A 1,110,487-nucleotide genomic window follows, 5' to 3' on the forward strand; every position below is an offset into this window, starting at 1 on the left:
CCCTCCAATGAAGAATTGAGAAGTATTAATTTCTGTAAGAAGACGATTCAATCTAAGGAAAAATAGTTTTTTAGCACCAATTGGGGCATATATGGATCCGAGACAAATGAAAGAGTTTCCAATTTTCAACTTAACAAAAACATATCGACCCTCTGGATCAGACCATGTCTTTGAAATCGTGAAGGGAAGGGACTTCCGGATAAGGATGGCTACACCACATTTACGAACAGGGTTAGGGTTGGTGGGATCAGGCTTAGAGACACTACTATGAATAACCTTTCCAACCCAGTCTCTACTGAGTTTATTGGATTCAATATCATCCAAATGCGTTTCCTGCAGTAAAGCAATGTCCACATGTTTAGAATGTAAATATGAGAGAACTTTCTTTCCTTTAATATAGTGGGTGAGACCATGAACATTCCAGGAAACTACAGATAAAGGATGAGCGGAAGACATGATAGAAGAATTCAAGAATAAAATAGAGAAGAGAGGAAGAAAGAGCACAAGAAAAAATGGAGAAAAGGGTGTTACGCTGGGTAGAAAAAAGGACAAAGTGTGTAAAAGTCTAAGAAACTGATAGAAGAAAAAAGAAAAATGGGGAGGAAAAAGAAAGAATAAAAGGTTGCGAGAAATTTAGAAAAGCAAACTTTTTAGAAAAGCAAAGTAAATATTCTGTGTAGAAAAAGTAAAAATAAAAATAAAAGAGACAAATAGAATAGGGGAGATAGAAAAACTGGAGAGGAAATAAAGTAAAGGGGTAGATAAGGAACCGAGACTGTTAACCGCGGGCCTGGGCGCACTAGGGCAGCGCCGTGGGATAGGACCCCATTTGGAGAGAGAAAAATACGGATCAAATAACTGAAGGATAACGTGGAATATATGAGAAATATCAAAATGTAAAGAAAGTAAAACAACATTATCAGACCCACATTGAACTTTAACATATAACAGTATAATATAAATCCGTGTAATAGAAATATTCAAAACTTCAATATGACACAACTGATGATAAAAGAATAAGAAAATTGCGCAAGAAGGAAAGGCAAAAGTTATTGGAAAGGAAGGAAGCAATAAGACATAATAGAGAAAATACGAAAACAAAAGGTAGGGAGGCAGAAAAGACAAAATACAAGAAAAGAGAACAGATTGCAGAGTGGAATATATAAAGCAAGAGGAGAGAGAGAGAATTAAAGGGGAAGGAAAACATATAGAAGGAGACCTTGGAACATAGAGATAAAGGAGACAGCAAAGCTTACCTTGAAACAGATAAAGCAATTAAATAGCAACACTAATTATAACTCTTGAATAACTAAGAATAAGAGATATACATTGCAAAAGTAAATAATATGAAGATCCCTAAAAGGAGGGGAGCAACAATGAGGAAAAAGATATGGAAGATGGTAAGTACAGTAACCTGAACATGGAATAAGCAGTACAATAGTAGAGAGATATGCGCTTCAAAAACAGAAAACAATGCTTACGCGAAATTACACAATAGTATGAGAACAAATTCTGCAATATGAAATAGAAAGCAAAGGTAACTACATTATATAATACAACAAAGCATCAAGATGAATAAGTAAACAGTACGGATTGTATCAGTCAGCATCTACAGTGCTAGTTAAAAGGTACATCAAGAAATCACAGAAGTATACAGGTGAACAAGAAAAGAGTATTCAGTCAGCATCTGAGGGCTTTTTAAGAGGAGATCTAGATTTGTCCCTGTGCGGGGCATTAGTAAGCGTGGAAATGGAGTGCAGAGCAGGAACCCTATCATCTTGAGAACGAGTCAGACGATTGAAATCCCTACCACGTTGCCTAGTTTCACTAAAGGTGGTTGTGGGTGGCATTGGTAGATTTGGAGATGGAGAGGTAGACGGTTGAGGCTGATCACAATGAGGAGATTGAGTGTCCATGTCGTTGAGTTTGATGTCATCCAAAAATTGTTGCAGAAGTGCAGGACCGTAGAATTCCTTGGATTCTCCATTCCTGGTAATACGAAAACGTGCAGGTTCAAACAGTCCATATTTGATGTCCAGTTGACGCAATTGCGGCCGCATGGAGAGAAATGCCTTCCGCCGTTCGTTGGTCTCTTTCGAAAAGTCTGCAGCTACATGAATAGTATGTCCTTGAAAAAGAAAGGAGCCTCGTGAGCGGGCCACAGACAAAATTTGTCGGGCTTGTTCATGTCGAAGAAAACAAGCAATAATTGGTCTTGGCCGCGCAGAGGCATCTGTACGTGGAGGACCAAGTCTGTGAGCACGTTGTATCTCAAGAGGAGGAGCAAAGGAGATACCAGTCAGAATTGGAAGATTGTCGCAAAGAAATAATTTCATGTCTTGTTTTTCCATTTTTTCTGGAAATCCAAAAAAACGGACATTGTCTCTACGGCTGCGATCTTCCAAGTCAATGAGTTTGCTATGCAGGAAAAGAAGGTCTTGATCTGAACTATGAACTGAATCCAGTCGGCTCTCCATATCCAATATTTTAGAATCAAGATTGTCAATCCTTGTATGAAAAGTGGTGAGATCTGCTCTAATTGATTTAGTTTCTGCAGCCAGGGATGTGATGGTGACATCCAACCCCTCCAACCGGCGATTGACCCCAGAAAGCTCCTGCAAAATTCGTTGCATAGTCTCGGATAAGGTCTTATCACTTTGAGGTGACAAAGCTTGGGACAGAGGTGGTGATGAAGACAAGGTACCTTTCGCTGGCAAATTAGGAGATTGCTTTACCACTTCAGTAAAAAGTGGTTGTTTAGGTGGTCTACTACCAGTTCTGTTATTAGACATTGTGACACAGGATTGCACAGGTGCTCTACAAAAGCGGATTGATGGAATATTTCGATATGAAGCAATGGTGAAAACAATGTCGCATTAGCAAGTTTCAGGTTAAGAATAGCACAACATATGAAATAAATAAATGTCTTATATAACCTTGCAATTTGACAAAATGAAAAAGCACTTTACTGCTATCGCAGGGATAAGTGACCTAGTCACAGAAACAGTCTCAATACAGTAATAGAGAGAGTTGCGCGCCAAAAGAACACCATCACATCATGACAAAAGGAACAGCAAACTGTAAATTAAGACAAGAAGCAGCGTGGTAGTGTCAAAATAAGGAGAGCTGCAAAGTTCCAGTGTGCACATGAAAAACGGTGTTATAATACCAGAAGAGAATGCATGAAAAGCATGGAGACATAAAGAAGCTGAGGTAGTGCGCTTTTAGAGATGAGGAGGCATCACATGGAATCAATAAAGAGATCAAGCATATTCCATATAGTATCATGTAATAAAACAGCAGAATAAAATCAATTATGGTGAAAGAAGTGCATATGTAAATAGTACAGGAGATACTGGTCCTGAAGAGAATATAAACACACTTCCAAAACGAGTTGTGCTGCGTAGACACAGTGAGGAGACAGTCTGAGGTATCATATTCGAGGGAGAAATAATGTATGTGATAACATTGCCCCTCCTGCTCAAAACATCAGGCAAGGCAAATATAATTATGGTAGCAAGGCACAGTTCGAAGAAACAAGGAGCAGAAACAAAGAACGTGAGGCTCCTGTGGAAAGACCTTCATGCGTCATAAAGGTAGTTAATGTCACTCTATCATTAATTCTTGAAAAAAAGAGTCTGCCAATATCAGTGAAAAGAAAGCCTCTCTCTATGTAACAGGAGGAGGCGCTGTCAGCCGATAATGCGCGCAGTGTTAAAGAAAGCGCGGCCTCTTTGTGTGAGGAGGCGCGGCCTACGGTGTTGAGAGGCGCGGCCCTGGTTTAGTGAAAGGGGCGGCCTTGCGCTGTGAGGAGGCGCGGCTACGTCGACACGCAAGCTCCGAGGAGCGGAGCAGGCTGAGGCGGTCAGCTCACCGTCATGCCGGAAACCAGGGTACACTGTCACTTTTTGCAGAGAAAAAATTACCGGAGCAGACTACATGGGCTCCGGTGTCGGCGGAACACGAAAGGAGGATCCGGCTGCACCAGGTATGTGAGGAAAACCCGTCAGGGGTCCGTCCCACAGCAGAGCTCGACCTTCAGGCGGCCATCTTCCTGCGTGGCCAGACCACACCCCGACCATGTAATTTCAATGGAAATTAGAGTAAAGGTGGAAATTGCCTTAGCACCAAAGGGGTTTTTATCAATAACTGTGTATAAAAACCCCTTGAATTTGGGGGCGAGCCAGAGCCTTTGAGAAGACTTTTCTATTTTTTTAGAGATGCTGCATGTTTCTTTTATGATGTTGCTGCCAATTAGGACTTGTAACATTTTCTGACAATTGCGTACAATGTATAACTCTGAATCTTAGAGCCTTCATGGCATTACTACTGCAACACTTATTTTTTTAATTTTGTACCAAACCCCTTTACATTTCCATTGATTTAGAACTTTGTTATTGATTGGGCTCATTCAATTCAATAATTTTACTGAGCTGTATTTGGATTGATTCTGATGTTTTGGGAGATGCCTAAACGCAGGGAAACATTTCCTCTTTAAACTGAGGTTTAACAGTATCTCTGATTCAATAACTCATGGGAGATCTGAGTAGGGTACATTTAAGGGTGTCTTTAATTTGGAATACAGTGGTTTGCTCCCACATATCTTGGTAGCAGAGTATGGTTGTATGTTTACTACAGGACTCCCCAGCAGATTCCTCTTCTGCCAAGTCTATTCAGATAGTACAATTTAGTAGACTTTAGAGTGTAACTTTAACATTAGAAAGCTGAATTTCTTGAGACAGAGTATGAATGACAGAAAGCCTTTACCTTGACCCACACATGTTTGAGGTGTTGAACAAATGGAATTGAAGGTCACAGAAGAGGAGAGAAAGAAAATGACAAAGCAAATGAAAGGCTTAATTACAAATGAGATCAACAGGAAAACTTCTGGTGTGAGATATAATGGAAGAAGTGAGAGTTTTCCCTGCAATAGTCAAAGAAGTAGATGACAAAAAGAAACCTAATGAGAGCAAAACAAAGTCAAGATTTGGGTAATTTTCCGAATGACCTTTTAAATTCCAGACCTCCTCCTTATACTATTGGATAAAGGGACAGGGAATGGGTCGTGGTCCTATTGAAGTACCAGAAATGGGTGCAGCAAGGGGCAGTATGAGTATTCAGATACAGGTACCAGCCACATCTGTGGTTGTGGGTATAATAACAATTGTTCCACATAAGACTGTAATGACAGCATTACCCAACTCTGGCAGAGACACCCCAGTTGTTTCTAAATTTCAAATTGACACACCTGTTAATATAGCTGTGGGAGATGGGTGTGCTAAAGAAACAGTTCTTAATGCTGGACTGCTAAAGATTGAATTTGGAGAGGTTTTTTGAGGGATAATTGATTTAAACAGATTAATGGCATACAATATTGTTGAAATGAGGTATTTGAACAAAGAAGGCGCCAGATGTGCAAACAAAGCACACGATAAATTCAAAGAATTGGCTGATAAATGTGAGGTTTCGATCAGCAAAATGAAAAATGTGAGAAGGAATTACAAAATGGTTTTGACTCATGATGAAGTGAAGGAATTGGGTTTAATGGTTTAAGAGCTTGAATGAAAATGTATTTGAGCAAACAAGAGAACTGAATAATTTGAAAAAATACAAAGAAATGTGAAGAGAGGGGCAGCTAGTAAAAGAAAGCTACAGAGGCAAGAATGAATGTGAAGGGGCCTCTCAGTGATTCAGAAGCAGCTACAATTTTTGAGTTTTCATTGAGAGCAGTACATGGAGGGAATTTAGTCCATGTGCCTTGGACAAGGCATGATATTTATGCCTTAACCACAAACTTCCCAAAATTGAGAAAAGGACCTGAAAAATGATACATGGAGGTTTAAAGGTTGACTATGATTTTGTAAATACTGCACACTAACTTGAATTAATTGTCTTAAATTGTGGTTCCTAGTGATTTATGCCCTAAATGTAAAGTTGTTTTTGCTTGGCCAACTGAAGAACCAGATAGGGTTGCACCTGATATTTTTCCTTCTGATGAGGGAGCTAATAAGTATAGATGCATGATTGATTATTTAAAAAAGAAGGTGCCTGAAAAGGATATTATTTGGGCAAAGATTGTGTGAACTTCACAAGAGCCTAAAGAGCCAGTGTATGTGCATTATGAGAGGCTTATGCAGATTTTAAGAAGCACAGTGGAGTTGAAGATCCCACGAAAGATGGTGTCAGGGGTTTTATCTCTACTAATGTTATGAGTTTGCATCTGAAACTTAGTAATCACATAGAGCATATGCTCTAGCTGTCATGGTTCTGGAAGCGTATAGAGCAAATTTTGAAGCTTGTCAAATACAGTAGTGATTGGTTTGACACAACATAAAAGAAAATTATAGAGCAGCTGATGGTTGCCAAGACAAAGCAATTTGAGAGGAGTGCCCGGAATCAGTTGATGGTTTCTGATTTGGTTTATGTGTAAACTGGAAATTATGTTAGCCCTTGCAACTCTCTGTTGATGAGGATGAAGAACCGAGTGGTAAGTGAACCCTAGTGGTAAGTGGAGAATAATGCAGGATTTAAGAAAAACAAACAAAATTGTCATCCCATGTTGTCCAGTGGTACCAACACGAGCAGTAATCCTGCTCCAAATTCCATCAGATGCAGGATGAAATACAGTCACTGACTTATGCCAAGTGTTGTTCTCTATTCCTCTTCACAAATATAGTCAATTCCTTTTTGCGTTTCAATTTCAATATAAGGTTCTCGTCTGGTGTAGAATCCCACAAGGGTATACTCAAAGTCCTTTAGTTTCTACTTAAATCCTAAAGAAAGATCTGGAAATGTTGGGATTGCCTTGTAATTAAGTCTTGTTGCAATATATTGATCACTTACTAGTTACATCCAAAACAAAAGAAGACTGTACACTTGACACAGTTACTAGTTGCTTTGCTGAATTATTTAGCTTGTTGTGGTCATACAGTTTCCCCAACAAAGATGCAGTATTGTAAAAAGTTAGTAATTTATCTTGGTCATCACACTGAAAAAAAGAGCAAGGAAAGTCTAAAAAGATAACGTTTCTGCAATTCTGAAAATGAATCCTCCTATCACTCAGAGGGAGGTAAGGATGCTCCTGGGAATTGTTGCCTACTGTTGTCAATGAATTCCAAACGTTTCCTTGATTGGCAACTGTCGTTGGTGCGAACGCTGATATCGGGGAGGCCGATAACATACAGGTGTGGGCGGGCGTCGGAGCTGCGGTGCAGGCATGCCCTTCATGAGGAGTGCCCTCGGCCTCAGTACAGGTTGTGTCGTAACTGGTGGCGGCGCTGAAGGTGTCTCTGTTGTTTTTCTTGGGTCGCAGCACCAACCACATGATTCCAAGGACCCAGAAACTAGAATGGGCACCCTTTGGCAATCAGGAGTCCAGCAGAGGAGACCAGGTGCTGGTTAGCAAGTTGCTAGTGAAGTCTTTGTGTCCCTGAGACTTCACAACAGGAGGCAAGCTCTACTTCAAGCCCTTGGAGAATCTTCTTAACCAGGACACCACAGCAAGGCAAAGTCCTGTCCTTTCCACTGTCCACAGACAGAAGCAGCAACTGCAGGGCAAGTCGGCAAAGCAACATACAGCAAAGGGGTAGTACTCCTCCTGATAGATCCCCAGCTCTTCTTCTGGGCAATGTCCTCTTAGTCCAGAGGTAATCTAAAGTTCTGGGTTTTAAGGTCTACTACATATACCACATTTTCTCTTTGTAGTCTTTGTTTCCAGAGTCTCTGAGCTCAGTGAAAAAATGAGTTCTCTCCTCCCTGGTCCAGCTTCACTACAGGGGTTCGAGACAGCATTGTGTAGAGCAGACACATCCTATTCAGTTGCCAGTGAAAAATCCTCCCACCACTCTAAATGCAGAAAGGTCTATTCAGCCTGGCTGAGTCACCCAGGAAAGGCAGGACACACCTCAATCCACCTTGTAACTGTTGAGAGTGAATGCACAACCCTGGCTCCGGTCATTCCAGAACCAGACGGTGAATACACAGGTAGAGGTATAAAGGATGGTTAAACAAGAAAATGGCCACTTTTTAAAGTGGCATTTTCAAACACACAATTTAATGACCACCTATACTAAAAGGTGTGTTATTAAATCCAGAGTTCAGAGAGCCTAAACTCCAAATCTCTAGCTTTTCCCAATTGAAGGTTACACTTGCAAAATGTTACAAAGCAGCTCCAACGATAGCCTATGAGAGAGCTAGTCTTTGCAATAGTGAAAAACGAAATGCATACGAAATGCACAGTATTTCACTATCAGGACATGTAAAACACACCAGTACATGTCCTACCTCTAACATACACTGCCCATGGAGGTAGCTTGGGCCTACCTTAGGGGTGACTAACATGTAGTAAAAGGGAAGGGTTAGGCCAGACAAGTGGGTGCACTTGCCAGGTCGTCATGTCCGATGAAAACTGTGCGTGCAGACACTGCAGTGGCAAGTCTGAGATCCATTTGAAAGGATACTGGTATGGGTGGAACAATCTGTGTTGCACGCCCACTAGTAGCATTTGAGTTACAGACCAAGGGCACAAAAAGTGCACTTTGCTATGAATTTACCAGTAAATCAAATATGCCAGTCATGGATAACCAATCATAATTACAATTTACACAGGGAGCAATTGCACTTTGACACTGATCAGCAGTGTCAAAGTGTCCAAAGCATCTAAGCCAGCAAAAACGAAATCCAGCACACAGTCAAAAATACAGGAGATAAAGGCAAACATTCATGTAAAACCAAGCCAAGGATGTCAAGTCTAACAGTGTCCATATGTTTCAAATGATGATGGCAATCCAGCAGTCAAAGGAGATTGCTGTAGTCAATTGTCCTGCCCATAAGGCTGGAAGAGATATGGTCACTCTTGGAAATAATTATGCTGATCAAGTGACCAGATATTGTGCAATTGAGAACTAATCAGATGATCGGATCAAGAATAAATTCTATGAAAATTACAGAAAACATAAATTGTTTCTTATTGAGTTCAATTCAAGCATTTCAAAGTGTGTTGCGAGACCTTCAGGAGGAAGCTACAGAAGATGAGAAACAGAAATCTAAAAAATCAGCTTACAAGAAAAATCAACTGGATTTTTATGTGTTGGAAAGTGGATTTTTAGTGGTGACAGATATACACTTACCACTGGCAATAATACCACTAACACAATATAGGGCTCATAATAGGTCTTAGAAACGTATTCCCATGTCAACCCTTGGTAGCTTGGCTGAGAGCAGGCAGGCTTAACTTCAAAGGCAGGTATGTAAAGCATTTTAAAACATCAATTCAGTAAATAATTAAAACACACACACAAAAAAAATCCAACACCAATTTATAAAAATAGGACATCTTTGTATCTTTAAAATTACACCAAAACAAAAATAATCCACTCTAGGGAGCCAGAGGAATGAATTTTTAAAGATTAAACACGTTTTAGTGCTTAGAAACCAATAGTGCCACTTTTGGGGGTCCACAGTGTCCAAAACACATTCCAAGGGTCTGGAATCTCAAGATGGTCTTTCAAAGGTTGGGACCACTATTCCCACAATGCACCTGGACAACACCCTCAAAGGTCCACTGGATACACTCCAGGCAGGGGACTCTTGGTGGAGTTGATGCAGGTGATCTCTGTTAACCTGTAGCTTGGAATTAGCTCACTCTTTATTCCTCTTGAAAAAATGTACATACAAAGGGCTGTAGTTTCAGATAATGCAGCAGACGCAGTCTGTCAGAATGCAGGGCCTGATGGTGCAAATCAAGTTTCCAGCTTGACTCCCCCTCTTTATTGCTCTTGAAGCAAGGTACATCCGAAGTGCTGTAGTTCCAGATAATGCAACCGGCACATCTTCAGAGTGGAAGGCCTGGTTGGTGTAAACCAAACTTCCAGCATGGAGCCTGCTTCGTTCTTAAGTTTCAAGCAGGAGACCTGAGAGACACTGCCACTCTCAGATACTAAGGATCCCATCTTTATTCCTCTTGAAGCAATGTACATCCAAAGTTCTGTCGTTCCAGATAATGCAGTCGGCACATCTTCAGAGTGAGGGCCTGGTTGGTGCAAACCAAACTTCCAGCATGGAACCTTCTTCTTTCTTATGTTTCAAGCAGCAGATCTGAGAGGCAGTGCCCCTCTCAGATACTTATTCCGTGTTCTCTGGGGTCAAGCAGGAGGGCACTCCTGTTCAATGAGGTGCAGGGCAACACCTCAGAGCATGACCACTTCCTCCAAAGTGTGGTACAATAGTTTCCCAGAAAGCACTATTTCTCCAAAATTCAAAAAAAGCTGTCGGAGCCCTCCTGCACGATGGTTCCTTTCCATACTGTCCCTCCCCCTTACATCTGCACATTCCTTTCTTAAACCTGCCATCTGGCTGGGTTCAAATAGTAGGGTTGTAAATGAAACTGGTCTCTCTTGCCTGTCTCCTCCTTCTATTGAGTAATATTATTTACAACCCCTCCCTCTGCTCTGGCATTCCTTTGTAGCAGAACCCTGCCCACCCAGAATGGCTCTCTAACACGCAAGGGCTACTAACCTCACCTCATCAAGGCAGCCTGGCTAATCCACTTGACTCTGACCAATCAGGTCTGATTCTTGGAAGGCTCAATTTTCGGTTACAGACTAGAAAGTCTTATAACGTTGTCTGTACATTTTCGGATAAATTTAGCAATATCATATTGTTGCATTTACAGTACCATTCTAGGCAGTCCTTGAATAATATATATTGTGTGACCTCCTGAATGTTAGTTATTATTTAATACCTTCTTGCCTTGTTAACCTATGTGGCTGGGGATTTGCAATGAGAAAAATGACTTAGACAATTTTTCCAACACCAGGGCTTATAAAACATCTTTTATAAGGACCCTGCCCATATCTACAGCACCCCACGCCACTAGGGTACCTAGGGGAGACTTTAGGGGTTCTGAATATGTCAGAATATTGCAGATCCTCACCCCACAGTGCTCCTAGCACAAAGGTCAATTTTGGGCAGCACCCCATGCGATTTGGATAAGGGAGGACCCGCTCATTAGGGGCTTGAATTGGTCGCCTGATTGATCCGATAGGATTCCCCTTTCCACCGACAACATTCTTTTGTACCTGGCCAGACCTTTTTTCTCACTGCGGCGTGTCCTCTATATCTTCGCTTTATTTCAAAAATATTCCGGGTACACTATTAACTGGGACAAGTCTGTGGTGTATGTGTTGAGTGGAGCTCCTCCGGTTTTACCGATGGGTTGTGAGGCCCACATAGTGACTGACAGCTTTCAATATTTAGGAATCTACGTTACGCCAGATTCCTCTGTCTTTTATGAACACAACTTATTGCCCCCCTTGCTTCGTCTCAAAGCAGATATCCTTCACTGGAAAACATTACCCCTTACATTGTTGGGTAGAGCGGCCCTTTACAAGATGATGGCCCTCCCACGTTTGTGTACGCCTTATAGAATGCGCCATACTCAGTTCCTCTGCGGTATTTCCAGTTAATTGACTCCGAAGTTAGGGCATTACTCTGGGATCGGGGTGCCCCCCGTTTCGCTCGTACTAAATTGACAAAGAGCTGGTACGATGGTGGTATCGCCCTGCCTGACATAAGGTCTTATTACTGGGCCTATTACTGGGCCTCACAACTAGTTGTTTTAAATCTATGGGTTCATCGTCCTATATTGGACCCCTTATATTGGACCCTGCTTATAGAATGGACTGGCATAATATGCTACCTGGCTCCTATCTTAGAGCACTTTATGGGGGTACACGCTACATGCCCAGGTTCACTCCCACGTCATCTACTGTGGACATATGGCTTAAAACAACGCAGGCTTTGGGGTGGAGAAATAAAATAACACAAGCTACCCCCCCCTGCTGGAATCTAGCCACTTGGGTATGCTCTCCCAGCAGCCGGGATTCGATGGATGGGATTTGATAGGTATTTCTACAGTCAGGAATATGTGGGCGAGGGGTAGAGTGATTCCTTTTGTTGATCTACAGAGGGACTATCAACTGCACGATAGAGAAACTTTCTGTTATCTGCAGGCTAGAAATTCATTGTATCTAGCCATTACTAAGAACTCGGAGGTACCTGTTTCCTCGCCTCAGGAGGATAGATTATTGGTTGATTATCTCCCGGAGAAAACTATCTCTTTGAATTACTGGAAAATCCTCCATCATACTCCAGACGACCAGGATAAACTGCGGGCTAAGTGGGCTGACGATGTTGGAGATCTAAATGATGATGATTGGAGAGAGGCGCAATGGATGTATGACGTTTCAACGCATGCTTTTACCACGCATGCCTTTACAACGCAGGTATTACAATGCAAGTTGTTACAACGACATGCATTGGGGGGCGCTGGATAGTGGAATAGTTTCATTTTCTATTCCAACTCCAGTCCCCGTGGATAGTAGGGAAGGTGTTGGATAGAAAATTAAACTATTCCCTATCCAACAGCGCCCTCCAGCGAAAGTCGTTGTAACGACTTTCGTTGTAATTCCTGCATTGTAATGGTAGTGCGTGATAAAAGTTTCGTTGTAAATTATGTTCCCCGGCGCAATCATCCCCTCGCGAGGTAGCGATCTGATCACGATTCAGACTCATACAAATTAAATTGCTGCATCAGACGTATTACACCAGCTCTGTATTGGTCAAGATGGGTGTGCTAGGTCCCCCTGCTTGCCCACGTGGTTGTGGCCTAGATGGTACTTATATACACCGCTGGTGGTACTGCCCTGTCCTACAAGAGTATTGGGGAAAAGTTATTGCTTGTATGACTCGCGTTTGTAATTCCAAAATAGACGACTCCTCCCAGAAGTGTCTCCTTAATATTTGGGACGTCACAGATTTGTCACATACCGAGATGTGGGTTACACTGGGATGTATGGTGGCGAAGGGTAACATTGCTAGAACGTGGAGGGGTGGAGTTCAACTGTGTTATAAGGCTTGGGAGTCAGACATAGATTCGTGCATGCAGGCTGAGAGGGTGGTTTATGAAAGCAGGGGGTGCCCACAAAAATGGTACAAAATATAGGGTCCATGGACCGAAAGCAGAGGTCTGTTGTACACCCCTGCTGTCCCCCCGTGGTAGCCGATGAAGATATTTAATTGCTTTGAATATGGAACGATAATGTATGTTTTTTATAATGTGTCCCAACACCTAAATGTACATATTTGCCATGTCTTGAGCTTTTTGTATTGCGAGATCATTGTACTGTACTGTCTTGATTTGGTTTGTATGGTTTTATGTTTTATCTTTGAATACAAAGATCTTTTACAAAAAAAAATTGGGAAGCACTTTACTACAATGTGGGAAGTGAAATATGCAAGTTCACTAAACCCAATGCATATAAACACATTTTATAACTACCTGACCACCCACCCATGGGACGCCTATGGGAGACCCTGAGGGTACCTAATATGCCAAAACATTGCAGTTTATTAATTTTCAAGTGCCTCAAACAGCAAAGTTGAGTTTGGGCACAATTTGCATTTTAAAAGCAGTCCTGCAACACAAGGCTGCTTTTAAACTGCCCTTAGGCTTCAGCAGTACACTGCAAGTGCAGAAAGGGCTGCTGGTCTCTAAACTGGCATACTATATTATATACTAGGGACTTAAAGGTAGTTTCAATCCCTCTACCCTATTATGTACTAGGGCCGTATGGGGGGGGGTCATGCCAATCCTAAGGGTACCCTAACCCATAGTGTACCCTTGTGTAAGTGGGTGTTTTTACTGTATTCTACGTGTGTCTTCAGCATAGCACTGGCCTTGTGCCTGGTTAGGCAGAGCCCAGGATCAGTCAGTCAGTTACCACCAGTATCAGTCAGCAAAAACGTTGGGGGTGCCCAGGGCACAGAATGACTTTGCAACAGTATGTTACCTCTGAACAAAAATATGTACTAACCGAGGCAATGTTCTAGCTCATGCACAATATTTCCTTGGGCAGTCACATTGCGGGAGGGACTTAATGGCTGGAACTTTTAGGAATTATTGGGAAAACGTAAATTTTAGAAATGTTGCTGAGAGCTTATATGTGTGCTTTTGGTCTGTCAGAGAAATAATCAGGGAAAGAAAACCACAACAATCAGGAATCATATTAACGAACCTGAGGGCCCATGTACAAGACTCCCAGCAGATTTTGTGGCACTGTCAAGTGTGCAATGGTTTCAAATACATTCTTGTAACTGTCTACTTATCCAACCCAGAGATCAGACAGCCTTACTGTTGCCAAACTTTTGTTAAGCAAACTGATACCACGATTCGTATTACCAATTTTTATTGAGATAGATCATATCTCCCAATTAAAAAATTAGATTTTGCAATTGATTTGTACTGCTCTCCAGATTGATAAGAGGTTCCATTATAGTTATTGTCCTTAATCTTCTGGAGTGGTTGTGATGATTAAAAGGACCCTCAAGAATAAACAGACCAACGTCTCTTCTTCTACTGGTCTGAAGTAGTCAGATCCCCTTTCTCGTGTTGATGAGCATTAGAAACACTCCTGATACAAAAACAGTTTTTTCACCCCATGAAGTGGTCATGGGCACAGCCATGAGATTGGTGTATACTTCTTTCGCTGCACTTGTTCCAATTGCTGATGACATTGTACTAGATTACTGCAAAGGTCTGGCTGATATGGCAAAATTAGTTTCTCACTGGGGGAACTTGGCAACGGAAGAAACAAAAGAAATACAGGGCCTCAATCTGGGCCCTGGTGATTGGATAGTTGTTAGAAGGCATGTGAGGAAAAACTGTATTCAAGTGAGCTGGGATGGACCATATCAAGTGATCCTTAGAGCAAGCACTGCTGTAAAGTGTGCCAGAATCCCACAGTGGAAGCACACAGCTCACACGAAAAGGGTGAAGCCAGTGAATGAAGAAGTGGTAAAAACAACCACTGCATCACAGAGTTAAGCTCAAGTTCACAGCGTGGTTACGGGGGGGGTGATAATTTTGAAAATTGTGGAACTGTTGAAGACAATGAAGTAATAGAAGTCCAGATAGTTGAAAGCGAACGTTCTGGTGAAGATCCAGCCTGATACTTCTACTAGTAGTGTTGTCTAGATTCAAGGTGAGGATCAGAGGGAAGAGTTCTTACAATGTCAAAGTCAAAGGCCTAAGCCGCAGCAACAAGAGTTAGTCTCTGATCCAAACAATGAAAGGGTTCAGTTCATGATTTGAGTGACAGACACTCTCTGAGGGAGAAAGCTGTTTTTAGTCAATCTTGCAGTTGGAACTGATGAGAATTCAAGTCCATCAGTGAGTGGAGAAGAATTAACAGTGGTTAAAGGTACAAAAAATAGCTAAATAAGACAGGTCACTGAAAAGAACATGCAAAGGAAAGCACTATAAACAAGAAAGATTACAGCTAATCAATGAAGACTCTGATGTAACTGAATTAGATTCAGAAAATAGTGAAAGCTAGTCACCAGTTGCTAAAAGACCATCGTGAAAGAGAACCTAAAATAGAAAATATGCACCACCTGAATGGGTATATCTAGCAACAGTGTCTGAGGAAGAAGAAGAGTCAGAGCCAGAGATTTACCGTCCAATAAAGTATTTCAATACACTTTTGGAAGTGAATAAGAAGAAGAGGAAGAAGCACCTTGAAAAGTTGAAAGACTGTTAAAGATAGAGCTAAAAGTGAGATACACAGCAAGTTATAAAAGAAGAAAATAAAAATATTTTAAGAGCAAGAACTGAGAAGACCCTTTGGAAAAGAAATAGATTTTGATCATTGTTTTCAAAGAAACAAGACATTTTTTGATAACTTTGATTTTTGGAGTTTCGGGATAACTTTGATTCTTAGAAATAGTGCATAGATTACAATAGATGTTGTAAATGTATTAGTTCAATTGTCTTATTAATGACAATAATAGCTTTAGTTGGCCTATTATTGTGCCTACTCTCTCCAGTAGGATATGTCACCACAAGAGCTGAATTAACTACAGTACATAATGGAATGAAACATATCACACTGACACATAGAGAAAGTTTGGTTAGTGGAATTCAAGATAATATTTATGCTAAAATGTTGAGATAGTATGTGCACCTTGCTTCCCTCTTCTGCAGAAGGAACTACCTATATGCAACTTCCTTTCATGCACTGTTTTTATTAGTATATTTAACCAAAATGAATTTTCATCTCCTTAGTTATCAGATTTCAAAGTCTTGCTGGCAAATCTATCTATCACAGAATGTGAAGAAATTAATAAGGAACAAGCTAATCATTTCAAAACAATTGCACAAATTGAGTATGTAATTAAAGCTAATATTCAGAAGTATGTGTGTGCATTGAATAGGAGCATGAATATAATAAAGAATACAATGAGAAGAGAGTAAACATTTAGACTGTAAGTTCTGCATTACAGGATGAGAATGGAATATGAGAGAAAGGGAGAGATCCGTGGGATGTTCATGGAACCTTTAAAAAGGAGAAGGTTGAATATGTGGGAGAAAGGGAGTGTGAAAGAAGTTACATTATACATGGTGATTTTCTGATTGAAGAGACGATTTTGAGAGGAATCTATTATGTGTGTGGTAAGATTTCTTACCATACGTAGTTGGGTTGGATCATGTTATCTTGCTTTGGTGTTTCCTAGATTCTATTATTTTAGTGGAGTGGATGAAGCAGTTGGTTTGAAGAAAGTGAAACATGGATTTGGACAGGTAGTATTAGCTATATATCTCTAATGAACTTCAAGCTTTAGAAGAGCATGGCGTATGGGAGAATTCAGGCTCCTGTGTTAGTGAGATGGGGAAGTGTTTTAGCAAGGTTGGTGAATTCATTGATAATTTTGGTGGAAGAACTTAGTGTTTAAACCTAACTCTTGTAATAATTGCAATGATTTGTGCAATTGTCCTGTTTCTTTTGATAACATGTTATGTGTATCTGTTTAAAAATTGTGGGTGCGAGGTTAATGATAAATCATTAAAAAGGAAATGGGAGGAAGGATTTGTGATGGAAAATATCAAATATCGTGTCTACAATCAGCTAAAGATGATTGAAAGTCCCAGAAAGAAGCAGAAAGTTAGGCAAAATATGTTGCAGTTTTGATAAACAAATCTTTATTCGTTGTTTTGGTGATTATAAAATAATCATATGGGGGAGATTTGTCGAAGTATTAGGTTTATATTTTGTGCATAATTAACAATGTGCAATATGCATTTACACATGATTTCACATATACAGACTTACTTAATATGATTGCTTTTGAAACAAGTTTTTTCTATGTGTAGAAGTGTATTTGTTTATATGCTTTAGTTGGGCCACATTTCTGTGAAAAACGCCATCTTGAACAAGATGGACATCATCTACGTCATTCACTCATGCTTTTCCCTCCCCGTGCACATCCTCTCCGCACAGGCTCTACAGCACAAAGTCAAGCCGAAGTCTTAATAGTTTATTTTTATTGTTGTTATTACTCTGCTCACTATGAACCTTCCACAGTTCAAATGTAAAACTGAAACATGTAACTACATCTTACATTCTTTGATGGATCTATCTATTTGAAGAAAGTGTTATTGTCAATGTTTCATGTCTATTCGAACATCTCTGGATGACATTAGCATGAAGAGTGCTGAAAACTTTTTCAAGAAAATAGGAACGTGTTTAGGTGTTGCGGTAATTCTTTGCTCACACCACGGTGAATCTGCAAAATTGCTGATTAAATATGCAAGAGCGTTTTATAAAAAGTACTTGATTTTAGGGGTGAGCCAGATACTTTGGGCAGGCTTTCCTTTTCTACTAGGGATGCTGCCCGTTTCTTTTCTGATTCTGCTGTCCATTGGGACTTAAAGAAATTTCTTATATTTGTGTACTCTGTATAGCTCCGAAACTGAGAGCCTTTGTGGCATTAACTCTGTAACACTTCTTTTTAAATTTTGCAAGAAAAACCTTTTAATTTGTCATTGATGTAGAACTCAGTTATTGATTTGGCTCATTCAATTCAATCATTTTAATGAGCTGTATTTTGATCGATTTTGATGTTTTGGGATGTACCTTGACACAGGGACCCACTGCCTGTTTAAATTGAGGTTCAACATCATCTCTGATCGAGTAAACTATGAGAGAGCTAAGGTAGATTTTGTGGTGTCTTCAGTTTGGGGTACAATGTTTTGCACCCTAAGTCCACATTTTTTTTTTACCCTTCTTTTCAGCGACTGTGAAACTTTATGTGTGCTTCAATATATAAGAATATATGAGACCTAGACTGCTTCTTTCTGCCTTTCTTCAGCTTCACTGTTGTTAAATTCTGTTAGGAAACCTTTTCTCCCCATTATCTCATCTACTTTAGCTAGATTGGTGAGAATGATAATGGCTGAGGTAGGAATAGATACTTCCATTTTTATGGTGCATTCCTCTAGTGGTACTATAGCACCTTAAGCTTTGATGTGGAGAAGTATGGCTCAATGGTTAGAGTGGCAGACTCTGATGCAGAGGTCTGGCCCGGGACCAGGGTTCAATTCCCACCTCGGTGGGTCTTGGGCTCAATTTCCTCGGACCTGATAATTCTTGACTCGGTGCCTATTCCAATCATGGATCCCACTCTGCAACTCTGGGCAATAGCTTGCTTAATCTCCACAACGACCCCAACAGTGCTGGGATGCCTGGCTTCACCTTGGGGGTGCCCAGGAGTGTCCATCACCACCCCCCTTTTCCAAAATCGGTTTTATCCACACTATGTGTGGGAGGATATGCTCAGACGTGAGTCCCTTGCTCATTGCACCATCAGGATTCAAGCAAGCCGGGCCGAAGAAGGCTGTGATGCCAGAAACCGGTCCCCGGAAGCTTGTTTCCTTCCCAGTATAAGAATTGGCTTGGTAGTTTGGTTTGCCCTGTTCCCGTCATGCACTGGGACAGGAACAGACTAATTTGCATAAAGCCAGGTTCTGAGCTGGGGTGGTGCATTGAGCTAAAAAAAGCGTGATGGATTAAAACCATGATCTCTTGACTTGGGAAGAGTATTCTGCATCATTCAGAAACTCTGTCCATCACCACCCCCCTTTTCCAAAATCGATTTTATCCACACTATGTGTGGGAGGGTATGCTCAGATGTGAGTCCCTTGCTCATTGCACCATCAGGATTCAAGCAAGCCGGGCCGAAGAAGGCTGTGATGCCAGAAACCGGTCCCCGGAAGCTTGTTTCCTTCCCAGTATAAGAATTGGCTTGGTAGTTTGGTTTGCCCTGTTCCCATCATGCACTGGGACAGGAACAGACTAATTTGCATAAAGCCAGGTTCTGAGCTGGGGTGGTGCATTGAGCTAAAAAACGGTGATGGATTAAAACCATGATCTCTTGACTTGGGAAGAGTATTCTGCATCATTCAGAAACTCTGTCCATCACCACCCCCCTTTTCCAAAATCGGTTTTATCCACACTATGTGTGGGAGGGTATGCTCAGACGTGAGTCCCTTGCTCATTGCACCATCAGGATTCAAGCAAGCCGGGCCGAAGAAGGCTGTGATGCCAGAAACCGGTCCCCGGAAGCTTGTTTCCTTCCCAGTATAAGAATTGGCTTGGTAGTTTGGTTTGCCCTGTTCCCATCATGCACTGGGACAGGAACAGACTAATTTGCATAAAGCCAGGTTCTGAGCTGGGATGGTGCATTGAGCTAAAAAACGGTGATGGATTAAAACCATGATCTCTTGACTTGGGAAGAGTATTCTGCATCATTCAGAAACTCTGTCCATCACCACCCCCCTTTTCCAAAAAAGAAGTTACATTATACATGGTGATTTTCTGATTGAAGAGACAATTTTGAGAGGAATCTATTATGTGTGTGGTAAGATTGCTTAATCTCCACAACGACCCCAACAGTGCTGGGATGCCTGGCTTCACCTTGGGGGTGCCCAGGAGTGGACATTTCACAGGGAAAAGCCAGGAAGGGTTCCACAGCGGTATGCGTTACAGCACCAGAACACCCATGGGTATTAGTGCGCTTTACAAGTACAAATTACATTTACATTTACATGCCCTCTAGACGCCTGGAATACATCATGAAAATGCCAGACTGGTATCAGGAATTAACTTTTAAAACATTTTATTTTAGGCCTATTGCTCATTTATCCCGCTGTAGAGTGAAAAAACTTTTAGACATGTAACAATCAAGTCACTGGTCTTGTAATAGAATCTAAAATCTCCACCTCTAATGTGACAGGAAGTTTAGATTCTATTAAAATACGATGGTAATGATTACCCCTCCCCACCCTTCCGTTGACATTTTATCTTTCCTTCAGTTCAATAAGTCGATGTTGGAAATTTCTTGGAAAATGCTAAGATTCTGCTCCTGGATACAATTTTTTCCTGGACTCACAGGAACCTCATGAGAAATGTTGTGGATCATTTGCTTTATTCATTCATTAGGGACTGCCAGATATTGTAATATATAGTGCCAGTCAAAGAGGAGGAAGTGCTTTCAAAGTTATTCATAATGAGGACTGTGAGGTCTTCTGCAAAGTAGTATGCTGACAAGGGCAGGGAACCTTTTGTGCTTTCCAAGCCTCTACATTTTTTTCTCCTAATGTTTATGTTACTGTATTCTTAACTGTGTTGCTAGAGATTTAAATTAAAGCAGGTTTGTCATAATCGGCCTAAGCATCTCAAATAGAATCCAAACCTCCTGTCATAATATTGAGGGACATTTTACACCCTTAGCACAAATTAATGGACTGCACCTTGAAAATTAGGTCAGTTGGATGTGAATGCCCCTTGAAAATCAGGACAGTTAGTTTCCCTGCTATCAACACACCATGCATTGACAATGTCACAAAAAATGATTAGAGGCAAACATAGAGAAAGCATTAGATGTTTTTTCCACTGCATTCGATGATGCAGTTTGAGGCAATTTATGGGCCAAATGGGATACTACCCCTTGCTAAATGCCGTAATACATTTGTACTCAGGCACTTGGGTTAAAAACTTAAGGGTACAACAAAATGGACCACGTCTGAGAAAATATTCACCAACAAAGGATTAAAGCAAGGTTGCATCCTAGCCCCTCCCCTCTTTCATGTATACGCAGCAGATATGAAGCAAACAATTGATGAGGCATGAGCCTTTCCTCTCATATAGGCCGGAGTTCAAATTCAAGCTCTACAGTATGCAGATGATACTCTTATATTTGTTCATATGGCCATTGGGTTGCAGAGATCTTTGGGTGACCTAGCTCATAGCTGAGATAGGAACAGAATACAAATCAACATAGCCAAAACGAAGATAATAATATCTGGCCGCAAATTAAATAAAAGTGCTCCTGACATTTGAAAAATAAGTGTGTGGCGAGAGTACCAACATATAAATGCCTAGGAGTGTGGATCGACAAAAGAGGTAGATTACACAGGTAAATGAAAAGTCTTAAAATATTTTGCCCAAGCCTTACACTTTGCATTTCAAAGATTACAAAGAGCATGAAAGGCCCAGATACCTAAGCCCTGTTAAGGTAAGTGAAAGCAAACTAATGCCAGGTTTGGCATTTGGGACGATTGGATTTAGAAACAAACTTAATATGTGGCTGAATCAAGCTCAGTGTATCTGTTATAGTCACCTCTTTTCCCTCCCTGACTGCACAGCTCCATAATCTCACAAATCAATAACTAAGTCTAAAACTGAATGCAGATTTGTATTGCGCTGTGCAAAATTAAAGACGGCTGACCCAGGCTTATTCAAGAATTTTTTTATGGTTGGCAATAATGAAGGAGACATCTCCATGAAAAAACTATTTTGATATTATTGCGTTGTAAAATTTGCAAGTAAATGAAACATGGGGTGTAAACTTCCTCATAACCAACTAGCACATGGAATTGTGAAAGCAAGCAAAATATAGCAAATTGTCGGCATATTTGTATTTGTAAATATAAAATAGCGGCAATTAAGGGACTGAATCAAATAACAATCTAGCACAAGTTGAGATCATCCCCTATCCATGAAAAGGACTTCACTGTAAACTGACGAAGTTAAGGGTCAGGGTGCAGCCTGTAAGGATGAACAGGCATAGGTCTGTCCTGTACTCGGAATAAGGACAAAAAGCACTGGGAATTGAACAAATTCCCCATTGCAAACTGCTCATCAGCCTGGATTTGATGCTGCAAGGCGTGACCCAAGGCTGGGCTCATGTGATGGAGCAGGAGGCTGGCGATCGGTCTGTCTCAAAAAAAAAAAAAAGAAAACACGACACACAGGAGCAGGGCCGAGCATAGAGCGCGTGCGGCCGGGCTCTGGAGAGCGTCACTCGCAGCCTGCGCTCCTCTGGGGAGGACATATCTGCTGCTGTGCGGATCGGGTGCTTCTAGCGCTTCCTGGCGGGATACTTGGGGGACACAGCGAGCGTCGCGGGACAGGTCACTCTCCATCTGCCCTGCATCACCTGAGCGTCCCACTGCCCGGCGGACCGCCACTGCGCACTTGTCTCACTCCGCATCCGCACCGGACCGGACACCGCAGCATGGGGGCCGGGAGCTCGGCGGCGCAGACCGCGGGCGCCGGAGAGGAGGGCTCGGAGGCGGCCGCCACCGCCGGGGCTGAGGTGGCGGACCCCGGAACCCCGCCGGAACTGCTGGTGCTGCTGGAAGACGAGGACCACGGAGCCGGTGACACCAAGGTAAACTAGCCCTGGCCCGCGAGCCCCCTGCAGGCGGTGCTTTATTTGTGGGCAACTTGAGGGAGTGCAGGTGCATTGGGGCCCGGCCGGGTGCGGTATACCGCGGGCTGCATCACGCCCCCTCCCTGGGGAAACTTTCCACAAAGCGCGGTGCGCCCGCCCGGGCGGGGCTGAGGCGCGGCCGGGGAGGATGCTGCGGAGGGAGGGGGCGGCGGCAGGGGCCGCTCGTGCCGCAGTACTTCCCGGGACTCTGTCAGCCCGTCCTTGGCTGCGCCCCGCGCGCCGCCCGGGGACGAGCACGACCTTGCCGCATCAGACGTTTGAAGCTGAGGAGGGCTGGTGCACACGCCCGTGCGGGCCGAGGGGCGTGCGGGACCGCTGGGGGTCTGCAGATAAGCCCGGACCGTCCTTGCCGCATGCTGGCCTCCCGCAGCAGGTGCACGTGTGGAGGCCACGCCTCGGCCCTGCAGCGGTGCTGGCCCTGCCCTTGCATTAGTCAATGCTATTGTTAACTACAGGCCCTGGCGGTTTACTGCGAAGGTACCTCCCGTATCAACACAGCTCAGCCCTTCCATACATAGACATACATAATACATTGGAGATAAAAATAAAAAAAATATATGGAGAATGTGTTCCCCGAACCCCTGACTTTATTGAAGCAGAGGCCGTTTCAGGCGATAGCCAAAATTAAGTCACATTACTCATCAGCCCTCCTTATGTAGGGGGTTTTAGGTTCTGCCCTTTTCACTACTTGTGTTACATACTTTACCTCACGTTAAATATGCCTCACACCCACATTTAATTAATTGGCAAATGTCGTCATACGTATGCAGAAGCAAAAAGTAGGTTCAAAAATATATTTTGGGGCGGGGAACGTGAGACTTTCATAAAAGGCATTCATGTAATGCTGATATCAGATCGGGCCAGGGTCCGTTGAACTTTACTGTATATGTAGTACTTCATACCTGCCCATGAGGGCGAAGGAACATTTACCCATTCCGACCCTATGCCTGGGTGGTGAATTTAGAGAGTAGGTTCTCCTTTCATCTGAGCACGAGCCCCTCACCCTTCAGAAATGTGTCTGATGCTGAAGGAAGAAAACCCCTCTCCTATTAACCATGACGCTGAGGGCTAGGGGCAGACTTTTTTCAGACCTATACTTGGTTGAACCCCACCTCTCCAGTTCGGCAGATCATACCTGACAACCTATTTACTCTGGGGTTAGTTAGACGTTTAGGAAAGGGATCCTGTTAAGGTGAATGAACATATTTTTGAGGGTGAAATAGGTGTGAAAAGCGAATGACCCCATTACAGTTTATTGAGACGTTTGTTAAGCAGGTCACTAGAAGTAAAAAGTGAGGTGATGCATAACAAAGGCGAATGAGTTAATAAGTATGTCTGAGCATGTGGGGGAGTAAAGATTAATTGCACCTCAATGTTCTAAGACACTGGTTGAAGGGAAGAGGCAGTCCATCTATTCCTTCAGGTATTACGCCCTAGGGGAAAGGGAGGCCACTTTCATTCTTTCAGACTCGCTAGAACTCTCTCAGACCCTTGTCTGAGTTAGCTCTTGAGTGTGATATATATTGACAGCTATGGCAGAAGTGGCTGAACGGGACATGGAAAACTACAGTAGAGGACAGCTGTTAGACAGTGGTTTATTAGTTGAGGTGGATTGTTGTCCATTAAAGTCACTATCCTGTAAGGACTGGTTAAAGGTTTCAGTAATTTAAACCTAAGCTCAACAGTTTGTAGCTATGGTATAGAACAGACATGCGTAACTCAACGAAAATGTGTAAAGCATTTAGGAGTACTAAAACTGTTAAACATTTGAAAACACAACACAATGACAATCCCACTTTATAAAAATAGTTACATTCAATTACCAAAATGCCACCAACATGACAAAAACCCAATAAGAGGAACCAGAGATAGGAATTGTGAAAGATTTAACAGAAATAGCACCAACAAGTGTAAAGCACCAATAGCAGTAAATAGTAGTGTTAGATCGTTACTGAGGCGTGATATGAGGCCGACCTCGATGGAGGTGGGTTGGCTAAACCAAGTAGATTGGTCCAAAGATATAGTATTATAACTTTGATGTCTACTCTAATTTTGTACATATGACAGGTAGATTTTCAATTTTCAGATCCTGGTATTATTGCCTTGAGTATTACAGTTTAGGAATTATCACCTACAACAGTGCCTGGGTGCTTTGGCTGGTCTCTTGCAGCTGAGTTTGCTATCTTAGCACATCAACCGACTTGCAGTGGTCCTCGTGGGGAGGGTCTGAATATGTAAAATTCCTTTTACAATCTGATTCCCCGCATGGGAGAGTGGTTGGTTTGGGGGAATCACTTGTGCTGTGCTCACTTGCCTATATGTGACACCCCCAGTCAGCAAGGCTTTAGGAATTGCCAAGCACACCTCTTATCATCTCTTCAACAATTTGGATTTCATTTAGAAAGAAACCGTAAAATATAACGTTTGGGAGCTAAAAGTATATAGTCTCAAAATTGCAGGCGTTGGCGCCCACAACTTTTTGTAACAGACAAATTGAGCTTTTTTGATGTGACATTGTGAAGCACCTTTGGCACAATATGCATTTCAGTCTGCCCTGTTCCCTAGGGATGGTCAGGTGGCAGATCAGGGTTTATGAGTTGGTCTTAGTTTAAAAACTAAAAAGAGTAGCAAGGGAGACATGCCAACTAGCCAAGATGTGCGGTGAATGATTCTGCACTGAAGCGCTAGTTCATTTTTACATTTGGAATGTAGTACATTATATAAAACTACCAGAGGGTCAAATTAGTATTCTTAGGTGACAAATGTAGTTTGAAAGAAACATAGAGCAACCACATGGTTCTGTACCATCTACACAGCAATTCCAAATCCAGGTGTGCAACCAATAAACAAGTTCTTAGCATAGGATGGGCACCTCTCAAGATTATTTGAAGCATTTTAGGATTGGCTTTTGTGTTCCCCTGAAATGTACTGGAAGTTTTTTTTCTAGGGATGTTTTCAACAATATTTAGGAATTTGTATCCAAACTTGGGACTAATCCTTTTTTAAGCTACAGTTTTAAGCTATAGTAATTTGGTCATATTTTGAAGTGTTGAGGATGATTGCTCAAGTTGTGAGTCATAAGGAGCAAAGTAATCATGCTAACACGAAGAATCTGAGTAATGTAGTCACATGTTCTAGTGACTGAACAGTACCAGCCTGTTCACAGTACCTCAGCACACAGACTGGAATCAAACTCAGTCCCTTAAAAAGGGGGGGGGGGAGTGGCTGAGCGAAAAACACCAGTAAAACATTTGTAGGCTTTGGTATGGTTATTCTGTTCAGCTGTCCTCTTATACCGTACTGTATTATACAAGTGTACGAGACACACATTCTCAAGTGTACAAGATAAATTCTGTAGGAGAGGACAGGATAACCTGGAGACATCGGTACTGACCCTATAGAACAAAACCTACATTGCTGCTGGTTGGTTAAGGGCAATAATCTGCTGGCCCTTATACATGTTTATATGATTTGTTTTACTAAGAAAAGAAAACACACATTTGTATCGCAAGTAAAACCCCATAGGAGGAATTCCCTCAATACAATTTGCCTGCTATAATCCATGCAATTTCCCTCCTCTGATTTACTGTTACTGGCAATTTTGGAGTAGTGAAACAGGGATTATACAGTGCATGCAGAAATTGGATTTAGTGTGCTGATTCCTGCATTTCTTGTCTATTATTCCACCCAGAAACTTTATCTGCGTACAGAAGGTAAAATCTCCGGTTGAAATTCCTCTCACTCGCGGTGTTCTCTTCTTAACACATAATTTTAATGGGTAGTCTAACTCCCGTAACTACTTGCATCGGAATTAAGGGCCCGCTGAATATCATATCAACAATATCGATGGGACAGAAGATCGAGGCCAGAGTACTGTAAATAAAATATGTACAGTTAAGTCTAGATTTTCTATACGTAACTTCAGGTATATGTACCTATGCTGTACATGTATCTTCAAGGTACGTAGCTGTGGAGTTAGGAATAGTAAATCAATACTTCCCTATATGCACTCACCTTTCAATATTTTGTCCCTCGATATTCTGTCCTCGATATTAGTATGCCACAATATTGTTGGTGTTGATATTTAGTAGTACAGTCAAATTAATTGCATATTCATAATAAAGGCCATTTACCTACTTTGCAGCCAAGCGGAAGGCATCAGTTTCACGCACCAGCCAAGCAGCGCATCAGTCTCCCAGCCTCCCGAGCCCACCTCTCGCCGGTGGGTACTGGTAGAGGCACCATCTTGTAGGATTGAGGCGAGGATACCGGCAGCAAGACTCCAAGGCGGTAAGGGGCGCGAGGGACCAGCGGGGCTGCGAGCGTGCGGGGACTTCATTTCCCAGAAGTCCCTGCAAGACCAAGGAAGAGCTTCCGGTCCGCTCTCCCTGCTGGCCCGCCCCCCGCCCATCTAAGCCAGCTAAAAGCGTCCCTCTCCCTCCACCTCGTGGGACATTTACCTACTTTGCAGCCAAGCGGAAGGCATCAGTTTCACGCACCAGCCAAGCAGCGCATCAGTCTCCCAGCCTCCCGAGCCCACCTCTCGCCGGTGGGTACTGGTAGAGGCACCATCTTGTAGGATTGAGGCGAGGATACCGGCAGCAAGACTCCAAGGCGGTAAGGGGCGCGAGGGACCAGCGGGGCTGCGAGCGTGCGGGGACTTCATTTCCCAGAAGTCCCTGCAAGACCAAGGAAGAGCTTCCGGTCCGCTCTCCCTGCTGGCCCGCCCCCCGCCCATCTAAGCCAGCTAAAAGCGTCCCTCTCCCTCCACCTCGTGGGACATTTACCTACTTTGCAGCCAAGCGGAAGGCATCAGTTTCACGCACCAGCCAAGCAGCGCATCAGTCTCCCAGCCTCCCGAGCCCACCTCTCGCCGGTGGGTACTGGTAGAGGCACCATCTTGTAGGATTGAGGCGAGGATACCGGCAGCAAGACTCCAAGGCGGTAAGGGGCGCGAGGGACCAGCGGGGCTGCGAGCGTGCGGGGACTTCATTTCCCAGAAGTCCCTGCAAGACCAAGGAAGAGCTTCCGGTCCGCTCTCCCTGCTGGCCCGCCCCCCGCCCTTTGCACCTCCTACAAAACAACACTTCCCTCCCGCAGCGCGGGACGCAGCTCGGGCGAAGACAGGGCAAAGACAGGGCCGTTTGAGGCCGTTCGAGGACGGCAGAGGACGGCCCAGGCCCTGTCACCCTGCACCCCACGACAACCCCCCTGGGCCCCTTTGAATTATTTAACGCACATTATTGGGGATCAGGATGCGTCCCAAAACAAGAAGCGCGTCCAAGAAAGCAACACTGGTGACGCAAGTGACCGGCCCTATAGACCTGTTTATATCCAGGGTAAATGACACCATTGACAAAAGCATCATCTTACTGGAGAAAAGAGTCTCTTTAGACCTCATACAGGCAAAACGATCTTCGCTCGGCTCAATTGCTACCGCAAATTCTCCTGTCCATCAGGGGGCAAATAATAATAATTGCTCCTTACCTCTGCCATTAACCATCGTTCCTATGGTGACTGTTCCAAACTCAGTAGACTTATCCGTAACCCAATCGGACTCCGATCAATCATATGTTGATCTCGACGCAACTCCTGATCTAGAAGCTTGCCAATCACCGGATGAGAAATTAGTTCAAAGTCCCATTTGTAATTCTTTACCACCTGAGCCAGAAACGCATGCAGAACCAACAAAAACAAAGGAAATCATCACTACTTTCACAAAGGAAATGCCAATCATCAAGGGAAAATCAAAAATAAAGAACCATAATTTGATCACACCTACCCCAAGTCCCTCGGCAGGTATACCCTGTTGGGTGGAAAACATGGTTATGGATCTAAAATCTGACCTTGAAGCCAAAATTACAGCACAGATCAAACCACTCATATCAAAGCTGGACAGACTTACGTCATTAATTAACACTAAATGCAGTTGTAAATTAAGTAGGAATGGTCCTGCCCCAACACAGGGAGCTAAGGAAACTCCTCAAAAATCACCCAGCACTAAACAAATAACAGGTAAAACAGTCAATCCTAATATTTCACAAATTAAAAAAGCGGCAGAAACACTTCCTTTAGCAAAAAAAGGGAGCAACTTGGAAGTCTCCCAAAACACTCCGGAGGTGGTAGCTCTTCCTTCTGCCACACAAACAGGTTTAGTAGGTCATTCAAAAACAAATAATAGACAAACAAAAGGGAATCTCACTATCCCACCAGAGACCCCCTCTCAGGAAAAACCATCAGATCTGAAGACAAAGCAACCGCGGCCCAAAATAATTAACTTACCCCCGGAAGCCTCTCCCCTCGTGGTGGTGCTAACAGCGGTGCCCCCACTGAAGGAGGGTACGAGAGAAACTTTTGCAGAGTTGAGGAACAAATGTGCCCAATGGCTCCAACTCCACAGACCATTACCCGCACATATTAGGGGTGACATCTTCTCTGTACGTAGAGGAGACTGGGTTGGTAGAACCCCGAAGGCAATAGCGGGGGACGTCATCAGTATCAAATTCAGGGAGATTGGGGCGTCAAATTATATCTGTAATTCGCCCAACAGAGGTCCTGCCACAAAAATAAATCCCCTCCCCTTGTCTTACTTTTTATCCTCACCTTCAAGGCAGAATTTTCCCTTTTATGCATATCCATCAAACCCCGGCCCTGCCAATCCCCCCGAAAATAACATATATCATCCCCAACACTACTTAGATAGGCCTAATTTCCCACAAAACTTACAACATTCAGTTTTACAGTGGCAACCATCGGCCTTATTTTCCCAATTCGCACACCATGCAACCCAACACCCCATCAACCTACCACAATATCCACATCACACCACCCAACAAGGGTGGCAACCTCACCAACCTCAGCAACCAATGCATTTTAGTACCCATCCTTGGCAACAGCCGCGGCAAGGAAGGCTTCCCCCATTCAACCCACTAGGCCCAAATCATCATGGCAGAAATAGGGACGAATGGAGTGGCCAGGACCACCGGATAAAGTGCAACGATTCCACACGTTGGGATAGCTGGAATGGCCCCCAATTAGTAAACAGATACAGCCCCCTGGAATGTGTTGATTGACTACCACAGTCACAACCTCAGGAAGACTCCCAACCTCAAATAGAAAGCCCGTCAGTCTCCCCAGACTCAGAGACCCTACCAGCTCCCGAGATCCGAAATGAATTAAAAAGTACAAAAAGTTCAAGGGATAGCGTAATAATCCTGAGCTTGATCTCGTGGAACATTGCGGGATTAAAGACAAAAATAGAGGATGGGTCAATCCTGCACCACACGCTTAATCACCAAGTACTATGCTTACAGGAGACATGGTCCCTACAAGAATACCACCTGCAAGGATTTAAAACGTACTCGTCCCTTGCGCAGTCGGGACATACAGGTAGACCAAAGGGAGGTCTCTGTATTTTTATAGCCAACACTATCCAAAACGTTAAAATAAAGGTCATCGAATTGGCACAAAATTTGCAGATCCTTGGTCTTTACTTCCAGAAAAGAGAGTCGATGATCATTATCAATTTTTACAACAATCTGGATGAATTGGACTTCGAGAAAGTCTTGGCCCACCTTCACGAGAAATTAATTAATTTAAGAATGAAACAAGGAGAAGGAGGCCCGGTAAACATATTATGGGCAGGCGATTTCAACCTACATGCCTGTACCAAACCAAAAAGAAAATGTCCCGGCATGGTGACGGAAGAAGGCCTCTTACTTACTCACTTTTCCCACAATAAAATGGGAAGGCAAATGAATGATCTCCTATCCGATCTGGATCTCCAGATAGCAAACACCTCGGACTATGGGGAAAACTCACTTGCACCCACCTATATTGGAAGAGGCTACCAAACTACGGTAGACTTTATAATTATATCAGCATCCTTACAACTAAGAGTAAAGAACTTTGAAGTAATACCAAATTCCCAAAGCGACCACGCAATTCTAACTCTGGAAGTCTCATTAATTCACCAGAAATGTTCATCAGAAATAATAGCTAACGCACTGACTCAGGAAGATATTAACATGGATAAAGTAAATGGGTACTCTATAAAATGGGAGAGGACAAATCCAGAGGAACTTACTAAAGAGCTAATAAGATTAGTCCATCCCCAAATTGAAATTTGTTTGGATACAGCCACCAATGATACGGATCTTTTAACCAACTTCGCCCAAATCATGGGAAAAATTAAGGTGCTACTAACAAGAAAACAAAAACCTAGCTCATCCAAGCCTAATGGCTGGTTCAATCAAGAGTGCACCAAGGCTCATACAAATCTAAAGCTAGCCCTAAATAAAAAAGAAAGGGATCCCAGAACAATAGCCACTCTTAGAAGTGAATATCTAAAAATAAGAAAAAGGAGGAAAGAGGAACTGAAGCGAGAGCTGTGGAATGAACTTCACACCAGTGCCCAGGAAAAAAACTCTAAAGCTTTCTGGAAAATTATAAGAACTCCTTTTTTGGCAGACGACATATGCCCAAAAATCGAAGCTGCCATAGACGCTGTAACTTGGGTGTCACATTTCACCAGCATCTTCCGAAAACCAACCCACGATCAAGACCTGGAAGAAGAGGAAAAAATACTCTCACCATACCCAATAGATATAAGCTTTGATATTCCCGAAATTCTCGTGGCACTGAACTCCACCAAAAAAGGGAAAGCTCCAGGGCCGGACGGTGTCCCGGCAGATCTTTTCAAACATCAAACAGATCTCTGGGCACCAATTTTAACAAGAGTCTGTACCGCTACAGCAAAAATAGGAATCTTGGAGTCTTGGACTAGGTCCATTATGGTGCCGATTTTTAAAAAAGGCAATCGCATGGACCCCGCCTGCTATCGCCCAATCTCCTTGTTGGACTCATTGGGAAAAATAGCAGGAAGAGTGATTTTAGAAAGACTTCAGGACTGGGCAGAAGAAAGAGGTATCTTATCCGACCTTCAATTCGGATTTAGAAAAGGATTAGGTACCGTGGAACAAGCTCTAAATTTATCATTAATTTTTGGAAAATATGTGCATGCAAAGAAAGCAAAACTTTATATGACCTACGTAGATTTGTCGGCGGCGTTCGACTGCGTCGCCCATACAAAATTGTGGTCCCTCCTGGCACAGGTGGGGGTTGATCCCCCACTCCTGAATTTTCTAAGGGAACTCTATTCCAATCCATCTGCAAGAGTTCGTTATGGAATAAAGGGAGAACTGACGGAGTCCTTCGCAGTAGAGCGCGGGGTCAGACAAGGTTGTGTCCTGGCACCCTTCCTTTTCTCCCTCTATACCAACAACTTGGAGGTTGAGCTACTAAAGGGTGCCCGTGATCTCCCCTTGGCAAAACATCGCCCGATCCCCGCCCTGCTGTATGCGGATGACGCCGTCCTTCTTGCACAAACTCCCCGTGAACTCCAAAGGTCCCTTAATAGCTATTCCCAGTTTATGAGAACTCTTGACCTCCACATAAATGTGAAAAAAACTTTTGTAATGAATGCTGGGGTTGGGAAAAAACAGCAAAACTCTATTTACCTTGATAGTCAAAAAATTGACTCAACCAAAGAATACTCTTATCTGGGGGTCATGATAGACAATAAACTCTCCTGGAAACCAGCAATAGAAGCCAGAAGCCATTGCTTTAAAAGAGCACTAGCCGCTTTGGTATCGTTCTCTCAAAAATTAGGAAAACGTCCACCTAGAGAACTGATAACTATATATAAAGCCAAATGCCAATCCACAGCTTTATATGGAGCAGGTTTATGGGGACACATGGACGTCACCTCTCTGCAAACTGCAGAAAACAAATTCTTCAGATTTATCCTATCTGCCCCCAAAACTTCCTCCACTTACGCCTGCCACTTGGAACTAGGGGCACCATATATTGAAGACCTTGCCAAGTTACAACCAATTTTACTTTGGCGACGTATCTGGACATCGGATAAAAATGCCCTCACAAAAATGATAGTGGCGGACGCAATGTCCCTGGATTATGTTTTGAGAATTAAATGGCTGGCCTACATTCGGACCTTTCTTCGAGATCTTGGAATGGAAAAATATTATTTTAATCCCGAAAAAATTGGAGAACTCGCAAAGGAGAATTTAAAACAGCGAGCGTTGGACCATTTGATCAAACTAAGACTTCAGGTTCAGGCTGGGAAACAGTCGGCGCAACACGCCATGTTGGTTCAATCTACTCTTTCAATGCAGCCCTATTTAAATCTTGACATTGGTACCTTTGAACGATTCCTCCTGATAAGATTCAGACTGAACTTATTTCACAAACTGGTGGTTTTCCCAACACCAAACGTGTGGGACCCAAATTCACCTCCATGCCCATGTGATGGGATATCAGGTCAATCCACGCTTCATACAGTTCTGTTCTGTAAATTTTATCAGGAACACCGCAAACTCTGGCTACTGACCCTCTTAAAATCGTGGGGTCTCAGACAATGCAGAGTGGCCATGTTGAGCCTGCAGCTTTTGGATACCGAAGCCACATGTTACCATGTCCTTAATTTCTTGAAATGTATATACAGACATAGGAAAAACCTTTAAGAAAATATATTTGTACTGTATATACTAATGAAATTCCTTTCTGCAATCATTTTAAGTAACTGATAACTAGATCTCTTTGAAGATTTTTTAAATTGTATTGCTTTTATGGATTGTAATAATCCGAATAAAGTTTATTATTATTATTAATAAAGGCCATATTTTGTTAACCTGTTTTGCAATATGCAAAGACAATTTTAAACAATTTATAATCGAGTCAGCATTTTATAAATAGTTTTTATATTTTACTAGAACACTTCAACATTTTAGAGCTGCTGTTAAGGTCTTACTCCTCCCAATAGTTCAACCTACTAAATTTGTTCTGAAAGTTCATCACATAGTGATTTTTGTTTTGATGCAACAGTGATAGAACTACAGTATGTTTCACACTGATGTGCATTGGTGAGTTTTATGTCGAGGCAAAAGAAAAATCGTCACATTTTAAAAGTGGTAAAAAAGTGAGACACGCCCCACTTACAAAGTAACAACATTTTGCTTTTATGTGGTTTAACTATTTCTTTAGCACTGACATTCCTCAATGGCATGTGCTTTGTGCCTTAAGCCTTGTTCAGCCTCCTTACTCTCTGTGGACTGTATTTCCGCTTTTGATGTTTGTGAAGTGCTCTGTTCCCATCTGGCTGGGGTGCACTTGGAAACATAAATAAGTAACCAAAACACGTGTCACGAGGAAAGAAAGGGATGTGCACTCTTGGAAGATGTTGCAAAACAAATGACTTCCAGGAACTGTTAACCCAATTAGGGGAACTCACCTGTGTTGAGGAGAATTGGGTCACCTAAAACTGCTGAAAGGGAAACCACATTCCTAAATACCTACTACCTTCACCGCACATTCCTGGAGAAAGCTAACAGTGCTGTAGACATAGAGTACTGACAGGATGCTGCTAGGAGAAGTTCAATCTTCTGGAGCCCTTAGCATGCTGCAGAAATACAGCTGACGTAGGCTCACACTTATGGGATTATGCTTTCCTAAGAGGTGAGTGCTGAAGGAAGCTCACATCACAGGTGTCCTTAGAGTATTAGAGTATGTAAAGATTAGTGCTCCAACTCCTGGGGTGTTAAAGTATCAAAGGAGTACTGTTAAATAAAGCCCACACTGCTGCTACCCCATACGACACTGCTGGAGAAAGCTCACCCTGCTATGGTCCTGTGTTACTGACTTGTTAGTACTGAAGAAAGCCCACACTCCTGAGGCCCAGTGTTACTGATGGGAAGCTGCTGGAGGAAGCGCACTCTCGTGTGCTCCTGTAGTAGTGAGAGCTACTGCTGGAGGAAGCTCACGTCTAGGGTCCAGCATTTCTAATAGGAGACTGCTGGACAAAATTCAAACTGCAGGGGTTGTATGGTGTGGATGGGACACTGCAGGAGTCCATGAGGTGTAAATGGGATACTTGTGAGAACTGACAGCGTACTGCTTATACAGTCTCTCATTGCTGGGCCCTGGAATATTTACATCAAGAATACAGCACTGCTGATCATTCCACAGAATACTGCAGGGGGAAGCTCACACTGTGTTCTCCAATCCCCATCGTGTTATATTCAGCTAGTAGCTCACGAGTGACCCTCGTTTGTAAGGTCTCACACTGATTATTATCTATTTGATTACAACTCTGACTCTTTACCTAAGTACTCTATATTCAACCCATACACCCCCTTTTCCTCGGGTCCACAACTAGTAGAGGGCCGACATGCAAGCTTCGTACTTGGGAAGGGCAGAGTCCAGTGACAGAGCTGAACCAGTGGTCTGATGTCAAAAGAAGCACATTTAAAGCAGGGAGCGCTTGCTATACCTGGACTTCTGTATGGACAGCATCCCCCTCTCACGAGTGTAGGTGCTGTAACATGCCCTTCTTCTCACGACAGCCCCTATGCTTTTTAGAGGTTAGAATTTGATACAATTTCGACTTACCAAGGGGTTGGAGTATTTAGAAATGTATATGTTCTGTAAAAGAAGAAAAAAACCACTTGTGCCTTTTGGTGATATTCAATGAAGTGACAAACTATAGCTGCGTTCCCATTAATTAATCAAAGAACTCTGGTAATTTTCTGTCTGATTGTTTTAGGGCATGATTCTAGTAAACCTCTGATTTTGCCACCTTTGTGCAAATCTGTACACAGAAGTTGGAAGTGATGGTTGGGATACCTTGTAGTCTGTGTGCACCCACACGTTTACGTGATTAAGGGTATTTATTCACCAACAACTCCCAATCTCTGCACACACTTGAAAAGGTTGGACATGTAATACTGCTCATGAGGACAGAAGTAGAAATTTTCCGGGATAGGGATAAATGTAAAGCAGATTTTCATATAAATAAATACACACGTGTAGATTTGTTCTTGCAAAAATAGAATTCGAAACGTTTTCTAGGAGGACGGTTTACATGCCTCCTGAAAACTATTGTGAATTGCTGAAAGTCGAAATTGTGCACCAGAGCGACCGCATATACCTACAGGTGTACCTTTGCGACATTTTTTAATAATTAGGCCCCTAATTTATTTTTATTGTAGTCTATAATGTAATTCTTCATTATAATTGTTTTTAACATATTTGCATGTGTGCAGCCTTGTTTTACTGAAGGATACCTGTAAGAAATGGTATTTAAATTGCACAATAAATTAGTAAAATATTTTTTCAAGTTGTCTTATTTGTGTACATTTAATTTGAAAGCAAACAATCGCTAATCTTGCTTACATGTTGATGCATGTAATCAGGGAGCATTTTGTGAGCATTATAAATAGCCTTATTCGGTTGAAAATTGCAAACAACTTTACTTGTTTTTATACTGGTTCCAGTGTCAGTAATGCTCGCAGTATTTCCTATGAGCACTCCTCCTAATAGTAATGACTTTGTTCTAATGAGCCATAAATACACGTGGGTACAAACACTGTCTTACAGGCAGGCAATCTCCTTCCACAGACCCAGCCAGTGGTACTGCAAATGACAATTAAGGAGTTGTGTTGCATGGGGGCGAGCCTACTTCTCCAGTAGTGAAAATGAACATTCAAACTTGTTACCTTTGACCCCAATTCCACGTCCATGGCTCGTGTCAACCATTGTAGTGACATTACAGCTTCCTGACACAGCTGAAATACACTCTAGATGCAAAAAATGCCACGAGTTGTGTACGGTACATCTTTTTTCGACCTAGCATTGTTATGATGTCAGCATTATCCGCTCGTCAGCATATGGCATGAATCTTGGCATGAAAGGGCTTGACCCTCCTGGCAGTTACTATTGGATTGAAATGTTCTTCTGTATTGCCTGAAATGTGTTGCCTGTAACGCTCCTTTATGCAGTCTGACATGAAGTTGCGCAATGCAACGGCCAAATCTGGCAGCTAAGAGTGAGATTGCAGCAGGCAATCATGACACAGCAAAACGTCCCAGTGAAATGCATTAGGGATTACTCTTAAATATTTGCTTGCTTAAGCACATTGTTGGCCACCTCAGAATTTTTTTTTAAACATCATCTTCTTCCTAGATGAATATTTGTCAATTTCTTGTGGAGCTATGGCTGTTGGTGGTAGTGGAATCATGATTGGGTTGTGCTTTGATGAAGAGGGAGGGCCTTTGGAAACTGCGATGTTCAGAACATTAAGCAAAATAAACAAAATCAATTCTTGCATGTTTCATAGCAGGCTTTTTTTTTCAGGTGCTCTGTGGTGTATACATAGTTTGGCACATCTCATTGATTGCCAAGATTGGACTTAACTTGTTACATTGCATGTTTTTTGGGATATAACGCATTTTTCAAGTTTAGTGTTTGGGCATTTAGAACGTTTTCTGCCAGTGGTTTTCAAAGGCAAGCATTTTGAAGGCATTGGTCGTGCAGCCTTCTACCTTCCTCTGTGTTTCCTATCCCTAGCGGCATACTTGATTTGTTGTGGGATTTAACACAGACGCAGATGGGGAGAGGGCAGCAGGTCGGTGTTTTAATTTTCTACTTACTTATTGTATTGGGTAAACTCTATTTTTGTTGCTGTGGCTATTATCAGACAGTGGTGCTAAAGAGGAATGGATTTTGCGATGTATAAAATGGGTTGTAATGACACACGTTGTAGTGTGTGCATTGTAAACGATGTTTCCCTCCTAATGTCTTTTGGATTGACTGAACCATATCATGCTTAACTCTGTTCAAAACAAATAAAATATGTTTTGGTGCAACGTAGTTGGTATTTAAGACTCTAGCTTGATTGCAAGAGACCCATTAAATTGTGATCCTTACACCACTGCCTGTTTGCGCAAGGATCGCAGTTGTCAGTGATCCTTTATTTATCGAAGTCGGTAGCTAACAGGTGCTATAATTATCGCATCAGGCAAGAGACACTCGTGAACAGGCTTCTAGTGGTGTTAACTTCCATCCTCTTAAGTGAGTCCCTGCTCGTTTATCCAGACCTTTCTTCCAATCTGCTATATTTTGGCCTTGTTTTTCTTTTTTCTCTCCTCCTTCTCCCACTCTTGCTTTGATTTCTACAGGGTCATATAGCCCCAGACTAGACTCAAAATATATAATTACTTGTCACAAATATATTGTTTGCCTCTTAGTAGAGATTTTCGGAGCTGGGGTTTTCACTATTGAATTAGCCCTTTTTTTTAACTCACTGACATTTTCTATTTAGATCCATTCACTACGGTTATGGTCCCTTTTATTATTTACGTTAGTAGTCACAGGCATTTATGCAGCCAGTTCTGACGCCGAAGTTGCACTCTGTAGGCAAAAATGCATCTGGAAAGGTCAACGCAATTCATTTCTTGAACTGCGCAGTAGCCCTGGGATAGGCCTGACAAATGTATGTGAAGTCAGTTTTAATTAGAACGTAAGCACTGGGCCCCATCTCTCTCCCCAATGCATGCGGCTTCTATCCCAGCAGATTATGCAGTCGTTTGATGGGTTTAGGTGCTTTAGACTGCACGGGGGGGGGCAGAGATGTGAATAATCCTCACCACTCCAGGAGAGTGACGCATGCAGGGCGTTGCTGCGGGCCCAACAAGCCTCGTATTTCATTATAAAAGACGATTACTTCACGTTCTTCTCTCACAGAGTAAAGATTTCTCCTCTCAATGAGGAAAAATACATGGCCCGACACAGTGAGCCGGTGCTAATAGGCTTTATTTCTTCATTTATACGAATATGCTATTAATGACCTGATTGCAAATATCCTGAAACCCCGAGTGGCAATTGCACACATGATAAATACCGATGCCTTTGGGCTTGAGATTTAACATATGTGCAGTTACCAGACCATTCAGACTTTTCCTGCTCAGAATGAAGCACAAATTGGACTAGTATACCGGATATACCCACATTTTGCCTCTTTTTGAAAAATGTTTCCCCTTCACATTGCGCTATTTTCCCCTGATGCAACACAAGAGGGAACGTTTATCATATACGCTCTGTTTTACTGCAGAGCTCGCCATGTGAATTTGAGCCCAAAGTGGATTTTGTTCTCAAATCAGATTTTGTGACCTAATTATAATGAATGTACGTATCTCTGCAGTTTTACTGCTAAATTCCTAAATGTGTCCAAGGCAAGTAAACATTTACTCATCAAGGATAAAAAGCAGTCGTATATGAAGAAACACATACTTCCTTTTTAATGAGATACATAGGATTATTGTAAACACAAAAATAATGTAATTATAAAAGTAAAGACCGTTAGGCCCTTTTTGCAAATGGCCTCCAATCCAGCGTGGCAACTGCGCACTCAATAATTTCCGATATTCTCTGGTTTTAACTTGGCACAAATGCACTTACTACTCCATTCACACATTTGTTGTGCAAAAAGAGGAATAACATGCCCAGACTTGAAAAACATTTAGCTTCTTTTTTAATGGTTTTTTCCCCACTCACATTGCGCCAGGATTTCCCTGATGGAATATGAGAGAAGCACGTCAGTTATGCTCTATATTACTGTATTACTCTCCATCCGAATTTGAGCGTAAACTGGATTTTGTTCCCAACTTCTTATTTGCGGCCCAGTTATAACAAGTGCATATGAATCTGCTTTCCTACCGTGCATTTAAGTGAGTCCCAGGCACATAATTTTTATTCATCGAGGATAAACCTTAAAAAAGTCGTATTTGAAGAAATACATGCTACACATTTGATAAAATCCACTTGATTATTGACCACGCATAATCTAATCATATCACTTTCAAAATAAGCTCACTACAAGTAAAAACAAGCATTTACAATGCAACGGTTTCGCCTTTGCAAAAGTTAAAGCTATTGGCATTGTAAATGACAACATTTTATTTATGTGTTGGTTTTGAAAACAGATAAATAAATGGCATTGTTATTTACAATGGCTTGGCTTAATCTCTCGCAAATGCCACCCACACACCCACAGAGAGCCCCTCCACACAGAGCCCCACCTAAACACACACACAGAGGCTCCCCACACACACCCACACAGAGCCTCCCACACATACCCACACAGAGCCCCCCCCCACACACCTACACAGAGCCCCCCCCCACACACCCACACAGAGCCCCCCCACACACCCACACAGAGCCCCCACACACCCACACAGAGCCCCCACACACACTGCGAGCCCCGCCTCACCCACCCACACAGAGCCCTGCAGCGCTGCGCAGCCTTTCGGCGAACACCAGGGCTGTAAAGGTGTGTGAAATCTTCAATGCAGAGAGAATAGGGTTCATTGAATAGCCGCCAGCTCTGAGGGGCAGCGTCACGCAAAGAGCGCTGCCGGCGGTATTTAAACTTCTCAGCGGTACTGATAGGTCTGTGAGTAGTATTTAAGTGGCAGTAAAAGGATTCATGCCAACTGTTTGATATAAATTACAATTGTTGTAACGTGATCATCACCAAAAATTAGTCCAAACACTGAAAAATAGCCGTGATTGGGTACCCCATGTAAATCAAAGTCCGAAACGACCAAGGTCATCAAAAATTCATGAAAACAAGAAGCTAGTAGTAACGTGGGGCAAACTACCAAATATGGCTAGTATTCGACCAAAGGTGTTAAAGAAGAAGCAAGCCAAAAACAACTCACCGTACTAAAGAAGTACATTTGAAATTGTCAGGAGGGTGCTTATCATTAACACGAGGAACAGTGGTATAAATCAGCGATAGAATAATAGTTAGTGGGATTCATGTAACCACCGCAGCACAGCGCATTGATAGATATAGGTGAGGCGTGCGTGTACCTACTTTGCTTACTGAACTTTTCATGCTGGTATCCCTCTCAAAAAACTTAAAATAACAAAAAAGAGAGTATGCATTACACTGTACATATAAAAAAAATGTAAGTACACTTGGATGCGAACAATATTTCCCCATTGATAGCGGGCGGGATAATTATTTGTTCCAGTTTATAAGATAACTTAAAAAGTAGAGCACCAAAAATAAACGAGTAAAAAGACCGATCTGTAAAGAACTGAACTTGAGCAGTCTACTATTGACATGCAGGGATGCTGAAGATTGCACTAAACGTGCTTTGGGGTTTTATGCACGCTCTAAAAAGTACAGAAATAGCACTAGTGGCCGGAGCCGTAAATATAGTTCTGCCCGGGCCGCAGCCGTTCTACTGTCCAAGAATACCACGAAACCTACCTTCAAATGATTCCCTTCTGGGTGTGAAATGTGCTGCAGGTTGGAACGAACGCTGCCCGACACCTTACACAAGAAGTAAAAAAAGTATTCTTTACCCGGCAAAGCAAAAAAATGCAGTCCCTATAAATAACGCTGGCTTGATGCCAGCTCACAGCCACTATATAACTCAAAAGGACGTACACTCACTATGAATGTGTAAATATTTAAAACATATTCCACCAAGTATTGATCTGCCAGAGAAGGAAGTCATTTGCAAGTTGGAGCCACCAATTCAGGCAAAGTGTATATCCGACAAATAATTCGTTTTCTTTCCCAAAACCGCCGTGGCATGGTTTCCCCCTCTCGGTCTGAAAGATGTTTGCAACTTCTCTTCAGAATTTAAAAGGATGCGAAGAGCCCTTCCCGTACTGAATATTAAACGTTAACCAGTTTCATAAAAAACACCTTTCTTTTGGTACAGGTTCAGTAAACTTACCTGGGAAGAGGCGGGCGGAAAGGCAGTCTTTCTGTCGGGAAAGAGATGCGGTATCTTATTAACGGTTAAACAAAATTTGAAATGGAAAGCAATGAGGAACACAATTAATGAAATATATAGAGAGAATAATCAGCGCAATGTCCTAAAGTTCAGTATAACCATGACCAGCTGTCAGCGAGTAGGGCACGCGTCAGAGAGGCCAGGGGTCTGAAGCGTGGCTGCCGGTGCACCTGTACCCTCGATCCCTAGCACACTGTGAGCCCGAAGGCCCAGGAAAAGTGCGCAGCCCTGACCCCGGCCAGGCAGGCAAGGCTTCCCAGGGAGAGGCTACTGGGATATACGAGTGGTAGCTTCAGGAGCGAGTCCCACTGCAGGGGCTGCTGCAGTGGCGTAACGAAACTTGAGGGGGCCCCCCTGCAAAGCACATAGAGGCCCCCCCCCCCCCCCCCCCCCCGGCGGTGCGGCCCACCATGTACCACTTTGCCCTACCACCCAGAAATCTAGCATATTTTGATTTGAAACCTCCAACATTTAAATGAAATGGCTCTATATTGTCTTTCTGTAAGTTCTATAAGTTCTAGTGTATTTAACAGTACTAAGCATTTCAGGGAGGGCAGGGCACTCAATCTCTTTCTACATAGCCCATTTGAGACAGAAACGCCTGTTCCAAGTATACTGGAATACAGAAACGTCAAATCCGCCATTTGTCATCAATAACATTATGGGCGTGCACCACCTACTGCCATTTCTTAATGCGGATTAAGGGCATCTGCAAGCGTAACAGTGGGAGCATTACTACATGAAATGTGTAACAGAGCCTAGCATGAGCCAAACCCTTTTTACACCATTTTTGCTGCATGTATTAAAGGGAATTGGGCTAGCAGGCTTTCTTTTAAACTCAGCCTTAACCAAATAGCATACGGTTTGCATCATGTCAGAATAAGATCACATAAGGGGCATGATGTGGGCTACTGCAACCCCTACAGTGCAAGAGGTCACCATTTTTCAAGGGCCCTCTTTGAGCTCCAAGTCTTTGTACGTTTGTGAGGCAATCAGAATTAGTGAATTTATGGGAATACACATCAAATGTCCCATCATCTTCAATTACACTACTAAAGCAAATTGTTTTTGGACTCTGATGCTTACCTAATAAGAGAAAATGCATGTTGCTATGTTTTATTCATGACATACTGAGGAAAATTATCTCTGCTTCATTTATTATTGTATAAGCAGCGAACATAGACCGCAAATCCATTTGCTCCTTATTTGCTCTGATGCAAAACTATTATGGTTATATGGCATGCACCAAAATCTGTTTGTTCCATTTATTACACAATCATCACATTGGTGCAGTGTAGGCTGATAGTGATTGCCCCAGTGCAAACTTTACATATTATAAACCCAAAAAGACAAAACAGGTGTCAAACTGCATACAGCTAAACCTGTGTGGGGCAATTTTGCTTTAACAATTGCACTGACCAATAAAAAAATAATTGCATAGACCGACCCTGCAACAGTTGGTCGCGCAAAATTGCTTTGTGACACTCCAGTCTTGGGCTCTTCCTTAATGTGCAAGAAATCCCAATATTAGCCACAGTGCCAGACACAAGTGACAAGAAAGTATGATGTCACAATTTTTCCAGGTAGGTGGGCTTTAGGGGGATTGGCACTGACTACATTTCCAGTATAATACTTTACGCAAAGTTATGCTACATGTGGGCTTCACACGACTCACTTTATTTTATATACAACTCTCATACTTGTCCCTTTACACAATAAGAGATATGTGGATTGCTAGAATTAATATCAGCTATGTATCCGCCTTTACAAATGGTTACCAAGCAAATGCAATCAGTCTTTACCCTGTCCTAAAATGGTTCAAACTGTTACGGCATGTCTCTGAACGGGAACACAAACCTTAGGAATTAAACTGCACTTCATTGATTACATCAAAAAGGCTAAAACCAACCTTGGTTGCTTTATTGCCATTAAGAGGGATATGGCCTTGCAGCTGCACTGATTTGTTCTTAATGGAGAAGGAGGAAGGCTGATTTGCAAACGATTAGATTGACACCATAAGCAAAATACAATGGACCGGAATGCGGCCTAGAATAATTATCTCTGACCAACTTTAATTCATTGGATTACTCACTTTTTTTCTTAGCTGGATTCTCGAAGTGTGATAGGTATGGATGGGTGTGGTGCATCGGCCAGCTAAGCCACACGACTAAAGCTGCACCTAACTGATGAAGCCTAGAAAAGTAGATACTAATTTGGGCTTGCTTTTACTCCGGTTGAGAACGTAGCCTGGCAGTTTAGGATGGACTGATGCTGTTGGAGCAATACCAAGGAATATTTGCATAAATTGTGCCCCTGTCTGGAATAGCACTGTGAGTAAAAACAAATGTGGGACTGGAATGCATCATAGAGTAATTCTCAGTAGCTGGAATTACTTGAAGAATTAAACTAATGCAGGACTGCCTAGTCTGTCGCAAACTCGCAAAGAGTTGTTACCATTCAATCGGGAGAGTCAAATTCAACACCTGTGACAGTTACAGAATACACAAAGTTCACAGCCTCTTCAATTAAACCTGAGATGAGTGGAGACGGACAGCGTAAGTACTAAGAGGCAATGAAGATACACACCCGTTGCAAAGGAGACAGCATAATAACACCGTCCCCTTACAGCATACATGCAAACCTTACCCTCCCAATTTGGGAGACTATCGATTTCAAGGCTAGTTCCAACCTACCGATTCCTTCCTATATGCAAAAACTTGAATCCTCAGAGGGCTTCAGTCGACATTTCGACAACAGGGATTGCTTTTGTACAACCTGGTGTGGAGAACGCACTCACATGACCTGAGAGGGCTGGGGGCCTGCTGGGCCTGGCGTTCGAAGGCAAGCTGAAGCGGATGGGCAGAAGGCAGGCAGGGCAGCTGAGGGGGAGGGGGGCAGCGCAGCTGGGGGGGGGGGGGCAGCGGAAGCCTCAAGGCTAGCCAGGTAGGCAATTTAAATGATTGCAATTTGCAAATAAAGGCCCCGCTGGTGATGAGTCCTGACCTGAGCCTGGCTTTGTCTTCTCTGCTGCACGCCCCTGTCGATGCCACACCTTACCGTAACCAATAATGCGCTTATTTTGTGTGGCAATATGAGCTCATTGCGCAATGCGCATGTGTTGTCCCTCCCCCCCCCCCCACAAATGTAATGAGGGCATTGGTCACCAGCCAGCCCCCCTGCCCAGTGCCCCTGCGGCGCACATACGCGTCCCGGAAGGCCGGGGCGGAAAGGAAAGTGAAAGTCAGGAGCAGGACTCGGAGTGAGGAGTAAACAACCCTGTCCCGCCGCCATTGATCCACCCACCATTAAGACTACTACTAGTAGTAGTCACTGTCAGTCACACACACCGTGTCACCCGGCCAGGGCCCGCCTATCCATTTGTATCAATTTCAGGGGCCCCGGCCGGGACCCCGCACGCACCATTCCTCACAGGCTCTACTCACTTCAAGAGGCTGAGGCAGAGAGCCCCTGGCTCAGCCTCAACTGCGCTGTCAGCCTCATCACGGGCGGCGGGCCCCGGCCGGGGCCCCATACCATTCCTGCAATCCTGCTGCAGTGTGCAGTCGTCTCACTCACGGGTCCCGGGCCCGGCCGGGGCCCCGCACCATTTCTGAGGTTGCAGTGCTCAAGTAAGTCAGAGGCAGAGAGCCGCTCAGTCTCAGCCGCTGCCAGCCCCACGGCGGGCCCCGGCCGGGGCCCCGCACCATTCCTGCACAATGCTGCAGCTGCTGCCACTGCCAGCCTGCACCATTCTTGCGTGCTGCCAGCCTCACTCACGGGCCCCCGCACCATTCCTGCAGTGCTGCTAGCCTCACTCACGGGCCCCGGCCGGGGCCCCGCACCATTCGTGCAGTGCTGTGCTGCCAGCCTCTCTCACACGGGCCCCAGCCGGGGCCCCGCACCATTCCTCAGTGCGCAGCTCAAGAAGTCAGTAGTCCCGCTCAGCCTCAGCCGCTGCCAGTCTAAGGGGCCCGGCCGGGGCCCGCTGCCCGCACCATTCCTGCTGCAGTGCCAGCCCCCCCCCCCCATTTCAGTCAGGCAGGCTCAAGTCAGAGCAGCAGTGTCAGAGCCTCTCAGCCGCCCTCAGCGGCAGCCGCTGCCAGCCTCACGGGCCCCGGCCGGGACCCCGCACCATTCCTGCTGCCACTGCCAGTCTCACGGGGCCCCGGCCGGGACCGTCCATAATTTTTAAATCAATCATGATTGAGGGGCCCCCTGGAGCGCGAGGCCCCCCCGCAACGCGGGGGTTGCGGGGGCTTGTGTTACGCCCCTGGACTGCTGGTTGGGTGCGGAGAAGGTGAGACGGGGACGCCGGAGGCAGCAGACTAGCATCGGTCGCATTGGAGGGGGCTCTCTCGCCAAGCAATCTCAAGAAAGAAACATTAGCCATGAAGACTTGCGCATTCACAAGCCTCATAAAACGTGCCTGTTCGGATTGGCTGAAAGCCTGCAGTCTATTGGTTGCTGCTAAAAATGTAAAACGCGCGAGAAGCTTCACAAACACACCCATAAAAGTCAGGTCTCTGATGTGCGGTTTCGGTTTGTATTTCCTGACGTGTACCCTTGACTGTATCATTCGTTGTCGGCCTCAGAAGAGGTGAAATAGCTTTAAGCTTTAGCCTTGCGTTAGTGTGTATTTTTGCTGGGACGTGGTGAGACTAAGGCAGACAATTCAATAGGAAATGAAACAAGTCAGGTCCCGGGCCGCGCTGTGATTGGCTGACGTCACGGGGGTGTCCCGGCCGGCAGCCAATCACAGCGCGGCCCTGGAATGACGTCACGGGGGTGTCCCGGGCCGGCAGCCAATCGCAGCGCGGCCCGGGACAAAGGGGCGGGGCTTAAAAAAAGCACCAGAAACGCCCCCGAATCGCGTTTTCGAGAGAAAACGCGATTGACAGCCTCTGCCTCCCAATGGCTAGCCTCCATTTATGGAGCTAGCCAATTGGAAACAGAGGCTGTCCTAACCTCACTATTAGAAACAACAGATTTCGATCTGGGAGTGGCTTCGCCCCTCGCCAGGTTACGAAACCTAAAAAACACACGTCAGTGACAGTTGCAGTAGTCTGCATTTCCAAGCATCAGCTCTAAAAACAACCAGCATGCAGAAAACATTTCATTTACAACATTTTTGTATTGGTTGAGTATGCATGGTTTCATCTGCAAAAGTTGTATTTTTTTGTTTAACAAACTGAAAGTATGGCTTTTCTATATTGGCATCTTCTCTAATGTTTAGCACACAACATGTAAATAGGATTAACACAAGCATTAATTAGGTGATTTATGGCTTTTCCCCATGTTAGTAGCATAGATGGGAGGAGGGCAACTATTCATGCACATGGATTTTTAGGTGTGGCTTGATTGTCCATTGATAAGAAATACCTATGAGCATTGCTAATGCCAGTTGGGTTTTGCCTACAAGCATCTTTAGCTGTTTGCAAATCTCGTTTTCTGATCAAACAAACGGTAAGAAAAAATAAATGCATACATATATACACATACATACAAAGGCTTTCACTCGGCCCTCTTCACTGTTGGTCTGTTCAAATGTCGTTCATGAGTTGTTTCCATTTACCACAGCCTACTGCAGAAACAAGGGGTCAACTGACATCTGTCATTGGGTCTCTTGCTTTGTAAGTGATAGCATTTACCATAATCTTGTGTACTTCTTTTAGGTGGGTGTGCGCATATCAGTGCCAGGCGGTATATCTCTTGTCTGCAGGTCCATTCCTTTATTTTTTGAATGTTTTTGCACTTTTTTGCAATAAAAATAAATATACATTTTTCAGTGGGAGCTATAAGAGTGGACTGCATGGCGTATAAATCATGAAGGCAATATTTTTTCAGTAAATCGGGTCATTGATTTGCGTTAATCGATGCCACTGAAAATAAAACAAAAAGGAGAGACAGGGCATATTGTCAATGGGCTGGGGCTCCCTAAATTCCCACATTTTTCAGAAAGCTCCAGAAGCAGATTTATTTTGTTTGGGGGGGGGGAGCCTCTTTAAAAAATTGCAGGACAGGAGACTTAAGTCCCCAAGTCCTGTAATGACTGCCAGCAATTGTTTTCTTCATGAGCAACATAGCCCAAGGAGAAAAAAGAAGCCTCTATTTCTTTATTTTATTTTTATTGTTAACAACACACTGTCACAGACTTGAAATGATCCAAGCCAGATAGTGTGAAGATGAATAACACATTACATTCAGTACTGTATTCTCATATGCAAATTCTACAGCGAACATTGAAATATTAGGGTGTTGACACTTCAAGGTGCGGCTGCGCCGGCAGAGTTGGCGGTTCACAGACGTTGCCTCTATAGTCATTCCATTTCCCCATATCTAAAACCACTTCTAAGGGCAGCCTCGTGATACATACATTGTTTTTTCTCAATGCATGCACCAATCCATGTCGACCTCTCATTCTCTAAGTTTCGGGGTTGCGAGTACCCCCCATTTTCTTGCTACATTCCTCTTGGCGACCATCAATCCCAGAGTCACCCAGGTTTTTTCTTTGCTACCCAAGTCCGTTGGCTCCCATATACTTAGGAGACAGCGTTTGGCCTCCATGGTGACTGTCTGACCCATGACTTCCCCCATACATGTGTGAACCTCTCTCCAATATCCAGCTATATGTGGGCATTCCCATAGTATGTGGAAAACTGTGCCTTCCTGGCCACAGTACCGTCTGCAACTCGCGTCAGGGCCGCATCCCATCCTGACTAGTGTAGGCCCAGTACCAATAATTCTGTGTAGTATTTTCAGTTGTACCAACTTCAACTTAGAGGATATTGCCCCCTTCCTTGGGGACGCCAGCACCTCCATCCAATCGTCCTCATCGAGCTCCTGTAGGTCCCTTTCCCACTTAGCCCAAAGCTGCAGAAGGGGATCAGGGGAGTGATTTATCAATTTCAGGTATGTCAGGGAAATTGCCTTCTTGGGCATGTATCCATTCAAAAGTCGATCCTCGAAAGGAGAGGGTTTGGCAGGGGCCTCCCCTCTTGGGATGACTGCCTGTAGGGCGTGTCGTATCTGGAGATATCTGAATCTTTCCGATTCTGCAAGTTCATATTTTTGCTGGAGGGCAGTGAAGGGTAGAACGTCCCCCTTTTTCCAAAGGTCGGCCACCCGCGAGATCCCTAAAAAATTCCCATCTATCAAACTCCTTAGTCTACCAAAGATCGCCTAATTGTTCTGAGTCCCACAGTGAGGTGCTTCGGGTTATTGTCTTTGCCCATCCCATATTTTTATGGACCAAGTGCCGCACCTGTACTGAGTGTTTTGTGGGGCCCGTCAGAGGGAATGGCGTGGATTTTGAGTATAGCACTCATGTGTAATTACCTCCTGGGAGGAGCCACCTATCCATGGCACATCCCGGATCAGTCAGGGGCCGGTATATACACTGGTTGATGGCCGCTAGTTGCGCCGCCCAATAGTATTTCCTAATGTTTGGTAAACCTATTTCTCCATCATACCACCCTCTTACCAATTTCGAGAGGGCGATACGTGGCAGGCCAGTTCCCCAGAGCAGCTTTCGCTGTGCACTCTCCACTCGTCTAAAATATGTTGCAGGGACTAGGGCAGGTGAGTTCTGTAAGACATATAAAAAACGGGGTAGGGACATCATCTTGAACAATGCGGCTCTCCCCAAGAGTGACAATGGGAGAGCCTGCCAGTGTTCCACGTCACACTCCAGTCGCCGCAGTGGTGGCAAAAGGTTAGTTTCATAAAATATTTTGGATCATTAGTAATGAAAATTCACAAGTATTAGAACTCTTCAGTTACTATCTTAAGTTGATATTTGTTGGCAGAACTGGCGGGTTACCCTGAAGCTAAAAAATAAGCGATTTTGTCCAGTTGTCCTAAACCTAGAGTTGGAGCCCAAAAGTTAGTAAAAATGTTCAGAACTCTACACAAGGATCTATGTGGGGAGGCCAGATAGAGCAAAATATTGTCCGCGTAGAGTGAGATGCGGTCTTCCCATCCTTCGGCCCAACGCAGCCCTCTTATTACAGGGTCTCCACGGATCCAACAGACCAAAGGCGACCGGAATGAGCGCAAACAGCAATGGGGACAGTGGGCACCCTTGCTGCGTCACCCTGAGGAGATGGAATATGGCTGATTTTTTATTGTTGAGTTATGCGTGCCCCAGCTCAGGGAACGTCCCCTTGGCACTAACAATGTCCCTAAGCGGGGTTATCCATTGAAATAAGAGTTTTGACTCCAATGTTGTCATTAGAATTTACATATTTATATTTGTTCATATAAACACTGGTATGCATGTTGCTCAAGCAGAGTTTTACTTCACACCCAACATGTTATACATCCATCCAATGCATTTCGGGTAGTGATACCCTTCATTAGGGAACATGTATCTGTGGATAAATAAGTGTGTTTGAATGCACGAGGAGACATTATAAGGTGCTAGTATCTGAAACCTATAGAATTGTGAATTAAATAAGCAGTAAAACGTTGTGTCCTACTACGTGCTGGCCGTTGGAAATGTGCACTTGATTACGTGAACTAACTGAGTAAGTGTTAAACGAAACGTGAGAACTGTGCGCTTGTACATAATTAAGTGAACCAACTGAGTAGGTGTTCGACCGAACTATCAGCTTACTGTGAATAAATGCCGAATTCAGATAAAAGTGCCCGTAAATTTCCAGGAGACCTCATCTGTAGCAGTACATGAGGAGTAAATGGCATGCGTTTGTGATCAATAAAGTTATCAAAGTGACCGGGAAAACGACCGGTGCGTTATCGTTAGATACGGTGTCTCTCGAACAATTTAGAGATGTAAAGTGAATCTGGGATCGGTTACTTACTGGGTTTTCCTTTGTTGGGTGTGTTCCGATGACCATAGTTCAGAGCACGTGTGTTTGTGCATCTTGCGAATTATGGAAGTTAATGAGAAGTGATGTGCGTGATAAACATAGACAGGGGACTGTAATGGAAGCTTCACGGTCGCCATTTTGGAGTGGTTAAAGTGTAAAACTATGTTAATGTAGGAACGATATTGCTTGTGAAAACCCCCCATAAAATTATAAACTGCCCTTGTCAGGAGTAAAATAAGGATTGCTGAAGAAAACCTGTGTATAAACCTAAATTAAAATGGTGTGGCAGCGCAGAGGTGTAGATGAGTAAGTGTACATCATCATATTGAGCCTATGTGGTACAAACATTAATATGCTAATTCAACATAAATATAATAATACAATAATGGTAATGAAAGAGGGAGATCTGCCAGAGACTTGGGCCAATGAACTCTAGCAATAAGTTACAGATAGCAGCTATACTCCATTCTATCGTTCATCCCAAAAGGTTTCATGGTTTCCAGTCTGTTGATCCAATAGTTCTCTCTTTGTAGAAGATACTTATTGTTATCTCTTCCTTCTGTGTTTGTGATGATTTCCAAAACGGTAAATTCGAGTTGGCTGATGTTATGCTTTTTTTCAGCAAAGTGACTCGCGATTGGATTTCAAATTTTTGTTGTGGATGTTTGATTTATGTTCGATTCTTGTTTTTATCTCTCGATACGTTTTACCAACATATCCTTGGCCGCACGGGAATTAAAGTAGGTAAACTACATTCATGGTATCGCGTGTGACGGTCACTCTGAGTTTGATGGTATTTCCTTTCTGTGGATGCGTTATTTGGTGTCCTTTAATGACGTTATTGCAGTTGCTGCAATTGTAACACGGTACCGTTCCTTTATGAGTTGTTTCCATTTCTTTGGACGGGTGCTTCAATATTTCACCCAGGTTGTTATCTCTCCGGTAAGCAAAGATGGGTTCATCTTTGAAAATGTTGTTGAATTCATGTTCCTGGGATAGTATAGACCAATGTCGTTTGATGATGTTACGATATGCCCTGCTCTTGGTGCAATATTTTGAGACTACTACAGTCCTGGTGTTCTCTGTACTGGGGGTTTTGGACAATAGTTCCTTTCTTGTTTTTTGGGCTATCCTCTTTCCATTAATCTTTGTTTAATGTCATTTATTCTTGCGGTGGCTGTTTGAGGTTGTGACACTATTCTTTTCACTCTAAGCATTTGTGAATATGGAAGATGTTCTTTGAGGCTGTCCTGATGAAAACTTTGATAATGTAAAATGTTGTTGCGATCTGTGGATTTACGATATAAATCGGTGATGAATCCTGTTGTGATTCTTGTGATCTCTTCATCGATAAAAGTTATTCTTTGGTCTTGAATTTCTGATGTAAATTGCATTCTGTCATCCACGTCATTTAGGTTCATGAGTGCCTCTGTCAGTAGTGTTTTGGGTCCGCTCCATAATAAGAATATATCATCTATGTATCTGAGGATGAGTTTAGCATGTGTTTGCCATGGTTGTTTTGTGAGTATGTGCTCTTCTTCATATCTTTCCATGAACAAGTTGGCATACGCGGACGCAGCCGAATTGCCCATGGAAGTGCCTGACTGTTGAAGGAAGTATTGGTCCTTCCACTTGAAATAGCTTTGGAATAGAGTAAAGTATAATAATTCCATCAAAAAGATCTTCATGTCTGTGTCCAGATCGGTATGTAGCAGAGCGTGCTCAACTGATTCAATGCTCAGTTGATGTGGTATTGAGATGCACAGGGCTCCAACTTCCATGGTACAAAGTAGGACTGGTTCATCTTGTGTCAGTTCAACAGCTTGCAATTTGTTGAAGAAATCTGTTGTATCTTTCACATAGGTTTTCATTTTAATCACACAAGGTTGCAGGTATTTATCTAGAAATTGTCCGATGGGTTGGTGTATGCGCCCCTTCGTAGATACAATTGGACGAAAAGGTGGATTTCGTATGTCTTTGTGTATTTTGGGGACCATGTAAATGGTCGGACTTCTTGGGTGTGCTAGTGCCAGAAACTTTTTTGTTCTATCATTAATGGTGCCTTTCTCATATGCACTGTTGAAGAGGTTTGTGAAAGATTCAGTGGGATTAGATTCCAGTTGCATGTAGAGTGTTTGATCCGACACATATTTTTCTACTTCTTGATCGTAGTGTGTGGAATTAAGGATCACGATGGCCCCTCCTTTATCCGCCTTTTGGCATACAATCCTGGGATTGTTGGTGATTCTCTTTAGTATTCCCAATTCTTTTTGTGTGAGGTTGTTTTTTCGGGTGTTTTTTGTAAAGTTCAGTTTGGATAAATCTGTTTTGACAAGGATTTCGAATATGTCAAGAATCTTGTGACTAGTGGGAGGCATGAATGTGCTTCGGGGTGTGAGACCTCGCAGTTGGTCTTCATTGGAAGTTCTTTGATCTGGTAACACATTCTCCCAAAAATGTCTAAGTCGCCATTTTCTCATTTGAACAGGCTTACTTCGAGCTCTAGTTTTGTGGTTCGTGTGGTAGGTATAAAGGACATGCCTTTCTGTAATATGTTCATTTCAATTTGCTGCATGGGTTCTTCCGAGATGTTGATAACCAAGTTGTTGTGGTTCAGTTCTTCTTCGCCTTGTCTTTCTTTCCTCTTGCTGTGGTGCTCCTGGTGTTCAAAGTTTCTTTTTCTTTGGCCCCTCCGGGGTCTTTTTTTTCCGGTGGGCCAACTTCTAAAAAAGGCTCTACCGGGGTCCGTGGCTGTCTAGTGGTGTATACCTGTCCGGAAGTGTGTTGCTGTTCAGTTGCTGTGGTGGGTTGTTTTTGGGGTCTTGACTTGTTGAAAGCTTCCCTTGGTCTATTTGATGTATCACTGCCTGAAGATGATGTGTCTGTCTGTTGTGTCTCAGTCCTGTTTTGTCGGCGGCGTGCGTACACCTCGGCCCAGGTGTACACCTCCCCGAGTTTGTAGTCCACCGTATCTCGGCATAATTTCCGAATTTTCCTTTCATTCACTTCTTGTGAGTGTTTGGTAAGTTGTAGATTAATGTCTTCTAGAACTTTAGATCAGTCCTCTGTGAACATTGAGTTGGTGAGTTCTTTTGTGACTGAGAAAATCTCTTTGGATAATTCCTCAAGGATATTAGATAGCTCCTCTATTATTAATAGGATTAAGTCAAGTGAACATTTGTTGAGGATTGCGTACCATCTTTCTTTGAATTTTTGGGCATTCTTGCACAGTGATGGTTTAAGTGCGATTGCCAAACCCCTCGGTATGCGTTGCACGCGATGATATTTAATTAAGGTACTTGCGTGTAGTCTCTGGTTGATCTCTCATTTGGATAAGTACAATAGTTGTCTTCTGTTCTGTTCTTTATTGCTGTGAGATGTGGATTCTGTGGTGCCCTCGTGTATCAGAGCATATATACGTGAGGCTTCTTCATTGGAAAAAGCGAAGGTATCTGCCCTTTGATCCGTGAGACTTGTGATTTCGTCATAAGACATGATTAATGGTTGGCGTGCTGCGTATACTGGTTGGATTGTGAACTAGATCAATGTTATTGTGTACGCGCACAGCCTATGTTGTACACTGGTTTTCTCTCAATTGCGTGTGCTCACAGGGTATGTACTCCGAGTACACTTCACAATAATGAGGTATGCGTGCCCCTGCTCGGGGAACGTCCCCTTGGCACTAACAATGTCCCTATGCAGGGTTAATCAGGTTCAATATCTGTGGATAAATAAGTGTGTTTGAATGCATTCAAATACACTTATTTACCCACAGATACATGTTCCCTGATGAAGGGTATTACTACCCGAAATGCATTGGATGGATGTATAATATGTTGGGTGTGAAGTAAAACTCTGTTTGAGCAACATGCATACCAGTGTTTATATGAACAAATAAAAAGAAGTTCTAAATTCTAACGACAACATTGGAGTCAAAGCTCTTATTGAAACCCTTAGGGACATTGTTAGTGCCAAGGGGACGTTCCCCGAGCTGGGGCACGCATAACTCATTATTGTGAAGTGTACATACCCTGTGAGCACACACACTTGAGAGAAAACCAGTGTACAACATAGGCTGTGTGCGTACACAATAACATTGTTTTTTTATTTTTGACCACCATTTGTGCTAGTGGGTCAGAGTATAAAAGTCGGACCCAACCTATAAATTTAGAGCCAAAGCATAACTTCTCCAGAACAGCAAAAAGATATGGCCACTCAATTGTGTCAAACGCCATGGTGGCGTCCAGCGACACCACAGCTGCGTCCTCTATGATGGTAGCTGTCCTCCCCAAAACTCTGTGCAACTTTCCTAAGTTCAGGGATGTGTTCCACGATGGCATAACTCCCGATTGGTCTGGGTGGACCAGCTCAGGAAGGACACGAATCAAACGGGTGGCTAGTATTTTTGCCAGTATTTTAGCCTCTGCATTCAGCAGCGATATGGGTCGGTATGACGTACAACTGTCTCTCGGTTTCCCCTCCTTCAGTATCACCCCCAGAGTAGCAAGTCTTTGGTCCAGTGGAAGGAGTCCCTCATCAAGACTCCCCATAAACATTGCCTTTAGCTAAGGAGCCACCTTATCAGGTCCTAGTTTTTAAAGTTCTATGGTGAGGCCATTTGGGCCCATCGCTTTTCCGGTCTGGAGAGAGCAAATGGCCTGTGCTATTTTGTCCGATGCGAGGTCTCCCTCCAACGCCTGCCTCTCCTCTTCCTCTAATACAGGCAGACAAATTTCGTCCAACAGCTCTTTAGTTTCCGTCTCTAGCCTGTCGGCCCTATATGTATAGACCTGGGTATAATATCTACCAAACTCTTCTGCAATATCTTGCGGGTCAGTGAGGTTTAGTCCGGTTTCTGTCCTCAGCTCCGTTACCAGTTGGCTCACTGCCTCCCTCCTATCTAACCATGCCAACACCCTCCATATATCCACCAGACCCATACACTCTAGGAAATGTGGGAGGCGCAGACATGAAGGAGGTATAGCCCTATGGGGGGTGATGAACTAATGTCCACGAAACAACGGAGTTGAAGTTACCTCCTATAATTAGACGCCCCCCGGGCAACTAAAGCAGCACCTTTCCCAGGTCTCTGAATGTAATTTCCTGTAATCCCAGCGGCAAGTACAGTGATAGTAGTGTCAACGCTTCCCTTTCCCACCGGCCAGACACTGCTGCGTATCTCCCTAAATTGTCGGTGTACACTTGGTCTATCGTCATCGGCAATGTGCGTTTTTTCAGTATACCTACACCCCAGGGGCCTGTTGTGAATCCTGAGTGCACTACCAATTGATATCCCCATCTAGCTAGGGCTTTACACATGTTCCCTATGAGGTGTGTTTCTTGGAGCAATGCCACCTCCGAGGCATGCCATTTAAGAAATTGCAAAAGAATCCCTCTTTTAAGCTTATCCCATAATCCATTTACATTCCAGGATAATAGTTTGATTCGTATCTCACTTGCAGCTTCCATGTCCCAGGGTAATGTCTGCTACTGAGGGAGTACCCAGTCACCTCTCGGGAATACCCACCATCCCCCTAGCGAACCGCATGGGGTCCGCCACGTACTCAACACCATAGTTGTGATCGATGTTGTTCCTATGCTTAGATTCACTGTATGTAATTCTGTGACAAACAAACACTAATGCTATAGGATCAAAATCTTAAACACCCCCCACCCCGTTGACCTTCCTGCTCCACTGCACTCTGGGCTCAAAACTGCCCATAACCCCAATAGAGCCGAGTGCCTGTCGCCCTAACCAAGAAGTTTTAACTGGTAATTGGAGGGGGGGAAGAGGCTACAGACTCCCGCCCATCGGACCCCCTCTATTTTTTTTTTAATTGGGTTTGAGAGACTCATGTGAGAGTCTCTTGAATCCAACATCCAGATATACAATTCTTATTTGAGCTTAATATCTCACAAACTACTTAAAAGATGTGCACCAAATCACAATCAGCACACTTTCTGGATCAAGAACTAGCTTACTGCCTTATTTGGTGTAATTCCGTTCAGAAGTATTTGTGGCAGCGCTCTTTAATAAAGTCTATGGAAAATGCATGGGGATTTTGTTATGGCACCCCCTCTTTTCTCGGCCCCCACTTGACTGATCACCCCAAAACTTTACATGCAAAAACTAGACAGAAAGTAGCACTTTCATGAAAAATTTTGGGAAGATTTGTCGACTGGCGCCAAAATGGTTAGCAAAACAATTTTTTTTATGGAAATACTGACCTAAATATAATTACCCAGTGGCGACTGCCACTGGGTGAGATATATATATTTTCACTGGAAAAAACAAAGAACGTTGTAGTTAGGTGTGATAAAAAGATCTCTTTGTTTAAAAAAAAAACTCTTAGAAAGTCACTGAACAAACCAAAGATTAAAGTAACGTCATAGTTAAGTGAATTTGTCAGCGTCAGTGACAACATTAAGGTTTTGAACTTAAAAAAACACAAATTCACCTGTTATAGTTAACTCAGTTAACTATAACTTGCGCCCCTGCCATGCTTATGACTTCATGTATGACATTTCTCAAGACATGTTCTATGACATCACTGATGACATCTCAAATGACATAATTGATGACATCACTCGTGATATCATCCAATGAGTGTGCTAGTTTGTTTTACAGTTTACATAGTAGCAGGTAAGTACCATATTACTTGTCTACATAATTGTGTACAGAATGGGTCCAGCTAATTGGTGTAAGTGTTTACAGAACACATCTGCTCCTAATGCACCACAGGTGTGTAGATGTATTGAACACGTTATCAATTTCTGTATTCAAGAGTAACTCTATGCAGGTGACAGTTGACTTGTGTTCATTATGTCTCACACAAGATTTTTACTTCTGGGGAAAATGTTTTCGACAGGAGTAAGATTCTACAAAGTAGATACTAACTTTTGTAAGTAGCCTTGAGTTATTAGACAGAATTTTGTCAGCATGACAATTTTTATATAACTTAGAATACTGTGTGCACTAGCTACTAATCTATGTATGCAAGCTTGCTTTGGTTTAGAAGATGGTCTATGTGGAAAGTTTTCACCACTGTATGAAGGGTGCAGTTTGATCTTTAGCACCTTCAGATCTTTGTTCTTTTTAGGAAATAGTGACTTTTTTGACAACTGTTGCGTAGAATGTACACTGTTCTTAGTAGATTCTTTTTAATACTCTGTGGTGTGTTTCTCATAAGAGTTTTACTGTTTACAAACAGTGCACTAAGAATTAACTGTTTCCATAGAGTAAAATCGGTTTACAGTACGCAGTTCTCTACTGATATCAACTTCATTTCGTAATGTAGGTTTGGTGTGTGTCAGCGGTTTGATACAGGTAAAAGCTATCCATGGTAGGGCATTCGTTTTGGAATTGGCATTCACTATTTTGGCTTTATCTGAACAGTTGTATACAGATTGCACACCAGCTAGTTAAAGTGAACTATGCAATTTGTAATGCCATAGTAATTCATACAACAAGATGCGGATAAACAAAGCTTGTATGATGTCATCAGTGATGTCATTAATAATGTCATTTGAGATGTCATCAGTGATGCCATAAATGATGTCATAGACTATGTCATGAGTGATGTTATATGTGAGGTCATAAGCAGTGCATGGCGGGGGCCCAAGCTATAGTTAGCTCTGCTAACTATAACTGGTGAAATTCAGTTTTTCTTTTAGTTCAAAATGTTAATGTAGCCAACTATAACATTAGATTAACCTTTGTTTTTTTCAGTGAATTTCTATTTTTTCTCAATGTTCATTAATTAGTGTACGCAATATGGTGTGGGGAGGGACTGGCCTCTCCTTTCAAACCCTTCTCTCAGATGATGGGTGTGCTTAAGAGGGTTTGTGGATGGACTAGCTGCAGTGAAGTTCCAGCTTGAAGCATTGACTACGGCTTTCACTGCAGGCCCCAGCTCGCCGTCGCTGTGCATCAGAAGAATCACTGCAGAGTGAGTCCCGAGCACTGTGTCACTGACATGTAGCACATCTGGATTTTCAACGCATCATTCCTCGACACTGACTCTTCATTGACACTGCGCTGCAGTAGGAAACAGAGGCAGCGTGTCTGGAAACCGACGCATCATCTCCGTTGCCAGTAGGGAACCGATGCATTACCCCCCTGCCAGTAAGGAACCAACGCATTACTGACGCCTCACCTCCCCTGCGCCTTGCACCGTCTTAGATTTTTGACGCATCTAAGTTACTTTGGGCCATATGTATCAAGCCAAATTGACTTAGCAAACTCCGAAATTCGCAGAATGTCGGCGTTTGCGAATGCAATTTGGACTAATGGTATGCATCAAGGAAATCTGCTTTAAAAATAAGGAATCGCAAAATTTGCGATTCCTTATCTTGCGATTGCATTTAAGGAATCGCAAATTTTGCGATTCCTTAAATACAGTGTAAGAAGCCAAAAAAAATTAGCAAATTGGCCTTAAGGAATCGCAAATTACCACCAACTTATAGTTGGTGGTAAGTTGCGAATTCCTTTCAAAATGCATATTTTTTCATTTTTCAAAGTGCCATGTGACGCACATACATGCCCTTAGGGCATGTATGTGTGCCACATTTGCACCCATGCAGATTTCAGGGGTGCAACAGGGTGTCCTTTGGACACCCCTGCACCCTTGAAAATATTCTCAATTTGCGATTAGCAAATTGCGAATCGCAAATTTCCCCTTCATTCCTATGGGCCTTCTGGCCCATAGAAATGAATGGGAAATTATTCCTTAATTGCGATTAGCAATTTGCTAATCGCAATTAAGGAATTTTAAGGAATCGCTAAAAAGAAGCGAATTTCTACATACATACCATTTTGCGATTTCTAAATAGCGATTCCTTAAAAATCGCTATTTAGAAATCGCAAAACGGAATGTTGATACATATGGCCCTTTGTGCTAAAACAAGCTCATCCATTGATTTCAATGGCAAAAACTTGCTTAATCTTTTAAAAGTGACATTTTGACTTGCATATGTTATATTTTTTACGTTTTGATCATGTTTTATTTAGATGAATATTGGCTATATCTCTAAACCGGTGCAGACTCCGTTTGTAGTGTTTTCACTGCTACTCTGTGGGTACAAATACTTTACATATTGCCTCTGAGATAAGCCCGTGTGCTCATGCCAAGTTACCAAAGTGGTGAGTAGGGGTTATTTTAGCCGTGCGACTCTCTTACCTTGAATAGAGTGAGGGTCCCTACTTAGACAGAGTTCAAACCACTGCCACTAGAGACCGCATTCCTAACACTTGAAATGTGTGGTAGAGGCATCTGCATGGTAAAGACTGTTTGTAAAAGGCATGCGTGTTAAAGGAAGGCATTGTATGCATGATAAAGGTCTCTCTACATGGTAAAGGCATGCATTGTATTTACATACATCCCACAGGGCAGAGTGTTGTGTCACAATGAGGTGAGGCTGAGTGGGAATAATTCCAAGTGAATGAGAGTACCTTCGTTATGCACAATATTTATTCAGAGGTATTCAACTGATGCTGTCCAAATGACTGCATTGAGAATATCCAAAAGTGACAGGAAAGCACAAATCGAATTATTTTTTCTTGCAGAATGGTGAAAACATACCCAATATGGTTTTCTAAAAAAATTAAAAACAGTTCTAATAATGTTCTCAAAAGAAAACACCAAAACCTGAGAAATTACGAATCATTGCATTTGAGATTTCAATCCTAAACTACAACTCTTACGGATTCCTCATAAAATACAGCCCATCAATATCCTGGTTTCTGTATTTTGCTACAGAAGTGATATTATGACAATATAAGGCCATAGAAACAGAGCCTTATCACGTGTATGGCGGCACCGCGCTGTCCGCTGGAGGACCGCCCAAGGTGCGGTGCGCCCGCTCGATGGATTACTAGTGTAATCCTGGGTGGGCAGTGCCGGTGTGGTCTGACTCATAGGAGAGCCTAACATCCAGACCACCGCTGTTAGGACACGGACTGCATGTTCCTGCACAGTCACTGTGCAGGAACTGGGGGTGCAATACAATATGTGCCCCCCGGCATGCATCTACAGGCCCAGGAGCGACAGGCCTATAAGAGGCCTCTTAGTTAGCTCTTTGCCACTCTTTTCATGGTGGGCTCACCGGCAGTGGAAAGCCAACTCAGAATATGCTCGGTGGTGCCGCAGCTGCACCACCAGCATATTGTGGCTCCTGACTGCTGCGTGACTGCCTCGGGATCATAGGTCCCTGGCGGTCGCAGCGGTTCAACTAAATCCCTTTCAATACCGCAGGCCCCCTGTGTGACGGTGGTTGGTCTGCCACGGCGAGTAAGGCGGTCCTATGGACTGTCGTACTCATAATAAGCCCCATAGTGTATAGACGACATCATACAAAATACCAACATAGCTTATTTTCTAGGTATTCTGCATAAAAGGAGATTGACTACCTAATTCTCTTTTGAATAGAAGTGTCCCTGTCCAAAGTTTTCGTGTTACACCACAGCGTTTTATTTTGATAGTGCTTTGAATAGGATATGCACACCAGAAGTGAGTACGTTGACTGGAATCTTCAGTGTGTCTCACCTGGACTCCAACTGCCCTACAAACTGAAAGCTGAAAACCTTTCCTCGCGGTATACCATATATAGTTGAAAGTGCCTATTGTTCATGTCAAACAATAATCCTAAAGCAAGTGTTGGAAACATTAAATTGAATAGAATAAAACAGTTAATTTGTATTTGCGGATTGGAGTTCGAGTCCACCTTTAAACATTTTTACTTTAAGCCAGTGGGGTAAGTAGTTTCGCTTGTGGAGAGCGAGCTTTGAACTAGCCTAATCTTCACCTACAGTCACAATATAGCATATACAATTTCGTAGCTAACACGAAGGGAAGATTTAATTCTATTAAGGACCTCAAGTGGCCCATCAATGAGCCAGAATACTTGCAACTACTTCACTCTGTCCTATTGCTTAATACCCTACACAGACCGACAGAAGTTAAACTTCAAGTGGTAAACTTGACGTATCCAGTACCTGAGCCCATGTTGTATTTAGAACTTTGATCTTAGGATCGTCAAAGTTAATTGAAAATTATCATTACAGATTATGGGCCTTAACAGGCCAGTCTTATCTTTGCTTACGTACAAACAATCTCATTGGTTAGGTACACCTCGAGCCGCAAAAGACATGAAACAGACTAGAAGGATGTTTCATTAATAAGGTCAGTAACTGGACACTAGCAATATGAGGTGGAATTTCGGACTGACCGATGTGAATATTGTTAAAGTTAAGAATCACACTTCTATTGAAGGACCTACAAGAAATTCCGAATGCACCATAACTCTGTGATGTGCTGATACTTATGTTGGCGAGTAGTCACAAGTTCTGAATGAGGATAGAGAGGGCTTGCTGACTGGAATTCTACATATGCCAAGAAAAATGGTAAGAGTCTAAACGAGATGTGTCAAAGTTCAGTAAAACATTCATTTATTGAGATACTGAGCATGGGTTTGATATCTCAGTTACTTTTTTTAACAACAAGGGACCCCAATTAGTCTGCTCGGGACCTCCCACAATGCCCCTGTGAGGTACACAAGCCTGTGCCCAACACTTGCGGGGTAAGTACAGGTGAGGAAGTGGTAGAGAAAGTTTAAAGGCAAAACAACGTTTTTCTGCTTACACATTCATTGCACAGAAAATATCAAGTTGCACCATTACATTAATTTCACAATCAAATATGTTTGTATAAGGGGCATTGTGGAAGGTATTCATGTTATATGTTGGATACTTGTTTATTGAGTAAACTTGAGTGACCTCTGTCCGGCTGGACATGTCACTCTAAAATATAGATTGGATTCTCGTCTATATTTATTGTTACTGCATTTTATCCTTGCATGGGACCACTGTTGTTTTACAAAATTGTTCCCCGAGGTCCCGAGCAGACTAATTGGGGTCCCTTGTTGTTAAAAAAAGTAATTGTGCGCAATCAATAGATTGCAAGGGCTTTGACCTCCTTCCCACTTCTCCTAAGTGGTCACTAGCTTCTCTACCTGTGCACAAGCGGTTTTCACCACTCCCCTTCTGACTGTGATGTCTGACACAGCCCCCCTATATTCAGTCGAATATATTAACACTATCTGTGCAGGTCCTTCCTTATTCTCTGATCAAGACGAAACTAATGTTACAAGTAGTACTAATCTCTCTGATGAGCTTGAGAAACAAAAGAAAAAATATGTGAGACTTGAGTTGATGACCTTAATGCTTACCCAATACCTCAAATCCAACACGATTCCCCTTGGCCTCCAGGTTAGAAACATTCCAGGAGTCTTTACGGACAATCCAAAATATATATCAGGCTTTAGTGGCATAGGTACCACGTGTTCCAGGCACTGGCTAGTGCTAGGGATAGAAATTGCAGGAGAGGAACTCAAAAAACTTGAAGGTACTATCCAAGATCTAGAGAAGCAAATAGTTGATGACAAGACTATCACTGATGTAAAAGCCTTGTTAGAGAAAATTGGTAAAACAGTCTCTGAATTTCATCGCATTGAGCAAACTAAAAAATCTAATAAGGTTAAAAAAGACATCAAGCTCTTTACTTTGGAGCGTGCTTACCCATACTTAAACAAAGACTTCTATACAAATCGCAGCTTTCAGCAGTATCAGCAAACCCCTAGACCCTGGGGACGGTTTAACAAAAGGAATACTGTGGTGGGGTTCACCGACTCTTCAGCAGATTCATCCGATAGCTCGGATCCTGGTGAGGGGGGCAGTGGACATCGACCTAATCAGATTCCTTTTTTATCCAGGGGCAATCCAGAAACCCCAAAAAGAGGCAGGGTGAAGCAACAGAAACGATGGCAAAATCCTCCGGGGGAACGCCAGACCAGGCAGAAGTTTTATCAGTGGTAACAAATTCTGCTAATCTGGATGTTATCCCTATCTTCAATATCTCTAACCATGTCTTGTCATCCCAGGAATTGTCCATCCTCAGCAAAGGGTTGTCTTTTGTTCCGACCACCTACCCGAATTTTCTAAACCTACAATCAGAACTACTTACCTTCTTTAGGAAATTGAGGCTACGCTCATATTTTGAGCTTAACCCGATGGAGTCCAAGAGTGTCACGACTCCTTTTCGCCCTCCATCTACCTTCTCTCCTACATCCAGCATGATCCCTAAAGAGATCATAACTTTTGAAAAAGTAATTCTGACGGAAGTCTCCAATATAGAGAAATCCCATCTCTTTATACCCTATAACATCTCGTTGGAAGAGAAGTTGGCAATCAATTCTCTTAAGAACAATACCAACCTGATTATTAAGTCTGCTGATAAGGGAGGGGGGATAGTGCTTCAGGACCTTGAAAACTACAAGAATGAGCTTTTACGCCAGGTATCCAATACCGACCACTACTGTCGATTACCCTGTAATCCCACTAAGGATATTCAGAAACTCATTAAAACCATTACTATGGAAGGGCTTGAAACTGGTATCTTAAGCAAGCATGAATTTAATTTCCTGAACACTGCCACCCCGAGAACTCCTGTTCTTTATACATTGCCGAAAATCCATAAAAGGTTGGACAATCCCCCGGGCCGCCCAATACTGTCTGGGTGTGGGTCAGTCTTGGAACCGTTGGGCCATTATGTTAATTTCTTTTTGAAGGACTTTGTGCCAACAACTGCGTGTTATATTAGGGATAGCATGCACATGATTAATTTGGTTGAGAACCTTTCTTTTGACCCTGAACATGAGACTCTATGTACATTAGACGTAGAGTCTCTATATACTAATATCCCTCAGAGAGACTCATTGCTTGTAATGGAAAGCATACTGAACACAAGGACTCGTCCCCACAGGGTACCTACCCTATTCATAATACAACTATTGGAGGTCTGTTTTACACAGAATTTTTTCCTCTATGACACTGATTTCTACCAGCAGGTACGTGGTTGTTCCATGGGCGCCATTTTTGCTCCTACCCTGGCAATTTTATATATGGACTGGTTGGAAACACATACTATACTGTCGGACAGTAATCCATTTCACCAGGGTATACACGTCTGGAAACGCTACATAGATGACATTTTTTAATTTGGGATGGCGCTGTTGAAGATTTACCAGGCCTAACACACTGGCTTAGTAATAACTGCAATGGCCTTACCTTTACATTATCTCACCACAAAGAAAGCATACCCTTTCTAGACCTTACTATTCAGCATCATGAGGGCCTCCTATATACATCCCTATTTCGCAAATCTACTGAGAGGAATACCCTCCTTAGTTATAACAGCTGTCATCCGAGAGCACTTAGGGATAGTCTACCTTATTCACAATTCCTGAGGCTGAGAAGGAATTGTTTTAAGAAAGAGGACTATTTTACTGAGGCGGCTACACTATCTGAGAAACTCAGGTTTAGAGGCTACCCCAAGCGTCTAATAAAACACGCTATGAAAAGAGCTTGGTACTGTCCTCGCGAGGTTCTTTTGGAGCCTAGACAAAGTGAGAGTCAGAATAAAGTAGTGTGTGTGACCACATTTTCTTCCATATCCAATAGGGTAAAACAATGCATAAGAAAAAACTGGCACATTGTGAATTCAGGCTCTCTAAACTGGGACACCCCACTCTTTGCTTTCAAGAAAAGTAAAAATCTTAAAGATCAATTGGTGAGGGCAGCGTTACCACCTTCAATTGGTAGGAGTGTTACCCTACATGATCATTGGTCACTACCACCCGTTTTGGGCCATTTTAAATGTGGCTCCTGTGTGGTTTGTGACCTGACAATTGAGAGTAAAGAATTTGTGTATAAAAATGTGAAAAATGAACTGCGTACTCTGACGAACTGTAATAGCTCTAATCTCATTTATGCTATTCTGTGTCCATGCAACCTAATATATGTGGGCCAAACAAAACAAAAGATTAAACAACGGATATCCCAGCATCGGAGCCGCATTAGGTGCAAAACTGCAAATGCACCCCTGGTTGAACATTTTGAAAGCAGTGGGCACACTGAAAATGAAATTCGCTGGATGGTCATCACACAAATCCGGATACCACCAAGAGGGGGCGACCTATCACGCCTGCTGAACAGAGAAGAATTAAAATGGATATTGAAGACAGACAGCCTGAATTCGGGCTTGAATCTTCAAGAGGAATGGACTGCGCTAATTTAGACTGATCAGACTCATGACTCCTTTTCGAAACTTTGGAATTAGTACTGTACAACTTATTGTTCCAGAAATGTTGCCAGCAAAATATGGTTTTTGAAATGTCACTGTGCATGGTTATCACCTCACCTAAGATGGTTCTCGCAATTGACACCCCTTGTTTATTTCTATGACCATTCCCTCACGAGCACTGGGCAATCACGTTACACCCGCCCTTTCTTTTACTTCCTGGATTGAGCACAACAGCACGCCAGGGAATACCCCCATGAACGCCGATTCAGGTAAGCTTCATAGTCTGGCACTGCCCCTTACTTTGTTAGACAGTGCGAGGGTCGGATTCTAATATGCTTCCTGACTCCTACAGGCTTACCCTGGCGTCGTCCGGTTGCGACTGAGTAACGCGGACCCTGGCAGCCTTTTACTCGGTAAGACTCGCTTTTAGCTTTAGCTTCCTCTTCACTTTATTAGACCCTCAACCGGCTTATGGGAGCCTGACCTCTAACATGTAGTAATTTTTTGGATTATAGAGGCTGGCAGTACCGGACCACACTGAGCATCGACTCGCATGGGTCCAAGTTTGTACTTCCTCGGTAAGCACGCGCTCCTAGTCATTCCGTCCCCTCACTGCTCTATATAGACACTGCAGCCCCCTAGCACCGTGCTCACTCTGCTCAAACATGCCTGTTCACTACGTATTGCATGGAATATTCGCGCTGAAACTCGCCGGTTCACGTCGTACTGCGAGATGGAATAAGATCTTCATTTTCATAGCCAACACCGGTCTATTCACCTGTAGAAGATAGCGCAATAATTTCACTGTGCATGGAAGGAGTATGTTTTTACACCTTTCACTGAGAGTCACTTCATGAAATTTTAAATGTTACTTGTCCTGGTTTTTAAATGTCATTTTTCTTACTCTTTCCCTATTTTTCTTTAGGCAATTTGAGGTTTAGTGCTATAAGGCAAATAATTTGTTTTTGTCCTGATGATGGTTCCAATTATCCTCTAGGGGAACCGAAACGCCGTCGACTTGCTCATGCACCATATACAAACATATTTGATTGTGAAATTAATGTAATGGTGCAACTTGATATTTTCTGTGCAATGAATGTGTAAGCAGAAAAACGTTGTTTTGCCTTTAAACTTTCTCTACCACTTCCTCACCTGTACTTACCCCGCAAGTGTTGGGCACAGGCTTGTGTACCTCACAGGGGCATTGTGGAAGGTATTCATGTTATATGTTGGATACTTGTTTATTGAGTAAACTTGAGTGACCTCTGTCCGGCTGGACATGTCACTCTAAAATATAGATTGGATTCTCGTCTATATTTATTGTTACTGCATGATATCTCAGTGGCTCCTGCACTCTGTTGGTTGGTTCCTATTTAAATAAGGGCTCAAACAAGGAGTTGCATCAGCTTCAGTAAAGAATCATCATATACTGAAGGCTGAACAGAGGACCATTGTATCTCTCTTGCTGGTTGCACTGAGCAACTGACCACTGGGCAATATGCAAAGTCTATATTTACATGGGCAGTCTGATTCTTGAGCCTGTCATTTGGGAGACCAACCTGGTTGTTGATTGATCAGCATACTGAAAATTGGGACAGCGGTACTAGTGCTACTACTTAACTAAAAATAGAATCCTCTTCCGGTGGGTCCCACCTATCTCACGAAAGCACTGTGCTGCTAAGCACACATTGTGACCAACATCCATATAGCTCATCTGACTCACAATGGTCTGCTGTTGTCCTATCCATTAACAGAGTCCATTGGTGAATCATTGCTATTTGTGTTGTCCTTGCCCACAGGGTTAGAAATTGGATCAAACTGCTTTTTGGAATTAGCGCTGCTGTCCAACCACCCAGGGTATCTTCTATCTATTGTGTTGTCATGTGTAGCCTTAGGCCAGGTCAAAAAAGTATCTATAAGCCTTCCAAAGGCATCTTACCCCATCAGGTTGTTCCCTTTTGCGTTTGGATATTGCATTGATGGAACACAAGCCCTCTGGCCTTCAGGGTTCATAGTTCTCTTTGGGAAACCTGTGTCCTCCCTGAAAGGGAGTGGTTCAAGTTGATTAACAGCTAGAATATAGCAGTGTCCTCCCAAAGGGTTACAGAGCACTTGTTACTGGTTTTTACTGAGGCACCCACCACCTGAACTATGGTCCCATTTCAGTGAATAAATTCCTCTTCAAATCCTCTGCTTGAATATTTAATGCAAACAAATAAGAGCCGAGCATGACCCTAAGGTATTTAAACTCATACCTGCGTTTTATTTTTGTTACTGCCAAGATGACCAAGCGAAGTGCAGTGTAGCTCCACCTGTAGTATTAATCCCATTCTACCCGGGGCTAAGCAAATCCACTGCTGGAGGAGGAGCTAGACCTGGGACACTGTGCCCATAAAAGATAGAGCGTAACCGCACCGGGCTCTTCCCGCTGAGCGCATGTTAGTACAGACCCAACATAGTGAGATGTGCAGCTCTAGGCCAGAGTATCCAGTGGGAGAAGCAATCTACTTTTCTCTGCATCCTCTGGCCCACGCGCCCGCTCTTAGATTGTGGTTGTATTGTAGCAGAGCTAGAAGGAGACTAAGCTGATGATGCAACCACTGTTAACGCTCACTGCAGGGTTAAGAGATGGTTATTACACCACCCTTGCGGTGTGCCGCACTAAAACACGGGGCAAATAACAACAAAGCCCATACAATAACAATAATGACAATAGTACTCAAAGAAAAGTATAGAGAAAAACCAGGAGGAGGAAGGACTGTTGACAGACTGTTTAATACATGGTGGTTGGACTGTGATAGGCTATGGAAAGACTACCTTTTTCGCTTTGAATCATGGGAGTTGTAATGTTAAGGTTCAATCAATAGGAGGAGGAGGAGCCATCTCCCATTCTGGCTGCTCTGGGCTGATGCTCCATGGCCAACCCTCTATCCAGCCTCCAAATCGGCGTTTTCACCGCATTGGCAACCTTCCTGTACCAGTTTCCACAACCGGAACTTAGACGGAGCTCGCGGAGACTATTTTCACCCTTCCCTGATCGGCCTCAGCTGAAATATCTACTGTGACGTCCCTCCCTCTGAATAATCTAAAATGGTGCCCGGGGAGTTGCAAATAAGCACCTGGGGATGAATGAAGCGCACCGTAATGCCATCGACCCCCGCTCCAACCAGCAATCTACCCCTCCACCCCTCACCTCAAAGTGCCACTTTTGACCCATCTCGCGTACCAGCTCTGCTAACATGGCACGGTCACTGCTATAGTGGGAGGGGTACTCTAGCACGACCGGCAGTGTCCTACGAGATACACAGCGGACGCTCTCTTGAGAGGGTGAGTGGGTGAATGAAATAAAAAGCCATATACAATCCCAATGTAGGTTTTGAGAACCTGATGGTGTCTAATTTTACCCTCAATAAAACTCAGCAACTACTTTCTAACTGGATCCTTTGGAGCCTGACCATAAAATGGCACCCAACAAGGTATTTCCGCCCGTGAGGGACAATGTCCCATTAGACAATGGGGGTCCCGATGCTCTACTAGGATAATTGAGATAGCTGAGTAAACTAACCAAAGACCCAGAGACAATCCCAGCTACAGAATCATGGAAATCAACTGACCCGACTTGCATGGCTACAAGATGGCAGCCAATTTACACACCCTTTCCTATGCTGCCACCCTTGCCATCTCCACTCGCCTGTCTCTGAACTCATCCTGATCTTCACTCTTATCCGGCGGAGTCCAACCGCATGACCGATTCCCAGTGGAGCTGTTCCGCCAGCTATAGGGGAGACTGGCTCTGGCACACCGCTATGGCCGTTACATACCCAGACGGACTTCGGACATATGTCTCGTCTTCTCCGCTGCTGTCTCCTTCATGTTGACTCCCTGCTCTCCCTTGCCTTTTTAGATCCTGTTTTTGTGTTCGCTAATAACTCCTGTTTTGAATATGTAATCATTCTGTAATTAATTGTGAATATTTTTGTAACTTGTCACACGCTGTTCCTTATGTAAAACGCTCTGATACCTCCGGGTCTAGCCAGCGCTATATAAAACTCAATTCATTAATTAAATAAATAACTCAATCAGGGATTTGTAAAGCACACTACTCACCCGTGGGGGTCTCAAGGCGCTGGGGGGAGGGGGGAATTGACATTGATATTCTGCTGTTGGAGAATAAAGTGAAATTGAGAGGTTTAGTCCCTGCCTCTGGTCCTGACTTAGAATTTTAGCAATGCTGCACATAAGCCATATGGCTGAAATATTTGCAATACAAAAGGGGGTGGTACTGATGGACGAAGCATCTGAACCAATCAAACATCAACACCCAGTCAACAGATTTGGGTTTAATCCATCACCGTTCTTTAGCCCACTCTGCCACCCCTGTTCAGACATGGCCATATGCAAATCAGTCTGACCCTGTGCCTCATGGGAACAGTCCAGCCCAGACTGCCAAGCCATGCCTTCCCTGGACTGGAAACAAGCTTCCTAGGACCGGTTTCTGGCATTACAGCCGTCTTCAGCCAGGCTTGCTTGAATCCAGTAGCAAAGTGAGCAAGGGACTCATGTCTGAGCATACCCTGCCAACTTATGGCGAACAAAGTGGTACAAAAGGGGGTTGTGATGGACGGAGCATCTGAACCAATCAAACACTCACACCCAGTCAACAGATCTGGGTTTAATCCATCACCGTTCTTTAGCCCACTCTGCCACCCCAGTTCAGACATGGCCATATGCAAATCAGTCTGACCCTGTGCCTCATGGGAACAGTCCAGCCGAACTGCCAAGCCATGCCTTCCCTGGACCGGAAACAAGCTTCCTAGGACCGTTTTCTGGCATTACAGCCATCTTCAGCCAGGCTTGCTTGAATCCAGTGGCAAAGTGAGCAAGGGACTCACGTCTGGGCATACCCTGCCAACTTATGGCGAACAAAGCGGTACAAAAGGGGGTGGTGATGGACGGAGCATCTGAACCAATCAAACACTCACACCCAGTCAACAGATCTGGGTTTAATCCATCACCGTTCTTTAGCCCACTCTGCCACCCCAGTTCAGACATGGCCATATGCAAATCAGTCTGACCCTGTGCCTCATGGGAACAGTCCAGCCCAAACTGCCAAGCCATGCCTTCCCTGGACTGGAAACAAGCTTCCTAGGACCGGTTTCTGGCATTACAGCCGTCTTCAGCCAGGCTTGCTTGAATCCAGTGGCAAAGTAAGCAAGGGACTCACATCTGAGCATACCCTGCCAACTTATGGCGAACAAAGCGGTACAATAGGGGGTGGTGATGGACGGAGCATTTGAACCAATCAAACACTCACACCCAGTCAACAGATCTGGGTTTAATCCATCACCATTCTTTAGCCCACTCTGCCACCCCAGTTCAGACATGGCCATATGCAAATCAGTCTGACCTTGTGCCTCATGGGAACAGTCCAGCCCAAACTGCCAAGCCATGCCTTCCCTGGACCAGAAACAAGCTCCCTAGGACCAGTTTCTGGCATTACAGCCGTCTTCAGCCAGGCTTGCTTGAATCCAGTGGCAAAGTGAGCAAGGGACTATTTGTCATTCCACTAACTTGCCATGGCTTGAAAGTCATGTATTATTCTGGCCAAGTACCTGGCCATGTGGCAGTACATGATAAGTTCTTAAGTGCTTAGACAACAGAATGCAAGTGTGAAATTGAAATGTTTTATTGTAGCTAAATAAACTGCTTGTACTTTGACAAATGAGGAACTGCCAAAGAGTTTTAAGGAGGTTCCTGTCAATGACTTAATACTGTTATTATGGTAAAACGCATTACGAATGATATAGCAGCCAGGAAAGTGGTTTAGAAACAACGTGAGAGATAATGTTATTGATCTAATCTTAGAAGAAAACACAAACTGAATTATCCGTTGTCGATTAAGCAATGTGTGTGCTTTATTCCTTATAACTAAGCATAATTTTGCTTATTTTTTAATTTGATTTCGGAAGAAAATGTAAAGGTCTGAATCGACCTCGCCAAATTTTAAAGCTCTTTAACCCCTTCCCTACGTTCTCTTTTGGATAGTAACACAGACAGAATAATTGACGGCAGGGTCTCTTTTGTGATGTTATTTAGTTCTTCTCTTTTTGTGAGTTTTGGGATTTTTATGACGGGAGTCAGAGAAGGCTCACTCACTTGTCTCTCCTTCTTTGGTTTTGTTTTATATTTTAAAGCTACCTCATAAGTCTACTAGGCCACCTAATGGAATGAGGGCATAACACCGATCTACGACAACTAGGACGATTTTGTTTTTCCTGCAATGTCACTGATGTTAAATAGAGTAAACAATCACAGACTGGATGCTAAGTGTTGCACAGAATTCCATGGCGGTGTTTCCTTTCTAGGATTCCAGTTCTGTCGGTCTGGTTATGGTGCATCAAAACCCCTAGCAGCAATTTACACTGTGTGTGCGCAGTGACATGATCCATTTGATTTCTCTTACTAAGCTAGAGTATTTTGTATGTAGTTCCCGATGAGTTGGTTTATATTTCCACAAGAAGCTTAGTCTACTCACCACAGGGGTGTCCAATACAGATACGCACTGAAGGCTTCAAATACTTGGGATTTTTTTATCTCTGGATCCTTCACTTTGTTATACCCAGAACCATCTCCCCCCTTAGTTAGGCTGTGAAAAGACATAAGCAACTGGAAGTCGCTTCCCCTTTCCCTATTGGGAAAGGCGGCCCTTTTTAAGATGATGTCCATACCCCGGTTTTTATATGTCCTACAGAATTCCTTTGACCCGGTCCTGTCGTTCTATTCCAGGGAGGTGGAGGGCCCCCAGTGAGATTTTATGGGATGGAAAGCCGTGTATCGCTCTCAGCAAGCTCTTCCTGAGTTGGTACGATAGGGGCATCAGCCTCCCCGACATTAAAAAGTACTATTGGGCGGCTCACCTGGCCTCCATCAACCATGGCATCTACTCCCTCCTTGGGGACCCAGGCTACAGCATAGACAGGTGGCTCCTCTCCGGCGGGAACTACAATAGAGCCCTTTACTCGAAGCCACGACGCTCAACACTCACGGGCTCCACCAAACACTTGGTTCATGTCTGGCACACTGCCTCCAAAGGCCTGGGTTGGGAGCGCAGACTGACACTCGCAACACCGTTATGGGACTTGGAACAGCTGGGTATCTTGTGGAAATGCCTGGGGTTTGACAAATGGGACCTCATAGGGCTCTCGCGTATAGGTGATCTGTGGGGCAAGTCGGACATCAAACCATTCACCACACTGCAACAGCAATTTGAGTTGGCCGACTCTGAACTTTTCCGTTGCATGCAGGTTAGGCACGCCCTGCGCATACATTTGCAGCGTGGTACCACCCCTCCCGAATCCTCCCCGATGGAAGATAGAGCACTCAACGGCCACATCCCTGATCGAGCTATTTCATTAATATATAAAAAGCATATAAATAACATGCCGGACCATCTTCAAACACTTCGAGAGAAATGATCCAAAGATGGAATCGAGATGGATGATGAGGAATGGCAGGAGGCCATATCCTCACCCAGAATCGTGGCGATACCTGCTCGCCTCCGACTAGTCTAACTTAAAATCTTCCACAGGGTTTATGTGACAGGCCCCAGTTGGTACGGATGGGGAGATTGGACGGGGGTGACTGCAGATGGGGATGTGGCATGGTGGGCACCTTTATGCACATAATTTGGGAATGCGGGCTTATTCAACCTTATTGGCGCAATATACACAACATCATCAATGCAGTCTTGTCCACACGTCTCCACTTAGAAGTTCGCTGATGCTTATTAAATATCTGGGAGCCGACAGATCTCAACGACTACACAACACAATGGGTCACTTTGGGGCTGATGCTTGCTAAGAGAAATATTGCCCACAGTAGGGAGCCCTACTCCCTCCTACAGTGGGATACTGGGAGAAAGATTTGGACGGGTCAATGTTTCGAGAAAAAACAGTATATGTGGCCCGGGGTTGCCCTAAGAAGTGGGCTCGCATATGGGGCTTGTGGAATTCCTATCGGGGTGATGTATGTCAACTGCCCCTCGCCCTTGGTAACAAAGACCCCCCCCCCCCAACCCTAGACTTTCCAAGCAATATTCTGTAATGTTGATTTTGCCTATTGTTCCCATGATGCCTGGTTTATTTCTTCCTCTGTAATGTGATTGCTCTGCTGATGCCTTTTAATAAAAAAAATAAAAAAAAAAAAGAAGCTTAGTCTATACAGGTTTGAAAGTGATTACTGGCTGTGTATATTATTATTATATATGTAGGGCTACAGTTTCACTTGCTACTCATCTGCACCTACCTGCTTTAACACTCATTGGTTGGAGCCAAATGATCACTTAAATGTGCACAGTTATAGTTAGCAGTACCTGCACCCATCTTCTTTGTGCGCCTGTTGGGCAGCTTGTTGCTCTCTCAGACCGAGCACCTCTTGCTGTAAGTGTTCCATCTCCTCATCTCGGCTAGTCTCATGCTCCTCAAGAGTGGACACCCTGTCGCCCACCCCTGCGAGATCGCGTTTGACCTCCTTGAGGTCTTGGCCTAATTCTCTCCTCACTGCTTGGATGTCTTCCCGTAGAAACGCAAAGAGGACTTCCATAAAGTATCTTGTTAGTGGGGCTTCCTCCTCTCCCCTTCAGGCACTATGGTTGGCTATGGCTGCTGCGCATTCTCTTCAGCCGGGGCACCAGCTGACCGCATGAACATTTCCTTGAGCGAACACTCCTTTTTCTCTCTGGCTGATACCATGGTGTTTCTCAGCTATGGGCGTTGCTTATAGCCCCCACTGCCTGCCCTCTCAGTGCAGGGGCCTCAGGATCCAGTGCTGTGTGTCATGTGCCCTCCGCAGTCCAGAGGAGTGTCACTTTTCCCCGCAAAGCAGTGTAGCTCCCGTGTCTAGGCCTGTCAATCTCACCGGCATGGCACCACTTTAATTGTCCCCCTCTCCAGGGCCGGGAAATGCAGTATATGTTCTAAGTGGCTGCAGTCAGACGTAGGAGCAGGACAGTGCATCCTACCAATCCGCCTTCTTGCCCACGCCCCACTACCCCTTTCGATTAGCTGAAAATAGTCCAACCTGGAGTAACCATTTTTGACATTCGAATAAAGGATCAAATACTAATTAACTTGGTTATCATACCTCCAACTGTCGGTTTAGGCCAGATTGTGAGATCCTTGATCTAAAGAAGATGAGGATTTATGTTGTTACAATCGTATTTGGACTAGACCAGGGACAAACGAGGTTAAAAACATAAATACGCTACCTCATCTTGCCAAGCATATAATTATGAAATGGAATATGTAAGGCGAAGTTTGGGCATGCTGTACATTATGGAAAGCCTTGCCTTGATGTTGAGAACGATGTGAAATGATGAATTGAGTTGTACCTCGTGGGATGTATGGCTTACAGTGAGCGTTCCGAACACATTTGATGAAGTGTATTCAACCTGGACGTACCCAATGTGCAGAATCTGATTCTCATCAGATCCCCCTGGGATTGGTCAGTGTACTGGGACTGCATGTGGTGGAGGAACTGAGATAAGATTTGGTTAGGAACAGTAATGAGTTAGTTACTGTAGTAGAGTGTGGAAGTGATATCACATGACAGTGATGGTGGTAGTTCACGGAGAGGGACAGCCAACTTTTAAGAAGTGAGACATAAAAATGACTGTATGTCATTTTGAAGGTGGAGGAGTGGCTGAATCGGAAACTGGACACAAGGGAGTGTTCTCCCATTGAATACCGTTGAGGCAAGGGAACTAGCAGCAGCCACAGGCATTAGGACATGGAGCTAGACATGAGTCATGGGTTTTCCCCCTGTAGTGTGCTGCTAGACAGGAGAGAATCAGAGAGGGAGGATCACGGCACAACGACACAATCAGCACCAGAACTACCACATTGAACAAAATGTTGGTCTTGGGGTGCTGAATGTACTTGGATTGTGGAGATGCCTGTACATTATAGAAAACGAGCTTTGATTGAATCTCATGGCCCCTGCTCATTTTTTTTTTACTGCACTGATATAGCTCATGGCTACCCATAAGCATCCCAGTGCTGGTGGTGCGGCATGAGGGTAAAAGAGATCTGTTCTGGGCGAGCCTGATCTTTAAGAGTTTTTGGAAAAGGAAGTTCCATTTTAGCAGATCTCAAGGAAAGCCGAAAGCTATTCCAGAATTTAGCAGCGTTGTAGGCAAAAGAGTGCCCTCCGGATTTTGCCAATCCGACCCTAGGAACTATGGCTAGATGGGCCATGGTAGAACGCAGAGTTTTCCCGGGAAGGTAGGGTGATACTAAAGAATGGGAGATCATAGGCCCTTTGTCAAGGAGGGCCCTGTGGACGAGTCAGAGTGATTTAAACGTAATCTTCTCAGCCACTGGAAGCCAAAGAATGGATTTAAGAGTTTATCGAGTGGATTGGTGTCTAGGTAGGTTGCACAGAGTCTGGACGGCACAGTTCTGTATCACTTGCAGTGTTCTTTGTCCTTTGGGGCACCCAAGTAAAGTGAGTTGCCATAGTCCAGGCGAGGAAGAATGATAGCCTGGACCATTAGCCGCTTCGTGATGGGGGAAGAAGAGGGAGAATTTTTCGAAGCACCCTTAGTAGGCCAAAACAAATGGCTTTACTGCTTGGGTGTTTAAATTCAAGGATTTGTACTGCTACATACCTAGATTTTTTATTACCGTTTTTGGGTTAGGAGGGGGCCAAGACTACTTGGCCAGTTTAGATTACATGAGGGAGGTCAGGGTATTACCGAACATCATGATCTTGTTTTTTCCTCTGTTTAATCTGAGGCAGGAGCTGGTCATCCAGCCTGATACTTTCTCTAGGCAGGAGCCTCTGCTGAAAAAAAGGGAGTTCTGGCTTTGAGTGAGAGAGAAGACCAATTGGGTATCGTCTGTGTATGTTAATATCGATATCCCAAAAAGAACAATCTCTGTAAGTGGCCTCATATAAACATTAAATAGGGTAGAGCTCAAAGACAAGCCCTGTGGTACTTCGTATTCTTAGTGGAATGTATTGGATCTTCAGCCTCCGTCAAAAACCTGGAAAGACCTGTTTTCCAGGAAGTACTTCAGCCAGAAAAGAGCTACTCCTGAGATGCCAGCATTCTGCAGTCTTTCAGCAAGGATTTTGTGTTTCACCATATCGAATGCTGAACTAAGATCTAGGAGGATTATGGCTGCTAAGCCTCCTTGATCTAGCAGTGTTTTTGCCTCTTCTACCACTGCCAGAAGAGCGGTCTCTGTGTCATGGTAAGTCCGAAGTCCGGTCTATGTGGGGGTGCAAAATATCGTGGGTTTCAATAAATTTGTAGCGCATAAGATTACATTTTGTTCTTAGCATTTTACGTATCCCATGAAACAGGGAAATTATTCGATATTTACCAAAGTCAAGGGGGTCCAGAGGAAGTTTTTTAACAGTGTTTTGACCATGGCATGTTTCCATGCAACCAGAACTATTCCCACAGCCAAGGATAGATTAGCCATTTCTAACAAGGTGGGGCATATCTGATCGCCAATTTGGCTAAGATCTGTGGGGGAGCTGGATCTTTGGGGACCCGGATCTTTGGGGGACCCAGATCTTAAATGGCTCAATATATCTGTGTGACTATTTTCATAGGGGGAAACACACTGAACATGCGCTGGTTTATGCCCAGCTTGGCGTCCTTATGACATTTCTTGATTCTGTGGATGATTAAAAATTCTTTTATAATTTGTGGATTTTATTCTAAAAAAATCTTGCGAGGTCATTTCACTGAGACAGGGAGGGTTCAGGGGAGGGACCAGTAGAGAAGGGTTCTGATAGTGTTTTGATTATGCAAAACATGTTGCGGGAGGAGTTTTTGCACAGTTGATTTTTCCTCGAAGTATGAGACTTGAGCTTTTTTTATTTCAGCATGGTAGACTCCCATGGTTACTCATGGTTTTGTTTGCTTACCCCCACCATAGTCTCTTCTGCAGACCCTTTCTGCTTTTTTATAATCTTGTTTGAGTTTCCGGAGGTTGGGGGTATATCAGGGTGTAGATTTATCTTTCGCTCTTCTGGTATAGGTTTTTTTGTGGATTAACTTGGTCAAGAGTGGAAGTAATCCACTGTGAGATTATGTTGTTTGCTACAATAGGAGCTAGGCCTTAAGTAGGTCTTGATTCATTGAGAGTGTGTTTCCAAGCTTCACTAGGCAGTTGTGGACCATGGACTTCCTTTCCAGGTAGATGGTTTGCAATTTGAGAATGGATAAGGTGTTTCAATGGTTAAGGGAATCATAAAGTAGTTTGACCAGATTAAGGATAGAGGGTCCTGGGCCTTTAAACAATTATAATCAGAAAAACAGTCCTGTAAATGTCCATTCTCGTGTGTGGGACCAGAAACTATTTTAGAAAATTGTATGATCAGAAGATTCTTTGAGATCAGTATCGTGAATACCAGCCGGTTCCTCCAGGTGGAGGTTAAAATCTCCCATGGGGGGAAGTTTGCTGTACTGCTAGTCAGGTTTGCGGTCTTTTCGGGGAGGTAATGGAGATACTAACTACTAGGGCCTATACAACGAAACTCGTGAAAAATTAATTGTGGGGGAAAGTGATGTAGCAAACAGCAGGCTTTTGCAATCTGGAATTTCGACTGGTTTGAGATGCAGCCTTCTGCTCCACTATAACAATTACAGCACCACATCTGCCTGATTGCTTCGTTTGTTTAATTTTGTAAAAACACAAGATCCCCACTCCTCTTTCTGACATCACGTTGGCCATTATATCTTTAAAAAGCTATTACTAGTTTGCCACACAGTCAAATAGCACTTCATCCCAAAGAGCAAAAGGTACATCTAAAAATATGGCATTTTCGGTGTTTATGAAATCAAAGTGTTTGTTTACATGCCATGATTTATTAAAATGAAGAATAGTCCTAACTCCCAAGCGTATGATTTATTAATTTCAGGAACTAATACAAATGCACTTATAAAGTGTAGCCGACATTGATCAAACAAGAATTGCTGGACATGGCCCAAGTGTACACAAATAATATATGTGTAGCACTTTCTCTGAAAGGAAAGAGAGCCAATGCAAAGGGAAATGGAAGCCTCAACATCTATCGTCCTTGCTATAGTGGACTTTCCATGCATTGCATTAGAGCAAGTGCTGCTGATCGATTCTAAGCCAGCAACCCTAAGTGTACATTTGTACCGGAAAATGATGTATTACCTGTGAAACTGAATGGGGTTGTGTTTGTAATGGAAACAGTCCTTAAAAGTGGCAAATGATGCAAATTAAAAACATGTTGTAGCCAAGTATTACTTTTGTACCTTTCAGTTCACTCTATTCTCCTTCCTTGTCGTGCTTTTCTCTCGAAGTTTGTTTTAGTACCTTTATCACTCCAGTTTGGTCCTCAGATTTGTTTCATGGTGATCCTTGCCTCGGCGTTAGGTCTATCATAGGCCGGCCCTCAGGACTTCTTCCACCTTAGGCAAACTGACATTTCATGTTGTCCTCGTTCGACCTGCCCTCTTGCTACATCACCGGTGTCATTGTAGGTGGTGATAGAGAGATTGTGCAGAAAATTATATTTTTCCACCCTAGCCTTTTAGTCATCCCGATTCCTTTCACATGTTAGATTTGCTTCCTTATGTCTGAATACCGCTGGCATCCACAGGGAAGGGACAACAAAGAGACCAAATAGGCAGATCGTATGACCAATGTTAAGGAAGTGCATGTTTGCTTTCTGCCCCTTAGGGGGAGAGGTTTTTTTTCATATCTGTTTTTTTAGTGATTGGCTAGCTGGAGGTTCAAACATGCACCCATATTTGTTGTGACTTGAAGGTGAGAATGGGGTTGCTAGATTCTCTGTGTATTCCACAGCTCTTTTGTAATTTGGGTAGTTGAGAGACGGCAAAAATACATGACAACTTCCCTTGTATTTCCTTGTAGGAGCTTGAGCAAGCAATGTGTATTCTGGGGCGGTTCACTCAGCTTCTTGACCTAGCCCAAGGCAGTCCAAAATCTCTCACCAGCAAATACACCATCACTCCACCCACTAATATTTGAATATTTAAATATGTGTATGGTCACTTGTAGCTGTGGGTTTGAAGAGCAGTCTGGCTGGGTGCTTTTGCGGATGGCCCCAGCCTGCTCTGTTGACCGTGGCCCCCTGCACTGTACTGGGTGGGCCTCGCCATGACTTAGAGTGACTAAGTTTGGGTTAGTGACCTGCAGTGGGGCTTGGTTGTCATGTGGTACTCCCAGCTCAGTGGCATAACACAAAGTGATGGCCTCCCCTGCAGAATATAATCAGGGCCCCCTGACTGTACCATATCTCACAGATATTCATTGGACTGAAACTGAGTGGTGGCCCCCTGAAGGGTTGGGGAACCCCTTGCGCCGCAGGGTCCTGCGTTACGCCCCTATTTCAGCCTGAGGGAAGACGTCAGGATACTTGGATAGTCTAATTAGTTTTGTTGTTCTCTGGCAATAGATGTCGTCTGTGTAGACTTTTGTTTCTTATAAAGAAACGTTTTCGTCGGTATGTGTAACATGATTTTTGCTTGTAAGAGAAAGTAAGTAGGTCCAGACCTAAATATATTTGACCTTTTTTGTAGTTTTTATGAAACGTTCAATCATTTTTTTTTACTTATTGCTGTGTACAGTTTCACAGTCAACTGTACACCATGCGGAAGTTAATGTATCTTCCACGAAAAGTGGACAGACAGTGGTTTTGGTTATTTGAGGCACCGAAATAAATGAGCCTGCTCAGAAATGTGCCTTGCGTTTTGTTTACCTCTTGTGGGTAGTGGTTGTTATGTCGGCGTAGTTTACTCTTGTGGCAAGAGCAAAATGCAGGAATGCCTTTCAAATGAAAATTGCATGTTCTCTAAAGGATATGTTCTGCTTCCTGTGATTCTGGCCAGAACCACACAAGCTATTTTACGCTCCCCCACATCGCCCCCCAGGATCTCGCACACTTGCATTTCTGTGAAGCTAATGGAGACATTGATCACATTTTCAGTCTTTTTCCAGGGTCTGCCATGAACAGCCCATGCATTGTAATCGCATGTCAATCCCAAGGCGGGTCGGGGAGAGGTTAAGGGTGCATTTTAGGGGTGAAACCGAGAAATGTCAGATAGTGGAAAGCTATTTGTTATATGACGATTGTGTAATCATAGGGGAGGAAGTGGAGCAAATTAGCTTATTTCCCTTGTGGTGATGGTGCTATGTTTAAAAATGACGGGATATTTAGTGGCAACCTGTATTTATTTTCATCCTCCAATCACAAAACTCTAAGCTCTTAGTGTGCCGTTTTTGCTCAGAGGGAATGCAGAAAGAGAAGTGGGCAAAAATCAAGTTCTTATAGAAGGAGTTGGAGATAAAAATGCTTATTTAGTTCTATTGTGGTTTATAGCTCCAGCGTGCACTGAGACACGGTCAAAAACAATAGTAATATTGAGAGACCATTAATGGCCCAATCTGCCTCAAGATTAGGGGTGTTGGCAGTCCATTGGATAAGAGTTTGCAGAGTACTCCACTGCAGTGCGCAGTTTGCAAGGATTCGTAGAAAGTGAGGGCAGACACAGACCACAAAATGTTTCTTGTGTTAACATAATTATTATTTCGGTCTTTCCTTTTCCCAATGTGTAGGTAGATACTCCATCTCTTAGTGGACTGCAAATAGCTTCTTTTAGTAGTGAATTGAAAACTTTGCATGACTCGTTCAACGCATGCATGACAATGCATAAGGCCCCTTCGTCTCTTTCCATGGCAAAAGTACACAACGTGACCAGTTCTCCTTTTTTTGTGTGAAGATTAAGGTGGGTTGGGGTGTGCCTAGTTTCACGCGGAGTGATTCAGTACTATGGGTGTATTCTGGGGAGTGAAGTATGTCCCCCGTCATGGCAACTCATAGAGGATGCAGCATCTCGATACATAACAAGACCCTTCCTATGTTTACTCTCCTGTTGAGTCTCGAGCAGACACTGTATATCCTGAGTCGTACTCCTCTTCCTCTCCAGTTCTAATGACCCACTACTGCCCATTGTAGATTTGTGAGAACTGTGTGTAGGGACGCACAGCAAGTAGAAGCACAAAAGGACAAGTTATTTGTAGTAATGGACAACACCCCACCGCATTAAGATGTAATTGGTCTTTATTCGCCAGCACCATACACAACGTGACCCTGCCTTTTCCAGCGACGGAGTACCTGAAACTGGCAGAACCTCACGCGAAAGAAAGGGAACTGTAGTGATGGCAAAATTCTACTATTTGATCATAAATACGGTGCACAAGCAACCATTATCCAGTATTAGGGGTGTCTTTCATAGATTCACATGCCTGAATCATTCCCCGTCGTCGAGACGGGAGCCTCCGGTATATAGAAAAGTAATGTCCTATAGACATACATAAAGAAAAATAGGCCTAAGGGCCTCACCTTAGTAGCCTATCCTTGTCCTTATGCAAAAAGGACCAAACTCTTAGAGCCAGCCAATCAGCTATCACCTCCCTCTAGAACCTTCCCTGCAGGAGCCTCAGTCTCTCAGATTTTCTACCGCACGTTGTGCTAAGGGAGTCTCCTCTGAGCTCTGCTCAGATTCTGTGTTTTTTTTTTTCACTTCATTAAATGACTTTGTTGTCAAGGATTCTTTTCTACTATGGATTATCTTCAAATACATTCTCTAAAGAACGTCTGGTAAGGAGAAGAAAAGATTTTTTAAGAGCCTGTGCAACTTGTTTCTAGAGGTTGCTCTGCTTTGATCCTCACACGGACCGCATTTACTTTCTATACCACAGGCCAAAGACTGCAAGGTATGTCTCACTTTCTCAAGTAAGTTTTTGAGAAGTCGTGAAGGGCGATTTTTAATATGGTGTCAAACACTAAGACCAGAAAGGAGGTTTTTCATTTTCTCCAGTGTCCGTGATGAGGCGTTATCCTCAACGTCTAGGAGACCTCAGAAGAGAATCTCCTCAGACTCATTCCTCAGGGGAAAATCCTGAGAAGGCCCTCAAAAAGATCACCCATGGGTCTTCTGGGCGCAGTTCTTAAAAATCTCCTCACTCTGTGGTAAAGGAGAGTACAGGACTTGCTTTTGGGAGAAAAATCATGTAAAAAAGACGACTTCTGAGCCGTCAAAATCACCTCCTCTGGTCATAAGACCCTTCAGGAAGGCGTCTTCTATACCTCCTGAGGTAAAGACTAAGAAGCCAACATCGTCAACAGGATCGTCGACGAAAAAATCATCATCATTACCTATTACAGCCTCTTCGTCTACGATGGCCTCGTCTACGATGGCCTCGTCTACGATGGCCTCGTCTACGATGGCTCGTCTACGGCGGCTCGTCTACGACGGCTCGTCTACGATGGCTCGTCTACGAGGGCTCGTCGACGATGGCTCGTCGACGATGGCTCGTCGACGACGGCCTCATCTACGACGGCCTCATCTATGATGGACTCTTCTACGCCTCATCTACGATGGCCTCGTCTACGATGGCCTCGTCTACGATAGCTCATCTACAATGGCTCATCTACAATGTCTCGTCTACGATGGCCCGTCGACGATGGCTCGTCGACGATGGCTTGTCTACGGCGGCTCGTCGACGATGGCTCGTCTACGAGGCTCATCTACAATGGCTCATCTATGACGGCCTGTTTACGGCGTCGGCGATGACCTCGTCTACGATGGCCTCGTCTATGATGGCCTCATCTACGATGGCTTGTCTATGATGGCCTCATCTACGATGGCTTGTCTATGATGGCCTCATCTACGATGGCTTGTCTATGATGGCCTCATCTACGATGGCTTGTCTACGATGGCTCGTCGACGACTGCGTCGTCGACGACTGCCTCGTCTATGACTGCTCGTCTACGACGGCCTGTCTATGGCGTCGACGATGGCCTCGTCTGACGCTCGTCTACGACGGCCTATCTATGGCTACGATGGCCTCGTCTACGATGGCCTCATCTACGACTGCTCGTCTTCGATGGCTCATCTACGACGGCATCGTCATCGACGGCCTTGTCTATGACTGCTCGTCTACGACGGCCTGTCTACGGTGTCGACGATGGCCTAGTCTACCATGGCCTCGTCTACCATGGCCTCGTCTACCATGGCCTCGTCTACCATGGCCTCGTCTACCATGGCCTCGTCTACCATGGCCTCTTCTACGATGGCCTCGTCTACGATGGCCTCGTCTACGATGGCCTCATCTACGATGGCCTCATCTACGATGGCCTCATCTACGATTGCTCCTCTGCGATGGCTCGTCGTCGACGGCCTCGTCTACAACGGATCGTCTATGGCATCGCCTACGGCGGCCTCGTCTATGACTGCTCGTCTACGACGGCATAGTCTATGACGCCGATCTCGTCGACGGACTCGTCGACGAGGGAAATTCTGACAATTCTGGAATCTTATAATGTGGTAGAGAGGGCTGCTCAACCTTTTAAGATCTCAATGGTCTCTCAAGAACAGGTCTGCTTCTTGTATGACTTCACAGAACCTCTCAAGAAGGCAGTAAGGTCAATACCGATTATCGATTGCTTATAGTCAGAGGGGTAAGGGTCATGCAGAACCCCTCCTCTGTATCACCAGTGATCCCTCAGTTGGATAAGAAGTATAGGGCGCCAGATACAGCGCCGGCGTGTTTAACAGGACATACTAAGCCGGACTCCATGTTGACACAGGCGGCCCAGAAGACCTCCAGGAATCCTTCGGCCCCTCTGTCGCTTCCTCCTGATAAGGAGGTAAGAAGGGTGGACAACATTGGGAACAGGTTTTCCTCAATATCGGCAATGACGGTAAAGGCCGCGAACGCCCTAGCACTCTTGGGACGTTATCATAAGCAATTGTGGGCACACATAGCCCCATAGCTGTCGGAATTGCCAGGTTCATCCACTGAGGTAGTAAAGAGGATTCTGCTAGATGGTGAAGCATCGGCGTCAGAAACTATAGACTGCGCGATGGATATCGCTATGATAGGGTTCTGCCAGTTGGCTGGAGCAGCAGTCTTGCGGCTCCAAGGAAGGCTAAAGGCAACCTCTTTCCGTCCTGAGGTGCAAACACAGATTTTGGACATGCCATATGTTAACCAGTTACTATTTGGAACAAAACATTGACGAAGCTGACCCTGCAAGAGCTTTGGGCACTCTTCAGTATAAGGATCAGTCCTTTAGTAGAATAGAGGAAGAGGACAGTCTTCCTACAGAGGAAATTATTAATACAAGTCTTCCTGCCGTTCGGGCCAGAGTAGACCGCAATACCAACGGCGCCAACAACAGCAAAACAAGCAATCCTCTTTTGGGAGGTCGTCCTTTCAAGGTAAAGGACAGCGGACATAACAAAAATCTACGGCTGCTTCTATGAGAAATCTCGATTATGCTGCAGACAGGAGCAATAGAGAGAGTACCTCCATCTCAGAAGGGAAAAGGGTTTTATTCCTGCCTCTTTTGATCCAGAAAAAAGACAAGAAGTGGAAACCAATCTTGGACCTTAGGGCCCTCAACAAATTCCTAAGAAGCAGTTGTTTCGCTTGGTAAAGATCCAGGAGGTCTTGCGACTACTGTAACAGCAGGATTTTAGGGCGTCCCTGGACATACAGGACACTTACTTCCATTTCCCAATTCACAGGAATCACAAAAAGGTACTTGCGATTTGCAGTAGCGGGCAGACACTTGCAGTTTCGCGTTCTGCCCTTCGGGCTCAAGTCTGCACCGCGCATATTCACGAAATGTCGTACCCCGGTGGCGGCATATCTCAGACAGTGCCCTCACCAAGCCTTTCCGTATCTGAATGACTGGCAGGTCAGGGCTCCATCCTTAGAAGACACGTCCAGGCCTTCCAACGCCTGTTTAAAGCTTTTCGATTGCTTGGGTCTCACCCTCAATCAGGAAAAATCGGTCCTACAACCTTCTCAGTGCATCAGTTTCCTAGGTGCAACCCTGGACACACGGTCAGCAAACGCTTTCCCATCCAGAGAGAGGATGAGCAAGCCCCTTGCACTAGCTGCTATAGTAGCCACGAAGAAAGTCTTGACAGTCCGTCTCTTCAAATCCCTCCTGGGGATGATGTCAGCGTGTATCCTCCTGATTCCTCACTGTCGACTACGAATGAGGAATCTACAGGAGGTGCTCTCGAAGCGGTGGGTCCAATACACAGGGTCATTCGACGACCACATAAAAGTGAATCCTCAAATGGTCGGAGACCTGCAATGGTGGATGTAATCTCAAAACCTGTCTCAAGGCTTGTCATTCCTGCTTCCGGCTGCTCCTCATGTTGTCACAACAGGCGCCTCCTTGGAAGGCTGGGGAGTTTTTCTGCAAGAGCAACAGATAAGCGGGTAGTGGTCTCCTATGGAGAAGAAAATACATGTCAATCTGCTTGAACTGCGGGCGGTCTTCCTGGCCCTTCAAGCTTTCCTGCCAAGAATAAAACATTCCCTGGTGCTCATCCGGCCAGACAACACCACGACTAAGCACTACCTCAACAAAGAGGGAGAGACACGCTCTCTGACACACTCTCGCGAGTTGCAAAAAATAATCTGGAATTGGCTCACACTCCACAATATAACCCTAAGAGCGGAATATGTCCCAGGCATGGACAATGTGCTCACCGACGTGTTGAGCAGGCAGAAAACATCGTCACACGAGTTCGAATTAGATCAACAAATTATCGACCAGATCTTCTCCAGATGGGGCACGCCGCAAATCGATCTCTTTTTGACGACAATGAACGCCAAATGTCCACACTTCGCAAGTTGGCATCCCCAGTCAGGGTCTCTAGGGAATGCATCTTCCATCGCATGGCGCAACGTCGTTGCGTACGCCTTTCCCCCATTCCCCATGCTTTCCAGAGTCCTCAGCAAAATTTAGGTGGAGCCTTGTACTCTAATTTTAATAGCCCCAACTTGGCCGAGGCGGCATTGGTTCACGGAGCTCCACCGTCTATCCCTGGAGCCGCCGGTCCACCTGCGGCAGTATCTATCTCTGCTTACAATGAACAACAATAAAGTGCACCATCCGGATCTGAAGTCTCTCAGGTTCGTCGCCTGGCTCCTGAGTTCAGAGAGTTCCACAATCTGAATATTCCACAAGACTGCAGACATTCTTGCCAGAGCAAGGGCGGATAGCACGACCAAGACGTATTCCCTGAAATGGAAGCGCTTTTGTGTTTGGTGTGCAGATCACGGAATTCGGCCTTTCTCCACATCACCGGAGCAAATATTAACTTATCTATTACATCTGGCACAGTCGGGCCTAGCCCACTCATCCATTAAAGTACACTTAGCAGCAATATCTCGTTATAAAGAACTTCAACGAGTCCATCGCTCTGGTCAAGCGGGTTGATTAAGCAATTTCTAAAACGATTATACAGATCTTTCCCGCCAGTAAGGATGTTGCCACCTACCTGGCATCTCCATGTGGTTCTTAACCAGCTCATTAAACATCCGTTCAAACCAGTACACTGAGCTGACCTAAAGTATGCCTCGTGGAAATCAGCACTCCTCCTGACGCTCACATCTGCAAGGGGGATCAGTGAGCTACAGGTGTTTTCAATCCAGCATCTTTTTCTACTATTTAATAACGACAGAGTAATCCTGAGAACCAATCCTAGCTTTATCTCAAAAGTCCCGTCGGACTTCCACCTTAATGAACCGGTGGCTCTACGTTCCTTCTTTGCAAACCCTACCACTGCAGCAGAAAGAACATTACACTCCTTAGACCTCAAAAGGTGTATAAAGTTTTACTTGGACAAGACGAAAGGCTTCAGGAAGTCTTCACAACTTTTTGTGGCCTACAGTAGACCAAGGCTTGGTCTCCCTCTAACAAAACAGAGTATATCTAGGTGGATCTCTTCAGCGATAGCATTCTGCCATGACAAGGCCGGCCGGTGAATGCCACGGTTCATGCACATTCCACAAGAGCAATGTCCACATCAGCAGCGCTGTTCGCTGGAGTGCCGATTCTGGACATATGCAGAGCAGCGACGTGGAAGTCACCGCATACGTTCGCCAGGCACTACTGCCTGGATGTTGAGCTTCTGCAGGACGCAGCAGTGGGTCAGGCAGTGCTTCGACATCTATTCCAGTGAGGTGAGCCTTCCTACATCCCGCCATCCTGGTATGCACATCTCTTCTATTTGGTTATGTTGATGTATCCTAATGCTTACAGTCGCATGATACTAAGTGTGTTATATCACTGATTATATGGCATCATTGCTTCGAAGATGTGCATAGTGTATTGCTAACTACTCTGATTCAGGCATGTGAATCTATGAAAGACACCCCTAATACTGGATAAGAAATGCGTTACTTACCTGTAACAGCAGTTATCCAGTATTGGTGTCTTTCATAGATTCACATGCAACCCTCCCGCCTCCCCTGGAAGGTCTCACTTTCTCTCTACCTGCATTACGCCTACCTAGCTTGGTGCGTACGAAAATCTGAGAGACTGAGGCTCCTGCAGGGAAGGTTCTAGAGGGAGGTGATAGCTGATTGGCTGGCTCTAAGAGTTTGGTCCTTTTTGCATAAGGACAAGGATAGGCTACTAAGGTGAGGCCCTTAGGCCTATTTTTCTTTATGTATGTCTATAGGACATTACTTTTCTATATACCGGAGGCTCCCGTCTCGACGACGGGGAATGATTCAGGCATGTGAATCTATGAAAGACACCAATACTGGATAACTGCTGTTACAGGTAAGTAACGCATTTCTTACTACATTCTCCCAATACCTCAGAGCAGCCCAAAGGTTCTTTTGGTACACAGGTAAAAGTACAGACATCTTAAGGTCTGACCCTCAAAGACCACTCTCCTTTTGCTGACTCATGCGTTGATGAGTCCAGCAGGGCTGTAGTACCTGTGTCTAGCCCCACTTCACCAAATGATAAGTACTCAACCCCACCATCTCGTTCATTCCACTACGTCTGCCTTGCTTTTGGGTGTTCTCTCCCTTGCCCCCACCATGCCTTAGGAAACCAGTTCTCCAGTAGCTTTTTATTACCTGTCATCTGTCTCCACTGAACTCGATAGCAACAATGCTGGCTGTCCTCCTTTCTAACAAAGTTGCCTCCATCATTTGAATCTTGTGCATGTATTGCATTAGGCTGGTGCCCCGTGGCCATTGCAGAGCTTTATTAAGTAATTAAGCAGACAAAAGCCTGGAATCCTTAGCATCTTGTGTGGGTTGGGAATAGCCAAAACCTTTTAGTTTTACTAAAATTACATGTATAATATACGTATAAGGGTTTTCAGCTGTTCATCCTCTTCCATCGATCTCTTACTGTCATTCACATTGGTCTTTCACCCAGTGAGGCATACAGCATGGGACAGTGGGTCTGCCCACTTCACTTACTGGCTGGCTTCACTGTGACTGATAACATTCTGATTTTTCTCAATGAGCATTTCCATAAATAAAGTAATTGCCTTCATAACCAGGGACTAGTATGGCAGTGTGTACTTTTTGAGACCAAAAACTTTTTTTGCTGAACGTGTTTTCTAGTTTATCCTTCCTGTACACTGCTTCACTGTACACGTATTCTGTGCTTTGATTATCATTGTGTCATTGTACCTGATATCTTTACAGGACCCCTAAGTTGCCTAGGTATTGCTATTTTGATAAATATAGGTAGAAAACATCCTGAGATCTCAATAGCAGTTTTTATGCAAATGTGAGTTCAACAAATTCGAATCACTATATGAGGAGCACTGCTGCCGATGTTGTTTCTTATCAAGGATACTGGTCGCTTTACATGTTACCGTTACTGTGGGGTGTTTGGACGAATTTGTTGAACTTACATTTGCATAAAACTAAACTGCTATTGAGATCTCAGGATATTTTCTACCTATACCGTTTAGGACATCCCTTGTTCGAATATGCGGGCAGACTTTGCCTTTACTTAAACGTATGAGCCCTGATAAAGTTCCATCTGTGGAACGAAACGCGCTGGCTGATGTCCAATTCTTATTTTCTACGACAATAAAGATACTTTCTGGATACATTTGGAGTAAATTGACTTTATTTTGGTGCACCTTCCTTTCTGTATACAGATTTGGAGTTTTGTTAAACTGCCAAAAATAAAATGTTTTTACCTGTCACACATGCTCCAACCTCCCCCTCCAAGAAATCAAAGGTTAACACTGTCTTAATTCTTGGAGGGGGAGATTAGAGCATGTGACAGGCCCCAACATTTTATTTTTGGCAGTTTTACATAGCGTAAACTAAAACAAAGTTTGGAACTCTTTTTTTGTTTGGACTGTTATTAAACTGTCCAAAAATGTAATGATGAATGTTAGTCATACATGCCAATAGACCCGATTCAGGGAGATTGCCTAATCTCATACTTTGCCTGCTCTGAAATGTTGGCATGTTTGGGAACCCTTTGTCCAAGTCTGTGCCTCAGGTTAATTTTAGGAATAATTACTAAATTGCTTGGCGTGCCTTTGCCAACTGAGTTGGTTGTTTTAGAAACCGAATATAGCAAAACCGCAGTATTCAAACGTGTAAGTGACGCAGCATGCATTATTCATTTATTCGTAGAGGATGAGAGAATCATAAAATGTACATTTCTCTTTCGTGGCTCAGATTATATATACTGTTGTTTTTCAATAAATGTCAAGTAAAAACAGGACTACCCAAAAGTTAAAAGCAACCTGGGTGGGGCATAAAGTAAAGCAATAGTGCTTCATCTAAAGTGAAAACAATTTTAAAAAGTCGTCCATGTTGGAAAAAGTTCTGTATATTAACGCAGGCCAGTCAGAAATATGTTAAAGAAAATAATACAAGTGCAACAAAAGTATGAAAAATATTGAAGATCTGTGGGAGGTGCAGTGCTCAGTGCATAAAAAGAACAGGAAACGGTGGTGCAGAAAACTTTTTGACGAGTTAATTGATGCCCAGTAAAAGTTACAAGTGGCAATGATATATTTGCAGGGCACAAGTCCTAAAAAAAGAAGTGGGGGGACGCTGTCACCGGAAGTGACGTCACGACAGGAAGTGACATCACGAAAGGTGGCTTGCACCATCGGGCTCATTGCCTCCCCTCGCTCACCCATTAGATGCGATTGCATCTGAGAAGTCAGCGCATGAGCAGCGTGCTGTGAGCTCCGATCTCGTCCCAGAGAGGGACGCTATATAAAAACGCATAAAATAAAGAAAGAAAAAGAGTGAAGTCCAGCTGTTTGGCAGGGGGGACGGCGTCCACCCAGTAAAATAAGTGGGGGGACGCCTTCCACCCGCGTGGTACCCCGACTCGAGACGTGTATATTTGGGCACAGGACCTAATGAGATTTAGATAGCTAATAGCATGTTGTTGTCGCTTTTACCCAATGGAGCCAATCTGCTTGGCATCATCACATCTGGATAAGTATAAAACACATCTGAAGGTGCTATCTATGAAAAGAGAAGGCAATATAAATCACTATGCATATAGGGTAAAAGTGTCTCCCAAGTAATAGATTTAAAATAGAGAGCTTACTTAAACAAGCATTTGCAATGCAATAGGTCTCGCATTAACGAGAGTTTAAGCTATTGGCAATGCAATAGCTTAAACACGCAAATGCAAGACCTATTGCATTGCAAATATTTTTTTTTTTACTAGCGCCCATCCAGCACTTTCACATTCATGAAGGCCGCGGCCCTTTCTTTAGACAAGCTGCTTTTAAAGAAAGGGGCGTGTCCGGCATTAAAGTGAGAATGCGGCATGGAGAAAAAAAAAGCATCTGTTTGTCAAGTTGACAAACAGATGTTTTTTTGGGGTAAAAGCACCCATGCCACGCTTTCACTTTAATGTCGGCCGTGTACCTTTCTTTAGATGCTGTTTGTGTAAAGAAAAGGGCGCAGCCTCTATAAATGTGAAAGTGCCGCATCGGCGCTAGTAAACAAAATAAATTAATAAGCGCAGCAGCTAAATTCGGACTGCGCTACTAATATAAATAAATAAAAAAGCGTGGCCGCTATAGTTAAAGCAGACTGCCATTAGTAAAAATTTAAATAAAAGCGGGCGACCTGCTGCGAGGTTGTGGGTGGAATAGGGGAAGAGCATTAAATAAAATAGTGCTCACGACTTATAAAGCAGACCATGTAACAACACCAGTAAAAGGTCCAATCGTAATGGGAGGTAACAAATAAAGACAAGGAGGGACTAACAAACCTAGTAACCACTAGGAAGGCAGCATTTATGAAGGACAATGACACAAGCCAAATAAAAATATGGGTGGAGAGTGGGCGGGGCTTCAAAGCCATACTCCACTACTGCATGTCTCAAAGCAGCGCTTGTGCTACCCAGTCTCGACCTAGAAAAGCTCAGAATAGTGTGGTCCATACACGATCTCCCTAAAAATAGGATTAATTACAAAGCAAAAATGAAAAAAATGGCATTCTACCAGGAAAATCATGAAGCATCAAGGGTGATAAGATGTGAACAACATTGTGCCATGATTGGAGCATGGAGTCTCCAATTGAAAATAGCGGTGGAGACTATAATGTAGCAGTTATGTGAGAAGTTCAGTATTTCTTGTACAGAAGACATAGATAATAATTATTTTTTCAACTTCGTATTTAGAGCAATGTGTGGAGCTGGCAAGAAGAAGCCTTAATTAACAGTAGGCTTGGTTAGTTGGGCTAGTAACATGGCAGTGACTGTCACTGCTTCCCGATTAGCAGATGCGCTGTTGCTCTCACACAATTAACATAAAGAGGGGTTAATTAGTGGGAAAGGGAGAATGCAGGGCTCAAATATTCAGTCAAAAGCATTGCTGAAACATATGCAAAACTAGGCTTCCTCCAGTTTATATGTTTATTATAAAAGGTCGAATTAATCATTATAGAAAGTAAAAGGTTAAAATCACAATCAAATTCAGTAATGAATGCAATAATTCAATGTGCATTTAAGAAATTAAATAACCACAGCATATTAGAAAATATTCAAATTAATACTAAAAAGCCCAACACAGAATCTAGCTGTCTAATAAACAAAAAAAAATATGTAACTCCTTCCCAAGTAGTACATCTTTATACTGTTTCACACAAAGACGACACAGAATTTCATGGCATGTTAAGCCAGCACTAAAATGCTGCTTTCGCCTCAAACCAATACGGCTGCTAATTTCCAAACCACCAACTAGAAAAACATTTTAATTGGACCTTAACACAAGAAATGCAACTTAATACAGTAGACTGTTCCGCACTAAGAATACAGAAACGGAGGTTTAGCTCATGACCTTGTATGTTGCAAAAGCAGATACCCTTCAGCCTTCGTCACGTGCAGACCATAGCTGGACCCGAATTTCAATGATTTTCTAAAAAAACCTCATGAATACAAATGCTTGTGCACAACATGTAAACATGTACTTTCGAAATTTGGCCGAGTGTTGCCTGGTTATGCCAACTAGGCCAAACCTATGTTAAACATTATTTTTCTAATGCAATTTAATATCACACACTTGCACTAGGCAGTGTTCATGGCTGCTGTAAGCCTTGCGATGTCTGCCACACCAATCTGCAAACAATTGAATGGTGCCCCATCACTATTGCGCAGTATAAGGTTTACAAAATAAATGCCTTCTATATTAATCTAAGTGTGCCCAAAACATTGACGAAAGACTCAATCAGGAATTAGAAGAAAGACTATATGGATGTGTAAACAACTGAGAGGCTTAAAGATTCCCCCTGTGGAGAAAAAAACGAAACTTAGCAAGGAAGTGACTTCTGGAATTAACCAGTCATTTCACATGTCAGATATGTTTCCGGATTGCTTATGTCTGGCTTAATTTTCATTTAATTTTTACATACATATGTGTCTTCTTACGTTATGGATACCACATCTGTTATACATATTACTGATGCTTCTCTATGTAAAAGTGGTGTCTAAATTCAGATTTTGTTTTTTTATGAATATATTGTTACAGATATCAAACAAGATTACTGTTTAAGTTGAGAATTGATATTTCAAGTCTAGTCATCCACTATGTAGTTCTTCATGTTCTACTGTAACTGACTGTTTACTCCCAGAATTGATGTCCGTGTAAGTGTCATTTTTGCTCTTTTGTGCAATGTCTGAGAGGTTAACTGTCTGTTTAATTATTATATGTTAGCCATTAATGGGCGAGGTTTGTGACTGTACATGAGGTTTGGCTTTTCTTGCTGCATGGTGGATATGGCACATTTTATGCTAAAGTCCAACCCTTGTCATGTTGTGCCGTTCAGAGAGGCATGAGTCTGGGTCAAAGACTCAATAGAAGTGAATACACAAGTCCTATTGTGATCTAGGACTAACATTTTTATGTGGTAGATTGATAGAATGCAAAATGGTAAGATGTTGCTTTTTTATACAGATATTTCTAATAAACGTGTTTTCCCTGAACTGTCTTGGAATTGCGTTGAATTATGGGCAATATCCCCATTGTGAGAGGGTGACAAGTCCTAGTTTCCTGAAATCACAATCTTATTGGGGTTTAGGAAATCTATTGCTTTTCGAAAGTTTCAGAAGATCTGTCTGACACTGTAATCAAGTGAGATCATCTATTCAGTGATTCATTTTACACAAGGTGTCTTCGCAGATCTTTGGTATTGAAGAGGAATTCTACACTTACCTAATATCTAGTAATCTTGAGGAAACCAACAAAGGTATATATAAAAGAAAGGTTATCTTCCCATGCGTATGGTAGAATTTGTTTAAAAGTTCCAGATTTTGTCTGTGGAAAAAAACCCTTTCTTTTTGGCATGGGCCTTGGTTATCGCGGTTTGGCACTTCCAGTAGGAAAGCTAGACCTTCTCCATGTTTGGTGGTGACCAACCATGCATGGAATTGCTCCATAACTCCAGGAGTAGTACTCTGAGGTAAATCAGCAGATCATGCCATTCTTTTACAACCAAAGAGGTAATGAAACGTGTTATTCCCGAGATCAATGTTCTCTTTTTTAGGATTAGTGCTGGGATGCCTCATCACTGGGTAGCTATGAGCTTTGCAAATTGGTTAATATGACATACAAATATGATTTCAGCAGCACCCCTTAAATATCTCGATACCTCTCCACATAGAAAAGAAATGATAACATGAAGCCCTGAGATTTCTCACAGATACGGGTTTTTCTACAAGTGCATTTATCAGCCATCAGTACTGTCTTTCTTATTGACCCTTGTATAACCTTAACCTGATATGCCAAAGTAGGCCACCTCTCCTTCTAGCCTAGAAATCCTGTAATATTTTTTACATCTCGCAAGTGGAATACAAGTCATATAGATGGGACTTCTCCAGTCTTTACTGTGAAAAGCATTTCAGATATATCTATATATATATATTTTATTTGGAATTATTCTTGGTGTCTTTTTTTAACACTTGTGTGAGCCCAAATGAACCTTAACAATTTGCATAGTTAAATGTTAGATTTGTATTTGTCAACGAGACAACAAAGGGTACATTCTTCTCCATAAGTATCTCTACGGCTTTCACTACCCTAGTATAATAAAACGTCCCACACTATGTTGCTGTGAGATGTGTGGATTACCTTTCCACCCTCAGACAACAGGCATTCTCCTTTAATATACCTGAAGCCATATTCCTTTTAGAGTTGGTACTTAGGTTACTCCACTTATGTTTAATTAGTATTAAGCACAAGTGCCCAGTTCTAAGGCGGATCTTAAGTAATGTGCTTGCTGAATGCCTGGAGGCTAGCTTAGCCTGCACTGTAACAACCTTCCCATTACTTGGTGGTAAATTAATCAACAAACTGGAAATGCAATGCAACCAGATATAGGAATAAAGATAGGTTACTTATAACAGTAGCATAAGTATTTTTTTTTCCTTTCACTGGCTTCAGATGCTTACATTTTTGGCAGCCAGCCTTGATTGTTTATACTACTACCCCAACACATTACGAAGAGTGTCACGACTTCCTGTGACCACGTGATAAACCGAATGGTTTCTTTAAAACTCACTTTGTACTACTTTGCCAGTATTATTGTTTTCTGGCTCTAATGACTCACTCCTCTAAGAATTTCACCCACTTTGGCAGCTTAAGTGTAAGTCCTTAGATTTCACCCTTTACACTGACCATTAAAACACAGGTGCCCACAGCCCACTGGATAAAAGGTATATTGTTCTGTTTTAATCCCTGTAAAGTTAAATAAAGTCAATACTGATCGTTCAAATAATAAAACATCTTAATTTGTGTATCTAGTAAAAAATAAAATCTTTTCGGGAGTGGTAATTACATTTTACTCTCAACTTCCAAAAGTAATGAGTAAATTACTGCTTTAAAACCTTACCTGGTGCCCACAAACCCGAAAACACACATTTTACCACTCCTTTGCCTACAAAAGACTAAATACCTAATCCTCCCTGAAGACGTGAGAGGTATGGTTCAGGCACTGATGCTGTGTCACTATAATGGTGGATGTGGAAGTGTCGGTCTGCCTTAAACCTTAATTTCCCCGTGGCAGATTATTTCTTTTCCCTACTCGCCTTGTCCTTTGGTGGAGAAATCCAACAATCATACCCCTGCCTCATTTCTCTTTACAAGGCCTGGGTGGAGTTCATGGAGTTCTGCTACGTGGAATTCGACAAAGTGACCAAAAAACTCTGCACCCTACGCGAAGTTCAGCAAGCGGCAAAGTATGTTAGATCCTGCCTCTCGCACTGATTTTTAGTGCCGGGTGTTTTGTCTCATGCTAGAAAATCAGCGTGAACGGCATCATGCATAGCACAAGAGGGTGCTGCTTCAGCTTCCTCAACGCCAACAGAAGTTTTCTCAGTGCGAGTGGTAGCGGCCATCTGCGACTATCCACGCTGATAAATCTCGCCAGGAGGTAGTATGGTGTATGATTTTCCTTGCACGCGCTCGCCAATTTAACACTGGCGAACAAGGAAAAAACTCCGCTCTACTGAGTTTTTTGGAACTTCACGCACTATGCAGAGCGCGGAGTGGGAAAAACTCAGCGGGTGGAGCGGAATTTCATGCCCCGGCCTACTCTTTACAACTTTGTCACTCTCAGTGTCTCTTGCATCAACTTCAATGCACTCCTACCATTGTGACAATCTCTGGAGGCTGTCACATTACAAATAGTAGATTTCTACTTTTGCTGGGTAGTCCCCTGGCTGAGAGAACCAAAACAGTCCACAAAGTCTTGCCCCGCTTCTCTCAGTATTTGAACACAGTTGTAGAAGAAACTTGGCTTGCATTTTGACAAGGTGCATCTCCATCTTTCCTATGCATAACTCCTTGCTGTCAGAGTACTTACTGTTTTTAGTTACATGGTTTTTGTCAGCCACATGTATGGTGCTTTGCTGCCCATGTCACTATATGAATAACTATTTAAAACAGCCATTCCAGTATATGGAAAAATGCCATCAAGCCAGCAATTCATTTTACCTGACATTTGTAAAGTGTGCTACTGCTACTTCTGTGGTCTCAAAAAGCTCTTTCCTTGTTTGATATATCTGAGACTGAAGCCTACGTATTTTGTCTGAATGATTCCAGACTTGAGCCCGTCTGAACTATCTGAATGATTGTGGTACACATGCCACATGCCTGCATGAATGGTTGGAAGAGTGTGTTGCTGAAGAGTTGTGATGCTGTGTTTATCAGAAGAAGTATGGATGGGTGCTATGCTTAGGCGAGCGTTTGTCCGGAGAAGATCGGGCCTGAAATGCATTCTGAGGGACTTTGCACACTATTCAGGTGTGTCCCTCGGAGAATGCTTAGTCATTTATTCTACCATAGGTAACATTTACTGGGTAGGGTTCGGCTAGTTAGTGCTTCCAGAGCTTGTAACTAGTCCTGTGGGGATTAGTGAACAGTTTTCTAGAAGATTGTCACATTTGTTTGTCTCCTGGATTAGAAATACATTTGTTGGGTGTAGATGCCACCTGAGGTGTAATTCATTTTTATCAGGATTAGAAATCTGTAGATAGTGAGACTCGTATAGCTCTGTGAGCGATAATGAAGTCACAAGTGACTAAATTTAGTCTAGATTATTAATTAGGTTGTTGCCATGGGCCAACAGGATGACTGAATTATGTGCAGCAGCCAGAGGCAGCCAAGGCTCGGTGTCACAAGTTGTTGGTTGCTTCCAAGGATGCGTACTGGGGGCCTTGATCTGTCATGAGCAACTGGTAGAAAGCAAACGGGCGGTGTTAGGTTCATCTAAATATCATGATGCTTGACGGTAGCCAGCCCAATAGTTTGGATTATCTATGTGTTCACAAAGTCTAGGTGAGGAAGCAGCCTAATGCCTGAATGTTTAAAGATGTTTGTGTCTTTCAGTGATGTGAACAAGGTATCTGTATAGTAGAGGATGGTAGAGGTTCCTCAGTTTCATAATTGACTATAATGGTTATTGAAGATTCCTGTAGCTGGGTTTTTTGTCCATTATGATCTGTGCATCCTCTACTGAGGCGAGGAAGTGTATCCGGTTGATAAAATGAAGGTAATCTGAAAATCCAGTTTGTTTCAGTTGGATGATAGTGAGAATGCTTGTAATCAAGGTTCACAGACCATAGTTTAGCAGTGGTATGAGTTGGAGATCTTTCCTGGAGACAGTATACACTGATAGTATCCATGGAAGATGGTTACCGCATAGCCATGTAGTCAGACAGATATACCTTGTGTGATTCTTTTGTGTGGAAACTCTCTGTAAAAAGAACCATTTAATGTTGAACAATAGAGCATTTCCTCTTAAGTTTGAATATTAGATGCTAGGTAATAAACTATGATATTACAAAAATACATTGTTTATTTGCAAAATAATGTGAAGTAAATTTCTTTTGGTAATTGCTTGCTTTATTATCAGTCCATGTGCCTAGTTTCCCTGGGGATATTGAAAGGTACCTTTTAATTAAACTACACATGGATTCTAGCTCATAATTTTGAGGGGCTGGCTATCATTAAGTTTTAGACCTTGTTGGCTCTTTTTGGAGAAGGTTCAACGAGGAGATCAGTAAGTGGACGTAATGGTGAGCTTGATCACCAGAGTTTTTAGGTTAACACTAGAAGGTTTTTCTATGGGGACAGTAGTAGCATCAGGTAACTAAAACTTCCATAGACTACACTGTGAACCTGCATTGTACAGAGACAGCCGCAGACAGAAAGTTTGTACTAACTTTAAATGTTATATTAGTGGGTACTTGTAAAATGCATTCATGCCCAAGCTTTCTGGCTATATTTGAACAAAAGCGTGTTATGGAAAAAGATAATTAGGGACTATTAATTTGAAAGCCAGGTTTTCAACTGCTTTATAAAGATGGCAAGAATAAGGTTGCGCACAAAGATATGGAGAAGGGTATTCTGAAGTTTGGTAGTCGCAACAGAAAAGGCTTGGTCTCTGCAACAAACTTTGGTGGAATATAGAGCACTGATTTGAAAATCTTAAAAAGTGAATCTGGCTGTTCTAACTACATTAAGCTGCCAAGACTGGTGGAGAAGAGGACTAAATCAGTTTATGAAATACAGTTAGAGATTTAAACTGGATATTTTAACTAATTCGTAGCCAATGCACTAACCCCCAGATTCATCAAAGTCCCGTTTTGCAAGACCTTAATAGCGATTTTTAAGGAATCGCTATTAAAGACTCGCAAAACGGGATGCATGTAGAAATCTCAATATTATTTGCGATTTCTACTGCTTCCTTATTTGCGATTCGGTAGTTGCTAATCGCAAATAAGGAATGGCTTTCCCATTCATTCCTACGGGCCTAAAGGCCCATAGGAATGAATGGGGAGTCATTCCTTATTTGCGATTAGCAATTACCGAATCGCACATAAGGATGCGATTTCAAGGGTGCCAGGGTGTCCAAAGGACACCCTGTAGCACCCCTGAAATGGTAAGGTACACTGCTGTTGCGCACACACATGTCCAAAGGACATGTGTGTGTGTAACATACAACTTAGAAAAATGCACTGAAGTGCATTTTTCTAAGTTTTCGCTATTTACCACGTAGTTAGACTTCGCGGTAAATAGCGGCCCCAGATTGCGAATTCGCAATTTAAAAATGGTTCATGAATTGCATTTAAGGAATCTCAAATTGAGATTCCTTAAATGCAATTACTCGCAATTTAGCGATTTCTAAAATTGTGACTTTTGCATTTGGGATGATGAATCCAAATGCAAAAATAGCGCTCGCAAAGGGCCAGATTCTCAGAATCTGGCCCTTTGCGAGCCGATTTCGGCTTGATGAATCTGGCTGTAAGTGAGATATGCTCCAACTTTTTGGAACCTATTATCACCTTGGCAGCAGTGTGAAACAGGTGAAGGTGGTTAAGACCGCTCTCAAATCTCTCACATGAACACTGCTACTATAGTCAATCCTGGACTGAATGAAGGCGTGAACTCCTTGAACATGGTACTGAGAGTCAAGAAAGGGTAGGATGTGTCGCAGGATTTTCAGATGGTGAAAAGGGCCTGCTTACTGATACAGCTTGTTGTTTTAGAGTAAGCTTTTTAACCAAGATGATACTAAGGCTTTGCACTGTTTTGGTAGCACAAGGAAAGGAGTCCATTGATAGAGGCCATTGATGGCCTTTCAGAAAGAAGTAGCCGCCAAGAGAACGTAAGTCTTTGATGGGTTCATCTTATAAATATTTGTGGACATCCACCAGCGGACAGCTGTCAGGCAGGATGTAAGGTGTGTTTAGGTAAGAGCAGATTGAGGAGAGTTATGCTGAGTCAGGCTAATTTTTTCACTGAATGGAGTGGAGCAGATGAAAGAGAGATTGCATGTGGTTTTTGAAGAGTAATGGTGATAGTATAGCTCCTTGGCAGACATCCCATGTCCACTCATGTGGGTATGTCGAAAATTGTGATTTGTTAAAAAAGAAAGGCTGTTGGTGATGCAGAAAAGAGCAATTTTGACGGCAAATCTTGAAAGCTGTCTCATGTGAAATAGTACATCTATCTTCGTGCCTTTTTAGGCCATTTGGGGGCACCTAATTTTTTTTCCAAGTTCTCATGAAACATTTCTTCTCGGCTGTGGTATTTATTTAAAAAAATAGCTCTGCATTAAAGTATATAATGTTGATGAAAAGCTTCTGATGAAACACATTTGTCTTCCTGCGAATGTGGAGTTTCTTCCTTTTAAAGTCAAGGCGTTTGCAGGCTTAGCGGGGCAAGGATTGTTATTTGTGAACGCTTTGTCCTACCTTCTGCATTAGTGCATGCCTCTGGGAATTCGCAGTGAAAGATGAAGTTTGGGTGACTCCCACAGACCGAGACTGCCAAGTCGCCTGGTGGAAATACTCCACAATTAAGGAATGTGTGTTCTTCCTTGAGAAGTATATCATTACCCTTGATTTGCCCTGACCTACTTCTGCCAGTTGAACTGTAAAGCAGCAGCAGTTCCCATTATTCCTAGCTTCAGCTGTAGGGAAACGGCCGCTACTATTTTGTCTGTTAAGAAAGGACAGTGGAGGCTTGTTTGGTAATAACTGAGGCTCATTAAAAAAACAGGCGTGAAGTGACCATCGCAAATTCGAATCACAGCAATAACTGAATATCATTTATCTTTTGTTTTCTGTAGCGGGAACCCCGCCCAACCGGGTTTCAGAGCAGTGTACCAAGTTTTGAAGCAACAAGCGCAGAACCAGCAGATGGTGATCCAGTTGCAGTACGTTATTTATTTTGTGCTATATATAACACCTTTTATGAGTTTGTGGGGAATAACATGCAGATTTTGGTGTTGAACGCATCAAAAACTGCATAGTGCGGTAAATACTGTACAATTTCCCTAGTTAAATTTAGGCAGGTTTGACATGCCAAAATGTTATGAAGGTTGAGTTATTTACCACATCTGATGATTATCGGAGGCGGTAAATAAAACAGGAGGTGGTAAATAAAACAAAACTCGTAATTCCGACCCGTGTGTAGACAGGAGTTTAAGCACAGGTTGGATTTAACTGACCCACTCGCTTAACCCAATGCCTGCTTATGACGGAACCACGCCGTCATGAGCCACAGGCGGCGTGTGCTCATGACGGCGTGGTTCCGTCATGCTGCGGCTGCTCCGCCCACGCTGCAATAATTCCCCGCCTGTGTGGGCGAATTAATGAGTGGTCGGGCCGTGACGGAACCACGCCGTCATGAGCACACGCCGCCCGTGGCTCATGACGGGGAGTGGTTCTGTCACAAGCGCCTAAGCGCCGCACCTGACCCCACCGCGCCGTGGCGAAATTCGCGGCACGGCGAAAGGGTTAAAGTCTGTTCATTGTTTACGAAGGACAGAGCAATGATGTCTTAAGATGAGTAGAAAGGATTTTAGATTCCCAGACAGTGGTTGCAAACATTACTATGAGAAGCATTGAGTAGAACAGTCTCAGAGTGCTGTAACTGAGCGTTCTGTAGTAGGGGATCTCTGTGTATAGTCATAATCTAGTGAATAGTCACGCCCATGTGTGTGGACCCCGGAGCAATCAAAAATAATCACTTAAATTGTCCTCATTGCAGTCCTGCATAGACACTTAAGAGAAAATTAAAGACAATAATGCAGCCTATATCGTAAGGCTACACTGTCCAGTACTTCAACTAGAAATGCAAAGGATATTCCACCAACATCACATTAAACACAGTCTGTTAAGTTTCACCGATGGAGACACTTCCCCTTCACAAAATCCTTGGAATGATAGAGAGGAAGGGATGGACAGACAAGCCCCCATAGGCTGCCATTATGTGTCTGGAAAAGGGATACCGTGCCTTTAAGGAACTCTCCAGAGACCCTCGGTATCCCATGATGCACAGCAAACTCCTTTTACTTTCAGTTCTTTTTGAAGGTGTATAAAGAAAGGCCTCTAGCATACATTACAGTACCATTTTCTCCACCAGGGAGGAGGGAGGGCGCTTATGACTATAACAGCGATACCCCTACTACAGAACTGGAGTTACAGGTAAGAAACTACTCCTTTTGCAGTATAACAGGAGTGAAGTGAACAATCCAATCCAGAAAGATGTTGACTAGACATAACTAAGTGCACACGGGAGGTGAACATGATGTGTCCTGGATGGGAAGAAGATGGGTAAAGATAAGTAATATAGGTATGTCATGGTGCCAAACATTATCACAAAACAGGGTCTACAAGTGAGACGTGATTAGCAGAATCAAGTTACCAGAGGATACTGCAGACAGTAAAAAGAAAGGATATTATGGAGTTACACAAAGATGTTTCTCTGTGGTTGTATATCATAATATTGTAAGGAAAAATATTGTCTGACAGAAATATTGTGTTCTAAACGTCATTGGTTGTAGTTATTCTACTACTAACTTCAATAGCAATTTTTATGTAAACAGGTTTTAGGACACAATATTTCTTAATTTTCTGAACATAGTTTGGTTTCAATATTCTACTACCATCCTTTTAATAATGCATGTGTTAGAAGGTAATAAAGGGCAGATAATGAATGGGTATTCTCGATGTGTTCTTCAGGAGTGTTTCAGACAATTGAAGTATTGTCCAAGAAAGACCTCTACCAGGTGCACGTCTTCTTGAAATATGGGATGTAGTCCCAGTTTTTGGGTTTCGCCTGCCGAAGGCTGCGCTCTGCGCAGCTTTTCAGCGCAGGTGAAATCCTATGTCGACAATAAGGAGTTCTGGAACGTCCCCCGGCTCTCATTGGCTAGCTCCATAAATGGAGGCTAGCCATTGAGTGCCGGATCTGTCCGTCAAGGCCGGACCAGATTCGGGGGCGTTCCTGAGATTTTTTCCCTGGGCGGAGCTACGTTTTTTCCTGTTCCCTCCCCTTTCACTGAAAGTGAATTCAGATGCGCTGTCCATTCCCGCCCCCTCCGTGTGCCTTTCCGCCCCCCCCCCTCGCTGTCCTGTGCACGTTTCCCGCCGTCCGTGTCCTCTCCCGCCCCCTCCCGCCGTCCGTGTCCTCTCCCGCCCCCTCCCGCCGTCCGTGTCCTCTCCCGCCCCCTCCCGCCGTCCGTGTCCTCTCCCGCCCCCTCCCGCCGTCCGTGTCCTCTCCCGCCCCCTCCCGCCGTCCGTGTCCTCTCCCGCCCCCTCCCGCCGTCCGTGTCCTCTCCCGCCCCCTCCCCTTCTCAATTCAAAGTTAAGGCGCGGCTGATTTTTTTCGGGTTTGCCCATGATCCCTAGTCACGTCTAGATTTGGAGCACAGCACAGCCAGGGACATGCATTAGAGCGCGGCACGCCCCAGTCCCTCAGGGTCGCACTCCTAGATAGTGTTAGAGTGAATCAGGGCTAATCAAGGTTCTTGGGTCTGGCAATGTACTTTATGTTCATGAGCTTTGGGGATGAACATCTCACCGTCGTAGCGCCCCCTGGTCATAACCTGATGTGCTCACCAGCCCTCAGTCGCACGTAGTCACTGCGGCCTCAAAAAGCACAACTCGCCACAGCACCGGAGCCCCACCAATGGTCACGTAGGGCGATGTGCTCCTAGATTATGTCCCGCAGAGAGGCCCAAGCTACAGCTGTATCTGGCTGTTCTCACTCTGCATGCAGACGCAGCGCAGGCCGGCCTCGTACCCCAAACTCCTCCAGGGCGCTCGGTTGCAGCGTAGTCAGCAGTATATGGGGCACCATGCAGCTCACCCTTGTTGGTGCCTCCAGCCTCAGAGCTCGGAAGTCGTCGACAGTGCCGCGGGATACGCAGCCGCGACCTACAGCTCGTCCGTGTCCTCTCCCGCCCCCTCCCGCCCCCTCCCGCCGTCCGTGTCCTCTCGGTAAAGTTGGAGACGAGGTCATGTGTCACGACTAAGCAAGGGTTGCCTGAGGCCGCTGATCAGGTAAGCAGCATTTTTTAATATTTATCCCGTTCCCGACCCCCCCCTCCCACTCTTCGTGTGCCCGTTCCCGCCCCTGCCCCCCCCCCTCCCGCTCTCCATGTGTTCGTTCCCTGGGATTTGAAGTTTCGATGTTTCCATTACACATTAAGGCCTTAGATGCTCCATTATGGTATGTAAGGCAGGGCTGGCCGGAAATGCTGCATAAGACCTATGTGACTGAGGCGATTTGTTATCAGCCGTGGGCGTTAACTAAACAAACGTCTGCATTCTGGTAGATGTAGTTCAGGTTCAAGCCAGCCAATTGAACAATCACTGCATGAACAAGGAAGAAAGCAAAGGGCACGGAGTCACCTGGTCACCTATGAAAGCTTCACACGGGGCAAGGGCAGCGATGTTTGTAGTCACCCCATCACAAGGATGAAACGCTGCACATGCCCCACCCAGAGTGAATCAGTGACAAAACTACTGCAAGTTTTAGGATTAGTAAGCATTTAAAATATGAGACTCGTAGCACTATGCAGCCATCAGTATAGCCTGGCTGCGCTATCTGCCTTGTGCCAGGCTAGGCTGACATATAACCCGGGGTCTCCAAGGACACCATGTTAATGTCCTTGCTTTGCTAGAAGTACCTAATGCACTCTAAGGGATGTACTCGTGGGTCTTTACAGATGAAGCAATTGAATGAACACACTAACCACTTTGTAAAATGAAATCTCAAGCCTGTCACCTGGTGTCTGAAATGACATCCAGTTGTCTGTTATATTACCTTTTTTTTAGTTCTACTGCGCACCAATCGATAAAACCTGAGTGACTAGAGTGCACCTTTTACCAACCTCTTCGTAGGAAACTGATTCCCTCCACCTCACCACAACCTCCTAGTATCACACAGTAACAAGCATTTACAATGCAACGGTTTCGCCTTTGGAAATGTTAAAGCTATTTGCAATGTAAATGACAATGCCATTTATTTATCTGCTTTCAAAACCAACACATAAATACAAATGTTGTTATTTACAATGCCAATAGCTCAAACTTTTCCAAAGGCGAAACCGTTGCATTGTAAATGCTTGTTTTTTAATGGAATTGCGTATCTCCAGACATTGATCACTTTTGAGAAAGATATATGGGAGTGTTGTAGTGTTAGCAATACTGAGACCGGTAGTTCTCATAGTGCATCAAGCGTCAATGGGTAGCAATAGTAGGAAAACAAGAGCAGATGTTATATGTTCACTTTTTATGTATTGGTCAGCACTTTTACAGCAACCTGTAGGGCAGTTTATAGGGGGTTAGTCAGGAGTGTCAAGCCATAATCAATGTGTATGAATACCATATCCTCTGATGCTACTTTTAGGTCTTGTGTAAAAAATATATGCTTTAAGTCTTGTGCTTCTGGAGTTGAAATCTTGCTGCTTTCGCTATGGCTTGAATATGTAATTTAAGTTAAAGATTTTCATTCAAAAAGGATTGCCTGAATTTGGTAGTGTTGACAAGTTTCGATGTAATCCCAGCATTTTAAAGGTTCTGATCCACGTGACTCTTGTTACAGTTGACGTTTGGTGAGAGTAACAGAAATTCAGTATTTAAGGTATTTAAGTTTTAGGTATTTCTTCTGCTCCATCCATTTGTGTATGGCTTGTAGTTCTGGTCTAATGGTAGAGATAGATTTAAGAGAGTCCAATTCAAGGTAAATTTAAGTGTCAATGGTGCACTGGTAAAAACTACACTAAGATCTTTCAGATGGTCTCCAAGTAATTCAATTTGAAGATTGAAATGAATTGCCACTGAAATGCCCCTCGGATATACCTCATGACATAGGACTAGTAAGGCTATGATAATTAAAGTCGGACAACAGGACATTATTAGAAAATTAGGGAAATGAATAGCATCCACTATCTAGTTATTGTTGTAGGCCAGCGCTTTGGTTGATGGAGTTTCCAATGGTTATATATGCAGGTACTGGTTTAATGCCTTTGGTATGTGTGCTCCAGAAATGCAGCTTTTCATTGTTTCCATGGTTTAGTTTCCTTGTTCTGGTTAAATACTGCTGTTGTGCTTGAGCTGATACAAATGTATTCAATGGGGTAATATGAATATGTTATAAATATGAACCTCCCATTCGATTAAGATTATTTGATTAGAGTTCACCTACCTCGCTGTTGTACACTGTTTGCTGGGAGGTTAATAAAATAAGGTTTGTTTGTCATTATCATAACTTATTCAGCAACTTAAAACTATCAATCAAATCACAATAGTAATATTTATGTTCTAGTTAAAAATAGCCACAAAACAATCCATGAAATGCCTTAACTCGTGTCCAGTTATACATACAGTTAATTGTTTTCTCCTTTAATATTAAAAGTGGAGTGACCAGACGACTCCATTTCACCGGTAAGCCACTTTGCTGAAACATATCATTGTTATTAGGTGTGTTGTTCCAAATGGGCTTAATTACAATGACCCAATATTCTAACTCCCAGAATACAATGACATACTAAATAAAAACCCAAAACTATAGAAGCTGTGTCCCGATGACATGGAGTCATCTGGTCACCCTAATTAAAAAACAGACCATGTAGTAAAATTACAGTTTACTTCCAATAAGGTTTGCTCACATTACCTTTTGTTGGTTCGTAAATATGAAATGTTTAACATGAGTTTTACATTTTTGATTCTGAACACTGTATTTTTCATCTTTTAAAAAGACTTGAAATAATGTGCAGTGGTGGGCTTCATAGCTCCTCCTCCCACACAGCCAAAATTATTTACAGAATGTGTCAGAAATGGAGCCACGGCTCTGCTAACTGTATACACTGCAAAGACTTTCTAGGGAATGCGCACTCAGGGTGATTAATAAACATAGCGCTTCATCTACTCTGCTTCTGGCATGGGCCGGCTAGCCCATTTGCATACAAAATCACAGAAGGCTGTGGCCCACTGTAGTAGACTGATAAATAGTATTGCCCTTTTTAAAAACCTCAAACTACAAGAGTTTTGTGAAGCATATGAATGCAAGAGGTGAAAGGGCGTAAATACAGGAGGTAAATGGCGTGCAATTTCGAGTAGAGCAGGATCATGAGTAGGAACATATATATTGTTATCAACAGAATAGCTGTCTCCATAAAGAGTTGGTGAGATCATAAGATATTGAGAAATGTTATTTGTATAAAGCATTTGTATAATTGGTATGGCACAATAGCACTTTGGAGCCATTTTGCTGTTCAAGGATTCTCATTGACTGTAGTATAAATGGCAATTGTTTGGTCTTGTTCAACAATGATCAATATAAGATAGTGACTAGCTGGAGTCGAACTGACTAATCTATTGTTTATTGATAGGTTAAATTGGACAGTGGGCGCCTGGATACGGTTCAAAATCTGTCCAGTGCCATAAACACGAGCAAATATACCTGTGCTGAAGGATGTTCCCGTATGTTTCTTTAGTTCTTCTGGGGTGCATAGTTTTCAGTTGAGGGCGTAGGGTTCTGTTGAGAGGAGGCATCGTTAACTGATCATATGGCTTTGATGCAATGTTGTACGCACAAGGAGTGTTTATTATGTAAGTTAACTTGTGGGTGGTTTAATGCGTAGGTTCGTTTTAGAATATCGACTTGCTACATTTAGCTAACTGTATGGCGTTGGTACATGGGTGTGTATCTAATGTGTTGTATCTTAATATGGATTTCTTGTTGAAGTGGTCCAACCTGGTCAACGGTATGTCTTTTGTTCCATGTTGTGCATGATGGTTCCACCTGGTGTTTCTACTGTGCAATTTTGGAGTAGGTCGACTTATGAGTAAATCATTCCAGGGCTAAATAAGGTACAGTTTAGTGCTGTTGAGAGTTTAGAAATAGCTGGTTTGTTGTAATTTCAGAACCATGTTAAGTGCATAGAATACACAGAGTCTAATGGAGTTTGTTTGGAAATTGTGTGCAATTACATAGTTTTGAGTGTTGATTGAGCTTTGATATAGCCATCTACGGAACATTTCTGTATGTATTAGATGCATGTGAGATTACTTCTCCAATATGGTCTTCTGAAAACTAGGGAACTCCATAGGAAAACTCAACCAGAAGCTATAAACAGTGAAAGTATTACACGCTTTACATGCGTAGGAACATGAACGGGCCTAGTTATTTAACAAAGACAAAACAGTAATTTTTTAGGATGGGCTAGCACCAGCACCTTGACATGAGGAAAAGGCAGATAAGATAATTCTCTGGCTTTATCTTTCCTTGGTATTCACAGACTTAGCCCACTCTCATCCTGAAGTGAGCCGCTATGTTTTGTTTGAGCAATACAGACCTGGACTGCAACGGAGCAGGTGTTGGGCCTGGTGCCATCCCCTCTCCCTAGTGGAGGGTGGGGAATGCACAGTTGGGATACCTCGAAGAGTTGGGGTATTAGAGATATCCTTATATGATAAATAGGCCTAAGGTCTCATAAAGTCCACACTAGGTACCAAGTGCACCGTCCTGCTAGCAAAACATGTCAACCTTCTTTATTCATATACCTGAGTAGTCTGACCTATATTGCCCTGTACTACTTTCTCCCGTCTGTCTGCGAACGTAAGGCCCTTACAGGCTACACGAGGGCACCCATTGCCTCAGCCTCTGCTATGCTGTTCTAAACCCAGTCATCCACATTCTTTTTGCAGACCCCATTGTTTAAGTCTATAGCACTTGTTACACTGTTTCCCCTATAACTCCAGCCCCCCAACCCGTCCAACTGAGCAGCACAACTTTGGTGCAAGGCAGGCAACCAGGGCAATACAACCTGCATAATCCGCTGTCAAGCACATGACACCTGTGCATGGAAAACCCTGTGCATTAACCAGTCCCAGGGATCAAAAATAGCAGTAATGGCCATGACTTCGGATCACTGAAAGAATATCGACTACCACAATATCGAGTACCCAAAATATCGAGGTGAAAATATCTACTACAAAAATATCGAGTTTGTATGTACAAACAGGTAAGTACAAAAATATCGACTACAAAATATCGTTTACAAAAATATCGTTGTAAAAAATATCGACTTTACTAAAAACAATGTTTAATTACATTAATATAAAAAATTAATTACTAAAATATAATTAACAATACTTAAAATAACTTTTAATAATTAAATATTTAATGAAAGTAAAAAAAAAAATATATTTTTAATCATATTTCTTAAAACATATATATATAGTAACAACATTTAATTAAATAATAGGCAATATTGTATATGTACCCCAAAAACCCAAAACTGACCCTGAACCCTATAAATACCCCTTTACCCAAAAACTAAAAACTGACCCTGAACCCTAAAAATAACCCTTTACCCAAAAACTGAAAACTGACCCTGAACCCTAAAAATACCCCTTTACCCAAAAACTGAAAACTGACCCTGAACCCTAAAAATACCCCTTGACCCAAAAACTGAAAACTGACCCTGAACCCTAAAAATACCCCTTTACCCAAAAACTGAAAACTGACCCTGAACCCTAAAAATACCCCTTTACCCAAAAACTGAAAACTGACCCTGAACCCTAAAAATACCCCTTTACCCAAAAACTGAAAACTGACCCTGAACCCTAAAAATACCCCTTTACCCAAAAACTGAAAACTGACCCTGAACCCTAAAAATACCCCTTTACCCAAAAACTAAAAACTGACCCTGAACCCTAAAAATACCCCTTTACCCAAAAACTGAAAACTGACCCTGAACCCTAAAAATACCCCTTTACCCAAAAACTGACCCTGAACCCTAAAAATACCCCTTTACCCAAAAACTGAAAACTGACCCTGAACCCTAAAAATACCCCTTTACCCAAAAACTAAAAACTGACCCTGAACCCTAAAAATACCCCTTTCATTTAACATAATTAGCAATTAATCAATTAAATAAAATTAATTACCAATTACATTTTAATTAATTAACAAACATTTTTAATTAACAATTAATTAAATATTACTACCAATTATTAAATTAACATATTTAATTAATTATAATTAAATTACTTCCCACCCTATTCCCCTATAAACCCACAACCCGCTAGAGAAAATACATTATTTTAATTGACATAATTAGCAATTAATCAATTAAATAAAATTAATTACCAATTAAATTTTAAATAATTAACATATATTATTTAATTACCAATTAATTAATTATTACTACCAATTAATAAATTTACATATTTAATTAATTATAATTAAATTACTTCCCACCCTATTCCCCTATAAACCCACAACCCGCTAGAGAAAATAAATTATTTTAATTGACATAATTAGCAATTAATCAATTAAATAAAATTAATTACCAATTAAATTTTAAATAATTAACATATATTATTTAATTACCAATTAATTAATTATTACTACCAATTAATAAATTTACATATTTAATTAATTATAATTAAATTACTTCCCACCCTATTCCCCTATAAACCCACAACCCGCTAGAGAAAATAAATTATTTTAATTGACATAATTAGCACTTAATCAATTAAATAAAATTAATTACCAATTAAATTTTAAATAATTAACATATATTATTTAATTACCAATTAATTAATTATTACTACCAATTAATAAATTTACATATTTAATTAATTATAATTAAATTACTTCCCACCCTATTCCCCTATAAACCCACAACCCGCTACAGAATTAAATTACACAATAATTAAAAAAATAATTAATTAAAAAAAATAATAAAATAAATTGACACTTTTCACACATATTATAACATAAACACACTATAAATAATTAAATATTATTTAAAAAACTATATTTTTTACTATCTAGATTATATACTTGGATATTTTCACTGTCTATATTATTTACAGTCGATATTACTTCACTTACCTTAAAAACGATATTTTGGCTGTCGATATTCTGTCTAGTCGATATTTTCTCCAAACGATATTTAAAACTCGATATTCTGTCCAGACGATATTTTGGAGTCGATATTATGTCTGTGCACCCATGACTTCCTGTACTGTGTTGCTTCGCATGTCAACCCCCTTCATTCACCACCCTAAGCCCCCATCTGCCAGGATCTAGGGCAAACCACACTCAATGCTAGCAGGAAAAGGCCCCGGCAACTCGCTCAAGAATTCAAATCACCCTGCATCCTCAGCACACCCTCTTCCCCAGGCCTACACCACGCACTAGAGAAATCATGGTCAGAACTTGACTGATCCAGAAGAAGCACCAGTCACTCGCCCACTCCAAGGTCATCACTTCAGAAACGACAGCAGGAGCTGAACCCTGAAACCTGTAGTCCTGGTCCACTTTTCTGAGCTGTCTTTAATAGGTTTTACTAGCTTAGCTACCAAAACCAAAGATAACTCGTGGAAGATGTTTATTCTTCAAACACTGTTATCTGATAGAGACTTCTAGCTGCAATTTTCCTTACCTTAGAATATTTCCCAGGCGTCATACTGGATCTGGAAATTTTCGAACAGTACCCTTGCGCGCTAGTAGGTGGCATAATTCGGGTTGGCGTCAGCGTTGTTCACAATGAAAGTGACGTGGCAGTGCCTATATAAGAGCTGGCCTCAGTTCTTTTCTTTCCGCGCCAGTTAGAGGTGATCCATGAAGAGCTAACCCTAAGTTTGTTTTTTCTTGACTTTTTGGTGTCATTTCTTTCCTGGTTTGACAAAGATGTCCTCTAAGACACCTACGATTTTCAAGCCATATCGTGTCTTTCACCGACAGATGTCTGTGACAGACCCATACTCGGTCTGTCTGTGGAACTTGAAGAGGGGCCACGACTCTTAAGAATTGCGAGGACTGCTGCATTGTGCACCCAAAAGGCACTGAGGGAGTGTTTCCTCAATCTCCTCGCCACCTGATGTCGGATGTCTCAGCGAAGTTCAAGACCCCAGTTGCGCAGAATGTCCCTGCACCGCTCGCGGTTCTCCCGAAGGTCATTGTGTTGATCAATGTCGTTGGGTTAGTCCCGCTTCAAGAAGAAATCCAAGAAGTCTTTGGCTTCTTCGCGCCCATCCAAATCCTCAGACAAGGCACGGGAGCTTCAGCACTCCAGGCCTCGTTCCTCAGCGGAGACTGCCAGGGTCCGCTCCGTGCCTCCCTGACTTTCCTTGAGCCGGAGAAAGCCCTATCCAATTGACAGAGTTCTGTGAGACTATGCACCTTCTATTTGGGCAGTTTGACCCCTGTGAACTGCCTTCAACCCCATGGGGTTGGGCCCTAGTTGTTTGGTTTGCCTTCAGCCTTAGTCAGACCCCTTAGATCTGGTGCTGAATTCAGAGCGATGCCACCAATGAGACCACAAACTTTCTCGGCACCTGCTCCAGTACTGTCACTCCCGCCGCTGCCGACATCCCGCGGTGGCACCGTCCCCATCGTTATTCCCAACTCTGACGCAGAGACGGAAAGGTGTCAACTTTATGCTGGCACCGACCGGGACCATACCCTCCGAGTTGGAGCTAGTGCCTTTTTCTTACAACAGGCCTGGAAACAGAGGCGAATGGGATGACAGAGGACACAGAGGTTAACTGGCGGATGCCCATGGGTTAGTTAGACTCCCCACTGGACATAGGCTTGGTCTCTGTCCCTACTATGGCTACAGAGTAAGGTGGCTCATTTTTTATTGGTGGTGCGAAGGGCCGCTAAGGTCTTGGACCTTCAGTTACCCTCAGTGGCAGTCAATACAGTAGGAGTTATATTATATGCACACCTGACTCCACAAATCAATATAACATAATTTAACTCACTCTCATACGCTCCCTTGCATCTGAGCCGTTCTGGACGCATTGCAGTTTTGGGCCTATTTCCAGAACAGCGAGTCCATGAGATTCAGGCTATGATACGAATGTTTCGGCCTCTCTCATGGATATAGGTGAGACTGACTGAGTCTTTCGGGCCTTATGGCTTCCTGCATCTTGCTAGTTACACATGCCCGTTGGCATATTAGGGTCACCCCAGTGGGACCTGAAGGTGCAGTTGGCACAGTATCAGGGAAATCTTTCGGACATGGTCCAGAGGACTATGATCTCTGGTGGAGTTCCAGCTCCACATCAACTTGTTGGAGTGCCAACCGATTAAATTGTCATTGAAGGCTTTTCTTCCGTTGAACAGGGGAAGTCTGGTACAGGTGATCTGCGGCTAGACAACGTCTCTACCAGATACATCGTTACCGAAGGTAAGTAACTCGTACTTCATGGACAACACCACTGCCATGTGCTACTGCAACAAGCTTCCTATTTGGAACAGTCCAGCCCGAACTGCCAAGCCATGCCTTCCCTGGACCGTAAACAAGCTTCCTTTGCATATGGCCATGTCTGAACTGGGGTGGCAGAGTGGGCTAAAGAACGGTGATGGATTAAACCCAGATCTGTTGACTGGGTGTGAGTGTTTGATTGGTTCAGATGCTCTGTCCATCACCACCCCCTTTTGTACCACTATGTTCGCCAAAAGTTGGCAGGGTATGCTCAGACGTGAGTCCCTTGCTCACTTTGCCACTGGATTCAAGCAAGCCTGGCTGAAGACGGCTGTAATGCGAGAAACCGGTCCTAGGAAGATTGTTTCCGGTCCAGGAAGGCATGGCTTGGCAGTTCGGGCTGGACTGTTCCCATGAGGCACAGGGTCAGACTGATTTGCATATGGCCATGTCTGAACTGGGGTGGCAGTGTGGGCTAAAGAACGGTGTATGAATCCCGCGCCATACTCTTCAGATAGGGCTTCTAGAAATCCACAACCAATTGGCTTGTGTCCTTGATTCATGGTTTGCTTCAAAGAGGGGTTCCACAATCTATAGTTGCTTTTGTGCTCCAGTGTTGTTCTTCGTTGTAGAGCACGTCCCGCTCCAGATTTTGTTACAGACTGCATTGAGTGCCTGTTTCTTGCAAAATGAGAGACATTTTTTATTGGTGGTGCAGTTGGTGCAGTCTACAATCCTTTCACGATTGGATTACGCAAGCTCTCTGTTTCTGGGAGCCAACCAGACGGAGAAGGTTCGTTTACAACGTGTCCAGAACGCAGCAGCACGTGCCTTGACTGGACTTCCCCGGTTCAAATCAGTGACTAACACGCTCTCAAAGCTACACTGGCTTCCTATGGATAAGAGAATCCATTTCAAGACTTTATGTCTTGCTTTTAAAATTCTGAAAATGGATTCACCTCCCATGCGTTGCCCCTTGATGACGATGTACTCCCCCCGTAGAGCTCTTAGATCTGTGGGACAGTGCCTGGCCGTGATTCCTCAAGTAAAATTAGCCCGGATGGGAGGGCGTTCCTTCCGCTATCTGGCTGCAAAACTCTGGAACGTCTTACCACTGCAGATCCGGGGTTTAAATGACCTCCTGGCTTTTAGAAAGGCTATCAAGACTCACCTTTTTTGTCAGTAGCTGGTTATGTTATGTTCTTTTTTCATCGGCTGCGCATGCCCCCTCTCCTCTGATTAAGCGCCGGGACGCCCCTTGGCTGGGGCAGCCGCGCGCTATATAAGAAAAAAAATAAATAATAATAATAATTTGCTTGCTTGTTAGAACAATATAACCCTTTATTCCTAACAAATAGAGTCCACTGTAATATGGCTGTACAGCGACCAAATGGGCGAAATGAATTATACCTAGGTGCTATGCAAAAGAACATTGTTTAGTTCGTTTAGAATTTGAGTTGTATTTTTCAGCTAATAGTTGGGGATGATAAAAGTCGATCTCAGTTGATATGTTCCTGGTGTAGTTTTCGTATTCATTTGAAGCTTCTTTTACTGTCTTGTGTCGTTTGTTGTTTTCTGTTCCGTTGAAAACGCATACATCAAAAAGTAGGGGATTTCTGGTAAAAACTGCAAACACCATGAACAGTAACAATATATTTCTAATTTTGACGGAAAATTCTAACCACATGCAAAGGATTTTTTAGCAAAAAAAACACAATTTTAACAGATGAGAGTGAGAATGACCAAGGGGAAGTAGTTTCGCACACACATACAACTTTATTCCCAACAGATGATAGTAAATCTGACTTCTAGTGAATATGAGTGAAAACTAATTGGTAAATTATTTCATAAGCACCAGGGGGACGAGCTTTCAGAAACAGAGGGCAGCAACTTTTTACATAAGCCCTGGTAGACCATTTGATGATACGATTTGGAAGGTTCTGGCCAGATGTAAACATTTTGATACTACAAATCCTCAGTGCCTCACAACAAGGGCATAGGTGCACTTAAAGTGATGTTACGGTAGGATTGTGCCTTAGCTTTTCTGTGAACCCAAGTGCCAAAAGCGGTGATGAAAAAGAGGTAAATGCCCTTAACACCCTCTGACGAAAAAAATAGGTTTAAGAGTTACTTTTATTTACATTAACTTCATCAATATCACACTCAATCCTAGGTTCCTTCTTTATCAGAAGTTGTCAGTTGTCTGTGGTTCGTCACTATGAACAGATAAATAGTACCACCGATCTGCATTAAAATTAGGCATATGTAAAATGCATCTTTTGTCGTATTATTCCTAATCTAGTTCATTGTCCTTGGAGAGAAAATATAATGTATCCACGCTGATTCCTTTAATGCAGTTATTGACCGTGAGGCGTTTGGAGGACATTACATAGAGAGTGGGACCGAAGCCAGAGGGCTTGGTCATATTTTCAGATAAAAACTTTAACACACTTTGCCACGCATCAGACAGACACAACTAGCCACACTTCCAAGAAGCTATAATGACGCCATCAATCTTAATGTTATTCTTAAAAGGTTCTCTGAAATAGCAGTTTTTGATGCAGCTCATAGCTCAATTTTCGAAATTTCTTCCGTACCATGTCCAATGCTGTTTTCCTTAACTTTCTTTTTAAATTGAATTTGTACTCACACATTCAGTCAGCATCTCAATTTCTTATTTTTATTCTTCATCTTTCGTGTGTTGTCTTGTTTTCATTCTTTCTCTCAATTAGTCCCCAGGTGCTGGAATGCATTTTCTTCTTCAGCCAGGTCTACCTGTACTCAAAATTGTGTCTTCACTACATTAAAGGAGGATCTCCTAGTTTTCTCCTTTCACGGATTTAACATGCATCTTGATGGAATTCATGTTTCTAATATTGTACTGATTATGTAACTATTGGACTGCTTATTGGCAAGAACGCCAGTTGTGACTTCAAAGATGAATACATGAGGAGTCATTACATTGTTGTTAATTCTTACTCTTTATAAAGCAATTACATTTAATTAAAATTACATTAATATTAAATACACAGTTTTAAATGTGTTTACAATTATATAATTTAATTTTTGTTTAAACCTTTCTGATCCCTAAAAGCCCTGTACTACCGCTATTCACTATCCACCCCTAATATCCCCTTCCCATCCCTAAACTGCCCATCCTGAATCCTACAAATTCTTCACTACCCATATACACAACCCATTTTTTAACTCTAAAAACCATTGCTACACCTATGTGCCACCCATTCATTAACCCTATAAACCCTATACATTCACTACCCATCTGTGTACCATAAACACTGTGTACACTACCCATTCATGAAACCGAAATACCCTATACTCTACCCATCGATGAACCATAAAAACCTCTTAATACCCCTATACACAAACTAATTCCTGAACCCTAAAACCCTTGCGTCCCCTATACATCACCCCTTCTCTGAACTGTAAGAACACATTACCACCCCTAAATCAACTATAACAAATTGTGATCTTATACCCATATATTAATTTATATTTTTGAAATTATCGCTCATTAGTTTACATTACATTAATAAAAATTAAGTTATGTTTAATTATTACTTTAAAGTAATTTAGCATTTGATCTGGATAGAGCGGAATATGCCGCTCTCTGATTGCGACACTCCTATTATGTAGGGGAGATAAATGTGGGCGACTACTGCCAAATAGACTTTGGGAGAACCAGCAACAGCAGAGTATCCACATGATTATGGACTTAAAGGGAGAACCGGTGACGGACGACACATTGATAGCTAAGACGTTCATAGACTTTTATGAGCGGCTCTATTCGAGACAAATGCTAGACGACGTACAAACACCTGGATTGACCACAGACCAAGCAGCGATCTTGGAGGAGGAGATTCGAATTGAAGAAGTGATTTCGGCCATATCCCGGTTGAAGCTGGCCAAATGACTGGCTCCGATTGCTTTACAGCCACTTTTTATAAAGCCTTTTGCCAAGAAATTGCTCCCATGTTGACCAGGCTTTTTAATTCCTTTGCAACTCCAGGCACTATTCCGGCCACCATGCTAGAGGCCGTAATAACAGTCCTTCCCAAACCAGGGAAAGATAAAACCCACTGCAGTGCCTATCGGCCCATCTAATTTCTTAATATAGACCTAAAACTATGCACAGGCATATTGGCGCAGAGACTGGGTCAATACATGCCAGCTCTGATCGACCCGACCAGGTGGGTTTTATCCCCCAGACAGACAGTGACCACACCAGAAGGGTCTTACAAATAGTGGATAAGTCCTCCAGATTCCCAAGCAGCTACATGATGATGGCAATAGACGGTGAAAAGGCGTTCAATAGGGTACACTGGCCCTATCTGGAACAAGTTTTGTTTCATTTTGGTCTTGGGGAACCATTTTGCACCCAGGTTTTAAATTGCTATCGCTTTCCCACTGCCATTGTGAGAGTCAACGGCCATTGATCGACTCCACTCCTGATAGCCCATGGCACACAGCAGGGGTGTCCTTTGTCACCTGTGCTATTTGCATTATACATAGAGCCGCTGGCTCACAGAGTGAGGAAGCACCCACAGATATTGGGAGTCCCATTTGGGGGGGACAACCACATTATAAGCCTCTACGCAGATGACGTTTTAGTGACCCTCAATGAATCTGACACATCACTGGGGGCATTACTACAGGAATTTGATGATTTTGGCAGGACTTCTGGGTTCAAAGTAAACATGGAGAAATCTGTAGCCCTTAACATCCTTCTCCCCCTCAAATAATAGAACGGGTTTATGGAAAAAAATAAATTTCCATGGTCTCAAGACACAATTTCCTATCTGGGAATTCAAATAGCCACCTCAATAATATTACTTATAATTAAATATTTTTTGTTTTTACTTTAATTCCATTAATTTAATTTACTTGTACAATTTTGAGTGACAAACTTTATGAAAATTTAGTCTGCTGCGAAGAAAAGGCCTGAGATGTAAAATATGGAAACTCCTGAACAGAAAGGCTCCCTATGCAGTGACCATGCTGTACTGACTCACAGTGCTACCCCCACAGTGTAACGGTAGAATACCCTATGGAGGTTATACTAAAGTTCAATAAAATCACATTAAAAGGGCATTTACGATGCAGTTGGTTTAGCAACTTCCAACTTTGTGCCAGCAAACGTATGCATAAGAATACCTTGCATGGATATTGTTTGTAAAGGAGACCTACTTAGAAAAGAAGGTAAGATCTGGAGGCATTTTGCTCCACCTGTGACTCTACCCACCCTCTCCCTGTTACAATTGTCAATTGCAGATTGATGCCTGACTTCCCAGCTCCCAGCCTTGTAATTACTGTTTTGTCATAGATCTGTCTTGCTTGCCACACTGCCCTGCACAGCCCTACTCAGCCAGGGACACAGAGGACCCCAGAAACGTCTTTTTAAAAAATATATCTTTTTTTATTTGGTTTTTCCCAACAATTAACCACTCCCCCAACTCCACCCCCCAGATCAGACAGGCGAAAATACATTACATACTTGTATACCCTCATAATATCCTCATTTCATAATTTCATAAACAATTTACATTTTACATTTACAAAAAAAAATAGACAAAAAGAAAATGCCATACTGTGAAATATTTTTCATCATAAATCACTAGGTATTCCTTTGGGATTGACACCAATCAGTTAGAGGAGACCAGATTCTCAGCTCCCTTTTACGCCTTTTCCTACCTTTTCTTTTGTAGCAGCTTCCAAATGAAAGATTGCTAGTAGCCTAGCTAGCCACTGATGGAAGGATGGTGCAATAGGATCCAGCCAAGCCGAGGTTATGCAAATTCTTAACACTGCCATAGCAGTAAAAATGAGTTCATTCCCAAATCTGGGAGTGCTTGGATCTGAGGCTCCTAATAGGTTAACTTCGTTAGACAAAGTTATATCTCTTTTTAAAACGGCGGACAGGAATTCCTCAATGTCGCGTTTTAAAAAAGTTAATCCATCACAGGTAGAGAAGATATGTACAAAATCGGCATTGAATAATTTACATCTAGGGCAGCATGTCCCCTTGCCACTCCCCCATTTGGCAATTTTATCTGGAGTGTAGTATAGGAAAAAACATGTTTTATAGAACTGTGCTTGGAGTTTTGTGGACATAAGAATTGTTTGAGACATTGAGTGGGCATTGTTAAATTCATCCAAAGGTATTTATCCCCTGCTTTTTCTGCACTGTTTTCTCCAGATCATCCGGAAACATCATATTTACAAGGGAATATATTCCCCACAATGGTGCTTTTTTTATGTGAATTAATGTTTCCACTAGGGCTATTTTTTAGACCGGAGCCCCTCCCTCCACCCTTCGTGACAGAAAGTCTTGGATTTGGAGATATTTAAAAAAGTCCCGCCTGTCCACCTGGAAGTTTTTTCTTAGTTCTTCGAAGGATTGAATCCCTACGGGGGAAAAGAGGCACCCTATATGGGTTATTTCTGCCGCGTCCCATTTATTCATGCAGTTATCTCTAAAAATCTCCGGCAGATCAGGGCCATCCCTTAGGGGGTATAGAATGATATTCGCCCTATACCCAGCATTCTTCTCACAGCTTTCCATGCCTTCAACCCACTAATCAATTTTTTATACTTCACTTTTTTATGGTAGCTGTCGTGCTAATGTCGCCAGAAATATCCAGTGCTTTTACTTCCCAAAATTAGCTGAAAGATGGATGGCGAACCGCCCCCGGGTATCATGTCAACCCTAGTGTTCTGTAATAGTTCCCGACTATAAAGCAACACAGAAGCCCAATCATATGCTTTTAGATTTGGGAGAGCTAGACCTCCTCTTTCCTTTGGAAGGGTCAGAAATGTGTAAGCACTCCCAGGTTGCGCATATGCCCAGATGAAACTGGAAAAGGTATGTTCCATAGATTTAAAGCAGTGATCTGAGAATTCTAAGCATATGGCTGTAAATAAAAAAAAGAATTTTGGGGAAAAAGACCATTTTCCAGGCGTTAGCCCTACCAATTAAGGAAAGATGTAGATTATCTAAACGGCGGAGATCCTTCTGCATTGAGTCCAACATTGGCTTCACATTTAGTTCTACCATATTCTCAAGTATAGATGTAATGCAGATACCCAAGTATGTAGCCTTATCTACCACTCGAGGATCACACATCTCACTTTTCTTGTTCAGCACAACCTTTGTTTTCCCCTGGTTGTTCCAAATGTATTAGCCTCACTAGTAATAACAGACATAGCTATATTAGGGTCAGCTGTCACGATCGCTATGTCGTCTGCGTAAGCCAAGGTCTTGGTTGGATATTCCTGTGACAAAATCGGTTCTATTTCAATGATCCCTTTCAGTCTACAAATAAAAAGATCAATATATATATATATCGCAAAAAGTAGGGGGGAGCAAGGGCACCCCTGCCGGGTTCCTCGAGATCTGATCAGCTCTTTAGTAAGGCTACCATTTACCATTACCATGGCCCTGGGGTTAACATATAGTTTTTGTACTGCCTGGATAAACCTCTACACAATCTATATTATCACGTCTTGTGGTAAGTGTTGCAGTAGTGCACATCATAGGTCCTGATGAAAGCCCGGAGGGGCTGAAACATGTCGACCAACCTATATCTTTGATGAATAGTAATATTTTTTACATACTATATTCACTCTGCTTTTAAGTATGCCGTCTTGATGGTCGCATCTATTAAAAATTTTCTCTAGACATCAAAACAGGCATTTTTATATCACCACTAACTTTGTTTATACTCTGTACACTTTTTGAGCACTGCAACTCACCCTTTCAGGCTTTAAATACTCATCTTCTGGTTGATGGTCTTCTTCTTATGATCCGACTCTAGCAGTCCTCAATGAATGCACTGAGGAGGTGTCTAGCGGATATCATCTTTCTCCACAAAACCCAGATGATGAAGTTCCGCCAACTGGTGGGCTGATGGGTTTCTTTCTTCTGTTTAGATCACCCATTTCTCTCTCCTATGACACCGATAACCATTTGGTATCTTTGAGTTCGTATACCATAAATAGGTACCGACTATAGCATAATTTCATAAGACCCTTGGTATCTTTCGTGTGTTTCTATACTGTTGAGTTGGGGGACAATATACAAGAAGGTCTATAAACATTAAAAACTCCCCTGGGACCCTTCTTTCTACATTTAGGTTTCTGTTGCCTCATACCAATAGCCAACTGATGGCCAACTTGCTCATTAACCTCCTACACCATCTCTTTATGAGCTGCGGCTTTTTTTATGGCTTTGGCAGTAAAGATATCAGTGATTGCGGCTCTTGCGATTGCCACTAGGCTCTGCATTCTATTAATTTCTTCTAACCCTTGATTCCCATAGGTTGCCCTTATCAGCCCTTCTTCGGCCAAACAAAGATTTCCTGCAGCTCCCTCATGGACTCTCTAGCAATTTTATTAGCCTTTAATGAATATTGCATCGTTTCCCCTCGAATCCCTGCATTTAGGGCGTCCCACATATTTTCAATTGAGACACTCCCGATATAATCCTTTAAAAAATTAGGGATCCACTCTCTCATGTGTGTGCAATAGTTGTCAACAAGAGCAGCAATTTCTCAAATGTCCACGATCTAGGTGTTATGCTTCCCGGTGCTATTAGCGTACAAATTAAGGGGTTATGGTCTGAAAGAATTCTAGGCAGCTTCTTGATTTGAGACTTACATTTAAGTGAGTTAGACATCAGAAAGTAATCTATTCTTACATGTGTATGATGTGGGTTAGAAAACAAAGTGTAGCCGGAGTCATTAGAATTTGAAATTTGCCATCCATCTATAAGCCCATGTGTGTAACACGTGTTTTATCGCCTTAAATACTTTAGGTTTCCGGCCATTGTACCGCTAGTCATCCTTAATAGACCAGTTGCTGGGGAGATTGATATTAAAGTCCCCGCAAATCAGTAAGGGTAGAGGCCAATGCGTAAGTACGTTAGAGATATCGTTAAATACTGACGGGTCATCGACGTTGCTCCCATATACAGCAAAAATCATTATCTTTTGCCCCTGTCCATCTTGACACTCTGTAACTGCCCAGCGGCCAAATTTATCAGCTTTACAGCGGCTAAAAGTGTATCCTGAGCCACTGGCTAATATAGCAACCCCCCCCGTACCCGAGCCCCTTGTGATGTTGCACAAACCAATTTGAATGCCAGTGTTTTTAAAAGGTGTGTTTGTGAACCCTCTATATGGGTTTCCTGTAAGCAGACAACATTAGCGCCTATGGTTTGTAGTCCTATCGCAACATTTTGCCTCTATCTAACATCGTTTAAGCCACAAATATTTAAGAATAGCACCCTTAGCACCCCCATCCCATTGTCTCAGATCTCCCGAATGTTTGCTCTGGCTTTTGCATTGTCCCTTTGCCACCCCATAACCTGATATTTTCAGCCTACCAGTTTACACTACTCAGGTTACTCTTACTTTTACTTGCAATAACACCCTGTCTGACCTTCCACGCTTCCCACCCTACCCGCCCTCTCCCACCCCCCACCACTATTGGAGGTTACCTGGCCAGCACCGGGCCAGGGGTGAGACATCCGTCATGCAAGACCGCTGAGACTCCCCCACTATGTAGTGAATTTCTTGAAAAACGACAAAACCCCAATACAGGGCCTAGTGTCCTGATATTAAGCAATAACAAGTAGTCCACCTTATGACCTCGCACTTAAACTATGGCCACTAGTTCCAACATCCCAAACCCACATCAAGCACCAGTATGTAGAGCCAGGATGTCTCTATAGCCAGATTAATATATGTTACTTATGTCCCGACATTTCATCAAGATTCTTTTTGGCTTGTACTTCGGAAATAAAGCTACTAGTAGTCCCTTGATGAACGATTTTTAGTCTGGCAGGGTTTTGAAGATACACTGTTGCCCCGAGCGTCTGGAAGGGGTCAAAGAGCTGTCTCAATCTCCACCTGCGCTCAACCGTAGCGTGTACAAAATCAGGCCCGGTAAAAAATGTTATTCCATCAAACGACTGCTTGCTTGTGGGTCTAGCGAGATCATATAGAGCTTGCCGGAGCAGAAAATTTCTAAAAAACAAAAGCATAGCTCGAGGATGTTGTTGAGCTGCTGAGTTGCGCTTCCCAGGAGTCAAAGGAAACCTGTGAGCTCCTTGAATTTCCTTGTCCCAATCCCATGATTGTAATTCGGGGAACGAGCCCCTAAGGAGCGTGACCATGAACCTCCTGGGATCATCCTTCTCAATACCTTCTGGAATCCCTAGGAAGCGGAGGTTGTTATGTCTCTGGCGGTTTTCCTGTTCCTCCAGCTTCCACATAAAATCCTTAATCGCCCCCTCATGCTCATCAGATTTAGTTTGAAGTGAGGTAACATCCTTCTCTAGTTGTTCCGTTCTTCCTTCCACTGATGCCATTCAAGCTTCAATTTCGGCACACGTTTTTCCCACTTTCCTGACTGCTCCTTGCAGTTTCTTAGCTGCTAGGCGGGATCGGTGACTATCAGCTTTAGCTTCAGCCTGAAAGCTTTTGATAGACTGCAAAATGTCTGTTAAAACAGGTTCACCCCTTTGAGCACCTAGTGACCCCCTTCAAGCCGCGCCAGTGTCAATGATTGTTTGATTGCCCCCTGAGGCACCCGTGGTGTTAGAACAGATCGTGAGCGATGTATCATTGTAATCCCATTTCAGCTCATGGGTATCCTCCTTATCAGATAGCTCATATTTCTTCTTATGGCAGTCTCTGCTTTTCTTTTTTTGTACTTTTTTAGAGAGATGTTTATGTTTCTGTAGGTCGGAATTAGAGCTACTATACCACTTCCCTTCCTCCTCTCCACTTGACAAAGAAATGCTGCCATCTGATATCGCAGATTCGTCTGTAAGAGAGTAGAATTGGTCCTGATTGTCGGGCGTTCTCTGCTTGTAATCTTGCTGTGTGCTACAAATGGCCTGTGGTGATAGTGCAGCCTTTGAACAATCCACCTCTAAAACATTAGGCCTATCCTTTGGGCAGCGCTGTTGTTGCTGTTGCTGTTGTCGATGCTGCGGATGTATATCATGACAACGCGGGCTTTACCCCGCGCTGCCATTACGACGCATCCATTACAACGCAAGTTGTTACAACAGCTTGCGCTGTAGGCGCTGGATTGTGGAATAGTTTAATTTTATATTCCAACTCCAGCCCACGTAACAGTAGGGAAGGTGTTGGAATAGAAAATAAAACTATTCCTTTACCAAGAGCGCCCTCCAGCGCAAGTCGTTGTAACGACTTGCATTGTGATGGCAGCGTCGTAATGGCAGCGCGGTGTAAAGCCCGCGTTGTCATGGCTGTCTCCCGATGCGGCCCAAGGGAGTGCTTTCTAACTGAGCAGAAGGTACCGAACCAGCTTTTTTTAAATCCTGAGTAGCGGGGAAAGGTGAATCTAGAAACAGTAGAGCGCTAGATACAGCCGATGCGGAGTGACTTAGTACTTCTCCTTCCTTCTGTACAGGCACATTTGTTTCACCAGAGGACCCAGTTGCCAGCATGGAAGCGACTCCCTCCCCATTCACAGAACTCACGGCACCAAAGCTACTGGTAATTAATGGCTGGCAACAGTCTTTGTTTAGGCGAGCAGGGGTTTTCTTTATAATGGCAATGTTTGCTGCATCATTCTCCCCGGGGCTCTTGTCAGCACATTCCTTTTTTTCTGCCTTTCATTCCCAGGGTTTCTTGTTTCTTCTGTCGTGAGGCTGCCAGGATTGCGCTGCCCTGCGCGGAAGTTGTGGCATTTTTGCCTTTCACTATGCGACCCCCCTTGCTGGCCTTCCTTACTTGTCTCTTCTGGCTGTTGAAGTGGGGCTGTGCAGCGAAGGCACCGGCTCTTGAGGAAACTCCTTGGTGGCCACAGCGCGGCTGTACCGATTGAGAGTTTCTCCTCTGGGAAGTGTAGTGCTGTCAAGTGGGGAAGGGAACGCCTGCGCCACAGAGTGGGGCCTAATCTCCACACTGTGAAGGATTCCACACAGACACTGGCTGCCAGCTACTGGCCGAAGACCATGAGCGGTCTCGCGCCCATTTATTTATACCCGTCCGGCGAGCCCGCCGTCAGGGTGTATGAATGCGTGCATGTGTGGACGGGCTGGGTGGCTCCGTCAGTACATCCCTCCAAACTCATAGATCTTTAGTCCATCTCAAAGGGGTGTTTGTCCAGGACCCAATGTCCAGGCGAAGTCTTTCAGTCGTTGGCTGGGAGTTGGATTGGGCCGGAGGTTGTACCTCTGATTCCGCTGGATCTCAGTGCCTCCTCCCTCTCCAGCACACTCCTCCGAACTCCCAGCTGCACCTGTTGTACCTTCGCTGCTCACGGCCGTCTCCAATCCCGATCTCGCTGGAGGGGTGTCCTCCCTTGCTTGGCTTGGTAGTGTCTCGCTAGGGGTCTGATCTTCTATCTCGTAATCAACGTCCGCAGACACGGGCCTATCCGTTTCTGGACTCCTTGTAACACGCCTAAACCAAGATACGTTCCGTGTCACAGCTCTATTCCCTCTGGTTGCAGATACCGTGGTGCCTTGTACGTTTACGACTTCCCATACCTCGGGTTCATATGCTGTGAGATATTTCCAGTTGCGGTATCGATTCTTCAAAATCACCTTGTCACCGACTACCAGGGACCTGGGTCTCGCCCTTCTTGACCAGCTTGCTCTTTCATTTGTCCGTTGCCTTCTTAGCTGAGTAGCATTTTTGTCCATTGTTGGCGGATGCCAGGAGGGACCCGTCGGCACACTGTCTCTTGGAACCTTTTTAAACAGTGCGTGCGCTGGTGCACATTTGGTGGTGCAATGGGGCGTTTGACGGTACCCACTTAGAAACTGCGACAAACACATCTCTGCTAATTCTCCTCTCTCAACCCCGATCTGAAGGGCCTTGTTTAGCGTGTGCATAAACCTCTCGACCTCGCCATTTGCCTGAGGCCATTGCGGCGTGATTCTCCTGTGACGGATGCCCCGTGCTGACAGATACGTCTGGAACTCCTTCCCTTGAAAAGGTGGGCCGTTGTCTGACCTTATTTCAGTAGGCAGGCCCATCATGGCAAATGTTCGGTATAGCACTGCATTGACATGGACAAACGCAGTAGATGGCACTACTTCGACCACGGGGAAACGTGAGTGCGAGTCTATTATCACCACAGTGTGTCTCCCGTCCGGGAAGGTTCCAAGATCAATGCTTAGCTTTGTCCATGGTTCTGTGCATGGCTCCTCTGTGATGACCGGGTGTGGGGCACGGTCTCGACCTGTGATGTTGCATGAGTGGCAGTTACGCACCTCTTCTTCAACTGCCGCGTCCATTCCGGGGAACCACACCTTGCTGCGCAGCCGCGCTTTTGTCTTCGACACCCCCTGGTGGCCCTGATGCGCGAGCCGCACCACTTCTTTTCGCAGGCTTGTGGGAATCACAATGGCGGTGCCACGCAGGACTATTCCGTGGGGCCCTTTGCTAAGTTCGCTCTGAGCCTGCCAGATCTGTTGACGAAAAGCCTTTTCTGCAGCCGTGAGGGCGCTTGCTCCATCCAGGAAGTGCTTCCAGCTGCGATCTGCCAATGTTGCCTTGGCTCGGCGGAGGCATTCATCCTCCTCAGTAGCTTTTCCTATATCTTCAAGCGTGAGAGCCTCTGGGCAAGCATCCTGCGTCAGCATTTTCACGAAGGCTTCCACCTCTTCTGTGTCCTCGTGATCCGTCACGGGGGACGTGACCTTTGGGTGCCGAGACAGAAAGTCAGCGGGGTTGTCTGCTCCTGGCCGGAAGATGACTTCAAAGCGATACGTTTGCAATTGGACGGCCCACCGTTCTATCCTCGGGGGGGCGAGCCTGTTTGTTCCCGCAAATAGAGGCACTAATGGCTTGTGGTCCGTGACGACCTTGAACTCGTGGCCATACAGGTACAAGTGGTAATGGTGGCAGGCCCATTTAATCGCCAAAGCTTCACGCTCAAACTGTGCGTAGCGCATCTCGGTCACCGTGAGGGCACGACTGGCATAGGCTGTGGGAACCCATACGTGGGCCTCTGTCTCTTGCATGAGCACTGCGCCGAGTCCGACCGGACTCGCATCCACTACCACTTCTGTGCGGCGATGTGGGCGAAAGTAGGCCATGACTTTATCATCAATCAGAGCATCCTTGATTGCTGAGAACGCACCGTCCTCTTTTGCTGACCATATCCAAGGTTGTCCAGTTTTGGTTAGAGCGCGCAAAGGTTCAGCGAGGGAGGCCAGGTTGGGGATAAAACGACCGCAATGCGTCGCCATCCCCGGGAAACTTCTGACTTCTGTGCCGACGTGGGCCGAGGCGCCGATCGAATGGCCTCTGCTTTCTTCGGGTCGACGCGCAGTCCATCTCGAGAAAACACATATCCAAAAAAATCCACCGACTCCTGGTAAAAGGAGCATTTTGCTCGGTGCAGGGTAAGGCCGTGGTCCGCTAGGCGCTGGAGGGTGGCCCTAAGGTGCGCATGGTGTTCCTCAAGTGTGTTAGAAAAGACGAGGATATCATCGCTTAAGTTGATGACGCCGGCAAGCCCAGAAAGAGTTTCTTTGATTGCGTTCTGGAATACTGCAGCAGCCGAGGAGACACCAAACCTCAGCCGTTTGTAACGCCGTAGGCCGACATGCGTTGAGAAGGTTGTTATATTGCGGCTGTCTGGGTGAAGTTCCAGTTGGTGATACCCCGCATTGAGGTCCAACTTGGAGAACCACCGGGCCCCGTTTAAGTCCGCAACGATATCGTCCATCGTGGGGGTGAGATGTCTCTCTCTTGACAGCTTTGTTTGGGAGGCGCATGTCCACACATAAACGAATGGCACCGGGCTGTTTTGGCTTTGGGGCGACCACGAAGGGTGACACCCAGGGTGTCGGGCCAGAGACTTTCTCGATGACGCCGAGTTCCTCAAGTTTCCGTAGTTCCTCTTCCACCTGCGGCCGCAGGTGAAACGGTACTCTTCTGTGCCTCAGCGCCGTCGGTCGTACTGTCCGGTCAATGTGCAATTTGAACAACTTGCCCTTGAGTCGACCCAGACCCTGAAAAAGGGTGGGAAAATCCTTAAGCATCATGTCGGCGTGTAGCTCGTGCACCTGGTTAGCGAAGAACACCAGCTGAAGGTCTTCGGCTGTGTGGCAGCTGAGCAGTGTGCCACGTTTTCCACCGGTGACGTGGAACTTGGTCTTCACTTCATGCCCGTTGCTGGGCACCACTACATCAATTACACCTCTAAGGGGTAGTGGTTCGTCACTGTCGTAGGTGTAGATTTTTGCGTTAGACGGAGAGAGAGTCGGGCGAGGGGTGAGACGGTCATATTGGATGCTGTCCATAACATTCACTGATGCCCCAGTATCTATCAGAGCATGTACCAGGGATCCTGCGATCCGCACATCGCACATCGGTGGCGGCCGTCTTCAGGCACCATCCCTGCTGACAAAGGATACAAAGTACACCTCATCATCTTCATCATCAAGGCAGAACGCCGCGTGGGAAGGGTCGCTGCAAGGACCGGGGTCTTCAAACGTCAACTGATGCACCACTCGTGTAGGGCCTCTTACGCCTGCGTTGGACGCCCGACGATTGTGGCCACTCCGGCACACCTTCGCAAAATGGTTCTGTTTTCCGCAGTTGGAACACGTCTTGCCCTTCGCGTAGCATCTCCCACTGGCAGGATGGTCCATTCCGCAGTTCCCACAGGATGACTGAGGGCTCACCCTCGCAGGCCCTCTCACCGATTGCTGTCGCCGGTGAATTACGTCGAGGTGTTCCTCCTTGATGGTTAGTGTGCGATTTGTGGGTCCCGATCGGTGGAGCGCCGCTTCCATCTCATCAGCATGGGCATTGGATAATTTGTGCGACCGGGCCAGCACAAGGATCTCATCGAGCGTGATGCGTGGTTGTCTCAGGATTAGGCGCCGAAGCTGGACCGACCTGCACCCTTGTATAAGTTGAGCCCTAAGCTCCGCCCTCTGGTCCGGTAATTCACAAGCTGTCGCAAGCTTGCGGAGGCGTGCATAGTAGGTGTCAATTGACTCAGTTTCACCTTGGCGCGCTTGGCGTAGTTTAAACCATTCATAGTCTGGGTTGACACGTGGGTCAAAGTAGCGATATAGAGCAGCGACTGCCGATGTGTAATCGTTAGCTTCACCCCTGTCAGGTAGGGTCTCAAACAGCTCATACAGCTCATCACCTCCGTAGCACATTAGCAAGGATCGCTTTACTCTTCCGTCAGTTTCTCTTACGCCGACAAAGTAGTGATCCAGGCGACCAATCCACAACCGCCATCGAGCTGCCACAGTCGAGGGATTGGAAAGTTCGCTGAAAGGCGGCAGAGGAGCGGCCACACCATGCCCAAGATGCGTCGGTGGGTTATGCGCTGGTGGGGTAGCTGCGGCGGTCCCTTGTGCGCCAACACCAACTGGCAGTACTGCAGCATTCTGGGGTGCAGCGATTTGTGGGGCCTGAGTGGCGGGGCCCGCGGTGCTGTCTGCGGCGGCGGCTTGACTCATTGCCCCAGGCTTGTGTGCGACTGTAGGCCAACTAACTGTGCCACTCATGACGATTCACCTCCTACTAGTGCTAGATGACTTGACTGGTGTCCTTGGAGTAAGATCCAACGTTGCGCGGTGTCAGTTAACAGGGGCTGGCAGGCTGCGCAATGAGGCTGGTGCGTGATGAGCCAAACGACGGGCTGGGTTTCCTTGGCCACGTGGAGTGCCTTAATCTTTCTACGCTGACAGGCTGCGCAGGGAGGCTGGTGTGTGAGGATCCAAAAGATAGGCAGGGTTTCCTTTTTCACATGAAGTGCTTATTTATTATTATTTTTTTTTTTTATATATGTGCCACCTGTTTCTTCCCCTCCTGAGGTGTTGTGATGATGTGCCACCAAATGCGAGGTTTGTGGGGGGGGGGGGCGTCACGGCAGGAAATGGGACGCGTGTCCTTCACGTTGCAGGGTAATTTCCTCCTTGTCTCTCTTGAAAGCTCAGGACGGCCGTGCGCTGTTGCTTTACAGGGCAGCTGGCTTTGATCTGATGGCTCACCTTAGCGCCACGCCGGGCGTGAGGACAGTGCGCAGCGGCAGGTCCGCGCCGGGCCGTGGGTTCAACGGCCGGTCAGCTGGTCTGTTTGACAGGCACTTTGAAACTTGTGCCGCGATCGCCTCAGGCTCGAACGCCGAGGCGTGAGCTTCACAAGGGCTTGACCTTTGACTGCGGGCGATCGCGGTGACGAGGCGTGCGAAATCCCGCCCTCTGTCGCCAAATGTAGTGCTGTCAAGTGGGGAAGGGAACGCCTACACCACAGAGTGGGGCCTAATCTCCACACTGTGAAGGATTCCACACAGACACTGACTGCCAGCTACGGGCAGAAGACCACGAGCGGTCTCGCGCCCATTTATTTATACCCGTCCGGCGAGCCCGCCGTCAGGGTGTATGAATGCGTGCCTGCGTATGTACGTGTGTGCATGCGTGCATGTGTGGACGGGCCGGGTGGCAGCGTGCCCCAGCACTTCGCCGTGTTCCTTCGGTTTCGCCGATCTGTCAATGGCTCACGCAGGCTGGATTGAATCCGGGAGGTCAGAGCCCGGCAGACGTCCTCGAGACAGAGAGAGTGCGTGCAGTCGAACCACAACAGACAGTGAGGGAGAAGGAAAAACGCTTTTCCTGCTGCATTCCTTGTTCGGGTTACAGTTCTGAAGTTTTTGATGAAGCTTCGTTTTTGTCGGTTTGTCAAAAAGTGTTCTTTCAGCTTTCTTGTTTAGATTACTGGGGGATGCTCAACGGAGCATCACAGCAGTGATGTTAGCCGGATGCCATCTTGCCTCCCCGACGATCAGCCTCCGGACCCCAGAAAGGTCTTAATGGAATAGCTTCTTTACACTAAGTGGCTTAGTTTTAGACAGCTATAAGGGCTATAAACCCAAGTGTTCCTCTTCCTCTAAAACCGACATTTATTGTCTTACATTGTATTGACTGGTTTACCTGCAGAACCTGAGTTAATTTATATATTTTTTTTAACTTTATTTATAAAGTTTTAACACCAAAACTGAGAGGTCATACACAATATCCATTGACTTATTTCCATTGTATATATTTGAGTCCTGAACACATTGCACAGTTAGATATACTTTACACTTTACTGACACAGCAGTAAAAACTAACACTGGGCGCAGATAGGGTGTTCCCAGCACTAATGCTTACATGCTGCTGGTTCAATCAGACTCACCATCCTGCTCACTGCCAGTCCCCGTTGGATGCAACAAGTCCCTGCATAGCTCTCTCCATAGCGCAATATCCTCCTCTAGCTTGTCATCCTTACGGCAGGCTTTCATATGAAATTCTTCTGCCAGGGACCACTCACCCACATCTCTCATCCAAGTCTCAAACAATGGAGCCCGCTCACCCATCCAGTGAATGGCCACCTTCCGTTTAGCCTACACCAACGCTAGAAGTAGTAACTTATTAGCCATTTTCCTTTTTTTGCGCTGCGGTACCAGCCACAGGAGGCACTGTTCAGGCGTAGCCTCAACGGAGATACCCACTCGCCCATGAAGCCCTGTCACCACAGCAAGCCAATACTGATGAACGTCTGGGGATTTCCACGCCAGATGCATGAACCCTGAGTGGCCTTTGTGACATCTAGGGCACTCATGTGACTGGGTGGGATCTATACGGTGGAGCCTCCCCGGGGTCATATACCCCCGCTGTAAAAAATTATAGTGCAGTAGCTTCAATCGGGCATTGCAAGACACTTTACGCGTCGGCGTACATACCCTCACCCAGTCCTTCTCTGGCAACGGTACTTGCAGATCCTCATTCCAAGCATCCCATGCCCTACGGGCCAGAGACCCTTAATCCATCCTCATGGCCTTATACAACAAGGACACTAGTCTACGCCCGCCGCCACACGTTAGCAATATGTCTAGGGTCTCAGCGGTCCGGGTAGGTGGGCCACGCAACCTTGGTCAGTTCCATTAGGCCTGTGTATTGAAGATATTGCCCCTGACCCAAGTCAAACCATTCGCATGCCTGCTCAAAGGTAAGGAAGGAGTTATTCACATATAAATCCACCATCACCGTGCAGCTACCCTCTCTCCAAGCCTGGAAGGACATGTTCTCCATTATCTTCCTCACCAGAGCTAACTGCCAAATGGGCAACTCCGGATGAAAAGGAGCCCGCCCCAACACTCTCCGCACAGCTTTATGCCACAGGAAGGCCGTTTGCCTAAGCACATGTGGTAGTTCCACACTCACCCCAGCACCCTCCATCAAAATCGCAGGGAGATCCCCTGGTTGCACTCGGCCATTGAACCTGAGTTAAATTCACATTGGTTACTCTTTGTGCTTGAGTGAATATTTCAATGTTTTTTTCTAATCACTTCATACTAATACTGCAAAAAGAGGTTGCTAGTCTATTTGCAAATTAAGAAATGTGTCCCAAAATGTATCTGTGTAACCCATAAAGAGAGTCTTTAGTCTCTGACATGTACACAGTCCTTGTTTTTCCTCTACAAGCTTGGTGTGCTGTTTCTTGAAAGGATTACTGCATTGTTCTGGAACGAAAGCCAAGGTGTCTTATTCTGCTGATGTTTCCAGCAGGTACTTAGAAGATCACAGCAGAGGTCCCATATTAATCAAGCCAGGTCTACTTATCAGCTACTTTAGAATCTAATGCAAGGACATATTGATTTTTCATGATGGTCTGTTTCTAGACCTGCAATTGAAAAAGTGATTTCAGCACTTTCTTCCCAAAGTAAACTGCACAGTCTCCATTAAATAGTCTAGTCTTGTAACGTCTTTATGAAACCTTCATTAGAGTGTCCATTAACTCTGTCTTGCAAAGTGAAACAGTCTGTTCTCACCACTCCTATTCCCTGTGTGCAAGCAACATTTTCCAGACTTGTCTGTGTTGAGAAATAAATGATAATTCAACTCGACAATTTACTCCATGAACTGGTGCATGCACATGCTCATCACCTGTGTCTTCCAAGTAGCATTAAAATACGATTATAAGACACCGTGTTTCTCATTAACTTAGCTGAAAGGGGTCCTATTTCATGGAGCACAGTGGGTTGGCTTGGTGAGAGCATGGGCTGTATCGATTTCAATTCTAGCTGGCTATGATCTGCTCAGTAGGGTCCATTATATAGTATGAACAGATTGATTTAGGAGCTTTCACAGTTGGTATTTGGGATGAGTGTCAAGGGATCTGTGACTTTCCAAATATTCCCTTCTACTGACTTTATAAAGTATGGGAACCGAATTGCACTATTACTACAGAGCCCTTGCGTGCCAAGCACCATGTGGTTGCCCTCTCGTGACCTATAGTAGCCTATTTTTGAGAACTTGCAGGATGAGGACTCACCATGAAAGTCAGTGATGCGTTGTTCCTCTGACTTGCTACATGATCATATCGTTTCTCTAGCCTTGCAGGCCCTCAAGATTAATTCAACTGAGAAAGTTGAGGGTGTCATTGCACTCTGCAGTAATCCCGCCCAATTCTGCAGCCTTAAGAAGGCACATTTAGGATTATTTTGAATATAGCAACGTTTGAAATACAAAGAATATATGTGATTCAGAACTCTGAAGGTTCTTAAAGCAGTCCTTCATTAGTGACCAGATCTGAGACAAGTATATACTTCTACATGCAGGAGCCTTTTATTAACATTCCTTCCTCAAGTGCTCTTGGAAATCGTAGATGACGTCCACTTTTGGACAGACGCAATATGTGTGTAAATTGACCCTACTAATAAAACATACATTCTTATTTCCAACTCCACTATCAATAATCTAAAAAATTCTAAAAATTGTAGACTAATACAAACAATTGCAATTATGAAATGTATACTTGTCAGTTCCAGGGTAAGCCAACAAAAGGTTGCCAAACAGTTCATAAGACTGGAGCAATCCTACCTCGTTGAGCGCCCTTCCATGTTCCAACTTTAAGGACTTGTTGAATTCCTAGGACAGGCACCAGTTCACTGTGAATATACTCCAGTCGTGTAGTTTTTTAAAATCTGTACTGGGCATTAAACCTAGCATTCCACCCAAGAGCACTGGGTTATAATGAAAATCTCATGTTTAAGACTAAACGATATTAGAATCTTGAGTAAAGATTTACCCATTTCCAGTTCACTTAGACAATTTTGCTGCTGGTTATCCAATCCCTGTCCATTTATAGCCAAGTCAAAACTCCTGAGAGTGAAGTGGCAGACCAATATAATTTGCCATACATCAGCTGACCTCATGAGTGGTACCTTTCGGAATCTGTTTTGGCTTCTGAGAGGAGTGAGGCATTCTGGCCAAATCAAACCCAAAGAATGATGGGGAAAGGTAAGACTTGTGATGATTACCTTTTAAACAGGCCTGGCCAGACCTATCACGATATACAAAGACAATTGTAGAGAGACATCCTGTGCCATTTCCTTGCTTGATTTACATTTCTGCTTTGTGTTGTGGCTGACAAGGGGTGTCTGTCTGCAGGTTCACACATGAAATAGTGCAAATATTGTTTTCTTCTTACTCTGATGCAAAACTGCCAGTGTGTATAGTTGGTTGCGTGTCTTGGCACTCCAAAGAAAACCTTTTGTGTCCATTTATAAGAGAAAGCTCACCACTGATCAAGCATAGGTCTTATCTTGGTCCTACCTCTTGACCTCATAGTGGATTCTGATCTAGTATGGGAGCTATTGCAGTGTCCTCCAAAGGGGGCTTCGGGCACTCCTTCATGAGGTCACCCTCCTGAGATACAAGTTGGGGGTGGTGGATGAGCCATTTTAATCAGGATGTGATGGTCGTTTTGGTTCAGCAGATGGGCAGTGAAGTGTCGCCACTTTAGGCTTACTCTTAAACATCTCCAGGGCCTTTTCTGCAAAATGGCCAAACAACTTAAACAGAGATAGGACTACCCCCCCATTACTTAAGTTGAGAAAGAGACAAGAGACTACAAACCAAAGCATCTCTGCTGGTGAGAATAGAAACAGACAGAGGACCACACAACAGAGAAGATTGGGACAGGGAAAGAGGTATAGGACTACTCCCTGGATTGGAGCTTCATGGCGGCCATCTTGGATAGGGCAAAGTTTTTCATGCACCTATATATATGGTTATATATACACCAAAACTAGTAATCTAAATAACCATAGAAGCAAATTAGCGCTAAGACTCCTGTCTCCAGGCCACCATCCTACTACAAGATTGACACAACTACAGATGTTTCTAATAGCGCCAGGGACACCATTGCCACTAGTCTCTCCTGCCACACCACCTGTGACTCGCAATACCACCATTTTGGTGCCTCGCACACCGGAAGGCTTAGTAAGGTTTTACTTGTTTCCTTCCTCTGCCAGTATATTTAACTGAGGTACGCCTTACCATAAATATCAGGGCCATGTTTTCAGTGCTGCATTCTGGGGTCTCACCTCAGGGGAGAGGTGGAGGAGCCAGGATCCAACTTGGATGCTCAGAACGGACTTGCTTTTTGAATGACTCGAAGCAGATCCATGGGAACTTTTACCGACCTACCTACCCCCTACCCCTCCCCGCTCTACTCCTCTCCACTTTCCTGCTACTGACCCCTGCCCTCACCTGTCCTGGTCCTTAGTCCCCACCCTGTTTATCTGTGAATTTTCCCTCGTCATTTGAGGTCTAGCTATTTTGTCTGATGCCCGATGGAGCTACCTGGTTTAGCTATAGGGGAGACAGGTCGGGGAGTCCCTCCTTGGACGTCACCTACCCAGTCGGTATTTAGCCAGACTTCCTTTCATCTCTCCTGCCGTCTCTTCCCACATCCACCCTCTATTTATTTCTCCCCTTCTCTCCTCTCTCAATGTATTGAGACTGAACTATTTTTTGTTATGCCCGATGGAGCTACCTGGTTTAGCTATAGGGGAGATGGGCCGTGGACTCCCTCCTTGGTCGTCACCTACCCAGTCGGCCTTTAGACAGACTTAATTTCGTCTCTCCTTTGTGTCTCTTCCCCTATCCTCCCTCGCTCACCTTTCCTGCCTCCTCCCCTCTACGCTCCATTTATTTTGCCCTCCATGTTTTTCCCATTGAGACCTAGCTATTTGACCAATGCCGGTGGAGCTACATGATAGCTATAGAGGAGATGGGTTTTGGGGCTTCCCTCTCGACCGTCACCTACCTAGCCGACCTTGTGCAGACTTTCCCTTGTCTTTCTGCCGTATCTCCCTCCTACCCCTTTACCCTTACCCCCTTCCCCTCTACACTTCAATTATCTTGTCTTCTATGCTCTTGTAACTGTTTGTCTAGCAAAGGATGTAAATTGGAACTGATGTCATCTTGTAATTTTGTTGAACCTTATGTAAAGCGCTCTGATACCTCCGGGTCTAGCCAGCGCTATATGAAACTCTTAAAAATAAAAATAAAAAATAAAATAAAAAAGATAAGTGGCTGCCTGCAATGTGTAACTACTGTAGAGTCGAAACATGTAGAAAGCTCAGCCTCATACTGTCTTCCCCCAGTCATTAAGATAAGATAACATTTGTTGAAGGCTGATAAGTATAGTAGTTGTTGAGGATGGGGAAGTCCTTCCAAACTTCACTTTTTACATCAAAGAGTAGCTCCTTGTTGGCATTTCCACTTTAGATTCAGCATCACATTTTAATGGAAGTATATTGGTCCCTTTTCCGATGGCTAAACAGGAATTGAACATTCATAGGTATAGTATCTGCAACCTTGATCTAAGATCTCGGGCACTTGGCTAATGTGACTGAGCTTCTCTTTAAATTCTTCTGTAAATAGAAATTATTTTAGGTAACTTGTGGAAGACAAATAGTTGGGTGCTGGGGAATGTCTGTTTTCTCGATTTGCCAGTTACTGTGATATGTGGCCTCCCGATCTCAGTCCTGCTTTTGTGGCATACTTGAAGACTGTTGTGAATGAGTGCAGTTTTTAGAGGAATAGTAGAATCTGATATCTAGGTGGACAGCGGTATACAGGCATTCCTAATGCTAATGATTGCTTCTACAGGTGAAAGTAATTCAGATGGAGGGTTTAGTGGCCTAATACAGGGTTTCTTGGTTGCATTCATTTGAAACCCATTGAAGGGAGCCAGAAGGCTGACACGGGGTCTCCGAGATGAGTGCGCTTAGCAGGTAGTCCTGCTGATGAGTTAGATAAGCTTTAGTCTGTGAGCGAGTTCTTTGGCAGAATTACAGAGAGCAATTTACGGTAGTCTAGCAGAAAATATGTTTGTATTGAAAAGGGAAGAAGCGAAGGGCCATTGAGAGCTCAAAATGGCGATAGCACATTAATACACTGCAGATTTGTTTCAAGAAAGGTATGGTAGTGCCAAACAGGACTTACATTGAACTAAGATCTCATAGAGAGATTGGTGAAGCCAAAGAAAATTGAAAGCTTGGGGCCCTCCTGATAAAAGACTCTGAGGATCAGGCAGCGGCCCTTGAAGTAGATACGTTATATAACCCTGTAGTGCACCCGACACCAAATTGCAGAACTAATCATCAATGCCCAATTGTTCCAAAGGAAAAAAGGTAGATTCTTTTCATATTTTTATGAACAAAGAGCAGGGTGCAGTGGTTGTATGAATTTGGGTATTGAAAAAAAAGGCCTTGGTCAAACCAAAGTCCACAAATTTGTGCCGCCGCTCAAAGATGGCACTCAAAGAGGGATGTCACAGGGCCTCATACTAAACTGACTAGTTGTCACTAAAGATCAGATTTTCAGTTTTGTTTCTGTTGAGCTTCAGAAAGGTGGCCACCATCCAGCCTTGCCCAACCATCAGACAGTCCTTGAGGGTTAGAGAGTCATTCTTCTGAAAGATCTGTGCGTCATCCACTGTGTGGCATATATATATGACAATATATATATGGATTCCGGGTTGGTGGTAGCAGCCCGGCGCCATTGGTTGAGAGACTGCATAACGGCAGACCTGACTACAATCGCTCTTATTTTAAATTGTATTAATTTTGGGCCATATTGTGTTTTTAACTGTTACATTGTCACTCTGTGCAAAGCGGTGATTATAACTGCCAATTGCACGCGCAAGTGCTTTTAAACTTGTAGGTGTGCAGGGCGGCTGATTAATAGCGCCACTCGCACTCTCACCTGAATTGCGGCCCCTCTGCCTCGTTCCATCGCGGCTTCTGCCGATTGTGTGGAGGGCGGCTCACTTACCGCGGCTCCTAGTGCCGGTCCGGTGGTGGGAACGGGCGCCATATTGGGAGGAGTCCGAGAGCGCAGGGACCTGTGGCAGCGGTCCAGTCGCTCGAGGCTCCCTCCCATAAAACGATTGGGAGTCTCTCTTCACTCGTGGATTCCGGGTTGGTGGTAGCAGCCCGGCGCCATTGGTTGAGAGACTGCATAACGGCAGACCTGACTACAATCGCTCTTATTTTAAATTGTATTAATTTTGGGCCATATTGTGTTTTTAACTGTTACATTGTCACTCTGTGCAAAGCGGTGATTATAACTGCCAATTGCACGCGCGAGTGCTTTTAAACTTGTAGGTGTGCAGGGCGGCTGATTAATAGCGCCACTCGCACTCTCACCTGAATTGCGGCCCCTCTGCCTCGTTCCATCGCGGCTTCTGCCGATTGTGTGGAGGGCGGCTCACTTACCGCGGCTCCTAGTGCCGGTCCGGTGGTGGGAACGGGCGCCATATTGGGAGGAGTCCGAGAGCGCAGGGACCTGTGGCAGCGGTCCAGTCGCTCGAGGCTCCCTCACATAAAACGTAATGTGCTGGAGGGAGCGCAGCGGACGAGCGCAGCGGGCGCGACGGAGGCGCGCCGGAGTCGCGCTAGAGTCAAGCTCGTCTGCGCTCGTCCGCGAGCGTCCGGGGCTAGGGGCTAAGGACCTTGTTGGACCTATAGTGTATACATCCGCTGACCTGCTAGCGTTGCGACCCTCTATTACCACATGCCCCCCCGTACCCCTTAACACGGTGAAACGGACATTCCGCTTAGGCATTACTAATCCTATTAATATTGCTATGGACCCTGGCTCTAATTATGCGGTGCTGGAAAGTACGGATGGTGCTATTTGCAATTTTAAATGTGTTTATTTAAACACTCGCTCTATGCCCAAACATCAGATGGACATTTTCTTGCTGCTATCTGATCTTAAACCGGACTTACTTTTGTTGACCGAGACATGGCTCACACCGGATTCTTTACCGAACATCTTGGCTGCCTTGCCTGCTGAGTATTACATTATGTCTGTGTCACGACTGGCAGGTAAAATTGGGGGCGGGGTAGCCATTATTTCTAACAAGAAACATCAACTTAGACAACTCTCCTCCTTGGACTTACCTAATGTGGAGAATATTGTTGCCAAACTGGATTCTGTTAATGGGACACTTGTGGTGGTTTTGTTATACCGCCCGCCCCAAAATATGGCTATGTTTCCTGCTATTTTTGCTGAGCAACTGGCCATGCTGACCACTAATAATTCTAAATTACTCTTGATCGGGGATTTTAATCTCTGGTTTGATAACATACTATTAGACCCCCTAGCAGCTGAAATGAAGGTTCTTTTGAGTGATCTGAATTTAATACAACATATAGACACTCAAACTCATCAAAAGGGCCATAGTCTCGATCAAATTTGGTCATTGAACCTACCTATTGATTTTATTGATATTAAACCATGTAGCTGGTCTGATCATTTTATTATCAGTTTCTCTTTTTGTGTTGTGAAAGCCCCCCAATTTAAACTGAAGGCTACCAGTCTGATTCGGAAATGGTCCTCTCTGGACATTTCAACTTTTTAAAATTTGTTAAAGTCTACCTTGCCAGAACAGAGCTTGGATGTGGAGACTACTGATTGTAGGCTTCAAGAATGGCTTAATTCGGCCATCAATGCCTGTGTCCCTCTCACTCGCTTCGATAACTCACGCGGTGCGGGTGCACATAGGTGGTACACACCGGAGTTGAGGAAATTAAAACTTGAAGTGAGGCAATATGAGAGGACATGGCGTATCAATTACTGCCCTCATGCAAGGATTGCATATTGTTTAATTCGTAAAGCCTACCAAAAAACACTGCACACTCACAAAACTGATTATTTCTCTTCTAAAATACTTAATGCGACTAACAAGTCGAAAGAAATTTTCAGGATTGTGACTGAGTTGTGCAATGATGAAAGAACTTCTCCCCCAGTTGTCCCTTCACAATCCCTATGTAATTCTTTGAATGACTATTTTCATGATAAGATAGCATTGATTAAGGATACTCTATCTAGGCTTCCAGTTTGCATGCCGATAGATGATACCTTTTTTAACCCCCTTACTTTGCACTCTTTTCCTTTAATCACTGACCAAATCCTCCCAGATTTGCTTACTAGAGTTAAGTCCGGGTCTCCTCAGGATGTTTGTCCTCCTCAAATAATGAGGGAGATTGGTCGGGCAATTCCCAATAGCCTACTTCCTTTGCTCAATAATTCCCTGATGTCAGGGACTGTTCCGGTTAGTTTTAAACAGGCCTTGCTGATCCCTCTAAAAAAGAAACCCGGCATTGACTCTTCCGACCTCTCAAATTACAGACCAATATCGTTACTGCCTTACCTATCTAAAATATTGGAGGCCCATGTGACCAACTGTCTGTCAGGTTTTGTGGAAGCCTCTGGTTATCTACAATCTAACCAGGCAGGCTTCCGGCCAGGTTATTCCACTGAGGCAGTGATATTGGCCGTTCAGAACACCTTGAGGTCCAATGCTGACGGGGACCTGCACCAGGCCTTGGTGTTATTAGATCTGTCCGCCGCGTTCGACACGGTTGACTATACCATCTTGGTCAACCGTGTCGAACAGGCCGGACTTCGAGATTCGGCTCTGGCTTGGATCAGGTCCTTTATCTCAGAACGCACCCAGTCGGTTCGTCTGGGTTCTTTTACAGCCCCTAAAAATATCTCTTTCTGTGGGGTTCCCCAAGGATCTTCCTTGTCCCCTTTATTATTTAATTTGTATATGCGGCCTCTTTTGTTCTCCCTACAACAGTTTAATGTTGATGTGTACAACTATGCAGATGACCTGCAGTTGGTTTTTGTCCTAAACGCAGACAACGCGGCTGAGGATTTTCGAGCAACCATGTCCTTTATTCAAAGGTGGATGTCGCTAAATCACCTTAAGCTAAATCCGGGAAAAACTGAGCTCATTCTACCTGGGAAGAGTGAGATCAGTTGGAACCCTTGTTTTTGGCCATCGGACATGGGCTCGCCTCCTAAAAAATCCCGTACAACTAAAAGCTTGGGAGTGACTCTCAGTGAGGATCTTTCCTTGGAAAGTCAAATTGGAACAGTGGTTTCCACGGGATTTTTCCAACTGAGGAAGATCAAGAAAATAGCACATCTCCTCACAGGTTTGGCCTTAATTCAAACAGTCAGTGCTCTTGTCCTCTCTCACATCGATTTTTCAAATGGCCTCTATTTGGGGGCTCCAATCGGCCAGTTGAAAAGATTGCAATATCTGCAAAATCAAGCAGCGAGACTTATTTGCAAAGTCCCGAAGTGGGAATCGATTAGACATGGACTGGAGACCTTGCACTGGCTGCCTGTGGAGCAGAGAGCAATGTTCAAGGTGGGCTGTATTGTGTTTAAGGCTTTGGAGGGCAAGGGCCCTATCTTTCTTAGACAATTGCTGCGTAGATACCAACCTCTCCGCAGCTTGAGATCTGCCCAGTATGATCTACTTGAGGTTCCTCGTTTTAAAAGGAAACGTCAGGGAGGTAGCAGCTTCCAATTTTTAGCTGCCTCATTGTGGAACTCTCTCCCCCTGACTTTGCGACACAGCAGGGACCTCCTCACCTTTAGGAAGACATTCAAAACATTTCTTTTTTCTCAGGTTTATTGTGAGCAGTGATTTGTGTCTTTTATGTATTGTTATGTTTGATTCTCTCCAGCGCCAAGAAGCCTTCGGGCGTATGTGCGCTTAACAAATAAAAAATAACATAACATAACATATGTGGAAGCCAAAGCTCCTAATCAGCCCTCCCACAGGCTGAACATAGAAGTTCAAACGTTTAAGGGAGAGTGAAAAACACTGTGGAACTGCCATTGTGTAGAGCAGAACAGTCGCAGAGAGACAGTTTTTTACAGAAGTCAAGTACGTGTCCTGTGTCAAAGGAGGGATTTTGGTGGTCAAAATCTGGGTCTGAAGGCTGTGCTGAGAGTGTAAGAAAGCTGGTTGAAGCATATATTAAGGAATAAAGATTGCTATTTACTGAAGCCTAGAGGTGATAGGACTGTTCCCGACTGCTCCCATGTTCTTGCGCTGCCTCCCTATTCAGGTTGTGATACAAATAGGTTTTGTTTTCTCCATTTAGATCTTCAGACCAAGTGCTAGATTTTGGGGTAGTATATATTGGCACTTCTTGAAATCGGAAGAGATTTTGAAATATTCTGGGTTAAAGTTGCAAAAACGTTACATCCAGCATCCACAGTTGTAGAAAACATATTTATTAATAAAAGAAAAACATATAAAGGTATCTTCTTCTCTTATCTTCTGTACATTGTGGTGGAGTTGTAGGTTTTGCTTGAAGGCTTCCTTACATAAATTAGCAATTTCCACAGGTACCAAAGTTTTGTATTTGAATGTTTAAAATTGTAGGTTGTGTTGACATCTGTTCTGTCTTTACAAGCTGTTGTCAGTGTGTCTATAGTGTGCTGTGCTTTGTCACTAGCAAGTCCACATCTCTACTGAAGGAACCTTCTCTTGCATTGGCTAATGGAGCACTAGATGCTTGCTATTCATTTATTGTCACAGACACAAAGTTGTGAAGCACTCTGACCTTGATCAGCAGCCATTATCTGTACGACTTTGTCTGGCCAAGCCTCTCAAAGCCCTCTGGAGATATGCTGCCGTACGTGTCCTTCCTCCAAAGAGTAATCACTCTTCCTGGGTTTTTGTTGTAGCATCTGCTGCATCACATTACCCATTACGTTTAGGATTTGATAATGTTGTACCTGCAGTGCTGGTGAATGACTGTTCTTTCGGCACGTTAACATATATTTAACAACTTAGTATCTATTGAGCTAATATATTAATTTGTCCCACCTTCTGTAGTGGCTGTTAAGGACATACTAAGCTACCCTAAACCCTGTTGCAGGACAAATGTGGATCTGGTTGTAAACCTGTGTTGTACCTGGCCCTTTTTGCAGGGTTGTCCCCAAACTTTTTGCCTTCCTTCGCCTATTTTTCTGACTTTCTTTTTGCTGGGTTTGGGATTCTGGGCACTTTACCACTGCTAACCAGTGCTACAGTGCATATGCTCTGTACTCTGAACACAGTAACATTTGGTTTCTCCATGATTGCTATATTTGATTTACAAATAAGTCTCTAGTACAGTGCACTGCATGTGCCCAGGGCTTGTAAATCAAATGCTACCACTTTGCCTGCAGCACTGATTGTGCCCTCCACATGTGTAGCTCTTTAAACCTGTCTCAGGCATGCAACTACAGAGCCTGTGTGTGCAGTTTTAAACTGCCATTTCGACCTGGCAAGTTCACCTACATACCAGGCACAAACCTTCCATTTTATTACAAGTGAGGCACTTCTAAGGTAGGCGCTAGGTAGTGCCATGGGCAGTGTGCAATGTATTTAGAAGTTACGGACATCTGTTTTTACATTTTACATGTCCTGGTAGTAAAAAACTGCTAATTCTTTTTCACTACAGCAAGGTCTATTCGTCCAATAGGTTAGCATTGAAGCTGCCTTGCAACACCTTACTCGTGTAACTTCCAATTGGAAGCTGAAAGAAAATTGGACTTTGGTGTCTCTGGACTCACAATTTAAAAATACATAATTTAGTGAAGTTGGTTTTCAAGTTGCAGGTCTGAAAATGCTACTTTTAGAAAGTTGGCATTTTCTTACTTTAACCATTCTGTGAAGCCTGGCCCTAGAATTCACATCTGGGTTGGATAACAGCTGGGCTTTGTAAATTCACTATAGACAGTTGCACACAAAGGGAGCTGAGGTGTGCCCTGCATATCCTGATGGTCCATCACCTGGCTGATGGGTCTTCCTGAGCTAGAGTGGTGGGAGGAGTTGACGCTTGCACCTGAATAGGGCTGTGTCTGTCTTATACGAAGAGCTGGATACGCGCCTGTAGTGTGTCTGTAGCCAGGACCAGGAAGGGCAGGGTCTTGTGCACTACAAATACCTTTATTTATAGTCTCTCTACTTCAAAGGCAAAAATGGGTATAAGCACTGGACCTCTGACACCATATACTCCGAACACGTCGGGACTCAGGACATTCTGCCAGGACGAAGAGCTGTTGTGCTGCCAGGAGTATCTGCCACTTTGATGCTTGTTTTCTGTTTTGGTCTGCTGCCAGCTGCTTCTTGCTTGAGAATGAGAGCACTGGACTTTACTCTCTGCAGCCTGCTGAAGTCTCAGGGACATTAACCCGTTCCGTGCTCCCTGGTGCTGCGAACGACCGTTGGCAGTTGCAGCCTCGCCCACCCTTTAGAACGCCCGCACCACAACAGAATTGCCACCGCGGTTAAGGCGTTAAAGACTTCACCTGCATCTTGCTACCAGCACCTGGGCTCCTCTGCTCTAGGTCCTGTCCTGCCAAGTGGTGCCAAAACCAATCCTGGGCCCTTGGAGGTGAATTTGGTGCTACAACCAAGAAATTGACTCACACGCGTCAGTTGGGAACCGGCGCATCCCTGTGAAACCGATGCATCACCGCTGCTTGCACTGAAGCTGTGGACACCGCTCGCCAAGTGCGAGACACAGTGTCCTCGACTTTCAACGCAGCCCCGACTTTGCCGCAGCGCCTCCGAAGAACCGCTACTGCTGAGTCTTGAGCGCCGCTTCACCAAAGTCTGTGACCCAGCGCTCCGACTCCGACAACCCTGCCCTGCATGGCTTTGGACAGACTCCTCTTCAGCCCAGCAGTTCAACTTCGATGCTGTGAAATCGATGCACATCACTCTTGACGTAGACGCATCTTCAACACTGCTTCATCTTCAGAAGCCGAGGCCTTGCACCAGCAACTGATGCATCACCTTCTCTGTGCAATGCATTGTCTGAAGCGGCATACATGACGCCTCATCTCACGCATTCAAGGTAATGTGAGGGGGTCTACGTGATTCCTGTATCTGATTTGCGATTTCCATAGCGGTCGGACTGAACTTTTGGATTTGTCCCGTCAAGCTCGACCAGATAGCCCCAGTTAGAACTTTAGACTTCTAAGCACTGCATTTTGATTTAATGTTTTAAAATAAATATCTTTACTTGTGTATGTTGTAATTTTGTCGTTTTGGTCTTGTTTTACTAGATACGTTGTGGCTATTTGTCTTAACTAGTGCGGAGCACTTCTGTGGTGTGTTTGCTGTGTTACTGGTGAGCACAGGTGAACTTTTATTGTGTACTACTCTTACCCTGACTAGAGTGTGGGTCCCTAACCGGACAGAGTGCATACCACTGCTAACTAACCCCATTTCTAATGATCTGTCATTCTCACAATGTAACCTTTAGTTGGACTTGACAAAAATCCATACCTTCCAGTTCCCTTACTGGTACATATTGTAATACTACCAGAGATCGGATTTGGGGTAAGGTATGAGAGAAAACTATGGTCTAGTCAAGGCCCAAACATTGTTTAATTTATATGTCACACCTCTGGCAAGACTAGTTAAAGACCACGGTCTCATGCTGGTGTCGTATACAGACGACACCCAGTTAGTGGTTCAGTTACGCAAAGTGTGGACATTACAGCTGTCAGGTTCCGTAATTGTCTAAATGCAGTGATGTCATGAATGAACTCAAACTTTTTAAAGCTCAACACTGAAAAGACTGAGGTCATTGAATTTGGTCAGAAGCCCTCTGTATGGAGCCAAATATGGTGGCCTCCTAAGGCCGGGAATTGTCCTGTCCCCGTGACCAAGGTTAGGAACCTTTGGATTTATGTTTGACAGTGATCTAAAACTCACCAAACAAATGAATCAAGTATCTTCTGCTTGCTTTTTCACGCTGAAAGTTCTGCGCAAGATTCTGCCATTTACCCCACTTACCCTTAGGAAAACGGTAGTTGGAGCCCTGGTTCTCTCCAGAGTCGATTACTTCAACACCTTATACCTGGGAGCAGATAAAGGTGAGATCACCAAACTTCATTGCATAATGCGGCTGCTCGTGTACTACTTGATCTCCCCAAACATCACCCCACGTCTGCCAGCATCAAACAGCTTCATTGGCTTCCGGTGCGGCAGAGAGTGGATTTTAAGGCCCTCTGTCTTATACACAAGACTCTGTGTGGAGGAGGAGCTGCGGATATTCAGCATCTATTCCCCAGTATTCCCCACAACGCTGCCTGAGGTCAGCCAACACAGACTGATCCTGGTCCCTATGATAAAAAGAGCCAGATAGGGAGGAAAACGGTTCTCGTACCAAGCTGCTAAACTGTGGAACTCCCTCCCCACTCTGATCAGATTACAATTGAACAGAGCTCTTTTTAGAAAACAGATAACGACGTGGCTCTTTCCCTAGCTCTAGAATGATTAGCGTAGGCTTCGGTATCCACTTACCTCAGTGCCAAGACGCCTCGGCAATAGTGCGCTTTAATAAGATCTCAGTCAGTCACTCAAGCTGTACTGGTAGCATTTGAATGGGATGCTTTTCACAGCAATCACTCTTGGTTCTTAATGCTGTCGCACACCACACTAGTCTCCTTAGATAAAACCCAAATAATGTGGTATCAGTTACATAAAGTAATGCAACGTCTTATTGGTTCCTGGGTAACACAATATTCAGACGAACATAAGGAAGACCAGGAAACATTACAGTGCCTGCAGGAAACCAGTGGAGTTCAAACAGATATCTGTAAGGAAAGAGCACAGAGAGAGGCAGTTAGGAAGAAGCTTATCTCCAAATAGCTAGATGAGAATTAACCTGGAAACCTAACTAATATCGGGAGACACCGAGAGGGAGAACAGAATCAGAAAATCAATGCAGCCTTTCAAATTCCTGCCAGGCATGCAATTGCAGGTGAGTTTCCTATATATGCTATGGCTGTCTAAAGTGCTTTAAAGTCCTGCTCACAACCTGGATAATTTAGTGTTCAGTTAGTGCTATCCTCTATGGCATGTCTCTTGATATTTGCCATCTTCCATTTCTCCATGGTCATCCAAGCCTGAGCTATTCTTCTGTTATGAAGACAGGTTTCCAGGGAAACAACCCCTTTATGTGGGGATGTACTGAGTCCTATTACTCACTAAATATGTGTCAATTAGACATGTTAAGTTTCATATATTAGCCATTCAGCAGTACTGTGAAATGGTTAAATCACCATAATTGGTGTTCAATTTAAAAATGAAAATGTACTGAATTTTTTCACTTGTGCAATAAATAGACCTTACTAGTGTTTCAATTTATTCTCACAGCAGGATCGGTCTGTCAAGTTCCTGAAAAGTTGTTCCTTTCTGTGAATAGTCAAATTCCTAGTTAGGACTTGAGGAGATGCTGTACGTTCTCAAAACTTACACCATTTTTGTGTCCCGACCATGATGTTGAGTTCCAAATATATTTCTATTAGATCCAACTACAAACCGAGGAAAAGTGGTCTTAAATGGCTTAATATTGCCTCAAATTGATGCAGAGCAAAATGGATGGTATATTGCTTTAGTTTAAATGGATGGTATATTGCTTTAGTTTGTACATTTCCCATATTCGAGGTCCTGCTTCTTGGAAGTGGTGGATCTGGTCTTGCAAGGCTTTTCTCCATGGGACTGTCGTCCATTCATTAAGCTGCAACCCGCTACCTCGGACTAACCGTTGAATATGATCTGTCCTTTGTGACGCAAGTCAATACTGCTACTAATTCTGCTTTTTGACAATTGAGACTCTTTTGGTACATGGCCAATTACTGCAAGAGAATCCATGATGGAGTTCGTTTTGAAACATTAAATGATATTCAGGTTGTCTAACGGTAGACTGCATCATCTTGGGAGAAGACAAATCTTATCTCTCAGGCTTTGAAACTTTTCACTGGCTGCCAGCAGTGTCCTGATTTCAAGGTCATGTGCCAGGCCAACGAAGCTTTGCCCCCTTCATGTGCCCAATATTGTACTAGATTGATGTTTAACTCCTTGGCCGTGGCACAAATCCTGCCGCGACGCAATCGGCGGAAGTGCCGCTTCGGCGCTCGTGACGGAACCACGCCGTCATGAGCCACAGGCGGCGTGTGCTCATGACGGTGTGGTTCCGTCACGTCCCGCCCACTCACTAATTCGCCCGCACAGGCGGGGAATTAATGCCGCGTGGGCGGAGCGGCAGCCGCACGACGGAACCACGCCGTCATGAGCACACGCCGCCCGTGGCTCATGACGGCGTGGTTCCGTCATAGGCAGGCAAGGGGTTAAATAGAGATATTTTGGTCTTTGTGCTTTCTTCTTAACAATATGACACCCCTGATGAAAAATATCTTTGTAACTTGAAGGAATATTTGTTGGAAGCTGCTGATGGAGTCTAGAAATATTGCATTACAGTTATTTGTAAATTAAATGGTTTATGAACCGAGGTTTGGAATCTTTCATACTGCTTTAGCATATTTGTTGGTGGAACGAAATTTGTGACCTGTTTGATAACATTGAGTCGCGTTTTGATGGAAGCCTAACCAGTTTAGTGTCTATTCCTTCTGGAAACACAAACATGTTGGCACAGGTTGTAGGGCAAAAATATGCTGTGGCAACCAGACTAACACCCCATCCCCTGTTCTAAGATTACTTTCTTTTGAAAACAAAAAAACAGAAGGAGGAGCCTCATTCTGAAGACTGTAGTGATTAGCATGATTGTGATATGGGTGAGGCAGAGTGGGCAGGAGTTAGTGGAGTGAGGCCGGAGCGGCACCGAATGGCGACTATTTTCAGAATCTTCATGGCGCGGTGCGAGCGGTTGTATTAGGTTGGATTGAAAATACGTTCATGTATCCATCTGCATAAACACAGCACTCACTTTTAAAGAGGGGTCTTGAAATTGAGAAGTGTGTTGTGCGTATATCTTTCGCCCACCCCCTCCAGGAACAGAACATTTTATCCAGCAGGTGTGTTCAGTTAATTTCACGTTTCTTGGACTGCTTCTAGTCCTTGCTCGGTATGCTACAGTGGATGCAGATGAAGCTGAAAAACAGAGAACTCCGTCACAAGTCCTAGTTCTGGCACCGTGCAGCAAACTAAAGGCTGTAAAGTACAGCAATAAAATTCTTCGCCTGCTGTGTTGGATTTACAAGGCTTTAGTAGAGTTTGAGTGGTAATTTGTGGCTTTCAAACAAAATAGGACACCTGAATTAAATTAGTTGTTGAAAACATGGCTTTCGTTTTATTCACATTTAGTTTCTGCCAGCATTACACCATTTAAGAAGCAGTGTCAAAGACAATCGGTATGACTTGGTGGCTAGAGTGAAATAAATGTGAGAATGAAGTCATATGTATATTTTTCTAGTATTATGTACGGGAAGAAGCATACTTGTTGAAATATACGTTCTGGAACTCTGCTGGATATTGTGTATTGTATTGTATTGTCATTGCATTTATATAGCGCTTACTACCACTGACGAGGCATCAAAGCGCTTTTTGCGAGTAGCACGCTACTCTGGAACCCTGGTGTGACTGTGATGAATGGAATGCCTGCATTAAATAAAATTGAATAGACTCACCCCCAAAATACCTCAGCAACCCAGGGAGTAATAAATTAGCCGACGCAGCAAACGCATTGGCAGGAAAATACCACAAAGAATTGAATTGGTAGCATTCCTCATCCCAAATGCGTGCGCTTCCCTGTGTTACACAAGCGATCAATGAACACAACACCACCAATCCAGTGTGGCACTTAGGATGTCCTCACATTGGCAGGAATACCAACATGCCTGAAATCAAAATTGATCACAGAGAAAATCTCTTTCTGTGCAGCTACTCCTCGCAGTTAGCAGTGGCTTCTTATACCAGAGAAGTAGCAGTGGCTGGATCACCCACATGTGGCATTGGTATGCCTTACGCCACATACACACCAATCCTTATTGTAAATCCAAAGAAGTGTTACCAAGGTGGGCTGTAACAACACCTCCACTCACTGAAATCTCCTGTAGTGAACGCTGTATCTGACTGATATGCTAAGATGTAATTACAGCTTTCTATGCATAATGAAGACATCAAACTTGGCATAACCACACCGCTCATGTGTGGTACATGTGAATTCTCTTCACTGAGTTAGACCATAACTCATATCTTGATCAGCCACAGTTCCCTTGCGCAGTGGATACATCCGTACAGCAGACTCAAAGGGAAGTGGTAGGGTGAAAGTCAGTACACATACCCTAACATACAGACCATGCCTGTGGTCAAGTCCATGGAGTAAGATCAGGCAGGACACAAGTTGGGGCCGTCCGATGACAGGACACTGGTGGGGCTGGCTTGCCTTTTACTCCATTCTGCTACATGTATTTTCCTTTCATTTTTATTTGTAGTTGCGCCGGTTACAATGGTTTCTTTGTAGTCTCTGGGTTTCTGTTCAATCCATATAAACGCTTGGGTCCAGGTCCGCTCGTCGCCAAAAAGATGTTGTACTTTGTATAGGAAGACACTGGTAGCCAGGTTGTAAGTTCTTAAAGTCTTCTTTATTAATCCATGTCAAGTGGTATCAAACAAGGATCAGCCATGTAACAGCTCTTAACCCAGCTCCCATATCTCCTATGCCAGCCCCACCAGGAGCAGCCTACCTAGCTGCTCAGCCCATCTCCAACTGTCACCACTCATCCACACAGGCACCCAGGCATTCCATTTATCACAGGCACACCAACATTCCGTCACCATCTCTCACTCTGGCTGAGCAGCTAGGAGGACCTAGGCTGATTCACATATACATGTAAACCTTAGGGTATAACAGATTAGTGTTGAATTAGTAGATTGAAATGAAAGTAATTTGAGTGGTGGATATGTTAGTCAATTATTTGGATTCAGAAGGATAGCAGAGGGATAGAACAGGGAAAAAGGGTTGCATTTTTATAGTGTGTGTGCGCTGTAAAAGATTAGTAATGTTTTTTTTCTCTAAATTTGAAAGGATTTTCGTATGGAAGGGCTTGAAATTCAGGAGTGGGTGGGGTGGATGCTCCAGATAACCTCCAATAACTGAAGTCCTCTATCATTGAATGCAAAGATGTGTTTGCATATATAACATGGTTAAGCCATCTTACTGAATGTTTTCCCGTGCTTTCAGAACTCATATTTCACAAGAAAGCGGTCTAACTATGAATTATTTTTTGTAATTCATAGTGTTGAATTTATTTGCAGGATATTTAGCTTCTCGAAACAAATAGAAAAGTTAAATGCCGCATTTTGTCTTTCTTTGAGTGCTGGTAAAAAAAACAAAAAAAACACAATGACGGTGTGGCTCTTGCAACATCATTCAGCACACCTGACAAACTCACCCTTGCAGGCACATCCTTGATACAAGCATCATTCATTTAAATCCTCCCCAGCAAGTGAAAATACAAATTGTAAATACAAATTCCCTTCAGCAGAAAGTTACACGTTTACGCATTACACTATATTTTCTTTCTTCATGTGTCATGTTGAACATACTCTGTAGAGTCAATGAACTACAAAAAAAGCACATTTTAAAATGTATGTTTTTACATTGTACTTTGCATTTATAACAGTACTCGGTGCATAAAACATGTTTTGAATATTAGCAGATTAGTCTCAAGAGAAACCAAAAACAAACATTTCTCAAAACATTGAGACACATATCAGCAATCTTACCCAAACAATGAATTTTAAATTGCTGAGGTTCAAGTGCTAACATTTTTCTAAAGAGTACTAAAATCAATTATTAATCATGTAAGATAAAGAATACAAAACGAGTAGCATGTGTAATATGGCCACATTTTGTCGTCTTGTCATTCAAGTGACTTTTATAAACTACTCAGCCTTCGGACTTATGGTTTGACAAAGTCACCAGAACCCTGTGGTGGCAAAGTTAAAAAGCTAGTTATGTTTGAGGCTCAAACACGCAAAACCACAAAAATTCTCCAGTTATGTTTAAAAACACACACAGCACATGGCAAGTCATAGACAGAATGTGCTTCTTACAAGCCAATTTCCCTGATTAACACAGAGGTTAAACTTCTGGCCTAGGTGGTGATGAATATACTGATCAAAGAGATAAGACCCAAAATTCAGTGGGATCAAAACGGCTTCATGCCGGGCAGGGAGACTAAGCATTGCATCCAACGGGTGCAAGTAGCTTTGGCCCATATGCAGGAAGTTCAGTACCCAACTGCAGTGTTTTTGGTAGACATCCAGAAGGCATTTGACTCAGTTGATTGGCCCTTCCTCAAGAGATATTGGAGAATTAATTTTAACCCACTCTATAGAGCGTATGTGAAACTACTCTATACAGCAACGTAGGCATGGGTGTAAATTGATGGGGTGATGTCAGAAACATTTACCTTACAGCCGGGCACCACACAAGGATGTCCTCTCCCCTTCTATTTTCCTTAGTCATGGTGCCCCTAGCTAAGTGGATGAGGCGGGATGCACAAATGTGGGACCTTGCATGACTGGGTGGTGATGAGGACTGAATCTCATTGCACGCAGATGATGTCCTGCTGTATGGATAGAGGCCTGGACTATCCCTTATCTAATGGAAAGGCTTAGTGTAAATGGCGAGGCTTCTATCCTTAAAGTCAACTAGGAACACTGCACACTAATCCAGCTAAGGGGTGAAGTGGGGAGGGAGGTAAGATACTTCAAGTTCAGAGGGCCGCATCAACATCTCTGGGAGCCCACCGGTTTGCTGGGACCTTAAACTAGCCCTGTTGACACAAATAATCAAACTACACATGAAGGCTTGGAGCAAACTTCCCTTGTCCGTAATGGGGAGGACAGGGCCTTATACAAAATGAGAGTTTTACCTCAACTATTATTCGTCCTCAGAATTATCCCTATGTACACATTGGAGATCTGTTGTCTCAGATATATGGAAGGAAATCATCCTTGGCAATGCCCAAATCGCCAGGATACCAGTGGGGTTTTGAAGCATAGCCCTAAAAATGATGGGTTGGCAGAAGAAAATAACTAAAGAAACCCCCCTGTGGCAAGGGGTGTGGTTATTGGAAGTCAACAGATTGTCAGGATTCCTGATCTCTGATATCATAGGAATCTCTAGAGTGGGTGATATTTGAGAAAGCAGCCACATTAAAACATTTGGACAATTGGTGGAAGAATTTGAACTGCACAAGTCACAATTCTTTAGATACCTACAAATCAGGTGCGCACTAGAGGGGTAAAAAATAAAATTCCTGTCTGTCTCAGAGTTTAACTCACTAGAATCTAAACTAATTTTTGAAAATGTGGAAGAGAAGAGCATTTCCAAATAGTGCAGAGCCCAAGTGGTGAATACGCCAGAATCCCTGAAGGGATTGAAAGCGAAATGCAAGCACGACCTAGGCCTTTTGGAGGACGAGGAGTGTACGGATGCCAAAATGGCAGCTAGGCAAATGGTGATATCGGCCCAAACACGTCTCATCCAATTCAAGTATTTTCACAGAATACACCTTTGTAAGGTTACACAAAATGGCATTCCGTCCTGAACTGGCTTGGGTGTAGAGTAGAGGGAGGGCACTTTTTCCTTGCAATGTGGGAGTGCCCAATCATTCAGCTATACGGGTCCAAAATATTGGAGCCAATGATAAGCATACCCCTGATGACAGGCCCCTAAAGTTCCACTCCTAGGAATAATGTTAGAATGCAACGGAGGTTGGGGGTGAGAAATATAGTGCTCTTCGGTATGATGGTGGCTAACAGGGATACTTTTTACCACTGGAGATGTTATGTTATGTTATGTTAATTGTACCTATAAAGCGCACTGTTACCCGGGGTGGCCCCATCTGCGGAGGAATGGCTTACAGGTATGGACATTTTTGCTGTGGTGGAGGAGACAACAATTTAGGGCGGGAGTGCCCACGAAAACATGCAAAGATATGGATGATGTGATGGAAACACTTTAATTAAGTATGGCCTCAAGAATGAGTGTATGGTCAAGACTGAGGAGATCTAGTGTAATCAAGAATTGTAATAATCACGCAGGTACTGAAATTGAGCTATGCTGTTTTTTTTATGTTTGTAAAAAAAACAGTGGCACAAAGAAGTGCAAAGATATGGATACAATAAGGTATTATCACCCAAATCGATACATAAAACCAAAATGGGGGGTGTATCTATGTGTCTAGGTATAATATCATTTATAAATACACTCACATTCTCTGAAAACACACAGTTAAAAATTGAGTTATGGTTCAAACGCCATGGCTAACATATTTAAATGGTTTGGGGTGTTTGAGCCAAAACCATACATCAATTTAAACTGCATTTGTTTTCACTGAACATCATACTTTTTTATGATGTACCTAATTTCCAACCCTCACTTCTCACAGCCTGTGCCCAACCTGCCGCAGGTGGACAGCCACCAACCATCATGGCCTTTGGCTGTGCACAACAGAGGTTGGGCATGCGGCTGGAGCCAACTTGCTGTAAACCCCCACTTCGCTTAGCTTTTGGCTATGCACAGTTGGGGTTGGTTGAAGGGTCTGCCATTGTGCCTTGTGCAGGCTGCGCAAAGCAGTTTTTTCCCCCCAATTCTTTTGTTGTTCTTTTTTTTTTAATTGGAAAATTATTTACCCGTATTTAAAAAAAAATTTAAACTTTTTGTGTGAAAAATTTCAATTTGAATAAAAATCGCAATTTTCTGCACAAAGTGGTATTTTTTTACTGTTCACGAATTTTATTTCTGTGGATCAAATAATACAGCAATTTTCAAGAAGGCAGAAAAATAATAAATGCCCTTAAATAACCACTCACACTTGAGAAGAAAATCAAATTTGATTGAGAGGATTTCTGATTTTCTGGATCATGAGGTACAACAGCAGAGATACACAAAACAATTAACCCTTTCAAGCCCACAAAGCAACTTTTGAAAGGCTTATGTCTCAAAAACTACTGAACGGATTTATACTAAGCTAGACGTAGACCGGCGCTAGACATGGGCAGCATGATCCTCTGCCCAGGGCGCTGTGATGTTATCATCAACATTTGGCTCCATGCACCCCTCTTGTGGGCCTATGGCAGAGTTTGCAGGTTTGTTTGCAAATGTGGCTCCTGTGCCCTGTCTTGCACAAATGCTCTGTGGGTGCCCATTAGTTCACAGTTCAATTCTGTGTCTGTTTAAGCCCTCTCCTAGGACAAGCAATATGCGCTCTTTCAGCCATTTATGAGCTGCTACAAAAATGCTTGACGGTGATGGAAGGGAAGGAGCACATGATGAGGTATTCACAAACTAGAGCAGGACCACCTTCAGATAATGAAATGCAAACAACCCTGAATATGTTAACGAACACAATGCATGATACCTGTCCTAGGAGCATGTCTTTGGTGTTAATGAATTTCTTGTATTAAACTTGTGTGTGAGTGCTGACTAAGTCAGATTAGTGGAAAAAAGCACAAGGACAGTATTATTTGCCCAAAATCAAACAGTTAAATTAGTACGCCTAAAACTGCAGCACACTGCTACTTGCTGCAGAGGCTATACATTTACCACAATATTGCATTTACTTGAACATATCTTGTGACGTGCCACTTCTTCCCTACCACAGGAAATATGCAGTCAATTTTATTTAACCAGTAACTTTTACATTGAAGTAAAATAGTCAAAATCTTCCCAAAAAGGCAGCTTAGTAATTCTTCATAAAAGCGATTGCCCAGGAGCACTCAATTTTGCCACATTGGAGGCTGGGTATGAAAACCATGTCTCTTTGTTCCACATTTCCAACTAGTCCACTATACCACATTTAGGATGACATCAGTAATTGAGTCCGAGCAGGAGAGAAAAAAACACAGAAGGAGGAAGATGGAAAAATAATGACAAGAAAGCAGTGATGATAGAATATGAACAAGTAAAATAAGGGAGAGGGGGCTCCACTGAGCCTCTCAGTGCTCGATCATAGCTAAAAGGCCAAGCGAAGGGCACTCTCCTCCTGTGGGCATTGAGCTCTCTAAGGCCAGGTCAGTGGGACCCCCTCCCATGTGCCTCGCAGCACTACACCATGGTTGTGAGGCCCAGAATATGGAACGACCCTCCTCGGGCCTTGCAACATTAGACAAAGGCTGGAGCCACAGGGGAGTAGGGCCACACAATTCTAGACCCTTGATGTGAAGCTAGTGCAAAGCCCCTCGCCTTCACTGTGCCTCGCTCTGGATGGTGGCGTTGTGGGCCAGGGGAGGCCCCCCCTTTCCCTAGGCTTGTAGCCATTGCTGCGAGGTCCAGGGAAGTGGGCTCCTCCAACCTGGGCTTTCCTTCGCGGACCAGTAGAGGGTGGCCTTTTCCTGTGCCTAATTGATATTGCCCAACAGCTCTGAACCATAGCTATGTGGATGTCTGCATGTCAGGCGTATAGCCTTAAGTGGAGAATCAGGTGCAGTGGCACTGGGCCCCCGGGTATTAGGTGCCCAAAGTTCCCAAATTATGGCTGCATTTTACTGTGCAGCCAATAGACGAGGGTGTGGGTATGCTTCTAATTTACACTATTGATACACCACTGACTTCCTTCCTCGGGGTTTCTCTACCATGGTCCTCCTCTGCGAGCCTTAAAGGAGGGGCCCCATTCCCTAGGCCTCGCAGTACAAAACCATGGCTGCGAGGCCAGGGGATGAGCCACGTCTCAGGAGTGTAACTATTAATATGGCAGCAGGTGAAGTGGCACTGGAGACCCAGGGTGTTAGGTGCCCTGTGTACCCTAATAATGGATGCATTTCATGTCTAGCTGTGAACGGGGCAGTGAGAGTGATCCATTTAGTGTTAAGGGCCCAGTTTACCGTAATAATTGTTGTATTTTATGTATAGTCAGTGGATCGGGCAGAGAGAGTGATCCATATACCTTGCTTGCACCAGGACCCATGTGACTTGCTGTGCAACTGGCCTAACTCTCCTGGAATCCGCAGCCATGACCCAGTGCTGCAAGGCCAGGAGACCCCCTCTTTCCCTGGAGCTCCATCTATGGTGCAACGTGCAATGCCCAGCAAAGTCAGGTAGCAGGATGTAGGATTATCCCTCATCTTGGGTGTTTGTACTGCATTCTACATTGAGCTCCTACAGGACTCCAAATATCAAACGTGTTCTGCTCATCAAGGGATTGATGCAAGCAACCAGGATAATCAAAAGGGGTGAAAAACAAACCGGCCGTCTGGGAAGCCTGGAGCTGCCCAGCCCTGTGGCATGTCCCAACATTTACTCTTGAGAGCAACCACTGTGCAGAGGTTAAGATGACAACCTTATCCACATGTGGCTTTGTTCTCCTCCGAAAGGAACAGTCCAGCCATGTCATTCTCAACCGAATCACAAGCAACCCCAGACTGGCCTCAGCATATTTCGGTCCCCCCAGTGGGGTGCAGATTGCCTCCTCTGGCCCAGTGAGCTGAGCCAAAACCTGGGCATCCCCCTTGCACTTAGGCAGATTCACTGATAAGAAGAAAAAGTTGAGTGGTGGAATACTTGAATTCATTTCAGCCCCTGGTAATTATTGTAGTATGCATTCTAGGCTATTCCTGTGCCTATTTTACTACAGACGAGAACCATGTCAGCCTTGGTTCTTTCATAGAAAAGATAGTAAAATACCAGCTTTGGTATATTTATACAAGTTTTCTTCTGGTTTAGACATGTAAATATTGGCAATGCTGGTAAAATACTAGACAGGTGGCAACTCTAGAAGCCTGGCCTCTCTACCCAGGCCTTGCAGCCATAGTCCAGCCCTGTGGGGCCATAGGAAATAGACCAGTTAGTGAGCCAGACTTGCAGCATAATTTAATTGCACTGGACGTGTGCTTTCCATGTGCTCAGTGAAACTGGGAAAAATCCTCAAAAATCAAGTGAAAGGCACTATGCCTCAAAAATGTTAATTGAGTCTGCATCCTGCTGATCTACAAAAGAAATGCATTCTGGCACCATCTAAGTGTATACTAATGATTATCATTGGTAGAAGTCTAAGTGTCGTAACCATGGCTCAGGGCACATGCTGCTAAACTCTTTTAGTCTACATCTAATTGTATTATGGTGGTTTCTAATATTTTACGGTGACTTGAGTGATGCATACTATAGAAAGCAAGCTATTTTAAGCTTTTTTCTTTGCATTCATATCTTTCTTTGTAAAATCCTTTGTGCGACACATCTTATCTTGCACTGAGTAGCTGAGAAGCCATGTTGAAATTTTAATCCACAATGGCTCCTCTAAAGGGCATCATACATACTGCAGAACACCTCATTAGAGCGTATAGAAATATGACTGCATCATCCCACTCTGATAGAAGTTTACAGGTCACCTTGTCAGCCCACACCACTTTAGCAACTAGCTATATAATCTACAAAGCGATTATAGCAGTTTACAAACCAGTTACTTTTCCTATCACTCGTTGACTTTTTGCTTATCATTGACCCTATAGAGCACTCCATTGCATTTTGGTTAGGTTTGCACTGTAAATACAACATACATAAAATAGCATCCCTGCCTATTTGAATGCCAATCTCATCATCTCTAATGGCTCTACAAACACCCAGAGCAAGAACACCATCAGCCTGAAGATGAAGAGGTGTAATAAAGAAAACAACAAAGTAAAATGCCTTCTTCATCTGTGCAACTAGAATCTGGAACCATATCTCCATAGCCACCCAGAGAGCCCCAACCCAGTTTTAATTTAGGAAACACCTGAGCGCAACTCCTTAAAGAACTTTACATCATGGTGCATAGTCCACAAATCAATATCCGCTCATATTACTCATTCAGTGTGTGTTTGGCATTGACCCTGCGCAGCTCTCCCCTGCCTTTTGGCTGGGCTTTTGCTCTGTAAGCATCACATACATGCAAACATATATACCTATATCTTAATCCACTAATCTGGAAATAATTTCTTAATATTTGAATGAAGATCTAAATTGTGCGGAGACTGAGGCCAAACTATTCAGCCCATTGTGACTAATATAATGTATTTCCACTTAATAGAACTGTAAAGTATATCAAATTATTGTATTAAGGTTACTATTGATGTTTTTATTGTTTTACTGAAACTCGCACCAGGAAACATCCTTCTTGCAAAGTGCTTTAACAGTGCCAGAGAACTGATAGTCATTTGATGGCACTTCTTGTGATGTCATTTCTTGCAACATCACATTGAGGGGGGCGGGGTCGCATATTGCCATCCTGCCCTGGGCCCAAAACTCCTAGAACCTTCCTTGATGTTTCCTGATTAAAGTTCAACTTTCATGCTAAATTTGGCGTACATGCTATCAGTCAGTGTTGCTGTATGCACGAGCAATATTTCCCATGGGAGCTAAAATGGAGCCTTCCCATTCCCGCCCTTCCGTTGAACTTTTTCCCCTGTGGGGATACCTCACCATAATTGGCTCCTACTCCTTAGTTGACTATTGTTCCAAGTGATTGACAACATTGGTGCAGATCCATGTATGGGTCAGAAGTTAAATATGTTTGAGGTTTATATAGTGTAGGGTATATAGAATCCCTTTATGTTTATTGCCAAAAGCCTAATCCTGTCCAGCTCAGAACTGTTCACTTTTTACTCAGCAAAGCAGGTATGGTACAGGCTTTGGGAAGGGAATGTACAACATAGCTCACACCTACCTGTGGAAAGTAAGTAGTCTAGTTTCTCATAGGGCTTAATACTGGTAGACTAGATCACTTCTAAGAACGTTCAGTACAAGACAGGAGAATTAAGACACCTTTTTTCCTGCTTAGTCAACCGGATCTGAATCAGCCCCCCTCCCCCTGTGAGGGGCTCTGTCCCATCCATTTCTGAACACCCTGTTAGTTTACGTTCCCATCTGCTCAACACCTGTCTCGTGGGCTATTTATCTTAAGTGACTATAAGGTGGCATTACAAATTCAACAAAACACTAAATAAATTACAGAAGATATTCTGAAGAACTGACATATGATTGAAATGAGGCCCTGCAGCCAAGTTTCTTCCCTCCAAGTCCAGCTCCTCCTTCATCCACTCTTTGTGTTTTCCACCTCTTGCAGACAGCAAGTAATGTGCTCAGGTCTACCCAATGGTTGAAAAACACTCTTTCCTTCCATTCTGATCCACTATGCTCCAAGGTGTGCCTAGGAGTGTCTGCCTCTTCCCATTCTCTAGCTGTCCATGGTCTTCTCACATTACTCTCCCTTTTCCCTCTGTGATACATTCGTCCTCCTTGCAGGACTCCCTTGTGCAGTTATACCTCCACATTTCCTGCTTGATTGGTCTCAGCTTTACTACAGCTTTCCCAGGGCCTTTTGTGGCATGGGCAGTGCAAAGAAACTCCCAACAAGCTGTGTTAGACAGTACACTGCATGAACATCCAGCACAGGCACGCCATATAGGCAACTATCACACTACTCACAGCAGCCCACTTCTCTAATCACATGCCATATACACAACTTCCAACATTACGCTTAATACATTACATTACACACAAATCCAGCAAAGCAAATATTTGCAATATATTTGTTTAACACTTTCTAACAGTACTAAGCACCATGACAGGTCATGCATTATTATCAGGGTACTGATGAAACACAATCCCGCTCTGTGTGCGCCACCTAAAGCCCAGAATCACTCTGGCAGATTGAGTTCTGACAAATATCATATAGCAGAGCACATTAAGACAGCATTACTAACAGACTTCCAACACAACCTAAAGGTGCCATTAATTGGTTACTACTAGCACTGAAAAACATGTGCTACTACAAGTTGCCACAAACACACACTGCAAAATGCGAAACACAGAGACACAAACCCTCCAGTGTTGGTCAATGGCCATGCCTCCCATCTTTTAAGGCGTTTAGGTATCGCCCATTGGTCTCACCCATCAACAATGAAAACTCTTCGCCCACAACTCATTGAAGTGGACACATCCATCCCATATCGGAGCATTCATATTCTCGCCGCTGATAGCACATCTTCACAGGTCAATGAGACTGTTCAGCGATGTAGCCCCTCCGAATTATTTGGAAAATCATCCCAGACTAAAGAAAACTTTTTTATACCAATTTAATGGCAGAGTATGCGCTATAGAAATGCCTGTAATATACCATATTGTTGTTGGAGATTAAGGGACATATATGGTGTTTAGGATTCTGTGCCTATTACCAATGATGTGGTCTTTTTGAGCCAGAAGAGATAGAAAGGAAAAACCACCCATTGTCCTCGTGCTACGTTTGGCTTTACTGCAACATTTACGACCGTTTTGTAAACTGAAGCCCAGACAGTGTTATTTTTCCAAGCTTTATGAAACTTTAAAAAAGGATTCCTTGCCTTTTCTGTAAGGGAAGCTTCTGCAAAAAATTTAGTTTAGAAGCCAGTCATTTTTTTGTTTACTAAGAGGCAATACACGTGGGTGGGCTGAAGTTAATTTGTTTAGCTTCCAATTTCAGTGTTATGGCAAGTAATAACAAAAAATGAAAAAAGTGTCCACTATTATGTACAGCAAAAAAGAAACATTCCACGTGTTCTTCTACGTACAAACACCATGTACCATTTCTGCGGCCCTCTGTCACTCAGGAATCCAGGCTTAAACCGAAAAGGCGGGGTCTAGTATTTCACTGAAGCGCCTGTAAGGGTCCCAAGACCAGATCCCAAGTAAAAATTTCAGGAAAATGTCATAATAGTCGTAAAAAATGCAGAGTGGCTTTATGCTGGGGTTTCTCTAGTAATGGTGTCTGTGGGCCTTGAAGTTTTTATGTTGTCCAAGTACATGTTCCCCATTGCAAGGTAGTAGACCAATGCAAAAGTATGTTGATTGTCTGTATATACACTACAATAAGAGATGAGTTATAAAGAAAATACTTTGTTGGCTGAACACTATTGCGACCGAGGGAAGGGGGCAGATAGTAATAGAAGTTATACAATTGTTTATTTATGCATATAGTGTTTGTGTAATAATTATTCAATGTTATTAATGGGTCGCTGTCGCATCATGTACACTGGATTTTGGAATGCTAGAGTTACTCAATAAGGCCCCGTGAGTTATTCAGTGAAATAAGGAGCGCAGGATGAGATAGGAGAGCTCATCATACAACTGTCATACTTAACACATCCGATAATATGGTAGAAGCTCCAAGATGATGAGTTAACAAAAATTATCCTACTTCCTGTCCTTGTGAATGCATTGACTTTAAAGCTGTTTCATGGTGGAGTAGTTCCACTGGTGTCCCGAGTTCACCTGAGTACATTTATTTCATGGACTAGCACAATGTTCCAAAATGTTTCACAGTTTAAGTTTCTCCTTTTAGTTAGGGCCAATCTTTACAATTGGTAGTGGCAAAGCTGGCACCCCAGATATTCTCTGAGATTTCTCTGGTGAAGTAGTGTGGCTCACTGGTTAGAGGCGGCAGACCCGAGAGCAGAGGACGGCCTGGGACCAGGGTTCGATTCCCGGCGCGGCAGGTTTCTGGACCAGGGTCAGCGGACTCGATAATTCTCTCGCCTCGGTGCCCACTCTGATCAGCGATCACACTCGGCAACTCTGGGCATTAGCTTGCCTCATCTTCACTAACGGCCCCACCAGACCGCCGGGGATGCCTGGTCTCACCCTGGAGATACCCATTAAGGGACCATCTCTCAGGGAAGCCAGGAAGGGTTTCGGTCGAAGCGCCTTGGGACCCTACGGGTAAGTAGTGCGCTATATAAATGCCTATACATTTACATTTACATTTTCCAGTTAGTTCCTATGACCTGCCAATCTGTAGATAACATAGAGCTGGCAAATTTGCAGGAACCAACTGCTTTTGGGATTGGGTGGAATGTTTATCAGATTGATCAAAGTAATTAAATTGTGATACCAAATATTGCCTGATCTGTTTTCCAAATTCCTCATTGCCCTCGATGTTTTGAGAAGTAGGAATTTGAAAGAGCAATCTTTAGGTCACCACATTCTGTATTGCAGAACCATATTGTATTGAACTGTGCCAGTGCATCTTTTGGCCATCATCTGCATATATAACACAAAAGACACACAATTCAGATAAACCATCAATGTCAATGTTGTAAACATAGTTCAATTCGCATATACTGATACCTACCAATTTGATGTGAATTATAAACTTATAGTTGTAAATATGGTAGAGTCAGTTTTTTTCCTCCCTGGAATTCGAGATGGCCTCCAACTATTCTTAGTCTAATACCAATATATTTCTATAACCAGAGGAGCTCCCGCCAATAGGAAATGTTGTTGAAGGAAGGGAAATAAAGGAAGTAGGAGCTTGAAAGGACAACCTTTAGGTCACCACATTCTGTGTTGAAGAACCAGATTGTATTTCAGGGTTCCTTGCCAGTGCACCTTTTGGTCATCATTTGCACATATAACGCAAAGGACACGATGCAGATAAATCGCCAATGTCAAGAACATGTGAAGTGCATTTAGAAGGGGTTGCTCAGCCCCTATTCTTTTCAACCTCAGAAGAATTTTTCTGCTGCACCTTCTTAAGAAGGCAAATCTTAAAATATATGGGATTGTTTTTTCACCATTTATGCCGATGGCTTTGACCTCCAGGGCAGAATCTCAATAACATGGTCATCTTTTATTCAGATATGACAAACACTAAAGTGAATTTGTTACCAGTTGTATTCTACTAGCCATTTGTTCACAGTTGTCTCCATTCGGACATCACTGTATCTTGCATTTAAATGTCACGTCCCAGCCAAAGTAACAATTGAACTGAAAAGGTTGGATTGTATTGTAGCATTTATATAAAGCTTCCTATATGTGACCTGGTTGCAGAGTAGTCCGATTTTCATCTGGAACCTGTTGTCCTTTTTTGGAGTTCAAAAAGGGTGTCCGTTTTATATTGCCATACATAGCAAGGGTTGAGTGAAGTGTGAGTTTTGCTCTAAACATGTCTCTAAATATGGTGCCGCAGTGTCACTGCACTGAGCCTTAAGTTATTACAGAGAATTGTGAAATTTTATCGATTTACACCTATTAATTACTTTTTCATTTATTGTTAATTATAACCTTGTAGTTGTAAGTGTGGGTAGAGCCAGGTGTTTGTCATCTCCGGAATTCTAGATGGTTGCAAATTATTCTTAGACTAATATCAAGTTTGTCTATAACCTAAGTAGTTCCTTCCAATATGAAATTTATTGAAGGAAGAGACACGAAGGAGTGATACCAGCCTGGAACTAAGAGCTTTGAACTGATGATAGGTAACTGAGTTTTTGTTTGAGGATGCGTAATCCTCAGCTTGGAATGACTTGATGATCTGTGCACATTGCTTAGGAGGTGATGTGTTTAGCCACTGGCAGCTAGTTTTAGAGACTGAAGTGCAGGAGAAATGCGCTACTTGACGTTAAGGAATAGAAGTAGTCAGTGATTAATTTGTAAGATAATGAGCTCCGGTGGGCAAAAGCGCTTCTCAGAAGCGAGGCCAGCGCTAATAAATGTCAGTGCGCCGAGTATTGAGCTGCTAGTGCTGAATCCACCTCAGGGCTCTTAAATCACAATCAGACACACTCTGCCCCTTTATCACCTCCTGCAGTTTCCTGCTTTCTACTTTTACCATCTGTCTCGTTCTCCTTCTTCTTGTTTCTGTGTTTCCCCTCTCTTGCTCTTGGGCATTGTCCAATGTGGGAAAATAAGTGCCCAAGAAACGAATGCTGGTGGGCCCGATGGCTCAAATTAAGTACTGGAAGTAGACTTGCAACTGCTTTCAGAGTTCTCTGTACCTTTCTTTTCACTTTGTGGGATCCTTATATATATATATATATATATATATATATATATATAACACACTCTCACATAACATAGGCTTGGTCTAGTTGAGAGACTACTAGGCTGATTGAGGCTTATACTTTTTGCTGGAATCATAGGTAAAGCACGATTCAACATAAGCATCACTTCACACAAGATGCTGTCTTTTTTACTTGATTCGCGACGTGATTTATCAGGGAGATGGCCGTATCCATGACTATCTATGTTCCTTACTTCAGGGTAGTTAGTGGACCAAGCTCTTTTCATTATTTGGGGAACACGTGGTAGATGTCTGTTTACCGTAGACTAGTATCTCAGTTTTTGAGGTGTTGAGTTTGAAGAAGTTTATTTACATCCAGTGGTCTACAACTAGGAGGCATTGGCTCATGGAACAGGAATCTAACCCATATGTCCTTCTTTTAATATAATTTATGCGTCATCCTTAGTTATAAATTACCTTTAAACTCAACTGCTATAGTTGTAGCAGTTGATTTTAAAGGTGATCAGCTATAGAAGTGGTTTGAGGTTAAATAGGAAGGTGGGCATCAGTAAGTCTTCCGTGTTCAAGGGAAAAAGAACACAGTAAAAAAGAGCAATGAGAGACTTGTTCGCTAGGAAGGAATCATTCTGGTGAGGTCGGTGCCTTTAAACCTTATCAATTCAGGAGCAGAGTAGGATGATAGCTCATCAGAAAGGGGCTGAAAGATCCAATAACAGGGTGCGTTCCCCCGTTAAAGTCATCTGTAGGCTTGATATCATACAATGTTGCAGTTAGATTAGATTCCCTGCTCCTACCTGATGGAATACTGTTGAGATCAGTGTTTCCCCAACTTTGGGACGCGTCCTACCAGCCAGCATGCAGGCCTCATACCTCAGAAGAGGACTCCCTTATTCAGAGCAAATAACGCAGAAGACATCATGGTGGAAATTCATTGGTGGTTACAACACAAAAAGGTCTGGAATGGCAAGGCGATTTTCGGGTCAACCATGGATTCTGTATTTATTTTGTCACATTTGCCATACTTCAAAGACAGAGGTGCAATGTCAGGCTATGTCATCTTATAAATTGCGGCTTCTGTTATTAAACTGCAGATTGGTGTTTACAAACTCCTCTCACTTTGCAGTCAGAGAAAGAAAACTAAAGTGAATTATTTGACAATCTTGATGGGGTACAGGCAGTGTGAAAGGAAAGTCTGTGTAGTGTCATTTTGTGTGACACACAACAAAATGTAAACACCTATAAATCAACCTTACACATTCAGCAGTTTAGGAAAACAAAAATTTAGTATATTTTATTGTAATTCTGAATTGCTATGGAAACAAAGATTTTAATCGGACAAAAGCAAATCAAGACACTGCTTGGTGGCGCATCAATGATAACTATTTTCTTGAACAAACTCGATTTTCACACTCATTTGTGTGCAGTATAGTTTTATCAGTAAAGTTATGTCTGCAAATGTAGTGACTATTTCAATGGAAAATGTGCTATCTGCAAATGACAGTGCACCACCACAGGGTGCTTTAGTTATATGTTCATTAAAGCTATGTAGGTAACAGAAGTTTGTTTTTAGAAATATTAGTCTGTGGTTCTAAGAAGTTTGGGAAGCACCGGTTTATATGTCAAAGAGGACCTTTGGAGATCTATCAATAGTTAGATGTAACTATTGATGTAATCAATTTTGAGTTCTTCTGGCAAGAGGTTGTATTCCAGCAAGTGGATGGATTACGGCTTCTGCTAGGACGCTAGCTGAGCTGTTCACGAGGATATTCTTGAATATGTAGAATGGATAATGGCTCGCTGGTGATACCTGTGCGCAACAGCCTTTCGTGTGTTAGGAATTATTCCTGATCCAGTGCATGCTTGTACAAATACCTGCAAGTGATTATTTTCCCCTTATATCTCCTGGGCTGCACAATGTATCACCCGGCTGCAAAACGCTCTTAGGATGCAGGTAGCACCATGGTTTAACCCAGAACATAAAGTGATGTGTTATCATACATGCCAACATTTTGAAACATGAAAGAGGAAGATATTGAAACATAATCGGGGAATTTATTGACACCAAGGCCTTTCATTGAAAAAGAGAGAGAATTCTAGGCAGGAAACAGCAAAACAAGCATTTACAATGCAATGGTCTCGGCATTATGAAAGGTAGAGCTATTGGCATTGCTCATGACATTTTTTTTCATTTTTTTTTTAAACATAAATAAATGGTATTGTCATTTACAATGGCAATAGGTGAGCATTAGAGAGTTCTAGAGAGTATTCGCGGACACAGAGCCGCGCACACAGACAGAGAGCCACTCACACACACACACACACAGAGCCACTCACACACACACACACACAGAGCCACTCACACACAGAGCCACTCACACACAGAGCCACTCACACACAGAGCCACTCACACACAGAGCCACTCACACACAGAGCCACTCACACACGGAGCCACTCACACACAGAGCCACTCACACACACACAGAGCCACTCACACACACACAGAGCCACTCACACACACACAGAGCCACTCACACACACACACACAGAGCCACTCACACACACACACAGAGCCACTCACACACACAGAGCCACTCACACACACACACACACACACAGAGCCACTCACACACACAGACAGAGCCACTCACACACACAGACAGAGCCACTCACACACACAGACAGAGCCACTCACAGTGCTGCTCACTTTTCAGCAATATCGTCCAACATACCCTGCCTTTACCTATCATTTGTATCACAGGAATGCTCACAACAATTTACAACTCCTCTCAATTTTCAAAAAGGTACAGCTTTCTACTTTTGAATAAAAGGTCTGTGGCAAAGAAAGCGCCCACCCTGAATCAGAATGACGACTCCCTTTGATGCATCACAGCAAAACCAGTCCTGTCCTTTTCTGAGAATCACAGGCATATCACACTCCTTGGCATTACCACCCTCTGCAGAATCAAGGAAAAAGCTTGTAGCAGCACATTTTTAAGTGAAACAATAAGGGAACCCTGGGCTCTCTAGAGAAGGCATGTTTGGCGTCTCTGACTCTTAGGTGCCAATTGTATGGGGGAACTACTGATTGTGTCCGAGAAAAGGCCTGGTGATCAGATATGGTGGACTACCAAATGAGAGAAAAGTAGAGCATCAACACACTCATTTGAAGGTCTAATGTTGGACTGAGATGACGATCCCACCAGCAAATGTTGTGTTATCTATTTTTCCTATGGGAGATCTTGCTGTTTTCTTATGTTATCTCTGAAACCAATAAAATATGTTAAAAAAATGAATGAACTGATATACACAACTTGCATGAATGATCCCAACCAGTGAGGCTTTACGATGTCCCATTAGTACTCTGTAATTGAGATTTCAATTTATGAAGCAGTTTTCCAGCTGTACATATTGCTATACATACATATGGTCAATCAATTTAGTTATATCATCTCTATTCCGAAGGCAACATACACACATGGGAAAAAAGCATGGGCACCTGGCTCAGGGGGGGCTGGAACCCTGCAGCGAGGGGCTGGCAGGCTTTAGGACAAGGCGAGTGCCGCGGACCAGCCTAGGGGACTGAGATCCTGGGACCGAGGACCGAGGACTCACTGGCGCTCCCTGCAGCGGCCGGCACTTGTAGGGGGAGGGACGAGCAGCTGGGAGCGGGGTGGGGTCACCGGGCGGCGATAGCAGGGGCGGAAAAGAACAGACAACAGCAGAGGGCAAGGCTGCCCTTAACTACAAAGTACTACTAAGCAGGCTAAATAAAGTGAAAAACGGGCACAGACTACTACAAAACAGAAAACTACAAAAATACTACTAAAAACAGGCTATATATGGTGAAAGCGGGCACAGAATAAGGGTTATAGAGCACAATCTACCAGACACAGTGCGGCAGTATGAGGAGACCAGCGGGCTCAGGAAGGGCTCGAACCCTGCAGCGAGGGGCTGGCAGGCTTCAGGACGAGGCGAGTACTGCGGGTTAAGTGGGTTAAGTATAAAGAGGTCAACCCACCAGCACACAGCTACAAAAGGAGAACAGGTGACTGTGTTTTTGACCAGATGGAATCAAATTCAGTGGCATTCACTGCTGGTATAAACGTGATCCTGGGTAGCATGCGTGGGCAGACAATGTAATAATATTGCCATTAAAAATGTATGCATCCTCATTCAATTACAACTCAAAGTTAATAGTACCCCTCTCAATGGTACATATTCTGACCTCGGAAGAAAGAAAAGATTAAATTGGCACTTCACTGCGGTTGACGTTTATTTCACGAGGTTATCTTAGATGCTTGAAAAAGCATGGAAAGCTTGTAGATTCACATCTTTAAAAGCCAGATTTACTGACAATGTGGCAGAATATGAGAATCCTTTTACAAGGCTGACAAGGAGACACGGACAGCGGGGGCGGGAAAGGAGACACTGACAGCGGGGGGGAGCGGGAAAGGAGACACTGACGGGGGGGGAGCGGGAAAGGAGACACGGACAGCGGGGGGGGGGGGTGGCCGGAAAGGAGACACGGACAACGGGGGGGGGGGCGGGAAAGGAGACACGGACAGCGGGGGGGGCCGGAAAGGAGACACGGACAACGGGGGGGGGGCGGGAAACGAGACACGGACAGCGGGGGGGGGTGGCCGGAAAGGAGACACGGACAACGGGGGGGGGTGGGAAAGGAGACACGGCTAGCGGCACACACACATCATACATAAAGAGGGATGCCACAAGCCCGTGATCAGAGACAGATGAGGCGCGCCTCGGCCATGAAGGTTGCAGTCTAAGGCTCGTTTTCTTTCCTCTACCATGCGCTCATATTAAAAGCGTGCATCTTTAGAGCACGCTACTTACCCGCTAGCACCCACGTGGTGCCTACTTTACTTCACCTCAGCTGTGCGCCCATCCTGGCTGCAAAGAAAGGCCCCTCAGCAAAACGCCCGGGTTGCAATCTCGGCTCAGCAGCGGGCCGTCGCCGCGGTGACGTGGGCAGCTTGAGTCGCGGGAGGAGGGCCGGAACAAACACGGACAGCGGGAGGGGGGCAGGAAAAAGACACGGCGGGGAAGAATACAACGGCCGACCTAATCAGCGGGAGGAGGGCGGAAACAGAGACGGACAGCGGGAGGGGGGGCGGGAAAAAGACAGCGGGAAACGAGGACAGCAGCCTACCTCATCTTAAGGAGACTTAAAATGGCGGCCACAAGCTTTTGAAATTTTTCGGAATTGGGGGCGTGGTTTTGCTGTGCTGAGTGACGGACGACGTCACTGTCTAAAGAACAGCAAAACTTACGCCCCCAAATCCGAAAAGGACGGGGCTACATCGGAGTGACGGATCTCTCCTCCAATGGCTGGCCTCCGTTTAGGAAGCCAGCCAATGAAGGAGAGACAGGGCAGGGAGGCGGGACCTTCTGCGCTACTAAGAGTCATTAAATCTCCGGCCTAAGACTGCGCAAGCGCAGCCTTTTAGGCCTTCGACCTAAAGAAAGCACTTTCCTGTCTGAATCGAGTCTTTTAGCATGAATGTGTTACTTACGTAAGGGCTTGCAAAATGCAAGAAAGGGCAAACCAATGAAAACTTAGTCTCCGAAAAAGCTTGTTTTACCAGCACAGTGTAGCTGATCTTTAGTGAGCGTTCTTAGAAATAGTGAAATAAATACCTTTATTGTTATTGGATTCTGGGCAACAATGGGCTTGATTTTTTACTCTCCACATCACATTGTTTTAAAAAAAAAAAGATAATTGGAACGTTAGGGAAGATAGCAAATGGTTTTGAAAAGTGCGGTTGTAAGTCCAAATTTTTGACATACTTTTAAAATCGTTTGCCTTTATGTGGGCACAAAAGTTGATTGCATATATAGTTTGATAGGAGTCCAAGTGGACAGTCTGTAGTTTGGCAAATGAAGCATTTGTAACCAGAAGTTGGCTCATGCTCTGCTGTAGTGTGGGGTGTTTATACAGTATATCCATGCCGACAGCTCTGTCACCCCATGCGCAATTTGTTTTTGGAAAGATTTGTCCTGCTTCTTGTGCATGACAGATTCATTACACATGGCTTTTTGTCAGCCTTGAAAGATGCAGCAGGTCTGTTTCCCAACTTTGTATAGATGCTTGGCTGTGACCGCTAAGCCTTTTTAACGCGTTATTTGATTTGGTTAACTGACAGTCAAGCCTAGGAGGCTTTGTGAGTTAAATCTGCGGGTGGTAGCAGTGCGCCCATAGTGTTCTTTGCTGGAGACCAAGAGGGCTTGGCTCCTGTCCTGACAGCCTTTTCCCTTCAGTTTCAAACTCTGTCCCGTTAGAGAATTCTCTCTCATCGTGAAATTCTCTAGGAGGACAGGAGGCAAGGATTATGCATTCTTTCTTCACTTTATATTCATATAGCTGTCAAACACCACTTCATTTCCCAACAACCACTGGGAAAATGTGTTTTATGAAATAACCAATCAGAGCCCAAGGAGCTGCATGAAAATCCATATCCCAAGCCCTTGTCCATCTTTCTTTGCTGATCTCGATTAAGATAAGTGAACCTACCCTTCGGGGACTGTCTTTTCGCTATTTTAAAGTATTGTTGTTTCATGCATTGTAAATATTGTTGCCTGCTGTGTAGAGTGTGACTCGCGTCTCCTTTTTCTATTCCGCTTCAGGTTTTTTTTCCTCTTCTAGGCACCTAAGGCTGCTGGGCGGTGCAGTCTGCCAACCACCCGAAGGACATATTGAGCTCCTTCACTCGGATCAGTGAGATCGACCATGGTTGCAGAGAAGCAGAGGTATTGATCATGCTGTTCAAATCAGCATGGTGCAGGGATCAGTGCAGGTTACGGTACTTCATGTGCCCCAGTGATGGTTTGGCACTTCTGTTACAGCACGCTCGGTTAGACACTGGTCTATGTAACTTAGTAATTTCTGTGTTTTTAGCATGCACCTTGATGAATCGGAAAGAGCACAGTATTGGTCTCCTCTGTTCTCCACTTAGGGACAAAGCGCAGGCTCGGCCTCAGTTGTGCAGGGCTGTACATATTTGTAACAGCACAGAGGCATCAAGGCTTAGTGCCCCACTGGTTTACTTCTAGCACCTACGAAAAACAAAGGGGCCATGCAGAGACACACTGTCTTAAAGGATATCTAAGGAGGGTGAATAATCTGCTGCAGACTTTTGGCTTCATTATCCACGCAGAGAAATCAATTCCCATTCCGGTTCAGCACATTGTGTTCCTAGTCGTCAGCATTGATGCCATTCAAGGAATTTTATGGCTTCTGAAAGAGAAGATAAAGAAGATGAAGTGGGAGCTAAGGCAAACCCTCATGAAGGTGACTGTCTTGCTTTGACAAATTGCCCGAGTCGTAGGTCATCGGGTGTCATCCATACAGGTAATCTTCCCAGGTCCTCTACTCTATTATGCCTTGCAACACATGAAGGCCTCATACCTCAGTAGAGGACTCCCTTATTCAGGACAAGAAACACAGAAGCCAGGGAGGAAATTTATCAGTGGCTACCACACAAGGAGGTCTGGAATGGCAAGGCTGATTATAGAGTTGGATGCCAGTAAGTCTGGCTGGGGAACCAGATGTGTGGATTTGACCATCATAGGAAGATGGTCAGAAGGCTGTCACTTCACATCAACTGTTTTGAGCTCTTAGCGGGATCCTGCGAGAGAAGTGATGGATGAAAGGTCAGGTGAAATGGTGGTTGTGGATTGAAACTGGACAACATCTTGATTGCATTTACATCAACTACAACTCGAGGGAACCTTGTCAAAGACGTCATGCAGTTTTGCATGGAAAACAAGGTAGATGTCAGAATTCCTCCCAGGTCATCAAAATCTGTCAGTGGATTTGCTAGCAAGACGCATCCAGGACTCCAGTGCCTGGAAGCGTCACCCGGTGGTGTTAAGAGCTGTCATGTTGAGATGGAATCCTTACAGGACAGACCTCTTTGTGACTCAGATAGATCATCAGCTATTGCACTACTTCAGTTAGAGGCCAGACCCAGAGGCGGTGGCGACGGTGGCGACGGTTGCCTTTCTCCAGTCCTGTAGTACAAGAAAGGGTGGTCCAATACACAATTATTTAAGGAACAAAAACGGTTTCACATAATATGCATAAGGAAAATCATACACAAATTGTTGAGAGATGTTATTTAATCACATCCTCATTTCAGCAAAAACATGAGAAACAAACTTACATAAAAAAAGGAACCGCAAGTTTCCTCTTGAAAGGCCGGTTAAGGGGACAACCAACACTGTCCGGGGGTCGAAACGTCGACTTTTTCATCCATACCAGCCCACCAACAACAAATGATCGCTACTGTGTTTTTATGTATGGGCTCGGCTAATAACTGTTTAAAATTTGCTATGTGGCAGAATAAGATGCCTTTTGGACGCAAACTGTCAAATGTGTGACTGCACTTTCCTTCAGAATTGCCTACACCACTTTATCCTTCACAGGACCACTTACCCTTCCCACCAATTCCCTTCCCTCTTCTGGGCATGTTACTAATGTGATACTTTAAGTATCGTTTCTCATGTTTTTGCTGAAATGAGGATGTGTTTAAATAACATCTCTCAACAATTTTGTGTATGATTTTCCTTATGCATATTATGTGAAACCGTTTGTGTTCCTTAAATAATTGTGTATTGGGACCACCCTTTATTGTACTATTGAAATACCCAGGTCCCAGTGCCTTTGGGTCTACCCTTTGTGTAACAAACTTTCTCCTGGTCAGAGGAGAATAACTATGCTTTCCGTCTGTACTTGATGATCACGAGGGTGGTTGCGCAGGTCAGGAGTTAACAGGTCAACCTGGTCTTAGTCACGCTGCTTTGGCGGTCTCAAGTATGGTTTCCAGTTCTGTGGGAACTTTCTAGAAATTTTCGGATACATCTCCTCCTCCGTCAGAACATCCTCACAGATCCTCATGAAGCTTGTCATCTCCTGGTGATAAAGTGGATCCTTCATCTGATAGCTTGGAAGATTTTAGGGGCTTCATGCACGAGGTTTTTCGAGACCCGCTGAAGGGCTCATCAGGAAAGCCTGAGTGGACACTACAGTTACGAAATATCGGTCAGTCGGGGGAAGATGGTCACATTGGTTTCTGGCATAAAACCGGGATCTTGTGGAGTCTGAGGTTGTGCATGTCTTAAATTTCCTATCCACCAGGTTGTCTGCTATTTCAGCTGGGAATATCCCAGTGAATGGGGTTGCTATGGCGGAGCTCTCTTTGGTGTGTAGGCTGCTTAAGGGGATCAGGATGACCATTCCTCCAGAACCCAAATATTCTGGCATGCGAGATGTGAATTTAATCCTGAATCTGTTCTTGTCCTGGCAATAGGATGAGTTTCTTCTGGAAAGGAATATAATAGGCACGTTGGGTGTATTTCTTTTCTTGTGTCCTGTAAGAGGGCTCTGATGTCAGGGCTCTAGAGCTGGTAGGATGAATGTTTACCCCCGCATGAAGTCATGTTCAAAATGTCAAAGCACACCATATGGAATACAAAGGTGGTTTCTTATCCGAAGTTTATGAGTGCTTACAAGTTATTTGTGGTTTGTTGCATTGAGGCTTAAGAGGCCATGATGGCTGAGTTCAGATCTCTTGATTTATCACAGCTACTGATTACTATCAAGAAGCCAAACATGGCGGTTACATCTCCGACCATTGCAAGATGGGCGAGATGCGTCAAGCAAAAGGCAGGTATTTTGTCTTCCTATTCAACCTTCAAATATTTTTACTTCGAACCACAGAAAATTATAGCTTTGCTCGCTGGTTATGGACAAGCTTTATATGAGCATAATCCTCGCCTATGGACCTAAAGTAGAATATCAAATTTCCTAGCTAGCATGAAGGAAAATTTCCAGCTCTGGTATGGACACGGAGGCGAGGATTGTCCATAACTCCCTTCCCCGGCATCTAAATGGAGATTCATATATCCTTTGAGAACCCAACCCATGAAAACATAAGGAGTAAGTATGTTCTTAGGCATGTTTATTTAAGGCTATGTATACTAAGTGGGAGTTGCAATTCGTATTGCAGTGGAATAGTTTAGTGCAAAGTACCAGAACTTGCCAACTGCTGTATTTTAGCAGGTTCAGAAGAGAAACAGGAGTGAATATGGTTGGACAGGCGGCGGCTGAGTTCTCAGGAAGAAAGTGGGAGAAGAGATATGGCCTTGCACGCAGCTTGATGGGCTGTGATTGGTTAATTTTTACTACTGTTATTTCCCACTGTTGTTGAGAAATGTAATGTGTGTGCGGCTGCAATTTGAAATTAAAGTGAAGAAAGAACTCGTAATCCTCGCATCTGTGTGCTTAATAGTATTGAAAACTTTCCTTCACACTAGCGATTGAATAATATATTTTCTATGTGACAGAATGCTCGACTGTGACAGCCTATGCTGTCTGAAAAGAGCGCCCTGTCATACTATAGAGTTATAGCTTTCGACCAGGGGCTATACCTGTCATTAAAGTCCATCTCCCCAAGTTATAGAGCGGAGCTGCAGGCTAGGGCCTATAACTGGGTAGAGGACTTTAATGATTAGTGTAGACTGATGCATAAAGGCTATAATGCTACTGGACACAAAAAAGTAATGGTTGGTTTGCTTGTATTTTAACCCATCGTTTTTCATCCACAGCGACACTCTAGCCTGAAACTTGCTTGATGGAAAGTAATTTAGACCCTGCTCCCGAGGAGAACGGTCCATCCTTAACTGCCAGACGAAGTCCTCTCCAGAAGGGAACACAAGCAACCTCGACCGGTTTTGCTTTGTTAGGCATTTTAGTGAGAAATAGTTCGAAACATGTGGCACAGCATGCAAGGAATCCACGTCTCAGGGCATTCGATTTAACGCACAAATGGTGAAATACATAAGGCAGGGCTTTGTCTAGTGTGACACATTAGGTGAAAAATAATGGGTTGTAATGCTACCCACAGCGATTGCCAGTGGTTTTTGCAAGCATTCCCCCAATCACCTTTTGTGTGTTTGATATGTCAGACAATAGAAACCTCTTCCTTTCCTCTTTCTCAGCATGTCCGCTTAAATATTCCTTGTGTGATAATGTCGCACTTCTACCTCGTGAAGGGAAATGATGGTTGGTGCCCACCGAAGGGTTTCACGTGTAATATTGAAGGAGCACTTCAGATGGTGCTGTCACTGGAATAATATTTTGGTTGCCATACAAATAATAGCAGCCTAATATGTCATTAAGTGGTAACAATTTACGGAGTCAGCCCAGTAAACCTAATAACCAGGGTAGCTATATTAGACCAAAATAGTTTAAATGAATTAAATGAAGGTTGATGTTTCAGCCTAGCTGTGAAATTGACCAGGGCCATCATCAGGACAAACGTGTTGCAGAAAATACAATGATAAACAAATTATATGTAATCAATGACACCTATAGAGAAGGGTAACAACACCCTTCAAAGTAACTGCCCTGATATTGAAGGAACAGATTATATGTCCGGAAAAACCGGCACAGGCCAAGTATTAGGAGAGCTGTAAATCAGAAGGCACTCATCTGAATGCCTGTGAATGCGTGCAGCCAAGATGATCACAGGGGCCACAAGGCGGCAAGGTGTAGGCGCACATCCCAAATACCTTAGGAATTATTAAAATCACATGGAATGCAAATAAGTAGCTGTGCACCACAGATCAAAGTGGTGCACAGCTTCTTGTTTCTGGGCCATTAATTCGTTTATTACAACTTCCACAAGGTTTCACCTTACCCGTTAGTGTGTTAATGTTTTTTCGCCACTATATTGCATACTGCTTGAGGCAGTTGATTCCCGCCGTTTGATTTTAATAATTCCTAAGGTATTTGGGACCTTCCTTAACCCAAGAGTTCCTGCATGGCACATTTGTCTTCTCTTACTGGTGATATCCATTGTAATGTATGTAGAGGGATTAGTTTGATGAATATTAGGTGCGCCACGTTAACTGTGCTGCCATATGATGCCCTACATTGTAAATTGGTCTTTTTGTTTTTAGACTCAAGTCTTTTTGGACTGTTACTGTTGGAACGTGGTGACTAGGTCAGTATAGAACCAGGGTGTTAGCCTGTCTAGTCTTTGATGAGCTTGAAAAAAGAGTCCGGGCATATGTGTTGCACTGAGCTCTCAATACTAATGCATTTTTATTATCTGCACAAAATATTGCATTGATTACAACAGTCAACAAAAAAGGAAATGCTTTGCCTTCTCTGGCTCTGACGCAGCATTGAAGTATTTATATGGACTGTCAACACTCATTAACCTGTGGCTCGAACAACCCTGTAAACGTTGAACCCAGGCAAGGATGCAGCTACCATCTGCAGAGCAGACTCATCCAAACGCTGCATCATCCTAATAGGAAACCTTTTACTGGAAGTGCTGTCTCCGCTGATAAGCTATACCGTGGCCTGCCAGGAAAAAATAGGCCCTTACTCTCTGTGACATCGGTGAGGCTGTACTCTTCACAGTCCAAGCTAGCAAGCTCTTGTGTGCACATAGCAGCACAGTTGAAGGATGAGTGTTGGAAGTTCCAATTTGCTTCTGAGCCAAGTAATTGCAAATAAAGATTTCCGTATTACGAAATGATTGTACTTGACCATTTTTTTCAGTTCCTAGCAGTGTAGCTCTGGGAAAAACAATCTGTACAGCCGAAATGCCAAAAACTGGGACTTCTAGTGCATCCTTCTCCCCCCAGTCCGAATACTTAGGTGGTCTATTGCCCTTTGCTCACAATCCTCAACACTTTATTAGCATATTCATGCCATAAAAATATTAAATCAATGGTAAAATTTCCAATTATGTAAGAGACATCAAATGGAACACGTTAAAATCAGTCCCGATTGAGTTGGGCTATAGTTGATTGATAGCCATAGTAGGGGATCCCAATGGCATTCTTATAGCAATGTAATGCTCCCATACTATAACTAGACACAGGCTTGTAAATACTTGGAAGATCTGATATGGCGCAAAGTGCTAGTGCTTCTGTGCAAGATGTATTTGAGAATTGTTTGAACAGTGAGGTGAGCCACTAAGTGCGTAGGTGCTTGGTTTTGGTGCAAAATAGTATAAAGTGCATTATGGACTGTCCCATCATGCTACTTTATGTAAACGGTAGAGTAATAGTGTGGATTCCTATTTATCCTAGGTTGTAAATGAGTCCGCTGCCCTTTCAGTTAGGTTCGTGTTATAAAACAATACTTTACCTAAAAGTAAACCGATCAGTAAATAATCTTTTGTCTGCCCTTAGTTTTATTTTAGAAAATTCAGACATTTTGGTTTGTTGATGATCCTAGCTGTGGTGAACCCGGTGTTATGTCACCGTAGTTTTTTACTGACATATAATACATGTTCAAATATAAGAAATAATAACATTTATCGAGCAATGATTGTTCTACTCAAGAAAATCTGTATATGGAGGGTCTGGTAAGAACTCCCAACAGAACCCCGCTTGCCATGTGCCTTTTTTGGATACTGGTCGTGGTTCTTCTTTGCTGACAGACTAACCAAGCAGTAAAAACTCCCAGCTTAAGGTTTCCTTTGTGGAATTTTTGGATGGCAGTTCAAAGCCAACATCTAGATCTTTGTTCTGGTCTACAGCATGAACACCGGGTAAAGCATGCAATCTGATCCAACCGTATAGATCCCGAAAGCAGATTGATTTGAGGACCCATCCTTCACCGAAAGAGCCAGGAATAGACTTTGTGGAGATTTTTTTTTTTATCCTGTTCTGGCTAGGTAGTTAATTTTGGGAGCCTTTTTGAGACCATATTCTGTATTTGTGGCACCTGGTGCTGTGTATGCAGACTTGTAGAAAAAGCCAAACCCAGTTTACCTACAGGGTTCTTCAATGTTTCTTCCTCCATGCTATAATTCGTAATTGTATGACTTCCCTCTTTTCTGCCGTTCAGGCATAAAAGTTTTTTTCTCTCACATGCAAACAATCACACCTTCTTTTGCACTTTGAATTGTATCTCCCACTTCATGGATTGTCGTGATGGAGCTTTGGTCCTTATAGGTAGCCGAATCTAGTGCAATGCAGTAAAAACTGAAGGCATGTGTTAATCCATCAGCTTTATTCAAAACGTATTTGAGAACTGCGCAACACTTCATAAATGGCTTGTTGGGTTGGACTCCATGATGTCCCGAGCTCCCCCGGTATTCAGCTCTATTAAAAACTGTGTTTGATAGTTTTGTCTTTTATTTACATCATTGCAATGCCATTTATCTAGAGATGTCTGCAATTCAAATTGGTCAAATTCAGTTGGCCCAAAATGCTAACGGTGGTCTGGTTGACTGACTGAAGAAACACGGATCTTGTTTCATGGGCCTGGAAGACCCTTAACTGGCTTCCATTGAAAATATTGGTACAGCTTAAAATAGCAAGTCCCACCATAAAAGGCTACCACCAGCAGGAACTTTGTGCATGTAACAAAGGAAACTGAAAAATGGATGCCACAAAGAGCCTTGAGTTCGCAAGCTCAGTCATTGCTGGCAATCATTTCGTTTATGCACATAGGAGTGAAACCATTACTTTTGGGCCTGCAGCCCTGGTCTGAAGCTCATTGTCACTTTGCATCAGACAATGCCACTCGGTAACCATGTTATATAAAGACGGCCTCTAAAGTAAGCCCATGTAAGACCCAGACTAATGAACAGAGCATACAGATGAATATATTAGCCTAATGATTGTGAAGTTTAATTTAACACAGATTTTTTTGTCTACATTATATCTGCATTGAATTATTAGAGTTGTTTTAGGTTGGAATACACGTGAGAGCTGACTAGCCAAGTGGGCTGTAATAAAGTTACCGCTCAATAAACATTTTAAGAGTTACCACAACGAGTCAGGTTCATTTCGATGCATTATTCCTGATGTTGCCAAAACCGATGCTTTCAAACTACTGCATTGAGAGCCTGCAGTATTAATGAAGGGAAATGGAGAAAAGGAGTTCAGGGCGGGGTGGATGCTCTTTTATTACCCCCCCCACTCTTTCTCGTATTAATATTTGATTATCCAAGAGCACTCTTTATGGCGTTCCTCCCTAAATCTATATATGTTGTCCACTTCATTACTCTTTTGTGACTTTGCCACGGTCATTAATGGTTCTTATCCAGATCTGTGTTCCCTGACCACCTCATCCATGTTTTGCTTCCTGACACTGTTCCCTCACCTGCCCTCTTCCTGCCCTATTATCTTCTCTGATATGGCTTCCCCAGCTCTTGTACTCTGGTAGATTAGTGGAGGTGGAGAGAGCCCGCACCTTTAATGGCAGATTTCTACTGTCTAGCTGCCTCTTTACACTGTACAAGTTCTGGCGTTCTTCCTTGGTGCTCTCTGACGGTGTAAGAGCTGTGCAGAAGGTATTGTTTCGTAACACTGGAGACTGGGCAGTGTACACTTCCAATAAGTCAGTCGTAGTTTTGCAATACTAGAGACTGGATTGTATACACTCCCAAGTAGCCTTTCGGGTTCTGCTTAGGCTAACTACCTCTGGAACCCCCAGAACGTAACTTGTTTCTACTTGAAGCCAAGTTCGGATGTTTTGTACCCCATATAATACATTTTAATTTGATACCTTACCAACTTTCCCCACAATTTATTACACTGTACATTTCTTCTCCGTTCTCAGTACAATGGGCATCAGTTGGGGTGTTATGAACCAAAGCAAGAAGTAACTTTCTTTTTTTTTCTCAGTGGACACCCTATTTTTTGTCTGAAAGTGAAGTGGATATTAACTTTAGTCCTTGCTTGTTGTTCGACTGTCTGATCGATTATTTTAGCTAACTGTGCAGTTTATACTCGAGATTAAGCTACACACATTTTTCACGGAAGATGCTCAACTCCATCTCTGAATAATTCATTTTGCCAGTCATATCCATGGCTTATTAGCTCTCTTGAATGAAGAAATGTTGTTTGACTCCGTTTTCCTTCTGTCTAACTTTGACACCTTCCATCACTTTTGAAGCTTAGCAGACTTACATGTTTGCAGAGTGTTGGATATAGCCCCCACGTCTAGTCACTAAGCCAGCTACTTCTTCTTTCAAATGTTAACCACTTAAAACAACCACTGGCAAGGCAAATAGTTCTGGTGTTGGCTGCCAAACTTTTGGCTTTGTCAGTGCTTCTTTTGTTTTGTCATGGGTTTTGCAGTTTTAAAGGAACTGCTTAGTGTGTGGATTTGCTTCTTTTGAATGGGCAGAAACCTGTCACTCACAGTGAAGATAGGAAGCAACATATGAATGACACAATACCAGGCCAGTAGATGAGGAAGGCCTACCAGACAAGACAGCCCATATAAGCAAGTATATTAAACATATAATTTTAGTAAAATAAAATCAAGATGTTTTGACTAACGTCAGACTAAAAACACCACACATGAAACTGAAGAAGTGTTTTTGCGGTGGCACGAAATGCTCCTCTTTTACTTCTCAGATAGGTATTTATTCGCTACACACGTATAGTCTCTGTGGCTGTTTTTGTTAAGCTGCGTTTTCCAAGTGGAATCATTTTCAGCTGGGTTGAGAATTTTAGCAGGAAAATATTTATGAACAATACACTTTATTTGAACTGGATTCTGAACTTAGGGACAGCTAATGAAAATGTTGTCCAAGTATGTGAAATTGAGCACAATTCCTGAGGCAGCTTTAGGAAATAGTTATAGGTTCTGGTGATTTCATTGCGTAGAATGTGGACAGCTAACAGCAGTCCACATACAGACACTAGCTTTGGAAAGTGAGACCTTTTGGGCCTGACGTGACAGCACAACTGTCACTTTTCATTGTGTGATCAGCAGAAAATGCTTTCAGAGGTACTACAGAGTGTCTAGTTTAGGCTCTGCCCACATGTTGGTTCCCACGAGTTGGTCAGCAATTGTGTGCTTCCACTGGAAAAAAGTGCTTGTATTGTACCTTTTGCCTGGTCTGAAAGTTTATGTTCAGTAAATCAGGACTGCACTGGTTATGGTGGCAAGCCAATGATTAAGACTATAGACCTGAATTGTTAATTACTAAAAGTTCTGTTAAAGACAATAGCCCTTGTATATTTCTTGTGAATATCTTAGGTTTATATGTAAGTCAATAGGCATTTAAGGGTAGAATGTTAAAAAGCCAATAAAGTGATATTTTGTTACTTGGAAGCTCACAGATTACCAGAGAAGGCAAGGGGTTTGGTGTTGGATACACACTTTTACAGATTGTGGGGAAAGAAGATTATCATAAATTTTATAATTTTATGCATCATTGTTGCCAGATTATGTGGTATGGTTCCTTATGTGTCATGCCTGTGCTCATTATGGTGTCCTGCCAGTGGTGAAGGCTATAGGCCAGCAACCACAGCACCGAGACTGCCCTCATCGCCGCCACCGATGACATCAGGACCCTGCTGGACAACGGTGAGACCGCAACCATCATCCTGCTGGACCTCTCCGCCGCCTTCGACGCGGTCTGCCACCGCACTCTACGAGCACTCCTCCACAACGCAGGGATCCGAGACAAGGCCCTGGAATTGACCACCTCCTTCCTCTCTGGCAGAACCCAGAGCGTCCGCCTCCCCCGTTCCGATCCGAAGCCTCCGAGATCATCTGCTGCGTACCCCAGGGATCATCCCTCAGCTCGACACTGTTTAACATCTACATGGCCCCACTCGCACGCATCGCCCGACAGCACGACCTCAACCAAATCTCCTATGCCGACGACACTCAACTGATCCTATCCCGCACCAAGGACACCCTCACCGCCAAATCCAACCTCCACGAAGGAATGAAGGCCGTCGTCGATTGGATGAAGAGCAGCCGACTAAAGCTGAACATGGACAGGACGGAGGTCCTCATCCTCGGCTCCAACTCTTCAGCCTGGGACGACTCCTGGTGGCCTATGACTCTGGGGGCAGCTCCGACACCCACCGACCACGCATGCAACCTGGGGGTCATCCTCGACTCAACGCTCTCCATGGCCAAGCAAGTCAACGCAGTCTCCTCCTCCTGCTTCAACACGCTCCGCAAGATCTACAGGTGGATCCCGACAGATACAAGAAGAACAGTAACCCAGGACCTCGTCAGTAGCAGACTCGACTATCCCCTTCGACGCTCATGACGAGCTGGGCTCGTCATGAGGTAGCCTCCTCGCACGCTCATGACGAGCCCAGCTCGTCATGTAAAGTGCGATATGAAAAATCCCAGCGTACGGGCGGAAATCATGCCGCACGCATGCGGCTATGGAAACGCCCTCTACGTGGGAGCCCCGGCCAAGCTCATCAAACAACTGCAACGCATTCAAAATGCCTCGACACGCCTTATGCTCGACGTTACCACGCCACAGCCACATCACTCCCCACCTGAGAAACCTGCACTGGCTCCCCGTCAACAAGAGAATCTCCTTTAAACTCCTCATCCACGCACACAAGGCACTTCAAAAGACCGGCCCAGCCTACCTCAACAGACGGCTCTTCTTCTACGTCCCCAACCGTCAGCTCCGCTTCGCCGACCTCTCCCTCGCCACCGTCCCCCGCATCCGAAGATCCACCGCAGGCGGCAGATCCTTCTCCCACCTCGCGGCCAAGACCTGGAACACCCTTCCACTCAGCCTACGACAGACCCAAGACCTGCTGACCTTCAGGAGGCTACTCAAGACCTGGCTGTTTGACCAGTAGCGGCACTCCCCCCTTTTTTCTTCCTTTTTTTTCCCCCAGCGCCTTGAGACCGTCGCGGGTAAGTAGTGCGCTCTACAAATTCCGTGATTGATTGATTGATATTAGTTAATCGTGAATATTTCTGGCATATTCCATTGCTCTGATTCAATTTTAACGAAATGTTATGAAAAAAGTCAGTAGTCCTAGTTTATGTGTTGTGAAAATCATGTGTTAAAGGCAAAAGTCTTTTACGGGTGGATACATTGTTACATTGAATCTCACAAGGTAAACACGTTGATGTTTATTACCCCCTTTGACAAATTCTAGAAGTAGCAAATTGTAATTGTAATTTTTTTAGAACCCTTTTGCTGCCCTGACAGACTTGGGGGCTGATTTCGAGTTTGGTGGACGAGTACTCTGTTGCAAATGTAACTGGTATATCATCCGCCTTACTACTAATGTTATATTCTAATGTACTTGTAATAAGATGGATGGGGTATCAGTCAAGTTTGTGACGGAGTACCTGTCCGTCAAACTCTAAATCAGTTCTTAGTTATCTACCTAACTCTTGTAATGAAAAAAATCAATGCTTACATACATTTGTATAAATATATATACATCCATAAAAGCGCGTTGAGTCAGCCTCTTCTGTAATTGCTCTGTTTGATTGTCATTTACATTACAAGAGCCAAGACCTTTTTTGCCCTGTATATATAAGTATTTGTTCTGACCATGTACACATCCAGTTGAAAATGAGTGTGCTTCAGAGCCAAGGCTGGTTAACCAGTCCTTTAGATTTCTATCTTCTCATTTCATGCATACTTTTCATACTTTTTCCTCCTTTTATTTTCATTTCTTTAGAGCATACCAGAAATTGCTAACCGGCAGTTTTCGTGACACTCATTTCCCTGAATTGTGGCCCTGTACAGCCACCTTCTATAAACCAGGCGACCATAGTGGTATTGTCCATACTGAATTATTGTTTTACCATTATAAGATGGCCAACGCTTTGGTTCCAAATGTGGCGACCATGCTTGACCTTTAAAACAATGATACACTAGGTACAATATTATTGCAAGACTCCCAACCGCTGCTGTGTTAAAAAAATGTATTGCAATCATATGCTTAATATTGTTAGGCAGCAGCATATTTTCTTTTTTCTGATTTTATTCTGTAAGTCATCTTGCCTATGTTATTGAGTTTGTGTTTTTTATTATGGTTGTGTAAGTGATTGAATGCAAGAATGAGATGACTAACTGGGTGGATGAGTAAATGCATGAGTTTAAGGACGAGTGACAAAGTGCATGTGTAATGACTTATTGAATAATTAAACCCATCAGTGATTAAAGAGGCACTTTTCTTTATAAGTCAGACTTGCTCAATTTGCTGATGCTTTCTTTCTTAGGGAAGCAGAGACCCTGTGTTTCATTTTGCAGAGCCACAGTACTCAGATGTGTAGCAAGCATCTCTCTCTTAGCTCTAAATTCTTGACTAGTTCTTGGTTTCCAAAACAGTTGAAAGGTCCTTTAATTTTCACCGCCAATCACAATTAGGTGACCTTCTGTCTGAGGAGCCTTTAATATAGGCTAAACGTAAGGTTGGACAGGTTTCCAACATCACTCAGGCTCTGATATTCTTGAGTCTTCAGTCTATTGGAGGCACTGCTGCTATTTTATCAACAACACCATGTCTTCTTTTCTGGAAATGCAGTAATGTTCAAGCATTACACCCTTAAGAATTTCAACCCAAGCAGAGGGTTTTAAAAGTGGATCCAATGACTTTGATTTGCATGGACTTATTCGGCTTATCATTTATTTATGTTTAGTTTTTCTTAAGTACTATATACTACTTTCCAGCAATTATGGGGATCGCAACTTTGAATGTAGGTGGAAATTATTTTTGATTGGGAAAATGGCTTCTGCTTTGTTGGCAGTGGTAGCTAGCGATCTCGTCTGGACAAGAGACTATAGAGCTCATTAACAGCCTAGGAAACCTATTACGTAAATACTCCATTTTAAACCAAAATATGTTTGCTGCTCAAGTAGACAACATGGTTTAACAATTCAGTCTTCTACAGCTACTAGTTGGTGTTGTTATGCTATGGGATGCAGACTTCCACCATGAATCTTTGGTTATGCATGAATTATTTTATATGAGGGACTGGGTAATGCATATTTGAGAACTGGAATTGGGAAAAGGGACGAGGAGATTGAGCTCCAATTATATCCCTGTAATCTACATCGTTATATTTCCAATGTTTCTCCCAGGAGTCCTTCTGCTATTCCCACCCTCCTGAGGTTTGTTCAATGGGCAGCCCTTAGCCCAGGTTCTGTCTGGTTAAATTTGCATTTGACCCTCTTAAGCATTACCTAGGGGAGTAATGTTCAATTGAAACAGTTTGAGGCAAAAAAAAAGTGTCTGGTTAGTGGGGTAAATGAAACCTTGATGACAAGTAAGGATGAGGAGGGATATGAGTAAAGTGTATGCCGTAGTTCCCGTGCGGCATGAAATAAGTTAACTGAACAGTAAGAAAATTAAAGGAAAGGATGAGAGACAAGATGTCCTTTGAAGTTGATAAGCACTTTCCTGTTGCTAAGTATTGTTCGAGCATGGGACCTTAATAAATATTTGGTTTACGATTCAGTATTTGTGTCTCAGCATACCTGGAAATAAAGTCCCTGTTCTCACTGGGCCCTAAGGCTACGGATCTTTGCCATAGGTAAAGAATTAATCAGAAGCTGCAAATCAACATTCAAATGACATATTATAGTTAAATATCAATTATTGGAAGTCAATGATGAGATTTTGGTACAGTGTAAAGGATTTTATTAAAATCTTTAGTAAGTATTTCTTTATTCGGCATCAAAATGTATTTTCAATATGATAGAGAACATATAACATAAAGCGCGTTCCATATAAGTAGAGTCCCTATTCTAAATATTAAGACGAGAGAAGTATCTTGAACCCATAGAGTTTGAAATAGAGATGTAAAAGTATAACGTTTTAAGCAATTCAATTAGTACTTCTCATGAAGAGAAGTTCAGAAATTCAGTGGAGCATCAGAGTATTTATAGCATAGATTCGGGCAAGGGAAAAAAAGTCAGCTCAGAGCACAGGGCTTCAGAGTGCATAGAGTCTGAAAAGCTCTCCCGAATGTGGAGATTGGGAAATCTGTTTCTGCAAAGAAGCTCTCGCTCTAATCTAGGAACACGCTTTAATATAACATTTTGATATCTAAAACTAATACAATTGTTGCAATAATCCAGCTTCTTCATCCGATGGAAATGCGATGACATTATGGGAACAGACATCTTCCACCAAGCACGCTGTCTTGAAACATGTAATATTACTAACAACATTGTACAAGTTGTGATTTGGTTTCACTCACCTGTCTTCTAAAATACAAAACAGTTCACGGTTTGGTCTGTCATTCCACAAATGAAATCATCTCTTTTTCACATATTCTACCTTACAAATCTTATTCATGAAGAAACATATAAATAAGATTTAAGTACATTGCTATTGTATTTTATGTGTAATGTTTCTATTGGAAGGTCGAAACCGATTTTTTCTATTAGATTATGTCGCTTCAACACATTTTATCATCGAACTCTTCACTTATTCACATTGCGCATATTAGCTTACTGACGTCCGATTGAGGTCCAGTTATTTTCGTTTTACTCTTCCCAATTTCCTTGTTCCTCTAGTAATCTCTGCTTTTTACCATCTTCTACTTGGATATTTTAACATCTGGGCGGGCTCTCTCGACTGCCCAGACACTGGTTGTATCATTGACTCCTCTGTATACCTTGGTCTAATACAGTTAGTTTTCGGAGCCCAAGTACTCCGCTGGACATAACATTGACATTATATTTTCTACTCTGCTTAAAGTCAGGTGTGCCAAACTCTTTCACTGATTTGGGTAGATCATTTGGTGCTTCCTTTTAATGTTTCACGGTGCTTAGAAGGAACTTGTTCTCGGAGAGCTCAGCCAGGTAAGTATGCCTGTGCAAGGCGAAGCCCTGGCTTAGACTGCTTATTATCTGGTAGACTTAGCTCAAGCTGTGTACCTACTTCCTTTTCATCTTTTTGTTAGGTCTGACGGGGACCTCAGAGCTCGTCTGTGAGCCCCAGCCTTTTAAAAAATATTCATGTAGTCCCACTGGCTCGTCAGATTTGATCGTATTGCCTGACTTTGAGGATATATGCTGAGCACACTCAGATTATGGATTGACTAGATGGTACTTCTGATAAGGCAGAGATGACATTTTAAATGTCTTTAAGTTGTAGGAGTGATACAACTGAGCACTGCAAGAATGAAGTGTTAGTTGTTGGCTGTGATTCATCTTTATTGTCCATAGGTTTGTGGCCACAATAATCTTGTGGCCCCCTCCATTACCAGTACCGTATTTTCAGAATCTGGGCTTCATGATGGGTCAGGCTTTGTTGCCATCTCTTGAGCTTTATAACGTTACATCACTCTACTTTAACAATGCTGTATAAGAGCTCCCCGTTCTTTCAACTTTCATTTTGGAATGCAGTTGTTCAGCTTTTAATTCCCTCCTGCATCTAGTATGTTAACTCACTGTGTCTTGGTGGCCCATGATATTTGCTTGCCAGTTTGCAGATGGTCCAAAGTTCTGCAGCACATCATCCTTTGGCTTCATCAAAGCACTCCTATGACCTCTTATTTTGATCACCTCTTGCTCCTGATGGCAAAGAGTTATTTTTTTTAAGGAATTGACCCATTAATCTTCACTCTAAATGTCATCTTTATTATCCATTTAGATCCCTGCTGTTGCTTTCTGTTCATTTTCCAGTGATCCTCTGTTTGCAAAGCCATAGGTGGGGTCCAATCCTTTTCATATATTGTTACGAAATATTGGAACCTCTCAACACTTGGCTTAACTGTTATGAGACAGTCATTTAATTCTCCAAAAATCCTTGAAGATCTGGCTTTCTTGCATCTACGGTTAGGCTCCTGTTTCTATATGTTAGTGCAAGGACACACTTTGGGCAATTACTTGCTCTATATCTTTCCAGACAATCAGTAATAAGAACCCTTATAGTCTGAGGTTCTCCACATGTGACCTAAGAGCAGGAGAACTCTTTAAATGAGCTTCAGGAGGTAAATCCACTGACCTCTCGAGGCACAAGGTGGATGAATTAAAAAGTGTAAATATTTTGACATTTGTATTTATGTTTATCTTTAGTTTCTAAGAGGTTTATTTGCAACATCTTTTTTTGCCAGTAAGCTGCTTTCTGATGTGTGGTAAGAGTTTCTGAAATCATGTTCATGCACTTACTGTTAGATTTTAGCTATTAGCTCTTTTGAGAATATTGAAAGGTTTGGCTTCAGCCTTAAGTATTAAAGTAATGATAAATATTCAATATTCATGACATTCTGTACGCAGAGAGCATTTCCAATAAGAGACATGGCGCCATCAGCATTACACCATTGTTTTATTTCTCGGTGGGCAGGAGGCAGCACTTGCGTTTATCATGTTGATAGCATAATGATCAATAACCGAATGGGAGTAATATGGTAATAAGTCTCAGCATGTTTAAACTTTTCATTTGTCAGATAAAGGCTGGTTGATCATACATTTTAGTTCAGTCAAACAAGTCTCCCTTAGAATACTTAGACAAAACTCTTTAAGATAGAGTGATCAGCCTTACCAGTGATCCTTGGATACATCTATGGTTATTAGTTGTTAGGAGAATGGGTGGGTTCTCAATGGTTCAAGATGAACACAGACAAAACTGAGCTTTTGATCTCCAGGTGAGATCGCAGTCTGTGGCACTCTGTTCTGTGGCCATTTGACTTCGCTCCGTGTCCCTAATCCGCAGGCTCATTAAAAAATCCAGCACTCAGAGACAGATTGCTCTTGTTTCGTCTCTCTGCACAGCTTCAATACACCCTGTGCATTTCTTTTTGTCTGAAGAGGAGCGACATACTATTGTTATAGTACTTACCATCTCGCGACTTGATTGTTGCAACAGCATTTACTTGGGTATTAACGCTTTGTTAATCTGTTAATCCAGACTATTCGAAATCAGGCTGTTTCTTTGGCAGTGGCAGCTCCCTGTCTCAGCTTCACCACCCCATGTTGGAATTATGACCCTGGCTGCCTATAATGGCTTGCATAATCATGAATATTTTGAGCATTGTTAACCTTTCCATTTATGGAAAAAAATCCTAGTTTTATCTCCAGCCTCCTAAGCAGATAGTGTCTAAAGAAATCCATTCGCTCTGCGAACCATATGCTTCTACAGATTTTCAGAGCTTGTGTCCGAGGTCGGGCCTTCTCTGTTATAGAGCACTACTCTGGAATGCTTCACCTCTGCTCCTTATAACTGCTTCTTCCTTATAGCAGTTCTGACATATGCTGAAGTCATTGCTGTTTCCTCATCAGAAAACCACTGGAAGACAGAGCGCTTTAGCGGACCCTTTTAACATAACCTAAAGAACTTGTACTTGGAATCTTGCATGTATGGAAGAATTTGTTCACGGTTTTGTAAGCCAACTTTTCATTTAGTTGGGGGCCGATTACAAGACTTTACTACCGGATTCTAAGTTCACCAGTTGCATTCTTGCATATGGTGTCTCCCCCACATAAAATTCCAGCTCCTGCTAAAAGCAGATAGAACTTTTGTGTGGAAAACATACTCTGAATCAGGACTACACATCTTGTAAAAGGTCTAGTAATTCTGTGCCTAGCTTGTTATTTCCCATTCTGTGCTCAAAAAGTTGTAATTGCATGGTACAGGGATGGAATTGCCAACTGCAATTAGTGATTCTGGTCTATACTTCTTACTGCAGATTCCTCACCTTAAAATACTCCCCAAGTGGCACAATGGATCTGGAAAACCCAAACACCAAAGTCATGTGTTAAGCGCGCCCTCATGCACCAGAAGGTGATCCCTGATAGAGAGGCCAAACGTTATGTTGCTGAACACAAGAAGTTGCAACCTTTGCATAGGTCCTGCTCGTGCTCCAAGGCGTGGGTGTGGACTTTTTCCCGGTCCAAGGCCGTTCTCTCGACTGCTCAAGTCCTCCATTAAGTCAAAGTTCAAGCCAAGCATAAGAAAGCAAAGTGGGACTTGAGCCCGATCCTGCCATTCTGACTCAAAAGAGAAGTGGACTAGAATTGCAGCTACCTTTAGCTGAGACCATAACAAATGTTTTGCTGGATATTTTTCAGCTTGGGCCGACAACATCTGAGCCCTTGCTTCCTTTTAATGAAGCCTTGTTCTTGTCCACCTGTGTATAGGCAGCTGCACAGATGTTGCAGGCTGGAAACGGGTGACAGTCAGGTTGAAATCTGGCTCACCACAGTCGAGGACCGCTTCTGGACAATGGAGAACAGCTTCTCAGTGGTGGGGTTCGCAATCAACAAGGAAAAGTCCCATTTGACTCCTTTGCAGAGGCTTCCATTCCTAGGAGAAATCCTTAACTTAGTGGAGATCAGGGTTGTCCTGCCGAAATGAGACCAGAACGTTAGGGATATGATACTGATATTTCAAGCTCGGTCCTGGATCACTGTGAGATCATCCCTGAGGCTTCTTGACCTCTTAGGCACCTGCATTCTCCTGGTCAGCTGTGTCAGGTAGCACAAGCATTCTAGGCAATGGAATCTGAAGTTCCAGTTGTCACAGCATCAAGGCAGTGTGACTGATGACGTCCATATCTCGTAGGAAACAACTAGTGATTTGCAGTGGTGGCTGCTTAAACACAATTGGTCCAGCTTCATGTCTTCTCCGTTCTCCACTCAGTGCTAAATGTGGTAACGGAAGCATACCTGCTTGGCTGGGAACGTCATCTAGGGGAGGTCGGGATTTGGAGACCCTGGTCTTTTGCAGAGGGCTGGCTCTACGTCAGTCTGCTGGAGTTGTGAGCCATTTGTTTGGCTCTGAAAGCCTTCCTGCGTTGTGTCAAGGGGAGGCTGGTGCAGCTTTTCATGGACAATACCATTGCCATTGTGTACTGTAAAAAGAAGAGCAGAGTGGTGCTCTAGGTGTTCTGTCTGGGGGCTCTGCGTCTCTGGCGATGATTAGAGTACCAAGGATTTTTTCCCAATTGCAAATTACCTAGCTGAGTCATGAAAATCCAGAGTGGACAAACTGAGTAGGCGGTGTCTGGCAGATCACGAATGCCATTTATATCCTGACGAGGTACAGGGCAGCTTCCAACAGTGGGGAGAACCCTGGACAAATCTTTTTGGCACCATCAAGAATGTGCAGTATTCAACAATTTGCTTGTTGGTGTTTCCACAAGAGCATTCGTTAGGAGATGCATTCGGCTAGAATGGAACATGGGACTCTGGTGTCCGTTCTTGCTCTCACCATGAGTTCTGAAAGAGATCAGGAACCACTGCTCTCAAGCCATCCAAGTTGCTCCAGATTAGGCCAGGATAATGTGGTACTTAGACCTCTGTCCTCCTATCAGGCTGCCACTTTGCAAGGACTTCTTGCCTCAGCAACATGGCAAGGTACGTCTCCCGAACCTGCGCAGTGTACACATATATGTGTGGAGATTGAGCAGCGACAAATCCATTAATGGCATGCACAGGGACAAATGTATGGCCTGGTGTGGCTTTTGCAAGCAATGCTGTCAGATGTCCTTTTGTTTGTTTTTTCTTTGGCCTAGCAAGACCGTGCAGTGGGCACCCGTTTAACGTTATTTGTTGCCCTTTTCAGTCTCTTTGTGCTTGATAGACCACCCGTCCTTTTTAAAAACCCTGTTGTGAGATTTATTACAAATTTGACACAGATATTTCCTCCCAAATTATCTGTAATGCCACAATGGAACCTGAACTTGGGCTTGCCGTTTCTCATATGTACATCCTTTGAGCCGTGCATTGCTGCTTACTGTGTCTCCTGACCTTAAAGGCCAACTGACTCGTGATCATGTCAGCTTGTAGGGAGGGTGAACTTTAGGCGCTTTCAGTGCAATTTGGTGCTGAGGACATATGCGGCATTCTTACCAAAAGTCATGACTCCCTTCCATATTGCGCAATCCATAACTCTAGCAGCGTTCTTAGTTCCCCCTCACCCCTCAAATGAGGAAGAGAGGCAACATCTGAAGGACTCTACGAGGACATTAAGCTTTTACATTAATCGTAACAAGGACCATTGAGTGGTTGATATGCTTTTATCGTGGTTCTGTGAATCAAAGAAAGGGATTGTGGTGCAGAAGAGGACCATGTCAAGGTTGACAGCCTGCTCAATTAAGGTCTGCTGTGCACTGGCCAAGAAGTAGTCCTCTGAAGTTTTGAGAGCCAATTCCACCAGGTCTAAGGCTGTTATCGATGTGTTGGCCTGTCTTTAACCTCTGCCAGGCTGCGATATAGGTGTCAGTGTATATATTCATAAAGCATCACTGCTTTGATAGCCAGGTCCAGTGGGAAGGCCATTTCGCCCACTCGGCCCTGCAAGACTTTTTGGTCTGAGTCCACTCCACGCACCCTCCTCCTGGTGAAATGCTGCTTTGGTATCTATTCTAAGTGATGAATGTGTGGTCAGAAGAATCCATCAGAGAACTAGTTACTTACCTCTGTAGCGCTCTCTATGGCTGATACTCTGTCTCACATCTAAAAGGTCCAAAGTTAGTATTCAGCACACTTTTACCAACAATTGATCATGCTCCCCATATGAGGGGGCTGAACGGAAAAATGCAAGAAACTGACATCAGGGCAAAGGGGTGGCACTTATATGTGGTCCTACTTTGTCACTTCTGGGGTAGTGTGGAGTCAACGTGGAGCCACACAACGCCCCTCTGGCTGCAGTGGGAACAGTTTCCAGATCCAGTCTGGCCCCTGGGAGTATTCTAAAGAGAGAAATCTGCAGTTAGAGTAACCACTAGAAGCAGCGTTACTGAAGGTAAGTAGCTTCTTTTTATGGCCGCTGTAATTTCAGAATTGCTGTATCCTGCTTATTGTAATTTAGCATTAGTGATAAATTAATTTGTATGGTTACACTTTATAATAAGGCACCTGTAATATATCTTGCCATCTGACATTCCTATTCTTCATAATAGAAAGGAATCAATGCCTCTTTGAGGATTGGGATCTGCTAAATGAAACAAGGTGTGTTATTGGTGACAAATGCCTCTGTATCGTTGACAAATACCTCTTTGCCTTGACACCAATGGGATCCCTGAGAAGGGTTGGCAATTCCCTTTGGGCAGACAGTGATGATATGCCTTCCTATCAATTAGCGAGTGCACTTTAGAGCTTTAGTTTTTCAGTGTCCCTATTTTGTCACCAATAGCGTATATCCTTACTTCAAGAAAGCACGTCTCCTGCACTCATTTCCAATAAGAGGCTGCACCCAAAGCTTCCTGCAGTGTAGTTTTGCTTTTTAAATGCTTAAGTATGCTTATCTCACTGCATAATGTGGTGTTTCGACATTCCTACCACCTCTGCTCATTATCTGCATCGCAGACCTGATCCTTTTTGCATGTAACCATTTGGGGGTGGACCAATCTAGCTCAGGGGGAGTTGTGGGCCTTGTGAGCAGTTGGTTACCAACGCCCTATTACTGTGTAAATCTAATTAACCCCAATACAGTGTGTGTAGTACTCTCGCGGCGGTTGAGCAGGAAGGAGCAGTTGAGAGATCACGGTGAAAGTATCTGGATGGTTAAATTGGGTGCGGTTGAGCATAGCTCCATAGAACGGGGATTTACGGCAGTGTGAAGCCATTTGCTACATTTTGTGTTTTCAGAGACTCGCATATGCCAAGGATTTATACAAAGATTGGCCTCTGATGAAGGGACTGGCTAGTCCCGAAATGCATTGGGCTCCTTCGCAAACAAGCGGTTGAAATTTCTGAAGATTTGACTATTGTAAACAATAGAATGTTTTGATGGAATATTTAATGAAATTGTAAAAATATTTTGTTTTTTGAATAATCTTTTGATTTAATTATGTACATTTTTGCATTACTTCATATGAAGTACATTGACAACCAATTTTAAGTTAATAAAAAAAAGTGGATTTCAAACAAGGAAGGTGTCCTTCAGTGAATTGTGCGCAGCGCGCCCGGGTACATGTACTCGACTTAACTAACTGGATTCTTACACATGAATTCTGGGAAGGTGATGGACCTGTATTTATTAAGCTTGTGTTTTTCTTCTTTCCTAATGCATGCAATTCTTTACGATTTGCAGGGACTGAGCTATCTTTACTGAATGGGTTCAGTGGCAACGGGGCCGAGAGGATTAAAGGGCCCACTGAACATCAGTTGTGACTATCTTATGCCACTAAACTATAAGGGTATATTTATTGCTTGGTTTAAGGCCCATGAAACCCTTGTAGACCACTATGAACTGAGTAAAATGAAGATGTAGGAACCACTGTTTAGGTCGATTCAAACAAGAACAAAATATCAGCAAATTAATCTTTGCAACCCTTATGCAGAGAAGAACTATTACTTCAGCCTGGCGTGTATGTTTGCACGAGGTTAAATTGATCTGCATTTGGCACGTTTCTGTTTATAAGGCAATGCTGAATCTGGGACAAGTTTTATGACCTTCTTCATTAGTTCTTTTCAGCTTGAAGCATCCTTGCCCCTTCAGCTTATGACTTTAGTTTTCACGGCCTGGTGTTTGAAAGATTTTAGCTAAGCATTCTGCTCTTGTGCTGCTTCGAGAGCTCTGAATCTGGCTTTAATATTTCTGATTACCAGGGTCATCTCCAGGAATAAGAGGGTGCAGATTGCGTCAAACGGTCATTAGACAACATCTGGTTTTGGTTTTTTATCTTCTCTGGAGGTTATGGGTGAGTAATAGCTGAAAAATACATTAGGCGTTCACACAGCTGGTCACTTGCCACTGGCATTCTGACATGGGGCTGGTATTTTTTTTCCCATTAACATGGAAAATGATGTACAATAAGTGAGGCTATTTCTTGGCTGTGATTTTGTTTAACTCCTGCACTTATTATTTGACTTACTATCGTCGGATGCGATCTTGTATTGTTCTAGAACAGCGGTTCTTAACGTGTGGTCCTGGGACCACTGGGAGTCGACAACGCCTACACAGAGGGTCCTGCGACTGCTTAAAAAATTAAATATTAGCACATTAATAAAGTACGTATAAATAAAGAAGCAAAATGTAAAACTGAGATTTTTAAAACTTACTGTAAACGTTAGGAATTTGAAATTGGAGGCTAAAAATTAAGTTAGTATCCTCTGCATGGTTCATGGGAGCAGTGCATGTGCATCAAACAGAATATTATATGGGCGAAACGTGGCTTTAATTGAATTTTAAAAGTTACAACCTTGGGTGGATTGTAAACCTGTGCATTATGCAGGAGGTTCTGGACCGACAAACTCAGAATACCTTGTGATGTTTCCTTATCTCCTGACTATATGCCTTGGCCTTCTATCACCTCCTTTCTCTTCTCCCCACAAGATGTAAATAGTTAGGTGGGAGGCGCTCTCATTAACAGCTTCACACTTCCACAGCTGTAATTGAATACTGCAAAGGACAGAAGTTCTTAATCTATTTATTTATATATTTATTTGTGAGTTTTATATAGCACTGGCTAGACCCGAGGGCATCCGAGCGCTTTACAAGACATAGCCTTGATATAAGGTTTCAACATAGTATAACCGGAACAAATAAAAACAAAACAACATAGTATATGAATCCCAATGAGAAACAGATCATCCAAAATTGTCCATTAGAGATTAGTGATAGATTAGATGCTAAATTGGGTCATTCAACCGTATTGAATTATCCTGTTGGTGTAGTAGGCTCAGGGTGATGGTTTGAAGTATTTGTTCAGTAGTAGCGTTTTGAGATTCCGTTTAAAGCGAGTATAAGAAGGGTTGCACCTTCTGACACATGTGAAACCTACTCTGTCAAATTTATGTTCATCAGCTGTGCTGATTTAAAGCACACTGCTGTAAATGTTCACACCACGGTATGAATGAACCATTATGTAGGTTGAATGCTATACAAAACAACAAGTGAAAAAAACAAAAGACCTGTATCTTTTTTGCTTTTTCATTTTAAGTAGTGTCTTGCTCAATTCGATCCAGGAACCATCTGCTATTCGTTCCCCTATGAGTGAAGGGATTATCCTCTGCAGGCTGCATTATTGGCGCCATTATTTCTTGGTTAAGGGAAGTCCAATTTATGACAGTGCTTTTATCTTCTTGAATTGATGGCTCAGATCTGGGCATAGCCCTCGATTCCTTTATTGAGGAACATCTATTTTGCGCATCTTCTTTTACCTAATCATATTAAAAGTTTCAGCATTGTGCTTCCTTCTTTGGATTCACTATCCGTTCCACGTGTGTGAAGTCTGTGTGCTGCTGTATCCCCTCAGGTCTCCCTAAACTTCGTGGATTTGCCATGACTCAGAGTAAAAGCTTCATAAGAAGCTTAAGGTAAGCTCCATCAGCTTTAGAAAGGAGGCCCTAGACTCGTCCTTGTGGATCTCAAAATATGTTCTTTTCTCTCGAGCCAGATTTCAGTTTATTCAAACGAATCTGCGATGCTGTCTTTTAACTTATTAAATTTGTGACTGGTTTCCACCTCCATTTCTCTGCATTTATAAATAGGGTAATTTTAGATGAAACAACTATAAATTACTTGCTGTGTGGAAGTTTTGATGCTATGGTTTCATTTGAGGACAGCAAAAAGTGATACCCTACATACTCGACTTAATTACTCGGGCCACCTCCCAGGCCAATTATTTTTTTTGCCCACCATGCTAACTCGGACAGAAACCAGACAGGTGTGGTAGTTCAGGCTGGACTGTCCTCTTGGATCAGGACTAAAGGTAATATGCATATGTCTGGGCCCTGTCTGTGGTGGCATGGTAGGGCAACCAGCAATGAGCAGTATTGTGGACCAGAATAATTACCAGTAGCTGAGACTAACCTAAGAAATCCACTCATCCCTTTTTTGTTTTCCTGAGTGTGACGCCCTATGGGGGCTGAGTATGCCCAGATATGGGCTCCATGCTCACTGTGAAATAGGACTCAAGAGGCATCCTACTGATGAGGCTCAAATAGGCGGAAATCTGTCCGAGGTACATCATACTGCTTGCTGGGGATCAGATAACTGGTTTTAATGGCTTACGAAACATTTGAGTAAAGCCTAGTTTGTATCATGATAACTTTTGTGAATTTTCCAAAGTCTCCCTATAACTCTAACCAACATATAGTCAAGAAACTAAGTTATGCTGAAATCAAGAAAATAAATTCATAAGTAATTTGTTTGTTTTGAAGAAATCAATCTAAGTGTCTTCCCATCCTGATGATTTGACATTAAAATTAATCTCTGGACATTTTCCATCAAGCATAGCAAAACCTTATTTATTTTGCTTACCACAACAACTATAAATAATTTTGCATTTGCAAACAGTAGCAGGCTACTTCAAGGGTTCTTGTGATAAACGAGTGTGGCTGTCATTTGGCCTATGTGGGTACGGTATTGATATCTTGTGTGAAGACCTAGGCTGTGATATTATTGTGTTTGTCGCCAGCCAAGGCCCGTGTAGGGCGTGCCACCGGGCGGTGACGTAGAGTGGTGGAGGGGCAGGGTGGGGGGTTGTAATATGCGGGAAACAGACGATTTCAGGTAAGTATAGAAAAAAAAGCCAAACGCGATGCAGCTCGTGCAACAAAATTTGTTTTATTTCTTTTTTCATTACTTACCTGAAATCGTCCATTTCCCGCATTTTACACCCCCCCACCCTGCCTCTCCCCCGCCCCACGTCACCGCCCGGTGGCAAGCCCTAGACGGGCCGTGGCTGTTTGTCGCTACATACATATTTAAAGTGGAACTGCTAAGTAGGCATAAGGAATCTGGTACAGGTGGATATCTTGCGTGGGTGTTGATGTGGAGCGAAAGGTAGTGACTATTGTACAGGAATTAAAGAAAGTGTGAGTTTTGAGGTATTTTTCCACATTACAGTAATTTTAGGTGGGCATTTAATGCAAGTTGTAGTCTTTCCACAATCTGGGTGCTTGGAGCATAATAAACCAGTATCCCTGGCCAGAATATTGGGGAAATGTGGCTCAGTTTAGCAACATGAAGGCAGTTTTTTAGAACTTTGTTAATGAAAGGTGATTATCAAAGATGGCATCAGTTCCAGACATATGTATTTCTGCTTTGCAGTATTTAGGTCTTGCCTGGGGCAGCGCACATTCACTGTCTCTTTGAGATCTATTGTATCTTAAACAAACCTTAAAAGGGTTTAGAGACCACCCATTACTTACCATTGTTTGGCGTCTTTATCACTCTCACTTTTTTTTGTCTTCATTGGTCAGTGGGAGCTAGGCAGATTTCCTTTTACTGGCCGGTGGCAGGCCACTGTTTGGTTTCATTGTTTTGGTTTTGATTGGACACACACACACTCTACTCTGCACCACTCTATTCCATTCTACTCCCCTCTACTCTACTCCACAACATTCCACTCTATAACACTTCATGTTATTTTACTCGACTCTGCGCCACAGTACTATATAACACTCTACTCTGCTCTATAACACTCCACGATATTCTATTCCTCTCTACGCCACTCTACTCCCCTCTACAATGCTCTACTCTATGCCACTATACTCCACTCTACATCACTCTATGCCACTCCACCCTAAGACCCTCCACTCTAAGAAACTTTCCTCCTCTCTATGCCACAACACTTTAATCACCTCACCACCACTCTATGACACTCCACTCTGACACTATTCCACTCAACTCTATAACACTACTCCTCTTGATGACACTCTACGTCCCTCTGATGTACGCTATTCTGCTTTATACCACTCCACTGTACACCATTCCATGACCCTCCACTCTACGCCACTCCGCACCACTCTGTGACACTCCACTCTAAGACATTATACTTTGCGACACCCACTACACAACACTCTGACACTCCACTTCACTTAACTCTATGACACTCCACTCCAGTCTGGGCCACTCCATGCTACTACACTCTACAACACCCTACAACACTCTACCCCACTTCACGACACTCTACTCCCACTGCGCTCTACAACCCTCTATACCCCTCCACTGTATGCCACTATACTCCACTCTACGCCACTCCACTTTGATACTCTACTCCATTCTCCTCCCCTCTTTGACACTCAACTCTATGGCACTATACTTCTCCAGTATTAGGGGTGTCTTTCATAGATTCACATGCCTGAATCATTCCCCGTCGTCGGAGTAGGAGTCCCACGGTATATAAAAAAGCAGTAATATGCCATTTGTACATAGCAAATAACAGTTATAATAAACCAGGAAGTAAAGTAGCCTCAGCTACCAAGGAAAAAACTTCCACATTAGTGACCATCCAAGTCATTATGTTAGACCAAACTGCAGCCAATCAGGCCACAGCTCCCACCAAGGTATTCTCCCCAGAGCCCCAGTCTGTCAGATTTTTTACCGCACGTCGTGTGATAGGGAGTCTCTCTGAGCTCTGCTCAGTTTATTTCTCTACTCTTGAAAGTTCTCACTTTCAAACATGTCTACTTCTAAGTCTCTTTTCAGGGCCTGTGAATCTTGCGGCAAGGCAAGACTGTTCAAGGAGGACCCGCATACTCTATGCATATACTGCTTGTATCCTGATCATCAGGCTAAGGAGTGCAAGATTTGTCGCACTTTTCCTACAAAAACCCTCAGGGACAGAGAGGGTCGCCTGCTCCTGTGGATACAGCGGAATAAGGATAAGGATTTGCCACTTTCTGAGGTAGGAAGTTTGGCCTCTGTGTCTTCTATGGGTTCTAGAAAAAGAATGGCTGAGGGTAAGGTGACTACCCCTAAGGCAAAGGTGGCGAAGCAGACCCAGCTCACTCTTGACGCTGATCAGCCTTCTACCTCAAAAATGAAGAAATCCTCTGAAAAATCTGTGAGGCCACCAGTATCTAAAAAGACTGTGTCTTTATTGTCACCTCAGAGGCCAGTTACCAAGGCGGCAACTTCTCTGCCGGTTTCCTGTCAGACAGCCACTCCAGTGACTTCTACCATGACTTTTTCCTCACCAAAAACCTCTTTGGTGATGTCCTCGGCGTCTTCTCCAACTTTTGTTCATGTCCAGATTCGTCCCATCTCGTCGACGAAGAAGGTCTCACCAACCGTCGACGAGCCACCGTCGACGAAGCATTCATCAGCGTCGACAAAAACCTTGCCGTCGACGACAGCTTTACCGTCGACGAAGAAGACCTTGCCGTCGTCAACGTCACCGTCGACGAAGCAGCCGTCGACCATCCCATCGTCGACGAGGAAGGCCCCGTCGACCATCCAGACGTCGACGAAGAAGACCCCGTCGACGACCCCTTCGACGAAGATCCCGTCGACGACCCCGTCGACGAAGAAAATAGTTCCGTCGACGATGTCGTCGACGACGAAACACGTCTCGTCGACGAAGTCTCAACAACCACAGTTGTCGACGGAGCGATCAACGACGGCGACTGCATCGCTCACAACAAAATCTAAGCCACAAGATTTCCCAGTGGCACAAGAGAATCCAATGACACCAAAGCTGTCATCTTGCACGGATATCCAAGTCTGGTCAGCAAAAAGCAACGTGATATCGCTGCCATCTCCAGCCACCACTGCGGCACTACTACAAAAGCGCCCATCCCAGTCTGCATGTATGTCGCCATTAACAATGCCAGACAGGCTCTTGGATTCTGAGGAAGAAAACTCTGGTGATGAATTATTTCAAGCAGCCAAGAGTCCATCTGTCTTGCTTATACTAGTCAAGGATCAGGAAGAAGAGGAGCAAGTGACACAACCGCCCAGGTTGGATACTACACCAACACCAGGGACGCAAATGCCTATGGAACTTTTCAGAAATTTAATGTCCATGTTGGACGATTACTATCGCCGTTTTCCACCCTCAGAGTCTGGCGAATCACAAATCTCTTCCCCACAGCCCAGAGTGACCCCGAATTCAATGCCTACTATACCGGAAGAAACGGGGCATAACCTATCCATACCGGTGCCCTATAACCAAGCGGAGGTTGAGATTACTGAGGAAGAGGCTCAGGAAGAAGGTGAATTAGATGAATCGAATTCGTCGGAGTATGAAGATTATCAGGCTGACTCACCTTCTCCAGATGAACAACCAAAGGCTGAATCACCACCGGTGGATATTGCGAATTTCCATAGGATTATGGACAATGCAACCAAGAGATTTCTCATTACCATGGAGACTAAACAGGACGAATGTTTCCTGTACGACTTTAAGAATTTGTCTCAGAGACAAAGTTGGTCTATTCCTATTATAGACTTTATTTGGAAAGAAGGTATAAAAATCATGGCCACACCAAATTCTTTACCTGCAGTTTTACCTCGAGTGGATAAAAAGTACAGAGCACCAGCTTCTTCACCCGCTTGCCTGATTGGCCAGGCCAAGACGGAGTCAGTCATTGCGCAGGCAGCTCAAAAGAGAGCAAAGAACCCGTCGTCTCAAATCTCCACACCAACGGACAAAGACGGGAGACGACTCGATACCATTGGAAAAAAGGTATCAACGATTGCAGCGACCACAGTGAGGGTTGCTAATTCTATGGCAATTCTTGGCAGGTATGATAGGCAAATGTGGTCTGACATATCGCCTTACATTAAGAAACTGCCTGAACCGGACCGGTCTGAGGCTATTAAAATTCTGCAAGAAGGAGAGTGTGCTTCGTCGGAGATCATTGATGCTGCAGTGGATGTAGCAGCTACAGGATTCAGACAGTTGTCAGGAGCCGCTGTCCTTCGAAGAGAGGGATGGCTGAAATCTACATCCTTTAGGCAGGAGGTACAAGCCAAGGTGTTAAACATGGCTTATGATGGCGAGTACCTATTCGGCTCGCATGTGGATGAGGCTTTACAGGCTATCAAAAAAGATACCGAAACTGCACGATCTTTGGGTACTCTGCAGTATCGCAAATCTTCCTTTCGTGGCGCTAGAGCAAGAGGAAGCTTCTCAAATAGAGGAGAATATTACCAACAGCGTTCCTATACAAACACCCAAAACACCCAGAGGTACCAGCCATATAAACAACAACCTTATGGCCAAAGAAGAAATACTTATTCACAGCCCCGAGGGAAATCCACTTATCGGGGTAGAGACAACACCAACAAAAAGTGAGATTCACTTCCTGCCGCCATTGTGTCCCAGCCAAAAACGAATTGGAGGAAGAATATCCCTACATTGCTCAAAATGGTCAAAGATTACTACAGACAAATGGGTGCTGGATGTGGTGTCCAAGGGCCACATATTAGAATTTGTAAAGACCCCTCCAAATTCACCACCAAAAGGGCCGCCCCCAGCACATCTCAAGGAGCTATTAATCCAAATCAATACAATGATTCGGAAGGGGGCAATCGAGAGAGTACCTCAACACCTCTCGTTTTTTCTTGATACGCAAAAAATCAGGGGAATGGCGCCCAATCCTCGATTTGCGTGCCCTCAACAAATACATCAAAAAATTAACGTTCAGAATGTTAACTCTCCAAGAGATCCTCCAGTTTTTGGCAGAAGGGGACCACTTGGCAACACTCGACCTTCAGGATGCCTACTTCCACGTACCTATTTTCCCCAGACACAGGAAGTTCCTAAGGTTCAGAGTGGCTGGCAGGGATTTCCAATTCAAGGTGCTTCCTTTTGGACTACGTTCAGCCCCGAGGGTATTCACAAAAATGTTGGCGCCTGTAGCGGCCCACTTACGATTGCAGGGTATTCAGATATACCCATATCTGGACGATTGCCTTATCAAGGCCAATTCCTACGACACAACAAGCGAACATGTCCAGAAATGCCTTTGCCTGCTTCAAAGCCTGGGTTTTTCAGTCAACTTCGAGAAATCAGATCTGATACCGTCACAAAGGAAATCTTTTCTAGGAGCAACGCTGGATTCCAAGCTCGCTCAGGTCTTCATTTCAAGCGAAAGACAGGAGAAGATCCGAACAATGGCAACTACGCTCCTCAGAAAAGAGTGCGTTTCTGTTCGGAAATTCAAATCTTTCCTAGGGATGATCTCATCATGCATCCTTCTCACTCCAAACTGTCGTCTGAAGATGAGACCCTTACAAGAGGAACTCAGTCGCCAATGGGTGCAGGTATCAGGGTCCTTCGAGGATATCATCACCTTAACACCTCGAATGAAGAATACAATCCTATGGTGGAGTCAGACACACCACCTGCAAGTGGGTTGTGCTTTCCTCGCAGAAGTCCCCAGATTCATAGTGACCACAGATGCCTCGCTAGAAGGTTGGGGCGCTCACCTTCAAGGGATGACGATCAGTGGCAAATGGGACAGTCAACAAAAGAAATGGCACATCAATCTGTTGGAATTAAGGGCCATTTTCCTCGCCTTAAAATCCTTTCAGGCACTTCTACAAGGCTCGACAGTGTTAATTCGAACAGACAACACAACGAGCATGCATTACCTGAACAAGCAGGGGGGCACAAGATCAGCCCGATTGTCCCAACAGGCTCAAGAGATCTGGAATTGGGCTCTGGCTCACGACATCAACTTGTCAGCGGTGCATGTTCCAGGAGTAGCCAATGTGCTGGCAGATTCACTGAGCAGATCCAAGAACAGCACTCACGAATGGGAACTGCATCAGCCAGTGCTGGATCGGATCTTCCAGAGATGGGGTCTCCCCGATCTGGATCTTTTCGCGACATATCAGAACAAGAAATGTACTCACTTTGCGAGCTGGATTCCCCACAGAGAATCTTGCGGGGATGCTCTGTCAATGAATTGGGAACGGATCTTTGCCTACGCCTTCCCGCCAATTCCGTTAATTCCCAAAGTCATCAAGAAAATGAGGAGACAACCATGTCGAATAATTCTAATTGCTCCACGGTGGCCACGTCAGTATTGGTTCACACAGCTTCTTCTTCTGTCAGAGCGCGAACCAGTCCAACTGCCTCAAATTCCGAATCTTCTGACAATTCAAGAAGGCAGGGTGTATCATCCGGACCCTCAATCTCTGAAATTATCGGCTTGGCTCCTCAACACCATGAGTTTGCACACTTGAACATTCCACATGACTGTCAAGAAGTCCTAGCCAATGCTAGAGCGCCTTCAACGAACAAAACTTACAAACTCAAGTGGAAGCGTTTTTGCGTTTGGTGCCAAACTATGAATTTACATCCCATGAATGCGGAACCGGAAAAGATCTTACCTTTCTTTTTGCAGTTGGCTAAATCAGGTTTGGCGCACTCAACACTTAAAGTGTTTTTAGCGGCTATCTCACGATACCGTCAGGATGGTACGAATTCTCTATACTCCTCAAGAATAATCCAGCAATTCTTTAAAGGTTTATTTCGTATGTTTCCACCAATACGTCGACCACCTCCATCCTGGCATTTGAATATAGTACTGGCTCAGCTTATGCGCCATCCCTTTGAGCCAATCCATAAAGTTGATCTCAAGTTCATCACTTGGAAGGTTGCATTACTGCTGGCGTTAACATCAGCCAGAAGGGTGAGTGACATGCAAGCGTTTACGTCTAAGCCACCATTCTTGCAATTCACGAATGACTCTGTAATTCTACGCACCAACCCGAAGTACATGCCCAAGGTGCCATCGGATTGTCATTTAAATGAGCCAGTGATACTTAAGACATTCTTTCCCAATCCGCAGTCACCAGCGGAGCGAACTTTACACACATTAGACATTAAGAGATGCCTTAAGTTTTATCTTTCAAGAACAGCTGCCATCAGAAAGACGGATCAGCTATTTGTAGCGCATGGCAGACCAAGACAAGGCTGTGCAGTGACAAAACAGACTATCGCCAGGTGGGTCTCATCCACGATAGGGCTCTGCCATCAACAAGCAGGTAAACCCTTACAGACCTTACCTAGAGCGCATTCTACGAGAGCAGTCTCCTCTTCAACTGCTTTGTTTGCTGGTGTGCCTCTCCTGCACATTTGCAGAGCTGCAACATGGTCCAGCAGACACACATTCACGAGGCATTACTGTCTGGATTCTTCAAGTGCTACAGATGCCTCGGTGGGGAGAGCAGTCCTGCGTAATCTTTTTCAATAAGGTGAGCCTCTGATGTTCTCTCCCTCCTCCTTTTGCTCTTTTGACGCTTTCATATGTTATTGCATTGCTTTATTTTCATGCATGAAAACTGTTCCTTTGGCGTCTAAGAGCGACATATTGTATTACTGCTAACTACTCGGATTCAGGCATGTGAATCTATGAAAGACACCCCTAATACTGGAGAAGAACAATAGTTACTTACCTGTAATCTGTGGTTCTCCAGTATTGGTATCTTTCATAGATTCACATGCACCCACCCACCTCCCCTCAGAGTCTCACCCAGACTGTTAAGATTTATATATATAGATATACTCTGGTACACTCCAGTGCTACAAAAATCTGACAGACTGGGGCTCTGGGGACAATACCTTGGTGGGAGCTGTGGCCTGATTGGCTGCAGTTTGGTCTAACATAATGACTTGGATGGTCACTAATGTGGAAGTTTTTTCCTTGGTAGCTGAGGCTACTTTACATCCTGGTTTATTATAACTGTTATTTGCTATTTACAAATGGCATATTACTGCTTTTTTTATATACCGTGGGACTCCTACTCCGACGACGGGGAATGATTCAGGCATGTGAATCTATGAAAGACACCAATACTGGAGAACCACAGATTACAGGTAAGTAACTATTGTTCTTCCCTCCACTCCATGCCACTACATTCTGCGCCACTCTATACCACTCCATTCTACACCACTCCTCTCTATGTCACGCCTCTCTACCCCACTCTCTCTACAACATTCTGTTCCACTCTATGCCAATCCAATCTATGCGACTCAACTCTATGCCACTCCATTCTGTTCCACTCCAATCTATTCCAGTCTGTGTCACTCCACACCATTCTACTTCACTCCACTCCACGCCACTCTATGGCACCCTACTCCACTCTATGCCACTCCACTCTACAACATTCTGTTCTACTGTATGCCACTCCAATCCATGCCACTCCACTGTTTGCCACTCCATTCTGTTCCACTCCACTCGATTCCAGTCTGTTACTCCACGCCATTCTACTTCACTCTATGCCACTCCACTCTATAACAATCTACTCCTCTCTGCGCCAATCCTCTCTACGCCTCTCCAATCTACGACACTTTACTCCACTTTATGCCACTCCACGGCATGACACACGCACTATTCCATTCTACGGCACTCCACTTTAGAGCACTCTGCGCCCCTCTGCGCCCCTCCACTCTGCGCCACTCCACTCTACGCCACTCCACTCTACACCACTCCTCCACATGCCTCTCCTCTCTATGCCACTCCTCTCTATTCCCCTCCATGCTACTCCACTGTACCCCACTCCGCTCTATGGCAAACCAGTACTCCACGCCACTCTACTCTACGGCACTCTACTCCCCTCTACGCCACGCCACAACACTCTGTCCACTCTATGCCACTCCAATCTGTGTCACTCCATTCTATTCCACTCAAATATATTCCACTGTGTGTCACTCACGCCATTCTACTCCACTGTACGTCACTCCACTCTATAACATTGTACTCTTCTCTGCGCCTTTCCTCTCTACGCCGCTCCAACCTACGAGACTTTACTTTATGCCACTCTCCGACATGACACACTAATCCACTCTACGCCACACCACATTAGGGCACTCTACTCTACTACGCTCTATGCCACTCTACTTTATGCCACTCTACTCTATGCCACTCTACTCCATGCCACTCTACTCTACTGTACACCAGTCTACATCACTCTACTCTACCCCACGCTACTCTACTCTATACCACTCCTCTCTACACCACTCCACGCCACTCTATTCCACTCGCCTCTACGCCACACTGCTGCACTCGATACTACTCCAGTCTATGCTACTCCATAACATACCACAATACTCTACTCTTCTCCACTCCACTCTACGGTGCTCTACGCCACTCCACTCTAAGGTACTCCAATCTATGCCACGCCACGCTGCTACTGCACTCTCATACTCCACTTTACGACTCTTCTCTCCACTCTACAACACTGTGCTCCACTCTATGACACTCAATTCTACAACATTCCACTCTGCTCTGTCACTCCAAACCACCCCACGCTACTGTTCTCTATACACTAACTTTTAGCCATACTGAACATGAGCCACGCTGGTGCACATACAACCTGGCTAAAAAGCATTCGCAAAGCCAATAGCTATTGAATAGGCGAGACCCAATGGCTTTGCCAGTGCTTGTTAATGGAGTGTGGTTGATTTTGCTTTTGATGTGATTAATAGCAAAGGATGGCATTGTTACATAATGAAATCTTTCTGATCGCTCATATCCAGTCACTCTAGCAGCCCTTTATCAAGGATCTACCTTTAACATATAGCAATACATTAAACGTGCCATTGTAAAACAAACCAAGCCCGCTGTTGGGGATACCCCATTGTAAGCTTGATTTCAGTACCAAGTAAAATATGAGAACAATACAAAGATAAATAATATGTGGTCAGTGGGAAAACAGGCATTGGCACAGGCAAAAAGGCTGGGTTTAATTTCACAACATATGCAAAGACAGCCATGCACAAATTATGTTTTAATGCAATAGCCTTCTAAACCCGAACTTCTTGGCTTTACCAGGGCTTGTTGGTAGTGACAGTGGTGCTGTTAATGGTAGTTGTGATGGCGCGGTATGATATTAGTAGTGGTAGCGTGGTGTTTTGTGGTGGGGCTTATTGTTATGCTCCTAAAAGCTCTCAAAAGTCCTAATATTATGAGCAACACAACGATAAACCTTAGACCACTTTCCTGCAGTGCACTGCTGATGACTTCACACATGGTGTTGTGACAAAATATATACATTTTAGTTGATTAACTGTGAATTAAGCTGATGTTTTTCTCTGAGGGGTTCGGAGTGACATCAAATAGACAAGGGGAGCAAAGCTAGAGTTGGCCATGACATCACTCAGAACCCTGAGGTGATGTCTGTGTTACTCCACACATAATTCATATTTGTACCCATCTATACTTTTATGTTGTATATAGCACCCAAAATCATCTGCCCTTGTTCCAGCATATACACCAGGGCAGAGTAGTAATGGGGAGCCATATGGAACATGTAAAAAAAAAGAAGGTATAAACAAAAGTGAGGCCTCTTGGCACTCACCCCACCACTCTCGAAATATACTCAATCCCAATGTATTCTAATGGCCTCCTGACCCCTACCACATTCTGGAAAAAAATACTCTCCCTGCCTATCTCCAAATATAAAAACACTGACCTCCTGCCACCCATCCATACCACTCTGCATATACCCACCCCCTCGTCAAAATTGTACCCAAAAATATTCTTATCCTTCTGTCACTCACCCTCACAACACTCCCAAAACCCTCCACACCAAAACTGGAAAAATAACCTGGCCTTTGGGAACCCACCCCCACCACCCTTTTCCTCAATACCACCCCTTCCCCGCCCAAAACCATGCTCCCCGCTGTCACACAGAGAGTGGAGAGCCAGCACCGTTCTGATAGCGACTCTGTGGAAGTCGCTTGTCAGCACAGCCTAATTTCCCCTATCAGTGCGGGAAGGCCCACTCTGATAGGTGAGAATTCTGTTGAGGCAGACACAGCGCTGCAAAGCCGTGGAGAAGGTAGGTGACTATGCCAACTGTCATTGCGTCTCTGCGTTCAGGTCTCTGGAGATTTGGGTGAGGTGGAAGAACAAAGGGGTAGAAACATCACAACCAGTACTAAACCGCTTTGTTTAAACTCTGTTGTGACATCACTACATTGAATAGCTGGATTCTGATCGTTCATGCTAAAGGCTACCAATGGAAGTCCTATACAGCAATACTAGTGATAAATGTCTAGTTATATGCAGATCTAAAAAAATATACAAGTCTGAATAATCTTCTGCTGTTTAAAGCACTGCCCATATACCATGCATTCAGGCTAGTAAGTCAGGGTCAATTTGTCCATCTCCTCAGTGATGATTAAGTCCAATTTTGTTTCATTTCCTTCAAATTAGATTAACAGTCTGAATGCCAGTGTGTGCGCTAAGTTTGGGTAACCAGAACAGGAAATACTTCAAATTATATTATGGCCACCATGAGTCAAAACAATAATGCATTTAAGAGAAAAGATCAAATGGAGATTGATGTACAGGATTACAGACGGAGCCCTAATAGGCCATGCTGCAGTCAGCTTTAGCTGTCTGAGTGTTCAAGTTTCCAATTCTTGAAAAGCATGCATGTAAGAAGTAGTACAGAAACAGTTGGCATTGGTTCAGTGCACTTCAGCCACTGGCTTTCACAGGTTAATCGTGGTTTGCCATTGTTTGAATAAGGTGCCCATCAAGGCCATGGAATGTTGAGCATGGTTACTTTGCTCCATTTGTTTTCCCATTTCTGATAGTGCTCAGGCAGTCCTTCTGCTATATGATGTGTAGCTTGGTATTCAGAATCTGCACACATTCTGTGATGTATTTCCTTAACTGACTTAATGACATTTTAATTTCTGGTTAATGGCTTTTTATTTATGTGGCATGTTTGTTTTGGTAAGGCTATACTGTCTTCGTGTGCACATCTTTTTTTACCCTGCTGTCTTGATAACATGTTGCTGGAGTTACAGCCTTCTCTGTTAACAAAGTAAAGACGTGAACACAAAGATCTTCCCTGCATCTAAGGCATGTGGCCCCTTCATCATGAGGACCTCGGCATGCAACTGCATCTTGGTGATGGTGAACGGATTCACTGGTTGTGGGATCCAACGTGGACCGCTTCGTTTATTGTATCGCAGCTCTCTTGTGCGACGCGCCGACTGCATCCTTTATTGCATGTGGTGTCCGATTCACAGGTTACGACCCTCGGAGGTGGGTGGGCATAACCGTAGAAGTGCTTAATTCTATCTACCTCGTCTGGTATTGCTGAACTTTCGCCTGTGTGTGTGACCGGAATGGTCTGGTGTGACCCTTATCAACACACACCGGAATTTTCTGTAAAGATGGTTTGGGTGCGACTCTGATTGACGTATACCTGACAGAGTGCCTCCTTCTTCCGAGAGCCTCCCCTCCTCCATTCTCTATTCATCGATTGTGTTCCCTTTTTGGCCCCCAGAGCAACGGAGCAACTGCCCTCTCCACACCTTGCCCCCAACGACATTGTGTTGCCAGTTAGTATGTCCCAGCTCTGGCTTGGATAGTGAGAGTGACTGACTGAGTTGAAGGAACACTTCCAAGAGCGATCGGATGCGGATCAAGAGACTACTTGACCTCACTGTGCTTCGTAGAACTGGGCTGGTGCCAGAAGGCCCTTGTGAAACCATTTTGAGTGACCGACAATTGCCCTCTTACCACTTCTCTGCAAACCTATGGGTGACCTTCCTGAGTGGCTGACAAGACCCCATTTGACAAATGCCTCCTAATTAGTACTGCTACCTACCCCCCACCTGCTTCCCTAGGACCCTGACTAAGTGTAGCTTCAGCTGCGTGCGGCTTAGTATCTGGGGGAGGGCTGTTTATCTTCCATCTGTGGAAGTAGGACAGTCATGTGAGCTGAAGGATGGAGGGAGGCTTGGGCCACGGGGTCTGCAGTGTGCTATCAGTTCACCTGCTGGGTATCAGTTGCACCGCATCACAGTGCTGAGTGCGTATGTGTGCGAGTGCGTTCCGTACGGACCTGCCTGATACCCGTTGCTCCGCATATCAGTGCAAAGTGAGTGTGTGTTTGTGGGAATGAAAGTCTGTGGACCACCTGTGATTCACGACACTGGCCGGCTGTGTTGTCTTACACGTTGATTTCTTGCCAGAAGAACACTACGGTTGACCTTAGTTTTACCTGCCCTGCCTTAGCCTGCTGTGCGTCTAAAAAGTATTAAGTATTCCTTGCATGTACATATTTCTGATATCATTGTGACCCGGTGTGCACGGATGTATGACGGTACCACGCGTACTTTTACAACGCGTACCGTTACAACGCTACTTTTACCACGCAAGTCGTTACCACGACTTGCGTGGAGGGGCGCTGGATAGTAAATTTTTTAATTTACTATTCCAACTCCAGTCCCCGTGGACTCTAGGGAAGGAGTTGGATAGTAAATTAAACAATTTACTATCCTGGAGCGCCCCCCAGCGCAAGTCGTGGTAACGACTTGCGCGGTAAAAGTAGCGTGGTAACGGTACCGCGTTGTAAAAAATGCGTGGTAACCGTTGTATACCGGTGTGCACCCTATTAGAATGTGGCATTGAATTATAAGAATTGCTGGGGGCCTGGGGTTGACAAGGTGTTGCGTCGCATAAGGGTGCTGGGGTAGAGGGGAGGGTTAGAATAGGATCTTTCTCAATTGTGCATATTATTGATGTAATTTCAACACAGTTGGGCCTAGTACTGCTAGTAATATTTCCAAGTGTTGTTTATGCTCTGAAATACATGATATTCATGTTGTGCTGAATATTGTGTGTTGAATACAAACATTATTTACATACATCACGTGTGAAGTCTCTTGTGACATTCAGTGTATTTATTATGAGTGAATGCTCGACACCCAACTGATCCTCTCCCTCACCAGAGACCCCACCACCGCCAGAACGAGCCTGCACGAAGGGATGAAAAGCGTCGCCGAATGGATGAAGAACAGCCGCCTGAAACTGAACTCAGACAAGACGGAAGTCCTCATCCTGGGACCATCGCCCTCCGCCTGCGACGACTCCTGGTGGCCCCCCGCCCTGGGCACCGCTCCCAAGCCAACCGACCACGCACACAACCTGGGCTTCATCCTGGACTCTTCCCTCTCGATGACCAGACAAGTCAACGCCGTCTCCTCATCGTGCTTCAACACCCTGCGTATGCTCCGGAAGATCTTCCGATGGATCCCAACCGGAACCAGGAAGACGGTCACCCAGGCCCTCGTCACCAGCCGACTGGACTACGGGAACACCCTCTACGCGGGAACCACAGCCAAACTACAGAAAAGACTCCAGCGCATACAGAACGCCTCCGCCCGACTCATCCTGGACATCCCCCGACGCAGCCACATCTCCGGCCACCTGAGGGACCTGCACTGGCTCCCCATCAGCAAAAGGATCACGTTCAGGCTCCTTACCCACGCACACAAATCTCTCCACGACCTGGGCCCCAAGTACCTCAACAACCGCCTGACCTTCTACACGCCCACCCGTCAGCTACGTTCTACAAGCCTCGCCCTCGCCGCCGTTCCACGCATCCGAAGAGCCACCGCCGGAGGAAGATCCTTCTCCTACCTGGCAGCAAAGACATGGAACTCCCTCCCCATCCACCTCCGGCTGACACAGGACCATCTCGCCTTCAGGAAACAACTCAAGACCTGGCTGTTCGAGCAGTAGCGGACCCCTCCCCTAAGCGCCTTGAGACCCTTCCGGGTGAGTAGCGCGCTATACAAATGGTATGATTGATTGATTGATTGATTGACTGTGCCAGTGCTTTACACATTGCCTCTGTGATGCCCCTAACTGCTCAGTGCCAAGCTACTCAAGGGTGAGCGCAGGTTATACAGTGCGTGTAATCACCCGTCCCTGATGGGAGTGACAGGCTCTGTCTGGCTAGTGTATCTTCTAAGCCAACCAGAAAGTGCCAGTTCCAACACCATCTATTGTCAATATTGTATTTTTTCAGTATCAACTGATGATGGCGGTTTTAAGAAAGCAGCAGCAGTATATCCTTCGGTGCCTACCACACTGGTCTCTCTACCGCTTCTTGGTGGGCTTGCTCATGCAATCCATCTCTAGAGCCTTGTGACATGCTTTCTTCAGGGTCAACCTTGGCAGTTGGAGTAGCTTTGGCCTCACCCTTGCTCTCCATTGTAGCTCTATATTTTGAAGGAGATCTGTGGAGTTGTTCTGAGCCCACACTCTGCATTTTTTGGTGGTGGGCTGGTTCGTTTATGGACAGCTCCACATTCATAACACTGGCCTGCTCTCTGGGGCTACTCCATAGCAGGCGGTGGTCTGATGACTTTCTTTATTTGTTTCGATAAATTCACAAGTCTTACTGTATTCAACTGATTTGATGAGCAGATAATGTTATGATATTCAATTGGCTTTGTGCTTAAATGTCTCTTCATAACCCGGTTGATATCTCCTTCATAGTACATCAGATTACAATTTAACTTGCATTGGATTATCACAATACGCTGTAATCAAGACCCGATTGCATCTGCCTTTAGCATTATCACTCCCTATGACATACAGAATTACTTGCTAAGAGCATACAACCTCTGTTTGCTGTCTTTTCATTCGATTCTCAGCCACCGATGTGTAGATTTTTTTTTTTCATAACCAATTTTATTATGAGTTCAAGCAAAGCTCAACACAGCCCTCCACAGTCAGGAGGAGACTGTCAACGACAGATAGAAAGAGACACATCATTAGTACAGCATCGAACCCAGCGTTATATAGTGAATGACAGCGAACTACCCCACCCACCCAACCCCAAAAACACCAACCAGCCCCGCCCGCAGCTACCCACCCCTTATCCCACCCTAACCCAGAGCACGTGATCACAGTCCAGCAACATGATATAACCTACAAAGGTGGAGCCGGCCAGCAGCCTAGAGTGCGGGATCCACATCCAGCTGTAATGCATCATCAATGTCCACGGGGGGGTCAAGGAGCAGGCCCCGGTATTCCGCCCACCGTTTCCAGATTTTGTAGTGTTTGCGGGGACATCCCCGGGCTTCAAAAACAGGCTGCTCTAGTCCCATGAGGAAGTCCAGGCCCGCCCTCCAAGCCCCGATTGGGGGGGCGCGCTCGCTCTTCCAGGCCTGTGCCAGGTCTCTCTTCGCCACCACCAGCCCCAGCAACAGCAAATGGCGTTTGTAAATATTGCCCCCAACGTTCTCCAGAACATGAAGAAGGCCCAGCCTGGGGGTACGGGGCAGGTCCCAACCCAACACCTCTGACAGGCAGTCCCAAACCCCAGCCCAGAATCGAGTCAGTCTCTCACAGGACCATACCGTATGAAACAGGGTGCCCTCTTCAGAACCACACCTCAGGCATTCCGGAGTCGCAACAAGGCCCGCCCGCCATAGGTGGTGTCTAGTATAATAAGCCCGGTGGAGGTATTTGAACTGGATGAAGCGAAGGCGGATGGCTATAGCAGCACCACGGGGAGATTCCAAGGCCTCACGCCAGTCGTCATCATCCAATGGACCAACATCACCCTCCCAAGAGGCTCTCAGCGCCGCGAGTGAAGGGGAACAGTGGGTGACCAGAGAGCGATATATCTGCGAGACCTTCTTGTCAACAAGGTCTCCCATAAACAGCTTAGCCTCGATAGGACTAAAATCAGGGAGCTGTTCCAGGCCCACCAGGCTAGGAGTAAGAGCGTGGCGAAATTGAAGGTAGCGGAAAAACTGGGTCTTGGGCATGCTAAATTCGGAGCTAAGATCCCGAAAGGACTTTAGAGTAGTACCCGAGAGGACATGACCTAGGGACGAGATCCCAATTGCATCCCAGCCGTCAAATCCGGACAGAGACGCCAGTGCCGGTAACAGGCCATTGCGCCACAACGGGGTTTCAGCTGTAAGCCGACCCCACCAACCCACCCGGTGCAGGGCCCGCCGCCAGACAGCGAAGACCACTTGGGTGACTTGCGGAAGCAGTCGCCTTCGCCGAGCCGAGTACAGCAGGGTGTGAAGGGAGGCGCCACCCATCAGTGAGTGCTCAAGGGCATAAGCCGGATCACTACGGTCCCCATACCACCACTCGTTAAGCACAAGGAGATGGGAGGCCTGATAGTAAGACAACATATCCGCGGCCGCCAAACCGCCGCAGTAGGTAGGAAGGAAGCATGTGCGCAGCGCTACCCTGGCGGCACCGCCAGCCCACAGAAACCGGCCCAGCACAGAATTAACAGTACGGAACCACTGCGGATCAACCTGGAAGGGATGGTTCTGCAGTTGATATAATAGACGGGGCAAAGCCACCATCTTGAAGATGGCCGACCGGCCGTAGATATTAAGAGGCATGCGCGTCCATGTCTTGACGTCCAGTTGGACCCGATCCCATACCGGCAGGATGTTCCGGTCCCATGCCACTGCAGGCGAGGCAGAGAGGAAGACACCCAGGTACTTCACACCCTCCACAGCCATCTGAAGGGATGCAGCCCAAGGGCAGGCCACTGCGGCACCCCCCAGCACCCACATGGTCGATTTGCGCGGGTTAAGGAAGAGCCCCGATGCCCGACCAAACTCCTGCATCAATTCCAGGACACGAGGACCCGTACGCTGCGATGTGTAGATTTTTGATGGTGCTTCTTTGTTCGCATAAGCTTTACACAGGCTGGTGTTGCACTGATGCTCCACAGGTACCAGCGTCGATTCTGCACTTCAACTGCAGCACATGTGGCACACACAAGCAGTTTGCTGGACCACAGCAAACCCTCTGGGAAAGCGCTGTCAGGCTACGGGTTACCTAGCCCCTACTTGTCGCCAGTTATAATGTTCTACCCAGCCCAGGTATTCGTCAATGACTTAGCCAAACACGGAGAGTAGTTATAAACGTCTTTATTCTTCAGCGTGTAAGCAAGAACTCCATGTTCTAAACCTGCATTCACTTCAATACCCTCCAAGGCTTATGTTGCAGGTCTACGGAGACTATCAGGAACCAAAAGAGTTCCGTCATTCTTTACTTACATGACACTACTACATAGATTTTGAAAAATGGCCCGGCAAGAGGAATTTTCAAAGCCATTGCGAGTGTTAAGTGGAGGAATTTAGAACTGAACTATGGTGACAACTGGGGAAATGAGGATTTAAAAGCTAGTTCTCTTACAAGTGATCTTTGTCCTAACTCAAGTCTTGTGAATCAGCTCCCAAGAAAACAAACTTTCTTTCAGCAAAATTGAGTTGAACATCATTATTTTGTAAAATTGTTGATGTGCAGTAAATTGGGCTCGCATACTGTAACATTGCACATTTCCCACGCTTGTTACAGGGAAGTGCTTGCCAAGAGGGAAGTAAATTGAATAAAAAATGAGTGCCGACCTCAAAGCCTGTATGGAAAGAAGATTGTAGCCTTCCTCCAAATAGCTTATTTTGTATTAATCCTCTATTGCAGTCGGGCACTGAGCGTGTATGATATCACAACATACAGTGGAGAGAGGGTCAAAGGGATATGCAGATTAAAGACCCTTGCCTGGTTCGAATCCCCAGCTACACTATATGGTCAACAACAAAGAACACAGGGGGTCTAAGTGCCAGTAAATCTGGCTAGGCTATCCTAAAAGACTCTAAAGTCAAATAAAGAGGTGCCCAAGTCACCACAGCCTAGCCTAGAATCGGAAACTACTTTCAATATGGAGATCCATCAAACACTCAACAAACTCAAAATGAATACAGAAGTGGTGATCAAAATCCATACCATCAAATAGTGGATTATCATCAAAAAGACTTAGTGATCAGTCATAACATCTGGCTATCCACGTGTGAATAGGCTAGTCCCTTGATCATCGAGACTGATAGCCACACAATTGTTTGGTAGTATTGGATCAAGTCCATGAACATCTATGGACCGCCTGATGATAGCTAATATATGATGGTTATAACGATTGTGAAAATACTAGTGCAACATAAATTAAAGTGGTGAGTTAAAAAAGGATGATGTGTCCTCAATCAAACTTTATTCTGTAGCAGGGCACATCTCCTAGTTAAAATCCAGAACAGTGCAAAAAGACAGTATTAGCAAATATCTGTCAGAAAAAGGGCCAACATGTTTCTGCCTAATGGACAATCAACCCCTGGGCTTTCATCAGGGCCTCTGCTCTCAAAATGTTGCAACTGCTATCAAAATAATGTGACCAAATAAAAATCACAAACAGTAACAAAACAAGTGAAAAGGTTGGAAACGATACAACCTGTACCAACCGTGATACACAGTTCCTCCGTGTCAATAGAAATTCATAAATCTATGAAAACAATACAATCATTGTAGTTAATATACTATACCTGTGTTCACTAATTCCCAAACAGAAATGTTCCCAAATACAAATTGTTAGATACTTCACTCAATATTGCTCACCCGAAATGACAGGGGAAAGGACCTCACCTCACCTGGACCGTGCTCAGGTCTACGAGGCCCCGCTCTATGGTTTGGAGAAATGCAAACAGAAAGAAGAGACATCATACGGCTACTATATCGGTAGTCCCTAATGTCAACAATTCCCCTCTGTTAAATATGTCATCCTCCTCCATTTATAAATACTGTCACAGAAAACACCCCCCTGGTCTTAAAGTATCCCTCTGGGCATGTTTACTTGAGTATAATATCAAGTCATATCAAATCATTGAAAAACCATTAAAAAAATATAGGCAGATAAGCAGATCCATCTCTGAGTTACCTGGGAAAGGCAAATAGATGACCATGGCTAGTAAACTAATAGATGAGGTCATCATTTGCAGGCAAAATGAGACAAGTTAGAATGTGTGTTTTTTAATATATATATATTGTTTTATGGTTTTTCAATGATTTGATATTATACTCAAGTAAACATGCCCAGAGGGATACTTTGAGACCAGGGGAGTGTTTTCTGTGACAGTATTTATAAATGGAGGAGGATGACATATTTAACAGAGGGGAATTGTTGACACTAGGGACTACCGATATAGTAACCGTATGATGTCTCTTCTTTCTGTTTGCATTTCTCCAAACCATAGAGCTGGGCCTCGTAGACCTGAGCACGGTCCAGGTGAGGTGAGGTCCTTTCCCCTGTCATTTCGGGTGAGCAATATTGAGTGAAGTATCTAACAATTTGTATTTGGGAACATTTCTGTTTGGGAATTAGTGAACACAGGTATAGTATATTAACTACAATGATTGTATTGTTTTAATAGATTTATGAATTTCTATTGACACGGAGGAACTGTGTATCACGGTTGGTACAGGTTGTATCGTATCTAACCTTTTCACTTGTTTTGTTACTGTTTGTGATTTTTATTTGGTCACATTATTTAGATAGCAGTTGCAACATTTTGAGAGCAGAGGCCCTGATGAAAGCCCAGGGATTGATTGTCCATTAGGCAGAAACGTGTTGGCCCTTTTTCTGACAGATATTTGCTAATACTGTCTTTTTGCACTGTTCTGGTTTTTAACTAGGAGATGTGCCCTGCTACAGAATAAAGTTTGATTGAGGACACATCATCCTATTTTAACTCACCACTTTAATTTATGTTGCACTAGTATTTTCACAATCGTTATAACCATCATATATTAGCTATCATCAGGCGGTCCATAGATGTTCATGGACTTGATCCAATACTACCAAACAATTGTGTGGCTATCAGTCTCGATGATCAAGGGACTAGCCTATTCACAAGGTGGATAGCCAGATGATATGACTGATCATTAAGTCTTTTTGATGGTAATCCACTATTTGATGGTATCGATTTTGATCACCACTTCTGTATTCATTTTGAGTTTGTTGTGTGTTTGATGTATCTCCAAATTAAACGTTTCCGATTCTAGGCTAGTCTGTGGTGACTTGGGCACCTCTTTATTTGACTTTAGAGTCTTTTAGGATAGCCTAGCTAGATTTACTGGCACTTAGACCCCCTGTGTTCTTTGTTGTTGACCACTGAGCGTGTATGCTCAAGGTTGCTTGTGCATGCGATATTCAGAAGCACATTGATCTATGCACAGACAAGACAGTCCTATGCAAATCTTCCCAGTAGAATTAGATGGACATCTAGATTAATGTTTTGGTTCTTCATTTATCTAGAAGTGTATTATCAAATGTTTAATCCAAATGTTAGATATTTTTGAAGGATTAACATTAATGTAAAAAATGTTGTCAGTTTGTCTGTACATTTTTAATAACCCTTCTAGCGAGACTATACACTGGGAATAAGATGTTGGTATGCACCAATAACTGCTTTACATAGAAAGGCTCAGCATTCAGGCGTTTCTGCAAAATAAATGTTTTAAATCAAGGAGTAAGTCAGGCAGCACTACATAATTAATAAAGGTTTGCTGCTGCTGTTTGTCTGTCCTGCTTCCAAACCGTAAGTTGATAATAAAAACCTGTTAATCATCCTTTAATGCAAAATTGTTTGATACAATTGGCTGCGTCAACCGGCCAGGGGTTCAGTTAGTTATGTAGAGAAATGTTGATTTTGTTCTAAATTATACAGCAGACCTAATTTCACACGCGACCAGTGTTTATTTTGTGGACCATTGCCGCTACGAAGTATGCATGTACTTACTGGAAAATGCAATTGCAATTAAGCCTTCTTGTACTGGTATTTCACAAGATATGTTGCCATTTTACATTTGGTGCATCCGCAATGACATGCGTTATTTCATTAGCTTGTTCCATAGTTACATTCCATGTTCCCATCTTGTATAAATATGGCTCATGTGTGCCAGTGGCGTTTAAGTAGGTACATTTTTACCACCTTAGAATAGAATAATGTATATAAAATGAATAACCTGTGTATACAGGCGTTTACATCACACAGGCAGCCGCATTCATTAGCATTTTCAAGAACAAATAACTGTCCAAAATATGATGTTGTTCAAGTGTTGCCAGTTGGCATTTAACCTAAACTTCTTGTGGAAGTGAAAACCCATAGACATATTCGGTTTAGTTTCTCAGTTTTTCACTAGGTTAAACTTTCGTTAACGAGTACACTCAAGAAACCATGTTTTGTTTCACTTAAGTCGCATATTTATATAGCATTAATATTAAAATATTATTTGTTGTCAAGTAAAAGATGATAAAACAAAAGCAAAAGTGATGGATAACCGTATATAAAATTAGATATGTGACAAATAAAATAAGTGATTTAATTATAATAAGTTTATATAATTATCACAGTTACTACACCCCTAAAACCTTGCATAAAATATAAAAAGTTAGAAAACCTTTTATAAATTCTGAACAGTATACTTTTCATCAGACAATAATCAAGGTTTTTTAAGTGATAAAAGTTTTTAGGTTTGGAAATTAAGTTAGGAGTGGTTGGCAAACTTCTGAATTCCTTCCATATTGATCTCCAAGAGCCTATCCCAACATAACATTTTTAGACACTTAAAGTCGAGATTGGCTATCAACAAGACATACTGTTGTATTGACGCACCAATAACTAATACATCGTAGCGAAAAAGTATATAGCGTTAAAATGCCAATCCTAACTATTTAGAAGTTCTTTAAGTTTGAGCACAGTTTTCCAAAAATGTTCTGCATTTCTAAATTTCTTACATATATAATCAGAAAATATTTTCACAATAATGATAGCGAAAGCTGCTTCCCTCTTATACTCTTTGGACATTGGGCGCCGCTAAAGAAACGGAATTAAAATTGTCGGGGACACTGTGTCTAGAATTGGCAGAAACATGCACAGATTAAGGGGGCCTAGTAATCCTTCTCTACTCTCAAATTCTATTTTTTATTTTTAGAAACGTAATTTTGTCCCATAGAAGTCATTTTGAGATCTGCTGGTGCTATACTAGTGCAATCACTCTTGCCTCTTACTGTGAACCCTGCTTTATAGGATGCTCTGCCATATGCCGGCAAGGTGATGCATTTTCTTTGTGAAATCAGATATTAAAAGCTGATGTTTGAGGAAATGTATTTTAATATTTTTTTTTTTGCTGTTCAACTGTATTTTAATGGCTGTATACAGAAGGTCTCAAGAGCAATTTTCCCTGGCAACCTCCTGCAGAGGATCGCTCATGCCGTGTCTCTGGAGCATGTGCTGTCTATTTGTGGCTTCATAATCACATAATTACATTGTGTCTGGCGCCTTGGAGCAAGCAAGCTTGTTTGTCTTTCCAAGGGTTTACACTAGATTGTGTTTTCATGAACTTCATGCCCAAGTGACTGTGTGATTAGTGCGCATTACATACATATGTGTTTCACCGTTTGTGTACTATGTTGACATAAGTGACTTTGTTTCTGTATTGCAGTTTTAATTCATATTTTCGTTGGCACAGTCATTTTTCTTGAAGGACTCACGGTGCAATTCACAGAAAATGACCCTTACAAATGGGCGACCATATTTCTTTTGGTTGCAAGTCCCAATTTACAATTGAGACTGTCAGTCAGGGCTCGGGGTTTGGAGGGGGTAGGCCTTCAGTTTAGGTGCTGTGCTCCCAGTTTTAAGGCGTCCCTTCATTATTAATAAAAGAAGGGGGACACGCCTCTGGCTTTCTTATGTGTTTGCTCCCCTGAGGCATGTGAGCTCTGCTATGGAAGCCGATGATGTCCGCAAACTCCCACCCTTGCTCAGCCACTTAAAACTACGACAGTCATTGCTGTGCAACCACCTGTCACCCATGGGAGCTGATTGATATTTATTTATTTATTTATTTTATTTATTTATGCATTTTTATATAGCGCGGACTTTACCCGAAGGCGTCAGAGCGCTTCACATTAGGAACAGAAATGAAACATAATGAGAAACATTACAAAAGAACAGATTGCAAAAACATACGTTACTTACATAAGGTAATAGTGACAATTGTGAGCAAACAAAATACATGAGGTAGTAAAAACTGTGAGCAACCAAAAATACATGAGGTAGTAAAGGTAATAGTGACAATCGTGAGCAAACAAAGTACTTGAGTGAAGATTGTGAGCAACCAAAATACATGAGGTAGTAAAGGTAATAGTGACAATCGTGAGCAACCAAAATACATGAGGTAGTCAAAAGTGCATAAGAGGAAATGAAAGTGACAAGTGTGCAGTTATAAGAGAAAACAGAGTATAATTAGAGGTATAGTCCTGCAATAGGTGCTAGACACTCAGGCTCAGGAACAAGCGTTACGTGGGCAAGGTGGCACTTGTGCAAGTATCAAAGGTAAAGACATGTGAGAGGTAGCAGCCGTGTGTTGCAAGGGCAGAGTGGTGTGTGCATGTTACAAAAGGGCACCGAACACCAGTACATGGAAAATACTGCAAAAAGGCAGACCCTCCAATCACAGGCATACACTGGGAAGGCACTTCCATGGTCATGGAAAGTAGAAATTATCAGTAGTGGGAAGTCTTCCTCACAAATAGCAAGAGGACGTGAGTTACTTTTGGAGGTGTCTCTGGAAGAGGAGAACTTTGAGGTCCCTTTTGAAGGCCTGGGAGGAAGCGGTGGTCCGGAGCTGAGGTGGAAAGGAGTTCCAGATTCTCACTGCGTTGCCTGAAAAGGATTGGGCCATTGTTCTTTCCTTCTTGAAAGTGGGAGGTTCAAGCAGTAGATTCTCCGCATTGCGTGAACGTCTAGAGCCACCAGAGAGTTTCAGTTTATTCGCCAGGTAGCTGGGAGATGAGGAGTGCAAGGCTTTGTGGGTAATGCAGGCAGTCTTGTAGATAGCTCTAGCCTCGAAGGGAAGCCCGCGGAGGGTGGATAACATCGGCGTGATGTGATCGCTTCTTTTGGCCCCATAAATGAAACGAGCTGCTGAATGGAAGACAGACTTAAGTGGGGACAGGTGAGATTTGGGGAGGCCAGTAAGTAGAGAATTGCAGTAGTCTAGTCTAGAGAGGACCAGCGATTGCACCAGGGTTATAAGGTCCTGCTCCGGGAAGAAGCGACGGATTCCCCAAAGAAGGCGCAGTTGGTAGCGAGCAGATTTTGCAATAGAATTGATGTGGGGAGTTAGATTGAGTTTTTTGTCTAGAATGACACCAAGGGATTGTGCACTGTCAACAATGATGGGTTTATTGTTTAGTAGATTCATCTGATCCATCCATGATTGAACCGGGGGAGGAGAGAGTGAGGAGGAGAAGAGGAGGAATTCAGTTTTGGAGGGATTCAGAATCAATTGATGAGTTGACATCCAGTTTTGAATGGAGTCAAGAGTAGATGTTAGGATGGAGAGATCATGAGTGGAGGCAACCTTGAGGTAGAGTTGAGTGTCGTCTGCATAGAGATGATAGTGAATCCCAGATTTGCTTAGGAGGTTTCCCAGTGGTTCTAAGTAGAGATTGAACAATGTTGGTGCTAGTATTGAGCCTTGGGGAACACCTTGACCCACCGCCACAGGAGAAGAGAGACTGTTCGCTATTTTGATCATTTGAGATCTGTCAGAGAGGAAGGATGCAAACCACTTAAGCACAGTGCCCTCCATGCCCATTCTCTGTTGAAGAATATTGAGGAGGGTGTTGTGATTAACAGTGTCGAAGGCTGCGGAAAGGTCAAGGAGAATTAGCAGACAGGACCCCCCTGAGTCGAGTATCCTCAGCGCATCATCAACCACTTGCAGCAGGGCTGTTTCAGTGCTGCAGTTTTGGATGAAGCCGGACTGACAATTGTCAAGAAGATCATTGTCCTTGATATGACAAGAGAGTTGTTTTGCTACACATCTTTCTGTGATCTTCGCAAGAAAGGGAAGGTTAGTGATGGGGCGGAAGTTGTTGAGGTCATTCGCATCAGCAGTGGGCTTTTTAAGCAGAGGGGTGACCTGCCCAGTTTTGAAGGAGACAGGAAGGGAGCCTTGCCAGAGGGAGAGGTTGATCAGGGTAGTCCAATAGGAAAGGGAATGGGTATAGAAGTCCAAGGCAATGGCACTGGGGATAGGGTCAAGAGAATGGTTGGAGGGCTTTGTTTCCCGTATGCACTTGAGAAGGGCATCTTCAGATATGGGGTCAAAGCTCTGCCAGATGGCTAAGGATTTGCGCTCCTCTGGAGGTGTAGGATGAGCAACCTGATCCACAAGTGCTTTCACTTTTCCATCGAAGAAAACAGCGAAATCCGCTGCTCTCTTTGAAGAATCCTCCACCTTGGAGGTTGGGGGAGAGCAGCTCGGAGTCTTGATGAGATCGAATAGTTTTTTGGGTCTATTTTTGGCGGAGTCAAGGAGGGTTTTGAAGTGCGTCGCTTTCTCAAGGAAGATGTGTTTGTGGTACTTGCATCTTGCTGTGCGAAGCAAGGCTAAATTGTCATTGGAGGGCAATTGTCTCCATTGCTTCTCCAGGAATCTTAGCTGCTTCCTTTCATCATAAAGGGATTTGTTGAACCAAGGTGCTGAGGGAGTGGGCCTTATCCTTTTGCTTTTGAGTGGAGCGACGTTATTAATTTCAGCTGCAAGAACTGTGAGGCATTGGGAGGTGAGATCGTCAACAGCTATGTTCGGGTCTAGTCTTGGAAGGGATAGCAAGGCTGATTCAGAGAGGGGACCGATATCAATGTTTTTGGCATCACGGAACCAGGAGATGGCCCTCTTGGGTTGGCCAAGAGTTATAGAGTGTGAAAGTTGAAGGGAGAATGGGATGAGGTGGTGGTCAGACCAGTCTACATGAATTGGGGTATTAGTAGAAAGCATGCCTGCTTTAGAAATAACAAGGTCCAGGATTGCGCCTTTGGAGTGGGTTGACTCGGTGCATGGTTGGATAAGATCATTTGCAGAGAGGAAGGTGGCCAGTGAGTTCGCAGAGGAGTCATGCGGTGCGCCCCAGTGGAGATTGAAGTCACCCACGTTGGTCTGATTGTCACTTTGAGAGTATTGTCGCTGATGAAGTCTTTGAGATCTTCTATAAATGAAGAGCCACTACGAGGCGGGTGGTAAATGATATGGAATCTGAGCGGTGAACGGTGTTGCAATTGAAGTTCAAGAGAAAGGCATTCAAAGGTGTGGGGGGAGCTGATAGGAGACGCCTTAAGTTGGAGGGCGTTTCTGAAGATGACTGCAACACCTCCCCCCGTGTTTTCAGTTCTGTCATTCCTAAATATGGAGTAACCTGTGGGTAATAGGAGATCAAAAATAGCGTGAGAGGTATCTTTGAACCAGGTCTCTGTCAGGAAGAGCATGTCAAGATTGTGAAGGGTGATGGTGTCGGAGATTTCAAGTTTGTGTTTTACTGCAGATCTGCAGTTGTGAAGCATACAGCGCAGCTCTGTCAAGACTGTTTTGGTGACGGGGGCACTTGGGCTCTGAAGAGTGATCGGGATATTGTACATTTGCGGGGGTGCTCGGGAGGGTTTAGGTGTACGCTTTGTTCTGACAGAGGTGATGGTCGGAATAGTGTAGACAGTGGGGTTGCTAGGGTATGCCTGTTGAAGAAGGGTGGCGTTCAAGGGCTTGTGCGAGTTAACGATGTTTGCAGACGAAAGGTTGAGCTTGGCTGTGTTGGGGTGAGGGGGCGAGGTGCAACTCCGGGGAAGTTGGGAGGGAGTAGAGGTGCATGGAGGGGTGGAGATCTTGGAGCATAGAAGTGAAATGGCAACTGTAAGCTGGGAGATGGAGGTGATCAGGGAGCCTAGCGTATTTTCCAGTGAGAAAGAGGTAGAACATGGAAGGTTGGGTGGCTCGATTGAAATAAGGGGGGGTGGAATTGGTGGTGGAAGGCAGGGAGAGGTGGGGGGACAGGAGGTGAGTCGGGGGCGGGGTTCACAGGTGAGGAAAGGTGGAGGTTGGGAGCGGAAGTAAGTGAATTGGGTGTTAAGGGAGAGTTGTCCTTGTTGGTGTTGCATGAGGGGGAGGAATTAAGGACAGGCTGGAAAGGTTATATCCCTAACTTAGTGGGAGAGAAGAAATTCAGTACTACATTGCTTATGCATTGTGTGACGGGGGAATATTAAGTCTGCAATGAAAGCTTGGGACATTTCTAGCCCCTGTCTGGAAGGCACCTTCCCATACGGCAGCCCTGTGCTTGTTCAAGACCGGGGAGAGATTTCCTTGAGAACCTGGGTTGTGCTTAGATCAGTGTCTGGCATGCCCCCAACTCTAGATGCTATGCCTTGGATGCATGAAAAATTGGAGCATACTCAAAATTGACTTTTTTTGCTGGTTAGGATTGGGGAAAATCTCTTTGCATGTCAGGATCGTAGCTTCAGTGATGCAGAGTTTGAATTGTGCTCGTTTGTGAATGGGGAGCCAGTGGAGCTGCTCCTTCAGTTGTGGTGTGGTTTAATTTGAGTGCGGCATGGGAGCTTGCAAGTGATTCTGCCCGCTGAGTTCTGAATGGTCTGCAGCCTTCTGGTGAGTTTTTTGTTGATCCCAGCAAAGGAGTTGTTTCCGTAGCCCAGCTGGCTTGTGACCAGGGCAAACGTAATGGTTTCCTTCAGTTGTGGTGTGGTGTGATTTGAGTGCGGCATGGGAGGTTGCAAGTGATTCTGCCCGCTGAGTTCTGAATGGTCTGCAGCCTTCTGGTGAGTTTTTTGTTGTGCCCGGCATAGGGGGTGTTTCCGTAGCCCAGCTTGCTTGTGACCAGGGCAAGGGTAATGGTTTTCTGGGTGCTGATTGGGAGCCATTTGAAAATCTTCCTCATCATCTTCAGGGTACGGAAGCATGAAGCGGTGACTGCATTGACTTGGGCGGTCATTTCGAGTTTGATGTTTTTGATGTTCTTGACGTGAGGGTGGGTGTTGGTCTTAGCTCTGTTGGCCACCAGGTGGAGTCCCACAGAAAAGTGCTGTTCTCAAAGATCACGGTTTTGGTCTTGTCGGTGTTCAGCTTTAGACAGTTGGTCTACATACAGTGGGCAATTTCAGTCATGCAGACATTGAAGTTGATCTGGGTACTGGGTGCCTTTAATCTCATATGTATGTGTATTTTAGACATTTATCTTGTGCTCCATTCTGCATAAAGGATGCTTTGCATGGAATCCAGGATTTGTTTTATAAGGAAACTACAGGTGTAGCATTTGTTCATACATATTGACCAATTAGCTAAAATGTGAAAATGTGCTATATTCCCTCTATCTTGGCATCATGAATAACATGCATTACGATTCACTAACTACGTTGTTGTTAAAAATATTTCCTTTGAGGGTGGGTCTTAGTAGGATTCAGATTTGAAAACTATTAGTGGCACTCAGTTTTTGCTGGAGATTCGTTAACTCACTGATCTACATCTGCAAAGTGTTGATGATCGGAGCTCACACAATAGAATTACAGCACTGAGTGAAATTCAGTAGCTCAAACCAGCAAACTTTAGACTAACATGTCAGTTCATGCTTCATAGACTTGACTGAGAACCAAATGGAAAGGTCTCAATATTCACAGGAAACTGTACACCTGAAAAACCAAAATTCACCTTTTTGTAAGGGATTCTTCGTCATTTCTCTGGTACATTTAATGCATCTTCGTTTAACTTTATGTAGTATTCCAGTTTCCTACTAGTTTAGAATTCTTTTACTGGCTTGAAGCAATAGCCACACACCTGCGGACTGGTTCAATTGTGCTGAAGAATATTCTGGATTGATGATACGAGAAGATTAAAACATTTTGTTTTTGATGGTGGTAGGTAACTCGAACTAGCTAAGGGGAGCTGGGTTTCTTGAATATGAAATAACTTAGTCTTCGTTTTTTTGAGTTAAACAAAGACCTGGTTAACACAATCTTTTACACTAGACTATTGCACCCAATATGACACATAGTTTGTATGTATCTATCATGGTTACAATAAGCAACCTGTTCATCAGAGTATATGATCGGAGTAGCATCAAGGGGTTGTAGGACACCAGGTGGTACATTGGTTGAATTATCCCATGATTGGAACTGGACTCATCGTCCCATTGTACAAGGGTGAACGTATATGCTAGAGTTTGGAAACCACGCAGTTATGCCACACTTTGACAGGGAAAGTAAGCAAACGCAAGGAAGGAAATACAACCTAGAAGTGAGTCAAGAAACCATGGACAAGGTTATGCAGGTTAGCAAAATCGTATTTGAAATGGAGTCGACAAAAATGTTTGCAAGCAATGCACACGTCGATCCCGATGCCAGCATATTGGAACTCGTTATTGTGAACAAGGAGGTTCCTATAAGGACAAATACCAGCGACACAAATTCAGACATGAGGAGAAATGCACGAGAAGTGTGTTTTGCAAAGTGTATGCCACAGATAATAAAATCTATATAACCTGACTTTACAGCAGCCAGATCTCAAATTCCCCGAAAATAAGCAAAACAAAAACAACCACATAATAGCACAGGCAGCGCACACAGGTGGTATAAGGGGGCAGCCAAAAGTGACACAGTTGGTTCAGTTTTACATTAGATGCTCATAAAATATAGCAAGCTAACCCCAAGCAAAATTCCAACCAGCAGCAAAGTGTTTAACCGTCGACCCGTTTTTTTGCCACTTGGAGGTTACAACACAGTGCATCACAACATTTTGGCAGACTGCCTCCATGCACCTGCAGTAACTATGGCTGCGGCATTGAACAAATGGCTTGGTGTGTGCTTGCAGGTGTTAGAATACCAGAAACTCGCGCTGGTCCAGGCAATGCATTTAGACAGCCATAGAAACAAACACACAAGCTACATGCTGATTCAAGGTCTCATAGCGAGGACGGGCTCACAACTCCTTAGCATGGACCCATAACTGTTCAAGAAGTGATTGACAGCTGCAAGGATTGTGCCACATGCTAAATTGCAGGACTTAATACCAGAGACCAACCACATCACCCTACACAGCGAGTCACACAGTAATTGTAGTTCTTGTAACTGAAAGGTGACATGAGTTTCATTGATTTCAACTTTTTTGTAATAGCTACATTTACACAGTTCTCCGGTTGTGTTCTATATCGGTTCGAATACAGCTTATTGCAACCTTTGCAACTCTTGATGCAAAACGTGAATAGGCGTGACTCCTGGCCACAAATATTTCCTCAAAGTTTTCTTGTGAGAACATCTATTTTCTATTCAGAAAAACATTGATGGGAAGTGCAGACACACCCATACATCAAGCCTGTTCAATTGCTTAGATTTTGGCTCCCCAAAAATAGACTGTTTTGTTTCCTTGCGTGAGTTGTGATTCACCCTGGGGTGCAAGGGTGTGTTTCGGTCGTTGGTCGGGCCCTGTATAAATGGTTGGGACCGAGCATGACGAAAAGAAACCCTGGCACGAGCCTCCCTGTTTGCAAGTGAAATGGAAGGTTCTGTGATGCGTATTCCACAAGTTTGCCCGAACACACCAATGTCTCTCTAGTGATATTTTGTGCCCGTGTCGATGGTCAGCTCACTCACATAACACAATTAATCTGCCCTCCCTTGGAATAGTGTGGTGTCTGTGTGACATTTAGCAAGGACATGCTCCATGGCTTCCTCCACGTGTGTCGTAAACCTGTCAAATAATCTGTCTTCCTTCAGAATCTGGCAGCTGCGTGTGATGTGCTGCTACCATGGCGGTGTGTGCGACCAGTCGAGCTGCAGGAGGCAGGAGCGTGTGTTGTTTGCTTTGCACGGGTGATAGCCAGTCATACATTCTACTTAATAATAGCCTCAGAATTAATGATATCGGTTATTTTGAGTTTACCAATGTCTTGCAGTGTTTGGACAGCACTGCCACAAGGCTTGGTCAAGCCAATAGGTACCAAAGGCGAGGCCTGTTGGGTTTTCGATACTTGTTCTCTGAGTGAGCACATTTTCTGGACTTAGTTTAGGAATCCTTATTGTTGCTTTTCTTACTGTATGGTTCATGCAACTCTTTGCAATCTGCTTTTTTGGGGTGTATACAGTCTCCAAGTTCTGCGTCACATCACGTAGATTTGACCCGTTTTAAAAATCAGTACAAACTTATTGCCACTATTTTTTCATTATTACTTAGTGCTAGGAATTTTTGAATGAAAGAAAAATGTAAGCCCCATAAGCCCCAGGGGAAAAATCCAGAAAAGAGTTTGGGTAACAATTGGAAAAAATATGTGAAAAAACTATTTCTTAGAAATCATTTACGTGTGTGATCAAGCAAAATACGTTTGTGCGTGAAAGAAACTGATGGTCCAAACGGATTTTGCCATACATTTGCTGCCTACATAAGAAATGGATCAAAAACCTTTCACCTTTCTATCAAACGTGGGATGAATGGGTTTGCTCCATTTCATATATAAACAACCAAAATAGAGTACAATTACTGTTGGCCACCTTTTGCAGCACAGTTTCAGGTAGGACTCGTGTTTCGCATGGGGCAAAAATGTTGCAAAATGCACTTGTTTTATGTGTTTTCACCGGTGAAAAATATTAAGTATTTTTGCCACCTGCGCTGGACTGCAGGCCTGGAATAGCAGTTTTGAGGCATTGTCTGGGTTCCTTGGTATATATTTTCACATTTACTTTAGGAAACTTGTAAAAATATATATAGATGAAAACCAAAGACTCTTTAAACCGTAAACCTTTTATTGGGCTATTTGGATCTTTGCGGTTTCTAGCTTTCAGGCCTCCATACTTGCTACCCTGAGACACGGGCCTCCAAGTGTTCCTAAAAGTAAGCACCTGAAGACCTTCAGTGTAAAAGATTGCTATTTTGCGTTTTACGTAAAATGATGTTAGTTACATATTTCATGTCATAAAGTATTCTCCCTATTTAAAAAAAAAACACTATTTCTACGGAATTGAAATGTGTGAAATGTCGCATCTGTGCTGTGAGGTTTTCCTTAGTGTGCTCTTAAGAGTCCACAGTCTCGGTAGAATGCGTAAGGGGCCCTGCAAATAACAGCTGTGAAGGACGGGGAGACATCTGCTGTTTAAACAACTGTGTTTGGGTGACCGAACACACTGTTATTCTAGCCTAGAAAGGAGGCCTCGTGTTACACCTAACTGTGAACTCTCCTCCCTGCCCTCTTCCTCTCGCTTACTCCAGCCCCGAGGAGAGTTGTAAAGGAGGGAAAGCTTCAAACCAAGACCCCCTTGCCGGACCTCCGGATAGCACGCTTTTAAATGTATTCATCTGAATGGTTTGTGGCTGAGGACACTTCGAAACACGAGCTGCTTTGTTCTTTTTGACAGCCTCTGAAATGTTCTATTTAAGAACGACTTCAGATACATGTCCCTTGTTTACAAGCACGTGCCAGGATTTAAAATAGTGTCTGAAATGGAATGCACCCGCTGCCTAGAAGTTGATTCCTTGGATAGAGCGCTTTTTTGGTGCTGTAAAATACAGGCGAGTCTTGCCCCTAGTATTTTCACAGAAGACATCCCATGCCGCTTTTGTAAAAAACAAAAAAAAACACCTTCGTGTTAGCATTATAGTTTATTCTTTGTATTTTGAATAAAATGTGCTCCAAACGCATTCATTCGCCCCGAAGAACTGTCTGCCATTTAAATGTATTAACTCATTCATACACATGCACTAATCACAGGAATTTAAATGTAATAAATAACACCTGATTTGTTTCGAAATCTATAGCTGGTTTTGTTGTAGAGTCTTTGATGCAAGAATGTTCAAGCAGGGTATTTTGTAAAATCTGGACTTTTCCATTCCAGTTTTTGCCAAAAGAACACTTTTCCGTTGCTCCAGATAATTTGAAGTTGATAACTTAACAATGCACTTTAAATACTCCTCCTTTGGACATGCATCGTTGTTGTTTCCTACTTACATTAGAAAACACCTCTCAAGCTTTATGGGAACGGATAAAATATTTTCCTTGTAGATTTTTCTGTTTTGTCAGCTCTGCTAGTTTCAGTAATGCAGTAACTATATACTGGCATATACAATCTCAAAAGGGAAATGCAATAAAGTTCAAGGTGTTTTTCTTGGGAGTTGCTTCGAGTACGTTTTTGAATGCAAATATGTTTGCCCAAATCTTTATATGCTTAGATAAAATTGAATATTTGTTGTACTGTAACCTTGTTAAGTTACTTGTTTTTTATGTAGCACACACCTGCTAATTGTTTGGCCCCTTAGCGGTCTTGTGAGCAGAAACATATATATTCACCATCCCTTGGGGTTGTTGGTTGACAGACCCTGGTCAGTATGGTGAGTGTTGTGTTGAGTTTCAGTATTTCCTACCGAAAGTGTTATGAAGCTAAGTGGGCCTTGTGGCCGGCTCACCAACCTGAGTGGTTATGAGGTGTTGCTGGGCTGTCGCTGCAGATATCACAGTAAGGGTACAGGTTTTCTGACCCTTAGCCAAACCCATGCCCTCTGTTGTGTCTCAAGTCTTGTCAAACCTTATCCTGAACAAATTTCTTCCTGTAGTTTGTGTGGCGCATGGGGAATGTGTGTCCAATTTCCAGGTTGACTTGCCTTTTACAGCCTATAGATGAGAAATACTCTTTATTCATCATCTTATATTCATCTTCTGTTTTCTGATAAGTAGGAAAGATTAACTATCTGAAAAATTGGGAATTCCCAAATAGGTGCCGTTCTGGGCAGTTAAGTTTGTTTTTAGTATATTTGCATACATAAGCCCCTTTCAAAATATTGTCAGAAAAAATGGAGACAAGTATGTCTTAACATTCGGTGTACTAACATTGCTCTTGATTAAAATTGTAATTCACAGGTGCATTTAGATGAATTAAATGGACTGTGAAGGCCCATACTTTAGAAAGGGCTGGTGATGAGATCTCTCTTGTTTATTAACCTCCTATTGGCTCCCTACCCTCCTCACGCCTAGAGTTATTCTTTCCTTGTTAGTCCTTACCCCATTATGCCTCGAAATCAGAAATATGCTAGGAGAGTGTCTTTTAATCCTTCACTTTCTTGCGCTCTCTTACCTCAGCAGATTCCAGCTGCAAATTAGCGCACTTTTTTGAGTATCCATTAGAGCGCTTGGTGTCCTCATGGCAGCTCTCTATCCAAGGTTCTTTTGTTAGGAAACGCAGCCACTTACGTCAACCTCTGATGAAGCTGCACCTCAGATACCTCGATGCACTAAAAGTTTGGACTGTCAACTTCCAAAGAGTGACATGAACATGCAAGTATTGACCCAAACCAGGCCAAAGATCTTCCTAAAATTGAGATTCACTTTGTTTGGTGCCAACTGGCTTCATGACTGTATCCCTACTCCAGCTAGACATGGGCTTGTGTCTGACTATTGATCCAAGGGCGTAACCTTTCTCCCAGGCAATCTACGAGGAGGTGAAAGATATGCCTATCTCTGATGAAGGTCTGCTGGCAACTCTGCCAAGCTCCAAAAATGATGGAGCTCACTTGCTCTATATACCCCCTCCATTCTGTACCTTGGAGTTGAACCCTTATTCTTCGCAGCAGAACTATGCTTCTTTAAGTTTCAGAAATGGACCTATGCTCAACTTGTCACAGTTCACTAATTACTTGCTTCCTTGCCTGTTGGTCAAGAACCTTAGACCTTTTCTCAAAGTGGAATACTTGATGCCCATAATAAAAATTACAAAAAATCAATTGGGGAAATGCAGAGGAGATGATAGAATCACCCTCCTGAGCTAGACTTGTAAACAATGGGATTCTATCAATGTGAGTGGTGGCTAATTTTATGTGATTTTGTATAATTGTCTAAACTCGTGAATACACTGTAATGTGAAAATTAGGCCTCTCTGCGGGTGGCAGAATGAGGGCACTGTGTGTTTTTAAAATACCCCTCACACTCTATGAATCCCATAGTGTCATTCTCCCATCATTGGGGTCTTCCCGTCCCTCTACGGGGCGGGGCGTGCTTCGACCTACGAGTGACGCGGGAGCACTTATATTATTTTGACAATAGGCTATGTGATGTGATGATGATAGTGATATGTGTTAGGGAGTGTAGGGACCTATTTGCGTGAATGATAGTGTAAAAAGGGTTAAAAATTCCCTGGCTAGTCGAAAAAATTAACTTTAATGGTTTCGCAAGCTGGGAACATTAAAAGGGGGTTAGTAAGTAGAATTACAAGTGTGGTCTACTTTGTCGACATGACATGTTTCATAGGCAGACCCCTCCTGCCTACTCATCAGGACCTCTGTTGATCCCTACAAAAATACTCAATTCTAAACTAAATGTTAAATGCCTATGGTCCTAAAACTTAACAGCAAAAATCGGCTGCTAGGTTTAGCCTCGGGGCGTGAGTTGGCCCTTAATGAGGCATTATCATGAAAAGTGACCTAGTATGGTCTCTGTGGAAAGAAAAAAGACAAAAAGGGTACATGGTTGTAGAAATTCAATATGTAAAGCACAATTCATACATGGCTCATTTTTGCGTGAGTCACAATGTGGCTTAGTATCTCAAAGTATTCTCAACATTAATTATGTATATGACCCGATGAACTACCATTCGCCATCGTGGCCAAAGGGTGTGAACCCTTGGAAACTTCAACGCAGAGCGCCATATACACTTCAAACACATCCACACAATCCAAAACGACCCATCTGGTTGTGTTTTTTAAAAAAAAAAACAAGCAAGGGTGTGGGCTTCCTTGCAGTTCCAGGACAAGTGTCTAGTTTAAGAAGAAACGTCTCACTAGCGGCGTGACATCAAAAAATCCACTCATCATACGATAAATGGGTCATTATCACACATGCCGGTTGATATATTATTCGTGAATAAAACGGCAGATGATGGCTTAATGCCTCCCAGACATCAACCTATCAAGGCCCCAAAAATGCGTCATAGTCAAACATGCTGGTTGGAATAATGATCGTGAAAAAAAGCGACAGCAAATGATGGCAAATGCCTCCAAATGTGCAAACATGCTACAATTGATACATACATTTGAAGCGTGGTGATAGGGCCTCATGAGCCTGCGTCTTAGGGTGATTAGTTGACTGGTTACTATGGAGGAAAGTTTAAACATAGTCTTTCACGCTGTTTGATGGCGGCAGAATCTCACTGTCAGAGACACACCCCTCCGCTATCACAAGACCAAGTTTTTAAAGACCCATGGTCAGGGTCTCACTTACGTGACCGCATGCCTAATCTGGCTTTATTCCATACCCTTCAGCAGCTCCTCATCACATCACATTGTCAAAAAAATATAAGTGCTCCCGCATCACTCGTAGGTCGAAGCACGCCCCGCCCCGTAGAGGCATGGGAAGACCCCAATGATGGGAGAATGACACTATGGGATTCATAGTGTGTGAAGGGTATTTTAAAAACACACAGTGCCCTCATTCTGCCACCCGCAGAGAGGCCTAATTTTCACATTACAGCATAATAAAAATTAACCTTGCCTTATCTCTAATGTTGAGCTTAACTTGGCCTCCTTTCTTCTGAGGTCGGGTAGAAATGCTAAGAGGAGCATAGAATGTGGCTGGAAGCCATGCCAGGACCGCCTTCTAGATATGCTAGACCAGGCAGGCAATCTCATTTTAAATGTTCTTGAAGTCCCTTTTCTAAGGGGCTCGACACAGAGACCATTCAGTTTCTTGGGTGATGCTCATGCCACCATTATGGCCAGCCAATACTGTGACTTCTACTCAACTGAATTAAACTGACCTGCGCGCAAAGAATTAAACTTAGTGCGGGAAAGAGAAACTAATCACAGATTTAATCTCTTTTATTTCAAGGATTTTTGAAAGGATAGGTTGGTTATAATTTTACCATGAACTTGTACAAATACTACACAATACAGAGGACAATATTCATAAAAATGACATTTTGCTTAAAACAAACAATGAAACCACAACAATTAATGAAAATGCAATCTTTCACACGAAGTTGATCAACATATTCATACATAACTCACTCTCTCATACACCTCATACATTCCAGACTCACTATATAAATGAAATGTCATAAACAGATTATAGGAAAAATACAAACAATGGGGCAACACCATAGAAACTAGCTTTTTGCAACTGTTAATCAGTTTCTTTTTGCAAAAATAACACAACAAATAATTTGTTCTTATGGTGCGGTAGAATGGTCTACGCGTTTCGAACCCTTAACTATTGGGTGGGGTTCTCATCAGGACCTCAGAACTTGCACGAGAGCTCCATATGCACCAACCGGACGATGACCAGAAGGTGGACGGGGGTAATATGGCCGGGTGTTTTTTGTAAAGTTTTGATCGCCTGCTTCCTTCGAGGGGGACCCTTGTCTCACGTTCCCGGGTTTGAAGCTTTAGTATGCAGCGCCGGCCATCTCTGTATTGTCCACGGGACACAGAGACGGTGTCCCGTGGACAATACAGAGATGGCCGGCGCTGCATACTAAAGCTTCAAACCCGGGATTCATTTCCCACCCGAGGAACGTGAGACAAGGGTCCCCCTCGAAGGAAGCAGGCGATCAAAACTTTACAAAAAACACCCGGCCATATTACCCCCGTCCACCTTCTGGTCATCGTCCGGTTGGTGCATATGGAGCTCTCGTGCAAGTTCTGAGGTCCTGATGAGAACCCCACCTAATAGTTAAGGGTTCGAAACGCGTAGACCATTCTACCGCACCATAAGAACAAATTATTTGTTGTGTTATTTTTGCAAAAAGAAACTGATTAACAGTTGCAAAAAGCTAGTTTCTATGGTGTTGCCCCATTGTTTGTATTTTTCCTATAATCTGTTTATGACATTTCATTTATATAGTGAGTCTGGAATGTATGAGGTGTATGAGAGAGTGAGTTATGTATGAATATGTTGATCAACTTAGTGTGAAAGATTGCATTTTCATTAATTGTTGTGGTTTCATTGTTTGTTTTAAGCAAAATGTCATTTTTATGAATATTGTCCTCTGTATTGTGTAGTATTTGTACAAGTTCATGGTAAAATTATAACCAACCTATCCTTTCAAAAATCCTCGAAATAAAAGAGATTAAATCTGTGATTAGTTTCTCTTTCCCGCACTAAGTTTAATTCTTTGCGCGCAGGTCAGTTTAATTCAGTTGAGTAGAAGTCACAGTATTGGCTTTCCAGTTGTCTAGTTATTTGCATGAGGCTTGGCCTTACTGTGGGAAGCCCACACCCAGTGTTGTTTTCTCACCATTATGGCCAAGCATCACCAATCCATCTTAATGCACATAGACAGCAAAAATGCTGATATGACGCCTTCAACTCAGCTTGCTTCTTCTGTGGGCTTTCTTTTTTGGGACCGGTTCCTCAATGAGATCAATAAATATTGTGCCCCTTCATCCTCCTCGGTGATACTCAATCATACATGCACTGATCCCTCTGTAACAGATATGTTTATGGTTTGAGCTCCAAAAAGCCAGGGGGCTTCTCCAGCAGTAGAAACGTATCCAAGTGTGGCCACACCTTCAGATGTGGCGTTGGACGTAAGACAAACCCCCAATCAGTGCAGAGAATCTTAACAGAAATGGTACCACGAGTAGTGGTAGAGGTAGAGATGCAATCCTCCTGCTTCTTCCAGAGAACTTTGAGGTTGGGCCCATGCCTAGCACATACCTTCAGCTGAAAGTGGGCACTCTGCCAGTTCAAATAACCTTCGGCACCTAAAGAAGGAACGTTTGCCAAATGTTAGCCCTAAAGCTAATTTTTCTTTGCGGTCTACCCAAGTTACCAAAACAATATTTGCAGGCTGGAAGATCTCTCAATTTTAGTCAGGGTTTCAACTATTTGGATTTGATCCGGCTGGGTTATAAATACTTGGGGGATCAACGTTTGGGTCAGAATAACATCAAAACTTGGAATAGAAAGTCACTTCAATTCCTGTTCTGATGTGATTTTGAAACTGGATACAATCAGACTGGACTGGGGTGCTAATTTACAAACTTCATCAATAATGATCCACCTGAGGGATCTGCCCTTCACATAAACTGCTTGGAGCAGCTAGCCAAGACATTCGTTATGAAGAGCGGAGTGAGGAACTACCTCACTTGCACCATCCTGCTTCGGATGGACAACAGTTCAGCAGTTTGCTACACCAACAAGCTGAGAGAGTTGGTTCAAAGAGCCTTGGCTAGAGATTCAAGGTTCTTTGATCGGATATATCTTATGAGATACCAGACTATCCAAGCTGAATTCCTCTCAAACCCCTCCAACTTCATCGGTGACTGGCAATTTGTAGTATAACTAGTTACTGGATCCCCTAAGGCTTAAAGCCCTGGGCCCACTACAAGTGGAAATCTTTGCCTCCAGCTTCAACTGTCGTCTTTACTGATTAGGAGCTGGCTTCCAGACCCGAAAGCCGGTGCAACCAGTGCCTTTCTCAAATATTGGAACCTGTTTTGAGCCGATGCCTTTCCCTATTTGTCCATGATTCCTCCGGTGATGTACAAACAATGGTCCATGATTGCCGTTGTCTTACCCGCCTTGTCATAGTAACCATGTATAGGATAAGGTGGGGCCTAGGAGGAAGTCACCCAAGGGCTTTGGGAGGCAGTGGATTAAAAGAGCTATATATTCTCGAATGCATTTTACAGTAGAATATTTTAAACATTCTGTTCTTGCTACAACGTTGAGGTTGTTTGGTCTGAGTTTAAGATCCTTGAATTTCTTTCTTTGTTGCCATTTTTTACACTTATTTAAAGAGCAAGCTTGATCAAATGTACAAACCATAAGAAATTGACTCTCTGTTGCTGAGTGATAACAGTATGCTTTTATATAGGAATCGTTTCCTGAGATTTGGGGTTGTGTAGGACTGTAAATAACGTGTGTTTGTGCTAAACTAACACGTATATGACTAGAACTCTACATTGCAGGACGAACACTGATCCAGTTTGATACTTTATTCTTTTTACTGTTAAAAGGGGGGTTTGAGCTCAAAGAAAGCACCTGGAAGCCAGGAGTTGCATGGTTGTTGCTTATTTTTCTGTAGTGTCTGGGTACATGATCCCCCATCCTGTCATAATTCTGTCTGCTTTTTGCTTGTTCTGGAAACATGCTGACTTTCAGTACCTCTGGTCATATTCGCCTGGTGTTCTGAATTTTCCACCTTTCCTCCATTTTCACATATATTTCCATGTCTGAGTCATGGATGCTCTCCCACAATCCTTTAAATGCCTTCGATAGTTGCAGTCTGTCACCTTAAAAAGAGGTTTAAGAGATGGGGGCTGCACTTATATGTCTGGTTTCCGTATCCCTTGTCGCAGTTGTTGATACTGGACTTTCTCTTGCATGAATCCCAAAGTGTGTTTTATTGGCTCAAAATAATTTTCTGGAGCCACATTTGAACATGTTGTCAATTGTTCTACAGTGTCTCTCATGAGGAAAGTGGCCATTCCGCTCTGTGAAGGCGTGATGAAAATAAGGCGAGTTTTTTTCACTGCCATATTGTCAAAGTGCCTAATGAGTTATTGTAAATTGACTATAATACTTATTGCAACCTGTGTCGCCTTGACAGTCTGAGTATGACACGTCTCCCTACTTTTTACAGAGCGGCCCTTGAGGGCCCAGTGTTGCACAAATTCTTTTTGTGTCCATTTCCAAAAGTTGTGAATTTAAGGCACCTTGATATATAATCTTGTCTGAGAAGTCCAGTGTCTCTCTGCACTTTGGCGCCTTCACCAGTCTCTCTGCTAATGTATCGGATCCAGCCAGTAAAATATAGCAGGTGCTATTGATAGGCATTAAACACCGTTTGGCCTATTCTCTTGAGGAGGGCCTAGAAGGCTCATATTTGCTGCGGTCCCACAGTCATCTTGGGATCTGTCAGCTTATCTGACTACGAGATATACTTTATGCCATTTCTCCATGTTTCCCCGTATCTGATAGAGTGCGTCACCAACATTTATTTATTTATTTATTTGAAAAGTTTTATATAGCGCTGGCTAGACCCGGAGGTATCAGAGCGCTTTACATGAGGAAGAACATTGTTTCAGAACATAGTTACACAGTTACATCAGTTGCAGGAGCATATTTACATGAGTTGCCCTTGTGGGATGTCTTTGTCTCCATCGGAACCAGATTCCGAGATGAAGATCGGATCCTGTTCTTCGGCTCCTATGGCTTGCATTGCAACTATTGCCACTTTGAGCAGTGATGTTGGACCCCTTTGGTTTGCACTTTATTCCTTAGGCTTGAATGGCCCAATTCACAGAAAACGCTACAAACGCTGTCCCTGAATATCAATGGGCAGAAACTTGCATTTCTCAACATTACCTTCTAAGCCACGACCTTTTCATATTGCCTGATCTCCATGAGCAAAACCCAGGGTCAACATCAGAGGGTACATCATCAGGACCATCACGTCATCTGCGCAGCTGGAAAGTTTGCAAGTCTGTGCTCTGCATTTGTAAACGGTCTACCTTTTATACCTGCTGATGTACCTACTGCAAAGAATTCACGTATCCGCACGAACAGTAAAGGCAATAACGGGCAACCCTTTTGTACATTTATTATATAGTAAGTAGACTGAAAGCCGCAGTATGTTGAGGCTAAAACAGACTGCATACATAAGTACATTAAAAGGTAGTAATTTCTTCTCATTAAACCTCTGCAGTGAGCACTTACCCACTGATACCCTCAAACATTGATAGTACTTCTGCTTGACATTCCTGTGAACAAAAATCTAACTTTCTTGTGCAAGTTTTGACAACTGTGAAGATACTGAGAATCGAAAAGATTTCTCTGGCGCCATTTACGAAGGAAGCAAATACTATTTTTTTTTACAAGTGAATGAAGTTTAAAACAAAAAACATCCTCAGCCATTTTTAAGGAAATGGCAAGGAAACCATAGAAAACCACAAAAGCTGGATGCCATTATAACTGTATCCTGTGCGAAAGAAAATAACACACCATGTGCCCGAGTTCTATGTCATGCATGATAGAACAGCTGAAAATTGAATACTCACATATGTGGACGCCAGAAAAATACAGTACTTCGCTGCGGCGGAAGAAGAACAAGGGTTTGATAGATGTGCTGATTTATTGATTTTGTAAGTGTACATTTTGCCAGTGTTGGACTATGGCACTCCAACATTAATTTTTTATCGATTGTGAAATACCACAGGCATACTATTATTTGGAAAGATTGCTTTAATATGATCGATCATAACTCGCACATTGTCATAAGCTGGCCCTCAACTTCTTACAGAAGCAAAGGTTCATTTAACTACCCCACCACTCTGTACCATCTCCTTCCCAAAACCAAACATACCATCTTGATAGACTGCGAAAGGAATTCCATGTTGGCATTGCATTTGCCTTTAGATAGAGTACTGCTGCTATTAGTGTGGCCTACTAGCACAGTTGCCTTCTCCCGTATGAGACGCCGCATGCCTGCTAGGTTGATACGATGGAGTAGTAGTGTATGCTGGTATGATAATTATATGGAGAGATGGATGAGACCTTTGCTGGCCAGAGAAGAGCTACAGGCGAGACCTCACCACTCCAAATTCCTCTAAATGTTATAAAGACCTATTTTGCCTCAAGGGCTTCCAGATGCACTTCTGTCATAGTTTGCTTTTTGCTAAATGCAGATTATTTGCTAATCCTGTCTCATTATCCATAAAATATTTCTTTCCTCTCTCTGTCGCATGCATACAATCCCTTTTTTCCAGGCCATATGTGTACTTGCTACTAGTCAATTTGTCACCCAGAACATTTTAAGGAAAATTAATTATCTAAAAAAAGCCGAAACAACCAGTCCTAAAATAATTAAACATCCCATTTAACAATAAACTATGCAGTGTGTCTGACAAAAGTATTTAGTAGACATTTACTTTTTTCTAACGCTATCCAGTCGTTCCCTCCAGAACTCTCCTGCCCATTTCTGATGAATACTTCTGGCAGGTTTCTCTCCTTGTGAATAACGCCAGGTGCCAGACTGGATGCTGATACTTTTTCCCAAGCAATACACCTCGATTGTTGTTGGGTGGCACCTTGCACCTGGAACGCAATGACAATCGGACATTTAAGGTGCTAACTGGCACAATGGCTAAATTTCTTGTTTTTCTGTGGCTTATATATGTGAATCCTGAGCTTCTCTCTGTGCATCAGTGTTTGACGTCGATTAGATCCTAAGTTTTCAGGGTTTAAATACTGTTACAGATGTTGTACGAAGATGCTTTTATCAGACCTGCACAACATCTTTAGTGGTGTCTATGATCCATCCATAACCCCTCTGTCTGCACCTTTTGTTCTTTGATGCAACTGAAAGCCATCGGAGAGCAGGGGCCAAGTTATTTTTGTCGAAGGCTCGAAGGGACATGCCAAAGGTATCCTCCTTCCATTTGGTAAACCTTCTGATAGGGATCAATCTTCTGTTCTCCCACAAAAAACACCTTAGGAAGGCAAAGTCCTCTTCTTTTGAGGAAGCATCTCGCTCCTGGGACTGTTTGGAGACTCCATGCCATTCCCAACACTAGTCTCTTCCTTTTCATTAGAACTAATTCTGACTTTAAAAAAAAGAGGAAACTGGAGTCTCCTCCTCCATTGACGATCACCAGTCGAGGACTTCCGGCAGGCCATGCTAAACTTATTCAGCACAGCCCATTACCCTCTTGCCCACTCCGCAAGAGTGGGCCCGCTCCAGCAGGTTTGGCAATTCTGGTGGATCTGACGCTGCCTTATTCACAATTTTAACAGGTTTCTAGGAAGCCAATGCCTACCGAGGTGCAAACTCTTGTGTGCTCTGCTTTACCTATGATGCTATCACTGGCATTACCCTAGGAGTCAGTTTCAGTGCCAGCTCCATCTTCGAGGTTAGCTGACAGTATCTGAGTAGCAAGGTCTGAGCTTATTTTGATGATGAACGTCTGGCAGAGTACCTTCCAGTGATTCTCCCAGCTGGATGCATTTTTTAGATCAGAGTCAAATGCTTTTGCCATGCCTGATAGAGACTATGGCTGCACTGAGGATGAGGACTCAGAGTCTGACTGCCACCTCCCCTTCTCCCTGGACTTACAGAATCTAATTGGCTCATTCCAACTTCAGAAGGTGAATACATCTCCAGAAGGTGACATCCTTTACCCTTCTAGAGGAAACTTTTTTATTTACATCAGCAATTCGAAAAGCAGCTGAGACAGTGGAACTAACCTTGCCTATCATGGAGGCAAAACTATATTTTTAACAAAAATCTTGCAAATCTCCTCTACAGTCGCAGAACTTCTGCTGCTGTTTAACTAGGCTCTCTTGGAGACCGTGTTCGCTGCTTAGGAGACACCATTCTTTAGCTTGGCAGTCTGTTGGCAAATTGCAAGATGACACATACCCGTGTCTTCTGACCCAAAGTTTCTGAATTCACATTCTTCTCTGGGGCGTCTAGGAGTCTAACACCTTTTCTACAAAACTGAGCCCCATCTTTTATTCTATAACACATGCAGAAGTGCCCAAGGGGCTGGACTCTATTGGCCAAAAGGTTTGTGCATCTGGCAGCCTACCTCTTCTCACTACGAATACCACTTTCCTTATTGGCCCTTTTCAGTCCTGTCAATACTGATCTTGGTGCTTCCAAACAAATCCTAAAGCGTGGTTTGGATTCTGCAGACACAGTGGCTCTATCCATGGTCATGGCTGTCACCCTTCGCATTCCACTGGCTTTTCAGGAGATGTCCAAGTTACATTCATGGACTTACTCTTTGATGGAGTGGGGCTGGTCGGAAAGAAGGGCGATTCCTCACTTGAGCACTTCAAAAGGGGAGTAATCTGCTGAAAGAAATATCTGTCAGAAAGTTACTTACCTTCCACGAAGATATGCTATCCACCAGAAATATTGCTACCAAAGTTAAGCCACATTTAGGTCTTGAACTAAGGACCTAGTGGACCTAGTGGAGAAGTGTGGCTCACTGGTTAGAGGAGGCAGACCTGGAAGCAGAGGTCAGCCTGGGACCGGGGTTCAATTCCCGGCTCGGCGGGGTCTTGAGTCCTAAAATGTCCATGGACTCAACAATTCTCGCTCCGGTGCCTACTCGATTCACGGGTTCACACTCTGCGACTCTGGGCATTAGCTTGCTTAATCTCCACAACGGCCCCTCGCGGCGGGATGCCTGGCTTTCACCTTGTGGATACCCTGCCGGGGTTATCTCACAGGGGAATACCAGGACGGGTTCCCTAAGCAAGCGCTTAGAAACCGCTCGGTGATTTGCGCTATATAAATTCCTTTACATTTACATTTACCTAATTACAAGTGGCTTGTTAAATTCAGATGCCTGCACAAACAAATGTTTACATAGGAATTGCAATTAGAAAGTGTGATGTTTATCACACCCTGTTATTGTCTGGTGCAATAAAGTTCACACCTTTTAAGGTAACAGACGGAAAAGGCCCATTATTTACAAGGGTTTACAGATTTTGGTGCAGTAAACACCAAAATCCGCATATAATTCCCTCAAATGTCACATCAGATAAATTCCAAACACATCGGAGTCTGATTTTATTGAATGTGATAATTTCGCATTCAGCAAGGGCCTCTTGTAATCAGGTCTTAAGGTTCGTATCTCCCAAACAATTTGCAGTTTTGACTCTTGATGGCTCTTTTGCAATCTGGTGAGTGCATAACTCTGACCGCATCTTCCCTGCATCTCCATCTCACTGTAATCCGTGTATTCAAATAATACAAAAACATACCCACTATTCACGTGTCTAAATCTGAAGATGACACAGAGCTCAGTCAGTATCAGAAATGCACCTGCTGTTCGAGCCAACCCATTTTTTAAAAAAAAACAGATTTTATTGGGGTTCACATATGAAGAGCATACATCCTTTTCAAATTATCATTGAATACCAGCTGAGCTCACTATGTCGTAAGTGTCAATTCAGATATACCAGAATATTGTTTCACCCTTCAGCTAGTCAGTTGCATTCTCTGTAATCCAAGCGTGTATTGTCCAACCGGATCAGTAACAGGAGCCATAACGTCACTCCTCAGGACAACCGCTGTGCAGAACTCGAACTTGGTGAGCATAAGCCTCTTCCCCTTCAATAAGTCAGGTACCTGAACATCCAACTCACCAACCCTCCCCCTCCCCCCAGACATACTCAGACACAACCCCCTCTCTACCCTCCCCTCCTGCCCTCCCCCCTCCCCTCAGACATGCCGCTTCTCCAGTACAATGTGTGCTGCTCACGGGGTGATCTAACCAGTCCCATCGAGCTCTGTGTCAGTGGCCTAATCAACGCCCGGTAGAATACACACGATCGGGGGGCCTCATTGCCCATCTACCTGGTCACCCGACTGCCCTCACCCTGGTTCCGGCATAATCGAAATGGTGGATAAGATCGGGGGATCCGTCCTCGTCATCAGTTGGGTCTTTAAGTAGTTTTGTCGGTGCTACCCAGGACCTGGCTGTGTCTCTCAGCTTGTCATTGTCAGTTCTCCGAGCTAGTTGGAGTTGAAGCGTCCCCTAGCAGTCTGCCCACTTAAGGAACTCTCTGAGCCAGCGCCCCGCGTTAGGGCCTGTGGCCGCTTTCCAGTGGTTGGTGATTTCACGCTTGGCCAGAACCAGCCCCAGATCCAAAAACCTGCTGGTGGTTTTGTTGCGGGTAGTGTGGGGGAACCAGTGCAACAGACACACAGCCGGGGTACCTTGCAGGTGCCTCTCTGTTACCTCAGTCAATTTGGTCAGTACCCCTCCCCAGTAATCCCGAAGTATGGGGCAATCCCAGAGCATGTGCATATACCCTGCATCCTCCAGTCTGCATCTTGGACAGGCGGCGTGGGAGTCGAAGAACTCATTAAGTTTAGAAGGAGTGAGGTACGCCCGGTGGAACACATAAAAGTGGATGAGTTGGAATCTGGCGTTTCAGGAGCATTTCCACGCTCTTTCCATCAACATTTCCCAGGGCTTAGGCTCGATGGGAATTCCCAGGTCTATCTCCGATTTGGCGCGTAGCCTCTCGAGTGGAGCTCTCAGGCCCTGCGTCAATCTGCGGTAGAGGCACGTGACCGCCTTAATCCTTCCCGCAGAGGTGACCGTGTATTGGCAAGGAAGGAAAATCTGCGGTTCTTCCAGTCCTCCCTTCCAGTGTTTGCACACCGCAGCAGTCAAGGCCGCTTGAAGGAGGAAGTCCTGCGCCGGCATTGCATGTCTGTCCACCAGTTCTTGGAACGGCAGGAGTGCGCCATCCTCATACAGGTCCCCAAAGGTGGAGACTCTGAACTCTTCCCACTCTTGTAGCCGCTGCCAATTCCCTCCATGGGGGAGTTCCATGCAGAGCCATATCGGGATCTCAGGCGAGTATGCCAAGCCACCTTTCTGGCGACGGAGGGCCCTATTCCAGCATGGCCTCAGGACCCAGAGATCCCTGGGGACCTCTCCAATCCGCATCGGGAGGCTCAGAAGGATCCTTGCCAGCTGGTGCATCTCTGCATCCCAGTCTCTCTGAGCTATGTCCAGGCCTAATCTCCCCGCTAATCGTTGGGTAAACCATTGGAACTAGGCCGCATGGTAGTAGGCCTCAAAATCAGGCGCTGCAAGACCTCCCCTCCCGTCTTGGGCACATCAAGGTCGGTAGGGCCACTCTGCGCCTCCCCGAACCCCATAAGAAGCCCGAGATCATGGAGTTGAGCTGGGCGAAGTATCTCCCCGGTATCCAGAGAGGCAGTGTCCCAAAGTAGTAGAGCAACCGGGGAAGGGTGATCATTTTCAAGAGTGCCACTCGCCCCGTGACCGATAGGGGAAGCCACCCCCAGAATTCCAGGTTATTCTTGGTGTTTCGTAGGGCTCGGCCTATGTTACCTTCAAATAACTCGGCTACACCATGATAAATCTGCACCCCCAAGTACGGTAAGCAGCTACGTTCCCATCGCACGTCTAGTCCCTCAGGGGGAGCACCCCCATCACCTTGCATTGGGAATAGGCAGATCTTGGCCCAGTTAACCCTGAGTCCCGCTACCTCCCCTAGTCGCTCCAGTAATTCCCGAGCCCCACGGAGTGCAGCAGTGTTATCAGCAAGGAACATCAAATCAGTGTCCCCCTGGCGTATGCTGAGTACGTGGTATTATAGACCTGCCCTTTCCAGCGGCGGTGAAGTGCCTTACCCTCTGTCTCCGTCAAGTGTGTTTCCTGGAGTAGGGCAATCTGCACTCCCCTCCGTACTAAATAAGCATGTATTTTGTGTCGTCTGCACATGGTATGCATCCCCCGGACATTCCAGGTCATGATTTTAAGGCCTATGGAGGTATCCATGGAACTGGCGTGTGTGGGCATGTGCTACACCCTCTCCTAGCGGCATGTCTGATCCCCCCTCTTCCCCCAACACTGAAACTGCCCCCAACTCCCACTCCCCAGGACAGGTATACACAAGCAGGTTCCCATCCAAACCAAATAGTTCAAAAGCATAACCGCAACTAGGGGGAAACTCTCAGCTCGCGCTCGATGCCCCTAGAGCCCCCCTCCCGGCCACCCCCCTCCCTGGAAAGAAACCTGTACCGCCAGTGAAGGCCCTGGCATACTCGGGATCATCGTCAGTCTCGTTGCCCCAGCTCCAAGCGCCCTCCAAGAATAGGCAGTGCGGCAGGTCCTGCATCATGTAGTTCCCTTGTCTTCTGTAGGTCCATCATCCGAACATTCCATCTGCCGTCTGCGGTGTGACACTCGGGAGTTCCAGATCAGAGAGGCCCCGAGAGCTGCCAGAGTCCGTTCTCCCCGCCCCACTCTTCGTTGCCTCAGTGATGAAGCTGGACGGGCTAGTCGCTCCAAGACTGATGGCCGCCACAGCCCGGATTGCTTTGTCACGTTCCTGTCTCTGTGTCGTCGAGGAAGCGGGGCTCCCCCTTGGTGAGGCAGGTTCTTGACGCTCTCGGGATGAGGCTGACCGCGAGGAACCCCCTGTCGCACCTCCTCGTCTCTCCAACCAGTCCCATGCTGTCTGCGGAGTAAGGAAAAAGTGGGTCCTTTCGTCTGCAGTCACCCGCAGGCGTGCCGGTAAGAGCATGGCGTATGGGATACTGAGCTGTCGCAGTCTCTTCTTGACGGCCAGGAAAGAGGACCGCTGCCTTTGCACTTCTCTGGTGTAGTCCGGGAATATCATCACTCGGCTATTTCCTATTTGCAGGTTCTGGTGCTCTCGGGCCCTTTGCAGAATAAAGTCCCGGTCGCGATAGTGCAGTAATCGCGCCACCATCGGCCGAGGGGGAGCGCCAGGCTTGGGTGGACGCGCAGGAACCCTGTGGGCTCGCTCCAGAGCATAGAATGGGGAAAGGCCCTCTGGAGCTACCTCTGTCCTCCGCCAGTTCTCCAGAACTTGGACCGCATCTGGGCCCTCCTCGCGTTCCGGCATGCCCACTATGCGAAGATTATTGCGCCGGGAGCGGCCTTCACTGTCCTCCGATCGTACCTCCAGGGCCTTGACTCTGTGCGTCACTTCGTTCAAGGAGCGTCGTAGGGCAGCCACCTCATCCGGGATAGGTTTCATGCTGATCTCCTGCGTCGCAACTCTCTCCTTGAGCTTCTTGTGGTCGTCCTTCAGTAGCGTGAGGTCTGTTCCGATGCCGTCCATTCTTTTCTCCAGTGCTTCCCTCGACGCCATGATGGCCTGCATTATTTCGCCCAGGGTTGGGTCTCCAGGCGGATCCAGGTTGCGCCTCCGCACACCGCCATCGTCGTCCTCCGTGCCGTGACCCGGGTCCTCCAGGCGCAGCACCTCAAAGCCCTTTTTTGTTCTGGATACGCAGCCCATCTTTGTGGGGAAAGGTGTTCAACAGCAGCAGCTCCGGGGAGAAGCCTCGTCCGCGCCCCTCAACTGTAGGGCACCGCCACCTAGCAGGCTCGGATATCTCCTAGAGTCCGTATATGGTCTGCGTTGCGCCGATGCTCCCACCTGTAGTCCCTCTGAGTGTCAAGCTGTCAGATCCGTAGTAGGTAATGCCGAGGAGGTGTCACCTTTTAGCCGTCCGATCACTCATCCCCTTGCCCACAGCTGCCTCTTGTTCACCATCAGTGGCGGGCCCCTGGGGTCTCCACAGGGGGCCAGTGCTCCCCCTGGGGCAAAAAAGGGGCTTGGTGTCCCAGGCGTGCAGCCAAGTGAGTCGTCACTGGTCCTTGACGTGAACCTCTGCAGCTAAAGACCCAGAGCACCGTCCAGGAGAGCTCTCGTTCAGAGCCGGTGTAGGCCTCAGACCAGCAGGTGTCGCGTGGAGCCGACCGCCAGGTGCACCGTGCGTCCCAGGTCTCCCACAGCTTGTCAGGCCACTCCGCCGCCCGCCTCTAATCTTCTGGGGTCCAGGGCGATGCAGGGGCTCCGCCGCTCTTAGTGGGGATCACATAGTCCCTGCAGTTGGAAAGTTTGCGCTAAATTTCAAAGGGCGCCTGTCCTGTCCCGGGCGCCGCCATTTTAGGGTCAGGCAGCTGGGGGAAAATTGACGCTGCGGGACGGCCTCCGCCCGCCAGCATGCAGTGCCTCCTCATCGGGAGCTGAAGCAGCAGGCTATCGTCCGGTCGCAACGGTAGGAGTCCAGCCTCCCCTGTGCAGCCACCAGCCTCTCTGGGTCCTCTCAGTGCCTGACACCAGTCTCGCCGGTCACGGGCGCCATCTTGTCGCCTGCAGGCGCCAAGGGCAGGGACAGATGCACAAACTCCGTTTTCCGGGCTCTCACGCCTCCGCAGCTCCAGGGAGTAGCTCTCGGAGGGGGCACCGAGCTTTCATGTGCCGGTTATGGCGCCAGGTTCCAGGATTACTGATCAGGATTGATGTATATGGAGGGCAGCCGCGGAGGAGCTCCGGAGCTCGCCTCTGTCTACATCAGCGCCGAAGCCACGCCCCCTGTTCGAGCCAACCCATGTAACCTCTTCCACCTGAACAAGACAGAGCAGCGCTTTCATCCTGGGTATGTATTATTTGCACGATTATTTCCTGCATTGCAAAACAAATGGCCAGAGTTATTTTAGGACTTTTTGACAACCCTATCTGACTAACCTTTATCTGACTAACCTTTATCCAGTCACATCTCTGCCTCGTTGTCTACAATAACATTTACCATCTTGTTTGCCAAACTACAGCCCTATGAGACCGTGGCACTATCTCCTTACCAACTGATAGGCCTCAAGAAAAGCAGTGCTGAAAACCAGCTTTAGTTTACCCTTCTGGTTATTCCTCTACACCGAGAAACCTTTCATTGTCTTTAAACCACAAGTGTCCCAAATAGCTTAATGAGACAAGAACATATTGCGTCATGATGAAGACTTCTTTGACCCTTGTACTCAACATTTTTCCCTCTTCACAGCTGTCATTCTATTGAATTTATCATCGTTTTTAGCCATTTTTCTGTCTTGGCTGGTCGACCACTTGCCCCATTTCTTGACCCATTTCTGAGTGTGAATGGCGTGATCTCTGTGACTGTCACAACTTTACCAGTAGTTAATATTGGTGATGATCTTAATAAATATTGTTTCACATATAAACTCGTTGAAGAAAGATGTGCAGACAACACACTGAATACAGTACGCTGGACTTCAGGAGTGAATGGCTGTGAAGAAAAGTATAGTTTGGTATAAACAACAAAACGAAAGAGGCACCTGGGACTTCAGTGGTGACTGGTTGTGAGGGAAAGTGTCGTTTGGAAAGTATTTTGCACAGCTTTAGAGGGGGTTTGAACACTGGCCCTGGATGCTCCTGGTTCTCAAATATCTTGGACAAAGAAGGTCCAAGTAGATAGCTCTTTGGTTATGTGTATTTGTAAATCTCACTATCGCCTGAGAAGGTATTCTGCTGCTGAACAGGGTTATGGGCCTAGCCCTGCCTATGGTAGATTGGCTAGTTGAGCAGGCGCTGATGTGGAGTGGGAGGGCATTCCATACTTTAGGAGTGATGTAAGAAAAAAACTGTTGTCCTGATCTGGTTCTGTGCATATGTGGGATGTGTGCGGGTAGCAGTCCTGCGGAGCAGCAGTGTTTGGGTGGTTGATGGAAGGAGATGCAAATGTTTAGGTAGGTGGGTACTGACCTGTGTAGTGCCTTGAATGTGTGTGTGAGGAGTTTTAATTGAGCATGTTTGTGTATCAAATATCTGTGTAGTTGCCTGAGGTGTGGGGTGATGGGATTTTGTGCGGACAATTGAAGCTGTCAATGGCTGCCGAGTTCTGGATGGTTTGTAGTCTTCTAGTGAGTTGTTTGGTGTTACTGGCTTACAGAGTGTATCCATAGTCCAATTTGCTGTTGACCAGGGTGCGAATGCGAGTTTTTCTAGAGTTGCTTGGGAGCTATAGAAGATCTTCCTCAGTATCTTCAGGGTGTGGATGTAGAATGCATTAAAAGTGTTGACTTGTGTGGTCATGATCAGTTTGCGGTCGATGATTACTTTGAGGTTCTTGACGTGGGTTCTGATGTGGGTTTGGGTCTGACTTCAGCCGGCCACCAGTTGGCTTCCCATGGTGCGGTGTTGTTGCAGAAGATCACTACTTCTGTATTGTTGGTGTTGAGAGAGTTGGCTTTCATCCAGTTAGAGACTTCGATAATCCAAGTGGTGAACTTGTTTTTTGTGCTGGGGGACTTGTTCAAGAAGAAGAGTATGAGTTGCATGACGTCGATGTAGGAGAGGATGACGATGTGTGTGTGAATGCCGTTGACCAGAGGGTTCATGTGTGGGGCTGACTGATGAACTTTGAGGCACTCTGCAGATGAGTTTTCGAGGAGTAAGTTGCCATGCTTACAGCTTGCATTCTATCTGTTAAGAAGGAGGAGATCCAGAGAGATCCTAGGATGCCAGTCTTATGCAGGAGACTGATGAGGATGGGATGTGAAACCATGTGAAATGCTACAGAGAGGTCCAGGAGAATAAGGGCTTCTGTGTCTCCTTGGTCAAGAATCTTGCAGATGTTGTTTGTGGTGACAACAAGTGCTGTTTCTGTACTGTGGTTGGGCCTGAATGCATACTGCGCTCCGTTGAGAAGTGGTGGTAACTGAGGTGGGCGGTGAGGCATGATTAGACTTTTGCTGGGTATGGTAGGGGGAGATGGATCTGTAGTTGAAAAGAGTGGCTGAGACAGTGGATGGTTTCTTGAGTAGGGGCATAATGGTTGCATGGTTCTGGGTGTTCTGGAATGTGGCTGAGTCAATAGAGGCATTGTATTGTGGGTGGGTGTTAGTGCTTTGGTGATCTGTATGATTCTTCTGGTGAAGGCGTGGTGGGGGCAAGGGTCTGATGTAAACCTTGAGTAGATGGTCTTCAGGGTAGCAGTGATTTTGACAGCTATGAAGGCAGCCCTCAAGTTGATGGTTTGTTCATTGGCCCTGATGGGCAGCTGAGTTGCATCTGCGATGGAGTCCAGGTGAGGGTCGAAGTTGCTGTTTATGGAGGTGATTTCGTTACAGAAGAATTCTGACAGCTTGCTGCAAAGGTCTTGAGAGTGGGTGATGTTGCAGAAGGCATGTGAAATCTTTGATATTGGCAAAGATTTCCTTGCTGCCGTTAGTGCTGGCATTGATGCGATCTCTGAGAGTTGCGACCTTGGTGTCTCATATCTTCTGGTAGTAGCGTCTTATAGCTGATTTGAAGCTGCCTTTATCTGCGGTGCCTTGACTTGTTATCCTTTTGTGCTCCAGTCCCTTGCAGTGGTGTTTCATCAGGCTGCGTCTGTCTGTGTAGCAACTAGCCTGCAGCAGGTGGTTACGAGTGGAGGTAGGTCTGTGATGGTGCTGGATGGAAATGCTGAAACTGATGAGGGTGTGGATGTTCGAGATCATAGTGCTGGCTTTATAGACTGTGATGTTGCTTATTAAGTAAAGTAAAGTCCACATTTGTAAAGCGCACAATCACCCGTAAGGGTCTCTAGGCGCTGGGGTTATTGAGGAGAAAACTGGGCCCAATAGGTTCTGGTGGTGTGGGTGAGTTTGGTAATGTGCTCAGTGAGGCCAAGGTTTCTGAGATTTTCTAGAATTGACGTAGAGTTTGGGTTGAGGAGAATAAAGGTGCTGGTGTTGATAATGAGGGCTAAGACGATGTCCTGAATATCGCTTGAGAAATTGGTGCCGGGTCCTGGGGTCTTTAAATCTGATGGCAGCTCCACCTCCGAGCTTGTGCTGATGGTCTTCCTCGTGATCTTCTAGTCGGTTGGGGGGGGGGGGGTTGGGGGCTGTAGTGATGTCCAGTGCCAAGGTTGGGTTATCTAAGTTTCCATGAGAAAGAGCAGGTCTGGGGCGTCGTTGTGTAGAAGGTCTCAAATCTCCAAGGCATGTTAGGTGAGTGAGCAGGTGTTGAGGAACATGCATGTAAGTGTGGTGTGCTGTTTGGTCTGTGTGATCATGAGCATGTGGCTGATTTGTGTGAGCGTGTAGGGTTCTGTTGGTACGGGAGTTGTGGGTGTGGGAGAGTACATGACAACTTGCAGGAGGCGCATGTGAATGTTCCTTCTGTGTTTAGTGGTGCGGTGCACACAGCAAGGCAGCGATGGGCAGGGGAAGAACCAGGGTTCCTGGTGCTTGGCACACACAGGTTTGCCTTTGGAACATCTGTACTTCTACCCCGTTAAATAGGAAGCCAGTGGTGTCATTTTCTGTGCAGGTCGGCAATGGGAAATGTCCTCTTGCTTGGTGTCTTCTTTTAAAGATTGTTTTGGCGGAAGACCAGTGATGTCACTTCATGTGCAGATATATGGATGATGGAAAATCCAGTGCTGTCACTTTTTATGCTGATGGGCAACCTTTCAGGGTTGGTTTAGGAAGTAGAGCTTTGCATCAGTCTGGGTCTGCTGTTGCATGGTAAATACACATAATTGGAAGGAGATCAAAGTGTTCATTGATCTCCAATTTGATCATGAATGTACAACAAATGAAATCATCTTAATGCGAGTGGAGGCAATTTGTATTCTCTTCCCAAACATGAGTACTGGATTTGTAGTCATTCCAATCAAATTTCCATGTCATTTGTTGACCACATCTGCACCATGCAACTACTACTGGGTATTTGTAATATTACAGGAAGCAGATTTGTTGTTGGTTATTGTGAGTTATTTTCAAGCTACATTTTTATCGAAAGAAGAATCAATAGCACAAAAACTTTAGCTATCATCTCAAGGTCAGCTTACCCAGTGATGTTTAAAAAATGCATAATTTAATTTACAGCATAATTTACTTTAGTTCTATTTAGCCCTTCTTACCTTTCGCAATTTGAGTTGTCTGTGCGGCATTAGACGTAATGCACTATGCTGATTTGAATTTGTGTGCATGCTAGGTTACCACCATTATAGGGGACCTCCCCTGCGTTCAGTGACATCTTTCTGCACATAGTTATTAGGTTGAAGCGAGGTTGTGGCAGGTGTTGCACTGGCTTTGATCCAAACCCTAACTCAAGTTCTGGGGCACCAAACAGTTTCCTAGTATTTGTCCTTTGCCACTGCTTTGCAAGGTAGGTATGGTTAAATTGCTCATGGGGTGCAAAGTATTCCTCGTTGGATTATGACGTTCCCCAGATTTGCGTGGTTGTGCAGTCAAGAAGGTGAAAAAGCATAAGAACGCGCACCGGCGTAGCGTGGGTTGCCCAGGGCAAGGCAAGTATCCTTCCACTTTTCTTTTAAAAATGTTGCACCCCTGCTAAAGTTTTGCGCACTTAAAAATGACCCTAAGATTTTGCACCTGGGGCAACTGCCACTGCCCCCCCCCACACACTATGTAATAACACTTGATAAACAGCATTTCCAGTCAGATCTACACCTTTAAAGCAATATTGGTCTTTATTTATCACAAAGCAAAGAGGATCAGTGAAAAAGAAGGATAAAATGACTAGGTTCAACCATCTTATGGGGTTAAAATATCACCCTGATTAGTATGATCACAGTTAAACCGTAAGGAACAGCATTTCAGGTAAGCATGGCAGCCTGTGAGGTAAAAGGATGTAAGTTCTCGAATATCTTCAGAATACTTTTGGCCTTAGTCCTCTCATTAGTGTCTTTGTTTACAATCCTCAGTCAGTGGAACACAGTTCCAAGATAGAATGTTGCAGATGTAATGTGTGGTGTTACCTTTCGCACCTATTCTTGGTACAAGGAGAGTAATGCGGTGGGTCAGATGCTCGCTGACCAGTGGCGTAACGAAATTTGAGAGGACCCCCCTGCAAGGTGCATGGAGAGGCCCACACTCCTGATTTTCAGTACAAAAGGGGGTGGTGATGGACAGAGCATCCGAATCAATCAAACACTCACACCCAGTCAAAAGATCTGGATTTAATCCATCACCGTTCTTTAGCCCACTCTGCCACCCCAGTTCAGACATGGCTATATGCAAATCAGTCTGACCCTGTGCCTCATGGGAACAGTCCAGCCCGAACTGCCAAGCAGTACAAAAGGGGGTGGTGATGGACGGAGCATCCGAATCAATCAAACACTCACACCCAGTCAAAAGATCTGGGTTTAATCCATCACCGTTCTTTAGCCCACTCTGCCACCCCAGTTCAGACATGGCTATATGCAAATCAGTCTGACCCTGTGCCTCATGGGAACAGTCCAGCCCGAACTGCCAAGCCATGTCTTCCCTGGACCGGAAACAAGCTTCCGAGGACTGGTTTCTGGCATTCCAGCCGTCTTCAGCCAGGCTTGCTTGAATCCAGTGGCAAAGTGAGCAAGGGACTCACGTCTGAGCATACCCTGCCACACTTATGGCGGCCAAAAGCGGTACAAAAGGGGGTGGTGATGGACGGAGCATCCGAATCAATCAAACACTCACACCCAGTCAAAAGATCTGGGTTTAATCCATCACCGTTCTTTAGCCCAATCTGCCACCCCAGTTCAGACATGGCTATATGCAAATCAGTCTGACCCTGTGCCTCATGGGAACTGTCCAGCCCGAACTGCCAAGCCATGTCTTCCCTGGACTGGAAACAAGCTTCCGAGGACCGGTTTCTGGCATTCCAGCCGTCTTCAGCCCGGCTTGCTTGAATCCAGTGGCAAAGTGAGCAAGGGACTCACGTCTGAGCATACCCTGCCACACTATCGTCCATCATCCCCTTTTGTATCGCTTTGTTCGCCCTAAGTGTGGCAGGCTATGCTCAGACGTGAGTCCCTTGCTCACTTCGCCACTGGATTCAAGATAGCCTGGATGATGAGGATTATGAATCCGAAACCCGTCCCAGGATGCTTGATTCCGGTCCATGGAAGACATGGCTTGGCAGTTCGGGCTGGATTGTTCCCATGAGGCACAGGGTCAGACTGATTTGCATATGTCCATGTCTGAAATGGGGTGGCTGAGTGGGCTAAAGAATGGTGATGGATTAAACCCAGATCAGATGACTGGAGGTGAGTGTTTGATTTGCTCAAACGCTCCGTCCATCATCCCCTTTTGTATCGCCCACTCCTAATTTTAGCAGGAGCTCTCGGTCGAAAATACTGTGCTGAGGGGGCAGCTCGGCCCTCCCCATCACTGCGGGGGCTGTGGGTGCCTGTGTTACGCCCCTGTCGCCGACTGAAAAGCTGGCACAAAAGACAGCACAAAAAGGTTTTTGACACGTATAAGCTGCCTCTCAAAAGTGAAGTTGTATCCCTGCCCTCATAAAAAAATATGCTTTTAGGATGTCAAACAAAAACACATATGCAAAGTGTAGGGATGCACACCCTTTCCTTTAACCTCAGTTTTTATATTCACCATTTTTATCTTTCCTTAGTTCATTTGCGTGCAGGATTGGTTATAGGCATGCCCCACTGCCAAAAGTCAAGAATTCATTTTGAAATGGGACGACATAGCCCCGAAGCCAGTCGCACAGCATCATGCCGCTTCTTTGCGTGCATGTTTTTTTCTAACCTTTATCCATTCTTTTTAGTATTCCACTTTTAACTATACTTTTTCTTCAATAATCCATAATGTGTTTAATCCACAATCCACCAAGCTGTATGTTGCCAATTTTCAGTTTTCTGATATTCAAACTGTGCCAATCCAGGCCTCTTCGAAAGAATACGAATAGTGCAAAAAGTCTGTCACAAGCCATTTATTTTCAGTAAAACCCAATGCATTTCGGGCCACTCCGTGCCCTTCTTCGGGGGTCACTACAATCAATAACAACATGATTACAATTAATTATTGGCACTTCTCATCACAAATACATATATATATATTTTACAAAATGATCATATTTGGATTGCATTACATCAGAAACATTTCCTCATGGTACTTCATTACACACAGTCACCCTGTGTACCTCCTTCATATTCCGCCAGTCTCTTCTACTCCAAATGTTAACCCACGTACACCCACAAATTCATCTCAACAATCCCCTGGTCTGAATAGTCACGTTGTTTGTCCCTCCCTTCACCGTACCCATACTCGAACCCTTAATACTCTGTGCACTCTCCCCTTCATCAGAGCAAGTTCATTTTTTACTAAAACTAAAAGTTCGTGTCAAGTTGCCGTTGTCTCGCTTTAAATTCAAGATGGAGATCGGACAAATGAGACGATGAGGGGAGGCTTTTAACATGAGCAAGCCAGGTACGCAGATTAACATAAGGACTCGATTGCCTTTAGAATGACAAATGCGGGAGTGTTGGGATGAGATCTTGAATTTAAAGCGAGACAACGGCAACTTCACACGAACGGGCGGAATATGAAGGAGGTACACAGAGGGTGACTGGGTGTAATGAAGTACCATGAGGAAATGTTTCTGATGTAATGCAATGCAAATATGATCATGTAAAATATATATATGTATTTGTGATGAGAAGTGCCAATAATTAATTGTAATCATGTTGTTATTGATTGTAGTGACCCCCGAAGAAGGGCACGGAGTGGCCCGAAATGCATTGGGTTTTACTGAAAATAAATGGCTTGTGACAGACTTTTTGCACTATTCGTATTCTTTCGAAGAGGCCTGGATTGGCACAGTTTGAATATCAGAAAACTGAAAATTGGCAACATACAGCTTGGTGGATTGTGGATTAAACCAATTATGGATTATTGAAGAAAAAGTATAGTTAAAAGTGGAATACTAAAAAGAATGGATAAAGGTTAGAAAAAAACATGCACGCAAAGAAGCGGCATGATGCTGTGCGACTGGCTTCGGGGCTATGTAGTCCCATTTCAAAACAAAAGAACATGTAATAGATTCCAATTTCAAATAGACAATGTTGACTATGAGTTTAGAAATGAATAAGCACTTGGTGTAGGGCCCATGGGAGTTATCAAAGCTTAGATCCACATGTTAGTTAAATGGCTCAACTTCCAGTTCCTTGTAGTTACTCAGAAGCTCACTCTCTTTAGGTGTCCTTACAGAGGGCTCCCTTTGCCTTTTTGAGCAGGGTTGTTGTTCTCCTTGTTAGGCAGTTAAACTTTTCTTCCAAGTAAGGTGGCTTCAGTGTTTTAGGTTTCTGCCAGCCTGGAAGATGAATGGAATGGGTTGAGGGGGATGTACATCACTGTTGGATGGTCCCGCACTGAGTGGCAGAAATAGCAGAGGCCAAAGTGAATAGAAGGAACCAGCTGGGGAGTGCCCACTGTTAAGAACTCTAGGAGGAGGTATGGGCCAATAAAAAAATGTTCCTTTCAGAAGTCAGACTCCCACCAGTTTTGGGCAGGATACATTTTTCTAGAATGTTTACAAAGGAGGGAAGGGGACAGGCAACATGGCTGTTTATTCTAGTAAATACAAGAGTGGCTTCCCAATGTAGACTTCCTTGTTTCAGTCAACTCCCACCTCAATACTCAGGAACAGGTCAATGATGCCTCAAACACTCAGATACAGTGAGCAGGGTGGTCAGCTCCCTCCACTTACATCGGGAATTAAATCTGCCCAATTGGTTATTCTGGTTTAGGCTAGTTTTTTTCATTCTGGCAGTACGTTTACCAACCTAAAATCGCCCATCGTTCTAGCTGAAATCTCCATAACTGTTGAATCCTGATGTCCAAGTGAAACAAATCCACAAGACACACCACAATTCAAGGCATTGCTTTTCTTAATTTGTTCCTTGGAGTTGCATCTGGTACCTGGTGCCCTTTCTCCTCCAACCCCCCCTGCCCCCAGGAAGCTAAGAACCACCTGGAGCCATCTTCCTTCTCCGCTGAAAGCAGCAAAATTATTTTTTCAAAAAACATCTCACTGATTTTGTATTAAGTGACCTCGCTGTTTATTCGGGCATAACAAGTATTCCTCAACAATTTGTATCCCCGATGTCATAGTTGATCTACCAACTACAAAAAACTGCAAACTTTCTTGTGACTTGTATGATATTTTCTGTGCTTTGAGTTAGTTTAACCTTGTCCAGCTGTTTAGAAGGCGATGCAGGAGCTCCTGTATTTATTATGCACTTTCCTCGGCTCACTAAAATGTTCACCTTTCTGGAAAAATATATATTTAAATACTCCCACCTGCAGTGGGGACTCCAGAGTCATTGTTAAAAATGGAGCAAAATACCTAGGGCCCATTCACAAGCTTCATTTTGTAGTGCATAAAGTAGTAGTAGTACGGTAGTACTACTCATGTACTAAAAAATCCTACTTACAAACCTACGTGCCAAGACCTCCGCGTCTCCTAACTTTTCTACGTTGAGGTTTCTGCCAATGTGGCAGTGATCTCTGCACTCGTAAGAATTGATTCAGGTGTAATTATGGGGGGGACAATGGGAAGTGGCTAGAAAATGGGGAATACTTCTAACTAGTAGGGATTTACGGAAGAGTAAAAACAGGTTTAGTGTTGGGTAATGAGGGTAAAGGGGGGTTATGCTAAAAATAAACACCCATCTGCAAAAAAGTAAGACCTTTGCTATCCACAAACTATATTACTAAAATTATTACAACCCAGAAGGTGACAAAACTGAATGAAATATTATCAGGCCTCGAAAATTCATTAAAATGTTGCTAGACATGCAGGTCTAGGTACTAACATAATCTAAACAACCTAATTATAATGCTCTTGACCCATAAACTGGTTTCAAATTATGTGATCCTGGGCAAATATTTTCATTCACTGAGTAGCCATTTTCTTCTTTATCACATATAAGACCACCTTCAAATACACGAGTTTAGCATGTCTGCTATACAAAGAACACTTTTGCTTAGTTTAATAGACTAAACTTTAGCTCTATATATAATACAAATCTAGCCACATATAGGATGCACATGACTGCTGACTTGCCTCCTAGTTCATTAACCGCATTGACATCAGGGTGAGGGCAGGAACGTATCTCATATCATGTTTGAAAACTATCAATTTTAATAAATACATACCTGAAGCATGAAGTGGTAACACACTTATTTGCAATCAGAAGATTTTCCATTATAATAGCCACATTTACCATGTGACGTGGTATTACTGATAAAACTTTATAGTGTATAATGTTTGATAATCGAGTTTCTGCACATATTTGTCATTTGCCCATCACCAAGTAAAGGGTTCTGATTTGTTTTACTCCTATTTAAGTCGTTTGCATCACACTTCTGAATTACAAACAAAATCTTTCATAATTCCTGATATTTTTTGTAACACTTATACTATTAATTTACAAGTTGTTTAAATGTTGTGTGTTAGAACTAAATATCTGACATCTTACAGCCTTTTGTTTCACAGTGACTGTGAGACAACTCACTTGACAAACACCTGTAACTGTTTTCCAGGATAAGAGAAGAAACAATTAGTAAAAAGACAAACTGACGTTTGACCTCTGTCCTTGAACAGACAGCAAATGTGTCAAGATAAAAACAAGATTTAAAGGCATCTTTATTGCTCATTTACATCTGTTCCTTCCAGTTTAAGCTCACTTGCCAGAACAGAGGAGTGGTGCTAAAAATAGCTGGACCTGATCAAATCTGACTTGCCCAAACTGGAGTGGGCCAGTAGATTTTTCAGGCCGAATAATCCTGCCTAGCCTTGGAATAAGCCCACTTACTGGTATTGGAACAAATTCTAATAAAATTAATGGGGTCAAAGACTAGATATAACAGCTCAGAAAAAAATGGCAATAAATACATTTAAGTATTTAGACTTTGAAATTATATAATTGTTAAAAAGTTTGACCAATTCAAAATGAAATATTTTATAATTTTAAAAATCAATAATGTTGGGAAATTAGATTAAACTTCTAAATTTTTAATAAAACTATAACATTTTAAATTACTACAAAAACAACTTTTTATTGCATTTAATAAATATTAAGCGGGTTTTAAACTGCTAGTAAGGGTGGGTTTATATTTTTGATAAAAACTATTTATGAATTAGATTAATATTTTAATTAATAAGTAATTTGATTAGTATGTGTACTGTAACATTTTATTTATTGGTTCTAGGTTTAAATTTTACATTAATTTGCATTTGTATTTTACATTAATATATATTTATATTCTTAAAGAATTAACGCCTTGGTGCGGGCGTTCTAAAGGGTGGGCGGGGCTGCGTCGGCCGTTGGTCGTGTGCCGCACTGGAGAGGGAGTGCTCGCGACGGCAGCAGGGAAAGGGTTAATAAATGAATTATTTTCCACATACTTTACCTCCTTTGTGGTTGAAATTTCTGTCTAGGTGTGAAATGTCTCTAGAAGTAATTTATTAGTTGTAAATCCTGTCGTAGATGTCTCCACTTCTCTGATTTTCGGGGGTGGAGGAAAATGTAAATCTGCACTTGATTACAACTCTGCTCTCGAAATGGTGAATAGCAAAAAAGTGTTGACATATACCTAGGTACAGGAGAAGACTTATGCATGAGTAACTCTACATGTGTTTACCTTCACCTTTGTGAATATGGCCCGGAAACACCTTTCTGTTTGAAATAGTAAAATAGGCTTGACTTGACTAGCTAGTCCTTGAGATTTATGCATAAAAGTATAAATGGTTGTTGCAATCTACAATATGAAACTTTCTGTTCTTTGTGGTCAAGATAAAGCTTAAGAATAGGATTTGAATATGGAGAGCAAAGAGGAAAGGAGTATACAAGGTGTTGGAGATGACAATTCATTAGTTGGCACATTCCAAACAGAGGCGCCCCAGGGGTAGAATAATCACTTAATCTGTGGCTGGCTCCTATCAGCATACACTGAGGGAAGAACCTATGTTTCAAAGTGCTTATGTAATACAGGCATGCATGGTGTAAGAAGTCTTCACAGGCTGGACGTAAAAACTGGGTAAAGTGCTTCCTTCCAAAGTGGGTTTCAATTTACGAGGAGCCGGGAGCCGTGCGCTGAAGGCTTATCGTAGTATTTATTTATTTATGCGTTTTTATATTGCGCAAACTTTACTCGAAGGTGTCAGAGCGCTTTACAATGGGACCAGTTACATTACATAAGAACAGTAGCTGGAAGGGTGCTCGAAAGTAACAACTGGAAAGGTGGGTGCATGCTCGGTGGATTGAGTACCAGTGGCAGAGTTCTGTGTGTAGTCTGTGCTATCTAAACGCGCGCAGGGTCGGATTGGGATCACAATTTGCCCCGGGCACTGACGAAAAAAGTGGCCCAGATACGCGGGGCGTGGCTCACATTCGCGCGGCATGGCCCACATTCGTGGGGCATGACTCACATTCGTGGGGCGTGCGGCCCACATTCGCAGGGCGTGGCCCACATTTGCGGGCGTGCCCTTTCATGAAATACACAAGGAATGTAAATGGGAGGATATTGTTCTTGGGAAGGACACAGGGCCAATGTGACAATGACCTACAAGCTGGGCAATTGAAAAACAGCGAGGCCCCTTTCGATTACAAAATGATTCCCCAGCCCTCCAGTGCAGGAGCACCTGAAAATAAAAAGGCCCCGTTCTCCTAAAAAATGATTCCCCAGCTCTCCAGGGCAGGAGCACATGAAAACAGCGAGGCCCATTTCTCTTAAAAAATGATTCTCCAACCCTTCAGCGCAGGAGCACCTGAAAAACAGCGAGGCCCCAGCTATTTGTAAATTACTCAACCCTCCCTTGCCCTTCACTGCCTCAGGGCAATGGCCTGGCAGGAGAGGGGAGAAAGCAAAAAACACAGCTGCTGGGCCATCCATGGGAGTGGGGTGTAGGCTAAGGGGAAGATGGTGCCAGTTCCCAACATTACTTGGCCCCTACAGCCAGACCCATCCTTCCTCGCCCACTATGCCCTGAACGAGCAGGGCTGTGGGCGAGGTGTTAATGGAAACACTGTTGCAGGGCTGCTTGGGCCCCAGGGGGGCCGAGGTGAAAATGGCTCAATGGCCTGAGCAACACCTGGCCCCCTGGGAGGCCGATTCTGGCACAGAATCGCCCCTCCCCAGCCCACCATCAGCGTGATTGCTTGGCTGGGCAGGGGGTGAAGTAGAGGCCACAGCAGATCATCGCTGAAGGGCCACACAGCATGGCTGCTTTCCTCTCCCTGTCAGTGCTCTCTGTGGACTGGGAAAGGGGGGAAAACGGCCCACAGAGGGCACGGAGACACCTGCCCTTCGGTCAATGCCCAAGTGCCCGCATTACCAATCCATCCCTGCGTTCACGGTGATCATTTAGCTTTTAATTGTTCCGCAGAAACTGACTAGTTTTTCACTAACATTCTCTTTTAGGTCTCCGCCTAGCGAAGGCTGCGCTTTCGCAGTCTCGCTGGGGAGATCTTATATTTTACAGAGTGGGGCTTGAACCTGCCCCTCTTCTCCTTTGGCTGGCTTCCTAAACGGAGGCCGCCATTGGAGGAGAGGGGCGTCACTCCGTTTAAGCCGGGATTCGGGCGTGTGTTTTTTACTTTCTTTCTCTTTTCTTTCTCTCCTCTTCCCATTGGCTGGAATTTTAACTTCCAGCCAATGGGAAGAGGAGAGAAAGAAAAACACGCCCCCAAATCCCAAAATGACGCTGCGTTTCTCCGAGGCATTTCTGCTTTGCCTCGGAGAAATGTGATGGTGTTTCCATGTCGTGGGAGCGGGTGAGTGATCGGAGGACGGGGCCTGTTCTGTCGCTAGAACATCAGTTCTGCCGCTACACATGGAGTCGAGTCGGTTAACAGCCACAGAGAACATAAAATGGAAGTATATCGAAGTAGAGCACTTTGCTCTTTTTCTTATGCGACGCAACAAATTACTTAAAACATATATTAATGTCAGATGCCTAGTAGTTACCAACAGAGGCTAGAAAACTATTCTAATGTGAACTTGGCCATTTCCTAACCTGAATTTGTTGTAAACGTGCAGACCCACTGAAGCGTGACGCTGCCTCCATTCCATCTTAAGTACGCAATTCCAAAATGGCCGCGCATGGCAAAAGGGAAAGCTGGACGGCTTAAGAGGAAACGAGGGACAAGAAACGTAAGGCACAACTAATATAAAACCTGGAAAATAGACGTTTTTTAGGGATTTATATAATAACATAACAATATAATTGACAAAATCAACACCTCGTTTTATGACAAACCTCCCAGTAATGTTGCGTTTTATTGTAAATATTTACATTTCCTTTATTGTGGCAACTGTTCATATTTTATTACGGCGTCGGTCTTCTTTAGTTATTTAGAAGCCAAACCTTCAAGGATTCGGCCTTCGGTTCTGATAGGCTGACAACGATATTGAGCCTTTAATGTCGATTGGAGTACGCACTTCGTGCATGCGCAGTGTGTTTTCAGTGCAGAGCTGCTCTGCTTCAGCGTTGAATAATCAGCTTGTGGGGGTGGATGGTAGATGCCGCAGCGTAAGGGTAGAAGACAGCAATGCGAATGTTGAAAACGCATTTTATTCTGTTTTCTTTACATATTCCAGTACTTTTTTTGTTTCACCACCCATTTATAGAGCGGACAATATGAAAAAAATCCGACAACAAACCATGCGGAAAACCACTATGCATTTACCAGAAAGGTTCCCGTAAGGAAAACGCTAATGAAATTTCATTTTTCCAATACTTTTTGGGCTTGCAGGCTTTTTACAGTAATGTGTAAACTAACGCTGATCATTCGCTTACAATTTTAAAAAGTTCTGGATAGCGGTGGAAGAAGTGCATTAAAAACAGAATGGAAAGAAACTATGGTAGTTCTTGCAATGGGGCGGATGTCGAAGGCGTGGCTAACAACTAAATATGTAAAAATGTTTGGTCTCTCATCTTCAGGTAACTACATATAATTGCAGAGGCGAGACCATTGCATTGTAAATGCTTGTTTAGTCTGTGGCTTCAACCTGCTACCTTTTTGCTGGAGAGGCATATATTTGAATTTTGACACCTTTCAATGGTAGGAAATTGGTTCAGCCAGAGGCAGTGGGGTTGTGTCGGGCTGTGTCTTTGGTTAAAAACAGCAAAAACGTTAAACAGCGAAAACGTTATTGGCTTTTTTTAAGTGCAGGTCAAGCCACCCTTGGGGGCTGGCATTGTCACGCGGCTCCAGTGGATGAAACCCTCTCACTTTTTAGGTTTCGCCTGGAGTCTGCTGCGCAGCAGCGTTCGCGCAGGCAAAATCTTATGTTACAACAGTATGTGGCTTTGTCCCGCCTCTCTCTTCCATTGGCTAGCTCCATAAATGGAGACTAGCCATTGGAAGAGAGATCTGTCCGTCATTGCCGGAGCAGATTCGTGGGCGTTCCGGCGATTTTTACTCATCCCGCCCCCTTGTGATCGTCATTGCGGCGGTGGGCGTTTTTTTTTTTTTTTTCCCGTGATGTTTTGGCCATTTTGGACGTGTGTTTTGCAGGGGTGGGTTGCGCGATTTCAGTCCTCTCCTTATCAGGTAAGCAGCATTTTGTTTATTTACGTCTTTGCGTGTCTCGTTGCCGTCGTCCTCTGTTCCCGGATTACCCGCCTCCTGTCGATTGCTCCCAGTGCCATCCAGCCACATTGCCCAATGCCCACCTGTCCAGTATCATCGCTTGTTTAATGTTCCTTTGGGTAATGTCCGCGCTATATAAAAAGCCCTAAATAAAAATAAATAAATACTGCTGTGCTGGTCCTTTCGGATCTCCGACCCTGCTGCCCCTCCCCTAGTACTTGCGGAAGTCGTTCCTGTCCGTTGCAAAGCCATAAGCTGTCTTTGAGCTGGAGGGGCGCAGTGTGCTCTGGGCCAGTGGTTTTGTGTTACCTGTTTTCGTTACTTTTGGTATATATGTGTGTGTGTTTGGTGCGTGTGTTTAGTTTGTATTTGGTGTTTTGCCATACGTGTCTTGTATGCTAAACTGCATTGGTGCGCCTTTGAAAGTTTGTGCTTGCTGCTGTCCTGCCCCCCCTGTTCGTGCTTGCTGTCCTGCCTTCCCCCGCCCCCCTCCCGCTGTCCGTGTCTCTGATCCCACCCCCCTCCATTGCTTTTTTTTAAAAAATTTTATTTTGCAGTATATCAGAGGAAACAAGAGGGGTAGGGAAACAGTAAGAGGGGAATCAGGAAGAAAGAGAGAAAGACAGGCGACATACCGCCACAAAACCCACACAGGGGGAGCAAAAATAGGGAGGGAATCATTCGAAGAAGAAGGGCATCAAAGCTCCAAAGTCCACAAGAAGCTGGCAATAGTCCAACAAAGCAACGGGGAAGAGTCCACTCAGGTCAGTTCCTAGCCCAGGATAGCCATCGCAACAGTGAACCCGCAGACAGGAAGAACAGCCCAAACTCCTTCCAAGGCCCAGTAGCCCTCCCCAGTCAGAGCCAGTCGCAACTAAAGAAGAAACTCAAGACAATGTCCCCAACAATCCCCCCACCCTCGTCCCTCCCCAACATCACCCTCCCCCCAGTGGCAGCGACCAGCAAGCACCCACCGCAATACAGATATTCTTGCAATCAAATTTGGAAGAGATGAAGGGACCGCAGCGTTGAAGGACACACAGCCGAAGGCAGGCCTCGGGACAGAAATCGCACAAGCGGGCCCCAGTTGTACACAAAGTTCTTAAAATTCCCCAGAAAGATGTCAGAGAGGCGTTCCATGCTCAACAGACGCCACAATCGGGCATGCCACAAGGAAATAGCGGGGGCATTTGGGAACTTCCACGCAGCTGCTAGAGTCATCTTAGCCGCACCCAGACACAACCACATAACACGCTTATCCGCCCTAGTCTGGTGTTCGAGCAGTGGGTCCCTAAGCCCCAGTAAGACAAAAGCCATGGAGTCCGGGATCGGATAACCCAAAATGTCTTTTATGTGGGATAGGATCTCAGCCCAGAATGGCTTGATGGTGGGACACTCCCACCATATATGGCTAAAGTCTCCCAACATCCCACAGCCCCGCCAACACCTATCTGAAGCAGTGGGAAATATGCGATGCAATTTAGAGGGATAAAGGTACCAGTCAAAGATGAGTTTCATATGTGCCTCTCTAAGGTCAGTAGAGTGATTGTGCGCCGTCACGTCCCTCCATAAGCCCTGCCACTCACTAGCAGAAATGTCCCTCCCCAATGTAAATTCCCAATGGTCTTGATATCTCGGCCGTGGTGTCACGGCAGAGTCCAGCAACAATTTGTACAGGAAAGAAATCGTTCCCCTCATGGTGGAGGTACGAAGAAGGAAGGACTCAAATTTCGACAAGGGTCTGGTAGCAGCGTCCACTACAGCAGGCGACGTCGCCCAATGCAGGAGCTGGAGATGTCTGAAGCGTTCCGTTGGAAGTACGCCATAGTCCCGCATACAGTTGTGGAAAGTGAGGGGCTCGACGCCATGGAACAAGTGGGTGAGGGCTCTACAGCCACCCTCCCTCCAAGCTTCAAAGGGACCGTCCGTCAGAGCCGGGGGAAAGGCCGGGTTGAAATGAATCGGGGTGAATGGGGACGGAAATGTGGTCCAACGGTCGTCGCCGCTCACCGTGTCCCAGACCTTCAACACTGTGCTCGTGGGAGTGCTAATGTAAGCATTTTTGGGCCGGTCTGCTTTAGGCTTCCAGGCCAGATCCCAGATGGAGCGGCCCACAACGCTCCGATCCATGTGGAGCCAATGCTTTTCCGACAGCTGTTGGGACCACTCCACGATGATCCTCAGTTGAGCGGCCTTGTAGTACAAATGCACGTCCGGAAAGCCAACCCCCCCTCCAAGCGTGGGCGCCGCAGGACCGAAAATGGAAGCCGTGCTCAACCACCCTGCCAGACATATCTCAGCATCACGGTCTTCAATCGACGGAAGTAGTCTAGCCCTATCGGAATAGGCAAAGCCTGAAACAAGTACAACAATTTGGGAAGGAGCACCATTTTAAGGGCGTGTATCCTACCCAGCCATGAGATAAATTTAGGCTTCCAACGGTCCAGCTCAGTCTGAACGGAAGACAACATCGGCGGGAAGTTAGCGTGGAACAGGGCATTCACGGTGGAAGTCAGACGTACGCCCAGGTAGAGCAAGGACTCCGTCGCCCAAGCGAGTGGAGTAAGCAGCCGGGTCCGTTGCACCTCCCCCGCCGACAAGGTCAGATTTAGGATGTAGGATTTATCGAAATTAACCTTGAAGCCCGCCACTTCCTCGTAGGCAGAGAGTACCGAGTGGACATGCGGTAGTGACAGCTCTGGGTCCCTGATGGACAACAGGACGTCGTCAGCAAAGAGCGAGATCTTATGCTGCTCGCCTGTAAAGGGAAGTCCTAGAATCCTCTCGTCCTCCCGCACCGCCAATGCTAACGGCTCTATACTAAGGGCAAAAAGTAGGGGCGAGAGGGGACATCCCTGGCGCGTCCCCCGAGAATGGCGAAAACTCGCGGACCTGTGGCCGTTGACCAACACACGAGAGGTAGGGCCACTGTAGTTGGCCTCAATCATCTTTATGAAAAGGGGGGAGAACCCGAAGGCCACTAGCGTCTGATGCAAAAACCCCCAGTCGACGCGGTCGAAGGCCTTCTCCGCGTCGAGCCCCACTAGCACCGCGGGTATGCGAAATCGTTCCGCCTTTTCTATGAGATGTACGACGCGGCGCAGGTTATCATGAGTCTGCCTGCCCTTAATAAACCCAGATTGATCAGGATGGATGAGGGCAGGCATCAGATCCTGCAGTCTACCCGCCAGAATAGAGGAGTACAGCTTGGCGTCCAAATTGAGAAGCGCTATCGGGCGGTAAGATGCACAAAAAGTAGGGTCCTTCCCCGGCTTGGGGATAATAGTGATCAATGCTTCGGCCATAGAGTCCGCGGTCCTACCATCAACCGCCATTGCGTTGAAGAGGGAGACTAAGTAGTCGCAAACTTCAGAGGCGAACGTTTTGTAAAAGAGGGCCGTGTAGCCGTCAGGCCCTGGGGCCTTGTGCATCTTCAGGCTTTTAATGGCATCTAAGACCTCCTCCCGGGTGATGGGGGAGGACAGGAAGTCATTCCATTCTTTAGAGACTTTCGGTAGAGACAGACCCACCAGAAAGTCGGATTGTGCTCCCGGATCAAGAGCGTCACTCGAGTAGAGCGCTGCATAGAAGCGTTCGAATATGGTTGCCTTGTCCGCATCTCTATGCTGTACAAAGCCCGCCTGGTCGCGAATTCCCCCTATATAATCTTTCTCGCGTTTGTCCCAGAGTTGCCGGGCAAGATGGCGCCCGATCTTGTTGCCCTGGGAGTAGGAGGTGCGCCTAAGTCGCAGAAGAGTAAACTCCGCCCTGTTATTATAATGGGCCCTCAGTTTCCCTCGCACCGCCGTCAGGGGGCGCAGAGTTACCCTGGAGGGGTTCTCCTTGTGGGCCTGTTCCAAAGAGGCCAGTTCCGATTCAAGAGCTTCCCTCTCCCTGCGCCTCAGCTTGTTCAGATTCGCGTTGAGGGCGAGGCACGTGCCCCTTAAAGAGGCCTTGCACACGTCCCATGTGGTATACACCGATGTGTCCGCAGGGGGATTGAGGAGAAAAAATTCACCAATAGCCTTGCGTAAGACCTTACAGGACCCCTCATCGCGCACCAGAGCTGCCGGGAAGTACCACTTACGCCAACCATCCCCCCCGGGGGCCCAATGTAGACCCAGGACCACGAGACTATGGTCGATAGCGAGAGTGGAAAGATAGTAGCCAACTGTATGTCCCCCCGAAGAGCCTGACTAATCAAGATATAGTCAATGCGGGAGTATGACTGATGCACGTTGGAAAAAAAGGTGTAATCCCTGGTCTGAGCATGGATAAAGCGCCAACTGTCGATCATTCCCATATCACCTAACTGCCGTGTAGTTTCGTCTGAGAAGACGCCAGTGTCTGCCCTGCGGGCCCCAGAACTATCTAAACTCCTGTCCCATACCATATTGAAATCACCCAGTAAGAGTAAGTGACCCTCCACAAAATCCCCCATCTTGTTCAGCAGACCCTGCAGAAAGCCATTCTGTCCCGCATTAGGGGCGTACAATACAGCAAAAGTACACAGGCGGCCATGCAACAATCCCTTCACCAGCAGCCATCGGCCCTCCTTATCCACACTCACTCCCTTGGGCTGAAAATGCAGAGAAGCCCGGAAGAGCAGGGCCACCCCTCTATGCTTCGAGGTCGCAGATGCCCTGTAGATAAGAGGGAACTGCCTATGACGAAGCCTCAACTCATCCCTCCTAGCTAGATGGGTTTCCTGGAGGGCCACCACATCCAAGTGGTGATCCACCACGTACTTCCAGAGTTTCTGCCGCTTCTGCGGGGAGTTAAGGCCCTTCACATTCCAAGTTCCTACGCTGATAGGCATAAGGGACAAAAAAGACTCCACGCCATGCACACCCCTAAACAGCCACGGTGCCCGCACCGGTCCTGCACACGCACCTGAGCCCACTCCCCAGGAAGAGAGGCAGACACAAGGACTCGAGGGAAGGGTCCCACATGAAATACAGGAGGGAATATCAACAAAGGCACCTTCAGCACACAATCATTACACACTGTCGCCGCCACCACCCCCCCGACCCCCATCCCCAACCCCAACCGCCCTGCCATGACATCCACAGTTAGAGCGCTAACAAACCCACCTCCCACCCCCCCCAGAACAAAGAACAACAAAGTGCAACTCAAGGCACTGAACCTGAACCTCGCGGTCTTCAGTTCCAGCAGGTCAAGGTTCGGAAGTCCCCTACCGGACTGGAATTGGGGCAGGGGTGTCAACTCGGTGACCCCCAGGTCCAAGGTCCGGGGTGTCTTCTCCAAAAGTACCATTATACCCCGGGGACCTCAGGCCAAGAGCCCCTCCGACGCCATGCCATGATGTCGGGGTCATGCTGCTCCAGAGCTCGCCTGGGAATCCGTCACTGTGGCGGAGGCCACCGACGCCACAGCAGCCCCTCTTTCCTGCTCTCTAGTCGCTGGGTCCGGTCGTTGCCGCTCTGGGGACGGGCCCACCCTGTGCCAGGAAGAAGAGCGACGCCTCCTTCGGAACGGTGAGCTGCGAGCCTCCCGAGACGGTTCCTCCTCCTCGATGCCCAGGAGACCCTTCGCCACCCGCAGGGAATTAATCTGCCTCAGCCTGTTCTCCCACCGAAAGATAATCCGGAAAGGATGACCCCAGGAGTAGGACACCCCGCGCTCCCGGAGGAAGGCGGTCACAGGCCGGAAGTCCCTTCGTTTCTGTAAGGTAGTCGCTGCCAGGTCCTGGTAAAGCTGGGGGCGATGGCCCCTAAATTGCAATGAGGTGATAGTCCTAGCTTTCCTCAGAATCCGTTCCTTGACCTGAAAGTCGTGCACACAGACGAGGATATCTGGCGGCGGGCCCCCTCCCCTTCTAGGCAGCCCCACTCTATGCACTCTGTCCATCTGGATGTCCCGCAGCTCTTCATCCTCTAAGATCTGAAGAAACAAGGCCTGGACGTATCCACGCAGGTCCCCCGATTCACCATCCCACGGTACCGCCTTGATGCGAATGTTATTTCTCCTGGAGCGGTTCTCCAAGTCTTCTGCGTGGGTTTGCAAATCCAGATTCTGCTCCGTGAGCCGTATGACGTCCTGCTGGAGCTGGTGCACATCATTTGCCATGTTAAGGTCATGGTCCTCCAGCGTCCCCACCCTTTCGCCAATCCCATCTACGTCCCTCCTCACCTCCCGGAGGTCTGATGCCAACTGTGTTCTTAGTTCGGAGATGTCCTCTTTAATAGTCGCGAAAAGCTCTTTCATGAACGCTTTAGTCGCTGGTGCCTCATCATCTGAGTGTCTGGAGGACCCGCTGGCGCCAGGCGACGCTGGTTGCTGCGATGACTTGGAGGTCCCCTCCTTCACCGTCTTCCCCACCCTGCGCTGCGAATTGGACATGGCCGCGAATTGCCGCCGCACTCCCACCTCCAGGCCCCAAGTAGTTGCAGCCGGGAGGACGAGGCTCAGGACAGTGACCTCCGGGGTCGGGACACTCCGTTAGCAGTGCTGCGTCACTCCCCCAAGAGCGCCCGCTGATCCGCCAGTGCCGCGGGCACCGGGAGTTCCCTCCAATTCAGGTAGCAGGCAACAGTCGGCAAGAACCTCACCCCGATGCTGGCGTCCGGCACAGAGCCCTCGGGACCCCTTCGTTTGCGCCCTCGCTGAAATCCAGGCCTAGGGACCCTCAGGACCAGCCCTCCAAAGGTCGCTATGCAGGGCCCTTCCGTAAGAGAGTCCCGTGTGCCTTCGCACGAGGAGACCGCCCCTCGGGCGGCCGAGTACCTTGGCACCCCACAATCCGGTCTCCGTGCTCTTCAGTGGCGGCCCCCCTGCTAATACTGGGCCAGAGAGGTACTACCACGGATCAACTAAGCAGCCAGGTGACGGTGCGAGGAGGCCGCCAAGAAAGTGTAGCGCCGAGCGCCCTCCAGGGACTCTCCAAAATGGCGCCGCCGGCTTGCCCTCCGAGTCCGCTTATCCCAGGCAGCAAAGCGTCCCGGTCGCTGGGACCATGCAATGTGCCCCCTCGATCGAGCAGCAACTGTCATAGGCAGCCTACCCTGGTCGTAGACTGCAAGGAGGCCGAGAGAGCTCCCCCGGTGTCACCAGCTAAGCCTCCGCCCATCCAGTCCAGGGCGCCTCTCCTGAGCTCCCCCCGGGCCAGGCCTTCCGTTGCAGCGGCACACCTCACGCCCTCCTCCAGCTCCGCTCACCCCTCCGTTGCTCCGGCTCACCTCCGACGCGTCCCGGTGGTGGGTCAGCCAATCGCGCGTCCAGCCGGGCTATCTCCGCCGGCACTCGGCCAGCCAGGCCACGGGCTCTCACTGTCGGCGTCGCCGTGTCCTCTCACCACACCGCACCGAGGTCAGCGTCTCTGCGGGAATGGTGCGCCCCGCTACAGTCAGGTCCCAGCCGGGATCAGCAGCACTGATCGGGTCCACAAAGGCCAGGCTCCGTTGAGGCCGAGGTCGGACCTCCCAGCACTCGAGGCCGCTGCTTCACAGGCCGCAGCCCGGATCCGCGCTACAAGGCGCCGCAGGCTCCAAATCGCCCCTCTGGCGGCACCGGAGCACTCCGCCAGCCTTCACATCCAGCTAGTGCCGAGCAGCACGCCAGGGACCCCGCTATTCGAAGCAATTTCGGTGCGGCGTCGGAGAGGCTCAGAGATGCGTCCTACTCCGACGCCATCTTGGCCACGCCCCCCCTCCATTGCTTTTTAAATGTTCTTTTGGGTAATGTCCGCGCTATATAAAAATGCCCTAAATAAGAATAAATAAATACTGCTGTGCTGGTCCTCTCGGATCTCCGACCCTGCTGCCCCTCCCCTAGTACCTGCGGAAGTCGTTCCTGTCCGTTGCAAAGCCATAAGCTGTCTTTGAGCTGGAGGGGCGCAGTGTGCTCTGGGCCAGTGGTTTTGTGTTACCTCTTTTCGTTACTTTTGGTAGATATGTGTGTGTGTGTTTGGTGCGTGTGTTTAGTTTGTATTTGGTGTTTTGCCATACGTGTCTTGTATGCTAGACTGCATTGGTGCGCCTTTGAAAGTTTGTGCTTGCTGCTGTCCTGCCCCCCCCCCCCCTGTTCGTGCTTGCTGTCCTGCCTTCCCCCGCCCCCCCCCTCCCGCTGCCCGTGTCTCCGATCCCACCCCCCCCTCCATTGCTTTTTTAACGTTCCTTTGGGTAATGTCCGTGCTATATAAAAATGCCCTAAATAAAAATAAATAAATACTGCTGTGCTGGTTCTTTCGGATCGCCGACCCTGCTGCCCCTCCCCTAGTACCTGCGGAAGTCGTTCCTGTCCGTTGCAAAGCCATAAGCTGTCTTTGAGCTGGAGGGGCGCAGTGTGCTCTGGGCCAGTGGTTTTGTGTTACCTGTTTTCGTTACTTTTGGTAGATATGTGTGTGTGTTTGGTGCGTGTGTTTAGTTTGTATTTGGTGTTTTGCAGGGCTTTAAGTGGGATGAAAAAACTGGAGGGGTCTCTCAAAGGGGCGTGGCCAGTGTAATTAGGGGCGTGGCTTTAAACACTTATGCAAAATATCTGTGTTTAGCATAGTGTGCCGCCCGACTTGTATTTTGCTGTTTCTGTCATTGCATCCAGATATGTGATACAACAAGTAACATCATACTTACAAGTAAGTACTATTGGCTTTGTCAATGGTTATTAGTTGCATAAGATAAATAAGCTGCAACTATGGCTTGTTACATATAATATTGAAAAAGCTTGCAGTTAAAGCCCTGGTGATCCTACCACAATGTTGCTGCTCTTGCGTTACAGAAAGAGAAGGGAAATCCATAAAGAAAATGACTCTTTAAATGATTTCCCTTCCCCACAGCGCTCACCTGGCATGACGTCATGCCGTAACTTCTCCGCTAGTGAGAAGTGAAGGCAGCGCACATCCATGTGCTTGCTGTCTCTAAACGGGTCTCTATCGGGCTGTTTTGCGCACTGGCACTTTGTTCCAGACTACAGTGACAGCAGACTGCTGGAAAAAAACAGACCATCTGTGCCAGGGCTCAAAACAGAGCCCGATAGAGACCCGTTTCGAGGCCCCCATAAAAAAACTGCCGGTGCTCAGACCCCTGGAGACCCGGCCCACTTAAAGCCCTGGTGTTTTGCCATACGTGTCTTGTATGCTAAACTGCATAGCTGCGCCTTTGAAAGTTTGTGCTTGCTGCTGTCCTGCCCCCCCCGTTCGTGCTTGCTGTCCTGCCTTCCCCCGCCCCCCCTCCCGCTGTCCGTGTCTCCGATCCCACCCCCCCTCCATTGCTTTTTTAATGTTCCTTTGGGTAATGTCCGCGCTATATAAAAATGCCCTAAATAAAAATAAATAAATACTGCTGTGCTGGTCCTTTCGGATCTCCGACCCTGCTGCCCCTCCCCTAGTACCTGCGGAAGTCGTTCCTGTCCGTTGCAAAGCCATAAGCTGTCTTTGAGCTGGAGGGGCGCAGTGTGCTCTGGGCCAGTGGTTTTGTGTTACCTGTTTTCGTTACTTTTGGTAGATATGTTGTGTGTTTGGTGCGTGTGTTTAGTTTGTATTTGGTGTTTTGCCATACGTGTCTTGTATGCTAAACTGCATTGGTGCGCCTTTGAAAGTTTATAATTGTGTTCAATGTATGTTTGGGTATGTGCACATGTCGTTTAGATATGTACATGTCTCTGTGACATAAGAGTGTTCCGTGTGTGTCGAATGTATGCATTATGTATGAGTGATTGGTTGTGCTTCTATCGCTGTGATTTGTGTAACATATGTTTGTAAGTTTTTGTTTGTGTTTTGTGGTTGTGTGCCTACCCCGAATGCACAGGAGTTTGTATTGTTATAGCCGTGCATGGTTTGATTGCTGTATGTGTGTGCTTCGGTGAAGTATTCCTGTAATTGTGTTTTGGGCTCACACGTCCTTTTGAGTGTGTGTACTTTGAGTGTGCGTGTTGGGTGTTCATGCTGGTGTTGTGCTGTTTGAGCGCCTTGCTTCTGTGGCCCTGTTTGTGTGTGCGTGTGTGTGTATGTGGCAGGGAAAGTGACGCGGGAGCAGGGATGAGGTGTGCCTCGGCCCAGGGGCAGCAGAGCTGGCCTTGTTTCTGGTCCTGCAGTCCCCTCGACACGAGCCCAGAGCTGACATTACCGCAGGCATTATCTGTGTAATTGGGTTTGCTCGGTCCATCTCAATGGGTTTAAGGAAACGCGATAACAAGGACACAATGGATTGCTTATGGAGTGGACCTGGGAACCTTAAGATTAGGGACAGGGGTAATAGGCATCACGATTTGATTTCATTCCCCTGCAGGCAATGACACTTTGGGAGCTCGGGGTTGACTCCCATGTGGTAATTTGCTTCACACCTCTTATTTTCGCAAGGGAAACAGACCCTACAGCTCACACACAAGATTTGGTTTAGTTTATGTTTGCTTCAGTGAGTATGTTAATGGGAGGTCGAATATGCCAGACCACCTAGCTAGAGTGGTGTACGCATTATTAACACATTCAAACTCTAATACACTTGTGCATTCTTCCACAAATGCGCACAGACACACACTTACACGAGTGCACATGCACGAACACACACGTACATTTTGGTTTATGATTGCATAGATGAGCAGGAGAATGAGTTGCTGACATTTGTTGCATATTGACACCAGCCCTTCAAGGCCTTTTGCACACTATCTCTCTCTTTCACACACTTACCCTCACACTTGCACGCACCACTTTCAACACATTGCCATAGATACAAACATATGCATTCTGACATTCACTTGCTGTCACTCACACATGCAGTAAGCATTGTTTCTGGTCCATGATTGCCTCAGAGGGCATGATGAAAAAATCCTTGCAGACCAACAAACTAGAGTGGCACATACATTTTCATGCCTTGTGGATCCATGCATATGCACACTCACTCACATGCGCACATTCATACACACTCGTGAACGTTCATTCACACAATGATCATTTACACACACCCGTGCACATGTGCATACTCACGTGCACACGCGCACACACACCTACAAACACACACACCATCACTCAGGGAGCTCCTAATTGAATGTGAGCATTGCATGTCAGCAATACACACGTGCGCACACACACACACACTTACAAAACACACACCATCACTCAGGGAGCTCCTAATTGTCAGCAAGCTCTTTAATGACTGCAACTTAAGGCAGGGTTTTTGATCCTTTGATAAGAAGGTTAGTTATTATTAATCATTTTTACTTTTTGCGAGAGATTAAGCTATTGGCATTGTAAATGGCAATGCCATTTATTTATCTGTTTTCAAAACCAACACATAAATAAAAAAGTTGTCATTTACAATGCCAATAGCTCTAACTTTTACAAAGGCGAAACCGTTGCCTTGTAAATGCTTGTTAAGTGTGGTCTCTGCTTATGACATCACAGCTGTCAGATGACCCCGTGTCACGAGCGCCCTAGGGCATGTCCTGGCTTTTCAAACAGCGCCACTTTGGATTCTGGGGCTTGTGCTCACTGCCCCCATTACAGGTGTGATTTTACAAGACAAAGCATGCGAGTGCCGTAGATTAAAAAAATACATGCACAGTGAGAAGGTGGATCTCAAGATATGTGGCCAGCTGACGTCGTTGATGTTTAGTCTTTTAATAGTGTGTGTTATTATCACGCACTGCTGGTAAGTGGTGTGGCTCCCACAGACCCCCGGAGCTCGAGGGAGGATCCCACCAGCGCGTTTCCTGCCAGAGGCTGCGGCCTGCATGGGAAGCAGGGGACAATGGGAATGGGGGAGCTTATTTCCAGTGAAATCAGTTGTTCAGACAGCTGGAGCTGGTTATTTGAGGAGTTTAATTCGGAGCCGGCTGACAAGAGTGAGTCGAAGGGCCTCGAAGGCGACAGAAGTAGCTGGCGCGCGCTGGGGTCCGCCGCCAGGAATGCCTGGTATGGGCCGGGGTCTGCTGGCAGGAATGCGGGGAATGATCGCATCTCGCGCAGGCTGCAGATGGGAATGATTTCACCCGCATGCTAGGTGCCTGAAATATGTACAGGCGCAAGGCCTGCAGCCCCGCACCACTGGCTCTCGAGGGCCCGGTATGTCGGAGCGGGGAACTACTGCACTAGTAGACTTCCCCGCCCCCGGGAGGGGAGGACAAAAACAGATACCTACTACTTCATAAACTCCAGAGAGGAAAACATTCCTCGCCGTGGCCTGCGTGAGGAATTCGCTCATTTAAAGCAGCTTGTGGTCATCATCCACATCTCCAGTTTTATGAGCAGAACTCCATGCTCTCACTGTACAATATCATTAAATTCAGTGAGCGAAATCCAAACATAACAATGGATTTACATGGATGCAAACGCACCAGTTGTAAAAGTGCCTTCGGTGCTTTCTGGGTGTAATATGTGAATATTTAATTTGTCTCACACACACCTTGTTCACCTGTGTAACTTCTGTCAAAGTCTTTTTTTTTGCAGAGTTTTATATAGCGCTAACATGACCCGAATCGGGTATCAGAGCGCTTTACATAGCACCAGTTACGTTACATGAGGACACACATTAATTTTTGTTAGGCACAGGGAGATCAAGGGGGATATGTAGGTAATTTCCATTTTGCGATTCCTAAATACCGATTTTTAAGGAATCGCTATTTGAGAATAGCAAAATGGAATGTAGGTAAAAATGCGCAATTTTTTTGCTTTTGCGAATCTTTAACATTCCTTATTTGCGATTAGCAAATTGCGAATCGCAATTAAGGAATGAGTGTCCCATTCATTCCTATGTGCCAAAAGGCCCATAGGAATGAATGGTGATACATTCTCAAATTGCGATTTTCTGTGTGAAAATCGCAATTTGAGAATCGCAATTCCAAGGGTGCCAGGGTGTCCAAAGGACACCTGTTGCACCCCTGGAATGTGCCTGTAAGTACATGTGGCGCACGTCTGTAAGTACGTCTGTGCGCCACATGGCACTTTGAATTAAAAAAAAATGCATTTTTGAAGGAAATCGCAAAATACCATCTACTTGAAGTAGGTGATATTTTGCGATTCCTTATGCAAAAATCGCAATTTTTAAAGCACCCCTACATAGCATTTAAGGTATCGCAAAATTGCGATTCCTTAAATGCTATAAGCAGGGGGCGTGGCCAAGATGGCGGAGTGAACGGACGTGTTCCTCCTGAGCTCCCGCGTCCGCCTAGGCCCCGAGCCTTGAATTTACGCCTTTCTCCCCCCTAATCGGCCCGGAGGTCCGGGTGCGATCAGGAGAGCGTCGGAGCGCAGCTGAGTGGTGCTCCGGTTCCTTCACCGTTCGCGGAGTCGAGTGCGGTGAACCCGACTGCTGGTACCCCGAGCAGCGGCGGCGGAGCGGCCCCGACTGGAAGCCCGGCTGTCGGTGACGCAGACCCTGGGGGCTGCGGAGGGAGACCTGCTGCGACGGAATCGCCCGCAGGGATACCGAAGGTGCCGGTGGCCCAGGACCGAGGTGAGCTGAGCGGTCCGTGGACGGGGCGGCAGGCTCCGGTACGCCCCCAGGGCTAATCGAGACCGCGGCTGCGGCCGGGCTGGGAGAAGACGCAGGCCGGGACCGCTGGTGAGGCTGCACAGGTGCAACAGCGGGCACTGGCGGATGCTCAGGAGGGGCGCGGAGGAACTTTGGCGACCCGCTGGCGCAGTGTGCACGGACTTCATGGTCGCTGACCGGTTCCCCGGTAGTGAGGAGGGCTCGGTCCCGGGCCGGGAACTACGCGAGGCCGCGGCTGCGGCCTAGCAGGGGACACTCGACGGCGGAGGGCGCCAGTGAGGCGGCGCCAGCGGAGTAGCGGGTCCTGTCGGGCTGGTCACCAGCGATCGGCGGCCTGCCCCGAGAACTGCAGTGGTCCTGGTCGGGGGTAACAAGGCCGGATTGTGGTGGAGCCGGGCCCCAGGCGTTAGTTCCCCCCGCGATCAGGCAGAAGCGCCCCGGGGTGACGAGGAGAGTACAGAGCGACCAGGGGCATTGCGGATAGACCGCAAGAAGAGCCAGAGCTTGCGGAGCACGACACCGGCATGGAGCTGGCCCCGCTGCGACACTGGGCCTAAGGACCAAGCCAGACCAGGGGCGCTGCCCAGGAGAGCGGTGCGGGGCTGGGAAAGGCCCCTCTCGAGTGCTCGGCTGCCGGGAGCGGAGGATCCTCGGCGCCCTGCGGACCACGCCTGGGGGCCGGAGTGGTGCAGGTTGGAGCATCGGCGTCGGGCTGCCTGGAGCCAGGCCCTGGACAGAACTTTCCCCTCTCCCCACAAACTCAGCGGAAGAGGTGAGGTGTGGGCTGGGTGAGTGCATGGGGTAGCGGAACCCCCAGAGGAGTTACAGACTGCCATAAGTGGAGCGCAAAGTTGGCGATATATCGCACCAGGGTGGCCGGGGGTACACGACAGCACCTGATACCCGGTGCACAACTGGGAAGAAGGAGTGACCTGGGGACGGCAACTGGGTGGCACCGGGCTCCCACTGAGTGGACGACTGCCGGGGGCCCGACCTTGAGTCGAGGAAGCCATCAGGGACAGGCCTACGTAGCGGAAGCTCTCGAGGGCTCACGCCAGGGATTAGAGCTTGGTCGGGGGACGGATTGACCGGGACCTGCCATAGTTTGCTCAAGAGCTGCGGAGCAGAGAGGAAGATGGCTGGGCAGAAGGGCGGCAAAGGCAGCAACCGCACGCTCACAGAAATGCTCAATAAACCACCAAGCAAAGGAGACAAGACCTCGACGCAGTCGGGAGGCGCATGCGGATCTCAAGGGGGGAGCAGCGGAGAACCCCCGGTCACCAGATCTTTTTTAGAATCCCTCTTCGGGACACTGAGAGACGACTTTCAGGAGTTGAAAAAGGAAGTGGCAGGTGAAGTAAGAGAATTGCGCAGAGAGGTGGATGGACTCGGGGAGAGGGTGGAGGCGGTTGAGAGCTCAACGCAAAGACAGGACGAGGAGATTACGCACTTGCAGCAGGAGGTACTCCGCCTCAGGGACCAACACATAGACCTTCAACTGCATAATGAGGATCTGGAAAACAGATCAAGACGGAACAACATTAGAGTCCGGGGAGTGCCGTCCACAGAAGAGACCTCCGGCATAGTGGCCTATTTGCAGGACCTGTTCCGCACTGTCCTTGGCGAACCTGCGGATTTCCCCGTCAAGATAGATAGAGCTCACAGAGTAGGTCCGCAACGGCGCGCAACTGGGCCGCCGCCAGATGTCTTGGCTTTCCTTCCTGACTTCCCGCTGAAGGAGCGGATTATGTACGAAGCAAGGAAGAAACAGACGATAGCATTTAGGGGTCATCAAGTAGCGCTGTATCAAGACCTCGCTGCGACCACGCTCCAGAAGCGCAGGGCATTCAAGATTGCAACGGACTTCATGAGGCAGAACGACACGCCCTACCCCTGGGGGCACCCTTTTCGCCTCATATTCCGGTGGAATGAAGAGTCGCACCAGCTGCGATCTCTTCAAGATGTCTGCGAGGTACTAGGGATCACCGCAGAGGCAGAGGCATCGTCCACGCCACGGAGGAGGAGGAATTCTACTGATGGAGGCTGGCGGAGAGTCTCGAGACACAGGACACAGAGAGCCTCACAGAGACCGGCTTCGCCCACAATCAGATCTGGGATGGCGGACGCAATTCGAACAGCAGCCGAGTCCTCGGTGGTTGAGGAAGAAGTGGCGCTTACCGCATAACATGTCTCCGGGGGGAGATTGACATTGCATTACTGACGGAGCTGGCTTTGGGGGGGGGGGGGTGGGCGCGGGAAGGCGAGGGAGGGGTGCTGGTGGCAAGTCGCCCACGAAGGTAATTCACCACGGACTTGTCCGAGAGGGGCAGGCCTGGGACTAATTGGACTACAGACGGTTGGTAAGGATGGGTTGGAGGGTTCATGTTGGGGTTACGGGGGAGGGACTGCGGGGATCGGGGAGTTGGGGTTCGGGGGCCTTGGGATCCGGGAGGGGGGAGTTCGGGGAAGCTCTGTCCGGTGTTGCTGTTATGTTCGCTCGGCTTAGCCAGACCTCACGGGCCGATCCGAGGGCAGGATTGGCACTTGCTGCTTTTGCTTGTCAGGTGCTGGAAGGTTGCATTAATCTGGTATGGCAGGATTGAAAGTAGTGACTTTGAATGTGAAAGGGCTAAACAATCCCACGAAACGTAGGGCGGTTCTCTCCTTGTTAGAGGCCTCACAGGCAGACATTTGTCTGCTGCAAGAAACGCACTTGCTGGTTGGTGACTGTCACAGGTTACGGTCCCGTTCCTTCCCCACACAGTTCTTTTCCTCCAACACCACTAAAACGGCAGGAGTAGCTATATTGGTCTCTAATTCCTTTAGGGGTGAGGTGCTACACAAATTAGCTGAGCAAAAGGGGAGACTGCTGGCGTACAGATTTAAGTTGGGGCCTTTGCAATTCACGGTGGGGTCGGTTTACTGCCCGAATGAGCGTCAGGAACATTTCCTCCACACTACACTGATGGATGTCACAGCATCTCCCGACAGGCATCTCATTCTGGGGGGGGACCTGAACCTGGTGTTTGATTCCTCACTAGATAGATCAGCGCAGCGCTTCCCACAGACCGGGGAATTGTCGTCCACTATGAAAACACATTTAGCTGACCTCGATATGCACGATCTTTGGAGAGGATTTCACCCCACAGATAGGGATTATTCTTATTTCTCGCACGCGCACAAAACATATGCACGGCTGGATTATCTGCTGGTCTCTGGCCCGGTTCGTGACATGGCCACTGCCTCTGAGGTAGGGGTCATCTCCCTATCAGATCACGCACCGGTCTCGGGGACCTTCCTGCCCCCGTCGACCCCGGTTCAGCGCGAAGTCTGGCGTCTGCGAGACACCCTTCTACACAAAAAAGTAGTGGTGCAGCGTATCACTGAGGCAGTGACTGACTTTCAACTGCGTAACTCTAACCCCGACACCACATTGGCGACTCAATGGGGAGCGCTTAAGGCGGTTCTACGGGGAGAATTTATATCAATATCGGCAGCCGAAAATAAGGAGAGGAAAGTTAAACGGGAGGAACTCACGCACAAGGTCAGGGAATTAGAGCAGGTGCATCGACGAACGGGGGCTCCTAGAATTTGGAAGCAACTAAAGGCGGCGAGGAAACTCCTGTCGTCTCTGGACCTAGACAGAGCTGAATATGCGGCTCTTCGTCTGAAGCACGCATATTACACGGGAGGGGATCGCTGTGGCAGGTTATTGGCAGCTAAGCTCCGAATCGCACACCAATGCCGTCGAGTCAAAGAACTTGCGGTGCCAGGTGAGCGCACAGTCACAGAAGACGTCGAAATAGCTGAAGCTTTTCGACAGTTCTACTCTGAGCTCTATGCGGAGGACGGCGCGACCACTGGGGACCCTGATGACTATCTGGACTCAGTGACTCTCCCGTCCCTAGCTCCAATACAGACTGACTACCTAGACCGAGAGATTAGGATAGAAGAGGTTATTACGGCGATCGCTAGGCTGAAACTCGGGAAGGCTCCGGGACCAGATGGATACACCACCCTCTTCTATAGGACATTTTGCACTACCTTGGCTCCAATATTGACCAAGCTGTTTAACTCTTTCGACTGCCCCGGTGCTATCCCACAGGATCTTCTGCATGCCACGGTATCAGTTATACCAAAACCAGGGAAGGACAGAGCTCAGTGTGGCTCGTATAGGCCGATTTCCCTCCTAAACGTTGACCTTAAAATCTACACGGGGATCCTGGCTGCGAGGCTGGCACAGTATCTCCCTGGGCTGATTGAACCGGACCAGTCCGGCTTTGTACCCGGCAGGCAAACGGTGGATAATACCAAGCGTTTGGTGCACGTACTGGAGAAAGCTTCGCGGATCCCTGGAGAAAGGATGCTCCTCTCGGTCGACGCCGAGAAAGCGTTTGACCGGGTGCACTGGCCGTATCTTGAGCGGGTGATGGCTCGAATGGGCATAGGGGAGAAATTTAGGTGCATGGTCTTTAATTGTTATAAGCTCCCGTCGGCGACGGTGCGTGTCAATGGCTGTGGATCGAAACGCTTTTATATTGAGCGCGGCACGAGGCAGGGATGCCCGCTATCTCCTCTACTCTTCGCTCTCTATATGGAGCCCTTTGCCCAGAGAGTGAGACAAAATCCTGATGCTACGGGAGTGCGAATGGGGGGCTATACCCACACGATTAGCTTATATGCAGACGATGTCATTTTTGCACTAGAGGATCCGCAGAGGGCTTTACCCGCGTGTATGGGAGAGCTCGGGGCTTTCGCGAGGACGGCCGGGTTTAAGATGAATCTGGGAAAATCCACGGCGTTAGATATCTCCCTGACACCTGGGACGAGACGAGATTTGCAGGGGCGTTACCCACTAAGATGGTCACGGGAACACGTGCCTTATTTAGGTATCCTGCTGGCTCCCACATTGTCAGCGATGGTGGCGGTTAATTACGAGGTGTTAGGCAAGAAGGTGAAGGAGGAACTGGGGAGGTGGAATAAGGGGACGATATCGTGGCTAGGCAGGATAGCGGCGCTGAAGATGACAGTGCTACCACAGATCCTATATCTCTTCCGGGCACTTCCGCTGCAGCCCCCTAAAGGCTGGATACGGATGATGCAGACTGCTCTATCCCACTTCGTTTGGCAAGGCCGTAAACCCCGAATGAAGAGAGCATTGACGACTCTAGCACCGGAAGCGGGTGGATTGGGAGTCCCTGACCTTCACAAATACTTCCAGGCGTCACAGTTGAGGTACTTGGTGGAATGGAGCAGATGGGAGTCGGATAAGCACTGGCTCTTCCAGGATCAGGCAGTGGCGGGCCGGCCATTGCAGGAAATACCATTCCTGCGCAGACAACACAGGCCCCCAAATCTCTACGCCTCCTATGTTACTAGGGTGCCGCTGAGGGTGTGGGATGCCACTAGTGAACTATTCGAGCTTACCTCGTTCCCTTCTCCGTTCACTCCTATTGTGAACAATCCAGACTTCACGCCAGGGACGGAACCGGGTGCCTTTGCGCACTGGCGTGAGAAAGGCTGCAGAGCGCTTTTTCATGTGTACGGGAGGGAGGGGATCCTCCCCTTTGAGGACCTTAAAGAGAGTTACCAGCTGGCCGAGGCGGATAGGATGCGATATTGGCAAGTCAGACACTGGGCACTACAACCGCAGGTGCGGGACGCGGCGGACAGGGACTTGTTCCCTTACGAGCGATGGATGGCGACGCGTACATCGGATGCAAAACTCATATCGGATCTGTATACAATGCTACAGCCTCCACCCACACACATATATAATCCTGGTAGGGAGAGATGGAACAGGGAATTGGGGAGAACGCTCAGCCACAAGGAATGGGACCAAATCTCATACCGAGCGCGACATTCTGCATATCATGTGGGGCTCACAGAAACCTTCACCAAGGTGTCAACGTACTGGTATCGCACTCCCGAACGCTTGCACGAAATGAACAGGCTCATAGACACTACATGTTGGCGCGCTTGTGGGCACACTGGGACGCTGACGCATATCTTATGGGACTGCCCACTGATACAGGACTACTGGAAGGAGGTGATCGATGAAATTGATAAATGTTTTGGGATAGAGTTACCTCGTTTCCCGGCCTATACTCTACTGGGCCTGCCTAATGCCTTAATGTTCCCATTGAAATCTCGGAGGGGGAGACACATAGCCATTGCTTTGGGCTCAGCTGTGCAGAACATTCTAATACACTGGCGCACTTCCACTGTTCCCTCGATCACAGGTTGGCTGCACAGGCTGTGGCACGTACTGGGCATGGAGAAAATTTCGCTTACACTGGCTGGGGAGGTCGACCAATTCACTGAGTTGTGGCAACCATTCCATACTTTACTAGCTACTGAATTCAGGGAGCTTACGTGCCCTAGATACCTGAGACTCCTTAGGCTTACACCACCGATCACTTGAACGGCCAGTAGGGAGTGAGAGGGCCGGGTACGCACGTTGGGTAAATAACAGGAGGGGCTTGTGAGTTTCTGAGATCTTCTTTGCAGAACACCGGACGGGGAGTTGGGGGTGGGGGAAGGGGTGGGCATGAGGGACTGTTGGGGTAGTTTGTTATACTAAATGTGAGGTACAGAGGGATTGTTATTTGCTTTCTGGTCGACACTCGAATGCAATGCCCGAGGACGCCACCCATGGCGGCTCTTGCCTAGCAAGGACTGTAGAACTCTGCTGGTGGCGGGGAGCTCTGGAGAAAGCATCAATTTTTCACGCTAGGAACTGTCTATTATCGCCTGATTTTCTTTTTCTTGTTTTACATTGCTGTACCACTGTACTTCCTTAATAAAATACTTAAACCTAAATGCTATAAGCAAAATAAGGAATCGCAATTTTTGCGATTCCTTATTTTGCTAAGTGGCACCTACATATCAAAACGCCGTTCGCAATTCGCAAACGCCGAAATTCGTCGCATTTCGGCGTTTGCGAATCGCAAAGGGCTACCTACATATGCCCCCAAGTGATTTTCCCAGAATCACAGGATGTTTAGCGTCATTACTGAGACTGAACCCGGGGGCATATTATCAAGACAGGATATAAAATTATCGCCGCTTTATCAGCAGAAAACTGCTGATAAAGCGGCGATAATGGGCTTGATAATATGCTCTACGGAATTCCAATCGAAGCCCATGTTAGATGTCTTCACATCGAACATGGGCTTCGATTGGAATCCGATAAAGCGGCGATAATTTTTTCCCCTGTCTTGATAATATGCCCCCCAGTTCCTCCAGGTCCGAGGTCGAGCGCCCTAGCCGTATATTCGCTATCTTAAACGTTCTTGGTGACGTCTGCGTGCATAGATAGCCCGAGTGTTTGTTCATACTGGAGTGGTGTGGCTCACTGGTTAGAGGCGGCAGACCCGGAAGCAGAGAACGGCCCGGGACCAGGGTTCAATTCCCGACGCGGCAGGGTCGTGGACCAGGGTCAGCGGACTCGATAATTCTCGCCTCGGTGCCTATTCTAACCAGGGATCACACTCGGCAACTCTGGGCATTAGCTTGCCTCATCTCTACAACGGCCCCCCACTTTCGCCGGGGATGCCTGGTTTCACCTTGGAGATACCCAGTAGGGACCATCTCACAGGGATAGCCAGGACGGGTTCCCCAGCGGTCTACAGCGCCACGACGCCTCAGGGCAGCAGTGCGCTTTACAAGACACTTACATTTACATTTACATACTATAGGTAGACATGGTGATTGAATATGTCGTGTAACCTGATTGATTTTTTTTCGTTTTCCAAGTTTATACTACAAAGCAAAAGAAAAGATTTAGGAGACCAGGACATATTTGACAAGACCTACGTTTTAGTAGGGGAATTTCTGATGCTACTTCCAGCAGGGTGTAATGAATATATAGGAAACAAAGAGCTCTTCTCCCAGACCACCCTTCTTCAGACTCATGAGACACCCAAATGCTAGTGCGCCTTTTTGTTGCAGGTTAACAAAACGATCACTGGCAAAGCTAATATGTTTAAGTTTGTGCGAAGGTTGTGTTTTTTTATTGCAAGCAGATGCAACAAAAATGAAAAATGACCTGCTGCTGCCTAAATGTGGTGGCCATGTACATGCAATAACGATTTTAAATTGAAAAGAAAAACAAACCATCAATATAGATTGAATAAAAAGTATCAGTGCTTTAACACACAGGTGCAGATATACATAGAACAGATATAGAAACCCTTTTTAGGTTTGGCCTGCAACACTGCATGCACTCTTGCTTGCAAGGAGTATAGTTCACAATAAAGATTCTTGGCAAATGGTAGGGAGGGAACTAAGGCAGTGACAAACATCAAGAGGCGGCGAAACAGCAGTTTGAAAGGGAAGAAGTACTCCATTTTAACTCTGTGCCAACAATGCCTTAAGTAAGTGGCAAGGATGGTGTGATGTCAACTGTTCCAAAATCTAGAGAGGGGTTATGGAGGATGAGACGTGAGTTGGTGGTGGACACAGATCCTTGCGCGATCGCCATCTCGGTTTAGCAGAATTGGCCAAAAACAGATTGAAGTTGATTTGGCATGATGATAGACAATTATTGAGTTGGATGAGCATTATTCGCCCAAGTGTTTTTTAGAAGAATGAGCGTTGAGATAATGTCAAGTAGCTATTTGGATATGATGCGCATCTGCGACTGTTTTCTACACTGTACTTTGGTTGGATGTCTTTCATTTATTGGAGCATTAAAGGAAGCTGGCAGACAAAACCAGACCACACGTTATCTTCTGGTGAGGAAATAAACACACATCTCCCCGGTTTTAAAATCTCTAAACTGGCTACCCTACGAAGCTAGAATTCAACTGAAGATTGCCTGCCTAATGCACAAAGCCCTACACTTACTTCAAAACCCCCATCTACCATGCACAAAACTAGAACTATCAGGAGGGGGTAGACTGTCAAGGAGTGCTAATTCCCTCCTCTTGAAACCACAGATCTTCCACAAAAAGAGAACATGCCAACAAGCCTTCTCTGGCTCTGCTCCAAAAATTTGGAACTCTCTTCCATCTCTTCCAAGGCTGCTTTCAAATTGGAAGCAAAAAGATTCCTCATGAAAAAGTTCTTACCTTAACATGAGGGGCAATTGTTAGCTCTAAGCGCATCGGACATACTATAATATCGGTTATTATTCCTGTATATGATTATTATTTTTGTTTTGGTTATTATTCCTGTACATGATTATTGTATTTACTCCCCTTATGTCACTATGCTCCATCATCTAACCAATTCCTCGTTCACTCAGGTTTATAAATGATCTGTTATGTTTGCACTATTTGATTATTTGATTCAATGCCTATTAGAATCCCCATGTTTTTTTTTTTTTAACATATTTTTATTGCAGCGAAGTCATAGAAAAAAAGGCTCAAAGCATACCGACATCAACACTGTAGATATGCAATCAGTAAGAGTATGCAATTCCAACAGCACTACACAGCCATGTATGGCCCACATCCCGGAGGCTGGGCGGCGTAGGATCAGGGCATATTTCTAAAAGGAGAAGTTTGCATTTGTGCTCCAAAAATATGAAACCCATCAGTGCCTTCGCCATTTTTTAACCATTTCACATTCTTATATTACAAAACAGTGTAACAACAACTAAACACCCCTCGAATGGCATCGCTAGTACTGATCCAATAGAGTAGGACATTTGCGTGAGGGCCAGCTAAGGTCCGGTCAATTTAAGGCGGTATAGACCTATGGGAGTCACACCAATAGACATACATACATATTAAGGGATCTTAGCGTGGCAACGGGGGACACCTACACTGTCTCATGGTCCTCCCCTCCAGCACCCTCTCCTCCACAGTCAGACTCCGAGGCATCATAGAAGAGAGGAGATAGGGCAGCCCTGTTGGGTGCCTCTCCCGAGCGACCACTCTGCCGAGCGGGCTGCTCCCAGTCATATAGCCAGGTTCTGAGCTGGGATGGGGCAGTGAGATAAATAACGGTGATGGATCAAGCCCTGATCTTTGGACTGGGTAAGAGTGGTCTGCTTAATTCAGACACTCTGTTCATCACCACCCCCTTTTCTGTATCGATTTTGGCCACTATAGGTGTGGCAGGGTATACTCAGACATGAGTCCCTTTCTCACTGCTCCATCAGGATTCAAGCAAGCCGGGCCGAAGAGGCTGAAATGCCAGAAACCGGTCCCCGGTAGCTTGTCTCCTTTCTGGTGAAGAATTGGCTTGGTAGTTTGGTCTGCCCTGTTCCCATGATGCACTGGGCCAGGGACAGACTAATTTGCATATAGCCAGGTTCTGAGCTGGGATGGGGCAGTGAGATAAATAACGGTGATGGATCAAGCCCTGATCTTTGGACTGGGTAAGAGTGGTCTGCTTAATTCAGACACTCTGTTCATCACCACCCCCTTTTCTGTATCGATTTTGGCCACTATAGGTGTGGCAGGGTATACTCAGACATGAGTCCCTTTCTCACTGCTCCATCAGGATTCAAGCAAGCCGGGCCGAAGAGGCTGAAATGCCAGAAACCGGTCCCCGGTAGCTTGTCTCCTTTCTGGTGAAGAATTGGCTTGGTAGTTTGGTCTGCCCTGTTCCCATGATGCACTGGGCCAGGGACAGACTAATTTGCATATAGCCAGGTTCTGAGCTGGGATGGGGCAGTGAGATAAATAACGGTGATGGATCAAGCCCTGATCTTTGGACTGGGTAAGAGTGGTCTGCTTAATTCAGACACTCTGTTCATCACCACCCCCTTTTCTGTATCGATTTTGGCCACTATAGGTGTGGCAGGGTATACTCAGACATGAGTCCCTTTCTCACTGCTCCATCAGGATTCAAGCAAGCCGGGCCGAAGAGGCTGAAATGCCAGAAACCGGTCCCCGGTAGCTTGTCTCCTTTCTGGTGAAGAATTGGCTTGGTAGTTTGGTCTGCCCTGTTCCCATGATGCACTGGGCCAGGGACAGACTAATTTGCATATAGCCAGGTTCTGAGCTGGGATGGGGCAGTGAGATAAATAACGGTGATGGATCAAGCCCTGATCTTTGGACTGGGTAAGAGTGGTCTGCTTAATTCAGACACTCTGTTCATCACCACCCCCTTTTCTGTATCGATTTTGGCCACTATAGGTGTGGCAGGGTATACTCAGACATGAGTCCCTTTCTCACTGCTCCATCAGGATTCAAGCAAGCCGGGCCGAAGAGGCTGAAATGCCAGAAACCGGTCCCCGGTAGCTTGTCTCCTTTCTGGTGAAGAATTGGCTTGGTAGTTTGGTCTGCCCTGTTCCCATGATGCACTGGGCCAGGGACAGACTAATTTGCATATAGCCAGGTTCTGAGCTGGGATGGGGCAGTGAGATAAATAACGGTGATGGATCAAGCCCTGATCTTTGGACTGGGTAAGAGTGGTCTGCTTAATTCAGACACTCTGTTCATCACCACCCCCTTTTCTGTATCGATTTTGGCCACTATAGGTGTGGCAGGGTATACTCAGACATGAGTCCCTTTCTCACTGCTCCATCAGGATTCAAGCAAGCCGGGCCGAAGAGGCTGAAATGCCAGAAACCGGTCCCCGGTAGCTTGTCTCCTTTCTGGTGAAGAATTGGCTTGGTAGTTTGGTCTGCCCTGTTCCCATGATGCACTGGGCCAGGGACAGACTAATTTGCATATAGCCAGGTTCTGAGCTGGGATGGGGCAGTGAGATAAATAACGGTGATGGATCAAGCCCTGATCTTTGGACTGGGTAAGAGTGGTCTGCTTAATTCAGACACTCTGTTCATCACCACCCCCTTTTCTGTATCGATTTTGGCCACTATAGGTGTGGCAGGGTATACTCAGACATGAGTCCCTTTCTCACTGCTCCATCAGGATTCAAGCAAGCCGGGCCGAAGAGGCTGAAATGCCAGAAACCGGTCCCCGGTAGCTTGTCTCCTTTCTGGTGAAGAATTGGCTTGGTAGTTTGGTCTGCCCTGTTCCCATGATGCACTGGGCCAGGGACAGACTAATTTGCATATAGCCAGGTTCTGAGCTGGGATGGGGCAGTGAGATAAATAACGGTGATGGATCAAGCCCTGATCTTTGGACTGGGTAAGAGTGGTCTGCTTAATTCAGACACTCTGTTCATCACCACCCCCTTTTCTGTATCGATTTTGGCCACTATAGGTGTGGCAGGGTATACTCAGACATGAGTCCCTTTCTCACTGCTCCATCAGGATTCAAGCAAGCCGGGCCGAAGAGGCTGAAATGCCAGAAACCGGTCCCCGGTAGCTTGTCTCCTTTCTGGTGAAGAATTGGCTTGGTAGTTTGGTCTGCCCTGTTCCCATGATGCACTGGGCCAGGGACAGACTAATTTGCATATAGCCAGGTTCTGAGCTGGGATGGGGCAGTGAGATAAATAACGGTGATGGATCAAGCCCTGATCTTTGGACTGGGTAAGAGTGGTCTGCTTAATTCAGACACTCTGTTCATCACCACCCCCTTTTCTGTATCGATTTTGGCCACTATAGGTGTGGCAGGGTATACTCAGACATGAGTCCCTTTCTCACTGCTCCATCAGGATTCAAGCAAGCCGGGCCGAAGAGGCTGAAATGCCAGAAACCGGTCCCCGGTAGCTTGTCTCCTTTCTGGTGAAGAATTGGCTTGGTAGTTTGGTCTGCCCTGTTCCCATGATGCACTGGGCCAGGGACAGACTAATTTGCATATAGCCAGGTTCTGAGCTGGGATGGGGCAGTGAGATAAATAACGGTGATGGATCAAGCCCTGATCTTTGGACTGGGTAAGAGTGGTCTGCTTAATTCAGACACTCTGTTCATCACCACCCCCTTTTCTGTATCGATTTTGGCCACTATAGGTGTGGCAGGGTATACTCAGACATGAGTCCCTTTCTCACTGCTCCATCAGGATTCAAGCAAGCCGGGCCGAAGAGGCTGAAATGCCAGAAACCGGTCCCCGGTAGCTTGTCTCCTTTCTGGTGAAGAATTGGCTTGGTAGTTTGGTCTGCCCTGTTCCCATGATGCACTGGGCCAGGGACAGACTAATTTGCATATAGCCAGGTTCTGAGCTGGGATGGGGCAGTGAGATAAATAACGGTGATGGATCAAGCCCTGATCTTTGGACTGGGTAAGAGTGGTCTGCTTAATTCAGACACTCTGTTCATCACCACCCCCTTTTCTGTATCGATTTTGGCCACTATAGGTGTGGCAGGGTATACTCAGACATGAGTCCCTTTCTCACTGCTCCATCAGGATTCAAGCAAGCCGGGCCGAAGAGGCTGAAATGCCAGAAACCGGTCCCCGGTAGCTTGTCTCCTTTCTGGTGAAGAATTGGCTTGGTAGTTTGGTCTGCCCTGTTCCCATGATGCACTGGGCCAGGGACAGACTAATTTGCATATAGCCAGGTTCTGAGCTGGGATGGGGCAGTGAGATAAATAACGGTGATGGATCAAGCCCTGATCTTTGGACTGGGTAAGAGTGGTCTGCTTAATTCAGACACTCTGTTCATCACCACCCCCTTTTCTGTATCGATTTTGGCCACTATAGGTGTGGCAGGGTATACTCAGACATGAGTCCCTTTCTCACTGCTCCATCAGGATTCAAGCAAGCCGGGCCGAAGAGGCTGAAATGCCAGAAACCGGTCCCCGGTAGCTTGTCTCCTTTCTGGTGAAGAATTGGCTTGGTAGTTTGGTCTGCCCTGTTCCCATGATGCACTGGGCCAGGGACAGACTAATTTGCATATAGCCAGGTTCTGAGCTGGGATGGGGCAGTGAGATAAATAACGGTGATGGATCAAGCCCTGATCTTTGGACTGGGTAAGAGTGGTCTGCTTAATTCAGACACTCTGTTCATCACCACCCCCTTTTCTGTATCGATTTTGGCCACTATAGGTGTGGCAGGGTATACTCAGACATGAGTCCCTTTCTCACTGCTCCATCAGGATTCAAGCAAGCCGGGCCGAAGAGGCTGAAATGCCAGAAACCGGTCCCCGGTAGCTTGTCTCCTTTCTGGTGAAGAATTGGCTTGGTAGTTTGGTCTGCCCTGTTCCCATGATGCACTGGGCCAGGGACAGACTAATTTGCATATAGCCAGGTTCTGAGCTGGGATGGGGCAGTGAGATAAATAACGGTGATGGATCAAGCCCTGATCTTTGGACTGGGTAAGAGTGGTCTGCTTAATTCAGACACTCTGTTCATCACCACCCCCTTTTCTGTATCGATTTTGGCCACTATAGGTGTGGCAGGGTATACTCAGACATGAGTCCCTTTCTCACTGCTCCATCAGGATTCAAGCAAGCCGGGCCGAAGAGGCTGAAATGCCAGAAACCGGTCCCCGGTAGCTTGTCTCCTTTCTGGTGAAGAATTGGCTTGGTAGTTTGGTCTGCCCTGTTCCCATGATGCACTGGGCCAGGGACAGACTAATTTGCATATAGCCAGGTTCTGAGCTGGGATGGGGCAGTGAGATAAATAACGGTGATGGATCAAGCCCTGATCTTTGGACTGGGTAAGAGTGGTCTGCTTAATTCAGACACTCTGTTCATCACCACCCCCTTTTCTGTATCGATTTTGGCCACTATAGGTGTGGCAGGGTATACTCAGACATGAGTCCCTTTCTCACTGCTCCATCAGGATTCAAGCAAGCCGGGCCGAAGAGGCTGAAATGCCAGAAACCGGTCCCCGGTAGCTTGTCTCCTTTCTGGTGAAGAATTGGCTTGGTAGTTTGGTCTGCCCTGTTCCCATGATGCACTGGGCCAGGGACAGACTAATTTGCATATAGCCAGGTTCTGAGCTGGGATGGGGCAGTGAGATAAATAACGGTGATGGATCAAGCCCTGATCTTTGGACTGGGTAAGAGTGGTCTGCTTAATTCAGACACTCTGTTCATCACCACCCCCTTTTCTGTACCCAGTCATACCCTGGCTCGGGGCGCTTTGTAGAGCGCTCGGATCCAGTCACGGAATCGAGGTCCGAACCCCATTTTCTGGAGCACCTGCATCAGGTATTCCCAGTGCACCGTATCAAAGGCCTTAGCCAAATCAATCGAGACCAACACGTGAGGACCCTCCCGTCCCTGCACCTCGTGCAGTATATGATTGAGGCGACGCGAATTCATCGCCGTGTTACGACCCGGGATAAATCCACACTGGTCAGGGTGGACTAGACGGGTCATGAGTGGGGCAAGGCGCGTGGCCAATAATTTGGTAAGGATTTTCGCATCCGTATTTAGCAGCGTGATAGGACGATATGCCGCGGGATCAGTGTTGTCCCCGCCAGGCTTCAGAATCATGCACACCTCTCCTTGATTCATGGTAGGCGGAAGGGTACCAGCGTGCAGAGCCTCATTGTAGACCTGCAAAAGGAGGGGGGCCAGGACATTCCCGAGGGAGTGATAGAACTCAGCCGGATACCCATCACCCCCAGGGGTTTTAGAGCTGGGGAGAGCAGCTATCGCTGCAGTAATCTCACCCAGTGTCAGATTCGTGTCAAGCTCCTTCACCGCAGCCTCCGGTAGTGTCTGGAGTTGGAGGCCCTCAAGATACGATCGACTGATATCCTCCGAGATCAATGGGTCAGCCTCATAGACAGTCTGCAAACGGTCACGAAGAACCTCAAGAACATCAGTCTCAGAGTGGACCATAATGCCAGCGGAGTTCCGTAGGGCTACTATCCTTTCAGGTGCGAACTCTCGCCGCAGTATCCAGGCCAATAAACGGCCGGACTTATCCCCCTCGCGATGGAGACGTTGCCTGTACTGGCCCAGCGTGAATTTGTCAAGGCGTGTAAGTATGTCATGGATCAACACCAAGGCCTCCCTCTCCGTCTGATAATCCAGTTCTACCGGATCAGCACGAGACTGGGCTCGTTGAAGCGCCAGCTCTGCATCTTGTGATTCAGACAACAATTGTTTCCGGACCCCATAGGAAAGGCCCATACATGCGCCGCGCACCACCGCCTTTAATGCCTCCCACTTGGTGGAGTAGGGTAGGTCATCGCCCCCCCAGTTGAGGTCCAAATAGCCCGACAGTGACTCCGCTACGTGTTCCCTAGCCACTGGATCCTGTAGCAAGTCAACAGGCGACCTCCACGTTCGCGGGCGCGCGGCACGATCAGGCCACTGCGCCACACACGTCACTGGGGCGTGATCCGACAGGTATCGAGCCTGATGAGTAACCGACAAGGTAAGGGAGGTGGTGAGGTTAGCCGCAAGTACGCGGTCTAGTCTACTATGCGTACCGTGTGTCGGAGTGTAGCACGTATAGATCTTCTGGGTGGGGTGGCAAGTACGCCACACGTCACGCGCCCCAAGGTTGTGCATCACTTCCCGCAGACACGGTGTCATACGGGGCTTAGTGCCCGCTCTGGGTGGTTGACGGTCCAGCTCATGGTCCAGTATGCAATTGAAATCCCCAAACCAGAGGAGGGGCGCATCCAAGCTCGGAGCCAAAAGATCCTGGATCTGAGAGAAGAAGGCCGGGTCATCAGTGTTCGGGGCATACGTGTTAAGGAGCAGGAATTCCCTGTCGTCTAACCTAAGCCTCGCTAATAAATACCTGCCTTCCACATCCGCGTCGATATATTGTACAGCACAGGGAATCCCCGGGGCCACCCAAATGAGGACCCCCCTAGCGTATGTAGAGAAGGAGGAATGAAAAATCTGGCCTCTCCATTTCCTAGACAAACGCTGTGCGCCATCATCATCCAGATGGATCTCCTGCAAGCAGGCAACCGAGACCCCATGACGCTTAAGGAAGGTGAGGACTCTGTGTCTTTTGGTGCAGGTGCCCAGGCCACGCACATTCCATGTTAAAAACTTGAAACCCATGGCCTATGAGTACGCCCAACCGGGCCATAGCGTAGGTGCAACGTGAACCGGGTCCCCCCGGCCCCCACTGCATGTAAATCTGGAGGTGCAGCCCAGAAATTGAGCTCCCCACAATTCTGAATCAATGTGTACATGATGCCAATGAGACTTCCGTCTCGAACCCCACCCCACCCCCCAACATCCCCACAACACAAAACTTTTGCAAAATCCCCTCTCCCACCCCCACCCACGAGCAATAGGATAGCAACACAGAAAAACGCCACCCCGCCCTTCCCCCGCCAGTGCCAGGACATGCACAGCCACCCCATACAGCCCAGTCAACCCACACTCACACACCCCAAGTCAATCCCACCCACCCTCCCTCCCAGCTCCCCAAAAGACCCAACAAACCCAAGAAAAAAGACCCGGGCATGTCTCCTCAAGTCTGCCAGCAATGTGGGCATGACAACACTCAGAACCATGGTCGGTCCCCCACACCCCTCCCCCACTCCCCAGAACACCAGGACGCCAGTCCTACAGCATAGACCATCATCCAGGAAAGCCCCAGCAACAAGGATGGGGTGCGGTAACCCAGCACCACGTTAGCAGATGGTCGCCCAATCAGAGGACATCCGTACAGATAGGTACTTTGAGGGCAAAGCAAAGGAACAGGATGAACAAGAACAAAGTAAAGGGAAAAAGTTATTCCAACCTCGGTTCAGTTAGGGCCGTCTCCGGGACCACCGGAGCCTCAGAGTCCGTTCCCAAGGACGTCTCTTGCAAGGTGTCTGGTACCAAAACATCACCAGGAGCAGGGGCCTCGGGGGACCCCGAACCCGCTCTCATCAGCGAGGATTCCAGATGAATAGCTCCATCCGCCCCCACCGTGGGACGAGACTCAGGAGAACCCCGGGACCTAGATCGGCGTCCTCTCCTACCACGACGTCTCCTCTGCGGTCTGGTCCCCCAAGTCTCACGCGGTCCACCTCGTTCACCCGGGGGCAAATCATCTCCTCTGATCTCGAGCCATTCCCACACCTCCGCCGGCGTCTCAAAGAAGTGCGCGCGGCCTTGGGACAGTACTTTAAGTTTGGCAGGATATAAAAGCATATATTGACGCTGCATTGCACGTAGCTTTTGTTTAACCCCCAAGTAGGATTTTCTCTGTTCCTGTACTTGTTGAGTATAGTCAGGATAGATTGACACTCGACTGTTCTCGATCATGAGGGACTCCGATTCCTTTGCAGCTTTAAGGATGCAATCACGGTCTTTGTAATTGAGGATATTCGCGATGAGGGCTCTAGAAGCCTCACCTGGTCTTGGAGGGGGCACGAGTGCCCTATGAGCTCGCTCCACTATGAAGACGCTGGACAATCCAGTCGGACACAGATATGCACGGATCCAAGTTTCCAGGAAGCGTTCAGGGTTCCCCGCCTCCAGTCGCTCCGGAACCCCCAGGACCCTGATGTTACTCCGACGTGCCCTCCCTTCCGCGTCCTCGGCACGTCGTTCCAATGCGCGGGTAGTAGAGGTAAGTTGGGCAAGCGATTTCTGTAGAGATGCAACCTCTCCCTGCAACTGAGTGATGTTGCCCTCTGCATCCGACACCTTATCTGCCAATTTGCGGAGGTCTGTCCGCAGCAGGTTGACATCTATAGAGACGTCTCTATCTGGCGCTCCAGGGCAGAGTGGGATCCCTGAATGGCTTTAAGGATTTCAGCTCTGGATGGCTCTGCAGCCCCCTCCCGCTATCCTCAGCCCATGTCTGGCGTGTGATCCTCTGCGGCGGGAGTCGGGAGTAGTATATTGTACCATTGTGTTCGTCTGGGAGGCCTTCGAGGAACGGCTTGAGCGGGCCGCCATCCCGACTATTGCAGCGCCAAAACGGCGCGTCCCAAGGCGGCTACCCTTGGCCCCAGTGGCCCGGGAGGAACCCCTCAACCAGGTCTGGGACAAGTGCTATAGAAGGCACAATATCACAGCAGGGCACAGAAGCAACGCGGTACAAGTAGCTCCCAAGAGAGATCAGGTGTTCCAGCAAGCAGGGCAGGATGAAGACAACGCGGTCGCGCCTCCTCACAACACCGGTAGTACAGTGGAGGCCAGGGTCCAGCACCACCTCGAGGGAGCAAGGATCCGGACAGGCGGCAATGCGGTCACAGTCACTCCCTCGCTGCACGATTACCCCCACCTCCAGCCAGCAGCCAGGAGTCAGCAAGCCTCAGAAATCACTCCCCCCCACGAAGGGGTCCACAGTCGCAGGCCAGGCCGAGGGAAAGTCGCACCCCGCCACACTTCTCCACAGCCTCACCTAGGCGCAGTCAAAAGGGCGGTCGAGTGGGGGAGGGGGCGAAGGACCACCGCAGTCGCAGGATCGCCAGTCCCCGTGCCCCCCCCAAAGGCAGTGTGGCGAATGAAGCTGGAAGCGAAACACAGTTCGTAGATCAGGGGGGGGCGAGGGAAGCAGGCGCGCAGTTCTGCGGGACGCCGTAGAAGGATCAGGCCAGGTCGGGCACCCGGTCAGTCGGGACCCCGACTCCAACTGCGATCACCGATAAGGGTCAGGGCATTAGTACTCACGCCCTCCGCCGCAGAGTGCAGGCCCTCCGGCGACGATCCGGGCAATCTCCGGCTGCAGCAGCGTCGGGGGCGGAGCTCCGCCTCGGGAGCGCGGCCAAAATGGACGGCACCTCCACGTCGTCTCCACTACCACCTCCGGTCACCGAGGTGCGAAGCCGCCACCTCCCGCTTCTGTAGTCCGCCTCCGGGGGTCTCGGATAAGACTCCAGGGTCCGGCAGGGGGCAGGCCAACCCGACAGTGTCAGGCGGATCGCCCGCAGTCCGGCGTCGCCGTACAGGCCCAGTCCGCAGCATTGCGTGATGCAACGCGCCGGTGCCACCCCCGGCAGAGTCTTTGCCTTCGTCCACGAAGGATTCCGGGACCGCGTCTCCGGGTCAATGGCCTCAGTCGGGTCAGGGCGGGTTCCGACACAGTTCACATGTAGCGTGACAGCCCGGGCAGGAGTTTGTCACAGGATTTCACCGGTCTTCGGGACGGAGCTGGTGGAGCTCACGTCCTGTCGGCCATGCTGCTTGGCCACGCTCCCAGATTCCCCATGTTAGACTCATCTTTTGATTTGTTACCTTCCTTTCCCTCAAATTGTAAAGCGCTCTGATATCATTCGGGATCAAGTTCGCGCTATATAAAACTTTATAAATAAAGTACTTGGAGCTTGCCCATTGCTTACCATTGGTTGGCTTCATTGTAACTCTTTTTTGCCGCTTCCTAATTGGCCAGGGCATGCTGGCCATCACTTCCTTTTATTTGTGTGAAGTATGGACCAAACACAGATTGATTCATCTCAATTAATGTCCGTTCGCTGTTCGCGCTGTGATTCAGGTACTCTTTCTTTCACTGCTGCATTTTTTATATAGATTTTAAAAATATTTGTTAATTATTTATCACTGTACACTTATGCATTTCAGGACACTTCTCCTATTCCAGTTCTCAAGTTGCTTTCTCCATGCTTTTTGTTTTCAGTTTTGGACATTGTTTATATACACCTGCAATTACTTTTTTCGTGGTTAGATAAAGCCATTATAATGTGTAAATGGCACCCTAACAATACAACACCTTCATGATGCTTACTGACACATGCTTATTTTCGTTGCCTTTCAGCTGTTCTTTCCTTTTATGCCTCATATCTTTCTGTTGATTTTAAGTTTGGCTCCTTCTTTAAGTTACTTACTCCCACAACTGTATTTACTCCAAGCCACTCCACTCTACGCTAAGGTACTCTTTGCCACTCCAATTTACTCTGCCCCACTCTAAGCCACTTCACTCTATGCATCTCCACTTCAGGCTGTGCCACTCCACTCTATGCTGCTGTACTCTACGCAATTCCACTCCACACTTCTTCACTCTGCACCATTCTACTCAACACCACTCCACTCCATGCCACTCTGTCACTTTACTCTAAACCACTCTATGCCACTCTACTCTATGCTAGTCTACGCCACTCCGCATAATTACATTCCGCTCAACGCCACTCTTTGCCACTCTATGCTGCTCTTCTCTTCTATGTGCCACCCCAGTCCGTGTCACTTCACGCCTCTCCACTCTACGTCATTCCATTCTACACCACTTCACACTATTGCAGTTCATACTCCACTTTACACTATTTCATTCTACGCCACTCTGTTCCACTCTATGCCACTCAATGCCCCTTTACTCTATCCCACTCAACTCTAAGCCACTTCACTGTACTTTACACCACTTCAATCTACGCCACTCCAGATAATGCCATTCAACGGCACTCCACACCACTTTATTCCACAAAATACCACTCTGCTCCACTGTACTCTATGCAACTCCACTCTACTCTATTCTTCTCTATGCCACTCCACACTCATCACCTTTATGCTACTTCTCCGTAAGCCACTCTACTTTATGCCATTCCATACCATTCTACACTACTGCAAGCCACTCTACTGTACTCTACTCCACACAATGTCACTCTACTCTAAGCAACTCCACTCCACACAATGTCATTCTACTGTACTCTGCACCCCTCATTCCCAAAAATGCCACTATACTCCATAGTACTCTACTGCACTCTATTCTATGCCGCTCTACTCTACGCCACTCCATTCCACTCTCCTCTATGCTACTGTACTCTGTCAGGTCAAACTCCACTATACTACTTCTCCCTACGCTACTCTGCTCTATGCCACTCCATGCAGTTCGACGCTACTGCACTCCACACCACTGTTCACCACTTCACAGCACTGTATACTACTCTACGCCACCCTTTCTGCGCCACTCCCCACCACTCCACCCGATGCCACTTCACTTCACTCTACACCACTTCACTATGCCACTCCACTGCATTTCTCGCCACTGCACTCTACGCCTCCACACTTAATGCTACTGCACTATTCGCCTCTCCACTTAATGCTCCGTCACTCTATGCCACACTACTCTGCTACTGCACTCTATGCCATACCACTATATGCCACTCTACTCCACTGCATGCCACTTCACTCCATGCCATTCTATTCTATGCTACTCCCTCTAGGCCTCTCCACTCTATGCCATTCTACTCCATTGTTCTCTACGCCAGTCTCCGGACGTCACTTTACTCTATGCCATTAACTTAAGCAATACTGAACAGCAGCCACGCTGCTGTACAACATGGCTAAAAGACATTGGCAAAGTCAATAGCTCTCGCATTGGCAAGACCTATTGGCTTTACCAATGGTTGTCAGTTTATAGGCATATTAGAGAAAAATATTCACAAACAGAAGGGTACTATTGGATGTGAATAACTGTACCAGGACGACCTAGATTACGCAGTTGAGGATGACTGATAAAAATATTAAAATATAACACAAAGTTGGGTGGAAAGCATTTATAAAGCAAAGTATAGAGCCACCATCCCTGTGTGCATGTCTTTTTAGGTGAGCGTGCACGTGTTATTAGGAAAATGCTGTCACCCACAGTGGAAGAGTGTATCTCAAGTTGTCAGACTCTTTTCCCCCTGCTGTTTTCTGGTTGGTGGAAACAAAATGTGAAATATAGTTGCACAGACCAGTGGATTAAGATGGCTGACTCAGTGCCCCTCTATGTATGTACATATGCATGTATTTTTTATTTAATTATTTTGTTGACATGAGTCTGGTCAGAACCAGATAGCATTTACATGCACACTCCTGCCTCAGTTCCTCAATCACATACGGTTCTTGGGAAAGAAAGAAATGTGTTTATGAATCTCTATAACTAGCCATTATGCAAAGCATCCCGAGGGATTTTCTGCTGATGCCCTCTGAGCCTGTAAATTTACATTTTAAGTTGTGTATGTGTTGAAAAGTGGTTGACCTTAGGGGGGCTCTGAATCCTCTAGATCATCTGGTATATTGTGGTTGAACTCGTTGGGAGTGTGAGCAAATTGGCCTGATTGCATATTCTTAACCCCTGCAAAATGGATCTGAATAAGGCCACTTAGCATTGATGCCAAGGGTTTAACAGTATGCTGCTTGAGGCAGTGATGCTCAGAGCGGGGTGAAGGGAAAACACTGGTGTCATCAACTGGCCTACATAGTGGGACACCTCTACAAGGTGTAGAGAGTTCGGGAATTGGGGACCTTGCTGAGGCGCTTTATGCTTGGAGACGACACCACAGAGGTGTAAAACAAAGAAACACTAACATGTAATCAGTAGCTTTTGCCATTGAAGACTGTTAAGCTCCAGCACTTGGTGGGTACTGTTTCAATCTAGAGCATTGTGTGAAGAATCCAGTCACAGCTGATTTCCTTCTAAAAGTGTCAGACAAATAGCATAGGGCTTTGTAATTCACATTTGTACACCTATTTGAAATTAATATTTATTCTTGAATAATAAATACAGTTATGTGCATGACCATATTTATGTAGAGGGCTCTAAATGTTAATGTATATATATTTTTTTTACATTTCCACCAGTATTCATTGTTATTTTTTCCTCATATATTTTGTTTGTCTATAGATATTCTGGCTTTTGTGAGAAAATAATGCTGCAAAGAGTATGTTCTTATATTTATTTATTGGCTAAATATACATTTATACCATCAAAATCCATCAGGTATTTGAGTAAAAGTAACCATATATGATATATAAGTGCATCCATGTGAAACATCAGCATTGTAGTACACACACTTGCTCATTTGCAGGTGTTTATGCTTCATTATAAAATCTTCTCCCTTTTTAGGTAAGCCTGGTTTGCTAAGGGCATCTTGGGGACACACAGGAAGCTTCCCTTGCAATGCATTCAACCTATTGCTTACAATTTGCTTTGTAATTAACAAAAAAGTGCTTCATTTGTGAGCTCCCAATTGTGATGTATTTTGAAATACTTGCGCAGTTCATTTAAATGTTAAATGCTACAAGAAAAAACATTTCCTACCCCCAGTATCCAGCAGGATTGTCATGCAAGTCCTCTCACTTTGAAGTCAGAGAGAATAAAAAAGTAAACACCAAGCTCGCTCAGAAGACAGAGCCTGACACTTGACCACTGTCTTTGAATGCACAGCAAATGTGACAAGATAAGAACAAGATTTACAGGCCTGTTTACTGAAAGGAGCACTTTTGGGAGAATACAAGGGGAGTTGCTGTGAAAAGGCTTTACTCCCTGAGAGGGACAAACTCCCCATGGACAGCCTAAAACAAATCAAGCCAGCAAATAGAAAGCTAGAAAATCGGAAGTCTGAAGTGTATTAGAAACAAATACTTTAATAAGATCAAAATAAATCAATACAGTAGGTGATGCCATTTCTACAGATTATCAATAATTAGATTTTTTAGACCGCTTCTTGTCACCCATGAGGGTATCCAGGCTCTGGCAGGGTCCAGTTGATTTGCTGAATAGCCAGGTCTTCATGTATTCATTCATTATTTTAATTTCACCAGACTATTGTTTTCCAAAAATGTCATACGCATACAAACTTCAAGGGGCTTTAGGTTTGCAGGCTTTATCCACTGGTCTTTTTATCTGTCATACACGCTTTGATTTCGCCCAGCACAGAATACAGCATGGGGCAGTGGGTTAGCCCAATCTATCTATTGCTCCTTTTACTTTGAGTGACTGCATAAAGTTTGTGCACATTGTTGGGATGGCAATTTTTGCAAGAGTATTTGAGCATCAGGACTGACTTAGGCAACTCACCTGAGCATTAGAAGCAAATTGAAAAGCCACCCCTTGCCGCAGTCAGATGGCCACATTCTCAAATGGGAAGCTCAATACCGTAGGTCTGAATTGGCTATGGTGACAAGCCAATGATAAAGCCTATGTGCCTAATTGCTTCATTGAGAGATGTTATTTTAGATTCTATAAGTCTAGTCTATTATGCAAAGGTAAAGGCTATAAACCTGATTTATGTATCATGAAACAAATGTTAAGGCCAATAGACTCTTAAGAGTAGATTGTTAATATACTTTGTTTATTTATTTATTTATTTATATCATTTGTAAAGCACCTGAATCACCCCGTATCGGGTATCTCAGCGCTATGGACATATATGGGTATGGGGTGCAGAATTAAAAGAGCAGAGTTTTAAGTTTTTTCCTAAAGCCTAGATAGTTAGTGGTAAGGCGGATATCCTAGGGGCAGTTGATTGCATAGTCTGGGGGCCAGGTAGGAAAACGATTTTCCTCCCAGTCCGGCTTGCTTGATATGGGGTATGACAAAAAGGCCTTTCTTTGCCTTCAGAACGAAGAGAGCTTGACGGTGTGTATTTAACTAGTTTGTCAGCCAGATTGGCAGGCCCCATCTGGTTTAGGCCTTTGAACACGATGCAGCAAATTTTAAAATGAATTCTTTTGCAATGGGTAACCAGTGAAGTTTGTGTAGTTGGGGCAGTGATGGGGCACGATAAGGTGCACTGGTTACCAAACGAGCAGCTGTGTTCTGCACCACCTGAAGACTCTGCAAGGCAGATTCCTTAGCAGAGATCAGCAAAGCATTGCTGAAGTCCAAACGGCTAAGTACTAGGGCATGGATCAGTGTGTTACGTGTTGATGCAGGAAGGAAATGGAAAACCTTCCGGAGCAAGCTATTTTAGTTACTGCTATATGTTCATCCAGATTTAAGTCATTATCTATTAGTACCTCTAGATTTTTAACTACTGACTTGGGAGATGGGGCTGGGCCTAATTCTTTTGACCACCTGCTAGGGGACCAGCTGGTGACAGCCTCCTTGAAAAGCATTTTTTCTGTCTTCCCTGCGTTCAACTGCAAGCAATTACTGGTCATCCAAGATGTTATAACTTTCATACCTTTCACGAACATGTTTTGGATATTGGGAGTATCTTTTGTAAGAAAGAAGGAGTTGAGTGTTGTCCGCGTAGGACAGTTGGAAGATTCAATAAAGGCAGAAAGATGAGTGTTAATGTGCTTTTCCAGCAACTTACTAAACAGGGGAAGCAGTGAAATGGGGCGTTAGTTAGTTAAAGCTTGTAAACATATTTTGTTGCTTGAAATACAACAGATTACCTTTTCAGGGAAGGATTTTTGTGTTGATTACATCACATGACAAATCCCAGGGGTGTAAGATTTTCACTGTAATATGTATCACACACACACACACACACACACACACATATGTACGTACATATACATACATTTGCTACATATACATGCACACACACATATGTATGTATATATATATATATATATATATATATATATATACACACACACACACACACACACACACACCCACACACACACATATACATACATAGAAGGGATTTGGGTTAGGCCTCTTCTACCATTATTCTGTGTGGGTGTCATTTACACTTTATTTCTTTCCATTACAGAATACAGCATGTGCCAATGGGTCATCCCACTTTCCCTGTGAGTGACAGCATTTGTCTAATCATGTGTGCAGCTGCCAAAAAATGAGCGTGCTTCAGTGCCAGGGCTGCTGGGTCCCATTACTCCTTTTAGAGGTCCTCTTTTATTTCTTTTCTTTTCTTCCCTTCCATTTTATGTTAATTTCTTAAGAATACTACAGCAGTGTGTCACATCCTACGCGGTCACTGCCTCCAAACCAGGCAACCATCATGGGACGGGATTGGCCATAAAGTATCATTGTTCAACCACTCTGATACGGCCAACAGGTTGGTTCTAAGCGTGGCAACCATGCTCGAAACTTAATACACTAACACACTGTGTATATCATTGCAAGATGGTCGTCCACTGATGTGTTTGATGTTATTTCAAGCATTCCTGAGGCAGTAGAATCTTTTCTTTTTGATCCCTTTTATTTTATATTGGGTTTGTTGTTGAATTTGTGTGGATTTTATTGAGGGAAACAGGAGAGATTGAAAAGCAAGACCTGGATGGAGGAAAGGAGGGAACAAGGCAGAGGTAATGAGAAATACAGGAAATATATGCTTTGGGAATTACAGTGACGGGAGATTAGCGGTCCCCTGTTGCCAACAAACAGCAGTTAGACATACCATAAAAGATGTGTTATTTTGCCGCTTGGTATTATTTTTCTACAGCGTTGTTAGGCAGTGCCTTTTAAACTAGTTAGCTCATGTGAGTTCAGAAGTCTGAAACCTTTGTGAAAAAACAATCACATCCTATGGAAATCTAACAAGATCTTTATTTCCCAAGAAGTCTGAAACCTTTTACCATGTTCGAACACCATCTGTCAAATACAATAATTAAATGAGGTGGAACAGTGTGAAAAACATTTTAATAATGTAGGCAATCATTGTTATTTTTCAAATACATAAACTTCACTTTTACTTGTAAGTTTAGGATCTACCCTTTTATACAGTTTACAGTAGTTTGCCAGCTTGTAAAAGTTTTGTTACATTTAAATGTGGCTGTTTTTTGGTCTAGTTTGCTGAGCCTGGCCTGCATTGATTGAAACGCCCTCGGCGTGCCCTGAAATTGATGGCAGCTGGCATTAGCTGGTCCCTGCACTGTAACCATATCCGTGTCACAGGATTAATAATAGTGAAATAGTCATTATCTCCCAAGGCCTGCATAACCTTCTGCCTTGTGCTTTGTGGATATTATTTCACAGCATCTGTGCATTAGAACTCTGCAGACTGAAAGGCAGCCACAGCACAACAATCTGGCAGATTGAACCTAATGTGTGACTTGGTGATTTAGCGTTAGAATCCATCTCAGATGTGCGGATGCCCCCTGGCACAATGGAAAATTTAGAAACTATGAAATTACACTTAGTTTACTGTGCTTTTGGGATTAGTATGTAGACGAGGAGAGTAATAAACGGATTTAGCTGAGCTAGGCACCTTTTCCTACTGTCTGCACCCTATAATGTTATGGCCTCTCTTTTATTTATTTTTGTCAATTTGTTGAGTTCTGAATGCTCCGATGAATTTCTTTCTGAGCAACGTGCTTTGCTTTGACCGAGGTCCCAACTGTGAATGGATCAGTGTACAACAATAACACACCGAAGCAGAGCTATGTTTTATAAACAATACGTTATGGTGTCATATTTCCCATATACAGTGGGTCTTGTAAAGCCTATCACACAAAGCAGAGGATGGAGGATACTGCTTTGAGCTTGAAGTTGGTAAAATTCTTGAACTGAATATTATTGCAGATTTCCCTAGTTTTTCAGCCTAATCTAAATGCCTGTAGGATGTCGAGGGTCTCACATTTTGATACCAGAGAGCACTGTGTGCCCACTTCGTGGTCTCACTTTTAGATGATGTCGCAATGGGATCTGGATTGTTTGCTGTCTAGATTTCATTGGATGAACTGTGTATCCAAGTAAAACTCACTGAGGAGAGAGCAAAACACTTTTTGAAATGGGAGGCTCTGAACTTGAAAGAAGATTGAATTGTAAAGAATAAAGGAAGAAACACACACACCACCATTGTATGCAGGTCATGTGTGGATTTGTGATTATGCAGTCATTACCTCCAAGGTTTGCACTAGAACTGTGTGTTTCCTATTATTCTGCAGTGGAGAATTTAAGTTAGACAATGAACTGGGAAATAATGAAACTAGCTGTTGAGTTATGTAGACCGGTCATTGAGTAAGCCTGCTCTATTGACGTTTAACCCAGAATTACATCTTTAGATGAACTGCTTCAAAAAATGAGAAAATAGAGATAATAGTAAATTCCAATCCTCTGGCATGAGGGTAAATGAGAAAGATTCATATTCCTTATAACCCTTTTAGGCTCATATGATTTAATTTAATTTGGGAAGACTTAATAAGAAGTCAAATGTAAGTTAATATCCATACGTAGGCCATATACTCACTTTACTTTCTAGGCTTGATTCTGTAAGGAACACTCAAGAGGTAAAGTTTACTCTTTTTTTGTGTTTATATAATAGGATGCAACTGACTTTGCGTAAAAAAAAAAAAAAAATGTGATAAAATGAAAAAAAAAAAAATTTATATATATACAAAGAATAAAAATAAATTACACATAGACAAGGGTCAGATGTAGCACCGAGTAAATGGGAAAAATTATTTATTTTTCAGACACTGATGGTGTTTCAAGGGTGTAGAGCTCCTTAAGGCGTGATTACGCCAGGTATAAGGGGAGGGTTCCTCGGGGGGAGGGTCAGGGGGGGGTCAGGGGAGAGGGGAAAAAATCATATAAAAATGTCCTCATATGCCATAAATTGCTATTTTGCAACACAGAGCTTAAACAGAAATTTCTATTAGCTGCAGGTCTGGTCATAGTCTCTGATGATTCCTAATACAGTCTCCAACAATAAGTTCCTTTCCTGGAATTTGAATGGTATAAGAAGTTTGAGGAAACAACAAAGAATATGTGAGTTTCTAAAAAATACCGAGGCGTATATATACCTTTTGCAAGAAACTCATCTTGAGGCGGAGATTTGTGCTCAAATATTTGGAAAACTTAGTTGGGTACAGGAAGTTCTCTGCTCTAAACAGAGGGGTTCTACTAGAGGAGTAGCTTTAGTTGTGCGTGCGAACAGGGGGATTAAGGTTCAGAACTGGGAAACCGATCGATCGGGTCGATGGCTGGTGGCAGTCCTCTCTATCGGAAGTTTTACTTTTCAGTGTGCTGTGTACTATGGTCCAAATGAGGACAGCCCAGATTATCTTCAGAAGTTAGAGGAACATATTATTCTACATTCAGCTCCAGTCATCTTAGGAGGGGACTTTAATCTTCTATTAGACACACAGCTGGACCGTACTTCAAACGCTAAATATAATCCCCCAAATAAATCCCTCCTAGCTCTTAAAAATATCATGAAAGATTTCTCGTTAATTGATGTATGGAGAGTAAAACATGGCAACCTCAGAGAGTACTCCTTCTACAGTAAGAAGTATAAACAGTACTCCAGAATAGATTTCTTTCTCCTAGATCGTGTTTTTGTGCCTGACATTACTTCAGTCTCACACATTCCCACAGGATTGTCCGATCACTTTGCTGTGGAGTTAAATATCAACTTCAAGCTTAGCTCCTCGGAGTTCAGGTGGACTCTGGATAGAACTATTCTTCTCGATGACGAGATTAAAACCAAAATCAGAGCTAGTCTTTTAGAATTTATTTCAGTTAACGTTGGGACTGCCTCAGAGCAAATAGTCTGGGACACTTTGAAATCCTATCTTAGGGGTATCCTTGGTTCACATATGGCATTAAAAAGAAAACTGGAGAAAATAGAGAATACTAAGGTCCTCGACTTAATCAAAAAGAAGGAATTACAGTTGCAGTTAGCCGTCTTGGAAGAAAGAGACAGGATTCCCATACTTGAAAAAGAGCTGTTACAGCTACAGATAGATTTTAAGGCTAGAGCTGATAAGGTAAACAAAGATAAGTGGGAAGTTAGCAAGCTTCACAATTTTGAATATGGAGAAAAGTGTGGCTCACTCCTGGCCTGGAAGGCGAGGACCGAGAGAAGTAGGAATAACATAAGCTTGCTTATTCAGAAAGACTCTGGGATGCTCCTAACAAAGGATGTAGAAATCAGGATAGAGGCAAGAAGATTCATGGAGGAGCTCTACCACGAAGAAAATAACTGTGGACTAGAGGAGCTTGAAAAGTGGTGGGATCAGAGAGAGCTACCCCAGCTGAGTGAAAGTGACATAGCTTTCCTAGGTACAGGGATTACTGAAGGAGAAATACGGGCCCAGATAAAAAAGATGTTTAGGAATAAGGCCTCTGGTCCGGATGGTCTGCCATCCGAGGTGTATAAAGATAATGTGGAGGAAGTCTTAACACCCCTACTAACTCTGTTTAATAAAATCTTCCTGCAGGGAGATCAAGCACCACCATCCTGGTCTGAGGCTACGATTACCTTGATAGTGAAACCTAACAAAGATCCCAAAAAAATAGAATCGTACAGGCCAATTTCCTTGCTTAACTGTGACCAGAAAATATATTCCGGAATACTCGCATCTAGGTTGGCAAAAATAATTAAATCTATTATCAATTCGGATCAGAGGGGGTTCATACCTGGCCGTCAACTTAATGAACTCACGTTCCAAGTTCTAGGAGCAATAGATATAGCAACAGACAGGGGGCTGCCACTTGCTATCGTTGCGATCGATGCAGCAAAAGCCTTCGATCAGGTGAACTGGTCATTTTTGTGGAAAACCATGGCGAAGTTTGGGTTCCCGAATGTATTTATCGAGGGCATTATAACATTATATAGGAATCCCCGGGCCAAAATCTTGGTCAACGGTTGCCTTACAGACTGGTTTAACATCTCAAGAGGAACAAGACAGGGTTGTCCCCTGTCTCCCCTCCTTTTTGATATATATATTGAGCCCTTTGTGTGTTCCTTAAGATCAGATCCAGTAATTCTACCTTTTAAAATAGGGGATTTGACGCTTAAGACAGCACTATATGCTGACGATCTCCTCCTATATACGTCCAATCCGGTTGAGGCTATCCCTAGGCTGTTTGAGTTAGCGGAGGATTTTGGCGCTGTGTCTGGATATAAAATAAATAAAGATAAAACAGACATTATGAGCTGGAACAATACAGTACAGATACCTGAAGCTAAACAAAAAATCAGGTACCTAGGAATTTATGTTACCCATAATTTGGATAATGTCACGAAAGTAAGTTGGGAGACTGTAGTAAAGGAAGTGAGGAAACTATTGACCAGATGGAATACCTTGCCGCTTAATATCTATGGTAGAGTCAATCTGGTCAAAATGATCATCTTGCCGAAAATCACCTTCCTATTTAATTCCATCCCCCTCAATTTCAAAAAAACAGATATTGCTAATCTCCAAGGAAGAATTGGTTCCTTCATCTGGGCAACTAAATCTCCAAGGATCGCCTGGAGGAAATTGAGAAGAGGGTTGAAGTTGGGTGGGCTGGCTCTTCCTGATTTGCTTCTTTATTGTTATGCTTTTCAGTTTAAGAACTTCAGACTTTTAGCAAATAAACTTGATTCTTCATCTCAGGGTAAACTCTTTCAGGCTATGCTTTCTGATCTCCCACACGCCCTAGACTCTTTTCTTTACAAATTCGGGGATCACAAGTTTTTTAAAAAGGTTCGACTGAAGCTCCTAAAAACTGCACTCAACAACTGGCAAACATTACGTCGAATGTTTAATATACCTTATTACCATTCCCTAGCCCCAATCTGGGACTCCCCAGGCACACCAGAATGCCTTTTGGACCGATTAGCGCTACCTTTGAAGGCGGCAGGTATCACAAACTGGGGGGACCTGTGTATCAATTCGGCTTTATTAAGTTGGGAATCCCTCTCGAACCTAACGGAGGGTACTATTACTAGGTTCAAATTTTATCAATTGTCCTCGTGGTGGGCGAGGCAGTGTTGGGCCTATAATAAGGAAATACTCTCATTGGAATTAATTAATAGGGACAGGGGATGGAAAGGTGAGGTTGCGCATTGGTATAATAAATTTGTGGGGGTTAAAGAAAATCTAGAATCTGAAATTGTTAAGCTATGGAATGACCTTTTAGACCCTGATGCTGGGGAGGTCCTGAAGGTCTGGATAGATTCTTTTACACTCTCCCAAAAAATTATAAAACCTTCCAATCTTAGAAGAAACCACCTATTCACATTGCATAGGGTCTATTGGACTCCAGCAAAACTAGCTAAGCTGTCTGCAGAAGTATATTTTTGCCCAAGATGTAAGTTTCCAGCGGCGGATGATAGACATATGTTTTTCGATTGTCCGTCTATCAAGGGTTATTGGAGTGAGGTGTGTGAATTCATAGAAGAAGTGGTATCATCCCCAATTGTTCCCAGCCCCAGATTGATTGTGTTTGGTCTCCCTAATGATTATAATACTCGAAATTGTGTGTCGCAGTTTATTTTTTATGTTATCGTTATTGCCAGGAGAGTAATCTGTAGGGAGTGGAAGTCTATTAACCCTCCCAGATTCGTAGACTGCCTTAGAAACATCATGGCGGTCAGTCGTTTAGATATGTTGTGTGGTGGAGAAAGCGCCAATGAGATCTGGTGTGCTCTGAATGCATGGACTGAACGATAACATCCAATGAGTCCAATGATTATGCCAGAGGTTAGTGGTCCTATTCTCCCAAAGTGGCAAGCTACATCGTGAATGGGAGTTGGCTTAGGAAACAACCTACCTCTTGGTGACCTCCATCGGCTATCCATAGACCCCAGGGCCGGAACAGTTGGTTTATGCCTGTGGCCAGGAGAGCGCCTACCTAGAGTTGACATTATCTGGTGGCATGTATGAGGACAAAAAAAAAAAAAAAAAAGAATTACATCTTTGAATTCTCAAATAGTTGGTTCCATGTCACCCCACCACTCTGTTTGTCCACAGTTATGATACACACTTCACTACTTCAGATAGATAGCCAGGGAGGTGGGTTTCAATAGTTTAATAGACAGCATGTACACTAGTGTGTGGCTTCATGGCACTAAAGTGAAAGTACGGGTAAACTGATCATAGATGAAGAGATAAACAGTGTGTTCTAGGGTGAAACTTGTTTTAAAGAGTTCCTGAAAGAGATGATTGGGTGTGGTTCTGATGCTCAGAGGGAGATGACTCCCCAAATGGCATTATCATGTATACTGACTTTGTCGCCCACCCTTTTCTTCTTGTATTTGTGCCTGCAGAGTAAACCCACCACATTAAGTAGAGTCCGAGTGGTTTCATAATGATTGAATCTAGGATACTAAGGAGGTGATAGACAGGGTGCTTAGTTCCTTGAAAACTAGATGAAGAAATACAGGGAACCATGAAGACCTGGAGGCACTTTTTTTATGGCATTTCAAGCACGAGACTGATAACTGGCTTTTGTAGCCTTTGAATTCGGTGGATACTATATTGATGAATGCCCTGGTAGGTGTTGTTTGTGTAAATTGTATTTTGCATCCAGTCGGCCAATATAGCTTGAACTTTGCTTAGAAAGCAGGAATGTAGAAAATTGTACCTCACTTGGCAGAGGAAGAAGCCAATTTTGCGTTCCAGAGCCACCTGGGGACCTATCGAGATTCATATACCCATCAGCTCAATTCTTGCTTAGTAACCTCGTAGTGATGCGGACTAAACTGCAATAGACTAGTAGTCACCTGCAGATGCTAATTTTCAGGTTACTGTGAGCCATCCATTGGTAAATTGCAGGCACAGTTAAATATTTGGCCATAAGTGTGAAAGTGATTTATTTAAGCTCGGGCTCTATTTGTGTGTAATTGGCCTAGCTGAAATAATGAATAAGCTTTTCTTAAGAAGCAGCAGATTTTTATAAAAGTTTAAAAGTGGGTGCTTGATTGAGACTGCCTCCATATAGAAAGGAGAGTAACAAGGGCATTTTACAGAGTTCCTGCTGCCTGTTACTCATGAAGGATTCTACTTCGTGCAAAGCAAGGTGTTGAAATCTGACCTCCTTCAGCCTGGTAGTAATAGTACTTGTATTTGTTAACATTTTTAATGTGCAGCAAATGTCAGCAGTCCTGCTTCTAGGCGCAGCACATAGATTTGACAGAGAAATCAGTTTCTTATGGTAGCAAGTTGAGCATTAACAATAGTAAACAGTACAAGTATCACTGTATCAAACTGATTAAAGGAGAACATGGAGACAATAGCTGATGACGTTGTATGCTGTAAACAAGTCCCAGGATAAACCCCACATTGGCAGCACACAAGGAGTTGGCCAAAATTATAAATCATTTCTTTTCAGGGATGCATTGAAACCCTTGCATAACTACAGCAGCAAAGGCAAGCATCCTTGGGTGTGTACAGGTAGAGTGTGCTTATTTTCTGTATTGACCACATATGGGTGGTATACATTGGCATTGCATTTGGGGGTATGTATGTATCTATACAGTTTTTCTATAGTGCATGCCTAGCCTAAATGCAGCTGAGCGCTACTCAGGTTCAAAGATGAGCATAAAGTCGACGAGTGATAGGAGAAATAGCTGGGTTGTGGATTTATTCTACATTGTGATATATTGTTCTTTAAAGAGATGCACCTTGAACTTCTTAAATTAGAGCAGCACTCGGGTGGTCCTGATAGAAACAGGAATGTTTTTCTGAATCCTGGGTGCAGAGATGGAAAAGGCCAGTTGTCTTGTTTTTTTCTATTCCATTTTACACTACTTGCTCTGCAGCCTGATGTTGTCCTGGGTGCCAGCATGCAGAGAACTGCCGGAGATCTTGAAGATAAGCGGGGGTTCTGGTCGTGATAGCTTTATAAATGAAGTCTAGTATGGTGTTTAGTAGCAGCTGTAATTCAGGATCTTTGTGGATGAAATCATCGGCTATGTGAAGAAAACAGTTGCGTTGTTTATTCGTAAACCACGCATAATTTTATTACGTCGACATCATCACCAAGGGATTGTACCCTCCGGCGTGCACGGTAGGGACGTTGTTTACGGATAAACAACACAACTGTTTTCTTCATGAGTTACGCCTCCAGATCAGAGGGAGCTACCCACCTGCACCCTACTCAAGTATGAACCAGCTCAACTGAACATAACTGAGTAACTTTCAGAGTGCCACAAAACACTTTCATTTTTTGTATAATCGGCTATGTAACACAGTGTTTTAGAACATAAATGTATTGGACACCTTTGCCAAAAAAAGTAAAAAGCAACATATATTGTTAGGTTGACCACCTCATTCCACCTCACTTTACTTCTCCCTGAGCCATACCCTCTTCAACATCTACATGGCCCTTCTGCAGCCATCGTCAGAAGCCACAGACTCAACGTTGTCTCCTACGCCGACAACACCCAGCTGATTCTCTCCCTCACAGATGGACCCACAGCTGCCAAGAGCAACTTCCACAACGGAATGAAGGGCAGCTGCCTCAAGCTTAATTCAGTCAAGGCCGAAGTCCTCATCTTGGACTCCACCCCTCTGCTTGTGACGACTCCTGGTGGCCTTTAAATGGAAAATGTGACTGTGATTATTTAAAATGAAATCAAGACTGCTAGCTACTCTCAAGGTGTCTGTGAGCTACTGGTGGCTCGCGGTTGACTGATTAGAGACATCTGGGTCAGACAAATTGTAAGCCTTCTCCCATCACCTTTTGTGCATTTGACTTAATGCCCTATGTGGCCAAGGGTATGCCTGTACGTGGGTCCCTTGCTCACTGTGCCACTGGAACCATTCTAAACCCAGCTGAAGAGGCCCAATAAGGCCCAAACTGGTCTTGGCTTGTTTGTGTTCCTGTTCGGAGAGGACCTGGATATGGAGTTTTAGCTGGACTGCTCCTATTGGAGTTGGACAGAGGCTGATTTGCATACAGCTGAATTCATTCTGAGGTGGCATGGTGGGCAAAAGAGCAATGGGTTGGGATGTCATGCTGAGTAATTGCCGGTGTTTAAACAAATTGCAAGCATTCCTCCCATCAGGACGCCCCTTTGCTGGGGCAGCTGTGCGCTCAAAAATACATTTAACATAACATAACATAACATATTTTGTATGCATTTGTGACCCCCATGTGATTGTCGGCAAATATAAGAATGGTGGTCTGAAAAGAAGAGCAGACCACCATCCTGGTGTTTGCATTCCCAAATGGACAATTTTTTTTATAAAACAGCTTGTGTTCCATAAAGGATCCAGTGTTTTTTTTAAGGGTTTTCTTGTTGGAGATCATCGGTGGGAGAAGACAGAGGTGCTATGAACCACTGCCTATACCCCCGTCAGCCAAGGTTGTCAGCACAAAGGGGAAGATGTGCCAAGAAGGATACATTCTTGCTTGCAAATCAGTCACAACTTATTTTGAGATGTCATAATTGATTAATGGTTTGCCATTACAATTCCATTTGCAAATTACTGACACATACTATTGCGACTCGCAGTGAGGTGTGGTGGCCCCTTTCATGTCCCTTCCCGAATGTGATTTGGAGTGGATTGCAAAATTGGTTTAGTACATATAAAATGCCCTTTCCTGGTCACAGGCACTGTGATTTGATGAATCACAGCTTTTGCAACTGCAAAAGAGCTCTATACATTTTGCCAAACATAACTTCTTATTAAAGTGTTGGTACTGTTGCAGCTAACAGCCTCTGTCACAGTAAAGACAGCCATGCTTTAGTTGTGGATTACTGGGTTTTGCATGGAACCATCATTTGAACACAAGTGAGAAACTAGAATTGTATACGGAAATGATGTCACTTATGTGCCACAACACCTTGGAGCTTTCCAGTATTACAACATCACAATGTGATACTGTGTATGCAGCGGACAAAGGGGAGTGCGGAATAGAAATTACTCCGGACCAGACCATTTGAAATAAAAAAAATTGGTGTCACAGCGTTGTACTGCATATTACGAGATTTAATGGTCAACTTCTGCGAAGAAGTGAACAGGAGGGTGCACTTTACAGAGCAAGCTCCCCTTAACTGATAAGTTTTTCATGATGCACTTGTTAACCACAATATACTGGATTATGTATATACGTTTCATTGACGTTTCTGATAGAGACTTCTAGCTGCAAATTTCTCACCTTTTGAATTATCCCCAGGCATCAACTGGATCGGGAAACGTTTCCATAGTTTGTCCTGGCGCCAAAAGATGGAGCCTTGCGGCTCCGCACTGACGCTGTTTCACTCTGGAAGTGACGTGTGGGACCTTTATATGTGCGCTCCAGCACTCTGACACCAGTTACTTTCTAACTGTGTCTCTAGATGTAGACCCAGAGTTTCTCTCACCTCTGTAAAAAGCATTTTTCTGGTTGTAAACGTTTGACTCCAGAAAAATGCTTTTTCAAATGTACAAAATGTAAAACGCGATTCAGTACCAAATTGCAAATGCAAAAATCGCATTATGCATTTGTAGTTCGGTATTTGGAAAGATCGTGTTTAGGGTGGCCCTTCCAACTACCAAATCGGAATGTTACGTATTACTATTTTGCAACCGAATTCCAGTTGCAAAACAGTAATACTTTACCACCAGATTAAAACTGGTGGTAGCCTATTCGCAAATGATAAGGGTTCCCTAAGGGACCCCTCCCCCTTTGAGAATGTAAATAATATTTTTTAGGAGCAGGCAGTGGTCCCACAGACCACTGTCTACTCTAAAACAATTATCCCAGACATGGTGGTTGGTTGACCTCAGCAGCCCACCACCCCTCAGATGGCTGTGCTTCCTAATGGGTCACAAACTGCGACCTAGCTCATTAATATTCATGAGGTAGGTTGATTTGCGACCCACAAGGATTCCCTAAATGAAACTCAATGAGTTTCACATATTAGGAATACTGATTTTGTAACTGCAATTAGGAAATCTATATTCCAAATGGTTGTATATCTCATTCTTATTGATTTAGTCTTGGCTACACGGATGATGCTTTTTGTTGAGGCTGTGGAGGCCACAGCAAGAAGTAAGAGGTTCAGGGTGTATATTTTCTATGTGGGGCACCCTCCTCTTTTAGGGGCACATTAGAATTGCGGTTAATCCGCATCCTCCGGACCGGCGGTAGCCACCGCCGGCCCGGAGGATGCGGATTAACTGCTGCGGACTGAAAAAAGACCCCCCGCCAGATTAGGATGGCTGGGGGATCTTTTTTCCGTCCGCCGTTTTCCGCCGCGGAAGCCTTCCGTCCGCGACGGAAAAGCACTAACATGGCTGGCGGTGTCTATCAGACACCGCCAGCCATATTAGGATGTCAGCTGTGCTATGCCTTTACACGGCGGCATTTCCGCCGTGCAAAGGCATACGGACTTTTCTTTGGGGGCCCGTTGCGGGTCCCCAGGGGTCAAGGGAGGGTGGGGGGTGCACATGGGGGGTACCTATGGTACCCCCCTGCCTTTGCGTGCACGAAGCGGCAGGCACCACGCGGTGCCTGCAGCTTCGTGCACGTAAAGGAAAACATGTTTTTTTAACATTGCGGCGTGTGCTGCTTCAAGCAATGTTAAAAATGCAGGATGTGACCGCCAGGGTGGTGGTCACATCCTAATTAGCACGAAGGGACCGCCGCTGCCCCTGCGGACGGTCCCTCCTCCTCTGGGGTGACGGACGGACGAAGGTCCGTCCGCCATCCTAATGAGCCCCTAGGTTTGGTAAGCAGGTTGTAATGAAGACGATAGCTGGTTCACCTGAATTTTATTTTAGAAGGTCAATAACCTGGGAGGAAATGTTTTTTTAAAGCTGCCTGAAAAGCGCTTAGCATTATTCCTGAAGTGTGACTTTAAAAACTGAGTTTGTTATAAGGAATTATGAAATTATCTATGAATGATCTGTCATCGATACGGATTGGTGATAAAAGTTGAAGAAGTAGGTAAGCAAAAGTGGCTTTTGAAGTGGAACATAAAAGACAGAGATGTTGTGGGTGACACAAGCTACAGAATTGTGAAACTATTTGGCTGTCCATTCAGGAGTTGGTCTCTCCTCAACATGATTTGGTCTGCTGTGAAAGTCCACACATCCAGAAATAGTGAGAAGGATATGTGGGAGGCATAATATCATAGAGATATGTGATGCAAAAGGTGGAAAATGTGTGTTTGGTCCATTGCATATGTATCAGTGATTGTGGGTGTGCAGCAGGCGAGCAAAAGTTGATCTATGTATGATGGTGCTATACTCACATTTAGTAGCAGATCCATTGATGTAAACTTTATGTATTTATCATCTGTGACAGTTATGTAAGACAGGCTATTGCCTCAACTCGGCATATGCAGTCTATTTTCAGACATCATCAGATTGAATAAAAAAAAGGGACATTGAGAGGGCCGGAGTGGACATCAAGGATAGTGTTGGGTAGTGCAAGAGGGAATAGGGAGGTGAATCACATTTTAGGAGTATGAAATATAGAAGCATTTGTTAAGCTGGAATCAAGAAAAAGCTTAGCTGCAGAGTGGCTGTATTAAACCATTTGTTGTTGAGGTGTTTACAGCTCCTGCTTGAAGAGGGCTGTGCTTGATGGTGTATGGTAAGAAAAGGGATGGAGAGGCCTGGAGTTAAAGGTCAGGTTTTGCAGGAACATGAATGATAAATAATTCAAGGGCACCAATTGCTATATGTATGGTTTATAGGCAATCAAACGTAACCTGTTGTGTCTTACCAGACGTAGCCGTATTGTCTTTAATGTGTTACTTTATTAACTTCTTAGTTGCAGGATGGTACATATATACAACTGTCAATAAGTCTGGTTATCCTTATACTCCAGCCTCTTCAGCTCATAAACTAGCCCCACCAGGAGAAGCCTGTCTGCTGCTCAGCCCATCTGCAACTGTCACCACTCATCCACTCAGGCTCCCAAGCATTCCATGCATCACAGTCACGCCACCATTCCAATACCAACTCTCACTCTGGCTGAGCAGCAGGGAGACAGCTAGGCTGGGAAACAAATACTGATACAATCAGGATATAACATAACCATAGTTAGAAGGTATTGCAAGGCATAAAGAGGGGATCCCTTATCTCAGAGAGGAGCATAAACAAGTAGACATATCATCAAATTTTCTGAGGGAATAAGTGGGGAGGATGAACGGTGCTGCAGTGTGTTTGGGTATGTTACTTATAATTTTGTTAAGTCATTGGTATTCTTCTCTGTTGCAGATATTTCTCATCCATAGAACATTCTATTGTCATAGAAGCTTGTCTACCTAATAGCATTTAACTGTTACCACTGTTGCTCATTCAGAAAGTTCAGAAGTGTTTCCAGTTGTCTACTTGTTTAATAAAGTATTCTTGTCGCAGTTTTCCGTTCTACAGTCTACTTGTGTACATAAGGCTTCCCTGCATCAACAGTTCAAAGATAATCAAAACAAAAATTTAAACTGCAAGACAACAGTAGTCTGCATGCCCACACCACTATTTCAGTGGCTTAGGTCCTTGCAGCACGTGGTTACAGAGGCAGGACCAATCTAAACCAGAACTGGAAATATAAATATGGACATGTGAACTGATTGAAGACGATTTACAGCTCAATATAGTCTTGTTGTGTTGACGAGTAACAACTTGGGAGCATTCAGAATTTACGGTATTTTTCCCTCCCCCTGCTCTCAGTCAGAAGCCCCTCTATGACAGTGACAGAAGCGGCTAGAGGCTTCAGTTGCACATGGTTTTCATTCTGTTCTTTTCTCAGTTCCATTGCTCACTTTGGAGTACCTTCCACTGCGTTCAAGTCTTTTGCCACCTATAACATTCTCCATTCGGGCGATCCCTTTTTCCATCTCACAGAAGACAAGAACCTCACAGCCATAATGTACTGCGAAGGGAGCTCCAGAGACTACCCAGGGCCGCTCAGCGAGTTAAAATGGGGATTGGTAGATTGAGAGCCATTCACTGATGCCAGGTAGCCTATTTGACAAAGTGTATAAACTATTTAGCTGCAGGTCGATGTGCATAGGGTTGTGACTGTATAATATAGAGAATTATAAATGGGTAATAGTGAATTATGGGGATATTTTTTACAGAGGGATTCTCGGTGACATCAAGTAGACAGCGAAGCTCGAGTTGTCTATAAGGTCACTCAGAACCCAGAGGTGAAAAACATTCCCGTAATTCACTTTTCACCCATCTGTAATTTAATTTTATGTATGGCCCCAAAACAATCTTCCCCTGCTTTCAACTGCTAGGCTTAATGGGGGAGCCATACATAACACAGTCTAACCTCACTGCCCCAAATTAAGAAGAAAACCTTACCTGCAATCCCTAACCAACCCTGACCACGTTCCCTGCCTTCCTTTCCTTTTACATCTCTGCTTTCTGCTTTTATTCAAAGCAGACAGGCAGAGCTGCGCTGACAGGCTCTCAGAGAGCCGGTTAACCTGGATTGGAATTCCTTTATATTACAACAGTGGGTAACCAGTTTTGTTATCAACTTTAGCTATGTCATAGCAGAGAGTTATGACATTTAGAAACTGAAATAAACACAGAGGCTCTCTATGAGAGCTAAACATAACAGTAATATGAATCAATACAAACTTTCACAGTTTTTTGCATAGCCGAAATTAAAAGTGTATGTGTTCACGTGTGTTTGTGTGCGTGTGTGTGTGTTTTTTTAAGTAAACGGTATTTTTCTATGTAGTGTGCATTGGAAATATAAGGAGATGCGTTAAACAGTGTCCTGAAAGACAAAAGCCAAGCGAAAATGTGGTTCATTTGTGGATATTTTTGGTGCGTGTGCATGCAACTGTGTCTTACAGTCAGTGAGTCTTGGAACATAGCTTGCGTTGGTGCAGTTTTGTGATTTTATTTAACAGCCAGAGCTGTGAGGTTGTAGGGAATTACCTCGTGCAGGATTTGAAGCTCGCAGAGGATTTCAAGCTGTCTTTTTAGGTTGTAAGACCCTCTATCCAGGGATTAGTTTAAGATTCTTAAAAGCCAGTGACCAGCCTCTACAATAGGCCTCTAAGTAAATTAATTAAAACCATACCCGTCACAATGGCACTGCAAATAACCCTCAGAGACCGTTACTTGGAGCAGGCAAGGTTCATTTCCCTTTAGTATGTATGTGAATTGAAGGCAAACAAAAGATTATAAAAAGGTACACAGGTGCATATTAATTCATTGATTTGGTCTGCAATTCTCTTGCAAGTACGTGCTTTAGTCAGGAAGAGGATTTTTGCTGTTGTGCATCCTTTTTTATTTTTTAATCGAGTAGTAGAACTGAACGGGACCACTGAGCACATCTAGTCAGTTGATTTCTCCACTGGATCCAACACTTGGTCACTCTTGACTCCAGTTACACCCTAGCCAAACTGATGGAGCTCATTCCACCTGCTATACTCACACCACGAAAATGTTTCCCAAGTTTTAGCTAGTGATAATTGGGTAAACCACTGGGTCCATGGGTTGAGTTCATCCATGTAGTAATTTCCCAATTTGGGCACAAACTCTTGTTTGCTCCAGCAGCAGGACTATCGCCATTTTCAGAACAAGGCCAAAAATGTACTGTACATTGTGAAATATAATTTCTTTGCTAGCCACACCCACATATTGTACATATTTATATATTCAACACATAATATTGGAGTGCCCTACATTCTGATCAGGGTCGTCTGCTGTGAGACTTTGTCATCCCCATCAAACACAAAAAAGCAGCTTCCAAGAGAATCCACACCAGTTTTTGTTGCTCTATAATATTTCAACGGTGGGGATGTCACCAATGAATGGAAAGGTAAAAGTTGCAAACTAGATCATGTAATAATGCTTACATTTGCAATTTGTATCTTAAAATATATATATATATATATATATATTATATTTTTTTTTTAGGTTTGTGGTTTGCATGTTCTCATTTTATGCCAGCCCGTGGATGAAAACATTGAGGAAAATTGTGAATTTTGAGCTGCATTGGGAGTGATCATTTATTATACCTCATTAGTCATTAATAGTTAATGAGTGCATATTCAAAATAACTGAGCAAACAAAATCAAAATACATGCTAAATATATAAACACATGTATTTTTTTGCTCTGTTATATACCATGTCAGATGCATCCATGTAGTAGCAGCACAAGTTGTTAAAAGATGACTTACTCGGAAACTGGATCGTTGTGTTTGCGGTTTGTAGGCTCAGGAGGTGGATGGAGATGGTAATAGTGTGATCTATATTGATATGGTCGATGGGAGAATATACCCATATATACCAAATGGTGTTTCAGTCAGACTCTATGATCCCACTCCTTCCATTTAATTTATTTCACTCTATCATGATTATTCCTATAAATAACATGAACTGTATTTTTAGTTTAGTCCTGTATATCAAAGTAAGTTAGTGGTGTATAAATGTGTTCTTTATTTGATCCGTTTTGTGGAATGTTCTCATCAATATTTGCCATGTAGTTCATGAGTTCATGGAACCCAGTTGCCTTAGAACACAGGGGCAGATTAACAAGCCCCTTATGACACTTTTACGCCGCTGTTGCGTCACTTTTGTGACGCAGCGGCGGCGTAAACCATGCGCCACGTTGCGCCTTATTTACAACGGGTAGATGCGTCATGTTGTAAAGCTCTGCGCCACATAAAACCTGCGTCAGGTTGCATGTGGGCTTTCCGGAGCAGGGTGGGCGTTCCGGCGCCTGAACGCCACGTAAAAGTGACGCAGTGAAATCTACAAGATTTCACTGAGTGACTTTTACGGCCATGTTGCGTCAAAACCCTGCGCCTGCTTGAAGCAGGCGTAAGGCTTGATGCACAATGTTGGACAGAGGCAGGGTTGGATCAGTGCTGGAATTGCGCTCCAGCACTGCGCCAACCTTACGCCGGCAGATGCGACACGCATCTGTTTATCCTTGCGCCATGGTAAATGCTGCGCATCTGTGGTGGGGCAAGGGTAAACTTGCGTGACGCAGCTTTCCTGGCGCATCCCTGCCGATTTGCAGGGATGCACCAACGTAAGTCTGCCCACCAGTGTTTAAGACATCGTTTGTGCAAAGTGACTGAATAACATCTTATATGTGACCATTTCTAGAGGGCTATTGTCACCTTCGCTTAGAATTTCGAGAGGGTTCTAGGCCCAGGAATCCCCTGCACAAGTGCTTCCACTGGCAAGAATCCATTGCTGCCACAGATATCATTTAATGCGGACAGAAGGCCGACACGCTCCTGCAGTCAAAGGGATTTCAGCAGTTCCATGCCGTCCTCTTGCTTTGTTGGACCCTTGTAAGCAAACCTATTTAAAGGTATTTTCCTCAGATTCTTAAGTGCAAGTCACTGGAGTTCAGATATAGGCCATGACAGTCTCATTCAAAACACGCAGCACACCTTCGTCCCTGGGAAGGTGAAACTGGTGGACAAGTTTGCTCATAGGTGCCACCCACACTAAGCTGTGGTGGAGAGGACCATTAGCTGATGGGAGCAAAATACCTACACCTGATATAGCTGCCTGCGGACTTCTGGTTGTGATAATAAGGGAAAACATTTTTCTGCAAACTACCATCCATCTACTGAAAACACACAATGCAGCTGTGTCAGGAGGCACAGCTGTTATGTGGTGGACATACATACTGCCAGTGAATTCCCCAGCATTGCTCCAAGAATGGTGGGAGACTTTCTAGGTCAGAAATACTTCAGGCTTGAAGGGTGGAAAAATAAGAAGGAACCCCATGATGTTAAAGACTAAGGGGCAGATGTATCAAGTATTTTTGCGTTTGCAAACGGGCAGATTCGCAGAAAATTGCTTTTCGATGCAGAAAACCACATTTTGCGATTCGGTAACCTGTTACCAAATTGTAAAATTGGTTTGCGATTCGGTATTAGGAAGGGGCGAGTTTAGGGCATCCCTTCCTAATACTGAATTGCGTCGGTATGTATGAATGTTTTGTGACCGCAATTGCAGTCGCAAAACATTCACATTTTACCACCTACTTCAAGTAGGTGGTAATTTATACGCAAATGGCAAGGGGTCCCCAAGGGTCCCCCTCCCCTTTGTGAATGTTTGTAAAACCATTTTTAAGAGCTCTTAAAAAAAGAAAAGTTTAAATTTTTCATTTTGTAAAGCATCTTGTTTTGCCTTTAAGGCCAAACGGGCTGCTTTACAAAAAAAAGATTGCTTTATTGAAAAGCAATCACGGACATGGTGTCCTGCTGATCTCAGCAGGCCACCATCCCCGTGATTTTTGCGATTCCTAGGTGGTCGTATTCATGAGGTAGGTTATTTGCGACCCACTAGGAATTGCAAATGGTGTAGTATACACCTTCATACATTGCATTTTGCAGTTCCCTAATTGCGAATTCTTGTGATTCGCAATTAGGGAATCGCAAAATGCTAGCTACATACATTTTGCCCTAAGCCTGGAAGTGTTTCCTCAGAGTCGAGATCAGAGTCTGCCACAATCCTCTAATATTACACTTTCATTTAGTGCCCATTAGCCCATGTGCTGCAGAAGAAACTCTGCGAAGGATCAGCCAAGAGAAGCACGCCGCCCACATTGGGAAGAGTTCAGAATTCAAGTAGAAGGACCAGAGCATGAAACCGCGGTCAGAATTCTCTGATATGGTAGAGGAGTCAAATTCTAAACGATAATTGTGACAAAACAGAGTATGTGCAACGGGTGGAATTCATAGAACCCTCTAATCGTAGAAAGCAGTCAGAGTTTGGTGAAAAGCCATAAATTATTAGAGCCAGCAGGAGTTTAAATATTATGGGCATTAGACATATAAATTGGAATTGGTGGTCTTTTTTACCACCACATTCTGTGAGTTTATGACTTTTCTATTTTTTTTTAATTCTGTCTGTTTGAGTTTCAATCGGAAACATCACACCAATCATACATTCTGACTTGTATACTGTGTAATGCTGGACACATTTGTCCTTCCTGTCAGAGAATATGCGAAGACCAATCTGCTTATCTAGTTAAAAAAAAAAATATATATATATATATTGTTGTACAGGGATAAACACTATAATTCGAAACTGAATAGCATTACTTCAGTAGGTGGTGAACAATGTGTTATGCATGACTAAGAAGTATCTGTATATCATTGTCGAGCATCCAAATACCATTTTCTATTTTAGTTAGACAACTAATGTTTCCTCTAGATAATCCACCCTAACCCCCGCCTCCCCTGCCCTCCCTACCATCTTGCAACCTTTCTGTCCTATATCGTACCTTGCCCACCCATGTAACGGTACCTAACATGAAATTCCGACCAAATAAGTGAGTCTGCTTTAGCCACCTAGAAACCAATATCTCCCGTTATGTAGTTATCCGTTTTTCTCATTTCATTCGTAGTTCAAAAGATTTTTTCAGTTGTTGCATACCTGCATCAGGGGTGGCTCGAGGAAGTATGGTGTTGTCTTTGGTAGTCCCTTTAAATTCCTCCATAAGCATGTGCCATTCCTGTGCGATCAAATACTTCCTCAACCCAGCTCGTTCCTCCCTATGAAGCAGAGTGCTTTCAGAGAGAACCCAGGTGAGCAAGACATGACCCAGGAAGTGATAATTGGGGAAGCAGAACTCTTCCAGTGGAGTCGGATATTGCGTTTTGCTAAAAGCAGGACCAGGTCTATGAATTTAGTAGCGGGTCTTTCAAGTTTGGGGCGAGCGAATAAACTGAACACCACTGCCTTGGGGCAATCCGTCAGCGTTTGTCCCTTGTTGATCGCCAGTATGTTGAGTAGGAATGAGGGGAAAGGTAGGCCTAGAGCACATGAAGGAGGTCCGCATTTAGAAGTGAACAGCAGGGGCAGGTAACCGCGGCTCCTCGAAATATTTTATTAATCTGAGCTGGTGTGTGATAGTCTGATTCATATTAAACTGGATATATTTAAAGCGAGTTCCAGGAGGCACTTTGTGAGGATACTCTAATACTTTAGCCAAGTCGAGGTAATGGGGTGGCTTAGCTGGGCCTGTCTCGCACACGGCCTTAAGAGAAGTCCTGGTCCATCCTCTCCTGTTGGAGGAAAGCCCGATGGAACCTTGTACAGTGTCTGGCATACTGCGTGCGAGGGCCGTGCCAAATGATGAGTGTGGTAGAGGATGTTGAGAGATTACCTAATATGTTCATAGGTAAGGAATTGGACTGGGGAAGGTTGTAATCTGTCAATAGTGTTTGAAAGTCTAGCCGGTTATTCATTTACTTATTTGCAGATTTTTATATAGTGCGTACTTTACCCAGTGGTGTCAGAGCGCTTTACAGTAGAGCCTAGTGAATTACATAAGGAACAAGAGTGACATGATAGTATGTAACACTACTAATATGGACAACAGTAACTCGTGGTGAGAGTTACAGATTATAGGTTACAAATTCACTGAAGGTTGTATATCAAGAAAAGGTTGAGCGATTAGGGTTACACAAATATATAATACATATTTACCAAATTGAGACAGAGGTTCATAATAGCTCTCGTGAGTATCATGAACAAAAAGGGACAGGACCTGGGATGATGGGGCATATGCCTGGAGGGGAGCTAGGGGAGAAGAGTTATTGATCAAAGTGTCTTTGGAAGAGAAGAGTTTTAAGATCGATTTTGAAAATCCAGAAAGAGGTGGTGGTGCGAAGGTTTGGAGGTAGCCAGTTCCAAATTCTAGTTGCATTACCTGAGAAGGATTGAGCCATAAGTCTTTCCCTTTTGAAAGTTGTCCAATAAGGAGAGCACCAAAAGATTATCATTGAACCAAATTGAACAGTTTGCTCTCGGGAAATAGATCACCAACTGCAAGTTGCCCTGCAACCGTCAATAATCGTAGCTGTGCAGGTCGAAGCTGTTCCGTGTTAGTGGGGAATAGCAGGGGCCTGCCTTATCTAATTAAATAGCTCAAGCTCTCTTCTCTTTTCTTAGCCTCTCGGCTATTAGCTTACCTCTTGTATCTCGTTAACGAAAGTTCAGACAGCATCAAATCCTTCAAGGTGTCACAGACAGGCTGTGACCCATATCTAAAGTGTGTTTTGAAACTGAAGGTGTATAAATTGTCCGTTTTAAATGTCAGTTCAATTTTTGAAGATTAGGAAACTTCTTAATAAACAGTGTTCATTTATGGTGGCGGCATCGGTCAAATTAAGCTTGTCATTCATAAAAAGAGCTGTATTTTCTATAAAACTTACCATTGTATTGTATTCATGTTTTTATGCTTGAAACACCGACTGGAACCTTACACTCACTGTCTAATTCCCAGGTAGCTGAAAGTAGACTCAGATCTAATAAAATTGCTGAAAACATCGCCTTAAATCTTATACAAACATGTTAAAGCACCAAAATCTAGTTGAAGCCTGCCCTCTCCAATCTCATCTTTTCGTTCCTGTAACACAGCTTTTGGATCATTTATTGATTTTTTTAATGAGCTTTATTTATTCATTTTGAATAAAACTCAATACAGGTGTGCACTCTAAGGTTTTCATACAGTACAGGCAGATAGTAATATACAATAAGTACAATAACGACCTTGGACCGTTCAGACCCATCTCAGGTGAGTCCCTCCCGCTCTTACCAACCATCTAATCCTCCTCCCCATCAAGACTCGTACAAGCACTCCCCTCCGGTGTAGTAATTTGTGGGTGGATCATTTATTGTTCGATTTCCTTTTATGAAATGAACGTGGAGCAATCTGATCCACTCTCATATCCAAGGGAAGTGTAAAATCCCCTGCAATATGGAAAATATCTACCACAGCTAACTATAAGTTTGTTGTAAGCGACCCACCAAAATAATATATCCTCCATCAGTTTTTTGTACAATATTATGATCACCGTTTTCATTGAAGTAAAATAAGGGCAGTGCACTTATTTTTTAATTTTGTTTCACGTGCTCCCTTGGTAGTTTTCTTGGAAGAATGACGTAGTAAAGTAGTAGAAAAGGTCTGCCACTGTTCTAACCTCATCCGGTCCAGATGTTTCAGTGCTGGAGGTCTTCGAGAGAAGAAAAAAGCATTGTAACATAAGTGTCATTGGACATTGTGAAGCACTGTGGGGGATAATACTGGTAGACTGTTTGTCCCTGATTTCATCCTAACAAAGTTGACCAGTATTGTGGTTGAGCGACTGTGCCTAGAACTGATTCACACTATGTATCCTCCTGTCCAAGACATTAAAACTGCTCCCCTGGAGGTAGGGTGGACAGGGGAGACATTTATTTTGGCTTTGATATTGTGATTTACCTTAAATCCGTACTGGGTTTATCAGAAAGGTAGGTCATAACTAAATTTTCTCTTTTTTATACACACATTTGCAGTTCAACATTGCAATACTGGACCCCATCTCTTTAACCCTGATGACTTTGTCAGCTCCTCTTTGGGCAGAAAGAAGAGACAATGGTACATGTTTTGACTGCCTGTAAATTCAATCTGTTCAGTCAGCGAGGATTTCCAGTACCTCAAAAGTCCCATACCATTTAGAGGTGCAGGGTTTGAAACCTGAGACTCCGGATAAAGGTTTATAAGCAAGGTATCCTTGAGGCCAAGACCGTGTTTTACTCCAATAGGATACTGTCAGCGGAGTCACAGGCCAAAGAAATCTTCGCTACGGTACACGAGCTTGCCTCATCTAGCAGAGTCATTGCCTCGATCCCCCCCTCCCAACCGCTCTGCGACTCGCTCAACGATTTTTTCGTCAATAAAGTCGCAAAGATTAAGGTTAATATCCCCCCTCCATCCCCCACATTCATCAACCCCTCCCCACCAGCTGTCACTTCCAAACTCACATCTATTCCCCTCCTGACTAAAGTCACGCTCCCTCCTCTGCTTCAAAAGGTGAAGTCAGGTTCCCCCCTGGACTTTGCCCCTGCTTACATCTTGAGAGAAATCTTCCTAACCTGTCCAACTCCACCCCTCACACTCCTGAATGATTCACTCAGTAACGGAGTGGTTCCTGCTGCCCACAAATTCGCGGCTATCATCCCTATCTTAAAAAAGGCTGGCGCCGACCCCTCATCCCCTTCCAACTACCGTCCCATTTCCCTTCTGCCTTACTTGGGCAAGGTCTTGGAAACCCATGTAACCAGCACCCTGAGCACCTATGTGGAAACCAATCACTGCCTCTCCTCTCGGCAGGCGGGCTTCCGCCCCCTCCATTCAACGGAGAAGGTGGTCATCTCAGTGATGGACAGCTTACGCGAGGGCATTGACACCAATCTTCCGCAGGCCCTCATTCTTTTAGATCTGTCCGCCGCCTTTGACACGGTGGATCATTCCATTCTCCTTACCCGTGTCAGGGCGGCAGGCATAGAGGGCCTAGCCCTCGCTTGGCTCGAATCCTTCCTGAGTGACAGGGCTCAGGCGGTCCACCTAGCTGGTTTCAGGGCTGCTCCCCGTAAGGTTGCTTGCGGGGTCCCCCAAGGCTCCTCACTTTCCCCTCTTTTGTTTAATTTGTACATCTACCCCCTCATTTTTATGTTACAGCAGCTCGAGGTCACGGTGTTTAATTACGCCGATGACCTCCAGCTAATTTTTAACCTTTCTCATTCCCCTTCATCTTCCCAGAATGTCCAATCTGTCATGTTGTTCATCCAAGATTGGATGAACTGCAACCACCTCAAACTCAATCCGGACAAGACGGAGCTCGTCTTGACAGGAGGTGGTTGCAGTCCCTGGTCCCCCTCTCATTGGCCGTCTTCACTTGGTGTTCCCCCGCTTCCTGTTCCTAAGGTCAAAACCCTTGGTATCTTCCTTAACTCTTCACTTTCTGTTCACTCACAGGTTAACTCAGTTGTCTCCTCCTGTTTTTTTTCCCTCAGAACCATTAGGAAGATCTCTCGTTTTTTTTCCCTACCTGCCCTAAAGATTATTGTGATGGCTATGGTGCTTTCGCGCCTCGATTATGGTAACATCATCTATAACGGCGCTCCGGCCTACGCCATCCACCGGTTGCAGCTAGTGCAGAACCAGGCTGCCCGCCTGATTCATGGCCTGCCCAAATATCATTGTGCCACCCCTTTACTGCAGGCACTGCACTGGCTGCCGGTGAAAGAGCGAGCCCTATTCAAGCTTGGTTGCCTCACCTTTCAGGCTAAAATGGGCACTGCCCCGGAGTTCATTTGCTCCGTTGTTAAGCCTTACACACCGAGCAGAGAGCTTCGTTCCACCCACCTGGCACTCCTCACCACTCACCGGTTTAGAAAGAAAGAGGCGGGTGGAACCAAATTTGCAGTCCTCGCCCCCGTGTTTTGGAACTCCCTCCCTGTGGAACTTCGCATGACTCCCTCCTATGCCGAGTTCCGCAAAGGTCTTAAAACCCTGCTTTTCTCCCGAGCCCACTCTGTCTAAAACTCCCTCCGCTCCTGCTGCCCCCTCGCAATCTAAAAGCGCCAAGAAACCGCGTGGTAAATGTGCGCTATATAAATGTTTTTAAATTCAAAATTCAAATCCCACTCTGCCAGCAGGACAGGCCCAGATGGAGGCACAGAATTGCCAGCTATCCTCTTTATTATTTCTTGCAAGTTATTAGCTTATTAAACTGAAGAATGAAAGAAAGAAAACCAGTTGATCTTACTGCCTGAAACTCCCATAAATGTTCTGGTTAACCATCAACCACATGTCCTGGAATTTACCACTAAAAATGTAGCATACAGAGATTTTCTTTTCTATGATAGCTTTTCTAGGTGGCATTTATTTCTTCTTAGAAACTCCTGGCTATCATCCTACTGGGCCATGGTAAAGGCACTCTGTAAACGCTCTTAAGCTGGATAAACACTTTCATCTGCAGCTAAAGTCATCTTTCCAATGTTGCATCGTAAACAGACGCATCTTCCAAGAAATGGTTGTTTTTCATGCTACAGTGTAACCGAGCCCTCAATTGCATAGACTTTTGAGTGAAGAGACCCTGAGCTGAGAGAGTAGTGCCGATAGCGACATGGTAATGGCTGTCACTTTCTGGCTTCGGGTGGGCAGGTAGTGATGAAATGTTTATGGCAGAGCCTGAAAGTGGATGGGAGCAAGGCCATATATGGAAAAGGCAGCTTCGAGAGGCTAGGGACTTATAAGACTAATGTTGATGTCTCTCGATCTCTTCGTTCATGAGTGCCCATGCAGCCGGCCCACTTCCGTATCTTTTTGCCTGTTCAATGAAGACCCCCCCTCTCCAATTCTTCAATACCAACTCTCTGAGATATTTTTACCAGGTTTGGGTGGCTCAACCATACTTGTATCCTTTTTGTGTTTTTGTGTTACTGTTTGGTAAATGGTCCTACAGATGATACGCCAATGGTGGCTGACAGTGTGCTGTAATGTAAAACAATCTTTTGTTATTCAAAGATAAATCAGGGCGTTAGTCTAAACAGAACATACACCAAAGTGTCTTTAGACATCAGAAGAGAAAGAATATTCTTATAAAAAGCACACGGGAAAACCTAGCAGTTTGAAAAATATATCTTCATTTATATATTTTGTTTGCAAATGAAAAAACACATGTATAAAAACATTCAGCACAGAATCAAATAAAGAAGCAAAATCAAATTGACCTAACAATATTTGATGTTACATCTATTCCTAATAGTTAATAAGCAACAGATCTCTTAACGAGAATACGTATTGTTCTAGAGTGTAAATTTTATTACAAATAGAAGCTGAGGTTGACATTTCGGTCTGTTCGGCTGTAGTCCATCAGACCATCTTCAGCACAAACACAATTATGGCTGAGCAGAGAAAACTCTTGTTTGTTGGCGACAAAGAGGCCTAATACCATCAATTGGAATAAAGGTTACTCTTGCGGATGAAGCACTGTCCAATAGGGAAATTAGTTTCCTATGTTCGCTTCTTAAGCCAGGGTCTATAAACATACCGATGGGTGGCTGTACAATAAATAGGTTATTTATGTCTCTGTCCTTAATTAACAGGCAGCGTTACCGCGTAGGTCAGTACACCAAGACTAACGCCCTGATTTATCTTTGAATAACGAAAGATTGTTTTGAACAAAATCCCTTTGAAGGCTCCACTCACTACTTTTATCATTGCCCAAGCCTCCAAGGGTGTATTGGGTTTTCCTAACTATTGATTGTAATGTAAAACACGCAGAAATGTGATGGGAGGAATGCTTGCAATTTGTCCAATATCTAATACTCACTTGTTGGGCCTAAACTATACAGGAGGATGACATGATGGAGACTCTATTTTATGTCTAATTGCCCTGAAACCTGCAGGCCCTAGCTACAAACCACCCACTGGACTTCTTACCCCTAAATGTAGATCTTTGGTGCAGGTTAAAATTAGGTATGGGGTAGGGCAGTAGAGGTTGCAACAACATTTGAGGCCAGAGCAATAGCAATACTCATCATCCTATCACAAGAACATGCAGTTAGCAATGTCTGAAGCAGGTGCCTAACTTTTCTTTCTGCCATCTTTTTACACATACTGATATAAATATATTACATTCTAAATCTGAATGTGTGATTAAATGTATACTTGTAACTTAATCTGAAGTATACTGTTTATGTTCAAAATATCATTAGAAAAGTGACCTCTCTTCTTATGTGAAGTAATTTAATGCTTCATATAATTTTTTGCGGAATAACATGTACACATTATTGGGTTTTCTAATAAACTGTGACCAAGCATGACATTGATGAGATAGGCCGAAAGGTTGAACGTGACCATGACACCTCCGGGTTCATTGCAAATGGAGTCATGGTTGCCTCCACTGCAGGGTGTGGTAGTTCCTGAAACATGTTCAGTGGCCTCATGTCATAGCCACTGGAGCAGTGTTTTCACATCCTTTTGGTGAACAGAATCCAAACTTGTTCTCTTGTAGGGGTAATGCGAGCAATTAGTAAAATGCAATTTACATTGTGACATGACTGGTGGCTGTTGTTTGCTGCAAATGTCCTTATGCTTACACCCTTGCAACATATTCATGCATCAGAGGCCCAGTAATATTGTTTGGGGTCAAGGACAACAGGCTTTCCTGTTTATTTGGTCCCTGGGACAAGTAGGTCCAACCCTGTGCAGCTCAAACTCTTTGGCTGCCAGTTTATAGTAAACACAAGGAGATGATGGACGGAGCTCTGAAACTTCTCAGACACTCACCCCCACTCACAGATCTGGGTTGAATCCATCATCGTTCTTTAGCTCAATTCGCCACCTCAGTTCAGACACAGCTTTATGCAAATCAGTCTTGACCCTGTGCCTCATGAAACAGTCCAGCCCAAACTGCCAGTTTATAGCACCATATTATGGATCAGTGAAGAGCATTGCCCGCAGTTCGAACTTGTATTTATGGTTCATTTACACAAAGCCTTTATTATTAAGGTGAGCATGCAAAGGAAATGTTGTAAGCTCTGACTGCGTTACTGACAGTGGTTCCAGTAAAAAATGTGTTCATTTGTTTGCAAAGTTTAACAATATGAAACACTGTGTAATGCTTCCAGAATGCTCTGTGATTAGGTAGAGATATGTGCAGAAGATTGTAAGCAAGATTTATGATACTTTGCTTTCAAAATAAAATGTTCACAAAAAATGCAACTATAAAAATACACGTTTCGCTAAACCACAGTGGTATTTTAGGTACCATTTCTTTGAAGCATTATTTAGTATAATGTGTTGACGCATGATAGAATTTCACAAAAATATTCATAGTGGAAAATCAGTGTAACCAATTTCAACAAGCTTATGGGGAAACATGAAAGTAAACAAGCATTAGCAAAGCCAATCGTTCTAACATTAGTGGTCAGCCTTTTGGTTTTGTCAATGCGTGTCTTGTTTTGACATGTTTGTTGTAAAACCTTTTGTTGTGGGAGCTGCCGGGCCCTCACTTTTCTAATTAACATTGGCAAAATGCACACATAATTTTTGGTCTCAAAAAGCTCACATTGCCACAGGAGTCACTGGCACCAACAAAACTGCTTTGTGTGCTGATATGCCTCTTGCGAAAGAGCAGAATTCTGTCACTCACAGTGGATCAGCCTATAGATCGAGAGGGACTGAACTGCAATAAAAACAAATGGTCTTTGTAGGGGCCCAGTTCTTAAATAAAGTCACAAAATTGCACCCATGGTATATATCCTTGCATTAGTGCAGATTTACGGCTTTCATAATTTCACAAGAATTTGCAGAAGTAGGCCAAGAAATCGTACTCCTAGAAAATATTTGTAAACTGCATTTTAGCATGTGCAAATATACATGTGTAGATTGAGTATTTATTTATAAGTTCACTTTCAAGGCAGCCACTTTTCCCCCAACCATGGAAGAAGTTTTAATTCTACCATTATCAGGAGTAAATTTCCCACCTTTCTCAGTATAGGAAAAGATTAAGGAAGAGCCGGTGAAAATCCCTAAAACATACAGTTAGTAGGTTTGCCAGACTCAAAAGGGGAGCATTCCAACCCAGGAGCTACTGTTTAGTGCTACCTCCAGCTCCAGTATGTCGATCTGTGGAAAGGTGGCAAAATAAGGGACTAGCTAGTTTTTAAATCCTACTAGAGTTTAAGAACTGGCATAATCAGAGAGGCTATTATCAGAGCTCTTATCTAATGAGATTGCTGCCATAATTAGTCGCTGCACGCACTACGTGGCACCAAAGTAACATGTTCTTTTTACTGGACAAGTAGATTTATGAAGCAACCGCTTCCATGGACAAGTAGATACCACTGAATGCATTTCAAAACATACATATGACAGAACGTGGGGTCCTTCAAAAGATTTTTTTTTTAATGGACAAAGTTAGGCATATTTATAAATTTTATAACAGGTTTACTGGTGTAAAGTGAGTAGGTTTTACAAACCGTTGTAAAACAGCTTTTGGTCAACTACTTAATTGCATATATTTCATTAATCTGAAAAACAGGTACGTTAATGTGTTCACATTTTATTGTACGTTTTGGTGATAGAAGCAGATGACTTCGTAGTATAGAGTTTTCATTTTAGGTGGAGAGAATTCCAAGTGAAACTCCTTTCGAATGGATAATCATTTTTTGTTTCTGGTTCAGCTGATATACTATTTGTATAATCTGATGCTCAAAAGGCTTTTCCAGAGTACAAATATTTAGGCTGCAAATATATTTAGCTGCAAGTGTGTGCGTTAGTGGTGTGTTTGCCTTTGAACACTCCTCACCTCATCTCTTTTACTCTGTGCCTTCCTCACGTCTGAAATATGGTGCGCTCAACTGATGAGCTCCAGTGATAGGGCAATATGTGGCAGGAGTGGATCTTACTTAGTCTATTCCAGGTAGACTTAGATGGCGTTCTACAAGTCCAAAAGCTTTACCACTTGACATAGAATGGTAGTGTCTCGTGATTTTCTGGCTCAGCATACATGATGTTTTACTAGTCTGTTGCTAAGACGCTGTACCAGAACAGACACCTAAGAGGGAAGAATATTGTTAATAGTGGGTTGGTATGATTTATTTCTTGTGCCCTTCACCTAAAGTCAGTACTACTACGAGTTATCAATTTTTGTTGTTTCTTATAATTTTGTGGTCGCTTCATGCTTCCTAGCAGTTTGGTTGTTATGCTTTTATTTCATATTATCTGTGCCTAGAAATAGAGATTCTCAGTCTGATTTCTCTCCTAATAATTAATGAAAACTGTTCCTATCTAACATGTAGAAAAGTTTCACTTCTATTAAGGACACGGAGGCAAGTATTATGCTTAACTTCCTTCACGTTCTTTATTATAGCAGCCATTTCATCATTAATTCATCATTTTCAACAGTAAAAGCGAAAAACTACCAGTCCAATGAACGTCTGGGAATAGTTTAACAATAACAGTCCAATTACAAAACACATTTGTTCCATCAATATCCAATCAGGCTTGTTCTTGTCTGTGTTATACCCTTCTCCATGTTATGACCTCCTCTTTTGTTGCGCGAGTCAAGAGCCACAGCTTTTTTCTCACGGGCCCTGGACTCGGATTACGCTGGTTTAGAGCTTGCTCACCACCAAATTAGCCATATCCAGCACTGGCTTAAAGTAGAACCTGTTAAAGGTAGAATCTAAGGACCAATCCGCCGCATTCATGATGTCCTCCAAGAACGCTCTGAGCGTAATAGCCTTAGAAGCCATGGCGCCTCTAGCCGAGTGGGCTCCAAACGCCGCTATGTCAGTACCAGCTGCCTTCATCACCCAACGAAGCCATCAGGCAATGGCGGGGGAGGACACTGCCTTATGCGGTTTCCGCAATGTAATAAGAATTTGTGTCTGTCCGGGAGGTCAGAACTCCTCCGACATTTCCTCTTATGCTTTGAGCATTGTACAATGTATAACTTCGGAGAATCATGATGAAAAGATGGATATGAAATAGTCCTGTTGTTGGGCTTTGTCCGTCTACCAATGGTAAATAACACCCCTGATGGGGAAATAATTCTCCCTGTTACGCCCAGGGCCTTAATATCAGAAACCCACCTGCAGGATACCAGGCATAATAGCATTGCCACTTTCACTAAAAACTCCTTACGGAATAAGAACCAATTCAGTTACCTAGTCAGGGACAGATTGAGCACTTGGTTGACGTCCCAGAGCACCGAATAGCACGGTGCCAGAGGAAGAGACCATGAAATCCAGTTGATCCAGACTGAGAAGATGAGGAAACAGGGGAGTTGGATTGGAGAATCCCAGGAAAGTTCTAGAAGAATTGGAATCCATACTTGAGACCTCCACGTCAGCATGATTATCACCACGTCCGCTTGCTGTCTCAGGATCTGAGCCGCAGCCCGAGTGATCATTGTGAATGGGGGAAACACATAAACCTGTTCTGAGCCACAATCCTACATGAAGAGATCCGTCACCACCACTTGCGGATCCGGCCTCCAACTGAAGAATCTGGGAAGCTGGTGATCCAGCCGAGAGGCCACCTTATTCGCCTGGCCTGGAAGGTACTCAGCTGTCACCGAGACCTGGTGTTCGAGGCAGTACTGCCAAAAGATGGTTGCCATGTCGGAGAGGACCTTGGAACGCATGCCTCCCAGATGATTGATGCATCGGACTGCCGAGACATTGTCCATCATGAGAAGAATGCAGGACTGAATTCTGTCCTTTGTCCAATAGGGGACTGCGAATGAGCCGGCCAGGAGTTCCAGGCAATTGATATGCAAGGCGTGCTCCTGAGGGAGCCAAGAACCTCTGGTCTAAAACTCACTACATTGTGGGCCAAAACCTAACCTGATGGCGTCGGTTTCTATAACGAGATCCGGGACTTACCCAAAAATTGTTCTCCCATTCCATGCTTCCATGTGAAAGAGCAACCAGGAGATTTCCTCCTTTGTTTCTTCCATAAGGGATATCATCTGGGAATGTGGGAGCCCCTTGCACAAATGGGAGGCTTTATGGTACTGAAAGGCCCGGTAGTGTAGAGAACCCGAGAAGATGGCTTGGATGGAGGATGAAAGGAGCCCCACAAGGCGGGTGATCTGTCACAATGAAGTAGGAGGCTTCACCAGTGTTCTCCTCAGCTTGTGTCTGATTTTCATGATTTTCTGGGACGGAAGGCTCAGCCAGGATGTGGTAGAGTCGCTCACAAACCCCAAAGAAGGCCGCCTTCAGGGAAGAAACCAGGAGGGACTTCGTCTCGTTGACCACGAACCCCAAACTTTCCAGAAGGTCTATTGCAGTCTGCAACTGGAGCGACAGCTGGCGGGGGCACTGGCCCATGATGAGCATGTCGTCCAGGTATATGAGGCACATCCCCTGCGTTCGAAGGTGCTCCATCACCCGTTTGAAAACCTTGGTAAAGAAACAAGGGGCGGAGGAGAGCCCAAATGGAAGACTGGAAATCTCAAACACCTGCTGGCGCCAATTGCTCTGGAGGAATGTCCGGTGAGGAAGGAAAATTGTAAGGGACAGATAGGTGTCCTTGAGATCCAAACAGACCATCCAGTCAGCCAGCCACAGCACATCGCACAGGAGGTAGATGCCCTCCATTTTGAAATGGCGGCAACCAGCAATTCATTGAACTCTCCTAGGTTGATCACAGGGCAACGGCCCCCATAGGTTTTGGTCTACTAGATAAAGGTTGCTTCCAAACCCATGGGGGTGGATGATCGTTGGCTGATTAGCGTTTTTTCTGAGAAAGATTGATCCTCCTCATCTATAAGCCACTTAATGGACGATTGAGCTTTGTCCAAAGAAGTGAAGGTATTTACAAATGTCCCCATCCATTTAAATAAAGGGCTTCCCAAAAAGCCTCTCCTGGCTCTGAGATGGCATGGTCCCCAAGCTTTGTACCCACCTTGATCAACAGGGACAGTGCACAGTTGCCGTTATCTAGGAAGATAATCGCCCTCTGCACCCATCCCTAAAGCACTTCAGGGGAGATCAGGGCACTCATAGACATGGCATCCTCCACCATGTTGATGATTATAGTTAGCAGGCCAATTATGTCCAAGAGCTTGTCCTGGCAAGCTCTTCAGGACCGGTCTATGCCCTTCTTGGGATCTTTAATCTATTTGGCCAGGAATGTGGCCATCCCAGGGTCTATGTTCAGTGTCAGGGCGACCTTGCCATCCAGAGCCGGGTATGCCCCCCCCCCCCCATCAGCATTGTGCCTACTTTTCCAGTGGTTTGTGGTGCGGTTTGCCACATAGTGTTCCACTTTGTCACCGAGGACCCACTCTATTGAGCGGGGGTGAAGAATGTCATCAGAATCCAACATGTTGGACCCAGCCGCCGTAGCGGGATTTTCCTTGGGGTGGATGCCACGGTCTGGAGGACCCAACGCCCTGCAGGTCTAGTAACTTGAAAATCTACTCGACCTAACTGTAATGTAATTGACCCGTGAACTGGTCTCAACGCAATTGTCACGCAGTTCACTTTACAAAATCTTCTAACTTCAGTCACAGAAAGAAAAGTACATGTAGGAAGGCAAACTGACTTTTTACCTCTGTCTCTGAAAGCAGAGCAAATGTGACAAGATAACAAGAATTAAAGGCAGCTTCATTGCTCGTTCACTTTGTGAGCAAGCAGAACACCTGTTATCAGCTCACCAGAAAGGGCGTTTAGGCCCTAAACATAGCCTGTCCTGATTAAATCTGGCTTGCCATAGCTAGTCAATGAGCGGATTTTTTTAGCCCTTGGTTATCCCTAGGTCAGCGCCAGTAATGCTACACGTCCCTTGTTAGGGGAAATGAGGCCAGTCAGAGGGCTGCAATTGAAGGACTGGGGAGCCAGTCAAGAGTTTGTTGTGGGCAGAGCCCACAGTTTCAGGTTCAAGCTCGGGAAGACTTACCCCCAGTGCCTAGAAATCAGTGGGGTATATGAACCTGGGAGCGTGTTCCCTTTAGGAGGCCCATGTGGCCAAACGAGTTAAAACAGACCCGAGAGGGTTTTGGCTGACACACAATACCGACCCTGTTAAGGGTGTAGGTTATATTTCTTTCCTGCTCCGACTGAGGAGAAATTGGCAGGATTCGCACGTCGGGAGCAGTGTCGCTGAGGGTGCCACCTAGCGGGCGGAGGACTGCACTGCGACACGCAGCTGCACCGGGATAGGGGCTGCGGAAGAGCACAAGAATGCGTTCCCGCAGCTATAACTACACACGTACTGCACTTTCCTGTAAGCAGCCTTCAAACACACTTTTAGCGTGTGAAATCGCCAAACATCTCTCACTACCATAAAGAAGGCATGCGGAACCTGACTTATCTGTGGCTGCGAGTAGTGAAGAATGAAGAGTTCACAACATGGAGAAGGGACTATAATCGACCTGGACAAGCCTGAATGGATATTGATGGAACTAAAGTATTTTGTGATTGGATTGTTATTTAAAACTACTTGCCAAGCCTTAAAGTCCCTCTTTATTACACGTATGTCACACCTAAGATAGGCCCTAAGTGACCCTAAGGGCAGGGTGCTGTGTAACTAAAAGGCAGGACATGTACTTTTAAGTTTTACATGCCTTGGCAGTGAAAAACAGCTATATTTGTTTTCCACTACTGTGAGGCCTACTTCTTCCATAGGCTAGCATTTGGGATTCCTTAAAACACCTGTTAGGCTGTATTTCCTGATTGGAAAGGAGTAGCTACTTTATGTTAAATATCTTTGGAATAGTGCTGATAAATCCTCTTTAATGGTAAAGCTGGATTTATCATTACCATTTTAGAAATGACACTTATAGAAAGTGGAAAGGTCTTTTCTCTTACTGCTGTGCGTGCCTTCCTGCCTGTCTCCAGTACGTGCTGAACTGGGTGACAGCTACACATTGTACTAGACAGCCATAACACAGGAAGGGATGGGTGTGATAGGAGATTTGTCTGCATTCATCTGCATACTGATAGCCTTCCTGGGCAGGAAGGGGGAGAGGTGGCAAATATGAATAGGATGTGTCCTGCCCTCACACAAAGGATTGATTTACCCACTACTGATAGTCTGAAGCCAGGGCTGGGTTGAAAGGGATCCTTGCACACTTCAGAGAACTCTTTTTGCCCCCTACATAAAAGGCACTTTTGAGTATAAGTACCGGGCTCTGACTCAAATTAGTACTCTACTGAACCTGGGAAGAACTCTGCTGGAGTAAAGACTGCTGTGCTGAGGAACTGCTTCTCTGCTTTGCTGAGCTGCCCTGCTGCCTGCTGATCTCTTCCCAGTTGAGGACAAGAACTAGACCCATCTCACTTGAACCTAGAGTTACATAAAGTGCTTGTTGGCTTGTATCCTGTTCCACTAATATCTCCGGGACACAAAAGACTTCTTGCAACTCTCCTGGTGCTTCTGGACTCCTTATCAAAATGAGGGAGAGGGAGGCTACTGCTAGGTTCTGCCTCCTGAACTGTAAAGTGTAACACTTGAATCCAAAATGGTGGACCGTGTGAACCTAGCCAAGGAAAGGATTAATCAGGACAGCCCAAATTTAGGGCGTATCGTCTTGGAAAAGAAAATTATTTTCTTTTCTTGAGTCCCCTCACTCTGCCAGCTGTGAGTTCTACCCTTGCCTGAGGTGCCCCTCCAATCCTGGGCCTCAGAAGTGGATTTTGCACAACGATGTAGCAGAGATTTTGAGCCAAGCGGCACTGACGCATTGCCCTTTGACGCCAAAGCAGCGGCTGCCCGATGACAGCGTTTCCAACTCCGACACAGCTCGATGAGGACAGTGATCCTACTACCACAGCTGCTCGATGATGACAGCGTTGCTCAACATCGACACAGCACCTGCATCAAAAATGGCTCAACACCAAAGCTTCTATCGACCGGGCGGATCGGCGCCGATGCTCGCCGCCATCCAAGGATTGACGATGACGCTGCACCTCCTTGACTGCTCGCCTCAAGTCTTCGAGGTCGACAAAAAAGCTCCATCCAAGGTGCTTTGTTAGCGGTACCTGTCTGGGTCCTGCAGCTGGCCTGCTATCAATCGCAGTCGGCCTGCACATTGGAATTGTACTGGTCTTTTGAGATCTCAAGTAACATTTTGAATGCTAGTTAATTCTAAGGACTGTTTTCACATTTAATCTTTACAAATTCACATCTCAACTTCTACTTATTGGATTTTTGTCGTTTTGGTCTTGTTTCAGATACATATTCTCTATTTTTCTAAACCTGTGTGGAGTGTGTTTGTGATGTTTTCATTAACGTACTGTATTTTAAGTGCTACACAAATCCTCTACCTCTTAATTTAAGCCTGACTGCTCTATGCCAAGCTACCAGAGAGTGAGCACAGATTAATATAGAGAGTGGTGTGTAAGTGACTTAACCTGACTAGAGTGGTGGTCCTTGCTTGGACAGGGGGCAAACCTCTGTTAACTTGAGACCCAATGTTTAACAGCTGGTGAGAAGAGGGGCGCTTGCTGGGCTTATAACAGGAAAACATGCACAAGACCACCTGGGAATTATAAATTCAAGCACATTTGCTCCTTCTGTGGCATGCCAGCGCATCCTGAGTTAAAATGTTTCAAGAAAGGGAAAGAGAAGGGCCAACAGAAACAGTTATGCACTGTAATGTTTTCCTGAAGGCTCACTCACCAGTTAACATTCAGGCTTTAATCCCTTGGCCTAACTGTCAAGTTAACTTGAAAATGGTGCAAACATTATGGGATGGCTTCACTCGTGGTTTAAGGATCCCAGCTGGCAGCTGGGGGGGGGGGGGGCGAGGTGGTGGCGGCAGCAGTACCTTTTTGTAAGATTCAGCAGTCCATATGTACTAATAGGGCGGGTGCTCCCCTTTGGGGGTGGTGGCCAAAAAAGAACCCAGCCAGTTCTGCCTAATTCATAACCTATCAGCCCCAAGGGGAAGCTCACTAAATGACACCACTGACCTGATGCTATGCTCTATAAAGTATGTTCCTTTGACCAAATCATTGTTGGCCTATGTGGACATTGAACCAGCTTTTCGTTTGCTGACAGTTCACCCCGATGATTTCCATTTTTTGGGGTTTCAATTTGAAGGTGCCTTCTACTTTGACAGGTGTATGCCTATGGGGTGCTCTGAATCATGCGCGTACTTCAAGACGTTCAGCTCTTTTGTCAAGTGAGTTTTAAGAGAGTGACTTTGCACCAAGTGAGATTTGCATTACATAGATGATTTCCTCTTCATTGGGCCTACGGGTTCTTCATATTATGCTGATGTTTTGAAGAGTTTTGTTGACCTTCTGGGGCAGTTTGGGGTTCCTCTAACCCAAGACTCGCGGTCGATCCATGTGGGATTACTTTCTTGGTCATTGAGTAAGATACTATGTGCAGGCATCCTGAGGATAAAGTGGCCCCGCTTAGGAGGTCCCTGAGGGAGTCCCTGGCCGCCAGGAAAGTGGCATTCCATCAGTTGCAAATATAGGTTGGTGAGCTGAACTTTGCCCTCTGCATTATACCTTTCGGACGGCAGTTTTCCAGGTCTGTTGCCCAGGCCAAGGCTGGCCTTAAGCAAGGACTGTCTCAAGAGGTCAGACAGGACTTGAGAATTTGGGTTTCCTCCCTTCAGCGTTTTAATGGGACTGTGTCATGGGTACCCCCGCCGGCGCCGCAGACTAGCCCTGAATTGGGTCTTTTTACAGATGCAGCCGGGAGCATAGGTTTCGGCGCAATAATTGGTAGCTACTGTTACACACAGCAATGGCCGGCTGAGTGGCGCAGGCGGGCTTAGTGGCGCAGGCGGACTTAGTGAGATATGTATCTTTCTTGGAGTTATTCCCAATAGTTGCCCTGATGATCTGGCTCACACGACTTATGATGGAAGCTATAAATCAACAGTAAGTGAGCTGCAGTATGGTTCTAAGATTACTCAAGGAGCTAATCTTGTTGGGCCTGTTAAATTTGTGTTGCGTTTAAGGTTAAGCATGTCCCGGGCTACTCAATAATGCTACTGATGCTTTGTCTCAATTAAACTTGCAGGATTTCAGACATTCCGAGCCGGGCGGAGGCAGCAGCGCACCCTACACCGTTCTTGGCCCATCTCTGGCAGCTTGGTGTGCCATCCTGACAAATCTTGTGGCAGTCAGTGTAACACCTAAGACGAGGAGAGCCTATGGGGTGGCATTCTGGTGATATCTGCTTTCCACGTCACTTAAGATATTCACGTTCCTACGGAACCTGCTGCTGTCTTTTCTGCCATAGATTCTCATAGAATCTTATATAACTTGTTTCACTATTTCTTGTTTGTCTACATTTGCAGAGAGGAAGGCGCGTTAAGCATAGTATTTTTTTGTATGTGTTTATTTTTGTAATTATCTTGTGTTGCCTTAACACCGCTTCGGAGCGCGCCTTTCTTTGAATAAAAAAATTGGGTGAGAAAACTTAAATGTGTCTGGAATGCCTTTACGTCTGTTTGTTAAATTACATTTAAAGCCGACATGGCATAGATACTGATATCAACTGTTATGCAGTACTACTGCTGACAGTAGAGCCGAGCCGCAGGGGGGCTCATCCCCTCCCAGAAGACCCTAAGGGTGTGCATGAGAGGGGGAGGGCTCTTTTGTTAACTCCCCATCGGTTTCAGTCCGTTTGGAGGCTGAGTGGTGCCAGCCTGCTGTGAGTGCGGGAAATGGCACACATCAGAAATCAATTAACTGAATTAGCACCGACAACACAATCCACATCTGGGGTAAATGTGCGTCTGAGCTCTTGAGACCGGAGTGGATTAACCTGGGCGACACCTGATGGCAGTCTGCCACCTTAGAAAGTGTCACGTGTTGTGCAAAGGGCCGTGGGGAAAGTTGACGGTTAAAGGAATACTCACAAAGTGACGAGCTACGTAGTTTTATGAGACTCCCTTGCGCAGACTGTCACGAAAAGGTTGAACTAAGTCAGGTCCGTTTTGTTTTCCTTTGCCTTCTAGTTAGTACTACTTTCCCACCGTATGTAGGTAACGATACAAGAATGCAAATAAATATACAGGTTCGGTTGAGATAGTGACTTAAAAGTAATAGCGGCGGAAGGTACTGTTATGTATGTGCGACCTTGAGAACATGGTGCAGATACTAGGTACCTGGTTACAAGAACACAGAAAACGGTGTGCGTTCTGACACGCTGCCCCTCGCCCCACCTACCCTTCACTCTTGTCCTGATAGAGTTAGGAGAATGGGGTTTGTGGTTATTCTGTTGACAGTGTGCTTAGAATGACTTAGAGGGGCAGGGGGCAGCCTGCCTTCACAGACCTCTCCTGTCCAAGGTCCATGCGGGACTCTCGCATGGGTCTGGAGAACTTGAGAGCTCTGCCTTCAGCGCCAGCCCAGTGGAATGGACGGTGCCACTTAGTCCTGGCTTGCAAAATCTCTCTTTATCTCGCTCCCTCAGGCTCACTCCTCTTTCTCTCCTTGTTTGCCCTACTCTGTCCTTATTAGTGTCTGCCTAGTTCATCCAGTTGAAGTATTCCTTTGAATTCTGGTACTTGTAGTCTCACATTTAGAATGGAAACAAATAACTACTGAATAACAATGATAGCATTAGATAAGGAGCGTCGTCGAGCATGTGGCAAATTAGAGCTTTACTACTCCAGTGGGTGTTGCCTATGTAGGACATCAGCATAGAAATAAACATGCCTATCGTGAAAGCTTCGCGGATGCATTTATAGCAAATTTGAGCAATGTTAGAGAATGTGGCAAATTAACCAAAATTCTAGCTCCTGCTCCTTACACCATGTTAGCCTATTATGCCTAAAAATGCTACCCTTGGGGCTAAATTCCCCAGTGTGGATGGCTTAATAGCCTTAAAAATAATATTGTTTGCTCCTAATTTTTCAACCCAACATGCATGGTGCACCATGAAACAAACAAGTAGTTTTCAGCCCGGTTGAATTCTGAGCAGTGATAGAGACTTACTGTGCTCACAGATGTACCCTTTTGCCATTACATTTGCCCTCAACCTCTGCTCACGCTCACAAATTGCCCAGCCCACTTAATCCCAAATAGCATCAATGTTTTTTGTACACAGTTTACCCTCCCCAACACCTGCTTCCTTCCACTCTTGCCCTAGTGGCTTCACCTCCAAATACATTTTAATCCTAATTAACATAATTTGACCCAGAGTTCATCTCCCTGTACCATAGTCCTCTTCTCTGCCATATTTGGGGGGGTTCAAGATTAGTTTAGGCCTCAGTATTAATCTCCACTGAGCTAAATGCCCATTTACAGTTGCATAAGTCAACATGTTTTCTTGATAATGCTGATATATGTTAATATTTCGGACCTGAGCTTTGAGTGGAACTCTTGAGTCCTAGTTTTAAGAAGTCAGCCTTGAGTGTGTGCCATAGTAAAGTATTTCGGGTTTAGTGCGTACAGATAACACGCAAAAATTCACAATTACGAAGGCTGTATTGAATTTAATTCAGGGGCTAAGTGGAAAATCTGTGGAACTTGATAGGGGAGGTCCAGTGGGTGCGTCTTTTAAGACTTCAATACGACTATTATTTTAACCCGAAAATGCTTGAAATTATGAATTCTAGCCCTGTATGTATATCCTCGTTTTTTTTCATTTCAGTGTGTTGTTTGATAACTAATGCTATTTTACTTCTTACTATTTTGTGTGATTTTAATCTTTTGTGTTTAGCCAAAAGCTTTTGTTGAAAGCTAATAAAGCCCAAATTTCTCATATATCTGATAAAGTAATATTTTGGAGCATGATTTGTTAATGGAAAAATTGGTCATCTTTTAAAGGAGAAGGCTTTTAGAATACAATATGGTAATGGATTTAGCTTTGCCAGATAACAACCATTATGCACTACCCGCTCTGCCAGTCAGCATGGTGGAAGTGTTTTGTAAAAGCTCGTTCTATTCACAAGGGCTCATTTTAATTCCTTCACCCAGTGTTTTGATGCAGCCTCTGAGCTGCAATGAGCACCTTACAATCAACTAAGACAAAATAGCATAGGGTGTCACCATGACACCCCTTTTAACAGTCCTAAGGCCAGCTTTTTGAAGGGACAACCCAATCTCTGTCAGCTCTGCAGAAAGGATATCCTAGTGGCCTCATGTAACTAAGGCACTGCTTTCCCATCTTGCCACTTCATTAATGAATGGACCAAGGCCCAGATTTGCACCAGAGTGCATCTTCGTTCATGGGCATCAGATGCAGACCATGGGGTGTTCAAACCCTTAAAAAAAGTTCTCTTTTGTATTTCTAAAACATGCTAACTAAAAGAAGTGGCACACACAAGTACACAAGAGCAAGCACTATATATGATTGAAGCCACAGCAACCACAGCCTTTTTTGAAAGGGATAAAGAACCTCTAGGGAGTGGGGAACAGGTCAGCTGGCTGATGTGTCTGTGTTCCTGGGACTTTCTTCTCCCCTCCAAACAGAATGTGATAATGTGCGCAAACTCTAGGGTGGCACACACTTAACGCATCTACAAGGCTTTTTATGCAGATAGACATGTGTTAATAACCTGCATGATGTGCATGTGCTTAAATATGACCCCTAATTTGCTTAGGACCACTCCGCTGCAATTACCGACCCATATCGGCGGACATTTGTTAGATCCTGTTCTGACGAATCTTGCTACCTACATTCGTGTGCTTCAGCCTAGGCCTATGGCCTGGACTGACCATCATTTGATCGAAGCTCATGTCACCATCCCTACTCCTTCCCATAGTAACAATACTCCGGGTCTTTTAAACGCCCTTGGAGAAAACTCAATCTTGAACACTTCCATCAGCTGCTGATGGAACATCATCCTCAACCTCCCTCTGAGGTCTCTCTTGGTTACGATAACTTCTGTGAGTGGCTCAATCACTCCCTAGATGTGTTAATACCAGCTAGGTGGAGCAAGACTAGATCGAGCCCCTCCAGCCCATGGTACGATGAATCTCTTAGACTGCTCAAGTCTACCTGTAAAAAAGCTGAACGCGCATGGCGCAAAACTTATGACGTGGACCTCAAGTCGGCCTATAGGGCCTGTACTAGAGTGTACCACCGGGCCATCTGTTCCGCTAGGGCGGCCTTCTACTCTCGGAAGATAAAAAACAGCTCGAACCCCACAAAAGTTATCTTTAGGGTCTGTAAGGACCTTACAAGTAAACAAAATCAATCTACCACTCTGGCAGCCTCCCTAGAGCATTGTGAGGACTTGGCGTCATTTTTTATTGAAAAAGTCGAGGCCATTTATAGGTCATTCTCCCAGCTTGCCATCGAGGAGAATAACATCGTACCTAGGGCCTCTATACCACTGCTGACTATTCCCAGTCCTACTCTAGAGGAGTTTAAAACCTTGACAACGAAGGTTAAATCCGGTTCACCTGATGACCCCATGAGACCCATCCAGTTCCAGGAACTTGCTGAGTGCTGCTTTCCGGTCATGCACAGTCTTATTGAGCTGTCCTTTAACACCGGCTGTGTGCCTAGTGCTTGGAAGCAGGCTACCATCATTCCCATCCTTAAAAAAACGGCTCTTGATCCCACTAAATCGGAACATTACCGGCCTATTTCCCTGCTTCCTTGGCTAGCGAAATTAGCAGAATCTCATGCCAATCGCATCCTGTCACTTCATCTGCAGGAAGCGAAGGTACTGGATAACTCGCAGAATGGGTTTCGTGCGGGTCATAGTACCGAAACGGCTCTTCTAGCGGTGGTGGAAAACATCAGGAAAATGTTGGACCAAGGTCAAACGGCGGCACTGATCCTTTTGGATCTCACCTTTGACACGGTGTCCCATCAGATCCTCCTACACCGCCTTGAGGAGGCCGGTGTTGGAGAGAGAGCGCTCGAGTGGTTTCGATCTTTCCTCACTGATCGAACTTTTAAAGTGTCCACTCCCCCTTTTGTTTCTGCTCCCCGCCCGATCTCGCAGGGTGTCCCGCAGGGATCGGCCCTAAGCCCTACCTTATTTAATTTATATGTTCAACCGTTGGCAGAGGTTGCCCATAGCTTTGGTCTCTCCATGGTGTCATACGCCGATGACACGCAGCTGGCGGGGGCACTTAATGGGGAGTCCAACATGGATGCTGCCACTTTTCAGTCCGCGTTAAAAGCTGTGGCGGGCTGGATGGCGAATAATCGCCTCCAACTGAATGCCTCAAAAACCGAGGTTATTATTTTTGGTAGGGAGAGCGAGCTCTGGGGCGATCAGTGGTGGCCATCTGAACTGGGCCCTGTTCCCACTCCAGTGGCTGAAGTCAGGAACCTTGGGGTGTGGTTGGATGATAAACTTTCATTCACCACCCACACTAAACGGGTTGCCGGTACTTGTTTCGGCGCCCTGCGGTGTCTGCGACCCATTTTTAAGTTTTTCGATGCTGACACGAGACAGATTATTGTCCAGGCTACGGTCCTGGCTAGACTTGATTACGCCAGCTCCCTGTTCCTGGGCGCTAATCAAGCAGAATTAGTTCGCCTGCAGCGGGTGCAAAACGCGGCCGCCAGGATGTTGGTTGGACTTCCAAAGTTTGTTTCGGTACGCCGTACTATCCAAGATCTTCACTGGTTGCCCATCGGGCAAAGAATTAAATTTAAAACTCTCTGTATAACTTTTAAAATCTTGAAACTAGCTTCTCCCCCTATTCTTTCACAAACAATTTGTCACTATGTGCCTTCCAGAGCCCTTCGATCTTCAGGGACAAACCTTGCTGTAGTGCCACGTTTCAAAAAAGCTAGGATAGGCGGACGTTCTTTCTCTGTGATGGCGGCAGCTCTTTGGAACTCCCTGCCTGCCCCTCTTCGTTCCATCCCTGATCTGCTTCCCTTCAGAAAGGCCTTGAAGACCTTCTTATTTTCCACTGTTTAGTCCTTTGTTCTGGTTTCATTAATTTTCGTGTTGTGTTTTTTACCATCTCCTAAGCGCCGGGACGCCTCTTGGCTGCGGCATCTGTGCGCTTTATAAAATAACATAACATAACATAACGCTGCGCAAAAAGGGGACACCTTCCCATTGTAAATGTGCTAACTTTGTGTCCATGCAATGCATGCACACTGAAGGTGATGCACAAACAGCTGTGGCATTCCCTATGATTGTAATACATAATTTTCGAGGGGACACAAAATCAGGCTCCTCTGATCAAATTTGTCAATACTGCCCCATACAAGTAATTGAGCTCGGGTGCCCTAGTCCATGTGATTGAAGGGAAAGACCACCATGAAATACCTGTTGAATGGAAGAAACACATTAGAATATTGGTGTTCCAGTGATAGTTTGTCACTCTGTGGGAATGCACTACTGCAGGTTAGTAGCATGGATATGTGTACAGGACATGCATTGGGTCCTAGCTGCTGCACACAATCTAGAGCCGCTGTACAACCTGGGAATGGTAATGTGAAGGGAAAAAGGGGTTTCTTGAAAATGTTTGCAACTACATTTGTTTACTATGTTCAGCACAAGAAAAATGAATAACATTCAGTACATGTGGTTATTAACTGTGGGACATGATATTCAATTATAAGTCCCCAGGGCCCACATCCCTGTGCAGTATACCCAGCAACCAATCCTGGTAATTTCTTGCTGGTGAGCAAAGAGCAATTGGTATTTGAGGAGCTAAATCTCACGATGAGCGTTGAATACGAAAACTTCTTTCTTATGCAGACGTCATCCTAGCAGGAATAGGGAATGGCAATTCTAAAAATTGTTTTCCAGCATACACATCAAACCATTTTTCTATACCTCAAATAATGACATTAATGTTGCTTTATACACAATGTGTTTTGAAGATGCTATTTGAAAATAATTGCTGTTCACAGTAACAGGTACTCATTGATACTGGCTTTTTTCTGCACAGATTTTACGAAAAAATGGCCAGATATCTGCCATCAATGGCACAGCAGAAGACCAGGTGAAGCTCAGCTTCCAGGCAGAGGACACAAACGGAGAAGAAGCTGAAGCAGGCACTGATGGTAAGTCAAATGTTTGGTTCTTCATATAAAAGGGGCGTTTTACTGCTTGACCCCTAGATGCAAATCTAAAATGTCCCTTTCTTAGGTGTTACTGATAGGGTATGGGGAACTCCTGAATACACTTCTGCCTTACTTTAATATTTTGGGACTATTAAGAGTTAGGATTGTCAAGATTTCAAAACCAACAAATTGCCTAATGATGACATAACTGGAAATGACCTGTCTCTTGGTTCTGTGATGACATCACAGGAGGTCACATGACTTTGGACATTAAAAAAAATCTGGTGTGATAGAGGAAGGCACCTGTGAGGTCACAGCGAAAAGGCTGACTGGCCCGTTATGGGTTTAAATGTAAGAATTTACTTTTTTTTAATATAAATTGTCATTCACTCCCTTCGCATAAGTTAGATAATTTTGACCTTTTGACAAATGAGCAGCCTGATATATTTTTTTCACAGAAACATGGCTGCATGGGAGCTCTGGGCCTGAAATTACAATCGCTTTACCATCCAATTACACAATATTTAGGAGAGACAGGGGAATCAAAATGGGGGGGGAGGCATTGCAATCATCTTTAACAACTCCTACACATGCAAATTTGAAGATCTATCCTTTGAGGGCTGTGAGGAATCCGGCAACTGTAGCAGCAGTCTTGCCGCTTATAGATAAAAAAAGTACATGGCTCCTGAGGACTCTCCTGCTTGCCTCATATGGTATCCCAAGCCAAACTCTGTAGTTTCACAAGTGTCTCAACGCTGCTCCAAAACCCCCCCCACTCCTATTTCTGCTCCACCAGACAAGGAGGGCAGGCTTTTGGACAGTATCAGCAAGAGAATCACTACCATGTCTGCCATCACTGTTTGTGCGGCCAACTGACTGGCTATCATAGATCACTACGTCAGGCAGATGTGGTCTGACATCAGCGCCCTTATTGATTTAGTGCCGAAAGACAGAAAATCAGTGGCAAGAAAAATCTTGCAAGAAGGTGCGCACACGTCATTAGAGATCATAGACGCCACAATGGACATAGTCTCCACTAGCTTTTGGCAGCTAGCAGAGGCTGCAGTGTTAAGACAACAAGTTTGTCTCAAATTGACAATTTTACGTCCAGAGGGGCATTCCAAAATCTGAGATATGTCCTTTGATGGAGAAAACCTTTTTGCAAACACATAGAAGATGCTCTGTTGGCCATCAAGACAAATGCAGCTAAAACTCTCGGCTTCTTGCGGTTTCGAAAACTACCCTTTCGAGGTGCATGCGGAAGAGGGTTCTCAGCCTGAAGAGGAGGATACCAGCGCTTCCAAAAGTACCAGCCCTTCCAGTCACAATATAGGTCCTCTTACCAACAGCAGCCCTATCGCCAGCCTCCCCCAGGGTCATACAACAAAAAAGGGCCTAGAAGGAAATAAACCCCCCAGGGTGGAGACAACAGCCACAAACAGTAACTTTGACCAGGTGCCGTCTGTGCCCAACCCTTCAAAAGCTCTGGGTGCGAACATCACCAAGTACCTCCACCAATGGTGGCAAATAACATCAGACAGATGGGTATTAGTTCTGTTCACCTACGGTCATACCCTAGAGTTCGCTGAGAGGCTGCCAATCACTCCACCGGAGGGAGCGCAGCCACCTCGTCTTCACTTACTCAGGACAGAAGCCCTTACCATGCTAGCGAAAGGAGCAGTAGAAAAAGTTCTGCATCCCCAGAAAGGCATGGGTTTCTACTCCTGGTTTTTATCCTAATTACAAAGAAAGCAGGGGAGTGGCAACCCATCCTACACCTCAGAAAATTAAACAAGTATCTACACGGGCAATCCTTTCACATAGTCACCCTCTCCAACATCATGCATCTCCTAAACCCAGAGACCACATGACAACCCTGGATTTACAGGATGTATACTTCCATACCCCGATACATCCCAAACATTGCAACTACCTACGCTTCACTGTAGCCGGCGCCCATTACCACCAATTCAACGTCTTCCCATTTGGCCTCAATTCAGCTCCCCACATTTTTACCAAATGCCTAGCCCCTGTGGCAGCCTCTTTCAGAAAGGACGGTCATGAGGTTTTTCCCTACCTAAATGACTGGCTGATAAAAGGACCAACAGCATCTCAAGCGTCCAAGGCCAAAGAGGCTTCACTAAAGTTGTTTCACAAACCAGGTTTGATTGTAAATTATCAAAAGCATCAACTACTCCATCCAAAAAGAAAATGTTCTTGGGCGTAGCCTTAGATACTGTCCCAGAACAAAGCTTTTCTCTCCCAGGACAGCAACGAAGGCTCAAGGAACTGACTCTCAAACTATCCAGAAAAGTCTGTTTCAGTGTGTCTGTTCAAATCCAGGGTTGTGGGGGAATGCCTTTTTCAATAGGATGGTTCGGGATCTATGAATATGCTTTGCCCCCTTCCCTCTCATACCGAGGGGTCTCAGCAAAATGAATGCAAAGAGCTGTCGCCTCCTCCTGATAGCCCCCAGGTGGCACAGACAGCATTGGTACACGGAGCTTCTCCTACTATCGGAATCCAACCACAATCGCCTGCAAACGTCTCAAACACTGTTGCTGATGAGTCAAGGCCAGGTCCTGCATCCAGACCCGACTTCCCCCCACATATGCGCATGGCTCATGAGTTCAGAGAGCTGAATATTCCTGCATGGACATTCTCTTGAAAGCAAGGGCAGAAGCCACCATAAAACGTATGAACTGAAATTGAAACTTTTCTGTTTATTTGGCCAAAAGTCAAATGCGCATCCTCAGCAGGCATCACCTGAGCAGGTACCACCCTGTCTCCTCTCTCTAGCCCAGTATTGGTTGGTGCATGCCTCTATCAAGGTACATCTCGCTGCAATATCGCATTCACTCTCTTTGTGCTCATGCAGAATCATCAAACAGTTCATGAAAGGATTGTTAATAATTTTTTCTCCTGTAAGGGCTCCTCCCCCAGACTGGCACCTTAACATACTTCTGTCTCAACTTATGAAGAGTCCATTCAAACCCATACACAGAGCAGACCTCTAATTTCTCACATGGAAGGTTGCATTATTGCTAAACCTCACTTTGATCAGTAGAGTGAGTGAGATGCAGGCTTTCACAACTCAAGAACCCTTCTTTTTTTATTATTCTTTTTATTAAAAAACACATCAGCAAAAAATACAATACAGAGGATTGTTCAATGTGTAGACTTCACACCAGATGGGTACATGATAGCCACCAAACACAGCTGAAAGGAACATCACGGGAAGGGGGGTTGTCCTGATTAGCATTCCGGGGTGGTGTACAAATCTCCCCTCTGTCGCCATTCCAAGGGCCCCAGACAAGCGACCACTTCCTGGGGCATCCCCTTGCAAGATACACCGTTTTTTCCCTAAACATGCACCAATCTAGATTGCTTTCCCATGTTTCCAGGGTAGGTGGTTGTACTGCCCCCCCACAATTGAGCAATATTTCTTTTAGCCAGCATAAACCCTAGAGTGGCCCATTGTGTCTGAGATGTGTTCAAGTCAGTGGGTTCCCATATATTCAAGAGGCACCTCCTCGCCTCCGGGTAATGGGAAACATTCAATACTTTGCTCATTATGTCATGTACTTTGTGCCAATAAGTGTTAATATGTGCACACTCCCAGATGACATGCACGAATGTACCAGTGAGTCCACATTGCTGTTTGCATAATCCTGTGTCAGCCAAACCCATGCTCACCAGTTGGGGCCCTGTGATATAGATCCTATGCAGAATCTTAAGCTTGACTAACTTCAAGCGAGCTGGAATTGCTACAACTCTGGGGGACGACTCCACTGTCTGCCAATCTTCGTCGTCAAGGTCTATCCCATCTTGCACCCACTTGTCCCTCAATGCCTGAAGAGGGTCCGCCATATGGTTGGTTAGTTTTTTATAGATTAATGAGTTTGTCTTTTCAGGGAGGTGACCATCCAGAACTCTGTCCTCCAATGGAGAGGCCTCTGGGGATCAGTACCCCTGGGTAGAGTGCACATAGCGAAAATACTCCGCGTCTGCCAGCTCATATTCCCTCTGCAGCTCCTCAAAGGATTTAACCCCCCCTTCTCCCATACATCCCCGATAGTGGAAATTCCAATAAGGTCCCATCTGTTGAATCCCTTCGTCTTCCAAAGATTACCAAGTTATTCGGAGTCCCAGAGTGGGGTGGCTAATGTTAGCTTATGCCTCCATCCCAAAGAGCCAGTGGCATCATGCCACATTTGAACGGCGTGCTTTGTAGGGCCTGTTAATGCTAGTCTCCTCGATCGGGAGTACAAAGCCCTACCATAGTTACCCCCTGGGAGGAGCCACCTGTCCATGGCGTAGCCCGGGTCTTCTGCACGACCGAACGTACCATGATTGATTGCTGCCAGCTGGGAGGCCCAATAGTACATCCTGATGTCCGGGAGACTAATGCCCCCATCGTACCAACTTAGCGTTAACTTATTTAGTGCGATTCGAGGTCTGCTGTCCCACAGTAGGTCCCTCTGAAGGCCCTCAATCTCCCGGAAATAACTGGCTGGCACAACATCTAAGGTGTTCTGTAGGGCATAGAAAAATTGCTGCAAGGCCATCATTTTAAGAAGGGCCGCTCTACCCAGAAGCGAAATAGGGAGCCTCTTCCAGTTGGCAATATCACTCTTGAGCCTATGAAGAGGGGGAAGAAGATTCCGGGCATACCTAACCGAGGGACCCAGTGAAATAAAAATTCCCAAATACTTAAACCCTGCAGTGTTTTTTTTGTTTGTTTATAAATATTTTTATTTGCATTTTCAACCAACATAAACACAGCTGGCACATCACAAGTGATTAACCATACACCTCTGTGCTCCCCTGAACTCCCACCCACCCACCACAATAACAGCACCAGAGTCATCAACATATCAAAATCCAACCCCCGCCTACAGTACATCAGTCCGCATAGTCCATTAAACCGCCGACTGCCCTATTCAAGTCCGGGGCACCCATGCCACTTCTCAAGACCCCAGAGCACTGTCCCATTCAGCAGGACCCTCAGCACATCAATCAGAAAACAACCCTCCGTCAAGGTCATGATACTTTCTCCACTTTCCCCATTCTCTTTGGAATTTTCGGGGACAACCTCTAGCTTTATAGGTGACTCTTTCCGCCGCCATATACAGATCCATACCTCGTCTCCATTCCTCCACCTGGGGCGATGACAGCGCTCCCCACTCCCTCGCTACATCCCTCTTCGCTAAACCCTTCAGTGTAAACCTGTATAGGGCAGTTCCAGGGAGGAACAGGGGGATCTCTCGTCAGGACAAACAGTAAGGATTTCTCCCAATTGATCGAGAGTCCCGAAAATTTCCCAAAAGAGGTTAGTATATCCAGAAACACAGTAAGGGACTTACGGGGGGAAGCCATGTACAGCAGTATATCGTCTGTGTACAGTGATATGCGGTCCTCCCTCCCATGGGACCACCGCAGCCCTCTTATCATTGGTTCCCAGCGTATCCAAAGCTCAAGAACCCTTCTTGAGCTTCGCAGACAATTCTGTCAATCTGACGGAGGAAGAGAGTTCCAGAGCTTGGCTGCACGAAAGCTAAAAGATCTTCCACCGGAGCGAGCCTTCTTAACTCTAGGGACCTGCAGTAACAGTGCTCCTGAGGACCTGAGGCATTTCATAGCAGAATAAGGCGTAAGAAGAAAATGCAAGTAGACTGGAACAGTCCTCCTGGAGATCCTACAGCAAAAACATAGGGCTTTGAAAGAAAGGTGCTTCTCCACTGGGCGCCAATGCAGTTTGTGAAGTGCCATGCCTATAGATGCTCTCTTAGGGGGGGTTAAACAATAGGCGGACTTCTGAGTTTTTAACCTGCTGAAGTCTTATAATCCTAGCCTTAGAGGCTCCCAAGCAGAGGACGTTACAATAGTCCAGATGGGAGACCACAAAAGCTTGAATCACTGTCTTCTGGGCTGGAGCAGGTAATAGATGAATAAAACATTTGAGGGATTTAATGAGTCCAAAGCACTTACCGGCTAAGGTTGTGATTTGATTGTCAAACATGAGTTTGCTGTCGAACAGAAATCCCAGGTTTTTAACCTTGGGTTGAGGCTGGGAGAAAGAACTCAGAGACTCTGGCCACCAGGCTGGGGACCATATCGAGGGTTGCCTGTCCAAGATCAGGACCTCCGTCTTACCTGCGTTTAACTTCAAGCAGTTGAGGTCCATCCATTGGGACACTTCCAACAGGCAAGTCCTCGGGGATTCAGCAGCAGAAGCAGAATTCTGAGACAAGGTGACAATTAACTGGGTATCGTCTGCATATGATATTATTTCAAAGTCATACTGCACGATAATGTCTGACAGGGGGCGAATGTAAAGGTTGAATAGGTTAGTGCCTTACGCGGAGCCCTTTGGGACCCCCCGTGACAGAGAACTTGAAAGGTATGACCAATCAGAAAAGATACCAACCAATTTAAAGCCTTGTGGCCTATACCGTAGTCCAACAGTCGCCTATTAGACGACTGTGGGAGACAGTATCAAAGGCTGCACTTAAGTCTAGAAGCAATAAAGTTGTGGTGTCCCTTCTGTCCTTAGTCTGGCAGACTCTGAGGCTAACAGAAGCACGATTCTGTACTATACCGAGGGCGAAAACCAGATTGTGTGCTATGAAGAAGATCATTCTCCTCAATGAATCCTAACAGTTGCTGGTTGATTTGCTTCTCTGCCACTTTCGACAAGAAAGGAAGCAGAGAGATCGGCCTATAGTTCTCTGGCTTAGTAGGATCGAGAGTAGGGTTTTTGAGCAATAGCATGAGAGAAGCATGTTTTCAGGTCGGTATACCTTATTCCTCATGAAGGAGCAGTTAAGCCCCTCTTTAAATATCAGAAGAAGTTCAATAGCACCCTGCTCCAAAATGCCCGGAGCAGCCGGATCTAGAGGAGAATATGACTTGATTGATGACATATAGATCTGCAGTTGTTCCTCTTCACTGGGTTTAAACTGAATCAGGCAGTGGCTTCTGTTGGGAGGCTGAAACCATACATCTAGACAAGGAACATTTCTAGCCACCTCTGGGAAAGAAGCATAAATGGAGGCGACTTTATCTGAGGAAAAGCTCAGAAGTGTTTCGCAGCTCTCCTTTGATGGAGATGCTACACCAGAGATTCTGTCCAGCGATGCAAGCCCTTTAACAATAGAGAAAATTTCCCTAGCAGAACTTTGAGCTGACTCAATTTTATTATTATATAAAGATCTATATGTGGGTGTTTGTGTGTGTGTAATTAATATATAGAGATTAATACATGTGTATATACATATATGTTTATTTTAAATTGTATAGGAATATGTTATATATACATTTCTGCCCTCCATTCCGCTAATGTGCTAATGCTTTAAAGTATACACATACAGTAACTGCTTGTTTTTCTCATTCAAGCATGTGAATCTATGAAAGATTCAATACTGGAGAAAAAATGAGTTACCTGTAACAGTAGGTTCGAGGCATGTGGGCTGCTGAATTCATATCTATAGCATAGATCGCCGCCTAGTGTTGGGTCCGGATGATTGCACATTGTTGTCCTGGAAGAGTCTTCGAAGTATCACGAGATAGGTGGCTCCTCCCCTGGACTACAGTGCGCATGGGCATCGACTCCATCCCCAGATTGTTTTTTTCCGCCATTGGGTTCGGATGCATATTTGATCTCTCAAGTTCGGAATCGATAGAAACTTTCTTTTCGGCCCAAAGGCCTTACTATAGCGTCGGTGTTGTTTTGCGTTCGGTGCCCAGCTCTGTTCCGGCTCAGTTCCCGAGTCGGACATCCAGAGGAGTCGCGTGGCTCTTCGGTGCTCGAGGCCCAGTCAACGCAACCAGCCTTATTCGATGACACATCATGGAACGGAGCCCGTTCAAAAGATGCCCCGTGTGCAACTCGAAGTATCCCCACATCGATGTCCACCCGGTGTGCAACAAGTGCCTGTCGCTGGATCACGATGAAGCCAACTGTATGGCTTGTTCTCGTTTTCGCTCCAAGAAGACGATTCGACTTCGGCGCGTGGCGCGCCAGGAGGCCCAGCAGACGGCCCCTGACCCGGTGAACATTTTCGAGGGGGAAGAAGAAGACGAGCAGGAAGATCGAGAGCCGATTTCAACTCCAATGGCAGAGATCGACTCCAACTACGACGCAGACGTCGAAATGCTCGATACAGAAGACGGCGAAGAGCTATGCCCCGTTCGGACAATAGCTAAGGCTCAGGTCGAGGGATCGCCACATGGCCTTGCCCAAGATCTTGCACCTAGATCCACGGTCTCGCCTCCGGGCCCGGCTACGGACACTTCTACGGAGCAGCCATTAGCCAAATCGAAACCGAAAGTGAAAGCTTTGGTCTCGACAAAACCGAAAGTGATAGAGGCGCCATCGAAGCAGAAAGCGCCTGTCGCCTTGGTCGGCTCCACGTCTTCGAACCTGTCGGCGCAGACAAAGACGAAGAAGGTTGTCGAACCGGTGAAGTCGCTCAAGAGCGTTGAGCCGAAGACTGGAGCGCCGAAACCGATTGTCAAGGCCGCCGACCCGAAACCGCCGGCGCCGAAGGCCGTCAACACAGAAAAAGGACTCGATCCTCCACGTCGGCCGGACAAGGCCAAAAGTACTGTTGCCCTCGAGTCTGCACATGGTGGTGGCTCGAAAGCACCTGTTGGGTCGACGAAACCGTCCGCATCCTTCACAAAGCAGGTGTCGGACTCGTTGCAGCGCATCAGGGACAAGGCTTCCGCGGTCGATCCGAAGGATACTTCCACCCCGAAGCCACCCGCCAAAACGCAGAAGTCGACGGCGCCGATTCAGTTCACGCTGCCGCCGAAAGTGGCGCCGAAGGCGTTCGCGCCCAGGACAGTCGTCGAGGCATCCACAAAGGTGTCCATGGGACCGAAGCCTCCCCTGCAGTTGTAGGCACAAAGCCTCGACAACCCCTAATGGAGGAGCAGTCGGAACAATTTATCGACGCCGACACCGGTAAACTTTCCATCTACAAGCGAAACATCACACCGGCACAGCCTATGGAGTCCTACACTATTCCTTTAAAAAAGAAAAAAGGCTTCCACGGATTCCCCAGTTCCTGTTGAACTAATTAATCCACGTGCTCAGGACACTGCTCCACTCTCGCCCACTTACTCTGATGTGGAGGCTGGGGAAGGTGACTATGATGAATACAGCTACCCTGCCGACACTGAAGATCACCATGACACATGGGCAGATGCTGCGGACCCAGGGGATCCACAAACTGCTCAGGACACTCAAGTGTATACTGTCAAGACCTCCCCTACTGAGGATTCTGCAGCTTTTAATGCGCTTATTGAGAGGGCAGCTAAAAATCATGACGTACAGCTCCATGCTGACTCTATTGAAGTGGACTTTCTGTTTGATACCTTTTCCACCTCTGAAAAGACTGTCAAAACTCTGCCTATGCTGAAGGGTGTCTTGAAACATGCTGCAGACATTTTTAATGAACCCACACGTGCCAGGGTTATAAACCCCAGAATTGAAAAGAAGTACAAGCCGGCACCTGGCGACCCTACCTACATCAAAGGCCAGTTGCCGTTGGACTCTCTAGTTGTTTCTAATGCCCGGAAGAGGGCAAATTCACAAACTACTGGTGATGCTCCTCCCCCTGACAAGGAATCTAAGGTGCTGGAGGCATCAAGGAAGAGGGTGGCGGCTCAAGCAGCCAATATCTGGCGTCTTTCTAACACGCAGGCACTCTTGGCCAGATATGACAGGGCACATTATGATACACTTGAAACCCTGTTACAACACTTGCCAGATGAGTATAAGGAGGCAGCAGAGATGCTCATTCAAGAAGGGAAACTCATCTCAAATGCTTCTATTAAGTGTGCACTGGACGCAGCAGACACCGCGGCCAGGGCCATTAACACAAGTGTAATGTTGCGGCGTCAGTCCTGGCTCAGAATCTCCGGGTTCAAGCCGGAGATACAAACCACGATCCTAAATCAGCCTGTAAACCCTGATCACTTATTTGGACCTGAGGTGGACACCACCCTAGAAAAAATCAAAAAAGACACCGAGACTGCAAAGTCTATGGGGGCTCTCCAGTCCCAGCAGTTCAGGAGTAGTACTTTTCGTCGCTCAAGCAATAGAGGTGTTTCCAGAGGCCAGATGTCCCAGCAAACACAGTACACTAAAAGTGGTGCACAAACCTCATACAACAAACAAAATAGAGGTGGCTATCGCGGAAACAGCGCCAAGGGCAGAGGTCGTGGAAACAACAACTCCCGATCCTCCGCCGCCAACAAACAGTGACGCCTTGTCACTGCCCCCCGACCATACAACACCTGTCGGGGGGAGACTCCAACAGTTCCTGCCAGTCTGGAAATCCATCACCACAGACAGGTGGGTCAGAAAGCTTATCCAGTACGGTTATTGTCTGGAGTTAACGTCCACTCCACCCAACATTCCCCCAAAACACCGTCCTATGTCAACAGAGCATTTGCACTTATTGCAGCAAGAGGTGCTCGTCATGCTGCAAAAAGGGGCAATCGAGCTCGTACCACTGGAACAAAGAGGCTCGGGAGTGTACTCCCTGTACTTCTTGATCCCAAAGAAAGACGGGTCCCTACGACCCATACTAGACCTCAGGCCCCTAAACCAGTACATTCTCTCAGAACACTTTCATATGCTCACGCTGCAGCAGGTTCTTCCGTTGCTCAATCAAGGGGATTTCGTCGCAACATTAGAGCTAAAAGATGCATATTTTCACATTCCACTACATCCGTCACACAGAAAATACCTCAGATTCACCATTCAGAATCAGCATTACCAATTCAAAGTCCTCCCTTTCGGAGTGACCACAGCGCCCAGGGTGTTCACAAAGTGCCTGGCGACAGTGGCTGCGCACCTCAGGAGACAAAACGTTCACGTCTACCCTTATCTAGACGACTGGCTTGTCCAAGCGAAGTCGGCCCAGCAGTGCGCTGCCAACATGTCCCACACCATTCAACTACTTCACGATCTAGGATTCTCACTGAATTATCCAAAGTCACACCTTCAGCCAGCCCATGTGCGGCAGTATCTAGGTGCGACGATAGATACTCTGGCGGCCACAGCGCAGCCAAATTCTGTGAGGATCAACAGCATTCAATTGCTAATTCAGAAATTCAGACCGTAACAGTCGCTTCCAGCGCGAGTGTTCATGCAGTTGATAGGCATGATGGCCTCCTGCATCTTCATAGTCCCGCACGCGAGACTACATATGCGTCTGCTTCAAGAGTGCTTGGCACGTCAGTTGAATCAGGCTCACGGACAGTTAAAAGACCTAGGGTTGGTGAGCGGTCGGGCATACAACTCTCTGCATTGGTGGAATCCACACAACCTTTGCAAGGGCCGACCGTTCCAGGAGCCTGTTCCACAGATCATCCTGACGACGGACGCTTCGCTCCAGGGTTGGGGAGCTCATGTACTCCACTACACAGTGCAGGGGCTATGGACAACGCAGCAAAAGAAGTTGCACATCAACCACCTAGAGCTGATGGCAATCTTCATGACAATGAAAGCATTCAAGGTACATCTGTGCAACAAAGTCGTGTTGATCCGGACGGACGACATGACTGCCATGTACTGCATTCAAAAACAGGGAGGTACGCACTCTCCACGGTTGTCTCATCTGGCTCAGAGCATGTGGAAGTGGGCCATTCAGAGGAATATCTTCCTCATGGCGGAACACCTCCCGGGCAAGGTCAATCAGATGGCGGATCTGCTCAGCAGGTACAGCCACCAAATACACGAGTGGGAGATACACCCATCAGTACTCCACCCGTACTTCCAGCAGTGGGGTCATCCAGAGATAGACCTGTTCGCCACACGGGAAAACGCCAAATGCCAAAGCTTTGCCGCCAGGTTCCCGCACCCACAGTCGCAGGGCAATGCGATATGGATGAAATGGTCAGGCAGATTTGCGTACGCTTTTCCCCCAGTACCTCTAATACCGCTGGTGGCAGGAAAGCTAAAGCAACACTCGATGACACTCATCCTGGTTGCTCCTACGTGGGCACGCCAACCATGGTACACCACGTTTCTAGAACTTTCCGTGGTACCGCATCAAAGGCTGCACCTCACACCCAGACTTTTGACGCAGAGCCATGGCGACGTTCAGCACCCAGATCCGCAACAGCTCAACCTGGCGATCGGGCTCCTGATGTCTTAGAGTTTGGCTACCTCAACTTGCCTCCTGACTGCATGGATATCATACGGGAGGCAAGAAAGCCCACCACCAGAGCATGCTACGCGGCTACATGGAAGCGGTTTGTCATTTGCGTGGACCACGACATCAACCCACTAGATGCGTCTACACACATCATTTGTTATCTGTTGCATCTTTACAAATGCAATCTAGCATATGCTTCCATTCGAATACATTTGTCCGCCATAGCGGTTTATCTCCAAAACAGGCAGCATCTCTCCCTCTTCCGAGTGCCTGCCATTAAAGCTTTTCTAGAAGGGCTCAAACGAGTCGTTCCTCCCAGGACCCCACCTGCTCCTGAATGGAATCTTAATGTGGTACTCACCCGACTGATGGGTCCACCTTTTGAGCCTCTACATTCATGCGAGATTAAGTTCTTAACATGGAAAGTGGCTTTCCTCATAGCCATTACGTCGCTGCGACGTGTTAGTGAGCTCCAGGCGCTCACTGTACAAGAGCCATTCATACAAATTCACTCCAACCGGGTGGTGCTGCGCACTAACCCTAAATTTCTTCCAAAGGTGGTTTCGCAGTTCCATGTCAATCAGACTATTGAACTGCCTGTGTTCTTCCAAAATCCTGAGACAGTGGCTGAAAGAATGCTCCACACTCTTGATGTCAAAAGGGCTTTGATGTACTACATTGATAGGACCAAAGATTTTAGGAAGACGAAAGAACTCTTCGTTGCCTTTTCCGCACAACACAAGGGCAACCCCATTTCCAAAGCAGGTATAGCCAGGTGGATCGTTAAGTGTATTCAAATTTGCTATCAAAAGGCTAAAATCACTTTGACGATCCCCCCAAGAGCCCACTCCACCCGCAAGTTGGGGGCCTCCATGGCTTTCCTTGGAAATATCCCTTTAGAAGACATTTATAGAGCAGCCACATGGTCTACCCCACACACATTTACGAAACACTACTGTGTAGATGTGCACTCCAAGCAGCAAGCAGCTGTAGGGCAGGCTGTTCTAAAAACACTTTTTCAAACGTCTGCAGCTGGCACAGGCGGCCGCCGCTAATGGAGGGACTGCTATATATTCTATGCTATAGATATGAATTCACCAGCCCACATGCCTCGAACTGAATATGCTACTTACCAGTATGCATCTGTTCTTGGCATGTAGGGCTGCTGACATTCATATCGCCCACCCTCCTCCCCGGCGCCTGTAGCGGCTGCAGAATTTACACTTACTCTTAGCATGGTCATCGCTCACACTGTTACACTCCATCTTCGCCACAATGGCTAAAAACAATCTGGGGATGGAGTTGATGCCCATGCGCACTGTAGTCCAGGGGAGGAGCCACCTATCTTGTGATACTTCTAAGACTCTTCCAGGACAACAATGTGCAATCATCCGGACCCAACACTAGGCGGCGATCTATGCTATAGATATGAATTCAGCAGCCCACATGCCTCGAACCTACTGTTACAGGTAACTCATTTTTTCTCCAGTATTGAATCTTTCATAGATTCACATGCTTGAATGAGAAAAACAAGCAGTTACTGTATGTGTATACTTTAAAGCATTAGCACAATTAGCGGAATGGAGGGCAGAAATGTATACATAACATATTCCTATACAATTTAAAATAAACATATATGTATATACACATGTATTAATCTCTATATATTAATTACACACACACAAACACCCACATATAGCCATGTCTGAACTGGGGTGGCAGAGTGGGCTAAAGAACGGTGATGGATTAAACCCAGATCTTTTGACTGGGTGTGAGTGTTTGATTGATTCAAATGCTCCGTCCATCACCACCCCCTTTTGTACCGCTTTTGGCCGCCATAAGTGTGGCAGGGTATGCTCAGACGTGAGTCCCTTGCTCACTTTGCCACTGGATTCAAGCAAGCCGGGCTGAAGACGGCTGGAATGCCAGAAACCGGTCCTCGGAAGCTTGTTTCCGGTCCAGGGAAGACACGGCTTGGCAGTTCGGGCTGGACTGTTCCCATGAGGCACATGGTCAGACTGATTTGCATATAGCCATGTCTGAACTGGGGTGGCAGAGTGGGCTAAAGAACGGTGATGGATTAAACCCAGATCTTTTGACTGGGTGTGAGTGTTTGATTGATTCAAATGCTCCGTCTATCACCACCCCCTTTTGTACCGATAGATATGAATGTCAGCAGCCCTACATGCCAAGAACAGATGCATACTGGTAAGTAGCATATTCATTCTCCAGTATTGGTAACTTTCAAAGATTCACATGCGACCCACCGTCCTCCCCTGAGAGTCTCCCCTTATAGCTTGGGATTTTTTTCCACTTGGGCTGTGAAAATCTGAGTGATTCAGCCTCTTTTTGGAGTATTCTAGCGGGTGCTATCACCTGATTGGCTGAAGTTTGGTTCTTTTTTTTAAAAGACACAGATAGACTATAAAACTAATTGTTTATTGCCATTATAGCATATGATAATGATACATGCTTCTTTATTATGGTACTGAAGGACTCCCACTTCAACTATGGGAATAATTCAAGCATGTGGATCTATGAAAGAATACCAATACTGGAGAACTACAGCTATAGGTAAGTAACTAATTTTCTTACCTGTCCTATCAGAATAATGTGTGTTTCACTTGGAGATTAAGGTTGCTGAGAGCAGCAGCATCGCAGTATGTAACACCAGTGAAAATATGCAGGAATCAACATGAAAATACCAATTCCCCCACGTTATTCCTCAAAACCATGTAATCCCCAGTATTTCCATGCCCCCAGAAATAACAGGACTTCAGGTTAACAGTCATTTCGGGGCCTGTAAATAATGAGATTTAACAGGCCATTTGAAATGAGAGCACAAGAGCAAGTCCGTACTACTGTGAAGACAAAACCCTGCTTTATAGTGATGATAAAAAGTAACACCATGAAAGGAGGAAAGCTAACCTGAGGTGATTTGTTTTCTCCACAATTATTCCTAGAGCAAGTATTAGAGGCATATATTTGAGGCCATTCTAAGGGTCCAGACAAGTTATTTTTTTCCCAAAAGACAATTGCAGTTTTTGGGGACAAAGTGACAATCTTTTTGATTTCAACATGTTTTATTGAAATTTTCATATAACAAAGCATATACAACATAATAAAACATAATATAATGAAAGAATAATAAACGGGGATTCAGCTTTAAGAAAGAAATGTACATGTTTTCGGATAATACTCAGGATGAGTGCTTTGAGAACTGACACTGGGTAACAGTCATTCAGACCTGGGTGAGGGGAGCAGTCTGAAGGTGTCTGCTTCAGAAACAGTAGGCTATTCAGAGATGTGGTCAGATGTAACACAGCACTTTTGAAACCCCCAACAGTATCCCCTATTTCTAATCTCCCTGTCTAACCTTGGCTATACATCTTCACTACCCTTGAATCTAAGCCTCTCATCATTCATTGCTTCAAAATCAGCAAGATCACCCTAGATAAGAGAGGCCGAACACACACTCCCAAAGAGGCAGAATGTGAAGCACAGCCAATACATTCTTGAGCAGGATTTCAAGCCTTGCTGTTGTTGAGATTTGAACATGGAATTTCTCTCCTCATTGTTCTACCCAAAGTATACCTTTCTCCAAGACTGCCTGCTCACTGCATCGGTTCTTGCCATTGGCACTGGTCCATTTGACCACTTTACCCCATCTTCATGACCATCCAATGAATACATATTGATACAAGAGGCAAATATAAATAGACCTGCTCTGTTCAATAAATACTTGACAGACTCTGAGGCAGAAATGTAACACCTCGCAGTGGGTTCATAGAACTGGAGCTCTTCTCTAGAGTGGCCAGTTGATAAGAAACTATGTAACCCATCACAGTCATTATTGGATATCTCTCTTGAATTTGGCTCCCTCTTTTTATTTATTTGAGAGTTTTACATAGCGCTAGCTAGACCCGAAGGTATAAGCACACTTTACAACAGTAAATGTTCACATCAAAGATAACAAGTCTATACTGAGCATCTGAGTTAAAGCGCTTTACATCAGTAAATGTTCACAACCTAGATAACAAGTATATACAGAGCAGCTAAGTCACATCAGATCAAATGAATTAATCTGAGAAATTATATAGATATGTGTTGCCTAGTGGTTTATAAAGAATGACTCATACCACCTTTTGATTTAGAGACTTCTTTCACCTGTGTCCTCTTAAAGCATTACCATCATGCTGTGATGACAACATGTTGTGCTTCATCTCTTATATTCCACTGTTGTCCCATTCTATGCCTTATGTTTACTCTCTGTATATTGGTTTTAGATGTACTTTTCATCCTATAAATGGGAACATTATTTGTGAACATATCCTTCATTCTATTGTATGAAACCTTGTAGTAACTATAGACCTCTAAATCTCCCTGACTCGCCCCGGAGCCTGGTTCACACTAAATGAAAGTATAAATAAATATGTTCTCTTGATAAGATTTCCACAACTTCTAAACGTACCTCAGACCCAGATGTTGGCTTCATTCTTGTTTAAATGACAACTTTCTATTTCATAATCTGTATTCTTAACAGCGCACTATTTCTTGATGGACACAACTTCCACAGAACAGAAAAATGCAATTTCATGCATATGTCATAAGAAGTTATCTTCTGATATTGATCAATCTGTAGTTTTTTTAACATCAGAAAGCTAAAACCGTCTTCATCCAAACTGAAGAATGTCGACTAGCTATAATAAAAAAATATAAGGCATTAAAACACAGCTTTCCAAAGATGGCGGATAGCCCCTCAACCTTCCGCCCCATCACTCTACTCCAGTCAGAGGTTCTTGGAATCGAGTCACAAAGAGAGCCCTCATCAGACTGCGCTTAGGCTCAATGTTCGTCTGTCACATTGTCAAATCTACACCAGGGAGAGACTTCCAACAAAGCGAGATGTCAGAAGAGGGTCTCTCACCCTGTCGTATGATGAATACCAGCAGTGACTCAGAGCACACACTATTTCAGCTGTGACTTCCTACTTCCTCTCTGACATACACCAATTGGAATTTCCTCTAAAGGTCATTATGTAATGACAGATAAAGGGTGGGAGACGTCAGTACTATTCACTAAATGGTTGATGGCACAGTGTACATATACATGGCGTGAACTCTGCAAGACCCCAATGAACGCTTGACCTGAAAGACTATTATTACATGCAACAGAACTCAACATCATGACTGTAACATTTAGGGCTATGGCTTTTTGGGCTCACTTTTATCTGTCCTACACTGGTTCCTTCTATATTGAGATTTGATATTCGCACCCTGCTAACAAAAGATTCATTGTACACATGTAAAAAAGGCAAATAGGATTGACTTTCTGCTGCGATTACACCTGCATGTCCTAATCATGGAATAATGCTCTCCTGTGTGCATCATACACACCTTTATCATTTCCTTGTTTGCCGCCTGCTCGTGTGGTCTTGAAGCTGCTTTGCATTTGGGACATTTGCCAAATGGCTTATCAGGTCTGGCTTGACAGTGGCAATGTCTGTTTTACGTATTGTTTCTAATTCTTAAGATGTACATAGAGTGGGCTTTGGCTCCCCACCGAGGAGTATTTTTCTCTCTCCTCGTGCTATTGGCTGTTTGGTGTGTAAATCTGCCTCCTATGTAGTACTTACATTGAAATGCATAAGGTAATATTTTACGACTTCAAAGTGCACGGAATCATGACACATTATCCTATTTATCTTATAGACGCATTGTTTTCAGTTTTTCTTTTTTAGAAGCAGTAGACTGTGATATTTGCTTACTTTGAATGTTAATTGGACTCTTGAATATCATTCTGAACAGAATCATTTGCTTCAGTTCAAGCTGAGGGTTGGCAAGGTGTGGCTGCAAAGCAAATTATAGCGGGGTCTAGTACTGGACAAGAATAAATCACTTTGAACAATTGTTGGATTAATATACGTCATTACGCAGACTTTTTCTTTAATATTTTAGTCAGGAGTCAAAATACAAGGCAGACAAATTCGCTTTGCCAGTTCTTGCCTCTTTTAAATTTTGTTTGATACTGATTACAACTTCAGGCCCCTTCCACTTATGCTTAAGAGAGCAAAATCTATCCATTAGCATGTGAGATAGATCTCCCGTGGCCATCTGGCAGTTCCAACATGTGCTGCTATTTCTTTCTCTCTTCCTTTTCCTCTCTCAGGCCCCGCCAGGCAGCAATCTTGCAAGATCAGTACAAGTATTAAGAATGTTTGCTATGGATATGTAAAATTTATTTTCAATAAAAATATTTTGAAATAAAAAAAAAAAATCTATCCATTAGCTCCAGCCCTTTTTATCCACCTACAGTGCTGTATTACCATGGGACTTGGGTAGTGCTCTATGAAGTCGCAAAAAAAACCAAATAAGAAAATGTAATCAACCTTGTGTTTCAGTGAAAAATAAGTATTCTCTACAGTCAAGTCCTTCAGCAGCTCCCAAATTCTGTTTTTCACATCTGAGTCTATTTGTACCATTCCACTCTTACTGAGCAAATTCAAGGATAGCAGGAGCCAAAATCTAAACCGTTTTTTTCACATAAGAAATTTAATATAAGGCGCTGAGGGAGTGGGTTAAGATGGCGGTCTAGCGTTAGACCGGACTGCAGCACTTCACTGAGCTCCGCTTCACTGTGACCAGACCGGAGATGACCCAAGCTTATATCGCTCATTTTTTGATTGAATGGAGCTTGTAAATGACTGCTGACTGCCGACTACCAACTATCGCTGAACGATGATGGATGCTGGCTGATCGCTGATCGCTGAGAATTGTGGAAGTCGAGGAAATTGTGCATTTTGAACCTGTGTCTACGCCCTAATCTGTACTCCCGCTTTTTGCTCTTTATCTACGTGGCGTTATGGTACAGGGGTTACTGCAGTATAGAAAACACAGGGAAAGCCGCGAAAGAAGTCTGAACTTACCTGGGCATACGCGGAGGTCCGTGGCTCTCCCTCACAGCAACGCTTCAAACAGACTCCAGCCTGCTGCAATAACCGTGCTTCGGTGGATATCCCAGGCGGTGCAGCCGCCGTTACAGAGCTCCGGCTTTGTAGTGTGTGGCAGCTTCGCTGTTCGAATACAACCGTGTGTGCGGAGAAATCCGCGGAGTTCTCCAAAAATACCAGCAATGCCACCGAAGATTGCTTCAGCCGCCGCGACCAGAGCACGGGTCACGAAGGCAGCCAGAGTGCTACGCAAGGAGGCGGAAAGGCAACAACGAGAGGGCTCATTGGACGGGGAAGAGTCTGACAGCATCTCGGCCAAAACGGTGAGAACCAAAGCGAAGAAGCTACAAGCGACTATGCCCATGAACAATACTCCAAGACAGGAGGTCCTCGCCTCACGAAGAAAGCTAAGTACTACTGGGGGGGTCACAGTACTTGATTTATTTTTGAAGAAACAACTGGCCCAGGCTAGTCCTCAGGTTGAGGCTGAGTTATTATTAACCATACCTTCAAATGATGGCCAGAACAGCTTAGTGGACGAGGGCTCCTCATCTCACTCCATGTTTCAAGCAAATAACATTCTGGGCTTAAACAATGGAGCATCTGATCCCCCATGTGCTGCCACCAACCTCCAGCCCACAGTTATGGTTATGACTAACAATTTGACTATCATTGAGACTTCTGAACTTTTACAATCTAGTGAGTTGGCAGAGGGGCTAGAAGCTGGCGAGATTCAAGGTGTGGAGGGGCGCGCTATGTCGTTCACAGGCCCTGGTGGAAACATATTAGGGGTACAAAGTGAGCTAGGTAAGTTGACTACGGAGGCTGCGTTAGCTACAAACCAGACCATATCTACACCACCTACTCCACACTCAGCTGCCTCTGAAGAACTATTGTCCATACCCCCACTTATGCATCCTGGCAGTTCCCCGGGCCGGACTGCAGTAAATGAAGGTATCAGTGTGCTAATACCTAATGCAAGCTTGCTACAAACCGCTCAGCTCCCGGAGGGTGAAAAAGACCTTAGTTAGTTTTATTCCTTTTCTGACGAGACCGGAGAGGTTGGAGCTGATGTCGTGGGGGAATGGTCGGAGAGCTATGAGTCTACGGAGGAGGAGGACGAGGAGTCGGAACCTCTTCCTAATCCCTCAGAAGATAGTTATGGGGAAGGAAGACAGAATGCTAACACTGTTAAAGCCAAGACTAAAGTAGGGTCTAGAGTCATGCAAGGTGGTCTAGCCAAAGATCGCCCTGATGCCAGCCATGGTGCCAGCTCCGGCACCTCGGAGATGCCTCCCACGGCGGTTGAGACTATTTTACAGGCTATAGCAGCACATAGAGACGAGACCGCTCTGGATAGCAAAAGATCTAGGGCAGCTTTGCGCAAAATGCAAGGGGTTGTCAAGAAGCTTTCAAAAACTTGTAATCATATAGGCGAAAGAGTCACAGAAATGGAAGTAAGGGTGATGTCGGCTGAAAAAGACTCCTCTGAGAACTCTGAGAAAATTAAGCTTCAGGAGGCAGAGCTCATGGATATCAAATGGAAGCTTGAGGACTTCGAAAATAGGCAGCGGCGCAACAACTTGCGTATTTTAGGAGGTCCGGAGAAGATGGAGGGGGAGAACATGCGAGCTTTCATTATTAAACTTCTTAGTGAATCTATGCCTGAAGTTCAAAATTGGAATTGGGATGTGGAAATACAACGGGCCCATCGAGTCCCATTCAACCTACCACCGAAACCAGGGGTGTACCTCCATGCTATTTTAGTATACTTTGGAAATTTTTTGCTACGGCAGGTGGTGTCTGAGAAAGCGAGACCTGATCGCAAATTATCTTTCAGTGATTTTTCATTTTTTTCAAGGCCCGATTTTTGTCACGCAACCGTGGAAAGACGATGGCGGTTGCGCCTATTGATTAAACCATTCCAAGATAAGGGAGCCCTGGCATTCTTGAACAATCCCGCTAAACTCAAAATTGTACATGGTGGTCAGACAAAGTTTTTTCAGTCTGAAATGAAAGCAAAAGCCTATCTTGATAAACTACCTTAGATAATCTTAGAAAAATGTATAGGTGTTGCTAGTAATAATCTGTACATGCTTAGGAAAAGAACAACATTTAACCATGATTGATCTGCATTATGTAATACATATGTGGATATTTTTTCGTAATATTTGTTAGGCATGAGCTGAGATTTACGTAGATGTTTGGTAAGATATTGATATTGAGGCCACTTTGGTCATGACTTATAATTTTTTCTTTTGCTTAATTCTCACTAATCTTTTCATGTTGGGAAGGGGTAGCTCAGTAGAAGTGCAGCAACTACATCACACAGACTCTGGTAGAGTCTGAATGCCTACGCAAGGGGGAGAGGGGTAAAGGGGGAGGGTTAAGGGGAGGGAGTCTTGGGGTGGTGGGAAGGGGGGGGTGGGGAAGGGGAAGAAAAAACTAAAAATTAACCAGGTTTATTAGCACGGGCAATGTTAACTTTTGAAACAATGGGAAAGGAGATAAAGCAAGACAAGGAATATTATTTGAGTAAGGCTACCATACAATTTTTTTTACATAAATAATGGGTAGATTTAGTGTTCAATCTTGGAATATAGGGGGCTCCTATCCAGAGACAAGCGTCCTCGATTGGGCGAATTAATGAAATTAAATCCTGTAGATATTTTGTGTATTCAGGAGACCCATGTCCCCTGGAGCAAAAGAGCTTTGTTGAACCTCAAGGGGTATAATTTGCTGATAACATCACCCCAATCCTCGAATATCAGGGGTGTAGCAATTTTTGCTAAACCTTGCCTTGGCCAGGGGGTACGCTTTCTGTCTGATGTGCATGGAAGGTGGGCAATTGTTAAACTAGCCAGCGGAATCATTGTTTGCTCTGTTTATGGATCAAATAATGATGACCCCGCAGTATTTGAAACTCTGGAAATAGAATTAGCTTCGTGGCAAGGCCCGTTAATTTTCTGTGGCGATTTTAACATTTCACTTTTGCCATCATTCACGATGCAAGCGCCAAAACAGAAATATATGGGTCGGAAACCAAGGGTATACCGCGCTGTTAAAAGCCTGGTATGTAGCTTGGGCTTAACTGATATATGGTTACAAAACAATCCCAATGACCCTGGTTATACGTAGTTTTCCCACCCCCATCAAAAACACGTCCGGATCGATTATATCTTTACCTCTAGGGATCTAGCACCTTATTCATGCATAAACAAACCACCTAAAATAATCTCGGATCATAATCCTTTAGTATTGTCAACTACTTATAATACCAATCTTTCTCAACAATGCTCTTGGTCTTTTGATAGGAAGCCGCTATCTAACAATGAATACACATCAATTATATTAAAACCTGGACTGAGGAATTTTTTAATATGAATCGTTTTAGCGCGTCAAGAAACATTGTATGGGATACCTACAAATCTGCACTAAGGGGGGAACCATTAGCTTCCAAAATAAAGCCGGAAAAATCTTCAAAAAAGAATATGAATTGAAAATTACAGCCTTAGCTAAAGCTGAGGAAGAACATACTGCCAAAATTATACAAAAACAAGAAGCCAGGCATTTGATGAGACAGGTAGCAGTGCTGAAATCCGAACTAAACACTAAACGTAGTCAGAAAGCTGCCCAAACATATCAAGCACACAGGAAACAAGTTTATGAAAGTGGGGAGAAAGTGGATAGACAGTTGGCACTTCGTACACGTCAGAAAAATGTTAGGAATAGTATCTCCTCAATAGTAGATAATGGGCAGACTTTTACCCACGCGACAGATATCAACTACCAATTCCAAAGGTATTATCAGAACCTCTATTCGGAGGAAGCGCCAGCTACCGAAATTGATATAGCAGATTATCTTGATCATTTTCTTACTAATTCTGAGGCTATGAAGTTACTAGATGATGCCACCAAGGAAGAACTTGAAAAAGAAATCACTCTAGCAGAGGTGGGTGCTGCTTTATCTTTATTGTCATCTGGTAAAGCAGCAGGTCCAGACAAATTACCGATTGATCTGTTTAAAATTCTTAGCCATCAACTATGTCCTATCCTATATGATTTATTTCTTGGGATTCAATGTAATGGCGTTCCACCTGCCTCCTGGGATGAGGCTAACATAATTGTTTTTCCAAAGAAGGGAAAATCCCCCGAGCAGCTAACCTCTTACCGCCCTATATCCCTGATTAATTCGGACTCTAAATTATATGCAACGGTATTGGCTCTCAGACTCAGTGGGGTCGTTGAACGTCTTGTTTCCCCGTGGCAACATGGTTTTATTCCTGGTAAAGGGACTACAGAACACACCCGTCGGGTAATTGCATTATTTGATGCCATGGTTGCCACGGGGGGACAAATGTCGATGATCCTACTTGATGCTGAGAAAGCCTTTGACCGCGTCTCATGGGACTTTCTGTGGGAAGTTATGAAACGCAATAATTTCGCCCCCAAATTCATTAAGTCTATTAAGTCTATGTATCTCCGCCCCAAAGCAAAAATTCTAGCAGCAGGGTCAATATCTGGACATATCAACATTGCCAGGGGCACTAGGCAGGGGTGTCCGTGCTCGCCCCTGCTTTTTGCTTTATATATTAACCCCCTTATTTTGAAATTACTAGAAAGCAATATTATTAAGCCTGTTATTAGTTGTCACTTTGAAACCAAAGTATTGGCCTATGCCGATGACATCGCGGTCACTACATCTGACCCGATCGAGGCTATCTGTGAAATAGAGAGAGTGACTACGAAGTTTGGGCGCTGCTCGGAATATTCTCGTAACAGAGGAAAAACGATTATTCTGTGTACGGATAATACCATTTGTCAGGATCAACGTAGAGCTGAAAAGGCCACGTATCTGGGAGTTGTTCTCTGTGCTAATACTAAGTTTTTAGCAAAAGCTAATTTTGATCCATTAGTGGTCAAGATTAAGGATGATCTCGAAAGGGTTAATAGCCTCCATCTTTCCATTATAGGAAGAGCCAATTTTTTTTATATGAATACGATACCCAGATGCCTCTATTTATTTCGGGCAATTCCGCTAGCCATTGATCAGAAAACGTTAGTGCTGATTAACTCACTCATATCAAAATTTATGTGGCAACGTGGGAAGATTCGGAGGTCACTTACATTATTATCACTCCCTTTTGATAGAGGCGGCCTTACTATACCTAACATAACTCTCTATCACTGGGCGGCATTTTTAAAACAGCTTACTCCTATGATTAGTAGTCCAAGTCTAGAGAGCCCGGAAGGCTTTGGAGTAATACCTTCAATATATGAGCTCCTCTTAGGTCAGGAGGCTAAGGGTTTACTCTTACGGAAGACTGAGGCAAGGAATTATAAGGACTTTAAGGGAGAAGTTATAGCTAGTGCATGGAGAATTTGGAATAAAGTGACCAAATATATGCATATTGGGAAGATTAATCGGTATACGCCGCTCTGGCGCTCTAACGCTATTCAAGGTCAGGATCTCATTCCTGTCGCAAGGAAATGGGATAATTTGGGAATCAAAACAATTGGTGAATTCTTAATAAATGACTTTGATACCACCTTTCTCGATCTGAAAGTAAAATATAATTTACCAAATGGAGATTTTTTTAAATTTGCTCAGATATTTGCTAAATTAAAAGCCAAAGAGTCCCTAATCTGCCTTTCTAAAATTGAAATTATGGATGCTATACCTAGAATAAACACCAGGATAGGGACCCTGTACAACATTCTCTTGAGTAAGATATATGATGATCTTGATAAAATTGAAAATAAATGGGTAACAAAATTAAACAACCCTAATGTGGACATCGATAGAGTGTTAGAGATGAGCCAGAGGTTATTTATGGCTAGCAATCTTAAAGCGCAACTTTATAAAACTTTATTTGATCTTTATTTTACTCCTGCTAAACTGTTTTCGTGGGGTAAACGTGAGAATGATTTATGTCCTAGATGTACCCAAGGGCCGGCAACCCTTATCCATATGTTTTATAATTGTCCCGATTTGATGTTGATCAAAGTATGATTTTATCCTTTTGGGAAGAGGTATTTAGTCACAAAATACCAGAGTCAGAAACTTTGTTTTTACTAGGACATGATTATTCTTTAAATTTAACAAAATCAGAAGAAAGATTATTGTTTATAGGCACAGCGGTACTAAGGTTAATTCTGTCTGCTCGCTGGAAAGAAGCTGACCCGCCAAGCTTTCAGATGTGGCTAGCGCGTTTCCTAGCGGTCTATAGATATGAAATTGCTATTTTTGAAACAAGAGGAGTTAAATCTAGGGCGCGCGGGGAAGCACTCTGGCGTCCAATTACTAACTGGAAAGCTGGCATTATTCCTAGTGCCATTGGTTGATCTAAATATTTGTGTATTTATTCCTTACGCCCTAAGTGTTTACTGTTCTGTCTATGCTTACTTCTGTTTAAATTCAGTGCCTTGTCTGTATCCCTTGTTATATAGTTTATTTATGTTGTGTTACTCGCCTTTATTGTTTGTAAAATGACTTGCTTTTCCTGGTTAATAAAAATAAAAAAATAAAATAAAAAAAAAGAAATTTAATATAAGGCTAAATCCCCACAAAATTCAGCTCTAGAAACTAAGAAGATGATTCCATATTTTTTTCTTAATTTTTTTAAAGAGATGGCAGCTGTAATACTCAGCTTTGTCAGCGCGGAAATCACTCATAAATTTCCACAATTGATGTTACTTTAAACTTACTTAGAGAACCGGGAAGGGAAGTTCCATGCCTTTCTCGGCCAGTGGATCTCTGCCACCGTTTTTAAATTGAGCATTACACATCAATAGGCATAAATATTTAGATTTGATCTTCAGTCAATAAAGAGAGAGTTTGTGAAGTTTTAAAAGTTTTATTCACTAATTTACTTGATTAGTCTATATTTTTGTTCTTTTATTTAAATTAGTGCAAATTGATTACAAAAATAATAGAGATAAAATTGGTTAAAACAAGCATAGAAAGATAAAACAGTGTGTTCCATTCAGGGTATTGTCCCTATTCTAAACTAAAGGGACCATTCCACCCTAACAAGAAACGCATAAAGAGTTCTTTCTATGAAAGAGCAAGTACATTTCAGAAAAGATTCAAATAGCTAAATTGAAAAACGAACTCCCCATAAAGGGGATGCAGCGAGCGCAAGGTAAATCGTTTTATTTATTTATTCACTTACTTTACTCCTTGCCGTCGTATGTCCGACTCCACTACCCCCCCCCCCACCCTGCCCCTCCCCTGCCCGGCAGCACTCCCTCTGCGAGCTGCCACTGAGATCACCTACTATCTGGCCTTCCTAAAGAAGGTCATGTACAATTTAGTCGATGTATTAACCAGGCTAGGATGTTCTCAAGAAAAATCTCTATACCTAGTTTAGAGAGGTGAACCCCATGGACAAAAAAGCGCTCCCCTGGATGCACCCATGAGGGATAGTCTCCTGCTTGGGCGAGCTAAGCAACTTGTCTGCCTTCTTATTAATATGCTGGACAGAGTGATTGAGGGCCCTGACCAACTCCCCTCCTCGCCGTTGCAGCCGTGAGATGAAATCGCACCACGCAATGACTGACTGCAGGAATTTCTTTGCCAACCATCCCATCTCAGTAATTAATGCTTCAAATAAAGCTCTCCTGCCCAGGTGCACCAAATCATTGCCCACCAGATGTACCACCATGATTCCAGGGGGCGTAAACCCATTGGGCAGCCATGATTCAAGGGTATTCCTCAACTGCACCAAACAAAGCCCTCCCTGCCCATGGAAAGACCCATTGTAGCCGGCCTAGCGGGCCCGGTCCTCGAAACTATCTTCAGAAAACACATGCTTAATCCGCTGCACATAAGAATGGCATATTACCCACACTTCCGTCAACTCTGTCACCTCAGTGTACACCTGGGCTGCACAGAAGTCCGACAATCGACTTGGTGCTTCAGACTTCCCTCTTGCATCACAGGACAGGAAAAATATGAGAGAATGAAAAGAAACAATGGTTAGCAGCAAACCTAAAGCATGTGCAACCTAACATAGTGCTTGTAACACTCAGAGGACCATCTGCCAAGCCTCTGCACCACCTACCAGAGAGTTCCCTTGCTGCTGCCTCAGTGGCCGGCCCAATTCTGAACAAATGGAAACAGACATCCGTGGAGTCAAATCCTGCAGTCCTGGGCACCAAACCAAGCACCCTGGAGAGCTGAAACCTCGTTAAAGGGGACCCATCAGAATGCACTAAAAGGGGATCCCCCAACCCACTCGGCCTACGAGCCAAAAATAATTTGAGGTTTGTCCATGGGACAGCAGGCATTGCCTGGTGCCTTGTGCAAGATGATGTGGTCCCCCTGCCATCCTAGGTTGTCTTGGAGCGCCGCATCGTAATAGTCTAACCCTCCACAATTTGAACATGAGCCAGCTGCAGCCCTGCCTGCATATCTTTCTTGTTCTTGGCCGCCAATTCCCCAACCCCAAAAGCCCCATAGCATGCCAGCGTAAATGATGACCTAAAAAGGTGAGCCTCCCTGGTGGACATACAGATGTTATCCAGGACATTCAGGACTGCTGCCAATTTGCCGATACCAATGGGGCGCCTGGCATCCGGCTTGGTTTCATGCAAACATTGCCATCCCCGCAAGGCCCTCTGCACTATGAATGATCTAGTTACTTCCTGGTGGGCAAGCATTTTTGAGAAAAAGGAAATTGGCGCCATGGGGCATCATGCGCAAGCTGCAGAGTGCCCCATTTCCCTTAGGGCTCCCAAAAACGACAGGACAGAAGAAGATTCAGGCCACACCCTCTCCCATCCGGTTCCCAGGAAACTACAGTACGCGCTGAATGCCTAATCATAGGCCTGCCTCGTCCTGGGTGCTAATCCGGCTGCTAAGACGTCTGGTAGTCTTGGGCACCAAGCCTCCGCAGATAATCTGGAAATGGCGTTGGGGCTTCCGCTGCTTCTGGGTGGTGGGACATGAAAACCTGCATCTTGAAACGAGATAGAGCATCAGCAGCATTATTTAACACCCCTGGGACATGCTTGGCCCTAAACAATACATTAAGTTTCAAGCATTGCAGCGCGATCTCCTTCAATAACCTTAGTATCAACTTACATTTGGCAGCCTGTTGGTTAATGCACTCAACCACTGTCATGTTATCGGACCAAAATATGACTGACTGGTTACAGAACTGGTCTGGCCAAATGGACAACACCATCAGGATGGGAAAGAGCTCTAGGAAACCTATGTTAGTAACCAGACACCTACTCCACCCAGGCAGCGGGCCAGCGTTGGGCACACCAGGCCGGGTTCTGGATGGCACCAAAACTCTCACTGCATTCCTGGTCCATGAAAAGGCCTAGTTCCTCGCTTGACCTGGCAGGGCTGGGCCACACCACTGTGCCATTGAAGTCCCACAGGAATGCCAGCAAAATATGCATGTCTTGCCGCACCTCGCTTGACAACCTGGTGTGGTGTTGCTTCTTCCTCAAACCCTACATCGCATGCGCAATGGATCGCAAGAATGGCCGGCCCAGAGAATGATCCTTAAAGCGAAGTTGAGCTGCCCAGCCACATTTTGCAACGTTACCGTCTTTACAACCAAACAATCCTGCCAGACCTGGGAAAAGACGGAAATCTTTCCCTGGAGGAGCCATGACAGACCTACATCTGAATACACTTTAGTACCCAGGAACTCGATGACCATTGATGGCCCTACAGTCTTGCCTCTTGCCAGGGGAACCCCAAACTCTCTCATCAATGAGTTGAAAGACTATAACACATTGCTACACTCTGGCGAGCCGAGTGAACCCAGGAAGAGAAAATCATCCAGATAATGCAAGACCCACCGATGTCTCGTTTTGTTCCTGAACGCGCACTCGAGAAAAGAACTGAACTTCTCAAAGTAGGAGCAGGAGACTGAGCAACCCATAGGCATGCTCTTATCAAAACAATATTCCCTCTCAAACTGAAAACCTAACAGGTGAAAATCCTGAGGGTGCACAGGGAGAAGCTGGAAGGCTGATTCTGTGTCTGACTTCGCAAGTAGGGTTTCTGGCCCCAACTCCTGGAGCATCACAATCGCCTGGTCCAGGAAAGCATAATTGACCGGGCATAGGGCCCATCAATAGCTTCATTTACAGACTGGCCCCTAAGAGCAGAGAGGTTATGTATGAACCTAAATCTTCCCAGACCCTTCTTGGGCACCACCCCTAAGGGAGAACAGACAAAATCTTCTAGGGGTACAGACTCAAACGAGCTGGCCACTCTCCCCAGGCCCACCTCCTTGATAATTTTTGTTGCAACCACCTTCCAGCTGGATCTGAGGGACCGCTGGTTCTTGCAATAGGGAATGCCCACATACCCTGGGGCTGGTATACTGAAACACTCCCTAAAACCTTCTAACAGAACCTGGGCTTCTACCAGGCTATTGTACATATTAAGCCATGGGATTATCCAGTTCACTGGGGAGGGAGAATTGACTAGGAGCGGGTCTTCAATCCTGCTTCTTACCCCCTCTATTCTTAGACTTCTTGAAGCATTTTGATTCGGGATGTGAAGACAGGCTGCAGAATGAGCAGGCGTGTTTGAATTTACATGACCCAAGGCCTGGAACAGGAGCGGTTATTGAAATCCCAGCATGTTTCCCTCCTGGGCTGCTGTAGGAACATGACCGATAGGGCTGACTGGGGGCAGCGTCCGGATGCATGTGATTCATATAGCATTGAATTTACATGACCCAAGGCCTGGAACAGAAGCGCTTTTTGAAATCCCAGCATGTGCCCCACCTGGGCTGCTGGAGGAACTTGACTGAAAGGGCTGATTGGGGCAACGTCCGGATGCTTGTGCTTCATATAGCACAACCATAAAACCACGTCAATCTTATCCCACTCCAAAGTGAGGCTAGCTACCTGAACTCTCCTGAACCTTCTGTTGTGCTCTTTCCATCCCACACCACCATACTCATTGTACGCACACTCAATCCTGTGCTGGTAGCACGCCAGCTGGGTGCCCAAACCATTAAAGTGCTCAACCAAGATTGTCTGATAAATGGAAAAATCCTTAATCCAACTGACGAACATTTGCTCCACCCTCTTGTATGGCCAGTGGCCACAGTCCTGGAATGAGCCCACTCTTTACACCGTTTTGCTTCCTCTCTATCAGGCTTGTCCAGGAGTAAATAAAAAATATCAACATACGCCCCCTTCCAAATCTTTTCTTTCACCTAGGCCGCGATATGCCTGCCAAATCGATCACGCCCTGACCGTACCTCCCCCAAACATACACTCTGCAACAGAGCTGTCGTACTTACATTTGCGGAATCCTCTGCTTTGGGGGCCGCCTCCACCGCTGCTGCACTGCCTTGCGCTGCTCCAAGAAGGGTCTTGCTCACAACTGATGGCCCTGGGCCACTGACTGAGTAGCCCCTGTCACCTGATTTCCCCCTCGTGGTGCACCGAGTACCCCTGTTGGAACAGCAGACCCTGTTTGGACCCCTTGCGGCCAGGACACCTCCTGGTGCACAAATAGCCTCCTGGCCTTCAAATCATCACTCTCTGTGGCCATACCTCCCCCCAACCAGGGGCGAATACCTTTCCGTATTTCAAAAGCTACAGCAGAACACAGGCCAGTTGGGCACTAAATCCGGCTGGTCGGGGAAACACACCAGAGTCACCCCTACTACCAAACAGCCATTGCCACTCTGCACAATTTCCCCCGCACGATAGACACACTGCTTAACACCAAACCCAGGGCCCCTATCCCTGGGGGCACACTCGCCAGGGCTCCCTACACTGGGACCCCCTTGCCCAGCCAGAGAGACTTGCCACCTCCTCCCCAGGCCTGGCCTCCGGGGAGCTCTCCCCTTATTCTTACTGGACTGTCCCCTAGCTCTCATCGGTACAGGGGAGAATGCTGTCTTAGGGGCCACTCCTGCCCGCATGGGCTTTTCAACTGCCCCCCCTCTGCTCTCTGCCCCCCTGCAGGAGGGCGGCCCTTCAACTAAGCCAGGGACTGGTCCATGGCATCCATCTTGCACATCATAGTTCCGAAAGTTCCTTTATGCACGTGCGCTTTGCTCCCTTATGTGCCTTTGCTGGCATCCCTGCACACACTTACTGCTCTGAAAACAGGAAGACAACACACTATCCAGCTTCTGGCTAGTACATATAAACAAAGCAACATAAACAAACAACCCTGACGCTCCCAAACGGACAGAACTTCTTTACATACAATCCCCTTTAAATAAATTCCCAACAAACAAACAGTGCCAACTGAAGAAACTGCCTCCTACTCACTACGAACAAACTTGGTAACAAACCAAATACACCATGATAAAACAGCACTGCGCCTAGGCACACCTCCCTATGATTGAACAACCACTGTAGTCCCCCTCATCTGGGCCTCCGCCTCCCAAAGCAGCTGTTCTTGTTGTCTGGATGCAGAGCGCAGGCGATGTGTCGACAACGAGGTTGCCTGCAGTGAAAAAACAAGAAGACAAAAGAAGTTAGTCCTGTACTTGGGGCGAGGAAGCCATCAGCATCTTGTTTGCAGGAGCGGTGAGTGGCGAAAGAGACTGCCTCACTGCACAGCCACTGCTTTTAATGGTGGGGCCTGGCGCAAACTGGATCAGAGGCGACCCAGAAGCGTTTACAACTGATTCCGGGTCGCCGCGCGCATACTGGCCAATAGCTGCTCCTAATATTGCGCCCATAAATGCTGTGGTACATTCAATAATCTCGGATCAAAATCACGTAATACATAATGACCTTTAAAATCACGTAAAAACAATCTCACTCCTTCTGGTGTATACTTATAATTTCTTTACGAATTTTCCTGTACATACTTTCTATACTACCTTGTGTCTTATGTTTTCCCTCGGCTATATTGTCACTCCACCTTGTCAGGGCTTTCATCTCGTCTTTGTCTTTATCAGGATAATCCTGTTCTCTTATTAAACAGTTAATCATGAACTGTAAAATCATACTTTGAATCTCGACCTTTCTGTGTGCCATAGCTTCGTGAATACTTTCTGAATTCTCCCCTGTACGGATAAAATGATATATTCTGTCTAGATGTTCCTTCATATCGGGCAGGGTGGCCAAAAAGTTGGCAACTCGTCTTAAACGTACTGAATATAACATCATGTGATCTTCGCCTGGTACTGAATCATATATGCAGTCAGTAAGGTGTCGCTTGAGGTCTGCGTATGTAGTCACTTTTGGCGTACGCTGTAACGCTGCGTCTCTCAGCGTCATTCGTTTTACTTGAGGCGGGGTGGTAGGAGCACCTCCCCCCGCTCCTCCTGAACTGGAATCGTCAGTTAATACTGAACGTGCTGGTAAAGTAACTGGCAAAACGCGTGGTGTGGACTGGTCCGGGGGTACTGGCACATTAACGGGGTCCCCGGGACCAGTGGCTGGAGGAACAGGAATTACATTATTAACAGGGTGCTGAGGGTAAGCAGGCGGAATAGGATTTGCATATTCTGGGACTGTATCGTCCAAATAGGACGAAAGGAAAATTTCAGCTGCAGTCGGTTTATGACGTAGCTTAGTCGGGACCAATGGTGGCGGTAAATTACAGGGTACTTCCGGGGTTGCCTTCGGCAAGCCCTCGGCAAGAAGAGGATACATAACTTTAATAAGGGCATTTCTCTGTCTGTCTGACTGTTCTGCTCTAACTCGTTCACCTTCTTCTAGAAGTTCCCTTTCTTGGGCTTTTTCTGAGGATTCCCTACTTAATTCTGCTTTTCTGAATTCTTTTTCGGATCTTCTGTGGGATTCTTTACGCCATAATTCTATGGCATCCTTCTGGGATTGTCTGGCTTTCTTTTTCCATAATGCTTCTTCTACTCGCATGATGCACTCGGCATCCCATGTACCTGATACAGGCCATCTATATTTCTCTTCAAGATTCTTTGTATAATCCACCCATAAGTCTAGATATAATATCGCATCTAAGCCATGCTTGTGATACATAAAGTGTCCAGGACTGTCCCTAGGAGGGACCGGAACTGCTTCTTCGAGTAACCCTTTTCTGGTTTTTATCTGACGTAACTTTGAAAACAGAGGCATTTTGGAATTGTACTTGAACTAAACACAATACACAATAATCACAGTAATGAAATGGCCAACAAATCACTCATACCACGACATAAAAATACATTAATAACAGTTCGAACAGAATACTACCTGATACACTGAAGACATAACGCTTGAATTTCTCGAGAACTGACTTACTAGAATTACTGGATGCACTGCTAAAACAGTACAGAACATACCGGTCTCATAAAGAGACACGTCATACCGTATCCACCTAGGTGAATACTTCGGACTGGATCTGTGTACCCAAACCCATCGGACCAGGGACAAACTAATGAACCTGTCTAGATACTTCCCCCGCAACGGTACTCACCGGGAAGCAGAAACTGAAGGCCTCGGACTGGACTGGACTGCTACGACGTCTGGTTACTACTACGCGCTTCGAACTTCGGTGCTTCGGAAACAGGTGGGCCTCCGGATACCTCGGACCTTGCTCTCTCGGCATGGGCTCTGGTCGGGACGAACCGCATTCCTCACCGCCTCGTCTGGATGCCGGACCGCAGTCTCCGTCTCCTCCGTGGGCATGAGGGAGACTTGATGAAGCAGAAATATCTGCACGTGCACGGTAGAGTTCCGTCACGGCTGTAGAAGGGTCAGGGGGCCTGCGTTACATCGCCGGCGCGTGGGGAAGGGGCTCGTTCCTATTCGGGCGCCATTATGTGGTAAATAAATAATTAATTACCGGTACTATTTTTCTATGCATTCAATAAACAGATAGCTCAATAAATAAGAGGCAGGATCCGGGGTATCTGAGTTGAACAGGCTTTAATCAGGCACAAGGGAAGGGACAGGATCGGAACAGCCTGAAATAGAATGGCATGGAATGGCAGCTGCAACGTTTCATTAACAGTACATGATATATATAGTAAAACGTTACAATTGCATTGAATACAGTAGGCGTAACAAGTGACAAACGTAAGATAAGAACACATGGGCGTAAAAAGAAGGCGTGCACAGGGCGTGCACGAAGACATGTGATGAGAACGTCACAGAAGTGTCATAAATGGGTGGATACATGGAGGGGGCTACCTGGGCAGCTGGAACCTTTAACCTAGTGGTACGCGCAAACGGACCATGACGTGTAACTAGGGAGAGCTGGGGGCTCTGACTTCTAGCACTAGAAGAGGAGACGAAAGTCTGAGATGTCAGGACGACATGTACCTATAGCATATCTGGTATCTTGTGTTTGGAGTACATGTTGATAGAATCTAAAAGTCATCAGAGCAAAGGCTACTTGACACTAAGGCTGGTGCGTGCATATATTCTTCATGTATTGCGTGTGCTATGAATCTTCTATGGATATTAATACAGTAATTCTCTTGCATGGAGACAGGAGGACTAGACTATAGCTGAAGATGTTTATGCGGTTCATTAGCTTAGGAATGTGAAGACGGAGAGCTGAACTGATAACTAGAGGCATAACATATTCTTGGCAGACAGGCAGACAGAGCCAGGCCGGGCACCGCGCTGCGCGGCAGGAAGTAAGCGAAGGGTCAGGGATGCGGGAGGGGCTGCATCGCTCCTCGGAATGGGTTCAGGAGACTGGAGCTTGAATCTGGTGTCCGGGCCCTTTGAGGCCTAGAAACGGGGACAATTCGATGAATTAACGTGCACAATGTAAAACGTTGGCAACATAGGCCTAATACTCGTTGCTTTCACAGGGACTAGATAACTAACATACTAACGTTGGACACAACTATAATTGCGTCTTTATTCGGTCATAGGGGGATATATGCATATCGATCATGCACATATAACATAGGATGGGGAACACGTAGGCATATATGACAAGGCAAAATTCAATTTTCCTCATTCCCTCCTTGTGCCCTACGTTTCCATCAGGAAACATCAATATTCATGATACCATCTATCATTTCATATAGCATCATTTGCTCGTCTCGACTCTTCTTGGAGCGGGACTTTGGACTTGGAATACAAGATGTAGCGCACAAGCCGCAAATCGCAGGGCCACATTGTAAACAGAGACAGCAACTGAATATGATCATTACTGCTATACCCAGGAATGACAATACTTTCCATCCCCAGGCAGATATTATACTCCAGAGCCAACCGGACCATGTCCAGGTGCCTGGATTCTGGTGTAACTGATGGGCAATTTTATGAAGTCTGGTTATAGCTGAATAAACAGACGGTGCGTTATTAGGAATGAAAATGCAGCAACTAGATCCGATGACTCTACAAGCTCCACCCCTATCAGCCAGTATGACGTCAAGGACGAGACGATTTTGGAGCACGACAAATCTCATAGCAGATTGTTCTTCAGTTAAGTTACCTAGAGCGGAAGTAGTCTCATTCACTACTGCTTCAAGGGTTCTGGTTAACCTACGTATTAGCTTACTATTCTGGACAGGACCTATGAAGAAAAAGAAACCTTTATTGAAATCTTGATACTGTTCTAAGGCAGTTTCAGTCTGATCGACAATTGGGGACTCGATCTCCCTTCTATGTCTGACGTGTACTAGATGTGTGTTTCTGTGATAATCGGATGGGGCTAGAAAAACTGGTGGCAGTAGGAAGGCAATGTAACATGTTCCATCCCAATCTTGGGGCAGACGTACATATGCGGTCTGACCACATACAAAATACGAATGACGTGAGGCTTTGAAAGTAGATTTGCCACTGTCACTATACTCGACCACAGTAGTACAATCACTATGTCCTAGATGTACTGAACCATTCTTTCTGACACATAATTCGCCTTTCACTGGTAGAACTGTAATAGCAGGCAAATCTGGAGTAGTTTCGGACTGAACATTCAAAACCATGAAATTCGAGGAATAATTACCTAGATCATATACTTCATTTTCTAGATCTAACCCTGTTCTATGGGAAAGACCTTCCTTGTCTGGAAAACATGTTCTATTCAGAAGGGACATATCGTTTGATGATGACGTTAACGTGGACCATGCTCCACACGAACCATTGTGTGAAAACGGATAGGGAAAGAGTGGCAGAACTCCCTTCGGTGTCTGAAAAGGGGGGAGTCGACCACACACCCAACAATTTGTGGCATTGCTAGTCTGGTGTGAATAGTGTAACATTCGGATAAAAGTATTATTGCGCATGGCAAGACGATAGGATAACTCGTGAGGAGGCAGTTCACTAAATGTGTGCTCTACTGTAACATTAGAGGAAAAATGTACATGAGAAACAGTAGGAGGAAAATATATATGTAAAACATAACTTATGCCTGTAATCGTAAGACTCAGAAATAATAAAATTAAAAGAGTAACAATGCATCGACTTCGAAGATTCTTTCGATAACGTATTCTCTTAGAGTTTTGACTAACTCTCTCACTATGTGGGTCTATCTCATACATGTCAGGAACCTGTCTAACCGTTTCACCCGAGAGGGACTTAGACAATTAAACTGGCTGACTTACTAGACCGTAATTTTTCTTTATACTCCTGCTGCGGAGTTTTCTCTAACCGGGGAAGTTTAGAGTCAGTATCTGGGCAGTCCTTGAGAACGGGGCAGTCTTTAAAAAAAGTCTTTGGACGGAGTCCATGAAATCGTTTCACGTGACTGGAATGCAACCAGCCTTTACGGCCCTCCACCTTGATCGCGGTCCTTGTGGTCATCAGGACGAGCTTTGGTTCTTTCCAACGGGGCTCCAGCGGACTTGAACGATCAAAATTTCTAATCAGAACGAGGTCGCCTGGTATGACCTCGTGCGGTTTCACTTGGGTGTTGTCTGGAAAGGCAGCGGCGACCTGTGAACGACAAGAGAGTAGTGCAGACATCAAGGAAGCCAGGTAATCTGTCAGCATATTACTGTCAACATCAGTTATTTTACGTGGCTTAGGTGTACCCCACATGTTTGGGGGACGACCGAAAACTACCTCGTAAGGGGACAGACCTGAACGGGAGTGAGCGACCATTCTCATGAAAAAAAGGGCGACTGGCAGTGCTACCATCCAATCTACGCCTTTCTCTGCGCATACCTTTGCAATGCGGATTTTCAGGGTCTGATTATGTCTCTCTACGAGACCAGCTGCTTCGGGATGTCGTACACAGTGGAACTTCCACTGGTACCCTAACAGAAGAGATACTTGTTTCATGAGTTCGGATGAGAATGGCTGGCCGTTGTCTGAATACACGACCCTCGGTAATCCATAGCGGGGGAAATACTCACGAACCAACTGCCTGGCAGTGGTCGCGGCAGTGTAATCTGGGACTGGATATGCTTCTGTCCATCTGGACAAAGCGCATACAACTACGAGGACATACTTGAAACCTCGACATCGATCCATCTGAATATAATCCATCTGGAGGACTTCAAAAGGGTGGTCAGGAGGATGGAATCCACCTTGTTCCACCGGGACACCTTTACCTGGATTGAACTGACAACAAATCATGCAGGTACGCACTTTCTGCTTGGCGGCTGCTCGTAAATGCTTGTTAAACCAGAGGTTCTGAATACTATCTAACATGGCTTTTTCTCCTAAGTGTGCGGGACTATGTGCGGTGTTAATAATGACTTGAACCATAGAGTCGGGGAGAAACCATGTGGCTTTTCCCTTCGTCAACCATCCCTGATCTGTCTGGACCCCTCCTTGTTCAGACCATTTCTTGATTTCGTCTGGGGTAGCATGTGACTGTATATCTAGTACGTCTTGTGTAGGGTCCTTAACTGTCATACAAGTCGTCTGAACTGGAACGTCTGTCTGTGTCGTGTTAACTGGAAGGTCTGGAGTCTGAGCTGTAAGCTTGGCTGTTCGATCTGCCAGGTCGTTACCCTGGGAAATGATGTCAGTGACTTTCGTATGTGCCTTGCACTTCATGATAGCGATAGCTGTCGGTAAATGTATTGCATCTAACAGAGCTTGAATGAGGGGGCCATGCTGAATCTTGGTTCCATGAGAAGTCATGAAACCTCTCTCTTGCCAGAGTACTCCAAAGTCGTGTACGACTCCGAATGCATAACGTGAATCTGTGTATATGTTTACTTTCAGGTTCTTGGCTCGTATGCAGGCTTGGGTCAGAGCGACGAGCTCTGCTGCTTGAGCAGACAGGGTGTCAATACGATGTGTTTCTATAACTTCAGTTTCAGTAGTCACTGCATACGCGGCTACTAGTTCTCCTGTACTTGTTCTCATACATGAACCATCCACATAAAGTGTCAGGTCGGGATCAGGTAATGCAATGTCTGTCAAGTCTTGTCTTGGCTTTGTCATGGTGTTAACAACTTCCACACAGTCATGTGTGGCAGGATTTGAAGTAACTGAGGGTAACAGTGTAGCGGGATTTAAAATGTTGCAGCGTCTGATTTCTATGTGTGGCTGAAACAATGTCAGTTCATATCCTGTTAAACGTGCAATTGTCAAGTGCTGAGTCTGTGTTCGGTTTAAAAGAACTTCCACGGAGTGTGGAACTTGTACTGTCAGGGAGTGTCCTGACACTATGGAATCACTCTGTCTGATAGCTAGAGCTGTGGCTGCAACTGACTTGAGGCACGCAGGCAGAGCCTGGGCCACCGGATCTAATGTGCTAGAAAAATAAGCACAGGGCTTGTATTGTCCTGCTTGATCTTGTGTGAGAACAGATAATGCAGTACCATCACGTTCAGTGACAAAAAGTGTAAAAGGCTTACTGTAGTTTGGTGTTGCTAGAACAGGTGCTTGGCATAAAGCTTTCTTTAACTCATTGAAAACAAGTGTATGTTCCTGGGTCCAAGGGAGGACAGTCGATGCGGCTGCCTCCTGTGTCGTTAACTGTATCAGTGGTTTAGCTAGATATGCATACTGAGGAATCCATTGTCGGCAGTAAGAAGTGAGGCCGATAAAAGCTCGCACCTCCTTCTGAGTCTTGGGCTGTGGAAGATGTGCTATTAACTGGATACGGTCTGGTGTCAACTGCCTACCCCTCTTGGACAGTAAGTGTCCAAGGTAGACCACTTGCTGGACAAAGAATTGTAGTTTCGAAGGGGACACCTTGTGCCCCATCTCGGCCAGGAAATACAAAACTGTAAGTGACGCACGTTCGCAGTCACGTTCAGAACGGGCTGTGATCAATAGATCATCGACATACTGGAGCAGGGCAGTGTCAGTTGGCATATGAATATTGTCTAGTTGTCTTTTAAGTGCTTGACTGTAAATGCTAGGACTTTCTGTGAAGCCTTGAGGAGCTCGTGTGAATTTATAGCTTCTTCCATTTAAACAGAATCCGAAAAGAAACTGGCTGTCTGGATGAATGGGGACACTAAAGAATGCGTTCTTGAGATCAATAACAGTAAAGAACGTAGCTTCGGAATCAATGGCAGTCAATAGGGAAGAAATATCTGGAACCACTGGGTACTGGGGTATGATACATTTATTAAGTTCTCGAAGGTCAATCACTAATCGATAAACTGGAGGTGCATTGGGATCAGTACGTTTTAGAATCGGAATGATAGGAGAATTACATACATTGGAGTCAGTTTCTACAACTACTCCTTGAGCAATAAGCTCGTCAATAATTTTTGATAAGGCTGCTACAGCCTCAGGTGGCAATTTGTACTGGCGGATTCGTGGTAATACAACACCTTGCTTCAGAGTGACACGATAGGGTGTAATGTGCATACAACCTACATCAGTTGGACCTTGCGCCCATAAATGCTGTGGTACATTCAATAATCTCTGATCAAAATCACGTAATACATAATGACCTTTAAAATCACGTAAAAACAATCTCACTCCTTCTGGTGTATACTTATAATTTCTTTACGAATTTTCCTGTACATACTTTCAATACTACCTTGTGTCTTATGTTTTCCCTCGGCTATATTGTCACTCCACCTAGTCAGGGCTTTCATCTCGTCTTTGTCTTTATCAGGATAATCCTGTTCTCTTATTCAACAGTTAATCATGAACTGTAAAATCATACTTTGAATCTCGACCTTTCTGTGTGCCATAGCTTCGTGAATACTTTCTGAATTCTCCCCTGTACGGATAAAATGATATATTCTGTCTAGATGTTCCTTCATATCGGGCAGGGTGGCCAAAAAGTTGGCAACTCGTCTTAAACGTACTGAATATAACATCATGTGATCTTCGCCTGGTACTGAATCATATATGCAGTCAGTAAGGTGTCGCTTGAGGTCTGCGTATGTAGTCACTTTTGGCGTACGCTGTAACGCTGCGTCTCTCAGCGTCATTCGTTTTACTTGAGGCGGGGTGGTAGGAGCACCTCCCCCCGCTCCTCCTGAACTGGAATCGTCAGTTAATACTGAACGTGCTGGTAAAGTAACTGGCAAAACGCGTGGTGTGGACTGGTCCGGGGGTACTGGCACATTAACGGGGTCCCCGGGACCAGTGGCTGGAGGAACAGGAATTACATTATTAACAGGGTGCTGAGGGTAAGCAGGCGGAATAGGATTTGCATATTCTGGGACTGTATCGTCCAAATAGGACGAAAGGAAAATTTCAGCTGCAGTCGGTTTATGACGTAGCTTAGTCGGGACCAATGGTGGCGGTAAATTACAGGGTACTTCCGGGGTTGCCTTCGGCAAGCCCTCGGCAAGAAGAGGATACATACCTTTAATAAGGGCATTTCTCTGTCTGTCTGACTGTTCTGCTCTAACTCGTTCACCTTCTTCTAGAAGTTCCCTTTCTTGGGCTTTTTCTGAGGATTCCCTACTTAATTCTGCTTTTCTGAATTCTTTTTCGGATCTTCTGTGGGATTCTTTACGCCATAATTCTATGGCATCCTTCTGGGATTGTCTGGCTTTCTTTTTCCATAATGCTTCTTCTACTCGCATGATGCACTCGGCATCCCATGTACCTGATACAGGCCATCTATATTTCTCTTCAAGATTCTTTGTATAATCCACCCATAAGTCTAGATATAATATGGCATCTAAGCCATGCTTGTGATACATAAAGTGTCCAGGACTGTCCCTAGGAGGGACCGGAACTGCTTCTTCGAGTAACCCTTTTCTGGTTTTTATCTGACGTAACTTTGAAAACAGAGGCATTTTGGAATTGTACTTGAACTAAACACAATACACAATAATCACAGTAATGAAATGGCCAACAAATCACTCATACCACGACATAAAAATACATTAATAACAGTTCGAACAGAATACTACCTGATACACTGAAGACATAACGCTTGAATTTCTCGAGAACTGACTTACTAGAATTACTGGATGCACTGCTAAAACAGTACAGAACATACCGGTCTCATAAAGAGACACGTCATACCGTATCCACCTAGGTGAATACTTCGGACTGGATCTGTGTACCCAAACCCATCGGACCAGGGACAAACTAATGAACCTGTCTAGATACTTCCCCCGCAACGGTACTCACCGGGAAGCAGAAACTGAAGGCCTCGGACTGGACTGGACTGCTACGACGTCTGGTTACTACTATGCACTTCGAACTTCGGTGCTTCGGAAACAGGTGGGCCTCCGGATACCTCGGACCTTGCTCTCTCGGCTTGGGCTCTGGTCGGGACGAACCGCATTCCTCACCGCCTCGTCTGGATGCCGGACCGCAGTCTCCGTCTCCTCCGTGGGCCTGAAGGAGACTTGATGAAGCAGAAATATCTGCACGTGCACGGTAGAGTTCCGTCACGGCTGTAGAAGGGTCAGGGGGCCTGCGTTACATCGCCGGCGCGTGGGGAAGGGGCTCGTCCCTATTCGGGCGCCATTATGTGGTAAATAAATAATTAATTACCGGTACTATTTTTCTATGCATTCAATAAACAGATAGCTCAATAAATAAGAGGCAGGATCCGGGGTATCTGAGTTGAACAGGCTTTAATCAGGCACAAGGGAAGGGACAGGATCGGAACAGCCTGAAATAGAATGGCATGGAATGGCAGCTGCAACGTTTCATTAACAGTACATGATATATATAGTAAAACGTTACAATTGCATTGAATACAGTAGGCGTAACAAGTGACAAACGTAAGATAAGAACACATGGGCGTAAAAAGAAGGCGTGCACAGGGCGTGCACGAAGACATGTGATGAGAACGTCACAGAAGTGTCATAAATGGGTGGATACATGGAGGGGGCTACCTGGGCAGCTGGAACCTTTAACCTAGTGGTATGCGCAAACGGACCATGACGTGTAACTAGGGAGAGCTGGGGGCTCTGACTTCTAGCACTAGAAGAGGAGACGAAAGTCTGAGATGTCAGGACGACATGTACCTATAGCATATCTGGTATCTTGTGTTTGGAGTACATGTTGATAGAATCTAAAAGTCATCAGAGCAAAGGCTACTTGACACTAAGGCTGGTGCGTGCATATATTCTTCATGTATTGTGTGTGCTATGAATCTTCTATGGATATTAATACAGTAATTCTCTTGCATGGAGACAGGAGGACTAGACTATAGCTGAAGATGTTTATGCGGTTCATTAGCTTAGGAATGTTGAAGACGGAGAGCTGAACTGATAACTAGAGGCATAACATATTCTTGGCAGACAGGCAGACAGAGCCAGGCCGGGCACCGCGCTGCGCGGCAGGAAGTAAGCGAAGGGTCAGGGATGCGGGAGGGGCTGCATCGCTCCTCGGAATGGGTTCAGGAGACTGGAGCTTGAATCTGGTGTCCGGGCCCTTTGAGGCCTAGAAACGGGGACAATTCGATGAATTAACGTGCACAATGTAAAACGTTGGCAACATAGGCCTAATACTCGTTGCTTTCACAGGGACTAGATAACTAACATACTAACGTTGGACACAACTATAATTGCGTCTTTATTCGGTCATAGCGGGATATATGCATATCGATCATGCACATATAACATAGGATGGGGAACACGTAGGCACATATGACAAGGCAAAATTCAATTTTCCTCACCTGGGGTCACTTTTCGGACAGATTGGCACCCTGAGGATGAGGAGGAGGACTAGAAGGGGTCAGGGGACCCTTTAACTGATCAGATGGAATCTGGGCAGGACTGGATAGAAGAACTGGGGGATGCCAGGGGGACACCTCTCCTGACCGTGGCATGTTGTCTCCGACCATGGCTACGGAGGAGGGAGCTTTGTACGCAGTGGTGTTGCGTAGGGCAGCCGAGGCTCTCAACCTCTAACTCCCTACTGTGGCAGTCAGGACTAAACTCCAGACAGAGGTGCTTCAGCTGGCAGCGATCTCTTCGGAGCCTCTGCTTCCGTTCAAGGCCCTTATTGACGTCCTTTTGGGCACCTGGTCCAGGCCCAACACAGGGACTCCAGTGGATAGGACGATTGCCTGACGCCACCGGCCGGCACCGGGTAACCCCACTTTCCTTTCCCAACACCCCACCCCTGAGAGCTTGGTGGTCCAAGCCTCTACTTCCAAAAGCGCATTTCCTACCACTCCACTGGAAAGGGAATCCAAGAAGCTGGATCATCTTGGAAAGAAGATTTTCTCTTCCGCCAGCTTGGAACTGCGGTTGGTAAACACTGCATGTCTATTGGGCTGTTAATCCCACTCTGTGTGGCTCTCGGTTGGGCAGGTGCTGCCTCAGTGTCCGTAGGAGGCCCGGACAGTGCTCTCCCAGGCAATTGCTGCCAGGAGGGATGCAGCCAAGTGTACCATCCGTTGTGGGCTGGATACTGCCGACTCTCTGGGTAGAATGATTTCTATGTCAGTAGTTCTGCGGCACTACGCCTGGATAAGATCCACTGGCTTTTCGGGGGATTGATTGATTGATTGATAAAAATTTATATTGCGCAAAAACAATAACCCGCAGGTATCAAGGCGCCTAACAATAATATCGAAAGTCTAAATCAATCATCTTTACACATAGGCTTTCAGAAAAAGACGAGTTTTTAAGGCCCCGCGGAAAGTCTGCAGGGAGGGTAAGGACCTTAGATCCAGGGGAAGATCATTCCACCATTTCGGAGCTAGAGTGGAAAAAGCCCTACCACCCCATCTTGCTCTTCGCACCCGAGGGACTGACAAAAGCATTTTCCCGGAGGAACGCAGATTCCTTCCAGGAATGTAGGGAGAAATGATAGAGCCTACTCCAGAGACACAGTTTCTGGCAATAGCCCTGTATGTCATACACAGGACCTTGAAGCGTACTCGGTACTCTACCGGGAGCCAATGCAACGTTTTTCTGGCCAAAGTGGCCGATGAGCGGCTTGGAACATCCAAGACAAATCTGGCCGCGGCATTCTGGACCACCTGCAAGCGCTGCACGAGGGTCTTATTAAGCCCCGCATACAGCGCATTGCAGTAGTCCAGACGAGAGCTGATGAGCGCGACGGCTATTTGTTTTCTGGACTGCGCAGAAAGATATTTCCTGATCCTTCGCAGGGTATGGATAAGGCCCCAACAGGTGGAGATGGTCCTACTCACCTGTCTGCTCATATCCAGGGCAGGATCTACCATCACCCCAAGATTCTTCGCGGATAAAGTGGGGGAGGGGCACACTCCAAGTGAGTCAGGCCACCAGCTAGAAGACCAGATGTTTTCGTTCCCGCCAAACACCATCACCTCAGTCTTCTCTCCATTCAGTTTAAGGGAGTTCTGTATCATCCAGTGACCAACCGCCTCCATACATGATCTAAATTTGGAGGCGGTCTGCACATCTGAATGGGAGAGAGAGACGAGTATTTGAGTGTCATCAGCATAGGAGACTACCTCCATCCCGAAAGTTCTTATGAGTCTGGCCAGTGGGGTCACGTAGATGTTAAATAAGGTCGGACTGAGAGCCGACCCCTGTGGGACCCCACATAGCACAGACTGGGATGGAGATAGGAACTCACCCATCTTGACTCTCTGTTCCCTCCCAGTAAGGAAGGAGGTTAGAAGGTCCAAAGCTGCGTCCCTCACCCCCACATCCCTCAGACGAGATGAAAGAACTGAGGGAGAGAGGGTGTCAAAGGCGGCAGTTAGGTCTAGCAGGACCAGGAGGGTGGTCTGGCCTCTATCCACTGTCGAGCGGATGTTATCAAACACGACAGTGAGGGCCGACTCGGTGCTGTGTTCCCTCCTGAATCCATGCTGAGAAGAGTCAAGGCAGCCCGAGCTTTCTACGAAAGCAGCGAGATGCTTATTTAGATGTATCTCAAGCATCTTCGCAGGGGCGGGAAGCAGCGAAATAGGTCGGAAGTTTTTCAGGACTTCCGGATCCAGGGAGGCCTTCTTTAGCAGGGGTTTGATTACTGCTTTCTTCCATTCCAAGGGGAAGACACCATCTCTTATTGCTAGGTTCATAATATCTAGCAATGGTGGTAGAAGGGACTCCCCACACTGCTTGATGACTTTCAGAGGGCAAGTATCCAAAGGGGAACCAGATTTGATCTTTTTAAGCAGTGCTTCAAGATCCTGCAATTCTAGCGGTGGAAAAGAATCCAGGATGTCCAGAGGGGAGGCATCGAGGGCAGGTACCTTCGGTAAGACCAGGGAGGTGGGCACACTAATACAAGCTCTTTGCTTCTCAAGAGCTAGATGGATATCAGATATTTTAGTGTGGAAGAATGAGGCAATCTTATCACATAAATCCTGCGAAGGAATCACAGGGTCCGGGGATTGTAGTGTGACTAACGAGTCGACAATTGTAAAAAGCTCCTTCGGCGAGGACAGCGAGGTTGTCAGGGAAACAAAGTAATCTTGTTTCGCCTGCACGATCTCGGCCTTATATCTCCTGACAAGGAGTTTGTGGGCCTCTTTATTCTTAAAATCCCAGCTGGAGTGCCAAAGCCTTTCCTTCCTCCTTACTTCTTGCCTAAGGAGTCTAAGGGAGTCGGAAAACCATGGAGCCGAAGGTCTCTTCCTTGCTCGGCGTCGGGTCTGTATAGGAGCTAGCTCATTCATAGCTTCAGTTACAACTCGTTCGAAATGACCAACTGCAGTCTGTACATTATCCTTGCCTTTAATGGAAAGGCTAGCAGTCCAGGGCGCAAAAGAATGGCTGGTAATGTCCCTAAGATTTCTAGCCGTAACCGTTGCATGGTTCCCTTTTTTTCTATCATTTCTCCGCAGATATTCCAGATGGAATGGAACTGCAAAATGATCGGACCAGGATAGATGCACTGGGTCCTTAGTGGTTATGCGACCGTCATTAGAGAAAATACCATCCAGCGTATGGCCTGCCCGATGAGTGGCACTGCTGACGCGCTGCGTAAGCCCACAGGAAGCCAGAGCCTCAATAAGTCCTGAGGTATCTGGAGTGTCCTGTTGTTCTAGGTGGTAATTAAAATCACCCAGGATGGAAAAGTTTTCTCGGCCAAAGTATGGTTCCAGAGCCTGAAGAAGTTTAAGGGTAAAATCAGTCCGGGGACCTGGTGGTCGGTATAATAAAATTCCTTGAAAGAGAGGACACTGTGCTTCCCTGATGGAAAAATGAAGGGCTTGGAAAGAGTCCGGGAAGTCCAGAATAGATGAAGTATGACATTGAAGGTGGTCTTTATGGAGGATCGCTATACCACCTCCCACTCGACCCTGTCTATCAAGTCTAGCCAGGCAGTACCCTTCAGGGACCGCTTCGATTAGATCGGGGCCAGAGGAATCTTTGGCCCATGTTTCAGTGATGAACACTAGGGTCGGATTTCTATCTAAGACCATTTCCCTAAACATGATCTTGTTTTTAACAAGAGAGCGGGCATTTACCAGAATACCTTCTGCTATCATAGTTATGGGCCCAATGGCACCAGGGGACCCGAGAGAAGAACTACGTAGGGGATTGGAAGGCCTGGAGTTAGGGAAGCAGCCACAACTTAAAGGGAGGAGTAGGTTGTCTGGTTCCAAAGAATGCATACATCCAGCTCTACGGGGTTTCAGTCGCAGCATTTCCTGGCGGGAATAGCTGTGCAGAGAAGATGTAGCATCAGCAGAGTCCAGAGTCCAGGCGTCCTGCGCGTCCTCAGCGCGGACGGGCGCAGACGGGCTGGACTCTGGCGTGACTCCGGCGTTACTGCGGCGCCCACGATGCGCGTACACGCTGCGCGTCGTTTCCATTATTTAATAAAGGGCTCTAGCGAGTCCGCGTGACAGGCTTCAGCAAATAGCTGAGGAGTCTCACTCCACCCCACCCAAGATGACGCCCCTAGTAATCAAAGCGCGGGGACCGGCCCGCCCTAATGGCGGTGCTTGCGGCGTAATACCGCTGTGCAAGAGAGCGTTCCGTGGAGTTAGGACCCAGGTAAGGAAGCGAGGACAGTTATTTTAAAATACTAAACAGTTGTTTAAAACGGGGGAAAAGCGGCTAAACTAAACAGCATAAGCGACACAAAAGGATTTGTTTAAAATCTCCCTGTAGCAGATAGCTTCTTCCAGGAAGCGCGATGTGCACAAACAAAATTCAGACAGAGGGTGAGCTTCTCCACCTACCCGAATTAAGTAAGGCCCAGGAGGACGGCCTCTAGCCAGTCCGCGTGACAGGCTTCAGCAAATAGCTGAGGAGTCTCACTCCACCCCACCCAAGATGACGCCCCTAGTAATCAAAGCGCGGGGACCGGCCCGCCCTAATGGCGGTGCTTGCGGCGTAATACCGCTGTGCAAGAGAGCGTTCCGTGGAGTTAGGACCCAGGTAAGGAAGCGAGGACAGTTATTTTAAAATACTAAACAGTTGTTTAAAACGGGGGAAAAGCGGCTAAACTAAACAGCATAAGCGACACAAAAGGATTTGTTTAAAATCTCCCTGTAGCAGATAGCTTCTTCCAGGAAGCGCGATGTGCACAAACAAAATTCAGACAGAGGGTGAGCTTCTCCACCTACCCGAATTAAGTAAGGCCCAGGAGGACGGCCTCTAGCCAGTCCGCGTGACAGGCTTCAGCAAATAGCTGAGGAGTCTCACTCCACCCCACCCAAGATGACGCCCCTAGTAATCAAAGCGCGGGGACCGGCCCGCCCTAATGGCGGTGCTTGCGGCGTAATACCGCTGTGCAAGAGAGCGTTCCGTGGAGTTAGGACCCAGGTAAGGAAGCGAGGACAGTTATTTTAAAATACTAAACAGTTGTTTAAAACGGGGGAAAAGCGGCTAAACTAAACAGCATAAGCGACACAAAAGGATTTGTTTAAAATCTCCCTGTAGCAGATAGCTTCTTCCAGGAAGCGCGATGTGCACAAACAAAATTCAGACAGAGGGTGAGCTTCTCCACCTACCCGAATTAAGTAAGGCCCAGGAGGACGGCCTCTAGCCAGTCCGCGTGACAGGCTTCAGCAAATAGCTGAGGAGTCTCACTCCACCCCACCCAAGATGACGCCCCTAGTAATCAAAGCGCGGGGACCGGCCCGCCCTAATGGCGGTGCTTGCGGCGTAATACCGCTGTGCAAGAGAGCGTTCAGGATGTCCAGGATACCCTTATGGACATACCCTTTGATTGCCGTCCCTTTTCGGCAACAAAGCGGACAACGCTTTAGAGCGTGTCCAGGACTCACGGGCTATGGCCAAGTCCTTGGGCCTCTCCAGTCGCCCTGCGCAGTCTGCTTTTCGCCCCTTTCGTGGCTACGGAAGGGATCCCCTGCTACGTTCCGTCCAGAGCTACAGGCCGCAGCAAGTTACACAATATTCGCGCAGCCAGGGACGTGGGAACAACCATCATGGTTCCGGGGGCCACCGGGCAGGCCAGTCCACCAACCCCTTCTCTGCAGCAGCCTCCAAACCTTCCTAGTCCGACCTTCCAGGCCCATCAAACGCCAGTGGGCGATAGTATTCACCATCCCCTCCCCCAATGACGCACCATCACGTTGGACAGGTGGGTTTTGCAGATAGTCCGAAGGGGCTTCTCCCTCCCCTTCGAGGCTACCCATCCAGCCATGCCACCGCAATACCACTGCATGTCAGAGGATCATCTGGCCCTTCTCCAGCAGAAAATTACGTCTCTCTTGGCCAAGGGAGCCATCAAGCGCGTTCCTGTTCCAGAAGTAGGTTGTGGTTGTTATTCCCACTACTTTATGGTTCCCAAGAAGGACAAGGACTTGCGTCCTATCTTGGATCTCAGGAACGTCAACCGCTTCCGCGGGAAGGAGAAGTTCAAGATGTTGACGCTTGCTCAGGTCTTGTCTGCCCTCGACCCGGAAGACTGGATGGTAGCGTTGGACATGCAGGACGCCTATTTTCACATCCCCGTCCTGCCGGCCCACTGGTGTTACCTGAGGTTCACGGTGGGCAACGAGCATTTTCAGTTCACTGTGCTCCCCTTTGGCCTTACCAGCGCCCCTCGGGTGTTCATGAAAGTCATGGCGGTGGTCGCTGCTCATCTGCGCAGATCAGGGATTTTAGTCTTCCCCTATCTCGACGAGTGGTTGTTGAAGGTGGGCTCGCCCCAGGCAGTCGTCTCCCACCTCCAGACTATGTCCGACCTCCTGCATTCGCTCGGGTTCTCCATCAATATGCCGAAGTCACACCTGAGTCCCTCTCAGAAGCTCATCTTCATCGAAGCGGTTCTGCAAACAACGCAGTTTCGGGTCTATCCTCCCGAACAGCGATTCCGGGATATTCGGGCTATGATTCCGATCTTTCAGCCTCTATCCCGGGTTTCGGTCAGGCTGACCCTGAGGCTGCTGGGCCTCATGGCCTCCTGCATCCTGCTGGTCGATCATGCCAGGTGGCATATGCGGGCTCTGCAGTGGGACCTGAAGTTCATGTGGGCGAAGCATCAGGGGAATCTGTCCATTTGCGTTCAGATCTCGGAGAGCACTGCGCGACAACTGCAGTGGTGGCTCACGAACCAGGATTGGGTCAATGACAGATCCCTCTCCCTTCCCCAACCAGAGCACACAGTGGTGACGGACGCATCCCTTCTGGGATGAGGCGGCCACATGGGTGAGAGGCAGAGATCAGAGGTCTCTGGTCTCCGGCGGAGTCCGGTCTCTATATCAACCTTCTGGAGCTCAGGGCGATCCGACTTGCACTGAAGGCATTCCTTCCCTCTGTCCGGGGAAGAGTAGTGCAGGTGTTCACGGACAAGACCACCACCATGTGGTACTGCAACAAAGAGGGCCGGGTGGGGTCGTGGACCCTATGTCAGGAGGCCCTGCGCCTCTGGGCATGGCTGAACACCTGGCGGGTTCCCTGAATGCCAGGGCCGACAAACTCAGCCACATGTGCATTATGGATCACGAATGGCGTCTTCACACGGAGGTGGTGCAAGGTCTCTTTCGACAGTGGGGAGAGCCTTGGTTAGATCTATTCGCCACCGAAGAGAACGCGCATTGTCAACAATTCTGCGCATTGGAATTTCCAAGGCGGCACTCGCTCAGCGACGATTTACGTCGCAAGTGGAGTTGCGGTCTATTCCGCCTATACCACTATTGCCCAGAGTGCTGCATAAGATCAGGCGCAACCGGGCCCAGGTCATCCTTGTGGCTCCGGATTAGGCACGAAGAGTCTGGTATCCCGTGCTCCTCAACATGGCCATCGATCCTCCGACCCTTCTGCCTCTTGGGGAGAATCTTCTGTCGCAGCAACAGGGGACGGTCCTCCACCCGAACCTGTCCAGCCTCCACCTCCTTGCGTGTAGATTGGGCGGCAGCAGTTGATGTCATTCGACCTGGCTCCCGAAGTCTGCGATGTAATCTTGGCAGCCAGGCGTCCCTCCACTAAGACGGTATACGCCTGCTGGTGGGACAAATTTGTGGCATGGTGCACAGCAAAGCCTGTTGATCCCCTCTCTGCCCCTCTTTCTGAGGTTCTCTTTTTCCGCCTTTCTTTGGGCCAGCAGGGCTCCTCTCTGGGCACTATCAAGGGCTATCTCTCAGCCATCTCTGCCTTTCTTCGGCTTCCAGATCAGCCTTCTCTTTTCAAGTCCCCGTGGTAAATCATTTCTTGAAAGGCATAACTCATCTCTTTCCTCCTATTCCCTTCTTTATGCCTCAGTGTGACTTGAACCGGGTTTTAACTTATTTAATAAGTGCTCCCTTTGAGCCGCTTCACAACTGTCCTTTGAGGCTTTTAACTTTCAAAACTACATTCCTGGTAGCCATCACGTCTGCCAGAGGAGTGAGTGAGCTCCAGGCGCTTTCTTCAAAGCCTCCTTTTCTATCTGTGCATCCGGACAAAGTTATCCTTAGGACCCGTCCATCCTTCCTGCCCAATGTTGTCACTGCCTTTCACAACGGGCAGACCATCACTTTGCCCACCTTCTTTCCACCTCCATATCCTTCGAAGGAGGAAGAGAGGCTCCACCGTCTGGACCCAAAACGTGCGCTTTCCTTTTCTCTGAATCGCACCAAACAGTTTCGAGTGGATGACCAGCTCTTTGTGGGCTACGTGGGTGCCAAGAAAGGTCGGGCCGTACACAAGCAGACTATCTCCCGATGGGTTGTTTTGTGTATCAAAGCCTGCTATTCTCTGGCAAAGAAGGAGCCTCCAGTGGGGCTGCGCGCCCATTCTACCAGTGCGACGGCACCTACTACTGCTCTGGGACGAGGCGTTCCTCTGAATGACATCTGTCAGGCAGCTACGTGGGCATCGTTGCACACGTTCACCAGGCACTACTGCCTGGACAGTCAAGTCCGGAGAAACGGCTTCTTTGGCCGTTCTGTTCTCCAGGACTTCCTGGTGTGATCTTGGTTCGCAAACCCACCTCCGGGGTTGGTATTGCTGGGGTATCTATTCTAAGGTAAGGAATCTATAACTAACGTGTTTCTTGCAGATAAACAAGTTACTTATCTTCGGTAACGATATATATGTAAGAAACATTAGTTCGTTTTAGATTCCTTACCGCCCCACACATCATCCCCGTCCTGCCCACTGATTTCTAGGGTTAAGGTTATCCTTTCTGGGCCCTAGTTTTGTGCACCAGTGGTCAGTGTCTTGCAAGGCTCTGCGTTTCTGCTGCGGAAAGTCGTGTACAGAACTGACGTTAGCGCACAAGGGCGATACGACGCCAAAGATGAACGCGGAGCCGACCGGCGCCACCTTCCGACGCGCAGAGGAACTGCTGATGAAAAAAACGTTCCGGATCCAGTCTTGACACCTGGGGGTAATTCTAAGGTAAGGAATCTATAACTAACTAATGTTTCTTACATGTATATTGTTACCTAAGGTAAGTAACTTGTTCACCAAGGCACTTCTCAAGTCCAAAGTCAAATGAAAGAATTCCACGCACACAGTCAAATGCAGCTTAATAAAACTGCAAGTGAGATAAAATTGCTTTCCTTAATAATGACGTGATTGTGAAAGCAGTAAGCGTTATCAGTATTTTTATAAGTGCCTTCTCTCATCAAAAAGTCCCTGAAAACACTTTCTTAATCTGGGCATTCTTTTCTTATAGTCTGAGATTTCTATTCATCAGTTGTCTCTGGTAGCTTTGTTGTGTGTAGTTAGTAGAGATTTGTGAAGTAGTTTGTGATGGTTAATGTGAAAGTATAGTGAGTTTGATCCTGTTAAATTACTTTTTAGTTTGTTATGTGAATATATGATTGTGCCTATGGACTTAGTCGTTTTTTTGCTGAGCTGAGTTATGCCTTGTCCTTTGGGTGGCTTTTGCAGATTGTTTTCTAGACAGTTTGGTGGGCCATTTAGTGACAGTATTTCATGTGCACCTCCAGCTCCTCTTGTACGGAGGATTACTGGAAATCCCTGAAGAAAAGAGCATCGGTTCCCTGAAAAAAGGTTTTGTATAGTTGGTCATCGCGCCTTCCCTCTGTCTGCCCTGGAAACAGCGTGTTCTTCCAAAAAGGATCAGATGACTTACATTATCGCAGTCCCTTTTATCTTGATCAATAGCTAAGTGCATATAAAGCAGAGTAAGGTCATAGCGTGAATAATTTATGGAAGAAAACACGAGCTGTAGCCTTGCCTGTGCCCATTTTATTAACTGCTGTGTAGAGTTCTGCTTTTGAGTGTAGGTGCACTGCTGAAACATAGGCATTTGTTTGGATCTCTGGTTTGTTGCATACTTGTGGACTGCTGTAACATAATGGAACACGCTTCAGGGAAGCGGGTAGGTCTTGCATTAGGGAATGCTTGGCTTGTCCAATGGTTTTTAGCCATGCTGGGCACCTTGGCTAACAAGCATTTGCAATGCAATGGGACTCGTATTTACGCAAATATGAGCTATTGTAAATGACAGTGCTTTTTATTTATGTTTTTAAAAACCAAAACATAAATAAAAGCCATTGCCATTTACAATGGCAATAGCTAAAAGTCGTGTACTTGCCAGACCTATTGCATTGCAAATGCTTGTTAAACCAAGAGATAATTATATTGACCATACATTTCGCGACAGGCTTCACTGTCTTAGAGAATTTATCATGGGAGCAGTTAAGAGGAGAAAAAGGTAGGTACTGTTACAGAACCATTGGCTCTCGCGCCTGCCGTAACTCTTTCACGCGGACAGGCAGTGCCACCCACGCCAGCGTGTCTTAATACTGTGCCTTTAAGGGCCTGCAAACTGCCCCAGCTCCTTTCAGTGCCTCATTTGCATTGGTCTGGTGGAACACGCAGTTAAAGCCGCCCTGTACGAAGAGGCTTCCCGAGGCTAGTACTACAAAGAGACAGTATTCACCTTCCCCAGGGCTGGGGATTGAATGAACAGTAACCGAACCCCCACGGGCCCGGCAGGGCCGGGACTAGGCCCACACAGTCCACCGGGGGACACACTCAAGCGCTGAAGTTGCTAGCTCCCCTGACACGCAATACACCATCGAGGGCGATGCCGGTCAGTATTTTCGAGAGGGAGGGAAAGGCAAGGCATTTATACTCACTCATAAATCCTTTCCACAGAGGAATGCGGAGACTCTTGGAGGGAGAGGGGGGGGGAGAGAGAGTCTCACCCTTCTACCTCGCCTGATTTACGGGCTCTCCAGGTTCAACCACACGACCCCCTTGCTGCAGTCCCTCCATTGGCTCCCAGTGAGGGAGAGGGCCCTTTTCAAGCTTGGATGTATCACCTACCAGGCCAGATCAGGAACCGCCCCCGCTTTCTTGTGCGAAGCCATTTCCCCCTATCTTCCTTCGAGAGAACTCCGTTCCACTCATTTGGCCCTTTTGTCCGTCCCTCGCTTCAGAAAACAGAAGTCCGGTGGGGCCAGATTTGCAGTACTGGCTCCGTCCTTTTGGAATTCACTCCCACTTACTCTTAGGACGTCTTCTTCCTACCTGGAATTCCGCAAGCATTTTAAGACCTTTCTGTTTTCCAGATCTGCAGCTGCCTAGCCTTCTTCCCTGCTTCCACTGACCTTCTGCTACCTAGCGCCATGAAACCGATTCTGGTATAAGAGCGCTCTATAAATATTTTAAAATTCAAATTCTACCATTGTGGCGGAGGCATTGAGAGACTACGGGCGTAGCCTTCAGTAGTACAGAAGGTACAGTGGTATCAAGGCCCCGAGTTGTGAGGGGCCCACTCCACGCAATTGTAGCTGCCTGGCGGGTTGGACTAGGTTAAAAAATAGGACCGGCATCATAATTAAATGAAACCCCCCATTACAGAATCGGATAGTTAAAAAAATTAAATGGCCTTAATTGCCAATCTGACTCGTTTTCAGCTTGTAGAGACGCTGTACAGGGGCTGTGCAGAGTATGGGAGACCGCATTTATTGCGCTTGCTGCAAGCAATGTTTGTGGTAACGTGAGGCCCACAAACAGACAAAAAAATCTGCCCACAAACTGACCTGTTAGGCCAGGCCATCGGGAACTGCCCAATTGCCCTAAAGGCCAGTCTGACCCTGCAGTTGAGGGTCCAGGTCCCCTGTCCTTGCTTGCATTAGGGGCAAAAACACTCAGAAGGGTGTTCGTGAAGCGGCCCTCACAGTGAATACCAAGGAACAGCCACATGGCACACAAGAAATACCAAGAACTTTTAAGATGACCATAAAGAAAACGCCCAAGAAAAATAGACGCCTCAAATACAGGCTGGCATTCAAATAGCCACACATTCAAAAACCCAGTGACACAGTGTCTATGTGGGCTGGAAAGCGCCTTGGGGTTTCAAGTGCTATTCAAATAGTGAAATACACCAACTCCGCCCCTCGGCACAGTATTTAAGCACATCTACTAGAAAACGTGATTGACTCCCAACATTAACTTATGTCGAGGAATATGCAAAGGAGCGGAAAGCGAGCCACCTGCATGGAGAGATCCATTAAAATTCAGTGAAAAGCATAACAAAAGTATTCTAATGGAAGAAAGATGGGGAGAGGTTATGCGCAACTTATATGAAAGGTTAGAGGAGTAAAGAATGTCCGAGACAGGGGTCGGCAGAGAGCACCCCGCCCACAGCTGCCCCTCACCCGATATCGCCATCAGTACGTGCATGAAGCTGTCCAACTCATCCCGGAGGCTGCTGTGCGCGCGCAGCGATACGGGCAGGAAGCCCTACACCTCTTTTTTTCACACGAACATCTGCACTTCTACATGTTCCCGGGTGAGAAAAGGAAGACAAAACAAGCTAGGAGCACACCCCCCTATGTCACGCCAAACAAAGATGGCGTCAGCCTGTCCAGATGGGCCATCCTTAAAGTGGTCAGGGCGGTAACAAGAAAGCCCAATTTCCAATCACGGGCCAGCGCTTTACATAAACGATGACGCGAGCCAATGGAAAAGAGGGGCCGGGCTTCAAGTCCCGTTCTGAAATCGTATTGATTCCAAGTAGCCCTCGCAGAGCGAGTAGCGCATACGCGCTGCAACCCCAGGCGAGACCTAAAAAGGAAACCAAAAAAAGAAGCTATATTGCAGCTGCAGTGGCTGTGTCATTTTGTAGGCGTGTGTACCTTGCAGGCATGTGCCTACAAAGTGTGCATGTTTTTTTTTAATGTTTATTTACTGAGCTCATATAAAGTGGGTGGAGGGAAGCAACAAGGAGAGCAGGAGTGGAAGCAGCACAGAGTGATCTATTGGGGGGGGGATCATGGAGGCCGGAGTCAGAAGTAACATAGAGGACAGAAGCAGAAGCACACAGCACAGGCAATAGAGCAACGTTGGGCATGGGGAGCACAGAAGCACACGGGCAGGAGAGTGCACAATCTGAAACTGGGAGAAGCATACAATGAGGACACAAGCACTCAAGGGCAAGTACAACACAAGGTGGCGTCGGGGAGAAGCACATGAGCAAGAGCAACATGAAGTGAAATGGAGGGTCATCGTAAAGTACATGAGGGAGATTGCTGGTAAACACATGCTCCCTCATGGGGTTCTTCACCAAAAAGGAAGGAGTGTCTGAAAAGTAAGCAGTAAAAGGACGCATGTAATGAAACCATGCTCTAGGGGAAGAGACAAACACAAGAAGAGGAAGAAAAGCTCACACAACCAGTATCTTCGAAGCAAGATTGACTGTGTGTGTCGGTTGCTTTATTAAAAGGATGCCACATAAAGCGATGAACACTACGTTTTCTTATTCCAACTGCAAAGCAATTCAAATGTACAAGGCAATCCTATATGTAGGTGATGCAAATGTGAATTCTCCCAGTGAGCACTCACCCTAGGGCTTAAAGCAAGATCCTACCATAGAGTTTCTTATCAATTTTCACATATTGATTTCCATAGATGAAGCAGACAGATTGATATATAGATATAGACGACATATAAATGTTTCTTCATCTTTGATGTGACTTAGGTTTTCTGAATGTGTAGACATATAGTTTCAGGCAAGAGAAAGTTACTCTAGAGTAAACTATGCAAATGTAGGCCATAACTTTCCATGACAATAACAATCAAGTAATTAATTGAAATGGTTGTTAAAAAGGAAAAGTTTCTACAGGAATTGAGAGCCCTGTTAAGTGAAAGGGTGATGGTGGTTAGGGTAGGGAGCATAGGGTGATGGTGGTAATAATGATGGTGAGGGTGGTGGTGTGGCAGGGGTCAGGGTGAGGGTAGGATCACGGTTAGGGCTGTGGTGGTGAGGGTGGGGTTGGTGGTAAAGTAGTGGTAGTATGGTGGTGGTTGGGTGGTGGTTACAATGGTGAGGGCAGAGGTGGTTGTGAGGGCAGAGGTGGTGGTATAGTGGTGGTGGCTGGGTGCAGGTGGTTAGGGTAGAGTGGTGATAGTTAGAGTGGATGTGGTTAGGGTGGTGGTGGGTGGTAGGGTGTGGTATTGGTAGGAGTAGTGTGGTGGTAGGCTGGTTAGGATGGTGGTGATGGTTAGAGTTATGGTAGGGAGATGACGAGAGCGGCGGTTTGGGTGATGGTGGTTAGATTTGAGTGGTGGTTAGGGTATACTGGTAAGGGTAATGGTGGTGGGGGCTAGGGTATTAGTAGTTATGGTTGGGTGATGGTGAAGGTGTTGGTGGTTAGGGGTCTGGGCAGGAAGTTTGGATATGGTGCTGGTGGTTAGGGTAGGGTGGTGGTGCTTAGGGTAGGGATTAGAGTCAGTAGTGGGTAGGGTGGTGGTGGTTGTATTTAAGGTGGTGGTTATAGTGGTGCCTGCAGTGGTTAGTGTGGTTGTGGTTAGGGTCAAGTAGTGGGTATGATTAGTAGGGTGGTGGAGGTGGTTAGGCTAGTAGTGGTGGTGGTAGGGAGAGAGTTGTGAAAAGTTAGTGGTTAGAGTGGCAGATAGGGTGGTGGTGCTGGTTAAGGTATTGTTGGTGGTTATGGTGGGGTGATGGGGAAGATGGTGGTGGTGATCAAGGCAGGATGTTAGGATATGGAGATGGTAGTTAGGATAGGGTTTTAGACTATGGTGGTGGCGGTGCTTAGGGTAGGGTGGTGGTGTCTAGAGTAGTGGTGGTTAGGATAGGGTGGTAGTGCTTAGGGTTGAATGATGGTTAAACTAGGATGGTTATGGTTAGGGTGGTGATTAGAATGGTGCTGGTGGTGGTTGTGGTTAGGGTCAAATATTGGGCATGATTAGTATAATGGTGGTGGTTAGGGTGGTGATGGTTAGGGTCCTAGTGGTGGTGACAGAGTAAATGTGGTAAACGTGTTGGTGGTTAGGGTACAATGGTGGTGGTTAGGATATGGTGGTGGTGGTGGTCTGGGTGGAAGTAGGTTGGTTGGAGGTGGTGGTAGGGTGCTGGTGGTGATAGGGGAGTGGTAAAGTAGATAGGGTGGTAGTGGTTAGGATGTTGGGGTTGTTAGGGTAGTGGTGGTAGGGTGAGGGTTGTTAGGATGGTGGTGGTGGTTAGGGTAGGATGGTGCTTAATATCGGGTGGTGAGTCTGGTGGTGGTGGGTCGGTTGTAATGGTTAGGGTGTTGGTGGTTGTTAGGTTGTGGTGGCAGGGCAGTGGTGTTAGGGGTAGAGGGGTGGTAGGCTGGTTAGTGTGGTGGTGGCTAAGTGGTGGTGAGGGTCCGGGTGGTGATTAGGGTAGGGTGGTGTTGGTTAGGGTAGAGTGGTGGTGGTTAGAGTGGTGGTAAGTAGGATGGTGGTGGTGGTAGCGTGGATAAGGTGGTGGTTAGGGTACAGCAGTGGTGGTTAGGGTCGGGTTGTGGTGATTCAGGAGGAGGTGATGTTGCTGGGGCACTGACGATAGGGTAGTGGTAGGGTGGTTGTAGGCTAGTTAGATTGGTAGTGGTTATGGGTGGGTGGTGGTGGAATGGTGGTGGTGATAGGGGTAGGCTAGTCGGGTGGTAGTGTCAGGTTGCTCAGGGTGTTGGCGTTTATGGTTGTAGTTAGGGTGGTGGTGGTAGGACGGTGGTAAGATGGTGGTGCAAATGTTTGAGGTGATGTTTAGGGTTGTGGTAGCAGGGTGGGTGGTTGTTTTGGTGGTGGAGGTGGTTAGGATGATGTTGGTTAGGGTAAGGGTGGTGAAAAAATGGTGGTGGTTGTTAGGGTGGTACCTTAATCCCAGAACGAGGAGTGGAAGGACGCTAATCAAAAAGTAACAATCAATACTCGGTCCATGCTCCGCGTAAGAGAGAAATTAATGAAGAGAAAGTGAAAACGGACACGCTGATCAATCAGGAACCAGCAAATAAGCGGGACTATGATGCCAACGAATGGTAAACAATGGACGGACTTCAATCCTCTTTTAGTAAATAAAATATCTTGCAAGCGGCAGCACATGCTCTGCCTCAGGCGATACCTAAAAACAGTGAAACACAACAGTGTCCGCGATAACAACTGAGAAATGAAACCATTAGTAAACACTCATTTAATGGCTGACTGTATGACCTTTCTGAACTGATACAATATGTCAAACCAGGTTTGACCTCTTATATTACTCTACTCTATATTAATTTATTAATACTTTAATTAAAAACATGTTTCTTAAATTTTAAATTAAAAGAGTTAATTAAAATATTGTATTTTGAGATGTATTTTTAACATTACAATACATATTTATTTTTGCAACTAGTTTAAATCATTTTACATTATTCCCAACCTCCATTATTTTCTAAGGGAGGGTGTTTCAGTACTAGTGGTTGGTCATGTGTGGTGCTGGAGTACATTTACTACTGTTTTGGGGCTTTTTGTGATAGTAAGTTTAGAAGTGCAGTTTGTGAATAGCAATGAGCTTACTCCTTTTTCGGTGGGTGCATGTCTCTCCTTAAATCCTCCTTGCTCTTTCCTAAACCCTTCCTATTTGGTGGCAAGTATGCCCCTTTTTCTAGCCACTCACTATCCCTTCCACATTTCTCAGCCATCCCTTCCACATTTCTCAGTCGTAAACTTACATGTGTGAGGACCTACCCATAAAAAAGAAAGGACAGGTGAAGATTTACACTTGTAGCTTTGTGAATTGCATTTTGTATTAAGTAAGCAGTACTACTGTAGTACTACTTTATGTATTACAAAATGCAGTGTGTATATCGGGCCCAATAACTCCAAATCAAATAAAGCGGAGATAAAGATAAAAGACACCACAATTCAGTGAGCAGCTTTATAAAGCTTCACTTACCTAAATAGAACACACTTCATATTAAAGTAAGCTCCAGGCACTTCATAATTGGTTTTATGTTTTCATAGTCTTCGTGATACCTGTGCAGTTTTATAAACCTCATGCTTAAGCCTTTATATTTATGACATTTAGGGATATCTCCAGAACTTGTTCAGCCTGAACCATCCTTGGAGGCCCTGGGCAATCAACAAGTTCCCTGAAAAAACTTTGGGATACTTATGAAAGGTTTGATGTTTTACCCCAGTTTAGTGTGTTACATCTGTTGTGGAAAACGTCCAAAACTAAGCTGATAATGGTACCATGTTATGTACCAGAACGTAGTATGTAGCGTTGTGACAGGAAAACATCCAAGGAGGTTGTGAATAATGTTGCCACCGATACTCTAATGAAATGAAGAACTAACTTCACTGACAGCTCACACACGTGAATTGGAGCTAGCGGTATTACAAATTGCCAAGCTCTCCAATTTAGCGTGAAGGAACAAATTCAACCAAAGGTTGCTGTGTAATAACTGCAGCAACGACGTGCAATATAGCCAATGAGCCTATCCAAGTGCAGGGGGTAGCCCCACCCCGCCTCCAATCAGGCAAGGATCTGTAAACAGGAACGGAGTGCCATTCAGCTCCGCCCGCCTAAAATCAGGCAAGAATCCATCTCAGTCATCTTTGTAAATTCGTTGGAAGACGGTGAACTGCCACCAGGAAGGCGGATTCTAACCATCCTGTCGCCAAATATATGTTGTGGGGTATGAAGAAATCCACAAGATGCCGGTAGGTTTCCAAGTTGTTTATTGCAAGACAACAAATCCGATAGATGAGCCCATCCTCAAACGACCTTTATCTCCATGATTCCGTTACTGATTGGCATTGGGAGCGACCAGATCAGTAGGGAGAACAACGGAACATGGAACACCATTTGCAAGATGCACTGAACATTTAAAAGATACAATATAGGACAAGACGCCTGCTAGGGCACGCGTCTAGCAGAGCACGTCTGGTGCAGCAAGCACGTGCCCTTTAACAATATAGGGTACAACATACCACTAAGCTGAGACTGTGTGTGGTCCGCCTACAAGCAGAATGAAAAGTATTCTGTTTCATGCTAAGAAGCTGTGGGACGACTGAAGTTTTCTCTCAGGTGCAAATGAGCCCCATTTGAGACCACAAAGGGGTTGTACTGTTTCTTCCAATATGACTAAATTGACCTCACATGGATTGTCACTAAAAGGACTGGCCAGATCCAAGACACCAGCGACCAGAGTCCACAGGGCCAACCATCTAGCATCAACTTTGTCTGTTGGAGAGAGGTCCCCATAACCCAGATCTGATGGCTTCTGTTCAGGCCATGTGGAATTATGGATTTCATGTTCTTGGCAAATGGCTTTACCCAGACACATTCCTCCTCTGAGACTGTCACAACAGATAACCTTTGACCACAACATGACGTTACCCCAAAAACTGAATGCTCCAGAGTAGACTGACATTATTTCTGATTTTATGTGTAGGTGGTAGCATTTCCTAATGATAAATAACCATATGCATTTGTTTAGCACAACCTGATTCTAATTACTGGTTTAAAAACAGTACGGATCACTGACTTCTTACCACAAGGCTCCTGAATGTTGGCAAGCCTTTGTTTAATAAATGACAATAGAGCTAAGTGTATGTGCTATTTGTGGCAAGGTTAGATTTATCTACTGTTACAACTGGATGAGGACTAGATGAAGGTCAGATACTCCCTAACACATGACACCACAGAAGCTTAAGAAGGTGTACTTTTTTAAATATCACTTTATTTCAGAAGGAAAAGGGTCAGTATAGCTTGGGCAATATAATTAGAAGGAAATTGATAACCGTGTATGAACCTAATCCAAAGGAATCAGTAATGACTTTCAAACACAAATATAGAATAAAATAGAGGACATTTGCCACTTTAGGGGGTAACTTTAGACGTGGGTTAAATTTAATTGGTTGGGAAATGCAATGGTCCTTTTCAAACGAATAAAGATCTAGTTTGAGCCACACCAATGTTGTGAAGGTTTGCCGTAAGAAAGAAAATTGCAATGCTTATTGTATATGGCTTTGGTGCAATTTTCTGACATTTTGGAAATGGTTACGAGGTGTTCATAGACTCTGCATCACAAGCTATGGTCAAGTATTTCATTGTTAAATGATTGGCTCTGAGGTGTCTTTTGGCGATCCAGCATTTTAGGTGGCCTCTGTGGGGCATGGTGTTCATTGTAAGATGTGATCATGATCGTTTAGGGAATGTCTTTGCAAAGGCAGGCACCCTTCAAACCTGCAGTAGAGCTATGATTTTGTATATGCAAAACATTTAATCCACTATGGTTTATTCTTCTAGCTTGCTGAGTGTGTCTGAGGACAGTGTAAGTAGCATTTAATTATTGGGAAGCCCATAATGTGCAGTGGTAATGCTGAATTGGTCTAATTGGTGCAAGAAACAACAACTGGATAAAGACATCAGAATGGTGCATATTCTGAAGATAGTCAAAGGCAAAGAGTTATGTAGTTGGCGAGTTAAGGTTAACCAAAAGGGAACTAACTGGTTGATGTTGTTTTGCATAACTAGTGGAGTGAAAGGAATTAATTGTTGTTTGTGGCTGGAAGGTTGAGTAGGAACTGGGAGGTTGCATCACTGGAGAGTGTATTAAATTGCATAGCTGTATTGGCTAATGGAAAAGTGTGGATATAAATCCAGTCAGTGGGAGGTCTACGCGTAGTGTTATAGATTTTTTTAAGTTGGTGGTAGCTCAGAGTTGGGGCAAAATTTAAATAATATGTTTCAGCCTTTTCTTACCATCAATTTCAGGGTTAAGCCCCGTTCCTGCACTGGCCTCCGAGTATAACTCGCTTCAGGTGACAGTCCTTTACCACCATGTTTAGAATCCGGAGCTATTTCATCATCATAAGTTAAATCACAATGACAGTTCTAAGTTCAGTCAATGATGAGAGATTAAAGTAGATTTAAAAGCTTATTTCTCATTAAGAGAATAGTAACATTCTTTTTGTTCTTTTTATTCAGATTGCTCAATAAATTCAAGTACGTTTACAGAAATGTTATAAAAATATGGTCAGAACAAATCATCAAATAATGCATCAAACTTGTTCCATAAAGAACAATTACCCTATTCTAAAAAACAGGACCAGAACTTTAGTTTGTAGAACTTATGAAGACTTCGGATTCAAATGAAAAGAGTGAGATAAAGAGAGTATGGAGCTCAAAATTAGTTCATGAAACTTAGCCAAGTCTCATTAATTCAAACAAATAACCATACAGTATAGAAATCTGTAAAAATCTAGCAATGATAAGGCTCAGCTGTCAGTCAAGGGAAAGGAAAATGGAATGGGTGTCTGGGAATAGCTGTGGTAAATGAGTAATGATCTACACATTTGGAACATGGACTAATATAAAAGGAAAAAATAATGTTGCAAAGTGTATGGCAGGTCTCTCCTCTTCGGATCTGATCAGGCAACAGCATTAGTCTGAGAGGGAGTTCAGCTCTTTCTTTCTCACTAAATAACATGCAATTCACAAAGTTTTATCATAAAGTTTGGTACAGAAATCGTAGATATGTAGCGTCTTGATTAATAAGCCTCCATTCTCATAGGCATTGAACACAGTTTAAACTTCTAATGTTAAATGTTTCACTGCGAAAGCAACTAACTTTGCTAAAGAAGATAAAAGTCGATTTGCAAAAATACCATTTAGTAATAGATTTCAATAACACAAACAAGAAATACTGTTTCAAAATGTACAACTATTCTGCTCAAGCATTATGTGAAATATGGTGTAAATAGAAAGTTTGGTTATCACAATCAGATCTTTCTTAGCAAAATGTAAAACATTTGTTAAACTGGAACATTCTGCAGTTATGACGAATATTTCTAAGAATGTCACATTAAAGTCGGGTTTCTAAATTCCATTGTGCACGGTACAGCTATGTCGAGTTCACTTCTAGATATAATAAAACTTGCATTTAAGTGTTTCTGTGGCCTATACTAATAACTGTCTGCATAGTGCAGTCTGCACATTTAGAATGCGTCTCAATTCATCTTTAAATGTTATGTTAATAATTGCACATACGGCTGTTATTCTAAATAATGTGCATCTTAATTAGTTAGCTTCTTCATTGGTATTGAATAAAGAGGCTGCGCTATAAACAAAACATTCTGAATAGCATTGTAAAGGTCACAACCTAATGAATTAGCAGAAAGAATCAAAGTTGGTAATGGGTTATTGGCAGATGGGGTGAAGTAGTGGAAATCCTTGGATAATATTTTAGTTTAAATGATTTGGGCTTGAATGATGGTTCATGGTGTGACATGTGTCTCGATTTCTTCAAGGGCAACTTGTATTAAGAAAGCCTCAAAATACTTGGAAGTAGTGTACCCTGTAAAAGTCCACCATACCATACTCAACCAAATATGGAGAGGCAGGGTAGGACTTTGACTATGTTACTTCACCATGCATGAGTGTGGGACTAGTATTGCGGGGGGAACATCCTTTACAACGCGGATGTTACCCCACAGTGCAGTTACGACGCGTCTTTTACAACGCAAGTCGTAACCCCGACTTGCGCTGGAGGGCGCTCTAGGCTAAGGAATAGTAGATTTACTATTCCAACACCTTCCCTACTGTACGTAGGCTGGTGTTGGAATAGTAAATTTAACTATTCCTAAGTCCAGCATCCCTACAGCGCAAGTCGTGGTAACGACTTGCGTTGTAAAATACGCGTTGTAAAGTACCGCGATGTAATACATCGAGTGGTAACAACGTACATCCCTAGTGCGGGTATATAGAGTCTGCAAGTGTGCTACCAACCTGGGACAGAGATATTAACAAAGTATTCATTACATATTTCAGGTCTTTATATACCATGCAATTCACATCCCCACTGGAGTTGATATGTACATTTTCAGATCAAATGTCCCTTGCTAGGATAGAACAAACAGCCGGGGAACACTGAAAAACCGCCATGACTACAGGTTATATTGAGAGAGTTATCTGGGAATGTGCTGGCTTTAAGAAACCAAATGCAAAAAGAACAATTGATGTACAGAATGCAGAACGATGTCATACATTCACACCAGTACAGAGATCTGGGCCTAAATCCATCCTTTTTTTGCTCACCATGCCATTCCAGTTTGGACCCAGCCATATGCAAATCAGTCTTGACCCTGCGCCCAATGGGAACAGTCCAGCCCGAACTGCCAGGCCAGGTTCTCCCTGGACTGGAAACAAGCATCCTAGTACGGGTTTCGGGGTCTCACCCCTCATCAGCCAGGATAGCTTGACTCCAGTAGCATGGAGAACACAGGACCCACGCCTGGGCAAACTCGTCCCACTCGGGGTGACAAATGCAAAAACAATTGATGGACAGAATGCAGAACAATGCATACATTCAAACCCAGTACTTGTGATTGTACCATGGAATGCTTGACTGATAACTAAACGACTGAACAAAAAAATTAAATAAGATGCGGTAACTCAACCAGTATCTAACAGATAACATTCTGGAACTCTTTTTTTGCCGGGGAAACCTCGAAGCATAAGTGTTTATCTTAGTGGTGTCACATGTGTAAAACATTACTAAGTATTGAGAGTCTTTTTTGAGCTTTAGTTTGTGATATCCAACGTTGAGGTCCAGCTTAGAAACCATCTTGACCCATTCAGATCATCAAAATGTGGTGGCTTTTTCACTTTGAAGGCGCTATTTGGGAGTTGCAGATGCAGACTTGGCCAGACTGATTGTGTTCCTGCTGACCTGATAGGTGGCACCAAGGTGGAGGGGTCCATCACTTTTTATGGTCTTTCATCCTCCAGGATCTGTAGTTCCTTCTCTTTGCTCTTTTTGATTATGAATCTGAACAGGATGTGCTGATGATGAAGCTAGCTTGATGGAAGGGTTAATCTGCAGATTTACCCTTCTGCTCTGCAATCAGACCATACCAGGGAACAGTGACGGGTGCTCAGCAAGAATGTTTTCAACCACACTCAAGCTGCTATTGAGTGCAGACTGTGCAAGTTGCAGCTCTTTGTCTTTTTGGCAGCTCTGAAGGGTCCCTATGCTGCATCTATGTAGCACACCTTTTTAGGTCTCGTGACCTATCAATGCGCATGCGCATTGAGAGAAGCGAGACTATAGGGCTTTAAACAAAGCTTACCTAACTGTGGCGATTTGCTGCTGTGCCCGTGGCTTTTAGGTCAATGCGCAAGCGCATTGACCTAAAATAAGCGTGCACATCACCACATCGCCGTCTGTTCCCTCAGCCGCACTCCTCCCACACCTTTGAAGTGAAGCTTAGCTTCACTTCAAAGGCCCCGGCTGCTTCACACCCTCATGCCGCTCTCCCCGCTCCGCCCCCTCCCCTGGCCGCCGTGTGCATTTCTCCCCCCCACCCCCTCCCCACAGCAATGCCCTCCGTCTTGTTTCCTTTCTTGTTTTTCTTTCAGGTGAGATATCTTTTCCATCATTTGCGATAATACAGTTCTCATATGCATTTTTTAATTATTAGCAGCATATACACAGGCGCCCCTTCGGCGCTTTTGCTCTCAACCCTACTATCCTGTCAGCCGCATCTCTATAAGTTACTCGAAGCATGGCCTGACATGTGCACAGCTTATTCCGGCATCACCATCCTGCCAGACGCTTCTGCTTTGTTCGCCCACCGCATGGCCCTATTTGTGCACATTTTACTTTCGTGCATACCCTTACCCGCAGCCTCTCCTTCCCCACTTCTGCCTTTTTGGGTCTCGCGCTCACCGCAGACCCCTTCACATGGCTCACACCCACCTTTTTTTCAGGTTACCATGCCATTCCCCACCTATCCCCCAGTCATTTCCGGGTAGGACGCGTGCACCCAGTGGACTCTCGACCTTGGCCCGCTTATTCTGCCAGCCGCTTCTGCTTTGGTCGCCCACCGCATGGCCCCATTTGTGCACATTCACTTTCGTGCACACCCTTACCCGCAGCCTCTCCTTCCAGACTTCTGCCTTTTCGGGTCTCACACTCACCGCAGACCCCTTCACATGGCTCACACCCACATTTTTTTCAGGTTACCATGCCAGGTTACCTCACTCACCCTCAACCCCTCCCCCTCACTCACCCTCAACCCCTCACCCTCACTCACTCACCCTCAACCCCTCACCCTCAACCTCTCACCCTCACTCACCCACCCTCACTCACCCTCAACCCCTCACCCTCACTCACCCTCACCCTCACCCACCCTCACTCACCCTCACTCACCCTCACTCACCCTCACCCTCACTCACCCTCACCCTCATTCACCCTCACTCACCCTCGCCCTCACTCACCCTCAACCCCTCACCCACCCTCAACCCCTCACCCTCACTCACCCTCAACCCCTCAACCCCTCACTCACCCTCACTCTCACTCACCCTCACTCACCCTCAACCCCTCACCCTCACTCACCCTCACCCTCACTCACCCTCACTCACCCTCAACCCCTCACCCTCACTCACCCTCAACCCCTCACCCTCACTCACCCTCACCCTCAACCCCTCACCCTCACTCACCCTCAACCCCTCACCCTCAACCCCTCACCCTCACTCACCCTCACTCACCCTCACTCACCCTCCCTCACCCTCACCCTCAACCCCTCACCCTCACTCACCCTCAACCCCTCACCCTCACTCACCCTCAACCCCTCACCCTCACTCACCCTCACCCACCCTCACTCACCCTCAACCCCTCACCCTCACTCACCCTCACTCACCCTCACTCACCCTCAACCCCTCACCCACCCTCACTCACCCTCAACCCCTCACCCTCACTCACCCTCAACCCCTCACCCTCACTCACCCTCAACCCCTCACCCTCACTCACCCTCAACTTCACTCACCCTCACTCACCCTCACTCACCCACCCTCACTCACCCTCCCTCACCCTCACTCACCCTCACCCTCACTCACCCTCACCCTCCCTCACCCACCCTCACCCACCCTCACCCTCACTCACCCTCAACCCCTCACCCACCCTCAACCCCTCACCCTCACTCACCCTCACTCACCCTCAACCCCTCACCCTCACTCACCCTCAACCCCTCACCCTCACTCACCCTCAACCCCTCACCCCCTCACTCACCCTCACTCACCCTCAACCCCTCACCCTCACTCACCCTCACTCACCCTCAACCCCTCACCCTCACTCACCCTCAACCCCTGACCCTCACTCACCCTCACTCACCCTCAACCCCTCACCCTCACTCACCCTCAACCCCTCACCCACCCTCACTCACCCTCAACCCCTCACCCTCAACCCCTCACCCCCTCACCCTCACTCACCCTCAACCCCCCTCAACCCCTCACCCTCACTCATCCTCAACCCCTCACCCTCACTCACCCTCACTCACCCTCACTCACTCACCCTCAACCCCTCACCCTCACCCTCACTCACCCTCAACCCCTCACCCTCACCCTCACTCACCCTCAACCCCTCACCCTCACTCACCCTCAACCCCTCACCCTCACTCACCCTCACTCACCCTCAACCCCTCACTCACCCTCAACCCCTCACCCTCAACCCTTCACCCTCACTCACCCTCACTCACCCTCAACCCCTCACCCTCAACCCCTCACCCTCACTCACCCTCACTCACCCTCACTCACCCTCAACCCCTCACCCTCACTCACCCTCACTCACCCTCAACCCCTCACTCACCCTCACTCACCCTCACCCACCCTCACTCACCCTCACTCACCCTCACCCTCACTCACCCTCACCCTCACTCACCCTCACTCACCCTCAACCCCTCACCCTCACTCACCCTCACCCTCACTCACCCTCACCCTCACTCGCCCTCAACCCCTCACCCTCACTCACCCTCAACCCCTACCCTCACTCACCCTCAACCCCTCACCCTCACTCACCCTCAACCCCTCACCCTCAACCCCTCACTCACCCTCACTCTCACTCACCCTCAACCCCTCACCCTCACTCACCCTCACCCACCCTCACTCACCCTCAACCCCTCACCCTCACTCACCCTCAACCCCTCACCCTCACTCACCCTCACCCTCACTCACCCTCAACCCCTCACCCTCAACCCCTCACCCACCCTCACTCACCCTCACTCACCCTCAACCCCTCACCCTCAACCCCTCACCCTCACCCACCCTCACTCACCCTCAACCCCTCACCCTCACTCACCCTCACCCTCACTCACCCTCAACCCCTCACTCACCCTCACTCACCCTCACTCACCCTCACCCTCACTCACTCACCCTCACCCTCACTCACCCTCACTCACCCTCAACCCCTCACCCTCACTCACCCTCAACCCCTCACCCTCACTCACCCTCAACCCCTCACCCTCGCCCTCACTCACCCTCACTCTCACTCACCCTCACTCTCACTCACCCTCACTCACCCTCAACCCCTCACTCGCACTCACCCTCACTCACCCTCACCCACCCTCACCCTCACTCACCCTCACCCTCCCTCACCCTCAACCCCTCACCCTCACCCTCACCCTCACTCACCCTCAACCCCTCACCCTCAACCCCTCACCCTCCCTCACCCTCAACCCCTCACCCTCACTCACCCTCACCCTCACTCACCCTCAACCCCTCACCCTCACAACACATATTGTGTTACAATAGGTGTCACATTTGCGAAAGATAAAACTATTGGCATGTAAATAACAAAGCTATTAATTTCGCTATTTTCAAAACAAGCACATAAATAAAAAATGTGTCCTTTACAATACCAATAGCTCAAACTTTCCTAATGCGAGACCTATTGCATTGCTGTGCTTCTCTCCCCTGCTGCACTCTCCTGCTCTCTAGAGATGTGGCCTAACGACCAGAGCTGCCATCTAAGTGACGTAAATACAAAACATGTTGCATTCCAAATGCTATAGGTGTCACATTCGCGAAAGTTATAACTATTGGCATTGTAAATGACAAAGCCATCAATTTAGCAATTTTAAAAACCAACAAATAAATAAAATATGTCATTTACAAGACCAATAACTCCAACTTTTCTAATGCGAGACCTATTGCATTTCCAATGCTTGTTCTGTGAATGTGACCATTAGTAATCTTTTTTAAGACTCCCTTCAGCCGCAGAGGTTGAATATTACCATATGTGTAGATGGATGTTATTTAGTTTTATGTCTGGGTGGTAGTGTTTAGAACTGGCAGGCTTACGTGACGTTTCCAGTCTCTCCGGTGTCTGTGGGCCACTTGCAGTGCATTGCCTTCTTCGGACTACTGCTGTGCATGAGTAATGTGACATCAACTTCCTTGTCCTATGGCTTTTCTAGATTCTGGACAGCTGTTGTAGATAAAGTTACGCAGGAACTGTTACTGGCAGCAGTTAGGTGGACCGCTGTGGGTTCTTGGTGCGAGGTGTTGCTCGAGGCTGTGACGGCTTTCTCTCTGGTCTGGTCAGCCACATCGTCGCCAAATTTTTGTAGATAAAGTTATGCAGGAACAGGACACTTCCATTAAGTTACAAGAGTATATTTATTTATGAGCACAGCTGAGTGGACACCTCGCCAGGTGACCAGACCATCAACTCCCAAGAATGGAACACTCAAGTACAAGCTAGAATACTCACAGGTGTTCTGGAAGGCTGGCGAAGTGAGAACACAAAAAAGGGCTAATGACCACAGGTGGCCATGTTGCATGAAGCACAAATATACAACAACAGCCTCTCAACAGGTTTGTTGACATTTTAGTTTGAGACTCCATTCTCTTGAATGACATACCTCACAAAGTGATAGTACTTTTCTACAGGCTGAGCATCGGTAACCATGCTTATACCATTCCTCCTTACGGCATCCTCGTCCATCACAGTAGAGACATGGAACCCTTTCCTTTGCATCGTCACTCTTTTTCTTTCTGCTCTACCAGTCCTTTGGCTCTTCCTCTACTTTACCGCTGTGTGGGAGAGTTTTAGAAACCTGCCACGGTCTAGGGTGTTCTTGAGCCACATGTGTTGTTCTTCATTAAGCAGTCACGCTGTGGAGGAGCTTATGGCATGCATTTGAGCTCTTCGCCCTTCAGATTGGTCACTCACATGCACTACCCATGTTTTGTAATTCTGTGTGAATGACATCCAGGAGTTCGTCTTTTACAAGATGGGCTTAGCTTCAGTAAGACATGTACCTAATTTGGCCAAGGCTGAAATGATTGAGTGCACATATTGCCAGCATGAAAATGTCCTACCAAACAGTTTGGAATCACCATACCTAGTTGGTGCACCTTCTAAAACTAAAATAGAGAAGCATAGACCTTTTTGATGTGCCCTCTGTGACCCTCATCGTATGTGTGCTAAACTCCGCTTCCACTTTCGGGTGTTCATTGTCCAGAAGTCATGGGGGCAGAATAGTGGGAGCACAGTCGCTTAGGGGTCGCCATTTGATTTGCCTTCTTCATTAACCAAGGCTGGGTATCTCCAGGCACGTGCTCTGGCATGCACCAGTCCAAGTGTCTGCCTTACAGCAGCCAAGCTGCTGCTCAGTCATAAGCTACTGGGTCCAGTATTGGGTTGTTCCCAGTGAAATGAGAGGTGACAGAGCGTCTACAGGAAGGAAGATGCCGGCAAGGATTCGGACATACACTTGTTTTGGAGTCTCTTATAATTAGGGTCACTGGAATTATACGATTCTTCTGTGTGTTTCTTCATAATTATGGATTTGCGACATAATCCATCACGTTACCTAATTTGCAGACTTTAGCAAAATAAATTCTAGCTCAATTGACCTGAAAGTTACTTTAAAAAGCAGTGACACGTGTTGCCACGCAGTGGAAGGCCCTTCTCAAAGCTTGGCTGGTCACTTTTAGGTTGATTATTGCCGTGGTTGGCTTATAAACTGGTAATAATGAGGAGACATGTTTGCCCAGATAGTGGTAAAATGATTCAAAATTACAACATAATTAAATAATACTGTCATATAACGTACCACGTTCTGCCGCGTAATTTGTCTCTTGCCGCTTAATGTTGTCAACCCTCCTGCATAATTCGGTCATCCCCTGTCGCAAAATTCCAGTGGCGCTGCCTGCTGAGCCACACCTGACACAGCGGTTGCGCCTGCACAAAAGCGACTTAAGCTTCACTTCCAGACTTAAGGGGCCACATGTCTCCTGGGCTCTACATAATATGCTGAATGCAAATCAATATATGACAACACTGTGGTGCATTTTTGAGCAAGGATCAGATGTGTGTCCTGTGTTGGAGCAGTTACCTCAGTTTCCTCAAAGCACGTCCGTGTGGTTCACATTGGAACAGCGCCACCTCTTCTCTCCCTCCCTCCTCCCACACGTCTTGTGGACAAGGATATCTGACATATATTGGGGAGGAGGGCAGCTTTTCATTGTAAAAGTGAAGTCCTTCCTTCCTCCCTCGGCAATTCACTGGGAAAGAATGCTTTCCCTGGGGGGGGGGGGGGGCACTTTGAGAACCAACCAGCAGGCAGCAGCGTGGAAAGGGAAGGAATGTGACAGCACTTTACAGGAGGAAGTACGGATCATTGCTAGTTTTTTGGCCCGTTTTCCCTGTGTTTTCCTTTCCCATTGCTCATTACGTTCGTTTACGTAGTAAGCCATTGACATCTGTTCCTCCTACCGACCTCGCGGGTCGCTGAAGGGGAAACGTGTGTACCTTTTCAGAAGGGCGAGCTGCAGTCCACTGTAGTGAATGTCAGCCAAGGCTCTCGTAAAGGCTTCAGTTATTTATTTCCCACAGCCTGGAGAAGCGTGGTCCTCCTCCCGCCAGCCACACATCAACTGACTAGAGCGGAAACACAGTACAAGTACAAGGGCTTTACAGAACCCGCAGGAGCAAAGTTTCTGGTGTACATGGAAATCACCTTAACACATTACTACATCCACCAATTAAATGATACCCGGAGAGAGGGGAAATATTCATCACTCCAATTACCCTTTTAGCATACCAGTACTTACTGCATGAGGTGTCATGTCCCAAATCCAGGAATAACGTGATTCAATGGAAAAACAAAATATACCTCCCTGCCCTTCATCCCACCCCTTACCTGTGGAACAAATTGAGAGAAGGCCCCAAACTCTTCCTATTCTTTTTCTCTTCTCATCATGGCCCCTGGTAGGTAGGGGGCAGCAGGTTAGGCTCTCCGCCGGGCACTGGATTGAAAAATGCCGACCATGCTTGTAAGTACGTGCCCTTTGTCCTCCGTTTTCCTGCCATAGATGGTAGGTTTCTGTTGTGACTTAACTGTTGCCATGCCTTTTCCTTAGCTACATCTTCCCTACTGCTCAGCCAGGATGAGTGCTGGAGGGCTTGGTGATGAATTGAATGCTTGGTGATGTCATAGAATGCTTGGTGATGTCATAGAATGCATGGGTGCCTGGTGATGTGCTGAGTGTCAGTAGGAGCGTGCAGGCTGAGGAGCAGAGAAGCTGCTCCTGTTGGGGCTATCAGTTATGATCTACTTACTTACCTGGCACTTCCCTTGTAACTAAGCTTAAATAAACCATCTACAGAATATACACCTCAGCTAATGGACTTTGTATACCACGTTTTGACGACGATTTGACAAGACCCTACATGTTGGGAAAGACAGACTGTATTTGAATCTACTGAAGAAACCGGAACTAAGGAATCGACTGAAGAATTTGGAACTAAGGAACCTACTCAAGAAACTGGAACCAAGCAACCTGAAGCTTGAAGGAAAAGCACCGCCCTGGTCAGCCCCACCAGTGTCCATCATCACCTGGACAGCCTGGGGAGTTTAACCTTCTTGATGTCAATGAACTTTATGCAGTAATGCCAACCAGCCTGTTTGCCTACGTGCCCTGATGTGCTGAAAAGATTTCTACCAGTGGTGAAGCACTTGGAGTTGCTGTAAGTGTACACAGAACTGCTTACTGAGTCAGATAGGGCAACTGACAGTACTTCTTTGATCTCATCAAACAGCCAGGGTTGATCTGTTGTGTGTGAATTACATAGAAGCTGCTGCATGTATTTGGAGGAAATTAGCAGCGTTTATTTTGAAGTTGTTATCATACGGCGTTCGGTTTGATGAACCAGCTGCTCGATCCCTGTGGTACTGATGGTGAGTGTACAGTGGAAATTATTAATAAAGGTGAGTTCTGCAATGTTGTGAGGGCATCCTAACTCTGACTTTGGCTTGTAGTGGGGAGGGCATGCCCTTTTACCTTTGGGTTTTGCAGGATTCAATTGGCCGTGAGACTGTCATCTATGCATGGCTCGTGTCCACTTACCAGGATGTGAGGCGGCGTTTGAAAATGCCAACGGGCGCTGCCCTTTGTCATGGATGTGTTCTCTCCTGCTGCCACCCCAAGTCTTCGCTGCGAGCACTGTGACGCACTCTGCATGAGTTAGCAACAAGCGTCACTTGGAGGTTGACCTTTGCGCTTGGTGGAGTGGCAAGACAATGAGGGAAGCGTGTCGTCACCATGATGAGTGCTGAGAGGTCACCAACTAGACCATGTATCTGCCCGCCCACTGCTTACTCTAAGGATACAGGAAGTGGTGTGTGGCGTGCATCTGAAGCATGAAGCATGTGACGGTGAGGATTTCGGTTGTGCGGCGGCCTTTATTCCATCTCTTAAACGAGATAAGGATTTGCAATCTTGAATATGCGCTGTGAGGTACAAACCTGACAGGAAAAAGGAAATAAGGGAACATTGACACTCTTGCGCAATACTTAGGATTGGATTTCTGTGTGATTATTATGCTGCAATGTTTATTTCATGCCATAAGCGGTTTCTGTTCATGTTGATGTGTGTTAGTCTTAGTATTAGTTTGCATTTTCATTGTTTACCTTATATGGTGATGTATGGGGGTGTATGCTATTCTGGTTTTGCTGCTTAAGTTTATGCTGAATGCGAGTTCAATTTACTCTTTCTCAATGAATATAGAGTCTCTTACGCTGGCTTGCGGTTTTGTGTGGTTAATAATGGGGTGCGTTTGGTGAGGTTTTGCGTTCTTGTTTGTATTTGTAGGGTTGTGATTACCATAGTATGGAGTTGTAGGGTTGTGAGTACCCTAGTACAGAGTTGTAGGATGGTGAGTACCCAAGTACAGAGTTGTAGGGTAGTGAGTACCATAGTACAGAGTTGTAGGGTTGTGATTACCCTAGTACAGAGTTGTGGGGTTGTGTGTTCCTTCGTGCTCAGTGGGTCTTCCCAAGTGTTGTGTTGCCGGTGTGCTTATTTGTTACTGTGTGAAGTGTGTTGCCTGAGATTCTTGTTGGGTCAGAGGTACAGTGTGTTGTGTGTTACGCCTCGTCCTCTTTGGTCTCAGTATGCTTTAAGCTTTATGTTCCCTAAGGAAGTGGGATGGGGTAGGTCTTAATGCATTTAATTGATCCGGGAGGTTATTGTTTACTTCAGGAATGATCTGTCAATATTATCCAGTATTATGGGTGTCTTTCATAGATTCACATGCCTGAATCATTCCCCGTCGTCGAGACGGGAGTCTCCGGTACATAGAAAAGTAATGTCTTATAGACATACATAGAGAATAGTAGGCCTAAAGGCCTCACCTTAGTAAAATATCCATGTCCTTTTGTAAAAAGGACCAAACTCTAGACAAGAGCCAATCAGCTATCATCTCCCTCTAGAACCTTCCTGGCAGGAGCCTCAGTCCCTCAGATTTTCTACCGCACGTTGTGCTAAGGGAGTCTCCTCTGAGCTCTGCTCAGATTCTGTGTTTTTTCACTTCATTATATGACTTTGTTGTCAAGGATTCTTTTCTACTATGGATTCTCTTCAAATACATTCTTTAAAGAAGGTCTGGTAAGGAGAAGAAAATATTTTATAAGAGCCGGTGCAACTTGTTTCTAGAGGTGGCTCTGCTCTGATCCTCACACGTACCGCATTTACTTTATATACCGCAGGCCAAAGATTGCAAGGTATGTGGCACTTTCTCAAGTAAGTTTTTGAGAGGTCGTGAAGGGTGATTTTTAATATGGTGTCAAACACTAAGACCAGAAAGGAGGTTTTTTATTTTCTCCAGTGACCGTGATGAGGCGTTATCCTCAACGTCTAGGAGACCTCAAAAGAGAAGAGATTCTCCTCAGACTCATTCCTCAGGGGAACATCCTGAGAAGGCCCTCAAAAAGACCACTCATGGGTCTTCTGGGCGCAGTTCTTAAAAATCTCCTCACTCTGTGGAAAAGGAGAGTAAAGGACTTGCTTTTGGAGAAAAATCATGTAAAAAAGACGACTTCTGAGCCATCAAAATCACCTCCTCTGGTCATAGGACCCTACAGGAAGGCGTCTTCTATACCTCCTGAGGTAAAGACTAAGAAGCCAACATCGTCAACAGGATCGTCGATGAAGAAACCATCATCATTGCCTATTACAGCCTCTTAGTCTACGATGGCCTCGTCTACGATGGCCTCATCTTCGATGGCCTCGTCTACGATGGCTCGTCTACAATAGCTTGTCTACGACGGCTCGTCGACGATGCCTCATCTACGACGGCTCGTCGACTATGGCTCGTCGACGACGGCGGCCTCGTCTATGACTGCTCGTCTACGACGGCCTGTCTATGGCGTCGACGATGGCCTAGTCTACAATGGCCTTGTCTTTGATGGCCTCATCTACGATTGCTCCTCTACGATGGCTCGTCGTTGCCTGCCTCGTCTATGACGGATCGTCTATGATGTCGCCTACGACGGCCTCGTCTATGACTGCTCGTCTACGACGGCATAGTCTATGACGCCGATCTCGTCAACGGACTCGTCGACGAGGGAAATTCCGACAATTCTGGAATCTCTTATAATGTGGTAGAGAGGGCTGCTCAACGTTTTAAGATCTCAATGGTCTCTCAAGAACAGGTCTGCTTCTTGTATGACTTCACAGAACCTCTCAAGAAGGCAGTAAGGTCAATACCGATTATCGATTACCTATAGTCAGAAGGGGTAAAGGTCATGCAGAACCCCTCCTCTGTATCACCAGTGAAGAGTGGAGAGTGGACAACATTGGGAACAGGTTTTCCTCAATATCGGCAATGACGGTAAAGGCCGCGAACTCCCTAGCGCTCTTGGGACGCTATAATAGGCAATTGTGGGCACACATAGCCCCATAGCTGTCGGAATTGCCAGATTCATCCAAAGAGGAAGTAAAGAGGATTCTGCTAGATGGTGAAGCATCGGCGTCAGAAACTATAGACTGCGCGATGGATATCGCTATGACAGGGTTCCGCCAGTTGGCTGGAGCAGCAGTCTTGCGGCTCCAAGGATGGCTAAAGGCAACTTCTTTCCGTCCTGAGGTGCAAACAAAGATTTTGGACATGCCATATGTTAGCCAGTTACTATTTGGCACAAACAATTGACGAAGCAGACACTGCGAGAGCTTTGGGCACTCTTCAGTATAAAAACCAGTCCTTTAGTAGAAATAGAGGAAGAGGACAGTCTTCCTACAGAGGAAATTATTAATACAAGTCTTCCTGCCCTTCAGGCCAGAGTAGACCGCAATACCAACAGCGCCAACAACAGCAAAACAAGCAAACCTCTTTTGGGAGGTCGTCCTTTCAAGGTAAAGGAAAGCGGAAATAACAAAAATCTACGGCTGCTTCTATGAGAGATCTCGATTAAGCTGCAGAAAGGAGCAATAGAGAGAGTATCTCCATCTCAGAAGGGAAAAGGGTTTTATTCCTGCTTCTTTTGATCCAGAAAAAAGACAAGAAGTGGAGACCAATCTTGGCCCTTAGGGCCCTCAACAAATTCCTGAGAAGCAGTCGTTTCGCATGGTAACGATCCAGGAGGTCTTGCAACTACTGTAACAGCAGGATTTTAGGGCATCCCTAAACATACAGGACGCTTACTTCAATATCCCAATTGACAGGAATCACAAAAAGATACTTGCGATTTGCAGTAGCGGGCAGACACTTGCAGTTTCGCGTTCTGCCCTTCGGGCTCAAGTCTGCACCGCGCATATTCACGAAATGTCGTACCCCGGTGGCGGCATATCTCAGGCAGTGCCATCACCAAGTCTTTCTGTATCTGAATGACTGGCTGGTCAGGGCTCCATCCTTAGAAGACGCTTCCAGGTTGTCCAACGCCTGTTTAAAGCTTTTTGATTGCTAGGGTCTCACCCTCAATCAGGAAAAATCGGTCCAACAACCTTCTCAGTGCATTAGTTTCCTAGGTGCAACCCTGGACACACGGTCAGCAAAGCTTTCCCATCCAGAGAGAGGATGAACAAGCCCCTTGCACTAGCTGCTATAGTAGCCTCGAAAAAAGTCTTGACAGTCCGTCTCTTCAAATCCCTCCTGGGGATGATGTCAGCGTGTATCCTCCTGATTCCTCACTGTCAACTACGAATGAGGAATCTGCAGGAGGCGCTCTCGAAGCAGTGGGTCCAATGCACAGGGTCATTCGACGACCACATAAAAGTGAATCCTCAGATGATCGGAGCCCTGCAATGGTGGATGTCATCTCAAAACCTGTCTCAAGGCTTGTCATTCCTGCGTCCGGCTGCTCCTCATGTTGTCACAACAGGCGCCTCTTTGGAAGGCTGAGGAGCTTTTCTGCAAGAGCTACAGATAAGCGGGTAGTGGTCTCCGATGGAGAAGAAACTACATATCAATCTGCTCGAACTGCGGGCGGTCTTCCTGGCCCTTCAAGCTTTCCTGCCAAGAATAAAACATTCTCCGGTGCTCATCCGGACAGACAACACCACGACTAAGCACTACCTCAACAAAGAGGGAGGGACACGCTCGCTGACACACTCTCGCGAGTTGCAAAAAATAATCTGGAATTGGTTCATACTCCACAATATAACCCTAAGAGCGGAATATGTCCCAGGCACGGGCAATGTGCTCACCGGCGTGTTGAGCAGGCAGAAAACATCGTCACACGAGTGGGAGCTAGATCAACAAATTATCGACCAGATCTTCTCCAGATGGGGCACGCCGCAAATCGATCTATTTGCGACGACAATGAACGCCAAATGCCCACACTTCGCAAGTCGGCATCCCCAGTCAGGGTCTCTAGGGAATGCATCTTCCATCGCATGGCGCAACGTTGTTGCGTACGCCTTTCCGCCTTCTCGATGCTTCCCAGAGTCCTCAGGAATATTTAGGTGGAGCCTTGTACTCAACATTGGTTCACAGAGCTCCACCGTCTATCCCTGGAGCCGCCGGTCCACCTGCGGCAGTATCTATCTCTGCTTACAATGAACAACAATAAAGTTCAACATCCGGATCTGAAGTCTCTTAGGTTAGTCGCCTGGCTCCTGAGTTCAGAGAGTTCCACAATCTGAATATTCCACAAGACTGTAGACATTCTTGCCAGAGTAAGGGAGGATAGCACGACCAAGACGTATTCCCTGAAATGGAAGCGCTTTTGTGTTTGGTGTGCAGATCACGGAATTCAGGCCTTTATCCACATCACCAGAGCAAATATTACCTTATATATTACATCTGGCACAGTCAGGCCTAGCCCACTCCTCCATTAAAGTACACTTAGCAGCAATATCTCCTTATAAAGAACTTCAATGAGTCCATCGCTCTGGTCAAGCGGGTTGATTAAGCAATTTCTAAAACGATTATACAGATCTTTCCCGCCAGTAAGGATGTTGCCACCTACCTGGCATCTCAATGTGGTTCTTAACCAGCTCATGAAACATCCGTTCAAACCAGTACACAGAGCTGACCTAAAGTATGCCTCGTGGAAATCAGCACTCCTCCTGACGCTCACATCTGCAAGGGGGGTCAGTGAGCTGCAGGCATTTTTCAATCCAGGATCTTTTTCTACAGTTTATTAACGACAGAGTAATCCTGAGAACCAATCCTAGGTTTATCCCAAAAGTCCCGTCGGACTTCCACCTAAATGAACCTGTGGTTCTGCGTTCCTTCTTTCCAAACCCAAGCACGGCAGCTGAGAGATCCCTGCTTTCTTTGGATCTCAAGCGATGCTTGAAGTTAACACTGACAAAACGAACACATTCAGGAAATCTAACCAGCTATTCGTAGCTTACAGCAGACCTAGGAAAGGTCTACCGCTTGCCAAGCAGAGCATCTCCAGATGGATTTCTGCAGCCATTGCTTTCTGTCATGACCAAGCTGGACAGCCATTGCATTCCAAAGTGAGAGCGCACTCCACGAGGGCTATGTCCACTTCTATAGCTCTCTTTGCAGGGGTGCCAGTCATTGACATTTGAAGGGCGGCAACATGGAAGTCACCGCATACCTTCACTAGGCACTACTGCCTCGATACGGAGCTGATGAATGATGCAGCAGTGAGACAATCAGTGTTACGCCATCTTTTCAGTAAGGTGAGCCTTCCTCCGTCCCTCCATCCTACTCTGGTGTGCACATTTCTTTAGTAATACTTATTGTGGAGGTCTAAGGATGGCTCATGCTCGCATTATGTGTCTTATCTAAGGACTTGTATATGCTGTTCCATCAGAAATGTGCACTCTGCATTGCTTGCTACTCTGATTCAGGCATGTGAAACTATGAAAGACACCCATAATACTGGATAAGAAATGCGTTACTTACCTGTAACTGCAGTTATCCAGTATTGGTGTCTTTCATAGATTCACATGCAACCCTCCCGCCTCCCCTGGAAGGACTCACCTAACTCTCTCAGTGTCACGCCTACTTAGCTTAGTGCGTACGAAAATCTGAGGTACTGAGGCTCCTGCCAGGAAGGTTCTAGAGGGAGGTGATAGCTGATTGGCTCTTATCTAGAGTTTGGTCCTTTTTACAAAAGGACATGGATATGTTACTAAGGTGAGGCCTTTAGGCCTACTATTCTCTATGAATGTCTATAAGACATTACTTTTCTATGTACCGGAGACTCCCGTCTCGACGACGGGGAATGATTCAGGCATGTGAATCTATGAAAGACACCAATACTGGATAACTGCAGTTACAGGTAAGTAACACATTTCTTTTCTGTGATTTTAATGCATGTGTACATTTAGAAATGTTCCATCAATCATTTGTGAATTTAATGTATTTAATGATTTGTCAATGTAACTTTATCTTCTATGTATGTTGTTCCTTTTGGGTTATATGCATGTTTCTGTTCTTTGAATGATTTGTGTTTATAGTTTCCCTAAAGAAAGGGGATATGTTGTGACTTAACTGTTGCCATTCCTTTTTCTTAGCTACATCTTCCCTACTGCTCAGCCAAGATGAGTGCTGGAGGGCTTGGAGATTAATTGAATGCTTGGTGATGCCATAGAATGTATGGGTGCCTGGTGATGTGCTGAGTATCATTTGAAGTGTGCAGGCTGAGCAGCAGGAAAGCTGCTCCTGGTGGGGCTATCTGTTGCCCCAGTATTGGAACTTTCATAGATTCCCATGCTTTGTATCATTCCCCGTCGTCGGAATGGGAGTCTCGGTAGTATAAAAATCATAGAAACAAAAGAGAAAAATAGGCCTAGGCCTCATCTCATTTTGTATCCTATCACCCTCTTTTTGTAAAAGAGACCACATTTTTGCCTGAACCAATCAGAGCAGCCTCACCCCTTAGAACCTTCCTGAGAGAGCTCAGAGCCTCAGATTTTTCAACCGCACGTTGTGCTAGGGAGTCTCCACTGAGCTCTGCTCAGCTTTTCACTACTTTTCTGGTTATTTCTTCAAGTTTCTGCTGAAAAACGACATGTCTGACAAGGAGACGAAGGCCTTATTCAGGCCCTGTGCCTCTTGTGGGAAAAAACGTCTTTTTGTGGAGGATAAGCATGACAATTGTATTTACTGCTTATATCCTGACCACAAGGCCACAGAATGCAAGATCTGTAGAACCTTCTCGAACAAGACTTTTCGGGACAGAGAAGGTCGGCTGTTGACCTGGCTTCAGAAGATGAAGACTCGCAAAGAGGTGCTCTCTTCGGATGAGGAGGATTCCACATCTTTTGCTTCCTCTCACAGATCTAGGAAGAGGGGTAGGTCTCCCCCTGGTGCTTCTACATCTGAGCCCTCTCTTCAAGCCCCTCACAAGATCTCTGACAGGTCTGAGAGGGCTGGTCCCCTTCAATCTCCTCACGGAAGTGAAAAGGAGAGGCAGGGACAGGCTGCTGGAGTGGTTACAGCCTTAAAGGACAAAAAGGAGGTTGCTCTCCCTTCTCCTCCGTCCAAAAAGAGCAAATCCAGTGACAAACACTCTTCTGTCACTTCAGGATCTGTGCCGGAGAAAAAACAGCGTCCGTCGACGACAAAAACACCAGGTACGTCGACGACCGTTACTTCCGTTAAAATTCCCGCTGTTTCTGTGGCTCCGTCGACGGGCTCGTCGGCGGTAGCGCTCTCCACGACGACGACTTCGTCGACATTCAAGGTCCCGAGTTCGTCGACGCTGACGCCTTCCACGTCGACGACGGCAAGCAAAGTACTGTCGATGGCCACGACGACGAGAACTACGTCGACGACGACGACAACAACCTCAACGTCGACGATAATGTTGATGACGACGAGTTCGTCTACGAAGCCGTCGACGATGGTTCTGTCGACGACGAGAATTGTGTCGGCGAAGGCGATGGTACCGTCGACGATTCCGTTCACAGCTTCGTCGACGACTGCTACACCGGCGACGACGGCACCGTCGACGAGACCGTCGACGGGTCAAACAATGCATTTTTCGACTCAGAAGATAAAAATAATACCGGAGATGACGTCTCCGCGACGGGTTTCTTCACATCCACCTACAATGCTTCTGGATGATGAATCTGAGAAAGATGAAGTTGAGGATGATGACAATTATGGTCCTGCCTTTAGTCCCTCGGACTTGAATGTAAAGATGCAGGAGACGGACACAGAGGAGTATTACGAACATACAGGTGGCCAGCAGTTGCATCCATATGTTCTGGAGGAGCGACGCACTCCGAGTTTGGGTCCGGGCATGGTGGCCATGCCCTCCTCGCTCATTTCTGATCTACAAATGATGCTTCAAGATTATCGTAAGAGGTTTCCGTCGGAACCTTCTGGCCAATCTGCATATGCTCCTCCTCAGATACAGTCGCAAGTGCAGCCGTCTATTGGTCTTCCAGTGGGGCCCCCCTCGCCACCACCAATGACACCTTCGGCCCGGATCCGCACTCCAGATCCCGCACCAGTTCCTGATGTCCAACAGGATACCTCTTCGGATGAGGAGGTCGTACAGGTGGATGTCAGAAGTGTACCTGAATTTCCTAGTATTTCCGTAGAAGCAGACGACTTGAAGGAAGGCCCTCGTGGATAATTTCCAAATTCCCCCACTCCCCTGGACCCAGATCTCTCTAAGGCCGGGAGTGAAAGGGAAAGGGGAAGTGGAAGACAAGAGAGAGACTGCCACACAGGTGTCTTCTGAATCTTCTATTCAGGAATTTGCACCTAAAACATTAAGAACAAGATTAATACAGTTCCCCCCCAGAATTCCTGGCTTCTCTTATTACTCTTTTTCCCTGACTATAGTTATACCTTTTACTAGTGTGGAATTTGCTTCTCTCCAAAGTAAATATTCTAGAGTATTCGCAAAATTAGTTCTTTGCACCAAAGAAGTTGCTCCAGAAACCTTTAGATGATTGTTGGTAAACAGTTGTATTAATCATATGCATATAATCTAATACCCCCATCTACTACTTGCTGCTGAAGACAGTTTATGGTGCTAGCTGAAGCTCTGCGTTGCGAATACTGATAGTAGTCCAGAAGTTGCGTCACTCCTTGTAAATACACTTGCTTGCACAGATCAACACCAGGAACAGGCATAGGGGATCGTTACTCGCAGAATGCCCAACAACAGTCTTTGTAATATTGTCTTTCAAGCTTCTTATCATAGACCAGAATACTGATAAGATTGGGCTTCAGAATTTAACTATAATACATTCACTGAGTCTTTTCAAATTACTGATATTTCGAAGAAGAGTTTTTTCAATGAGAATGACATTTCAAAATTATCACAGAGACTTCAGAAAAGAAGTTGGTTCAATCCTACTTGAAAGCCGCTGAAGGGATACAGGAGCACCAGCCGGTAACTTTCTGCGCAGGACGTCATTCAGGAAAACATGACTGGACTCAGAGTGACAGGTACTGAACTCGACGATAAAATAACCAACTGCCGAGATATTACTTCTACCAAATGAGGCTGCTGAATATGAGCCTTAATGAACTAATTCTGAAGCTAAAATAACGAAGAATTGCGGTGACACAGATGCGCACATAAGAAGCGTGTCTGCCCGCCGAAGTAAATCAGTTGAAGTGCGCGGTGCCAGGCACTCGCGCACATGAAATGGCCGCTGCCTGCTGGCCACTAGAACGAGAACTGACTCGCGGAATGGCACAACCAGGAACCAACCTGGTCTGAGCCATACGCTGCCGTGCCACCAATTGACTCCAGTTCAGAACTGAATGACTCAATGCAGCTTGTCTTACGGACGTGCTCTTGACCCCAGGAGGCTGTATCTTGTAGTATGCAGAACGGAATCTGACAGTACCCCCCACCAAAGCCCCCTCTCTGGGCTTTTGAGGATAAGTCCTGTGAAACTCCGCCACTAATCTTGGAGCATGCACATTAGAACTAGGCTCCCAAGAACGATCCTCTGGGCCAAAACCCTTCCAGTCCACCAAATAGAACAGTCTATTCTTTCTCAATTTGGAGTCCAAAATTCTTTTCACCTCGAACTCTTCAGCTGATTCCACTTGCACTGCTGGAGGAGGGAACTGCCGTCTAAGATTTGGTGGATTAGACTTAATCAGAGAGACATGGAAGGTTGGATGAATTTTCATTGACTTTGGAAGGATTACCTTAACACTAACTGGATTGATCATGCGCTCCACTGGGAATGGACCTACAAATCTTGGCTGGAACTTACGATTTCCCACTAATCTCATATGACGGGTTGATATCCAAACCAAATCCCCTGCCTTGAAAACTGGGTTCTCTCTTCTTTTCTTATCTGCTTGTTTCTTATATCCCAATTTTGCTTTAGAAAGATTAAGAGCTGCTGACTGAAAAGTCTTCTGCAAGCTCCGAATCACCTCTTCGGCAGCGGGGACCTCCAACTCCTCCCTTCCCACTGACATGTTAGGATGTCGACCAGAATTCAAGAAAAAGGGGGAGAAACCAGTTGCAGAATGCCTAGAGTTGTTATAAGCAAACTCCGCTGTACTGAGTAACGATGGCCATTCCCCTTCCTGATCCATCAAATACAAACGAAGGTACTGCTCTAAATCTTGGTTTATTCTCTCCGTCTGACCATCAGTCTCAGGATGAAAGCTGGTAGACAGACGAGTATCCACTCCCAGACCCTTCAAGAAAGACCTCCAAAATCTAGAAACAAACTGCGGTCCCCGGTCTGAAATTACCACCTTCGGGATTCCATGAAGCCTGACAATGTGCTGAATGAACAAGGTGGCCAATTGTGTAGCTGTGGGTAATGATTTTAAAGGAATAAAGTGACTCATCTTAGAGAATTGATCCTCAACTACCCAGATCACAGAAAACCCTTGACTGGATGGGAGATCTACAATAAAATCCATAAAAATTGTGTGCCAAGGGGATGGGGCTGTGGGCAATGGCATGAGTAATCCCTGTGGAGACTGCCTAGAGATTTTTCCCTTGATACACTGCTCACAAGTGGCTACGTGCTGTCTCACCTGAGTTTCCATTCCAGGCCAAAAATAAGTCCTCTTCACCAGTTTCAGGGTTTTGACTCCTCCCTTGTGTCCTGCCAAAGGATGATCATGAAACAGTCTTATGACCTCCTTCTGCAAATCCTCACTGGGAACAAACATCTTCCCTTGAACATATGGTGTTCCATCCTTGACTTCTCGATCCTGACCCTCAGTTAACCAATTTTGAAATTCTTCTCCTTGAAATTTTTTTTTTATTCGGTTTCCTAAATCATCCTCTGCCACAACTGCTGCGACCTTCTCAGGAGGAATGATAAAGCCTTCAGAGTCTTTTTCTTCGCCACCTTCAAAACTGAGTCGAGATAAGGCATCAGCTTTTGCATTAGCAGAACCTGGTTTGTAGGTCAAGACAAAATCATAATCTGCAAAAAACAATGACCACCGCAATTGGCGAGGAGTAAGGGTCCGTGCTGATTTTAAAAATTGCAGATTGCGATGGTCAGTGAAAACCATAATCACATGTCTAGCTCCGAGTAAATAATGTCTCCAGACCTGAAAGGCATCTTTTACCGCCAATAATTCCTTGTCGGCTATGGAATAGTTGATTTCTGCAGGAGACATTTTTCGTGAATGATAAGCGACTGGGTGCAACTGTCCTGTCTGCTTATGACGTTGGGAAAGGATTCCCCCGATGGCCAGATTGGATGCATCAGCTTCAATGAAGAAAGGCTCCTTTAAACCTGGATGTCGCAACACCGGAGCTGAAACGAAGGCTTCTTTTAACGATTGAAAAGCTTCTTCCGAATCTTGAGCCCAAACAAAACGCTCATTCTTCTTTAGCAATCGTGTGATAGGACTGACTTTCTCAGAGAAATTCTGGATGAACCTTCGATAAAAATTGGCGAATCCCAGAAAACTTTGTATTTCCTTCACGGATCTTGGAGCAGGCCAGGACCTAATTGCTTGTAACTTCGAATCATCCATATAAACTCCCCTTGGAGACAGAATAAATCCCAAGAATTCCACTTTTGAAGAATGAAAAAAGCACTTTTCTAATTTCACAAACAGATGATTTTCCAACAGACGCTCCAATATGACTCGAACATGACCGATATGCTCCTCCAGGCTGTTGGAAAAGACCAGGATGTCATCTATATACACAACAGCAAATCGATCCAAGAATTCTCGAAGGACGTCGTTTACAAAATGTTGGAAGGCGGCTGGAGCATTGCATAATCCAAATGGCATCACTTGATATTCAAACAATCCCAGCCGCGTCCGAAAAGCTGTCTTCCATTCCTCTCCCTCAGCCATTCGCACCAGATGATATGCTCCTCTCAAATCCAGCTTGGTATAAATGCGAGCATCTTTCACCTGATCTAAAAGTTCTGAAATGAGAGGCAATGGGTAGCGATTCTTCTTGGTCACCAGATTCAAAGCCCTATAGTCAATACAGGTCCTCAAGGAGCCATCCTTCTTCGGAATGAAGAAAAGGGGAGAGGAGACAGGTGACTGTGAGGGTCGAATGAATCCACAAGCTAGACTTTGCTCAATGTATTCTTTCAAATGCAAATTCTCTGGTTCAGACAGTGCATATATCCGACTGCAAGGTAAAGTTGCCCCAGGTTCCAGTTCAATTCGACAGTCATAATCCCGATGAGGCGGTAATTTTCTAGCTTCTTGTTCATTAAACACCTCGGAGATATCCAGATATTCTTGCGGAATCTCCGGAACTTCAATGGCACAAATCATCTGTATTTGATCTACCAGACTAGATGACAAGGTAGTCTGAACCCTTTCGATCCGATCATGAAAGCAATGCTCCTTACAGAAGGCTGAGTTCATCTCCACGGTGCGCATTGCCCAGTCAATATGCGGGTTGTGTTCAGTAAGCCAAGGTAATCCTAGAATCATCTGAAATTGAGGGGCATCAATTAGATTGAAACTTATTTCACTTTGATGTTCTCCTGGACCTAGTACCTGAATGGCCTCAGTATCAAAGGTAATGGGACCGGAGGATAAACTGGTACCATCCACTGCTCGAACTGGTTCCGGACAGGGTTTCTTTTCGAATTGAATTTTCAAAGATTTAGCGAACTGGATATCGCAGAAATTCCCTGTAGCACCTGAATCCAACATGATGTCAACCTCTTCCAATCGATTTTTTCCGAAACGAATTTTACAAGACAGAATCAGATGCGGAGCGGCTAACTGGAGAGTGTTAGCAAGAGATTGAGGTTTGGGAGTTGACTTGAATGGAGCTCCCACCAGAGCAACTCCGTCTACTGGTGGAGCCTGTCTTTTACCCACTGCTTGGACTTTGGTTTCTTCGTACAATCTCGGACAAAATGACCAGGCTGTCCACAATACATACAAAGTCTTCCTACTTGACGCTTCTCTCTCTCTTCCTTAGAGAGGGGACCTCTGACAGTACCTATCTGCATAGGTTCTTCTACCACACTTCCTTCCGAAGTCTTCACTGGTTCTGTTCTTACTCGGTCTCAGCGAGGCGGGAAGGGCTTGAAATCTCTTCTCTTCTCACAACGACGTTCCGTTTGACGTTGATCAATTTGCAGCACAAGATCAATGAGTTCTGACACATCTGTAGGTCTCTTCGGAATTTGAGATAACCCATCCTTTAACTCATCCTTCAGACCCCTATAAAAAATTGCGGCTCTTTTCTCCGATGGCCAGTTGGTTTCCACTATTAGTTTATTAAACTGTGCCAGATAGGCCACCAACTCCCTATTGCCCTGCTTCAGATCCAGCAACTCATTGTCGGTGGCTTGCGAAATGGTTCTGCGATCAAAAATCCGTAAAAATTCGGCCTTGAAATCTTCAAACTTATACAAAACCGGATCATTAGAGGATACCAATGGCATTGACCAAGCTGCGGCGTCTCCACTCAGGTAAGAGAGCACGAAAGCCACCCTTGACTGATCCTCCTTAAACAGGATGGGCTTACAAAGGAAATGCAAGGAGCACTGGGTCATAAAACTTTGGGCTTTATGTGGGTCACCTTGGAATCTTTCTGGGGCTGCTAAAGGAATAGTTGGGGACATGGCATGCACAACCTGAGTTGTAAGAGCTGAGGACGAAGTTGGAGAGGGATCAAAGACTGGCGCCCTTAGACCCCCAAAATTAGGACTAGGACTTACAGATATCTGGTCTAACCTCTGACGCAGGTAACTAGCTTCCTGATTTGATTTCCTAACCTCTTCCCTAGTTTCACTAAGTTGTTTCTGCAACCCTTCCAAGACAGAAGCTAACGCCTTAACATCGAAACCTTCAGCCATCTTGCTCGGACGGAAGAAATTTTAGGGCACTTCAATCTGTCAGAAGTGTACCTGAATTTCCTAGTATTTCCGTAGAAGCAGACGACTTGAAGGAAGGCCCTCGTGGATAATTTCCAAATTCCCCCACTCCCCTGGACCCAGATCTCTCTAAGGCCAGGAGTGAAAGGGAAAGGGGAAGTGGAAGACAAGAGAGAGACTGCCACACAGGTGTCTTCTGAATCTTCTATTCAGGAATTTGCACCTAAAACATTAAGAACAAGATTAATACAGTTCCCCCCAGAATTCCTGGCTTCTCTTATTACTCTTTTTCCCTGACTATAGTTATACCTTTTACTAGTGTGGAATTTGCTTCTCTCCAAAGTAAATATTCTAGAGTATTCGCAAAATTAGTTCTTTGCACCAAAGAAGTTGCTCCAGAAACCTTTAGATGATTGTTGGTAAACAGTTGTATTAATCATATGCATATAATCTAATACCCCCATCTACTACTTGCTGCTGAAGACAGTTTATGGTGCTAGCTGAAGCTCTGCGTTGCGAATACTGATAGTATTCCAGAAGTTGCGTCACTCCTTGTAAATACACTTGCTTGCACAGATCAACACCAGGAACAGGCATAGGGGATCGTTACTCGCAGAATGCCCAACAACAGTCTTTGTAATATTGTCTTTCAAGCTTCTTATCATAGACCAGAATACTGATAAGATTGGGCTTCAGAATTTAACTATAATACATTCACTGAGTCTTTTCAAATTACTGATATTTCGAAGAAGAGTTTTTTCAATGAGAATGACATTTCAAAATTATCACAGAGACTTCAGAAAAGAAGTTGGTTCAATCCTACTTGAAAGCCGCTGAAGGGATACAGGAGCACCAGCCGGTAACTTTCTGCGCAGGACGTCATTCAGGAAAACATGACTGGACTCAGAGTGACAGGTACTGAACTCGACGATAAAATAACCAACTGCCGAGATATTACTTCTACCAAATGAGGCTGCTGAATATGAGCCTTAATGAACTAATTCTGAAGCTAAAATAACAAAGAATTGCGGTGACACCGATGCGCACATAAGAAGCGCGTCTGCCCGCCGAAGTAAATCAGTTAAAGTGCGCGGTGCCAGGCACTCGCGCACATGAAATGGCCGCTGCCTGCTGGCCACTAGAACGAGAACTGACTCGCGGAATGGCACAACCAGGAACCAACCTGGTCTGAGCCATACGCTGCCGTGCCACCAATTGACTCCAGTTCAGAACTGAATGACTCAATGCAGCTTGTCTTACGGACGTGCTCTTGACCCCAGGAGGCTGTATCTTGTAGTATGCAGAACGGAATCTGACAGTGGATCCCTTGATTGATCCGTTGCAAGACCCAGACTTGGATCAGGGTGACAGTGGGCCACAAGATCCGGACGCCGCGGGTCGTGACACGTCCATCTCCCCTCCAGTGGATATAGGGGGTTTTCATCACCTGATGGAGAGGGAAGCTAAGAGATTTGGATTGCCTGTTACGAGAGAGGAATCAGAATGTTTCCTTTATGACTTTAAGGAGCAATACAGGAGATCTGTCAAGTCTATTACCATCATTGAGCATGTATGGGAGGAAGGCATGAAAATTATGCAAAATCCAGCCACGGTGATTCCAGTTCTCCCAAGGCTGGAAAAGAAGTATAAGGCTCCGGACGGCAGTCCGGCTTGCCTTCTTGGTCAGCCAAAGCCGGATTCAGTGATCTCTCAGGCAGCCCAAAGCAAGTCTAAGAATCCGTTCACACCTTTGACCACGCCTCCGGACAAGGACGGTCGACGTCTTGATAATGTTGGAAAGCGGTTTTCATCCATGGCCAGCTTGCTTGTTAGAGCGTCAAATGCTCTTGCCATCCTTGGCCGATACGACCGCCAGATGTGGTGCGACATGGAACCCTTCGTGGAACTGATACCAGAGCCCACAAAGGAGGAAGCCAAGAAGGTGCTTATAGAAGGGGAGAAATCTTCTGCTGAAGTTATTGACTGTGCAATGGACATTGCTTCCACGGCTTTTCGAGCCTTAGCAGGCTCGGCAGTGCTACGGCGCCAGGGCTGGTTAAGAGCCACCTGGTTTCGTCAGGAGGTCCAAAATAGAATCCTGGATCTGCCATTTGATGGGGAGATGCTGTTTGGTAAGCATGTGGACGATGCCCTGCAGAATATAAAAAAGGACACGGACACTGCGAAGTCCTTGGGGTCACTCACCTACCGTAAAGTCCCCTTTAGGGGCGCACAAGGCAGAGGTTTTTCATCATACAGAGGAAACCAACAGAGATATTCCTCTCAGCCTTCACAGTCCTATAAGCCCCAGTATTCGAATCAGCGACAGGGACAATCAGCGTCCTTCTCTCGCCATCCGCCGCGGGGCCGTCAGACCCGGCAGGGACGTGACAACACCAAGCGACAATAGCGGCCTCCCGGCTCTACCTGCTGTTCCTCCCCTCCCGATCACATCAGTGGGGGGCAGGATATCTCTTTGTCTGAGCAGCTGGAAATCAATAACATCGGACCAGTGGGTCCTCAAGATTGTAGAGAGTGGCCATGTGTTGGAATTCCAAGATCTTCCTCCAACAAGAGCTCCGGGCGCCATCCGCACAGGACATCTGGGACTACTCCACCTCGAAGCCCATCAATTGTTCCTCAAGGGAGCGATAGAACCAGTACCTCTGTCTCAGAGGGGCCGGGGTTTCTATTCAAGGTTCTTCCTCGTGCGGAAGACGATAGACACTTGGCGTCCCATTCTAGACCTTCGGGAGCTCAACACCTATCTCGTCAAGCTCTCTTTCAGGATGGTCACTCTCCAGGAAATTCTTCCTCTCTTGAATCCAGGCGACTACTTGGCGTCGCTGGATTTAGAAGATGCGTATTTCCATATTCCGATACATCCAGCTCACAGACAATACCTACGCTTCACGGTGGGAAAGAGCCATTTTCAATTCAAGGTGCTTCCGTTCGGCCTTTGGTCGGCGCCAAGAGTGTTCACCAAGGTGTTGGCACCGGTAGCAGCTTTTCTTCGAAAACGATCTCTAGAAGTTTTCCCTTACTTGGACGACTGGCTCGTCAAGGCACCATCTTTCGAGGAAACTTCTCAAGCAGTGTCGACTTGCATCCATTTGTTCCGTTGCCTGGGCCTTCAGCTGAACGAACGCAAGTCAGTCCTACTGCCCTCCAGAACCGCCAGGTTCCTGGGGGCTGTTTTGGACACCACGCGATGTACGGCTCGCCCCTCGGAGGAACGACAACAGAAGTTGATGATATTAGCTCGACAACTCTGCCACAAGAAATGCCTTTCAGTCCGCCAATACAAGTCCCTTCTCGGGTCCATGTCATCCTGCATACCATTGGTACCGCATTGCAGGCTGCGAATGCGTCCTCTGCAGGAAGAACTAGACAAGCAATGGCGCCAGGCAGAGGGGTCATTCAACGACAAGGTGTTGGTTACATCGACAATGAGGAAGGCGAGCGAATGGTGGCTTCTAAAGGACAATATCGCGCAAGGTCTGACATTCAGGATTTCTCCTTCGCCCATGATCATGACCACGGACGCCTCATTGGAAGGCTGGGGTGCAGTGCTCCGAGAGCTTCAAGTCAGTGGCCATTGGAGTCCAGAACAGCGCCAGTGCCATATCAATTTCCTGGAGCTGACGGCCATTCGGTTGGCTTTGCAGGCTTTCCTTCCCAGAGTTCGCAACCATACAGTGCTGGTCCGGACGGACAATACGACGGCCATGCATTATGTCAACAAACAAGGAGGGACCAGATCGCAGACTCTGTCCACAGAGGCTCAACGGATCTGGGATTTTGCGATTCTACACAACATCACTCTGCGAGCCGAACACCTGGCAGGAACACTCAATGTCAGGGCGGATGCCTTGAGTCGACAGACAGAAGTGTCGCACGAGTGGGAGTTGAATCAATCCATTCTGGACAGGGTGTTCTCGGTTTGGGGGACGCCAGCCATCGACCTCTTTGCTTCGCCGGAGAACGCCAAATGCCGGTTCTACGCAAGCAAAGTTCACCATCAGGGGTCCCTGGGGAACGCTCTTTCGATGGCTTGGTACAGCGCATTCTTTTACGCTTTTCCTCCAATTCCCCTCATTCCTCGAGTTCTCAGGAAAATGAAGGCAGAGCCCTGCAAGATGATTCTAATTGCTCCAGCATGGCCCGACAATTCTGGTACACAGAGCTTCTGAGGCTCTCCCAAGCTCCTCCACTTCATTTACAATCCATTCCGTCCCTGTTGTCCAGGAGTCAGGGGCAGGTTTACCATCCGGATCCGAAATCGCTCCACTTGACGGCGTGGCTCCTGAACACAGAGAGTTCAGTCATTTAACACTCTCTCAGGAATGCAGAGAGGTCTTGGCTCAAGCCCGAGCGCCAAGTACCAATAAGACTTACAAGGCGAAATGGAAAAGATTCTGCTTGTGGTGTCAACGTCAACGTCTCCATCCTTACACTTCCCAACCTCATCAATTGTTGCCATATTTACTATCTCTGGCTAAGTCTGGCTTGGCACATTCATCGGTAAAGGTACATCTGGCGGCAATATCAAGATTTCGACGCAGTTCTTCAGGTCCTTCCTTATGGTCCTCTAGGGTTGTTAAACAATTCTTGAAGGGCTTATTCCGGATGTAACCGCCAGTTTGTCCTCCTCCACCAGTTTGGCAACTCAATCTTGTCCTGGCTCTACTCATGAAAGCTCCGTTTGAGCCGGTGCACAAAGCAGATTTCAAGTTCCTGTCTTCGAAACTGGCCCTCCTCTTGGCTCTGACATCAGCGAGAAGAGTGAGTGAGCTGCAAGCTCTTTCCATAGTGCATCCTTTCCTGCAGTTTAAAAGAGAGGGTCTTATTCTTCGCACCAATCCCAAGTTTATCCCGAAGGTGCCATCTGAGTTCCATTTGAATGAACCTTTGATTTTGAAAACTTTCTTTCCGCACCCTTCTACACCTGCGGAACGCACACTACATTCTTTGGACGTTCAGAGATGTTTAAAATTTTACTTGGAGCGCACACGTCCCTTTCGGAAGTCAACCCAGTTGTTCGTCTCCTACAGCGCGCCCCGGAAGGGATTGCCTTTGGCAAAGAGTGGCATTTCCCGTTGGATCTCCAGTGCGATTCAATTCTGTCATCAGGAAGCGGGCAAGCCGCTAAACAGTAAAGTCCGGGCGCATTCCACAAGGTCTGTGGCATCGTCGGTGGCTCTCTTCTCGGGAGTCACCATTAAGGACATATGCAGGGCAGCAACGTGGAGCAGTACTCATACCTTCACAAAACACTACTGCCTGGAATCTGCAGGAAGAGACGACGCGGCTGTTGGTCAGGCAGTCCTGCGGAATCTTTTTCATTGAGAGGTGAGCTTTCCCTACGATCCCTCCATCCTGGTGAGCACATTTTGTTTTCCTATGCTATATGTATTGCTTATATGGTTATGTGATGCCATGTATTTACAAAATGTGTTCTTGGTAATTTACTGCTAGCTACTCTGATACAAAGCATGGGAATCTATGAAAGTTCCAATACTGGGGCAAGAAAACAAGTTACTTACCTGTAACTTTGGTTCCCCAGTATTGGTAACTTTCATAGATTCCCATGCGCCCACCCGCCTCCCCGGGGGAAAGCTCAGTTGTTTGATACAGATAGTGGCGGTTTGCACAACGGCTACGAAAATCTGAGGCTCTGAGCTCTCTCAGGAAGGTTCTAAGGGGTGAGGCTGCTCTGATTGGTTCTGGCAAAAGTTTGGTCTCTTTTACAAAAAGAGGGTGATAGGATACAAAATGAGATGAGGCCTAGGCCTATTTTTCTCTTTTGTTTCTATGATTTTTATACTACCGAGGCTCCCATTCCGACGACGGGGAATGATACAAAGCATGGGAATCTATGAAAGTTACCAATACTGGGGAACCAAAGTTACAGGTAAGTAACTTGTTTTCTTACGATCTACTTACTTACCTGGAACTTACCTTGTAACTAAGGTTAAATAAACCATCTACAGAATATACAACAGTGCTAATGGACTTTGTGTTACCACAGTTTCATTACTGCCTCAGGCCTTTATCGATGTCTAGAGGGGTTTAACGTCCTTCATTATTCCTGGGTCAGCCTTTGAGGACTCTAATCTGCTGGCTAGATAGAGAACGTGAAGATACAAAAGGTATGCTGGTCCTAATTTTGAGACAAGTGGAAACTGGTTTTGTGTGGTCATGAAGTGTAGGCACATGTAGCACGGCACCAAACAGCATTTGGAATAAAAGATCTCCGCCAAAGAGCCCCTCATAGGGAGCCCGTCAGGTATTGCAGCGCCGACTTGGCGAGGAGTAGCCCGTATGATGAAGCATGACACCTTGCCGGGTGTATGAGGGCCCTATATTCCAAGAGGAGGAATCCTCATCCTTCTACACTTCATCACCACACAAAACCAGTTTCCTCTTGTCTCAAAATTAGTAACAGCATACCTTTTGTATCTTCATTATTGTTAGGGCATGTATGCTGGACCTGTCTAAAAAGCCCTCAGTCCCTCATTTGTGATTAGATAGAGAACATGCCTTTCTTTCTACTCCAAGTTGTGTTCTTGGTTCCAGTAGGTCCAAGGTTTGACATGGGCAGGAGGATAATCTTGCTGTGGTCCTTTAGGGGACACCGGTTCTAGGGCTTTGGGACTTCTTTCAGCTGCATTGTGGTTCTCAGCCCCCATTTTCTGAAGCGGCTAGTCAAACCAGTACACTTGAAAACTCTATGTCTTTATGGCAAATTAGCGTACTAGGCTTCGTTTGCCTGACTTCTCTGCCTTTTTGTTAGTAATTTCTATGGCAACTACTTGAATGTTTCTATATATCTGAAACTGCTGTATATTAAAGTGGTACGAAAGGTAGTGGTGATGGACGGAGCATCTGAACCAATCAAACACTCACACCCAGTCAACAGATCTGGGTTTAATCCATCACCATTCTTTAGCCCACTCTGCCACCCCAGTTCAGACATGGCCATATGCAAATCAGTCTGACCCTGTGCCTCATGGGAACAGTCCTGCCCGAACTGCCAAGCCATGCCTTTCCTGGACCGGTTTCTGGCATTACAGCCGTCTTAGGGAAGGCATGGCTTGGCAGTTCGGGCTGGACTGTTCCCATGAGGAACAGTGTCAGACTGATTTGCATATGGCCATGTCTGAACTGGGGTGGTAGAGTGGGCTAAAGAACGGTGATGGATTAAACCCAGATCTGTTGACTGGGTATGAGTGTTTGATTGGTTCAGATGCTCAGTCCATCACTACCCCCTTTTGTACCGCTTTGTTCGCCATAAGTTGGCAGGGTATGCTCAGACCTGAGTCCCTTGCTCACTTTGCCACTGGATTCAAGCAAGCCTGGCTGAAGACGGCTGAAATGCCAGGAACCAGTCCTAGGAAGCTTGATTCCGGTCCAGGGAAGGCATGGCTTGGCAGTTCGGGCTGGACTGTTCCCATGAGGAACAGGGTCAAACTGATTTGCATATGGCCTGTCTGAACTGGGGTGGCAGAGTGGGCTAAAGAACGGTGATGGATTAAGCCCAGATCTGTTGACTGGGTGTGAGTGTTTGATTGGTTCAGATGATCCGTCCATCACCACCCCCTTTTGTACCGCTTTGTTCGCCATAAGTTGTCAGGGTATGCTCAGACGTGAGTCCCTTGCTCACTTTGCCACTGGATTCAAGCAAGCCTGGCTGAAGACGGCTGAAATGCCAGAAACCGGTCCTAGGAAGCTTGATTCCGGTCCAGGGAAGGCATGGCTTGGCAGTTCGAGCTGGACTGTTCCCATGAGGAACAGGGTCAGACTGATTTGCATATGGCCATGCCTGAACTGGGGTGGCAGAGTGGGCTAAAGAACGGTGATGGATTAAACCCAGATCTGTTGACTGGGTGTGAGTGTTTGATTGGTTCAGATGCTCCGTCCATCACCACCCCCTTTTGTATATTAAACTGAGCAGATTTTTGTTTCTATTGTTTGCCCATTAGGGTTTAAGTTGATATCCCTATAAGTTATAAGAAAGATATGCATTTAAGTTATAAACAAAAAGACAAAGAAAAGGCTGGAAAGAAAGGTTGGTTCTCTACAGGCAAATAATTAGGCAACAACAAAGCTCACAATTCAAAGAGCTAGGCTAACATTGAACAAAATAAGAACTACCAAATCCGTGCCATGCTGCTGTACTAAACTGAAATAATCTAAACAGTGTAAGTCTCCCTCCACCACAAATTTTCCTTCATACCTTGCAATGTAAATCACTATTGATAATAAAAGTAAACATTGATCTGGGTGGAAATTCTAGGTCAGTATGGTGTCTGTCACCTTTTGTAAAATAGAAAGACCAAGGGTTTCTTGGATCGAAGAAAATTATTGGACTTGCATGGAGTGGGGCAGCAAGGTATCACAAGGCCAGCCAGCTCCCTCTTTGCTGTCATGGCAGCACCCTAACAAGTGCTTCAACTCTCACTTTTGCCTGTATAGGGTGCCAGTCTGAATAGGGTCTGGGCTAGTCTCCAATTACTGCTCGAACAACATGTGCACATCCACCTTTGGGAGGCTTTGGGAGCTTGGAGCGTGAACTACTACTAAAAATTTCAGTTTCCTTGAGCCAGCAGGAGTAGGTGGATTCTGAGCTTTTTACAGATTATGCAGTTTCTGTTGAGGTTGCCAGACTTGATTGTTCTTCCATTTCATTCTACCTTCATGGGGCATATTTGTTGTTCCTGCATTTAATAGAAAATAATAATTAATGGAATTGTACCTAGTTACTGCTCATGTCACCAAATTCCCATACGTGCCCTTTTGGCATCATGTTAATCATTGGACAGCACCTTTGCCTGGTGTATGTTGAGGATTACCGAGACTTCTGCGAGGCATCATTGTGCCCAAGGATCAAAGGACAATGGGGATCGGAAAAGTTACAGAAAGGAGAATTCTGCTCCTCCTCTTGTACTTTCTGAGGGGTACATTCCATTCTTGATTCCCTCCCTATTGTAAGTGTTCCAGAGGTCAAAAACTAATACAGGGGGTCTTTATTCTCCGTCTTCTCCTAATAGCTCCCTTCTCCTACATTGTCTGCCTCAGAATCTGATGATGGCAGCCAGACTCAGCTCCCAAGGTTAAGTTTATTCAAGGATATGAACTTTCTGTGGTTTTTAAGTTCTTAGAATATTATCCTCAGATTTCCATGGGAAAGTACCAGCTCAGTCATGTCTTGGGCTCCAGTTTCATCCTCCATATCTTGCCATTGACCGTGAGAGTAGAGACAAAAGGAATAAAAGGATCCTGATAAGACCAATAAGCTGAAATTCTTGGCTTGTACATAGCCACTGACAACGGCAAGTTGGAGTTGTTTCCATCCTTGAAACTAGATCCAGTGTTGTACGATTTAGCAGGTAGCTCTCCCATTATTTATCAGGATGTTCTTATAACTAATGCGATGGATCGCTAGTTAGAACTGTATTTGAAGAAGAGTTTTTCTGGTCTCTTCTTAGAATGATGATCCAGGCCATAATAACGTGTTTCTCAAAAGTCATGACTCTATGCAGCCCTCTCCTTCCTCGGTTTTCTTCTCAGAGGAAGCACTTATGGGTCTGGCTGTTGAGAGGAGGGGCTTAAAAAATGTGAGCCTTTGTTCTTCTGTTGCAGCTTCAGTTCAGGGATTCTGTCATCAATGGGCCAGATGATCATGTAATCACGGGCATTGTTTTCTTCCTGGTGTACTGACAAATCATTGAATCCTTTGTATTGTGAACCAAAGAGGGATCTTCAATTCTTACTTGATAGCTTTGGCCAAAGGTTGGTGGTATCAACATTATTTATCCAGTGTTCAGTATCTGGGGTTTCACCCTAAGGTGTTGTCCTCCTTCCATCAGGAACAAACAATTACCCTTTCTTTGTTTTTCCCTTCCTCCCCCGAAGAAGAGTCTTAGAATACATTACAAGTAGTGAGACCTGTTGAGAGTTATCTTGCTGTATCTCAGTACCACACACATTCTGAAAACCTTTTTTGTAAATTTAGGGATGGAAATCATTATTCTTCTTCTGCCTTAAATTGATGGATAGTGACTGTCATTTCTATGGCACGTGTTTCACATGGATTTACTCTTCTAAGATGAGTTCAGCAGGGAAGGTTTAGTTGATGGATTGCTGTATCTTTGACTAAGATCATTGGTGCTTCTATCCAGGGCATCTGTAAGGCAGCTACTTGGGCCACCCCACCCACGTTTGTCTCTCACTATGAACTGGATGATTGGTGTGAACAATCTGTGGAATATGAATCTAAAGTACTATCATATGTTATCCCTAAATAAGATAGTTTTCCTTCTGTGCATCTTTCAAAGATTTCTATTAAATACCAGAAATGTTTCATCAACCAGGAGTTTCGTCTTTGTTTTGAGAATTGGTTGCTATGTCTGATATAGTAGTTCCTGCTATATTAATTACTGGAATGAGATAAGAGTTCAGCTAGTAATGCCTTGATTACTTACCAATTATCTTCATTACTCAGATTACCCTTTTATTTTGCATCACGAACGACTCTCCCCTCTCTGCCAGTTGCAACCTTGACTCCTCCTGGAAGGTTGATGAAAGCACATGTTTGGCCTTTCCCCATAATTAGTCCTCTAATAAGGGCGGGGTCAATCAGGGCAAAAGCTAAGTGTGCGGCAGATTGGTATGTTTTTTTTTTAGTTCTTTTTATTAAACATAAACAATAAAAAACAAACAAAAATGACCATCGTGCCATAGGTATCCGCAAATCATAATCGGAGAATGTAGATTCCAACATTACAGAATTATTAAGGAGTGTGAAAAGTGGACTCAGGATTCATCCATGTCCTCACGAACTGGATCTATTTCTGGCGGCATACATATATCCCTACAGTATGCATTCCAAACCTCCCATATCTTCCCCCATTTGCGGGGTCTCCCTCTGGCCACATACACGGACCTCTCCCGAAACATACACCAATCAAGGTCCTCCATCCATTTTCCAAGCTGAGGAGCTCGACCAGCACCCCATAATTGTGCAATGTTTCGCTTGGCAATCATACATGCAAGAGTGACCCAAAGTTTACCATGGCTCGAGAGGTCGGAAGGCTCCCATACATTAAGTAGGCAACGGCGTGCCTCAAGTGCAATCTGTACACCCCACACCTCACTCATTTCCTCATGAATCTTGATCCAATAGTCATGGATGTCTGGGCACTCCCACAAAATATGCAAAAACGTTCCAACCATACCACATCCCCTACGACAATCTGCATTTGAAGCAAGCCCCATCCGACACAACCCTGTGCCCGTGGTGTAAGACCGGTGAAGAATCCTAAGCTGCACCAGACGGAGTCTCATAGGAACCGCCACTTCCCGAGGGGAAGACACGGCCTCCCCCCAGTCTTCGTCGTCCAAGACCAAGCCATCTGCAACCCATTGTTCCCGGACTTTCACTAGGGGATCCTCAGTATGATTGACCAATTTCTTGTAAACCAGAGAAATCGCCTTGGTAGGAAGGTACCCATCCAACAGTCGATCCTCCAGCGGAGAGGCCACCGGCGGCTTCACGTCGCGTGGGATAGCCGCCGCCAGTGCATGCTTAATTTGTGAATAACGATACCGCTCACTCTCATTCAGTTGGTGTCTGGCTCGCAATTCCTCAAAGGTCAGTATACCCTTCTTACCCCACATGTCTCGGACCTGCGAGATACCAATCGGGTCCCAGCGATCGAAACCCTTTGATTTCCACAGACCACCCAATGCTTCTGAGTTCCACAATGGCGTAGCCATAGTTATCTTACCCTCCCATTTGAGAGCTCGGTTAGCCTCGTGCCACACCCGCGTCGAAACCGACGTCGGACCCAGCAGAGGAAACCTGCCACTTCTAGCATACAGGACCCTAGTGTACTCACCCCCCAGTAACTGGCCACTATCCATGTCGAACCCGGGGTCAGCCGGAGAGCCATAGATTGCATGATTGACAGGAGTTAATTGGGAAGCCCAGTAATATTTCCTGATATTGGGCAAACCAATCCTACCATCGTACCAGGGTAACATCAATTTGGATAGCACAATCCGCGGTTTCCCGCCCCAGAGAAGTTGACGTTGCAACGATTCAATCTCATTGAAATATGAAGAGGGTACAGGATCGAAGGAGTTCTGCAAGGCATATAAAAACCGGGGTAGCGCCATCATTTTAAACAAAACCGCCCGACCCAACAGGGAAAGCGGCAACTCCCTCCATTTTGCAGTATCACAACGGAGTCTGGCCAAGGGGGGTCCCAAGTTAGCATTGAAGCACACCTTACGATCTTTTGATACGTGGATTCCAAGGTAGCGAAAACTTACTAATTCGACTTTTACCGGACAATTCGCTGGCACTCTAGGGGGATCACCGCTAAACACGAAAAGGACCGACTTCGCACAATTGATGGCGAAGCCCAAGTATGTCCCATAAATTGCTAAGATGTCCAGGAAAACAATCAGGGACTGCCGGGGGGAGGTCAGGTACATGAGAATATCATCAGCGTAAAGGGAAATGTTATCCTCCCACTCCGGTGTCCATCGCAGCCCTTTGATTGATCTGTCCCATCGTACCCAAGCCGCAAGCGGCTCCAGGGCCAGGGCAAACAATAGTGGTGAAAGGGGACATCCCTGGCGGGTGCCCCTCCCCAGCTGAAAATCCCGGCACTTATGGTTATTCACCACCACTCGGGCCAACGGAGCAGAGTACAGAAGACGGATCCAACGTATAAATTCGGGTCCAAACCCTAGCTTCTCCAATACCGCAAAAAGGAAAAACCATTCCACCCTGTCGAAAGCCATAGTAGCGTCTAGCGACAGAAGCACCGCCGGCTCGTGAATGCGGGAAGCACCCGCCACCACTCCATGGAGTCTACGGAGATTAAGAGCAGTATTACGGCGCGGCATGAAGCCGGACTGGTCCGGATGCACCAGTGCTGCGACAACCTTCACCAACCGTTTAGAAAGTAACTTGGCCAGGACCTTAGGCTCCGCATTCAGAAGGGAAATCGGTCAATAGGAGGAACACTCCAACCGAGGTTTGCCCTCCTTATAAATTACAACGATATTGGCGATGCGTTGGTCATAAGGTAGTACACCACTTTCCCTACTCTCAAGATACATGTCTTTTAGAAACGGAGCCAGACGGTCTGCGTGCAGTTTGTACAGTTCTATAGGGATACCGTTCGGGCCCGAGGCTTTTCCGGAGTGAACCCCCCGGATAGCTATCGCGACCTCGTCATTCGTGATGGCGAAATCCAGAAACTCCCTATGCTCAACCCACAGGACGGGCATTGGAATATCTCGAATGACCTCCGCATTATCTTCCACTGTGTACTGTCCCATCGAAGTATAGACCTCCTCATAGTATCGGGCAAACTCATCCACTATAATCTGTGGATCCGTCGTGACACCCGAGCCCGCAATCTGCAGCTCAGGCACCAGACGCGACCCCCAATCTCCCTTCTCCAACCACGCAATCAATTATCCAGCCTTATCACCGTGTTCGTAAATTCTACTTTGTGTGTTGGCATGCTGCTCCCTTGCCCTATCACGCGCCAGGTGTTTGTATTCGTCTCTGAGGAGACCGAGGCGGTGTACCGCCCCCGGATCCCCATCAGTGGAAACCTCCCTTTCCAAGGCCGATAGCTCCGCCTCAATCCTGTTGATTACTGCCCTACTCCTCTTCTTCTGCCCAGAGATTAGGGAGAGCGCTTCCCCCTGACTACAGTTTTATAGGCCTCCCAAAGGGAGCAGCCAGAGTCGACTGTCCCCGCGTTCTCTCGTAAGTAGCTATCCGTAACACGTACTAACTCCTTTTTGGTAGTAGGGTCTCTCAACCGCCAAGCGCTAATTGGGGCTATCCTAGCCACATCACTTTGTCCAATTTTCAGTTGAAGCCAAATCGGCGAATGATCAGACACTCCTCTAGCCAGATGACTCACTTCCTGAACAAACATCGCCTGCGACGCAGGCACCAAGACATGATCAATCCTGGAAAAAGAGTGATGTGCCGCAGAGACATGTGTGTACTCCGAGTCACCAGGGTGCTGGAGTCCCCACCCATCAACCATGCCAGTTGCGGAGACAAAATCCGACAACCATCTATGAGAGGGCAACAACACACGGGACGGGTACCTGTCCAGCTCACCATCCATCACAGCATTGAAGTCTCCACCTAACACCACGATACCTACGGGCAATGACAAAAACACCCTGCTCAGGTCGCAAAGGTGTCTGCCTGTAGCGCGGGGGGAACGTATATTGAAAGGAACGTGACAGGCCTACCCTCCCAGAGCCCCGAGATGCCGACATATCGGCCTCGGTTATCAGACCAAGTCGCCTGTATAGTGAACGGAAAGGAGTTCTTCACTAAAATCCCTACCCCTCTAGAACCTGAGGTAAAACCCGCATGGGCCACCAATTTATACCCTGCCCGGTGCAGCGCCATACATCGCTTACCCATAAGATGGGTCTCCTGTAACAAAACCACATCTGGTTATCGTCGTCTGATTAGCTGCCCCACCATAGCACGCTTGATCTTATCTCCCAAGCCATTCACATTCCAACTGAGGATGGATATACCCAAGCCCAACCTAACGGAAGGCATACTCATCCCCGTAGAATTCTGATGCATTCCGTGACACCCATAGCAGACACAGGTCATAAACAAAACACAAACCAACAATCAAAAAAACCCTAAACCCAACACTCCAGCCCCCCACCCTGCACCCGTGCATGCAACGTATGCACATCCCCAACTAGCAGTGTGCCTGTCTCCCCAAGACTAACTACAAAATCTTAACGTACAAAACGGAGGAGGCCCTTACAACAGGCCACCAACCTCCACAATCCCAACCCGCTATCTAACCCCATCAAAAATGTTCAATAAAAATCCAAAAATGTTAAATATATCGATGGGGGAAAGAAATCGCCCCAGTCAAACCAGCACCCCCACCACCATAATCAAATCGACACAAACAGAAGAAAAGTCAGTGTTCCTCGTTCTCCGCCCGGGTTTCTCCCTCCGTATCTGGCACCTGAACACGGTCCAGCCAGTCCACTGCAGCCTCAGGATTGTAAAAAACAAGTTTTTCTGTCCTGCTCGATCCGAAGGTGAGGTTCCGTGAATTCTGAACCCGTGTTTTAAATGTCATAATTCTGTTACGATTTTGGTAACAATGAACCGTAACTAATGAGTTCGGCAAGTACGAGTGTTTTCGCCATGTTACACAAAAGGATTCACAGGGTATTTGAAGATTCCGTTCCGAACCATAGTTATCATTGTGTGTAAGGCAGCCATTTTGTGGTTGCCCTCACATAGGCCGATGACTGCGGCTGAATGAGTCTTTACGACTCGTGCCCTTTTGCTGGGGTTTGTGCTGACTTTTACATGACCCGACGTGAACTGACCTCGTTGCCTGAAGCCGACCTTGCTGAGCCAGTTCTTGTCCGCTAGCTGATCAAGACTAAGATCAGCGCGCAGGACATCGTAAAGTTTTTACTACACACAAATATGCCTTATCCTACTCTTACCTGTTTCTGTTTCTTTTTTTATGGTCTATTTATGATATGGGTTGTGGCCTTTTTATTATGGGTTCGTTCGGCCTGTCTAAAGAAGAATGTTGGATTTGTCCGGTGATCGATCATGGGCCGAACAATTGAAAAGTGGGTTTTACTGTCATGCGATACTTTTGATGTGGATACATGTGATTGGACAGTTCGTAAATGTTAGGTGTTTGTCTGGAATGTGATTTTTTGCATAAAAGGAATGACTTGCTTTGTAAAATTGAGCAGTCTCCTGAGAACTCATACCGTGATGATTTCTAGGACTTCTGTTACTGGCTGCAGTCAATAAATTCGATCTTTGACGTCACCAAGAAGAGTCCTGTGTCTCTGTATTCTAAGACAGGTGAACACGAAGACTTTGGGCGTGCCCCTGGCGCTGCCGGGTTCTAAATAACCCCGTTCTTAATTTGGCGCCCAATGCGGGGCGACATCAAGCGGTACTGGTCCAAGCCTGAAGATCGTGAGGAGCTTCGTGAGGAAATTCCGGAAGAAGGGCCCCCACTCCATCGACCCCGGTATGTCGAACGTGGACTGAAGGTCTTTGCTGCGAGGTTTCCCGCTTTCTAGACGGCTACGAAGGACCGCTGCCCTGACTGCCGCCCTGTCTTGGACCCCCCTTTGTGCAGCTTTGTAAGGCGAGACGACAGACGGGTCTTCTGGTGACGTGACTGATACCTTAGTTAAGTATACGTGGGTCGCTCCCAGTTCTTTGTTTTTGGTTCTTTGAATACTTAGTTTTTTTGGGTCTTTGATTTGGGTATTGCAATTTCCAAACCCGAGGGACTCGTATATTTGCGAGACTATCATTGTAGATAATCCCTTGAAGTTTGAAGCTAGATTAGTGAGCGAAGATGCCTAGTCTTAGCAAAATTAGGAGGATATTCTGTTGTGGTTGTAACAGGGATTCCCGATTGGAGGATTCATGTCCGATACCTCCAGTTGGAACCCCGACTTATGAACTCTATTCTAAGCACGGCGTGGGCCCCATTACGTTCAATGAAGTATGGGTCCGCTATACTAGGAAAGATGGGGTTTTACGATGGCCCCAATATGGTAGTTTCGACGCTGAGATTTTACATAATTTAGAAACAACATTGTTTAGAAAGAAAGCCCGGCCGGCAATGTTTGACTCCTTTCGCCTTTGGCGTAAAGAAGCCAGACAACGAGAAATCAAACAAGCTAAAAAAGATAAGAGAGAAAAGGGGTTGTCGATAATGCAAGCTGCCAAGCAGTTTACAGAAGACGAAGAAGATAAAAGCAATTGAGGTATCAGATAGGCAACATAATATGGCTATTGATAAATGTTACTTGATTTCAATGAGAGAGACCCCTTTAAACCAGGGGAATAGGGTACTTATTCAAAGTAAAATAGAGCGTTTCCCTTGGCACAATTCATTCGTTAAGCCCACATATTAATTTTGAACACTTTGACATTTAAACAAGATAAAACAAACCAATACGTGTGTAAAAAAACTTGTACAAATTTATTCTTATTGTTAAAAACACAGAGAATCACATGTTAAGAAATATGGTGATACCATATTGCGAGTAAAAAACAAAGGGGAGAAAGAAAACCTTTTCCTCTGACAATGTAAAATCAAACCCAACACAATATCACAAAAAGAATTAAACACAATATCCAACTGACAATACAAAGTGAATTAATGAAATTATACTACAACACATCAGAGAGAGACACAGTAAGACAATACAGTTTTGTCATTGAAGCTATAGCACACCGAGTATATTAGTCTCGGACTGGCAATCTTGGGCACATATACTTATTGCACTTTACAAAATTGACACGGTCACTCGGTTATGCAGTTTGTTTTGCGTCGACGCGTTTCGATGGCTTATTTCATTTTCTTGCCATCTTTTTCAAGACTGTTATGTTTAGTCTCTCTTTATCTGAGGCACTGGATGGTTGCCTTAAAATTTGGAAGGTCCTATGAATAAACATATTGCTGTCAGTATCTGTTTTGCATGTTACTGATTTTACTGTTCATTAGACATATCTAGTACAACTGATTTCTATGCATCTAGCACAATATTTAGAAGATCTTATGAATAAACATATTGCTGTCAGTATCTGTTTTGCATATTACTGATTTTACTGTTCATTAGACACATCAAAACCTAGTACAACTGATTTCTATGCATCTAGGGCAATAAACATCTTATTTAGACACATCAATTCAAATTCTCTTATACTGTGTCAACAGTCGATATTCTTAGCTACCATCTGCGACTTAATAAGGTTAAGCATGGGCCTCATCAATTTTAATCATGTCACCTACAATAGTCCAATATTACTATGTGTGCTTTTACGTTCAATGTCACCCTCCCACTTATTGGGAAAAGAAAAAGCTACCATGGGTATGAATAAATTGACGGGTACCCCGGGATTACCATATTAAAGTATCCGCTAAGAGACTTTTTTTAGTTTCATTGACACCTGGTCATCATTTTTAATCTACAGAGCACCATATATTGTTGACAGTTGTTACCTTTTATTTCATACTCAGGGAGGACTTCTGATTATCCTGCACAGGCATATTACACAGTAGGGTTATCCTAAAAAGTAATGAGATATTTTTTACTTTGCCTATTACGCTGACACAGATCTATTTCTTACTCCTACTGATATCAGCCTCATTTTTACCTTTATTCCTGCTGTGGAATTCCTTGTTGTTTATTCTTTTTCCGGTGGTAAAATCTTGCATCAAACGTGCAAAGGGGTTATCTGTAATAGAGTTTACTCATTTATTTTTATCCTGCATTAATCTATTGCTGACCCATATTATTTGGTCGTTTTTAACATTAGGTTTATTGTGTGCATTCTAATTTTTCGCCCAGATTTACCTGTGTTTGTTGTTGTTTGTTAGCGATAGCGCACTAATCGCGACTGCTGGATAGGGAGCCCCCACTTTGTTGTCACTGGGCTTATATCTAATAAAAAAATAACGAGCGTTGCATGAGTAAACGAACCACAATATGTCAAAAGGGTGTCTACATCATTTTTAGCCTGTTGGGCCTATTCAAAACAACCCACCTTGCTCCTCATGTAGCAGTGTCTAGAAAGGAGTGGATACTTGGCTGCGCCCGAATCTTTTGTTTTCTGTCTCTATAGGGTTAAGATGTAAGCGGGAGCTAAAGTTAGTTTATACTCTTACAATTGGGTGTTATCACTGACCCTAAGCCCCTACGACACAGCCTCTTACCTTGAAAGTCTGCAGCTATCGCGTCTCCACTCCCGACCGGCGTTTCTTGATCATGCGTCCGATTGCCCCGTAGAAGTTCAAATTACCCGCGCTTCTTTCCTCTTTTATTTCCCATTGATTGGTTAGATCTATATCACCTGTTTCACTTTGGTTAGTGGACGGATGTTATTAGTATACTATTTCCGCTTTGTCCTATGCGTACCTCGCCTCGTTTTCATCTCTTTCACGTGACCCTACCTCGCGGGCGGATCTTGTTGATGTTCAATTTCCACATTCTCCTATGCGTGCTACGCCTCACTTTCATATATCTTGCGAAACTCTGCCTTTTCAGGGTCCGCTATTATTTATTTATATCAACATCGTTTTGAGATTACCGATCTCGCCTGTCGATATTTTTCTTTAGTGGGCCATGCGTGATATATATTAAATACTGTTATATTGGCCTCCCGTATTTTCAATGTATAATTATAGTATACTTCTCGGCATTTTTAGAATTACCGATCTCTCCTACTGGTGTTTTTATTTGTGGGGCGTGCGTGTTGTCAATTCCTCTACTTGTACAATTTCGCTGGCCTCACGTATTTACAATGCACACTCCAAATATGCAATTAAAAATTTTTTTTTATATCAATGTTCTTTGTTGATAATGGCTGGATAGCTAATGAATTATCAACCCCTAATGCATTATTACCAGTTTTCACCATAAATTAGATGCTGCTTCAGTTTATTCAATAGTTAATTTATATTATTCTTCCAGTCTTCTTTTTTTCTCAAATATAGGCTACTATTTTCATCCAGTCTTCTTTTGAATTTAACCCTTTATCCACTGTATCTAAAAAACACATGTACCATTGTTCACGTGTTTTTCTTAGGGCCTCTACATTCCCTCCTCTTCTGCTTACAGTTATTTTTTCTAAAATATACCATGTGAATTCATTGCAGCCATGGTTTTCCTTTTGATAATGACACGATAGAGGTGCATTTTCTTTTTTGTTTTTTATTGAAGATCTGTGTTCTAGTAGTCTTGTCCGAAGCTCCCTGCCTGTCTCCCCTACATAGCCTAAACCACAGGGACAGACAAGCAGGTAGACTACATTTTTGCTCCTACAGTTATTTAGAGTCCTTGGAACCAAAGTTTTTCCATTGAATATCAGTTTCTTTGTTTCTATACAGTTGGAACAGATTGAGCAAGTCCCACATTTGTGGTTGCCTGTTGCTTTGCTCTTGTTAACCAGAGTGGTTTGTACAGAATTAGACGTGTTTTTATATGTTTTAACCAAAGCATTCTTAATTGTTTTGTTCAGTCTAAACGAAAACAAAGGCTTTGGTATTGGTGTGGGCAGACCCGTGTTAATGATCTTCCAATTTCGATTCACTATATTTTTTATTTTATTGCTGAGGCCAGAGTATTGGCTTACAAACACAATTCTATTGTCCGCCTTGTTTTTCTTGGCCCTATCTATCTCTAATAGGTTGTCTCTATTATAGAATCTGGCCCTCTTCATGGATTGTTTTATTAGCCTCTTTGGGTAACCTCTCTCACCCAATTTTTTGCTCATGATTTCAGCATGTTGGTAAAAATCTGTTAGATTTGTACAATTGCGACGAAGTCTTAGAAATTCTCCAAAAGGAATATTATCCTTTTGGGATTTTGGATGGTTGCTTTGGTACTGGAGGAGGGTGTTTTTGTCTGTCGGCTTTGTGTATAATTCGACTTCCAAAAAACCCTCGACCTCTTTGATTTTTATGTCTAAGAAATCTACACAATTGGCACTATAATGTGCAGTAAATTTTAGGTTGCTGTCACCCAAATTTAGCCACTCCAGAAAGGTCAGCAGCTCCTCACTGGCACCGTTCCAGACAAAGATGATGTCGTCAATGAAACGGTGCCAATGGGACACATTTTCATAAAAAGGTGCCAATTCATTATAAATGTGTTTTTCTTCAAAATGTCCAACATATAGGCATGCCAGACTTGGGGCACATGTGGCCCCCATGCTGGTCCCTTTGACCTGCTTGAACAGCTCGTCCTTGAATAGAAAAAGGTTGTTTTTTAATACCAATTCTACACAACCAAGAATAAAATCTTTGTTGCCACCTCCAAGATCCTTCCCTTCAAGAATGGATGACAATACTTGAATGGTATGATCCTGGGGGATGTTGGTATACAATGCTTCGATATCTAAGGTGACCAAAAGCTGGGTCACCTTGTCGAAGCTCATTCCTTCCATTATTGCAATGGTGTGTGCAGTGTCTTTTAAATAGGACCGTTGTTGTTGGACTAAGGGCCTTAAAAAGAAATCAGCATACTTGCTGAGGGGCTCCAATAGGGATCCCAAACTACTCACTATTGGCCGCATTGGAGGGTCCAAGGTGTTTTTATGAATTTTGGGCAACCCGTAGATTGCCGGGGTGATAGGGTTATTATTCAAAAGAAATTTGTATTCGTCATCACAGATCCAATCGTTATCTTTGCCCTCTTTTAAAAAGGTGGCTACCTCGCGTTTTAATCCCTCAAGCGCTCTGAATGATGCGGGGATGTAATGTTCTTTCACATTTAATAGTGACTTCATTTTGTTGTCATAATCACCAGTGTTAAAAACCACAACACCTCCGCCCTTATCTGCGGGTTTTATTGTTAGATATTCAGAGTCTTGTAAATTTTTCAGAGCAATTCTATGTACTTTTGATAAATTATTGGACTGTGGTTGAATGTTGTCAAAGCTATTTTTGATCTCTATTTCTACTATTCTTTCAAATAATTCCACATTTTTGTCAACTTGATTTAAGTTTGGGGTGAAATTAGATTTAGGTTTGAAGCCTGTTCTATTATACCTGGGTTCATAAACCTTATCTGCAAAGTACCTGTTTAGCCTAATTTTTCTAAAGAAACATTTAATGTCCTTCTCTAATTCAAATTTATTTGGTGGAGCAGTTGGGGCGAAACTAAAACCAAATTTTAAAACCTCCTTTTCCTCTTTTGACAGCTCTCTGTCAGAGAGGTTTATGATGGGAAATTGATTCACCTCCAGTATTTCGCATTTCTTGTTTTCAGAAAGTTGGGAGTGTTCTGATTTTGAGGTGCATGGTTCCTCATCGGTTCTTCCCTGGGGAAATTCCGATAACCTCGTCTCCCTCTGTAGGGGCGATGTCCTAAAAAAGTAGAATTAGGTTCCTGTTGGTAGTTTGAAGCTGTTCTTCCTGTATGATCGTTAGTATGATCATCCTCATCACTGGACCCAGAGGTCTCAGAGAATGTGATTCTTTTATTGCCACCTCGAGAGTAGATTTGTTTGGAATACTGGGGCTTTTCCCATCTTTGATCATTCTTATTTGTGTAGTAGTCTTTGTTTAAAAAAGGATATACAAGTTCAGCGCTGAACTTATCAATATCTTTCCTAAGTTTAATCGATTTTTTATTTGTTAAGTACTCTTGATAGCTTTCTGTTTCCTGCATTAATTCGTCTAGTTTCTTTTTTATGTCCTCGATTAATGAGTTTTGTTTAAATGCTGTTTCTAAATCCTCAAGTTCTTTTCTTTCGAGGATCATCACGCCTTGGGCTGTCTCAATAATGAGAATCAGCCAATCACGGCTACATCGATTCGCGATGTGAGTCCATATTTCTAGGAATTTTTCATTATCCGTGAACAGGCCTGGTTCGTTCCGGATTCGTAGCCCTAGGGGTATGACCCCGGCTCTTAGATATCCTGTAAGAAACTCAGCGTGCAGTTCAGTTCTTATTAGCTTTTTTCTTAGGTTAAAGATTTTTAGTAGTTCTTCATGTCCATCTTTACTATTAATTGTAGTACTTCTAATTTGGGGATTATGATTTAACATTTTACTAAGCTGATCTTCTGTATACCCAAATGTAATAAATTTGTCCATTATTTAACCCCAAAGACCGATATTTGGTGGTTAATAGTATATAGCTCACTCAGATTGAATTAATTACTGGGGCTATTTATTCACAAACCTCTCCGACTCACAAGAGCCGTGCTCAAGTACTTGATTTCAATGAGAGAGACCCCTTTAAACCAGGGGAATAGGGTACTTATTCAAAGTAAAATAGAGCGTTTCCCTTGGCACAATTCATTCGTTAAGCCCACATATTAATTTTGAACACTTTGACATTTAAACAAGATAAAACAAACCAATACGTGTGTAAAAAAACTTGTACAAATTTATTCTTATTGTTAAAAACACAGAGAATCACATGTTAAGAAATATGGTGATACCATATTGCGAGTAAAAAACAAAGGGGAGAAAGAAAACCTTTTCCTCTGACAATGTAAAATCAAACCCAACACAATATCACAAAAAGAATTAAACACAATATCCAACTGACAATACAAAGTGAATTAATGAAATTATACTACAACACATCAGAGAGAGACACAGTAAGACAATACAGTTTTGTCATTGAAGCTATAGCACACCGAGTATATTAGTCTCGGACTGGCAATCTTGGGCACATATACTTATTGCACTTTACAAAATTGACACGGTCACTCGGTTATGCAGTTTGTTTTGCGTCGACGCGTTTCGATGGCTTATTTCATTTTCTTGCCATCTTTTTCAAGACTGTTATGTTTAGTCTCTCTTTATCTGAGGCACTGGATGGTTGCCTTAAAATTTGGAAGGTCCTATGAATAAACATATTGCTGTCAGTATCTGTTTTGCATGTTACTGATTTTACTGTTCATTAGACATATCTAGTACAACTGATTTCTATGCATCTAGCACAATATTTAGAAGATCTTATGAATAAACATATTGCTGTCAGTATCTGTTTTGCATATTACTGATTTTACTGTTCATTAGACACATCAAAACCTAGTACAACTGATTTCTATGCATCTAGGGCAATAAACATCTTATTTAGACACATCAATTCAAATTCTCTTATACTGTGTCAACAGTCGATATTCTTAGCTACCATCTGCGACTTAATAAGGTTAAGCATGGGCCTCATCAATTTTAGTCATGGCACCTACAATAGTCCAATATTACTATGTGTGCTTTTACGTTCAATGTCACCCTCCCACTTATTGGGAAAAGAAAAAGCTACCATGGGTATGAATAAATTGACGGGTACCCCGGGATTACCATATTAAAGTATCCGCTAAGAGACTTTTTTTAGTTTCATTGACACCTGGTCATCATTTTTAATCTACAGAGCACCATATATTGTTGACAGTTGTTACCTTTTATTTCATACTCAGGGAGGACTTCTGATTATCCTGCACAGGCATATTACACAGTAGGGTTATCCTAAAAAGTAATGAGATATTTTTTACTTTGCCTATTACGCTGACACAGATCTATTTCTTACTCCTACTGATATCAGCCTCATTTTTACCTTTATTCCTGCTGTGGAATTCCTTGTTGTTTATTCTTTTTCCGGTGGTAAAATCTTGCATCAAACGTGCAAAGGGGTTATCTGTAATAGAGTTTACTCATTTATTTTTATCCTGCATTAATCTATTGCTGACCCATATTATTTGGTCGTTTTTAACATTAGGTTTGTTGTGTGCATTCTAATTTTTCGCCCAGATTTACCTGTGTTTGTTGTTGTTTGTTAGCGATAGCGCACTAATCGCGACTGCTGGATAGGGAGCCCCCACTTTGTTGTCACTGGGCTTATATCTAATAAAAAAATAACGAGCGTTGCATGAGTAAACGAACCACAATATGTCAAAAGGGTGTCTACATCATTTTTAGCCTGTTGGGCCTATTCAAAACAACCCACCTTGCTCCTCATGTAGCAGTGTCTAGAAAGGAGTGGATACTTGGCTGCGCCCGAATCTTTTGTTTTCTGTCTCTATAGGGTTAAGATGTAAGCGGGAGCTAAAGTTAGTTTATACTCTTACAATTGGGTGTTATCACTGACCCTAAGCCCCTACGACACAGCCTCTTACCTTGAAAGTCTGCAGCTATCGCGTCTCCACTCCCGACCGGCGTTTCTTGATCATGCGTCCGATTGCCCCGTAGAAGTTCAAATTACCCGCGCTTCTTTCCTCTTTTATTTCCCATTGATTGGTTAGATCTATATCACCTGTTTCACTTTGGTTAGTGGACGGATGTTATTAGTATACTATTTCCGCTTTGTCCTATGCGTACCTCGCCTCGTTTTCATCTCTTTCACGTGACCCTACCTCGCGGGCGGATCTTGTTGATGTTCAATTTCCACATTCTCCTATGCGTGCTACGCCTCACGCATAGGACAAAGCGGAAATAGTATACTAATAACATCCGTCCACTAACCAAAGTGAAACAGGTGATATAGATCTAACCAATCAATGGGAAATAAAAGAGGAAAGAAGCGCGGGTAATTTGAACTTCTACGGGGCAATCGGACGCATGATCAAGAAACGCCGGTCGGGAGTGGAGACGCGATAGCTGCAGACTTTCAAGGTAAAAGGCTGTGTCGTAGGGGCTTAGGGTCAGTGATAACACCCAATTGTAAGAGTATAAACTAACTTTAGCTCCCGCTTACATCTTAACCCTATAGAGACAGAAAACAAAAGATTCGGGCGCAGCCAAGTATCCACTCCTTTCTAGACACTGCTACATGAGGAGCAAGGTGGGTTGTTTTGAATAGGCCCAACAGGCTAAAAATGATGTAGACACCCTTTTGACATATTGTGGTTCGTTTACTCATGCAACGCTCGTTATTTTTTTATTAGATATAAGCCCAGTGACAACAAAGTGGGGGCTCCCTATCCAGCAGTCGCGATTAGTGCGCTATCGCTAACAAACAACAACAAACACAGGTAAATCTGGGCGAAAAATTAGAATGCACACAATAAACCTAATGTTAAAAACGACCAAATAATATGGGTCAGCAATAGATTAATGCAGGATAAAAATAAATGAGTAAACTCTATTACAGATAACCCCTTTGCACGTTTGATGCAAGATTTTACCACCGGAAAAAGAATAAACAACAAGGAATTCCACAGCAGGAATAAAGGTAAAAATGAGGCTGATATCAGTAGGAGTAAGAAATAGATCTGTGTCAGCGTAATAGGCAAAGTAAAAAATATCTCATTACTTTTTAGGATAACCCTACTGTGTAATATGCCTGTGCAGGATAATCAGAAGTCCTCCCTGAGTATGAAATAAAAGGTAACAACTGTCAACAATATATGGTGCTCTGTAGATTAAAAATGATGACCAGGTGTCAATGAAACTAAAAAAAGTCTCTTAGCGGATACTTTAATATGGTAATCCCGGGGTACCCGTCAATTTATTCATACCCATGGTAGCTTTTTCTTTTCCCAAGAAGTGGGAGGGTGACATTGAACGTAAAAGCACACATAGTAATATTGGACTATTGTAGGTGCCATGATTAAAATTGATGAGGCCCATGCTTAACCTTATTAAGTCGCAGATGGTAGCTAAGAATATCGACTGTTGACACAGTATAAGAGAATTTGAATTGATGTGTCTAAATAAGATGTTTATTGCCCTAGATGCATAGAAATCAGTTGTACTAGGTTTTGATGTGTCTAATGAACAGTAAAATCAGTAATATGCAAAACAGATACTGACAGCAATATGTTTATTCATAAGATCTTCTAAATATTGTGCTAGATGCATAGAAATCAGTTGTACTAGATATGTCTAATGAACAGTAAAATCAGTAACATGCAAAACAGATACTGACAGCAATATGTTTATTCATAGGACCTTCCAAATTTTAAGGCAACCATCCAGTGCCTCAGATAAAGAGAGACTAAACATAACAGTCTTGAAAAAGATGGCAAGAAAATGAAATAAGCCATCGAAACGCGTCGACGCAAAACAAACTGCATAACCGAGTGACCGTGTCAATTTTGTAAAGTGCAATAAGTATATGTGCCCAAGATTGCCAGTCCGAGACTAATATACTCGGTGTGCTATAGCTTCAATGACAAAACTGTATTGTCTTACTGTGTCTCTCTCTGATGTGTTGTAGTATAATTTCATTAATTCACTTTGTATTGTCAGTTGGATATTGTGTTTAATTCTTTTTGTGATATTGTGTTGGGTTTGATTTTACATTGTCAGAGGAAAAGGTTTTCTTTCTCCCCTTTGTTTTTTACTCGCAATATGGTATCACCATATTTCTTAACATGTGATTCTCTGTGTTTTTAACAATAAGAATAAATTTGTACAAGTTTTTTTACACACGTATTGGTTTGTTTTATCTTGTTTAAATGTCAAAGTGTTCAAAATTAATATGTGGGCTTAACGAATGAATTGTGCCAAGGGAAACGCTCTATTTTATATTGATAAATGTTATCCAGCATTGCCACCTATCCTTGAGAATGCGACAAGGGACCCTGAAAAGGACCCCTTAATGTCACATCTATTGAGATTACCACCCCCTTATGCACAGAACGCTACGGCACCTCCTCCACCTCCAGTTGTTCCACCTCCTGGTCCTGCTCAACCACCGGCTCATCTTCAGCTGGTCCTTCCTCCTACGGCCTCGCCTCCTCTGGGGCCGCAAACTTTTGCTATCAGTTTTGCCTGGACCTTCTTTGCCTTGCTCTCCTTTACCTTTGACTTCTGCTATTTTGCGTCCAATAAACTGGAGTCTTAGGGGGAAAGAAGAGGGTAAAGGCCGCCCCCCACTCAAACCATAATACACAAAAATAGGCCTGTCCCACTCAACACTCTTATTTTAATTTTTAGTATTGCATGGGTTATGGTGATATAAAATTATTAATACCACCGGCCGAGTATCTTTTTGGCTGTTCACACCCATCCAAGTGTCAAAAATTAGCGCTGTAAACACGCGGTTAACATCCAATCTGTCGTAATCCCATCACCCACCAAACAATTTTTGTGGAAAAAGTGTGGAGAAGAGAGTGAGCCCCTCACGGAAGAAACGCCAATCGGGTTATCTGACTAACAATTGCCAGTATACCCAACTATCATCATCGGTGACTCACTCTCATAACAGTGGGAAATGAAGACAAACACCAGAAAAAGACCGACAACATAAAACAGTGCTTCTTCTCAACATCAGCCCCACAATCTGCTGACTGTTCCTATCATAGCAAGTCGACATACAACCTCGCTATGCTTATGTGCACATATAACACAAAAAACCCCAGTGAGAAAAGGAAACGTGAATCTCACACAGTTAAAAATAGAAGAGTTCATTAGCCACTCTGGATTTATTCTGGGCTGTGAATCCTTCCAACTTAAAAATGACTCACACCATGCACAGTCTCAGGTGGGTCATAGTCGCCAACATGTTTCGTTGCTCTTATTTTCCGCAACTTCTTCAGGGCAAATGGGGGTTACCCACTTCAATTGCCACTTTCTTTCAACACACACCTGTGATGGTAAAAACGACAGATTTATGGAATAAAATGAGCAATGACTCGTGTCTGCTGGTCGAATCAGATTGTGGTACGAGGTTGTGGTACTCAAAAAACGGCACATAATCACCTGGGGTTAGCGTCTCTCACGCATACCTGCTACCCCTCTTAGTCGGTATTGCCACGTCCTCAAGGATCACGTGTTGTTTCCGAATACCCGCTCCCGTCGGGTATTCTGCACACAGAAACAAGAACAAGGACTGAATACAGTCGATGTACCGCTACATCGTTTTCTATCTCGCACTCAATCAGGAAGGTGATCGGATAATGGACGCCAATTTCTCAAGGTGCACCCATAACAACCACCCCCGTCATTTGCTGCCCCGGTCTTAACCATCTAGTTCCCATCTTAGACAATGGTTTGGTTCCCTTACCGATAAAGTGGGATTGCTTACCCACGCTGAGTCAACGGCACTCCTTGCTCTCAACCGCGCACAACCCAGGCTTTGGAAAACGAATATCAGGGGTCGCGTAATGACGTGTAGGGCGTCACGTGTCACATGACAACGGTATGTCCTAAGCAGCGGCCATCTTACAGTGTGTTTCATATAGCAAACAAATGTTGGATCGTACTGGCTAATCGACATGTGTCTCATATCTTAGCTGTACAAAACCTTGCAACCCGCTATCTACCAATTGAAAAAATGAATGAAGAATTCATACTCGACACAAAACCGGAGTAGTATGGTATCAATCCGCCGCATTCTCACCAAAGACTCACCATACAGGGACTCACAGAATGCTATAAACATCTACATTCTATTGGGGGCTTGTGCGGAGCGGTGATTGAATGGTGGCGCGAAAAACTTGAAAAGAAATTTCAATGCCATACGTGTAGTGCATAGTATAGATCTGGGATACCAAAGGCTGCACTGTCAGTTTCTCCAATATAACCATCATTCTATAGGCTTATCGTTTGGTGATTTTGTTCCATTCGATAAGATCGTTCAGCCCCTCACGATCCACCTGTTCCTGATAAATCCAGCGTGCTTCCTTTCTGGCCAGGATGTTATCAACATTATGACCCTCACACATCACCCTCTCCAGGACAACCCACTCCAAATCCTTGGGATCATGTCCCATGCCGTTAAAGTGTTGTACCAATCTCGTGGTTAATTTTTTTGCTCTGAGGGTGCTGAGGTGTTCTTGAATGCGGACTTTCACCTTTCTGGACGTGAGTCCAATGTAGTGGAGCCCACATTTGCATGTTAATCTGTAGATAACATTTACAGTATTGCAGTTACTGAACCTAGTAAGGTGCCAAATTTTACCATTTCTCAGGGTAACTGTCTTCGTACTCGTTGTTAAATCACATACTGAGCAGCTAGTACACGGGTGGTGACCAGGTGGTAGCCTGTCTATGTACACAGGCTGTGGAGTCCGAGTATGGACCAATTTATCTTTTAAGTTTGTAGCTCTTTTAAAGGCAAACCGTGGGGGCGGCATCCTTCCCGCATTTGTATCAAGAATCGACCAATGCTTCCTCACAATCTGCCTCAATTTGGTGGACAGAGGGTCAAAGGTCGTCACCACCGGTATACACTCCTGTTTAGTTCTCACGTTACGTTCAAGGAGTGCTTCACGGGGTGTATTCAATGCACGTTTGCGTGCTTGCTTCACCACCTTCTTGGGATATGCCCTGGCGGCTAATTTAACAGCCAATTCTTCAGATTGCTCCACGAATGACTCTGTCGTGGAACAATTCCGCCTGTAGCGCAAAAATTGCCCCACAGGGAGATTGTCACGCAGAGCTCGTGGGTGGAAGGAATTATAGTGGAGCAAGGAGTTCTTGTCAGTTTTTTTGTGATGTACGGACGTCACCAGTTTGCTGTCAACTGCTACGATATCAACATCCAGATAGACTGCTGTGGTTCTATCAATGGACCAAGTGAATTTAAGGCAGTCATCTATCTGGTTGAGCCATGTGAGAAATTCCAGGAGGAGGTCCTCTGTACCAGTCCAGATACAGAGGACGTCATCAATATACCTCCTCCAAAGAGAGATATGTTCCCTGAAGGGGTTGTTGTTCCGATGGAGAACCACATTCACCTCAAACTAGCCCATAAGTATAAGAACCAACTATACCTGCAAGTATCTGGGACGTCGATGGGGGCCACATTCGCCCCAAGTCTGGCCTGCATTTATGTGGATGTTGATATCGTAGCAGTTGACAGCAAACTGGTGACGTCCGTACATCACAAAAAAACTGACAAGAACTCCTTGCTCCACTATAATTCCTTCCACCCACGAGCTCTGCGTGACAATCTTCCTGTGGGGCAATTTTTGCGCTACAGGCGGAATTGTTCCACGACAGAGTCATTCGTGGAGCAATCTGACGAATTGGCTGTTAAATTAGCCGCCAGGGCATATCCCAAGAAGGTGGTGAAGCAAGCACGCAAACGTGCATTGAATACACCCCGTGAAGCACTCCTTGAACGTAACGTGAGAACTAAACAGGAGTGTATACCGGTGGTGACGACCTTTGACCCTCTGTCCACCAAATTGAGGCAGATTGTGAGGAAGCATTGGTCGATTCTTGATACGAATGCGGGAAGGATGCCGCCCCCACGGTTTGCCTTTAAAAGAGCTACAAACTTAAAAGATAAATTGGTCCATACTCGGACTCCACAGCCTGTGTACATAGATAGGCTACCACCTGATCACCACCCGTGTACTAGCTGCTCAGTATGGGATTTAACAACGAGTACGAAGACAGTTACCCTGAGAAATGGTAAAATTTGGCACCTTACTAGGTTCAGTAACTGCAATACTGTAAATGTTATCTACAGATTAACATGCAAATGTGGGCTCCACTACATTGGACTCACGTCCAGAAAGGTGAAAGTCCGCATTCAAGAACACCTCAGCACCCTCAGAGCAAAAAAATTAACCACGAGATTGGTGCAACACTTTAACGACATGGGACATGATCCCAAGGATTTGGAGTGGGCTGTCCTGGAGAGGGTGATGTGTGAGGGTCATAATGTTGATAACATCCTGGCCAGAAAGGAAGCACGCTGGATTTATCAGGAACAGGTGGATCGTGAGGGGCTGAACGATCTTATCGAATGGAACAAAATCACCAAACGATAAGCCTATAGAATGATGGTTATATTGGAGAAACTGACAGTGCAGCCTTTGGTATCCCAGATCTATACTATGCACTACATGTATGGCATTGTAATTTCTTTTCAAGTTTTTCGCGCCACCATTCAATCACCGCTCCGCACAAGCCCCCAATAGAATGTAGAGGTTTATAGCATTCTGTGAGTCCCTGTATGATGAGTCTTTGGTGAGAATGCGGCGGATTGATACCATACTACTCCGGTTTTGTGTCGAGTATGAATTCTTCATTCATTTTTTCAATTGGTGGATAGCGGGTTGCAAGGTTTTGTACAGCTAAGATATGAGACACATGTCGATTAGCCAGTACGATCCAACATTTGTTTGCTATATGAAACACACTGTAAGATGGCCGTCGCTTAGGACGTACCGTTGTCATGTGACACGTGACGCCCTACACGTCATTACGCGACCCCTGATATTCGTTTTCCAAAGCCTGGGCTGTGCGCGGTTGAGAGCAAGGAGTGCCGTTGACTCAGCGTGGGTAAGAAATCCCACTTTATCGGTAAGGGAACCAAACCATTGTCTAAGATGGGAACTAGATGGTTAAGACCGGGGCAGCAAATGACGGGGGTGGTTGTTATGGGTGCACCTTGAGAAATTGGCGTCCATTATCCGATCACATTCCTGATTGAGTGCGAGATAGAAAACGATGTAGCGGTACATCGACTGTATTCAGTCCTTGTTCTTGTTTCTGTGTGCAGAATACCCGACGGGAGCGGGTATTCGGAAACAACACGTGATCCTTGAGGACGCGGCAATACCGACTAAGAGGGGTAGCAGGTATGCGTGAGAGACGCTAACCCCAGGTGATTATGTGCCGTTTTTTGAGTACCACAAACTCGTACCACAATCTGATTCGACCAGCAGATACGGGTCATTGCTCATTTTATTCCATACATCTGTCGTTTTTACCATCACAGGTGTGTTTTGAAAGAAAGTGGCAATTGAAGTGGGTAACCCCCATTTGCCCTGAAGAAGTTGCGGAAAATAAGAGCAACGAAACATGTTGGCGACTATGACCCACCTGAGACTGTGCATGGTGTGAGTCATTTTTAAGTTGGAAGGATTCACAGCCCAGAATAAATCCAGAGTGGCTAGTGAACTCTTCTATTTTTAACTGTGTGAGATTCACGTTTCCTTTTCTCACTGGGGGTTTTTGTGTTATATGTGCACATAAGCATAGCGAGGTTGTATGTCGACTTGCTATGATAGGAACAGTCAGCAGATTGTGGGGCTGATGTTGAGAAGAAGCACTGTTTTATGTTGTCGGTCTTTTTCTGGTGTTTGTCTTCATTTCCCACTGTTATGAGAGTGAGTCACCGATGATGATAGTTGGGTATACTGGCAATTGTTAGTCAGATAACCCGATTGGCGGTTCTTCCGTGAGGGGCTCACTCTCTTCTCCACACTTTTTCCACAAAAATTGTTTGGTGGGTGATGGGATTACGACAGATTGGATGTTAACCGTGTGTGTGCAGCGCTAATTTTTGACACTTGGATGGGTGTGAGCAGCCAAAAAGATACTCGGCTGGTGGTATTAAAATTTTTATATCACCATAACCCATGCAATACTAAAAATTAAAATAAGAGTGTTGAGTGGGACAGGCCTATTTTTGTGTATTCTGCTACTTTGCCTCAAAATACTTTGTCTCCTGTCCTTATGACGTTTTCTCCTTCTGCTCGACAACGGATGGCCGAAACTGTTACTGGTATTTTGTCTCCTTTCTTTGGGGCGTCGAGTAAGACCCCCGTTTCTGCGCATAAACAACTGCGTAGTCAGTTACCTAGTCCCGAGCAGTGTTGGATTTCCTGGTTCGCAGGTGGATTTCGAATGTTTCTAGGTATAATTTAGAGTCAGTTATGGATGTTATGTTATGTTATGTTATGTTATATTGGTTTTTATAGAGCGCACGGCTACTCAAAAAGAGTGTCCCGGCGCTTTTATTTAGGGTAGGCTGCAAACATAACACATTTAAAAAGAAGATGAGAATAGCGAATAATAACAAAACAGATGTCTTCCTGCAATGGGAAGCACCCAAGCAAAGATATGTGTTTGATGTAATGTGTACTTTCCTCCGTGAGGAATGGGAAGATAATGATTAGGGTTCAGTCCCAGTAGAGTTGCTAAATGTCTAGTCTGAGTTTGCGAAAGGGACGATAGTGGGTCCCGAAATTGAGGAAGCAGTTGCGATGGTGCTTGCGTTTAGGAGCGATTTCCCTTCTCAGCGACTGTTTGAGCCTGATTCTGCAGTTAGGAGAAAGGTACGACAATATCCAATGAGGGAGGTTCCCCCAGTTTGGAGAGAGGGGGACGCAAACGCTAATCCACCTGTTCTGCCACATTTTCAGAGAGTATGGGTACATGTGCCATGGAAGAGAGTAGAAGTTTTGGCCCTTAAACAGTCTTTACCTGATCCCCGTAAGAATCCAGCTGGCTATTACAAAGAATTGACCCAGACAGTTGACGCATGCATCATGAATTTAGCCGACATAGATATGCTGTTGGGTAACGTAGTACCTCAACCTCTATGGGCAAAGATTCGTCATGAGGATCATGCGATTGAATTAGGTGACTCATGGGTCAATATTGCTGCTGCGGACGCTAGACAAGTTGGTGGTTCTAAGCCTGAGCCTCTAGTGGCAGATCTACCTGGCAGAATTATAGATCTTATGAAAACAATGATGCCAGCATTACAAGTAAATTGGGAAAAGTTAGCAGCATGTAAGCAGAAGAAGGACGAAAGTGTATCTGATTTCTTCACTAGGTTTGAAGAGACATTTATAGATCATAGTGGTCAAGATATGAGTACGGAAGGTGGACAAAGATTGTTCGTAGATAAGTTTGTCTTTAACTTACTTCCTGAACTGTGTAATAAGTTGAAAGATTCTGAGAGCTCTTGGGCTGTTTCCTCGTCGGCCCAGATATTGGCGACTGCACAGTACTACGAGAATAGGGATAAGGACGAGAAAGAAAGAGTAGAGAAAAAGACAAAAGACTTAAAGACTAAGGTTCTTCTGCAGCAGGCGTATCCGCCTCGCTCGAATCAGCAAGAGTCACAGCAACGCCCACAGTTTCAGCAACCTCCATCGTTTCAGAGACCGCAACAGAAGGCTGGGTATTTTTCTCCAAGACCACCTTTGGGCTTGAATCAGTGTGCGTATTGTAGGGAGGAAGGTCATTATAAAAATGAGTGCCCTGTTTTACGGCAGCGCACGAGTGGTATGCCGGCCCCAAGAGGTCGTGGTGGTTTCCAGCCAGTGTTTAGGGGTAGAGGACGTGGTGCGTTTCCTCAGAACGAACGTCCCTTTCCCCCACAGAATCCTATGAATGGTTTTGATCAACAAAAAATTGTGTCTGGTCAGTCGACTCAGTACTATGCTGATGACTATTATGTTGAGAGTGAGAATGCTGACTATAATGATTGTTAGGACAGCCATGGACAAAGAGAGGGAGTAGTGTCGGTTCCAGTAGATCAGAGTGGGCCTTATGTTGCAGTAGTTACAGCAGGTGTGGTAGCGCCTTTTCTTTTGGATACCGGTGCAGCGAAGAGTTCTATCATGCACTCCAAACTCCCTGGCGCACCTTTGTCTGGCTTAACAAATGTCTCGGTAGGATTCTCTGGCGCCCCAGTTCGTAATCCAGTTTCTAGTCCCTTGTCTCTTGCTATAGGGCCTTGTGAATTGGAAGCACCTCTCATTTTAACGACAGGTTGTGGTGAGAATTTGTTGGGTTTGTTGAAAAGGTTGAATGCGACATTGCATTGTTCTCCTTCGGGAGTACAGCTTACATTGGGTAAGAAAGTGATCTCTCCGATGTATTTGTCTAAAGATCGGCTTCCACCGGAATTGCGTTCTCTCCCTGATACTCTCTGGGCTACTGGTCCTAATGATGTGGGTCTTTTGGAGATTCCACCTTATGTTGTAACGCTTAAAGCGAATGTTAAATTGCCACGTATTCCCCAATATAGGATTTCTAGCGATGGTGAAAGAGCGCTTTTAGCAATCATTTATGATTTGATTGAGAAAGGTGTGAGCGAAGAAACAAGAGGTAATGTGTGTAACAGTCCCGTTTTGCCTGTCCTGAAGCGCACTGACTCTTCTCAGCCATCTGTCAACAGGTTTGTGATCGACCATCGAGAGGTTAATAAGATTGTTGTGCCACAGTTTCCTGTTGTTCCAGACATTACTGCTTTGCTGACTATGATTCCTGCTTCAGCTGCCTGGATCTGAAGAATGCTTTCTTCAGTATTCCAATTGCCGAGGAGAGTAGAGATATTTTTGACTTCTCTTTAGGAGGCCGAAGCTTCCGGTTTAAACGCGCTCCTCAAGGCTATTGCGAAAGTCCTTCCATTTATAGCCAGGCTTTAAAAAGTCAGCTTGATACTCTTGTGCTGCCTGCTGGTACTGCTCTTATTCAGTATGTTGACGATTTATTAGTGACTGCTGATGATGAGGAAACTTGTAAAGAAGCTACTCTTTCTTTGTTACGACATTTGTCTGATTTGCATCATAAAGTGTCACCTTCAAAGTTGCAGTATTGTCGCCAAGAGGTGACCTATTTAGGTCATCTCTTGTCGAAGGAGGGAAGAAGGTTGACCCCCGAATGAATTCAAGCGATTGCTCAAATGACTGTGCCAAGTACGCAGAGAGAGGTACGTGCTTTTCTGGGTATCACGTCGTATTGTAGACAGTGGATTCCGAACTTTTCTTTGTTGGCAAAACCTCTGTTGGCATTGACTGGTAAGGATATACCGAACCCTCTTCCTTGGTCTGACGATTGTCAGAAAAGTTTTTCTGAGTTGCGCAATGCGTTGTGTTCTGCTCCAGTGTTGGGTGCTCCTGACTACAGTAAGCCTTTTACACTCTACGTCCAAGTGAGAGAGGGTTGTGCATTGTCAGTTTTGACTCAGCAATTCGGTGATGAGCAGCGTCCATGTGCATATTTCTCGTCGACTTTAGATCCGGTAGCTAGAGCGTTGCCAAGTTGCTAAGAGCTGCAGCGGCTGTTTCTATCCGACAGTCTGCTGGATTGGTGATGGATAACACATTGGTCGTGATGGTTCCACATGCAGTGGATACTTTATTAAATAGAACCAAGACTCAGCACCTTACTAGTGCGAGGTTTCGGGCTATGAGTTGACGCTTTTGGCTAGTCACGTGCACATCAAGCGGTGTAATATATAGAATCCAGCGACATTATTGCGGATCTCTGTGGACACAGATGGTCAGGAACAGCATGATTGTTTTCTTAGGACGGAGGAGGAAACGAAGGGTAGAGTCGATTTGAAAGACACTCCCCTTTCGGATCCTGATGGTACGCTATGGGTTGATGGGTCATGCTACAAGCTCCCAAATGGAGATACAACCGCGGCATATGCCGCGGCGACATTATGTACGATTGTTGAAACTGCACGAGTGAGCTATAATTCGGCGCAAGCAGCAGAATTGATTGCCTTAACGAGAGCGTGTATTTTATCAGAGGGAAAGAGAGTGAATGTGTATACCGATAGTCAGTACGCGTTTGGTGTAGCACACAGTTTTGGACGCTTGTGGAAAGAAAGAGGATTTCTCACATCGCATGGGACTAAGATCCAACATGGGCAGTTGGTGAATGAGCTTCTTGAGTCACTTACTTTGCCGAAGCAAGTTGCGATTGTGAAGTGTAGTGCTCACCGGAAGGTTACGGATGATGTCGGTCGTGGTAATGCGTTTGCGGATGAAGTTGCGAAAGAAACAGCGAGAAATGTGATGAGTCGAATGTACGTTGCAGGCCCTGCGAGATGGATTGGTGCAGCTGGAATGTGTGAAGACACGATTGAGAGGGTGAAATCAATCCAGGCTGAAGCCACTGAAAATGAAAAGAGTGTGTGGAGAGAAACTACGGGTAGATTGGATTCGACTGGTTGTTGGGTTGAGTTATCAGAACACCAAAGATGGATGTTGCCGGATGCATATGTACTTGCGGTGGTTACGATGGCACATGGGTTGTCTCACATTAGTGCGAAAGGAATTTGTAAGCTGTTGGCTCCAGTGTGGGAGAATGGTGGGATTCCCAAATGTGCGGAGAATGTGGTCAAGAATTGTATGGTGTGTTTGATGTATAATCCAGGTAAGGGAACTCCAACTCCAGCTGGTCACTTTGCGCCTCCGACGTATCCGTTCGAGGTTCTGCAATTAGATTTTATCCACATGGAAAGATGCAACAATTTGAAATACGTCCTTGTAGTTGTTTGTGCCTTTTCTAGATGGGTAGAGGCATACCCCCTAAAAGACAATACTGCCTCATCCACAGCTAAAGTTTTGCTCAAAGAATATTTCCCTAGGTTTGGGTTGCCAAGGATGGTGTGGAGTGATAACGGAAGCGAGTTCGTGGGGAAGATCATGAAGAGAGTGTGTGAGGATTTGGGCATAAAACAGAAATTCCATGCTGCGAACCACCCCCAATCAGCTAGATTAGTGGAATGTTACAATGGCACCCTGAAGCTGAAGTTAGCCAAAATTCAGGCGAGTTCTGGTCTCCAATGGCCCGATGCTTTGCCGTTGGCACTTTTGTCAACTAGAACTACAGTGCATTCCCGAATCGGACTTAGTCCGTGTGAAATTGTTTTTGGTCGACCGGCAAATGTGTGGGGAGTGCCGAGACCAACAAAATTTCGTGATATTGACTATCCTGTGTTGGTGGACTATTTGTATGATCTGACGGCTAAATTGCGTGTCTTGCATCAACAGGATCACGATAACCTGTCACCACTCTCCGTGGACCCAGGTCACACCATCAATCCTGGTAACTGGGTCCTCGTGAAAAATTTCCAACGGACCAAGAACGACCAGCCCCGTTGGACGGGCCCTCATCAGGTGTTGCTGTCTACAAGAACATCTGTAAAAGTCTTTGGGAAGAAAAATTGGATCCACGGCGTACACTGTAAGAGGGTACCTTTACCTCTGCCGTACGACCAGTGGATCCTTGAAGGTATTGCAGACACCGAGACTGAAAGGTTGCCGAAGTTCACACCGTTCAGCGACGCTGAGTTGGTATGGAGAGGGACTGAGAAAGAAGACGATGATGTCTTGCAAGCAGCTGTGCCTTCATCTTTGAGATTGGACACCACCGAGCCCGAACTATTATTTCAAAACCAGACAGAGCTTGGTAAAAGCCGTTATAATTTACGACCAAGAGATAATGGACTAATAAAGAACAAATAATTCCTTTTTGTTTTTTTTTTAAACTGCACTCTCTCAGCCAAAAAACTGTTTTGATTCTTTTTTTTCCCTTTTCCTACCGCCATCCGGGTTCAGCTGTTGGGTCGCGGTGTAAAGACTGGGGATTGCAGTCGTGTAGACACAAGGTCGACGGTTCTGGTTGGTCTCAGGGCGTTCCCTGGACTGACAGACGCACTCCCTAGCAGAAGAAAACCAACCGCCGCGAACAGCCCAGTTAGAGGATGGAGTTTTTTGAGATCGAGAGGGCTGCTGAGAAAATGAACTTTAAGATGAAACTATGTAGAATAATGCATAGCAAATATTTTCTGATTACCTGTATTCTGATGTTTTTTAGCATGACGTTAACTTTGGTGGGTTGGATTGTTTTTTCTACTCAATTGACTTCTACACCCATTTCCCAACCTACGACCTTTCCTACTACTACTTCTTTGCATTCTTTCCATATCTTACCCGAACACGAGCAGATTAGAAGATCAGAATTTGTACATAATACATTCATACAGCTACTGCACCAACATCAGTTGGTAGTGAACATTACTAATTGTTGGGTGTGTGTGGTCTTATGCCACATACTACAGATAGAGTTGTTGCCTATCTGACCTTACCGTTTAGTCAGAATGGGTCATTATGGACTTTTCAGACGATGTTCATTTATGCCCTGGAAGTCTATCCACTGCATTCCATGAGAGATAACTCGAGTAATCAAGCCTTGGGGAAGGGAGTTATGAATATGAGCAGAGATATCAATACGTACAGGACTATCCTCAAGGAAGAGTTATCGGCTTATGTTGGATGGAAGACGACAGGATACAGTGTTAGTCTGAGTGAAAGGCAGAAACGAAAGAGGTCACCTCCGATTTGGATCCTACCCCACCAAGGTCATTTTTGTCTGCAAGGTAATGGAAAAAATCCGAAAGCTCAGCTGGGGAAGAGTGTTTGTACTCAGACGTATGTTTTTATGTCTCAATCTTCCCCGCCGTTTTTGGCAGCTAAGGGCACGTATTTTGTTTGTTACAACAGAGCATATACATGGTTGCCCACTGATTTTTCAGGAACATGTTATGTTGGATACTTGTTGCCTCCTACGTATACTGCTGCTGCAGATTACCACAAGACAAGAGTTGTTAGAGGTGTCTTCAACCGCGAAGATACCGCTGGACAGGAAGTGGGAGACTTCTTTATGGGTTTCTTACCGTTTTGGGGGCCTATGGCTAACAGTAGGGGCTTACGGCAATTGACGAGGGTGGTTGAATCCACCATAAACGAAACTGCCGGTGCCCTTAGTAATCTGACAGCTGAGCTTCAAGCGGATCGCCTTATGACGTTACAGAATTGTATAGTTTTAGACGTCATACTTGCGGATCGAGGTGGAGTATGTAAAGTGATCCAATCGAGTTGCTGCGTTTTCATCCCAGATAATGCTCCGACGGTATACGAGGCCATTTCCAGGTTACATAACATCTCAGAGTCTATACATGTGGACGAAGGAGATTGGTCGTTAACTGTATGGTTTTGGGAACTTTTATCCGTTTGGGGATGGAGGATTCTGATGATCATTGGTGTGGCTCTAGCGGTTCTTTTCTCATGTTGTCTTTGTGTACAGTGCGGTCCTGCCATATGTGGCCTTTGTGCTACTACGTGTGTCAGGAGACCGCCTGTCTCGAGAGATGCACAGAGAAACAAGATAATGCTTCAACAGCACCTTGGTGATCTGATGAAAATTGACATCGACTCAGATATAGACTGAGTAATTGCCTATGTAAGGGCAAAAGGAGGGTCTGAGGTTCCGTGAATTCTGAACCAGTGTTTTAAATGTCATGGTTCCGTTACGATTTTGGTAACAATGAACCGTAACTAATGAGTTCGGCAAGTACGAGTGTTTTCGCCATGTTACACACAAGGATTCACAGGGTATTTGAAGATTCCGTTCCGAACCATAGTTATCATTGTGTGTAAGGCAGCCATTTTGTGGTTGCCCTCACATAGGCCTATCACTGCGGCTGAATGAGTCTTTACGACTCGTGCCCTTTTGCTGGGGTTTGTGCTGACTTTTACATGACCTGACGTGAACTGACCTCGTTGCCTGAAGCCGACCTTACTGAGCCAGTTCTTGTCCGCTAGCTGATCAAGACTAAGATCAGCGCGCAGGACATCGTAAAGTTTTTACTACACACAAATATGCCTTATCCTACTCTTACCTGTTTCTGTTTCTTTCTTTATGGTCTATTTATGATATGGGTCGTGGCCTTTTTATTATGGGTTCGTTCGGCCTGTCTAAAGAAGAATGTTGGGTTTGTCCGATGATCGATCATGGGCCGAACAATTGAAAAGTGAGTTTTACCGTCATGCGATACTTTTGGTGTGGATACATGTGATTGGACAGTTCGTAAATGTTAGGTGTTTGTCTGGAATGTGATTTTTGGCATAAAAGGAATGACTTGCTTTGTAAACTTTTTGAGCAGTCTCCTGAGAACTCATACCGTGATGATTTCTAGGACTTCTGTTACTGGCTGCAGTCAATAAATTCGATCTTTGACGTCACCACGAAGAGTCCTGTGTCTCTGTATTCTAAGACAGGTGAACCCGAAGACTTTGGGCGTGCCCCTGGCGCCGCCGGGTTCTAAATAACCCGGTTCTTCAAAGGCAGGCCGGGAACAGCATGAAGTACTTGATTTCCGAGGCCCGCAGCTGCCTTTTAATTGCCATAAAACCCTGCCGTTGTTTCTGGACTGTCTGGGTGAAATCAGGGAAAAAGAGCAAGGAAGCGTTCTCAAATGCCAGAGGTCCGGAGGATCTTGCCATCTGTAGGATGGCGTCCCGATCCCGAAAATTCAATATTCGTGCGATCATGGGACGAGGGAGCGCCCCAGTCTTCGGGCGTCCGCCGGGAACTCTGTGGGCTCTTTCCACTGGGAAAAAGTTACTATGGCACTTGGGTTTCAGGTAGTTCAGGATAAGATCCTCCACAAAGCGATCCGGGGTCTGTCCCTCCGACCTCTCCGGTACGCCTAGGATGCGGACGTTATTGCGCCTCGCTCGTCCCTCATTTTCATCCAGCTTTCGGTCACATTGAGTCCGAGACGCCTTCAGGTCTCTCAGTTCCGACACATCGTCTGTGAGGCTCGATGTTTTAATCTCAAGTGTCTTGACCTTCTCTGTGGTTTTGGTTAGGTCCGCTCGGATAAGGCCCACCTCGATAGTCACCGTGTCCAATTTGGAGTCCATCCTACCGAGGGAAGACTGGACCCAGATGACCGCTGCTATCAGATCCTTCATCGCCGGGTCCTCTCCGGAGGGATCACCCTCCTGGCCACCCGAATGAGCGCGCTTCTCGTCCACCGGGGTACCCTTAGAAAAACTGTACTTTTCCAGTCTATTGGACTGAACCAGTCTGGTTGCCCTCGATGTTTTCGGCGGTGGCTTTTCGGGGTCCCCTCTCGCCGCCATTCTCAACCCCTATGCGGACACCACCTCCGCCGATCGAACAAGGCCGAGCCAATGTGTCGCCAAGTCAATCAAAGCCTGTCGATCGTCGGTTGCTCCGTTCCAGCAGGGGAGCACAGTGAGAGCAAGTGTTAGAGGGGGACCCGGAGGCACCGCAGATGCGACACGACTTCCGTGGACCGGGTGCCACCGAGCACTTCCGGTCCCACTCGCCGTTGTTGTTGAACTCCAGAGCGGGCAGTGCCACACGCGGGGTCCCGGTGTCGTTTCCAGAAGGCCCCAAAATTCCAGACGACGGTATTAGGTCATCGGAGCGCCCAAATCATTCAAAATTTCACCTGGTGGGTCAGGTGCCGGTCCCCCACCCGATGGGAGGGATGGGGCTCAGGATAATGTGCTGGATGGCAAGTCAGGATGTGGCGGCCGGCGGAGCCGATGCTCAAGCGGCCATCTTGGTCGCTGGCGTCGCTCCTCCCAGATTGGTATGTTTAACTAAACCTTCCCTGAACTCATCTTTGAAGAGTAAATCCATGTGAAACACGTGCCATAGAAATGACAGTCATTATCCATCAATTTAAGGCAGAAGAAGAATACTGATTTCCATGCCTAAATTTACAAAAAGGTTTTCAGAATGTGTGTGGTACTGAGATACAGCAAGATAAATCACAACAGGTCTCTTTACTGGCAATGTATTCTAGGACTCTTCTTCGGGGGAGGAAGGGAAAAACAAAGAAAGGGTAATTGTTTGTTCCTGATGGAAGGAGGACAACACCTTAGGGTGAAACCCCAGATACTGACCACTGGATAAATAATGTTGATACCACCAACCTTTGGCCAAAGCTATCAAGTAAGAATTGAAGATCCCTCTTTGGTTCACAAAACAAAGGATTCAATGATTTGTCAGTACACCAGGAAGAAAACAATGCCCGTGATCACATGATCATCTGGCCCATTGATGACAGAATCCCTGTACTGAAGCTGCAACAGAAGAACAAAGGTTCACATTTTTTAAGCCCCTCCTCTCAACAGCCAGACCCATAAATGCTTCCTCTGAGAAGAAAACCAAGGAAGGAGAGGGCTGCATAGGGTCATGGCTTTAGAGAAACACGTTATTATGGTCTGGATAATCATTCTAAGAAGAGACCAGAAAAACTCTTCTTCAAATGCATTTCTAACTAGCGATCCATCGCATCAGTTATAAGAACATCCTGATAAATAATAGGAGAGCTACCTGTTAAATCGTACAAAACTGGATCTTGTTTCAAGGATGGAAACAACTCCCACTTGCCGTTGTCAGTGGCTATGTACAAGCCAAGAATTTCAGCTTATTGGTCTTATCAGGATCCTTTTATTCCTTTTGTCTCTACTCTCACGGTCAATGGCAAGACATGGAGGATGAAACTGGAGCCCAAGACATGACTGAGCTGGTACTTTCCCATGGAAAACTGAGGATAATATGCTAAGTACTTAAAAACCACAGAAAGTTCATATCCTTGAATAAACTTAACTCTGGGAGCTGGGTCTGGAGTCTGGCTGCCATCATCAGATTCTGAGGCAGACAATGTAGGAGAAGGGAGCTATTAGGAGAAGACAGAGAATTAAGACCCCCTGTATTAGTTCTTGACCTCTGGAACACTTACAATAGGGAGGGAATCAAGAATGGAATTTACCCCTCAGAAAGTACAAGAGGAGGAGGAGGAGCAGAATTCTCCTTTCTGTAACTTTTCCGATGCCCATTGTCCCTTGATCCTTTGATCCTTGGGCACAATGATGCCTCGCAGAAGTCTCAGTAATCCTCAACATACACCAGGCACAGGTGCTGCTAGTAGTAATTCACGCTCCAAGCTCCCAAAGCCTCCCAAAGGTGGATGTGCTCATGCTGTTCCAGCAGTAATTGGAGACTAGCCCAGACCCTATCCAGACTGGCACCCTATACAGGCAAGAGTGAGAGTTGAAGCACTTGTTAGGGTGCTGCCATGACAGCAAAGAGGGAGCTGGCTGGCCTTGTGCTATCTTGCTGCCCCACCCCATGCAAGTCCAATAATTTTCTTCGATCCAAGAAACCCTTGGTCTTTCTATTTTACAAAAGGTGACAGACCCCATACTGGCCTAGAATTTCCACCCAGATCAATGTTTACTTTTATTATTAATAGTGATTTATATTGCAAGATATGAAACTTTGTGGTGGAGGCAGACTTACACTGTTTAGATTATTTCAGTTTAGTACAGCAGCATGGCACGGATTTGGTAGTTCTTATTTTGTTCAATGTTAGCCTAGCTCTTTGAATTGTGAGCTTTGTTGTTGCCTAATTATTTGCCTGCAGAGAACCAACCTTTCTTTCCAGCCTTTTCTTTCTCTTTTTGTTTATAACTTAAATGCATATCTTTCTTATAACTTATAGGGATATCAACTTAAACCCTAATGGGCAAACAATAGAAACAAAAATCTGCCCACTTTATTATACAGCAGTTTCAGATATATAGAAACATTCAAGTAGTTGCCATAGAAATTACTAACAAAAAGGCAGAGAAGTCAGGCAAACAAAGCCATTTGCCATAAAGACACAGAGTTTTCAAGTGTACTGGTTTGACTAGCCGCTTCAGAAAATGGGGGCTGAGAACCACAATGCAGCTGAAAGAAGTCCCAAAGCCCTAGAAGCGGTGTCCCCTAAAAGACCACAGCAAGATTTTCCTCCTGCCCATGTCAAAACGTGGACCTACTGGAACCAAGTACACAACTTGGAGTAGAAAGAGGGGCATGTTCTCTATCTAATCACAAATGAGGGGCTGGGGGCTTTTTAGACAGGTCCAGCATACATGCCCTAACAATAATGAAGATACAAAAGGTATGCTGTTCCTACTTTTGAGTCAAGAGGAAACTGGTTTTGTGTGGTCATGAAGTGTCCCCTTTCTGCCAGTTGCAATCTTGACTCCTCCTGGAAGGGTGATGAAAGCACATGTTTGTCCCTTCCCTTAAATTAGTCCTCTAATAAGGGCGGGGTCAATCAGGGCAAAAGCTAAGTGTGCGGCAGATTGGTATGTTTAGCATATTGCTGGGTCACATGCCTGATCGGGGAGGGGTGGGGGAACTCGTACATTCAGTGTTTGAATGACATACGTGTTGAGGAGGTAATGTGTACTGACAGGAAATAACCCACCTAACCTGTAAAACCCTTAACATGCTGCAGAATATCAGCCAGGGCTAATCTTTGAAAATTAGGTTGAAATCTATCCATTTTGGTATGCAGCACATGTGTGTTAATTTATGTTTGCAATGACCTGTAGTTCTTTAGCTGACCTGGTATAATGCTTAACGCTTTGTTATTCAGTCATGTATGGGATTTAGTCCTTGATAATGCAGAGTAAAGTTGTGAGAAATTTCAGTTACGTAGAGCATTTCTCTAAATGTATTAACATTTTGGGTCTCTGTAATAGTATGTATTTGTTCCTAAAGTGCCGAAGGCCTACAGAGATGATCAACCTGTCACCTAGGTTAATCTTGATGAATTGCCCAGTAGCAGAAGCAATTTAGTATAAGTAGGGTGCGATCTTGATGTGGTAACTACCATGACACCTGTGTCTGTGACATCTCAGAAATGCTGCTGTGGCTTGACAGGCAGCAGCACAGCTGGAGGTTTTGAGCTGGTATGAAGATATACTTCATAGGAGCAGCAAATACTGAGACCGTAAACCTAGTTTCTGAAGTCAGCAGAGAAATGTATCTCTTTTGTAGTATTACATTCATGAATAGAGTTAGGGAGACTCCATTCCTTAATAGTTTTGATAGCCGGGCCACTGCTTTTGAAAGGTAATTAGGCATAATTATCTTAAATAGGAATTTAGTTTCAAATAATTAGGACATCAACCTACAATGACGATTGGGAACTTCATGAGATAGTGAAAATTGTAGCATATGAAGATAGTGAGAAAGTTGGATGCTTTATTCTTTAAGACTATTTTTCTTTCTTTCTTTGTAACACAGTGGTACATAACAACATTTCCATGCAGAGCAGTACAAACCATGTGGTCAAAAAAGACAAAATGCAAGCTGAACACTTTATGATGGATGGCAGTAAGCTGAATGTAAAAGAATACATTAACATTCTCATAAGGGCAAACGGTGAGAAATTCCACATGTTGATGCTGGAACATAGGAACCTTATATTGGGAGAGCAGATCATAAATGGGTACAGGTATTCAGGTCAGTCAAAGAGGTCTCCCTCTGGGCGGACCATGTATTTGGATAATGTAGACCATATTATAAGGTGTTCTTGTGGGCATCTACGACAACATAGTCTCTCTGCACATGTGCACCAGTCCATTCCCCTCCTTTGTGCCCCCGTGTTAGACATTTGCTAATTCCCCTTTTTTGAGCAATATCTTATCATGCTGCTATCAGTCCCTGTGCATACATAGTCCGCTTGTATTTTGGTAGATTCTTGTCACCCATGTGCAGCAGTGCCCTGTAGGAGGTAGGTGCCCCATATATTCTCAAAATAGGAGTCAATTCTACGTTCATCTCATTAATCAGTGATTGGAGACTCAGACAAACCCATATATGGTGGTGGAAATGGTCCCCATCATGCATCTTACACATTCAGTAGATGACACAAATCAATCAATTAGGGATTTGTAGAGCGCACTACTCACCTGTGAGGGTCTTAAGGCGCATGGGGTGGGTGTGGGCAGGTCCGTTAGGGTCATTCGAAGATCCAGGTCTTGAGGTCCTTCCTGAATTGGTGCAGTGTCGGGCTCCGTCAGAGGTGAAGGGGGAGTTCGTTCCAGGCCTTGGCTGCGAGGTAGGAGAAGGATCTTCCACCTGCTCTGGTCCTGTAGAAGCGTGGGACGGTGGCTATGGAGAGGTCAGCTGGGCAGAGGTTTCTCTTGAGGGTGTGGAAGGAGATTCGGTTGTTGAGGTATTGGGGTTTGGTGTTGTGGAGGCCCTTGTAGGCGTGCGTGAGCATCTTGAAAGTTATTCTTCTTTCAACAGGGAGCCAGTGGAGGCCCATGGCATAGATTTTGGACCTGGTGTAGTAAACTCTATGAAAGTTTTGAACTGCACCAATCTATGGCTGGTATGAATAGCATATTCACGAGGAATGATCAAATGCCTCCAGCTATTTCTCTTCCTTCATGATGGCCACCTTTGTCTAAGTATGTGCATCATACAAAGTATATTGTACATGAACATTCTGTATATTTTGGAGATCGCATACTGGGGCAGTTCTTCAAGTGCTCTTACTTCTCATTGAGAGTAATATGAGACTTGAACTAATTGAGTCGTTATTTTGGTAATGCATGTATTTTCGACTTTTGGTTAGTGCAACTGTCCCTAGGGTACTTTACCCAAAAAAACGATGATGGACGGAATGCTAAACAAATCAAACATCCACCCACAGTCACAGATCTGGGTTTAATCCATAATTTTTTTAACACTACTCCAGTTTGGCCCAGCTATATGCAAATCAGTCTTGACACTTATTCCAGTGAGAATAGTCCACTCCGAAATGCCAGGCCAGGTCCTCCCTGGACCGGAAACCAGCATCCTGGAACCAGTTTCGGGGTATCACCCCTCATCAGCCAGGCTAGCTGGAATCCAGTGGCACAGTGAGCACAGAACTCACGTCTGGGCATACCCTCCCCACCTAGGGCGACAAAAGCAAAAAGAACAGATGATGGATGTAATGCTGAACAAATCGAAACATTCACCCGCAGTCACAGATCTGTGTTTAATCCATCAATTTTATTTTGTTTTGCTCACCACGCCAACCCCAGTTTGGCTGTAGATGGAACACTGAGACACTGCAAAGGGCGGCGATGAGGCTTCAGTCTGAATGAATAGAATTCTGAGGCCTAGGAAAAAGGCATCCATTGTAGAACCAAACTGCTTAAGCTCATGTTGAAGATAGGGTGCTAAGGAGGGAGTTATGCTTGAAAATCTCAATAGGGACCTAGGAGAGTAACATTAGTACTTGAAGTGCTCTATCTCTCTGTTGCATGTGAAATGTTAGATATGAATTTCCTGAATATGGTCACTGAAGAAGCCGCTGCATGACAAAATTGGCAAAGGGACAGGGGTCATGGTAAGAGTAAGGGAGTTAAAGTATTATGTTGACTATTTTAAATAATGCACTTGATGGGATAGCGATTTGACCAGGGTGTATTTTGAGTGAGAGGATTTGGCGGACTTGAAGCGTGGAAGCATTTACTTGTGGCTTTCAAATTTATAAGGGCTGGCTGGGTTTTTGGCAGCATCATAGTTTTTAAACTTGAATGTACCAGGAGTTCCTTATTAGCTTTCACTGGAGGCGATAAAAGCATACAATATTTTTTTTAAAACACACTTAGTGGGTTTAAGAAAAAATAAAGTGTTATTCTTCAGAGGAAGAAATCTGTTGTTTTCGTGGAAAATAGGGGCTTGAGATTGAACGCAATTTCTTCCTAGAAATACGTAGACAAAATGGCTAGCTCATCTAAGCTGATTGAATGGCAATGCTAAATAACTTGCTTTTCATAAGTTATGTATAAATGTAATATCAACGCCTGTCGTACCATTATTGAAAGTCTTTAAAGCAAGAGACAACACTTCTTGTAGTTATGCTCTAATGATTTTCAAAAGGAAAATGCAGTGGCGGCCGATGCACATTGACAGTAGTGAGGTGGGTGGCGGGGTTTCAGGGGAAACGTGGGGGAATAAAATAAAAAGTAAACTTACCTCATACTGCTTCTGCCACCTCGCGCCTCGTGCTCCTCTGCTTCCTGGTCCCAAGACTCTGGGACAGCAGCAAACTCCCCATCCAATCCCTGCACTGCTCTTATGCTGCATGAGAGCAGTGCAGTGATTGGCCTGAGTGGGCGGCTTTAAGGCTCCGCTCAGGACAGGGAGTCTGTGCTGTTTCTCCAACCCGGCTGTACAGTACAGCCAGGTTGGAGAAACCTAACCGCGCAAGTCTGTTTGGACAGCCTAAGACGGCCGGCCAAACAGACATGCACAGTTAGTAGTTAGTAGTAGTAAGTAGTACAAATCACTCCACCCAACTCCCATGGCCCTGCTCCTCCCTACACACTTTTGCTCATTGTTACAGGGGGACGATATTGTAACACTGCTGCAAAATCTGTCACCCAGTGACAAACCAGGCCCCCAGGGCCACAAAACCGGACCACCGGGGAAACGCCTGGTGCCCGCTACGGCCAGTCCGCCCTGCTCCCATCTTCCCAACTGTCTCATTATTCCGCGTACACAACAGGAAACAGTTGATTTCATAAAAAAATTATATTGTCTCAAACTAGTTCATTTAACTAGAGAAACTGCATACGATTAAAGGTTGATCTATGCGCAATGTGTGCCAAGTGCAGGGCTCAAGTCGGGGTACCACGCGGGTGGACGGTGTCCCCCCACTTATTTTAAGGGGTCTTACCGGGTGGACGCGTCCCCCCTGCGCAAAAGCTGGGATTTAAATTATAGCGTTATTCCCGACTCGAGCCCTGCTCTTGCCTCCGTTAGGCGCGCTGTGTAATACAATGAATAGGAAGGAGCCAGGACTGCCAGACAAGCACCCCAGCCCCCTGTCCTAATAACTCTGCGATCTTATCGGCGCTGCTGCGTTAATGGAGTATGTGAGCGCTATTACGTATTTGAGCGTCCCCCCACTTGTAGGGTTTTTTCCTTTTCGTGACGTCACTTCCGGTCGTGCCGTCACTTCACGTATTTGAGCGTCCCCCCACCTCTAGGGTTTTTCCCTTTCGTGACGTCACTTCCTGTCTGTGAGCGTCCCCCCACTTCTTTATTTAGGACTTGTGCCCTGGCCAAGTGCTTGTGCAATAAAGTGTGAGGATTCTAGGCTAGCTGGGCCCGTGATGAGTATGGTTGGCTGCCTCCCAACCCCCATTTCATTGGCCCAGGAGGGGGGGAGCCCTTTGACTAGGGTGGTTAACGAGAGTTTGCCCAAGGTGGGTTACACTTCTATGCCTAGAGGAAGGCGGGTAATAAACCTCCTCTCGTGGAATATTGCTGGGCTAAAGAGGAAGCTAGAAATTCCGGAGTGGCACACACTCATTGAGCAGTTCGATGTTTGCCTGTTCCAGGAGACATGGAGCCTTGTTCCTCTACATAAATCGGGGTATTCCACCCATTCTGTGCCCGCAGTAAGTAAGGGAAAGGGCAGACCATCGGGCGGTCTTATAGTTTGGATAAAAATAGATCTGAACTGGGTGGTCACTAGCCATATTGTGGAGTGTAATGATATACTCCACCTTTCAGCAAGAGGACGGGAGGATGTCGTCAGGCTTGACCTTTTTAATGTTTATGCGAGAGGGACACAGGGTGACTCTCCCTCTTTGACCTTAACAGCCCTGGATTCGGCCTTAGCCAATTGCCCCTGTTCAGCTAAAATTCTTGTGGGGGGTGATTTTAATTGTACATTTGAACCCCTCCTCGGAGACGACCCCTTAGGAATTGAAGAGGAGGACTCAAAATGGTTCATCCCAACTCTCTCCCTGCCCCCTATTAGGAAGTGGTCACCTAGGGCCATACAAATTAATGCACTGACAAGGGACCACAAATTAAGAGCCCTTAATGGCAGGACCATATCTGATCAGTCAGGGGCATTGACCTTTAATAGACTCTCAGGGCCGTCCCGAATCGATTACATCCTAATGGATGTTGGATTCTGGCCGGACCTAATTGATATGGAGGTCGTCCCAAGCCAGGATAGTGACCATAATCCCCTGTGTTGCAAGTTCAATTGGGGTGTTCTGAATGACAGGCGAGCAATTGTCACCTTAAAATTAACTAAAGAAGCTATCCCATTTAACAATAACCGTAGACTGAAATGGGATAAGGCTAAGCTTAATGAGGGCGATATAGGAAGCATCAAAGCGATGGTTGAGGGTTTGTCTTCCAACTTAGAAATCTGGGTTGGTGAAAATCGGACCGTCAATTGCCAACTACCCTCCCTTGACTCTGCCTATAAAACCACAATCGATCAAATTGGCCAATTTTTTATCTCGAAGGGGAAAAGTAATAGGGCTCCTGCTATATCCTCTACTCTTTGTAAATCATGGTATAATGATCATTGTAAGAGCAAAAGGAAAAAATTGACAAAAGCTCTGCTCTCAGGGGACCCTTTACTGGTTAGAGCGGCCAGGAAGGATTATCTGAAAGCATTATCATTGGCCAAACGGGAGTGGGAGGAACAGCATTGGCAGGATCTCTCCAAGGCTGTGAGCAGTAGGAACCCGAACCTTTTTTGGGAATTGGTTAATAGAACAAGGCAGAGCAAATCGCAACCATTGGCTGATCATATAACTTGCCAGCAATGGTTTACTCATTTTTCATCCCTATATGGAGACTCGGAGGAAACAACTAGTCCTGGGGTGAATAGCCTGGGTGAAGGGGACCCCGTAGATGATAATGTCCTTTTATTTTCAACCACAGAAGTAGTGATGGCGATTAGTCACCTAACCCCTAAGAAAGCCGCCGGGCAGGATGGGATCCCTGGAGATCTGTTGATGGCGGAGCCAGAGGCCTGGGCCAAACTAATTGCGATAATAATGAATCTGATCACGAGGGGACACCAGGTTCCAGACTCCTGGAAAGGGGCCGAGGTAGTTACTGTGTATAAGAAGGGGGCTAGAGATGACCCTGCGAACTACAGACCCATCAGTTTGATAGACATAATCCAGAAAGTGGTCGGCAGGGTCATTATTTCAAGAGTAGGCGACTGGATAGAGGAGGCTAGTATCCTCTCCCACTTACAAGCGGGGTTCAGAAGGAAGGTAGGCACGATGGACCAGGTCTTTCGTCTTTTTGCCATCTATTGGAAGGCGGTTACCATCATGAAAGGCAGTTTGTACATGGCCTTCATCGATCTCAAAACTGCATTCGACCTGGTCCCTCGTACAAAACTTTGGGAAATTCTAGGAGAGATGGGTTTTCCCAGTGGTCTTCTGAGCCTAATCGTAAAGCTGCATGAGGGGAACTATGCAAGGGTTAGATGGGGATCCCAGGGGCAACTAACAGACAGGATCCCAGTGCGGAGAGGAGTACGTCAGGGCTGTGTCATGGCTCCGACCCTCTTCTCCTTATTCGTAAACGGAGTGGTTGACCATCTAAAGGGGGAGGAGTCGGATGCCCCATCCCTGGCGGGGGAGAGAATCCCCACACTTCTCTTCGCTGACGACACCCTATTAATTTCCAAATCCCCGGTGGGCTTACAAAAACTCTTGAATCGGTTTAGCTCCTTCTGCACCATCCGAGGCTTAACAATCAATACATCAAAAACCAAATTGATGGCTTTTGCACCCTCAAAAAGATTTAAAAATAATTTTGTGCTCAACAACGCCCCCCTCGAGCTGGTCGAGTCTTTTGACTATCTTGGTGTCCGGATCAACAGCCGCATGACCTGGAAGGATCATCTTTCCAAAATGTTATTAAACCATCGAAGAGTATCCGGGGTGACGCTGAAGGAGATCCGTGAATCAACTAGTAAACCGGTCTCCCCAGCTATGACCATCTATGAGGGCCAGATTCTCCCCGCAGCACTTTATGGCTCCGAACTTTGGGGGTTCGAAGGGGTTTTGGACTTGATGCGAGCAGAAAACAATTTTTTAAGGAAAGTGGTAGCTCTTCCCGCTTCCACCCCAATGATCCCACTAAGATTAGATCTGGGCAGAAAAACAGTAAAGGACTTGGTGAGGCTACGCCCGTTGCTATTCTGGTCCCGCCTAAGAAGAACTGAGGAGCTCGCTAAGTATGCAGAAGGGCTGGATGAACTACTACTACTGGACACATGTAAAAAAATAGGATGGCTAAATAAACTGAAAGAATTGGCTTTCAGCTTGGGTCTAAGAGAGGCATGGGAGTTGCAATCACCACCACCCAAAGATGTTATAAAAAAACTATACTGGGATTGGGTACAGAGTAACGCTACGAGGCTTACGAATGTGGGCTCACTTACTGACCAATTTTTGACAATTAAGTGTGTGCGAAAATTGGAACCCTTTCTCGATTTAATAACTAAACCATTGGATCGAGCGCTGTACCTAAAATTGCGATATGGGACGCTCCCGGTTCATGACTTTACGGTGAGATGGTTGAATACAGATGCCCGCTCGCGTGCATGCCCTGGCTGTGCGGCCCCTAAGGAATCGGTGGCTCACTTGTTTTTTGCCTGCCCAGCCTATAAAGGGGCGCGGAAATTCTGGTTGAAACCCGTCTGTAGGGAATTAGGGCTGAGGTGCCATAGCCAGGCACTACGTGTCCTCTCTACAGATTCTTCATCTGCCAGTATGATCTGTGGGGTGGCTAAATTTTCGGGAAGTGCGTGGATGACACGTTCCCGCTTACTGAAATTACACTCCGGAGGTTCCACAAGCTGAGGACGAATTTACTGCTAGTAAATTGACGAATGAGGTGTCCATGCTTTTATTGTATTTTGTAATCTTTTATTGGTATTTTGAAATGTTTATGTATATGTATTCTTTTATGGTGATAAATTGCCGAATAAAGATATTCCAAACACAAAATAAAGTGTGTCTGAAATATAAATACAGAATGTTAACAATATTAGATCACATATCTTCCGTCTGTCCACTGATCAGTGTCCAGTGCTTGGGGCTGGTTCGCGCATAAGTAGTCTTTCAATGTCAGCCCATTCAAATTACACAGTCAATTACATTTGTAGGCTTTTCGAACCCAATAATCCAACATAAACATTGTTCATAAAGCGGGACTTCCTCAGGGCGGTGAATGGAGGTGGCCAAATTTAACGGGTGAAAGTGTTTGTGAGTTCTGATCGGTTACTTTAGCGCTGCTACAAATCAGCTGCAGTGGCTACTAATGTTAGCCACATAAATTCAGACATGAAAGCCTCCAATGGGTAGCCTTGAGTAAATAGTTCAAGTGGTGCATGTTAATTATGTTCAAAATCTTGACATCCACCTGGGTGATTATCCGTGTGCGCATCTGTTCCAGTGGATGAACGTCACCCATTAAAACACCAGACATGAAGTACACTTTGGGAACTAACCAACAGAACAAGGCATATGGGACAAACCAAAGGGAGAAAGAAAGCTTCGAACAGAAAGGATATATCATCTTCCTGTAGAGAAGTAAAGGTTAGTGTCTCAGTGCAGTAGATTTGACAAAAGCTAACTCTAGGTCTCTGACACCTAGCTTATTGTGTCAATGTCAGAAGGCACGGTAACGACTGCAGTCAATTTCAACCATTGCATGACAGCAGAAGCTGGGGGGGGGGGGGGGGAGTCTGAGGTGCTGCTCTTTGGAAGTCAAGCCGCCATCTGGAATCATAGTTGGTGGCCTGAGACATTAGGCACTATACCTACGCCTACTGAGGAGGTTGAGAAGCTAAATTACAGCTAGTGCAGAATGCCGTGGCTAGGCTCACCTTGCACGTTCCCAAACGGCAGTCCGTGAACTATGGGCTACAACACCTTCACTGGCTCCCTACAAGAAAACTTATCATGTTCAAATCTGTCTGCTTGTTGCATACGGCCCTCTTTCAGAGCTGTCCAGCAGGACTTAGGGCTATGTGTCACAGTTACGTCCCTGGTAGGAAGCTTGGCTCTGCTCACCTCAATTTGGTGACAGTGCCCAGATTTCAGAAGAAGAAATGGGGAAGGAGAGCCTTCCCGGCCACAAGCCTATGGCCGACATTAGAGCTCAAGCCCCCTTTAGGAAAGCATTAAAGACATGGCTTTTCACACTATAGTTTTTTTTGCTAGACAGTGCCTTCACTACTCGTGGGTGGACCCTTATCATTGCTACCTTCGTGCCTTGACTCCTTCGGGCATTTGCTGCGCTCTAAAAAATATCATATAAGATGTTCGGTGGAGGACTGGGGAACACTGTAAGTAGCAGAAGTCTGCAGCCTGCACAGAAAGGGTATCAGCTGCAGTTTTGGTGGGGCAAAACCCCAGAATTCTAAGAGGCATGTTGCACACACAGGAGCAATGCAATTGTAAGAACTAAGAGTGAGTTTGAGACCAATTGAACCCAATCATGCTGCAGAGGGACTGGTCGAGCGTGGCCACATTATTTTACTGCCTGCCCAAATCTATCAGAAAGAGCAATAAATCCTATTATTTTAGCCGCGGAAACTTGTAAAAAGGAAACTGTGAAGTTAATATAAACCGCGTAGCATTTGTACAATGCGCCCCCCTTGCTAAACGTTGCGTAGGAGGGGCACTTAAAGTAACTTTTGCTGCTGCTTGCTGAATAGGGCCTAGTTCCTCATACCCTTATTAGGATTTCGAACAAAGAGTGGATTGCCCCAGTTAAAGCAGGAATGCCTAACATTTATGTAGTCTAAGAAGAGGGGGGTGGTCTGGCAAAAAAAGCACTGCTTTGTGTCTTGGCCTCTTGTCTTCGACCAGTCATCCTCGGCTCTGTAACAAAGAAGGAACTTGCATATTGGAACTGCTACCTGAGAGGAGACGGGACAAAAGCCAGATTTAATCTCCGCAGACGGGCGCGTTTTACATTTTAAAAGGGATTATGTAAAGGCGGGTTCAGAAGGCAGCTTTCCAACCCCGGGGATCCGATCATGGAATAGAGATAAAGCAACTGTCGAGATGGGACAAAAGTTGCGCAGGCTCCGCCTCCGGAGCGCCCAGCGTGGGGTGGGTGGCCCACAATGGGGGCGGGGGAGGGGCAGGGTGAGACCCTCCCTCACATTTAACCACGTGACCTCCCGGGGGCTCCTCCTTGGCGCAGAGTGCAGCGGCTCCCAGTCTGCAGATAGTGGGGAGAGACAGCTGAGGGCGCAGCTCACAAGGGGCGTCTGCGAGTGACCCGGGACCCCTCCGCCCCCTTGAATCAGTGCGTGACGCGCCCTCCAGGAAGATCCTCCTCATCACCACAGGGGCGTAAACCGCTTCAAACCGGGCGCGGAGAGTGAGAGAGCATCGCAGCTGGACCAGAGGGACTGAGAGGCAGGGAGAGGTCGGAAGAGTCTAGTAACCGGAGGACGACGGCGAGGAAGCATGCTCGGCACACTGACCATCACAGGTAGGAAGGCGCCTCCGACCCGTTTGGGGTGTGGGGGAGCGAGGCGTGGTGCAGCTGCACCAGCCACACTACTTTCGGATCACAGCTGCTTTAGTAGTGACTGAGTGCACCGGCTATGCGTGAGAAGCCGAAGGATGCGTTCATTGACAGGATGCTGGGAGGAAGTGTGCTGTCGGGCCATCCACTCTCACGCGTTACTTTATTGTTGTTGGTGCAGGAAGTTGTGATTAGTAATTACTTCTCGGGGAAAATAAATGCATCCAAAAACATAAATATTTAGGGGTACCAGTCCTTCGTTTTAGGTTAATGATGCAGCTGCACTTAAGATTCATTCCCACGTAGGGGCGGCGCCCTCTTCACTTAAAAGTAGTGTTGGTAAAGGGGAGTACTCTATCCCACTATATTTCACTGGGAGTGGTATGTGGCGTGGTTTAAGACCAGACGTTAGTCGCAGCTGCTCCTTTAGAACAAACTGAGATCTTGGGCAGATCCGTAGTGTAACAGCGGCTTCTCCGCTTGGCTGAATTGTTTGATCTTGTGCACATGAGGGACCATTTCCATGTGCGCGGCATATTGTGAGCGTTTTAAAGCAGATCCGCGTCATGAACGTAGATACAATCTCCGAGTAAGTGTTATTTCAAATTACGCAACATTTGGAGCCCGGGTATCGTCTGAAGTCTGTCCGCTGAATGCTCACCCGAGCTATTGTTTGGATAGTTTCCAACACTGGTCCACAGATAACTGCGCATACTACGCCCCTGCAGCTACGTCGGTGTTTTCTCATGGGTAGCGCCCCCTGTTGGTCACGACTCCGTGTACCGAGACGTGGGTCCTACGCCAGCGCTCGCAATACTAGGGGTTGGCTTAACACTACGCGCTTCTAATTTTCTAATTTAAGATAAATTCGACTCGTATTTATTGGATTCTGTCAAGGATCACACGTTTTGAAAGAGTACAAGGTACCTAAGCAGGTTGGGCGAGTCTGATATGACTTTTTGTATTTAGAAGCACGTTTAGTATCCAAACTTATTAAAATGAAAATAAATGTTAAAGCCAGTTGATCCATTGCAACCACTCGTGGGATGGGCGAGGCCATACGTTCCATCCCATGCTTTCTTCGCCACAGCCATCTATTGAGGGTGCCACAACAGGGTTGTTTGTGTGGGGTAGGTTTCCTTTCGTGCTTTTGGAGGGATGCCCCCTCATTGCCAGTGGCTTACCCAGTACGTCATGGCAGCCATAGGAATGAAATTGGCTTCTGGGCCGCTGTTTCACTTGTGATAACAGCAATAATCAGGGTTCGTGGGCCCCGCAGGCCACTGGTGGAACAGTAGCCTGGGTGGTGGGGAGATCCAGGGGCCCCCTCCAACACTACTTGCTCTGGGGCCCCTGAGGGGGCCATACAGCTCCTGAGTCCGGAGCGTGGAGGGCCCCCTCCGTAAACCATACTGGGGGGGGGGGAGGGGGCGAGCCAGCCAAGCATACAGAGTGCGTATACAGTAGCTGGCATCGTTGGTTGTTAGAGGAAAGTATACTGCTGAATAAACTAAAGGTCTGAGACAGACCGCAACTAATCACCGTCTGAAAACACCCAAAAAGCGATTTAAGAAATTTGGTAGAAAAAACAATAGCCTTGTTTTTTTTTCTCCTTCTAATTTAAAACTCTTAGTTAATGTATTAAACACCATATTTTACCTATAGTTTATTTTCTTTAAAATTTAGCGTGATAGCGGCAGTGGTAAACGTAAATGCAATTCCATACCACTTAGAAGTGCAGCAGGAATCGTGGTGACCTGATAAGATACCTATGCATAAATCAGTGGCCAGTTTTTTTCCAAAAAATACCCTAGGTTTGAAATCTGAGCCGTATTTATCCTAATCCCGGAATTTTGTTGAGGAAATATTAGTTTATTTTGCACTTACCATCGTGAAAATTACCGGGTAATTTAAATGATAGAGATCTTTATCAGCGCACTAAGGCCCTTCTCTATTTGTCTCACTCTGAGCAGATTTATGTGGGGACATTTTATGATGTGGCCGGTTTTGGCTTGATGTGTCCAGTTTGTTGTGGGCGGCATCAGCCGAGTCACTGTTGGCTGCACATCCAAGAAACCAATCACTAAAGCAGCATAGGTTTTATGGCGGTTGTTTTATTGCAGGTCACGGTGGTGGTGTTTTATGTTCTTACACTAACGTCAGTGGTGGAAACGTGCCACGCAGCACGCACGCGCCCCTCAAACTGCAGCTTCTTCCAATCCTCCCCCTGTCTCCTTATCTCTCAGCCTGAAACCTGATCTACAACAGTAGTCGAGGGGCGGGGCAGCGAGGCCCACATGTTTCCCGTGTGGCTTTTATGGTTGTCATGTTAGGCTTCCTGCACATGGAGTTAATTTGCCCTTTTATCTTTCTCGACCTGTGTGCCTGAATGCGAGGATTGGCATGGTCTGACCGGGATTAGGTATGTTAGGACATTTAGGGAATTGTATGATTTTTTTTTTTGATTTTTTTTTTTACAAGGTGGCAACAACATTAACTCTGTTAATGTTCTCTCCTAACTCGTCTTTATTTTCACCTCACGTTGGACCATACCCGAAAGTATTTTAAGCTTTTTAACTACATTTCACAACTTTGTTTCGTGAGTAACTGTGGCGCCTCCTTCATGCTCCATCGCACCTGCCTGCTCCTTGGTGGTAGATTCATTTGGGGATTTTGGTGCATATTGGCCTATCCATAGTATTATGCCAGGGTTTAAACAGACACCATTTTGTACAAATGTAAGCGTTTGAATTGCAAAGGAATGAGGGTTTCTGCAGCATGGCTGCCAAGAGTGACTTAGTCTTGTATTGGCCAGATACCTCCATAACAGGTCTTGATTGTTTTGTTATAACTTCGGGTGCCAGGCGAGCTCGACTATATTAGTTAGCCGCTGCCAAAGGTACACAAACCCATCAAGCTATCCTAGTATTGCATTCGTCTGCTCTGAGCATGCCCACGGTGCATCAGCACCCTTCGTGCGCTCCATTTGTGTCATTGACAAAAAGCACAATAGGTTTGCCAATTGCATTTAAAACTCGCTCCTGCTCCCGGCTGGAAAGCAAACCCTCGACCATGACACTGCCATAAATCCGCGCAATTCCCAGCTGTAATCATTGCCTCCCCCTCCTGGAGAAACGTACATATGGCATAGCACGTATACCCTTCCTGAGGGGCCCGTCCCGAGGAATGGGGCGTGTGCGACATCGGCTGGCTCAGAATGTAGGGAATTCCTGGCCGGGGTCCAGGCGGTGCTACAAATCCCCCGGGAACAGCCAACCAGCTGCAGATGTCGACATGCTCGAGTGCAGGCGCATGGGGCTCCTTGTTGCATTCTGTCCGCCTGCTCTCTCCCCCGCCCCCTCCTTTCCCCAAGTCCCAGATAAAATTCTCCTGTGGGAACGGAGAGATACGGGGACTGGAAAATACGGGGCACCCTCGAGAGGTGATTAGATAGCCGCGGGCAGCTAGTGGGGTGGTGTATGTGGGAGGCAGGCCTCCTCCACGCTGTTTGTCGTGGGGTTGTGGATGGAGACGTGCACCGCAGGCAGGGTGAGACCTGGTGCCCAGCTCACCCTGGATCTTTGTCAGGGGCTTTAATGATCCGATGTTTGATGCATTTTTAACTTCCTTCAAGGACAAGTTCGTGGACGGTAGAAGACGCAACTGTTTTACCCGCCCATCCATCTACATATGTTTCTAGTGCTCAATGTCACTATGGTTTGCCCCTAGCTTTCGTGTCACAGTGAGTTGCATTCTGGGTCTTGTTGTCTGGTCCTCGTCGCTGGACAAACCAGACCAAAGTATCGGATATCATGGGGTGTGAGCATATATCCGTGTGGCGATGACCCAGTTAATTAGCTGGACTTTGCGTTCTTGTAGAGCGGTGATTGCCCTAAGATTTTCCTTCAGTGTACCAAGAATAAATTGCATTTGGTGTCTGGCAAGAGGTGAGCGCTAATGCTGTAAGGAAAACGCAGTTGGCATGCCACACAGCGCCAGCTGCGTGTGTGCCCTGTTGGCAGTTCACTGACGGAGGGTGCAGAGATGGCTGCCGCTTGACGCTGTGCCGCTTTAGCTACGCTGCTCGTGCTTTCCACTTGCACTTTTACGCCTTCGGCGTGCATTTGTGGTCTACATCGATGTCAAACTATCTGGTTTACTCTGTACTCCCCGGGTTGTTTTTGCTGACTGTTCATTGCCTGACCCAAAAAGTGAACTTAATCTCGCGCGCCTTTGGTCCTGACAGAATCCCCGGGTGCGTTTACAGGGAGCTGCGAGGGTTGACGCTGGTGCGGGTCGCAGTCCTAAGAAACTGGCTACTGCGTCATTGTTGAGCGCACGGGCCTCTCCTGTCCAGGCACACATGGGGTGGGTTACAAATGCAGCCCATCTGGTTCTCAGAATCCCAACTCTTAATGTTAAAACCTTACCCATGTACCCTCTGAGTTCCCTTCGAGTCGGCGTGTTAGTCTGCTTGTGCAAACTTTCAACCACTAAAACACACATCTTTCCCGCGTGCTAGGCTCTGTAGCATCTCCCCTAATTCAACCCCGTGCATGTGAGTTTCAACCCTCAGCCTTCTGGAGCGCAAGGCGTGCTGCGCATGTATGCGCCTTATCCATATTTTGAGATGATGAAACTCGAGAATTAAACCACAAAGGTTATTGCAGGAGGTTATATAGACTCTTATTAAACCTCAAGCCCGTTGATTGTTGTATCGCTTTGAGCATGTGATCCATGTCCGTTCGCTCTGAGCCTCTGTCCCACTCCTGTCCAAACTGACGTGCTTGAGGTCCAAGATTTGCAAAATCAACAAGGTGATGGAAAAGAAAGCTTGACGTAATCTCAGCCACTGGCCATGCTCACTGCTGCATTCCAGGCCGTTGGTTCCCACTGTGTCCCCTGCACCAAGGCCCGCCTTATGCAAATCAGTTTTGGCCCTGCTCCAATAGGAACAGTCTACCCCCAACTGCCAGCCCAGATAGAGGGAACACCAGCAACCCCGGACATGTTTCGACCTACTTTAGAGATAGACTTGGATGTGGCTTGGTTAATTACCAGTGGCGGAGCTTAAAACTTTTTTGTATGCTTCAGTGAGATCCATAAATAAATCCACTACTTGTATAGCGCACGAATCAAATCCACTACTTGTATAGCGCACGAATCAAATCCACTACTTGTATAGCGCACGAATCACCCCCGAAGGGGTATCTCGGCGCTGGGGGCCGTTGGGAAGATTAAGCGAGCTATGGGCAGACCCCTGCCGCCGGAGCCGGGGATCAAACCGTGATCCCCAGCATCCAGCGCCAGTCACCTGGCCACAGCGCCACACCTCTTCCCTTCCATGATTTGTAGACTCTATACCGTAAAGGATGGATCCACCTTCCCAGCAGGTATTGAGTGTGCATGTGAGTGCTGGAGGATTGCAGAAAATGCCTTATTTTCTGAGCACCATGCAAGCAGGGCTGCAGTCCTCAAGGAAGCCAGCAATTTTTTTCCTTTGTGAAGGAAGGATAATGCAAGAGCGGATTAAATAAGAGCTCTCTATTGCTACCACTGCATTGAACTGCACTGAAATTGCATTTATCTAGTGCTTACTACACCATGTAACGACATGTACAGTAGTATCCCTACAGAGCATAGCAAGAGTCCGTATATGAGCCAATCCCTACAGAGCTTGGCATGGCCTAACTCCAGGCACTCTATAGGATGGAGCTGCAGGCTGTTAAAGTTCTGCTTTTAGCAGTGCTTACTTTGTATAAAATTAAATGCCAGGGCCCTTCTAGGAAGGCCACTGCAGCTTGCACCACACATTGGCGCTGCTGATTGACATTACCAACGTAACACCTGATTATCACTCCTACAAGTGTGATTAATTCAGAGTATTTTAGGTCACACTAAGCTATAATTATGGCGTGAGAGGCTGGTATTATTCATTTTTAATGTATGTTGTCTTAAACGCTGTTGTACTCCTCTCATAATTAAAGACCGTGCCACCGTGTAGTGGACTGCCACTAGAGCCGGTGTGAGATCTAAGTGCAGAGCGTTGGACACCACTGGCTCAAATTAAGCTTTTAGTTTGAGGTACGTCTAGTTGAGGTGAAATACCCAACTTTTGCAAATGCTGACAAGTGATCAAGCCATATTGAATGTGGGATACTGGTTGTATGTTTAGTCCGCACACTGTAGGTAAACTCCTTAATTTTACTAACCCCCTCCACCTGCAGAGTGATAGGATTTAGGTCCTGACGAATGCCACACATCTCTTCATAGAGTTGCAATAGTTGGCAGAAACCTGTTGACCCCATTATCACAAACGGGTTGAAGTCACATCCCACGTTTCCATTTTAATATGCCTCTATGACACCAAGTGCATTGATTCTGTCCACAGTGCCATTTTTAGCAGTTTCAATTTTCTTGCTCACACACTCTGCCCCAAGGTAGCCATCTCACATTGGTGTTTACAGCTATAAATGCAAATACACAACCAAAAGTGCTCCCCTTCATTTTGGGTGAGTTGTAGTTCATACCACTTGGGGAGTGGTGAGAGGAGTAGCCCGATGATGAAGCATGTTACCTAAAGATTGGTTAGGGTTCTCGTCTTCAAACAATTAGGTTTTCTCATTAAGAGACCACACTGTGAGCCCCTTTAACTCCTTCGCTGCAGGGGTAATTCCCCCACGGTGTGGGGGGAGCGCCGCGGTGCTCATGATGAGCCCAGCTCGTCATGAGGCACAGTGGAGCTGGGCACGTCACAACCTCGCCCGCTGATTGATTCTCCCGCACAGGCAGGGGATCAATCGCGCGTGGGCGGGCCGCTGCCGTTATGACGAGCCTAGCTAGTCATGAGCAAAGCTCCACTGTGCCTCATGACGAGCCCGACTCATCATAAGCATGGACGGGGTTAATAAGATGGGTTTCTTCCATTAGATCCCACACATTTATTCTGTGCTTATGGCATAGCTTGAGTCCGTATGGTAGGGGGTCCCTACAGAGCAATGCTATTCAAAGTACTACAGGGGGCTTGCAGCTCTTCTGGCCTTTACTTGCAGCCCCCAGGGAACAGCAACACTGGGCCGCTGCCTGTCTTACAGAGAACTAACATCCATAAAGATGTTAAATAAACAGCAATTATTTATATAGAGGCCAGCTGAAGTAAAAAAAATAAGCACAGGTGTCCTGCACCACTCTTTAAAGACATCTTACAACAAACGTAAGAATTTCAGAAAGTCCCTTTGAAATTCAAGAACGTGTATTTTATTAACACTGCAGAGGCGTTTCACCTTATTACATCAGGTTATATCAGTGCATTGACGTTTTTCCTTTGACGGTTTTCAAACCTGAATTTAGAAACCTTCATGCGCTGGTCCCGCCAGAGGGAAGCGTAGCTAGAGTCTGTATATGGTCTGGTTCCTATTGGCCTTGAAGTAAGGAACACTAAAGACCAGACAGTGGCCTCGTGTAGCCACCAGAGGGCAGATTTCTGAAGCTTTGCTGTCCTGGACAGCCACAGAGTAAAAGCGGGTCTTGCAGCCGTGTTCTTGGTCGGATGTAATGGGACACGGATCAAGTAGACTTTAACCCCTTGCCTGCTTATGACAGAACCATGTCGTCATGAGCTGCGAGTGGCGTGTGCCCATGACGCCGTGGTTCCGTAATGCTGCGGCCACTCCGCCCATGTGGCATTAATTCACCGCCTGTGTGGGCAAATTAATGAGCGGGTGCGGGCATGACGGAACCACACAGTCATGGGCACACGCCGCCCGTGGCTCATGATGGCGTGGTTCCGACATAAGCGCCCCCCCCCAACGCTGCAGAACAATTTGCGCAGCGGCCAAGGGGTTATGGGATTCCCCCTTTGTGAGATACTTTGTGCCGCGGTGGCTGGGTGGGAATCATCCCCAGTAGGGGCTTCATATTTGACCCACAGCCATTGCCACACATCTGTGTGCCTCGCAACTAGTGATCATTGTCTCGGGGCAACACTTGAGGGGATTATCGAGGGGCATTTAGGGCAAACCATTCTCGAAGTTTCTTGCACGGGGGTATCCCACCAATTACTATGCACTACCAAGAGTTGGCATTGAGTGCCTCTGGGAAAGATTGCCACCACTGCCTGAGGCGGTGTGGAGGGATTCTGATCCTCTCACTAGTGTTGGTGCATGCAAGCGCGAGGGCCAATATGATGCATTATATGCATCCTGTGCCATGCTTCCGGAAAGCCTGGCGTGTTTATTTTGTTGTTTTTGTGCTGCTGCGACAAGGGCGGTAAATACACTAAAGAGTGTTGCTTAACCACATCGCTGTGGCGGCTATTCCTCCGCAGCGCTAAGAGGGCGGGGGGGGGTCACGCGGCTGGCCCATGCTGGTGACGGAACCGCTCCGTCACCAGCCGCGGTTGAGCGTGCTCATGACGGAGTGGTTCCGTCATGGCCCCGCCCGCTCAATGAAACGCCCAGCGCAGGCACGGAATCCTTGCGGCGAGCGGGCCATGACGGAACCGCTCTGTCATCAGCACAGCGCCACCGCGGCTGATGACGGAGCGGTTCCGTCATCGGCATAGAAAGAGTTAAACAGCTTGTTTCATGAGGGAGGTTGATGTCAAAGGCATGGGGTGTAGGACCTGAATCCCAAAATGGTGGTGCTTGGATTTAGCATTGATGGAATCGCATCCCTATAGGATGAGCAACACAGTGACCAGGTGCTGTAAGAGACCTGTACACAGGGGTGCCACCCGAGTGGGCGCTTGGTGCACTTAGAAGAAAAAAATAAGTAAAATTGGCCTTGTATCTTTTCAGTTGGTGAGATATAAACAAATCAACACCCTGGTGACTCAGCTGGGTCCGGTGTGATCCGCTTGCAACGGGTTACCTGAAATTTGTACCAAAGTGGGTACACTTGGAACCTGTATTTTAGAGCAATACATCTAGCACTTCTGAGGGTTAGTGCAAACTACGTGTCTTATTTTCTTTTTGCTTGAGGATATCCTCGAGTAGCGTTTTTAGTGGGTTTTTTTTAAAACATACTACTGCCACCATTCAAAGCGCTTTGCCTGGCCTATGCTACATGGCTTTTTATAGCGACACAGGTGGCCTCGGAATTTCACTTGGCAGGTTAGTTGTAGCCAACTAACAACAATAATCTAGCTGGAAGTGGAGTCTGTGGGAAGGGGTCTGCTCGAACCATGAATGGTTTGTGAATTTTCCATTCTGACGTATTCCTGTATTTTTATTATGCACGCAATGGGCAATCCTTTAGACGTTGAAGCGAATGATATTCCGAATGAATCCCACTTAATTGCTCGTACGTTATCGACACTGATCAGGTCACCTGTGGTTCACCTTTGATCTTACTGTGGAAGATAGCAGAACCGTGTCGGTGTGTTTGAGGGACAAGCTAGTTTTGCATGGATCTGCATTTAAATTGCAGGCCTGCCAGTGGCAAACGCAGTACCACTAATACTGCGCGTGCTTTGATATCGTTTTCTATCCACCGGTGCAGAACAAGAAAATGACTAAGTGATGAACAAGTAGCTCAAATCTACGTTGACTTGCTGCCACCTGCTGTCCGTCAAGAGAAATGCAGTCACAGGAGATAGTATTGTGGTTTGCAGCGTTAAATCATCTCATTTATCGTGTCGCTTTGACGAACGGTTGGTCTCGCGTGTCACCAGCACCGCGTGTTGTCAAAGCTTTAATTTATGTACGGTACTTCTGAAAGCAGTAAAATTATCAGTTTTATACGCAGTGAACATATAGACTTCTTTTCCCCCCCAAATAAAAGTTCCCAAATTTAGTTGGTCTTTTCACGAATTTCTAGCAGTGGTCTGCTGTACTCGCACTCCCGCCTATGCCATCTGGATAACGAGCATTTGCAATAGAATAGGTCTCGCATTTGCGAGAGTTTAAGCAAATCTCCGCGTAAATGACCATGCCTTTTTTTATTTTATCTGTTTCGATAATTTAACACTGAACTAAAAGCCATTGTCATTTACCTTGCCAATAGCTCATACTCTTGTAAATGCAGTATCTAGGCTGCGTGGAAAGTGAAGGTGTGCTGAATGTTGCAGGAACGCATGTCTTGCCTGAAGTAGTAGAAACTCATTAAAGAAAATAGTGCTTACAAACGAACTATGACCTACCATACCGTGCAGGGCACAAGTCCCAAAAAAAGTGGGGGGGGGGCTGATCTATTTTATCAGCATGCAAGCGACATCCAGGTGCGCAACATCACACATGTCATCACAGGAATTTATATAATAGAAAGTGGCATCAAAAGCCACGACTTTACAGGCAGTTGCATCACAAGAAGTGACATCGGATCTAAAGCCCTCGCATATATGTTTAGCAGGTCTATCATGTGTACTTTTGAGCACATTGCGAGGATAATGGCACAGTGAACTATGGAAGATGTGTGACTTCTACCCAATCCCTGAGTTTTTTTGTATGTTAATTTACAAACATATAATTTATTGTACATGTAATATGCACATGTTGATGGTAAGCGCTCTGACACCCTGCATTGGAATGAGTAGGGCTATACAAGAAAAAACAGTGGTACTTAAATTATTTCAACGCCTGGGGGAAGTAAATTCTGTATAAATGCCATTTGCTTTGTGCAAATACTGGGAAAGATCCACACCTGATATTCTTACAGTGCATGCAAATCTCCTAAACAGGGACTGAATAAAGTGAAAAGCTGCCTCTCAAGTATGTGTGAAGTGCTAACCAGGTGTGAGCCTTTGTTTCTCCTCCGCTTCATTTGCATCAGGTGTGAGGCTCCTGACTGCTCCCAGCCAAGAAACTCGAACAAAAGGAGGCCTGATGACCCCCTCAAATTCAGCCTTGTTATGGGTCCAGCAGGAGTTTTAAATAAAGCACCGTCCCCGCCTGCACGTTGTTGCAGATGGAAAGCAGACAACTTGCAGGCGTTGCTGAAAGTGTCTCAGTGTTTGGAAATTACACTAAGAGGAGTTCAGCACATTATTCAGTGGGGCCCAAATTCTTGGCAGGGTGGACAGCGTTCACCCTGTGAAAAAAGTGGGTGGACACCATCCACCTGCGTGTACCCCAACTCGTGCCCTGATAACCGTGTAACAACGAAAGTGAAAGGGCCATTCCTCATGGGAGGTTACAAATGAAGACCAGGGGTACTAAGGCAGTACTAACAAGCCTATTAACCAATCCGAAGCCAGCATTTACGAAGGACAACACAGGCCAATTACAAATGTGGGTGGGGCTTCAAGTCCATACTCCAATATAGCATGCCTCGCAGTGCATGCACTGCCCAGGCTCGACCTAAAAACTCCCTGTTGAATGTAGTGAAGGTCCTGTGAGACAGTGTGAGTACCAATCATTTTTTAAGCATGATGGAAAATGGCTCCAGGTATTGTCATAGATATGAGCATTGTATGACTGCGAGTAGTACTGATAGTTGTTTTCTAACGAGGGGTACTGCTTGTTACAAAAATCTAACCTAGACCTACTAAAAATGTTAGTTTTATTTGTAAAATGACCCTCCCAGTGTTCTCCAGGGCTACGTTTTCAGCTGGTCAAAAAAGTTACCCTTCATGGGAGTTGGGCGCTCCGGCTGCAGGCCTGGAACAATTTCTTGCTTTAGTGAACGACCCTGAGGATATAAAGAATAGGAGCAAAATAATGGATGATGTCACAAATCCCTATCTCATTCCCCTCTTTCACTCCGCCAGGTAGTTATCCGATTTGAGAGACTTCAGCAGAGGGCTTGGCCCTATTCCCAGCAATTTGGTAGTTCCTTGCGTTTTCAACATTCAATGAATCTGTTAATTTGCATTTGACAATAGATAAACACACGTGAAGTGGTCAACTCTGAATTGCACAAGTGGTTTCCAGGGCTTGGCTGCCTGTAATTGTAGTTTATTTAGATATTAATATTATTGAATGCAATCTGTGTATAGTCTTATTTGTCAAATAAGTAATTATTTTATTTTTTGCTTTGCAGTTGGACAACGAGAAGCTGCAGCTGTTTCTCAAAAAGAAGAACCAACTGAAAGCCTGGAGACTATGCCTCAAGAAGAACCTGCCGTTCTGGGAATTGAACAAAAAGATAGCCAGGAAGCGATTGAAGAGGTTCCAGTCACGGAAGAAAAGATTGAGCAAGTGGAACAAACCAGTGACGCTCAATCCAACGAAGTTGGGTTCAAGAAGGTTTTTAAATTTGTTGGCTTCAAATTCACCGTAAAGAAGGATAAAACTGAGAAAACCGAACCTGTGCAACTGCTGACTGTGAAGAAAGAAGACATCGACGCAAATGGCACAGACACGCAAGAAGCAAAGAAGTCTGAGAACGCCGAATTAAAGCCTGAAACAGTGGAACAAAGCAAACCAGAGTCACTAGAAATAGAAAATCATAACGGAAATATCAACTCTGTAGAAGAGACTGTGACAGAAACTTTAACAGGGAAAGATTCAGTGGATAGCGCTCCCGAAAAGACTGAAGAAAGCGATGGCCAGGTTGAAAGCAGAGGTGCAGTAGAAGAGGAAAAAGAGCCCAAAATGTCACCAGAATCACCAGTAAATCCACTGGTGCAAGAAACCTCTTCGCCTTTTAGAAAGTTCTTCACTCAGAGTTGGGCCGGGTTGAGAAAAAGAACCAGTTTCAAAAAGCCTAAAGAGGATGAGCAGCAAGTTGTGGAAAAAAATGCAACAGAACAGGAAATGGATAAAGCTGAAATCCCAGGCGAAGCCAGTGACAAACTGAAACCTGGTGAAGATCAAGAGCCTGTGACTGAGGAAACTGCAGAGCCGGCATCTGGTATTTCCACAGACCAAAAACCTGAAATTCTACTAGTAGAACATGCAGAAGCCATCAGCGCACCCGTAGCGGATATTTCCAAAGACGTGAAGTCAGAAGAGTCTACTGTCTCAATTGTTGAAAAAGTGGAAAAATCCCTTGAAGAAAAGCCTCCAGGAGAACGCCAGGTGCCCTTGGCTGACATTGCTGAAGTGTATGTAGAAGACAATTTGGAACATGAATCCATTACACCAACTAGTGAGGAAACCAAAGAAGAGGAAGGTATAGCAGATGTAGTTGTTACAGGCAGTGTTAAGGATGGTATGGCTGAAGTCACAGTTTTGACTGTTGCATCAAGTTCTGAGCAGCCCGGCGATGTACCAGTACAAGCAGTTAAACCCACTGACGAACCAACAGACTCAAAAGAAGCACTAGAAGCTGCAGGCGATGTTCTGGAATGCAAAGTTGAGCCAAGCCCTCCAGATGCATCTGCCCAATCCCCTGAGGGCATCACAAACGAGGCAGAACTCTTGTCATCGCAAGAGAAGGCAAAGTTGCAGGGTAGTCCGTTAAGGAAACTTTTTGCAGGCAGTAGTTTGAAGAAACTATCTGGAAAGAAACATAAACCAAAAAAAGAGGCGGAGGCTAAACCGGAAGAGAGGGAACCAAAGCCAGAAGGGACAGCTGAGCAGTTGCAATCTTCATCTGAATCACCTGAAGCTCCAGAAGCAGAGAAGGAAGATAGCATCCCCTCTTCCCCTGAGGAACCAGTAGATACTGCTTCAGTAGAAAAGCCCACAACTGATGCAATGCAAACTTCTGAAGGCGAAGGGGAAGGAGCCACTTCTGATGGCGAAAGAAAGAAAGATGGGATTACACCATGGGCTTCGTTCAAAAAACTAGTCACACCCAAAAAACGTGTCAAGAAACTGTCTGAAAGCGACAAAGAAGATGAACCTGAAAAGGCAGCAAAAAGTGCCACCATGTCCTCGACTGACAGTGCAAACTCCGAAAATCAAGAAGAATCTAAAGCACAGGAATCTAAAGCGCAGGAGGAAGAACCAAAGCTGGAAAAAAGCACAGAAGAGCCCAAACGAAAAGTTGATAGTTCTGTCTCATGGGAAGCTTTGATCTGTGTGGGTTCCTCTAAGAAACGCGGAAGAAAAACTTCAGATTCAGACGAGGAAGAAACCCCCAAACCACTTGAAGAGAACCAAAAAACAGAGGAACAGGATGCAATTGTTAAAAGCGCAGAAACTGAAACCGAAGCTCCACTAGCCTCTTCTCAAGAAAGCGATCAAGGACAGGAGAGTCCGTCCCCTGAGCAAGCAGGAAGCCCTTCGGAAGGGGAAGGCGTGTCCACTTGGACTTCTTTCAAAAGACTTGTAACTCCACGAAGAAAGTCCAAGACTAGAATGGAAGAGAAGGCTGAGGAGTCTGCCACAGTTTTAAATACCGAACATCCAACTTCTGAAGGTGAGCCCGGCAAAGAGGAATCTTGGGTTTCATTTAAAAAACTGATTCCAGGCCGCAAGAAGAAAAAGTCTGATGGCAAACAAGAACATGCACTTGTTGAAGAAGGACAAGAGACTGTTGAGGATGAAGATGATGTTCCAGCTGTGGTTCCTCTTTCTGAGTATGAAGCTGCTGAACAGGAAAAACTCGAGGCTCAGCAGGTGATGGAAACTGAGACCGTAAGGAAAGACATTGTACCACTGGCGAGTTGTGCAGAAGATGATCTTGAACAAGCTCAAGAACCCAGTGAAGGACTTGTTCATGCAGTGACTGTGACTGTAGTGGAAGGAGAGAGAGCAGTCACTACTATGGAAGAAAGGTCCCCATCGTGGATAAGTGCAACGGTCACAGAATCCATTCAAAAGGAAGATGCCAGCCAGGAGGTGCAGCAAACAGAGCAAGTGTTTGAAACCGATGTAGTCGTAGAACAAGCAGTTGTTGTCAAAAGCCTTGAGTTTGTGCACTCGGAGGCCACCGATCATACAACTGCCAACGAAATGGAGCTAACTTCAGAAGCAGTTACAGCTCTCGAAGAGGCCATTGAAGTGTCCTGTGCAGAGGAGACCACAGAAATGGTGTCTGCAGTTTCACAGTTGGGTGAATCCTGTGGGACCTCCGAAGAATCCACGCCTGTCGCTGAGGTAGAAAACGGCGAGCTAAATTTAGAAGAGCTGAAGAAACAAACCCAGGAAGTTCTTGAAGAAGTTGCAGAGAAGGTGAGGCTATCGGAGGCAGCAAAGGCAATTACAACCACCACAGTAATAGAGGTGACGTTCTCTTCCAGTAAGGCAAATGAAGTTGAAAAGGACATGGGCGAGGTCATAGTCGCAAAACAAGAACTTTTACTTAACAAAGCTTTATTGAGCAGAACTGAACCAGAAGAGGGAGAAGTTCAGCAAGTCGAGCATATTGAGGGTGTTCAGGAAGTTGAAGAAGCTATTATCAAGGAAGTTTCAGAGGTGAGCGTTGAATCAGGGTTTGTAGAAAAGGAGCACATTCAAGTGGTTCAAAGTTATGTTGTTGACCATGAAGATTCAAGGGAAGGTGAAGGGTACATGGAGGAATGTGGTGGAGAAAGTGTGGAAGGTACAGAGAGAGAAGAAAGTGATGAAACTGTATTAGAATCATCTGTGCCTGTAAATGATGTGGTCGAGCCAGAAGTAAAGATTGAGGAGGTTATCATCGTACAGCAGCAATACCATCATTTTGCTCTGCCGCAAGACAAGCTTTCAGATCAGTACGAGGCCACTAATCGAACAAGTGACTGCTGTGTTCCAGCAGCTGTCGACTCAGAACATGTTGATGTGGTGCATAAAGAAATAGTGCCAGATGTCGAAAAAGTGACAGAATCGTTGAATGGTATAGAGTCCACATTTGACATCACCACCAAAGAAGTTACTGTGATTGCACAAGAAATCGTACATGTTGTTCTAAGTGAAAACCGTGAAATGCCAGAGGAAGCACAGATCCAACCCATCCTGGCAGATGCTGAAAAAGTAACTGAAGTACACCAGGAACTGTTTGTTGAAAAGACTGTGGTAGAAAAAGATCAGCTTGAATCTGGAAAAACAGAGTTTGGTGATGACCAATGTGCTCATTTGAATCCGGTGCAAGAAGAGGTTTTGGATTTGCATGAGGAAGTTATTGCAAATATACCTGAGGTTGAAGCTTCTGAAGCGCTAACGGTTTCTGTCCCTATAACTGCTGCTGCTGTAGAAGAGCAAGTTGTAGCAGAAACTGTGACCTTAATGGACATTGCTGGTGAAACCCAGGAACCCGTGGATTTAACGGTGGCAGAACATTTGGCAGATGTTTGTCCAGATGCTCCAGCAATGGAGTTAGAAAGCGAAGAGCACATAATTGAGTCTGCATCCCAGACGGCAGCCGCAATAATGAATGCAGCATTCGAGGCAGCTAAAGGTAGCATAGATGGCATACTAGATGCTTTGCCCCAAGTTGATGCCGAAGCTATGCCACAGCATGTAGAAAAAGAGGATGTTTCTCAAGAACTGAGTGAAATAGAGATAGAAGACAAGCAAGAGGAGTATATTGCATCAGTGACTGAGTCTGAGGTATTCACTGCTGGGCAAGATATTACCCAGTCTGTGGTCAAAGAAGAGGAACGGTTTGAAGAGGAAACAGTAGATCACTTTACATCAGTGGTGGACACAGGCGCTGATAGTGAGCGCCATGTAGAAGAAAATGATCTGCAGTCTGATGCAAAACCTGCAGAAGAGTGTACCAAGCTGACTGTTGATGAAAAACTGGAGGAGATTGGACATTTCAATGTGGTAGAAATTATTGGTACAGAAGTACACGAATTGGAAGTTGCTGGTGATCAGACAGGGGTTGAGATTGAAGTTTCCAAAGAAATAAGCCATGATTGCGCTGTCCAGGAGGTGACCGAACAAGTTGAAGCTGATCTTGAGAAGCAAGAATCTGTACCTCAGTCTTTGGAACCAGAGAGTTTACGGACTTTACCATCTGCAGAGAAATTGAGTGACCTAAGCACAATACCAGTAACTCTGCATAGTGAGGAAGTTGAAGCTGATCTTGAGAAGCAAGAATCTGTACCTCAGTCTTTGGAACCAGAGAGTTTACAGATTTTACCATCTGCAGAGAAATTGAGTGACCTAAGCACAATAATAGTAACTCTGCATAGTGAGGAAGTTGACATGAGCACTGAACCACAGAGGTCTGATTCATTGAACGAGGCCACAGAGAACACTGCCGACCAAGAGGTAGAACGAGTGGAAGAGGCAGAGTTGCATGAAACTGAGGTGCTCTGCTCGTTGCTTACACCCGAGCAAAGCCCACAGGAACTTGATCTTCTGCCTACAGACATTGAGGATGGTGACGTTGGCTGCACAGTGAGTATAGAATCTCACAGCTCAACCATTGTGGAAAAGATCATTCAGACAGCGGTTGAACGAGTAGAGGAGGAAGTCTCTCATGAACCAGCACCTGAAGGGCTGCATGCAGCTGAAAGCAACCAAAGACCCGAAGATATATCTGTGATAGAAGTGGCAGCCAAAGAAGAGATTCTTCAACATCATGAGACTATGCAAGCTTCTGAATCCAGTCGCACAGTGTTCATAGAATCGCACAGCTCGACAACAATTGTAGAAACCATTGTTCTGACAACCGTTACAGAAGTGGAAAAGATGGCAGAGACAGCGCACGAACCAACATCTGAGGTGCTGGGTGAGGTTGAAACTAATGGAGGCCCTGAGAGTTCACATATTTCTGAAGTACAAGAAATCTCAGAACCGCCTGCCATGGAACCAAGTCCTGCCCAAACAACATTGCAAGAGGAAGTCAGTCACACAGCAAGCATAGACACTCACAGCTCTTCCACTGTGGAAGAGGTGGTTCTGACCCATGTGGGTGGAGTGGAGAACATAGCTGAGGAACTGGTACTTGATGCAGTGCCTGAGAATGTCTCTGAAGTCGATTCCTTGCAAGAAATTGAAGGAGCAGACAAGCCCACCACTGTTGCTGTTCCTTCTGATGTTTTGCTTCCATTGACTACTGACTTGAGCCCTGAGGATACTTCTGCAGTGCGAGTAACAGCAGAAAATGAAGAGCAGGTGCCGTGTCAGCTAGAAATCTGTCACGCCGCAACAAAACTAAGCGTTTGTGATTTGCCAGACAAGCAAGATTCTGATCAGCCGCCAATAGATGCGCACAAAACTGAACAACAAAGTTTATTAGAGCAAACTGCAATAGAAACTGTCCCAGAGGGGGAAGCTCCTACAAAACAAGAAGATGTGCTTTCTGAAGCGGAAGTGACCATTGTTTGTACTCCGGCAGTTCTAGAACACCCTGCAGCTGTCCTGACAGGGCATGAATGCTTTGATTCCATTAAAGAGAAGGCGAGCCAGCCAGTAGTAGCCCATGCCAAAGATGATGTTCCAGTGATGGAACCAGATGATGCGAAGGAAGACGTTGCGTTACAGGGAGTTGACCAGCCGCATGCACCTGTAGAAAGTGAGAGCCCTGAATCTCAAGACTCTGTGACAGCCACAAGTGCAACAGAAGCTTTGTCAAACGAGTGCCATGAAGCACCAAGACAATTGAAAGAAACAGAGACTGAGCAGACCATTGAGGTGCAAGAGGAACAGGTGGTTCACAGTGTGCAGGAAGTGGTACCAAGCCAGACGGAAGATGGTCTACAGAGCAAGGCACCAGAAGCAGCACACAGGCCAGAAGATACACAACAAGAACATTCTCACACGTCTGAAGAATCCTGAGGCGAACGTGAGTAACCAATATTCATAATCTGCTGAGGTTTGATTTAATATGTACACATGTATATTTCCATTCTTAATCCTTGTGTTTTCTTTAACACTAATGGTGCAGCTCAGGAATTCAGCATAGAATGTACCGTATAGTTTTCACCCAATGAAAACATCCTAGTTTTGTATTTATTTTAATTTCATTGTCCACATGAGCGCACAATCCTAAAGTGTCTCGGTCTATGGGTCGGTTGAAATGAAGTAGATCAGACACCACAAACTTGGTAAGTTTAATGGAAGTAAGATATAAAACCACACACCGCAGTTCTGCCAGATACAGCTAGCAACTGAACTTCCAACATTCAAACCACAGAACTCCCTACATGACATTTTGGAATGTTCTTGTGTCAGAGTATGGTGTGCCACTTCAGCTTAGCTGAAGCTGCATAAGCACATTATAAAACAAGTGGGTTAAGGTTACAAACGCCCACAAGGACTACAGATGAAACCAATAACACACTTAAAACATAAATAACAACCAGGTGAATTAAAGACTTGATGCTTAACTCCTTCGCCGCGGCACGAATTCCGCCACGGTGCGAGGGGGGGGGCGGGGTTGGGCGTGGCGCTGCAGTACTCATGACAGCTCCTGGCCGTCATTATTCACGGTGGGTGGGTGCTCATGATGGCCTGGAGACGTCGGAGCTCAGCCCACTGATTAATTCTCCTGCACAGGGGAATTAACAGCGCATAGGTGGGGAATTACCAGCACATGGGCTGAGCGGCAACGTTATGACGGCTCCCGGCCGTCATGAGCGCACACCTACCGTGACTTATGGCGGCAGTGAGCCGTCATGAGCACAGAAAAAGGTTCATCACAAACTTATTCCCCAAAATAGCCCGGAGGTCTCCTCACTCTTGCTTCCTTACGGACTTATGAAGCTGCCGTTGACCCATCTCCTCTTCCCAGCACATTTGGTGTCTCCTCACACCTGTCTCCTCCCAAATCACTAGTGGATTCACTGTCCATCATCAAGCATGGAGAACACGTCCCAGATGTACCTTCCACATCACCCAAACATTTCTCCACCTCCCCTTGTCTCTGGTATAGGGCTGTTCTCCAGAGATTCCAAGTTTAACTATTGTCCAATTGCCACTGACCATTTCGACCTTTTACGAACCTCTCAACTTGATTAAACCACATAGTCCGCCTCCAGGCTTTACCTCAATCTCCCACAACACTAAAGCATTTCTCCAAACTCACTTGAGCACCCTCTTTTCCTTGCCACTCCTCCCGCATCCAAGACTGAACCAATTTGGTTCCTGGTTGTCTGCTGCACATCACCTCAAGCGAGTTTTTCCCTGTAGTGGTGTTGACAGCGGTGCAATACGCCCAAACCATGTTCTTAACCACAAGGACAAACCAGCACTACACGCCAACTGCGTAGTCCTTTTACAAACCTGTTGACCCTCTCTACTGAACCATTCACCTGGGGATTATACAGTGATTAACATGCATGCCTCCCCAAGGATGTCCAAAAAAATTCATTTCATGTGACGTAATCTGTGTACCATTATCTGTGAGAAGAACGGAGGATATGCCATTCTAAATACCTCTCTAAAAAGCTCAATGGTAGAAGTGGTGGTGATGCATTTCATGAATGCTACCTTTAACCACTTTGAATTAGCATCCACCAAAAAAGCCACAAGCCTATTATGTTCTGGAAGAGGGTGAAAAGGCCCAATAAAGTCTAATGAAACCATCTCCCATACCTTCTTCACTTCAGACAGATGCTGCTCCTCGTGCAACTTTACAATTCCCACTCTCATGCGGCATTCTGAGTCTTTGCAAATACCACACTTCTCAATCCGTTCTTTCAACTGATTATCCATGAGAGGCCGACAAAATGTTTCTCTGACTCTTGGTGGTTAATGTTTGGCCCAAGTGACCTCATGTGCCAAGCTGATTAGTGAAGGCCTGAGCGCACTGGGTGACATACGTTTTTTGTTTTTCCATCAACAAGCACTCACCAAGAATAGACTAGTTAACCCCCTTGAATAATGGTTTCATGCCATCAGGCAGCATACTCTATCCTAAACGCCCCTGTAACTAACTTCAGCACACACTTTAGTCTTAAATCTTGCTCCATGGCTCTCATCCAGTCACCTTTGGAAATGGAACCACCCGATCCTTCTGTGGCCTCCTCAAGACTGGCCACAACTTCTCAGTAGCAAAGTGTTTTTTTTTTGTTTGTCTCCACTGGAGTCAACTATTGGGTTATCTCTATTAATTTATCCTCTCATAGCTGCTGGATTATCTTTCTTGTTTCTGCCCTCACAGCCATCTGTATCTTCCTAGTGACCGGTCGAACCAGAACTGCATTTTTCTTTAGTCTCATCGCATGTATATAGTTCTTAACTTCCCCCAACCTGTTCTCAAACTTTCTCATGACGAGCCATATGTATTCCAACCCATTTGCATCAATTGCCACTTGATTATTGGCCCTGGAATTGACCAAGATGAAAAGGTTGTATTGAAGTATCCAACTCCGAATAGGGTGACCGTCCAGGGCGATATAGATTTTTCCAGTTGTCTGCCGGCCAGCAAATCTGATCTGTGCATTCATGAACCCCTCAGCCCCAATGTCTGCCAATTGATATCCCTTAACAATGACATCCGAGGGCGCCAGCTGCTCTCCTGGCCACGTGGCATCAAACCACTTTCTTGGTACTATTGTTTAAAGAGGGTCCATGTCAACCATCATCCAATTGACCTCAAAGACTGCTTTAGGACGTGTTATCCTTTCCAGATCAATGCTTTCCACAACACTCCTCCTGTACCATGAGTACCCTGTAACCTGATTGCTCTTGCTCAACCATGGCAACTTTCTTCTCAGCCACCTTACACATGTGCCCCAAATGTCCTTTATAACCACATTTACAGCAATCCATGCCCACCGCAAAACCACCAGGTTCCATGTCTGAAGGCGCCAACATGATGCTGATGTAATAAAACACTGTTCTTGCTAGTGTCTCCACCTGCGGACTGAGGTTTGACCCGGACTGCATTCACTTGGTCAACTTCATCCACCAGGCCTGTTGTGTCAGTAACTTTGTTATCTAAGTTGGAATTTCTCCTCTCCGGCATCCATTTTTCGGATTCCTCCCCAACCTTTGTGATTGCTATTGGATCCTTCAAGGTAGGATTTCAAGCTGCCCACAATCTCTTGAATCTTTTTTGCTGTTGCGCTGGACTTCGGATTCCTCCCCAACCTTTGTGATTGCTATTGGATCCTTCAAGGTAGGATTTCAAGCTGCCCACAATCTCTTGAATCTTTTTTGCTGTTGCGCTGGACTATCAACTGGTCCCTTTTTTCTTGCGTCATCTGACCAAATTAATACTTTGCAGACAGCTGTCTTAACACTACCTCTTTATAGACATCCTCCATCACCTCATCTGGAGCATGTTGTAGCGTTGCGCACTGGGCCCAAAACTTTATATCTGGAATTTCAATTTTATTCATTTAACTTCTGGCTACCATCATACTCTGTTGGTCCTCCAATGGATATTGTTTGTGCTGAAAGAGACTGGATATTCGGAGGGTGAGCAAATTACCAAACTAGGACCAGGAATATAATTGCTACACTCAAATGGTTATGATTCCAAGTTTGGGTATGCTAGTGCACAGGCTTTCAAAAACAAATCAAAGGTTTACCCACAAGTAAATGAGTCAATCAGCAGAGTTTAATTTAAATATCAGTTTTAATATTTCATTCAAGGGTAAAGAGCATTTAAATAAATAGTATGTAATCCTAAATTGAACTAAATGGTTTTAATGCAGCAATATCAAACTCTTCTGAGATCCAAGGATGAAGGGAAACACTTTGCTGAGTGGAGGGAGATTTTGGATAAAAAGAATATCCGTTGACCCTTCTACAAATCCTTGGGAAAGTTCAGATAGTTTCAAATGTCCGGTTCGTTAAAGACAAATTCTCAGTCCGTCGCTATAGCAGTCACAGCAGCTCGTATACAAGCCGGCAGTAGATTGCAGTTTACGTCATTTTGCTTTGTCCTTGGATGTCCAAGCTGTCGGTCCTAATGCTGCAAAATGGGTGAGCCTAGTTCAGTCTCAAAATCTGTGTAATTCTACTCCATGAGGTCCGGAGTGACATCTCTTGACATAATCGGAAATGCCAGTCCACTCTGTCCCTTTGGTTGTCCTCGCTAGAATGAGGATGATGTAGAAGGTAAAAAGTTTACAATCCGGAAGAATTTAGTAATTCAAGCTCCATAGCTTCCATAAACCATTCATTGTAAGGCAACCTCAGTACTTGCCAGACCTAACCTAATCACTTGGTTTTAACACTCATTTTAACTTTATCTTTATGGCATGTACTTCACTTATTTAAAAAATCCTTCGTTGTTCTGTTCCTGATCCTGTTGTGTACTCTGCTGTTTTCACACTGCCTATTTGGACCCACCTGGTCAGCGCTGCCTTCCGCTCGCTCTCTGGTCCACCGCGGAGTTTCTCCCGTTTGAGTTGATCGAGCAAGTGAGTTTTTACTGCAGCCCTTCCTGCTTCCTGTTGTGTTGGAAGTGCAGGGTTGACAGGCTAGTTGTCCTGCGTCTCCTGGATTTAAGTAGGATGACTTAGCTGGCACTCCAGAGGGCTGCCGTCCGCGCGCAGCCGTCGCCAGGAGCCAGGCCCCCTGCCTCTTGTGCTCTAGCCTCCCCTCCTAGGCGCACTTACTCAGCTGCTGCCCCAAACGGGTCAGCCTGCTAATGCCTCAGATACATGCTACAGAACCATACTCTTTAATCTTTCAATGCCTTATGTGGGCCAGGTTCCCTTGGATCAACATGATCCTCCATGTCCCTGAAAATATCAGGCTAGCAGTAGATGCACCCTTGTGTATAGACAGTCCTGCGACCCATTTCTCATGAAACTTCAACGCTTACAAAATGCAGCAGCAGGGTTGGTGCTGAACATACCCAAACATGAACCAATAGCCCGCGAATTAAAAGCTCTGCACTGGCTACCTATGAAAAACAGAATAACATTTAAATCCTTGTGTCTGGCATACAAAGCCCTACAAGGTGTAGGCTCTCAGTTCCTAAAAACCCATCTGGTAAGGTACCAGCCCAACAGGTCCTTGAGATCCAGTAACCTTAACCTGATCCAGGTCCCCAGATATAAACAACTCAGATGGGGAGGGAGAAGCGTCCTGCTTTATGCAGCGACGGCTTGGAACCAGCTTCCAATCTCAAATAAAAACAGCCCCTCTTTACTGTCCTTTCGGAAAGAGATAAAAACATGGTTATTCAGTTCGGATTAGCTGTGCTCTGGCTGAGCAGCTCGGTCAAGTACTCTGATTTAGCGCCAAGACGCCCATGGGCATTCGCTGCGCTTTACAAATCCATAAATCAAATCATAGCTCCATTCATAACTGGAGAGATTTCCTAGCAAACATTGGGTCCCTGCCTAAACACTACTGAACTATAGGATCTAATTAACTCTGAATCCCCGGATTGAGCTTTTCTCAAGGAGACCTGGCTCTAACCATCCTATTGTATTTTAAGACTGGCAAGGGAGCATAAAGTGGGCAGAGGCATTGCCGTTGTGTACAAAGAAGCGTTGAGTTTATATCATTGACGTCGCCTGAAATGATATCGAAATTTGCATTTTTAAGACCGAATGCATGCCCCAGGATTGCTGGATGGGCGCTCTTATTTACCTTCCTCCGTGCCCTCTTAAGGACTTCACTATAAAACTAATGGAAACAATTGTTCCACCCTACTATCTCTTCCAAGGAATTATTGGTGCTGGGAGACTTCAATATTCATAGTGAAGACAGCTCAAACATCGACTCTGCCCACTTCCTTGCTGATATGGCTTCCCTAGGATTGATAAAGATTAATGATGGCCCTACTCACTCAGCTGGGCATACCCTGGATGTTATCTCTTCCAATTCACCCTGCATATGTGCACAACCCCCCCTGCCCAGTGATCTGGTCGGATCACTGGCACTTAGTCTGTCTGTACCCCTACTAATCCCATCCACAATCCCAAAAGACAATGGCACAAGATTACCCAATACTCTTTTGTGGTAAATGTTATCTTCCCCCCCCCACACACATTCGAAGCACCTGGGGGAAATTAACACAAGGCTAAATATATTCCATGACGTCATACAATATGCCACAGACATTCTTGTGCCGTTAAAACAGTACGTCAATCCCCCAAAGAAAGCACGTGGCTTGGTATACTTCTGAGCTTCACAGGGAGAAGGCTAACTGCAAAAAAATTAGAAAAGTTATGGCGCAAATCGCAAACTGAGAAGGAGAAAATATTTTATAAAGCTGCCATAGCACTGTATCACAAGAATGAGAAGCACGGAAAGGCTCCTCCCCAAAACATTATGTAACAACATTGCCAACTATTTTGAGGGAAAAATTAACAAAATATGATAAATTTCCAAGCGACTAAGAAACTCCAGATAAAACTACCCTTTTGTCCGCATCACTGAGGGAGAAGGATGCCTGCTTAGAAAGTTTCCCTTCTTTACAAGTATCGAATGTGGAAGAGATTTTGAAAACTGCCAAATCTGGCTCTCCCCTCAATATTATGACAGCCAATTTGTTTTCCCTATTGGCTACGCAGCTAGCCCTTCTCCATCTGCACCATCCCCTCCCTAAGCGCCTTGAGACCCTCTGGGTATGTAGTGCGCTATATAAATTCTTTGACTTGACTTGACTTGACCATATTAAATGCATCTTTAAGCGAAGGGGAAACTCCTTCCCGAATGGAAGTTGGCACAAGTGCTTCCAATCCGTAAGAAGGCAAATGTACCCGAAACGGCTAGCAAACTCGCCCTATCTCAGTTAAGAGTAAATTTTTGGAAAGACATATCGACACTAAGCTCATGGAGCACATGAAAGCGCAATGCTTCCTCAATCCATCTCAGTATGGTTTCTGACCTAATCACTCCACTGAAACCACTCTTATAGGCGGTAAAGACTATATCAGATTTGCCTTGGACAAGGCTGTGTTGGTGCTGCTGGACTTGTCCGTAGCCTTTGATACTGTCTTGCCTCAAGTTGTTTCAAAGACTAAATGAGAATGGAATCCATGGACTGGCGTTAAAATGGCTGGCAATCTTTCTGGACCAACACACTCAAATTGTTAACTTGTGTCCTTTCCGCTCGCGCATCATGAAGCTCATGAAGCGGGTACCACAGGGCTCCTGTCTTAGCCCTAACCTGTTTAACATGTATGTTGCCCATGCAAAGATCACGTGTTCACTCCCTTCCCTTATGCGGATGACACACCACTTTTTTTAACATTTGATCCCAAAACAGCTTAGACCAAACCACCCTTTGATGATGGTATGCGGGCAATCTCTAGCTGGATGACTGAGAATTTCCTCCAGCTAAATGCTGACAAAACTGAAATCTTATGATTTGGTGGCACTCAAACCTTATGGACCCCGGACTGGCGGCCCACAGAATTTGGCTTAGCCCCTACCCCGAAAATAATGGTAAAAATCCTGGGAGTCCGTTTGGACCACACTCTTACTGAGCCTCCTCCGTAGAGTGTTCCATTTTCTTCCTCTGTCTGTTTAGAGGACCCTGACCCAAGCTCTGGTAATCAATTGTCTCGACTATTGTAATGCCCTTCTTGCAACCGCAAATGAATCCTTGCTGAATAGACTTCAGGTGATTAAGAATGCAGCTGCTCTTTTGGCACTTAATATGCCCCACAGAATTTTCTCCCTGCCATTGCTGAGAAACCTTCACTGGCTGCCTATCCGCCAAAGAATCAAATTCAAAATTTGCTGCCTAGTCCACAAAACTCTCAACTGTATTGGATCTGATTATCTTGCAGAAAGAATCGAACGTTACCAGCCTGGCATGTATCTCCAGTGGATCCAATCCTTCCTGACTGGGAGAAGTTTTCAGGTCCGCCAGGGCGACTACTACTCCAGGGACATAGGATTGGGCCAGGGCGTTCCCCAGGGATCGTCCCTGAGCCCCACCCTTTTTAATCTTTGTCTCCCCAGTGGCACCCATTGCTGTGGGTCATGGGCTGCAAATTGTGTCCTACGCCGATGACACGCAGCTGGTTATCTCCCTTTCACGTGCGCCCGGCCTTGCCATGGACAGCTTCAGAGCTTGCATGCAAGATCTTGCAACCTGGATGTCCACTAATTGCCTCAAATTAAACGGCAACAAGACCGAGGTGCTCGTGGTGGGGAGGAACCCATCTGTCTGGTTGTCGGCGTGGTGGCCCCCATGCCTAGGAGAGGTCCCAACTCCCCGTCAAGAAGTCAAAAACCTAGGTGTCTGGCTCGATACTGACCTATCTTTTGGACCCCAGATAGACCGGGTGGCGGGTTTATGCTTTAGCGTCTTAAAAAGCCTACGGAAGGTCCTTGTTCTCCTTCCTACGTCTGCCCGTAGAACGCTGGTGCATGCACTCGTCACATCGCGGTTGGACTATGGTAACCTATTGTATCTGGGAGCAACCTGTAAGGCAACAAACCGCCTTCAGGTTTTACAGAATGCGGCAGCTCGCCTTACTTTAAATCTCCCTAAAAGATCGAACTCCAAAGCTGCCCTTCAGACCCTCCACTGGCTGCCAGTAAGGAGCAGAATTGAATTCAAAGCCCTCTGCACCTGCCATCGCATCCTTGCTGGGAAGGCGCCAGCACCACTCCAGAACCTTGTCACTAGGCATGTACCATCTCGCGCTCTGCGCTCTTCATACGGAGGCCTATTAAAGGTCCCTAGGGTGAGCAGGACCCGCATGGGAGGGAGGTCCTTTCGCTATTTGGTGGCGAAGAGTTGGAATGCTCTACCTCTCAACCTTCGCTTGGATCCTTCTAACCGAGCTTCCGGAAGAAACTTAAAACTCATCTATTTTTAGGATAATCGGGCCTTTCCCCTATTTCTGTCTCTGCACTTTCAGTTCCAGCGTGGGGACATGCTTTTAGCGTAACCAGGCGCTATACAAATTTCCATTATTATTATCTCCACTCAAGGGAAAAGCCCTTCTTGTGATCCCATGCTACAGGAAACTTGGTGCCGGGCGCAGAGCATTCTCTTACCTTGCCCCATGGTACTGGAATTCTCTCCCTGTACGCTTCAGAAATCTCCTGAAAACAGAATTCTACAATAACTGATTTTGCTTGCCTAACTTACCTGTACCTCTAGCGCGGAGAAACCCCTTCGGAGGCGATTCCGGCTAAATTCCCTCATTCATTCAAGTTTAGACATGAGCAATTAAGATATTTCAGAGAGTAAGCGAGATCATGCTCTCAAAATTTCTAACAGTTCATTTCCAAGCGTCTGTTCTAGTATGCAACATATTTTGTTGCAAGTAGTCAAGTTGTACTGTGGATGTCCAAGGAAACAATTGAGAATTAGAACACGTGGCAACTTTACAAAAAGTTTCTATATTCTTCAGACCATTCAGTTCGTTTGGAAAAGGAAGCAAGATTTGATGCCTACATGAAAAGCCGCTCATCAACAATGAAATTATGCTAAAATATGAATCTCGAATTGTATAGCTTAAAGTATTAATCTCACAAATGCATTAATAAACATTTCAATGAAATCACAATTGTTTCATGTAAGTATAGGGTATTCCTAAAAAAAAAGGCACTGTTACACATATATTGAAATCTTTGCATATATGTTAAGGCATACACATTTAAAATGTTTGAAAGATTCACAGATGTTACCTTAACTAAATCCCGTGTAGCATCTACTTTTCTTGTCATTTTCAGTTTTGCAGCGTGAATCTTTCTGGATTCACTATGCTGTGCATTATTCCGCGGTCTTGTGGTTGGGTCCGGATTCGTAGTCTTTTCTTTGTTGTTTTTTTTTTTTTCTTAGCCCAGGTGGGCGTCGGCGTCACACCCCCTTGGGTGTATTTCCGGTGACGTCGGCATGCTTCCTGCGGAAGCTCCAACTCTTGGGCGCCATCTTCAGATTCTTTTTTTCCGCGGTCGGGTCTGGATCGTTCCCGTTTGGGCTCCAGACATTTTTGGAGAAAGAAGAAGGAAAATACAGAAAAGACGAGGAGAAGTCACCTGAAGACTCCAGGGGACTTCACCGACGAAAAACAAGCAAGGATAAGGCGTTTTCCATCGAGATCTTCGACGACCGTCGACGAACACGCGACCAGAGAGGCCCTGGACGCTAGAGGATGGACAACACGCCGTTCAAGTTCTGCCGTAACTGCCACCACAAGTACGCGCAGAAGGACCAGCACCCGGTATGCAACCTTTGCCTACCGGTGGACCATGAGAGCGGAGACTGCAACGCCTGTTCCGCCTTCACCCCGAAGACCCTTCGTGTGAGAGAGAGGCAGAGGGTAGCACACGCCGCCCTGCAGGGGAAGGCCCCGACTCCGTCACTCTACGAGCTGGGGATGTCCTCCGAGGAAGAAGACAACGCTGCCGCCGAAGACGACAGCTACACGGTCGTAGAGACCGATTACACGAAGACTTCTGACAAGGTAGGAGACTCTTCGGCCCCCAAGAACCCGAGAGACTCTGAGTCTAGAAAAATCGAGGGCAAGGCCCCGAAAGCGCCGACGCCAAAAAAGGCGGCGTCCGCGACTACTCCCAGGCCCAGCGGATCCTCCGAGAAGGAGTCCCCGGCGCCGAGAGCTGCTGATCAGCAGAAAACGTCGAAAATCGTCCCCGAAAAGGATCGATCGACGAGGGAGAGACCCGAAACTGACGACGACGACCAGAGACCCGAAATCCGGTTCGACGTCAAACTTCGACTCCGAGAGGCACGGCGACGAGCCATCCGTCGAAGAGAGCGGCCGACCCATCCGACGCGGAACACGCGGCCGAGATGGAAAAGAAAAGAAGGCGCCTCGAGGCAGAAATGGAGAACATCATGCAGCGGAAGAAAGATTTCGACGCAAAGATGAAAGCCTTCACGATCCCTCACAAGACCAAGCCACCAGTGATGGAGGTGGTCGAGGAGGAAGAAGAGATCGCCGAAGTCACCGAGCAAGACCAGGACGTCTAGGTGCTCGACGACCAGGAGGAGTACGAGAATCCCTACGAAGGTTACAGCTATGGGGAGGAAGATGAGGGCAGGACAGATACTGAGTCGGCACCCTCTGACCTTCAGGAGGTAGATTACATCGATGTCGACACCGACAGCCCGGAGGAGGTGGTCGACACCTACCCCTCGAGGCCCTCGCCGCCGGACGACATCGGGGCCTACAACTCGGTGATACAATCTGCCGCAGCAGCTTTCAAGCTCAAGCTCGACGAAGAGAAGCAGAAAGCAGACTTCCTTCTGGAAACATTACTCCCAACACAAACGAGGAGCCAGTTCCTTCCAATGCTCGAGAGCGTCTTGGCTCAGGGGAAGGAAGCTTTCAGGGAGCCCGCAACATGCAAGGCAGTAACTCCCAGAACTGAGAAGAAGTACAAGCATGCCACAAAGGACCCGGCCTACATTCAGGGCACGGTCTCCGCAGACTCCATTATCACGGCCACAGCAAGGAGGAGGGCTAACGTACCCACTACCTCGGGCCCACCACCGGATAAGGAGAGCAAAAGGATGGATCTGGTGGGCAGAAGGATCGAACGGAATGCCGCGACCCACTGGCGCATGGCTAATTCCAACGCCCTGATAAACAGGCACATGTACCAAATCATGGAGGGACTGGGGCAGTTGGTGAAGGACTTGCCCCAGGGTGCCAGGCAAAAAGCCGAAAAGCTGATTGAAGAGGGGAAGAATGCGGCAAATTCTTGCCTTAAAACGGCCCTGGATGGGGCAGACACCGCCAGCAGGCTCATGATGATGGGCGTCACGGAAAGGAGGCACGCCTGGCTCAGGATATCCGGTTTCAAACCGGAGGTGCAACACAGCATCCTGAACACACCGTTCAACGGCAGCACGCTTTTCGGACCAACAGTTGATGAACAACTCAGCCAACTGAAGAAAGATAACGAAACAGCAAGATCCATGGGGGCATTGCAGTTCAGAGGGAACAAGAGGGGCACCCCGTCACGGAGGCCCGGCGGGAGAGGCGGAAACCAGCCAGGTACATCACACCAGGCTTTCCAGCAAACGCACCAGGCAGACTCGCAGACTCAGCAGGGTCATCAGAAGCAGCCCTGGCAGTACCAACAAAGAGGCCAGTCCTTTCGAGGGAGAAATGGACGGGGGCAAAATAGAAGAGGGGGCCAGCAGCCCACCTCCAAGTGACTTCAAAAAAATCCGTGTGCCCGCCCACAAAAAAGAACCCAGGGGGCAGCACGTACAGATGGGTCAAGACAAACTAGACACCTACGACCACAGGACACCGGTGGGAGGAAGATTAAGATACCACCTCCAGGAGTGGAGAGAAATCACATCAGACAAATGGATCCTCAACATTATCCAATTCGGATACTGCATAGAGTTGGAGGGGAGGCCAACAAGCAAAAAACCAAAAAGGAAACCACTAGCAGGCAAACAGCTACAGTGCCTTCAGGAAGAAGCAAAAGAACTCCTGCAGAAGCAGGCCATAGAACGGGTACCCTTCGAGGAAAGAAACACAGGAGTATACTCAACGTACTTCCTGGTACCAAAAGTAGACGAGACAATGAGACCCATTCTCGATTTAAGATTCATGAACAAATTCATAAGAACGCAGAAATTCAAAATGACCTCCCTGCAAGAGGTGCTCCCACAATTGCAGATCGGGGACTTCATGGTCACTATAGACCTCAAAGACGCATACCTGCACATCCCAATGAACAGAAAGCACAAACACATGCTCAGGTTCACCGTCGGAGAAAGCCACTACCAGTTCACGACACTGGCCTTCGGTCTAAAATCGGCACCAAGAGTGTTCACAAAGTGCCTCGCAGCAGTCGCAGCGCACCTAAGAAGGCAAGGGATACACGTATACCCTTACCTGGACGACTGGCTGGTGAAAGCAAACTCATACCAGAAATGCAAGCTGCACGCACATACTGTGACCAGCACGCTCATAAACCTGGGGTTCTCCATCCATTGGAAGAAATCATCAATGGAGCCAGAACAAGTGAAGATCTTCCTGGGAGCACAGATCAACACCTTACAGGGCAAGGTGTTCCCCAGCGAGAAGAGGGCGAGGGCGCTGGTGAAGGAAACTCGCCTCTACCGGAAGGGACAAGCTCGGACAGTGAGGACTGCGAGCAAGATCATGGGGATGATGGCATCATGCATCCACCTGGTACCGAATGTACGACTCCACATGAGACCCATTCAAGAATGGCTACAGGAGCAATGGTCACAAGCTACAGGCAGTTGGGAGGATCTAGTGGTTGTAACGCACGAAGTGCAGAAGGAGATGACATGGTGGACCATGGAGAACATAGCAAGGGGAAAGCCTCTAACGCCCCCAACGCCAACAGTGACCATCACCACAGACGCATCCCTGAAGGGATGGGGCGCTCACATGGAGGAGCTCAAGGTGAGAGGACTGTGGACACCGACGGATGCCACAAAACACATCAATTACTTACAGTTGAAGACAATCTTCCTTGCACTGAAAGCCTTCCAGACAAGACTGTACAATCACAAGGTGTTGATACAAACAGACAATACCACTGCGATGTTCTACATCAACAAGCAGGGGGGCACCCAGTCAGCCCCGCTTTCAACGCTAGCACAGGAGATATGGAGGTGGGCAATCCCTCTCAAGATAGACCTGCTGGCCATACACCTGCCAGGGAAGGACAACATACAAGCAGATTGGCTCAGCAGGCAGACTTCAGCATCCCACGAGTGGGAGCTCAATGCTCAGGAGACAAGGCACCTATTCGACAGATGGGGAACTCCATCGGTGGACCTGTTTGCCACACGCCAGAATGCAAAATGCCGAAACTTCGCATCCAGGCAGCCCGAGGAGGGGTCACTGGGGAATGCCCTATGGATAGATTGGTCAGGGACATTTGCCTACGCCTTTCCCCCGATACCACTGATGCACAGAGTACTGAGCAAGTGCAGAGCGAGCAACATGACACTGATACTGGTCGCACCACAGTGGGCGAGGCAGACATGGTACTCGCAGATCATGGAGATGACACAGTGTGCACCCCACAGATTCAGCAGGAGGAAAGACTTACTCTCCATGCAGAACGGAGAGGTGCTGCACCCAGAGCTAGAGAGCATGAGCCTAGTAGCGTGGCTCCTGAGGACATAGAGTTCGCACATTTAAGGTTGCCAGAAAGTACACTGAAGGTCCTGCGGGAGGCAAGAAGGCCTAGCACTCGGAAGTGCTATGGGGCGAAATGGAAGAGGTTCACAATATGGTGCAGACAAGAAAGGCTTCACAATAAAATGAAGAGGGACTCCACAGTGCTAAAGTACCTGACGCACTTGCTAGAGAAGAACCTTAGCTCATCCTCCTTGAGGGTTCACTTAGCAGCAATAGTCGCCTACACAAGGGGTGAAACGTGCAGGAGTTTCTTCACATCACAGGTGGTGAAGAGATTCCTAGAAGGGGCGAAAAGGATCGCACCGCCCAAGCGGGTGCCGCCACCGGCATGGAACTTGAACATAGTCCTAACGGAACTCATGAAAGAGCCCTTTGAACCGCTCCACAAGGCGTCCTTAAAGATGCTAACTATGAAAACAGCTTTCCTGGTTGCAATAACGTCCCTACGCAGAGTAAGCGAGCTTCAGGCTCTGACGCTACAAGAACCCTACATACAAATACATAATGACAGGGTTGTGATGAGGACTGACCCAAACTTCATGCCGAAGGTGGTATCTAAATTTCACATGAACCAGTCTATACAGATACCGAGTTTTTTCCAAAAACCAACAACTGCGGCAGAGCGAGCTCTGCACACCCTGGACGCCAGAAGGGCAGTCATGCACTACATCGAAAGGACGAAGGGACACAGGAAGACAAAACAGTTCTTTATGTCATTCGCCAACAGTTACATGGGAAAAGCAGTAACCAAAAAGACCATTGCACGATGGATCGCACAGACAATCCAACTCTGCCACAAGCGGGCAGGACAAGAGCTAGCAGAGGGGACACGTGCCCACTCCACTAGGAAAAAGGGCGCTACAATAGCCTTCCTGGCTAACACACCCATACAAGACATATGCCTGGCGGCAACATGGGCTTCGGTGCACACGTTCACGAAGCACTACTGTGTGGACATACAGATGAACAAGGAAGCTCAAGTTGGACAGAAGGTGCTACAGCACATATTCAATACCCAACGCTCATCTTCCACCCAACCGCCACAGAAATGAGAAACCGCTACAAAATCTATGCACAGCATAGTGAATCCAGAAAGATTCACGCTGCAAAACGAATAGTTTTCTTACCTGTCGGTGTAGTTTTGCAGCTTGAAGATCTTTCTGGATTCACTAGCGAACCCACCCACCTCCGCCAGAAAGATGAGGCTGGAGAGAGAAGAGGTGGTTAACATAAGAAAGGATATTTAAGAAGTACAGAGCGGTAAAATACCAACTAATTAGAACATTGCCATTACTTCGGAAACGAAAGAAACACGGAAAAAAAGAACCCGAAGATGGCGCCCAAGAGTGGGAGCTTCCGCAGGAAGCATGCCGACGTCACCGGAAATACACCCAAGGGGGTGTGACGCCGACGCCCACCTGGGCTAAGAAAAAACAAAAAAAAAACAAAGAAAAGACTACGAATCCGGACCCAACCACAAGACCGCGGAATAATGCACAGCATAGTGAATCCAGAAAGATCTTCAAGCTGCAAAACTACACCGACAGGTAAGAAAACTATTCGTTACCCGTTACACATGAAATACTATTTATTTCTATCACATGGAACACCTTAATTTTGCATGTAAAATTTCCTAGTTATCTTTGTCACATTATCTAATGACCGGATCAATGTCATTAACCTGTAAATTCACTTCTATTTTGTAAATATAAAATTTATTGTACGCTCATTCTAGCACTGGGCATGCTTTTACGATGCAGTACCTGAATCATATATATATATATATATATATATATATATATATATATATATATATATATATATATATATATATATATATATATATATCCTCTGCTCCATCAAGCTTCTCGGACAGGTGGCAAATACTTAAACACTTACTGGCTCCCTTTCCCAAAGATTCCAACAATAGTGCTTTTTTCCTGATAGGAGGAAATCTGGAGCCTTCCAATGCTGATAAATAGTTCTCAAAACAATCCACCCAGTCTTCCCACTCTGAGAGGCTCGCCTGGCATCATCAAAAAAATAGGGTGGGGTGTAACCATTGCAGTGGCTACATCCATTCTCGTATAACCGTGTTTTAGAATGTCAATCCACTAGATGGCAGCAGAGGATAAACCCATGCAAAGAAACAGCACAAAAAGCAACTAGATGCTAAAACAAATTGGCCAATCGCCTAGTATTACCTAAAAGTTTGTTGGCCAATCGTATGCAATAGCATTGAACGATATAAGTTCCTTAGAAGGAAACAGGACGCCAATGAAACTGGATGAATAAAGTACGTTAAGAAAATTAGCAAATGATTGTAAATTTGATCATTTTCAGGAATAACTCATTAGAGATCAGGTCCAGCTATACAGAAAAGGCTATTGATAAATGGAGATGCTGAGCTAAAGGATATTTTAGCTATAGTAAGAAAGGTGTAGTGCTAGAGCATTAAAAAGTGAATGCAAGGAGTTTTCTGAAGTTTGTTACAAAAAGTGAGTGCCAGGTCCTTAAATACATTTAAAAAAGAGGGTGTAAAAAGTCGAGTTCCAGGAAAAAAGTGAATTTCAAGTGCTATCGCAGTGACAGCAGCTCACATCTTGCATCCAGTACATTTTGACCTGCACGCAAACAAGGGTGCAGCATGTGGCATTGTGGGGCATTTTGCTAAAGTTTGTAAGAAAAAGAAGGGTAGTCTGGGTAAGTGTGTGGATGATTTGTAACTCCAGTGATAAGGAAGGACAGGTAGAAAGACTTCCTATTCAAATAAAAACAAAGATAATTACAAGTCCAAGGAGTTGTTAATTTTGAATGTTACTGATAATATAGGGGGAAGGGAAAAAAAACTTCTGTTTCATTCTAGGTTTGGAGGTACGAAAATATATAGACAACAAAGTCTGTAAAGTCGTTAAAAGAGAAATTGTTGCATACCCAGCAGGATTTTCTGGAGAAAAAAAATAGATATTATTGGGTATAGACCTTTTAGTTTTCAGTTTCAAGAACTCTGTGGAGCGCTATATATAACTCTAAGACAGGGTCCTCTGTTTTGGGTTGGAAAGAGATTAATATAATTTTAAATCCCAACAATCCTGATCCGGTTATGAGTGAGGGTGACACCATCGGTGCAGAAGTAGTGAAGCATTTCCCAGATGTGCGTTCCGGTGCTATAGGGAAGCCCAAGAATTTTGATCATAGCGTTTTTTTTTTTTTTTTTTTTTTAAATGCACGTCCCAAAATACGCCATTTAGCAAAATCGCAAAGAAATGTGGAAAAAAAAATTCTTTATTTTTTGTAAATCCTAGTTTTTCCACATATTAATTTGTGACCGAGCTCAGATAGTTAAAGGGGCACACTTTTAAAGAGATGTGTGGAACATACTACATCTCTAAACTGTGTTTAGAGAATAAACAAGATGTGCTCGGTGTTCATTAGAAGATAATCGGGTTAATTGTGTGAATTTCTGATACTTCACAGATGGGGCTAATGTCAGTGGGAAGGTGTTTTGAAAATGTCCTATAGCCAGGGTATGCTTACTGTATGACTGAAGCAGCTGCAATACTGAAATATTTGGGTAAAACCTCAAACGTTTTTTTGCCTGGACTCATTAAATATTTGGGGTCTCTATTTTCTTGCGTCCATCCCCAAATTGTACCCAGATCTTACCTCGTCATGTTAGATTTTATATTCTTTTGAGGTTGCCTTTTGGAGCGCCCCTCCTTCCTTTGAAAATAAATTCTGCACCATGTTGCATATAATGGCTTTCTAGGAAAGAATAGACCTAATGTTTTTAGCTAAAATTCAGTGTGGGAGTTTCTAGAAAACATTTTAGGTCAGATTTTAATCAGATGATTTATTTCTCAACATCCTCTTATTTATGCTATGTAATGTCCCTTCTGGATTACCTTACTCTAGGCACCTTCTCAGAGCTGTTTCCTGGGCATGAAAGGATTGTGCTAGGCGATGTGCGGTGGTCAGGTTAGGACAGTGGTGCAGTATTTGCAACACACTTCGTATTGTTGGGAATGAATGAACATCCATTAACCCTTACATGCGTCGGCTGGTAGTCCGACGTCACGGTGGGCATGTGCAGAGGACAGCCGGGGGCTGTCTGAACCACGCCGAGTCATAAATCACCCGCAGCGAAATTCGCACCTCGGTGAACGGGTTAATAAAGCACGAGCGGCTGCTTCCGAGGGGAGCGTCTAGGCGCTAAGCCAAACAAGCATTGAAAATGCAACAGGTCTCGCCTTTGATTAAGTTAAAGCCATTTGCTTTGCTAATGGTATTGTATAGCAAAGCAAATGGCTTTAACTTAATGAAAGGCGAGACCTATTGCATTTTAAATGCTTGTTTGAGAGATGGCTGCTAATTTGTCTATTTTCGGCACATTTGCACTTAGGATTGATTGCTGCTAAATAAGTATCATATGAAAAATGTGTTGTATTTAGGGAACAGTTCCTTCTCTCTTCATACTTTTATAGCTATGAACTGTGCTTCGGCAGTTTTTGAAAGGGAAGGGACTGGCGAGAAAGCTAATTTAGCTTGGCACAAAGGCAATTTATTTGCTGACAAGATCTTGGAAGTTTAAAATCTCTCTTCCTTTTGTCATTGTCATGTGTGACCTTGGGTAGACCCTGCGTTCTCCATTCAGTGCCTCAAACCTCCGCCATGCCCCTGCACGCCGCCTCCTCCTCCTCTTGAACACAACAGACTGCGTCAGCAGGAATGGATGTGAATTATTGATGGTCGCAGTGAGCTGTGCAGGGTATGCTAAAGACCCGTCTCCAAAGACCAGGCTATGGCCCCCACCGGTTACCATGTGTGCTTCTGGACACAAAGGAATGAAACCTCACCTCTGCCGCGAAGGAACCAGACCGCAGCATAGAGCAAACAAGGGCGTCCTGAAGACTATCGCGCGGGAGTTTATCTTTATGGGGCCATTTGTTTGAAAAACATGGCCCCATAAAGATAATCCTTATGCGACAGGAGTAAGTAAAGTGAGCCCGTCCAAGTGGCACGGCTCAAAGAGAAAAGAATATGTTGGATCTCTTTCCCAATGGCTGGCCACCGCTTAGCATAAACTGTGACGCCGGCCGATGGAAAAGAAGGGCGGGGCTTAAAGCCTGTTACTGAAACCTCCTGATAACACTAAATCTCGTCAGAGACTGCGCATGTGCGCAGCTCTAGGCTTCGACCTAAAAAGCAAACTGCCATTTAACCACAACAACCTAAAGAGAATGGTTTCAGGCCCCTTTTAGATCGAGCCTGTGCAGCGCATGCGTTGCTCTGTGAGGCATGTGCAGTTTAGGTAGGGACTTGAAACTGCCCACATATTTCATTGGCATGTTTCATTGCTCGCTCTAAACTATGGCTGTTCATTGGTATAAAGGCTTTGTAGTCCCTCCTTTGTACCGCTTTGCCATATTTTGTAACCTCCCATGGCAACCCCCTCTGTTGCTTGAGTTGTTGCTAGGTAGGCTTTAATTAAAACCTCCAAGCACTATTTTCTCAAGTAGCTTTGTGTACACGCTCTCTCCCAACGCTTATTTGTAGTTTTAGAGCACACATTTACAATGCAATAGGTCTCGCATTTGCGAGAGTTTAAGCTATTGGCATTGTAAATTACAATGCCTTTTATGTTTTAAAATACACATAAATAAGACATTGTCCTTAACGATGCCAATAGCTCAAACTCTCAAAATCGCGAGACCTATTGCATTGCAAATGCTTGTTTGTTTTTTCCTGAAGGAATTTAGTCAGTGTTTTACCTTTGATAAAATCTTCTGTAGTGTTGATTTACCCATCTCCTTCACTTACCCCTTTAAGGATTTTCAGCATGACATGCTACGGCCAGAATGCCAAATTTGCTGTATTCTGTCCTTCACGAAATCTCTGTATTCCCTAATGGCCACAAAGTCTGCTGCCCAGGTCTGTTTCAACTATTCCCCCCTCCCCATGCCTTGCATCATAGTAAAGTCTTCCTTCTATTTAGTAGCCATACTTTTCCTTTGTCACCTACTTTGACTTCATCTTTGGGTAAATCCTGGAATGTCAAAGTCTGTTATTGCTTGCTGATGTCTTCTCACCACAGGCATTCGACCCAGGGTAGTGCGCTGTGACGATGTCCTCCATGACCTATCTCCTTGCCATCATTTTTTATTTTCAGCGTCCACTTGGATCTCTTTTTCACACCTATGTTCAGTGCTGGGTTGCATCCACTATGTTGTGCCACCAAGCCACTTACTCTCTTAGGGACGGAAATTGCTTTTAAATGCTATGCTTTTTATGAACCCTTGTTTGAGGACCCCCCGCCCCCCAGTTGTAGGTTCCACCTTTCCTCTAGGAAACTTGTCACATGGTTGATCAGCAGATGAATGTCTGGTTTATTGAACAACTGGGGAGCTGTTTTTTCTTCTTTTCTCCAGCTGCTAGCCATCGCCTTCTTTGAATAAATGTGGTCATCAGATCGATGCTTGGTTTTGTGTAGAAATGTGTAGTCACCACAACTGACTTCACACCAGATCAATGAGAGGCAAAAGTGGAGACATTCAGTTACAAGAAATCCACTAATTGTGCTTTGCTTTTTATTTAAAAAAAAACGGGGGGGGTTCGGGATGAATAGATTTTTTTTAAATGTACATGTTTTGCCTCTGCTGCACGCTTCGTCCATCTTTGTCTTCCCAGCTGCTTGCTGCAGCCTACACCAGAAGGTAGCGATTGGTCTGAGCTGCCTGTTTGGCCGCTCAGGCTGTGCCTGGGGAGGCTAGGCATGTTCTCCCCGGGCTGTGCAACACAATGAGGAACATGCCAACTGCTCATGACTGTTTGGCTGGCCCCAGAGAGCCGGTCAAAGCATCATGCACTTGTAGGGAGAGTGCAAACCACTGCTGTTCCCTCTGCGGCAAGCCAGGACCTCCGTGAGTCTCAAAGGAAAATAAAATGTTAACTTGTTTTTATTTTTATTTTCCACTGCTCAGGGAGCAGTGGGACCATGCTCTTCCGCCTTAGCGGAGGAGGGAGCCACCACTGATCGTATTTAACCTGGATAATTAATAAATAGGGAGGTGTTAAAACTGTAGGGGAGGAGCTTTGGGATGAACCAGCATTATTTTTTGACAGGTTTGCCACACGTTGCATGTACTCTTTCCGTGAACTGGTGTTAAACTACGTATTTTTTTGTTTTGTTTTTTACCAAGCGCAAAATAAACCTATTCCTTAAATTTGTTTTTGTTTTCTCATTTCCAGATCTACGAAATGTGTTGTGTTCCGAAGATACCACACATCTGTGTAAGCTATTGCAGAACTGATCTGTTGACGTGATCTAAAGACCAATGCTCCCGAACTGTGAGGGCAGCCATCGCTGTCGGGGATCACTCCCTGAACTTGACTGACAATCCTGAGGCGTCTTCAGGAGCTTTCGCACTACACGCTCATTGAACTCCCGGAAGTTAACAGTTTCTCTATTTCTCGAGGCTTATTTTTTGTTCTTATGCGATGAAAATGAAAAGAGAAATGCCATCTCAGCGTTCCAGAATATGACTTTCCACCGTTAACTTGGACGGTACTATCAACGCTTAGTTTACCGATGTTTCAGACTCTCCCGGTTAACATACTTCCAGAACCGGAGTATAATTCCTTGTGTATTTATGTGTATATCTTAAATCGAATTCTGTTTTTAATGTATATTTTTTCTCTGACTATAAATATATATATATAAATAGATATAAATGGATACAAAATATGATGCTGCATTTGCGCTAAACCAGATATGAAATGAGTGCACGTGACCATGATGTATAAGCTTTGCTGGCCACAAACTATAGCTGGACTCCATTCATCAAAGCTTGGCTGGCTCCCACCTAGAAATTCATAATGTGGTGGTTTACTTTGCTAGCTTCCACAAAGGGACATTCCGTGCCCAAGGGCAACAATTTGTACTAGAATGGTGTTCTCTTCAATTACCATTTAAAATTATTAGGCAAGCTTCCGACTTGACGTACATGGTCACCAACCTATAAATGAACTGACATTGTTTTGTATTTTGATTTTAACATCCGGGCAGGGGTAAGATGGAAAACCTTTGCAGGCCGTTTTGAGGATACCTCGGGTTCTTAACATGGTCGTGCACCGAACAGACCGGTGCATTTTGGTGGCAGGAGGATGCGTTATGGATTATTCTTGAAAACCAAAGGGTTAATATGAGCCTTAATAATCTTTTTGCATTTTTAAAGTTTAAAATTCTTCTATTGTGGGCCCTGCAGCAGGTGAAATGCAAGTTATAAAATGCTGGATTGAAATTCCAATGGCAGTTACATGTTTGGACCCACTGGTTTGTGTAAGTGTTTCTCATTCTGCTCATTTATATTTAGTAACGAAAAACTGTGATTTCTGACCGGTATGCTTTAAATAAAGTCATTGCTTTTATTGACGTTTCAGTGTTTTGTTTTTTTCCCCCCCTCAAGTTGTCCTCCCCATGTTTGTAGGATTGGATGGGTGGATTGTAGTTAAACTCAGTGCGTAACTGGCCTTGTGTACATGAAGCAACTACGGAGAATCAAAACTGGCCACAGAATATACTTCTCAAAATTCTATAATTTGCCACATTGTACACACTGGCAAAATATTAGTAATTTATTTTTGTTTGTATCCTGTTAAAAACGTCTCGACCAATATGAATTTTTTTTCCTTCTAATTACAGGGGTATCGCCTTTAATGGTATGGTTTTCTGGTTGCTTTGCTTCCTCATCTTGTTCTTCCCCTGGAGCATAAAATCTTTTCCATCTTTGTGACTGGATGTCTTTTACCCTATGTTTGCTCGCATTCAGGGAGTTACTAATTTGTAGCATGTGCTGCTGGTAGATTGCACATGCTCTGCATACTTCTGCCCTCTAGCATATTGTGCTGGCATTTGCAAGTTGTTTTTGTTCGTAGAAGTCTGTTCTCAAGATCTCATAACTCCTCCCTTAGCCCACAGTGCACTAGGGTAGAGACTCCACCTCAGATTGTTTTTTTTCTACCACCTGATACTGACGTTTCAGTATCAGCTCTGAATTAGTTATGCACCTTGCTGCCTCTTTTGGTTGCAGACACTTAAGGCATTGAGAACATCACCGGTTTGAGGTTGACCACACAGGCGTTTTTTTTCATTGCATTTACTTGGCTCGTAAAAAAATTACTTTGCAATAGAATGAGTGTTGAGGATGTACCATTCCAGTTTTGTCCAGGCTGTAGTGCAAAGTTTGTGTGCTCAGACCTCAATCAAGTGTGCATACTCCTCATCACTCAAGACCATGAGGAATCGGACGATACAGAATACAAAGCCTTCAAAAACAAGGGTCAGTCTACTATTCCATGTGCCCAAAAAGAACAAAGCCAGGAGGCTTAGTCACCTGATGCGTCCAGTGGCAAGGAGTCCGTCGCTTAAGAGCAAGGGCCCAAGGCAAACCCCAAATTCCTCTACCCACACTGGGGTATCGTTTCTCTGGGGTTCAACCCCAAAAGCCACTCCATTGTAGACAGATCGCAAGGGAGTTCGGCTTCACCCACCCCAAACCCCAGAGACTGGTCAGAGAAGGCACTGACATTTGTATCCGCCCTCCAGTGCCGATGCTTAGAGACTCCAAGACGTTGCTCCAGCTGATGCCAAGTCCACCTCGAGGGAAGGACCTGTCCCCTCTGGAGGTGAAATCAACTCCAACTTTGAAGCTGGCACTGAAATATATCTCAACACTGTGTTGTGAATCAAGTAAGATGCCTCCAGTTATTCAATTGCCCAAAGTCCCTGATGTTGGGCGGTGCTAGAATTGCATCCTCAGGGAAAATCTTTGCCTGCCCCCTACCGGCTGATGAGCTAGGGGCACCACAAAGTTTAGCTCCATGTCATGCAGGAAGGCCATTTTCTGGTGGAAATGTTGTGAAAGGGCAGTGCAGTAATTTCTAATGTGTAAAAGAATGACCCGGTGTGTCACCGAACATTGTGGGGAACTGTTCAAAGTTTGTGCAATTACTCAAGAGTGGAGAACAAAATACAAGATTGCTCTGGATGACCCACTATACATGGGAGGGCACCTCCAGTCAGATTCCTTCAACATGTACACAGATAAGAAAAAAGCTGCTGCAAAGGCTACTGGGTATGCTTCATCTCCAGACGAGAAAAGCAAGAAGATAGACAGGGCTGGTAAACATGTTGCTGTGAGGGTCCCCTCAACTGTGGATTGCTTATTTCGTTACATTCGTTACACTCCTTCTTAGGCATGTTAGTTACCACTAGAAGGAGATAGAGTAGCTGATCAAACATCTTCTCGAGTTGTACCAGAAGAGATGGAATGGGCTGGTGCAAGAAGGCAAGATTATATTGAATGCTGATAACTGATACAGCCGAACCCTGCCTACAGGGAAGTAAACACCAGTGTCCTCTTCCACCTCCATGCGTGGTTTAGGGTGTTCCTCTTCTGCCAAGAGGACTAGCATCTTATTAAATTGAGGGCTCTTGAGACCTAGTCACCCAAAACTGATTTCAAAAACAGTCCAGAGTGAGGGATAAAGCTGCAACCACCATTCAACACCGGGGTTTCAACCAGCAGCATCCCATTCAAGAGGGGCCCTCCTCCAGGGCCTATCGTTGACGGGGTAAAGATGCAACTGTAGAGTTAGAGATCACTCTGGGAAGGGTGCTTCCACATCCAAGTAGGTACTTGCCCCTCATTCACCCAGGTGATTAAAAACCTGACTGGATATGGCTCAGGTTCCTCCTTCCACGATGGAATCACCTCAGACAAGTAAGTACTATCCGACGTCCAACAGGGTTACTGATTGTTTGGAATTCCACATCACCAAACATTGCACATTGGCAGAGTACAGCTAGTCAAGACCATGTTCTACTGTTGCAAGAGGAAGATGGGGTGCTTATTAGAAAGGGTGCAATAGAAAAGGGTTTCCCCTCAGCAGCTGAGTCGAGGGGACTCTTTCCTGTAATTCTTTGCTGCTCCCTGCAGTGAAAAAAGGACACGGACGAAAGGATGAGCCAGTCACCCTGCCGAAGCCCGCTGTCTAAGTCGAAAGGGGCGACAAAGACCCTGAACCGCTGAAAATGCCTGAACCAGTCAAGGAACTGGAAGAGGCCTTGTATTTCTTAGAAGGCAAGGAGGATCAGCAAACCTACCAGAACTCTACGTCCTCTGAGGTATAAGACTTTGAGTTGCATGACCTTGATGCTGAATTACCGGAAGAAGTAGTCACATACCCTTCGAGGCCTTCACCGCCAGACGAACATAGGGGTCTATAATATGGTTGTTAAAAAGGCTGCATAGACCTATGGAGTGAAATTGGAGAAGCCCAAGGCATGTTTTCTCCTGGTAACTGTTACCTCAACAGACAAGAAGGCAGTTCCTGCCCATGCTCCCTAGTGTGCTGGACCAGGGCAGGGAGGCTTTCAGGGAGCCAGCTGTATGTAAATCAGTGACCGCAAGGACAGAAAAGAAGTACAAGCACTCCTCAAAGGACCCATCATACATTCAGGGATCAGTGCCAGCTGATTCAATAATTACAGCAACAGCTAGGAAAAAGGCCAAATGTACCCACAAATGCCGGACCACCTCCAGACAAGGAGAGTAGAAGGATGGACCTCATGGGGAGGAAAGTAAAGTAAAGTCCACATTTGTAAAGCGCACAATCACCCGTAAGGGTCTCTAGGCGCTGGGGGGCCGTCGGGAAGATTAAGCGAGCTATTGCCCAGAGTCACATGGTGCTGGGCTGACCTGCCGCCGTAGCCGGGGAACGAACCGTGGTCCCCAGATTCCAGCGTCAGTCGCCCTGGCCGCGGCGCCACACCTCTTCCACGGAGAACGGAGTGTAGAGATTCAATGGCGCATCGCTAACTCAAACGCCCTAATTAACAGGCACACCTAACAGTACTGGGAGTAAGTGGGGCAACTCCTGAAACATCTACCAGAACAGTATCCACAAAGGGCAGCCCACCTGGTAGAGTAAGGCAAAAACATGGCTAACACATGTTTAAAGTCGGTCTTGGATGCTGCAGAGACGTCCAGCAGGCAAATGATGATTGGGGTGACGGAGAGAAGACACGCATGGCGTAGGCTTTCAGGCTTCAAGCCAGAGGTACAGAACAACATCCTGAACATACCCTTTAACTCTTTAAATCAGCTCAAAAAGCACTACGAGACAGCATGACCTATGGGGACACTGCAGTTCAGAGGGATGAGAAGGGGTACACCCTCAATAAGGCCAAATGTTTGGGGAGGCACCTGCCTAGTACATCACACCAAACCTTCCAACATGATTATCAAGGAAACAGCCAGGGACAGCAGCAGCAGCTCTGGCAGTACCAGCCTCGAGGACAGTCCTTTTGAGGGCTCTCAAATGGACTAGGACAGGCAGGGAGAGGAGGGCAACAACCCACCTCCAAGCGACTTTGCCGTAAGGCAAACTCCCACCTTAACACCTCTAGGGGGGGCATCAAGACATGAAGAAAAAACAAAACCTGATTTTATGCAACAAACAGTTCCTCAAACACAACACCAGTAGGAGGCAGAATAAGGGACTTCCTCCAGGAGTGGAAGAAGGTCACAATGGACAAATGGATACTAAACCTCGTACAATACGGCTACTGTATGGAGCGAGGAAAAACCTCCTCCAAACAAGAGACCGAAGAACAAGGTGCACTCAGCGAAGGAACTTTCACTCTTGCTACTAGAAGCACATGCACTGCTCGGCAAGGAGGCACTAGAGGTAGTGCGGCACAAGTAGAGGAACAAGGGGGGTTTACGCCACCTACTTCCTTGTACCAAAAGTGGACCAAACGCTAAGACCTATTCTAGATCTAAGGTTCTTAAACAAAATCATAAGGACACAAAGATTCAAAATGACATCGCTACAAGAGGTAATACCACAAATAGAAGAAGGGGATTACATGGCAAATATAGACTTAAAGGATGCGTATTTACACATCCCCATCAACAAAAAACACAAACACCTTCTAAGGTTTGTGATCAACCAAACTCCCTACCTGTTCGCAGTACTGGCATTCGGACTCCAGTCCGCACCAAGGGTGTTTCAAAATGCTTAGCAGTGCACCTAAGAAGGCAAGGGATACATGTATACCCCTACCTCGATGACTGGCTTGTAAAGGCAAGCTCTTACAGCCAATGCAAACACCACATCAAACAGGTTGTACAAATGCTAATCCAACTGGGTTTCTCAATCCAAAAAAAAAAACCTGTGTTCCTAGCCTTAAAAGCCTTTCAGAAGGAGCTGTATGGAAACAGGGTGTTGATCCAAATGGACAACACAACCACCATGTTCTACATCAACAAACAAGGAGGAACACTAGCACGATCAGGGCTAGCACAGGAAATATGGACATGGGCCGTTCCACTAAGAATAGCACTACATCTCCCAGAGAAGGACCAGGTGGAAGCAGACTGACTCAGCAGGCATACGTCAGCATCCCACGAATGGGAGATCAACCAACAGGAAATAGCAAAACTATTCCGGAGTACACTGCATATAGACCTATTTGTAGCACACCGAAGTGTGAAATGCCAACACTTTGCAACCAGACCATCGGTCCCAAGGGAATGCGCTGTGGATAAATTGGTCTAAGACATTTGCATATTCTTTTCCCCGATACCACTGATACAGAGTACTCAACAAATGGAGGATCAGGCACATGTCGGTCATACAAATAGCACCTCAGTGGCCCAGACAGTCCTGGTTCTCACAAATATTGGAAATGGCGCAAGCACCTGCGCACAGATTCCCAAGAAGAAGGCAGCTGATTATTGCAGGTAAGTAAACGACGAATTTCGTTCCGTGCCTGACATCGCAAAATGCGATGCAGGGCGTGCTACGAAATTAGTTTTATTAATTTAATTGTTTACTTACCTGCAATCATCCAGATTCTGGTGTTTATCACCCCCCACCCTGTCCCTCCCCTCCCCCGCCCCGCCTGCCTGCCTCCCTGCAACTCCCTCCACGGGCCGTGGCTGGAAGAAGGGACCTGTTAACAATGCAGAACGGAAGGGTGCTACACCCAGAGCCAGAGAACCTCAACCTAGCCGCATGGCTCCTGACGACTTTGAATTTGCACACCTCAAACTACCAGCAAGCACAATGGCAGTACTCTGGGAGGTAAGGAGATCTACCACAAAAAAGTGCTACGTAGCAAAGAGAAAGATTTTCAGAATGGTGTATTAGGGAGAAACTACAAAGAAATCGCATAGGAATCCACAGTACTAAAATACTTAATGCACCTACTACAAAGTAAACTAAGCTAGACATCCCTAAGGGTGCCCTTAGCGGCGATAGTGTCTTACACAAGAGGAGAGACAGGGAAAAGTTTCTTCACCTCCCAAGTAGTAAAAAGATTTATAGAAGGAGCAAAGGGAATCGCACCTCCAAACAGAATGCCAAGGCCAGCATGGAACCTCCATGTATTGCTAACTCAATTGATGAATGCACCATGTGAGCTTCTTCACAAGGCTACACTACACATGCTCACGCTAAAGACAACCTTCTTGGTAGCTATCACATCCCTACCGAGAGTAAGTGAATTGCAAACGCTAACACTTCAAGAGCCCTGCAAATATACAATTACATGATTGTAATGAGAATAGGCCCACACTTCATGCCAAAGGTGGTATCACGGTTCCACATCAATCAAACAATTCAAATTCCTAGTGTTTTTTTTTCTCCAAAAACCAGCCACATGCACAGAAATGGCGCTACACACACTGGACGCCAGGAGGGCTGTAATGCACTGTACTATCGTGGAGAAGTGTGGCTCACTGGTTAGAGGAGGCAGACCTGGAAGCAGAGGTCAGCCCGGGACCAGGGTTCAATTCCCGGCTCGGCGGGGTCTTGAGTCCTAAAATGTCCATGGACTCGACAATCCTCGCTCCGGTGCCTACTCGATTCACGGGTTCACACTCTGCGACTCTGGGCAATAGCTTGCTTAATCTCCACAACGGCCCCTCGTGGCGGGATGCCTGGCTTTCACCTTGCGGATGCCCTGCCAGGGTTATCTCACAGGGGAATACCAGGACGGGTTCCCTAAGCAAGAGCTTAGAAACCGCCCGGTGATTTGTGCTATATAAATTCCTGTACATTTACATAGAAAGGACAAAGTAGTGCAGAAGACAAAGCAGTTCTTTGTTTCCTTTCCCAGCAATATTTTGGGACGACCAGTTACAACATCATTGCACGGTGGATTGCACAAACCAAACAACTCTGCCACAAACCGGCAGGACAAATGTTACAGGGAGCAGCTCATGCTCACTCAACAAGGAAGAAAGGAGCAACAGTTGCGTTTCTAGCTAACACCTATTCAAGACATTGCAACATGGTCTTCAGTGCACATGTTCACTAAGCTCTACTGCGTAGATATCCAAATGAACAAGGAGGCGCAAGTGGAGAAGTGTAGCTCACTGGTTAGAGGAGGCAGACCCTGAAGCAGAGGTCAGACCCGGGACCAGGCTTCAATTCCCGACGCGGCAGGGTCTTGAGCCCAAATATCCACGGACTCGATAATTCTCGTTTCGGTGCCTACTCGAGTCACGGGTTCACACTCTGCAGCTCTGGGCATTAGCTTGCTTAATCTCCACTACGGCCCCCCTGCGGCGGGATGCCTGGCTTTCACCTTGGGGATGCCCAGTACGGGTATCTCACAGGGAAAAGCCAGGACGGGTTCCCAAGGCAAGCGCCGAGATGCCTACGGGTAATCGAGGCTATAAAAGAACGCTTAATAATAAAGTGGGACAGAAGGTCTTACAACACCTATTCAGTAACCAGAGCTCATCTTCCACCCAGCCACCACAAACCGCTACAAAGTCTATACACAGCATAGTGAATCCAGAAAGATTCACGCTGCAAAACGTATAGTTTCTTACCTATCCGTGTAGTTTTGCAGCTTGAAAACTTTCTGGATTCACTAGCGATCCCACCCACCCTCCGCCAGAAAAGATGAGACGGGAGGAAAGGGATAATCTGGAGAAATACCTTAAAATATAAGAGAAGAAAAATAACACAAGACAAGAAAACAGAATCCGAAGATTGCGACCAAAGGTGAGCGCTTTCGGAGGAAGTGCGTCGACGTCACGAAGGACACCAAATGGTGGTATGTCAACGCCCACCCGGGCTACAAAAAAGAGAAAAAAGACTACAATTCTGGACCCAACCACTAGATGGCGGAATAATGCCCAGCATAATAATAATAATAATAATAATCCACATTTGTATAGCGCACAATCACCCGTTAGGGTCTCTAGGCGCTGGGGGCCGTCGGGAAGATTAAGCAAGCTATTGCCCAGAGTCGCATGGTGCTGGGCTAACCTGCCGCCGGAGCCGGGGATCGAACCCTGATCCCCAGATTCCAGTGTCAGTCGCCCTGGCCGCGGCGCCACACCTCTCATAGTGAATCCAGAAAGTCTTCAAGCTGAAAAACTACTCCGACAGGTAAGAAACGTTATTTTTCCTCATCAGACATTTCCCAGGCGCAAGAGAGGAAAAACGCAAAAAGGAGAAGGAAACCAAAGGCTAAAAGACAGTCGCCAAGGGTGAAAGCAAGAGTGAGATATAGAAGTTGGGAGTGTCTGGCGGTGGATTGAATGACCCTGAGATGATTAAGGAGTAAGCTTCCTTGGTTTTCGGTGCACTGGCATTTAATAGCGCCAGCTGCGTTCTTCAAAGCAGGGATTTGGGCACCCGCGTGTTATCTTTTACAAATTAAGGACTGGGTGTACCACTACTACCTGTCCTTTGTGCTAAGTAGACAACACTATCTGTTCAAAGTTCTGCCTATCTGGGTCACAACAGCCCAAGAGTGTTCACCAAGCAGTGGCAGCAGCACACTTGCACTGCAGTGCTATATGCCCGTTCCCTTACTTCAATGATTGGCTAATAACGAGCAACAATGCCTATCTAGCACATACGTATGCAGCAGTGTCGTTCTTGCACAAGCTAGGGTTCACAGTAAATGCCAGAAAGTTGCATCTCGAACCTCTGTAGATGCAGCACTTTCAGGGGGGCGTGTTAAACACTGACAATAAAAGCCTAACCAAACCAAGAGAGGGCAATGGCATTTCAAAGGCTGCTTACTCTTTTGCAGATAACAGTCCACTGTTGGCAAGGACGGTAATGAAACTATTGGTAATGATGGAATCATGTATAGCGATTATACCCTCAGGCAAGACTACACATCCTACAAAAGTGCCTTGTGAGGCAACCGTCACAGGTGGACGGTCAATTGGAAGATCTAGTGTTGGTGGACCTCACTGTTCAGCAAAGCCTCAAATGGTGTTGCCTGCTGTGAGGTCAGCACTCGCCTACCCTCAGCTGCAAGGGACCATAACTGATGCTTTACGAATGGGTATACCTGGCCGCAAGAGCAGCAGGGATACCACATATACTACCTGGAGCTGACAGCGATCCATTTTGTGCTCTGAGCATTTGAGGTAAAACAGTCCTAGTGAAGACCGATAACATGACTGCATTGTAGTATACCCTAAAACCAGGAGCGGCACCTGTAAGTTGCAGTTGGTGTTAATCCAAAAGATCTGGCATTGAGCCATTCGTTGTCCCGTCCAGCTCCTAGCATAGTATCCGCTGGGGGTGGACAGCAACTTTGCTGACCTGTCCTCAGAACAAAAGTTCTCCAGTATTAGGGGTGTCTTTCATAGATTCACATGCCTGAATCATTCCCCGTCGTCGGAGTAGGAGTCCCACGGTATATAAAAAAGCAGTAATATGCCATTTGTACATAGCAAATAACAGTTATAATAAACCAGGAAGTAAAGTAGCCTCCGCTACCAATGGAAAACTTCCACATTAGTGACTATCCAAGTCATTATGTTAGACCAAACTGCAGCCAATCAGGCCACAGCTCCCACCAAGGTATTCTCCCCAGAGACCCAGACTGTCATATTTTTTACCGCACGTCGTGTGATAGGGAGTCTCTGAGCTCTGCTCAGTTTTTTCTTCTACACTTGAAAGTTTTCTTTCTTCCAACATGTCTACATCTAAGTCCCTTTTCAGGGCCTGTGAATCTTGTGGCAAGGCGAGATTGTTCAAGGACGACCCCCATTCTCTCTGCATTTACTGCTTGTATCCGGATCATCAGGCTAAGGAGTGCAAGATTTGTCGCACTTTTCCCACTAAGACCCTCAGAGACAGAGAGGGTCGCCTTCTACTATGGATACAACGGGATAAGGACTTGCCACTCTCTGAGGTAGGAAGTTTAGCCTCTATGTCTTCTATGGGGTCTCGGAAAAGGTTGGCTGAGGGTAAGGTGACTACCCCTAAGGCGAAGGTGGCGAAACAGGCCCAGCACACTCTTGATGCTGAGGAGCCTTCTACTTCAAAAGTGAAGAAAGCCTGTGAAAAATCTGTGAGGCCGCCTGTAGCTAAAAATACTGTGTCTTTATTGTCACCTCAAAGGCCTGCGACCAACGCGGCAAATTCTCTGCCGGTTTCCTGTCAGACAGCCACTACAGTTACTTCAACCATGACTTATTCCTCGCCAAAAACCTCTTTGGTGGTGTCCTCAGCGTCCTCACCAACTTTTGTTCATGTTCAGATTCGTCCCCTCTTGTCGACGAAGAAAGTTTCTCCTGCCGTCGACGAGACCCCGTCGACGAAGCCCACATCAGCGTCGACAAAAACCTTACCGTCGACTTTCCCCTCGACGAAGAAATCCTTACCGTCGTCGACGTCGACGAAGCAACCGTCGACCATCCCATCGTCGACGAGGAAGACCCCGTCGACCATCCAATCATCGACGAAGAAGACCCCGTCGACGACGAAGATGGCTCCGTCGACGACGAAGATGGCTCCGTCGACGACGTCGTCGACGACGATCCCGTCGACGAAGATGGCTCCGTCGACGGCCCCGTCGACGAAGAAAATTGTCCCGTCGACGTCGAAAAACGCCTCGTCGACGAAGACTCACCAGCCACAGTTGTCGTCGACGCAATCGACGACGGCGAATTCATCACTCACAACAAAGTCAACGCCACAAGCCTTCCCAGTGGCTCAAGAGAATCCACTAACACCAAAACTGTCCACTTGCACAGATCTCCAGGTCTGGTCAGCAAGGAGCAACGCGATATCGTTGCCATCTCCTGCCACCACTGCGGCACTACTGCAACGCCCATCGCAGTCTGCATGTATGTCACCACTAACAATGCCAGACAGGCTCTTAGATTCAGAGGAAGAGGACTCTGGTGGAGAATTATTTCAAGCAGCTACAAGTCCATCTGACTTGCTAATACAGGTGAAGGATCAGGAGGAAGAGGAGCAAGTGACACAACCGCCCAGGTTGGATACTGCACCACCACCAGGGACACAAATGCCCATGGAACTATTTAGGAATTTAATGTCCATGTTGGACGATTACTATCGCCGTTTCCCGCCCTCAGAGTCGGGCGAATCACACATCTCTTCGCCTCAGCCTAGATTGACCCCGAATTCAATACCTACTATGCCAGAAGGATCGGGGACTACCCCATCCATCCCAGTGCCATATAATATACCGGAGGATGAGAATGCTGAGGAGGAGGCTCAGGAGGAAGGTGAATTGGATGAATCGGATTCATCGGAGTATGAAGACTATCAGGCTGACTCCCCTTCTCCAGATGAACAACCGAAAGCTGAATCACCACCGGTGGATATTGCGAATTTCCATAGGATTATGGACAATGCAACCAAGAGATTTCTCGTTTCCATGGAGACTAAACAGGACGATTGTTTCCTGTATGATTTTAAAAATTTGTCTCAAAGGCAAAGTTGGTCGATACCTATCATAGACTTTATTTGGAAAGAAGGTCTAAAGATCATGTCCACACCAAATTCATTACCTCCAGTTTTACCTCGAGTAGATAAAAAGTACAGAGCGCCAGCTTCTTCACCTGCTTGCCTGATTGGACAGGCCAAGGCAGACTCAGTCATTGCACAAGCAGCTCAAAAGAGGGCGAAGAACCCGTCGTCTCAAATCTCCACTCCTACGGACAGAGACGGAAAGCGACTCGATACCATTGGAAAAAAGGTATCAACGATTGCAGCGACCACAGTGAGGGTTGCTAATTCTATGGCAATTCTTGGCCGATACGATAGGCAAATGTGGTCTGACATATCGCCTTACATTAAGAAACTGCCCGAACCGGACCGGTCTGAGGCTATCAAAATTCTACAGGAAGGGGAGTGTGCATCGTCAGAGATCATTGATGCTGCAGTGGATGTAGCAGCTACAGGATTCAGACAATTGGCAGGAGCCGCAGTCCTTCGGAGAGAGGGATGGTTAAAATCTACATCCTTTAGACAGAAGGTACAGACCAAGGTGTTGAACATGGCTTAGGATGGCGAGTACCTATTCGGCTCGCATGTGGATGAGGCTTTGCAGGCCATAAAAAAGGATACTGAAACTGCACGATCTTTGGGTACTCTGCAGTATCGCAAGTCTTCCTTTCGTGGCGCAAGAGGAAGAGGAAGCTTCTCAAATAGAGGAGGATATTACCAACAACGCACCTATACAAACACACAAAACACCCAAAGGTACCAGCCATATAAACAACAACCTTATGGCCAAAGAAGAAATACTTACTCACAGCCCCGAGGAAAAGCCACATATCGGGGGAGAGATAACGCCAACAAGAAGTGAGATTCACTTCCTGCCGCCAACGTGTCCCAGCCAACAACGAATTGGAGGAAGAATATCCCTACATTGCTCAAAATGGTCAGAAATTACTACAGACAAATGGGTGCTGGATGTGGTATCCAAGGGCCACATATTAGAATTTGTCAAAACCCCTCCAAATTCACCACCAAAGGGGCCGCCCCCAGCACATCTCAAGGAGCTATTCATCCAAATCAATACAATGATTCGAAAGGGGGCAATCGAGAGAGTACCTCAACATCAGAGAGGAACAGGCTTTTACTCTCGTTTTTTCTTGATACGCAAAAAATCAGGGGAATGGCGCCCAATCCTCTTTGCGTGCCCTGAACAAATACATCAAAAAATTGACGTTCAGAATGTTAACTCTCCAAGAGATCCTCCAGTTTTTGGCAGAAGGGGACCACTTGGCAACACTCGACCTTCAGGATGCTTACTTCCACGTCCCTATCTTCCCCAGACACAGGAAGTTCCTAAGGTTCAGAGTGGCTGGCAGGGATTTCCAATTCAAGGTGCTTCCCTTTGGACTACGTTCAGCCCCGAGGGTATTCACAAAAATGCTAGCACCTGTAGCGGCCCACCTACGATTGCAGGGAATTCAGATATACCCATATCTGGACGATTGCCTTATCAAGGCCAATTCCTACGACACAGCAAACGAACATGTCCAAAAATGCCTTTGCCTGTTTCAAAGCCTGGGGTTTTCAGTGAACTTCGAGAAATCGGATCTGATTCCATCACAAAGGAAGTCTTTCCTAGGAGCAACGCTGGATTCCAAGCTCGCTCAGGTCTTCATTTCAAACGAAAGACAGGAGAAGATCCGAACAATGGCAACCACACTCCTCAGAAAAGAGTGCGTTTCTGTTCGACGATTCAAATCTTTCCTAGGGATGATCTCATCGTGCATCCCTCTCACTCCAAACTGTCGTCTGAGGATGAGACCCTTACAAGAGGAACTCAGTCACCAATGGGTGCAGATATCGGGTTCCTTCGAGGATATCATTACCTTAACACCTCGAATGAAGGACACAATCCTATGGTGGAGTCAGAAGCGCCACCTGCAAGTGGGCTGTGGTTTCCTCGCAGAAGTCCCCAGATTCATAGTGACCACGGATGCCTCGCTAGAAGGTTGGGGCGCTCACCTTCAAGGGATGACAATCAGTGGCAAATGGGACACTCAACAAAAGAAATGGCACATCAATCTGTTGGAATTAAGGGCCATTTTCCTCGCCTTAAAATCCTTTCAGGCAGTTCTAGAGGGCTCCACAGTGTTAATTCGAACAGACAACACAACGAGCATGCATTATCTGAACAAGCAGGGGGGCACAAGATCAGCCCGATTGTCTCAACAGGCTCAAGAGCTCTGGAATTGGGCTCTGGATCACGACATCAACTTGTCAGCGGTGCATGTTCCAGGAGTAGCCAATGTACTGGCAGATTCGCTGAGCAGATCCAAGAACAGCACTCACGAATGGGAACTGCATCAGCCAGCGCTGGATCGGATCTTCCAGAGGTGGGGTTTCCCCGATCTGGATCTTTTTGCAACTTATCAGAACAAGAAATGTACTCACTTTGCGAGCTGGATTCCCCACAGAGAATCTTGCGGGGATGCTCTGTCCATGAATTGGGAACGGATATTTGCCTACGCCTTTCCGCCAATTCCGTTAATTCCCAAAGTCATCAAGAAAATGAGGAAACAACCGTGTCGAATAATCCTGATTGCTCCACGGTGGCCACGACAGTATTGGTTCACACAGCTTCTCCTTCTGTCAGAACGCGAGCCAGTCCAACTGCCTCGCATTCCAAATTTTCTAACAATTCAAGATGGCAGGGTGTATCATCCGGACCCTCATTCTCTGAAATTATCGGCTTGGCTCCTCAACACCATGAATTTGCACACTTGAACATTCCACAGGACTGTCAAGAAGTCCTGGCCAATGCTAGGGCGCCTTCAACAAACAAAACTTACAGACTGAAGTGGAAGCGTTTTTGTGTTTGGTGCCAAACTATGAATTTACATCCAATAAATGCGGAGCCGGAAAAGATTTTACCATTCTTTTTACAGTTGGCTAAATCAGGTTTGGCGCACTCAACACTTAGTGTTTTTAGCGGCCATCTCACGATACCGTCAGGACGGTAAGAATTCTCTATACTCCTCAAGAATAATCCAACAATTCTTTAAAGGTTTATTTCGTATGTTTCCACCTATACGCCGACCACCTCCATCTTGGCACTTGAATATAGTGCTGGCTCAGCTTATGCGCCATCCCTTTGAGCCTATCCATAAGGTCGATCTCAAATTCATCACTTGGAAGGTTGCATTACTGCTGGCATTAACATCAGCCAGACGGGTGAGTGACATGCAAGCGTTCACCTCTAAGCCACCATTCTTGCAATTCACACATGACTCTGTGATACTACGCACCAACCCGAAGTACATGCCCAAGGTACCATCGGATTTTCATCTAAATGAGCCAGTGATACTTAAGACATTTTTTCCCAATCCGCAGTCACCAGCTGAGCGGACTTTACACACATTAGACATTAAGAGATGCCTTAAATTTTATCTTTCAAGAACAGCTGCCATCAGAAAAACGGATCAGCTATTTGTGGCGTATGGCAGACCAAAGACAGGGATCTGCTGTTACAAAACAGACTATCGCCAGGTGGGTCTCATCCACGATAGGGCTCTGCCATCAACAAGCAGGTAAACCCCTACAGACCTTACCTAGGGCACATTCTACGAGAGCAGTCTCCTCTTCAACTGCTTTGTTTGCTGGTGTGCCTCTCTCGCACATTTGCAGAGCCGCAACATGGTCCAGCAGACACACATTCACGAGGCATTACTGTCTGGATTCTTCAAGCGATACCGATGCCTCGGTGGGGAGAGCAGTCCTGCGTAATCTTTTTCAATAAGGTGAGCCTCTGGTGATCTCTCCCACCTCCTTTTGCTCTTTGACGCTTTCATATGTTGTTTCATTGCTTTCTTTTCATGCATGAAAACTGTTCTTTGGCGTCTAAGAGCGACATATTGTATTACTGCTAACTACTCGGATTCAGGCATGTGAATCTATGAAAGACACCCCTAATACTGGAGAAGAACAATAGTTACTTACCTGTAATCTGTGGTTCTCCAGTATTGGTGTCTTTCATAGATTCACATGCACCCACCCACCTCCCCTCAGAGTCTCACCCAGACTGTTAAGATATAGGTATATATACTCTGGATCACTTCAGTGCTACAAAAATCTGACAGCCTGGGTCTCTGGGGAGAATACCTTGGTGGGAGTTGTGGCCTGATTGGCTGCAGTTTGGTCTAACATAATGACTTGGATAGTCACTAATGTGGAAGTTTTCCATTGGTAGCTGAGGCTACTTTACTTCCTGGTTTATTATAACTGTTATTTGCTATGTACAAATGGCATATTACTGCTTTTTTATATACCGTGGGACTCCTACTCCGACGACGGGGAATGATTCAGGCATGTGAATCTATGAAAGACACCAATACTGGAGAACCACAGATTGGAGTGGTGTGGCTCACTGGTTAGAGGCGGCAGGCCTGAGAGCAGAAGTCAGCCCGGGACCAGGGTTCAATTCCCGACGCGGCAGGGTTGTGGACCTTGGTCAGCGGACTCGATAATTCTCGCTTCGGTGCTTACTCTAATCAGGGGTTCCACTCGGCAACTCTGGGCATTAGCTTGCCTAATCTCCACAACGGCCCCACCAATTCCGGGGATGCCTGGCTCCACCTTGGGGACTCCCAGCAAGGGACCATCCCACAGGGAAAGCCAGGACGGGTTCTCCAGAGTTATACAGCGCCGGGACGCCCCGTTGCTGGGGCAGCTGTGCGCTTTACAAGTATACTACATTTACAGGTAAGTAACTATTGTTCTTTTTACCTAAGGTAGCTCCCCCAGTTCATGTAAACCAGTCCATTCATTTGCCTATTTCCTTCCCACACCATCAAACTAAGTTAAGCAGAGAGAGCCTTTACATTTATTAGATGTCAAGCAGTCACTAAAGTATTACATTGACACATCAAAGTCTATCCAAAAAGCCATACAGCTGTTTGTGGCCTTCACAAGCGTTTACATAGAAAATCTAATTTCAAGAGGAGTCCTTGCTGGATGGATACTTAGGTGCATACAAAAATTTTCTTCTAAAGCAAAATGCATTCCATGTTGCCCCCAGATCACCATATAATAGGATAATGCAAGGCACTATTGTGTGGCTATTCGCACCTGCCAGGAGGCTTTAGTTGTACAAAAGGGGGTGGTGATGGACGGAGCATCTGAACCAATCAAAAACTCACACCCAGACAACAGATCTGGGTTTAATCCATCACCGTTCTTTAGCCCACTCTGCCACCCCAGTTCAGACATGGCCATATGCAAATCAGTCTGACCCTGTGCAACAGTCCAGCCCGAACTGCCAAGCCATGCATTCCCTGGACCGGATTCAAGCTTCCTAGGACCGGTTTCTGGCATTTCAGCAGTCTTCAGCCAGGCCTGCTTGAATCCAGTGGCAAAGTGAGTAAGGGATTCACGTCTGAGCATACCCTGCCAACTTATGGCGAACAAAGCGGTACAAAAGGGGGTGGTGATGGACAGAGCATCTGAACCAATCAAACACTCACACCCAGACAACAGATCTGGGTTTAATCCATCACCATTCTTTAGCCCACTCTGCCACCCCAGTTCAGACATGGCCATATGCAAATCAGTCTGACCCTTTGCCTCATGGGAACAGTCCAGCCCGAACTGCCAAGCCATGCTTTCCCTGGACCGGATTCAAGCTTCCTAGGACCGGTTTCTGGCATTAGTTGGCCAAACATTGCGGAAGTTACAAAGGGCACTATTAGACAACTGCATCATCTGCTCACTAGCTGCCACTTATGGGAGGAAACAGGTTTATAGTCTGCAGAGTATGTGTATCTACAGCAGCACATACTACAAATAGAAAATGGCACCTACCCTGTAACCACCTGTTGGTAACTTGTGCTGTGGATTTACATTTTCCCCACTTCCTCTTAGGATGTGAGCTATGATACCACTTGTCTCAAAACACGCTCCAATTGCACCATGCATATTATTAGTTCTTCTGCTTCGCTACACTTCACGTAAACCTTACTCTCCCACTTTCTGGTGGCCTGTGTGATAAGGGAGGAGTCACGAGATATCGTTAGCCGATTATGTCCGCCTCGAGCATCTCTTGTGGTATCGAGCCCGGGCCTTGAAATGAGTTAAAGAGTTTCGTTAACACCGGGGCCAGAAGTTGGCAAAAGGCTTTGTAAAAGCCTGCGGAGAACCCATCTGGGCCTGGCGCCTTGAGTGGTTTAAGGCGCGCAATAGCAGAGACCACTTCCTCCAGGCGAATGGGAGCGTCCAGCGCCCCGGAATTCGCACCATTCAGGGCGGTTACGTTGGATTCATGCTATGGGAGGAGTCACAAGATCTCTTTAGGCCGAAGATGACTGAACTAAAACTGCTTCCAAACATCAGCACTCGAGTAGATGGCAGGAGTACGCAGATAATGGGAATATACAGCACAACTAGCTACAAAGAGATAATTACAGGGTAACATGTCCATTATCTTTTTCATTCCGCACTAGGAGAATGCACGTATCTTCTTGCTCTCTCCCACTCGTGCTACTTGCCCACCCCCTTCGTTCTCCATGTTGCTCCACACCCCTCCCAAAAGTCAAAAGCAAAGCAATAGGTAATTTTCATTCCACATGTTGCATGAAAGCACAGATCTTGATAGACGAAGGTTTTTATGGTTCTGGGGAGAGGCCAGCTGCCACACTCACACTGGTATATGAGGCAGAAGGAATATATGATGATACAACGAATTCCGTTGCAACGCATGCCTTTACCACGCATGCGTTACAACGGAATTAGTTTACCACGCATAAACATTTCCTCGACTATTAGCGTGGTGACGTCATACGTCGTTAAGAGAAAACGGCATTTTTTTCCCGATTTCTCTTAAACGACTATGATGCCGACGTGACTTATGGTGAGTTGTTTTATTTGGGGGGAGACCCCCCCAAGCCCCCCCTTTATTTTTTTTACCTTTACCACATATGCCTTTACTACAAACATCGTAGTAAAGGCATGCGTGGTAAAGGCATTAGTGGTAACCACGCATGCGTTGTACTGCATGCGTGGTTAAAGATTACGTGGAAACGGCTTCGTTGTAAAGGCCGTTTCCCGGCAGAAGGTGTACATATGTCTTCTCTTAGGAAATGTTTTGTCTCTAGCAGGCTGATATATCTGCTCCCTGGGTTACTGCAGAGGGCTAGTTGGTGGGAACATTGTTTGTTAGGAGTCCGTTCTGTTGAAAATAATTTGGGTATTGCAAGCATTTTGTCAAGTTTCCGGAGTGAAAACAAATACTATGCCAAATATAACGATTGAAAACATCGAATAAAACTTTTCAAACTTTGGAAATGCTACAAGATATTATTGCCTTTCCTCCAGTTTATTCATTTACTTTTTCTTTTTTTATGCTTTACAAACCAGCATTGGTAAAGCCCGTAGCTTGGTATTCACGTTGTAAAAGTGAGAGCTATTTGCTTTGCCTGGATTTATTTTTTATTTGTAGTGTCTTTGCTCAGTGTTTGTGATGGCTTTGCTGGTATGGGGGATTTTGTACATTCAGGTCTTTCTGTCCCAAAACCGCACAGAAGTGTCAAGGGCTAGCATCACCTGCTAACTTTGTTCTAATGGGGATCAAAGTATGCGACGGTGGTATCACCTTGGAGTGCGTCTTGTGTTTTCTGTTATGCCTTTGCTTGTGGTAAGTGCCATGTCCTTTCCACATTTTCCAATGACCTTGAGGGATGGTTGCTGGTTTGGCCCAAACTGGCTGCAATAATTATCTCTTTTCATTAAAAATATTCTTATGGGCACGTGATGGATTGGGAACCTTGATTCTCAATTTCGGTGGATGAATATGAAATTCCCACAGCAGAAAAGATGTATTTGGAAAAACTCTAGTTGACTTTTCAGAAACTCATTTCCTTCTGTGGAGGTTGATTTTAGGTTCTATGAGTTCCCCTAGTGACCCTCCTCTGGTGGTAGTTCTGCCTATTACCTATTGGTGTGACCGAGGATTTCACCATTCATGTTTGGGACTCCTGAACATCTCACCAGTCCTTCACACGTACTGTTTTGCAAATCTTCAGCTGTTAAGAATATCCTGAAACTCATTTGCGATGACCCAGGTGTTAAGACTTTTATGTGTTTGGGGCAGTATGTAACTGCAACAGCCATGTGATGCTCGACTTTTGATAACCACTATTAAGGTCTGCAAGAACCTCTTCGGTGGATGTGGCGTTTCTTCCTGTGGTTGACTGTTAATATAATGTCTTTGCATATTCTTACCTGTCTAGTATGCAGAGCTTGCCCTAGCAATTATGTTGGCCTTTTCAAAGTGTCTTATGTTATCTTTTTTTTTTTTTAATACCCGTTTGGTTATTCTAAGTCTGGCATTTACTCTCCACACCCATTTACTGTTAAAGGGCACTGCCACACATTGGGCTGCCCCCCTAGATCAGTGCTGAGGCCTAGCTTGCCTCTGCCTTGTTTGTTGAAACCTTTTGGTGGTCACAGAGTTTCTGTTAACTGGGAAGGAGGATTGCCGCAATGGCTGGAGTCAGAAAAAAACACATGTATTATCCGCTCTAGTCTCTCCACCTATGTGTGGCGGCATGGTCCATACTTTTCATCAGCGGCTGCAAGGTATGGCACCATGCATGCAAGATTATACTGGTGTGCATCTCATGAGGTTGTGGATATGCCAAGGAGTACTATGTTAGGTCCTCCACAAAAGCCAAGCTATGCATCAAGGTAACCAACACCCATGCAATTGTGGGTCCGAATCTGACTACCTATAGGGCCTCACTTGCCCTACTAACCTTACCAGAGAAACAAGTTAATTGGCACCCTTGAACACAACCCTCTCAGGGATTGTGGTAACAGGAAGCACCCTTTCACACTCACTCGTCGACAATAAGATAACCAGGAGCCACAAAGGCAGTTTACAATATTTATTCAAACTATTGTGCTCTGAAATGCAGCATACGTGTAACAATTGGAAACAAATGCATACTAAAACAAGCATTTGCCATACAATAGGTCTCGCATTAGGAACGTTTGAGCTATTGTTATTGTAAATGACAATTTCTTTATTTATGTGTTGGTTTTGAAAATAGCGAAATTAATAGCTTTGTCATTTACAATGCCAATAGTTATAACTTTCGCAAATGTGACACCTATAGCATTTGTAATGCAATATGTGTTGTATTTACGTGACTTAGATGTATTGATATTACAAATAACAATGGCTTTTAATTTTTTTTATAATTAATACTTAAATAAAAGTTATTGTAATTTATAATGGCAATAGCTTAAACTTTTGTAAATAACTTTTGTGAAGCTTATGTTCAGTGTATTTTATTCAATCAATCAATCATAGACATTTATAGAGCGCTCTACTTACCCGGAGGGTCTCAAGGCGCTAGGGGGGGGGGTGCTGCTACTGCCCGAACAGCCAGGTCTTGAGCTTCTTCCTGAAGGCGAGGTGGTCTTGGGTCAGGCGCAGGTCGGTCGGGAGGGAGTTCCAGGTCTTGGCAGCCAGGTAGGAGAAGGACCTTCCTCCTGTTGTCGTTCTTCGGATGCGGGGGACGGCGGCGAGGGCGTGGCTGGCTGATCGGAGGTGTCGTTTGGGAGCGTAGAAGTTGATGCGGTTGTTGAGGTAGCTCGGGCCTTGATCGTGTAGGGCTTTGTGTGCGTGGGTGAGGAGACGGAAGGTGATTCTCTTGTTGACCGGGAGCCAGTGCAGGTCTCTTAGGTGTCCGGAGATGTGGCTGTGTCGTGGGATGTCGAGGATGAGTCTGGCCGAGGCGTTCTGGATCCGTTGGAGTCTCTTCTGGAGCTTGGCGGTGGTTCCGGCGTAGAGGGCGTTGCCGTAGTCCAGTCGGCTGGTGACGAGGGCCTGGGTGACAGTCTTCCTGGTCTCGGTGGGGATCCACCAGAAGATTTTCCGTAGCATGCGCAGGATGTTGAAGCACGACGAGGAGACTGCGTTGACTTGCTTGGTCATGGAGAGGGAGGAGTCCAGGATGAAGCCCAGGTTGCGTGCGTGGTCTGTCGGTTTGGGTGCAGTTCCCAGGGCGGGGGGCCACCAGGAGTCGTCCCAGGTGGAGGGCGAGGATCCCAGGATGAGGACTTCCGTCTTGTCCGAGTTCAGCTTCAGGCGGCTGGTCGACATCCACTCGGCTACTTCTTTCATTCCTTCGTGAAGGTTGGCTCTGGCGTCGGCGGGGTCGTTGGTAAGGGAGAGGATCAGCTGGGTATCGTCGGCGTAGGAGATGATGTTCAGGTTGTGTTGGCGTGCGATGGCCGCGAGGGGGCTCATGTAGACGTTGAAGAGGGTTGGGCTCAGCGAGGATCCTTGGGGTACGCCGCAGATGACTTTGGTGGCCTTTGATTTGTACGGAGGTAGGCGGACTCTCTGGGTTCTTCCGTCGAGGAAGGAGATGATCCATTCCAGTGCCTTCTCCTGGATTCCGACGTTGTAGAGGCGCTGCACTAGGGTGCGGTGGCAGACGGTGTCGAAGGCCGCGGAGAGGTCTAGGAGGATGAGGGCCGCTGTTTCTCCGTTATCCATCAGGGTTCGGATGTCATCGGTGGCAGCGATGAGGGCGGTCTCGGTGCTGTGGTTGGCTCGGAAGCCAGACTGTGAGGGGTCGAGGGATCCGTTCGTCTCGAGGAAGGCGGCCAGTTGCTTGTTGACGGTCTTCTCGATGACTTTGGCTGGAAACGATTTTTGTGACGAAAATCCAAGAACAGAAGTGAAATATTAACATCTTTTTGTGACATTTGTAATAAAGCTTGAGACATTGAGAGAACATATTTGAACCAGTTGTTGTTGAATGGTTGCACAGATTGATGCTGTGGTGGCTCTGAGTGATGTTGTGGTGGCGACGAGTGATGTGGTGGCGACGAGTGATGTTGTGGTGGCGACGAGTGATGTTGTGGTAGTGACGAGTGATGCTGTGGTGGCGACGAGTGATGCTGTGGTGATGCGATAGATAGAGGGAGGGCGATGGATGGATAGATAGACAGATAGATAGATAGACAGACAGATAGATAGACAGACAGACAGACAGATAGACAGATAGACAGACAGATAGACAGATAGTGAGGGCGATAGACAGATAAATAGACATAGACAGATAGATAGAGTGAGGGCGATAGACAGAGTGAGGGCGATAGATAGATATACATAGATAGATAGATAGACATACATAGATAGATAGATAGACATAGATAGATAGATAGACATAGATAGATAGACATAGATAGATAGACATAGATCGATAGACATAGATCGATAGATGTACAGAGACAGACAGAGTGAGGGCGACAGTGAGGGCGATAGATGGTTGTGCGTGTGGTTGTGTGTGTAGGGTTGTGTGTGTTTGGGGGGGTTGTGTGTGTGTGTGGGGGGGTTGTGGTTGTGTGTGTTGTGTTTGGGGTTGTGTGTGGGGGTGTGTGTTGTGTTTGGGGTTGTGTGGGGTGAGGCATTGGAGCAGGTCTTTCTTGAGGGTGAAGGTTAGGATTAGTGCGAGTGATACATTTGATTCAAGGCATTTGTAATGCAATATGTGTTGTATTTACGTGACTTGTATTGATATTACAAATAACAATGGCTTTTAATTTTTTTAAATAATTAATACTTAAATACAAGTTATTGCGTATGTGTAGATGTTTTCAGATGAATTATGAGATCAAAAACTTTCAGGAGGCACCTACAGAGTGTTTGTACAGAATTGATTTTGACCAGCTCTGTTTGAGGTAAGCAGGCTTTCTAGTTTCTGCAAATTTAGCTTGTTCTAAAATCAGTATGTAGTAGAGGGCATGGTGATTTTAGTTTGGGTGAGTTTTGACGTCTTGTGTTGTATAGCAGCAAGATAGTAACTGGTATAACTGTTTGAAACGTAACTAAGGCTAGGTTGGCGAAGATTATATCTAATGTGTGTGGGATTTGTAACGATGTGTTGCAGGTTGTGTGTGCATAGGCCAAGGAGGATGGTTCTGGCGTTTGGGATATTTGGTCTGTCAAACCATATAATGAGGTCTTTCAAGATGGAGATTCTCCAAAACATATTTCTTCTAATTTTGAAAGGAGATTTCTTGATTCTCGAAGATGCTTATCTACATGTGCCTATGCAATCAACCATCAAAGATTCCTGAGGTTTTGCCTTTGGGGTTGCTACTTTCAGTTACAGGTTCTATCTTTCGAGATAAAATCGGCACCAATAGTGCCCACCAAGATGACTCAGTTGGCGGCCTACTATATCTCGAAAGCGGGAGAATTTACAACTGCCTGGACAACTGGTTGCTCCAGGCAGCAGGCAGCATCGAAGATGGAAGCACTTCTGGGATGGAAGCACTTCTGGGATGGGAAGCACTTCTGGGATGGGAAACCATTCAGGAGGGACTGCAAGAATATTGACTTTTGATAAATATATTTAAAAAATTTGATTATTCCAGCACATAGTGTTCACTACTGCACAATTCCAGACCGATTTTGGAATAGTCTTCCTCCTGACGGAGAGGGCAGTGATTGAGACATATGGTGACAAGAAATTACCTGGACGAGGACGTAAGGATAAAGCCCCGGTAACTCGCAAGTAACCTTCAGTGTGTTACACCCTTGCTACAGTCATTACAACCCGTCCATTCTCTCTGTAATTATCAGTAAGTAATCGAGTCATTACCTTTATTGTCATGGGCCTAAAAGCAGAAGCATGCACAAATACTGCTGATTAATAAGCGGAAATACCGCAAACGTGAAGCCATTTGGCAGTTTTATACCCTCGAAAAACGTTTTAAATAAACACAGTAAAATATTCACAAAAACAGTAGACATTTTGGGCAACCCAATGTGCGGAGAAGTGCCTAAAGTGACTGCGAATAAAAAAATACAGTTGTGAATCGTCGGTAGGGAAAAGGCTGCATTAACTATTAATCTATACAAATGTTATTAACTTAGACCTTACGTGAGAAGTGTATTACCTTTTCTGAATCCCGCGGAGCCATGGCTTTCTTCGATTTCATTACAAGTGACCCGTAAGGTATGCTCTAAGCCTAAGGGTAAACACGAGGTACTCTCCCGAAAAGGTAGACAGTCGGCTCTCACGGTGCCTATGCCAACGGAGAGTGGGAGAATTGAGCCAAAGATACACCACGCTTCGCAACGATGCTCCGAATTGTAAACCATAACCACTCTCACATAGGTCTCGTCTGTTCTACGGCTCGAAATGTTATCAGGTTTGTTCTTGCAACAAATGCCCATGTTCAAAGTAGAGACACTACTCAAGCTCGCGCAAAGAACCATGGGCGCCCTCCCTCTGAGCTAGGCAGTGAGAAGTGTCATGTAATTAGTATCTGTGCTTTGAGCATGCGCAGTACATGGTTTGTCGGAGATTCAGAACCAATTGTCACTAGGAGAGTAACGTTGTGTCAAGCTCTTGGCATTGCTGTGGGGGGGTGGGGCGGGAGCGCATTGGCGGGGAGCAGCAGCTTTTGATGTGTGAGCGAGTGGGAGGGAACACCATATGGGGTGTGATTAAGAAGTGAGCTCAAACGCGCGCTGGGGAAGCGTCGCGCTTGAGTAACTCACATGCATTGGGGACAATCCTCGCTGGTTTCAAGAGCTGTTTTGCCCACTATAATCTCGCAGAACAACGCATGCGCGTTGGTTCAGCGAGACCTAAAAAATACTGTTAGCATGGTTAATAATCCATGTATCATGAAAACATGAAAAGTCCTGACATTTTATAGGACAGACTAACCTAAACCCCTCTCCCTTTCTAATGAAGCAAAATGATTATATATCAAAGATCTCTGGGATTACTGGCAGACACAGATGTGTGCTCTACATCTCAGCAAACGCAGTGCTCTTGTCGCAGAGTTATTGTTCCATGTCTGGGTTTGTTGCTCATGGTCTCACCTACATGATAGGACATGTGTGCGCATAAACAGCTGCATTTCTGGGTGATGTCTAGGTGCTAGTGCTTGGCCAGATAGAATCACAAAGGACACTGTTGTTTGACCTGGTCTATGGTGTTTAGATTAAGTCCTAGGAAAAGAGCAGAAGGCAAAAACATGTGCAGGTTCCATGTGAAAGTACAATGTAGCACAAAAGCAAAACGTTTATATAGTTATGTGTGCAAAGGAAAATGAGGCCTACAACATGCATAGTTAGGCTAACATAGAAAAAAACTACGATGGGGTATGCAGGAAACGCACGACAATCCCAATACATGAAGTGGTATTAAACCATTTTACTTGTTTCCTCCAATATGTAAAGCATCGTTGCTAAGCCAGGTTACACTGTTGCTACCAATATGGAAAGCACCATTGTTCAGCCACTTGACCTGGCCTATCGGAGTGCTTTTGCATATCGAGGGCAAATTTGAAAAAAACTTTTAGAAATAGTGCATTACATAGTGTGGATATGTGTAAACTAACTTGTATGTGCATGGCATTTGGGGAGTTCAGAAGTTAGCTTAGCAAAGCTATTTTACATATTGGTGGAAAATATTGAAAATAAGTTTCCACGTGCCCTTTATTATGTAATGCACGATTACCAAGCCAGTTTACATAATTTTCTCCAGTAACAAAAGCACAAGTATACTATGGCAGCGTAACCCCTTAGCTGCTGGGTTACCCCCTCGGCTCCATTTTTTCCCTTGAACTATTTTCGCCAAATTTAGGTCCTTTTTTCCAACATCCTGGGGATTCTAAAAGTACCCAGGGCTTTTGGAATCACCTGTAGGGGGTGGAGAGAATAGGCTAAATATAGCTACATTTTGAGTTTTTTGTGGAAAGACTGGTGAAGGGTGTGCTCTGTGTAAAGGTCTTTTGTCTTCTAAAAATTTCACCAACTAACAGTTTGCTGTGCTAAAGAAACCATCTATTCAGTTTTCAGAGAGCATGCAGAGCTGAATTAAAAAGAAATATTTTACCACAGTTTTAGCATTTTTTAGAGAGGTAGCCCATTTTTTCTATTCTTTGTCCTCTCAACCTACTTTCAGTTTGTGGTGGAAACCCATGGGTGGGAAAAGCTATAGATTTTTAAAAAGTAGACAAAATTACGAATTCAGCAAGGGGTCATTTGTAGATCCCTCAAATTTCCCCAAAGAAAGGGACATTTGTGGCAACATTTTCATTAATAACTTAATGTAAAAAGCAATATGCCATTATGTCCACTTGGCCCTTCTGGTTGTGGTGATAAATAAGGTTTGTGGGTTTTCCCAGAACCCAAGGTGCCCAGAGCCAACAACTGAGCTGCACCGTACAATGTTTTTTCATTGTGTACAGAGTATAGACCAATTAATATGGTGAAATATGTAGAGTGAAAAATGGATCTCCAGTAAACCTATGTATTTCTGAAATGGGCACAAGAGATGGAGTTTAGATGCAGTGGTTATTTGTGAATTTGTGGTACCCTTACTGGTGCATGATTTAGAGAATATTTTCTAACTGTCTTCTTTCTTACACACTGACTTAACTTTGACAGGGATATCCAATTGGTAATAACAAATATCCCACTATTCTATGCTTCCACGTCTTCTGATAAAATTGATACCTCGTGTGTGAGTAGGTCTAGTGCCCGCTAAAAGAAATGGTCCTAAACTAAACATGAATACATCAAATGTTTCCATGGAAAGCAGACCTGTTTTTTGCAAAGTAGGTAGCTATGGATTTTGGGACCTAGCAGAACTGGCACTTTGAAAACTAGACACCTAGGAGAAGCCAGGATGGGTGACTTATGTGGCCATTACCAGGTTGTTTTACCCAGAATCTCGTGCAAACCTCAAACGTTGACTAAAAAAACATTTTCTGTGATGGAAAGTTTGGGGAGGTGCAAACTTCCTTCCCCCCAGTATTCCACAAAGTCTTCTGCTATAAATGGTACCTATAAAGACTGCAGCATAAAAAACAAAACAACAAGGGGGAACATAAACCATTTGCCCAAGGGGTCGCTCCCCCTCGTGTCTAGTGGGTGGATCCCTGCTTGTGGATTGCCTCCTGTGGTGATCCCCAAGCAGAGATCCACTGGGCAGAGATATCACTGGAGAATGAGATTATCCTCCTTCCAATGATACCCCTCCCATTTGAGTCAGTGCTCGGAGGGCTGAAATAGTCCCCCAAGCTCTTATTCAGGGAAGGTAAATCTGAAAGAGACACGTTAGTGATAGATTCCTTACCTTGGAATATCCCCCGGTGTCAGACTGGATCCGGAAATTTTTGCGTAGCAGTACCCTTGCGCGTCGGTAGGCATCGTCTGCGGCTCCGCGTCCGTCGTCGGCGTCGTGGGCACCGTGATGACGTCGTCAGAGTACTTAGACGCCTCCGCGTGCAGATGTCAGTTCTTCTTTTTTCCGCGCCAGCAGCGCAGATCCGGAAAAGTGGTACCTTAGTCTTTTTTGACTAAACTTTTTTGATCTCTTTTGATCTTTCTTTTTCGAGTCTTCGACTCTGAACGGTGCCAATAGGGATGCCAGGTTTTAAACCCTGTGAGGACTGCGACCGACTGATGTCGGTCACCGACCCTCACCGTCGATGTCTCCACTATCTTGGCGTCGACCACGACGACAAGACCTGTTCCGACTGCCGGGCCCTGACTTCGAAAGCTAGGCGGGAGCGATCCCGCAAGCGACTCGAACTCCGGCAGTCGGCCCCGCGCCTGGAGAGGTCCCTGACCGGACAGAGGTCGAGGGACCGGTCGCGGGAGCGGAGCCATCGGAGCTCCGGGAGTCGACATCACTTCTCAGGGTCAAAGTCATCAGGTAAGCCCAAGAAGTCGAAGAGACGTCATCGCTCTTCCGACTCCCCCCGACGCTCGCACGACGCGGCCGGGGGTTCAGGTGGCACCGCCCACGCGGCTCCGTCGGAGTCGCAGGCGTCGCGTTCGGCCCCATACCCTCCGGTCCATGGGCCGCGCGCGATGCCGGAGGAGATCGAGCGGTTCCTCATGGCCATGAGGTCCCTCACTCCCCCGGTGGGCTCCGTGGCGCCTTCGGGCCCAGCGGACCCGTCTGGGGGGCCCTAGCGGGTCAGGGGCTTCGGCCCTGACGCCGTTGGGTGCTTCGGCTCCGACGCCGCCGGCGCCTTCGGGCACAGGCGCCGCACGCCCTCACTGGATCCGGATCCGGGTCGTCGCCGGTGGACCTCACGACCTCCCCGGCGCCGCTCCCTCAGGTGTCACCCCTGGTGCCGTCTTCGGGCGGCGCCGTCCCCGATGCCTCCCTCGATCCGGTTACGGTGCCGGAACGGCGCCGCTTTCGACGCCGTTCGGAGAGTTCGTTTTCCATGAACCGGCCCCATCATTTGATCCCCCTGAGTACCAGGAGATGGGTGATGAGGAGTATTGGGAGGGGTCTGAGGACCCTCTGACACGGGAGTGTCAGTCCCAGTAGGACTGGACAGGTGGACTTGGGGATGCCAGTGATCTGGACACTTCGCCAGTCACTGGCTTTGTCTCCCCTCCTACCGTGGCTACGGAGGAGGGGGCTACCTACAGTGTGGTGCTGACGCGGGCGGCCAAGGCCTTGGGCCTTGAACTCCCCATCGCGTCCGTGAGGACTAACCTCCTCACTGAGGTCCTTAAACCGCAGTCAAGCTCGGCTGAGCCTCTGCTGCCGTGTAATGAGGCCTTGACCGACGTTCTTTTGGGCACTTGGTCGAGGCCCACTACAGGTTCGCCTGTAGATAGGAACGTGGCCAGACGCCACCGCCCGGCCCCGGGCGACCCTTGTTTCCTGTCCACCCACCCCACCCCTGAGAGCCTGGTGATCCAGGCCTCCAATTCCCAGACCGCATTCCCGTCGGCTCCGCCTGACAGGGAATCCAAGAGGTTTGAGCAATACGGTAAGAAAGTATTCTCCTCCCTAAGTCTGGGACTGCGGTCTTCCAACACCGCATGCCTCTTGGGCCGCTACACCCACTCCCTGTGGGATACGGTCGCGGACGTGCTGCCAGAATGCCCGTTGGAGGTACGGGCTAAACTCGGCCAAGCCCTTGTGGAAGGCCAAGATGCGGCACGTTATTCTATTCAGTGTGGACTGGATACCACCGACTCACTGGGCAGAGCGATGGCAACAACTGTGGCGATTCGTCGCCACGCCTGGTTGAGGTCGCCAACTTCTTGGCTGATGTCCAGAATACACTTATGGACATGCCATTTGATGGCTGTCGCTTGAGCGTTTTAAGGACTCCAGGGCTACGGCCAAGTTCTTGGGGCTCTTGGCTCCGCGCCAGCAAACGGCTGCGTTTCGCTCCTTTTCGTGGCCAAGGAAGGGGTGTACCCTCACGTGCTGCCAGCCACGCGCCGCAGGGTAATACCCAATGCGGTGGTGGCCGTGGAAACCACCGTGGCGGCGGTCGGGGACAACGGCGAGGACAGTCCACACCTTCCCCCACAGCATCCGCCTCAAAACCCTCCTAGTCCGTGCTTTCAGGCCCATGTGTCACCAGTGGGGGGCAGGGTTCGCCATCACCTCCTCCACTGGCGCACTGTCACGTCGGACAGGTGGGTGCTGCAAATCGTCCGAAGGGGCTACTCCCTCCCCTTCGAGGCGACCCCTCCAGCCATGCCACGGCAGAACCACCGTGTATCGGGGGATCATTTGCGACTTCTGCAGGAGGAAGTTACGGCCCTCTTGGCCAAGGGGGCCATCGAGCACGTTCCTGGGCCAGAAGTAGGGTGTGGTTGCTACTCCCACTACTTTCTGGCACCCAAGAAAGGCAAAGGAGGCCTACGCCCCATCTTGGACCTACGGAACATCAACTGCTTCCTCCGGAAGGAGAAGTTCAAAATGCTGACACTGGCTCAGGTCTTAGCTGCCCTGGAACCAGGAGACTGGATGGTAGCGTTGGACTTGCAGGACGCTTATTTCCACATCCCCGTCCTGCAGGCCCACCGGCGTTACCTGCGGTTCACGGTAGGCCCCGAGCACTTTCAGTTTACTGTGCACCCCTTCGGCCTTACAAGCGCCCCACGGGTGTTCACGAAGGTGATGGCGGTGGTCGCAGCTCATCTGCGCAGGTTAGGGGTTTCAGTCTTCCCCTACCTCGACGACTGGTTGTTGAAGGCGGGCTCACCCCAAACAGTCGTCAGCCACCTCCAGACGATGGCAAACCTCCTGCACCTGCTGGGGTTTTCCATCAATGTGCCGAAGTCACACCTGTGCCCCTCTCAGAAGCTCCTCTTCATCGGAGCGGTTCTCGACTCGGTGCAGTTTCGGGTTTATCCTCCCGAACAGCGGGTTTGGGACATTCAGGCTCTGATTCCACTCTTTCAGCCTTTGTCCCGGGTCTCGGTCAGGTTGACGCTGCGGCTTCTGGGGCTGATGGCCTCCTGCATCCTTCTGGTGCATCACGCCCGGTGGTGGATGCGGGCTCTGCAGTGGGACCTGAAGTTTCAGTGGGCCCAGCATCAGGGCAACCTATCCGACCATGTCCTGATCTCGGAGGGCACTGCGAGACAGCTGCAGGTGTGGCTCACGGACCGCGATTGGGTCAGGGGCAGATCCCTCTCCCTTCCCCAACCGGAGCACGTAGTTGTGACGGACGCGTCCCTCCAGGGCTGGGGAGGCCACATGGGAGAGGCGGAGATCAGAGGCCTCTGGTCTCCGGCGGAGTCCCGGCTCCATATCAGCCTTTTGGAGCTGCGGGCGATCGTCTAGCACTGAAGGCATTCCTCCCCTCTGTTCGAGGGAGTGTAGTGCAGGTGTTCACGGACAACACCACCGCCATGTGGTACTGCAACAAACAGGGCGGGGTGGGGTCGTGGACCCTTTGCCAGGGGGCTCTGCGCCTCGGCAGTGGCTGATACATCAGGGCGTGACCCCGGTGGTTCAACACCTGGCAGGTTCTCTGAACGCCAGGGCGGACAAACTCAGCCGTCGGTGCATGATGGATCACGAATGGCATCTGAACTTGGACGTGGCGCAAGGCCTCTTTCAGCAGTGGGGAGAGCCTTGGTTAGATCTATTCGCCACAGAAGAGAACGCGCAATGTCATCAGTTCTGCGCTTTGGAATTTCCAAGGCGGCACTCGCTCGGAGACGCTTTTCTTCGCGAGTGGAGTTGCGGTCTATTGTATGCCTTTCCGCCTATACCACTTCTGCCCAGAGTGCTGAAGAAGATCAAGCGTGACCGGGCCCAAGTCATCCTTGTGGCTCCGGACTGGGCACGAAGGTACTGGTATCCAGAGCTACTCAGTATGTCAGGTGATCCCCAGGTTTGTCTGCCTCTTCAGGAGGACCTTCTTTCGCAGCGGCAGGGAATAGTCCTCCACCCGAACCTGTCCAGTCTCCACCTCCATGCTTTGAGATTGAGTGGCGACAGTTGAGGCCATTTGACTTGCCTCCTGAAGTCTGTAATGTCATTCTGGCAGCCAGGCGTCCCTCCACAAAGTCGGTATAAGCCTGCAGGTGGAACAGATTTGTGGCATGGTGCACAGCAAAGGCTGTAGATCCTCTTGCTGCCCCTCTTTCTGAGGTTCTTCTCTTCCTTCTTTCTCTTGCCCAGCAGGGCTCTTCTCTGGGCACTATCAAGGGCTACCTTTCTTCCCTTTCAGCCTTCCTAAGGCTGCCTGATCAACCTTCTTTGTTCAAGTCCCCTATTGTAACTCGTTTTCTGAAGGGCATCACACACATGTTCCCTCCGGTTCCGTTTGTGATCCCTCAGTGGGACTTGAACCTTGTTCTTACGTTTCTGATGTGCGCTCCCTTTGAGCCACTTCACAACTGTCCTCTCCGTCTTCTTACTTTGAAGACTGCTTTCCTGGTTGCCATCACCTCTGCCTGGAGAGTGAGTGAGCTCCAGGCTCTTTCATGTACACCCCCTTTCCTTTCTGTCCATCCGGACAAGGTTTTGTTGTGTACTAAGCCATCTTTCCTGCCCAAGGTTGTCACGGCCTTCCATATCGGGCAGTCTATTACCTTGCCCACCTTCTTTCCGCCACCGCATCCCTCTAAAGAGGAAGAGCGGCTCCACCGTCTGGACCCAAAACGTGCGCTTTCATTCTACTTGGATCGCACATGCCAGTTCCGGGTGGATGACCAACTCTTTGTTGGTTACGTGGGCGCTAAGAAGGGAAAAGCGGTGCACAAGCGGACCATCTCTCGGTGGATCATCTTATGTATCCAGGCATGTTACTCCTTAGCTAAAAAGGAGCCCCCTGTTGGATTGCGGGCTCATTCCACCTGGGCCACGGCGACTACAACTGCCCTTGGCCGGGGAGTGCCCTTGCATGACATTTGCCAGGCAGCTACGTGGGCCTCGCTGCACACGTTTGCAAGACACTACTGCCTGGGCAGTCAAATCCGGAAGGATGGCTTCTTTGGCCGTTCCGTCCTCCAGGACTTTCTGGTGTGATTATTGGTTCGCAGACCCACCACCGGGTTTGGTATTGCTGGGGTATCTATTCTAAGGTAAGGAATCTATCACTAACGTGTCTCTTTCAGATGCACAAGTTACTACTTGTGTAACGATATATCTGTAAGAGACATTAGTTAGTGATAGATTCCTTACCGACCCACCCTTCTTCCCCGTTCTGCGAACCGATATCTAGGGTTAAGGTCCTCCCCTTTCAGGGCCCTAGTTTCAATGGCATCAGTGTTGGTTTTTAACATGGCTCAGCGCTTCTGGCGCGGAAGAGCTGTGTCTAAGAACTGACGTCAGCACGCGGAGGCGGCGTCTAAGTACTCCGACGACGTCATCACGGCGACGACGACGGACGCGGAGCCGCAGACGACACCTACCGACGCGCAAGGGTACTGCTACGCAAAAATTTCCGGATCCAGTCTGACGCCTGGGAATATTCTAAGGTAAGGAATCTATCACTAACTAATGTCTCTTACACATATCGTTACACAAGTAGTAACTTGCGCATCAAGCCCATCTGCTCGTTACACTTTCACTTTTACTGTAAGGACGTCTGCGCACCCTGCACGCCTGATCATCACAGTAAAAAAAGAAAGAAAAGAAAGGAAATGTGACTGCTCGGGAAGCTCTTCCTGAGCAGCCTAATGTTAACCCCTTCCACGTAGGGCTAATTCCCCCGCGGTGCAGGGTGTAAGACCGTGCGCTGCGCCGCGGTGCTTGTGACAAGCTCAGATCGTCATGCTGCACAGTGGAGCTGTGCTCATGATGAGCTGAGCTCGTCACGACTCCGCCCACTCCCGTAGAGCGCCCGCACAGGAGGGGAATTAGCCCCGCGTGGGTGTTCCTCCGCAGCTATGACGAGCTCAGCTCATCATGAGCACAGCGCCACTGTGCCTCATGATGAGCTAACGTCGAGGGGTTAAAACAAATAAAGAACACCATCTTGTGCAACTCACCAGAGGAGCCTTTATTTACCTCCCCAGTATCAGCCATTGGCAGACACGCACTGGGGTCATGCTATTTGGGTAATTTTGCTTGTACATTTTAGGGCAAAATTTTGGAAACTGACTTAGTAATGTATGCCTTATACACTGGATTTGTCACAGCTGGGACAGAGTACCTGTACTTTAATATATATTTCTACTGCCTCAGGTCTGTTTGATTAGTGAGCACAGTGTAAAAAGAAACCTTCACCAGTCCTAAAACTCTCAGCTGCCCCAGGGTACTGCAATATTATATTAGTTTCCATAGAGTTATCTTTGAAACATATAGCTTTTTAGCTAATAAATTGGAAATTTGGGCTGTAAAAGCCATTGTTTTAAGCTATATTTTGTCCCAAAATGGTCTTGATGTGTCGATCTTCATTTTACAAAATATGATCGAGCTTCATTTGTTGGGCTTTCAGTGGTGTAGCTGCTGCTGTATTATTATCTTCCATGTGGCTGGGTCCAAACTGGGATGGCTTAGTGAGCAGAAGAACGATGATGGATTAAGGCCATATCTGTCCCTGGGTGTGAGTGTCTGAAAAGTTTCAGCACTCCGTCCAACCCCCTTGCCTGTGTTGCTTCTTCACTCCCAAAACCCACACTCCTGTATTTCCACTCACCATAGAAAAGCTCCCTGGCCGCTTCAACACTTCCAGCATCAGTCCTTTTTTTTGGATTTTTTCATAATTTCTTGTACACTATACCTGCATCTCGTCCGACAAAATGTACTTTGGTTTCATGTGATCTCTAATTACCTCCTCTCACTATGTCAAGGTTTGTCCTCTACTCTCCGCAGCTCTCTGACGCAGTTTTCCCTTGACCAGCGCGGCATTGAATAACCCAGCAGGGCCAGGCCCAAATTATCAGCAGTTCACATTATCAAAAGAGATTGAGCTACCATTGGTGGCCACACTGAGGTTCTTAAGTCATAGGGTCACCAGCTTGGGCCGCCTCGGTATGCCTGTCTCAGTCTGCTCCATCCCAATATTATCCAGACATCTACCTGAGGAAATTAGTGTCTGCTGAAACAAGCATTGGCCATGCCATTAGGCGTGCAATAGCTCTCACAAAAGTGTTTTTGTGAGAGCTATTGGCTTTGCCAGTGCCTTTAAGCCACGGTGTAGAACGGCATGGTTGCTGTACTGCCTGGCTAAAAGTTAATTAAAAAAATTGTACTATTAAAGTTATTTTTAAAAAGCACTATGATGCGGGTTGGTAAAAAGAAACTTGCAATAAAACTTTTATAGCTTTTTTTATCATATATAATTTTATCCATGCTGGTCTACCACATGGCTAAAAGAAATTCACGAAGCCAATAGCTCTCACATGGACGAGACCTATTGTCTTTGTCAATGCTTGCTCTAACTGCAAACGGCGTCTAAATGACTTTCTAACATAAACTGAAGCATCTGAGGAACTGAACATATAGAAAAAAATATGGCTTGGTGAATTTCATATTATTTTGTTTTCCCATGAATTAAGTGGACATGACAACGCGTTTTCGAACTTCAAACCTGTCATAGCATAAATGTTTTCCCCCCACAGCTGGTTAGTCTGTGTCCCAAAACCAGGTATTAACAGACATCTAGTATTTCTCTGTGGTTTACAATTGCAAAGTTCCTCTGAATACAATATAGGTTAAGTAAAAAAAGGAAAAACACAAGGCAGACAGCACTATGGATTCCTGTCTAGCTATCTTGTCAGGTAACAATATTTTTGCATCATACTTTTTGTGTTGTGAGACTGTTCTAGGACCCTTGTGGTTCTGGGGGGGCTCAGTAGTGGAAGTATGTAACTGGTTGGGAGGTGTTATGGAGTGGTTATTAATGGTTATGACATAATAGGAGAAAAGAAGGTTGTATGCTGAAGAATAAAGACGTACAACTAGAGCTCAATGTGTGGGATATTCATTTGCATGCTCCTGGGCTGTTGAGGACGCTGCAACTGGCGATGAGAGTGGGATTTGTGCCCTGGTGAAACAAGACTCTCCCTGGAAGTTTGCAACATTACAGCAAACTCCTCGTGCCTGCCATGTGCGCCGTATTCAGTGAGAAGCAGTTCGAAGATGACATGTGGAATCAAAGCCCCACTCCAGCCCATCTACGGCCTTTGAAGAAGTTGAAGGCCCTACAGAGGAGCAATCTCTAAAAGCCTACTAGAAACCCACTGCTAATGCCAAAAAAGGAGATACTGACCACAACATAATTTTGAGCCATCATCGACATAAAATGCTAAAGGCAGCCACAAATAGGTACGAAAGTACAAACATACTTACCAACACAAAAGAAGGAAGCGTCACCCGACCTCTAATCGGGTGTGATGACCAAGCCCTGTTAAGCCACCGACATGTGCCAAGTGGCTTCCAGTGCATCGAAAGGCCTTCCGAATAGTGAATAATTGCTGCTGAAAAAAGCAAAAGTTTGGTGCAGGTGCGTTTCTGAAACCACAACTACCATTGGCGAAGAAGTGGAATATTGGCGCCAGAACGAGACACTCATTTTATTTCATAGATGCCTGAGAAGAGGTAAATGACTAGAAAATAAGTGTGCAAAGAACCTTGCCAGTGACGGAGTAAAAGAAGTGCTGAAGAAAATATTACAGGCTAAGTATTGTACCGGCAAATCAAGGAAGCGTTGGAAGCCAAATTCAATCCAATGCTGGACGTCCACTATGAGAGGTACTTTTTCAAGCAAGCATGACAGCAAGTTGGTGAAACGATGGATGAGTTTCTTGAAAGACCTGATGTGCTTATCAAACACTGCACGTTTAGTGAATTTAATGATGAAGAAGCCATATTTATTTATTTATTTATTTGATTTGTACAGCGCAACAGCTACCCGTAGGTTTCCCGGCGCTAGGGAACACACAAGAACTAAGGAACAGAAACTAGGGAATAGAACAGAACAGAAAGAAATTATTGATTAAACAACCAAGTTTTTACGTCCTTACGGAATTTGAAATAATGTTGTTCGGTGCGTATGTGAAAGGGAAGCGAGTTCCAGAGGGAGGGAGCTAAGCAAGAAAAGGAATGTCCACCCATTCTGACTCGTTTGATCCTTGGAACTTTAAATTGGTGCTGATTGGAAGATCGAAGTTTGCGGGAAGGGCGATATTGGTGAACCAAGGCCATAAGGTAATGGGGTGCTTTGCCAGAATTAATCTTGTGCATATAGCACAATGCTTTGAATTTGGCACGATTGTTGACCCGCAGCCAGTGAAGATCATGCAATGAGGCAGAAATTGGAGTTCTGTAGGGAAGTTTACATAGCAGTCGGGCAGCAGAATTTTGTACAATTTGTAGCCTGTGCAATACTTCTTTGTTTGCACCCAGATATAACGCATTCCCATAGTCCAATCTAGATGATATAAGGGCATGGACTACAGTTTTCTGGGTGGGCAAAGGAAGCATCCATAGAATTTTATTAAGCCACTTAAGAATGACAAAACAGATGGACGCTACTTTAACTGCTTGTTGCCTCCTTGTCAACGACAATGAAGCCCAAGTTGCGGGCCGATATGCCTCTGAGTTATCGATGACTGTTGGGCTCCTTCAGAATATGCATATGGAGAGAGATGCTAAGTTTAGTGAAGGTACTAATGGCTTCCAGGGCTGATTAAAGAGCAGATTAACAAAGCACTGACATGGAAGCTGGCACAGCAAAGAGGGAGTCCGTGTAGGTTATGAAGAGTAAGAACAGACCCTGAGTAGATGCATGCAAGTCTACAAAGAAGAGGAGTTTGTGTTTTCAAAGTGGAGTTTCATAATCACATGAAGACAAATGTCCAACCATAGGCCAAACGTGCAAAGGCTGCGGTAAGGCGAACCACTTCATAATGGTTTGCAAAGCGAAACAGAAACTAACTACAACACAGCAAGAAGAGAAAATGGACGCCAGATGGTTCCAGAAGCCTGCTCTGCATTCAGTCCATCAATTGTGTGTCCTTTGCTTCCTTGCCCTAAGTGTGCCAAGTATGACCAGACATGTGTCCCGAGGTCACTGTGCCACTGGATTCAAGCCACAGGCTCGAAAAATCATAAAAAATGCACTATACCTGCAGGTGTAGTCACCTACAAAATCTCCTCGACCTAATTGAAATGCACTTGACCTCTGACTCTGAGAGCAGAGCAAATGTGACAAGTTAACAAGATTTAAAAGCATTTTTATTGCTCATTTACTTTGTGAGCAATAAAGATGCCATTAAATCTTGCTATCTTGTCACATTTCCTCTGCTTTCAGAGGCAGAGGTCAAATGTCAGTTTGTCTTCCTACTCGTGAGTAAGACCTAAAAATAGCTAGTCTAGAATTAAACTGACTCACAAATGTGAGCAGTTGAGGGAATTTTTCGAGCCCTGAGCTATCCTCGCTGACATGAGTTGAAACCCTGAAACCGGTCCTAGGATGCTTGTTTCCGGTCCAGGGAGGACCTGGCTTGGCAGTTCGGGCAAGACTGTTGACCACGAGGCACAGGGTCAAGAATGATTTGCATACGGCCAGGTCTAAACTGGGTTGGCATGGTGAGCAAAAGAATGATAGATTTAACCTAGATCTCTTGACTTAGGGTGAATGTTTTGATTTGTTCTGCATTCCGTCCATCAATTGTGTGTCTTTTGCTACCACAAAACAAAAAGGCGGCCTCGGTTACGATGAGTAGAAATCATACAAAGTCGATCATAGTCACCCTCATCCTACAGAAACTCATCAACGTCATAAAGCACCAGTGAGGACAATGGATGTGCTCTGATGGCATCGACCAATGAGCGCATATAGATCTGGCTGCTTTCAAGGAAGTATCTGTGATGAAAGCAAACCACCACATGAAACAACAAAACTCATTTGGTAATTGCCCCAAGATTACAATAAAAGTCAATGGTTGCCCCATAACTTTTACTATAGACAGTGGTGCATCGATTAACATCATGCCAGCTGAAAAGTTAAACATCTAATCTCCTGTTCCATGCCTTAATCCATCAAACACAAAAGTATACCCCCGGGCTGCTTCAAACTGTTGCAGAGTCAAGAGCCATTTAAGTGTCTTTGAGACATAAAGCAGTATCAGTGCAAGGGGCAATTCATGTGCTTCAATGAGCTTTGTCCAGTGCGTGCCTACTTAGTTTAGCCACCGCTGCTACATGACTAATATCTAACCATTACAACCTCCACACTCCATCTGAAGGTGTGAGTCAGTTCCCGTTGTTATTTCACGGCCTGTTTCTCAACGATATTGCAGAGTTGCTTTCCACCTATAAGAAGCAGTTGACAAAGAACTAGAAACATGACCTCATCCAGTGGTCCTATGCCGTAGGTGCCGCCCATTGTCGTGGTGCCAACAAAGGACATTATGGTGCAGTGAAAATTTTTGTTGATCTGCACCAGCCCAACAACTCAATCGAGAAAGACATCCTGGTTAACACATAGCGTACATGATCACGCACCTGAACGATGCAAAGTCTTCTCCTGCCTTGACTTGAACAAGGGAAATCATCAACTCCATTTGAAAGAGAATTGCAGGTACATCACTACTTCTTCGACTCATGTTGGTTTGTTCAGATACAAAAGGTTACGTTTTGAAGTGTTGTCAGTTGAAAAATATTTCAGGATGTCATACGTGAAGTAATTCAACCTGTCACAAATTTTTAACTACAGTGACATACTGGTATTTGGAGCAACTTGAAAGGAGCATGACACGCCTCTTGCACAAGTGTGCCAGTTACTTGTTTATTGTACATGCTCATTCAAGGCAGGAACACACACTCAGTGACTAATTCTAGGCCAATGGTTGTAAAAATATTACTTTAATTACTTTTATTTTATAATCAAGTTGAACTCAGTTACAGGTAAGTACACTTTTCAGAAATGCAATACTTGCAATTACAGTTGTCAAAGGTTTGAAGAAGCATTGAAAATACTTTACAGATGCTTGTAAGATTGGTCAAAATATATACTTAGTATTATTCTCAGAATCAACACTTAGTGCAATACACAGAGAACCAATGCAATTCTATGAGAGGAAAGACAGGAAAGTAATTTCAGGTAAGTTCCTGACTTACAACTTCAGTCTTTGGTGGAGTTGACCAACAGAGGGCAAGGGTCGGACCAAGGTAGGTATTGCAGTACCAGTGGTACTGGGGCAGCCGGGCGCAGAGGTCACTGGCCCTAATGTTAGTCTATAGGAACTGGGGGTACCTTAAAAAGGCACCGGTTATAGGTAAGTACCTGCAGGCCAGGGACACAGGCCCTGGGGGTTGAAGTCAGCACTACAGAGGCCACGAAGTAGCATCAAAGTTGCACCACAAGCAGCACAGGGGTGGCCGGGTGCAAAGAAGGCATCAGGGGCCCTGTAGAAAGCAATAGAGATCCGTGGTTGAAGAAAACTGCTGCAGGCTTGAACCAGAAGGCTGGCTGAAGGTGTGTTGGATAGTGAGGGGATGCCGGGACACAGTCGGTTGGGCACTCGTGTCTTTATGCATTGTGGAGAAGTAGAGGAGGGGTTGTCCAACGCTAGATGCCAGGTCAGGGTCACACCTGGGCCTTGAGCATCGGGTGCAGAGTTGTGCAGGGGTCGCGGATCGCCTGGATCTGGAGTCCTAAGGTAAGGTTCTTTCTGGACAAATCTTGTGTCCACGAGAGAAAATAGTCTTTGTTGAAGACCGCACAGGGTTCTTGGAGGTTGCTGGCTATGGGCTATGCCTGTTTCTTGGAGCAGGGTTTCTGGAAGAGGAGACAGGCGAGTGGGGCTGGGGCCAAGTCAGTTGTCGTCTTCTCAGGGAAGCGCTTAAATACTAAATTTAAGGGTGTTACTGAGGTCGGGGGCTAGTAGCCAATTGCTACTGTCCTTTAGGGTGATTATACCATTTGGGTACCCCCTCTGTTTGGAGCAGTGGGGCACATCCCTCTTCCTTTTTGGCCTAATTCTCCAAACCAAGATGGAGAATTTTCTAGAGAGGCGTTCACATCAGCTCCTGGCAACCCTAGGGGTGTGCTAGGCCAAGGTGGTCATTCCTACTCTGCTTACTAATTTTTCCACCTGTCCTACAGCCAAAAAGTGGTACTAGGTCAGGTGGGCGGGCGCGCTATCGTCACTAGTTGGAACTGCCTAAATCAGCATAAGACAATGTGAGAGTCTTTGAGGCTCACCACTAAGTGTTGCTGTTCCTGTTAGGGAGAGGTGAGAAGTCCCTCCACCCAGAGCAGACTTTATTTCTGACCTCCGTGAGCACAAAGGCTCTCGCCCCATGAGGTCAGAAACCTGTCTGGTGGTGGCTGGCTGGCTGGCTGGCTGGCTGGCAGGGTCTGCTCAGCCAATACACTAGAAGTTTGTCGTTTTTCAGGGGGCATCTCTAAGATGCCCTCTTATGACAGTGAAGGCCTTATTATAAAATGCATACAGCGTGGGTTTATGCAGAGAAGTTTGATACCAAACATTTCAGACTTCAGTAAAGCCATCATGGAGCTGGGGAGTTTGTTTTGACAGATTCCCAGCCCATGTACACAAAATGGCTTCACTGCACGTACAGTGTCCAAGAATGGACTGACACTGTAGGTACATATTGTTCATGCAGCTATGCCCTCACCTGTGGTATAGTGCACCCTGCCTTAGAGCTGTAAGGCCTGTGAGAGGGGTGGCTTACCTATGCCACTGGCCAGTGGTGGGTAGGCATGGCACCCAGGTAGGTGTGCCACGTGGACTCTTTTAGTTTAGTCACACCATAGCACATAGCCTGCAATTACACTGTGTATGTGTTTGCTGTGGGGCCTTTAGGTTGGCACAATACATGCTTCAGCCCCAAGGGACCCTCTCGGGTCAATTGGCCTTTGGTACCACTGGTACCTTGTACAAGGGACGTATATGTGGCCCAGAGTTGTGCCAATTGTAGGGGCAATGGGTCAGTTTTGGGAAAGAACCCAGATGCTGGGGCCTGCTTCAGCAGGGTCCCAGCACACACTCGGGCAAGTTAGCATCAGGTGCCTGGCAAAAAGTAGGCTGGGGGGACCATTGAAAAAGGGCACTTTCCTACACTTGCTGATGCAGGTCTCACTATGAATGCAAAAAAGTGAGTTTCACAAGACCAATCTCAAGTTCTTTGGACATATAGTTTCTGATGGGGGACAATGATCAAGTGAAAGTACTGTCAGATACTTGCAAGATGTCCCGTTGCTGCAATCCTTTTTAGGTATGGTCAGTTGTTGCTCGAGATACATTTGTGACTTTGCTACTCTAAGTGTTCCACTGAGAGAGTTAACAAAACAAAATGTTCTGTTTCAATGGTCTGTTGAATATGCTCAAAATTTAAAAAGAATAAAACTTGCAACTGAGATGCCCTACTGTGACCCCAAACTACGCACTAAGATCACAGTTGATGCGAGCCTGGTGGGGCTGGGGTCAATCCTTGCTCAACATAATGGTCACCCGAATGCTATCTGACACAGAATGTGCCTATTCTCAGCTGGAGAATGAGAGTCTGGCTGTAGTGTGGGCCTGAGAAAATACTCAAATGTTTCTGTACGGAAAATGTTACACTATCATAATAGACCACCAAGCGCTGCTCTCCATCTTCGGAAATCCTAAAGATAAGATGCTCTCCTCGTATTGTGAGGTGGGCATTGAGACTGCAAGAGTATGGCTATGCAGTTGTTCACAAGCAGGGTAAAGACAAGAAACCTGCAGATAATTTTTCATGATTACCTTTACATTGTCACTGTTGGACATACAAATCAGCTTAACGCATCAACTTCATTGTGAATTCCAGAACAGGTTATAGATGCCACTAATGTCGAGAATATGCAAATCCTAAAAGATATAATTCTGACTCAATCCTGGAATAGGAGTGTTCGACCTATTGATGACTATGTTGAATTCTAAAACTTCAAAAATTTACAGGATGAACTGCGACCAAAGGTGTTGTATTGAGAGGTTCAAGAATTGTTATACCTGAGAGCCTAAGACAACAGGACATTGAACTTGCCCATGAAGGACATTGAGGCATTGCAGCTACCAAAAGAGCCCTGAGGGACAGAGTGTGGTTCCTGTGCTCAGACAGCAAGTAGAGATGGAACTAAAAGAGTGCCATCTTTGCAACTGTCTTTCCCTCAATGTGACGCAACATCCATTAACCATTTCTGAACGTCTTACAAAGGCCTGGGGAAGGATTGCAGTTTATTTCTTTGGGCCCCTATGGAACGGAAATCTCCTCATGGTAGTCCTAGATGAGTATTCACTTTTCCTTTTGGTAGAAGATCTTTCGTCAGCCACCCATGACAAGTTCATTAAGTGTCTGAACAAAATCTTTGCAGTGTGGGGTGTCCCTGCCATTCTCAAATCTGACAATGGTCCTCATTTAACAGTATAGATTTAAGAGAATTCCTAAACATCTAACATCAAGCATTCTACACCTCTGTGGCCCCAAGCAAATGGTATTGTGGAACGATTTATGTGTTCACTCAAAAGAGTAATCCAACGAGCATCTATGGAGGGGATTGAATTAAAGCAAGCCCTCTGTGTTAATTTTTCAACTCCTCACTGTACCACAGGTTAAAGTCCGGCCATCTCGCTATTTGGGAGAGCTATCGGAACCAAACTTCTGCAATAGATAGTAGAGCATTCCTTGAGTGCTGACAAAGTTCGGGTCACCGACACTTCTCACAAGTGCAAAATGAAGACACGCGCCAATTGTCGTTGGAGAGTTCAAGAGACAGACTTTAATGAAGGAGACGTAGTCCTGGTCAAGCAGAAGGGAAAGCAGAAAACAGACACACATTTTCTGTTGATCCTCTGGGGGGGTTTTGATGTGCAAAGGACATATGCTGACTGCACATCGTCCCAGACAGTCCATCACACGGGACTCGTCAGTCTAAGCACCTACTCCTGCGATCGTCAGTTCCTACACTAACAGAAGAGGTTGTCCCGCCTAACAGCATCAGAACCTGTACCATCGATGCCTGAACAGTCTCTCGACCAGTTCACATCACTCGATCTGCTCGATTAGTTTGAGTGCCTTGACTCCTCATCAAAGAAATATAATTGTTTGTACTTTTTAGTTAACAAAGGGGGAGATGTAGTGTTGTGAGACTGTGTGCTAGGACTCTTGTGGTTCAGTAGAGTAAGTACTTCTAACTGGTTGGTGTGGTTATTAACAGTTATGACGCAATCAGAGAACAGAACAAAATATTATGCTGAATGGTAAAGATGTACAATCTCGAGCTCAGCCTGTGTGGCACATTAATTTGCATGCTCCCAGGCTAGGGAGGGCTACAATACTTAAACACCCACTCTTTCCCTTCTCCTACTTTATATTTTCTTCTTTCCTGTTCTGTATTGGTTTGTGGATGGAGTGCGCTCTGCAGTAGCCAGGCTTCCAGCATGGGTAATCGTAGGTGAGCTACTACTATTCACCTTGTGTTAGAATGAAAGCTGTCTTACAACCTGCCTCCCTGCTATCCGGCATTCTCGCTTTTGGTATGTCTTCAGGGAAGCAACAGACCACACCACAAATGCAAGCCTGCTTAGAAAACTGTCTGCTATCGAGCATTGCCTTTCTGACCCTCTTCGTCAATCCCAAAACTGATGACTAAATGAGTTGAATGGAAGCCAATGCATGCTAGACGTCTCGGGTCCATTTTAGCTTTTTTAGGCGGCTGCATACAGTTCAGGTGCAACACATCTGAATAACCTTCGCCTTGACATTATTTTGAACAAGGCCAACACCACACTTTAAACTGTTGACTTGTTTGGCGCTGGGAAAATTAGCAAGTTGAAGTCCTTAACAGGAGCCACCTTCCACCACAAGTCCTTGGCTATGCCTGGGGTTGGGTTGTCCTTCCGAGTGGTCACTCAACACTCCACTTCTCCAGCTGAAAGGGTGAAATTAATTTTTCTCAGCTGAAACAATGGCATGGCGTTGTCATCTAATGCACATGCACCCGCGCCACACAGCAGTGCCGTTGCCAGTGTGCCACTGACCCTAGTGGAAGAAATTAAATGAATGAATTCTAAATTACGTCAATAATCGGAGTTCAGTGGACCACTCTGACCCTTGGCCCCAGTGCCACTGCACCTACAGAAGCTATGTCTCTGACATAAAAATGGTTAATTCTGGTCCCAGAGGAGCTCTATGCCCTTCACAGAAAGCATAGAGTAAGCTATAAAGTATGGCTTGTGGTTATATGGAAAAACAGATATTTATTGGTCGAAGAATAGAAGACCGCGGAAAGAGAATGAAAAAAAATATTTTTTTCTCGTTTATCAACAAAACTGTCTTTTTTAATCTAAAAAATACGAAAGAAAAAAGCAGTGGGTGTATGGCATTCCTTTTTTTTGCTCCCACACTAAACCATACAAATACAAGCCTTCCGGCATTAGATCTTTGAGAAGAGCGACATCTACTGTAACTATTTCTTGCTAGCTATCGAAATGCAAAGGTGCACCCTTTACAGCTACTTTCTACCTCTTTCCTATTTCCAAATTAAGCGCAGTCTGGAGGCTAGTAAATTGTACAAGTGTGTTACTTAAACCTTGCAGAAGCCCTCAGCAAATGAAGCATCGGATGCCCCCAATCACTGTTTTATTTTATTTAAAAATATTGGGGTTGCTAAACTCATGCAAATTAACAATGGGTGTGTTTCTGACTAGTGATGGATTTATTTATCTGCCAGAGCTCATGTCATTAAAAGCAAGCATTGGTAAATCCCATAGGTCTGCCTTTCATTGTGAGACAAAAATATTTTTTAAAAACTGCAGTAAAATTAAAAAATATTACCTTTTGCATACATTACATTTATGAGATAAAGATTTTGATTTGTGTGGTGATTAAGTGTACTTTTGGGATGTAAAATAATTTCTCATGCTTTGCAATCCAAATACTCCATTGGAGGCAAAATGATGCATAAAAAGTCAATAGCATGAAAGATGTACTCCTCTGGGAAGACGACTCTATGATTAGTTCAAAGGATTGGTAATAAACTGTTTTACAGACAGCTGTAATGTTGTGGGATATGACGAGCAGTAGGACCTCCCAGCCCATGTGATGTGGGAAGGGCACAGGGAGGAGAAAGAGGAGGAGTCGGGGGAAAGTAAGGAGCAGGGAAAGCAAGGAGGCAGAAGTGTGTAAAAACAAAGCTCCCACCAAATTACCTGTTGCGTTGGTGTTGTCTGTTCCGGCCTAACAACACTACATCTGGCGACAAGGCGGTCGTGGACCCTAGCTGTGAGTGACAGGTGCCAGGGTGTCCCATTGAGCGATCCACTGTCCTGGAGCTACTGCGTTGTTCTCCGATCCGGGAGCCCACCCACGTCTCTGTCTGCTGCTCCTACCCCGATGGCCTGGTGAGTGCTCCGCTGCCCCGGAGCTCTTCTGCGATATTGTGACCCCACCCTGGTCACGTGTGCCTCCTGCCATCCTGCTTGAAAGACGCAGCCTGGGTGCCCACCCTGGTCGCGTGTCCTCCTGCCATCTTGCTTGAAACAACGCGTCCCGGGAGCCCACCCTGGTCGCGAATGCCTCCTGCCATCCGGATTGTAAAACGCGACCCAGGAGCCCACCCCAGTGGCATGTGACCTCTGCGGGGCTGCTTGCTGGTCGCGACCAGGAGCCCACCCCGGTCGCGCAGGATTTGGCCTGTACAGTGTCCGTGTTGCCGCCCTGTGAGCGTGTATGCTTCCTGGGGCCCTGCTGGATATGTGCGTGAGACTAAGCAGCCAGTTGTCTACATTCCGGTGAGTCCCCGGTGTCTGCCTGTTCCCGCGTTGCCGGCGCTCCAGTTCTGGCCTGTAATCTCGTGAGGAGCGAGATTTGCCCCAGCGGCCATCTTGAGGTCAGGCGCCTCCACCAATCCACTGCGAGGTGGGTATGGCGGCCATATTAAAGTCAGGCCAGTACCAAAAATCAGTATAACGCACCACTGAAGTAGTTTTTGCATACCTTGCCTGCACATAAAGACTGATTAAAAAAAAAAAGTGGATTGGGTTACACACTTTGCTGCAGTCATTTGAAGATCATCCTTGTTAATATTGCCAGATACACGTTTCTCTTAATTGTTGGGACCAATGTATTACTAGGCCTTGCGCTGCTGCTTCTACATGTTTCTCCGAATATTGCCATTATAAAATTCACCTCATCCGCACCAAGTGACAAGGAGCTGCGCAGTTTACAGTGGTCAGACATAAATTTGCTCATCAGTTACATACGTGCGCACTGCCCATCCATACGCCATGACTGGGTCTCCATCGTAGAGACAGCGTCATGCCTCCGCTGGCGCAGCCTCAGGCCGGAGTCCCCTACATCAACATCCCAGATAGGAGGCCACAGACTCGCCATGATCGGAGTCCCATTTCTGCGCCCGCTGGAACACCTAGTTCTCATCTCTGGGGGTGGCATGGGCCTTCGCTAACAAGAATGGCTTGAAGATTTTGAGGACTTCATGAAAGGTTCACATGTGACGGATGAGAGTCAGCAGCTCATTGCCCTACGCAATTTAATTGGGAAAGAGGTTGGTCAGATTATGACGGAACTTCCGACTGAGAGTGCGTCTTCTTACGCAGATGTGCGAGATGCTCTAAACAGGAAATTTCTTCACAAGAAGAACATCGATTATGAAAGGTACACATTCAATCTGACATCTCAAGAAAAGGATGAGTCCATGAGTACATTCATCAGGTGCCTCCGACGTTTTTTCACGACAGAAGACGCTCTACGTCTACGAATCATAGAAGGATGCCAGTCTGAGTCATTACGAAGACGCCTATTAAAGAAAAGTTACTCTCTTGACGAGATTGAAAAAATTACGCAAGTTCACGATCAGGCGGAAGAACATGCAAAGCGAATGGAAGCTGGAATAGGTGAAAAACGAGAACAGGCATTCCGCCTCCAATCTCATGCCACAAACAGGCACTCCCCTGCAAAACAACGATCCTCAAGATCCAAAACTCAGTCTCACCGTACAAATCGTCGTCGCAGTCACAGTTGGACTGACAAACGACGGGAGCGCCAACTTAAATGCTATTGCTGTGGATATGACTTCCCTCACACGGACACTTGACTAGCGCTAGGCCAAATATGTAGGAAGTGTGGCTGGGACAATCGTTTTGAGAATATCTGCAAAACACCTCGCAAAGACACTCACAGAGATAATAACAAACAATCCAACACTCGCCATCATGCCAAGGCGGTGTGGGACCGCAGAGATCCGTCCACTGGCTCCCCAAGATCTAGCATTCATTCTCATGGCACATACAAATCACAATGGTCACAATCTTGAGAGTCGAGATCACCATCACCAGTATCTCAAGACAGTGATGAATATGTATGCATGGTTGCAGATCCTGATAGGCTGAAGAAATACCCGTGACTCCATCTACAAATGGATACACATATGGCTAAATATGTACTGAACAGTGGGGCATCCCTCAGTTATATCTCAGTTGCAGAATACAATAAAATGGATCCACAACCACACGTGTACAAAGCTGCTGTGCGAGTATACACATGGATGTCAAAAGAAGCTTTACCGTCCCTAGGACAATTCCAGACTAACCTTACATACAAGGATAGGACCATTCCAGCTCGCATTCATGTCATTGACAGTCCTGAATCAGATTGTCTTCTTAACCTGCCCACGGCAGAACAACTTTAATTAGTAGAAATATTGTTCGGAGTTGATGACGAACCTAACATAATTCACAAATTTCCCAAACTAGCCACCGGGCTCGGAAAAAAAATGGCTCCCTGTCAAATTTGTTTGCAAATAAATTAACTTGTGCCACCCATAGCACATCACAGCAAAATTCCATTTAATCTTCAACAGTCCATAGAGGAGGAACTGCAGGATCATCTCCGGGCTGACATCATTGAGAGAACACCAGGACCCACTCCCTGGGTCTCTCCAGTGGTTGTAGTACCGAAAAAAGGCTCCACTGCCAAAGTGCGTCTCTTTGTTGATATGAGAGCACCCAATACAGCCATCGAAAGAGAGAGACACCCAGGACCGCATATCAGTGACATGATTGCGTCTCTCAATGGGACGAAAATATTCTTCAAATTCGACCTCAACAAAAGCTATCATCAGCATGAACTTCATGTAAAATCGAGATATAGCACCACATTCTCGACTCACCAAGGACTGTTCAGATACAAACAGCTCAATTTTGAGGTCTCATCTGCTGCTGAGATCTTTCAAGAGGCAATCAGAAGGGTAATTCATCACATTCCCAACACCCTCAATTACAGTGATGACATTCTCGTGTATGTAGCAACGATACAAGAACATGACAAAGCACTGGACTGGGCGTGTCACGCTCTTTTGGACGCCAACCTCACATTAAATAAAGACAAATGCGAATTCCACAAATCCGCATTGAAATTCTTTGGACACATTTTCTCAGGCGCAGGCATGAGACCTGATCCAGAAAAGATCACATCATTGAATGATACTCCCAGACCTCGAGATGCTGGTGATGTGTGCTCGTTTCTAGGCATGGCAAGCTACTGTGTACGTTATATCAAGGACTACGCCACTATCAGCTACCCTCTAAGAAAGATGACCAAACAATGTCACCCATTCCAGTGGACCGCAAGATGTGAGCAAGCCTTCCACTCGATTAAAGCTTCTGTTGAGTCTGCCAATAACCTTGTTTATTTCAACTCGAGGCGAAAAACTGAAATCACGGTGGATGCAAGTCCTGTAGGACTTGGAGCTATACTAGGTCAATATGATAGAGAGGGTGATCAACGTTACATCGTATTTATGCTAGCCAGAGCCTAACTGATACAGAGAGAGCATACTCTCAACCCGAGAAGGAAAGCTTGGCGGTAGTCTGGGCCTGTGAACATTTTCACATTTTCATCTACAGCAAGCACTTTACGCTAATCACGGACCACCAGGCCCTGTTAACTATCTTTGGAAATCCCTGAGCTACAATGCCATCCAGGGGCATCCGTCTTCAAGAGTATACTTATACCATCGTCCATAAATCTGAAAAAAGCTGCAAATCCTGCAGACTACATGTCAAGACATCCTAAGTCAACGTCCAAATCAAATCCGTCAGTAGCGGGGGAATACATTCACTTTGTAGTGGCTCAAGCCAAACCACCCGCAGTTCTGTTACTACGAGACAAGCGAATCGTCATTTTGAAACAGCTGCGTCAAGGAGTTATCAACTTGGCACATGTAGGGCACAGAGGTATTGTAGCTACGAAGAGATTGCGGCGTGAGCGGGTCTGGTTTCCTATGCTTGATCAAATGGTTGAACTCACACTAAAAGATTGCCCGCAGTGTCAGCTAGTAAGTCGAGGGGAACCACCCGCGCCATTACAAATGTCAGAACTGCCGAACGGTGTATGGCAACATGTTGCAGTAAACTTCTTTGGCCCGATGGAATCTGGCAAATACATCTTAGTCATAATGGATGGGTACTCACGGTTCCCAATTGCACACCTCATTTCGTCAACCAAAGCTGCCATCATCATACCTGTGTTGGATGAAGTCTTCGAAGCTTGGAGCATACCGAAGTTGGTGAAAACAGATAATGGCCCACCATTCAATTGACAAGACTTTGCTGCATTTGCCAGTCATTTAAATATTAGGCACCGGAAGATCACTCCCCTGTGGCCGCAGGCCGATGGGATGGTAGGAAGATTTATGTCCACTCTAAAAAAATCCATCCAGCAAGCAGAACTTTCAAAGTGTGATGTTCAAGTGGCCTTAAATGAGGTGTTACGAGCATATCGAACCACACCACATACTACCACAGACCATTGTCCCACAACCTTAATGTTGGGTTGCATAGTGCAACAAGAATACCAGCCTGGGAAGACATATCTAGTGATACTCATAAAGATTCTGATGACAAAGGATTAGTCACAAGAGACCAACTGAAAAAGGGGAAGATGAAAGAATATGCAGACAGTCAGAAGAAAGCTGCACATCCATCCATTCAGGAAGGAGATTGGGTGCTGGTACGGCAAGAACAATCAAGAGAAGCTGACTGTCGATATCATGCGTGCCCACTGCTGGTGACCAAACAAAAAGGAACTATGGTTACATCTGAAACCGAGGATAAAAGGATCACAAGGAATGTGTTGGACTTTCAGAAATGCACGCCCACTGTTAGAGAAAAGTTGGTTGTGCCTGATAGTGCATTGAAAGAGACTGCACCAGAGATAGGAAGTGAGCATCAGCCTTTCACGTTTTCTGGTGAAGGGGAGATGGCAACGCAAGAGGTGGCTCCCCGACCCCAACAAATTCATCGAAGACCTATTTGTCTCATTGAAGAACTGTAACTTGTTTAGCTTGAAATGGACAGACATCTCATGGGTGTTTTCAAATTGTGGAAGAACAGGGAGATGTAATGTTGTGGGATGTAAAAAGCACTAGGATCGGCCCAGCCCATGTGATGTGGGAAGGGCACATGGAGGAGAAAGAGGAGGAGTAAGGGGGGAAAGTAAGGAGCAGGGAAAGTAAGGTGGCAGAAGTGTGTAAGAATAAAGCTCCCACCAAATTACCTGTTGGGTTGGTGTCGTCTGTTCCGGCCTAACACTACAACAGCTGTGCTGATAAGTCGACCCAAAAAAAGGAAACAATGGTAGACAGGGAGGGGTAATAGACTGTTGATCAGCCTCTATATGAGAGCTGAACATTTGACTGGCCAGTGGAAGGATGTTCTCTTTTAGGTCTTGGTATTGACAGCATCGCCTGTTTACCAGAGCTCGTGTGATTAGGGAAAAAAACAACAGAGAGGGACTTTGAGCCAGTCCTTTTGCCACCAGAGCAGCAGCTGAAAACACGTCTCTGACCACAACAGTAGCCACAGCTGTAATGACAACAAAAAACAGTAGTGACCACAGCTGCCACCAATATGGGAACCAGAGTTGTGACCACAACTGCCACCACAGTAGGAACAACAGCATCCAGAACAGCTGCAACCACAGCAGTACCTGCAGTTGCAGCCTCGGCAGGAACACCAGTCATGACAATAGTTTCAAGCTCATCAGGGACCACAGTAGGAACCACCTCCACTGCTGCAAAAGCAATCACAATACACCTTGAACACTGACTTTCTGCCGATCCACAAGATATGTTGCCCTTGTCAATGCGATTAGTAAAGGATCTATGTATTATGTACCATGCACCTATGGTTGTTGTCTTTCTATTTATCATCCCCCTTTTTTGTATGAGGTAACGTCACCCCCTAGGTCTATCAACTGTGGAGGATCGCTAAAGTACTGAATGGAGGTAGGTTGATTTGCAGCTGGAATTTGTTAAATTACACCAGAATCATAGTATTGACAACAGCCTTCCCCACAGCTGGCACCATAGCACAGATCAAAGCTACAACCTTAACAAGGATAGCAGCAGAAACCACATCTACCAGTCCAACATGGACAACAACCTTAAGAGCTGTCAACTGTAGTGACCACAGTTGGTGGGATTGTAGTGATCACTGAATGGACCAACATGGGGACAACAGTAGTTCAATATGAGGCTAACAAAAATGCCGCCATTTGTAACCATATCAAGAACAACATCGCCAATAGCTGGTGTCACAACAGCAGGACCTGCAACAGTGACAACTACTACTACCAGAGCAGGGACAACAGCCCTAATAGCTGAGCAATAAGTGATTAGTTAAATGCTTCAATTAATTTCAGCTAATGGAAATTGCCCTTGGCAATATTCCAGTCTTTTGGTTTTTATGCCTTACTCTGACACTAAAGGTTGGGACCAACTATATTGTATTTGTATTGGAGCATTTTTGTAGCGCTTCATACCTGAGACAAAGCTGCAACTTGCTCATATTTTCAGTTGTTCTTGTGGGCCCTTTTGGAGATGTGTTGTTACAAGGGTGTTGGTTGTGGCTAAACCATGTGGTAGGTATTGTTTCCACATTACTGACAAGAGGGACTCGGTTGTTCCTAAAGATCAAGGATGAAGAGTATGGTCAAATATAAGGGAAGAAAATAAATAAGAGGGTAGTGCTCAGTGGAGGGCTACCCTGGGAATCCCATTAGTTGGAATTGAATGGCCTCACACACCCTTGCGAGTGTCATGCTTCATCATCGGCCGTTGCTCCTCGTTGGACAGGCGGTGCAATGTCCAACGGGCTCACCTCTAGGAGGGGCTCTTTATCGGAGATCTTTTTCCAACAGCCTGTGGGTGAAGTGTAAGTGAGGGGCCAAGTGAGGGGTGGATAGTGTAGGTGGGTGCGTTAAAATATAGCTCGAGGTACCGGAGATCAGTTTATTCTGGTGGTTCCCGTGCTATATGTTAAAACCAGTGGGTAGCCTATGATCGCCAGAAATAAGGTTCTGTATCACGATCTAGGACTACAATAAGTTCTGTGAGGTCGACATGTTTCTAGCTTTTGCAATTGAGCTGCGATTCTTCAGGACCTAATATAATATATACATCTATCTCAAGGGATGACCTAATAAAAGTATCAACCTCTAATACATATATTTATTTACTGTTGTACTACCTGGTTAGGACTGCTCTTGCCTAGAGGAGACAAAAGAAAGAGTTACCAAAATACAGAGTCAACAGTTTCCCATATTTGACCGTGAACACACTGTGGTTGTGTGGAGACAAGTGACTCTGTGGCAGTGACATTGAGTGCGCAGTGACCATTAAGTATCAACTGTAATCACATTTACCACATGTCACCTCTGAAATAAGATTTAAATTAAAATAGAAAATAAAATAAAGTAAAATAATTCAGCAGCAGTTTCTTCATGGTGTCTAAATAGTAAACATCCAAGGGGTGATGTAGTTACTCACCTAAAGGTCAAGGAGTACAGGTGTCAACAGTACCCGGTAGGTGTGACTTCAAGGGGGAGAGCCAATAGGAGTTTAATGGCTATAGGGGAGACAAAGGCACGCAATTCTGGTTTGTCAGTATTCCCTACAGGTCAAGACAACTCCAAGTTCTGAGAGAAGGGAGGGGGTGGGGTTATGGTTTATGCCTTATGATTTGTACTCTTAGTATTGGACATTATATTGTAGAGACACTCCTCTACCTTCAGTCATCTACTTAGTTTCAAGCACTCTGTAAGGCAAAGGTACACCCTAGATCTAGGGGAGCACCACAGTGTAGTTCAACCAAGCTCTACCGACATTTATCAAATGCTCTCCAGGTCGCATTGTAAGCTCGCCTGGTTGGTGTACCAAAAGCAGCGATGTACAAAAATCCGCATTTGTAATGAACGCGCCAGATCCACCCAGTGTGTGCCTGAGTGAATGGCCATCCACATCGGCGCAAAAACGCACCCGCGTAGTATTCGTGATGTTGCCCGCTCACTTCCACTCCCAAACTCGGAGATTCAGAGGCAACCGTGCACGCGAACTGTCTGCACGAGGAGGCGCACACACACAGCCAGACAACATGTAAAACAAGTAAGTCTCTTTCTCGATGTGTCCTCAACTTAGAAGCACCATTACTTACTTCTCGAGGCCTTGGTCAGGACTGCTTTGCCTACCCATCGCTACCGGGATCCGGATAGTAGTGGATTCCTGGTAGTCGGATTGTTATATCGAAGGTAATGGGCGTTACCAGTGTGTCTAGTGTGTCACCTGACTAGTGGCGCTATCGTGGGCGCCATCTTGGAACGTGCAAATAACCCGATAGTTAAGAGCAAAATACAACAGGCTCAATCAGCATGATGGACATAGATATGTTTTACCTGGTAAAGTTCATTATACATAATGATCACTAGTGTAGGAGACGTTACAAACAGTGTTGGGTATGTCGCGTGATAGGTGGCACTCGTGTGGGTGCCATCTTAGAATGGGAAGTCAACCATGTTGTGTCTATGTACAGTCATATGTGTACACCAACAGGAGTTAGTTGTATTTTGCAATGATTTCAAGAGCGCTGTCAGCGAATGTCCACACATTACGAGGGGTATTTAGTTATTGTAATAGTCCGGTGGAGTTAGTCTTCGGATTGGTAGAGTCATGACAAAGTCATGGTGCCAGGACTATATACAACAGAACATGGGAATAATATATAGACCCATATTAAAGACACAGAGAAGTAGTGTTAGCATCAATGTGGTCATAGGCTACTCCATGGGATATCCTCATTAAGTCCCTGTTTGTCTGAGGATAGCCTATGTATCCATCGCTGTTCCTTATGAAATAAGTCCTGTTTAGATCTTATATTGGGGATTTCAAGAATGAGCCACTTTATGGAGTCAGCAGTATGGTTGTGTTCCAGAAAGTGCCGACACATCTTAGTGTTGGATTTCTTACATCGTATATTACTTCGATGTTCCGAAATGCGAATCTTGACGGGTCGAGTGGTCATACCCACATATTTTAACTCACAAGGGCACCTCAGCAAGTAGATGCAATTGGAGGAGTTACAATTAGTGTGGTTTCGAATTTCCCAAGTGAATGTCTCAGTTAATTCGACGGTTTTGGTGACTTTAGTGAAGGGGCAGACACTACAGGAACCACATGGGTAATGTCCCTTAACTGGAGGGAGTTGCCAAAGTGTGTTCTGTCTGCGGACTGTACTTTGTTTCGGTCTGGTGTGGACCAACATGTCTTTTATATTGGTGGACCTTTTAAAGGCAAACCTTGGGGTCTCGAGAGTTAGCTCTCCTGTGTTGAGAATCTGCCAGTGTCTCTTGACAATTTTCTTAATGTCATTAGAGATGGGTGTGAAAGTAGTCACACAAGTCAATGGATTATTATCTGAACTGTCTCTGGCATTGTCCTCCAGAAGTGCCTCTCTATTATTGTTCTTTGCCCGCTTTTGTGCTTTGTAGATCTCCCTCGTGGGGTAACCTCTTTCTTTCAAATTCCGTGAAAGAATACTAGACTCATTCCTGTAGTCTGAAAGGTTGGTACAATTGCGCCTAACCCGCAAAAACTGCCCAAAGGAAAGGTTCAGTCTTAAGGCTCTTGGATGGTGACTTGAGAACAGTAATAAACTGTTCCGGTCAGTGGGCTTCCGGTACATAGTGGTGTTGACCTTCCCCCCTTCCAGTCTGATGGTAAGGTCCAGAAATGCTATACTGGAGTCTGAAGCAGTGATTGTGAAGGTAAGGAAATTGTTCAAGGTATTCAACCACGTAAAGAACTCAAGGTACAGGTGTGATGTCCCTGTCCAGAGTATGAGGATATCATCAATGAATCTCCTCCATAGTATGATGTTTGAGTGGTAAGGGTTCATTGGTCCATTGATGTATTGTTCCTCGAAATCTGCCATGTATAGACAGGCCACCGAAGGGGCAAAGGTACTGCCCATGGACGTGCCCTGGGTCTGTTGATAATACTGCCCCTTGAACTCAAAAAAGTTCTCTGTCAGGGCGAGATCAGCACATTCCATAATGAATGAAGGTGGTGTTGCTGATGTCCATACTTCCGTATTGAGAATCCTCTCTATCACCCCGAGTGTGGCCCTCTGTGGGATGTTAGTATAGAGGGCCTCCACATCTAGGGTGATCAGGAAGTCAATTTGAATGTCCTCCTGTAGGTTGTCAAGGAGGCGTAAGACATCTTTGGTGTCTTGGACATAGGAAGGTATTCTCTTCACTAATGGCTGCAGGAAATAGTCACAAAATTGTGATAAAGGCTCCAAAACAGAGCCTATCCCCGAGACAATTGGGCGTCCGGGTACTGGTGTTGTCCCCTTGTGAATTTTAGGGAGGGTGTAGAAGTATGGGACTCTTGGGTCTTTCTTCACAAGGAATTCCGCCTCTTTTTTAGTAATCCACTCTTGGCACTCTGCAGATTCCACCAATCCTGTTATGGTGGTTTTAAGTCGTTCTGTGGGGTCAGTTGGGATAGGGGTGTAATAGCGTCTATCCCCGAGTTGTCTTAAACACTCTATTTCATAGTCTTTTGTGTCCATTAAAACCGTGGCTCCACCCTTATCTGCCTGTTTGATAGTGATGGTTACATCATTACCCAATGAATTGAGTATCTGTGTCTCTCTGTTGGACAGATTGTGGTATTTCTTACACGTCCCAAAGCCCCAATGTCCTTGAGCACAGCCTGCTCATATGTTAGGACTTCGTTGGGTATCATCCCACTGTGTGGTGTAAAGGTAGATGGATTGTGAAGACCTGAGTCAGAACGTGTCTCGACTGGTCTCCCATCGAAGAAAGCTCTCAGTCTGACTTTCCTGAAGAATTTTTGAATTTCACAAGTCAATTCAAAGTTGTCTATTTTTGGGGTGGGTACAAAGCCCAATCCTTTCTGAAGGACTTGTTCTTCTGGTCTTGTAAGTTGGCGTGATGATAGGTTCACAACCAAACTCACTTCCTTGCTGTCATGCTCCTTGTTTCCATCCCTAGGGTTTGTGTGTCTTCCCACTGTACCCTTTTGTCCGGAGCGTTTCCTCGCCTGCGCCCGCGCCCTCTGCCCCAACCTCTGTCTAAAAAAGCCTGCTGATTCATGCTTAGTGGGGCAAACTGAGGGGGGTACTGAGGTCCAAAGGAGGTCATGGGATGTTGAAAATGTGGAAATTGCCACATTGGAGGACCTTGATAGGGGGGAGGTTGATAAAAGGGTTGTGCCCGTCTCCCTCCTCTATTGCCTCTTCGGGGTCTAGGTTGCCATTCGTCTCCGCTCGAGTTGTTATCACTATTGGAACCTCGCCTTGAAGAGGTAGCGCTTGAGTCGGAGAGATATCCTGTCCCTGCCGGAACAAAGTCATCCTTCAGATATGGATACACTTTCTCTTTGGAGAAACGCTCAATATCTTTTTGTAGTTTTGCCACTTTTTGTTTCATTAAGAAATCTTTGTGTTCTGTGATTTCTTTGTTGAGCTCTGTTAGCTTAGTCTTAAAACCGGTGTTCTGTCCAGAGCTCTTAAGGGCACTTTCTGCTGCTTGGATTTTAGTAAGGAGCTCATCAGCCAAACGTTTGGCTGTATTCACCAGGAGAATAAGTAAGTCGTGTGTGCACTTCCAAGAGATGAGGGACCACTCTATTTTGAACTGGCCGTCCTCCCAGAAAATCCTGGGGAAGTTTTTAACAATGAGGCCATTAGGTGCTATTTTAGCCTTAAAGTATTCGGCCATAAGTGCTCCATGTAGAGTGATTCTGACCCACTCTCTTTTCATATCAGAGAGTGCTTTCCAATCTGTGGAATTACTCCCTGTTGCTATTTCTAGGTCCATGCCCAACATAGATGGAAGCCTGTGAATAGCTGCTGCGTCATCATCACCAAAGCTGAGTCCCTGTCCGTCCATATTGAAATGGTAGAAGGTAATTGGTGATGTGAGATGTAAGGAGAGAAGGAAAAAAGGGGGATAATACTGAATAGTATGTCAACCCTGTCCGTGATATATTAGTCAGGGACTCAGAGAGATGTGGGGGATAGAGGAACACTTACCCGCCAAGAGATATATTCCCCACGGTGGTTAGCCGTGCAAAGTATGTATCAAAAGAAGGGGTAAAGAGAAAAGGATCAAATGTTGATCCTGAGGCTCAAATTACCATTCCAGAAAGGTAGAATGGAAGGTCCAACCAGAGTCAGAGCCCCAAATAGAAATTACTGACAAGAGGGACTCGGTTGTTCCTAAAGATCAAGGATGAAGAGTATGGTCAAATATAAGGGAAGAAAATAAATAAGAGGGTAGTGCTCAGTGGAGGGCTACCCTGGGAATCCCATTAGTTGGAATTGAATGGCCTCACACACCCTTGCGAGTGTCATGCTTCATCATCGGCCGTTGCTCCTCGTTGGACAGGCGGTGCAATGTCCAACGGGCTCACCTCTAGGAGGGGCTCTTTATCGGAGATCTTTTTTCCAACAGCCTGTGGGTGAAGTGTAAGTGAGGGGCCAAGTGAGGGGTGGATAGTGTAGGTGGGTGCGTTAAAATATAGCTCGAGGTACCGGAGATCAGTTTATTCTGGTGGTTCCCCTGCTATATGTTAAAACCAGTGGGTAGCCTATGATCGCCAGAAATAAGGTTCTGTATCACGATCTAGGACTACAATAAGTTCTGTGAGGTCGACATGTTTCTCGCTTTTGCAATTGAGCTGCGATTCTTCAGGACCTAATATAATATATACATCTATCTCAAGGGATGACCTAATAAAAGTATCAACCTCTAATACATATATTTATTTACTGTTGTACTACCTGGTTAGGACTGCTCTTGCCTAGAGGAGACAAAAGAAAGAGTTACCAAAATACAGAGTCAACAGTTTCCCATATTTGACCGTGAACACACTGTGGTTGTGTGGAGACAAGTGACTCTGTGGCAGTGACATTGAGTGCGCAGTGACCATTAAGTATCAACTGTAATCACATTTACCACATGTCACCTCTGAAATAAGATTTAAATTAAAATAGAAAATAAAATAAAGTAAAATAATTCAGCAGCAGTGCCTTCATGGTGTCTAAATAGTAAACATCCAAGGGGTGATGTAGTTACTCACCTAAAGGTCAAGGAGTACAGGTGTCAACAGTACCCGGTAGGTGTGACTTCAAGGGGGAGAGCCAATAGGAGTTTAATGGCTATAGGGGAGACAAAGGCACGCAATTCTGGTTTGTCAGTATTCCCTACAGGTCAAGACAACTCCAAGTTCTGAGAGAAGGGAGGGGGTGGGGTTATGGTTTATGCCTTATGATTTGTACTCTTAGTATTGGACATTATATTGTAGAGACACTCCTCTACCTTCAGTCATCTACTTAGTTTCAAGCACTCTGTAAGGCAAAGGTACACCCTAGATCAGAGGTCTTCAAACTTTTTTAGGTTGAGCCCCCCCAGCTGAATTTTTTTAGATGTTGGGCCCCCCCACCACCTGACAGAAATTTATGGAATCTGGTACACTACATGATCGACTGCCACGCGCATATTACGGGCCATATCCGGCAAATAATGTTCAACGCAATAAGAGTGTTTAGTATACTGCAGGTTTGTGAGCGGGTGTGGTGAAATGACAGAGGCGTATTACACAGCTCAAAACATAATTTTCCAAGATAAAATGTGCGCAAATTCTTTTTACTAGGATGCTTTGTTTTACACAGGACAAAGATTAATAATAACACCACCAACATGAATGTGACGGGTGTGCCGGTGTTTAGCCACATTTAGACTATCAATCTGTGGGTGGACTTTTGCTACTGCCATCCTCAGGTTGTGCTCCACATCCAGTCTTGAACGGTACTTAGTCTTTAATACCGCAAGCGCCGAAAACCCAATCTCACAAACGCCTTAATAAATAAATAAATTGTAAGATGTAAAGCACCATGCATAAGTGAACTAAAGGGAGGATTGCTGTGATGAACCCACTATAAGGAACACATTATGGGTGTTTCATTAAGTGGAACTTAAAATATGGAACCTGACTTTTGCTTATGGGGGCTTTGCATTCAAGTAGCAGTTGGATGTCACGCAAAATGTCATATGCATGATGTATAGATCCCACACATGAGCACACATAGAATACAGAATAGTAACACATAGGCAAGGGAGTAGCCAGACAATTTAAATACCTCCCACTCTGAACTATAGCTCTTATGGCACCAAGAAAGCAAAGTAAGTCATCACAACCCTCCCCATTTATCATGTACATTCTGTCATCTATTAATATTTTCATCCATCATTCAGTCTTTCACCATTCTGTCTGTCCTTCCATCTGTGTCCCATCCATATCCAAATCTTTTCAACGGTTTGCAAACCTATCCATCATCTATCCTTCCATCCATCATTTCACTCATCCATCCCTCTATCCACCCTTTTACTCATCCATCCATCATCCATCCATCCTTTCACCCAATCCATCCTTTCACTAATTCATCCACTCGTCCATCCATTCACTCATCCATCCAACCATCCACCCTTTCACCCAAGCTATCCTTTCACTCATCCATCCACTCTTCCACCCATCCATTCACTCATCCATCCAACCATTTACCCTATCACCCATCCAGCCATCCTTTCACTTACTCATCCATCCACCCAGTCACTCATCCGTCCACAAATTCAACCTTTCACTCATACATCCATCCATCCATCCTTTCTTCCTGCTCCCCACCCTCCCTTTCACTCATCTATGCATTCTTTGACTTATCCATCTTTATGTTCTTCTTTTCACTCCTCCATGCACATATTTGCCCATCCATTCTGCCAAACATTCATCCATGTTTTCACTCATCCATCTATCCATCCTCCCTTTTTCTCTCCATTCCCCTTTCACTTAGCCACCCATCCTTCTATCCACCCTTCACCCATCCACCCACTAATCCATTTACTCATCCACTCATGAATCCACCCATTGACCACTCACCCACCCTTTCACTCTTCCATCCTTTTGTCCATCTACCCTCCTCTCACTCACTCATCCATCCTTACATTCACCCTTTCACTCATCCATCTATCTATTAATTCATTCACCCTTTTACTTATCAATACATCAATCAATCCATCATTTCTCTCATCCATCCACCCATTGACTCGTCCATCATCCACCCTTTCATTAATCCATCCACCCTTTCACTGAACCATCCACCCTTTTACCCATCCATCTACCCTTCCACCCATACATACATCTATTTATCCTCATCCATCCTTCCACTTGTGCATCCATCCATCCTTTCTCTCATTATCCATCCACCCTTTCACTCATCTATCCATCCCTTCACTCATCCATCCCCCCTTTTACCCATACATCCACCATTCCACCCATACATCCACCATTCCACCCACCATTCCACCCATACATCCACCATTCCACCCATACATCTATTTATTTACCCTTTCTCTCATCCATCCTTCCACTCATTCACTCATCTATCCATCCTTTGTCTCAACCTTCCATTCACCCCTTCACTCATCCATTCATACTTTCACTAATCCATCCAGCCATTCACCCATTCCTTCACTTATTCACTCACCCCTTTTCACATTAATTATGAGCTAAGCCTTTGTCTGCAGAGTTGCAGACAGAAGAGGCCCATCAAGAACTTAGCCCCTGCTGTATTTCCTAAAGCAAGGGGCGGGGTGAGGTGGGGGGAGGGTTCACTATGCCCCTGTACATAGGCAATCTGAAAACTTGGAAATCATGAGTCCTGCATGATGCACAATGCCAGGACCTCAGGTGACCGTGACAAGGTGTTGTTTCCAAGGCTTTAAATAGGATGAAAAAACTGGGGGTATTTCCAAGGGGCCTGTCTGATGTAATTAAGGGCGTGTCTTAAAACTGAGCATAATGTGCAGCGACTGGCATTTTGCTGTTTCTATCATTGCATCGAGGAGTATTGTGCTCATCAGTAGGTCCCTCTCAGTGAGTCTGAGAGTCAGAGTGCACGCTGCCTGCTGCCTGCACAGGAGGCAATAGTTTATCAATATATATTACCGGCGCCAGCGGGACGGCACTCGACCCATGACCTCAGGCCTTCCGAGTCACCGCGGCGAACCTGTGCAGCACTATAGGAGCAGAGCTGCAGTACTGGCATCTGACTTCACGGCACCGGGCTCAGCTGAGCTGCCACAAGAAGTAATTAGTCATCATTAATAAGTAAACACCTGAAACACTAACGGTATGTTTTAACGGTATTAGTAAACACTTTTATGCTATATGTGATTTTAGACTACTTTTACAGCCTGCACATGACACACACTGGTGCAAGTACTCTTAGGTAGCACGGACCCCGGACAGGGAGGCCGCTCAGCTACTTATGAATTATTACGGCTCACAATCTTTTTGAGATAATACTGCCAGACTGTGAACTACCCCTGGCCCCCTGTCCCCAGATGCCTCATTGTATCGTATGTTAATGGCCTAGAATACCCACGTAACTTATTCTCTGCCTCAGGTTAATAATAAATTACGGGTGGCGCTGCGCGCCCTTCTGTAATCAGCTAATTAATTTTTTATTAAACTGCTATTTTTTTTAAATATATTAGTCTGTGGCCGGGTTGTGACCCCTGGGCTATGTGTGTACCCTTACATTTTTGGTGCATTACAGCTGTTTTAAGGTCTTCTTAAAGTCTCTCGATGCTAAATGGGTGTGATTTCTGATATGTAAAAAGTGTTACTCATCGTTGTTGAAATGTCACTCATAATTACTTTGAAATTATAAAAATGTCACACATAGCATTCTGTAACCTTGGCAGCTATGGCAGTGGGAGGCAAGGGGTCTCTGCTAAAACAGAAAGCGTGTCTGTTTGTTTGCTTTCGTTTTTAGCAGAGGAGACTCCTTGCCTGCACTGCAGCTGAAGCTGTCACCTCCGTGAATTAACCCCCTCCTGGGAGAGTTAACAGGACAAAAGAACGGGCACCTCCTGCCCCATCGATCTCCCCTCGCACCCCCCTCCAGCCATACCAGAGTTCAACAAACAAAGGTAAGATTGGAGTGGAGTGCGCGCCCCCCCTGGGATGGTGTCGGGCCCCCCAGGGGGGCGCGCCCCACAGATTGAAGAACTCTGCCCTAGATCTAGGGGAGCACCACAGTGTAGTTCAACCAAGCTCTACCGACATTTATCAAATGCTCTCCAGGTCGCATTGTAAGCTCGCCTGGTTGGTGTACCAAAAGCAGCGATGTACAAAAATCCGCGTTTGTAATGAACGCGCCAGATCCACCCAGTGTGTGCCTGAGTGAATGGCCATCCACATCGGCGCAAAAACGCACCCGCGTAGTATTCGTGATGTTGCCCGCTCACTTCCACTCCCAAACTCGGAGATTCAGAGGCAACCGTGCACGCGAACTGTCTGCACGAGGAGGCGCACACACACAGCCAGACAACATGTAAAACAAGTAAGTCTCTTTCTCGATGCGTCCTCAACTTAGAAGCACCATTACTTACTTCTCGAGGCCTTGGTCAGGACTGCTTTGCCTACCCATCGCTACCGGGATCCGGATCGTAGTGGATTCCTGGTAGTCGGATTGTTATATCGAAGGTAATGGGCGTTACCAGTGTGTCTAGTGTGTCACCTGACTAGTGGCGCAATCGTGGGCGCCATCTTGGAACGTGCAAATAACCCGATAGTTAAGAGCAAAATACAACAGGCTCAATCAGCATGATGGACATAGATATGTTTTACCTGGTAAAGTTCATTATACATAATGATCACTAGTGTAGGAGACGTTACAAACAGTGTTGGGTATGTCGCGTGATAGGAGGCACTCGTGTGGGCGCCATCTTAGAATGGGAAGTCAACCATGTTGTGTCTATGTACAGTCATATGTGTACACCAACAGGAGTTAGTTGTATTTTGCAATGATTTCAAGAGCGCTGTCAGCGAATGTCCACACATTACGAGGGGTATTTAGTTATTGTAATAGTCTGGTGGAGTTAGTCTTCGGATTGGTAGAGTCATGACAAAGTCATGGTGCCAGGACTATATACAACAGAACATGGGAATAATATATAGACCCATATTAAAGACACAGAGAAGTAGTGTTAGCATCAATGTGGTCATAGGCTACTCCATGGGATATCCTCATTAAGTCCCTGTTTGTCTGAGGATAGCCTATGTATCCATCGCTGTTCCTTATGAAATAAGTCCTGTTTAGATCTTATATTGGGGATTTCAAGAATGAGCCACTTTATGGAGTCAGCAGTATGGTTGTGTTCCAGAAAGTGCCGACACATCTTAGTGTTGGATTTCTTACATCGTATATTACTTCGATGTTCCGAAATGCGAATCTTGACGGGTCGAGTGGTCATACCCACATATTTTAACTCACAAGGGCACCTCAGCAAGTAGATGCAATTGGAGGAGTTACAATTAGTGTGGTTTCGAATTTCCCAAGTGAATGTCTCAGTTAATTCGACGGTTTTGGTGACTTTAGTGAAGGGGCAGACACTACAGGAACCACATGGGTAATGTCCCTTAACTGGAGGGAGTTGCCAAAGTGTGTTCTGTCTGCGGACTGTACTTTGTTTCGGTCTGGTGTGGACCAACATGTCTTTTATATTGGTGGACCTTTTAAAGGCAAACCTTGGGGTCTCGAGAGTTAGCTCTCCTGTGTTGAGAATCTGCCAGTGTCTCTTGACAATTTTCTTAATGTCATTAGAGATGGGTGTGAAAGTAGTCACACAAGTCAATGGATTATTATCTGAACTGTCTCTGGCATTGTCCTCCAGAAGTGCCTCTCTATTATTGTTCTTTGCCCGCTTTTGTGCTTTGTAGATCTCCCTCGTGGGGTAACCTCTTTCTTTCAAATTCCGTGAAAGAATACTAGACTCATTCCTGTAGTCTGAAAGGTTGGTACAATTGTGCCTAACCCGCAAAAACTGCCCAAAGGGAAGGTTCAGTCTTAAGGCTCTTGGATGGTGACTTGAGAACAGTAATAAACTGTTCCGGTCAGTGGGCTTCCGGTACATAGTGGTGTTGACCTTCCCCCCTTCCAGTCTGATGGTAAGGTCCAGAAATGCTATACTGGAGTCTGAAGCAGTGATTGTGAAGGTAAGGAAATTGTTCAAGGTATTCAACCACGTAAAGAACTCAAGGTACAGGTGTGATGTCCCTGTCCAGAGTATGAGGATATCATCAATGAATCTCCTCCATAGTATGATGTTTGAGTGGTAAGGGTTCATTGGTCCATTGATGTATTGTTCCTCGAAATCTGCCATGTATAGACAGGCCACCGAAGGGGCAAAGGTACTGCCCATGGACGTGCCCTGGGTCTGTTGATAATACTGCCCCTTGAACTCAAAAAATTTCTCTGTCAGGGCGAGATCAGCACATTCCATAATGAATGAAGGTGGTGTTGCTGATGTCCATACTTCCGTATTGAGAATCCTCTCTATCACCCCGAGTGTGGCCCTCTGTGGGATGTTAGTATAGAGGGCCTCCACATCTAGGGTGATCAGGAAGTCAATTTGAATGTCCTCCTGTAGGTTGTCAAGGAGGCGTAAGACATCTTTGGTGTCTTGGACGTAGGAAGGTATTCTCTTCACTAGTGGCTGCAGGAAATAGTCACAAAATTGTGATAAAGGCTCCAAAACAGAGCCTATCCCCGAGACAATTGGGCGTCCGGGTACTGGTGTTGTCCCCTTGTGAATTTTAGGGAGGGTGTAGAAGTATGGGACTCTTGGGTCTTTCTTCACAAGGAATTCCGCCTCTTTTTTAGTAATCCACTCTTGGCACTCTGCAGATTCCACCAATCCTGTTATGGTGGTTTTAAGTCGTTCTGTGGGGTCAGTTGGGATAGGGGTGTAATAGCGTCTATCCCCGAGTTGTCTTAAACACTCTATTTCATAGTCTTTTGTGTCCATTAAAACCGTGGCTCCACCCTTATCTGCCTGTTTGATAGTGATGGTTACATCATTACCCAATGAATTGAGTATCTGTGTCTCTCTGTTGGACAGATTGTGGTATTTCTTACACGGTCCCAAAGCCCCAATGTCCTTGAGCACAGCCTGCTCATATGTTAGGACTTCGTTGGGTATCATCCCACTGTGTGGTGTAAAGGTAGATGGATTGTGAAGACCTGAGTCAGAACGTGTCTCGACTGGTCTCCCATCGAAGAAAGCTCTCAGTCTGACTTTCCTGAAGAATTTTGGAATTTCACAAGTCAATTCAAAGTTGTCTATTTTTGAGGTGGGTACAAAGCCCAATCCTTTCTGAAGGACTTGTTCTTCTGGTCTTGTAAGTTGGCGTGATGATAGGTTCACAACCAAACTCACTTCCTTGCTGTCATGCTCCTTGTTTCCATCCCTAGGGTTTGTGTGTCTTCCCACTGTACCCTTTTGTCCGGAGCGTTTCCTCGCCTGCGCCCGCGCCCTCTGCCCCAACCTCTGTCTAAAAAAGGCTGCTGATTCATGCTTAGTGGGGCAAACTGAGGGGGGTACTGAGGTCCAAAGGAGGTCATGGGATGTTGAAAATGTGGAAATTGCCACATTGGAGGACCTTGATAGGGGGGAGGTTGATAAAAGGGTTGTGCCCGTCTCCCTCCTCTATTGCCTCTTCGGGGTCTAGGTTGCCATTCGTCTCCGCTCGAGTTGTTATCACTATTGGAACCTCGCCTTGAAGAGGTAGCGCTTGAGTCAGAGAGATATCCTGTCCCTGCCGGAACAAAGTCATCCTTCAGATATGGATACACTTTCTCTTTGGAGAAACGCTCAATATCTTTTTGTAGTTTTGCCACTTTTTGTTTCATTAAGAAATCTTTGTGTTCTGTGATTTCTTTGTTGAGCTCTGTTAGCTTAGTCTTAAAACCGGTGTTCTGTCCAGAGCTCTTAAGGGCACTCTCTGCTGCTTGGATTTTAGTAAGGAGCTCATCAGCCAAACGTTTGGCTGTATTCACCAGGAGAATAAGTAAGTCGTGTGTGCACTTCCAAGAGATGAGGGACCACTCTATTTTGAACTGGCCGTCCTCCCAGAAAATCCTGGGGAAGTTTTTAACAATGAGGCCATTAGGTGCTATTTTAGCCTTAAAGTATTAGTAATAGCAACAGGGAGTAATTCCACAGATTGGAAAGCACTCTCTGATATGAAAAGAGAGTGGGTCAGAATCACTCTACATGGAGCACTTATGGCCGAATACTTTAAGGCTAAAATAGCACCTAATGGCCTCATTGTTAAAAACTTCCCCAGGATTTTCTGGGAGGACGGCCAGTTCAAAATAGAGTGGTCCCTCATCTCTTGGAAGTGCACACACGACTTACTTATTCTCCTGGTGAATACAGCCAAACGTTTGGCTGATGAACTCCTTACTAAAATCCAAGCAGCAGAAAGTGCCCTTAAGAGCTCTGGACAGAACACCGGTTTTAAGACTAAGCTAACAGAGCTCAACAAAGAAATCACAGAACACAAAGATTTCTTAATGAAACAAAAAGTGGCAAAACTACAAAAAGATATTGAGCGTTTCTCCAAAGAGAAAGTGTATCCATATCTGAAGGATGACTTTGTTCCGGCAGGGACAGGATATCTCTCCGACTCAAGCGCTACCTCTTCAAGGCGAGGTTCCAATAGTGATAACAACTCGAGCGGAGACGAATGGCAACCTAGACCCCGAAGAGGCAATAGAGGAGGGAGACGGGCACAACCCTTTTATCAACCTCCCCCCTATCAAGGTCCTCCAATGTGGCAATTTCCACATTTTCAACATCCCATGACCTCCTTTGGACCTCAGTACCCCCCTCAGTTTGCCCCACTAAGCATGAATCAGCAGCCTTTTTTAGACAGAGGTTGGGGCAGAGGGCGCGGGCGCAGGCGAGGAAACGCTCCGGACAAAAGGGTACAGTGGGAAGACACACAAACCCTAGGGATGGAAACAAGGAGCATGACAGCAAGGAAGTGAGTTTGGTTGTGAACCTATCATCACGCCAACTTACAAGACCAGAAGAACAAGTCCTTCAGAAAGGATTGGGCTTTGTACCCACCCCAAAAATAGACAACTTTGAATTGACTTGTGAAATTCAAAAATTCTTCAGGAAAGTCAGACTGAGAGCTTTCTTCGATGGGAGACCAGTCGAGACACGTTCTGACTCAGGTCTTCACAATCCATCTACCTTTACACCACACAGTGGGATGATACCCAACGAAGTCCTAACATATGAGCAGGCTGTGCTCAAGGACATTGGGGCTTTGGGACCGTGTAAGAAATACCACAATCTGTCCAACAGAGAGACACAGATACTCAATTCATTAGGTAATGATGTAACCATCACTATCAAACAGGCAGATAAGGGTGGAGCCACGGTTTTAATGGACACAAAAGACTATGAAATAGAGTGTTTAAGACAACTCGGGGATAGACGCTATTACACCCCTATCCCAACTGACCCCACAGAACGACTTAAAACCACCATAACAGGATTGGTGGAATCTGCAGAGTGCCAAGAGTGGATTACTAAAAAAGAGGCGGAATTCCTTGTGAAGAAAGACCCAAGAGTCCCATACTTCTACACCCTCCCTAAAATTCACAAGGGGACAACACCAGTACCCGGACGCCCAATTGTCTCGGGGATAGGCTCTGTTTTGGAGCCTTTATCACAATTTTGTGACTATTTCCTGCAGCCATTAGTGAAGAGAATACCTTCCTACGTCCAAGACACCAAAGATGTCTTACGCCTCCTTGACAACCTACAGGAGGACATTCAAATTGACTTCCTGATCACCCTAGATGTGGAGGCCCTCTATACTAACATCCCACAGAGGGCCACACTCGGGGTGATAGAGAGGATTCTCAATACGGAAGTATGGACATCAGCAACACCACCTTCATTCATTATGGAATGTGCTGATCTCGCCCTGACAGAGAACTTTTTTGAGTTCAAGGGGCAGTATTATCAACAGACCCAGGGCACGTCCATGGGCAGTACCTTTGCCCCTTCGGGGGCCTGTCTATACATGGCAGATTTCGAGGAACAATACATCAATGGACCAATGAACCCTTACCACTCAAACATCATACTATGGAGGAGATTCATTGATGATATCCTCATACTCTGGACAGGGACATCACACCTGTACCTTGAGTTCTTTACGTGGTTGAATACCTTGAACAATTTCCTTACCTTCACAATCACTGCTTCAGACTCCAGTATAGCATTTCTGGACCTTACCATCAGACTGGAAGGGGGGAAGGTCAACACCACTATGTACCGGAAGCCCACTGACCGGAACAGTTTATTACTGTTCTCAAGTCACCATCCAAGAGCCTTAAGACTGAACCTTCCCTTTGGGCAGTTTTTGCGGGTTAGGCGCAATTGTACCAACCTTTCAGACTACAGGAATGAGTCTAGTATTCTTTCACGGAATTTGAAAGAAAGAGGTTACCCCACAAGGGAGATCTACAAAGCACAAAAGCGGGCAAAGAACAATAATAGAGAGGCACTTCTGGAGGACAATGCCAGAGACAGTTCAGATAATAATCCATTGACTTGTGTGACTACTTTCACACCCATCTCTAATGACATTAAGAAAATTGTCAAGAGACACTGGCAGATTCTCAACACAGGAGAGCTAACTCTCGAGACCCCAAGGTTTGCCTTTAAAAGGTCCACCAATATAAAAGACATGTTGGTCCACACCAGACCGAAACAAAGTACAGTCCGCAGACAGAACACACTTTGGCAACTCCCTCCAGTTAAGGGACATTACCCATGTGGTTCCTGTAGTGTCTGCCCCTTCACTAAAGTCGCCAAAACCGTCGAATTAACTGAGACATTCACTTGGGAAATTCGAAACCACACTAATTGTAACTCCTCCAATTGCATCTACTTGCTGAGGTGCCCTTGTGAGTTAAAATATGTGGGTATGACCACTCGACCCGTCAAGATTCGCATTTCGGAACATCGAAGTAATATACGATGTAAGAAATCCAACACTAAGATGTGTCGGCACTTTCTGGAACACAACCATACTGCTGACTCCATAAAGTGGCTCATTCTTGAAATCCCCAATATAAGATCTAAACAGGACTTATTTCATAAGGAACAGCGATGGATACATAGGCTATCCTCAGACAAACAGGGATTTAATGAGGATATCCCATGGAGTAGCCTATGACCACATTGATGCTAACACTACTTCTCTGTGTCTTTAATATGGGTCTATATATTATTCCCATGTTCTGTTGTATATAGTCCTGGCACCATGACTTTGTCATGACTCTACCAATCCGAAGACTAACTCCACCAGACTATTACAATAACTAAATACCCCTCGTAATGTGTGAACATTCGCTGACAGCGCTCTTGAAATCATTGCAAAATACAACTAACTCCTGTTGGTGTACACATATGACTGTACATAGACACAACATGGTTGACTTCCCATTCTAAGATGGCGCCCACACGAGTGCCACCTATCACGCGACATACCCAACACTGTTTGTAACGTCTCCTACACTAGTGATCATTATGTATAATGAACTTTACCAGGTAAAACATATCTATGTCCATCATGCTGATTGAGCCTGTTGTATTTTGCTCTTAACTATCGGGTTATTTGCACGTTCCAAGATGGCGCCCACGATAGCGCCACTAGTCAGGTGACACACTAGACACACTGGTAACGCCCATTACCTTCGATATAACAATCCGACTACCAGGAATCCACTACTATCCGGATCCCGGTAGCGATGGGTAGGCAAAGCAGTCCTGACCAAGGCCTCGAGAAGTAAGTAATGGTGCTTCTAAGTTGAGGACGCATCGAGAAAGAGGCTTACTTGTTTTACATGTTGTCTGGCTGTGTGTGTGCGCCTCCTCGTGCAGACAGTTCGCGTGCACGGTTGCCTCTGAATCTCCGAGTTTGGGAGTGGAAGTGAGCGTGCAACATCACGAATACTACGCGGGTGCGTTTTTGCGCCGATGTGGATGGCCATTCACTCAGGCACACACTGGGTGGATCTGGCGCGTTCATTACAAACGCGGATTTTTGTACATCGCTGCTTTTGGTACACCAACCAGGCGAGCTTACAATGCGACCTGGAGAGCATTTGATAAATGTCGGTAGAGCTTGGTTGAACTACACTGTGGTGCTCCCCTAGATCTAGGGTGTACCTTTGCATTACAGAGTGCTTGAAACTAAGTAGATGACTGAAGGTAGAGGAGTGTCTCTACAATATAATGTCCAATACTAAGAGTACAAATCATAAGGCATAAACCATAACCCCACCCCCTCCCTTCTCTCAGAACTTGGAGTTGTCTTGACCTGTAGGGAATACTGACAAACCAGAATTGCGTGCCTTTGTCTCCCCTATAGCCATTAAACTCCTGTTGGCTCTCCCCCTTGAAGTCACACCTACCGGGTACTGTTGACACCTGTACTCCTTGACCTTTAGGTGAGTAACTACATCACCCCTTGGATGTTTACTATTTAGACACCATGAAGAAACTGCTGCTGAATTATTTTACTTTATTTTATTTTCTATTTTAATTTAAATCTTATTTCAGAGGTGACATGTGGTAAATGTGATTACAGTTGATACTTAATGGTCACTGCGCACTCAATGTCACTGCCACAGAGTCACTTGTCTCCACACAACCACAGTGTGTTCACGGTCAAATATGGGAAACTGTTGACTCTGTATTTTGGTAACTCTTTCTTTTGTCTCCTCTAGGCAAGAGCAGTCCTAACCAGGCAGTACAACAGTAAATAAATATATGTATTAGAGGTTGATACTTTTATTAGGTCATCCCTTGAGATAGATGTATATATTATATTAGGTCCTGAAGAATCGCAGCTCAATTGCAAAAGCGAGAAACATGTCGACCTCACAGAACTTATTGTAGTCCTAGATCGTGATACAGAACCTTATTTCTGGCGATCATAGGCTACCCACTGGTTTTAACATATAGCACGGGAACCACCAGAATAAACTGATCTCCGGTACCTCGAGCTATATTTTAATGCACCCACCTACACTATCCACCCCTCACTTGGCCCCTCACTTACACTTCACCCACAGGCTGTTGGAAAAAGATCTCCGATAAAGAGCCCCTCCTAGAGGTGAGCCCGTTGGACATTGCACCGCCTGTCCAACGAGGAGCAACGGCCGATGATGAAGCATGACACTCGCAAGGGTGTGTGAGGCCATTCAATTCCAACTAATGGGATTCCCAGGGTAGCCCTCCACTGAGCACTACCCTCTTATTTATTTTCTTCCCTTATATTTGACCATACTCTTCATCCTTGATCTTTAGGAACAACCGAGTCCCTCTTGTCAGTAATTGCTATTTGGGGCTCTGACTCTGGTTGGACCTTCCATTCTACCTTTCTGGAATGGTAATTTGAGCCTCAGGATCAACATTTGATCCTTTTCTCTTTACCCCTTCTTTTGATACATTGTTTCCACATTGCCTCTAAGACGGAGTGGTAAGTATCGCTGTGCTCATACATGAAGTGATGTGGAGCGACAGAGAGAAAAATTCACAGCCAGTTTTAACAAGTTACTCTTGGTCTACCCCAATAGAAATAGTCCAGCCCAAACTGCTAAGCCATATCCCATTTGAACAGGAACACAAACAACCCCAGTCCTGTTTTGGCCTCGTTGGGCCTTACCTTGGAGGTGCAGCTTGAGTCCTGTGGCACAGCACGCATGAGACCTAGATGGGTACTAGCTTCATATTTTAATGATATATTGTGCTCTTCAAACTCAAGCAGATTTAACCACTGTCCTTCCGGACATTGGAAGTTGGAGGGAAGAAAGAGAGAATAAAAAGTTATAGACAAGTTCACAAGATGAGTGGGAAGCTACAGCTTATCCATTGAGAGAGATAGCAGGAGGAGTATATTTCCAATTACCATGAAGCAGATTTTTAGAAATTGGGAGACAAACCCGTGCCGTGGTACACACAGGTTGACAGATTTGTAAAAATGTCAAAGGTTGATTTGAATACATTTTTTACATTGTATTGCCGAATGATCTGTGGGCTTAATGTAAAGTTGTTGTGCAGTGGCCATGTGAGGAGCCAATAAGAGAGGTACGCACAAATGCACCATCTCCTATAGTTATGGAGAAGTATGAAGCAGTGATGAAAGGCAAGGTGCCCCCAAAAGATCTTGATTGGATGAAGATTAAAATAACTTCACAAGAGTCAAAAGAGTCAGTGCACAATTACTATGAGCAATTGCTTCAGGTGTTTCAACAACACAGAGGGAGAGAATATCCTGATGTCAGTGATACGGGATTCTTTATATCTCAGTTTATTGGGTTAAGACCAGAGATGCATGCAGAATAAATCGCTTGATGACATCCTGATGTTTTCAAAGTATTGTAGTGATGAACAAGAAATGTAGCAGAAAAAGCTTTATAAAAAAATTTACTTTGGCCCAGATGAATGAAGTTTGGTAATGGAGTGTTTCAGAATCGGTCTTTTTCAGGAAATCAATGTGGTATGCAAGGTGTTGGTGCACACGCAGGAATACAAGAGGAGGGTTTAGCATTTCACATGATAGTGGTAGATGTGTTCCTGTTGATCCAAATTCTGGTATGGATGTTGTGACGTTGAAGAAAATGGCTCCTTGTCACTATTGAAACAAGATCAGGCAGTGGAAGAGGGAGTGTAGAGTTAATCCTGACCAAGTAAATGGAAATGTACAATGCAGGGAGGAAATCAAATGAAAATGCAAAATGTGCACATTCAGCACATGCCAATGCCAATACAGAAACAGATCTCTGATGCATGTCCCACAAGTACAGATGGTCCCACAAAGCACGAGAAAGCATAGATTTAATTTACACCAGTTGCCCAAGACAAATTAAACATCTCCCAGAACCAAAATCAGAACATATTTCAACAGTTTCTAGTATTTCATAATGACAGTTTCGGCTACGACATTTCCAATTGATGATGTCTGCGGGAGGAGGAAGATTACGTGCTTGGCGCAGTCTTAGAGGTAGACCAGAGTCGTCCATTCTTAGAAGGTGAGGTGAATAGACACTCCTTATCATTACTGATTGATATTGGTGCTACCCTTTCACTGTTAGAACAGTGGAAGTCCCAGACCTACCCCTCTCGGGAAAGAAGATCCAAGTTGTTGGAGTTTTAAATGAACAGATCACAAACACAGTGTCAGAAAAAGTTTCTGTAAAAAATAGGTTAATTTGAAGAGAAACACCAATTCGTAATTTGTGATTCAAGCCCTGTAAACCTGTTAGTCGGAGATTTGTTGTGCAATCCAAATTGCACAATTTACTGCACACCGGACGGTGTTTAATTTCAAACACATGACAAGGATGTGGCATTTAAAATGGCCAGACAAGAGACAGCTGTAGGATTATTTCCAGTAATGACAACTGAAGAATTACTTCCTGATTTGAAAGAAATAGTGAACTTAGATGTCTGGGACTTCACAGGAAAGGATATCAGACTAATCAAAACTGTAGAACCCTTCAGAGTCAAACTAGAACCAAATGCAGTGTATCCAAGAATACCTCCATACAATTTGGCACCAGAAAGAGTTGCAGGAATAACACCTGTGATCGAAGACATGCTGAGTAAAGGGATTTTCAGGGAATTGGTAGGGAGTCCACGTAATTCTCCAATCATGGGTTTGCAGAAACCCAATGGAAACTACAGAATAGTGCAGGATCTCCGAAAAATGAACAGTATTGCTGTTCCATGTTGTCCTGTGGTACCAAATCCAGCCACTATGCTTTTTCAGATCTTGAGTACAGCAGAATGGTTTACTGGTATTGATCTCTGCCTGGCATTTTTTAGTGCTATTACACAAGGATAGTCAGTACTTACTTTTCTTTGTGTTTCAGCAGAGAGTTTTAGCATGTTGCCGAGTCCCACAAGGGTATACAGAGAGTAATTCCATCTTCAACAAAATCTTAAAAAAGAATACTTACAAATCAGTGCTTGTGCAATATATAGATGACCTACGTGTGGCATCAAAGACACAAGAAGGCTGTAAACAGGATATGACTGCCTTATTGAATCGCCTGCCCGAGAATGGACACAAGGTATCCCCGGGAAAATTGCAGTACTGTCAAAAAGAAGTTCAGTATCTGGAACACAACATTGAGAAAGGAACAAGTAAGGTGTTACCAGAGAGAGTGGAAGCAATTCTCCAGATGAATCCACCTCGAACACAGAGAGGTCAGGATGTTTTTGGTAATGGTTGGCTACTGTAGACAGTGGATTTCAAACATTTCCCCAGTGGCTAAGTCTTTAATGATGCTGGCACACAAAGATGTGTCTGATCCTTTTTCTTGGGACAACCTTTGCTTTCCTAGAGGTGAGAGAAAGTTTCTGTCATGCCCCGGCACTAGGAATGTTTGATTACAATAAGATGTTTACACTATTTTGCAGTGGGAGGGAGGGCTGCACTCTCTCAGTGCTTGCTCAAATGCATGGAGATACTTGAAAACCGGTGGCATAATTTTCTACAACCCTTGACCCTGTAGCCGCAGGACTGCCCGCTGCCTTAAAATGGTTGCCGCAGTGGGTGTTCTTATTGAGAGGAGTGTGAGCATAGTGATGGGACATCTTTTAACTGTAATGGTCCCACACTCTGGAGATTTTGCTGACACGAAGAAAAAACAATATATGACTCACAATAGGCTTACAAAGTCAAAAAACAGATCCTGGCTTGTGACAATGTTACTTTGAAATATTGCCAGATTTTGAACCCATCTAATTTGATGCCTATAACTGATACTGTTTATAATGAAGTTGATTGTTTTAATGTCACAGATCAATGCACAAACCCAAGGCCAGATAATAAAGATGAACCCCTGAATGAGCATGATTATGTAATTTTTTTTGACTGTCATGTTTGAGAAACAATGGTATCCTGAGAGCAGCTTTAGCTGTCTGCACAATCAATAATGTTACCAAAGCTTTATGACTTCAAAGTATTACCTGAGCGCAAGTTGCAAAACTAATTGCCCTTACCAGCGCTGTGTGTTAAAAGCCCAATTGAGTGACTATACTTACAGATAGTCAGGATGGCGTTGGTGTGGTCCATGATTTTGGAATGGTATGTCACAAAGAGGCTTTCTGAGATCGTCGTGTTCTCCAATCTGGATTGGAGTATGTATATGAGCAATCTGTTAGAAGTACTACAGTTGCCCACTGAAACTGCTGTGGTTGAATGTGCAGCACACCAGAGTGGAAATGACTACATTGCGGTCGGAAATAGGTTTTCCGACAAAGTTGCATGATTTGTGCGCTAGTGGCCTGCACATTTAATGGAACTTTCACATGTGAATCTGAGGACCCTGTCTTCTCTATGTTGATGTCAGTAGCTGACACATGGGAAGACCTGAAGAGGGTACAAGAAGTTTCAAAGCAGGATGTGAGAAAAATTACATTTTGATGTCAGCTGATGGGATCACCAGTGTTGCTTAATAGTTTGTTTTTTCCAAAGACATAACGTTCCATGGACACACACATTTAGGGAGCGATGCAATGACAAGACTCTTCAGGCAGAATTGGTTTAATCACCGATTTAGGGTGCTTGCAGAAAAACGTTATCATTGTGTGACATGCAAATATATGAATGTAGAGAAAAGATCTCCTGTTGTGCTGAGTCACATAGGGAGATCAGGTGGTACCTGCAACAGAATGGAGATAGAGTTTATTTTGCAACAGGTTGAGATAATTCCTGGTCACAGAGTGCATCTACTCACGATGGGTGGAAGCTTACCAAAACAGAAGAAATGACAGTCTCACTGTAGCTAAACTGTTATTGCGAGAATAGATACCAAGCTATTGTATGCCGGTTTCTCTGGAATCAGTTTGTGGAACACACTTTAACAACGAGGTCCTGAGGATGATATGTACAGCACTACAGATTATTTTTTTTTTTTTAAAAACCTTTATTAGTAAGAAAAGGAATACAGTTACAGGCCTACAACCACCGGGGCCGGCCAGGCATATGCAATAACAGTAGCACAATAAGACACAGCTCATCAGCCGACAACCGAAGGCCCGGCAGCAAAGAAGCATGATATTATCCAAAGTTCGTAGCAATAAGAGGATATTTAAAAGGTTTCACATTTTATACAAATAAACAACAAAAACTTAACCATAGAAAGAGTCGAGGCGGTACCTTGCAATGTAATGACTGTCTCATACGGCATGGGAAAAGGCGAACAATGAGCGGTGTTATGAAAAAGGAGAGATCCTGGGAGAAGGGGGGGACAGAGAGCAAGAAACATATCGTGCATTGTTTGAACTTGGGAAACCGAAACGTACAGTCAAGGAGATCGAGGAGTGTCGGGAGCTTCAATAAGTGGGGGAGCGCATATCTCTCCTCGGTATGAATTCCATGGACCCCATATCCTACCCCATTTCTTGGGCCTACCACGGGAAACATATACAATTTTTTCTCTAAACATGCACCAGTCCATGTTTTCTTCCCAGGTGAGAACTGATGGTGCCCTCTGAGATCCCCACAATTAAGCGATGTCCCTTTTCGCAACCATGTTGCCCAGCGTGACCCATTGAGTCTGAGCAACAGTGCAGTCATTCGGCTCCCAGATGTTCAACAAACAGCGTCTGACCTCAGGCAATAACTCAACGCCCGTCACCTCACCCATCACCGCATGCACTTGAGTCCAAAAAATCACTACCTCCAGACATTCCCATATGATGTGGAGGAAGGTAGCAAGCATACCACAGCCACGCCTACACAGCCCATCCGCAGAATAACCCATATGCATCAATCGTGGACCCGTGACATAGACTCGGTGCAGAATCTTCAGCTGTACCAGTCGGAGACGCGCCGGAATCGCGACCTCTTTAGGAGAGGATGTCGCAGTCTGCCAGTCTTTATCATCCAACTCCAGCCCATCGCCAGTCCAAGCACATCGAAGCTGAATAAGAAGGTCCGAACGATCATTGATGAGTTTTTTATAGATAAGAGAGATAGTGCTGTCAGGAACGTATCCGTCTAGCACTCTGTCCTCCAGGGGAGAATACTCCGGGATCGTAGAGCCGGCTGGGAAAACCGATTCAAGGGCGTGACGGACCTGGAGATATCGGAAATATTCCTTAGGGGAGAGGTGTGGCGCCGCGGCCAAGGCGACTGACGCTGGAATCTGGGGACCACGGTTCGATCCCCGGCTCTGGCGGCAGGTTAGCCCAGCACCATGTGACTCTGGGCAATAGCTCGCTTAATCTTCCCGACGGCCCCCAGCGCCTAGAGACCCTTACGGGTGATTGTGCGCTTTACAAATGTGGACTTTACTTTACTTTACTTATCATTCAAGTTATACTCCTGTTTCAATTCATCAAAGGTCTTAACTCCATTTTTGGCCCAGAGGTCGCCCACTTTACTGATACCAATAAGGTCCCATCTATCGAAACCCTTCGACGTCCATAGTTCACCCAACCTCTCCGCGGCATATAGGGGGGTCGCTCTAGTCAGCCTACCCGTCCACCCCGTAGCCGTAGTCGCACTACCCCACACTCGCACCGCCACTCCAGTGGGACCCGTCAGGTTCTTCCTGGCGGCTCTAGAATAGAGCGCTCTGTTATAATCTCCCCCGGGCATTTGCCACCTATCCATCTCAAATGCGGGATTCAGAACTGGACCGTACATGGCATGGTTAACAGCGCTCAACTGAGATGCCCAGTAGTATCTTTTAATATCAGGCAATGCTATACCACCGTCGTACCAGGGCAAAGTCAACTTTGCCAATGCAATGCGGGGCCGCCCGCCCCACACCAGTCTCCTCTGGAGGCCCTCAATTTCACGAAAATAACTGTCCGGCACCAGATCAAGCGTGTTTTGGACGGCATACAGGAAACGGGGAAGAGACATCATCTTGAACAGTGCCGCTCTTCCCAAGGGGGACAAAGGCAAACTACACCACGCCGCAACGTCTGACCGAAGCCGGGCAAGCGGGGGTAATAAATTCCGCTCATAGCGTACCACGGGGTCCAATGAAATATAGATCCCCAAGTATTTAAAGCCACCTCTAGAAACAGGTATCGGGCAAGCGCGGGGCAGAGAGGGTGAGTCTCCAGTGAGTGGGAAAATACAGGACTTGGCCCAGTTGATAACTAAACCGGAGTTCCTTCCCAAGGAACTCAAAACGTCGAAGAGGACTCCTAGTGACTTACGGGGGGAGGTCAGGTACAATAATATGTCGTCGGCATATAGTGATATGCGATCTTCGAAGTCCGGGGACCATCGAATACCCTTGAGCGAGGGCTCCCAGCGGAGCCACGCAGCAAGGGGTTCAAGGGCAAGCGAAAATAGAAGCAGTGACAAAGGGCACCCCTGCCTCATGCCGCGTCCGAGAACAAAGGGTTCCGAGGCCCTGCCGTTGAACACCACCTGAGCCAGCGGCTGCTCATACAGAAGCCTGACCCACTCAATGAACTTCGGGCCAAAACCAAATTTAGCAAGAGCAGCCCACAGATATGGCCACTCCACCGTGTCGAAGGCCATCGAGGCATCAAGAGAAACCAGGATGGCCGGCTCATTAAGAGACCCCGCCCTCGCCAAGACACCGTGAAGACGGCGAAGATTGAGCGCGGTATTCCGATGGGGAATAAAGCCAGACTGGTCCGGGTGTATCAAATCACTAATCACCGTGATCAACCGGTTTGCCAAGAGCTTCGCCAGGATCTTGGGTTCCGCATTCAAAAGCGATATCGGCCGATACGATGAACAGTGTTTGCGGGGTTTGCCATCTTTATGGATGACCGCAATGGACGCCAGTCTTTGATCCCGGGGAAGGGACCCAAGGTCTCGCGATGCCGAGAACATCCGACAAAGATACGGCGCCATTTTGTCAGGGCATAGCTTGTACAGTTCGACTGGTATACCGTTCGGACCGGAGGCCTTCCCGAGCGAAGGGAGCAGATGGCGAGCGCAACCTCATCAGTGGAAAAGTCCGCCTCCATAAGCACCCTGTCCGATTCTGAGAGGCTAGGCAACGCGAGATCACGAAGCAACAAATGCGAGTCCTTCTCCGGTCTGTCCGAGACCGGCGCGTAAACGTTCCGAAAATGCTGGGCAAAAACCTCGACTATCTCAACCGGGTCCACCACTCGCGTTCCGTCCACTTTCTCAACCACAGGCACCACCTGATTCAATCTATCACGTTTGTCTAGCCAAGCAATCAACTTTCCCGCGTTATCACCCACATCATACAAACGCCCCTGCTGCACACGATTCATTGCCTTGGCCGCATCAGTCACCAAAGCCCTATATTCAGACTGTTTAAGAGCCAAAAAGTGCAGTCGCTCAGGTGTAGCCCCAGACTCCAACTGTTCCTCCAACCCAGTAATTTCAGTTTCCAAGCCCACCACCTCCTCATTTGTGCTCCTCCTCTCGCTAGCAATCAAGGACAGAGTCTGACCATGAATCACAGTTTTATAAGCCTCCCACAAGGAGACCGGGGAGGACACCGACCCCTCATTCTCAGCAAAGTAGAAGTCCATACACTTGACCACCTCCGATCTAATTTTGGGGTTGTGAAAGTGCCATAGATTGATCGGGGCAATCCGACCCCCGGCCCCCAGCTGTGCATCAATAGTGAGCCAGAGCGGGGAGTGGTCGGAGACCCCCCTAGCTAAATGCTTGATTTCCCTTACAGAGACCAGCTGCTCCGCCGGTACGAGGATATAATCGAGTCTCGAGAGACTCCCATGAGCTCCCGAGTAAAAGGTGTACTGGAGCTGTCCAGGGTGCAGTTGTCTCCAACAATCCGCCAGACCAAACGTGTCTAAAAATTTCCCCAGCCATAACTGCGATGCGGGAAGGAGTCTGGGGGGCTACGATCCTTCTCCCCATTAACCACGGAATTAAAATCGCCACCCACTACCAATAAGCCTTCAGGAAGCACCAGAACCACCCTACCCAAATCAGTGAATGTGGTGGACTGTAGACCAGGCGGAACATACACAGACAATATGGAGATAGACTTCCCCTCCCACCTTCCCGTAATAGCCGCGTAGCGGCCCCTGTCATCCAACACCGTGCCATCTATCTCCAGGGGGAGGGAGTTCTTAACCAGGATGCCCGCCCCCCTCGACCCAGTGGTAAAGCCGGAATGGGCCACCAATCGGTAACCCCGTCTATTCTGTGCCTGGCACGTATTACCTACTAAGTGTGTCTCCTGAAGCAAAACTACATCTGGGGAGCATCGCTTCAAATATTGCATTACTATCCCCCGTTTTATCCTATCACCAAGACCGTTGACGATCCAGCTCAACACCCTCAGCCCCTTACCCCCCATCCCAGAAGTAAACATTCTGCCCCCCCCGCCCGAAACAGGCACATAGCAGCAAATATGGAACAAAGCGCAGCCTCGATACAAACAAGAAAGAAAAGTCCCCCCCACCACCCCCAGTGAACCCTCAAAACACAAACCCCCCACCCTGCACCCCTGCGGTAGACCAAAGAGCCACCCCAACTTGCAGTGTGCCTGTCGCCCCATTAAACTAACCTACAAGAAGAGAGAAAAAGTCCCCAGAGGAGGAAGAGTCCCGATTCCCCCCACCCCCGGGTATCCATACTGTAAGAACATAACAGTCACAGAGCCACTGTTGTGAAGTCAGGCACGCCGACGTAGACTCACTACTCCTGTTCTTCCAAGCCGCCCTCGGCGCCCCTCGAGTTCTCCGGGCTGTCATGGCGCGTCGACAAAGTGTCCAACCAGTCACTGGCCACCTCAGGGCGGTCGAAAAAGAGCGCACGGTCTTCATGTTCAATCCTCAGGCGGGCCGGGAAAAGCATAGCGTATTTCAGTCCCATGTCCCTGAGTCGCCTTTTCACTCCCGTAAAGCCCATCCGTTGTTTCTGCACCGCCTGAGTAAAGTCCGGGTAAAAACTGATCGACACATTCTCAAATTTGGTGGGGCCATTTGTACGTGAGGCTTGCAGGATGGCGTCCCTGTCCCGGAAATTAAAAATCCTGGCTATTATGGGTCTCGGAGTGGCTCCCAGCTTAGGCTTCCCACCAGGGACTCGATGAGCCCGCTCCACAGCGAAAAGTTTACTAAGGCCCTTTGGTGCCAGGTGGTTCAAGACGAGGTCTTCCACCAGGACATCTGTGGATAAGTCAGCGGAGTTCTCCGGAACACCCACGATGCGGACGTTGTTGCGTCTGGCCCGGCTCTCGAAATCTTCCAGCCGACGGGCAAACAGGTCACTGGTCGTCCGGAGATTGCGGACTGTGGTCTGGAGAGCCGAGACATCCGTGGTCAGACTCGCAGTCTTGATATCAAGGGACTTGACCCGTTCATTGGTTTTTCCCAAGTCCGCCCTGATGAGGTTGACCTCAATCGCCACCGTGTCTATCTTAGCTGCCAAAGTTTCATACTGCTGGCCCATGGTAGCCCGAACACTTGCAATGGCGCCCATAACGTCCTTCAAAGTTGGCTCCTCCGCTTCAGGAGCACCATCACCAGTTTCCTCGAGGGCCCCACTCGATCCGCCTGGGGAGCCCTTCGGACGAGTAAAGCGATCAATAGTCTGGGATTGGGCAACTCCTCCTCGGGATGGGCCTCTGGTGGTGCGCTTCTCGACAACCGCCCTGCCCGCCATGATGGGCGACGAGCTCTGACGGAACCTCTGGGATCTGGTCAGAATGATTACCGTCGTGGCAAGCCTGTAAAGGCGAGAGGGCAAGGATCCAACGCCGGCTGAGGGTTGGCAGCAGAATCAGAGCTGGCGCGCCGATCGGCAGCAAGTCGCCGTCCACAATGACCAAAAGCGAAACCGAAAGTACCACAGGGGCAGCGGACGTGTCGCACCAGCCGTTGTTATTCAATTGCCACCTGGGTACCTCGGGGACTCAAGCCCCCGGATGGCCTTCGATGTAGGCCACAAGGGTCAAAGTGCAGTAAGTACGGTTCCCGGCGGCCAATTCCATTTCCGGAAAGAATGTGGGCATCAGCAGGGCATCAATGATAAGTACCCGTCGTCCAAATCAGGATTATTTACAGGATAGGTGCGGGAGGCGGAAAGGGTCTCGGGAGCCCTCTGCTCACGCGTCCATCTTGGATGCGCGCGAAGCTCCTCCTCTCCAGCATTACAGATTTAACAAAGATTGCACTGTAGCTATCAACCTGAAGCTTCTGCTATCGAAAAGCAACTTAACAGTCCCATAAAGTCTCATCTTGCTAAAGCTTGTGCCCCGACATCTCTGAAATGGCCTGATGCTTTTCCTTTGGTACTGATGAATATTCAAAGAATTCGTGATTGGTAGGCTGGTCTATCACCACACGAAATTGTCTTGGGACGTGCCATGAGATTGCCTGCTGTACCTACAAATGCACTTGTGAGCATCACAGATATGATACTCGAGCACTGCAAGGGATTGGCTGATGTGGTACGTTCTGTCTCTCACCAGGTTGCAGCTGTTACACAATGATCTGCATTGAGAACATTGCCTCAACCTCAATCTGGGGACTGGGTCGTTATCAAGAGGCACGTTTGGAAGACTTGTTTGGAACCGAGATGGAAAGGTCCCTCCCAAGTTATCTTGGTCAGAAGCACTGCTGTTAAGTATTCCGGACTTCCAAACTGGGTGCATACATTGCACACCAGAAGAGTTAGAAAACCTTATGAAGAAATTGAGTTCTTCGAGGTGAAACGAAGAGCACTGGTTACTCCAACACCACAGGCTGAGCCTCAGCAGAGAGCAGTGGTACCTGATAACAACTGCAATGAGAAGAAAGGGGTGAAGCACCAAATCAAGCACCTTTTATTTCACAGAGTGGCATTGAGGTCTCTGACGAAAAAGAGACTAAACCTCAAGTTGAGAAAACTACTGAGACAGCAATAATACTAGTAGAGGATCTGAGTAAAGGAACAAGCACTGAAACAAGACGAGTGACCAGTAAAGTTGAATGGCCACAAAACAGTAATTAATGAAGACTAAGAAAAAGTATATCAGTTGATTAAGTTCCACAGAATATCACTGAAGAAACCGAGTTGAGCAGTGCAAGTGACAGAGGAAGATTAACAAAGACCAAGATGATCAAAAAGAGCAAGAGTGCCTTTTTGAAGGTATTCTGCACCTGAATGGACATATAGTGTGAACAACATACTGAATGTATCATTGGGTAAATTGTGTCATGTGAAAGCTGAACTGTTTAAACCTCCATGGCATCACTTCAATACAATTATTGGATAAGCTGTTTGACAAAGAGTTCTGGAGCATATTGAGAAATACTCAAATGACAAAGAACTGCTTGAAAAGTGCTAAAATACTTAAACAAAATATTAATTTTCTTGTTTTAAGAAGAATTACCAAGGCCCTGAGTTACAGTAGAAGAGTACGGATAACATTTTAGAAGAACATGGAGTAGGGCAAAGGATTGTCTCTATGAAGATTTTGAATTTAAAAGAGACTTTTGTAAAAATTAGACTTTTGAAAAAACTTTACAATGAGCATACTCTCAGAATTGAACTCTTGAGCTGTTGCCTTTGCCTCTGGTTGCAGACAAACATGTTGCATTAGAACTAGATGCAAGATAATTATGTGTCACATTTTTGTAATAACAGTGATAATGATCATAATAGTGTCAGTAGGGTTCTATTTAACACCCGATAAAAAAGGTAGGTTTACCAATGCAACTACCTCATTTGCACACACAACTGATAAAGAGCAATCGAAAACCTAATTTGCCAGATACAAAAGAGTGGATTATACAATTAATGTTTATTCTAGGTTAGTGCAAGAATACATGCAAGCTATGGACGAAAAGGACTGTTATGTCTGCGCCCACCTACCATCCTCAGCAGCAGAAGAAGTCACATACCATCACATTTCACGTAACATTTTGCTTTCATTTGTATATATGTGAGAACATTTAGAATATTTTTCCTTTAATTATGGCTTAATACTTTCTAGAGTACCATTGCAGCACAACCTGCACGCAAAAGAAATGGACAGCTTGCATTTATATAGCGCTTGCTACCCCTGATGGGGTGTTGAAGCGCTTTTTTGGTGAGTAGCATGCTACTCTGGAACCCAGAAAGGATTAGTGTTGAATTAGTTAAGTGAAATATGAAAGTAATTTGAGTGGTGGATAGGTTAGTAAGTTATTTGGATTGCGGAAGGATAGAAGAGGGAAAGAGGATTGCATTTATATAGCGCTTGCTACCCCTGATGGGGTGTTGAAGCGCTTTTTTGGCGAGTAGCATGCTACTCTGGAACCCATAAAGGATTAGTGTTGAATTAGTATAGTGAAATATGAAGGTAATTTGAGTGGTGGATTTGGTAGTCAGTTATTTGGTTTGAGAAGGGTAGGGGAGGGATAGAAGAGGGAAAAAGGTTTGCATTTATATAGCGCTTGTTACTCCTGATGGGGTGTTGAAGTGCTTTTTTGGTGAGTAGCTCACTACTCCAGAACCCATAAAGGATTAGTGTTGAAATTAGTGTAGTGAAATATGAAAGGAATTTTGAGTGGTGGATATGTTAGTCATTTGGATAGAGAAGGGTATCGGAGGGATATAAGATTTGCATTTATATGGTGCTTGCTACCCCTGATGAGGTGTTGAAGCGCTTTTTCGACGAGTAGCAAGCTACTCTGGAAACCATAAAGGATTAGTGGAGAATTAGTATTGTGAAATATGAAATTTGAGAAGTGGACATGTTAGTCTGTTATTTTGATTGAAAAGGATAGTGGAGGAATAGAAGAGTGAAGGATTTAGACTTTTTTAGTTTTTTTTGTTTTGGAGGTCATAACAGTAGGAGGAGACTTGGGATGAGTAAAAAGGACTGTGGAGGGGAAGAGTCAGAGGGGAGAGTTTAGAAAGGCTTTGGGGATCGGTATAGGCAAAGAGGTGTCAGATATTGCAGGGAGGGGTAGAGTAGGGGAGAGTTTAGAAAGGGTTATTTTGGGGATCAAAGTAGTGGTATGGGGTTTGGGATCAATGAAAGAGTGGATGTAGAGGATATATTGATAGAGGGTGAGAAATAGGGTAGTGCATTGGAAGGAGTAGTAGAAAGAAGTTTCAGATGAGTCAGAAAGTTGGGGTAGAAGATATATTAAGAGAGGTAATAGGTGAGAAATAGGGTAGTGCATTGGATATGCTGAATTAGAATAAAGTAATAAATATATATATTCATAAGTACATGGAAGGTATATAGAGGCATAAAGTAGGTAAGTCGATGTAGATTAAAGATATTGATAGAGATATAGGATGAGAAATAGGATAGTGCATTGAATATGCTTTTTAGGAGAAAAGTAATAAATATATAGATCCAAGTACATGGAAGGTATATAGATGCATAAAGGAAGTAAGTATATGTAGATTAAAGATGCATTAGATAAACTCTGGTTTTCAAGTGTTAAAGTACTTAAAAATCTATTTTATTTATTTTTTAACAACATAATTATTCTACATGTTTATATAAAGCAATACACAAAGATAGGTACATATCTATAGTACAAATAAATGTGCACAAAGGTGATCATGATAGCGCATTGCACGGTCTGTTTTCTAAGTTTGCTTCTGTGTTCAGTGACAAAGTTGGAACTATTAAAGGGTTCACCACACCATCAAATTGAAAAATGTCACTCTAGTTGCTCAAAAAATCAGACCAGTTCCCATTTCAGCTAGGGAAGCTCTTAAAAAGTTATTGGAGGACATGTGTTCTCAAGGTAATATTACACCAGTAGACTCATCTGAATGGGTTTCTGCTGCTGTAATAGCACTCAAAAGATCAGGTGACATATGTTTATGTGTGGATTTGAGAGTTCTCAATCGCAATAATCTAGTTGTTTGCCATCCTCACCAAACATGGTATGATGACTGTCAACTTGAGCAGGTGCAAATTGGTCAATGAGGAAATGAATTATTTTGGGCATTATATTTCACATGGAGGGATAACACCTACATTGTTATTTATGACAGCTATCAATGATGCTCCTATACCTACAGACAAGGATTCCCTCAGAGTATTACTTTGTCTCAGTGAGTACTATGCTAGGTTTGTACAAGAGCATGCTGTAATGGTACAACCTCTGAGAGATTTGTTAAAGAAGAACACAAAGTATGTGTGGTCTGAAGAAGCTCAGCACACTTTTGATAGTGTTAAAATGTTAATTGTGAATGGTTCTGCCATCAGACCTTTTACTCATGTTGAAAGTATTATTATTACTGTAGATGCTAATTTGAAAAGTTTGTGGGTTGTGTTAGGTCAATTTGTGAAGGGGCATGAACGGACAGTGGCATTTGCACTAGAGCACTTAGTGCTGGATGTATGTAGCTCTCAGAATTTGTGATACAGAAGGCTGGCGTGATCTTGGGTATAATTTGGGGATGATGGACGGAGCTTTTGAGCAAATCAAACACTCACCCCCAGTCAACTGATCTGGGTTTAATCCATCACCATTCTTTAGCCCACTCAGCCACCCCATTTCAGACATGGCTATATGCAAATCAGTCTGACCCTGTGCCTTATGGGAACAGTCCGGCCCGAACTGCCAAGCCATGTTCGGGCTGGACTGTTCCCATGAGGCACGGGGTCAGACTGATTTGCATATAGCCATGTCTGAACTGGGGTGGCAGAGTGGGTTAAAGAACGGTGATGGATTAAACCCAGATCCTTTGACTGGGTGTGAGTGTTTGATTGGTTCAGATGCTCCGTCCATTACCACCCCCTTTTGTACCGCTTTTGGCCGCCATAAGTGTGGCAGGGTATGCTCAGACGTGAGTCCCTTGCTCACTTTGCCACTGGATTCAAGGAAGCCGGGCTGAAGACGTCTGCAATGCCAGAAACCGGTCCTCGGAAGCTTGTTTCTGGTCCAGGGAAGGCATGGCTTGGCAGTTCGGGCTGGACTGTTCCCATGAGGCACAGGGTCAGACTGATTTGCATATAGCCATGTCTGAACTGGGGTGGCAGAGTGGGCTAAAGAACGGTGATGGATTAAACCCAGATCTTTTGATTGGGTGTGAGTGTTTGATTGGTTCAGATGCTCCGTCCATTACCACCCCCTTTTGTACCGCTTTTGGCCGCCATAAGTGTGGCAGGGTATGCTCAGACGTGAGTCCCTTGCTCACTTTGCCACTGGATTCAAGCAAGCCGGGCTAAAGACGGCTGCAATGCCAGAAACCGGTCCTCGGAAGCTTGTTTCTGGTCCAGGGAAGGCATGGCTTGGCAGTTCGGGCTGGACTGTTCCCATGAGGCACAGGGTCAGACTGATTTGCATATAGCCATGTCTGAACTGGGGTGGCAGAGTGGGCTAAAGAATGGTGATGGATTAAACCCAGATCCTTTGACTGGGTGTGAGTGTTTGATTGGTTCAGATGCTCCGTCCATTACCACCCCCTTTTGTACTGGTTTGTTTAAAGAACGCGTTGTACTTTCTAGGAGTCTATGGGAGTAGCCTTGCCGTATTTGGACTGCACTGGCTATTACTAAATATGGACATGATTCTTATGCCTTTATAAGGATATGTTTTGTTATAACCACATAAGGGCATGAATCGGGGATATCTAATTAGGGTCCTAGATAGATTCACAACACCCACTCCTCGTATTAATGTCCATCATGACTAAATACTAAGCAATACTAAACATATAATGATGCATGTGTTTTCCAACCCACCCCAAAATACATAAATTGCATTTGAAATGGTGTATGGTATATACACGAAAATGAGTATTTATACTGTACGTTTTTCAAGCAGTGTTATCATTCAGGAAATGCATATATAAATATTGGCTGAATGAATTGCGAAAATTACATTTATGAAAGGGCTCTTAAATACAGGAAAGAAGGTCGAGACCATTTCATCACATATTTATACAATACTGTACATGTGCTAGAGGCTGAGGTAAAATAGTGTCTCTAGTGTCTCTAAAAATAGAAGCTCTGTTCTCTAAGAATAGTTCTACTTTAAGCAGACTACCATGTGCCAGAAAAAGGTAAATATTTTGGAAGTGGAAAAAATAATTTCGCTTTCAGGGGAAAAAATAGTTCCAAATGTTTTCAGTAGTGTTGTTTATCAAAAACTGAAGGCCGAATTCGGAGTTCAGGGAACGCTTTGTGCTCGTTATTTTAAAAGTTATTCTCGTTGTTAGGAGAGAACATCATATCAGACAGGCTTGCGAAAAATTGGTCTACAACATCAGGTGAAAGTTCGACCAAGTTCGAAAAAGCTGAAATAGTGCATATGTGAGAATCATTGCCATCATCGATCTTTGGCTCAGCAATGCTCACAGAAGGTTGTACCTGTGTGGTGCTGCTTTCATCTCGTACTTCATCGCCACCTACTCGTAATGGTGAAGTCTCAACGAATGCCGTCATCAGAATAGGTAGCCGCTGGGGACAACACGTTGCATGAGCCGTTACCAAACCAAGCAAAGTATCGATATCCGTTGGTACTGCTGATGGTAGTGTAAGACAGACGTCCAACAGGCATTCTTCTCCACATAGCAGACATCGAAGCACAGGTAACATGCAATCTTGCCAGATTGGTCTGAATGAAAGAAACCAGGTTGTATTCAGATCTCTTAGCCGGGCTAATCCGAGGACTTTAGTGATTCGGTCTCGGTAGCGTATTGCTAGGATCGTTTCTTCCATCGTAGCTGGAGTTTTGTCTGTGGCTTGGCTTGCCATATCCGAGCAGAAGGATCAAAAATAAAATTCCTGCTACGAGTCCCACAAGAAGAGGCAGGCCGCCGAATAAAGAATGCACAAAATTCGTGAAAATGCCCAGAACTGTTTCAAAGGGTGCTAACAGTCCCGAAAAAATTGTCTTAAATACATGTGCGATGCCACTGGTATCAGACATGTTTAAAATTTGACCTAACATTTCTACGAAATGCACGGGGCAATTTGTTGATAATAGGGTATGTATCTCTGCCGCTGTCCTTGCAACTTGCAGATCATACGTCTCTTTGGACGAGGTTAAAGGCACAGTTGTTTGTAAAAGAATAGACTTCATTCTGCTTAAAGTATCAATTCGAATAGAAGAGATATTCAAAGAAGGCCATATTGCCACCTCCATGTCTGGATTGCTGTTTGGATACAATACTTGCATACAGCAAGTGACCCTGGACGTAACAACTTATTAGAACGTAGCTGCCGTTGGAAAGCTGTCTGAAAAATGGCTCTATCTGTGTTGCAGGAGTGCCATGCAGGTGACATGAAAGGTTATTTGATGAACCTTCGCAGGCTCCATGCAAGTTAATACCTTGACACAGAAGTGTACCGCTTAGTGATTTTTTTTACAATTGTTACCACTATGGAATACCTCCTTTTTTCCTTCACTATAACATTTGTGTGTATAATGTAAATTCAAGGTTGACTTGATGTATCCTTTACCCAACCTTTCATACAGGCCTGCTGGTATATATTTTTGGCAATACTTAAACTGGAAAGTTGTTAATGGAATTGTAATTGTTCCGTGTATTATCCATTCAAGGACAGGTCTCTCTGACATTGTCAATGGTAATCTCTCAAGTTTTTCAATGCTCAGAATCGTATAGTCTGCTCCTTTTTGTGCCAAACTGATTTGTTTATCAGTAAGGTTAAAGATAGAAAATAATGACGTTGTGTTGATTAGACGCCATGGCACGTAGCCTGAATGCAAGTTTTGTAACGTCCAGCCTAGTTGTACAATAGAACGCAATTGGGACTGACCATGTTGTAACATTAGTAAGTCCTGCTCTATTATATCAATAGCAGAGGATACAATGCTGTCCAGTGAATATATTCTGGAGGACAGAGTCGTTAACCCATTGTCCACTACAGAAAGTGATTTTTCCAAATGAATACGATCAATTTCTCGTATTTTTTCTGCAGTTTCAATTTGCGTTACTTTCCAAGCTTCGTTGTAAGCATCGTATATACCGGCGTATATGAAACGTTTTTGACGCTGTTTGCGAGGTCCCAGTATGAAATCTCGCAAGTCAGCACCGTCTTTAAGTAAAGTCAAGTGTTGCTTAATTTCAGCCAGTGTGGATTTTTGTAGCCACTCAAGGCACAGTTTCCCTACACTGTATGTTGTAACTATCCCTGGATGTTTTCTCTGGGAATATCTTGGGTCTGGCCTGGTCTGTTTGAACCCCTGTATTTTGTTCAGGAATCTATCTTGACAGGTATTTGTGTTTGTGGGCCAGATCAACCATTTTTTCCAATCAGGATTTGTTCTGTTTTGATGTAAAATATGGGATACTTCTATCTCCACATCTGTAGTGCTATTACTATCAGGTATGGGCTTTGGAATAGACGGTTTGTTTAAGTCTTTTATCTTGGCTAAACCAAGACAGGTTGTTTGCTGAATGGTGTCATTCAGGAATATTATCTGTTCTGGGATCATGCAGGCTCTAAATAATGCTATTGGACCTTGTACCTGCCAGTCTTTTGTACCCCAGATGGTTTTTGTTTCAATGTTGTTTTTCCAAAATTCAAAACCAAATGTAGACATTTTATCATAACATTTTTCAGAATAAATCAATTTAGTATTTGTCCACATTGTTTTCATAACTGTCTTATTTAACATTTTAAAATAAAACATTTCTGGATCAGTTGTGTTAAACCCTGAGAAGTATGGAAATTTCTCATAAAATGTTTTCGAGCTGCCTTTTGGCGGTGTTGGACAATGTTCCCATTGGTTATAAGTAAAAACATTTCTAGGATTAGCAGATTTATGCAAATAGTGATGACCATAATGATAATAACAGTACATTTCTTCATAGTTTGCTGAACCCTGCAAATAATCTTGATCTGTGAATTTTGCTGACATTACTAAATCTGACATCATATTATTAATATTTTCAAAGTCCCAATCATCAGAGAAAGTACTTGGTTTTACAAAGTCACTTAATGAAACCTTGAACTGATGTAGATATTTCAAGAGCTCAATCGGGCCATAGATTTCATAATCCGTTTTGTCCCATGCTACCCCACCGGGTATTGGATTGGCTGTGATGTTCACTGATGACAGTTCTCTTTTCTTGATGTGTGAGGATCTGTGAGGCTTTAGGACCAAGTTGATGTTCTGACTTGCTGTGTCCATTGTACTATATTTTCCATCAATAAATCTACCCAAACATAAAACCATGATGAGCCAAAGCATGAGGAAAAGTACACCTAACACAATCCAAAATTCAATCCATGGTGAAATCAGATATGTTTCTTTTAGTTGATGAAAAAGTTCAGTCATTTTTTGTTTAAAACTTTTTGTTGCTGGCGTTTCTTCATGTTCACTTGGATCATCAGAAAAGTCATCGAAATTGAGGAAGTAGCCAGATGCAGTTCTGTCAATTGTTGGAATTGCTTCCGGATTTCCTTTAGTCTTTGGATCTTCTTTTGTCACATTAGTATAGTCAGAAGCTACATCATTGTAGACAGGTGTTTCTTGACGAACTGTTGCAATTTGGGTTTCAAGAGGCACAAGATCCATGGCTTTGTTGCATAGTCCTTTTTTATTCACTGCAGGTTTATCAAAAGTGATTAGTCTCTCAGTTTGAACCTCTTGGATTGTAGCAAGGTTTGGTCTTCTGCTACTTCTTGGGAGTCCACTGGGCCTACTACTTATTATTGGCCACATGATTGTGGTTTTACCAGGTCGATTGATACAACTCTGTTCTCCTTTTTACCAGCAAGGGGCGGTAGTACTACTGATCTTGTTCCGCTGACAGCTAAGACAGGTACTGCTTTTCTGTAAGAAGGCCCAAATTCCTTCTTCACCGCGATCTTCTCTCTGACTAGATCCCCAATCTTTGGAATCCAGACAGGTCTTGCTGGGACAGGTGGTTTTTCTTCAGTGGCTGTTGGCTTTAACTTTTGTTACTTAGACTTCTTCTTGTTTCATTTAAGTCCTGTAAAACAGCCAAACGATCTTTGATATCAAAGGCTTTGTCTTTCACCACTTAAGTCTGACAATCTAAGTCCTGGATTTTCATTCTAGTACCGAACAATAGTTCGTAGGGAGTGATACCTTTTAGAGAATTTCTTGGCAGATTGTTAAGACTACGTTGGACACTTGTTAGATGTTTGACCCACCCATCACCCGAACCTAATACCCTCGCCGTGATAGATTGCTTTATGTCACGGTTTTTTCTTTCCACTACCGCATTTCCCTCAGGATGGAAGGGAGAAGAGTACCGCAATGCAATGCCCATGCTGGCCATGGCCTCTTTGTAAGCTCGAGAGCTAAACACAGGACCATGGTCAGAATGTAGAATGCCAATTGCATATGTGCCCGTTAAAGACTCGCAAATCTTTTATAACAGTTCTGGCGTCAGCCGAGCACTGGGGCCTACATCTTAAGTGCATTTCGTCTTAATAATTATGTGACCGCCTTTTTCCATCTGGAATTTTGCGTATAGATAGCCTGATGCTTTCTAATAAGGGTATCTGGGCTGGTGTCTCGTCCGGTTCCCCACTGCAATCTCTATTGCAGTTCTGACAATTAGTTGCAAAGTTGTAAATTTGCACGCACATCCCCGGCCACCAGTATTGTGAATGTAATTCTATTACACATGTCAAGATCTCTTGGTGCCTCAGACCCTGTCCCATATGTGCTTCTTGAATCAAGTAAGCCCTCCGGGTCGTGTTTGGAATTACTCTATCCCCCACTCCAGGGATTCGAGCAAAAGGAACGGAGTTTGCATCAATTATGTATTTATTTCCGAGTGGATAATTTAGAGGTAACGCCGCATGGTCGCATTTCATTTAGGCTTTTACTGCTAGTAGCGTTTCACCGTCTATTTGTTTTTTAGTACGCTTTTTTGTGACTACGGAAGCCGGTTGAACAGCTGCCGCTGTGGCTCTGTTAGCCAATGAATTCCCTGCAACGTGAACGCCATCACGTTGATGACTCAGTGTATGTATCACGTGAGTCTTTTGTAGTTCTTTCTGCAAAAGAACTACTTGTTCCCAAAGTTTTTTATGCTTTATTGTGGCACCAGTCTCATCTTTGTAACCGTTTTTGATCCATGTCTGCATGTCATTATTGTAAGACTGGACGCAATAATGCGAATCGCACACTATTAGTGTGGGGAATTCACGATCGGCATTTTCAAGCGCCATCTTTAAAGATCTTATTTCAGCTCGCTGAGCTGTACAGTTTCTGAGTGATTCAGTTTTGGTGATTATCGGCCTGAATTTACCAAAGCGCCAGTGACCTTTAACAATCGCGAACGCTGCATTGTAAGATTTTTTATCCACGTCGTAGTGTTGTGCAAATCTATCCATGTAGATTACACAGGTGTACTGTTCTAGAGGTAGAATTTCGATTGGCAGAGGATATTCATGTTCGTATTCCAGATTTTCTATTTTTTTCATTTTCGGATCAAATGCGTGTTTCACGTCTTTAGCAGCAAGAGAATTTTCCCATTGTATCCATTTTGGATCTAATGCCACAGCATTCGGATTGCGTGGACTTGTTACTGCCTCAAAGGCTGATTCTGCTGTTAATACAGATATATTTCTCCCTTGGACTAGGGCTCTTTCTTTTTCTACAGCAGTTTGAACCGCTGTTAGAATTTTTTCAGTGGAACTGAATTTCATTTCAGCTTGTGTGTACAAGTGTGATTTGTAAGCTATTGGTACCGTTTCTCCCTCCTTAGAGGTCAGGTACGTGAATCCGCATCTTCCTGGGATGACTCAGATTACAAGGTTGCGTTCGTTTGCGCGTGTTTGCAGTTTTGTTTTAGTTAACATGTCTGTTTGTAATAATCTTAAAATTTCTATGTGTTTCTGAGTCCAATTGATTTGTTTGAAATTAGGTTTTATTAATTCATAGAGAGGTTTAACCCTCCCTGCATAATTTAGTATGTATGTTCTTCCGAAATTCAGGAAACCTAGGGCCCCATTAGGATAGCGGGCGGAAAACCACCCCGCCCGCCATGGAGGCGGAAAACAACCGCCCGCCATGGAGGCGGTGCAACCGGCAGACAAATTAGGATCGACCGCCACTAGAGACCGACCGGCGGTCGGAAAAGCAGCGGAAAATACAAAACCGCCCACAGGGAAAGCGGAGACACCGAACAGGAAATTACGATATCCCCGAGGGTGGCGCGGGCGGAACCGCAGGCACCGACCGCCGCGGTCGAAGGCAGGATTGCATGGGATAAATGGCGGACACGCACCAGCAAAGTCACCGGCGCGGACAAACATGAAATACATGGCGGTCGATGTCAAAGCACCGCAGTGATGCCAAATACTGCATAAACAAAGTAGCCCTGCCTCCAATAGATACAACACACACACACAGACACAGAAATGGCAAAAAAAATATACAATACTACATAACCACACCCACAACACACCTGACAACCACAATCCAATTGGACACACCCACACAGCTGAGTACAAAGCCACCCCCTCCACTCACCACAATCCTTTGCATCTTTCCAGAACAGAAGGCCATACACCACATCTGAGAGGAGAGGCAAAATCGCACACCACACCCACCCACACACCACCACCATCAACACCACCATCACACCATCACAATCAAACCCCCAGCACATAACACACCCCATCACCACACCCCTGAACCCACACACCCCTGCACCCACAAACACCTCAACCCCCCCCACACCATGACATCACAAAAAATGCCAAAATTCACAGAGAGTGAGTTGACAGTCATGGTCAACGAGATTGTGAGAGTAGAACCACAACTATTTGGGAACCTAGTCCAACAGACACCATTAGCCACCAGGACCCAAATGTGGGAAAGGATTGTCCAAAGGGTGAATGCAGTTGGGGCCACCCCAAGATCCAAGAAGGAGATCATGAAGCGGTGGCATGATCTCAAGAGGGTTGTCAAGGAGAAGAGGAGCAAGAACTGGAATCTGGCAAACGTGACTGGCAGTGGCCCTCCCATCCCACTGAAGACATTCACACCATGGGAGGAGAAGGTGCTTGCTATCCTGCTACCTGAGAGTTTCACAGGAGTAGCCGGGGGAGCGGAGGCTGGTAAGTACAGACAACCACATTGACTTTTACCTCCTTGCAATACCCAACCACCAATACACTGTCCATCCCTAACCAACATGTAGCCAGCCATTCTGCTGAGGAGGCCTGTATGGGGCCGGAATGTCAGTACAACAACTCCCACCATAGCCCCTGTCCCACAGCCCAGCAGCATGGAGGGCAGCCCCACCCAGGAGCAAGTGTCAGCCATTGCACTGTTTCACAAACAAACTTACAGGTTGCTAGCCATCTTCACTTGGAGCCTGTTTGTGGGTGTGATGGAGGGAGGGAGGCCTGTCTCACTACTCCCAGCATGCCCCCCTGTTCCACGGCCCAGCAGCATGGAGGCCTGCCCCACCCAGGAGCAAGTGTCAGCCATTGCACTGTTTAACAAACAAACTTACAGGTTGCTAGCCATCTTCACTTGGAGGGAGTGTGATGGGAGGCCTGTCTCACTACTCCCAGCATGCCCCCCTGTCCCACAGCCCAGCAGCATGGAGGGCAGCCCCACCCAGGAGCAAGTGTCAGCCATTGTACTGTTTCACAAACAAACTTACAGGTTGGTAGCCATCTTCACTTGGAGCATGTTTGTGGGTGTGAGGGAGGGAGGGAGGCCTGTCTCACTACTCCCAGCATGCCCCCCTGTCCCACAGCCCAGCAGCATGGAGCCCTGCCCCACCCAGGAGCAAGTGTCAGCCATTGCACTGTTTAACCCCTTCAGCGCTAATGACAAGGGTAACTCGTCATGGACTTTCCATTGATTTCAATGGAAAGTCAATGGAGCTCATCGAACACCCTTAGCAGCCAAGTGGTTAACAAGCAAACTTACAGGTTGCTAGCCATCTTCACTTGGAGGGAGTGTGATGGGAGGCCTGTCTCACTACTCCCAGCATGCCCCCCTGTCCCACAGCCCAGCAGCATGGAGGCCTGCCCCACCCAGGAGCAAGTGTCAGCCATTGCACTGTTTCACAAACAAACTTACAGGTTGGTAGCCATCTTCACTTGGAGCATTTTTGTGGGTGTGAGGGAGGGAGGGAGGCCTGTCTCACTACTCCCAGCATGCCCCCCTGTCCCACAGCCCAGCAGCATGGAGGCCTGCCACACCCAGGAGCAAGTGTCAGCCATTGCACTGTTTCACAAACAAACTTACAGGTTGCTAGCCATCTTCACTTGGAGCCTGTTTGTGGGTGTGAGGGAGGGAGGGAGGCATGTCTCACTACTCCCAGCATGCCCCCCTGTTCCACAGCCCAGCAGCATGGAGGCCTGCCCCACCCAGGAGCAAGTGTCAGCCATTGCACTGTTTAACAAACAAACTTACAGGTTGCTAGCCATCTTCACTTGGAGGGAGTGTGATGGGAGGCCTGTCTCACTACTCCCAGCATGCCCCCCTGTCCCACAGCCCAGCAGCATGGAGGGCAGCCCCACCCAGGAGAAAGTGTCAGCCATTGCACTGTTTCACAAACAAACTTACAGGTAGCTAGCCATCTTCACTTGGAGGGAGTGTGATGGGTGGCCTGTCTCACTACTCCCAGCATGCCCCCCGTCCCACAGCCCAGCAGCATGGAGGGCAGCCCCACCCAGGAGAAAGTGTCAGCCATTGCACTGTTTCACAAACAAACTTACAGGTTGCTAGCCATCTTCACTTGGAGGGAGTGTGATGGGCGGCCTGTCTCACTACTCCCAGCATGCCCCCCTGTCCCACAGCCGAGCAGCATGGAGGGCAGCCCCACCCAGGAGAAAGTGTCAGCCATTGCACTGTTTCACAAACAAACTTACAGGTTGCTAGCCATCTTCACTTGGAGCATGTTTGTGGGTGTGAGGGAGGGAGGGAGGCCTGTCTCACTACTCCCAGCATGCCCCCCTGTCCCACAGCCCAGCAGCATGGAGGCCTGCCCCACCCAGGAGCAAGTGTCAGCCATTGTACCCTGCACACTCACCTTACAGGTATGTAACTACCGTATATCTTCATGAAGTGTGTGTGTGTATTAATCAAATTACTATTGTACAAAATGCATAGACAATCAACCTTTAGGACTCCATGATGTAACTCTCCACTATGTAATGTAACACGGTGTTGCCATGATTTGTACAACTGATGACAGCAAAATGCACTAGTGTACAGACAGATGATGATACGCAGATGACACAAACACTGACCACTCCCCATCTACTCCACAGGTGATGAAGAACTCACTGCTGGGGACAACACCAACGACCAGCAGAGCCAGTCTCCACCTCCGGCACATGGACTCACAGATGCAGACTCCCAGGACAGTTTGGATGATGAGCTCCAGGCCGGCCCATCCGGTGTTCCACAGACCCAGAGGTCCCAGGCCCCCATCCTCCCCACCACCACCTCTGCTGCAACACCAACGCAGCAGACCCCTGCTGTCACGGCCTCTGCCTCCACCGCAACCACAACCGCAGCCACTGCCACCAACACCACCACTACCACCAGTACCACCTGCAGCACCCTCCCTGTCCCTAGGGATGACCAGCCCACACCAACAACTGTGGAGGGCAGGGAGCCAGTGCGTGGCGCACCAGTGGCGAGGGAAGAGGTCCGTGGCAGCAGAGCAGGTGGGAGGGCCAGGGTCAACACCAGGCCTCGGGAGGAGTGGACACCATCCCTGGACCACTTCACCAGAGTTGTGGAGGCCTACCAAGAGGTCCAGGGACAAAGTGGCCGGTCGGATGAACTATTAAGGGAGCTCATCCTGCTGAGGACCTCATGGGCCAGCAAGTGGCGTTGCAGAGGGACAGGCCTGTGTCCCAACCACCACCTCCGTCCCCTCCTGTTGTGCCGCAGAATGACAGTGCTCCATCCTCCCCTGCGCCAACAGAGAGGGGCGAGTTCTCTGACGCCGCTGGCCATTCAGCAGGCCCCCTACCGCAAAAAAGATCTAGGGGGCGTCCGAAGAAGAGCCTGGGAGTCTCTGGAAGCCAAGCACCTGCCACACGCCAGTCACGGAGCCAGCCGTGAAGACAACCCTCTCCCCAACTGCATTGACTTTTTGGACTGTCTTTCCCCACATTGCCTTGGCAATGGCACCTGTCTGTTGGACTGGGTCACCACATCCATGTGGTGTCTACTCTTCCATCTCTGCGACCATGACTGTCAACTCACTGCTCATTCCCCACCTTCCTGTAAATATTCCCGCACAATTCACATGTCCACCCCGTAAATAAAATACCTTACAATCCAGATTTTGTGTATTGAATTCTTTAGTGCAGTATTTACAATGATGATAATGTCCATGATATGTAAACATGATGTACAGTATGCAGGGCAGGAACACTCTGGAGCACCTAGGGAGACACAACAGAAGTACAGTCACTGGTCTCATCGTGGCAACACATACAGATCACTGCTCCACAAATATCCAAATTATCACAGGTACAATACACATTGTCTAGCTGATATGCACAAATACCGTCCAGAATACATCTCCGTACGTAACGTCCATTCCAACAATACCATACATAGGTGACAGAACAAGTGGCTATTGGGAACATCTGCGCATATCCATTCACAACATAAGCTACCACACTAGACTATGTAGACGTTGTAACTCGTCACACACCTTCAAGTGAAGTAGCGTTGGATTAGCTGCTGCCGTTGGTCAACTCCTTCCTCCTCTCCACTGTCCTCATCACTGGATTCAGGTCCCTGAGCAGGTTGTGCCCTTGGTTCCTCACCGTCGTCCAGGAGCAGGGGGACCCCCTTGTGGATGGCCAGGTTGTGTAGCATACAGCATGCCACAACGATCTTGCACACCTTCCCAGGCGAGTATGCGAGTGCGCCTCCAGTCCTGTCAAGGCACCGGAACCTTGACTTCAGCAGTCCAAAAGTCCGTTCAATTACCCGTCGTGTCCTGCCATGGGCCTCATTGTAGCGGATGTCTGCTGGTGTCTGGGGATTCCGGAGTGGGCTCAACAGCCATGGCCTACTGGGATATGCAGAGTTCCCTGTGAATAAAAAACACCCATAGTAATGTTGTACGGCCACAGTAAAGCCAGTGACACATAGCACGTGATAGCAGTAGTGTAACTCACCCACAATCCAGGCACGTTCGGGATGCAGATTCTCCATCATCCGTGGCACCATGCTGTTCCTCATAATGAAAGAGTCATGTGCCGAACCGGGATACTTAGCACACACATGTGAAATTGTCATGTCTGCAAGGCACACCACCTGCACATTCATGGAGTGGTAGTGTTTGCAGTTCCGATAAATGTGCTCTGTCACCTGCGGTGCCACCAGAGCCACATGGGTGCAATCTATCGCACCGACTACATGTGGGATGTGCCCAAGTGGATAGAAGTCCCCCTTAACGGCAGCCAATTCACGTCCCCGGGGGAAATGGATGTAGCGATTCCGATATATCATCATGGCCTCAAGTACATCCCTCAGCACCATGCTGAACATGGGCTGCGACATTCCCCCAGCGTTAGCCACGGTCTCCTGGAAGGAACCAGTCGCAAAGAAGTGTAGTGCTGCCATTACCTTGTAGGTGGGTGTGAATGCCGTAGGATAGTGACGGCGAGGCTGCAGGTGGGGCTCCAATAGATCACACACGATCTTCAATGTCGGTCTGTCCAGCCTGAATTTCCTGATGATTGCCTCATTCTCCATGTCCTCAAGCACAATCAACTGACGTAGGAGATTTGGCATCCTCCTAGTTTAGGATTAAAAAAGAATAGGTCAATGACAAGCATCATGAGATGGCCATAGCACAAAGCATCAATGATGTAATGGGAAAACAACAAGGGCCAGAGAGATGCATGGCACATCTGGTTACATGGCTGGCCAATAGCTACACACAGAGGGCAGGCCTCTCCAGTGACAATACCCAAGTTACAGCAACACATCGGGTAATGTGAAAGTGGATATAATGATTGAACTTGTGACATGCGCAGACATGGAGCTACTAGAGCCACAAATCTAATGTGACTTAACATGTCTGTCATACCCATCTGCCGTACCTGCCACACCTCAATGCATCATGTATGATCACAATAGCAGGGACACTTCTGGTTGTGTGCATGATCAGTTGTGAATGCACAAGTCATGTACGATACAATGCAGTGCCACCAGCCCGGTCAAGGTCTGCACTGACCAACAACACATTAAACCTCACGACATCTACGTAGAGCACCTGACGTCTGTCAATCATCATCACCCATCAAAACCCTTACTAAAATGGCACAAACACATGCTAAAGTGGCTCACACTGAACGTGCGTCCTCCTGTGGATGCAATGGCTCTGTGGCATCATGTGTACAATGATGTGCCCTACACCATGTAGCTGCATGGTACTTATACATTGTCCAGGATTGACATACACAGCAATGTGTACGAAAATGCCATAACCTACTGCCGGTCCCCAGCGGTGTGACCCCAGCACCACCATCTACCCAGCCAAGGTAGCCATTGGCACATGGACTTGTGTACATGCCGCTGGCTATGCTCCGCCGCATGAGTCGCGGTAACTACCGCCGGTCCTCGGCGGTGCGTCACCGCCGTGGAGCATTGCTTACAGCCAATGGCATGGGTGTTCTCTGTGGCAAGATGCAGATTTAAAAAATGCGGAAGCGGTGCTCCGCCGCCGCGGAGGCGGTCATTGGATGCTTTTGAATGATGCACCATCGCGGTAGCGCACCCCGGACACCCGCGGTGCGTCACCGCCGTGGAGCATTGCATACGGCCAATGGCATGGGTGTTCTCTGTGGCATGATGCAGATTTCAAAAATGCGGAAGCGGTGCTCCGCCGCCGCGGAGGCGGTCATTGGATGCTTTTGAATGATGCACCATTGCGGTAGCGCACCCCGGACACCCGCGGTGCGTCACCGCCGTGGAGCATTGCATACAGCCAATGGCATGGGTGTTCTCTGTGGCATGATGCAGATTTAAAAAATGCGGAAGCGGTGCTCCGCCGCCGCGGAGGCGGTCATTGGATGCTTTTGAATAAGGCAGACCCAGACAACCTATTGTAGCACCTTATTAGCTTCCTTACGACCCCAGGGGCCTATAAATCTGTGGGAGTGAGCCACACATTCCCACTGCTCACAGAGCCTGCTGCCTGGGACCCTCTCCTGCTGCTGCCTGGGACCCTCTCCTGCTGCTGCCTGGGACCCTCTCCTGCTGCTGCCTGGGACCCTCTCCTGCTGCTGCCTGGGACCCTCTCCTGCTGCTCACAGAGCCTGCTGCCTGGGACCCTCTCCTGCTGCTGCCTGGGACCCTCTCCTGCTGCTGCCTGGGACTCTCTCCTGCTGCTGCCTGGGACCCTCTCCTGCTGCTGCCTGGGACCCTCTCCTGCTGCTCACAGAGCCTGCTGCCTGGGACCCTCTCCTGCTGCTGCCTGGGACCCTCTCCTGCTGCTGCCTGGGACCCTCTCCTGCTGCTGCCTGAGACCCTCTCCTGCTGCTGCCTGGGACACCTCAGAACTCACTTCCGCCACAGGTCTGCCATATCCACAGGGATGTCAAGAACAGATAAGATCCGTGCCAGTCCATTCACTAGTGAGGAGCTGGATGTCCTTGTGAACGAGGTGCTGGCACAGTACCCACGCCTGTTTGGTGGCCCCAATGTCGTGGTAAGTCACCATGTAGGGAGCAGTAGGGCAGGGTGGTGTCAGACGTGTATTCATGATGCTGCACTATGTTTTTTTGGATGTGGGGTGCAGACAAACACTGACAGACAAGATGTTTCCAGGTGGTGGGAGTGTGTGTTTTGCATTGTGACTCTGTCCTAGGCCTATACTTGTATGTGTGAGTGGGATTTGCTACTTTTTGGGGCAGACATGACCAACGGTTGTTTGCCTTGTTGCTGGTTGGACAGTGTCCGCTTGTGATGTAATTTCAGGGTGCCCCTGTAGTCATAGTCAGTGTGCCACACAGAGTAGGTTCAGTGGCTGCACAGCCAAAGTTTGTCCATCAGCCAACTTACATGCTACAGTTGCTGCACACTGATTAGTGGATATGCCCCATCAATGCCCTGTACAATTCCAGATTTACACAGTGCTGTCGATGCATTTGTGTTGAAGCATCATTATTTAGTGTGATTATCATGGAGACTACGAAGCTCAATGTGTGCATCCATTCACTAATGTTTATGCCATGCTGAGTGGCCTTGTGAGGGTACCCCCAGTTGTGGAGGGAGGTCAGTCACTGTGAGTCCCGATTCAGTGTCTGGCTGCTGTACTGATAGATGCTGACATATGACAATGTGTAAATGTTAATTTGGCATTCTTTACTCTCATACCTGCAGCTCAAAGTACACCAACGTAAGGCTGTCTGGAGGGCCACAGCAGCAAAGGTGCAAGCCCTGGGGGTATCAAACAGACGACACACACACTGTCACAAGAGGTGGGACGACATCAGCCGGCTGGCTAAGCAAGTGGCAGAGATGAACTTGGGGATGGTACCACGCACAGGGCGTGTGGCACGGCGCACCATGACTCCACTGATGGGACGCATACTGGCAGTGACCAATCCAGACCTGGATGCACGTCTGAAGGGCCTTCAGCAGCAAGACAGAGATGGTGAGTATCCGGGGAGGGAGAGTTTGTCTGGGAGTGGATGCATGTGTACAGTGCCTGTGCCTGCGGTGACACATGTGATGTGCGTGTGCTGCCAGGCTGTGATATGTGATGTGAGTGGCGACTGTGATGTGTGGCTGTATGAGGCATTGGGGCACCATGGCCTTACTCTGCAGCTCCTGCCTGCAGTTTTCACTCCTTGACAGATATTTTGTTGTCCACATGGTCACTCTTCTTTGTGATGGTGGGTGGAGTCCCTATTTTTTTTTGTACATATCTTTTTATTGCAGCAAAATAAGTTGTACAAGCAGGACACATATGCCATTTCATCCATTGTCTGTCCTACCTATGAAACTCCGATATATATGTCACACAGCCATTTAGCTCACAACCCGGAGGTCGAGCGGCGCAGGACAGGAACGGAGACAGTTACGACCTGATGAAGACAGCATTGTTCAGTGACAGTCAGTAATCCAGTAAATTGCAGGGCTGCTTTTCTGTCCCCCCACCCCTCCCCGTTTCCGCAATCACTTAACAACCCAACTAGTCCCTCCCCTCCCTCCCTAAACAACAGCTCCTTATCCGCCCAACTCACCCAACCCCCCTCCCCTAGTCCTACCCCCTCCATCCCTCTCCCCCCCCCCCCAGGCGTGCCAGAGTACCACCAATGCAAGCTTGCACCTGCCCCGATCAAGCCAGACCTTAATCAGACCAGCAGGAGGAATCCACCAAATTGTCAGTCATCACACAGGAAGTAGGGAAACTAGGGAGGGAGGCTAGGCCAGCACCACCCCAGGCGGCGACGCCGCCGGCTCAGGACTAGGCGCAGGGCTTTCCTCATCATCCAGGTCTAAAAGTGTGAGGTCTAAGACCATTTGTTCCCAGGCCCTGGCCCGCTCCAGAGCAGTGTCAGTGCCCGCTCGAAGTGCAGCCTGCAAACGGAGCTCCCCCTCACACCGGGCCCATTTTTTAAGTTCAGCCTTCCATCTTTCTACCGTGGGGCCCTTATTAGCTTTCCATTGGGATGTTATGGCCCGTTTCGCTAAAAGCAGGCCCAGGTCCAGAAACTTGCTAGTAATTTTGTTCTTTGATGGTGGAGTCCCTATTATGCCGTACAGCTGTGTCCACTTAATGAGTGTGACACCATGTCTGTCTACTTTGCATGCACCATCATGGTAGTGGCCCACACATCTGACAACAATGTGAACCCAGATTGGCACATGGTGATTGTAATGGCCTATTTGACAATGTGGCATGTGTAGACAATACAGGTGTGTGTATTCCCCTCTGGATCCCTTTTGGGTCTGTAAGTGGTGATGTTAGTTGTGGCTACATCATGTCCATGGGGCAGGTCCATGTTGGCTGGGGGAACAACATCCATGGGCAGGGTGTAGTGCTGTGTGTCATCGACATTGGTCCACTCCTGCCTGTTTGTCCGCATGACAGGCACAGTTGTGGTCTATATGGTGTGTAGCTGCACATTGATTTGAGGGTGTGGTGGTTACCATGTATCTCTAGGCCTCTCATGTGCTGCATTGCTCTGATATCGTGTGACCAGACAATGACACTTATACAACCATGTTTTTGTCACTAATGCAGATTCGCAAGACACCACGGCGGAACATAATCCTGAAAGTGGTGGCGAGACCAGCACGACAGCGGCAGCAGAGCAGAGTGAGACGGAGCAAAGTGACACTGACCACACCAGCGCTGATGAGGGTGACAGGAGTATGCATGAGGAATCTGTGGCTGAGACACAGAGTACCACTTCATCTGAGGGCATGGGGGAGGCGTCCCTGTTAGCAGCCACAGGAGATGGGGAGTCTGCTGCTGCATCTGACTACCAACGGCCACTGCCCACCCTCCCATCCACTTCCTCTGGGGTTGGCCGTATCCGTGTCACAAAGAGGGGACGTGTGACATTCACACATGGCACCGCTGCACCTGCACCTGTCCCCCCTGCTGCCCTCAGTGCAGAGTGCGTAGAGCTCCTGCGGCAACTTTGCGTGGGCCAGACCGCCCTGCTCAATGCCTTCAGTGCACACGATAACAAATTAGGCCTGGTTCTGGCATTCATGGAGGGCATACACTCTGACGTGGGTGGCCTACATCGTACACTCCTGTCATTGTCAGGTACAGTGACGTCAGCCCTCCAACAAGCACATGCCCCCTTTGCAGCTCAGGTGCCTGTGACGTCCACCCAGTCAGTGGCCACATCAGATGACAGTGAGCACTTGGGACATACATCGGGTAAACGTTACAACACTAGGAGCACAGGTCAGACCCAAAGCAAACAATCCCGTCCACAGACTCCATCCCCAAAGAAGAGCAGGGACCCCACAATATGCACAGACAAGGTGAAGTCACAGAAGAGCAAGGCCAGAAGAGCATTGTGTCAGACACCAGGCTCACATGCTGCAGAGCCATCACCAGAAATTGACTCTGCTATGCCCACAGAGGATGTGTGGGATGTCATGGCTACACTTGGGGAGAACACAGGGACACAACCACCTACCACATCAACCCCAGAACAAAGTACATCGAGGCAGGTGGAGGGAAGCCCTGTTGTGACCAGCCCAGTCATTGTGGCAGAGGAGACCCCTGTCGTGACCAGCCCAGTCATTGTGGCAAAGGAGGGCAGTGTAGTGGCCATCCCTGGCAAGAAGGGACAGGAGGGCACTGTAGACACCACCCCTGGGGTAAGTGGGACGGTGGTCACTGTGGGGGGTACAACTTCCAGAGAGGGTAAGGTGGTCCGGAGGCGTAGCCAGCCCAAGCGTACTGCAGGATCAAGCTCTTCTCCAGAGGGAGTGGCAGTGTCTGCCCCTGATGTGGGACAGTTGGGGGGGGTGCCGGTGGTGTCAAAGCCACTTCCCATCAACCCCATGACAGGGAAGCAAATTCATATTCCAAAGAAGTGGAAGGGCACCCCTCCAACCTCTCCCACCCACACTGTGTCAAGGGCGTGCATGACTCCACCTCCACGTGCCACGGTGCCACCTGGGCCGCACAGCCCTCCACCTTGCAGGCCCTCTGTAATAGCCACATCACATGTCCCTCTGTCACACCAGTCAAGTGGCCCTGCAGTCCCTGACACACAGCCAGGTCCCACTCCACATGACAGCCAGGAGTGAGTTGTCAACACCCTCAGACGCATGTGCCACACATAGGTGTGCTACACTAGACCATTGTTAGCGATGTGGGTGTGTTCCTGGGCCTGTTGCTCTGATGTGCTGTACCCTGCCAAAGACTCTGGGCCTGTTGCTCTGATGTGCTGTACCCTGCCAAAGACTCTGGGCCTGTTGCTCTGATGTGCTGTCTCCTGCCCTGCCAAGGACTCTGGGCCTGTTGCTCTGATGTGCTGTACCCTGCCAAAGACTCTGGGCCTGTTGCTCTGATGTGCTCTCCCCTGCCAAAGACTCTGGGCCTGTTGCTCTGATGTGCTCTCCCCTGCCCTGCCAAGGACTCTGGGCCTGTTGCTCTGATGTGCTGTACCCTGCCAAAGACTCTGGGCCTGTTGCTCTGATGTGCTCTCCCCTGCCCTGCCAAGGACTCTGGGCCTGTTGCTCTGATGTGCTGTACCCTGCCAAAGACTCTGGGCCTGTTGCTCTGATGTGCTGTACCCTGCAAAAGACTCTGGGCCTGTTGCTCTGATGTGCTCTCCCCTGCCCTGCCAAGGACTTTGCAGTTCCCGATTGTGTTTGACCAGTGCATAGTCTATGCCATTTGTACATGATTTTGAGACTTGCTGGTGTCTACTAATGTTGTGTAGCTACATCTGTGCAATATGTGAAATAAATACAGTAAATTATGGTGTGTTTTCTCTGTCTCCTTACTGATTAAAGTCATTTTCTTGTTTGCATATGCTTGACTGAGTACCATGGTCTATTTTGTACATCACCATTGCAAGGCTCTATGTGGCCATATGATTTTTAGACAGGGGGACAGGGTCCTCAGTCCATTGTGGCCCTGCTGATGTTGTACTCTGTGATGGTTATTTTGCAGGCCATGCAGTTTTCGTGTTGGTGATTTGCTATTGCTGCATACACTGTTCACAGGTCACCTTGGGGGACACTGGCAGCACAGGGTGTGCAGCTGTGCTGTGGTGTGGTAGATGTCTATGATGTGATGAGGTGTGTGTTTTCCTTTCTGTGTGCCCAGGCGTGTATGTGTATGGTCGTCTTGTGTTGGCCCTTAGTCCTGGTGGCATGGCTTACATGGCATGTGTGGTGTTGGGTGTGGCAGAGGTGTGCAGTGTGAAGGGCGTTAGTTTGTAGTGTATGTATGTGTGCCCCTGTATGGTGTGAGACACACATGTGTCAGCCAGGAGTTGTATGCCTGTTGTTTGTTTTGTCTTGCCCTGTGTGGATGATTGTATGCAATTGTGTGACCTGTGGGGAGTGCACTGGTGTTGTGTGTTCGTTGTCAGCCAATCCTGCAGTGCCTGTGTCCCTGGTTGTGTGTCGCAGTGTATGTGTATTGTGCTTGTTGTTACAGTGCTTGTAGATGTGCATGGGGGTGCACGGGATATGCACCTGGCCTGTGACTAGTTTGGGTGGTGTGCAGTGTTGGTCGGGGTGGTGTGTCGCTGTGATGTTTGGGACCTGCCCATGCCTTGGTGTTGCCCTGCCTTCTGCATAGTGCGCATGTGTTGACCGCGGCGGTGACGTGTCCGTAACCATGACGTTGCTGCAGGTTGGCGGACGTTGTGTGTTCCGGATGCCGTGGGGTGCCTTGTTGTGAGGTGGGTGATGTGTGGGTGCCCATGTGGATGTGGTGTGCCCCCCAGCAGCATGCCAGTGTTCACTTTGGGCCCTGTGTCGGCATGTGAGATGTGTAGTGCATATGTGTAGTGGCGTACCTGCGACGGCGTCCGCGGCGGCCCATCTGGCGATAGTGTTGCAGCAGGTACATGACCGGATGTATGTGGAGGGCTGGGTCCATGGGGGTTCATGTCGGGTCTCGGCGTTCGTGCTCCGCTGTCGACTTTCCGCCTGCTAGAGCTGTGCGGTGTATCCGCTGCGGTGTGTCTGCTTGTTTGGGCCATCCTAATTTGTCGAGCGGGGTGGACGTCATCGGCCGCGGCGGAGGGTCTCGATTGGCTGCAGCCGCCGCGGTGGCGGGCGCACCTTGATGGCGGTGCGCGGCACTCCGTGGCGGACGGGAAATGACCTGTTTTTACCTATCCTAATGTGGCGGACGTCAATTCCACTGCTCGCGGGTGGAAAAAGCTGTTTTTCCGCCCCGCCACTGCCGCGGTGGTGCCACCGCCCGACATCCTAATGGACCCCGTAGTATTGATTGTAAGTTCTTCAGCGTTTTTGGTGCTTGGAGTACAGCACACTTCTCTAAGAAGTTGTCTGCTAGGCTTTTGCCTTCACTTGATAATTCATATCCTAAAAACAGGACAGTTAGATGAGCAATTCGTGACTTTTTAAATTGAATTTGTACCCTTCAGCTGCGAACCCAAGTATTATGGTGTTCACTCTTTTCAAGTGTGTCTCCAGGTTATCATCTGTAAGATAGATGTCATCGACATAAGAGAATGCCTCATCATCATATATTTGTAGTAACTCTGTTACCCTTGCTGAGAATAATCCTGGCTGTTCTTGAATCCCTGTGGGAGTCGACAGAATTGTTTTTGCAACCCCATTGTTGAGAAAGCGGTCAAATACCTGCTTCAGGTGCAATGTTTTGACAAAAGAAGCCATTTGAGATATCTAATGTCGTTTTATATTTTTTGCGCACAATGTTATTCATTAGTGCTGCACTGTGTGAGTTTTGTACTGCAAATGTTTTGCAGCAAGAGTTTAGGTGTCTGTAGTCCAAAACTAGACTATATGAATCGTCTGGCTTGGAGACAGGAAACAAAGGATTGTTCATTTGTGAGGTGCATGTTTCAATCACCCCCTGATATTCAAGTTGATCTAAGATCTCCCTGACTTGTTGTTTAGCTTCTTGCTTAACAGGATACTGCCTTTGTGCAGTTGACTGATTTTTTAACTGAATTTTATGGTGAGGAGAATCCTCATCACATCCTACATGATTTTTATATAATGCAGGAGCTTGGGCTACTGCCCATTTTCTAGCAAATGTGTATTTTTTATGAATCGGAATGTGATTTGAGAAGGCAGGCATAATCATTTCTTCACCATGAGGGCACTACCTGACAAACTCTGGTGGCCAGTCTTTCTCAGCTAACAGGATATCATAGCCTTTAGATAAGTTATTCCAAAGGAGACCTCTTATTTTCCTAGTTTTGTCCCCCTCTATACGCAATGTTATTTCATATAAGTTATGGGGTTTGCTAACTCTGGTGTCTGCAGTTTCCACCTGAATGTATTCATTCGTGTCCACTGTCTCCAGAAGATTCATCAGGATCTTGCGAACTATGGTTACTTCTGCTGCGCTGTCTAGCATTGTCTGGGCCCACTCTACGTTTTTCAGTTGTGTCCTCAGAATCCTCGGCATGTTTTATTTTAATACTGGCTATCTTCTTTTTTGTAAATTGTAATTTTTTACTTTGATGAGCAGGTTCCTTGTCTTTGGACTTGACGTGCTCTTCTTTGTGTTCTGACCGTCCTCTTCTGTCCGATTTCTGTGAGGAAGTCTGAAAAGATCGAGAGGGACGTGTATCAATATCTTGATATCTGTCAGGTTTTCTTAATTTATGCCTATCTCTAAGGTTGTATCTTTTCTCAGAGGGCTCCCTTTGGGGAGACTTGCTTCCTCGTTCTGGAGATCTATCTCTCCGTTGAGGAGACCTTCCTCTGGACTAAAAACATTTTTCTCTGGGAGTCGATTGTTTATTACCCTCCCAACTCTTTTTTGGAGTATTCAGATTATTTTTAATAAAAGTTCTTTCAGGATTTTCAATTAGTTGTGGTTTTAGCGGTTTCCCACCTAAACTATCTCTACCTAGTTCTTCATAGGATTTTTCTATGATTCTGGCAAGTTCAAAAGGTTGTTCTGCTATATCTGTTTCTTTCAATTTCTGCAGGTATTTTGTATCACCAATTGCCAATTGAACTAATTCTTTATATGCCTTTGTTAATTCCTTTAGTTTTACTAAAAGTTCTTCGCTTGACATTTTTTCAATGTCGGTATGTGGTGTGTAGCTGGCCAGAACCGGCCATGTGGCTCCTGGTCTACCTAGTGGACCGAGCCTGGTAATGTGATTTTGATGTTTTAGGGCGCCATTCAACCAGAGCAGGCGCTCTTGGTATGTTAGTGGAATTTCAACGTCCTCAAAAGGAGCGTATTCCTCTGGAGATTCCTCTATTTTGTAATAGTGGAATTCGTGTGTCACAGCATGTGCTGCTGGAAAATGTATCCAGAAATAGAATACCTCTGTCTGCCGATATTCATGGGCCTCTACCACAAATATGACTGTACCACCTCTTGATGATAGTCCATTTTCTATAAGTTTAATAGTTATAGTTTTTCTTACATTTACCGGAATGATTATAGCAGTCGGGTCTTCATTTTGGAGACAACTGTTAAGAGTTGAGATGCTATTCTAGCTCTCTCTCTTTCGTCTTCACTATCCGACATTTTTCTGACAGAATTTTTTTTGTTGCAGATCAAGTTTCAAGGAAAACAAAGATTAGGTGCACAATATTTTGGAACACTGTATCCTTCAACGTTGACTAAACCAAAAACTAATACATAGGATTCTCATCCTACTAAGCTCTGGCGGATATTAACCTTTTACCCACTCCAGACGTCTATTGGAGCTTTTACGGGAAAAGGGGTCTGTGTGAAAAGCACGACTGAGTTACTCTAATGTCTTGCGTTAGATTATCGTCTTACCAAACGTTGGGCGCCATGTAGTGTAGTTCCTATGTTCCCAATAGGCTCTGCCCTTTGGAATAACATAAACAGCAGTTTAGACGTAGGACTGAGGTCATCTAGGTCTCTACTGACTATGTTAGACTTAATTAGGTTTGCCAGCTAGCTCAGAGGTCACTAGAAACTTTCTCGAATGTTCAGGAAGGACTTAACTTTCCTGATTAGACAAGAAGGGATTAGTTTCTGACAACCGCATAAACATGACAACTTTGCTCCCTCAGAATAAAGAGTATATCTCTAGAGTCGTGTGAAAACAATAGACAACTATTTCACTCAGTCAATCGTGCATGCTTAATTTCACCAGGAGTGCAGAGAAATAGAGAGACGGGCGTTTTCAATAAAAGGTGTTATTTATTGAGCAGTCTTCTTTCTTATGCAAGAGAAATGAATTGCCACAAATGCAATACTTATCAAGAAGTAAAGTGCATACAGTAAAAGGAGTATTATGAAATAATATTGTAAAAGCATTGATATGGTTTCTGAGCCATATGATACTTTAAAAAGGATAAAATATATACATACATAAAATCATTGACTAAACGTACTCAACTGGTGCTTCTAAGATACGCCTACCCCGGTGTACCTGACCTAAGCCTAATACGTGGAAAGGAGTAAGTAAGTTGCAGTTTAAGTTAAGTTAGTTTTTGCCAAGAATCTGAATCAAGAATTCTCTCAAGGTTTTAGTCAGCTCCGTACCTTGGTTCTAGAATGAAGGAGGTCTTGTATCTCTCTCTCGGGACTCGATCTCCCAGCAACCCGCAAGGGGGACTGGAAACACCGGAGCTGGAATTTCTCGGCTGGAGAAAAGACAGCGTCTCTCTCAGTGCGTCAAGTGGGAGGGTCGGCTTCCTTCGGCACTCGCATCAGCTGGGCGTCGGGCAAGTAGATAGCCGCTCTGCTCCAAACCACCGTATGTTTGCTTAAGGCAACTGTTGGTATATTTATACCTGAAAGGTGCCGGGTTTGACGTAAAGTTGGACATAAGACGTCACTAAGAACTAACAGTTCTTTCTGGACTCCAGGAGTTCTTGTTCAAATCAAAACAAAAGCAGGGGGATTTCCCGGGCTGCTGGAGGCTTTGTTTGTTAAAAGAACGCGTTGTACTTTCTAGGAGTCTATGGGAGTAGCCTTGCCGTATTTGGGCTGCATTGGCTATTACTAAATATGGACATGATTCTTATGCCTTTATAAGGATATGTTTTGTTATAACCACATAAGGGCATGAATCGGGGATATCTAATTAGGGTCCTAGATAGATTCACAACAGGGGGTCATTAGGATGGCGGGCGGACTTTGCCCGCCCGCCATCCTGACGGGGATTGGGACCGCCCGCCATAAGGGTGGGGGTCCCATGGGGGGCATAAGGATGTGCCCGCCACAGTGGCGGGCACATCCTGCATTTCTAGCATTGTGGCGGGCGGTGCTCTCAGCACCGCCTGCCACAATGCTAGAAATGCATTTTAGCATTTGCATAAACAAAGCGGCAGGCACCGCGCGGTGCCTGCCACTTTGTTTATGCAAATGTGGGGGGTACCACAGGTACCCCCCGTATGTAACCCCCACCCCTCTTTCACTCTGGGGGCCCGCAGGGCCCCCCCAGAGTGAAGACTGCATGCCTTTCGGTGGCGGCATTGCCGCCACGGAAAGGCATTGTAAAATGTCCATTGTAATATGGCTGGCGGTGTCTGATAGACACCACCACCATATTATTCATTTTCCGCCCCGGCCGCAAGGCGACCGAGGCGGAAAAGCGGCAGACGGTCTTTCCGTCCGCCGAGGTCCCCCCCGCCATACTAATATGGCGGGGGGGAAACGAGTGAGGATGTCCGGCGGATTGCCCCGCCTGGCTGGTGGTGGCTACCGCCAGCCTGGCAGGGGCAATCCGCCCGATATCCTAATGGGCCCCATAGTCTCTTAAGCTTTATCAGAAATTACACAAACTGCCTCACTACGTGGTGTACTACTAGTTATGGCTTTTGTGGATATGGAAGAATGTTATATGTTTTTCGCAATGTCTAACACCTCTTTCAACATCGGTTTCCTGCAAGCCAATAGCCATTCTTGGATTTTTGTTTACAAAAACGGTTGAAAACAAATTAGCCACTCAATAAGTATCAATGTTTTCACCAAATTCACATCTTGACACTAAAATGCATATATTGGAAAAATACTCTTTTTTTTTTAAACTCTCTTTATTGTAAATGTGGTTACAGAACAAACATACAATCATCATCACAGTGTACAATCTATGCTTTCGGTACATTGGTACAATTATTTAGCTTTTTTGATTCGAAGCCCCAGGTACTCTTCACCCCAGGTCAAAACAGGCACTGAGTCCATGCAGCAATATCCCTCCCCTCCGTGGTGCCCCGGCATCTCCTTACGAACTGTACATCTAATCAGGATGTCATGCCACCTTTATCCCATCAGGATATTTACTTCTCAGAACTTGAAGCTATTACTTGATATGATATGATAAATAGGACTTGTAAAGCGCACATACACCTACGGTTTCTTGGCGCTGGGGGGGGGAAGGCTATCCAGTACAGATCAGGTAAGCTAATTATAGGCTGACGAGAAGAGCCAAGTTTTCCGAGTTTTCCTGAAGTGGGCGTAGGATGAGAGGAGGCGAAGTGCTGGAGGTAGAGAGTTCCAGAAAAGAGGGGCCTGAGTGGAGAATCGTAGACCACCGTGTTTTTTTCGCCTAAGAGACAGGGGGTGATAAGATTGTGGTTGGAGGAGCGGAGGTCACGCTGGGGAACATATCGGTGCAAGAGAGAAGATATAAAAGAGGGTCCCTGGGAGGAGAGTGCTTTGTGGATCAGGCAGCCGAGCTTGAAAAGGCTGCGTTGAGCAACTGGGAGCCAATGAAGGTTCTTTAGGAGGGACTTGGTGTGGGAGAATCTTGGTAGACCATGGACCAGCCTGGCTGCCTGATTCTGGATAAGTTGGAGACGTTTGGATTGGTATGCTGGAATGCCCACATATAGGGAGTTCGCATAATCAATGCGAGAGATGACGAGCCCCAGGGTGACTTGTACAAGAGCTTCGTGAGAAAGAAGTCTACTAATTTTACGGATACGTCGTAGATGATAAAAGCAAGTGGATACAACAGAATTAATTTGTGGCCTCATAGAGAGGTCCGTGGAGATGGTGATGCCTAAGCTCTTAACAGAGTCAACAGGGGAAGGAGAGGGGCCGAGTGAAGGTGGCCAAAAGGAAGAAATCCAAGGATTGCTGTCGGGGCCGGTGAGAACCAACTCCGTTTTATCAGGGTTAAGTTTGAGCTGATTGAGGTTCATTCAAGAGCTGATGAAATTCATGACAGAGTGGACATTTTGTATAGAGGACAGGGAGGGGTCGATGCAGAAAATTAACTGTAGGTCGTCCGCGTAGTTGAAAATGGTGACAGATTTTTGTTGGAGGGCCGAGATGAGGGGACGGATGTAGAGGTTGAAGAGAAGTGGTGAAAGCGCTGAGCCCTGCGGAACCCCGCAGGCAAGGGGCTTTCCGGCTGAGGAAAAAGGTGGGCGGGACACTGCCTGAGTGCGATCCTGAAGAAAAGAAGCAATCCACTTTAGTGGTAGCCCCCGGATGCCGGCGTGCTCGACACGTTTGAGTAAGATGGTGTGGTGAACCGTGTTGAACGCCGCCGACAGATCCAGGAGCACCAAAGCCTGGGGGAGGTTCTGGTCCGCCCCCCTTCTTAACTCCTCATGGACGGCCAGAGCAATAGACTCAGTGGAATGGCAAGGCCTAAAGCCAGCCTGATGCGGGTCAAGGAAGTGGGTGGATTTGATAAAAGCACACAGACAATTGACCACATAGCCCTCCAAGACTTTGCCTAAGAAGGGGAGAAGGGAAATTGGGTGGAAATTGGAGAGGATGGCGGGGTCAACTCCAAGTTTGTTTGGAATAGGTGAGACCACCGCAGTTTTGAAGGGGAGGGGAACCACCCCCAAGGCGAGGGAGTTGTTCAAGAGGAAAAGAGGGGGCGAGGGAATATTGCGATAAATTTGCAAATTACTTGATTACAGTTACCGCCGTACTACGATACACAATCACTTCTTCCTCTATCTCATACGCTCGACCTGTTTGCCTTTAACCCTCAATTCCGTAACTTCCCGTCTCTCCATTGCATTAGTGTGGTCAAGATAGCTCACACGGGGTCTCGTGGGTGTGCGATCAGGTAGCATGTTAACGGGGCCCATATGTCCTTGGGCCTAGAGGTCACAGGCAGCAGTTCTGCGTAATCCAGGAGCCTTTCCTGGCAAGTCACCAAGTCATCAATCCAGGACTTAAACTTGGGCGCTCACCCCCTCCCCCAGTGGCATGCCACTCTCCTCTTAGCCATAAGTAACGCTATAGCCACAAACGTACGGTGTTCCGCACGCATTTGTTTAAGATTACCTAATAGTGCCACCAATGGAGTTGGGTTAATATGCATGTGTATCATCTACACTAAGGCCCAAAAGACCTGCTCTCAGTACACATTCACTCCCAGACACGTCCCGCCACGTGGTGAAAGTCTACCCCTTCGGCTCGACATCTGTCACACCTATTCGAGTCCCTCAACCCAAATCTGTGCATTCTAGCAGGTGTATAATACAATCTATGCAGGAACTTATAATGAATCATACGCAGCCTACTACTGGCTGATACCTGTTCGGTTTGCAGACAGCAGAATTCCCACTGTTCGTCAGTCAGGTTAAAGCCCAGCTCCTCCCCCCACTTCGTGCGGGCTGCAGCGCCCGGGACTACCCTTTGTGTGTGCACCGTGAGGTATATTAAGGATACCAGGAGTCTAGCCGTCCCGAATTGTAGCATCAACTGCAGTGGTGTCAAGACTTGTGGTTTGGCTGGGAACTCCGGTGTCAAAGCTCGTATTCCCTGCCTAAGGGGGATATGCAAAAAAATATCCATTGGGGTCTGTTGTGCGTTCTGTAGCATATGTTCCTCTGTACGAAACTGGCCATCAAGGTACAAGTCTCCCCAGCTGTAAACGTGGGTACGTTTTTTTAAATTATGGAAGATGGCTTCATCCAGGAGCGGCATGCTCGGGTGGTAAGTGAGAGGCAACAGTGGAGAGTAAAGCATGGGAGCGCTCAGCATTCGCCCTATGCGCTGCCATGCGGAAATCGTGCATGAAAGGGTGTTCGGTATCCTGTCTCTAGGCCTCACAGTTTCATATATGACACCATCAATGGGTACTGGGTGTGCCAACCAGTGTTCTGCCGCGACTTGTGGTATATACCGCGGCTGTGTTACCCAAAACCAGGCATAATGTGCTTGTGCGCTCAAGTAGTACAGTTCAAAGTTCGGTATCCCAAACCCCCCCTGTGAGTAGGGCCTGGTCAGTACATTCCACTTCAGTCGTGGCTGCCCACCACCCCATACGAGTCTCATCAGTTCAGATCGCAATGTTTTGAAGAAGAAGGCTCCGGGGTAAAATGGGATATTTAGAAAAAGGTATAACATTTGGGGGAGTATTACCATTTTAATCAATGATGCCCTACCCGCCATTGAGAGCGGCAAAGCGATCCATCTTGTAATGCACTCCGTGATTCGGGTTATGGCCGTACCATAATTCAATCTCATTAGCTCCTCCCTGTCTCTAGAAACTCTGATCCCTAAATACTTCAGCTCGTCTTCACACCATTCCAGCGGATAGTCAAGTGGGAAGCGAACCGTGGCCGCCGTCAGGAAAAACATGCTCGATTTTCCCCAATTCATTTGGATTCCCGATAATCTCCCGAACACTAGAAATTCCCTCAGCACTGGATTTAAATTCTGCTGCGGGTCTCGGATGTAAAGAGTGATGTCATCTGCATACACAGATATAAGTATTTGACGCAAGTTACATTTCAGGGCTTTGTCATTATGGTGCTGTCGCAGTTTTGCCACCAGCGGCTCTACTGCAATTGCGAAGAGCAACTGGGAAAGCGGGCATCCTTGACGCGTGCCCCTAGAGAGTCTAAATATTGGTGAAGTCTGCCTATTGATCAGCACTTTAGCTCCTGGCAGATGATATAGAAGCTGAATCCACGAGAGAAAGAGGGGGGGAGCCCATCCGTAGCATAACACCAAATATGTAGTCCCACTCAATAGAATCAAAGGCTTTGGTGGCGTCCAAGAATACTGCCACCATTGGTAATTCCTGGGTTTTGTTATTTAAAATGGTAAAAAGCATCCTCAGATTATGGGAAGTGGCTCTCCCCCACGAATCCCGACTGATCAGGAAGGATCAATGTTTCCATTAGCAGGCTTAGCCGTGTGGCAATTATTTGCGCCAATATTTTTGCGTCACATTTAAGGAGAGATAACGGCCTATAAGAGTCGCAGTGTCGTGGCGGCTTGTCTGGTTTCAACAGTGAAATTATAAGGGATTCACTCATAGAGGGTGGGAGGCTGCCCACTTCTAAAGATTCCTCATATACCTCTCGTAATATGGGGCCATTAGATCTATGTATGTTTTGTAAAATTCCACCGGAATTCCATCAGTCCCTGTGGCTTTCCCGGATTGCATGCCCATGATCGCTTCTCTGACATCATCCAGTTCAAAAGGGGCACATAGCAATGACCTCTGGCCATCGCTAAGCCACCCCAGTGCCACGTCTCCCAAAAATGTATCGAGATCCATCACATCCACCCTATTCGTGGTGTACAGTCGCTGGTAATGGCGTGTAAATGCATTTAGAATGTTGGTCGTGTCTCTATAGACTTTCCCATTGAGGTCCTCAATTTCTAAGACATAGTTAACGCAGCAGGGTTTCCTTACTATTTGTGCCAGTGCTTTGCCTGGCCGTCCTTCTTCTCCATAACTTCTAGCTACCCAGTGTCAACCCCGAAATCGTACTTCCCTTTGTGCCTCATCCATATATTCTGTGAGTGTCGTCCGAAACTTGGCTTGGACTTCTTCGCATAGGCCTGCCCCCATTTCCCCCTCCAGAGCCTTAAGTTCTAGCTCCAACTTCCGTATGGAGTTGAGTATATCTTTAAGTATCCCCGCACCTTTCGAGATGCAGTATCCACGAATCGTACCTTTAAATGCCTCCCAGATCGTCTCAACGTTACTCACCGAACCCTTATTGCGCGCAAAAAACTCCCGCACTTCTTCACCCATCTCCTCCTGGAACACAGTATCTAATAGGATAGAAGCATTGAGCCGGCAACTTTTTCGCGGCGTAGCAAAATCACAGGAGGAAAGCATAAGTAAAACTGGGGCGTGATCCGAGTATGTCCTGGCCAGCTGGCACGATTGTATCACTGCCGGGGCTAGCCCCCGAGAGACAAGCCAATAGTCCAGCCTTGCCCACGATGCTGCGTGGGCAGTGTAATGTGTACCCTCTTGTGTATCAGGGTGAGTGTATCTCCATGCATCAATCAGTTGATTGGTGTCTATGATGTCCGTCAGCACCGTGCGTGCTTTGGTATAGTGATGTGGTGCAGACTGCGATCTGTCAACGCTGTGGTTCAGTGCGACATTAAAGTCACCTCCCCATAGTATATGGGTAGATCCCAGCTCAAAAATCTTGGCCCACAGCGAGATGAAATAGCCAGTGTCATCAGTGTTCGGGCCATAGCAGCAGGCCAGCGTAACAGACTTAGTCCCCAGTCTCCCCCACATTAAGCAATAACAGCCCTGTGGATCTCCAGCAGTACCCGCCAGATGAAATGGCAGCCTTTTCTTCACCAATATTGCCGTACCCCTCGCATAAGATGAGTAAGATGAAAAGAGCCTATAATCCGCCCATCTACTGGCGAAGTTGGTAGACCTCTGCGAAGGGAAATGTGTTTCCTTTATCAGCGCTATGTGTACTCGGTGTCTGTCCAAGTAAGCCAAAAGTGCCTTTTTTTTCTTGGGTCACCCAGGCCTCTAACATTCCACGTGAGAATGTTCAGTGCAACAAAATCCCAATTAGTCTTACTATGAAGGGGCTCGCCTTGGTCGATTCAACCTACAGTGTACAACACTTACACCACTTGTACCGTTATTGCAAAATCCTGGAATACTCTCCTGGTCACTGTGTAACAACTGGGTGGTGTGATTTGCACCTCTTTCAAGAGGCCCTTTCTGATTTTGACATAGTAAACAACATTTCAACCGAAAACCTCCCCTTCCCCACCTCCCACCCCTTCGCCTCCCTGATTCCACCACACCCATCCTACCCTCCTCCCACTGCAGTGTACCCAACTTGCCAGTATCAGTATCCCTCCCTCCCCTCCCTAACCCCAACTCAGCCCGCATCCAAACCCGGACCATAAACCCCTTTCAAAACCCGCAACAAACATCACATGGGGTATACCCTATGGGGGACATTACAAGGTGGCCCCACAGAAACCCTCCTCCCAGAGAGCCCCACTGCAAAAATACTCTTCTATGCTCTCATCTGCAAATTGTTTCTTTTCATTAAAAAAACTATGCTGCTCCAACATAATGCTTGGTTGTGCAGTACATTTTTCCTCTAACAGTGTAATAGCTTCAGTATAAACATGGAATAAACTACCCCACTGGTTGTTCAATTTCAGGTAAATTGTAAAAAATCTCTTGACCTGCATCTCCTTGCAGAGATGTTTTCTTTCAGGAGCAACATTCTTTTTATCAATAGCGACAATGTAGTTCTCAAACGCTTGATTCAGCGTTTCAGAACTAGAAATTTTCTAAAGACAAGGCTTGATTTCCATTACCCAGCAAGTCCCTTCACGCTGGGTTAGTGTAATTCCAAAACTAAACCAAATTTACCAATCTCCAATAATGTTCTCTCATCTCTAATATACCAAAAATTAGCGATGCAATCTTTATATTGTTTTTTTTATTGACATTTTTGCATAGTCGTCAAAACAGTAACAGTCACATAACAATACAGCATTGTTATCAGTATTATTTACAGCTTAGTACATAACCAACAACACTAATACATCGCTACCCTCATAGTGTTGGACGGGGAGGGTATCTATATTCCGGAGCTGAACTGTCCCCCTTAGTAATTTGTCACCTGTCTGCCTGAGTCTTTCACAATGTGCCTATCACCATGAATGTTTTGGTGTTTCCACATGGCCTCTGTCTTTGGTTGCTATATCTCGTCAATATCTATATGTTATGTTATGTTATGTTATGTTATGTTATGGGTGTCTTATATAGCGCTAGGCTACTCCGAAGAGTGTCCCGGCGCTTTTCAAACCCACAACAGACTGCATAGGGCAAGCACAAGGAGAGAGAAGAGCAAATTACTGACCATAAAGCCACGTCTTCAGACCCTTTCTGAAGGCCAGTAGATTAGATGTACCGCGAAGCGGCAAAGGCAGGGCATTCCAAAGCTGGGGCGCCAAGCGTTTAAAAGAACGTCCCCCCATCCGTGCTTTCCTGATAACAGGAACAACGGCAAGGCAGAGAGATTCCGATCTTAAGGTTCTAGCCGGTTTGTAAAAGGCAAGCCGTTTATGAATGTATTCCGCTCCCACATCATGGAATGCCTTATGCGCCAGCGTAAGTGCTTTAAAAACAATCCGCTTCCGGATGGGCAGCCAGTGTAAGGAGTGTAAAAGGTCCGAAGCTCTAGCTCGGCGATGCAGGCAAAAAATGGCCCGGGCCGCCGAGTTCTGGACCACTTGTAATCTTTGGAGAAGATATTCGGGCAAACCCAGATATAAGACGTTTGACTAGTCCAGCCTCGAACCAATAAGGGCCTGGACCGTAGTCTTCCTGTGCGCCAACGCTATGTTGTAGCCAGCTTGTAAACGGGGCCTTATATCTTGGGGCGGGATCTTTCAGGCAGTAACTCCCAGTAGCAGGTCAATTGGTCCCTGCAATATGTAATATCCCGTACCCAGGCTTGAGTTGTCGGAGGGGTAACTGCTCCCCAATAAAGTGCGACCTGTCTTTTGGCTAATAATAACAGCATTGCTGTTAATCGCCTAGCAGCAGGTGGGATATCATGCACATAGCCAAACAGCGTCACCATGGGGGTTCTAGGTATTGCTTGTGCGGTAATGGCCTCAATATGGTTGAGTGTTGTGTTCCAAAAAGCGGCAGTGGATCCGCACTCCCATGCCACGTGTATGAAATTTGCTTCTGGGCATCTACAGCGCCAGCAGGACGCATCGGCTTTCAATCCCATGCGGTGTAACTGTGTGGGTGTGCGATATAGGCGATGAATATATATTTAAAGTGGATTAGTCGTAGCCTATAATTTGAGGACAACTGTTCCATCTGCCTGCAGCAGAACGTCCACTGTTCTGTGATCGGTGCTCCCACCTCTAGTGGAAAATTGGGACATTAATGGGCGATTCTCTCTGCGTGTTTGTGTAGATGCGTGTCACTACTGTTAACATATGTTCTAATGCTGGCGGCAGCGGGGGTTCATCAGGGAATTAGGTATATCTGGCCCGACATGCAGATCTTATTTGGTGGTAGAATAAGGTGTCTAGTGCCTTAGGCTGAGTTGTGCTGCACATGTGGTGGGTCGTCAGAAACTGTCCTTCAGTGAACAGACCTGAGCCATTGGTCAGTGCTTGTAACCGTGCCCTGCTTTGTGCCTGCCCATCCAACAGTGGGCCGATGAGTGCGTTATTGGCTAACGGCATGGTCTTCGCATACAGGTTGGGTATTTTCGCCCTTTTGCGCAACTCATGCCATGCCCATCACAGTTTTTCTGTGGTGTTGATTTCTTCTCGTGGGTGTGTGTATTCCTTATAGAGTGCTGTGTTCAGTGGGAGTGGCGCTACTTTATCAATTTCTATGGCCACATGGGGTTGGAAAGGTATTGGGTGTAGCTAGAATTGTAACTATTGGGCCAGTGCACTATATGCGTATAACGCAAAGTCCGGGGCCCCCAACCCCCTTGTTCCAGAGGCAGTGTGAGTATCTCCCAGGCTATCCTGGGTTGTTTGCCAGCCCATATTAGTTCTATCATAAGTGACCGGAAACGTTTGAAAAAACATATGGGCAGTGGCATCGGGATATTGGCGAATAAATACAACAGCTTGGGAAGTATTACCATTTTGGCGATGAAAAAGCCCTGCCAAGTTAAAGCAGTAGTCTCTTCCACCTCTGTATTTTATCCTCACCCAGTCAATCATTTTGCCATAATTTGCTGACCAAACGTGTTGCATATTGCCACTGATCCAAACCCCTAGATACCGGACCAGGCCATCAGCCCACGAGATCGGGTATTCAGTGTTGAACACTTTTGTGCCTGAGGTGAGCGGAAGAATGGTGGGTTTTGCCCAGTTTACTTCGATGCCTGATATGCCCCCATATCTTACTAGCTCTATGGTAACGGGTTCGAAATTTTCCACCGGGTCCACCAAGTACAGTGTCACATCGTCAGCATACATTGACACTATGAGTCCCCTAGTGGTAAAGTTAGTGCTTCGGTTGGTGTGGTGCTGTCGGAGTCTTGCCGCTAATGGTTCAGTCGCTATCGCAAATAGCAATGGCGACAGCGGGCATCCCTGCCGTGTACCTCGCATGATTTTGTTGAGTTCTGATGTGAGCCCATTCACTCTGATCCTGGCCATGGGTTGTGTGTACAGTAATTTAATTTGCTGTATGAATATGGGGCTGTGCCCTAAGCGTGTTAATAATGCGAATAAAAATGTCCATTCTATAGAGTCAAATGCTTTAGTAGCATCTAGTAGTGCGGCTATTTCAGGTACATGCGGGGCTAAGTAGTGTAGTAGGGTAAACAGTGTGCGGAGGTTATGCGAAGTGGATCTTCCTGGCACGAACCCTGATTGGTCAGGCTTATGATCATTAGCAGTAATGGTTGTAGCCTGTTGGCCAGCAACTTGGCGAAGATTTTTGCGTCAAGATTAATGAGAGAGAGTGGTCTGTAGGAATCACAATTAGAGGGTTCCTTACCCGGTTTTAATAAAGTAATTATTACCGCTTCTCTCATGATCTGTGGCAAGATCCCCACCTCTAGCGCCTCTTGGAACACCTCCAAAAGGCTAGGTGCCAGAATATCTGCATATTCTTTATAAAACTTGGCTGTAAAGCCGTCGGCACCCAGGGATTTGTCTGCTGGAAGGCTTTGCATTACCTGTCTGAGCTCTTCGACAGTGATCGGCTCATCTAGGTACTTGCAATAAGCCCTGCTCAGCCACAGGAGTTCTAGTGTGTTAAAGTATTCTGTTATCACAGACTCCTCCGCGTCTGTTTGTGTTGCGTAAAGTTGTGCGTAGAAGGTTTTCATGGTGTCTAGGATTGCCGGCGCTGTGTTTGAAGGAGCCGTATCAGGGTTAGTGAGTTCTATGATATGGCACACACTTCTTGGGGTTCTGAGGAGGTTAGCCAGAGTCTTCCCAGATCTGTCTCCTTCTCCGTAGCGTCTCGCCTGCGCATATTTGTTCAGGAATTTTGTTTCCCTCTCCTGGAATGCAGTTAATTTCCCCCTAATCTGCGCTATTGTTATAGTATCAGGGGACTGAAAGTATTGCTGCTCTAGGTCGCGAATCTTGATTTATAACTGTGAGAGACTGTTTCTGATGTCTTTGAGTACTCCTGAATGTAGAGCTATACATGTCCCCCTTGTTACAACTTTAAAGGCCACCCATACTATGGGGTTGGAGTCAACAGTGCCCGTGTTGTGTTCAAAATATTCCGTGATCTTGTCGCGGAGTTCCTCCCTGAACAATAACGCATTAGAGGGGAATCGCCATGTGAAAGGTTGCACATATTGCTTTGGTACCCCTAGTTGGATCATGACAAGCATATGACCAGAATGTATACACAGGTGATGCACAATGTCGGATGTCCAGGAGTGTATGTCCCTTGATGTTAGCCAGAAATCTAGTCTGGACCATGCATTATGTTGGTGGGTGATACATGTTCCTTCTCGGTTCTGCCGATGTAATACCCGCCGAGTGTCCACCAGATAGTTGTTCTCAATTATGTTGTGCAGTGTCGCTGACGCCCTTGGGTGATGTGTGCAGGAAGCGCCTATTCTGTCTTCTTGCAGTGACAGTACGAGGTTGAAGTCCCCCCATAAAAGCACTTCTGCCCCTCCCGCCTGAATCTTGTCCCAGAGCTGGTTACAAAATTTGGGTCATCTATATTGGGACCATAGTTATTAACAATGGTGACTTGGCAGCTGCATATCGTGCCGTGTAGTATTAAGTAGCGGCCCTCAGGGTCTGTTTCGGCCTTCAGTGTCTTCCAGGGAACTCCTTTTCGGATTAAAAAATGTAATGTGAAAAGCTACAGAGAAAAACGATTTGTACAGAAATTAAACATAAGGACCCCACCATTGGTCCTTATCAGGTGAGAATAGGGTCATATTTCCAATAATGCCTATAATATAAATGAGCTTGTCGTACTAATTATGAGATATTTACCACTGGCATATGTACATATTTTTTAGACTCTCTGGATCAAGGGCCAACAAAATGCCCAGCAAGTCAAGCGAACTGAGGTGTCAGTAAAATGAAATAAGGTAAAATACCCTCTGTCCTAAATTTCCGACTACCTCCTAAACTAGGATTGCCAGGGGTTGCCCTTTTTGAAATTAATTTAGAGGGATCATAGGCACATATTAGAATGAGCCCATCTGATAGAGTCAAAGGAGAGATTTGAAATGCTGGATAAAAGATGTATGTCATATCTTTTAAAACTCTCAAAATGACTAATAGACCATGTACACTATTCAGAAAAGTGGGTACTGAAATAGAACAATGAACAGCAATAACGTATAATTGAGTTGTTGCAGGTATTGAGCAATCTCTGAAGTTAAGCTCTGAAATATATGAAAATTATTTGCCTACAGGATCGAGACCAAAGGCAACCAAACAGTGCCAATAAAGAGAGACTAATATTTGTCTTGATAAAGATGGGATATCAATAGAACCATCGAAACGCGTTGATGCTTCACCCAACACAATCCGTGGAAATAGCTTATCCTACAGATAAGAATAATAGATTGTATCTAGGATCAGCAACTGAATTGATCAGACCAGATGTGCTTCTAAATGACAAAATGTACTGTCTGTATTTGTCTATCTGTTGAATGTTTGTTGGTACATAACATTTAGATATATGATCTTTAATCCCAATTGTACATGAATCTGGTATCAATGCTCTTGCAATCACCCCTATAGTGAATCATTGGTTATTTCTTTGTGTGTGTAATATAGGATTTTAATGGTATATGAACTTGACTTCATTGTTAGTGTTATCAGTTTTATGGTGTTTTTTAATTACAATAATTGTTGATTTTTAATAAAAAATATATTTTAATATACATTTCATATTTGTATAGTTGTATCTACAATTCTGCATGATCTTACATATGGGCTATACATTCTCTTGCTGGGAACGTTGAGACCCAGTATTAGTATTACTTTCCACCAAGGGATATTTACTTCAACTTCTGTGTGACACTATCCAGGCGTGCAACCATGGAATCTAGCTTAGAATCGATTTGTCGTAGGCAGGCTTGTACCCCTTTCAGCATGTTTCTGAAGTCTTCGTCCTGCTCTGCATCTATAGGAGCCCCTGCCGCCTCATCAGCCAGTGCAGAGCCTCCTTCATGCGGATGTATGACATTACAACGCATGCTTTTACCACGCATGCCTTTACAACGCGGTTTTTACAACGAAAACCTTTACAACGCATAGCGCTTTTGGGTGCTGGATAGTGAATAGTTTAATTTACTATTCCAACTCCAGTCCCCGTGGACACTAGGGAAGGTGTTGGATAGTAAATTAAACTTATTCTCTATCCTAGAGCGCCCCCCAGCGCAATGTGTTGTAATGGTTTGCGTTGTAAAAGTTGCGTCGTAAAGGCACTGCGTGGTAAAAGTTGCGTTGTAAAGGATGTTTCCCCCTTCATGCTGTCTTGTCGCCCGTTTATCGAAAGTTAGTTTAGGCTGTTTGCCGTCAGGCTTCCCCATCTCGTGGCTCTGCGGCGAAGGTCTGTCTCCCAGCCACAAACGTCAAGGGCTCTTGTTTGCCCGGGGACACCAAGCATAGGGAGCTTCATGCCCAGTTAAGTGCTGTGTGGCCACTTAGTGCTGCTGAGGTTGTCGCTCTTCTGTGGTCTGCTTTAGGTCCTGGGGATGCGCTATGTGCCAGGCCTATTGTCCTTCTAAACAGGGTTCTTCTGTAGCTCTTTCTTATGGTGCCTGTTGGCTACTCTTCTCAGGCGAATGGGCAGCGGGCGTTTACCTTCTGCGTCCGTTGTGTCTCCACTGCCCGTCGCCTCCTGCCCTTCACAACGCTAGCTGATCATGTGTTGCCATTTGCGCACGATTTTGCCCTATCTGTTTTTATGTGTGGGCTCGCCAGATGTTGTTTTTGGGGATTTTTTTGTGCTGTTATGCGAGTTTTCTTCTCAGCCTCGGGCAGTTGGTATTGCATTTGGTGGGGCCCGGCCTGGCGAGGAGACGCCTGCCGCTAGAGCAGGGGTAGCCCCCACAGCCCTCTAGTTGGCCACAGAGCGTCTCTCCAGTACTACCAGAGCGGTGTCCTTCCATTTCCCTTCGATGCTGGTGATGTCCGCACCCGGCCGGCTCGAGTCACTGGCAGAGCCCGGTCCGGCCAGGAGACACCCTCTGCTGGGTCAGGGGTAGCCCCCACAGCCCTCCAGTTAGTCTCCAGTTAGTCTCAGAGGCCTGTTACGGGCTCCCGGACCCAGCCCGTTGATCTCCCCCACCGCACTCGCGGCTCACCGGTGTTGTCGGAGCAATGGTCTTCTTTTCCCTGCATCTCTTGCAATGACCGCAGCTGACAGGCTCGATTCGCTCTCTTCCCCGCTCCGCAGCCACCGATATTCTGGGTCCGGATGGATCAAAGGGCCGGCGCGCACCATGCCCACTATGGGTCCGGGCCTCTGTCAGCCCCACGCGGCGGAGGCTGCACTAGGCCCAGAAATTCTCCAAGCGCCACTGCTAAGATTCAATGTCCTCAGGGTGCTGGAGACACGCGATCCGTTTTGATCAGCTACAGAGCTGCGTCTAGCGCTCCATGGGCTTCGGTCCAGGCAGGATTAGCCCGGATTATTTACAGATATTTTGGCCCGGCTAGCAGAGCCCTCTTAATGAGCGGCATTTTGCAGCTCGGCTTGGCCAAGCCTCCGCAATCTTTATATAGTTGATTCCATTTGGCAAATTAGTACTCTTGAATAAATCACTCCTAATAAAGATAGACTCATTTGTAAATTTTAAATGTTTATCTAAATAATGTGAAATAATGCTCTTTAGTACCAACATACAGCATGAATCATAGGTCGTCACAAGGAGAACAATATCAGAAGAGAACATGACAAATTCATATCAATGACAAGGCATAAAGGAATGGAAAGGCGAAGAGACAAAAGATTCAGAGACAAAATACATTTGCAAATGATTATGCAAATTCAAATTACAGTCTATACTAACCCAAATAGGAATAGGAAATGTACTCTCTGGCCATGAGAGCAGCAAGGCCCTTCAAGAAGAATTGAAGAGGCAAAGACTATGTCTGGAATCAATAGACAAGAACAGCAAAACCGACCACAGCAACGATCTCCCAACAGTCTCACAAGTCAGTCTCCTAACCCCTCCCACCAGGCACCTCAATTATACCCTAAAACCCAAAAGTCCAACCCACACATGTATCTAGCTAAAGTTTTTCTTCACATTTGATTGGTTAAGGAAGGGGGTGTATAATCACACCACTCTCGGCATGTCCACCTTACTAAATGTCTCATTGTTTTGTTTAATCAATGACATAAACTTCCATGCCAGGAAATACAAATTTGAGCCTCTGTCATTCTTCTCTTCCTCTACTCCGACAATGTTGAAAACGTTCTATATCTTTTTCTCACTGAGCGCCTCTCCGCATAGGAAGCTTCCTTCTGTTTGTCACATTGTTCTTTCATACAAATCTTGGCAGGCACTATTCACTCTCGATTTTTCATCTTTTCAACGTTTTTATTTTCTGTTGACTCTTTGTCCCATTTTCTGCCATGCAGAACAGAAAACCATACGTCTATAAGACAAACACAGGCATTATTATTCACTTATAATGCTTTTTCTCTACGCACCAACCCAATGCTGCATTTATCCCTGCGCAACCCATATTAATTATTACTTATTCCCTAGCAGACGCTAATAACGTGCAGAAAAACAGCATTAGTCCTTTTTATTTTCATTAGTCAAAAACATTTGCGGCCTACTAATATTACTTTAGTATGCGCTTGTGCAATAGCATTTTCCCTCATGTTAGGCCTTTTTCGCATATTTTACACTGCATGCGGTTAGTAAATGTTACTGAGGGTTCAATCCAAGCAGGTTTTGTTTTTCGTGAAAACCCTGCTCCATCAATCCCCCCTTTGATGGCGTTTTAAGCCATCACCAATATACCCACCAATACTAATTGTCACATATTAGAAAGCAGAAGTTCTCTCTCGTTTTATCATTGTTCCGTCTATATCCTTCATGACTTTATAATAATTTCCTTTCATATTTTCTAATTCTATTTCTTCTCTCTTTCTCTTTCTTGCTCTTTGTTTATTATCAGAGGAATCTTTTTTGCATCTACAACACTTATAGATCAGAAAAATCATTAGTATTGCTGTAGCCATTGCAATAATAGGTGTTAGTATTCTTCCTAATGCACTATTTCCAAAGGTAGAAAACCAATTACCCACAGAGGAAAAACTCTTAACAAGTAGTTTCTCCCAAGCACCATCAACCTTCAATTCAGACAAAACTTGATGAAGATTTGTAATATTCTTGATATATCCCACAGGACTCTTAGCCTTGTCTGGGATATAAGTGCAGCATTGTTGTATTTGCAACATATTGCAGACTCCACCCTCTTTTGCCAATATTACATCAAGTGCAAGTTACTTTTGTAAAACCATAGACCTAATTGCAACCATTTCAGTATCGACCATTAAAATCCCACCAGCACTGTCTGTTGATAAAAGATCAACCATTGTGGACAATTTTCAAATTTTGTGCTAATTTAGAATAACTCCAACTGAAGGTTTCAATGCTCCAAAAACATCCCCAATTATTTCTGGAAAACTTGCTCTCTTATTACATATTAGTCCATTCTTTACTTCATTGATTCTATGATTCTTATCCATATGATATATCTTCGGAAATACTATGGTTAAATAGCAACACCCATACCAATGTGCAGGCAACCTGTAGTAGGCATTTCTACCACACACATAATACATTCCTGGAAAGACAGGATCAGTTCCTCCTTTTATTCCCCATACTCCCGTAATTAGGCAAGATTGATCACATTCACTAGAACCAATGAAATTGATCCAGCACTAACCCAATAAATTGATCAGGGATAAATATTCAACAACATCACCTACTTTAGCATACACTTTCACTGGATGTCCCATTGCAATCGACTCACTCTGCTCCGGACTCACACAAGTTGCAGCCACTGTTTCAAACAACCTGGCAATGCTGCAGCAACCGAACCTAAAGTATCAGAGAAATATGCCACTGGTCGACGTGCCATTCCATGTGTCTGTGTCAGGACCGAAAGTGCACACCCATCTCTCTCACAGCAAATTCTTTACCATAATCTGGCATTCCCAATGCAGGTGCTCGGCATAGACTATCTCGCAATTCCATAAAGCCTTCATACTTTCTTTGTTCAACTGAATTGGATCGATTACATCTTTGTGAGTCAATCTCTGTAATGGCTTAGATGTCAAAGAAAAAACACTAATCCACTGTCTGCAGTATCCAACCATACCCAAAAACATTCAAACTTCTTTTTGCGTCTTGGGAGGTCCCATTTGCAAGATCACTGCAGTGCGATCTTGTGATACTTTTCTGACTCTTTTTCAATGTTGTGTCCCAAATATTGAACTTCTTTTTGACAAAATTGTAATTTTGCTGGTGACACCTTATCCCACCTACTGCCAAATGGTTCAGTAGAGCAATTGTATCTCTCACACATGCCTCTCGTGTCTTTGAAGCCACCAATAGGTCATCAATGTATTGCATCAATACTGAGTCTTCTGGCATAACCAATGACTCCAGACATGTTTTCAGAATTTGATTTAAAATTGAAGGACTCTCTGTATACCCTTGAGGAACTCGGCACCATGCCAAAACACGGTCTCCGAACCAGAAAGCAAAAAGATATTGGCTATCCGGATGTAGTGGTATCGATAAAAATGCTTGACACAAATCAATCACTGTGAACCACTCTGCGTTACAAGGGATTTGGTAAAGAACCACTGATGGATTGGGCACTATCGGACAACAAGGTACCACAATCTTATTAACCTTGTGCAAATTTTGCACAATCCTATATTTCCCACTCGGTTTCTTAATTCCCATAATAGGTGAATTACAAGGACTCCCTAGTATCTCTCTCAAAATACCTTGTTCAAACATTTGCTCAATTACTGGAGTAACTCCCTCTATAGTCTCAGGACTCATTTTATACTGCAGTGTTTTTGGAAATTCTGCACCCTGCTTAACCATAATCTGAATAGGATCAATACCTTTAATTAATCCAATGACCTTTCCTGAAAGATCCAACACATCAGCTGTCACTGTGTCTCTTAATTCAACGGGCAAATCATTTGTTGGGAACATGGGATACAAATCATTCCCTTGCTTTGCTAACATCACCTTAAAAGCAACATTCTTAACTGGTGTTTGGAACACAATACCATCCGGTGTACAATAAATAGTGCAATTCATTTTTCACAACAAATACTTACCTAAAAGATTCACTGGAATTGAGTCACATACCACAAACCAATGTAAATCTTTACATTTTCTAATATGAACCTCCATTTGGTCACTGGAGTCTTGATATGTCTATTTGAGACTCCTGCGACTTGGATAGTTTTTCCGAGAGGGGTAGATTTGGAATTTCCGTTGTTCTCACAGTAGAATGGGTAGCACCAGTGTCCACAAGGAATGTAATATCATCACCTTCCACTTTCTCATCTACAATAGGACCTGACTGATCTACCTCTAGAGATGCGCCAAGCACGCACTCTTTCTCCCCCTCAGGCACCATCATTTAGATGAATCAGAATCACTCTCAGAACACTGCCCAATATTATGTAACCATTTGCACATTTTGATTCTTACCAACTTGTTCACTCACGTGAAAACCAACATCCGCACAGTATCTCTGTACCTGAGCATTCACATTATTTGGCATAAGTGCTTGACGTACTTGTACTTGTTGTACCTGTGGTGTAACTAGCTGTTGCTGTTGCAGTTGCTGTTGATTCACAACCACCTCATTCTGCATCTGTTGATTGAAATTTTGAACCATTCCATTATTTCTTAACCAAGACTTACACTTGTTCCTCCAATGTCCTAATTGGCCGCATCCATGACACAGAAATTTCTTTTTCATTTCTTCTTTATTACCCTTCTCTCTACCTTTTCCTGGTAACTGCACTTGAACACCTCCATTCGGTACAATATTCATAGGTGCTGACCATTTTGAAAATTCTGATTCTACCCTTTCATCTGGTAACCTGTTTGCGAACCATCAACAGAATTCCCATTATTCTGTTGTGCCACTTTCACCTGTGCCCACATCACTTCTTCCTTCAATTTCCTATGTCTCAATTCAATATCATCATTACAATACTATGCATACCTCAGGATTTCATTCACTGTTCTGTTCTGCCGACAAAATGTCCCATATCCTTATCAGTAATGCTTTCAAAACCACTGTACTGTTTGAACACCTGTAACAGCCTCTCATGAGAAGTATGTACTGATTCTTTCAATTCCTGTGTCGTCCTGTCAATCTTAACTCAATCTGTTTCTTTTGGAGAAATTTTACCTTTCAAATAAGTAATCACTTGACTATATTTTTTCATCACCTCTTCTGAAGGCGCTCCTATTTTAATATATCCAGGATATTCATTTTTCGGTCAATCAACTGCAATCTTACATTCACTCCATAAATCAGCTGGAACCACAATATCAAATAAATCATCCAAATCTTTCAACAAGCCTTTTGAACCTTTTACAAATCTCTCTACCTGTTTGTAACATTCAACAGGCTTCTCTCTCAATCTTTGGATCTCATTTGTGAAAGACAATATGTCCTATCTTGACCAAGGGATGTGAACATATCCACCACCCGGAACTTCTCTCATTGGATATATCATTTCAGCAGACTCTGTCTCTTTTAACGGAAGAAAATGAGATGCAGTCACACCCATATTCACAAGTGCTTCTTCTTTCTTTCTCACCCATCTACCTTTCCAACGTTCCACATCACCCCATCTTCTCAGAGTCTTTATCAACTCCTTTATTTGCAATCTTTTTCCAGAAACATTTTAACATTCCAAATCTCTGTTACTGAAATCCAACCTATACGTCTTTTGCAAGGCTTTTGACTTTTCTATATCCACACCATATTATTGTGCAGGTTCTGCCAAATTCTCATGCAAATTGTTAGATCTCAATGTAATATTTTTACACATGAATAATAACTCTTCATCCTGATATTTACTCAATCTCTCTGGACTGATTGTACCAATAATCATTTCTTCCAGATCTACTTTCAATCTCCCTAAATCCATACTTGGTTTAGATCTATTAAATGCCATTACTCTTATCCATTCATCCAACTCCTCTGGCAAAAGTCCCACTGAACCAGAACACTCTGATATCTAAGTTGTTTCTCTCACATTCGGTAATCATTTTCTAGGATCTATCTGAACACTTTTTTTTGGTGTTCTAGGCACATTTCCATTTACTGGAATATCAACTAATGACGTACTTATCTCCTTTGACTCTGACCCACTTACATTCCTAATACCATTCACCGGAACTGTCAATGCATGTACTCTTGAAATAGTTTTACCCTCATTATACGACGGAAATATAGGACCAATGGTCACTGGAACTGGCAACGCTTCCACATTTAAACTCATCTGATTAATTTTCGGAGTCAATTCTTCCTTTGCTCTATTAAGCATCCCAATCTCTTTTCCCTGTGATATTCGGGTAACCTGTGAAACCTGTGGAATTTTGGGAGCTTCGATTTCAATTAACGGTGCACTTAGAGTAGTCCCATCTGGGCTCTCCTGATACAGTGGAGGTCTTTTCAATAACATCTCTTCTAATAATTCATCATGAATTTCATTCAAATCCATATCTAAATCTGAAGTTTCTATATTATTCTTTTTCTCCTTATATTTTCCACCAGCCTGATCCTCAGCAACCATTACTGGATATAATCCATCTAGAATTACACCTTTCCTCCATCTCTTCATTTGAGCATCCCGCTTAGCCTCTGAAAACCATCTCATCGTATTCTAATATTTCAATCCATTCCTGTCTCTCTCCCTTCTGTACCCTTCATGCTCCCATTCCTCAAGCACCTCATACTGCATAGGTCTAGGATTTGGTTTCAAGGAATTAATTTGTCTTCTCAAATTCTCCAAAATGTTCACATTAAATGTACCATGCTCTGAGAAAGCTAACATTCTATCGTCCTCTGTATATTTTACCCAGTTCTCCAACCATGTACATGTATGATATCCGCTCTCTAACATCGTAAAAGAAGCAGGTGGTCTTGGAGGTGGTACAGGAATACCCTCTCTAATCACAATCGGTTTATCCTTTTTAAAGAAATCCTGAATCGCTTTAATCAACTTCATTTTCAACACTCTCTTTTCTCTTCACTAACTTTCTCGGAAAACTAAAGAAATCCTTCCATTACTCTATTGGCTCACGCTCGTCCAATACCAGCGCGACTCACACCAACCGACCAATCACAGCACAATATACACCCGCTATTCTGACTAATGCCAGCGCGGCTTTTGTGACGTCAGTTTTACTCCTACTACTGACCCTCCCTTCACAAATAAAAATATTACGGTAATGTAAAACAAGGTTTTTATTACTAGATTCTTATTAGAAACGACACAAAACAGTGCCTTTGTCTGCTCCACTAATAAAGAGATAGTTCAATTACTCCATAAGATTCCTTTTACTTCCAGTAAAATAACAATCAGCGTCACTCTACTCCCAAACAAGTGAAAAGAGGTTTTGGTACTCCTCTGGGGATAAGGCCAAAGTTTCAGAAGAAGACTTTTTAGAAAAGCGGTCTTGGTACTCCTTTGTGGATAAGGCCAGAGTTTCGGAAGCAGACTTTCCACTATTTCATACACTCTTGATACAACAGAATAAGTTCCTAAAATAACATCAACAGCATTTCACTATTCAATATTACAACAACAGACAAAGAACTTCCAGTGTGATATTTCTCCACACTATGACTATGCCACAGCGACTTAAATTAACATCCCGGGATCTTAGGCAACTCCGTACCCGTACTTCCAGACTACATAAAACAAAGACACTAACTTTTCATATTAATAATCAAAAATCTCCAAATCAGTCATTTATTTGCCAAAATGATCAAATTCTGCTACCAAAACTGATCCAGCTTTTCAGGACTAGAAATGTCCTAAAGACAAGGCCCAATTTCCATTACCCAACAAGTCCCTTCACTCTGGGTTAGTGTAATTCCAAAACTAAACCAAATGTATCAATCTCCAATAATGTACTCTCATCCCTAATATACCAACATTGGTGATGCAATCTTTATGTAGTTGATTACATTTGGCAAATCAATACTCTTGAATAAATAAATCACTCCTAATTAAGACAGACTCATTTGTAAATTTTAAATGTTTACCTAAATAATGTGAAATAATGCTCTTTAGTAACAGCATACAGCATGAATCATAGGTCGTCACAAGGAGAACAATATCAGAAGAGAAAATGACAAAGTGAATGCATAAAGGAGTGAAAAGGCGAAGAGACAAAAGATTCAGAGACAAAATACATTTGCAAATGATCATGCGAATTCAGATTATACCCTAAAACCCAAATGTCCAACCCACACATGTATCTAGCGAAAGGTTTTCTTCACATTTGATTGGTTAAGGAAGGAGGTGTATGGTCACACTACTCTTGGCATGTCCACCTTACTACATGTCTCATTGTTTTATTTAATCAATGACACAAACTTCCACCCCAGGAAATACAAATTCGAGCCTCTGTCATTCTTCTCTTCTTCAATGTTGCAAACTTTGTATATCTTTTTCTCGCTGAGCACCTCTCCACAGAGTAAGCTTCCCTCTGTTTACCGCATTGTTCTTTCATACAAATCTTGGCAGTCACTCAGGATTCGAAGGACAGAATAATGTTCCACCTCCTTATTCACTCTTGATTTTTCATCTTTTAAACGTTTTTACTTTCTGACGACTCTCTGTCCCATTATTTGCCATGCAGAATGGAAAACCATACTTCTATAAGACAAACACAGGCATTATTATTCACTTAAAATGCTTTTCCTCTACGCACTAACCCAATACTGCATGTATACCTGAGCAACCCATATTAATTATTACTTATTCCCTACCAGACGTTAATAACGTGCATAAAAGGAGCATTAGTCCTTTTTATTTTCATTAGTCAAAAAACATTTGCGGCCTACTATTATTAGTTTAGTACGCCATTGTGCAGTAGCATTTTCCCTCTTGCTAGGCCTTTTCAGCACGATTTTCACTGCACACGGTTAGTAAATGTTACTGAGGGTTCAATCCGAGGTTTTATTTTTCTCGAAAACCCTGCTCCATCACGCTCTAAGCCATTGTTGCCATTTTACACTAGGTTTTCCTGGGCTTTGTAGAAAAAAAGAACCTGGTTGAAGTTGGAATGTTAAATGTCATAACGAAAGTCACCTGCCAGAAGAGCACAACATTAAATGACCCACCTCTTACTGAGGCTGTCTGTAGCTCTGTAATCTGCTTGCTCCAGGGATGGGTGGAACTCGCAGAGTTTCACTCAGTGGAGTAACATAAAAGCTCAGCAAGATTCCACGGAGCTCTGCGATTGGGCAGAATTCATCACGTTGCTCTGCTCGTGCTGATTTTTAGCGCCGGGACGCTGTTCTGTGCTGTAAAAATAAGCGAGACCTGCACCATGTGGGATGCTAGAAGGTGCTGCTTCATTTTGCCGCTCAAGGAGATTTTCTATTCGAGCAACAGTTTTCTCAACGCGGACCTGCCGCGGCCACCCGCATTGAGAAATCTCGCTGGGAGGTGCCCTAGCACCTGAAAATCGCACTGGGGACGCAAATTCTCACTCAAGCTCACTCAAGCTCGCCTAAATCCAACATGCAGAGGTTTGTGGATTTTGCTGGAACTCTGTGTTCCAAGCAGAATACAGAGTGGGCTAAACTCAACCGGCGGAGCAGAATTTTTCGCTCAACCCTATGACTGCGGAGCCCATACGGGCAAAGTGAACTGGGAGTTTCAAAATCAGCTCCAGGTAACTGTACATTTTCCAAAAAGATGTTATTTAAAATATTGAAACTTTAATGAGACAGTACTTTTTTTTTTTAATTTACTTGAGATTTATATATAGCTCTGGCTAGACCCGGAGGTACCAGAGCGCTTTACATGAGGAGAGTTACATAGGTTACAAATTATACATTGTTACAGAAGGTACAACAGTTACACGTTACATTTTTAGGTTAATGAAGTAGCGAGGAGTAAGGGGGTAATGTAAAAGGGTGAGGGGAGGAAGAATTAACCGGAGCATAGGCATAAGGATAGACAACGCTGGCAGATGGAGAGGAATTCAGGGGAGAGGGGAAGGGAAAAGGGGAGGTAGCCAAAGAATGATGGAGGGAAGCGGAGGTGAAGGGGGAAGGGGACACAACGTGGAGACAGGGAAGTAACTATGTCTGACGTCCGGCTGGGAGGGACAGGGATCATTCTCAGTCCTCAATTATATGTGATCCCCATTTTCACGGTGGACTCTCTCAGCAGGGTCGCTGAGACTCCAGGGCATAAGATGCTGGATCCCTCCCAAACAGGGGAGAGGAGTGCTTTGGTCACATACCAGGGAATCCAATGTGAAGAGAGGCCCCACCAAATGAAATGTAGAAAATATGAAATACTGAAATGCGCTTCGGTGGGCTTAACAGGAGTCCGTAATTCTCACTGCAGTCCTTTTAATCCGAGTCACTCATAAAGTGTGGCAATCCCATGACAGGGTCAGGAAGAAGTGAAGCCCACAAAGCAGCCAATACACAGAGCTCCAAGGTAAACTGCTGTCCAGCGAGTCCTTCAAAGCCAGAATGACTCGCTGGGCAGCATTAGAACCGTAAAAAAAACCAGGATACTAAGACATCAAGGAATGTCAAGGAAAACCACATACTAAAAGAAAACGTAACCCACAAATACAACATGATGATTCTTCTGAAAAGCCAGGAATGCTGCCAGTTAGATGTTCACCTTACCTTCACTGTACTTTGATTCTGAAAAGCCAGCACAGTTGTCTGTCTATCACATATGCATACCGGAGCTACACTGTGCATTAAATATGCCACCATGTGTACACAATTAATGAATGGATTAGTCACAGACTGGCCGATTGCTGGTGAAAAGTAGTGCGCTATGTTATATTTGTAGGGCATTTTATACCGGGGAGGTATTTCATCAGAACATTAATATATAAAATAATATGGGCTAAACATCTACTGTTGCATTAGTGTCACAACATTTCGGTTGTTCAAGATGTGTGACAAAGTAGTGGTTTAAACAGAATTATAGAAGTGCAGGAACTCAGAATATAAAGAAACTTTGGGGTATATTACCAACAAGTAGCGATAATTATCGCTAAATAGGCTTAGCGACGATTTTTTTTATCGCTGCCTATCGCTGGATATGTTAGCGGAGAAAACATGCTATTAGCAACGTTTTTCTCCATTGTGCTAAAATATCCAGCGATAGCGGCGAAATGCGTGAATATCGCTGAGAATACAGCGATATTCACGCATTAGCGACGAAATGCTCTTAGCCATGTTATCCACCTCCCATTGGATAACATGGCTAAGAACTGGTCTGAGCAGGCGTTAGTTGTTGGCGATAGCGGGAATATTTCCATCGCTACACCTGCCTTGCTAATAGGCGATAGCGACGTTAGCGACTGCTTTCAGTCGCTAACAGGTTGGGTACGTCCACTTTGCATGTCATTAGCGATAAATATCGCTGACATGTAAAGCTGGCCCCAAACTGCTCGCTATCACCTAAAAGCTGTCACTAACATCAGTTAGCGACAGCTTGCTAATAGAGCGATAAAATTATCGCCGCTTAGCTGCCGGAAACGGCCGCTAAACTGGCGATATTTGCCTATCTCCACCCTTGGTAGTATGCCCCTATTTGCTCTAAGACGTGCGGGCACTGCCTCGTTACATATATTGCAGCAGCGCTGAGAAGTGCAGGTACTCTTCCATTCAAACAGTGTAGGTACCCAGTAAAAGCACGGTGACATATAATAATCCACATTTGTAAAGCGCACAATCACCCGTAAGGATCTCTAGGCACTGGGGGCCGTCGGGAAGATTAAGCAAGCTATTGCCCAGAGTCACATGGTGCTGGGCTAATCTGCTGCCGGAGCCGGGGATCGAACCGTGATCCCCAGATTCAGTAAGTCTGGGCAAGTCACTTAATCTCCCCCTGCCTAAAAACGCCATTCTAAACTTATGTAATGTAGTACTCATGTGAAGCTCTTCAATGCCCTTGTGCTGAGTTCGCGCGATATACAGCTGTAAATGAAGGCCATGCAGGGCACCGCCCAGAAATCGGAAGTCCAGAACAGTTCCTTCATGTGTTTCTGGCTCACCCGAGCATGCTTCAGTACTTCCTGCACCCGCCAGTACCGTCTGGGCCTCTGCGTGCAATTTATGTTGAACTGGCACGAAATTAAAACGTGCAAATAGTAGAATGCAGCCATATGTATTAGTACTAGACCTCAAAATGCCTCAGGCAGCTTTGCCTAACAAGTGACTTGATCTAATTGACTAAAACATGCATAAAAAGATTAAAGGTTGACTTTACCCTGACATGTCTTTAAATGTCTTTAATAAAAAGCCCCACGTTACAGAAATGTATGTTTAACAATAACATTTGCTACAAACACTGTATCCTCGATTAAAAATGAATTCTTGTTTCACACTTACTATAATAATATACAACATGTAGCATTGAACTTGACCTCTTTTATCAGATTTACTTGTTGAAATCGTGCAGAATTTGTTTTCTCTATGCTTAATGTTTCATTTAAACTTGAGAAAAAAGTTATTCATGAAGTTAATACAAGCTTTGTTTAATTACTGAGAAAAGGGGAAGTTCACACATTAAAATGCAGTTTAAACTTATTTTAAACGTAACATTTCATGATGATAAGAAGTGGTGCTGAATAATATTTCATTGCAGCAGATGATTCTGTTTTGCATTGTTCAATTGTTTAGCTAATATACAATTTGTCTTGTTAGAAGGTTAGATTTGTAGTGAAATCATGGGAAGAAGATTCGAACAAAAACAGCAGTTTTGAAACATAAAAGTTGCAAACTTGAAGATTAATGTCTGTGAAGCATCTCACAATCGTGTGGGAAAGGAAGAGAAGAACCTTTACCAGCAGAATAACGAAAGATGATTTTAGGAGAGAAGAAGTTGCAACATTTATTGCAACATTGATTTCTGCTATTTTATAAAAGTGCATGTTCCTAAAGTAGGTCCAGAACATTTTTCCTTGGGCTTTCATGCCTTTACCCCGACCCTATTAATGTTTGGAGATGCTACTGCTCATTTATCCTATCCAATTCTCGGTTGTTTTGAGATTCTGCTGAGTCCCTTTGAACATTTCTTTATGAGAAGTTCTGCTGATTATTGATTGATTGAATTTGAGCGTCATGATCTATCTCACTCTTGCCTCTCAAACTTGAATTCTTCAGGGATTTCAGCTAACACCGTTTTCTCCCCAATCTTTCCTTAATGGAACGCTCTGTATGCATTATTTGTTATGACTTGTTCTAACCATATTTTTACTATCAATTCTGTAATTTGAGACATTCTTCTAACTAATTAAGGAAAGAGGACTGAAAAATAAAACCCTTAAAACTCTCATTATTGACTGAACTTAGAATAGCATTGGAAATCCAAGTTATTATGATTTATAGCTTCTGATCTTCTCATAAACGACAGCGAGAGTCTTTCGTCAAGGAGCAAGGAAACACTCTGTGCAGGGATCCTCTCTGTTGGTTTGAGATGGTGATGTTAAAGCATTTTTATTTAAACTTATTCCCGCTCCAGTAATATATAACTTACCCATTTTAAGTTACATAACTGCCAAGACATTTGAGCACACACATGACCATTGAGCCCACAAGACATACAGCCTGATTCATCAAGCTTAATTGCGCTCGCAAAGGGCCAGATTCTGAGAATCTGGCCCTTTGCGAGTGCAATTTTTGCATTTGGGATTCATCATCCCAAATGCAAAATTCGCTATTAAAGAATTTGCATATTTGCGAGGAGTCGCATTTAAGGAATCTCTATTTGAGATTCCTTAAATGCAATTCATGAACCATTTTAAAATACAGAAATTGCAATTTTGGGCCGCTATTTACCGCGAGGTCAAACCTCGTGGTAAATAGCGAAAACTTAGAAAAATGCATTTAAATGCATTTTTCTAAGTTGCATGTTACACACACACATGTCCTTTGGACATGTGTGTGCGCAACACCAATGTAGATTACATTTCAGGGGTGCTACAGGGTGTCCTTTGGACACCCCTGGCACCCTTGAAATCGCTATCTTATTTGCGATTAGCAAATTGCTATTCGCAAATAAGGAATAACTCCCCATTCATTCCTATGAGCCTTTAGGCCCATAGGAATGAATGGGGAGTTATTCCTTATTTGCGATTAGCAATTTGCTAATCGCAAATAAGGAATGTGTAGAAATCGCATTTCTTTATGCAATTTCTACATGAATCCCGTTTTGCAAGTCCTTAATAGCGATTCCTTATGAATCGCTATTAGGGGCTCGCAAAACGGGAGAATGATGAATCAGGCTGTTAACTCCCGTTTTGCGAGCCCCTAATAGCGATTCATAAGGAATCGCTATTAAGGACTTGCAAAACGGGATTCATGTAGAAATTGCATAAAGAAATGCGATTCCTACACATTCCTTATTTGCGATTAGCAAATTGCTAATCGCAAATAAGGAATAACTCCCCATTCATTCCTATGGGCCTAAAGGCTCATAGGAATGAATGGGGAGTTATTCCTTATTTGCGAATAGCAATTTGCTAATCGCAAATAAGATAGCGATTTCAAGGGTGCCAGGGGTGTCCAAAGGACACCCTGTAGCACCCCTGAAATGTAATCTACATTGGTGTTGCGTACACACATGTCCAAAGGACATGTGTGTGTGTAACATGCAACTTAGAAAAATGCATTTAAATGCATTTTTCTAAGTTTTCGCTATTTACCACAAGGTTTGACCTCGCGGTAAATAGCGGCCCAAAATTGCGATTTCTGTATTTTAAAATTGTTCATGAATTCCATTTAAGGAATCTCAAATAGAGATTCCTTAAATGCGATTCCTCGCAAATATGCGAATTCTTTAATAGCGAATTTTGCATTTGGGATGATGAATCCCAAATGCAAAAATTGCACTCGCAAAGGGCCAGATTCTCAGAATCTGGCCCTTTGCGAGCGCAATTAAGCTTGATGAATCAGGCTGTTAGACTTTGATTCATGAACCGAAATAGCGCTCGCAATAGCTGCGAAAAAGCTATTGCGAGCGCAATAGTCAAAATCGCTATTCATGAAGGAAATAGCGAATTCGCTAAGCCAGAATAACGAATATGCAAATCTATTCGCAGAATCCCGGCAGTTGCCCATTTGTGAATCGGAAATAGCGAGGAACCACGGATACAGCGCAAAATATTGCGAAACCGCAATATAATCGCAATTGTTATTCGAGAACAATCGCTAATTGCGAAAAACCCATAAATCGCAATTTGCGAGGCGCATTTTAAGGACAACCCAAAGCAGGTGGTAACCATCAAAGCCCATGAATTTTTTTTTTGAAAAACCGTTACCCAATCAGGAACAGGTGCTGGCCTGACCAAACACACTTAAGGAGATGCTGCAGCTGCATTAGGAGTCTCACAATGCCAGGACTCTACATGGTGGTCAGGCGGCGAAGGCTACAGAGAGCAGCACGGAGGAGACGTAGGATCCAGGAGAGGATTTTCCGCCAGCGGGTCACCCTGCTGGGCCAAACCAGAGAGCAAATATACGCTAAGTACCGCCTGAAAGGGGCAATGATAATCAAGCTAATTCAGGACCTTGACCCCCTGATGCAGCACCCAACAAGGCGGACCAATGCCATGCCCACACATGTCCAGGTATTGTGCAGCCTGCACCTTCTGGCCTCTGGGAGCTTCCAGGGGATAGTTGCTGTTGCAGGGGGGATATCCCAGCCCACCATGTCCCGCTGCCTGAGGAGTTTCCTAAATGCTATGCTGACCCAGCTACACCACCACATCAGATTTCCCACCAGCCAACAGGAGTTGGATGAGACCAAGCATCAATTCTACAATGTTGCGCATTTCCCACATGTGATAGGATGCATTGACTGTACCCACATCGCCATCTGCCCACCAGCTGAAATGGAGTACATGTACCGCAACCGCAAGTCCTACCACTCCCTCAACATCCAGATGGTGTGCAATGCTAAGACATACATCACAGACATAGTGGCACAGTACCCGGGGAGCACACATGACTCCTTCATATTCCGGCACAGCGGCCTCCACACACGACTGGCCAGGGGAGACTTTGGTGAAGGACACCTACTTGGTAAGTACATTTGGCCCACAATGTTACACTGTGATGAAGTAGCTGCGCTGCACAGGCACTCACCCTCTGCTCCTCTCATGCAGGTGACAGTGGCTAATCCCTCCGTGAATACCTCCTCACCCCATACCTCAACCCTGCTACACCACAGCAACGGCGTTACAATGTAGCACACATACGCACAAGGAATTGCATTGAGAGGACATTTGGGCTACTAAAGAGCAGATTCCGCATACTGCACAAGACTGGTGGGGCCATGTACTACAGTCCTGATGTGTGCTGCCGCATTGTGGCTGTGTGTGCAATACTACACAACCTTGCTACCAAGCGCCGGATACCTGTAGAGATCTCTGGCAGTGAGTCGGAAGGGGACGACCGGCCACCTGCACATGTGCGTCAAGCACGCGGGGAGAATTCAGCTGAAGGACACAGACGCCGCAACCACATCACAATGAACAGTTTCTAGTACACCCACTCCCCTCACCCCACAATTCACAAATGGATGCCAATGGAAATAATGACAGGAGGCCGATGTACAATGCTAGAATAAATATTATTGTTGAAGGTACAATAATAATGACTTTTGGCAATTCTTAACATGTGAGCAGTATTGCGCCATACTCCTCTAAATCATACACAGGGCATGCTTCTATCATCAGCATGTCCCTGCCAATGGACAGTAAAGTCAAGTGCGCCTCCGGCGCGCGGCACCCAATCGCCTTTCAGGCTCATCCTCTGGGACGGCACGTGACCCCGCAGTGGGCCTGCTGCTGCGGCGTAGCACACCAACCTGTGAGGCAGACAGGCTGCTGACACTGGAGGCCCCCTCACTAGTGTCGTCCCCACCACCATTGGCTGGGCCAGTTGGGTGAAGTGCCAGTATGGCACTGGTGACGTGCTCCAAGACTCGCGACACATCCTCGCAGCATTGCACCAGCTGCAGCTGCATAGCTAGGCACCGACGTGAGAGCTGGGAGGTGGCATTTCCAATTACATAGTTAGAGCGCGTGTAGGCAGATAGCCGCGTAAGTAGCTGGCGGTGGCGGCGGCGGGCGGTGTTGCGCTGCGAGATGATGGCCGCAGTGTTCGCCTCCATTGCAGTTGTCATCCGCTCTATCCTGTCCGACACATTTCCTACATTGCGGCCAATGTTGTGGAGCTGGAGTTGCATTGCCCCTTGGCGTCGTGCCTGCAGTTGATGGATGCTCAGCATCCGGCGCTCTATGCTCTGCCCTGGCACGCGCACAGCCATCCCCCTCCTGCCGCTGCGTGCTGTGCTCTGCTGGCGAACCCTGCCATGCCTGCTGTGCTGCCTGGCCACAGTGGGTGTGCGCACTGTCTCCGCACTAGCAGCACCAGATGTTGAGGGTCCCGCTGGTGGTGGTGTTGCGGTTGACAATGGTGCAGCGCCTGATGGTGCTGGCGCAGATGGTGCTGGTCTGGCAGCAGGGATTGGTGCAGCGCCTGATGGTGCAGGATGTGTGGCTGTTGGCACCTCCTCTGCATCCTCTGGTGCCTCGTCTATGTGCAGCCTGTCGCTGTCGCTGCTGTTGTTGTCAGCGCCACCTGTGAGGGGAAGTGGACCTAGATTAATTGCATGTATCTGTCACATGTGCAGTTGCTACATGCATGCTGGCTGACATTCCCTGACTGGCTGTGGCATTGCGTACTTTGGGACATGTCTGGCTGCATTGGGGTTTTTGTACATTGTGGGCAGACTACATGTCCCACAATGCTTTTGGCCATTACCTAATGTGCATGGATTGCATGACTTGGGTTGATTATGGGAAGCTATAGGGTCATGGCCATTGTCAGGGGACAGGGTCGCAGTCGCCTGCCACTTACCTTGGCTGTCTTGGGTGGGTCGGGATGAGTCCAGAGTGATGACCCCTATACACGCCTCTGCCTCAAGTGTGTCCTCCACACGGTCCTCCAAGGGGGTGTTGGGGAGGGACTGTAGGATCTCCACCTCCAGTAGCCAGGGTCTCGCCCAGCCTCTCTGCCACCCTCTCCTTGGCACGACCTCGGAGGTCGTACCACCCCTTTTTTAGCTCCTCGAGCGACCTGTGTGTCGCGCCCACAGCGTTGACTTTTGCGCCAATCCCCAGCCACAGTCGGCGTTTCTCCGCTTCAGGCACCCTCCTGGAGTCCTTTCCAAATAGTTTAGTGTAGTTTTCTACCACTCCCTCTATCAGGTGCTCAAACTCCTGCTCACTAAATTTGAGCTTCCGCTTGCGCCCGGTGTCACTGGGCCCTGGTGCTGCATCCTCTGCCATTGCTGCAGTCACAAAAGAGAGGATTTCGAAGTTTGGAGGTGTTCTGGAAGGAGCTCTGTGAGATGCAGCCTCGAGATCTGCCTCACTGGTCTGTTTTGGGGTGGGAACTGCCTGCTTCCTGGTTGTGATGTCATCACTGTGCTCGAAAAGCGACTTCCCGTTTTAGCGATCCCGCTATTAGCGAGATCGCATTTAGCGAACTCGCTAATAGCGATGTCGCAATTCCTACACAAATTTTGACGGAAATAGCGATTTTCTAGCGATTTTTGAAAATCGCTAACGCTTTTTGCGACCGCGAGCGATTCGCTTTATTTTCTTGTAGATTTTGATGAATGCCGGTCTGCGAATTCTAAATTGCGATTCGCTGTCAATCGCTATTTAGAATTCGCAGAATTCGGTTTTCATGAATCAGGCTGTTAATCTTCAGAGGTCGATCTAGGACCTTAACCACTAGGCCTTACATGACTCCTTATTCTTGTGTCTCAAAACATAACTATAACATTCACACCAAGAAGTGCATATATTGACAGTTTGAAATCCTTGATTTGAGGAACCATTGCACTCTCTGTCTTCTATCTCAGAATGGGATGGAAGACATATAGAGATAGACAGGAAGAGAGAGATTGTAAAAACGCTTGTCAGCCTTTGCGGAAAGATATATTTAAAATTAGGTATTTTTTGACAATTTGAAAAGTAAAATGTAATTGCCCATCAAAAAGATCGAGACCTCCGTTCGTTATACAACTTAAAACGTTTGCGTTTGTAGCTGCCCAGAATTTGAAATTGGGCTTGACAAATGAGGCCCAAAGACTTGAATCCTTCACCTTTAGAGTGAAAGTCTAGGACCTTAACCACAAGCTCACACAAGACTCTCAGTTGCTTTTTTTCAAAACGTAAGTATAACATTTGCACCAAAAATTCTGATACATTGATAATTTAATTCCTTGATTAGAGAAACCATTACATTATGAATCTCTCTCTGTCCATCCCAGAATGACAAGAAGAATGAGATAAAGAGGTAGAGAGAAAAAGAGAGGAGAGTAAGAACAAAAGGTTTTTTATCCTTTGGTGAATGATAAACCTAAAATGAGATATTTGTAGACAAAGTAAAAAAAATATATATTTGCCAATCAAAAGAATGATATCACAATTCATCATACAACTTAAAAATATTTAGTAGGAGCCGAGCATTTGGAAATTGTTATACCTGCTGCTCAGACTGTGTTGATGTAATGTTGGTGTGTGAGGTGGCAGTGGAATGTTGGTGAGTGAGGGTGTCAGTTGGTGGATGGGTTGAGGAGCGAGAAGGCTGCTCCTTGTGGGGCTGCTCTACATTGTAACATCAATCCTGAATAAACCATCCTACTTAATATACTTCGACTGCGAGTCATCTTCTTCTACAACATATTTTGGCGATGAGGATGAGATACGAACCCACGCGTGCAAACCTCATCTTGGAGTCAGACAGGTTTGCCGTTTCTGCATATGTTTTCAAGCTGCTCTGTGCAGTATGGACTTGACTTGTGGACTTATGGGAAAACTTTCATTTTTGCTTTTATCTAGGACAAATCTATACTTCTAGTAGAGTACTTACCACGTTAGTGCTGGCATGATGTTCGAGCACCCGCTGAAAATGGAGTTAACTGTTTTGCTTTAATATATTTGAAAGGGCTCTTTATAACATCTGGGAGGGTGTAGTGTGTTAACAAATTGTTAAGGGCATGAGTACTGTTACCTGTTTATTCTCCTGGGGTTCTTTTTGGCAAGACAGGAAATGTTCACCTAAGATTTCATGCTTCAGCAGATCTTGAGATCATAGACAATGTGTTCTTATGGATTTTCTATTGGATGGTACTGCCTATATTTTGTCTTCCTGAGATTGCAGTGTATTAGTGCTAAACACTTTCTTCTCTGGCACGTCAAGCTTTGCGTTTTGAGAGTTTTTGTTGTTTTTGTGCTGTGTGGTGTGCTGCAGTCGGGGGTTGGTGCAGTTAATATGTGTATTGTTGCTGTTTTGGGTAGAGAAGAAGTCTTATTTTTTTTATGTGAGTGAGGTTGTTTTTACCTGTTTTATTACACTGACCACCCTTACTACGGGTAAGGGGGAAGGGCAGTGGAGGTGCCGGATGTTGTGTGGCAGTGTGAAGCCACAGTACATGGGTTTGTAGTGTTTTTCCACTCAGCCCATGGGGTTAGGGTGAAGAGCGGAGTGTGAGCCAAGTTTTTGTGGTGTGGGTGCGTTATCACTAGTGATTTCTGTTTCAATATTTTTACTACGAGAGTGGATGTAGAACTATGTCGTTCTGTGCTTGGTTCGTGTGGACTATTTTTATACACTTTCAACCCTTACTATGGGTAAGGGTGAAGGGCAGTTAGATGCCCCATGGTACATGTGGGGTGTGTCCCACACACACTGTTTTGGATGGTTCCCTACCGCGCCTCCTTGTTAGTTGTGTGTTAGCCTGGCCAGCCATTAAGTGAGGGGCACAGGGGTTTGTAGTTGTGGTAGGGTACGGTGGGGCATGTAGGTTTTTTGCATGGTGGAAAGGGAGAAGAGGTGAGTGTATTGGTGCTTATGTGTTTAGAGAAGTTTTGGATTGCGTGGTGTGTTTTATTTCTTTCCTGAGTTATTTACAGTCATCTTTGCATACATGCATTTCCTCCATCCGTAGATATATGACATTGCATTCTCTTGTTAACATTTACCATCTTTACATTTAATATGTTTGTCATAGTTGCATGCAATGTCTTTTACCTTCTTTGTATTTAATATGTCAACATGTACCTCCCGTTTGTTCATTCCCTTGGCGTACAAGTCGTACATGTTGTTTTAGCAACCTTATATTTGGTATTTAAAGAAAGGAGATGTGTTATACCTGCTGCTCAGCCAGTGTGACTGTGTTGATGGAATGTTGGTGTGTGAGGTGGCAGTGGAATGTTGGTGAGTGAGGGAGTCAGTTAGTGGATGGGCTGAGCAGCGGGAAGGCTGCTCCTGGTGGGGCTGCTCTACATTGTAACATCTATCCTGAATACACCATCCTGCTTAATATACTTGGACTACGAGTCATCTTATTCTACAACAGAAATGCTAATTGAAACCCAAAGACCTGAACCCTTAACCTTCAGAGTGAGAGCCTAGGACCTTAATCACTTGCCCACACATGCCTCTTGGCTGTTGTTACTCAAAACGTAACTATAACATTTGCACCAAACAGTGTGAGATATTGATAGTTTAAATCCTCTATCTCTCTCTCTCTCTTTCTCTCTCTCTCTCTCTCTCTTTCTCTCTCTCTCTCTCTCTTTCCCTCTCTCTCTCTCTCTTTCTCTCTCTCTCTCTCTCTCTCTTTCCCTCTCTCTTTCTCTCTCTCTCTCTCTCTCTGTCCCCCATCCCAGAATGTGATGCAAGAGAGCGAGCGAGAGAGAGAGAGAGAGAGACAGGAAGAGAGATTGAAAGATCCTCACAGTCTGGACTATTACAATCAGACAAACGAACGTGTGGAAACTAAAAACAAAGCGCATTGGGACTCATTCAAGATATATGATCAGAATACTATAGCCAAAACACTAGCGGACATCAAACCAAATAACCACTTCAATGATCCACTACCCACCAAATGTCTACAAAACATCAACCACATCATCATCCCAATATGGACAAAAATAATAAATGCGTCGCTATCGCAAGGGGTCCTTCCAGAATGCCTAAAAGCAGGCCAAGTTACACCGATCATCAAGAAACCAACAGCGGACCCAGCAGATCCTAATAACTTTCGCCCAGTTACCAATATTCCATTACTGGCCAAACTAATCGAGAAATGCGTACAAAATCAACTAAGCCAACACATCACAAACTTCAGACTATTGGACAACTGCCAATCAGGATTCAGAACAGGACACAGTACGGAAACAGCGATTCTACATATCGCTGATGACGCTTTACAGGCCATAAATCTTAATAGATCATGCTTACTAGTCCTTCTAGACCTATCGTCAGCTTTCGACACGGTAAATCATGAAAAACTACTGGACAGACTACACAAGAAGATGGGAATGTCAGGACTTGTTCTGAAATGGTTTGAATCCTTCCTTCAGAACAGATCGCAAAGATTCTTGGTCAACCAGTCCTTATCCCCCTCCTGTCCAAACTCGATAGGGGTCCCTCAAGGATCTACCTTATCTCCTTAACTCTTTAACCTATACGTTGAACCTCTGACAGAAATCCTCCAAGACGCAAACATATCCTATCACATGTACGCGGACGACACGCAGATTTACATCAAAGTAGCATCTCTAGAGGATATCAAGTTAATCAATGAGGCCTTAAAAAAGACAATTTATTGGTTAACCAGTAATCACCTGAAGCTGAATGCACAAAAAACGGAATTCCTATTAATTTCACCGCCAAAGAACAATTCCGAGACGATAGAATGGACCAAAATGATCACAGCACTAAACTGCACCCCTACGCTGGTGGACTCAGCCAAATCGCTAGGAATCACCTTGGATAAGAATCTAGACATGAAAGCACACATCAAACTAACGTCAAAAAGTGCACGCTTTCATCTGAACTACCTAAGGAAAGTGAAACCGTTCATTTCGTCGGCAGATCTCAAACTGGCAATTCAATCTTTAGTTATCTCAAGGATCGAATATGGATGTACAACCTTAGCAGGCCTACCAAAAATGTCCACGGCACCACTAAAAGCATGCCTCAATGCAGCTGCAAGACTCATCACCGGCTCGAAGAAATTCGACCATATTTCTCCCCACCTAAAAGCGTTAAACTGGCTTCCATATGAAGCCAGAATCCAATTTAAAATGGCATGTATCACCCACAAAGCACTCCATTACAAAACACCAAGTTACCTGGCCCAGAAGATCGAGATATCGGGAGGTTGCAGACCTGCCAGAAGTGCCAAGGAGCTGCTGCTGAGGCCACCCAAATTCAGGAAGAAGAAAACTTATGACAGAGCGTTCTCTGGGGCAGCCCCCAGAGTCTGGAACTCACTTCCTCCGAATATCAGGAAAATTACTAACATTTGTGCATTCAAAAAGGAAGCTAAGATCTTCCTAATGAGTAAGTTTCTTACATAGTCGAATACGGACTCCAACGCCACCTCATCTGGAAGGTGCCTACACGGAGCAGCGGATGGAAAATAGAAACAACGTACAGTAAGCAGTATTCAACCCAGAGGCGCTACACTCGTTTAGAACTAGAAGAAGACTGCACAATCAAAGCCAAATCAGTATGGTCTAGACAGGAATTTAGCACGCAATTTAGTAGGATACCGAAGAACAGTTATAGCATTTATGTCAACTTGGGGAAAGACGCAGGTTGAAAGTATAGCATTATGTAATCCCTGTGGTAATACTAACCGATTCTTTAAAAAACTAGTGTACATAGTTCAGATTATATCTCGTGATTGACATATGCCGAATCTACATCTTATCAGGGTGTTACGCTTTCTACTTAGAGTTATAATTTACCTACCTCAGTCCGGTAGGGCAATGTGATGTGAATTGTAGCAGTAGGTTACACCTAATATATGGAACTATAACCTACCCACCTACCTCATCCCCTTCATGGTAACGTTATGTGAAGTGTATTGCTAATCTACCTCATGTATATGTATGCTTTATCTCAAATCTACCTCATGTATATGTATTCTGTGAAGCGCTCTGATACCCAAGGGTCACGTTCGCGCTATATAAAACTTTCTAATAAATAAATAAAGAGAGAGAAAAAGGTAGAGAGAAAAAGAGAGGTAAGGGAGGGAGAGAGAAAATGTTTTTTAACCTTTGATGAATGATATACTTAAAATGAGATGTTTGTGGACAAAGTGAAAAGAAAATATATTTGCTAATCAGAAAGAACGAGGTCACAATTCATTATATAACTGAAAATTATAACTTTTTGTTGCTGTCCAAAATTTGGAAATGCACACGTGGGCAATGAGACCCAAATACTTGAACCCTTCCCTTTCATGGTGACAGTCTAGGAGCATGACCTCTAGCCCGCACAAGACTCTTGTTGTTCCTCAAAACATAAGTTTAACATGTGTACCTAACATTCAGATACTTTGATAATTTCTTTTTTTTTAATTTTTTTATTTCAAGTCGTTTTTATTGAAGTAGAAAACAAAGGGAAAGACAATACAATAACTCTTCCATCACAGATATTACTTGAATCAGTTATTGATAGACAATTACGAAAAATGAAATGAAATATAAAGTAAATCAACTCTTGCTTGCATCATTGTGATACAGATACATACATAACACTCAGTGTGTGGAGGTAGCAGGGTAGGCCCTAACGAGCGACAACAAATGTACTCTCGGATAGCACAGGGTAATGTATCAGGAACTCATATAGCACATCAGGGAGGCTCGTAGTGGAACGAGGATATATCTAATGATTTCCACAGCTTTCTATTAGACGGGCTCAACGTGGCTGCCTGTAGTGCAGGATTATTGGCACCTCCCAGAAATGTTAACCACTCCTGCCAAATTTTGAAGTTCACCTCCTTCGCACACTTCCACTTGCACAGAACCACTTTACACGCCAACGTTAGCATTAAGTCTAAAAGCATGCGGTCCTGGTCATTTGATAACCGTGGATCGAGCGCCCCCAAAATTACATATACGAAGTCCTGTACAGGCCTTACTTTAAATACATGGTGAATGCAATCCAAAATTTTCCCCCAGTATACACTTAGAGAAGGACAGTTGAATAGCATGTGCGCTAGATCACCGGAACCTGATTGGCAGTTCCAACATGTAGGAGAGTCTCTTAATTTACATTTGAAGAGCTTATCTGGAGTCCAAAATGCCCTGTTTATTAGCATGTACTTTGTTTGGAATAGGATGGGCGAGACTTTGTGGGCAAGGGCCGTTTTATGGATTACCTCCCAGTCGAAATCTATGCCTGTTAAATTAGGCTCATCCTCCCATTTCAATTCCACTTTCCTGTGAGTTTTCTTGGGCAAGGGCAGTAGAAGTTTATACACCTTCGAGACGAAGTGACCCACATGCATAAGACGTGGAAGGTGAGTTATTAACCATGGTGTGTAGGGAGAGAAATTACGTGCAGTTAGAATGGCTTTAATTTTCAGGAAATCATAAAAATCCATCGAAGTAAGACCATGTTTCCGTTGTAAAGTAGAAAACGGGAGAGGTTCCTTTTCTTCATATAGATCCCCGCCAGGTTAATGCCCTTCTTGGACCACGAGTCCCAGAAGAGGCTATTGCCGTTGTGCTTGAGATAGGGATTTTTCCATAAGGACATAAAAGATGACTTAGCAAAAGTCAACTTGGTTTTGTGTGTTTGGTCAAGTCTAAGCAGAGCCCGCCTAGTATTTAGCATTATATATTTGGAGTGTGGTAAGTGTGATAGGTCCATTGTGAGTAGGGTTGTGAGTGGAGCATGGTTCACTAGTGATTCCTCAATATTAATCCATAATGGTGTGTAGATTGGTGATTTCGTTAACCATTGAGCACCCTGCTTGCAAAGAAAAGCTGTCTGATAGTTCCTGAACGAAGGCAGACCCAGGCCTCCTTTATCTTTGGCTAATTGCAGTTTCTTTAGTGACACCCTGGCTTTCTTGCCCCGCCAGAGGAAACTACCAAACAGCTGGTCTACCTTCGTGACAAAATTGTTCGAGAATGTCATAGGAAGCATGCTGGCCATATAATTGACCAACGGAGTAGACATCATTTTAAGCGTCTCCGCTCTACCCCACCAGGAGATGAATTTTGGAGACCACCCTTCAAGTAATGTGGATATCTTTTTAAGAGTCAAATCTTCGTTTATTCTCAGGGTGGTGATCAAGTCTTTATCAAAGTCCAATCCCAAATATTTAAAGCACTTGGGTTGCCATGTAAGACCGGAGTCCTCAATGATTCCCTTATCTCCAATGTTGTTCAGGAGTTTGACCTCCGTTTTGTCTTTATTGAGTTTGTACCCAGAAACCTTAGAAAATTCTTCAATGTCAGACATGAGCGCAGGTATGGCCTCGTCAGCTCTCTCAGATAGGACAAGCACATCGTCTGCATATGCCGTTAATTTAACCGTACAATCTCCAAATGGGATGCCTGCAATGTTAGGGTCATGTCTAATATGATATAAGAACGGCTCAATGGCCAATAAGAACAATGAGGGAGACAGGGGGCATCCCTGTCTCGTGCCCTGCTTTAGACAGAAGGCGGAAGAGAAAGATCCACCAGCTCTAACTCTCGCTAGAGGACAACAGTACAGTGACATAACTAACCTTGTGAATGTGTCCCCTAAGTTAAATTTGCGAAGAACTGCTTCAAGGAAGGACCAGTCAACCTTGTCGAAGGCTTTTTCGGCGTCCAGTGTTATTGCTGCTGTGGGTGTACCTAACAATTTCGACTTTTCTAGAACATGCGCCAGAATCCTAGTGTTATCACTGGACAACCTATTTGTGAGGAAGCCTGCTTGAGATGGATGGACTAATTGGGGAAGGACCTTCTGAAGGCGGGCGGACAGTATCATAGCCAGGATCTTACAGTCTATATTAATCAGTGAAATAGGTCTATAATTTTTCGGGAGCGAAGGGTCTTTCCCTTCCTTTGGGAGAACTGCAATTGTTGCTTCTGCCAGTGTGCCTCTAACCTCACCAGAGTTATTTATTTCTTGAAACAGACGCAAAAGAGGCTCTATTAGTAGGGAGGGGAAGGTTTTGTAAAATTTGGCCGTGAAGCCATCCGGACCTGGTGCCTTCCCTGATTTCAAACTTTTAATCGCATCTCCTATTTCTAGCGCACTAATCGGGGCATGAAGACTGACCTGGTCCTCAGCAGAGAGTTGTGGAAGATCACATTCAGCTAGGTAGCTATCAATCCTATCCTCTTCCACCGCTTTATTCTTTGCGTAAAGGTCCTCGTAGAATACTCTGAACACCTCAGTTATCTTGTCCGGATCCGAGTGAGAGGATCCGAAAGCGTCCTGAATGACACTAATAGTGTTCTTTTGAATTTTAAACTTCAAGTACAAGGCTAGACTCTTACCAGCTTTATTGGAATCACAGATCTTAAATCTCCTTCTCTTGTCCAACCAGACTCCCGCTCTCTCGCTAACTATTTTATTGTATTCGTATTTTTTATTCGCCAAGGCATAGCGAGACATATCATCCCTATCTTTCAGATGTTTATTCTCTAGGTTTACAATTGCACACTCCAAGGACTCCAGATTTGCATTATAATTTTTGTTCATCGCTGACCTAATTTTGATACATACCCCCCTTATGGTACTTTTTAGGGCCTCCCATCTAACGAGATCAGACGTGTCTTGCTCTTTGTTGACCTGCAGGTAGGAAGAGATCGCCGCTTGTATTGTGGTCCGGTGGTGATCATTACTTAGGATTTCATCATTCAGGCGCCAAGACGTCTGACGAGAGGAGGGTTTGACATTAGCTATGGATAGGGAGATGCAAGAGTGATCAGACATTACTCGGGGTTCTATGTTGGTAGAGTCTATTCTAGGGACGCCGTTCTGCGATATGAGGATGTAATCGATCCGGGAGTACGAATCGTGTGGTGCGGAGTAAAAAGTATAGTCTCTCCCTGTGGGATTTTGAAGCCTCCACGTATCTACCAAATGGAAGCGTTGACATAAATTGAGAAAGGCTTTATGTGATTTATTTGCTTTAAAAGGACAGTGGGAATCCCTATCCAGCGTTGCATCCATCGGAAGATTAAAATCCCCGGCCAGAATGTGAACAGCATTATCCGGGATACTCTCAATATGCTTACTCAGAACCTCCCAAAATTTAAGGTCGCTAGTGTTGGGAGCGTACACACTCGTAACGTAAAACTCTGTATTATCCCTACTTAGTTTGGCCGTTACCCACCTTCCATCTTCACTCGCTTCAGAAGACAAAAGTTCTACCTTAGATTTTTTTGCTATAAGTATCAAGACACCATTCTTTTTGTTCACAGCATCTGCACCCACTACCTCATTATAAAACTTATTCCTCAGGAGATAGAATTGCTTACTCTCAAGTTTCGCTTCTTGTAACAAAACAATGTCACCTCTTAATCTCCGTATATAGTCTAAAATCTTTTGTCTCTTGACAGGTTGGTTCAGACCTTTAGCATTAAGAGATAGTACCTTCAGTTTGTCCACATTACCCACCCCCAAAGGCGTATTAATTGTATTGTGCGACATCAGTAGGGCATACCTTCATAGCAATAACTATACATCACACATGGTATGAACAGTAGCAAGACCGAGAGATAACGACCCTCAAGACCCACAAGTTTCATATGTACGACAGTGCCACAGTAGAGCCCACAGCCTTCCCCACCATCAAGCATTAAGACGATAAAGAATATGCAAGCACAAAGAAGCAAAAGAATATAACATAGAACACACAGCCCAACCCCAAATCCCCACATCCCCCCACCCTTCCCACCCCACCTGTACGTAGTAGACATGGTGACTGAAGAGAGATTGCAACGCATCCTCCCCGTGCTTATACACTTCAGAACATGAACATGAGTGGAACAAATAAACTCACAGCGCAGACCTGCGGTCGCTGTTAACTAACTAAGGCAACTTAGGCAAAGTAGCGGTCTAGGGACCTACATCTCGGGACCCCTTGAGACAGGAGTGTGAATGACTTAAGTCCTTGCTGAACCTACTGCAAATTCAATAAAGCAACAACAGTATTGACTAACAAGAACTTTCAGAACACCCCATGGGGAGCGTTCCCGTTTGCCGACAGGTGCACATTACTTGACGATCATTAAATTAGTATGCAACAATAGAACATTCTCTTTACCAATGGGTCAATAACCATTGCAAACATCGGAAAACCATTCGATTGCAAGGGACTGAAATAGAGTTTAATACTTTCAACCTCCCTCCATAGTGAGGGAAAGGAACACATATGAAAGTTTGCATGGAATGCGATGATGAAGATCAATCAATTGTAGCCTGAGGCCGAAGCCTGGTCTACTGAGCCTTCGGGGTTACTCGTTTCCATGTCAAGGTCCTCAGGGCCATCTAACATGCGTTTCAGTTTCAGTGGATCGGAGAAGATGTGTGGAGAACCTTGGATAATCACACGATATTTTGCTGGGCCCATAAAACCATACTGGAAGCCCCTTTTCTTCAACATCGGTCGGAGTGCCAAAAACGCTTTCCTAACATCCACCGTCTCTTTGCTAAAATCTTGTGAGATGTAGACTTTAGCTGATTTCCACAGGATATGGTTGTTTTTCCTCATGAAGGTGAGAATCTGCTCTACATGCTGGTAGCGTAGTGGCTTGCATACAATAGCTCTAGGCCCTTTTTGAGAGTTACTTATCCTGCCCGGCACTCTATGCGCCCTATCAAATTCCAACGGGTGATGAAAGGACAAGTTGGTAGCCTGAGTGAACCAGGATTCTAAGAAGGCCACACAGCTCCCATGTTGATCCTCCGAACCTTCCGGAATCCCAAAAATGCGTAGATTCCCCCTTCTGTTCCTGTCTTCCAACTCCGCGAGTTTCCGTGTCGTTTGGTCCGCAGCTATACACAGACGTTTGATGGCAGCACAAGACTTGACTTCCATGTCCTCGAGCTTGCTAATCCTTGATTCCGCTTCCAGCAGTTTCGCATTGGTGTCGCGATTATCCTGCCTGATCGCCGCCACCTCCTCTTTGGTCGCTTTTGCCAGGTCCCGCACCTCATCCAGTCTGCTGAGTATTAGGTCGACCGGATCAGGGCTGTTTTTTCCCCCTTTGATGGGCGTATTCGGATTCGACTGGTCATATTTAAGTCTCTTCAAGCTTTTCGCTAGCTCTTTACTATCTGCCATGACTGCTCGTGGCGCAGATTCTTCCTTGTTTAAGCACAGTATGCGCTTGTGCGCTTGTGTGTTGTGTGTATCTCACCTACTCCTTCTTCTAGCGTAATACAAATAACTGAATAGTCCCCAGTTGAAGCCTCCTGAAAGCTGGTATGATGGTCGCACTAGCCGCCCTCTTCTCGTGGCTGTTTAGTCGACATGTGAGAAGTGCGCACACTCATACAGCGCCGTAGCCCTGCGCCGCCATTTTGGGAGCCGTCCTTCGCGTGAGACCTCGCACTAGCAGAGACACTTCATCAGCCCACTCATTGAAACCAAACCAGATTGTGCCCCGGGGAGCCTGATTTGAGGACTATAACCTCATAGTGCAGCACAGAATTCAGTCACAGGCTTGCAGGTTACCATTCATAGAATCCGCCGCCATTTCCACATCAAAGCAGCCCCCGCTTCCAAGTGTCATAATAATCACAGCCGATCACTCTATTGTCGTTTCCGTTTTGATATCCCACTGCTGCATTGCCTTACATTCGTGCCAGAATCGCTACCATTGCGCTGGTTGTACTTGCGCCAGCCGCCACTGCCCGGTCGAGTGAGCCGACCTTATCTCATCCCTCCTTAGCGGGTGCCGGTAATCAGTAGTGCCTCCATTACACATTGCGCATTGCGTGATTTGAGCATAATGCACACTCTTTAGGTCGCCAATGTCCCACAGCTGTAAGATCACTTCACTGGCTAAGATCAGCGCTAACCCAGTTTAATCCTCGTGTGCCGATGCACAGCCACATAGATCAGGGAGTCCTTGCTCAAGAATCAGTGCATGCCGCCATTTTGTCTACGCGAGTATCGCTAGCGTTTCCTCACGGGTCTATTGTCTCCCGTTAGCGGTCACATTTACTCACGGTTCCCCCTGAGGTCTGCCATTCCACCGCTGCACCCAGTGATCGCTCCCCGACACCAGTCAGGACCTCGTAGCTTGTCCGCCGATATTCTGTGCAACCTCGCGGTTCTCTCTTCCGCCTCACTTGCTGCAGCCTCCAGCGCGGAGCATTCGGGGCAGCCGAGACACTGCTTCCTGGCTACCAATGTCTTCGGGCTAAACTTCTAAATGCTCCCCTCACATTCCGGGAGCTGAATCACCGACTTGTATCGGTATTGGGGCATTAGGACACGTTCCACCATCAGTAATTGACCTCCGCACGGGCAGAGAGAATTACGGAGCCGCCATCTCTCTCGGCGTCCAAACCACGCCCCATACTTTGATAATTTCAATCCTTGATTTGAGAAACCATTGTATTGGGAATCTCAGAAAGAGAGATAATCAGAAAGAAAGAGATTGAAAAAAAGATAAAGAGGTAGAGAGAGAGTGTGAGAGGGAGAACAAAAGTGTTTTTTATCCTTTGGTGAATGAAAAACCTAAAATGAGTTATTTGTGGACATAGTGAAAAGAAAAATATATGTGCCTGTCAAAAAGAATGAGATCACCTTTCATTATACAACTTAAAAACTTTTACTATGTGTAGCTGCCCAACGAGACCCAAAGACATGAATTCTTAACCTTCAAAGTGAGAGTCTAGGATCAACCACTTGCCCACACATGACTCTTGTCTGTCCTCCCTCTAAACATAAGTATAACATTTGCACCAAACATTGTGATACATTGATAGTTTAAAATATTTGATTTGAGAAACCATTGCGTTGGCATCACTGTCACTTTGTCTTTCATCCCAGAATGAGAGAGAGAGAGAGAGAGAGAGAGAGAGAAAGCGAGAGAGAGAGAGAGAGAGAGAGAGAGAGAGAGAGAGAGAAAGAGAGAGAGAGAGAGAGAACACAAACGTGTTTTTAGCCTTTGGTGAATGATACACTTAAAATGAGATTTTTTTTAACCTTTGGTGAAAAATATACTTAAATTAGATATTTTGCCACAAAGTGAAAAGTAAGAAGTATTTGCAAATCAGAAAGTACATGATCGCCAGTCATTATATAACTTGAAATTGCTGCCCAGAATTTGAAAATGCACCTGACCACAAATACACAGAATAAACGTGCATTTAGCACCTGTTGTTTGTGTGCCCATACAATATTAACATGGTGTTGCACTTGACATCATTATTGAAGTGTATTCACTGTAGGATTAGAGATTCATATACACTGTGCGTCTAGCCGCATTAAACAATATACTCTCTAGAGACTTGATGAAAAAGCATCTTCACCTATTAAGTGTGTCTACTTTGGAAACGACAATGATTTATGTAATGTGTGTTTTAATGTTTCATATTTGCATTTAAATGTATTTAAGATTTTACTGCATGCTAAATGTACTATGAATCTAATTTTTTTTTGCAGAGTTTCATATAGCGCGAACTAGAACCGAACCGAATCAGTTATCAGAGCGCTATATGAAACTCTGCAGCGCTGTAGGGAGGTAAGGGGCCGAGGCATGTGAGGGGGTGGCAGCGTGCTACGTGGACTCCACTCCCTAAGTGCTCATGTGTGTTTGGCTGGCCGCATCAGGCCGACCAATGCACACTTAGGTTTTCTCCCACCCACCTGCATTGAGTAGCCAGGCTGGAAAAACCCCCACAGACTCCCTGAGTGGAGCCTCTTTCCTGTCCACTCGGGCCAATTCTCGTACTGCTCTGCAGCATGGGTATTGGATGGGAGTCTGTCCCAGGGGCTGCTTGGACCAGGCATGAAGAAGAGGGGCAGAGCAATGCGACTGGAGGAGGCCGGCGGCTAAAGGTACATTTTTTAACTTTTTAATAAATATTGTATTTCCAACCACCGTGCCCCTCGCACGTCCCCTCCTGCACGACCCCACCATCCTTTGTTTATGGCACCACTGCTGTACTGAACTAATTGTTTGCCTTATACTAGTATGCCTAAACTTCTTTAGGAGGTTGGGTTTCCTGGTTGTTATTCTGTACTTTTATAGACGGGAGTTTAGATTTCTTTGTCTTAACTTGACAGCAAACTTGTAATAAACCTTCTTAACTATAGTTACTGATTCCTGGTCCTAATTGTGTAGCCAAATGGGTTACACTGTTAACTGAAATTGATTAATTTAATGCCAACTCCCTTCACCACTCAGGCAGCGAAGAAACGGTCCATAAAAGGGCAAATGGTGAGAGGGTTGGCCCAGAGTGCTGCCCCAACTTAGTAGCTTGTCGGATGGTTCGTCAATGAAGTGAGGGAGATAGGGTGTCCCATTCAAAAATTACCCAGGCCCAGTTCAAAAGCCCTGAAGCCCATGGTTCGTTTGGATCATTGATGGAATTTCAGCTGTTCGAAAACTAGTTGTAGCAGAGGAGGAGTGACTATTTAGAGGGCTGTGCGTTGTAATACAGCAAGCTCATGTTGTGTGGAGATTGGGTATTTTGCAGTGATTGTGTGAACGAAGCGCTTAATGCAGAGAAGTTGAAGTGAATATCGGGTCCGTCGTGGCTAAGATCCAGGGATAAACAGATAAGTCAGTGGTTCCCAAACTTTTAAGACCAGCGGCTCCCTTGACTCATTGGCCGTTGGCTGTGGCTCCCCATTACGTTACTTTTATTTAGTGGGTGGGGGGGATGTAAGCCCAGCCTCAGGAGACTTCAATTTTTCTCCCTGAAAATGATTGAGATGAAGCGGATGAAGGTATTATAATCATGGATGTCATCCTATTAGTCATAGTCTCTGATAGGGAGGGTAGGTTAGATATATTGATAGATGGATTTGTGCTCTGCATGGGAATTACAAAGATTTTATTTGATCATTTAAATGTGTTTTCTGTTGGATTCGGCTAGTCTGACATTTGTATTTGTACATTTGAATAGACCTTCAAACAGCCTAAGATAGTTGATGTGGTGCTATCCTCGACTCTGTCTGGAGGGACAATCAAATGCACAGGAATCGTAGGACGGCTAGGTGGGAACTCCAGAGTGTGATTTATCTAGATGCGGAGATACCGGTAAGAGGCATGTACAGTGTTCGTCATCTTATGCATCAGTGCACACCGTTGCTTCCAGGCAAACAGTGTTAGACAACAAGAAATATGTCAAGTAGAGTTCGCTCGTGGAGCCCCAGAGCACAAACAGCGCTGCTTTCAAGAAAAAGATAACTAATCACTGGATGCTCAAAAATCAAAACTTGTGAAGCTTGGAGGTTATGGGCAAATTGCAGGGAACAGAATGTTCCTAATCATGGCATGTATTACAAAGTGCTCTCGCGCAGGCTACATAGAGAACTGTGCGGGGCGTACATCCAGTAGCGATTACCCCACCAGCACCCGCGTTGTCCGTGTGTAGGGTGAAGCGCGCATTGTGTGTCTGGGTAGATGAGCGCTGGGTGATTTAGCAAGTAGAAGTTGGTAGGTAAAAGGTGGCTGCACACATACCATGACTCAGCGTGTGGCCCATCTTTAAGTGGTCTCATATAAGTCCTCATTATGTTCTATTTGTAAGCCCGGGAATGTGGTCTCCTCAGTTAAGGTACCGCGGTACGCTCTATTGGTTAAGAGGCATATTTGAATACCAGCTGTTCTGATTGGTTGGAGTTGTGCCATCACTACGTGCTGACGGAAAGTTTAGTTAATGCATTACGTTTGTAGGCATACGTCCAGAAAGCCGTATGCACTTGCTGTGGATGCTAGATGGGATGCAGAACAGAAAACATGGAGCACTGGCATGATTGAGGGAGCTAGATTGTACCCTGCATTAACAAATGAGGAAGAAGGGAAAGGTAAACAAAAGTATAAGAAATGCCCCAAATGCCCCAGATGCACTGACTGTTCCTGTAGTTCCTCTGTATAAACCTATATTGGCAGGAAATGCTACACATACCTTTGCTGTTCCTATTGAAATGAGTACTTCAGCTAGCGATTCTGTGGGCTCGACCATGAGGTGAATTCCTCAAATTCGTTTGGTTCAGACACAAGGGAAACTGCGAGTGCAGACCCTATATTAAATCCGACAGGGTTTGACCTGACTAGAAGGTTCTCTCAAAGATATCCCTCCTTTTTCATGCTTAAAACGAATGTGCTTCCAAATGATAATTTCAATACCCCCAGGACAGAAATAGCCATGGGTTCGCCAAATTCTGACAAGTCTCTTTTGAACTCACCACCTAATGCAAATAGTGGTTCCTTTAGAGAAGAGATAATTCTTAATAGAATACCCCAGAACAACCTGGTCTCACTGCCTGAGAACTTGATTTTTAGTTCAACGATATAGATACCCCGACATGTAGTCAGGATCCTGGTCCAAGTGGAAGGAATATTCAAGCCCCAGAGAGGGAGAAGACAATAGATGTGTCCCGATTGAAACTAGAATAAGACAAAATTATACTTGGAAATCATGGCTTGTCCAATTAAATGCTTACCAGATTGATGAGCTATTTTTCATGTGTAAAGACATTGCTAGATGTGCAAGACAGACTCATGAAAGATTGTCTGAATTGGCTCAAAGACATGAAATTGGAGTACAAAAATCTAAAGACCTAAAGACCTACAGAGACTTTACCGTTTAAGCTTTAATATCATGGCAAACATGAGACCGTCAGGAATGATATTATACCTCAAGGAATTAATTGCCAATGTCCGAAAGTGAAGTGAGCTGGATATATGAGAAGGTAGATGGGCACACATTGATTGCTCTTACTTGAGCATGCTGTGTTTTAGACCAGCTGAGTCTGATAATCAGTATGGATTTGGTGTTCATCATGACTTTGGACAGTTATTGGCGCAATGTGGATTTATGGCCTCTTTGGGGTCACCAATCCGCAATGGCAAGACTGTACACATTTATTAAAGGCATTACAGGTTCCTGCCCAGATTGCGGTCATGAAGTGTGCTGCACACTGCAATGGAACTGACTATGTGACTGTGGGAAACAGGTATACAGATGAAAGGCACCATTTGGGGTATTTCTAACCGCCACAGCCTGCACAGGAACGTCTTCTGGATCTGGCAGCATTTATTCTTTTGCCTTCTGACATTCTGCATACTTTATCTTTGTATGCCGATCCACCTCTCTAGCCGCTACTCGATCTCTCCTGGGCTACCTTTTTAAAGTAAAATGCCTAGTTTAGCGGTTAGATAGCAAACCAAGCTAGAAGGTGATACTTAACATTTCACAACAATACAGATTAAGTCAACTAACAAGACGGTTACATTAAATACCACTGAAACATCAATAGGTCTCTTTGAGACTATCCTTATGGGTCTTGAATGAATACCAAAGTTCATGATTGCTCACACAACATGAAAAACGGCAGGATAATAATAATATTTTTCCTTGCTATGTTTCTTTCTTTTGTATATCATCAGAGCGGGGCCTCATTGCCTGAGCGAGTGCCAGGAGAGGTGAGGTCCGATCCCAAGATTGGTCTGGGTGAGTTCACAATTGGTATACTATGTGGATATTAATGAAGGTTTGCTGATATAATGCACTGGCAACAGCATTGACTGATGTGGTTTGTGATTGCAACATTCATTGGTTTCTTTGTCTGTGTCAATTATATGTATGTGCCATTGTATATATGTGTATTTACTTTACCTTTTAGGATACGAATTATCCTCCAGAGACACCATTTCAAGGTTTGGAATACCGTCATACGGTAGGGTCTCTGTATCTATTGATTATAATTTTTCACTTATTTGCAGTAGTGTTTTATCTTTTTGGTCCAATAGAAAGCCACTGGACTATTGTCCGTCCGATTGGCTGAAACATGTTGACATCCTGGAACATCTGTGGATAGTCACCATCTATCTTGACTGTCCTAACACTATTTTAATCTTGACATTATAATGACCGCTTAATAAACTGCTCTTTGGCATTATAATAGTCAATTTTAGCCTGCACCTTTTCATTCTTTCTACACTGCAATTCATTATTATTTTTTCAGCACCACCACATTTCTTCTTTGGCAGTGGTGCATCACTGGCGGATCCTTCCTTGGATGTCCTACGATAACAACTAGTGGGACTCTTGGAAGAGATACCAGTTCTCTTTCTCAAAAAATCCCAGATGATGATGCTCCGCCACCAGGTGGGCTGATGGGTTTTTTAGACACTTGGGATGACACATACTTAGGACACAGCCTACGCCAATTTTTGTTGCCTTCCAGCCACACACTGTTTGACCCGTAGTGTCCATTTTGTTTTTCCAATACAGATGAAACTACAAGATATTTTGCCTTGAATGCTTATACCTTTAATGGAGAATACCAAAATTAACCACAATTGACACTTGGGAGGAAGTTTAGAGATTAAAGGAGGAAATGCCAGAAGCAGAACAGCAAGGCTGGGTTAGAGGAGGTTGTATCAGAAGAGAAGAGGATGACATTTGGGTTTCAGGAGAAGGAATATCTGTGTATTCAGATAGTTTGTTGCCTCCAATGGCAAGACATTATCGTGGACCTGCACATGCAGGTAGAGATGACATGGTGCACTTGTTCAAGCAAACATGGTTTAACCCTAATCACTCAAAAAAGGGGGGAGAGGACAAATTCCTACCACAACCTCCCAGACTATCACTATTCACACAAAAGAGAGGTAGGAATGGAGAACGTGGTTATATGATGCTAGTGGAAAGTGATCAGTGTGAAAAAACTGCCCTCACTCACAAATTGTGACATGCTTCATCATTGGGCTTGCTTACTAATACCCCTGCGCAGACCAACGCCTGGGGTGGAGCAAAAGGGAGGGGAAGACAATACAAACACATATAAATAATAGCAGGATCAACATAGAAAAATGTGCAGTTTAGGTGCTGTTAAAACTAGCTCGGGTATATCATCGATTACCCTTTATTCCTCAATTACCCGGCCAAGATTAAAAGAGAAAAGGATGGAGGCGAAATAAGGTTTTTAGTACCCTTTCACCCCTCCTAACTGCATGTGTGTTGACATGTTTTAGCTGAATTACAAAGCCCTCAGTTTGAAGGTCTGGACGGCTTTCTTCAGGACCTCTTGAACCCTTATATTTAGAAACCCCTCCTGTCCTACCTCAATCTAGTAGGTTAATTTGGGGTATTTCCTCTTTTCTTGTACGGGGATATGTAAGTCACACTTCAGTGATATCTGTGGAAAAAATCAAACATCACTATATACCTTGGGCCTCATTTATGAAAAGTGACGCATCGCTGCGTGAAAACAGCGATGCGTCACTTTTCACTGCGCCCTCCTTGCACCACCAACGATGCGTCATATTGACAGTATGACGCATCATTACGCAAGGAGTTACAGATACGTCAGTATTTCTTCTGACGTATCTGTATGGCGCAAAAGTGGTGCATTGCTGGAGTGTGTCACAAAAGTGACGCAACTCCAGCAATGTATCCTTTTACATGGGGCAAGCCCCATGTGAAAGGGCCTGCGTCATTCTTACGCCTGCTGTGAGGGAGGCGTAAGAAATTAACGCATTTGTGTCCTAGAAGTGGCGCAGTGAAATCACATAGATTTCACTGCATCACTTCTACGACCCTTTCTTGCGTCAATACGCCCCCTTGCATACATTATACCTGGCGCAGGTATAATGTGGCGCAGGGGTTTACAAAGTGACGCATCTACCTAGATGCGTCACTTTGTAAATATGGTGCAACAAGGCGCATTTTTACGCCACTGGTGCGTCACAAAAAGTGACGCACCAGCGGCGTAAAAGGGACGCATAGCCTAATAAATGAGACCCCTTAAGTATAAGGTCTCCTATAAGGGTCATCAGGGCATATATCATTATATGTCCCTATTCGTGGCTCCAGATCCAGTTAATCCATAGTCCTTGCAATGACTTTGCACCCATCTTGGATATAAAAAACTTTATTGCACAGGTATCCCTGCACCCCTTGTATAAAACTACCCCTCAAAAATATCTTGCAATCCTCCGGACATAGTCCGGTACAATATATTGTGTCTTTTTGTCTTTATTAGTATCTGCCACTTACCGAGTTTCAATGATGATAACGCTAAAAATGGTGTGAGAGTAGGAGTGGCTCCCTGTAGTCACAAACTACATACATTTAGGAGACAATGAAGCATAAGTTATTTAGCGTCTGCTTATGTAGCTGCATTAAGCAAATCCTATTCTCATTCTGAGCTCATTATTGTAATTTTTGTTTGAAAAACCACAATCCTAATTTTCGTGGGATCAACATGCCCACCCACCAGTCACAACAGCACAACTTACTGTGGTAACCTGGGCTAGCCATGTACATGAAACATCAATGGCATTGCACCTCAGCCACACAATAGCAGAATGTGGGGAGAGGTAGGAACCAGGCATGTGCGAAGGACGCAAGTGACCCATGAATGAGAATGTACACAATGCCAAGTGTGGCATGGATGTGCTGGCCACACTGCAGTATGTAGACCACAGACATATCCATGTCTACATACACTGCTGGTGTTTGGAGTGTAGTGGACAGTGGACGCAACCATGTCACCTCAGGCAGTCGGGAAGATCGCGGAAATGTAGCTTGTTACTCCCCCCCCTGTAAGCGTGAGCGGAGTGGGCTGGCCCAGGGTATGTAGGGCTAGCGTAGGGGTGTGAATAAAAAGTACGTAGCACTGGGCGTGGTTCTCTTCTGGAATTCCCAACGTATCTGCCAGGGCGGCGCCTCTCACCCCGCCACAAGGCCGACGCCGTGAGCGGTGTTTCCTGTGATCCTGTGCGCCTGCTGCACCCCAGGCCGCTGGTCCCCAGAACCCCCTTTGGCCGCCCCTGCGCACCCCGGCCTCTCTGCTTGCCTGCCAACACCGGCGTGTGTCAAAGAGGGCCCACCACGTGCCGGTGCAAGCTCCAAGTCCGAGGCCCCCGACCTTGGCAGCCTCCTCAGACCATCACGGCCTCTGAAACACAGGCCCGCAGTACTCTTTTCTCGTTGACATACTCCACCGCTGCCTCCGGCCTACACTACGGTCAAGTAGGTCACACATTTGGAACTGAGTCTTGATATCCTGATGGCCGAGTACATATGTTCATGGGACGTTTTATATCACTGTACTCCCTTCGATGTGGTGCCACCAACTCTGTGTATAGCATTCCAACTACACATGTCTGTAGTCCCTCGCTGACTACTGCCTTCTGTCCACACTGCCGTCCAGTAGGTCACAGATTTGGAACTGAATCTTGATTTCTCGATGGCAGAGTTCATATCATTGTACACAAGGAGAGGAGTAAGAGGAATTCGTGGTTCAGTCCAGAGGAAAAGAGAATCATCGATACGGAGGTGATCGAACACTACCAACAACTGCCCTGGTGCCACTAACTCTGTGTTTCGCAAGCCAATGACACGTGGCTGTGGGCCCCTGCTGACGCTGCCTCCAGCCTGCACTGTGGTCGAGTAGGTCACACATTTGAAACTGAGCCTTGATTTATTTATGGCAGAGTTTATATCATTGTACAGGCCTCATCGCAGACTGCATCCCCTTTCAGCTCTGGTGCCACTAGGTCTGTGCCCTGACATTCATGTACACTCTCTGGTTGAACTTTGGTGGCGCCTGTGTCTATGGACTAGGGGTTGTCCTCATCATCCTGTAGGTGATACTGACTCGGTGGTAAAAACGAGGCTGTAGCATTCCATTCCTCCATTTGCCTGTTTCTTCCGGCTTCTGCCCTCTGCATCATGCCCTGGAAGGACAACTTCCACTGTCCCCCGTTACACTACGCAACATTCTCCTTGGACATCAACGAGGACCCGCTCAGCTCGAGTGGCCCTACCTCAGTGCACCGCAAGTCACCGTCCCGTGGCGGTGTGCCTGTGCTGGCCACAGTGCATCCGGGGCCACTAACTCTGTGCAGCTCAAGTCATGGATCCTGTTGAATTAAATATTGGATGGCTTCTCGGTAGATGGACTGCGGGTCATCAACGTCATGTGTTTGTGGCCCTGCGCTGTCTGCTGCCTCCGGCCTCAACTGCGGTCCACCTGGGCTCACACATCGAATCAAGTCCTGACCTGCCCGGACTTCGCATCAGAGCAGGATGCACACGCCACCACCAACAGGACCGCCTCCAACCAACAACCACCAGAATCTGAAGAGTTGCTCAAACCTGTCGTGGATGCTATCATCAGCTGGATACCCTGCTCAGCTCTTCAGGTGCCACTAACTGAGTGCACCATAACTCATGGCCCATTTCTGATTGAGTTTTGTGCTGTGGACAGCCCACACAGCAATGTCACCTGTGGAATATCTGGGATGATGATGAGGAAGATGATGCAGTTGGAACACACCCCACTGCAGCTGCATCAAGAATATCCCGAAGGGACACAATCCTAGACAATTTATACACATGAGCACGCTCAGCTCTGGTGCCCCAAACTCATTGCACTGCAGCTCATGGACACTACTGATTGCAAATTGGGTGACCTCTGTACTTGCTCTGGCTACCACCATGATGCTTCACAGTAGTTTCTGTGATGCTGGTATTTTCTGTTTCTGCTCTAATAGTGATCACTGTTCAAGTTGTTGCCAGCACCAACCACTCCATGAGGGCTGGCTTACACTCACCCCCCACACATCCAGCACAGGCGTCACTGTACATGTGACCCTGGCAATAAAGGTGCCGGGTGCACATGCCCATAGCCAGCTCCACAAACTATCTGAGTGTGTCCGTGTGGTCATAATGTATGCATGAGGGCCCCGGGCCCTACAACATTACATTGTGCTGTGTACAGCGGATGCAACCATGTCACCGCAGGCAGCGGGTAAGACCTTGGACATGTAGCTTTGTCGTCCCCCACTCAATACGTAAGAGGAGTGGACTGGGCCGGCGTACGCAAGTCCAGTGTGTTGGTGTGAATGATTATCCCAGGGCTCTGTGTGTGGTTCAGTACTGGAAATGTACAAATGCATGTGTCTCTGTCACAGTGTGGGTCTCCGTAGTGGAGTGTAAGTGGTCCCTGATGGGACTTAAACACCCACGTATGTGATCTAGTTTGGCTTCCATGAGGTCGAACCCCTCCGGCACTTGTTCGTCCACCTCCTTCTGGCAGTCCGACACCTGGCCTTGGAATGCGATGTGTGCTTCGGTGGGGTGCTGGGAGCCAGCTGTGGTGGTGGGTGCTTCCAGCTGTGGTCTGTGCAGGGGTGGCGTCTCCTCGATGCAGCTGAGCTGCCCTGCTCCTGGAGGTGGATTGCCTAAGATGTCCATGAACTGTTGTAGGGTGTGGGTGTCGAAGGTGTGGAGGTCCTCTTCAGCATCACTGATGAGTTGCCTGGTTTGCTCTGCTGGAGGTGTTGTTTGTCCCTCTGCACTGTGAGGGGAGATGCATTTTGCCATTGTGTTGACATGTATGTTGATGCATTGTTCAAGTTTACATACAGACGGCATGACAATGTACATTGTGACTGTTTGGGAGGAGCGGACTATATGATGCGGGACCGTGGATATTTGGACTACATCACGGATGTGGGGTTGTACAAGTATATTTTCATCTCACTGCTATGTCAGATGTGATTTGCCAGTTTCTACGCACAAGTGGACCCAATTGTGTCCTCTGTTCTGCAGTGTAAGTCTTGCACTATGTACCACATTGTCGCAAATGTGGATGTGCTGTTCTTGCTATATGTGTGTGCTGCATTGTGGGAGAGTCGCCCCTGCAGCTGTGATTTTGCTTCCCCTTATTCCTTTGAGACGCCTTTGACTTTTGTGCTTTTACGGTGCAGAGATATTGGTGACTTGAGTCATTTGTGCTCTTGTACGGTTTTTGTACTCTTGTGCATTGTTTGTCTGCAGATGTATTGTTGACGTCAGGGGTTGTTTGTGCACGTGGATGTGTCAGAGTGTGACCTTCTCCTTTCCGGATGTGGTCCACACTCAGCCACCTCAGTGTTGTGGCGTGCACAATGTCATGATGATTGTACTGCAGCCATGCTGATCGTCATGTAGTGTCATTTGCATTGTCAGTGTGGTTCACAAATACGCATCTTTGCTGTGTTTCGCACGTGTGCATGTGTTGGTTGTGAGATTGGTGATGTGTGGGGTGGGACCCCTTTGGGCACATGGTAGGCGGGGGCCTACTTGGTGTTTGTATGTGTGCTGCAGTGTGCCACGGGGATCAGGGACATGATCCAGGGTCATTGTGGGTGTGCAGTGGGCTACACATGATTGTGCATGTGTGCCACTGTGCCCATCTCACCCCCTCCTCCCAGTCCCTGGTCACCTCACCCTGTTGATGTTGTGTCAGGTCATATAGAGCTGTGTCCGGACTCCCAACTCCTTGCACCGTCTCCACACGGATGACTGTGGCCACCATTTCCTCCAGCTCCTCCTGTGGCGCAGGACTCCCGCCTCCAGTTGCCGTGGCTGCCTTCCTGTTGGCAGCGGGTTTCTGCTTGGTTTGTCTTTTCATATCATGCCAGCACCTCTTGGCCTCCTTCATTGACCTCCTTGACACTCCGACTGCATTCACGTTGTTAACGATGGACTGGCATGTTTCTGTTTGTGTGGCAATGATACAGTGGAGGTGACGAACAGTTGTTGTTAGTGTTCTATCACCTCCATGACGGATATCCGGTTTTCCTGTGGACTGAACCCTGTCTTCCTCTTCCTCTTCTCCTTGGCCTTCCCCGAACCCGAGGATCCTTGCTGGTGGTCTGTGGGGTTTGTGGGATTCGCATTGGCCTCTGCACTCGGTCTGGGTGCATCCATGGTGCTACGCAGTTTATTTTTTTCCCTTTTTTGTTGTTCTGCTTTTATGGCGCATTTTCCCGCATGACGTGTGGGAATTGCAGACCTGTCGCTGGTTACCACTGATTTTGGACCGCGATTGGCCTCATTGCTACTATTTTCGCGTTCGTGTTTCGCATTTTTTCAGCATCTTGTTCATTTTATCGCAGTCATTTGATGCGTTATCGTGAGACTATCGCATGGTACCGCCGTGTTGAGAATACAACGGTAACACAGCGTTATTTTCCCACAATAGACTGCGATGTGAAGAGTTGTGTTAAGCTAATTTTGCAATACTTTTCACACATTCTAGAGAATAGCCCCATTGGATGTCAGTTGCAGCGATGTATCTCCTTCGAGTGTTATGTTGTCCTTTCCTTCCAAAAATATTTTGGGCCATATGTACAATGAAGTGGCGGAGAGAGGCGGTAGCCTTCCTGGGTTAACGCCTCTTTCTGCCACTTCTGAAACTCAAGGCTGCATGTTTACAAGAATGTGGTGCAGCCCTGCGTTTCCTCCCGCTATGGCGCTAAGATTAGCAACTTAGCGCCAATGCAGGCACCCTTGCAATCATAGTGCAATGGTGTCTGCGTGCAGGGGAGGATTGTTTATGTGTTGGAAGGTGTCCCTTCCTGCACATAAACAATCCTGAAATGCCATTTTGTCACTTTCATGTGTGCTACTTAATGCAGCACACATGAAAGTCACAAAAAGGCATTTTTTAAAGATTGATTATGTACAGGAAGGGACACCTTCCTGTGCATAAACAAACCATGGCAATTTGCTTTTTCCATGTGTGCTGCACAAGGCAGCACAAATGGAAAAAGCAAAAACGAGTAGAAATAATACATTTCTCCTCGTTTTGCCAACTTAAGACCAGTATTTACCTGGTCTTAATTATGGCGCTGCCTCCTATGTACACCACCCTTGTACATAGGGGGCAGCCATAAAAATGAATGGGTGTTGCAGTGAAACGTCCACCGCAACACCCACTGCCCACCCCTTGCACGCTAACATAGCGTGAAAGAGGGCCTTATTTACAAGACAGCTTCAAACCACGTTAAGTGGCTTAACGCTGCCTTGTAAATAAGGTGCAGCCCCTATCGCCACAAAAACGTCGGTAATTGTGATGTTGTGGTGGCGATAGGGGCTTGTACATATACCCCTTTGAGTCTAATGTTCCTGAAGAAATCAGCTAGTTCCTGTCGTAATTGGAAACTATTCAGTGTATTCGTGGGTACAAAATCCAATCCCTTGTTCAGAAGGTTTTCCTAAGATGTTGTTAAGGGAAACTGTGAGGTTAACCACTAGTGTCACTCCCTACTCGTCCCAGGGCACTGGTCCCACGACATGCTACTCGTTATCCCCTGATTCAGGTCTTCCCATTGTACCTTCTGCTGTCCCTTCGGTTTTCCTCTGCCTCTACCCCTTCCCCTGCCTAAAAAAGGATACTGGGGCTGTGGAAAATGGAGGTTCTGGAATCCCTGCATTTGTTGTTAAGGAGGCATCATGGTTGGCCATCCATATCCCTAATTCATATATCCCGGAAAAGGAGGTGAGTACATCGGGCGTGGCCCTCGTTGGGACCCCCGCACTCTCTCCTGTCTGTGCGAGTTATATTCAGAATCACTGCTGTCACTGTTACTACTCTGGGTTTCCACTTCTCTCCTCCCTTCGTGGTAACCCCTTTTCATGTCCACTAGTTTTTGTTGGACATATTCATCCCGGATGTATGGGATGACTTTTTCTTTTGAAAAGAGTTTTAAATCTGTCTACAGTTTCGTGATCTTTGACTGCATTAGGTACTCCTTATATTCCCCTAGATCACTGTTAATTTGATCCAGTTTCCTTTTATATAGGCCTATGATCACATTTGTTTTTAGTCCTTTTTCATTAGCCTGAATCTGGACAATGTATTAGATACTAAGGGGCAGATTTACAAGCCCCTTGCGGCATGTTTACGACACCGTTGCATCACTTCTGTGACGCAGCGGCGTTGTAAACAATGCGCCATCATGCAACAGATTTACAACGTGATGCATCTAGTGAGATGCGTCACGTTGGAAAGTCCTGAGCTACATTATACCTGCATCAGGTATAATGTATGCATTCCGTCGCAAGGAAGCCTCGTAAAAGTGACGCAGTAAAATCTACAAGATTTCACTGAGTCACTTTTACGTCCATGCTGCGTCAACACCTTATGCCTGCTTGAAGCAGGAGTAAGGTGTGATGAAGCATGTTAGGTATAGGGTGCCCCTGAGCATTGCTGGAATTGTCGCGCACTTGCGACACGACTCCAGCAATGAGCTGCCCTTGTCCGTGGTGGTGCAAGGGTATTCCTGCACGTTGTATCTTTACTGGCGAATCCCTGCTAATATGCAGGGATGCGCCAGTCCTCGTAAATCTGCCCCTATGTAAGGATTGTCCTGTGTAGAATTGTTTTTACATGTGTTCTTTCTAGCTTTAGCAGTGTGTCCCACCCCTCTCCTTGGGTGAGGACTTGATTAATTGTAGTATCACCCAGTAGAGAAGGTCCTGACAGAATTTCAGCAACTACTTCTTCCCCAAAGGAAATATCTTGTTCCTCAGACATTATAGACCGTGGGGTTTGCTCGTGGAAAGTGATCAGTGTGAAAAAACTGCCCTCACTCACAAATTGTGACATGCTTCATCATTGTGCTTGCTTACTATACTAACACCCCTGCCAGACCAAAACCTGGGGTGGAGCAAAAGGAGGGGGAGACAATATAAACACATATTAATAATAGCGGGATCAACAATGAAGAACGTTTTGGGTTCCCGACTTCTCTGGAGTCAGACCAAGGAACTCATTGTAATTATGAGGTCCTGAAGATGTTGTGCGAAGCATTACAAGTTGAACAGAGGCTATATTTTAGTTACCGACTGGAGGCTTTTGGAATTGTGGAACAGGTCAATAGGGCTTTGAAATCCAGATTGGATAAAGTGTATGCCTCAACATCCTTGAAATGTCCAGATGTTTTACCTCTTGTGTTGATGAGCCTATGCAGTACTCTAGATAGAACAGGATTTTCTCCCCATAAAATAATTATGGACAGAGCTATAAGAATGCCAGCTGTGCCTGTGAATGCACTTGTGAACATTACAGATTACATGATTCTTGATTAATGCAAAGGACTAACTGATGTGGTGTGTTATGTGTCTCATCGGGTTGGAGAGGTTACAGCCCCACCTCAACAGGAGCAGTGCCATGATCTCAGTCTCAGTGGGTTAAGGTGAAGAAGCACCTGCACAAGTTGTGCTTGCAACCTCAGTGGCGAGGCCCATACCAGGTCATCTTGGTCATGTGAAGTGCAGAGGTCTCCCCAGGGGGGGCATGCCACCTATATTCGCAGAATCCCTTATCTCCTTGATGAGATAACAGCACCTGTTCCTGAAGTGTAAGTGTCAGTGGAATAAAGGGAGCAGATTAGTCAAGCTTGTTGGGGATCAGCAAGAAGCTGGGACAGCACTTATTCATCCTGAGGGGAGGGTGTGTCTGAGAAGGTCAACAGTTGAGGTTGATACCGGAGGGTCTCAGCATGTAGTATTGACACTGACATATTCAGACTCTGGTGAGGGGCCTGGTGCAACAGGACCACGAGTTGTATCTGGAGACTGGTGGCCAAAAAGACAGGAAATAGGGAGACTCAGTTTCACTGAAGTACATGTGCCATACACTATCCCAGAGGATACTGAAGGATCTGGCCTAAATGGCAATGATGAGGAAGGATCAGCAGTGAGGAGATCAAAGAGAGCTAAAGTACACACTACAATGACCGGGAGAGAGTATTTTGGGCATTTTGCTATAACAATTCTCATTCAATTGGGCCTCCTTGAACTGAACTTTGTGGCTGAACTGAGCTTTGAAAATGCATTGCCACTAAATAGACTGAATCAATATTTCCTGGATGTGATCATTGGTGAGTTTGAACTGCACATTTATTAGAAAGAACTTAATAGATTTTGCCCAAACTATTCAGAGGAGTCCCAATACCTGACTGTGCTGAAGAGAAACACAGAGTAGGGCTAAGAAAGTCTCATGAAGATCATTTGTACCTATTTTTTGCCGGAAAAAATGAACATTGTTTACTGGTTGCACAGGTGGATACAAACCGAAAGAACTCTGCTGCTATCCTCTACCTAAATGGTCTAAACTCAGAAAAACCATGGAGCCTAACCCTAATTGTGGTTGACATAGGTGTTTATGTGCAGGAGTATTTGTTGTTGTGACACTAGTATTAATTGCTTTGCTTATAATGTTGAGCTTACCACACCCTGCTCATGAGGAAGAGCTTAGGTCTGCAAGTGCCCCTTGTTAGAAATTGAGGTTTCTGGATGGCAGAGTATACACCATGTCCAAGCAGGACCACAATCCTAGTCAGGGCAAGTCAAACATACAACCTAAATTAACCTGTGCTCACCATCTGGTAGCTTGGCACAGAGCGGGCAGGCTTAACTTAAGAGACAATGTCTTAAGTATTTGTGCAACACTTAAATTCCAGCAACACAGTGAAAACACCACAAAAAGACTTCACGCCAGTTTAGAAAAATAGTCAATATTTATCTGAGTAAAACAAGACCAAAACAACAAAACTTCAATAAGTAGAACTTGAGATATGGATTCCTAAAGATTTAATGCAAAACAGTGCTTAGAATTCACTAGCGGTCAAAACGTTACTTGAAGACGCGAGGGACCGGTACAAATCTAAAGCAACCACGATGCAGGGCAGGCCGGCTACAGAATCCATGCAGGGTCCGCTGAAAAAGTACCTTGTATGGAGCAAAGCGTCGATGTCGAGAGCACAATGCGTCGTTCTTTTCCATGCAGTACGGTCAATGTGTCCGAGTCAAGCCCCCAGACGGTGTCGAAGGATTGGCACTGCGTCATCATCGAGTCATGCAGTCGGGACCTCAGATCAGCGCTGCACAACGGCTGGCCGCCACCCCTCTGTCACAAATGGTGGTAACAAAAGAACTTGAAGGCCTTTGGAAGACTTTGAGGACTGCACCCTTTATCCCAGTGCCGTATAGGTTTTGGGCTATTAGTTGGTGGTCAGTTGTCCAAAAAGAGATGAGGGGGCAACTACAACAGCAGCCCTTTGTTATCAACAGAGCCCTTAAAATTATCCCAAATACAGTTTATTTCTGATCCAGGGCATCTTCCTAAGTTCTAATCCATTTTGTCTTACAATAAATTGTTGTGTTTGATGAAGGCTGATATCTGTCAGATGGCTTCCTTTTCAATAAACTTGCCTAAGAGGGATCTTTGTAGAGGAACAAGGGGTCCCTTCCAAAACGTTTTATATAATTCACATAGAAAGCAAGTATTTTCTATGACAACCTAAATTAGAATCATAATTCAATTAGTTTGATAAATGTTCAGCAAACATGAAAAGCCAATGAAGCTTTTGAAAGAAAACAGGAAAACATAGTTAAAAAAGTGAACAGTCAGACATTCTCTTTTTTAAAATAATCTTTTTATTGAATATGACAGGTTAAAATAACAATTACCATGTAAGCCAAGCAGTCTACTATCTTTTCTTCCCACTGCTATGGGGAATCTTCCATTTGGTTGCCTCTCCCGAGTAGTCTTCCCCGGACTGGAATTGCACACAGGTTCCCCTGATACGTGTTCCACATGCCCCATATCTGCTCCCACTTTTTGGGGCATCCTCTGCTTGTGTATACCATTTTTCTGGCCACCATGCACCAGTCTAGATCATTCTCCCACTCCCACAAGCAGGGTGTAGCCTGTCCCCCCAGTATTGCGCGATGTTGCGCTTTGAAGTTGTGAGTCCTAGTGTAAGCCAGGTTCTCCCCCTTTCACTATGGTAAGTTCGCTTCCATACATTAAGGAGACACCACCCTGGTCGAGGGTCAGGGTTATCCTCTCTACTTCGGACATTTTCTGGATTACAGCCACCCAGAAGTGCTGTATCTGGGGGCATTTCCAAACTATGTGGTAACATGTTCCCTCCATCCCACACCCTCTTCCACAAGCGGTCCTTTCTATTCTGCCCATTTTGGCTAAACGGGTTCTTGAATAGTACATTCTGTGAAGAACTTTTAGTTGTTTTAGCCTGAACTTACTAGTTGTATTAGCCTGAACTTTCTCGATATGGCCACTTCCTTTGGGGACGATAGAGCATTCTGACAGTCTTCTTCGTCTATTTCTCCGTTGTCAGCCTCCCATTTTCTTTGATAGTAGTGAGGGGATCCGGGGAGTTATTTATCAATTTTTGGTATGTACAGGATATGGCTTTCTTTTTCATGTGGTCTATCAGGATTCCGTCTTCCAATGGAGAGGGTTCAAGGAGGGTCGTATCTTTGGGGATCGCTGCCTGTAGCGCGTGTTTTATCTGCATATAACGGAACGTTTCTTTAGAGGAAAGATCATACTCCTTTTGCAGAAGCTCAAATGATCGCACTCCACCCCTTGTCCACAGGTCCCCCACTCAAGATATTCCTTTGAGATCCCATTTGTCAAAGCCTTGGTATCTGCCCATTGTTCCTAGTATTTCTGCATCCCAAAGCGGCAAATACTGCGTAATCTTATTTTCCCAGCCCATCTGTTATTGGATCACGTGCCAGAGCTGGAACGTGATTTTGGTCAGGCCCCTTAGGGTTAGGTGACGGGGCGAAGTGTAGATGGCCCTCATGAGTCCCTTATTTCTCAATACATATCTATCCATTTGATATGCAGGGTCGTTGGGCATTTGGCAAACGTAGCGGTTGATGGCTATCAGCTGTGACGCCCAATAATATCGTCTTATGCCTGGCAGTGCGATACCTCCATAGTACCAGCCCCGAACCAGTTTTTGTTGCACAATTCTTGATGGTTTATCAACACCACAATAACCATCTCTGTTAATTTTCTATTGCTGTGAAGTACTTGGGGGGGTACTTGATTTTTTTTTTTGATTTTTTTTTTTAAAGATACAGAAGGATTTATTTAGAAAAAGATGTCTACATACATTTGCAATAAACACAGTTCAACTACTAACTCTAAAACATATGTGGTAAAAGGTATGATGGGAAGGTAAAAGAGCCCACGTTTCTTTCTCCAGCTCCAACGGTAATCACGCACCACAAAGAGCGAGCAGCACCTGGCCGAAGATGGAAGCAAGTCCGTTCCGAGAGGCGAGTACCTCTGTGCGCTGCAGAGGGACATCGGGCTTCGATTAGTTGGGACTTAGGCTTCTGTGAATAGGGGGCTGTGCTGAGAGCCCTAGCTGTGAGCTAAAAGTTGTTGTGACGTGTAAGTAGTAGTTTAGTGTGGGTTTTGTAAGACGGTGTGAGAGCGTTGCAGCTGTGCCCTCATGTAATGGTGTGAAAGAGGTGGTAAATGAATCCTATAATCGGTTGGTACTGTAGTGTAGTTCCTATCTTCCCAATAGGCTCTGCGCATTGGAATAATACCTACAGCAGTAAAGGCCTAGGCCAGACGTTAACTAGGTCTACTACTGTCGATACTAGACTTAAGTTTTGGGTTTGCCAGCGTAGCTCAGAGTTCGCTAGAAACTTTCTCGAATGTTCAGGAAAGAATTAACTCCCCTGATTAGACAAGAAGGGATTTAGTTTCTGACAACCATAGAACATGACAACTTTGCTCTCCCCTAATCAAGAGTGTATCTCCAGAGTCGTGTGAGCACAAGGCAATTATTTTACTCAGTCAGTACGTGCATTCTTAGTCTCATCAGATTGTAGAGAAAAGGAAGAGACGGGCGTGTTCAATAAAAAGGTGTTATTTATTGATCAGTCTCTTTTCTCGTACAAGAGAAATGGATCGATATTATTGCAATACTTATAGTTAAGTAAAGTGCATACATTAAAAGCAATAGTATAAAATAATACTGTAAAAACATTGATATGGTTTCTGAGCCATATGATGTTTAAAATGATTAAAATATATTTACATACACATATACATTTGACTAAACGTACTCAACTGGTGTTTCTAAATACGCCTACCCCGTGTACCTGACCTGAGTCTAATGCGTGGGCGGGAATAGAAAGTTACAGTTTAAGTTAAGTTTGTTTTTGCCAAGTGAATAACTAAAGAATTCTCTGTGAGGGGTTATTCAGTTCTGTACCTGGAAGTTAGGATGAATGAGGAATGGTATCTCTTTCTCTGGTCTCGATATTCCAGGCTGCCTGCGAGGGCTACCCGAAAGCGCCGGTGCTGGGTCTCTCGGTAGGAGATAGCAGCGCGTCTCTCAGCGCGTCAGGAAGGCGGGGCTGCTGCCAGCGGGGTCTGCTCTGCTTCTGGGCTTCGGCAAGTATGGCTGCTCCGTCTCGTCACCACGCGTGTGTTTGCATAGGGCAAGATCGGCAATATTTATACCTTAAAGGTGCCGAGATTGACGTAAGGATGGACATAGATGCGTCAATAAAGATGTCATACGACTTGCTCGTTAGCACATTCTTTTACTGAAGTTCTCTGTGAAATCAAAACAATGGCCGCACGGATTTTCCAGGTTGTCATAGGTTTGATTTGTTATGAGAACGTTGTATGCCTTATCAGGGGCTGGAGGAATGTCGCTTGTCTAATTAGATCTCAAGCGTTATGACCTAATCAGATAACACGTTCCTGTGCCGTAGTGTGACTGCGTCAGATAACGGTATCTGCATCATGGGGGCTTTTCTTGCCTCATGGGCTGACTGTTAGTTAACTTGATAGTTAGTTTAACCAGAATAGGGTCAGGAATAGGGGGATTGATTCAGAACCTATAGGAATACATGACACCCACTCCACGCTAACTATGGTCATATTTACTAATCTATGCATAGTATAACATAGTACAACATACTATAGAGTATAGTGTATACCTTACCACCCCAAAATACATAAATGCATTTTGAAATTTTCAAATATACTGAAAAATTGCAGTCATATATATTGTATGCACTTAAGCTATGAATTAAACGCTAAAGTAAACACGCATTTGTAGACATTATTGCTTATTTGGTATATGAGAAATACACATGAAATGGCTCTTAATATGGCTATACAGAAAGAAAGTTCGAGACCATTTCATCACATAATAAAATATTTGTGAACCTACCAGCGGGCAACTAAAGTTTATAAAGTATCTAAAAATAGAAATCTTAGTTCTCTAGGAATAGTTTCTTACTTTAAGCAGAAGATAAGTGTCCCGAAAATTTTGTAAAAAATAAATTGGGGCTGCTAAAAAATTGCTGTTCGTGAACTGGTGGGAAAAATTGTTCATGTGACTTTATTTTTAAAGTTGAAGGCCGAATTCAGGGAACGCCGTGTGCGAGCTTGCTCAAAAGTCTCTATTTCTGTTCCGGAGAGAACATCATATCATTAAGGCTTTCGAAAAAACTGTCAACAGCTTCATGGGAAAGTTCCACTAAGTCGGAAATAGGTGTAACCATGCATTCGTGCGCATGATTGTCTCCATCGACATTCTGATTCGCATTGCTGACAGAAGGTCGTACCTGATTAATGCTGCTTTCATCTTGAACTTCACTACTCTTCAATCGTAGTGGTGAAGACTCCACGAATGCCGTCATCAGGATTGGCAGCCTTTGAGGGCAGCACAAAGCGTGAACCTTGGTAGGAACCAACAATGTATCTGCATCCACTGGCGCATCCGATTGTAGCGTCAGACAGGTGTCTAACACGCATTCTTCTCCGCATAGCAGACATCTCAATACAGGTAAAACACATCTTTGCCACATTGGTCGAAATGATAGAAACCAAGTCATGTTCAGGTCTCTAAGCCGGGAGAGTCCCAGGATTTTTGATATCCGGTCCCGGTATCCAATGGCTAGGATTGCATCTTCCATTGTCGCAAGAGTTTGATCTGTGACATGGGTTGCCATAACGAAAAATAAGGACTAAGAATAGGATTCCTGCAATTAGTCCCAGGATCAGGGGAAGTCCGCCAAAAATCGAATGGACGAAATCTGGAAAAATACCCAGTATGGCTTTGAATGGTGTTAATGCCATCGAAAATACTGTCTTAAATACCTTTGAGACCCCAGTGGTATCAGAAATATTTAAGATTTCGCTCAGGATTTCCGCGAAATGTACGGGGGAATTAGTTGATAATAATGTATGTATCTCTGCAGTCGTCCTTGCGACTTGTAGATCATACGTTTCTTTTGATGACGTGAGCCTTGTAGGCGTCTGAAGAAGCACTGTTTTCATTCTGCTTAAAGTATCTATTCGAATAGAAGTAATTTTCAAACTGGGCCATGCCCTTGCCTCCCTGTCTGGAAAGGAGCTGGGGAACAAAGAACGTCCACAGCACTTGACCTTCGCAGTCGTAGTGACTAGATAAGGAGTCCCGGGCATAAGACTACAACATTTGCGGTCTACAATAAGAATGTAACTCCCATTATAGAGTCTTTGAAAGAATGGTTCTATTTCAGTTGCAGGTGCGCCTTGCTGGTGACATGAAAGGTTGTATGAATTCCCTTCACAGGCTCCATGCAAACTAATTCCGTTACACAGAAGCGTGCCGCTTAGTGACATAGCACAATTGTTGCCACTAAGAAACACTTTCTGTCCTTTATTACTGACACATGCATGTGAATAGGGCAGGTCCCAAGTTGTTTTAAGGTACCCCTTTCCCAATTTCTCATACATGCCAGCCTGTATATATTTTTGGCAGTATTGAAACCTGAAGGTTGAGATTGGAATATTTATGATTCCGTGGATTATCCATTCACTGACAGGTCGTTCTGACATTGTCATTGGTAATCTTTCTAGTTTTTCAATGCTCAAGATTGTATAATCAGCACCCTTTTGCGCCATTCCGATTTGTCTATCAGTAAGGTTAAAGATTTGGAATAGTGACGTTGTGTTGATTAAACGCCAAGGCACATAGCCTGAACGCAGATTTTGTAACGTCCAGCCAAGCTGTACAATAGAACGCAATTGTGACTGACCATGTTGTAATAACAGTAAGTCTTGCGATAATATATCGATTGCTGAAGACACAATGCTGTCCAATGAAAAAATTCTGGAGGACAGAGTCATTAACCCATTGTCCACTACAGAAAGTGATTTTTCCAAATTAATACGGTCAATTTCCCGTATTCTCTCTGCTGTTTCAATTTGATTAACCTTCCAGGCCTCATTGTATGCTGCATATACAGAGGCTGCTATGAAACGCTTTTGACGCTGTTTGCGTGGTCCAATTATGAAATCACGCAAGTCAGCACCATCAGTAAGTAAAGTTAGGTGTTGCTTAATTTCAGGCAGTGTGGAAGTTTGTAGCCATTGAAGGCATAATTTGCCCACACTGTAGGTTGTTATTATCCCTGGGTGATGTCTTTGGGGATATCTAGGGTCTGGCCTGGTCATTTTGAACCCCTGTGTTTTATTCAGGAATCTGTCTTGACAGTTATTTGTATCTGTGGGCCAGATCAACCATTGTTTCCAATCAGGATGTGTTCTGTTTTGGTTTAATATATGGTTTACGTCTATCTCTTCATCCGTATCAGAGCTATTGCTAAACATTCTTGGCTTTGGAATAGACGGTTTATTTAAATCTTTGATTTTGGCTAGGCCAAGACAGGTGGTTTGTTGAACAGTGTCATTTAAAAATATCATTTGTTCTGGGATCATGCAAGCTCTAAACAAAGCTTCTAAACCCTGTACTTGCCATTCTTTTGTACCCCAAACACTTTTCAAATCAACATTTTTGTCCCAATAATTAAATCCTAAAGTATTCATTTCTTCGAAGAATGAATCTGAATATATCAACTTTGTGTTGGTTATCATGGTTTTCATCCCTGTCTTGTTTGACAATTTATAATAAAATGTTTCAGCATTACTTGTGTTAAAACCTGAAAAATATGAATATTTGTCGTAAACGTTTCTTGAGCTCCCTTTTGGAGGTGTTGCACAATGTTCCCATTGATTATAATTTAAAACATTTCTAGGTTGTGCAGATTTATGTAAAAAATGGTTACCATAGTGGTTATAGCAATACATACTATCATAATTTGTAGAACCTTGCAAATAATCATGTTTTGTAAATTTAGCAGACATTACTAAGTCAGACATCATGTTATTAATGCTTTCGAAGTCCCAATCATCAGCAAATGAGTTTGGTTTTGCAAAGTCACTCAAGGAGATCTTGATTTGGTGTGGGTATTTCAGGATCTCGACCGGACCATAAATTTCATAGTCAGTGTTGTCCCAGGCTACCCCACCAGGTATAGGATTGGCTGTGAAGTTGGCTGAAGAAAGTTCTCTTTTCTCGACGTGTGAAGATGTGTGTGGTTTGAGGACCAAGTTGATGTTCTGACTTGCTGTGTCCATTTTAGCATATTTTCCCTCAATGAAGCGTCCCAAAGTTAATACCATGATGAGCCAAAGTATGAGGATAAATGCACCAAAACCCACCCAAAATTCAATCCATGGAGAAATCAGATATGTTTCTTTCAGTTGGTTCAAAAGTTCCTTAGCTTTGTCTTTAAAGGATTTTGATGATGGCTGTGTCTTTGATTCACTGAGGCTTTCAGAGGAATCATCGAAGTTGATGAAGTAGCCGGATGCAGTTCTGTCAATTGTTCCAATTGCTTCAGGATTTTTGTTTCTTGCATTTTCACTTGGTACTTCATTATAGATTGGTGTGTCTCTGCTAAATGTTTTTATTTGGGTTTTCAGAGGTCTTAGTTCTATTGCATTGTTGCATAGTCCTTGTTGTTCTTCTGTAGGCGTTTCGAATGTGATGAGCCTCTTCGTTAGGACCTCTGTACTGGTAGCAAACCTTGGTGTTCTGCTACTTATTGGGAGTCCACTTGGCCTACTGTTTGTTATCGGCCACATGTTGTGGTTTTACCAGGTCGATGGATACAACTCGGTTCTCCTTTTTACCAGCAAGTGGCGGTAGTACAACTGATCTTGTCCCGTTGACAGACAAGACAGGAACTGCTTTTCTGTAAGAAGGCCCAAATTCCTTCTTTACCGCGATCTTCTCCCTGACTAGATCCCCGACTTTTGGAATCCAGACAGGTCTTGCTGGGACAGGTGGTGATTCTTCAGTGGTTGTTGGCTGTTGTTTCAACTGTATCTTGCTCAGGTCTTTTCTTGTTTTGTTTAAGTCCTGCAAAATAGCCAAACGGTCTTTGACATCAAAGCTTTTTTCTTTAACCACTGAAGTCTGACTGTCGAGGTCAGAGATAATCATTCTAGTTCCAAATAATAATTCGTACGGACTGAATCCCTTCAGAGAATTTCTTGGCAAGTTATTTAGACTACGTTGGACACTTATTAGATGTTTGACCCACCCAGCTCCCGAACCTAATACCCTTTCCATTATAGATTGCTTTCTGCCTTGGTTTTTTCTTTACACCATCCCGTACCCTCAGGAAGGAAGTGAGAAGATTCCCGCTGGGCTGTGCTCATTTGGCCATGTTTCCCCCCCGGCCGGTGGGCTTGAGTGAAAACAATGGTCGAACGTAGCATGCTCTTAGAGTATATGCCATTTAGACTCGCAAATCTTTGTATAACAGTCCGGACGTCAGCCGAGTGCTGGTGATCTACATTATAAGTGGAAACTAGCCTGTATATGTTAATCGCAAGCCCTGCTTTTTATTGGTCATATTATCTGCCTTGATACGACGAGGTATTAAACTGTTTCTCTCCCCACTGCGATCTCTGTTGCAGTTTGGGCAGTTTTTTACAAACATGGTGTAATGCAGGCTCATGCCTGGCCACCAGTACCGTGATTGTAATTCTTCCAGAGAATCTTTCAGTTTGAGGTGTCTGAGACCCTCGCCCATGTGTGCGTCTGCGATTAACAAGCTTCTCCTGTCCATGTTTGGAATCACTCTATCCCCCACTCCAGGGATTCGAGCAAAAGGGACGGAGTTTGCATCGATTATGTATGTATAATTGAGTGGATAGTTGATCGGTAACGCTGAGCAGTCGCCTTTTGATGACGTTTTCACCGCCAGCACTGTTTCACCGTCAATGTATTTTAATGTACGCTTTTTTTGATCTACGGGAGCCGGTTTAGTGGCTGCCGCTGCGGCTGTTTCAGCCAATGAATTCCCTACAACGTGAACGCCATCACGCTGATGACTCAGTGAGTGTGTCACGTGAGTCTTTGGTAGTTCTTTTTGTAAAAGAGCTATTTGTTCCCAGAGCAATTTCTGCTTTATTGGTGCATCTGTGTCATCTTTGTAACCATTCTGAATCCATGTCTGCAAATCCTTGTTATATGTTTTGACGCAGTAATATGAATCTGACACTATAAGTGTCGGGAATTCGCGATCCGCATTATCTAGCGCCATTTTCAATGCTATTATTTCAGTTTGTAGTTCTGAATTAGTTTCAACTGAGTGTGTTTTTGTTAATAGAGGTCTTAGTTTACCTCCGCGCCACACTTCTTTTGTAATCTCACATGTGGGGTGGTATGCATGTTCTCCCCAAACGGAGGGTTGAGCATGTCCGTCTGTATAGATTACACAGGCGTAATGTCATAGTGGCAGAATGTCGATTGGCAGAGGATACGTCTTTTCATATTTTAGATTTTTTAATTCTTCTAGTTCTTAGAAAACTGTCAACCAGGCTATACTTGATAATTCATATCCTACGTACAAGACTGTCAGATGGGCAATTCTGGACTTTTTAAAGTTGAATTTGTAACCCTCTGCAGCGAACCCAAGTATTATGGTGTTCACTCTTTTCAAGTGAGTCTCCAAGTCATCATCTGTTAAGTAAATGTCATCGACATAAGATAATGCTTCATCATCATATAGTTGTAGTAATTCTGTTACTCTTGCTGAGAATACCCCCGGGCTGTTCTTGTACCCCTGGGCTAACCGACAGAATTGCTTTTGAGTGCCATTTACTGAGAATGCAGTTAAATATCTGCTCTCTGGTGCTATGTTTTGACAAAAGAATCCATTGGAGATGTCCAAGGTTGTTTTGTATTTTTTGCGCACTATGTTATTCATTAGTGCAGCACTGTGTGAGTTTTGCACTGCAAAGGTTTTGCAACATGTGTTAAGGTGTCGGTAATCCAAAACTAGACGATATGAATTGTCTGGTTTGGAGACCGGAAACAAAGGATTGTTCATTTGTGAGGTGCAAGTTTCAATCACCCCCTGGTATTCTAGCTGATCTAGTATTTCATTTACCTGTTTTTTAGCTTCTTGCTTAATTGGGTACTGCCTTTGTGCAGTAGGTTGTGATTTTAACTGGATTTTGTGAGGAGGAGAATCCTCATCCCATCCTACATGATTTTTATATAAAGCAGGTGCTAAGGCCACTGCCCACTTTCTAGCAAGTGTGTATTTTTTATGAATCGGGATTTGATTCGAGAAGGCAGGCATAATTACTTCTTCGCCATGTGGGCACTCCCTGACAAACTCTGGTGGCCAGTCTTTTTCAGCTAGAAGGATATCATAGCCCTTGGAAAGATTATCCCAAAATAGTCCCCTTATTTTCCTAGTCTTATCTCCCTCTATACGTAATGTTATCTCGTATATCTTGTGGGGTTTGCTAACTCTGGTGTCTGCAGTTTCCACTTGAAGATATTCATTCGTGTCCACTGTCTCCAGATGATTCATAAGGACTTTGCGAGCTATGCTCACTTCTGCTGCGCTGTCTAGCATTGTCTGAGCCCACTCTCCGTTTTTCAGTTGTGTCCTCAGTATTCTCGGCATTGTTAACTACCTTGATACTGGCTACCTTCTTTTTTGGAAATTGTAATTTCTTTTTTTGTTGAGCAGGTTCCTTGTCTTTGGACTTGGCGTGCTCTTCTCTTTGTTCTGATCGTCCTCTTCTTTCCGATTTCTGCGAGGAATTCTGAAAAGATTGAGAGGGACGTGTATCAATGTCTTGATATCTATCAGGTTTTTTAATATTATCCCTATTTCTAAGGTTATATCTTTTCCCAGAGGGGTCACTCTGGGGTGACCTGTGTCTCTGGTTCGGAGATTTCTCCCTTCGCCTAGGAGACCTTCCTCGGGACTGGAATTTCTTTTCTTTTGGATTGGATTGTTTGTTTCCATCCCAGTTCTTTTTTGGTGAATTATTATTAAAAAATATTTTTTCTGGACTTTCAGTCAGTTGCGGTTTTACTGGTATTCCACCTAAACTATCTCTACCTAGTTCTTCATAAGATTTTTCTATGATTCTGGCAATTTCAGCTGGTTGGTCTGCTATATCTGTCTCTTTTAACCTCTGGCGGATCGCCACGTTTGCTGCTTCACCTTTTATGTTGGCTAATAATATAGCCGAGACCTGCTTGAAGTCTTTCAGTAATTTCATACCAAGAGTTAAAGCTGGTTCTGGACCGTATTCATCTTGAATTTGTTTTAGCACATCTGGTATTACCGAAATGGATGGAACACCGTGCGTTTTTGTGTAGATTGAAGCAAAGACTGTACCCCAAGTGTCACAGTCCTCTATGTGTGGTGCGATTCCCATTGGGAGACATATAGTCAGAATCCTGTGTTTTTCTAATGGGGTGGTGTCAGGAAACACCGCCTCTATTTGGGTGATTTTCTCTGCCAACCAGAATGGTATTTGTTCCCGTTTAGCCGGAACTTTACCTAGGCAGGATTGGATGTTCTGTGGTGTGATTTTATTTGTGTTCCCCTGGCGAGGGGTCAGCTGTGGAAGTTTAATCGCTGGCTGAATTGTTGAAGTCCGCATTACATACTGGACTAATTGTCTATGAATTTTTAGTAATTGTTTTAGCTGTATTAACAGCTCTCCAGTAGACATCCCTTCGATGTCTGGGTGTGGTGTGTATCCGGCTAAGACCGGCCACGTTGCTCCTGGTCTACCTAAAGGACCGAGCCTTGTAATGTGATTATTATGTATTAGGGCGCCATCAAATAAGAGCAAATGCTCTTGGAATTTGAGTGGTACTTCCACCTCCTCGAAAGGAGTGTAAATGTCGGGTGGAACCTCTATTTTGTAATAGTGGAAGTACTTTGTTACAGCATTTGCTGCTGGAAAATGTATCCATGTATAGTATACCTCTGTCTGTCGATATTCGTGTGCCTCAATTACGAATATGACTGTGCCACCTCTAGGTGTCAGTCCATTTTCTATAAGTTTTAAGGTTATAGATTTCCTTTTGGTGACCGGGATGAGTATTATATCCCCGTCCGCATCTAGTGCTGCAGTATCAGCTGCTACTATTTCAGCTGCTAATCTAACTGCCTCTCTTTCTTCATCACTGTCTCCCATTTTACCGACAGGATGGTATTATGTTTGTTTGCAGATCAGGTTTCTTAATGGAACAAAGATTAGATGCACAATATTTTGGAACTGTTTATCCTTCAACGTTGACTATACCAAGAACCTTACATAGGAGTTCCCTCCTGCGAGGTTTTGGAGGATATTACCTTTCACCCACTCCAGACGTCTTTGGAGTATTTGGGAAAAGGGGTCTGAATGAGAAAGCACGACTGAGTTACTCTAAATGTCTTACGTTAGTTTTATCGCCCTTTCCAAACGCGTTGGGCGCCATGTAGTGTAGTTCCTATCTTCCCAATAGGCTCTGCGCATTGGAATAATACCTACAGCAGTAAAGGCCTAGGCCAGACGTTAACTAGGTCTACTACTGTCGATACTAGACTTAAGTTTTGGGTTTGCCAGCGTAGCTCAGAGTTCGCTAGAAACTTTCTCGAATGTTCAGGAAAGAATTAACTCCCCTGATTAGACAAGAAGGGATTTAGTTTCTGACAACCATAGAACATGACAACTTTGCTCTCCCCTAATCAAGAGTGTATCTCCAGAGTCGTGTGAGCACAAGGCAATTATTTTACTCAGTCAGTACGTGCATTCTTAGTCTCATCAGATTGTAGAGAAAAGGAAGAGACGGGCGTGTTCAATAAAAAGGTGTTATTTATTGATCAGTCTCTTTTCTCGTACAAGAGAAATGGATCGATATTATTGCAATACTTATAGTTAAGTAAAGTGCATACATTAAAAGCAATAGTATAAAATAATACTGTAAAAACATTGATATGGTTTCTGAGCCATATGATGTTTAAAATGATTAAAATATATTTACATACACATATACATTTGACTAAACGTACTCAACTGGTGTTTCTAAATACGCCTACCCCGTGTACCTGACCTGAGTCTAATGCGTGGGCGGGAATAGAAAGTTACAGTTTAAGTTAAGTTTGTTTTTGCCAAGTGAATAACTAAAGAATTCTCTGTGAGGGGTTATTCAGTTCTGTACCTGGAAGTTAGGATGAATGAGGAATGGTATCTCTTTCTCTGGTCCCGATATTCCAGGCTGCCTGCGAGGGCTACCCGAAAGCGCCGGTGCTGGGTCTCTCTGTAGGAGATAGCAGCGCGTCTCTCAGCGCGTCAGGAAGGCGGGGCTGCTGCCAGCGGGGTCTGCTCTGCTTCTGGGCTTCGGCAAGTATGGCTGCTCCGTCTCGTCACCACGCGTGTGTTTGCATAGGGCAAGATCGGCAATATTTATACCTTAAAGGTGCCGAGATTGACGTAAGGATGGACATAGATGCGTCAATAAAGATGTCATACGACTTGCTCGTTAGCACATTCTTTTACTGAAGTTCTCTGTGAAATCAAAACAATGGCCGCACGGATTTTCCAGGTTGTCATAGGTTTGATTTGTTATGAGAACGTCGTATGCCTTATCAGGGGCTGGAGGAATGTCGCTTGTCTCAAGCGTTATGACCTAATCAGATAACACGTTCCTGTGCCGTAGTGTGACTGCGTCAGATAACGGTATCTGCATCATGGGGGCTTTTCTTGCCTCATGGGCTGACTGTTAGTTAACTTGATAGTTAGTTTAACCAGAATAGGGTCAGGAATAGGGGGATTGATTCAGAACCTATAGGAATACATGACAGTACAATAGAATCAACTAGCAGTGAGAAAGACTCAGCACATTTATAAAGAAATAACACGAGGATGAGATTGGTTACCGATCATATCTCATTACATTCTTGTATGGCTGCTCGCAATCACGCTTCACAGGTGACCCGAGCTGCAATTACAAAGCCCAGGTCTAGGCCGGGAAAATGACTCATCTTAATGATGCTGCCTCACTGGGGCACATATGCCTTAGCATGCTTGCGGCAGGGTCAGAAATGACTTCTCTAAATAAGTTTAGCACAGGCATACCATTATGCACTGAGTGCTTGCCTTTGAACACTTTTAGCTGGGACTTAAACATCAGTATGCCGTACATCATGCCCTTAAATACCGAACAATGCTACTTAGTGCATGGACTTTTAAAATAACTTAATCTGCAAGGGGCGGATTACGCCCGGAGAGCCACAGCTGCCTGTAAAGCCCTGCAGCCTCTCTCAGAAACTAGTGCAGCAAACGGCATGCGAAGAAGAAAGATGCTGCAAAGCTTGTGAACCTCGGCAACCCGATACCTGCCGTTTAAGAGTCACGCTGCTCGTGCTCTCCTCTTCCACCGTGGTATGTTGCAAGGCCCAAGATCTGCTCTCTGTGCTCCTTCACACAAGAGATCTTTTTTTCCATGCTGCTCGCTTTTTAAAAGCAAGAGCTGCACATGGTGCCTCAGTGATGTGTGAAGTGTATGCGCTTCGCAACGGAGTTTGCGCACTCAGGGTTATTACACTAAATGCACGTACCCTACAGGGAACACTAGCCATTAGGCATTTTTGACTATAAACCCTCGCAAAGTTACAACATTCCAGTAAAACTTACTTAGGGGTAAGCAGGACAAAAGATTTTTACAGTGAAAATGGATCTATCTTGTTTGTATTAACTGGTTTGTAGAAACGTTCGTTTTGAATGAGGTTTCTGTCATAAACTGTGCAGTGATAGCGTTCAGTTTAGTGTATATTATTTGATGCCGTAGCATATGTGCCTTTCGAGTAAAGCTCTTCTCACACCCAGTGCAGCGATGTGTCCTCTCACTGGAGTGTAAACTTCGGAGCTGTAGAAGATACCTTACCAGTAAAGCTCTTCTCACACACAGTGCAGTGATAAGGCCTCTTTCCTGTGTGTGCACTTTGATGCCTTTGATCTGAGAAAAGTGCTTGGAAGACACTTCGCAGTGATAAGGTTTCTCTCATGTGTGTTTGGTATTACGAGACTTGACTTTTGATTTAAGCTCTTCTCGTACACAGTGCAGTTAAAAGGCTTCTCTCATGTGTGTATGCTTTGATGCCGTACAAGGCCTCCGTTCTGGGAAAAGCTCTTTGAACACACAGTGCAGTGATAAAGTCTCCCTCAGGTGTGTATTACTTCGTGCTTTAGTAGATGCACCTTTTGATTGAAGCTCTTCTCGCACACAGTGCAGCGAAAAGGCTTTTCTCCTGTACGTATGAGTTGCTGCTCCTGAAGAACGTTCTTCCGAGTGAAGCTCTTTGCTCATACAGAGCAGTGATAAGGCCTCTCTCCACTGTTTATTTATTTTAAAAAGTTTTATATAGCACTGGCAAGACCCAGAGGTATCAGCGCGCTTTACATGTGTGTGTTCTTTGATGATGTACAAGGCTTCCCTTATAAGTAAAGCGCTGGGAACACACAGTGCAGTGATAAGGTTTCTCTCCGGTGTGTTTTCTTTTTTAATGCTGTAGTAGATTTGCCTTTTGATTGAAGCTCTTCTCACACAAGGTGCAGTGATAAGGCTTTTCTCCTGTGTGTATGTGTTGATGCTCCTGAAGAACTTTCTTTCGAGTGAAGCTCTTGGCACATACAGAGCAGTGATGAGGCCTCTCTCCACTGTGTGTTCTTTGATGATGTACAAGGCTTCCCTTATAAGCAAAGCGCTTGGAACACACAGTGCAATGATAAGGCTGCTCTCCTGTGTGTGTTCTTTGATGCAGCACAAGGGTTGTCCTTTGAGAAAAGCTCTTCTCACACACAGTGCAGCGATAAGGCTTTTCTCCTGTGTGTATGCGTTGATGCTCCTGAAGAACTTTCTTTCGAGTGAAGCTCTTGGCACATACAGAGCAATGATAAGGCCTCTCTCCTGTGGGTACATGTTGATGCCGTACAAGGCCTTTCTTATAAGCAAAGCACTTGGAACACACTGTGCAGTGATAAGGCCTCTCTCATGTGTGTGTTTTTTGATGCTGTAAAAAAGTTGCCTTTTGAATGAAACACTTTTTACACGTTTCACAGGGATATGGCCTGAGGCTGGTGTGTCCTTTTTTGTGCCTCACAAGAAGTGTCTCATTGATAAATCCTTTGTCACACACATTACAAGCAAAGCATCTCTCCCTCATGTGCATTCTGCGCCGTTTTTTAAAGTAGATATTTTGAGTAAAATTCATCTTGCCTCAGGACCTTTATGGCTTTCTTTCCCATTCATACTTTCTAGATGTGATTGTTGTGCTGGGGTAGCTTCGAACAGGAATAATTGAGATTTTGTATTTCCTCTCTCCATTGAGTCTTCATCTGCAGTATTTGTATCCAGTCCTAGGAATGATGGAGGCACAGACTGACGCACATCAGGACAGGGAGGTTCTAGCTTGTACTTTTGATCTGAACCTGGTGCATTTGCACAGGTCTGTTCTAGCTTGTCTTTCTGCTCCGGTCCCTGTGCTTGAGGGCGCATTTGTTCAAGCTCGTAGTTCAGGTTTGGATCCTGCGCATGAGGAAGTTCCTGCTTCAAGCATAGGTGTTGCTGGAGGCACTGGGTTTGTTGTGACCCCACACCACCGAAAGACAACTGCCCAGACTCTAAGTGTTCGTCTGATGACATCCCATCAGGTGACACTGGTTGTAGTCTGTGGTTCTCCTGGGGATCTTGGAAATCAAAACACATCAATTCTTCTTCCAAGTGATAATCAGGTCCGTTCCCATCTGGTAGCGTGGGTTGTATACAGTGGTTTTGCTGTGGTTCGTGTCCTTCTGGAAATAGCGGGTGTGGGCAGTGTTTCTGTTTTTGGTCCCAGCTATTAGCAGACAATGGGGAAGGTTCTTGCTTCAGGGGCTCATCTGGTTCCCTCTTTTCTGGGAAGGCTGACTGTACACTCTGGTCTTGCTGTGGTGTCTGCCCATCAACAAATTCGTACTGAAGACACCGATTTGTCCCCAGTGATCTCCCTGGAGGATCTGTCTGAGGGCACCTAGATAGAGTACAATCCAGCTGTAGTCCATTTCCATCTGGAAACCCAGGTTGCATGCACTGGTCTTGCTGCGGACTCATGTACATCTGGAAACCCTGGTTGAAAGCACTGATCTTGCTTCGACTCGTATACCTCTGTAAAATCAGGTTGAAAGCACGGGTCCTGCTGTGACTTGTGTACATTTGGAAACGCTGGTTGCATGAACTGATCATGCTGTGGTCCATGTCGATCTGGCAACAGTGGCTGTAGACAAATGCTTGGCTCCTCTGGACGCACTTGAACATGAGTTGGCGAGGAGAGCGTACAATCCTGCTTTGGTGCATGCCCATCAGAGAACACCCACTGAAGACACAAGCTCGGTTCACCTGGACTACCAGGTTGAGGTGTCGCAGGAGACGGGCTAACAGCACAATCTCGAATGTTCGCCGGACAGACCACCTCCAAAGACACTGCACCATTATCTAGGAAACCTAGATCCTTTTCTATCCAGATTTTCTTAATCAGCCCAGCGACTCTGGAAGGTACGTCCTCCACAGTATTCATCAAGTTCTCCAGTATGGCTTCCAACTCTTCCAACATGGATAAAAGGATAATGTGCGGCAGGTTCTCTGACAGCGGTTCCTTGTCCTGGTCCCTCTGAGCATCATTTTGGGATCTCAAAGCTGAGACGTCAAGGACAGGAAAAGATGGGACTGTGGCTCTTACGGATTCACGTGAACACTGCGCTTTCGCTTTCTTTTCTGGAGCCCGTCTTCTCCCCATTCCGGTAAATTGATGTTAAAGTCTCAATTGTCCTCTTTCCTCCCTCGAAGCTCCCTCCAAACTCAGTGTCTTGGGGGGTACTTGATATGGTGTGTTCTGCAATATGTAAAGAAAGCGAAGGAGCGCCATCATTTAAAAAAGTGCTGCCTGTGCTAACAAGGAGAGAGGCAGCGTCTTCCAATGGTGGACATCATCTTGGAGGCGTCTCAATGAGGGCAATAGTTTGCGATCGTAGAAAATGTCTGAGTCTTTCGTTATGGACACTCCTAGATATCGAAAACCGACATGACTATGTCTGCCTTGCATGTTTTGGGGAGTACTGGAGGCTTCCTGTACAACACATATATGGTTGATTTAGACCAATTTATATTATAGCCCGAGTATTTCCTGAAGTTTGTAAATATTTTAATACTCTACAGATAGAGTTTCTAGGGGAAGCCAAGTATAGCAGGATGTCGTCTGCGTATAGGGATATTCTATCTTCCCATTCCTCAGACCATCGAAGGCCCTTGATTAATTGATCACTGCGGTCCCCACGATGCCAGTGGTTCCAACATGAATGCAAAGATCAATGGCGACAATGGGCAACCTTGCAGCATTCCCCTTCTCAGTGGAAAGCAACGAGATATGGTATTGTTGTCCACCACCCATGCCAAATGTTCAGAGTATAATAGTTTGATCCATGCCCTGACGTTCGGTCCAAATCCCATTTTATCTAGTGCTGCGAACATGTAGGGCCATTTGGGCGTCTAATGACATCACCACTGCATCTTCTCTTATTGTATACGCCCTTCCCTGCACCCCATTGAGCCTATGTAGGTTAAGCGCTGTATCTTAGGGATTACCTAGATGATGCGATCTGCGAGTAGTTTGGCCAGGATTTTTGCTTCCGCGTTAAGCAGTGAGATAGGTCGGTGGGAGGTGCGCTCATCCCTAGGCTTTCCCTCTTTGTGTATCACACCTATGGTGGCACTACACTGATCTTCGGCATGTTCCCCAGCTCTCGACTTTCTACATACATCCTTTTTAGGTGGGGGGCTCATGTGGTTACTGCGGCCTTATACAGTTCGGGAGGTCATTGGGACCAGAAGCTTTTCCCGATCGAATATGGCGGATCGCTTGTGCAACCTCTTCCTCCTTTTTTTTTGTCTTCTGTGAGGCTTAGGGCTTTTTTTATCTAAAACTGGGAGGTCACCTATGGTAGATTGTCTCGAGGTGGAGTATACCTCACTATAGTGTGTAGCGAATGCTTCCGCTATTTTGTCGGGGTCTCTAAGCTGCTCCCCAGTTTTGGAAGTTATGGAGGTGACTACTCTACTGGCCTGGTCCCTCTGGTCCAGCCAGGCGAGCAGTTTTCCAGTCTAGTACCCTACCTCATATATCTTGTGCCTGACTGCCCCATGATGGGTCTTGGCTGCCTCAGTGGCCATTTTACGGTATTCTTTTGTTTTAATGGCTATGTTGTGTCTATTTTCTTCTGTGTTATTGTCCACCAGGGCCCCTTCGATTTGTATGATTTCCCCCTCCAGGTTTTCTAAAACGACCTTTTTTTTCCTTTCTTTGGCCAAGGATTAAGGAGATAGCTTGACCCCTTATAACCGGCTTTTAGGCCTTCCACAGAGTTGCGTTGGAGCAGACTGACCCTGTGTTTTCCTCAAAATAAAATGTTGTTGTTTGGATCAGATTCTTTTTAATCTTGGGGATTTTGAGCCACCAAGGGTCGAGCCTTGTCCTTCCCACCTGTCCGGGCCCAGTGTCTAGATAGACCGCCCACAGCAGTGAATGGTCCGAGATCCCTCTAGCTATATGGCACATCAGTAATCTTTCAAACAGGCATTTTCTTTCTCAGGAATATATTTTAAGTCCTAATGATGGTCCCCATATTCCAATGAGGGATCGAAATGTCGTCAACCAAAGAGTACCATGACTATTCTAAATATGCTTTAGTAAATATATGATTAGCCTGTGTACTAAGAAAATGTGGTGCTAATTCAGTAATTACATAACCACATTGAAAATGTCTGAGTGTTCACTTATTTAACTGTATGTTTTTCCTGTTTTCTTTCAAAAGCTTCATTAGCTTTTCACGTTTGCTGAACATTTATTAAACTAATTGAATTATGATCCTAATTTAGATTGACATAGAAGTTGCTTTCTATGTGAATTATATGAAACTTTTTTGGAAGGGACCCCTTGTTCCTCTACAGTTAACCTTACCCATGGTCACGGTCATATCCTTGGGTTCCCTTGTTTATAATAACATGTACATTGGATCTTTAGCATTGGTCTGTAAATAGATGACAGCATATTCAAGTCCTTATTTCAATACAATGGGTGTAATATTTGTTGTTTTCGCATGGAAATCCACCCATTGATAGGGAAGAGTTGATGAGCGATGGTAGCAGAGGGCTCAAGTAGGATTAGTTTAAAGGTGTTTGGAGGGCAAGGATCGGTTTGTGAACCAGCCATGTTTGTATCTTTAATTAGATCAGAGGTTTCTTTTTATGTAGTACATTGCATGATCTCAGTTTGAGTTCAATCAATCAGGTTTCTTATAAAGCACGACTACTCACCCATGAGAGTCTCAAGGCGCTGAGTGGCGGGTGAAAGGGATGTCCAGTTCAGTCAAAGAGCCAGGTCTTTAGGTCTTTCCTGAATTGCAGCAGCGATGGTGATTGCCTGAGGTGCAGAGGCAGTGAGTTCCAGGATTTCGTAGCGAGGTAGGAGAAGGATCTTCCTCCAGCCGTGGTCTTGCGGATCCGTGGGATGGTGGCCAAGACCAGTTGGGCAGAGTGGAGATGTCTAGTGGGAGTGTAGACGGAGAGGCGGTGGTTGAGGTATGCAGGTTCGGCATTTTGGAGGGCTTTGTAGGTGTGCGTGAGGAGCTTGAAGGTAAATCTTTTGTTGATAGTCAATGAAGGTCTCTCAGTTGGCCGGTGATGTGCGGCATCGTGGGATGTTCAGGATAAGTCTAGAAGAGGCGCTCTGCAGTTTCTTTTGGAGTTTCTAGGTGGTGCTGGCTTAGAGTGCGTTGCCATAGTCGAGTCTGCTGCTGACAAGCGGATGGGTGAGCGTTTTCCTGGATTAAGTGGGGATCCACTTGAAGATCTTACGATGCAGAAGGAGCATGTTGAAGCAGGAGGATGAAACAACATTGATTTGGTGGTTCATTGAGAGCGAGTAGTTCCGGATGATGCAGAGGTTTTGTGTGTGGTCTGTAGGTGTGGGGAGGTTCTGAGCACTGTGGACCACCAGGAGTTGTCCCAGGGGGAAGGGGTGGAGCCCAGGATGAGGACTTTAGTCTTGTCTAAGTTTGAGGTGGCGATTGTCATCATCCCACTGTGGAAGTTGCACTTGACATCTGTGTGTTCATCTGTGAGGGAGAAAATCAGCTGGGTGTTTTGGGCGTAAGAGACTATTTTGAGTTCATGGCTTCTGATGATGGCTACAAGCGGGCCATGTAGATGTTGAAAAGGGTGGGGCTCAGTGCAGATCCCTGAGGCGCTCCGCAGCTGATCTCTGTGGGTTCTGAGTTGAATGGTGGGAGTCTGTCTGTGTTCGGCCATTGAGGAAGGAGAGGATCCTTTCTAGGGCTTTGTCGCAGATGGTGGTGTTGTGGACTCTTGCAGAGGTTGTGGTGGGAGACGATGTTAAAGGCCGCTGAGAGGTCCAGGAGGATGAGGGCAGCAGTTTCGCTATGGTCGAGAAGGGTGCAGATGTCATCTGTAGGGGCAAGGGGAGCGGTCTCGGTGATGTGGTTGCTTCTAAAGCCTGATGGGGAGAGGTACAGGATGTGGTTTATTTCGATGTACTTGAAGAGTTGGGCGTTGATGGCTTTCTCGATGACTTTGGCTGGGAAGGGGAGCAGAGAGTAGTTCTTGAGGTCTGTCGGGTTGGCAGAGGATTTCTTCAGCAGGGAGTTGGTCTCTGCATGCTTCTAGTCTCCCTGGAAGGTGGCTGACTCGATGGAGCAGTTGATGGTGTGGCAGAGTTTGGATGCTGTGGAGGTGCCACCTCTGTTGAAGATGGGATGAGTGCAGGGATCCGAGGGGGCTCCGGAATAGATGCGCTTCATGATCCTGAGGGTGTCATCAGGTCTGAGGGTGGTCCAGTTGGGCAAGGTCTGCTGAGGTCTAGAGCCATTGGGTACAGTGGTTGCGGGGTGGGTGGGTCTTGGGTTGGGAAGCTGTCATAGATCTCCTTGATTTTGTGGTGGAAGAAGGTGGTTGTCACAGAGGTCTTGATAGGGGGGGGGACGTCTGCTGTCTCTGCTGCGTTTGGTGAATTCTTTGACCACGGTGAAGAGTTCTTTGTTGTTGTGTGCATTGGTGTTGATGCTTTCCTAGATGGCTGCTTTCTTTGCTTTTCTGATGAGGTGATGGTGTGCAGTGACGGCGGTTCTGAAGGCTGTGTGGTCGGCCTGGTGGAAGTCAGCAGACCACCATGTCTGTGATTGCATTTTAATAAAGCATTTTTTTTTATTAATGCAGCCCGGTTTCATTAAAGGAAAACGGGACGCGTTTAAAAGGACAAGTTACTTACCTTCGGTAATGCCTTATCTGGTGACATGATCTAGCCGCAGATTCCTTACCTTTGAACTTTCAGGAGTCAGGCTGGATCCGGAAGATTTTTCTTAGCAGTACCCCTGCGTGCCAGTGGGTGACATGGGTCGACTCCGCGTGAGGTTGTTGGGGTCATGTTATTCGTCATCGTCGCCACTCCGGGGCGCTGACGTCAGTACTTTTCATGACTTTCCACTCCAGAAGCTTGAAGCCATGAAGTGACTGAACAGCTAGAGCCCTGAAGGGGAACATCCCTGACACTTAAAACCAATTCCACAATGCAGGGAGGATGGTTGGGTCACTAAAGAATCTGCAGCTAGATCATATCTCTACCAGATAAGGTATTACCGAAGGGGCGTACCTTGTCCATCTGATAGAGACATCTATCCACAGATTCCTTACCTTTGAACAGATACCCAAGCAATACCATCCCTGGAGGAGGGACTGTGCAATGGCTTTGACCAGAAAATCCTGCAAACAGAGCGACTAAACCGGCCTTCTCTGCAAACCTGGGAATCCAGGCACATGTGTGCAGAGATGACCACGTGGCAACTTGGCAGATATCGGAAATGGGAACATCATGTTGAAGATCCGTGGTGGCCGATTTTGCCCTGGTGGAATGGGCCCTATGCCCTTAAGGGGGAATCCTTCTTTGCTAAGGCATAACAGATTTTTATACAGAGGATAACCCATCGAGATATAGTCCTCTTCTGGACAGCACGGCCTTTCTTTGCACCCAAGTATCCTATAAAGAGTTGGTCATCCACCCGGAACTCTCTGGTTCGATTGAGGTAGAATGATAACACACTTTTTGGGTCCAGACGATGGAGATGCTCCTCTTCCTTGGAAGGGTGCGGGGTGCTTAGAAGGTGGGCAGGGTAACTGACTGTCCCAGATGAAAGGGTGTACCCACCTTAGACAGAAATTATGCCCTAGTCCAGAGTACCACTTTGTCCGGAAAGACCGTCAGGTAAGGAGACTGTGAAGACAGTGCCTGCAGTTCACTTACCCTGCTGCCAGAGGTTATTGCCACCAAAAAAGCTGTCTTGATGGTGAGAAACGCAGAGGGCAGTTATGCAGCAGCTCACACGGTGCACACATCAGAAAGGTGAGGACGAAATTCAGGCCCCACAGTGGCATAACAAAAGGTGAAGGAGGAAACAAGTGGGTTAACCCCTTCAAGAATCTCTGCACCAAAGGAGATTTGAAAAGAGAGGGATGATGAGGCAGCCAAAGAAAAGGAGAAAGGGACGCTATGTAGCCCTTCAATGTGCCCAGAGCAGAGCCCTGCTGGGCCAAAGAAGTATAAACAAAAGAACTTCAGATTAGGGAGCAGTTAACAAGTCAATAGACTAGTCAGCACAATATCTACAAAATGTTTTCCATCCGCAAGCGTATACCGATTTTGTGGAGGGATGCCTGGCTGCCAAGATAATCTCACAGACTTCGAGAGGTAGGTCAAAAGCTGTCAACTGTCACCGCTCAATCTTCACGCAAGGAGGCAGAGAGTGGACAGGTCCGGGTGGAGAACCCCCCCCCAGACGCTGTGACAGAAGATCCTACCGAAGGAGCAGCCTGCCTGGAGGATCGATGATCATGTCTAGAAGCTCAGGATGCCTTAGGAAAGTAGGATCTGCTTTTATGGTTACCCCTACATTTTGCTTGATGTAATGCTGTTTTCCGACTAGTCTGACTGGGATCCTGCTACACAGGACCCCAGTCTCTGTGCTTTCTCCCATAAATTGATTTGGTAAGTACTGAGGTACATCCCAGATTGGACACTGGTGTAATCTGATCAGCCCCTAGTATATAGTACCAAGGTATCCAGGGCATAGATACACCAGGGGTCCCCCATGGGCTGAAGTAGGTATTATGCCACCCATCGGAGACCACTCAATTTGTAACCACAGGCCTGACATTGCTGCCTATCTAAGCTGGTGCTAGCACCACTTACGAAATATATAGGTTTACCTATATCTAAGGTCACTGCACTTAAAGCCTATAAGTCACCCCTAAAGCTGACCTTTCAATCCTGAAGGCAGGGTGCTCTGTTCTAAGTGTGAGGGTGGCCCTGCATGAGCAGGGCACCCTTACAGCCTACGGAGTCCATGCTCCTGGTTTGTAAGTGAGACAGCCATATGACATTTAGGGGAAGGCAGAACAATAGGTATCCTGTCACAGGGAGGTGTGACTACCTCCCACACAGGGTTTAGTGTATTGGGAAAGGGTAAGGGCGCTTGCCAGTGCCACATAGTCTGTGTGCCCTCCAAGCATAGTCCAGTTCAAACCAGTTCAGGGAGCTGTTGGCTCCCGGTCTGGTACGAAACTGGACAAAGGACAGGTTAGTATCCTCCCCCTTGTCCAGCCCCTCCTTAGGGAGGGACCCATGAATCGTCCCAACCCTTAGGGTACTTCAGGGCTTACCGGAGAGTGGGTCTCTAAATTCGTTGTGGGACAAGATTAATTTCAGACACCACTTCTTCCACCATCTGGGAACTCTGGACTTCGCTCTGGGCATCAAGGCTGCAACCAGGAAGACTCCTGCTGCTCCTGATCTCCTCGCCCTGCTCGTCTGCTCCAACCCCCTAGCCTGTGCACCATACAGTAACCTTCCAAGGCTTGTGGTCATCAAAGACACCTGAAGGAATCTCCCTTGAAGTGAAAGAGTCACTTCCCTGCATGTGCCGGCACCGCAACTAAGCTGACCGGTCCGATCCTGGGCTCCCATGGACTCTGGAAGGCTCAGCAACACAGGTGGTGGTTCTTCTCATCCCTCGAGGCCTGCCCTGTCCTGTCACCAAGTTTGAGGCCAGTATCCCTCATCAGAGCCGCAGGAACTGAACCCCTGTCCACAGCATCGACTTGCAGTTGCAAACGCTTGTTGGCTTCCTTCCACCAAGCTCTTCAGGCTCCAAATAACTCCAACCAGAAACATCTCCAGTGACCAAGATCTTTGGCCTCACAGCATCACCTGCATTGTGGACTTGTATCTTTGGTGAGATGCTCGAGGTCCTCTCGTGACTCCAGTGCGTCCGGCCTGTGGGTCCTCTTGATGGTCATCTCTGGTGGTGGTGAGTCTTCTGGACCCTGCTGGCCCCGACATTGCACCTTCTTCAACTTCCACGTTGGTTGCAGTTGCAAAGGCTTATTTGTGCTCCCGCCGGACACAGACCCCTCAACTCTTGACATCATACGTGGGACAGCTCGTGTACGGCTCCTGATCTTCCACAGCGTCGCCTGGTCCACAAAGCTGCAGTTTCAAGGTCACCGTCAGCTCTCCTGCAGCACTTGACTTCCGTGGGCATTCGTCTTCCGTGCCTCCTAGTCACTCCTGAGTGGCATAGACTCTGTCCCTTCTGCTTGCAGGTTCTTCACATCTTCAATCCACTTTTGGGTTCCACCAGACACTTTCACCTTCTTCAGCAGCAGCATCTTCCTGAAGTACTCCGTTGAGTTTGATGGCGATTTCCGACGCTACTTCACCTGGGGCATGTATCCTGGTTCCTAAGGTATCCACAGGTGGGGTGGCTCTCCAACCTTCTGTCTTCCACAGGGTTTCTTTAGAGTCCACTAGGAAGGGTTCTTCTTTAAAATTTCAACCACGGCTTACCCATTGAATTACATAGATCCCACGGTTGTGTTCCCACCCTGCACAGGGCCTCCGGGTTACTTACCTCGGGTGGTTCCTTGGGACCCCGGCGCTTCTACGTCTTCTGGGTATAGTCTTAACTCGAATAACACTATTTTAGTATATGATTTGGTTCCCCCCTTGGTGACCACTGTGTATTACATGCTACTTACCTGTTTCTATTGAGTATTGTGTATATCTCCAGCTAGGAGATAACTTAATGTGTTAGTGAGTATATTGTAATAAATACCTATTTCTATAAATATTCTGGGTGGTTCATTTTCACTTAATCTATACCTATAAGATTATGTTCTGGTAAAACAAGCTGCTTTACACTCCTTCTGGACTAAGCCTGAAGGTTGCTCTCCACAGCTACCACTTAGAGAGCTTTCTATCGTTGTCTACGTCCAGTAAAATCACCATATGGGTTGTCTGGATTGGTGCAGGGTGCCCACTTACATAAGTGTACAGCATATACCAAGCCAGCTTCTCACAATACCAAACTTTTCGTGCCCAGTCCGGAGCCACAAGAATAACTTGCTCTTGATCTTCTTGAGCACTCTAGGCAGGAATGGTATGGGCGGAAAGGCGTATAGGAGGCAGCGCTCCAGTTGCGGCAAAAAGCAGCTCCGAGCTTGAGCCGCCTTGGAAACTCCAACGTGCAAAACTGCTGACGTGTGTTCTCTTAGGAAGCGAATAGATCTAACGAGGGCTCTCCACATCACTGAAAGAGACTGTGTGCCACCTCCGGATGAAGATGCCAATCGCGATCCGCAAGGCACCTTTGGCTGAGCTTGTCTGCCCTGGCGTTCAGAGAACCGGCCAGGTGTTGAACTACCAGGGAAATGCCCTGTTGTTCCAGCCAAGTCCAGAGACGCAGAGCTTTTTGACAGAGTTCACAACCCCACTCCACCCAGTTTGTTGCAGTACCACATGGTGGTAGTGTTGTCTGTGAACACCTGAATGAGCCTTCCCTTTATTGACGGTAAAAAGGCTTTTAGGGCCAATTGGATCGCTCGAAGCTCCAACAGATTGATATGGAGCTTGGCTTCTGCCAGAGACTAGAGTCCTCTGATCTCCACCTTCCCCAGATAGCCACCCCGTCCCAGAAGGGAGGCATCCGTCACTGGTGTGAGGTCTCGGTGGTCGTTGAGATTTCCTCAATGCTGCGCCCATTGCAACTTCAGGTCCCACTGCAGAGCCCACATGTGCCATTGTGCATGGGTCACTTGCAGGATGCAGGAGGCCAGGAGGCCATGAGGTCCAACAGCCTCAGAGCCATTCTCACCGAAATCCAGGATAGAGGCTGAAACATCGGTATCATAGCCTGAATATCCTGAACTCGCAGTTTGGGAGGATAGGCCCAAAACTGCACCATGTCCAGAACCGCTCCAATGAAAAGGCGCGTCTGAGAGGGAGCCAGGTGTGACTTTGGCACGTTGATTGAGAACCCAAACTACTGCAGGAGGTTCGCTGTAGCCTGGAGGTTGGAGACTACTGCTTGGGGTGAGCCCGCCTTCAAAAATCAGTCATCAAGATAGAGGAAGACTGGAACCTCTGATCTCCGCAGATCGGCTGCGACCACAGCATTCATCTTTGTGAACACCCGAGGGGTGGTGGTGATGCCAAAGGGGAGCACCTCAAATTGAAAGTGCTTGTGATCCACTGTAAACCGCAGGTAGCAACGATGGGCAGGCAGGAAGGGAATATGATAATAGGCATCCTGCAAGTCCAGCGCTACCATCCAGTCTCCTGGGTCCAAAGCAGAAAGGACCTGAGCAAGGGTGAGCATCTTGAATTTCTCCTTTTTGAGGAAGTAATTGACGGCTCTGAGGTCTAGGATAGGATGAAGGCCTCCATCCTTCTTGTGGACCTGAAAGTAGCGGGAATAGCAACCACTGCCTACTTCGGGCCCAGGAATCCTCTCTATAGTTCCCTTGGCCAAGAGAGTTTTGACTTCCCTGCGGAGCAAAGCAAGGTGATTCTCCAACAGCCGATCGCACACTGGAAGCATAGATGGAGGAGCAGTCTCGAAGGGGAGGGAGTAATGTAATGTTTTGCCAGTGGTGGAGATGATGTGTATTCTGCCACCAACTGCGAAGAATGATCCTGGGGGATCGGACTAGGAAGATTTTGGGGTAGAGGAGGGGGTGGTGACTTGGCTCGACTTCTGGTTTCCTGATATACGAAGCCGGGGTGAGCCATGTCTATGGCCGTGCAGGGTTTGCTGAACTTGCGGGGCCCGCTGGCTGGAATAGGGTTGGTGCGGCTGGTAGTCCCTTCCACAGCCACGAAAGGAGCAAAAGGTGGGATGGAGCCCTGGGGCAGTGGTGAGGCCCAATACTTGACCGTGGCCCGCGAGTCTTCAAAGCACTCAAGGGCAGTATCCGCCTAGTCTCCGAAGAGACGGGAGCCATCAAAGGGCATGTCCATGAGGTTAGACTGGGCAATCCCCGAAAAAACAGACGTTCACAACCAGGCATGGTGACAAATGGCCACCGTCGTGGAAATCGCTCTACCTAGCGAGTCCGTTGTGTCCAAGCCACATCTGATGGCAAACTTAGCTGCTTCCCTCCCATCTGAGAAAGGTTTGGAGAGTGGAGCCCGGTCCTCATCCGAGACTCTGGGCAGCACCTGCGCTACCGTATCCCATATGGAATGGGCATAAGGGCCCAATAGGCATTCAGTGTTCACCGACCGCAATGCCAGTCTGGCGGAAGAAAACATTTTCTTGCCGAAGTTCTCCAGTCTCTTGGATTCCCTGTCAGAGGAAACGGAAGGGCATACGCCATGGGAAGTGGAAGCTTGGAACATCAAGCTTTGAGGGGTAGGGTGCGTGGTGAGGAAAAGTGGGTTGCCCAGTGCAGGGCCATGGCGGCGGTTGATCGTCCTGTTCACAGGAGCCCCTGTGCTGGGTTTGGACTAAGTCCCCAGAATGACGTCGGTTAAGGCCTCATTAAAGGGCAGTAGGGGTTCCGAACTCGAGGCCCCAGGCTGCAGGACCTCTGTTGAGACATTAGTCTTGACTGCCACTGCAGGAAGCTGCAGGTCGAGGACCTACGCAGCCCTATGCACCACCATGGCAAAAGATGCCCCCTCCTCCGTAGGTTAGGAGGGAAAAGCATGCCAGAGTCTGGGGAGAGGTCCTGGCCACTGGCATCACCCAGTTCCTCGTACCAGTCCAGATCTTGCTGCTACGGGATTTCGAAGGGCTCCTGTTACCCCACTCAATCTTCTTCCCCGTACCGCTCCATCAGCGCCGGTCTCAGCATCGGAGGATGCCCGCCTGGCTCCGTGTTGGTGGGAATGAGGATCAGGGAGGTGCCGCCGAGGACCTCTGCACCGAAAGTGATGCCGGAGAAGGTCACTGTGGAGGCGCGACTGGCGTCGGTCCGGACCCAGGAACGGCTCCACTCAGAGGCCGTGGAGCCAGGGCCGTGGCATGGGATCCACAGGGTGGCCCTCGGACTTCTGAGCCTGCGAGACCTGGAGGCGCACCGGCAATGTCAGGCCGTCCAAATATGGCACATATGGTGTCGTAAAACCTTCAGCTGGGCGGGTGTTGCACCCGGTCCCGGAAAGTGAGAGAAACGTTGAGTTGACCTAGGCACCTGCTCCGCGAAGTGGGGCCTCGAATGCCGAGGTTCCTCTGCCACATCGACTTTTTGTGTTTTTTGTGGAGCCTCTTACCTGACTTCGATTCCCCGGAGGGGTGCTGGGACCTTCCTTTCGACCGACACCTGGACCGGGATCGAGACCGACGATGTGACCTCCGCAGTGCAGGACGCCAGGCCAAGAGAAGCTTTAGGGACCGCTCCTTTAAAGCCTTCGGCGCCATGGCCTGGCAGTCGGAGCACGACTTGTAGTCGTGGTTGCGTTCCATGCAACAAAAACAAACTAAATAAGGGGCCTGTGACCAACATGACGAGGTGAAAAGTGCCTCACGGCTTGAACCCTGAAGTCTTCTTACTCGACATGACTTCCTAACACACCAACGAAGTCGACAAAAAGTCGAAAAAAGTCTGTAAAAAAAAGACAGGGGGTAGCTCTCTTCAACAGATCAGCACTGATGGAGTGGGAAAAAAAAAAACAGAACTGCCTTCAGTGGACCAAAGTGGTGGTTATATTGACGCAGACGTCACAACAATGAACACTACACAGACGACGTCACGCGGAGTCGATGACGCCACCTACTGGTGTCATGGGTACTGCTAAGAAACATCTTCTGGATCCAGCCTGATGCCTGGAAGTTCAAAGGTAAGGAATCTGCGCGAGATGGCTCTATCACATAGGAAAAAATGAAACTTTTTTTTTAAAACAGATTTTATTGATAGATCACATAGAAAATCGCAGATCTCTGTAACCCAGAGATATCTGCCAGACATAAGTACACATGTAGAATAATGCAATCTATCACGACTTATCTGTCGTACAATGGGATCATTGCAAATAACTAACCCACCTCCCCCCCCCCGCCCCCCAACTGTCCCCAACTCCCTCCCGCCCGGATCCCTCCCCTCTTGCACGGTTTCTGACAAGTCCAACCACCCGCGTACACACTTCTTGCGGCAGAGCTCATTCACACCTCTAGTTCCGGGTCTTATTCTGGCGGAGGCTCTAGCCATATGCCCCTGTAGTCGCCCCATCTCTTCCAGATCTTGTAATGTTTACTGGGGCAACCTCGGGCAAGAAATATGGGCTTCTCCATCCCAATGCAAAAATCTAGGCCCCTTTTCCATGCTACAAGTGACGGGGCCCGGGGGTCCTTCCACGCCCTCGCAATATCTCGTTTGGCCACTCTGAGTCCTAATAGTAACAGATGTCTCTTATAGAGGTTGCCTACCACTCCTTCCAACACATGCAACAATCCCAATCGCGGTGTGCGCGGGAGCACCCAGCCCAGCGCTTCATCCAAACCATTCCAGAACCGATCTAGACGTCCACAACTCCACACCGTATGGAAGAAAGTGCCCTCCTCACATCCACACCTAGTAGACTCTGGGGACGCAGTAAGGCCCGCCCGCCACAGCCTCCGCCGTGTGCCTCATTCCAGTCTTCCTCCTCCAGCGTCCCGACCTCAGCCTCCCAGGTCTCCTTTAGTTTGTGTAAATCAGAGGAACAGTGTATGACCAGGGATTGGTATATGCGGGAAATCTTTTTATTTTCGATATCCCCCATGAAAACCCGTGCCTCCAATGGGCTAAACTCTGGAAGTGAGGTCAAACCCTCCAGATCCAGAGCCAGGGCATGGCGAAATTGTAGGTAACGAAAGAACTGCGTGCGGGGCATATTATACTCGATACTCAGAGCTTGAAACGACTTGATCGTCGTCCCCGTCATAACATCACCCAACCTAGAAATACCAATAGCGTCCCACCCCGCAAAACCGGAAAGGGTCGCCAGTCCCGGGAAGCGGCCATTTCACCAGAGGGGGGTTTCTTCAGTCAAGGTCCGCCCCCATCCCATCCCTCGCAGCGCTCGCCTCCAAACATCGAAGACCACCTGCGTCACCGACGGCAAGGCCTTGCGCCCACTCGTCGCATAAAGCAGCTCATGGAGCGTATGGGGCTCCATCAAAAGCCTCTCCAGTACATAGGCCGGGTCTCCCCTGTCCCCATACCACCATTCATTCAATACTAGGCGGTGCGACGCTTGGTAATAGGAAAGAACATCCGAAGTCGCCAACCCCCCCACAGTACTTTGAACGAAAGCACATGCATAGCACCACCCGAACGGAACCGCCCACCCAAAGGAACTGCCCCAGGACTGAGTCTACTTGCTTGAACCAGGAAGGCTGGATGGAATACGGATGATTTTACAACTGATATAGCAGTCGGGGCAGGGCCACCATTTTAAATATGGCCGATCTACTATAAATGGTCAGTGGCATGCGGGACCATATTTTAATATCTGCCCGGGTCCGTTCCCAGACTGGTACCACATTTCGCTCCCATGCGACTGCGGGGATCTCAGACAGGAACACACCTAGATATTTGATGCCCCCGATTGCCCTCTGGATCTCCGCCTCCCAATCTCCAATCGTCGGGCCACTCCCCAGCACCCAGAGCGTAGATTTGCGTGGATTCATGTAGAGGCCCGAAGTCTCGCCGAAGATCTGCAGGATGCGTAGAAGGCGAGGCCCCAACCGATTGAGATCTGTTAGGAAAAACAGGACATTGTCTGCGTATAACGCAATGCGGTCGGACAGGTCCCGCGTCCACTCAAACCCCTTCAGCTGTGCGTCCACCTAGACTCAGGCAGCCAGGGGCTCCATGGCCAAGGCGAACTGATAGAGCGAAAGGGGGCAGCCCTGTCTAGTACCCCTCTGGATGGTAAAGCTCGAGGACACCGCCCCCGCCACCCTGACAGAAGCCGTCAGATAAGTGTACAGTAACTTCACATAGGACAAGAATACGGGCCCTAGATTCAGGCGCGGCAGGAGCGAGAACGGATATGTCCAACTGAGCGAGTCAAGCGCCCTGTCCATATCGGCCAGGAATAGCGCCGCCTGCGTTCCAGAGGACCGAATTGCCGCCACTGCGACGTGGGCCCGCCTGATATTGTGCCGTGTCGCCCGCTGGGGCATAAAGCCGGCCTGGTCAGGCTGTATAAGTTCAGTGATATACGGCAATAGCCTATTGGCCAGCGCCTTGGCCAAGCCAATGGCCTCCACATTTAACAGGGAGATTGGACGGTACGAAGCGTACTGCTCGGGGGGGTCGACCAGGTTTGTGAAACACCACCACCTCAGCATGTCTCCAGTCCGGGGGTAAGCTACCATGCTCCCTTGCCTCTTCTACTACCGCTCTATAGTGGGCCCCCTGTTGTAGATGGAATTTCTTAAAGAACTCACTGGGGAAGCCATTAGGACCAGGAGGCTTCCCAGTGTTCAACTCTCCCAGGGTGACACCCAGCTCGTCCTCGGTTAGTGGACTATCCAGGCGGTCTCGGGCTTCATCTGAAACTGCTCGTGGCGGCAAATCAGCTATAAACTTAGCAACTAGGTCCGCAGAAATGCATTCGTGCAGGGAATATAAGTCAGCATAGTAAGCCGCAAAGCCCTCCGCCAGCGACTTGGGATCTGTCATCAGGGAACCGGAATCATCTAAGATACTCGGGGGGGTCTGAGCCTGGAACTGACCCTGACACAACCTATGGAGCATTGTCCCAGCCTTATCCCCCATTGATATACCCTGCTGCGGGTCGCCAGCCATAGCTGCCGCGCCTCATCCAGTAACTATGAGGTATAAGACTGCTGAGCAAGCAGCAACTGCTCCACCGTCCGGTCCTCCCCTCCAAGGCCACTGCGTTGCTCCAATTCCCTAATTCCGGCCTCGGCCAGATCCAGGGCCTCCCTACGCCTCCTCCTAGCCGCCGCACACCAAGCAATGTCAATGCCCCGAAGCGTGGGCTTCATAGCCTCCCAGAGCATCGCCGCAGTCGCCACTGTCCCGACATTCTCGGCTAAGTACTGCGCTATGGCCTTCCTCATATGCGCTTGGTAGTCCCCCAGTTGCAAGTGCCAGACCGAGAGGCGCCAGCGAAAAGGCTGCCGCAGCCGATCCAAGCCTATAGACACCGCCGTCGGGGAGTGGTCCGACAACACATGCGGCAATATGTCCGCAGACTCCACCCTACCTTGAGCAGCCAGGGGAACAAATATATAGTCCAGTCTGGAGAAGGATTTATGAACAGCAGAGAGGAAGGTATATTCTCGCCGTTCGCCATGTATGTGCCTCCAAGTATCTATCCATCCCAGATTCCGAATCATATCACTCAGTTTAGTATGACCAGCTGCCACCGTCCCCCCCTCAAGCCTGCATCTATTGCGTGCTTGATCAACAACATCATTCCAGTCCCCACCTATAACAGCCAGCACATTCGGAATGTCAGCCCATATCGCAAATATCTTTTCTACTAGTGACCACTGCAACGGGGCGGGGCATACACACTGCCAAACACAACAGATTCCTCCCCCAATGTACCCTGAACAAAAATGTATCGGCCCTGCGCATCTAGCCAGTGGGTGGAGTGGACATACGGGACCCTACGATGCACCAGAATGGCCACCCCTCTGGAACCCCTGGCACAATCTGCATGGAAAACCTGAGTATAGCCATATCGCTGGAGGCATAGTGTTTTAGTCCCCGGTAGATGTGTTTCTTGCAGCATCACTATATCTGCCCCGCTCTTTTAGCCTGTTTCAGAACTGCCCCCAGCTTGATCTTATCCAGTACTCCCCTTACGTTCCAACTAAGGACACGAAGTGTGCCCCTGGGCCCAACAGCCCCGTCATCTGGACTTGACATCAAGGACCCATTGTATCAAGAGACCATCACGCTCGCCACTTACATGCACCCTCCACCCCCACAGTGACATTGCCAGGACCGTGCATTCCCCCCTCAACTCAACATCAAACATTCCCCCGTATCCCCACCCCCTACCCCATACCTCAAGAAACAATGAAGTACCTGTCGTGGTGTAGCAGGATCTCCACCCCCAACTCGAGGTCGACGTCCCTCCCCACCAACGGATCCCCATAACCCTATCCAACTCCCAAAACACCTACACCCACCTACCCACTACTAGAGGACCCCTCCCCGCCCATAGATATCCCCCCCATCCTCAGTCACCCCCATTCGCCCACTGGAACCCTCATTCGCTTTAGACACACTCCACTCCCCGCAAGTGCAGGGCTCACTTACACCCCACGGCGGAACCCCTAATCATAGAAGGCTAAAGCAATACATCAACAAAATGTCTCTCAGAGCGCTCACGTGCCCTTCTTCTCTTTCTCGGCCGCCCGCGACTCTTTCTCGGAGGCCGTACCTGACACCGATTGTTTTTTTTTGCAAAAACATTTTTTATTGGTGATCAAGTGCTGAGGAGACAGTACAGTATAAAAGCATCTCAGGCATCAGTGAACGATGCGGCAAATCAGCTCAGCTCAAGCAAGACACCTTTTTTATAGAACCGTCCCCAACGTGCCCACCCCACCCTGCACTCCCCCACCCGTAGCCAGTGTGCCGCTTTCTTCCTTTCCAGTCATTAACATGTTATCCCCGCCCGTCCCGGACAGGGGCCACAGTAAAGGGTAAATGGTGTCAGTCAACGGAGTGTCAAGACCCCCAAGGCTGTTATCAGTAATAGTCAGTAGTGCGTGCGCCTAGGTGTGTGCGAGAAATCCCGGTCCCAGCGCCCTCACCCAGGAGTCCCTCCCTCATCCTCACTCTGGTCTCCATCCGGCTGTTGGAGCGCCACCACTAAGGCCTCCCACGCCCTGGCCACCTCCAGCGCCTTGTCATTATCTAGGTTCCTAGCCTGTCGCAGCCGCAATGTACTCTCCGCCTTTGCCCAGCGCTTTAGAGTGGTCTTCCAACGCGTGTAGCTGGGGCCTTGAGTAGATTTCCAGTGCATGGAGATTTCACGTTTAGCCAGTATCAAACCCAGGTCGCAGAATTTGCTGGTAACTCGCGTGCGAGGGGTATGCGGGAACCACAGTAAAAGGCATGTACCCATGTCAGGAGCGATCTGCCGGTCCGTGACAGCATTCAGGCAGGACATTACCGCCTCCCAGTAACCCGCCAGCTTGATGCAAGTCCAAAACATATGGGCGAAGTCCGCATCCGCGGTTCCACATCGGGGACAAAGCGAAGAGGCACCCTCAAAGTATTGCGAGATTTTCGTCGGCGTCAGGTACGCCCGGTGCAGGGTAAAAAACTGGACCAATTGGAACCTGGCGTTCCTCGTGCCCTTCCATGCCCTGCGCAGTAGCTGCGTCCATGCCGTGTCAGGAATAGACCGCCCAATGTCCCCCTCCCACTTGGCTCGCAGCCCATCTAGGGGCCGCAGGGCAGTAGTCGACAGCCGTCGATAAAGGCACGTGACAGCCTTGTAGGTGCCAGCGGCCGTCACTACATATTGGCAGCACTCCGATGTCTGCGGTTCAATGAGCCCACATTTCCAGTAGCGGCGAATACCAGCCACTAATGCAGCGTGTAGTAAATACCCACCCCTCGGTAGATCATAAGAGTCTCGCAGCTCCTGAAACGGAATCAGCGAGCCATCCTTGTAGAGATCGCCGACCATCAACAGGCCAAGCTCCTCCCAAATCGCCAGTGTCGACCAGTCCCCGCCATGCGGGAAGGCTGTGCACATCCCGAGCGGAATTTCCGGGGCATAAGGTCGAACGGCACCGGAGCGCTTGTGGGCCCGAAGCCAACAGCTGCGGATCGTCCGTTCCTCCATAGTGAGCTGAGTCAAGTCCAGTTTCTGGCCCAAGACTATAAAGGAGAGGAAGTGTCTCGGGAACAATTTGCCCGGCGTATCGTCCGGGCCGCGGAACTCCAAAGCCACCGCCTGGGTGAGCCACTGCAGTTGAGCCGCCAGGTAGTACCACTCAAAATCCGGGGCAGCAAGGCCCCCGTCCGCCCTGGGGCGCATCAAGGTGGTCAGCGCAACCCGTCTTCTACCCGAACCCCAGATGAACCCCGTCGTCAGGGAGCGAAGTCTGGTGAAAACTGACGCGGGGATCCAGACCGGCAGTGTGCGAAACAGGTACAACAGTCGGGGAAGTGCCACCATCTTCAGCAACGCGACTCGACCCGCGACTGAGAGCGGCAGCGTCCGCCAGAAACCCATGCAACCCTGTAGATTCCGAATTGCCCTGTTGACGTTACCGTCTAGGAGGACCGCAGGTGAGTGGTAGATGAAAGTGCCCAGATAGGGGAGGCAATGGTATTCCCATCGCAGGGCACCCTCCGGTTGGGCGTCACCGGCCCCCGGAGTCAGCGGGAAGAGGCAAGACTTCCCCCAGTTGACCCGTAGCCCTGAAAGATGACCAAAATCCGCCAGGAGCCGTTCGGCCCCGCGCAGGGAGTCGCCCGTGTCTGCCAGAAACAACAGACAGTCGTCCGCATAGAGAGAGATGTAGTGGGTGTCGGCTCTCAGCGGGAGCCCTGCATACGCTCGGCCCAGCCGGGCGTGCGCAGCCAATGGCTCTATGGCCAGTGCAAATAACAAGGGGGATAGAGAGCACCCCTGTCGGGTCCCCCTACCCACCGTGTAAGAGGCTGAAATGGTGGACCCCGTCTTGACCCGGGCCGTGGCCGCGGCATAGAGCAAGGCAGTCCATCTCACAAAGCGTTCGCCCAGTCCAAAGGCCTCCAGGACACGGAGCAGGTACGACCACTCGACGCTATCGAATGCTTTCTCGATGTCAATCGAGAGGACCGCGGCACTCGGAAAGTCAGCGGCCTCCCCTCCCATGATCCGGAGCAACCGGCGCACACAAGTGGCGGTGGTGCGTTGAGGAATAAAGCCCGCCTGGTCGCTATGCACCAAGGAGCGCATGTGGGTGAGGAGCCGCGTCGCGAGGATCCGGCTCAGGATCTTGTAATCCGTGGTGAGCATGGAGAGCGGGCGGTATGCTGAACGGCAGCTCGCATCACCGTCTCGCTTTAGGAGGGGTATCACTAAGGCTTCGCGTGTAGACGCCGGCAAACACCCCGAGTTCCAGGCCTCTTGATAGACCTCCTGCAGTCGCGGAACCAGCACATCTGCGTAGGCCACATAAAATTCGATCGGGAGCCCATCCGTACCCGGAGTCTTGCGGCGGGCCATATGTTTGATGGCCACCCCGATTTCTCCCACGGAGATATCGCCGCCTAGCTGTTTCGCGTGCTCCGGATCGAGCCTGGGCAGCTGCGCCGCCACCAGGAACTCCTCCAACTCCGCTGGGGGGTCCGGCATCCTACTCCTATAAAGATGTTCGTAATACCGATGGAATTGGTCGTTAATGTCCAATTGCGTGTAGACCATGCGCCCCTCCGGAGTGGCGAGCGCCACTATAGGGGAGCCCCGGGTTCCAGGACTGGCCAACCATGCCAGTAGCGAACCCACTTTGTCGCGTTCGGCGTGAGCCCGGACCAGGAACTCCTTATAATCAAAGCAGCGCAGTTTTTCCAGCACTGCCGCCACTGCCTCTCGAGCCTCGGAGACCGCTCCATGAGCCTCAGGGTCCGCGTGGCTGCGCCTCTCTTCGGCGCGCAAACGGTCCTCACCGCGCTCTACATCCTGCAGTAGGGTTTTACGGACACCCGCAGTAGCCGAAATACAGACGCCCCGAACTACCGCCTTAAAGGCGTCCCATTCCAGTGCCCGGCTGGAGGCCGTGCCCACATTAGTGTCAAAGTATCCCTCCACCCCGCCACGCACACTGGCTTTAAACGCCGGGTCCTCCAGCGCCAGCGGATTCAACCGCCACGTCGGGATAGCCTGGCGTCGCCTCATCCACTGTATCGTAACCAGGCAAGGGTTGTGGTCAGACACCGTCCTGGTCAAGTACTCACTGTGGCGGACCAGGCTCTGGACGTCCAGTGAACACAGAATGCTGTCTAAACGAACATGCAGATCGTGCGGGGGGAAGTAAAAGGAGAAATCCCTTTCCGTCGGGTGGTGGGTCCTCCATGCATCGACTAGGCCCCAGCTACTCTGCCATGCTCTCCTACTCTGCGCCAACTTGTGAGCCGCTGCCTGCGCTAGGGGCGGGTGAGAGCGATCCAGTTCCACGTCCAACACTGAGTTAAAATCCCCCCCAAGCAGGACCGTACCAGCCAGGACAGTCGCCAGCTTCCCAGACAGTCGCGCAAAGAAGGCAGGCTGGTCTACGTTAGGGGCGTATACGCTGCAGAGCGTCACGTCCCTCCCATCTAGGCGGCCCTGCACAGCGACAAACCTCCCCTCGGGATCAACTATCGTTACCAGAGGCTGGAAAGGAACCCCCGCCCGGACCCATATCAAAGCCCCCCGTGCAAAGGACGAGTAGGTGGTATAAAACATATGCCCCCGCCATCTGCGCTGCAGAGCCCGCCCCTCAGTTAGATCAATGTGGGTTTCCTGCAGGAAGGCAACCTGAACCCCCCTGCGGACAAGATGGGCATGAACCCTGTGGCGTTTCAGCATGGAATGCAGGCCCCTCACATTCCAGGTCACACACTTCAGTTCAAGGAGGGTCCCCATTCCTTACGACAAACACAACCCCAAAGAAAGCAACATTCGCACGCGCACTGGCTACTCCCCAAGAAACAAACCCCGACAATCCCCAACAACCCCACGTCCCACCCCTCCCCAGAATAGGTCCCCAACAGCAGAAACCCATCCAAATGAGCAAGTCCCAACAGTAACAGTCTCTGGCAACTACCAGAGTCCCACAGTAGGTGTGGGAGAAGAGGGGGTGGCCTGTCGCCTTCCTCAGCAGACCGCAAACAGCTCACTCTTTCAAGCCAGTTAGGCCTCCCCCTCATGCCCCAAGTGTCCCGCATCCCCTCCATAAGGAAGGCGACCATCACCACAGAGGTTGGCCGCCCAACATCAGTTCCAGGCCCAACAGGTCAACGCCATCACAGCCCCAAGCCCCAGTCAGGAGCTCATCAGGTTATACGATACCACAGCAGGGGAACAGTAGCCTCATTCGTCCAGCAGACCATCTGCAGTTCCAGGCGTGACATGGGGTGGCGCGGGGTCTCCAGTCACCGACTCCTCCGAGGACCCCCCATCGGTGCCACCACGAGATCCCGACTCCATAGCCGTTGCGGAGTCCAATGTCTGGGAGATGTCAGAGACCGCCCGGAGGGCATCCCTACGCTCCAGCTCAGTCTGTGAGACCGTGGGTGTCCGAACTTTTGGCGGTCGTTTCTTGCGCCTCCTACCCCGCCTGGGCCGAGGCGGCGCCCGCCGCCGCTCCCCGGCCGCATGAGGAGCATCCGCGCCGGTCTTGTAAAGCTCCAGCCAGTTCCAAACGTCGTCGGGAGTGTCGTAGAAGGAAGATTTGCCATCTAGCATGATCCGTAGGCGGGCTGGGAACAGGAGAGAGTAGCGGATGCCCTCCTCCCGAAGCGCCCTCTTGACCGCCAAAAAAGTCGACCGCTGCCTCTGGACTTCCAAGGAATAATCAGGGTATATGGATACCTGGGCATTGTCCACTCGATAGGGTCCCAGAGCTCGCGCCCTCTGCAGAATGAGGTCCCGGTCCCTGTAATGCAGCAACCGCGCCACCACCGGGCGGGGAGGCCGGCCTTCAGCTGGGGGACGAGCCGGCACGCGGTGAGCACGCTCCAAGGTGTAAAACGGCGAGAGCCCTTCCGGAACAACCACATCTCGCAGCCAGGCCTCCAAATAGCCCAACATGTCGGTTCCCTCAATTTTCTCCGGCAGGCCCACCACGCGAACGTTATTGCAGCGGTTGCGCCCCTCCGCATCCTCCGCTCGCTGTTCCAGTATGTGCACCCTCTGCTGCAGCTCCCCCAGCAGGGCGTCCGCCGCCTTCGACGAAGGTTCCAGCACGGCGATCCGGGTCTCGGTCTCCTTGACCCGATCCGCCAACTTGCCGTGGTCTGCACGCAAGAGGCCCAGGCTCGTGGACACCTGCCCGATGTCATGATGTAGGGCCTCCCTGGTGTCAGCGATGGCCTTCAGGATCTGCTCCAGTTGGCTTTGCGGTAGGCCCGCCGCCGGGATGGCGTCCAGATTGGGGCCCCGATCATCCGCCGGCCCCCCAGCAGCTTCCGGCGGGGGCTTCAGGGGGCGCTTCCCCATGGGGGTGGTCACGTCTCGCCCTCGCAGCAACAGGGTCGGCGCCTTCACCTGCGTCCAACACGCCAGGCCGCAATCCTCGGGGTCGTCCGCCGCACGGCGTGTCCCCAGGGTCCGCCGGCCCCCGAAACCAGAGGCTCTCCTGCGGCGCCCGGGTCCCACTCGCCGCCTCGCGGTCCACTTAGCACACGGAGCACCTCTGAGTGCACTGCTCCCCAAAGTCCACAAGCAGAGTACAAGGCCACCAGCCCAGACTGGCGACAGGGGCGGCTCTCCAGGACGCCAATGAGGCAGGGGCAGGAAAAAGGCGCGCCCGGGCGCCAAGAAGCGGTTCCCCCGGGGGGCCCACAGAGCCAGGCCACTAGGCTCCCCGGCGGTGGCAGAGTCCCTCGACAGTAGACGGCCAGGGAGCAGCGCGGGACCACCTCCACTCAGGTCGGCTGCACAGGGTCCGGACCCAGCTCAATCTCGGGTCGCGCAGGGCTGGTCTGCACCCCAAGCCCGCGTCTCACAGTTGGCGCACAATGGAAACCCCCAGAGTCAGGCCGGCAAGGCCAGCGCCGGGCAGCTGCGACCCCGGTAGGCCGCGCGGAGAGAGGCCCAAGTCCAAGCCCAGCCACACGCTCCCTGTCCGGCCAGCAGCAGGCCCACCCCAGGCCGGGGCGGTATCAGGGCCGCTCACCTGTAGGTGGCCCCGCCGTGCTCCCGCTGATGCTCCGCTGTGATGTAGTCTGAGGTCCGCCGCCGCGGCGGGCCCAAAGATCCTGGGTTCCGGGTCTCGTGGTGGCCGGCTAGGTACCGCCGCGGGCCGGCCCCCGGAGCACTCGAGGCCGGGGATGCGGCCGAGCGCCAAGGCCGCAAGATGGCCGGCGCCGCCCACTGATCACCGGGCGCGGCGCGGGTGCTGCGCGGTCAGGGATCCGTCCCCGCCGCCTCCGGTCAGGCCCCAGGGCACACAGGAGGAGATGCGGGCAAACTTAGGGCACCAAGGCCATCAGGATCACCAGCGCCAGGATTAATGGAGGAGGCCACGGCGGAGCTCAGCGCTCACGCGTCTACCTCCATCGGCTGCCAAGCCACGCCCCACCTGACACCGATTGTTGCCGTGATCTGGACCTCCAATTGTCTTTGCTCCGAGCGTCTCTAGAGGACCTCGCCCGTGCCTCATTATGCGAGGAGTCTGAGTCCCGCCCCGGGGGTGTGTGTACCCTCACCGGCCTGATTTCATCTGTCCACGAAAACACCTCCTCCGGGGAGTCAAAGAAGTGGGTGCGGGATTGAAACACAACCCGCAAGCGGGCCGGATATAGAAGGGCGTACTGTATTTTCAAGTCACGCAGCCGGGCCTTGGCCGCAGTAAAAGACTGGCGTTGTTGTTGCACCATACGGGTATAATCCAGGAAGATCAGGATAGTGTGATTTTCATACCACAGTGGTTCTTTCGCTCTGGCCTGTTTCAGGATCACATCCCTATCATGGTAATTGAGGAGCTTAGCGATCACCGGATGCGGCCGTGCCCCCTCCGGCGGTTTTTGCATTAGGGCCCTGGATAGAGCATCTGGCGGCATCCAGCTCTCGAACCACCGCCCTAGGAAGCCCTCCATGTCACCCTTCTCACAGCCCTCGGGCAGTCCAACAAAGCGGAGGTTGTTGCACCTGGCGCGCCCCTCTGCATCCTCCACACGGAGCGCCAATCCCTTTTGGACAGATTCCAGGCTGGCCACTTTGCGTTTAAGAGTCACAATGTCGTCTTCTGCTCCGGAGATGCGCGTCTCGGCCTTAGTGATGCGGGAGACCGCGTTCCGCAGATCCTGGCGCAGCAGTGTAACATCCGACCCCACCGCCCCAATCTTTGCGTCCAACACATCCCGGGACTGAGTAATGGTCGCCATTAGTGCCGCATTGTCCGGCCCAGCCCAGCCGCCTGAGGTCCACCAGAGGACCCCGCGCTGCCCCCAGGCCCCGTGAACTTGTCAATCGGTCCGTGCTTGGGGCCTCCCCCACCACCTGCTCCACGGGTCATAGCTGCCCGGCTGCTTCGGTGTCTAAGCCTGCCACAAATCCTCCGTATCGTTGCCCACGACTCCACCTATGGGTCCCCGCGGCCCAATCTGACCGCCGAGTCGTCCGGCAGGGCACCCCACTGCTATGTCGACAGTCCCAGGCCGGCCCCTCCAAAGCACTACTTCATCAGCAGCCACGCGGACAACCGGGCCCCCTGACCACCTCCACTAGCCTCCAATATCCGCAATCCCCTTTCGGGTGGGGAGCCAGTCTACAGTCATATCAGGGGGGCCCAGGGTCATTCATGCGCATACCTTGAGTCAGGGGAGGCCAGATCCCTTGCGCTCCACTCGGCCGTGGTCCGGGCCTCAGGTGCCCCGCGATGACTCCCAGTCAGCTTCCACCAGGGCCAGGCCCCCGGCCACTCCCCAAGTTCACCGCCGGGACTCGCGAATATCGAGGTCCCCGGCTGCAGTTGTCTGTTTAGGCCTCCCTCCCGACTGTCGACACTGCCAGGGTCTCAGCGGGTTCCCCAGCACACCACTCGCTCCGTCTCCGGGAGACCCACTACAGGATCCAGTGGGAGGGCTACGGGAAGGGCCCAACGCTGGCTATGCTGCCCCCGCACTCGGACCAGGCCGCACCACTCCGTTCCTTCTCAAAGAGCCGCCGGCGGGAAGCCCGGACGCCTCCAGGCAACACCAGTCCAGACATGACCTCCTGTCGCCACAGGTCCGCCAACGCCTCCAGGCAACACCAGTCCAGACGCGACCTCCTGTCGCTACGGGTCCGCCGTTCGCCGTCCGTGCCCCTGGTGCCACTTCACGCTACTATCCGGGGTCGCCAAACTCGAGCGCCCCGGCTGCTGCAGGCCTCGTAGGTCGTACCGTGTCTATCCGCTGGCACTCGGCCCCCGGGGCTCAAAACCGGCCAAAAAGTGGCCGACGAGGGCCCGCTGATCTCCGCTGCAGAACTCCACCCTCGGGGTCACTGCTGGGTGAGGGGAGCAGGATAGATCGACGGATAACTGGCCGGCGGGACGGAGCTCAACTAAGCCGCGTCCACCACGCTCGGCGTCCAAGCCACGTCCCGAAAAAATGAAACTTTGCTTTCACTTTTTAATAGTGGGCCACTGCCTGCAGTTAAAAAATATTTGTTTTCCATTCTCAAAGGGCAAGCCCCATCTCATTTGCGAATGGGTTACCACCTCCATTAAGGAGTCTCTAAAATATGAATTCAGTTGCAGAACATTCATGCATCCCATTCAGATTTTTTTGGAAGGGAAGCCCTAAACATGTCCCTTCCAAATAACAAATTGCAAACACAAAATGAGATTCGGTAACGTGTTACCAAATCGCAATTTGTGTAAGCATTTTTGTGGTCAGAAACAGCCTGATCGTCCGTTTTCGTACGCACAAATGCCAGCAGCAGTTTGGATTCTGCAAATCTGCTGTAATGCAGGAGTCTTGAGAGCATTCGGCAAAATTACATTTTACCGTTTGTCATAGTACTTCCCATGATAACAATGCTTTTCTTTGGACACTTGGAGCAGTTTTGCACAATCTCCTGCTCATTTGTAATAGTGCTGTCAAGTATCTTCCTTGCATTAGCTTTAATGTAAATCCTGCCCACTTAACCCCAATAGATGCTGTGTATTCCCATCAGAGCTCTAGTCAAGGAGGCCTTTTTCATTGCTTGAACCAGGGTCCATGGCATCTATCCTGCTTTTGTAGGATAATACAAAATAAATATATGGCAGTGGAAATTTCATTTGATTGAGTTGTATCATCAGAGAAAAGACCTTGCACACGAATGATGTGGTTGGCATGTCTCTCAACAATCTGCTTGTTCGCTGGATCAGGCTGTAGGATACTAGAAGGGGTCCTGAAAGATGGGGGGGGGGCATGCACTGACCTTGTTGCGGGTTTCACTCAAAACAAAGGTTCCCATCAAAGGGTGTTGCACGAGTTCTGTGGTTTTGGGCCATATTTACAACTCACAAATCTTAAAATGTACAAAACACTGTTAATGTTGTTTGCTGTTGCGAAAATTAGTTGTCAGATAACACCTCGGTTTAAAATGGTCGTCAAAGATGCTAAATCCCAACTTCCAGTAATGTTAGTGATGGGGCCCAACTCCTAAAAAATATTGTTGGAGGGGTGGGGGGTGTTGTCCTAAAATAAAGTTTGAATTCTGAGGATCCCTCGCTAGACGAGGTAGAGAACGGCTGTGGCAATAAACGGGGACTGGCCGGACCTCGTCAAGGTGGAATATTCATAATACAGATGGCTGACGAGTTGGGGGTGGGGGGGGGAGCAGATTTGACACCCTCATATGGTGTGGAGCTAACGGGGAGAAAGAGGACATGCCTGGAAATCCGCAAGGACTCATCATCAACCCTGAATCCTTGAGATATGACTGGGGCAATGTATGATTCGCCTAACCCTAACATGGTTGTGTTCGTGGCAAACTATGAAGTGAGGATGGGACACATCTAGATTACTGAAAGACATATCCACCCTGAAGCTGCCTGTTAGTGAATTCCCCATAGGAGGTGGTCGCTCAGGGCTCTGTCTGAGGAAGGTTCCTAGGTGCTGGACTTGACAAGGCAAAGCTCTGTGAGTTTAAATAACTAAGACAGAGCGGTGCCCCCTTGTTGTGGGGGGCACAACGGGAAGCGGTAGAGGGCCAGTCCTACCGGAAGTAAAGCTGAGCGGATCCTCAATCGGCACATGCTGTGTCGACAGGGCTCTGGGGGACACTAGAGACAAGGACTCTTGCAGCAGAGAGATAGCAGGCTCCCTGCCTTATACTAAGTGATGGTTAGCCTGTATGCCACCAAAGAAATTACCCAACAGGGTGTCTAGCTACTTTACCCAAACAGAGATGAGGGACTCCAGACAGTCCACAGAGACAGAAGGGAAAATGGCGCTCACTAAAGAAGACCTGTTTTACTCACTGAAGGATTTCAAAATTGAACTCCGGCAGAAATCAAAACCGATATAGTGGCCTCAATGGACGAATTGAAAGCAGAATTAAACAACCTGCTGATCTCCTCCAACAGGACGTGTACTTTGTGGGGACCAGAGTCCTGGACCTGGAAAGCAAGACCCTTGAGCTGGAACATTGCATAAAAGAGGTGAGTAAAGTCCACATTTGTAAAGCGCACAATCACCCGTAAGGGTCTCTAGGCGCTGGGGGCCGTCGGGAAGATTAAGCGAGCTATTGCCCAGAGTCACATGGTGCTGGGCTAACCTGCCGCCGGAGCCGGGGATCGAACCGTGGTCCCCAGATTCCAGCGTCAGTCGCCCTGGCCGCTGCGCCACACCTACCACACGGGTTGTACGGACCCCATTACAGGTATCACTGCTTAAAAACGAAGACTTGGAAAATAGATACCGACGGGATAACATCAGAATCCGAGACCTGGATGAGGGAGCAGGGGGTCCAGATCTGGAAGCGTTCATTATAGGTCTATTAGCAGAAATCCTCTAGGATGATTGCGCAAATATTAAGATAGAGAGGGTTCACCGAGTGGGAAGACAGATGGTGGGGACCAAAAATGAACATGAGACGTCCTAGTGAAACTAAACTCATTCAAAATAAAGGAGACCATCCTTCAGGGAACCCGGAAATGAGACACAATAACGTTTTCAGGGATTTACATGCTCACTATACCAAGATGTGGCTCAAACTACTTTGTTTTTATGTCAAATATGAATTCCCTTTGGACAATTTAGTTTACAAACACTGATTCTTTCAGACAATTAGACAAATATTATTCAAACATAAAATATATCGATTTGGAGCAACGCAATACATAACAAAAACAATTCTATAAACATATAAGTTCAGTTTGCACAGTTTATTCAAGTATTAAAAACCATTAAAAAAGAGCATAATCAGAATAAATAAAATAATTGGGAGCACAGACAATATGAAGAAGGAACAAATTATACACAAAATTTCAGTATACACACTTCCTATTATTAAAAAAGGGGGGTACAAACAAAGAATTAATATTCCACAACAGTCAGAATACTATTTAATCAATGTGTATTGTACTTTTCCCTTTATTTCTCAATGCGTTTCAACGGACAGTTAAAATATGGCCGCCTTCATCAGGAATATATTAGCTGTCTTCCCAAAAAACCTCTTTAAAGAGAACTGACATAAGGGAAGGGGAATAGGGCATCCTTCCTTGAGCTGGTAGTCCACGTATAGCTCAACAGTCAATATCTGGATGGACCACAAAATAGTCACTTATTAAGACATCCCATCGGTCATCTCTCCATATGTAGTAAGCCTCACGTAGATAGGTATAATAGGATCCTTTTTAAGTCTCACTCCTTGTAGATAGAGTCAAAAAGTTTTCAAAATGTATCTGATTATATCGAGATCAAAATTTAAAAAGGCATACGAACACGGTAAGAATGCACGCGGTACGGTGGCAACATCCGAAAATAAAGGACGTGTCGAATATATCTACATCTGTTTCCTCATTCATGAAACAATTAGATTCAAGTTCGTTTTCATTTTCATTAATGAAACGGCTTCTTGTTTCAACATTAGATCTGCACGCGGGAAGCTGGGACAAGTTTAGCTCGAGAGGCTGTACATCAAAATAGAAGTTACTATGAGAGACTGGAAATAGCTCTCACGCCCAGAGCCTTTTAATTAAATAACATTGTTATATCTATTCCAAGCTCCATCCATAAACTTAGACAAGACTTCCTCCCAATATTGCGAACATTCATCACCCGCTTTATTTGGCAAAATGGAAGGGCTCGGTTATCCTTTAAACTACTTAGACGATCTAAAAAGGAGGAATGTTTAGCCCTACCTGATTTTGATATATATCACAAGGTAGCACAGTTAAGGGTTATTGCTAAATGGTCATTGAGGGAATCAGACTAGCACCGGCTGCATACAGATAGTTGGCAGGGTCATTAGAGATGTGCTTTGGAAACCTAAGGAACACCGACCCCCAAATTCTACCTGAGCAGCCCAACAAGAACCACCCTTAAAATATGGGATGAGGTGCTAAAAACTGCAGAGTGGACCAAGTTCCCCTCTCTCACTTTAACCTGGTGTTTCCCCTGGCTGTGAAGCAGGCCCATTTGATGCATGGCGGGAAGGAGGTTGCTTAACCCCGTCGGACCTCATTCATAACTATGATATATTAACCTTTGAGGGCTGGAAAGGGACTTCCAACTCCTCAGCAATGAAAACTTCCATTATCCTCAGCTGAAGCAGTGGGCATTACACCCCGAGGTTAGAGCAACAGCCACTAGAGAACTAACACCCATGGAGCAGTTTGTCCTGAGGGTGGGCTCCTCTAAAGGGGTGATATCTTTTTTTGTATGCTTTACTGCTTAGCACTCTGCATTGTCCACAAGCACGCCATATGGGCTTCTGGAAAACACCCAGGGTATGGAACGTAACGAGACGCAATGGAAGACACTCTGGAGAGACACTTCTAAATGCAACCACTTCACGGGCATGAGGGAAGCGCATTATGAAATACTTTGACATGCACCTATATCACACAAAGTTGAAAAAACATTCCCTAACACCTCCAATCTGTGCTGGAGGGGGTGTGGCCTTTTGGGCAACTTCCGTCATATCTGGTGGGATTGTCCAACCATCCGCTCCTTCTGGACAGAAATCCTGGCACAAATCAAGGACATACTGGGTTACCCTATCCCGACACTCGTGAATTTGCACTGTTCGCTTTATTATGACACAAATATTTGAAATATCAAGGTGATAGAGCTCTCATGTGGATCTGCCTTGGAGCGGCTAAACTTGCAATTGCAGCTGCATGGAAAAGAAGAGAGGCTTCAGCTACGACTCAGTGGCACGCCCGCCTATTGAGGGTATTTGTGATGGAGACAATGGCAGACACATTTAGGGACGATTCCAACTTTGAATACTGCAGGGGCCCATTAATAGCTTACCTTTCGTAGGACATTCCTTTGATGGCCTGTTCCCGGACCACAAGGGCGCTGCACCTCTTCCAGTTCTGATCTCCTAACGCAGTACCTAGAGTTGCTCTGCTGACCCTATGCTTCTCCATACCCATAAGAGTCCGAGACTAGATGTTGCCATCCGTGCTCCGCCCCATATAATTGGTTTCAATTAATGTATTTTAGTTTGTTAGGGACAAGAGGGAGGTTGGGGCAGGGGGAGCTCTAGCTATTTTGATGTTTGAGAGGTTGTTCACTATTGAGGAAAATGTTAGTACTGCATCATTTCCATAATTACTTTGCCACTGTATACTCTGTAGTTCTACGGTGAAAACAGCCGGAAAATGTTGTGACGCATAAACATTGTCTGTAACTTATGGAAAAACAAAAAGAAGTTTGAGGGACAAAAAACGTTGGAAGACCTCTGCTCTAAGGATTGTTTTTGTGCAGGAATGTACCTGCTCTTGCACAAAATCAATACTACCCATAATACAGACACCCATGCACAATGGTACAAGGGTGCCTTCGCTGGCGCAAGGCTGCCTGAAGTGTGCCAGTGCTGTGAGAGAGCAGAAAAGCGACATAACTTCAATGTAGAGCATTCCTGCTCTCTTCCGTTTACGCAGCGCTGCAATTTGCCTTGCCATATTGCGTGAAAGGTAAGTAAATTTGGCCCTCGCTCTGTACACTGACACGTGTACCTTATCTTCCTTTGCTGATGCTGCTTCATTTCAAATTGTGCAGACAGAGCCTAAGTGCCAAGTGATTGATCGATATGTATAGCACCCAAGCTGCCCCCATCTGAATATGTTTTAAGAATTATTCATGGTTAAAAGATAAGAAATGAGTAGGTATGGATGATTTGTGTATTGACTTCAGTCGGAATCGAGACTGACTTCCTCAGCAACAAACCAAATTGGTCACATCAATAGTGTCTAAATAAGGGCGCAGATTGATCCTTTAGAAAAAATAGTCACAACCACTTGTACAGTTTTCATCTTAACCCAAGATAGCATCATGCAGTTCTCTATGTAGAATACACATGTGCTGATTCCACATTCAGGGACAATATTGGGACTAGAGCGAAGGATAAAAGAGCACCCTCCTGAGAGCCATTCTCCTCATTCCAGCTACAGGCTCTCTAGTCCACTTTGCCTCAACTAAACTGCAAGTTAAAACATCAGGGGCTAGATGTAGGTAATTCTAATTCACCGACTCATAAATACCGAAACGGTATTTATGAATCGGTAAATTAGAAGTAGGGAGATGAAGGTGAATTTATTTTTTGAAATACCGAATCTGTAAAAATCGGTATTTACCGAATCGGTAAATACCGATTCAGTATTGCCCATTGATTCCTATGGGCCTTGAAGCCAATAGGAATCAATGGGCAATACCGATTCGGTAAATACCGAATCCTGCAAGGGTGCAGGGGGTGTCACTTTGACACCCTCTAGCACCCCGAATACAGGCATGTGTAACATGTGGCACACATACATGCCCTAAGGGCATGTCTGTGTGTCACATTGCACAGGTGTGCATGCACAGATGTGCATGCACACCTGTATTCGGTATTTTACCACCCTATAGGATTGGGTGGTAAAATACCGACTCTTAAGGGCCTGTGGCACTCTTTGAAGTGCCACCTACATCTCATTTACAGAATCAGTAAATTTACCGGTTCGGTATTTTACCGATTCTGTATATTTACCGAATCGGTAAATTTACCGATTCTGTAAATGACATGCCAAATCCTAAATACCGGTCAGTAACGGCCGAAATCGGCCGTTACTGACCGGTATTTGGGCTCCTACATCTGGCCCCAGATTTTTGCCCAGTTAGGAGACAAGTCCATAGGGAGGGAGAAGAAAAAACAAAACAAAGCGACACTACACTCACTATGATACAGTCATGAAGATGAAGCAAGACAAACATCGGTCCATTTCAACTAGAGTTTTCATGTCCAAGTGAGAAAGACAACCCTGAAATTCCAAAACCCCATGATGTGGTTCTGGATAACTACTTTAGTGCTCCAGTCCAGAAGAGGCACAAATGTAGAAATATTTACACTATGTTAGGCACATTCATTTTCATCCCAACTTTTAAGGTTCTGGAAGATCCACTTCAAAACTGCACGCTGAGACCAGTAGTTTCTATCTAGAAAACAATTAAATGATTTCCAGAAATCCACATATTGTAGGGAGTCCTCACATGACAATTGCAATCAAAAGAGTAATTCATTGCACGAGCATTAGAAAGACATCATTGATGCATGACTTGTCATACCATAAAGCAATTCGCAAGGTGACTGCGACAAACAAATAAGAGAAGACGCTTTATACATCTGTTATAAAATACATTTCACAAAGTTCAGTTTTTATTCAGAGATACAATGTATAAAAAAGATACAAATCTGTAAATTTGAATGTACATAAATGGACAAAAAAGTGACATTTATTTTAAACATATGCATTGAGAATAGCTATATTCTGTATAACTATCAAACGCCTCTCCTATCTTCTTACTATTTTAACTTCAGGAAAATTATACTTTGACCCTCCCCCTTCAACGCTTTATGGCAAAAGATGTACTAGAATTTTTTATGTACTGCTAAATTTAGATTACTAAGGCATACAAAATAAAAACATCTTTCTGTTAATTCCGTCTCTGCTTGCGCCAAAGAAATAAGCTGGAAGTCAGTAAATCAGAAACGTAATATTTCACAATAGAAGTGTCTATCAAGCCCATATTACGAAGGCACAGTCCTTTAAACCAATTTTTTCTTCTGCTGCCCTACTACTGCAATGAACTTTGATCAAACTAATTTCTACAGCAGTTGAAATGGACAATGTGACGACTAAGTCTTAAAATCTCACTGAGACAAATAGAATGCCCGAATGTCTATAAAGATTACATTACAAACACTTATGCGAAAGTGGATTTGAGCAAATAATGAAAAGGCCATTTATAACCAGCATAAATGTCATTTTGGTGTAACAGTACACGTTTCATACAACTTCCAACCGGGATCGGCTCAGCTATTGTACCAATGTCACACTGAGCTGTAAGTTCAACTTTTAACTCACTGAATATTGGAAACTGAAAGGATTCACAATGTCGATTTTGCATTTTCTAAGAAATTATGATTTTGTTTTATTCGCAAGGAGACCGTTGAACAATATCTTCTTGCTTTTATTAAAGAAAGGTAGGATTCAAGACTCTGGCCGCACTTACAGAACAAGACAAAAAAAAATGATGCTTTCTAACATTTACCACATTCTATCTGCACCTTCCTTACCAGACCAAGCCTCAATTTTATAATGAAATATGGAACCATCCTTACAGAAGAATTACAGATGAAGCCAAATCTGAGTTGCAATAAAGACTTCAATAAAACAAATGACTGGTGATGTCATAAAAAAAATTAGAACAGCCCGATAAATTCAGTATTCATTTTGATCCTTAGATTCTTGAATGTTAAGCTTCAATCTTAATAATTGAAGAGTTTATCTACAAAAGATCCAGTTAAATTAACTGCACTTTCTGAGTAAAAATAAGTATTAGTTATCAGGAGGGAATCTGTATATGGTTATCAAAGAAACATACCTTTTCTCTTCCATCTGTGTATGCCTACATGCTTGTAGAGAATCAATTTCTAGAGGTGCCCAATGCACTCAATAAATGAAAGGACAAAACGAGAAAAATATTTTTTTTTCTTGTGTTTGCTTCTCACTGTGCCACAAGACTCGCGTAAATCGGAGTTAGGATTTCCTGCCTCCTACATAAACCACACATCATTAATGCTGCTATTTAGCAAATTTCACACCATAGTTTTAGGTAATTTTAATTGTTGTAGGTCTAATAACTGGAGAGATGGTGTATAGTTTGATATGGATTAGTAATCACTACTTCATATTTAAGGGTATTGACTTTATATTAGCTTACGCTTTGAAACGACTACAAACCAATCAGGTTGCTGAAAAAATCTTGTTTAACTGTACTTCAGATTCAGAGAAGACTTTGTTTTCCTTTGTCTACAGTCTTAAGATCCAAGACTTGTATGGTCAATGTTAAACTATAACTGAGTCCACGTTTGTCCCATGCTAGGTTCTGGGTCTCTGGGAATTTGGACACAAGAGATACTACAGCTAAAAACAAACAGTGCTTAAAAGACATTGGCTGCTCTTCCTGCGTGGATCAATATAACCTCCCTTCCACTCTTTACAACAAGAAAAAAAGGAAATGTTAAAAAAAATGATTCCGTCTTACACAGGCTCAAAAACAAGCAAAAATGATTTAAATGCATGTTTACAACAAATGAAAATACTTTTGAGATGGTATACATTCTTTTACATAAACACAAATTTGTTAAAGTAACAGGCTACATGCAGTACTTAGTACGGTAGTATTCTTGAAGAACTGAATATTTAGGTATAGGATGTGATGGCAAATTAATAAGCACGAATAATCAAATATCCTGTGAAAGTCCACTTGCTTTAAACACACCTAATTGTTTATAAAAATATTCAACATGGGCAAACAGACTTTTTTTTCATCATGGGCCACAGCTTCAATTTCACCTAATAAAAGGCTACTATTTTTTTTACCATACAAAAAGTAATTAAAAATTAACAATACACCTCTGGATGTTTGGATATAAGCATATAGTAAAAAAGGTTACATTAGAAATTAATATCACATTATTATGGCTAGTTTAGGCAAACTAATTTTAGCAACAAACTTTTCAAAAATATAATGTAACTGAAATGAAAGGTACCAAGAAACTTCAATGGACACTGCCTACTACTCTGCAGACATTCAGACATTTTCCCCTGCTGTTTTATTCAGCTTGTGTTTTAACTTGAAGATGCACATCTATAGCATTTGTCAGGTCTTCTAAAAAGGAAGACACAATGAGGCAAAATAACTTCAATTAAATATATATGCATATACAAACACACACATATATTAACCAAAATGTTTTTGTAAGTACTTTTTCCTAAATAGACATTTTACTGAAACACTTTATTATTTATAAAAATTCACAATTTACTAGTACTGTTGACAATGTTAGCCAAATGCTCTGTACAGTTGCCTTCAGATTAAAACCAAGTAGATTCTAATGCCAAGGCTGTTACTTTTTTCTGCAGGGGTGGAGGTACCACATTTTCCATAATACTAAGAAGCTGTATTTTATCTCAATGTCTGGTATGGCGTCAGTAAGTATGTATAAAGAAATAGACAAAATATATATTGGAGTGTATGTGTATACATCTGTTACTCATATATATGACACATAAATACATTGTATATAGATATATACAAATATTCATAAATGACATATACACATACACACACACACACACTACTCTAATCCAACAACACTGTTTCGTCCTCCCGCTTGATGGATGTTAACATAGGATTTTCATTTTCGTTGGTTTCAGAGTCCCCGCTGCTTAGAAGAATGGATTTCCCTTCATCATCTAAGTCAAAGGCATCGGAATTTGGGGTTTGGCACGTGTGTTTGACCACCTCGTTGGGAGTCGAAAAAGTTTTTTCGCACACATTGCATTTGTAACGTTTGTTTGTCTGTACCATGTTATCAATTTGGCTGCTTTCATCAAAATTACAGAGTTCTAGCGTCTGTTTGTCCACTACGGTGTACGTGTCTGCACTTTTCAGGCACACATGTCTGGCAGCCTGGTTGGCTCTGCAAAAGCTTTTGTCACAGGTGCTACACTTAAATGGCTTTCCTGTGTGTATGTACATGTGTTCTCTCCAGTGGCTCTTCTGAATGAACTTGCGCCCACAGATGGAGCACTCATACTTGCGCCTCTTCACTTCTCTCTCAAGGTCAACCTGCTCCAAGTTATCAATGTCTGCAATGTCTGTTGGAGGTGGCGTGTCCGGTGGCTGATTTCCATCGATCATTGGGGAATCAGAATTCTGTGCCAGTTCACTGTCACTGAGAGCACCTCCATCAGCAGCATCCATAGAATCTTTTGTCAGTTCTGCAGCATTGCTACAAAAGGAAGGAGACATACTGGCATCACCCTGGTTGGTAGAGGTAAAGGGTATTCCTGTGTGGAGCTGGAGATGGTCACGCAGACTGCTTCTCAGATTGAATCTACGTCCACAGAGATGGCAGGCATAGTATTTTGGAAAGCTACCATTCCTTTTCATAATACTTGGTTTGACATGAGCTATTGTGAGTGATGAAGGCTGGTCTTCAGAAGGCGAGTCTTCCATACTATTTTCCTCCACTGACGGAGCAGTGGGAAGAACAGATGCCAGTTCTGGGGACAAGGGAGGCTGCAAAGTGTCTGAGAGGTTTGTGTTTTTCTGAATGGTTTGTGGCAAAATAGTACTTAGCCGGGATATTGAATTACCCTCTGGTGCTGGATCTTGGGGTATTCTGGATGGCTGCTGTCTTTGATCCCTGCCTAATTTGTCAGCAGCAGGGACTATTTTATTGGGGTTTCTGATTTGATGGTCAGCAATTTGAATACCATATAACGAAGATGCTAAGGGAAATACTTGATCAGGATGAGAGAAGCCTCCATGGCTAGCAAGGCTTGCCTCCTGGATGAGCGGATATGCGTGAAGAAATTTTATCCCCTGCTCAAGGCGGACTGGATCAATAAGCTGTGGTGCCATCTTCCCAGTGTACATCAAATGTAGGAGATAACTGAAGATGTCTGGTTGAATGTCGGTTGGTTTTAAACGCACACATTCACTGTAAAGTAGAAATGGAAACGTCAGTACACAGAAAACACTTATGTTCATACATAATGTATCAGGATAGTGAAGAACAAAATCCTCCTATTCCTTGATACGTAAAATTCAGACTATGACAAAATCTGGCCAGATAATCATTTGCCCTACGTTCCTTTGCTAAATAAAAATCTTTTTATTGTTCAATTTGTAGAGTTGAAGGATTCTATATCAATAACAAGTAGCATTTTCTGTTTTAAAATGGATGGCAATATGACAAACATTCAAGTTGAAATCAAATTCAAAATTTGCTATGCATATTTCTATTAAATTCACCTACTATTTTCCTCATTCTGCTGTGAGCTTATTTTCTGCATAATTTATGGTTTAAAAGTGCTGCATGCTTTGCAAATAAAATAAAAAAGTATTGTAGTCTTCATATTAGCCCAGCTGACTTTTCATACAGGCTAGTTTGCAATACAGACTAAACTCCCCATAAAAGATGTTTTGCAAATCCTGATTTTAAAAATTAAGAATTAAAAAGAGAATATTTATAAAAGCATGAATGGGTCATTTATATATGGATATCAGCTTGAATAGTTGCAAAGACAGATGTATTGGTAAGGGAAGACAGAAGGATAGGAAAGTGAAAAAGTGGTCGTAGAAGGTTGCATGTAGAGCATTCAGAAATACAGGTGTGCAGGATTTTCTAAAGCTCAACTGAATACAATTGTTGGGGCTTCAAGCTTATAACGCCTCTGTTTAGAGGTGCTCCAAAAGATAAGTGTATAACTCCAACTTTTTCAGTAGGATGTTTTCATGAATCAAAAATATAATACGATGAAACAGGCGGTTGAGCGAGACCTCTGGTTCTAACAGCATGTGAAGCACACACAAGGAGGCACAGGGTCAAGACCAATTTGCATATTGCTGGGTCTGAACTGGGGTGGCGAAGTGAGCTAAAGAACGATGGATTCAACCCAGATCTGTGACTGAGGGTGAGTGTCTGTAAAGGTTCAGTGCTCCGTCCATCATCTCCTTGTGCTTGCTTTGTTTGCCCTAAGTTAGCAGGGTATGCCCAGACGTGGGTCTGTGCTCACTTTGCCACTGGATTCAAGCTATCCTGGCTGATGAGGGGTGTTAACCCGAAACAGGGCCCAGGATGGTGGTTTCCGGTCCAGGGTAGACCCGGCTTGGCAGTTCGGGCTGGACTGTTTCCATGAGGCACAGGATCAAGACTTATTTGCATACAGTTGGGTCTGAACTGGGGTGGCGAAGTGAGCTAAAAAATGATGATGGATTCAACCCAGATGTGTGACTGGGGGTGAGGGTCTTAAAAGTTTCAGTGCTCTATCCATCATCTCCTTGTGTTTGCTCTAACAGCATGTGCGCAAGCCGAGCCTTGAAAATATTTTGTATGTAATTCATGCAACAAACGTGGTATGGTGCCTTCTAAATTTAAAAAAACTGTATTTCTTTAACATGTGAAAGCGTTTCATTTTAGAGCAACAGGTAATATCACTAATTTATGAGCATTATTAAAAGCTATTACTGAACTGAGAGGCAAAGTCTGTTGTCATGTGTACTCTATATATGCCCTAGATTCTTATTATGGAAGGAGCAACAGTAAAGGCTATTAAGTAAACCACTAAAGGTTTTATTGTACAATACACCCCCCGAATTCACATGTTTGAAGGTGCCCTCGTATGATAATGAACAAAATAAAGTATAAGCCTAGAATCACACATGTTGACCAAGCAGCGAAGTCGGAATTGATCCCAGATTGTCCAACTTTACGCATTGAAATTTAGCCACTAGATGGATCGCTCTTGCTGACATCAATGGTTAATGTGTTGTCCATAATCCTCCGAGGAGGATATTAGAAAGAGGATGAAGGATAGATTTTATTTTGACAGTTTTATATAGCACAAAAATTACCCAAGGACATGAGAGAGATTCACAACACATACAGACTATGTTGCACATTTACTTTTTTATGGCACAAAGAGACCTGCTGAGATTCTCAGGATCCCGAGTCAAGGACAGGACTCACACTTGTTTCCCCATTTCACGTGGTCCGCATCTATGGCCACTAAGCAACATTGCCTCTGTGAAAGTTCAGTTTGTTTTAGACTTGAGGGTGTAAGAGGACCTTGAGCTGAACCAGAGCTGGGCATCTGGCTAGATCATTCAGTGGCTTGCTTACATTCACGTGAACTATGTACTGCTTGTCAAAGCCGGTGCTGCACAGTTGTTTTGCGTGTCATATAATGTGAACATGAAACATTTAGGGAGTAACAGCCCAATGCTTGCATGAACATGCACCATCGCCAGTTCCACTGGTTTGATACGTTTGCCCAATACCAAATAGATGGGCTGAAGAGAGCTGCAAACAGGAGAAAACGTATGGAGTAGGAGTAACTCAGTTTGATGTTCTTCACTAGGTCTGAAGGTTATGAAAATAGTGATAGTAGCATGAATGGTAGTCATCCCACTTCTTCACTGGCGGGACAGGCTTTATGTCGCCTAAGAGAAGGCACTTCAATAGCATCTCCAGAGATTGCAGGAACAAAGAGAGAGGTAAAGATTGCCTCAAAGGTGGATTTCCGAGGAAGTCCATGAAGGTAAGAGGCATGTATCCCAAATTCCAGAAAAGGGTAATAGGGAGTTACGCCAAATCGACAGAAAGGGTACGTGGGATTGAGCAGGACTCGCCCTGCATGCTGAGTAAGAGAGGGGAGTGGCAGCATTACTCGCTCTGGATATTTTCCTTCGCACAGCGCAGCAAAAGTGTGAAACTGAGGAGATATATTTTGTTTGCCGAATATTGGGTGGGCATTATATTTAGCATTGTTATATAGTGCAGAGCTCTAAAAGTATTGATAGCGCTTTACACAGGACAACAAGGATACACTGTCTACAGGACTTTACTCTTGGGACAGCTGGCAGTGAGCGCCATAAGAGTGGGGCAGCACCTGAGAATGATTGCTGCTGAGCATGTATGGTTACGAAAGCAGAGAATAGGTTGTTTTTTAAATTTCTTGATTCTCTGGGCATCCCTGATGGGCATCCCACAAATGTCAAGCCTAGTGAGAATGACGGGCGGAGATGCTGATTTAAGAAGTGGAGGGGATAACAGAGGTTTCCATTTCTTTAGGGCATTCAAGTAAAGATTAGCTTATCTGGACAGTTGGCCGACCTTGAGAGTTTTGTGTCAGTGTCACAGCGTCAGTATAACAAAATAGTGTCAGTAACGCTGGAGGTGCTACCAAGAGTACTGTTTGGTTATCAGACTGTACCCATATTTAATGCCAAACAAAACCTAAATATGAAACAAGAAATATGCTTCAATTTCAAATGGAGCTGTTAAGAGGATTAGAACAACGACTGCAACAGAGTGCACGCAGAATGTTGGAGTCCCAATTTTACAACTTCCTAGCAGGCAACTCAATTGAGGTAATTGCTGGACCACTCCAGGGAATACCCTCTAAGCCATTTGTGTTTCACTGATGACACAACAACAGGATACTCATGAGAGGTACCATGGGTGCACTATGGGGCCAAACAGCAGTACAAATCTCTGATCACAAGTACCATGTTGAAGTTTTCGGATACTCTAAGGGTGCAAGGGGGCCTCTCCCTTCATACTGTGACATGGTAGATGTGTGAAAGTGAAGGACATGTTTGCCAATAAGCAGATTAAGCCGTTCAAAAATCTGAAACAAGACTGTGGCTTGGGAAAGGCTTAACAGTCCCAATACATGCAAATCCAGCACAGGTTGCTATTCTCCACAGTTGAGAGAAGGCTTTCTGCGACCTGAAGCCATTTGAGAAGCTATTGCACAGACCAACACAGTACATATAATCTACAAACTTAGTGGAGTGTGGATACCTGAAAGAAGAAGTAGCATAGACTGCCAGGAAAAGAGAATCGGGTATCTCTCTTGAAAATAATCAGTTAAAAATCAAGTAGAAGGGCCACCTATGCAAAAGGGTAAGAATCAAGCTTTACAGTACAAATGGAATTTCCACCCCAACTTCATGCCACAGGAAACAAGCGGTCTGATGCTTATTTTATTTCTATTTTTTTTAGGTTGGGAGTGGATCGATCACACAATATTATGACACTGTTCATACCCGATGGACTTTTGGTCTGGGGTGCTGACTGATATAGAAAGGGTCACAGAGGTGATCAGCCTTGTGGGACCCAATGGAATTTGTACTACGATTATTACTAGAAGTGAAATGGATACTAGAGGTGAAAGGGCAGAAATGCAGAGGCACCTGGAAGCTTGATGATCTTATGTAACGGTCAGCAATACAAAAATAAGGCAAGTGGGGCCTAGCTGGACTGGTATCATACATTATTGTTTATTTTGGGAATAAAACATTTGTTCATGATCTAGCCGGGACAGAAAACAGTTTTTTGCAGACTTGGGTTCCACAGGAAGAAACTTTAAAGACTTAACATGCCCACAGACACTGTCTTATGAGAGGTGGCTTCGGAGAGATATCTTCCATGCGGCAGGCCCCAGCATGTCCTAGGGGGCTGCCACATGGTACCCAAGGCAGGTGGAGGTATGCACAGTGCCTGCTTAAGAGGATATGTGGCACAAAAACAGTACATATATGTGTAGACGGTAGGGATGACCAGTTAGATGTGGCTATGTGCGTCAGAAGGAATGGAAGAGGTTACGGCACATGGGAGTTCCAGGAAGAGATTTGGGAAGAGTACCCCATTTATCATTAGTACTTTCAGTTTAGCACTCATTTTCGTTTAAATAACATTTTATTTTTTTTAAACAAACTGCATCTCCGCATGATTTCGCTGGCATTAGAATGTCTTAGTGAGAAGCAACCAAACTTGTAATTTTACTTTGTGTAGCTTCAACCATTTGGCCCAATTAGCGATGAGTGAGGGCAGCGCTTTTTCCTTCGGGGAGGTTGTGTTAGTGCCTCAATTGACAGACCTTGAAGAAATTTAGCCAGGACTGAACATTTCTTTTTGGTAGGGTGCAAGTCCTCTGGCACATTCATACTGCAATTATCAGTGTATGGGTCTGCCAACCTCAGTTCCTTGCAAAGACTTTCAAGTATAAAGACCCTGCTTCAATGTCCAGAGCTAGCAATTGGAAATTGGCACGAAGAGCACCGATACAAGTGCAGACAACAGGGCTGAAAGCACCGGAGTAACAGTGATCAGTAAAAGTTCCAACACTGTGGTGAAATGAGGTGCGGTGAAACCAGAGATGCCACTGAAAAATTATCCCATAGCTCTTACTCTCCGTTCATTTACAATTGGTTGTCAATACCTCCAAAACAGACTATAGGTGGTGCAGGCATTCCCAAATAGGTGAGAAGGAGAGAAAGAACGGGCGATTAAAAGAAGCAAAATGGAAAAGATGAGTTAAAAATCACATATTGCTGGACAAAAATCTTGTCCTGACCTGAATAATCAACAACTCTCTACAGCAAGCATGACAACCATGCTCCCAGAAGTCAGTGAAACTATGTTTTGGTCTGCAGGCCTTTAAATAAAAATAAAGAAACACAAACATGAATATTAGAGTAGATGGAAAATAGTAGTCTTAGGCAAAGGTATGACCAACACCACACCAATGTGCACAACACCGACAGGTGTACTGTGCACAGGGCATGGTGGAAGACCCCGTGAAAAGCAAATGCAGGCCTACTACTGTAGGCAGGGATACTGTGAGCAAAACAAATACGTAGTAGTGTATGGTACTAATGGAGTGCTGTGTATGGAGATACCAAAGGGGTACCACAGACAAAGTTCAGCACACAAGGTCATGTCAAAGTATCCATGGAGCACTGTGGTGGGTTTCAGCCATGGGTTTCTGTAAAAACTGCAAGAAATCACAGAGGACAGACCGTGCCTTGGGGGCCCAATCTCCCTGTACTTAGTATGCACAGGAGAATGCTGTTCTAACCTGCACTAACCAATGCCACTAAGCACCATATATAGGGCATGACTTAAAGCCTTGAACCACAAGCCTTTACATGAAGCAGGCACAAATATTGGCTTTCATGCTAGGTTTAGAGCATAGCCGTAGGCCATACTCTAATTGTGACCTAAGAAATGTATAAAACATTAAAGAATTCACTTATCAACCACGATAGATGGCAAAATGGAACTTGTCAATGCAATACACAAAGTTATGTATGCAGTCATGAGCCACGCATTAGGGGAGTGATATGGTTGCTTAACAACCATAACTGATGAAATTCAGGGTTTTTTACAAATCGTAACCACTATGTCCATTTCACTACTGTTAGACCTGGCATCATTGGCATGAGTCTCTCCTCCATTTTTTCTGTTTGCCTCCTCTGTTTACGATGTTTTTGCTGGTAAATGCTTTGGGCACTTTGCCACTGCTGATCAGTGCCACAGTGCAAGTGCTCCCTATGTGAAATTGCTCTTTTGATTGAATTCCATGTTTGGCTTATTTGGTTTACTGTCAGTCCCTAGTAGAGTGCACCAGGATTGCAGGCCTGGTTAGAGGCCAGAGATTCCTCTGATCCGGTGGTGGTACCGACAGGGGAAGAGGAGGTGCCAGTGAATGGGCCCCCCTCCCCTCCTGGCAGCAGTGTTTCCTCCAAAGGTCTTTCTCCTGAAGAAAGGGAGAAAGAGCGAGCTTACAACATGGAAATGGCAAAACTTAAGATAAATGGGCAGTTGGAAATAGAGAATGCAAGAGGCAGGAGAGAAGCTGATCTGGAGATCAAAAGGTTGGAGTTTGAAAGAGAGAAGTTAGCTTTGGAGCGTGATACCAGGTTGAGGGAGTTGGAGCTCAAAGCTAAAGAGTTAGAATTGAATCCCTCTGGTGGCAGCATCCCATCTGTGCCTGCAGAAAGTAGGTTTTATTTTCCCAAAGATGTGATCAAAGATTTTCAGAAGAATGAGGATATTGGTCAATGGTTTAAAGCATATGAGTTAGCATTGTTGGCCCACCGGGTCCCTGAGAATGATTGGGGAGCGGGGTTGTGGGGTCGCTTTGTGAATGAGGGAAGAGATACCCTGTTAGACATGCCTGTTGAAGATAGGATGTCTTATGCTCATATGAAGGATGCTTTAATGTTAAGGTATGGCCTAACCCCAGAAAAGTACAGACAGGCCTTTAGAGAATGTAAGAAGTTGCCTGGTACTACGTGGGTTGAATATGTGTCATTTTTTTGCAGAGCCATGGATGGTTGGGTAAAGGGCAGCAAAGTGGAAAGTTATGATGCTCTTTATGATTTGTTTGCTTGGGAGCACTTGTCTAATAACTGTTTTCCAGAGCTGCGCCAGCACCTTATTGATAGCAAGATATCTAACCCTAGAAAACTTGCTGAGGAGGCGGACCGCTGGGTCAGTACCAGGGTTCACAAGGGTCCAGTGGGAGAATCAGCCAAAGGTGGGCAGGGTCCCCAGCAGAAGAGTGGGGGGGACAAGGGTAAACAGAGGGAGTTCCAGAAAGGGCCCCAAAGTAATCCCCAAGGGAACCAAGGGAAGGGTTCCCAGCCTCCCCCAGAGAAGAAATCAGAGGCCCCGACAGGTAGACCTGTTCGTAGGGGCCCAATGACCTGCTTCGCTTGTAAGCAGGTGGGACACCGGTTTTATGATCCCCAGTGTCCCTTGAAGAACTCTAGTGCACCACCCAGTGCACCACCACGTGCCGCCCCCCGTCAGTTGGCGAGTGTAGCCCTGGGAGGGGAGGAGATGGTTGCCCATGGTGGGGAGGGTCCCGCAGAGATGTCCCTGGTCTCTCTAGGAGACATGGAATTGGTCCCTCCACCCCCTCTGCCTAGTAACACTAAGAAATATAGGCAGTGGGTGACCATTAATGGCCATAGAGTGGAAGCTCTCAGACACCGGAGCGAGTGTGACAGCTGTCAAGTGTCACTTGGTGTCCAGAGAGCAGGTTGTTCCCCACGCATTCTACCCTGTGATAGCTGCTGACAACTCCCAGAGAGAGTGTGAGGTAGCTCAAGTTTCCTTTGAATGGGGGGGAGTTTCAGGTACTCTTCAAGTTGCTGTAAGGCCCGCCATGCCTGTTGATTGTCTCCTGGGCAATGATTTAGAAGACTCCCCTTGGGCTAAGGTGGAGAGGGAGACACATTTGAAAATGTTGGGTGTGCCAGAGTGGGTGTGTGCAACCACTCGATCCATGACAGCAAGTAAGGGTGTTGATGGGGTTCTGGAGCCTGAAAGTATGGCCCAGGACCCAGCTGTGAAGAGAAGAGGCAGGGGGCGCGGGAAACCGTCCCCCGTAGTTCCCGTGGTCCAAGAGGAGGCAGACCTTGAGGGGTATGCCCTGGAACCCACAGGTGAACAAGTTGCTGAACTGGGAGACCTGCCCGAGCTGACCCACTGGCAGCAGGATGGTGGTCCCTCCAGAGAAGAATTCTGTGCAGAACAGAAAGTGTGCCCTTCTCTTGTGGGTATGAGGCAGCAGGCCTCACTCCAAACCGCAGGTGATCAGTCAGGGTCACATTTTGTTTACTGGGAGAACGACCTCCTGTATAGCGAGCCTAAGGCTGCTGAGCCTGGGTCAGCCCGTGTGCTGGTGGTACCCCAGCGCTTCAGAGCCTTCCTACTGGGTTTGGCTCATGACGTTCCTTTAGCTGGACATCTGGGGCAGGACAAGACCTATGACAGGCTTGTCACCCATTTTTATTGGCCTCAGATGAGAAGGGATACAGATATCCATTGCAAGACCTGTCAAACTTGCCAGGCAAGTGGGAAAAGCGGGCGGAAGCAGAAGGCTCCTCTCCAACCTTTTCCCGTGGTCAGTACCCCCTTTGACCGGGTGGGGATTGACATTGTTGGGCCCCTGGACCCCAAGACAGCCCTGGGCAACAGGTTCATCCTGGTCTTGGTGGACCATGCCACACGGTACCCGGAAGCCATCCCTCTCAGAACGGTGACGGCCCACGTGGTGGGTCGGGCACTGATGGGTGTTTTTTCCCGTATGGGGTTCCCCAGAGAGGTGGTGTCAGACCGGGGCACCAACTTCATTTCCAACTATATGAAGTCTTTGTGGAAGGAGTGTGGGGTGACTTACAAGTTCACCACTCCTTACCACCCTCAAGGTAATGGGTTGGTTGAAAGATTCAACCGTACCCTTAAAGGCATGATTATGGGTCTTGAAGAACCAATGAGGCGTAAATGGGACGTCCTCTTGCCATGCCTGTTGTTTGCTTACCGTGAGGTGCCACAAAAGTCTCTAGGGTTCAGCCCCTTTGAGCTCTTGTATGGTCACCCGGTAAGAGAACCTTTGAGTCTGGTCAAAGAAGGCTGGGAGCAATCTCCCAGGAAACCTCCCCAGGATGTATACAGTTACATGCTGGCCTTTAGGAACCAGACTAGGCGCTTCAGAGATCTTGCTCAGACGAATCTGGAGGCCAGCCAGGAGGAGATGAAGCGGTGGTACGACCAGAAGGCCACTCTGGTAGAGCTTCAGCCTGGACAAAAAGTTTGGGTCATGTCCCCTGTGGAACCTTGTGCGCTCAAGGACAGATGGACTGAACCATTTAAGGTTGTGGAGAAAAAGAGCGATGTCACCTACATGGTGGACTTGGAATCTCCCAGGAACCCCTTGCGGGTCCTGCATGTCAACCGTTTAAAGCCCCACTTAGAAAGGTCCGAAGTGGGCATGCTCCCAGCTACAGATGCTGGAATGGAGGAGGAGAGTGAGCCTCTTCCTGACCTCCTGTCTGCAAAAGAGCAAGATGGGTCAGTGGATGGTGTTGTCCTCTCTGACACACTGACCCCTGAACAGCAGCAGGATTGTCGCCAATTGTTGGGACAATTCCCTGATCTGTTTTCCTTGATTCCTGGTGTCACTCAGTGGTGTGTCCATGAAGTGGACACCGGGGACAGCACTCCTGTGAAGCACAAGGCTTACAGAGTGACTGACAAGGTCAGAGCATACATCAAGGAGGAGGTCTCCAAAATGTTTGCCATAGGGGTGGTTGAGTCCTCTAGCAGTCCTTGGGCCAGCCCAGTGGTCTTGGTCCCAAAGGCTGCAGCGCCTGGTGCTTCACCGGAACTTCGGTTCTGTGTGGATTACCGAGGACTCAATTCAGTCACCAAGACTGACGCGCACCCCATCCCCAGAGCTGATGAGCTCATAGATCGGTTAGGGGCTGCCCGGTACCTTAGTACGTTTGATCTAACGTCTGGGTACTGGCAGATCGCCTTGACTGATGGGGCAAAAGAGAGGTCAGCATTCTCCACACCAGATGGGCACTACCAATTCCGGGTTATGCCCTTTGGGATGAAGAATGCCCCTGCCACCTTCCAGAGGTTGGTCAACCAGGTCTTGGCTGGACTGGAGGATTTCAGTGCCGCCTACCTGGACGACATCGCAGTGTTGAGCACCAGCTGGGAGGAACACTTGCACCACCTGCAGGAAGTGTTGTTGGCCCTGCGCAGAGCAGGCCTCACAATCAAAGCCAGTAAGTGCCAGATTGGGCAGGGTTCAGTGGTGTACTTGGGGCACCAAGTAGGGAGCGGCAAGGTGGCCCCCTTGCAACCCAAGATTGATACCATCCTGGCATGGGCACCGCCCAAAACCCAGACCCAGGTGAGAGCCTTCTTGGGTCTCACGGGTTATTACAGGAGGTTCGTCAAGGATTATGGTAACATTGTGCACCCCTTGACTTCACTGACTTCCAGGAAGCAGCCACGACTTGTGATCTGGACTGACGCCTGTCAGACGGCCTTTGACACCCTGAAAACTGCAATGTGCACAGCACCCATACTCCAGGCACCCGACTTTTCTAAAGAATTTGTTGTCCAGACGGACGCTTCAGAGCATGGCGTGGGGGCTGTTCTAGCTCAGGTGAATGAAGAGGGCCGAGACTTACCTGTAGCCTTCATCAGTAGGAGGTTACTTCCCAGGGAACAGAGGTGGAGTGCGATAGAAAGAGAAGCATTTGCTGTGGTCTGGGCGCTGAAGAAGCTAAGACCCTACCTGTTTGGGACTCACTTCCGGGTTCAGACAGACCACAGGCCCCTCAGATGGTTGATGCAGATGAGGGGTGAGAATCCAAAGCTGTTGAGGTGGTCCATTTCCCTACAGGGGATGGACTTCACGGTGGAACACCGCCCTGGCACAGATCACGCCAATGCTGATGGTCTGTCCAGATTTTTCCGCCTTAGTGATGAGGACTCCCTAGGGTAAGGGTAGTTCTCCCCACATTTCAGCTGGAGGGGACACGTGTTAGACCTGGCATCATTGGCATGAGTCTCTCCTCCATTTTTTCTGTTTGCCTCCTCTGTTTACGATGTTTTTGCTGGTAAATGCTTTGGGCACTGTGCCACTGCTGATCAGTGCCACAGTGCAAGTGCTCCCTATGTGAAATTGCTCTATTGATTGAATTCCATGTTTGGCTTATTTGGTTTACTGTCAGTCCCTAGTAGAGTGCACCAGGAGTGCCAGGGCTTGTAAATACAAATGCTGCTAGTGGGCCTGCAGCACGTGTTGTGCCACCCACAAGAGCGGCCTAGTAAAAGTATGTCTGAAGGTCTACCATTGCTAGACCACGTGCAGTCTGGTACTGTCACGCAGACTGTGCAAGTACACCTACTTGCCAGTCCCTAAACCTTCCCTTAACTTCATGTTAGTCACCCCTATGGTAGGCCCAAGGGCAGGGTGCATTGTAAGCATAAGGTAGGACAAGCCTGACAAGGTTGGCATGTCCTAATAGTGAATTACAGCCATATTCGTTTTTCACTAGTGTAAGGTAACCTGCTCTCCATCAGTTAGAATGGGCTGCCAGGATTATTAATGCTATAATCCTAGCGGGCTCGGGGAGCATGGTGCAATGTCGAGTTTGGTATCCCTGAACTCAGGGTTTAATAACGCATCCGTTTGTGTGGATGGTTTTTGGACTCTGTGTTTGAAAATAGCACTTTTAGAAAGTAGCTATTTTCTTGTCTAACTGTCTACCGGTCTCTGCTGGTTCTGGTGTGCGTGTGACAGGAGCTGGGTGGCTCCAGAGGTCTGAATGAGTCAGTATGGGGTGAGTGGGGCATTTGCATTGAGAGTAGGGGAAGAGTAGCTCCTGATAGCCTGCCCTGCCTGATACAATGCTGGCTCCGCCCCCCTGCCGGGCGGCTGATGACTCTGTGCCTGCCTGGGACTTTCCTGGCCCACCTCCTGCCGGGCAACTGATGGCCCTGCCCCTGCCAGTGACAATGCTGGCTCCGCTCCTGCTGGGCGGCTGAAGACTCTGTCCTGCACAGTGAATAGGCCAGGTGCTTCGGCCTGGCAACACCCACAACAAACCCAAGATGGGGGGAAATTCCCCTGCATGGACAAAGGGATCAAAGCCAAAAAGGGGTATAAGAGAAGGACCCCATAACCAAGAATTTAAATCACTTCTGACAAGGAAACCTGAACCAAGGACAAGAAGCCTGCTGATCTAAGGACTGCCTACCCCTTCTGCCAGAGTGCTGTTTGTTGGGGGAATCCTGCATTGCTTCTTTATTTTTGCCAAGGAACCAGGAGAGAGGAACTGTGTGTGTACTCTCAATCTTTGCTAAGAAAATCTCCAAGGGCTGGAAGAGTGCCAGTCTCCTGTTGAAGTCACAGGGCTAAAGGACTTCATCTGCTTAAAGTGCTGTTTGCTGGAACTTGTGAATCCAGCACCTCTGAAAGAATCCAGCAATCTCGACGCCGACGGACGCCGCCGAATCCAGCTCGACATCGTGAGTAACGGCTCCAGTGTCCCGCTTCCTCGACGCCGGCCGCCGGGCCCGATCGACGCCAGCAACAACGCCAGTGAGTAGTGAGTTCGGCTCCAGCTCCAAGTGACCTCGTGTCTGCACCGCTGCTGATCGCATCGACTTCGAGCCCCCTCGACGCCGTGAGCGCTGCTCACTCTTGCAACATCGACATCGACGACGACGCCGTATCCTGCTTCATCTCGTGAGCGCTGCTCCTGCCTGACTTCGGTCGACGCCGCTGCAGATCGCCCCGACTCCGAGGCCCGATCGACGCCGAAGACGCGACGCCGGACATCTCGACGCCGCTGATCATCGAGTGCTTCACTTTTCCAAGGTACTGTGTTGTGGGGGTCTGTGCGACTCCGGGCTCGACGTAGCGCTCCTCGCGGTCGACGCCGAACCTTTGGATTAACTTTGCCTCGACGTCGTGTGACTCCCGTGTGGGTTACATTGTTGCCAAGAACTGTGTTTTAAAGAAGAAGAGTTGCTTTTGATACTAAAGACTGTGTGCTAAGAAGAAACTACGCTTGAACTATTATTTTTCCTTCCAAGAGTATTTATTAAGATTGTGGTATATTTTTGTCGTTATTTGGTCTTGTGCTAAGCCTTACATAAAAATCCTTATTTTTATAATACTACTGTGTCGTGTCCATTTGTAGTGTATTCACTTTATTACTGTATGTGGTCATAAATGCTTAACGCACTGCCTCTGAGATAAGCCTGTCTGCTTTGCCAAGCTACCAAGGGGGTGAGCAGGGGTTATCTAAGTGTGTGATCCCCTTGCCCTGACTAGAAAAGGTGTGTCCCTATTTGTCAGAAGTGTATACCTCTGCCAACTAGAGACAGCCGCTTCTAACAACTACATTTCTCATTAACAGGTTTGTTGTAGCGCAAGTTAGTATAAAATTGTAATAGTGAACCTTAAACAAAAATATATACCTTTTATGCTTATCCTAAATAAAGTTTAAGATAGATTTATACAGGATATTTCTTTTAAATATATATGTGTAACTCTGTTACAAACATTTACTATTATGCTTCAAATTTAAAAGGAACTGTAAGCACACTGCTTACTATCAACCTCCTCTAATCCTTCGTTTCATTTGAGATTTCACACCATACGAGCAGAAGCTCGGATTATCAAACAAGGTTAAAACTGAAGCATTTTATACTTACGTTTGCTAGACCCACCTCCTAGGAGGGTCCAAAGCAAGGGTCTCCAACCTTTTCTGTAGTGACAGCTACTTCTGATCAGTGAAAATCACTGTGAGCTACTGAAGTCCAAGCCACTCGTGCAATGTTACCCCCATGCCGTTTCATTGATTAAGCCTAATGTTCACAGCGCCAAAGACTATGGTTTGAACACACTCCTTTGACTAGAGGCACTCTGACAGGGCTGCCATGCGTGTCGGTGAGAGTGTGGTCTTTGGGGGATATATGAACATATATGCGTATGAATAGGATATATGTGTACGGGTGAATGAGTGTCTGTCATATGTACCTGTGGCACAGGACATACCTTTTGCCATATGTGGCACTGTAACAAATATAACGCAAACATACAACCATTTGTTTAAATGGGAGAAATGTAAACTGCAGAAAAATGTTCTGCAAAAAATGTTCATAATATGGAAGATTTTTCTACACTTTACATTTCTCCAGCTTCAAAAAATAACTGTATTTTTATGTTCTACATAGGACGCTGTGTCTACCAGCCCCCGGAAGCAAGATGCCTACTGTGTGTAAATGCCCTGTAGACATGGTGCCATGTTTACAACTGAAAAACACAGCCATTTGTTGAAGTAGAAGGAATTTAAAGTGAAGAAACAAGCTTCATAAAATATTGGATGCTTATTTGCTTAATTGAAAGTGGAGAAATACGTTTACTCAATGTTTCATAGAAATATTTTTAGTCACTTTAAATGTTTCCCATTTGAAACAAATTACAGTCTTTTTCAGTTTTACATATGGGGTATCTACTGGCTACTAGGACCAAGAGGCCGGCTGTTTGTAAATCGAACACTTTGAAATGGGATAATGAAGAGTTAACCAAATCCTTTAGTTAACTCTTTATTTGTATTTTATCCCATTTAAAAACATTCAGAAACATCATTTTGTTCTCTGCTCCAATACTGAGTTGACTAGGACTTTTATTTAAGATTCAAATACCTCAGTGCTTTAGTTCCTATCCTCTGTGCCCTGGGTCATAAATCTGACTCCAACGCTGCTCATTATAGGGCCCTGATATCTGCTGCCTGAAAATAATAATGTAAACTAAACACAAACTTTCCTTTAAAACAAACAAAAAGGACTCTGTGATGATTGAAAAAATGAACTGAAGGCTGTGAGCTACTGGTAGCTCGAGACTGACTGGTATAAGACACCTGGTCCAGAGAGTGTATGGAGGATAACTGTAACAATGTGTTCTCCCACAGGCAATGGGCAAATTAATTATAGAAAAACTGAGGAATTTACCAAGTAAATGAAGGTGTATGTTGCTAGACCGCCGCAGTATGCAATAACATCTTTATCATTTAAACAGTGAGGAGACAAGTCTCCACGAAGCTCCGCAACAGTAAAGAGATGCCATGACATTCAATTAAAATCAGTAACCTCAAAACTACCTCTTGAAGTACTATGCTTCTGTAAGTGAAGCAAAGGAGCCAAGGCTTTATGTGCCACGGTGCAGGGAGAGATGATCTGGGAACAAAATGTGGGTCAAAAGCCCGGATAAAATCAACTTAACATGGATGGAAGGCATTCAGTAGACTCTGAAGAAGTGATAACTCAAAAACAGTACTTTAGAAGTGCGCCTCAGTAAGGTTACTTTAACAATGACCTCTCTGCCGTCACAAGTACATCCTTGCACCAGTGTGGATTAGAATGACTATGCATTAGGCGGGGTGATTTCATATTCCATATGGACTACACTGCATTATCATTGAGACCATTGGGCTTAAAATCGGTCCCATGCTGATAGCACAGATATTATTTTAACTGACACTTGTTTCTTTCAACCAATATGTAGGACTCTAATGGCCTGGATGATGACTCTCTCATATTAACCTCATTCTGCATGGTGTATCTTTGTGCAGAAAAAAAATGTGCTCCGTGAAGCAAAGGCAAGGGATTATACAAAACAACAAACTTTAAAAGCATCAGCCCACTAAGGTGCAACTGAGGGCAGGAGCTTTTAGGGCAGAGAAGACACCGGCCCTAAAGAAAATATTACTAGATACTGTGGTCGAGGATTTCGTTGTGAAATACCGAAACGCCCATGTCCTTTTTTACAGCAAACAGACTTTATAAACAGGGCAACAACAAAAAAACCTTCTTAACTATAAAACTCATCATTAAAAATGATTTACAACCAGGGGCTGTGAGCAAATTGTGTTCAATCTCAGGATATTTTCAGTTTATTTTTTAGTCTTACCAGGAGGAAACTGCAAGAACCAACCAGTGCATTAACGTGAACATCATGTGCTAAAACAAGTACAAAAGACTAATTCTGGATACTCTTTTTCCCTTGCATGGGGCAAAACTCAGAAAAGAGTGCAAAAAAAATGACATGCTATCTATCTCAACTGTTATTTTCCCAGGTGTACCTTACAACTGATGTAAACTCAGAATGAGGACATAAGTTAGTGATAAATGACAATTAGCAGAACAGGGAAGATAAAGTTAACGGATGGTGATTTTGGTATTTTTAAACTCTAACATATTAATAAGTAGAGCACGGCCATCTGGTAGAGGTGCCAAAAACTGCTTCCTAGACCAGTTATAAAACCACAGCTTAAGCGCAACTAAGTTCCTGTTCCTTTCTTTTAAAAGCAAATTGGTTACGTGAACCTGGCCGAAGTTGTGATTTTTTTAAGTTCTTGCACGAGACATCAAATGTTGGATATTTTGATACATAGTATCTTAAAGTGGGCTTAGAGCCTTCATTGTGACACTCATTTGTTTGCTACTTATTTTTTTAGCTATGTAGGCTTTTCTTGCTCTTCTTGTGATTGTCTTGCCCCTGGAGTATGAAAGCATTATTACTATGTCCATCCACTGCCTGCTTTTTCAGATTCAACTCTTTAAGTTCTGTTTACACACTCTAAAATAGTGCATGTGCTTTCTTTGACCGTTGCTTCACTCTGGTGTGTCTTTCCCCCGCTGTACTCTGTGTTACTCTTTCCCCCTCCTTGCCTACTTCTCCTTGTACTTTCTCCTCACCAGCTCCACACTGGTCTGCTTTGCCCATCTGTCCCCCTCACTCGCGATCCCCCTATTGCTTCCCTTCACCTGCACACTGGTATTGCCTTCACCACCCACCCTGCGTTGCTTTCTGCCACCTGCTTTAAAAACCCGACCCCACCCGTGCCACAGTGTTGCTTCTGCCCCATGTCCTACTTGCTGCTGCCATACCAACATGCACCACGTGTTGCTCCCACCACCAGCTCCCCAAAAAACCCAAGCATTTGCAATGCAATCGGTCTCGCATTTGTTAAAGTTAGAGCTGTTGGCGTTGAAAATGTAAATGTTTTTTACTTTTGTTTTTTTTATTTTTAGTAGAGTTATTATATTTGCGCAGCACTATTGCCAATGGTATAAAAAAGTAAAAGTAAAAAACATTGTCATTTTCAACACCAACAGCTCTAACTTTAACAAATGTGAGACCTATTGCATTGGAAATGCAATCTGTCTCGCATTTGTTGGAGTTGGAGTTATTGGCATTATAAATGTCAATTTTTTTTAACTAGCCATGTTGCAGGGTGCAGTAGCATATGTGGCCAAAAGAGGTCCCATGGGACATTTGTTGTCCCATATAGTACTGCCCCCTGCAAAGTTGGAGTTATTGGCATTATAAATGCCAATGTTTTTTACCTAGCCATGTTGCAGAGTGCAGTACCATATGTGACCAAAAGAGGTCCCAGGGGACCTCTTTTGGCCAAATATGGTACTGCTCCCTGCAGAAGATATGGTAAATCCACCGTACCCATATGCATTGCATGCAAGACAGTAGTACCACAGGTACATTCAAATAGCAATGTCCATATATGCAATTAATAGCTTTGAAATGTGACAAAAGAATTCTTATATTAATTCCAGATTAGGTTGCACTCTGTGTGGAGCTGATGAAGGGAAATTTATAGAAGGTCTCATATAAATGTGAGATGTTTTCTTGAGTGAAGTAACCACTGCCAGCCTAGGTTAGGACCAAGTGTGTGTCCTGCCTGAAGCCTTTTAAGAAAATAGTGTCTTGAGGCTGTAAATAAGACCTGGGGAGTAACAACAAGTCAAGTCCAAATTTATATAGCGCACTACATACCCATTGGGTCTCAAGGCGCTTGAGGGAGGGGGGGAGGTTTACTTATCGAATATCCATGTTTTAAGTTGTTTTCTGAAGGCTAGGTGATTTTGAGTAAGGCGGAGGTGGATGGGAAGGGAATTCCAGGTCTTAGCCGCTAAGTAGGAGAAGGATCTTCCTCCCATGGTGGCTTTGTGGATGCGCGGAACAGCGGCGAGGGCTTGGTTGGACGAACGCAGCTGGCGGGTGGGGGTGTAAAAGGAAAGGCGCGTGTTGAGACAGTCCGGTCCAAGTTCGTATAGGGCTTTGTGTGCGTGGGTGAGGAGACGGAACGTTATTCTCTTGTTGACGGGGAGCCAGTGAAGGTCTTTCAGGTGAGCGGAAATGTGGTCTGTGCGGGGGATGTCTAGTATGAGTCTGGCTGACGCATTTTGGATGCGTTGAAGTTTTTTCTGTAGTTTTGCGGAGGAACCAGCGTAAAGGGTGTTTCCGTAGTCCAGGCGGCTTGTAACCAGTGCGTGGGTGACCGTTTTTCTTGTTTCGGTGGGGATCCAGTGAAATGTTTTTTTGAGCATGCGTAAGATGTTGAAGCATGAAGATGAGACGGCGTTGACTTGTCTGGTCATCGAGAGTGTGGAGTCCAGGATGATGCCCAGGTTCCGTGCGTGGTCCGTCGGTATGGGGGCTTTTCCTAGGGCCGTCGGCCACCAAGAGTCGTCCCAGGCGAAGGGGATGAGCCTAAGATGAGGACTTCCGTTTTGTCCGAGTTCAGTTTCAGACGGCTGTGCTTCATCCACTCGGCTACTTCTTTCATCCCTTCGTGTAGGTTGGTTTTGGTGGTGGTTGGGTCTTTGGTGAGTGAGAGGATCAGCTGAGTGTCATCAGCGTAGGAGATGATGTTGAGGTTGTGTTGACGTGCGATGGTTGCGAGGGGGCTCATGTAGACGTTGAAGAGGGTGGGGCTGAGTGATGATCCTTGCGGGACGCCGCAGATGACTTCGGTGGCCTCTGACTTAAAAGGGGGGAGGCGGACTCTCTGAGTTCTTCCAGCGAGGAACAAAATGATCCAGTCCAGTGCTTTTCCTTGAATTCCGATGTTTCTGAGGCGTTGTATTAGGGTGCTATGGCAGACTGTGTCGAAGGCTGCGGAGAGGTCAAGGAGGATAAGGGCGACTGTGTCTCCGTTGTCTAGTAGTGTTCGAATGTCGTCTGTTGCTGTGATGAGGGCGGTTTCGGTGCTGTGTTTGGCTCGGAAGCCAGACTGTGAGGAGTCGAGTGATTTGTTAGTTTCGAGGAAGGTGGCGAGCTGATTGTTAATGGCTTTCTCAATGACTTTGGCAGGTAATGGGAGGAGCGAGATGGGGCGGTAGTTTTTGAGTTCGGTGGGGTCAGCTGTGGGTTTCTTCAGAAGGGCGCTGAGTTCGGCGTGTTTCCAGCTATCTGGGAATGTGGTGGAGTTAAGGGAGGAGTTGATGACATCTCGGAGATGGGGTGCGATAATGGAGTCTGCTTTATTGAAGATGTGATGGGGACATGGGTCTGTAGGGGATCCTGAGTGGATGGAGTTCATCAGGCGAATCGTCTCTTCTGTGGTGATTGGGTTCCATTCGAGAAGGATATTCGGGGGAGGTAACCGTTCGGAGGTGAGTGGGGTGGATTGGTTTACAGGTGTGTTGTCAAAGCTGTTATGGATGTCGGCGATTTTGTCGTGAAAGAATGAAGCAAGGGAGTCGCAGAGGACTTGTGAGGGGGTGATGTCGTTAGAGCTGGCGGTGGGGTTGGTGAATTCTTTGATGATGTTGAAAAGTTCCTTGCTGTTGTGGGCGTTGTTGTCTAGTCGGTCTTTGAGTGCTGTTTTCTTGGCTGTCCGGATTAATTGGTGGTGTTTGCGGGTGGCGTTTTTGAAGGCGGCTTGGGAGATGAGGTTGATGGCGGCTTGGTTATGGTTCGCTGAATAGGCAGGGGGTTTTTGAAGAAGCGATGTTGAGATCTGGTCGATGGTGATTTTGTTCCAGTTTCTTCGCAGAGTTGGTTGAGGGTGGTTGTGGGTCGAGGTCTTATTGTAAATAAAGTGGATGCAGCTGTGGTCCGTCCAGTGGAGGGGTGTGGTATGAGTGAAGGAGATATGCTTGCTGGAAGTGAAGATAGGGTCGAGTGTGTGTCCTGCATAGTGTGTGGGGGTGTTAACAAGTTGTTTGAGTCCGAGATTGGCGAGATTGTCCAGAAGGGTGGTGGTGTTACTGTCGTTGCTCTTTTCCAGATGGAAATTGAGGTCTCCCAGTAGAATGTATTCTTCTGAAGGGAGGGCGTGTGGGGTGATGAAGTCAGTGATGTCTTCGCTGAATTTCGTACGGGGTCCTGGTGGCCTGTAGAGGAGGGTGCCCCTAAGTGTTGTCTTGGGGTCGGTGTGGATCTGGAAGTGGAGGTGTTCGGCGATAGCGAGGTTGTCATCTGAGCTCGTTGAGATGCGGATGGTGTTCTTGTGGACGATGGCGATGCCTCCTCCTGTTTGGATGGGGCGGTCCTTAAGGATGATCTTGTAGCCGTCCGGGATGGCTATGGTGATGTCTGGAGCTGAAGAGGCATTCATCCAGGTTTCTGTTAGGAAGGCGATGTCCGGAGAAATGGTGTCGAGTAGATTCCAAAGGTCGATGGCGTGTTTGTGAACCGAGCGGGTGTTGAGAAGGATGCATTTTAGGTGGTTGGTGTTGGTTCTCTGTTTGGTGTTCGTGGATTTGGTTTGGGACTTGACGCAGGTAAATTTGCAGGAGTGGCAGGTGAAGGGTCCATGGGTGTGTCCTGGTGCTGCTTGGACGCAGTTAGTGAGTCGGCCGGGTTGAGTGCAAGGAGGGAGGAGGCGTCGTATGTAATGCGGGGAGGATGGGTGATGCGGGGACCAGGGGGTCTGGCTCTGGGCGCGGACGGGCGTAGACGGGCTTACCTTTGGCACACCTTCGGCGCGGCCGTAGCGCGTGGACGCTGCGCGTGTGGACATCCGACATAAATGGAGAGTGGGGGGGGGGGGCGGAGGGAGGGAGGAACAGCTGGGGAGGCGGGTGCGGGGCGGAGAGGAGGGGCTCGCTCGAAAGCACAACAAACAAAATGGCAGCAGAGGTAAATACGAGCTGGCCGAGCTTGGGGCCAAAAAGTGAATAATGCAATGGAGAGAAGGCACAGGTAAAACGAACAGTAAAATATAAGGTGGTAGCCAAACAAAGCGAGCGCAGTGCTAAATGATTTATGCAGATGTGAGCAGTCAAATGCGGGCGGTAACAAAGTGGACAAGCGCTGCGATACAAGCAAAGAAGAGCAGTGCTAATGAGAAGCGCTACGATACCAGCCGGCAGTTTTCACTCAGGGAATCAGTCAGAGAGCAGGGAATCGGCAGAGAGCGAGTGAGCGGCCGCCTCTTACAGCGTAAGGGAGGTCACAACGCTTTAGTCTACGGGGCAATGCTAATCAAACCTTGGGAGGGAGGAGCAGCTGGGGAGGCGGGTGCGGGGCGGAGAGGAGGGGCTCGCTCGAAAGCACAACAAACAAAATGGCAGCAGAGGTAAATACGAGCTGGCCGAGCTTGGGGCCAAAAAGTGAATAATGCAATGGAGAGAAGGCACAGGTAAAACGAACAGTAAAATATAAGGTGGAAGCCAAACAAAGCGAGCGCAGTGCTAAATGATTTATGCAGATGTGAGCAGTCAAATGCGGGCGGTAACAAAGTGGACAAGCGCTGCGATACAAGCAAAGAAGAGCAGTGCTAATGAGAAGCGCTACGATACCAGCCGGCAGTTTTCACTCAGGGAATCAGTCAGAGAGCAGGGAATCGGCAGAGAGCGAGTGAGCGGCCGCCTCTTACAGCGTAACACATGTACAACACATGTACCAAGGGGTGTCCTTGTGGGAGGTTACAAGAAGAGACAGGGTGGAGCTAAGGAGGGACTACTAAGCTTATTAACCAATGAAAAGCCACCATTTACAAAGGACAGGGGCCAATTATAAAGATGGGCAGAAAATGAACGGAGCTTTATGCACATATCCTGAATACAGCATGTCTGCAAGAGACAGCGCAAGCGCTGCCTAGGCGAGACCTAAATAAATAAGAAAACACATTTGTGCATTTTATTCTTTACATTATTGAGCCAACTTGGATCAGCAACTAAAAAGAACAAAAAAATGGCACGTGTGCCTACCAACTGACATGCGTGTAAAAAGCTTTTTTTTTTTATTCTTTAGCCATGCTGCCCAATGGAAAAGCTAATAGGACCCAAAGGTACAATCTATTGGCTTAGCCAATGCTTGTTTAAGATGAAACATAATGTGTTTAGAATTACCATAATAAAGATTATTTACCCTGCCTAAGTCATGTCTCCTTTTGTGCCACATGGTAGGACATATTCTCAAGCAAAAAGGACACGGAAGGTTACCTTTAACGATCAATGTTATTAGGTGAGCATACTTCCAAAAACGTATTTTATGCATTTACTGTGACAATGACAAACTGAGATAGATGTCACTAGAGTTTAGGATAGGATCAAATACTGAAATAAGGATGTAGATAAGGCCACAAAGGTGATGTTCCAACGCCTACCACAAGAGTTCACCATGTGGGCGATACAGGTATTGGTCTTGGGGAAGCATTTCCGTTATTCAGAAAAGCGAAAAACATACTTCGGCTGAGAAACCAGGTAGTGAGAGCACATGAGAAACAACTGTATTTGCAGTACAATACAACACAGATATATATTCCCATTTGAAAGAAGAAATTCGTAGTTGTTATGCCCTGAGGCTTTACCCTGATACATTTCAGTCGCATCTCACAAAATATTGCCACTTCCCAGCATTATACAAGTATGGGCAGTTTAATTTTCATACATACCTGGTCTGGTGAACAAATAACATCTTAAAATAGTTGGAGAACGAAGCCAGGACGGATTTATGTGCCTTGAAGTACACATCGCCAATAGCAACCGTACAATCGCACAGAAAACCAAACTCCCTTTGAGCATTTAGCTGCTGCAGAAGAATAAGTCCGTGGTTGGCCAAATCCATATTTGAAGTCTGCAAAGCAAAACAGTCCCCATTAGAATGTCAGAATCAGGTAATATGTAGGTCAAACAATATATTACCTCCATGTGCGCTTCAGAAATCAATAATTAACAAGAAACCTGGCCAGTGTGTAGCTAACCATTTTAGCCACAGAGGCAAATTACTGTTAGATCAGAAAACACGATCAATGCAAATATATCAAAAGTGCATGATTTTGCATTCTAATTGGAATCTTCACTAACAATCATTTTTGAAAATCCAGACGTATCAGCCGAACCCTCACTGGGAAAGCAATTTGACACTAAAAGATGAAGCCTGAAACACAGTTGTGGGAATATATACACATTATGTGTAAACAGTACAAGACCTCCTTGGCGTGAACATTGCTCTCTACACATGCACCCGATACGTGCGTGTTTGTGTGCATACACACACAAACACACGGCTGGCCCTATACAGTTCAGCTAATTAATGAATTAGCCACGCCATACCCTGCCCGCCTCTATGCAGGCAGAATAATTTCCCCAGCAAGGCAGAGTGCGTCTACATTTCGGGAATTGATACACATGTTGCCAGCTCCAAGTGTACTTTCGCCAAACACTAGAGTTCCAGGCAGAAGCTCTTAAAAATAAAAAAATGCAATCGTAGTTTAAAAATCAAAAACATCTGTGGTGTATTATATATAAATAATATCAGTACGTCAATTTCAGTATTCAACAGCATGATAAAAGAATCAAAGAAAAAAAACTCACTGTCCAATGTGCCTCTTCTGCTTATAGAATCGAAAACTGTCCAGTTAATGGGGTGGAGGCAACATAGCACCAACTGCTCTGCTTGCACAGGCAGGAAAGTGCTACTGCTTCTCGGTACGAGATGTGTTCTGGTACAGAGATCTGTTGGAATAATAAAAATTATAATTAACTACAGAGAAAGCAATGACTCAAAGGAAAAGAAGAAAATCCATGCAATGCAGAGCCTGGCCCTGCTATTCATTTGCCCTAATGCACTGCCTGCTGTGCTTAGGCTTTCTGATTCAGACTGCCACACTGACTGCGCACTCCTAGCATCACTCCTCCTCTTCCATTACTGTGGAGTAACTCCTCTTTTCTACACAGCCTGGCTTACAAGATTGTTTTTCTTCTTAGAATTCTTATTATACTCCTGCAATGGGAAGGTAATCTATATTGTAGAAAGCCATTACTAAAATTTTAAACATAAAATCAGATAACAAGCGAAATGATTTTATAGAGGGTGTGGACCTATAAACAGGAGGGCGTCGCTAACTTCACAAGGACATATGTCAATACACTGTTGTCCTAACTTTACAGTGTACAAGGCAGATTTCAGTAATCTCGAAGAGGGTTGTAATCCGCCTTTTGCATATACATATTAGATGAGCCCGATTTTTTTTACAGGTTTTATGTTGGTGCTGTACTCTACAGCCCCAACGTGATAAAACCTGTATATCATAGCGACCAAACTCCACAATTTCAACGTGCAGAAGGAAACTAAAGTGCAAATATCCAGGTGTTACTTTTATTGATATTGGAACATCTAAGTATCTTTGGGGTTATTTCTTATCATCTTCGAATGACAATTGCTGGACTAATTTTGCAACTTTTTTGTAGAATTTTCCTCCTAAATCTGTGGATGATTTTTAAAGTAGGTTAGAGATCTTTCTTTTTGTGTAGTGCCACTGTGTATTTTTTGCTTGGTATCAACTTTTTCCATTTGTTTATTTTTCATATTCCATTTGGTCAGGCTGCAGGTGATAGCTTGACACAGGGAACAATATCTTATTTGCCCGAAGACTAAAAGGTACTGCATGGTAACCTCCTAATTAAACCAGCGAGTGTAAATCTTCACGCACCAGGCTTTCAGGTTCAGGACTAGGTGCTCGACAAAGACAGAAAAGTTATCAACGAAAGAGGCAAACAATATATGTGTGTGAGTGTGTGTGTGTGTGTGTGTGCGCGCAAGAAACCATTTTATCATGGAAATACAACAGAAACATGATGTTATTCAGTCTACTGATCACTTTGCACAAATGAAGAGGAAGTAAAATGTCCAACCAAATGTCTCTGAAATTCCAGGTTAAGCTTCTGACATGCTAAACTAAGTACGATTCCGCCACTAAATGTGTGGGTTTCATGTGTTTATCTCAGGAGTATTAAATACTTTGGGATCTCTGGGGATTCATTTCTGACTGATTTCGGGCCGCTATTTTTTCAACTGGTTTAGCATCAAGCTGGGCTTAATAAAATCAGTTGTTTCAATATGCATTTCATATTATCATGTTAATCACAGTATTGCTTCATTTAGAATTACGCATTTCTTTTCTTCCTTACACCAATCAGTTCGTAGGTCTCAATTGTAGGCAGCTGTCAAAAGACATAGTGAGTTCATTACCAATACTTAAATAGACTTTGGGCCAGCTTAATACATATCATTATTTGCCTTTTCTTCTTATCAATGTTTTCGGTTCCTCCTCTTGTATTTGCCTCATCTAGGGCGCAACTTCCTTATCACTCTTTTGACTGCTTGCCGAGAATTAATTAATTAATTTTTTGGGCTTTCAGCAAGCCACATGCCATGGTCACCAATAGCTGGAGTCCTTACTTTCTCTTTAAGTTGAACACAACATAATATTTGTGATAGACGTTTACAAGAATATTATGCCACAGAATACATTATGCATAATAAATGGTAGGTACAGTGTGTGCCAGCAGAAATAGTGGTACCCCTTGAGGTAGGTCTTTGTCCATTCTTTTGATAGACAATCAGCATGTTGGCAGCCTGTAAGACATGGACGGTGCAGAGGGTGTCATTCAGAAATATGCATTGGCATCATATTAAATTGCAACTCCCATGCTATCTTATCCTCTTTTGCGGTTTTTATCTGTTAATCACCAAGCAAACCGAGGCTCTGGCTGAAACTGTCTGATTTCTGACAAGACAATATGCATTGCTTGCCTAGTTGATACTAGTCATTATCTTTTATTTTCAAAAAGCTTGGGAGATATGCTCTGAAGATAGTTTGCCTTTTGATTCCTGGCTTACCATTAATGTTTTCGAAAGGAGGATAAATATCGGCGCTATTAAGCCATTAGCTGCATTTCGTCTTGATTGGGAATGAGAATTGGGGCATTGCTTCAAGACATCTGTGAAGGAATGCACCCTGGTTGTGATTTTGGATCCGAGAGAAAGACCTTCGACCTCAAAGAACCAGAAGCAAGGGTCTGAAGACTGAAACCTGCATCACGCTATGATGATCTAGCAGCTGAATTGGCCAGAAGCAACTTGAGCAAGCGCACTATCAAGGGGATGAGGAGCTGCAAGAACATTTCAAGACTGCACGTGTGATTATCTTGTGTTGCATCCCCCTGAACACCTCCAAGTTTCAGAAAGAATGCATCTAATATCAACTCTCAGTTCACAAGACAGAGGATTGTGTTTTCTCCACAAGGCAGTGTTGATTAGTTGGGGGTGGCCACATTCATTCCAGAAGAGTATAAATGCTTTTATTGGGCTTGAGAGACAGTTAAGAAGCACTGGATTCCAAACCCGAGATCCCGTTCTACAAGTCCCAGCTTTGCCCCCTCCCCCCCCCCTATTTATTGGCCAGTGATCTCTATGCACACTAAAATTATCACCACTGATTATGGCGGAACTCTGGCTCAATATGTGTGGTGGGTATTAGGTTGCCAATTTTTGTGGATTCCGAGCCATCTGGGCTCAAATGCACAAATCTGTCCAGACCTTAACCCAGGGGGAATGAGAAACTAAGGCAGAGGTCTAATATGTCATGCACAATTTGGTGCATTATAATATTGCATCGGGCACCTCTGTTGCATGGACTGTGCATTGTTCATAAGGTCATATAAACTTGAGACAACAATTCCAGAAAGCAATCAAGGCCATCAAACATTTCCCCAGGGAGTAACATTCACCATAGGGCTCTATGTTGTTTGTGCTTTAGTATGTTATATATATATATATATATATATATACACATATATATACATACACATATACATACATACTTACCTACATACGCGCACACACACAACAATTGGGTTTGGTGCTGTACCTCAGCCCTCAAGACTGCTCAGGACACTGAAGCTTACTGTGTGATTTTTATTTTGAAACCCACAAGTAAATACACTAACCATTCTTTTAAAAGAAAAGCTATGACTTGATATTAAGTTTATGAAGTCAAATTACTTATTATATGTAATAACGGAGTTCAGTACTAACTCTATACCATCTTCCCGAGGTAAGTTTTGACTTTTTGTCCTTGCTACGCTTGGACAGCCAGGCATACAAAGAGAGTAATTTGGTCAACCAGCTGCAGTCCGATAGCACCTCAAAGCCTGGCACATCAGTGGAAAACAACTGTACCAACCAGGGGTCAGCCCCAAATAGTCACTTATTGACCCAGGTAGCACAGAACAGGACTCAATCGTCAGGATTTGAGAAATTTGGATGTGTCTTATTAGCTTCGATTTCTAGGGATAGTTTATCAATTAAAGTCTCGTAAAGCATATTACTACCTATGGGATGGCAGGCAGATCGTTTGTGCTTAAGGTTTTATGTGAACCACCTGTAAAAAAGGGTAATGATTCCAACTATGAGAAGATACTGAAGAAAATGGAAGGCAAAAAAAGGGTTATAACTGTATCAATAGACAACAAATCAATGATGCATTTCCAGTGGAGACATGAGATTATAAAAGCAGTTCCCACAAAAAATTAAATGGACAAAAGTTCCCTATAGAAATTAATGACTTTAACTAAGCTTGCTTGACTTGGGAACCTAGTTCAACCCTCTGATTCCACCCTACTATCAAGTTTCCCTGTGCTTGGTCCGGCTTTGACTGTGGACGAATATGAAGACAACCTCCACCGAGGTGTTGGACGACACCAGCACCAGGTATGAAACTAGAAAAGTCCTTCTACTTTTCCTTTTGGACTAATCAACAGCCTTTGACATAACTGACCATCGGACACCAATATTCACTGTGTTTACTCATAAGGGCTGCAGAGGCAAGAATCTTGGTTTGAGTTACTGTCAGATGTCACCCATGTTATCCAGATGGAATCCATCTAATTGTGATTGGGTGCACAATAATTAGCATTACCCCCATTACTGTTAGCATTTATATGGAACTGGGAAATTTAAAGGCTGCCATATGTGTATTCACTCATCAGCCTCCAAACTTTTATCCAGCATGAACAGCAAAGTAATTAATTCCAGTGTCATTTGTGCTAACAAACTCTTTAAATGGCTGTGAAAAGGAGAAGCTGAACAGCGGTCTGAATAGATTTTCAGGATTGTATATATATATTTTTTTTAGTAGCATAGTTAATTAAAACCATTGCAAGATTTGCAGGATTGAGCGTCTGCCCAATGAGCAAATCCTTCTTTGCATCAAAACACAACCATGAAGACAGAAGGTGCACAGAATCCACATGCTGCTGTCTAGAAGATATCCAGCTGAGTAATCCCCTACCACAACTGAAGAAATTATTATTATTGTTTAAACACATTAAGCTGTTGCACTCTTGCATTCAGATGAAGGGAGCTACCCACTTCATAGTTTTCCATACTCATGCTGCGTCCCCACCCCTCCTGCCACACACTTTAGGGGCATCCTAGATTCCACAGCATGTCTTATTCAGGGTCTAATGAACTAGGATAACATCACTCCCATATCCTGTTGGAACTCCATTGGCTCCCCTGCCTGCTCACACCATCTCCAAATCCAGCTACATGATTTACAAAGCCATCACAGCCAGCACCCCGCTTATCTTGCAGAAAAGCTGACCATATCCGGTGGCTCTCTACACAACTGCAGCCAGGACACCATTAAACTGGAGAATAAGAAGTGTGAAAAGAAAAAAGAAGAAGAAAAAAAACACAGGCAGCAGGCCCTTTCCAAGAATGCACTCCACATCTGTAACATCCATGTACCCCTCAGGACCAATCCAACACCATTCCAATTTAGGAAAGTGTTAGAGATGCGCTAATTTCAAAAACACTAGATAACAATGCAGTAACAGTACATTTCTTCTCCCAGTTATCTTTCCTATCACAAATTGACTGTAAGCTTGTCTTTGAACTGTTACAGCAGTCTGCTGATGTCTGGCTAGTTCGGCTCTATACAAATAGGGCACAAATAAAAATATGTAAGAGAGACCCAAGGAAACAACCACTCAAGCTTATTCTACTGTTTTATGTACGACAGAGACTGGAAATGAAATATGATGGAGAAACAAATCAAACCCTTTGTTTCCACACTGTTGCTGGAAAACATTAATTCACACAACGTCATCGGGTCTTCAACTGGAATTTGACGTTTGTTCACCATAGCCACCATTTAAGTTGTGAACTACACAAGCATCATACTTGATAATGAGACATGTGCCTGCTCACTATTGTGAAAAACAACAGTGGTCCCAAACAAAAGCAATAACGAAAGAATAAAATATAGACAGAGTCAATCTATATTTTCAGGACAGACATGTCCAGCCGGACAGGGGACGCCAGGAAATCATTCAGCCGACTAATCCGGTATCCTGGCCAGCCGACGGAAAACACATTGTCCGCGGCGTCCGCGACCCGACTCTGGGTTCTCGCGGTTGTATCATCTGCCTGAGGAGCCAGCCTCTCTCTAATGAGGCGACTCGGCATTTAGAGGCTTAATTAATCTAAGGCTTTTCATTGTATTTGTCCTGATGATGGTCCCTGATATTTTATAGGGGTCCGAAACGCCGTCGACCTTTTATGCACTTGAACTGAAATGTGATTACTACTGAAATGTCTAGTGCATGTATGTTATACTCTGTACAATTGTACTGTTTATAGAGTAACGCTGTTTTGCCTTACAAAGCCCTTCTCTGCTGTCTACATCACCACTTGTACTCGCTCTGTTAGTACTGGACACAGGCTTGCTGTCCACTTTGGTTGATTGTTGGAAGGTATTCTCTATGTGACTTCAATACATAAATACTGAGTAAAATCTCTGGAAGACCCCTGTCCGGCTGGACATGTCTGTCCTGAAAATATAGATTGACTCTGTCTATATTTTATTCTTTCGTTATTGCTTTTGTTTGGGACCACTGTTGTTTTTCAAAAGTATGCTCCCCATGGTCCCTGCAGACTAAATTTGGGGTCCCTTGTTGCTATTAAATGCTCACTATTGTGGCCTCATCGGTTAACTTATAATGTATTAACCATGGAACACTGCTATACCATGTCCTGCTAAATGGAAATCAGGCGAAAGTGTCTGTGGTTCACATAATTGCTGCCAGATCACAACTACTTTAAGCAGGTGGAATCCTCATGTTCTACCCCTTGGCCCATTCGTCCTGGATCATTTATGTGCCCATCACATATACAGGCCTCCCAAAATCTACTCACTATAATGAGACAGATTTTATCAGGGGGGGGGGGGGGGGTATTTTTAGGGCCTACTGGTCCGGTCTGGCAAGCAGATAAAGAACAGGTGTTCTGTTGTCTCAGAAAGTGAAAGAGCAATAAAGCTGCCTTTAAATCCTGTCACATTTACACTGATGTCAGAGACAGAGGTCATATGTCGGTTTATGTCTTGCAATTTGCACACAAAGAAAGAAAAGTAAACAACCTCCAGGAATAAATAAGCAGCAAAGTCAGAGGATTTTGTAAAGTGAACTGTGACAATGATCATGCTGTACAAAGAGTGACTGTATGATTTCAGGTTCTTTTTTAACACACATTTAAATAGCTTGTAAATGGACTGTGCAAACATTTATGAAGGCATTTTTTTGTAAATATGTGTGATGAAAAAGGAGTTTTTAATCGGACAAAAAAAAAATCAGAACACTTTACTTGGTGATGTGCAAATGATAAGCATTTCTGCTGAAACTCAGTTTCCACCAATTGTTTATACAATATATAGTTTTATCAGTAAATCTGCATGTTAGTGGGAACGTTTTTGGCCATTTTAATGGAAAATGTGCTGTTTGTAAATGACAGTGCACTACCAAATCATGCTTTAGTAATATATTGATTAAAAGTGAGTTTTAAACATAAACAGAAAAATATTCTTGACCCGCACTGATGACAAAGTTATTAGTTATCTAAGAGGTAGGTATAGGGTTCTTTGAACCCTATATGTGTGCTAGGTTCTTATTATACACTGAGCAAAAGTTTAGTCTATTAAGTAAAGCATAATAGTTATTGTACAGCAGAAATGATGAACTTGAATATTTGAAGATTCTCTCATAAGTGATGATGAAGAAAACAGCGGCTCTGTGAAACAATATTTGCTAGAATTACACAATTTGAGACCGGATTACAGGTCAGGTACATTACAGTTATGTTGAGTAAATTATTCAAGTCACTAGACCTGCAGGTCTAGTAATATTTTTATGCTATTTCTTGTCCTGCATAAACATTTATATGGCACAAATGCAGGGGCTCTTGAATGTCTCATTTGTCTCCAGTCATCGGTATAGGAACAACAACAAATTTTCTTAGAGTTTTCACTGAGAGCAACATCTTTAAACAAATTCCTGCCCATCTACAAAATCAAGAAAAGGTCAAGATCATATCTGCATACGGCTATAGAAATTCCTGATTGGTGTCCTTAACTACTCCCTATATAATTTATACTGCTCCGCAGGACTCCTACTCGCACACAACCCACACATACAGAGAACTAGATCAGGAGGATGAGCGTTCTCTCACATCGCTCCCAAAGTGTGGAAAGCACTCCTACCCCACATCCGACCCTCTTCCTCTCTTCTTAGACCTGGCTTTTCAGTTAACCAAACTCCCATTGATATGTCTAGACACACACCTGCACAGTGCAAGGATACCCTTGCGAGTGATAGTGCACTTTACAAAGAGAGCATTGTCTTTCAACATTTAGGCACAATATTTGAACAATGCTATTTGTTCCCTCTCTTTTCAGATACCCATTTACATACATTAATTAGGTGGTTTAGGTGTGCTTGAACTATGTGCGGTTAATTCACCACGTACGTCACCATTATGGACTAGGTGTGGATTGTAGTAGCATAATCGCTCCTGACGAAAGCTACAAGCATTTGGGAACATAAGTGGCAGAAACATATTTTCCATTAGAGGAAGCAGGGGTAACTAGAGACACAGGACTTCCTAACTTTTATTGTTTTTAATCATACCAGCTGGAGCCCAAATTAAAACATTAAGACTACCAGGCAGGTATTTTTAAAGAGTAACCCTACCCCCACTTTTACCCTCCTTTTTCAACTAAGTGCTCCTGGGCATCTCAACGGTTGTAGCATTCCCAATTCTGCAAAGGAACGGGATGGAACTCTGTAATCAAGCATGCCACTAATGCAGGGCTCGAAAAATCATTAAAAATGCACTAGACCTGCAGGTCTAGTAATCTACAAAATCTCCTCGACCTAACAAATGCACTTGACCTCTGACTCTGAAAGCTGTGGCAATGTGACAAGTTAACAAGATTTAAAAGCATTTGTATTGCTCATTTACTTTGTGAGCAATACAAATGCCTTTAAATCTTGCCATCTTGTCACATTTCCTCTGCTTTCAGAGGCAGAGGTCAAGTGTCAGTTTGTATCCATACTCAGAAAGGGCGAGTAGGACCTAAAAATAGCTGGTCATGAATTAATCTGACTCACAAATGTGAGTGGTCGAGCTAATTTTTCGAGCCCTGTAAGGGTTACCCTCGGTGGTTGATAGCTCTTTATGGTTTAAATCTTTTTATTTGCATTTCGTAACAATGGTCAACAAGTGAGCTACACAAATGTTTCAACTCAAGTGTTGATAGCTCTTTAAAGCAAAGTTATTTTTTCTCTTTAGGGTTCATAGATTGAGCCAATCGAGTTGGACTCTAAAGTTTCATTGACGAGGCTCATTAACCCCTACCGAGCTATCGCGTTTTCCCGCTGTGCGCTGAAATTTAAAAAATGGCTTGTTTATGACAAAGCCAGCTCGTCATCCGCGTAGCGCAGGTAACGCCCATGACGAGCTGGCTTTGTCATCAGCACTGAAGGGGTTAAGCTCATCTCTCCTAGATCATGAAAGACGTTAATTTAGCTAACTCGTGGGCTGTGGTGTATGCAATGTGCCCCCATTAAAGTATATGTTCTTCAAATAGTAGTACACGTTCAAGCCCAAATTCCAAAAACCAAACCACCTAGCATTGTTGTTTTAGATATCTTACTCATAATTGCAGCGCAGATAATGTTCTGCCTTTCCATGTGCTTTTTTAAGGCTATCTCCTCTGCACCAGAATTTTGAGCAGCAACTCATAGAATCTTAACTCAGTCAAACTTGCCCAATACATTGGCCCCACTTGTTCTTTTTCAGATGATGAATGAAAAATAATAGCTAACTGATCTACTCGATTGTCATCTCGATTGCTCTTGATCACTGACCCTTTCCACCACCTTCTGCCGATCCCTGTCGGCTATTTTCAGAAACATAGATGCCCATTGTGTTGGATTTCTACTAGTCATTATTTAATTCACTGCCCTATGCTAATATTAATACATTTCGACATATTAATTTGTAAAGAGCTCCAGTATCCCTGTTCTGGAGGCACCAGATAAAAACCATAAATAAAAATTGCTGTTGCAACATCTGAACAGCCAGTTTATTCTGCAGAAAAGTTTAATCTTAGTCTTCAATCCACCTCAACTCTGGTACTGGTGGTGCCAAAAACAGAGTAGCTTGCTTTGACACAGGTCTGGGAAGGTGTGTGAAAAACGGGGACTGTCAATTTCTTACGACACCTTACACAAAGAAAAAAATCCAGACAACCATGTATGCCTGTATTACAAGTAGTCTTGATCACTGCCAGCTATATCATCTCCAACACAGCATCACCATTTTTTTTTAGCATAGTGCTAACCTGGAAAGATTTCCTTTGTTACCATTTATGCTGCATTTAGATACTAGAAACCTTGTTGTGCTCATGCTATTGCCACTGTCCAGGGAAACAGCCATTACATCGCGGCTTTTTCCATACGCATTTTTACTACACATATGCTTTTACCACACATACCTTTACAACAAACTTTGTTGTAAAGGTATGTACGGTAAAGGCATATGTGCAGTAAAAAAAATATATGCATATGCGAGGAAAAAGCTGTGTTAACATTGTTAGAGGGAACAGAGAGACTCTTCCGCTTCCTCACAACGACATGCACCATCCCCCGCTCTCAGATGAGCTGCCTGCACAAACCACGAGGAGAGGCAAGGTGGGATTGGGCTGAGGGGGGGGGTCAAGGAGTTCGAGCAGGTGTAGTGAGTTTAGGGAAAGTGCTAGGGGCCAGAGGGGTTCGCACAGGGGTAGTGTTTGGGGTAGAGAAAGGGTTGGGGGTTCTACAGGAGAACGGGTTTATGGCAGGGGCCGGTAGTGGTCTTGCCGAGGGCAGGTTTTAGGGAAGGGGAAGAGCTGGTTGCAAAGGGGAGTCACCCTGGGGTAGGGTTTTAGGGCAGGGGAATGTTTTTTTTCTCTCAAAGAAGGGTTGGGGTGTGCCAGGAACCGGGATTAGGGTATAAGGTAGGGGTCAGGGAAATCTTTACCATGCATATGCTTTTATCGTACATGCTTTTACAACGAATTTCGTTGTAAAGGCAAGCATGGTAAAGCATATTCGTAGAAAAAATATATGCGGTAACGGTTTGCATTGTAATGGCATTCGCGCTGTAATGCATGCGTGGTAAATGAGTGTGTTACAACAGAATGCTATGAAATATCATACAGGCCACTGTGTAAACCAATATATTAATTAGCATGTTAACTGTTAAGAGTCACACGAAAATATAAAGGGAAATATATATTTGATAACAGGAAACCTCATACTACAACCATTATTGAAATACGACAGTTCAGTGTTGGTTAAAAGCACAAAGGCAAAAAGAAAATGCCATGTTCCGTAACACCAAGTACTGTATTACCGATCTCAAAGGGACCATGATCGCTATGCACTAACAATATAACAACATCACAAAGAACGAGTTACACTTGAAGTACCTGACCAACTTGGCTACCCAACCCTGATACTTAAATACCGTGAAAGGAAAATGTACCTATGCAAAACTCTACATGCAGGCAGTTGCAACCACGAAAATAAGATGGAGTCCAGTTGAGAACTCCTGACAATGGACAATAGGGATGGAACCTGTTCTTAGGTGCATGCTTTCATAATGTTTCACCGAGTTTACACATTGTAGCCACAAAAAACATTGAACTTGGAGGGCAGGCTGCTTGAAAGCACACCGGGACCAGACGCAAAGAGATTTGTGTGACCAGCACACGGACAAATAATAAAGGTCATCTGAGGTAGGACACGGATTGCAAGAGGTTTCAAAGCCCAGTTATTGTGGCCCCACTGAATGAACGGAGTGTTTTTAAGAGCTGTTGCGTGTGAGAAAAAAACGGTATGGAACTTTTCTGCCCAAGAAAAAAAATAACAACAGTAATGTTTATTGCATTCCACACACTACAGCAATATGTAGGAAAGGGTTCAAGACTGTCCAGTTCAGGGAGCGATCCTAGGGAGATACACTTCAGTGGGCAAGTGTTGTTTTCAAACTATTACTGGTTGCTATGGTTACATCAGTGCACACTGTCAGGATATGTTAGAGACTGGTGCAACGGTCAGGGCGCAGGTCTGTCTTTAGTTTACAGCGTAGTTTGTGGCACGGTAAATTTCCGGTTCTACTTTCACCTATATCTAGACGTATTATTTTATTTCCGTAGCTTTAAAGCACAACGTGGAAAAGTTTCCCATTATCCCAGTAATCTCTGGCTAATTAACCTTTTCATTGCTTCCCAAATTATGGCTCTTTAAAAGCGAGCGAAGAGTATGTTTTATAACATAGTATGAAGTCCAGAACACAAAACGGAACCATGCCTTAATTACTCATGGTAGGTAGGTACATAAGTACCTACCTACCACTTTCCCCAAAAGTCTTCGTTTATATGTGGGTTGATTCGGCTATTTATCGACCAGAGGGTACGGTACAGCCTCTAGTGTACCCTGCATGGCCTCAAATACAAGCACTATGAAGTTGCTTTGCCTGCCGAAACCAGGTGTAGCGCAGCACCTGCCCACTGACAATACAAAAATGCTTTATTGGCACAAGTAAGCATTACAAGCGTTTTCAAACGTTATGGGTTTACAGCTCTAGCACTGTATGCTCTCATGAATATGACAGGGCAGTAGGCATACTCCCTCTAACGTGTTATCTTGCTTGAGTGGCAGCGCCTAAGCCCGGCAGTGTGTGCAGTCGCAGACAGTGTTGCTAGTGCCTGACCCTGGCTATCTCTTCCTGGCCTTGGCAGTGTCTGTGCGCTGTGATGCGGATGATGCATTATTCAGCGAGCGGCGCTGCGCTCAGCCCGTCAGCCTCTCCTCTCCCATTGGTCGCGACGGCTCAGCCACCTCGGCGCACAGTGCGGCCCCCGCCCACAGGAGCGCTCACAGCCTGGAGCCTGGGCCAGCGGCGGCCGGGGGCAGCCGGCGGGACGGAGACCGGTCGTACGGGGTGCCGAAGCGGCCGAGGCCCGTTCCCGGGCAGCAGGATCCGGCGGCAGACGCTGCTCGCCACGCCCGCCGCCTCCTCCTTCCGGAGCACCGGATATGCCGCCGCTGCCTCCGGAGTGGAGGAGGCCGCACTTCCGCCGCCCGTCACCGCAGGGGGAGGGGAGCACGCGCTAACGAACAAAGATGGCCTCCCCCTCCTCCGGACCCCCTCCCCCCGGAGCCCGCGTGGTAGTGGCGCCGCTGGAGGCCCAGCCTGACCAGGAAGGGAGGCGCCGGTTTGGCGGGCACCTTAACCGCGGCCTACGGGAGTCTCTTACTTGATTTTTGGGCCTTCTGAACCAGGGGGTGGCGGCAAGGCCCGGGGGAGCTGTCGTTAAGATCCAGGGAGGGTCCCGGTCCCAAGCAACCACCGTGGGGCCCCCCCTCAGAAGCCCCCCCGGATATGCCGGTCTACTCCACGAAACTACACTCCCTCCGTCAACAATTACGCACACATAGACCGGTTTCTGCCTGGTCCGAGGCCCAGTGAAAGTTGAGGACCCCCCTCAAAAAAAAAAATTGCCCCAAAACTCTGAGCCCCCACTTACCCTTACCACAGGTCTCAGAGGCTTCCCGCACCAGGCAGCGAGACTCCCTATACCACCACCGGAGGACAAGGCGTCTGGTGGGGGTGGAGCGTCTCGGTACCGGGGCCGCGGCACGTGCCGCCGCCTCTCCCCCTGGGATCGCCCGCTTCTTCCTGGGGGGGCGTAGAGCGTTCTCCCGCGTCGCCCCTCCGGTCTCCGTACTGCCGTAGCTCCGGTGCTCGCGGCGAACTGCGGGCGGCGGCTACTGCCGGTGCTGCTGCTCCGCTCCCGTCCGGTTGCGTTAAAGGGTCACATGACCATCGGCGGCGGGGCCCCTTGTGCAGCAGCAGCTCCTCTCCCGCCTGGAGACAGGGCTGGCGGCGAGAGGCTGTGGCGGCAATCACCCCTCCCCCTCCTCTAGCGGCACCATCCCCGCCAGCAGCGCACTCACAACGCATACCGCCTGCACTCAGCCCGTGTGGCGATCACACGAGGCGCCCTCTCAGCCGCGCTCACCGGTTTAAACCCCATACACGCCCTGCAGAGCACAATACCTATGAAGCCGCAGGCCCGAGCGTGAACTGTAATTAGAAAATGCAATTAAAATGTAATTTAACATTTTGTTGTGGAGTTTTTTATTTATTGATTTTTGTAGGATGGCAATATTATTTTATAGAGTCCTGGGGAAACTTGATACCATGTTGCACTTAGGAAATGGCTCTATGTTGGTCTCACGTACGCTGGATCGAACTGGTGTAACTTTTCCCTTAAACTTGGGTTTTGTGTGTACGTTCCGTGGTGCGGTTTCAACAACTTTATTCACTTTGAAAGCATGTGATATGTAGATTTTTTATCGCATCTGTTTTGCTTCCAGTGGTTGACTGGCACTAGCCACGTGTTCCATTTTTTTGGGTCTTATTTTTTTCTTTCATTTAACCGGTCTCTGGTTTCGTTATGTTGTGCCTATAATTAAAAGTGCATTTTGCCTACTAAATGCTCTGACTTTAACCGTGTTTTAACAACAAGGTCAGCCTTTTGGAAAGGATAAAGTTTCTGTCGCAAACCAGATGAGCTGGAACGGCAAAGCCTTTTAGGAGAATACTCGTAGTGAGTGCTTATAGGAGTTGTTTATGTTCTATTATTAGTCGATCGGTATGGATGCATAAAGATGGAGTACCAGAAGACCTGTTGAATTGCGGTACAATTTAATTTACATTAGGTTTTACATTTTGGAAGGAATTTTTTTCAGTTTGTGGAAATATAAAAGACACATTTCTTGTTTTAAATAAACGCTTCGTATAGGAATAGGTAGATTTAGGTTGGAGGGAATTCCTTTTTTGGAGAGTTGTGATTGTGTGACCTGTAATTTCCCTATGCCCACAATGATTTTGTGATTAGAGTCTGGTTGTTTATGTATTGTCTGCTCGTGGAATAATATTGGTATTGTCACAAAGTATGTATTGAATAGCAGTTTCTTTGTCAATTTATTTGGCGATTTTGGATATTTTCGGATACTATTCATTGTTCCATATTTTTGGAGTTGATCTTGAGTAAACTTGCTCAATATTTTGTGTTTTTGAACTTGCGGATTCAAAGTGTGAGGTTTACAATACTAGCTTGGTATATGGCTGTGTTTTTTGCTTGCCTGCCTAAGAATGCTGCTGCTTTAAATACGCAGTCAGCCCACCCATGGATTTAATTGATAAGTTTTATATAGCGCTAGCTAGACCCTGGGGTATTGGAGCGCTTTACATACATTGTTGCATAACATAGCATGACAGAGGGATGCATACAGATAAAAAGCCAAACATGAATAGTCGTCCATTGCATAGCAGGACATAACAGTGCATGAGATATAAGCAACACATTATAATTTGGCATGCAGTGAAGGATAGAGGGGGAGCTCACAGGGTTGAAAACAGTCCAATCTCCACTTATTCATTATGGACAAATAAGCAGGGAGTCAACTAGGGTATTGGAGTTTTGGTTCGTTGACTAGGACGGTAAGGTATTTCTTGAGGAGAATGAGTTTCAGGTCCCTTTTGAAGCACAGGAAGGATGGTTTGCATCTGAGGTCAATCGGAAGTGAGTTCCTTATCCTGGGTACGTTACCAGAAAAGGATCGGGACTGAGAGGTTGTCTTTTTGAATTTCGGAGGAATGAGAAGACGTGAGTTGGAAATTTTCAGGGATCTGGATCTTCCAGCTTTGACCAGTTTGCTGTTAAGGTATTTGGGGGAATGTGAGTGGAGGGTTTTGTGTGTGATGCAGGACAATTTGTAGATACATCTGCCTTTGAATGGGTAGCCATTTGAGGGAGTGGAGAGATGGTGTGATGTGATTAAACCTTCTAACCCCCGTTATGAGTCGAGCAGCCATGTTAGGGACTGACCTTAGAGGGGCTAGGTGAGCTTTTGGCGTCCCTGTAAGGATGGCAGTCCCGTAGTCCAGTTTGCATAGGACTAAGGATTGAACAACAATCTTGAAATCGTCTTGGGGAATGAAAGGTTTCATTTTCTTCAGGTGTTTTAAAGAGTACAGCGCACTTTTTGTAGAGTTTTTGATGTGGTCCTTCATCGAAAAGATCTTGTCCAAGGTAATGCCTAGTGACTTAACAGTCTGTTATAGCGAGGGAGAAGTTTAGGGCATCCAGCTTCTTGAGCCAGTCATGGATAGGAAGGTGGTTGGTTACTTTTTGTAGCGAACAGTATTAATTCCGTTTTGTCTGGGTTCAAAAGTGGTTTGCATTAAACCAGGATTGGATTTGGTTAGTGTGACATTGAGGTGTTGAATGTCGCTGGGTGATTTGATTTTTTTTTAGTAGAGTTGAGTGTCATCTGCATATAGGTGAGATTTAACTCTTGCTTCTTTCAGAATGATTCTTAGGGGTTCCATGAAGAGATTGAAGAGGGCAGGGGAGAGGATCTAGCCTTGAGCGACCCCAAGTGTGACTTGTGTTGGCTTAGAGAGACAGGAGTTGATTTTAATTTGTTGAGACTGGTGCTGGAGGTAGGAAGTGAACCATTTTAGTATCATGCCATCAATGCCAGAATGGCCCTTCAGAGTCTCAAGTAAAACTAGGTGATTAATTGCGTCAAAAGCTGCAGATAGGCTTCACCTTCGTCTAGGGCTCTGTATATCGTCCGATATATTAAGCACTTCTGTTTCAGTGCTACACCCTTTCCTGAATCCCGATTGAAAGGTGTCGAGGAGGTCGAAGTCATCAATATGTTTAAGTTGTTGGAGAGCGCACTTCTCCAAGGTTTTCGATAGGAACGGGAGGTTGGAGATAGGTCTGAGATTGTTGAGATCATTAGGGTCGGCTCCTGGTTTTTGAGTATGAGTGTGAAGGATTCGAGCACCACTGTGATATGGTCTAACCTTTAGGTGATAGTGATTGAATTGATGCTCAATTTAGCACATCTTTCAGTGGAGGTGAGCTGGCGTTTGAAAGCCACATGGTCGAGGCTTTTCTCCAGCCGATTCTTGATATAATCAGCAATTGTATTATTGTATAGAAATCTTTCAGTGCTAATAGTTATTTAACATTTTCTTGGTGCGTTGTAACAAGCTCGTTTTTTTAAAACTCTTGAGTGGTTTTGCTGCAAAGTCCTTTCCTTTTTATTTATTTTCTTATTTCACAAAAATTTTTATTGGGCGTTTCATCAAAAGAAAAACATTACATACAGAATGATAACAAAGGAAGACTAAAAACAGACTGAATCATAAGAGAATACAGATCATGGTATATTGATATCACAAAAACAGAAAACACAGTGAATGCAATTAATAGTAAGGTGAATCAGGCATATTGATGCAGTTGGGCATCGACGCCCGTAGGCATCGTTACAGGTATGGTAACCGACACACACCGCTAATCGGGAGAAGGGTGAGGATACGCAGGTGTTAGGTAGGAGCGCATTAGGCCAACAAGTATGGGTTGTAGTCAGTGGGCATTCCTGAGTGTAGGTGTGGGTTCTCGGGGTGGGGTTCAGCCCCAGAAGACTAGGGCACAGTGTGAATGATCATGGGGGTTTATGTAGGTTAAAGTAATTGTATAGCGTGGACCACATTTTCCTGTGGGGGGGTCGCCAAGGGGTATTCATGAGTGATATGTTGTCGGCGCCTCTTAGGTTGGAGACCCAATTGAGCCAATGTGGGAAGGATGCCTTGCGGGTGTCCTTCCAATTGTTCAGGATTATCTTAACAGCGGCAGTAAGAGGTCAAGTAAGACTTTGTCTTCATCATTAATTGTTGAGGCTTTGGTAAAGCCTAATACTAGGGTGGAAAATTCCTGTGGGAGAGAGATGGAGAACACCTTGGGAATGAATTCAAAAATTCTATCCCAATATCTTTCTTGTTCCCCGATTGTCAATTGTTTAGTTCTGGTCTGAGACAACGCATTGTGATGTCTATTTTTTAGGTCTTGTCTGAGACAGCGTAAGAGCTGTCACTTGTAAGATCATTTGTTACTTTACAAAAAAAACAAGGGGTTAAAGTCTGACCAATACTTACAATTGGTTGGCTCCATCGTCACTCTCCTGTCTTTGCTTCTAATTGGTCAGCACATGCCGCACTCGCCTTTTTCTCCCTTCTTCGATGGAGCGTGGGACACGTACTGATTAATGTCTTAGAGTCCTTCCGCTGCTTGTTCTCAGCTTCAGGTAATTTGTATTTGTTGTTGCTTCTTCCATCATTGCCTGTCTTATTCATTAGTTTCTTAAGGTTTTCCAAGGTGGGAGGGATGCCCTGAAAATTTTACTGTGGGAAAATCAGAACCATATGGATATGCAAGTCATCTATTTTGGGGAGGGGGCTGGTTAATTTTTTAATTTTTAGAAATGTCCGTTGTGTTGCTCTAGCTCAGTGATACTCAAATTATGGCCAGGGGGCCTCATGCAGCCCTCCTGACCTTTACATGCAGCCCACTGGGCAGCAGCAGCACTGGGCTGCTGTTTACTCGACTAGGCACTAAAATGGGAAAAAATGTTAAATATAGAGCAAGTGCTTATTTAAATGTTCATTTCAGTTTGGGGGAAAAAGTAACTAGGCCCTTAACTTTAGGAACACCTTCATTTTTAATGGCAGCCACTACAAATACATGCTTTACTTCCCCTACACCCCCATACTGGCACCAGTGTGGCCCTCGGTCACACCATAGACCGAACTTTGCGCCCCAGGAAAATGTTTGAGAGTACCCATGCTCTGGATGTTAACTCCTTAGGCGTTGCAGTTGTGCAGAGGTAGAACGGCTACCTTCCCCAAATCCACATTGCCATGTGCAGGTCCAGTTTAATTTCTCAGCCCTTCCATCACCCCACATTAGGAGCAGCCTCCCTCATTGTGGGAGATGCTGCCATTGCGGTACATCTTTTCTTTAATTGCCCCCTAGGATGCATGAACCTGGCACTTGATGCTTCAGAAGGTCAGTGCCAGGAGCAATCCTTGAAGGGACATTTCCCATTAAACACCTTTCTTAAAGTGGCTGTAATGTTGCTGCTCAAATGAAACCGTTACTCTTCACTAGACTTGTAGAACCACGCCTGCCATATCAGAGTATGGTGCATTATTTTGGTAAGTAAACCAATAGCTTGCCCAAGATCTATTGACGTTGCTATTTTTCAGCCATGTTGTCCAGTAGCACGGCTCAAAGTAATATTTAAAAAAAAGTTATGACTCCAATCCTTGCTGCTTCAAAGCACTTTTTAAATTTTGTGTTAGCTTTTTCAGCCACGCTGTTGTGCAACCTGGCAAAAAAAACACACTGGCATTGCTAAATAGTAATACTGTGTACATTTGTCAATGTTTTTTTAAAATATATTGTACAGCAGCAGTGCATCTCTATGTAGTATAATTCAACATTTAAAAAAACGCTATCATGCGGCCAGCATTGACATCCTTATTGTGTTTTTTTCCTGTTCAGCTGTCAGAGGTGAAACATGGTCTTGGTGCTTGAACTGCTAAACTGGGTATTGATGGAATGTTTGGAAAAGAACGCTAGTCTACTGAAGGTGCCAGGCAGCCACTCTTAAATAAAATTAATGGTTCAAGATCTACCAAGCATTTTAACAGTTGCAAACAATCCAGTTTGGCATTTGCAGCTGTGACGTGCTTTTCCTTATTCACGAATTCCATTTTAGGGCTCAGAACATTTTTTCATACACCTAAAATGGGATTTCGATTGGTACTAAAATGGTATATGGAGGAGCGTGTTCTAAGTATCTGCAAGTGATGTATCCATGTTTTACAACCAAAATATGGGTGCAAAACATTGATACTTTACCAACACCTTGAAAAAGATGGTAACCAGTTTGCAAAAGGGGAGGGGGGACTCTTTAGGATCCCTTCTCCTTTGTGAATGATTTAAAAAAAACGTTTTAAGAGGAAGAAATTGTCTACTGGCTATTTCTGAACAAAAAACCCCATTTAAACACCGTCCTTTTTTCATTTAATGTAAACGGGCTCCATTAAAAAAAAAAAGGTTGCTTTAGTAACAAGCATTGAAAATGCAATAGGTCTCGCAATAGAATAGTTACACATTTTTCGTTTTGCAAATGGATGAGTGGCGTTGCGTGGATGAGTGGCGTTGCGTGTGTGAGTGGCGTTGCGTGTGTGAGTGGCGTTGCGTGTGTGAGTGGCGTTGCGTGTGTGAGTGGCGTTGCGTGTGTGAGTGGCGTTGCATGTGTGAGTGGCGTTGCGTGGATAAGTGGGGTTGGAATGCAATAGGTCTCGCATTAGAAAAGTTCTAGTTATTGGTCTTGTAAATGACATAATTTATTTATTTTTGCGTTGTTAAAATAGCTATATTGATGGCTTTGTCATTTACAAAGCCAATAGTTATAACATTTGCAAATGTGACACCTATAGCATTTGGAATGCAACATGTTTTGTATTTACGTGACTTATATGGCAGCTCTTGTCGTTATGCTACATCTCTAGATAGTTTTATCTTCCGCAAATGTGACACCTATTGTAACACAATATGTGTTGTGAGGGTGAGGTGTTGAGGGTGAGGTGTTGAGGGTGAGGTGTTGAGGGTGAGTGAGGGTGAGGGGTTGAGGGTGAGGGGTTGAGGGTGAGGGAGGGTGAGGCTGAGGTGTTGAGGGTGAGTGAGGGTGAGGAGTTGAGGGTGAGTGAGGGTGAGGGGTTGAGGGTGAGTGAGGGTGAGGGGTTGAGGGTGAGTGAGGGTGAGGCTGAGGGGTTGAGGCTGAGGGGTTGAGGGTAAGTGAGAGTGAGGGTGAGTGAGGTGTTGAGGGTGAACGGTTGAGGGTGAGGTGTTGAGGGTGAGTGAGGGTGAGGCGTTGAGAGTGAGTGAGGGTGAGGCGTTGAGAGTGAGTGAGGGTGGGTGAGGCTGAGTGAGGGTGAGTGAGGGTGAGGCTGAGTGAGGGTGAGTGAGGGTGAGGGGTTGAGGGTGAGTGAGGGTGAGGGGTTGAGGGTGAGTGAGGGGTTGAGGGGTTGAGGCTGAGTGAGGGTGAGGGTGATTGAGGGTAAGGGGTTGAGGGTGAGTGAGGTGTTGAGGGTGGGGGTGAGTGAGGGTGAGTGAGGGGTTGAGGGTGGTTGAGGGTGAGTGAGGGTGAAGGGTTGAGGGTGAGTGAGGGTTGAGGGTGAGAGGGTGAAGGTGAGGCTGAGGGTGAGGGGTTGAGGGTGGGTGAGGGTGATTGAGGGTGAGGGGGTGAGAGGGTGAGGGTCATTGAGGGCGAGTGAGGTTGAGGGTGAGTGAGGGTGACTGAGGGTGAGTGAGAGTGAGGGTGAGTGAGAGTGAGGGTGAGTGAGGTGTTGAGGGTGAGGGGTTGAGGGTGAGTGAGGGGGAGGCTGAGGGGATGAGGGTGAGTGAGGGTGAGGGGTTGAGGGAGGGTGAGGCTGAGTGAGGGTGAGGGGTTGAGGGTGAGTGAGGGGTTGAGGGTGAGTGAGGGTGAGGGTGATTGAGGGCGAGTGAGGGGTTGAGGGTGAGTGAGTGTGAGTGAGGGTGAGGTGTTGAGGGGGGTTGAGGGTGAGTGAGGGGTTGAGGCTGAGTGAGGGGTTGAGGGTGAGTGAGGGTGAGGGTGTTTGAGGGTGGGTGAGGGTGAGGGTGGGTGAGGGTGAGTGAGGGGTTGAGGGTGAGTGAGGGGTTGAGGGTGAGTGAGGGGTTGAGGGTGAGGGGTTGAGGGTGAGGGTGATTGAGGGCGAGTGAGGGTGAGGGGTTGAGGGTGAGTGAGGGTGGTTGAGGGTGGTTGAGGGGTTGAGGGTGAGTGATGGTGAGTGAGGGTGAGGGTGAGTGAGGGTGGGTGAGGGTGAGTGAGGGTGGGTGAGGGGTTGAGGGTGAGTGAGGGTGGGGGTGAGTGAGGGTGAGGGGTTGAGGCTGAGTGAGGGGTTGAGGGTGAGTGAGAGTGAGGGTGAGTGAGAGTGAGGGTGAGTGAGGGTGAGTGAGAGTGAGGGTGAGTGAGAGTGAGGGTGAGTGAGGTGTTGAGGGTGAGGGGTTGAGGGTGAGTGAGGGGGAGGCTGAGGGGATGAGGGTGAGTGAGGGTGAGGGGTTGAGGGAGGGTGAGGCTGGGTGAGGGGTTGAGGGTGAGTGATGGTGAGGGTGAGTGAGGGAGGGTGAGGGAGGGTGAGGGTGAGGGAGGGTGAGTGAGGGCAAGGGTGAGTGAGGGAGGGTGTGATGCGAAAGCACAACATCTGAGTCCCTGAGCTTGTGTTTGAATAGAAGATTGGAATATATTCTGAAGGGCGTGCACTGTTAAAGCTTACCAACGGCCGGTGCCATGCTCTGCTAATAAGAATTAAGCTGCAAAAGCGCCTCACTCATGAGCCTGCACACTTCATTTCAAAGCAATATAAAGATGACTTGTTCCTGAGAATGTTTTATGGCTGCCTCGTTGTCGCTCTTGTACTCATCCGACCTTATTAATGTGTCTGGTATTAACAAAATAATTTTCTTTTTGCCGATCTTGCTTTATTGCTTTCCAAATTTAGAAAAAAAAAGAAACGATAACGAGCTGGCAAACAGGCTAACACACTCGTCAAGCCAAGTTGTTTTTATTGCTCATCACAAAGGAATCAAAATGCGCTCCGAGCACTTTCAATGCAGGTTTCCGTGATTGCCCGAGACAGCGTTTGCCCAACAATGTCACAGAGGTCAGCCGAGAAATAAAATATGATATGCTTTTTTCAAGAAAGCACAACATCTGAATGCAGTGTCCGCGGTGTAAGAAGAGCCCTGGGGGAGGGAGCGAAAGGGATGCACTTGCAGAACAAAGGCAGACCTTCTGCTAATTGACTGAAAAATTAGCCCGGCCCCCTGTGGGAAGCACGCAGGCCAGCAGCAGATGGAGACACTTCGGACACTGTTGCAAGCCAGGCTCCCCACAACCTGCTGTGAAGCTGCCCGCAATTAAGGGTCACAACACTTTCTTGTTTAACAGAACACAAGCAAGATGAGAAAAATAACAAGCATTGACCGCCAGTACCACTCATTTTTAGCCAGCAGCCCTTTTGTCATCAGACTTTCACCTTGAGCAGGAAAGAGGAAATCATTAAATAGAACAAGGGAGGAGAGAAGGAAAGGTGACAGAGAACTGCTGGAGGAGCAAAGAGGAGAAAAGAAATGCACACGGCGGGCAGGGGAGGGGGCGGAGCGGGGAGAGCGGTATGTGGGTGTGAAGAAGCCGGGGCCTTTGAAGTGAAGCTAAGCTTCACTTCAAAAGGTGTCGGAGGAATGCGGCTGAGGGAACAGACGGCGATTGCGGCTGAGGGAACTGATGTGCACGCGCTTTTAAGCTCAATGCACATGCGCATTGAGCTTAAAAGTCACGGGCACTGCAAGGAATCGCCACGATTCCTTGCAACTTGGTTAAAGACTGTTTAAGCCGCAATAGGCTCGCAAGCTCGATGCGCATGCGCATCGACAGGCGAGACCTAAAAAGTAATCACAGACTACTTGGTGGTGTGGTAATGCCAGAAGATCACCATCCCTGTGATGGCTTCCAGTCGTGGCGAGTAATAATTTCCAACCTACCACATTAAAATGCATGAGTTAAGCTGGATTCCGACCCGCTGCATAAGCAATTTTAAGAGCAGTCCTATTAGTACAAGCTCGTCATTCCGCTGGGAGAGTGTTATCTTACTCAGGCAGGTGAAACGAGAGGTGGATGCATATTTTCGTTCTTCTGGTGCAGAGTAGCTGAGTAGTCTCACATCAGCATTATTAATCAGTAGGGGTTTTATTACTGTGGCACAGAGATTGATATCAGTTGCATTTGTTCAGAATCATATTAGGAAGCTAGCTCTGTTGATGGCGTTCATGCATAATAACAGCTGGGGCCAGCTGTATGTCCCTATTTGGCTATGGATCGGTCTTTAAACCAGCTAGTTTGAAGCAGATTCTTTGCATCCATGATGCCAAAGTGAGTGGGGTTGGATTGGTAACATTGTTGTTTTGTATTGAACACAGAACAGTGTTTCAGTGTCAATGCGTGTTACCACATTTTTTTGTATTTATTGTAATTCTATGTGTATTTATTGAATTTCTGTATGTTTATACATTCTTTTTTAACCCCACCCCAAATAAACAAGTTCTGAATAGATTATTGGAATAGTATCGGTGTGTAAACATGTAGGGGAATAAAGTTGGCAGGGTCCTTAATTCACCAGCCTTGTCGGTTCCAGGGTTGGTAAGTTAAGGACAAGGCAGGATGAATGAATCCCTAAAATATTTATAAGTGCAACACACACTTAAACGGTATCTTAGCACTAATGAACTTAAAAAGAAAAGACTATGAAAACATATAGGTTTTTTTTTGTTCCTGGCCAATAACATGGACCTTTGTAGAGAAGAAAATGTGCGTTTATACAGAAAGATAAGACTATTTTTTTTAATGAAAATAAATAAGGTCAGAAGTAGTATAAAAGGAAACTCGAAGTGGATCAGCGGAACATATTTAGGGATAGAAGCGTGGATTTCAGGACCACCACCACATGCCATGTAATGGTCTAAGGATCCAGCCCATGGAGTTTAAAAATATTTTTTTGCTTTATGTGTAACCAATGCAATTCATGCATAGCTTAAATGACGTGATCAAACTTACTCAGACTAAAGACCAGCGTTTTTTTGGAAAGACCGAGATAATAAGCTTTGTCTTAGCCCAGGCTAGAAAGAGTGGTGTCAGCCAGCACCGCAACTTGCTGTTCATGGGCATGTGCAACTTTCAGCTTTGTTTAGAAGCTTAAGTTGGGGCAAGCAAGCTGACACGAGAGAATTGCCTTGCCTTGTAAGGCAGGGTTTTTTCTCAAATTCTGTACTTACATTTATTTTATGTTGGCTGGCTGTAAGGGAGTGGGCAGTTTGCGGGTCCACAGGTTATCGTTCTTAAGATAGACTACCCACAGATGAGTACCTCAGTTTGTATTTAATTTGAGTTTTTTTCTGACAAAGATTATCCACAATTCAGTTTGGGAGGGTGATTCTCCGGGCAGGGATGGACCCACAGACACCATTTATATAGTTTGGTGGGCAGCAACTCCCATTGGCCAATTCTCTGCCAGAAAAATTATCATTCATTCTTTCGACTCACCTAAAGCGATTTAACTCCTCCCTCCACCCATCCAGAGTGACTGCTCACTAGAATCAGGGATATCATTTTATCAAAAAAAGTAGATTGGGCAGCCAGCACAGGCATTAGTCCCTGCCTTTTGCACATAACTGGTCCAGCATTCTTTCTGCTTCCCTGGGAGGTCAGATGGAAAGGGGGGGGGGGTGCATATATTCCAATGTCCCTCTCTGGGACATGAGGGGGTTAGGGTAATGCCGTAACCAGCTATGGAGACTGTATTATAAGAAATAGCCTAAAGTGACATGCAGTGCTGTTCAAAACTACCTGCATGTGGGAAACCATAAACCTGCGGTCTGTATCTCACACTTCATCATCCACCACGCTGCTAGGCACTCAGTGGACTTCATGAACGATATGGAAACACTTCCAAGATAGGATCAAAACAAAGACAGCCTACTTCCAACCACACGCCATACACTGTAGCGTGCTATTTGTGTAGGCAAGTGCCTCAGTTTCCCACATAGAGGTAGTAAGAGCTATATAAATTCCACACTGCAAGACACTAGGGCAAATTAGTCAACAAAAGACAGGGTGGAGTTTCCTGCTTAGGTATCAGGCCGTGACCCAAAACACAACGGTCTTTCTGCTCTTCAGGTGTGGGGGCAGAAAGTCCACTAGATAACGGGATGTATTAATAAAACAAGTACTGGCATAGCCAATAGGTCTCGCTTTTGAGACCTTATAAGTATTTAGTTATGCAGCACAATATCCTTTGTGCAACATCTTCAACTGTTGCATGGCTGAACACTTACAAGGTCCCAAAAGCAAGACCTATTGGCTGTGCCAATGTTTGTTTAAAAAGTTGCGGCGCAGTTAAAACAAAAGGTCCAGAGCATATGTCTGCTCCTAGCTTCTTACTGTTAATTCATCAAATGAGTGGAAGGGCTTTATGAGTTGGTCTGGTTCTGGAAAGAGATTGAGATTTCTCTCTGAGGAAGGCCATCGTCAGCTTAGCCTTTTCTCCCACAGAGTATCTTGAGGCGGATGTTGGCAAACAGATGAAATGACGAGGTATCGTGATCTTTCAAGACTCCAGGTGAGCACCTGTCGCTAACATGTGCTAATGGCCGAGCTGCTGGGCCTGAAGCTGGAAAATTTGTGAAAAGAGCTGCTCCTAAAATCTCAAGAAAACCTGACAAAGACGTTGAAAAATGGTTGAGAAATGTCAGCTCCGAAGAATCACACAAATACTGGGGCATAGTGAAAAAGAAATGGATGTTCTTTATTTTTGAGATTTTTAAAGCGCACAAATACCCTGGGATGTCTCTGCGCTACGGACAGTAGTAAATGACCAGAAGCGTTTATTGATTAAAAAGCAAAGTTTTGATAAATTTTCTGAAAGTGAGCAAAGATTGACAGGATCTAATCTCCAATGGGATGGTATTCCATAGCTTAGCTGTGGTGACCACGAATCTTCTGTCACCCCAGGAGGATGTTTTTGTGTGTGGAACCTTAATATTACTCTTTCCTGTGCCCTGTATGTGCATCACTGATGTAACTTCTCCTTGTAAAGACGTCATACCAACCGGACGCCGGTGACTAGCTATTGCTGAAATAATTTGCGCCTCATAAGGGACGAGGATTCACTCCAGGAATATGTGGGAGAAAACATCCATTAGAAAGCCATTAATAAAGGCCCTTTCATAGCAACTGCTTCCACCCAGAAGTGATGAGGGAAACGTAATTTCAAGATAAGTTGTGAGAAGCTAAAGAAAAACACAGTAAATTCTGAAAGGTATGGCACAACAGCCTTGCGTAAAAGGTGCTGCACAAAACAATAAAACTAGATAAGGTCTAAAAATGTACTTGCAAAACTTAATTAAAAATACTTTGGACGTGGGCACACAGCATGTTCTATTAGCAAATAAACTGCAGGCAGGGAAGGCACCTTGTGACTTACTGACGAGATCAAGAAGCATTGGCATAGCCAATAGGTCTAACTTTTGGCACCCGTGCTTTACTTTTAACATTAAAAGTGAAGCGTGAGTGCCGCGATTATAGGAAAAGAAATAGAAAAACACATCTATCTCTTTACTTTTACTATAATCACGTCACCCGCGCTCTACTTTTAATGTTAAAAGTAAGCGCGGGTTCCCCCGATTATAGCAAAAGTAAAGAAATAGAAAAAAAGCATCTTTTTCTTTACTTTTCCTATAATCACGACACCTGCACTTTTAACATTGAAGCGCGGCTGCCGCAATTATAGCAAAAGTAAAGAAATACATTTTTTTTCTTTTGCTATAATCGCGGCACCCACGCTTTACTTTTAATTTTTCCAAACAACCCAACTTGTCGGGTTTGAGGACCTAGACAGGTGTATGGGTATGGAATCTGATCGATTTGATCAAAGATTGCCTTCAGGAAAGAAACATTTCTTTCTTGAGTCCCCTCACTCACCAGGGTTTCCCCACGGTGACATGCTTCATCACAGGGGCCATCCCAGTTCTCTACGAACTGGGGCGTGCTGCGACTTGCGGAAACTACTTAGGAGCACTTTTTGGAAGACTATGTGTAGTGCACTGTGTGTTGGAGTGGAATTGGTGATTACAAATACCTTACTAGTGGGCTGCAAATACTTAATACTGTAATGGGGTGTTACACAAAAATTCTAACTATTAATGGGCTAGTAATTCAGTGTAAGATCAACTTGTTTCGAGCCTACCCCTAGCTCTTTGTCAGGACCACACAGGGACCAGCCCTGTGTTTACCACTCCTAATAATCCTAAATGTGGAGATAAGAAATTAATGAATTCAAATGAACAAAAACGCTGCAACTAAAAAAAGCATGTGTGTATACATACGATCGCTATGTCACGTAGTATGGTTAATTTTGAGCAAACCTGTGCCTCATGGACTCGATAGGGGCGAGGTCTTCCTGAAAGTAATATTTCTGCTAGGAGAACCTCGTATATTCAGACATAGTCGTCTTCCTGTAGGACTGCCCCTATGATGAAGCAAGTCACCGTGGGGAAACCCTGGTGAGTGAGGGGACTCGAGAAAGACATTTTTCTTTCCTGAAGGCAATCTTTGATCAAATCGATCAGATTCCATACTCATACACCTGTCTAGGTCCTCAAACCCGACAAGTTGGGTTGTTTGGAAGTATTGACCGTTGAGGACGGACCTAGATGTACACCTCTACCTCCCCCCTATTTGTGAATTAATGTTAACATTAAAAGTAAAGCGCGGGTGCCTCCATTATAGCAAAAGTAAAGTAATAGATGTGTTTTTCTATTTCTTTACTTTTGCTATAATTACGGCACCCGCACTTTACTTTTAAAGTTAAAAGTAAATCGTGGGTGCCGCGAAAGAAATAGAAAAAAATTAATTGTAATTGAGGAGCGGAGAGAGGCACGCAAAGCGCGCGCCCATACACTCAAGCTCTAGGCCAGCCACTGCAGCATTTTTTAAAGCCCCCTCCTTACTAAAAGTCTCGCCAGTCCAGCGCATGCGCTGGGTCAGGTGAGACTTAAAATGGGATGAGAGCCGCCTGCTCGTGCTTTGGGCTTTGCCTCATCCCATTACAGGTCCATCAACTTATCTGCCCTGTTGAGCAGATTTAGGGGATTTACCCCAACCAGCCCATGCCGGGGGCTGAAAACCCCCTAGACACCAGGAAATATATATATATATATTCTCCACAGTCTCGTCACTTCCCTCAGAAATAGACAAGCCACGGCTCAATACCTTCAGCGTGTATTTAAATCAGCAGCAATAAACGCGTTTCGGAGCTCGTCGCTCCTTGCTCAAGGGACCCGTATAGTGTGGGGGTTCACTACCCTGCTACGGGCTCGCCGTCATAAGAGGCAGGAGATCCAGCAACAATGATGACGTAATATACATATATATGTATTTTTTTTTTTTAAACATAGAGGTGGATCGGGGGATACTCCATCTCATAAAGGTGACTGGGGTCTTTCTGACCCACTTTAACGGCCAGATTTTCGGGGATTTGCCCCCATCTCTCCGAGGGGCATGGGACAGATGGGCCACAGGATTATTATACTTATACAGGTGGGGTGACCTGAGCAGACATTGGACCTTATCACCACCCAGAAATCCCAAACACTCTTACTGCAGCCATAAGGCCTTTTGAGGTGGCTACCATCAGTCTGCCTCAGTGTTTATATGTTCATGTCAAGAGGGTGGTAGGCCCCAACCAGAAGGGTCTGATGGATGTAACAGTATACCACTTTTATAAATTGGTCAACAGGGAAACAGTAAAACATTTTCATCAATAGCTATTATTACTACTTATGTTCGTTATTTTGCTACGTAAGTGATTAGTTTGAGAAAAATAATGGCACCTTGCTGAATTTAGAATTTAGTCTATTTTTGAGAAACCTTTAGCTTTTGGGGTTTAACCATAGGTTTTACACTCGTTTTGACCACACACTGTAAGTAGGTAGAAACCACAAAAAAGGGACAATGGAATGCCATTTTCAACAAGCATTTACAAGGCAGTAGGTCTCGCAACTGCTAATTTTGGAGCTATTGGCATTGTAAATGGCAATGCCATTAAAAAAATTAAAAGCCATTGTCATTTACAATACGTAAAGCAACACCTATTGCATTGCATAGCGCGGTGTCCGTGAAGACGGCGCAGCGCTCATTAAAGTAAAAAAAAGAACGAAAAAAAAGAGTGAGAGGTGTAAACAAACACTCACTCCACGCATATACTGAATATTAACACTACATTTAGTACAAACGGACGGGGACACGGGAAGACACACACACACAGACCTGGGGTGTGTGCGCACACTCTAAAGGACACAGAAGTTGTTGGCTGTGACCACAGTGTGAAACAATGAGGTGATGCCCTTGGAAGTGCACACAAGTGGCTCAGAGGTGCAGGTAACGCCCTGAGCTCGGCACAACCCGGCAGCGCCTTCCTGAAGCCCCTGTGCTGTGCAGAGCAGAGACTGCAACACTAGGCAAGACCTAAAAATAAAAAAATGTGGCTTTTTACAAGTGCTTTTTCTGAAGGCTGTGAAGGGGGAAATCTTGGCACAGCAAACATTTTGTGCATTCAATTTTTTGAAAAAAGGCTTACTTGCCTGGCACGTTTTTAAAAAAAAATACTTTTGCTATCTTTTAGCTATGTTCTAGGTTCCTTCTGGGAAATTCACAGTCTAAATCCACAAAATGTAGGGAGAAAAAGAAACACATTTAGACTGGATACATTTTGTGAACAATATGTTGTGAAGGTTTAAGCACAAAGTACCCCAAATGGCTAAAAAGGGCTCATCACTGGGATGGAAAAGCCTCAGCAGCACAGTAAAATAATAGGTCAATGCCATTTTCTGTCTGCCTGCCTAACCCTTAGACCCTGATTACGAGCATAGGTGCTATTTTTCACACCTGATAAATAACAGTACTACAGGGTCCGTTATTTATCAGGTGCGATAAATAGCACATATATCGAGTTTATGGGAATAACGTGGAACCCACATGATACTGTGTGCTTTTCCCCTATTTGATTTTGGCAGGTTTGGGCTTCTGAAATTTTACCAAGGTTGAGGTATTTAACACATCTAATAATTACCGGATACATAAAATACCTTCCAACTTGTAATTCTGACCCGTGCGAAAATGGGCTTGTGGAAAAATCAAAATATGCTGATTGACTCGTAATCAGGCCATTAGTCTTTCAGCCCTGAGCTCAGTCTTACAGCATAGGCAAAAGTTTTTTTTTAAAGGAGTCTGCCTGGAACCTGTATAGAACTGCTTGATCGCCACCAAGCACTTATTAAAACGAGAGAAGGGAATTTAAGGATCTGAGGTGATTCACATCTTGTTCCAATACTCCAAACATTTCTTAGAGGGTCCTGGGGGGCTAATTCGGGCAGTTCTTGACTTCGAGTTACCCAGACTGAATGTTAAATATGGATTGACGCTCTAAACTGACTCAAGATAAGTGCTGCATGTCACATTTGTTGTATAAACCCCCTCGGGCTCTGTGAGAGCTTTGTTTTTCTAATTAGAACATTCTGCCCTCATTGGACGTAATGTTCTAATAGCTTTATAGCCTGCTGTAACAGCTATACTGGCCATTAAAGGCCAGATCCCTTGTTAAAGGCCCTCACCTTCGACTCAGGCCTTAAATGCTGCAGCAGACCTTTAATGGCTGGCTTAGCTCGCTATGGCGGGCTATATTATAGAGCATGGGCATCTGACCTGGCTCTGTGAGGCTCAGTTTCAGGGCTATCACTGACTGTACAAGAACTCCACTTAGATTTATAGTGCATTTATAGAGGAAATTTGTTCTGAAAACATGGCACGAATCTGTCCCTCCCAAGTCAACACATTCTACATTATTGCATTGTAAACAACTGCTGCTTTATATGAATCCAGTAGCGCTGTGTGGGTCCAGCACCATCGGAAGTTAGCGTAACTATATTGTAGAATCTTAGCATTTCCTGTAAATATGTTTGGGTATCACAGAAAAACACTCTCACTTATAATCTCCACCCAGCTCACTAACTATGGTTCGTTGATTGCTATTTGTCCACCAAAAGAGCTTAATCACGGAAGGCTCGGTAACCTAGGGGTCCTGCGAAATGAGTGAAATGGCAGAGAGAGCAAAATAATTGTAGAAGCAGCAAAACTGGTAACGTGAGCAGGAGTCCTGCAAACTTTAACAAGCATTGGCATAGCCAAAAGGTCTTGCTTTTGGGACCTTATAGGTTTTTAGCCATGTAGCACATTATCCTGTGTGTAACAACTTCTACTGTTCTTGAACATTATAATTTTGACACTAATAGGCATATTGTAGAACTGCATTGAGAAGTACTTATTTAAAGTGTTTTTTGTACCACTAAACTGCAGAGGAGATAATAATAGGGGGGCAGACAGAGAATTGAACAGAAGAGATTGGTATAACCTGGTCAAGAACTAAGTTCTTCTGTATACATACCTTATAAATACAACCGTCTATGAGTGGATTTGTCTTTCAAATCAATTAGTAGAAACATGTATTCGTGCACTAACAAACTAAACCCACACACTTCAAGCAGCATCTAAACTCAAGTCTTGGTGAACTACTTTGCTTCCTTCTGTGTTGCTACAAAAGTGAAAAAATAAGCGGTGGAGGCACGGTGAAGATCTGCTTAAATGATGCAATGTGTAAGTGTAGTTGTTGGGCACCGTTTAAGTCTAAGGGGAATTTAACAACATGTTTTACTATGCCCAGACAGCGTTTCCTCGCGATCTCAATGGTAAATAAACAAGAAGCCCAATTGGACCCCCATTAAAACATTAAATTTATGGCAAAATGTAAATGATAATCTTAAGAGAAAGGGGGGTTTGTGGAAGCTATGGCAAAAGCGGATTAAAAAGGCTTATGGAAAAAAGTGTTATAGTGTATAACTGAAGGAAATGCTGTGGGGTAGGAAACTGATGTGAGAAGTGCCGCAAAGGTTAACTACCTGTGCAGGAGCCACTCGATAGTTACTGAGGTAACCACTCGATAGTTACTGAGGTAACCAGACGTGCTGCTGTGTCTGGACGCAGATACTTGCACTGTCCCATACTAGACACTTCTTGAAATACGCCCTCCTTGTCAAGTGGGTTAAGCCATCGACCACTGCTGTCGGGTAGGAGCCAGTCATTTTCCTAGAAAGATTCTGAAATAGTTTTGCAAATGTTGGCTTGGCGCAATGCGCAGCTGTTGGTAAATGTGACTTGGCCTGGGAGCACAAACATTGCAGCCTGTTGTTGTGTGTCGATACCAAAGGGGATGATGGACGGAGCGTTTGAGCAAATCAAACACTCACCCCCAGTCAACTGATCTGGGTTTAATCCATCACCATTCTTTAGCTCACTCCACCACCCCAGTTCAGACATGGCCATATGCTAATCAGCCTGACCCTGTGCCTCATGGGAACAGTCCAGCCCGAACTGCCAAGCCATGTCTTCCCTGGACCGGAAACAAGCTTCCTGGGACCGGTTTCGGGTTCATAACCCTCATCAGCCAGGCTATCTTAAATCCAGTGGCAAAGTGAGCATGGGACCCACGTCTGGGCACACTCTGCCATCTTGGGGCGAACAAAGCGATACCAAAGGGGATGATCGACAGAGCGTTTAAGCAAATCAACTGATCTGGGTTTAATCCATCACCATTCTTTGGCTCACTCCACCACCCCAGTTCAGACATTGCCATATGCAAATCAGTCTTACCCTGTGCCTCATGGGAACAGTTCAGCCCGAACTGCCAAGCCATGTCTTCCCTGGACCGGAAACAAGCATCCTGGGACCGGTTTCGGGTTCATAACCCTCATTAGCCAGGCTATCTTGAATCGGTGACAAAGTAAGCAAGGGACACACGTCTGGGCATACCCTGCCAGCTTAGGGCGGACAAAGCGATACCAAAGGGGATGATGGACAGAGCGTTTGAGCAAATCAAACACTCACCCCCAGTCAACTGATCAGGGTTTAATCCATCACCATTCTTTAGCTCACTCTACCACCCCAGTTCAGACATGGCCATATGCAAATCAGTCTGAGCCTGTGCCTCATGGGAACAGTCCCACCTGAACTGCCAAGCCATGTCTTCCCTGGACCGGAAACAAGCATCCTGGGACCGGTTTCGGGTTCATAACCCTCATCAGCCAGGCTATCTTGAATCCAGTGACAAAGTGAGCAAGGGACTCACGTCTGGGCATACCCTGCCAACTTAGGGCGAACAAAGCGATACCAAAGGGGATGATGGACGGAGCGTTTGAGCAAATCAAACGCTCACCCCCTGTCAACTGATCTGGGTTTAATTCATCACCATTCTTTAGCTCACTTCACCAAGCCAGTTCAGACATGGCCATATGTAAATCAGTCTGACCCTGTGCCTCATGGGAACAGTTCAGCCCGAACTGCCAAGCCACGTCTTCCCTGGACTGGAAACAAGCATCCTGGGACCGGTTTTGGGTTCATAACCCTCATCAGCCAGGCGATGTTGAATCCAGTGGCAAAGTGAGCAAGGGACCCACGTCTGGGCATACCCTGCCAACTTAGAGTGAACAAAGCGATACAAAGGGGGATGATGGACGGAGCGTTTGAGCAAATCAAACACTCACCCCCAGTCAACTGATGTGGGTTTAATCCATCACCACTCTTTAGCTCACTCCACCACCCCAGTTCAGACATGGCCATATGCAAATCAGTCTGACCCTGTGCCTCATGGGAACAGTCCAGCCCGAACTGCCAAGCCATGTCTTCCCTGGACCGGAAACAAGCATCCTGGGACCGGTTTCGGGTTCATAACCCTCAACCGCCAGGCGATGTTGAATCCAGTGGCAAAGTGAGCAAGAGACCCACGGCTGGGCATACCCTGCCAACTTAGAGTGACCAAAGCGATACCAAAGGGGATGATGGACGGAGCGTTTGAGCAAATCAAACACTCACCCCCAGTCAACTGATCTGGGTTTAATCCATCACCATTCTTTAGCTCACTCTACCACCCCAGTTCAGACATGGCCATATGCATATCAGTCTGACCCTGTGCCTCTTGGGAACAGTCCAGCCTGAACTGCCAAGCCATGTCTTCCCTGGACTGGAAACAAGCATCCTGGGACTTGTTTCAGGTTCATAACCCTCATCAGCCAGGCTATCTTAAATCCAGTGGCAAAGTGAGCAAGGGAACCAAGTCTGGGTATACTCTGCAAACTTAGGGCGAACAAAGAGATACCAAAGGGGATGATGGACGGAGCGTTTGAGCAAATCAAACACTCAACCCCAGTCAACTGATCTGGGTTTAATCCATCACCATACGTTAGCTCACTCTACCATCCCAGTTCAGACATGGCCATAAGCTAATCAGTCTGACCCTGTGCCTCATGGGAACAGTCCAGCCCGAACTGCCAAGCCATGGCTTCCCTGGACCTGAAACAAGCATCCTGGGACCGGTTTCGAGTTCATAACTCTAATCAGCCAGGCTATCTTGAATCCAGTGGCAAAGTGAGCAAGGGACCCACGTCTGGGCATACCCTGCCAACTTAGGGTGACAAAGCGATACCAAACAATGATGGATGGAGTGTTTGAGCAAATCAAACACTCACCCCCAGTCAACTAATCTGGGTTTAATCCATCACCATTCTTTGGCTCACTTCACCACCCCAGTTCAGACATGGTCATATGTAAATCAGTCTGACCCTGTGCCTCATGGGAACAGTCCGGCCTGAACTGCCAAGCCAGGTCTTCCCTGGACCGGAAACAAGCATTTTGGGACCAGTTTCGGGTTCATAACCCTAATCAGCCAGACTTACTTGAATCCAGTGGCAAAGTGAGCAAGGGACCTACGTCTGGGCATACCCTGCCAACTTAGGGCGAACAAAGCGATACCAATGGGGATGATGGATGGAGCGTTTGAGCAAATCAAACACTCACCCCTAGTCAACTGATCTCGGTTTAATCCATCACCATTCTTTAGCTCACTCCACCATCCCAGTTCAGATATGTCCATATGCAAATCAGTCTGACCCTGTGCCTCATGGGAACAGTCCAGCCTGAACTGCCAAGCCATGTCTTCCCTGGACCTGAAACAAGCATCCTGGGACCGGTTTCGAGTTCATAACACTAAACCCTAATCAGCCAGGCTATCTTGAATCCAGTGGCAAAGTGAGCAAGGGACCCACGTCTGGGCATACCCTGCCAACTTAGGGCGAACAAAGCGATACCAAACGGGATGATGGACGGAGTGTTTGAGCAAATCAAACACTCACCCCCAGTCAACTGATCTGGGTTTAATCCATCACCATTCTTTGGCTCACTTCACCACCCCAGTTCAGACATGGTCATATGTAAATCAGTCTGACCCTGTGCCTCATGGGAACAGTCCAGCCTGAGCTGCCAAGCCAGGTCTTCCCTGGACCGGAAACAAGCATTTTGGGACCAGTTTCTGGTTCATAACCCTAATCAGCCAGGCTATCTTGAATCCAGTGGCAAAGTGAGCAAGGGACCTACGTCTGGGCATACCCTGCCAACTTGGGGCGAACAAAGTGATACCAAAGGGGATGATGGACGGAGCGTTTGAGCAAATCAAACACTCACCCCTAGTCAACTGATCTGGGTTTAATCCATCACCATTCTTTAGCTCATTCCACCACCCCAGTTCAGACATGTCCATATGCAAATCAGTCTGACCCTGTGCCTCATGGGAACAGTCCAGCCTAACTGCCAAGCCATGTCTTCCCTGGACCGGAAACAAGCATCCTGGGACTGTTTTCGGGTTCATAATCCTCATCAGCCAGGCTATCTTGAATCCAGTGGCAAAGTGAGCAAGGAACCCACGTCTGGGCATACCCTGCCAACTTAGGGCGAACAAAGCGATCCCAAAGGGGATGATGGACAGAGCGTTTGAGCAAATCAAACACTCACACCCAGTCAACTGATCTGGGTTTAATCCATCACCATTATTTGGCTCACTCCACCACCCCAGTCCAGACATGGCCATATGCAAATCAGTCTGACTCTGTGCCTCATGGGAACAGTCCAGCCCGAACTGCCAAGCCATGTCTTCCCTGGACCATAAACAAGCATCCTGGGACCGGTGGCGGGTTCATAACCCTCATCAGCCAGGCTATCTTGAATCCAGTGGCAAAGTAAGCAAGGGACCCATGTCTGGGCATACCCTGCCAACTTAGAGAGAACAAAGCGATACCAATGGGGATGATGGATGGAGCGTTTGAGCAAATCAAACACTCACCCCCAGTCAACTGATCTGGGTTTAATCCATCACCATTCTTTGGCTCACTTCACCACCCCAGTTCAGACATGGTCATATGTAAATCAGTCAGACCCTGTGCCTCATGGGAACAGTCCAGCCTGAACTGCCAAGCCAGGTCTTCCCTGGCCCGGAAACAAGCATTTTGGGACCAGTTTCGGGTTCTTAACCCTAATCAGCCAGGCTATCTTGAATCCAGTGGCAAAGTGAGCAAGGGACCTATGTCTGGGCATACCCTGCCAACTTAGGGTGAACAAAGCGATACCAAAGGGGATGATGGACGGAGCGTTTGAGCAAATCAAACACTCACCCCCAGTCAACTGATCTGGGTTTAATCCATCACCACTCTTTAGCTCACTCCACCACCCCAGTTCAGACATGGCCTATGCAAATCAGTCTGACCCTGTGCCTCATGGGAACAGTCCAGCCCGAACTGCCAAGCCATGTCTTCCCTGGACCGGAAACAAGCATCCTGGGACCGGTTTCGGGTTCATAACCCTCATCCGCCAGGCGATGTTGAATCCAGTGGCAAAGTGAGCAAGAGACACACAGCTGGGCATACCCTGCCAACTTAGAGTGACCAAAGCGATACCAAAGGGGATGATGGACGGAGCGTTTGAGCAAATCAAACACTCAGCCCCAGTCAACTGATCTGGGTTTAATCCATCACCACTCTTTAGCTCACTCCACCACCCCAGTTCAGACATTGCCATATGGAAATCAGTCTGACCCTGTGCCTCATGGGAACAATCCAGCCCAAACTGCCAAGCCATGTCTTCCCTAGACCGGAAACAAGCATCCTGGGACCAGTTTCGGGTTCATAGCCCTCAATAGGCAAGCTATCTTGAATCCGGTGGCAAAGTGAGCAAGGGACACATGTCTGGGCATACCCTGCCAACTTAGAGTGAACAAAGCGATAACAAAGGGAATGATGGAGAGAGCGTTTGAGCAAATCAAACACTCACCCGCAGCCAACTGGATTCAGGCCCAGATCTCTGTACTGAGGTGAATGTATGACATTGTTCTGCATTCTGTCCATCGACTGTGTTTTTTGCATTTGTCACCCCAAGTGTGACGGGTATGCTCAGACGTGAGTCCCGTGCTCTCCATGCCACTGGAATCAAGCTATTCTGGCTGATAAGGGCTGAAAGCCCCAAACCGGTCCTAGGGGGCCTGTTTCCAGTCCAGGGAGGACCTGGCTTGGCAGTTCGTGCTGGACTGTTCCCATGGGGCACAGGGCCAAGACTGATTTGCATATGGCTGGGTTCAAACTGGAATGGCATGGTGAGCAAAACAAACAATGGATTTAGGCCCTGATCTCTGTACTGGGGCGAATGTATGACATTGTTCTGCATTCTGTCCATCAACTGTTGTTTTTGCATTTGTTATTTTGTGTCAGCAGAGCTGAAATCTCGTTTGCAGCATTAGAAATCAAGATTACAGGAATCCGTAATAATTGTGAGCCTTTTTAAATGCTGATATGGAATGGAGAGGATGTGGCGCCTCTAGAGCCAGCTGGGATGATGCTGTCCCTAGAACCTGTCACTACATCTGTGACCATTTCTGCAACATTCTGGTCTGGGTCTACATGGTGGTCCCTGCAGGGCCTGTCCTCACCCGCTTGTGTGGAGGAGAGAGAGGATCCTCTGTTCCATGCAGGTTCAGGAGATGTGTTACCCCGAGGTGCAGACATTTCCATGACTCCTAGAGCCTGGCGCCGCCTCAGAGTGCCCTGTCCTGGGATATGCTGTGCACCGTTTGAAAGGAGCTTACCATAGTCTCCCCCTACTATTACAAAGAGCCATGATTGTGAAGGAACAAGAGGCAGTGCCCGCCCCTCTCCGACAGCAGGGAACCCCATTGTGTCTGTGGGAATGGCTCATCTTGGGAAGCTGTGGGAGGGTTTACTTCCACCGGGGGGAGGCACTGTTTGCTGAACTTGCTTCTCTAGGGAAACGTCTAAAATTAAAGATGAAAACAACACAGAAAGGGGTGGGTGACACAGATGGTTTCTTCTACTCTGACACTTTCCAGTCAGAAACTTCAGGGCACTGGAGGGATGGAACTTGGGATGTAAACTCACAAAATAGAATTCCTAATTCAAACAAACACAGACCGGGTGACTCAGCAGTGGAACACATTAAAAAATCACCTAGAAAGCTTGAAATATAAACAAGAGAGCGGAAAGAAAAAGTAGAGTGCTGAATAGTAAACATATGGCTGATAGTGAAAGGATCCATGTAGCAGGGGTGGTCTCCAGGGTGGGAAAAAAACAGTCAAATGATGGGACAAATGTAAGCTATTCACCAACGAAACTAAAGGAATTTTGAAAGACAGACAAAAAAGCTGATGAAAATCGTTGGACATATTCAAAGCCCAAAGAGTGAATACAGCATGTCTCGAAGACAGCGCATGCGCTGCTTAGACTCGCCCTAAAAACTAGAGATTGTGCCATCTGCTGTGCATTTACATCCATGATTGAGAAGATAATCTGAAAAGTAATAGTTGACAACATGAGCAGAAAATACACGCTCTTATAAAGGCCAATATTTCACCTCGTTCTCCTAGACTGAAACAGTGAATTTTGAGCAGGCATTTGCTTCCCAAGCCACGTGTTAGTTGCTCACTTGCAAAACAAGAATGATTCATCCACTTCTGTGTAACCCACATCTGCCATTTTAGATTATAGAAAACCTTGTATATTCTTGTTTGCATGGCGTGCGTCGTCTTGCCCTTCTTCCTACTATTTTCCTATTCATTCTCAGTTGTGAATGGCATTTCATGACAAAGGAAAAAACAGACCTAGGACAAGCAGTACTGTAGGTAGGAACCTACCCTGCGACAATCAGCAAGGACTTCAACATGTCATAGACTTAGTAAGGTGATCATTAGGTCTCGTTTTAGACAACGCGCATGCGTTGTCTGTGAGACTTATGTAAAGGGACTTTCAGAAATGTACCCAAACGCTTTTCCAAGCAGATTCTCTGCAGTGCATGTGTGGGAGCGCGTGCACATCGCACACCAAATGTCAGCCTGGGAGCTGCCTCTCTTCGCACTCATGCTGGTTTATTTACAATTCAAAGGAATCGCTCCCCAGCCCCCCTCTGCGCAATGCCAGAGCTTGTTCTAATGGCTCCTTTTCTCTCACTCACCCTCCCTTCTCCGCTTTAATCAGGCTCCTTTGTTTGTACTCACTCCCCCCCCCTCTTCTCGTCACCTCAATCAGCATTACTTATTCACTCGTGCACAGCTCTTTCTTGCAACTAGACATTTTGTTCACTTTGGAGATACCTAACACAACGGTGAGAGCTTAATGGTGTGTGTTTTTTAACGAGTTTCGATTTGTTTTAGGTAAACATTTGTTGAGCCCTATGGCTTCTGGTCCTACTAGCGTCAGTATAATTAGCAGGCAAATGTAGAACTGTAGGAAGCCTCTAACTAGTATAAAATGTCAGCCATATTTGATTCAAATGTGCCATACATTCGGGGATGTATGTGGAGTTATTAGAGTACATTAGCATAATACAAACAAGTTCTTAAATTTGTTTTCACATTTGCTTACTTTAAACAAGTAGAAAGAGCTGCATCCAACACTGTGTTAAATGCAGCCGACAAAATGCAACAAGAAGAGGTCAGCAACTCTATCTAATCCTGTACCATCTGCAGCTGATTCATAAATGCATATCTAAAGAGGGAGTTTGGAAATGTTTTTTGATGAGAACCTGAAGCCTCCTCGTATCTATTTCCAATAATTAGCTGGCAGAGGTCTGTTCTTTCCATTTTAGTACCACCTTCTCAGACACAGATGTGTTGGTTTATCTCTCACTTCGGACAGCTACTAATTTCTGCTATCAATTTGTTCGGCAGGCATCTACATTGGAAATGAAAGCACCCTAATTAATAATATTAGGTGATTTTAATTTTAAAGTTGAATAAATAGATCCATTGGTTACATAGCCCATATTCTGACAGACTGCTTTCATTATTTTTTACTGTCCTCACACACAGACTCGTGCTCTCTCACCCCACCCCGCCCTGCGTCCCTCCTTTCCCTGCTAACCCCTCGCACCTTTCCTCCTAATCATTTACTGAGCACTTTGTTTCTAGTTCATACTCACTGCTGCCTTGTCTGTCTGCACGCCCGCTGTGCGCTCACTAATTCCACTTTATCCACGGAGAAACTATTATTCACGGTACATCTCTGTACAAGGAACACTTTCGCACTTGGAATCACATGCTGCTATCAGTTTATTTATACTCTTAGTCAAATTATAATGAAACCTCTCCACTTTTACTTATACATGTTGTCTCGGTTTTTTTTCTTTCTCTTTTGCGTCACTCTACATGTCTTTCTCCCCACTCCCTCTCTCTTTGGTTTCTCATTCCTCCACCTTCTCTCACCCTTTTTATGCCTTTTTAGGTTTCGCCTATTACCATTCGCTTGCGAATGGAATAGGCGAAAATTCAAGGGCTTGATCGACTAGTGAAACCACTGCGGTTTCTTCACAGTGCATGTGAGGTCACGTGACCACAAAAGCCGGTCACGTGACCACACAAGCACGAGCATCTCCCTAATCCGCCTGCCTCCCCTCGCTCGCATTTACGCCCCCCCACCAGGCTCCCCGCCCCCATCAGGCTTCCCTCCTAATCCGCCTGCCTCCCCTCGCGCATTCACGCCCCCCCACCAGGCTCTCCCGCCCCCATCAGGCTCCCCACCAGGCTCTCCCGCCCCCATCCGGCTTCCCTCCTGTATCAGTTTCCCTGACGTCACATTCCCCCGCCCTGCCTCCACCGTTCCCTACCAGCTACCACTGCAAATGTTGCCCTGCTTGGACTGGTCGGTGAATTTAAGTAGTATTTTGTGTAGTAAGGAGCGCGCGTTCTCCGTGTGCTTTATAAATTTGCGCCTCACTTGCACGACGATGGAGCCGCTTAAAAAATACGGGAACTTCCACACTGACATCAACTCACTCTAGTGCGTGAAACAAACACGCAGGAAAACCGGCACTTCGGGTTTTATAGAGTCAACAGTTTACGATGCACATGGAAATGTTGGTTTGTTGTGTGCGCTGTTTAACGTTACAACGTGGCGACCTTAGGGAATCCCATCCCAAAAAACTGAGATATACTTAGTTCCATTCATTTACATACAAGCGCACGTGCACAGACAGACAGGCATACATATACAGTCAAATTTAAAAGTACTCTCACACTCACTGGCACACATAGACACACAGAAAGACAATACAGAGACGCAAACAGGTACAGAAACAAAGACTCCCCACACGCACAGTCACACACAAATACACCCTGACTCACACACAAATACATTCAAACTTAAGTATGCTGACACGCACGGGAGCACAAATGCACACACACATATGCAATACAACCACGAATAAAACACACACAGAAAAATAAACTTGCCCACACGCACAAATACACACTGGCAAACACACACACACAAACATTCAGACTTAAGTTCTCGGACACACACTGACGCACATCCAGAAAGACACACATACAGGCACGTATAGAGGTAAAGAAAAAAAATAGACTCGCACGCACACACGGTCGCGCACAAATACACACTGCCACACCCACAATACATGCAAACGTAAGTACGCAGACACACACGGACGCACAAACAAAGATGCAATACAAACACGCATACAGAAAAATCGATTTGCCCACACACACAATCACGCACAAATACACCCTGACATTCAAACTTATGTACGCAGACACATTGGCGCACACATAGACACACAAAGGAATACACAAACAGGCAATTCAAGGACATTACGTGAAACCTAGATTTGTAAACGTGTATTGTAAAGAGACATGCATGTTCATGTGCTCATGTAAGTAAATTGTGTAACTTGGTGTGGATTATGCATATGTCTGATAGTTGAGCTGTGTTTTGGTGGTTTGGGCGAGCACCACTTCTGAAGTTAAGACTACAGACACAATCCACAACACATTATCACAATACACAAAGACAGATTCAAAAGCACACGCAGACACTTCTCCCTAAACGATTATCCGTCCGATGAATCTGGGTGACTTTCATTGCTCGAGTAGTTTACCCGCTGGTGAGACATTTTTACCTATGTGCGCGTGACGTGTGAGTCCTCGGGACCTGTGTACTTCTGTCTACAGAATACTTTTTTCAAAGCCACTCTACTCGCCCAAAGCACCCGACAACACCCCGGGCAGCAGACGCGCTCATTGCTAGCCACCTTTGGTAGATTGGGCCAGCACCCCTTCACGAGCCTCTCACCCGTGCTGTACGCTCCATCCTCTCACCTGTGCTGTACGCTCCCTCCTCTCACCCGTGCTGTACGCTCCCTCCTCTCACCCGTGCTGTACGCTCCCTCCTCTCACCCGTGCTGTACGCTCCCTCCTCTCACCCGTGCAGTACGCTCCCTCCTCTCGCCTGTGCTGTACGCTCCCTCCTCTCACCTGGGTTTTAATGAGCTGAGCTAGTAAGGACCTGCCCCCCACCCCACACAGGACCACCAGTGTTTACAGCTCCTACTAACGTGAAAAAAAGCACTGGCGTTGCCAATATGTTTCGCATTTGGAAAGTTGGAGCTATTGGTTTTGTAAATGACATTTTATATTTATATATCGTTATTGGCATTGTCAATAACAATATATATATATAAAATGTCATTTACAAAACAAATAGCTCCAACTTTCAAAATGCGAAACCTATTGGCAACGCCAGTGCTTGTTCTGTTTTTTGCTGACACATTTTCCCTTACTCCTTCTCCATAACTCTGTTTCACTCCATCTCACCGACTCTTTCTTTATCCCTTCTTCTCTCTCTACCCCATCCTATCCACTCCAATTAGTTTCTGTGCCCTTCCCTCTTAGTTTTCCACTCTCCTTTAGTCTCTCCCTGTTTAACCTGTTCTCTTCCTCTTCTTTTAGTCCTCTCTCTATTTTCTCTAGACCTTTCACTTACTTCTTTGCTCAAAATTCCCTCTCTCTAGTTCCATTGGCCTCTCCACAATGGGGATGCTCTCCCCTTCTCCCTTTCCCTCTGTCAACTGTCTGCACATCTCTATAAGCGTTCCTCTCTCTCACTCAGCCCACACCTCCCTCTGTATTTTACACTCTCCTTTTCCTTCTTTTGGACTCTTTCTTTCGAACCTAACTCCACCTGAGAAAAACCCTTCTTTCATTCTTTTGCCTACACTATCTCTCTCCCGTCTCTATACTATTCATTCTCTCGCACTCTATAATCTCTCAGTCCTTATCCATGTATTTCTTCCTCCCTCAGTCCCCTCTCCCTCTTCTACTCCTTCCTCCTCCATTCTTTACCTGTTTCTCCTTCCCATCTCTTTCTTTCACTCTCTTTTTCTTCCACCCAACTCCAGGTTTCTTATTTCTATATCCCTCCGCACCGATCTCTCCTTCTCCTACTACTTCCATATCTCCTTATTCCTCTCTAGCGACACCTCTCTCCAAGCTCTACATTCCTATCACATACTTTTCTCTCTTACTTCCCTCGTTTGATCTCTCCCTTTCTACCTCTCCCACCTCACTATCCCTTCCTCTCTATCCAACTCGCCATTTTTAGGTCTCGCTGAAGCAATGCGTAAGCATTGTTTTCGGCAAGATTCTAAAAAGCTGCTTTCAAAAGTCTACCCACTGCGGATCGCATACAGTTCATGTGAGGTAGGCGCATGCACAGGAATTCACTCCCCCTACCCCTCCCACAAAGCAAGACAAGACAAGAACATCTCTCTTCCACCCGCCTCCTTCTTTATCTTCCTCTTCTGTTCTCCCGTGCTGATCTGCTGCTCTCTTCCACCCGCCCCCTTCTCTAACTCCCTGTTCTCTTCTCCTGTGCTTATCTGCTCTTAGCTTCCACCGCCTCATTCTCTAACTCCTTGTTGCCTTCTCCTGTGATGATCTTTTTGCTCTCTTCCAATCCGCCTCCTTCTCTAACTCCCTTTTCTCTTCTCCGTTGCTGATCTGCTGTTCTCTTTCACCCGCCTCGTTCTCTAACTCCCTGTTCTCTTCTCCTGTGACGATCTGCAGTTCTCTTCCACCCCGCCTCCTTCTTTAACTCCCTGTTCACTTCTCATGTACTGATCTGCTGCTCTCATCCACCCACCTCCTTCTTTAACTACCTGTTCTCTTCTCTCGTGCTGATCTGCTGTTCTCTTCCACCCCACCTCCTTCTCTACCTCCCTGTTCTCTTCTCCCGTGCTGTTCTGCTGCTCTCTTCCATCCCACCTCCTTCTTTAACTCCCTGTTCTCTTCTGCTGTGGTAATCTGCTGCTCTCTTCCACCTCACCTCCTTCTCTAACTCCCTGTTCTCTTCTCTTCTCCTGTGCTGATCTGTTGCTCTCTTCCACCCTGCCTCCGTCTCTAACTCACTGTTCTCTTCTCCTGTGCCGATATGCTGTTCTCTTCCACCCGCCTCCTTCTTTAACTCCCTGTTAACTTCTGCTGATCTGCTGCTCTCTTCCACCCCACCACCTTCTTTAACTCCCTGTTCTCTTCTGCTGTGCTGATCTGTTCCTCTCTTCCACCACCTCCTTATCTAACTCCCTATTCTCTTCTCTCGTGCTGATCTGCTGCTCTCTTACACCCTGCCTCCTTCTCTAACTCACTGTTCTCTTCTCCTGTGCCGATATGCTGTTCTCTTCCACCCGCCTCCTTCTTTAACTCCCTGTTCTCTTCTAATGTGGTAATCTGCTGCTCTCTTCCACCTCACCTCCTTCTCTAACTCCCTGTTCTCTTCTCTTCTCCTGTGCTGATCTGTTGCTCTCTTCCACCCTGCCTCCTTCTCTAACTCACTGTTCTCTTCTCCTGTGCCGATATGCTGTTCTCTTCCACCCGCCTCCTTCTTTAACTCCATGTTAACTTCTGCTGATCTGCTGCTGTCTTCCACCCCACCTCCTTCTTTAACTCCCCGTTCTCTTCTGCTGTGCTGATCTGTTCCTCTCTTCCACCCACCTCCTTATCTAACTCCCTGTTCTCTTCTCTTCTCTCATGCTGATCTGCTGCTCTCTTCCACCCTGCCTCCTTCTCTAACTCACTGTTCTCTTCTCCCATGCCGATATGCTGTTCTCTTCCACCCGCCTCCTTCTTTAACTCCCTGTTTTCTGCTCCTGTGCTAATCAGCTGTTCTCTTCCACCCGCCTCCTTCTTTAACTCCATGTTCCCTTCTGCTGTGCTGTTATGCTGCTCTCTTCCACCCACCTCCTTCTCTAACTCCCTGTTCACTTCTCTTCTCCAGAGCTGATCTGCTACTCTCTTCAACCCGCCTCCTTCTCTACCTCCCTGTTCTCTTCGCCCGTGCTATTCTGCTGCTCTCTTCCACCCCACCTCCTTCTTTAACTCCCTGTTCTCTTCTCCTGTGCTAATCTGCTGCTCTCTTCCACCCCACCTCCTTCTTTAACTCCCTGTTCTCTTTTGCTGTGCTGATCTGCTGCTCTCTTCCACCCACCTCCATCTCTAACTCCCTGTTCTCTTCTTTTCTCCCTCTGATGATCTGGTGCTCTCTTCCACCCCGCCTCCTTCTTTAACTCCCTGTTCTCTTCTGCTGATCTACTGCTCTCTTCCACCTCGCCTCCTTCTCTAACTCCCTGTTCTCTTTTCCTGTGCTGATCTGCTGCTCTCTTCCACCCCACCTCCTTCTTTAACTCCCTGTTTTCTTCTCCTGTGCTAATCTGCTGTTCTCTTCCACCCGCCTCTTTCTCTAACTCCCTGTTCTCTTCTCCTGTGCTGATCTGCTGCTCTCTTCCACCGCAACCTTCTTTCACTCCCTGTTCTCTTCTGCTGTGCTGATCTGTTGCTCTCTTCCACCCTGCCTCCTTCTCTAACTCACTGTTCTCTTCTCCTGTGCCGATATGCTGTTCTCTTCCACCCGCCTCCTTCTTTAACTTCCCTGTTAACTTCTGCTGATCTGATGCTCTCTTCCACCCCACCTCCTTCTTCAACTCCCTATTCCCTTCTGCTGTGCTGATCTGTTCCTCTCTTCCACCACCTTCTTATCTAACTCCCTGTTCTCTTCTCTTCTCTCGTGCTGATCTGCTGCTCTCTTACACCCTGCCTCCTTCTCTAACTCACTGTTCTCTTGTCCTGTGCCGATATGCTGTTCTCTTCCACCCGCCTCCTTCTTTAACTCCCTGTTCTCTTCTGCTGTGGTAATCTGCTGCTCTCTTCCACCTCACCTCCTTCTCTAACTCCCTGTTCTCTTCTCTTCTCCTGTGCTGATCTGTTGCTCTCTTCCACCCTGCCTCCTTCTCTAACTCACTGTTCTTTTCTCCTGTGCCGATATGCTGTTCTCTTCTACCCGCCTCCTTCTTTAACTCCCTGTTAACTTCTGCTGATCTGCTGCTCTCTTCCACCCCACCTCCTTCTTTAACTCGCCGTTCTCTTCTGCTGTGCTGATCTGTTCCTCTCTTCCACCCACCTCCTCATCTAACTCCCTGTTCTCTTCTCTTCTCTCATGCTGATCTGCTGCTCTCTTCCACCATGCCTCCTTCTCTAACTCACTGTTCTCTTCTCCCATGCCGATATGCTGTTCTCTTCCACCCGCCTCCTTCTTTAACTCCCTGTTCTCTTCTCCTGTGCTGATCTGCTGCTCTCTTCCACCCGCCTCCTTCTTTAACTCCCTGTTTTCTGCTCCTGTGCTAATCAGCTGTTCTCTTCCACCGCCTCTTTCTCTAACTCCCTGTTCTCTTCTCCTGTGCTGATCTGCCGCTCTCTTCCACCCGCCTCCTTCTTTAACTCCATGTTCCCTTCTGCTGTGCTGTTATGCTGCTCTCTTCCACCCACCTCCTTCTTTAACTCCCTGTTCACTTTTCTTCTCCAGAGCTGATCTGCTGCTCTCTTCAACCCGCCTCCTTCTCTACCTACCTGTTCTCTTCTGCCGTGCTATTCTGCTGCTCTCTTCCACCCCACCTCCTTCTTTAACTCCCTGTTCTCTTCTCCTGTGCTAATCTGCTGCTCTCTTTCACCCCACCTCCTTCTTTAACTCCCTGTTCTCTTCTGCTGTGCTGATCTGCTGCTCTCTTCCACCCACCTCCTTCTCTAACTCCCTGTTCTCTTCTTTTCTCTCTCTGATGATCTGGTGCTCTCTTCCACCCCGCCTCCTTCTTTAACTCCCTGTTCTCTTCTGCTGATCTGCTGCTCTCTTCCACCTCGCCTCCTTCTCTAACTCCCTGTTCTCTTTTCCTGTGCTGATCTGCTGCTCTCTTCCACCGCCTCCTTCTTTAACTCCCTGTTCTCTTCTGCTGTGCTGATCTGCTGCTCTCTTCCACATGCATCCTTCTCTAACCGCACACACACATACATACAACCACGCGCACACACACACACATACAACCACACACACACAACCACACAAACACACACAACCACACCACACACACAATCGCACACAACCACACACACACAACCACACACACACAATCACACACAACCACACACACAACCACACATACAACCACACACATAAAACCACACGCACAACCACACACACACACACACAACCACACACATCTATCTATCGCCCTCACTCTATCTATCGCCCTTACTCTATCTATCTGTCACCCTCACTCTATCTATCTGTCGCCCTCACTCTATCTGTCGCCCTCACTCTATCTATCGCCCTCACTCTATCTGTCGCCCTCACTCTATCTATCGCCCTCACTCTATCTATCGCCCTCACTCTATCTATCTATTGCCCTCACTCTATCTATCGCCCTCACTCTCTAGCTATCAATCTATCTATCTATCTGCCTCTCTCTATCTATCTGTCTATCTATCTATCGCCCTCGCTCTATCACCCTCACTCTATCTATCTATAGCCCTCACTCTATATATCTATCGCCCTCACTCACTCTATCTATCTATTTATGTATCTATCTATCGCCCTCACTCTATCTATCTATCTATCTATCTATCTAGCTATCGCCCTCACTCTATCTATCTATCGCACCACCACAGCATCACTCAGGGGCACCATAACATCACTCAGGGGCACCACAACATCACTCAGGGGTACCACAACATCACTATGCACTACTACAGCATCACTGAACACCACAGCATCACTCGTCGCCACCACATCATCACTCAGCGCCACCACAGCATCAATCTGTGCAACTATTCAACAACAACTGGTTCAAATATGTTCTCTCAATATTTAAAGCTTTATTACAAATGTCACAAAAAGATGTTAATATTTCACTTCTGTTCTTGGATTTTCGCCACAATAAAATACACTCAACATAATCTTCACAAAAGTTATTTGCTAAAGTGTAAGCTATTGCCATTATAAATAACAATAACTTTTATTTAAGTATTAATGATTTAAAAAAAATAAAAGCCATTGTTATTTGTAATATCAATACATCTAAGTCACGTAAATACAAAACATTTTGCATTACAAATGCTATATGTCACATTTGCAAAAGTTAAAAGTATTGGCATTGTAAATGACAAAGCTATTAATTTCTCTATTTTCAAAACCAACACATAAATAAAAGATTTGTCATTTAAAAGACCAATAGCTCAAACTTTCCTAATACGAGACCTATTGCATTGCAAATGCTTGTTTTTTAAATGTTAGGCTCTTCTCAGAAAGACGCAATCAAAAGGCCCTGGAGAGAAGAATATGCTTTTTAGGTTTCGCTGGAGCACGGAGCTTTTAGCTCCGCCTCCAGAGAAATCTGTAGTCTTCAGTATAAGGACACTTGAATACGCCCTCTGTTCCATTGGCTAGCTCCATAAATGGAGGCTAGCCATTGGAACAGAGATCTGTCCGTCATTCACGGACCAGATTCGGGGGCGTTCCCGAGATTTTTTCCCTGGGCGTGCCCTCTGTGTAGTCATGCGGCCGTGGGCGGGGTTTATTTTTTTTTTTGTTGACCAGGTTTTTTTGGCCATTCCGCGGCCGACCGCCAACGGAGAAAGCCTTCCCGACCCCCCTCCCGCTGTCCGTTCCCGCCCCCCCCCCCTGTGCTTCATGTTTTTCCCGCACATTACCGCGGCCGTGGGCGGGGTTGCCGAAATGCCCGCTCCGTGCTGGGCCTCCGTTGTTCCCCAGGTGAGTGCTTGTTCTGTTTGCTGTTGTCCCGTTCCCGCCCCGACCGCCAACGGAGGAAGCCTTCCCGACCCCCTTCCCGCTGTTCGGCTGTTCGTTCCCGCCCCCCCCCCCTGTGCTTCATGTTTTTCGCGCACATTACCGCGGCCGTGGGCGGGTTGCTGAAATTCCCGCTCCGTGCTGGGCCTCCGTTGTTCCCCAGGTGAGTGCTTGTTTGTTTATGGTGTGTATTATTTCGATTGTTTTTGTTTACACATACAGTCCCATGGCAGCTATTATAACTTAAGTGACTCCAGATATGTCGCCTCAGTTTTTCATCCTACATGAAGTTAATTTAGCACTGAAAAGCCTAGCCCTCCTCCTCAGCTAAGTTGAATGTGCCAGCTGATATCTCAGCGTATTTAACCCCCGTTTCTAAACAATCAAGTCTTGTCTACTAGCGGACAAGGAGAGGGCAAGTGTTTGGGGTTGACACACTGAGCTAGAAGAAGCCTTCTGCAGTTTTCTCCCAAAGACAGCACGTCTGCATTTGTCCAGATGGGCAAACACCCAAATGTGAAAGGACAGCACGGTCTCAGTCACTCATAATCGTACAAACTGACATATTAGCTAAACGGCCCATTGTGTTTTTCGGAGTGTTGGAGAAGGCTCACCTCAGCTACTGCAGTGTGCGGTGCTCTACTGGTTCCGATGTGAGGTCCCTTTTTTGTGGGAGGCACTGACAGTACTACTAATTACGCATAACTGCGTGAGCAGCAGAGCACAAGGCCCACTAAGGAGACATGGTCATACAATCCAGCGCCTGAATGAAATGACAAAAAATGCACTTTGCAGGGGGGTATGGAAAGGGTAACACCAAGAACATGAATGCAATTTCATGGAATCAACTGAATTCAACTTAAATGAATGACTACATTTGGAGTTTGTGGTAATGCACGAAATACTTGCATACAAGTTTTTTTTAACGCTAGATGCGAATACTGCTAGGAAAGGGAGAAGAGAGAGGGTGGTGAACAAAAAAAATGAGAGGCAAAAGAGCCGCCCCCCCCCCTGTGCTTCATGTTTTTCGCGCACATTACCGCGGCCGTGGGCGGGGTTGCCGAAATGCCCGCTCCGTGCTGGGCCTCCGTTTTTCCCCAGGTGAGTGCTTGTTCTGTTTGCTGTTTGCTTTTGTCCCGTTCCCGCCCCCCACCGCCAACGGAGGAAGCCTTCCTGACCCCCCTCCCGCTGTCCGTCCCCCCCCCCCAACGGAGGAAGCCTTCCCGACCCCCTTCCCGCTGTTCGGCTGTTCGTTCCCGCCCCCTCCCCTGTGCTTCATGTTTTTCGCGCACATTACCGCGGCCGTGGGCGGGGTTGCTGAAATGCCCGCTCCGTGCTGGGCCTCCGTTGTTCCCCAGGTGAGTGCTTGTTCTGTTTGCTTTTGTCCCGTTCCCACCCCCCACCGCCAACGGAGGAAGCCTTCCCGACCCCCCTCCCGCTGTCCGTCCCCCCACCCCCCAACGGAGGAAGCCTTCCCGACCCCCTCCCGCTGTTCGGCTGTTCGTTCCCGCCCCCCCCCCTGTGCTTCATGTTTTTCGCGCACATTACCGCGGCCGTGGGCGGGGTTGCTGAAATGCCCGCTCCGTGCTGGGCCTCCGTTGTTCCCCAGGTGAGTGCTTGTTTGTTTATGGTGTGTATTATTTCGATTGTTTTTGTTTACTGCTGACATACATGTACGTTTGTCCGGTCTTGTTGCTGGTATACTATTTGTTGTAGGCATGTAGAGGTAGCAGTTGCCGTCGGAAGAAAGGAAAGGGCACGGAGTCACCTGGTCACCTATGAAAGCTTCACACGGGGCAAGGGCAGCGATGTTTGTAGTCACCCCAGCACAAGGATGAAACGCTGCACATGCCCCACCCAGAGTGAATCAGTGACACCCATCTCTGCCGCAGGCGCACTCACCCCCCGAGCACTCTGACCGGTTCTGCGCTGGTCCTCTCCCACGGCCCGTGACGGGCAGCTCCGGTCACTGCGGGTGAAGCATCCGACCGCCCCCTCCCGGCCTGCCCTGGTCCAGCCACGGAGCCCCCACTCCCCCCCCCCCGGCAATACTTACCCTCCGGTCACCTCCTGTCCTAGTCTGGTCCTGGGCACTGAGCCCTCTCCCCCAGGCCTGCTTCGGTCACTGCGGGCCGTCACTGAGGTCCCAGCTGCATGCGAGCTCTCCTGTGACCCTCGGCACCTCTCACTGAGGTCCCAGCTCTCACTGAGGTCCCAGCTGCAGGCGAGCTCTCCTGTGAGTGACCCTCGGCACCTCTCTCAGTTCCTCACTACCCTCGGTCACTGTGGCCCTCACTGAGGTCCCAACTCAGGTGAGGTCCCCTGTGAACTCCATCCTTCTCCATCAGTCCCGGGAAGGAACCCTCTCCCTCGGCCCGGCAACCCTCTGTCACTCCAAGACCAAGTAATGAACCCTTTTCTTGATCACTGTAGCCCTCACTGAGGTCTCCTGTGACCCTCGGCACCTCTCTCAGTTCCTCACACCCTCGGTCACTGCCAGCGCTCACTGAGGTCCCAGCTGCAGACGAGCTCTCCTGTGACCCTCAGCACCTCTCTCAGTTCCTCACACCCTCGGTCACTGCCAGCGCTCACTGAGGTCCCAGCTGCAGACGAGCTCTCCTGGGACCCTCGGCACCTCTCACTGAGGTCCCAGCTGCAGGCGAGCTCTCCTGTGACCCTCGGCATCTCTCTCAGTTCCTCACACCCTCGGTCACTGCCAGCGCTCACTGAGGTCCCAGCTGCAGACGGGCTCTCCTGGGACCCCGGCACCTCTCTCAGTTCCTCACACCCTAGGTCACTGCCAGCGCTCACTGAGGTCCCAGCTGCAGACGAGCTCTCCTGTGACCCTCAGCACCTCTCTCAGTTCCTCACACCCTCGGTCACTGCCAGCGCTCACTGAGGTCCCAGCTGCAGACGAGCTCTCCTGGGACCCTCGGCACCTCTCACTGAGGTCCCAGCTGCAGGCGAGCTCTCCTGTGACCATCGGCACCTCTCCCTAAGGTCCCAGCTGCAGGCGAGCTCTCCTGTGACCCTCGGCACCTCTCTCAGTTCCTCACACCCTCGGTCACTGCCAGCGCTCACTGAGGTCCCAGCTGCAGACGAGCTCTCCTGGGACCCCGGCACCTCTCTCAGTTCCTCACACCCTAGGTCACTGCCAGCGCTCACTGAGGTCCCAGCTGCAGACGAGCTCTCCTGGGACCCTCGGCACCTCTCACTGAGGTCCCAGCTGCAGGCGAGCTCTCCTGTGACCATCGGCACCTCTCCCTAAGGTCCCAGCTGCAGGCGAGCTCTCCTGCAGAGTGCATAGGGAGTGCGTAGGGAGTGCGTAGGGAATGCGTAGGGAGTGCATAGGGAGTGCATAGGGAGTGCAGAGTGCATAGGGAGTGCAGAGTGCATAGGGAGTGCATAGTGCATAGGGAGTGCAGAATGTAGAGTGCATAGGGAGTGCATAGGGAGTGCAGAGTGCATAGGGCATAGGGAGTGCATAGGGCATAGGGAGTGCATAGGGCATAGGGAGTGCATAGGGCATAGGGAGTGCAGAGTGCATAGGGAGTGCATAGGGCATAGGGAGTGCAGAGTGCATAGGGAGTGCATAGGGAGTGCAGAGTGCATAGGGAGTGCAGAGTGCATAGGGAGTGCAGAGTGCATAGGGAGTGCAGAGGGCATAGGGAGTGCAGAGGGCATAGGGAGTGCAGAGGGCATAGGGAGTGCAGAGGGCATAGGGAGTGCATAGGGCATAGGGAGTGCATAGGGCATAGGGAGTGCATAGGGAGTGCATAGGGCATAGGGAGTGCAGAGTGCATAGGGAGTGCAGAGTGCATAGGGAGTGCATAGGGAGTGCAGAGTGCATAGGGAGTGCAGAGTGCATAGGGAGTGCAGAGTGCATAGGGAGTGCAGAGTGCATAGGGAGTGCAGAGGGCATAGGGAGTGCAGAGGGCATAGGGAGTGCAGAGGGCATAGGGAGTGCAGAGGGCATAGGGAGTGCAGAGGGCATAGGGAGCACAGAGGGCATAGGGAGCGCAGAGGGCATAGGGAGCGCAGAGGGCATAGGGAGCGCAGAGGGCATAGGGAGCGTAGAGTGCATAGGGAGCGTAGAGTGCATAGGGAGCGTAGAGTGCATAGGGAGCGTAGAGTGAGTAGGGAGTGCTAGAGAGTGCAGAGTGAGTAGGGAGTGCCAGAGAGTGCAGAGTGAGTAGGGAGTGCTAGGGAGTGCTAGAGAGTGCAGAGTGACTGCAGATATTAAGCTAATGGCAATGTAAATGACAATGCCATTTATTTATCTGTTTTCAAAACCAACACATAAATACAAATTTTGTCATTTACAATGCCAATAACTCTAACTTTTCCAAAGGCGAAACCATTGCATTGTAAATGCTTGTTTGTTAATGGCGTTCCTCCCCAAAAGTGCTGACAGATAGGCAGAAGTTACTGTTTTACCGCAGCTAGTGTGTTTGTTTTAAAATATGGCAATTTACTTCATGGCTATGAACGTTTTACAAGACAATGAGATCACCCAATGTGCGCCAGACATGTCTATTCGAATTTGCAAATCCATGTATAAGAGAATGTCCTATTTAACCATGGAAATGACATGATGTATTAATGCAAGGTATTCACAACAGGTGACTTGTACTAGTTCCATCCATACTTATACTGGAACTTTAAAATATAAGTGTAAGCAGAGTAAGAAAAGCAATTACATACTTAATTCACAATATAGTGGTAAACTTGTGACGGTAATGCAATACGTTGTGATGGGATGCCCCACTTACAACAGATACATGTGCACCCATAATAACCCGCAACCAAGTGTCATGAACAAATTGTTCCGAGAGCGTGGCTATCGAGATAATTTCCTCCCTCCCTCTCCCCGTAGACAACCCCTCGCACTGGACCAAGGATGTCCCAGAAGACGCAGGCTATGGGGAAGAGGGTCTTAGAGGGCGAAAGAGAGCCACGTTTCTGCAGGCTGGCATTTAGAGAACCTAGAATTAATTTTGGAGGCACAGCGTCTTGTGACCAAGTAAAGGATCTCAAGGTCTTCACCTATGGGAGAGAGAACAATTACTAGGGGGACAGCAGCATCGAACATACATCAGACTTAAAGGTAACACGGTGCGGAACTTACTTGGTGCAAGCAGAGGGGACACTGTAAGTAGACCCTGGTGTACTGCAGATCAGACAGGAGCTGAAGATGGAAACCCACACTGCACATGGAGACAGGAGGCCACCATAAAATTCCTGCTACGCTATTCATGTTTTTTTGAAAAAGCAATGAGCTACTGAAAACTAGCCCGTCTGCTCTGACAGTTCACAGATGAGTCACACTAGAGAATAACTGACACTGCAACTCTGGAAATGGAATCAATCTAAGATGCTTTCTGCATTCAAGAAGGTGTGTATTGAGTAGGTTTATCTATGAAGGAGTAGTTTGTCTTAATGTCTGTGGCCACAAGAAGCTCACATCCTATATGGTGTTGTACTGCAAATCATGTACCTTTTTCATAGGTCACACACTTGCATTATAAGAATAAACAAAGCAAAACATAAAACTTAATGTATGCATAATTCAAATTAAATTCACACTTTTTATTAATGTGTCAGACTTGATATATAACATTATCTGCAGAGTCTGACAGTAGAAAGGACTTCAGACCAACGTAGAGCTAGCTCCTAATATTCACTTACACATGTTCTTCCTAAGGATGCATATATAAGTGTTAGAAATGGGGTAGCATGGTGCAGAGCGGGCGGGCCAAACTCCAGAAGACATGTGCAAAGCATCCACGCAGTACACACAGGTGACACACAAGGCACACCATAAAAAGAGACCACACCAGTTTAGGTGAAAAGAATAACTTTTGTATTGTATCCAACATACAATAGCAACCACGTATGTAACCACAGTAGTCTATGGACTGCGCCAACTGGCGCCAGGGCAATATGTACAAGGGATGTTTTACAGGGCAGGGCCAATCAGGCCGCTGCCAGATCCATCGCAAAAGGACAAAGGATAAAGGTAAGGGTGAAGGATAAAGGTGAACTCTTTCACTAAATATACAGATCACATTAGTCATCTGACAGTAGGTATGAAAACTCTAGCCCAGTATGCATATCTGTAACAGCATACATCATGTGGTCCTACGCTGTAGCCTTAGGGGGAAGCAACAACACATTTGCCATAGATAACATTGGTATACAACCGGCATCATCTCATGCGATAGGCCACAGGAGCATGGGTGCATTAGGCATCAAATCATGAGTAGGGGACTAAGTCCTAACATAAGTCTCACCCTGCATTGGGCAAAATCCTGGGAGCTCAGGGGTATCAGGCACACAGTACTTGGCATAACACAGGGCCTACAAACCTTCCTTGGCATGGACACATTCCACATGGGGGCATATACCATCAGCATAAACACATTGGCAGTCTGGGCATGGCCCTTTAACGGGAGGCAAAAAGTGTTAGGCAGAGCATTAGGGGCCTGAAGTCACCATCAGGAGGGCCATCCCTGCTATGCAAACAAATGTGCCCCACGTTGCCACAGGGCCCCAACAAGGCCCACAAGGTTCCGGTCAGGCATACGCCCCCCCTCCAGGAGGCAGCAATGATTTGGCACCGTTGCAGCTCCCCACTGTCCGGTGGGGCAGCTGGGGTGGACAACCACCCACGGGCTCCACAGGTGCGAGCCCTCGGGGGAATTGGGGCAGTCTCTGGGGATTTCTGTTTACGCTTCTGGAACCCAACGTTGGAGTTCTCCCCCCCTCGGGGACTCAGTGATTGAAGAGATGGGGCCCACACTCTAGCAGGGCAGCTGTAACCCCGACACGGGGCCCTCCGTGTATCTACAGGGGGGCGGGCACCGACAACGTGCCCCGTCTCCACCACCAAGCAGTAAAGCTAGAGCCCCACTCACCGGGGATTCTGTGGGTGAGCTCCGCCTCCTCCCGACGTCGCTCTTCCCCCGGGGCCCCTCTCCTGGGGGCACGGGACTTCACGGACTGCACGCGGGGCTCTCCCTACCACCTGGGAGCCCCGCCAGTCACTTGCGGCACTTTCTCCTTCTGATTCTCATCAGCTGTGAACATTGCGGGACTCTCCTCCTCACTTGGGAGCCCCGCCAGCAGCATCTTTCCGGCGGCTTCCCCCGCCCTCCGGCAGCTTGGCCCCTCACACGGGCTGGTGGCAGTTGCTGGGGAGGGGGCGCATTGCTCTGGCTCCTCGAGGGCTGCGTTCCTCACCCGGGTCTGTGGGCCCAGGGCTTCACCCTGGAGCTGGCGGACTCCGGACTTGCTTCTTGAATACAGAGGGGCTCTCACACTGCACGGGAGCCCTGCGTTGGCACACGACCGCTTCCTGCCCTGCCCCGCCCATGCCAGGCAGTCTGTACTCTTTCCGGATCACTCCTCTCTTTTCCAGGCCGCTGTTGGCAGCGCGGCGGACCTGCTCCTCATCTGCAACCCGAGTTGCGGCGGTGATCCCGGGGCAGTTGGACGTGCGGGGTGGGCACCAGCTCATTAAATATGCAGGAAGCGGGGTAGGCACCCACTGTTATGCACACGCTGGCAATCTCCACACGCGGGGTAGGCACCCGCTATTATGCACACGCTGGCAATCTCCACACGCGGGGTAGGCACCCGCTATTATGCACAAGTAAGGCCACAGGCACCAATACCGCGGGGTAGGCTCCCGCTGGTTTTCAAGTCAACAAAAAGGGCGCGGCAATCACGCACGAGGGCAGCAATAACGCGGGGTAGGCTCCTGCGGCGCTTCACAGTAGAATAGTTCTCATTGAGCTCACATCGCTTAGGGGATTACAGCGCTTGGGTAGCACAGAGCAGGGGGGCTCAGTCCTCTCAATCCAGGGCTGTAGGCCTCAGCTCCTCTTCCCCTGGCACATCAAAGGCAGCACTCATCCAGCGCTACCCGGCACAGCGTCGCAGGTTGGGGTGGAAGCGCTCCTCACATCTGGTGCTGGGAATATTCGCGCTCTTCTCTTCCAGGCGCTTGCCAACAGTCAGGGCCCAGGGGTAGTGCTCACGGGGCGATAGGCAGGAAAGCAGCAAGCACTACTGGGCCAGGTCAGCAGTCAATGGGCACTCATCAGGACCGGGTGGTAGGCTTTAAAAACCATCCTCCTCTGTAGCGTGGCACTCCTCCTTTACAGCAGCCTTGACTCCTGCAGTGGGGCTTTCCCTAGCCCTGTGGACAGCAGAGGGGTTTCAGTTGGGTGCAGGGTCCAGCACACAGGCCCAAGTGGCGGTACCCCCTGGCAGCAGGTCCCCTCATGTTCATGTCCCTGCTCTGTCTGCGCACATGGTGGCACAGCCCCCCTACTTATACGCCCCTCATCCCACCTACCAAACCGTGCCAGAAGCTTCTAGAAGTGTATGGGGAACTGGTTCTAACTGGCTCAGGGGGAGGAATAGAGCACCCTGGGTGCCAGGCTTATCCTCCGAAAGCTGGGATGGCTGTGAACCGAACATCTAGACTGCTAACCTAACACAGTCAGGTGGCACCACCCACAGCCATGGCATCCATTTTAAAAGCGACATTTCACCAGGGTGCATTCTTATGATGGGGGAATTATAGGTGCGCACACCATTGCAGTACATTTAACATGGCATCTCACACCACACATGGCACATCCTTCTACCATGGGAGAGACATCCTAAAATAGGAGGGGTGAAAAGCGAAAATTTTTGGGAAAATGGGCCAAGTCCAACACAACTCCCCCCAGCCAAAAGCCAGGGTAGACCAATCAATACCTTGATGGGCTTCCCTGCTTGGGGGTAGAAAACGTGGACGCAGGCCCGCAACTGCAGGGGCATCTGCAGGTTCTTGGCCATTCTGGAACCCGATGGTTCCCTCTCTCAACCCTCCCTTGACCAACCAACCCACCCCACTGGTGTTCTCTAGCTGGTTGCGGCCAGCACTGGCCCCTAGGCCATCCAGATGTCTCTGGCCCTTGCTCTTTCACAGAGTGGGGGGCTTTAGCCCCAGGCCCGTAGTACCCGTTTACCACTCTACTCCTCCTTGCAGTTCCAAACTGCCACCGGTCCTCCCACCTGGGGTCCGCACCCTCAGGCTGACTAACACTCAGGGGCGAGGCTCTCCTCCCCTACCTCTCCTTCTGGGGTTCCGCCCTCTCCTCCTACGCGGGGCACCCTCAGAACACCACTCTCTCCCCAATCCAGGGCCTTGACCCTGCAACTGATTCCCCAACCTAGAGTCTAAACCCTGAGGTTGAACTGGTGACGGGCGAGTCCTCCCACCCCCTCCGAGAGTTTCGCACCCTCCTAACTGGAGTAGTACCCCTGGAAGACAATTCTGGGGGGGACACTGCTTACAGACGTCCCACCTGCCAGGTCAGGCAGTACCTGTCCCTGGCCTCCAAACCCAGGAACTACGCCCTGTGGCTGAGCCGGTACCAGAGGCGAGACCTTCCTCCCTCTGCACCCTCTTCCAGAGTTCGGCACCCTCCCACCGGGAGAAGTACCCCTGGAAGTCAAACCAGTAGGGACTTTGATTACAAGTGCCCCTCCCTCCAGGTCAGGCAACCCCTGAACCTGGCATCCCAGTCCAGGATCTAAACCCTGTCACTGAGCAGACCCCAGAACCTCTGGAGCTCTGATAACTGATGCTCCGGGTTCTCCTGACACTAGGGGCGTCCCTTCCATGGATGGCCTATCAGGACAGCCTAGGCTCCCAACCTGGGGTTCCCTTGTGAAACTCTCCAGGCACTGAGACTGTGGTTGGGGCACCTCGGGACACCTCCCCGTCTCACTCCTTCCTGTAGCTAGGACGTGAGGCCCTACAACTCTTTTACTTCCCTGGTACCTAGCTGGGCTATTCTGCACCTCTTCTGCCTCACTGGGTCGGAAGATCCCTGCTCCATTCCCTTCAGGACCACTCCCCAATGTCCTCTCAGACTCTCTGGCACTCACCCAAAGGTCTGCCTCCCGTGCAAGTTCCCTGAGGTCGGAGAATCCACACTGTAACAGGTGGTGACGTAACCTTAGGAAACAATTCCTTAGCATGTGCTCCCTGATAACTACATGGCACAGCCGTTCCCAATCCTCCACTGAGCAACCAACCACCCAATCCTCCAATGCAGTCCAACACACCTCCGCAAACTCCCCCCAGGACTGGTGGGACAGTTTCCCCCTGCCCCATATCCAACCCGTCCCCCTCTTCCTGGGAATCAGGCACCGTCTCCCGGGCTCTGGGAGTGGGACTCCCTGCACTTGAACCACTCTCGCTGCCACCACTGGATCCCACCTTCATTGATGAACCCAGACCACAAAAACCACTCTCAGGGGACAATCTACCCGCCTGAGCTAGTCTCTCCCTAGCGAAGGACCTCTCTGCATTCGCCATCCTCTCCGTCAGTAGTACCTTCTCAGTCTCTAGCCTCTTCTCTTCCAACCTCAGCTGTGCTAACTCCTTGGCATGCTCCAACCTGAGCTTCTCCAACGCTAGCTGATGTTCCCGTTCTTCCCTCCTATCTACCCACTCTTCTGTGGAAAGGGATGGGGCAGTGCCCCCGGGACTGGACCCAGCGCGCGACTCCCTGTCTATGGTGTCCTCATTAGCTACTGGCGTCTCTGCCCTATCAACTTCTTCCTCTTCCTCAGAGTCACCAACCTCCAGGGTTATGGACCGGGGACCCTCACTCTCAGAGTCCTCCTCCTGGTCTCTACCAAACCCACGCTTTAAATACGCGGAGGGGTAATCAGAAAGGTCCCACAGGGCTCTAAGGGTTTCCTCTCTCTTGAGGGCCTCATAGAGAAATAACTTCCTGTGCATGTTGCCTACTAGGGGTATCCCTCTCTCTCGGCAGAAGTACCTCACTTCCTGCACGGTGTAGTCAATGAGGTAATCCTCATCGTAGACCAACCCCATCCCGGCAAGGTACACCCTGGACACACCGCCCATAGTGCAACAGGGTAACACAATTCAAAAAAACACTTTTAGGAGGAAACAAAAATCAGCAAAACAATAATCCCCCCCAAAAAAACCTGTGATTACTTTTCAAAGCTCTATTTGCAGTGTAACCCGTTGCCGCTGCGGTACGGCGCAAACACAAGTCCTATCCCAACGCTCACCAACAATGTTAGAAATGGGGTAGCATGGTGTAGAGCGGGCGGGCCAAATTCCAAAGGACATATGTGAAGCATCCACGCAGTACACACAGGCGACACACAAGGCACACCACAAAAAAAGACCACACCAGATTAGGTGAAAAGAATAACTTTTGTATTGTATCCAACATACAATAACAACCACGTATGTAACCACAGTAGTCTCTGGACTGTGCCAACTGGCGCCAGGGCAATATGTACAAGGGATTATTTATTGGGCAGGGCCAATTGGGCCGCTGCTAGATCCATCGCAAAAGGACTAAGGATGAAGGTATGGGTGGAGGATAAAGGTGAACTCTTTCACTAAATATACAGATCACATTAGTCATCTGACAGTAGGCATGAACACTCTAGCCCATTATGCATATCTGTAACGGCATACATCATGTGGTCCAACACTGTAGCCTTAGGGGGAAGCAACAACACAGTTGCCATAGATAACATTGGTATACAACCGGCATCATCTCATGCGATAGGCCACAGGAGCATGGGTGCATTAGGCATTAAATCATGAGTAGGGGACTAAGTCCTAACATAAGTCCCACCCTGCATTGGGCAAAATCCAGGGAGCTAATGGGTATCAGGCACATGGTACTTGGCATAACACAGGGCCTAAAAACCTTCCTTGGCATGAACACATTCCACATGGGGGCATATACCATCAGCATAAACACATTGGCAGTCTGGGCATGGCCCTTTAACGGGAGGCAAAAAGCAATAGACAGAACATTAGGGGCCTGAAGTCATCATCAGGAGGGCCCTCCCTGCTATGCAAACATATGTGCCCCACATTGCCACAGGGCCCCAACAAGGCCCACAAGGTTTCGGTGAGGCATACGCCCCCCTTCTGGACGCAGCAATGATTTGGCGCCGTTACAGCTGTCCACTGTCCGGCGGGGCAGCTGGGGTGGACAACCACCCACAGGCTCCACAGACCACAGGTGCGAGCCCTCTGGGGAATTGATGCAGTCTCTGGGGCTTTCTGTTTAGGCTTCTGGCCCCCAGCGTTGGAGTTCTCCCGCCCTCGGGGACTCAGTGATTGAAGAGATGGGGCCCACACTCTAGCAGGGCAGCTGTAACTCCAACAAGGGGCCCTCCGTGTATCTACAGGGGGGGCGGGCACCGACAACGTGCCCCGTCTCCATCCCTCACCAGTAAAGCCGGAGCCCCACTCACTGGGGATCCTGTGGGTGAGCTCTGCCTCCTCCCGACATCGCTCTTCCCCCGGGTCCCTCTCCTGGGGCCCCGGGACATCACGGACTGCACGCGGGGCTCTCCCTATCACCTGGGGGCCCCGCCAGTCACTTGCGGCACTTTCTCCTTCTGCTTCTTGTCAGCTGCGGACACTGAGGGCCTCTCTTCCTCACTTGGGAGCCCCGCCAGCAGCACCTTTCCGGCGGCTTCTCCGTCCTCCGGCAGCTTGGCCCCTCACACGGGCTGGCGGCGGTTGCTGGGGAGGGGGCGCAATGCTCTGGCTCCTCGAGGGCTGCGTTCCTCACCGGGTCCCTCTCCTCTGGGCCCGGGGCTTCATCCTGGAGCCAGCAGGCTCTGGACTCGCTTCTTGAATACCGTGGGGCTCTCACACTGCACGGGAGCCCCGCGTTGGCACACGACCGATTCCTGCCCTGCCCATGCCAGGCAGTCTGTACTCCTTCCGGATCACTCCTCTCTCTTCCGGGCCACCATCGGCAGCGCGACGGCCCTGCTCCTCTTCTGCAACCCGGGTTGCGGCGGTGATCTTGGGGCAGTTTGACGTGCAGGGTGGGCACCGCTCATTAAATATGCAGGACGCGGGGTAGGCACCCACTGTTATGCACACGCTGGCAATCTCCACATGCGGGGTTGGCACCCGCTATTATGCACACGTTGGCAATCTCCACACGCGGGGTAGGCACCCGCTATTATGCACAAGTAAGGCCACAGGCATCAATACCGCGGGGTAGGCTCCTGCTGGTTTTCAAGTCGACAAAAAGGGCACGGCAATCACGCACGAGGGCAGCAATAGCGCGGGGTAGGCTCCTGCGGCGCTTCACAGTAGAACAGTTCTCATTGACCTCACAGCGCTTAGGGGATTACAGCGCTTGGGTAGCACAGAGCAGGGGAGCTCAGTCCTCTCAATCCAGCGCTGTAGGCCTCAGCTTCTCTTCCCCTGGCACATCAAAGGCAGCACTCATCCAGCACTACCCGGCACAGCATCGCAGGTTGGAGTGGAAGCGCTCCTCACCTCTGGTGCTGGGAATATAGCGCTGCACCCTCCAAGCACTAGTCAGCAGACAGATAACGCATCTTCTCCTCCAGGCACTTACCAGCAGTCAGGGCCCAGGTGTAGCGCTCATGGGGCGCTAGGCAGGAGAGCAGCAAGCACTACTGGGCCAGGTCAGCAGTCAGTGGGCACTCATCAGGACAGGGCGCTAGGCTTTAAAAACCATCCTCCACTGTAGCGTGGCACTCCTCCTGTACAGCAGCCTTGACTCCTTTAGTGGGGCTTTCACTAGCCCTGTGGACTGCAAGGGGTTTCAGTTGGGTGCAGAGTCCAGCACACAGGCCCAAGTGGCGGTACCACCTGGCAGCAGGTCCCCTCACGTTCATGTCCCTGCTCTGTCTGAGAACATGGTGGCACAGCCCCCCTATTTATACGCCCCTCACCCCACCTACCAGACAGTGCCAGAAGCTTCTAGAAGCGTCTGGGGAACTGGTACTAACTAGCTCAGGGGGAGGAATAGAGCACCCTGGTTGCCAGGCTTTCCCTCCAAAAGCTGGGATGGCTGTGAACCGAACATCTAGACTGCTAACCTACCACAGTCAGGTGGCACCACACACAGCCATGGCATCCATTTTAAAAGCGACATTTCACCAGAGTGCATTCTTATGATGGGGGAATTATAGGTGCGCACACCATTGCAGTACATTTAACATGGCATCTCACACCACACATGGCCTATACATTCTAGGGGGTGAAAAGCGAAACATTTTGGGAAAATGGGCCAAGTCCAACAATAAGGCACCCAAGCTTTCAATGCTACAAAGTACCAAGAGCATGGATACCATATCAAACATTTTTTTTCTCTCATTACAGACACTTGTATATTCTTTTCATATATTTGGTCGAGAACGGGCTCTATCAGTAGTTCAAGAAAAGTTTCCTAGAGGCTACATTATCTAGGGTGGCCAACCATTCTGATTTCTGGCTGATGTCCAGTTGAGTTGTCTGTCCTATTTTATGTAGTAAGTTAGTCCAGATTGCTAAATGTCCCGCTTTTGACAAAGGAGTTTTTATTCCAATGTGGGAGCGTAGAAGGCAGACAAAACATATTTGTGTAAGATGCAGGGCCAAGTAACAAATGCAGGCAATTTGTATGTTTTTTTGTCTGTCTTAGTTCTACAGAGCGGGATTTCTTTTTAAATATAATTGAAGATTTAAGGAGTGTGTGATCATTCCAACTTTGCAGATCTGTTTGCAGAAAACCAACAAGATTAAAGCACATATTTGCAAAGATCTTTTTGTTATAGAGTGCAAATATTGTTTTTTATTTTACATGGAAATTATTAGATGAACGTGTGATGAAGTAAAATGAAACATGGGTTAGCAATATATGTTACAAATAGTTAAGCCTTAGAGCAAATGCCTTCCTTTTAAATTATCGTGAAAGTGGGATACTAAAAACGAAAGGTGCTGTCATTTCAGCTTCAGTGGTCAATGCGGATGGGATTCTGACTTTGTGAATTAGCATCAAAACATCCATATTTGGTAGTTCTGGGAATATTCATATACAGTTATAACACATGAAAAGGACTGTGCCCCCTTTGCACTCTTACTAATCGAGAGTTGGATGTTTCAGTTCGAGTCACAAAGACATGTAAAAGTACCTAAAAGAGTAGTGTAGTGCTACTACCTGTGCTCATAAATGCTTTTGTGAATCACCCTTTAGGTTTTATTCCTTGCAATCTGGGGCTTGTATTCCTAGTTTTATTTTAAGCAAAACAAAAGGGCAAAGTAAAAACTTGAAAGGAGTAGCAGGTTGTGCATAGGCCTTGGGAAACATACATGGCCTGTCTTGCTGTATCAATATGTTGTATTAAGCGAAAGAAAAGGCTGCATAACGTTCACCAGTTCTAGAAATAAATACAAAAGTAAATATTTGAAGCAACCTGCTCATTTGCCTCGTTAAGCTAACCTGTTTTTATTCTAAAACCCCAACCAAACTGCCTTCTTTCATCAGAGTAGTTCCAGGTGTGGCACAGAGGAATGCAAGGTCGAAGATGCAGGGGAATGGAGAGATGCGGGGAACAGGGTATGCAGGATTGGGTCAGTCATTATTTTAGTTTGCTTCCTATATATACTGGTCTAGTGGACAAAGACGTAAGGTATGGGAAGTAGGCTATTTCCCCTCCCCCCTCATTTTTAGGGGCCTTAGAACCAAGGCTCATCACATACCTCCCTCGGATTACTATGTTACTACTGCCAGGCCTGCCACATCACTAAAAGTACTAAGTTATAGATTTCTTTCAATACAAATGCAATATAACAACTGTTGTTTGAGGCACTTAGAAGTTCTGTTTAATTGTTTAGGCATTTGTCTAACATCACTTTGTGCACTCCGTAGAAACTCCTATAACTGTATGAAACGAAATATGGCACAGATCGTAATGGCACATACTCGCGAGTCCGCATTTTGAATATATTATCGTTACCGTTCATCTCAATGTCTTCACGAGAACTTGATTTAGTGCTTTCAGCACATTTGAACACCTCGTTACTCGGACTAAACCGATGAACTTACACTACGGCACATCATGAACTGCACACGAAAATTCCGATGTTACTCTCATTAAGATGGTTTGCACGAAGATATCACCTTTAGAACACTTAGTCGCCGGGATCAGAATTTAACACTCACACTACTGTATGAATGATATCATGGGTAACATTGATGTGATTCCGTTTGTATAGATTCGATTGTTTTTCACGAAGTCAACACTGTTTGAACACATGGTGTACATCATTGAGTAGAATTCACGAACCGGTTCATATCTTATTTAACACATCACGTTATTTTGGTACCTATCACTGATCACATCATGCCATTTCTGCTACAATATTTACATGACCATCACTTCCTTGATACATTTTTGTCTCCTAAACAGTTTGAAGCAAGAACAGGGTACTTAGCTGAAGGGAAAAGATTGCGCACCACTGGATATTGGTTTGGTTTTCAGGAACGGTTAAGATGAAGTGGTGCTACTAGGAAAGGGGTGACCCTCACAACCCCTAGACAATGTAATACTTAAGTATACATTTGTAATTAGTAGGACAGAAAACCTATGCACACACAAACTAGATACAAATATTTGATAATTTTCTGGTCTTTGTTCAAAACAAGAACGAGGGGCAGTTGGTGTATCAAGCAATTGTATTTATTGCACCAGCCGACACGCGTTTCATTGGAGTGTGATACACTCCAAATCTTCAAGGCTATGTCCTAATGGAAAAAATGGGTAATCCCCCAAAACTGGTGATAATTCCAACCCAGTCAGGGTATCGGTGGATATTCTGTTTGAGAGACGCCAAAAGTCTAAGCGCACTTGTGGCCCAAGTTGACAGAAGTAGTCTTGCGCTGATAATGAGCTAGGACAGATGAGGGCGATGCGGGTCATAATTTAAATTCTTAGTGAGCGAAAGTTCCGAGACTGTGCATCACCCATCAGCACGCGGAGGACGCTGAAAAGAGTGGCGGGACATCGCTGAAGGGCTGTTGCTGGAACTGAGCGCCCACTGTGGCTGCACCTTTCCGCCTGGATTACCAGTTTAAACATCGTCTGGGAACACTATTACAACATTATCTGTGAAACTTTGGACAGTCTCGGAACTTTCGCTCACTAAGAATTTAAATTATTACCCGCATCGCCCTCATCTGTCCTGGCTCATTATCAGCGCAAGACTACTTCTGTCAACTTGGGCCACGAGTGCGCTTAGACTTTTGGCGTCTCTCAAACAGAATATCCACCGACACCCTGACAGGGTTGGAATTATCACCAGTTTTGGGGGATTACCCAATTTTTCCATTAGGACACAGCCCTGAAGATTTGGAGTGTATCACACTCCAATGAAACACGTGTCGGCTGGCGCAATAAATACAATTGCTTGATACACCAACTGCCCCTCATTGTTGTTTTGAACAAAGACCAAAAAAATATCAAATATTTGTATCTAGTTTGTGTGTGCATAGGTTTTCTGTCCTACATTTTTGTCTCCTAATGTATTTAAAGCATCAATTTATTTACAGACCTCAGTTCCCTGGTGAAGGCTACATATTAGCCGAAATGCATTGGAGAAAAGGCTGGAGACTGTTGTTATAATGCAATTGGTAATACAAGGAAACTAATAATTGAGTGAAATTAACTTCTGAAATAAAATGAAATAATAAAAAAAATTCTGGAACAAACTGATGTAGTAACTTCTTTTTGATAAACTTGCAACCCCAGGAGGGGACAGTGCAGTGACCAGGGGACGTTCCCCAATCAGGGACACGCTTAGATACAGTTGGATTATAGTACTCTACGGAGAGTATACTCTGGAGCACGCATCAACCAACAAAGTAAATCGAATCAGGAGTGCGAGTGTATATGACTATTTTCACTACTGCCAGGCCTGCCACATCACTAAAAGTACTAAGTTAGAGATTTCTTTCAATACAGATGCAATATGACAACTGTTGTTTGAGGCACTTAGAAGTTGCAAAAACAGTAAGAAGTGCTAAATGAAAACAGTTTATTACTTTTAGAATCGTGAATTAAAAACAAGTTTTTATTATTTCCTATATGAGGTGAAGAGAGTTCACAGATTATTTACAACAGTCACTGAAACAATAGCTTTATCCCTGAATAGTAAAACCATATGTTATTCTGGCAACTGGTACATGCATCTTGATTATAAGATGTCAATAAACAGAGCACACACTAATGAGGCATACATATTAGTATGCAGTGTTGTTTTTATTGTTCAAAGGCATTAAGATTCTAGTGCGTTAACATTATTAGAGTGTCACTGTCTTACATCACAAGACCTCTCTGGGCAAGAATCGCTCTTAGAGGGGCACAACAGTTTTTTTATTTGTTTCTCCATTAATTTTTTTTACATGAGCTTACATTCAATATTCTTTTTTTACACTTACCTACTCTTGTTCAGTCTACTGAAGAGTCTGGATCAGGGGTCTCCAACCTTTTTTGTAGTGAGAGCTTCTTCTGATCACTGAAAATCATTGTGAGCTACTGAAGGCTTAGCAATTCGCGCATTGTTACCAGCCACTCTGAAGCCCAGGTCTATTGACTTTAAGCCTAATGTCCAAAGAACTAGATACTAATGTTTGAACAAAATACTTTGACTAGGGGGTACAACGAAGAATTCCATGTGTGTTAGTAACAGTGTGGCCTTTGGGGATGTGTGAACATGTGGCATATGAATGGGATAAATATGTATGGGTGACTGAGAGCCTACGTCATATGTACTTGTGGCACTGGAATACCTTTTGTCCTATGTGGCGCCATTACATGTATAATACAGACGTATAACCGTTTTTTAAATGGGAGAATCTAAAGTCTAGAAAAGGTTCTGCAAAAATTTTCATGATATGGAACATTTTTCTGCAGTTTACATTTATCCCACTTAACATAATGGCTGTATTTTCCAGTTATAGATATGGCACCATGTCTACCAGCCACTCTAACCAAGATGCCTGCTGCGAATAGAGGAGACAATTTGAAATGGGAGAATATTAAACTAAAGAGTTAACTTAAGGATTCCATAAAACTCATCATTTTCAAGTTAATCCAATTTCCAAGTGTTAGATTTACAAACACTAGTCATCTTACTCCCAGTGGATTTAATCAAGGTGCCATATTTATAACCGAAAAATATAGCTATTTGTTTAAATGGGAGGAATTTAAAGTGAAAAAAAAAAGTGTCACAAAACATTAAGACGTAACTGGCTTAAATGATAGTGGAGAAAAACATTAAGGCAATTTTTCATTAAAATATTTTTCTTTGCTTTCAATGTTTCCCATTTAAAAAAGACAACTGTATTTTTCAGTTATAAATATGGCAAAGTGTCCCCTGGCTACTGAGAACATGACGCATGCCATTTGTAAATGCAACACTTTGAAATAGGAGAAAATGAAGAGTTTTAATGAGGTTATTTTTAATTTGAAAACATTTAAAAACATTCAGAAACATCATTTTGTTCTTACACTCCAATACTGAGTTGGCAAGTACTTATTTAAGAGTTGACTATCTCAGTGCTTCTGTTCTTCACCTCTGTGCGATGGGTCATAAACCTTACACCAGCACTGCTCATTATAAGGCCATGCTATCTCCAGCCTGAAAATAATAATGTAAAATAAACACAGCCTTCCCTTACCTTTATTAAAAAAAAGTGACCCTGTGCTTTTTAGGTGTCGCCTAGGCAGCGATTGCGCTGTCTCTTCGAGACATGCTGTGTCTAAGATATGGGCTTGAAAACAACAGCCATCTTTTTCATTCCGTCCTGTTACTGCCCTTTAGAAAATTGGTGTTTCATTGGAGAATACTTTTAATAGTCCCCCTTTTGGACTTTTGTATCTTCCCATGAAGACTGCCCCCCTTACATGTGTTCTTACTGCTCAGGTCATTTATACTTCAGTTGCCCTTCCTCTTTGCTGGTTAATTGTTCTGTTTGACTGTGCAGTGAAACTTCTGTAGCATAATTTGCTTTCTGTGCTTTTATCAGTTCAGTTCAATTAAGCTTTATTTCGACAGAAATGTCATAAAAGTTACAAATAAAATATATTGCTATTGTTTAAAAAAGAAGAAAAAACAGATATACAGCACATATGGTTAACATGGAAGTTGGTCCAGCCAAGTAATCAGTTGAGCCCTTTAAAGTGCATGTGTCATGTTAAAATTGATACAAAATAATAAAAACAATCAATCCTTCATTTGTGTTGATAAAAGTTGGTACAGTACTAAAAAGACATTGATACTGCCTAATCCGTACAACGGGGATTTAACAAAGAAGGTGCTTGTGCAAGGTGATTCTAGCAGCAATGTGTTGTAACCTTAAAATTCCCTCTAGCCTATTTGCAATACAAGCTATGTCTATCATGAAAAGGCTTTGCACCTTATGATCAATGCTTGTCCCAAAAATGTTGCCACACAACATGTAAAGAGAGGACTGGGATCAGACCTGAGAATGCACAGTGCTGTGTAGTGGTCCCATGTACCCAGTTACTGGCAAACTGGCTTCAACCACTTGGCCTGTGATGTTTTGTACGCCAGGCAAGCAAACATTAAGTGGGCAATGCTTTCTATCAGGGCCTTGCAACTTGGGCAGTTTTTCCCATTGCTTGCACACCATTTGGCTGTCACTTCGAAAACTGGGAGAGTTCCATACATAAAGTACATGTACAGCATTCTATCTCTTGGTACCTTGATTAAACCTAGGAAGGGCTCATAATGTGTAATTTGTTAATGGGAGTAACATTCTGTTGTAGAGTAGGGGAGATTTTGCACTCCTGCTTATCAAGATTTTTCCTTTATTTATATTACTTGGTGAACCAAGTTTAAACCTGTTTCCATGCTATGCTTGGCATATGCCTGCCTAGAATGTAGTACTAATTATGTTTGTGGCCATGTTTTCATCACCTGGACTCAAGCATGCACTGCTATATTGATATACTTCATTTAACAACCAATCAAATATGTTTACCTGAACTGTTTCCATACGGTTCGTATACATCATAATCTTTTCATAATCATTTAATTTTTCATTTAAATTTAAAAAACAGTTACAAAACAATCACTGTTTTAACAATCATTGTATAAATGCTTGTGAGTCTTCGCCCAATGCATTTTGGGATGGTCTTCCCTACGTCAGGAGCAAAACCTGTTAATAAAACACAATATCAGCGTTCCATGATCATCTGAGGCATAATACACAGCAACTTATGAATATGTTTATGTTGCACTACTACCAAATAAATAAATGCATAAAGGTCAGTCCCTAGTGGACAAAACACCATTCAGCCTTTCATAACCATAATGTATAGTCAGAATGTATGCATTCCATCATTAACAGAAATAGAATAAACACCGAGGGAATAAACATATTGAAACCATAATGCATTGTCCCAGTCAAGTCAGTCTTATAGTGCCAATACCAAACCAAAAGTCTGAAGAGCCTTCACCACTCCACATGTGTAGTGCATGCTTCATAAAGGAAACAAATGACCCCCTCACGGCATACCCCCCTCCCCCTGTGATTCCCTCCGCGTGACCGCCCCTCCCTGTTCGCATGGCCCGCATGACCCCCCTGCCCACGTGACCGCTCTGCCCATGTGACCGCCCTACCCACGTGACCCCCCTGCCCACGTGACCCCCTGTCCACACACCCCCCTGCCCATGAGACCCCCCTGCCCACGCAACCCCCTCTGCCCGCGTGACACCCTCCCTGCGTGACCCCCTCCCCGTGTGACCCCCTCCCTGTATGATCCCCCTCCCCACATGATCCCCCTCCCCACGTGACCTCCTCCCTGCATGACCCCCTCCCCATGCGACCCCTCCTAGATGCGACCCCCCCATCCCGTGCAACCCCACCTGGCCGTGTGACACCCTGCCTGTGCGACGCCCACGCGAGCCCCCGCCCACGCGACCCCCTGCCCACGTGACCCCCTGCCCACGTGACCCCCTGCCCACGTGACCCCCCGCCCATGCGACCCCCGCCCATGAGACCCCCCCGCCCGCGTGTCCCCCCACGTGACACCCCCTACCAGCGCGACCTCCCCTGCCCGCACAACCCCACCCACATGACCCCCCTGTCCCCGCACCCCCTGCCCATGCGACACCTGCCCGCGTGAAACCCCCCCAACCCCTACCCTCACGACCCCCAATGGCCGACGTGACCTTCCCCGCCCGCGCGACCCCCCTGCCCGCATGACCCCCTGCCTGTGGGGTCGACCCCACCTGCTCGCGTGACCCCCCCCTGCCCGTGCTCATTTCCAACAGATGTTCGAGGGACTGGATGATGCTCATTATTGAAACAGCGATGGAGGTGGTTGACTTATTGAATAAAGAAATCCAGGAAAGGAAGAAAAATTGAAACAACCAAACAGCGTAGAGGAGGGTAAAAAGAAACTTGAGGAGATTTCTTTTGAGTTAGATTCCTTTAGTGAATATCTTTTAAAAAGGAAAACAGAGAAGCTTAGAAAGGATATACACCTCTTCTCACAAGAGAGAACTTACCCCTATCTCCTACACTATCAACAGTGAAAACCAAGAGAGCGGCAATACCAACTGGGGTAACAGACAGATCTACAACAACAACAAGAGAGTAAGGGCTCAAAGGACTCTCCTATACCCCATTCCAAATATAATTAACAACAGAGGAGTGACTAAATAAATAAATAAAAAAGAAAAGATTTAGAGTGAAGTGAAATGTGGAAAAAATAATAATTTTTTATTTATTACCCTCACTCACCCAACTATTGGGTGACATGCTTCATCATTGGGTAGTTTTCACCGGACAGGTAAAAGACCTGTCTGGTGTGCTGCGACACCTGCAATTGCAGTGGAGCTGGATTGGATAAAAATCTGTGAAAAAAAGTGTGAAAGTGATAAAGTTAAAAAGGTGCGGACGCTGATCCAAACCCAACTTTAATAAGGATCAGCGTGAGCATCTAGATATAAAAGATGAGAAGGACAATGTGGACCTTAAGTTTGAGTCGAATTGTCCAAATCACTAGGTCAACATGTTTCTGCTCTTGAAGGCCAGATCGGCCGAGTTTTCATCAGGACCAAAAGACAAACTGGACACTGGGCGGTATGCACTCGCTAAGGCGCACCCTGACCTCAGTGTTATCTTAAGTGTTATTTAACTCACGGTTCTTAATACCGGTTAAACCTGGAATTCCCAGGTGATAGGGATGTGAAACAAGAATTCGCCTCACGTCATGGGCACAAGTGGTGGGGGTTACTTCACATCGGAGGAAACAGCGCTCCGATGGCTCCCCGCGTGTGACCTAAAGGGTTCACAACCACTGCCCGAATTCGGCATTTGCCCTATTCCCCCTTTTTGGACCATCAGGTGCTCACTTTGCAGAGGAACCCTTAGGCTTTTGTTTTTTCCCGCGCTGTTCACCAGGTGTCACTCGTGCTTGATCTGATCTTTCGCTGATTGGGTCCGTATTTAAATACTGCCTTCAGTCTTCTGACGGCTCAGCTGATCTGGCGTCCAGCCGGGTTTTTCATCCTATCGTGCTGCTGCTAGACAGGTGAGGCACACAAGCTCTCAGTTTCGCTGTTACAAAACTTCTCCTGCACGGCGCTCCCTATGTATGCCTCTTCTTTGTTCCTTGCATCCAGGCGGTGAAGCATCTGCTCTATCGAATGCGAGCGCTCTGTTTATCTCGCTGAACCGGCCTCTCCTCAAGCATTCGGAGCCGCCCTTACGTTTGAACCACGCTATGCCCAGCGCTCTGGTATTTCTGTATAGAACCAATATTTTTGCCATTTGAGCACCATCTGTCTCTCGCGGTGAGTTATATTCTCTGTCCTGCGCACTATTTGTTTTTTCTTTTATTGCCTTTTTTCCTTGCATCTTATCTGTAACTGTTTACCATCAGGTCATACCCTGGCCTTTTTTGTCCCCATATTGGGATTTTGTGTGTTGTTGTTAGCCTGCCCGGCCTGCAACTAGGTATTTAATCTTGCCTGCCCAACTGAGTATATTTTCCATCTTCCTGTTTGGCCTACCCTTATTTTTCTTCTCTTTTCGTCATCTCGCGACACAGGCTATTGGCACTTTTCCAGACCAGTTGCCTGATATCATTCTTTGGATTGAGGAAACACTTATGGCATGTCCTACTGGTCACTTGGTTTTGGATATGAGTTGATGGCTCTGTTATTTCCCAATTTCCTGTATTCTATTTTTCACCCTCAGTGTGCATGAGGGTCCTTGATATTGTATTCTTGCAACCTATTTTGAAGCTGAGTCTCCTGACTAGACCTAATGAGCATGCATTAAGAAAATCTTATCATTGCTGTTTAAAAAAAAATCTTTTTATTAGCAAAAACTCGAGAAACCACAGCATACAGAGAAAATAGCATGAGGACGATGTTTCCATGTGCAATGAACCACAGATGATACATTCTCAGGTGGGGGAGGCCCCCGGTATTCCACCCCACATCATGAATCTACTACCCCCAGCCCTCCGTACCTCCGCCACAGCAGCCACACCCTTTCCCACTTTTTGGCACACCCCCTGCTCTTGTACACTGTTTCCTCTGCTCTCTGGCACCAATCAAGGTCACATTTCCATTCTTCAAGTAGGGGGGAGCCTGAGCCCCCCTGTTTCTGGCTATGTTGCGCTTGCCACCCCCACCGCCAGAGCCAACCATATGCCCACATATCTGGACCAGTCTGCCTCCCTTCTACTCATGAGAAGAAGCCACATTGGGTCTAATGGGATCGGCTCACCCACCACCTCCGACATGACTTCTGTAGCCTTCTGCCAAAATGTGGCTACCTCTGGACACTCCCATAGTGTGTGTATAAAGGTACCTTCTTCTCCTCACCCCCAAACGCACTGCGCAGATGTGGCACGTCCCCAAGAGGAGAGGTGGGTGCAAGGGTAATATATGCGATGTAGGATCTTGAGCTGCACTAGCCTGAAACTGAATCGCATAGCCACTTCCTTAGGGCTCTGGAGTGCCTCCTACCAATATTCGCCATTGAGGTCTCCTGGGTCTCCCACCCAGGCTGCCCTAAGGGAGACCAAGGGGTCTGGGAGTTTGTTAACTAGTTTTCGATATATCTTGGAGGTGGGTTTCCCATGTACGAGGTCCAGCATTGAAGCCGATCCTCAAGCGGGGAGTATTCAGGAATCAAAACCCCTTGTTGGATATGGGAGCGCAGCGCATGTAAGAGCTGCAAGTGTGTGTAATGCTGCGATTCGTGCATGTCATATTCTTTCTGCAAGTAATCAAACGATCAGGGTGATTCACCCTTTCACACATCTCCCAGGTACTCAACGCCAATCAGTCGCCAGCCCCTGAATCCTGCCAGCGCTGCCACCTCCCTGAGAGGATAACCCACCCACAGCGGGGTTCTGCGTGTCAGCCGCCCAGCCCAGCCGAGGCACCTGTTGGGGTCCTTCCAACATTGAACTACCACCCTAGTATGTTCCGGCCAGTCCGTGCCCATTCGGCGGGAATACAAAAGGGATTTGCAGTTGCCCTGTGGCATAGATGCCCTGTCCATTCTGTAGGCCGGCTCTTCCCTCCCCACATAGACCGAATAGATCATTGATGTTTTTGAATCATTTTTATTTATATTATGTGCAACTGTTGTCTGTTTACCCTAGGCATGTCCCACGGCCACTGTTTCTGATACATTTGCCCTGAGGAAGGTGAGACCCGCATTTGGGTCGAACACCAAAACGCTTTTCGGCGTTGAAACACTCTTGTGGACCATATACAGCTTATGATTAATTGTCTTGCTTGTTCTAACATGCTGATTTGAACTTCGTTATTTTTGTGTAAAAATGATTTATGTTTTCTAAAATAACTTTCATGAATGTCAATATTTGTTGTCAATTTTGGTCCATTTGTTACAGTACTGTCCTTGGTACTTTATGTATGGCTGGATTCCTGATTTTCAGGATGCGTGACTATGTGCGGGTATGAGTTTGGTTGTCTGAATGGCTGAGTGAGTGAGAAGTAGGACATGATCTGTTGTGATTAATTGTTTATTTAATAATTCAATAATGTGAGCTGACTATTAATACATTTTGATATGTTTTGATACCCCCATTGTGGCTGCCTTTGTCAGTAGGCCAGCTTCTGAGGTGTTTATAAATTTGCGACATATATCGCATTATGGTACTGGGAGAGAATTTTTTGAGTAGATTGCCTGCGCCTGCGTGACCCCTCTACCCGTGCGACCCCCCCTATCAGTGCGACCACCCCCCTGCCCGCGTGACCCCCCCTGCCCACGTGGCCCCCCTGCCTGCGTGATCTCTCCTGCCCGCATGACCCCCCTGCCTGCGTGACCCCCCTTGCCCACGCAACCCCACCTTGCCTGCATGACCCCTTTTTGCCTGTGTGACCCCCCCTTGCCCACATGACCCGGCCAGCCCGCGTGACCCGGCCAGCCCGCGTGACCCGGCCAGCCCGCGTGACCCGGCCAGCCCGCGTGACCCGGCCAGCCCGCGTGACCCGGCCTGCCCGCGTGACCCGCCCTGCCCGCGTGACCCGCCCTGCCTGTGTGACCCGCCCCCACCCATGCGACTCCCCTGCGGGCTTGGCTCCCCTGCCCACGTGTACCCCCTGCCCGCCTGTCCCTCCCCACGCATCCCTCCCCCTCCCCACGCATCCCTCCCCCTCCCCACACATCCGTCCCCCTGCCTCGCATCCCTCCCCCTGCCCGTGCGTCCCTCCCCGCGCGTCCCTCTCCCTGCCCCCATCCGGCCGCGACTCTCCCCATTTGGCCGCGACTCTCCCCATTTGGCCGCTACTCTCCCCATCCGGCCGCAACCCTCCCCATCCGGCCGCAACCCTCCCCATCCGGCCGCGACCCTCTCCATCCGGCCGTGACCCTCCCCATCCCACCGCGACGTTCCCCATCCGGCGTGACTCCCCCCCCCCTCCTGCCATGACTCCCCCTTGACTCCCCCCTCCCGGCATGACCCCACCCTTCCCCCACGACCCCCTCTTCCCGTGTGACCCCCCTTCCCACAGGACCCCCCTCCCCACCGGACCCCCCTCCCCCACCGCGCGACCCCCCTCCCCACGCTAAAATATTGAAAAAAAAATATAGAATGCAAAAATATTGTCTCCCTATAGTTAAACAGGTAAATACAAAAATAACAAATCAAAAATATCGAAGTTGAAAATATATAAAATTATTATCTTCAAAAGCATTAATTACATTTAATATACATTTTAACTAAATATGAAAAATAAACGTAATTTGAAAAATACATGAAAACAAAATATATACATATATTACTTTAAAATAATTTATTAACCATTAACTTTTAAATCCTATAAAAATAAAATATATACAGATATCAATAATTAAAATTAAAACAAATATTCTATAATTAATTAAAACATTAAACTATTAACCCCTTCACAGCTGGGCAAATTCCCAAGCTGTGTTGGGGGGAGGGGGGGTGCGCACAGCTCCCCCGTGCTCATGACGAGCTGAGCTCGTCATGACCACACCCGTTTCTTTAGAATGCTCGCACAGCAGGGGAATTTGCCCAGCATGCGAGCGTTCTAACGGTCATGACGAGCTCAGCTCGTCATGAGCACACGAGCACCGTGGCTCATCATGAGACTCGAAGGTGTTAAAACAAAATAAAAACATACATTTTGCAATACAATAAATACGACAGTAGGGACAATCTTTGATAGCAAAATAATTACATTTACTATTCCAACTCCAGTGAGTGCAACAGTAGGGAAAGTGTTGGATAGCGGAGGGGTAATAATTACTATTCCCACTCCAAAGAATGCAATAGTAGAGAAAGTGTTAAAAAGCGGAGGGGTAAAATTTACTATTCCCCATTGTAAGTTTTTTTTTTTTTTTTTTTTTTTTTTTTTATTAAACATTTTTATTAGTTGCGATCAGAACATAGACATGACAGTGACAGCATGTACAATCCAATACAATAATAAGCGTGGTACATACAGTAGAGAGGTATCAACTTCCCAAATGAAAAGAAAACACAGGCATATAACTCCATGTACAGCAGCGGGAGGCCAACATTCTAGGATCCCTCCCCCCCCTCAAAGACCGGGACGTGGTAAGGAAAGCAGCATCTTTCCTTCCCAGTTCAATCGGGCGGGCAGGCATGTAGGGCCGGCATCACCGGAGTACCCCAACACGAGCTCGTCTACGCACCGCCCAGGTAGCTGGCCGCGTTATCATGTGTGTCAGTGTATCATACATACCCCAGACGTATGCGTCTTCGCTGAGGGACTCATCTAAGGACAAATGTATAGAGTATCAGGATACAGTATAGTGTGAAGCAGTGCATAGTGCCCCCCGTCCCTGGTGTCATCTGGAGCGTCGTGTACGCGTAATACCCAGTGTGTTTGTCCGTCACCCCCACCCCAAGTGGAGGAAGAGTAAGAGAGGCCCCTCCCTGAAGCAACAACACATAGTCCTCCGGATTTCCCAGGTACTCCAACAGCAAGAGTTCGGTGGGTGTACCCCAGACATGTCCTTTCACCTAAATCCAGGCGGTGTGAAGCACCACCCGGCACGTGTAAAGTAGCATGTTGAATGTAATGTAAAGCACTCACGCGCTCACGGGCCCGGAACCGGTTCGTCATCCCCAGAGGAGTCGCTATGGGTCGCTTGAGATAGCCAGTACACCTGCAGGGGGGACCAAAAGTCACGAGGAGCGCACCTGGCAGGCAACAGTTCTGCATAAACGCCATGTTGGTCCTGGCAGTATGTGAGGTCGTCAAGCCAGTCCTTAAATTTTGGTGCTCTCCCCCTTCCCCATCTGCAAGCTATTCTCCGCTTAGCAAGGAGTAGCGCAAGGTCGACAAATTTGCGAACTGACTTGGGCAAATTTTTGGTGTACCCTAGCAGCATCACTACCGGCTCCATGGGTAGGGTGCCAGCGATCATTATCTGGAGCGCAGCATGTACCTGCTCCCAATACGATTGTACGGCTCCACATTCCCAGGCCAGATGGAGGAAATCCGCGCCAGCCGCCCGGCATCTAGCGCACCGATCATCCTCCGCCAGGTGAAACCGCAATTTCCTGACGGGGGTATAATAGTATCGCTGCACAAACTTATAATGAATAATTTTCAGACGACAGCTGGAGGAGACTCTAGCCGTGATCGAGCAGCAATAATTCCACTGCTCGTCTGTGAGTGCGGTTGGCAGGTCAGCGTCCCAGTTAGTCCGAGCTTTCGGCAGAACCGCTGGGCGCTGCTCACGCAAGGCGGCATACAGTTTGGACACCAAGTGCCTGCCATCCGACACAAGCATGACATGCAATGGCAATACTGTCCCCGGTTCCTCCGGGAAGTTGGGGAGAATGTCTCGCATACCCTGCCGGAGTCTGATATAATAGAACACTTCCATGGGCGTCGGGGGCGTAGTCCGGAATATCTGTTCCTTGGTACGGAACATTCCAGCCAGAAATAAGTCACCCCACGTGTGAAGGTGTACGCGATTGCACATGGACCGAAATCCGTTTTCCGTTAGAAGGGAAAGCTTTGGGTGGTATGCAAGGGGCATCGCCGGGGAATAAAGCATGGGAGCGTTCAGCAGTTTAGTTACTCTCCGCCAAGCATCGACTGTACATGTAACCGTGGTAGCAGGCGTATCTACATCCCCAATCAGTCCCATCAGCATGCCCTTAAGCGGGATCGGGTGTACGATCCAGGCCTCAGCTGCGACCTGTGGCATAAAGGGAGCGGGGTTAACCCAATGATACGAATGCTGAGCCTGAGCACTGAGGTAGTACATTTCCATGTCAGGCACATCGAATCCTCCCCTATCATACGGCTGCGTCAAGACTTTCCAGCTAAGGCGTGGTTGCTTACCACCCCAGAATAGGCGAAGCAGCTCAGTTCTAAGCCGTTTGAAAAAATAGGCCCCCGGGAAGTATGGAATGTTTTGGAATAGGTATAGGAACCGCGGGAGGACGACCATCTTGATCAGGGAGGCTCTCCCTGCCATCGAGAGCGGCAGGGCCCGCCAGCGGGTTACGTTATCAGCCAACTGCGAGATAGCCACTCCGTAATTGGATCGGATTGTGTCGTCTTTATTGAGCGTCACTTCTATGCCCAAGTACCTTAAGTCAGAGCCACACCATTCCAGGGGGTAATCCAACGGAAACTGGACAACTGATGCCGTGAGGGGGAAGAATTGCGACTTCTTCCAGTTAATGTGTACCCCGGATATACCGCCGAACGCCACGAATTCCCTCAGGAGCGGATTAAGATGATCTTGTGGGTGGCGCACATACAGCGTGACATCATCTGCATAGAGAGAAATACCAATCTGACGCTGCTGACAGTTAAAGGCACTAGCCTTGTGCAACTGACGTATTCTACAAGCCAGTGGCTCTATTGCCAGAGCAAACAGCAGAGGCGACAGGGGGCATCCCTGCCTAGTCCCTCTCGTGATCGGCATCCGTGCCGAAAGCACTCCATTGATGACGACCCTAGCGACCGGCAAGGTGTAGAGCAGTTTCACCCAGGCTATAAAGATCTGAGGGAAGCCCATCCGGTCCAGAATTGCCAGCAGATACCCCCACTCCACCGTATCAAACGCCTTGGTGGCGTCCAGAAACACTGCAGCGATCGGCAAGTCGGGCGAGATGGTGGGAATCAAGGAGAACAGCGTACGCAAATTATGGGAAGTAGCTCTCCCCGGGACAAAGCCAGATTGATCCGGCAACACCAGAGTAGTCATAAGTAGGGACAGCCTAGTCGCGAGCACTTTCGCGAGGATCTTCACATCACAGTTGAGCAGCGACAGGGGCCGATAGGCATCAGTATCCTTCGGATCCTTCCCTGGTTTCAAAAGCGACGTGATCGCTACCTCCCTCATGGAGCCCGGCAGTATCCCGACCTCAAGCGAGTCCTCAAAGACCTCCTTCAGGACAGGTGCCATGATGTCGATGTAGCACTTATAAAATTCGGCCGGTAGACCGTCCAATCCCGCCGCTTTGCCGTTGCTAAGGGACATAATTGCCTCCCTGATCTCGTCCAGTTCGAGCGGGCATCCTAAGAACGCCCTGTGGCTATCGCTGAGCCAGCAAAGCGCGATGTCGTCCAGGAAAGCACCGAACTCCACATCGCCCATCTGCTGAGAGGAGTACAGCCGCTGATAATGTTGTAGGAAAGTATTTCGAATTCCATTAGAATCCTGGTGAGTCCTGCCCTCCTCGTCGGAGATTTCCAGGACATGGGTAGCGAAGCGTTGGTGCCTCGTGAGCGCCGCTAGCACCTTACCCGGCCGGTCTCCCTCACAATAGCGCCGAGCCGTCCAATATTTGCCCCGAAATTTCAATTCCCTGGCCGCTTCTTCCTCATAGGCCGACAATTTAGTCCTGAATGCCCCCGCTAGGTCTGGGGAGGGATTCCCGACCATCTCAGCCTCCAGTGCCTTAAGCTCCGATTCAAGGTTAGTTAATGTGCGCACTATGTCCCGCAGTACCCCGCAGCTCTTAGAGATCGTGAACCCCCTCACTGTCACCTTAAAGGCTTCCCAGATCGTTTCAACCTTGTCGACTGATCCTTTGTTCCTGGGGAAGAAGGCTTCGATCTCCTCGCCCAGTTCATGACGAAAGACAGGATCCAGCAAGGCTGAAGGAGGAAACCGCCATGGCGGTCTCACCCTAGCATACCCCGGCATCTCCAAGACTGACAGTATAGGACAATGGTCTGAATAGGTGCGAGGCAGATGGTTCACCCTAACAACACCGCCAGCAAGGCCTCTCGAGACAAAGCAGTAGTCGATTCGTGCCCATGAGCGTGTATGCGCTGTGAAATGGGTACCCTCCCTAAGCGTCGGATGTGTGTGCCTCCAGCTGTCTACAAGTCCAGCCTCTGTGATTATACCCTGGAGGGCATCCCTGGCGTTCGTGTTATATTGTGCACTACCGTCCGATCTATCTACCATAGGACATAACGATAAATTGAAATCCCCCCCCCAGACAATGTGCGTGACTTCGGTTTCCAACACATGACCCCACAGCGACAAAAAGAAACCAGGAGTGTCAACATTAGGCGCGTAACAGTTCACAAGCATTACCACATCAGTGCCCAACCGCCCCCAAAGGATGACGTACCTCCCTTCCCTATCCGCCCGCACCCCCAACTTTAGAAACGGGAGTTGTTTATTGATTAAAATAACAGTCCCTCTAGAGTACGTAGAATAAGAAGAGAACTCTCTCACACTCGCCCATCTGCTTGCAAACTTGGGGACACTATTGGGGCTAAGGTGGGTTTCCTGGAGCATCGCTATCTGTACGTGGTGCCTATCCAAATATGCAATCACATTCCTGCATTTGCGGGGATCATTAAGGCCACGGACATTCCAAGACATTATTGAGACAGTTGTCAAAGCATTATCACCCACGGTTATCTCTGCATCCCTGAAAGAAGCCATCGGTCAACGCACCAGCCCTCAGTCTGAATGTACCACGTGCCGAACTGCCCACTGTCCAGAACATCCTCTCCACACAACCTATCATGCTGTCACACATACAAACTCCAGTACCTGCACACATGTCATGAGCGCCAAACGCAACAACAGTTACATTTTCAACAACTAGCAACCCAGCAGCCAAACCCCACCCCACCCTCCACACACAACCTCCATACCCCCATTCTCCCGCTCCACCCCCCACCCACTGAAGCAACCCAATCTTGCCAGTACCACGGCCCTCCCCCCCACCCCGAGCCCAACAAACAAGAACAGTAGAAAAACCATATGGGGAATCCCCTCCTAGTGACACCAGAGGGACGCACCCAAACACCCCACCACTCTCCCCTCGCCCCGCATGTGCCATACGAGGAAGAGAGAGAAGGCGGGGCGGTGCCCGGCCTGTAGTAGTCCTGCAGGCTAAGCCCAGACAGCCAGTCAGCAACTCTTATCACCACCCTCCATGTAAGAAAAGTTACCAATAAGTTCAGGAGGACTGTCCAAGGCGCAACCGCGGCATACATCAGGTCCCGCTCCACCATCGGGCAGCCCTGATCAAGATCAACTCCAGCATCGGGGCAACATATACGAAAGCAGATGGTGCTCAACAGCAGGCCACGATACAGCAAATCAGTCATCAACGTTTCTGCAGGCAGGGCCGGGTCTCCCCGACGGTGACAGGCAACAAGAGTCCACCCGACGTTCCATCACATGGAGTCAGTAGGCAAATGTTCGCGATGGCACATTTAAGATTCCTCGTGCTCAGCAGGGAGCACGTCTGCCCCATCCTCTCCCTCGTTCCGCCTGTCCCTCCTGGCATTGCGAAGCTTCCGAACATAGTCCTCAGCCTGCTGCGGGTTCGTAAAAAAATGTTGTTTGCCCTGATGGGTCACTCTGAGACGCGCTGGGTACAGGAGCGCGTAGTCTACTTGCATGTCCCTCAGCTTCTTTTTCACGTCCAAGAATTTCCTCCGTTGGTCCTGCACCATGGGCGTAAAGTCCGGGTACAAGGAGAACTGCACACCATCGCAAGTCAGGTTCCGGTTCGTACGGGCTGCGCGCAGTGCTGCGTCACGGTCACGGTAGTTAAGCAGCCGGGCGATGATGGGCCTCGGCTGCGCCCCTGGCTTGGGAACCGGACCCAGGGAACGATGCGCCCGCTCGACAATAAATTGGCTGGAGAAGGCCTCCTTGCCCACTGCCGTGATGAGAATGCGCTCCACATAGTCCTCCATGCGCCCAGTGTTGGTGGACTCCGGAATCCCCGTGACGCGGATGTTATTGCGCCTGCTCCTCGCCTCCAACTCCTCGTTCTTCGCCGCTATCACCCTCAGGATATTGTCCATTCTAGATAGGCGCGCGTCGTGGGCAGTGGCCGTGTCCTCCGAGGTTGAGATGCGCCGTTCCGCCTCCGTCAAGCGCTCCTCGTGGACATCTATTTTCTGCGCAATGCCATCCATTCTGGATGATAAGCGGTCTACCTTGTCCACTATCGTGGCGAAGCCCTGCCGCATTTCCTCCATCATCAGTCTCAGCTCCGGGGCTAAGGGAGTAGAGGGGGGGTCAGTGCCTGACGGTCCTGGGGCACCGCTAGCCCCCGCCATGTTGCGCAGAGGTTTTTTCGCGGTCGGAGGGGTGAAAGAGAGCTTGGGCTGCTGTCTGTCATTTTTGCCCATCTCGCCTGTGCTGTGAGCGGCCACTAAGTCCGGCAAGGGGCGTAAGTGTCTGCGTCCACCGGCCCCGGCAGGGTCCGCGCGTACCGATGGCCCTCCGCGCAGTGGTCCCACCTGGGGCGGTAGAGCCTCCTCGAGGATGCAGGCCAGTAGTAACGAGTGGAGTCCACGCTCCGCAGAGCCCCCGCTCCGGTGAGGCAGCCTTGGGCAAGTTGGTGAGGCACCGTAGCAAGCGATGCAGCTCAGAGCCCAGGGGATGACAGCGGGGGGTAAAGGCAGGCCGCCAGGCGCAGGAGGAGGGTCAGCGCGCCAACCTCGGGACCAAGGAGACACAAGCCGGCAAATGTCTATGTCCCCCGGGGGGCCCCAGTCGATCCACAGGCCTCCCCCCGCAGCTGCAGACGGATCTCAGCAGGATTCAGGGGCAGCTGCACGGGCCACGCGATGCAGGGCCGGGTAGCTGACCGACCCCCCCAGCAGGCCCAGCCGGGCGACGCGCTGAGTGCTGGTGACCTCGGCGGCCCACCAGCGCAGTGCTCCGTATCACAGTTCTCCGCAGTGGCCCCAGAGGGGGAGAGACTCACCTCCGCCGCCCCCTGTTAAGCCTCCAGCAGGTCTCTCCTTGATCAATTCGAGCCCCGCAGCACCGGGGCCTAACCCCCTCGTGGGAAGCCGCGGCCTCGCGTGGTCCGGCGCCCAGGCGCCTCGGCAGCTCTCTCCAGCGGCTCTCCCCGGGCAAAGCGAACAGCCGCGCGGTTCCGGCCTCCGACCTCGGATTTCCTCCAGATTTGGACAGGACCCGTGGAAGGTGTAGGTCCACCAGCGCTGCTAATCCTGGGCTGTCACCCGCAGAAACAAAGGATAAATTTAGGATGTTTCTGGCCAGGCAGCCAGAGCCTCACGAAAGTGCGGCCATTAGCTGGTGCGCCCTCTAGCGCCTCCCAAAATTTACTATTCCCACTCCAGTGAGTGCAACAGTAGGGAAAGTTCAGGATAGCAAAGGGGTAAACATTACTATTCACACTCCAAAGAGTGCAACAGTAGGGAAAGTGCCGGATAGCAGAGGGGTAAAAATTACTATTCACACTCCAGTGAGTGCAACAGTAGGGAAAATGCTGGATAGCGGAGGGATAAAAAATGACTATTCCCACTTCAAATGAGTGCAACAATGGGGACAGTGCTGGGTAGCGGAGATGTAAAAATTATTATCTCCACTCCAGTGAGTGTAACAGTAGGGAAAGTGCAGGATAGCTGAGAGATAAAAATTATTATTCCGACTCCAATGAGTGCAACAGTAGGGAAAGTGCTGGATAGCGGAGGGGTAAAAATTACTATTCCCACTCCAATGAGTGCAACAGTAGAGAAAGTGTTGGATAGCAGATAAACAAAAATTACTAATCACATTGAAACAATAGAACAAAATTAAATAATCTTAAAAATAAATAAACAATATTTTAAAAATATACAATTAAATATATTAAACATATAAAAAGAACACATATAATGTTAATTACATATAACAAAAAGGTACAAATATATACATAAATTAATAAATACATCTATAAACAATATTTATTTAAAAGGAGCAACTATTAAATAAATGTAAATGTCCAGTATTTGTAAAGCGCAAACAATTACCCGAAGATGTCAAGGCGCTTGGGGCCGTCGGGAAGATTAAGCAAGCTATTGCCCAGAGTCACATGGTGCTGGGCTGATCTGCCGCCGGCACTGGGTATCGAACCCTGAAGTCCCCAGGCTCTGGAGTCTGTCGCCCTGGCGGCTGCGCCACACCTCTTGCAACAACCAAATTATTTAAATCATACATGTATTTATTTTATTTCCTACCCTATAACACCATACCAATAAAAATAGACTTCAACATTTTTATTTAAATTAATTTACATAATTAACATCACTATTAATTAATGTAAATATTATTCATTTAAAAAAACATTAATTGAGTACACATTCTTTAACACTATAATATCCACAGCACACACCTAAAATTAATTACACAATTACCATAATTAATTACTAATTAATTAATTAAAACGAATTACCAACTAATTAATAATTCATCAATAAAAAATAAACTACTTCCCACCCTTCCTACCAATTACACCTATAAACACCACAACACACGCCTACAATTATTTACACAATTACCATAATTAATAATTAACTATTAATGATTAAATAATTAATAATAAATTAATTTACACATTTAACATTATAACAGCGCAATTAAACAAATATTATTAAATACAAATTATTCAATACATCTTATATAATTAAATTCGTTCCCACCCTATTTCCCTATAAATCCACAATCCGCTACGTATTCGATAACGATTCAGAAAAGGGGGTGGTGATGAACAGAGTGACTGAATTAAGCAGACCACTCTTACCCAGTCCAAAGAACAGGGCTTGATCCATCACCGTTATTTAGCTCACTGCACCATCCCAGCTCAGAACCTGGCTATATGCAAATCAGTCTGTCCCTGGCCCAGTGCATCATGGGAACAGGGCAGACCAAACTACCAAGCCAATTCTTCACCGGAAAGGAGACAAGCTTCCGGGGACCGGTTTCTGGCATTTCAGCCGTCGTCGGCCCGGCTTGCTTGAATCCTGATGGTGCAGTGAGCAAGGGACTCATGTCTGAGTATACCCTGCCACACCTATAGTGGCCAAACACGATTCAGGAAAGGGGGTGGTGATGAACAGAGTGTCTGAAGTAAGCAGACCACTCTTACCCAGTCCAAAGATCAGGGCTTGATCCATCACCGTTATTTAGCTCACTGCACCATCCCAGCTCAGAACCTGGCTATATGCAAATCAGTCTGTCCCTGGCCCAGTGCATCATGGGAACAGGGCAGACCAAACTACCAAGCCAATTCTTCACCGGAAAGGAGACAAGCTTCCGGGGACCGGTTTCTGGCATTTCAGCCATCGTCGGCCCGGCTTGCTTGAATCCTGATGGTGCAGTGAGCAAGGGACTCATGTCTGAGTATACCCTGCCACACCTATAGTGGCCCAACACGATTCAGAAAAGGGGGTGGTGATGAACAGAGTGTCTGAATTAAGCAGACCACTCTTACCCAGTCCAAAGGTCAGGGCTTGATCCATCACCGTTATTTAGCTCACTGCACCATCCCAGCTCAGAACCTGGCTATATGCAAATCAGTCTGTCCCTGGCCCAGTGCATCATGGGAACAGGGCAGACCAAACTACCAAGCCAATTCTTCACCGGAAAGGAGACAAGCTTCCGGGGACCGGTTTCTGGCATTTCAGCCGTCGTCGGCCCGGCTTGCTTGAATCCTGATGGTGCAGTGAGCAAGGGACTCATGTCTGAGTATACCCTACCACACCTATAGTGGCCAAACACAATTCAGAAAAGGGGGTGGTGATGAACAGAGTGTCTGAATTAAGCAGACCACTCTTACCCAGTCCAAAGATCAGGGCTTGATCCATCACCGTTATTTAGCTCACTGCACCATCCCAGCTCGGAACCTGGCTATATGCAAATCAGTCTGTCCCTGGGCCAGTGCATCATGGGAACAGGGCAGACCAAACTACCAAGCCAATTCTTCACCGGAAAGGAGACAAGCTTCCGGGGACCGGTTTCTGGCATTTCAGCCGTCGTCGGCCCGGCTTGCTTGAATCCTGATGGTGCAGTGAGCAAGGGACTCATGTCTGAGTATACCCTGCCACACCTATAGTGGCCAAACACGATTCAGAAAAGGGGGTGGTGATGAACAGAGTGTCTGAATTATGCAGACCACTCTTACCCAGTCCAAAGATCAGGGCTTGATCCATCACCGTTATTTAGCTCACTGCACCATCCCAGCTCAGAACCTGGCTATATGCAAATCAGTCTGTCCCTTGCCCAGTGCATCATGGGAACAGGGCAGACCAAACTACCAAGCCAATTCTTCACCGGAAAGGAGACAAGCTTCCGGGGACCGGTTTCTGGCATTTCAGCCGTCATCGGCCCGGCTTGCTTGAATCCTGATGGAGCAGTGAGCAAGGGACTCATGTCTGAGTATACCCTGCCACACCTATAGTGGCCAAACACGATTCAGAAAAGGGGGTGGTGATGAACAGAGTGTCTGAATTAAGCAGACCACTCTTACCCAGTGCAAAGATCAGGGCTTGATCCATCACCGTTATTTAGCTCACTGCACCATCCCAGCTCAGAACCTGGCTATATCGGATTCGATAAGGCAAATACAAAAAAAATGTTTTAATAACTACTAAAAATAATCAATACATTTTATATAATTAAAATACCTCTCACCCTATTCCCCTTTAAACCCATAACCCGCTACGGAACTAAAAATGCTAAATTTAAATTAAAAAAAATTAATAACTACTAACATTTTAACACATATAATAAAAATATAAACAATTCATATACAAAAAAAAACACACACACAAAATATACACTAAAATACATAACATTTATAAAAAATCGATATTTTTTACAACAATATATTTGCAATCGATATTAAACACTTCGATATTTTTTAAATCGATATTACTTACCTAAAATCGATATTCTTGACCACGAGAATTTGTCTGTCGATATTCCTGACCCACGATATTTTTGCCACGATATTTGTGCAATTCACAAATTCTTTTACTCGATATTCTGTCTCTGCACCGTCCAGCAACACGTTGACTGCTGCTTATTGTAAGGAAGGTATGTATAAAGTGTTAAATTTTGGTGGGAAGGTTCTCAACCTCTTAAGTGATGCTGTTAAGTCAGCAGTATGTAGTCAGCAGTATGTAAATTATAGAGAAGGAGGGCAAGTACATAGCCATGTTTAGTCCCTTGATATGTAGGTATTGGAGAAACATGTTCCATTCCCAAGTTTTATCCTTACCCAGGTGTTTGTATGTAGGATGTAGATCGTTTTGAACAGGGGCCCTGAAATGCCTCAGTAACTTGATTTTCTGAGTTGCTCTGTTCACTTTATCGAATGCTACTCGATACTCCAAGTAGAAAACGTATAAGGATGTTCCTTGGACCATTGTCTTTTCAGCTAATAGGTTATTTATCATGAAGCTATTGAGAGTCCCACAACCTTTCCTGAAGCCCATTTGATGGGCAATTAACATGTTTGAGTTGATCATGCACTCTTTGTCCAAAGGAATCTGGCATAACACTTTGGCTTTGCTATCAAATAAAGCGATGCTTCTATAATTCTGGGGATTAGTGAGGGCTTCTCTGTTATAAATTGAGTGCAATATTAATCCCTTCCAAATTTTGGGTATCATTTCCATTGATAATGATGCTTCGTTTAACTGCTTCCAGGGGCCCCAGCAAGTGTTGGGATCTGTTTTAAAGACTGATATAAGCACGCCATTATGCCCAGGATCACTGTTACTTCTCAAAGTGGACATGGCTTTCATTATCATTTCTACTGATACATCCAAATTTGTTGAACTTGGTGCTTTATGATTTCCCTCCAGTACTAGTGATAATAACATAAGGTGGAAAAATATTGCCACCAGGTGTCTCTGTTGGTGGTTTTGCTTTTGGGTTCTGTGTGCTCTAGTCCATAAATTAACCTCCAGAATTGTTTAGCATCTCAACTATCTGCCCACCTGGTGATATCTTATTATCTTTGTTCTTCTAATTGCTTCTTCTTCCCTCAAGATTTTGCTTTATATTCTTTATTTAGGGGTTTGAGACATACATCTACTGATGTTGAGCTGAGCCTATGATATGCTTTACAAGATGATTGAGCTACCTGTTAATACCTCTGAGGTCCTCAGTGCACCATGAGTATTGGTTAATTAATTTTTGAAGACTTCACTGAGAATTCTATTATTTTATCATTATTTCCTCTTGGTATGTTCAATTCTACTAGTAATATAACTATATTATCCCAATGTTTAAGCACATGTTGATAAGATGTGAGTTTACCTGTATTGTTTAGTAAATCTTCACATTGAAGCTGTCTCAACTGACCTTAGTTTACTTTGAACTGATGATTTTACTTCAGTTTACTCAACCCAATGTGTTCTTCATCAGATGATATTATCTTGATTTTCTTGTTACGTTCAATGCCGCATTTTATTTGTGTTACTTGTGACAAATGATCACTCTCTTTTTAGGATTCTGTTGTTTAGGAATCTATGGTCTGTAAAAGGTGGAGTTTACCAATGTATCATCTAACAAGCTAGCTGCTTTTCCTCCTGTATTTCTTTGTCATAAGGAAATATTGGGATGAAATAAACCATTTAGGTTGAATAAAGGAAATGTGTCTATTCTTGTGCAGAATTTTGGGTCCCCGTTGCCATTCTGATGTTGATTTGGTATCATGTGGATGTACTTTCCAAAAAAGTTTAAGTTCACTTGGTGAATCGTGCTGAGGTCTTTAATGTCCATGGCATCATTAAAATCGCCAGTAAATATGAGCTCTGGGCTGTTCAACTTGCTGACCTTGCATGCGATGAAATAATGCCTCCTGCGTTAACCTTATGAGAAGGGGGTCTGGTGATCTACAGATGCTATAAAGGATGATTTTGAGATTTCTTCTGCTTTTAAAATTCATTTCAGTGACTAAAATGTAGTAAGAACCTATCATTATGATTGATCAAGAGAAGTCCAACATTGTAAAAAAAAAAAGATTCCTAAGCCCCCCCGAGATTCCACCTTTGTGTAACAGAATTACTGATATTTTCATGAAAACATATGATGTTATGTTCAGTAGCACTGGCATCCAGTCCCACTCGTCTTGATCAATTTTGTTTCTTCCTTCGATGGAATGATCACATTGCACGATTGTTCACTATTCTTTTTTAGGTAATGGAGATATTCTTGACCTTTTTGGGCAACTGATTTGCACCCAATGCATTTCTAAGGATTGTAGCTTTCGAGTGAGTGCTTTGTTGGGTGCAGATTGGTGCATGACTTCATAAAGGGGATAGATATTTGCTCACTGCATTTTGTTCCAATTCTATTGCCATTTGCAAATTTGTTTTTCTGGGACATTATCAAAATTGCTGTTTCTGGTGCGTAGCACCTCATTCTGGTCTCCTCAGTGAGACTGTTTTCAAACTTGTTGCAACCTGTTATAAATTCAACTGCTTCGATGTTGCTCAATTCGATTTTTTTTGTGTAGTGTTATTATTGTGAAAAGTCATAGGAGGGTCCCACAATTCGGTATGTTGTGCCGTCTCTCGCTGTTATACTGAGATGCAAATATAACTAGACTTTTTTTTTTTAACAACTTTATTTTTGTGCAGGGATGAAATGATATTGGCGTGTCACGCCCCAAACCACACAACATTGGTACATTTATGTCACACTTCCACAGCCATCGTGCCCGCATCCCTGGGGCCGGGCGGCAACATCAGAAACATCACGTAGTGCATGGTAACGCTAAGGCTGACACTTTCCACATGCATTTTTTCCCAATCCTGCTTTTCGTTTTCTACCCGCAACTCCCCCCCCCCCCATCCTCCCCTATGAATCAACCAACTAGTAGCTGTTTCAGCTAGAAGGGAAAACAGTCCGATCTTCCGTTTCTCACTCAAAGATTCGTTGCTACTTTCGTGTCAAGTACATATAATAAAACAGTTGCTAGTCCCCCCCACCCCTTTCGTTGTGCAATACCCAGTATGGGTGGTATCTCCGTACTCCCTGCGTCCCGCCACCCCTTAGGCCACCTCGCTTTCAGGTGTCCCCCTCTACCCCTCTCCGCCTTCCTCTCCCTCCCTGCGTAACCTCGTATCGCCCACCTCCAGGCCATGGTATTGTCGCCACTTACTCCATACCTTCCGGAATTTCTTAGGGCAGCCCCTCGCCTTGTATGTCACCCTTTCTGCTGCCATATAGAGGTCCAGCCCTCTCCTCCACTCCTCAATGTCAGGCCTCTCCGCCACCCCCCAATATTTCGCAATGTCCCTTTTAGCCACCACTAGTGCCATCACCAGGAAGGTGATAAGTGGGCGTGGCAAGTCGACTTCCGTCACCATCCCCAGAAGTGCCAATTTCGGATCAGGCGGTAGTTCTATCTCCAACACCTCCCCCAGCTCGGCGAAAATGTGTGACCAATACACTTGTATTTCCACGCACGACCAAATGGTATGGAAAAAGTCTCCCTGGGTTGCCCTACATCTAAGGCATGTGGCGTCTGTGATCCTGCCCATCTTGAGGAGGCGCATTCTATCGAAATATGTCCGGTGTAGGACGTTCAATTGGATCAGCCTCAGGCGCGATTTAATAGCCACCTCACGTGGGTGCATCAGTATGAGCTCCCAATCTAGGTCCTCCACTTCCCCTACATCCGCCTCCCAAACCCCTCTAAGTTTCCCCAGTGTCCCCAGCATATTGTTCGTGAGTGTTTTGTATGTGAGGGACACTGCCTGGTGTACCATCTGTTCCTGCAGGAGTCTCCCTTCTAGTGGTGACTATTCTGGTATGTCTTGTAGTGAGACCTTCTGCGCGTTCCAGGCGTGTGCTAGCTGCAGGTGTTTGTATCGTTGTGTGTGGTGTAAGCCATACTCCGCCCGCAGCATCGCGAATGTCTTCAGCTCCCCATTCCTGATCACATCCCCAATAGTGGATATCCCTATGTCGTCCCACTTGGAGAAACCTCTCAGTTTTCGCAATTCTGTGAGCCAATTGCAGTGCCATAGAGGCGTCTGCCGTGTCAGCCTCCTCTCCCACCCCGTGGCTTTCGTGGCCCTTGTCCATGCTCGGATTGTAATCACCGTCGCTGGCAAGAGCTTTCTCCCCGCCTTCCCGCCATACAAATAATGGAGTATATTATGTGTCGACAGTGTGTGCCTTTCCAAAGCGTATGTGGGGTGGTCCGCTGGTGTATGCAGCCAATCATTTACGGGTGTTAGGTGTTCCGCCCAGTAATAGGCCTCCAGATTCGGTAGCGAAATCCCTCCATTATACTGGTGTCGTTGGAGCGTCTGAAGTGCGATGCGTGGTTGTTTGCCCAGCCATATGAAGGATCGCATGTCAGCGTGGATTCTGGAAATAGTGTCGGCTGGGAGAGGGTAGTACTCATTCTGAAGTGCGTAGAGGAACTTGGGTAAAGTGATCATTTTATACATTGCCGCTCTGCCCAGGAGGGTGAGCGGCAACTGCCTCCATCTTGCCATATCCTCCACCGCCTCCACCATTATTCTGCCCACATTCTTCTGGAAGGAGGCCCTCACATCCACCGAGATATAGACCCCCAGGTACTGGAAGCCCTCCGCCGTGGTGAGTAGGCGGGCAGGCAGTGCTACCCCCTGTAACATCCCCTGTGGTGTGTACAGGACCGACTTATGCCAGTTGATGGTATGGCCCGCCATTGCCCCAAAGCCCTCCAACTCTCTGAACAAGGCTCCTACAGTTGCCTCTGGATTCGTAATGTAGAGCAATACATCGTCTGCATAGAGTGAGATTTTCTCCTGAGGCCCCCCTCTCTCACCCCATGTAAAACCATGGATCTCCGGATTTTGTCGAATTCTGGCCGCCAACACCTCTATGGTGAGTGTGAAGAGCAGCGGCGACAGCGGGCACCCTTGTCTGGTGCCTCTCTCTATTTGAAATTCCCGCGATAGGCATCCATTCACTCGTACCCGAGCCTTCGGTGCCGTATACAGCAGCCTTATCCTCTTCCGAAAGTTCGGACCAAAGCCAAACCGACCCAATGCCGCCATAAGGAATGGCCAGTGCACTGCGTCAAACGCCTTTTCAGCGTCCAATGACATGAACCAATGCGGGTCCGTCCTATCCTTCACCTCTTGAAGCCAGTTGTGTGTCCGTCTGAGGTTGAGTTTTGTCGCTCTGTCCGGCAAAAACCCGGATTGATCCGCGTGAACCAGGTCAGGTAAGACTGTACGTAGGCGTGCCGCCAAAACCATGGCTAGCACTTTCACCTCCATATTCAGCAGTGAGATGGGACGGTACGAGGCACAGTCCTCTATTGGCTTACCCTGTTTGTGTATCGGTACGATTGTTGCCAATTCTAGATCTCGAGGGAGGCTCCCAGTGTCGTAAGCTTCGACATATAGGGCCAGGAGGTGATGTGTTAGTAAGTCAGCTGTTCTTTTAAGGAATTCCGCCGGGAACCCGTTGGGCCCCGGTGTTTTCCCCGTTTTTAAGCCATTAATGGCTGTGGTAATCTCCTCCCGAGTAATTGCTTCCTCGAGTGGAGCACTGAGTTCCCCCTCCAGAGACGGCACCTCCACGTCGTCCAAGTAGTGTATGGCCTCGTCGATCGATCCTAGGTCCCTTGCTCTATAGAAGTTCTCGTAGTGAAGTGCAAACGCATCGGCAATGCCCCTGTCAGTTGTTTCCATGTCCCCCTCGTCCCTCCTGACTTGTGCCACCCACCTTGCCGCTCTCTCTTTCCTTCCTAACCACGCCAGCAGCTTGCCCGATTTGTCGCCTACATCATAGAGGCGATGTAACGTTGCTAGCGCTTGCGTTTTTGCCTCATTCGATACTAGCTCTCTGTACTCCCTTTGTTTGTCTTGCAACCGCCTCAGTGTGCCTACCCTTTTGGTTATGTGATAGTCACCTTCCAAGGTCAGGATTTCAGTTTCCAACGACATCGCTTCCCTGTGCCGCCTGTTTCTTTCGTCCCTCAGTCTCCCTTTGAGTCTGTCTCTCAACACCGGTTTCATGGCCTCCCAGAAGGTAATTTTGGAGTCTACCGAACCCTCGTTTTCTGCTACGTAAACCTTTATGTCCGCCCTCAGACCCCGTAGTATGTCTGGAGTTTTAATATCCCAAGCCGCTAGGCGCCATTCCGTTTCTCGTCTTTCGGTGGATTTCCCCACTTTTGCATAGAGGGGGGAGTGATCCGAGATCCCCCTTGCTTTATACGTGTACTCATCTCCCTCTGCCAGGTACTGCCGTGCCATGAAAATGTAGTCTAGCCTGGAGAAGGCCCTATGTGCCCCTGAATAAAAGGAGTACGCCTCCTGTGTCGGGTGTCGCCAGCGCCAAGTGTCAGTGAGTCCCATCTCAGCCATGTACGCCGCCAGCGCTGTCTGTGCCCCCCCTCTGCGCGTGGGTCCCGAACGGTCCAGTTCCTCCGACATGACGTCGTTGAAGTCCCCCCCCACTATTTGCATCGTATCCGCCGTGTCCAGCAGTATGGACGCCACCTCTCTGAGTGTGCGTGGTTGGAGTTTCGGAGGGGCATAGACCGAAACCACTGTCATGTTTAGTCTATTCCACGTCCCCTGTACCCCCACGTATGTGCCTTGTGGATCACTCCAAGTGCGCGTTATGGTGAATGGGTGCGTTTTCAAATATAACTAGACTTGATGAGTTGTCATGCAAGTCTTTTCCCCTTCCCCCACACACCCATTGTAACTGTACTTGTTCAGGTTTCATGTCAGGACTATTGCTTGATTGTGTTCTAGTGTTAGTTGTTAGGGAATCAGTGATAGTTCTTCATTGCTCGACACACATAGAGAAATGGGACAGTAAGAGATATGTCGCTATTTAGAAGAGGTGTGTGAACAAGACACCTATGTTCTTAAAACTGTCTTCCCCCACAAAAATGTGTGGCATGCTTCATCATAGGGCTGCTACAACACCTCCGCCCAAGCCAATGACAGAGGTGAAGCAATAGGGTGGGGGAGGCAAAACAAACATAAAGAGAAAAAATGTGGGATCAAAGAAAAAGTGCAGAGAAAACACTGTTAAAACTAACACAGGGATCTCCAAACTACCCTTTATTAGTCGATCCCTGGTTAGACTAAAAAGGTTTTAATCAATCAGTGGATGATGGTATGGTGGTCTATAATGAACCCACTACCCCTCCACTCTGCAAACTGTCGACATGCCTCAGCTAGATACTGCATCTTCCCCGGGACTAAAGAATAGATCCCTCAGAAACTCTCCCTACCTCCTACCATGAGGAGTATATCGTTGTCACAGCCTGTGTACCTGCTTAGGCTGTGAAGGTCTTGTAACAATACTCAAAGAAAATATCCGAGTTTATTTGATGTTCGAACTGGCTGGGCAGTGAGTATGGCTCCCTGTAGTCACACATTCATCAAAGTGAGCTCGTCACGGACATTGTGTCCCTCCCGGTACCGCATAGGTCTTCATTGCACCAACAGTGCTTCTAACTGAACCAAGGAGGGGTGGACTAGTGTAATTTTAGATCCTGTTAATGTTTAGTTGTAGGGTGCTCTCCTCTTAGTTCTTTGCTTATCCAACTGTCTTTCGATAAACATGCATTGAGAATCAAAGGTATCCACTGTTTTATTTTAGATCAGCCATTCACCAAGTTCTCTTAGAGTTTGATTGAATAAAAATTATTTGGTGATGTACCAAAAGTTAAACGTTTGCATTGTGTTTCTCGATTCACAACCACTCTAGATTGCATGCCCCTCTATGGCTTCCTTTTACCTGTAATAACAGGACTTTATCTCCCACTCTTACCAGCCTGCTGAAATAGTTGGTTAATACTTTCATTATGACTTACAGATTCCCCAATTTGGATGGATCTTGAGCATTTTTTTTTATTTGGTCAGATTGCACAGTATAACTTTTTACTTCCCAGTATTTCTTCTGCTGTGGTTTCCTTTTCTTATGCTGGTCTCCTTTGAATTAGGGAAGAGAATATTTGCTAAAGTGTTATAGCCTTGGTTTTATTCTTAGATAGCTTTTTTGCCTCTTCTTTTTTTCTAGATATCCTTTTCTGGCTCTGTTCCTTAGACTTAACTGGGACCATCTTCGAGTTTGTCACTAATTAAGGTTCTGCTTTTGCTTTTTGAAATTACCCTTTGGCCTGATGTGTTTGTGTTTCACTGTCCTCTTCTCTCAGTAAAGTATGGACCTGGCCTGTTGTAGGCTGACTCTCTGTGTAGAACTATCGCTTGTGGCCCTGAGCAGGTATTTATACCTTTGTCCAGGTAATTCTCATTTTAAATATGATCATCCATGCATACTGCTGTCTCGAAATTCATTCAGTCATTTGGGGGTCGATTCCGATTTGGGAAAAAAGCGTCCGTCCGAATCGTAACCGGAGCCCTCTCCTTACGAATCGAACAGGTCCGTCCGAATCGCGTAGTACGGACAGTTTCTGTCCGAATCGTCGCGACCCATACGAATTGCACCGGAGATTCCGTACGACTCGTACCCTCACAGTGGACCGTATGATTCGTACACATGCTGTACGACCCGACGAGTACGATCTGGACCCCATGATCGCAGGGGTACGCACCGTACCCCTGCGATCATGGGGTGTACGCACCATACCCGGGGGGTCCGTTCCGTACCTGTTTCGCGGCGTACTCTGCTTTTCCGGCAGTTTTCAGCTCCCGTAGGAAAAGAGTCGTACGGAGGGTAGGCGGGATGAATCGTACTTGCTGGGTCGGGAAAATCTTCTTCGAACCGTACAAATGTTGTTTGCTGCGTGTTCCGGTGGTGATTCGTACAGGAATTCGAGTCGTACGGTTCCTGGTACGATTCGTACGGGGAGCTGCATTGGGTGAGAATCGAACTACGTCGTACGTACGGGGACGTTGCAGGGTACGATTCGTACGGGAAAAAGATTCCGTATAGCTATTCGGAGTGCTTTTTCCCGAATCGGAATCGGCCCCTTGGTATCTTCGAAGGTTTAATATTCACATGCCTCTTCCATTCAGTAGTTTGCTCCATCAAATCCTTGTTTATCTCTAACCATGAGATACTCATAGCAAGGTAATATTGTGGAGTGTCCCCAGTTTGTCAATCATAACCTTACAGAAGGAGAGGTTTAGATTCTGTTTTCGATTTTGGCTGCAGATTATACCAGATAACAGGGGCCAAGGTTTATTGCCAAACACCTGTACTTGGGTTGCTATCTTCAGCAATATATTGATTTGCATATCGATTTTGTGGTATTGCATGCTCAAGTCATAGTTAAACAAGCATTTACAATGCAATAGGTCTCGCAGCATTAAAGTTTGAGCTATGGTATTGTATATGACAATGTGTTGCATTAATTTGTTAGCAAACTCTGAATTGGTGTATAAAGATGATTTGCAAACTGTGAAATGTTGCTGAATAGTAAGCAACGTTGTGAATAATATTGTTTGCTAGTCATCCTTGGGTACCAGAGTACTTCACTTAAGGCAGAGGTATTATCTTTAGACTATGGGTGTCGGTGCCGCTTGAGCTAGAAACAGGGCCAGCTTTAGCAGTGGTGCTGCCCGGTGTGACATACTTTTTGGACACCCCCGCATCCCTCTTCCCCCACCTCCTCCTCTGATTCCATCATTACCACCGTGTAAAAAGTGGACCTCATCTTCCCTTAAAACCTCTCTCACATACATTTCATTTGCTTTATAGTGCTGGTAAAGGCTGGCTTTACGAATCCGCTCAGATATCCACCCAAACACCGATCTGTTCTTTGCAGCAGATTAACCCTCTGCACTACTTTATGGTGAGTCAAACCTGCTACTAGACAAACCTCTGATCTCTCTCTACCAGGAACATTAATCACAAGTTATCATGACGTTTTTATTGCTGCCTGAAGTAGAGCGTGTGTAGTACAGACTAAGAGAGAGTGTGTAGTAGAGAGTATGCAGTATAGAGTGTGTAGTAGAGTGAGTAGTAGAGTGAATAGTAGAGTGTGTAGTACTAAGTAGTGCGTGTGTAGTAGAGAGTGTGTAGTAGAGTGTGTAGTAGAGAGTGGTGAGTGTAGTAGAGAGTAGTAGAGTGTGTAGTAGAGAGTGTTTAGTATAGTGTGTAGTAGAGTGGTGAGTGTGTGGTAGTGTGTAGTATAGAGTGAGTAGTAGAGAATAGTAGAGTGAGTAGTAGAGAGTGTAGTAGAGTAGTAGAGAGTTTGTAGTAGAAAGTGTGTAGTAGAGAGTGTGTAGTAGAGTGTGTAGCAGAGAGTAGTGAGTGTAGTGGTGGGTGTGCAGTAGAGAGTAGTAGAGTGAGTAGTAGAGAGTGTAGTAGAGAGTGAGTAGTAGAGAGTGTGGTAGTGAGTGTGGTAGTGAGTGTGGTAGTGAGTGTGGTAGTGAGTGTGGTAGTGAGTGTGGTAGTGAGTGTGGTAGTGAGTGTGGTAGTGAGTGTGGTAGTGAGTGTGGTAGTGAGTGTGTAGTAGTGAGTGTGTAGTAGTGAGTGTGTAGTAGTGAGTGTGTAGTAGTGAGTGTGTAGTAGTGAGTGTGTAGTAGTGAGTGTGTAGTAGAGTGTGTAGTAGAGTGTGTAGTATAGTGTGTAGTAGAGAGTGGTGAGTGTGGTAGTGTGTAGTATAGAGTGAGTAGTAGAGAATAGTAGAGAGTGTAGTAGAGTAGTAGAGAGTGTGTAGTAGAAAGTGTGTAGTAGAAAGTGTGTAGTAGAGTGTGTAGTAGAGTGTGTAGTAGAGTGTGTAGTAGAGTGTGTAGTAGAGTGTGTAGTAGAGTGTGCAGTAGAGAGTAGTAGAGTGTGTAGTAGAGAGTGTGTAGTAGAGAGTGTGTAGTAGAGAGTGTGTAGTAGAGAGTGTGTAGTAGAGAGTGAGTAGTAGAGAGTGTAGTAGAGAGTGTGGTAGTGAGTGTGGTAGTGAGTGTGGTAGTGAGTGTGGTAGTGAGTGTGGTAGTGAGTGTGGTAGTGAGTGTGGTAGTGAGTGTGGTAGTGAGTGTGGTAGTGAGTGTGGTAGTGAGTGTGGTAGTGAGTGTGGTAGTGAGTGTGGTAGTGAGTGTGTAGTAGTGAGTGTGTAGTAGTGAGTGTGTAGTAGAGTGTGTAGTAGAGAGTGTGTAGTATAGTGTGTAGTAGAGAGTGGTGAGTGTGGTAGTGTGTAGTATAGAGTGAGTAGTAGAGAATAGTAGAGAGTGTAGTAGAGTAGTAGAGAGTGTGTAGTAGAAAGTGTGTAGTAGAAAGTGTGTAGTAGAGTGTGTAGTAGAGTGTGTAGTAGAGTGTGTAGTAGAGTGTGTAGTAGAGTGTGTAGTAGAGTGTGCAGTAGAGAGTAGTAGAGTGTGTAGTAGAGAGTGTGTAGTAGAGAGTGTGTAGTAGAGAGTGTGTAGTAGACAGTGTGTAGATGAGAGTGTGTAGTAGAGAGTGTGTAGTAGAGAGTGTGTAGTAGAGAGTGTGTAGTAGAGTGTGTAGTAGAGTGTGTAGTAGAGAGTGTGTAGTAGAGAGTGTGTAGTAGAGAGTGTGTAGTAGAGAGTGTGTAGTAGAGAGTGTGTAGTAGAGAGTGTGTAGTAGAGTGTGTAGTAGAGTGTGTAGTAGAGTGTGTAGTAGAGTGTGTGTAGTAGAGTGTGTGTAGTAGAGTGTGTGTAGTAGAGTGTGTGTAGTAGAGTGTGTGTAGTAGAGTGTGTGTAGTAGAGTGTGTGTAGTAGAGTGTGTGTAGTAGAGTGTGTGTAGTAGAGTGTGTGTAGTAGAGTGTGTAGTGGTGGGTGTGTAGCAGAGAGTGTAGAGTGTGTAGTAGAGTGTGTAGTAGAGAGTGTGTAGTAGAGAGTGTGTAGTAGAGAGTGTGTAGTAGAGTGTGTAGTAGAGTGTGTAGTAGAGTGTGTAGTAGAGTGTGTGTAGTAGAGTGTGTGTAGTAGAGTGTGTGTAGTAGAGTGTGTGTAGTAGAGTGTGTGTAGTAGAGTGTGTGTAGTAGAGTGTGTGTAGTAGAGTGTGTGTAGTAGAGTGTGTGTAGTAGAGTGTGTGTAGTAGAGTGTGTGTAGTAGAGTGTGTGTAGTAGAGTGTGTAGTGGTGGGTGTGTAGCAGAGAGTGTAGAGTGTGTAGTAGAGTGTGTGTAGTAGAGTGTGTGTAGTAGAGTGTGTGTAGTAGAGTGTGTGTAGTAGAGTGTGTGTAGTAGAGTGTGTGTAGTAGAGTGTGTGTAGTAGAGTGTGTGTAGTAGAGTGTGTGTAGTAGAGTGTGTGTAGTAGAGTGTGTGTAGTAGAGTGTGTAGTAGTGAGTGTGTAGTGGTGGGTGTGTAGTAGTGAGTGTGTAGTGGTGGGTGTGTAGTAGAGAGTGTGTAGTAGAGAGTGTGTAGTAGAGAGTGTGTAGTAGAGAGTGTGTAGTAGAGAGTGTGTAGTAGAGTGTGTAGTAGAGTGTGTAGTAGAGTGTGTAGTAGAGTGTGTAGTAGAGTGTGTAGTAGAGTGTGTAGTAGAGTGTGTAGTAGAGTGTGTAGTAGAGTGTGTAGTAGAGTGTGTAGTAGTGAGTGTGTAGTAGTGAGTGTGTAGTGGTGGGTGTGTAGTAGAGAGTGTGTAGTAGAGAGTGTGTAGTAGAGAGTGTGTAGTAGAGAGTGTGTAGTAGAGTGTGTAGTAGAGTGTGTAGTAGAGTGTGTAGTAGAGTGTGTAGTAGAGTGTGTGTAGTAGAGTGTGTGTAGTAGAGTGTGTGTAGTAGAGTGTGTGTAGTAGAGTGTGTGTAGTAGAGTGTGTGTAGTAGAGTGTGTGTAGTAGAGTGTGTGTAGTAGAGTGTGTGTAGTAGAGTGTGTAGTAGAGTGTGTAGTGGTGGGTGTGTAGCAGAGAGTGTAGAGTGTGTAGTAGAGTGTGTAGTAGAGAGTGTGTAGTAGAGAGTGTGTAGTAGAGAGTGTGTAGTAGAGTGTGTAGTAGAGTGTGTAGTAGAGTGTGTAGTAGAGTGTGTGTAGTAGAGTGTGTGTAGTAGAGTGTGTGTAGTAGAGTGTGTGTAGTAGAGTGTGTGTAGTAGAGTGTGTGTAGTAGAGTGTGTGTAGTAGAGTGTGTGTAGTAGAGTGTGTAGTGGTGGGTGTGTAGCAGAGAGTGTAGAGTGTGTAGTAGAGTGTGTAGTAGAGTGTGTAGTAGAGTGTGTAGTAGAGTGTGTGTAGTAGAGTGTGTGTAGTAGAGTGTGTGTAGTAGAGTGTGTGTAGTAGAGTGTGTGTAGTAGAGTGTGTGTAGTAGAGTGTGTGTAGTAGAGTGTGTGTAGTAGAGTGTGTGTAGTAGAGTGTGTGTAGTAGAGTGTGTAGTAGTGTGTGTAGTAGAGTGTGTAGTAGAGTGTGTAGTAGAGTGTGTAGTAGAGTGTGTAGTAGAGTGTGTAGTAGAGTGTGTAGTAGAGTGTGTAGTAGAGTGTGTAGTAGAGTGTGTAGCAGAGAGTAGTGAGTGTGTAGTGGTGGGTGTGTAGTAGAGAGTGTGTAGTAGAGAGTGTGTAGTAGAGAGTGTGTAGTAGAGTGTGTAGTAGAGTGTGTAGTAGAGTGTGTAGTAGAGTGTGTAGTAGAGTGTGTAGTAGAGTGTGTAGTAGAGTGTGTAGTAGAGTGTGTAGTAGAGTGTGTAGCAGAGTGTGTAGTAGAGTGTGTAGTAGAGTGTGTAGCAGAGAGTAGTGAGTGTGTAGTAGAGAGTGTGTAGTAGAGAGTGTAGTAGAGTGTGTGTAGTAGAGAGTGTAGTAGAGAGTGTGTAGCAGAGAGTGGTGGGTGTGTAGTAGAGAGTGTGTAGTAGAGAGTGTGTAGTAGTGTGTGTAGCAGAGTGTGTAGCAGAGTGTGTAGCAGAGTGTGTAGTAGTGAGTGTGTAGTGGTGGGTGTGTAGTAGAGAGTGTGTAGTAGAGTGTGTAGCAGAGTGTGTAGCAGAGAGTAGTGAGTGTGTAGTGGTGGGTGTGTAGTAGAGAGTGTGTAGTAGAGAGTGTGTAGTAGAGAGTGTGTAGTAGAGAGTGTAGTAGAGTGTGTAGTAGAGTGTGTGTAGTAGAGTGTGTAGTAGAGTGTGTAGTAGAGTGTGTAGCAGAGAGTAGTGAGTGTGTAGTGGTGGGTGTGTAGTAGAGAGTGTGTAGTAGAGTGTGTAGTAGAGAGTGTGTAGTAGAGTGTGTAGTAGAGTGTGTAGTAGAGTGTGTAGTAGAGTGTGTAGTAGAGTGTGTAGTAGAGTGTGTAGTAGAGTGTGTAGTAGAGTGTGTAGTAGAGTGTGTAGTAGTGTGTAGTAGAGTGTGTAGTAGAGTGTGTAGTAGAGTGTGTAGTAGAGAGTGTGTAGTAGAGAGTGTGTAGTAGAGTGTGTGTAGTAGAGTGTGTAGCAGAGAGTAGTGAGTGTGTAGTGGTGGGTGTGTAGTAGTGAGAGTGTAGTAGAGAGTGTAGTAGAGAGTGTAGTAGAGTGTGTGTAGTAGAGAGTGTAGTAGAGAGTGTGTAGCAGAGAGTGGTGGGTGTGTAGTAGAGAGTGTGTAGTAGAGAGTGTGTAGTAGAGTGTGTAGTAGAGTGTGTAGTAGAGTGTGTAGCAGAGTGTGTAGCAGAGTGTGTAGCAGAGTGTGTAGCAGAGTGTGTAGCAGAGTGTGTAGCAGAGTGTGTAGCAGAGTGTGTAGCAGAGTGTGTAGTAGTGTGTAGTAGAGAGTGTGTAGTAGTGAGTGTGTAGTAGAGAGTGTGTAGTAGAGAGTGTGTAGTAGAGAGTGTGTAGTAGAGAGTGTGTGTAGTAGAGTGTGTAGTAGAGTGTGTAGTAGAGTGTGTAGTAGAGTGTGTAGTAGAGTGTGTAGTACAGTGTGTAGTAGAGTGTGTAGCAGAGTGTGTAGCAGAGTGTGTAGCAGAGTGTGTAGCAGAGTGTGTAGCAGAGTGTGTAGCAGAGTGTGTAGCAGAGTGTGTAGTAGAGTGTGTAGTAGTGTGTAGTAGAAGAGTGTGTAGTAGTGAGTGTGTAGTAGAGAGTGTGTAGTAGAGAGTGTGTAGTAGAGAGTGTGTGTAGTAGAGTGTGTAGTAGAGTGTGTAGTAGAGTGTGTAGTAGAGTGTGTAGTAGAGTGTGTGTAGTAGAGTGTGTGTAGTAGAGTGTGTGTAGTAGAAGAGTGTGTAGTAGTGAGTGTGTAGTAGAGAGTGTGTAGTAGAGAGTGTGTAGTAGAGAGTGTGTGTAGTAGAGTGTGTAGTAGAGTGTGTAGCAGAGTGTGTAGCAGAGTGTGTAGCAGAGTGTGTAGTAGAGTGTGTAGTAGTGTGTAGTAGAGAGTGTGTAGTAGAAGAGTGTGTAGTAGTGAGTGTGTAGTAGAGAGTGTGTAGTAGAGAGTGTGTAGTAGAGAGTGTGTAGTAGAGTGTGTAGTAGAGTGTGTAGTAGTGTGTGTAGTAGAGTGTGTAGTAGAGTGTGTAGTAGAGTGTGTAGTAGAGTGTGTAGTAGAGTGTGTAGCAGAGTGTGTAGCAGAGTGTGTAGCAGAGTGTGTAGCAGAGTGTGTAGCAGAGTGTGTAGCAGAGTGTGTAGCAGAGTGTGTAGCAGAGTGTGTAGCAGAGTGTGTAGCAGAGAGTAGTGAGTGTGTAGTGGTGGGTGTGTAGTAGAGAGTGTGTAGTAGAGAGTGTGTAGTAGAGAGTGTGTAGTAGAGAGTGTGTAGTAGAGAGTGTGTAGTAGAGTGTGTAGTAGAGTGTGTAGTAGAGTGTGTAGTAGAGTGTGTAGTAGAGTAGTAGAGAGTGTGTATTAGAGAGCAGTGTGTCTAGTAGTGAGTGTGTAGTAGAGTGTGTAGTAGAGTAGTAGAGAGTGTGTATTAGAGAGCAGTGTGTCTAGTAGTGAGTGTGCAGCAGAGTGTGTAGCAGAGTGTGTAGCAGAGTGTGTAGCAGAGTGTGTAGCAGAGTGTGTAGCAGAGAGTGTAGCAGAGAGTGTAGCAGAGAGTGTAGCAGAGTGTGTAGCAGAGTGTGTAGCAGAGTGTGTAGCAGAGTGTGTAGCAGAGTGTGTAGCAGAGTGTGTAGCAGAGTGTGTAGCAGAGTAGTAGAGAGTGTGTATTAGAGAGCAGTGTGTCTAGTAGTGAGTGTGCAGCAGAGTGTGTAGCAGAGTGTGTAGCAGAGTGTGTAGCAGAGTGTGTAGCAGAGTGTGTAGCAGAGTGTGTAGCAGAGTGTGTAGCAGAGTGTGTAGCAGAGTGTGTAGCAGTGTGCAGCAGAGTGTGCAGCAGAGTGTGCAGCAGAGTGTGCAGCAGAGTGTGCAGCAGAGTGTGCAGCAGAGTGTGCAGCAGAGTGTGCAGCAGAGTGTGCAGCAGAGTGTGCAGCAGAGTGTGCAGCAGAGTGTGCAGCAGAGTGTGTAGCAGAGTGTGTAGCAGAGAGTAGTGGGTGTGTAGTAGTGAGTGTGTAGTAGAGAGTGTGTAGTAGAGAGTGTAGTAGAGTGTGTAGTAGAGTGTGTAGTAGAGTGTGTAGTAGAGTAGTAGAGAGTGTGTATTAGAGTAGTAGAGAGTGTGTATTAGAGAGCAGTGTGTCTAGTAGTGAGTGTGCAGTAGAGTGTGTAGCAGAGTGTGTAGTAGAGTGTGTAGAAGAGAGTAGTAGTAGAGAGTAGTAGAGTAGTAGAGTGTAGTAGAGATTGAGTAGTAGAGTGTGTAGTAGAGTAGTGCATGTTTAGTAGTGTATAGTAGAAAATAGAGTAGTAGAGGGTGTGTAGTAGAGTATTGAGTGTGTAGTAGAGTGTGTAGTAGAGTGTGTAGTAGAGTAGTAGAGAGTGTGTAGTAGAGTAGTAGAGAGTGTGTATTAGAGTAGTAGAGAGTGTGTATTAGAGAGCAGTGTGTCTAGTAGTGAGTGTGCAGTAGAGTGTGTAGCAGAGTGTGTAGTAGAGTGTGTAGAAGAGAGTAGTAGTAGAGAGTAGTAGAGAGTAGTGGAGTAGTAGAGTGTAGTAGAGATTGAGTAGTAGAGTGTGTAGTAGAGTAGTGCATGTTTAGTAGTGTGTAGTAGAAAATAGAGTAGTAGAGGGTGTGTAGTAGAGTATTGAGTGTGTAGTAGAGTGTGTAGTAGAGTAGTAGAGAGTGTGTAGTAGAGTAGTAGAGAGTGTGTAGTAGAGAGTGTGTAGTAGAGAGTGTGTAGTAGAGAGTGTGTAGTAGAGAGCAGTGTGTCTAGTAGTGAGTGTGCAGTAGAGTGTGCAGTAGAGTGTGTAGTAGAGTAGTAGAGAGTGTGTAGTAGAGTAGTAGAGAGTGTGTAGTAGAGTAGTAGAGAGTGTGTAGTAGAGTAGTAGAGAGTGTGTATTAGAGTAGTAGAGAGTGTGTATTAGAGAGCAGTGTGTCTAGTAGTGAGTGTGCAGTAGAGTGTGTAGCAGAGTGTGTAGTAGAGTGTGTAGAAGAGAGTAGTAGTAGAGAGTAGTAGAGAGTAGTGGAGTAGTAGAGTGTAGTAGAGATTGTGTAGTAGAGTAGTGCATGTTTAGTAGTGTGTAGTAGAAAATAGAGTAGTAGAGGGTGTGTAGTAGAGAGTGTGTAGTAGAGAGTGTGTAGTAGAGAGTGTGCAGTAGAGAGTGTGCAGTAGAGAGTGTGCAGTAGAGAGTGTGCAGTAGAGAGTGTGCAGTAGAGAGTGTGCAGTAGAGAGTGTGCAGTAGAGAGTGTGCAGTAGAGAGTGTGCAGTAGAGAGTGTGCAGTAGAGAGTGTGCAGTAGAGAGTGTGCAGTAGAGAGTGTGCAGTAGAGAGTGTGCAGTAGAGAGTGTGCAGTAGAGAGTGTGCAGTAGAGAGTGTGCAGTAGAGAGTGTGCAGTAGAGAGTGTGTAGTAGAGAGTGTGTAGTAGAGAGTGTGTAGTAGAGTGTGTAGTAGAGAGGTGAGAATAGTAGAGTGTGTAGTAGAGAGTGTTTAGTATAGTGTGGTGAGTGTGTGGTAGTGTGTAGTATAGAGTGAGTAGTAGAGAATACTAGTGAGTAGTAGAGAGTGTGTACTAGAGTGTGTAGTAGAGAGTAGTGAGTGTGTTGTAGTGAGTGTGTTGTAGTGAGTAGTAGAGTTTAGTAGAGTGTGTAGTAGAGTGAGTTGTAGAGTGTGTAGTAGAGAATAGTAGAGTAGTGAGTGTGTAGTTGTGAGTGTGTAGTAGAGTGTGTAGTAGAGTGTAGTAGAGAGTGTAGTAGAGTGTAGTAGAGAGTGTAGTAGTGAGTAGTAGAGAGTAAGTAGTAGAATAGTAGTGAGTGTGTAGTAGAGTAGGGAGTGTGTAGTAGTGATTGTGTAGTACAGAGTGTGTAGTAGAGTGTGTAGTAGTGAGTAGTAGAGAATAGTAGAGTGAGTAGTAGAGAGTGTGTAGTAGAGAGTGAGTAGTAGAGAGTGAGTAGTAGAGTGAGTAGTAGAGTGTGAGCAAGCACTACAACAGAGCTTTAGACGCTAGGCGGGCACCCCCCCTCCCCCCCACCCCAGTATTCCTGGTGTGCTGATTCACCCTCCTAAAGGTACTGGCTGTAATGTTTGCCTGATTCTGTAGTGTGATAACTTTGAGGTACCAGGCGGTACCCTAAACATTTACCGGGTCCACTTTGGGATTTCCACTGGTGCCTTGACGGCGGGCCATACCTGTCCTGGGCACCAGTGGTAAAGGAGCGTAGGCGCTATGGATAGTGCCTAGTAATCCTAGCTAGGTTTGGCAAACAACGCTTTGGAAGTAGTAACTCTCCACAGATCAAGCCAGAATAAAGCCTCACAGCGCTGCCTGGTTCCATGAGTATCGCTACTGGTTTCTTGGCCTTTGACCGGGGTTGGGCGTTGTGCTGATTACTGGTCCTATTTCCTTTGGGGTCCTGGTGAGAGGCTTTCACCTGTGACAGCGCTGCTAGTCCTCTTGTTTGACGTAGCGCGAGCTAGATCGACAGGAGGAACTTCCAGGCGCTTTACAAAGCATCATCCAAGTCTAGGAGGCAACACGGTGGACGTGCAGAGAAGTGAACGTCAAACACCTACATTGGGGTGAAAGGTTCCATTATTTCCTGGGTTAAGGGGCGCAGGCTGGCATCAGATGAGAGAGTTAGTGTATTGCATGACCGAGTGACCAGCCTCGAGGCGCTAGAGGCGAAGGGGGACGGGTATTTGCACGTCCTTCTGAGGACGCGGGGCGCAGGCTGTGAATCTCAGCTTCCGACTCTGGCAGCTTCTGTAGACATATAATGTTCGTTGTCGGCGAGCTACACCCTCCTGCACGCTGCTTTACCAGGTGAAGTGGGGGGCGGAGGGGGCCCTGTTTAAATGCCAGGAACACGCAAGTACTCCTCTCCATAGCCCTGCTTTTCCATACATAGCCCCAAGATCACAGGCTGGTGCACGACCTAGAAAGTGCCACAGTGCCTTGAAGCCGCCCGCCAGGTTTGAGATGTTTATTTCCTTGACTCTGATGCATGGCGCAGAGGACGCACACATAGCATCTGAGCTGTGTGTCTTTTTGCAGATGTGACACTTTGTGCATTCTGGGGTTACCCTGCTAGTGTCCACGGGTTTGGTTTTGAGTGGCCTGTAGGCGCCTGCTGCCTGTAGACAGACCCCGGCCCTCTCGGGGCCCTGGACCCTTCATCTTTGGTACGTGACCAGGATCACTGTCTGTTGAACATTTGATGAGCCTCGATTCTTTCATTGTCTGCCCTTGAGCAGAGTGCTGTGCAGCAAGACTGTCTGTGGGGTCAACGGGGCGAGCTTGTCTCTGAGCACAACGGAACGAGCCTGCCTCTCTCATCGAGCCCATGGCCCAGGGGCACTATCTTTGCCATCTTAAGAGGGAAGCGTCAGCAGGCACACAATCGGCAGCGGCTGAAAGCGTGTTCCTAAGTCTTCGAAAAATGGTTTTACACGCATTTAAACTTTCGCAACCGCTCAAAAATATACGTTGGATTACATTTTCAATAACTAAAAATAATTAATCATGCGCTAAACATACCAACTAATCTATGTGTAAATCCTTAGCGCTAAAATTTCATATCAACCCCACAACATACCATTTCATTTTAAAAAGCCCAAAGTTACCAAAAATAAACTTACCAACCACGCTGCCAAACGTTTCAAAAGCCGCAGAACTCAACTTAACAGCCCTTCGCAGGATACTCAGATATAATGCAAATTTAAAAGTCCAACGCTGTCCCAACAAGTACAAACAACAGCAGCCACCGCAGCGAACACGGAAGACTACGAAAGTAAAAGCAGCTCAGTACTGGGTTGTAACTGAGGGCGGGGGCTGCCTGCGCATGCGCGTCATTCCAAAGTTTCGTTTTTAGGAGCGAGCCCCGGAGCGAAAACGAAGTGGCAGCTGAAGTCCCGGGTCCCAGGAGGGGGCCCGGGTGAAGACCAGCAGATACCAGTGCGGGAGAGAGAGACACGGAACCCGGAGAAAGAGACGAGGGGGCCCGGGTGAAGACCAGCAGATACCAGTGCGGGAGAGAGAGACACGGAACCCGGAGAAAGAGACCGGTGAGTGGGGAGATGTGTGTGCGTGTGTCTGTGTACATGTGTCTGTGTACATGTGTCTGTGTGTAGAGCACGGTGAGTTGGTGAGGGGGGGTCGGGAGTGTGTCTACATGTGTGCGCGTGCGTGAGAGTGATCCATGGTGACTGAAGAGCCTGCCGGAATCGGAGCGCGTGTTGACGCGCGCGACCTGATCCCGGCAGGCTGCTTCATGCGTGCGCGTGCCAGTCTCTTGTCCTCTCCCTTTCAGTCCTTGAAAGGCAGAATGATTGCAATAGTCTCGCTCTGCGACAGCAGGCCTTTGGCCTGCAATCGCAGGACGAGACCTAAAAAGGAGCCTTTGAGTTTAATGTCTCTGACAGAGGGTCAGTTTATCCATAATACTCAGAAGGGCTATCTTTAAGACAATGTTATAGATTTGATCCAAATGACTCATTATCTATTGAAATAGTATTATATATGGGAAGGTCCCTTTGAATGTGCTCAGTAATTAGTTGTTGTTTTAATCCCCTTCACCAATTACTCCAGCGAACACTATTCCTGGGCATAGGCTGGGAATAATTGACATGTCTCTATTAATCCATATTCTAATGTTTTTGTTAACTGAGAGTTATCAATGTTCGCTATACTTCCATCCAGGGTGTTACATGGGTGATGTGGGTTTGTCATTGATTTGAAGCTTTGTCAAGACATTCACTTTTATGTGAAGTAGGGATCCCTCTCTATCACTCTTCCCAAGCATACACACACACACACACACTCTTACTCTGCTCCCTTTTTTTTAGCCAGGTAGCCCTGGCATGCTATGCATGCACACGTTTACTTTATGCTTTATATGACTATATGATGTTATCAATGATGATATCAGTGATGTCATCAATGATATAATTTGAGACGTCATCAGTAACGTCATCAATTATGCCATTTAATATGCCATGACTAAGATCATACGCAAACATACGTTTTTACCCTATTTTAACATCTATTTATGTCACATTAACCTTTGTTTTTTACAGTGAATTTCCATCTTTTTACACCTATAGTAAGATCTTCTCACTATACGTAACTATGGCATAATTTTAGACTTTGTTTTTATTCAGTGAATTTCTGGGTTTTTGTGATCATATACGGGCCAGGTACCTACTGCACATGGCTGTGCACAGCGGGTAACTGGATGTAGCACTTGGTCTCTGGCCCAGCCTTGCATCCACCTCCACAGCAGGCAGTCAAACACCCTACTGTGAATGGCATTAAGCAGTGTGCAGCAGTACGCTAACCCTGTGCTCAACACACTGCAAGTGACCAAGCACAATTGTGCACCCCCAATGCCTTGCCCAGTGCCAGCTGGCCCCTGAGTCTGACGTATCACCAGACTCTTGTACTTTAAAATGTTTTTAAGTACCTTGGTTCCATTACCAGTACTGTGGTATTACTGGGCTCCCACATGGGGCATCAGTACTGGGAGCTGGTACTGTGGTTCCATACCATGAATTGATTTTTTTTAACTTTCAAGGTAGGGGAGGCCCTTTTGGATAAAAGTGCACTCGTGCTTTGATGCCTTTGTGGTTTTAGCACATTGTAAAGTGAAATATAATTAACAGTACACCCACATGAACATATTCACATTCAACTATACACAAACATTGAGATATGGAGATATTTAAGTAAATATCATTCTGTATTTAAACTCCCCATGCTGTCAATCAGCACAGTTATGGCCGTGGAATTTGTGAATGACAGCATTGAGAGTCACTCCCAAAAAGCCTGATTATCTGTATTTTTCTGCTTTTAAAAATAAATACAGACACACACTTTCTGTCTGTATGTATCTCTAAAAATTCAGTAAAAACAGAAAACTGGGAGCCTTAACTAGACTTTTTGCTTACACTCAAAGCAATTTAAGAGGACATTTTTTCCTAGACGCATACAATATTTTTTTACATTTGTTTATTCCAATTGCCCCACTCTACATCACATTACTCTATGCCACTCCACTATACACCAATCCACAACATGCCATTCCAGTCTACGCCACTGCACTGTACACTACTCCACTATATGCTATTCCACTCTACGCTATTCCATTCGACGAAATGCACTCTCACCACTCCACTCTCCTCTGTTCCACTCTACTCCACTCCATGCCACTTTACTGTACACCACTCTACTATATGTTATTCCACTCTGTGCCACTCGACTTTATGCCACTTCACTTGATGCTATTTCACTGCAACTACACTATGCCACTCAGCCGTATGCTCTTTGACTCAATGCCACTCCACGCTACACCACTACACTGTATGCTATTCCAATCTCTGCCACTCCACTCTATTCCAGTGTACCCCACTCCACTGTACGCCATGTCACCCTATGCTCCTCCACTGTACACTATTTCAGTGTATGCTACTGTACTGTATGCTGTTCCACTGTACACCATTCCACTCTACGCCACTCCACTCTATGCCACAGTACTCTACACCACTCCCCTGTACACCATTCCACTTTATGCTATTCCTTTATATGCCAATTCACAGCATTCAACTGGCCCTATTTCACTTGCTCTATCCCACTGTATGCCACTCCACTTTACGACACTGTACTCGACACTATATTATTGTACGTAACTCCACTCTGTTATATCACTCAATGCCACTTTACTGTGTAAGCTATTACGCTGTACACCACTCCACTGCAATCTACAGCACTCCACTCTACCTAACTACACTCCACTCCACGCCACTGTGCTCCGGTCAACCACACTATACTCTATTAAAAAATAATCTACACTCCTCCACAGTACCACACTATACTCCACTGTATAGCACTAGACTGTACAACAATGTACTCATGTCAATGCCACTGTACAGCACACTACTTTACTCTATAGCACTTTACAACACTATACTCCACTCTGCAACATAATACGCAACTCCCTCTATGCTGCTCCCCCCTAGTTAATATACTCTACTCTATAAGACACTACTCCACTGTACTCCAGTATTGCACTCTACGCCACTCCACTTATGCTACTTCAAGCCGCTCAGCGATATGACAGTCTATCCCACTTTACTCCACTCTACCATACTGTACTGAACTCGGTACAGCTATTTAATTGACTCCTCTGTACAGAACTTTAATTGACTTTGAGACACACTACTCCTTTACTCCACTCTATGATCCTTTCTGAATCTACAAAACACCACTCCACTATACCACACACCACTCCACAACAGTTTACTCTGCTCTAAACTACGCCATTCCTCTCTACTCGACTCCACGCAACTGTACTCTACAGCATGCTACTCCAGTCTATGCTGTGCCACTCCACAGCATGACACTTTACCCCACTCTATGGCACTGTACAACACTCCACTCTACAATGCCCCACTGCACCACACTCTACTCCACTCCACTCTGCAAAACTCTACCACACTCTGTTCTACTATACAACACTGTACTCCACTCCTAAGCCCCTACACTATACGTAACCCTCTATTCAGTTCTATGCCCCATACATCCCAGTGTACAACACTCTACTCCACCCTATAACACTTTCCAACACATTGACACATCACTCCACTGTACTGTGAAAGATGTCAATCCAATTTATAACACTTTACTTGACTCTACCTTACACGTGTTGACTATAGTGCACTCAACGACCACTGTACTGGACAATCATTTTTTCACCTTTAGTGGCTAGTGGTATAGATAATTCACCGGCACTGGCATAGACAGTTGCTTTTCGTCCAGTTATGCACGGATTTCCATGGGCTGGTGGGAGATATTTGTGAACAGAGAATAATGTGAATTGGACAAAGTGCATAGTATTGTGGATTCCCTATATAGACAACCTCTTTGTTATCTGGGTTGGGCCCTATGAGAAACTACAGATACTTCTGACATTTAGCTCTAGAAATGATCTTAATTTTAAATTTACACACAAGATGCACAAGGCACAGATGGATTTCTTAGCTGTTCCCATACAGACCAAAGATGACCCCATACATACTAGCCTACATTGTAAGACTACAGCTCGGAATAGCATTTTTATCCATAGCCATCACCCTGAAATGGTAAAATTGAGCATAACCTTTGGTAAACTCTTGAGGGCAAAGCGTAATTGCAGTAGCAAACAGGCCTTCGAGAGTGAAGAAAAGAGAAAGTTTGACAGATTTAAAGCTAGGGGCTACACTAATAGAGTGCTTAGCACTGCCAGTAAAAAGGCAAGTAAATTGCTAAGGGATAAACTCCTACCTAAGAGAAACAGAGTCACAGACTCAAACCAAGTCAGATTAATTACTACCTATAATGGCGGTACAACAACTATAAAACGTATGCTTAATAAACACTGGCACTTGGTAAAATCAGACTCCGTGATTTGAAACTTGATTGCACCTCATCCTCTTGTCACCTATCTGAAGCCTATATCAGTGAAATACATCTTGGTCCATTGTTATTATGGGAAAAAGAACAAAGAAGGGTGGATAAAGGCACAACAAGGATTTTTCAAGTGTGAGAGGTATAAGGCATGCAAGGGCAGTACAGATAGAATGAACTACTGATTACCTACTGAGAAGACTACCAACATAAGAAAATGTACAATCTGCAGCAGTGATCATTGTGTTTATATCTTAGAATATCTGTGTGGTCTGCAATATGTGGGTAGCAAGATTTTTACAGTAAAAAAGAGAATACTCGAACATGTCGGGGCTATGAACATTTGTGCTCAAAATGATTCTGTTGCCAGACACTGGCAATTGAAACATAATCAGAACCCTGATGTACTTTCCTTTTTCAGGATTGACAGGATTGTTGTTACTTCAAGAGGTGGTAACGGAGAACAGAAATGGCAATTTTTTAAATCACAGTGTATCATTCTTCGGAACAGCATGTCCCCTGGAGGGTTGAATGTGGATGAGGAGCTCTTTGTGCACATTCAATAGTCTCTTCAGTGATTCTCAAAAATGTGGAATTTTTTGGAGTAATGAGTTCTTTGTTATATATTGAGAATCAATGTTTATTTATGTTCAAACTCATGAATTATGTCACCTGATGAAATGATTTGAACTATTTTTGATGAATTGTCATGATGAAATATGTTTCCATAGTCCATTTATTGCAATGTATTTTATTTCCACTTTCTTATATGCACTTCTATGATTCGCACAAGTATTCGTTTTGGTCCCAAGTTGAATATTGGCAGGCAGCCCTGATACTAATTTTGGGAACTTTCATATATATTTACTTTATATTCGATATACAGACCAGATGAAGCTGAGTTGTAATGGAGCACACAGACAATTAGGCCTTGACTGAATAAAAGTTGAAAAAATGAGAAACTCAAATTATTGAATGTGAATTTCCTAATTTAAAATGTACTACATAATGGACTTCAGCTTTGTCTTATGAAATAGCACCAAATATTGTTTTCAACAAATCTGTATTACTGAAAAATTGAAGTATTTTTTATATGTTTAATGTTATAGTTGTGTTTTTAAAGGTGATGGTACAGTTTAATTGGGAGGTAGTACCACAGACTGCAAGATTGAAACGTGTTGACATGAAATAAATCTATTGAAAAACGTCCAGGAGTGCGAGCGTGCTATGTTGGGATTGCTAAGCGAGCTCAATTCTTCTTGGAAATTTCAAACGGGACTTTCACTGGTTGTCTTGCACAGAATATATATGTATAGCTATATCTGTCAGGATTCATCTCTGTTACAGCTTCTACCTTTTTAATTCTTCACATTGTGGCAAGGAAACAGCAGCACAGCCAGGGTTCACAAGATTCTTGTTTTTAATAAATAAACATCACCATCAGGTGCGGATGACACAAGACCAATGCGTTTCAGCCGTAGCCTTCCACAGGGTCATAGAGTTTTACATGTGCAGAGAGTGCTTTTAAAGGGACAATCCCCTTATCTCCACCACCATTAAAACAATAACTAGACTGCTGCCTTCCTTTCAGTTATAACAACAAACATTCTAATGTATGGATTATCATAAAGTTCACAATTAATCGAATATACATTCGTGCACATAATTTTATTCTACTTTTTACATTTTTCCTTTGGCATATTTTTATATACTTTTTCTGAATTTACGGTAAGGTACCCATTTTTAACTGAAAATGTATATTCCCATAAGGAAGAGGTCATCTGACAAAATAGGGGTGAAAATGAACTTAGGGGCACATTAGGATGACGGGCGGACTTTGTCCGCCCGCCCTCCTCGTGGAAAACTGGACCACCTGCGATCTAAACAGCGGTCCTGCCATGCAAATTATGATGCGCCCGCCACACAGTCAGGCGCATCAGGCAGGCACCGCGCGGTGACTGCCGCATTGTGTATGCAAATGCAGGGGGGTACCACAGGTACCCCCCATGTGCACCCCCCACCTCGCCTTCACCATGGGGGCCTGCAACGGGCCCCCAAAGTAAAGACCGCATGCTTCTCCACGGCGGCATATTCTCTGCTTCCCCTTCATGGAACTCCCAGATGTGTTTGGCCTTAGCATATTGCAAGCCCCAATTCTTTATCATCCACAAATGTTGAAGAACACTGAGTTTTAGTTTATTAATAGTACTCCCAACATATTTCATGCCACAAACACATTCTAGTTCATGAATTACAAAATCTGTTTCATATGTGATTCGTTGTTTTATATTCCCTTCCATGAGTTCAGACTTTACACTTTGGACATTTACTGAAAACCTTCCTTTCTTTAATGAGCCAATTTGTGGAGTTCTTCTTCAGCAGATGATCTGGTGTCAAATAACTTTTCTCAAGGAGGTCCCTTAGGAACGCTGATTTTCTATAAGTGATGTTTGGAGAATCCAAGAGTACAGTACCTAGATTGTCATCCATCTTTAAAAGTGTCCTTTCTTGATCCCAGCTCTCCCTAGGGCATCTTTTTAAATCATATCTGGATATCCTCTGATTTGGAATCCTATATACACCTCTTTAGTTTGCTGCTTAAAATCTGATTCTTACGGGCAAATTCGTGTTGCTCTCAAAAATTCCCCACATCTGGGACACTTTGTTTTAATGATAGGTGATGTCCACTATTTGCCTGTTAAATGCTGTTAGTACTAGTGGGTTTTCTATATAGTTTTGTACAAATGTAATCTTTCTATATAGACCCTGTCATCCAGATAATGAATCTCCTTCTTTTGGAGGTCAAAAGTTAACTGTAGGTTCAGTTTTTCATGGTTCAAAGACTTTAAAAAAGTTTCCAAATCTGCCTTTTCTAACTCCCAAGGTAAAAGTAAGTAATCTATAAAACGGACCCACAAGATGATTTGCTCCATATTTGTTTTGTTCATTCCATGCTTTCTCTGCTTCCCACCAGTCCATTAAAAGGTGTGTGTATGTTGGTACAAATGATGTGTCCATTGCAGTTCCCTTCACTTATAAAAAATATTTGTTGTTGAATAAACAAATATTATGATTGAGGCAAAAATGTATCATTTCTATAAGCATGTTTGAATGTTTTAGCAAAGAAACAGAGCGAGTCTATAGAAAATATTTGCATGCCTCTATTCTATCTGTGTGTTGAATGGAAGTATGTAGGGACACTACATCTACTGTTGCCATGTGATATTTTGATTTCCAGGGTAAATCATTGACTCTATTTAAAAAGTCTTGTTATTCACGTAGATAAGAGGAGAGCTCTTTTATATAGGGAAATACAAATATATCAATGAACCTTGAAGTATTTACCAGCAATGATCCTATTGAACTAACAATAGGTCGGGGCTCAATCATATTTCTATATATCTTTGGAAGAAAATACATTTTTGGCATGATAGGATACATTGTTTTCAAATAATTAAGCTCTTCCATATCAAGAAGACCATTGTTACTCAATTCATTTAACATAAGATGGAAAGTACACATAAACTATGTGCTTGGATCTTCTGATACTTTTCTGTAATGTTTATTATTCAACTGTTTTCTCGCTTCTGCCATATATTTTTTTCTGATTTAGGATTACGATATTACCTCCTTTATCACTGGACTTGATAATTATACTATCATCCTGCTGTAAGTCAACCAAAGCTTCCCATTCTTTATTCATCATGTTTTGGGGATTCATTTTTATTTTTCTTGCCTTTGGATACAATTTTAGTCAGTCCTCCACCTTAACTTCATGAAATAAGTCAATCGTATTCCCTGCAGGGAGCTGAGGAGAACAGTTTGATTTCCTTTTAGTCAACTTTCAGGGACAACATCATTTGAGGTTTCTAGATGCTTACAAAGAGTCCTGCATATGTATCCCTGATGCTTTCATTCCCAAATTCATTAATGTACTTAATGGATAAAGGGCCCGATGTAGGTCGGTCGGTAACGGCCGAAAATCGGTATTTTCGGCCGTTACCGACCGGTATTACAGAAATGGGATGTAGGGGCATGTGTAACTGATTCGGTAAAATTACCGATCGGTAAATTTACCGATCGGTATTTCTACCGAATCGGTAATTATGAGATGTAGATGGGACTCTTCTGAGTCCCACAAGCCTTACAGAATCGGTATTTTAACATCAAATTCAATTTGATGTTAAAATACCGATTCCGGTGTGCATGCACATGTGTGCATGCACACGTATGCCATATGACAGGCAGACCTGCCCTTAGGGCAGGTATGCCTTCCACATGGCACCCGAGCCTCTTTTGGGGGTGCCAGAGGGTGTCAAAGTGACACCCCCTGCACCCTTGTGTAATTCTGTATTTACCGATTCGGTAAATACCGAATCGGTAATGCCCATTCATTCCTATGGGCTTCAAAGCCCATAGGAATGAATGGGCATTACCGGTCGGTATTTACCGAATCGGTAAATACAGATTTTTACCGATTCGGTAAAAAAAACATCTGGATGCTCCTACATGTCCCCCCTTCTTATTTACCGATTCTTAATTACCGAATCGGTAAAATTCGGTAATTAAGAATCGGTAAATAAGTCCTACCTACATCGGGCCCATAGTTCTTTAGCCCTTATATCTGAAAGCGAGGGCTTCATTTGTCTTTTTTTCTTTTGTTAGGATAGGAAATCACTTATAAAGCGCATTTATACCAGAGTGTGTTAAGGCGCTATAGCAGACAAAGAGGAGAGAGGATGGAAGCGCACAGGCAACAACTTAGGATAAAAAACAATTTTTTCAGATGTTTTTAAAAAACCAGGTAGGAGTCCGCTGTGGAGATGAAAGTGGGTAGGGAATTCCATAACTTGGCAGCCACTACCAAAAAGGAGCGGCGACACCGTCTGGTCCTATGAAATCTAGAGATTACAAGTTTTTTCTGTGTAGAGGATCTCAAAAGCCTCCTTTTGTGCATAAAATTTATTTAATTTCATTTTTCCAGTGAATTTATAGAAATCAATTCTGACGTTTACAAGGTTAAATTTCGACATAGGGCAAAATGTCAATCTTTTGTTTAATAATCTTATATGATTTTCATTGATGCATTTGGAGTAGAGACTAATGACAAGATCATTCTCTTTTTCTTTTTCATTTATTACTCCTTTTTGTTTTGTTCCTTGCCCTCTTCTTGCTCCCTTTTGATCTTATCGTTTTAGGGTGCTTTCTTGCATTTTGTTCATTCTCCCTCTTCCTCTCGGTCTGGTATTCATTTAATACCTTTTTAATTTTTCACATTGAGGCAAGGACAAAGCAGCACAGCCTGGTTTCACAAGATCCTTGTTTTTATTAAACATCACCATCAGGTACGAACGCGAGACCAACTCATGTCAACCATAGCTTTCAACAGGATCATCGAGTTTAACATATGCAGAGAGTGCATCTAAAAGAACAATTCCCTTATCTCCACCACTATTAAAAACAATGACTAGACTGCTGCCATCCTTTCAGTTATAACAACAAACATTCTAATGTATTGATTATCATACATTTCACAATTAATCGAATATACATTTGCGTACATAATTTTATTCGTTTTTTTACATTTTTTCTTTTCCATATTTTTTTATATATTTTTCTGATGTAACATGTGAGGTCATAAGCAGTGCATTGTGGGTATGTAAGTTATAGTTAGCTCAGGTAACTACACTGCTGAATTTCTATTGTATTGCGCAAGTAAAATCTAAGCCTTACTATAACATTCCAGTAACCTTTGGTTTTTTAAGTGAATTTCTATGGTTTTTCAACTATAGACAGTACGAGTGAAATGTGAGCCTAACTATAACGTCTTACAGACAACTTCTCCGAACAATAAATATCAGATTTTCACTAATGGCGCAGTAACTGACTCATACTCCTTCATCTGCTTGAGAAAACTCTGGCGGTGAGTGAGGCGGATTGATAGGGGCAGGCTCAACCCCTACATCTACATTGTGCACCGGAGCTGCGAACGCTGGCGGCTCCATCCTGACAGCGGATTTGCGGGAGGATTGCGTCTGGCGTCTGGCAGGCAGAGCCTGGCTGGGTGAGCCATGATTTGTGCTTGGGTCACCTTTTGCAGGGTGACTCTGAGGCTGGAGGCGGTCGGCCTTTGGCGCCGTCTGTAGGCCAAAAGGCAAGGTGGAACAGGGTGAGTGCAGACGACAATGCGAGTACAGAACAGGAGCAGGAACAACTGAGCAGGCGAGTGCAGCTAACCCCACTGCTTCCCAACAGAAGAGTGATAAGCTGGAGGAACACTGTGTAAGTGGACTGAAAACACAAGTGCAGAATTTATGTACCACTGATAACTAGTATAAGCCCCTTGCACAATTGGGAAAACCCTCTCCCCCCAAAAAAACACCATGCTGGGCAAATAATCATAATCAGGGACTGCTATGGCTGAAAACTCCCTGGTGGGATTCGGAGTCCCAGGGAGCATTGCGCCGCAATGTACACAGCTGAGGCATGGAGGAGGAGCCCCCCCAGCAGCGCTCATAGCGCTAGCATTCTGCCCGCGGCCCGCGCCCGTTAGCGACCAGAGGAGGGTGGGCTTTCCCCTAACATCTGTGGTGGGGAACCTCATCCATATTTTATTTGGACTGGGGGTTTGCGACTCATGGGTGAACCTGGAACTCCACTGGCAAACTGGGAGAGGAGACTACACCTCCCAGACTCCCCAGCTCCCAGCAAGCAGGCGGTGACAAGGTGAGAGCGCCAGAGCACCATAAAATCAGCAGAGGTGTCCCGTGGGCGAAGGCCAGCCAAGAGCAGGCCCGTCTACGCCCTTCCGTGGCCAAACTCTCTTAGTCCCTTGCTGCTGACACTGGTTCTCTCCCACAACTCATCCCATACATAAAGTAAGGGTATGGTGAAGCGGAAGTCCATTATGCATGCTACTAAGGACCGTCCATTAACCGCGACTATTACTAGTTGCCTCACTACGGCAATGGGGGTCATTGATAATTAAATCGAGTGTGTTGAGGAAAGGCTGGGGGCCACAGAAAAGGTGCTATACACGAGCCCCCTTGCTGGACCATCTAGTTCACCACAAATTTTGCGCTCAACAGGATCTATGCCTCTGATGGTAACTGCAACCCCTACTGTGGATCAGGACGGCGTAGATCTTGCCATCAATTAATTGTTGGGAACCCAATCTGCTATTTTATGTCCACGCCCCTCGAAGAAGGCAAAGGGCTGTAACAAAGTAAATAGTAACCTAAAATGACCTACAGTAAGGAAAAAAATACTGCAACTACTGTAAGGAAAGGGAGTAAGGGAAATGGCCCAAAGAGTAGAGCCAGTAACTCAGGGTCTGGGTGAGACACCATTTTACGCAGTTTGTAAGCATGTTGGAGAAAGTTTGAAAACACACCTTGACCTTGTTTTGGATTTTCTCAATAGTATTGACACCTCTCTGAAGATTTTGATTGGTTCAAATTTGTCCAGTATAACCAGCAGAAGTAAAAAGGTACTGGATTCAGAACCCTTACTGTCTCTGCAACCCCCACGGCAAACCCCTTCGCTCCCCCTGAGGCTGAACAAGTCGGATCTTCAGCAAGCACCTTGCCATCAAGCCAATAATATGGTTGACAAAACTTTGATCTATTAATCCTAAAAAAGACAAATTGGAGACCAGACCCCTAAAGAAAGTAGGGGATTACCATCAAATGCAACTGGGTCATACACTTTAGAGAATGGTGAACCTTTTACTATAGGACACCAGAAAATGGGAACAAACATTAACAGAGTTCTTCACCTTCCATCGGAAGCAACTCCATTGGTCATAGTGCTAATCAGTGTCCCACCATTTTAGTCTGCAAGGGAAAAAGATAGGTTTCAATTGAAGAACAAAATGGTGCATTGGCTAGCAAGAACCTCAAACCTCCCGAATTGTGAGTAACTATTCAGGAATATAAATAACAATGAGCGAGTATTATGGGTAAGCTCACAATTTAAAGCCGATGTTGGTGATTGTGTTGTTATTAATTTTAAAAATAGGAAATCGTTTTTTAGGTTTGTTTCCAGCTTGATCCAGTTTGTTTCTGAAGAAATTAGCTTTCAAACGTCTGATGCTGTTGTAGTATCTGTTCCTTAGTGATCTCAAACGTTTAAGATGTTCAAGGGACAGTGATGATCTCCACTGTCGTTCAGCTAGTCTAAGGTTGCATCTTTTTTAATTGAGGCTACCATTATATCATGGTTTGGAGTGTTTGGTGGACAGTGTTTTTAGCTGTAGTGGTGCGATTGAGTCTAGGATACCATCCATGGAGTTAGTGTAGTAGTTTGTGAGATCATGAACTTCTGAACATGTCTCCAGGAGGAGGCAGGATGTTATTACTGAGAGATGTCACTTCATTGAGGTTAATATTTTGCATGCATGAGAAACACAAGAGGGTCTATGGTTATAGAGATAATAAGGAGAAGAAAGCAGGAAAAACCCAATAAATAACAACAAACACTTCTCCCAGATCAATACTTTAAAGTAAGATAATACATCCCAAAATACAAATGTCCCATAGACCAGTGATTTTCAAAATGTATTATCAAAAAGTATACATACTTTTTATGAATTCATTTTTGATATCACATGTATATATAAAAATTTCTTTAAAATTTCAACATCACACATCCATTGTTAAGGAGCCCCGTTAACATGATGAGGAACAGAGAACGTAATGTACACTCCGAAAAGAAAAAACATAACAAAGGACAACACAAATTTGTCAACCCTAATGAACAAAAAAACAAGAACCGTAATGACACACAGATACATACATACACCAGGTTACAATATAATATTGACTAGATTAAATACATGTAAGACAAGAAAAATGTGCCAACCTGCGTTTCGGAAGTGAGATGTACACAAAGATTTCCTTCACCAGGGTGCTGAGAGAGCAAATGTTTCAGTGGCCACAAGCCATCTGTATATCATGCACTGTGACTGGATATGTAGTGCAAGGGGCTCTGTACCAATATACGTTATGCACAGGTCTGTAGGGGCAACAAGACATAATATAAATATTCACAGGATATGAATATTTATGTATTACTCAAAACGGAAAATTAGAGAGTAAAGATTACCCAAGTGAAGTTCACCACAGAAGTATATAATCGTAAAGAGCCATGCCAATCAGTGAAAGTATTCATGCAAAAGTGTGACCACCGTATAATGAGACTCCCATTTAGAATCACCAAGAGGGAGAGTAACAAGGTACATAGATTTAGAAATAACCTAGAAATAGGAGAGAAAAGATCCAAGCAAAAATGTAAATATATAGATAGTCTCTAAATAGTATTGGATGCAGGTTCAGACTAGCAAAGCATCATGATATTGTGGAGGATGTATAAAATCGAGGGCACGAGGCAAAGTTTGATAGATACTACGGAATAGAAAAGGCAAACATAAGGTAACGTCTAACATGATAGGGTTAACTGATAATGACATCTATGGTTAGAAACCAGATGGCAACCATGGAACTAATACAAAGGGGGTGAAACACAGTTCTAAACGAAAAGACAGAATCCGGCCAATCGATATGATCATGGGGAAAATGTATGACCCCTTAAGCTTGGCCGGCTCCTCAAATTTATGGGGCCGTAAAGCCAATGTGGGACTAATAAGGAGGTACGCCCCCCTATGGGTAGAGTAACGACCAATTTGAAATGACAGCCATCATGCAATTAAAACTGAATCTAGGCGGAAGATGATCGTAAACCAAGTACAAGCCTAGTCAGTACTACAAAAGTGTCTGAAGGGAGCTTACCCAATAGTCCGCTCAAAAGTTTAAAATAGGGTTCTCAGTCCGTAGTACAAACAATTCTGAAGAAATGAACGGATAAAGAAAATGGGGGTTGAACAAAGTAACTACACAAGGTCTAGATAATAATATCGAAATTGGTGGCATGACTTACATGGAAGTCCCAGCAGGGACTTCAGCTAACATGAATAGCCCGAGATGTTAAAAATAGCATCCAACTATGCAGTAGTAGATATCCACTCAGGGGAATTTCGGTAAATCTAAATAGTGAAAACAAAATACAAGTCATGCATTAATCATTTCGAGCAAATGCACTAAGTAAAAGGTTAACTAAGGGGCCGATTACGATGGCTGTAAATCCGCGACCGTCAGGCCAGCGGTGAGGCCCGCTGGCCCGGCGGTCGTGGATTTACCGCCATCGTCCTTAAAATTCCCACCGCCAAATTAGGATGGCGGTGGGAAGGGAAAATGTACCTCGGCAGACGGAAAGACCGTCTGCTGTGGTCCCGCAATACAGGCCTTTTTCGCCCGCCTTGCGGGACAAGGTACAAGGGGTCAATGGAGGCGGTGCCGTGCAGGCACCGCAGTGGGCATTTGGATTTCTGTCTTTTGCGGCGGAGTTTCCGGTGCAAAAAGACAGGCGGAAAATGCCTTCGGGGGCCCGTTGCGGGCCCCCAGGGGGGTGGGGTGCTGCACGTGGAGGGTACCTATGGTACCCCCCTACATTTGCATGTACAAGGTGGCAGGCACCGCACGGTGCCTGCCATGTAGTACCAGGAAATGTAAAACATGTGTTTTTACATTGTGGCGGGTGGCACCCGCCACAATGTAAACATACAGGATGCGCCATCCAGTGTGGCGGGCGCATCCTAATTAGTGTTGCAGGACCGCCACACCTATGGCGGGCGGTCCCCTTTCCACCAGCGATGGCAGGCGGACAAAAGTAATCGGCCCCTAAATTCCCAGTTCCCAGGAATTTACATACTAAAGGTTTCCTGCGCATTAATCCAGAGAGTAGCAGGTCTGCTGTGTCCGTCCTGAACAGATAAGGGAGGACTGATTACGGGCACATATAAAGGAGAAAAAATACTGCCAAACCAATCAATGAAGAAAAGGAGATGCACATGGTTACAAGAAAGTGCTTAGATTGACGCAGGGAATGCTACGAGTGCGGTTATAGTCGCCATCTTGGGTTCAGCACTCCAGGCTGGTATGATTGTTAGTGCAGATAAGCCAAAGAGTCACGATAAATAGCAAACCAAACCGGGATAATAATAATAAAGGAATTAATTGTGTACATCTCACTTCCGAAACGCGCGTTCTGCAAATTTTTCTTGTCTTACATGTATTAGTTCTAGTCAATATTGTATTGTAACGTGGTGCATGTATGTAGCTGTGTGTCAGTACGGTTCTTGTTTTTTTGTTCATTTGTGTTGACACAATTATGTTGTCCTTTATGTTCTTTCTTATCAATGTGTACATTTGCTGTTCCTCATCATGTTAATCGGGCTCCTTAACAATTGATGTGCAATGTTGATGTTTTTAGGAAATGTTGATGTATACATGTGATAACAAAAATTAATTTATATAAATGATTTATACTTTTTGATAATACATTTTGAAAATCACTGGTCTATGGGACATTTGTATTTTTGGATGTATTACCTTGCTTTAAAGTATTGATCTGGGAGAGGTGTTTGTTGTTATTTATTGATATTTTGCATGCTCCTTTTCCTGAGTTCAAGTTTCATTAGTTGAGATGTGTTTGTTCTAACCATTATAGAGATGAAGCATGTGATGCGGTGGTGATCCAAAAAAAATAACAGGGGCGGATAGATTCAAGTGTGAGTTGGCCTTAGCAATGATAAGATTTAAGGCTACTCCCTTGTTGTTTGTGGGGCTGTCACAGATTTGTGTCAGGTTGAGATTGGCAAGAAAGGGTTTAAAGCTGTTAACAGCAGGGTCATTCAGATCACTCCAGTGTGGGTTGAAATCTCTAGGGAAGATTTGGGTGCAGTGTTGTCCCTTGTTAGTTGTGATGATATCCATAATTTGTTCTATGAAAGAAAGGTTGTCTCCTGGAGGGTGGTAGATAGTGTGTAGTTTGCATAGAGGCTTGTTGTTGCATGCGATTTTGAGGCATAAGTATTCGTGGGTGGATAACACAGGGGATTGTGAGTGTTTCAGTGATAGGCTGTTATGGTGTATGCAGGCAATGCCTCCAAATGGTCTGCTAGGTGTATCCAGTGTAGTAATGCCATGTTTAGGAGGGACTAGAATGTCAAGGATGGATGAAGAGAAATCATTTAGCCAAGATTCAGTTGGGATTAGGAGGTCAAGGTAATTTGCGAGAATAAGGCCAGCAATATCTATAGCGTTTCTTGCAGCCGGTGTTCAATTGAGTTGCATGCATTTCAGATGGGGTTTGGAATTTGCTGAGGTAGTTTGTGTAAGGGTAACTCGCTTAAGGTTGTGCTTGTTTACCGCTCTGTGGTTGAGTCTTGGTGCTCTGTGTGTGTTTGCAAGAATGGATTGGATTAAGCCGTGATTGTCACTGCTATACATTGAAATATTGAAAGTACAAATAACCAACAAGAGTTGGGAGAGGAAAGTTGTTCTGGCCAGGAACCTTGGTATTTGAGAATCTGAAAATATTTGAGTGGTTGGAAAGCCAGGCATTTCGTTTGTTGGAGTGTGTGATTGAGAAAGACAATGTCTCATATCCTCATACTTGCAGGAAACGGTGTTTCTTCCCCATGTAAATTCAAAGACTCTGATTGACAGGCACCTTTTAAAGAGTCAGTATTATAACGAGCTCATAATAAACTTGTGCATATGATTCAAGACATGATGAAGAAAACATGGCTTTATGCTTCATGTACAAAGCCTGAGCCAGATCTTCTCATTCATGTAAATAGAAATAACCTAAATAAACATTGATATCAAAATACAGAAAAATTGCAGCAAAAGGGTGTCTGCTCTTGGTAGATTGGGTGGTACACCACTCCCATTATTTTTTTTTTAACATTTTCCCTTGTAGAAGCAGAAACATGGAGGTACCAGTCGGCATATCTGTGAAATAAGTATTGTTTTTAGGTCTAGCCTGAGCCAGCCCGCATGCGCTTCTCTACGAGGCTTTTAGTAAGGGCTTTAAACCCAAAACACACGCTTGTGCGTGGGCTTTTAAAAAAATCTCCCGCTGTTGGCCTTTGCATGCGTCTTTTTAAGAAAGATAGCACGCAATTGGCCCAAGGCGGGTGCATGTCCAGCCTTCTCTCTCCCCTGGCCTAAGGTGCTCGGGAACGAGCAGCAGCGCCATATGTTTCCAATTATCGCGCCCCTGTCTCGCGGTCGCGTTAATTGGAAACAGATGGTGGTCGCGCTGGCCCTGGTGCACTTTTGTTTTCCTATCAGCGACCCGCTTGATTGCATCTGAGCCCGGCGCTTGCTTTTGGGGCAGTTCACCAGTAAGCTATCTGAAACTGATGTTTTGTTCAAACTAGTGTTTGATGCTCTACTGAGGCACTCGTGCACCAGCAAGCAGCGGAGCAGCATTGTGGAGGAGCATCGCAGAGCCTTGTCGAGGTCGTGTCAGAGGTTGGCGTGGCCTGGGATGTTCGGCAGTGTTTGTGCCCTCTCCCCACTTCGAGGTTGTTGATTTAGGGGGTAACGAGTATACTAGGCCAGCTCGCTGGCACCAGCCACTATTAGCCCGTGCGGCCCCGTATGCCGCAGCTTGTTTTCAGCCCCAAGGTCATCGGCTATAGAATTAGCTGTCTGCTTGCGCAGAACCAGGCGCCCTGCAGTCTGCTTGCCTGTGATCTCGGGCCAGCCCAAAGGCTAGTTTAAGTCGCCATTATCTCCAGAACAGGACAGGGCAGCTTGAGCCATTCGAGCTTCCACCAGACAACGTGGCCGCGCAGCCCACACCCCCGCATCCTACAGCCCATGCACCCCTCAACTCATCTGCAGCGCCTGGATAGTACAGCAATTTTCTGCAGCACTGTTGTACCACCGTGTCGCAACAAAGCTGGCCCTTAAAATCTGAGTTCAGCCTAGCCCAGCCCAGGCGAGAGGAGTATCACAGGTACTTGGCACGAGGTACGAGAAGGTATACATTTCTGTGGAGTCTGACAATTATGATTTCTCACATAATTACACACCACATAATTACACTCTACTCAATGCAACATAAATACACTCCACATAATACCACTCAGTGCCATATAATTACACACCACATACTTAGTCTACTCAACGCAGCATAAATACACATTACATAATACTACACAGCGCCACATAATTATATGCAACATAATTACACTGCACTCAATGCAACATACACTCCAAATACCACTCAGTGCCACATAATTACACACCACATAATTACACTCTACTGAATGCAACATACACTCCACACAATACCACTCAGTGCCACATAATTATGTGCTACATAATTACACTCCACTCAATGCAACATACACTCCAAATAATATCACTCAGTGCCACATAATTACACGCAACACAATTACACTCTACTTACTACAACATACACTCCCCATAATACCACTCAGTGCCACATAATTACCCGCCACATAATTACACTCTACTGAATGCAACATACACTCCATGCAATAACACTCAGTGCCACATAAGTATATGCTACATATTTACCTAGCACTCAATACAACATACACTCCAAATACTACTCAGTGCCACATAATTACACACCACATAATTACACTCTACTGAATGCAACATACACTCCAAATAATACCACTTAGTGCCACATAATTACATGCCACATAATTACACTCCACTGAATACAACATACACTCCCCATAATACCACTCAGTGCCACATAATTACACGCCACATAATTACACTCTACTCAATGCAACTTAAATACATTCCACATAATACCACTCAGTACCACATAATCACATGTCACAATTACACTCTATTCAATGCTACATAAATACACTCCATATAATACCACTCAGAGCCACATAATTACACGCCACATAATTACACTCTACTCAATGCTACATAAATACACTCCACATAATACCACTTAGTACTACATAATTACACGTTGCATAATTACACTCTATTCAATCCAACGTAAATACACTCCACATTATAAGTGTCACATAATTACACGCCACATAATTACACTGTACTCAATGCAGCATAAATGCACTCCACATAATACCACTCAGTTTGACAGTTACACGCCACCTAATTACACTCTACTCTACACAACATGAATACACCCCACATATTACTCGGTACCACATAATTACAAGCCACATAATTACACTCTACTCAATAATAATAATAAAAAATAAAGTAGTTTATAAAGCGCCTGGTGACGCCATCCCGGCGTGTCACCGCGCTGTGGAGAAAGGAGCGGCAAGCAGCAGTGCACCCAACACATTTGCCATAGAGCTTTATAAGTTGAATAGGTGGGTTTTTAAGAGACCTCTGAACTTGACCTCAGATCTTTCCAGTCTGAGGCATATTGGAAGTTTGTTCCAATTTTGTGCTGCTGAGACTCTAAAGGATTTACCCCCAAGTTTGGCTCTATTTACCCGGGGAACCGTCAGCTGGCCCGTGCCTACAGAGCGTAAGGCTCTTCTTGGCTCGTATCTTTGTATCAGGTCATGGAGATAGGTGGGGGCATTCTGCCATAATATCCGATGACATATAAGGAGAGATTTGTACAACACTCTCTTTTTGACTGGCAACCAGTGAAGTGCCGCAAGGGCAGGTTTAGACGCTGCTCTTTTCGGGAGTCTCAGAACTAGACGAGCCGCCGAGTTTTGAAGGACTTGTAAGCGTCCCAAGCTTTTTTCTGTGGCACCTAAAAACAGGACGTTCCCGTAATCCATACGGGACGTCACAAGTGCATGTGTCAAAGTGCATCTGGCTCCAAGAGGAAGTAGATCTAAAGTATGATTTCGTGTTTTTAACACCCCAAAACACTTTCCCACAAGGCGACGAATGTGGCCCTCGTAAGATAAAGTGGGGTCAACCCATATCCCCAGATTCTTAGCCTCCTTACAAGGAGTGGGGGTAGGACCCAAACAAGGTGGCCACCAGTTCTCTGTCCAGTTCAGGCTGGTACCACCAACCACCAGTACCTCGGTTTTGGAGCCGTTTAACTTTAGACAGTGCGAGTTCATCCATGTGGCCAGATCCTGCATACAGGCCTTAAAATTGGATGCCGCAGTTGAAGGGGCTTGAGATAGGGAGATTAACAGTTGGGTGTCGTCGGTGTAGGAGACCAATTCCACTCCATACGCTTGCACCACCTCGGCCAAGGGGGCCAAGTGTAGATTAAATAGGGTTGGACTCAGGGCAGAGCCCTGGGGCACCCCCTGTTCCAATGCCACCTCTGTAGATCTAAAGGAGCCCCGTTGGACCTGAAAGCTCCGACCTGTGAGAAAGGATTTCAGCCATCCCAGGGCCGATCCTGTGACACCTGCCCTGTTAAGACACTGAAGCAAGATGTAATGAGCTACAGTGTCAAACGCTGCGCTGAGGTCTAACATCACCAGAGCCATGGTGTTTCCGGCATCTGCCCCTCGTCTTAGGGTCTCAGTCGCTCTCAGAAGGGCAGTCTCAGTCGAGTAACCCGACCAGAAGCCCGATTGGGAGGAGTGTAAGATGTTAGTCGTTTCTAAGTAAGCCATTAGTTGAGAGTTGGCCACTTTCTCAGCCACCTTGGCTAGATATGGCAATAAGGAGATCGGCCTCAGATTTTCAAGCAATTCATGGCTCACATTGGGTTTCTTCTTTATGGGAAGAACTACTGCTTTCTTCCAGTCGACCGGAAGTGTTTGGGAGGCAAATGAAGTCTGGAGTACATGCCTGATGTAGGGTTCTAAAACCACTAGGCTCTCTCCCAACACCTTAGGGGGGGCTGGGTCACGAGGGGACCCTGACTTAACCTCCTGACAGATTCTGCAAAGCACCTCCGGGGGTGGGACCATAAAGTGCAACATAAATACACTCCACATATTACCTCTCAGTGCCACATAATTACACGCCACATAATAACACTCTACTCAATGCAACATAAATACACTCCATATAATACCACTCAGTGCCACATAATTACATGCCACATATTTACACTCTACTCAATGCAACATAAATAGACTCAACATAATATCACTCCGTACCACATAATTACACGTCACATAATTACACTCTATTCAATGCAACATAAATACACTCCACATAATACCACTGTGGCACATAATTAGACGCCACATAATTACACTCTACTCAATGCAACATAAATACACTCCACATACCACTCAATACCATATAATTACAAGCCACATACTTACTCTATACTCAATGCAACATAAATACACTCCACATAATACCATAAAGTGCTACATAATTACACGCCACATAATTGCACTGTACTCAATGCAACATAAACACACTGCACATAAATGCATTCTATATCAACAACCGCCAATCAACATAAATGCACTCCACACCATGACACAATTTCACTAAGCATAATTTCACTCAACACCACAGTTCCAGGCTACACAATTCAACTCCACACATTTCCAATACACACCGCATAATTACACTCCAAACAACATATTTTAACTCCACAACTCCACAATCCACAACATACCTCCAATCCACACCATATAGTGTCACCACCTGAGCACCAAACATCATTCACCACCACCATTTTGCATCAGAGCACCACCAAAGCATCATGTCAGTCTGCCCTTGGAATCTGGCATCTGTTGATTCTCCCCTAGTGTCCATCTGCTGCTCGTGTTCTAAATAAATTACTGTTTTCCAACCTCCACCCCCCGTTATTTATGTCCTGCTCCCCAAAAAATTATAACAAACAAGCATGAGAACAGGCAGGAAGAAGTTGCCAGCAGTGCAAGTACAAAAAAAGTAGAAGACATTTTGTATGTTAAAATCTTTGTTTAATCGGGTTTTTCAGTTGTATATAATGTCGTCTTCGTTTGTATAAAGGTAACAAAAATGCTTAACACTTTTTATTATAACTTTTCAACATAATGCACAGCAGCCACAATGCTCTACAAGATAGCCAAAAGTTCTGGCTAAACACATAAGGTTGAAACACAAAACAATCCTTGGGTCTATGTTAGCACACAAATATGCATTAAAAAATATGTATCAGTAGATAGAAGAATAGGAGTCTCACAAAGTCTCCCATATAAGCAGGGGGACAATCCCTTTCAGGACGATAACCCTCACCCACCATAGGTGGCATGCTTCATCATATGGGTTTCTCCTCCCAGTGGGAGACCTAGTCCCACTGAGGGCTATAACTCCCTCACTATGAGGTAGGAGCTCTGGGATGTTTTCAGGATGGTTAAAACCTAACTAGGATGCTAAAATCCCATATGTGAATAATAAGTGGGGTGAGCGTGCAGCTCAATGGGGCGTGATTGGATGAATTCGAAGTGGTGAGGTTAAAATTACCTAGTGGATGCAAAAAGACTCTTTATTGGATTGCTTGCACTGGTAGGATTAAAAGGCCGTGCAATGAGTAGTATTGATTTAAAACTACTCAATGGAAAAAGAGGTCGACATGTTTCAGCCTTTGTGATCAAAGAAATTTGTATCGAGGCTTTCTTCAGGACCAAGATGAATCAAAAATTGCTGCTGCTAGTGCATAAATGTGACGAAGAAAGACAAATAATACACAAACAGTAATCCTATATGTTGCTGATGGGTATTACTGGGTATATCAATATGTTTAGGATAAGTGGCCACAACTCTACCTGGCCACAGCTCAGGGAAGGGGGCCCTCTCTCTCCGTCGGCACCCCGTCGTAGTACATGAGCTGCGACCGGAGGTATATAGGATTACTGGTTGTGTATTATTATTCTTTCTTCGTCACTTTTTTGCATTAGCAGTAGCAGTTTTTGATTCATCTTGGTCCTGAAGTCTTCTATGGAAGGGTGTTGCAGTTCCAGTGGTTGTGCTGCTGGACTTACTGCAGTCTGAGTTGGGGTAAACTTACAACTGTTTTCGGTCCAGTTTGGCTGTGGTAACTTTAGAAATGCAATTTCTGAATAGCAATTGTCTTGCTCCTTTGTAGGTGGGCATTTGTCACTGCATACACCCTTCATTAACCTTCCCTTAAACCCCCCTTACTCCTCCCAAACCCCTCCCATTTCGTATTAACTATTCTCCATTTCCCAGGCACTATGCCCTGTACATCCCACATTTACTGTTATAATATAGGCGTGCATTTGCGAAGAGCTCCGCAGTTGGGGCGGCCTAGCCTTCCACATGTAGGTTAGTGAATAGCTTTTTGTAGTGTGTGAGCAGTACTATTGTAGTACTACTAAACATACTACAATGTGCAGTTTATGAATAGGCCATGATATCTCAAGTGTACGTGTCTATTGATGAAAAGCAGCGAGACTCCCAAGACTTTCGATGCCGCTTGGTGCAAACCACCTCTAATTCACCTTAGGATTAGCGATCAAAATAACGAGGCAGGCGCTGGGAGTTGGAAAGCGAAGAACAAGTTTATTTCTCTAGAGGAGAGTACATCGCATCAGACACCGGGGCTATTGTCAGGAGGTGCTCTAACTGCATCTCTGAGGCCTGGCCTTTTATATGTTTCTTTCGTCACTTTATTGCATGGTCAAACATTCCTGTCGTTACTTTATTACATAGTGAAACATCCTTGGAATCCCCGCCTTAAGCTAGTTCCCACACAAGTCCAGTAGCAAATGTTCCTCCACCCGGATCTTACAGATGATTGATATCTCGCAGCTGGACATTCCGACAGGACCTAAAACATGTGGGATCGGTCAAATCAAAGGGGTCGGGTCACTGATTAAATTCCGGCCCCTTTGTTGGTGAGGCAAGTTCTGTCGTTACATGAGTAATAAACTAAGTTTATTTCCACAGTCGCCCCTTTGAACATATAGGAGCCAGCTTGTCAGTTTACATCAATGTCCATAATGTCTTGTACTTCTCTGTTATATATTGCTTCATGTTTTCGCATTGAGTGTCCAAAGTCTTAGAGCACAGAGAATGTAAACAAAGAGAACACAGGGGCGGAATGCAATTTATCCCCAGACAACAGCCACATATTACTAAGATCGGAACCAAGAGGACCATCAATATCTTCCAACCCCATTCTTTTAATATGCCCCAAAACCAGTTTCCCAGTATCCAAGTCGCTGGTTCTTGGTGGATCTCTGATGCCAGCCTGTGGAGATGTTCAATTGCCTTGTAGACTGAAGGCGAGTTGTCAGGGACAAAAGTGCAGCAGCTGGCACCGATGATGCGGCATGCTCCTCCGCGGTCTGCTGGTACCACGTCTAGAACAAGATGGTTCTGTAAAGCTACCAAGTGGACTGCCTGAAGCTCGGCTGTGTTGTTGGTGAGGATGCCAGCTGTGATGTTCAAGGCTGTTTCTACTGCTAGTGATAGGTGTCGGATGGCTCGGCTGTTTGCCATCGGGCCCCATAGCGGGACGAGTCCTTTTGCTGCATCAAGGAACTGGGATGCGGCGGATCTGCTTGTTCTGTGTCTTTGGACTGCCTTTCTCTGTGATGGGCGGCAGATGCTCTGTAGGTTGGCGGTAGAACAAAGGCAATGTAGCAAGTGCCCCCCCCAGCCTTTTGGGAGCCAGGTGTAGGCTTTGGTACCACAGATAAAGTACATGTTGGGTGATGCAACAAATGAAGGGGGGTCGGCAGTGTTCAGAGTCCTTGTTATTTGGCAAAAGCTGTGACCTATGATCTTAGTTCCGTGGCCTTTGATGCAGACAAGGCCTGAGACGTTCACCACATAGGGCCACTGTCAGAGTTGCAGCAGTTCGTTTCTTCAGATAGGAAAAGATTGGTCTTGCTGGGTTGTGGTACACTTGCATTTCAATTCTTTCTTTGGCGGGAATGTTCATAGGAAAGGTTGCATTTGATATCAGAGGGCAGAAGGGAGCAGAGGTTCTCCCTGTTTTGTTCAACCAGAACTCATTGTAAAACTGTTTGATGGTTCCATCGGAGGTGGCATTGTCTTTGTAGCTCTCTTGCAGGAGCATTAACCAGGCGAGGCAGGACCCATGAACAGAAAAGGGTGAAGGGATGAACGGGATGGAAAGTTCTGTTGTGAACGTATCTAGGACCCTATTTAAATATTCCCGATTTATGCCCTTATGTGGTTATAACAAATCATATCCTTATAAAGGCATAAGAATCATATCCATATTTAGTCATAGCCAATGCAGTCCAAATACAGCAAGGCTACTCCCATAGACTCCTAGAAAGTACAACGCGTTCTTTAAACAAACCAAGCCTCCAGCAGCCCGGGAATTCCCCCTGCTTCTGTTTTGATTTGTCCAAGAACTCCTGGAGTCCTGAAAGAACTGTTAGTTCTTAGTGACATCTTATGTCCACCCTTACGTCAAACTTGGCACCTTCCAGGTATAAATATACCAACAGCTGCCCTAGCAAACACACGGTGGTTTGGAGCAGATCGGCTATCTACTTACCCCACGCCCTGCTGTAACGAGTACCGAAGGAAGCCGACCCTCCCATTGACGCACTGAGAGAGACGCTGTCTTTTCTCCTGCCGGGAAATCCAGCTCCAGTGTTTCCAGTCACCTTTGCGGGTTACTGGGAGATCGAGTCCTGAGAACGAGATACAAGACCTCCTTCATTCTATAACCAAGGTACGGAGCTGATTAGATCAGTAGAGAATTCTTGATTCAGATTCTTGGCAATAACTATCTTAACTTAAACTGCAGCTAACTTACTCCTTCCCACGTACTAGGCTTAGGTTAGGTACACTGGGGTAGGCGTATCTTAGAAGCACCAGTTGAGTACGTTTAGTCAATGATTTTATGTATGTATATATTTTATCTATTTTAAACACGGTATGGCTTAGAAACTGTACCATGCTTTTACAGTATTATTTCATAATACTCCTTTTACTGTACGCACTTTACTTTATGGCAAGTATGGCAATTATGGCAACTCACTTCTCTTGCATGAGAAAGAAGACTGTTCAATAAATAACCACTTTTATTGAAAACGCCCGTCTCTCTATTTCTCTGCGCTTCTGGTGAAACTAAGCATGCACGATTGACTGAGTAAAATAGTTATCTATTGTTTCCGCGACTCTGGAGATATACTCCTTATTCTGGAGGGAGCAAAGTTGTCATGTTTATGCGGTTGTCAGAAACTAATCCTTTCTTGTCTATTCAGGAAAGTTAACACCTTCCTGTTTACTCGAGAAAGTTTCTAGTGACCTCTGAGCTAGCTGGCATTCACAATTAAGTCTAACATATTCAATAGAGACCTAGTCGACCTCAGTCCTACGTCTAAACTATTGTTTATGTTATTCCAATGCGCAGAGCCTATTGGGAATATAGGAACTACACTACATGGTGCCCAACGTTTGGTAAGGCGATAATTTAACGCTAGATACTAGAGTAACTCAGTTGTGCTTTTCACACAGACCCCTTTTTCCCGTAAAAACTCCAATAGACGTCTGGAGTGGGTGAAAGGTTAATATCCACCAAAACTTAGTAGGATGTATTAGTTTTTGGTTTAGTCAACGTTGAAGGATACAGTGTTCCAAAATATTGTGCACCTAATCTTTGTTTCCTTGAAACTTGCTCTGCAAAGTTTCAGTCAGTAAAATGTCGGATGACGACAGAGAAAGAGATGAAATAGCAGCTAAACTTTTAGCGGAGGACACAAGTCTTCGACAAGATGACCCGAATGCTATACTCATCCCAGTCAATGGAAGGAAGAGTGTAACTTACAAACTTACAAATAAAGGAGTTTCATCAAGAGGTGGTACAGTCATATTTGTGGTAGAGGCCCATGAATATCAGCAGACAGAGGTATTCTATTCCTGGATACACTTTTCAGCAGCACATGCTGTGACACGCGAGTTCCACTACTACAAAGTAGAAGAATCTCCAGAGGAATACGCCCCTTTTGAGGACGTTGAAATTCCACTAACATACCTAGAGCACCAGCTCTGGTTTAATGGCGCCCTAAAACATCAAAATCACATTACCAGGCTCTGTCCACTAGGTAGACCAAGAGCCACATGGCGGGTTCTAGCCGGCTACACACCACATCCTGACAAGGAAAAAATGTCAGACCGAGAACTATTAGCTCAGCTAAAACAACTAATTAAAATACATAGACAATTGGTCCAATATGTCATGCGGACTTTAACAGTCCAACCAGCAATAAGAATTCCACAAAACACCCCTCATCAGGGGAACACAAATAAAATTACACCACAGACTATACAATCGGTCATTGGCAAATTACCCGCAAAACGGGAACAAATTCCGTTCTGGTTAGCTCAAAAAATTACTCAGATAGAAGCAGTATTTCCTGATACTACACCTAATGAGAAACACAGAATTCTGACAATCTGCCTACCAATGGGGATCGCACCACATGTGGAGGACTGTGACACTTGGGGAACAGTCTTTGCCTCCATATACACAAAAACACATGGTTTTCGGTCTATGGCGGTTATACCAGACATACTAAGACAGATTCAAAATGAATACGGTCCAGAGCCTGCTTTAAATCTAGGTATGAAATTACTGAACGACTTTAAGCAAGTCTCGGCTATACTATTAGCCAACATAAAAGGAGAAGCAGCATCTGTGGCGATCCACCAAAAATTTAAAGAGACAGATATAGCAGAACAACCTTTTGAACTTGCCAGAATAATTGAAAAATCCTATGAAGAATTAGGTAGAGATAGTTTGGGTGAGAAACCACTAAAACCCCAACTAACTGAAAATCCTGAAAAAACCTTTATTAAAAATAATCTCATTACTCCAAAAAAGAAGTGGGAGGGTAACAAACAAACCACTCCCAGAGAAAAACAGTTCCAGTCCAGAGGAAGGTCTCCTCAACTGAGAGATAGATCTCCAGAACGGGGGGGGCAGGTCTCCACAAAGGGAGCCCTCTGAGAAAAGATACAACCTTAGAGATAGGGATAAATTAAGAAAACCTGACAGATATCAAGATATTGATACACGTCCCTCTCGATCTTTTCAGACTTCTTCACAGAAATCGGAAAGAAGAGGACGGTCAGAACGCAAAGAAGAGCACGTCAAGTCCAAAGACAAGGAACCTGCTCATCAAAGTAAAAAATTACAATTTCCAAAGAAGAAGGTAGCCACTATTAAAATAAAACATGCCGAGGATTCTGAGGACACACCTGAAAAACAGAGAATGGGCCCAGACAATGCTAGACAGCGCAGCAGAAGTGACCATAGCTCGCAAGATCCTGATGAATCTTCTGGAGACAGTGGACACGAATGAATACATTCAGGTGGAAACTGCAGACACCAGAGTTAGCGTGCCTCATAAAATATACAAAATAACATTACGTATAGAAGGGGACAAAACTAGGAAAATAAGAGGTCTCTTTTGGGAGAACCTATCAAAAGGCTATGATATCCTTCTAGCAGAGAAAGACTGGCCACCAGAGTTTGTCAGGGAGTGCCCACATGGCAAAGAAAGGATTATGCCTGCCTTCTCAAATCACATTCCAATTCATAAAAAATACACATATGCTAGAATAATGGGCAGTGGCCCAAGCTCCTGCATTATATGAAAATCATGTAGGGTGGGATGAGGATTCTCCTCACCATAAAATTCAGTTAAAAAATCGACCAACTGCACAGAGGCAGTATCCTGTTAAGCAAGAAGCTAAAAAACAAGTCAGGGAGATTTTAGATCAACTTGAATACCAGGGGGTGATTGAAACATGCACCTCACAAATGAACAATCCTTTGTTTCCTGTCTCCAAGCCAGACGATTCATATTGTCTAGTTTTGGACTACAGACACCTAAGCTCTTGTTGCAAAACATTTGCAGTACAAAACTCACACAGTGCAGCACTAATGAATAACATCGTGCGGAAAAAATATAAAACGACATTAGATATTTCAAATGGTTTCTTCTGTCAAAACATAGCACCAGAAAGCAGGTATTTGACCGCTTTCTCCTGTATGGGGGCCCAAATGCAATTTTGTCGTCTCCCACAGGGATTCAAGAACAGCCCAGGATTATTTTCAGCCAGGGTAACAGAATTACTACAAATGTATGATGATGAGGCATTATCTTATGTCGATGACATCTATCTTACAGACGATGACCTGGAGACACACTTGAAAAGAGTGAACACCATTATACTTGGGTTCGCAGCTGAAGGGTACAAATTCAACTTTAAAAAATCATGAATTGCCCACCTCACTGTCCTATTTTTGGGATATTTTTGGGATATGAGTTATCAAGTGAAGGCAAAAGCTTAGCAGACAACTTCTTAGAGAAATGTGCAGTACTCCAAGCTCCAAAAATTCTTAAAAACTTACAATCAATTCTAGGTTTCCTGAATTTCGGAAGAACATACATTCTAAACTACGCAGAGAGGGTTAAACCACACTACGAATTAATAAAACCTAATTTCAAACCAATTAATTGGACACAAAATCATACAAAAATTTTAGGATCGATACAAACAGACATGTTAACTAAAACAAAACTGCAAACACGCACAAACGAACGCAACCTTGTAATCCGAGTCATCCCAGGAAGATGCGGATTCACATACCTGACCTCTAATGAGGGAGAAACGGTACCAATAGCTTATAAATCACACTTGTACACACAAGCTGAAATGAAATTCAGTTCTACTGAAAAAATTCTGACTGCGGTTCAAACTGCTGTAGCAAAAGAAAGAGCCCTAGCCCAAGGCAAGAGCATATCTGTAATGTAATGTAATGTAAAAATTATTTATAAAGCGCTCGGACACCACTGGTTTCATGGCGCTGTAGAACGGATAAGCAAAGGTGGGGAGCAAGGTGCAGGTGTTTAATCATCATATGTTTGACGGAACAAGTGAGTTTTTAACAGTTTCCTGAAGGATGTATAACAGGAGGTGAACCTGAGTGCGTATGAAAAAGAATTCCATAATTTGGGTGCCAAAAAAGAAAACCCAAAACCGCCATGTTTCTTCCGCTTGAAAGAAGGAACAGAAAGAAGGTTGTGGTGCAGGGAGCAGAGGTTACGGGAAGGGACATAACGGTGAATCCTAGATGTTACACAGGCAGGGCCATGGCCGGTTAGTGACTTAAAGATGGTGCAGCCAAGTTTAAAAATACAGCGTTTTGCCACCGGAAGCCAATGGAGCTTTTTCAGCAGGGGGGAGACGTGTTGATGTTTAGGTTGACGGAAAACAAGTCTCGCCGTTTGAATCTGCACCAGTTGTAATTGGCGGAGCTGGTAGGCTGGAATGCCAACGTAAAGGACGTTGGCATAGTCAAGGCGGGAGGTGACTAATGCCATGATGACTAATATAAGGGCCTCAGTGGTCTGAAACCTGCAAATTTTTCGAATTCTCCGAAGATGGAAAAAACACTATGAAGTGACTGCATTGATCTGAGGTGTTAGAGAAAGGTCCTTGCTGATGATTACCCCTAAGCTCTTCACGGAGTCAGCAGGGGAGGGAGCGGAGCCCCAAGAAGGTAGCCAAAAGTGGGGGTTCCAAGGATTAAGAGAGCCTCCAGTTAAGACCAGCTCCGTTTTGTCGGGGTTAAGTTTCAATTGGCTTTGACACATCCATTCGCCAATAAAAGTCATAGTAGACTGAAAGTCGGCGATGGATGTGGATGAGGAATTAAGATTGAAGACCATTTGAATGTCATCAGCGTAATTAAGGATAGTGGCTGAGTTGTTACTCAGGGATCGAATCAGGGGTTGCATGTACAGATTAAATAAGAGTGGCGCTAAAGCAGACCCTTGTGGGACCTCACAAGTTAGTTTCTCAGGGGTGGCTGAAAAGGTGGATAGGTGAACAGCCTGGGAGCGGTGAAGTAAGAAGGATCTGATCCACTCCAGAGCCACGCCCTGGATGCCGGCGCTGCCGACACGGTCGATCAGAAGATCGTAATCGACCGTGTCGAAAGCAGCCGACCGATCCAGAAGCACAAGGGCCTGGGGGATGTTGTTATCAGCTCCCCTCCTGAGCTCGTCCATCACAGCCACAAAAACAGCCTCAGTAGAGTGTGCCGGCCGAAAACCCACCTGCTGGGGATCTAGGAATTGGGAGGACTCAATAAAGGAACGGAGACAATTGGTCACGTGGGCCTCTAAGATTTTACTAAGGAAAGGAAGCAGGGAGATGGGGCGGAAATTACTCAGTACAAGGGGGTCGGCATTGGGCTTTTTGAGAATGGGTACCATTGCGGCACATTTGAAGGAGTCCGGAACAATGCCTGTGGTCAGAGAACTGTTAAGTTATGAAAGTGGAGGATCATGACAGGCTCGAAAGGCTTCTTTTAGAATCTGGGGGGGGCAGCAGTCGTTCGGGGAGCCAGAGCTTACTCTATTCAAGAGGGTCAAGAATTCTGTCTTAGAGATCGGTGGAATGTGATATAACACCAGTGGATTTTTACAAATGATAGCGGGGGCCAAAGATGGAGTAGAATGCGGGATATTACTTTTAATGACAGCAATTTTATCAATGAAAAAAGCGTTTAATGAGTCGCACAAAGCCTGTGAGGGGGCCGGTTTGGCCAGTACCCGGTCTGGTTGAATAAGCTCGTTAACGATAGAAAAAACATCTTTGGATTTGGACGAGGAATTAATACATTTTTGAGAGAAATATGAAATTTTAGTTTGTAAAATAGAATTTTTATAATGTTTTAGTAAAGTGGTATAGATGATTTTCTCCTCAGGGGTGTAATGACGCCGCCAGCTGCGTTCGGCCTGCCGCAAGGCCAATTTCTCCTTTTTCAATTCCTCTGAAACCAACGCTGAGCGTCATGAGGACGCTTGATTTTAATTCTTTTCATAGGAGCAACTTTGTCGCAGGCTGATTCCTACCAGCTAGCTATACTAGATGCTTGGGCAGAGGTAGAAGGCACTTCATTAGGGGCGGAGGAGATCAAGAGACTATGGAATTCGCTCTGGTCAGCTCGTTTCCAGTTTCGGGCTAAGAAATTGTTAACAGGGGTCGGAGGGACATAAGGGGTCTGAGTAATGACAAAAGAGATGAAGGAGTGGTCAGACCAAGGGCAAGGGGAAATAATAGGGGAGGTAATTGTAATATTAGAGGTCCAAGCCCCTTGATGTGGGTGGCTTTATTAATGTTTTGGGAGAAGTTTAGGCCAGTCAGTAGGTCAGAGAATTTAACCGATAGGTTGCTTTCACGTGGGTCTAAAGGCCAGTAGTTAAAATCGCCAATGACAATGATTCTGGCATGGTTGATAGCAAGTTGAGAAATCAGTTCTCCAAAGAGCTGAGGAAATAAGGGCATGTGATCAGATGTTTTAACAGCAGTATCAGCCCTTGAGGCAGTAACAAGACCAAGCATTCCGAATGCTAAAGCTTTAGATCCAAAATGGATACAATGGGAAAATTCTCTTGCTACAACAGACGTGAAACACGCATTTGATCCCAAAATGAAAAAACTAGAAGATCTGGAATACGAACATGAATGTCCTCTGTCAATCGAAATTCTGCCTCTCGAACAGTACTCGTGTGTAATATACACGGACAGATTTGCACAACAATACGTTGTGGAAAAACAAGTTTACAATGCAGCATGCGCGATTTTTGCAGAAAGAACTACAAAAGACTCACGTGATACATACACTGAGTCATCAACGTGATGGCGTTCACGTTGCGGGGAATTCATCGGCTAACAGAGCCACAGCGGCAGCTGTCAAACCGGCTTCCGTAGCTACAAAAAAGCGTTCTAAAAAACAAATAGATGGAGAAACGCTACTAGCAGTAAAAGCCTCAATGGAAGGCAACTATGCGGCGTTACCTCTAAATTATTCACTCGGAAATATATACATAATTGATGCGAACTCTGTTCCGTTTGCTCGAATTCCTGGAGTGGGGGGATAGAGTAATTCCAAACATGAACCGGAGGGCTTACTTGATTCAAGAAGCACACATGGGAATGGGTCTGAGGCACCAAGAGATCTTGAAATCTCTAATAGAATTACAATCACAATACTGGTGGCTGGGGATGAGCGTGCAAATTTACAACTTTGCAATGAATTGTCAGGACTGCAATAGAGATCGCAGTTGTGAACCGGACCAGACACCAGCCCAGATACCTCTATTAGAAAGCATTAGGCTATCTATACGCAGACATCCAGACGGAAAAATGCGATCCCATAATTATTAAGACGAGATTCATTTAGATGAGACCCCAGCGCTCGGCTGACGCCAGAACTGTTATAAAAGATTTGCGAGTCTTTATCGGCACATACGCAATTGGCATGCTACATTCTGACCAGGGTCCTGCGTTTAGCTCTCGAGTTTACAAGGAGGCCATGGCCAGCTTGGGCATTGCATTGCGGTACTCTAGTCCATTCCATCCCGAGGGAAATGCGGTAGTGGAGAGAAAAAACCGTGACATAAAGCAATCTATAACAGCGAGGGTATTAGGTTCGGGTGACGGGTGGGTCAAACATCTAACAAGTGTCCAACGTAGTCTTAATAATCTGCCAAGAAATTCTCTAGGAGGTATCACTCCCTACGAACTTTTGTTTGGTACCAGAATGATCATTCATGACCTTGATTGTCAGACTTCAGTGGTGGAACAAAAAACCTTTGCTATCAAAGATTGTTTGGCTCTTTTACAGGACTTAAATAAAACAAGAAGAAGTCTAAGTAACATAAAGCTAAAGCCAACGGCCACTGAAGAAAAACCACCTGTCCCAGCAAGACCTGTCTGGATTCCAAAGATTGGGGATCTGGTCAGAGAAAAGATCGCGGTGAAGAAGGAATTTGGGCCTTCTTACAGAAAAGCAGTACCTGTCTTAGCTGTCAGCAGAACAAGATCAGTAGTACTGCCGCCCCTTGCTGGTAAAAAGGAGAACAGAGTTGTATCAATCGACCTGGTAAAACCACAATCATGTGGCCAATAATAAGTAGCAGGCCCAGTGGACTCCCAAGAAGTAGCAGAAGACCAAACCTTGCTACAATTCAAGAGGTTCAAACTGAGAGACTAATCACATTTGATAAACCTGCAGTGAATAAAAAAGGACTATGCAACAAAGCCATGGAACTTGTGCCTCTTGAAACCCAAATTGCAACAGTTCGTCAAGAAACACCAATCTACAATGATGTAGCCTCTGACTACACACGTACAAAGACAAATGAAAATCCGGAAGCAATTCCAACAATTGACAGAACTGCATCTGGCTACTTCATCAATTTCGATGACTTTTCTGATGATCCAAGTGAACATGAAGAAACGCCAGCAACTAAAACTTTCAAAGAAAAAATGACTGAACTCTTTCATCAACTCAAAGAAACATATCTGATTTCACCATGGATTGAATTATGGATTGTGTTAGGTGTACCTTTCCTCCTACTCTGGCTCATTTTGGTTTTAAGCTTGGGAAAATTCATTGATGGAAAATATAGTACAATGGACACAGCAAGTCAGAACATCAACTTGGTCCTAAAGCCTCACAGATCTTCTCACATTGAAAAAAGAGAACTATCATCAGTGAACATCACACCCATTCCTATACCTGGTGGTGTAGCATGGGACGCTACTGATTACGAAATGTATGGCTCGATTGAACTCTTGAAATATCCACATAAGTTCATGGTTTCATTAAGTGACTTTGTGACACCAAGTACTTTCTCTGATGATTGGGACTTTGAAAATATTAATAATATGATGTCAGATTTAGAAATGTCAGCAAAATTCACAGAGCATGATTATTTAGAAGGCTCGTCAAATTATGAAGAAATGTATTGCTATAATCATTATGGTCATCACTATTTGCATAAATCTGCTAATCCTAGAAATGTTTTTACTTATAATCAATGGGAACATTGTCCAACACCTCCAAAAGGCAGCTCGAAAACATTTTATGAGAAATTCCCATACTTCTCAGGGTTTAACAACACAGATCCAGAAAGGTTTTATTTTAAAATGTTAAATAAGACAGGAATGAAAAACATGTTGACAAACACTAAATTAATATATTCTACAAACTTTTATGAAAAAATGTCTACATTTGGTTTTGAATTTTGGAAAAACAACATTGAAACAAAAACCATTTGGGGTACAAAAGATTGGCAGGTACAAGGTCTAGAAGCATTATTTAGAGCCTGCATGATCCCAGAACAGATAATGTTCCTGAATGACACCATTCAACAAACAACCTGTCTTGCCCTAGCCAAGATAAAAGACTTAAACAAACCGTCTATTTCAAAGCCCATACCTGATAGTAATAGCACTACAGATGTGGAGATAGACGTATCCCATATTTTACAACAAAACAGAACAAATCCTGATTGGAGAAAATGGTTGATCTGGCCCACAGACACTTATTCAGGAATCTATCTTGACATTTATTAAAGACAGGGGTTGAAACAAAACAGGCCAGACCCAAGATAGTCCCAGAGACAACATCCAGGGATAGTTACAACATACAGTGTAGGGAAACTATGCCTCGAATGGCTACAGAAATCTACACTACCTGAAATTAAGCAACACTTGACTTTACTTAAAGAAGGTGCTGACTTGTGAGATTTCATATTGGGACCTCGCAAACAGAGTCAAAAACGTTTCATATACGCCGGTATCTACGATGCTCACGACGAAGCTTGGAAAGAAATGCAAATTGAAACTGCTGAAAAAATACGAGAAATTGATCGTATTCATTTGGAAAAACCACTGTCTGTAGTGGACAATGGGTTGACGACTCTGTCCTCCAGAATTTATTCACTGGACAGCATTGTATCATCTGCTATTGATATAATAGAACAGGATATGCTAATGTTACAACATGGCCAGTCCCAATTACGTTCTATTGTACAGCTAGGCTGGACGTTACAAAATCTGCGTTCAGGCTACCTTCCAATGGCATCTAATCAACACAACGTCATTATTTTCTATCCTTAACCTTACTGATAAAGAAATCTCTTTGGCATAAAAAGGAGCAGACTATACGATACTGAGCATTGAAAAACTTGAAAAATTACCATTAACAATGTCAGAACGACCTGTCATTGAATGGATAATACATGGTACAGTCACAATTCCGATAACGACTTTTCAGTTTCAATATTGCCAAAAGTATATACCAGCAGGCCTGTATGAAAGGTTGGGTAAAGGATACATCAAGTCAACCTGAAATTTACCTTATACACATAGATGTTCCAGTGAAGGGAAAAAAGAGGTATGTCTTAGTGGTAACAACTGTAAAAATTCACTAAGCGATACATTTCTGTGTCAAGGTATTAACTTGCATGGAGCCTGCGAAGGTTCATCAAATAACCTTTCATGTCATCTGCACGGCACCCCTGCAACACAGATAGAGCCTTTTTTCAGACAGCTTTCCAACGGCAGCTACGTTATAATAAGTGACCACAGCTGTTGTGGCATGGTGCCAGGAATAGCCTATCTCGTGAGCGTTACTTCCAGGGTCATTTGCTGTATGCAAGTATTGTATCCAAACAGCAAACCAGACAAGGAGGCAGCAATATGGCCATCTCTGAATATCTCTTCTATTTGAATTGATACTTTAAGCAAAATGAAGTCTATTCTTTTTCAGGCAACTGTGCCTTTAACCTCGTCCAAAGAGACGTATGATCTGCAAGTTGCGAGGACAGCGGCAGAGATACATACACTATTATCGACAAATTGCCCCATGCATTTCGTACAAATGTTAGGTCAAATTTTAAACATGTCTGATACCAGTGGCATCGCACATGTATTTAAGACAATTTTTTCAGGACTATTAGCACCCTTTGAAGCAGTCCTGAGCATCTTCCTGAATTTCGTGCACTCTGTGTTCGGCAGCCTGCCTCTCATCTTGGGACTCGTAGCAGGAATTTTATTTTTGTTCCTTCTGCTCCGATATGGCAAGTCCAGTCACAGACAAAACTCAGGCTACAATGGAAGAAACGATCCTTGCGATGAGATACCGAGAAAGAATAACTAAGGTCCTCGGCTTAGCTCGGCTAAGAGATCTGAATACTACCTGGTTTCTTTCATTCAGACCAATCTGGTAAGATTGCATCCTACCTGTTCTACGATGCCTGCTATGCGGAGAAGAATGCGTGTTGGACGTCTGTCTCACACTACCATCAGCAGTACCTATGGTTATCGATACTTTGCTTGGTTTGGTAACGGCTCATGCAACGTGTTGTCCCCAGCGGCTAGCTATTCTGATGACGGCATTAGTTGAGACATCATCATTACGATTAGGTGACGATGAGGTACGAGATGAAAGCGGCACACAGGTACAACCTTCTGTGAACATTGCTGATCCAGACATCGATGATGGCAATGAGTCTCACATATGCACTATTTCTACTTTTTCGGACCTGGTCCAACTTTCACCTACTGTTGTAGACGAATTCTTTGCCAGCCTATCTGAGTTAATGTTCTCTCCTAGCAACGAGAATAATTTTTGAATAACTTTTGAAAACATGAGCACACAGCATTCCCTGAACTCTGAATTCGGCCTTCAGTTTTGATAAACAGAACTCCTAAAAAACTATTGGAACTATTTTTTGCCATGAAAGCGAAATTCTTTTCCTGTTCCCAAAATATTTACTTTTTTTTGGCACATGGTACTCTGCTTAAAGTAGAACTATTCTTAAAGAACAAGATTTCTATTTTAAAACTCTAGAGACAATATTTTGATTCAGCCTCTTGCACATGTACAGTATTGTATAAATATGTGATGAAATGGTCTCGACCTTCTCTTCTATATTAAGAGCCATTTCATAAATGTAATTTTCGTGATTCATTCAGTCATCATCCAATGTACAATATATGCATAATCTGAATGATATCATTGCTTGTAAAGCGTACAGTATACTACTCATTTTTCGTGTACAAACCATTTCAAATGCATTTTATGTATTTTGGGGTGGGCTGGAAAACACATGCATAGGTATATGTTTATTATTGCTTAGTATTTAGTAATGATGGACATTATACGTGGAGTGGGTGTTGTGAACGTATCTAGGACCCTATTTAAATATTCCCGATTTATGCCCTTATGTGGTTATAACAAATCATATCCTTATAAAGGCATAAGAATCATATCCATATTTAGTCATAGCCAATGCAGTCCAAATACGGCAAGGCTACTCCCATAGACTCCTAGAAAGTACAACGCGTTCTTTAAACAAACCAAGCCTCCAGCAGCCTGGGAATTCCCCCGCTTCTGTCTTGAGTTGTCCAAGAACTCCTGAATCCTGAAAGAACTGTAAGTTCTTAGTGACGTCTTATGTCCACCCTTATGTCAAACTCGGCACCTTCCAGGTATAAATATACCAACAGCTGCCCTAGCAAACACACGGTGGTTTGGAGCAGATCGGCTATCTACTTACCCGACACCCTGCTGTAACGAGTACCGAAGGAAGCCGACCCTCCCATTGACGCACTGAGAGAGACGCTGTCTTTTCTCCTGCCGAGAAATCCAGCTCCAGTGTTTCCAGTCACCTTTGCGGGTTACTGGGAGATCGAGTCCTGAGAACGAGATACAAGACCTCCTTCATTCTATAACCAAGGTACGGAGCTGATTAGATCCTTAAAGAATTCTTGGTTCAGATTCTTGGCAAAAACTATCTTAACCTAAACTGCAGCTAACTTACTCCTTCCCACGTACTAGGCTTAGGTTAGGTACACCGGGGTAGACGTATCTTAGAAGCACCAGTTAAGTAAGTTTAGTCAATGATTTTATGTATGTATATATTTTATCTATTTTAAACACGGTATGGCTTAGAAACTGTAACATGCTTTTACAGTATTATTTCATAATACTCCTTTTACTGTACACACTTTACTTTATGACAAGTATTGCAATTGTGGCAACTCACTTCTCTTGCATGAGAAAGAAGACTGTTCAATAAATAACCACTTTTATTGAAAACGCCCGTCTCTCTATTTCTCTGCGCTTCTGGTGAAACTAAGCATGCACGATTGACTGAGTAAAATAGGTATCTATTGTTTCCGCGACTCGAGATATACTCCTTATTCTGGAGGGAGCAAAGTTGTCATGTTTATGCGGTTGTCAGAAACGAATCCCTTCTTGTCTATTCAGGAAAGTTAATACCTTCCTGTTTACTCGAGAAAGTTTCTAGTGACCTCTGAGCTAGCTGGCATACACAATTAAGTCTAACATATTCAATAGAGACCTAGTCGACCTCAGTCCTACGTCTAAACTATCGTTTATGTTATTCCAATGCGCAGAGCCTATTTGTAATATAGGAACTACACTAACCCTGGGCGTAGTGGGCGTAGTGGGGCTTCGCGAAGCGGGCGAGACACTACGTCCACCTACGCACTTCGCGTAGCCCCACTACGAGCCACCCCCGCCCTCCCGCGAGAAATGCGCATGCCCGGGCGGCCGCACATGCGCATTACTATTCAAGACGGCGGCGCGAATCGCGCAATGACGAGAGGGAGCCCCGGGGACGCGGCAGACAAGGTAAGTGGTTTTTAATCATTTTCTAAAATGTTATTTAAGTATTTAGGGAGAGCGGGAGGCGGGCAACTGGCGGGCAACTTCGCTACGCCCGCGGGGTGGGCGTAGTGTTATCTGCTACGCCTACTTCGCAAATGGCGGAGTAGGCAACACTCCGTCCACTCCGTGGGCGTAGCGAAGTGGTACGCCCAGGGTTGAACTACACTACAGTTCAGTGGCATGAGGTAGAAACCCACAGATCCAACAGTTCGTGGCATTTGCGACAAGATTGTGTTGGTGCAATAACTGTATGAAAGAATTGTTCCAGAACTCTTTGCGTCGTTCTCGGAGGCGTGGGGACAGTGACACCAGATAGTGTACCCTTTCTGTGGTGGGTTGCACGGTGGGTGACATTGTCCTGTAAGCGGGAGTATTTTCTTCAAGGTACCAGATGACAAAAATCAGCAAGAGGCAGGTGAGAGATTCTGCCACAAGAGTTATTGTCTTTGGACTCTGCAGCTTGGCAAGTTTGGAGTCATCGCGGTGGTTCTTCGGTCGTCTGGGATCTTCCATCACCTTCAAGAGACTCGACGACTGGCAGGACCACATACCTTTGTCTAGCATATCTCCTGGTAGCCTTGTAGTGTTAGATACCGATCTGAGACTTTTGACTCAGTTAGTGGCCTGCTTGTCGGAGCACTCTCCTTTCGTTGATCTTGAGTTGTACCCCTCCTTGGATGGTACAGTGGGGTCAGGAAACTCTGCCAATTCAAGTGTCTCTGTTTGTGGATAACAACTCAGGGCTGGTCGGTCTTTGGTCAGGAGCTCTTCTTGGCTGTTCACTTCTCCGGGGGCCGTCAGTGTTGGAGGTATTCTCTTGCAGTGGTGCGCATGCACCCAGTTTTTCTTTCCTTCTACACGAAGGGCAGTTCCCGTGGTAATCAGGACCTGCCAGGGGCCCGTCCACCTGGGTTTTAGACTCTTCGACCTCTGGAAATTACGGGTTAGCACGAAGTCCCCAGGTTTGATATCATGTCCACAGCCCCTGGACACGTCTGGAATGGCATGCAGCACCTGTCATCAATTTGTACAGGTAATCAGACATTAGTATGTCCGGGACATCATGGATGGAAGTTGGCTTTGGTGCCGCCCAAATGTTCATAGGTCTGCCAAAGACCACTTCATAGGGGGTTAGTCGGTGTTTGGTTGGGGTAGAGCGCATTGATAGCAATGCCAGGGGCATCTGGCCATTTTTACCCAGTTGTGGTGACTATTTTTGCTAGCTTTAGTTTGAGTGTAGGGCTGTGTCTCTCTACCAGGCCCGCTGATTGGGGTGGAAAACAGCCTGGAACCTTTGCTTTACCCCCAACCCCTTCAATATGTTTCGTATCACTTCGGCTACGAAGTGGGGGCCATTGTCGCTCCATAAAACTCTTCAAAGGCCATATCGGGGGAAGAATTCTTTTAGTAACACCTTCGCTGTGGCTAAGGCGGTGTTGTCGCTGGTGGGGTAAGCCTCCACCCATTTGCTAAAAGCACACACGATCACCAATACGTATTTAAGACCGCGGCACCTTTCTAGTTGGATGTAGTCCATTTGGAGGACTTCAAAGGGATGGTCGGGGACTCCAAACCCTCCCCGTGGTACTACAGTCCCCTTCCCTGGATTGTGTTGTAGACATACTAGGCATTGTTGCACTAGGCGTTTTGCTGATTCTGATATTTTGCTGTTATGCCATACTCTGGTGATCAATTCGGTAATGGGGACAGAACCTATGTGTGCTGGTAAATGTGCCATGGTCAATACAGGGATTAGGTAGGCATTTGGTAATAGCCATTTGTCCCCGTCACTCGTTCTCCAGCAGTCTTCCTCGTCTTTTAGTCCCACCCGAGCACATTCAGTCAGTTCGTCTTGTGTGCCTGCCGTTTGTTTGTCCCTAACAGTCGCCGTAGCGTCAGTCCATTGTTCTGCTTGTGACCTGGTCACGTAAATCCGTGTCGTGGTTCTTGCTTTGGGCTGTGGTTCGGGCAGTAATGTCAGCTAGTGCGTTACCCCGGCCAATGAGGTCAGTCACTTTCTTATGTGCTTGGCATTTAATCACTGCTAGCTGCTTGGGGAGGAGGACTGCTTCTGTCAAAGCTGAGACTAGACCTCCATGTAGGATGGGTGTGCCGTGTGACATCAGGAACCCTCTTTCGCTCCACAGGAGCCCAAAATGATGAACCACCCCAAAGGCATACTGGCTATCAGTGTATATGTTGACTGTCGTGCCAGCCGCTAAAATACAGGCTCGTGTAAGGGTAATGAGTTCTGCTGCTTGGGCGGATCGCTGGGCAATGCGGGCTGTCTCTAGGATGGTTCGGGCTGTGGTTACGGCATATGCTGCTGAGGTGGTGCTATCGGGAAGTTTGAGCGATACAAAAGGGGATGATGGACGGAGCGTTTGAGCAAATCAAACACTCACCCCCAGTCAACTGATCTGGGTTTAATCCACCACCATTCTTTAGCCCACTCAGCCACCCCATTTCAGACATGGCTATATGCAAATCAGTCTGACCCTGTGCCTCATGGGAACAGTACAGCCCGAACTGCCAAGCCATGTCTTCCATGGACCGGAAACAAGCATCCTGGGACCGGTTTCGGATTCATAATCCTCATCAGCCAGGCTATCTTGAATCCAGTGGCCAAGTGAGCAAGGGACTCACGTCTGAACATACCCTGCCACACTTAGGGCGAACAAAGCGATACAAAAGGGGATGATGGACGGAGCGTTTGAGCAAATCAAACACTCACCCCCAGTCAACTGATCTGGGTTTAATCCACCACCATTCTTTAGCCCACTCAGCCACCCCATTTCAGACATGGCTACATGCAAATCAGTCTGACCCTGTGCCTCATGGGAACAATACAGCCCGAACTGCCAAGCCATGTCTTCCATGGACCGGGAACAAGCATCCTGGGACCGGTTTCGGATTCATAATCCTCATCAGCCAGGCTATCTTGAATCCAGTGGCCAAGTGAGCAAGGGACTCACGTCTGAGCATACCCTGCCACACTTAGGGCGAACAAAGCGATACAAAAGGGGATGATGGACGGAGCGTTTGAGCAAATCAAACACTCACCCCCAGTCAACTGATCTGGGTTTAATCCTCCACCATTCTTTAGCCCACTCAGCCACCCCATTTCAGACATGGCTATATGCAAATCAGTCTGACCCTGTGCCTCATGGGAACAGTACAGCCCGAACTGCCAAGCCATGTCTTCCATGGACCGGAAACAAGCATCCTGGGACCGGTTTCGGATTCATAATCCTCATCAGCCAGGCTATCTTGAATCCAGTGGCCAAGTGAGCAAGGGACTCACGTCTGAGCATACCCTGCCACACTTAGGGCGAACAAAGCGATACAAAAGGGGATGATGGACGGAGCGTTTGAGCAAATCAAACACTCACCCCCAGTCAACTGATCTGGGTTTAATCCACCACCATTCTTTAGCCCACTCAGCCACCCCATTTCAGACATGGCTATATGCAAATCAGTCTGACCCTGTGCCTCATGGGAACAGTACAGCCCAAACTGGGAAGTTTGAGGCACGACCCGTCCATCCATAGTTCCCCTTCTCGTTCTGGGAAGGCAGTGTCTCGGAGATCTACTCTACTCTTTGTCTGTTCGTCAGTGAGGGTTACGCAATCATGCAGTGGAGACACACAGGGTCAGTCTCGGGTAGTGGTAACAACGTCGCAGGATGGAGAGTAGTGCATCGTTTTAGTGTGATGTGTGGTGCTAGCAAGGTTAGCTCGTAGCCTGTCAACCGGGCGCTAGTCAGATGGTGGGTCTTGCTCTGGTTCAGTAGTGTGGCGACTGCATGGGGTACTAACACTGTGATGGGGTTAGAGAGCACTATTCCCTCACTTTGGCCTATGGATACAGCCGCAGCCGCCACAGCCCGTAAGCATGCTGGCAGCGCTCTAGCTACCGGATCGAGGGTGGCAGAGAAGTAAGCACATGGGCGATGTTTGTGACCAATCGACTGTGTTAAGACGGACAATGCACATCCGTCCCTTTCATGAGTGTAGAGGAAGAATGGTTTGGAGTAGTCTGGGGTACCTAGAACAGGAGCTAAACAGAGGGCATCTCGCAATTCTTTGAATGCTGACTGACATTCGGGTGACCAGGGGAAAGGTGAGGGGGTGTCTTTGGCTAGGAGGGAGAGAAGGGGTTTCACAGTGAGACTAAAGTTTGGTAACCACTGTCTGCAGAATGAGGTGAGGCCTATCAGAGAGCGGACCTGCTTCTGATTCTTGGGAATGGGAGTGTCTGGGATTGTCTGGATTCTGTCGGGCGTGAGTCTTCTTCCTTCATTCGATAAGAGGTGACCTAAATAGGTCACTTGTTGCTGGCAGAACTGCAATTTCTTTCGATAAACTTTGTGGCCATTGTCCGCAAGGAAGTGTAGGAGGTGGATGGTGGCTCTGACAGCTAGTGGAGTGGTGTCTGCTGCTAGAAGGATATCGTCCACATACTGTATCAACACCACTCCGTCCGGCAATTGAACTGCATCTAACTGTCTCTTGAGCACCTGGCTATAGATGCTCGGGCTCTCTGTGTACCCCTGGGGTGCTCGACAAAATCTATATGAGCGGGATCTTAGAGTGAATACGAAGAGATAGCGACAGTGAAAGTGGTAGCAGTTGATGGAATCGGGGTTAGGATGGTGGTGATGTCAGAAACTACTGGATACTGTGGTACTACTATTTTGTTTACTTCCCGTAGGTCGATGATAAAGCGGTAGGCCTTTCCATCTCCCTCTCCCTGTCTCTTTATGATAGGTAGAATGGGACTATTACAAACATTGCTCACTACCTCTTTCACCACTCCCGCCTCTACGAGTGACTGTATGATTTCCGTCAAGGTTTTCTCGCCCTCTGGTGATATCTTGTACTGGGTTATTTTCGGTAAGGTAGCGTTGGGCTGTATAGTCACATGTACTGGGTCTATCATCATTCGTCCTACGTCGGAATCAGCCTTAGCCCATAGATGCGAGGGTAAAGTATCTAGTAGGGATGTGTCTGCTTCAGAGATGGGGTACATGTGTTGGGAGGGGTTGTCTCTCGAGAGCTGGTGATTGTCATATAAGATGACTCGTACTCCGTCCGGCGAACACCTGATAGTCGCACGGAAATGCTTCAGTAGGTCGAGACCCATAATGGCGCCTGGGGTGTTGGAGGAGAGAAGGACGTCATGTGAATAATTTTTTTTTCCAGTTTGAAGGGGATTGGTCTGGACAAAGGGTTGGTGGAGGGCGTACCATCAAATCCTATAGAGGTTATGTGTGAGCCAGACAAGGGTGCCCGTGGAATCAGTCATTTGGATAGTGCACTACGTGTTGCTCCTGTGTCTACCAAAAATGGCGACTCTGTGCCCAGGACCTTTGCGGTGACATAAGGGCCTTGCTGGTCAACATAGAGCTCGACTGGATCCCTCCCTTGCCCCTGGCTATCCTATGCAAAGTCATACATATTGTCGTAATCTGTCTGCTAGCACTGGTTCTGTCTAGGGCGGTCAAATGTGTTCACTCTTCCTGGCCTTCCTTCGCTAGCTTCGCTCGCATACCCTCTTCCACGTCCTCTTTCTCCCTGTTCATGTGGTATTTCTCTCATCCCTCTGCCTCTACTAGCTCCTAATAAGGCTGGGCACTGAGACTCCCAGTGCACGTATTTCTTGCAGAATGCACATTGGTCTTGTCTCAAGTCCTGTCGTCGTACATACGGTGTCACTGAGTCATTTCTAGGAGGCTGTACTCTAGGGATATTCTGTTGGCAACTTCCTTTATATGGTTCCCGTCCCGTATTCACCCCTTGGAGCTGGGCTATCATTACTCTTTCCTTTAAGTCTTTCTTTTTCTTTTCTGTGGCTCTGTAATTTTCGTTTTTCTGATGCTCATAATACTGAGCCATTTGGAGAATAGCTGCTGGCTTAGAGGCTGCCCAACTAATTTTGCTAGTCTGTAATTTCTGGGATACCTCCGGTAGTAGTCCTTTAACGTAATTCTGCACGAATAAGTGGTGTCCGGTCGCAGTGGACATGTTCTGTCCACTGTAGTCGGAGAACACTGTTTCGAATCTCGAGAAATACTCGGAGACATCCTCTTGAGGTTTCTGGCAGCACGCTGTCACTATGGACCAGTCTATCTTTTTCTCTGGTATCAATGTTTTTACTTTCTGCACTATTTTATCGGGGAGGTCCAATATAGCTTTAACTGGTTTTTGGCCAGTATTCCATTGCTTGTCTAATGTGTCGAGTTGTTCCCAGGTATGACCGAACAATTCTGTGTGGTCTATCTTCCTGATCTGCTTCCACACATCGGCCGGAAAACATAACCCGAAGAACAAGTCAATGTCCGCAAGTGTCATTATCATGGACCCCAAAGCGGTACCTAGTTCGGTGTAAAAGGCGGTGGGATTCTTCCGTAAATCTGGAAGAGATTTACGGAATGTCAGGATGTCCTGTCTGTCCCATGGCTGATACACCCAATTGTACACTACCCTCCCTTTAGCGTCCTGATGATTTATGTCATCATGAGTCCCTTGTCCTCTAGGGGGGACCCAATACGGTGCAGCCTCTTTTATCGGCATCATGTTATCCAGTTTCTCCATTGGGGAGTCACTGGCTTTGATGCTCTGTCTGTATCTATCCGCCCTTGTTCTATGAGGTGGCGGAATACTTCCAACGTGGACAAGAAGAGTTCTTCTACCTCGCTGTCATTCTCGTCTCCTATGTCCACTTTTCTATAAAGTGCCATTAGCCTCGCTGGTCCTACATCTTGGTATTTCTCTTCATAGGCAGTGAGCGCATAGTAGCAGAAGCGCGCAATGAAGAATCGCTTGTGGCTCGCGTCATAAGAATTTGCATATGTCTGTCACATACTCTAATGTTTCTCTTCTATTTACAAGGGTTTTGACTATCTTATCAATATTTGCCCGCTCCTGTGTACTTAATCGCGGAATCCTGGGTAACCCTTTTTCTACTGGTCCTACTACCACTAATGCGTTCGTGGATGAGGCACTTGGTGCAAGTGGCTCGACTGGAGCGGAAACGATTGTGGCGTCTCCGCTGATATCTTGCTGTTCTTGTTGCTGTACTATGGGGTGGTTAGGGGCATAAGGAGGTGGTATGTGGATAATCGGAGGACCCAATAAGAGGTCATTGTTTATTCTTTGTTTAGCCGGTAACTCTGGGTACAGAGTTGAAGGCGTTCTAACTGGGCACTGGCCCGATAATTTCGCTTCTTGTTCTCTTTTATCGTTCTCTCTTTCTTTGATATCCTCTTCTAACTTTTTATAGTTCTGGTAAGCAGACTTTCGTGTTTCTTTATCATGCCTGGCTTCATCTCTTTTCTTTCGTTGCATTGCTTTCTTTCGTCAGAGGCCGAAGTTGTCGAGCATGGCTTGCGTGGTTTTCTTTTTAAAGAGCGCTGTTTCTAAGATTTCTATTTTAGCGAGATCAAAAGATCCCGGCAGTGGCCACTGATTTACCCGGTCCTTTCTAGTATATTTGTGCCATAGTTTGCTGTAAGCAACGGTGGCAACTCCATATTTGACATACATGTCCTTGTAAGGGGTGCCTTCCGGCAGTGCTGGATGAGTGACTTCTAACAAACGGTCCGGTCCAAAACAATCAAACAATTTTGAGAAGACAGGCATGACGTACAAGCGGTCAATATGAATATCTCAATAGGTCGTGGACAAAGGTCCTCACTACCTGTCCTTCGCTGCCTGCAAAGAGGAAATATTCCTATTCTACGCTTGTTTGCAGGCAGGGAAGACCTCAATTACTACCAATAACTTCAAAGAACAGAATACTAATATTCGGGCGAACAATTTCAATACAATCAAACAATCAGTTTTGTCGTATATCATGACCTTACCCGGACCGTTATGGACAGTTTCTTCATCGTCCCCTTCCTTTTTTAAACTTTTTATTTATTGCAAGAGGAAAAGAAAGAAAAGTAAATACAATATTGAAATCACATTAGTTATACATACATGTATAATAAACTATACGTATAATAGTCATTGTGTATATATAGAAAAAGAAGAAGAAAAAAAAAGGAAAGGAAGAGAGGAGAAGAGTAAAGGAAACAATAAATTACAAAAAGCACAAAAAGGATCAAATGTGCCTTTAGCGCAGTAGGATCATGTATTTAGTTGATAAATGTTCCCCATATTTTTTCCCTTCCTTTTAATGCTTTTGGGCCTCTTAGTTTAGCCAGTGAGAGCTCCATAGTGTAGGTCTCATGAATTAAATACTACCAATCCATGACACTTGGGGGTTCTTTCGATATCCAAGTTCGCGCAATGGCTAGTCTCGCGCAAGCAAAAATAATTGTTATCAAATCTTTAAAGTTACTATTAGTATCTTGTATATCAAGCAAAACTAAATGGGCGGAGAGAGCCGGTAAAGTTATGTGTTTTTTATTGAGGACGTCGATTATTCCTGACCAAAAGGTTGAAAGTTTCGGACACTGGTAAAGCATATGTTCTATGCCAGCAGCTTCTTTATTGCATTTTAAACATTTAGTACGCTCATTGAAAATATTGCCAGAAGTCCAGCCAGAAATTCTTTGTGGTGTATAGTATAATTGGGTAATTGTTCTATAAGATTGTAACCTTAAGTTCGAGGAGTGAACCACTCGGTTTATTTGTTTAAGTGAGTTCATAATCTGGTTGGAGTTAATATTAATTCCCAGCCTCTTAGTCCATTTGTCTGCCATTTTACCACAATCCCCCGCATAACCTTTATTCAGAAGAGTGTAACTTTAACTAATAAGAGATTTAATATGATTCGAAAAGATACATTTTAAGATGTCTGATTGCTCAACACTCTCAATTTTCATTTTATTAATAAAAAAGTCCTGTATCTGCATATATTTAAAATACATAGTATCTTTAATTTTATATAGTATTTTTAATGTATTAAAGCTTAGGAAGCCTTCCGAACCATAAAGATCTCCTAACGAGTTAATACCCTGATCAAGCCATTGAACACAAGCACCATCAGAAAAAATACTTGGCAACCCTGGATTCCCCCATATTGGTAGTTCAGTGTTAAAGAAGGATATTTTATCAGTATCCATAATTTGGTCCCAAATTTTTTTGATAGCTCTCGTAGTCTTAAATTTGACTCTCTTGTAATAGTTCGGGTCATGTACCCGAAATAAAAACTGGTTACTTTGTGGCCCTAGCATAAATTGATGGTAGAATAGGGGGGTTTCTTTAGACAAAAGGCTGCGTATGCGTGAAATAAAAGTTGCAAAAAAGTAAATTTTTAGCTCCGGGAAATGTAATCCCCCTTTTTCAATTGATAATTTCAGTGCCGTCATCGACCTACGGGCTTTTTTATATCCCCAGATATAGTTGCTACAGATGCTTTCTATCCTCTTGATGTAAGATTTGTTCAGTTGTAGCGGGATGGATCTAAACAGGTAGAGTATTTTCGGTACTATTTTCATTTTGATTGTATTAATGCGTCCGATCAAACTAAGTGGTATTTTATGCCAGTTTTTAAGGGTGGATGTGATATCTTTAAGTAGGGGTTCATAGTTTAATGGAATGATTTTATCAATATTGGAAGTTAGTTTCACCCCTAAATAAGTGGCGTTAGGGCATAAGCCTATTATCGGTTGTAGGGGTTGATAATTTGCTATCACTTGAGTTTTATTGATGTTTAACCGATAGCCCGATATAGCGCCAAAGTCCCTAGCTTCCCTAATTATGTTAGGCATAGCTTGTACCAAATCGGAGGTAAATATAGCAATGTCATCAGCGAAGGCAGTGATTTTTAAGCTCTTACCTTCATGTTCTATTGGGATGATGTGGTCTTGAGTTGTTAGCGCATTTAAAAATGGTTCTAAGGCTAAGGCGAAAAGCAGGGGTGAAAGAGGACACCCCTGTCTAGTGCCCCTTTTTATTAAAAAACTGTCTGAGTCGTTTCCCAAATAGCTTGCTATAGCTGTTGGTGCCTCGTATAGGGATTGGATCCATCTCAAATATTGTCCCTGTATACCGAATGCCCTTAATGTTGCCCAGAGGTACTTCATCGTCCCCTTCCAGCGCCCGTTTGTCCTCTCACTCCAACAATGCGCCGTTCCCATAAGGTCCCAGTCAGGACCGCAGGTGACTCGAGAGAGATCCGTTCGGAACCGATGAAGTTCAGTTGATCGGCCGCCAGACGAGGGTCTCTTTCAGGCAGGTGCACTTCCCGATCATTTAGATGTTCACTCCATCGTTAGGACCTCTCTCACTGGACCCACGTGTCACTGATGGGCCCCACGTTGGGTGCCAATTGATGAAAATCAGCGAGACTCCCAAGACTTTCGATGCCGCTTGGTGCAAACCACCTCTAATTCACCTTAGGATTAGCGATCAAAATAACGAGGCAGGCGCTGGGAGTTGGAAAGCGAAGAACAAGTTTATTTCTCTAGAGGAGAGTAAGTCGCATCAGACACCGGGGCTATTGTCAGGAGGTGCTCTAACTGCATCTCTGAGGCCTGGCCTTTTATATGTTTCTTTCGTCACTTTATTGCATGGTCAAACATTCCTGGCATTACTTTATTACATAGTGAAACATCCTTGGAATCCCCGCCTTAAGCTAGTTCCCACACAAGTCCAGTAGCAAATGTTCCTCCACCCGGATCTTACAGCTGATTGATATCTCGCAGCTGGACATTCCGACAGGACCTAAAACATGTGGGATCGGTCAGATCAAAGGGGTCGGGTCACTGATTAAATTCCGGCCCCTTTGTTGGTGATGCAAGTTCTGTTGTTACATGAGCAATAAACTAAGTCTGCAGGGGTCAGTTAGCGCCTGGGGCCGGATTGAGTAGCCAGGTGCAGTGGAGGAGGTTAGTAACACAAGAGGGTTACAAAGTTCCCCGATGTGAGTGAAGAGGACAAGTGTGTGTAGAGCGTAGAAGAAGAGAAGAAAGGGAGGGGAATTCCCTTTTTGGAACTAAAACCCTCACACACCTTGCAAGCTAGATGTCATGCTTCATCATATGGGTTCTGCTCCTCGTCAGACTGGCGCTGCAATGTCTGACGGGCACCCGTAAAGGGGCTCTTTATCGGAGATCTTTTGTTCCAGCCATATGGTGCATGCGGGTGAGAGGGCAAGTGAAAGTGCAGTCGTGAGACAGTGGTGAGTTAAAAAAGGTGGGTCAATCCACAATGAACTTTATTGGCGTGGCCGACGCCCTTGATTAAAATAGTGGGAGGGGAGATATGTGCTGAGGATGTGCAAAGCAAGATACCTACAACCCTCTGGTCAGGTCAACATGTTTCTTGCCCAAATGGCAATTCTTCAGGACCTAGGTGTTCAGTACTACACAGTGAAAAACTAAAAATAAAAGTGTATTACAACCTTATTCCTTGAGGTCAGTAATAAAGCAGGCCAACAGGTCCTGCCAATTTGATGCGACCATAAGGAAAATCCTAAGGTGCCCCGCAGTCTGCTCCTGTGGACCTGCACGTATGGGTCAGGTACCCGCTCGGCGTGCGGTCAGAGACGATAACACCTACCCCCACCGTCTGGTCAGGACAGAGCGACAGGTCACTGATTAAATTCCGGCCCCTTTGTTGGTGAGGCAAGTTCTGTTGTTACATGAGCAATAAACTAAGTCTGCAGGGGTCAGTTAGCGCCTTGGGCCTGATTGAGTAGCCAGGTGCAGTGGATGAGGTTATCTGATGGGCCTGATTGCGCGCAGAGGATGAAAGGACAAGTGGGTTTGGTGCGGGAAGTGGCTCTAGGGTATTGTCATGCTGACATGGTTTTATGACCCCGGTATGTGTGCTCGGGTTCAATCATCAGAGCGCGGGGGCGGATGAGGGCAGCTGGGGTGATGTGCAGGTGACCAGCAATGTGGGAAATGGCTGCAGTGACTAAAATGGTTGCCGCTTGCGCGCTCATAGAGGCCTTCATTACACAAGATGGCGCCGGCAATGTTCATATTTATCGTCTTATTTCCACATATGGGGAGAAATATCCTTGGGGTAAAACCACAAAGACCACAGATTAAAACTGGGGCGAGAGAATGAAAATCTTCCAAAGCAAAGGAAGCCAATGCCCCCAATAATCCAATGCGGAGAGTATGAAATTCTGGAGAGGATTTAAAAATAAACCATAATATTATTGCAATATTGAGAAGCATGGAGGAATTAGCCTGAGAGGCAGGAGGACCTTAAGAGCTCCCCTGATGCTCATTACTCTTACACAAAATTGTAACAAACACATTTGCCCTTGTTGCACAAAAAATGTTCTTGCTTTCTTAATAGATTAACCTTTGCATAAAAACCTTGCGGTATTTGTGCTGATCCGCCCCAGTAACATCACCTTGCTCTGTGTAGTGAATATCCTTGCAAGACCGTGTCTCTTTCCAAGCCTTAGTGAATCTTGGCCATAGTAATGGCCACTAGAATTATGTGATTTTGCGTATGCAGTGTTCTCCACATAATTATGGTTTGCTGCTTTTGCCACATAATCCATCATCTTCTGCATAATCTGTAGAATTCAGCAAACATAAAATAATTTTGTTTCTAGGTCAAACAATTAAAATGCTGCACGTGTGTTGCCGCTCAGTGGAAGGCCCTTCTCGAAGACTGACTGCTCAACTTCCTCTTGCTTATTCCTGTATTTTGGTGTCAAAATGGTACAGTGAAATATTTGTCCAGAATGTAATAAATAGCAAAATAATTAATTAATACTAATACAATATGTGCTGCATAGTTTGTCTTTTCTTGCTGCATAGTTAGGTCAACTGTGCGCCATTATTTGATCTTCCCCTGCCGCATAAATCCAGGGGCCCTCGCCATAGATTTGATTTCTACTGAGTACAACTTTGCCAATTATTTACATAAACAGTTTAATTGTGGGAGGTACATAGGACATTTAGAGTAAAAATCTATTTGTGTGCCTTCATACAAGATCAAAATATTGTTGGTGAATGACATTTTGGATTGGATCTGCTCTTCGATTGTTTCCTTAGGTTGTTAAGAGAACTATAGATAGTCTCTTTATAATACCTGTGTTTTTTTCAAAGTCTAAGAATCTAGTCGGTATTACAGTGCTAAAATGTCAACATAGCTAAATAATGATACCATAGAGTGTGTAACGTGGATTTTTCCTTACCAAATAATGTAATCCACCCTATTGTAAAATCTAGTCCTCCACTCTCACTTAATTCAACTGATCTTGGATATAGTCTTAAGGCAGGGCGGCCTTGGGGTTGGTGTTCAGCAGTATTATTTAAAATACAAAAAGGAAGGCACTCCTATATGTTTAGGGACAGAAATAAGGTGCTTGAAGGAGGTGTGATTAGTCATCCTCAGAAAGGAAGGAAGTACAATTGAAACATAATATAAAGAGTGCTGGAGCGAGAAACAGTTTTTAATTTAAGCATTGTTGGTTTACCATCAGACCGGCTAATTCCCTCTCTATGTTATCACTGAGGTGAATGGATCTTTGCAGTTGTTTTAGAAAAGAGCAGAGCAATGCATCAGATACATTATCACAATCATTACTCTATTTTCAGCCAATTAAGACAGTTTAGCATGAGTTATAATGGTTTTATTAATCAACATTTCTAATAGACCCTCTTTATTAGGTCACAAATTCAATTCATAAAGTTTTTAGTTATTAGATCTTATTACAAATCAATAAATGATCAATAAGTAATAAATTGAATAATATGCATTAAGCGTGTTCCATAAAGGAAAGAATTCCTAATCTATAAATATAAGAGAAATAGGTCAGTTAGAACCAGAGGCAGCTCCTCCGCTAAGGCGGAGGAGCACTGCCCCACTGCGCGAAAGGAAAAACTAAAATGACAATAGCGTAAGCAGGGGAGGAGTGGCTTGCACTTCCAAAGTGAGCAGGAACTGTTTGGCCGGCCCTGTTGGGCTGACTAAACAGTTAATGCGCACTTTGGATGTTTCCCACCAGGTTGCATTACACAGCCTGGTGAGGAACATGCACAGGCTCGCTGTTCCTGTCTGAGCGCCGAACCACGGCACTCAGATTGGCTATGGGGAGTCTGTGTGCCGGGTGCTTCCTGCTGCCAGCCGGAGTGGAGAAAGGAAGAAGGAAGAGGACGCAGGGGAGGCGGCCACTTGAAGGTGAGTGTTTTTTTTTTCTTAATTAACCCTCCCTGTATCCCCCGCCTCACCACCCCTATCTGGATGTATGACATTACAACACATGCTTTTACCACGCATGCCTTTACAATGCGGTATTTACAACGCATGCCTTTACAACGCATAGCGCTTTTGGGTGCTGGATAGTGAATAGTTTAATTTACTATTCCAACTCCAGTCCCCGTGGATAGTAGGGAAGGTGTTGGATAGTAAATTAAATCTATTCCCTATCCTACAGCGCCCCCCAGCGCAATGCGTTGTAATGGTTTGCGTTGTAAAAGTTGCGTCGTAAAGGCACTGCGTGGTAAAAGTTGCGTTGTAAAGGATGTTTCCCCCCTATCCGGTAGCAGCCGCTACTGGTTAGAACCCATTAAGAGCTCTAGTTCGAGAGAGTGAGAGAAAAAGCATTAAGCTTCAGCATCAAAGTCAGCCCAATAATGCCCCAAAAATGTTTTTAAAACAAAACTTGCCATTAAGAGAAGTTCAAGAAACTCACCAAAGTCTGGGTAAATCGGTCGGGGAAAAATGGCATAGAGTGTGGATAAAATTCTCTGGGCAAAAGTTCTGGCCATGTCTAGGACAACACGATTATATAAACAACACATTTCCTAAAGCTTTGCAACATTTTGTTTCTTCCATCTTCTGTCAGTCAATCAGCGTTCGATGCTCTCCTGGGAACAGGATCCCTCCGCGTCTTCTCACCACATATACAATAGTCCACAGATGACAATGTGAAGCTTGCAACTATATTATGGGAGATGCGGCACTGTCTACACAAGATGTTTCCTGCAACCGCAGCGAACTGCCCTAGGTGCACAGAGACAGAGGCAAATTTTGTCCATATGCTATGGGCCTTCCCCGCAATAGCAGTGTATTGGGCGAAGATAGCACAGATACAGTGTCAGAAGAGGTAGGTGGTCAAATATGGCATACTGCAAGAAGCTTCTTACTAGGGATCTACCCACATCCAAAGAGATATAATGTACAGGCAAGATTTGGGATCTAGCATTAATAATCGCCAAAAGACCAGGGCCGGACTGAGAACCAAAACCGGCCCTGGCAAAGTGCTCGGCCGGCCCCCTGGGGGTGCGACCGAGCTCTTTGCCGGGGCTGGTTTCCGGCCGATTTTGTTACAGGGCCGATTTGGCAGCTATGCTGCAAAAACGGCCCTGTAACAAAAACGGTCCCCAGGGCCCAAAACCGGCCCCCACCCTTGCGGCGCACCGGGTGATTGCCCGGTGCCCGCAACGGCCAGACCGGGCCTGAAAAAGACTAATAACCAAGCGGTGGAAAGCAGCGAGACCACCAACGATTGATATATGGTAAGAAGAAACAGAACGATGGGGCCTGGCCGAAAGAGGGGCAATCCAGTGAGAGGAAAAACTAGGGCTTCGTAAGATACCCATAGCTATGTCCTGGGATAGGCTGCTGGAAGCCTTTAAGGGACGGGACGGTAACGAACAAGCTGATGATATGACCGTAGTTTCTGCCACGCCGACAGATATGTAAGCTAGTTATATTAACAATACATTAGTGGGCAGATATCTTGTAACCCTCCACTAATTATGTAATGTAAAAAAGTATAGAATACATTGCTATTTAGAATTAGGGCGAGAAATATACCAAAATGCGCTATTAAAAATAACTCTTAGCCGCAGGTAGATATATCCTAGATCCATAGATGAATAGACACCTTTCCTGTGCTGCCCAGTTAGTTAACTTGTGTGGGGGGTGCGGGATAGCCTGGGTTGTTTTTATAAATGTTAGTACTACTAAATACGAGGCGTACTAAGTAAATTCATTGAAGATGTAAACGTAGACAGAGATACAGGATATAGACTATGATAGTGTTTTACTGCACTTTCAATACAGTTTGTTTAAAAAACAAAACAATATTGTGGGAGATGTGAGTTAATGTGGATCAATTTCCCATTCAGGGTCGCTTTCCCACCTATTAAACTACATTTCTAACCTTTTAATATCAATGGCCTTATTCTAGTATGGTGGTCCATAGGACCGCCATGCTCGCGGTGGTGGTCAGACCGCTGCCACACTGCAGGCCCGCCCGCAGTATGACGAGTGTGGCGGTTAGACTGCCATGGGACCGATGCGCCCACCAGGATCCAAGATTCTGTAGTGCTGGCGCAGTGGTCAGGGAGCCGCACTATGCTGTCAGTGCCACTGCAGCACCGCAGAGCATATTATGAGATGACTCTCCACTGCCCCTTTCATGGCAGTGAGCCACCATGAAAAGGATGGTGGAGTGGCAACGCCCTGTCAGGCCCCCCTGCCACTCCTGGGCCATGGGGTGCCTGCAGGGGGGCACATTTTGTGCCCCCCCTGGATTTGCACCCCCTAGTTCTTGCACAGTGTGGCATATATGCCACACCGTTCAGGAATGTGCAGTCTGCTCTCTCATGGCGCCGCTCTGCATGTTAGGCTTTCCCATGAGCCTAACAGATCACCGCCATCACACCGCTGCTGCAATGCCCGCCTTCATGTATTACAATCGTAATCCGGCAGGTGGACGCACTAGGTGGTTGTCCTCCAGCGGACGGCGCTGTGGCGGCGCCGCTGAAGGACTGCCAAAGTCTTTAGATGAGATTTACTAATCTTTTCCGCCGTGTTTGCATCACAAAAATGACGTAAAATGATGCAAAATCTTTTTTTTAAAATTTACTTTCTAGCGCTAAGCGCTGGGAATAACGTAAAAGTAATGCATTACTTTGCGCCATGGGGGCGTACCAAGGGTGTTACATGGGCATTCCCATGCAACCACCCGAGGTTTCTCATGCTCAACCCAATTTTCTATAAACAGTAGATTGGATTTAGCGTGAGAAAACTGCACCCTTTTCAACTAGGTGTAAGGAAGGAGAAATACTTTCATTTCACCTTCCTCTCTCCGACTTTGTATGCGTGCTGCACTGTGCAGCATGCATACAAATTGGGAAACACTTTCCCTTGTGTCAAGCATAGTATTTTGTACCGGAAGGATACCCTTCCTGTACAAAACCTATGTTGGACTCTTGAACACACCCTAGCGCTGCGGCGCTAAGGTGTGTGCCATGGCGCACAGCACCTGTAATCAGCTCCGGCGCAAGGGAAAGGGGAAGAGAGAGCAATGTCTTTGAAGAAATGGCGCACCCCTGCTCCCTCCCTGTTGCACAACGCAGCACAGCCTCGCGGGGGGCTGCGCTGCATTACGTGGCTTTTTTTGTACCCCCCCCCCCAAGTGTCTAAACAATAGTCTATGTAGCAGTTGAAAAATCAGTATATGAAAAGAAAACATTTTGCAGCAAACATTGACTGAAAAGAAAAATACAAGGGAAAAGTTCAAGGTTAAATGCTGAATCTACATGTATGAAGACTTAATTTCCTCATTAAATGACAAAACAAATCATTTGTTACCAGTGAGCTTGGTTTAAATAGAAACATTCTGCTGAAATATATGAAAACATTTATAGAACTATCCCTATTAGGAAAAAGCATTTCAATGGAAAGGTCAAGAGTGAAAAAAATGTTAACAACACATTTTTATTGATTTTCAAGGTACCAAATGGGCAAAGCCAGGCGAGCATCGAACCATGCATAGATACAGTATACAATTGCAAGGCACCTAGTACCATCCGCAGTGGGGTCTGCAAAACATCAGACCCAAACCCCCCTCCCCCCACCCCGAACTACGCACCATACACCATTTAAGAGTAAACATGTAATGCATATTTAAGCATTCTCAGCAAATCAACTTTACTTTAGCAATTTGGGGCCTAGCATATGTAAATGTGATGGCTGGGTACACATTTTTGTTCATTAAAGCTAGCACGTTAATTTTGCACTTTCTTAATAAACTGTTATTTTAAATTTTAATCAAAATTCCGAATCAAGCCTACCACTGTATCTTGTGCAATTTGAGCACAATTAAGTGAAAGCTTATGTTGGGCTGTCATCTAGTGGTTGACTTTGTGTATCACAGTATAATTTTGTTACCTGAACTCTTAGGAATCCACTCTCCGAGACGAAGAAGAAAGCTTGGATTGTGGCTGGATAACAAGCGACTTCTCTGATCTGCAGATCGAAGAGATCTCGACAACCTGTTTCCGTCTTGTCTTGCTAGCTTCTTAAGGAAAACCATGCCTTTTTTTTTCTATTTCAGTTGTGTGCCACATGTTTTGGCTTGTCTGGATTGGTTTGTTGGTTTACCTGAAAAACAATCAAGGAAGTTCCAGCTCTTGAAGTGTATGTCTGTTTGCTTGTCTTTGGGTTTTCAGAAGAATAATCACGTTAAGAAAATCCGGTAAATGCTTCACCGGCTACCAGCGCTGGAATTGGAAGACATTTACTCCAGGAACCCATACATTGGGGCTGAAGCATGGCAGAGGAAAGGGGGTGGAGTCATGAGGGCGGAGCTTGAAAAGCAGAGACTGACAGTCAGCTTATATATTTCTGTTAAAAACGTCTGCTGCAAAGAAATTACCAACGCAATAAGGACACATGTGACAGACAATCTCTTCTGCATTACTTAATTGGTCACAAAGAGGCTGCATTTTAAAATATCTTACAGGGTTAACACCTTCTGCAGAGGTTATTGTGTACTCAGCAATTTAGAGGGGAAGTATAATAGCAGTAAGATAACTCTAGTAGTTAACACTAGTAGGGAAAATTCTGCGCTTTATCCAGTCAGTTTTAACTCATAAAGTAGTATAAAGGGTTAATGTGTCTGCTGCAAAGCACATCTGTAAAATGCAGATCACGGATTTGTATTTTGTTTTAGCTGGGTAAGTGTGCAAAGAAGGGTTCCCTTGGAAAGTAATAAAGTATTTTTAGTACAGACAACCACACTCACTTTGTTACGTTTTATATCCTGACTTTAGTCAGGACTTTACATCCTGACTACAAGTATGGACGATATGTGATCCCTTCACCTTATAAACCTCATTGCTTTATGTAATATGTCATATACATTGATTTACACAGTTGTATGATTTATTGTGCCTCTGTGTGTGATGTAAAACGCTCTGACAGACTACACTGGGATGAGTAGCACTATAAAAGAATGACATTTAAAAAAAGTGGCAGGAACCAGGGGGGGGGGGGGGGGGTGCTCGTGACAAGCCCAGCTCGTCATGCTGCACAGTGGAGCTGTGCTAATGACGAGCTGGGCTCGTCACGACTACGGTTACAATCTTCGAGCCGAGCACCATATGAAGAAACGCACACAACCCAGAAGCGTAAGTACCTCTACTGAGGACCGCTTAATTCTAGCAGCGTTGAGGCACGCGTTACATTCTTGTTTACTAATGCAACCCTACGTCTTTGTAGGTTCAGGCGACATTGTGATTAATCGTACCTGAGTACGTGAGTAAGGCGAGCTAGAGTTCGGCATGTATGGGGCATGTGGATCACCACGTTAGAGACGATCGAACACACGCACTCAATTGACTGGTTTATCTCTTTTATTTTTCCTTGTTTATTTGTTTATCCAGAGCACTATGTAATGCCATCACATTGTTTGTTGATTTTCGTGCATGATGCACTCGTTTACACGCCCTGAGTTGATTAATGACGGTACCTTTTGGGGTTTTGATTGCTTCTTAGCATGTTGGCATGTTGGCACCAGCACCTTTTGACGTAATTCACGATAATGACGTTGTTTTAATGAAGAGTCGAGTGACAGGCGGATACTTTCTTTTTGTTGTAGAGCATTCCCCTGAGGAAGGGCTTGTCATCTGCCCGAAATGCATTGGGACTGTTAACATTGGATATAATACTACTGGAGCTTGTATATGGAACTTATTTCTCAAACGTTTATGAAGTACTCATGAAGTTAATGAGTTTGGAGTAAATCATATGAAACAGCAGAACTGCGTGGATTTCACTTTATGATTAACTGCATATGAACATTTAGACTTTGTGTCATTTAAGTGCTGTGCACCGGGGAGTCTTCCTCCAAGTTGGGGAAGCTTGGTAGTAGTCCCTCGTCACGACTCCGCCCACTCCTTTAGAACGCCCGCACAGGCGGGGAATTAGCCCCGCGTGGGCTGTCCGCGGCAGTTATGACGAGCTCAGCTCGTCATGAGCACAGCTCCACTGAGCTCGTCATAAGCATGCAAGGGGTTAACCCTTTCAGTGCTGCGCAAATTCTCCCTCTGTGTGGGAGAATTAATAAGTGGGCGGGATTCGGACGGCCCCCGGTCGTCCTCAGCACACATTCACCGTAAAGTCGGACGGCTGGGGGCCGTCCTGAGCACCTAAGAGGTTAAGTATTTGTAAAGTGATAACAAGCTGTGCACTTTTGTTTCCTTCCATTACATTGGCGTCTAGGTGTAAGACTCCAGATCATTCTCAGCCAAGATGATGGTTGAATAAAAGGAGGGCAGATGGCTTTTTAAAGCAGGCCTTTGGTTTGGACCCAGCTAATGTTATAATAAGAAAGCTCCCTTGCCACCTGCAGGTTGCTAATCTGAATGGAATGCCAACAACATGCTGGCGCTGCTGAATTATGTTTTGGTGTTGGAAAATGACGCCAGGATAATTTTGGCCTGTTTCCCTCGATCAGCCTCATCCCAGACCCAGCCCAGCGATATCTGCCAGAACCGAGGTCCAGTGAGTTACTCCCACTTTTCAGCACTGCAGGCTACCCATTAAACAAAGGCTATAACCGAAAATGCTCTGCTACATGCACAGGGCTCTGTTTTGCATGGGCACCACATTTCTATAGAATTTCATTGCCCCTTATAATCTAGCGCATAGGGTTGCCCATTTTGCATTATCCCTGTGCAGGACACTGCGCATGTGGAGAACAATGGTGAGCTTGAAGACATCAGAAGATGTTTGTAGGGTGTGGATGGACTAGGAGTCATATAGCCGATTTTTGGGGTTTCATTCTAAATTCCCGTACCTCTTCTGACTCAGGCCATCTTAACTTGGCCAAAGATTGACTTTAAAGAGTGTGAGTTATTACTATTCATATTGTATTTGAGTTCTTATCTCTCTAGTGCCTCCTGGAGTAATCCTTGACTGCTCGCTATTGCAACTTTTGAGACAAGTTTAGAAAAGGAAATAACTCTGGTATCCACATAGAATAAAGTATGTCGTGTCGCACGACCCTGGAAACCACACAGGACACGATGGTGATCAGCAGGTATGCCTTTATTTCTCTATCTACAGCGTGCATGGATCATGACCTCTTGCCCCGAGGTCCAGCAGCAGAATGTCCACTGTCCCCACCCCTTGACCGGATGTGGTGTCCGGTGTCCCCTCGCCTCTGTCCTGTCCCAGGGTCCTAGTGCCCTTGTCCTGGGCACGACAAAGTAGTCTTAAATGTTGAAACACCAATGGTAAATAACAGTATTTACCTCAGATATTGCCACCAGGCCTAGTCCAATGGGTATGTTTTAGACATGGTATTAGGATAATTTACACCCAATTTTAGCTTTACAACTTCACTTGAAAATTTGGGAAATAAACACTAAGGGCCTTATTAGGATGTCGGTGGAACAGCCACCGACAGGTTGTCAGTGGCGGTCCCACCGACATTCAGCATAGTGGTCTGACTGCTGCATTACGATGAGGTTGGTCGGACCGCAGAGGTAGGCGGGACAAACAGCCGCCTCTGACAAGCTCCAGAATCCAGCCGAGGTGGCGGTCAGACCGTAGTCCCTACTATGAACTGGGCGTAGGGATTACGGTGTCCATTTCCGACAGCCTTTTCATAGTGGTCCCATTGCCATGGAAAGGCTGTCGGAAAGAAACTTGGGAAGCCCCTAGCAGGGGCCTGTTCCCCGTTGGCCTCCGCTATGTGGCCAGGGGGGCACATGAGATGCCCTCCCACACATCCGTGCACCTTGTGCCAGGTACCACACGGTGCCTGGCCCACTGTGCATGGATATTTGCACACATGCCTCCTGAGAGCACGGGTATGCTAGGGTTAAAACTTACTGTTTCTGTGTTTTGTCTTTTGCAGGAATCCAAGATTTCTGTTGCTGGCGTTCGGAACCCAGGACCGCTTGTGGAGCTGCAGTGCAGGACCTGCGTTGATCCAGAACTGAAGGAGAGGAAGTCTGAAGAAATTGGGAAGGAAGATGCCGGTGTGGAGAGCCAAGTGGAAACCAAGTTAGAAGGTATGGGGACTTGAAGCCAAGCAATGCGAGTGGCAGAGGGTGCTTTTTAAATAGGCAGCTCTCACATGTTTGGTGCGTGGGGGAGAGCCAGGTGCTAAAACCATGTGTGAAGTGCACTGGCTGGCTGAAGCATACGCCAGTGCGGGACAGCATGGATCACTGTGCATATAAAGGAAGCGCTGCACACAATACTCACAATATCATGAGAAACAAGGAGAACTGTGCATATTAGGCATTGTACATAACACCCAAAATAGCATGAGAACCAACAGTGTATTTCAGTAAACATTTATTTCAACGAATAGGTATACATAATGTGGGAGGGAGGGTGTCCTAGGGGGTCATCCTTTACCATGCACTACCCTAGGAGTGAGGATAGGTGGTGGTGAAGGCAAATATGCAGACGGCACATGTGGCACACATCGTAACAGATGTGTTTGGGGACATTTGGCAGTATATCTTTAAGAATTTTGGTTGTAGGTTCCTGGGAACTCGTGTTTGTTTCTCTTAAAGCTTGTAATATCTCCCTTACTTCAATTTCTGTCACATTTGGGGAGTGGTTGTTTTCTCTTACATGAATTACAACATCATCTTTTGTAGTTTCTTTTCCATAAAATGCAATAGAATAATATTTGGTATATTTTTTGTTTATATTTTCTGTTGATGCTCTTTCTTGGCTGCAGATGTAGCCTGTGTGATTTAGGAGGTGTGTTCCTTTCTGTGAAGTGATGAACTTTACTACCTCTGTCATTATATCTGAAAGTAGTGTAATAGTAAATATGTACAATAATTTAACGTTTTTACATTTATTATTTACATATACAATTATGCAAGTGCTTCTATGTTGTATACTTACATGTATGTTCTCTTAATATATTTCTCATGGATTTCCAGCTTTTCAGTTGGGGGTGTTCTAATGTGGAGTAGGTGCTTTCGTTTCTGTTAGCTGAAAAAATGTTAGCTACATTTTAAATGTTAATTTAGTGGCAGTTTGTTGAGGTGAGGTTGTTATGTTTATTTATACTCTCAATTTGGGTGAGTTTACAATCTTGTAATCATTTATGTATACTTACTTTCTTATATCATTTTGTTGGTTTTTGGTAGTTGTTTTTTCTTGCAGTTTATCAATTTTTCAAGTCGTAGTTTTGTCCTTTAGGAGGTCTATGTAAAGAGACAGAAGTTGGAAAGTATTTGATTAATTATTTGTTATTTTACATTTTATTACCATGTCCGTTTTAATTTAAATATAATTTTTACTTACTTGGTTAGGCAGTTGTGGATGTATATATTTTGTCTATAATGATCTGGTAAGAGAGTTGGGCAAAGTTTCCTTGCCTTATAGATTTTTTGCTTTTGAAGTATTTAGGGCCTGATTTGGATGTCGGTCAGAAAGTCGGTCGGCAGGTTGGAGGCTTTCCGACTGACATTCAAGGTTCAGTGGTGTCACTAGGGTTGGTGTCACCCGGTGCGGGTAACTCATGGTGTCACCCCCTCATGACTTACCGCATGGACCATCTCACCCTCCGCTGCACCATCTCTCCCTCTGTCCGCACCCTCTCTCCCTCTGCCTGCACCATCTCTGCCTGCACCATCTCTCACTCTGCCTGCACCATCTCCCCTCTGCCTGCACCATCTCCCCTCTGCCTGCACCATCTCCCCTCTGCCTGCACCATCTCCCCTCTGCCTGCACCAGCTCTCCCTCCGCCTGCACCAGCTCTCCCTCCGCCTGCACCAGCTCTCCCTCTGCTTGCACCATCTCCCCCTCCACCAGCTCTCCCTCTGCCTGCACCAGCTCTCCCTCTGCTTGCACCATCTCTCCCTCTGCCTGCACAATTTCCCCTCTGCCCGCACCATCTCTCCCTCTGTCTGCACCATCTCTCCCTCTGTCCACACCATCTCCCCTCCGCCTGCACCATTTCCCCTCCGCCTGCACCATTTCCCCTCCGCCTGCACCATTTCCCCTCCGCCTGCACCATCTCTCCCTCTGCCTGCACCATTTCCCCTCTGCCTGCACTATTTCCCCTCTGCCCGCACCATCTCTCCCTCTGTCTGCACCATCTCTCCCTCTGTTCACACCATCTCCCCTCCGCCTGCACCATCTCCCCTCCGCCTGCACCGTCTCTCCCTCTGCCTGCACCATCTCTACCTCTGCCTGGACCATTTCCCCTCCACCTGCACCATTTCCCCTCCTCCTGCACCATCTCTCCCTCTGTCTGCACCATCTCCCCTCTGCCTGCACCATCTCCCCCCCTGCCTGCACCATCTCCCCTCCGCCTGCACCATCTCCCCCCTGCCTGCACCATCTCCCCCCTGCCTGCACCATCTCCCCCCTGCCTGCACCATCTCTCCCTCTGCCTGCACCATCTCCCTCTCAGCCTGCACCAAAATACCCCCCTGCCTGCACCATCTCCCCCCCTGCCTGCACCATCTCCCCTCCGCCTGCACCATCCCCCCTGCCTGCACTATCTCCCCCCTGCCTGCACCATCTCACCCCCTGCCTGCACCATCTCACCCTCTGCCTGCACCATCTCTCCCTCTGCCTGCACCATCTCTCCCTCTGCCTGCACCATCTCCCCTACAACTGCACCATCTCCCCTCCGCCTGCAACATCTCCCCTCCGCCTGCAACATCTCCCCTCCACCTGCACCGTTTCCCCTCCGCCTGCACCGTCTCACCCCCTGCCTGCACCATCTCTCCCTCTGCCTGCAAAATCTCCCTCTCAGCCTGCATCATCTCCCTCTATGCCTGCAACATCCACCCCCTCCGCCTGCACCCCACTCCCCCGCCTGCTGCTCTTTTAACCCTTTCCTCGTCGCCTTCTCACCCCCCCCATGGTTTCTCCCATAGTTTTTGGCTCTTCTCAAAGTGACTGAAATAAACTCATGAAATGCGCTTTGAAATTGAGTGGAAAAGTTTGGTGTCATCCGGTGCGGCCCGCAACCCCCTAGTGACGCCACTGGGTCCCATTCCCCAAGATCCCAGCAGCACAACCTTGCACTTACTTCTCCACTCCCCTTTAAAATAGCAGCAGCAACTCACTCTGTGGCCCGAGGACTGACTGACTGACAGCCAGGACCATCCGCCGACGTGCCAGGCACCGGGGAGAGTCGGAGCTTCACCCAGGCTCTCATGGGAGGGTGCCTCCCCTGATACAGACTTGTGCCTCAGGGTGGCCCATCAGCAAACGACCAGGATCGGACCACATTTGTCCTGTAAATCCTGAAAGGACTGGATGTCCTCCTCCTTCAACATGTCAGCCAGGCACTTCTCATTCACATCTCAAAAGATATCACTATCTTTTGTCTCGGGAATTACTTCTCACGACCAGTATGTGAACTACTAAGTGTAGAAAGCAGATACCTGAAAACACAATTTACATTGATTTAAAGTCCTGTAAATAATGACACGCCTGTTTGTAAAAAAAAAAAAAAACGCACAGATTAGCAGTTTTCTTTTTCAGCGAAAAAGGGCTTTGTCCATTAATTTGTGACAGATCATTTTTCACGGAAGGTCACCTTTCTTTTACTTTCAGGAAAGTATTTTCGCAACGTTTGGGAAAAAGATAGAAAAGAAGGTTTTTGATTTCTGGTTTTGCATCACCCGCTTCATGCAGGAGATAATCCGATGGCCCCACTTAAAATCGCCACATTACGCCATTACCATGGACCTATTCCATTTCCAGGTGACACCATAAGAGGGGTGACACCAAAATGAACTCGCTATTTACTTACTGTTCCTATAATGTTTTTTTTTTTTTTTTTTTTTTTTTTTAATTGTACAACGTCTTGGCTTGTTTAATAAGTACGGACGGTGTTACATGAACAGTAAATAAATAGCGAGTTCATTTTGGTGTCACCCCTCTGCTGGTGACACCTGGTGCGGCCCGCACCTCCCGCACCCCCCTCGTGACGCCGTTTAAACTCAGACAACCTCGTTCCAAAGACGGTGTCGGAATTTCAACCGGCTGGTTAATCTGACTGGCTTCCGACGGGCTCAAGGAGCCCGAAGGCCAGTCGGAAGCCGCACATAATCCTTAACGTATGACGTTTCCACATTCGGGATTATGATGTCAGTTTCTGACAGGCTTTCCGTGTCAGGCCCGAGCAGGGCCCCCTTCGCTCCGTTGCCTACGGTTTTCAGTTCCCACCCCAAGACAGTGTCAGTTGGAGGCAACTCCAAGTGACATCGTAATAGGGCCCTTAGTTGTTTAAATTAGTTGTTTAAAATAGTGTGCCTTTTTGTATTGTTTTTTTTTTTTTTTTTTTTTCCCAAAAACCTTTATTTGAGCAAGCATAGAAAAATACAAGAATGGGCCTACAACCTCACGGGCTGGCCGCTAATCATAAGGCACAAGGAATGAAAGAGAAATGTACTCCCGTGGTCAGGCACAAATCAAGTACCAAGCATTACTCCAAACATATCACAGAGCATATTGATTTTCTGTTTTATACATAAAAACAACAAACACTAAAAAAGGCGAATGCATAGTAATCAAGGTCAGCCCAAAGAACGGAGGGGATGGTCAACATTCAGGAGAACATAACAAGAGCCCTGAGACTCTAATAAGATCAGGGGGGGGGGGGGAGCAGCGGGGAGAACCGGAAATTCACAAAACAGTATGAAAAGGTTCCGGGAACGCTCACCTAGGGAGATAGGATAACATCAGTAGAGCCAACAAGGGGAGGGGTACAGATATCCCCACGATATTCATTCCACTGGCCCCAAATCTTCGTCCATGCCCTGGGTCTGCCCCTGGCCACATATACAGTCTTCTCACGAAACATGGACCAGTCCATGTTGTCCTCCCATTTCGAAACCTCAGGGGGTCTGGATGCGCCCCAGAGTTGCGCAATATCCCGTTTTGCAATCATGTAACCCAAGGTAGCCCATCTGGTCTGGGCTACAGAGTAGTCAGTGGGTTCCCACACATTCAACAGACACCGTCGCGTCTCCGGCCGCAGGGCAACACCAGTCACAGCGGTCATCACCTCAAGCACAGCAGTCCAGTAGGCCGCCACCACCGGGCATTCCCAAAGAATATGTAAAAAAGTAGCACTCGACCCACAACCACGCTTACATAACCCATCCGGGGAAAAGCCCATTGTCACCAGACGCGGACCAGTGACATATACACGATGAAGGATTTTAAGTTGAACCAAACGGAGACGGGCAGGAATGGCTACCTCCTTCGGAGAAGAGAGTGCCGATTGCCAATCCTCGTCGTCCAGTTCCAACCCATCGCTGACCCAAACCTCCCGAAGTCGGACCAATAAGTCTGCCCGATTATTGATCAGTTTCTTATAGATCAGGGAAATAGTGCTATCAGGCAGGTGGCCATCAAGGACACGATCTTCGAGGGGGGAAGACTCGGGCAGGGTCTCAGCAGGAGTCAGGACCGAGGCGAGGGCGTGTCGGACCTGCAGATAGCGAAAAAATTCTCTACCATTCAAACCGTATTCCGCCTGGAGGGTCTGGAATGACTTCACACTACCGTTCGAACAGACATCACCCACCTTACATATCCCAATCATATCCCAGCGGTCAAAGCCCTTAGTAGACCAGAGGCACCCCAAACGTTCAGAGGCATAAAGCGGTGTCGCCAGTGTCATTCGATCCTCCCATCCCAAACTCTCATTCGCGGCTCGCCACACAGTGACTGCACTCCTAGACGGACCCACAAGATGGCGCCCGGCTGATCTAGAATAAAGCGCTCTATTAAAGTCCCCACCCGGCAGCTGGAGTCTATCCATCTCAAATGCAGGATTTCGACCCGGTGAAAACATCACGTGATTAATAGCAGACAACTGGGAAGCCCAATAATATCTCTTGATGTCGGGGAGCGCCATGCCCCCGTCGTACCAAGGGAAGGTGAGTTTCGCAAGGGCAATACGTGGACGCCCGTCCCAAATCAATTGCCTTTGAAGACCCTCGATCTCTCGGAAATAGGTCTTGGGGATGTCGTCAAAAGAATTCTGGAGCGCATAAAGGAACCGCGGCAAGGACATCATTTTAAACAGAGCCGCCCTGCCCAGAGGAGACAAAGGGAGCTTACGCCAACGGGCCACGTCCAGTCGCAATCTAAACAACGGGGGGAGGAGATTACGCTCAAATCGGAGCGAGGAGTCCAACGTAATGAAGATCCCTTCCTTTTTGTATTGTTGATTTAATTGTTTGTCTGATTTTATTAGTTAAAGTTGTTTTATATTTTTATTTTATTGGTAAGTTTAGTTTAATTTTGTTTAGCAGTAATGACCTTCTATGGTGAACACTAAGGGGCCGCTTATAATGCGGCCCGTACAGGCTCCGACCAATGGTCAGAGCCTTTCTGGCTGCATTGTGATCAGCCGCTCGGTTTACTTTCCGACCACCGCATTACAATGCCTTCGGTCGTAAAGTAAACTGGCCGGTCATTCCGGCTGGCTTACGACAGGCTCATGGAGCCCGTCGGCCAGTTGGAGCCGGCTCGTAATCCCAAAGGGGAGGCCTTTCTGCCTTTGGGATTACGTTGCACAGTTTCTGACATGGTTTCTATGCTGGCCAGTCTGGAAAGCTTTTTTGGGGTCATCCAGCAGGTCTCCCTTGTGTGTCCCACCTCCGGTTGGGAGCCCCCCTATTGATCCTTGCACCTTGTTGCAGCCACCTTGAGGTAACACGAGCTCCCATTAAGAAAGGGGAGGATGCATTGTTATTAGCCAGTCGGAACCCCCGACCGGAGGTCGGTTGGTCAGTCCCAGGACCGAGACGGTCCGCCCGACATCGTAATCAGGCCCTAAGTTTTTTTTTTATGTATGATATGAAGTTTGTTAGTTTTGAATATCCATTTTTAAATATATATATCTATATCTATATATTATATATAGAACTACTTAGGCTTAAATGCTTGTAGTTAATGGCAATATATCTTTCGTATTGCATTGGAAGGAATTTAGGTATATAATTTATTGGGGTAAATAGTAACGATATTTATATTTAATTTAACAATGTTTTAAGTTTGTTTGCAATTATCCTTTTTTTATGTATAAAGTAGGTTTTATATTATGGATTATTTAATTATTTTGGCAATAATTTTGTGTGAATCAATATTTTTGACATACTATATGTGTATTTAAAGGTAACAATATTTTTGTTTCCCAACATTTCTGTTTTTGATATCGGTTAAAATTGATATTTTTAACAATTATATATTTGTGTTCTTGACTTATGTAGTTTTACTAGTTAATTATAGGAAGTAGAATTCTTGCTATCGAAATTTAATTTCTGATATTTTTGTGTTTCAATATTTTATGCTTCGAAGGGATCCCTTGAAACCATCATGTTGATGCCTACAGGTTATGTCTGGAATTTAATGGAAATTCCTCAAAATACTCCATGTAGGGTAAAGGTTGGTGGCCAATAATAAAAAAAAACATGAACTGACCACTAACTTAGGGATGTCTTCATCCCAGATTATTACACAATTCTGATAGAGTCTGCTGTACTGCTGCAGCATCCATTTCTATGCTGAGAGCTGATACAAAGCCAAATCAAAGCAGAGATGAGCTTAGCCCAGCTGATTTGTGTTTTCCGTTCGAAGGACTACTCTATCCCAGCTTTCTTCTTAATTACAGCTTCTTCCTATATACAGGTATGCAATACGCGGAATCCCCATCAACTGTACTACTCTATACTCTTATAATATAATGCATAGAAGTAGTTTTTAGAGTAGTAGGTTGCCAAATGACATTCTAATCATGTCAGAAATGGTCATACTATTCTCATTATTAGTGACTGGCATTAGTGCTGTTTTACAAATATTCTGTGTGGTTATTATTAATACAATTGTATTTTCTATTTTCAGTTACAGGTATCATTGACCTGACTCTACATGTTAAAAGTGTTGAGTTAGCCACTTTAGTAGGCGCCATAACGTGCCACTACACACTAATTGGTCCTGAAGAAAGCCTCCAGATTCTAAGAGGCTGAAACTTGTCGACCATCAACAGTGCGGTAGATTAGTAACTGGATCTACGCACACACCACTTTGTTTTTAATTTTCAACACCACCATGCTCATTAATAAATGTTCACCCACATGGCGGTGTAGGAAATTTTAACTCACTTCACTAAGAACACCAATACTCACTTTTTAGTCTCTGGACCATACTGCAATACCAGTTGGTCTTCCTCCTGGTGGAGGTCAGCATAACAAACTAAACCCTATGATGATGCTGTCATTGTACAGAAAGGCAGAGAATCAAGATACACCGCCCGACACCTGTGTACATGTATGAGTTTTTTTAGAAGGATCCATAACTGAATAGACCCTAGTTACACAGGACAAGTGGTCCATTCCCCCCATTGATTTTTTGTACTAGCGATTGGAAGCAGAATGGACCACAGCTTCTTTTTCCCTCGACCCTGATTGTATTATTACCTCCTACTGATAACAAGGGAGTACCAATTACTGTAGGTTTGTCAAGGTTGACTCTTAAAAGGTTATTCTTCATCTGTGAGTTTTCTGTGTCTTTTGAATCCAATATTTTTTTAACGATTTAGTTAAAATGGTGGCGCCTTTTGTGAAAGTAGTAAATTACCTAGAGGCAGTCACACAACATCACAAGAATACAGATGTCCCCGATGTGAGGGGCTAGTTTAATTTGAAATAGCTGCACCCACAGCATATGCCTTTGAGACATTTTACTCTGGGTGGAATTCGAGGCTGTGAATGCTGTTTCAGGGCAGTTTCAGGCTTATGAACCTGCAGCACCACCTGCACATTAAAGGGCGTAGCAGTAGCCTGAAATCCCTATGACTTACCAAGAGTACAGAAATTCGTTTGCTGGTGAGTTATCACACACACACACACACACACACACACACACACACACACACACACACACGTACCCCCCCCCCCACACACACACACAAACACTAGATTGGGTCCCCTGAGTAAAGAAGGGCAACATGGCCAGTAATAGCTGGATACACACCCTTTCCACATCCTGAGACCCTACCCTTCATTGATGCTTTAGGTACTTTGAATTATGCAGTCTCCTTATAAAGGAAACGTATTCAGTATGTGCTACAAACCATGAGCACTAGAACAGCTCTAGCACAACCAGTGAAACTATAACTCTGGCCCTATGGTAACTATAACTCCCAGGCCCACCATGCACAGTTTTCTAATCAATAATTTTATTACAAATGTTGCAATGGCATTATCAATGTCATGACTGATGTAATATGTGGGGTAATTAGCAGTGCATGACGAGCGCACAAATTATAGTTACCTTAGGGCCTGAGTTATACTTTCTTGTAATAACTATCACAGCAACATATCTTTGGTTTTATGTGTGCAAAATCTGAACTTAACTATAATGTCCCTGTATCCTTTGGCAGTCTTTTTTAATGCTACTTCCTAATTAATATAGGCATCTAACCTATTTTATTTCAGTGAATTTCTAAGGTTTTTTTAATGTAAAGAAATATATAATTACATAAATGAATCCAACAGCCACCGCTCATGGCCTTGGGGCGGGCCAGGCCCAGTGGCCAACCCCCCTCATGCAGCCAACCCTTTGCTGCATACTTCCGAGGCCGCAGGGCCTCCCAAAGGCAGCCAACGTGCAGGCCCACTCCCCAGGTGACTTTTCGCCACTTGGATCCCAACCACTGGGACCCGGCATATTTTTTAGGGGAAGGTGTGCATGGGGCCCCCCTCCCCAAGCCACTTATTAACCCAGGGACTCCATCCTAGGGGTCTCACACCATATTAATGGGGAGGGGGCATACAGACACCATTCCTGGCCTGATTTTGTGGGGGAGTGGGGCATGTGTCTCCCTCCCTCGGCTGATTTTGGCCCTGGGGAACCCATCCCTTGAGCCTGGTTGTGAAATAAGAGGCTCCACGAATGACAAGGCCACCGAAATTAGAATAAATCAAAGTTAATCCCCAGTGAAACCAAACCTCCATCCACTCCTGCCTGCAGCGTGCCATCCAACTACTTTCCGTTTGCAGAATAACATTCTAAACCCCAACAGGCAGGAGACTGGAATGTAGATTTTTAAGTAAACATTGACCTACTAGAACACCACTTAAAGAAGAAACAGATAACACTTCCATATAAAAACTAATACACAAATATCACACTTCTTCCCCCAAATCAATAAACAATACAAACATTCCTAATCAATAACCCACGAGAACAGGAAGAAATCAACTCTCTACAGACAACCTTTTCAAGTTCTATATCCAACCATCTTCCAACTTAGCAGCACCCTTGAAAACTTTGATAACCCTAAGAGGGTCACCAAAATGCATTCCGATTTGATTTTTCTTTGGTAGTTTAACTCTGACTACATCGTCTACCCCAACTTTAACATCTTTCAATGCCATGCGTTTATCAAAATGTATTTTCCTCCTGTCACACGCAGTCAGTTCTCTGAGTGTACTACCCTCTATTTTCTATTTGCCAATGCTTCTTTCACTCTTAAAACCCCACACCCATGAAAGACACATTTTCGTGTTGGGCTTGTGTTTGCAAAGCATTTCAAAAGGACAGAGACTTGTGGTTGAATACTGAAATGCGGAGTAAACCTGTACTCCAAAACCCCGCCCAACATCTAACAAACCCAATCTTTGCCAAAGGACTTAGAAATCTGATTAGATTCTTTCAAAGTGTAGTTAAATTTCTCGATTATCCCGTTTGTTTCTCGATGGTACAATGAGTATTTTTTGTGATCCCCAATTTCCCTTTGCTTTAAAAAAGACTCCATTTCAGACAAGGTGAACTGCACATCATTGTCTGTGAGAATGTAGCTGGGAAAACCCTCACTATAGAAAACCTATTCTAGAAATTTGCACAAAGACCTTGTGGCAATGTCATGAACCACTTTCACCACAGGCAATCTGGACAGCATGCCCATAAGAAAAATGTCATCCCTGACACTACCTTCTTTACAGTTAAAAAGCCCAATAATATCCATAGAGATTTCTTCCCAAACCACCGGTGATGGTATGTTATGTTAAATGAAATTTATAAAGCGCTCTATCGCTCTAGGGAGCATCTTGACGCTATACGAAAAGGAGAACAACAGAGACTCCAGGCTACTACGGACCTATGCAAGGATTAGATTAAAGAAAAGCATAGGGAGTCCGGAGCTGCACAGACCCAGGTTTTCAGCAGTTTCCTAAAGGCGGGTTCTGAGGACGAGTGTCTAAGATGGTCTAGGAGCAGGTTGCAGGCTTTAGCCGCAAGGACCGCAACCGATTTGCCACCCTTGATTTTGCATCTGAAAGGGGTGGAATGAGACGATTTGCAGAAGAAGATCTAAGCAGTCAAGACATGACATATGAAGTAAATCTGTCCGCTAGATAATTAGGACCTGATGGCATTTTAGCTCTAAAGGTAATAAGCAACATTTTGAATAACACTCTTTTATGAATAGGCAACCAGTGTAGTGATTTGAGGGCTGCCGTCTCAGAAGATCGGCGAGGTAAATTCAACACCAAGCAAGCTACAGCATGTTGTACCGTCTCTAATTTCCTCAGAGTTGTCCTATTGGTCCATGCATTCAAGCTATTGCAGTGGATGTATGACGGTACGACGCGTACCGTCACAACGCGTGCTTTAACAACGTGTCCCTTACAACGCAAGTTGTTACCACGACTTGCGTTGGGGGCGCGGATTGAGAATAGTATAATTTACTATTCTAACACCAGTCCCCGTGGACACTAGGGAACGTGGTGGAATAGTAAATATACTATTCTTAATCCTCTAGCACCCTCCAGCGCAAGTCGTGGTTACGACTTGCGTTGTAATGGACGCGTTGTTAAAGCCTTGCGGAGTAAAATCCGCGTGGTAAAGGATGTTTCCCATTGCAGTAGTCCAATAGCGAGTTGAAAATGTCAATCGTTACTGATTTTCTCGCTGGAAGAAGAAGTAAGTTGAAATTCTTTTCTAGGGTTTTTATCATCTGGAAACACTTCCCAGCTTCTGCTACCACTTGTGGACGAAAAGAACGTAGGGTATCGAATTTTACTCCTAAAATCTTTATCACCTCCACAGTATCTGGAGGGGGGATATCTTTAGGGCACCATAGACTGCGGAAGAAATGGTTGGCCTTGCCTAATAGCATGATCTCAGTTTTCTCAGTGTTACATTTGAGATGATTAAATGGCAGACAGTGGATGACTTCTGTGAGGCATAGTTGAAATTGCTCTTCTGCAGTGGTAGAATGAATTTTTGTCCATCACTAAGATCAACTGAGTATCATAAGCATATGAAGTGCTTTCAATTTTAAAGGATGATAATAATTCAATAAGGGGAGCCATATATATATATTGAATAAAACCGGTCTGAGGATTGATCCCTGTGGAACGCCAGATTTGAGTCGCTTTTTCATTGACTGGTAGTGACCAAGCGTAACCACTTGCTTGCAAACAGTAATGAAAAACAGCTAGATGGGAAATGCCACAAATCCTCAGGCGATACTCTAGAATATCATGGGAGGTTATATCAAATGCTGTTGATAGATCTAATAGAATCAGTACTGCATTTTTCCCAACATCTAGTGGAAATTTGAGGGTCTCAGTGATTTCTAGGAGAGCAGTTTCAGGGGAATGGTTAGGTAAAAAAACTACACTGGCAAAAGTGCAAAATGTTGGTTTCTAAGAAAGTCTATTGAGTAATTTCTCTATGATTTTACTATGGCAAGGCAACAAAGAGATGGGCCGTAGATTGGAGAGAGTGGTAGGGTCCGTTAGTTGCTTTTTTTAAGAGGCTTTATCACAGCAACTTTCCAGTCAGTGGGAAAGTCTGTAGTTAGCAGGGAAGAGTTGAATATATCATTGATAACCAGGTTGCCAACTTCAATGATAGCGTGTAGCACTTCCGGCAGACAAGCATCACTGGGCAAACCAGACTTGCAGGAAAGAATGGCTCGGCGTGATTGTTCTAGACTAATAGTCTCGAAAGTTTGATGGCCTTATGGGATACAGAAGATGTGTCTATGGGAGGAGCATATCCCATATTAAAGTCTATTTGTAACTTTTGGATTTTTTGTTCAAAAAAGTTGGCAATATTGTTGCATTATGTTTGAGAAGGGTAAATATCTTGCTCCAATATTTTAGAATAGATGTATGGTTTTACAATTTTAAAAATGCATTTTTGGTCTGATTCAACTGATGTATTTAGATTTGTGTAGTTTCTTTTTCTCCACTTTAATTTGTTTATATTATACTTTTAAAGCTGTTTTAAACTGAGTTAAGTCTTCTGAATTATATCCTTTCTGCCATCTACGCCCGAGCTCTGAGGCTCTCTTAGTTGCCTCACTTCCACCCTTTTCATGGCGGGCTCACCAACATGAAAAGGGTGCTGGTGAGGCAACTCATATATGCTTGGTTGTGCCGCTGCGGCACTGCCCACATATTTCTTCCTCTGACTGCTGCATGAACACTGCAGGATCTTGGATCCCTGATGGCATCAGCGGTCCAGTGGCTGTCCGACCGCTGCAGTCATAATACTGTGGGCAGTGCGGCGGTGCTCGGACCACCACTGTAGGTTCAGCGGTCCTACGGGCTGCCGAACTAGTAATCAGACCCTTAGTCTGAAATCACAAAAATCCCTCACTAACCTCTCAGACTGCAAATGCATCCCTGGCCACCAATACACCTCTCTCAACCATTGCTTGGTATTGCAAATTCCTTGATGCCCCTCGTGAGCTATTTTCAGCAACGTTGTTTTAGACCAGCTGGGACCATCAAACGGTTCCCCTCAGCGCACCTTCCAGTGACAACACAAACCTTAGTATCCCCATCCTTCCACCAGTGGTGTTCCGCCTCATCCACGTCATCTCCCACGTTATTGCCCACCAGACCGGACAGACAGTCCTCCATCTTGTTTTTCACACCTGGGATATATTCCACATTAAAACTAAAATCCTGCAGACCCACCAGCCACTTCATAATGCGAGTGGATACACTATCCAGGCCATTGTTATTGAAAACTTCTTGCAGAGGTTTGTGATCTGTTCTCGCATCAAATTCCATGCCCATAAAAATTGTTTAAACCTCTTCACGCTCCAATACAGCGCCAAAGCCTCGTTTTAAATAGTTGAATAATTACTCTCTGCACCTTAGAGCGACCTAGATGCAAACCCAACGGTGACCAAATCAGCATCCTGAACTTGTTTGAGCACCGTCCCTAGTCCTTTTCCACTAGCATCATTGAGGAGGAAACATGGATGTCCAGGTACACAACTTCTCAAATACTGGGCCCCACACAAACTCTCCTCAACATCCACAAATCACTTTTGACACTCTTCCGTCCACTCAAAATTTCTTCTGCCATGTCAAGGAAAGTCTGTATCTCTTCCTTTTTCTTTGGGGGAAAGCTCAGAAATGGTTATAGCCAAGCTATCCTTGAGCCTCACACCTTGGGCTGAAATGACATGACCCAAGTAATTGTTATGCTGAAGACAACACCTGCACGTGCTCAATTTAAGCGTGATACCTTTGTTGCTGAACATACTCAATACTTCCTTGACCTTGTCTACATGAGATGCCAAGGTATCACTGAAAACAAGAACATCATGCTGGAAAAACCTGACCTCTGTTGTGTTGCCCAAAATGTTTCTCATCAGCACAGCACAACCTAGGTACTTCAAAGGGTGCTATGAATGCAGTGTAGTTTTTTGACTCAGGGCTTAACCGCACCTGGTGTTATGCCGAGGTGAGATCCAACGTGGAAAAGAATTTAGCCCCTGCCAAAATGCTAACCATTTCCGTGATATTAGGTATTGGAAACTTGTCCTCCACCACCTGTTTGTTGAGCTGCCTCAAATCAAGAGCACAAGCGATCTAATTCCTGTTTGACTGCCACCTCCAGATGAACTGGAATATTCCTCACCTTGCATGAGATTGACTTGGTATCTTATTAAGTTGGATATGATGCGCATACCCTTCAGCACAACCCACTTTATCTGAAAACACTTCTGGAAACTCTTTAGGAAAATCAACCAACGAATTGCTTTCTTCTGTCTTGACCTTCCGTACTTGAACTTGAGGAGAGGCATTGGTGTCCAGCAATATTCCTATTCATTATGATTTCTGATGAGGCCAACTAAAAATATATCACCCATATAACAGGGACGTACATTTTGCCCTGGATGAAATTTCTCCTGAATGAAATATAGGCCACAAAGTAACCCACAAGGTCAATAAGTTTGCCCCGCATAACTGTATGGTGTGACATCAGGTCTTTACAGATTAATTTACCCTTGAAAATTCCATTTAAAATCAGAATCTGATACCAGTGTCAACTTGGCGACTGAATCCATCATCATGCATATTGGAATTCTATTGACATCCACCTTGTCAGAGGGGTACTCACACTTAGCATCAAGCACACAACTCACATCATGCACCACTTCCAACACTACTGGTTCTTCATAACAGTCTAATTCATAATTTGTTTCCTTAACATTCTTAACCCTACAGCATTTAGCAAAATGCCCTATTTTTGAACAACTTCTACTAACAACTCTGATAGCCGGACAGTCTTTGGAATGATTTGAACTCCCACACCTGAAGCACACACCTGTAACATTAACATTCTTTGGCGAACTCCTCTTTGAACTAGCGTTCACCACCTGCACTGAGGGTGACTGATCTTTCTGCTTCTGCAGTTGCTTGATGCACTTTGCAGACTGTTCAACCCTTTTTGCTATGAGAATCACCTCTGTGAGGGTAGGATCATTTTTTTACCACAACGCTTCTCTTTATTTCATCAGAATTACAATACAACATAAACTGATCTCGGATGCACTCCTCCACATACCCCAACATTACATATTGCAGCCAATTTGTGTAAGCCTATGAGCTATTCCTCCACCGACTCACTAGGACCTTGTCTTCTTCTGCCGAAGTGAAACTTCCTGGAATTAAAGATACCTTAGGAAGATAGTGATCATCCAGATTTTTAAGGGCCCTATCAAGGTCATTCTGCATGTGCTCTCCATCACCTTCATCCTGCAAACACGCATGAGGGAGAGTCTCAAAAACATCCTGCCCCTTAGCTCTCAGGCAGTTGGGCACCATTACCTGGCAGTGGCACAGCTTTCAGGGCCATTGTAAGGTGCAGGTGGTGGTGCTGCTGCAGCACCACAATGCATATTGTGAGTTTCAGGACTGCCAGCGTTTTCATCATGGAGGTCTAATGCCATAAAAAGGCTGGTGATGATGGAACAAAGTTGCTCCCTCAACTTGGAGATGCATGCAGGGGGGCACATGTGTCCCCCTGTGTGCATGCACCCCAGTTGCTGCACAGCATGGACTTTACATCACTTTGCATGGCTGCCTTTGAAAGAGGCAGTACCACGGGAACCACCACGCTGCCCGCCTGCCAGACCACAAAATTACTTATAATCTGGCAGGTGGGCGGCAGCAACTTTTGGAGTTGCGTAGCATGCTGGTTGGCGGGCTGTCCACCCCTTCTTGGCCAAAAGTCATAATTGAGCCCTTAGAGTTCCTTAGGTACTTGTAAAGAGTGCAAACTGCTTGATTGTATACAAGCTGAAATGCAGCAGGAATGTAAAGGCTGAGACAAGAGAAAACGTAGTCAAACAGAACTTCCACAGTATCTTCGACACAGCAGGTTGATGACCACACTGTGTCATCAGAAATACCTCAGTGACAACATTGCGTCGAGCAGTAGTTGGAATCAACCAGATAAGCAGCTGCGCATAATTACACAGTGCTACAACATGGACGCAATGCTGTAAAATGTGACAGGAACATGTCACCCACGTTGCAGTTGGCATCCTAGCGACCAATGGATATGTGACACAAGTAATGTGGCCAATGACGAAAGTACGGCATGTTAAGTACAGTCAATAATCGAACTGCTAATGTGCCCCAATCACAGTGTGACCAAACACTGCAGTACTGGCCAATCGACGTTGGCTAAACCCGAGACCAAAGCCAATAGCAGCGTAGCCCACTGTGACACAAACAAACGTCTCGAGATCTATACCCAGCGAAGTGAGGAGGCAGTGACAGACATGAGTAACAATGCTAGTGTTAACTAGGATACCAGCAACGGAGTCACCGGTGACACACGCACTGGAGCTGGAGCCGGCAATAGCGTAGCAACGCTTTGAAGATTATTGCATGCACGAAGTAAGGAACACAGCAAAATGTCTCAAAATCTCAGAAAGTAGACAAGATGGCCCCTCAGAATGCTGCCCCACTGAGATAGCAATCCTCTGGCAGATCTTCTTGCTATTCTCAGGGGCAGCAAACATGTTTAAGTTTCCATTTTCCAAGAAAGCTCAAAACTAATCAAACTTCGAAAAATGCTTAGGCTGCCCTAGAACAAATAAGGGATGCCATCTTCGTCACCATATGTGAAGACAGAACCAATGAAATTAGGATAAATCCAAGTTTGTTCGCAGTGAAAAAGAAACTCCATCCACTCCTGTCTCCAGCCTGCCATCCCACTACTTCCAAGTTGAAAGATAACATTCTAAACCCTACTTACAGGTAGGAACGTGGAATGTATATCTATAAGTAAACATTGAGCTACTATAATACCACTTAAAGTAGAAACAGATAACAATTTCATAACAAAATAAATACACAATTACACAAATATCACACCAGTGCATTTTTTAGGGAGGGCATTTTTGGACCAATGGACCCCATCCCTTGGGGCCCAACACTACAATATTGACGGGGAGGCGGGCACACAGCCCCCATCCCGGGGCCAATTGTCACTCTGGAGACCCCATCGCCCCTTCTGAAAATCATCCAGGCCCTGGGGGATGGGGTCCCTGGGGCCGAAATCAGCCTGGAGATGGGAGGATACATGTGCCCGCCTCGCCCCAAATATATCTATTCCCTCCCCAGACCTGGCCCACATGGGGGGCCTAAAAAAATAAGGGCGGATGATGCTCTTGTTATTCTTTTTTTAATTTTGCCACATATCTACAGATCCTCCACACATTTCTGACAATTTCTGGTCCTGGTGCCCACCACCAGGCCTAGGGGGTCAGGGTATTCCTACCCTGTCCGTTTTGTTTTGTTTGCCTGTTTTCTTGGGACTCTGAAGAGTGCGAGTCCCTAGATGGCTACTCCACTTCCTGGTTGTAGGGGTGGCAGACAATCTTGGCATTGCAATCACGTGGAGCCACATTTGCATCTCTAGATGAACATCATTTTTTGTTCTTTAATAACTCCAAAAATACTGAACAGATTTACACCAAAGCACTCTTTCTGGACCAATATTTCGCTTTCTGCCAAATTTGATGTAAGTCTGTTCAGCAGTTCAGGCTATAGTCTTGTCTAAAATCCCTTTGGGAAATTTCATGGGGAAAACATGTTTTGGGACTGCCCCATTTTCTTGGCCCTTGCCAAGCCCTTGCTTGATGACGAGCTGGGTTCGAGAAAGCAAAAGCCTCCAGTGCTCTTCTGAGCACTGATGGAGGCCGCTCCTACCAATCCTGGTGCTGTTCTGCTGGTGAGAGCAGTGCCAGATTGACTTGGGAGTTTGGAGCCTGCCTTCCTTGAGGAGAGGAGACCATCGAGGAGGACGTTGTGCTTGCAGGTAAGTGCTTTTAATTAAAAAAATATATATATATCCAAACTGCCCAACACCCTCGGGACATGCCAGCCGCTACTGCTTAAATATTGTTTGCAAACATATTGATCTAAAGAGTGCAATTTTGTATCAGTAACTCCAATGGGTGGGGCTTTTGTAAATAACATATAGAACAAAATATGTCTGATGGATGATATTCTGGCTAAAATATTCTGGTAGCACACCACCAAAACCTTATTAGATCACCTTCCATACCTGCAGAAAAAGAAAATTGACAGGGAAAAGGAACAGAGTGTGAGGTTTATTTTAGCTGTTATTTCTAATATTGATATCCGTAATTGGTTTAAACTTAATCTATGTTCATCACAAAATACTTATGGACCTTTGCTGGACACATAATGTGATGGCGTCATTAAGGCATAAAGATGATGGAAAATGTTGCCCAAGTTTACAGACTGGTGCCAACTCATGCTAATTGAATGCCCTAAAACACTGGGTGGTCAAGCATGTTCTATGGAACACAGCTGGTAGGTAATACATTGTGAGAGGAAAATGGAGAAAAATCTGATAACATAAAAAGATGTTTCAACCCTGAAAAAAACACTAAGAGACTGCACCAAATATTAGATCTCAAAGTGCATAACGATTGCCCCAAAGATGATAAAAGACACTGGAAGGCTAAAGCTAATATGTAGATTGAAAATTGAGATGGGATAAAGGTTGACATGTTAGAACTATCTACAAAGAACCTCACCAATTAAAGATTTACAGAGACGTGTATCTAGATTGACTGTATATGAATGTTTAAACTGGTTATGTTAACATTCTCTATGTTTGTGAACAAAGTAAGTGTCTGGTCTTTACTTAGGGTTTGGTGGGCATTAAATACAGTACAATCTCCTGTATTGGTACGCAGCACGTTTTGGTGCCTCTTTCCAAAATTTAGGCGGCTATCAGGTTACGGGTCACTTTTGGTATCATGGGATTCCATTCGCAGATGGCGGATCGGTTCAGCATTAGTTGAACTGCTTTCAGGTTCGCTGCACCAAAATGTAATGACAAAATGCTACATAGGCATGAGCCTTTGGGTTCACTTCTTGTGCTTCACGTGTGGCAGAAGCAAAGAACCACTTATGGACCACTGTTACCTCACTGGACAACTGTGGGACATATTTACAAGCCCCTAATGCCACCAGACCGTCACTTTTAGTGATGCTGTGTTGGCGATAGAGGCTTCGCCTTATTTACAAGGCAGCGTTAAGCCACTTAACGTGGCTTAACGCTGCCTTGTAAATAAGGCTCCCTTTCACGCTGTAAGGGAAGGGCAATGGGTGTTGTGGTGAGTGTGGTTGGCATCAGACACTTTCCTTTGCACAGGCAAAGACCCATTACATTTGGTACTCAGTCACAGCTATGTTGCCACAAATCTTTGCGTGAATACTTTTAGAATTCTTCCAAACTTGGTTGTCCATAGGTATTAGAGAACAATGAAGTCCGATATACAATAAAATGGTGTGTATAGTGTAGAAGCGCTTAAGCGCTCAAGCAAATAATGTGTGTATGTGTGTGCGTGTGCGTGTGTGTTGATAATACCATTTGCATTGGACTTCTGATAATCAGTGTGACAGAAACTTTACCAATCAGTACACATCTTATCAAGTGCTTTCTGGTGTGTTCTTATTCTGCCGAAAAAAATGTGATAAGTAATTTAGCAAGGTGAAGCAGCCAAAATCAGTGTGTGACATGAAACAACATGGCTTACAAGAACCGCATAAAGGGCCAGATGTAGGTAGCCAAATACCGGTCGGTAACGGCCGATTTTGGCCGTTACCGACCGGTATTTGGCTTTTGAGATGTAGGTGGGTCGTTATTTACAGAATCGGTATATTTTCCGATTCGGTAAATTTACCACTTCAGTATTTTACTGAATTGGTAAATATACCGATTCTGTAAATCCATATGTAGGTGGCACAGTTTGCAGTGCCACAGGCCCTTAGGAATTCTTATTTTACCACCCAATCCTATTGGGTGGTAAAATACCGAATTCCAGTGTACATGCACATCTGTGCATGTACACCTATGCCATGTGACACACAGACATGCCCTTAGGGCATGTATGTGTGCCACATGGCACACAAGCCTGCAATTGGGGTGCTACCGGGTGTCAAAGTGACACCCCGTTCCCCCTGCCAGGATTCGGTATTTACCGATTCTCTGGCAGATGCATCAAGCAAAATACCTCCCGGTAAAATACCGAATCGGTAAAACAGCCCGTTACCGAACGGTAAACCAGAAAATGCCATGCATCAACCAAAAATCGGAAAAAAATAAAGAATCGCTAACAACATCCCCTCCGTAAATTACCGAATCGCTAATCAGACAATCGGAAATAACGAACACCACAGCTGACCTCGGTAATACCGAATAGCTATTAAAGAATCGCAATGGAATGCATGAACAATCGCTAATACCGACAAGCATTGGAAATGCAATAGGTCTCGCATTAGAAAAGTTGGAGTTATTGGTCTTGTAAATGACATATTTTATTTATTTGTTGGTTTTTAAAATTGCTAAATTGATGGCTTTGTCATTTACAATGCCAATAGTTATAACTTTTGCGAATGTGACACCTATAGCATTTGGAATGCAACATGTTTTGTATTTACGTGACTTAGATGGCAGCTCTGGTCGTTAGGCCACATCTCTAGAGAGCAGGAGAGTGCAGCAGGGGAGAGAAGCACAGCAATGCAATAGGTCTCACATTAGGAAAGTTTGAGCTATTGGTATTGTAAAGGACACATTTTTTATTTATGTGCTTGTTTTGAAAATAGCGAAATTAATAGCTTTGTTATTTACAATGCCAATAGTTTTATCTTTCGCAAATGTGACACCTATTGTAACACAATATGTGTTGTGAGGGTGAGTGAGGGTGAGGGTGAGGGGTTGAGGGTGAGGGGTTGAGGGTGAGTGAGGGTGAGGGGTTGAGGGTGAGTGAGGGTGAGTGGTTGAGGGTGAGGGGTTGAGGGTGAGTGAGGGTGAGGGTGAGGGGTTGAGGTTGAGTGAGGGTGAGGGGTTGAGGGTGAGTGAGGGTGAGGGGTTGAGGGTGAGTGAGGGTGAGTGAGGGTGAGGGGTTGAGGGTGAGTGAGGGTGAGGGTGAGTGAGGGTGAGGGTGAGTGAGGGTGAGGGGTTGAGGGTGAGTGAGGGTGAGGGTGAGTGAGGGTGAGTGAGGGTGAGGGGTTGAGGGTGAGTGAGGGTGAGTGAGGGTGAGGGTGAGGGTGAGTGAGGGTGAGGGGTTGAGAGTGAGTGAGGGTGAGTGAGGGTGAGGGGTTGAGGGTGAGGGTGAGTGAGGGTGAGGGGTTGAGGGTGAGGGGTTGAGGGTGAGTGAGGGTGAGGGGTTGAGGGTGAGTGAGGGTGAGGGTGAGTGAGTGAGGGTGAGGGGTTGAGGGTGAGTGGGGGTGAGGGTGAGTGAGGGTGAGTGAGGGTGAGTGAGGGTGAGTGAGGGTGAGGGTGAGTGAGGGTGAGGGTGAGTGAGTGAGGGTGAGGGTGAGTGAGGGTGAGTGAGGGTGAGTGAGGGTGAGGGGTTGAGGGTGAGTGAGGGTGAGGGTGAGTGAGGGTGAGGGTGAATGAGGGTGAATGAGGGTGAGTGAGGGTGAGGGTGAGTGAGGGTGAGGGTGAGTGAGGGTGAGGGTGAGGGGTTGAGGGTGAGTGGGGTTGAGGGTGAGTGAGGGTGAGTGAGGGTGAGGGGTTGAGGGTGAGTGAGGGTGAGGGGTTGAGGGTGGTTGAGGGTGAGTGAGGGTGAGTGAGGGTGAGGGGTTGAGGGTGAGTGAGGGTGAGGGGTTGAGGGTGAGGGTGAGGGGTTGAGGGTGGGTGAGGGGTTGAGGGTGGGTGAGGGGTTGAGGGTGAGTGAGGGTGAGGGGTTGAGGGTGGGTGAGGGTGAGGGGTTGAGGGTGAGTGAGTGTGAGTGAGTGTGAGGGTGAGGGTGAGGGGGTGAGGGTGAGGGGTTGAGGGTGAGTGAGGGGGTGAGGGTGAGTGAGGGGGTGAGGGGTTGAGGGTGAGGGGATGAGTGAGGGGTTGAGGGTGAGGGGGTGAGGGGTGAGGGGTTGAGGGTGAGGGTGTGAGGGTGAGGGGTTGAGATGGGTTCATATAAGGTTCCAAAGGCGAGGCCTATTGGCTATGCCAGTGCTTGTTTTATTATTACAGTTTTCTGTTTTATTTTTAGCAGTATTTGAATCACGAGTTAATTTCCCTGTAACTGTCTGACACGAACCTCGAACAATTATATGAGCTATGTGCATGTTGTACTATTTTGGAAATCTTGAAAAACTCAAATAACAGATTCAAACAAAAAAATCACTACATCGTTACGTGCTTCATGTGCAGATTTTGAACCCCACATCCTACTGCCTTGAGTCTATTGCGCGCGCTGTTCCAAGCTGTGCACGTCAGCCTCCTGAGACATTTGTGTACCAATGCGTGCCGTCATGGTTGTGTGACGTTTTCTCCGTGCATGCTGGGAATGTCACACACGCTCAGTATAATGTGCTTGAGTAGAGTGCGCTAAATATAGACAACCTTTCACTGCTCACACAGTTTATTATTGCAACAGAAGCTTATATGCAGGAACGCATTGAGGCAACTTTCAAGACTTAACTAGCTTTGAGGTGTGTTTGACTTGTTAAAGTATGGCTTCAAATAAGTTATTTAATCATTAACCCAGTCCATTTCTCCAGATTCCTGGTAAACCACAGGTCAAATGGCAACTGTGATTTAGAGCATATGAGAACTGTATTATCGCAAATGATGGAAAAGATATCTCACCTGAAAGAAAAACAAGAAAGGAAACAAGACAGGGCATTGCTGTGGGGAGGGGGGGGGGGGAGGAGAAATGCACACGGCAGGCAGGGGAGGGGGCGGAGCGGGGAGAGCGGCATGAGGGTGTGAAGCAGCCGGGGCCTTTGAAGTGAAGCTAAGCTTCACTTCAAAGGTGTGGGAGGAGTGCGGCTGAGGGAACAGACGGCGATTTGGTGATGTGCACGCGCATTTTAGGTCAATGCGCTTGCGCATTGACCTAAAAGCCACGGGCACAGCACCAAATCGCCACAGTTAGGTAAACTTTGTTTAAAGCCCTATAGTCTCGCTTCTCTCAATGCGCATGCGCATTGATAGGTCACGAGACCTAAAAAAACGCAAAAATCGCTATTTAGCATGAGCAAAATAAGGGGAATCTGAATCGGGAGGTAAAGTTATTTGAAGAAAATAAAAAAAATTAAAAAAATTCCCAGCAGGTGCTGACAGTCAGTAAGCCTTCACATATGCCCTGGGAAACCCCACAAGTCATCCAAAATGGCTGCCCTCTACGTGCTTGCTAGGAGGAGGAGGATCAACGCCCAGGCTCAGCGCAGGAGGATGATCCAGGACAGGGTCTTCAGGGTGCGCATCACTTTGCTGTGGCAGACCGAGGAACAGGTGTACGATAAGTACAGACTCAACCGTGCCATGATCATGCGCCTGATAGCTGATCTGGAACCATTACTGCAGCATGAGACCCGTAGGACCAACGCCATACCAGCCCATGTCCAGGTCCTATGCTGCCTGCACCTGCTGGCGTCTGGAAGCTTCCAGGGGGTAATAGCTGAGACTGGAGGCGTGTCGCAAAGCGCATTATCACACTTCTTCCACCGGTTCCTAGAGGCCATGCTGACATTCATGAATCGCCACATCACCTTCCCCACAACCCCCCAGCAGCTGACCCGCACCAACGGGAATTCTACCAGGTGGCACAATTCCCCCATGTGATAGGGTGTGTTGACTGCACGCATGTCCCCATCTGTCCTCCATCAGCCACCGAATACATATACCGCAACCGGACGTCTTATCATTCTATTAATGTGCAGGTTGTGTGCAATGCTAAGTACATAATTACGGACCTTGTAGCCCAATTCCCCGGGAGCACACACGACGCTTACATATTCCGTCACTGTGGCCTCCACAGGCGCCTGATCAACTGTGAATTTGGAGAGGGACACCTACTAGGTACATATTGATGCAGCATCGTTCACTCCATCCCCACATGTATCATTGCAATCATGCTGATGACCTTTCTCTCCCCATCCTGCAGGTGACAGCGCTTACGCATTGCGTGAATATCTACTGACTCCCTACCTCAACCCAGCTACACCGCAAGAGCAGCGCTACAACAGAGCACACATCAGCACACGGAATGTGGTCGAGCGTACTTTTGGCATCCTCAAAAGTCGCTTCCGAATACTGCACAAGACTGGAGGTGCCTTGCAGTACGACCCAGTGACCTGCTGCCAGATCATAGCAGTCTGTGCCATCCTGCACAACATCGCCACCCGCAGGGGGATACCCATAGAGGTGGACAGAGAGGATGAACTACGTGCACAGCAACCCCCCCCCAACACCAACAGGCGCATGTGCCCAACACAGCAGAAGGGCAACGGAGGCGGACATACATCACACAGCATCATTTCTGAGACAGGTAAGTGAGTGCCATGACAACAGTATTTGATTTGGAAGGGTTTAATGGAAACGAACACCTGACAGGTGCAGAAATATGTAACTCAAACATGATGCAGCTGCAGTAGAAGTTAAACGTAAATTGTCCATTCTCAACACCGGTGATGCATGTGGCACTATAGTTGGGCCATGGTTACGTCACCATGGATAGTCTGACTTTGCCACATGTCTACTTGCGTTTCCCGCGTACCCCCAGTCTCTTGTCCTGTGACTCCTCTGCTTCTCCACGATGGGTGCCAGTGGCAGTTGCGCTGCGCACACTGCGCCTCCTCCCGTTAGTCTCCGGCAGGGAGACGCTGCTCACACTGGAGGCTGCCTCACTACCCTCATCCACTCCCACACTGCTGACACTGGCTGACCCAGGCTGCAGTTGCTCCACTGCAGTGGTCACCCTCTCAAGGGCCTTTGCCACATCCCCACAATAATGCCCTAGGTCCACTTGCAGGGACACGGACCTGCGGGACAGCACAGCTGTGCTGTTGCACAGCTTATTGATGGCCTTGTTGGTGGAATTCAAAGCGAGCATGACCTGCTTGTGACGCCGGCGCTCTCTTTGTTGGCCTGTGACTATGGCACGTGTCATTTCCTGCAGGCAAAGCTTGATCTCATTGTTGCCCGTAGCTACGGCAGTGGTGTGCTCACGCACAGCGTCAGTCATGTTGCCAATTTTGTTGCACAGTTTTGTCATTGAGAGTTTCATTGCTCCCATGTGTCTCCCCTGCAGGCGCTGGATACGCAGCATCCGGGCCTCCACAACTCCGTACCCTTTGGACGGATCCACTTGTCTTGCTGCTGCCCTAACCAGGGGCACAGCCCTCTGTCTGACCCGCTGACGTGCTGCAGTTTGGGTGGTTGGAGTGACGACAGCCTGGCGGGGAACATTTTGGGGTGCTGAACTCTGCTCCGACTCCATCTCGACCAGGGAGGGAACATCTGCCCTGCGGCTCTGCGGAGTTGACCGCACTGGTGGTGGTGGTGGTGGTGGTGGTGGTGTCTTTGCCCGCGAGGATGGCGGTGGTGGTGGTGGTGGTGTCTTTTTCCGTGTGGATGGTGGTGGTGGTGGTGGTGTTGTCTTTTTCCGCATGGATGGTGGAGGTGTTGTCTGCGGTGGTGGTGAAGGGGAGGACATGGCTTCATGTGCCTGTGAGCACTCCGCATCGGTCAACACTGGTGACTCCGAGATGACGAGGCGGTCACTGCCGTCAGAATCCATGGGGGATGCATCTGTGTGTGAAACAGTGCATAGTTAATATAAAAGTATTGTATGTGGATATAGCATTGTTGTCTCAAAATAAAGGTGTTTTTTGGACAGACATTTGGCCCTTTGCTGCTGTATTCATTTCATTCACCTCTGGGGTCAGCCATGCACTCATTCATGTATTGACTACAACTCCCATGGTGCAACACTGTGGTGAGGCTATGTGTTTGAGGCACGGCTACATGTGCACTGGGCATGGCATGGGGGAGTGGGCAGGGATTGACTAAACGCTGCATTGCTACGCTGCCATGCATCTTACCTTCTCCTCCTTCCGCAGCACCAGAGGTGTCCAGATGGGTGACCCCCACAACAGCTTCCGGCTCTATGGTAGACTCCACTAGGTCCTCCAGGGCTGTGTTAGGTGTCACATTGGATGTGCCCCACCTGTGCCAGCAGCATCCTTGACCCTCTGTGCAATCCTCTCCTTGGCCCTTTTACGCAGGTCATACCAGCGTTTTTTTTAATCGTCGATGCTGCGGTGGGTGACTCCGCAGGCATTGACCTTGTCCTTGATGCGCAGCCACATCTTTCGTTTTTCTGCCTCAGGCACCTTCAGCGACAACTTCCCAAACAGTCTGTCATTGTTGCTGGACACACACTCTATCAGGATTTTGAGTTCCTTGTCTGAGAACTTGCGCTTCCTCTTTCTGTGTGTGTCCTTTCCCTGCTGGGGGGCCTCCTTCTCCATCTTGACCTGCTTGCCTAGTCCTGGTTGCTGCTGGTTCAGTCTGGCTCCTCAGCTCCTGTGCTCTGCCTCCTCCTCTGAGCTCCTCGGGCACAGAATGGAGCATGGACTGTCCTACTTCCTGGTTGTGATGTCATCAACCGGATTCACTAATACCGAATCGGTATTTGCTAAATCGGTATTTGCTAGTCTCGCTGACGTTGTTTCGCTATTTAATAGCGATTTTTACCGATTCGGTAATTAATACCGAAATCATTGATGCATCGCGGTTTGCATGTCCTTAATAGCGATTCCTTATTTTTCGCTATTAAGGACATGTAATACCGATTTTTGATGCATATGGCCCTCTGTAAATACCGAATCTGTATTTCCCATTGATTCCTATGGGCTTCAAGGCCCATAGGAATCAATGTGAAATACCGATTCGGTATTTACAGAATCTGTAAATACCGAATCTTACCGAATCGGTAAATGAAAAATAAGATTTACCTACATATGCCTCCTTCCTATTTACCTACTCTTAAATACCGAATCGGTATGATTAGTTTTTTTAAGAGTCGGTAAATAGGATTTACCTACATCTGGCCCAAAGCCTTTTGGCTTACGCTTTGTGACTAAACAAACTGCTTATATTAGCCCATTTAGTGGGATCTTGCACTTTTGAATAAGGACTTGTGCCCTAAATTAAAAATCAGCAGCAAAGGTGCAAAATCATCTATCTCCAAAAATGAAAGCGTTTAATTAGAGTTTAGTGGAACGAGAGCCATGTCGTAAATTGGTGTGAATTCTGCCCTGCAAAACTCGTCATTCCCTTGCTCTATTTGGAGGTGGGGAAACTACTGATTGAGCAGAGGTGGAGCCTTTGCTGACTCTGATGGTGTACATGGCCTCCATCTTTAGAGTTTCTGTAAATCAGCCATATTTAGAACCAGCTTCTTTATTCAAATTTTCCCCTGCCTGATTTCACTATGCAAAGCACAGCATACCTGGAGAGGGAAATGAAACAATGACCCTCACTCGCAGGGTGAAAACAGCCTGCACATCAGGGTCATTGTTTTTCTCAAATTCAGAAACAAACCCTAATAAGTTAAGCAGCTTGAAACAATATGACTTCCTGCCAAATATTCAGGGGGCTATGTACAATGAAGTGGCGGAGCGTGTCGTTAGCCTCCTGGGCTTAACGACACGCTCCGCCACTTCGGATACACAAGGCTGCACCATATTTACAAGAATATGGTGCAGCCTTGCGTTTTCCCCTGCGATGGTTTAACAACTTAGCGCCAACGGCTAAGTTTAACAACTTAGCGCCAACGCAGGCCCCCTTGCATGAGAGTGCAAAGGCGTCTGCGTGCAGGGGAGGATTGGTTATGTGTAGGAAGGTGTCCTTTCTTGCACATAAGCAATCCTCAAATGCTGTTTTGTGACTTTTATGTGTGCTGCTTCATGCAGCACTCATGAAAGTTACAAAATGGCATTTTTGAAAAAGGTTAATTTATGTACAGGAAGAGACACCTTCCTGTACATAAACAAACAATGGCATTTTGCTTTTTCCATGTGTGCTGCACAAGGCACAAAGCAAAAATGAGAAGAAATAATGCATTTCTTCTCGTTTCGTCAACTTAAGACCAGGATTTTCCTGGTCTTAATTTTGGCGCTGCCTCCTATGTATGCCACCCTTGTACATAGGGGGCAGCGTCAAACTCAATGGGTGTTGCGGTGGAACGCCAACTACACCACCCACTGCATGCCCCTTTCACTCTAAACATAGCGTGAAAGGGGGCCTTATGTGCAAGGCAGCGTGAAGCCACATTAAGTGGCTTCACGCTGCCTTGTACATAAGGCAAGGCCCATATCGCCACAGGAACGTCACAAAAAGTGATGTCCCCATGGCGATAGGGGCTTGTACATATGACCCTCAATTTTGTCTCAGTATATTCCTGACACACCTAACGTTTTAGAGGATGTTAGATGTATCACTGATACACCTAACATCCTGCAGGATGTTAGGTGTATCAGTGGGGACCACACCTTGAGAAATGTCTGTCAAAAGGGATTGCTCCCTCCATCTCCTCTGTGGGTGTGACCATTACCCCTAGTTAGTGTCAACAAGAGCACCAGTATTATATGAATTGAGCGAGTATGCTTGCATGTGTTGTATGTATGTGACTACTTCTCCTTCACCAGCTATGGGCAGAGTGTCAGTTGGTGGAGGGTGGATATCTGCACAGGTTGCTTTTGTATGTACTCCTGTGTGAGGAGTCTATGGACTCTTTCTGTGAAAAAGGTTAAGTCTCTACCCCCAATAACTAGGGTGCTTCCACATGATGCGCAATTTGATTTCTTAACAATGGCACAATGAATGTAGCACAAGACTTAGGAACCTTCTTCAGAGTGCCTTGATCTTGGTAGATAAGACAATAAGGTTGCAGCTGCCCCTGGGGCCACACTTCAGCAATTTGGTAGCTATCTTTGAGGGTTTGGGCAACAAACTTCCTGTCTAGACTTGTGGCCTAGAAACAGCCAACCTCTACCCCCCATGGTACTTCTGGCCTGTCACCTCCTAATAAACAACTATACAATAAGGAGGAGTGAGAAGAAATCTACAATAGCTATATCAACTTACCCACATATGTGAAGAACACAAGGTGTAGCTTACCTGGACAGGAATAAAAATGTGGATTGATCCCAACGTGGTCTGTGTTCTCAAAATTTGAAGGTAATAACACTTCTTGTCACAGGAATCCTCTGCCACATTTTGTGACATACTTCATCATTGTGTCCCAGCCACACCCAATCCAATATTGTTTTTGGTGGGCTCAATCATTTCTGGGAGGTCTTAGGATGTATGAATCAATGGGATTGGATCTTAACCCGTTGGCTGCTGCCGTCTGCCAACGGTCGTCGCAAGCACAACCTTGGTAGTGCTGCGCACGTCCATTGGCCGACGCTGCCACACCTGTTTTTTGAACGTTCAGCACTGGAGCTGAACGATCGACGCAGCCAACGGGTTAAGGATGAAGAGAGCAGAAATTATCTAGTACAACACTCTGGCCTGTATTTATCAAGAGTTCTTCGGATAAGATTAAAAATAATTATTATGTGATGCTTGGAAATATCAATTGCTCCAGCATCCTTTTATGAGTCTACATGTTTCATCCAACTATCAAGCCCCTCTAGGTCAGTGGCCTTCCTTGGGACTCGGATCTCTTCCATAAATATGCCTTTTCTGATGTGGTGTTTAAAACAATCTCTCTGATGTCAAGCCCAGGGAAGCACTTTCAGGTTCTACTGCCGAAGGCCTCCAACCAATATTCCACCATCTATATGTACTCTATGCAAAGTGTCTTGCTCAGGACATTGTGTCAAAAGAATTTGAACTCTCTTGTGTGTGAACAGCAAAAAAGTGCTGGATATACAAACACATGGGATTAGTTCCACAGTTTTGGGCTCTTGACTACACTATCTGACCGAAACCAGCATAGAGATTTGGGAAATGGCCCTAACATACCCAGACTCCTGCCTGTAACTCAGAAATAAGTTTTACCTTCTAATGATTCTAGAAGAGGCAGAGAAAAACCACTGCTTACTCAACTGTTGTTGAAAGTTAAAGGCGGATGTTCAACAGTGTAGTCCTCTTATCTCACTGACTGGTGCCAAAGCAACCCTCTACTGAAGTGAAGGTGGAAGGATTTGGCAAACCTGTATGACTTGGAGACCACTCCTCCTAACCTCTGTAAGCCTGAGTGATGCATTGATTAGAGCTGACCATGCTGGCAGTTTTGATATGGTCAGGGTGAGCATACCTGTTCCGTCACATTCACTGTCCAAACATATGAAAGGATTTGAACCTCTGGAGTACGCCAATGTTTATCCTCTGTATTTGCCTGGCTAGCTAGATCCTGCCTCAAATGCAACGAGGATAAAACAGAAATTCTGCTCTATGGCCAATTTCCCACTGACTTTAAGGAGTCTATTTGGCCCAGTGAATCAACATGCCCATCAGGAGAGAGAGAGTGGGATAGCCAAGAACCTGGGCATCTGGTTCGGAGCTGACTTATGTTTTCGCGACCAGATCTCACGACTGGTGGGGACGTGTTTCGGAACCCTGACCACTCTTCGTAAATTCTTTCCCCTTCTTCCACAAACGGCCAAAGAAACGGTAGCCAGAGCTCTGGCGCTCTCCCGTCTGGACTACTCAAACGCTCTTTATATAGGGGCGCCTGAGTATCTGATCAGAAAGCTACAGGTAGTCCAGAATGCTACGGTGAGACTCATTTTTAACATCCCAAGGAGACTCAGCGTTCGCAAACAGTTGAAGGAGCTTCACTGACTTCCTGTGGCCCAAAGAGTGCGCTTTAAAACTTTGGTCCTCGTCTATAAAGCCCCCAATGGACCGTGCCCTCCCTATCTAGCCAAAAGATTCACTCTCTACCTCCCGACCCGTCAGTTGCGATCTACCTCCAGAAAGCAGGTGGTCGTCCCCAGATTTAAAAGAGTTCGCCTGGGTGGACAATCTCTGACGGTAAAGGGAGCTCAAATGTGGAACGCCCTACCAGACGCCCTCAGACACGCTCCCAATCTGACCAATTTTAAGAAACTGCTTAAAACTCACCTCTTTCAAATTCATGAATAGCTGACTCCTTTTATCACTCAGATCTAGTTTCATCCCCGCGCCAGGACAGTCTTGACTATCGGAGCGCGTTATAAATCCACATATAACAAAACATAACATAACAGCCTAAATACTCAAATTCCCTTCTGTGTTCTTGAAGTAAGGTTCCATCAGGGAAGTAGATTTAAGCCCATGCTGCTCTTCATCAAAATTCTCAGTGAAGGTCTACTACTTGTGCAGTGGGGTTTAGCCTTATCCAACAGATTGTCCGCTTTGAAAAGGCTCATCCTGTATGTACAGCTTTTCTTTTCCACTGAGAGGTCAAGTAGCAATTCATCTTACCAAGGGTTTGGTGCCTCAACTAGACAAGTATGGTGCATATGTACAGCTCCAAAATGGCTAACGCGCGGTCAGTCAGTTAAAAAATGCAGGGATGCGCTTTATTTACAATGATATGGTGCACCCCTTCGTTTCCCCTAATGCTGGTGCTAAATAAAGCTGCATATCACCAACGCAGGCACCCTTACACCATAGTGCCCGGGTGCCTGCGTTTGGGGGAATGATTGTTTGTATGCAGGAAGGTGTCCTGCACATGTTAAGACCAGTTTCTTTGGTCTTACTTTTGGCGCTGCCCCATATTTTGCAAACCTTGTAAATAGGGGGCAGCGTCAAAAACATGGGTGCTGCGGAGGAACGCCCACGCAACACCAATTGTCTGCCCCTTTCCCGCTAAGTTTAGATTGAAAGGGGGCCGCATTTACAAGGCGGCGTTAAGCCACGTTAAGTGGCTTAACACTGCCATGTAAATAAGGCAATGGACTTAACACCACCAGAACATCTTAAAAAGTGATGTTCTAGTGATGTTAAGTCCTTTTACATATGCTCCTGGGAGTTTCCAGTGAATTCTTTAAGCATACGACCAGCAGGACGGGAACTATGCTACTTTCACACTTGAATTCTAACACCTAAAAGGTTTTCCTTCTCCTATACTCATGTCAATAGTCTTCTTGAACCACGAAGTCATTAACAAAGGTAGCCTGGGCTTCAACTTGGTTGGACTGAACGTATTGCCTAAAATGAAAGGATAATGTGTAAAGAAAACATAAGTGTAGGCACCCAACGTTTTTCTTAGAACTTTGCAGCTATAGCTGACAGAATCCGTGGTTGATGAATACCAAGGCTGCCTAGTTTTGATTCCACATCCTGCCTCTTTTTTCCACCATCTTACATTTCCTGTTTCTTTGTTCACTCTTCTGGGCTTTTTCTGTTCTTGTTTTATTCCTGTCACTGTTTTCCTTACCTTCTTTGCCCTTTTCTGCCTTCCACTGTCTTGCTCTAGGTCAAAGTCTGATTTTAAAATTAAATCCAGGACCGAAAAATGTGTGCCAGTGCCCATCACCTCATATCTCTGGCACCTGCTAAGCACTGTTTCTGGCATTATGACTGGGTGCCTTGCAACCAAACAATAGAATGTAATTGCTGCAGTTTTGTGGGCTGTCATATTTGACTGTCCTGGAAACCTATTGTTTATTCCAGGCAAGGAAAGACTTGTGGTCCTTGCAGAGTATCATTAATGACTGGAGCGAGGCTTGGACAATGCACCACCAGGCCCATTACCAGTGACCAACCCAGCTTAGTTAATGCAATGGTTTGTTCCATGTGATATGTGTAGGCATATAAAATAAAAGGGCTGCATATGTGCAAGATCATCCGGTACAAACGAGCTGAGACCAAAGTGGCACCGACACTCGTGGTAAAGTGTCTTTGCTAGGCAATATTAATACAATGTTGATGCAGCTAGGACCTTGCTATATGGATCTTGGATCTCCTTTACAAAGAACAGTTGTTTACTTTGGAGTTGTATGTAGGACATTGGGAATACAAAGATGTGTTTAGAAAGTCAAGTTGCATTGTACTATTGCTAACATTTAACTTGAGCTTTTCTAAAGACTGTAGGATTGTCACATCTAGAGATTAAATCTGGGAAGGAACTGTGAGATTCTTAAGTCACGACTTTGTTGCACTGCTAATTATGTATGATTGTGTGTAAGGTATTCTCAGTTCTAGTAATGCATGTAAGAGTTGCTAAAATAGAAATCACAGAATATTAATGTTTGCTAAATACCTTACAGTAGCGCAAAAGTCAAGTAGGAACTATGACATATCTTTCACAGAGAGTGCATAGTAATGAAGTTTAAGGTCATTATCTTTCTTGTAGAGAGAACTGTCTACGACATATATTTAAGAAACATATCTATTTTATGTTTAGTTTAAGAAACAAGTTCCACCTCAAAGTAAACCGAGTTGTTTACTATGAAGTGATAACGCTAAAGTATGTCCTTTAACTGTCACACCTAAATGTACATCTTTGATATCAAGTTACTAAAGATATCTCTTATTGTCATTAGACATCAACTACGTTGTGCAGACATCAGTGTCAAGCAGAAGTTACAAGCAAGAGTGGCGGAGTCCAGTGAGTGAACAGCCAGCGTAGAGGGGTCTAGCAAGTGATGAGTGATGAGCCAGAGCGGTGGAGTCCAGTGTCTCTGCTTTCTTTCTTATCCCATTCCCCTTTCCCTTATTTCTAAATCCTCTTTTCTTGCTGCTTGCAGCCAAGGTAAGTATTATTTTCACTTCTGTTGCATTTTATGGTTATGGTTAATATATGCCATTTTTAAAAATATTCATTGTAGACATTCTCACTTGCCGCTGCGTTTGCGCATGTACTTACTACTAACTCTCTGTTTTATCTGGGGGGGCGCTAGGTGGCGCACTAGTGAATGGACGCCTTCACGTGAGGCTCCCACGTCCTAGCAATATCTAGCCTGTAATTATCCTGTTATCAGCTACCAATCGGGCTGAATTTGCTCCCATCGGCACAGGGGACTCCCCGGCGGCTCCGGTTCGAGTTTGGAGGTGATCGCTGGCTGCCACCGGGCGGGAGGGGTTCTCCCGTTTCCAGCGATACTGCTCGTCGGAGGACACTGCGCGGCTGGGCGGCCTGACTAACAACGCGAGTCCGAGGCTACAGTGGTGGAGGTTGGGCCTCGAGTGGCGCGAAAACTTTCGCCGGCCGCGAGAAGACGACGGGAGGAGACGACTTCTGCAGTCCTGGCCCATGGGAGGTACACGCACCGTGGGCTGCTACGAGAATAATCCCTGCGAAACCAGCCCCCTATTGTGATCTGTGCACCTGCAATCCCACCTAACCCTGGGACACTACTAAGGATCACGCCGAGTACTGACGGTGCCCGGAGGGGGACCAAACGACCGCTGCAGCTGTCTCCGGAGCTGGACTTACACTGTATGCGGTGAGGTCTGGGGTTTAACTGACCGGCTCGGCTACATTGCGTAGAGAAGTGGGGATCGGCGCATTCAGCCACACGCTGGTACGGAGCGGCAGGGAGGCCTGCGGTGAACGGTGCGGCTGGCTGGGGGGCTACCTTGGCGCCTGCTGGGTATATAGTGCGGGGAGCACAAGAGAGAGACCCGACCTATACGCGTCGCTGGGGAACAGTACTGGACACTCACTATTGCACTGACCGTCCCCTTATCCCACCGCATGCCACATGTTATGAACTGCGTAGTGCACGACATAGAAAATCTGCAGCGGGAAGCGCCTTAGCCTGGGACTGGTGATCGTGCGCTAGGGAGGCACCGGTTTACACTGCCCTGGGAGGCCCCCCCGCAGAACTGGCTTGGTTACGTGCAGTCTTGTGGCATTTCTGGGTGATGGTGATGCCTACCAACTACTGGCTGCACCCCTTCTACTAGAGTGCGTACTCCTGCCTGCGTGTGGCCTGCCTGGATTGGTCGGTTGTAATTCGAATATTGCTGGTGCTACAGATCGGCCTGCACGGGACCTGGGATTGTGCTATCCCCTTATGGTGCTCTCTTCTGGTGCACTGTTGACCACGAGTGCTATCGGGCGCTGTGATTTTGTCGGGCCTGTGGCCGTAGAGTTACCTGCAGCCAGGATAAGCTACTGTGACCTGCCATAGCCGCGTACAGGTGGACTCCGCTGCTCTCGGTCCCTGGGAGCTTGCTACTTGGCAGTGTGGGCATTGCGACCTGTCTAACCTGCATAGCTGGACTTGCGGAGAGATCTTAGTTACTTGAGTTGCTGCAAACTGCGACACATCGACCTGACCGGTGGCGAAGATGGGAAGGCCGGATGCGCGACAACCGAAACTCACGTTTGATGCCGCAAAAAAAACAACTCGCACTAGCCTGGAGCAGCAGCAGCAGTTGGGTGCTAGCGGCTCTACTGATGGTCAGGCGTCCACTTCCCCGGATCTCCAGGAAATCCTCCGTGAGATGCGCCAGGGGTTTGCGACCATCGCGGACAAGGTAGACAGGATGTCGTCTCGGATGGATGCCGTTGTCCACAAACTGGATGTTCATGAGGGGAGGCTGAAAGACGCGGAACAGCGTGTCTCGGACATTGAGGACACTTCGACGCAACACACGGCACAACTTACTAGGATGGATAACTTGCTACGCACTATAGCGGCCAAGAACGAGGATTTGGAGGCGAGAAGTCGGCGTAATAACATACGCATAGTGGGTGTTCCGGAGTCCACGAATGTGGGTAAAATGGAGGAATATGTGGAGAAGCTCCTGCTGACAGCGGTTGGACCGGAAGCTTTTTCGCCCCAGTTTATAACGGAGAGGGCGCATAGATCCTTGGGACCAGTGCCCAAACCGGGCATGAATCCGAGACCTATCATTGCTCGCTTGCTGAACTATAGAGATAGGGATACTGCCTTACGTGCGGCTCGGAACTCCAAAACACTTTCCTTTGACGGCAACAATTTCACCATCTACCCTGATTTTACGCCCATTGTGCAGGAGGAACGTCGCAAATTCTTAGATGTCAAAGCCAAACTCCGCAATCTTCAAGTGGATTACGCATTGCTCTACCCGGCCCGCCTATGGGTCACATGTCAAGGGCGTCAGAGGTTTTTCACGAAGCCACAACAGGTAGAAGAATTCATCAAGCATTATAAACGTACGGCACAGCACAGAGGGGATAAAGACGACGATCCCGATCAGCGACATGAACATATGGAAGATGATGAACAGTGACCCCATGGTTATTCAGACTTTATTACCGAACCGAGTCCTGTATGTGAGTACTGATCTATGGACAATCCTACAACTGTTATTGTGTTTAATTCTCCCTCATCCTCCTTAAGTTGAGATGGGAGGGGATTCTGGCCCCGGGGAGGCTGATATAGATTCTGTTCGCTAGGTGCCCCCCTCTCTCCTACTGGCTGGGTGTGCCCCGCCATGTGGGGCTGGTGGAGTAGAGGGCCGAATGTGTTGCCACCTGGAATGCTACCTAACGGGTATTACCCATACAGTTTATATTGGAATAGGGTATGTTATCACCCTAGGTTTTTGAGGGAGTTGGGGTGGGATGGGGTGGATTGAGAACCTGGCAAGTTGGGGATGCTTCAGTGGGAGGTTGGGAGGGAGTGGGAGAATGACTGGGGGTTGCATGTGTTGGTTGAGTGCGATATACACAAGCAAGCAGAAAACTTCTTGGAATCCCATGGGATAATGTTGAGATCCACATTTCTGCATAGTATCAATTTATGGGAGGCCTATATGCGGGTCAAGCGATACACTGGATTATTTGACAATGACTGTATAATTGTGACGTGATGATGACATGGCTACTGCATAGAAAGATCATACAGCCAGACAAGGATAATGTTAATGGGCACAGGGGATATTAACAAATGTACCTTTATGTCGTGGAATGTGCGAGGTCTTAAAGATGCACGTAAATGCAGGCAGTTGGTGGCATATTGGGATAGACATAACATACAGGTGGTTATGCTACAGGAAACTCATAACCCTCCGTCCACCACGTCTACTTTCGGTAGTAGATGGGCAGGTGTAAGGGTTTTTTCGAACTATTCCTCATATGCCAGAGGTACGGCTATCCTTATACATCGCGCCCTCCTGTTTACACTGCAAGGTCAAAGAATAGATAAAGAGGGGAGATATGTGGTACTGTGGGGGAGATTGGGTGGGGAGAAGATTACCATTGCCAATTGCTATGCACCTAATGTTGATGATCCAAACTTTTTTGCTGTGCTCTGGGGAGTTGTGATGGATGTCGGATCTAGTCATCTTGTCTGGGGTGGAGACTTCAATGTTGCTTTAATCCCGGGGATGGATAGAGCAGATAGTTGCACGACATACCATCCCAGGGCGAGAGATGTCCTCAGGGGGATAGTAGATGAGGAAGGGTTAGTCGATGGATGGAGACATATTCATCCTGATCTGCTGGATGGTACACACTACACATCATACACTGGTACATGGGCTAGAATTGATTATATTTTTGTGTCACGGAGTCTAGCACCGCATGTCCTGGATGCACAACACCTACCCAGAACACATTCCGATCACTGCCCAGTTCTGCTGACTATAGATATGCCTGGGTATAATAAACCTCGGCCACCCTGGCGATTGCAACCTACCATTCTAGTGGATGCGGTCTTCCGCGAGGAACTCAGGGAGGATATAGAAGACTTTTTCCCCCGTAAAAAAGACACTGTGGATAGTGTGGAAACAGTCTGGGAGGCCTTCAAAGTCACAGTGAGGGGGTGGTGCATTGCTAAGAGCTCTGGGGTTTTGAGGGACATACAGCGCATGCTCCGCAGGTTGGAAGAGGACTTACGAGCGCTGGAAAAGAGCATGGTGCAGGGAGAAGTAGGGACTATACAGCAGGAATTCAGGTCAAAATTGTCGAAATATGAGGCAGAAGCGCAAAGAGAGTTACATTTCAGAGGTAAATACTGGAAGGCTCGTGCATACAATGAGGGTGGAAGACCGGGTAGGGCACTATCGATGGCAGTTCGTATGGCGCGAGGCGCCAACACTATCTTAGAGTTAACAACAGCTGACGGTAGGGTGTGCAAAGACTCAGATGGTATACTGACTACTCTCCAAACACATTACGAGCAGCTCTATACATCACGGGCAGATGGGGGCTTTGACTTGGATGGCTTTCTGGGGGATATTGCACTATGTTGGATAAGCGACACCCATAGACAGTTTTTAGGGGCGTCACTGGAGACGGATGAGGTTCGAGACGCTATAAGCTCCCTGGGCAACGGGAAGGCGCCTGGTCTTGATGGGCTACCCGCGGAATTTTATAAATGTTATGTGGATGTCCTGGCACCAGTGCTGCGTGAGGTGTTTGAGGATGCCTTGGAGGTGGGTGTGCTGCCGAGGTCCATGAGAGAGGTCGTAATCACGTCTTTACTTAAGCCGGGAAAGGATGCCACGCAGTGTGACTCATATCGTCCCCTATCACTATTGAATTGTGATGCCAAAATCCTTGCCAAGGTCCTAGCCACGAGACTCTCATTGCTCATGACCACACTCATATTGCCTGATCAATCAGGATTTGTCCCCACGAGATCTACCTCACACAACCTCCGTACAGTCTTCTCCCTAATCCAAACTGTGAGCTCTGAGATACCACTCGCTGCCGTCTTTCTAGACGCATCGAAAGCTTTCGACTCTGTGGAATGGGGATATCTATTTACGGTATTGCAGAAGATGGGTTTCCCCCCAATATTTGTGAACTGGGTGCGTTTGCTATACACGGCTCCGAAGGCGAGAGTGCTTGCGAATGGACGCCTGACAGATACCTTTGCAATAACGAGGGGCACTCGTCAGGGGTGCCCTCTTTCCCCCCTACTCTTTGCCATAGCGATAGAGCCGCTAGCCTGTCGCATTCGACAACTACACAAGGACAGCGCTTTTAATTGCTTTCAGCGTCAACTCTCTATTTCGTTATATGCTGACGATGTCACGCTTTATGTCAAAGAGCCCCAGACCACCTTGAATGCATTACTGCGGGAGTTTGTCTCCTTTGGTGGCCTGTCTGGAGTCTCAATTAACTGGAGTAAGTCCCAGTTATTCCCACTAACACCTGCTGTATCGGAGTTCCCGCTAGACTATCCTTTGGAGTGGTGTTCTTCGGATTTGCGCGATCTGGGGATACAAATCTCGAGAGACAAGGGGGATACACTACGACTGAACTATGGCACGGCCATAACCAAATTGGCAGACTCGGTGACCCGATGGATTAAATTGCCCCTGTCCATGGCGGCTAGAGTTTCCCTCATCAAAATGGTGGTTTTGCCTCGTTTCCTATATCTGTTTCTCCACGTCCCTTATCACCCGGGTGCCTTCTTCTTCAAAACCTTGCGCTCTGAACTTATACGACTGGTATGGGGAGGCAGGCAGGCGCGTCTTAGATGGGCGGTCATGACACAACCTTACAATGTAGGGGGCTTTGACATCCCTGATTTCGAAGTTTACTATCTGAGTGCGCAGGCGCACTTCCTGTATTATTGGATGAAACCTATTGCTTTCATGCCGCAGGTTGCAGCGGAAGACTGGATCGCTCACCCACTACCGCTGGATGGTGTAGTTCATGCCCCCATATCAGTGTTGGATATGCAGGCTAATACGGTGACATGTACAATGGATGCTTGGCGAAGGATAGGGAGAAGGTTGCAAGCCTCGCTACTGTACACGGCCCGACTGCCACTGTCATATCACCCGCAAATGGCGCTCCTCCAAGAAGTGGGTTTCCGGCGCATGTGTCGCCGGTTACATATTCAGACGTGGGGCGATCTATTCCTCGATGGGGTATTTCGTTCTCGAGAAAGGTTCTTTGGGGAATATACGCCTAACCCCGTAGAGGTATTCTATTTTATACGGCTGCGAGAAGGCTTAAAGGCCTTACTGCCTGACTATCCTCGGGAACCCCCCAGTGTTGCCCTGCTCACGGTTGTGCTGAATAGCACGGATGGTGCACACCTAGTATCCAACATATATAAATGCCTCCGGAGGGAATTGCCGGTTGTGGAGAGTACAGCTAGAGCACACTGGTCACGGGACCTTGGCAAGGAGATTACGGAGGATCAATGGGAGTATTGTTGCGACCTATCGGGCGCGGTGATGTCTAGTTGTCGCTTTAAGATCATACATTACAAATTCCTCCATAGGTTGTATTACACGCCTGTTAGAAAGGTCAGGTTCAACTTGGCTGACTCGGATAGGTGCGAGAGATGCGGGCAGGGAGGGGCGGACTTCCTCCATTTGGCATGGAACTGCCCACGAGTGAAGGAGTATTGGACACAGGTTTGTGAAGGCGTCTCCCTTATGATAGGGAACATATTAGAACTGGATCCACTGTTGTTCCTGCTGGGCTACACTGCACAGATAGCGAGGGCTGTTCGGAAATACACTAACGTGGCACTGTTATTAGCAAAGAGACGACTGGCCTGCAGGTGGGGGAGGGGCCGACTGGTTACAAGATATGTTATACTGTCAGGAGCAATATGGAATATTCTCAGAACCGCAGCCTTTGACCACTAGGCCGGCTGATATCTGGGGTCCTCTGCAGGCATACCTTCTACAAACCGCAACACAGGGGACAGAAGATACTGGGACTGATGAGGTAGAAAACATGCCCCCAGTAGCAGGCTCGGAATAGGCACATGTGCTTTACACAGGGACAGGGTGGAGAGGATGGGATACTGGCTGGCCCTAATGACATTGCGCCACTGGCTGTACAGGCTGCTGTTAGGCCTGTCTTCAGCAGAACCGTAGGACTATGTAGATTTGGCTGAACTGCAGGGCCGTGATGGATAGGTACCATAAATTGAAGTACTACATTGCTCTGATACTCAGATCGCTGCTATATACATTGAGTGCGTTACCACAGGTGCTAGGGGGCCTTAATGCGCTCTGTGCCAGATTGCTGCCGGGATGCTCTTTCGGATGCCGGATTGACCCCACCTGTACTTATACTGTTCCACAAACTTTGTTCCCAATGGCTACCAATCCATTGCATGTTGGCTTGATATGAGTCCTGTCGCAGATGGACTGCTGGTTTATTATTGTGATGTTGGATACATCCGAGCAGTTATGCAGTGTTCGCTATTGACAATTCTGCCACCTCATCGCTGACTGTGTATCGCTGCCGGCCTGATATGGTTGTAGGCACACTGCTGTGTATATGAGCACAAATGACAATAAAGTTTTTTTGGGGAAAAAAAAACCTCTCTGTTTTATCTTGAGTGTCTTTCCCATCACATTCTGGTCTTTGTGCTCCTAAGGTCACTGCTTCATTGCCACTACCCGCTGCGCTTTGCTGTCTCTTGGGGATTTCAATTAAACCACTTTGCGGTAACATCTTTCCCCCCCCTTTGTTCCTCCTGGTCAACAGTCCTTTTACTACCGGGCAACTCCTCCCCTTCTATACACCCCTTCTCCTCATTGCAGCGCTCCTTAAGACTCTTTTTACCTGTAATCCCTGCATTCTTTAGCCCGTTCCTACCAATTTCAGGCAATAATTAGAAATGATAACTTTTAGTTGTATTCCCTCGGGTTTTAACACATTTGTGGTCATATAAAAGTTTTTTATCACCCTGTTTTTTTAGTGATATGTCTGAGGAGGAAGGTACTCAAGTTTGGAAGGATAATAAAAGGCTGTAGCTGTCTCTATGCTGGATGTATCAAAAAATGTAGAAGCTTCCCTTTCAAAAATGCTATCTTATCCTACTAAGTTCCCTCAAAAAAGGGCAAGAAACATGCTGCAACCCCTCAAGGGTCTTTTAAAGGTGTTTCATTAAATACTGATCCTCCTATCTGAGAGGTTTCTTTTTCGGGACTCCCTTATTCCCCTCTCCAAGTTACTCATTTAAAATACATTGACGACAATGATGTCTTAGATGACACACACAATTTTGATGGATCTTCTGATCCTATTAATTACGAGCCTCCAGAGAAAAGGTGTACAATTTTTCCTATTGATGGTGGTGTTTCTCACCCAGTATCTAATGATTTATTTGACCATCTTCGGGAACCCATGTTTGGTCCCTCCCTTATCCATTATCCCAATTACATTGAATGGTTCCCTTCAGAGCATGTTGCAGAGTATTTTTCTTTTTACCTTCGTGATGCTCTTGATAAATCATCTTGAAATAAATTGAAACCAGAATGTCCCTGCCCTTCCCTTGTTAATAACATTATGGCTACTCATGTCATTGATCCAAACATGTTTTTTACCAAAAATGGGAAAGACCTGAAGAATGGAGTTGACAAGGCGTGGTCCAACTGTCAAGACACGATTTTAGATTTTGATGGTCCCCTGACCAGGATATTGGATTTGGCCGAAGAAGCAAAATTTGAGGGTACACAAGTGGATCCAAACACCCTCTCTAATTGAGCCCAACGGTCTATATGCATTTTGGGCAATGCCAACGCTCATTTCACAAGAAAGATGGAAATGTTTGCACTAAAAATGCCCCTAAACTTATTAGTCTTGCCACTAAGAAAGAAGGACCTCTCGCAAAAGGTCCATTATTTGGAGATTCTTTTTATCAAAGAAGTTGGGAAATATGTCTCCACCTTTGCCATGATGGATATGGCCCAACTCTCCCTGAAGAAAATGTTCTAGTCTCAGGTTTTTGCTTGGGCCGGCAAAGGTAGGAGTCTCTTTGCTGGCCCTTACCCCACAGGAGGACAATCACTCAACAGAGGCTCCTTCGATCAGCAATCCCAAGTAGACTTCTACACTGGTTACAAACCCCAGTTCTATCCCCGTCATTCCAGAGGCTTCCTGTCCAGGAGATATAGGAACAATGGAGAACAATACTGAGGTAAGAGTTTCCAGTTCTGGCCTATCTACCTCTCTGTCAGTCTTTCAACTCCCTCAACAAAAGGTCGCTCTCATAAACAAGCATTTGTAATGCAATGGGTCATGCATTTGTTAGCTATTGGTGTTGTAATGTGAATGTTTTTAACTTTTGTGTTTGTGAAAAGTGTTTTCCCTATAATTCAGAGAGCTCACACATGCTTTCTGTGCATTGCCCATATGCACAGCTAGCAAAATCCAGATATCAATGAACCCATAGTAGCTCTTTCATCCCTTACGGGTCTGTACGCTGTGTTTGTTCTTGGAGAGTGGGGGAGGGTTGATAAATCGAAGCAGAAAAAAGAATCAACAGGTGGAAAGCAGCTAAAATCAAACGAGGCATGTAAATAAAAGATGACATAAGATGCCCCTGCAGTTCAACTTTACATTAACACTTAAAATGTAATCAGGGTGTAAATGAATACAAGTAATACACCCCTCTTGCTGATGAGTGCAAGTGTTCCAAAGAATAGGGAGACACAATTTCTGAAACAATGTGGGAGAGCTGTGCTGGTATACCCAGGTGGTTACCCTTTGTTAAAAGGTGGCACACAGATGCCTTCTAATTTATGTGCCCATATTATCCCTGCCCCAATTCCTCTGGTGAGAAGTACAGTTTTAAAGTAACTTGTAAAAGAAAATGAAAGGCCCAACTCCATAGGTATTTAACCTTGTGACTATCTGATGCCCCCTATGTACACAAAAGCTTTGATTGGGAAGGCTACATGTGACCGCCCCAGACAAAGGGACCATCCAAAAGACAGAGCTTAGACAAGGATCGGGGTCGTTTATAGAGTGGAATGTGTAAATATTGATGAGTTTAGATCGCTATAAAACTCCCAATAAAGGGATACTGAGCTCAAATGAACAGATCCAGTATTGCAGGAAGTGCAACAATGTGTAAAAGACAGCTGTTGTAAAGAAAGAGTGTGGGCTCTGCGTTCCCATAAAATGGACCTTTGAAGGACCTTCCAGGAGTGTCCTGGAGACGGCTGCATGTTTCATGTTTGCGTTTGCACTATAAAGTAACCAATGGTGCTCTCTTCGAAGATCAATGATTCGTAGTTCACCGAGACTGGAGGTGATCACTCCACCACTATGGCTTTTTGCCCATTGTAGCCTAATGACAGTATTAAAAGCAGAGATAGGTTGCTCCATTATTATGTAAAGTCAATGTGACGTGAAAAGTATGCGTTTATTGATGATGTGGGCAAAGCATTGCTAAACAGGGTGGAGGGGTTCTTTTCCTGCCCCCATATCTGCTTGCATTTGCCTACTCCATTCAAGAGACTGGGCACTGTTCTGGAGGGGGGGGGTGGCCAAGCCAGCCAAGATGGCGGACGCACCTCTGTAGTGCTCCGATCGGCTGCCCACGCAAGCATGACCCGAGGCGCGGGGTGGTGAGACGGGAGGGACGCCCAGCGAGTGACTACAGTGGTGGAACCGGGAAAAGAGGGGAAGCCATCCCTACTAAAAAGAGGCGCTGAAGTTTTCCTCGGCCCTAGACCAACCGAAGTCTCTACAGTGCCAAGAGCTTGGATTGACGGTCCCTGGCCCCGAATACAATGGCGGGACTTGCCGACTGATGGCGACGGAGAGGGGGAGCCCATAGATCGCCCCTGAGGTGAGCGGGGCGTGAACCCTGAAGACACTGAGGAAGGGGGGCCCCCACCGAGACACCACCAGGACAGGAGGGTGCGCGGCCACGCGATTCTTGACTGCTGCAGTCGTGGACCGCGCATGAAGGGAGCTGGACCCAGGGGTCAACCCGTGGAGACCGAAGAGAGCGATAGGACTGAGTCCCCCAATGGGCCATTGGGACTGGAAAGTGCAGCAAACTGGCAACAGTCGAGGAAGGGCACAGGAGCTGTGACAGAAGAACACTTGCAGGAGGCATTCGGCTTAAGTTGGGAATGTTTCCCGAAGTTGGATTTCAGGTTTCCCCTTTTAAACCACCTCCCTAGAACCGCTGTAGGAGCGAACGACCGGTATGATACAAAGGGTGCGGAGGGTGGATGTGCGGACAGGAGGGGCATCGAGGACAGGACAGAACAGTGCAGAAGTGACGTCTATATAAGCAACTGCAGACATGACCACGAGAATCCCTAATACTGACATCAAATTTATCACGCTAAATGTTCGGGAATGCATACGGCGAGCAAACGCTATGCAGTATATGTCTACATAAAGAGACAGCAGGCACACATAGCCCTCCTGCAGGAGACTCATCTGACAGCGACAGAGGTAGAACGCCTGCGTAGAAAATGGAGGGGTACCATCTGTGCCACAGTGTACTCAGCGTTCGCCAGGGGGACTGTGGTCTGGATTAGACCGGGAACTCCCTTTAAAGAGCAGACATGAGTATTAGATAAGGAAGGGCGATACGCAATGATAGAGGGTTTATTAGACGGGCAACCCGTGCTAATAGGGAGTGTAGGGAGTATATATGCCCCTAATGTAGAGCAGGCCACATTTTGGAGTCGCCTCACAGGAACGTTATCTCATCACACACTCATCCCGTGGATACTCGGTGGCGGTTACAACTGCGTCTTAGACACTAACCTGGACAGATCCCACCCCCCACTAGCACATTCACCAGTATACAGGCAAACAGAACTCTTTAACATATGGGTGAAACACTGGGCGTTGACGGATACGGTGCTATGGCTGGAGCTGCCAAGGTTTGAGTCTTGGCATCGGATCAGTCCCCTGTGATCCTGGCCAAATCACTTTATTTCCTGGTGGCTATAAAAAAAGGAATGTTAGTTGTGCTTATGTTTGGCATTGCAGTATCTCCGGGTCGAGTTAAGGGTATATAACACTGAAAAAACAAATGAGTTGACATGGAGGAACTTTGCAGGTGATGTGGTAAGTGGTGAGTTTTGTTTTCGGAAGAAATGCTTCTGTGTTCGAAGGGCTGCGTTGTAGGGAGCTGAGCAGTAACAGGAAGCTGAATGTGGACGCCTCATGGCTGGCTAGCAGTATGCTCTCACATGGTCCAGAGTGTCTGTGGGCAGCTGCAATGCCCTGCTGACCCCACCTACATTGCTGTTCCCTGCCGTGGTCCAGCTGCCCCCCCCCCTTGGTCGAACACCGACCGTACAGCTGCTATTCAAAATAAAAGAAAGGCGCACAACCCACATTGTTGACGATCAAGTGCTGCATGTCGCACTGCTTAAAAACATATAATATTGAAAAAAAAAGAGTTTTGCATGTCGCAAATATGAAAAGAAAGACCGGCGCCATTATTATTAAAGCTGAAGCGAGGCGTGGCTCTCTGCTTAAAAAAAGCATACCATTTAGACTCCATACGTGGAGCGGGGAGGGTGTGTTTTTAAAAGCTACAGCATGGTGTTGATGATGGGGCACCAAGCTAGGAAAACACATGGACTCTGCTTTCTGGAAGCAGGAGAGTGTGTTGTGCCTGCAACTGCAACTAGGAGAAAGTCATTTGCTAAATAGTGCTCACAAACTCTAATTAACACATACTGAGTAACAACACATGTAACAAGGGCATTTCTTAGGGGAGGTTACAACAGGAGAAAAGGAGGTACTAAGGAGGGACTACTGAACAAATTAACTAATGAAAACAAATCATTTTGAAAAGACAGTCAAACGAGCCAGCAAAATACATGGGCCGAAAAATGGGAGGACCATAAAGCCCATATTCTGAACATGTCTCAAAGACACAGTGCAAGCACTGCCTAGGCGAGACCTAAAAAGGACAATTGCCAATCTTTAACTCTTACTCCTTTTTCTCTCAGATCTATTGTGCGTCTTGTGGGACTTCCGGCTTCTTTGATTCAAGCAAGTTTTTCAGGCCCTTCAAAGACTAAAAATCCAACATCTCAGCAGAGGTCTTGCTTATTCAGACCCCATTTCTTTAGATCAAGAGCCCAAAGAAGACCTCCTCTGGTGGTTGGCTCACTTAGACGCCTGGAATGGTAGAATGATTTTCACTGCCACCCCAAAGTCTTAGAATCCGATGTAAGACAGATTGGGGCGCAAGATGTGGTCACTAATGAACTGGAGATCCATGGTCTCGTCAGGAGTCCTTCTTGCATATCAATAGTTTAGAGATGCTTACAGGTTCCTTTGCTTACAATCCTTTACAAAAGATAAATCAAAATGCACCATTATTCTGCAGATGGACAGCTTAACAGTGGTCAGAAATTTAAATCGTCCAGGGTGTACAAGGTCCAAACTGTTGGCAGACCTCACCAAACATCTTTGGAAATATTATCTTTGTCAGAATCTCTCAGTAAGAGCAATGTTTCCCCCAGGGAACTTAAATGCCATAGTGGATTGGTACTCCAGACACCTTCAAGACTCAAGCGATTGGCAACTGCATCCTTCAGTGTTCAATAGTCTTTCTTCCATCATTGGCAAAATGACAATCAAACTTTTTGCCTCTCGCCTCAGTACCCAACTTCCTTACTTTTTCAGTCGGAGACCAGATCCTCAAGCTCTGGCCACAGATGCGTTTCTCCAATCTTGGCTGCAGACTCTTCCCTACAATTTTCCCTCCTTTCTATCGATCGGACGAGTACTACCACAGGTTCACAGAGAGTTTTCATCACTGGTTCTAATTGCTCCCTTTTGGCAAGCTCAACCTTGGTATCCAACTCTACTGGAGTTGGACTCGGACTGCCCAGTCTGAAATCCTCACTTTCCCGATTTGCTTTTCAACCCTCAGGAACTTTGACACAGCATAATTCGAGAAGGGTCTCTATTTCTGATTGCCGAGGATTTTGGGTGTTTCTGTAGAACCTTTTAACAACGCGGAAGTGAGGGTCGCAGGGACAAAGAATTATTTAAAGACCACTCCAAGTTCAGGTCCCCAGCTAAAACATATGATAAACACACTGGAACAAAGGAGGGTCTGCAAAACCACTTCGTGTGGCTAACCACCCTGTACTACAAAGAAGGTCAAAAGCAGGTATCCTAGTTGCCCTGGGTGACCTATCTAGTGACATATAATGTCGTGATCAGTATGTGTGCATGGGAGTAAGTGCATACAGTGCCAGTTTACTAAGTCCCAAATGCTCAAAAGTGGATAACCATCAAATTGAACTTTGTGATCAGTCCTATCATTTGGTTAACCCGTATCTAGTGGTTGGTCCTTTGATCATCGAGACCATTAAACCACAAGCTCAATATTAGAGCAAGGATCTAGTCCACGGGCACTTATGACAGTCGTTTTGTTGATGGTTGTGGGAATAATGAAAAAGCAGTGCAATTACCAAGTGAAAGTGAATTAAGAAAGGGTGGGATGACCTAGAAGGAAAAAAATGTATTGAACAAAGGACATCTCCCCTTAATAAAACCAGAACAGTGCAAACGACAGTGAAAACAAATATCTGTCGTGAAAACAGGCCAACATGTTTCTGCCTAGTGGGGCAAAATATGTCCCCTGGCTTTCATCAGGGCCTCTGCTCTTGAATTCTTGCTACTGCTAGAAAGTGACAAACAAAATATGATAACTGTGCCAAACAAAAATAGAAAAAGTACTGAGGTTGGAACGAATACAACCTACCAAATCTCCTAATGTCCCGAAGTGCTTTCGGATGATGGCTCTCGTACAAGAGAAGAAAGTTTCTGGCCATTGGTTTTCTGTACAGTTCGCTCTGCAAACCCGTTGGGGTAGCATAGATTGAGAGGTCCAGAAAAGAGATCCGTTCTTTGTGGAATTCAACAGTGAAATTAAGATATTCATTCCTGTTGTTCAACCATTGATGGAAAGCTCCAATAGATTGCTGGTCGCCTCTCCACACCACTAATACATCGTCGATGTATCTTTTCCACCATTTAATCGATGAGTGGAAAGGGTTGTTGGGTGTGAGCACATGTTGCTGCTCGAACTGGTGTACATAGAGACAAGCCAGGCTCGGCGCGAAAATGCTGCCCATGCTTGTCCCAGATGTTTGCAAGTAGATTGTTTCTTCAAAACGGAAGAAGTTCTCTTTCATGGCCAGTCTCGCAAGAGTCATAATGAACGGTACTGGTGTTATTGTATCAGGAGTATTAGCTTCCAGAATAGAAGTGACCACTTCAAGGGTCTCATCTTGAGGGATGGAAGTGTAGAGGGACTCTACATCGAATGAGACCAATAGGTCTCTTCCAGGGTCAAAATCGATCTCAGGCAGGACTCTCAACACGTCCTTCGTATCTTGAAGATACGTTGGCATCTTCTGGACAATCGGTCTCTTGTTTCTGGTTATTACCTTTTACCTTTAGAGCGGGGCCTCGAAAAACCTGAGCACAGTCCAGGTGAGGTGAGGTCCAGTCCCTGGTCAAGCTGGGTGAGAACACTTAATTTAAAAAAATATATGTTGGGTATGCTTGATGGTTATTCTTGACATACAGTGCAATGTAATATGTGCATTCCTTCTCTATATCTCTCCGTAGATGTTTGCATTCACTGAACCAGAGGATTAGTAGATTTGGTAGGTTGTATTCGTTCCAACCTCAGTACTTTTTCTATTTTTGTTTGGCACAGTTATCATATTTTGTTTGTCACTTTCTAGCAGTAGCAAGAATTCAAGAGCAGAGGCCCTGATGAAAGCCGGGGTACATATTTTGCCCCACTAAGCAGAAACATGTTGGCCTGTTTTCACAACAGATATTTGTTTTCACTGTCATTTGCACTGTTCTGGTTTTATTAAGGGGCGATGTGCTTTGTTCAATAACATTTTTTCCTTCTAGGTCATCCCACCCTTTTTTAATTCACTTTCAATTGGTAATTGCACTGCTTTTTCATTATTCGCACAACCATCAACAAAACGGCTGTCATATGTGCCCGTGGACTAGATCCTTGCTCTAATATAGAGCTTGTAGTTTAATGGTCTCGATGATCAAAGGACCAATCACTAGATACGGGTTAACCAAATGATAAGACTGATCACAAAGTTCAATTTGATGGTTATCCACTTTTGAGCATTTGGGACTTAGTAAACTGGCACTGTATGCACTTACTCCCATGCACGCATACTGATCACGACATTATATGTCACTAGATAGGTCACCCAGGGCAACTAGGATACCTGCTTTTGACCTTCTTTGTAGTACAGGGTAGTTAGCCACACGAAGTGGTTTTGCAGACCCTCCTTTGTTCCAGTGTTTCTGTAGAACCCCAGGATTTTCGAAGGAGGCTATCAATCTCGTTCAGCAATCTTGAGTCCTTGGCACTTCAAAACTCAACAAGTCGGCCTGGTTTGCGTGGTGTAGCTGGTGTATGGACAGGAATTCAGATCCCACTTCAGCAGGTGTAACTCTGGTATTTAATTTCTTAGTCTTGCTAGCTTCTCAAGGGAATGCTAATCGTATAATGAATACTTATGGATCGGCCATTTTAGCTAAACATCTGAGGGTGGATGGAAGACCTATTGAAGAACACCCCTTGGTCTGCCAACTATTAAAAGGAGTAAGATATGTTAATCCTCCGCTTTCCAAATATAATACAATGTGGGATGTTAATTTGGTGTTAAAAATGTTTATTTCATGGCAAGATAATGCACATCTTTCAAAAAGTTATCTGCAAAGTTGGCAATGCTTTTATGCTTACTTTCCTTGAAACGTGTTTCCCATGTTAAAGCATGAAGGGGCAGATTTACAATAAGTGGCGCATCCCTGCATATCAGCAGGGATGCGCCAGTTATTGTGCGTCACGGCTCCACCACCATGGATGCGCCGCATTTACAATGCGGCGCACCATGGGGCAAAAATGGACAGATGCGTGACGCATCTGCTGCTGTAAAGGCAGGGCTTTGCTGGAGTTGCGTCATAAGTGCGACGCAGCTCCAGCAAGGCTCAGGGGTGCCCTATCCTTAAAATGCTGCGTCAATCCATACGCCTGCTTCAAGCAGGCGCAGTGTTTTGACGCAGCATGGTCCTAAAGGTGGATATGTGAAATCTTGTAGATTTCACTCAGCCACTTTTAGGAGGCGTTCCTGCGCCGGGAACGACCACCCCTCTGCACAGGAATGCCTACATGTGGCGCAGGGCTTTACAACGTGACGCATCTCCCAGATGCGTCACGTTGTAAGTACCCCACACCATGGCGCAGGATTTGCGCCTCCGCTGCGTCACAGACGCAACGGCGGCATAAAAGAGGCGCAAGGGGCTTCTAAATCTGCCCCTAGATGTGTCCTCTTTCCACTATTCACCCCTTGATGTTTCCTTTCAAATTCAGAGACGTACCAAAAACAATTTATCGAAAATTCGGTATCCTTTTTTCCCCTTCTCAACTGATTGCCTAAAAACGTACATTTCACGAACTGCAGATTTGAGCTCCTTCTCTTCTACTCAATTGCTTATTTCTTTCCATAAACCTCATACACCTGTCTCTTCTCCCACTTAAACCTGCTGGGTAAAATGGATCATGTCTTTGTCTAGTTTTAATATTAATTCATTTGGCGCCCATTCGGCCAGAGGGCTATTATCTCTAGGGGCTTTTGGGCAGGTGCTAGTTTGCATGATGTTCTCAAATCTGTAGATTGGTTGAATGTTAATACTTTTAGAACTTTCTACTGTCAACCAATTTCCCATGTTTCTGTTATTGCAATGCTTTGAACACGCATAAAATGATCTTGTAATAAAACTGAGATTTTCCTAGCCTTGGTATGGACAGGCTACATTTTATTAAAGACATGGAGGCGAGTAATATCCCACCACTGTTTCATTAACCCTCCCTGGTCTGTTTTCTTCTGCAATTCCAAAACCTTCTTCCGCCTCTGCTACCTCAAACTAATCCGGGTGGATTCCCTTCTCTGATGCAATTTGCTTGGCCATTCCATGGATCAACACTTCCTGGTTGGAACAGAGTGCCTCACCTCCTTTTAGATTGCCATACAGGCTTTTTGACTATTCTGGTTACTTTTTATTCAGTGTTGATGTCTCTTTCCATGCGTCTTTCTGACTGATTTGCTACAAGAAAAGAGGATTTGTTTCTCTCAGTCAGAATAATGATTGGGTTACTTGACGTCCTATTGATTGTGCCATTGTGCTCTGTTTGTAGTCCTTATACCAGTTTTCTCTGAGAAATGTAGTTTTTCTCATGCTTGTAGGGTGACCAACAGTCCGTAAATTTCACACACCGTCCGTAATTTGAACCTCACATCCGTATCTGTGAGGATCTCTTTTAGGGCCGCCTTTTGTCAGTAATTTTGGGCCTTGCACGGAGCAGAGCTGTTCCCCTGTGAGAGGCCTCTGCTTACTGATGGGGCCGCCTCACAGTCATCCTCTGAGCACCAGAGCAGTCCCACCCCGCCCATTGTCATTCTGTATGCGGCTGATTGTCACATACAGCTGAGCTGTTACACCCTGCTCTCTGTTTAGCTGTCCTTTCGTCCCCATTGGTCTTCCCTGGCCTTCTTCCTGTGAGTGACATGATTACGCTTATGATGCACATGCTGTGAAGATTGCCCTGGAGCAATCCGTTTAATGTTCAGTGTTTCACACAAGGAAACTCTGGCTTGCTAGGGCGGCTGGGCAGCGCTGATCAAATGATTCGACAAACCCTTCTCCCGCACAATTGGTGCCTGCTGCAAATTCACCCGGTCACCCACCTCTAGATTTGCCTTCCAACACGCCTCCTCGATCTGAAATCATCAGTCCTTTCCTTTGAAGATTATGCGCTTATGTATTTAGCTTTAATAACTTTATAATCAGCTCACTCCGCCTTAAGCCTGACGTGATATGTGGCCGGACAGTAATTTTCTAAGAGATATTAATTCATACTTCACTGCCCCGCCAAACTGTTCCGCACTTTGGGCCATGAACAGTTGACCCTGTGCTCACCTGTTTTAATACACAGATACTTTAGAATGATTCTATCAATGGCTCTTAGTTAATAAACGCTGATGAAGGATGCTCTCTAATTTGCTTAAAGTGTATTGGCATAAAGGCCAATCGGAAGATTTAGGGAGAAGTTGGTGCTTCTGCGGGACACTGTGTTTGGTAAACATCTTTGTTGGACTTGGCTGTCTCTTGCACGTAAAATGATGCATTAGTTTTAGGTCTGGCCCTACTCACGCTTTCTCAAAAGTTTGTAATAAACATGAATTTATACATAGTGAGTGAACCCACATTGGCTCTCTTCACGGCAAGTGACAATGTTTTGCCAAATCAAATGTGCACAGCAGGCCAAAAAGGGGTTCCATTCAGTGCTTGGGCTTTGTGCCTGGGATGCTGGACAACACCTTTATTTGAATTTTTCATATTTGTGCCATTTTTTCGACATTGCTTATGCTTGCAGAAGAAATAAATAACAGAACAGTGGAATGTGGAGCATACATGAGTGAAAGGGAGGGTGGAGAGCTGGAACAAGGGATGGATGGATGAGTGAAAAGTTGAATGGGTGGACGGAGGAGTGACTGGGTGGATGGATGAGTAAGTGAAAAGATGGCTGGATGGGTGAAAGGGTAAATGGTTGGATGGATGAGTGAATGGATGGATGGGTGGATGAGTGGATGGATGAGCGACTGAAAGGGAGGGTAGATTAACAAAAGGATGGATAGATGAGTGAAAGGGTGGGTGGATGAGAGGATGGATGAGTGAAAGGATGGATGAGTGATAGGGTCAATAGATTGATTTATGAGTGAATGAGTAAATAGATGAGTGGGTGGATGGGTGAAGGGAGGATGGAAGGATGAGTAGCTAAGTGAAAGGGGATTGGAGAGAGAAAGGGAGGATAGATGGATGGATGAGTGAACGCATGGATGAATGATTGGCAGAATGGATGGGCGAATGGGTGCCTGGATGAGTGAAAAGAAGAATGTAAATGTGGATGAGTGAAATAATGCATACATGAGTGAAAGGGAGGGTGGAGAGCTGGAAGAAAGGATGGATGGATGAGTGAAAAGTCGAATGGGTAGACGGATGAGTGACTGGGTGGATGGATGAGTAAGTGAAAGGATGGCTGGATGGGTGAAAGGGTAAATGTTTGGATGGATGAGTGAGTGGATGGATGGAAGAGTGGATGGACGAGTGAAAGGATGGCTTGGGTGAAAGGGTAAATGGCTGATGGATGAGTGAATGGGTGGATGGGAGGAAAAGTGGATGATGAGTGAAAGTGATGAAGCAAAGCTTCGCATATTTTGCGGCTTGCCGAAGTCAAGAACCTCGTTTATGTGTAATAAGGTAACAAAGCGTATGTTTTACTAACATTTATTTTTGTTTAGGCAAAGTTCCCGAAGCTTGCCTATGTGTATTTCTAATGAATTTAATCCGTGTCCTTTAATATGGCCGCCGCTTGTATTTTAGTTACTGCGCATGCGTCAGCCACACTCACGTGTCCTGACGCGTCTGCAGAAGTGGAGGGAAAATTATGCGCATGCGTAATTCATAGCTGTGCTTATCATGTGGTACTGCTCGTGCCACTGCTCTTGTGACTGTGTCAATGTAGCTAACATTTAATGCAATAGTTTTATTTCTTGATGATGAGTCAAAAGTACAAATCCTGTGATGTATTTCCATAATGACATTATTATGTATTAATTTGTTTTCGCTTACTTTTCATGTACCGCGGGGAATGGGGGTCCAAACTGATTGGGAGCCATATTGACGGTCTCTTCTGCGCATGACCAGGGAGCATTGAAAGGTGGCCACTTTGGACAGTGGAACTCAGCCAGCTGGCAGCCACAGTCAAGATGCGCCTGGGAAAGCCACCTCTGCGCTACGAGAACGGCGAATGTTGCTCCTCATATGTTACAATGTTAATTTTCACTCGTATTTCTGCACAGTTCTCATGAGAAACCCAAACCTGCTAGGCGGTACCCAAGTATGCTAATGAAGGCTTAAAATCTTGTATTGTGATTGGTGTGTTACCCAAATCCTACCTTAGGACCAATCGAAATTGAGGGATTCTGACACTTTGCAACATTGGGGGGTGGTACACTGACCCCAAACTGTATATCTACCCTGGGTTCACCTAGTGAACCGTCCGACTTGTCTGGTTTAGCTGACCTGTCACTGACCCAACGCACTCAATAGGTGACTGAAGATACAGAGCGCTGCGAAGCACTCTGTCCGAATTTGACCATAGACTGAGGTTCTACTGAGCCTTAAAGTGCTGGGCAAGCACTTAGCTGGGAGTTCGCTGACCCAATCGGGGTCTTGATCGATAGCTGCAGAGCGGGTGGAGCGCAGGCGTTGCTTCCGAACTGTGGGTTCCGGTCCTGCCCTGAAGAGGGTCCTGTCCTGATTCCTATTCCGAGGGTATCCTGTCCTGTCCTGGGTGACCATTCTGCACCTGCTGTCCTTTGAGGGGTATCCTTCCTTGAGGGTTTCCTGTCCTTAACTGACCCGTGGCCAGGGTTTGGTTTCCACACCTTTCTAGGTAAATATTGCTCTGAAAACTCTTTAAATCTTGCACCTTCTAAATTTCTGACTTTTGCTTTAATAAAGTTCATCATTGCATATGTTATATTTTCCATGCCTTTCTGCAACTATTGAAAGTTAATTACATATTTTTCCGTGAGGTTTTGTTCCTATGTCTTCTCACTGGTTAGAAATTATATTTTGCATTGCAGTCTGTAATTTTATGATATGGTCTAGAACTTCATTACCTAGATTGTTCAAAGGCCCATTCACCTTAAGTGAAGCGTGCTACTCTTTATAGGCCCTCCCATAGTTATTCATGCATAAAATGTCCATGCTTAAACATTTCTGAGATTTTATAATATTTCCCATCTGCATTTCATATTACATTTGAATGATTACCCTGTCATTATTTCTTTATGCCTATATGATTTATGTTATCTTGGTTATTGATTGCCTTATTTTACTGTACCTCATGCAAGAAAATATTGAATTTAGATAAACATTTTAAAACTTCCAGTTGTCCGTGGTCATTTAAACAGTATTTGAATGTTATTGGTTGGGTTTGTATTTTGCTGCCTTTCTTTTACAGCTAGCTCCCTGATTCATTGTGGTCATTAGGTACCCGCATCGGTGGATGGTAAGTCGGGTGCACTGAAAATTATTAGCAGGGAACACACACACACAACTTGGTAGAGCTCGTGAAGTCACCTGATCGATGTATATGGTGATTTGAAAGGTATATGGGCCCTGAAGCCGGAAACGGCGAAAACTATTGGTCGGGTGGCCTCGCGCGCTCTATCAGTTTTCTGGTAGCTAGAGGATGGTTAGGGACTAGTTGAGAGTAAGGCAGGGATTAGTTGGACTAGTTGAGTCGGAAGCTGCTATTATATTGATGCTGCTAGAAGAGCGGCTGTTCTAAGAGACCTGATCATTCTCTTGTGAATACGCTGCTGAAACTCATGAATTTTTGCATTGTTTTTATTCTTGTTCTTATATTGCTATATGTACTAATCCATGCATTTGTAAACCGTATCGTTTCGTGTTGTCCGAACTCCCCGGGGAATTGAAAGGGCAAGTGGTGAATAGAATCCATTGTCCTGAGGTCACAGGTTCGAGGAAAGTTAGGTGCAGGTTAGGATAACCGGGAAGCACTAACTAGGGTTTTCTGAATACATGTGTGAATAAATGACAGTAACGGGGTTCATTGGCAAAATTCCCATAGTGGCGTAACCTAGTAAGGGTCACATCGGAAGAGTAGCAGGTTCCTCGGAGCTAGCGTGAAAGCAGAGGGGTCCGCTGAGAAACCTTAAACTCGGAATATATCCCGGAAAGAAGTGGATGAGTTTAGGGGAATAACAGGTTCACCGATGCTAGAGTGAAGGGTAGGCGGAAGAGATCTGCCCGCAGCGAGTGAAAAGTAAATGGAAGTAGTTTACTTGCAGTAAAACAATTCTTTCTCTGTCTAGACACTTGAGCACTGTGGCGAATGTGTATTTGTTGTAAAATAACCAAGCACTGAGCACTTTAAAAGAAAGAAAGTTTCCGTTACCTTGTGAAGGGAGGGAGTCAGTCGCGAAGCGCCTCTGACGTCACTCTGTGCCGCGCTGGGATTGGTAGAAGCAGCGGGCGGGTAGCGGAGCTGGAATTGTAAAGGAGGGGTGAGCGCCGGAGCGTGGGAACTGTCTCACGAAGGGGCCGCGCACCCATTGGCGGAGCTTATTTGGTGTCGCACACCCATTGGTTGCACGAATTTCTGAAGCGCGTTCTGATTGGAGGTAGTTTGTAAACAAAGTTTAGCGCAGAAGTTGTATGTGGCACTCGCAGACTACAGGAACTCGACCTGATCCAAGGCACCTAGGGTTTGAAAGGGATCAGTGGAAGACTAATAGATACGATATTATGTACGGAACAAAGAGAAAAATGTCACTTATAAGTAAGGTGAAAAATTATTTTAAAACGGACAAACCGATTAAATCTAGGGAAGGTGTTCTTGTCCCACCACCTAATACTCCTGCCTCATTCATGATGTTTGACCGAGGATACAATACCTGTGTGTGGCTGGAGAATTGGGTGAAATACACGAAAGATGACGGAGTATTGGCTTTTCCGTTAGATGGTACTTTCAATGGTAGGATCCTATTTAATTTAAGGACTCGGATGAACGAATTGCATCCCAGACCAAGATTAACGCAGTATGAGGCATTAGAGGAATGGGAGATTGAGGCTTTTGAAAGAGAAAGACCCCGAATGGACAAGGGTTTGACCAAGTGGTACCCCAGGCAGAAACAGGAGTCCAGGGATAAAAGGATGAAACAGTGGAGGCAGAGCATGATTGTTGAGGGTCTGTTTCCCATGATGCCGGCATGTCATAACATTGGAGCGGGTGAGAAAAGTACTGAAAAATGTAAACATTGGGGGGCCCTGGGGGAATCAGATGATGAACTAATAGAGGACATCTGTACCAGAAGTCCGCCACCTTACAATGAGGGAACCCGACCTTCCAGTGTAGGAGATGTTCCCCGACGCCACTTCCTAAAGGAAGAAGACAGGTCCCTGGGACTGGGAGGGGGTGGTCAAGTATTGCCCTATCCTGAAAAACCCGAACCGACGGAAACAAGGGATATATATCCCAAAGTGCCCGCGAGCCAGGAAGAAAAATACTCACGTACGAAAATCTTTTTTCCCAGAACCTTGTATGAAAGCGAAGAAAAACCATCAAATTCAGGACTGCCTTTTGTTCAACCTCCATATGGGGAAGAGCGCAGGTCCTTTAATACTGGAACTTTATTCCCGAAACCAAATTATGGGGGAGGACCCAGTGAAACGCATCCTACTGCCCCGAGTTTTACTCCTCCATTGACCCCACAGATATTGCATGACACAACTTTAAGAAGGGTACTAGTGGAAAAGGAGCAAGAGGCTCTAGCTAGACAAAGGACAGAAATAATTCAGAAAATTTCCCAGTTAAATACCAGTCCTGAGGCATTGACTATTCCAGTAACTATTGGACCGGTGGTCCCGTTATACGGAAATGGTCAGGGAAATCCGATTACTCCAGTTATGACCCCAGGCATGGCAACCCCGAGACAGGAACCGATCATCATAGATGATCAGTCCAGTGAGTGCGAGTCTGAAGTTGCGTTCTTGGAATTGCCAAACAAACAGACTGGAAAGGGAATACAGCAGAGGCATAACCCTTTTAATACAAAAGAAATTAAATTAGAGACAGCAACAGGTACTAGGAATGTCTCTCTGGTAACTCCGGATGAAATTGAGAGTTGGAGTCGTGAATTAGAGAAGCAGACTCCGCAAACAAAACCTTTAGACCTCTACAAACTGAGGGTCGAAATAGAAGAATTAATGGCAGGAAATGTGGGGTTGGATCGATTGAATACCTACTCTGAAGAAGAATTGTCGTTCATATGTAAAAGCTTTACAAGGAACACCAGAGTGCTCCACGAAAAACTGACCGAAACAGCAGTTAGTATGGGGGTAGATATCTCAAAATCCAAGCCCTTACAGAAACCGTATAGAGCAGACTTCTCAGACAAGGATATAGAACACCTGAATGTGGCAGGGAAGAAATTGCAGATTAAAGAATTAATGGGGGTACTGCAGAAATGGGGAGATGTGGAAAGATGGAGAAGCAGGTGGGCGAAAAAGAGAGAAGAGGTTCGCTCCCGACAAGTGACTCCTGAATTTGCTTTAAGGGAGGTAGAAAAACCTGAGCAGTTATGCCCCATGCGCGAAGTGCCAGGAGGGAAATATGTGCATGTCCCCTGGTCTAGGCAGGATATTGTGTCCTTCACGAACGATTTTCCAAAATTACGAGAGAAACCAGTTGACTGGTACAGGCAGGTGGAAAGGTTCGTGAAGGTACAGAAATGTCTGTGGAAAGACCTGGATGGGTTTTTCGACATTGTGGTTCCAGTAGATTTATGGACCCAGTGTAAAATAAACATAGACTGGCCGAGTGAGGAGTACCCAAGAAATAAAGAAACAGGGGAGCCATCAAAGGATGTCATGCGAAAATATGAGCAGGTAATTCAGCACTTGAAAGAAAAGGTGCCCGCAAAGGAAACTGATTGGACAAAAATAGATAGAACAACACAGGAAAGGGACGAGACAGTGCACTCCTTCTATGAGAGGTTATTGCAGGTATTTAAAACATACAGTGGTATTGATAACATCGACCTGAAGGATATGACGCACTTTATTTACAGGTTTGTAAATGGTTTAAGACCTGAAATTTGTCAGTGGATAAAAGATAATAAAATCTGTTGGCATACTAAGAAAATGGATGAGGTTCTGCGGTACGCTAAGTACTGCGAGGACGAGATGGCAGAAAAGAAAAAGGCCCTTAAGGAAAAGGTGATGTGGGCTCAGGTGAAGCTCGCAGAACAGCAGGAAAAACAATTGAGTAACATGGTTAAGAATGCTGAGAACAAAAGTCCTGGGGGAGGGGGTGGAGGAAAGCCCCGGCCCAAATTTAGCAGGGAAGAGGCTATGAAGAAATTTCCCTGCCATCAGTGCGGCGAAATTGGACACTGGCGGAATGAGTGTCCCCAATTAGTAGATATTAATGAAAAAACTCCTGATTTAACTCCACAGACGCAGAAAGAAAGACCAAGAAAGACTCAACCCCAGGTAAAAACAGTTCAGGTGCCTCGAGCACCCAAGCAGGTATACAGGGGAAGACAGGCAGAAGATGAAGAGATAGAGGTTTGGGAAAGCGGGGAGAACAGAAATACAGCAACTTCGCAGTATCTGCTAAATGATACCTTCCTTTGTAATGATCAGGACTGACGGGGCCTGAGAGGGGAGGACGAGGAGTGCGTACTTGGCGCTTCCTTGCCGGTAGACCAGTCTGGACCATATATTGAAGGAAAGGTTGACGGAAATGATGTCACCTTTCTGTTGGACACTGGCGCTACCCGTTCTACTGTAAGAACAGTGGACGTTCCAAACCTACCCCTCTCGGGAGAAAATATCCAAGTAGTGGGTGTATCTAATCAATTGATTAGTACTCCTGTTACCGAACCAATGGAGATTTCAATTGGAAATTTTAAACAGATGCATAGATTTGTCGTCTGTGACACCAGTCCAGTGAATCTACTGGGTCGTGATTTGCTGTGCAAAATGAACTGTACCATCTTTTGCACACCAAAAGGTGTTGAGATACAGACCCCAGATGAAGATGGCATTTATAAATTATTGTTACTCAGACCTGACTCAGAAATTAAAAGATTGACCCTGCAGGACTTGCCCCAAGAACTCCAGGAAGCCGTAAAGCCAGAGGTGTGGGATTTCACTGGAAAAGATGTGGGTTTGATGAAAGATGTGGACCCCATACAGATAGCCATCAAGGACAATGCAGTATATCCTAACACTAGGCCCTACCGAATGAATGCTGAAGTGAAAGCAGGTGTCACACTAGAAATACAAAAATTATTAGAAGGAGACATCATACAGGAAGTGATGAGCAGCCCATGCAACTCACCGATTATGGGCATCAAAAAGCCTAGTGGCAAGTATAGGGTAGTGCAGGACCTGAGAAAGGTTAACAAAATTGTAGTTCCTTGCTGCCCTATTGTCCCAAACCCTGCAGTGATATTGTACCAGATTCCTTGGGATGCTGAATGGTTCACTGTGATTGATTTATGTCATGCATTCTTTTCGATACCCCTGCACCCCGACAGCAAATTTCTTTTCTCATTTGCCTTCGAAGGTCACGTGTATTGTTGGAACCGGGTCCCTCAAGGGTATACAGAGAGCCCCTCTATCTTTAATCAGATCTTGAAAAAATGTCTAGAGACTTTGACCTTACCTGGGAACTCTGTGTTAGTGCAGTACATAGACGACCTTCTACTGGCGTCTAAAAGTCACAGGGACTGTGTAATTGACACCATTGCCCTCCTAAATCATCTGTGTGAGAAAGGGCATAAAGTGGCCCCTGACAAACTACAGTTCTGTGCGAAATCAGTGAAATATCTAGGACACCAGATAGAAAAGGGTGTCAGAAAAGTCACATCAGAAAGAGTGAGAATAATTCAAAAGATGCAGTTGCCCCGTACTCAAAAAGATGTCAGAATGTTCCTGGGTGTATTAGGGTACTGCAGGCAGTGGATTCTGGGATTTGCAGCCTTAGCCAGGCCCTTGATAAAAATGACCACGAGAGGAATGCCAGATGTTGTAGAGTGGGTCGATGAAAGTCTAATGGCTTTCACAAGACTGAAAAACTGTCTGTGTACGGCCCCTGCGTTGGGAATGCCAGATTATTCCAAAGAGTTTGCCCTATTCTGTGACACTCGCGATAATTGCGCATTGTCAGTCCTGACTCAAGAACATGGCACGACCAGAAGGCCTGTGGCCTATTTCTCTGCCACTTTGGACCCAGTAGCTGCTGGGTTACCAGGCTGTCCGAAAGCAGTAGCTGCTACCTGTGCAAGTTTGGAACAGAGTGAGTCCATTGTCATGGGACATCCTGTGACCGTGTATGTTTCACATGGAGTGGTAATTCTATTGACCAGAACTAAAACACAGTATCTCACCCCTAGTCGGCTGACTAAATACGAGAGGATTCTTGTGGGTGCAGCAAATGTAAGCATTGTTAGGTGCGGTATTCTGAACCCTGCCACCTTACTCCCCGACCCCTTGGAAATAGAAGGTGGGGATGATGATGAACATGATTGTATTGACCTGACAGAGTTCAGTACTAAACCACGCCCAGACATAAAAGAAACGCCATTGCCTGAACATGATAAAGAACTATTTGTGGATGGTTCCTGTCTAAGACATGAACTAGGAGGCTTGAGTGCTGCTTATGCAGTAGTCTCTTTTACAAAAATTGAAGAAGCAGGTTACTTATATAACATCAAGTCTGCACAAGTAGCCGAATTGATAGCTATGATAAAGGCTTGCAAAATTGGGAAGGACTTACGCATAACAGTGTATACTGACAGTCAGTACTGTTATGGAGTTGTGCATGACTTTGGCCAATTATGGCTACAGAGGGAATTCATGACTTCCTCAGGTACTCCCATTCGGAATGCAAAGGTTGTTCATGACCTTTTAGAGGCCATCCAGTTGCCCAAAGAACTGGCAGTGCTAAAATGTGCTGCTCATCAAAGGAGCATGGACAAAGTATCACTGGGAAACGATTATGCTGATCGAGTGGCCCAATGGTGTGCCAAAGATCGGTATATTGTAAATCCAAAACGAGGGGGGCCAGGAACCAGCTGCCAGCTTCAGGTGTTTGAAGAAGTGCCTACGTGGGATGAAGTGAGAGAGTGGCAGGAATCGGCTCCTTGGCAAGAAAGAGAGAAATGGAAGGAGGATGGGTGTAGACCGAGACGTGTGGATGGTGTGATTTTGGGCCCAACTGGTATGCCTGTGTTACCCCGACACTTGCTTGGCACAATGGCAAGATTAATACATGAAGGATCACACATTGGTAGGGATGCCATGATTCTGGTATTTCAACAGACTTGGTACAGTAAGAAGTTCAGGAAGGTAGCAGAGTCCCTCTGCCAGAGGTGCCTGTCATGTCAACAGATGAACCCAGGCAAGAGGACGATGGTTGAACTGAGCAAAATTGGGAGATCAGGGGGTCCCTTTGTAAGGATACAGATTGATTTCATCACCATGCCCCGTTGTGAAGGGAAGCGATATGTCCTTGTCATTGTTTGCGTATTTTCAAAATGGGTAGAAGCTTACCCTACTTCCCAAAGTGACGCACTGACAGTAGCGAAGTGTTTACTAAAAGAACTGATACCTAGATTCGGGGTGCCATTCATTATTGAATCAGATAAGGGTGGACCTTTCCAGAATGACATACTGGCTGAACTCTGTAAGGCCTTTGGAATAAGGCAGAAACTTCATTGTGCATACCACCCAGAGGCTTCTGGAATAGTGGAACAAGTAAATGGAACTATCAAAAACAGACTAGCAAAGCTGACAGATGCTACTGGCATGACCTGGGTGAAGGCCCTGCCCCTGGTCCTGATGGGACTGAGAAGTGTTCCTGACCGCAAGACAGGCCTAAGTCCCCATGAAATCATTATGGGAAGAGTGATGAGACAAGCATGGGTGCCAGGAAGCAAACTGTTGAGTATTACTGATGATTTAGTGCTTGAATACTGCAGAAGATTGGGTGACCAAGTGCGTTCTATCTCTCGCCAGATTGGAGACGACGGCATCCTCAATCCAACGACTCCTCTCCACAGCTTGGTTCCAGGAGACTGGGTCAAAATAAAGAAGCACACTCGATCTAATTGTCTGGCACCAAGGTGGGGAAAGAAACGCCAAGTAATCCTGGTAACAACAACTGCAGTGAAGGTCGCAGGTGTTCCCCAGTGGATCCACGCTGGACACACTCAGAAGGTATTACCAGACAAAGAATTTGCAGAAGAAGGGCAACCAGCAGAGGACCCTGCAGGAGCCGGGCCAGAAGCAGCTGACAACGAGCAGCCCAGCACCAGTCAGGTTGCAGGAACAGCAGACGTTGGCCCAGGAGTAGTTGACTACGAACTGCCAAGAATCCAGCCTGCTGAAGAGGTCCAGGAAACTGAGCCAGGAGTAGCTGAAGACGAGCTGCCAAGCATATGGCCAGAAGAATGGATACCGATGATTGATCTGACCGAAGATCCTATCAGAACAAGAGAGCGACTTAGTGAAGGTAGAGAGTGGACTAGTCAGGAAAAGCAAGGCACAGGCGAAGAACCTCAGCCGCTTGAGATTCACATCAAAACTGAGGAAGGAGAAGGTCAGACAGGGACAGAGCAGGTATTCGATACACCACCGCTAACACCTGATGCAGATAAGGGAGAGACTAGAAATAGAGTGATAGTTCGAGCAGAAGAAAATCAAGAGATCGAAGTGCTTGAACAGGATCAGAGAGGGTTAAAAGAACGGGTTCAGGAAACAGAAACAGAAACAGAGACAATCGAAAGCCAAAAACAAAATATTCCTGAACAAGGCCAGATTAGCAACCAGGCAGAAGAATTTGATGCTAGCCCTGGAACTAGCCAGATAGGGGAAGTAGGAGAAGAAAGTGGAGAAGAATTACCACAAGATAAAGAGAACAAGAGAATAAGAAAAGAAAGTGAAGTCCAAGTACCGACTAAGAGACTAAAGAAAAGAAACAACCTTGAGCCTAGGTTTGTAAAAAGATTGAGACTAAGGATAAAGACAGTGGAAGAAAAACGTGCAGAAGCAAGAAGAAGTGCTCGGATAGCAGAGCAAGAAGAAGACTCTTCCAAAAGAAGGAGTGAACGAATAAAAAGACAAAACAAAAAGTACAAGTCTCCTGAATGGACACTGGTTTTGGAAGAACTTGAAGATCTTGATATAACTGACGTGAGCGACGGAGAACCCGTCCCAGAGTACTCAGCTGAAGAAGAAGACGAACCACCGTGAATTTGCACAAAGTAAGCTAATTGTGTAAAGCCAAAAAGAGGGGTTCGAGAGACTCCTTCTGAACCAAAATGTCTGATTCAACAGTGAATGGTAGACCTAGTTGCAGCCGTTTTAAGACGTGTTGCAAGGTGTGTATATGTAGTGTAGTAGTACTGATAGTTATCTGGATAGGATTAACAATTTTCATTCCCTTTGCTGTAAGTAAAGATACTAACATTGTCCCTACTGAAGTTGTAAATACTGACAATGAGGAGCTAACAACACAGAGTGTAGCACGACATGAAAGAGCTTTGAGACAAACAAAACAGAACTTAGAAGCATCAGATGAGGGAGGACTACATTATCATGGAGTTAAGAACAAGACACACTTAAATGTTTTCGCAAACTTATTAATACACTATGTAGAGACTATGGAAATTGAAGATTGCTATGTCTGCATGAAGCTACCTACTTCTGTGGCTGAAGGCGTGACATACCATCACCTGCCATTGACATATGGAATCTCCTGTAGCATTTTAGCTAGTTTATTTTACAAAAGGGGACCGTTACAGTATTATTATTCTAACAATGACGTGATCTTTTCTGAACTTCCTATACGTGGGAACTTGAATCCTGTACATACCAAAACTGACACCATAAGATATATGGGAGACTACTTTCTGACTATAGGTAACATTGACATAGCAGACGCACACAGAGATAACTTGACTTGTTCTTTGCGTGAGCAGGAAAAGATGTTCCTGAACATGGCAGAGAAAAGGAGAATTAAAATTCAAAAGAAGGCTAATGACGAAAGTCAGAAAAAGCCAAAGTGGGCAGAGAACATGGAAGGCACCTCATCTGGTGGAGCGGGTCCTGCTCTGTTGCTGGATTTTGAAAAGAAAGGCAAGCTATGTCTTCACCGCGAGAAGACTAGCTATTATAATAATGTTTTCATTGGTTCCAGTGAATGCGAACATAATTACAAGGTAATTGGAGGTTGGGGTTTCAAAAATGGGTCAGAGCCTGTGTTTCCTGGAATTTATTATATTTGTGGGGACAAGGCTTATTTCAAATTGCCGGATCACTGGTATGGAAGCTGCTACTTTGGCATTGTCTTCCCGAAAATATACCATGTGAATGGGAAAGCTGGAAGCAATGAAGATACTAATGGCTTAGTGCGTAGTAAAAGAGAAAGTATAGGTGAAATTATGGGTAGTATTTTCAGTGCACTGATACCTGGAGTGGGAGTGGTTCTGAACACTCACAGAATTTGCAAATTGTCTACTATAGTAGATGTGCTGTCTACTGAAACAGCTCATGGATTTCTGCTGGTCAACACTGAAATGGTTGCGATCAGATCAATGGTTTTGCAGAATCGACTTGCTCTTGACACCTTATTAGCGAAAGAGGGCGGAGTCTGCCGGATGTTGAAGGCGCAACATTGTTGCACTTATATTCCGGATAAAAGTATACAGATCAAAAGATATGTGAAAAACATTACTAATTTGGCAAAGGAACTCAAACCACTCGAGGTTGATAGTGCCTGGAAGAGACTGGTAGATGGTCTCTCAAATGTAGGTCATTGGCTTGCTAGCATAGGTAAAAGCTTATTATTCAAAATTCTGATGCCAATTGGTATTATAGGTCTTATTATACTTTCCATTTTCTTATGCTGTAAATGCCGCAAGCGCACCAAAAAGCACGAGGTAAATGCAAGAGGAGTGAAACGAAGTGTGGATGAGATTGAATTAGAGGAAGTGAATGATCAGATATACAAAAAGGTGAAAACTTCTCACCCTGCTAAAACTGAGAGAGAAAAGTTAGAACGGTTGCTGGAAGAAATAGAACTTTATAAAGTGTGAAAGAAAGTTGGCATCTGGTTCCATTATAATTTGTGATGATAATAAATATCATCAAAGAGGGGATTGATGAAGCAAAGCTTCGCATATTTTGCGGCTTGCCGAAGTCAAGAACCTCGTTTATGTGTAATAAGGTAACAAAGCGTATGTTTTACTAACATTTATTTTTGTTTAGGCAAAGTTCCCGAAGCTTGCCTATGTGTATTTCTAATGAATTTAATCCGTGTCCTTTAATATGGCCGCCGCTTGTATTTTAGTTACTGCGCATGCGTCAGCCACACTCACGTGTCCTGACGCGTCTGCAGAAGTGGAGGGAAAATTATGCGCATGCGTAATTCATAGCTGTGCTTATCATGTGGTACTGCTCGTGCCACTGCTCTTGTGACTGTGTCAATGTAGCTAACATTTAATGCAATAGTTTTATTTCTTGATGATGAGTCAAAAGTACAAATCCTGTGATGTATTTCCATAATGACATTATTATGTATTAATTTGTTTTCGCTTACTTTTCATGTACCGCGGGGAATGGGGGTCCAAACTGATTGGGAGCCATATTGACGGTCTCTTCTGCGCATGACCAGGGAGCATTGAAAGGTGGCCACTTTGGACAGTGGAACTCAGCCAGCTGGCAGCCACAGTCAAGATGCGCCTGGGAAAGCCACCTCTGCGCTACGAGAACGGCGAATGTTGCTCCTCATATGTTACAATGTTAATTTTCACTCGTATTTCTGCACAGTTCTCATGAGAAACCCAAACCTGCTAGGCGGTACCCAAGTATGCTAATGAAGGCTTAAAATCTTGTATTGTGATTGGTGTGTTACCCAAATCCTACCTTAGGACCAATCGAAATTGAGGGATTCTGACACTTTGCAACATTGGGGGGTGGTACACTGACCCCAAACTGTATATCTACCCTGGGTTCACCTAGTGAACCGTCCGACTTGTCTGGTTTAGCTGACCTGTCACTGACCCAACGCACTCAATAGGTGACTGAAGATACAGAGCGCTGCGAAGCACTCTGTCCGAATTTGACCATAGACTGGGGTTCTACTGAGCCTTAAAGTGCTGGGCAAGCACTTAGCTGGGAGTTCGCTGACCCAATCGGGGTCTTGATCGATAGCTGCAGAGCGGGTGGAGCGCAGGCGTTGCTTCCGAACTGTGGGTTCCGGTCCTGTCCTGAAGAGGGTCCTGTCCTGATTCCTATTCCGAGGGTATCCTGTCCTGTCCTGGGTGACCATTCTGCACCTGCTGTCCTTTGAGGGGTATCCTTCCTTGAGGGTTTCCTGTCCTTAACTGACCCGTGGCCAGGGTTTGGTTTCCACACCTTTCTAGGTAAATATTGCTCTGAAAACTCTTTAAATCTTGCACCTTCTAAATTTCTGACTTTTGCTTTAATAAAGTTCATCATTGCATATGTTATATTTTCCATGCCTTTCTGCAACTATTGAAAGTTAATTACATATTTTTCCGTGAGGTTTTGTTCCTATGTCTTCTCACTGGTTAGAAATTATATTTTGCATTGCAGTCTGTAATTTTATGATATGGTCTAGAACTTCATTACCTAGATTGTTCAAAGGCCCATTCACCTTAAGTGAAGCGTGCTACTCTTTATAGGCCCTCCCATAGTTATTCATGCATAAAATGTCCATGCTTAAACATTTCTGAGATTTTATAATATTTCCCATCTGCATTTCATATTACATTTGAATGATTACCCTGTCATTATTTCTTTATGCCTATATGATTTATGTTATCTTGGTTATTGATTGCCTTATTTTACTGTACCTCATGCAAGAAAATATTGAATTTAGATAAACATTTTAAAACTTCCAGTTGTCCGTGGTCATTTAAACAGTATTTGAATGTTATTGGTTGGGTTTGTATTTTGCTGCCTTTCTTTTACAGCTAGCTCCCTGATTCATTGTGGTCATTAGGTACCCGCATCGGTGGATGGTAAGTCGGGTGCACTGAAAATTATTAGCAGGGAACACACACACACAACTTGGTAGAGCTCGTGAAGTCACCTGATCGATGTATATGGTGATTTGAAAGGTATATGGGCCCTGAAGCCGGAAACGGCGAAAACTATTGGTCGGGTGGCCTCGCGCGCTCTATCAAAAGGATATTGTTCATCACAACTGTGGGTTGCACCACCAAACTCTAGCTCAAAAGAATAATTTGGTCAATCCAATGTTGTTATTATTATGTTTCTTTATTCTTCTTTTTTGGTAAAAATTCGTCCTACTTCAAAGGACTTCATCAGGGCTCATTAATTGATAAGAGTATGAAGTATATTAATCTGGTTCGAAGTAAAATTGCATTGCGAAGTTCAAAGTGTCTGTGACTCCGCAGTCGAACTATGCACCTTCTATATCCAACGTAAGTCAAAAGTAATTGGCTTCGGTGCACTGTGACAGTGGAATGTGGCGTGGTTAAGGCATCAATGCACAGAAGCCAATTACTTTTGACTTATCCTGGATATAGAGGGTATAGTCCGACTGCGGAGTCACATATCAATTAATGAGCCCTGATGAAGTCCTTTGAAGTAGAATGAAACGCGTTTGCTGCTTGACGTTTTTTTTTACCAAAAAAGAAGAATAAAGAAACTTAATAATAACAACATTGGATGGACCAAATTATTCTTTGGATCTTGATTTAGGTGGTGCAACTCACAGTTGTGATAAACTGTATCTTGGTCGTGAAGACTGCTCTTTAGAAACAGCGGGAGCGGTAGTGGTGCATACCATTGGAGTGTAATATTCCAAACTTTGGACTTTCTGTGGGATATTTTTGTGGGAAACTTTTGTTTTTTCCTTAGGGGGAGGTGCATGACATACATGCTTGCTGTGTATGTTTGGGTTCGTTGTTTTCTTTTCTTGTATTGAGTGAAAGGATGGATTGGTTGAAAGGGTGGATGGATGGTGGATGGATGAGTGAAAGGGTGGATGGAGGGATGGATGAGTGAAATGATGAAAGGAAGAATAGATGATGGATAGATTTGCAAATGGTTGAAAATGTTTCGATATGGATGGGCACGCAGATGGAAGTACTCAATGATGGATGAAAGAATTAATAGAATTAATAGATGACACATGTAAATTTGAAATGGTGGATATCAGGAGTTTGGATGGCTGAATCCTTGGACAAGAGAGCTCTTCTGGGGCAGGTTGTGATAACTTACTTTGCTTTCTTGGTGCCATAAGAGCTTTAGTTCAAAGTGGGAGGTATTTACATTTTCTGGCTACTTCCTTGCCTATGTGTTACTATTCTGTATTTGCTGTATGCTTATGTGTGGTATCTATACATCATGCATATGACATTTTGAGTGACACCCAACTGCTACTTGAATGTTACACTAATAATTGTAAATTTTTGCATGTTTTGTTTTAGGTGTAAGGTTTTAGGGAGAGCCTCATAGTGCCATGAGCTGTGCTTGAGATGTATATTGTGTTTGTAGGAAAAGGCAAGGCGTCAAAAATAATAGTGTATCTACAGTGCCTTCTTTAAGGAAGCTGCAGGGAAAATCACCTTTGTGACTTTCGTCAGAGAGTGCAACTCTCTGCGAAACCCCCGAAGTAAAGTCAGATTCCATATTTTAATTTCCTCTTGCTGAAACACCCATAATGCGTTCCCTGTAGTGGTTTCATCACAGCAATCCTCCCTTTAGTTTGCCTATGCAGGCCGCTTTACATCTCACAATACCAAATGTACCATATGTATTAGAAACAATGTGGATTATGTTGTACAATGGTACCTTAATGCGATTTAATTCTGCCTAACTGTATGATATGCAGAAACCCCCATCCTTTCCTTGCCTGAAAAACCTTCCCTTATTATTTTCTGTTGTTTGTCTATGTATGTAAGTTGGATACAGACTTTGTCCCACTTGAAACTGTACTTGATTTTACTTCAATGCACTTATCTGATTAATTTAAATTCTGTCCGGCTGGACAAAGAACATACAGCCTATCTTGCTTATGTTCATTATTCTCATGAGATCCATAACTGTCCAGGGACCGTTGTCTTTAGTAATAATTACATCTTACAATGGCACTCAGATATGAGACGCTAGTAACAAAGACTATCCGAGCAGATCTTCCTGACCACTTCTCTCAGCAAACATGCCTGCTCAGGACCATGAGTTGTAAACAAAATATCGGACTAGACAACCCAGTGCAGTAACCATATAAATAGATTATTATCATATGAAATACCACAAAAAACCTGCACAGTTGCTCAAAGCTGTGCGCATACCAAAAAAACCATGATTGTCATAACCAAATGATAAACTTATTTTGACTTGTACCTAAGTGGTTGTCTAGTTACTTACTTTTATACTATTGTGCAACTTCCTGTGATGTGTATGTAAAACTTATCTTTCATCCCAAAGTTTTGTCTTGAATTTTGATCTTATGTTCTGAATTTTTGTCCTGAATTTTTACACTTACCGTCCTGAATTTGCACCCTACTTGCTTGGCTGCTGTTAATAAAACGCAAGCAAAGAGAGCACAATACTGACATCCATAGCTTTAATAAAATCTAGCCTTTTTGACACCAAAGCTAGGAAAATCTCAATTTTCTAGCCTTTTTTTTCATTTCAAAGTATTTTATTACATGTTTTACAGACCGGTAAGAACGCTTTACCATTACAGGCTATCAGCCCAACTTGGCGGTTTTTTGCCGTGGTTACAGTTTGGTAGACATTTTGTGTATTTTTGTCTGATTTTCCGAGCCATAGAAAATGTGTCTCCTTGTGCATTATGGAGCAATACCAGAATGAGCACTCGGTATTAAATCGGTTGACCACAGTGTGGCGCAAGTGATACATCTGCTTCCTATAACAAATGATTAAAGAAAGAGGTTCTGACTGCCATTGTGACTGGTGCTTCCTCGTGAGCCTTCACCCCTTGAGCTCAGAATAGGAACCATAAGCCAAACCACAACTAGAGAAGAGGAAATCCAAAGTATCCTATCGTACAATGTTCTTGTTACTGCCTGAGTCATGATCTTTCTTGCAACACACTAAAAAATCCAGTGTTAAAGTGACCAAAGAGGCGGTCTGGCGTCTGACTCTTTTGTCACATATACACGGCTTGTATTTGAACTCAGTTCCAAGAAATCTGGCATGCAAACAGTAGTTTCTTAGAGTTGATATTTACATCTGAATCCATATAACACAGCATGGGCAGTGGTAAAACTCCAGTGCATAAAAGTGCCGCATGCTTGTGTAGTCATTTATTTTGCTGTTTGGCACAAACTAAAGCAGCCCTTCCTAGATGGCCGGGGTTAAAAAGGTAGAGATGGCAGGGCAAGGGACACGGATTCCACTATCTCCACGCCTAATATTGCACATGGGGGAGAACCTGGACTGGGGAATAAAATCCTCATGGCATTTCCAAACCCAGGCCTGTAGCACGGATATTCTCCATCTGCTCTGAGGATGCAGACGCATTCTACGATTACCTCTCTGGTTTTACCAGATGCCGCCCAGCAGGGTTGGAGTGGGACAGAAAATAGGCCCAGGCACCAAAATAAAAGTGGCCCCCGTTATTGAATAAGATAGCTAAACAAATGGCCCATGTTTGCAAGTCGGGCAGTTTTGAACTTGCAAAGACATGCTCTATAGGTGTTTTGCAAGATATGGAAGGCTGCATGTGTTTGGGCTTTCTGTAGGCAATGTTTGTTTTAATATCCGTGAAATCAAATAAAATTCGGCCCTCAAGGCCATAAAAATGGACTGCACACAGAAATAAAACGTCCCACACAGTGACCTGCCAGCCCAGCCCGTTGGGCACTGCCTGGCTGCCCTATTGCCCAGTCGGACCCTGGCATTCAAGGCTCCATCACCAAATTGTCACTGGTTTTACAGGACGCAGTAATTCGGAATCGGGTATAACTAAGGGCCTCGGAGTCGTCCAGAGCCCTATGGCCCCAGAGATACCTCTACAGTCAGCTCATAATCAGAGCACGGATACATTTCCTCATAGTCGTTTCAGAGCGCATATACATGATGTGGTAGATGAGTTTTGCCAGTCATCGACAGCGCCTAACTTGTGAAAATGAATACGTGAATTAGACCTTTGTATACTATGGTGGTTGCTTCCAGCGTTGCCAACAGCTGCCATCGCCCAGAGCAGCCCATGTAGTTCCTGCACACTAGTGGCATTTCTTTTCTGTCAGTGCAACCACTGTGTACAGCACTCCACCACTCTCCAGCATGGAAGTTCAATAGGGGGCACTTGCCCCTCTTGGATTTTTCACTTGCCCTTTAATGACTATGCCCCTGCCCTTTGACATTGTCAAAAAGGGTCGGAGGATGGATGACGTTAAAATTATGCCCCCACACCCGCATTTAGCTGTTTGTTTCAAATAGTTTCCACTTCGATCCCAAGTTCTTCCATGTTTGGCATTAGTAGCTTGCACATGGTCATATTTATTTAGACGTCACCTACCCAGTCAGACTTTAGACAGACTTCCTTTCGTCTCTCCTGGCGTCTCCTCCTGCATCCTCCCTCTATTTATGTCTCTCCTTCTCTCCTCTCTCAATGTATTGAGACTGAACTATTCTGTCTGATGCCCGATGGAGCTACCTGGTTTAGCTATAGGGGAGACATTCCCTCCTTGGACGTCACCTACCCAGTCAGTCTTTAGACAGACTTCCTTTCGTCTCACCTGTCGTCTCTTCCCTCATCCTCCCTTTCTCACCTCCCCTGCCCCATCCACTACTTTTCTCTCTCCTTTCTCTCCTCTCCTAATTGTATTGCCTATTTTCTGATGTATTATGTAATTGTTGATCTTTTACATTGTTGATTCTCATGTAAAGTGCTCTGATACCTTCCGGTCTAGCCAGCGCTACTCTTCTCCACTTTCCTGCTACTGACCTTTGCCCTCACCTGTCCTGGCCCTTAGTCCCCACCCTGTTTATCTGTGAACTTTCCCTCGTAAATTGAGCTATTTTGTCTAATGCCCGATGGAGCTACCTGGTTTAGCTATAGGGGAGACAGGTCGGGGATTCCCTCCTTGGACGTCACCTACCCAGTCAGTCTTTAGACAGACTTCCTTTCGTCTCTTCCCTCATCCTCCCTTTCTCACCTCCCCTGCCCCATCCACTACTTTTCTCTCTCCTTTCTTTCCTCTCCTAATTGTATTGCCTATTTCTTGATGTATTATGTAATTTTTAGGTCTCGCCTGTCGATGCGCATGCGCATCGAGCAAGCGAGACTATAGGGGCTCATCGACTCTTTATCTAACTTGCAAGGAATCGTGGCGATTCCTTGCAGTGCCCATGACTTTTAAGCTCAATGCGCATGTGCATTGAGCTTAAAAGCGCGTGCACAGCCGCCCGCATTCCTCCGACACCTTTGAAGTGAAGCTTAGCTTCACTTCAAAGGCCCGGCTTCTTCACACCCACATGCCGCTCTGCCCCGCTCCGCCCCCTCCCCTGAGTCATCCTGCCTGCCCAGACTTCTCCTCCCCCCTACTTACATCCCGCTTTCACTTGTTTTTTGTTCCGACTCCGAGAATCTGTCCCAAAACGGCAAACTTTAAACCAATGCCACCATGACTTGATACTAGATTCTTACATTTCTCTTTAATGGGCTCTCGGTGTAGGTTTTACAAAACAAAAGTGCTCATTGCGCATCTGTTTAACTTGAAAAACACTTGGTTAAGTCTGGCTCGACGTGTAAAACACAGTTTATATTTTGTCTTGGCTTTTCAGGTTTGTGCTGTGGAAGCTGAAGCAAAGTAAGAAGGCGGCATGGTTTTCCAGTTTGTTTGATAGGTGTGATTGCATTCTGGTGTGGCTGTGATTGCCTGACGCATTCTCTATAATCACGGAACCGTTATTTTGCAACAAAATACCGAATTGCAGTATCATGACCGTAGGCTTGTGTAATTACCAAATGCAGAATCACTCTTCCGCCGTTTCAGCAGCCTCGGTGGACCCTCTCCAAAGGAGCCATTACAGGGGTCATGTGTTACCCGTTGCAGCTCCCTGAAGCCGTTCTCCAAACGCTGCACTAGTCCCTGTACTTACCCAACTATTAGTTTGAGCACTTGCGTTTTTCCTGCGGACAGGTGTGGATGTATTTTCATATTAGCATATTATTGACTGTGAATCCACTTACTGACGGGGATGGCTCGTGAGTCAAACGCTGGCCTCTGCGAGGTGGTGATCTGCAGGTCAAGAGTTTGAATCCTGGCAGGGACCACTCGCCCGCCATCCTTCCCGGGTTGGAAAGTGGTCTCTTCGATTCTATTCCTCTAATCCCCATACCAGTCGCTCCACATGTGCAATCTTCCCTTTCACTAGTATTACTGCCTCCCTAACCCTCTTCCACTTCCACTTCCACTTCCATGACTTCAGTCTTCTTTCTTCCCCACTCCACATGCTCCATTCTAATTTCACTCTACACTCTCTCACCCCTCGTACCCACCAATCCCATATCCGTATTTTTTCATCCCTCAAACTTCACCCCTTTCTCCCTGGCCCTACATTTTGTACTTTCTCTCCTCGCACACTTTGGCCCCCTCTCTCTCCCTCCCTCTCATGATCTCTCTCTCCCTCTCTCTCTCCCTCTCTCTCTCGCGCTCTCCTCCCTCCCGCCTGGCCAGCCCGGGTTTGTAACGATGACGCCGCTTGGCTGGCGGATTCCCCATTGAAACGGGACCCGGACTATGGGCCACACTTACTGCATCTCCTTTTATCAGAGGATAAAACACAGCCGCCCCATACCATGCCAATCACTTTGCCAATCACTTTGAACAGTTTAAGGGGGCAGATGAGAGCACCGAGTAAGGACAGAGCAGTTGGATTAAAAAAAAGGTACGTGTTGGACCTAAATAATTTGTGCTGGTCTAGGAAGGTGGGTATTTTTTTGTCAATGTCTAGACCCTGGGAAGACAATATAGAACAAGCATTTGCAATACGATAACTCTTGCATTTACACGAGTTTAAACTATTGGCATTGTAAATGACAATGCGTTTTATTTATGTTTCAAAAACGAAAACATGAATTAAAAGGCATTGTCATTTACAATGCCAATAGCTCAAACTCGCGTAAATGCGAGACCTATTGCATTGCAAATGCTTGTTGATCTTTTTCTGTTACATTGTTGATTCTTTTGTAAAGCGCTCTGATAGCTTTGGGTCTAGCCAGCGCTATATAAAACTCTTTAAATAAATAAATAAATATTTAGGCTAGAAGTTTAATACTAAATCTGGCTATGCTGATGCCACACCAACCAACTAGTTCCTTAACTGAACAATGATTCTTCATGTAGCATGCAGAAAGGATAGCTTCTCGCTGGCCCACCCTGGCTCAAGTGAGCAACCAGAATGTGAGATATTGAATTTCTCTGCTTGGGGGGTGGCATGGCCTAGGATTTGTCTCTTGTAGTACAGAAATCTCTACCCCTTGTTTGTGGTAGTGGCACCATTTGGATAAAAAACGAAAAGTGTACGTGCCACTTGCAAGAAGCAAAGCTGCTACAGTAAGAGCAATTCTTTTACACAATATATACAATTATCTGACCACTGCAAACTCAAAGCACCTCAATCAGTTAAGGTATGAAGCTTCACATAAACCTGAAGAAATGTAATACTGAAATTGTCGGATCACCCCTACACAAACCTTAACTTTGAGACCCGTTTTTATGTGCAGGAAGGCGTCCCTTTCTGCACATAAACAATCATTAAAAAGATTACGTTTTGCAACTTATATTTGCGCTGCATTAAGTAGCACACATAGAAGTTACAAAATGCCATTCATAGATTGTTTAGGGACACCTTCCTGCACATAAACAATCTTTCCCTGCAAGGCAGACACCCTTGTACTACTGTGAGAGGGTGCCTGTATTGGTGCTAGGCATCTAAATTTAGCGCCAGTGCAGGGGGAAACATAAGGCAGCACCATATTGTTATAAATATGGTGAAGCCCTGCTTTTCAGAAGTGGCGAAGCATGGCATTAAGTTGAGGATACTAATGCTGCTCTCCGCAACTTCTGTTGTAAATATGACCCTTCATTTTTTTTTACTGATTTGCGGATAGTCAGTCATGTGGACTAAAACCCACTGACTTAGCCTGCCTTAAACTCCATATCCAAATTAGGATAGAGGGCAGATGTATCACAGTGAATTTCATATCATGCTGCATTCCATCTGATATCTCTAAAACATTGACTGAACATTATAAACACTATCTATTGTAACACACATGACACATGATAGTTCCTGTAGGCAGTAGAGAAGACTCAACTTTTCTCTGTGAAGAAATACTGGTTATATCGCCTATAGTTATGTGTGGAGAAGCACCTTACCAGGTAAGGACTACAGTATTTGGGGTTTTTCTTGTCCCCAGAATATGACTGAAGGGACCGGCTAGTTTTCTGTGCATTTCTTACTATTAGTGGCTCTAATTTCCTACTTGTATATCAAAAATATGATGTTTAAAGCTATAGCTCTGACAGTTGTTGTGATATCGATGGGGGCCGTTCGATTCCACAATATCGAAAAGACTTAAAGTCTCTCTATTGGGATCCAAATATGGGGCTATTTGGTGGACAGAATAAGAGGCCATATGATGATCAGTACCCTGATGGCTTAAATGATAATGATGAATATTATTCAGATGATGATGATGCTAATGTCTCTAAAAAATGACAATCAGCTGACAACCGGCAAATAGTAATTTTAGATGCAGAAGACAACCCCATATTTGACCTGGGAGGCTACAACAACCACAACAATAATGATGTCCTAGTGCTCAAGGCAGAAACAATATTGTCAAGAAATCTGCGGCATCACAAGTTGCACCAAAATTACAACATACCTCCCCTCTTGCAATGAATTTGGGGTAGGGGATGCCTCAGTCTGCTGCCACTATTAAAATAGCCCAACTCTGATAGACTTAACAAACATTTACAAAGCCCACATTCACCTAGTGTAACATAGAAAAAAGTTGAGAAAGCGAGATGGCACCTCACGGGGGCAACACCAATGGAACCCCTGGCTGGTACTCACCAGGATGGCCCTGTTATCATCATTGGTACCATCAAGCTATAACGGAAACGTGTCCTAAACTCAAAGAAAAGATCGTGCATGATGCAGTGAACAAAAATTATATGTGACTCAACGTACAACATTTAACACATAACACCAATTCTATTCTGCAACTAGGACTAGTTCCTTTAATTTTGTTCCTATTTGTTGCATACAAAACATATATAGAATTAAAAAAGGAGGTTGTGAATACTACCAATCGATTCACAACCTACTCACAGCCGACATGTTTCATTGCCTTGGTTTGTATCAGGCAATTTCCTCAGGGCATATACCTTTCAATGCCACTGCAAAGGACACTGGGCTTTGCGCACTGTAGCAAGACATAAACAATAAACAGAATCGAGGTTATCCCACTTTGATGCCTTAGTCAAGTCAAAAGTGCTTATATGCGTCGCATACACCATCATGATGCAAAGTGTTAATATTTACCCTTCAATAATCCTAGCCTCTCATACCAGCCGAGAGGAATTTGAACAGGATCACAGCTCCCAATGGTAAGCTTTGTTAAGTCTCCCTCCGTTCTTGTTTCTGCATTAACAATCAACCAGGAAATATTAAAAACATTGTCTTATACCTGTGGTTTTCGTCATTTATGCTCGTAGGCTCCTTCCTATCCCATTTAGAAAGTTACCGGTAGTGAGGAGAAGTTCGGCGGTCAAGCAGCCCTGGAACACCGAGGCTCTTCCCTGCCGGTACCTATAGCGTGTGACGCGCCATTTTGCACAGCATCTGATTGGCTGCGTACGTCTCGCGTACATGGCCGCCATCTTGGATTGGTCTTAAACGCATTGTAAACAGAGATTCGTATATGTAGAGCGACAAATCCTCGCGGAATCTCGCTATCATAACTTTATTGTAAATGACAATCTCAGCCCATCACTTGTATCTAAAAAGTGCATATCAATTGCGACCTTATTTATTGTATTGATGTCCACACCTCCGTGAGACATCATTAATTGTGTAACACCCTAACCTATAAATCAGCTATTCTGCTGTCATCTTATCATGTCATTCAAAATGTGGCGAGCTGGCAAGTACTAAGTGGGCCGTGCAAGTCTAGCCTATGATGTTGCCTCATTCTATTTAGTGTCTTCCGAATTGCGTGTTGTAATACGGCACCTAATTAGATACAGCCAGCAAATCCGGTTTGTAATTTTTAGAACTTTATTGTACAGACCACTTATTCACATATTCTACTCAAAAGATGGATATAGATTGTTGATTTAGGGGGCTTTTTTGTTGATACCAATATGGTATCAATGCCTACAATTTCATAAGGCACCTTTATTCATCTAAGGCCATAACTAAGATAGTGGGAAATATGTCCTTGCCATTGTGTTCTAATAAAGACAATAATTGTGTTATATCCCTCTACCTAATATGATGTTTATATGGAATCCTAAGTGGCAAGCTCTAGTGTTATGTATGTGCTCTCTTATCACTTAAAGGTTTTCACTACCAAGGTTTGCAGAGGTACCAGCATGTAATGTCCCAAGCCCCTATGTTCCCATCAGTCAGTAGATACATTCGCGAAGGAACATCTAGCGTAGTTTATTCCACTCCAGAAGTTCGTTCAATCCCCTCTGCTCGCTCTTCTCCTGAAAAATCCATCTGGCTTCTTTTGTGATCAGACGTCTCTCTACCGTTTGGGCATCCCCTGTCACTCTCTCCAAGACAACCCAGGTGAATGTATGTCTGTTGCGGTGGCAATGTTGTACCAGCTTAGTAGTCAGTTTTCCGCTTCTGATGGTGCTTAAATGTTCCTGTATGCGGAGTTTTATTTTACGAGTGGTGAGTCCGATGTATTCGCATTCACATTTCAATCTGTACACTACGTTGGCAGTGTTACAGTTACTAAACTGTTCAAGGGTCCAGTTCTTTCCTGATTGGAGAGTCACTGATGATGTTTTACATGTTAGAGGACACACCGAACAATTTCCACACGGAAAATGCCCATTGGGAATGGTATCAGGTTTTGGATCTAGACTGGTTCTTACCCTGGTATGAACAAATTTGGCCTTTAAGTTACCAGCTCTCCGAAACGCGAAGCGTGGGGGTGGCATCTTATAGTCCTTGTTGGATAATAGTGTCCAATGTTTTCTGATTGATTGGCGAATCTTTGTAGCCATGGGGTCATAAGTCATTATCACCGGGATACATTCCTCTTTCTCTTTGGTGCGAGTCTCTAGTAACACACTTCTGGGGGTGTTCAGAGCCCTTTTCTTAGCTTGTTTAATGACTCTCCGAGGATAGTTCCTAGCTTCCAACTTCGCGCTGAGTCCTTCCGCTTGTTCTTTATACATTTCGGTTGAGGAACAGTTCCTCCGATAGCGTAGGAATTGCCCCACGGGCAGATTATCTCTTAAGGCTCTGGGGTGATATGACTGATAGGAGAGCAGTGAGTTTCTGTCCGTGGGCTTTTGGTGTACACTTGTTTGGAACCCCCCTTCCATTGCCTCAATATCGAGATCGAGATAGACTGCTTCGTTTTTGCTGTATGACCAGGTAAAACGCAAACTCCGATCTTGCGTATTCAGCCAGTTCAAGAACTGCAGGAGAGATGTTTCTTCTCCTGACCAGATGCAGAGCACATCATCAATATATCTCCTCCAGAGGCGCAAATGGCCTTTGAAGGGATTGATGTCAGAGTTGATGATGTGCTCTTCAAACTGGCCTAGATAAATGCAGGCCAGACTCGGTGCCATGGTTGCGCCCATGGACGTGCCTGTAACTTGAAGAAACAGGTCATCCTTATAGCTAAAGAAGTTTCTTGTAAGTGCTAGTTCAACACATTGCAGCACGAAGCTCTGGGGGGCATCATAAAACCACTCCTGAGAGGCTAATGCCCGCGCTGCTGCCACCAGCGCGGCATCCTGAGGGATACATGAGTGAAGTGACTGGATGTCGATAGTCACTATATATTCCGTCATAGGGTCAAATGTCATTTCCCCCAGGACATTCAAAATGTCCATAGTGTCTTTGACTGGTCAGGAGAAGAAACATCTCTCCTGCAGTTCTTGAACTGGCTGAATACGCAAGATCGGAGTTTGCGTTTTACCTGGTCATACAGCAAAAACGAAGCAGTCTATCTCGATCTCAATATTGAGGCAATGGAAGGGGGGTTCCAAACAAGTGTACACCAAAAGCCCACGGACAGAAACTCACTGCTCTCCTATCAGTCATATCACCCCAGAGCCTTAAGAGATAATTGCCCGTGGGGCAATTCCTACGCTATCGGAGGAACTGTTCCTCAACCGAAATGTATAAAGAACAAGCGGAAGGACTCAGCGTGAAGTTGGAAGCTAGGAACTATCCTCGGAGAGTCATTAAACAAGCTAAGAAAAGGGCTCTGAACACCCCCAGAAGTGCGTTACTAGAGACTCGCACCAAAGAGAAAGAGGAATGTATCCCGGTGATAATGACTTATGACCCCATGGCGACAAAGATTCGCCAATCAATCAGAAAACATTGGACACTATTATCCAACAAGGACTATAAGATGCCACCCCCACGCTTCGCGTTTCGGAGAGCTGGTAACTTAAAGGACAAATTGGTTCATACCAGGGTAAGAACCAGTCTAGATCCAAAACCTGATACCATTCCCAATGGGCATTTTCCGTGTGGAAATTGTTCGGTGTGTCCTCTAACATGTAAAACATCATCAGTGACTCTCCAATCAGGAAAGAACTGGACCCTTGAACAGTTTAGTAACTGTAACACTGTCAATGTAGTGTACAGATTGAAATGTGAATGCGAATACATCGGACTCACCACTCGTAAAATAAAACTCCGCATACAGGAACATTTAAGCACCATCAGAAGCGGAAAACTGACTACTAAGCTGGTACAACATTGCCACCGCAACAGACATACATTCACCTGGGTTGTCTTGGAGAGAGTGACAGGGGATGCCCAAACGGTAGAGAGACGTCTCATCACAAAAGAAGCCAGATGGATTTTTCAGGAGAAGAGCGAGCAGAGGGGATTGAACGAAATTCTGGAGTGGAATAAACTACGCTAGATGTTCCTTCGCAAATGTATCTACTGACTGATGGGAACATAGGGGCTTGGGACATTACATGCTGGTACCTCTGCAAACCTTGGTAGTGAAAACCTTTAAGTGATAAGAGAGCACATACATAACACTAGAGCTTGCCACTTAGGATTCCATATAAACATCATATTAGATAGAGGGATATAACACAATTATTGTCTTTATTAGAACACAATGGCAAGGACATATTTCCCACTATCTTAGTTATGGCCTTAGATGAATAAAGGTGCCTTATGAAATTGTAGGCATTGATACCATATTGGTATCAACAAAAAAGCTCCCTAAATCAACAATCTATATCCATCTTTTGAGTAGAATATGTGAATAGGTGGTCTGGACAATAAAGTTCTAAAAATTACAAACCGGATTTGCTGGTTGTATCTAATTAGGTGCTGTATTACAACACGCAATTTGGAAGACACTAAATAGAATGAGGCAACATCATAGGCTAGACTTGCACGGCCCACTTAGTACTTGCCAGCTCGCCACATTTTGAATGACATGATAAGATGACAGCAGAATAGCTGATTTATAGGTTAGGGTGTTACACAATTAATGATGTCTCACGGAGGTGTGGACATCAATACAATAAATAAGGTCGCAATTGATATGCACTTTTTAGATACAAGTGATGGGCTGAGATTGTCATTTACAATAAAGTTATGATAGCGAGATCCCGCGAGGATTTGTCGCTCTACATATACGAATCTCTGTTTACAATGCGTTTAAGACCAATCCAAGATGGCGGCCATGTACGCGAGACGTACGCAGCCAATCAGATGCTGTGCAAAACGGCGCGTCACACGCTATAGGTACCGGCAGGGAAGAGCCTCGGTGTTCCAGGGCTGATTGAGCGCCGGACTTCTCCTCACTACCGGTAACTTTCTAAATGGGATAGGAAGGAGCCTACGAGCATAAATGACGAAAACCACAGGTATAAGACGATGTTTTTAATATTTCCTGGTTGATTGTTAATGCAGTAACAAGAAGGGAGGGAGACTTAACAAAGCTTACCATTGGGAGCTGTGATCCTGTTCAAATTCCTCTCGGCTGGTATGAGAGGCTAGGATTATTGAAGGGTAAATATTAACACTTTGCAGCATGATGGTGTATGCGACGCATACAAGCACTTTTGACTTGACTAAGGCATCAAAGTGGGATAACCTCGATTCTGTTTATTGTTTATGTCTTGCTGCAGTGCGCAAAGCCCAGTGTCCTTTGCAGTGGCATTGAAAGGTATATGCCCTGAGAAAATTGCCTGATACAAAACAAGGCAATGAAACATGTCGGCTGTGAGTAGGTTTTGAATCGATTGGTAGTATTCACAACCTCCTTTTTTAATTCTATATATGTTTTCTATGCAACAAATAGGAACAAAATTAAAGGAACTAGTCCTAGTTGCAGAATAGAATATGTGTTATGTGTTAAATGTTGTACGTTGAGTCACATATAATTTTTGTTCAGTGCATCACGCACGATCTTTTCTTTGGGTTTAGGACACGTTTCCGTTATAGCTTGATGGTACCAATGATGATAACAGGGCCATCCTGGTGAGTACCAGCCAGGGGTTCCATTGGTGTTGCGCCCGTGAGGTGCCATCTCGCTTTCTCAACTTTTTTCTATGTTACACTAGGTGAATGTGGGCTTTGTAAATGTTTGTTAAGTCTATCAGAGTTGGGCTATTTTAATAGTGGCAGCAGACTGAGGCATCCCCTACCCCAAATTCATTGCAAGAGGGGAGGTATGTTGTAATTTTGGTGCAACTTGTGATGCCGCAGATTTCTTGACAATATTGTTTCTGCCTTGAGCACTAGGACATCATTATTGTTGTGACTTAATGAGTGGAGGGCGTCCTAGTTCTTGTGTTTCCCTCTGTGCTCCTTCTTTTAGTCCAGGCTACAACAACCCCCAAATTCTGCTGAGTGGTTTCCCCCCCTTTTTGTGGCTAATTATGTAAAGTCCATAATAGAAAGTCTTATTGACAGGGCCACTACGTCCAAAATGAGACTGAATGCCCCACACCATTTTTTACAGAGATAGTGGCCATGACCCCGGCTGTGGATGCTAACTTCATCAAATTTTTTAGTTAAGGCGTAAGAACCCCATATTGCACGTTGGACATTTTTAGGTCCATTAACAGAATAATTGGGCCTAGTTGAGCATTACAGATAAACCTCTGTACCCAGAGATAGTGTCTAGGTGGGCCACAATTGCAGTGTGTTTTTTGGGCAATGCGAATGCTGGATTCTCAAATGAAAGGCGTAAGGGCTTAGGAGTGATTAAACGGGGGAAATAGCTGGATCTGAGGTTGGATTAAATAACCAGGGATATTTGTTTGGTGATGGCTTTATTAAGGCGATTGGAGGCTTTGTGCAATCTTTTGCTTGACTAGATAAAGTTCACTCCTTCCTGATGAAGATGTTTGGTTGGGTCTCTCCCACAGCCAGCGGATACAGGGGTTGTCTTGTTGGCCATTCCTACTACTTTAGACCATACCTCAACCGCCAACGGTACTGATACACCTGACTGACTGCATCCCACAAAGAAGCAGGGGAGGACATTTTGGTGTCAGTACCGGATACAGGAGGGATGGGGAAGTTCAAGGTAAGAATGCTCTCCTCCTCTCCTGTGGAAGAGGGGGACAAGCAACCATTCGCTTCTTCAAACAGTCTGGGGTTTCAAATAGAATTTGATGCCACTCCGAAGCAGACAAGGTTTCCTACTCAAATCAAGTTCTTTGGCCAGGGGGTAGAATTAATTTTACTGGAAGTGCAAAAGCTGCTCTAGATGGGGGTTTTAGAATATTGTTTAGTAACTCCAAATGGTTTTGAAGCAATATGTTCTTATTTCAAAATAAAAATAAAAAGTTTTGCCCATTGATAAATGTAAAATATATCAACCAGTTTGTTCTGTATTAGCATTTCAAAATGGAGACAATAGTCAGTCTCACATATATTATCTTACCAGGGGACTGTATGTGTGTCGGATTTGAAGGGTCCTTTTCTAACTGCCAATAATTTACACAGTCAGAAGAAGGGTCTGCAGTTCGCCATTTAGTCTATGTTCTGCTCTTTGGAGTGTCACCAAGCTGCTAAAACCGTTAGTGGCAGCTCTCATGTCTGATTGCCTGAGGATGGTGGTATACTTGGATGATATGATATTCCCAGGAAAGTAGCAGAATCTCTTGCTGCAACTAATACAGATGACCAGAAAATGTATCCAGTTACTGAGCTTTATCGTAAAGTAGAAAGGTTGGATCTGAAGCCCACAAAAAGTATGGACATTTTGTTTTGTTTAGCAGATTCAGACAGAGAAATGATTTTACTCTCAGATGCGAAACTGAAGGTAATCAAGAGGGAATTGAGGATGACTGTGGCTCAAACTCAGGTTTCTATCAGGAAGTTGAGACAATGGTAGGCCTTCTTTCATTGATTCAGGTGACTTTTCTGGGACCCTCTATTACAGGGCTCTTCAGCAATTAAAGATAAGGCACTTACAACAGGGTCTTGAATACTCAGAGATGGTTCACTTAAATCTAAATGCAAAAGAAGAAAAAACTGGTGGTTGCGCCATGTAGACACCTAAAAGGAATTCGCAATCCTTCTAACATTCTCAGATCTACTATTAGATATGAGATACACAATGTGGTGTTAGATGCGGAACCTTCTCCCTGGAGGAAGATATTCCAAGGGGGAGTTGTCAATGTGCAAAAACCTTTAGAGCTCCTTTGCAGTCCCAAGTTTAGTGAAAAACAATGTGCAGTCTTCCTACGCATGAACAATCTGACCTGACTCAAGTATATAGACAGATTTGTGGGAACAAAGTCAAGGGCCATAGCAAAGTTGGCCAAGTACTGGTAGAGTTCTGTCTCCGACAGAGGTTATTGCTAAGGGCAGAGCATATTCCAGGACAATGTAACTTGGTGGCAACAGAGACTGGCTGGTCAGGCTTTCAAAACACCGAACAAAGTTTGGGGTCCATTAGATAAAGACCTATTTGCATCCTGCTTGACAGCTCAGTTACAGAAGTATTTCACTGGAGACCTAAGCCAGAAGCTTTAGCGATAGATACTTTTCTTCAGAATTGGTCCAATGGAAATCACAATGCTTTTCCACCTTTCTTCATTATATCCCGGGGTGTGGCAAAGGTGCGCAGGACTATTAATGGGTACAGGTCAGCTATAGCAATGGAACATCAGAAAGTTGATAGGAAACTGGTTAGGGAACACCCTTTAATCTGTATATTATTGAAGGGGATCAGATATGCGAATCCTCCTAAACCCAGATACTATACTTTATTGGACGTTAATTTAGTTTTCTAGCTGTTTCATTCATGGGAAGATAAATACAAGCTGTTGTAGGCTATTTTCTGCCAAGTTAGTTATGCTCTTGTGCTTGGTATCTTTTAGAAGAGTGTCAGATATTTCTACAATGCATTTTCCCCCAATAATGTTCAATTTTACCATTTCAAGGCGTACCAAGAATGCTTCCATCTCTGTGGAGTTGTTTGCATTTCATTTGCATCCTATGTTTGTGCGTGGTAAGGTGCCTTAAACATTACTCTAAGGTACCAGAGATCGTGGAAACATCCGCCCCTCAGCCATTCATTTAATTGCGTAAGCTATTTCTCTAGTAACCTCAACTACACTAAGTACATGGGTTAAGATAGTGATAGCCCTTGAAGGTGTGGACGCAGGGTGTTTTGGGCTCATTCGGACCAGGTTATTGTAGCCTCTAAGGCATTTTGGGAGGGGGCTAGATTAGAGGATATCCTTAAGTCATCGGACTGGTCGGGTGTCAACATTTAGGACCTTTTCCTAAAAGGTGATTCAGCATGCTGCAATGAAAGTTGTGAATATGCTTTGAACCTGCATAATATGAGCCTCATGCCTTTTAATAAAATTGCAGATTCTCCTTGCGAGTTGGTGGAGGAGAGTACTGATTTTTATTAAAGACATAGGAGCAGAATATTATCCAGCCGCTAATGTATACGATCACCCTTGTAATAGTTGGAAACACACTGTGTGTGGTTGTTCCTAGTGCCAATCTCAAATAACCAAGTGATGGTCTGAGACGCCAGGAGGCGATGTGCTTGAAAGGAAGTATCCCTGTCGGATAGAGGAAAAGAAGAAGTTAATTGGTTCATTCTGGGATTTCTGATACTTTTTGTACTGTTTCGGTCCTATTATGAACTGTAGACTTCAATCATCCAAAAAAGAGGATGTGAGTTGTGGTGTATTTGTTCTGTGTTGTTTCTTCCTGTCCAGGTTAGCAGGATTGCAGTGTAGTGTATTTTATAAGCGCAACTTAATAAACAGCAGGAAAAGAGACTGCAAAATATTTGCTTCCTTTTTCTTCATCTAAGCAGGACTCTCCTTCACCAACTGGCTAGGAGAATCTGCATGTTTCTATTACTAATTCTAAAGAGGTCAAATGTAAACACTATTCAGGAAAAATATTTCTGACAAACAATATTTTGGCTATAATATTCTAGTCAGATCAACAGGGAAGGTACTGTTCCTATCACGAAATAGGAAGGAAAGGCAATATGGTGGATACAACATAGAGAGGGAACCTTATAGCGTATTTCATGTTGCCCTCACTCACCCCTGATGATGTCATGCTTCATCATTATGCTTTTGCTCCTCGTAGGGCCAGTGCTGCAATGCCCTACGGGCCCCCCCCCAAAGGGTCCCTTTGGTGGAGATATTCTGTTGTTTATGCTGCATGATGAAAGGTGTGAGTATGAGGGCGTCCTAAATGTTTAGGGGGATTATGTTTGTAAAGGTGGCTAAATTAATATTAGCTAGGAGATAGCAAATAATTCTTTAATATGAGGATTCTCCTGACAGGATTAAAAAGCCATAAAAGGTTGGGGCTACTGTGGGGGCCTAATGTACCCAAGTAGCTTCAAGTTTGTGAGTATAGGGTAATAAGGGTCACCATGTTTTGTGCCCTACAGTCTGGGAATGAGCTACTGCACTTCTTCAGGACCAAACAAAAAAGGAAGTGAACTTACCCCACACCTATATCATGATATATAATAGAGGTATCCCTCGTAAAAAGGAAATACCTGCTTCAAAATGTAAATGATCATCCTACCTGGAAGGAAGACAGAAGCAATAAGTTGTGATTCTGTATATCTGCATATCTTGTGTAGGCTGTCCTTACGGTCAATGTCCCAATACCAGGATGTCTCCAGTGGTAGACATATGAATGCTGTGATCAGCACTAAATCATTGCGAAATAGTGAAACACGTGACAAATGAACATATACACACATCATAGCAATCGGGTGCACAGATACAGTACATACAGCATGTAATGGTAAAACGTGTGCAAGTGTCCCACAGTGAATCACAGTGTGACAGGTAATCTTAAGCATGTCTGGGAGATCTGACCCTTACGATCGATCAGTATTGCCCCATAGGCCAGGACAGAGGTTAGCGCACAGCTGCTAACTGTAACACAAAAGGTAATGACAGTCAGGTGCATGTTCCTGGTGTTTGTGTGGGTTAATGGGCCAAGTGTCTAAGCCAGACTCCAGAGAGGCATACTGGATCGAGACAGAGCAGAGGAGGGGGTCTAATTTTAAAATACAGGTACTTTGGAGATTGCCATCAGGTTTTGGGTGTGAAGTTATGGGGTTTCATTCTGATTGGGTAACCCATGCGGTGATACAAGCGAAGGTGGGTCCGAGCCAAGCAGTGGCTCAAGAACCTGTTTAGTTCTGTATTGGTGGACATATTTTAGTGTATTTATTTTGAATGATTCACGCTGAGGTATATAGAGCGTTTGGTGGAATAGTCTGTCCCGGCGTATAATAGGGGCCCTAAATGTGCGCCAAACTTCATCATAGAGAGATCCCAAAGTAATAGGCGTGTGCCCATGCGAGCAGTGTAATATTGCTCTTTGGTGTTGGGTGTGTTGTGATGGTGGTTGCATCCTAATTGGGTAACCCATGCGATGATGCAGGTGAAGGTGAGTCGGAGCCAACCAGAGGCTCGAGGAACCGTTTGCAAACCGTTCTATATTGGCGGCCATATTTTATTGTGTTCATGTGGAATAATCCATGCTATGGTATCTAGAGCAGGGCACAAGTCCTACAAAAAAATGTGGGGGGACGTTGTCACCAGAAGTGATGTCACGAAGTGACTTCACGAAAGGTGGCTTGCACCATCGGGCTCATTGCCTCCCCTCACTTACCCCTTAGATGTGCTTGCATCTGAGAAGCCAGCGCGTGTCCAGCGTCCTGTGAGCTCTGATCTCGTCCCAGAGAGGCCAAAGAGTGAAGTCCAGCTGTTTGGAAGGGGGGACGGCGTCCACCCAGTAAAATAAGTGGGGGGACTCTGTCCACCTGTGTGGTACCCTGACTCGAGCCCTGAATTCTAGAGCGTGTGGTGGAATAGTCTATCCCAGTGCATAATATGGGGTTAAAATGTGCACTGAAGTTCATCATAGAGGTCCCAAAATATTAGGCGTGTGCTCACAACTAACAGCATACGTTGTCACAAAGGAGTTTGCAGGTGTTGTGTCTGCCACGCTCCTGGTTTAGGATGTCGCAGGAGCGGAGCGCTTCAGGCTTGAAAGCGGTCCTACGTCAGAAGATTTCTTAGCGCTCTAGCTTTGAGTCTGCAATCTTCTGCAATACGATCATGTACCTTCCATTTCCAAGGTCACATGCACGTCGCGCCCGACGTCTTCCGCGGTGCGGCTGTTCGTAGTGTTTCTTTTCGGTTTCCACGACTTCCTACGATTCCTACGACCTGCTCCCGCTCTGCTTACAAGGACTACTTGCAAAACACGACAAGAAGTCAAGAAGAACATCTAAAGAATCAAAGTCTACATGATAAATGGTGGTAACACGCGCTACGTCTATGAGATAATTACTACCGTATGTGCTATACTTATCTGAAGTGTTCCGTTGCCTGCCAGACTCTGCTTTTGTGTCAAAGTGGTGACTTTTGGCAATGCTCCTCCAAATACAATTGCGACACAAATAGAAATCTTCAGCCACACTTTGGGTCTGTCCTAATGTTTTACACAGATGCTATGCTCAAATGTAGTCAGAAAATACAACAAATTTCTACAAATACAGATGACCTAATCAAGAATTAGTTCTAGACTGCAGATACACAAAATATTTGTTATGTACCTTAGATGACACGTATGCACTCCATGACTGAGAGGAAGTGTGTAGATGATATTTGCACACCACTGGAGTCAAGCTATCCAGGCTGATGAAGGCTGATAGCCAGAAACCGGTCCTTGGATGCTTGATTACGGTCTGGGAAAGACATGGCTTGGTAGTTCGGACTGGACTGTTCCCATGAGGCACAGGGTCAGAGCTGATTTGCATATAGCCAGTGTCTAACCCAGGGTGGTGTGGAGTGCAAACAAACGATGGATTTAGGCCCAGATCCTTGTACTGGGGGGAATGTATGACATTGTTCTACATTCTGTCCATCAACTGTGTTTTTTGTTTTTTGCTGTTTTTTGCAATTTGCAAACACATGACACCAATGTTCAGGCAACTTACAATGCAGAGGTCTCCATAATCAGTTCTGTTCAAAACTACAATATGCATGCCGATGACTTGCTAGTGCTCCAGAAGATGACAAGATGACTTGACCTAGAGAGGATTAATATTTTTGTGAGAAACTCTTGCATTTTTGATAATAATTGTATCTTTTTCTCAAAATAGGCATCACAAACTAAAACGGATACAATTTTGCATAGCATGCCCATACATTTCAAATAAATACTAATGCACACGCAATTAAAATTGACCTACAAAATTATTATTTTTTCTAGAATGTCCCTTAATAACCTAAAAAGTAATTGCTGCATTATTAGCATACATTGTAAAAGAAGATATGTCTGTTTTTGTTATACATTTACTTTGCACTTAAATTCACTTACCATCAAGCAAAGATTTTTTCAATGAATTCACACCTGAGGTAACTGCCTTCATCCTTATCCCTGATGTATACAAAACACATAAGGCATGGAACGCTTTAATTAATCTTAGCCACTGGTAATTACGTGGTACTGCATTCCAGCCTTGGTTCCAGCTTTTTTGTATACTTCAGTGTGATAGCGTAAAAGTGAAGGGCATGCAAAGTCATGGGTCCTGTGCTCACTTTGCCACTAGAACCTGGCTGCACCCAACTGATGAGCCCCAATCGGGGTGAAGACGATTTTGGGTTCTTTGTTCCAGTTCAGGGAGGATCTGGCCTCTTAGTTTTGGCTAGGCTGGTCGTATTGGAAAAGAGTCAACACTGCTTTGCATATGGCTGGGTCCAAACTGAAGTGGCAAGGTGTGCAAAATGACGGTGGACTGGCATTCAGTCCTGACCAATAACCAATGGCTAAGCTTAATTCAAGCATTCCATCTAGCACATTTATGTCTACTTTAGTGTCATGCTCTAAGTGCGATGGGTATGCCCAGGCGTGGATCCCATGTTCACCGTACCACTGGAACCAAGCTGCAACCAACTGACAAGTCCGAATCAGGGCAAAGTCTACCTTGGGTTGCTCGTGTTCCTGTTCAGGGGGGATCTGGCCTAGCATTTTGGGCTGGACTGTTCCTGTTGTAGCATGGGGCAAGATTGATTTGCATATGGCTGGGTCCAAACTAAGGTGTCATGGTGTGCAAAGTAATGTGGGACTGGCATGCGGCCCGACTAATTACCAGTGACTGATATTAATTCAACATTTCATCCATCACATTTTGTATAGTTTAGTGTGATGCCCTAAGTGGATATGCCCTGATGGTGGGCTTGATCTCATAGTGACATTGAAGCCAAGCTGCAACCAATTAACAAGCCCCAATAAGGGCAAAACCGCTCTTGGGTTGCTTGTGGTTTGGTTCAGGGAGGACCTCGCCTGGCAGTTTGGACTGGACTTTATACACTGGAGCAGGGTCAAGACTGATTTGCATATGGCTGATTCCAAACTCAGGTGGCATGGTGTGCAAAATAACATGGGATGTGGTCCCATGTAATTACCAGTACCAAAGATTAATTCAACATTCCATTTGGCACTTTTTTGTCTACTTCGTCCTCATCACTGTCATCTTGCCGATGCATCTCACCATCATCAATATGGGGTTCCCACTGATAGTCCTCATCAGGGATGAAGGTAATGTTCCTCTGCATGGCAATGTTGTGCAGCATACAACATAACACAACTATCTTGCAGACCTTCCCAAGACAGTAGAGGAGGACCCCACTATACTTTAAAAAAACAAATCTTTTCATTCGACAAATTCAATCCATCCATGTAGTAGGAGTCATCAAACAAATATGTTCTACACAACTTCCATTGCAAGGAAGGCGACAATACACATAAATGGAAAAAAGTCACAAACATCAATTATGATACATCTTGCAGATAGTTTCACCATCCCTCCCAAACATACACACCCTCTCCCTCCCTGTTACTAGTGCCTCTATTTCTCTCATGGGCACCAGATCTTTTCCCATTTCTTTGGGCAGCCCCTACTCTGGTACATTAGTTTTTTTGCCAATCGGCACCAGTCCATGTCCATTTCCCAGCTGGAAAGTTTAGGTGGTTTCGGTGCCCCCCACATCGGTGCAATATTTCACTTTGCCACCCCCAAGGCCAACATGAGCAGGTTTTAGTGTGTGCCGGCCACTGGACTTCCCCCTTGACCCCAAGCAAGTGCCAACGTGCATCTGGTTGGATGTGAATACCCAGAACTTTCAACATCACCCCGGCATACCCCACCCAGTAGCGCTGGATTCTGGGGCATCCCCAAATGATGTGGAAGAATATGCCGATTTCCACACATCCTCTACACATTCATCTGGGTCAGCCCTCCCAATTTTATGTTGAAGTGTACGTGAGGAGTATGATCTATGTAGGATTCTAAGATGAATTATTACTAATTACTATTGTGCCCATATGGCGATCTCTCTGAGACTTTGGATTGGTTCCTGCCATTCATCGTCTTCCAGCAGTCCCAAATCCACTTCTCAGGCTGCCCTTAGCGGACCCAGAGGGTTGGGGAGGTTGCTCATTAAATTCCTGTATGTGTGTGAGATTGTTTTTTTCAGGGATAGGGTCTAATAACAGTTGGTCATACAGTGGGGAGTACTCAGGTAGTGAATCCCTGTCCGGGATATGGCATTTCAGGGCATGTCTAAGCTGTAGGTATCTGCACTGCTCTTTGTCCGTCAATTGATATTCTGTTTGCAGTTCCTTAAAGGTAATCATGCTACCATTATGCCACACGTTCCCGACAGTGTCTATGCCTATGAGGCTCCAGCTGCAGAATCCCTGTAGGCAGCTCAACTCTCCCAGCACTCCACAATGCCACAGTGGGGTGTGCTGGGTCAATCTATCCTTTCAGCCCAGTTATTTGGTGGCATCGTGCCACGCTCGTACCACCACCTGTGTGTGGGTAGGGAGCGACTTCCCCCCGCTTCCATAGTACAGCGCCATCAGGTGCCCACCGTTGCTCAGTACCTGACGGTCTACCCAGTATGCCAGGTCGGAGAGGGGTGCAAAGACCCAGCCATTGATATTAATGAGCTGGGCCGGCAGGTAGTAGTTTCGGATATCGGGGATAGCTAGTCCACCCTCATACACCCCCGTTGGAATTTGAGGAGCGCTATGCGTGGTACACTCCCCCCCCCCACCCCCCACAATAGGTTGCACTGCTCCCCTCCAATGGCTTGAAAAAAGGCATCTGGGATCTTGTGTGTAGCATTTTGTAAAGAATAGAGTAGTGCAAAAGGGCAATCACTTTGAACAGCACTTCCCTACCACTAAGAGAGATAGGTAGTTGGCACCAGTGTGTAGTGTCTCCACATAGTCTTGTCAGTTGTAGGTATATATTCAGATTGAGGAATTCCTCTGCTGATTTTGTTATCCATTTGCCTAAGTATTTAAATCTGTTGAATTGTGTTAGGGCCGCACAGTCCGATGTGAGTGGGGGTAGCACTCCAGAAAGGTTAAAAATGAGGGATTTGTCCCAGTTTATCTAGTATCTTGAGTATGTACCGAATAGCCAGTGCATGTTGATAAGTCTGTGGAATGTTTGCCGAGGTCTGCTTGCATAGAGCAGTATTTCATCTGCATACAGTGAGCCTCTCATTGCCCCCCAATGTCTATGCCCCTGACGATGAGATTCCCTCTGATCCATGCCGCGAGTGCCTCGAGCGCCAGAGCGATTAGTATGGGGGACACCCATTGCATGTGCCTCTGTGGAGTGCAAATGACCTGGAGATTGACCCGTTCAAATAAACACAGGCTCTGGGATCCTGATAGAGGAGGCGGACCTAAGCACAGAAGCGTGGGCCGAAGCCAAGCCAGGGCTGAACTGCCTGAAGGTATGACCATTCAATACTGTCAAGTGCCATGCGGGCATACGATGATAGTAGTGGCGGGCATTCGCTTGGGTTAGCCGCGGTAGCGTGCATCACCCCGTAGAGGCGTCTGAGGTTTAGTCTGGTACTGTGCTGGGGGATAAATCTAGTTTGGTCCAGGCGGACGATAGTGGAGATTACCGGGGCAAGCAGGTTTGCCAATATCTTTGCCAGCACTTTTGTTTCAAAGTTCAATTCAATTCAATTGTAAGCAATATTTGGTCTAAAAAAATCACAAACCAATAAAGCATCCTAAAATCATAAACACGTTTGTACATCACAAAATGCTAACATTTGTTAAAATAACAATTCATGATAAAAAGTGTAGCAATAAACCCCCACACACTTTATGTGCAAAATATCTGATTAAACTTTTTCTATGCCAATATATATATATATATCTCAGTACATTTTTAAAATTAGCTATAGTGTTTAACATCTCAATATTTGATAACATAGTACAAGAAATAAAGTGCAAAGTGCGAAGGCATATATTTATACCACAAGTAAGTATACAGTACAATCATCATTTATCGTATTATGCCCCGGTTTCTTCATAGACAAGTGCTTCTAGATGTGAGTTATTGTGTCTTATTTTAATTGCCTTTTGGATGAAGACGGCTACAGCATTACAGACTTTAATATTACCTAGGCTACAGATATATTCGAAAGCAGGTCTATATAACAATAACCTCTCCTTTAAGAACAACGGTCGTAAAAATACTCCCTAAGCTCTCTATAAAAGTTACAGAACAAAATAAAGTGTAACATTGTCTGATTTGATTACCGTCTCAGGGGCACTTTGGCAAGTTTTGGCTCCACTTGCCCATTTTTGGAAAGGCAATTACAAGATGAGACAAACCCATCCATAGTCTTGTAAGGTAAAATCTGTGCGTTGTGTTTGTGACCTGCAATAAATAGTTTTGTTTCCCAATCCCAAAGGTTCTCTCACAATAATCCTTTGTCAAGGATTTTGTGTTGGCATCTACTTCCCTCAACAAGTTACGTGAATCCACCAAGCTACTTTTTAATTCTTTTTTGTCATATTCAACTAATTGGGAGGGATTTTCTAGCTCAACATCCTCAACACATTCCTTTAAAAGATTTCTAATATTTATCAGCCACAGGATTTTACTCCCATGGTCAAAGGCAATGCAGTCTCTGATTACATCTTGTGTAAACCTTGCACCCTCTTTGCTCCATATCCATTACCAAGTATTTAGACTTATGGTGCTTATAAAATCACTAATATATGGTGCCCCAAGTTCTTTATGTACACTAAATGTGGGGGTGGAATTTGGTACAGCAAGCAATCTTCGTAAAAAACTATTTTCTAGGGTTTGAAGGGATACACAATTTGCTGCCCCCAAAGTGCAGCTCCATAACAAGTTCCATTTAGGCATTTATAGAGTCATGATTTCCCTAATTGGTTTGTTACAGTTTTTTTTAATCTAAAGATTGCCTCTATCGACATGACAAATTTTAATTTACATTGTTCAATCTGGGTTCTCCAGTGTCTCTTTGCATTGTAAACTAATCCCAGATATACAAATTAATTTGTTGCTTTGATAGAAACACTATTTACATGGTGAATCTTTGTTTTTGGTTTCCCTTGCCCACACATCATCAAAAAAGTTTTGTTCAAATTTAATACTAGGTCCTTATCATGCATAAATTCAGCACATTTTTCTATCAGGGACTGTGGTCCATTTGCAGTTGTGATAAAAGAACTGCGTCGTCCGCTTAGAATAAAATTGGAACGGAGCGCTTACCTACTCTTGGGGTGTCAGCATTTAAATTTTGTAACTCTGCGTCCACTCCATTTACATATAGGGAAAATAAAAGGGGGTAAGAACACAACCCTGTCTAATTCCCCGGGTTACCCTGAAACTTGATGTACACTCTCCTCCAACCCCATAACGCACTCTAGTACTCAAACGGCTATACAATTGTGAAAGATAATCCACAATGTCATTTGATGCCCCTATGTTAATCAACGTTTGCCCTAGTTTTGAATGATTCACTAAATTATTTACTAAATCAAAGGCGCTTGTAAGGTCAACGCAAAAAAGGTGTAAGTGACCCTTTTTCACGATTGTATATTTAGAAATAAGAAGGTGCAAATTAATGCACTAATCTATTGTCCTCTTCTGATTTTATTCTCCCCGGCCCACAATTCCAGTCTCTCCAGCAATATCCTGCCCATTACTTTAGATGCTGTATCGAGAAGGGAGATTGGGCGGTAACATTTGTGGTCATTCCTATTGCCCTTTTTGAAGATCGGGACAATTATACTTTCCGTTCATGTTCTTGGATTCAAACCTTCAGCAAGTATTAAACACATTTTGTAACAACGGACCCCACAAACCCACATTAAGTTTAAAAATGTCTATGGGGACACCATCAACACCAGGTGACTTTCCATTAGCACTTTTCTCTAAGGCCAATGTGACTTCATTTGGAGTAATGGGGTCCAAATTGAAAGTATCAAAATGTATAAAGATGTTATTATCATGTAATTCAGAAATATATATTTGGTCACTATGTACTGTTGAGACAGGGGTTTCATTATGTGAATTAAAAACCTTCATAAAATGGCTAATCGACTCTCGTACTAGGCTTTCAATTTTTACAGCACTACTGTCTTTAACATAGGGGTGGTTTATCGTTTTCTTAAAAAGGGAGGAGTCACTAGTATTAGCTGCCTGTGTAAGCTTCTCCCATGCTTCACTTTGAATCTCCCTCTTTCTTCTTGCCACTGTTTATATATCATCCTCCGATTTTTTATCTGTTTGTTGTCTTTTGGTCTAATTTTCATAGCATTCTTTAATAGGTGGTTTGCCTCCGTACGAGTCAAACCAGCTAACTATCTTTTTCTTTTTGTTCTTATTCCTAATTTTGTGGCCCTGGGAAATCGGTTATTTTACAGAAAGCCCCGATGATTTCTTTATTTGTTGAATCCCCCTTTTACATAATTATATATCATTTTTACAATCACTCAATAGTCCCTCTACAAAATCAATCTGATTTATCCTGGACCATCTGATCGAAATGCCATTTTCTCCCTGGGTTTTTATGCTTGGTGCTAAGCACGGTCCTTCACAAGGTATACAATTTAATCTGACAGTTAGAAATACTGGGTTGTGGTCGCTTAGGCAGCTTTTTTCCATTTTTACTATCTGATTCTGACCATGTGCCGAGATTAATATGTGATCGATTATAGAACACTGGCCATGCCCTTCAAAAGTTGGTAACTCCACTTGTCCCTCCTGTAGCGCCTGATCCACTACTTCCAAATTATATTTGCACAAGACCCAGTTAATTGATTCCCCATACGTGTTATGTGGGAAATAAGTGTAGCTTTCTCCGAACTCATTCTCATGTCCACAGTACTTCCCTTCAAGAATGTCACATTTCCTACTATTGAAATCTCTAACCCAGATCAAAAAGTAATCACCTTTGATCTGTTTTAGAAACAGGTCATGCTCCTTCTCAAGAGATAAAATTACTTGATTTCTGTTACTGTCGAAAACATTATTATAAAAATTAATTATCACTAAACTCTGATGATCAATGGTATTTAACCACAGAAACTGAAAATAGGGTGAGTCAATATAAACGTGCTTCAAAGTCAGCGGGCATGTAACCGAAAGTAAAACAACTAGGCTTCCCTTTGCCTTTCCACTTCGTGAGGGGGTTGCTTGTGTACTAATTGTTGAGAAGCCATCAACAAAAAAGGGTTCTGTGTGCCAAGTCTCTTGTATACAAATAATTTGACACTTTTTCAAAAATTCAGGCCATACCTTAGCATCCAATTTTGAGTTAATGCCCGCGATGTTCTATGAAACTATAATCAAATTATAGGCCTGCAGATTTGATGTTGACAATAAACCTTTATCAACAAGTCAAAAAGGTTTATGCAAAACGTTGTTCAGCACCCTGGTGCAGTCAATCCATATCACTGCATTGTCTGACAGCTGAAAATCTATTAGACAAGGGCAGAGGTCTATACCTATCAGTTGTCAATGGACCAGTGTCTTACTCTTTTGGGTTTCTTGCAATTGGTCTATAGAAATATCCAAGTGGGACCCCGGTAATATCTCTTTTCTCATTATTGACTGACATTTCTCCATCATTAGATATTTCTTCAAGCAAGACTTCAACCATTGCCAGGTATCAAAAAGAGACAACCGCACAGCCTCACTCTCCATTTTTCTGAGATCTCCCTACCCAGGGTACTCTTCTCACCATGATAATGTTCCTTGCCAGAATATTTGAGTTATGGAGAGAGTGTTTCATGAACCAATGCAAGACCTTTTTCTTCAAATCAACCCAACCCTCATTAACACCATCCTCCAATACTGGACCATCTCTAAGGACAATAGTGTAAGGTGTAACCTCAGGTGGTAAATAAAGCGAACCTCTGTGGTTATGTCTAGGTTCAGATCTTTCCATTATTTTATACTGATTTCTAATTGTAGAGCATGTAGGACTTGTTGTTTTTGTCACATTTCGGGATGATGATGGTAAGTGCAAATCCCTTTTTGTAGTTTCCTTGACTAAATTCTCTACAATTTTTTCCCAATTTGTCTTGTCATACCTTGATGCAGGTTTCACTGGGTTACATACAGTCTTATTACTAGCAGTATCTCTCGTTTTATCCTTTCCCACTGTGTCTGATGGATTTCTATCTGATAGTACTTTCTTGTGAGATGACAAATCTGTAATGACTTTCAGGATCTGCGCTACATCATCCTTAATTTTCCCAATTTCTTTTAGAAGATTTTTTTCAACCATGTCAATCTTCCCTAGAAACGTTTTTGACGCTAGATCCAGTTTAGTTGAACAGTCATTACAACTGTTGGCCTTTTGCCCTCCATTGTGTTTAGAGAGCATTGGCTGCCATTGTTTAGTTGAATCATCACCTTTTCCTTTCACTGGCCATTTACTTTTGGCTACTGGTGGAATAGAGCTACTTATGTCTTCTGGTAAAGCCAGTTTTCCCAATGGGTCAGATGATACACAAGGTGCCCGACGGGTATTATGCACTAGGGCTGTTACTCTTTTCATTTCACATTGTTGGTCAAATCTGTTTCTGGTGCAGGCCCAGATGAAGCCAGTGTAGTCTCATCTATCACAGTGGTTAATGCATTCTTAGTGGCCGCTAAACGTTCTTCCACATTTTCAATTTCACTATTGATTAAACCCATTGCATTGTTGAGGTAGTTGGTTATAGGAGCACTCAGTCTGGCGGATTTTGCTCTTACTACTGGCAACAACACCCACAAGTTTATGTTTCCCCATGTCTTGTGATGTATTATTAAGTTTACAAGATGACACCACCTTTCCACTGCATTAAATGGGGCTATATTGTACAAAAAGCGTTTAGTCTCAGTCTCTTACCCCAGTTATCCACGTTTCACAGCAAATTTCAGGGACGAGGCCCAGCCCAGCCTCTTCTGGCCACTGACGGGCACAGACGGGCCTGACCTTTACCCAGGCGCGGCTAAGGCATACCCGCACGCGTCCTGCACTGCGGGAGCCCGCTCCTGATTTTCAAGCGCCTCCTGGCGCTGTGATTGGCTGTGTGGCTTTTCGGCTCTGGCCGTGGGAAGAACCAGCACGTAGGCCGCTAATGGCGGTACCCACGCTGCTGGAGCCCGCTCCTGATTTTCAAGCGCCTCCTGGCGCTGTGATTGGCTGTGTGGCTTTGCGGCTCCGGCAGTGGGAAGAACCAGCAGGTAGGCAGCTAACGACGTGACCCGCGCTGCGGGGGCCCGGTACTCATTTTCAAGCGCCTGCTGGTGCTGTGATTGGCTGTGTGGCTTTGTGGCTCCGGCCGTGGGAAGAACCAGCAGGTAGGTAGCTAACGGCAGGACTTGCGCTGTGGAAGCCCGCTCCTGATTTTCAAGCGCCTCCTGGGGCTGTGATTGGGTGTGTGGCTTTGCAGCTCCAGCCGCGGGAAGAACCAGCAGGTAGGCAGCTAACGGCTGATTTTCAAGCGCCTCCTGGCGCTGTGATTGGCTGTGTGGTTTTGCGGCCCCGGCCGCGTGAAGAACCAGCAGGTAGGCAGCTAACGGCGGGACCCACGCTGCGGTAGCCCGCTCCTGATTTTCAAGCGCCTCCTGGCGCTGTGATTGGGTGTGTGGCTTTGCGGCTCCGGCCGAGGGAAGAACCAGCAGGTAGGCAGCTAACAGTGGGACTCGCGCTGCGGGAGCCCGCTCCTGATTTTCAATCACCTCCTGGTGCTGTGGTTGGCTGAGTGGCTTTGTGGCTCTGGCAGCGGGAAGAACCAGCAGGTAGGCAGCTAACGGCGGGACCTGCGCTGCGGGAGCCCGCTCCTGATTTTCAAGCGCCTCCTGCCGCTGTGGTTGGCTGTGTGGCTTTGCGGCTCCGGCCGTGGGAAGAACCAGCAGGTAGGCAGCTAACGGCCAGTTAAGTAGTGAGATGGGCTGACAGGAGCTGCAAAGCTCCATGGGTTTGTTCTTCTTCGGAATGACCACTAATGTGGCAATTCTCAGATCTTTAGGTAAGCAACCATCCTGCAATGGAGTGGCAAACATTTCCAACATTGGCTTCGCTACCCCCGTTGCCACACATGTAAAGGGTTCTGCGGGCAGCCTGCTGTTTTTCCGGATTGTAGGTCCCTGATAGCCACCTCTACCTCCTCCACCGTCAGGTCCCAGTCAATGTCTTCCCTGTCTTCCTGCAGTAAAATCGGTACGGGCAGGTCCGCGAGCAGTTCAGCGTTCTTGTCCATTGATCTGGTAGTCGCTGACTGATAATATATCATCTCGTAATAGGTCGCAAATACCCCTGCGATGTCTTCCACGGATCTATGTGTCACCCCACTGCTCGTTTTAATTCCCAAAGCACAGTCTTGCTCTCAGCCTCGTTTTTTAGGTCTCGGCTGATCCAGCTCATGCGCTGATCTGGCGAGACTTCTAGTAAGGGCTTAAAAAAATGCTACCATGGCCGGCCTACAGCTTGCGTGCATGTGCGCGCGCTTATGAGCAGAGGCGCCATATGGCTTTCCTCCCCCCCGCCTCGCTATACTGCAGTAGGCCATAGTAGCATGTGTTTGGCTGTGTGCGTAGCTTTACAGGTACAAAGAACCTCCGTGAAAGGGCTGCCTCACGGTCACCAAACCCAGCTTTTCTCTCAGATGGTAAACATACAAACATCAGCCCTGGCAGACTTCCCTGCTCGGCGGATGACAGTTTATTACTTATGAACTTGGATTGTCTTCAAAAGCCATTTCACAAGCATGTGAAGCATTTAACTTAAAAGAAGCCCGAGGGCAAGGTTTTTATTGACCTTTTTGAGGAAGAGTTACGTCCCTCATGCGGATCCGGCTGACGATTCTAGTCAGTGGATATAACGTATGTGAGCTTTCTCTCTCCCGCGCCATCTCCCTCCCAACACCCCCACCCTAACTCCCCACCTTTATAGTCCCTCGCTCTCTTGATTTCATGAAGAAACCTGCCGTTGAGTCACTTTAATAACAATGTGCCATGTTAATTGTGTTTTTTTCAGTCTTCCTACAGACAGCTCAGTTGCAGATAGCATTGTATACAATTCTCGACAGAGCCAACTCTCGGCTCATAATGAGATGGATTTCTTGTCAATCTCAGTTTCCTTTTTTTCATTAGTGGCTATTCTGCTTTTGTCTCACCCTGGGAAAGCTGATCGTTGGAATTAAGAGGTGAGCGGGACTCCCTTGATGAAACTAACGGGATACATTAGAGTGGTTTAAAAGTAAGGGCAGTAAGTTTAGGGAACTGCAGTCAATACGGTGTGAACCCGACCTTGACGAATAAGAAGTGGGTTCGTGCCTAGGTGCGATATATAAGAGGAAACATATAATTGAACCAAAATTTAAGATAGATGTAGCAGGCTGTCAGCAGGCTGTCAGCACCCGTAACGGTCTTTATGCCTTCTTTGGGGGTAAAGTTTAGTTTTAAAGTAGTCAAATGTTGAGAGATATAAATACCCGGGGGGGATCTAAATAGTGACTAAACCAATAACTGACAAACTGGGATAGTCTAAATGATGTAATTCTAATGGATAATAGATCCAAACAGAGAGTAATTATTCCCTTTTGATTTCTTTCACATATACGATGTGAAGGATGCAGCCACGACCAAAATGAACCCCGTTCCCAAGAACCAGAAAAATTATTAAATTAAGGGTTCGGGATATAAATAAGGTGAGGTACTGCTTGACTTCTTTATGTCTATTTACTCAGTTTGCCCTCAAAATAAGGATGAAAAATTAAAATAATAGAGGTCATCATTTTTTTAAAGGTGACCTAATCGAGAAAAAGTGGGAATGAGACAGCTCACCCGGCGGTAATAATATATAACCACCACGGAACCGCGACAAAGGTAATATAATGATCTAAATTGAGTCTTGAAGTACATCAGATGTAGTGGGCAGAGCTGCTTTGCTTGGCGAGGCTTAGTAAATCTGGCATGATGCAAGGCAGCGCAAGTTGCTGCCTTTCATTACTCTGCATTGGGAAGGCGTTCCAGGGGTGGAGTGTGGATGTTCCCACTCATGGTTTTTGGCATATTCTCAAATTTATTAAAACTAGTAAACCTAGGTGTGCATCAAAATGCTACACCTTCCCAGGTGTGGCGTAATAAGGAGAAATATGCTTTCCTTGCTATTTCCTCTTTCTATGTGTGCTGCCTTTTGCAAAAACTGTGTCAGAAGGAGGAATATGGACAGCTGTGCCACACGCATTAGTTACTTCCTTGTCCAGCTCAGTATGGAACCAAGCCCAGAGCCCCGGGGTCATTTTTCACACCCTTACGCTGGACTGGCATATGCCAGGCCAGTCCACTCCGCTTACGCTCACAGGGGGGGACGACAACGCTACATGTGCCAGGTCTTCCAGGTAGTGATCTGCTGATCACAGGTCTAGTTGTCCGCATGCCACAGCCACTCCCTCATAGTTGGTTTACACCCACACCAAACCCATCCAGCACATGCGTCACAAGACATGGTGACCCTGCCAATAAAATGGACCCGGCGCACGTGGTGGACTCTATTTGTACTCTCTATCTGGGTGCATCCGTGTGGTGTACATGTAGGCATGGGGGCCTAGGACCCTGCAACGTCACATTCCCCCGGACTGGAGGTGACATGCTGTAGTCCGCAACACAATACCCAATCATACAGGGTCCATGACTTTTGGGGCACAGACTTGTTTGCACCGGATACACTGAGGCCAGCACAGGCACACCGCCATGGGACGGTGACTTCCGGTGCACTGAGGTAGGGGCACCTTCAGTGCTGAGCGGGTGTGCAGCTTGCGAGAATACCCTGTCCTGGCGGTCCGGACTGGTGTCTATCCATGTGAGCCCTGCTAGACCGCAGTGTAGGCCTGAGCCAGTGGACAGTGCATGACCACGGCCACGTGGCCTCGCGGGTTCACAGAGTTAATCGCACCTCAAGGGCTGAGCGGGGGTGCGGTCTGCGATGATGCCCTGCGCACTGGTATGTCCTCTGCCATATCGAAATCAAGACCTAGAATCAAATGTGAGACCTGATGGCCCGCGGAGCAGGGCTGCATGATGTGGAGGGGGCCATGTTCGCGGGCCCCGGGCTCGGGCCTGCACCGGCACATGGTGGGCCCTCTTAGCGACACACCGGTGGCAGAAGGTAAGCAGTGAGTCCTGGGTGCGCAGGGGCGGGCATGCAACGTTGGGAAGTGGGCGGGGCTGGGGTGCAGCTGCCTGGGTTCGCAGAGGCGGGCATGCACCGCTGGGCGACGGAAGGGGCTCGGGTGCAGCTGCCTGGGTGCGCAAGAACAGGCATGTACTGCTGGGCGGCGGAAAGGGCTGAGGTGCAGCTGCCTGGGTGCGCAGGGGTGGGCATGCACAGCTGGGCGGTGGGAGGGGCTGGGGTGCTGCTGCCTGGGTGCGCAGGGGCAGGCAGGCGATGATGTTGTGTGCAATTGTATGTACTTTGCCATTCATGTATCTGGACTCTGTTTCAGATGATGGATCTGTTTCAGATGTGGGACCTGGTGAACTGCATTACATGCCGGCTCGTGGTTGGAGACACACCGTTGTCAGCAGGTGAGCTGTGAGGCCTAGGTGCGCAGTTTCGGCACTCTCTGTTCCTCTCTTCTTTTATCTGTGTCTCTCTCCCCCTCTCTTTCCGTCTGTCTCTCTCTCCCCCTCTCTTTCCGTCATTCTCTCTCTCCCCCTCTCTTTCCGTCTTTCTCTCTCTTCTCCTCTCTTTCCATCTTTCTCACTCTCCCTCTCCTTCGCTCTCTTTCTGTCCTTTGATGAGCGCAAGACACACCTTCTCATCTGGATTGTTGTCTTGCAGGCTGTGACCTACAGATTGTCCCGAGGAGAGCCGCCATGTGTCTTCATTTCTGTTCACAGTTTATTTGAATACATTTTTGTTTGTTAATTCGAAGGTGAATGTGTGATGCTCATTTTGCTCATTTTTGTGACGACACATGCATGTCACCAAATGTGATTGTGCGACATCAGGCGGATTATTTGGCACATGATTTTGTGTAGTTGATGTAGCATGTCTTTGCCCGGGGGGTGTCCTGGGGGTGGTGCCGCGGGGGTGTTGTGGCCCTGTTGGGGCTCTGGGCAGCATGATCGTTGGCTCCTTGGCATCTGTTGTTCTTCAGGTATGGCTCTGGGCTGGGCTCCCTTTTCTGGTGCAGGCTGTCATCCGACTTTACACCAGGTCAGATCAGGTGTTAGTTTCCTGCTGCTAACGCACCTTATCGCCTGTTTTGGGTGCTTATCGCCGATCTGGCTGGTCGTTGAAAATGTTGTGGACTGGTGTTGTCGCTGCTTTTGGCACGAGAACGCCTACTCTGCATCTCATTAGTGATAGTTGCCGGGGTCATCTGTGGCAATGTTTTTTGCGGCTGCTATCACAGGTAAACTGGTGTTATGGGCTGTTAGCACCAGCTTGTTGAATGGAGAGATACATTTATCGTGACTTTGGCTGCGATAAAGTGCCAATAACTCGGCGATAGCTCCTTGAGAATATTCCCCCCAATTGTTTGTGACTTCCTCTGCATAACATGGGATTTGTGGTTTTTTATATCTAAAGTGCTCATGCAGTTGTGTATAACGTGCAAATTTAGCATGAATAAATAGTGCTTTAAAAACATTAAAAAAAGGCAATGGAGTATTCAATTTCTTAATTTCACAAAAAGCAATATGTTTAGATTATTCATTAACTGAAAACAATGATTTTAAAAGATCGGGTTCTTTCTGGATTGTGGTCCCCTTCAATGTCACATAATTACATTTCAGTGAACAACATTCACTCTTATGCCATAGCCCAAAAAGTTATCATTTTGACTCTCTAGATCCACTTTTTCATGTTGTGTCCTTCAGTTAACACTTGCACGGATATCTGGGTGTTGTAGCCTCAATTTAGACTTATTTTTTTTACAACCCTCAGGTGGGTTTCAGATAATTAATTCAGTTTCAGACTGGTCACAGACTTGCGATAAATATTTCACAATATTTGGATCCATGGTATCCCTGGTATGTTGCGTTCCTTTGTCATGCCCTCCAGTGGGCAATCATACTAAATCCTGGCCATTGTAGTCATAATGTAGACTCTATTTGTTACTTATTATTGTTTATTTATAAACCTCCAGTTGGTTAATTGTATCTGTTGAGGGGTACCTTTTTTTAAATGAGTTCCTTATCTACTTTTCTGCTCTTGCAAGTTTGCCACTCTGATAAGGGCCAATGGCACTTGCGTGATATTGTGCTGTAACATGAGCATAAAGTGCAGAATTAATGTGTGTTAAAGTGATACTAAAATTTGTTTAGAAACCGGCAAATTACAGTTGCATTGTTCTTTTTTTTTTTTTTAATAAAACAGTTTATTGCAGGTGGTCTAGCATACACAGCTGATCAGTGCCTACAACCCTGAGGCCGGCAGCGTTCAACAGTTGTAAGATATGAGAATAGTACACAGCCTAGATGCCGACATCCCGGGGGTTCGGCTGCGATTACAAGTCATGATACAGCGCTATAACCAAGTATCTGATCACGGTAAACGCAAGCAGACTGTTTGGTATTTTTCCGTTTTTGCGAACAAAGGAACAAAAACATGAAAACTAAAAAGAAAGCAGAGTCAAACAATAGTCACATTCAGAGTTGCATATAGGAGTCAGTGTCCAGTTCAAATAAAACACAAGTTAGTGCCGGTGCCGTCTTACAGGACTATTATGTGACATAGCTAGTTCAGCCGTAGGAGAATCACAAAGTTCGCCCCTGTAAGCATTCCAATGCCCCCACTTTTTGTCCCAAACCTTAGGACAGCCACGCACCTTATATACTGTTTTTTCTGCGATCATGCATCGGTCCATCTCGGCCACCCAGCCCACCACCAGCGGTTTATCTTGGGAGCCCCATTTCATCGCAATGGAGCGTTTGACTAGCAGGAATCCTAGTGCAGCCCATTGCAGTTCGTGATCATTAAGGTCATTCGCCCCCCATATGTCAAGGATACACGGCTTGGGCAAGGAGGAGAGCGATTTACCCAATGAGGCACTCATTTTCCCAACAATGCTACCCCTAAACTGTTGCACATTCGGGCAGTCCCACAATATATGAAAAAAGGTGCCAGGTAAACCACAGCCCCGCAAGCACAGTGTGTCAGGGCGTCGCCCAATTTTCGCCAGAGTGAGAGCGGACATATACGTCCTATGTAAAACCTTCAATTGTATCAGACGGAATCTGTGGCAGATAGCCGATTGTCTAGGGGACATGAGGGCCGAGCGCCAATCCTCCTCATCCAATGGACCCAAGTCTACTTCCCATTTGGCCCGCAATGACTGGAAGGAGTTTGGAAGATTATTACATAGTTTTCGATAGGTGTAGGAGATGGCTTTCTCAGGAAGTGGCTCAGAAAGTAATCTATCTTCTAAGGGGGAGATATCAGGAATGGAGGAGAGGTCTGGAATGGCGGTCCGGATGGCGTGTGCAATCTGTAGATAGCGGAATGATTCCGTGGATGCAAGGGAGTATTTAGCCTGAAGAGCAGTGAAAGGCAAAATAGCACCCTTTTGGACTAGGTCTCCCAACTCTGAAATGCCGATCGTGTCCCACTTGTCGAAACCCTGGGAGAAGCAGAGGGAGCCCAGGCGTTGTGATGACCACAGAGGGGTAGCTTTAGTGAGCTTGTCTGCCCATCCCAAACTCTTGTTGGCTCTGTGCCACAGTATAACCGTGTGAGCCATAGGACCAACGTATCGGTGTTTAGTAGGTGTGTGGTAGAGGGCCCCTAGATACCCCTCTCGCCAGTTGCATTGTTCTTGATTGACCACTTTTTGTGTTATTCCATCTATTCACGTAATTTTAAAGCAACATCATTTCTCAATTTTACTTGTCTTGTTATTTCTCTTTTCATTCAGTATTACTTTTATTCGTATTACATTTGATTTGGATGTTCTTCCCTCAAGTGGATTGTCTATATTCCATATCCTGACATTTATTGCTCATCGCAGTTTCAAGACGTTCTTTTCTTGGATATTGAACTTATCATATTTTATTTCAATTGGTGTCCATTCTTTTTGTTGTATCTTTTAGTTTTCTAATCTTTTTGTTGAAGCTGTTAATTTTCTATCACGTTTTTCCTCAGTATCCTATCAGCCATATATGAGATGTTGTGTGACAATGCCCTGATTAATTCATTGTTTTTGATTTCTCATTATTCTTTGTAGATGTTATCTTTGTGGGGTTCAATTTTCATAGATGAACATACAGTTCATCTTGATTAAGACCTTCTCTTTTGTTTATCTCAATTTTGTCAATTGCGTAAAATCTCAATGTTGACTACTCACTCTGATGATAAATTTTCATATGCATAGCCACTGCATTACTTCTATCTTTATTGCTGGTGGCTCTCACATGTTCCAGTATATGTTTCTTCAATTCACAGATGGTACTTCTAAAGTATTGCAAACCGCAAGGACACTATTAAATATACTACATACTGACTCTTGCATGTGATATTTTGTCTGATTTTCACATTTTAATTTTTTTGCTGTAATAAACTCTTGTTTTTCTACTGCAGTTTTGCAGACCTTGCATTGCTTGCATTTCCAGTATCCTGGATGTGTGAGCCAATGGAATTTTTTTTTTTTATTACTATCTACAAGTGTGTCTTTGAGGTTTCTCGCTCTTCTGGATGTTATATTTGGATGGTTTCCCATTATTTCTGCACTATAATGATATTTTCACCTTTATCAGCTAGTTTAATTTCAATTGTTTCATCTTGTTGTAATTGTAGAAGTGAATCTCTTTCTTCTTTTGTTAGATTATCTGTTCTTCTTTGATTTGATATTCTATATAAATATTGTGTGACTGCTTCATAAAATAGGTCAATTTTATTTTCTGATGGTAGATTAGGGTAGAAATGTGACTAGCTTTTTGCCACTTACTTCTGTCCCTAAGGGGATGATTTGGTCATCCACATTTGATGTTTCCTGGCTTATAATAATCTCCTCAAGATGTCTTAGGGTAATCAATCCTGGTCAGTCTTCCACAGTGAGTTCTATCATTAGTTTCTCAGACACATTAGTGTGTTTTGCTCTTTTCTTGGCTTTGGTAAATGCGTTTGCCAATTTAATTTTCCAGATATATTTGTAAATATCAATTTGTTTTTGTGTGACATTGATATGTGAAACTGGGCAAAAATGTTATCCTTTCTTTTTAAAAAAGTGTGATTTCTGAGTCTGTCATTTTTCTTTTAGAGAGATTTATTACATTTAGCTCTTGATCCATTTTGTCTATGATCTGTTCTTCAGGCTTCCCCTCGTTTTGACTCCTGGTCATTCTTTTTCCTCTTTCTCCCCTCCTAGTTTGGTGCCTCTGCCATGGCCCCGGCACCTTCCTCTTCCATTGCCTCTAGGTGTATCCCTATTCTTTTCTCATTGCTGTTGTTGCAGGGCGAGGCTTATTTCATTTAAAAATGTATGCTTCTGTCCATTTAGGGCTGTGTGAGAGCTTCCTTTCCCTTCACTCACATCCGTGTCTGTGTGGGATGACGCACTGCTAGAGATATTGGTCGCGACCATGTCTAGTTGTTCCTGGTATCTGAGGGTATTGAATTGTCTAACAAATGCAAAAATGTGCCTCTCTTTGAAATTTTCCTTATCTCTTTGAAAGTTCCTCTTTAAATTGTTTCATTTATCCTGTGTGATTCTTTTTTCAATTCTTTTAATTGTTGTTGAGTAGATTGTAATGCTATCTCTGTACACTTAATTACAATCACTATTAAGCCTAATGAGGAGTTAAGAATGTGTTCACCCCATTCCTGTAATAATTCCCTGCTTGTGTCCTGATGGCTTGGCATTAATGAGATTCTTAAGTCACATGGAACTCTCTGCACCTCCATATGGGTCCACTTGTCAAATTATGACATGGAGTTATATTTGCTGCAGCTGTAAGTGAGTGGTGTCTTGGCTAAGGCGTTTGAACATTCATCAGTGAGTGGAGGGGCAGAAAAAGTTGAGTCAGGGCCTTTTCCTGGGTGGAGGTTGGCCCGAGAAGTTGGCATATAGCGAAAGGTATTGTTGTTGACAGAGGCAATCCAGGCTGAAAGGGGACAGGTAGATAAGTTCACGCCTGGATGAGCCAGGAAGTTAAAGGGTCATTAGCAAGTTAAGTTAGTTAAAGGTTAATAGTTGCAGTAAAGCTGGAGGAGAGTTTAAAGGTCTCAGTGGCAGAAGATCAGCACTGGAGGAAGAAGAGACTATCAGAATCAAGTTGTTGGGGGGGGGACAGTTAGGGGTGGTGGGTAACTAACATAAGTGAATATTTTTGCATATTGAGGTTTTAGTTTTGTAAGGTGAAAGACCCAGGGTTGTTTATGTGACGTGCAGCCTTTTTCACACAGTCATGGTGGCAGTAGTCTGAGCTGCTGTCCTTCTTACCCAATGGGGTTTTGTGGAGCAGCCGACCACAGAGAAGTCTGCCTCTGGGCTTATTGGGGAATTGGAGCAGTCCGAAGACTGCTGACAGTTTGGCCTAAATAGGGCTATTTCATAGCCCAAGGTATTTAAGCAGACATTTTGTGTCCAGCCACAGTTTTGTTGACGTGGTGGCTGGTACTAAGACCTTAGTGTTCTTGCCCGCCTTCCCGTACCTCTAGGGATTTGTGCAATGTTGAGCAGCTTTTTTCTTTGGCAGGCTTAGTCTGGAACAGGTGTGCAGGAGGGATTTAAGCATGTAGGGTTGTCGCTTTGAAGCAGGTGCAGGTGCAGGAGCGGTTGGCTGAGAAGTTGGCATTGTTTACCGAAGTTTATTGTTGACAGGCTAAAAGGGAACGGGTAGACAAACTCACGCCTGGATGAGCTAGGAAGTCAAAGGTTCATTAGGAGGAAGTTAAGTTAGTAAGAGGTTAATAGTTGCAGTAAAGCTGGAGGGGAGTTTAAAGTTCTCAGTGGCAGAAGATCAGCACAGGAGGAAATAGAGACGTAAAGAATTAAGTTGTTGGGGGGAGGGACAGTTGGTGGTGGTGGGGGTACCTAACATAGGAGAACAATTAGTGAGGTTTTAATTTTGTAAAGTGAAAGGCCCAGGGTTGTTTATGGGAGGTGCACCTGTTTTAATAAAGCTGCCTTTTTCATACCATTATGGTGTCAGTGGTCTGTGCTGCTCCCCTTCTTCCCCAATTGTTAAATGTTTTTGAACCTATTAATTCTAGTTTAAATTCAAACTGAGGTGGGATGCATTGTGTACCATGACACCTGCATCCAGGCAACTTAACACTGGGTGAGGCAAATGCATAAATACATGTGGATATGAGGCTCATGTTCAGTCCCAACTCAGTAAAAGTGTACCATAAATCTAGCTTCAGCAGGGCTTACTCGTGCTGCACATGAGGAGCTGATGTCTCATTGGGTTCCTTATCTATCAAGAGGCAGACAGTCGGCCGGTTTGAGGCAGTCATCTTTGTGCACAGATGTCTGTATCTGTAGGACCAGTTGGTATTTGCGTGCATTTTGCCTCTACGTTTGCTTTTTTTTGCAGTTTTATAAAGCGCAAATTACACCGGAAGGTATTGGGGTGCTTTACATGTGCACCAGTTACTTTACACAAGGACTAATTCATTTTTGATTGCTCTGTCTATGTGTGTGTCTGTGTGCCTGTGTTGGGTGCCTTGGTGTACATACTCAGGGCCTTATTTATGAAAAATGTTGCATCGCTGCACGAAAACATCGATGCAACAGTTTTCACTGAGTGCTCCTTGCAACGAGATTGATGTGCCATAATTACTGTATGACGCATCTTGTAGCAAGGAATGAAAGATACGTCAGTATTACTGACGTATCTGTCGGCACAAAAGTGACACATTGCCGGAGTTGTGTCGGAAGTGTGACACAACTCCAGCAATGTTCCTTTCACATGGGGCAAGCCCCATGTGAAAGGGCCTGTGTCAGTCTTTCGCCTGCCATGAGGCAAGCATAAGATATTGACAGAGTAGCATCCTAGAAGTAGCGCACTGAAATATTATAGATTTCAAAGCGCCACTTCTACAAGGCTTTTTACGTGGTAACGCCCACCCTGCATACATTATTACTGGTGCAGGTATAATGTGGCGCAGGGGTTTACAAAGTGACGCATCTGCATAGATGCATCACTTTGTAAATAGGGCGCAACGTGGCGCATTTTTTACGCCACCGGTGCGTCACAAAAAGTGACACAACGGCAGCGCAAAAGTGACACAGGGGCTCATATATAAACCCTCAATACAAACACCAATCCTATTGGGTATGGTAACCGAAGAAATCTTCAAGGTTGCACTTTGCTGGAGGTCACAAATTGAATCTGTGTGTTTAGAGGCACGTAAATCACAAGCTCGGTTCACTTGACCCCAGAACACAGTACAAAAAACAAGAACTTGGAAGGCCGATGCGGATGCAAACCTTCACAGTACACTCGCCTCTAAATAAACCTTTGGCTTCTGTGGTCAGGGGATTTTTCTCCTTTCTAACACAGACTGGGTGGGCGGAACACTACTTCTTTTTTTAGTGTCAAAAGTACCATTTTACAGTGACATTATACCAATTTAACGAGCACAAACAGAGTGAGGAGATGACGCCTCTCAGACAAAAGGCCGCTGTTTACTAGGGGGTTTCCTTAGTCAGAGAATAAGAGGGGGTGGCGGAAAGAGAGTACGAGAGAGAAGGTGACAGTGAGAGACCCTCTAGTAAAATATAATTTGAATGAAGTCATAGGCCCAGTGCGCCTACAGCTTCTGTGACTGGATGAATGGATTTTCTTTCCCAGCTAAATCTGTCATTCGGCATTGAGTTTAACCTATGGTAATTACGTGGTTAAAACGTACATTTCCTGCTAACCCAGCCGAGGTGTACCCCACACACTGGTGAAGACCACATAAATCTGAGTCGTTATGCGTGGTGTGCCGAGGCTGTCTTTCCTTTCCATGATTCATCAGGCGGGCGTCGGAGGAGGCACCTGCCCGTTTCTACTACTCTGTGGGCTGTTTTTCAGTATTAGACAGGCTGGACTTTTTGCGAGGCCACACTGGAATAAAGACTGTGTCATAATTCGTCTCACCATGAAAGCAGGTTTTTTTTTATAGCTGGGAACTGTGCAATCACCTGCAATTTATTTATTCGACAAATGTTTATTTTTTCGGGAGTGTGAACACCAAAATTCGAGGGGGTGCTTAAGCAGGACACGACTAAAGAAACAAGCATTTGCAATGCAATAGGCCTCGCATTTGCGAGTATTTGACAAACCTTTCATCTAAGTGTTGGTTTTGAAAACAGATAAATAAAAGGCATTGTCATTTGCAATGCCAATAGCTTAAAATCCGAGACCTATTGCATTGCAAATGCTTGTTCTAAAAAGCCCCCTAAAGCAGTCCCTCTCTCCACAAGGTTTCTGTCCAGCTGTTGGATGTTGTCATACACCGCCCACTCGCTTGGGGAACAAACAACTATCATGCATCAATCGATCAATCAAAATCTTTATTCGGTTTATAGAAATAAAACCATAAAAGTACACGATAAAAACAATGCGATTAATAAATAGCTTAAAAAGATACCCGCATCATTTAGGATTACCCTTTTCCAGTGTATGATTACAATGTTTTTGGGAAGCTGAGGGCCCACCCTTTAACGTTCTCACTCCTTCCAACGTTAAAAAAGCACTCAAATACTGCCTGTAATACACATGCTGCTGCTGCCCTAGTCAACTCTCTTTTAGTTCGTATCTGCTAGTGCTGCTGATACCAGTCACTTCCACCAGTGGAACTGGAAGTCACGAACAGCAGAATCCCTCACTGAGCGGGCATCTGTTGATTATAAACATGAGCATGGATTTACAAAACTATATTTAAATTGCAGCAATTCACAGGTCACATCCCCAAATCAGCTAAATTGAAAGTAGCTCAAATCGACACACACACACTGGAGTGTCAAAAACAAAATGTATAGGTTCGGCATGTATGAGCAACTTCTGATTCTCCAACTCCGAAGCATTCAGAATAATGCCCAAAGCTACCTAAACCAGACTGTGGTGGCCGAGCATGAGCACTTTTTAGTCGTGGAATGGAAAAATAAATTACTAATGTTAATCACATCACTCTTTATTTATACACAAACTAACCTCAGACAGTGGCCCTTATGACCTAAGGCTGAGAGTGACTGAGACCCACGGCTGTGACAGGAGACTTAAGTGGCCTAGTCCGGTCGCATTGGCATCATGATGAGAGGCACAGGCGGCGGTGCCAGCGACGGCAGACTGCAAAACTAAACTTATAAACATAACTTCCGCCCGCTCGCGCTGCCCACTTATTGACATCAATTCTGTCTCAGGCGGCAGATACACAATGTTGCGAATGCCACCACTGTGTAGGAGCCAGTGAGAGCACAGTTGAGCCCAGCCTAGCCGGCGCGACCGGAACCACCTCCAGGTAGATGAGATTATATGTTGTACACAAATAATATTTCAAAACCCGAGCAGATGACAGTGCAGTTGCACTGAACAGTGAGTGCAGCCTGTCATACACAATGTGCGGCTGCCAGAGCAGTGCGCAGTCTGTGCTTTACTTAATGTAAATGAGCGCTAATAGCGGCGCTCCCGACTCAGTGTACCAGCAACTTCAGGAGGTGCTATGAATGCGTGACTTCACATTTTGGTGCGGTGATGCGGACCACTACACCAAAATGCGTTAGTCTAACACCTGATGCGTGATACTTGACAGGGCTGCAGCACTTGCAGTGTGACCTTCCATAGTCAGAAGCAGACTAAGACCTACTCAGACAAGCTGTTAATCTAAATAAATACTCACCGAGCCCCAGTTGGGGAAAAGACAAGTACTCAGTGTAGGACTTCTTTGATCATCAAAAGATAATTTATAGTTATCTTTCCCCAACCCGATTCGCAATCATTTTCTGTTCTCATCTATTTTTTTCGTAGATGTTTATAGTGCGATCTTGACCCAAAGGTATTGGAGTGCTTTAAACGAGCATCGGTTACAGACAAATTTTTCTTTTTTAAGCACCGGGAGATTAAGTGATTTGCTCAGAATCACAGGATGCTGAACCAACACAGAGGTCTAATGAGCAGAGTCGGATTAATTCCACCTAATACTTCCATTCATCTGGCCGCTCCCTTCTTGGACTGCTCAAATCCAGTTTAACCCTGCTGTATTTAGCGACATCCGACCCCGTTCACTGCATTCATTCACATAAACTCACTTCTACCATCTTTCACTGTGTGGACTAATCCAACCACTGCACTATGTGTGGTCAGCTCGGTCTCTCCAGTTTGCAGTTATGCATCTTACCAAGAATTGTGCAAAATCCTAATACTACCATAGTTTGCAAACACACCTCTGCCATTTATCCACTGTGTGGCAGTCTCTTTTTACTTTCTATTAATGTGCACATACAGTTAATTACCGACTACACTGGATCGCTTCCTCTCTTTCCAATTACCAGCCCACCTTTTTTAACATCTTTATTTTAACGTAAACATTCATGCCTTTACATGCCAAAGGCATTATTATGCAGATTGAACAGCTTTTGAGACATTACCAGTTCAAGCTTGAGATGCCACTACAATTCGTTACCTCTTACTAAGAAAACAATATTAACTTGGGCATTATGTTAAAATAACAATTCACGTGTTTATGTATTTATCAACAGCAAAATCGTTTTTCAGAGCACACTAATGCAAATTCAAATAATGTACCCAGACCCCGGCAGGCAGCTCGAAACATGAGCTACAGGATGTGAGAGCCATGTGGATCTGGAGCCGACGGGGGGGGAGGGAGGGAAAGTGAAAGCGCAAGTGCTCCATGCGCATGTTGTGCTGAACGCGGCAGCTGTACGAGTGCATATCACCTGTCCGGGCGAGGGCTTGCACGCCTGTCCGGGCGCATGCACATCTCCTGTACCCTCGCCGCGAGCGCGGACAGGAGATGTGCGTACACATGCAGAACTCCTGATCTCTGCACGCATGTGTGCACATGTCCTGTCCCCCTTCCACTGACAAACCGACAACAATAGGTCTCGCCAAGGCCCAGCAGCGCATGCGCTGCGTCGCTAGGCGAGACCTGAAAATGGGCTACATATGACGCAGGGTGTCCTCAACAATATTGAGTTGAGTGAGGACACAGAAGGTGATGTATCGTATCAGGAAGTGACATCACAACCATATCATAGTTCCCACTTTAATTGTAATATATGCAAAGTAAATTTATGATTAAAGCACAACAAATACAACTAAGATTGTATTATGAGCAAGTATGGCTCTGCCTACTCCCAAAGGCTGATCCTGATTTTGACCCAGCATCTCTTATTATATAACTTACACTTTTGTGATCATTGTGTTTCTGTTGTGCACTTCTGTTTTGCTTATTTTGTTATTATTTTCATGTTTCCTCCGCTCTCCCTCGCTCCATTCCCACCTTCTAATTCAAGTCCAGAATTAAATTGGCCCTTATGGGTAACATGGCCACATTCAGTGTTTAGGTCCAACCTGGGCAGCGCATGTGCTGCTCTGAGTGACCTGCTGTATTGAGGTAGGGACTTTCAGCTCCGCCCACCCTCCTCCCACATTTTTTCCTTGGCTTGTGTCATTGTCCACTGTAAACTGTGGCATTGGTCAAAAGGCTTAGTAGTCCCTCCTTAGAACTGCCTTGACTCCTTTTGTAACCTCTCATGGTGAAACCCCCTGTTACTTATGTTGCTGCTAGGTAGGCTTTAATTACAGCCTCCGAACACTATTTTCTCAAATAGCTTTGCGCTCTCTCCTAACGCCTTTAAAATGTTTACAGTGGACAATGACACAAGCCAATGCAAAATATCCCTTTTACCTGCAAGGTAACTGCAATTGTGACTGCCTGTTTAGTAGTCAAATATAGCAATAGTATGTGTTTAGAGGAGTTCTGACAACTTTTGGGCCCAGTGCTGCTGCACCATTCAAATCTTGACCCTGTAGTCTGCAAGGTAACTGCACTTGTGGTTGCCTGTTTGGGAATAACATATAACCATAGTCTGTGTTTAATGGGATGCCTGGAGCTTTTGTTCCCGCTGCCACTGCACCTACTGCACTATTGAAATCATGACCCTAGCGCTTGCTAGATAACTACACTAATCACTGGCTGTTTAGTAGTAAAATATAGCAATATTAGGTGCTTAGAGGAGTTCTGACAACTTTTTGGCCTGGTGCCACTGCACCTGCTGCACCATTCAAATAATGACCTTGTTGCCTGCAAAATAACTGCACTTCTGACTGTCTTTTCAGTAGTAAAATATAGCAATATTTGGTGTTTAGTGGAGTTATGATAACTTTTGGCCTCTGTGTCACTGCACCTGCTGTACCATTTAAATGAAGACCCTTTTAACTGCAAGATTACTGCAATTGTGACTGCCTGTATAGTAATAAGATATAGCAATATTAGGTGGTTAGAGGAATTCTGACAACTGTTGGGCCCTGTGCCACTACACCTTCTGCACCATTACAATCATGGCCCTATTGTCTGCAAGGTAACTGCACTTGTGACTGCCAGTTTTATAGTAAAATATAGCGCGTTTAGGGGGATAGTGGGGTGTCTAGAGCTTTTGGTCCTGGTGTCACTGCACCTGCTGCACCATTGAAATCATGACCCTGTTGTCTGCAAGGTTACTGCATTTGTGACTGCCTGTTTAGTTTTAAATTGTAGAAATAATCTGGTTTAGTGGGGTCCCTAGAGATTTTAGGGGCATATTAACAAGGGCCGGCGATAAATATCGCAAAGCGCGCTTAGCGCTTGCATATTTATCACCGGCTATCTCTGGAATTTATCGCCCGGTTAGCGCGTTATCAACAACTCGCATCGTCGAGGCGATAAAAATTCCAGAGATAGTGTGCATATCGCCGTTTTCCATGGTGGAAAATGGCGATATCCTAGATGATAGGGCCTGCGGTCTTAGCCACAGAATCCACCCCCCATGTTAAGGATGCCTTAGTCAGGAATTTAACAGACATTAAATTCCTGCGTTATGGCATACTTAACGCAATTTAAATAATCGCTACCCTTCCTTGTTAATATCGCAAAGCTGCCTTCGCGATATTTTCGCTGGTTGGTTTCACAGCCACGCCTACTTTGCATCTCACTAGCGATGCAAAGTTAGGCGTGCTAGAAACGGGCGCTAAGTCAGCAAAACACGCAATAGCGTGTCTTTGCTGATAAGGCAATAAAATTATCGCTGGTTTTTGGCCAAAAACGGCCGCAAAAGCGGAGATAATTTTATGGCGCCGCCTTGTTAATATGCCCCTTAGTTCCGTTGCCACTGCAACATTTTACTACTAAACAGGCAGTCACAAGTGCGGGAAATAGGGTCATGATTTAAATGGTGCAGCAGGTGCAGTGGCACTGGGTCCAAAAGCTCTAGAGACCCCACTAAATGCAGAATATTGCTAAATTTGACTACTAAACAGGCAGTTACAAGTGCAGTTATCTAGCAGGCACTAGGGCCATGATTTCAATGGTTCTGCAGGTGCAGTGGCATCAGGGCCAATTGCCAGAATTCCTCTAAACTCCAAGTATTGCTATATTTAACTTCTAAATAAGCTGTCACAAGTGCAGTTACCTTGCAGGCACTAGGGTCATGAATTCAATGGTGCTGCAGGTGCAGTGACACTGGGGCCAAAAGCTCTAGGACCCCCTCTAAGCACCAAATATTACAATATTTTAATACGAACCAGGCAGTCACAAGTGCAGTTACCTTACAGGCAATAGGGTCATGATTTGAATGGTGCAGCTAGTGCAGTGGCATCAGGACTAAAAGTTGCCATAACTCCACTACACCTCAACTATTGCTATATTTTACTGCTAAACAGGCAGTCACAAGTGCAGTTACCTTACAGGCAATAGGGTCATGAGTTGAATGGTGCAGCAGGTGCGGTCGTACCGGGGCCAAAAGTTGTCATAACTACTCTAAACACCTAATTTTGCTATATTTGATTGATTGATTGATTGATTAAACAAAAAACAGCTTATTATTATTCACATAGGCGGAACCTAATGCATTTTCCAATGCTTGTTGCACTTATCACGGAGCACCTCAGCAGGAACTATTGTGCACTTGAATGGTGCAATGTTTCCATAAATGGACATCTATGTTTTTTACTTCTATGTGTGTTTGAAATATGTTTGCACAATATTTTCTTTTCATATATATTGTTTTTTAATTGTAACTTTTTTTTATTTGCAAGCTGATGAGGAAGACATAACAAAATACATAAAATAAGATACAAAGTATAGGTAGCATGGTCATGGCAAAAACGAATTTCATTTTCCACTTGAAACACATTGCAAAGTAATTCATTTTGTACATACATGAATGATAATATCGGAGCCACAAAAAAAAATGTATATCAGTACATCCAAATTTTTTTTTTAATTGTCCGCTGAAGAAAAGAGAAAGGAGACATATATATCCCTTTCCTCCTCTTCTCCGCCTTTAAGTGAACACAGGGCCTTCGATAAAGTCGCCCCATATTTTCTCAAACTTTTTTTGTGAGCGAGCTCCTCTAAGGTTAGCTAACCCGAGTTCCATAGAGCGAATTTCGTTAACTAGTGACCACCATTCCCAGATGTTAGGGGGTTTGGGACAGATCCAAGCTCTAGCCAAAGTAAGTTTAGCACAGGATATAAGAATTGTTATCAAAGCAGGTTGGGGTAGGGAAATAGGATATAAGTCAAGTAGTACAGTTGATGCAGTAAGAGTAGGTAGAGATATCTTTTTGATTTTTAAAACTTTAATTATTTCCCCCCAAAAGTCCTTTAGCATTGGACAGGAGAACAGCATATGTTCTAGGTCTGCTGCGTAAGCAAGGCATTTGGGACATTTAGTGCGGTCCCCTTGAATGTTGTTGTGGGACCACTTTGAGATCTTTTCCGGTGTAAAATATAGCATACAAACTGTGCGAAACTGTTGTAGTCTTAAGCTAGATGAACGTACAGCATTGTTGATGTTAACTAAAGAGCACATAATTTGCTTAGACGTTATGTTTAAGCCAATTTTACTGCTCCATTTGTGAGCTAATTTTGAGCAATCGTCAATTTTAACAGCACAGAAGTATTTGTATGCCTCACTTATCACTGATTTGTTTTTAGTGGAGTATAAACAGTTCCAAATATCAGAGTCTGGGATATTAAGTAGCTGTTTCTTTCTGATTAGGAAATCGTGTATTTGTATATATTTGAACCTCATATTTTCCGTCAGATTGTGGAGGGTTTGTAGAGTATGAAAGTCTAAAAACCCTTGTATGCCATATAAATCCCCCAAAGTATTAATACCATGGGTTGCCCATATATGGGCCATTCCATCGTTGAATATTCCCGGGAGACCAGGATTGTCCCAAAGCTGTAGTTTCGGATGATAAAAAGAAGTTTTGCAGTAGGCCAAAATGTTAGCCCATATCCTGATACTGTCAATATATATTGAGTGAATCTGACAGAATCATCTTTATATGTGATGCAATATTAGAGCCCAGGTTCTGAGGTGCACAGGGTGACCCCATTTTAAATAGCTACATGTAAATGATGAGCACTATCCTCTACCGTGAAGGACTCCTAAACGTCCCCGCCTGGCCAGCCTCAGTCGCTGCATGGGGTAATATTGTTCTATTAGGCTACAAGTTTGTGCGATTTTGGGCCAGCATACATTCATTGTAAATAGCTTGTGTGTGTGTGTGGGGGGGGGTCAGAAAGTGACACCTGGATCCTACTGAAATCAAAAGGGAAAATATCTTGAGCTAGGGGTAAAGGCTTCTGCCATCTATTTGTCTTTAGCTCTGACTTGACAGTGCAGCTACCTGCCTGAAGTATTGTTAGTAATTATTTAAAATAAACACTGTGAGTTTTGGCTCAAACCAGATGGGTATTCTGTTCTATTCACAGGTGGTTGTAGTGCGCATGGCTACCCATCCCAGCCTCTGTCCTTCCTGTGTGGCGATGTAGTTAAATAGAACAGTTTTTAATAGTTTGCGAAATTGAAGTTCTGGCTCTGTTTTCCTTATTTGGTAAGAAAGGGAATTCCAACGTTTCAGTGCCAGATATGTAAAAGAGCATACTTCACTCCTAGATCACTTTATTTTTCGTACTGTGCAAAGTTGCTGGTCAGTAGAGTGCAGCGTTCTTCTTGGATTATAGACGGTAAGTAATCTACGGACTACCTTCCGGCCTTTCTTGTACATAATGTGGTGTGCAGTGCACAGAGGGGCATATTTACAAAGAAGTGAGAAGCCGCTGTGTTAGCATTCTTGGCTTAAAGCCATGCTAAGCCTTCTGAAACACAGGGCTGCACTGTATTTACAACAATACTGTGCAGCCCTGCGTTACCCCCTGCGCTGGCACAAATTTTAGCTGCCTAGCACCAGCGCAAGCACCCTTGCACCATAGTGCAAGGGTGCCTGCATTGTGGGAAATTATTGTTTATGTACAGGAAGGTGTCCCTTCCTGCACATCAACAATCTTAAATGGTGATTTGTAACTTCGACGTGTGCCGCTTTGTGCAGCACACATAGAATTTGCAACTCGTCATTTCTAAAATGATTGTTATGTACAGGAAGGGGCACCTTCCCGTACATAAACAGTCATGCATGGTGTTTTGCTGTTTTTATGTGTGATGCACAAAGCAGCACACATAAAAACAGCAAAAACAAGAAGAAATAAAGAATTTCTCCTTGTTGCGTCCTGTTAAGACCAGGTTGTCCCTGGTCTTAATTTTGGTGTTGCCTCATATATATATGCCACTCTTGTAAATATGATGCATCATCAACATCAGTGGGTGTTGAGGCGGAACACCCACCGCAACACCCATTTCCCACCCCTTTCATGCTAAGTATAGTGTGAAAGGGTGCCTTCTTTACAAGGCAGCCTTAAGCCATGTTAAGTGGCTTAACGCTGCCTTGTAAATAAGGCAAAGACCGTATCGCCACCACAAAGTCAAAAAAGTGACTTTCTGGTAGCGATAGGGGCTTGTCAATATGCCCCTGAGTCTTAAACTGAATTCTCTTGCCTATTGGGAGCCAGTGCAGGTTTACCAGAGCCTTAGTTACAGACTGGTATTTGTGGATTTTCAGTAATTTACATGCAGCAGCGTTTTGGATGACTTGGAGTCTGTGTACGACTGTCTTGAGGGCTGCCCAAGTAGGGGGAATTGTCATAGTCGAGACACGAGAGGAATAAACCTTTAACTACTGCTCTGCAAGATGGTTCCAATAAACATCTCAGAAGCTTTCTCAATGACCTTAATATGCCAAAACAAGTTGTGGTTAGCTTTTTTGCCTGTGTCTTCATTGAGGGCTTGTTATCTAGCCAAAAGCCTAAGCTCTTGACCTCCTTTCTGTGAACTGGTTGCTCACCGCTAGAAATTGGCCAATTTAGCTCCATCTACCTGGCAGGGTTATTTCCTAACACGGTCCTCTGTTTTCTCTCCATTGAGTTTAAGACTGCTAGGTGGCATCCAATCTACAATTTTTTTTTTAAACAATTATTGAGCTGATTGGAGGCTCTATTCAGGAGAGAAGATAATCTGGGTCTCATCCACATAGGATACTGAGGAAATAATATGGGCCTTGATAATTGACTCACATACTTGGAAGTTTGTATTCTAGAAGAATGAGGTAAGCTATTTTAAAACTCTTCCTCCTTTCCCTACCTCTTCTAATCTCTTCACTAGCATTGGGTGGGGCATGGTATCAAATGACGCGCTCAAACCCAACTGGATTAGGGCAGCTGTCCCACCTTCATCTAAAATGGCTTTGAGTTCTTCCATGGCAGCCATCAAATCTGTTTCTGTGCTGCTGCCTGATCTAAAGCCTGTTTGTGATGGATGTAAAATATAATTGGTTTCAAGATAAAGGGAGAGGTTTCTATTAACACATTTTTCTAAAATTTTACTAAGCCCTGGAAGAAGGAAAATTGGGTGATAGTTTTCACATTTTATTGAGTCTGCTGAGTGTTTCTTTAGCAGTGGCTTGACAATGGCCTGTTTCCATGTTGATGGGACCATTCCAGTTTAAGTGAGACATTGGAAAAATCTATTAGCATAGTTATCACTTGCTTTCCACCTTTGAGCATGGGCAGCGTCTAGCAGAGAGCCTGACTTTAAAGAACTTCTTGCGTGATATCTGAAAACTTGCTTCACTGATTATGTCTCCAATACTGGGTGCTATCTAAATCTGCTACCTCTCACAAGTGTGGGAAGGATGTTCTTGGTTTTCTCCAAAAAGAAGTTATCTAACATATTAAATCTTGAGGCTGAAGGAGGGGGCCAATGTAATTTTTACTGGATTCAGTAGACTGCCGCCAGATGAAGCAACTCTTTAGGTGAATTTGCTGCATTGTTGATCTTGTCGGTATTACTCTCTCTCCACATGCTATTGCCTATTTGGTGCATCATTCTGTTTCCTGTAAATGCTTCTAGTAGTACAGATAAGGAACTATTTTTAATCTCAAAAGCACGCTCAATCATTAAGTTGTTTGTCACATTCAAACATATATAGCTCCCATATGCAATATGTACAGAAAGCGATCCTTATTTGCTCCTTTCCCCCCAGTATTAGCAAGGGAAACAGGATTTATTATAATGTGATAAACAGTATTTGTGCACGCAACACATGTTTACAGGTGCTAGCATTTTAAAGCCAGTCCTGTTGGCTTTGCCAGATACAGATTAGGACCCCAAATACCTTTTACCTTCCACAGCACAGTAGCTAAATAAGTTACATACCAGGTAAACGCTTAGAACACTGATAAGGCCCTTTATTCCGTCAAAGAATAGTATTGCCTCTTGATATGAGTGTGGAATACAAGAAGTCAAAGTGGTAATTACATGTTTTATTATAGAAGAGATATCTAACAAGCAATTATGAATATAGAATCAATTCTTTTTTTGTTGAGCAGATTTATTTTTTGTTAAGTTGACAGATGTTTAAACACACCGAAAAAAATAAAAGAAGATTTTATAAATCAAATAACAGTTAGCAGAGTAAGATCGATGCTTACTTGAAAGCATTGCACTAATGGGGTACGGCAAGCATGAAGTACAGGAGCAGTGAGGGAATATTCCGGTGCTTGCGGTGTTATCTACATATCATTGACACAGTCATAATAGAACAGTTATTAAGGGTATCTATGCATATTTATAGAGATATATCGCTTTAGATCATTAGTTGCAATAATGGTTTGAATGTTCATAGTGAATCGTAATTATAGAGGAAATGAAACAGGAGATAACATGAGAGGGTTACAGAGGAAAGACTAGAAAATGTCAGGTAAGATAAGCACCGGATAAGAACAAGAGGAAGTCTATTTAAATGAGTCACGAGATTCGTGTAATCAAGAGTAAGGACCTGATTCACAAAGGTAACTGACACTTTTAAGTCACTTACACTTTTGAGTAAGTTTATTACTTTTTGGCTATTCACAAAATCTGTGTGTAAATTTACTCAAAAGTGTAATTTATACTTGGATTTTGTGAATAGCCAAAAAGTAGTAAACTTGGTCAAAAGTGTAAATTACTCAAAAGTGCATAGCTGCAGCACTTGCGGTCTTATATAAGCATCTAAAGGCACCGAATCATAAATGACTAACCAAAGAGAAGGAGTAGTTTCTGTCCTGTAACTCCAGTTCTGTAGTAGGGGTATCTCTGTTATAGTCATAATCTAGTGAATAGTCCCGCCCATGTGCGTGGACCCCGGAGCAATAAAAAATAATCTCTTACAGTGTCAAAAAATGCAGAAATGCATAGACACTTAAGAGAGAATTTAAAGACAGATAATGCAGCCTAAAATCCACAAAACAGCAAAAGCCTGTACAGATTTCCATTGCTTTAACAGCAAACTTCCTCAGGAATGATAGAGAGAAGAACCTGGACAGACAAGCCCCATAGGCTGCCATTATGTGGCTCAAAACAGGATACTGTGCCTTTAAGAGAATCTTCCAGAACCTTCTCCCAGTATCCCAGAATGCATAGCAGGTCCAACTTACTTTCAGTTCTTTTTGAAGGCGTAACATGCCAGACCTGTAGCATTCCATACTGGAATATGTCTCTCTCTCCACCGGGGAGGAGGGAGGGCGCTTATGACTATAACAGAGATACCCCTACTACAGAACTGGAGTTACAGGACAGAAACTACTCCTTCTGTAGTAGGGGATCTCTGTGTATAGTCAAAATCTAGTGAATAGAATGGCAAGCCCATCCCCACACCAAAGCGGCGGTGGAGAAAAGAGAATCAACACCACTATTTTGCGAACAGATTTCGCAGCGAAGCCTGTCCAACCTGAGCATCTGCCCTAGCATCAGTGTTCAGGCAGTAATGCTTAGCAAAGGTATGAACCGACTTCCAAGTGGCCGCCTTGCAGATTTCTGCAATCGGAACATTACGGAGCAATGCTGTCGTGGCAGCCTTGCCCCTGGTGGAATGAGCCTTAGGCTTACCTCCTACGGTCTTATTAGCTTTTTGGTAACACAGCTGTATGCAGGACACAATCCACCTAGAGATAGACTGCTTAGAGGTCGCAAGACCCGTCCTGACAGATCCATAATTGATGAACAATTGGTCTGACCTACGAATATCACTGGTTTTATCCAGATAAAATTTCAGCACCCTCCTAACATCCAGGGAATGCAAAGACCTTTCCGCTGGAGATGAAGGATTCTGAAAGAACGTAGGTAAAGATATAGTCTGGTTGATATGAAAATCAGAAACAACCTTGGGAAGAAACTTAGGGTGAGTACGCATAACAACCTTAGCAGTATGAAATACAGTATAAGGTTCTTGGCAACACAACGCCTGAATTTCACTCACGCTGCGGGCCGATGTAATGGCCACGAGGAACGCCGCCTTCCAGGACAGGTGCTGCAACGAAGCCTTATGAATAGGTTCAAAAGGCTCCTTCATCAATCTGGACAGCACCACATTCAAGTCCCATGAAGGCGAAGGAAGCCTGACAGGAGGGAATACTTTCTTCAAGCCTTCTTGAAAATCCTTGATCACAGGGATCTGGAAGAAGGAAGTCTGTGGAGGGCATTTCCTGTAGGCAGTCAAGGCAGCCAGATGAACCTTAATGGAATGGACATTAAGGCCAGACTGCGCCAGATGTAGCAGATATGGAAGGATGACATCTTCCTTGCATGTCGAAGGGTCATAGTTCTTAGACTTGCACCAGATGCAAAACCTCTTCCACTTGTAAGCATAAGAAGTCCTAGTGGAAGGTCGCTTAGCCTCCTTCAGTATGTCCATACAATCCTCTGGGAGATTCAAATGGCCATATTGCACTATTTCAGGAGCCATGCCGCCAAACTCAAAGACGAGAGGTTGGGGTGCACCATCCGCCCCCCGAACTTCGTGAGAAGGTCCGGCCTGCACGGCAGCTTCATGTGAGGAAGGAGAGACCGGTGAAGCAGGTCCGTGAACCACCACTGTCTGGGCCATTCCGGGGCAATCAGAATCATCTTCGCCCTGGAATGGGAGAGCTTGATGAGAACCGCTGGAATCAGGGGAATGGGTGGAAAAGCGTACAGAAAGCTGTTCGACCAGTTGATCCATAACGCGTTCCCCAGCGTCCCCGGCTGGTAGTACCTGGAGGCGAAGTCTCGGCATTTGCTGTTTTCGGCGGTGGCGAACAGATCTACGTCTGGAGTTCCCCACCTTGCGAAGACTTCTCCTAGTACTTCGTCGTTTATGACCCATTCGTGGTTTTCCTGAATCAGTCTGCTCAGCTCGTCTGCCTGAACATTCTGCACACCTGGCAGATGAGTGGCCGTTATCGAGAGTCCTCGAGCCAGAAGCCAATGCCAGATCGCCTGCGCCTCCTGAGACAGAGTGCGTGATCTCGAGCCCCCCTGCTTGTTGAGGTAATACATCGTGGTCGTATTGTCCGTCTGTACAAGCAGAGAGTTGGTCCGGAAGGACGGTTGAAAGGCCTTCAGCGCCAAGTGAACAGCCCTGAGTTCCAGGAAATTGATGTGGTACGTGGACTCCGACGGGGACCACGTCCCTTGAATCTGCAGATCTCCGGAGTGCGCTCCCATCCCATGAGAGAAGCATCCGTCACGATAGTCTGAGTGGAAATGTCCTTGTGGAAGGGAACCCTTCTGAGGAGATTCTCCGCTGAACACCACCACTTCAGAGACTGAAGAGCATGCAGAGACAGTCGTATCTTGTCGTCCCAAGAGCCTCTCCTCTGGTCCCACTGATCATCCAAGCACTCCTGCAGCGGTCTCATGTGCAGCCGTGCATGTGGCGTCAGGAAGATGCAAGAGGCCATCGATCCCTGCAGAGAAGACACCGTCCTCACTGTCGTGGATGGAGTGGACAGGAGAGCCTGAGCCTTCCGAAGGAGTGATAAACGTCGCTCTTCCGAAGGAGACACGCTTGCCGACAGCGTATCGATGGAGGCTCCCAAGTACTGGATACACTGGACCGGAGTCGGAACAGACTTGGACATGTTGATGTGCAACCCCAGCTTGTTCAAGAGAACGCACGTCTTCTGGAAGTGTGCTTGAGCTTCCGAGAAGGAGGAGGCCTTGATCAACCAATCATCCAGGTATGGGTAAACAAACACCTTGTTCCTCCTCAGGTGTGCCGCTACCACTGCCATGCACTTCGAGAACGTCCGGGGCACAGACTTCAGCCCGAACGGAAGTACCGTGTACTGATAGTGATTGGTGCCGACTTGAAATCGCAGGAACTTCCTGTGTTTGTGTGCAATGGGCACATGGAAGTACGCATCCTGTAGGTCTATGGCGCAAAGCCAGTCTCCCCGTTGCAGCTGAGGATAAATCTGATGCAACGACAGCATGCAAAACTTTTCTCTGCGAATCCATTTGTTTGCCTGTCGCAAGTCCAGAATGGGCCTGAACTCGTTCTTGTCCTTCTTGCGGACCAGAAAGAACCGAGAGTACAGACCTCTCCCTCTTTGAGACAGAGAGACATCTTCTATCGCCCTTTTCCTTAAAAGGATGTCTGCCTCCGCCTGGAGCTCGCGCAGTTGATACTGCAAGCTGACCGGAGGAATCGACGGAGGAGGGCTGGTGAACCGAAGACTGTATCCATTGCAAACAATATTCAGCACCCACTTGTCCTGAGTAATTTTTCTCCACTCTGCCAGAAAAAATTGAACGCTTCCCCCCACCGGAGCGGGTAACGGACGAAGGGGAAGTAACCGCTCAGGGTCGAGACCCAGCCGGGCCCTTGTTCGCGGTAGAGGACTGCTGTCCACCTCTACCCCTCTGACGTTTCTGGAAGGGTCTTCTGTATTGCTGCTGTTGTTGCTGCTGCTGCTGTTGCCCAGAAGACTGTCCCCTTCCTCTACCCTGCGACCCGAACCGTCGTTGGAACTGGCCGTAGGGTTTCTTGTCTTTGGGCTTCTCGAAGCCCACAGCCGTCAGGGTTTCAGCCTCGGCCTTCATCCTGGCCATTTCGTCATCTGCATGTTTCCCGAAGAGGGTGTCGCCGGAAAACGGCAGATTTGCCACTCGCTGTTGCGCTTCAGGCTTGAGCGACGTCAGCCGGAGCCAAGCATGGCGTCTCTGATTGATACCGTGGCAGTATCCATGTACGGCCAACAGGGAGATATCCGCCGCGGCGCTGATGGCCTGGTTCGAAACCAGCATCCCTTCCTGGACGATCTCCATGAAGTCCTCTTTCCTGTCACGCGGGACAAGGTCCGCAAACTGTTCCATGGAATCCCACAGTGCACGGTCTTACCGCCCCAACAACGCCGAGTCGCTGGAGGCCTTCATCGTCGTGGAAGATGTCCCACACGCCTTCCTTCCAGCTGAGTCAATCCAGCGGCTCTCCTTATCCGGAGGCACAGTGGAGGACGGGGAGGTAGCATGTAGTTTCCTAGCCGCCGTCACAATCACCGAATCAGGCACTGGGTCCATCCGTAAGAAGGCTGGGTCCGACTCTGGAGCCCTGTACTTCTTGACAAGCCTGGAGGGAGCGGCTTTCACCACCGCCGGCGTAAGAAAGAGCTGTTCAGCAGGCTCAACCAGTCCTGGCACCAAAGGCAGTAGGGGGCGAGACAGGTGCTTCTTGTGCAAAGTCTCGAAGATCACAGAAGTCGTCGGCGTAGGGGCCGTCACCTTGATCCCCAACTTCGCCGCCCCTCTCAGGAGAACCTCCTGGAACGTGCCAAAGTCATCTATCGGAGACACCCTCGTCTCCGGTGAATCCGACAATGTAGGTGTATATGTACGGGTCCTAGAGGTCGAACGGGACCTGGAGCTATGCCTCCTATAGCGATGTCTGGATCTAGAGGAGGATCCGTGTCTACTCCTAGATCTGTCTCTCTTCCCTGAGCGTGACCTCGATCTCCTGGGTCTGGGACGCTCCGCTGGCTTCCCCGGGACGGACGTCTTGGGCTTAGGAGGAACCTTCGACTTAGGAGTTTTCTTCGGCGGTGTCGGAAGTCTGGGCATCGACACCGATCTCGGTGGAACCGGAGGAGGAGCACCAGGCACAGGGGCCTGTGGTCCTGACGGAAGAGCAGGTAGAGGAGGCAATGGAGGAAGAGTTGGAGCCCTCGGAGGAGGACCTCTAGGCAAAGGAGGAGGAGGAGGAGGTGTAATAGTCTTCTTCGGGGTATACACCCCTGAGTACGCCGTTCCCGGCGACCCACCATCCTGTCCTGACTGAGGGGAGCCCCCCACAGTCCTCGGCCTGTCCTTACGACTCCCCGACGTCGAAGACCGGTGTCCAGACGTTGAACGTGGTCCCCTCGACGTCGAGCGGCCCTTCGGCGTCGACCGTTTCACACGCCTCGGCGTCGACCGGCTTCTATGCCTCGACGTCGATCCCGACCAGATGGACGATCCTCTAAACCTCGACGGCGAGCGCTTACGCCTCGATGGTGACCTCGACCGCCTCGACGGCGACCTCTTCGATCGCCTCGACGTCGACCTCGATCGCCTCGACGTCGACTTCTTCTGCGCCAGAGACCTCCTCCGCCTCGACGGCGACCTTGTCCGCTTCGACGGCGGCCTCGACGACGAGGATCCCCTCGACGACGACGATGTCCTCGCCCTCGACGGCGAACGGCGGTGTCGCCTCGACGGCGAGCGCCGACGCCGGGTCCTCCGATGCCGTCCACTCGACGCCGACGACGAAGAAATCGACACCGGGTTCAACGGCGGCCTGTGTAAGTCCCTCGACGTCGACGGGTGATGTTTTCTCGACCCAGAGCCCTGGGGAGACCGGGAACTGGCCGTGGACCTTCCTCTCGACGTCGTGGTCAGAGCAACCGACCCAGACGGAGACCGTGGACGTTTGCTGGACTTCCTGCCCCTGGGGAGCCCCCCAGAGGCCTCAGCATGGGCAGTAGAAGCCCCTCCAGACCCACCTTGAGCCTTCAGTCTTCTTTCTTCAAGGCCCTGAAGTCTGATCTTCCTCCTGTCCTTCAGGGTCCTGCCAGAGAAGCCTCTACAGATCTCACACTCCTCTGGGATGTGGGAAGAGGGAAGGCAGAGGATACACACCTCATGGGGATCTGACTTGGCCTTCTTCCTGGAGCACTCCGGGCATTTGTCAAATAATGCAGGCATTATGGACAACAAAAGGGTGCAGAAAACCAAGAAGAAAGTCACCAGAGTACTTTAATAGTACACAAAATCGAATTTAGTGAAAAACAAACACCAACAAAACCCTTGAAAAGGGAGAGCTCAATGCTCCAAGGTCCTGCTTGCAGGAGCCGGAAAAAAGAACTGAAAGTAAGTTGGACCTGCTATGCATTCTGGGATACTGGGAGAAGGTTCTGGAAGATTCTCTTAAAGGCACAGTATCCTGTTTTGAGCCACATAATGGCAGCCTATGGGGCTTGTCTGTCCAGGTTCTTCTCTCTATCATTCCTGAGGGAGTTTGCTGTTAAAGCAATGGAAATCTGTACAGGCTTTTGCTGTTTTGTGGATTTTATGGTGGAATTTCTAGTTGAAGTACTGGACAGTGTAGCCTTTTAGGCTGCATTATCTGTCTTTAAATTCTCTCTTAAGTGTCTATGCATCTCTGCATTTTTTGACACTGTAAGAGATTATTTTTGATTGCTCCGGGGTCCACGCACATGGGCGGGACTATTCACTAGATTATGACTATACACAGAGATCCCCTACTACAGAAGGACGGTATACACAGCTGAGGTACCGTGCACCTTAATGTTGGTAGAGTTGCATTTTCTAACCAAATGATAGACATTTGTAAGGAACGGAGAGTTAGCATTTGTTGACATCACCACAAGAGCGTATCCTCAGGGGGTTGTGGGCACTGTAACACCCCCAGAAATGTACTTCAGTCAGGTCATGGCCAGTGATGTTCCGGGTTCCAAAACCACTTGCTGACCTTGCACCCAGTACGTCCCTTTCATGCTAACCGTCATCTAACTGACTCAGCTGCAACAACAGACATTAGAGTCACACCGAGCACTAAGAAATCTTCACAGCGGTGGCAGTACTTGGCACGAACTCAGACTCGGGTCTCCAAGATGGAGTGGAAGGAAGCCTAAGTTGCCTGTAAAAAAGCTTTCATACATTGGGCCTCATCATGCTGGACTGAACAAAAATACCTACAAGCTCTGAAGTAGACTGGCTCATAAGGTGATAAAGGTGATAGTAAATTTCCGAAAGGACAGTGTTCTGCAAGACCAGCAGATGTAAAGCAGTAAATGTGTGTTCAGGGGTTGATGAGAGACTGGACAATGTTATTTTGAAAGGGGGCCTAAGATGCCTGTTTTGTTTTACTTTTTTGTACAATATTATTAGTTTGAAAAGTGAGGAGTGATGTTCTCTTTTAATGTTTGGATCTCTTTAGGGCATATTACCAAGGGCCTTATCGCCGCTTTAGCGGGAATTTTTCCCGCTAAAGCGGCGATAATTTAATCGCCCTAACACCACTTAGCGACAGCTAGTAGGAGATAGCGAGCTTCTGGGGGCCCACTTTGCATGTCAGCGATATATATCGCTAATGACATGCAACGTGGGCGTGCCAAGATGTTAGCGACTGGAAACAGTCGCTAACATCGCTAACTCCTATTACCAACTTTTGGAAATAATCGCACTAAGCGCGATTATCTCCAAAAGCTAACGCCTGCCCAGAGCAGTTCTTAGCCATGTTATCCAATAGTAGGTGGATAACATGGCTAAGAGCATTTGCTCGGTAATGCATGAATATCGCTGACTTTTCAGCGATATTCATGCATTTCGGCCGATTTTTATTGCTTAGGAGATAAACCTTGATAATAGCAAGGCTCCTAAGCGATAAAAATAGGCGAAGCACGGCGATATAAATATAGCCGCTAACCAAGCTTAGCGATATTTTTCGCTTAAGCTTGGTAATATGCCCCTTTGTTCGTTCACTGCTCTTTCTACCCTTAGTAGGTGACCACCACCATGTCTCGATGTCATTGCGGCATTCAGGCATGGTGACACGGTCACTGGGGTAGTGAAAGTGAGACAGGAAGACATGGACACTGGGACAGGGAAACCTTGACATATAGACAGTAAGATGCAGACAGTAGCACAGCAAGACACAGACTTGAGTGCAGTAAGAAACTGAAGCACTGGGGCAAGGAGATAAGGATGTGGATGATGAGCCACAGATTAAAGGACAGGGAGGATGCAGATGCTGGGACATGGAAACAGACATAAACAGGAGGCACAAACTCTGAGATACAGTCATTTGGCCAGGGAGACTTGGGATATGAGGAAAACAGGCTCTAGACAGGGAGAAACACATTCTGGGACAGGCAAACATGGGCTTTAGGACAGGGTGACACACACCGTTGGACATCCAGACAACGTTCCAAGCATACTAGGACACAGAGTCTCAGCCACTTGGACAGGGAGACACAGAAGACATGGGCACTGGAGCAATACCCATGGAAAATGGACTGGGTACACAGACCCCGGGGCAGGGAAATAAAGTGCCTACTACATCCAGATGCAGAACCTTGGTCAGGGAGAAGCAGATACTGGGTCAGGGGGATACCAAGTCAAGTAGAGAGAGACAGGGGGGCAGGAAGACACAGACATGGTTACACATGCACAAGGACAGGGAATACTAGCATTGGGATAGGGTCATGGTCTGGGTGGTTAACTCATTGAAGTCTATGTTTCTGTTTGGAAGATAACGTTCACACAAAGGACAGAGACACTCTAAAGATGAAGGTTGCTCGAGGGTATGGCTTTTAGATGGCATCACGTCACACTGCAGTATGATGCGCTGTAAATAATTAGTGTTCTTCGTACTCAATGGTGTTCAATTTACTAGCCTTGTAAGACTTGGATAGGGCTGAAAATAGTGACACAATGCACCGGCCAGTGCTGAATGTTTACACCACTGAGCTTTTTTGTCCACATGTGAAACTATTTGCATTAATGGCCCACTGTCATGTGTTATGCCTTCAGGTACTTTTAACTTTTAAACCAACAACACTTTGCTTTATATATAATAATAATCCGCATTTGTAAAGCGCACCCGGTAAGGGTCTCTAGGCGCTGGGGGCCGTCGGGAAGATTAAGCAAGCTATTGCCCAGAGTCACATGGTGCTGGGCTAATCTGCCGCCAGTGCCGGGGATCGACCCGTGATCCCCAGATTCCGGAGTCAGTCGCCATAGACACGGCGCCACACCTCTTCCTTACATAATTTTCCTGTGCTTTGTAGTGTTGACTTTTTTTTTGCGCTGTAAGTGAACTCAATAATCCACACATGAAAATGATGTAACCTGAAAGGCCAGTAGATGCATAAAGTTGCCCTAGAAGAGTTTTGCATCCTATGACTTTTCATTTTGCCCCATTCAAAATAACCAGCTTACAAAGAGGTATTGGGAAAAAAATTAGCAGTGGCCTTTGGTGTGTCATGTGGCCTGCGGCCATTGAGCAGTTATGATTCACTTTGGTTTGGGAGGTGGATTAGTTGTCAGAGCTCAGACTTACACTCCCTTAAGAAGCCCCACTGCCTCACAAAGGTGTTTGAATTACACCCGACTATTTCATAGTAACATAGTCACAATAATAAAGTTGGATGAATCGTATTAGTGTGCAGGGATAGTAATTAAACATAGAGTTTACTGTTACAGCTTAAAACGTTTATATACGGATAAACAGCATAATGAGCAAACAATCCAAAAGGTTCTAAAAGAGTAATGAATGTTCTGCACAGAGACTGTAATTGCACAGAGACTATTTTCTTGGATCATATCAATGATTAAAGTTAATATAGACATCAAAATAACCCTATTAACTTTAATCACTGATATGATTCTAGAAGTTACAGTCTCTTTGCAGAACATTCATCCTGTTTTTAAGTTTTGGAGATTGGTATGTCATCAAATTAGCAAGATTTGTAAAGTTATTACCCCTTTTCCTTTCTCTTATATTTTTTGGAGGAGTATAGCTCCTGATTGAGCTGAGTCAACTCAGAGTCATAAATTGCTGACTTTTTACTTTCACTTAATAAGGTCTAATTGGAAACAGGTTCACAATGTTACTTTTTAATTATGGTGGTACACTGTATGTTTAAACACAGGTTAGGTACTAATTAGGTTCCTCCTATTTCCATAACTAGAAAAAGAGATCTTTTATGGCTCCCAATTACTAACTTGAGATCCCAATATAGTTTACCTGCAAGCAAGCACATTTATATTTCTGCTGAAGTAAGGAAACAACCTTAAATCAAAACCATCTGTCTTTCATCATAGCCTTTCCCCCCGTTATATAAAAGTTGTTATCTGATATTTTTTTCTCTATATAATATGTCTGCAGTTTTTATTACTACTTTTTTGTAAAACGTTTTTGGATTACTTGTTTTCCGCCCCCTCCCCTTAGTGTTATTTATGCACTTCAATTGTTTTACAGCATATGATGTATATTTTATTCATATCCACATCATTGCAAGTAGTTTTATTGTACAGTCTACGATGTAGTTCATGTATTTAATTTTTATTGTATTTTGTTTTTACTTCTTTTAACCACTATCAATTGCTGTTAACAATCCTAAATAATCTCAAACTTTAAAAAAAAGTTCTTAGGGGATATGATGGTTAGAATGTGTCATTAGAACTGGGTTACATCCATATGTCCTGATTTGTGTAGCTCAGTCATGGCATATGCAGTAGCCCAGAGGCGCAACTAGAGGCAAATTTTTTTTGGGGGGGGGCTACTAAACATTTCGGGGGGGCTGATTCGTCCAACAATAGGTAGAGTGGCGATGAAGGGGCGGTGAAAAACAACAAAGCTTTGTTAATGAGTTAATGGTCTTTTAAAGACCTGTGTAGTACTCGGGTGCAGCTGTGTGTGTGCCTTGAAAGATGTAAGTCCGAATGAGGTCGCACACTGCTCGTCCCATCAGCGTGTGACCCCGGAGCATGATGGTCGATGTGGTCGGTATCAGCGGGTGCGCTTCTACCCGAGTTTAAAGTCTTGAGGGTGTTCACTGGTGTGCTTGCCATCCCTGGACACGTGTTTCGCGTTCATTAACGCTCATCAGCAGGGATTAGGCGTGTGCACGGGGTTGCTGCGTGGGCTGCCGAAAATATTCTTAGGTCCAGATACCTCTTAAGGCGTGCAGGTGCGTTGTCTCGAGGTCGTCACCTCCACTGGCTCAAGGGAGCCTGTATAAATAGTAAGTCCGAATGAGGTCGCACACTGCTCGTCCCATCAGCGTGTGACCCCGGAGCATGATGGTCGATGTGGTCGGTATCAGCGGGTGCGCTTCTACCCGAGTTTAAAGTCTTGAGGGTGTTCACTGGTGTGCTTGCCATCCCTGGACACGTGTTTCGCGTTCATTAACGCTCATCAGCAGGGATTAGGCGTGTGCACGGGGTTGCTGCGTGGGCTGCCGAAAATATTCTCAGGTCCAGATACCTCTTAAGGTGCGCAGGTGCGTTGTCTCGAGGTCGTCACCTCCACTGGCTCAAGGGAGCCTGTATAAATAGTAAGTCCGAATGAGGTCGCACACTGCTCGTCCCATCAGCGTGTGACCCCGGAGCATGATGGTCGATGTGGTCGGTATCAGCGGGTGCGCTTCTACCCGAGTTTAAAGTCTTGAGGGTGTTCACTGGTGTGCTTGCCATCCCTGGACACGTGTTTCGCGTTCATTAACGCTCATCGGCAGGGATTAGGCGTGTGCACGGGGTTGCTGCGTGGGCTGCCGAAAATATTCTTAGGTCCAGATACCTCTTAAGGCGCGCAGGTGCGTTGTCTCGAGGTCGTCACCTCCACTGGCTCAAGGGAGCCTGTATAAATAGTAAGTCCGAATGAGGTCGCACACTGCTCGTCCCATCAGCGTGTGACCCCGGAGCATGATGGTCGATGTGGTCGGTATCAGCGGGTGCGCTTCTACCCGAGTTTAAAGTCTTGAGGGTGTTCACTGGTGTGCTTGCCATCCCTGGACACGTGTTTCGCGTTCATTAACGCTCATTAGCAGGGATTAGGCGTGTGCACGGGGTTGCTGCGTGGGCTGCCGAAAATATTCTTAGGTCCAGATACCTCTTAGGCGCGCAGGTGCGTTGTCTCGAGGTCGTCACCTCCACTGGCTCAAGGGAGCCTGTATAAATAGTAAGTCCGAATGAGGTCGCACACTGCTCGTCCCATCAGCGTGTGACCCCGGAGCATGATGGTCGATGTGGTCGGTACCAGCGGGTGCGCTTCTACCCGAGTTTAAAGTCTTGAGGGTGTTCACTGGTGTGCTTGCCATCCCTGGACACGTGTTTTGCGTTCATTAACGCTCATCAGCAGGGATTAGGCGTGTGCACGGGGTTGCTGCGTGGGCTGCCGAAAATATTCTTAGGTCCAGATACCTCTTAAGGCGGGCAGGTGCGTTGTCTCGAGGTCGTCACCTCCACTGGCTCGAGGGAGCCTGTATAAATAGTAAGTCCGAATGAGGTCGCACACTGCTCGTCCCATCAGCGTGTGACCCCGGATCTTGGGGATAACGAGTAACCACTCGCACCAACTGTGGTGAACTACTTTTTACTCGTCCATCTACATGCACTACATGTACCAGAGTGCTAAGGGGCGACCCGGAGGAGAGGCTAGCGGTGTGCGATCCATCTTGGTTGTACTTAAACGGCTCCCGTGAGTCTTGAGCTGACGAGCTCTTGGAGACGCACCTGCGCGCCGGAGAGGCATCAGGGCCTGTGACGGTTACTTGGCGGCCTTCTCATCCACCCCAAACACTGCTCTGCTGACGAGGGAAACTGTCCCGAAACCCGGGCCATGTCTCGGGTCCAGAGATCTTGGGGATAACGAGTAACCACTCGCACCAACTGTGGTGAACTACTTTTTACTCGTCCATCTACATGCACTACATGTACCAGAGTGCTAAGGGGCGACCCAGAGGAGAGGCTAGCGGTGTGCGATCCATCTTGGTTGTACTTAAACGGCTCCCGTGAGTCTTGAGCTGACGAGCTCTTGGAGACGCACCTGCGCGCCGGAGAGGCATCAGGGCCTGTGACGGTTACTTGGCGGCCTTCTCATCCACCCCAAACACTGCTCTGCTGACGAGGGAAACTGTCCCGAAACCCAGGCCATGTCTCGGGTCCAGAGATCTTGGGGATAACGAGTAACCACTCGCACCAACTGTGGTGAACTACTTTTTACTCGTCCATCTACATGCACTACATGTACCAGAGTGCTAAGGGCCGACCCGGAGGAGAGGCTAGCGGCGTGCGATCCATCTTGGTTGTACTTAAACGGCTCCCGTGAGTCTTGAGCTGACGAGCTCTTGGAGACGCACCTGTGCGCCGGAGAGGCATCAGGGCCTGTGACGGTTACTTGGCGGCCTATTCATCCACCCCAAACACTGCTCTGCTGACGAGGGAAACTGTCCCGAAACCCGGGCCATGTCTCGGGTTCAGAGATCTTGGGGATAACGAGTAACCACTCGCACCAACTGTGGTGAACTACTTTTTACTCGTCCATCTACATGCACTACATGTACCAGAGTGCTAAGGGGCGACCCGGAGGAGAGGCTAGCGGTGTGCGATCCATCTTGGTTGTACTTGAAAGATGTCTCAGCCCGCTCTGACACACACAACAGTGGGGGCTGAAGCCCTTAGAGCCCAATGGGCGTTGCACGCCTTCTGAGTAGCCCCTAAGTTTAGTAAAGAATGTCTTTGGTTTTCCTCTGATCTGTACATTTCAGAGAGACATAGTTGGTTCGTATCTTGTTAGAATCCTAGTTGAGGTATGGGTGGTAAACAATCACTGATAGACCACTGCATAGGAGATGTCACTGTTTTCTAAATGTGATGATGTCCCTTGTGGAATAGGGTTAGAAATCTGATTGCTTAGATCTCAGGTTTAGTTTTTTTGGTTGTGGCCAGGAGGGTAGATCTATTTATAGATCCAATTTAATTTGTAAGTATGTTGCATGGTTTTGAAATTGCATCTATGTGCAGAGAATCGCCCTATTATTTTTTTTGTATTTTAACTTGTAGGTTGTGTCTTTGTTGCCGTTGTGTTGATCCTAGAGAAATTCTACCTTTGGAATATTTCAAATAGTAACTTGTGTCTGATAGCTGCTAGCTACAAGGGTGGAGTTGGCTCCCTTGGATTTGGTTGAATTTAATTTGTATTTTGTTGTGTGCTTTTTTTTTGTGAGGTCTAAGAAGTCAACATGGTTCTGAAATACGATTGATGTAAGTTTGATATTCATATTCCCCTGAAGTTTCTGGATGATGCATTTTTGTAGGACGGACTGTTATCAATATAATGTCCCCAGGAAATAATGTGAGGCATGTATTCGGAAAAATCATCATCCTATACCCAATGTTCTCCTTTCTGGCCTTGTCCATGGGAATATAGACGTAGGGTGGAACAAAGTGTATGCCCTTCCCTATCACTTATGAAGAAAAAGCTTTTTGTTGAACATTACCATTTTGCTGTGAAGGCAGTGAATCAGTTTATAGATCCCAGTAATGGCCGGATCTGATTGCCAGTGGCTTTTTAGTTGCTTTGAGGCCATCCTCATTTCCATTTGAAGAGTGTAAGCTTGTGACATCAATAGTTGCAAGTAGAACATCCTGTTGCAAGTAGAAGCCATCAAGTTTGTTAACTACATTATTTGCGTCTCCTATGGAAAACAATCTGGCCTTCATGTAACGTTGGAGGTGAAATTCAATATATTTTCCAAACCTTAAAAAGTTTGAGTAATTGCCCACAATTATGGGGCAGCCTGGTGATGGGACACTATTTTGTATCTTTTAAGGGAGAGGATAAACCGTGGCCATTTTGGAGTGCTCCACGAGCAGGAATAGTTTTTCTTGTAGGGTTAAAGGACAGCCTATGTTACCTGTATTTAGATAATCATTCCAATTGGATCCTTGGAGTTGGGTTTTCATTTGGTTTGCAGCTGTATATGGTGTCATATAGTTGTCTCTGTTCTTCATTGATAGAGTAATCAAAATGGTGAATCACCCTGTTACCTCCCTTATTTGCTTTCTAAATAACAGATTCTGTATTGTTTCTTAGTTTTTGGGTTACATTTATTTGCTCAGAATTGACATAAGATGGTATGTATTTTCTTTTTTTACTGTAGTGTTAATGGTGATAGTCCAAATCATTTATGCTTGCTATTTAGAAAAAGTCAATTATGTTGCCCGATAGGTGTAAAAATAGATTTGGACCTAAAGTTACTTTTCACGAAATACAAAAAGTGAATACCTAGGGCACTTGCAGTAGTGTCTATTTTAAAACGTTCTTCTTGTTCCATTTTGGATAGAGTAGAGAAAAGGTGTATTTCCTCCAATGCACCTGAAGGGAGGGTCCTACAAGTAGGGGATTTTGGAATGGAGGGAGTGTTCTCGGTTTATCCTTGAGGAATGATTGAAGGTTTAATTTTCTAATTAATGTATACATATTAATTTCAATTTGCACAAGAATCCAGTGTGCAGTCAGACTGAAGAAAGGTCCTTTGTTGGTATTGACATTCTTAGTAGAGTTGAAACACGTAGGTGAGTGGTTTTTAGTTGGTTTGTGGTATAGTTGAGTCTCTACCATATCCCTTGCACGTGCCCATGTCTGTTACTCCAGGTGTTGGTTTTCGGTTGTTCCTTACATTTCCCTGTCCTTGTTTAGTTCTTGTATCTGGTATTTCGGTGTGTTGTCACATTGTTTCTGCTGTTCCCGGTCTGTGTCTCTTGAACTCTTCTGAAAAATGAACTCCAATTTTTGAGGTAGTTTCTTATTGTGCTATATTTCCAGGTCAGTCTGTATCGGACAGTGAGATAAAAGAAGATAAAGAGTAATGGGTTTTTCCAGTGAGGTTGTTTTGAAAGATTATCATATTTTTAGCAAACATGTAGACACGTCATAATTAATAGTCTGATTGATCCCTCCTAAAATTATGATTTTTGTATTTTACGATGTCCTTTTCAGATTTGTGTATAACTTAAAGACTCCCAAATTTTTTAGGTGATGTCTTGTCATTGCTATCTTCCATCAGGTTATCCACTTTTTCATATTCTTCTTCTGCAATGTCAGCAAGCTGACGAATCATATTATTGGAGGCTATATGAAAGTTAGTTTCCAATTTTCAATCCTTGATTGGTCTGTTTTTTTCACTGCTGGCAATATAAGGATTTGAAACCTCTGGGGATCTTACAGGCCTCAAAATGTTTCTTGAAGGTGGTTGCTTCCCACCACATGGAGTTTTTTACGTGCCTGAAAGGTTCTTCATGCTGAGGAGTGGGTACTTTTCTATGAGTTAATCAAGCCTATTACAGCTGTGTCAAATACCATCTGTTCTACTCTATTTTTATGTCATACCTGACATTAACCATGTGTGAAGGGATGTATGACGTTACAATGCATGCTTTTACCACGCATGCCTTTACAACGCAGTTTTTACAATGCAAGTCGTTACAACGACTTGCGTTGGGGGGCGCTGGATAGTGAATAGTTTAATTTACTATTCCAACTCCAGTCACCGTGGATAGTAGGGAAGGTGTTGGATAGTAAATTAAACTATTCCCTATCCTAGAGCGCCCCCCAGCGCAATGCGATGTAATAACTTGCGTTGTAAAAGTTGCGTCGTAATGGTAGTGCGTTGTAAAAGTTGCGTTATAAAGGATGTTCCCCTGTGTGAAGTGTATCTGATGGATGGTGGTAATTTAAGGTTTTAGAATAGGCGATGTGGTTCAAGCATTTGAGTGTGAACAGTGCAAGAATCAGGCCAGGATTTCAATTACCTGTGATTGCACAAAACAACAGCTAAAATCAGTGGAATTAGTAGCTGACCTTGGTACCTAATGAACTTGTAGACCGTGGGAAGCTGCCCTCTATCCCTGTGGCTGTATAAAACGTTGATCAGACCAAGTGCACTCTAAGGGGCTTATTTATGAGCCCTTAAGTCACTTTTGCCCTGCCGGTGCGTCACTTTTTGTGACGCACCAGCAGTGTAAAAAAATGCCCCATATTGCATCATATTTACAAAGTGACGCATCTAGGTAGATGTGTCACTTTGTAAACCCCTGCGCCACATTAAACCTGCCCCAGGTATAATGTATGCGGGGTGGGCGTTTTGACGCAAGCAAGCCTCCTAGAAGTGACGCAGTGAAATCTATGAGATTTCACTGCCCCACTTCTAGGACACAAAGGCGTCAATATCTTACGCCTGCCTCACAGGAGGTATAAGACTGACGCAGGCACATTTGAAATGGGACTTGCCCATGTTTAATGATTCATTGCTGGAGTTGAGTCAATGTTGTGACACACTCAAGTAATGAGTCATTTTTGCACCTACAGATACGTCAGAAATACTGACATATCTGTAACCCCTTGCGACGTGATGCGTCAAACTGTAAATATGACGCATCATTGGTGTCGCAAGGAGGGCGCAATGAAAAGTGACGCATCGCTGTTTTCACGCAGCGATGCATCACTTTTCATAAATGAGGCCCTTAATGTTTCCAGATCGCATCATTACTTGTTTAAAGCTAGACATTACAGTAAGCCTATGTATGCACCCTGTTCTTGTGCAGGCTCAAGCTAGCCACTTATGCTTGAGTACATGAATCCATTGATTCATGTCCCATTCAATTCTGATTACAGATCTTTCTCTGTTGTTATGCCTCTGAGGTAGGCAAGCAACACTATGATCATGCAGAGGTGCCCAACAAACACACCAATAGCTCTCTAATGGACCATAGTCCATCAATGCCCTTCACCAGTGGCCTTGCCTTGAAAATCATATGTATGGATAAAGCCAAGTCTGCAATTCATTTGAAATGTAAACGGTTTCTGATTGAACGTTGAAGTACAAAGGAAACCTCTTGACCTTTCAGGTGGGCGTCAAAAGGGAAATAACCCAACATTTTTAAAAGTTCTCTTTTATAGGTGGAATGGTGGGGGGGGAGAGAAAAGAGGAGAGAGAGAGAAAGAGAGAGAGAGACTAGAGAGAGAGAGAGAGAGAAGAGGAGAGAGAGAGAAGAGGAGAGAGAAGAGGAGAGAGAGAGAGAGAGAAGAGGAGAGAGAGAGAGAAGAGGAGAGAGAGAGAGAAGAGGAGAGAGAGAGAAGAGGAGAGAGAGAGAAGAGGAGAGAGAGAAAGAAGAGGAGAGAGATAGAGAAGAGGAGAGAGGGAGAGGAGAGAAGAGAGAGAGGGAAAGAGAGGGAGAGAGAGAAGAGGAGAGAGAGAAGAGGAGAGGAGAGAGAGAGAGAAGAGAGAGAGAGGAGAGGAGAGAAGAGAGAGAGGGAAAGAGAGAGAGAGAGAGAAGAGAGAGGAGAGAGAGAGAGAGAAAAGAGAGAGGAGAGGAGAGAGAGAGAGGAGAGGAGAGAGAGAAGAGGAGAGAGAGAGAAGAGAGAGAGAGAGAGAGAGAAGAGGGGAGAGAGAGAGAAAAGGAGAGAGAGTGAGTGAGAGAAGAGGAGAGAGATAGAGGAGAGAGAGAGAGAGAGAGTGAGAGAAGAGGAGAGAGAGAGAGAGAGAGAGAAGAGGAGAGAGAGAGAGAGAGAGCCATTAGAGTACAAGGAGGATTTAGTTTCACCTTGTTGGGATGGAAAAGTCCCTCAGGGGTGATGGACAGGCACACCTGCTGTCAGTGCAACAGCTGTAATGATGTCTGGATCACCGATGCTGATTTTTTTTTTTGTCATGCTCAAACTTGGATCATGCGTGTGTGCCGTGACACAGACCTGTCTCACAGATTGTGGTCTTTTTGGGCGGAAATGGGCACCCACAAAGCACTACCCTCATAATAGTGAAAGGCTACTGTCTTTACCAGCAGTTAAGCAGCACAAGCACAGTGGTGGCAGCTTCTGGTACACTTGCTCTGGGTGTATGTGTGTATGTGAAGGGCACAATACAGGGATATTGCAGTGATGTGCAGTGCATGTATATTATATGCATGCACTGGGTGTATTTGTGTCTGCAAATTGTACAATACATGATGGATGTGGTGCTGTGCAGTCTGTATATGCACGTGTATGTGTGTCTGTGAATGGTACACTACATGGAAGAATGTGGTTTTCATATTGGGAAACCCAGGACTAACTGGAAGAACATGAGGAGAGGAGGTAGAGGAATCCCCCCAGACAGATTTTTGGATTGCTACACTCCTGTGAGTTGGGTGGGACACACAGAGGGAGGGAGAACCAAGCTTTTCAGTACAGTTCAAAGAGTGCTCTTTGATTGAAAGTTCACTCAGCAGGAGGAAGGGGCTGATAAGAGGATCATAAAGAGTAGGGCTTAGGCCCTGAGGTAACCTTGCGTTACACATGTCACTGAGGCTGACATACATGTGTGAACCTCTAGTCAGTCTCATGGCGTGTGTGTTGTTGGGCTATACGATTTGTAGTCACTCTTGCTGTGAGAGACTGCTTTCTGGTGGAAGGGCAGGAGGCGGCACTTCAAAAGAAAGCAGCCCCCCCACCATAAACTTGAAAGACTCAGACTCTAAATCACATTTGGTTTCAGTTAATGGACTATATGAAGTGCAGCTCGGGCCCCCAAAATGGTCAACTGTCAGGCAGCCAGCTGGCCTGTGCAACACTTTTGTCCGTGACCAAGACCTTCCAGTCTTTGAGCTGGGTGAGGAGGCAACACCCAGGGTTTTCAAGATCATCGGCTCCTGGAGCACCAGCACCTGCCTGCTTGCCAATACCAGTGTGTCCTGTGAGGGAGAGGAGAGCGCTGTTGGGAGCTAGGTCCAGTTGAGGATCTTGGCAATTGGATCCCTGTAGCAAGGTGTGAGGAGGCTGCTGCTGCTGCACTGATTGGGTCATTGCCAGTGTGCAGGGAAATGTCAGAGACTCCCCACATACCTGGAGGGGCCGCCATGATTTGAGCCATGAACTTTGCTGCACCAAATGAGTCATTACCTGTGTGAAGGTCGTAAGACTGTGGCCCCTTATGCCAGGCAGAGCCACTGTAAAGGTTGCTTCCATGCCGATTGGGCCATAGCCCTTGTGCAGAGCTATGTCGGTGATCCGTATGCCAGGTGAGGATGCCGTGAAGATTGCTGCCATGCTGATCGGGCTATAGCCCATCTGCGGAGCTTCTGCGGCTCCTCCACAATGGTGGAGGAGTGTCGGCCCATTGCCTGGCTCAGAGCCAGCAAATGTAAAATAAAACAATGTTATGTCATTGTTTTATTTTGTATTTGCTGGCTCTTGGCCATCGCTGTAGGGAGTGGCGAGCCTAGGCATGGGAGGGAGGAGGAGTGCTACGTGCACTCCACTACATAAGTGCTCATGTGTGTTTGGCCGGCTGTCTCAGGCTGACCAAAACACGCATGCACACTTAGGTTTTTTTCCAGCCCAGCTGCATTGAGCAGCCGGGCTGGAGCAACCCCCACAGACTCCCTTGGTCTAAGCAGGGCATTTTTGGAGCCCACACAGGCCAATCCCCATGCTGCTCTGCAGCACAGGAATTGGATGGGAGTCTGTCCCAGGAGCTGCTGGGACCCAGGAAAAAGAGAGATGGCAAACACAACGCAATGCTGGAGGCAGACGGCGGATAAAGGCAATTTATTTATTTATTATTTCTACCCCCCAGCATGCCGCCCGTCCTGCGCTCCCCCTCCCACCAACCACCCTTTATTTGTGGCAGCCGCCACTGCTGCAGAGCCAAGTCGGCAACCCTGTATGTCAGGTGGGGCCGCCATCAACATTGCTGCTGTGTCGATCGGGCTGTAGCCTGTGTATAGATGAGGAACCGTGACCCCATATGCCGAGGTTTGGGGGACAGGATAAGCCAAGAAGTGTGGACTGGTCAAGACAATCAGAGGAGGGAGGAGGTCACTGTGGTGACCTCGGTGGACCCAAACCACAGATGAGGACCAGTACCAGAAGCGTGACACTCCCCCCCCCCCCACACCTGTGGGGAGGATCCCAAGGAACTTTCATAGGAGGAGCATCGAAAATCTGCCGCCCACTTCTGTTGCTGGACCTCGTGAGAGGACCTCAAGGACTCCTAACCATAACCCTTCCAGGCTACATGTGAAAGACTTACCGGAGGCAGTTGCTGCAGCTTCTGCAACCCTCAAAGTGTGCGCACTCAGACTCTAGTCGACTAGATCCTATTGGAGCTGATAATACTGATTTATGGGCCTGACAGCAACAGGAGAACTTTTCTGCTGCATAGCTCTTCAACCTGGTACACTTTTGACTTTAATAAAGAGTTGGAGTGAGACACCTGAGACTTGTTGTAATAGCGGAGCTTAACCTGAATGTTGCCTAAAGTGAATGGGGGATAATCACTACCGCTAGAGGCAGGGGAGTGGGACTTTAGGCCCTGCCTATGAAACATTATATATCAGGGACTGTTTGTATTGTTTGTGAATGTTGTATTTTTCTTTGTGTTTGTATGAAATACTCCCTTTTTCATAAAAGCATGTGACTGGACCACTATTTAATGCTGCTGCTGATCTTATTTTTAGTTGTGAACCTGTAGTCACCCCCATGTGCCTACCTTCTAATAAGGTATCTGACCACTCTATCACACACCTTCAACCCTACCCTATATGTCAGCGCTAGGATGACGCAACTAAAAACTCCTCCTCAGAAACCACATACCTCCCCAATGTGGAAGACTAAACCAAACCCTTCTGGAAACCGGTATATCCAAATTCGAAAAAAGACGAATGAAAAATCACGACTAATAAAAGGCTGGTACAAATCCCAGGTGTCCTCCGTCATACAAGAAGACATCATACTAAGCCAATTCCAAATACCTAATAATTATGCATCAAGACAATAATGAAAGTTAATTACTATTAAAATGCCATCTGTCAATGCATCAACTCGCTATCCAAACCAAAGCTAGCCAACTCAATGCAAAATGTAATGCAATATTGCATAGTCAACAATGATTTCTTCATCGGTAAAATCACAAAATCAGACATAATATAGACCTGGCCAGACAATCCATAATTCAATTCAATTCAATTCAATTAATTTATATAGCGCGCTACATACCCAGAGGGTCTCAAGGCGCTTGGAGAAGTGTGGAGAATTACTTGTCGAATATCCACGTTTTAAGTTGTTTTCTGAATGCTAGGTGGTTCTGAGTGAGGCGAAGGTGGATGGGAAGTGAGTTCTAGGTCTTAGCTGCCAGGTAGGAGAAGGATCTTCCTCCCATGGTGGTTTTGTTGATGCGAGGTACAGCAGCAAGGGCTTGGTTGGAGGAGCGTAGCTGGCGGGGGGGGGTGTAGAATGAAAGTCGTGTGTTGAGGCATTCGGGTCCAAGTTCGTAAAGTGCTTTGTGTGCGTGGGTCAGGAAGCGGAATGTTATCCTCTTATTGACTGGGAGCCAGTGGAGGTTTTTCAGGTGACCAGAGATGTGGTCGTTACGCGGGATGTCTAGTATGAGTCTGGCTGATGCGTTCTGGATGCGTTGGAGTTTTTTCTGAAGTTTTGCGGTGGTACCGGCGTATAGGGTGTTTCCGTAGTCCAGGCGGCTTGTAACCAGTGCGTAGGTGACCGTCTTTCTAGTTTCGGTGGGGATCCAGCGAAAGGTTTTCTTGAGCATGCGAAGAATGTTGAAGCACGATGATGAAACGGCGTTGACTTGTCTGGTCATCGAGAGTGAGGAGTCCAGGATGACGCCCAGGTTCCGTGCTTGGTCTGTCGGGGTGGGTGCTTTTCCAAGGGACTCTGGCCACCAAGAGTCGTCCCAGGCAGAGGGGGAGGTACCTAAGATAAGGACTTCTGTTTTGTCGGAATTCAGTTTCAGACGGCTGTGCTTCATCCAATCGGCTACTTCTTTCATTCCTTCATGTAGGTTGGTTTTGGCGGTGTTAGGGTCTTTGGTGAGTGAGAGGATCAGTTGAGTGTCATCAGCGTAGGAGATGATGTTGAGGTTGTGTTGGCGTGCGATGGTCGCGAGGGGGCTCATGTATACGTCGAAGAGGGTGGGACTGAGTGAGGATCCTTGTGGCACGCCGCAGATGACTTTAGTGGCCTCTGACTTGAATGGTGGGAGGCGGACTCTCTGAGTTCTTCCGGCAAGGAACGAGGTGATCCATTCCAGTGCTTTTCCTTGGATTCCGATGTTTCTGAGGCGTTGTAACAGGGTGCTATGACAGACAGTGTCAAAGGCTGCGGAGAGGTCGAGGAGGATGAGGGCGACTGTGTCTCCATTGTCCAGTAGAGTTCGAATGTCGTCTGTTGCTGCGATGAGTGCGGTCTCAGTGCTGTGTTTGGCTCGGAAGCCGGACTGTGAGGAGTCGAGGGATTTGTTGGTTTCGAGGAAGGCGGCGAGCTGGTTGTTGACAGCTTTCTCGATGACTTTGGCCGGGAATGGGAGGAGCGAGATGGGGCGGTAGTTTTTGAGTTCGGTGGGGTCAGCTGTGGGTTTTTTCAGAAGGGCGCTGAGTTCGGCGTGTTTCCAGCTTTCCGGGAAGGTGGCGGAGTTGAGGGAGCAGTTGATGACGTCTCGGAGGTGTGGTGCTATGATGGAATCTGCTTTGTTGAAGATGTGGTGAGGGCATGGGTCTGTGCGGGATCCTGAGTGGATGGAGTTCATCAGGCGGATGGTGTCCTCAGTGGAGATTGGGTTCCAGTCGTTAAGGATGTTCAAGAGGGGTGAGGGTACGGCAGAAGGTTGGGAGGGTTGGTCTCCGGGTTGGTTGTCGAAGCTGTTGTGGATGTCTGCGATTTTGTCGTGGAAGAACGAAGCTAGGGAGTCGCAAAGGGCTTGAGAGGGAGTGATATCGTTGGAGTTGGCAGCGGGGTTGGTAAACTCTTTGACGATGTTGAATAATTCCTTGCTGTTGTGGGCGTTGTTGTCGAGTCGGTCTTTGAAAGCGGTTTTCTTGGCAGTCCGGATCAGTTGGTGGTGTATGCGGGTGGCGTTTTTGAAGGCGTCCCTGGTGCTGGTGTTTGGGTCTTTTTTCCATGCCTTCTCAAGGGAGCGACAGAGTTTCTTGGATTTTTTAAGATCATCGTTGAACCAGGGGGCGTTTTTGTTGCCTAGTTTTATTTGACGTTTTTTCATGGGTGCTAGGTAAATATAAACATAAAAAGGTTTCCATTCCCACCTCACCACTTAGAGTTAAGTCTTCTGCCTAACATTTATCAACCTCTCCTCGCAAGCAAGATTCCTCAAACCCATAAACCAAACCCAATAACTACTTTGATCATCCATCATCTAAATCGTGCACTGAAACTGTGGAGCCACATGCTTGACATCATTAACACTTCCCTCTCCTGCACATCTTTCTTCTTCCCCAAAGACAAGCCAGGTTCTCCCCTTTATGAAAATCCAAATGTCAGCCTTAGCCAGCAGTGCAGCTAACACCTCTTCATACATCTCCTATTGCTTGGAAAGTTATCTCAGAGAACAGTTGATGTCCAATTATATGACCAACTAAGCAAGTACATTATTCTGCAGTC

The 1,110,487-nt window shown here is 45.6% G+C and overlaps 2 protein-coding genes across 6 annotated transcripts; one reads left to right on the forward strand and one right to left on the reverse strand.

Annotated features, from left to right (window-relative positions):
* Nucleotides 1-22,177: 22,177 nt before the first annotated feature.
* AKAP12 (A-kinase anchoring protein 12) lies at nt 22,178-535,011 on the forward strand. Of its 3 annotated transcripts, XM_078649388.1 has the most exons (5): nt 22,178-22,569; nt 100,749-100,835; nt 349,980-350,094; nt 506,854-513,420; nt 534,872-535,011. In XM_078649388.1, exons 1-4 carry the CDS (start codon nt 22,414-22,416, stop codon nt 513,411-513,413), a joined length of 6,918 nt encoding a protein of 2,305 aa, XP_078505514.1. In that variant the 5' UTR covers nt 22,178-22,413; the 3' UTR covers nt 513,414-513,420; nt 534,872-535,011. The 3 variants fall into 3 exon arrangements, with proteins under 3 accessions (XP_078505514.1, XP_078505515.1, XP_078505516.1); XM_078649389.1 differs by lacking the exon at nt 100,749-100,835 and having other exon boundaries at nt 22,205-22,569; XM_078649390.1 differs by lacking the exons at nt 22,178-22,569; nt 100,749-100,835; nt 349,980-350,094 and adding an exon at nt 494,532-494,838.
* A 227,724-nt stretch (nt 535,012-762,735) lies between these two features.
* On the reverse strand, nt 762,736-804,792 carry ZBTB2 (zinc finger and BTB domain containing 2). Of its 3 annotated transcripts, none has more exons than XM_078649392.1 (4): nt 804,307-804,792; nt 790,922-791,062; nt 790,000-790,181; nt 762,736-767,116 (listed from the first exon to the last, which is right to left on the reverse strand). In XM_078649392.1, the coding sequence occupies exons 3-4, from the start codon at nt 790,170-790,172 to the stop codon at nt 765,751-765,753; spliced, it is 1,539 nt and encodes a 512-aa protein (XP_078505518.1). In that variant the 5' UTR covers nt 790,173-790,181; nt 790,922-791,062; nt 804,307-804,792; the 3' UTR covers nt 762,736-765,750. The 3 variants fall into 3 exon arrangements, with proteins under 3 accessions (XP_078505518.1, XP_078505517.1, XP_078505519.1); XM_078649391.1 differs by lacking the exon at nt 804,307-804,792 and adding an exon at nt 803,490-804,258; XM_078649393.1 differs by lacking the exon at nt 804,307-804,792 and adding an exon at nt 802,260-802,321.
* Between the last annotated feature and the right edge of the window lie 305,695 nt (nt 804,793-1,110,487).

The sequence above is a fragment of the Lissotriton helveticus genome, chromosome 6, assembly GCF_964261635.1.
Source record: "Lissotriton helveticus chromosome 6, aLisHel1.1, whole genome shotgun sequence".
NCBI lineage: Eukaryota > Metazoa > Chordata > Amphibia > Caudata > Salamandridae > Lissotriton > Lissotriton helveticus.

What these genes read in the sequence shown, in the direction of transcription:
- ZBTB2 (XM_078649392.1), bottom strand. Translation starts at nt 790,172, where the DNA reads ATGGATTTGGCCAACCACGGACTTATTCTTCTGCAGCAGCTAAATGCT. An exon ending in TTATTTGTTCACCAGACCAG is followed by an intron (nt 767,117 to 789,999) that starts GTATGTATGAAA and finishes TCTACTTTACAG; the next exon opens with TGAATGTGTGCGTTTAAAAC.
- AKAP12 (XM_078649388.1), top strand. Translation starts at nt 22,414, where the DNA reads ATGGGGGCCGGGAGCTCGGCGGCGCAGACCGCGGGCGCCGGAGAGGAG. An exon ending in ACGGAGCCGGTGACACCAAG is followed by an intron (nt 22,570 to 100,748) that starts GTAAACTAGCCC and finishes TGTTTTCTGTAG; the next exon opens with CGGGAACCCCGCCCAACCGG. An exon ending in AGCTGAAGCAGGCACTGATG is followed by an intron (nt 350,095 to 506,853) that starts GTAAGTCAAATG and finishes TTTGCTTTGCAG; the next exon opens with TTGGACAACGAGAAGCTGCA.